At 38.1% G+C, this 1,153,433-nt stretch overlaps 2 protein-coding genes, 2 non-coding genes and 2 pseudogenes across 9 annotated transcripts; 5 read left to right on the top strand and 1 right to left on the bottom strand.

Moving 5' to 3' along the window:
* Window positions 1-433,231: 433,231 nt before the first annotated feature.
* Window positions 433,232-956,016, bottom strand: TAFA2 (TAFA chemokine like family member 2). The gene is made up of 5 exons (XM_065932190.1): window positions 955,799-956,016; window positions 591,531-591,637; window positions 475,313-475,465; window positions 474,144-474,268; window positions 433,232-433,286 (listed from the first exon to the last, which is right to left on the bottom strand). Exons 2-5 carry the CDS (start codon window positions 591,634-591,636, stop codon window positions 433,275-433,277), a joined length of 396 nt encoding a protein of 131 aa, XP_065788262.1. The 5' UTR covers window position 591,637; window positions 955,799-956,016; the 3' UTR covers window positions 433,232-433,274.
* LOC136166382 (sentrin-specific protease 8-like) lies at window positions 435,647-451,601 on the top strand (annotated as a pseudogene).
* On the top strand, window positions 438,142-438,213 carry TRNAC-ACA (transfer RNA cysteine (anticodon ACA)). The gene has a single exon. It is a non-coding gene; the product is annotated as a tRNA-Cys (tRNA).
* Window positions 914,341-914,450, top strand: LOC136168144 (U2 spliceosomal RNA; annotated as a pseudogene).
* A 71,391-nt stretch (window positions 956,017-1,027,407) lies between the features above and the next one.
* Window positions 1,027,408-1,152,887, top strand: USP15 (ubiquitin specific peptidase 15). Of its 6 annotated transcripts, XM_065934729.1 has the most exons (22): window positions 1,027,408-1,027,559; window positions 1,052,216-1,052,343; window positions 1,064,801-1,064,931; window positions 1,076,983-1,077,109; window positions 1,085,717-1,085,862; window positions 1,090,861-1,090,922; window positions 1,102,749-1,102,835; window positions 1,108,441-1,108,585; window positions 1,128,791-1,128,964; window positions 1,131,070-1,131,228; window positions 1,131,307-1,131,531; window positions 1,135,647-1,135,730; window positions 1,135,821-1,135,915; window positions 1,136,013-1,136,204; window positions 1,137,091-1,137,206; window positions 1,137,399-1,137,671; window positions 1,138,069-1,138,139; window positions 1,138,485-1,138,600; window positions 1,139,217-1,139,366; window positions 1,141,491-1,141,594; window positions 1,147,120-1,147,208; window positions 1,150,930-1,152,887. In XM_065934729.1, exons 1-22 carry the CDS (start codon window positions 1,027,471-1,027,473, stop codon window positions 1,151,110-1,151,112), a joined length of 2,946 nt encoding a protein of 981 aa, XP_065790801.1. In that variant the 5' UTR covers window positions 1,027,408-1,027,470; the 3' UTR covers window positions 1,151,113-1,152,887. The 6 variants fall into 6 exon arrangements, 5 of the variants coding, with proteins under 5 accessions (XP_065790801.1, XP_065790802.1, XP_065790805.1 ...); XM_065934730.1 differs by lacking the exon at window positions 1,102,749-1,102,835; XM_065934731.1 differs by lacking the exons at window positions 1,027,408-1,027,559; window positions 1,052,216-1,052,343; window positions 1,064,801-1,064,931; ... (2 more) ...; window positions 1,090,861-1,090,922; window positions 1,102,749-1,102,835 and adding an exon at window positions 1,102,843-1,106,022.
* LOC136167999 (U6 spliceosomal RNA) lies at window positions 1,129,172-1,129,279 on the top strand. Its single transcript, XR_010663167.1, has one exon. It is a non-coding gene; the product is annotated as a U6 spliceosomal RNA (small nuclear RNA).
* Window positions 1,152,888-1,153,433: the final 546 nt, after the last annotated feature.

Genomic DNA, 1,153,433 nt, shown 5'->3' with positions numbered 1-1,153,433 from the left:
AATAAAATGGTTTATAAAGCTTGACTTGAAATATATTTGTAGTAGTATATTAATATTAGAAAGATGCGAGAATACATAAAACATAAATGCAACAAACTTCTCTAGACAAAGTTTAGCAGTTATACCAGAAAACACAGTTCTTTAATAAATTGCTGAAAATGTAAGCTCTGCCAGGGGGGAAGAAAAAGCGATGGAATGGAACAGTATGATTTTCTCTTCTATCATAACCTCATTTAGAGTATTCCCGACTTGAAATACCAAGGGTGGTCTTACTCAATGCTTCTGAAAACATGACAATGTGCAGTTTCTTTTTTACAGGGCATTCCACACAACAGTGTTTCAAATGGTATCCGAAAGGGTTTTATAGGATTAACTAACTCAAGAGAATGCAGCACTGTGTGGTCCTTGAAAATTTCACGGCAGTGATACTGGGCCAACAGATCTTATTCAATCTGGATAGACAGATGACCAAAAAGAAAGTACAAATCCTTCAATGGCATAAAGAAAATAGCAGTAATTATCAGCTAGGAGGTCTCTGAGTGGCTTAAGGGGTGATCCTGCAACTAGCTTTGGTGTGAGTAGAATGCTAATGCTCTAGGGTTGGATAAGAGATTCTAGATAAATTCTGAGGAACTTGAAATCACTGTCCTATGTATAAAGACACGATAAGGAGGGTTGAAGAAGTGGACACGAAGGCGATGCAGGTCACTAGACAAATACGAGTACGGGTGAACCTCCTTTATTCACATTCTCCTAGGCTGACTCTCGAATGGGAATTGCAGTCTGGCTTGCTGGCTGACTGCCAAATTTGCTGGGTTTGCTCCAGATGTGTTTGGGCTTAGAGGGAGGTAGAAAGTCTGAAATGTCTTACAATGCGCTCTGTGGTACTTAGGAAAGGCACGCAGCCACAAGATGTGAGAAGCCCAGTGCTACACCTGGACTTCCTGAAGTCACCTTCACATCAGTCGCTTAACTGACTGAGATACTTTATGAAATCCTGCTCTGGCGCTATCCAAGCTCTCTAGACTGTTCATTGCGGACAGGAAAGCCAATTCACTGAGCTACTCTCCTTTTCAACCTAACTGATGAAAGGATATTAAAGGTGAGGAAAATGTGATGCTTTTTAAAAGAAACTCTATGTAAAATTGGGGTAGAGGTAAGAACAGGCACTTGGGAGGTTATAAGCTATACTGACTACAATGAGAAATCACAAGAACAGGCGGTCTGAGTTTAACTCTGGGCTCTTCCAGATTCTGTGTGACCTTCGGCAAATTAATTACCTGCTGTGGACCTTGGTTTCTGTATTTAATTACAATGATCTAATAATTTATTAAATATAACATAACAAAAAATATCCCTTTCACCCTGCTAAAACTGTAACCCACCCAAACTCAAATTTCTCATCTGATCTTCATAGCTCTTTTCATCATTATATCCAATAAATAGTCTGCTTACTTATTTTACTTTGGTTTCTCTTCCTGAAAGAGATGTAACCTCTACTAGAAAAGGTATTTCTGTCTGTTTTGCCAATAGCTTTATAACTAGAGTCTAGAATATTGCCTAACACATAGTAAGGGATCATATTTATAATTTCTTGAACAAATAAAACAGTTCTGTTTCAAAGGTTCTTGCAAGAATAAAATTACATGACTTACGTAAATGATCAAATGCACGGCCCCTGAAAAATATTAGTGCCTTCTTTCACACTGTTCATGGTCCTGTCTTTTTAAGAATATACAGGAATCTGCTTCTCTGACAGATTTTGAGTTCTGAGAATGTAGGTACTTTTTTTATTTATCTTTATATACTCATCACCTGGCAAAGGACTTGGCCCATTATTTAATAACTATTCAGGGAATTAATGAATGAATATTTCAATGTTATATGATCGATAAATAATTGAAACAGGAAAGAAAAACACCTTACATAAACCTACAGGCATAAAGTGCATCCTTCTACTGAACAAGGTAATACAATTATTATCCAGTTTCTTGACAAAGCCTCCTACAGCTAGATTCTGAATCCAAAGTAGGACATTTGACAAAACAGTGCTGAATATTTTGTAAGTCATTTTAATTTTCCTATTTGACCTTTTTTTTCGCCCCAAAAAAAGGCATGTATGATGTTCCATTTGTGTTGATTTCCTAAATATTTATCAAGTTCATTATATATATTCAATAGTAGGGCTTTCCTTGTAGAAAAATTGATCAAGATATATTTTTAGTCAGACATCATCTTTCTTCCTTTGAAACCATCCTGCTAGAAATTGAAATATAGGAAACAACATTGTTTTATGAATTGCTACAACTCAACTGCATATACTAAACTTTAATGATGACAAAGGAAAAACTGAAGAGCGTTGGTTTCAACTAGATTTGTCTCTCTGTTTAAGGCACACCTGTGGGGTGCGGTGGGGAAGGGTTCACATTCTCAGCTGCAGTTGTCGAAACAAAATTCAAAACAAACGAACTCACAGCCTTTAAAGAGCAGGGCAATAATGCTGGTGTTTCAGATTGCCCTGAGTGTAGAAAGTAGGTATAGTAACATAAGGAGTAAAGCATTAAGATCAATCCAAGGCTCGTAATCCTCAAAGATTCTAAGACCTGCAGACATGGTATATCAGTGAAGTCTAACAGAGACTAGGGGGTTAAAAAGGAGCAGAAGTCTAATTTGGATGGAGGATGTGGTTAAAAAGTTTTACTGTGTTAGAATGGTAAATTGGAAAGATAAGAACAACATTTCAGTTGTAGAAGTACTAAAATTCTAGAAAATTCTCTAGGAAGAGGAAGGGGCACAGAGAAATGGAGTAAAATTCAATTATCAGTACAGAAACTCCAACTTAATTAGCAACAAAAATTATTTTGCTAACTCCAAAGTGTTCTTCAGTTTATGAATAATTCACAATAAGTTTGGTACTAAGGAAAGACTGAAAAAAGTGTAAAATTGTCAAAACTTTAGCACAGACTTAATCGAAAGTATGAGGTCCATAAAGCTTAAAAGATATGGCCAAACTGACATATATAATCAGTTGCAAATAGAACTAAATATGTCTCCAGAGACTCTCTTCAAGAAAAAAATGTATGCTACTAGTATGGATTTGCTATAATTTTGTACTTAGTAAAAGAATATTTGTAAGAAATTACATTTTAAAAAAGGAAGATAATTTTTATTTTGAAATAATTTTCAACTGCAAAATAGCTACAAAATTAGAACAGAAAGCTCTTTTACTTCCCCAAGACATTTGAGAGTAGATTGCAGATGTAATGACTCATTTCGACCTAATACTTTAGAGTATAAGTTGTACAAATAAGGATCTTATTCTATGTGCAGACAATAAACCATGAAAATAAAAAAATAAGTCTGCTACATTATTACTATCTAATCCATAGATCTATAGAATCTTTGTTGCTTATAGCTGCGATAACGTTCACAGAAAATTGTGCCAAGCTCATGTGTTGTGTACTCATTTGTTATGTCTCTTTATTATTCTCCAATCTGAAACTCTTACTCCACCTTTGACATTCATGATTTTGAGATATTTGCATTTGTGTAAATAATTTTTAGAATATACCTCGATTAGGATTTACCTGAACTTTCACTATTATTAGTTTCAGGTCATACATCTTTGACACACAATTTCCCAGGCGGCACTAGTGGTAAAGAACCTGCCTTCCAGTGCAGGAGACATAAGACACGTGGGTTCAGTTCCTGGGTCGGGAAGATCCCCTGGAGAAGGAAATGGCAGCCCACTCCAGTATTCTTGCCTGGAGAATCCCATGGAAGAGGAGCCTGGTGGGCTACAGTCCATCAGGTCACAGATATTTGGACTTGCATCTTATTAAGTCCCATGTGATTTCAATGTTCTCTTTTCTTGAAATGTTAACACTGTTCACTTGATCAAATCCACCTCTGCCATTTTTTTTTTCCTTTGTGAGATTACTACACTTTCTCCACTGCAATTATCATTTTGATGAGAGATAAATTAAGTCTCTATAAGAATCCTATTTCTTAAATATTTTTTTATCTTCTTTGGTTTTTCTTGATTGAATTAACTATTATTATGATGGTTACCTAACAGTACTTTTCTAATTCCATTATTATTTCCTACCATTATCTGTTGCATTTTATTGCAAAGAATATCTTTCTAGTCATTCATTTACATCAGTATCAACTCATGAGTTGCTTTTTAATCAATAGGTTACTTACTTGGATACACAAGTGTGTATCAGTAGTTCTAATTCTAAACCAATACTGCAAAGTTTATCCTAGTGGTTTTTCATTTCCTATTTGTATCTTCTTTCTCTGACAATGATAAAGTTAGTTCTCACTATTCTCAATATAATTACTTACAGAATTAATCTCTAGAATATGGAACTAATCTCTAATAGGCATCACTGACTCCCTACCCCCATCAGCATCTCCACTCCCTTCCTGAGCTCTGACAACTCATCCTGGGCCTTCCCCACGTTTTACCCTTCCTCCTGCCCACTGAATCGCCCACTCCTCAGGAGGATGCATATCTATCTCAGCCTCTACCTAATTATTTTTTAAATTATATTATTAGGATGAAAAGGAGCATGCTATACTTCTGGTTATCTCTCATAAGGATTGCTGTTATCTTCTCTGTGAAAACATGATCATTTTTCAATGTTGGTTCTTTCCAAGGTGTGATTTCTTAATTTAACTGCTAATCTGCATTTTCTTCCCATCTTTCTTACAGTTTCCAAAGGGGAGCAAGTTACAAACTGATGTTGTTATTCTTCAATTCTGATGACAAGTTTACTCAAGAAAGGTACAGCTGCAAAGATCCAGTTAAGACAAGCATAGTAAAACTATTCTTCAAACACTGACCAGTGCTCTGTGCTCAAGCTTTTAGAATCCTGCCCATCACATTCACAGGGAATTTCACTAAGACCCACTAAACTCCACAAGCAGTCATATATCCACATGCATACACACTTACATTCAAACACACATACATTTATAGAGAAGCTCCTGCCCACATCCTGTACCTTCCATCATTCTTAGAACATTTTGGCACTTCTAAAAGCCAACACTTCAGAATATCAGTGTAAGCTATTTATTCTCAAGTGGGGTATTTCTGCCCCAAAGGAAAAAACAAAGTAGTTCTTATGATGTTAAAAAAAAAAAAAAAAAAGCACTCTTTTTTATGTATAAAGCACAACTATGCTATACACACAAATGCACACACACATACACTTGGGCATACACACACTATATTTATGATATTAAAATTTCATGGGAAAAAGTGAGTAGGAGAAATGTAAAGTAAAAGGCTCTCAGCAGGGGAGAAATGGAAAAGATTTGAGATACTGTGTATGCCTATCACTTTATGGAAAATTCTCTATCAACGAAATAAAATACCATTTTAGTTGAAAGTTCACCTGTGTTCTGTGACTTTCTGGCTATACTGCCTTGATGCCTGTGATGGCTTGAAGTGTATCTGAGAGATACATGTTATTTTAATTCTTTCAAAGGTAAGAAACTAACCTTTAGATTTTATAGCTATCAAAGACACACTCCCTTTGGGTAACTCTGCTGCTGCTGCTGCTGCTAAGTCGCTTCAGTCGTGTCCGACTGTGCGATCCCACAGACGGCAGCCCACCAGGCTCCCCCGTCCCTGGGATTCTCCAGGCAAGAACACTGGAGTGGGTTGCCATTTCCTTCTCCAATGCATGAAAGTGAAAAGAGAACGTGAAGTCGCTCAGCCGTGTCCGACTCTTAGCAACCCCATGGACTGCAGCCCACCAGGCTCCTCCGTCCATGGGATTTTCCAGGCAAGAGTACTCGAGTGGGGTGCCATTGCCTTCTCTGTTGGGTAACCCTACAGCATCGCACCTCTTGAAGATGAGGTCCTATGTCAAATATTAGTAATTTCCTAACTAAGGAGAACAAATGCTAGTTAGGTAGCTAATTATTAGGCTAGCTATTTACTTATTTTTCACTTGTAAAATAAATATGTACTTATTTCACATGTACTTATTTTTCACATTTTTCAGATGTTTATTCATCTAGTTGTATATTCATTGGAAAGAGGCTTGATGGGAAATCAAAATTACTCAAATTTAGATATATCACTCAAATCAAAATACTCAAATCTAGAATCTCAAATTCTCCTAGAAGTTATGGTATGGTTATTAAAAGTTAGTAGCATGTCATGTGTTAATCTCAACATTTTAATCCTCAAACACTCCATTATAGAAAGCCTACCAGGTACTGAGCCAGGTCATGAGATTACAGCTTTAAATAACACACAGTTCCAGCTCAGGATTTTTTTTTTTTTTTTTTTTTTTTTACCATATAACAGCAGATACTATGCAAAGGAAACAAGCCATCACTCATCACTTACATGAGCTGACCAATGTATTCCTGCATGATATATAGATTGATAAAATACAATTTCATTTTCTTGTCTTTATTATAATTAATTTACACTGTTACTTTCCTACAATATTATATCTACTATATTAAGGAAATAGAATGAAATTTATAAAGGAAATAAGGTGGAATAGAAGCATATACTGTATTTTAGTAAGCAAATAGCTGTGCCATAATAACTGGTCAGAGTGTTCACAGAATTTTATAGCTGGCAAGGATACTGGATAGTTTATTCACAGCAAAAAGTATTTTACTTTTATAAATATTTCCTTATACCACTATAATGAGCATTTGCTTAAATACACATCAAACCAGTTTCTGACACTAGAGCAAAAAAAAAAAAAATAGGTGGAGAGATAGTAGCTTTCTGTGCTAATTTTAAAAAAGAAAGTCATACTAAACCAAGATTAAAGTAATATACAATGTACAGTAATCAAGCTGTACATCTAAAGCAATGCTGGGCCAAATAATAAATATTTTTGTCATTTTTCAGAGTTTAGAAAATCATGAACATAGGGCTAACAGATCCAACACGTATTGAAACTTTGATGACTTTCACAAATTTTTCAAAGTACAATATGAAACTATGAAAGTCAAAAAAGACTTGAGGCATACAGTTCCTCAAGATAATGATTTAGAAGATGGTTTCACCTCCAGGTTTATCTGCTCTGGGGCACAAGAGCAGATACAGGAACATTTCACATGCATGAAAAGTTTTTCGTTTTTTGTTTTTTTTCCTAAGTATATTCTCTTTATCTCTTTGGCAGGTAAAAAAGCTTACTCTTTTTTTCACTGATTATTAAAAGTTACATTAACTATGCACAAGAAGAATGTTGCTCTGTAATTCCATTAAATGGAGGACACTGTGAAAGGAATAGTGAACACTGACATTGCAGGCTGAATGGTATCTGTGAGCAAGTATTACTTTAAGCAGGTTAAGAAGATGTCACTGGAAGCTGGATTTATGCTGGGTAATAGCACTGAGTATTCAAAAGAACTTCAAAGCTGTAGAAATGGAATAACGTAAATTAGTTATTTTAAAAAAATTAAAATGAGGTTTTAACATTTCACTGAGACTTCTGTACCATGAAATTTCACTCAGTTTTAGGTACATATTGTGTCTTTGGAGGCTTCCCTGGTGGTTCAGACGGTAAAGAATCTCCCTGCAATGAAGAAGACCCATGTTCGATTCCAGGGTTGGGAGATCCCTTGGAGAAGGGAACAGCTGACCCCCCCAGTATTCTTGCCTGAAGAATTCCGTGGACAGAGGCAGCCTACAGTCCACGGGGTCACAGCGAGTCAGACATGACTGAGTGACAAGCACACGGTATTGGGTCTTTGACATTAATTAATTCACATGAAACTGTTTTAAAGTTAAAGCATAATTGACATACGACATTATACTAGTTTCAACTGTACAGTATAATGATCTGATATCTGCATATATTATGAAATGATCACCACAACAAGCCCAGTTAACATCTGCCACCATGCATATGCACAGAATGTTTTTTCCTTGTGACAGGAACTTTAAGATCCACCCTCTTAGCAACTTTCATATATGCAATGTGGTGTTATTAACTACAGTCGCCACATTGTATATCACATTTTATATATTCTAAAACTTAATTTTAACTGGAAGTTTGTACCTTTTGACCTCTTTCACCCATTTTGCCTACACCGCCCCCCCAACCCCCATCCTTCACCTCTGGCAACCACCAATCTGTCCTCTGTATCACATAAGAATTTTCAAATGCTGGATAATACTGTCCATTTACTTAAAAACCTTTATTAAAAAAGATGGGATGTGAATAAATGGATTAATAAAATAGCTCTGTAATAAATTCACAAATAGGCAAGTGAGAGTATAGTTATAATCACAAAACTTAGAGTTTCTCTATATTTATACCATATATCACATAATTATAAATCATATAATTATAGTTAAAGAGAGATAGAGGCAGAGAGAGTGAGAAAACCATTCTAACATTCATAGAACTATGTTGGTTTCTAATATTGGTGATCATCAGAGGGGTAAATTCTGCACATTTTAGAAGGAGAAAGTGTCCCCTTTCATAAAGCAATTAAATGGATATCAGGTTCATTTTGAGTACAAATTACAAAGTCTTCATGAATACTCAACAACAGGTAGGTTAAATGAGTACTCAAAATACTGTAATTCAATTTCATAACTCTAATGAATTTAGCCCTATTATAACCAATCTCAGAAACTGGTTCTGGAACTCCAGTAAATATGACTGAGGAGCTTATGTGGAAGAACACACTTTATGCTTTAAACAATGCAAATGTTGGCTAAAATAATAAATTTTTTTTAAAGTATGTATATATAACTGAATTTGATAAAAAGAGAGCGAAATCCTTGTTTTAGAAATGAAAATGAGATTAATAGCCAGTACTTAATCACCTAAGAGTGCTCACCAAACCTCAACAGAAAGGGGGAAAAGTCAGGGCTTTAAGCTATAAACATTTCAGTGAGATTATCGGAATAAAGACAAAAACAATAAGAAAACAAGAAGAGAAGAAACAACCTCAACCTACCACTTTAGAAAGCAGCATGAATTTTTGCCATCTTTTATGATTTTAAGTGAAAACCACCACCTCTGAAAAACTGGAGTTTTATGCCAGCATCTTACTGCAGGGTTAAAAATCACACTAAGAAGACAAAGAAATTAGTATAAACACCGATCCATGTCCGTAAGGCCCTGGCAATGCTAGAGTTCATCCCACAGTTTAGAGCCAACAATCCCATGGAAGGCAACACCAAGAGAGGTTAAACTCGGGATCAAAGATCTTACACATGGCAAAGAAATGAACTGCCACAGAAAATGAAGTATGAAAAAATTTGAGTAACTTGACCCTCAAAAGCTAAATCTTAGGAAAAAATCTTAAAGAACTTCAAAATAAGTAGCTTATTATGTTCAAAGAGAAGGAAAAATGAAGGCAGATTTGACAATGAACCACATAGAAATTAAAGAAATGAAAACTATAATCACTGAGATTACAATGAAAATAAAATCGTAGGGTATTATTTGAATTAACGACTAGCCATAGGTGTATAAAACATTAGTGAACTATAAAAACAATTTGAGCTCCCTCAGAGAAAACAATGAATACACACAAGATAATATAGACATGGAAGACAACTGAACGTTATAACAAGGGAGAGAATAAAAAGGATGGAGCAAATAAAAGGTTCCAGTGATCAAAGGTTGTTAACTTTAGGTAATTTTTATAAGATGGCAGTGATGATTTCTTGAAAAAAAATAGATCAAAGTACGATTTTTTTTTTTTTTTTTTTTTTTTAATTTTTCAGTGGGTTTTGTCATACATTGATGTGAATCAGCCATAGAGTTACACGAATTCCCCATCCCGGTCTCCCATCCCACCTCCCTCTCCACCCGATTCCTCTGGATCTTCCCAGCCCAACAGGCCCGAGCACTTGACTCATGCCTCCCATCTGGGCTGGTGGTCTGTTTCACCACAGATAATATACATGCTGTTCTTTCAAAACATCCCACCCTCCCCTTCTCCCACAGAGTTCAAAAGTCTTTTCTGTACATCTGTATCTCTTTTTCTGTTTCGCATATAGGGTTATCATTACCATCTTTCTAAATTCCATATATATGCGTTAGTATACTGTAATGTTCTTTATCTTTCTGGCTTACTTCACTGTGTATAATGGGCTCCAGTTTCATCCATCTCATTAGAACTGATTCAAATGAATTCTTTTTAACGGCTGAGTAATATTCCATGGTGTATATGTACCACAGCTTCCTTATCCATTCGTCTGCTGATGGGCATCTAGGTTGTTTCCATGTCCTGGCTATTATAAACAGTGCTGCGATGAACATTGGGGTGCACGTGTCTCTTTCAGATCTGGATTCCTCAGTGTGTATGCCCAGAAGTGGTATTGCTGGGTCATATGGCAGTTCTATTTCCAGTTTTTTAAGAAATCTCCACACTGTTTTCCATAGTGGCTGTACTAGTTTGCATTCCCACCAACAGTGTAAGAGGGTTCCCTTTTCTCCACACCCTCTCCAGCATTTATTGCTTGTAGACTTTTGGATAGCAGCCATCCTGACTGGCGTGTAATGGTACCTCATTGTGGTTTTGATTTGCATTTCTCTGATAATGAGTGATGTTGAGCATCTTTTCATGTGTTTGTTAGCCATCTGTATGTCTTCTTTGGAGAAATGTCTGTTTAGTTTTTTATCTCTTTAACAAGTGGTGCTGGGAAAACTGGTCAGCCACTTGTAAAAGAATGAAACTAGAACACTTTCTAACACCATACACAAAAATAAACTCAAAATGGATTAAAGATCTAAATGTAAGACCAGAAACTATGAAACTCCTAGAGGAGAACATAGGCAAAACACTCTCCGACATAAATCACAGCAAGATCTTCTATGACCCACCTCCCAGAATATTGGAAATAAAAGCAAAAATAAACAAATGGGACCTAATGAAACTTAAAAGTTTTTGCACAACAAAGGAAACTATAAGTAAGGTGAAAAGACAGCCCTCAGATTGGGAGAAAATAATAGCAAATGAGGAAACAGACAAAGGATTAATCTCAAAAATATACAAGCAACTCCTGAAGCTCAATTCCAGAAAAATAAATGACCCAATCAAAAAATGGGCCAAAGAACTAAACAAAGTACGATTTTAAAGTAATTCTAGTTGAATTCAAGGACAAGCAAAATGGCTCCTATCTGATTCGAATGTATTTAATTGAGTTTACCTTTAAATCAGTTCAGTTCAGTCCAGTCACTCAGTCATGCCTGACTCTTAGGAGCTCATGGACTGAAGAATGCCAGGCCTCCCTGTCCATCACTAACTCCCAGAGCTTGCTCAAACTAATAACCATTGAGTTGGTGATGCCATCCAACCATCTCATCCTCTGTTGTCCCCTTCTCCTGACTTCAATCTTTCCTGGCATCAGGGTCTTTTCCAATGAGTCAGTTCTTCGCATCAAGTGCCCAAGGTATTGGAGTTTCAGCAACAGCATCAGTCCTTTCAAAGAATATTCAGGACTGATTTCTTTTAGGATGGACTGGTTGGATCTCTTTGCAGTCCAAGGGACTCTCAAGAGTCTTCTCTAACACCACAGTTCTAAAGCATCAATTCTTTGGTGCTCAGATTTCTTTATAGTCCAACTCTCACATCCATGCATAACTACTGGAAAAACCGTAGCTTTGACTAGCTGGACTTTTGTTGGCAAAGGCATGTCTCTTCTTTTTACTATGCTGTCTAGGTTGGTCATAGCTTTTCTTCCAAGGAGCAAGTGTTTTTTAATTTCATGGCTACAGTCACCACCTGCAGTAATTTTGGAGCCTCAAAAAATAAAGTCTCTCAGTATCCACTGTTTCCCCATCTATCTGCCATGAAGTGATGGGACCAGATGCCATGATCTTAGTTTTTGGATCGTTGAGTTTTCACCCAACTTCTTCAGTCTCCTCTTTCACTTTCATCAAGAGGCTCTTTAGTTCTTCCTTGCTTTCTGCCAAAGCAGGTGTGGGTTGGTGGTGGGCCCCTGCAGGGCTGGGGGCACTGAGTGTGGCAGTTCTTGCACAGGACCTTTTGAAGGAGGTCACCATTATCTTTATAACCTCCACATAGTTTAGTCTCAGGTCAAACAACTGAGAGAGAACACAGCCCTACCCACCAACAGAAAATTGGATTAAAGATTTACTGAACCTGGACCCACCCATCAGAACAAGACCCAGTTTTCTCAGTTTTCTCTCCCATCAGGAAGCTTCCATAAGCCTATTATCCTTTCCATCAGAGACAGAATGAAAACCACAATCACAGAAAACTAATCAAAGTGATCACATGGAAAAAAACCTTTTTTACTCAATGAAATTATGAGCCATGCTATGTAAGGCCAACCAAGATGGATGGATCATGGTGGAGAGTTCTGACAAAATGTGGTCCACTAGAAAAGCAAATGGCTAACCTTCAGTATTCTTGTCTTGAGAACCCCCTGAACAGTATGAAAATGCAAAAAAAAGATATGCCTTTACATAAAAAGTTATTAAAATAGTTGTATCTATTACTTTTAAGCGAGCAAGGACTGTGTTAGTCGCTCAGTCATGTCCGACGCTTTGCAACCCCAGAGACTGTAGCCCACCAGGCTTCTCTGTCCATGGAATTCTCCAGGCAAGAATACTGGAGTGGATTTCCATTTCCTTCTCCAGAGGAACTTCCCAACCCAGGGATTGAACCATGGTCTCCTGCCTCTCAGGCACATTCTTCACCATTTGAGCTACAGGGAAGTCTAAAGATCTTGCTACATGCCAAATATATCAACAAACATTTTACATTTAATATCTCCTCCAATCCAGGCAACACCTACATGAGATAGGTACTATTTTGTCTCTCTTTACTATCAAAGAAACTGAGGTTTAGAAGGGGCTAATTAACTTGCAATAGTTTTAGAAAATTCATGGGTAGAATCTAGATACTAACTGTGGTTATCTGGCTCCAATCCATGCTCTTAACGAACATCCTATACTACACATTCTCAAGCAAAAGATTTTGAAGCATGCCAAAAAGAAGTATTCCTGGCTAAAATTCTACTTTCCTTAAACTTCCAATCTGTTCTCCTCACCCTTTCCCCTGGCACACAGAATTGATTCTTTTGAACTGTGGTGTTGGAGAAGACTCTTGAGAGTTCCTTGGATTGCAAGGAGATCTACCCAGTCCATCCTAAAGGTAATCAGTCCTGAATATTCACTGGAAGGACTGACACTGAAGCTGAAACTCCAATACTTTGGCCACCTGATTCGAAGAACTGACTCATTTTAAAAGACCCTAATGCTGGGAAAGATTGAAGGTGGAAGGAGAAGGGGACAAGAGGGGATGAGATGGTTGGATGGCGTCACTGACTCAATGGACATGAGTTTGAGGAAGCTCCAGGAGTTGGTCATGGACAGCGAAGCCTGGCATACTGCAGTCCATGGAGTCACAAAGAGTCGGACATGACTGAGCCTGAGCGACTGAACTGAACTGAACTGAAATGTATGGCTGAATCCCTTCGCTATTCACCTGAAACTATCACAACATTTTTAATCGGCTATACCTCAATACAAACAAAAATTTTAAAAAGTAAAGAAATAAAACTACTTTTTACAAAACTTTAAATACCAGTTTCTTTAGAATATAGATACTATACTTCTGCTGTGGTTTTAATGTGTCTTGCTTAACAGATGCCTCAGTCTCTTTTAGTGGCTTTCACTATGCCAAAGAGTCAAAAAGCCCCTTTAAATTTATCTGATAACCTTGACAACTGAAGAGATAAATGGTATTAACTGTTTCAGTTGTTTTGTGACAAATCTAAAATGCTCTTAAGTTCTCTTATAAAACCCTCGCATTATATCTTCTGTTGGTACCCAAAATGTGTTTGACTTTTTTCAATTTTCAAGATTTACTTTATTTGCCTTCTCAAAGGGTTTTGCCCGTAGTCTGAGTCCCCGGTCGGGAATGAAGACTCCTCGAAACAATGCAACTCGCAATAGGGGAATTTATTACTGACTCGAGCCAGGGCCTCCTGCCCTCACCAGGTGTGTGAGGATGAAAGGCCCCGAGCCCCAGTTCTCTCGGGTATTTATTAGGTCAAAATAAGCAGCAGGTAGTTGGCGCAATCGGATTGGTTGCACAGTGGGTAGTTGGCATAAGTGGATTGGTTACACAGTTGCAAGGTAATTTTTGTTGGCCCTACATGGGGCTTTCAGCTTTCCCCTGATAGGTTCCCTTTCTTCTGGCTAGGCATATGTTGATTGGCTGGCTCCAGGAGGCCTGATAATTATGTTACCCCGGGAAACCAGGCCTACTCCTACTCTAGGCTGCCTGCCATGGCGTTAGCCATGACAGCCTCACAAAAGGACAAAATATGTAAGGAGTGCAACAGATTTTAAACCATAGATAAAATTACTATCTATGGGTCCAACCAATATAAAAAATTCAATTAATGAATAAATGTGCAAGGTGGGATAATGCTTCTTTACAGTAGAATTCCCAAATCACCATTAGGCAACCAGCATAGTACTAATACCTGCAGGCAATAATGATCAATAAATGGTGAATTGGAAGATTAAAGTATAAGAAACAGGATATTTGCATGGCCTTAGAGTTTTTCTCAACAAGCGGATTCCAAGGAGAAAAATAAATAACTTTACAATGGAAAAACCCAGAAGACGTCACCCTAACAAAGCCATCAATGTTATCACCAGTAATGAGACATTGTGTGCCTGCTAATACGATGCACTGAATAGGACATTGATTACTTCTAGGGTATTGCAGACAAAACAAAAATCCCCAAATAAACACATGACTTTAATCATGTGAAAACATCAGGGAAACCAAAACTGAGGGGTATTCCACTCAATAACAGGCTAGTACTCTTCAACAGTGTCAAGGTCATGAAAAAACAAACAAACAAAAATCTGACAGATGCTCACAAATTGGAAAATACTAAGAAACCATGATATTAATTGTAATCTGAGAGCCCAGATGGAACCCTGGAACCAGCAAAAGAACGCTAGTGAGTAATTCCAATACTGACTCAGTTATCAGAATTGCGACAATGCTAATTTCATTGTTTCTGTAATGCTACTAGCAGATGGCCAATGAACACATGAAAAGTTGCTCAACAGTGCTCAACATTAGAGAAATGCAAATCAAAACCACAATGAGGTATCCCGTCGTATCAACCAGAAAGGCCATCGTCAAAAACACTACAGACAATACATTCTAGAGAGGATGTGGAGCAAAGGGAACCCTACTGCACTGTTGATGGGAATGTAAATTGTCAAAACCACTATGGAGAACAGTATGGAGATTTCTTAACAAGGTAAGAATAAAACTACCATATTACCCAGCAATCCCACTACTGGATATACCCTGAGAAAACCACAATTCAAAAAGTACATGCACCCCAATGTTCATTGCAGTACTATTTACAACAGACAGGGCAGAGAAGCAACTTAGATGTCTACTGACAGATGAATGGATATGGAAGATGTGGTACCTATATACCGTGGACTACTACTCAGCCACACAAAGGAACGAATTCGAATTTGACTTAGTTGCAGTGTGGTGGATGAACCGAGAGCCTGTTAGACAGAGTGAAGCAAGTCAGAAAGAGAAAAACAAACATCATATGTGAACACATATATGTGGAATCTAGAAAAAACAGCACTGATGAACCTATTTGTAGAGAAGAAATGGAGATGCAGACACAGAGAATCATCTAGTGGACACAGCAGGGGAAGGAAATGGTAGGACAGATTGAGAAAGTAGCACTGTCATATCTACACCATCATGTGTAAAGCATATAACCAGCAGAGAGTTGCTAAGTAATGCAGGGAGCCCAGACTAGCTCACTGCGATGACCTGGAGGGGGGGAATGGCAGGGGCGGGGGCAGAAGAGGAAGGGGAGATATATATATATAGAAAATTATGACTGATTCACACTAATGTATGCAGAGACCACCACAGCACTGTAAAGCAATAATCTTCCAATAAAAAAAATCTACTATGTAAAACATTTTATGCATATCTAAAATTATTTCAAAATGAAAGGTAATACAGGATAATCATACAATAGCTTGTTTATATTCAGGGGGATATTTGGTATTTGCTAAAGAATTCTTTCCCTCTTATGAACCTATAAACTATCATTTCTTCATCAACTTATTTTGTTTATCTTGAAACATACATACATTCACATAATTACAGTTTTCCTTACAGATCTCTTCTGAGAGTAATATTACTTACTTTATTAGAAAAAAATCACTGCTACTCACCACAGACTATGACTAGAGCTGCCTAAGTGAGAAGCAATCTGACTGAAAACTTCATTTGCAGGTGCTACAACACAGTAGTTTTCAACTGGATAATGCATGCCCTCGAGGGGACATTTGTCAATTCTGGGGGAATTTTGTTATGACCAGGGAGCAATGCTACTGGCAACTTCAAATGCTGTTAAAATTTCTACAATTCACAGGAGACTCTCACAACAAAATATTATCCTATTCAAAATACCAGTTGTGCCAAGGTTGAGAAACTACACTGTAGCCAATGACTACAGAATTGATGCTTCTGAACTGTGGTGTTGGAGAAGACTCTTGAGAGTCCCTTGGACTGCAAGGAGATCCAACCAGTCCATCCTAAAGGAGATCAGTCCTGGGTGTTCATTGGAAGGACTGATGCTGAAACTCCAATACTTTGACCACCTGATAAGAAGAGCTGACTCATTGGAAAAGACCCTGATGCTGGGAGGGATTGGGGGAAGGAGGAGAAGGGAACGACAGAGGATGAGATGGCTGCATGGCATCACCGACTCGATGGACGTGGGTTTGAGTAAACTCCGGGGGTTGGTGATGGACAGGGAGGCCTGGCGTGCTGCGATTCATGGGGTCACAAAGAGTCAGACACGACTGAGCGACTGAACTGAACTCTCTGAGGTGCCTGTGTGGCCCCCAAATTGATTACAAACATCATATGTCACGTATCAATGCCATGTCATCTCAGATATATGCACAGAATTTAATGAAAAGCAGTTCAGCTGTATTTGTGTGGTGTAAGAAGAGAAAATAAGTATAAATTTAGTTGAACTTGTATCAAAAAAGGATACAGTACATAATGTACCATGCATAGATGTTTCATTTCCATCCCTTCCTATTTGCTTTTCCTTTTATGTGGAAGCAGACTCTTTGCATTTCAGTGAATACAGTGTTATAAACCAGTATTATAAGAGCTGTATTAGGAGCATTAAAGGACAGAAATATATCTGTCACGACTTCACTATCTCCATTTCAGTGACTCTAGGGTTTTTGCTCACTGACTAGCAAATTCAATCCCTTTCAAGAGTTTCTGAATCTTCTACTTTTTGCTAAGTTCAGATGCACCCTCTTCCAATGCAATTCCAAGTGGTTCTTTAAAATTGGCCCTCTGAAAAGGCTGTAAAACATGGTTATTGGAATTTTAATTTTGAGATTCAGGCTGCCTGAGTTCATATTCTGCCCCTTACTATGCATTAGCTATATGTCTGAGGGCAAACTAACTTTCATACTTTATTTTTCTCATATATAAAATTGGAACAGTAATTCCACCTCCTAATATTGTTGTGACGATTAACCATAAATCACTTAGAATACAACTTGGCACATCTGTAGAGTTATTACTTTATTATTAGTAGTAGTAGTAGCAGTATTACTGTTATTCCTACTACTATTTATATTACTATTCAGGGCTTCCCTGATGGCTCAGATGGCATAGAATCTGTCTGCAATACAGGAGACCCATGTTCCATCCCTGGGTTGGGAAAATCCCTGGAGAAGGAAATGGCAACCCACTTCAGTACTCTTGCTTGGGAAATCCCATGGACGGAGGAGCCTGGTGGGCTACAGTCCATGGGGCTGCAAAAGAGTCAGACACGACTTAGTGACTAAACCACCACATATTACTATATTCAGAAGGATGCAACTCCTTACTTGCAAGGTAGCTAGGATCAAGCTCAATGTATGATGACTCAAAGTTTGCTTCATCCAAAATGTCCTTCTGGAGCCTGCCCAAGCAAACGTGGGATAGAACTTATGTGTGGATCCCTCAGGTTATCAGGGTCCAAACATCCTCTTCTTAGCGGTTATTTTCTTTTTCCATAATAATTTTCTATCAGTTTTTATTAATTCTCTCCCAGCTCCTGTGGTTCAGATTACCTGGAGACTTGTTCTGGACTTCCCAGGGTCTTTCCCACAGATGGTTACACTTAATCACTAACATGACAGAGTGCCATTTTGATGCTTACAGCTAAAATGTGCCATAACCATGAAGATATTTTGGACTTGCATACATAGTTTCATGTATTTATAAGATGATCTCAAATTTATAACTGCATAACAGTTGAACCACAAAAGATGTTTAAAGATTTAGTCCCTTATTATTTTGTGGCTGTTTCAAAGCTGGCCATCTGGGATATTCCTTTTGCCTAGAAATAACCTCCATTTACTCATTTCTAAATCAAGACATTTGTTAAAACCTTTATTTGGGGAACCTGAGTCAGTAAAACGTGATCTTATTCTAAATGCTATAATTAAAATGCAATTGCTCTTGTCTAAAATGGGATGTATTAACTAAATGCATGCACCTTTGTTCTATAAGTTATATCCAAAATGAAATCAAAACCTTCTTTTAACAGTCTAGCCCTTTTCTATTTTTATAACTCTAAATACCTTATTGTCTTTGCATTTTGACTTTCTTTTGTTACATAAACTGATAGACTGTAATATAATTGCAACTGTGTTTTTAAGTTAGGCACAGATTTTTAAAGTACACTCTAAGTAAAGCTTTTCTTTTCCTTCACATTTTTACTTCTTAGTCTCGTCCTCACTGTGCACACCAGAGAATAAAGCAGAAAGATATAGTGTAGTACATTTGAAACCACTGCCATGATTACTACCACTTTTATAGGGTAGAAATGAAGAAGATAATCTGTTCAACAATGCCTGTCAAAAGGACTTTAATAAACATATGCTAAATACTTAAGAAATTATGAATTATTTAATATGATATGCAAGTAGATATTATCTTAGTTCAGGCTTTAATAACAGAGTACCATAGCCTGGCGGACTTACAAACAACAGAAATGTATTTCTCGTAGTTCTGGAGGCTTGCAAGTTGGCAGTCAGGTCTCCTGCACCAGTCTGGTTCAGGTGATCGCCCGCTTCCAACACAGGCTTCTCCTCGATAGCAGAGCAGGAAAGGGGCCATGAGAGTTTCATTAAGCAAAAGCAGGTCACCTGGGGATTTAATGTTTTCCTATGATGCAAAGATCAGGAACAAGGAAGCTATCACTAAAAGAATAATTCTTTGTAACTGGTATAATGTTATCCAATAGTTTAACTCTTGGCTGAGCAGTTTGTGTGGACTATATCTACTTTTTATCTGAACCTTTCTTTAAATGTTTCTATACATATATTCCAAATGTATATTGACTATGTGTATATGTGTGTGTGTATACATATATATATCCTACCAGTGTCTGGAAATTATGCAATTTCATATTTTGGAGAATAATTTAAAGAATTAAGAAGAACTCTAATATTAACAGATCTGTAGTTTATGAAATAATTAACAAAAATTAAAATCACCTTATGTTTTAACTTTTCTGAGTTATAAGATATAAACTAAGAGAGACATAAGGATTATTTAAAACAAATTACAAACCAGAGTAGAAGTTTACTTTACAGCATCTTTGGCCTACAATTTTCACAATTCTATTTTCATACTTCCATCATCTTCACCATGCTATTCATCCCACTGTTACACAGTCTTAGTTCTCAGAAAGTTACATCCTCTGTTTAAACAAGGTAAGCTTACTTTCATCTAATAATGTTAGTTCTTTTTTCTGGTGAAAATTAAAATCAACTCATTAAACAAGTTCGATCATTCTTTCGCTTGTCAGCTCTTCAAATATGTGAAACTGCTTTCAAATAATCACTTTAGTTACTTTTTGTCAAGCGTAACATTCCCTTGTGCTCATTTTTTATATGACATAATTGTCAGACATACAAAACAGGAAAAAAAGTTACTATTAACTTTTTTGTAATAGAAAGAGACTTCGCTGTTTTTCATTTTAACTGCAATAAAAATCTGTCCAAAGATAGGCTTATGTGTCCAATACAACTGAATCATTTACGATGTTTTCCCATAGATTAGATTCAAAATAAGATGATCACATTTAAAAGTTAGAACTATGCTTTAATCTTTAACTCAGTAAATATTGACTATCTGAAAAATGCAACAGAAGTGAAAATTGTTTAGGATAAGGAAATAAACACTACCACTCATGAACTCATAGTCTAATGCAGAAGACGATTATGGTGAATTCTAAAGTCTGTGATGAAGATGGGTCAGGCTGCTTTAGAAGCAAAAATGAAAGCAGTACAGACTACTCTGAGGCAGTAAGAGAAAGGGATATGTCAGGAGATTCTTGAGTCATAAATACAAGCTTTTACTGTTGAATAAAGATGAAATTTAGGTTTAGTTGTCCAAGTAAAAAGAAACACAACATGTAAAGACACAGAATGTATTTATGGAAGACAGAAAGCCAATGTTGCAATACACTCCAAACAGTTTGTATTGCAAAACCAAACAGTAATTTTCATAAGTGGCAAGAAGTAATGACCAAACAAAAGCAAGTAATGAGCTGTGCATCATAAGAAAAATTTAGACCTTTTTTTTTTTTTGAGTAAATTATGGAAGACATAGAAAGATATGCAGCTGAAGAGAGATACTCTCATATTTGTGTTATAAATATTTTAACTCTGAGAGCATCACACAGGTAGGTGGATGGTTGGAGGCCATCCATCCTTGTGGCATAAAAAGCAATAAAAGCCTTTTGAGATAATTCAAGATAATAGGAGTCATAACTAAGATAGAAGCAAAGGAAACAAAGGAAGAGAGTTACTCAAAATAGATTTAAAACTGGAACTTCCCTGGTGGTCCAGCGGTTAAGAATCTGCCTTCCAAAGCAGGGGATGCAGGTTTGATCTTTAGTCAGGGAACTAAGATCCCACATGTCACAGAGCAACTAAGCTGACATGCAGCAACTACTGAGCTCGCATGCCCTGTATCCCATGCTCTTCATCAAGAGAAGCCTGCACACTGCAGCAAAGAGCGTGCATACCACAATGAAGACCCAGTGAAGCCAAAATTAAAAACAAAATGCTATGAATAACTAAACTCAGAAAATGATTTCATGCCTTCTCAGGTGGTTGCTTATACCTTTCATTACAGTTGAATATATAATAGGATGACGAAGTTTACAGGGGAAATGATGAATTATAACTTAGATATTAGGAATTTCTTACACCAAGGATTAGAATAAGTGTAGTAAAGCTCTGGTTCTATGAGGGAAAGCTCAGGACACATGTCTGGACTGGGAATAAAAATTGGGGAATCATCAGATTATAGGCAGGACATAAAGTCATGAGTAAGCTTTTTTTTTTTTCCCCTCACCAACAGAACAGATAAAGAGAAGAAAGCTAAGGATAAAACATTACAAAACACTAACATTTTAAAATCAGAGTAAAAGATTCGGTGCAGAGAACTGGTCAAAGAATAAAGAGAAACTAGAAAGTGTAGTAGGTATCACAAAATCCTAAGGAGATGAGTATTTCAAAAAGAGCATGTAAGTGATAATCTTTATTGTATCAAAGAAGATAAATATATAAAGAAGTTAAAAATGGAATCATCTCTATTGACTTCCCCAGTCTCAGCAGGTAAAGAATCTGCCTGAAATGCAGAAAACACAGGAGATGCAAACTCAGTCCCTGGGTGCGGAAAATCCCGTGGAGAAGGAAATGGCAACCCACTGTAGTATTATTGCCTAAAAAAATTCCATGGATAGAGTAGCTTGGCAGGCTATGACTCCAAAGAGTCACAGAGTCAGATGCAACTGAGTGACTAGCCACCTATGGACTAGGATAAATACTGAAATATTGGTGATGTTTTCGCCAAAAACAATTTTAGCATAGTAATGTATAGTCAGCTTTCATGCAATATTGAGAACTAAAGTGGTTAAATACTGTAAAATCGATTTTCAGTAAGTGTATCTTTAAAATTTATGGACAAATAATAGATTAAAGGTGCTACCAAAAAAGGTTCATCTTCACCAAGGTTCTACAGGTTTGCATAAACTGGGACAATCTGTATTAGCTGATAGACTGATCAGCCTTTTTGTACTAGAAAATAGACTTTAGTTTGAATTTAAATCTTGCTATTCAAACTCTTAAACAGATTGGAATACATTTACACATGCACAAGTCAATTAACAAATAGACAAGAAAAGTGTCACAGATTTGTCATATTTTTCTGATACTTCCACAGTTTTGCTTCAGGTACCTTCTTCTGATTTCTTACTCCCACCAGACTCTATGCTTCTATCCACTTGTATGCATTTAGGACAGCTATCATTTTCTCCAGATATTTCCTTTATCACCGAATGTATCAAAGATATGTTAAAAGATGCTTGCTCCTTGGAAGAAAAGCTATCACAAACCTAGACAGCGTATTAAAAAGTAGATACGTCAAGTTATGGTTTTTCCAGTAATCATGTATGGATATGAGTTGGACCACATAGAAGGCTAAGTGCTGAAGAACTGATGCTTTCAAATTGTGATGTGGAGAAGACTCTTGAGATTCCACTTGACTGCAAGGAGATCAAACCAGTCAATCCTAAAGGAAATCATCCCTGAATATTCATTGGAAGGACTGATGCTGAAGCTGAAGCTTCAATACTTTGGCCACCTGATGTGAAGAGTCAACTCATTGGAAAAGATCCTGATGCTGGAAAAGATCAAAGGCAAAAGAGAAGAGGTGGCAGAGGATGATATGGTTAGATAGCATCACCGACTCAATGGACATGAATTTGAGCAAACTCTGGGAAACAGTGACAGACAGGGAAGCCTGGCACACCACAGTCCGCGGGGTCACAAAGAGTCAGACACGACTTAGCGGCTGAACAAGAACAGTAGCAGCATATCAAAGAGAATAACATAGAAAATAATACAACAAACACTGTGGACTTGTGGACACGACACCCGGGTTCAAAAATCTTAGGAAAGTGGAACATCTATATCTGGACCAAAATTTCCTGTTTTGGATAGAGAAATAGTAAAATTTTGCCTTCTTTCTCCCTTTTTCTATTTTTTATTGTTAATCATCACTCTTGGTTGATAAATTCACTCTAAAGACGTGGTATAGGTAAGTCTCACTCTGCTTTAGAAAAACTCATCGGTATATAAGTGAGTTTACACATTTCCTATCATCCATTTTTATTGGCTGAACTGTGTCCCCAAAGATGTTAACTTGAAGCCTTAACTCCCAGTACATCAGAATGTGGTTTCATTTGGAAATAAAATCAGAGTAGATATAATGAGTTACTTTAAGATGAGGTCATACTGAAATAGTATATGTCCTTAATTCAGTCTGACCAGTAAGCTTATAGGAAGAGATGTAAAGACACAGGAAGATGGTCATGAGAGGACAGCATCAGAGGCTGGAGTGTATACATACAAACAGGGAATATCAAGGACTGTCAGCAACCATTAGAAGCTCCGCAGAGGCAAGGAAAGATTGTTTCCTATAGATTTCAAGGGAAGCATGGCACGGCTTATGCCTTAATTTTAGGCATAGAGCGTCTAGAACTGTGATACAATAGATTCCTGTTATTTTAAGCCACTCAGTTTGTGGTACGTTGCTAATGGCGTCCTAAGAAATGAATACATTTGTTCATGTAAATTTTTTGTGTAGTGCTATCTACCCACTAGATATGAAGCTACAAGCCAAAAATAACAAAAATAGACATAGTTCCTGTTATTATGTAGTTTAAAAGAAAGAAGAAGCTAAATACAAATTATTACAAGTTATGATAAGTACTCTAGCATAAAAATTACAAAAAGTGATGAGACTAAAGTGAACCTTTTGTCGGTTGAGTGATCCAAAATTTTCTGCCTAAAACATAGAGTGAAAGCTAAGAAAGGCTATCTCCTGGAAGAGGACATGCAATATCCATTCAGCCTGAAGAATCCGAAGTCAAACTCCAGAGACAAGAAAAAAATTTTACTGCAGATAATTTAAGAAATGATCAAAATATCCTAACATTGCAATGACTAGAATGAGATGAGTTTTTAAGTCCATATAACCTCATAGGTGATACTAAGAAATGCAGATTCTATTTAAGTGCAATTTGAAAATATGGAAGAGTTTAAGAAGGGATGTAATACATTCGAGACTTTTGTGCAGTCACGTTCTTGTTGAATGTAGTGTCAATTAAGAAATAGGTAAGTGGAACCGTAAATGAATCAGTTAGTAGACCACGGCCATTAACATGCTGAAAAATGATGGTGACTTGGAAATGGGAACAGAGAAAAAAGAGTTGTTTTGAGTTACAGAGTCAGATAATACAATGCTGAATTGTACTAGGGTTTTATAGCAGATAACATATTTTTGTGATTATGCAGAATTCATCCCTGTTTTCTAATAGCATTCAAATTGCCTTTCACCGTATTATGACTCCCACAGTGCAAAGAATTTACAGAAAAACAAAACTATGTATTCCATCATAACTGGGAAATTGAACATATTCCTGTAGGTTCCTTTTGTCAGATTCTTTCTTCCTGATTTATCAGCCAGGGATTACACACACGAAGCATAACCCACAGTTCATTTCAGTTCAGTTCAGTTCAGTCGCTCAGTCATGTTCGACTCTTTGCGACCCCATGAACTGCAACACAACAGGCCTCCCTGTCCATCACCAACTCCCAGAGTTTACCCAAACTCATGTCCATTGAGTTGGTGATGCCATCCAGCCATCTCATCCTCTGTCGTCCCCTTCTCCTCCTGCCCTCAATCCCTCCCAGCATTAGGGTCTTTTCCAATGAGTCAACTCTTCTCACCAGGCGGCCAAAGTACTGGAGTTGCAGCTTCAACATCAGTCCTTCCAATGAACACCCAGGACTGATTTCCTTTAGGATGGACTGGTTGGATCTCCTTGCAGTCCAAGGGACTCTCAAGAGTCTTCTCCAACACCACAGTTCAAAAGCATCAATTCCAAGGGAGAAACAGACATAGAAAACAGACTTACGGACATTGGGAGAGAGGAGGAGAGGGTGAGATGTATGGAAAGAGTAACATGGAAACTTACATGACCATATGTAAAACAGGGAGCCAATGGGAATTTGCTGTATGGCTCAGGAAACTCAAACAGGGGCTCTGTATCAACCTAGAAGGATACAGAGGGAGGGACAGGGAGGGAGGAGGGAGATGGGCGGGAGTTTCAAAAGAGAGGGTATATATGCATATCCATGGCTGATTCGTGTTGAGATTTGACAGAAAACAGCAAAATTCTGTAGAGCAATTATCCTTCAATAAAAAATAAATTAATTTTAAAAAAAGCAAAAACAAAAGCATCAGTTCTACAACACTCAGCTTTCTTTATAGTCCAACTATCACATCCATATTTGACCACTGGAAAAACCATAGCTTTGACTAGACGGACCTTTGTTGTCAAAGTAATATCTCTGCTTTTTAATATGCTGTCTAGGTTGGTCAAAGCTTTTCTTCTAAGGAGCAAGCATCTTTTCATTTCATGGCTGCAGTCACCATGTGCAGTGATTTTGAAGCCCAAGACAATAAAGTCTCTCATTGTTTCCCCATCTATTTGCCATGAAGTGATGGGACCAGATGCCATGATCTCAGTTTTCTGAATGTTGACCTTTAAGCCAACTTTTTCATTCTCCTCTTTCACTTTCATCAAGAGGCTTTTTAGTTCCTCTTCACTTTCTGCCATAAGGGTGGTGTCATCTGCATATCTGAGATTATTGATATTTATCCCAACAACCTTGATTCCAGCTTGTGCTTCATCCAGTCCAGCATTTCACATGATGTACTTTGCATATAAGTTAAATAAGCAGGGTGACAATATACAGCCTTGATATACTCCTTTCCCAATTTGGAACCAGACTATTTATTGCTCCATGTCCAGTTCTAACTGTTGCTTCTTGACCAGCATACAGGTTTCTCACGAGGCAGCTAATGTGGTCTGGTATTCACTCCCATGTCTTGAAGAATTTTCCACAGTTTGTGGTGATCCACACAGACAAAGGCTAAAGGCAAAGCTAACGGCATAACCCCCAAGGCACAGTTTTCCAGATGTTTCCGTCATGAGGGAGTGGTAAAGGCTGGAATGGATGTTGTTCATTGACTAGAAGACCCTCCTGCCATGAGACCATTGTGACAGCTCTTGTTTCCTGTCTGGATCAATTATTTTGTTGATTTGGAAAGTCTAAGTTTACTTGGAATAATTTGGCATTTGTGTGAGTCAGAGTCTGATTCTGTGGTTTGTACACAAAGAGCTCTACAATTTCCCAGTTTTGGTTTAAACATCTGAGGAAACAGCTGCTAAGCTAGTGGGTAATGGGGCTGAGAGAGGTTTGTGAATGAAAGTGAAGAATGAAGCTCTAGATAAGTTAGTTTGAGGTGTCTGTGGGATGCGTAAAGAGACATTGATAAGCAGTTGGAAATGAGTGTTCAATGGTTAAAAATAGAGACTTAATCAAAAGTTCAGGGAGCATTACCATATATATGATATTTTAAAACCATGGAAATTGATGAGTCATTAAAAAGAGACAACTGAAAAAGATGTTGAGAATTAGGATAAACTCTGGGAATTTCAACATTCAGAGACAAGTTAGAAGAGGAGGATAAGGAGTCGAATGAGCCTGAGATGGAACAGCAGAATAACAATGGCCTATTTACTGGTTAACTTAGTAGCAGAGCATGAACTCACAGAAACATATATGAGCGTGTGGCTCAAGAATAGAGTGATCCACATTATGGAATGCAGCGGAAAATAAAGTAAAATTAAAACTGAAAACCGTGCACTTGCTTTGCACCAGGAAGATCACTAATGTCTTAAAGGAACAGGAGGGGTGTGTATTCAGAAGCTGAATGAGATGCTCATTTCTTTGGGCTGATTAGAGTCAGAACAGCCTTCTTCTGAAAGGAGTATATTGATAACCAAGGAAGACATGCTGTCACTAAAGTTTCCATATAAGGTCATGGTAGATTCATTCTCCAAGTGCCCTGGCAACTAGGAAGTGGGAATTTAAACTAGACTCAGCCAAAATGATATTTCCTTTTTTTCTTTTTCCAAAATGATATTTTCACATGAGCTTTCAGTCCTAAGACAGTAACTAAAGGAACAGGTAGGAATAACACAGAGGACTCTGACAATGCTATTAAGACAAGTGTGGAACAGCTACTGAGCAAGCTTTAGCACCCTAAGTAAATAATTCCTGTGATTGGGGCTTGGCTATATGATGCCCCTCTTGGTGTCTATAACAATTCTCTATTGCTACTATAAATAATTATCACAAGTTTAATGGCTTAATACAACAACTACAACTTTCTTATAATTCCGGAGGTCATAAGATCTAAATTCAGGGTGTATACAAGATTGTGTTAGGGAAGAATCTTATTTACTAGCCTTTTCCAGATTCTAGAGGCCAGCTGCTTTCCTTGGCTTATAGCCCCTTCCTCCATCTTCAAAGCTATCAACATAGCATCTTCCAGCCAACTCTCTCTTCTCTCTTTCTCTTTCACTCTATTTACCCTCCCCCCTTTTTGCTCTCCTCTCTGCTTCCCTGATGACTCAAATGATAAAGAATCTGCCTGCTATGCAGGAGACCTGGGTTCGATCCCTGGATTGGGAAGATCCCCTGGAGAAGGGAATTGCTATCTACTCCACTATTCCTGCCTGGGAAATCTCACAGACAGAGGAGCCTGGTGGGCTACAGTCCAAGGGATCACAGAGAGTCGGACACAACTGAGCAACTAGCGCTTCCACTGCATCCATTATCACACTTCCTTCTGTGACTGTGATGTTCTTGCTTCCCTGATGTAAAAACCCTTGTGGTTACACTAGACCCACTCACATAATCCCAGACAATTTATCCACTGAAAAATCCTTAACACAGCTGCCAAGTGCCTTTTGTCATTAAAGTAAGATATTCACAGGTCTTTTGATTATGATAAGGACACCTTTGGGGATATACTATTCTGTCTGCCTCAGTTCCAGGCTGACTTCTAGTCTGGATCTCCAGGCTGATGAAGATGCCCTCCCCAGAAATCAGTCTTCCCTTTCTTTGTGCTAATATTGAGCTTTGCATATTCCTCTCATTTGAAACCAAGAATCTTGGGTGCAGAGGGGAAGCAAAAGAATAGTTAAAAAGTCAGTGCAGAAAGTGAGAGAACAAGTTACATAAACAAGTACATACATGAATACTAAATAAAATTATAACATAATGGGAAGTGCCTATTTAAAGATTTGAATAGTGTTTTTTTGTTTGTTTGTTTGTAACATTCTTGGACAATTTTTTTTTTTTTTTTACATTCTTGGACAATATTTAACTGCATTGGTACAAACCTAAAATAAAGAGGTGAATTCACTCAGCTTATAGTTTAGATACCCCAGTGAAATGAATAGCTTAACTCTTGGAAGACAACCCAATTTCCAAGTATAACAGGCAATTAAGTTCAATTTTTACCGATGCTCCAGAATTTTCATCTAGAGTGTATTGCTGGGGACCACAAGCTGGATAATAAACACCTTAGTTTCTTCTAAAGAGAGTTAATAATACTTCCAACACGGTAACTTAGGTATTCTGCGATTTGCTTGTCCCTTCAAATGCATGAGTCCTCAGTAAAACCATTATTTCAGTGCAATTCTAAATATCTACAAATGATTATACTAATTGATATTGTAAAAATCAAGAATCATTATGAGTGAAAAATAACTGCAAAGTTAAAATACATAATTGACAGTAATACAAGAATATGAAAAATCTAAGACAGGAAAGAAGAATGGGGGGAAAAGTTAACTGGATTGGGTTATAACTGTCACCTTAGCTTCTGCTGTATTCCCTGACTAGTGGGCAGTCCTTCTGGGTAGCTACTGGAAAGACAGTTGACTTAACCCACAGGGAATGCTGACACCCTGCCTGTACCGAGAGAATGAACGCTCCCTGGGGCCCACTCTCTGCAAGCTATTACATACGTCGCAGCTCCATCTTTAGTATTCGGCTAGGTAGATGGGTGTTGAGCAAGTCCACAGACACTATGCTTTCATACAGGGGAAGTGCAAGAGCCATTTTTTCAGTGCCCTTGCAATGAAGGAATGAGAATTCTACAAGGAGAGTGCCATCTAATTTGCTCGCTCTCACCAATGGCTGGTGGTGCTTAAATTGCTTCGGGGGGAAGTAGTATATTTTAATACAGTATTTGATGAGTAAAAATAACTGGATATCCACTTTGTTGCAGAATGCAGTAGTATATGGCAAGACAGTGTTCTTTCAGCAGCCGCTAGAAAATAAATGCTACTTTTTGTAAACACATTAGTAAGCCATGACATCAAAAGAAGTCCTAAAGGAACTAAAAATTGGAGAAAGGTAAGAGGCTTTGTTTTTCCAATCTTAGTAGACAAATAGAGGGGTATCTAGCTTCCTTGGTGGCATGGATGGCAAAGAATTTGCTTGCAATGTGGAAGACCCAGGTTTGATCCCTGTGTTGGGAAGATCCCCTGGAGAAGGGAATGGCAACTCATTCTAGTATCTTGCCTGAAGAATCCCAAGGACAGAGGAGCCTGGTGGGCTACCGTCCATTGGATCGCAAAGAGTCAGACATGACTGAGTAACTAACACCCCACTCCTATAGGGATTGTCTATTAAAAGTCAGGGGAATTCATGCCTGAGATCTGTGGCAACTGTTAATTTATTTATTGGTAAAACAAAGGGAGGATTCAGATGTGATTGACAATGGGAAGAATATCAAGTGATTTCTCAAGAAAATAGAGCTGGGCAAAAATCCTACGTCCATTGAAAAGGATGAAGATTATAACAAAACTGAAGATGGAGTCACTTTAAAAGTGAAACCCAAATTAGACACAATGTAAGTAATACATATTATACTGTTTATAAAACATTACTGTGTCTCTCAAATCTGCTTTTCTATAAGACTTTGGGAAAAATTTTATTAGCTTCTGATTTCTTTTGTGGTAAACATAACCTAACTATAACCATGACTAGTTCTGATTTCTAAGGATTGTAATTTATTTATGAAGCAGTTCCAGCAATGTCTATTCTGTGTTATATAAGATTTTTCTGAGGATTAAAATAAGCTCACAAATGTAAAAGGGTTAGGTAATTTATCTTATGAAGTATAATTCATATAGAGGGTATATATTCATACATAAGAGAAAAAATCAAATGAAATGTGTAAAATAGTATAGAGAAATCAAACATTTGAGAATTTTTACTTTTAGTAAGTTATTAAGATAGGAGTTTTTATCATTTATTGAGCCCTGTTAACAACCTTACACTGAGAAATTCACATGCTATCATCTCACTTTATCTACGCAGCAAACCCATGAAGTTGTTCCATTATGATTCCCTTATTGCAAAAGAGGTTTACAGGGGTTAAAAAGAACTAAAGATTAAATAAACCACAACTGGCAGATCTGCAACTTGGACCCAAGCATTCTAACAGCAGAGCCTCACTGTCTTTGTCTACAAAAATGGAAATTAAGTAGCTCTAGATTTAGGAGGGGCTTCCCTGGTGGTTCAGGCAGTAAAGAATCCGCCTGCAGTGTGGGAGATCTGGGTTCCATCCCTGGGTTGGGAAGATCCCTGGAGGAGGGCATGGCAACCCACTCCAGTATTCTTGCCTGGAGAATCCCCATGGACAGAGGAGCCTGGCGGGCTCAGATTTAGGAGGTAATGCTTAATTGTGGAACTATATTAGATTTAATTACAGAAAGAAAATAAATTTGCAACACAACATAGAGTTGCATTTATAAAATCTTGTATTTTCAGACAAAACCATCACATCTAAGAAAAAATGTGTGTGAAAATATATCAACATTTTATGAAGTTCTAGAAATGTTTAAGAGAGGTATCATGTTTCTACCACCAAATTAAAAGCAAAAACTAGTTATAAATTGAGAAGTTTGCCTGATGACTCTAGGACTAAGTAAAGTAGTTCCAACAAATCTTTATACTTTGCTTCAGCATTTCAAATAACTTCAAAATGGACACATCTATGTAACCTAAAGTATAATTAATGAATTAATTTTTTGCAAAACTGTACCTGCTTCCAAAGAAACACACATATCTAATTAAAATACTCCATATATCAACATACATGTCATAACTGAACCAATGACAGTCATTAGATCTTTTCCCCGTGACATATTTAATAAATTACCTTTTTGTGCTTTTCAAAGCAGAGAGACATGATTGACTACTCTATAATTAACCTGGTCTAGGGAGAATTTGTTTGCTATGTGCTTGCATGCTAAGTCACTTCTGTCATATCCAACTCTCTGCAACCCTATGGACTGTTGCCCACCAGGCTGCTCGGTCGCTGGGACCCTCCAGGCAAGAACGCTGGAATGGGCTGCCACGCCCTCCACCAGTGCATCTCCCAACCCAGGGGTTGAATCCACATCTCCTTCCCGTCTCCTGCACCAGAGGCAGTTCTTTAACACTAGTGGCACCTGTAGCAGTTAGCTACGCCATCATAAAGCAGCAACTTGGCACCTAACCGACTTGACAGTTTTCCAGGTTGAAGGGTGATTTACTAATCAGAGAAACAATGTCCTTTCTGGCCAACAGACCCTCTCAGGGAACAAAAACAATCAGATGGTCAACAGCCATTTAACCAGACCAGAGTGATCACTCAGCAAGTGTGGTCACTGTTCTAGTTTAAACTCTGGGACCGTCCCTTAAAGTTAAGCTGCTTTTCACTGAGGTTGATTTGGTACTCCGTGTTAGCATGGCAAGGCGAAATTCTTTAAATTAAATTTAAATTAAGTCTTAAAATAACTTCTTAGAATAAGCAGTTGATTGATTTTAAAGCGTTTTCCTTGGGGCTTGCAAAACTGTCTCTATCCTTATGTAGAAAGAAACTTAAGTAAAGTCATTAAGATATCTGGAAAGCAGAGAGTGAAACATTAATTACAGTCTTTTGCAACTGTCCTCGGAGATAATTTTTCTCTCTCTGGATATGAACTGTCTGTGTGCTAATCACTCAGCCATCTATGTTGGTAACTACGGCAGGTGACAGAAGCAGAGAGTGTTCTCTTCAGTCTTTTGTTTGAAGAAAGATGAGCCACAAGGTTTCTGAATGGATTGTGGGTGTTAATAGAAATCTAGTTACACAGTTTATTGTCAAACTTAATTATTCTTTCTTTTACACATTCACTGTACCATTTACATTTTGCATGCATGACTAAAAGAATAAGCTGTGAAATATTACAAGAAATTGATCACCAAAAATGCTACAAACTCTTTGTATTCCTATGTCTCATATAATGCATAATCAGATTCAGTAACATGGGAATGTATAACCTAATTAAATCTGACAGTACTACTAAAATTAATGTATAACTTGTTTTTAAGAATGTGTCAGCCTTATGTATTTCTTATTCATATTAATAAATAACACAGATAAATCGAGGCTTGTTTATACATTTCCACTGTAGACTCAATGTATTTTAAATATTAAAGCAATATTTGTCAAAGTACTATAATTTGAAAGCTGAATCAACTTACATAAAGTCAAGAAACAAGTCAGATTTTTAGACAGATATCACATATTATTATTAGTATAACAAAAATACAGCCACAACTGATTTATAGTTTCTCTGAAACTATTTTTAAAAACATGAGGCAGTAATGATTTGGACAATGTTAAGGAGATTGATTTTAGGTTGATTAATATTTAAGAGAGGATTTGAAGTTAATTTTTAAAAGATATTATCAGAACTTTATATGCAATCAAAATTTAATACAAACTCATTTTTAAACTTTAAATTTGAAAGTTGTACTCATGATAGATAGGCAAGAACAACCAATTTCATTTGAAGTGTGGGGAAACCGTGCAACCAAATACAGTATTTGTTTACATAAGAAATTTTAAAAATTACTATGTACTGCTTCTTAGAAGTAGCAAAACTTGGCACCTTGAGTAAGTTAATCAAGTCCAATATCCAACTGCCTTCTCTTAACACTTTTAGGTAAGTATCCTGAACAACAACTCAACTATAGTAATAACATATTCTTTGTAAATGATAAATATTTTGAGGGTGAGATCTGTGTCAATTATTAGGCTATTATCTCTCAACCATAAATCTACCTTTCTATACTTTTGTGACTCTGTGGCTATGACCCTGCAAATTACATTTCTCTTCTCTCAAACTACATTGCTCTCAGCTCCTATCAAGCTGCGTTCCTGATAGGCTCTGCCAACAGGGAACACTAGGGGAAGACCAAAAGGCAGAATGAGAGGAGGAGGGATTGCTTCCTGTTCCCGAGGCACGGCTCTTCACTCTTGTTTCAGCCAGCTGATTATTTTGGCACTGCCTAAACTAGCTAGCCTCACTGCAGCCCTCAGAGGCATCGGCAGCTGTGAGGCAGTCTCCTCTCCCCAGAAGTCTTGGTCTGCGGCACCACTTCCTCATGGTACCAGGAGAACCTGGGCTACATCCCCTCCTTAGAAGTTTCAGTTTCAGCTCCATAGGGCCTCACTTTTTCTTTTACTCATTCAGTCCCAGGAGATCTAGCTACTTCTTTGTAACCTCAAATTTTCCATTTTGCAATTTTAACCTTCAGAAACTCAAGTCCCAGCTCCCTAAACTAAATTACACTCTCTCTATTGAAGAAACTAATGTGGGTTTTGCTTTGTTGACTAGACTGATACACAGCACACATTTATATTAACAGTGCCCAGGACTATACTCAGTTTATAGGCGGTGATTAACATTTATTAAACAAATATTTATTTTTGCTCTTAGGAAAAGCAATGAAAGGGGTAAGGAAAGAACATGGGTGCAACTGGAAATAGATACTCATTTCTTTCTTGTTTTCCCTTTCCTTCCTTCTTTCATTTCTCCTTTTCTTTCTCTTGTCCTTCAGTTCTTCTTCCTTTTCTCCTATCCTTATTTTCTTCCTCCCTTTCATTATATTACTTAAATCCCTAGAATAACTGGAAAGTAAATACTATCACCCTGTATTTTACAAGCTAATAAACAGAGTCATAGAAAATTAAGGTGACTTGCCCAAGTGAGGAATCTATTAAATGTTGGTGAGGGATTTGTACAAATCCATTAAATGGTAATGAAGTATTTATACTGTCTGCACCTAAAGTTCAAGTATGTTTTATTACATCACACTTAATGAATATAAACCAAATAATAATCTGAAAAGAACAAAGAGGCAAAAGTAATTTCTTCTGTTCTGTACTCTCTAGAAAATGGCATTTAGTGTAAAAACATCATGTAGTATCACATTAATGCTTGGGGTTTGGCTAGCAATTTTTGGTAAGAATTAATGTTTTTAATATGTACTTCTAACTTACATGCTAAGAACTATAAAACATTGATAAAGGAAACTTAAGACAATTCAAAAAATGGAATGATATCCTGTCTTGGATTTGAAGAGTTAATATTGTTAAAATGGCCATACTACTGAAAGCAATCTATAGATTCAATTCAGTCCCTATCAAATTACCCGTGACATTTTTTGAAGAACTAGAACAAATAATCCTAAAACCTGTATAGAACCACAAAAGACCCAGAATTGCCAGAGCAATTCTGATGATAAAGAACAAAGATGCAGGTATAAACCTTCCAGAGGTCAGATAATACTACAAGGCTACAGTAATCAAAAGATGATATTGACACAAACATATGAATCAATGTAACAGGACAGCCCAGAAACAAACCCAACACCCATAAACCTTCCTATTTGACAAAGAAGGAAGGACCATAGAATGGAAAAAAGACAGTCTCTTCAGCAAGTTGTGTTGGGAAAGCTGGACAAGTATACAAATCAATGAAGTTAGAACATTCCATCACACCATACACAAAAATAAACTTAAAATAGCTTAAGGGCTGTATCCAATTTTAAGTACTGGATATATTGCCCAGCTTGATAAATTGCCCAGTGTCCAATTCTCAAAAGATGGGAGATACAGGGCATGGCAAAAATTACTGGAGAATCAGAATCATTCCTAGAAGCACTGACAATGTACACCTTCAGAATTTAGCAGTTTGTTTTCTATGTTATTTACTTCTAGACAACAATTCCCAATTTGTTTCATATTACTTGTGATTTAGAAATTATTTTTATCCTAAAATTTTAAGTAGGTTTTTCATGAAGAGCATTCTGTGCATGTTCTATTCTGTAACCTGTGCACACCAATCTGTTGCTTTCACATACAAATGACAAGTAATATGGAGAATGCTATGTCACATTTTTTTTCCTTCACTACCATGTATTATTTCATCACACTATACCTTTCACGATTGCATGCAAGAAGTCAGAGGTAAGCCCAATTTTGCTCTTTTTAAATATCACTTCTAAAGTCTTGGATTATTGTGGAGTCTTTTTCCTTACCTGTAGAGTTGGTAAACCCACCAAGATTTTTGTTCGTTTTTATGTCTTTAGTATGTATTTCTTTTTTCACTATGGGTTCCTGAAACTTGACTCAGGTTCTATATTTTTTGCTACAATCATTTCTTAAAAAATCAACGGTGCTTTCTTCTCTTATTTCTTAAGTATTATTTCCTCTCTATTTTTCTTAATATGTTCTCCAGGGCATTTATCTTCTCTCTCATTTTGAACATTACTTTATCCTTTTCATCTATGTTCTTAGACTATGTTTCTAATATATCCCCTACTAAACTAATTTGATTTTTTATGCCATTCAAACTTCTATCCCTCCTAATGCTGTCATTGTGATTTTTAATCCATACATCATTGCTTTGCTCTACTTATCTCAAAATACTTCATTAGTTCAGTTCAGTTGCTCAGTCGTGTCTGACTCTTTGTGACCCCACGAAACACAGCACGCCAGGCTTCCCTGTCCATCACCAACTCCTGAAACTTGCTCAAACTCATGTTCATCATCATGATTTATATTTTAGACTAATTTATGCAACATTTTTTGAAATTTGTTGAGAACACAAGTCTAATACGTTCTTTTTTTCTAAATAGAAATTCGTTCAAATAGATACTTATTCAATTTCCTAAAGTGGTTCTCTTCTTTCTAAACCCCAGGATATTTTTCTAAGATTTCATGATTGTTTTTCCCTTTGTTTGCTTCCCTTTAAAAGAGTTGTGTTGACTTATCCTAATTTCCCACATCCAAGAGACAGTGAAGGACTGGGAAGCCTGGCATGCTGCAGTCCATCGGGTCACAAAGAGTCAGACATGACTTAGTGACTGAACAACAACAATTTCCCATGTGTCTTTGATTCATGTTGTACCGAAACTGAGTTCTGTAAGAATTTATCGATTCAGTTTGCCTCCTGAGTTTTTATTAGTAGAATCTTTGAGTCTGAGTTGTAAGGATACTTATTTATAGACTTGTTTTGGTTTTACTGTTGTTGTTTATTTGTAATGCAATTGTTTGATGCGGTGTGAGGGTATGGTTTAAGAAGAAAAACAGATTATTTATTCAAAGTAAGGGATTCCATCTCTGTGACACAGACATGGAACAATCATCAGTTGGAAAATATCCACTTTTCATCCCTAGATTACAGAACTGGGGCATATTTGGAGCTGAAGGTAAAGGTACATTATTGGAAAATATTATTCCTCCTAAAAGTGACAACAATTTCAGATTACATGTGACACTTTGGAAGCTCGTGCTCTGTTCACTTTTGCTTTAAGCTTCAATCTGGGAGTGAGGTTCTGCCTATCAGCATACTCTCCTCTACCCAGAGTTTTGTAGCTTGGATGGGGTGAGGGAGGTAGTGCCAGAGAGAAGAAATGGGGATTAAGATAACCAAAAATAAACTTCAAGAGGAGTACAGAATTAAACTGAGCCATTGATAAATGCTAAAAGCAAAAATGAGCAACGTCAAGTTGATTTCAAGTCTGCCAAATACTAGAAAATCAGGGAGAGTTTGCCAGAGCTGAAAGTGGCCAAATGAAGCACATCAAGTTTGGGAGGCAGCAATTAAGGCGTAGACTTAGGAGGAAGTGGATATAACTCATCAAAAAGGGAGGAGAATGATTCAAATGACTCAGGAAAGGGTATATTTATAGTATATCCATGAAATGAAACCTAAAATCCAAATCTGTTTGATCATACCAATATTATTTTTCTGAATAATAAATAGGTAAAGCTTTTATAAAATGTATGAAAAATGTTACCATACAAAGCATTTTTTTAACAGAACTTAAGAAATAAGAAAGGCAAAATATAAATATACACACTTGGGGTGTGGTGGTGTTTTAATGTACCTATTAAGAATGAGGTACATCAATGACTGCCACTATTACAATCCATGGGATTTTATTCCAAAGTGATTCTAAAACCCCACTGTAAATTCCTATATAAGTAGGTTAGAAGGCTAGAATTTATTCACTTAAATCCATTCTAAAAGATTTTCCAATTGCAGAAGAGTGGAAATTAATACCAAGGACAAAATTTCACAAGATTCTGGCACAAAAGGAAGAACATTTTTATAAAATGCATATATGAAATTGCTGGTTTAAGCAACAGTATAGCCCTCAGATATACAAAATCACTTTTTTCTATGAACATGATTTATTCATTTTGGAATAATAAAGTGTAGCAAGGATGGAATTTGTAAAAGATGGGCTGCGAGAAATGATGATGCTACAATAATCCTATTATCCTCCCTCAACTTTTATTTTGTTTAATTGAGTTTAACAAACAGGGTGAAAGGGTAACCGCATTCCCTTCACCAACACCCATGTAGTCGCAGTCCCCAGAGCAGCACTGCATTTAAGAACTACACTAACTGTATTAGTAACGAAAGTGTATTTCCCACACCATTATCACCTTGCTTCCGCACTGAACATCAGCTAAAATGGTTATGAACCAATCATTTAACTCTTTCTGACTTTGCATGTTATTACAATTATTATTTGCCTATATACCCTAAGTTAACTAAATATGATCTTCTTCTTTACATTTCATCTTAAAATATGTATTTGAAGTGGTTTTTAAGATGTATATTATTACAAGATAAAATGGAAGTGTGAATTTGAAGAAAAGTGAGATATAAGATGAAACTAACAGGCTCCCTAGGTGACTCAGCGGTAAAGAATCTGCCTGCCAATGTAGGAGGTGCAGGTTCAATCTCTGGGTCAGGAAGCTCTGAGAAGGGCATGGCAGCCCACTCCAGTATTCTTGCCTGGAAAATCCCATGGACGGAGAAGCCTGGCGGGCCACAGTCCACAGCGTTACAGAGTCGGACATGACCGCCACTGAGCACACACGCGAGATGAAGCAAAGGTTAGGGATTTGCATCAAAAGTTCATGCCACGTATTTTTTTAAGCCAAATAAAAGAAGAAAACAGAATAACTTTATCGCTTTTTAAAAAAAAATTCTCCACTGTAGAGTGTTTACATAGCTTCAGGGATGCTATGAGGCAGGAGCAAGAAAAAATCATCTCGAGTCTCATGTTTATCTTAAACAGTCCTAGAAATTTTGTTTTCTCCTTCATAATATATACAGATTAAACATTTACTTGTTTGAAATTATTACCCATGGGAAAAGAAAACAAAAATTTCCATCACATTATCTGTGATTTTGCTTGTCTCTTGCTACATTATGTAACATACTCTACTTTGGTAAAAACAACAATACATGGTTGAAAGTGTCTGTAAACTAAAAACAAAATTAGTTGCACAGGCGGTGCACTATTTTACCAGTCATAGGACCCAAGATGTTTTTTCTTATGAATTTTAATTTAAAAAATGTATGCGAAAAATGACTTTCCAAATACATCTATGTTGAAATGGAAGATCATATAATAACGGTCTGTATCAAAATTAATATACTAGCATTATTAATTTATGAAACTCTTATATCTGATACTATTCTTCAGTATAGTATTTCCTATGACACAAGTTCCAACAACACATTAATAAACTTTGCAAATTATTTTATGCAGTCATTGAAAGATTATTCCCCAAGAAAATTACACACACACACACACACACGTATCTGACAATAACCAACAGATCAGTAGTGGAAAGCCCTCATGATACTAATATAAAATATTGTGAAATAACCAATAGGTATCTTGAGTAGCAACTTGATTAGACCATGACATGGTTTTAAGCAGCCTTTTCTAAATAAATCACTTAGGGTCATTAGACTGTATTGCTAATGAGAAACCAAAATATTAGATTCAATCCTTATATAGACCTGCCTCATACAGATGGAAATAATAACCAGGGGCAAATCCCCAACATTATAAATAACTTGTTTTTCAGTCAAATGCCTATATTTCCCAGGCAACTAGATTACAGGCGTCACATCTCTCAATGAAAACACATTAGCATAGCAGGTATATAACAGTGATTGTGTGCATAAAGAATGTTTTCATAATAAAAGCAATAGCACTGTCATTGTATCATCAATAATAACAATTTTCATTAAATTGTATATTACCTATAGGAAATAATAAACTATTCATTACAAGTGACAAATACTCATTAAATAATTTATTTCTTAGATCAAATTTGGTATATATTATGCTATTTATATATGCACATATGTTTAGAAAGGAAAATCACTGCTTTTTAAATAAAGATCTTCATTGAGTAATTAGCAAAAAATGTTACAATAAATTATACATTGAAGGCATTACGTACAGCATTGATGGTGTTATCAAAATAAATCACTTCCTGGGAATTCTTGACTGCATTGCTTATAGAGAAAAGCCATGAATGCATTTATGATGTATATCTCAGTGTGGGATTCACAACACTTAAATTTATAATACTCAGTTGTGCAAACTGTGACGAAATTTGCACTTGAAGAATAAAAGCAAAGCTATCTCCACAGTTTGATTAGAGGAACGCAAGAAAGGTCCTAACCTTCCATCGTTTCTCAGTTAGATAAAATTATCTGAATCTCTATTGCTGATTTGTTGATGTTTGAAGAATTTTAAGTCTTCTACAATCTACTGAAATATTCATATGTGTATATTCAAATACAAAGTGAATATACACAAAGTGAATATTCAAATACCTTCCCTCCCCAACACCTCTTACCAGTTCACAGGAAATAATAAGTTTTTTTTTAATTATTTTTTTCCATCACCTAAACAAAGAAAAGTGTAGGAATTGATTGTCTTGTACACCACTGTATACCAGTGCTTCTTAGAACACTGACACACAATATGTGTTTAATGTATATTTTACATTGGATAAATGCTTACTAGAGAGGGATACACTTTAAAGTCATAGTTTGAAGTAAGTTTTAGCAGTATAAGATTACTAAAGCTTTTCCCTGATCCTTAGCTGGTAAATGTGATAATAAAAGCATTGGACATGAACTTGGGCAAACTCTGGAAGATGGTGAGGGGCAGGGAGGCCTGGAGTGCTGCAGTCAGTGGGGTTGGAAAGAGTCAGACAGGACTTAGCCACTGAACACCACCGCAGCACATTGGGTAAAAACATGTGTTCTGCCTTAATCAAATAACCTCATGTGGAGCTTAAAAATGGCTTTCCAATCATCATCACCCTTTGTGAAAAGTGAATGTGAAAGTGAAGTCGCGTCAGACTCTGCAACCCCATGGACTGTAGCCTACCAGGCTCTCTGTCCATGGAATTTTCCAGGCAAGAGTACTGGAGTGGATTGCCATTTCCTTCCCAGGGGATCTTCCTGACCCAGGGATCGAACCAGGTCTCCCACGCTGCAGGTAGACATTTTACCAATTGAGCCACCAAGGAAACCCAACACCCTTTGTAATTATCCATGTTTTCATTTGCAGCTGTTAAGCCAACTCTTCTTCAGAGTGTTTTCTACCTTGATCTCCCTCGTTGCTCTCTCTCCTGTCTTCTACTCACCAAGTTTGAATGCATCTATTGATTATGTACACTGCCTTCTTCTTCCACTCTTAGCATAACTTTAGGCAATACCTCTCTGCAAAGGACTTCAAAATGCATCTATAATTCCAAACTTCTCAAGAACAAGACTCGCATTTTCATCTGCCTATTGAACACAAACACATTAATTTTTCATTTACTTCTTAAACTCAACCTGTCTAGATCTTAATTCAATCATTTTCCATCTTTAAACACTTCCCTTCTTCTTCCCCTCTGGAGAAACCAGATCAAAGACTTGGTGTAATATTGGGTGTTCTTTCCACCCCACTCCTTACATAGAATAAAGCCTCAATTCTTGTCAACTCAATATCCATCATGTTCTTCTTTTCTGTCTTATTTGGACTCTCTTACCACCATTCTGAATTAAGAGCCATTTTTCTCAAATTCTGCCCTTTCTATAGGGCCTACTGCTATCTCTGTTCCATACCTCACTACTTTTGAAATTAAAAGCTCACGACTTCTGAAATTAAAAGCTCAGTCTCACTTTCACAGATAATACCATTCTCATACTATTCGTCTCTCAACCTGATACAGTCAAGCTTTCTTCAAATCTGCCCTAGTCTATCCTTTCTAGGCTTACTCCATTTGTCCCCAGTGATCCAAAAAATGTTCCAACTGTATTTCTCAAACATGTCTATTTCCTTCCCAATCACTTCATCTTTATTCATAACACCACATCTTTTTTCTCGGCATTCCAACTGATAGCCTACCCATTCTCTGAGACTATGATTAGTTTTTACTATCAACATTTCTGACACCAGATGTGTGAGTTTTCCACATTAAGCAATAAGCAGTTCTCTAATTTTCTGTAGGACACCAGGGTGTCCTACAATTAGATTGAATTCTGACATTAGTCGCTCGGAGTTAGCCCAGCATCCACCGGTTCAGGGGTCAGCCCCACAAGGCTGCTCACACTTCAGATGCCGGTCTCATCCAGGATGTCACTTGTACTTCTGAGACCAAGCAGCTTTTAACTAGGGTTTCCCACAATCCTCTTTTCAGTGTTAATAATTTGCTATAATAGCTCACAGAACTCAGGGAATTGCTGTACTTACACTTATCAGTTTATTATAAAGGACAGTATAAAGGATGCAAATGAACAGCCAGATGAAGAGGTATAATGAAGATGAAGAGGGTGAGGTCCAGAAGGATCACAAGAGCAGGAGTTTCTGTCTCCATGGAGTTGAGATGCACCACTCTCCCAGGACACGTAAAAATTCTCCAACTCAAAAGTTTTCTGAACCCAGTAGTTAAAGGGATTTGAGCAGTTTGGGGGCTTCCTTGGTGGTTCAGATGGTAAAAAATCTGCCTGCAATGCAAGAGACCTGGGTTCAATCCCTGGATCGGGAAGATCCCCTGGAGAAGGGAATGGCTACCCAACCCCCGTGTTCTTGCCTGGGAAATTCCATGGGCAAAGGAGCCTAGCAGGCTATATAGTCTACGGAGTCACAATGAGCTGGACATGACTGAGTGACTAGCCCTTTCACTATGCAGGCATGACTGGTTAAATCACTGACCACTGCTGATTAATCTCCAGCCCTTCTCCACTCCTTAGAGGTCAGCGGGTAGGACTGAAAGTTTCAACCGTCTGTGGATGCCTGGGTCTTTCTGGTGATCAGTCTCCATGCTGAAGCCACCTCAGGCCTCCAGTCACCTCACTGACCCACAAAAGGATACTCATACTGTGCTGGAAATTTCAAAGGTCTCAGAAACTCTTTTGTCAGGAACCAGGGACAAAATATTGTAACAAAAAATGTTTTCCTATCATCCCTATAACAAAAAATTCCAAGAGTTTTAGAAGCTTTAGTCCAGAAACCAGGGATGAAGACCAGATTTCAGGGAGGCCTTCTATGATTTTCCAATTCCAGCACAATCCTAATATTCTCCAAACCCCTTCAGCACCTTGAATTTTCTTACAGCACATTTTACACATGCTTTTGAATAGCTGTGATTTGTTTGCATCTTGCCTCTCCTACTGAAAATCTACGCAGTGACACTACAGTATATTACAGTCACCCATCAAATATATTGTACTTCATATGATATCAATGTGTTCATCAAATTAATAAATCATTAGTACAAAATACATTTATTGAGTTGCTTGAAACATAGATCATAACAGAAAACAAAAGGTCTGTGAAATATGTATGTTTCAAAAAAGAAAAGAAGATAAAAAAGTTTAGCTATTGGAGCTTATATGAGCCTGAACAAGTTGCCTATCCCTTCTGAATGCAGGTTATTTTCCTGTAAAGGAAAAAGTTGGCCTTCATGATCTCTGAGGTTGTTCCTAACTTTAACATTCTATAATTTCACGATTCACTAGAGACTATCATAACTCAATGCAAGCAGTAGGACATGCCTCCAGCTCCTAGCTGCACTGTCCACTTTTTTCATTCCTCCCCAGCTATGCTCCTATAGACAAGAAGTCAAAGTGATAAAGTGGTTTAATTCAGCATGCAAATTAGCACAGCTCAGAGCCTAAAAGAAATCATGCTGTGGGCAGGTAAAGAAAATTGGAAAGATGATCCACAACTCTACAATGTGTTGGTCTGGAGTAAATAATTTTCTCATACATGAGATATATAATCTCTGTTAATTGAAGTTTAATAAAAACAGGCAGGTTAAGAAGTTATTTTAATATGTACTCAATATACGCATATCATACAAATACATTCACATGCCCCTACTGTAATTTTATTGTTTGCTATACATTTTTAAAAGTAACTCAGTATAATACTTTTGCTCCCAGTTTTCACCTGCACATTTACAAGTAATTGACATCTGTCATTTTATATGAAAGCCTAGTTTCATTACAGGAAAGGAAAATGCTGAGTTGGTGGGGGTGGTGATTCATTGTTATTCTATTCCAATAAGACTTCAATTAATCATCATTCAAAGTATAACAGGGCTTCTTAGTAATTAGATTGGAACAAATCTCCAAACTGACTTTCTTTTAAAGGCATTTAAAGTTTTTAATGCTGAGTACATCAAAATATCACAAAAGAAAAGTCAGTGAGAGTCACCATTTTATTCTAGTAACTCTCACAATCTAATTTTCTCACATTTTCCTGTGACACATATTTCTAGAACATATTTTTTACTTCTGCAGTTTTTCCATATCCAAAAAGACCACTGCACACTACTCACTCATCTGTATAAGCCAAATACCTAGATTTATCATTTATTCCTCCTTTTTTCTTATAAATTACTATATCTTTTCAATTGCACCTTGTAAACGCCTCTTGAATTCATCTGTATTTCTCTCCTTGTGCTTGTATTCTAGTTTTGGTTGACATCACCTCTCGTCTGCTGCTGTTGCCACTAAGTCACTTCAGGCGTGTCCGACTCTGGGCGACCCTATAGACAGCAGCCCACCGGGCTCCTCTGTCCATGGGATTCTCTAGGCAAGAACACTGGAGTGGGTGGCCATGTCCTTCTCCGACTTCTTGTCTAGAGCAGTGTTTATCAAGTCTTTACCATGATTCTATATCAGTGGAAACCTTAAGCAAGTACTTCTAAAATGTATATATTTTGTTTATAAATTAAGACGGTAAGTTTATATTATTCAATCTTTAAATATTTAGAAAGCATAAAACAGAAAGTACACAAAGATAAGTTGAAAAATAAACAGCTCAAATACTCTTTTCTGCATGGGTGGCACGGATCTTGTTTATCTCCTAGGAAGCACGTGCCACACTTGGGGAATAACTAGCCTTCAGTCTTATGACAGTCACATGCCTACTGCCAGGTTAAATAGCTTTGGGTCAAATCGCCCTCAAACACGGAGCTTCCTAAAATGTAAGCATGTTCATATCCTCTTCTCTGTCTTCTTTCTTCCCCTTAAGGTGACATACAAAGTCCTTAAGATGCTTTGCAAGGCCCATTTATAACCTGGTTACTCACTGCTTATTTCTACAGTTGCACCTCTTGCTCTTCCTGCCCTGGTCTTTCCCCACAGCCGCAGGCACACACGCATTCCTGCCCCAGTCTTCCTCTGCCTCCCCACACAAGTACCCTGTCCAAGCTGAACTATTTTCAGACTCTCTAATAGATGCCCGTGCTTTCTTCTCATCACCAAGTCTTTGCATACCCATTTAATTTTGCTTAGGACATTCTCTATTTCCTCCCAGCCTCTTCATTTGGTTGAACCATCCTTGATACAACATTTTAGATCTCATTTCATCTCCCTGCATGAGACAGACCAACTTCGCACTAGAAAATGCATCCTTATTTTGATCCATGCCACTGAATTGTAGTTGTCAGTCTGTCTTTCACATTGACTCAGAGATTATTTCACTTTGGGATAAGAGAAATCACCTAGGAAGCTTACTTAAGTGCAGGATTTTTTTTCTTTTTTTTCAGCTGCATCACAAGATATTTTGGTTTTATGGGACAAGGATAGAGCTCAGGAATGTGCATTTTCAAAGCACCTGAGTGGTTCTTATGTGGGTATTTTTACTGGGATAGATGTTTATTTACTACTACATCTTCAGCTTCTTTTCAAGACGGTTAACTCACACTGCTGTTTGGTCGTTAAGTCACATCTATCTCTTTGTGACCCCGTGGACTACAGCCCACCCGGCTCATCTGTCCACGAGGTTTCCCAGGCAAGAATACTGGGCTGGGTTGCCATTTTCTTCCCCAGGGGATCCTCCTGACCCAGGGATCAAACCTGCCTCTCCCACATTGGCAGGCAGATCTTTTTTTTTTTTACCACTGAGCCACCTTTATAGGTAGTGAAAGTGAAAATGAAGTCGCTCAGTCGTGTCCAACTCTTTGCAACCCCGTGGACTGTAGCCCACCAGGCTCCTCCGTCCATGGGATTTTCCAGGCAAGAGTACTGGAGTGGGTTGCCATTTCCTTCTCCAGGAGATCTTCCTGACCCAGGGATTGAACCCAGGTCTCCTGCATTGCAGGCAGACGCTTTACCATCTGAGCAACCAGGGAAGCCCTAGGTAGAGGTACCAGTAAAACAACAAAATGAATGTGTAGAATTTTAATCTTTAAAAAAAGATTTATCATCCCCTCACCCCAAAAATGCAAGACTGTAAAAATTCAGTGCCGGAGAATTAACATACTTACAATGAATGAACTAACCGGAAGGTATTCTGTCTCTGCAGTAACTAATGGAGAAGTTTCAGGCAAGTATGAACTACCTTCCATGTGGGTTTTGAAAAAGGATAACACAATTGGTTCAGTTAGGTTTATGCATAGGTAGCAGAAAGGAAGAAGAAAAATAGAGGTCAAAGTGCATAGAGTTTAATAGGTTTTCATATATTAAAGAGTTTGGACTTTATTCTAAAGATGCCATCCTGGTCTCTAAGGAATACTGACTTAACTCAGAATACTGACTGGACAGGAAATATTAACAGAGACCAAACCTTCAGAAGCGGGGGATCATTTCCACCTGGTTCCCTGTCTTGAAGAGAACCACGAGATTCATGCTCAATCGCTCCTGCCCACTCTCCCTTCTAATCTACAAATGCCCACTGACACGGTTCACAGGCAAACGCCATCCCCACTGCAGACCAAAGGAGAAACGGCAGACGTGACTCAACCAAACTGCTGACAACTCTTCCCAAGTCTCTACTGAACTCTGCTGAGGCCCAAGAGGCCATTATTTTCTAGAATATGAAATATTCTCTCCTCCAGTCTCCTTTTATCTTCCATAAGCTCACACTGACAAAATTCTTCCAACATTTTACAGAACCCAAAACTCACTCTTCTCCTACTTTTCATAAGATGCTTATTGATTGATTTGTCCCCAGTTATTTCTCCTTAGTCCTTGTCTTTCTTGAAATTTGAGAAGAGTAATAATAACCCTTTCCTCATATTGAAATTTACAAAATATTGTGAGATAAACATATAAGTAACATAGCTGGAGATCCAACATTAGAGCAAGTTTGGAAAATATGGTGCTAAGACCTTCAGGCAAGTGAGTCTACTAATATATTAACCCAGAATTAGCTTTACGCACCCTAGTTATACACCAAACTGAACAACTGTACGCTTCTCTCCAAGGACCTACCTTATGAAATTGACCATACAGAAGAACAGAGGCGGCCATGGTAGACAGTCTGTGCCCAGGACAGTCCCCAAAACAAGAGGTTGGAGGGATGCTCAACACACACATCCAGCTCATTTTCCCAAGTTCACTACTCACTGAGGTCAACCAACTGATTAAATAAGATGGAAAGACAAGAATGATCATTTTAAACAATGTCCCTCTCTATGGGAACATGAGTGAGGAATAAATTATCCCCCCAACAGACCATAAGTATTTTCTATTAACAATGCTTTATCTCTTTAAATGTAAATTCCCATTCCTCTATAGATTTCTTAAGCACAATGAGCTTACTTTCTCAGACTCACCCACAGTAAATCTTAAGTTGAAATCATGCTTTCAGTCAGCACACTCAATGCTACTTTTAAATCTTTCTTTGGTGAATAACCCCCTCCCCTTTTTTTTCCTTTTTAAGACTTTTATTGCTTGTTTCTATCACTGTCTAATAATTCTCACTGTTTTTATATCCTTCATTAGCAAAAGCATTTCTATGTGTCTCTCAATGTGCATTTCCATACCTACAGGTCATGTAGAGTTATAAATTCACAGTCCATTTAATGATTTCTCCAACCCAACTAAACTATTTACACTAATATGCACATTTATAAACACATACATAATTTCACCTCAAAATCATTGATTGAGGCATGCCACTCAGCAGATACCTTCCTTTATCTCCTTGGCAAAATCAAGAATCACTTCAGGCCTTCATGTTTCAGTATTCATTGAAGATCCTCTGAAGGTCTCTGGAGTTTTCTTCATTTGTAGCTTCAGTCACTCAAGTATTCTCCTCTTGAGGCACCTTCCCTCATTTAAATCTCTCTCTCCTAAACTCTGCAGGGACATTGAGATGTTCTGATTCCTGTTCTCTAGACATCATTCTTCCACACAAAAGGAAGGGCATTCACAGGGCTTGCCTCATTTGATTCTCTTCTCTTTGGTATCACGGTTCTGCACTTTCTGATGCTCAAATACAAGAGGAGTTATTTCATTTATTCTGATAATTTTTCAATGTTTGGTGGCAGCATAATTGTTGACTATGTAACATCCTCATAGAAAATAATAGAATTTAGAATTAAACCCTATCTTTTCAAAAATGACATGAGGTAGTTATTCTCAACCTCTTTTTACAACTAAGGAAAACCAGTGTCATGAGTTAAAGAAACATAGTGAATTCATAAGTAACCAGGACTTGAAACCATACTGCTAACTGAAACATTTGAATTTATTTAAAAAATTAGTGATTTGATATTTACTATATTAGTAATTTGACGGTATATATAGTAATTTGATAGGTACTATATATTTTTAATTGCTTTAAACATAATAGTGGGAGCCGAAAAATATCTTTAAAATATTGTGTTTTTTCATTAATACTGATTTTTACCAAAAATCTATTCAAATTTTTCAATTTCAAATCTGTATGTACTATCAATCATCTTTCAGTTGCAAATTAAAGAGATTTTACAATTATTCTTAAGTATCATCCTCATTTTTAACTTATGTTTTGATATTTGTCATAAGATATTTGATTTTGATTCCCTACTAACAATCAATAAAGCTGGAGGACACTAACTTTTCTTCAAAAAGATAACATTCAACTATCGAGATGAATTCTTCAGTTTACGCATTTTGAAGAACTCATCACTATGCCAGTAAACTTGAAAATCAATATTCATTTCTCAAAATAGGCTTCATTCTGGTTAGACACTACTATGACACCATTCCTTCTCCGGATTTTAATGTCTTCCCAGTGGAGGTGTGTTAATTGAATCTTCCTTGTCATTTGTGTATATGATGGATTAAGGAGAGTAAGAATTGTCTTCTTCCTGTGCATAATAGAATACCCTAAAAAGCATTTATTCAGTCATTACACATTTATTGGCTTTACATCCTCAAATATAAATGTTTTAATATCTGCTCCACCCTAAGTTAAAGTCTAATGTGACGATAACAGATTATAGGATGTGCCATGTTCATCAATGAAAAGTCACAATGTATAACTCGGATATTTTATACCACACTTAATACAAATAAAGGGTTATCTGGTAGCTCAACTGGGAAAGAATCCACCTGCAATGCAGGAGATCCCAGTTCGATTCCTGGATCAGGAAGATCCTCTGGAGAAGGGGTAGGCTACCCACTCCAGTATTCTTGGGCTTCCCTGATGGCTCAGCTGGTAAAGAGTCCACCTGCAATGTGGGAGCTCAGATGTGTCAGCCGTGTCTGACTCTTTGAGATGCCATGGATTGCAGCCTGCTGGGCTCCTCTGCCATGGGAATCTCCAGGCAAGAATACTGGACTGGGCTGCCATTTCCTTCTCCAGTGTGGGAGACCTGGATTCAATCCCTGTGTTGGGAAGATCCCGTGGAGAAGGGAATTGGCTTTCCACTCAAGTATTCTAGCCTGGAGAATTCCTTGGACTATATATAGTCCATGGAGTCGCAGAGTCAGACAAGACTGAACAACTGTCACTTTCAATTAAAACAGATAAGATCTGAAAACTCAAGTGAGAAATAAATTTATGATGCTATCGGATCTTAGGATACACACAAAGAGAATAAGCAAAAAACACTAAAAAAAACTACTGAACCTGCACCTCTTTCATTTCCTGCATTGACAGGTGGATTCTTTACCACTAGCACCATCTGGGAAGCCCTAAGCACCTAATGGGTGTATGTTTACCCCAGATTTTTTTCTACTGGGCATACTATTATTTCACATATATAAATACATCCACATATAGGTCTGATATTTATAACAATTTCACGCATGTCTGTGACACAGTTAACATGAAAATTTTCATTTTTATAATTTACAACTGAAAAATGACGATATGATGATGATGACAACAATGCCACTAATAACAATAACACATTGTTTATTAAATTACAGGTAAGCTCCACACCCTGATTTTAATACTTAGGCGTTCTATTATTAAAGCAAAGCTATGCATATCTCAAAAGTTGCTGTACATTAAGACTATCTATGGGATTTTAACAGTAATGTCTAGATCTTGCCAATCAAAGATTCTGACTCAATGGTATGAGAACTGGCTACAGTAATTTATTAAAATATTTCCATCTTCACAAATGGCTTTAATAAACAGTGAATAATAACTTTCACTCTAAACTGTGTTGATTCCAAATAGGATTTTAGTGGCTATATTGTTCTATTTCCCTCCAATATTTATGGTTTGAATGTGGTAGATCCTGACAGGATGGAGATATGTGTTTTCTGTAGATATTTACAATTGCATAATAAAAATTATCTCAATATTCATAAAATAATAGATCAGAAAAAACAAAGTGAAAAATTTTATATTAAAATGTAGAGGCTACATTTGAGTATGCATTAATAATTAAAAGTACGAGGAGTAAATCACAGATAACTGGAGAGTAGTAAAAATATGAACTATCAAAAACAGTTATGGAAAACTGCTATGCAATTACATACAATTATAATTATTTGCATATTTTATCAAAGATTCATGATCTCAGAAAGAAAATCAAGCCCTTCCAAACAGTGATAGCTGGAATTCCTATATTTTTTAAAAGACATTTCACTTTTCTTTGGAATAAAAACACAACTTTTAACTTTACTGCATGCATTTAAAACTCATGAGTAAAATAAAAGGAAATGATCATGCATTCTGCATGATACACTTTTCTAAGACAAGCTACTTCAAAGGAAAAACCAGCAATCACTCTGCAGGGAGCAATTACTGAATTCTGGAGCACTCTGACATGATCATCTTCAAATAATGTACACTAAACCATGAAGCACAACAATAATCAGCCACTTCTAGAACATTAATCCAAGAAAACTTAATTTTAATACATGTCTATATAAAGATAACGAAAATGAACATTAGCTGCTGTCATAATCTGAAACTATCTCACAAGCATGTATTATTTCAAGCCTGTTACAGAACTCATACTCATTCATAAACACTGACTTAAACTGATAATTTTATGTAGCATCTATAATATAATAATTTTCAAAATGAGCCAATATCAATATCTGCCTAACACTATCTGCATAAGATTTGAATTTTTTTTACTGACTTGATTGACTATCAGGAAATATAAATACAGGGCTTTAATGATGACCCTTTGAGACTTTATGAAAATTATGGGAAAGCTGCCCATTCTCCCTACCTATGTGTTTGAAACTCGGGAGAGATTGAGCAGGAAGAAAACAGTTGACAGTTTAATGGAACTGAAGCCAAATTGGAATTATGAATTGGTTCAGGGATGTCAAGTAAGATATGTGCCCACTGGATTTAGTAACAGCAATATCCAGAGTGACACTGCAAACACAGTTTAGTAAAGTGGTCAGGGCAAAAGACAGAAAAGGTGCTAGAGTAAAGAATTGTGGCTGCAAAGGAAAAGAGCTCATTCAGCAGCAGGAGTGGAAGGTGGGATCAACGGAAGGAATTCACTACTAACTTGCTTGTTTCTGAGGACCAGAAAAATTTGAACATGTTCAAATGCTGCAGTAGAGAACAGAGAGGTAGCAGAAGCTAAAGAAAAGAAGGAGGGATGTTAGAAGGTGGTCCCCTGAAAAAAATGTAAAGAGTAAGTGAGTATCCAAGGCAGAGAACAGGGATTGTCATTTGATAGGAGAAGGACCAAACAGCTATGATGACTTAACAGCTGGATAACAGAATCTCAGAATATTTAAAATCACAATTTGGGGAAGTACCAAGAAAATTAATAGAAACCTTGCAGAATTAGGAAGGTTGCAAAATACTCCTACCAATTCTGAAGCAATGATATAAATGAAACTAAGTTTAGAGAGAATCTGAAAAACAATTAATAAACGTTCACTAAGGAAAGATGATTGAATTCTCTTTGAGCAAGCTCCGGGAGTTGGTGATGGACAGGGAAGCCCAGCGTGCTGCAGTTCATGGGGTCGCAAAGAGCCGGACATGACTGAGTAACTGAACTGAATTGAACCTTTAACTATGTTCACAGCCTCATCAAGAATTAAGACTATTACTAGAGAGTATTGTTAGAGACATCTGATTTCTCTAACATTTTTAGGAAGGATAGAGGGATAATATAAATCCCCCTGGGTCTAGTGTCTCACTTAGATCTTCTCACTTCATCTGTTCTCATGGCTTTAAACACTAACTATATGACAAGAGCCTCACACTTATTTCAAACGTCAATCTTTTTTCTGAGCTTTAGACCTTATATACTGGATTGGCCAAAGTTAGTGTGGGTTCTTCCACATGATGGTAAGGAAAAACCTGAATGAACTTTTTGGCCAACCCAATACAAATACACTTAAAATATTTCATAAGCATCCCATCTTAACATGACTCCCATGCAGTACTGATCTGCCACCCCGTTCCTCCACCTACCATTTCCCTTTTCATTGAAACCACTACATGTGGTGGTGGTTCACTTGCCGTCATGTCCTACTCTTGTTACCCCATGGACTGTAGCCCACCAGGCTCCTCTGTCCGAGGGATTCTCCAGGCAAGAATCCTGGAGTGGGTTGCCATTTTCTTCTCCAGGGGATCTTTCTGACCCAGGAATCGAACCTGAATCTCCTGCATTGCAGGCAGATTCTTTACCAACTGAGCTATGAGGGAAGCCCTTGCAGGGATATTTCATGTAGGGATATTTCATGTATGGATATTTCATGTAGGGATATTTCATGCAGGGATATTTCATGTAGGGATATTTCATGTAGGGATATATAAATAGATCGGAAACCTGGAAGATATCTTTTGACCTTTCCTCTCCTTCTTCCCACATTAAACTTGTTACCAAGTCCTGGTAACTATTTCTATTACAGATATATTAAAGCTTCTATTTCCCGCCATTCTGACTGCCACTGTCCTAAATCGAGCCATCACCACCTCTCAGCTGGATTACTAAATTTCGCCCTTGTTCACTGGTTCCATTTTGCCACACTCTAATCCATCCTCTACGTGGAAGCCTGAGGGATCTTTGGATAATGAAAATCTTTTCATACTCTACTGGATAAACTCCATCAAGGCAATACATTCCTACTGCACTGAAAAGAAAATTGAAATGATTTTACATTTCCTATAGGTCTTCTGTATGATTCCAAAGTTGTTATCACACTACCGTCATCACTACTCTACTTACGTCTCACGTTAGCCTGTAGACCATGGGTGAGCAGGGTTTGTATCTGTCTTATTCACTATCACCTACATGCACCATCTGGCACATAGCAATAATAATAAATATTAAATGATCAATAAAGGAATGATAGATCCTCTGAGGACGAAATCTCTTCCAAGCAACTTAGAAAGGGCAGTTGCTGCCTTGTCATGAAAGGGTCCGTTTAAAGACCTTTGCCATTATGACATATGATCTGGTTGTTTATTTTGCCACCTTTGTTTGCTGATGTGTTTGGACTGTTGCTTTCTTCATTGCTTAAGTATGCAGTTGGAGCCGGGGAGAGGATTGTGGGTAAAAATTAAGATAATATTTTTGGCTTTATTTGATTCTAGGCTCTAAGCTACAACTAATTTTTTAGTTTTCCACGAAATAGCCTAACTGATTGGGTTTCCATGTTGGGTTTAGATCCACCCATGGAGATCCACATGGTTAGGACCCCAGCTGGGAGTCAGAGAAACTGGAAGATTTTAGATGACTTGAATGACCACTACACATACATAGATTAGGGGGAACTTCAGTACACATTGGTACAAAGGCATTTAAAGGCCGCTGTGACTAAACAACAAGTCACCTACACACTCCCTTTCAGGTTTCTCTCTCTCATCTTCTTTTTTCCATAGTAACTCGCAGTGGATATTCAGGAAGAGGAAAGCCACACATTAATCTGTACCTGAATATGTAATAATGAAAAATATTGGCTCTTCCTTAGGTCCAGAGAAAGCACTCACTTGAGAAACACAATCTGTTGTCGTTGTTCTAGAGGTACATCTACCTTCTATCCTAATAAAACATGGGACTTGCAACCCCACTCACCATGGCAGCGTGAAATCTAAACTAAAAACACAGGAAAACTGAAGAAAAAGAACTTAAGTTTCACATGAATACTTCATGTCTTGACACAAAATGTTCCGTTTCCTGCTCTCTTCCCAATTGTTCAGTACTGAAATAAATTATTACCCTTTATATTCTTTGTTCTTTTCAATCCGAACTTGGGTGAAAGGCAATTAAATGTTAGCATAAATCACAATCTTGATTCAGACAATTTCAGAATCGTTTTTTAAAAAATAAACTCGATTAACTAGATTTTGTGCATTTCCCATGTCATTATATATATTCCCCAAGGCATGATTTTTAATGTCTTTATAATATTCCCTTACTTGAAAGTATAATAATTTATTTAACACTCTCCATGTTGTTAGTTATTTCAAGCTGCTTCCAATTTTGTACTATTATAAAATTCTATCATGAATACCACTATACATAAGTCTTTGTCTATATCTCTGTTTATTTCCTTAGGACATATTTCTAAAAGCAGATTTATTGTGTCAATGGTCCTTAATACATATTACCAAATGGCTTTTCAAAAAATTGGCATCCATTTAAAACACCACCAACAGTATATGTCAAGAATATTACAACTCATATAATTGCTTATATGACATTCCATATTTATAATATTTTATTACTAATTTATCTTCATACTTTTAGAGATTATGTATGCCCTTAAGCCTTTCTATTTGTATATTATAAATTTTTAATATTAGTATATTATAACTTTTAGCAGTTTTTAATATATTAAAAATATTAATCATTTTTGGCCTTTTCTCTCATTTGTTGTTAGCTTTATGTTTACAATGATTACTCTTCTTTTTACATTTTAGTCAAGTATATTAATCTTTTTACTTGTGATTTCTTTTACTCCACATTTAAACCATATTTTAATTCAATTTAAACCACGCTGAAGCTTATTGTATACAAATCAAATACATGTGACTAATTGTTTTGCAATTTTACATTTTCACATCTAACTATTTACTTCATCTGAACTTCTTTTTGGTTTGTGTGTAACAGAAGAATTGTATTACTTAGGGTTCTACAGGGGCCTCCTGGTGACTCAGATGGCAAAGAATATGCCTGCATTCCTGGCGACCTGGGTTCAGTCCTAGAGTTGGGAAGACCCCCTGGAGAGGGGCATGGCAATCCACCCCGTTATTCTTGCCTGAAGAATCCCACGTACAGAGGAGCTTGGCAGGCTACCGTCCACGAGGTCGCAGAGTTAGACGTGACTGCAGAGCTAAGACCGCACACAGGGTTCTGCAGAGACACAGAACTAACAGGATACGTACAGAGAGAGGGTAGAAGCAAAGAGTCAGACAGAGAGTCTACTTTAAGGACTGGCTCACACAGCTGCAGGGGCTGCCAAGTCTGAAACGGATAGGACTGATGGGCAGTCTTGATATGTGTTCAGGTCGGTGTTGATGATGTAGTCTTGAGGTAGAATTACTTCTTCAGAAAATCAGTCTTTTTCCTTAAAGCCTTCAACTGATGGGATGAGGTCCACCACATGATAGAGGGCAATTCACATATGCAGAGTTGTGCGTGTGTATGTGCTAAGTCACTTCACTCGTGTCTGACTCTTTGAGACCCAGTGGATCATAACCCACCAGGCTCCCTGTCCAAAGGGTTCTCCAGGCAAGAATACAGGAGTAGGTTGCCATTCCCTCCTCCAGGGGATCTTTCCAATCCAAGGATCAAACCTGCAACTCTTAGGTCTCCCGCAGTGGCAGGTTTCTTTACCACTAGCGCCACCTGGGAAGCCCTTATGTAAAGTCAACTGATCATAAATGCTAATCACATCCACAAATCCTTTCACAGCAACATCTGGACTAGTGCTTGGCCAAATAAGTGGACACCAAAGTCTAGCCAACTTGATTAGGAGGATGTAAATGTACATCTTTACTGTATCTATACTGTATACTCAGTATCTATACTGAGATAATTTCCCATTTTCAGTCATCTCAAGTTATTATCCTATAATAATATTTTTATCTTTCATGTATTAAGTTCCTATGTGCTCTAGTATTTATTTCATATTTTTTCTATCCATTTACATGTTGATATTTTGTAACAAGGGAACATTACTGAATGTCTGTAATACATGTGAATAACTAAGTTAAGATCCTATGATTCACCTCCTTACATTAACTGAAAAAAAAAGTGCCCTTACCTCCCTCCAATGGCTTCCCACTTCACTTGGAATAAAATCCAAAGTCCTTGCCAAGAACCATAATGTCCTAGAAGTTTGCACCCTCAACTGTCTTTCTGCCTTTAATATCTCTTATTCACTGTTGTCCAGCTACATTGTCCACCATGCCACGCACATTCCTACCCCACATTCTTTCAAGGACTCTTTTTCTTCTTTAGTTACCCACATGATTCTGGCTCTAATTTCACTGAGCTTTCTGCTCAAATGTCATTTCATTGCATACGCTCTTCCTGGTCACTGAACATACAAAAGCTCCACAGCCCTGTGACAGAATTAACCGTCAGCTCACAGCTTTACACTCAAGCTTCCATATTCTCCTCTACAGCTCTATGTGGCTGAAGCTGAATTATCTCCAAACCATGTATCTTAGTTCACTGCCAAACCAGCTTCTTGCTTGTTTCTTTCTTGGGAGGCAACTTGTGCCCCATTAGATGGTGGGAAGGTAGAAATCACTCTACTTTTGAATAATGTTTCCAGTGACAGCAGGAGCCTCAACAATCCCACGGCCCACGGCCCACTAGTGACAGACAGATACTAAGAGCCCACAGCACGGGGATCTCAGCAGCGCTGGACACAGAAGCTCCGTAGCATTAACAACAAGGGCTGCAGCTCCAGTAATTACAACAGGGTGCATTGGTGTCACCTGGCAGCGACTTCTCCAGAAGTGTGGGCTTGTTTCCAGCCCAGGAACAGGGGCCGTTTCCTCTTCTCAGGGCAGCATTCTATTTCCACTCTGCACCTTCAGCTCACGAAAACAGTAACTTCTCCATCTGGGTTATACATAACCTCCCCACTTTGCATTGCATCTCAGGTCTGAATGGGGCTTCCTAGTCTCAACATAAGATATTCTTTTTCTCTGTGGGCCCTCCAGATTTTTCAAAAAGTGTGTATAAATTCCCCTTTTTAATTCCCTCTCTGTTTGAACTATCAGTGATTTTATATTTTTCCTGACTAGGTATTGACCTGGTATATTCCCATGTTCCTTGCTCAGATGAAGTTAGTAAACTACCATCAATGTACTCTTAGTAATAGAAACTCCTGCATTTCTAGTGGACTCGTGACTACCTACATACAAAATGTGTTTCACAGAGCCTCCTGTAGCTAGTTATACTCATGTGGCTCTATTCAGGACAAATGAGATTATAACTGACAGCAAGCAATGTGTTCAACTTGTATACAGACATCTTTAAGGGTAATTTTATCCTGGCTGGGAAATGAAAATGAGCACCATGACCTTGGAGATGACAGAATTTCCCCACTGGCCCTGGATCTCCAACTCTGGAGTATTTTTATACGAGGAAAGTAAACCTCTACTTTACTTAAGCCGCTGTATTTGTGGGGGCTATCCATGAGTTTTGCCACATTCTCCCACTAATTTGTGAGTCTTCCTTCTTCATCCACCCCAGACCTTCCACTTCCAATTCCTCCTGTGTGTTCTAAGAAATCTAGAGCCAATCTAGGCTACAGGAAGGAGTCTGTCCTCCCCGCAAACACCCGCTGCCACTGCGGCTCTGCCATTTAAAGACAAGAAGAGAGAGACACAGATAAGCAGATTTCTCAAAAAGAGTACCCAACTCATCACCATTCTGGCCACAAGGATCAACAGAAGGAAGGGAGCTTCTCTGAATTCTTGTTCTTTTACCCTTTTGTTCCTCACAGTGAAAGTCCCATTCACTTGTATCTCCTCACAGTAGATTTGGAGGCAGGTTTTCCTATGATGTAGTAAATAAATAACACATTAACTCTGAACTGATTATAGAGTTTCCAACTGAGGTAACAATTTGACAGAATAGAGCTTGTGCAGTTTTTGGGTAGGTATGTAGATTCTGTTTTCAAATAAACAATTTAGGTATATATTTTCAGACTGAAACGCTATAAAATTAGGAAAATCATTATCATAAAAATATAGTAAAGGAAAGCAGAATGGAATGGATAAGATTATCCAGGGAGGATATAAAACACCAACAGTCTTAAGACTTAAGCCTTGTGAGACATCAATATTAAAAGGAAGGTCAAAAAATGACAAACATTGGAAATAAAGAATCTGGTAAGCACAGGAAAACTAGAAAAATGCAGTAGCAAGAAAAGCAGATGAGTTTTAAAGAGCTGAGTGTGCACAGAAGTATCAAAATAGAGCATAAATATTAATACTAAGATAGTAGGCACTAAAAAGTCTACTTGATTTTGGCAGCTAAATGAACACTGGCACTCAACAAAGTAGTCCCCTGGAATGACCAAAAAACCTATGTTTCTAAATTTTTAGGGAAATTGCACTGAAATCAACATATAAACATGCATCTTAAAATAATAACTTCCAAATTATCAAAATAATTTCCAAGTGCTAAAATTGATTAGAAAGATTAGTTACCAAAAATATTGAGAAAAGGCACAATAAAAATATTGTGTCACTTAATTAAGTTCAAAATATACTTACCAATGAATCCATATTTTGAATCAAGATAGCATAAACCTAGCATCTACAGTCATTTTCAGAAACAGCACAACACTAGCCTAATCACAAAATCACAGGTGCACATTCTATCTAGAAATGTTTTAGCTTGTTTTTGTTTTGTTTTATATTGTTTTTGTGGTCATGGAAGACAGACTAAACATGAAACAGTTTTACATAAAAGGTAGCATACTTGTTATATTAAATCTTAATTCCATGTAGGCCTACATTGACTCAAAACTGCTCCTGTTTACCTTCTCTTCTGAGTAACTGCTGATTCCTTATATTAATGACAGTATCATTAATTACAATTTCACTGTGCCCTATTTTATGCAAATACTCTTTGAAAATTACACTCTGAAAATGCATTGACTAAAAATAATTATGCCACTGAACGGTGAGTTACCCAGAAATGTCACAGTTATTTTAACCTGGAATTGAGCATTTTAAACCTCTCTTGATCATTGAATCATCTTCCCTGAAGAACTTTCTCAGAAAAATAAGATTAGTCATTTCAACATTAGAGGAAAAAGTATATGATAGATAGAATATACTTGACCATATATGTTAACTCCTGAAATTATATAAAATACTATCTTCTAACTAATTTTCCACCATCTTCATTGCTGCTGGTACTCTTTGTTGACACTTCAGTTTTAACACTGCGGACAAGAGAAAAACAGGTGTCCAGTTCTCTATTAACCTAGTGTTTCTTTACTTGGAGGCCATGACTGGTTCAACATATTTCCCAGTAAATGTGCAAAAGATATGAGATGTTTTAAATTATTCTAATGTGTGTACGTGCTTAGTTGATTGAGTCATGTCCGACTCTCTGCAATCCTATGGACTGAAGCCCACCAGGCTCCTCTGTCCGTGGGGTTCTCCAGGCAAGAACACTGGAGTGGGTTGCCATGCCCTCCTCCAGGGGATCTTTCCCACCCAAGGATCCAACACACATCTCTCATGTCTCCAGCATTGGCAGGCAGGTTCTTTACCGCTAGTGCCTCTAGAGCAGCACCCTAATTAAGAGAAAAGGACCATGAGGAATGAGTGTGTCTTCTTAAGGAAGACAGGAACCAGTTTCAATTCTCCTGACTCATAAAGTTTTCTTTTTCCTTTTATGTTTATTTCTAACTGCTCTTTTTCATTCACTTCTGATATAAGTAAAACTTTTCACATATATGACATAAAATTACCTACAGCTATACATAGTGTAGTCATAAAGACAAAATACAATCCATTCTTTAATTAAGAATTTTATTGTTCACTTTGTGATTTAATCACTTTTTGGTTGTTTGCTACATACAGGACAGATCTATCTTACCACTTCCCACAAAAGGAAATAGCTTTGTTATGACCGGGTCTTTATTGCAGCAAAAAGACTGGCATGCAGGCTTATGGGATCTTAGTTCCCCAATCAGGGATGGACCCCACGTCCCTGGCATTAAAAGGCAAATTCTTAACCACTGGACAACAGGGAAGTCCCCTGATTATTGTGATTTGGCTTGAGTCTGGAATGACAGGACGTAGGTCTTGAGGTAAGAGCACCATCTTCTAAAACCTAAACATCTCTGTAAGAGGTGGAGGCCTCTAAAGTGTTATTCCCTCAGTCATGTCTGACTCTTTGCGACCCCATGGACTGTAGCCTGCCAGGCTCCTCTGTCCCTGGGATTTTCCAGGCAAGAATACTGTAGTCGGTTGCTATTTCCTTTTCCAGGGGATCTTCCCGACTCAGGGATTAAACCCAGGTCTCCCACACTGTAGGCAGATTCTTTACTGTAATTATTAAAATGGTAATATCAGAGAAAATATGAACTATTTAAATATGTAAGCTCTATTATATTTCAAAATGATTTAATTTTTTTACTTATTTCTAGAAAGTATCCATTACATCACAGTGAATTTGAAGTGTATATATACATGTGTCTGCATATACTTATATGCCTGAGTATGTAGTTGTGTTTGAATGTGATTATGTGCCTGGGGTATGTTCATGTTTGGGAGTAAATGCATATATATGTGTGTATGCCCATATGTTTAACTATGTTTGTATGTGTTTAATGTACACATCTGAGTTTATATTTGTTTGCACACATATGTTCATGGCTCTGTCAGTTTGAAGATGTCACGTATGTATGTCTATTTCCACTTGCAGGTGAGATCCATATTTGCATCGGTTTTGTGTGTTGTATGTTTTCACATGTGTACAAGGATAAATTTCAGGAAGTATTCTTCATGGCATGTTCCCCTGACTTGAATGTGAGGTTTTTGAACTAATTTATATTAACTTCCCATAAGACTTCACAAAATGCTTACATCACTTATCCACTAAGGAACCAAACTAGACAAGCTCAAAAAAAGTAAAGCTTTAGAATAGAAACTGAAAGTTCAACGGAAGCTAAATCCACTAATGTCAAAACCTCAGAAACATACAAAGAAATCAACATCTTACATTTTTGCAAAAGGGGAGATTAATCCACAACTCATTATAAACTATCTTGCCAGTGCATTAGAGTTTAAATGAGAGGGGCACAAAACTTAACAGAGAACCTGAGACACCTTAGCATTCAAAATGATGATGATCGTCATCTAACTTATCAATTTAGTTTGTGTAGAGATTTTAAGCAAGAAAGCAGTTGAACACTTCCCTTGTGCCAAGTAAAGAAGTATGTTTTCTAAGGGAATTCGAGCAGTTCACTTTCTCCCAAGACATCCTGCATTCTGCATTACCATGATTCATTCACCATAATCTGGTATCTAATATGCAATTCTATGTGAACAGAAACCTAATCGTATCATCATAATGAATATATCTTCATTTGTCAGAGGCATGCCCATATTATTCAAAACTGTATGTGATACATGAAATCTGAATATAAACCTATAATTATAAAATGGAAATAAAATTAGCATGTTTTATAGAGTATGTGTGAACAAGAAAAGTTAACTCAGACCTGGTAGACAGAACTACATGGGAATCTAGATCATAATCATAAGTCCTTTAATGAACAGGTAGACCAAACACAAGGAGATATTTAACTGAATCAAATATTAAAGTAACTAGGCTAAGACACACTGTCCATCTCACAATAAATATGTCTTGTCAATAAAAAAATACTAAAAACTAGTGACTAAAATTTTTTTATCCATATTTCATGTTAACACCAGAAATGACATTGTCAATATATATAGGATCTACATGTTTACAATCATCACCATCAACAGTTTTCCTATGTTCCTGGAGTCTCTAAATATTATTGCATATGCATTTCATAGATATTAATAAATTATGCTGAAAATCTAATTTCTGTTTAGATATCCATTTCTGTTTAAGATATCTTTGCATATCCCTATTTGCAATCTAATCTTCCTATTTTCAATTTAACTCATGAAGGGAAATTTTAATTTCCTGTTTTGTAATGTATAAGGAGTAATTTACTCTAACTTCTAAGTATGTCATGTTTGGCTCAAGGGTTTATGAAAGTCTTTGATCTGTATTAACTCTATTTCAGCCATTGACATCTTGAAGATCTGTAATCTTTGCCTTTGTATAGTATGCATGCATGTATGTCTCCCAGATGGTTCTAAACTCTGAGATAAGAAGTAAAAATAATCTCAATCAATTTTGAATCTCTATCATTAGTGACTCACCTAACACATCTGGAGCATGAATTGTGTACACTGTTTGAATAACAATGAAGAAGGAATGAACATTTCATTACTGAAGGCAGTAAAATATATACGTGGATTAAAATGTATCTTTGGATTAAAAATTAGACTGAGGACAGAAATTCCAGAATGTCAGTCTAAAAAGATTGGTAGACACTTCCCCCAGCAAAACAATTTAACATTAATATTATTTTTAAAATAATGATAATTTGTTACTGGAAATTGTCCTATGAGGAAAGAACAAATGTAGAAAAAGTCACTGAAGAAAATATGCTAAATCTCAGCAGGAACAGTGAGAATCTGTGACATCTGGGCCACCAGTGAGAACTTGTGGCATCTGGGCCACAACTTGATCCCTTCTCTCTCCCATCCAGCACCACCTTATGGAAACTACTCAGAGGATTCTCCTCTATGCAAGTCAGCCAAGAAAATAGGGTTCCTTATCCCCCGAGATCCAAGGCTAAAGCTAACAGTTCAGAAGGCGCAGACACAATTGCTCCTTATTTCTCCAGTTCCATGTCTTAGAAACTTCACTCCAGATAGGTACTGCCAGGAAGGCCAGAGCTCCCTCCTCAGACAGGGATGCCTGAGGGTAAAAGGACTCCAACTGCCCCTCCTCCATCGCGTTCACAGAGGAGAAGTTCCTACCAGGAGAGTCAAGTCCAGAGGGTCAGGGCTTGCCATTCCCGCCCATGACCGCTCAAAGAGTGGGAATTTCACTTTAGAAAAACTGAGTCATCAACTCCAGTTCTGGTACAGAGGTGCAAGGATTCTGCTCAAGGGAGAAGGCAAGCCACTAAATGAAGAGCTCCACATCTGCTGAAGGGGGTTGACATTATTTAGAACAGGGTGGTGAACAACTTGCCTGAGGGCCTCATTGAAAGCAAGTAAAAGGATATGAGCAAATATCAAAGGAGCTTGAAGTTTAATGGAGAAAATCTGGAAAGGTCTGTCCAAGAAGAGTCTTCCTGGGACATTAGTCAAATTTAGGGATTGGGAAGACTGTTGACATGTGTCAAAGTACAACCACTCAGGGGTACTCAGAGCAGGATGAGGTCAGACTGGAAAACACTCTCCCATCTGTAAACAAACCAACCAACAAAGGGTAGAAACAACCCAGATGTCCACCTACAGATCAATGGGTGCAGAAAAGTGGTATATTCCTGAAACGGAATATTATTCAGTCTTCAGAAAGAACGAAGTCCTGCCAGTTGCAACAACATAGATGAATCAGAAGGACAACATGCTAACTGAAATAAGGCAGTCACAGAAGGACAAATACTGCACGATGCCACTTATCTGAATTACCTAAAATACGAAATTTATAGAGAACAGAACAATAGTAACCAAGGGCTAGAGGAAGGGAAGTGGGGAGTTGTTTGGTATAAAATTTCACTTATGTGACATAAATTAGCTCTAGAGAAACACATAGTCCCGACAGTCAAAAATTATATTGTTGTACTCTGCACTTTAAAATTTAAGAGGATAGATAATATGTTAAATGTTATTAACCCCACTAATAGTCTCCAAAAAACAAGTAAATAAGCAAAAACCCACAAAAGGACACAAAAAAGCTATTGTTGATAGATGTGTCTATTAATTTGAGACTGTGGTGATGGGGTCACAAGTATATCCATATGGCCAAACTCATAAAGTTTTACACATTAAGGATGTACAGTTAATTGTGTATTAGTTACATCTCAATTTGGCAACACTGAAACATTCTTATGCCCCTGAAAGCAAAGACCAAACTACATGTAGTAAAATCTCATAGACTATGAAGAAGGAACAGATAATTCAATAGCAGTCATAAAAGACATTAATAGTTCACTTTCAGTAAAAGACAGAACAACTAAGCAAAAATCAGCAAATAAACAGGAGACTTGAAAAATACTATATAAATAAAATAGTGTGAACAAAGGTTTTAATGGCACTCTATAAACATTTTTTTTTCAAATGCAAATTTAACATTCTCCAGGGTAGACCAGATGAGGTCATAAAACAAGTCTCACTACATGTAAAAGGATGGAAATCATATAAAAAATATTTCTGGGTCACAAAGAAGTTAAATTAGAAATCAATGACAGATTGAAAATTGGGAAATTGAAAGAGTCATATAACTTAAACAATATACTCATATACTCTAATAGACCAATGAGAAAAAGGAGAAAATTTCAAGCAAAACAAGAACATTATTTGAGATGAATGAAAATAAAAATGCAACACATCAAAGCTCACAGGAAGCAGGGAAAGTAGTGTTGAAAGGGAAATGAAATGGATAAATACCAACGAACACACAAAGTTACCAAGACTTATCCAAGATAAAGTAGAAAAATGTGAACAGGCTGATAACAAGTAGAAACTGAAACCAGTAATTTAAAAATTATCCAAAAAGAAAAATCTGGGCCCATATTACTTTGATGGTGAATTCTACCAAAAACTTGAAGAGAAATTAATATAATTCATTATAAACTTTCCAAAAAAAAATAAAACAGAAGAGGAAAAAATACTTCTTAACTTGTTCTGTAAGGCCAGTATTGCTCTGATGCCAAAGCCAGTTTAATCATCACAAGAAAACAAAACTGTGGGCTAAAATCCCCAGTGAATATAGGTACAAAATCTTTTAAAAATACTAACAAACAGAATCTAGAAACATACGGAAGATTTATACACCATCAAGTGGAGTTGATGGTGTATATTCATTTTCAAGAAATGCATGCAAGATCACTTTCACATACAAAAGTTAAGCAATATTTACATAATATCAATAGAACAAAAGACAAAAACATGATCATCTCAGTAGAAGCAAAGAAAGCATTTGACAAAATCCAACATCCTTTATCATAAAAGCACTCAACGAATCCATAGTAGAGTGAAACTTCCTCAATATGGTACAGGGCATCTAAACCCCAAGCTAACGTCATACTGAATGATGAAAGCCAAAAACTTTAACCCTAAAATCAAGAACAAGAAATGGATGTTCTCTCTCATTACTAGCCAGGCAATTAATCAAAGATAATAAATAAAATGTATGCACATTGGAAAGAAGTAAAATTATCTCTATTCACAGGTGAGATCATCTTTCATTCAGAAAACCTAAAGACTTCACTAAAAAAACCCTAGAACTAATAAACAAGCTCAAGAAGATGTCCAGACAAAAGATCAATACAGAAAAATAAATTTTATTTCTATACAAGAGCAGTGAACTTTCCAATATTGAAATTAAGAAAGCAATTTCATTGATAATAGCATTTAAAAAATAAATGCTTAGGTATAAATGCAACAAATACAGGACTAAAAATTATAAAGCATTATTGAAAACAGTGAAAGATCTATAAATGAAAAGGTACTGCATGCTTAAGGATTTAAAAAAATTAATACAGGTAAGATGGCAATACTACTCAAATTGATCCACAGTTAAAATGCAATTTTTATTCAAATCTCAATTGTCTTTTTAAATAATCATCATTTGTAACCCTTGTGCACTGTGGTTGGCCATGCAAATTCAGGCATCCATTTTGGAAAAAAGTATGACGTTTTCTCAAAAATCGAAAAGTAGAACTACTATCTGACCCACCATTTCCACTTGGGTATTTACCCGAAGAAAATGGAAATACTTATTTTAAAAGATACATGCACACCCACATTCATCGCAGCACTATTTACAATAGCCAAGATACAGAAACAATCGAAATGTCCCACAACAGATAGAGAAATAAATTTTGGTATATATATTATATATATGCAACATACATATATATACACATATATGTATATATACACCTATATATATATATCTATATACACACCTATGTATATATATACACCTACATATATATATATGTATATATATATATATACACACACCTACACACACACACACCACACACCATGGAGTATTATTCAGCCATGAAAAAAATGAAATCTTGCCATTTGTGACAACATAGTTGGATCCCAAAAGCATTATGAGAAATAAGTCAGTCAGAGAAAGACAAAAACCATTACAATCTCACCTATATATGAAATCTTAAGCTGAACAAACAAACAAAAAACCCCTCATAGACAGAAATACATACACAAGTTTATAAATATAGAGAAGAAATTGGTGGTTGCCAGAGGCTAGTGTTGAAGACAAATGAAGTGAGCAAAGGGAGTGAAAATGTACAAACTTCCAGTTATAACATATTTAAGTCATGTGGATGTAATGTACAACGTGGCAACTGTAGTTAATATCGTATTGCATATTTGGAAACTTGCTAAGAGAGTCAATTTTGAAAATTCTCATCACAAGAAAAAAAATTCTGTAAATATGTGTGGTGATGGATGTTCACTAGATTTACTGTGGTGATGACTTCACAATGCATACAAATACTGACTGTTATACACTTGAAACTGATATAATGTATGTCAATTATATCTTGATTTAAAAGAAAAAAAACTGACAAGCTGATTCTAAAGGTCATATGGAATTGCAAGGAACCCAAAATAATCAAAACAACCTTTGAATAGAAACACAAGAATGAAATACTCACACTTTCCAACTTACTATGTAGCTATGGTAATCAAGAGTGTATGGTACTGGCATATTGACAGACATACAGATCAATGGAATAGAATTGAGTGTAGAGAAATTTATGCTTGCCTTTAACTTCCATTATTTTTTTTCTTTTTTATTTATTTATTTTTTTCCATCTATTTTTATTAGTTGGAGGCTAATTACTTCGATTATTTTCAACAGGGGTTCCAACACAATTCAATAGGGAAAGAACCATCATTCCAAAATATGGTCCTGGGACAAGTGGAAATCCACATGTCAAAAACAAAGCATGACCTCTACTAACGACATTTACAAACATTAACTCAAAAACATTCAACATATATAACATTAACTCAAAAACATTCAACATATATAAACAGTTCTCACAGCACAACATAAAAAATAACTAACCCAATTTAAAAATGGACAGAAGAACTTAATAGACAATGTTTTTTCTAAGGAGAAAATGCAGATGACCAACAGACACATAAAAAGATTCTCAACATCACTAATCATCAGGGAAATGCAAATCAAAACCACATGAGACATTGCCCCATACCAGTCAGAATGACTGTCATCCAAAGGAACACAAAAAGAAACGATGGTGAAGACGCGGTGAGAAGGAAATCTCAGTATACTGCTGATAGTAATGTCAACTGGAGCAGCCACTATGGAAAACAGCATGGATGCTTCCCAAAAAACTAAAAATAGAACTACCACATCACCCAGAAATTCCACTCCTGGGTACATATCCAAAAAAATCCCCACAGAAATACTAATATATAATAAAATTACATCTATATGTGTGTGTGTATATATATATATATATAAAACTGAATACTATTCATGCATAAAAGTAACAATATTTTGCCATTTGTACCAACATGGCAGGACTTATAGGGGATTACGTTAAGTGAAATAAGTCACGGAAAGATAAATATTATATATCACTTATAGTAGAATCTAAAAAATGCAACAGACTAACAATATAACAAAAACAATTTTCAGATGTAGAGAAACAAATTAGTGGAATAGGGGTTACCAATTGGAGAGGGTGAAGGGTTACCCAGGGATAAGGGAGGGAAAGATAGGCTCAAAAATGTACTGTACAACATGGGGAATATAACTAATATTTTGTAATTACTGTAAATGGAAAGTAACCTTTAAAAATTGTACACAAAAGTTGTTTATTTTTTAATGGATCCAAGACCTATTTAGTAACTAAAACTATAAAATGGTTAGAAAACTACAAGATTAAGTCTTGGTGATTTTGGAGTATTCTAGTTTCTTAGACATGATCCCAAAAGCACACAGCAGAAAAGAAAATTATAAATCTAAGAATATTAAAATAAAAAACTTTTATGCCATAATTGGGCTTCCCTGATAAGCTCAGATGGCAAAGAATCCACCTGCAATGCAGGAGACCTGGGTTTGATCCCTGGGTTGGGAAGATCCCCTGGAGAAGGGAAAGGCTACCCACTCCAGTATTCTAGTCTAGAGAATCCAAGGGCTGTATAGTCAGTGGGGTCACAAAGAGTCAGACATGACTGAACAACTTTCACTTACATGCCATAACTGATACCATCATGAAAGTGAAAGGATAATCCATAAAATGGTATAAATGTATTTACAATTTATATATTTAAAGAGATGTATACCCAGAATACAAAGAATTTCTACAATTCAAAACTAAAGAGAAATAATGTTTTTTAAAAGGCAAAGAATTCAAACATAGATTCCTCCACAATAGAAATGTGTATGACCAATTAGCACATGAAGATGTTCAACATCTTACTAACTTAATTAATTAACTCATTAATGAATAAGAGTGAAATGTAATGCCACAATAAAATGCCACTCATACCCACTTAGGTGGCTGTAATCAAACATGTAAAGAAATTAGAACCCTCCTATACTGCTGGTGGGAATGTTAAACAGTGAACCAGCTTTGGAAAAATGTTTGCCGGTTCCTCACAATGCTAAATATAGATTTACCATGTGACCAATGAAGTCTACCTCTAGGCAAACATCCAAATTTTAAAAATAAATGTATACAAATGTTGTACAAAATGTTGTACACAACTGTTCAAAGCAGGATTATTCTTAATATTCAAAAAGTAGAAACAATTCAAATATCCACCAACTGATTAACTGATAAGCAAAAGGTGGTATGTACATAAAATTACTTATTATTCAGCAATAAAAAATAAATAAGCAACATAGGTTCATACATGCTCTAGTTTATTCTGTTGTCACTAAGTTATGTCTGACTCTTGCGACCTCATGGGCAGTAGCCTGCCAGGCTCTTCTGTCCATGGGATTCTCTAGGCAAGAATACTGGAGTGGGTTGCCATTTCCTTCTCCAGGGGATCTTCCCGACCCAGGAATCAAACCATCTCCTGCTTTGCAGGCAGATTCTTTACTGACGGAGCTATGAAGAAAGCTCATACATTCTACAGCATGTTAAATTTCAAAACATTACCCCAAGTGGAAGAAGCCAATCACACTCCTGTAAATGCTGTATTATTCCATTTATGTAAAAATATCCAAAACAGATCCATCAATAGGGATAGAACAGAGATCAGTGGTTGACTGCAGTTGGAGGGAAGTAAGGAATGAATGGTGCTGGGTACACGGTTTCTTTTAGAGGGAAGGAAATGCTCTAAATTACATTATAGTAATGAGATACAACTCTGTGAACATATTAAACAACAGAACTTTGTACTTTAAATAAGTGAATTATATGGTCTGTGAATTATATCACAATAAAGCTCTTAGAAAGCAAGATGAAAAACAGGGATGAGCTGTAGTTATTAAGATAGTCAAATAAAGGAGGACAAAGGATGTTGATTTGAACCCTGAAGCTTATCTGTCTAAGTGAAAGTCTTCTGCAAATCAGTATGGGCTCATTCAAAATAGATTTTTGCACTGCCCCCCCCCCATCTTTCTTTACCAAATGTAGTTCTAGTGCCCAAATTATTCAGAAGGATTTAATATAATCACAAAACTTACATATACCATTTACATGTCTTATCTGCCCTTCCCATACTAACCTTTTGATTTTTGGGTTTGTGATAATTAAAATATATTTAGTTCTTCTAAGAAAATTATCTGATATCCAGTTAAAGACAATCAATTTTTGCCAGATAAACTTATATTTTTAAATAAAAACAAAACATATTTTCTCATCTCCAATAATCTTAGCCTCTATTATATCAACTTTTTATAAAAAAAACCTTTAGGCAGGGCTTTTTTCTTTTAAATCAACAAATAAAAGAAATAGCACATTTCTTTTAAAATAATTTTTTATCATTCATTATTTAGAAAGTAGACGTTTTTACTAGATTACTCTTTATTGTCCTACAGATTTTTCTCAATAAATGCCTTCATTTTCTTACTCTGATTCTAACTAATCAAATTTTAATCAGTAATTTGATCAAACTGCTCTTACCTTTTCCCTGCAAGCTTTATGTAAGCTATTACTATATTTTTACTAGTGCTAGATTTTCTTCTTTTCCTCTTTCCGCTTTTTGATTTCTCCTCTGTTTTGCTCTTATCCAGCAAGCCTTCATCACTCTTTCCAAAGCAAAGTACTATTCATTTTGCCTATTGCTTTTTTTAAGGAAATTGCCAACAAATTTTAGATACAGTACCTAGCCAGTGATTTTAACATTATTTTGAGGTTAGACAATTTAAAATCTTCTAGCATTCTAATGGACTTCCCTCATAGCTCATTCAGTAAAGAATCCACCTGCAACACAGGAATCTGCCTGCAATGCAAGAGACCCAGGTTGGATTCCTGGGTCTGCAAGCTCCCTCGGAGTAGGAAATTGCAACCCACTCCAGTATTCTTGCCTGGAAAATCTCATGGACAGAGGAGCCTGGTGGTTTACAGTCCATGGGGTCGCAAGAATCGGACACAACTTAGCGACTAAACCACCACAGCTTTCTATCAAACTCAACAATTATTTACTAAATCTATCCATCTCCTGGGATAAAATGTACTTACCTATCTGCTGGCAGTGTGTACTCATATTTTATTAATCTTACAATTGCTTTCACATCATAATTTTTTGTTTTCTCACCAACTTGTGTGAGAGGTGTACATGACACGGTATAAATAAGGTAGGATAAGTTGGAAGTGAGGACAAAGTATTAATGCAGTTTGGGAAAAGAACTAACCTATCAGTTCAGTTCAGTCGCTCATTCGTGTCCAACTCTTTGCGACCCCATGAATGGCAGCACGCCAGGCCTCCCTATCCCTCACCAACTCCCGGAGTTTAACTCAAGTCAAAATATTACTAAAGCATTTTCAAAATTTTCCCTACTCAGCCATACAAAGAAACAAAATTGTGCCATTTGCAGAGATGTGGAGAGATCTAGGGGCTGTGGTACAAAGTGAAATAAGTCAGAAAGATAAAATCAATATCATATAATATCTACATGGAAAATCTAGAAAAATGGCACAGATGAACCTATTTGCAAAACAAAGCAGAGACACAGATGTAGAGAACAAACTTATGGATACCAAGGAGGGGAAGGGGGTTTGTGGGATGAATTGGGAGATTGGGATTGACATATATATGTCATATATATAAATTATATGTCATATGTATGTCAATAATGTATTACTATATATAAAACAGACAGTTAATGAGAACTTACTGCATCGTACAAGGAACTCTCCTCAATGCTCTGTGGGGACCTAAAAGGGAAGGGAGTCTAAAAAAGAGGGGATATACTGACTCACTTTGCTACACAGCAGAAACTAACAAAGCATTGTAAAGCAATAACACTCCAATAAAGTTAATAAAGCAAATATTTTACAATGTTTAATAGAAATTGGAAAATGGTTTTTAAAAGTAATACGGCCATTTTAAAAAAAAATAAAATGTTAAGAGAATTAAAAAAAAAAAAAAAAGCCATGCCTGAGCTCCCTACACACATGCATGAGCAATTTTGGTCCCTCCACTGTTTATCTTCTCAAAGGTAAAACTCAACTGAAAAAGAAGACAGGCTGTCTCCTCCTCTGATATACTACCAGTCAATCATGAGACTGTTATTGTGTTAATAATTCTGCTTAGTCAGTGTCTCTTGACAAATTGAAATCAAAGTGAAATACAGTATATTGATTTGGACGTGAAAATGCTGCATCCCATAAACATAAATACTGCTTCATTTCTATAAAAATGAGTAACAAGACCTGTATGTTATTACATGTAATCTACCAAGTGAAAGGTCACAGCTCCTATAAGTATAATGCTTATGATTTAAGAGTTTGCATTTCTAGATATTATACTAGGCTTTTTACTATTGTTTTGTTTAGTCCTAATTCTCTATAGCAAGTAGACAGCCTCTAAAAAGCTACCTTTTCTCATATTGTCTTTATCTTAACCTAAAGCACTTTTGCCACTATTCTTTCCATTATTAATTTTTAGAACAGAGTCACTTTAAGTGCTTTGATATACAGCGCAAAAGAAATTGCTTGAATTAAAATACCTGGAAAGTTCACATGTAGGATAAATTTTAAAACATGAAAAATGCTCTGTTATCAGAAGGTCATTTCCACATGCCTATCAATTAATAGTTTTGTGGTGCCATTAGAATAAAAATGCACTTAAGATGACCCTCTAAATTGTACTTTTATCCTTAAAGAAAGTAACAAGTAAACAAAGAAACAAGTATACACATATTAGAAATGTGTATTTCTTTAGGCATTGACTGGTAGGACATTTTACATTTAAAATACACAACTGTTTTGTGCCTCAGTATCTTAGAACGTCATTCACTACCCCTAATCCCCTGATTTTAGAACACATAATTATCAAATGTCATACAGTGAACATCAGGACTGTTACAGAAGACTAACATCAAATATGCAAAAGCTGTGCCCCCGCAAATCAAGGATCACTCCACTTAAGTACCCGAGCCAAACCAGCTATACGAAGGTCACGAAGCTTCTCAGCAAGGATTAGCCTAGAATTTCCAATCATTTTCTAGGAAGTTAAGTTAACTGATACTGTAACCGTAATTTTAATTTGTTACTTTTATCTTGGACTACTACACAAGTTGACTTTGGAACTTCACTATTCCTATCACATCAACCTCACTGAAAAATAAAACATCGCATTATCTTTTACTCTGAATGACTTTTCAAGTGCTGCACTAAATCACAAATGGTTCCTTATTTGGAGGGAGAAATTTTCAATATTTGTTTTTGATGTTCACAAGGTTTATATATACGATGAAGATATGTTCCCAGAAAAAAAGTATTTTGTGCCACATATATATACATATATATATATATATATATATAAATAAAACACAGAGAAAGAATCTGCAAGGAGAAATACTGTAATACATGAAATCTTTTAATGAAAAGTAGATCACTGGTCAGAATATTTCAAATCAGACATTGCACAGAAAATTCAATGGGTAGGGAGACTGCCATGAATAATATAAGAATTATTTCTTCAAGTAGTCTTCTAAATTTATACTTAGAAGAGCCTAACACATTTATAGAATAATTTAGAATTCAATTCACTACCAAAACAAGAATACACAAACTAAGTGGTCAAAAAATTTTACATAGCTTTGTTTCTGTTGCATTATTTTATCAAATAACTGGATCATGTAGCCCAATGAAAATCCAGTATAGGAATTATAAATACTAAAAACAAAAAGAAGGCCTTATTAGATGAGTTCCACAGACTTCTTAGCAATTCAAGATGTTAATAAATATTAAGTGATTAAATTCCTGTAAAGGTTATTAACATTTACATGAAGTACTGTAGTGACATCTTTGCAAAGTATTTCTTGGGCTAAATAAATCAATTTTCTAAAACCAACTGTTAATAATTATGCACACTGGAATATCACAACAATTATTCTCTTTGAATTTTTCCAATTTATTAAGTGCTTTTTCCATCCAATCATATAAAAACATGTGAAGGGACATGTATTAAAAAATAATAATCCCCTATTATAAAGGATTAGCAATCAAAATCATGTGATAATGTAAACTTTAAGTTTAGGAAAGTTCAAGACCAGAGCTAACATATGTGGTTAAAATGGCATTTTAAAATCAATGAGAAAGAGATGAATTATTCTGTAAGTCTAACCATTGGGAGAAATAATACCATACTACACATTAGATTATATGCTTATAATAATAGTTAAATATAAATCACATTTTAATTAATTTAGTCTTTGCCAAAGGTATGTATCTGGGGACAAAGACAGGAATTTAAATCATGAACTCACAATGTCACCCATCCTAGAAATCTCTCTAACAACAACATGCTGAGTCCAAATTTTCTGAATACTTACCTTCTATCAGTCAGGAGAAAATCTTTCAGAAAATATCTACAAAATAAGAATTCACAAATAAAAAGTTGACATCAGTGTATTGTCTATTTATGGCCAAAAAAGTTCAAATCATATCTCAAACATAAAGTTAAAGGAAAATACTGTTATGCGTTCTCAGTAACATTCTCTGAAAGTGCTAATTGCTCAGTTGTGTCTGACTGACTGCGACCCCATGGACTGTAGTCTGCCAGGCTTCTCTGTCCATGGAATTCTCCAGGCAAGAATGCTGGAGTGGCTTGCCATTTCCTTCTCCAGCAATTTTCCTGACCCGAGATTGAACCCAGGTCTCCTGCATTGCAGGCAGATTCTTTACCATCTGAACCACCAAGGAAGCCCCCAACATTCTCTAGGGCACACATTTTGTTTCCCCCATTCAAAACCCAACCAGCTCCATAGCAGTCATTCATGTCTACAATTTTTCTTCAGTCCAGGCAACACTGAAAATCAAGAGTTTCCATCCCTATTAAAGCAATCAGACAATTAGAATTCAGGTCTGTTTCATAGAATATATTTTTAAGAGTGATTTTCAAGTGTGATACAATTATATTAAGAAGTATATTTTCATCCTGATATCACGGTAAAATATTGGATAAAAACAGAGGCTCCAAATATGGACTTAAATATGGATACTTATCTTATACCATACTTATATCATGGATACTTATATCCATATGCAAATATGGATACTCTGTTGTATTTATTTTCATAAATTCTGTATCCTAGAGCCTAAATGCTGACCTACTGATAACAGGCATCTGGACTACTCTAATTGTGAGAGATATATTTGCACAAGTACTGAGGGCAATGGAGTAACTCCTCTTGACCAGATGTCTCATATGCATAATTAACAAAGCCGCAGGGGACACTGAACCCAAAGAGGAAGCCAGCAGAAACAGAACCATTAAGAGATCCAGTGTCATCTTTAATGCTAGAGAGAATATTAGCTTCATAGGCGACTCTAAGGTGAGTTGCAAGCTTCAGCGACTCTAAAAGGCTGTCTGATACATCACACCGGGTTTGTTATTTATTGTAAAACTTGATGATACCCACAATGACAGACTTGAAAGACAATAGCCAAGTTCACATGTGTAAGGTTCCATGTCGCTGTAAACCACTGAGCTGAGAAAACACATCTGATAAATGGGAGAGTGGAAAGTTCAGTTTATATTATTTATCTTTCCCAAGACCATCGTTGCTACTGTACCCTGGAGAATTAATTTAGTTTTTCCAGAAGCACACTTTCAAGGATCATAATTGAAACATTTTTAATATTATATACTAGTTAATAATCATTTTTTGCCTTGCTACGTTAGTTTTATTTTTTTTTGAAAGATCCAAAAAGACTGAAATTTTATTTTAACAAAGCACAGAGAACAATCTGAAAACTAAAAATTTCTTTTCAAAGCTGTGCATTAATATGTGATTGTGTTTACTTCAGAACTAGTCAAACGGTATGGCTTAGTGGAACAAAATGGCAATATATTGTGAAGTGTCCTTGGATCTCTGTGCTTAAAGTTAATAACCACCCCTCCTCAATTTTACAACAGAGGATGATAATTGTGTTTGGAAAATAATAGACGGTAGACAAATAGAAAAATAATTTCCACTTCAGCAACCTGCAGAGGAACCACACAGCTTAACTTCAGAGCAGAAAATCCAGGCTGGAAAAACTGATATTCAAAGGTGCAGTAATGGGATGTTTAAATATGTTAGCCCTGCTCCATCCCATCATATTTTTTATAAGCACTGCATAATGTTTGGTTTCCCGTGGGGCTGCCTGAGACAGTGGTTTTCATTGGGACAAGTCATAAATACTGTCCTGCTGCTCTATGCTTTGCTGGGGTTGAGGGTAATTGTGTGAAGCTTAAAAATATATTGGTAGCATGACCTCCTGCCCCCATGAGCTCTACATGAAAAGAGTGTCATGAACAGAGAAAGTTTCCATTTTATTTGAGGGTCACAAAGGACAGAAAAGGAACAACACAAAACCCCTTGGCATATAAGATGATCTAAAAACTATTTCACAGAACTGTGAAACGGCTATGACTGTGAGAAGGAAGAAAGACCCCTTTGCTTCTCCTGTGCAGCTGATTAGTGCACATGAAAAGTTACTCTATCATTTGCTCAGAGATGTATTTTCATCAAAATGTGGGGAGAAAGTTCATCACATGGGCGCTGGAAGCCCCTAAATTCCCCCAAGTAACCTCAGGGCATATTATCATCACTTACAAACAGAAGTTAAGTAGTGTTGGCATCTCAGCCATAATTACTTTAGCTGGTAAAGATAAATGGGAGCAGGAAAGATGCAGTTTAACTTCTTTTACTAAACTTAAGAGTTATTCCAACCAGGGGACTGGAATTAAATACTCCGTTCCCTAGGCCGCATTCTATAAGCACAAGGCTCTATGCCTCCTTTTAACATAATCAAATACACCTTCAGTGTTATGACACAGCTGATGCTAAATGGTAAGTCAAAGAAACTTGCATTTCAAACCATTTCATGACATTTTCTTCCTTGAGGCATACTGCACTTCCATTAACAGACTCTTTTGTGCCTTTAAATACACCCTATAATTTTTTCCTAAGACTTCTATTCTCTACAGATACATTTTGAGTGAATTATTCACTCATAAAATAAGTCAGTCCAAGAGAAAGCTTTTCAGGAAGGCCCCCTTCCAACACTGGTTCCAAAGGGTAGAGTATAAACATGGTACTGGGCCTTGTCTAGACAGAGTATGGCTAGATTCTAAGGCTGCTGTTATTTAGTCACTAAGCTGTGTCCAACTCTTTGCAACCACATGGACTGCAGCCTGCAGGTTCCACTGTCCCTGGGATTTCCCAGGAAAGCATACTAGAGTGGGCTGCCATTTTCTTCTTCAGGGGATACTCCTGATCCAGACCCAGAGATTGAACTCTAGTCTCCTGCACTGGCAGGATCTGATAGGCAGATTCCTTACTGCTGAGCCACCAGCGAAGCCTATTCTAGCGCTGAGTAGTGTTAAAATGAACAGTAGTATTAAAATGATCAGTACTTCTTGGTCATATCAAAAGCACCATATTTTTGAAACAAATATTTTGTAATATCCTTTCTACTACCCGAAATGAAATTTATGTGTAAACCTACACATAAAACTTTTTAAAAAATACAGATCTTTAATATAGGGGAGAAAACAAAAATAGTGTATAATGAAATAGTTTAGTTATGTATTCCAAAGTATCAATATTTAAATATGACTACTAAACTATATAGTAGTCAAGTGCCTGTACTAACGTATATTTGACAAGTTTGACACAAAAAAATTATGATCAACAACCTACCTTGAAATAACTATAAGAAAACAAACAAACAAAAAGGATAGACACAAGAATAAGTATCAATGATAACTAAATATTTGAATACAAATGGAAGAGATTTCTCTGGCCAAGGGAAAAAAAGTACCCATCAAAAGTGGAAAAAAAGAGAAAGTAAAGTATTTTCACAAATTGTTGTTCAGTTGCTAACTTGTGTCCAACTCTTTGTAACCCCATGGACTGCATGGACTGCAGCACTCCAGGCTTCCCTGTTCTATACTATCTCCCAGAGTTTGCTTAAACTCATGTCCAATGAGTCGGTGATGCCATCCAATCATTCTCATCCTCTGCCCACCTCCTTTTTCTCCTGCCCTCAATCTTTCCCAACTTCACGGTCTTTTGCAACGAGTCGGCTCTTTGCATCAAGAGGCCAAAGTACTGGAATTTCAGCATCAATCCTTCCAATGAATATTCAGGACTGATTTCCTTTAGGATTGACTGGTTGGATCTCCTTGCTGTCCAAGGGACTCTCAAGAATCTTCTCCAACACTACAGTTCAAAAGCATCAATTCTTTCGTACTCACCCTCTTTATGGTCCAGCTCTCACACCCACACATGACTACTGGAAAAACCATAGTTTTAGTGGGCTAAGCCATGTCCAACTCTTGTGACCCTATGAACCATAGCTTGCCAGGCTCCTCTGCCCAAGGGATTTTCCAGGCAAGAATACTGGAGTGGGTTGCCATTTCCTTCCCCAGGGGATCTTCCTGACCCAGGAATTGGATTTAGGTCTCCTGCATTGCAGGCAGATTCTTTACCCTAGCTTTGACTAGATGGCCCTTTGGCAGTAAAATGATGTCTAATTTTTAAGATGTTGTTTAGGCTTGTCATAGCTTTTCTTCCAAGAAGCAAGCATTGTTTAATTTCATGGCTGCAGCCACCATGATTTTGGAATCCAAGGAAATAAAGCCTGCCATCGTTTCTATTCTTTCCCCATGTATTTGCAATGAAGTGATGGGACCAGATGCCATGATCTTAGTTTTATTAATGTTGAGTTTTAGGCCAGCTTTTTCATTCTTCTCTTTCACCTTCATCAACAGTCTCTTTAGCGCCTCTTCACTTTCTGCAATTAGCATGGTGTCACCTGCATATCTGAAGTTACTGATACTTCTCCAGACAATCTTTTTTTCTTATTTTTCCCGCAGTTATTTTCTCATAGTTAAATTTATTTATTTTTAATTGAAGGATAATTGCTTTATCATATTGTGTTGGTTTCTGCCAAACATCAACGTGAATCAGCATAAGCATACCTACGTCCCATCCCTCCTGAACCTGCCTCTCACCTCCTTCCCCATCCCCGCCCCTCTAGGTTGTTACAGAACTCAGTCTGAATTCCTTGTCATGAAAGTAAAAATAAACAAGTGGGGCCTAATTAAACTTAAAAGCTTTTTCACAGCAAAGGAAACTACAATCAGCATGAAAGACAACTCACAGGTTGGGAGAAAATAATAGCAATGGAACAACTGACAAAGGATGAATTTCCAAAATATACAAAGAGCTCATAACACTCAATATCCAGCGATCTTGATTTCAGCTTGTGAAATTAGCTGAATCCTTCACAAACTAGCTGAATTTTATTCACATGACCAAGGAGACTATAATTTCCTATGTTATAACATAGAATAAAAAAGATGATCCTAGGTATCTTTCCCATCATATCAACTATCTTAAAATGTAATCATGAATTAAGTCTCTAGTACTTAAAACATCAGAACCATAATCTTCATAAAATGGAATACAGAATGAATTTTTTAATTGAAATAGTATGCCAGTGTCCAGAAAGAAGTTTTTCAGTATACTTTAGATAAAATAGAGTTTCAGGCAAACCAAAAATAGCTTTAACAATTAATTTTCATAAAATGTATCATGATTTTAATCCCACTTCTAAAACACTTAGAGTAACAAAATTTTTTAAATATGTTGAAACTACTTAAAAAATTTCAACATGTCATTTTTATAACATATACTGATTAACATTTTTAAAATGTATGTTTGTGGTGTTATGAAATATTTTTAAAACAAAGCCTTTATTAGTGAAATTCAGTGAATCTTTCACTTTATGTATCTCTATTCAATTAAAAATATTTCTTATACATATATAACCTTTTATCTTATTTTGATCAATGAAATTATTGAAAAGATCAAAAGTGAAAAAAACACATAGAATAAATATTTTAATGCTGATGATCCACAGTGTTTTACTTCATACTTTAGAGAGTGCCTCTAACTTCCACTCAGAAAACACACTTTTGTTATGCTTGCAGTACCTGTACTGCTCACTGAACTCCTTTACATCTGTGTGGCTGAATATGATATGAGAAATACCACGGGTATAAAAAATGGGAACAAACGTTCATTGAAACCAAAAACTCTCGGTGATTTGATTAAATTTTAGTTTAGCATCAAAGGTTTTATTCTTGTTTTCAGCTAACTATAAAAAAACGGACAAACATATTTTACATTCACATCAATTGTATAAATCACATCTTTTCAATAAGATCTAATTGGGGTAATATATTTTTCCAAATCATTTGGAAATACACTTTAAGATTATTTTTATCAAAATCTCCCAATTTTGGAAAATAACAGTCTCAGCAAGAAAGTATTTTCAAATATATAAATGTTTACTAATCTCACTTTAATTTATTGAGGATTATCTGGGGAGATTTTTCTGTTTCTTAACATCATTTAAACTTACAATAGGTTTAATTGAGATGTATGATATTGTGCAACATTTCAATTTTGATATTCATATTTCACTGATTTTACTGTGTCAACAAATTCTAGATAGCAAACTAAATATTTTTAAGAAAAAAATTTTGGAAACTCCTTATTGTGAGATGAGATATTGCCACCGTGTACTTTAAGAAATGATTCATCATTCAAGGGATTAAACAATTTTATTAGTAGCATCTACTGAAAATCATTCAGTGATTACTGACATGTTTCATTAGTTTCTACTTGACTTTTTTTATTTTTTTATTTTTATTTTTTTGACTTTTTTTAATAATGATACTTGAACAGTTCTAATAATCTTGGTAAGATTTTTCCCCAATGCTGTGTAGGTTAGGAACTCTTAGTACACTTTGTATTTTCCATAAGAAATAACAATGTGCATTTCTTTACAAGAGGTTTTATGAACATTCTAGTGATGAATTCTGGATTTCAATATGTTTGCTTAAGTTTTCAAAATACAATAAACCTTTTCCTGTTCTTCCAATATGTCTTCATAAAATATTTAATATTTATGTTCTATTTTAAAACATTATAACAGTGATATAGCAACTTTTGCAGAGAAAATAAAATTTACATTTTGAGTATTAAAAATGTCGAGCCTTTTTTCTGTATCTGATATTTCAAAATATAAGTAAAAAATAAGTGAAACATTTCCTGCAGGTATTCTGATATTCTTGGACCTTGCTTGCTAAATGTCAGTTGTGACCCTGAGACACATGAAAAGCAAAAGTATCAGCACATTTTCAAATATTTTATAAGTAGTGGTATGGGCATATCAAGAGTCCCTGAGCTATATAAAGAATAGGATGTTAGACTGATAGAACAATGAACATTAAGACAGATAGGCAGATAAACAATAGTTTAAAGGGTAAAGCTGACCAACGCAGCATTACTCCTACTTTTGTCAACAGTATCCTTACAGGATCATTAACATCCAAAAACTCTCTGCTAGATTAAAAAGTTCATATTTCCACAGATTAAAGAGTCTAGAAAACTCATGGTCCACACAGACCCTGAATAATCATCTTGAGTTTTCATGTGTGATGATTTTCATACATATTACATTCAGATATTATTTGTATTATTTGCTATAGGGAAAACAAAAGGGAAAAAGATATTTATTATGGTAGACAGGACATTTTCAGTAAATAGAGTAGATAAATGGAAAGAATGGGAAAATATAACTCCAAAGAAATCTAGAAATAAAAAACAAAGAGAAAAAAGAAACATAGTCAAATACTTTCAGAGAAAAGGGCAGGAGAGAGAAAAAGCTATTAAAAGAGATTAGAAGATCCTGAAGAGATGGAGTAGGTAATAAAAACTATCCAAAGAAATGATGTGGTGATAAACTGAATTTGCACTAGAAAAAGCCTGGCCCTATGGAGTCAAACATAGTTTTAATCTAAGACTGCTAATGCTGGTTGGACAGGTGGGGTGTTGGTTGAAATCATTTTGTTAATTTGAAATGTTAGCTGTTAAAAAAAAAAAAAAAAAAGAACATCTAACTAGGCCAGTGGTTCTCAACATTTCCTGTATATTGCATCCCTCTGAGTCATTTAAAAAAATACCAAAGTCTGGGCCTTACCTCCCACACCTCTCAGAATTCTGATTTTTATCAGTTCAGGATATGTTCTGAGATTTGGTATTTCTGTTTTAACACTTTGGGTGATTAAAGTTTAAATTCAGGGCTATGAATTATCGGGCGAGAGAGCAACCAGTTGTGTTCAATCCCTAGTATGAGTCAGCTGGAAGGCAGGCTATTAAAATTACACTGTGCTGGGTCCTACCCTACAAGATTTTTTTAAATTAATTTATTTTCTATTGAAAGATAATTGCTTTACAGAATTTTGCTATTTTCTGTCAAACCTCAACATGAATCAGCCATAGGTACACATATATATTATTCACTAAGGTGTACATATATATTATTCACTAAGTGGGACCAAAGAAGTCACATATCTAATATGTTCCCAGATGTGTTTATGCTATTGGTCTGGGGACCACACTTTGAAGCCTATAAAAGTGGAATAAAATAAATCTTAAACTTTTGAAAGTAAGAGACATTTAAAAACATCAGAAGTGCTACTGACATTTTCTACATTCAAAATATTACAAATAATTTTACATAGTTCACAAATTTACTGAAGTCCATCCATTGATCTTCTAGAAATTCAAACATTTGAGGACACAACCTTTGATTCAAAGAATTTCTGATTTTATCATCTATTCTTTTAGTTCAAAAATTCAGTCATAATTAGCCTTTGGAAAATAAGGCATTTTTGTGAGTCAAAAATAAAAGAATCAGACTAACACTAAAGTAATCATATCAGAAAATTATGTTTTGAAATACCCAAAATACTGTTGAAGCTTTAGATTAAAAATTAACATTGTTCTTAACTATTTTTTAAATGTATACACTGCCTGCTTTAGCATAGGAACTAAGTATAACCTTGTGATAAGTAAATTCATAACTGTTTTCAACTTTTTTAATAAACTCTAAGTATTTCATAGATATCCTTACAATGATTTACTCCACACTTTAGTATTTTATACATATTTTTACATATTTAACAATATTTATTGAGAATCAGTTAGTTCCAGGCAGTGTACATGGTGCTGGGATGCCACAGTAAAATGAACAGACATTATTCTGGTTATCAGGGAACATAATCTATGAATGATTTTTGGCATGAAACAGCTTCTGCACTTCCAAATTCTTTCCACTATGTTTTTAAACTTGCACCAGAAGCATAAACACGGTCTCTTAAAGAAAGATTTCAAAAGACTCGCCTATTATTATGTACTTTGATGTTAGTGTTAAATACATTTTGAACAATTAGTAACAAAGGTAACTGTACTGAAGACACTTGATATAGACAGATATTATAAATGCTTGCAATATATCTTGGGCACCAATACTTCATCAATAATTATCCTGAATTCTATGCTGGGAAAATATCTTTTAATTTATGAAATCTAATTTTTGGTGATTGAAATATATACAACAATGGCAATACAAATACAATATGGTAATAGACTCCAAGATAATTTGATCTGCACAGAGGAGTCTCCATAGTAAGGTTCAGTATGTTCAGCAAAACGTAATTGTATAAAGAAACGCACCTGCGGATGTAGTGTTAATGAGATAGTCATGTTCTACATGTCACTGAAACATCGCTTCATAGAGTCACATACAGAATGTGCCACTTTTGAATTTGATACATTTTCCTTTCCTCATTTAGGTTTTAATTTCTAACATACCTAGTTTCAGTTTTACAGACCAACAATTGCTTGATGTATTTGTATTCCTTTATTTCTTTAACTTTAGGAAGAACAAAAGTCTCATCTCATGTCAGTTTCCTACTGACTGTCAGTTTCACACAGCTTCTTGAGTCATTCAGAGGCAAACTTAAGATCATAATAAGCAGTCAGAAATGCCAGTATTAGGTTAAACTATTTGTTTTCATTTTAATCTTTGCTGCTCTGATTTTATGTAAAACAAATTCACAACTTATTTCCTGAACCTAAAATAATGCCTAACTTATAACTTTAAAATGTAACTTTATTTATTTATTTTTTTAAATATTATTTTATTAGTTGGAGGCCAATCACTTCACAACATTTCAGTGGGTTTTGTCATACATTGACATGAATCAGCCATATAGTTACACGTATTCCCCATCCCGATTCCCCCTCCCACCTCCCTCTCCACCCGACTCCTCAGGGTCCTCCCAGTGCACCAGGCCCGAGCACTTGACTCATGCATCCCACCTGGCCTGGTGGTCTGTTTCACCACAGATAATATACATGCTGTTCTTTCAAAACATCCCACCCTCACGTTCTCCCCCAGAGTTCAAAATTCTGTTCTGTACATCTGTGTCTCTTTTTCTGTTTTGCATATAGGGTTATCATTACCATCTTTCTAAATTCCATATATATGTGTTAGTATGCTGTAATGTTCTTTATCTTTCTGGCTTACTTCACTCTGTATAATGGGCTCCAGTTTCATCCATCTCATTAGAACTGATTCAAATGAATTCTTTTTAACGGCTGAGTAATATTCCATGGTGTATATGTACCACAGCTTCCTTATCCATTCATCTGCTGATGGGCATCTGGGTTGCTTCCATGTCCTGGCTATTATAAACAGTGCTGCGATGAACATTGGGGTGCACGTGTCTCTTTCAGATCTGGATTCCTCAGTGTGTATGCCCAGAAGTGGGATTGCTGGGTCATATGGCAGTTCTATTTCCAGTTTTTTAAGAAATCTCCACACTGTTTTCCATAGTGGCTGTACTAGTTTGTATTCCCACCAACAGTGCAAGAGGGTTCCCTTTTCTCCACACCCTCTCCAGCATTTATTGCTTGTAGACTTTCGGATAGCAGCCATCCTGACTGGCGTGTAATGGTACCTCATTGTGGTTTTGGTTTGCATTTCTCTGATGATGAGTGATGTTGAGCATCTTTTCATGTGTTTGTTAGCCATCTGTATGTCTTCTTTGGAGAAATGTCTGTTTAGTTCTTTGGCCCATTTTTTGATTGGGTCGTTTATTTTTCTGGAATTGAGCTTCAGGAGTTGCTTGTATATTTTTGAGATTAATCCTTTGTCTGTTTCCTCATTTGTTACTATTTTCTCCCAATCTGAGGGCTGTCTTTTCACCTTACTTATAGTTTCCTTTGTTGTGCAAAAGCTTTTAAGTTTCATTAGGTCCCATTTGTTTATTTTTGCTTTTATTTCCAATATTCTGGGAGGTGGGTCATAGAAGATCTTGCTGTGATTTATGTCGGAGAGTGTTTTGCCTATGTTCTCCTCTAGGAGTTTTATAGTTTCTGGTCTTACATTTAGATCTTTAATCCATTTTGAGTTTATTTTTGTGTATGGTGTTAGGAAGTGTTCTAGTTTCATTCTTTTACAAGTGGTTGACCAGTTTTCCCAGCACCACTTGTTAAAGAGATTGTCTTTTTTCCATTGTATATCCTTGCCTCCTTTGTCAAAGATGAGGTGTCCATAGGTTCGTGGATTTATCTCTGGGCTTTCTATTCTGTTCCATTGATCTATATTTCTGTCTTTGTGCCAGTACCATACTGTCTTGATGACTGTGGCTTTGTAGTAGAGTCTGAAGTCAGGCAGGTTGATTCCTCCAGTTCCATTCTTCTTTCTCAAGATTACTTTGGCTATTCGAGGTTTTTTGTATTTCCATACAAATTGTGAAATTATTTGTTCTAGTTCTGTGAAAAATACCGTTGGTAGCTTGATAGGGATTGCATTGAATCTATAGATTGCTTTGGGTAGAATAGCCATTTTGACAATATTGATTCTTCCAATCCATGAACATGGTATGTTTCTCCATCTGTTTGTGTCCTCTTTGATTTCTTTCCTCAGTGTTTTATAGTTTTCTATGTATAGGTCTTTTGTTTCTTTAGGTAGATATACTCCTAAGTATTTTATTCTTTTTGTTGCAATGGTGAATGGTATTGTTTCCTTAATTTCTCTTTCTGTTTTTTCATTGTTAGTGTATAGGAATGCAAGGGATTTCTGTGTGTTAATTTTATATCCTGCAACTTTACTATATTCATTAATTAGCTCTAGTAATTTTCTGGAAGAGTCTTTAGGGTTTTCTATGTAGAGGATCATGTCATCTGCAAACAGCGAGAGTTTCACTTCTTCTTTTCCTATCTGGATTCCTTTCATGTCTTTTCCTGCTCTGATTGCTGTGGCCAAAACTTCCAACACTATGTTGAATAGTAGTGGTGAGAGTGGGCATCCTTGTCTTGTTCCTGATTTCAGAGGAAATGCTTTCAATTTTTCACCATTGAGGGTGATGCTTGCTGTGGGTTTGTCATATATAGCTTTTATTATGTTGAGGTATGTTCCTTCTATTCCTGCTTTCTGGAGAGTTTTAATCATAAATGAGTGTTGAATTTTGTCAAAGGCTTTCTCTGCATCTATTGAGATAATCATATGGTTTTTATCTTTCAATTTGTTAATGTGGTGTATTACGTTGATTGATTTGCGGATATTAAAGAATCCTTGCATTCCTGGGATAAAGCCCACTTGGTCATGGTGTATGATTTTTTTAATATGTTGTTGGATTCTGTTTGCTAGAATTTTGTTAAGGATTTTTGCATCTATGTTCATCAGTGATATTGGCCTGTAGTTTTCTTTTTTTGTGGCATCTTTGTCTGGTTTTGGAATTAGGGTGATGGTGGCCTCATAGAATGAGTTTGGAAGCTTACCTTCTTCTGCAATTTTCTGGAAGAGTTTGAGTAAGATAGGTGTTAGCTCTTCTCTAAATTTTTGGTAGAATTCAGCTGTGAAGCCATCTGGTCCTGGGCTTTTGTTTGCTGGAAGATTTCTGATTACAGTTTCGATTTCCTTGCTTGTGATGGCTCTGTTAAGATCTTCTATTTCTTCCTGGTTCAGTTTTGGAAAGTTATACTTTTCTAAGAATTTGTCCATTTCATCCAAGTTGTCCATTTTATTGGCATAGAGCTGCTGGTAGTAGTCTCTTATGATCCTTTGGATTTCAGTGTTGTCTGTTGTGATCTCACCCTTTTCATTTCTTATTTTGTTAATTTGGTTCTTCTCTCTGTTTCTTAATGAGTCTTGCTAATGGTTTGTCAATTTTGTTTATTTTTTCAAAAAACCAGCTTTTAGCTTTGTTGATTTTTGCTATGGTCTCTTTAGTTTTTTTTTGCATTTATTTCTGCCCTGATTTTTAAGATTTCTTTCCTTCTGCTAACCCTGGGGTTCTTCATTTCTTCCTTCTCTAATTGCTTTAGGTGTAGAGTTAGGTTATTTATTTGGCTTTTTTCTTGTTTCTTGATGTGCGCCTGTAATGCTATGAACCTTCCCCTTAGCACTGCTTTTACAGTGTCCCATAGGTTTTGGGTTGTTGTGTTTTCATTTTCGTTTATTTCTATACATACTTTGATTTCTTTTTTGATTTCTTCTATGATTTGTTGGTTATTCAGAAGCGTGTTATTTAGCCTCCATATGTTAGAATTTTTAACAATTTTTTTCCTGTAATTGAGATCTAATCTTACTGCACTGTGGTCAGAAAAGATGACTGGAATGATTTCAATTTTTTTGAATTTTCCAAGACCAGATTTATGGCCCAGGATGTGATCTATTCTGGAGAAGGTTCCGTGTGCACTTGAGAAAAAGGTGAAGTTGATTGTTTTGGGGTGAAATGTCCTATAGATATCAATTAGGTCTAGATGGTCCATTGTATCATTTAAGGTTTGTGTTTCCTTGTTGATTTTCTGTTTAGTTGATCTATCCATAGTTGTGAGTGGGGTATTAAAGTCTCCCACTATTATTGTGTTACTATTAATTTCCTCTTTCATACTCGTTAGTGTTTGCCGTACATATTGCGGTGCTCCTATGTTGGGTGCATATATGTTTATAATTGTTATATCTTCTTCTTGGATTGATCCTTTGATCATTATGTAGTGTCCTTCCTTGTCTCTTTTCACATCCTTTATTTGAAAGTCTATTTTATCTGATATGAGTCCCAAACAGGATAAACCCAAGGCGAAACACCCCAAGACATATATTAATCAAATTAACAAAGATCAAACACAAAGAACAAATACTAAAAGCAGCAAGGGAGAAACAACAAATAACACACAAAGGGATTCCTATAAGGATAACAGCTGATCTATCAATAGAAACCCTCCAGGCCAGAAGGGAATGGCAGGACATACTGAAAGTAATGAAAGAGAATAACCTACAACCTAGATTACTGTACCCAGCAAGGATCTCATTCAGATATGAAGGAGAATTCAAAAGCTTTACAGACAAGCAAAAGCTGAGAGAATTCAGCACCACCAAACCAGCTCTTCAACAAATGCTAAAGGATCTTCTCTAGACAGGAAATGCAGAAAGGTTGTATAAACGTGAACCCAAAACAACAAAGTAAATGACAACGGGACCACACCTATCAATAATTACCTTAAATGTAAATGGGTTGAATGCCCCAACCAAAAGACAAAGATTGGCTGAATGGATACAAAAACAAGACCCCTATATATGCTGTCTACAAGAGACCCACCTCAAAACAAGGGACACATACAGATTGAAAGTGAAGGGCTGGAAAAAAATATTTCACACAAACGGAGACCAAAAGAAAGCAGGAGTCGCAATACTCATATCAGATAAAATATAACTTTAAATATAACTTTAAAATATATTTTTTTTAATTTAAATTACTTTAAAATCAATATTATTTTTATTTATTAGACTATATAACTAAATGAGTGGATGAATACTTTTTAAGGACAAATATAAATTAAAAATGAGGCTTAATTTTCCCTGTGAAATGAGAGATTTCTTTCTTCCATTTTCTGAGAGATTTTATCTTAGAAAATGTAATTTTAAGATTTTCTCATTTGCCTAAAATGTATGTAAATCCTTTTGAAAAACTAGACAGGCCTTCTGTCATTTTCGTAGTTTATAATCTAGGAATGGCTTTCTCAAGGACCTGGGCACCATTCTTTGGAAATGCAAACGCTGAGGAAGAAGCCCTGGATCCCTGTGTTTGGGGCAGAGGGCTTTGCTGGTGGCTCAGACAGTAAAGCGTCTGTCTGCAATGCTGGAGACCCGGGTTCGATCCCTGGGTTGGGAAGATCCCCTGGAGAAGGAAATGGCAACCCACTCCAGTACTCTTGCCTGGAACATCCCATGGACAGAGGAGCCTGGTAGGCTACAGTCCATGGGGTCGCAAAGAGTCGGACACGACTGAGTGGCTTTACCGTACCTTACCTTTAGGAGCAAATTTCAGTAGGGAACCTTACAAAACTACCTCCTGTCATAAAGTCCTGACAAGTTTATTTCTTCTCTGGACTAAGCCAGTTACTGAACACAGATGGTCATCCAGTTACCAGGTGAAAGTAGGATGAAGTAGGTGTGACAAAAGATGCTGTCAGTTCCTCTAACTTGAGGACTACTTAGCATTTATCTTGAGAGCATGCATGTAATGGGTTACATCTCCTTGGCTATATAAGCATGTGATGATTTGCAGTCTGTATTTTGTATTTGCAACCACTTAGCAGATTGCCTGTGCTCTTCATTACGTTCTGCTTTAACACATGCTCAGTAATAAAAGTATTCCCTTTCTCTACAACTTCTATGGAGAGAATTTCTGGAGTGGGAGATTTTATTTTTAACTATTTTCCTCAATAATTTTTAACATGAGAGTGTTAGGTAGTTAGGAAAAAGGAATCCAAAATGGTGATGGCTAATTTTAAGACACGGGAGAAAGCCCGTGAAAATAGAACAAAGGTCCAAGGACTGGAGTGGGGACCTCAGGTGAAGCAAACAGCACTCCTGGCTAGCCCAATTTACATAGGGCAGGCCCAGGGGGGAGGAGAAAAACATATAAAAAAAGGAGTCAAAACTGGGCTGGGGCCTCTTTTCTCTCCATGTCTTTTGGGTCGGTATCCCATCTTGCCCGGATGATGTATTTTCCTTTACTTTCTAAATAAAACTGAACTGTAACACGGAGCTGTAACACTGGCCCATCAAAGAGCTGTAACACTGGTCCATCCGAGGGCTGTAATGCTGGTCCGTCCGTTGCTTCAAATTTCTGTTGTGACGAGACAGAACCGAGGAAATTACTCACTCCCCCGACATCTATGGCGCCATGACTCAGACTTAACCTGGCTGAAACAGCCTCAGTGTGGCCCCCCTCAAGGAGGAGGCCAACCACAGCAGGAGCCCAACTCAGCAAAGCTCCTGCGGTGGAAGATGAACGCAAAGAAAACCCAGCGCAGGGCAAGTGACAAGAAGCCCAGTGTGCTGGAAACTGGGACAGTGAAAAATGAACTCAGCAGAAAGCTCACACAGCTCAGACTCAGATTTCAGAAGACCTCTGGTTAAGGTAGGAGGTCCTCACTCGTATGGCTGGAAGGACATATGCCTAACACAATCTTAATTCCTTTACAATCTCTTGTTTCTTGTTTTCTCAAATCCCCCTTGAACAGGCAAGTGGCAGTGGGTGAAACTGTGGGACTATGGCAGGGGCTACTCCTCAGTGTGACCCAAACGCTCCACTATCTGCTACCCGAGCCAGTTCTTCTGTCCTTAATCTTTTTTGTGCCAAGGATCAGGCCAATGAAAGCTGTGAGCACAGGTCCCTGGGGGATCCCAGGAGGTCAACCTGCCTTGACCTGCCTAGGGATCTGGTCCTTGAAAGGAAAAATCTTTCCTGCCTTTGAAATCTTGCAGTTATTGCAGTTCTGATAGAAGATGCTTTAAAACCCTCTCTTGGGGGCAAACTATTTTTACCAGCCATCAAATGAATCAACTCCTGAATGGGAAAGGCCATTTATGGATGTCTGATCAAAGAAACCTCAGATATCAAGTAGTGCTGATGGAAAATCCAGGCCTCTCTATATTCCCTTGTGAGGTTTTAACCCAGCCACCTTCCTGCCTACCCTCGAGGGCTCTCTCCCCTTTCACTCTTGCCTAGAAACCTTGGACCACTGAACAAAACCCTGAGAGCCTCTGACCAATCTTGAGAAAATCTAGTACACTGACAGAAGCAGCTTTGTCTTGGATAGAAAAAGAAGAGTTGGATATGCAGTAGTGTCCAATTTTTAGACTAAACCTTTGCCACCACTTACTTCAGTCCAATTAGTTGACCTCAGAGCCCTGAATCGAGCTTTAGAGTTGGAAAAAGGAAAAAGAGTAGCCATTTACACTGACTCCAAATATGCCCTTCTGGTGCTACAGGCACATTCTTCTATTTGGAGATAGAGAGGCCACTTGACCACCCGAAGGTCCCCAATCAAAAATGGTGATCAATTCCTTAGGCTCTTGGAGGCAGTCCATCTCCCTGCTGAGGTTTCAGTCTCCCATTGTAAAGGACACCAGAAAGGGAGCATGGAAGTGGCAAAAAGGAAGCAAGCAGCTGATCAGGCAGCGAAGAGAGCAGCATTACAGAACCATGACCTAATGGGGTTGCCACCTTAGTTCCACAGGCTAGTTTGCCAGAAACTCCTTCATATGCTGAAGGTGAAACTCTTAAAGCTAAGAGTGAGGGCTTTCAAGATCATATGGGGTGGTTACAAAAGGGGGGCTCCTTTTTCCACCTGAGAACCTCCAATGGAAGTTAGTTAACTCCAAGGCCCTCCAAAGATTACTAGAAAGGTCCTTAAGAGGAACAGACCTCCAAACAACTATAAGGCAAGAGGTCTCCTTTTGTCCCAGGTGCCAATTAAACAACCCCCAAGGAGCTCAAAGACTCCAGCTGGCCCAGCCTGTCCAATGATGTGAGACCAACCCAGGAGAGGACTGGCAAATGGACTTCACCCAGATGCCAGTTTCCCAAGGGTATAAATACCTATTAGTCATGATAGATACATTCACAGGATGGATTGAAGGCTTTCCCACCTGGACTGAGAAGGCTGAGGAGGTGGTAAAAAAAACTGTTCCATGAAATAATTCCAAGATTTGGTCTGTCCACATCATTACAAAGTGATAATGGGACATCATTTACTTCTAAGGTCATCCAACGCATCTCTAAAGCGTTCAGTTCAGTTCAGTCGCTCAGTCGTGTCTGACTCTTTGCAATCCCATGAATCACAGCATGCCAGGCCTCCCTGTCCATCAACAACTCCCAGAGTTTACTCAAACTAATGTCCATCAAGTCGGTGATGCCATCCTGCCATCTCATCCTCTATCATCCCCTTTTCCTCCTGCCCCCAATCCCCAATCAGGGTCTTTTCCAATGAGTCAACTCTTTACATCAGGTGGCCAAGGTATTGGAGTTTCAACTTCAACATCAGTCCTTTCAATGAACACCCAGGACTGATTTCCTTTAGGATGAACTGGTTGGATCTCCTTGCAGTACAAGGGACTCTCAAGACTCTTCTCTAGCACCACAGTTCAAAAGCATCAATTCTTCGGCGCTCAGCTTTCTTCACAGTCCAACTCTCACATCCATACATGACCACTAGAAAAACCATAGCCTTGAGTAGATGGACCTTTGTTGGCAAAGTAATGTCTCTGCTTTTTAAAATGCTGTCTACATTCGTCATAACTTTCCTTCCAAGGAGTAAGCATCTTTTAATTTCATGGCTGCAGTCACCATCTGCAGTGATTCTGGAGCCCAAAAAAATAAAGTCTGACACTCTTTCCACTGATTCCCCATCTATTTCCCATGAAGTGATGGGACCAGATGCCATGCTCTAAAGCATTAGGCATTACTTATTATCTCCATCGTGCCTGGAGGCCTCTCAGTCTTCAGAAAAAGTAGAAAGAGCCAACAAATTTTTAAAATCAATGATAAAAAAGATAACCCAGGAGTCCTCCCTGGGATAGAAGGAGGCTTTACCAATAGCTCTTCTCCACATCCATATTGCCCCTAATGAACAGGTTGGTCTTAGTCCTTATGAGATGCTATATGAGAGATCTTTTGTTTATGTCAATGACTTCTTCCTAGATTCAGAGGTTCAGACCCTCCAGTCTTATACCATGGCCATTGGGCAGTTCCAACAGGATATACACTTGTAGGGTGTCAACCAGGACCCAAAAGGTTCTAAAGAGTCACCACTATATGCTCCAGGGACTCAAGTCCTAATTAAAGTCTGGAAAGACGGGTCCCCAAAGGCTCAGCTCCAGCCCACATGGAAGGGCCCCTACCCTGTAATACTTTCTACCCCCACAGCAGTCAAGGTACCAGGACATGACTGCTGGATTCACTACTCATGAGTCAAGCCGTGGAAGAAAACAGAAGAGGACACTCAATACACCTGTGAGCCCCTGGGAGATCTCAGATACCTATTCAGAACTACAAATGAGTGCCCTTCTAATAAACACCCCAAAATCAAGTTTCTGGGGATAAGATTTCCCAGGACAGCTCAAGAGAGCCAACACAGCTTGGTAGGGGTTGTACTCCAAAACAGACAGGAGGTAGATCTCCTGATCCCTGAACAAGGAGAGACTTGAGCCGTCTTGAATGAGATGTATTGTTTCTGTAAATACCTCCAACTAAGTTAAAGAAAGTCTCACAGTCCTCAAGAAAAACATTCAGACCCTACAGGACCTCAAAGAACAAGCTGGAGAGTTCCTGAGGTGGCTACAGTCTCTCTTTGGGGGATCCTCCTGGTGATGGGAAATTTGGAGTTGGCTAATGCCCCTACTAGTCCCTGTCATCACCATATTGATGCTGCTTATGATTGCTCCATGTATTATCAATTGTCTAACCTGTTTTGTCTCTACTCAGGTCAACAAGTTACAACATGCAGTGCCAGTTCAACAAGGATATATAAAACTACAGCCGACCAGGGAAAATATCACTCACCCTTAAATGAACACTGCTATAGGAACTCTGAGGCTTGAGACTAGGAAGAGCGGGTGGCCCAATGCCCCTCACCATCCCAGTTCAGCAGGAAGTAGCCAGAGAGACCTCGACATCCCTATTCCCAAAGAACTGGGTCTCCCATCTCTTGAGGCAGGAATGATAGGTCGTTAGAATAGGAAAAAGGAGTCCAAAATGGTGGTGGCTAAAAGACAAAGAAGGGGGGAAAGCCTGCAAAAATAGAACAAATAAAGTTCCAAGGACCAGAGTGAGGACCTCCGGTAAAGCAGACAGCACTCCTGGCTAGCCCAATTTACATAGGGCAGGCCCAGGGGGAGGAGAAAAAACGTATAAAAAGAGGAGCCAGAACTGGGCTGGGGCCTCTTTTCTCTTCACGTCTTTTGGGTTGGCATTCCCTCAGCCCTCAAGGATGTATTTTCCCTTAGTTTCTAAATAAAACTGACCTGTAACATAGAGCTGTAACACTGGTCCATCCAAGGGCTATAACACTGGTCCGTCCATCACTTAAAATTTTTGTTGCGACGAGACAGAACCGAGGAAATTACACACCACCCTGACACGAGCAAGAGTATCTCCCTTGGTATTTATAACGTAAAGGTAATAGAAGAAAGTACTATCATACTATCTCTCACACTTTCAAGAGCTAAAGGCCTAATGTGGGACTTATAAAATAACAGTGAAGGTTCTGGACAATGAACACAGGAGACTTTCCCATAATCAGTGGCTTAATTTATATTAATATACTTGATCAACAGGAATCTACTTTAAGACAGATACATTAATTATGAATTCTCTTACCAATGTCTTTAAACTTTAACTTTTTAAATTATCATTAATAATACTACAAAGCTTATTTGAACTGAGATGAAAGGTGTTGCTAAACCAAAAAAATAATAATAATAAAATAACTATAAAGAAAAAGACTTCTGGGAACACTTCCTGAAGCCTTACATGCTTAATGAGAAAGGACAGTTTCTCAGTAGGCTTAGGAAGAACAAAGGCAAACGCCAAAGCAGACCAAACCTCAGGGTCGGAGCGCAGCTGCCAGAAGTAGCAAGATGTTCTGCCTTAGGAACTTAGACTGCTTTGTCTTAAAATTCTTCTCGTAAATTTATGAAAAACTACCACCCTGGCACCACACTAAAGAAAACTTTTGAACATCTAAATTTAGCAGAGAAATAAACTGTAGTGAATCTAGTCCACGTATTAAACTGAATTAAAATTGAGAACAGCAACTGCATTATCAAGCTGCTTATACTTGAATGAACAATTCTGTAACTTTTTAAAAATTATATAGAAGCATTGTATCTTATTCACTCCAATTTATTCACCCATTAATTCCTAAAGTAAAAAAAAAAACAAAAAAAACAAATCTAGATAATATCACCATGGATCACAACCAGCAGGTATTTACATTTTAATACTACCAATTGGAGTGACAAATGTTCATGATACTAAAGTAAGACTGAAAGCAAGAGGGGAAAAAAAAAAACCATAAAGGGAGGACGTAAGATTTCCAAAGCTTTTCAGACTTTGGCCAGGAGCTATCCTTTCAATCCTCTTTCAAACATCACCACTGTATTCGCTTTACTGTTCAATTAAATCACACTATTTGGTGAGTTAAAATATATATCTTATGTCCCTATATTTGTATTTTAGCTACTCATTTCTCTTCAACTGCATATCCTTCTCCCATCTCTAAATCTTAATATGATTCTGTATTTATACCCTCATTACAAAATATATCTACATGCATGTTTATATGTGTTGGTGCTTTACATTCCCTATAATACTATAAATCCCTGTAGGCAGAATCTGTGACTTGTTTTCCTTTATTCAGAAACACATGAGAGGGAAAAGAGAATGGAATACATATTGCCTTGATAGTCAGATATATTGCATATAAGTAATTTGGGAGAAATATAAATAACCTTAGATATGCAGATGACACCATCCTTATGGCAGAAAGTGAAGAAGAACTAAAGAGCCTTTTGATGAAAGTGAAAGAGGAGAGTGGAAAAGTTGGCTTAAAATTCAACATTCAGAAAACTAAGATCACGGCATCTGGTCCAATCCCTTCATGGGAAATAGATAGGGAAACAGTGGAAACAGTGTCAGACTTTATTTTTTGGGGCTCCAAAATCATTGCAAATGGTGACTGTAGCCATGAAATTAATAGATGCTTACTCCTTGGAAGGAAAGTTATGACCAACCTGGATAGCATATTCAAAGGCAGAGACATTACTTTGCCAACAAAGGTCTGTCTAGTCAAGGTTATGCCTTTTCCAGTGGTCATTTATGGATGTGAGAGTTGCACTGTGAAGAAAGCTGAGCACTGAAGAATTGATGCTTTTGACCTGTGGTGTTGGAGAAGACTCTTGAGAGTTCCTTGGACTGCAAGGAGATCCAACCAGTCCATCCCAAAGGAGATCAGACTTGGGTGTTCATTGGAAGGACTGATGTTGAAGCTGAAACTCCAATACTTTGTCCACCTGATGTGACGAGTTGACTCATTGGAAAAGACCCTGATGCTGGGAGGGATTGGGGGTAGGAAGACAAGGGGACGACAGAGGATGAGATGACTGGGTGGCATCACCGACTCGATGGACACAGGTTTGACTAAACTCTGGGAGTTGGTGATGGACAGGAAGGCCTGGTGTGCTGCGATTCATGGGGTCGCAAAGAGTCGGACACGACTGAGCGACTGAACTGAACTGAATGTCTCAAATGATATCCACTCCACATTTTTCTAACTTAAGATGAGAGAAGAAAACAAGATGCTGCCATTGTAATTAACCTCACATAAGAATATTCAGACATGCAAACCATTTCTTATCACACTCCAGGACTACCTTGCAAATTTTTTTCCTATTATGCCTCAGAACTTTTCAGTAGGCAGTAACTGTTTCTTGTATGATTATTAGCCCACACATAATTTATTATTATCATGATGGATCTATTACAGAAGCCAAAACAATTCTATTTTTTTATAAATTGTAGAAATTGCTTTTCAATATATTAAATCAAATGAAAGGTGAAAACTAGTTTTTTGGTTTTTTTCCACCAGACACTGAAAATAAGTGTGAGGAGCTAAAATATCATTATATTTTATTGAATTGGTTTAATTCATTTTGTTTTGTTATTAAATATATTATTTTTTATGAATTCAAACAAAAAAGTCAATCTTAAAAGTATAGATATAATGATGCTCCCAAAAGGCTTTTCTGAGTTTAGAGGCCTCTTCATTGAGAGATCATTTCAAATGGCTGAGTGAGAGAATTTCTAAAAATAGTGCCTCAAATCATTTTCAAATATTTTTCTGAGAATATGTAATTAAGCTTACACTACTAGCAAGAAATACTATAAATTATTTTAAAATCATTTTCAACAGATGGGAGAAAGGAAGGATAAATGAAACAGCCTAACAGTAAATGGAAAACTATATTTTAATAAACCACTTAAAATTGAGAAAACAACATCATATGGCTAAAAACCAGTTTTATTTTCTAGAAAGGACAGAAAGATTTCTAGGGAAAGGGAGTAACTTAACTACACACACATATTTGATTCTAAGCTCCACCCCCACTTTAAAATAGGAGAAAGTTTTCACTAATTATAGAAATTGACAAAGATATCAAAATCATATCACCTCAATAAAGTGCCAGTAGATAGAAGGTAGAAAAGACCAGGTTCAGTGTGAAACCCTTGGGTTGCAGTCTTTTGTTAGAATTTACTTCTCTGAGGATCCTAAACCAACTAACATACTCTGTGTTGTAGGGAGCACAAACTGAGGCAGAATTGGTCTCTGAGTTCTATTTAAAGCCTAAAATACTTGGCTTTGAAAATAATATAATGTGAGGGTTATATTGGTTGTAGAACATGTACCAAATGTCTAGTTGCTCAGTCATGCCTGACCCTTTGTGACCCCATCGACTGCAGCCTGCAAGGCTCCTCTGTCCATGGAGATTCTCCAGGCACAAATCCTGGAGTGAATCGCCACTTCCTTCTTCCAGGTCTCCCACACTGCAGGCTGATTCTTTACCATCTGAGCCCCCAGGGAAGCCCAAAGAAAAGTCTGTTTCCACCCAGTTATAGAGCATAGTAACTGCCAAAATACCAATCACCTACAAGCTTAAATTAGCTTTCAAAATTTTTTTCCTGCCACCAACTGGGATCAATCTGAGAGAATTTAACTACTCTAATCAGAGGACCACAGCCAGTGAAAGAAGGAGAAGCAGAGATGCAGTGAATTGAAAAATGTAATTACTAAAAGGAGTACAGGTCTCCATGGACAGGGAGACTGGAATTGCTGTCCATTAAAATTAGACAAGAAACTTTAATAGCAGTTTTAATAGTGAAGATAAAGCAGACCCATCATTATGGACAGATGACAAGATTGTCAATCTGAGAGACTCAAGTGAGAAATGATTATAAATAATAAGAGAATTCAATGAGATCAGAGGGTAAAATACTAAGACATAGAACTCTGTATAAACAAATAAGCAACTAGATGTTTCTACATTTATTGAGATTATTACCAAAGTAGAATTAGTTAATACTATCATCTGCATATCAGATATGCAGATGATACCACTTTAAAGGCAGAAAGTGAAGAGGAACTAAAGAGCTTCTTGATGAAAGTGAAAGAGAAGAGTGAAAAACTGATTTAAAACTCAACATTCAAAAAATGAAGATCATGGCATTCAGTCCTATTACTTCATGGCAAATAGACTGGAGAAAATTGAAAACAGAGTCAGATTTCATTTTCTTAGATTCCAAAATCAATGTGGACAGTGACTGTAGCCATGAAATTAAAAGATACTTGCTCCTTGGAAGAATAGCTATGAGAAACCTAGACAGTGTATTAAAAAGTAGAGACATCACTTTGCCGACAAAGGTCCGTCTAGTCAAAGCTATGGTTTTTCCAGTAGTCATGTATGGATGTGAGAGTTGGACCATAAAGGCTGAGCACCAAATAATTGATGTTTTGGAACTGTGATGCTGGAGAAGACTCTTGAGAGTCCTTTGGACTGCAAGGAGATCAAACCAGTCAATTCTAAAGGAAATCGACCCTGAATATTCACTGAAAGAACTTACACTAAAGCTCCAATACTTTGGCCACCTGATGCGAAGAGCTGACTCACTGGAAAAGTCCCTGATGCTGACAAAGATGGAGTGCAAGTAGAGAAGGGGGCGACAGAGGACAAGATGTTTAGATGGCATCACCGACTCAATGGACCTAAGATGGTGCAAGCTCTGGGAGATGGTAAAGGACAGGGAAGCGTGGTGTGCTGCAGTCCATGGGGTCACCAAGAGTTGGACATGACTCAGTGACTGAACAACAACTGGACCCTTCAACCAACAACTTCCCTTGTATCCTTTTACCAAAAATTTCCTACCTTCCCACACTGCCCAGCTTCTGGCAACCACCATTCAATTATCTAGTTCTATGAACTTGACTATTTTAGACTCTCTATATAAGTGAAATCACACAGTACGGCGTTTGTCTGACTTAATCTCACTGAGCATAATGCCCTCTAGGTCCACGCATGTTGTCACAAACAGCAAGATTTCCTCCTTTCCTGTGGCTGAGTAATACACTCCATCATATACGTACATCTAGATACACAATACATATCAGTTGTGTGTGTGTATAATCCATTCCTATGTACACAGACACACAGTCTGTTTCTACATCATGGCCATTATGAATAAAACTGCATTGAACATGGGAATGCAGCTGTCTCTTTAAGATAATGATTTCACTTTCTTTCAGTATACATCCAGATGTGAGTTTGCTGAATGTATCGTGGTTCTATTTGCAGTCTCTTGAGGAATCTCCATCTCCATAGTATTTTCAGTAGTGGCTGAAGCAATTTAGATTCCCACCAAGAGTGCATAAGTGTTTCCTCTCCCGACATCCTCTCCAACACCTATTATCTCATCTTTTTGACAATAGCCTTTCGGATAGGTATAAACTGATATCTAATTGTGGGTCTGATGTGCACTTCCCTGAAGATTAGTGATGAACATCTTTTTTTTAACCTGTTGGCCATCTGTGTGACTTCTTTGGAAAAATGCCTATTGACATCTTCTGGCCATTTTTTAATCAATTTGCTTGCTTTGTGCTATTGAACATGTGAGTTTTAATATATGTTGGATATTAACTCCTTATCAGATAGATAGCTTGCAAATACTTTGTCCCATTCCACAGGCTACCTCACATATAGACTCAACTAATATCTGACAAAGGAACTGAGAACGCTTGAGTGAGAAAAGAATCTCCTGAACAAATGATTTGGGGTAAACTAATATTACACACGGAAGACTGAAACTGGAGCCTGATCCTCCACCACTCACAAAATTTTATATGGAATATGTTCAAGGCTTAAACATAAGCCCTGAAATCTAAAACCCCCTAGAAGAAAACATAGGGAAAAAATCTCTTTGACATTAGCCTTTGCAAAGTTTATTTGGGTATGACACCAGAAGCAAAAGGAAACACTTCAGATTGCTAGGTGACAGTCTCAGAGAATGAGGGGGCTTACACAGGAGGCCTGCCTTGGATGACCACAGATGAGAAGGCTTCTGCATATGTCCACTAGAATCTCAACAGTTTATGTAGAATGCTTAATGGGGTTTGACCATATTCAGTCCAAGTGGGTTTCCCCAGTGGCTTGGGGGTAAAGAATACACCTACAATGCAGGAGATGCAGGAAATGTGGGTTCGATCCCTGGGTCAGGAAGATCCTCTGGAGGAGGGCATGGCAACCCACTCCAGTATTCTTGCCTGAAAAATAACCACAGACAGAGGAGCTTGGTGGTCCATAGCCCATAAGGTCACAAAGTGTTGGACACAACTGAAGCAACTGAATATGAGCAGTCTCAACTACACCTTACGCTTTTAAGCCTCTGTCCCTGAAACAATTCCTAGTGTGGAAATGGTGGGTGGGACATACATTCCAAGGACGAGAGAAACGGTAAGGAGACCAACCGCATGGGTCCAGCTTGCAGGTGACCCATCTATCATGCCCTCTTTATGACCTACTCCAACAAGCAAGGACTACATCAAACTAAAAAGTTTCAGCCAACAAGAGAAACAACCAACTAGATATTTTGATTAAAAAGCAATACCACTTCTGGGCATACACACTGAGGAAACCAGATCTGAAAGAGACACATGCACCCCAATGTTCATCGCAGCACTGTTTATAATAGCCAGGACATGAAAGCAGCCTAGATGCCCGTCAGCAGATGAATGGATAAGGAAGCTGTGGTACATATACACCATGGAATATTACTCAGCCGTTAAAAAGAATTCATTTGAATCAGTTCTAATGAGATAGATGAAACTGGAGCCCATTATACAGAGTGAAGTAAGCCAGAAAGATAAAGACCAATACAGTATACTAACGCATATATATGGAATTTAAAAAGATGGTAACAATAACCCTATATGCAAAACAGAAAAAGAGACACAGATGTACAGAACAGAATTTTGGACTCTGTGGGAGAAGGTGAGGGTGGGATGTTTCGAAAGAACAGCATGTATATTATCTATGGTGAAACAGATCACCAGCCCAGGTGGGATGCATGAGTCAAGTGCTCGGGCCTGGTGCATTGGGAGGACCCAGAGGGATCGGGTGGAGAGGGAGATGGGAGGGGGGATCGGGATGGAGAATACATGTAAATCCATGGCTGATTCGTGTCAATGTATGACAAAACTCACTGAAAAAATTAATTAATTAATTAATTTAAAAAAATTTCTAAAAAAATGTATAAAATCTAGATCAAGACTCTAGCAAAATGATAATGGCTATAAGAAAAGAGGAATAAACAGAGAACAATTTGAAGAAACAGCATGAAATTAAAAGATACACAGATGAATATAACTTGGGATAATACCAAATAAAATCCACAAATTTTGAAAATAAAATGCTATTAGTTTGTTATTAAAGAATGAAATTATAATTATCTAAAGGGCTCAAAAAGTAGAAGGCAATGGTGAAAATATGTCAGGCTTCATAGGGAAACTGGGTATGTATCTTTGACAACATTACTGAATACTAAAGTCAAGTCAAGTCGCTCAGTCGTGTCTGACTCTTTGCGACCCCACAGACTGTAGCCTACCAGGCTCCTCTGTCCATGGGATTTTCCAGACAAGAGTACTGGAGTGGGTTGCCATTTCCTTCTCCAGGGGATCTTCCGGACCCAGGGATTGAACCCGGGTCTCCAGTATTGCAGACAAACGCTTTACTGTCTGAGCTACCAGGGAAGTCCCAAATACTATATGTGAAACTAAAAGCTACACCCTCTGCTCACAGTGATGCAAACTTTAACATACAGTGAAAAACTTTTTTATCTTCCCACCCACTCTCCTTCACTTCTCAGTTCCTTTAAGAGAGGTTTATCTTCCACATACATTCCCACACATTTAAAAAAAAAAAAAAAATAGATATTTTAACTAGCTTTCTAATTGAACTCAGTTCAGTCTAAATGCGTCAGTGTGTCAATGAGGAAGAAAAAAAAAAACAGCTTGTCACTAAAAGACTTCACCATGAACATTTTCTTTTTCAAGTTTGAACCAAACCATAAATTAAAATAGAAATTCTAATGAGTTAAAATAAATGTGACTTTTCAAATGTGCCTCCATTTTTTCTTTTGGAAGAGCCTCAGGTTTTCATAATTAACTGTATTTGAAGGAAAATAATTGCCAGTCTAGTATTTGCTACCTATGAATATTTTGGTCATGCAAATAACAAATACCTTTAAAAAATCCTCAATATCTCATTCCTGGATACCATGAAGTTTTGCACTTTAAGAGACCAAACTCAAATGAAACATAGTAATTGTATGACCAATCTAGGAAGATAACAGAAATTATGACAATATATTCCAATATAATAGCATGAAGCCTTCAGTCAATGAAAAACAATTATTCATGTTACTAGGCTTCTCTGATAGCTCAGTTGGTAAAGAATCCGCCTGCAATGCAAGAGACCCCAGTTCAATTCCTGAGTTGGGAAGATCCACTGGAGGAAGGGAAAGGCTACCCATTCCAGTATCCTGGCCTGGAGAATACAGTCCATGGGGTCGCAAAGAGTCGGGCATGACTGAGTGACTTTCACTTTCATATTCATATTACTGAACATGTGTAAATATTCTCTAAATAAATAAAACTTTACTTTTAGAAATTATTCCAGGTGCATTGGGCTCATTTATCATTTTCTTCCAACAGACACTTTATTAGTTTAGGTGCTTCTAGAGAGAGATTATGACACAAAGGGATTTAAAATTAGGAGCTGTTTCTTTCCTTTTTTTTTTTTAAGGGGCTGTTTCTTATCTCATATAATATAGAATCTAAGGTAAGGTTATACAGGATTGGTTAATTTGAAGTCTCAAAGACACCAAGAAAAACCTAAATTTTATCCTGAATAGTGAGACAGCCTTTCATCATCACAAGACACAGAATTTCCAAGCATTATATTTAGACAAAACATTCTATAGAAGCTTTTTCACTTTGTATGTCTGACTTCAGATGTGAGCAAATTATTCATAAAAAAGCATTATATTTAGACAAAACATTCTATAGAAGCTTTTTCACTTTGTATGTCTGACTTCAGATGTGAGCAAATTATTCATAAAATACCTCCCATCCACTGTACATTTTTCTCATGAATTATTAGCCAAATTTTATCACAGGCCATCTTTAAATATAATTCAATTCAAAAGCCTAATTCAAGGTTAGGATTTAGCCATGATGAGTGACTAGACTCAATTTCATCCCAACTGAGTTTCTATTAAATAAGAATAAAATATTTAAATAAAAAGTACTATGTCTTCACCTAGGGTAACTCATAATGTGTATAATATCTAATATTGATATATTAAAAAATCACTATCTTTAATCTCCTCTGAAAATTAAGTCAAAATAATTCTGACATGTGTGCCAAAAGTTTTCATCCAGCATCTATCATTTCCAGTCGCATGACCTTTGATAAGTTTTTATTCTTTCTCAAAACTGAATTTGCATATCTGTAAATATGTAAAATTTGCATATCTGTAAAATAAAATTAATAGCCCTACATACTCTTTAGATTTGAGGATAGAACAGATCATGTATTTCAATTCAGCTTATATATTATCATTTGTTGTGTAACCCTGATTTATAATGATGATTTAAGCTTTACTCCTATCAGCACCACCAATTCTCACTGCCAGTGAGGAAACAAGCTGGCAGTGGCAAAAGCAGTGAAGAGTAGGCAATTCAACAACGTATATTCAGGCAGCGGGATCTCATAGAAATTTTCTTCTCTGTACCTCTGCAACTGCACTGATTTCAACCCTAGGATTTTTATCACATAAGCACGCTGAGCAATAGCAGAAGCAGTAGTAGTTGGGGTTGTCATCAGTAAATACACACAGATGGAAAAAGAGCAAAAGTACCAAATCTGTAGAGTGTGATATGTGCATCCTATGTACATAGAGATAAGATGAATAGATTAATAAAAGCCAGTTGTGATTTCAAAGAAATTCTGCAATATCGCTGAAGAGATGACCATGGCCACGGATAACGCGTATGAAACCACAGGAGTGTGGTAGAAGTTAAGCACACGGAGTCAGGAAGACTTGGATTCTCTTCCCAGCTCTGGCAAAGAAAGCCGATCTTTTTAACCTTAGACAATGCATTTTCTATATCTAAGCTTCATAGATCTTTTTCCTGTACATGCTGCTCACAAACGTGATTTCTTATTACTTATTCAAAATTAAGAAACCAACATAATAATATAATAAAGTAGCTTGACTAAGACATACTATATGACCTGTCAAATGATGAGTTGTTTACAAGATTCTTGATAAGTTTTCAGCACTTTGGGGAAAAAGGAATATAAAAGCTGAAGAAAATTGCTCTACACATGAGTTTTCTACAATAAATAAAATTATACATTAAAGAGCAAATAAATTCAAACTATTATTAGTATTTAAAAATAAATAGTTTGATCGAATTACATAGAATAAACTGCATCAATCCAAACACATTTTAGATGTCCTTCTGTTCTCTAACCAATGGAAATATACAGTCACATTTTACAGCACCTCAGCTCAGTCGCTCAGTCGTGTCTGACTCTTTGCGACTCGGTGGACTGCAGCACAGCAGTCCATCACCAACTCCTACAGTTTACCCAAACTCATGTCCACTGAGTCGCTGATGCCATCCAACCATCTCATCCTCTGTCGTCCCCTTCTCCTCCTGCCCTCAGTCTTTCCCAGCATCAGGGTCTTTTCAAACGAGTCAGCTCTTCGCATCAGGTGGCCAAAGTATTGGAGTTTCAGCTTCAACATCAGATCTTACAATGAAAACTCAGGACTGATCTCCTTTCAGATGGACTGGATGGATCTCCTTGCACCCCCAGGGACTTGCAAGAGTCTTCTCCAACAGCACAGTTCAAAAGAATCAATTCTTCGGTGCTCAGCTTTCTTTACAGTCCAACTCTCACATCCATACATAACCACTGGAAAAACCATAGCCTTGACTAGATGGACCTTTGTTGGCAAAGTAATGTCTCTGCTTTTTAATATGCTGTCCAGGTTGGTCATAACTTTCCTTCCAAGGAGTAAGTTTCTTTTAATTTCATGGCTGCAGCCACCATCTGCAGTGATTTTTGAACCTAAAAGATAAAGTCGGCCACTGTTTCCCCATCTATCTGCCATGAAGTGAAAGGACAAGATACCATGATCTTAGTTTTCTGAATGTTGAGCTTTAAGCCAACTTTTTCACTCTCCTCTTTCACTTTCATCAAGAAGCTCTTAAGTTCCTTTTCACTTTCTACCATAAGGGTGATGTATCTGCATATCTGAGGTTATTGATATTTCTCCCAACAATCTTGATTCAAGCTTGTGCTTCATCCAGCCTAGCATTTCTCATGATGTATTCTGCATATAAGCTAAATAGCAGGGTGACAATATACAGTCTTGACGTACTCCTTTTCCTATTCGAAATCAGTCTGTTGTTCCATGTCCAGTTCTAACTGTTGCTTCCTGACCTGCATACAGATTTCTCAGGAGGCAGGGCAGATGGTCTGGTATTCCCATCTCTTTCAGAATTTTCCACAGTTTATTGTGATCCACACAAAGTCTTTGGCATAGGCAATAAAGAAGAAATAGATGTTTTTCTGGAACTCTCGCCTTTTTGATGATCCAGTACATGCTGGCAATTTGATCTCTGGTTCCTCTGCCTTTTCTAAAACCAGCTTGAACATCTGGAAGTTCACAGTTCACGTATTGCTGAAGCCTGGCCTGGAGAATTTTGAGCATTACTTTACTAGCATGTGAGATGAGTGCAATTGTGCGGTAGTTTGAGCATTCTTTGGCACTGCCGTTCTTTGGTATTGGAATGAAAACTGATCTTTTCCAGCCCCATGGCCACTGATGAGTTTTCCAAATTTGCTGGCATACTGAGTGCAGCACTTTCACAGCATCATCTTTTAGTATCTGAAGTAGCTCAACTGGAATTCCATCATCTCCGCTAGCTTTGTTCGTAGTGATGCTTCCTAAGGTCCACTTGACTTCACATTCCAGAATATCTGACTCTAAGTGAGTGATCACACCTTCCTGATTATCTGGGTCCTGAAGATCTTTTTTGTATATTCTTGCCACCTCTTCTTAATATCTTCTGCTTCTATTAGGTCCATACCATCTCTGTCCTTTATTGAGCCCATCATTGCATGAAATGTTCCCTTGGTATTTCTAATTTTTTTGAAGAGATCTCTAGTTTTTCCCATTCTATTGTTTTCCTCTATTTATTTGCACTGATCACTGAGGAAGGCTTTCTTATCTCTCCTTGCTATACTCTGGAACTCTGCATTCAAATGGGTATATCTTTCCTTTCCTCCTTTGCTTTTCGCTTCTCTTCCTTTCACAGCTATTTGTAAGGCCTCCTCAGACCTACACAAAAGACCTACACCTACATACAGTCTGCTTTAGGTTTTTTTAATGCATTGTTAAGTACAGAACTGAGATAACAACCATTTAATGTTACTATAACCCTGACACTTGGTTGTATTAAAAAGTAACAGTGCAAGAACTGGTCATATTGGTCCATTTTAACTTGTCAGCAACAAATGCAATTTAAAATTGTTATCCAAATAATGTCCAATTGAAATTTTTTGATGTGGTTCAAATCTATTTCACTGCATAAGAGCAAATCAAAGCATTCCAATTGTTTTCTGTTTAAAATATCTGTTTATATCAAGCTAACAAAAGATCTTGATTGGAATAATGAGGATTATCAAATTCAATTTATGGTTTCAGGAACTATAGAATTTCTTATGTTCATCACTTTTAACACATGATTGAAGGCCTGATTTCTTTTAAAGCTACTTTCCTCTTTTTTCCCTTCTTTGTCCACTACTATATTACCTGAAACTATGTTTTCTAAAAGTTTCTCTTTAAAGGATTCTCCAACATGTTTGAAATCTGAGGATGAAAATTTTAAGTAGCAAAGGAAAATAACTTACACATAGTTTAGGAAAAGAACGATGGATTTCAAAAAGAAGACACACACAGTATGTTTTATTTGTGATTTGATACAAACTCTCAGTCAACAATTTTCATTACTTGCTTTCTGACTCAAATATTCCAAATGTTATTTCTAAAAATATTCGATTTATAACATATCCTTTCATCCACCTATGCTTGCAAAAAGCTCACAATATAGTTGAGGTAAAAACTACTGAACATAAAATTGTTGCCTATGAGGACTTCTGGTCAAATATTTTCAGGTTCACATCCTTACATCCATTCTACTATTAGAGAAATATATCAAAATATATTATTAGAAACAAAAATATAAATAGATTTTAATCATTTTTGAAAGCAGCCTTAAAGTAAAACAAGTAAGAAAAAACAGAAATACAGTAACAAATATGGATGCATACTCCTAATAAAGGATACACAAAACTACATAAAAATTTCTAAAGTAAGGAGGTGACAAAGCCTATGCAATTCAAATTACTAATCAAAGAAGCTTGCATCATATTACTACATAGAAATTTGAGAAAAGCAGCATTAATGAGAATAATGAGAAACTATAAGAAATAAAACAATAAACAGAGAGAACAAACTTAGATCATACATGTTGTGTGTTCTGATAAGCATTAAAAATGGGTACTGGATTATTGAGACAGTTCAGTTTTCAATGAACTGATAGTCTATGAAAGAGACCCACATGTTGACAGGCAATTTTAAAGGCAGTATAAGTGTTCTATAGAACTCTGGGAGAGCATAGTGTGACCCCCAACAGTCTGGTGTGAAGGGTCAAAGAAGTTTCCTAAAGTCAGTGTATTTTAAGTAGAGGAAAATAAAATAGTTGAATTTAAAGAAAAGGAGACTAGGCCATGGAGAAATGCAGAGGGAACAAGCTGGCTAAAGCCTTGGAGAGATGGGAACGCAAGCAAGAAGCACTTGGGCACTGAAAGCGCAGCTCGAGCATCTCTTACAAATGGTGAAGACTGGGAGGAGAGGAGGGACAAGTAATCCAAAAGAGAGACTGAAGAGACAAATAATCCAGTTATGCTGCATTTGAGCTTTTTTTCTGAGAAAATAAAAAAGAATTGAATATATTTACACAAGAGGGACAAGTCTTAATACGGTGTATAAAGAGTTCTCTGGTTACACAGCGTAGTACAGGAACTAGAGACCAGAAGAAAGAAGCAGAGTTATATAAAAACCACGTTAGACATTAACACGATCTAAAGTATGAATTAACCTTTTAACTCTGGCTTTGCCATTTGAAAATGAAGTTCAGAAAAACACAAATTTCAGTCTCTCATGGAAACAAAATGTTCACATTCATAATTTCAAGTGTTTCAAGTTTTCATCAATTGCATTGCATAATGACGTAGCTGTGTCTAAGAACACACTTTCTCATTTACAGAGATGCTTGCCACGTTACTTCCTGATAAATCTTGGTGTGTCTATAATATCTTGGTAGGTTCTCCATCTCCTCGATTTGTTAGCACCTGAAAATATAGGAAACATGCATTTACAAAGCATATTAGTCAATCACAGTATAAATCATAAAGGGAGTAGGATAAGATATTTATAACATTAAAAATTCATCGCTTCATGCAAATACTAGCACAATAAAGTGCCTAGGAAAAACTCTGCTGATAAGTTCTGTACAATGTAAATTATGTATGCATATATGTGTACATATATATGAATAACAATATAATGCTCTGGAATTCCATGATTCATATATTTATGGGGTAAGATTTATTGAATGAATGTCAGTGTACATTATTATGAAAACAGCATAACTAAGAAAAGACACTCATAAACATGACAGTACTCTAGAATAAAGCCAAATCAATACTGACATTGAGATCAAGATATATTAATAATGAAGAAGTCAAGACAGCAAAATAAATAATTCAGAGAACACTAAGATCATTTTTGTACCAGTTCCCAATTTTTAAAAAAAATACATTTAATTGCTACTTAGCAACCAGTACACTTTGACACATAATCTTACAAATTATCTTAGGAAGTACAGGCCAAGTCATTCTAGAAGATATATTCTAAATAAAGGTAAAATAAAATTATATAGAAAGCAATATCTCACATAAATCTGCTTTTCTTCATTTTCACTTTCATTACCCTAATAGAAGCTGAAGTTGAATGGTTCTCTGAAGATCTACAAGACCTTCGAGAACTAACACTAAAAAACTAACCAACTAACTAAAAATATGACTGGAAAAAAAAAAAAAGTTGTCCTTTTCATCATAGGGAACTGGAATACAAAAATAGGAAGCCAAGAGATACCTGAGATAACAGGCAAGTTTGGCCTTGGAGTACAAACGAAGCATGACAAAGGCTAATAGCATTTTGCCAAAAGAATGCACTAGTCATAGCAAACAACCTCTTCCAACAACACAAGAGACGACTCTATACATGAACATCACCAGATAATCAGTACTGAAATCAGATTGATTATACTCTTTGTAGCTGAAGATAAAGAAGCTCCATACAGTCAGCAAAAACAAGACTGGGAGCTGGCTGCGGCTCAGATCGTGAACTCATTGCAAAACTCATTAGACTTAAATTGAAGAACACAGGGAAAACCACAGGCCATACAAGTATGACCTAAATCAAAATCCCATTGAGTATACAGTGGAAGCAACAAATAGATTCAAGGGATTAGATCTGATAGAGTGCCTGAAGAACTATGGATAGAGGTTCATAACACTGCACGGGAGGCAGTGATCAAAACCATCCCCAAGAAAAAGAAAGGCAAAAAGACAAAATGGTTGTCTGAGGAGGCCTTACAAATAGCTGAGAAAAAAAAAAAGAGAAGCAAAAGGTAAAGGAGAAAAGGAAAGACCTATCTATCTGAATCCAGTGTTCCAGAGAATAGCAAGGAGAGAGAAGAAAGCCTTCCTACGTGATTGAAACAAAGAAACAGGGGAAAACAATAGAATGGGAAAGACTAGAGATCTCTTTAAGAAAATTGGAGATACCAAGGGAACACTTCATGCAAAGAGGAGCACAATAAAGGGCAGAAACAGTATGGGCCTAACAATTAAGAAGAGGTGACAAAAATACACACAAGAACTATATAAAAAAGATCTTAATGACCGGATATCCATGATGGTGTGATCACTCACCTAGAGCCAGACATGCTAGAGTGTGAAATCAAGTGCGCCTTAGGAAGCATCACTACAAACAAAGCTAGTGGAAGTGATGGAATTCCAGCTGAGCAAATTCAAACCCTAAAAGATGATACTGTGAAAGTGCTGCACTCAATATGCCAACAAATTTGGAAAACTCCGCAGTGGCCACAGGACTGGAAAAGGTCCATCTTCATTCCAATCCCAAAGAAAGGCAATGCCAAAGAATGCTCAAACTACCGCACAATTGCACTCATCTCACATGCTAGTAAAGTAATGCTCGAAATCCTTCAAGACAGGCTTCAACAGTATGTGAACTGAGAACTTCCAGACATACAAGCTGGATTTAGAAAAGGAAGAGGAACCAGAGATCAAATCACCAACATTCACAGGATCATAGAAAAAGCTAGAGAATTCCAGAAAAACATCTACTTTCACTTCACGGACTATGCTGAAGCCTTTTATGTAGATTAAAAGAAATTGTGGAAATTCTTAAAGAGATGGGAATATCAGACCACCTGACCTGCCTCCTGAGAAATCTGTATGCAGGTCAATAAGTAACAGTTAGAACTGGACATGGAATAATGGACTAATTCCAAATTGGGAAAGGAATATGTCAAGGCTGTTTGTTGTCACTCTGCTTATTTAATTTATATGCATAGCACATCATGAGAAATGCTGAGCTGGATGAAGCACAAGCTTTAATCAAGATTGCTGGGAGAAACATCAATAACCTCAGATATGCAGATGACACCATTCTTATGGCAGAAAGCAAAGAGGAACTAAAGAGCCTCTTGATGAAGGTGAAAGAGGAGAATGAAAAAGCTGGCTTAAAACTCAACATTCAAAAAATGAAGATCATGGCATCTGGTCCCATCACTTCATGGCAAATAGATGGGGAAACAATGGAAACTGACAGACTAATTTCTTGGGCTCTAAAATCACTGCAGATCGTGACTGCAGCCATGAAAATAAAAGACGCTTGCTCCTTGGAAGAAAAGAAATGACAAACCTAGACAGGGTATTAAAAAGCAGAGACATCACTTTCCTGACAAAGGTCGGTAGAGTCAAAGCTATGGTTTTTCCAGTAGTCGTGTATGGATGTGAGAGCTGGACAATAAAAAAGGCTGAGGTCCAAAGAAATGATGCTTTTGAATAGTGGTGCTGGAGAAGACTCTTGAGAGTCCCTTGGACATCAAAGTAATCAAACTAGACAATACTAAACGAAATCAGTCCTGAATACTCACTGCAAGGAGTGATGCTGAAGCTGAAGCTCCAATAGGTTGGACACCTGATGCAAAGAGCTGACTCACTGGAAAAGATCCTGATGCTGGGAAAAATTGAAGCCAGGAGCAGACAGAAGATGAGATGGTTGGATGGCATCATCGACTCAATGGACGTGAGTTTGAGCAATCTCTGGGAGATGACGAACAACAGAGAAGCCTGGCATGTTGCAGTTCAAGGGGTCACAAAGAGTCACATACGACTGAGTGACTGAACATCCACCCTAACAGAGGCCACCGTCTTCCCTCACACAGATACCTCAAACTTTTTCTCAATTAAATATTTCCACCACCATCCTAAAGATAAAATCCAAACTGCTAAAAACAATTTGTAAAGCCCTTCATAACACCGTATATCCTTTACAAAGTCTCCATTTCATTTTTGCTTTTTCCTTTGTACCAGTACTGCTTTATTGGAGTATAACTGATACACAATAAAGCGCATATATTGGAGGTGAACAATTTGATCAGTTCCGAGATATGTATACTAGCTTAAAATCATAACCATACTAAATACAATGAAGACATCTTCATTCCCCAAATTTTCCTTGTCCCTCTCCCTATCACCTTACCTCATGAAATATGATGCAGTTATCGATCTGTTTTCTGTTGATAGAGATGAGTTTGCAGTGCTTAGACTTTTAATAAATGGAATCATATAATAATTACTATTTTTATCCTGCTTCTTTCACTTAACCTAAATAATTTTGAGATTCAGCTATGTGGTTAATCTATCAGTTTATTTTTACTGCTGAGTACTAATGTATGGAAGTACCATAATATGTATATGCATTCACCTGTTTATGTATATTTAGACTGTTCTCCATTTTAGCTATTATGAATAAAGCTTCTATAAATATTTGTTTGAAAGGCTTTGTGCAGATGCACATTTTTATTTTTGTTTAGTAAATAACTAGGAGTGGAATAGCTGTGTTCTATGGTAGATGCATATTTAACACTTTAAGAAAGCGTCAAGTTGTTTTCCAAAATTGCTGGACCATTTTACAGTTCAATCAATTATTACTTCAGTTGCTCCCCATATGTTTCCCAGGCACTTCAGCCAGAAAACACAGAAAAGGTCAAGTATACAGTAAAGGTGTTTTTTTTTTCCAAAACTCAGCTGAAACTAGATTTTAATATTCAAACATGATAAAAATGAATATATTTTTACTTAAATATTAGCAGATTAGCTAATTAGCTAATTAGCAGATTAGCAGTTATTCAACATTTCAATTACATTTAAAATAAATCAATTCCAAATAAAATCTCAGCAAATGCAGCTTCACTCAGATTATATTTGAGTTTCACACACTTAGGCAGTTCAATTTTTTTTTCTTATCCTGGCCGCAAGCCCTTGGAGGCACAGCAGACGTCTCTCAGTCATTTTCATACTAAAAAGAGGGTTCATAGATATTTAGTTGTTATCCTTTTAACAGTCAGACACCCTTCAGGATCATTCCCCTGAAATTTTCATCCCAGTATTGCTACCCTATTATTCAGATGCTTTGCTGAATATGGTGCTTCTCTACTGTAACACAATCTCCTTAAGCTACACTCCAGGAAGCTAGGTACAGACTCCTTTACGTACTAAGATACCCCCAAATATAGGAGCTCCTGTCACCATCTCACTGGAATAAATCTGACAAAACATTGCAAGGATAACCTTATTGCCCTTCTTTTCCTATACACTGTCCTCCTTCCAGCTCGTTGACGTTAGCACTAGTTCATCTGGTATAATTTAAATATTTTTGTTTTTCTTCATTTCTGTAAGTTTCTTCCCTACACGGTGGTAATTTAATATCATCACTCAAAAAAGACCCCCGACTCAGGTGACTTCTTTACACACTAAAGGAAAGACTGAAAATAAAAATTCATTATTAAAATTTCAAAATAGTATTCCTCTGCAGTTCTAGAGATGGCAAATACTTTGGTTTGTGCAAGGATACATATACTTCTACAGGATTTCTAGACCCAGTTATCTACTGTAAATTATTTTTCCAGGATGGACAATAAGTATATGTGTAGCTAATTTCCAGACGGGTCTGCCTTACTTGCATACCTACCCCAAAGGCCAAGCCTCCATCCTGTGGAAAGAACTTGGTGGAATCTGAGCGATGACGAGTAAGCAAATGCCTTTCCTTAAACCAAAGCTTTCATGACCTGGCGCCCTGGCTAAAATCTCCTGCTGTGTGCTTCTCCTCCCCACGCCTCTGTTTATGTTTGGAAAAGGCAGTGGTACCTTGGCTCTACTGAGACTACAAAAGCCCCCCTTTCTCCTATTTCCCAAGTTCTCCATAGCTTAGCTGAATGTCCACATTACTCACAGGAATTTATTCACTGTGAAATTTTTGGTTTTATTACAAACAAAACTGAAAGAAGGAAGCGCCCACCCCCTCTAGCAGTTACCTGAATCCTTCTCAGGGTAAGCAGTATTCTTCCTGGTCTAGCTGTGGAGTCAGGTCTCTGCTAATATACCAGTCTGTTCTGTCATGGCCCAGGGGACCTGTGCTTGATGTGTTCTCAGGTCTCAGAGAAAGTGTTCAGTTATTGGAAGCAGAGTTGAGATGAATTGCCTCAGCCATTCTAAAACATGTGCTCGCTATCCATACCTTCCTCTTATCGCCTTGTATCTGCCCTCTCAAATTCACTCTTATAATTGTCCAGGAGTATTTCAAAGATCAATAATGATTTCTAAGACTTCATCTTATCTGTGCACAACACTTTTTTCACAGGGTGACAGCTATTGCTTGAAGATAACCTGACTTTGTAACTCTGATCTATTCTGACCCTGGTATAGATATACACCTCGTGTCCATTCTTAGAATTTTGGACACAGGTCACATATAACAGGTGTATACTTCATACTGTCTTCATAATGTAGCTATTAAACAAACCACAGTACAAACAAATCTAAATTTATTTTCCCGAAAACTCAATTTCTAACTCTTAAATACATGTGCATTCAGCCTGAGAGCACCACAGTAATAGCCTAGCTATTTTAAAGCACATTCAAGTCAAATACACTTACAAATACATTTTGGGATTAAACTAATAAGATGATTGGTGTATGTATGTGTTTATGCGTGTGTGTGTGTGTGTGTGTGTGCGCGCTCACTCGTGTCCAACTCTTTGTGACTCCATGGGCTGTAGCCCACCAGGCTTCTCTGTCCATGGAATTCTCCAGAGAAGAATACTGGAGTGGCTTGCCATGCCCTCCTCCAGGGGATCTTCCTGACCCAGGGGTCAAACCCACATCTCATGTGTCTCCTGCATTGGCAGGCAGTGGCTTTATCACTAGCATCACCTGGGAAGGCCTAATAAGATGATAATAAATTTTAATTATAATTATTCAGGAATCTTCTGTTTTTAGTTATGTCATTGATGGATGAATTACAGAAAACTCATATATGAGTAGTTCCACTATATCATGTAGCATTTATTACTTTCAGGGGGTAGGTATTATCTGTGTTACCGAGATAGAAAACTTAAAACTTAGCGAAGTCAACTATGTTTTCTACAGTTACCCACTGAATCAGAGGGTAGAATCTAGAGGTCTGTCAACTGCACACAAAGCTCCTTTTTTTTTACTGTCAGGTTCTAGTCATTTTTATTTAGATGAGATACACATGGGCCTGCTCCTTTGGAAATTAGGAGGATTTAAAATCTATGGTTCAGAAAATTGAAATTCTAGAGTCTTGAGCAAGATATGCTAACCATCCCGTGCTCTAATTCCTGTTTCAGAAGATAAGCTGGCAGAAAAACATAATATTTAAATGACCTTCCAACTGGACACTCCAAGATTTTATCCACTTGAGCAAAAGGAGAATATTAGCAAGTGACAGTGATGTGGGAAGACATTTTATTCTTCATATTTTCATCAAACAGCATATTCAAACTAGGTTGTGAGGAAGAAGAACATAAATGAAAGGATATTAAAAAGATTTTTAAAAATGATTGCTAAATTGTATGTACACTGTCATATAGTTTAAATGTGTGAATAGAGGGGAAATGTGCGAGTTAAATGAAAAAGAGTCAGAAAGAAACAGGTTTCTATTTTGTTTCAAAAACCAGGAAAGGAGACAGTCACATGAGGGCTACTGTTTGCAGGGTGAAATTTCCATTTTTTTTCTTAACTGGGGGTGAGGAAAGGCATAGAGCAGAAAATACAAAACTCTAATTTTGGGAAGGAGAGAAAGTCAGAGAAAAAAATGTAGGAAAATACCAGCAATGGAAATCAGAATGAAAAAATCATCAGTCAGATATCAGGAAGCATAGGAAAAGCAGCAAAGTTTTATGGGCTATGATCCTGGTATTTTAACAACATGTGGGAGTCAATAGTTTGCATAAACTATATACCATGAAGTAAGGAAGACATTAAAAAGCAGAGACATTACTTTGCCAACATAGGTCCATCTAGTCAAAGCTATGGTTTTTCCAGTAGTTGTGTACGGATATGAGAGTTGGACAATAAAGAAAGCTGAGCATCGAAGAACAGATGTTTTTGAACTGTGGTGTTGACAAAGACTCTTGAGAGTCCCTTGGACTGCAAGGAGATCAAACCAGTCAACCCTAAAGGATCAGTCCTGAATATTCATTGGAAGGACTGATGCTGAAACGGAAACTCCAATACTTTGGTCACCTGATGTGAAGAACTGACTCATTGGAAAAGACCCTGATGCTGGGAAAGATTGAAGACGGGAGGAGAAGGGGATGACAGAGGATGAGATGGTTGGATGGCATCACCGATGCGATGGACATGAGTTTGAGCAAGCTCCGAGAGTTGGTGATGGACAGGGAAGCCTGGTGTGCTGCAGTCTATGGGGTCGCAGAGTCGGACACGACTGAGCAACTGAACTGAACTGAAGGAAGACTTAGAGGTCATAGACAATTTTTGGAAGTGAGAAATTTAACAATGGGGGATTTCTTAAGTGCAGAGGTGAATGGTCATGTGAAATGCTGTACACAATGTGGTTCTACATTTTAAACTAAGAACTCATTTCTTAGAGCTGCTTGTTTATTGCATGCTAAGAGAAAGTCAAAGGAAAGGAAACCTTCAAAAGTGCTCTGTATAGCACTTTCATGTATAAAAAAATCACTTTTATGATTATGTATAAAATATAGTTAACTAAAGTTCTTATTGCTTCTTGATTTCTTTTTTTCAAAGGCATGATAGAAAATGGAAAAGAGAATTGCAAAAGGAAGAGTACAGAACTATTTTCTCAATGAAAAATAAAATATCCAAGATACTGAAATGAAGAATTTCTTGGTCTTCCCATAAGCATTCAGCATTCATCAATGAAGACTTACCATAAAATCCCAAAGCACACAATACTTACAATGCCAAAATATTTTATTTATTTTTTAAAAATATGTGATGCAAAGATTCTCTGATTTTGTTTCCCAAACTCCCATGACTGCAGTCCCTGAAAATAAGGTCAATAGAAGAGAGTAATGTTATCTGTGCCTAAGAAAACCCTTTGTGGGTACTATGGCACTATTCCAGATTTCAAGTTTTTCCCTATATGCATGAAAAATGTACAGGTGTGTGTGTATGCATACACCAAGTAGTTTTATTTTTACTGAATATGAAAATGTATATGTTCAGAGATTCATAAAATAGAAATATAAAGCTTCAATTTTCAAAGGTCTCCCTCAAATGGATTAAAATATAAAAACATATTTTGGACTTCAAACTGTTAATAACACTCAAATGAACTTGATTACATTTTCTATTTGAACTATATATCCTTAACAAAGGCAACTGGTCTCATTTCAGTTCAGTCACTCAGTCCTATCTGACTCTTTGCAACCCTGTGGATGGAAGCATGCCAGACTTCGCTGTCCATTACCGACTCCTAGGGGTTTGCTCAAACTCATGTCCATTGACGTGGTGATGTCATCCAACCATCTCATCCTCTGTCATCCCCTTCACCTCCTGCCTTCAATCTTTTCCAGCATCAGGGTCTTTTCCAGTGAGTCAGTTATTCGCATCAGGTGCCCCAAATATTGGAGTTTCAGTTTCAGCACCAATCCTTCCAATGAATATTCAGGACTGATTTCCTTTAGGATTGACTAGTTTTATCCCCTTGCAGTCCAAGAGTCTTCTTCAACACAGTTCAAAAGCATCTATTCTTTGGCATTCAGCTTTCTTTATTGTCCAACTCTCACATCCATACACGACTGCTGGAAAACCCATAGCTTTGACTAGATGGACCTTTGCTGACACAGTAATGTCTCTGCTTTTTAATATGCTGTCTAGGATGGTCAAAGCTTTTCTTCCAAGGAGCAAGTGTGCTTTAATTTTGTGGCTGCAATCACCATCTGCAGTGATTTTGAAGCCCAAGAAAATAAAGTCTGTCACTGTTTCCATTGTTTTCCCATCTATTTGCCATGAAGTGATGGGACTGGATGCAATGATCATGTTTTCTGAATGCTGAGTTTTAAACCAACTTTTCCACTCTCTCCATTCACCTTCATCAAGAGGCTCTTTAGTTCTTCTTTGCTTTCTTCCATAAGGGTGGTGTCATCTGTGTATCTGAAGGTATTAATATTTCTCCTGGAAATCTTTATTCCAGCTTGTGCTTCCTTCACCCATCCCAGCATTTCACATGATGTACTCTGCATATAAGTTAAATAAGCAAAGTGACAGTATACAGCCTTGATGCACTCCTTTCCTGATTTGGAATCAGTCCTTTGTTCCATGTCCAGTTCTGTTGCTTCTTGACCTGCATAAACACTTCTCAGGAGGCAGGTATTCCCATCTCTTGAAGAATTTTCCACAGTTTGTTGTAATCCACAGAGTCAAAGGCTTTGACATAATTAATAAAGCAGAAATTAGATGTTTTTCTGGAACTCTCTTGCGTTTTCAATGATCAAGCAGATGTTGACAATTTGATCTCTGGTTCCTCTGCCTTTTCTAAATCCAGCTGAAATATCTGAAAGTTCATGGTTCATATACTTTTGAAGCCTGGCTTGGAGAACTTTGAGCATTACGTTGCTAACATGTGAGATGGGTGCAATTGTGCAGTAGTTTGAACATTCATTGGCATTGCCTTTCTTTGGGATTGGAATGAAAACTAACCTTTTCCAGTCCTGTGGGCACTGCTGAGTTTCACAAATTTACTGGTATACTGACTATTACCCTAGCTGTTTCTCATTCTGTGAGATTGATTTGGTGCTTCAGTGCTGTCCTATGGAGGATTCTGTATGTTGCAAATAGTCTACAACTGTGCTGTCTACTGTGGGAGTCTTTAGTCTGATGATTATTAAGCTACTGAGCACAGGAAATGTGGCTAGCATGACCAAGGAACTGAACTTTTCATTTTAATAAGCATTAATATATTTAATATATGAGAAGCGCTGGGCTGGAAGAAGCACAAGCTGGAATCAAGGTAGCCGGGAGAAATATCAATAACCTCAGATATGCAGATGACACCACCCTTATGGCAGAAAGTGAAGAGGAACTAAAAAGCCTCTTGATGAAAGTGAAAGAGGAGAGTGAAAAAGTTGGCTTAAAGCTCAACTTCAGAAAACTAAGATCATGGCATCCGGTCCCATCGCCTCATGGGAAATAGATGGGGAAACAGTGGAAACAGTGAGAGACTTTATTTTTGGGGGGCTCCAAAATCACTGCAGATGGTGATTGCAGCCATGAAATTAAAAGACGCTTGCTCCTTGGAAGGAAAGTTACGACCAACCTGGATAGCAAATTTAAAAGCAAAGACATTACTTTGCTGACAGAGGTCCGTCTAGTCAAGGCTATGGTTTTTCCAGTGGTCATGTATGGATATGAGAGTTGGACTGTGAAGAAAGCTGAGCACCGAAGAACTGATGCTTTTGAACTGTGGTGTTAGAGAAGACTCTTGAGAGTCCCTTGGACTGCAAGGAGATCCAACCAGTCCATCCTAAAGGAGGTCAGTCCTGGGTGTTCATTGGAAGGACTGATGCTGAAACTGAAACTCCAATACTTTGGCCACCTCATGCAAGAGTTGACTCATTGGAAAAGACCCTAATGCTGGGAAGGATTGTGGGCAGAAGGAGAAGGGGACAACAGAGGATGAGATGACTGGATGGCATCACTGACTCGATGGACATGGGTTTGGGTAAACTCTGGGAGTTGGTGATGGACAGGGAGGCCTGGCGTGCTGTGATTCATGGGGTCGCAAAGAGTCAGACATGACTGAGTGACTGAATTGAACTGAATATATTTACGTTTAAATAGCACATTTTAATTGGTTAATGTGGAAATGATTTTGGCAGCCCTCTTTTCCTAACTTGTCATTTCCTACTCTGCTTTGAAACCTGCATAGTTTCATTTCTTTCATGCTTTCAATCTCTTCATTTCATCCTCTATACCAGCACTCAAACATACACTGGCCCAGAAGCAAATCTTTGAATAATTATAATCATTGATTATCAACAGAAAATTTGTCAAGTAATTGATCTTTGCTCCAGCTTCAAATCACTTAGAATGTCATTATAGATGTCCTATAATAGTGTAAGAGGGGTGTTCAACCAAAACAAAATTGTGCATGGAGGACATGTTATAAATTCAGAAATCCTGAGACTATCAGACAACCATGTGCATGTCAGAATTCCCGTAAAGAGAGCAGAGTGGGAGGAACTGAGACATCCACCACAATGAAATACTTGAGTACTTTGATTTTTCCTTGCATTCCGGTTCTGTCTTTTTAAGTCTAAGTAGGTTCATAATACTTATAATATTATATATCACATTTTAGAAGATCATAACAGAAATAACTTTCAGGTATTGTCATCATATAAACACAAACATGTATTCCATCTAAAAGTCAGCTTTCTGGTCAATAGCAGCACAATGTGAAACTACAATTCAAGCTCATTAAGTTTTTAGCTTGATGTTTCCAATGATAATCAAGTCATCTAGGAAACACATTATAAAATAACTCAGTGACATATTGTAGACGAATAAATTGAAATTAGTTTCCAATATCCACAATGATGGTGATAAGAAGAAGAATAGAAAACTGGTAAAAACAGTATGATACTAATCTATTCAGAAAGTAGTTTAAAAATATTTTTAACCTAAAATTTTATATTTTCTCACATTTGGAAATTGTTTGATAAAGGTGATAAGGCAATTCCAACATTATTGACTGTTGCCCTCTTGTTCATCTCTTTCAACAATCTGTATGACTTAAAGAGACAGTCTCAATGTTAACAGTAATTATTGCCCCAAATATTATGCTTTTGACTCTTCTCACAAGTTACTGATGATACCAGTTCACACTGTTAATATTGCTTTGAGTTTACCATTTTGTAAAATACACAAAGAGCACCAAAATAGAAGCTACTTCTGTTTACTGAATAAATGGATATAGTTACATACTTACAGGAGTAGCTTAAATACTCCAACTCTATATTCTTTCAAACATTCTTCTGAAAATATGACAGTGCAGAAATAATCTTTATATAAAGATTAGACTATGATATAAAATATACATTCTATTCCATCATCTATCATAATATAATTCAAAATTTCCCAATTTTTCCTATATAATTTCTTGGTCACAAAGCAATTATTTCTATTATAGGAGAAGCTTCCAGTAACTTTAACAAATTGCAGCATAAGATTTGTAGGAATCATAGGAATTATAAAATTCTCAAATGAATCAAGAATCTGAGTGAGACTTTTTATTTCCTGAGAAGAGATGACTTTTTCACAGCTACAATGAGAAGCTTTTAGATAAAATGAGAAGACATTTTAGCAGCAGGATTCCATGCTTTTGTGGCAGTTAATATATAGTCAGTGTTGTGGTGACCCAATATTCAAAGAAATTTATTAAGGAAATGTTTGTGCTTCTCCTTTGTTCTACAAAGTGAAAAGGAAGAAGAAGGGTAGTGAGGAAAAGAAAATGTAAGATAAACCAGAAGATACTTTCCAAACAAAAAAAGGCATGTTTTTAGACAGCAGAATAGTGTACTGTGATAATGCTACAAGTTCTTATATTCATTATGCGAGTATGTGAGAAATACAGACTTATTACCAAAGACATTATTCCTCTCTCTCCTATCTAACATGAACAATTTATTCAACTACACAATTAAGAGCATAAATTTCTAGAAGTGCTGACATTTTTTGGATGGAGATCTCAATAAAAAACAAATGTTGTTTTCAATAACTACATATCTAAGGAGAAGAATTCTGCTATTATAACTTGGTAAAGAATATATAAAGTAAAATCTGCTGATAAAAGCTGAAAATTACCTCAAAGTGATGACAGGTGTCTCTATATTTTAATCTCATTATCTTAAGTATTTTTTCTAAATTTATGCATAATTTAAAGTAGAATAAAAGTGTTACAAAATATCTAAAACATAATAATCTGGAAAGAGTTAAACTTGCACTAATCAATGATATTAACAATGTTATTTACTTTTTATTAACACATACTCTGATTCCTCGAATTAGAATGTACAGTTGTACAAAAGTGATGAAAACAAACCCTCACACTTATATAATAATGCTTCCCAATATACAAGATCTTATGTATACATCACCTTTTTTTATCCTCCAAACAGTTATGGGAGGCAAATATTACTCCACTTAAAAGTAGATGCAAATTTAGGGTCAGCCAGTTAGTCTGCAAATAGCCAGTTTCTCTCATTTAAATAACAAAGTCTCAACACTAGTGATTTTTCCATAGTGCTCACATGTATTTTGTTGATATTTTATTGAATATATGGCACAGAAATTCAGTGGGTATAAAATATTTAGAATTTTAAAAAATAATGACAGCATGCAACCATTACAATACTGTATTTCTAATAAAATTTTTTGTTAGAACATTAGATTTAAACACAAGACTGGTCCCCATTGTTAAAGAGACAACATTTTGTTATTGATGAAACTGAGTTAAAATATTCTGAAAACTTTGGCTACTCCCTCTGTTCTTTTGGAATGACATTCTTTCACATTAACTTGAATACAGGACACACCTAACTTCAGAAGTGTGCAAGTGTAATCTTTCATTGCAAGCAAGATTCTTTACCAGCTGAGCCACAAGGGAAGCGAAGCCCTTCTCCAAGAATAGAGTATCTAGAAGAATCAATATTGTCAAAATGGCTATTCTACCCAAAGCAATCTATAGATTCAATGCAATCCCTATCAAGCTACCAACGGTATTTTTCACAGAACTAGAACAAATAATTTCACAATTTGTATGGAAATACAAAAAACCTCGAATAGCCAAAGTAATCTTGAGAAAGAAGAATGGAACTGGAGGAATCAACCTGCCTGACTTCAGACTCTACTACAAAGCCACAGTCATCAAGACAGTATGGTACTGGCACAAAGACAGAAATATAGATCAATGGAACAGAATAGAAAGCCCAGAGATAAATCCACGAACCTATGGACACCTCATCTTTGACAAAGGAGGCAAGGATATACAATGGAAAAAAGACAATCTCTTTAACAAGTGGTGCTGGGAAAACTGGTCAACCACTTGTAAAAGAATGAAACTAGAACACCTTCTAACACCATACACAAAAATAAACTCAAAATGGATTAAAGATCTAAATGTAAGACCAGAAACTATAAAACTCCTAGAGGAGAACATAGGCAAAACACTCTCCGACATAAATCACAGCAAGATCTTCTATGACCCACCTCCCAGAATATTGGAAATAAAAGCAAAAATAAACAAATGGGACCTAATGAAAATTAAAAGCTTTTGCACAACAAAGGAAACTATAAGTAAGGTGAAAAGACAGCCCTCAGATTGGGAGAAAATAATAACAAATGAGGAAACAGACAAAGGATTAATCTCAAAAATATACAAGCAACTCCTGAAGCTCAATTCCAGAAAAATAAACGACCCAATCAAAAAATGGGCCAAAGAACTAAACAGACATTTCTCCAAAGAAGACATACAGATGGCTAACAAACACATGAAAAGATGCTCAACATCACTCATCATCAGAGAAATGCAAATCAAAACCACAATGAGGTACCATTACACGCCAGTCAGGATGGCTGGTATCCAAAAGTCTACAAGCAATAAATGCTGGAGAGGGTGTGGAGAAAAGGGAACCCTCTTACACTGTTGGTGGGAATGCAAACTAGTACAGCCACTATGGAAAACAGTGTGGAGATTTCTTAAAAAACTGGAAATAGAACTGCCATATGACCCAGCAATACCACTTCTAGGCATACACACTGAGGAATCCAGATCTGAAAGAGACACGTGCACCCCAATGTTCATCGCAGCACTGTTTATAATAGCCAGGACATGGAAGCAACCCAGATGCCCATCAGCAGATGAATGGATAAGCAAGCTGTGGTACATATACACCATGGAATATTACTCAGCCGTTAAAAAGAATTCATTTGAATCAGTTCTAATGAGATGGATGAAACTGGAGCCCATTATACAGAGTGAAGTAAGCCAGAAAGATAAAGAACATTACAGTATACTAACACATATATACGGAATTTAGATAGATGGTGGCGATAACCCTATATGCAAAACAGAAAAAGAGACACAGAAGTACAGAACAGACTTTTGAACTCTGGGGGAGAACGTGAGGGTGGGATGTTTTGAAAGAACAGCATGTATACTATCTATGGTGAAACGGACCACCAGCCCAGGTGGGATACATGAGTCAGGTGCTCGGGCCTGGTGCACTGGGAGGACCCTGAGGAGTCGGGTGGGGAGGGAGGTGGGAGGGGGGATCGGGATGGGGAATACGTGTAACTCTATGGCTGATTCATGTCAATGTATGACAAAACCCACTGAAATGTTGTAAAGTGATTGGCCTCCAACTAATAAAATAATATTTAAAAAAATAAATAAATAAATAAATAAATAAATAAATAAACATATTCAGTATCACCCAAGAAAAATAATTTTCTTATCTTTGAATGTTTTTATTACGGTATACATTTCCCCCAAAACAGCTTTAAATAAAATACTTAAATTTGTGATAGTATAGGAACCCCCTCCTTAAAAATGTGCTATGCCTTAGTAAGTTGTAGGTAAACTTGCAAAATACTCTTTCGAACAAGCCAAGTCACATATAATGAAATATCGCCATTTTTAACTCAAAAATACAGTTTAACTTAGTTTCTAAACTGTAAAAATATGGTTTACTTAGACTTTATTGTTAGAAGCAAAGAATCATGTGGCACTGAAAGAAAAAGAAATAAAGACGCTGCACCCCATATGACCACATTAACAACATAGGGTAAAATGTATATCAGCTAGAAGTAAAATCATCTGACCGGAGTAAATTCACACTAAGATGTTCAGGACTGACATCATCTCACCCTGTAAGATTTATTTGTATTCTTACAGGAAGATCATTTCATCATAAACGTACTAAATGGATTGTCCCTCAAATAGGTTTTAAAGTTTTAATTTTTAAGGTAATTTGTGAGAAAAATGTATTGGGGTGTTATGAGTTAAAAACGAGAAATATGTTTCTTCTTATGAATAGAATTTTGACATCAACTACCTTTGGCTCTTCCAAGTTTTTGCGTTTCTCCTTTGTTCGCTTTTGACCACACAGAGAACAACCATTAAGCTTTTCCACATTCCTCAGCATAGTAGTAACTCTCATTCTGGGAAAGATGAGATAAGGCAGAAATATATTTCTAAGTCTAATTGCTTCTAAGTTCCTCAGCTTGTTTTCTGGGTCTACATCTCAGCCAATTGTCACCCAAAGTTTAAAGATTCATATAACTCCATTGAACAGGAATTTCTACTTCTGTTAATAAAGAAAATATGACAAACCTATTTTATAGGAATGGACCACATTAAATATATTAATCATTACTTTCTCGAAATGTGTCTAGAATTCACATAAATAGTCTTTACGCAATATAATGAACATTTATTTCTGTGACAAATGAGTGATTTGAAATGTTAACTACAAAACAAAGCAAAAGCATGACTTTTCCAAAAAATGCCTTCAGGACGCTCAATAGTTCATAGTTAATTAGCATTATTTGATTTAGGAGAGGTCAGAGATCTCACAATTTGATATAGACATTTCCATAAGGGTCTATTAATAAGACCCTCACGTGAAATTACTGGAGGAATCTTCCATGTTATAGAATTATTTTGGCCAAAATATTTTTTAAGAAATAAACATTTTAATGGTAATTTTTGCTTTTTAAAATAAACACCACTGATTTTTTTAAACTATTATTTTATAGCAGTAAGATCCGGTGACATTCAAATATAGTAATTAGAATTGCGTTAGTTATATGATACCACAGTGATAATAAGGTATTTAAAAGTACTTTATTATCTCTTGACTGATCCCAAGGAAGATAAACTATTGTGAATGCAGTTTTATCTTTCCTTAATCGCCATGAAATAAAAGTAATAGGGATTTGGCTAAAAGGTAATGTCAATGTAGATAATCAATTGCTGTTTTAAAAAATCAATTGGTTCTATAAAAATGCAAATTAACTTTTTTTTTATCATTAAACAGCTACTCTCTACTGACTTTTTTTTCTTTTATACCTTTTGTTTCAGTTGCTTGGGATCAGATTATTTGTTAGTGCAGGCCCTTGGCACAACTTCAAAATAAACAAGCATATATGTCAATTAAGTCTGTATTTTAGAAAATGCCTTTGAAATTAAGGCAAGTCTTTCATTCCTTAGGAATTTCCACTAACAGGATTCTCAAAAGTCTTTACTATCTAGCATCATATCTAGAAATGTGGTCAATAATCAGCAATTCTAGTATTCTTACACTATAATTGTGTGTATATGTGCATTTTTAAGTGGCCCTGGCATAATAAGAAAAATGTATCAATATTCAGGAAAATGTTACATTTTAGTATATCAATTGTATAAGCAATAAGACTTGTACTAGTGAAACTAATATGTATATATCACATTATATAAACTACTGGCATATGTAACAATATTAAAAGCATTCTAAGATTATAAACAGAAAACATTTAATATTTTCCAAAACTAAAATCCATCTGATTAGATGTTTACTTTCTTCAAAATGTACCTGAACAAAAGCAAGCTCACCATGTACTATATCTTAACTTATAAAGTCAGTTCCTACTATTAAAAAAAACCTGGGTATATTGTGCCAGTGACTAAAAATGCTTTAAGGAATATCCGTGATCTACAAGAAGTTTTTGGAACATAAACATGTGAATTAGTGGATCAAAATACTACGATCACTAGAGTTGAGAAGGTAAAAAAGTCATGTACAGCTTGTCAGGCAAGGCAATGCTGCATCACCTAAAAGAGAGTTGAGTGAAGCTCTCAGAATTGCAAGTGGAAGGGCTTAACACAGCCTTACGAAGAAGTTTAGGGAAAGGGCTGCAAATCTGTCTTTGGGACTGGACATCATGCTGCTTTTATACCACAGAAGAGCATAGTTCTCACCAGGTCTAGAACGCAGTGCTTAGAGCTCAAGGTTACACTGCAGGCACATAGCGACAGGCATGCCAAAAGGTAGATGACATTTTCTTTTCTCCTTTTTTTTTCTTTTTATTTTTTCCCAATTATTTTTATTAGTTGGAGGCTAATTACTTTACAATATTGTAGTGGTTTTTGCCATACATTGACATGAATCAGCCATGGGTGTACATATGTTCCCCATCCTGAACCCCCCTCCCACCTCCCTCCCCATCCCATCCCTCTGGGTCTTCCCAGTGCACCAGCCCCGAGCACTTGTCTCATGCATCCAATCCGGACTGGCGATCTGTTTCACACCTGATAATATACATGTTTGACTTCTCATTTCTGATGCAAATGCAACTCCATACTCAAGGAAAAGAGGCTGTATATAATAGAAGGCCATGCAAGTATTTGTTTTTGTAATGCACACATGCACAAAGCAGGAGTCTACACTGCTGGGGAAATTTTCAAGTTGATAGTTCTGGGTAACAACCTCTGGATTAAGAAACAGAGTACCTACCCACATCTTGAAAATCAACCCTCATGGCCTTCCATGTCTCCGGCACTTAAAGGTAACTACTATTCTGACTTCTATCATCATAGATAAATTTTGCCTATTCTTGAGCTTCACATAAATGGAATTATAAAATATATACTCTTTTGGAGCCGGCTTATTTTTCACAATAATACACCTCGAAGAATTCTCCATGCTGTTTCATGTAGCCATAGTTCATATTCCTTTGCAAGGTTGCTCAACATGTCTTTGTATAAGACACACCGCAATCACTATATCCATGTTTGCCTATCCATGAGGACATAAAAACACTTTCTGGATTTTCTTCTATAAGTCATATTGTTTTATGCTGCCAAAAACTAGGATAGCTCAAACGTTCATACCAACATCCCATCAACTCCATTCCTGAAAGAATGACAGGTAAAGGTTGTACAGTTCGTGGTGATTTCAAGTTCTCATGGAGTTAGTTACTACATCCTCTTCATCTTTCCTATGCGAGCTTTAGTTTCTCTGACTATGTCTCATCAAGTAATGATGTCAGTTTTTCTGCTTCAGAGAATTTGAGTCCACCACAACATTTACTCCAGTGGGCCAAAATGAGTCTGCCAGCATCACCATCAGAGAATAATTTCACATCTCCAAAACACACTCTACCATCTTGCTGGAATGTCATCCATGCCTAATTTCCTAAGGGGCTCTCTAATTCTTTGAGTTCTAGTATAGTTTTCACTGCATTGTTTCACAATGGTGACAACTTGACTATCTTCACACTATATCTTCAGGAAAGTAAGGATCACCTATGTTTATTTCTTTACTTCTATACTCTTGATGCTATCTAATTTTTGGAAAATAAGCTTTTGCATCAATAAATTTTGAATTAATGAATAAATCAAAAATTTTCTAAAATACTTAAGCATGCTGGTTAGTTAAAATCCAGACAGACAGAATCCTTGCTGGTAGTATAAACTGAAGGGAAATTTGGCAAGATCTGTCCAATGTACCCATATGTGTACAAACAGACATATACAAGCAAGTTCAAGACTGAACTTTTCGTAAAAGGAAACAGGTGGAAACTGCCTACATTTAAAAGGAAGCAGTTCTGATTACATATATGATTATATATCCAAACAACAGAATAATGTACAGTTGCTAAAAAATACCAAAATAGGTGTATCTATACTAGCATGGAATGGAGCACCCCACTCCAGTACTGCCTGGAAAATCCCATGGACGGTGGGCTGCAGTCCATCGGATCGCTACAAGTCGGACACAACTGAGCGACTTCACTCTCACTTTTCCTTTCATGCATCAGAGAAGGAAAGGGCAACCCACTCCAGTGTTCTTGCCTGGAGGATCCCAGGGACGGGGGACACGACTGAAGCGACTCAGCAGCAGCATACTAACATGGAGAAGCTGTCCCTGACATAGTTTCAACTTAAGAAAAAAGACCCAGCAAATTCCTGAAAATAATATATTTTAAAGTCTTACGGATAAGGTTAATATGTTAAATATACTTAGTAAATCTCTAGAAAGCTATACTTTAAAATATTAACAGTGGTTATGTCCATACAACTGGTTAGCATGCTGAGGGAAGATGGATATGGGACCATTTGACTTTTTAAAATGTATGTACCTTTCTATTCCAAGTTTATTTCAATGGGTGTGTTTCACTTTAATATTAAAAAATTCAACAGTGACAGTAATATAAACCTCTCACCCTCTTTCATAAATACTAAAGTAATACATATAATGACCAGCACACACTGCCCAAAACACACAGAGCGGCGTCCTCACGTGCGAGTAAGATCCAGACCCAAGGCGCCCACCCCCAGCAGAGCACTCACGTTCAGAGTAGAGAAGCCAGTGTCTACTGCGGCCCCATGAGGTTCCCGACAGAATCTCTCCTGGATAGCTCTGGTGTCATCAGTCTCACAAACAGCTCCCCAGGGCACTTCTTCTTGTTATTTGTATAGCAGTTTCACAAACCATAGCACACTGTAAGTCTCTGCAAACGGCTGTTGGCTTCCAGAAGTAGGAGCTCAGCTGGCATTTTCTTCTCTTGTCTCCTGGTTCTGTGTTTAACGCAGTATCTAGATTCCCTGGAGGACCATTACAGACCTACTGCCTCTTTCTGAGGAACTTAAAACATGTCATCAGACTCTCAACCCACACCGTGATTCCCCATTATTTTCAGTAGAATTTAGTGTCCAAAAAAGAATACGAATGGTAAAACATTTACTTTTCTAGCAAAAGGGTACTCTCTCCACCCTTTTACCAAATCTATACTAAAAGTAGTAGTTTCCTCCAAAAAGGGAAAAGTCAGAAGTCTAACATGTGGACCACATAAAATAGAAACACTTTTGTTTTTCTTTGCCTTCATTATCTAGAAGATTTACATCCATAAGAAGTTTCAGGAGCAACGCATACAGCAAATACTAAAAGGATGGCAGTGCAATTCAATTTGTAGACACAGAAAAAATTGAAGAACAGGCGCTGAAACTATCGACACATTCATGATTTTAAATTATGCTCTCAAGTGTTTACTAAAGAGCTTAACACTGAATCCATTATTGGTTGGTCAAGAAATAATGTGACAATATATATAATTTATCTTCCAAAACATAAAATCTTGGTGGAAAATGAGATGTTATTAGTAATTACTGTGGGATGACAGGCATAAACGAGGAGTCTCCCAGGGAAAACAGAATATGAGGCCACCCTGTCAGAAGGACAGCATAACCAGTAGATTGATTTTGGCCTTGATGTTAAGTAGACTTGTCTTAATACTTTAATTACAATTCCTCAGTTTTAGAGTAAAATTCTTATCTGGGTCTCAAAGTCCTCTTTTATCAAATTGATTTAGTACAGAGAGCTTGAAAGTGTGGAAACATTAATATACATAAAACACATAGTTCACTGCAGGTATTCAAAATAGTAGTTCTATCCATGTATGAGTAGGTTTGTAAAAAAGAATAAAGCTCTTACTGTCAGCTGACCTCTCTACATTTACAGTCCTTAACTTCAGTATGTTAGATTATCAGACTTTTCAACCACAGTGCTTTTTGCCAGAAGAAAATGGGAGTCAGATAAGCAAAATATTCAAATTAAATGTAAGCCAAGAGTTTATAAAAGGTACAGATAAACTGTTGGGCTTCTCTGGTGGCTCAACAGTAAAGAATCTGCCTCCAATGTGGGAGACCTGGGTTCAGTCCCTGGAGAAGGAAGATTCCCTGGAGAAGGGAATGGCAACCCACTCTAGTATTCTTGCCTGGAGAATTCCATGGACACAGGAGCCTGGAGGGCTACAGTCTATAGGGTCGCAAAGAGTTGGACACAACTGAGCGACTAACGCTTTAATGTTTACAGATAAACTGTTATCTGTATGGAAGAGCTCAGAGAATACCGTGCCCATGAAAATCTCCTGAGGAATCCACTAGAGTAGGCAGGCAGATAACTACAGACACTGCCATAAAGACTCGTGATGAGCATTAAACAAACAGTTACTTGTTTAACTACAATTAGAAGAGATTAGACAGAGAAGGCAGTGGCACCCCACTCCAGTGCTCTTGCCTGGAGAAACCCATGGATGGAGGAGCCTGGTGGGCTGCAGTCCATGGGGTCACTCAGAGTCAGACACGACTGAGCGGCTTCACTTTTCACTTTCACGCGCTAGAGAAGGAAATGGGAACCCACTCCAGTGTGCTTGCCTGGAGAATCCCACGGAGCCTGGTGGGCTGCCGTCTACGGGGTCCCACAGAGTCAGACACGGCTGAAGTGACCTAGCAGCAGCAGAAGAGATTAGAAAGGAGAAAGCATAGCGCGTCATGGCTAGTATGCACACAGAATAGATTAGGTTGGTAGTGACACTAACGATAATGATATTCTGAGACTATTGTGATTACAAGATACAATAAAAGAAAAGAGCATTATTCCAAAGTTATTACAATAACCTTGAGAATGTTGATTCCTGGTTTGCAAGAGAGAAGATGAAAATATAATATAGAAGAGGTTAAGTTTAATTAATTTAATTAGAAGAATCTGCATGAGATCATTAAGTAGTTTATCACATATTATGTGTGTGTGTGTGTTACAGTCTATAGGGTTGCAAAAAGTCAGACATGACTGAAGGGACTTGGCATGCACTTAGTACACATGCATATCTATACCTACCTTCAGCTCTATCCATCAGAGGTCAAAAAGCAAGGACCAGCCAGGTAACATTGGGCATCTCTAGTGCATAGGTTGCAGGCTTAAACTGCTGCTGCTGCTCTTACACAAATAAACAAATCAAGCTTTCTTAGAAAAATATCTCCTTCCAAGTCTAGGTCAGAGAATGCACAAGGTGAGCCTAGAACACCTTATCATATCAAATTGCAAAGAAGTTTTCAAGGCTCAGGTAAGGTCAAAAAGCCACTGGAATCAATCTAAAGAATCTGCTTTTACCCCAAAGATAGGAAACTTAGAACTTCCTTCTTATATTAAATGCAATTAAACCTTCCAAGCCTTCCAAGCATGCATGAATCTAAGACTATATAAAATTATTTTAAGGAAGATGATGAAAGGAAAGTATTTCTTTATCTTGAAACTTGGTAAATAAAAAGAATCAAGCATTTATTTTACCTTTCCTATATAAACTTTATTACTAGATAACCAAATAATAAAGCACTGAATCTGAGTATCTCCATTTTCAGTATCTACTAACTCAGGTGCTTCAAAAGATAGAAAGCGAAAGTTGCTCATTGTGTCTGTTTGCGACCCCATGGACTATACAGTCCATGGAATTCTCCAGGTCAGAATACTGGAGTGGGTAGCCTTTCCCTTCTCCAGGGGATCTTCCCAACCCCAGGATTGAGCCCAAGTCTCCTGCATTGCAGGCAGATTCTTTGCCAGCTGAGCCACAAGAGAAGCCCAAGAATCCTGGAGAGGATAGCCTATCCCTTCTCCAGCAGTTCTTCCCAACCCACAAATCAAACTGGGGTCTCTTGCATTGCAGGCGGATTATTTACCAACTGTGCTACCAGGGAAGCCCAAAATTGTAACAAAAAAGGATGAAGCCATAAAAGAAGTAATAGTGATTTTTAAATGAGCAAGATCAAATTACAGTGTCTAAACTGCAGTCTTGGGTAAAAAAACTGTAAAAAAAAAAAAAAAAAAAAAAAAAGGAAAAAAAAAAAGTGAAGAAGTGATTCAGTATCCAAGTAGTAACTACTTTGGGGGAATTTTAATGAGAATGAAAAAGTTATATTTCTGGTCTATGTGGTGGTTATGAGTCTAATAATCTATAGAATAACACATATCTTGGTGAGGGTTCACATCTTACAATACAGAGAAGGAAAACGCCCACACCTTGCTCCTATTCCCAAAGTTTCTGATTTCACTGATGGGGCAGAGTTAGAGCACTGTATATTTTGTTGACTTTCCACAGATGATTTTAATGTGTAAATACAATTTTGTGCCCTGCTTCTAATGTTGAAAAAAAAAAAGATGAAATATTTGAACTTGGGAAACTTACGATTTAGACAAAATAAAAGTATTTTATGCTTCATTAAGTCACTGAGAAATAGTTACCTACTGGATATGGCAGATGACTGGATAAATTAGACATATCATATAGACAATGGAATATTATTCAGTCATAAAGAGGAATGAAATCTTGACACTATGCAACAACATGAATGGACCTAGAGGGTATTATGCTAAGTGATATAAGTCCAACAAATGCCATATAACTTCACTTATATGTAGAATCTAAAAAAAAGCAAATGAACAAAAACAAAACAGAAGCAGACCACAGATACAGAGATCAAAGGTTTCCAGAGAGGAGGGGGTGGGGGATGAAAAAAATGAGAAAAGAGAATTAAAGAATACAAACTTCCAATTATAAAGTAAGTATAGATATGTAATGCACAGCATTGAGAATATAATCAGTAATATTATATAGTTTCATATGGTGACAGATGGTTAATAGAAAGCCTGGTGATAAATTTTTAATGTATATAAATGCCAAATCACTGTACTGTAACTCTGCAACAAAAATAATATTGCAGGTCAATTATACTTTCATAAAAATGGGAAAAATAATTTTTTTAAATGTGACATAAGAAAGAGACTTATCAAATCATAATTTTCTTAAAGAACAACAATTCTTGTGTCACTGATTCTTTTTAATCAACAATTTAACAACTATTTTGATGTCACTGATTATTTTCAATCAACAATTTACCCTTTAAATTCTTCAGAGTCATCTCTGGTATTTGTACTCCCATGAAGCTAACGCAAAGTCCATTTTGTCTTTTTTATAACTGTCAAATATTTTTATTGAAAAAACACAACTGTATATTTTATACATATTATAATAATTATAATAAGAAATTCATACAATGTGAACTATAAAACTATACTTTTTATAACACTATACGTTTTCATCTACAATTTTATATTCTATGACATAAACTTTTCCTAGACTTCTCCCAACAACCAAGCTTTCACATTTCATCAGTTTCCCAGACTCACTTCATTGTAAATGTTTTGATGGTGGTTTAGTTGCTAAGTTGTGTTCAACTCTTGTGACCCCATGGACTGTAGCCCACCAGGCTCCTCCGTCCATGGGATTTCCCAGGCAAGGATACTGGAGTGGGTTGCCATTTCCTTCTCCAGGGGATCTTCCCAACCCAGGGATCAAACCTGTGTCTTCTGCATTGCAGGCAGTCTCTTCCATAGAAAGTGATGGAAGTGACCCAGGCCCCTTGACACTTTTTTCTCATTGCTCTTGCTCTCCTTTATTGACCTTTCCTTTGTATGTGTAAATTGACTTAGAATTTTCCAGAGGATAGTTTATGAGAGGAAAATTGTTGGCATCCAAATCAAACTAGTTCATGTTATCACAGTTTTTACTAAATATCACAGAGTAAATCCAATGTTCTGCATTTCTGACTGTCAATAACCAAGAATCTTGTTTTTAAACTCATGATGACAGTCCATCATCAGAGGAAGTATGATTTTTAGTTTTCTTAATTGATGTAATAGTTACATTTTTTAGCATGCTAATCATGTTTTCAAGAAGCAGTAGCTATTAAAGATGCTATAAAACCCAGGCATTTCATAGTTATCTAGTCTAACTGAACTACTCTCTGCCACTATACATAATTGAGAGTTGATTTACCTGTCAACACTAAATAAACAATACTGTGACCTAAGAATAAATATTTTAACAATATATTATCTTTTTATTTCAGTTACAACAAAACTATGATCCAAAGCAGCCTACTCTAGCATTAAATGACTTACGTCATTTTGCCATTCCTCTAAATTTATAATTAAGAGTAAAAAAAAAAAAACTCTTCTACATATTTATTTTAGGAGGGCACAAACCAAAGCTAAAAGTAACCCTCAAATGTCCTAGCTAAAGACCTGCTGATATTATAGCAGAATACAAGAACATAAGTAAAAGGCTACCTTAATTATTTTTTCATTCTTAAATTACAGTGAATTGCTGCTATCAGAATGGAGAAGAAAAAAACAGAAGAAAAAGATGGGGTTGTAAATTCCTTGATATTTAACTAGATTCCTCAGTAATATTTAATCTTTAACCTTAATTTTCTTTTTCTAAATCTGATATTAAAATCTAGAGTGGTTTGACCAGAGACACATTCTCTAGACAAGTTACAAAATCTATTAACTGAAACACACTTGTTATTCACAACCATCAGTGAGTGCATCATGGCCTAAGTCGACTGCCAGGAAGTACTAAGCAGACCATTACATTTCAATCCCAGCATCATCTATGATGCATTATAGGTCCATTTTTGATTGGTTGAAGGGCCTCATTAAATGATTGGCCTTGTATTGCATGAGTTCTGTAGTTTACATCAGAATGCAAAGAATATAATCAAAAACACTGACCTTGTCTGTCAAAACCAAATGTACTGTTTCAGAGGAGAAAATTTTCCAGCTGTTGAAAATATTCATTTTCACATGAGCTGATAAAAATCCTAGATAGAGCCCATATTTCCCCCTTTGTGAAGAGACTATGTCAAGTATAATTTGACTTCAACTGATGACTAATAATAAATTTAAACACCTGTTACAGTCCATTCTAGGTATATAATTACTTTAGAAGATATGAAGGGTTTAAGATTCAATTCTTAAAAAGTATTATTTGCCTTTAGTAAATTTGGTCCTTGAGAATCAGAACCTTTGGACACAAATGGAAGTGTATTTTAATTTAATTTTAATTACACATTTGCCCCACTATCCAAAAGTAGAGCAGATCATTCTCATGAAATCTTGAAGCCAAAATGGCATAAAGCAAAAAAGCAATTACCTTTTCTCATGAAAGTAAAAATCCTCTTTGATTTCTTTCAGTTAGTAAAAACAGATACTATTACAGTTTCTTCGTAAAAGCTACATGGGAAAAAGTAAACTTTTAAAAAGAGGATACCTATATTTCTCAAATATATCTCAATAAAATTATGTTCTAGTCAACCAAATAAATTCATAACAATATTTACAAATGGAAATTTTTACAATATCATTATTTCTATCTTTGAAACAAGAATTAAAATCATATGAATGCTATACAGTAAAAAGTGGATTGCTGGTAAGCAATGACTCCATGTATGAAAGAGAAAAGGCATTCATGGTGGGCCTTAGGAGCAGCCAAGAGAACCTCACCCAAAGAAAAGAAACAACCAACACAACAGATAAAGGACCAATGATGTTCACTGCTCCTTGAGAGGAAAATAATAGTTCAATGGGAAAGGAGTACTTCTAAAATCACTAATAATAGAGAAAAATTAATACACATGTAAAATGTTTTCATAAAATTTAATTACTGGAATTTCACACATTATTTTCATTTAAATAATAATTTGAAAATTTTAACAACTACCAAATAATATCCTTATCATAGTGATTTTGGTTCTGCTTGATCAAAGTAAATTCAAAATGAAATTATAATACCTTTATATGTATACCTTATAAACCTAATTGCCCATATAAATCTAATTTTCTCAAAAAATAACATTCATTTGTTGGAACCTTCACAAAATATAAAAACATAATTACTTTACTGGCTATCAAGATAACAGAAGGACACAGAGCTCACTGTCTCCCACAAATATACCAAAAATATATCTAAATGTGGAACAGTTCTCACAAAATACTAACTGAACATGGAAAGATCTCACACAATCAAAGTTGCAAAAACCTGCAACCTAGGATACTCTTCCCAGCAAGATAACAATTTAGAACAGAATAAGAGATAAAGGATGTCTCTGAGAAGCAATTAAAACTAAAAGAATACAGCAATCAATATTAAACCTATCATAAAATAACATTGAAAAATACTTTTAAAAATTGCATCAAAATAAAATACTTAGGAGCATACCTGACAACAGAAGAGAAAGACTTATATGCTGACAAGTATAAAATATTGATAAAAGGAATTTAAGTTGATTCAAAGAACTGGAAAGATACCCCACGCTCTTAAACTGGAAGAATTAATATTGCTAAAATGGCCAAACGACCTGAAGCAATCTACCAATTTAATGTGATCCCTATGAAATTACCACGACATTTTTCAAAGAAGTAGGTTAAATAATTAATCTCAGAATTTATATGGAATCACAAAAGATCCAGAATTGCCAAAGCAATCCTGAGGAAACAGAAAAAAAGTTGGACGCATAACCTTCCCAGACTTCAGGCAAAACCACAGAGCTACAACAACCAAACAGCTTGCTACTGGCACAGAAACGGAATCAATAGAATAGAATAGAGATCTCAGAAATAACCGCACACACCTACAGTCAAGTAATCTTTGACAAAGGAAGCAAGAATATACAATGGAAGATAGTCTCTTTAGCAAGTGGTGTTGTGAAAGCACGCAAATCAGTGAAGCTAGAACACTGCCTCACATCATAGACAAAAATAAATGACTTAAAGACCTAAATATAAGATATGATATCATAAAACTCCTAGAAGAGAATGTAGGCAAAGCATTCCCCCACATAAATCACAGCAACATTTTCTTAAGTCAGTCTCCCCCCAAAAAAGCAAAAATAAACAAATGGCACCTATCACAATTTATAAGCTTTTGCACAGCAAAGCACATAAACAAAATGAAAAGACAAACTACAGACTGGGAGAAAACATTTGCAAAAAATGCCACCTACAAAGGTTTAATGTTTAAGATATGCAAACAGCTCATATAATTCAGTACCAAAAAAAAAAAAATTTTTAAATGGACAGAAGACCCAAATAGACATTTCTACAAAGACATACAGATGGCCAACAGGCACATGAAAAGATGCTCAATTCTATTAATCATTAATTATTAGAGAAATACAAATCAAAGCTACAATAAGGTATCACCTCACACACGTCAGAATCAGTCCAGTTCAGTTGCTCCGTCACATCCAACTCTTTGTGACGCCATGGATTGCAGCACGCCAGGCTTCTCTGTCCATCTTCCCTGTCCAGCTCCCGGAGTTTGCTCAAACTCAAATCCATTGAGTCAGTGATGCCATCCAACCATCTCATCCTCTGTCATCCCCTTCTCCTCCTGCCATCGATCTTTCCCAGTATCAGGGTCTTTTCCAATGAGTCAGTTCTTCGCATCAGGTGGCCAAAGTACTAGAGTTTCAGCTTCAACATCAGTCCTTCCAATGAACACCCAGGACTGATCTCCTTTAGGATGGACTGGTTGGATCTCCTTGTAGTCCAAGGGACTCTCAAGAGTCTTCTCCAACACCACAGTTCAAAAGCATCAATTCTTTTGTGCTCAACTTTCTTTATAGTCCAACTCTCACATCCATACATGACCACTGGAAAAACCACAGCCTTGACTAGATGGACATTTTTTGGCAAAGTAATGTCTCTGCTTTTTAATATGCTGTCTAGGTTGGTCATAGCTTTTCTTAGAAGGAGCAAAAGTCTTTTAATTTCATGGCTGCAGTCACCATCTGCAGTGATTTTGAAGCCCAAAATAAATAAAGTTTCTCACCGTTTCCACTGTTTCCACATCTATTTCCCATGAAGTGATAGGACTGGATGCCATAATCTTCATTTTTTGAATGCTGAGTTTTAAGCCAGCTTTTTTCACTCTCTTCTTTCATTTTCATCAAGAGGCTCTTTAGTTCCTCTTCACTTTGTGCCATAAGAGTGGTTATCATCTGCATATCCAAAGCTATTGATATTTCTCCTGGCAATGTTGATCCCAGCTTCTGCTTCATCCAGCCCAGCATTTTGCATGATGTACTCTGCATATAAGTTAAATAAGCAGGATGACAATATACAGCCTTGACGTACTCGTTTCCCAATTTGGAACTAGTCTGTTAATTATATGAAGTTTATACTTCATATACTGAAACATATACTAAAGTAGACATCAGAATAAATAACATCAGGAAGTTTACAGATAATAAATGCTGGAGTAGGTGTGTAGAAAAGGGGAGCTTCTCCTACACTGTTGATGGGAATGTAAACCTGTGCAGCCACGATGGAAAACAGTAGGAGGGTTCCTTAAAACATAAATAATAGAGTTGGCAATCCCAATCCTGGGCACATATCCTGAGAAAACTCTAATTTGAAGAGATACATACACATACTCCAACGTTCAAAGCATCACTATTTACAATAGCTAAGACATGGAAGCAATCTAAGTGTCCACTGACAGATGAATGGTTAAAGATATGATACATATATCACAAATTTACTTGTACACACATACACACACACATAGGAATATTATCCAGTCATAAAATGAGCAAAATAAGGCAATTTCCAGCAAAATGGATAGACCTGGAGTTTAACATACTAGGCAGAAGAGAAATACAAATATATGACATCACTTATTTGTGGAATATTTAAAAATGATACAAATGAACTTATTTGTATCATTAAGTTCAGACATAGAAAACAGAATCAGAGACATAGAAAACAGTCTTATGGTTACCGAAGGGGTAAGGGGTGAGGGGTAAGTTAGGAGTTTGGGACTAACAGGCACACACGACTATATATAAAACAGATGAAAAACAGGAGCCAATGTATAGCATGGGCAACTATATTTAATATACTGTCATAAGCTATAATGGAAAAGAATCTGAAAATTTTCAGATATATATATATATATATATCTGAATCACTTCCTTGTATGCCTTGAAACTAACACAAACTTGTAAATCAAACATACTTCAATTTTTTAAATTATAAAAAGGAAAAGAATTAATTTGTATTTTATTTGTTGAAAATAGTCATCTTGCAAAAAATCTCTTTATAATTAATGGTCTAGAGGAGACCTATGTATTATCTAGCCCTCAGGTGCAATGACTAACATACCAAATGATGACCTTGACTTATTCACTTCTTTGATTTGCAAAGAGATGTTCCGTGTTGCCTTCCACCCTATACTTAACCACTATTATCAAAATAATTTCATAAGTACCCAAGAAAATCATCTGAGGCCCCACATTTTTATAGAATGTATAAAAGAAATTTGTATAATTTTTACAAAAGTAAATTTGTGTTGTGTGCCTGAAGTCACTGCAAAATATCAAAATATCTATTTATTAATCATATTTTATAAGTTCAACTAATATTTTCATTTATGGCATTTACTATATTAGGGCTGTTTATGATTAAAATGTAATATATAAAAATCAAAACTCATACAATTAAGGTATTTTTAAAACTTCAAAGCACAGATTCTCAAAAAGATAAGAAGCTCTATAAAACAATACTAATATCTGAATTAAAAAATCATCTTCACCACAGAATATTAATTTTTTATCCTGAATTTAGAGACATCCTATAGTCATATGGGTTCCATTAAATATAAAGCAAGTGTTCAGAGATTTGAATATTTAAAATATAAAGTGCAAGAAGTACCTAAACCAAAAAGGCATGGGACTTGAACCTCTTCCTGACCATATTAGAGTTTCCCAGATATGCCAGATATGCCTTCTGAAGCAAAATTCACCCAGAAGTGAACTTTTTCAACTACACAAGCTTTGGATAAAACCTTTTACTAAATTAATAAATTGACCTGCAGTTCTACTGATGAGAAATAATGCCTAGCTTCTGAATGATTATATTATAGGATCAGTTAATTTCTTTCCTGTATGTTTATTAAAACTATGTCCCCTAGGGAGTCTATATTGCCATCTTCCTTGTGCCAAGATTTAAAACAGAGAGGAGAAGGTGGTTAGAAGATTGCTCTGGCGACTGCTGGCATCCCACAACCGCTTCAGCCCATGACCAAGACAGAGCCAAGCAACTTACTTAGGCTCAAAACTTCTGCTTCAGAAACTTGGAGTCAGATCTTTCACCCAATAGGGTAGTGAAGGTCACTGAGATGACAGGAAGACCTTGCACCTGATATCTGGCTCCAGCCTCTCATCCCTAGCCTCATCCCCTATCAAAATGATTGTTGCTAGTACACCCTGAGGAAAGATAAGACACACAAAAAATGGAAAGATATCCCATGCTCTTAGATTGGAAGAATTAACATTGTTAAAATGGCCAGATTACCCAAATTGATGTAATCTCTATCAAATTCAATGTAATCTCTATCAAAATATCCTTATTTTTCTCGGAAGTAGAATAAATAATCCTATGGAATCACAGAAGATCCAGAATTGCCAAAACAATCCTGAGAAAAAAGAAAAAAAGCTGGAGATATCATCTTTTCAGACTTCAGACTGTACTATGAAGCTACAGTAATCAAAATAGCATGTTCTAGGCACAAAAGCAAACGTATAGCTCGATGGAAGGCTTCCCTGCTGGCTCAGGGGTAAAGAGTTCACCTGCTAATCCAGGAGATGTGGGTTCGATCCCTGACCTGAGAAGACTCCACATGCCACGGAGCAACTAAGCCCGTCACCCCAACTACCGAGCCTGTGCTCCAAGCCTGGGAGCGTCTGGTACCGAGCCCCCGTGAGACAAGCACCGAAACACGATTAAACGAGCGCCTGGGCTCCGCAACAAGAAGAGCCACCCAAGGGAGGCCTGCGACCGCGTCTAGAGGCCAGTCCCCACTTGGCGAAACCAGAGAAAGGCCCAAGCAACAACAAACACCCAACACAGACAGAAACAAACTATACACAAGAATTTAAACCACAAAACACTGGAATAGAAGAGACAGCCTACAAATAGACCCACACACCCATGTCTAATCAGTGAAAAACAAGGCAAGAATACACAATGGAGAAAACACAGTCTCTTCAGTAAGTTGCACTGGAAAGAATGAGATTAGAACATTTCCTCACACCACATTCAAAAATAAACTCAAAATGGATTAAAGACCAAAATGTTAAGATCTGAAACCATATAACTCCTACAAGAGAACACATGCAGAACACTCTGTGATATAAACTGGAGCAGTATTTACTGGAATCTATCTCCTAAGGCAAAAGAAATAATGGGATAATAAATAATCTAATCAAACTTAAAAGTTTTGTACCACAAACAATGTGATTTCCATTGACAAAAAAACAACCTACAGAATGAGAAAAAATAATTGCAAATGATATGACCAACATGGGTTAATATTCAAAATGTGCAAAGAGCTCATACAAATCAATACCAAAAAATAAGTAAACGCAAACCACGCAGGAAATGGCAACTCCAGTAATTCTTGCCTGGAGAATTCCATAGACAGTAGCCTGGTGGGCTACAGTTCATAGAGTCACAAAGAGTCAGACATGACTGAGTGAAAATATTATAAACAGCCCAATCACAAAATGATCAAGAGACCTGAACACACATGTTTCCAAAAGGCACACAGATGGCCAAAAGGCACATGAAAAGATGCTCAATATGGGGAATTCTTTTCTATCATTCAGTCAGTTCAGTTTAGTTGCTCGTGTCCAACTCACTGTGACCCCATGGACTGCAACATGCCAGGCCTCCCTGTCCTTCACCAACTCCCAGAGTTCACTCAAACTCATGTCCATCGAGTCGGTGATGCCATCCAACCATCTCATCCTCTGTCGCCCACTTCTCCTCCAACTGTCAATCTTTCCCAGCATCAGGATCTTTGCAAATGAGTCAGTTCTTCACATCAGGTGGCCAAAGTATTGGAGTTTCAGTTTCAACATCAGTCCTTCCAACAAATACTCAGGACTGCTTTCCTTTAGGATGGAGAGGTTGGATCCCCCATGCAGTCCAAGGGACTCTCAAGAGTCTTCTCCAACACAACAGTTCAAAAGCATCAATTCTTCAGTGCTCAGCCTTCTTTACAGTCTAACTCTCACATCCACACATGACCACTGGAAAAACCATAGCCTTGACTAGACTGACCTTTGTTGGCAAAGTAATGTCTCTGCTTTTTAATATACTGTCTAATTTGGTTATAACTTTTCTTCCAAGGAGCAAGCGTCTTTTAATTTCAAGGCTGCAGTCACCATCTTCAGTGATTTTGGAACCCAAAAAAATAGTCTGTCACTGTTTCCCCATCTATTCATCTCTTTGCAATGAAGTGATGGGACCAGACGCCATGATCTTAGTTTTCTGAATGTTGAGTTTTAAGCCAATTTTTTCACTCTCCTCTTTCACTTTCATCAAGAGGCTTTTTAGTTCCTCTCCACTTTCTGTCATAAGGGTGGTGTCATCTGCATATCTGAGGTTATTGATATTTCTCCCGGCAATCTGGATTCCAGCTTATGCTTCACATCCAGCCCAGCGTTTCTCCTGATGTATTCTGCATATAAGTTAAATAAGCAGGGTAACAATATACAGCCTTGATGTACTCCTTTCCCAATTTGGAACCAGTCTGTTGTTCCATGTCCAGTTATAATTGTTGCTTCTTGACCTGCATACATATTTCTCAGCAGGCAGGTCAGGTGGTCTGATATTCCCATCTCTTTCAGAATTTTCCACTATTTGTAGTGATCCACATAGTCAAAGGCATTGGCATAGACAATAAAGTAGAAATAGACATTTTTCTGGAACTCTCTTGATTTTTCGATTATCTAACAGATGTTGGCAATTTGATCTCTGGTTCCTCTGCCTTTTCTAAATTCCGCTTGAACATCTGGAAGTTCATGGTTCATGTATTGCTGAAGCCTGGGTTGGAGAATTTTGAGCATTACTTTACTAGCATGTGAAATGAGTGCATCTGTGTGGTAGTTTGAGCATTCTTTGGCCTTCCCTTTTGTGTGATTGGAATGAAAACTGTATTTTCCAGTCCTGTGGCCACTGCTGAGTTTTCCAAATTTTCTGGCACATTGAGTGCAGCACTTTCACAGCATCATCTTTTAGGATTTGAAATAGCTCACCTGGAATTCCATCACCTCCACTAGCTTTGTTCGTAGTGATGCTTCCTAAGGATGACTTGACTTCACAGTCCAGGATATCTGGCTTAGGTGAGTGATTACCTATATTTTTATTATTAGGGAAATGCAAGTCAAAATCACAAAGAGGTGTCTTCTGACACTGGTCCAAATGGCCAACATCAAAACGTATACAAATAACAAATTCTGGCAAGGGTGTGTGGGAACGACAACCCTTGCACAATGTTTCTAGGAATGGAGACTGGTGCACCTGCTATGGAAATAGTATGGAGGTTCCTAAAGAAACTGACAACAGAACTATCATACGATCTACCAATTCCACTCCTGCGGTATATATCCAGAAAAAACGAAGATACCAATTTCAAAAGGTAAATGCACCCCCATATTCACAGCAGCACTGTTTAAAATAGTCAACCCAAGGTGGAAACTCAAATGTCCATCAGCAGATGAGTGGATAAAGAAGATGTAGCATATGTGTGTGTGTTTATATATTATATATATGTAAATATTAACACAGAAGGATCTAGAGAATATTATGCTCAGTGAAATAAGTTAGAGAAAGATATGATAGCACTTACATATGGAAACTGAAAAACATAGTAAATGAATATATACACAAAACAGAAGCAGACTGACAAATGCTGAGAACAAACCAGTGGTTGCCAGTGGGGGAGCGGGGGAAGCAGTAGGATATGGGAGAGGGATTAAGGCTAAAAACTACTATGTACAAAACAGATAAAACAGCAAAGATGTGCCATAAGGCACAGAGAATAGTAGTCGTTATCTTCTAATTGTTTTTAATGGAATATAAACAGCAAAAATACTTAATCACTAGGCTAGTCATCTAAAACTAATATAATGTGTAAATAAACTAAAATTGGCAGGGGAAATGGTCAGAATTTAATTGAAAAAAGAGTTCACATAGTTCACAAAATAAGATGAATGTCCTTTACTCTTAAAATAGAAAATGTATTTAATTTACTCATAATTTGAACTAAAGTGATACTGAGTATCTGATTCTTATCTCAAAAACTGCAAAAACAGTAACAGTCTGAAAACAGAAGCTGCTGTGTAGCTTTTGGGTAGAAACAAATACTCCTATGTATTGCTAGTGGAAATTCAAAACTGGTACAAAAATTTTAAGCAGAATTTTGCAAAATCCATCAAAATTGCATGTCTACTTATCTTTTAATTCAGCAACTGTACATTTAACAATTTACCCAAATATACATGCACAAGTTCACTCACTGCATCAATGTATACACAAGCACAACAATGGCCATACAGAGGTGAGTGGTTGAATGAAATATAGTAACTATATATTATGAGGAACAATGAAGTTGTGTAAAACAAAAGACAAACAACTTCTATGAACTGATGGGAGTGACTTCAGGTTTAATTATTACATGACAAAAAAAAAGGAAAAATATTTTAATAGAAATATAAGGGAAAATAATACAGCGTACATACATCTGTTTATTTATGCAAATTAGAAACATAGATGGGATAAATCAGAAACAAATGAAATGAAGGTTATATGACGATGGTTCACAAGGTTTTTGAATAATCTGTGTGGAAACAATGAGAGAATAAAACAGATTAGATAGAATCATAGGAGCCATATTGATGCTACTGTAAATAAAGTTTTTATGTATTTCTAACTATGTTACTATTTTATAGATTCAAATATGTAAATAAAATCAACATGGATAGAGTTCGGAGGCCAACATGGAACAACAAGAAACAGATGAATCTGGCTGCTCTGCAAGCAGATAATATAACTATTTTAAGAGGCAGGGGGAGAATCAATGCAAATAACCTTGGAAAATAATATTTTGAATATACTCTCCAAGGCTAAGCATAAAAGAGAACATACAAATATTGTACTCTAGTTGGCAGGGTTTTTTATTACAGACTATGGGTTAGCAAATATGAAGCTATTTTGAGCATATTCTAGGTTTGAACAAATAAGTACACATGCCATGCATAATGAAAACCATATTTCTCAGAATTATAGAAAATAGTTGCAAGAAATGAAAAAAAAAATATGTTGAGAATGTGCTCCTCAGAAAGAGTGAATAAAGCAATATAACTATAAAAACATAACATCTGGAATACAGAAAATTCAACACAGATGTAACTAACAAAATCAGGATACAGGTAAGGAGAAACACAAGGATGAGATTTGAGAAAGCAGCCAACTGGTGGACCAGTGCAGAGAGGAAAAGAGGGATCCAGGATTTCAGGAAAGACGCTTGTAAGAGAAAAAAATGGACATACTGAATCATCTGATATGTTTGGTCCATCCAGGGAGGAGTTTTACATTTTTCACAAAGTGATGTGAATAAATTATTACTAGAGAACAAGAAGTGAACCAGTTTTTAATTCCAATAAAGTTAAAAAGATACACTGAAAAAGACAAGTAATCATAATGCATGACATTATATTTCTCCATAAAAATTTACTATGCAAAATGATCCTGGAGCATAATTTTCAAAGAATAAGAGTTAAAATTCTGAATCTAAAACTTCACATCCAGTTGAATCATTATTTGAAATTCAGGGCATAATAAAACTATTTCCAGGCATTCATGGTTTCAGGGATTTAGTCTTATAAAGACCTACACTGAAGACACTTTGGATGAAGTTCACAGATAAGGAAAACAAATCCAGAAGATGTGTGGAAAGAAGATAGTAATAGTAAAAAATAAGCATTGATTTTTAATTTAAGGACAATTATCATAAGATTCAAGAGTATATAATTTTAAGCTAACATAATAGTTTCATTTATTCAATGGCAAGCAGAAATAGACAAAAAAAGTAACAGAAAGTTCAGTAAGTAGAAAATTTGCAAACTAAGGCAAAAATAAATTCTAATGTAAGAGTAATTATTATCGGTGTCTATTGGTTAAACTCACCCACTGAAATCCAGAGGCTCCTAGACAGAATAAAAAATATTGAACTAAAACAAGAAAAAGCTAATAATGAAATATATGTGGTTTCAAGAGATACATATAAAAATCCATGGGACTGGAAAATAAAAAGATGCAGAAGAAAAAAGATAGGCAAAAATGAACCAAAATCACACCAGAATATAAATCTTACTATGTAAATAAAGAAAAGTATCATATCAGAATTACAAAAGACAAAGAAGGCATCATATACTTCTAAAGGAACAACAGGGCAGAATGATATAACAATCATAATCATATATGCAACTAAAAATTCAGCCTCAAAATACATAAAGCAATAGCTCGTGTGGAGGAGAGATTTTTGTTACACTATATCTTGTCTTTTTTCTCTTAATATCATTAGCCTTTTAAAAAGCAAAATATTAATTACTGTTGCCAGCTATCACATTTTTCTGTCATTAGTTTTTGTTAGGTTTTATTTCTACTCATACTTTCTTCAGATTATGCTGCTGGATTTTTTCTCTTCAAAATTCTTAAATTACATGGAAATCCCATGGATAAAGGAGCCTGGCAGACTATAGGCCATAGGGTGGCAGAAAGTCAAACACAACAAAACATGCTTATGTTTACCTTGTTACTTTTTAATTTTTCTCTTCTTTCCTTTAATAGTACACGTTATTATTTAAATTTCTTTGAAGTTATAGAGTAGGATGGTAACAAAGTATTCTCTTCATTTCTGAGCTTAGCTAGCAAAGTAATGCTCAAAATTCTCCAAGTCAGGTTTCAACAGTACATGAACCATGAACTTCCAGATGTTCCAGCTGGATTTAGAAAAGACAGAGGAACCAGAGATCAAACTGCCAAATTCTGCTAGATCATAGAAAAAGAAAGAGTTCCAGAAAAATATCTTCTTTTGCTTTATTGACTACGCCAAAACCTTCGACTCTGTGGATCACAACAAACTGTGGAAAATTCTTCAAGGGTATCAGACCTCCTGAGAAATCTATATGCCGGCCAAGAAGCAATAGTTTGAACTGGACATGGAACAACAGACTGGTTCCAAATTGGGAAAGGAGTATGTCAAGGCTGTATATTGTCACCCTGCTTATTTAACTTATATGCAGAGCACATCATGAGAAACACGGGGCTGGATGAAGCACAAGCTGGAGTCAAGATGGCCAGGAGAAATATCAATAACCTCAGATATGCAGATGACACCACCCTTCTGGCAGAAAGTGAAGAACTAAACAGCCTCTTGATGAATGTGAAAGAGGAAAGTGAAAAAGTTAGCTTAAAACTCAGAAGTCAGAAAACTAAAATCATGGCAGCCGATCCCATCACCTCATGGCAAATAGATGGGGAAACGGAAAGAGGGACAGACTATTTTGGGGGCTCCAAAATCACTGCAGATAGCGACTTCAGCCATGAAATTAAAAGACCCTTGCTCCATGGAAGAAAAGCTATGACCAACCTAGACAGCATATTAAAAAGCAGAGACATTACTTTGCCAACAAAGGTCCATCTATTCAGAGCTATATTTTTTCCAGTAGTCAAGCATAGATGTGAGAATTGGACTATAAAGAAAGCTGAATGCTGAAGAATTGATGGTTTTGAACTGTGGTGCTGGAGAAGACTCTTGAGAGTCCCTTGGACTGCAAGGAGATCCAGTCAGTCCATCCTAAAGAAAATCAGTCCTGAATATTCTTTGGAAGGACTGATGTTGAAGCTGAAACTCCAGTACATTGGCCACCTGATGCAAAGAACCAACTCATTGGAAAAGACCCTGAGGCTAGGAAAGGTTGAAGGTGGAAGGAGAAGGGGACAACAGAGGATGAGACGGTTGGATGGCATCACCAATGTGATGCACGTGAGTTGGAGTAGGTTCCGGGAGTTGGTGATGGACAGGGAAGCCTGGCATACTGCAGTCCATGGGGTTGCAAAGAGTTGAACATGACTGAGCGACTGAACTGAACTGAGATGCAGCCCTTTGGTACTTTATTATATAGGAATTTTTTTGTATCCATTCTTTTTCCATGTACTTTTTGTAACTATGGGAAGATTCCAGAGCATTGTAAATGCCAGTTTCTTTTTAAAAGTACACTACCAGTAGGTAATAGAAATTAATACTCCTTACCTACATTTGAGGTGTCAATTTTTCATTAATGTGATACTTTGAACCATTCTCAGAATGTTTCTTAAACATATGATTCTTAAAATGAAAAGAATAAAGACAGATTAAAAACTCCGAATCAGATAATCCCAAAGGAGAAGGGACTGATTTTTGATGCAGCTTCTTCATGTCTCGCTCTTCAACATGAACAGTTAAGATCACCTGTAACACAGAGAAGAATACAAAAGTGGTGTCTCTAAATGCACGCTGTGCAGCAGGCCTGCTGAATAGGAACTGCAGTTTATAGCAGAAAGACAGAGAACTGTCAGACACGACTGACAGACTAAGCAAGAACAAGCATAGACTGCCGGATCTGAAATAACGACTGTCTCTTAGTGGCCATATTACCTTGAGTTAGTCACTGAGGTTCTCAAAGGTTCAGCTTCCTAATAACAATGATTATAATATCAATACTTCCTACCTCCAAGTTGTTTTCAGGATTAATTAATCCACATAAAATATTTACTCGAGTATTTGCCAGAGGGATCAATAAGCAGTAACGACTTTTACCGCCTGATATCAGTACAAATAAATCTATACACACACTAAGCTCACAGTAATGTCTCATGTTTTAGAATTTTCAGAGTGGCCTTATCTGTTCTATACTTACAAGCAGGGGGGTGGTTGTGTAGGTTGTGGACAAAACTCTACATGACTACCCTCCTGCCTATAGAGTCAGTATTCACTATGCCAATAGCCACATGTGGCTAATTAAATTTAAATTAATGAAGTTGCATAAAATTTAAAATTCTTCTTTTCAGTTATACTTATATTTCGTGTGCTCAGTATTCACGTAAGACAAATGATTACCATGTTGAATTGTCACAAAAAGTTTTCATGGGCAGTGCTGACACAGGAAGACACACCTTTAAGCTGAGTCAATCACATGCTCTCTCATAGGAGACTGAGCTTCGAGTGAATATGGAGTCTGCAAGCAGTTAGGCACAAGCGCCAGGTTTATTAACACCTTAGAAAGAATGCCACAGATTCCTGGTGCTAGGTGTGAGGTGTTCTGATTAACTGGCCTTTCCAAAGTACGCGTGTTGATCAGCTGCCTAAAGTTTTCAATGCTCCCTAATAAGTAGTAAAGCAAAGAAACTCTGCTTAGTTGGAAAGGTCTTCTCCCAATGAGGTGCATTGCTTTTACTTTTTCTTACAAAGATTTTCAAGTTAAAAAAAAAATCTAATTTTTTAATTCAGTTGTATCTGAATTATTTTATCACTTCTGAGATTAACAGCATGCTTAGGTAACCCTATCCATTTCCACAGGTATAAAGTTCCTTTTAGACCTTGTGTAGGTTCATGCGGTTTATGTTCATCCTATACCCATAGGATTAATTTCCCAAAGTGGCACTGCTAAGTGTGTGTTGATTTTATTGTTTTAAGATACAAATAATGGTAAATAATTTAAACCATGCAAAAAGCTAGAAAATGGCAATTAAGTTCCCTGACACCCTGATCCACTGTCTTGCAGTTCCCTTTCCTAGAGGGAAACACATTTATCAGTTCTGTGTGGTTACTTCCAGAGATAATTGTCTCCTTTTATGGTAGAAAGTTTAGATTTCTAATCAACTTCTAATTTATTCTGTTTAGTTTAAGGCAGAATTGTTTTTTTTTCCCCCAAATAGCCAATTATCTCAACTTCATTTATCTATAGAATTCATTATTTCCCTAAGGATTTATAAATAGCAGCATTTCCATATTCCAACTTCCTATTTATATGTTAGCCATTCTTAGCATTCTCTTCCATACCACTGACCTACTCCATTTTCTATTCACACTGTCTATCTAATATTTCTAAAATTATATGTGGAAAGATAGAGTAAGATAGAATTAAAGAGAGATTTACCAGGGAAACTAACTTTAAATAACAGCTGGTTTCAGGCAAGGCAAGCTCTTCAAAGTTTTTCCTTTACAATCTCATTGTGTCCAGAGGATCTTTGAATCAAATTGGTAAGATCCACTTAATATTCATTGGAAATTGGTTTAGGCTTTGTTTGAACTTGTGAATTTAATTCTGAAGACCATTATATCTGCTACTGTGGGCAGGAATCCCTTAGAAGAAATGGAGTAGCCATCACAGTCAACAAAAGAGTCCGAAATGCAGTACTTGGATGCAACCTCAAAACGACAGAATGATCTCTGTTCGTTTCCAAGGCAAACCATTCAATATCACAGTAATCCAAGTATATGTCCTGACCAGTAACACTGAAGAGGCTGAAGCTGAACAGTTCTATGAAGACCTACAAGACCTTCTAGAACTAACACCCAAAAAAGATGTCCTTTTCATTTCAGGGGACTCGAATGCAAAAGTAGGAAGTCAAGAAACACCTGGAGTAACAGGCAAATTTGGCCTTGGGAGTACAAAATGAAGCAGGGCAAAGGCTAATAGAGTTCTGCCAAGAGAACACACTGGACATAGCAATCACTCTCTTCCAACAACACAAGGGAAGACTCTACACATGGACATCACCAAATGGTCAATACCAAAATCAGATTGATTATATTCTTTGCAGCAAAAGATGGAGAAGCTCTATACAGTAAGAAAAAACAAGACTGGGAGCTGACTATGGCTCAGATCATGAACTCCTTATTGCCAAATTCAGACTTAAATTGAAGAAAGTGGGGAAAACCAATAGATCATTCAGGTATGACCTAAATCAAATCCCTTACAACTACACAGTGGAAGTGAGAAATAGATTTAAGGGACTAGATCTGATAGAGTGCCTGATGAACTATGGACAGAGGTTTGTGAAACTGTACAGGAGACAGGAATCAAGACCATCCCCAAGAAAAATAAATGCAAAGAAGGAAAATGGTTGTTTGAGGAGGTCTTACAAATAGCTGTGAAAAGAAGAGAAGCGAAAAGCAAAAGAGAAAAGAAAAGTTATACCCATTTGAATGCAGAGTTCCAAAGAATGGCAAGGAGAGATAAGAAAGCCTTCCTAAGCAATCAATGCAAAGAAATAGAGGAAAACAACAGAATGGGAAAGACTAGAGATCTCTTCAAGAAAATTAAAGATACCAAAGGGAACATTTCACGCAAAGATGGGCTCGATAAAGGACAGATATGGTATGGCCCTAACAGAAGCAGAAGATATTAAGAAGAGGTGGAAAGAATACACAGAAGACCTGTACAAAAAAGATCTTCATGACCCAGATAATCACGACGGTGTCATCACTCACACTCACCTAGAGCCAGACATCCTGGAATGTGAAGTCAAGTGGGTCTTAGGAAGCATCACTACAAACAAAGCTAGTGGAGGTGATGGAATTCCAGTTGAACTATTTCAAATCCTAAAATATGATGCTGTGAAAGTGCTGCACTCAATATGTCAGCAAATTTGGAAAACTCAGCAGTGACCACAGGACTGGAAAAGGTCTGTTTTCATTCCAATCCCAAAGAAAGGCAATGCCAAAGAATGCTCCCACACAACTGCACTCATCTCACACACTAGGTTTAAAGTAATGCTCAAAATTCTCCAAGCCAGGCTTCAAATATATGTGAACCATGAACTTCCTGATGTTCAAGCTTGTTTTAGCAAAGGCAGAGGAACCAAAGATTAAATTGCCAACATCCACTGGATCACTGAAAAAGCAAGAGGGTTCCAGAAAAAATCTATTTCTGCTTTATTGCCTATGCCAAAGCCTTTGACTGTGTGGATCACAATAAACTATGGAAAATTCTGAAGGAGATGGGAATACCAAACACCTGATCTGCCTCTTGAGAAACCTGTATGCAGGTCAGGAAGCAACAGTTAGAACTGGACATGGAACAGACTGGTTCCATGTCCAAGTCTATGTCCTAGACTTGGATTTGAAACATTTGGAACAGACTGGTTCCAAATAGGAAAAGGAGCATGTCAAGGCTGTATATTGTTACCCTGCTTATTTAACCTATATGCAGAGTACATCATGAGAAATGCTGGGCTGGAGGAAGCACAGCTGGAATCAAGACTGCTGGGAGAAATATCAAAAACCTCAGATATGCAGATGACACCATCCTTATGGAAGAAAGTGAATAACAAAAGAGCCTCTTGATGAAAGTGAAAGGAGAGAGTGAAAAAAGTTGGCTTAAAGCTCAACATTCAGAAAACTAAGACGATGGCATCTGGTCCCATCACTTCATGGCCAATAGATGGGGAAACAGTGGAAAGAGTGGCTGACTTTATTTGGGGGGGGCTCTAAAATCACTGCAGATGGTGATTGCAGCCATGAAATTAAAAGACGCTTGCTCCTTGGAAGAAAAGTTATGACCAAACTAGACAGCATATTAATAAGCAGAGACATTACTTTCTCAACAAAGGTCTATCTAGTCAAGGCTATGGTTTTTCCAGTAGTCATGTATGGATGTGAGAGTTGGACTATAAAGAAAGCTGAGCACCGAAGAATTGATGCTTTTGAAGAATTGATGCTTTTGGAGAAGATTCTTGAGAGTCCCTTGGACTTCAAGGAGATAACCAGTCCATCCTAAAGCAGATCAGTCCTGGGTGTTCTTTGGAGGGACTAATGTTGAAGTTGAGACTCCAATACTTTGGCCACTTGATGCAAAGAGCTGACTCATTTGAAAAGACCCTGATGTTGGGAAAGATTGAGAGCAGAAGGAGAAGGGGATGACAGTGGATGAGATGGTTGGATGGCATCACCGACTCAATGGACATGGGTTTGGGTAAACTCCGGCAGTTGGTGATGGACAGGGAGGCCTGGCATGCTGTAGTTCATGGGGTCCCAAAGAATCGGACATGACTGAGCGACTGAACTGAACTGAATGACATTATTAAGGAAAATGTAGCTTTTAATGTAAAAAAGTATTAAAAAAAAAAAAAAAAAAAAAAACTATGCAATATACACATAGGTTTTTTTAAAAGTGTAAGCAGCTACATAAATTACTGCAAATTATTTAAAACTGAGCAAGAAAATGTTAAGTACTAAATGTTAAACCATGCCTGTCATGAGACAACCTCCCCTTTGCATGGTTATTGAATACCTTTTGTAATTACAAGGTACCTATATTGGATGGCATGACTATAGTCAGTAAAAGCATACAAATTGAGTTTCAAAAGAATGACTACAATTAAACATTTTTAAAATAAAGTTATTACTTAGGTAGACAGGTATGGAGGTCAAAGTTGTCAGTGACATAACAATCCAACTTGTTTCCTTGACTCAGAGCTTTCCTAAATTCACATACTTCACCAGAAGGAGGTATGGATTTTTCAGTACTCTGACACATTAGGCTCTGACATCTTATTTCAAACTTGGATTTTCCCCATGCAAATCATCATGAGGTTGTCATATAGTTGTAAGTATTGTTTTAAAAGTCATGTGAGTAACTCTGTTGTTACTGCTAGCCTTGTTTGTGTGCTGATCACATATATCTTCATAAAATTTTTCCTCTCTCGCCACTTTCTAGGTACTGTCCAAAAATTGTTTCCTTCCTATTTTCTCCACATGTGAAACAATTTCCCTATAGATCTTGGCAAAACTTCCATTACTTTTGGGAAGCCTACCACAATCCAACAATCTTTCACATTCTGATTAAAGGACAAGACTAAACAGACATTTAACAATATAATAAAAAAAGTACTGAAAAACTACAGTATGTATAGTCTACCTGCAGTACAATGAAAACTACTAACCCTCAGGATATATACTACACAGAATTGTACTAAATGTTCAAAATGAAACACATTTATATGTTTGGTTTTGTGTGGCTTGAGGAAAAAACACTGGTTCTGCCTTCATAGCCTAAAGCCTACAACGAAAGTTTCCTGTGGGTCTAGACTGCAGCTTCTGAGTTCTTTTTTACCATTGGCCTTAACAAAAGGTTACATGTAAGCAGATTATAATGCTGTTGCTACTAACAGGGCCATGATACCAGTGGTCTGCTTTTTGTCTGAGATAAACATCTCCCTAAGTGAAGTGAGATAAATCTTTTGGCCATCCTCCTAAAAGGACTGTTTAACCATTTCTTAAATAAGACTATCAGAACTAGTGTTACCATTTTTATCACCCATTTTATCAGTTTTTAAATTCTATTAAAAACACATCCATCTCTGTCTCATATATATTATACAGTACTTTCTAAACATTTATTCTAGATGTCTCACAAATATCTTAAGATGAATAGATCTGAAACTTGACTCACGAACTACTCCAACTCTAGAAGTGTGCAAGAGAATCACCAAAATATTTGTAGATTTTGACTATTATTCTTGCTCCCTTCAGCGTCACATTCAGCTGATCACAAAATCACTACTGATTTTGCCTGCTAAACATCTTTAGAATCCATCCATTTCTCCCAAGCACAACTGATGACTCCACAGTCCAAACAGTTCTCATCCGTCAGAGTGCATAAATTTCTTTTATTCATACTCCATCCTATCTCATCCCCCACAAACTAGCTACTTCCCTACAGCTAGATTTTCTGTTTTCAATATGAAAATCTAATTATGTGCCCTCCCCATCCCCACTCAGACCATGCCATTGGCTTTTCACTGCTCCTAATATAAAGATGCAAATTACAATATGCTCTACATGAGGCAGCTGAAGTTTACCTCCCATTCCTCACATTATTCCATGATGCCCTCCAGTTATTCTCTGAGCTCCAGTTACCACTCATTATTCACATAAGCTTTTTTTTTTTTTTTTGCTTACAACTTTTATCTTCACCTCTTTCCCCACTGCACACTTAACTTCTCTAAGATAATATCATTTCTTCACAGAAATCTTTACTCACACACATCCTATGACAAGTCCATCTTATTAAATCTCTTAGCTCTTGTGTCTTTACATAGAAATTTCCAAGCTGAAGTTTTATTCTGTAGCTGTGTTATCTTATTCTATAACTGTGTTCAGTGATATATATCTCTCTCATATACATGCAAAGAGGGGAGAAACCAGATCTACCTTGCTCATCATCATCAACTTCAGCTCAGGGCCTAGAAAATCAACAGCTAATTTAATAAATAATCGCTTAATGAATAAGCAAACATACTGTGCTCCTTACCATGTGAGCTCATTCTATTAGCTCTGTGGAAAAAAAAAAAAGAAAAATAAAGTTCTTTCCCTCAAACTTTCTTAAGATCATTTCCATATTTAAAACTGAAAACTTCCTCCCCCACTACTCAAATAATCCTAATCCTCCTCACCCAGCCTTTTTCCTTAGCACATCTCACCTTCTAATATACTGTACAATTTAATATCACACCCATTGAAAGCAGGGGTTTTTGTCTTTTGCTGATTGATGAACCCCAATCGCTTAAAACAGCTCCTGGCACACAGTATGAATTTAACAAATATTTGTTGGATGAAGGAATGAGTATTTCCAAAATAATTAATCACAGAATGTCTTATTCAAAAGTGCTGTCTCCTACAACACTGACTTCCAACTTAGTTAACTACATTATACAACTGTAACAACGATTTTCAACAGTTCTTTTGCCCCCAGGGAACGTTTGGCTGATGTCTGAACGTAATTATAGTTGTCAGAGCTTGGGGTGGGGGAAAACACGGGTCTCTGGTGGATAGAGGGCAGGGATATTTCTAGATATCATCAGTATACAGGCAGCTCCCCACAACTAAGAATTAGAGGGGCCCCCAAATCCCAAAAGTGCAGAGGACACAACATTCTGAACCTCAGTCCCTACGGCGCGAGCCCCTGCATTCTTTCCATGAACGGCCGGCACTTCTGTCTCCCGGGTCAAAGACCTCCCTTCCGCTGAGCCATCTCTTCTCTTGCTTCAGCCTTGTCAGTGTGATCCTGAGATTTGATTCCCACTATTTATGCTTTTCGTAAAATTTGGTGAATTTAAATTTATCAAATGAGATGCCCTTTTTAATTTCCTCTCTTCTACAGAGCCCAGAACATAGAAATATCACACTTCTATTTCTGACAAGGCTGTTTGAAATCAGTAAGCTTAACTCACCTTTTTGATTAAGTTTGTCATTTAAAATCAAATGTTACTTAGTGATATTCCAATAGCTTCCATGAGAGACAAGACAAGCAATCTATCCTAAAGATATATGTTCTTAAAGTTTGATTGTTGATAATAACAGGCAAGTTTGACCCTGGAATACAAAATGAAGCAGGGCAAAGGCTGACAGAGTTTTGTCAAGAAAACATACTGGTCATAGCAAACACCCTTTTCCAACAACCCAAGAGAAGACGCTACATATGGACATCAAAATATGGTCAAAACTGAAATCAGATTGATTATGTTCTTTGCAGCCGAAGATGGAGAAGCTCTATACAGTCAGCAAAAACAAGACTTGGAGCCAACTGTGGCTCAGATCATGAACTCCTTATTGCAAAATTCAGACTTAAGTTGAAGGAAGTAGGGAAACCACTAGGCCATTCAGGTATGACCTAAATCAATCCCTTACAATTAAAAGACTTGATAGTGGTAAATCAATTGAATCGAATCATCACAGTGGAGGTGATGACTAGATTCAAGGGCTTAGATCTGGTATACAGAGGGCCTGAAGAACTATGGACGGACATTCATAACACCATACAGGAGACAGTGACCAAAACCATCCCCAAGAAAGAGAAATGAAAGAAGGCAAAGTGGTTGCCTGAGGAGGCTTTACAAATAGCTGAGAAAAGAAGAGAAGTGAAAGGCAAGGGAGACATGAAAAGATACATTCAACTGAATACAGACTCCCACAGAATAACAAGGAGAGATAAGAAGACCTATTTGAAATACAAAAAATAAAAGAAAACAATAGACTAGCAAAGAATAAAGATCACTTCAAGAAAATTGGAGATATCAAGGGAACATTCTGTGCAAGGATGGGCACAATAAAGGACAGAAATAGTAAGGACCCAACAGAAGCAGAAGATGTTAACGAGAGGCGGCAAGAATGCATAGAACTACTGTATAAAAAAGGTCTCAATGGCCTGGATAACCACAATGGTGGGGCTACTCACCTAGAGCTAGACATCCTGGAGTGTGAAGTCAAGTTGGACTTAGGAAGCATTACTATGAACCAAGCTAGTGGCAGTGACAGAATTCCAGCTGAGCTAGTTAAAATCCTAAAACATGATGCTGTTAAAGTGCTGCATGCATTATATCAGTAAATTCGGAAAACTCAGCAGTGGCCACGGGACTGGAAAAGGTCAGTTTTCACTCCTATCCCAAAGAAAGGCAATGCCAAAGAATGCTCAAACTACTATACAACTGTGCTCATTTCATATGCCAGCAGCATCATGCTCAAAATCCTTCAAGCTCAACTTCAGAAGTATGTGAACTTCAGATGTACAAGCTACGTTGAGAAAAGGCAGAGGACTCAGAGATCAAAATGCCAACATTTGTTGTATCGTGGAGAAAGCAAGGAAATTCTGGAAAAGCATCTACTTCTGCTTCATTGACTATGTTAAAGCCTTTGACTCTATGGATCACAACAAACTGTGGAAAATTCTTAAAGACATGGGACTACCAGACCACCTCACCTGTCTCCTAAGAAACTTGTATGCAGGTCAAGAAGCAGCAATCAGAACCGGACTGGTTCAAAATTGGGAAAGGAGTACAACAAGGTGGTATATTGTCACCCTGCTCATTAACTTATATGCAAAGTATATGGTGAGAAATGCCAGGCTGGATGAATCACAAGCTGCAATTAAGACTGTTGGGAGAAATATCAATAACCTCAGATATGCAGATGATACCACTCTAATAGCAGAAAGTAAAGAGGAACTAAAAAGCCTCTTGATAAGAGTGAAAGAGGAGAGCGAAAAAGCTGGTTTAAATGCAATATTCAAAAAACTAAGATCATGGATGGCATCCAGTCCCATTACTTTATGGCAAAAAGAATGGGAAAAAGTAGAAGCAGTGACCGATTTTACTTTCTTGAGTCCCCATATCACTGCACACGGTAACTGCAGCCATGAAATTAAAAGACACTTGCGGCTTGGAAGGGATGCTGTAATAATCCTAGACAGTGTATTAAAAAGCAGAGACATCACTTTGCCTAAAAACAGCTGTATAGTCAAAGCTATGGTTTTTCCATCAGTCCTGTATGGATGTGAGATTTGGACCATAAAAAAAAGATGAACCATGAAGAACTGATGCTTTCGAATTGTGGTATTGGAGAAGACTGTTGAGAGTCCCTTGAATAACAAGGAGATCAAACTAGTCAATCCTAAAGGAAATCAACCCTGAATATTCATTGGAAGGACTGATACTTAAGTTCTAAAACTTTGGCCACTTGATGTGAACAGCTGACTCATTGGAAACAACCCTGATGCTGGGAAAGATTGAGGGTAAAAGGATAAGTGGGAAGCAGAGGATGAGATGGTTAGACAGCCTCATCGAGTCAATGGACATGAATTTGAGCAAACTCCAGGAGATAGTGGAGGACAGCGCAGCTGGCAAGCTGCATTCCACGGGGTCACAAAGAGTCAAACATGACCTAGCGACTGAACAACATAACCTCTCAGAGAACTGAACTTGAGGCCCCATCTGATTTCAAGCAACTTAAGTTTCCCTTTCAGAAGTTTTACTAGGGATAATATACAGTCACCCCACAGAATCTGGATATAATTCCTTCAGTTCAGTTGCTCAGTCATGTCCAACTCTTTACAACCCCATGAACTGCAGCACACCAGGCCTCCCTGTCCATCACCAACTCCCACAGCCTACCCAAACTCATGTCCATTGAGTCAGTGATGCCATCCAACCATCTCATCCTCTGTCATCCCCTTCTCCTCCTGCCCTCAATCTTTCCCAGCATCACGGTCTTTTCAAATGAGTCAGCTCTTTGCATCAGGTGGCCAAAGTATTGGAGTTTCAGCTTCAGCATCAGTCCTTCCAATGAACACCCAGGATTGACTTCCTTTAGGATGGACTGGTTGGATATCCTTACAGTCCAAGGGACTCTCGAGAGTCTTCTCCAACACCACAGTTCAAAAGCATCAATTCTTCAATGCTCAGCTTTCTTCACAGCCCAACTCTCACATCCATACATGACCACTAGAAAAAGCACAGCCTTGACTAGACGGACCTTGGTTGGCAAAGTAATGTCTCTGCTTTTTAATATGCTGTCTAGGTTGGTTATAACTTTCCTTCCAAGGAGTAAGTGTCTTTTAATTTCATGGCTGCAGTCACCATCTGCAGTGATTTTCGAGCCCCCAAAAATAAAGTCAGCCACTGTTTCCATTGTTTCCCCATCTATTTGCCATGAAGTAATGGGACCGGATGCCATGATCTTAGTTTTCTGAATGTTGAGCTTTAAGCCAACTTTTCCACTTTCCTCTTTCACTTTCATCACGAAGCTCTTTAGTTCTTCTTCACTTTCTACCAAAAGAAAAGTCATCTGCATATCTGAGGTTATTGATATTTCTCCCAGCAACCTTGATTCCAGTTGTGCTTCATCTAGCCCAGCGTTTCTCATGATGTGCTGTGCATATAAGTTAAATAAGCAGGGTGACAGTATTATCTAAACAACAACAACAAAAAATTACTTGGGAATTATTCACACTCTGTGAAATAAAGTATATTTGGCTACTAAGTAAACCTTATGTGTCCCAAATAGGATAACGTGTACCCTTCAGGTTAGAATTATTCAGGATATCTTATTTATCATTTTACCTTTGTGCCTAATATGTCATCATCACATACTAGGTACAACGTTTCAATAGAAGTTTGGGAAGGGGATAAAGCAAATATATGACATTAATGACTGCTTTTTACTAACTCACATGTGAAAACTTTAATATGATATAAATTTTATTCCTTCTGACTTTCTCAATTAGAAAATAATTGGACAGATTCTAAGAAAAATCCCAAGTCTGTATTGAGGTTTACTAGAGGGGAAGGAGGGGAAAGGTGAATAAATTACCAATGTCTGACATGAGTGTAAAAATTGTAAGTGGCAGCAAGAGTAACATGCATTTAGCACCCCAGACTAACCCTGTTCAGAGTAACTAGTATTTTTCTTTCACTCTTGGTTTTAAATAAGGTCCTCATTTCTGTATGGGATTATCACAACCTCTTTCTTCCATACCAGTTGACATTAGTGCACATTAGCTTGTTACCTGCTTGGATTGAAGCAGTCTCAGTTTCCATTTTTGTAAGTGCAAAGTGAGCCAAGTTGAGCCTACCCTAGGACTGAGGATGAAAAAAGAAGGAAGGCATTTTTGTGAAGCTATATGAAAAGGAGTGTTGAGAGAAGTGGGAAATTAAGATGGTATGACCCCTTTGATTGGTTTCAAAGTGCTATAAATGAAGAGGGATATGTTTTCTACTATTTCATAACAGATTACCACACACTTAAAAGATTAAACAATATCCATTAATCATCTCAGTTTCTGTAGGTGAAAAGTCCATCATAGTTTAAACGCATTATCTGCCCAGGGTCCAGGAAGTTGAGATCAAGGTGTTGACCAGGTTTGGGATCTCATCTGAGACATGGGCTCCTCTTCTGAGACTGCATTATTGTTCCTTGCAGGACTGTAGGCCAACAGGAGAATCACTGACTTTTAGGATCTTTCTTAAATGTCTTATCTGTTTAAGTTAGGCCCACTCACAGTAATCACTCTTTTGCTTAATGCAAAATGAACTGATTTGGGGCTTCAATTACCTCTGCAAAAATCTCCCCACCTTTGCCATATAACATGAGAATGACTGCTGAATCCTATTCTCAAGGGGAGGAGATTAAATAGGGCATGTTCATGTATCTTTGGGGTCATCACAGAACTCTACCCAACATAAATCCAGTCAGAGAAGAAGCTACGAGAGCTGGTTTCACACCCAGTATCACTTGTAAGAGACAAAGAGGAACACAGACTGGGAGAGAACCATCTTCCATCAAATCTCACAAAATATCTGAGAAGGGAAGGGATACTGTGGGCTCAGGGTGACCCCAAGGGGAAAACTAGTCCGAGGCATCACTGGCATGACACCAGCAAGACAGAAGCCCCTCTGTGAGTGGGAACTAGCCACAGTACCACTGTGAGCTCCTCCAAGGATGACCAGGAGTGAAGAACCTGAGTGAACCTAATTCCAAATACATATTTGTAAAATATTGTATAGAGAATCTAGAATTTTCCAAAGAGATTTTATTAACGGTTGGGAACTTCTTAGTCATCTGATTTGGGGAAGTTATAATTGTAGTGTCTGTGAACTATCAAAATGTACTTACATAGATTTGACTTCTGTTTACATATAAGCTACTTAGAGATGCTCAATTTTAGGTAGGCATTATAGATTGCATTAATATGAATTCTATAGCTTTAGTGATACCTGCTCTAATTAACAAACCACACACACAAATGGAAAAAGTGAACATTGGACAATAATGAAATGCTACAGGTTTGACTTCTCTGTGGGGGACATGTTTAAAGTTTGCTTCTTTGAGATACTACAGTCCATGGAATTTTGTGAGATTCTGTGTTTTAAATAAAAGAAAATAATTGGACATTTGAGAACTATAAGAAAAGCATTCCTCTATTACAAAAAAATCGTTGTACTATATGGTTGGTTAATGTGTCTTCCTATTAAATATCCCCACAGCAGGCACTTTGAGAAAAAATGTTATTTTCACTTTCAGCCTCACCAGAATTTTGTGTCAAACTGCCTCATGGCCTCTTGTATTTAGGATTACCCTCACTCCCAAGTTATTATGTAACATAATAGACATCAGTGCTACTTCCAACTGGCCTTTAAGCAGCAGGAGAAAGTATAACTCTAATCTACTCTTATAAAATAAAATATTTCTATTCTATCTTTTACCATTCTTCTCCCTTACAACTGGGAATACTCTTCAGAAAACATATTCACCTAAAGGATTTGAAATGAGACTTGCTTTGTTAGCAAAATGATGACATCAAGCAATAAGTAGAGTACTTTTATGAGCAGAATCAAATATCTAAGTTATCAACAAAAGACAGACATGACTGCTCTTTAAAAAAGAGCTGCATTTCCATACAAATTGTGAAATTATTTGTTCTAGTTCTGTGAAAAATACCGTTGGTAGCTTGATAGGGATTGCATTGAATCTATAGATTGCTTTGGGTAGAATAGCCATTTTGACAATATTGATTCTTCCAATCCATGAACACGGTATGTTTCTCCATCTGTTTGTGTCCTCTTTGATTTCTTTCATCAATGTTTTATAGTTTTCTGTGTATAGGTCTTTTGTTTCTTTAGGTAGATATACTCCTAAGTATTTTATTCTTTTTGTTGCAATGGTGAATGGTATTGTTTCCTTAATTTCCCTTTCTGTTTTTTCATTGTTAGTATATAGGAATGCAAGGGATTTCTGTGTGTTAATTTTATATCCTGCAACTTTACTATATTCATTGATTAGCTCTAGTAATTTTCTGGAAGAGTCTTTAGGGTTTTCTATGTAGAGGATCATGTCATCTGCAAACAGCGAGAGTTTCACTTCTTCTTTTCCTATCTGGATTCAAAAAACCTCGAATAGCCAAAGTAATCTTGAGAAAGAAGAATGGAACTGGAGGAATCAACCTGCCTGACCTCAGACTCTACTACAAAGCCACAGTCATCAAGACAGTATGGTACTGGCACAAAGACAGAAATATAGATCAATGGAACAGAATAGAAAGCCCAGAGATAAATCCACGAACCTATGGACACCTTATCTTTGACAAAGGAGGCAAGGATATACAATGGAAAAAAGACAATCTCTTTAACAAGTGGTGCTGGGAAAACTGGTCAGCCACTTGTAAAAGAATGAAACTAGAACACTTTCTAACACCATACACAAAAATAAACTCAAAATGGATTAAAGATCTAAACGTAAGACCAGAAACTATAAAACTCCTAGAGGAGAACATAGGCAAAACACTCTCTGACATAAATCACAGCAAGATCTTCTATGACCCACCTCCCAGAATATTGGAAATAAAAGCAAAAATAAACAAATGGGACCTAATGAAACTTAAAAGCTTTTGCACAACAAAGGAAACTATAAGTAAGGTGAAAAGACAGCCCTCAGATTGGGAGAAAATAATAGCAAATGAGGAAACAGACAAAGGATTAATCTCAAAAATATACAAGCAACTCCTGAAGCTCAATTCCAGAAAAATAAATGACCCAATCAAAAAATGGGCCAAAGAACTAAACAGACATTTCTCCAAAGAAGACATACAGATGGCTAACAAACACATGAAAAGATGCTCCACATCACTCATCATCAGAGAAATGCAAATCAAAACCACAATGAGGTACCATTACACGCCAGTCAGGATGGCTGCTATCCAAAAGTCTACAAGCAATAAATGCTGGAGAGGGTGTGGAGAAAAGGGAACCCTCTTACACTGTTGGTGGGAATGCAAACTAGTACAGCCACTATGGAAGACAGTGTGGAGATTTCTTAAAAAACTGGAAATAGAACTGCCATATGACCCAGCAATACCACTTCTGGGCATACACACTGAGGAATCTAGATCTGAAAGAGACACGTGCACCCCAATGTTCATCGCAGCACTGTTTATAATAGCCAGGACATGGAAACAACCTAGATGCCCATCAGCAGATGAATGGATAAGGAAGCTATGGTACATATACACCATGGAATATTACTCAGCCGTTAAAAAGAATTCATTTGAATCAGTTCTAATGAGATGGATGAAACTGGAGCCCATTATACAGAGTGAGGTGAGCCAGAAAGATAAAGAACATTACAGTATACTAACACATATATATGGAATTTAGAAAGATGGTAACAATGGCCCTATATGCAGGGCAGAAGAAGAGACGCAGAAGTACAGAACAGACTTTTGAACTCTGTGGGAGAAGGGGAGGGTGGGATGTTTCGAAAGAACAGCATGTATATTTTCTGTGGTGAAACAGACCACCAGCCCAGGTGGGAGGCATGAGTCAAGTGCTCGGGCCTGTTGGGCTGGGAAGATCCAGAGGAATCGGGTGGAGAGGGAGGTGGGATGGGAGACCGGGATGGGGAATTCGTGTAACTCTATGGCTGATTCACATCAATGTATAACAAAACCCACTGAAAAATAAAAAAATTAAAAAAAAAAAATAAATAAAAAAAAAAAATAAAAAAAAAAATAAATAAAAAAGAGCTGCAAGCTGTGAATATGTCTGCTGACTGATTTTTTTAAGATGGGATTCTAAAGCTAAACAAGCACCAGATAATCCTTTGCCTTACACAGGCCATCAGAATCAAGGGGATTCTAACAAACTGATACTGCTTTGAGGGCTGGTGGGGAGAGGATGTACTTTTGAATGAGAGCTTAAATTAGGAAAAAAGATTCTTATATTTACATAATTCAAAAATTGCATTCTCCACATTTGCCTTGCTTGGAAGAAACACTAAAGCCCTAATTAACCCAGAATGACCCATTGCATTCATGTATGACTTTATAATATTCAAAATGCTATAAATATGTTGCCTAAGTCTCACTACAACTGTGTCCAGTCTAATAATAAAAGGGAATGAGAAAAAAAGAAGTAGGACTCCATTCTACATATATGAAAGGTGAAGCCAAAGAAAGCAAGTTACTTTAACATTATATAGTGATAGTTCCTTATGCCTGTATATATGGCATAGCCTAATATTTATTTTCTGTCACCCCAAAGAGAAAAGAGAGTTAAATTAAGAAGGTAAATCTTGAGTTCTCATCACATACACACAATGTTTTCCTTTTCTTTTGTTTTGTATCTGTATGAGATATTAGAGGATCACTAAAGTTACTGTGATAATCATTTCATGATGTGTGTGAAATCAAGTCATTATGCTACTCATCTTAAACTTATATAGTTTAAGATAGCGATAGTGGTATAATTTCCTGTCTTCAAACCATGGTGGCAGATAGAGAATGCTCCGTGTAATAGTTTATGATGGGACACAAATGGCAGATCATATTCAAATAATGACATATTCTCACAGACATATCCACATTTTGATAAAACAATAAGACACTCTTTGGTGGGAAAGTAAGCAAAATTACTATCCATTTGGCCTATACTTACGAAGTTAACTTATAATGTTAATTTTATAAACATGAAAAAACTAAAAGATTTAGAGAGATCAAAAATTGGTATTCTGTCAATAAAAGTAAACATGTGACTAATCTCATTTACATAGTATTAAATTTTATTTTAATAAATTTTAATGTTTTTAAGACTACACATACAATACCAGTAAAGGGACTTAGTTATGGACAAATGAACAAACATTAAAATACACACTATTATAATTATGACCGATTTGTGCTGTTGTATGGCAGAAACCAACATATTACTGTAAAGCAATTATCCTTCAATTAAAAAAAGTAAAAATAAATTAAAATGCACTGTTATCCAAAATGTAATATGTAGATTTCATTGATTAAGACATAATATCATTGCTGCTTTTACCCGTATCCTGAATGATATCTTTGATTTAGCCAATGTAAATCATTTTAATGACTTATTTATTTAAGGAAAACATTTTAATAGGATTTAAGGAAATTTAAGGAAATCATCTTAATTAAAGGAATTTAATTCCTTTAATGATTAAAGGAAATCATTTCTTACTTGTGTAAGATATATTCTTCTTCATTTAAAAAAGCTGTCTAACATTTACTCTGTGCTAAACACTGTTTACAAGAAGGGAACACACACAGAAGTCCCTACCTTATAGATGTTTTATGGGAAGATACGAAAGAAAAGACACTATACAGCCTACTGAGATAAGTGCCAAGGGAAAATAATTAAAACTGAGAAGGTAAATAAATATGAGTTATTGGGTGAAAGGGGGATGGGATGCAATTTTAAATAGGGCGGTCTCTTGAAAAAAGTAGCTTCAGACAGGAGCATGCCTAGGTGGTTTTTCAAAGAGAAACATGACTAGAATATCGGGAGTAGACGAAAGAGGGAAGTAGGAGAAGAGTTCGCAGAAGTAATGAGGGGAAAGATGATACAGAGCTTTGTAGGTCAAAGATCAGGGCTCTGGCTGTTACTTTACATGAATTTTTGAATTCGAGTCAGTCCTAGTGAGGTGGATGAACCTGGAGCCTGTTACACAGAGTGAAGTCAGCCAGAAAGAGAAAAACAAATGTCATAGCTTAATGCATACATATGGGATCCAGGAAAATGGTACTGGTGAACCTATCTGCAGGGCAGGAAGAGACGCGGGCACAGAGAACAGACTGGTGGACAAAGTCTGTGAGGGGAGGACGAAGGTGGGACAGACAGAGCGAGGTGCAGTCCCGTGTGCACACCGCCACGTGCAGAACCGACGGCTGGTGGGCAGGCGCCCTGAGGCCAGCACAGCCAGCCGGGCGGGGCTCCTGGTGACCGAGGGGGTGGGATGGAGGGGCTGGGAGGGGTGTGTGAGGACGTGTAGCTGATGAGCATTGCTGTAAGCAGAAACCAGCACAACACTGCCGTTATCTAATCAAAAGCAAAAGTAAAAAAAAAAAAAAAAATTAAAAATGAAAGCAAAGGATTCTGAACAAGGAAGAAATATAATCAGACTTATATTTTAAAAGGTCACTCTGGCTGCTGGACTGAGTACAGGTCAGAAGAAGGCAAAGATGCAAAAGAGCACCATGAGGAGGTGATTGTCACAATCTACGTAAGAGTGATGGAAGCCTGATCAAGAGATGCAGTTGTGATTGTATCCTTATACCTCTGTAAGTTAGAGGTGAGAGCATTACCTGACATGTTAGAAAAATGTGCTGAAATAAAGAAACAACCCAATTGTCTCAGATATTTGACCTGAACCTCTATAAAGGTGGGGTTTGCTAAAAACTAAATGGAGAAGATTGCAGGAAAAGAAGGTTTGGTGCAAATTATCAGAAACTCAGTTGAGTTCATTATGTTTAAGATGTCAACTGAACAGGTCAGAAGAGATTTATTTAAAATCTAATCCAATTCTAGTCTTTTTTACTCTCTTATTTATAACTTCAGTTCAGTTCAGTCGCTCAGTCGTGTCCGACTCTTTGCGACCCCATGAATCGCAGCACGCCAGGCCTCCCTGTCCATCATCAACTCCCGGAGTTTACTCAAACTCGTGCCCATCGAGTCGGTGATGCCATCCAGCCATCTCATCCTCTGTCGTCCCTTCTCCTCCTGCCCCCAATCCCTCCCAGCATCAATTTGCCCAGTGACAAAACTTAGAAGAGAAGTAACCACAGACTCACACCTGGAAAGCCCAGCAGTGTTATCTATCCACTCTGTGTGGGTGCTCAGCCACTCGGTCCTGTCTGACTCCAAGGACTCTGTCAGGCTTCTCTGTCCATAGAATTTTTCAGGCAAGAATACTGGAATGGGTTGCAATTTCTTCCTCCAACCAAGGATGGAACCTGCACCTCCTGCATTGACAGGTGAATTGTTTTACCACTGAGCCACCTGGGAAACCCACTATATAACCACTGCCTCAATTATATATCAATATGGACTATGATAGTGATAAGACCAGTTATGGATTACACCAAATCCCTGATGACCATTCTTGACTTACTCCTTTGTTTACCTCTCAAGAGACTGATATGTCATGTTAGATTGCAAAAATAATTTGAAATAGTTAAGACTTAAATCAGTACTATGCTTTAGCACTTGACATATTATTTTTAAAAAACTCCATTCAACATCTTTAACAATTACGAAAAGTTAAGAACTGAAAGGATAAGGTGAAGTCCAATCAGTGGCATGTCAGAATTACAAGGACTTTCAGAAATTTTAGGAGGGAGGAGAAAAGAAACTTCAGTTTTAACATCACAGACTCTTTTACTTCCTAAAACCTATTTATAAATGCATATAAGTTGGTAAAAGAATTATAGCTTAATGGTAGATATCTGTTCTCAGAATCATCCTTCCATTAGCGCTTTTTGAAAGAACCTTTGTCATCCTTTCCTTGGGAGAAGGTAAATTCTTTCCCAACAGCCTTCTGTGTCCCACATATAAATGGATGACATCTCCATAACTTAGTGAATCATTCCAAAACATGTCCAGTCCTAGCTCAAGTTCAGCCTAATATGAATTGATAGCATGTGCAGAGACAGGGAGGTGTGTGTGTGGTAACTCTCATGCAGGCGCATACATCTATACAGATGCAAACGGGGTCATGGTTTTAGAATAATGATGGTTTTAATATGCGACCCTGTTGCTCCCTGAAACTTTACTGAATGAAAGAGATAATGCAAAAGAAATAATGCATCCTAAATGATGCCAAATTTGTGTACTAATTTACAGAGGTTACTCATTGGTGTTTTAGAAGACTTATGCATCACAGATGTAACTATTAATTACGTTACTGGAATATTTGTAATCACTTCAAAATTAACCTTTATATCCTCAGGAGGTTTGCATTTATAAGTCACTTGGTGTCTCATAGAGAAACTAATTAGTCAACAAATGATAAGTGCAGAAAGAACACAAATTAGCTCTTTGCTTACTGCTACATGGTGGTACCATGTAATTTGTATTGTAATTAGAATGTTTTATATTGCAAACAGAAAATATTTAATTCAGGGATAGATAATAATAGCAGTTTCAAGTGTTCCGGGAAATACATTGACACATTCACTGGGCTTTACTCTTTAGGCAATCACAATGCAAGAAAGAAATGGTGGAAAAATAAATCTAACCATTATCAAGGACATTTCTCTCTTCCATTACCATTGCGAGTCTTTACTTTGGAATAGACAAAACAAGAAAAATTCAGAAATAGGTGACAGGTAATTTTTTAAATACAGAAAACCATTTTTATAACATCTCCTGAGAAGTAATTTTCCAAATATACAGAGAAAAAGTTTATAGAGAAATCCTGTCAGTCATCCATAAAATGTTACAAGTACCACTATGTGATGTTATTAATCTTATTTAACAAGGAATAAGAGGCAAAAACTGGGGGTTAAATTTTTAGTTATCTTTATTCTGCATGACCGAAAGCCTTGATCATTCCTACTTGTTTTGGATTACTAACAAAATATCTTTCCTCTGTACTAAAGAACAAAAACACAAAAAATGAGGGTCTTTTGACTTTCTTTATTACAATGATATTTAAATTGTGCCTTCTATGTACTCAGATTTTGTCTCTTCATTTAAAGAATTTTTATTTAATTTTCAGTAACTGATTCTTATATTTTCTTCTTTTCTATTCAATACTTCTGAGCATTTTTGTTTCATTTTATATTTTCTCTTGGACCATCCTTGATAGATTTATTTTTAACTTACTTTCAGATTGCTGTATTCTCATTTATCTGGTTACATCCTTCTTCTGACTTTTGATGTTGGTAACTGTTCCCAGTGTTAATTGTCCTCATGTATATCAAAGTAAGGACTCTGTAGTATGAATTGAAGTGAGGAATTTCTCTCCAGTGTTCACCCTTTGTCATCTAGCAATTTTTAAATTTTTGTCTAATTTTTTCATCTACAAATTTTGAAATTTCTCTAGAAATTTTGAAATTTTCTTTGTTGTCCAGCAATTTTTAAATTTCTCTAGATTAACTCTTCTGGCAATGGAGGCTTTACCCAGATCCTGAGCTTTGGGTTATGTCCAATTTCTCCCATCCTCCAAGAAGGGGGATTTAAATAAGTTTTATCCCCAGTGAAAATTCTAAGTCTTATTTTCATCACCTTTCACAAACATTGCAACCTCAGTCCAGCCTCTGCTTTCTATCCATGAGATTTGCTCTGTTCTCCTACCATAAATGAACACTTCTACTAGCAGTTCACATCAGCAAAAGGATCATTTGTTGCTTTAGTCCTATTTGTTCCATTGTATTTTGGTTCTGTAAGTGGGAGAAAGATGCTTATTTTTAATTTACAAGTTTTCTAGGGCCTTCAGACTCTATTCTTCCGAGATAACAAAAAAAAACCAAAACAGTGCAGCCTTTCAAGGTAAAAAGCAGGCAGCGTCTGCTAACTTTGCTCTCTGTTCTTATTCTCAACCACATCGTTATTGGATGTTCCTTCCTTTCTGTCTTAACAATATTTTACAAAACCGAGTTTCCACTGTGGTCTAATAAACAAAAATTTTTGACATAAAAATATCAAAGTTGTTAAAGACATCAGTTTTGACATTACAGAAGTAAGGTCAAATCTTATCACTTCAGTGAAACATTTATCCTTCAAGAACTTGCAGTCTATCATATAAAATGAGATAACAGTATTACCACAAAAAAGTTTAGCTGAGAAGAATAAATGAAGAGTGCTTAATTAAAATGACCACACAACATTAACTATTTATATACTTAAAATCAGTTCTTTACCTTACAGACTACCCTTTATTGAAAATTATGAACCTCAAATAGGGAAAGATTAAAACATCACCTGCAAATCCAAATTCTTCAGCTTATACTTGGGCCTTTAAATTTACTGGAAATATATTCACATTTTTTTGATCATCAGTGCTCCTCCATCACATGTCTGCTACTGCTAAGTCACTTCAGTCGTGTCCGACTCTGTGCGACCTTATCCCTGGGATTCTCCAGGCAAGAACACTGGAGTGGGCTGCCATTTCCTTCTCCAATGCATGAAAGTGAAAAGTGAAAGTGAAGTCACTCAGTCATGTCTGACTCTTTGCGACCCCATGGACTGCAGCCCACCAGGCTCCTCCGTCCATGGGATTTTCCAGGCAAGAGGACTGGAGTGGGGTGCCATTGCCTTCTCCACCATCACAGGTCAAAGAATAGTAAAGAGTTGGAGGTTCTGATGTTCCTTTTGACACTTTACTTTTTGGATATGAACTCCTAGAAGAGCAGGCAACTCTAAATTTACCATGTGCTACACATTCTTCACCACTGAATCAGTTAGCACCACATTTATGCTTAACACAATGAAACATGGAATTTTTTGCATCCATAAGGAAGTCCTCCCAATAGTAGTAAAAACTCAATGACCAATTCACTTACTGTGTGCCCTTAGATACATTAATATATTTGACTTTGAAGAAATATTATATCAGTTCATTGTGAATATTGAGGTAACATGTATAAATTGTTACCAAATTGTCTGATAAGCTAATAATGCAAAATTTACTTTATGTCTACTTCCACCTTTGTCAACAGGTCTACCTTCAGGTTTCAATGAGAAGCCACCCTAATAGCTGACTAACTTCAATAGCATAATGCCTGTTAAAATTTATTCATTTTCATGTTCCACTACAGACTATTTCCACCATGAAATCTGTAACAAATGTAAATTTCCTGATCCAACCTCTTCTAAACCCCTTCTTTTATGTCTGACTTTTTGTTAGACACTATAAAGGGGGGAAAATTCAATTTCTAGCCTCTCATGCAACTTAGGAGTGGCCATGTGACACAGTTTTGGCTAAAGAAATATATGTAGAAGTCCACATATGCCTCTCCCCTTCTTTTCTTTCTATCCAAAACATGGATGTGACACCTAAGACATAGAGTCATCTTGCAGTTACCAGGCAACACGTTAATGTGTTGAAGATAGTGAAATGTTAAGAAAAGGCTTGGATTGCTAAGAGGATCACCATACCTGCATTAACTTCTTCCAGAGAAGAAGAAAAAAATAAGTCACTATTTGATGTAAGACACTTGATATTTGCTCTTGAATGTACTACTATGTGGGGCTAGTGGTAAAGAACCCGCCTGCCCATGCAAGAGACTCAAGAGACATGGTTCCAATCCCCAGGTCAGGAAGACCCCCTGGAGGAGGAAACAGCAGCCCACTCCAGTATTCTTGCCCAGAGAATCCGACGGGTAGAGGAGCCTGGTGGACTATGGTCCATAGAGTTGCGAAGAGTCAGATATGACTGAAAGCGATATAGCATGCATACATACATACTCCTATGTAACTTATCATTGAAGCTTTGTACTTGAGCCAGTGAGAAACTGGAAGAAGCAACGTTGCAGCAAGAAACCTAAAAATCTATGGTCACTCAGATAGCAGTTACAACCTTGAATGTAATACTTTCTCTAAAGAACCCATTTCTCTTTATTTTGTTCTATTCTTTCCTCTGCTTTGCTGGGTTTAGTCACTCAGTCATGTCTGGCTCTTTGCAACCCCATGGACTGTAGCCCGCCAGGCTCCTCAGTCCATGGGGATTCTCCAGGCAAGAATACTGGAGTGGGTAGCCATGCCCTCCTCCAGGGGATCTTCCCAACCCAGGGATCGAACCAAGGTCTCCTGCATTGCAGCCGGATTCTTTACTGTCTGAGCCACAAGAGAAGCCTAAGAATACTGGAGTGGGTAGGCTACCCCTTTCTGCAGGGGATATTCCTGACCCAGGAATAGAACCAGGGTCTCCTGCATGACAGGCAGATTCTTTACCAGCTGAGCTACCAGGGAAGGTATACCTCCCTCCATCCATATTATTTAACTTTTAAATTAAAATAATATACTCATTAGATAAATATAACAGCAGATAAATACTTGTAATCCAAAGATAGTAATTCTTTGACCAGGTACTCTGAAAAAAAATCCCTGTTTACTCTTTTTTGCTTCTTTTCCTCCTGCTTTTCTCCATGTTTCTACAAAATATAATATTTCTTGACAATAAATATCAGACACTATAATTTTCCAATATTATATATGATAATTTGGCTACATTCAATCCCACATCTCTAACTTCCCCAGTAGGTTATAACATTTATCTTACTGAAATTACTGACCAGGTTTTGAATTATCATGAACAAAATAAAAGATATATGCTTATACTTTGTTTTTATGCAGTTTTTCCTGCTAGAATTTTTATTTGTCTGAAATTTAACAGGATGTACTTAATGATAAGTGTATTTTATTCATTTCATTGAGCTCTCAATGGATCCATTCATTCAAATGACTGACATGCTTCAGTTCTGAAACATTTTATATCATATATATTGATTATCTTTGTTCCATTTTCTCTGTTTCATCCATCTGATATTGAATCTTACAGAATCTCACCTCAGTTTTTATTTTTTCCTCTCATAGTTGCTATCTTTCTATCCTTTTTTCCTAACAGATTTCTCTGTTTTTATCTAATCTTTCTTTTGGATTTTTTTTTTCATTATGGTCATCACAGTTTAAACTTCTAAGGGCTCTTTCTTGTTATTTTAAATAAGGTTATATTATTTTCTATATATGCAATTATTTCATACACCTCTTAACATGTGAGGATTGGACTTTCTTACATTTTTCTAGTATAGAGAATGGAAGTTTTCTTTTGTTCTGAAAGATAACAATAGTTATTCAGGGTTCACATTTTTCTATTTTTATAATCTCTGCTGCTCATGTTCAAGGGTTTATTCCCATGCTTGTTAACCACTGATTCATCCATTATATTTAATAATAAAATAGTAAAAAAAAAAAAAAACTGATTAGAAGTTCTGTGGAAGAAATGGTCTATGTAAAGTGTGTTTGAAAAAATGTTTTCATTTTCACTGAGGAACTATTCAGGTGTCAGTTTTATCAGAAGCTCTAGAAAGAGTAGATACCAGGCTCCTGGTATTTTGTTTGAGGGATGAGGGTGTAGATCTTAGAAGTTAATTATTTGATACCAATACTTTAAGCAGAGACATCACTTTGCCAACAAAGGTCCATCTAGTCAAAGCTATGGCTTTTCGAGGAGTTATGTATGGATGTAAGAGTTGTATCATAAACAAAGCTGAGTGCTGACGAATTGATGCTTTTTAACTGTGGTGTTGGAGAAGACTCTTGAGAGTTCCTTGGACTGCAAGGAGATCAAACCAGTTAACTCTAAAGGAAATCAGTCCTGAATATTCATTGGAAGGACTGATGCTTGACCTGAAACTCCAATAGTTTGGCCACCTGATGAGAAGAATTAACTCATTAGAAAAGACCTTGATGCTGGGAAAGATTGAAGGCAGGAGGAGAAGGGGACAACAAAGGAAGAGATGGTTGGATGGCATCACTGAGTCGATGGACATGAGTTTGAGAAAGCTCTGGGAGTTGGTGATGGACAGGGAAGCCTGGGGTGCCGAGGTTTTTGGGGTTGCAAAGAGTCAGACACGACTGAGCAACTGAACTGAACTGATAGATACTCTCACTTCATTTTTTATTTTCACCTCCACATACCAAATTCTGCCTTCAGTCTCTACTTGGCATCTCTGATTCTTTGGTTGGCTCTTTATTTTAATCAAGTAGAGACACAGTCATTTGTGTCCACTCAGTGAGCAAGGTTGAGAAGACATTGGTTCTGCTTCCTCCAAATACTGACTTCCAGTCAATCCTCACGTTAAGTCATTTAACTTGTCCCTGTCCTCTGTTTCAAGCAGCATCTTTGAGATGGGAACATCTTTTGGATTTAGTGACTCTAACTGACTTTCTTCTCACTCACATCAGTGTGATGTGAGAAGTATATTCTATACCTTCTTCCTCTCTCTAGCTTCATTTGTACAGAAGTTTATGAAGTCTCATCCACAGATTCTCAGTCCCATTTTATCTTTTATAAATTTTCATCTTTTCAACGGTTATATATTTAGAGTACTGGGTAAACTAACAGAGAAACTTAGGCAGTCAATCCACATAACCAGTAAACAATATATTTTAGATGACACATGGTATATTTATACAACAAACAAAAGCTAAGATTAGCTGAAGGAATACCAAAGATAGTAATTACAATGTGTTCTGAGATGCTTATCTTTCTATGAATATGGATTGGAGAGTGCTTACTTTAAAGAGCCAATCATTTGGTAAAAGAAGAGCAGGATAATGAGTAAGAATTTGAAAAATATTGCCAACTAGAATGGCTTAAATAATTGGGAGCCTTTGGCCTAGAGGCGATAAGCTGGCAGTGAGAGATGACTTAGTGCTCAGATGTCGTGACTAGTTCTCCTCCTGTCTTTCATCTTAACAGACAGACAAGTAAGTAAAATGTAAAATACGTGCCTCAAAAGAAATTTTAAAGAACCGTCCCAATACAAAAATGCCCATATGCTGAATTGTGGAATTTCCTTCACATAGACAAATGAGACGAGCAATACAAATTCACTGTATATGAAAAATAAGTATATGGAAATAAAACAGAGGTCTAGATTAAAAGTGCAAAAAAAATTACTAATAACAAATGTAGGCAGTCCTCAATTTTGCACAGTATCTTATAAATGAAGTTGTTTGCATTAGTTTCCCAGACTGCCATAGGAAATTACTATAAACTTGGTGGTTGAAATAAGAAATTTATTTCCTTGTGGTTCTGAAGGTCAAAAGTCCACAATCAAGCTGTAAGCAGGGCTCTACTCCCTCTGGCTCTAGGGAAGAATCCACTTTTTGTCCTCCTAGTTTCTGGTGACTGTCAGCAGTCCTTGATTTACAGGCACATAACCCCAATCTCTGCCTCATAATCACATTGCCCCCTCTTCTGGCTTCTGCTCTTCCTGTCTCAAATTCACCTCTGCCTTTCTTATTAAAAAGATTTGTCATAATTTACAATGGCAAAGATTTTATTTTTCAAATAAAGTAACCATCACGGGTTCCAGGGGTTAGGACACAGACATACATTTTGGGGGTGCTACCATTCAACCCACTAAGCTCATGTGTATAGGAACCATATCTTTACACTGATCTCAGTTATCATGCAATTGTGCAGGGTGAGACCTGCCTATAATTCCTATCAATTATTTGGCTTTTCAAGGTGAGGAATTAAGACCTGGAAACATATCTCAGATTATACAGCTTAGCTTAGCATGACAAAAGATAACATCAAAGATGTGAAGAACCAGAATAAAGTGTTTTAAGTGCCAGTACTATCATCAAAAACGTGAGGACAAGACTATAAACTATGTACAGTGGGCTTCCAAGACCATCCAGTCAGAAGCCTCCAGGTGATAAACAATTCCCACAAAACGTTATTCTAGGTAGTCACTGATCAACTTTCATTAAGTAACATGAGGTCTAATACATGCAGTATAACACTACTAGAACATGCAACATTATTGTCGTGCTTCTGTGCTCAGCCGCTCAGCCGTGTCCAGATATTTGCAACCCCATGAACTGTAGCCTGCCAGGCTCCTCTGTCTGTGGGATTTTCCAGGAAAGAATACTGGAGTGGATTGCCATTCCCGTCTCCAGGGGATCTTCCCAACCCAGGAATCAAACTCAGGTCTCCTGCATTACAGGCAGATTCTTTACCATCTGAGCCACCAGGGCCTATGTTTACAAAGGATTTAGTCCATACAGTATATAGATTACTAATTTCTTTAATTTGAAGTGTTATTAAGGTGAAATTTATACCAATACTCATTTTAAATCAATGCTGATTTTACTGTCTTGCTGGTTTGCAAATGAATCAATGGAAAATACATATCAAACTAATGAAGAATAGGATATAACAGAATACACAATAACTTAGTATATCCCCAACACAAATATACCAGAGTATTTAAAACAAAATGAATGCTTATAAATTAAACCTTATAACTTGAGTAATTAAACATCAATAGGAAAAGTGCACATTATAGTGAAGACATTCACTAACCACTGTTAAATCACCAAAATACAAGGGTACTGAGTTTGTTATATAACTGGTGCTTTAAAATGTGTTAATTTATATAGTCTTAATTTTATGATTTAATTAAGCAAACAAGAACACAATTAAGGGAGGGTATTACTCCACTGGACCAACTGACCCAAATGTTCTGGTCAAATATGTTCAGAAATTAATCAATCAAAGATCGAATATCAACATTTCAATGGTAAGAAAATAGGTCTGTGGGTGACTTTGTTTTACAAGTGAAAAATGGTATTTAAGTATGTTAATGAGGAGAGACTTCACATAGATTTAAAGTAAATGCATTAATATTAAAATGGGTTGAATCCTTAATTCATTATTTGTTAACTCTATGACCAAGTGTAAGTTCTTTAATGTGTCTGTACCCCAGGTTCCTAATATACAACAGAGATAATAGTGCCTCTTTCATCAGTTTATCATTAAAGGTAAATGAGGGAATACGTTGCAAACCCCAAAGAGAACAAGGGCTTTAAAAACTTATTATAATATTAATCTTTTTTTCTTTTTTCAGGATTTATTTTTTTACTTTACAATATTGTAGTGGTTTTTCCCATACATTGACATGAATCCACCACGGGTGTACATGTGTTCTCCATCCTGAATCCCCCTCCCACCCCTCAGGGTCATCCCAGTGCACCAGCCCCAAGCACCCTGTCTCATGCATCCAACCTGGACTGGCGATTCGTTTCACATATGATAATTTACATGTTTCAATGGCATTCTCCCATATCATCCCACCCTCACTGTCTCCCACAGAGTACAAAAGACTGTTCTATACATCTGTGTCTCTTTTGCTATCTCACATACAGGGTTATCATTACCATCTTTCTAAATTCCATATATATGCGTTAGTATACTGTATTGGTCTTTATCTTTCTGGCTTACTTCACTCTGTATAATGGCCTCCAGTTTCATCCATCTCATTAGAACTGATTCAAATGAATTCTTTATAATGGCTGAGTAATATTCCATGGTGTATATGTACCACAGCTTCCTTATCCATTCATCTGCTGATGGGCATCTAGGTTGCTTCCTTGTCCTGGCTATTATAAACAGTGCTGCGATGAACATTGGGGTGCACGTGTCTCTTTCAGATCTGGATTCCTCGGTGTGTATGCCCAGAAGTGGTATTGCTGGGTCATATGGCAGTTCTATTTCCAGTTTTTTTAAGGAATCTCCACACTGTTCTCCATAGCAGCTGTACTATTAATCTTTAAAATAATCTGTAGGTAGAACCCTCAAATATTTTAGCAATACCTTTATAAACCAGCAAAAGGTACAGCTCTAGTACACTAATCATAAGCAGGAGAGACCAGAATTAAGGTAAAGATTGTACCCAATGATTTTAACTGATGAACTCAATTTTTAAAAATGTTTATAGAATGCTCTTTGTGGCAGTAATTGAGCTGGATAGTAACTGAAATGTAAAGATGAGTAAATATTGATGTTGGCCTTCAAAATTTCACAGTTCATTTATGAAGGAGGATAATTATACAACAATACTCAATACAGTATTACACTACAAACACTGCTACAAAGAAAGGGTCTGAAATAGTAAAGGTGGAAGTTTTTTTTTAATTTTTCCAAGGTAGGTTTTGTATTTCTGTAATAAAATGGATTTACCAACACTTCTTAAGATGGTTAAAGTCTGAGATTGATAAGGATGGCATATGAGGCGGAGTGTATCCACAGGCCTGAGAGTAGTGTAACTGGAAGCAAAGGCATGTATAGTGGGACCAGGATAAATAAGGAAGGAGCATTTGCTTGAAGCTTTATACACCAGGATGAAGAGTTTATATTTTCTTCAGTGATAAGGAGAAATTATTAATATTCTTTCTTTCTTTTATGAGCAGTGGAAATAGCATTGTTAAATTATATTTTAGAAAGATTATGTTTGATTTACAAGTTAGGATGGATTAAAAATTTTAAACAATAAAGGGAAGAGTGTCAATTATCTAACACTTGTATAAAAATATCAGTCTAAATGAGAGATAATGAGAGCCTAAGCATATGGGACTCTGAGTGGCAGATATAAATGACATTATGCAAGTCAAATCAATAGGACTTACTGGTTGCCTATAGGAGAAACCAGAGAAATCAAAGATATCTTTAGGAAACAAAATCCAACAGAGAGGAGTAAAATTGTGTAGGTAAGAATGAAGGCAGACATATACAATAGAATATTACTTGGCCATAAAAAGGAACAAATTTGAGTCTGTTCAAGTGAGGCAGATGAACCTAGAGCCTGTTATACAGAGTGAAATAAGTCAAAAAGAGAAAAACAAATATATTAATGCATACATATGGAATCTAGAAAAAGAGTACTGATGAACTTATTTACAGGGCACGAATAGACATGCAGATGTAGAAGACGGCCCTGTGGACACAGCAGGGGAAGGAGAGGATGGGATGAATTGAAAGTAGCGCTGAAAAATATATACACCACCATGTGTAAAACAACTAGTGGAAAGTTGCTATGTAATGCAGGGAGCCCAGCACGGAGCTCTGTAATGACCTAGAGGGGTGTTGGGGCGGGGGGGGAGGAGGGAGTTTTAAGAGAGAAGAGATGATTCACATTGTTGTAAGGTGGAAGCCAACACAACATTGTAAAGCAATTATCCTCCAATTAAAAAAAACTCAAAAAAAAAAAAAATGAATGAAGGGTGATGATGCTAGGTGAGTACAGAGTCACAGAAATAAAGGTAGACTATCCCCATAAAGAAGAGCTTGCCTATCACTAACAATGCCACTAGAAATTTCAAGAGTGAAGTATGAGAAAAGATTATGGCAAATAGGTGGTTATACATATACACGTGCACACAGAGCACATACATATGTTGCATATATGAGAGGAAGCCATGAACAATAAAGATTCATTTAAAATAGAAAGAATTCCAAGTGGGAGGGATGAGCCTTTAAAAATAAAAGATTGAGAGAATAGAAACATATTATTAGGAAAATAGAAGTAAAAGTAAGACAAATTTATTATTTCTGTAAGAGAATATATGGTAGAGTAAGAAGTGGAACCTACTTCCTAAAATAAGAGCTTGAAAGTGGAGTAAGTAAGCATTGAGTGATATACATATTAAGCTAGGAAAAGTTGTCACAGGAATAAAATTAAGTCTTCATGCTGATCATCAACCACACAAGATAGAGTCCATGGGGTCGCAAAGAGTCAGACATGACTGAGCGACTAAACACAGCATAGCACATCATCAGTTAAGATGATCCCATCATTCATTCATCCAATAGATTATGTACCATAGTCAATGCACTGTGCCAGAAAACACTTAAATACGATAAAGATGTTGTTGTCATAGTTTACTGTATAGAGATAAAAACAAAGTAAATGAATATAGAGTTAGAATATATAGTTTGCATGTGTTGAGGGAATGTGTTATTTCCTGGGTTCTGTCTCACCACAGCAAAAATATGAAGTTCAAGGCATGAGCGCAGGCCGACCCAGAAGACAAGAGAAGTCCAGAGGCTTAATTTTGGCTCCTCTTTTTATAAGTTTTTTCTCCTCTGCCGAGCCTGCCCTGTATAAATTGAGCTAGTCAGGAGGGCTGTGTTTGTTTCACCTGAGGTTCCCACTCCGGTCCTCAGACCTTCCTTTGTTCTATTTTTGTGGGCTTTTCCATTCTTTCTCTTTTAGCCACCACCATTCTGGACTCCTTTTTCCTATTCTACCTACCTAACACACGAGAGCTTAAAACAAAAGAAGTTGACCAGGCAAGGAAAATGCTTAAGAAAGTAGCACTTGACCTGATGACTGCAGATGAGGAAGCAATCACTTGTGTTTGTGCGTTGCTAGGGGCTGGAGGGGGGATTTGTCGTGGTAGTTGTGTATGCAAGACACTGTATGCAAACGCCTCTGAATGCAAATGAAAGCCAGATTTCAAATACTCTGTAACTGAAAACAGTCCAGTATCACTAGAATGTACAAACAGACAGGGAGATAAAGTAGTTTTCTGTATGCCATATTAAATATTTTCGTTTTATTCTAAAAGCAATTGGCTACCAAGCAACCCACTTAAGCAAGAGGTGTCATAACTCGATTGCATTTTGAGATCGCTGGCTGCAGGGTGGAGAAGAGGGGATACAGAAGCCAGCACAAATAAAGAAAGATCACTTAGTAAGAGACTGAAATAGACCAGAAGATATGAAGCTGATTTAATCAACAGTTGGAAGGGGGAGAAACTGATGCATTTATAAGATATTTAGGAGGCTCAATTGACTGACAGGGTTTAGTGATGGATGGCATGGAAGTGAAGGTGAGGAAATTGTCAAGCATATCTTTTTTTGGCACAGTAGATGAATGATGGTATCATTTATTGAGATAGGGAACTCAGGGAGAACATCGTGTTTTGGAACAAGTGAAGTCAAGTGCTTTGTCTTTGAGATATCACACTGATATTCCCTTGAGACTTCTTGATGGCAATGCCAAGTTAGCAAACGAACATTCCGTTCCGGAGATCAGTGAAGGGGTCTCAGCCCACACTGTGAGGTTTCTAACAGCTGGATGGACAAGAAGAAAACTGCGATGATATGGTCAGCAAAGCAGCAGGAAGTCCAGGACACCGAGTGTCATGAAACCAAAGGAAGGAAGGTTTGGTTTGGTCCATTTTGCTTTTTCCCAAGGAGGGAGATTACAATTTTAAAATAACGTCTAAGCCTGCTTTGTGTGTGTGCCTGTGTTAGTCACTCAGTCAGGTCTGACTCTTTGCGATCCCATGGACTGTATAGTCCATGGAATTCTCCAGGTAAGAACACTGAAGTGGGTTGCCATTTCCTTCTCCAGGGGACCTTCCCAAAACAGGGGTCAAACCTGGGCCAAGAAACCAGGTGGATTCTTTACCATCGGAGCCACCAGGGAAGCCCCTAATCCCGCTGAGAGGTCAAATAAAGAAGTGGGGGAAAAAGCAGAGTGGTTTTGGGGATACAGAAGTCATTTAATAATCTTAAACAAAGCTATTCGGCAGAGTGAGGAGGTGGAAAACCCATTAGAGAAGGTTGAGGTGGGAGTGAGAAATGAGGAAATAAACATGGAAAATATTAAAACTCTGGTCAAGAAGTTTATCTTAAGGAAAGATGGGGGGAGTGCTCTTCTTTCAGCTACTGTGAAGTAGCTGAAACTGAATTTATTCTAGCATAATAAACTAGAACACTGGGCAGAGCATGCTGAACAACTATTCTGAGATACTGGACAGCAGGCAAGGTGGCATTGTGACCCAGGAGAGAATGAGGTGCACTTGTATTTGCCTTCCTTTTCTACCTAGAGATGCCTGGGCAAGAATGGTTATCCTAAGACATTCACAGAATTCTGGCAGAAATGAGGAGATGGAGATGAGCATTCAGCAAAGGATGGTGATGAAATGTGCAGGGCAAATTAACAGAGGGAAGTTACACAAGGGAAACGCTCAGGAAATCTGCATAGCGCCTTTCTTAAACCTGCTGCTGAATATTAGGCCACAAACGCATAGGTGGAAACTCCAAGAGGTTAATTTAAAAGAAAGAAAGAAAGAAATTTCCAGGGGACTTTAGGAAAAGCAACTTCTAGAGCTAACACAGTGCTGGAAGAGTAAAGTTCTGGCCAATAAAAAGCAGAGAATTATTCCAATACTCACATGATTCAGTAGAAACACCAGAAGGGTTATACTTTATTAGTAGAACTAAGCGAACTCTGAAACAGCATTTCTCAATAAGGGATGGTTTTACCTCTCCAGAACATCTTCAGAAATGTATGAAAACATCTTTGGTTATCACATTTGGGGAAGAAGGGGTACTACTTGTATCTAGCAAGTAGAATTCAGGGATGCTGGTCAACATTCTATACCTTCCAGAACAGCACCCCAGAGCAAAGAATTATCCAGCTAAAAGGTCAATAGCGCTGAGGTCAGAAACTCTGTGCTAGAGTAGAAGTACTGTCCTCAGATAAGAGGCAGCAGTCCTGAGCCTGGCCATGCACCTCAGGGGTTTTTTGTGTTTTTCATTTCAAAGGCAGGTTTCCTCCATTCCTGGGAACAGCTGAGACTACTAGCAATAGACCAGTGGAGATTCGTTGAGCTTTGCTCAGAAATTGTGTGGGCTCAGTCCCCATTTCTCTGCAGAGTTCTGAGAACCTTCCCATGCAAGGGATCCATTAAATGTCACAGGGAATTCCACACGCTTATGGAAGTGTTTAAGGACTGCATGATTCTAGAAGGAGGGCTTTCACACTTGCTGCTGCTGCTAACTCACACAAAGTCTGGTTCACAAGACCGTGAAACTATGTTACTACAGTTAAACCTGGTCACTGTGGTGTTGAACTGTCGGGACGCTCACGCATGTGGAACACAGGTGAGTTCAACAATCTCTAGGCTGATGGAATTCCGCCAGCAGCTCGAGGAGCTCCGCAAGCGAGTGGATGGGCTCTTCCAACCAAGCGCACCACGTTCAGTCTTCGGCACCAGAGGGCAGGGAGGTGGAATTAGGTATCCCTGACCCTAGTCGTTCTGTTAACATCAACACGTCCAGCCCCCAAGGCAGTCGCTTCACCCCACTTACAGGATCGTGGGTCAGACAGCCCTTTAGGGGTAGTCACACTCTAACCTCCAAGAATTTTCAAACCATTGCTCTTCTGATTATCCTGTCTCGATTCCAATCTACCAATATGTGGTGATATTGAGCTTTTCTGGGTTGGCCCTCTGCTGTTTCAGATGAAAAACCACTATTCTTTGAGCAGATACCACTGCTGTTAACACACCACCAACAGACCGTTTCCCCATACTCCCCACTGATGGCAATGGACAGAGCTTAAGACTGCTCTCAACCTTGAAAAAGACGACATTTTAGGAATGCAGTCACTGCAGCCTAAAGAGTTCAGGAGAAGAAATAGCTAGGTGTGCTGTTCTAAACATGTATGCTATGAAATTCTGAGTGGTAAATTTACCATAACCAGAAAGTAAGTTATTAGTACTTTCTGCATACTCCAGTAAGACAAACTTGTACTATTCTTCAATAAAAAGCATACTTACATGGAATTATATTCAATATTCCATGATAAACCATAATGGAAAGAAAATAAGAAAATATGTACAACTTAATCACTTTGCTGTCCAGCAGAAATTAACACACTGAAAATCAACTATACTACATTTTTTTTAAAAAAGCATCCTTACAATCATTATTGTTGCATCTCCCAGTAACAATTCACAAATGGGATATGTAAATATATGTTAAAAACACATAATAAAAAAGCACAATGCAAATTCACATTTGAACACAGTAAGCATTCACAAATACCTTGCAATTCCACTCTGAAGAGGATCCTTTAATGTAGATCCACTGAGTCATTGCTAGTCTATCTCGCACAGGTGCCTTCTTTAAAAATTCCTTTCAGTGGCATTTATTTAAATTAAACTCCTTTCAGTGATATTTATCACATTTAACTAAAACCTAGATTTCAAGATAACCTGGCACTTCCAATTTAAAGTATATTAAAACATATTCATGTATAAACCCTGCTCAATGATAAAGAATCTTCCTGCCAAGGTAGGAGACTCGGGTTGGACCCCTGGGTCGGAAAGATCTCCTGGAGAAGGAAATGGCAACCCACTCCAGAATTCTTGCCTGGAGAACTCCATGGACCTCTGAGCCTGTTGGGCTACAGAGCTTGGGGTGGCAAGAGTCAGACACCACTTAGCGACTAAACAACAGCATCATTATGAAAATAAATAGCTAAAGGATCTAGAAAAATTAGGGGGAAAAATGTTTAATAAGCATTCTGAATTAAAGAATATGAAGGACTTATTTTATTTATTTACAACCCTGTTTTCTTTGAAGACTTAGCCTTTGGTTGCTATTCCTTTCCACAGGGGATTTTCCCCGACCCAGGGATCCGACCCAGGTCCCCTGCATTGCAAGCAGATTCTTTACTGAGCCACCAGGGAAGCCCCTTTGGGGGCACAACCAAAGAGAAAACCAGTGACTCAGTGGAGCTTTAAAATCCGGCAACGTTTGGACTTTCTCCAACATTAAGACTTAAAACCCGAAGCTTTAACTTACCTGGGAACTGCCTGGGACAGCGTCTGGAGCTGCGGAGGCCCTGGAGCTGCAGGCGAGGTAGGAGCCGGGCCTCTGCCGAAGCCCGCCACTCTGGGCGCGCCTGGTCCATGCAAGACGCCCGGGACCTCGAGAGCCGGCAAGCGTGGGGGTGAGCCGACCCGCCGGCGGAAGCGTGTGCCTGGGGTGACCTAGGCTGCTGGAGCCGACCCGCCCTGGGATGCGCTGGAGGCCTTGGTTCGCTGGGGCCTGCCCAGAGCCCGGGGCCGTGGGGGCATCCTGGGCCTGCTGGACGGGCCGGTGCGGAAGGGGCGAGGCGTGGGGGGGCCCTGGCGTTGGGAGGCGCAGGGTGAGCCAGGTTCTTGCTTCGCCAGCACCGGCTTCTGGTCTGGCATCACAGGGGCTTCGTAGGGCCTAGGACACCGGAGGCAGCAGGAGGAGCCGGGTGAGCTGGGGCCAGGTCTTCCGGGAACACTCAGGGGGTCCTGCTGCGGAGGCAGTGGTCTGGGGAGAGGCTGGGTGCTTGGGAGCCCTGGGGGAGCCGTCTAGGGCTGTGGGGGCCAGCCCGGCCCTGGGGCGAGCGGGCTCAGTGGTCGGGTTAGCAGGTGAGTCCGCGTTCACTTTACAGCCGCCTCCTCCGGCAGGTGTTTCCACTTGCGCATGCGCACCGCCTCCACCGGGGCTCTGGATGTTGGAGGGGTACGAGGGTGATGTGAGACTAGCTTGCCTTCGCTCCTCAGAAGCTCCTTTTATAGTTCTGTGGTTCTCTCGGCTTCTGTAATCCCTCCAATCCCTCACCTGGAACCCTTCAGTTCAGTTGTTCAGTCTCTCAGTCGTACCCAACTCTTTGCGACCCCATCGACGGCAGCACGCCAGGACTCCCTGTCCATCACCAACTCCCGGAGGGGTTCTTGTGAATTTATGGTGGGGGAGTGGGGACGTGGCGTGTGCTAAGTGGTGGAAATTTCAATGCCGCCGTTTTGCTGATGTCCAGACAAGAAATTTAAAATAGTTATTATTAGTGTACAGATTTAAGCAAAGGAAATTGTGGACATAACGAAATAGAAATAAGCAGCAACATAAAAATAAACTAAGTGCAACTTTTTGAGATGAGAGATTGCATGTCTGAAATGAACATTTCTCTGCAAGGTTTTGCCAACCATCAGACATTAGACACTGCAGAAGATAAACATCAGTGAACTTGAAGACGCAGTAGTAGAAACAATACAAAATAAAACACAGAGAGGAGAAAGACTTAAAAAATTGAAGTTTCAGTGATTCACGTGACAATATCAAGCATTCTAACTTGTAGTTTTATGTTTGGGAGGTACGAAGGGATTCAGAGGAAAGTATATATATATGGAGAAATACTTGCTGAAAACTTTCTGAATTAATGAAAAGCATAAAAATATAAGCCATAAAACACAAACGTTCATACTAAAAACCTCATAATCAAATTGCTAAAAAATAAAATAAAAATTGGAAAAAGCCAGAGAAAAAGCCTCATTGTGTATATACAGGGGAGCAAAGATAATGCTCGCAGACTTCTCATGAGAAACAAGCAAGCCCCAAATCGTTGAAATAATATTAATGTGCTGAAAGAAAGAAAACTGCAAACCCAGAATTTTTATCCAAAAAAAAAAAAATCTTCACAAATTCAGGAAAGAATAATAGCTTTTTTTTTTTTTTCCAGAAAGGTGTATCACTAGCAAAGCTGAATTACAGTAACATATGTTTTAGTTAGAAAGGATATATATGCACACCAACGTGGAGTTTTGACATGGCTTGGCTGCATGATGACTAGGGCTTTTTGCTGAAACTCCCTAGATGGATTTCTAAATATTCCTCTCAGCTAATGGACATTGGTAACCATAGTATAAACACAGCCTAGACAAGTAACTGAGGTTACAAAATTAGTTAATATCTCTCACATTGTGTAAATTAATTTCTGGTTCAGACTCATTTAAAACTATATTATTAAAGAAACTTGACTTTAAAATGCAGTCCAATTTCAGTCTTTGGTTTATTATTTCCATGCATTATCTGGGAGAGTTTTATTATATTCTGCATATATATTTGTTTCACATTTGATGTCTTTAGTTCAGTAAAACTAGGATAAAACCAGTTGCTTGGTAGAATAAACTAATGTGTGATTTAAACTGATTTTAATTTTACTTGAAGAATGTCTTCAGAATTATCTATTGCACCTTACTCAACCCAGAAGAGAGTTAATTAAAACTTTGTAGATTAATTGAGCAAATTTTAAGCATTTTAAAATGTAATTTATCCTCTGTTATTTTTAACTTTTTGCTGTAATGTGTGAGCCAGTTTATTGAATATGGTAAAATATTTATTCATTCTTTCAACCAGTATTTATTTTAAATGAAATATTTTTCACTTAATAATAGATATGTATAGAACAATTTATCTGCACCAGAGCTACACAGGCCTTTCCGAGAAAGAAAACATCCTGTGTTTCACTAGAAAATCAGGTTGAATACACATCTACTTCCTATATTTTTTACTCACCAAACTCAAGAACATTTATTATATAAAATATGTTGTGTCAGGTGCACATTACTTAAATATAAAGAGTGAGGAAGGAGCTCATTTCATCCATTCAGACAGTTCTCATAGGAAGAATTTACTGTCAGTCCAAATGGAAATAGCTTTACATGATAAATGTTTTTTAGAGTTGAGTCTGTCCACCAAAGGTAGATTTATAAATTCAAAAAATCCTATGCATATATATTCAGATTGCTGTAAGATTTTTTGACAGTATTGAGTATTACTTTAAATAAAGATTTCCTCCTCCAGTTCAGAAAATTATTTTTTATGAGTATGACTTTATTTACAAAAAAGGACTTTAAAATGTTTTCTTATTTTGTTTCCAGTTGAGTACTCAGATGAGCACATTACGTTCTTCGTATTTTATGACACATAAATATTATAGATGGTCTTTTCCAACATGTAGCACTCAGTTACCTAATTATCTTTTCTGGCTAATAATATATTTTGCATATATCTGGCCGTGGTCAACTACATAGAAACCAAAAATTGCAAGCAATAACTTCAATAAGAACAGGAAAATAGTGCACAAGCATGCACATATATGTATACCACATACATGTGCATAAACGCACGTGTTCATGTGCACTCACACACCATGCATAACATAACTTGAAATAATGAGGCTTGGAAATAAAACAGTAAAGCATGTTTATACACCATTTCCAAATGAAAGTCACAAAGGGAAAAAGGCATAGGCCCTGTAATGGATGATCAAAAGCACTTATGAATAATGAGAGAAGACTGCAAAATATTTATATCAATCTTTACAGACATCCTCTCTTACACTGATAAAAGCATATCCAGTACTGCCACAGACATTTCCATTGATGTATCGTTAGTAGCATCCATCAATCTACAACCTGCATTGAGATATCAGTGAAATTTGACAGTCTTCTGATTGTACTTTCTAAGGCTTGAATCTTTCTGCTTTTGATCCTCCCCACTTCAATCTCCAGCCAATTTTAATTCAAGAGCTTGCTCCATTGCATTTTGTAACTGCTTGATATATTTGTAGGTTAATGCTTAATGTTTTAAGCATCATGACAGAAAATATAAGAATATAAACTTAATATAAACTTATAAGAATATAAAAATATAAACTAAGTGGATACCTTTCTCTTTCATTTTACCCCAGACACTAGGTTTCTTTAAAGAAAACAATGTTGAAAATAAGTCCTTTATATTCTTTAATTCAGAATACATGTTTACTAAGCATTTTTCTAAGTTTTCTAGATAGCATTATCATTTATTTTTTAATATTAAAATTAATCAGTTTTGCTTTAATATGCCTTAAAGCCAAGTGGAAGAAGTGCCAAAATATCCCAATATTTAGTTTTTACAATTCAATATGCAATATTTGAATCTACTTCACATTAAGTGAATGCTACATTAAGCAATTCATGAGATAGGATTTGATATAGGCTAATTTAAATAAATACCACTCAAAGGAATTTTTGTTAAGGTACCTGTGCAAGATGGAATAGCAGTAACTCAGTGGGTCTGCATTCATGGACCTGTTCACAATGGAATCACAGTGTAATATGAACATCTATGAAGTTCAAATGAGAATTTGCATGGTCCTTTTTTATTACACATTTCTAACATATGTTTACTTATACACGCCATTCATGAATTGTTATTAGATTGTGTAACAGCAATAATTATAAGGATGATAACAGTTTACATTTATTTAAAGTCTACTATGTGCCTGGTCTATACTTTATGCAAGGTTTTTTAGCTAACCCCCGCAAAAGCCTTAAGAAGTAAGTAGTATTACCCTACTTTTACAGAAGAGGAAACTAAAGTTCAGAAAAACTAAGAAACTTATCATATTACATGAAGAATACATGAGACACATTCAGTGGTAGAGAACTGATCGACACATCAGAAATAAATTAATATAGGACAAAAAGCAGTGGAAAATAGGAGTGGATAAATAGTATCAACAAAATGCAGTTATTGAGAGCCAGAATAAGGTTGAAAGAGAATGTAAAGATGGCTTAACAGTTTTGGAATCAAACCAGAAAGATTCCCATCTTCCTCACTTATTAATTACATTTAGTTCAGTTCAGTTCAGTTGTTCAGTTGTGTCCAACTCTTTGCGACCCCATGAACTGCAGCACGCCAGGCCTTCCTGTCCATCACCAACTCCCGGAGTCCACCCAAACCCACGTCCATCGAGTCCGTGATGCCATTCAACCATCTCAACCTCTGTCGTCCCCTTCTCCTCCTGCCCTCAATCTTTCCCAGCATCAGGGTCTTTTCCAATGAGTCGGCTCTTTGCATCAGGTGGCCAAAATATTGGAGTTTCAGCTTTAGCATCAGTCCTTCCAATAAACATCCAGGGTTGATCTCCTTTAGGATGGACTGGTTGAATCTCCTTGCAGTCCAAGGGACTTGCAAGGGTCTTCTCCAACACCACAGTCCAAAAGCATCAATTCTTCTGCGCTCAGCTTTCTTTGTAGTCCAACTGTCACATCCATTTATGACCACTGGAAAAGCATAGCCTTGACTAGATGGACATTTGTTGGCAAAATAATGTCTCTGCTTTTTAATATGCTGTCTAGGCTGGTCATAATTTTCCTTCCAAAGAGTAAGCATCTTTTAATTTCATGGCTGCAGTCACCATCTGCAGTGATTTTGGAGTCCAGAAAAATAAAGTCTGACACTATTTCCACTGTTCCCCATCTATTTCCCATTAGGTGATGGGACCAGATGCCATGATCTTAGTTTTCTGAATGTTGAGCCTTAAGCCAACTTTTTCACTCTCCTCTTTCTCTTTCATCAAGAGGCTCTTTAGCTCTTCTTCACTTTCTGCCATAAGGGTGGTGTCATCTGATATCTGAGGTGATTGACATATCCCCCGGCAATCTGGATTCCCGCTTGTGCTTCCTCCAGTCCATTTCTCATGATGTACTCTGCATATAAGCTAAATAAGCAGGGTGACAATATACAGCCTTGACATACTCCTTTTCCTATTTGGAACCAGTCTGTTGTTCCATGTCCAGTTCTAACTGTTGCTTCCTGACCTGCCTACAGGTTTCTCAACAAACAGGTCAGGTGGTCTGGTATCCCCATCTCTTTCAGAATTTTCCACAGTTTATTGTGATCCACAGAGTCAAAGGCTTTGGCATAGTCAATTAAAGCAGAAATAGATGTTTTCCTGGAACTCTCTTGCTTTTTGGATGATCCAGCGGATGTTGGCAATTTGATCTCTGGTTCTTCTGACTTTTCTAAAACCAGCTTGAACATCTGGAAGTTCGAGGTTCATGTATTTTTGAAGCCTGGGTTGGAGAATTTTGAGCATTACTTTACTAGCGTGTGAGATGAGTGCAATTGTGCGGTAGTTGGAGCATTCTTTGGCATTGCCTTTCTTTGAGATTGGAATGAAAACTGACCTTTTCCAGTCCTATGGCCACTGCTGAGTTTTCCAAATTTGCTGGCATATTGAGTGCAGAACTTTCACAGTGTCATCTTTCAGGATTTGAAATAGCTTAACTGGAATTCCATCACATCGACTAGCTTTGTTCATAGTGATGCTTCCTAAGGCACACTTGACTTCATATTCCAGGATGTCTGTCTCTAGGTGAGTGATGACACCATTGTGATTATCTGGGTCATGAATATCTTTTTTGCACAGTTCTTTTGTGTGTTCTTGCCACCTCTTCTTAATATCTTCTGCTTCTGTTAGGTCCCTACCATTTCTGTCCTTTATTGACCTGATCTTTGCATGAAACATTCCCTTGGTATCTCTAATTTTCTTGAAGAGATCTCTAGTTTTTCCCATTCTATTGTTTTCCTGTATTTCTTTGCACTGATCACTGAGGAAGGCTTTCTTATTTCTCCTTGCTATTTTGGAATTCTGCATTCAAATGGTTATATGTTTCTTTTTCTCCTTTGCTTTCCCTTCTTTTCACAGTTATTTGTAAGACTTCCTCATACAGTCATTTTGCTTTTTTGCATTTCTTTTTCTTGGGGAGGGTCTTGATTCCTGTCTCCTGCACAATGTCATGAACCTCCATCGATAGTTCATCAGGCACTCTGTCTATCAGATCTAGTCCCTTAAATCTATTTCTAATTACATTACCTTGGGCAAATTTCACTGGGTGTATATTATAATATATATTGTATATATATATTATATATATAATCATATATAATATAATAATATAATATATTATGTATAATATAATATAATAAGTATATTACTAATACATCACAGGCTTGTTGTGAAGATTAAATGAGATAAATGAGGTGACGGGTGCTAGAAGTAATTAGTATTGTACATGCTCAATAACTTCTAATCCCCAACCTGACCCTGTAGGTGGACGGGGATAACATTGCAAATGTCTTCAAGACATCGCTCTGTTGTAAATAATAAATTCGAAAAGACAAGAATTGAAAGTAGACATGCCCGTTAAGAAGCTAAACTGCATTAGTTGCTGGAATTCATTCTTTTAGAGCCTGGTAGAAGGAATGGCAGCCCACTCCAGTGTTCTTGCCTGGAGAATCCCAGGGACGGGGGAGCCTGGTGGGCTGCCGTCTGTGGGGTCGCATAGAGTTGGACACGACTGGAGCGGCTTAGCAGCAGCAGCAGCAGCGGTAGTAGTGAGATGGAATATAATGGAAAGTAAGGGGAAGGTGGGAAATCAAAGAAAGAAAAGACATTTGTGAAACAAAGTCTTGGACCAAGTCTGAATAGAGAGTTCAAGGTTCCAAATTTAAACAGTCAGAAATGTTAATAGATGGACTTTCATCTAGACTCACCAAATGTTTTAGTTTCATCTGTAATATGCCTGCCAAGTATTTATAGAACATATATTGAACAAACTGCTGAACAGAATAAGCTTCTTAAAATCGACTTTTTTTTTTTTCAGGCAACTTTTAGCTGTATAAAAGCAAACTCCTCCAATATCTGACCCGCAGTATCTCATGGCTATCTTGTGTCCGTAACACTAGTGTCTGAGTCTATATAGGGTGATCCCATTTCCACACGCAGAGTCTTCAGATAACCTAGCCTCTGATAAATTTTCTACAAATAAAATCCCTCATACCGCTCAATTGTTTGCAAACCGAGTTCTTTTATTCATTTTTATTAAGGTAACTGGTTTGTAATACTATATAACAGCCGTGTGTATGACATTATAGTTTTACTCTGTGTACACGCACAAGATGCTCACCACCAAAAACTCAGGCTGCAACCATCACCTCCTTTACCCATTCACCCTCCCGACCTTTTCCTCCAGTAACTCCTCCTCTGTTCTCTGGGTCTACATGTTTGTTTTTGTTTATTTATTTTTTTATATTCCAGCTACAAGTGAAATCATACCATAATTTTCTTTCTCTACCTAACTTGTTTTACTTTATGCAATACCTTCAAGTTCTATCCATGTTGTTAGAATGAAAAAAAAAAAGCATTCATTTTATGACTGAGTAGTATTCCATTGTGTATATATATGTATGTATATATACGTATATATAGCACCTCTTCTTTATCCATTCATTTAAAAGAAGAGAACAAAGCTGAGTTTCTGAATCTTCTCACTGTCTTTGCTCTTCATTACTGAACTCTGCTCTGATGTGTATTAAGGAGCAGAGCTTGACATAGGGCCTTTCTACATGAAGAGTGTTCACAGGAGGCAAAATTCTTGGGCACACGCGGTGCTGGAACAGAGATATATTTAAGGTGCTAGCGACGGAGATATATCAACCTACTCTGCCCAGAGAGCAGTGGCTTCTGTAAAGACTGAAGTCTTCACAACAGGGTAATAATTGAACTTGAATGACTAGGAATGTCCGAGCTGGAAGACCTTGACATCAGTCTCTAGATTTCAGTCTATGGAATTTGAAGAAAAACTATGGTATGCTGAAGAAAAGCTGTGAATCCATGAGGGATGAATGCAGTTTAGAATTCATGAAGAACAATTTTGGAAAACAAAATTGGCAAAAAAATGAGAAAAGACTTTGAATGATTCTGTATAGTACACTAATATCATAGCAAAATAACACATCTGCAAATGAAATGGCTTATTATTATTGCTCCTAAGATCATTAAGTTGACTAATTTCTTTTGTTCATACTTATTTCTACTATCAAGTTATGTTTTACCCAACCTGAATTTAAGCAGTTAAAGTTATTGGATCCAACATAGAAGTCATCAGTCAAGCATATGACAACTTTTTTCTATCATGATTCTATTACATGTTTTCTTACCTTCCTATTTCCCCATGCTCCTTCAGTTTCCTTATTATATTAGGACATAAAGCATAATGGCTAGAATACAGTACTTTTGACCACACACAGTGTAAGGGCTACAACCTTCTACACAGTCGAAACTCTGTGTATAACTTTATAGTGGGCTCTCTGTATTCATGGCTCTACATCTGCAGATTCGACCAAACAGGCAGACCGTGTGGAAGTGATAGCTTACAGTGAATGACATCAGATTCGTGATCTCTGAAGAAGAAAATTTAGCTTTGGGACCAGGGACCAGGCTTGATCACTCAAGAGCTTTTGTGTAGCACAGTTTTATTAAAGTGAAAAAAGGACAGAGAAAGATTCTGAAACAGGCATCAGAAGGGGGTAGAGAGTGACCCCTCATGAGTCTTATCAAGGCCTTGTATACTTTTACCAGACCCACTCCCACAACATACATCTTAAATTAACAAGATTAGAACTAACAATAGAAAGGTCTTATAAGACCCACTCCCACAATATATGTCTTAAGATAACAAGACTAGTCAGAAGTTTCTTGTTAAGGAAAATCATGTCCTCCAGCAACATTGTTATATGGACTAAGACAAAGCAATGTAGAAAAAAAAATTTGTCCTTTTCTCCTTGAGAACCCCAGACCCCTTTCTCCTCAAGGGCTCCAGACCCCTTTCTCTATCTTGGGGGCCCTGGACTTCTTATCAACCTACCTAGGAGTTGACTCTGTCAGTAGCACATCTTTATTGGAAAATATCTGTGTTCAAGTGGACCAGAGCAATTCAAGTCACTATTTTTTAACAGTCAAATGTACTAATATTATGAATTGTGGCTAGTATATTGTACATCACATGCGAAAATTAAATAGAAACAGATCATAGACCTAAATATAAAATTTACAGCTTGTAAAACATCTAAAAGAAAATCAAAGAGGAAGTCTCTGTGACCTTGGAATAGACAATAGTTTCTAATATACAACACCTAAAGCAAAAAAGAAAACAACAACAGAAATCACTAAGTTGACCTTAATCAAAATTAAGACTTTTTCTCAAAAATCAAACATTCAAGTCACAGGTGAGGAGAAAATAATTACAAATCACATATCTAATAAAGTATTTGTGCCCAGAATACATAAGGATATTAAAAATTGGTAAAATATTTTAGAAGTTACTTCACAAAAGGAACACCAGGCCAATAATCACTTGAAAAGATGCTCAACATCTTTTCCATTAGGAATAATCAAAGCTACATGAGACGAACAGGGACTGATTATATAGCATGGGGAACTGTATTCAGTATTCTGTAATAACCTATAAGGAAAAGAATGTAAAAAAAGAATATATATATGTATATTCAGTTATATATATATAACGAATCACTTTGCTGTACATCTGAAACTAACACTACATTGTAAATCAACTATATTTCAATAAAAACAATATCTATATAAAACACACACACATACACACAAAGAAGACATGAGCTACCAGTACATATCAATTAGAATAGCTAAAATTTTAAAAACTAATATGTCAATTATTGTTGAGGATGGATAAACTGGAACACTCATACACCACTGGCAGAAATGTAAAATGGTACAACCACTTTGGAAAATTGTTTGATAGCAACTTGCAAAATTAAAGATATATCTACCATATGTATTGTATTTCATAGGTATTTATCCAAAAGAAGTAAAATTGCGTGTCCATACAAAGATATATATATATATACATATATATATATATATACCCATATATATATGGGTATTTATAGCAGCTTTATTTATAATCATCCAAAACTAGAAACCACCCAGAATGGATAAATAAATTGTGGTACATCCTCACACTGGAATATTATTAAATAATAAATGAGCTACAATTCATGAAAATACATGGATGAATTTCAAAATAATCATGCTGAGTGAAAAACCCAGATTAAAAGAGTATATGCTATTAATTTCATTTAATTTGCATTCAAGAAAATGCAAATTAATATGTAAATAACAGAAAGCTGATCAGTGATTGGGTGAGAAGAGGTGGATAGGGAAAGGCAGGTGGGAAGAATCATAAAGGAACAGAAGGAAGTTAAAAGGATTATGACTATGTTAATTATTGTGAGTGTAATGTTTCACAAACATACATATATTTCAAATTTATAAAATTTTCCACTTTAAATACACACAATTTATTGTGTGTCAATTATACTTCAACATGCGTGTTTAGTCGTGTCCAACTCTTTGCGACCCTGTGGACCATAGCCCGCCAGGATCCTCTGTCCATGGGATTTTCCAGGCAAGAATGCTGGAGTGGGTTGCTTTTTCCTCCAGGGGATCTTCTTGATCCAGGGATTGAACCCACATCTTCTGTGTCTCTGCATTGGCAGGAAGGTTCTTTACCACTGAGCTACCTAAAATATCAGATAAATTCTTCAGTTTCAACATAGTCTCCAACAGTTTGCTGGATGATGGATGTCCTCTATATTCTTTTTGTGTGAGTCATGGTCCTCACTAATAAACAGCAAAATTGATATTCCTAGCACATTTTTTAAGAACCCAAAAAAGAAGAACTGTGACTTACATGGTAAGCATCTCATGAAGCCTGGGAATAAGGCATCTGATAGGAGACTTGACTAATCATAAGGAGAAAAACAGTCAAATAGTTTTGGGCATTTGGTCCCATCACTTCATAGCAAATATATGAGGAAGAAGTAGAAACAGTAACAGATTTTGTTTTCTTGAGCTCCAAAATCAATGCCTACTGCAGCCATGAAATTAAGACGCTTGATCCTTGGAAGAAAAGGTATGACAAACCTTGACAGCATGTTAAAAAAGAGACATCACTTTGCCGAAAAAGGTCCTTGTAGTCAAAGCTATGGTTTTTCCAGTAGTTATTACATATGTAAGAGTTGGACCATAAAGGAGGTTGAGCACTGAAAAGTGGATGCTTTTGAATTATGGTGCAGCAGAAAATACTTGAAAGGAGATCAAACAAGACAATCCTAAAGGAAATCAATGCTAACTATTCACTGGAAGGACTGATGCTAAAGCTGAAGCTGTGGTTCTTTGGCATCTGATGTGAAAAGCTATCTCGTTGGTAACAACCCTGATGCTGGGAAAGATTGAGGGCAGGAGGAGAAGGGAGCGACAGAGGTTGAGATGGTTGGATGGTACCCGGGACTCAGTAGACATTAGTCTGAGCAAACTCCAGAGCTAGTAAAGGATAGGGAAGCCTGGTGTGCTGCAGTTCATGGTTTTGCAAAGAGTCTGACATGACTGAGTGACTGAACTGAACTGAAATTAATTATTATTAATTGAATTTGAAATCATAATAAAATATGGTGAATATTCTTCCTTTTCTATCACTGATCTAGAAGGAATGAAATCAGAATGTCTCTAGAAGAATATTCTCTATTACGCTATCTAGTTCTATGAGAAATTTCTAGGAATATTTCTACCTAAATGAAAAAACCAACCCCAGCGACAATATAATCAAGGCTCTAAGGCATTATATAGTAGTGATGAAGAACTTTTCATTCTTCAGGCAGTTAGTAGAAGCTTGTTTGGCTTTTTTCAGATAAAAACATTATCTGAAAAATTCTTGACCTTACTGAAAAATGTCATCTTCTAAATGATGTAAAAAGTGATGGTTGAAACCACAAGTAACATGTGGATTCAGATAAAAGGAGAGAGAAACAGAGATGAGTTCATTTGGGAAGTGTGTTACTAACTCCTTGGTCAAATGAGGAGAATAGATCTGTCCCTGACACAGAGCAGTGTCTAGATTGGGCACCTTTTAGAACTTCCATTGTTAATGGCACTCCAGATCAACTACACTGGGCTGGTTCAAGAATACCTTCTCTCTCATTATCGCCACTCTGATCCACAGCACACCTCAATACTTTGATCAACAGTAATGAGGGCATTTTAAAAGGACTGAAGATTGGTAGGTACAATATTGACTTTGGGTCTTGACATTTGAAATTGAGAGGATGAGTAGATTTGTAATGAGAAATGTCCACTAAATATATATGTGTGTGTGTGTGTGTGTGTGTGTGTGTGTATTATATAGCTATGTTTCTGGAGTCCTGAAGAGAGTTGATGTTGATGAAGGCTTCGTAGGCCATATGTATAGAAGTGAGATTAAAATTCTAGAAGTAAAAGGGGGATCTAAGGGAAGGAATATACACAAAGAAAAGAACAGCAGACCAGTGATTAAAGCAAAGAGGTGGGGGAATATAAACAAATATAAGAGAAGACAAAGTGTTTGCTGAAATGGGAGTTACCAGGTTTGCATCAACTAGTGCCTACTTTCTAGGTTAAGAATTCAAGGATTCTGTAAGGCTGTAGCTCACTTTGCATTGAAATTTCTTTTGGTATAATTTTATTTTTTAAGAAATGTACTTGGAAGCACTGAAACATTTTAATACACAAGAATAATAAAAAACTAATACACATATATTCAATTAAAACACACTTCTATGACCACTGATACCATCCTGGTGGAATATCTTTTATATGCTACTCAAAGGAGTTCTGTGGTTCTATAGAGAAACTCATTTTCTGGCAAAAGTTCGAAAGCATTTCTGGTATTAAAAAAAATCAATGAGGAAGAAAGCAAGAAGGATGAGTGGTAAACTCTCATTTAAAATCTTGTACACTCAACAGAATACCTTTCTGCAGCCTTTCAATGTGACAGGACTTCTTTAATTTGAACTGAACAGCCTATGTTCTATATTTCTTAGCTTGGCTGACATAGAGGTCAGAGATTTACTATGGGACAAGTTAGAATCACTTACATACTTCTTAAATTTAGATTTGGCCTATATTTTTTTTTCCTGAAATGATAAGAGACATGGCAATAAAATTAAACTGCTGCTTTTTCTCATTTTGAACTTGCAAAGTTTAAAAAAAATTATAAAATGTGCTTAAGGAAACCACTGAACTCATGAAGTCTGTCTCTTTAAAATGATTAAATCATTTTATCTCCCAATCAGCCTTGAATTGTTTTCTAAATGATCTTTTGGCATTGTCTGAATAGCCTTTCTTAGCAGGCACACGCAAACATATACAAATGTGAGAATAAAATTATGTGAACTATGATAGTGTTCAGCGTGAATCTTTGACATCTTTTACTTGGTACCTGCTACTGCGCTCCCTAAGGTTGCACCCGAGTCATTGTTGTCACAAGAGAGTATTGGATTAGCATAGTATATGCTTATTAATCATTATAAGGTGAAATGTACTTTATTGCTGGAGGTGTGCCAACTTAAGAAAAGTTACAGTTGAAGAGGAAAGATATAATTGCATGAAACTTTAAAATAAAATTAAACAGTAAAATAACTCAACCAATAATAGATTGCTTAGAAGAGGAAGAGACCACTCTAAGATGGAATGACTGACCAATTAAGAAATTATATGATGATGGAGATCTGGCTCATTAAAAGCTACTCAAAGCTTAAGATTTGGTTCCTCCCAGTAGGGTGCCCTAGTAACTTTTGTCTCTGTTCTTATTTCAGGGACCTTATTAGCTTCTGTCCAATTACCAGATACTCATTTTCTACAGACAGGCATGTCCAAAATTGCTTCGTAATATATCCCAGGAACATCCCACAATTGACTTCAACTGACCTTTCTCAATGTTTTTCGGATCACACAATACATTTTGGATTCCAGGATAAACTCAGTGAGTAATATATACTAGATTCAAGCTTGAACTTCCAAGTAAAACAAGAACAGCTAAAAAAACGGCACAATAGAGGAAATGTATCAGTATCTTCAAGGATTTAGCCCTGACTGGGCATCTAGTGCAAAGACCATGCAGTGAGTAGTTTGTGAGCATCAGGACCAGGAGAAAAGACTTAGCTGGAAGCCAGGAAAAACACAAGTATATGGGACAGAGCCACTACCCTCTTCCTGATCTATCATCAAGAATTGAAGAAGAAGAATTCGATATATAGAAGTAAACTCCCGGTTTGGTTCTGGAGTCTGAAAAGAGAACTGATCAACAAAAGTTGGAGAACAGGGTTTAGAAATACACAGGAGATACAGAAAGTATCAGGTAGAGTGTCAGGGTACTCTAGGAATTCCACTTAAATGAAGGAGAGGACTGTTGGAGAAAGGTATAGAGCTGGCCGGGCTTCCCAGGCGGCGCTAGTAGTAAAGAACTCCCTGCCAATGCCTGAGACGTAAGAGATGTGGGTTCTATCCCTGGGTGGGAAAGAGCATCTGCAGAAGGGCATGGCCACCCACTCCAGTATTCTCGCCTGGAGAACGCCATGGACAGAGGAGCCTGGCGGGCTGCAGTCCATAGGGTCACACAGAGTTGGACACGACTGAAGTGACTTAGCGCACACACACACACATAGAGCTGGCTAGAGTAAGATGATACGTGGGAAGTGGTAATTACAAAGAACATAGTAGGAAAAGATCCACTAGAAGGTGCCATTTTGGCAAAGAATTGAAGGAATAGAGATTATGCTTTTCCCTTCCCCTCCAGTGTTCTGCTAATAAAGAGTAAAATTCATAATAACCGTACGTGTATTACTTCTCCCAGTCTACTGTAATCTTGAATACAGGATTTAATTTTGTACTGAAAACTTTCAGAAAGAATAAAGCTAAATGAAGTCTGATCTCTTCAAGGAGGAAAGAAATTACTGCTACCAAACAATATCATAAACATAATCATATAGGAGAAAGATTATCAGTAAACATGTTGAGTTAGGAAAAGAGGGAAACACATTCATTTATTCATTCATTTATGTGTATATCACTCTATCACATTCTATAGAGTGACAGATTGTCTATACATTGACAGATTCTGGGAACAGAAGAGAAATGTTGCCCCTGTCTTTGTGGCGCTTACAGCGCATAAGGCCTATGTAAATCTACAGGCTCTGATGGAAACACACAGATGCAGTCCAGGTCCACATAAGAAGTCAGTGGACTCTTGCAATAGCAAAATGGAGATTAAGCAATGAAATAAGTAAGAGTTAAAAAGGGATTGATTCTAGCACATGCTGGAATCAAGATTGCTGGGAGAAATATCAATAACCTCAGATATGCAGATGATACCACCCTTATGGCAGAAAGTGAAGAGGAACTAAAGAGCCTCTTGATGAAAGTGAAAGAGGAGAGTGAAAAAGTTGGCTTAAAGCTCAACATTCAGAAAACTAAGATCATGGCATCTGGTCCCATCACTTCATGGGAAATAGATGGGGAAACAATGGAAACAGTGGCTGACTTTATTTTGGGGGTCCAAAATCACTGCAGATGGTGACTGCAGCCACCAAGGATAAAAGACACTTGCTCCTTGGAAGTAAAGTTATGACCAATCTAGACAGCATATTAAAAAACAGAAACATTACTTTGCCAACAAAGGTCCATCTAGTCAAAGCTATTGATTTTCCAGTAGTCATGTATGAATGTGAGAGTTGGACTATAACGAAAGCTGAGTGCCAAAGAATTGATGCTTTTGAACTGAGGTGTTGGAGAAGACTCTTGAGAGTCCCTTGGACTGCAAGGAAATCAAGCCAGTCAATCCTAAAGAAAATCAGTCCTGAATATTCATTGGAAGGACTGTTGCTGAAGCTGAAACTCCAGTACTTTGGCCACCTGATGCAAAGAACTGATTCATTGAAAAAGACCCTGATGCTGGGAAAGATTGAAGGCAGAAGGAGAAGGGGACGACAGAGGATGAGATGGTTTGATGGCATTACCGACTTGATGGACATAAATTTGAGTAAGCTCCGGGAGTTGGTGATGGACAGGGAATCCTGGCGTGCTCCAGTCCACGGGGTTGCAAAGAGTCGGACAGAACTGAGCAACTGAACTGAACTGAAAAAGAAGGGGAGGTTAGGGGAGTGAATGATGTTGTGCTGAAGTGGAATCGTATAAGCCAGGGAAGATCTTAGTTCTAGAGAAGAAGAGAAGATCAAATAGTTACATACTGAACAAGAAGAGAAGAGTTGTTGGCTATGAGACTTCAGAAGTAGGTGAGTAAGCAGGCACAAGTGGGATTCATTTAAAGATTTTGCTCTTTATATTTCAAGAAATAGGAATCCAGAGAAAAGTTTTAAGAAATGAGTTTTAGAAAAATCTCTGGTTTATATATTTGAAGTCTCAATTTGGCAGCTGAGATAGAAATGTATTAGAGGTAGGTGAGCCATGAGGTCTGGATAGTTTAAAGCAGTTTGCAAGAGTAGAAATGGACAGAAGAGACTTAGAGGCTGATTGGGTGTGGGCAATGAGAGAGGGGAGGATGAAGCAGAAATGAATTTCAGGTTGATGTTATCAACAATGGAAGAGATGGAGAAGATGATGTAATGACATAAGGTTCATTGGAATTAAAGCCAGTTCGGGCTTTCCCGGTGGCTCAGTCGGTAAAGAATCCACATGCAATGCCGGAGACCTGGGCTCGATCCCTGGGTTGGAAAGATTCCCTGGAGTAGGGCATGGCAACCCACTTGAGTATTCTTCCCTAGAGAATCACCATGGACCGAGGAGCCTGGTGGGCTCCAGTCCATGGGGTCGCAAAGAGTCAGGCACGACTGAGCGACTGAGCAGGAAACGGCATAAGGCCGGTGTGGAGGGTTCTAGGAAAGGAGCAGAGAGGCTTAAAGATGGTTGTGAACTGAGTAAGAGGCAAACTGGCGTGATCTGGACTTAACAGCATGTAGTTTGGAAATACCAATTCTGCTATTGCTAGCTCTCATCTCTGCTCTGCTTTCCACACAGCCAACACATGATCCTTTTGAAATACAGGAGAACATTTTGCTGTCTGCTAAAATCCCTTCAAGAATGATCATCCTCCTTAAAAGGAATCTCACCATCTCCATCCTCTACCCTCATCCCCAGCCTGTGACCCCTGCTTCAATTTCCCCTCATGTTGTACCCAGTTTACTTTCCTTTGTCCCAAGTCTTCTCCTTACTTGGCTATGATTAATGCCAAGTAATTCCAGGCTCTGCCTGGAAAGACTATGTTCCATATTTCCTCACTGATAACCCCATTATTTTATTAATGTCTCTACTTAAGACTGACCTTATCAGAAAGACCCTCATTAACAAACATCTAAAAAACATTTATTTTTTTCTTTCCCTACTCTGGCTTAATTTTCTTCTCAGTCTTCATCACACCTCTATTAATTATGTAGTAATATGTTTATTAGGAATATAAGCTTCTTGAGAATAGGGACTTTATTTCCTTGCCTCACGTAACTCCAGTACATAGAACATAGTACGTGCTTAATTCAAACCTGTCAGTTGACTATCAATTTTGCTCAGCACTCTGCTCACCAATGTCCTCTTCTCTTACACCGCTGCCTTTTTTAAGTACCAGTGGAAACTCTTTTGATAAATCTCTACTAACTCAACTTTCCAGATTAACCTGTGCCATTTGTTCGCTCTCTGAAGGGTGGAGTCCAGAGGATTCTGAAATCTCACAGCTGTTACACTACTTCCTAGCAGTATTATTTACTTCTTCTACTAGTAAATCAATAGCACTGGCTTCCAATCTGTTTCTATCAGTTGGACTTGTCAGTATCATTGCATAAAGTAATTTATTATTATGTAAATCAATATTATATGAGTGTGAAAGGAAAAAACTGTTGTTTCTGTGAAAACTAATTTGAATAATATGGAAAGACTTGATAAATGGGATTTATATTTTAAAACATTGTTATTGGCTGTCAGCTTTAAAAGACTGAGGGAAAAAAGGTCATAAACATCCAGAATTATTCACTTGGTATGATTATATATGCACATAGCCTTATTCTGTTTTAAATATATTCAAACTGGAAACCTTAGATAATGCCTTATGGGTGTGGTTTATGCCAAAAGAATGGTGTTGAATTTCAATCAATGAAAAAGAGAAGTCTTTGCTAGGCATGAAAAAACAGAAATGTATATTTATATGTTTCAGGTTAAAATAAAATATTCAGGGCATTTATGAATATTTTTAATTCTCCAATTTAACTGTTTTTTCTCCTTAACACTGCGAGCATTTATTGGGTAAATTGATTTCTCGTTAACCTGACTCCGTAGTGTCCATATTTTGTCCTTCCCTCATTCATCTCAGCACAGATGAAAATGAGGTTTATACTTGGATCTGCTGGCTTCGGTTGACGTTACTTCCACGTCAAAAAGCCACCTGCATTAGTTTCCTAGGGCTGCCATGACAAAGCACAAAATACTGGATCTGCTGTGCTTAATTGTCTCGTAATTCTGGAAGCCAGAGTCTGGAATCCAGGTGCCCGCGGGGTTGTGCTGCCTCTGGAGTGCGAGGGAAGGATGTGTCCAGGCCTCTGTCTCGCTCCTGGTGGCTCCTTGGCTGCGGTTATTAACCCCAGTCTTCCTGCGGCGGCATCCCCGGGTGGGCCTGCGCCCTCACTTCCCCGCTCTATAAAGACACCAGCGCAATGAAGCATGGGCCCCTGTGTGCCTGCATCTTCATTTGGTGAATTACATCTGCAGTGATGTAGCTCCAAATGAGGTCACATTCTGAGCTACTGGAGGTTTGGGCTTCTGCGTGTGAATTATGGGTGGGCACACTTTAACCCGGAACAATGTCTCACAGAAAACTTTGAGCACAATAGGAGCGCAGTAAATTCATAAGAAACATACCAAAAAGGAAGTGAGAAAATGTGTGGCAAAGTGATGACAGGATGAATACTGCCAGGTTTTTATTTTCCCTTCCATACTTTCTTTTTCCATTATTTTGCCAACCCGATGGTTTATCCTCTGAAATGCAGATCCACTTTTCCAACACCTAATGAGTCTAATAAACCAACTCGACAACTACACAAATGGACAGATACAACTATTTAAGAACTTTATGAGCTGTTTGTTGTTTGTTTGTTTGTATTTCTCAAATTTAACTGCATCTTCCAGTGGAATAAATACTTGTCATTGTGCCAAACACAAGCATCACTCTATATAGGACTTTAGCTCTTGCCTAAATATGAAAAGGGATTACAATTTTGGTTCAAGATTATACAAAAATAAATGCAATATGTTTGGAGACTCCTTCGTCCCAAATTTGAAAGTTTTATTATCAAATTACTCTTAAGCCATTATTTCCATAATAATAAAACAGGTAGCAATGTGAAATGATCATCTAAATGACATGCTGTAATGCTGATAGGCTTAGACAGGCATAACCAAATTAAAGGGAAAGTCTGAGCAAATATTCATTGAACATCGAGTTCATCACATAGCCAGTTTAAATATATTATTTAAAACATCCAGTTGCAGAAGCTTTATTAATCCACTGGTGATCATAAAACTCGGCTTTGCTATAAGCCATAATGATTAGGTCAGCTTATTATAGCCTGAGGTTTTTGTTTGTGTTTGCTATTGATAATTTTAAAGGCATTTCCTTTTTAACAGTGAAACATTTCTTACACTGAAGCATTAACAATGCTTACATCTTCTCTTTGAAATAATGGGTGATTCATCATCAGGACAGGTTTCTTACAAATGACTCATTTATCTCAGCATGCAGTCTTAATCATAAAAAAATTCAATGACTTAATATCAGTGATGGCTAAAAAGACACACATAATTTACTTATGCTTTCTTGCCAAATTTAAAAATATTTAAGTAAGAAATGATTTTCTTCATTTATTATGAAGAAGACAATTAGTCTTAAAAAATAAATCATAGCAAATAATTTTATCCTTACTTACTGAACTGAATTTTATGAGTCATAATACAAAAAAGGAGATTGCAGTAATATATGGCATTTTTCAATAGATGTGGCCACTGTCTTTCAACTGATAGTTTTCAGTTTATTTCATTGTTAAACTCTTACCTGACCTTCAGAGAAATGATCACATCCTATTTCTCTCCTTTTCCTTTTGTCTCTGTAAACAGCATTACCATTCTCTTAATCAGCCAGACTGAATCCTGAACTTCATTTATCCATTCAACAAATATATACCTGACGACTGCCAACTGACTTTGGAAAAAATTGTTCTAGCCTCTAGGAATGCAGAGGTAAGAAGAGAAAACTTGCAAAAAAAAAAAAAAAAGCATTATAAGACACCATTTCACACTCACAAAATGGAAAAAAGTGAAAATCATAAAAATGTTATGTTTTGTGGAGAATGTGGACTAACTGGAATTGTCACAATGTTGGGGGAATATTATTTGATCAACAACTTTGACAGATCTTCTAATATTGTCTATACAAGTTGAAGATACACATACCATGTGCCAAGCAAGTTGACTTTTAGGCATATACCCTATAAGAGCTCGTGCATATGCATACCAGGATATATATAAGCATGTACAAAGCCATAGGGTAACAATCCTAGGCCCAATATATATCTTTGCCTTCCAAAGTGAAGAATATCCGATGGATGTTAGTGAGTAGTGAGTATTTAGATGTTATCGTTGTTTTTGTTCTTTCTTCATATGTTACAATTATTCTTTTGAAGACATTTAACTTGAAAAAGTGATAGGGATAAAGAAGCATTGTTAATCTTAAAAAATGACATGCAAATGAGAAATAAAATCAGAACAACACAAGCCAATAGGAAGTAGAATTGACACACCATAAAAATCATAGAAATAAAAATAAAGCTATTTATTGGTTTAAAAGTAACTAGGAATATTATACTTGCATAGTCAAGAGATTTAGTGAATGGGAATATGCTACTGAGGAATCCACCCAGAACACAGTTCTGAGACCTGCTCTTTGTAAAACCCAAACCAAACCCAAAGTACCATCCTGCATTGAGCTTAGATATTCCCACTGGCTTTGAAATTTAAATGAAGCATCCAGAACTCTAATTTCTATTTTAAGACAAACTCCTCCTTGACTGATTCTGCCTTTATGTTGTGAGATTACACATTCTCCCACCAACGTGTGTATGTTCTGACACTGGCTCCGGCGTTTGGTTGCCGTGTGAATTGTAAGAATTGTATGAGGGATTAATTTCTCTCTGCATTGTGTTTGCTTATAGTATGAGGAAAATAATAGTGTTCTCTTGGTATTTTACTAGGATTAGATGAGTTACTGTATGTAAAATGCCTAACGTACTATCTAGAGCATGGAAGTTTCCTTTATTTTTCCAATTCCTATTTCATTTTGGATAGTTCCTGTTGCAAATTTTCCAAACAAACCTATCTTCTGCAGTATCCAGTAGGCTACTAACTTCTTTGGTATAGTTCTTTTCCAGTATAGTTTTCATTCCAGACATTGCAATTTTCATTCTGGGTGTTCAACATTGGTCTTTCAAATGTATGCATATATCATTCATGTTCTGCTCAGTGAAATTAATCTTTCCCCTACTTTTTGAAACATATGGAAAATAGTATAATACTGTGTTAATGCCCATGTCTGTTAATATTATAATCAGTGTCACTTCTGGGTCTCTTCCCATTGATTGCTTTTTATCCTCATTATGGGTTGTATTTTACTGCTTCTTTTCATGCCCTATAATATTTAACTGAATTATTTTTTAACTTATCAAGTCTGGAAATTTTGTATTTTTATAAATTCTTAAACTATTTTCTAAGATACAGTTTATGCAACATAGAAACATAGTTTTTCAGTTTTAATAGGTAGAACCAGAGCAGTCTTTGGTCTAGAGATGATTTTTTACTTCACTACTGGGGTGATACCATTCTGGGTACTCTACATAATGTACGTTGATTTCAAGCTTTTATACTCTGGCCAGTGGGAAGACAGCCATGCCCAGCCATAGGTAAGTTTATAGGGATTGCTCTCTGTTCCTTTCAGGTGGTTCTTTTTCCGGCCTTTGAATTTTTTTCTGACATGTAATCAGTGCTCAGCTGGAGATTCTAGGGAGACTCCCTGAAGATCTCTAAAATGCGTTCTCTTTTCTCTTTTTCTCTATGAAACACTGTACTCTGCTGTGTGAATTCCAACTACCTTGGCCTTACTGAACTCTCAACTCAATCTCCTCAACTCAGGAAGACTGCCAATGTCTGAAAATAGATGTTTCATATATTGGTCTCCAATTTTTTTAGCTTTTTTCAGGTGTGAGAGTAAATCTGGTCCTTATTAACCCTCCTGGCTAGCAGCAAAAGTTAAATAAGCTATTATTAATAATGACAGTCCTCTGAGTCTTATCTAGCACTTACGTGTGAATTGCATGAAGTAAGTCAGGATAGACGTGCATGTGTATTAGCATCACAATTGACTCCATGTGGGCAAATAGGTGTCATTGCTTTCAACATGTCTTTTAGCCATCTGTGCATGCATGCTAAGTCACTTCAGTCATGTCTGACTCTGTGTGACCCTATTGACCACAGGCTGCCAGGCTCCTCTGTCCATGGAATCGTCCAGGCAAGAATACTGGGGTGGGTTGCCATGCCCTCCTCCAGGGGATCTTCACAAGCCAGGAAGCAAACCTGTGTCTCTTTTGTCTCCTGCACTGGCAGGCAGGTTCTTTACCACAGGGCCACGTGGGATGCCCATCTACCCAGTGGCATTGCAGCATTCAAAAACTAAGATCATGGCTCTCGATCCCATCGCTTCATGGCAAATAGACAGGGAAAACATGAAAACAGTGACAGACTTTATTTTCTGGGGCTACAAAATCACTGCAGACAATGACTGCACCCGTGAAATTAAAAGATGCTTGCTCCTTGAAGAAAAATGGCAAACCTAGACATCGTATCGTAAAGCACAGACATCAATTTGCCAACAAAATTCCGTCTAGTCAAAGTCATGTTCAGATGTGAGAGTTGGACCGTAAAGAAGGCTGAGCACTGAAGAACTGATGCTTTGAACTGTAGTGGTGGAGAAGGCTCTTGAGAGTCCCTTGGACTGCAAGGAGAGCCAACCAGTCAATCCTAAAGGAAATCAATCCTCAATATTCATTGGAAGGACTGATGCTGAAGCTTCAGTACTTTGGTCATCTGATTCAAGGAGCCAACTCATTGGGAAAGACCCCAAGTTCTAATGAGATGGATGAAACTGGAGCCCATTATACAGAGTGAAGTAAGCCAGAAAGATAAAGATCATTACAGCATACTAACACATATATATGGAATTTAGAAAGATGGTAATGATAACCCTATATGCAAAACAGAAAAAGAGACACAGATGTACAGAACAGACTTTTGGACTCTGTGGGAGAAGGCAAGGGTGGGATGTTTCAAGAGAACAGCATCGAAACATGTATATTATCTATTGCGAAGCAGATCACCAGCCCAGGTGGGATGCATGAGACAAGTGTTCAGGCCTGGTGCACTGGGAAGACCCAGAGGAATCGGGTGGAGAGGGAGGTGGGAGGGGGGATCGGGATGGGGAACACATGTAACTCCATGGGTGATCCATGTCAATGTATGACAAAACCCACTGAAATGTTGTGAAGTAATTAGCCTCCAACTAATAAAAATAAATGGAAAAAAAAAAAAAAAAGAAGAGCACAAAAAATAAAAAAGAAATATGTGGATAAATATTTTTTTAAAAAAGGCTGGGAAAGATCGAAAGGAGAAGGAGAAGGGAGCGGCAGAGGATGAGATAGTTAGATAGCATCCCCAACCTAGTGGACATGAATTTGAGCAAACTCCAGGAGACAATGATGGACAGGAAAGCCTGGCCTAGGGTAGGGGTGAGTAATATAGTAAAGAGAGAAATTTCTATGCATGTATTTTGGTGATGATTAAGTGGGTATACACACCTATCAAAATATATCTAAGTATGCAGTTAATATGTGTTTATTTTAATAATGTAAATTATACCTCAATAAAGTTAGTAAAAAGAAGAAAATGCATTTGGTATACTTTTCTATAGAGATACCCTACATTTTCAATGGAATTAACACTTAAAAGTTTTTACTGAACACCCCTGAAAAATAATCTGTTCCCTCAGGATCTTTTTTTAACTTTTATATTAGAATATAGTTGATTAACTATGCTGTGTTAGTTTTAGGTGTATAGCAAAGTGATTCAGTTCTGCATATGCAGGTATCTATTCTTTTTCAAATTAATTTCCCATTTAGGTTGTTATATAATACTGAGCGGAGTTCTCTGTGTTATACACTAGGTCCTTTTGGATTATCCATTTTAAATACAGCAGTGTATGCACTCAGGATCTTTTAATTTTCTGGTTCTCTTTGTCTACAATGCTCTTTCCCAAAACAACAAGATGCACAGACACTTCTTTGAGTTCTTTGTTGAATATCATCTTATAAAGACACCATCCATGACAACCTATGTAAAAAATAGTTCACTCACTTTTTGTTCCCATCATTCCACTTCCTGCTCTTGCTTCATTTTCCTTCATAGCAGTTATTGCCACCTGCACATTATGTGTGCATTCATTTATGTATTTATTGTCTGCCTTCTCCCACTACTGAAGGAGACAGAGATTTTGCTGTTTCAGCCACCTCTGTGCCCTAAAAGCCACAAATATGGAAGTGCTCACATGAATGTGCTCAATAATATTTGCTGAACAATTGTTAGCAAGCAGGAAGGCAGTAGCAAAATTAGCTATACGACAGTCAGCACAGAAGATGGTTCTGCTGCTGCAGGCCTGGCTGAAGTTAAAACTGGAGGCAATGGAATGAAAATTACAGGCGAATAAGCAGTGGACTTCAACGCTGGCTGAAAATTATCGGTACCTGGAGAGCTCTTAAGTAAAACACTGCTAATATCCAGGCCCTGCCACTGGAGAATCTACTTTAATTGGTCTAGAGTTGGGTCTAGATATTAACTTTTTAAAGCTCTCCAGGTGACATTAAGGTGCAACCAGGGGTGAGAACCATGGACATAGAAGAACAATTCAGCCCTGTTCCTGCTCTTTGACTTTTGGCCTTCAATATACCCACAGGCCAAAACCTATGACCGCTTCAAAGCTCAAAGTGCCTGGCTTCAAAGCCCAACTCTCCCAAGCAAGAAGCACAGAAAAGTTATGATTCTAGGCATTTATATTAGCAGCGAATGTCTATGAGTTTATGTTGGTGTGTGCATGTGCAAATATGGGAGAGTACATTTGTGAGTGTGCATATTTTTGAGTTTTGGAGAGTGAAAGAGGGAAAAAAAGAAAGAATGTGTGTGTGTGTGTGTGTGTGTGTGTGTGTGTGTGTGTGTGTGTGTGTGTGTACCCTAAGTGTCTGAAGCATGCTTTAAGATTTTTTCAAAGAGACACAAAACACAGTTGGATAATTTAGTGATTTATTCAAGTACCATGACATTTGTTTGGTTTGCATGGTTTCATGACTTTTAAGTATTGTAAGACAAAGCCTCCTGGCCAACCACCCCTTCTTGTTCAGCTGGAACTCTCAGACAAGTTCCAACACAAGGGTGGCATCAGGTCTAGACTGCAGGTTGCAGAGCATGCAAGATTATTTCTGACTTAACCCCCTAGTCAAGAAGTAATCGAATTTTTGGAAACAAATGTCAACCTAAGGTTGGGATAAGGAGTCAAAACCAAGCTGATAAGTGGAAAGATAGGATAGCGAGGGGACCACCAATAAGATCAAATGCTTTGGTTTGAAAAAGAACATGAAAAAACTGAAAATATAATAGATAGACCTTGAATGCTGTGTTGTGGGCAGTGTGGCATCTGCAGCTTCATGTGGGTGCAGACATGACCTCATGTTATTGCGACTATAGTCCACGTACCTGGATCAGAGATACGTGAAAATAAAATACAGCAGAGAAAGGAGACAAACAAAGCAGCCATCATTTAATCAGTTTCTCTACATAGTACACATGTGTTCAGAATTAATTTTGGATTTCAGTAAGCAGATGTTCAGCCTATCTTTACTCTCATTTTATTATTTAGAATCTAGATCATTGAACATTTAACAAAATAAGTATTACTAAAATGAACTGAGAGAACCACTCACATTTTGTTTTATCAAAATAATTTTAATATTAAATGGACAAGTGACTGCAAGTTAGGAAAAACTTCTCAGCATAATTGCATAGAAAAAGCCTCAAGTTTTCAAAGCATATACATTAGGGGGTGTTTTTTTTTAACAGTATCAAAGAATATACTTTTAGAAATACAAATATGTCTTCCTTTCAGGAGAAAAATGCATTTATTGCAGAGTATTTGTTACATTTAAAGGCAAGTGATACTTATATATACAAAGTAATCAAAATATAAATAAGATTTATATTAAATATTAGAAGGGGAAAACAGGAAAATACAGTAATGAATAGTGGGAAAACAAGAAAATAAGATTTCAATCATGGTAAAATCACCAAATTTCAGTCAGTTCTGTTGCTCAGTTGTGTCTGACTCATGGTCCGCAGCACACCAGGCTTCCCCATACATCACCAACTCCCAGAGCTTACTCAAACTCATGTCCATCAAGTCGGTAATACCATCCAACCATCTCATCCTCTGTCATCCCCTTTTCCTGCCTTCAATCTTTCCTAGCATCAGGGTCTTTCCCAATGAGTCAGTTCTTCGCATCAGGTGGCCAAAGTATTAGAACATCAGCTTCAGCATCTGTCCTTCCAATGAATATTCAGGACTGATTTCCTTTAGGATTGACTGGTTTGATTTCCTTGCAGTTCAAGTGACTCTCAAGAGTCTTCTCCAACATCCCAGTTCAAAAGCATCAATTCTTTGGTGTTCAGTTTTCTTTATGATCCAACTCTCACATCCATACATTACTATTCGAAAGCATACAGCTTTGACTAGATGGACCTTTGTTGGCAAAGTAATGTTTCTGCTTTTTAATATGCTGTTGAGGGTGGTCATAGCTTTTCTTCCAAGGAGCAAGCATCTTTTAATTTCATGGCTGCAGTCACCATCTGCAGTGATTTTGGAGCCCAAGAAAATAAAATTGGTCACTGTTTCGCCATCTATTTGCCATGAAGTGATGGGAGCGGATGCCATGATCTCAGTTTCCTGAATGTTGAATTTTAAGCCAACTTTTTCACTCTCCTCTTTCACTTTCATCAAGAGCTCTTTAGTTCCTCTTTGCTTTCTGCCATAAGGGTGGTGTCATCTGCATATCTGATGTTACTGATATTTCACCCGGCAATCTTGACTCTAGCTTGTGCTTCATCTAGCCTGGCATTTTACATGGTGTACTCTGCATATAAGTTAAATAAAATAGAGTGACAGTATAAAGCCTTGATGTACTCGTTTTCCAATTTGGAACCAGTCCATTGATCCATGTCTGGTTCTAACTAAAAATTCAGAGTTAAACTAAAGAAAGTAAGGAAAACCACTACACCATTCAGGTATGACCTTAATCAAATCCCTTACAATAATACACTGGAAGTTACAAACAGATTCAAGGGATTATATCTGATAGACAGAGTGCCTGAAGAACTATGGATGGAGGTTCGTGACATTGTACAGGAGGCAGTGATCAAGACCATCCCCAAAACAGAAAGGCAAACAGGCAAAATGCTTGTCTGAGGAGGCCTTACAAGAGAAAGGCCTGAGAAAAGAAGAGAAGCTAAAGGCAAAGGAGAAACTCTGAATGTAGAGTTCCAAAGAATAGCAAGGAAATAAGAAAGCCTTCCTCAGTGATCAATGCAAAGGAATAGAGGAGAACAGAGAATGGGAAAGACTAGAGATCTCTTCAAGAAAATTAGAGACAGCAAGGGAACATTTCATGCAAAGATGAGCATAATAAAGAACAGAAACGGCATGGACCTATCAGAAGCAGAAGATATTAAGAAGAGGCGACAAGAATATAGAGAAGAAATACACAAAAAAGGTCTTAATGACCCAGATAACCATGATGGTTTGATCACTCATCTAGAGCCAGACATCCTGGTGTGCGAAGTCAAGTTCCTTAGGAAGCATCACTATGATCAAAGCTAGTGGAAAAGATGGAATTCCAGCTGAGCTCTTTCAAACCCTAAAAGATGATGCTATGAAAGTGCTATACTCAGTATGCCAGCAAATTTGGAAAAATAACCAAGTTTACTGGTTGAAATATATCTAGCTCCCCCTAGTTTTTAAAAGCATTTATAAGTGTAGGCATATTTCCAAATAGTACCTTTCCACTAAGAAATAGAAGAATTCTTCCAACAAAATGATTAAATCATATCCTTAGTGAAGCTTTCAGTGAACTACCATAATTACCACTAAATTCTCTTTAAACCTCTTATCAGTCAGGGTTTAATCAAGAGACAGAAACCACACAGTAATTTGAACAGAGGAAGTCTTATATGAAGAAATATAAACTACTTATAGGTAATTAGCTTCTCAAGGGGATAGGAAGAAAACTCTAAAGAATATACTAGAGCTAAGAGAGAGTACCAAGAGTAAAGCAAACTTGGAAACAGGCCCCTTCCCAGGTTGGAGTTTGGTTGTTGTTTCAGAGAGTGTGAATGAAGCACACTGGATTTGGGAAAAATTCATGGCATTCCTCAGCACCAGAGCTAGTCCATAGTCACTCATCTGAGGCTAGGAGTTGAACTTCCCAATGATGCTAATGAAGTTCACTTGTTAAACTCCCTAGGGAGCTTGTTGGACTCACACAGAATTTTGCTAAAACCTCCTGCCAGGGTGGGAAGGAGAAGATGCTGAAGTTATCAGGAAGTTATGTGGGGCACCCCTGGAACTCCTGGAAATCACCTTGAGGAAGAAAGTAGGGGACGGCGTCCTGAGGAACTCAGGAAAAATGCACGTGTAGGATGGTGACCAGGAAACGAGGTACAAGGCCCGAGGAACCTGCAGGAAGGCTTCCCCCAAGATGCTTCTTCCACTGGCTGCTCTGCATGTCAGTCTAGCGTCACAGGAGCCAGTGGCAAGCAGACTGCAGCAGAAAGAGTAGAGCTCTCTTCCTCATGTTGTGTCCCTCCTGCTGCTTCAACTGGCATCACTCAACACTGGGCCAGTTTACCAGAGAGAAATCAGAGCCACAAGCAGGGTGATGAAGGTTAAACTGAGAGCGGAGAGGCAATTCACTGATAACTGGCATGTCACTCCCCCGACACACACTAAATTCCCAATACTTTTCACATCAACCTACTAATAGTTTGGAGTTCTAGTTTTTAATAAATACTTGCAATGTTATTAGGTCTTTTATGACTGATTCTGACAGTTTGTTACAAAATAATCTGTATCTAGCAATGTACTTCTCTTTAAAGATCAATTTCTAATAAAGTTAAAAACTCAGAACATCAGAGAAAGTGAAAGTCACTCAGTGATGTCCGACTCTGTGTGACCCCGTGGACTAGCCTGCCAAGCTCCTCTGTCCACACAATTCTCCAGGCCAGAATACTGGAGTGGGTAGCCTTTCCCTTCTCCAGGGGATCTTCCCAGCCTAGGGATCCACCCCAGGTCTCCTGGGATTCTTTATCATCTGAGCCACCAGGGAAGCCCAGGAACATCAGTGGCCTTCCAAAAACATCAGGAAGACTTCATGGTTAATTTTTCATGGATCCTTTGAGAATAAGATTTAGTATATACTTAGAGCTTTCATTATTATCACATGAGTATCAATCAAACATTATTAAGGAGTAAAATTAACGACACTAATAACATTTTTCTCATCTCCCAAAGCTACTTCTAATATATAACTAAATTGAATGAAACTAATTCACTTTCATTTTTAATAATCCCCGTGTGAATTTAAAAATATATAATTCTTGTTAAAAACCTATCTTTTTTTTCCCAACCAAAAATATTTGGAGAAATATACTTAAAGCCATAAGATGAGTTTAATGCTCTTTTTAAAACATCATTGAATAAAATAATATGTAGAGGAAAAAAACAGCTGCTTTTCTAAAACTTCTTTATTTTTATAAAGATTTAGTTGCAAATGCTCTTTATTTGGAGTATTGAATGGCTAACAAGAGAAATGTCTTTCTAGAAGTCTCTGGCGCTATTTAAGTACGAATATTTTACTCTACAGAAATAGAGGCCTTTACACTACTCTGCCAGAACAGGATGACTGAAAGCAAACAACCTCCAGGTCACAACAAAGAGTCAACCTTCCTGGTAATCTTCCCATTGAACTCAATTTTACACCTTCTGATTACTCATCAAGTGCATCTGAACAAATGAATCTAATGACATCATTTGTTTCACAACTGGCCCACCTGATAAAAGAAAATTAGTTCCATGCTCAATATTTGAGAGGATAATGGACTCTGTAATGACACAAAGTACTGAACTCTATCTTGTTTATAGGAAAATTTCAACAAAAGCATGTACATAAATGTACTGCAAAACACAAAGATTATTTGTACTTAACTGCTCACTGTCCTCTCCTGGCGTTAGGTTCTGCATGGTACGTGTACAAAAGAGCAGGAAAAAGCAATGAGGGCTTGAATCTACAGCAAATGAAACCTTGCCTATTTATAGTGTATTCCCTCAGAAAATGCAAAGTGCATTCCAGTAAACTATATTATATTTTTTTGTATAAATTGAATAACCACATGATCTAGGTTTCCAATGATGGTGTAAAATCTAAAAGACCAAGCAAGCAGGATACAGGACAGATCCCTACTGCTTAAAGCCCCCACATAGCGACTGCCTCTACCTCACACCAGCTTTCAGAAGGGAACATGGCCCCAGTCACCTGTGAACTGGCCCAGTGCAGCACCAGTAATGTTGCATTGTATAAAGCTGTACCGCTAATAAAGGTCACTTCACAGAGGTCCGCCCAATCACGTTTTCTCTGCGTGGTTGTGCCAAATTTCTGTAAGTTGTTCATACAAAGAGGCAATGGTATCAAACCCTGAATCTGTCCAACCCCCTTAAGGGACCATTCATGCACATGTGCTTTTGTCAGAGAAACACTTGTTATCATCTTCATGAAGCACTATTTTCTTTCAAATACACCATAAAAAATCTCTGACAGTATTTTGACTGGAAAACTTGCTTGATAAAGGGACATATACGTAGAACCAGTTTAGGTGAACATCCACTGAAACTCTGAGGACCTCTGAGGTATTTCTTCTCTCTTTACAAAGCCCAAGGAACCCATACTGATACTGTCTTCTAAATGCCAAGAAAATGCAAATTCTACTGAATGCTCAAGTCCCAACCAATCACAATTAATTAACTGAATTTCTGTGAAGCAATGTGACCTAAATGATATGGGAATTATGACATCCCTAGGCAGAGCAAAATAATGGAAAGATTTTCTCCAAACCCAGCGAAAACTGTCATTTCACTTACATGATCCCATTCACAATGTGGCAAGTCTGGAAGTCATTGTCAAGACCAATCACCTCAAACTTTCTGAAAACCCTGACATTCTCACATCGATTAGATGCCTCTCTGAGTAAGGTGGAAATGCAAGCCACTCTTGGCTATTTAAGGGTTAGTTTATGAATTAACTAATTCTTGGAGACCTCATCCATTTCTCTTTAACAGCTACATTAAAAAAAATTAATGCTACCAGGATAAAAACTTGAATTGCAATTCTAACTCTTTCAAAGATTTTGTACCTGTTTTAACATCAAACCTCCATATCAACCTTACACAAAAACACATAAGCCATAAAAAAACAGTGGCCACAATCAGTGACAAATAAATCAAGCAAAATGATCTTCATATTGATGAAGGCCATTACTTGTTTTCTTCCCCCAGCATATGCTCTTTTCATATATACACTGCTCTCCTTTTCTCACTTAGCATCTTATCTAGATTTCATTAACAGAGTGTTATTCTCAGCAAACTAAACTAGCCATGGCCGTTAATTTTAAGTTTGGTTAATAATGGCAAAAGTTATCATTGTTCAGAAAGGCATTTGCATTATGCCTCAGTGCTAAGTCACTTCAGTCGTGCCCAACTCTTTGTGACCCTATGGACTGTAACCCACCCATTTGCGTTATAAGACTTCAGTCTACTTCTTGGTATTGGCTCTTCCATGTGATTTGTCTGGACCCTTCTTGTGTACTACTTCATACACTCACAACCCCGCCTTTTATTCCAGCTACTGGAGCAATTACAAGTTCTGTGAACTTTGGAAGGATTTGACCAGATCAAATCAAGAAGTTCCTTTCCTTAGCTCCATACCTGGAACTCTGGGTTTCTGTCCTGAGGCTCTAGAATGCTTCATTGCAAGATACTCACTAAACCCTCTTAGCATTCATACATGGGAAAGATATTGTGGAAGAATAAATGTGAGTGAGAATATATGCTCTTGGGAAGTGGCCAGTGAGACATGTCCATCAGAGCAGGCACTTGAAAGAAGGCTGAAAGATCAGTGATAAAGAAGACTAGGAGAGAAAAAGAACAGGCAAATGGGAACTGGCAAAGCATGCAAAGATTTCTGTAAAGCCAGAAAGCAGGCATCGTGGATCACACACTAAACACCAAAAAAAAGAAAAAGATTAGACTGCTTTCATCATAAGCGCCCCAGAAATGGCATAATATATAGATATATGGGCTATATGGGCCCGACAGGAAGGACTCCAACGTCCCTAGATCTGTCTAATGCTGCTGCTTCTAACTGTCCAACCTAGCAAGAACAGAAACCATCACTCGGCCTTTGGTATAGCGGCAGGTAGTTAAATTGTTTCTCTTCTATTTGGAATGCTCAGGAGTTCATCCTCATGAAGACAGTTACCAGTTCCAAGTGTGTGCTTGCTTTTCCTGCCCTCAGAGTCTTAGCCAACAGCAGTGTCTGAGGTCTTATGGAATGCATAATCCACAATTAGGTAGTCCTATACATCACAACATCCAAACAGGGCATAAACTTCATAGTAAAGAAAGCATGCGAGTGAGACCATTACCATGGGATCAAGTGATTTAGCCTTGATATTTACCGTTCCCACAACTCTAGGCTCTGCAGGAGTAGTGATCCTCGTTTCCATAACTGGTGCCACTTGCAAGTGGACACAGTAAAGTTCCCACTGAACTATAAGCTATGATGGCCACCAGAATATTTTGTATTCCTTGTGTCTAACTTCAATACTTTGGCCACCTGATGCAAAGAACTGAACTCATTTGAAAAGACCCTGATGCTGGGAAAGATTGAAGGCAGGAGGAGAAGGGAATAACAGAGGATGAGATGGTTGGATGGCATCGCCTACCCAACGGACATGAGTTTGGGTAAACTCCGGGAGTTGGTGATGGACAGGGAGGTCTGGTGTGCTGCAGTCCATGGGGTTGCAAAGAGTCAGACACGACTGAGCGACTGAAGTGAACTGAACTGTGTCTAAGAACCAAGAGAAATCATTATCTTTGGGGGAGTAATTTATCATAACCACCAGGAGGACATAATACTGTTTCTACAGAATGAATGTGAGAAGGAATATAAGTGATCCACCTGGGTGCCTCTTAGTATTCTCTTACCCCATCATAACTGTAAATGCAGTAACTCTGACCTGAAAAGAAGTATGAAGTCCCTGAAACTTCCTTCACTCATCAATATTATAAATCAGAACCAATAATACATCCCAACAGGAAATGTGGGGATAAATGCCACCATTAAAGATTTAGGGGTAGTGGTATCCATTACATCTTTAATCAATACATTTGCTAGGCTCTGCAAAAATTAAATAGATAGTGGCAGATGATGTTAAGCTTCATAAATTTTGCCAAGTGGTAGCCCCAATCACAGCTGCCATGCAAAATGAGGTATCTTCACTGGAGAGAATAATGAGGTATAAGGTATGTAGTTATTGATCTAGTCAATGTACTCTTCCAGGTCTTTATCAATAAGGAGCATCAAAGGCTGTTCTTTATTACTGCATGAGAAAACACACATAGTCTCTTTGCTCTATGATTATATTCATTTTCCTGCTCTGTCATAATACAGTCCTTAATTATCTTGATATTACAATGGAAATAGGCCATGCTATAGTTACTCTCTACAAGCATGGTTTTAAAAAATCTGCTGGAAATAAATTCCTTATATATTTCATATTAAAACATATAAATATGCTTTTTTACTTTAATAAAGTACCACATTCTGTTAGATTATATCACAATGTATTAAATTATTTATTAAAAAATAATTTATTATTTTGCTTCCAATTTTGCTTATAAACAATGTTCCACTGATTTTCTAGATAATGTGTATTTGATAACTGTCTTAGAACGTAGGACTAAAATTGAACTCTGGTTGGTCAAAAATGCATAAGTTTTAAAATTGTAGATACATGAACAGTCACCTCAAGAAATAGTCTAGTTTTCATTGCCACTAACATTTCTTGATACATTCACCAACATTAGGTAATATGAATGGAAAAATTTAATTCAGAAAGAAGAGATGTGAAAAGCAAAGGAGAAAAGGAAAGATATTCCCATTTGATGTAGAGTTCCAAAGAATAGCAAGGAGAGATAAGAAAGCCTTCCTCAGTGATCAATGCAAAGAATTAGAGGAAAACAACAGAATGGGAAAGACTAGAGATCTCTTCAAGAAAATTAGAGATATCAAGGGAACATTTCACGAAAAGATGGGTTTGATAAAGGACAGAAATGGTAGGGACCTAACAGAAGCAGAAGATATTAAGAAGAGGTGGCAAGAATGCACAGAAGAACTGTACAAAAAAGATCTTCAAGACCCAGATAATCACGATGGTGTGATCACTCACCTAGAGCCAGACATCCTGGAATGTGAAGTCATTAGAAAACATCACTACGAACAAAGCTAGTGGAGGTGATAGAATTGCAGTTGAGCTATTTCAAAACCTAAAAGATGATGCTGTGAAAGTGATGCTCAATATGCCAGGAAATTTGGAAAACTCAGCAGTGGCCACAGGACTGTAAAAGGTCAGTTTTCATTCCAATCCCAAAGAAAGACAGTGCCAAAGAATGCTCAAATTACCTGACAATTGCACTCATCTCACACGCTAGTAAAATAATGCTCAAAATTCTCCAAGCCAGGCTTCAAAAATACGTGAACCGTGAACTTCCAGATGTTCAAGCTGGATTTAGAAAAGGCAGAGGAATCCAGAGATCAAATTGCCAACATCCACTGAGTCATCCAAAAAGCAAGAGAGTTCCAGAAAAACATCTATTTCTGCTTTATTGACTATGCCAAAGCCTTTGACTATACGGATCACAATAAACTGTAGAAAATTCTTCAAAAGATGGGAATACCAGACTACCTGACCTGCCTCTTGAGAAACCTGTATGCAGGTCAGGAAGCAACAGTTAGAACTGGACATGGAACAACAGACTGGTTCGAAATAGGAAAAGAAGTACGTCAAGGCTGCATATTGTCACCCTGCTTATTTAACTTATATGTTGAGTACATCATGAGAAATGTTGGACTGGAAGAAACACAAGCTGGAATCCAGATTGCCGGGAGAAATATCAATAACCTCAGATATGCAGATGACACCACCCTTATGGCAGAAAGTGAAGAGGAACTGAAAAGCCTCTTGATGAAAATGAAAGAGCAGATTGAAACAGTTGGCTTAAAGCTCAACATTCAGGAAACTAAGATCATGTCATCTGGTCCCATCACTTCATGGCAAATATATGGAGAAACAATACCAGATTTCATTTTGGGGGGCTCCAAAATCACTGCAGATGGTGACTGCAGCCATGAAATTAAAAAAGGCTACTCCTTGGAAGGAAAGTTATGACCAACCTAAACAGCATATTACAAAGCAGAGACATAACTTTGCCAACAAAGGTCCATCTAGTCAAGGCTCATGTATGGATGTGAGAGTTGGACTGTGAAGAAAGCTGAGCGCCAAGAATTTATGTTTTTGAACTGTGGTGTTCGAGAAGACTCTTGAGAGTCCCTTGGACAGCAAGGAGATCCAACCAGTCCATCCTAAAGGAGATCAGTCCTGGGTGTTCATTGGAAGGACTAATGTTGAAGCTGAAACTCAAATACTTTGGCCATCTCGTGAGAATAGTTAACTCATTGGAAAAGACCCTGATGCTTGTAGGGATTTCGGGCAGGAAGAGAAGGGGATGACAGAGGATGAGACGGCTGGACGGCATCACCAAACTCAGTGGACATGAATTTGAGTAAACTCCGGGAGTTGGTGATGGACAGGGAGGCCTGGTGTGCTGCGATTCATGGGGTCTCAAAGAACCAGACACGACTGAGCGACTGAACTGAACTGAACTGAATATCCTCTTGGAGAAATCTGTCCCTCTCTCTCTCTGTTGTTAATTTAATTCTTAACCACCCAGGATTATTTCAGTAAAGGAAGAGTACCACTAAACTGCTTTCTTTGGTTCTTAGATGTCTGATTCTTTTAACTGGAATGTCCCTTTGTGTTTTAATGCCCTTGAAAATTTTAAGTATTGACATTTGGGAATAAAAGATAAGGCTGAACTGATTGTTGCTCTATGTAGGAGTGAAAAATCAATCATGAGATTCTCAGACAATTAGAATGAGATCTGGAGAAGAGAGGAGGAAAGTGAGAAGAAAGAACAAAAGCAAAGGAGAAAGAGAAATAATGTACCCATGATCAGAAGGAAAGAAGGAAGAGACAGAAAAAGAGGGTCAAGAAGGGGGAAACGAGGAGGAGAAACAGAGAGAAAACACAGGTAAATGTTTACATCATGACAAGAATGGCAAATTTAAGGAGAAAAGAAAACCAGGATTAGCACAGGTAATGAGGACATTTGGATGGAAAGATAAACAAGAGCTTTTACATAGGCTTTGTTAAGATTGCAATGTAGTCATTTGAAAAATCTTCTGTAAAGTCTCCCTTTTGTATTAATGTCATTGTTCAAATGGAAAAGAAAAGGGAATTTGGAGTAATGCTGAGATCCAAATCCTTCATCCACTTGGCAGTGATTCACAGTGGTTTGTCAAAATCTCTGGTGTATTGAAAGGGTAATTCTGGGCAGCTTTGGACTAGTAAGAAAACACTTAACCTAGGGTCAGAAGACCAAGTTCTGTCTAGTATCACCTTCTAAATGGTAATGAGAGTCATTTAAAGCCTCCCAATCAAAATTTCCTCAATTGAAAAGCTTAAAACATAAAAATGAACATTTTGAGTTATTAGACTTGTTGAGTATATAAGCTTTAAGTAAAAAATATTTCCATAATATTCCATGTACTAATCAATCAATAAATGTTCACTGAATGCAAAGAGACTACAATTTTTAGAAATACAGTAGAAAAAACCCGGAATAAAATATGTAAACCAATGGTAACTAGGTAAGATGGAGACAAAGGGATTTTGCAACTCTTTAAGAATTGCCCCAATTATTTGACTCTAATTTGATCCATTTTTTTATTCACAAAAATCATATTATTGAATTTCAATATGAAATAACATAAAGCTAAAAATATATTTGAAAATTCCTATAAAAAAATGTAAGTTTTCCCTTTTAGTGATTACCATTTTCCATCAGATACTTAAAAGGATTTACTTAAAGAAATATTGACTAAAACCAAGCAGTATTGTGATTTCTTGTGATTGTTTAAAATATTTAAATATTAAAATTATTTATAAAGTATAATAAGAATTTTCTTCTTTTTCAGTTTCTACATACTTGTTATCTCCATAATCAGAGAGATTTAGAGGGAATGAGCTGTTTAATTTTAATTATCATAGTCTATTTAATTGACATAGAAATATATTGAATTACTTATAAAACTGCTAACTATGTAAATCTATTTTCAGAAGATATTGACTGAGAAGGTCCTAATATTCTAATGTAAAAATATGTACTTTCACTATTTTTAAATATGAATTATTGATCCAACTAACAGCTCCAAAGGAGCTATTAATGCCCATCATTAAAACTATTTAATGACTTTTTAAAGCAATGATTATTCACCTAATTGACCATGACAGTTGCTTTGGTGGAGTTATGGTATGACATCTAATATCTACTTAAAGACTTTTTTGAAATTGCAATTATTGCTTCATTGTGCTATCACAGAGAGATAAGCAATGACTACCTCCATTGTCAGTGAGAGCAGAATTAAAAGCTCATCCTTGCTCAGCAGAGTAATTTTTGGTACATCAGGATATCACAGTAATCATGAACTTAGCTTCAAGATGGCTTAGAAACTTAAGTGTGAGAGTTACTGTATGCTCAGTGAATTAGGTCCATTTTCCTAAATTCCTTCCCCCTCACTTTTTTTTCCTGTCCTTCCTTTCCACTTTTTACCTTCCCACTTTCCTGCATCATCCTGTTTTTAATTTTACTAACATTACTGACTACACATTGTGCCCAGTGTACAGTTATACACTGCTTGCCCCTGGTAACACAAGCTAAATAAAACTCATTCCCATTTTCATAGTCTGCTGGAATAGGGATAAAAGTTAAGCTGATGAATAATTATGACTCAGTGTATTAAATGCTATGTTGCTGCTGCCGCTGCTGCTGCTAAGTCGCTTCACTCGTGTCCGACTCTGTGCGACCCCATAGACGGCAGCCCCCCAGGCTCCCCCGTCCCTGGGATTCTCCAGGCAAGAACACTGGAGTGGGTTGCCATTTCCTTCTCCAATGCGTGAAAGTGAAAAGTGAAAGTGAAGTCACTCAGTCGTGTCTGACTCTTCACGACCCCATGGGCTGCAGCCTACCAGGCTCCTCCATCCATGGGATTTTCCAGGCAAGAGTACCAGAGTGGGGTGCCATTGCCTACTCCGAAATGTTAGGTTAGGTATATACAAAGGAATCACAAAAAGATGTCTTCTAATTCAGATGGGAGGGTCAGGGAATGGTGTCTGAAAATCATGATATATAACCTGAACCTCTTTGGAAAGAAGTCTATCCAAGTAGATCTGGAGAAAGAGGGTGTGTCTATCTGTTCATGACCCATGGCGAGGAATCAGTTTGACTTAAACCGACCTCTAACCTGATGCTCAGAAAGATTAAAGGAGAAGGAGACAACAGAGGATGAGATGGTTGGATGACATCACCAACTCAATGGGCATGAGTTTGAGCAAAGTGATGAAGGTAGGGCAGGGAAGCCTGGCATGCTGCAGTCCATGATGTCACAAAGAGTCAGAGAGGGCTGAGCGACTGAACCCCAACGGGAGCAACAACCTCTAACCACCAAGTCAATTGACTTTTCCTCTTTCGATTCACCAGAAGCAAATGCAACTACTATTGTCTTTCTTAATCGAGAACTCAAATTTGCATTGCCTGGAGAACCCCAGGGATGGGGTCGCACAGAGTCGGACACGACTGAAGTGACTTAGCAGCAGCAGGATGATATTTGTTGCAAAAGAACACCATGCATGCGTTTAAAAAAAAAAAACCAAGACTTAGCAGAGTCTGTCAGGTCTTGCCCTCTCCTTGACATTGCTGTGGGGTGTTTAAGGCCTTTCTGGCCCTTCTGAAGCTTAGACAAGAAAGAGAAATCAAAGGCTGATGAGTTTGTGGTGAGGTAACACATGAGTCATCTCTCGTTTCTGATCCTGGTGTCCCCTACTGTTTATTAGTTTGAATTAGTATCATAGTTTCTGTGGAAGTAGAGGACAATCACTCAACATGTCCTCGCTTCAGTTCCTCAATAAGTCCTCTCCTCCCATTACTGACAAGCAAGGATACTGTAGTGAATCAGTTACCGAGAGGATTTATGGTCCTGGGAGAAGTCTGAAATTGAAGTATCCATTGCAAAGTTAGTTGACATTCTAAAGGACAAGAGGTGAGGGGGAATCACAGGTGAAGATTATCAGAGGACTTCCCTGGGGGTCCAGTAGTTAAGAATCCACCCTCCAATGCAGGGGGCACAGATCCCACCCCTGAATCGGGTAGATTCCAGCTGCTGAGGGGCAGCTAAGCCTCTGCGCCACAGCTGCTGAAGCCCCCAGGCCTAGAGCCTGGGCTCTGCAACGTGAAAAGCCAGCACGAGGAGAAGCCCATGCACTGCAAGTAGAGGACAGTGTTGGCTTGCCACAACTGGAGAAGACCCACGTGCAGCAACAGGGACCCAGTGCAGCCCAAAAAAGGGTCATCAGAGAAAAAGGGATTGTAGAAACAGCACAGTTCTGTTATTATTTGCATATCGCTAACATCAAGTTGTACTGGAAATCAGGCTAGCACGAATATAACTACTTTTTCTAGGGCAAACAGGAAAGCTGTGTAGCAAACTGGGAATTTATAATAGCAAATTATTGTGTGCATGTATTTGTGCATTCAGGATTTGAAGCAAGCCTAATAGAAATATGGGCTTCCCTTGTGGCTCAGTTGGTAAAGAATCCGCCTACAATGCGGGAGATCTGGGTTCGATCCCTGGGTTGGGAAAATCCCTTGGAGATGGGAAAGGCTACCCAGTCCAGCATTCTGGCCTAACAGAAGTATATGCAACAAAGATAATCTGATGCATCAGATAACTGATTTCATTTCAGTGTGACTGGAATACAAAATGTGTACATTTGTGCGCCCATATGTTCTTGTCTGGGTTCTATGCTGTTTATATTGGATAGAGGTAGCAAGGCAATGAAAAATAAAGCTACAGGGGTAAGTAGGGTCACCTAATAAGCTGGCCTTACATGGCCAATTAGGGTATGTGGCCCTTATCCTAAAGATTAGATAGAGAACAATCAAGAGTAAGTATGGAGGAACAATGTTAATTTTTGGAAAATTTAGACACCTAAATTGAAATAAAGAGATAAATAGAAATAATAGATAAAATGAAATAAATTTCATTCAGAAAGGACCTGAATGAAAATTAAGCAGACCAGTAAGGAGGTCTTGGATATTGTCACAAGTCAATTAAGAAATAGCTTGTGCTTTAATTAAGCATTGCCAGTAGCATTAAGAGGAAGTCAAACAAGAAGAAAAGAGTCATGGGGATGATTGGTGAATATCTTGAATACCCCCATGTGAATGTTTTTAATACCACTGAGCTGTACATTTAGAGTGTTTAAGATGGTAAATTTTATGCTATGTGTATTTACCACAATTTTTGAAAATGGAGGAAAAAAGGGAATTTGAGAATATAAAAATTTGTAAGGCAGGATTGTATTTTAGGATGAACTTATTGTGGATATGAGTAAGAAGGAGTGTCCATTGTGAATCTTTTATTTCTGAGTTGCAAAACAGAATGCGAAAGGTGGACATTCTCTGGTTCAGGAAAAACAGGGGAAGAGTAAGTTTTTTGACTGGAGGAAAGGTGACAGGCTAGATCATGTGTTTATTGTTAACGTTGATTTTGAGATGTCTGTTGCCATCCAGTTTATGATGTCCAACAGGCAAAGAGAAATATAGATGTGGGCCGGAGGGAAAGGTCTGAGTGAGGGATATTGAAGACATAAATTTGAGTCATAAAATTTGAAGTCATAAATAGGAGTCATAAAATTTGAACTTAAAACTGTGAGAGTGACACAAAGAATGCCAAAGAGGATTAGAGAGGATGAATGTAGTTTCAAGCTAAGGATTGAACTCTGTGAATGGGGCAAGTGGTGGAAGAGAAGCCTGGAACAGTAAAGAATCAGCTGTTAAAAAAAAAATAGGGAGAAAAAGGACTAGGTGAGGCTGAGATCATAGGATAAGAGAGAAGATAAGATCTCAAAAGAGAGCGCCTTTAGCGGTAACAAGTGGTACAGGAAAAAAAATTGTAAAAGGATGACATAATTTATAATCAGGAAACACAAATCATTTCAGCAGAAGGTTGGATATGAAAGTGAAGTCGCTCAGTCGTGTCTGACTCTTTGTGACCCCATGGACTGTAGCCTACCAGGCTCCTCCGTCCATGGGATTTTCCAGGCAAGAGTACTGGAGTGGGTTGCCATTGCCTTCTCCAGGGGATCCTCCTGACCCAGGGATCGAACCTGGGTCTCCTGCATTGTAGTCAGACGCTTTCCTGTCTGAGCCACCATGAAAGTCAGGCTAAATGAACATGAACTGATAAGAAAATGCAAATGACTAGGGGAGTCATTAGTTCATGCTTGATGTAAAAGGAAGCACTTTGCTATACGGTGGAAGCTAATACAGTATTGTAAAGCAATTATATTCCAATAAAATTTAGAAAAGAAAACTCTTTTAAAAATATAAGAAAGCAGAGAATAAAAGATGTAGCTGCAGAGAGATGCAGCGTGTGTAGATACATGATGAAACCAAAGTTTTTGTTTACATTTCTTTTCTCTTGTTTTTTTTTTTTTTTTTTTTTTTCATTTTTTTAGATGGGAGACATTTTGATTTGTATTTTGCTTAAAAAGCGTCAGTGTACAGAGAGGACTTGAAGGTTTATGGTAACATAAATAATTAGAAGAGTAGGCTTCTAAAATATGAGTGGTGTATTAGCCTAGAACAGAAGGAATAACATTTCTGCTAAGATATGAGGAAAGAAAAGACAGAAGAGATTATCAGGAAACACTTGGAAGTCACACCAGATGGCCTCTTATTAGGAGACAGAATAATATCATTATATAAGCTGAGTCTCTGAAGAAAAACAAGTTGGATCCAAATCCCAGTCACATCACTTACGAAAGTTGTTGAACTTCTTCCAAGCCTGTTTCCCTATTTGGAAAAATCGGGTGATGTTGAATTAATTGAGAAAATATATATCAAGTGATTAATGTATTACACAGTGTTCAGTTCATGTTATAAGCTATTATTTTCTTTAGGGAAAAAAAAAGCTGAGACAATCACCACCGGCACTAAAGTCAGCTACATGGGGAAGGTTTAGTGAGTGTGTTGTGGATTTGGGAGAGTTGTTTGACTACGAGATGTGTCACACGACATTAGGACTTTTCTGTATGATGGTGGGACACCAGTAATGCCGTTCCCATATGGTAGGTTAGAATACTCAGTTATTTTGCAGCTTTCATCTCATTCTTTCTCCCATGCACTCTTGTATTTATACAGCTTTAATGACTCTCCATTAAAAATTTTTTTTTGTCAACTGATGTATATTGGACAGCTTTTACATGGTAGGCACTGCTCAAGGCTGTAGAACACAGCACTGAGTAAAACAGCTAAAATTTTCCACCCTCATGTAATTTCACCTAAGTGGAGGATCATAATGAGCAAGATAAAGTAGTGTAATAGAAAAGAAAAAGAAAGTGAAGTCGCTCAGTCGTGTCCGACTCTTTGTGATCCCACCGACTGTAACCTATTGGGCTCCTCTGACCATGGGATTCTCCAGGCGAGAATACGGGAGTGGGTTGCCTTTTCCTTCTCCAGGGGATCTTCCCGACCCAGGGATCGAACCCAGGTGTCCTGCACGGCAGGCAGAAGCCTTACCGTCTGGGCCACCAGGGAAGGTAAGTGTAATAGATAGCTTGTTAAATGGTGGCGAGTGCTAAGAAGAAAAAGCATGGAAATAGGAGGAAGCAGGACTACAGTGTCAGATAGGGTGACAGAGAAGGCCTCATGTGAAAGGTGACTATTGAATTAATATCCCAAAGTGACAGGTCAAGTTATATGGATAACTGAGGCATTCCAGGTACTTTAACAGCAAATACAAATATCCTGAATCGTCTAGAAGGCCAAGTTGATTGAACGAAGTGCATAAGGAAATGATAGAAAGGTAGTAGAACCTTGTATGGATGTTGTACTTTTACTCTGGGCTTCCCTGGGGGATCAGACAATAAAGAATCTGCCTGCGATGCAGGAGACCTGGGTTCAAACCCTGGGCCTGGAAGATCCTCTGCAGAAGGGAATGGCTACCCACTCTGGGATTCTTGCCTGGAGAATTCCATGGACGGAGGAGCCTGGTGGGCTACAGTCCACGGGCTCACAAAGAGTGAGACACGACTGAGACTAGCACTTCCACTTTTTCACTTGTGCTTTTCCTCTTAAGTGAGAAAGGAAGCCACTGATGACATTTTAAAGGCTTGCTCCTGCTGCCGTGTTCAGCAAGGGAGAGAAGGACAGGCAGGGAGACCCAGTAGGAGGCTATCACAACAGCACAGGCAAGAAATGCTCATGGCTCAGATCAGAGCAGGAGCAGATGAGTGGTAAAAAGTGGGTGAACTCTGGATGCATTTGAAGATGGGGCCAAGTGTAAGATATCAGTTATGAAAGGGATATTTTGATGCCCATCTCTCTGACTACTGCACATAACTCTCCATTCTTTCTAAAGAAGAAGCCAAAAGACAGATATTAAATTTCAACTCCACCAGTTCCCTCAAATTACCTTCTGTTCATTTCTGACATTTGACATTATAATTTTCACAAGTTTCAAGGGCTGAGATATTACTGTTTAGACTTCCTCTATCATGGCTTAAGACTTTTTTTAGTCATTTATTCTGGGGTAAATGTTCTGAGTTTAGTCAAACAATAACATTAAATACTTTGACCTTATGCACATCAGAACCTCTCTTAACCTCAATTTCTCCAGTGATAGAATTAGAATATTAATTTCTGCCTCTCCGAATTCATTCACAGGAGTATTCCGGTCAAAACTGATAATGTATGCTGTAGAAAATGTCATTTGTTGTTTGTATCATTCCCCATGTATAAGTGTCTTCCAAAGAGGAACTTTGCCTCTTACAGTTTCCCAGTCCTCCACGGTGATAACCAAGCTGTTTAATTTTTATTGACCTTTTCCTCTCTATATGACAAAGAAATTAGTAGAAACTAGAAAGAGTTGATTCTTCCCAAATTACGAGTAATGAGATTGACCTTAGCTCTGTTACAAATAAACTTGTTTTGAAATAAAATCACAACCAATATAATTTTTTAGGTTTATTCATCTTTAACAAAATGTTTGTCTTTCTTACTTGTTTCATTTAGTCCTCCTGCATAATTTTAATGTATAAAGAGCCAAATATTATATGCTAAAGCTGAAAGACATATTATTAACAATTGACATTTTGTTGGAATGCCCATACACTCATTATGAAGTGGAAGAGAACCAATTTATTAATTCATAGTCCTGTGATTCTGTCTGGTGTAGTCAAGCAAATTATTACAGATATTTCTTTGTTTAGGCACTTTAGATTTAGGGAGAAAAATAAAGCTATGCAAGTAAAATCATATGGAAAACTGTCTTTGATATCAACATTAAACCCACTTCACTTTTTAAAATATTTATTTTCATAATGAGATGAATGTGTAAGTTATAGAAAGCCAGTTGTTTTAATGCATTATTAGTTACCCAAAATTTCAAGCTGTTGCAGGAAGGTTCTCACCAGGCTGTCAGTTTAAGTAAATAAGTAGTACTATTGAACAATTTGACCTTCAAGTAAAATAAATGAAAATTCATCTACTAGGGTTTTTAAGTAAATTCAACTACAAAATGTTTAGATTTAATATAATTTTCCCATTTTTTGGACATTTTAAAAACACAAATTTGTCTTTCTTTTACTAGCTCTAGTAATATATATTATTTATGTCTTCCTGAACCATATACTTGATAGAGAGTATTAAATCAGATGATACCTCAAGACAATGGGAAGCACAGAAATCACATGCCCTATCTAAAATTTACTTATGAAGTGAGAACTTGGTTGTTTTATTATTATTCATCTCTTTAAAACACATTCAGCAAACACGTGTGTCTACTTAAAGGAGAGTCTATATTTAACAAGATATTTCTTATTCAACAATATTGAGTTTCTTGTCTAAGCACTGTGTCGAGGAGTTTCGGTTAGTTCTTCATCTCTTACAGGTTGAGTGACATTTTGTTGTCAACAAAATGTTGAACACCTGGTACATTTGAAGGCTGTGTAGCTGAGTGTGGATAGGATAGGATTGGAAAGCAGATCCTCTCACTCAGTCAGCAAATGCTCTGAGGGCCCACTATGGCCTGGGCGCTGCACCAACATTGGAGAATGTAGCAGATGTTTAAGAGCCTTAATGCTGTGTTTGCAAGATGCACTCCCCCCACACTTTAGTATCTCTGACATTATGGTACCTCTTCCAGCAAACAAATGGCACCTTAGCTTCGACAAAACATGGTCATTCTAATTTCCTTTATTAAAATAGCATTTTTTAAACTCCCTTGAATGAAGAGCATGGAGTTTAAATACACAAGTAAATCTTGATCCTTCCTCTTATACCACTGTGTGAGAGATCTTATATTGACATTTAAATAGCATGCTTTTAATAATGTATACGTGCACAAGCGCCATTAATTTCTCAAGTTGTGAACTACTTGAAGCCAAGGATGGCATCGTATTCTTCTCTTTCCTCAAACATATGAAGAATAGGCACTCATTATATATGTATGAACGGAGACATGATCCCTGAAACTTGAGCCAGGAAAGGAAGTGTTTTCCTCTTTCTCCCATTTAATTTGCCTTTGTATTCCACAAATAACAACAGCTACTTGGTAAGAAGTCATTTCCTTTTATTATAAACTATATAGGTATTACAAAGAGTGGGTGTGTGCCTGTGTGTGTATTCTTTATTATGGTTAAAATCCAAGTTCAATAATATTGTGAATATTTTGACCTGATGCTGTATTTGTATTTTGAAAAAGACCAGACTCGAGGGTATATTTAGGATAATTTTAGACATTTTGCCTTTGATTTGTTCAAAATTGTAAATGACTTGCCAGAATATTGTGAACTTCTATTTTTTTTCCTTTACATTAAGGAAAATTATTATAAAGCATAGAATAAAAAATATTATAAAGCACATAAGCCACAACTAAATATTTGGACATGGGCTAAGGCTATGTTCCCAGCTAGCTAGATTTTTTTCCTCATGACCCAGGGTTTTGTGTATCTTCATGTAGCCTCTGCCATGGACCTGTGCACAATACCAAGACTTTTTCTCCCCTGTTGTCAAATAGAATCCCACAGATATAGCTTGTGTGATTTCTCAGAAAAAAAAAACCCTCTCTCTTGCTTTCAGAAATTTAACTTGGCTCAAAGGAATTTAAACTACAAGAGCAAGCAAGCATCTTGTAAACCGATGCTTCTGTAAACAAAGGATCTTGATTTTTCAGCTCACAAAATGCCCTAGCTTTGAGAACCACATGTAGTACTAGTTGTTCTGAAGACCAGCAGAGGCCATCCACTTTCTCCTCTTCCTCCCACACGCCCTCCTGTTCAGTCTTCTCAGACTTTGTCAACCCTTTTATATAGTTTTTACTTTGTGGGTCTAGCTGTCTCCTAGTTTCATAAAATTGATTTGTTAATTTTGTGTTTGGTATTTCTTGTTGCTTTTAGGTAATACTCAGGAAGGAATAGAAATGCCAGCTTTACCCCCACTGTCCTTAAATCAGATATTCTTTGGAAATGTTTCTACCAATGCAGGAACCATCAAATGTATTTTTGCTACAGGTAAAATAATTTTCTGAGGAACTACTCTTAGAATTAATCGATGAATACCTAGCTGTTCTCCACCTATTTATCCCACCCTCCATTGAGTTATTGCTACTTCCTTACTCTGGCTCCAGGGAGGCACATTTTAAATGTGACTGGTGGATCCCAGTGGATTCTGCCCTGCCATGAATTATATAAAATCCCCACTGCTGTCTGCTCCTAAGGTGAAGCAAACAGGTTAGTTATCATTAAGGAAGGCCATGTCTCTATTGGTCCATTCTCCCCCAACCACCCTGTAAACACAGAGCATTTATCTATCTCTGAACTGTATTATTCTAAATATTTGACTTTCTCCCTGGTAGCCTTATTTGTGATCTTCATCATCAATAGTGTATCTGGACTCAGGATTGTTGTTATTACAGTTTTACTTGTGTTTGTTTTAAGAATTCTACTAACTTGATTGAATTTCTGCTCTAACTTCACATACAGGCATGTGCACTCAGTCACTCAGTGATGTCTGACTCTTTGTGACCCCATGACTGATAGCCCGCCAGGCTCCTCTGTCCATGGGATTTTTCCAGGCAAGAATACCAGAGTGAGTTGTCATTTCCTCCTCCAGTGGATCTCCTGACCCAGGGATTGAACCTGTGTCTCCTGAGTCTCCTGCGTTGGCAGTTGGATTCTTTACCACTGAACCGTCTGAGAAACACATTCTAACTGTAGGTGCTTAAATGTGACGCTTTTCCAGTCTTTGGAGGACTTACAAACTAATATTTTCTCAACCTTCTTGCAGATGCTCTAGTGTTGTTTGATTTCTCTGTTATGATACTGAACTTTACTGAACTTCAAGACCTGGAAATACATTCACTCAGCACTGCTCGCTTGGTTCTAAAACGTAGTTCATTTCCACACCCTGAAACCCTAATCTCTGCCCCAGCCAACCAAGTGTGAGCATCTTATCAGTGTAAGTGGAACCCACTGCCACTCATTCTTTGCTATGTCAACCAAGTTTTAGTGAGCTCTGAATATTCTCAGATATACCAATTTTTTTAATATGCAGAAAATAACATTCTCCATAGTCTTTAGAAGTTAAGTAGAAGCTTTTAGTTAAGTACTTTATGATTAGCACCAACTGTGTCAGCTTAAAGCGGCTAATGTTTTAAGAACCCTAAGACGCACACCATGAACAGTACAGGAAGAGAGCCAAATTGTGGCTGAGCGAACAGCTGTGGCCTAGATCTAGAGGAGCTATAACGGGGGGCTCTCAGTTTAAAACGAGCCTTGTGAAGGTTCTGAATGGCAGATCTCAGAGAGACTGTATTTAAATTTTCACAGATAAAATTAAAGCAGTAGGTTTCTATACACAGCAGTAGGTTATAGGAATTCGAAGCTTGGTCTTCTAAACAAATTCCCAAAAACTCTTCTATAATAACACATTTACTTGCACTTCCCTGTTTATCTGCTTATAAATTAATTATGAACATTTATGTATTAGCATTTGAGAATTGGTCTACTTAATAATCTTCTTGGCTTAGGAAGAGTCCCTGGAGAAGGAGTGGCAACCCACTCCAGTATTCTTGCCTGGAGAATCCCACAGACAGAGGAGCCTGGCGGGCTACAGTCCATGGGGTCGCAAGAGTTGGACTAGACTTAGTGACTAAACCACCAACAGCAACTTAATAGTTAATAGAATGGTAGAAAATCTGAACATTATTGAAGTCATTTTTTAGTAAGCTTAAAGAAAAAGATGCTATTTTGTTTTGGGGAATTGTTATAAACAGTTATCAGGAATCAAATATACAATATCCTTATTAAAGGTGCTTTATAATATACATGTATGTTAAAATTAAGACAAATTGAATTTAATTTATTAAATTCAATTTATTTATTGAATAAATACTTTTATTAAATGTGTATCCTAATTTATTAATTAAATTCAATTTGTCCTAATTTTAATATATTTGGTTGGTTTGTTGCTGATGTTGCTCTAACTGAAGGAGAAAATTATTTAAATGCTGAGGCAATCATTTGTTTTGCTGAGGTCTTCTGTGTTAGAAGAAAAGGTAGGGAATTATCAGTGTAAATTTGGAATGAAGAAAATCATACTGCTAAGGTAATAAATCCAAAATGTATAAAGACAAAATGTAGACACAATTGACTGTATACAAAGGAATAAAAAAGTGCTTGATAAATATATTACAAACAAAGTCCAAAGGCATGTGATAGATTGAGAAAACTATTGGCAAAATATGGGACAGACAGCCAATAGGGCTTCCCTGGTGGCCCAGTGGTGAAAGAACCCAGCTGTCAATGCAGGAGATATAGGTTTGATCCCCGGGTCGAGGAGATCCCCTGGAGAAGGAAATGGCAACCCACTCCAGTACTCTTGCCTGGGAAAGCCCATGGACAGAGGAGGCTGGCGGGCTATAGATTACGGGGCCACAAAAGAGTCGGACACGACCTAGTGTCTAAACAACTAAGAGTCAGTAATCCAACAACCGTTAAATACCTACACACTGAGAAGAAAAGGCAAACAACATAAAGAAAAATCAACAAGTGATTTGAGTAAGAGTTTCATAGAAGAAGAAGTCCAAATATTAAATGAATCTATGAATTCCCCCATTTATTCAGAGCCTAGGGAGTGCAAATAAAAGAATAAGGTCCTGTTTTTAAACTATCAGCTTGGCAGAAATTTAAGATCCACCATCCCATGCTAGCAAGAACATCAGTAATGCAGTACCAGTCAAAGTGTCAATTGCTGCAAACATTTCGAAATTAGTCTGGGAACCCACCAAACACACTTTAGTGACTGAAAACATGGATTAAGTTGTTGGAGGTGGTCCTTAATCCAAAATGTAGTCCCTGTCCATGCAATTTATAAACAGCACTTTAATCTAAGCTTGTGTTTTTAGTCTTATTCTTTAACTTGACTCATGCTAATAATTTTTCAATATATATGAGGGAACAAGCATTCAAACCCTTATCAATCTTCCTATTCTCTGAAACACCAATATTATCAATACCATACATCTTAGCATCATTCTTCAAACAGTGACTGAGTAGTTACCTACACTCTGCTTGGCGCCAGGGAAGCAAAAATAAATTAAGCTTGATGCCTTCTTTCAACATCGCTCAGAGTCCAATCAGGTAGACAGACGTAGAAACAAATATAATGGAAATTAGAGGCTAGGGTAGAGTAGAGGCTAGAGTAGTTTCTTTTTCATATTCTATCTTTATTTAGTTGTTTCACGTATAATTTAATATATCTGTTCTTTGCCTTCTAGCTCACAGAAGACACTTTAACACTGAATATCTAGTGGTCTATAGAGTAGAATGTTTGGATACATTTTTGCGAAAAAAGAACAGTGTCTTTGTAATTTTTCTGTAGATCTAGAACTGTTCCAAAAAATTTAAAACTTACTTTAAAAAATAACACTAAAGACTATGCCCATCGAGAGAGAAGTAATATTTGTGAATCACTCAAGTTCCCATTCATTTCATATGTATTCCCCCTTCTTAGTAATTTTGTTCTCTGAGCCTATTAACTCTTTCCCACATCCAATTTTCTATCTAGAATTCCCCTACATTCCTCTAAATTAGTTAAAACCTGCAAGATGATACAAATTGATTAACATTGCAGTACTCTGAACACAAACACAAATTCCAGTTTTGAAAACAATGTGTATAGCCAGTTTTAGCATTATAACTTGGAAATATCAGTTGGCCTCACGTGCAGATGGCGCCTAAATGCTGAATGTCTGGCTGCTAGACCAGTTTTGACATGCAAGGGAAAGAAGAGAGAGAGAGAGATTTGAAGTTGTTTGTGGAGGCGACCTGAGGTAACAAGATGCTCCCGTTTTTATTATAACATTTTTCTTGCATCTCCTAGAATGTGATCATATCGGCTTGCTATTGCTGCTATAACAAATCACCTCAAACTTCGTGGCCTGAAACAAAACAAACTTACTGTCTTTTAGTTTGAGAAGTCAGAGCCAAAATCGGGTCACATGTCAGTAGACCTGAGCTTCTCCTAGTAATTCTGGGGAGGTTTATTCTCTACCTTCCTCGACTTCTAGAGACCACTCACAGTTTTCGGCTCGTGGCCACATTCTTCTGTCTTCAAAGTCAGGAACATTGAACTGACCCCTTCTCTCGCTGCCAACTCTCTGCTTCCCTTTCTCCTACCTCCCCCCTCTGCCCTTCCCTGCGGTTACATTGAGCCCACCTGGATGATCCAGGCTAACCTCCTCATCCCAGAGTCAGTCTGTTAGCGAACAATTCCATCTGCTACATTAATCCCCTTGCCATGTCACCTACCGTTTTAAAACCTGGAGATTAGGACTTGGATATCTTTGGAAGATGCTTATTGTCTCTAGCATGGTTCTGAGAAAATATCTGCCCTCTTCTGATCAGACCTGCCAGAACCAGCTTGGATACCCTCTCTGTCCTTAGAAAACACAGCCCTATAAATTGCAACTCATGGTGCCTACTGAAAATCTCTACTTTCCCTTGAGTTAGGGATTCTGCCATCTTCAGGAGCTACGTCTCCTGACTCCATCTTGTGTGGACTAAAAGTGTGCGAGTCACTCAGTTGTGTCCGACTCTTTCCGACCCCATGCACAGTAGTCCACCAGGCTGGCCCCTCTGTCCGTGGAATTCTCCAGGGAAGAATACTGCGGGTTTCCACTCCAATTCCACTCCAAGAATGGAGTGGGTTGCCATTCCCTTCTCCAGGGGGTCTTCCCAGCCCAGGGATGGAAGTTGGGTCTCTTGCATTGTAGCCAGATTCTTTACCATCTGAGCCACCAGGGAAGCCGTGGTGTGTGATAAAGCTCATTGGATTAAAAGCAAAATAACCGGTTTTCAGTTTTCTCTTTGAAAGTCGATTCTAACAATTTTAGTGATAGAGTATTGGTCAAGATTCTACTGTTTGGTCATCAAATTAAAACTGACCCTGACTAGACATTGCTATTGAGAGAATTCAAGTGCTGTATCTGTACAGAGGACTGGATAACAGTATTGCTTTAGCACATTTTATGCTGATTATGAATTTAAGCCTCATTAATGGCAGCCCACCCCAGTGTTCTTGCCTGGAGAATCCCAGGGACGGGGGAGCCTGGTGGGCTGCCGTCTGTGGGGTCGCACAGAGTCGGACACGACTGAAGCAACTTAGCAGCAGCAACAATAGACTGAGGGATTCATCTAGCCATTCAGCATACATGTTTTGAATACTACTTTTTTCAAGGCCACAGGCTAACAAGTGGGAATCAGGAGAAATAAAGACCGATGTAGTGCTAACTCTATAAACTTAACATTTCACCAGGAGACAGAGATGTTAACTACTAAATATATAATGAATTATTTAATTACAGTTGTGGCCAGTGTAGCAGAGAGCAAAGCTCTATATATCCACTAATTCTCCAGCTATCAATTAGGTTAGAAGGAAAGGGCTCACAAAAAGGGAAAGAGAAGCACTAATGAGGCGAAAATTTTACCTGTTCAGTTCACCACCGCGTATGTGTCACTTTGCACAGACCAGGGCACTTACTAGAAACTTATTAAATATTCACTACGTGAAAGAAAATGCTAGAATGGAAAAACCAGAGTGTTTTTATTAAGAACTGTATTATTAAAAATGTATTATATTTGGACAGCAGAGCAGCCTTGCAAAAACCACGTTTCCCGTAGGTTTATGTGGAGGGAAGATGATAGTCTGTATTGAACAAGACCCTTCCTCTTCTGTACCGGGTCTTTGACGGAGCTTCCTCAAAATTTTCTGAGCCCACACCGCAGAAGTAGTTTGGCATGGCTCAGATCCTAGAGTAAATGGGGCCTGTATGCTCAAGTCTAGGGTTTAGAGTAAAATCTAAGACCTAGATGCATGGAAATCCTGCTCTCAGCAAGTCTGAGAAGGGATCAACAGACTCAGAGGAACAAAGAGACAACGGAGCTGGCAAGTGCTGATGAGAAGGCAGACATGGAAATTGGGATTCAGCTCGTTAACATTTGTCTGATTGCATTTATCCAGACTACCCGCTTACGTCTCAGAGTGTCTCATGAAAGCAGTAGAACCCACATCCCATGCTGAGCTTCGAGATTTTCAGGATACCCATAATCTGATAACTGCCAGCATTTACCTTCTAGATGAGGTGTGGAATTAATAACAGTCTTCTCTTCTCTATCAACATGAACTAAAACTAAAAGTAAGCCTGTAAGAGTGCGAGAAGAAAAAAAGTTTTATTCCTCTTATTTTCAGAATATGTGTAATTTGCTAATACAGTTAAGAAAATTAATCCTATAATCTTCTCACATTACATATTAAAGAGGAAATCAATTGTAGCTTATTCTTACCTTATTTTTTCTTCCTCTTCCTTTTTTTTCCTTTTAAATCTTGTCTAGAAACATTAAAAAAGGCAAAGTAGTCTCAGAGTTCTTTCAGTCAAAGAGAAAATAACCTTGAAGTCAAACAAAGAATGCCTATCATCTAAAGTAGAGATGAAGAAGATCTGATTAAAATCAGAATTCCCATCACTACATCTCTACTCACCACACCAAAATCAGTGGCTATTGATTCTTTTAATTAAAAAAGACCTGTTATAGAAATACTACATTGAGACCAATCCCATATGGGCATGTCTGCCTGGATTTCTATTTTTTTGGCTCATACCTCAGAGGTAGACATGCATAAATTTGCAATTAAACATTACAGGACCATGATGCCTGCTCATCCACTGAAAAATCCCAGGGGGAAAGAGTATAAAACCAAGGGAAGAGAAATGTGAGTAGACTCTCATAAGAGAAGGAGAAAAGATAATAAGAGCCCAAGACACAGAATAATGGATCAAAGAGTCAAAATAGAAAGTGGAAAAAATTAATGAAAGCAAATCACTAAATTCAAGGTGAACTATTCATTAATCACTCAAACCTTCATAAGTGTATAACAAAAATACTATTAAATGAAGTTTAGACTGGGTGTTATGTCCAACATTAAAATATTATTTATACATTATCTCTAAAAATGTTAATCAACATTTATTCCCATTCTGGGTCTCTCTAATACTGTCATTATATGAAGTTAATGTAGACTTCAGCTAAGAAATAGGGGACAAGGTAAAGCGTATACATATATATATGGTGGTAGTTTAGTTGCTAAATCATGTCCATCTCTTGTGACCACATAGACTGTAGACTGTAGACTGTCAGGCTCCTCTGTCCATGGGATTTCCCAGGCAATAAAACTGGAGTGGGTTGTCATTTCCTTCTGCAGGGGATCTTCCCAACCCAGGGATCAAATCCAGCTCTCCTGCATTGCAGGTGGATTCTTTACTGACTGGAACCACCAGGGAAGCCTATATACATATACACACACACATATGTATATGCATATATATATATTTTACTAATAAAGAGTAACAGCTATAAATCAAAGGAAACCAGCTTTCTGGCACCAGTTAATGCAAATTGGCACCAATTAATGACTTTCTATGTCTATGGTTGTTTTTTTCTTTCTCATATATTTGGAGTAGGAAATGGCAACCCACTCCAGTGTTCGTACCTGGAGAATCCCACAGACAGAGGAGCCTGGCAGGCTACAGTGCTTGGGGTCACAGAGTCGGAAATGACTGAAGAGACAGCACACACAGCACAAATGTCACTATCTGCATCATATACATAGGAACAAAGTAAGAGAAAAGGGAATAGAAAATGACAGGAGAAAAACAGGAAAAGAGAAAAAATGAGAAAGTGTATCATTTTATAAATGGACCTGATCATTAAATTTTCATTGCAGGTTATTTCAGTTTTACATTTCAAATACTTCAAGTATTTTAAAACACTTACATTCCCTCTGTTTTTTAAATGCAAGCTAGTTGAATATTCTTAGGTCTGGGGCCATGATGCTGGTGTCTGGAACAAAGCCAGTTCTCCACACTTATAAAAATGTTCTAAATATCTATTTCCTCTGTATATTATTAAATTATTAATAGTGAATTTTTCCCTTTCTGAGGCGGATTCTTTTATAAAGCATATGGGATGGTGCTTAAGTGTAAAATGCAGCATTCAAGGAATAAAACCACTGTAGCAACTTGCGAAATTCTAAGCAGAAAATGAGGAAGGCATAAAATAAAGCCACAAGAAATGATAAAAAGAAAGCAGAAGTAAATGAGGAAACTGTAAAACAGGAAAAAACGCTGAGAAAACAAGGCGTGGGCCAGTTGGGCAGAAAAATGATTAAAAGTCTTTGAGACATTACATCTGATTTCCCTAATTGTTCCCGCTGGAAAGACCAGTTCCTACAGGCTTTGTCGATGATTCCTCTCGCTTGTTGTTGTTGTTGTCCATTTAATAGGTCTCGTCCAACCCCGAGACACCATGAGCTGCAGCAAGCCCAGGCTCTCTGTCCTTTCCTGTCTGCAGGAGCTTGCTCAAACTCAGGTCCATTGGGTCGACGGCGCCAAGTCCCTGAAGACTGTTAAAGAGAAAAACCACAAGCCCAAAAAGGTGTCACTCGTGCTGCTCCCGATACCAAGTCTAGATTTAATAGCTAACCTAATTGCTCTTTCAGCCTTCCTCAAAAATACAGTAACAATTGATTAGTTTGGAATTCTGCTCAGAACCAATGAGATGAGCTCTCACCTGGGGCCTCTCCATTCCTAGTACCCCACCTGCCCCATCCAGAGGAAGAGGAGGCGATCTGCATGATAAAACCTGTACCATTCCCCTTCCAGCACAAAAAGAAGATGTCCTAGCCTAAGTAATCCTTGCTTTTATTTTGCTAATAGCTCCTTTGCCCCACCCTTCGTCCTATATCTTTCCGTTTTATACAACTTCTCTGAGCACCACCCTCCCACTTTACTAGAAGTGTTGCTTCCTGATTCGTGAATCACTGAATAAAGCAATCAGCTCTTCAGATAGACTAGATTGAATTTTGATTTTTAATAAGGACCATGGCTGATTGATTAATCTGTCATTTAAGTTGTAAACATTTCAAAGACATTTCTTCTATTATGTTTATGGCAACTTGAAGGTCAAAAACATTCAGTCAATTCAAATTTTCTTAGATTATTTTATCAAAATGGTAAAGAAGGAAGCTATCACCATGTATTGCCATCCAGTAGGAAAAAAGGAAAAATATTTAAATCATTAATTTTTAGGGGCATGGTTTATATATTAAGAATTGGTAATCATATACAGCTCATAATGCTCACCACAGTAGAGGATGAATGCTCCATTAAAAAGGGGGGAAAAAAAGTTCAATCACAAAATTGTATGTTTCCTATCTTAATAATGATCCTTGAAGATCTGGAGAAACCAGTCCCAATTAAGATGGCTGTGAGCAAAAGATTATGTTCTTCTTTGCTTTGCCAACAACAAATCAGATCTTTTAAATATTCAAGATCTGATTCACAGAAGAGTTTATGAAAAACAAAAAGATTAAAATTAGGAGCAGAGTCTCCTGGTGGTCTTGTACACTATTGCAAGAAGGGTGAGTTTTATGGTCCTTGAAACTGATCAAAATGTTTTTCTCGGGAAAGACCTGGTGGCCGAGATGGTAGAGTAGGAAGGCCCTTGCTTGTCTCACCCCGTAGGCACACCAAATGACAACCATTTACAGGGCAACTATCTATGAGAAAGACCCGAGGACTAGCAGCAAAGATTCTCCACAAATAAATACGCAAAGAAGGACCCACGATAAGACGGGAGCAGGGCAGACACAGTATAGTCACGACCCACACTGCCAAGTAGGCCACCCACCTGGGGTGTGATTTTGGGAGGATAATCACAATTGCAGACATGCTTTCCAAGGAGCAAGGGCTCTAAGCCCCATATTGGGGTCCCCTACCTGGGGTCCTGCACTGGGAAGACAAGAACCCAGAACATCTGGCTTTGAAAGGCTTTGGCGCTTGCATATGGGAGAGCCAGAGGACTGCAGGAGACAGAGGCTCCAATCTTTATTTTTAAAATAACGATTATAATTCAATACACAAAGTACAAAACACCATACTAAATTGCTGGCAACAAAATATGCTATTTCATCTGCATCGCATGACAAATGATTAGCATCTTTATTCATAAGTGAGTTCCTGGAAATCAGTAACAAAGACATTGATATACCAAGGGAAATGAAGAAAAAGAAAGTGAAATAACACAAATGACTAGTAAGGATTAAGCATATATGAAGATGACTGAGCTGAAAAATGACAGTAGAAAAGCACTTTCTTTGTAAAATCATATTGCCAAAAGTTAAAAATGTAACATATGTACAGTTTTAGGATAAGCACATAAACAATGGGGGAGAAGATTGATGAAGTCGTATCTGAATAGTAGGAGAAAGTCTATTATAGTTTGAACTCAAACTATAAATTTGGAGTATCCTTAGTCCTAGCAATTCCAATTCATTGGAATTATTTCAACAAATCAGTTGGATACATTTACAATTTATCACAAAATAAATTGCATTTATTACAAATAAACTTTTTTTTTTGCTTAGAAAACTTGTAGCTAGGATATAGACCCCCCCAAAACTGACTTGCATATTAATTTATCAATAAGCCCAAAAGGATGTGTGCAAAATTCATATTCATATAGTTAGTAACATAGAGGTGGCAGAATTAGAGGAGGAAAAAAGGCATTTAAGAAGTAAAATAGTACACAAATTTCCATATCGTTTGACATTTTGAGAAAAATGATTCCAACCTTAAAAGACACATGCCACTTCTCATAAGCTCTGAGTCCCAGCGTAGAGGCTATAATTTGAAAGGTTGTTATTATTCTGTTGCTAAGTTGTCTCCGACTCGTTGGGCCCCCTTGGACTGCAGCACACCAGGGTTCCCTGTCCTTCACCGTCCCCCAGAGTTTGCTCAAACTCATGTCCATTGAGACAGTGGTGTGATCCAACCATCTCATCCTCTGTCACCCCCTTCTCTCCTGCCTTCAATCTTTCCCAGCATCAGGGTCTTTTCCAGTGATTTGGCTCTTCACATCAGGTGGCCAAAGTGTTAGAACTTGAGCTTTAACATCAGTCCTCCCAATGAATATACAGGGTTGATTTCCTTTAGGACTGACTGGAGACTGGGTCAAATCCACTTGCTGATATTGGAAAGCTTCCCTCCGGGAAACTGGGACTCACACTGGGATCATATGCTGGTGGCAGCCACTTTGGGAAACTTGTACCATGAGGAGACCTAGCTGGCAGGTACCGTTCTGGAGTCCTCCCACTCGTCTGTTAGTGTCAGGGGCTTACCTGCCTGCTAGCAGGCCAGTACAAGTCCTGGGACCCATGGGTCAAGGAGCCCACGTCATAGGGACCTGGCCTCACCCACCAGTGGGCTGGCAGCGCCCCAGCCTGCCAGTAGCCAGTAGCCCAGGACACACCCTCACTTGGCACCAGGCTGTCCTGCAGCCAGCCACGCGGGGACCGGGCCCTGCCCACCAGCAGCCACCACATGAGACAGGGTCTGGCAGCCAGCTGGACCAGGGGCTGACTTATCTCCTGCCTTAGGGAGACAGAGGAGAAAGTCAAAGTGTTCCTCTTGTTTGGCTGTTTCTTAAGTGATTTTCGTTCAAAGTAGTCAATATGCTATTGAGGCATGTTTTGGGGTGACCTTCCCTAGGTCCTGAGTCCAGTTTGTGCCCTGGTCTCTCACTTGGGCCAAAGTCATTCCCCTAATGATTGGATGCGTTGAATATTTTTACTGAGTGGTTTGAAAAGTGCCCCCTCCCCCCGCCCCCGCCACCACACTTGAATAAACATCTGCTTCAATTGATGCATTTTAGAACATTCTTCTCACCTGCAGCAGAGACAACAAAAAGTCTATCCCCACCCCACCCCACCTCCCAATTAGCTCTCTTTTTCACTTGCAGCTAATAGGAGATCTGGTGCCCCAGTTTCTTACTGGTTACATGCCTGATATAGTCACTGATATATTAAAATGTTGAAATACAAACACAAAATTATACAAAGTTTGGCAGAAGACTACAGTAAAATATTTTTCAGATCTGGAAACTAGTGATAATTTTTCAGCTTTAGAAAAATTTAAAAAGCCATGGAGAAAAGATAGGCAGTTTCAAAATTTTGGAAACATCTGTACAATGGAAATCAGCAAAAATGAGTCATACAGGAAAGCAAACTCCTGCTGTATGTAAGTGCTCATGTATGACAAACAGTTCATGTTCATATTATGCAGAGATTGCCTTTGTATTTATAAGAAAAATATGAAGACCCCCAAGAGATATATAGGCAAGTGGAGTGAAAGTTGCTCACTCATATTCAACTCTTTGCAACCGCATGGACTAAGAAGTCCATGGAATTCTCCAGGACAGAATACTGGAGTGGGTAGCCATTCCCTTCTCCAAGGGATCTTCCCAACCCAGGAATCGAACTGGTGTCTCCTGCATTGCAAACGGATTCTTTACCAACTGAGTTACCAGGGAAGGCTATATAGGCAAGGATCATGAATAGACCATTATCATCCAAGGAAAAGCAAATATTCTAAACATTAAAATAGGTCATCCTCACTGCTAAACTTAGAAATGCATATAAAAATCAATTTAAATATTATTTTAACCTTACTAAGTTACAGAGAAAGGAGTTCTACTTAGCTTTTATACTGGAGATAAACAAATATGCTTATACAAACCGAGCTGGATTTTGAGCTGCAAAAACCCTAAAGGCAAGCAATATAACAAGTGGCATAGTGGTAAAGAACCCGCTGCCAATGTAGGAGACACAAGAGATGCAGGTTCAATCTCTGGGTCGGGAAGATCCCCTGGAGTAGGAATTGGCAACCCACTTCAGTATTCTTGCCTAGAGAATTCCATGGACAGAGAAACCTGCTGGGCTACAGTCCATGGGGTCGCAAAGAGTCAGACATGACTGAGCACGCACCCATAACAATATATAGCAAGAACCAAAAATGTTCATTTCGTCTCAGGAATGTCAGTCACCTCTGTAAATTCATCATAAAGATAACTGAATGAAAGGAAAAAATCAATAGATAAAAAGCAGCTCATCACAGGGCTGTCAATGCTAGCTACACATCTAAACACACACAGACATGCTCCCTATATTCTCTGAGTAGCACATAGCATAAATCCTATAAGAAATATGCCATGGGTTAGAATCGTAATTTTGAAGACCATGGCAAAATACAAAGCTTCTGGTATAAATGGGAAAAGAATAAAAATAAAAATGAACAAAGAGAGGAACTGACACTGTGACTTGTGGTTACAGAAAACATAAAAGTTCAGAAGTTAATCTGTAAAATTAAAATTCATGTTAAGTGGCTGGAATTAGAAATAGGCTATTTTTCTAACACTTTAATAATTTTATATTGTTCTTAAGAGCAAAAAAAAGAACAAGAAACGACTTTGTTCTTCCAAAGGTTTGTTTCTGAAAAAGGTAAATCGTTTGTCCTTCTCAGCACTGTCATAAGAAAATGGTAAGAATTTCATTTGGCATGGAAATAAATTAAGTTTTAGTTTTAAAATCCTGATCCATAAAGAAGGAAAATTCTTGCAGCGAACTAGAAAAGAAGGTGAGATTTCTTTCCATTTAAGGGAAACCCAAACTTTCATGAGCACCTTAAATGCTGCAGATTCTGGTCACTTAACTACACAAAAGGAAAAATAAAGTCAAAGACAAGAGAGCTGGAAGTAGAGCATCCCTATGTCAAAGAAAATAGTAATAAGCTATTCTTCAAGCCGAAGTATCTATGGGTCCAGCTACAAGAAACTGCAAAACCTCCTGACACTTCACTGGCCTAAAGCTCCAGAGACCTCTTTAAACTCTGAGAAAGATTTTGACAATAAATTGCAAGAAATAGCTACATTAATTCCAAGGAAATAGACAAGTCACTGAAGAGCAGATATACCTAGGGATTTCTTATTGTTATAAACTGATGATGAAAATACCCAAACGTTCTCCTCTTTTAGGCATCACAGCATGAAAGTAGAGCTTTTTAATTAATTTGGTTTGTATTTTCATTAAAGATAAATATACTTACCATTTGAGGCATCAAGTAATTCTACAAGGATTTAAAAAAAAAAAAGCAATATCTTGTGCATATTTCCTCTCTCCAAAGGGTTCACTTTTAGCTAAAACTTTTCATATTTATTTCCTTATCCTTAATAGTTGCTCATAGTGATACTTGTAAATTTTATTTCCATTTTTAGGCACTATGAAGTAAGTGGATAAGGCCCTCCTGGTGCCTACTGCACACACACATTCACATGTCTTAATCCTCTAACCTCTGAATCTGGTTCACATAAACACTGCCTTTCTTTACTAGATGCATGGTTGTCACTGCTGAACTATGTCCTTTACCATAATTATTTTTGCTTTTCTGGACAATGTTTTGTTTTCCCTTTATTTTTTCTCTGCTCATCTGATTAGCTGTCTATGTAGTCACCATTGATTTAATTCCCTAAATCTAATGAGATGTGTGGGGCTTCCCAGTGGCACTCGTGGAAAAGAACCTTCCTGCCAGTGCAGGAGAGGTGAGAAACGGGTTCAGTCTCTGGGTGGGGAAGATCCCCTGGAGGAGGGCATGACCACCTGCTCCAGTATTCTTGCCTGGAGTATCACATGGATGGAGGAACTTGGGCTACAGTCCATGGGGTCTGTAGAGCTGGATACGACTAGCATGCACGCAGTGAGACGTGTAAGCCTCACCTCAACACACTGAAACAATTTGTTATCGCATTACTTTCATTTTTCTTAAAGAAATCTTTTCCGGAATCATTTACCCTGCACTAGCCTGATTGTCCTCTGAATCTGATACATTGCTGTTTTCTTGGGAATGTCTCTCTGAGTTATTGGCATTTGTTTCATTTTTCTTCTTTTTGGAGCCTTGTGGTTTTTCATTTCATATTTTCCTCTATCTGGAAATAAAGATTCTAGATAGGAAATATTTTTCAATCAGTGTTATTAAGCCATTGCTCTATTACCTTTCAGTTCCCAGTGTGTCTATAAAGATTATCTAATACCAATCTGATTGTGAAAATATCAAGTCATCCTGTTTGTACCATTTGGAAATTTCAGAGTGATGGGTGTCACAGTATGACTTTTTCATCCACTATGCTATATACTTGGAGGGGGGACTCTCAGTCTTGGAAACGATATTCATTTCTATGCATTTGTCTTAACTTGTTTCTTCGATGATTTTCTGTTGTGTGTTTTCTATTTCCCGCATTCTGGCAGTCACGCTGTTGTGATATTGGATCACCTGGACTGGTTCATTAATCATGTTATCTTTTCTCTCTGGCTTTACATATATCTTTATCTCTTTGATAACTCTCCAAAAAAGTCACTATAGAAAATAGGGAAAGGAGATTTTCCCAATATTACCTTCTTCTTATTTTTTGTTTTTTATTTTTATAATATTTCAATAACCAAGAATTCACTTTACATCTAGATGTTCCTTTTTGTGGCATGTTTTTCTTATTTAATTAGTCTAGTACATTTTCTTACTGCTTTACAAGTATCAGCAACATTATAAATATTTTCTTCTGCCTTAAAAGCCTATATGTACTCTAAATCAAGGGGTCATATAATATAGTGATTATTAGCACGGACTCCAGTAACTAAGTGACTGCATTCAGTTCAAGACCCCACTACTTATCACTTAATGTGGCCTTGGGAAAGTTAGTTAACCCTTTAATGTCGCAGTTTCTTTATCTATGAACATTATAAATGATAGAACTGTTCCAAATATTAAATAACAAACACTTACAATACACAGAAGAACTATACAAAAAAAGATCTTCATGACCCAGATAACCACAACGGTGTGATCACTCACCTAGAGCCAGACATCCTAGAATGCGAAGTCAAGTGGGCCTTAGGAAGCATAACTGTGAACAAAGCTAGTGGAGGTGATGGAATTCCACTTGAGCTATTTCAAATCCTAACAGATGATACTGTGAAAGTGCTGCTCAGTACGCCAGCAAATCTGGAAAACTCAACAGTGGCCACAGGACTGGAAAAGGTCAGTTTTCATTCCAATCCCAAAGAAAGGCAATGCCAAAGAATGCTCAAATTACCTGACAATTGCACTCATCTCACACGCTAGCAAAGTAATGCTTAAACTTCTCCAACCCAGGCTTCAGTAGTACAGGAACTGAGAACTTCCATATGTACAAGCTATATTTAGAAAAAGCAGAGGAACCAGAGATCAAATTGCCAACATCTGTTGGATCATTGAAAAAGCAAGAGAGTTCCAGAAAAACATCTATTTCTGCTTTATTGACTATGCCAAAGCATTTGACTGTGTGGATCACAACGAACTGTGGAAAATTCTTCAAGAGATGGGAATACCAAGCCACCTGATCTGCCTCCTGAGAAATCTGTACACAGGTCAAGAAGCAAAAGTTAGAACTGGACATGGAACAGACTGGTTCAAAATTGGGAAAGGAGTACGTCAAGGCTGTATATTGTCACCCTGCTTATTTAACTTGTATGCAGAGTACATCATGTGAAATGCTGGACTGGATGAAGCACAAGCTGGAATCAAAATTGCCAGGAAAAACATCAATACCCTCAGATATGCAGATGACACTACCCTTATGGCAGAAAGTGAAGAATAACTAAAGAGCCTCTTGGTGAAAGTGAAAGAGGAGAGTGAAAAAGTTGGCATAAAATTCAACATTCAGAAAACTAAGATCATGGCATCTGGTCCCATCACTTCATTTCAAATAGATGAGAAAACAGTGGAAACGGTGACAGATTTATTTTGGAGAGCTCCAAAATTACGGCAGATGGTGACTGCAGCCATGAAATTAAAAGACGCTTACTCCTTGGAGGAAAATTATGACCAAGACAACATATTAAAAAGCAGAAACATCACTTTGCCAACAAAGGTCTGTCTAGTCAAAGCTGTGATTTTTCCAGTAGTCATGTATGGATGTGAGTTGGACTGTAAAGAAAGCTGAGCACTGAAGAATTGATGCTTTTGAACTGTGGTTTTGGAGAAGACTGAGAGTTTCTTGGACAGCAGGAGATCCAACCAGTCCATCCTAAAGAAAATCAGTCCTGAATACTCGTTGGATGGACTGAAGCTGAAACTCCAATGCTTTGACCACCTGATGCAAAGAATTGACTCATTTGAAAAGACCCTGATGCTGGGAAGGATTGAAGGCGGGAGGAGAAGGGGACAACAGAGGATGAGATGGTTGGATGGCATCACTGGCTCAATGGACATGGGTTTGAGTAGGCTCTGGGAGTTGATGATGGACAGGGAAGCCTGGCGAGCTGTAGTCCATGAGGTTGTAAAGAGACGGACACAACTGAGCAACTGAACTGAACTGAACTGAATACTTATAAAGTACTCACAACAATGCTTGACATAAACTCTATAAATGCTGTGTTAAACGAGAAGCTGATCTTTTCTCCCCCATTTGTTAGTTTTGGACTTTGCTATTCATACATTACTTTAGATATTTTGTGATGTCCAATTTATGCACAGATCCATTTGTAGAGTACTAAAGAGATAACATCAGATAAAGAATCTGCCTGCAGTGCAGGAGACAAAGAAGACACGAGTTCAATTCCCGGATCAAGAAGATCCCCTGGAGAAGGAACTGGCAACCCACTCCAGTATTCTAGCCTGAAACATCCCATGGACAGAGGAGCCTTGTGGGTTACAGTCCAAAGGGTTGCAAAGAGTCAGACACGACAAAGCACGCGCACACACCCCCCCCACACACAAAGAGATGACTGAAAACTCTATGCCTGCTAAGGGTCTTTCCATCTGCAATCTTCACCATAGGCCATTTGATTGGGGAGCCCTGGGTATCCCTATGTCCATATCTTGGGTTTGTCAGATCCCCTGTCTGAGGAGTACACACCTGCTTGTAACATAAGAGAAGATGGTGATGTCTTTCAACCTTCAGTGTAAATGTTTATTTACTTAAGTGTTTCTTTAAGGTATTTCTACCCATCACTCTGTTTTGTGGTTTCTGGAGAATGGACTCCAGTGTTCAGTCTGTTAGGGATGAGCTGAATTAGGGAAGAAGACCTGGGTAACCAACTTTCTCTTAAAGCAAATTTCATCATTTAAGTCCTTTGTCAGATTTTCTTGTCACTGGTTTGCAAATCACATTCTCTGAGCTGGTCAGTTAGTAATCACTTACCCACAATTTTCCAGGTTCCAATGCTCTCAGCAAAAGTGGTTTATTATCTTGTTTATAAATCCTTTTGCTATTTTGCTATTTATATCTCGTTATAAACCCTTTTGCTATTTTGAAAGAGATTTTTTTTACAGAGAATAAAGGTGAATGTGAATGTTCACTTTACTATCTCTACCAAGAATGTGAAATGCCTATTTAAGACAATGAAAGGCAATTATTAGTGAAAAAAAAAATTGTCTAGTTGTACCTAGGCATTTATCTCTCTAAATTTCTTTTTCTTCAGAAAGCATTGATATTTTTGGAATAGCACTGTGGAATAATTGCATCCATTTAACAAGTCTCTTCTCAATAATAAAGCAGAAAGTATACCTTAGTTCTGAATCCAACCAAGATATTCACTCCTCCGCTCAGCCAGCATCGGTCTCTCTGCAGAGGAGTTGCCATCGATTCTAGGACTGAACACCGACCACCACACACTGCCTTCTTTACGTTATGCTTAAGTCTGTAAACATACATGAGGCTGTCTGTTTGTCCATGAAAACTGTCCCAAAAGGGATTTTAGAAAAGCTAAAGTGCTTCAGAGAGAGCTCAGAGAAGCATCATCTTCAGAAATAATTCAGAAAAGGTCAGCAAAAAGAGAGTGAGAAAGACCAGTGGCTAGAATATTCACTTTCTCTGTGTCTGATATGGTGAGAGAAGGCTTGCTTTTCAGGTCTGAATTTTGCTATAAACAGCGCTGTACTTTTCAACAGAATGTGCTTTATGGTAAGAGTTATTTCAGGAAAAGACTTTTTTGCCTTACACTCTCTTGGGGGAAAACAAATTAAGGGCATTAAATTGGGAGTAGGTGTATTTTTTTTTTTTAACAAGGTTTCAGCAATGCTAATTAATACTGCCAAGTTTAGCTATTCATCTATTCTGTTTTTTAATTAAATAAAATTACAAGTGAATGGAAAGACATTAGTAATCCATGGTTAGTACTATGGGGCTTAAAAGCAATGACTGTCACTAAAATATTACATCAGTGGTACTGTGATGGCAGCAAAATCTTCACTGCAGACAAGTGTCTAGGGAAAATCTGCAGCCTATCATTACTATACCCTCAAACCTACTAAAGATAAATATGACAGCAGAATTGGAGCATAACATCTTAACCCTGAGTCAACTGAGTTTATTCTCTTTTGAAACACTCTGTCCCTTTCCATCCCATGTCACACCCCATCCAAATGTTCTGACAAGAATAAATATCAAAGGAGCACAGTGAATGATTTAAACACATAACTGCTAATGCTGCTGCTGCTAAGTCGCTTCAATCGTGTCTGACTCTGTGCGACCCCACAGACGGCAGCCCACCAGGCTCCCCCGTCCCTGGGACTCTCCAGGCAAGAATACTGGAGTGGGCTGCCATTTCCTTCTCCAGAGCATGGCAGTGAAAAGAGAAAATGAAGTCACTCAGTCGTGTCCGACTCTTCGTGACCCCATGGACTGCAGCCTACCAGGCTCCTCCGTCCATGGGATATTCCAGGCAAGAGGACTGGAGTGGGCTGCCATTGCCTTCTCCAAACTGCTGAGCGAAAGATTTCTCTTCCTGCCTACATGCCATCTTTCTGTAAAGTTAGTTCCTGCAATTATCAATAGCTGTTAGCAGAACACCTGCCCTATAAATTTCTCCAGACTGAAGAGTTATTATATTATTATCTTACTAACTTTTTAAAAAGTATATTCAATTATTAAACTTCACCTCAGGTTGTTCCATTCTGCACCCAAATTCAAGACAGTCATCCTGAAAAGCTCTTTTTGATGTGCAAAATGGTTTCTATTTTACTCCTCAAAGGTGTTTTACTTGGTGCTCTAAAATTATACCACCGAGCCCTCATTATTTTCTTTTTAAAAATTAGACAGCTATATTTATAAATACAAATATGTGTTCTATATTATATTTCATATAAAAATATATTTTTGAGCAAGATAATGAATCCCCTGAGACCCCCATGTAAATTTACCAGCCCCACAAAAGTATATTTTTCCATCATGTAAAATACTCCACACTCTGACTATATATTGGGCTTTGATTTGGAGAGGAATAGAGAATAAGATTGTGACATCATGTGGAAAGTGAATTTAAATTATCATAGACAGGCAACAATATTCAAAAATATCAGAAATTTAAATCACTGATTCCCCATTATTTTCTTTTCTTAAAACATATACAACCTGGGAGACAGAAACGTGCTCTGGTTACCTAGCTGAGCGATGAGAGCATGTGTCACTCGCTGCCTATTCATTCACATACTGCCTGATAAAGATTGAAATTGTAAGGAATGTTAATAGAAAGACAGACTGTGAAGTTCTTCTGTAGAGGCTATTACTTGATGCAAATGAAAAATGCAGAACACAGGGCTCTGGGCTCTTTGGCCCATTCTGCTGAATTGAAAGGGAAAATTGAAAAGGCTCCAATTATTCCATTTATTATCTTGATGAGTTTTTATAACATGAAACACGCATGTGATTAATGAGGATTTTATGTAGACTGCATAAAAAACTTCATCTACAAAAAGCAAATAGTGTTATTTTCTGGCTAGTGAAGGTGAAAATGAAATGCAAAATAAAGTTGATTGACTTAAATTTAATATACAAAAGGTAACACTAGTTAATAGAGTATTGAAAAAGATATAAAAAGAGATGGTGACAATTCGTCAAATATCCTTGTTTCAGGTCCTCAGTGCGACTGCTTAATAAACATCTTTTCTTGTAAGTGATTTATATTTTCACACTATTCCTTTCATATCTTGTTTCTTTTTCCTATAGAAATATCAAAATCACATGCTACCATTAGCAGCAGCACATACTCATGCAAAAGCTATTATTAAAAAAAATCCTAGTTTAACATCTTAAATGGGATTGATCTTAAAATAGGAGCAGATGCCAAAGGGTTAGAAGTAAATATAATTAAAACACATCAGTTTGAATCAGTCAATTAATTCAGGCTCAAAGCTATAATTGAAAAATAAATATATCTGTAATCTTTATGTTCTTAATCCACATAATATTAATTTTCAAGTAATTTAAATATATTATTCATTCATATATTTTATATGAATTTACAGTTTATTTTATATAAATTTATAATATAATTTACTTATATAAAATACTTGTATCTTGACTGTTTTATAATATATCAAATATTTTAAAAGATTTTTAAATCTTAAGAAAATTCAGTTTTCTTATTGAATTTACCTTCTCTTCCCTGTTACTAGGTGTTATACTCCCCATATACAGACAGCTGACATCCTCAAACCACACACGCTTATCAGCTTCCATTCAATATTTAGCTCTGTGAAAGAAGGAATCCACACAGCCTCTCCCCAGAGCTATGCAAAAACAATTCTGAATCCTAATTCAAGAAAAAAATTAAGCCACTCTATATGCAACAACTTCATCCTTTGTTTTCCTCTAAGTCTTGACACATAAACTGATGGGTAGGTCCCTAAGCACCACACTTCAGCCCTCCTGAGAATACCTCATGGCGTGCATATTGTTCTATGACTCACAAATCCTGGAAGTGGACAGAATAAAGGAACAATCACCCTACTAATCATATTGCATTTTAAACATTTTTTTCTTTTTCTTGAACCACTGGTTAATATTAAGCTACACTTGACAATTTGAATCTTAGCAAGAAATCTGCAACTCTGTGAGAACAAGTATTACTTGTTCTACTATTACTGCATGTCCATATATGGCCAAATAAATGGACTGTGATCCAGCAGAGGATGAATGGCCAGAATGGCCAGTTTATCAATCCAACTGGCAATCTGGTCAGTTGGTCCAAGAGACATCTAGCCAGAACCAATGGATAGTTCACAGGAAAATATATTGAATATTTCTATTATGTCCTACTTAAGTTTCATAGATATTTTTCAATATATAAGAACATAAAAATACAATAATGTGTTATATTTATTGATGATAGAAAAACAGGATTAAGAGCTGCATTATTTCTACTCACAAATAGGATCATGCAAAGTTGAGAACACCCTAGGGTAGAACTATTCTCTCCTCCTTGAAATGATGTAATAAAGGAGTAAAAATATTTGCTGGACTGGTATTTTAAAAGGAAGCACAGATTTTAGATTTTAACTAAAAAAGAAACAAAACCTTAGCATATGTTTTTGCTCCAAATTTCTCATTTATGGCTAAAAAAATGTACAACACATCTCTGCATGTCTAGCTTCTATAGTCAAGTGTAATCATTCTTGCCATATACCCCCAAGATAATAGAAACTAATAGCATTTTGCTGGAATAATTTTGAACCCTCATAAAAAGTTGCTGAATATGGTTAAGTATTATTATTAATCACAAACTATGCTCAGGATCAATATAGCTGCATAATAAATTTAGCTTAGCCTGAATTATGCCTGAAGATATATTTAAACAATTATGTGATGCTTCTACATAGTTATGTAGACCATACAACCCAAATTTTCCAGCTCAATTCCTGTGTTAAATATTATATTTCATTGTCAGCACATGTGTCCTGATTTGTATTTTGAAAAATTTAGTCACTTTATATATCAGTGCTATTCCAAGATTCATGATATTTATGTGGTGTATTCTAATTAAAACTTCTTGCTGCTTTACCAAATACAACTCTCCATGGAAATAATATTGAAATGCCATATTATTTCCAAAGTTCATGAGTATGTAATTTTTTCCTTTTACCTAATTAGGCCAAAAGTTGGTGTGAACAGTAAAAGATGTTACGTTGTTTGCCATTCTTCCTTCTCCTCTATAGTCATCAAATTACTAAATCAATATTAGTTACAATATGCACAAAATCAATCACTGTTCAGTCTAAAAAGTAACAAAGAGATTTTCCCACAACTGATATAAACCATATCTTCACAGAGGATATATTAGGAACACAGTATGCAAAAATGTGTGGCTACTCATAATAACTTAAGTTTGTAATATTCTTTTTGCTTTACAAATAACTGCACATTCATTTTTCTTTTTTTAGATTTTATTAGAACTAACTCTGTAAGGTTACCATTTCAAAGAGGCAAAGGTGCTAGAGCAAGACCCCAAAGGATGGGGTTTTGTCAGTTCAGCCATGTCTGTCTGGATCCTTAGGAAAGATATAAGAACTGAACTAGTGTAGCAGACAACCAGGAGGATATTTCTTCAAGCTGCTGCTTAAAGATCTCCCTTTTAATATTCTAAGTAGTATAGAGGGAGATGAAGTCAAGAAACTCAAAGTTGACTCAAAGAAAACTGGATGGAAGTTGAGAGAATACATGATTCTGAACATAATTTAATGTGGGTATTTTTTGACTTACATTCACACCTTGCCTGGTTGCTGGGAAGAGGTGAGCTGATCTGAACAAAGAAGAACAGCCAAAAGAAATAAATATACCCTTACGAGTAAGAGTATAGTAGTTTTAGAATATGAACAAAAATTCTTCAGTACTGTGACCATCAAGAGATAGAGGTCTGCCCCTTTCTCTTAAATCTGGGTGGAGCTGTGACTGCTATAACCCCAGAATATGATGGACATAGCACCATATGACTTCTGAGGACAGTTCGTATAAAGCCATGAAGATTTCTCCTTGTTTTTATTGGAACAATTGCTTTTGGAATCTCAAGCTCCGGATCTGACTATTTTGAAGTCTTTATGCCATGAAGAAATCCCAGTCACCAGAAGAATCTTCCAGACACATATTAGTGGAGAACTGTCCAGATAATTCCAGCTTCCAGTCATTCAAGTCATTCACAGCCACTTGGGTCTTCCCAGTTGTGACCCAAATATCATAGGGACAAACTATCCCCACTCTGACCTTTCTAAACTTCTGATTCACAGAGCCTGTGAGCATAAGGAAACTGGTTGTTTTGTGTCTTTAAGCTGTGGGGTAGTTTGTTACACAGTAATAGACAGCAGACACGGTGGACATGTCGGGACAGGGTTCGATTCTCCAGCTCTTCCTAGGAGCAAGGCTTTGGTAAGAGAGAGAGAAACTCATAGCCATTTACTCAGTTGCATCCGATTCTTTGCAGTCCCAGGGACTGTAGCCTGCCAGGCTCCTCCGTCCATGGGATTCTCCAGGCAATAAAACTGGAATGGGTAGCCATTCCCTTCTCAGTGGGATCTTCCTGACCCAGGGATCAAACCCATGTCTCCCGCAGATTCTTTACTGTCTGAGCTAGAAAGGGTCCTCATTTAGCTTTAGAATGGATGTAAAGTAGCTAAGAGAGTCAGTCAAAAGTAACAAGACAAAGTTTTGTTGTTTTTATAGCAATTTCCTTCTGGAAAATGTGAAGCATCTAATTTTCCCGGTCACACTCAGTGTAAGGACTGAAATGATCTACTGCCTTTTCAACTTCAGTAACAAAGAGAAGCTGAAGAACCTTGCCTATCCCTTAAAGAATGCAGTCTGGATCTTTTAAGGAGACCAGTGGTAGAAAATGCAAAGAGAAACGTAGAAGGAAAGGGGGAGGGGGGGAGAAGAAGAGGGGGGAGGAGGGAGGGAGAGAAAATACCCATCTGAGATGGATGCTGTAGGCAGGAAATTAACATTAGTTCCTTACATCAATGCAGTTGTATGATCAGCAAAGAGAAGTTTCTCTTCTTCATTTAATTTTGGAGAGTTAAGATCGACTAAAATACAGAAAGAAATCACCTCAAAATCTAACCCAACAGCCTCCGCCATACTATCGAATTCTCAGAGGAAACTACTATTTCAAGCTTCAGAGGCTTCCCTTCTTTCTCACTCATCAGAAGTTGATATTTCTTCTAGGAATCTCTTCTATGTATTTGTAGTTTTAAAAAATCAGTTTTTAAGTTTTATCTGACCAATTTCCTGCCACAAATAACAAAAGAAAGATGGTAGTTTAATAATTTGTTGTTGCTGTTGCCAAACCACATGGGTTGTGGGATTTTAGTTCCCCAACCAGGGATTGAACCCAGGCCCTCAGAAATGAGACCTCAGAAATGAGTCCTAACCACTGGACTGCCAGGGAATTTACAATAATTTGTTATTAAAGTTTAGCACAAGAAGTTCATGTCCCAACAATGAAAAGACAGTCTATTTCAAAGGTATTTTATAACTAGTCTGAAAAGTCTGGAAGGAAGGCAGAAAAAAAGACATTGTTTATTTGCATTTTAATAGAGTAAGAATTTCATTTTGAAAACTGCTGCAGTTTTATTTTAAACCAAACCATGTTCGAATATGCCCATTTCAGCATTTTTAAACACCTCTGTTTCCCATTAAGCCACTACATACATTTAATTTCCTCAGTTGAAACTCCACTGAGATAACAATATACAGAAAAAAGCATGAGCACTTTGGGCAATCCACAATCCACAATTACAAGACAGTTGTAATAGTACTTGTATAGTGTGTTCCATCTCAGTGGCTAGAAAAGTACTGAATCTGACAAAATAAATTCTTGCTCTCCTGAGTGGACAGACTCCACTCCACCAGCTCAAAGATGACTATATCATATATTGCCACTTTTAGGGAAAATTTTATATACATACGCTTCCCTTCTACTTGACACTAAACTAAATGAATTGAGTGAGCTCAAACATTTTATTTTGTCCAGTGATGTTGTAAATCATGTTGAACATCTAAAGAATCTCTCTGGTGAGGTAGTTTATTACCAAATATGTACACAAGTAATGTGAAGGGATGTAATATTCACTCACACAGGAAAGAAACTAGAAAATTGCAACTGTTGAACTACTGTTTATGTAATGAGGTCTATAACTTCTAATTTTAAGTTAGTGCCACTTACTCCTCTATTGGGGAAATTAACTTTCACTGGTTAATTAGAAATAAGTGCATTACACTGAGAGATTATTCTACCCGTCAATAAAACTGATCCTAGGATGTTTTGATGCCTGTCACTCTGAAAATAACACTGTCAGTTCTTAACTATCTAAAAATTAATCTCTCTTTCCCTCATTCCCTTCTGTTTCAGAGGAGGAATTACCCTAGTCTTTTTCATGACTCGTAAGTCTATGTTCTGCTTTCAGTTATTGCTGCCTTTTACAGAGAAATCCTTTGCTACTGGAAGACACTCTAAGAGTTGAAAGAGATCGACCTGTAGGAATAAATAGACCTCAGTTCTGCTGCTGCTGCTAAGTCGCTTCAGTCGTGTCCGACTCTGTGTGACCCCTTAGACGGCAGCCCACCAGGCTCTGCTGTCCACAGGATTCTCTAGGCAAGAATAATGGAGTGGGTTGCCATTTCCTTCTCCAGGACCTCAGTACAGACCTTGATAATTCATTGTTTCCTAATTCCCAGAGGTGTGACCTTAGGGGAATTACTCAACCATCTTGTACCTTTAGGTAAAGAGTTTGCAAAACTCTTTCCTCTATGGTGTGAAAAATTGGTCTTTGGTTAACTTTAGCAAAATGACTCCTGGTAAATTGGATTTGGGTGGGAGGAACTAGAAATGTACTATGAATACAATATAGGAAAGCCATAGGTATTGACTTCCCTAAAGGTAAAGACTCATAACTAACAACTTCCTCACTGTTTCCATTATTTCCCCATCTATTTGCCATGAGGTGATGGGACCAGATGCCATGATCTTAGTTTTTTGAATGTTGAGTTATAAGCCAACATTTCACTCTCCTTTTTCACCTTCATCAGAGGCTCTTTAGTTCCTCTTCATTTTCTGCCATAAGGGTGGTGTCATCTGCATATCTGAGGTTATTGATATTTCTCCCAACAATCTTGATTCCAGCTTGCGCTTCATCCGGCCCAGAATTTCGCATGATGTGCTCTGCAGATAAATTAAATAAATTAAAATAAGTATGTTGACAGTATAGAGCCTTGACATACTCCTTTCCCAGTTTTGAACCAGTCCATTGTTGCTTGTCCAGTTCTAACTGTTGCTTCTTGACCTGCATACAGATTTCTTAGGAGGCAGGTAAGGTGGTCTAGTATTCCCATCTCTTTAAGAATTTTCCACAGTTTGTTGTGATCCACACAGTCAAAGGCTTTAGCATAGTCAATGAAGCAGAAGTAGATGTTTTTTCTGGAATTCTCTTGCTTTTTCCTATGATTCAATTGCTAAACAAACTTTTTACTACCGTCCTTTTTGCAACTCTCCAATATGGAGCAGAATGAAAAAAGGACATATGCTTCCTGCTTGTGCAATTCCATCCCTCTCTTTTTTAGGGCTAGATTTTGAGCTGGGTTTTGTGCAGGAAATACTGCCAGAAATTGAAAGATAAGTCCTCTTGGAGTTAAGTGTCCTTGAATATAAACAGAGGCAACTAATTCTCTTCTGGACCTGTGAGGGGAGTAAGAGCAAAAACATTTAGTAGCTTTCCAAAAATCCCAGAGCAAGTATTATTTCTCTTTAGAGGCCACCTTATCACTGATTGAAGTTGTTCAAAATCTTGCCACAGTTGTCTGATTATACACCCCCCCCCCACACACACACACACATAGACAAACTAAATCATTCCAAATGATAAGAAAATAAGATAAAGTAGAAAACTAAACATAAGTCCAAGAACCAGGGGAATTCTCAGGTGCTGGGTCTGCGGGAGTGATCTCACCTGGTCTTCATGCAGGTAACTATTGGAACATTTGCTCTCTACAAAGCAAGATGAAGTTTTACATTTGTTGCATCTGTTTTTCCCAGTCTCCCTTTGATCCTTGATCCTCAGCTCAACCACAACAAAGTATTGTCTCCCCTTCTTCTTCTAAAGCTCTCTATATTTTTTAAATCTTTCAAAGAACCTGTATCTAATTCTCTCTAGCACCTGTTTCCTTGTTTGCCTGCCCAGTTCAATCGTAAATTCCACAGTGAGAGCAACCGTAAGTCACTCATAGGATAACCCCCAGGATTCAGTACATAGTATGTCCTTACCAAATATTTAAAAAATTAATAGATGAGCTAATACAATGAGAAGAATTTATTTGTTTGCTAGTTATGTATGATATATATATGGTATATTGTATATATAATATAATATGTATATTATATATTGGAGCCTACTTGCTTTGCGCTGTCGTATCTGTCTCTGCTACACAACAGTGCGAATCAGCTGTGTGTATACACGTGCGTATGTATACACATACATACACCATCTCTCTTGAGCTTCCTGCCCCTCTAGGTCATCACAGGCTAGTGAGCTGAGCCCCTGGACTGGTAGCAGCTTTCCCCTAGCTGTCTACTTTACACACGGTTGTGTGTATGTGTCAGTACGACTCCCAACTCGTCCCACCTCCTCCTCCGCTCACCCCACGTCCATAGCGCTCTTCTCTGGGCTTGCATCTCATTCCTGCCCTGCAAATGGGTTCATCTGAGTGAGTCAGTGGAGAAAGTGACATCTGTCCACATAATAATCCAAGTTTCTGTTTCTGCAGACAGGGGGAGGCATATGTTTAAAACTTATGTTGCTAAATATCATATACATCTAAGCATTTAAGGCCATCTGATGATTCCTGATACATTTCTGATAAATATGGGCTTAATAAAGACTTTATGGGGTCCAGAGCATGTATGCCAAGCTGTTGCTAGTTTAAGGTAAATAATTAAATATATAACTTTTAAAAAAGAATACTCAAAGAATCTAAATCTCCTTTTACTCAGAATAGAACAATTTTCTTCCAACTTTTTATAAAAGAAGCTATATAATCACCAAACCTCAGAAATCTTTAAGAAGAGAGAATTGGGAAAAGGAACCTATTTTACCTCTGAAGAGATTTTGGGGAAGAAGAGAAGCAATAAATTCATGACTAGATCCTAAAAGACAAGAAGCTTATTAACATGCTATATGTGTATTAATCCATCAAAGTTTACTCACAAAAGGAAAAAAAAGTTGACCTTCATGAAGCATTTAAGGGAATTTGTCTTATATTTGTACTGGAAAGACAGAAGCAAAGGTCTAGGAGTCATAGAGATAGATTGCAAGAAAGAATTCTTATTTTTACCCTTATCAAAAGCAAATTAGAAACGTGTACACAGATATCTGATTTATTTGACTAAAAAGACATCTCTTCAGTGACTCTTAATCATCATGTTACAAATAAGCCCCTGCCGCATCCTGAAAGACCTCACTTACTCAAGCTCTTGAATTAGTAAGGAATATATAGAGTACAAAGAAACTCAACTCAAAATAAGCTAAACAGAATGGGGGATTTGGTTGGCTAGAAAATCTAGTTCCTCATGAAAGAGTTGGTCAACCAAATTAATAAATGAGCTTGCGTGGTAATGCAAGCTGACCTCAGAAACCAAAGGAACAAGAGTACGGGCACTGTAGGATGACCCCCAGGCCTCAGCTCAGCCTCCTTCTCTTGTTTCTTGCTTTTTTTTGATCATACCATATAGCTTGTGTGATCTTAGCTCCCCAACCAGAGATCCAACCCAGGCCCTTGGCAGGGGAAGTTCTGCTCAAAAATCTCTTATTCCAAACTAACAAACTGCACATGTGGCCAAAATATGGCTTCTGATAAAACTCAGGTTTATGTCTGAGTGCTTCAGCATTGAAAGATTCATTGGACTTTCTAGATGCCATGGGAGTGTCTCAGCTTGGATAGAGTACCCAGTATGTATCAAAAAACAGTAATGGGGAAACATGGTCATATAAGAACATGAGATTTCCCTTAGTGTCCATATGAATGCAGTGAAGAGAGAGCTATTTCCAGAGGAAGGAGAACTATTCCTGAGAGAGTTGTCACCAGACCAAAAAAAAATCAGACTTTTATAAGTAGAGTAATAACCCCCAATGATGTCCATGTTTTAATCACCCTAATGTTGGGAAACTTTGAATATATTACCTCAGATGGTAAAAGGGACTTTGTGTTGAAGTTAAGGTTTTTGAAATGGGGAGATTATAATGGATTACTTGTGTAGACTGTGTGCACCCAATATAATCACATCCTTGTAAAAGAAAGAAGCAAGCAGGAAAGTCAGACAGAGAGAGGAAGATGCTATGCTTCTGGTTTTGAAGATGAAAGAAGGAATCATAAGCAAAGAAATACAGTCTGCCTTCAGAAAGTGGAAAAGGCAAGGAAACATTGTCTCCAAAGCTCCAAAAGAACACAACCATGCTGACACTTTAATTGTAGCCTACCAATCCCATTTTGGACTCCTGACTTCCGGAACTGTGATGTAACAGTACCAAGTTTGTGGTACTTGTCAGCAGCAGAAGGAAACCAGTTTACAGTCTATTGTAACCTCACTCCTTTAAGCAGCAGGCTTATACATGTCATCTTCCAACATACACAATTTTCTGTTATTTTGAAAGAGCAATATAAAATTAAAACTTACCCCTCCCCAGTTATGCTTAGTGTATGTTTCGGTAGCATTTCTTCTAACACCAGCCCTCTGACTGATCTCTCAAAGACCATCAGTGACTTAGTGGAAAAGTCATGTCTCTACTTCTCCTTTGAAATACAGCCCCATCAGTAGAATCCATTGACCAATATTCCTTCTTGACAAGTCTCTCCTCCACATCTTTGGGCTAGTGTTCTCTCTTGCTAATTTTGTATTGAGGTATATTTGACAATTAAGAATTACGTATATTTAAAGTGTACAATTTGATGATTGAATATTAATATAAAAATAATCAGTACATTCAATATTAATGTATCTAGGTTAGTGGACTCTCTTAATTCTCTATTGTTTGTTGGTTTGTTTCATTTCCCCTTCTACTGATCCCTTAAACATAAACATCTTTTCCTCCAGTCTATGATCTGCTTCTCCTCTATACACTTTCTCCAAAGACCACTGGCATGACACTTGGAGACACCCAGATTTCAGTATTATGTCCAACAATCAAATGTGGGTCAGATGATTTAGCATGACTGTGTTTGCCAAATGACCATAATACCTGCTTGCATGATTACTGGATGATCAGAGACATCTAGAAAATGCCTTCATGTAGTATAGATGGTAAATCATGCCTTAATTATTTTGCTTTCTGTATTTCCCCTTCATCTTTTCACAGTTGTTTTTCTCTAACCCTGCTGTTTCATATGTAGTTCTAAAACTACCTACTGGACATCTACCTGTGCATGCATTCCTTATGGTCACAAGTCTAAAACCATTTCATTTCTCATGTAGTCCACAACTTCTGAGCTTTGTATTATCATAACAGAACCACAAGTAATCACAAGTCACAGTATATTACCTGAGGGGAAAGTTAATAAATTACCTTCCAGCTAGCTGTTTCTTAAAGCCAGTTAGTGGAGTCAATCAATCGTGTCTGACTCTTTGCGATCCCATGGACTGTAGCCCTCCGGCTCCTCTGTTCATGGAATTTTCTAGGCAAGAATACAGGAGTGTACTGCTATTTCCTTCTCCAAGGAATCTTCCCAAACCAGGGATCAAAACTGTGTCTCCCACATTACCAGCAATTATCATGAAATACCTCACTTAACTTCTTCATAATATCCACACTTCAGTTTCCAAACATTTGCCATTTTCTTTTACCCTCGATTCCCAATCCTACCATCTTCAATTTCTATAATGATACTATTTTATAATTTGATGAAAATGAGTTCCAATGAACTACCTCATCTTGCTACCTCGTCACCTCAAATTTTCTGAACATCTTAATTATCTCTTTACTTTTATCCTTTTATCAGGGAAAAAGAATTACTCTTCCTCTCCACCTAACTTTGAAAGAAGGAAAACCTCATAACAATTTAAAAATCAGCTTTAAGTGTCAAAAAGAGCTGGATTCAATACCAAGCTTTTTTCATTTATTAGCTGTGTGATCTGTAACAGCTTATCTTTTGTTTTGTCTTATTCAATAGGAAAAACACCTCAAAAGATGGAGATGATGATTGAAAATGGAAGAGCATTGCACGGTACCTCTACACTCTCCTTGATCACACTGCCTTTTGATGGCACCTCCCTACTCTCTACCATATGCATTCTCTCTCATCACTACACTTCTCATCTCAATCTCATTAAACTGAACGTATTTAAGACTAAATGTCCTTCCTCCAAACTAGATTTTCTGAAAAATATTTAATCACCATACAGAGAGTTGCCAGATTCAGCAAATGAAAATATAGGACACAGTTAAATTCAAGTTTCAGGTGACAATGAATATATTTCAGGATTTTTTTTAGCATAAGTATGTTGCAAGCAATATTTGGGATATAATTATACTAAAAAATACTCATTGTTTATCTGAAATTGAAACTTAACTGCAGCTGCTGCTGCTAAGTCGCTTCAGTCGTGTCCGATTCTGTGCGACCCCTTAGACGGCAGCCCACCAGGCTCCCCCGCCCCTGGGATTCTCCAGGCAAGAACACTGGAGTGGGTTGCCGTTTCCTTCTCCAATGCATGAAAGTGAAAAGTGAAATTGAAGTCGCTCAGTCGTGTCTGACTCTTAGCTAATTATCTCCATATTTTATCCAGCAACCTCAACAATATATCATTTTAAAGATAGATAGGGTCTTGGGAAAATCTCTGCTTTAATCTTTTCAAGATACTTAAATTGAGAGAGTGTTCTGAGAGTTAAATGAGTTTATGTATGCAAAGTATCCAGGAAATGCAGGGTATGTGGTCAGCATTTGTTAAATAGTTGCTATTTCCTAAAACTTTTGAAAACCTTATAGATGCTTCTGTTAATACTGACAAATATTACTATTTTATAGATGATAAAAACTTAGACTCAGAAAGTAACATTACTAAGGTCTTGTGGGTATATAATGATAGATGTTCACCTCCTCTAACTGTTAAGCTGATGCTTTTCGTAGTCGTATAGGTTACCTGCCATGAATTGTAAGGTTCCAATTTATACACAATACCTGGGGTTACTGCAGAGTACTAGGGTCTTGGGCAAACTGATAATGTAGTTTAAAAAGACGAGCCTGCTCTTTCAAAAAAAGGAATAATAAAAGAGGCAGGAAAATAGGCAAGAAAGGAGAGAGAGAAGGCAGTGAGAGGATGTATTATACTGAAAGTGGATCACCCATTATCACTCCGGGTTTTGTGGTTTAATAAAGAAAAGCTTATCACAGGGAAAGCATTAACACACCTTTACTACCGCTGAGTGATTCATGCTATGGAAAAGTTTCTGTGTCTCTGAACTCCTCTCCTGGTTTGGATAATACACTTTCTTATTAATAGTCATTTTCATTAGAATTGGTGAAAACATATTTAAAATGAGCCATTTTTACTCCCTCCATCGTTGAGAGAACTCAATTCTGAGGACAATAAATTTCTATCTCTCTTGTTTACAACGGACCAGCATGTGCCTGATGCTATTTCCTACGTCTTCGGCTGTGAGATATCACCAACCTAACAGGAACAAACCAGTAATGTACACAGACAGACAATACTCTCAAGGCATCTTATATTTTAAAAACACACTGGGATAAGTCTATTTTGTATGATCTATAACCTCACACACTGTGTGAAGAAACGAAGTATAAAGGTCTAGTAAGAAATAGCTGCAGAAGTAACTAGATGAAATTAGTATTTAATTTCAAGCATTCAAAGATATATAAGGATCTAAATCTATCTCATTTTGAATTGGCTATATTAAATCTACTGATCATCTAAATGGACTCAAAAGAAATCTAGTTTGATCACTCATCTCTTAAAGAGTCAATGTTCATTTGGTTTTGAAACTAAGTGTCTATAGCTATTGATCACAGCATAACAAACTCTCCCCAAATACAAGTTGACTTGAACCCAGATCCACTGGATTAGTATTATGTGAAGAATAGCACACATTTGAATTTTTGATATTATATATTAAGAGCCCATGCGTAGTTTTCCTATTGCATTTGTCACCTGAACTATCTTGATTGAAAATCAGTAGACAATACGTGGCTAGACTTCTGTTTTTGACTGCATTTTTTGAGTAATTCCTAGACTGCTGGAATTACTCAGTGTCATCAGCAAAAATAAGGCCATGAAAGAAAAGTACATTTTCACTGACCTTTCTACAAAATTCATTTCTAAATAGCTGCTTCAATCATTTCTTCTGCTTGGCAAGCAGTAGGGGTTTTCTAAGACTTTCTAGGACTCACAGTGACCCACACGCTCGGGCAGTTTACCTTCTTATCCTTTGTGGTCCGCTTGCAAGAGTGAAAAGAATTAGAGGAGCAAATATACTTTCCCTCAATCAAAGTTCTAGGTGCAAGCTGCAGGCGACTTTTTTAACAACCAATTCACTGTAGCCAAATCAGTCACAAGCATTCCACAGAGGACATTTTGCAAGATGGGTTCCCCACAGGTGGGACAATTTCTGATGAGAAACCATTAGCGCAGCTAGCATGTGGTCAGCATCACTGGGGACCTGACAGATTCAGGTAAGGATGGGACCTTCCCAAGCAAACACACCATAATAGGCCACTATTGTGTCTATCGGACTATTGTGTCCAAACGATAAGGTGTTGCAACTTAAAATCACTGAATATAGTTTATATCAAAGAACACAATTAAGACCAAACACCACAATTGATGAACTACATATAAAGCAATAGATAGTTAACGAAGAGCCTCTTAATTATGTTGCAAACTTGAAATTTTTGTAAAAAATAGTTAACAAAGATACACAAGCAACCGATTATCATTGGTATAGCAATAATAACATCATAATTCTAATTTAATAATTCTTAGACCCCTGTCTTAATTTATCTAGCTACAAATGCTGTTACAATTTTTATTTATTTATTTTATTATAATACATACCTATAACTATAGACTTCATATAGGAAGACCTATTCTAAATGTATACATCTTTAAACAAAACAAAAATATTATTAAAATTATTAAAAATGATAGAACTATCAAACCAACAATATCAAATTTTCCAACAGTAATTTAATAGGCTGTGTTATTTTACTCAAACTGAACAATTATTTTCAATGTATATATGATACATATTTGGCTTCACTTACATATCAGTTGGGAAAGAATCTGCCTGCAGTGTAGGAGACTCAAGTTTGATTCCTAGGTTGAGAAGATCCCCTGGAGAAGGAAATGGCAACCCACTCCAGTATTCTTGCCTGGAGAATGTCATGGACAGCCTGACGGGCTACAATCCGTGGGGTCCCAAAAATCGGACATGACTTAGCAACTAAACCACCTCCACCATGTGTTGCTGTGATAAAGGTTCTAAGTTTAAATATATATATACACACATATATATATGTATATACTTTTTTATTGTGGGAAAATACACATAACAAACTTTTGCCATTGTAGCCATTAAGTGTACTGTTCTGTGAACATTAAGTATGTTCACATTTTTGTGCAACCATCACCACCATCCATCTTCAGAACTTTTTCATATTCCCAAGTTGAAAGTCTCTGTCCATTAAATACCAGTTCCCCATCTCACCTTCCACTCAGCCCTTGGCAACCACAATTCAGCTTTCCAACTCTAGGAATTCAACTACTCTAGGTACTACTCTAGGTACTGTATATTAGTGGAATCATAATATTTGTCCTTTAGTGGCTGGATTATTTTTTTCAGCAAAATGTCTTCAAAGTAAATCTATGTTGTATCATGTGTCAGAATTTTCTTCCTTCTTGCATGAGAGCTGTCAGTCACCATGTCTGACTCTTTGCAACCCTGTGGACTGTAGCCCACCAGGCTCCTCTCTGTCCATGGGATTCTCCAGGCAAGAATACTGGAGTGGGTTTCCATGCCCTCCTGCAGGGGACCTTCCAGACCCAGGGATGGAATCTGTGCCTCCTCCATCTCTTGCATTGGCAGGCAGGTTCTTTACCACTAGCACCATCTGGGAAGTCCTTCCTTCTTAAGACTGAATAATATTCCATTGTCTCTATGTTTCACATTTTACTTATCCATTAATCTGTGAATGGACACTTGTATTGTTTCCACTTTTTGTCTCTTGTGAATGATGCTTCTGTGAATACAGGTGTACAATTGTGTGTTTGAATCCCAGCTTTAATTTATTTGGGGTATGTACCCACAAGTGAAATTGCTAGATTATATGGTCATTCTATATTGATTTTTCAAGTAATTGCCATAGTTTCCACAGAAGCTGCACCATTTACATTCTTATATTCTGGTAATCAAGTTACATTTTTGACCCTACTCGTTTTTAATAGTGCCTTGATCGTAACACCCAACTGTCTAATTTGGACTAAACATCTTTGCTGCTAATAAAAATAATCTCAAAAATTATGCTGATAATGGTAGTTCTTGTGAGTACTTGATTTTAATGGATGAAGATATCTCCTCAAAGCCCTGTTAGCATTTTATTACTGTTCCTTCTAACTTCTCCCTATTTTGGACTCTTCATATTAGCATATACATGTACTAATGTAACAAAAAGAGAAAGATATTTCTATATGCCTACTCAGGAAAACAAGTCTTATTTTTGTCATCCAGCATTCATTTACAAAAGGTCCAGTATCTCTCTTCTTTAGTAACTAATCCTGTGTGATTCTTGTTCTGTTTCCCATGACTAAGTTTTCTTTGAGTACAGTCTCAGATTTGCTGGACCTCTAAGGCTGTAAGTGATATGCCAGGTAACACTCCTGAGAAAAGGGGGATTCCTCCCTGGCCCTGGACCAGTAAGCTCACCGCTTCTGTCTTCTTCTCCTAAACTCTGCAGGTGGCCGTTAATTCCTCTACCATTAGAATCTAATCTTCACCATTACATCTTCCCAAACACCCTTGACACAGGTTCACCCAGTTTCTAGACTCTCATGTCCTCCATTGTTTGAGGCAGAAAGAAATAACTTCTGAGCACCATTCTGCTAAGAAAAATATCACCCATCCAATTCATTCTGATCTTTTCTAACCCACTCCTTTAAAAAAAAAAAAAAAAAAAAAGAATAGTTCAGGATATATCCAGAAGAAAATCTAGCAGAAAATAGATGTACTTATTAATTTTTATGAGAAGATTTCTATTCCTAAATATAATGGAAAAAGTGAAAGAAAAATCTTCTTAAAATATCTCTACATAAAAAATTGCTGCAACTTGTATGGATCTGGAGACATTATACGAAGTGAAATAAGCCAGAAACATAAAGACAAATACTGTATTATCTCACCTATATGTGCAATATAAAATATTTAAACTCAAACAAGCAGAGAGTTGAATGCTGGTTGCCAGGAACTGGGCAAGTGGGGAAGAGATGGTCAAAGAATACAAGGTTTCAGTTATACAAGAGAAATACTTCCAGATGTCCACTATGTAACATGCCTATAGCTAATTTTATTATATACTTAAAATTTGCTGAGAGGGTAGGTCTGTATTAACTGATCTCACCACTAAATAAGTAAATAGTATAATAATAAAGGGGATAAGTGGAAATTTGGGGAAGTGATGAATTTGTTTATGGTATTGAGAGTAGCAATGGTTTCATATATATATACTTACCTTGAGACTCATGGAGTTGCATACATTAAGTAAGTACGGCTTTCTACAACTCAGTGACTTTTTTTTTTTTTTTTTTTAAAGAAAGCATGTGACCTAAAAGTAATGCCTCAAGAAGATCCAATACTTTGGCCATCTGATGCTAAGGGCTGACTCACTGGAAGAGACCCTGATGCTGGGAAAGATTGAAGGCAGGAGGAGAAGGGGATGACAGAGGATGAGATAGTTGGATGGCATCACCGACTCAATGGACATGAGTTTGAGCAAGCTCTGGGAGAGGGTGAAGGTCAGAAAAAGAGTTGGACATGACTCAGCAACTGAAAAACAACGAAACTGAGTATTGGGGTGATCAAGTGATTTGTTTTTTGCAGATGCTTTTGGGTTTTCCTCATCTGTAAAAATAGTTTTTAAAATAGTTGATGATTTAAACAAAATGTATGGTTGTGGAAAGACATAGTGCATTGGAAGAAGACCATCTGGAGCATGGATCTTGTGTTCCACGTAGACTAGCCACATGGGCTTGGTAAATTACATAAGTTCTCTGAATCTCAGGTTATTTGCCTGCAATTTAGGCATGAAACTTTTACCTTGAAGCACTGATATAAGGACTGTGAGTCAATATAAATAATGCATCAGATCACCAAAATGTGATATACAGGAAATGCTCAACACGTGAGAGCCAGTATTACATTTTGGAAAGTTTTTACATTTTCACCATCTCTTTCCCAACCTCTGGAGAGCAAGAGACACCATGTTTAATACACTAGAGTTACAGCTGGTATTATCCAGCTCAGCAGGAAACCCATTTAAACACCTTTTACACTTCAAAATTTCCCAGCGCTACCTGTCTGCCTGCAGTAGTGATCCCCGGCAGTGGGAGACCGGCCTCTTATTCCTCCTATGAGGCTCTGGCACCAGCACAAATGACAGGCTGTTTCTCACAGTCCGTCCTCCACTTGTACCACCTTGTTCAGAGTACTGTAATAACATCTCAGAAGGTAAATTTGTGCTAGCCCAGGTAAACTCTGTTAGCCTGTGGCACATTCTTCCTAAGTCATTAAATGCTCCAGAGTAAATCCCCCTGCTCTGCAGTTTAATCGGGAGTCGCTCAGAGTTGTGGAATCAATTACATTCCTGCTCCCTGCTTCCCTCCACAGAAAAGGGCTGACAAATGATACACAGAGGCCTGGTTAGTGAAATGAGTCACTTTTCCCTTAACTGCGACTTAATCAGCGTGGTAGTCTTTGTGCTAATGAACATTAGTCCAACCAAATTTCAGCTGGAAGCAACCCAGAGAACTTCTCCAAGGCAATCATTTTATAGATGAGAAAATTAAAGTCCAAAGAGGAAATGAACCGCCAGGACATGGTAGGCTCTGATTACAACTTGGCGAATGAGTTGACTTTTATGTCAGGGAGCTGGCTTGTAGGACAAAAAGTAATAGCTAATGTATTTTAAGGGATGACTGTTGTTCCATACTACACTAAGAGCTTCACGTGTGTTAGCTGAGGGGACCTTTGCCACAACATGTTTTACAAATTGAGGAAACTGAGGTTTAGAACATCTGGTGATTCAACCAAGGCCACAAAGCTTTTAAGAGGTGGAAGTGGATTTTGGTCCTCAAAAATATGTCCCCAGATCACATACTGTTAATAAATAGTCTATGCTCTTCTTCAGATTAGGGTTCCAATCCTGCATTTCTATTTTTAAAATATCTCTTAACTCCCTCCATTTCTCTCCACTGTTTTGAGTTTCTCTAGTGGTTCAGGGGTAAAGAATCTGCCTGCAATGTAGGAGACTTGCAGGAGACGTAGGTTTGATCCCTGGGTCAAGAAGATCCCCCTGGGGAAGGAAATGGCAACCCACTCCAGTATTCTTGCCTGGAAAATCCCACTGGACAGAGGAGCCTGGCGGGCTACAGTTCATGGGGTCACAAAGAGTCAGACATGACTGAGTGACTTACCAACACCAATATTAATCAAGTTCAGCCTCCATCCCCTCACATTTCTATTCCTGAAGTTGCCTCCTAACTAACCTCACCTCCAATCTTCTCCCTCTACTATTCTTTTCAGAACTATTAGACTAATCCTTCAGAAAGACAATTTAATCACACCATGGCCTATGGTTTAAGCTCTGGAAAGCTTCCTCATGATCCTTGGTATGTAATTCGGCTTATCAATGGCTCATAGGACCCTTCATATTCATTTCCCCCTTAAAACTCATAGCCCTATCATATTTTTAAAATTTCTTTCACTTCCTAAAAACAATACTCTCTTTAACCTTGAATCTACCCTTTGCCTTTGCTGCCTAATATCTACTGATTCCAGGATCCAGGTTACTTACTTGGGAAAGCATCCACTCAACCTCTCCCAAGTCTTGCTTAGATGCCCCTTCTTTGTATGTGTTTCTCTAGCAAACACACACACACACACAAATGAGCAAAAAACCTAACCATGCCATAGTGAATATTATTGTTGCATTGCCTGTTGCTCCCATTAAATGACTTACCAAAGTAAAACTCAAATTAAATTTGCCTGTTCATCATTGGATCCCATTTTCCTTGGAAGTCAGTTAATCTGTCTGTCCTTCTATTTCCTCAGGATGGTGATGAATGATGCCTACTTCATTGAATTAAGGGGCTTCCCTGGTGGCTCAGATGGTAAAGTATCTGCCTGCAATACAGGACACCTGGGTTTGATCCCTGAGTTGGGACGATCCCCTGGAGAAGGAAATGGCAACCCACTCCAGTAGTACTCTTGCCTGGAAAATCCCATCGACAGAGGAGCCTGGTAGCTACAATCCATGGGGTTGCAAAGAGTCAGACACAAATGAGTGATTTCACTTTCTTTTTTTCTTTCATTTAATTAAATGAGAAAAGAAACATAAAGTATGTAGTGCCTGACACACAATAATTCCTTAGCAAATGGAAATAAATATAATTTTTAATATAGAGATACTTTGTGATATTTCATTAGGAAGGAGGATTATGTTAAATATCAGCTGAAAATGGTGTCTGCTGTGTTTAAAATGAAATACAAATTTCATTTTGAACAGCAACAAATTCAAGAAATGCAAACAGAAAGGATGACACTGAGAGAGGGCAAAGGGGAGAGGTAAAGTAGGAAGAATAAAAGCAGAAATTTGAGGAAGTTGCCCTTCTTGTGAGCCTGCAGGACCCACTATCATCCTATGCAAAGATCCTGTGGCCAGGGGAGCCCAATTCAGCTTTCTGAGGGAAAGAGGAATCTACCAGGGTAGAAAAAAAATTTCATAGGGCTTATTATTTCAATATGGAATATTCTATATTATTTAAGGAACTCCCATTTAAATCCAGGGGAAAAAATCAATGTGTTTGCTTACTAAATCTTACATTTTTCTTTCTTTCTTTTTTTTTTTTTAGTAGATAGATTTCTTATTTATTTATTTATTTTTATTAGTTGGAGGCTAATTACTTCACAACATTTCAGTGGGTTTTGTCATACCTTGCCATGAATCAGCCATAGAGTTACACGTATTCCCCATCCTGATCCCCCCTCCCACCTCCCTCTCCACCCGATTCCTCTGGGTCCTCCTAGTGCACCAGGCCCGAGCACTCGTCTCATGCATCCCACCTGGGTTGGTGATCTTACATTTTTCTTAAAAAGATAAAAGACATGTATTTCACAACAGATGAAAGATAAACTTCATCCAAAATGTCTAAGCTGATCATTTTAAACTCATTCACACTAAAGTGGAACTAGTCAGACAGCAAGATGTTTGGCTGTTGTTAGATTTTTCCCATTTTCCCTTCTAGAGGCAGATAGAGAACAGGACAATTGTAGTTACATCAGAAGTTGAAGTATGCAGTTAAGTCTCCGTGCCTACCTTGAGGGTAGGCAGGGGGCAACAACAATCAATACAAGGTATAATTTAAAGGGGCCTCCCAGTTGGCTCAGCGGTAAAGAATCTACCAACTTTGCACGAGATGCAGGTTTGATCCCTTTGTAGGGAAGAGCCACTGGAGAAGGAAATGGCAACTCACTCCAGTATTCTTGCCTGGGAAATCCCATGGACAGAGGAGCCTGGTGGATTACAGTCCATGGGATCACAAAAGAATCAGACATGATAGCATGACTTAGTGACTAAACAACAACATAATCCAAAGACTTCCTAAACTTAGTTTAGGGCAGCAGATAGTGAGAGTGAATATTTTGTATAAAGGTGTTTTTGTCTTGCAAAACTTTGAATTCATAAAGTTCTGCTTCACATATTAATATTTTAGTGAACATATCATTTAGTGTAGAATCTCAGTTTCTATGGGAGTTCTTAATCTTGAGGTTGTGTACATATGAAGCTGCCCTCCAAGAAGCTGGTAACTTAACAGCAGAAGCTACAGTGGGCTAAGTGAAGGAGGGGTTCCATCCACCTGAAAATCCATGCTTTTGTGGGGGCTAGACAACCTCCCCTCCAGAAGAGATTGTGGGTAGAGAATGTGGAAAGCTGAGCTGAGCCACAGTGAGGTTCTCCAGTGTGATAAGCCAGACACTTAGAAGGCTTTCACTGTATATACATATATTCTTTGTGGATGTATGTGTGAGTATGTATACGTATATATATATATATATATATATATATATATATATATCTATATACACACACACTTATGTATATATATATTTAAAATGATATCAATTACAGATTTTTCATACGTGACCAGCAAAATAGGGGGAAAAAGTTCTTATTGTAAAATAATTTGGCTTATGAGTACTAACCATTTGACAGCATGCTAAGCCCTGCTTTCTTACCCCTTTGCATCTGCATGACAACCTTGAGAGACAGTCACTGTTGTTCTCATCTTACTATGTAGAAATTGAGGTTCATAGGGGTTAACTAAACAGCCCAAAGTGACGCAGCCTACATGGCTACGTCATGAACCAAAAGCCCTGCCCAAGCTTCCTAGGCTTAAAGGTGAGATTGCAGCCCCCAGCCATAACACAGATGACCCTCATTTAGTCTCCAAGTGAACGAGCACCGTTACAGAAGCACCTGGCTTAGAACATTCACAAACACAAGCAGAGGCAAGAAAAGGTCCTGGATGACACCCCTTCAACTCCAAAGGAATCAACGAAGTCAAGGTTTGACTATCCAGAAAACACCCCCAAACTGTAAATAATGCTTTTCTCTTTTAAAGCTCCCCTCGTGGTGTCAGGCTGCCAAGCATTTCCTTGCTGGAAGACATTACATAACCTTGCAGACGATCCCAGTGCTTCCTACTCCCCTCACACTCCACAACCCCCAAGACTTCAGCCTCCTATTTGCTTTCTCTTTAAGAAAATGCCCTCCAGACGCAAACATAATATCAAACAAAAATAGCTTTTTAGTTCATTAAAAGATCACTTCAGGCCAGAACAGGATTCTTACCTCTTAATCTTGTTTTCATGTCAAACATATTAGTTGAAAAACAATTTGCCGTCATTGATTTCCCCCAATTCCCAATCCTAAAACATATCCCAAGTATTTATCTCCCATGAAATTCTGTATTAGCAGATTAAGTTATTTCAGGTACATTGAATGATGATCTCTCAGGCATTTAAAATAATGTAAGCAAAACTAAAAATACAACCTTCAAATTGCTGAAAAAGAACTTTATAGCTCTATTTTCCCTGTATTTTATAACACTGAATAAAAGGAAACAAATATATGACTGTCAAATCAAGACAGTATTCTTCAGAGACAAATGTGAAAACAGGAAGTTGATCTCCATAAAATTAAGAAGTTACATTGCATACTGTGGTACAGCTCAGACTTTAAAGTGCAGGTGAGTTACTGGAGGATCTTGTTACCTTTGAGATTCCATTTCAGTAGGTCTGGAGCAGGACTGAGATTCTGCGTATCTAACAAACAAATAATGGATACTACTGCTGCTGGTCCAGGTACCAAACTTTGAAGAGCAAGAGCCTGTTTACGTAAGAAGTGGCTCTTGAATTAAATAGCCTGAGTTCATAGCTGACTTGCAACTTAACTGTGTTGTGATCTTAGGTGCCTTATTTAATCCTCTCCCTGTTCAAAATTGTCTGTCAGGCAGGGTTAATCAGAATGTTGTATGTAAGACAATGTATGTGAAACATCTGTCATAGTGTTTGGTAAATAAGAGATAATTAGAAGAAGGAGCAGGAGGAGGAATTAGTGAAGAATTAATGTATTTTCTTTTAACGTGGCTGTTCAACAGATGCAGAGGGAAAAGTCCTCAGCCTTATGAAAATAATGAAATTGTGTGTGTGTTCACTGTTTCACAACTATCTCATTATATATGCATATATATTCACTGTTTCACAATTATCTAATTATATATGTGTGTGTATATATATATATATATGTAGGAAAAGGCAACCCACTCCAATAGTCCTGCCTGGGAAATCCCATGGACAGAGGAGCTTGGTGGGCTATAGTCCATGGGGCCACAAAGAGTTGGACACAGCTGAGCACATGCACACACACACATAGTTTTAGTGTTGATTCACATATTTACTTAGGCGTTCTCCAAAATGATTGAGAATACACGATAAAATGATGAGCACTCCTCAGGATCCAAAGAGCAGATATAAACTGGTCACCAAGTGTGAGCTTCTTGACCAAGCTCATGACCGTAAGTTTGAAGTTGAATTTGAGTCACTCAGTCATGACCCACTCTTTGCAACCCCATGGACTGCAGTACGCCAGGCTTCCCTGTCCATCACCACCTCCTGAAGCTTACTCAAACTCATGTCCATCGAGTCAGTGATGCCATCCAACCACCTCATCCTCTGTCAGCCCCTTCTCCCACCTTCAATCTTTCCTAGCATCAGGGTCTTTTCTAGTGAGTGAGTTCTTTGCATGAGGTGGCCAAAGTATTGGAGTTTCAGCTTCAGCATAACCCTAAAACTGGCTCAAAATCCAGGAGATTCAGAGAAGCCTTGAGCTCATGAAACTGCTAACACAGGACTAATTCAACTACTGAAAAACTACTGAGAAATTTCGATGACCACTTGGAACTAATTTCCCAGCCAGACGAACTTCTGGTCAGCTAGTGATAATGAAAACTTTCCCGGGGGAGTAAAAGTGACTAGTAGGAAGAGAAAACCACATGTTCAAAGGTCGGATGATAAGATGGAGCATGGTGGGAAAAAATTGTTGAAAGAAGGTAAACGCTCTGGGAGAGTAAATGGCAAGAAGATACATGACAAGAAATGAGGGTAGATACTGGGGCAATGCCAGACCATGGCTGACCTGCGGTCCATAGACAGAGATTTACCTTGCTCTTAAGAGCAAGCATTGACATGATCAGATTTCAAAATATCACACTATCTTCAGTATGATGTAAGGTCTGGAATGAGGCCCGAGCTGATACTGATCAGTTGGAAGAATATTAAAAATCATTGCAAACAATGATAGGAAAATGAGAGAGGGTGGTACATAAGCACTGAAGTGAATCAAGAAGGTAAGGTTGTCATTTTAGAAAGATGTATGATAAATTAACCATTCAGCAGCTTAATGTATGTCTTCCTTCAGTCCTGCCACCCTCTTGCTAATACAATTTCAGAGTTGTCCTAGTTCTGAGAACAACACTGTAAGTCAAATAATATCCTCCAAGTAAAATTTCCCAAATATTTTCGTAAGAGGGAATTGTGTTCTGAGCAAGAGGTTGATATGCAACGATTTAAAAGCCAGACCGCACATGTCACATTTAATCAACTGTAAATTGGTGTGTGAGTAGGCGGTATGAATGAAAACCATTTTGTCAAGAGGCAATGTCTGAGTCTGTAAACCGGATTGAACCCTAGAGTTAACGTGAGTCATCACAGGGCTTAGCCACCTGAAACCTGAAACCCAAGAATCAGACCTTATGAACTGGAACACATTGGGAGTCAGTAGGTCAATGCAGAGTTGCGCTGCTTGCTGTAACGACACGAGGCAATCACACGGATGGATCGGCAGAGCAGCCGCCGTGTGAATCGCCCTTGTAGCATCACCCTGAGTTCATTTTTAGTTCGAACTATCCCCGAAAGAGCTGGAAGAGACGCCTGCCAGGCCCCTAAAGGAGACGCTGTGACTCGGGAGCGGACAGTGCCGGGATGAGTGTGCATTCACTTTGATCGCAGAGAGCTGGATGGCAGGGCCGCCTGGGAAAGCTCCAGCGACATAACTCACCCTGGACGATGAGGAGACCAGCGCTTTAGAGGAAAGAACGTAGGCTTTGAAGCTGGACTAGACAAGCGTGTCTTTGCATTGAAGTGCTCACACCTTCTGGCTTTGCGAGCTTGGGAAAGACAGAGGAACCACATTTCCTCCTGTGAAATAATAATGATCGATTTATACCACGTGTGGAGACTGAACAGCCAAATATACAAAACGCACAGAGAAAAGTGACACATTTGTCACAGAGAAGTGACCATAAACGTGTTCTTTCTGTTCATTTTTCAGTTGAGCGCTTCCCGACTTTAGTGTACATAGGAAGCCCCCAGAGGGTTTCTAATAATGTAGGTTCATAGTCTCCACTCCCCAGTATTTCTGCCTTACAGATCTAGAGTCGTTCTCAGAAACGTACATCCCAAAGCACACCAGTGACTGATGCAGTTGATACAAGGACTAGTGACTTCATGTTGAGAGTGTTTTAAGAGAGCTGAGACAGTTATTCAGGGACACAAAGGGGCAATCCTGGAACCGCTGCAAGAAAAGGATGGCGTTCTGACTCAAAGTACACTATAAAAAAATGACTCAAGTTTCCTGGAGTGCTTCAAAATCTCCATAGGAAAGAAGGTGTCCTTACCTGAGGCCAAATGCACGATATTTCTCAGAAACAAATGTCAGTGACTGGAGATCATTCTGCCAAGTCACCTAAAATTTAAGGCAAAACCATAAGATCATCCTCCGACTAAGAATGTTTGATTTTCAGAGGTTAACTCTTATTTTAGCTCAGTGAGTGAGTTTTTAGGGGAAAGTGAATCCAGTATTTAAATGTGAGGACATATATTTTTATATGCAAATTTATTTTCTATGTTTTATTTCCCCTGCTTTGCTATCTCAGAATCCCTAAGGAGCAAAGTCAGTTTCTTCTTTTTATCCCCCGACTTATCATTTCCTTTGCTCAGTTCTGTGCCCAGAACTCTCTCATTAAGAACGAGTCAATCAACCCTCCCCATACAGGATGCAGTATTTTATACTGTGTTCAAACACAGCAGCAAGTACTATAACATTTTACCTGATTTCCAAAAACTGTTCATCTCCCTAAGCAAGCTCAATTCATTCACCTTGGCCGCCCACCCCCCGCTCCAGCAGAGGCGAGTGAACTGACTAGTCTCATGCACAGGTAGCTTTCCATTCATCTACTAGCCTTGTTCTTCTAGATGTGTGAGTGCATTAAATCACGTGGGGCTCGGTGGTGATAAATCACAGCTCTGCACGCCTGACTTCCACTGAAGCTGCTGACAAGAAAACCTCATAAAAGAAGATCACTGAAGATAATAATCTTGTTCCAGATATGATCTGGGGGGAGCCAGAAGCCATAAAAGGGAGAAAAAGGGGAGAGGAAAAAGATGTGATCAGGCGGCATGAATTGAAAATAAAAAAAGAAAAAGAAATAACTTAGGCTCCTTCTTTTAAAATAGCTTTAGTGTATGCGAGTATGAGAAAAGAATTCCCCCAATCACAATTCCTTGGGAACAAAACTAACCTGGGCTTTGTAAATAGGAATTTCAGACTTAGGAGAAAAATAGTTTTAAAGTTGCTAATCATTGCTTTCACATTTGAGGACCCTTTCAAACGCCAAAAAAAAAAAAAAAAGAAAGAAAAAAACAACCACAAACATCTCTCTATATTTAGGTCTTTTTAGATCCCCAGAGAGAAATCAAGGAACTGGTAATCAGCACTTTTAAGATTAAATTCTAAGTGCCCCCCGGACAATCAGAAAATGGAATTTTCTTCTCTTCAAAGGTTCATGTAGTATGTGACTTGACTGAATGCAATCAGGTAAAGAATGTAAAAGAAAAGACCTGATTCTGAGTTAAGACCAAATTTCAGAGGTACAGGGGTAAGGCAGACCTCAGAAAATGGGAGAGACAAAATCATCAATCTATCTCTCACAAGATTTTAAGACACAGTGTATTTTTCCATGTCTACAGTCTTTGTAACTGCAAGAACAGCAAATCAGTTAAGTACACTCTAGGTTAAAATATGTTTCTATACAGGTTTCCCTAGTCACATTTAACACCTAAAGTAAGATTCACCTGTCTTCTGGTTTCCATAGAAAAACCCTAATGTGCCCAAATTTTAATCATTAAGAAACTGATCTTGTGAAAGAGAAAAGAAAACTCTTGAAAGTTTTTCATGTGCTTCTCCTCAAAATATTTCTGAAAGACTTTGAATGAAATATAATATTCATTCAGCAAAAAGTCATGAATTAGCAACTCTTCCAGCCTCTCTACTTTCTCGGTTTGAGGCGGCTTCCTCCTGAAGACTGACTGTGCTCTCTGACACCATCACACATCCAGCTGTGCTCCCCAAGGCTGAGACAGCCCTCCCAACAGCAGGCCTTTTCTCATCAGGCTTCCTGGTTAGCAGGCACGGATGCGGGTGGAATGCACATGTTAGATTCCGTGTCCGCTTACCAGTGACCTAAGCACCGCATCCACCCCTCACCACTAGGGTTACCAGGCCCCTTGGGGCACACTCTGTGTTTATTTCACCACCAACCCTAGGAGAATGTATAATGTGTCTAAATTTTGTGCTCTCACATGCTCAGCTCTCCAGGTTCAGGAGCAACTACTTTGCTACTTAGTTATCTTGTGATATCACTGTTATCTTGTGAACTAGGTATGGTATCAAGGCCAACTAGGTCTATGCCCACCTAGCCCCATCCATTCTGTGTCTGATAGTATCACTTCTACTATCCCTGTGCCAAAGACCCACAGGGTCCTAAATTTTCACAACTGTAAATACCAGCTTAAGCCACAAGGCTACCTACAACCTGTAATGCCCTCTTGCTCAGCCTCTTCTGCCCTTCCAGAAACAACAACAAATGTCTGTGTCAGTTGCTGCAGTCTTAGTCTGCCAATTAGAGTCCTGAGAACGAGGCATATGGTTCCGTATCTCTGATCCTTTGAACATTTCTCTCTCTGTTTATAAAGCTAACTCCAGCGTGTCCCTCAAAACTCTATTCAGGCATAGAATTTCGTGCAAGCTTTCCTAGGTGCCTCCTTCCCGAATCTCTCTCACCTCTGTGCCCCAAAGCTCTGTGTGCAGAAGTCTATAGTAACCTTTTCACTGTTTGTTTACTGGTCTGTCACCCTCAAACAATTTGAGTTATTGATTTATCAGCACGTTGCCATGTTAGAAAAGTTCTTTCTGCATCTGCTTCCATGCTAAGTACCCAGATCTCTGTTGTAGCATTTAGTTCTTTGAAGTCAGAAATAAAATTTTCCCTGTTTTTTTTTTTTCAAATGGGAAAGCACACTCAGACCGAAAACAAATGATTTGTTCAAGGTCAAACAACTAGTAAATAGAGGAGCAAAGATTTGAACCTCCAAAGTTTTCAGTCTTTGCCAATTTCCAATACTGGTTCTCTGTCGTCGACAGTGGCAATGCTTAACACTTGTTAACTTACTGATGGTAGGAATGAGTGAATGCCACTATTGATCCAATGCAATTGTTTAGATTAGGAAAGGTGTTTGACCAGAACTGTGCCAATCAGATTCTCTCTCCCAAGATTTTACAATTTGACTAACTTCTTGTTATGTTCCTCTGCAGTACTAACCTGGAGAACTTATTCATTCAGTGACAGACTGGGCAACTAGCTCACAATCTCTCCTTCAAAACCCACATCCTCCTGGCGGAATCCAGATATCTCATCCAACACGCTGACATCTCACTTCCCTGAAGCCTCAGCAGACATCTCCTTGTATCTTGACACCCTTTCCCTGAGAACTGACCCTAATCTGCAAGGCTGACCCCAGGAAGTCAGGTTAAGAGTATACAACACATTTCACAGACATAGTTGATCAAATTAGGAAAGACACTAGACCAAAGTTGCACAGTTAGATTCTCTGTCCCAAGAATTTAGAATCAGGCTGGTCAACTGAACAGAGAAAGCATTTAAACTCTGGACATGAGAAGTGGCCTGGTTTGTTCGTGTACACGTCAAACAGTGAAATCTAGTGTAGAAAGAGAATACTGAAGTAGATACATAAAGAGGAAGCAAAAAAGATACAGAATATCACTTGAATAAATGAGATGGTTGGATGGCATCACCCACTCAATGGACTTGAGTTTGCGTAAGCTCTGGGAGTTGGTGATGGACAGGCAGTCCTGACGTGCTGCAGTCCATGGGTCGCAAACAGTTGGACATGACTGAGTGACTGTACTGAACTGACTGCTTGAATTATTTATGTTTTATACTTACTTTTACAGCATGGCTTGTTTCCAGGCTGCCGTTTGGTTTGTTCCATGAACTACCCGTATATATACATACATATATACATGCATATATATATATACATACATATATACATGCATATATATATATACATGCCAGAAAATTTGGAAAACTCAGCAGTGGCCACAGGAGTGGAAAAGGTCAGTTTTCATTCCAATCCCAAAGAAAGGCAATGCCAAAGAATGCTCAAACTACTGCACAATCGCACTCATCCCACACACTAGCAAAGTAATGCTCAAAATTCTCCAAGTAAGGCTTCAACAGTATGTGAACCATGAACTCCCAAGTGTTCAAGCTGGATTTAGAAAAGGCAGAGGAACCATAGATCAAATTGCCAACATCCTATAGATCATTGAAAAAGGGAGAGAGTTCCAGAATAACATCCACTTCTGTTTTATTGACTATGCCAAAGCCTTTGACTGTGTGGATCAAAACAAACTGTGGAAAATTATTAAAGAGATGGGAATACCAGACCACCTAACCTGCCTCCTGAGAAATCTGTATGCAGGTCAGGAAGCAACAGTTAGAGCTAGACATGGAACAACAGACTGGCTTCAAATTGGGAAAGGAGTACATCAAGGCTATATATCGTCACCCTGCTTATTTAACTTATATGCAGAGTACATCATGAGAAATGCTGGATTGGATAAAGCACAGGCTGGTATCAAGATTTCCAAGAGAAATATCAATAACCTCAAATATGCAGATGGCACCACTTTACGGCAGAAAGCAAAGAAGAGCTAAAGAGCCTCTTGAATGTGAAAGAGGAGAGTGAAAAGTTGGCTTAAAACTCAACATTCAAAAAACTAAGGTCATGGCAACTGGTGCCATCACTTCATGGCAAATAGATGGGGAAACAGTGGAAACAGTGACAGACTTTATTTTGGGGGGCTCCAAAATCACTGCAGATGGTGACTGCAGCCATGAAATTAAAAGATGCTTGCTCCTTGGAAGAGAAGTTATGACCACCATAGACAGCATATTGAAAAGCAGAGACATTACTTTGCCAACAAAGGTCCATCTAGTTAACGGTATGGTTTTTCCAGGAATCATGTATGGATATGAGAGTTGGACTGTGAAGAAAGCTGAGCATCGAAGAATTGATGCTTTTGAACTGTGGTGTTGGAGAAGACTCTTGAGAGTCCCTTGGACAGCAAGCAGATCCAACCAGTCCATCCTAAAGGAAATCAGTCCTGAATATTCATTGGAAGGACTGATGCTGAAGCTGAAACTCCAATACTTTGACCACCTGAGACAAGGAACCAACTCATTTAAAAAGACCCTGATTCTGGGAAAGATTGAAGGCGGAAGGAGAAGGGGACAAGAGAGGATGAGATGGTTGCATCACTGACTCAATGGACATGAGTTGTAGTAAGCTCCAAGAGCTGGTGGTAGAAGGGAAGCCTGGCGTGCTGCAGTCCATGGGATTGCAAAGTGTCGGACATGACTGAGCAACACAACTGAACTGATATCAGTTCAGTATATATATGTATACATATACTACATCTCACAAATATTCTTTATTGTTTTGAGTTACTTGGAGAGTTTTAAGATAATTCTTCATTCCAGGTACCTTCTCCTTCACTTTTGTTCAGTCACAGGACTTCGGGAGCACCTCAAATAGCTCTCCTGTTACAGAACCAGACTTGGGCCCTTGCACCTGTACGTAGTAAAGCTCATTTACTGACCCTGGTAGTGGTTGTTTAGTCCCTCAGATGCGTCCGACTCTTTTCCAACCCCATGGACTGCAGACCTCCAGTCTTCTCTGTTCATGGGATTTCCCAGGCAAGAATACTAGAATAGGTTGCCATTTCCTTTTCCAATGGATCTTCCTGACCCAGGGATCCAATACACATCCCCTGCATTGCAGGTGAATTCTTTATCACTGAGCCACAAGGGAAGCCTCTCGCAAACTAACACAACAGCTGTAAATGTGCTTCAGGAGAGTTTGCTTGTGGCTTCTGCCACTTAAGGAGCAGGGTGATAAATAGCAATTGGGATGCCCACTTTTCAGTATATAAACTTTCAGTTTCTCTGCTTCTGGTCCTGTGCTTCACTATCAGCACACCCAAATGTGCACACACACACACACACACACACACACACACACACACACATCTTATTGTGTCAGGTGTCCTGACATTTTTATTTAATTTCCTCAGAGAAAAAGTCCCCTGGAGAGCTATGGGAGACTCTCCTGACTTTGATGACTGAGGCTGTGGATCATTAACTCCAAGTCCTCCATTCAGAGATCTTTAAGAGCCCTCTCTTTTCTTCCTATGCCTACTATTTACTTTCTATGGTGCATGGTTTGTCTAAGACCTGAAACTCTGTGAAGGGTCTTGAGTCTTTTAGATGTACTGAAACTTCAGCAAGAGACATTGATATCCCCTTCTGCAATAGCTTATTTTCTAAACTTCCATGCTTCATAAATGACTGATCATTTCTCTGTTTTGTGGTTTTCAAAAGTGTATGGTATACTCATTGTCACCATTGTGGAGATATATATATATATATTTCTTAATTTTTTAATTCTCATCATAACTGGCTTTCTGGAAGTGTGGAGGTAAGTATGCATGAACAATTTATTTCTCTCTCAACAAAACTCGACCAGCCTTTAAATATGTTCCTAAATTTGTACCTCTCTAATTCCACATTTCCTTTTAACTACTGTTCTGTCAGTCTCCTCCACAGACTTCAAATTATTTATACTGCTTATCTCTATTTCATTACCTCTCCCTTCATCCTCACTCATCTCATCTAGCTTCTCCCCCCACACAGGCTCCATTAAAAGTCCCTGAGTAATGACCCCTGAGATTTCAGTGTCACTGTGTCCTGTAGACACTCTACAGTTGACTTCTCATCGTCCCTGTTTAGATGCCCATCCTCCTCTTCTTGCCTCATCCTCTCCTGCTGCTTCTCCTGACACTTCATCCTCACAACTCGTCTTCTCCCTTTAAGGTTATGCATTTCCAGCCTTCTTCCTTGGCTTAAACTCTGTTCTTGTTGTGTTAGTCACTAAGTCGTGTCCGACTCTTTGTGACCCCGTGGACTGTAGCGTGCCAGGCTCCTCTGCCCATGGGGATTCTCCAGGCAAGAATACTGGAACAAGTAGCCATTCCCTTCTCCAGGGGATCTTCCTGACCCAGGGACTGAACCCCGGTCTCCGACACTGCAGGCAGATTTTTTACTGTTAGGGGCCACCAGAGAAGTCTTCTGTACCTGAAACTGAAATGTTGGGCTTTTCCAAGGTAGTCTCCTCTACCTGAACACTACCTCTGAGGCAAATTTCTCTTCAGAGGCTGCTCTTTACAGGACAATTCATTCTACTCCCATGGTTCCACCTACTGTGCATTCCCTTATGATTCTTAGATGTTCTTCTCCAGATCACACTGTGCTGGGGACCCAAGGGTTCATATATTCTATTACCTATTTAGCGTCTCCTTACAGATTTCTTATAGGCATTTCAAACCAAATATTTAAGTCTAAAAATGATAATGTATCAATACCATGATATGAGAGAAAAGCTGGAGTGTATAAAGGAAATAAAATAATAACCAGAAATACAGAGGCAACAGAGTATGTGCGGTCAAGGAAAGCAGAATAGACCACTAGAACGATGGGTTTGTAAATCAAGGTATTATGAAGATCTTGTAAGAATCAACACTTGGAGAAAATAGGTATTAGGTTAGATAAATTTTGAAAGGAGAGTGAGAGGTTCCGCACAACTGTGGTTTTGGTAGTGTAGAGGCATTTAATGAGAGTCCTTGGGAAGCAGAGAGGTCAAAGTGATGGCACATGGAATGAAAGAGTCATATGTTAACCTTTTTCTCTCCTCATGTTCTTTCCTGATATTCCTTCTGATCACAGATTTAATTCTGGTATGCTATTCATGTATAAACATTTATATTTTCAAATCATTCATTCAGCATTACCAACCATCTCTCAAGCTATAGTCATGTAGGGGTACAGACAAGACTCAGTTTGACTTTACCCTGTTTATTTCTTAGTTTAGCCCCACCAGCTAGATCCCCAAAACTCCTGAATGAAAGCCCTTACCTCTATATGAGGTGAAGATGGAGAAGAAGATCACTGGAAAGTGTGACCTCTGTGGCTCCTGAGGAACTATTTCTTGTTCCTCTAAGGGACAGTCACTCAGTCGTGTCCTACTCTTTGTGACCCCATAAACTACAACACCCCAGGCTTCCCTGTCCTTCACTGTCTCCTGGAATTTGCTCAAACTCCTGCCCATTGAGTCGATGATGTCATCAACCATCTCATCCTCTGTCACCCCCTTCTCCTCATGCCCTCAATCTTTACCAGCATCAGGGTCTTTTCCAATGAGTTGGCTCTTCACATTAGATGGCCAAAATATTGGAGCTTTCGCATCAGTCCTTTCAATGAATATTGAGAGTTGGTTTCCTTTAGGATTCACTGGTTTGATCTTTTTGAGAGTCCATGGAACTCTCAAGAGTCTTCTCCAGCACCACAATTTGAAAGCATCAATTCTTTGGCGCTTAGCCTTCTTTATGGTCCAACTCTCATATCTGTACATGACTACTGGAAAAATTGTAACTTTGACTATACCTTTGCTGGCAAAGTGATGTCACTGCTTTTTAACAGGTTGTCTAGGTTTGTTTGGAGAAGGAAATGGCAATCCACTCCAGTATTCATGACTAGAGAATTCCATGGACAGAGAAGCCTGGCAGGCTACTGTCCACAGGGTTGCAAAAAGTCAGACACGACTGAGTGAATATCCACACAGGTTTGTCTCAGCTTTACTTCCAAGGAGCAAGCATCTTTTAATTTCATGGCTGCAGTCACTTTCACAGTGATTTTGGAGCCCAAGAAAATAAAGTCTGCCACTGTTTCCATTTTTTCCCCATCGAAGTAGGTAAGACTGCAAAGTTTCCAGAAAAAATATTGTCAATGAACCACACTTGAGTCTGCTTGATTGACTGTCAACAACATCAGTCTATTGACCACAGATGGTGGTAAGCAAAAAGTGCAGTGTTTATTGAAAGATGCCCAACATGGAGCCGAGCAAAGAGAACAGGCCACGTATGCTCAAAAGACCTGAACTCCTGGTGCCTTTTGGGGAAGGGTTTTTAAAGGCAAGGAAAAGGAGAGGGTTGGAGGGTACCTGATCAGCTTGTGCATATTCTTCTGAGTGGTTGGTGGCAAGGTAACTGGGTGGTATTTTGGGACTCTCAGCCATCAATGTTCTGGTTCCAAGTGGTTTGAGATCTACATCCTGGTGGTTAGCATGCAATTAACTTCTTCCATCTGCAGGCAGCTCAAGGATGTAGTTCAGGATTCTATCATAACCCTTGAGGAGGAACCAATGTCCCTTGACTTTGTTTTATGGCTAGCTATTATTATTTTGTCCTGTTGGACTGTTTTCCTTTGTTTTTGAATTTTCTTATTTCTTAGATTAAATTTGCTCCTTGGAACTCAGGAAAAGCCTATGAAGCTAAAGCTTTTTTATGAACAAGAGGAAGGGACACAGGGAGTTCTGTCTTACAGTGTTTCATCATGAGCCAACATTACTCTTTTATCGGTGTTGTTGTGAAATAAACTATGCTGGTTTGATACAACAACCAAGATGCTCTTTCTTCTGCAAGAAGTCTCATACCAGAGGTATATACTGAGCCTTTTGTTTTCTTTCTCCTGTAACTCTGATCCCAAAAAAGTATAAATGTGCTTCTCCATGGCAACTAGTGTTGCTTCCACAACCACTGCAGGAACTTTCCAGATGTAATCTGAAACTGGCTCCTGTCCTTGGTGAGGGAGACCAAGAAAAAGCTGTTGGTACGTGTGTTAGTCACTCAGCCATGTCTGACTTTGTGCAACCCCACGGACTAGGCTCCTCTGTCCATGGAATTCTCCATGCAAGAATACTGGAGTGGGTTCTCATTCCCTTCTCTGGGGAGATCGATCCCAACTCAGGGATCAAACCCAGATATCCTGCTTTGCAGGCAGATTGTTTACTAGCTGAACCACCAGGGAAGCCCAAGTAAAAGGTAGATTACTCTCTTTGATAGTTGGCAGGTTCAGTAAGCAAAGGATTTACATAGGATGCTTGTGTTGGGCAGCTGCAGGACCAATAGATCTCTGTATATACCTGCCAGAATCTTAAAAATTTACAATGTAGGCTTTACCAGGGATCAGCCATGTGCTCAGTCCATAGCTTCATCACCACATTTCTATTTCAAGGCTGTTTCCTTGGAGCAGCTCCTGGGAGTGGGGAAGGCAAGCTGAACACACATTCCAAGAACAGAGGAGGGGATGGGGAGCCTCCCGTTGCCTGGTTCCAGTATGTGCCTCAAGTGGCTTTCACATTTTGATTACCTCCTCCAATAACCAGTCAGCTTCCATTGTTCCACGCTTTGTCATTCTGATTTTTTTTTTATATTTTTCCCCCCTGCATCTCATCTTGGAACTGAGTTTTCAGATTGTTCCTCTTTATTTTACATGGACATTCAGTTTCACAGGGCAAAATGGGATCTTACAAAACTCTAACTTTCAGCCCTACCTTTTTTCCAAGAACTCATCTTTCCCTTATGCCATCCACCTTGCCTCGCTCTCGTAGTTTAGTCAGCTGCAACTTGATTATGTGTCTCTTTGGAGCTGTAACTATCCATCCTTAAGCTAATATTGTGAAATAGAACCCATTTCATATTCCCATCTTAAAGATGACTATACTGACACTTAGTCTAGTTATTTCAGAAAATTCTTCAAAGCTAGTTAAAATAAAGTACTGCCTATAAAATGTTTAGCAGATAATAACACCTCTCACTACTTCCATACCATACTACATGGTCAAATCGCAATCTCTCATCCAGATTATTCCAACAGGCTCTTCACTGAGCATCCCACAGTCTATGTTTCATTCTCCCATAACAATTCATGATATTTTTAAACATCAATTTGTCATTCCACAGCTCAAATTCTCCAATGGTACCCCATCTCAGAGTCCAAACCAAAGTTCTGATGGTGCTCTCACTTGATCTGAAATGACTTTTCCTTCCATGACCTGCCCCTTCAACATCGGCCTTCTTGTTTTCATAGAGCATAGCAAATATGCAGCCACCTCAGGGCCTTTCCTCTCTGCCTAGGCAGCCCCTCCCCTACCATCCCACGTGTTTGCATGCCTGGATCCATTATCTCCAGCCTCACCGTTGCAGCTTGCCTACCAACCTGATTTTAAATTGTAACCTTCCCAAGACTCCCTGAGAGCTTTCCAGGCAATGCTAGTGGTAAAGAACCTGCCTGCCAATGCAAGAGACCTAAGAGACACAGCTTCGATCCCTGGGTCAGGAAGATCCCCTGGAGGAGGGCCAGGAAACCCACTCCAGTGTTCTTGCCTGGAGAACCCAGTGGACAGAGGAGCCTGGGGGGCTACAGGCCATAGGGTCACAAAAGTTTGGGTATGCCTGAAGCAACAGCTCTCATGCACGCATGACTCCCTGAACTCCCTAACTTCCGCCCTGTTTAATTTTCCTCCATAATATTTTTCATTATCTGATATAGTCTGTGTTTTAGTTATTTTGTTTACTGTCTATATCCTAAACTCACACACACACACACACACACACACACACACACACACCCATCGCAAGCCACGTCAGGAATTTGTTTCTGTTTTGTTTTCCGTTATATCGCCAACAGATAGAAAATTGCCTGGATACCTAGTGGGTGCTCAATAAATATTTGTTGAATTAACAGTGAACAGCCTTTCCCATAGTAATAATTTCCATTGTAGTATTTTTCATATTAATTAAAATAATATTAGTATGAAATATTAATTTATCATATTCCCATAGTAATACTTCCCAAATATTAAGAAATATTTGGTGCACTTGGTATTGCTACCTTTCTCTTGACACTGTACTATTGCCATTAGTATTAGCCAAAATGAGAACCCAGTTCTTCTGATGTCACATCTCAGTGATCTTACTCATCCCAAAATCGTGTGGGTTAGAAGATAAATAAATAAATTACACCAGCAAAAATAAATAAATAGAAATAAAAAGCACTCCAACATAAGAACTAATCAGTTTTCATCAAATGCGCACTGAAAATATGAAGGATGCAGCAAAATTGTTAAAATATGTTCCATATCCTCCCACATTATCTTTCAAAGTAGCATGGAGGCCAGTGATGCAAATAATGATTCAGGTGTTGTTATCAAAGAATAAGAATTACATGGTTCAAGGTGCATGAATGTGTACGTGCTGAGAGCATTTGGGGAAGGCATTTCATAAATCGACAGAAGGTACTGGGAGGAAAAGTGTGTAACTTCTTTCCTTTGAACTTTTTCCTAACTTGGGACTGGAGGTACTAAATACATTTTCACAGCAGTCAAAAATTGGGAATAACTCCCAAATCCCCTTTCTTTAATTTTGAAGGTTATTAGATCATTCCCATAAAGATGGTTACATTAGAGTTTCCCCTAAAGACACCTCCTACCTACTCAAAGAAGTATTATTGGCCACATATCTATTGTATTTATGGTTTATGGGCTAGGTCAGACAACTGCTAACTTCCTGTCCATGTCACCACATGCCTAGCCTGTGGAGACCACAGAGTTGCAATCAATGTCTTACAGTAGATGAAGGAGCTTTGCGATGTCATTCAGCCTCCATGAGCCTTCCTTTTCTCATATGTAATGGCTCTCTTTGCATCCTTTACTTACAATGCTGTAAGGATTAAAGAGATGATTATGTAAAGTTCCTGGCTCAGACTCTAGAAAATAGCAAGTAATGATAAATGTTAATTTCCTTTCAGTTCCCCCAGATACTCAAACCCTGGGGCTCTTGCTCAAACTAGTTCATCTAATCACCTAATGTTGAATATATTCCTCTTCACTGATAATTGAAAACTTTCTTTCTGAAAAATGTTCTGTGCCAAAATAAGTGATAGAATTGATTGTAATATGGCATCTAAAATGCATCATAGAAGAGAAATTTTGAAGCAGATAAGACACAAGTAGCTGACTGACAATTTACCTAGGGAGGCCTGGATCAGGATAAACAGACTCTGTATAAATGCTGTTATGAGATGATTAAACAAGGCTGTAGTGAATGACTTGATCTAGATCATGGTATACATTCCACTCACCTTGGAACCTCCAAATTTTTTCCCAAAACCTCCATATTGTTCCTACCAACAGTGTATAAGTGTTCCAATTTGCCCACATCCTCACCAATATGTTATCTTTATTTCTTTCAGTTCAGTTCAGTTCAGTTCAGTCACTCAGTCATGTCTGACTCTTTGCGACCCCATGAACTGCAGCACGCCAGGCCTCCCTGTTCATCACCAACTCCCGGAGTTTACTCAAACTCATGTCCATTGTGTTGATGATGCCATCTAATCATCTCATCCTCTGTCATCCCCCAATCTTTCCCAGCATCAGGGTCTTTTCAAATGAGTCAGCTCTTTGCATCAGGTGGCCAAAGTATTGGAGTTTCAGCTTCAACATCAGTCTTTCCAATGAACACCCAGGACTGATCTCCTTTAGGATGGACTGGTTGGATCTCCTTGCAGTTCAAAGGACTCTCAAGAGTCTTCTCCAACACTACAGTTCAAAAGCATCAATTCTTCGGCGCTCAGCTTTCTTTATAATCCAACTCTCACATCCATACATGACTACTGGAAGAACCATAGCCTTGACTAGACAGACCTTTGTGGACAAAGTAATGTCTCTGCTTTTGAATATGCTATCTAGGTTGGTCATAACTTTCCTTCCAAGGAGTAAGCATTTTTTCATTTCACGGCTGCAATCACCATCTGCAGTGATTCTGGAGCCCAAAAAATAAAGTCTGACACTGTTTCCCCTGTTTCCCCATCTATTTGCCATGAAGTGATGGGACCAGATGCCATGATCTTAGTTTTCTGAATGTTGAGTTTTAAGTCAACTTTTTCACTCTCTTCTTTCACTTTCATCAAGAGGCTCTTTAGTTCTTCACTTTCTGCCATAAGGGTGGTGTCATTAATATCTGAGGTTATTGATATTTCTCCTCCAATCTTGATTCCAGCTTGTACTTCCTCCAGCCCAGCATTTCTCATGATGTACTCTGCATATAAGTTAAATAAGCAGGGTGACAATATACAGCCTTGACGTACTCCTATTCCTATTTGGAACCAGTCTGTTGTTCCATGTCCAGTTATAACTGTTGCTTCCCGACCCGCATACAGGTTTCTCAAGAGGCAGGTCAGGTGGTCTGGTTATTTCTTTTCTAATCACAGTTTTCTATTTTTCTAGCTCAACATTTTAAGAGTTAGCATTCTCTAGGTTTTTGCCTTTTGTTTTTCTCATAGTCCTCATTATTTAAAAAGTGACCTCATTTATCTCTCATATCCTACGGTTCCAACTTTCATCTTCTTTCTTCTCATACCTGTTTATCACATTAAATGCCCACAAGCCAACCTGCGTGCTGAGTCTCAGTACCCTAAATTAACTTCACTTCCGCTCCTCACTCACCATTCCCACCTGCCCCATACCAGAACTTGTTAACTTGTCATTTCTAAACAAGTGATTTTACCAACATGGAAGGCTCAGCACTAGAAACGAGCGCTCGTCCCCCTGCTCTTCCTCCCTTTCTCTCCTCCTTTCGTTATCTCCCCTTCTCTTCTGTGCCGTCCCTCACTTTTTTCATTATCCATTCAACAACTAAACATGACTTTTCACCTGTTGCCAAAATTACATTCATAAAGCCAAAGAGGAAAGTCAGAGGGCCAAACAAAACATTTTGGTTGAATTTACCCATTAGGACTGGCTACATAAATGAAGCCTGACCATTCAAGGCTGATGAGAATTAATTCAGAAATTAATATATAAACGAGTTATGTAAGTATCAAAAGTGGCTCCTTCTACCCCACCTTGTTCTTTGTATCCAATTAGTCAAATCATGTAAATTGTGACTTAAATAGTCCCCTTTCCACTTGACTCTGTTCTTCTCTCTTGACCACGTTTACGGGCCTTCTTAGGGCTCTTCAGTCCTGCCTGGGTTACTGCAGCCCAAGGCTTCCATTCTCTCTGTCCCAGCTTGGCACTCTTCCTGTAATGATCTTTCGGAAGGTCCAAATCGATTCTCCTTCTTCCTTTTCAAAGCCTTCGGGGTTATGGTGGTCTTAAAAGTGAAATCCAGTCTGCTGATCATATAAAGCCCTCCATGAGCTGATACTCTATTCCCCCCTCCCCTCCGTCTCAAGTCCAGTAGCTCACAATACACCAGTTCCCCCATCTCATCTGACTCTTCTGCGTCAACATAAATACCACCTCCTCTTGGAAGTCTTCCCCAGCTCCCCGAAGCTGACTTAGTTAAGCGCTCTCACTTCTATCCCCATAAACGTTTTGTGCAGATCCATTATGGCGAAGATCTCACTATATTTTATACATAGAGAGAGTCCTGGCACTAAAGTCCTGAGGGCAGACTTAGTGGCTTATTCAGTGTTAATCTGACACTAAAGTCCTAAAGCCACACTTGACACTGACATCCTGAGGGGCAGCCTTTGTGGCGTGTGTGTGTGCGTGTGTGTGTGCGCACAGTCGCCTCAGTCGTGTCTGATTCTCCGTGAACCTCTGGACGGTAGCCCACCAGGCTCCTCTGTCCATGAGATTCTCCAGGCAAAAGTACTGTACTGGGTTGCTGTGCCCTCCTTCAGCGGAACTTGCCGTCCCAGGGATTGAACACTCCTCGTTGCTGACATCTCTGTCATTGGCGGTGGGTTCTTTATCACTAGTGCCCCCAGGCTTTGTCACATTCAATGTTAATTTCCTAATGCTAAGCAAAGTGCCTGGTATGCAATGAGCTTTCAATAAATGCTTATTGAAAAAATAAATGAGCGAATAGGTTGAATGACATGTGGCATAGCTTCTCCACATAATATTGAGGGTCTATTATAAAAAGCCTAAATATCTGTTTGCTTTCTCAAAGAATCCTTAAAGATGTTTCTCAGGGTCTCAGAAACACAACTCCTCTGAGTATAAGGGATTAATAGGGCCACTCAAGTCATCTAACGGAGTCTGAGCAATGAAAGGTCATCTATAGAGCAATCTAATATACTTCTTTGGAGCAAAGCCTTGTGGCATATTTTCAATGACTTAGCAATGCATTATGTATTGTCAATAATATCCAGACTGTAGCCAATAGTTACATGAAACTGGAGCACAAGGTCACAGGAGAGTTTATGGTGCTTGTAACTGAGCAGCATAAAGTCAATCTTCAATTCAATGAAGGAAATAACACCACTGACAGCATCACTTTCCAATATGAGACAAATAAATTGCTTTTATGATTAGAGACATGTAACAGAAGTGTCCAATCTCCAATTCACTTCCAACAATGAGTTCAGCTCTCAACTAACCCTGGCCTTCATGGCCAAGCAGGTTATCATAAGACAGCATAATGCCATCAGAAGCCTCTCTCTACAACCCCTCCGCTGCAATTAGTTCAACCCAAATACATGGGAGTACACGTATATGTGTGTGTACACACACACACACATACACACACGAGCTATATATTATTTTGTGTCCCTGTCTGACCAAGGCTCTGGGGTACGGTCCTAATAGAAGCCTCCCTGCCTCTGAATTCATAGTCTTTTGCACTCTCTTTTTCTGTAACACTTTCTCAATCTCAAATATCACTTCCTTTTTGAAGACATCCAATCCATCTTGTTCAAAATGAGTCACCGCTCCCTCCTTTCCCCATGGCCCTTTGAACAAAATATACGGTAATACATATTTCAAAGTTATTCTAATTATTTGCATATCTGCATCGTTCTTTTCTACTTGCTGGTTAACTCCCGGAGGGTAGAGAATACGGTGTGCCTGGCCTTATGTCTCCGTGTATAGAAGGATACCTGTCACATCTAACGTTCTTGTTATGTTGTTGAATGAATCATTGTATTTCAGTTCTAGGTTTGCCATTATTCTTCTAAGAATACAACTTTAAAAACAAAAAACTAGTCCTTTTTGGATGGTCTGTCTTTATAATTCTAGTCTCACTCATATATGCAAAAAGAAAGCTCACGTGTTCTGTCCAAGAGCTTTATTTCCCAAGTGGGAGTCCTCCTTTCCAGCCAGACTGGCTCACCAGTGCCCAACATACATTAAATGCTAATCCCTATCTTGATTCATGCAATTTAAAGGGCCTTTTCTCCTTTTCTCCAAGTATTTAACACTTCCATATCATGCAAAATCCTATTGAAATCTCACCTCCTCCATAAAGCTTTCCCACCAAGTCCAGTCCTAACTTATCTTTTCATTCAAGAACTGGGGCCGAGGTTGCACCTTGGCCTGAAGTTATGCCTCTCTTATCTGCACAACTCCTTCATTTGTATTCTTCACAAGACTCAGCACTTATACATTCTTTCCTAATTACTTTTCACTTATTTTCCCACTTTATCACCTAGGCCCCCTAAAAGGTGTAGGGCATTCCAATGTTTCCCTTTTATAGCACTAAGTAGCTACAGATCATTTACACTGTAACCATCAACTTTGTCCAGTGTCATATGATCTCATGAAAAACTGATTAATTTCCTAAATATGGCTAAATCTGGGAACCTTGAATACAAAGATAAGACTAAAATAATTATTAAGGACTTATTTAGTATGGGATAAAAAATTTAAGAAAGAGATTATTAGGCCTTTGACTACTTGACAAATTAGGGAGAGGAATTCTCTTTCCTTAAGTCCAAATTAATTTTCACAGATGCAAAATTAATATCAGCTCAGTTCTGTTAAGTCACTCAGCCATGTCCAATTCTTTGTGACCCCATGGACTGCAGCACACCAGACTTCCCCATCCATCACCAACTCCTGGAGCTTGCTCAAACTCATGTTCATCGTGTCCATGATGCCATCCAACCATCTCATCCTCTGTCGTCCCCTTCTCCTTCCACCTTCAATCTTTTGCAGCATCAGGGTCTTTTCCAATGAGTCAGTTTTTCACGTCAACTGGCCAAAGTATAAGAGCTTCAGCTTCACCATCAGTCCTTCAGGACTGATTTCCTTTAGGATGGACCAGTTTGATCACCTTATAGTCCAAGGGACTCTCAAGAGTCTTCTCCAACACCACAGTTCAAAAGCATCAATTCTTTGGTGCTCAACTTTCTTTATGATCCAACTCTCACATCCATACATGACTACTGGAAAAACCATAGCTTTGACTAGACAGATCTTTGTTGGCAAAGTAATGTCTCTGCTTTTTAATATGCTGTCTAGGTTGATCATAGCTTTTCTTCTAAGGAACAAGTGTCTTTTAGTTTCATGGCTGCAGTTACCATATGCAGTGATTTTTGGAGGCCAAGAAAATAAAGTCTCTCACTGTTTCCATTGTTTCCCCATCTATTTGCCATAAAGTGATGGAAACGGATGACATGATCTTTGTTTTTTGAAAGTTGAGTTTTAAGCCAGGTTTTACACTTTCCTCTTTCACTTTTATCAAGAGGCTCTTTAGTTCCTGTTCACTTTCTGCCATGAGGGTGGTGTCATCTGCATATCTGAGGTTATTGATATTCCTCCCGGCAATCTTGATTCCAGCTTGTGCTTTTTCCAGCCCGACATTTCTCATGATGTGCTCTGCATATAAGTTAGATAAGCAGGGTGACAATATACAGCCCTGAAGCACTGCTTTCCCAATTTTGAACCAGTCTGTTGTTCCATGTCTGGTTCTAACTGTTGCTTATTGATCTGCATCCAGAGCTCTCAGGAGGCAGGTCAGGTGGTCTGGTGTCCCCATCTCTTTAAGGATGTTGCACAGTTTGTTGTGATTCACACAGTCAAAGGCTTTGGTGTAGTCAATAAAGCAGAAGTAGATGTTTTTCTGAAACTCTCTTGCTTTTTCTATGATCCAATGGATGCTGGCAATTTGATCTCTGATTCCTCTACCTTTTCTAAATACAGCTTGAACATCGGAAAGTTCTCAGTTCATGTACTATTGAAGCTGGCTTGGAGAATTTTGAGCATTACTTTGCTGGCGTGTGAGATGCATGCAATTGTCGGTAGTTTGAATTTTCTTTGGCATTGCCTTTCTTTGAGATTGGAATGAAAACTGACTTTTTCCAGTCCTGTGGCCATTGCTGAGTTTTACAAATTTGCAGGTGTATTGAGTGCAGCACTTTCACAGCATCATCTTTTAGAATTTGAAATAGCTCAACTGGAATTCCATCACCTCCACTAGCTTTTTCATAGTGATGCTTCCTAAGGCCCACTTGACTTTGTACTCTAGGATATTTGGTTTCAGATGAGTGATCACACCATTGTGGTTATCTGGGTCATTAAGATCTTTTTTGTATAGTTCTTCTGTGTATACTCTTGCCACCTCTTCTTAATATCTTCTGCTTCTGTTGGGTACATACCGTTCCATTTCTGTCCTTCATTGTGCCCATCTTAGAAAGAAATGTTTCTTTGCTATCTGTAATTTTCATGAAGAGATCTCTAGTATTTCCTTTTCTATTGTTTTCCTCTATTTCTTTGCATTGATCACTTAGGAAAGTTTTCTTATCTCTCCTTGCTATTCTTTGGAACTCTGCATTCAGATTGGTGTATCTTTCCTTTTCTCCTTTGCCTTTAGCTTCTCTTCTTTTCTCAGCTATTTGCAAGGCCTCCTCAGACAACCATTTTGCCTTTTTGCCTTTCTTTTTCTTGGAGATGGTCTTGATCACTGCCTCTTGTACAAAATTAATATAAACACTATAATTTTATAGCAATATTTGTATAGTTAGTATTAAAGAATTTTATATTCAGGGACACTGAGAAATGAAAAAATATCTCTCTATAGCAAAGTGACAGAAGGATTACAAGTAAATTTCTACAACACTTGTGTTTAACTAAAGAAAACTATCTCTCAGTAATAAGGGTTATTTCTCATACTATCTCGTTGATAAACCTCTGTACAGACTGATTCAATCAAAATTTCTCTACCTCTCAGAATTCCAATACAATTGAATATGTGTTCTAGCCTCAATTTCTAACATATAACTGCATTAGTAAAAGCACAAAACTATATGGGATTTATCATACCTGGTACCATACAGTTTATTATACTAATTTTTTTAGAGAGGTAGCTTACATAATTTACTTTCTCTTTCAGAGAGAAGGTAGAAAGCACAGGAAAAATTATTATAAGTGTATGTAGTTGGGGCTTTCAAAGTATAATGTTTACAGAAAAATGTTTTATTTAAAAAAGAGAGCTTAATATCCCAACTGTTTCCCAATTTGTTTGCTATTATATAAACTTGGACAATTTGTTTTTATTTCATAGTAAGATATATCAAGTTGGAGAAAAGCTGGGCCATTCTGCTCAGTAATGATTTTGTGAAATGTTTGTAGCCTTCAGGAAGCGAAAGGAGGAAAATTGCATGTATTTGTCACCCATTATGATCCAGGAACTGTGCTTGTTACTTAACCCTTATTATCTCTCCTACTATCTTGTTGATAAACTTGTGTACAGGCTGATCTAATTAAAATGTTCGCTTTGAGGCCATTAATATTTTCAGTGGTGCAGTGTACAGTGTATGCAGTTTACAGCAGAACAGCCAAGTCTAGAGTGAGAGAAAGTGAAAGTGTGACAGCGTTAGCTGCTCATTCGTTTCTGACTCCACTGACTGTAGCCCGCCAGGCTCCTCTGTCCATGGAATTCTCGGGCAAGAGTACTGGAGTGGGTTGCAATTTCCTCCTCCTGAGGATCTTCCCAGCCCAGGGATCGAACCCGGGTCTCCCTCTTTGCAGGCGGATTCTTTCCCATCTGAGCCAGCTAGAGTGACAGGGCCTCATTCAAGTCACAACTGTATCATTTACTGTCTGTAGGGACCTCTCTGGACCTTAACTTTGTAATCAAGAAAATAATAGCATTAAAACTTCTACCACGTAGTTTTCTGATAAAGATTAAGTTGAGTCTGATATTTGCACATCTCTTAGAATAATACATTGGCAATTAGAAGTGTTCTCTACGTGTTAACTGATATTACTTAAAACTAACCAAGTAATGAATTATTCTCTGCTCTTGAATTTTTGCAGTAGTTGCTTCTCAGATGTTAGTCTTGAAATCATCCTTGCTGGGTCACCCACATGGAAATAAAATGATAAGCTGAGCTCACCTGAACATAAACTTCTTAATAGATTTATTCAATTAGTTATTCAGAGACAGATGCATTGCTGGGGATAACCAAATCTTATCATAAAAAATGATAAATATATTTAAGTGGTTTTGTTTCGTAAATAAACATTTTCAAAAGATACAGGCACTGAAGTGCTGGTAAACCAACTCTCTGGGGAAACATAAGTCTCTTATTAGTGTTTGCAGATCTCTTTGATATAAATTTTCCCACAAGCTAACTACTCTTTAACACCAAGGAACCCAGTTCTTGGATATTTGACATTTTGATTCTCATAAACTGATGTGAGCCAGCCCCACAGACCATGGGAATAGAGGTATGATCTGCCTTCATTCCTTTTCTAACCAGAAGCCCTCCAGTGACGTGGCAGTGTTATCTTTGCCTTGTACTTGCTTTTCCATTTATTACCTGTTTTGATTCTATGTGACTAGAGCTTTTTGACTGCCCATGTATTTACACAACCTCCAGCCATTATGTCGCAAAAGGTTTTAATGCACTAACTGCCAAGTGAGCCCCAAACAGCGGGATGTAACATAAAGGTCACTACTCTGCAGTCATCAACTGGGTTTAGCTTTCAGAGGAGTTTCTTTTGATCAGTCAACAGCTTTCTGAAATACTGAATTAATTAGCAGCCTCTACAAATTAAGAGCTTTCACATAAAAACATGAATTCTCAGTTTGTCTTGTGAAGTTTGAAGATCTGACAACACCAAACCCACATCCCCATCAGGCAGTATCTTCCCGGAGCTCAAGGGCGCTGCCTCCTTTAAGAGCCTACCGCACGCTCTCTAGTTTGTGCATGTGGCCTCCACTCTTAATACTTCACACCCTGCTCAGTTTTGCTCATTTCTATTACCTGTCTTGCCCCTGAAAGATTTTGAGTTGGGACCAATCTAAGGCATAATGTGCTTTTAAAAAAAGAAGAAAAAAAAACAAAACTTTGGAGTTAGACAAACCTGGGAACTAGTCCAGCCTCTGCCACTGACTCATGTGTGAACATAAGCAAGTGATGAAACTCTGCTAAGTCTGTTTCATTCTCCAAGAAATGAAAATAGAAATGAAGTCACCTCGAAGGATTATCAGGAGGCCTAAACATGACAGCGCTTGACAGCACCTTGCCCAGTGCGCTCCGTCATGGTGATCACGCTCCCATTTCTCACGGGGACCTCTTGCATCCCTTCCGATTTTGTTCGTTTCACTTTGCGAGAACTCAGTTTCTCTTGCACTGTGCTCGCTCAATTAGGCTTCTTTATTTCTTTTCCTTTGCCATTTCTTTTGTTTCAAGTTACATTTTCTTTGTGCAAATGCTGCTTCTCTCAGAAATGTCAATTGCCTCACTGGCCTCACTTTTGCTCTCTGGTCTTGCCGATCATTCACCTGTGTAGGACACATGTACGTCTACTGGGTCTATCTCCTCTGCCCACACCCAGTGAAAGAAACATGGAGATATCCCAGTGGCTGAGATTGGAAACAACCCCTTACTAACCAGTCCTACACCCCCTCCCTGCTCCACAGAAAGCAAAGTACAGACTTTCAGTTATGAGACGGATAAGGTCTGAGGCTCAGAATAATAACGTGATGACTATAGTTGATAACAACTGTGTTGTATAACTGGAATTTGCTTAGAGCAGAGAACTTTAATGTTCTCACCAAATGATAAATAAGAGGTAAATATGTGAGGTGATGGATGTGTTAATTAATTGAGGAGAATCCTTTCACAGTGTGTACATATAGCACATCACCATGTTCCACACTTTAAATATCTTAAAATTTTGTCAATTATACTTCTATACAGCTAAGGGTGGGAAACAAGGTAATATCGCCCTCAATATATGCCCTGCACTTTCAGTCTGAAGCTTTTTCCACTGTTGTAAGCTGGGTAAAAACTGCCAAAAATATACCTTACAAATTAGCTGCTGATTCTATTCATGTTATTACTCTATACAGAGGTGTATTTTATCACTTTATCATTTTCAGTTTTATAACCCCTTGCTTCTGAGCACATATATGCTACCAACCATCTAACCAAATGAAAGTACTTGTGCTTCTTATTACAGCAGATAATAATAGCAGATTTATCTCCCTTCTTCACTTACTGTCACCTCATAAGTCCTCAGTCTCTGTTGACTTTACTTCCATAACAAGCCTTGAGTCTGTATCTCTGACCTCTGCTATCATCCCCCCTAATCCGAGCCATCCAATTTCTTGCACAGAAAACTGCAACAGCCTCAGAGCTGCTCTGTCTCCATACACCTGGACATACATGAACCCCGTCTCCTTCTATTAACTACAGTGATCTTCTGAGCTACCAAGTCTGATATGAACTCCCCTGCTTGAAATACTTCAAGGATCTCATGACCCTTCGGAGAAATCTCAAATTCCATGCTTTAGCACTGTGGGATGAATTGGTAGTACAGCATGGAATAAGCCAGACATGGCCCTGTCTTCAAGGAGTTTAAAATGTACTGGCAGACAAGAGACAATAAATTGCAAAAATGTAAGTAGCTCTACAGTTATAATTTTGGTAGGTTCTGTGAAGGAATTCTTGTGTCTATTTAAATTAATTTATAACATATAACTGAAACCAGATCTGAAAGATACACGTGTACCCCAGTGTTCATCACAGCACTGTTTATAATAGCCAGGACATGGAAGCAACCTAGATGCCCATCAGCAGACGAATGGATAAGAAAGTTGTGGTACATATACACCATGGAATATTACTCAGCCATTAAAAAGAATCCATTTGAATCAATTCTAATGAGATGGATGAAACTGGAGCCCATTATACAGAGTGAAGTAAGCCAGAAAGATAAAGACCAATACAGTATACGAATGCATATATATGGAATTTAGAAAGATGGTAACAATAACCCTATATGCAAAACAGAAAAAGAGACAGATGTATAGAACGGACTTTTGGACTCTATGGGAGAAGGCGAGGGTGGGATGATCTGAGAGAACAGCATCGAAACATGTATATTATCAAGTGTGAAACAAATCACCAGCCCAGGTTGGATGCATGAGACAAGAGCTCAGGGCTGGTGCACTGGGATGACCCAGAGGGATGGGATGGGGAGGGAGGTGGGAGGGGGGTTCAGGATGGGGAATACATGTAACTCCATGGCTGATTCATGTCAATGTATGGCAAAAACCACTACAATATTGTAAAGCAAAGAGCCTCCAACTAATAAAATTAAGTGAATATATATATGTATTTATAGAAATGATAGTGTTATTATTTCAGTTTTTGAGGTAGCCATGACAAAATTCTGGTGAGCAAGAAGAGGATGGTGCAAAGTTTTAGTTAATAGAAGCTTCTTACAGTAATAAAAGTGTTTTTCTAGGTGTTCTGTGGGGATCCTCTCATTGAATTTTTATAGAAGACCTTTGTATATTCTTTCACAAATATTTATTGACCACTATGCGCCAGGCATGGTGTGAGGAAATGATGTTATAGAAAAGATTAAGACAGAAAACAGAGGGGGAGATTAAAAACATAATAGCATAAGAAAAAAACAGTAAAATTACAATTAAAGTAATTGCTGTAAATGAACAGTAAGTGGTCTGATAGATATAACAAGGACCAAAATTAGGGGTCAAGAAGTCTTTAGACTAAGCCTTAAAAGATAGGACTTCAAGGAGAGGTAACAAATTAAGAGAAGATACAATATAAACTATGAGGTCTAGCATGTTAAAATGAATTGAGATCAGAAAACTGGAGTGGAGATAGATTTTGTGAGCAGACTACCTCCATTTTACAGATGAAAAAACGGAGGCTGAGGAAAATTAACAGCCTGTCCAGGGCCAGTTATCTGCAAAGCTACAATTCAGAGATTTGAACTCAAGGCTATCTTAATCTCAAGTCTATTCTTTGGATCACAATATTATGCCACCTCCTTGAGCTCTCTCCACAAGACAGAAGCATATATCTTAGTCAAGAATCCTACACTTATTTTATTACACACTTAAAAGAGCATGTCCTGATTATTTTTAATAGCTAAATATATAATTTTAATTATAAAACAGTTTCACACATTAAAAGCTACATAATAATTGGAAAACAATGATCCACACAATAGAGTATGAGCATTGCTAATTCATAATTAATTTTACTGATCTCAAAGTCCAAATTATTACTTACTTAAATCCTACAGTTTAGCCATCTCTAATGGCCAAAATTTGCCTCACTTGTGATCAGCAATAAAGAATCTGCCTACAAATGCAATAGTTGCCTTCTTGATCCCTGAGTCTGGAAGATCCCCTGGAAAAGGAAATAGCAACCCAGTCCAGTATTCTTGCCTGGGAAATTCTGTAGACAGAGGAAACTCGCAGGCTATAGCCCAGAAGGTAACAGAGAGTCTGACAAAACTTAGCAACTAAACTGCAACAACAATATTGACCAAAATAGTTGGAAGATTGCCAAATTCTCACTCCCTTTGGATATCCAGGTAGTGAGTTTTTCATGTTTTCGTTTTGCTTTGATTTTTGTCAGCCATTTCAATACAAAAAAATTATTCTTATGACAATGTTTCTATGTGGGCCATGTCCCCATATTTTAGCACATATCAATAGACAGTTAGATGCGAAATAGAGCTAACTGAATGCCTCCATCATAAGAAATGCCAGACTGGAGGAAGCACAAGCTGGAATCAAGATTGCTGGGAGAAACATCAATAACCTCAGATATGCAGATGACACCATCCTTATGACAGAAAGTGAAGATGAACTAAAGAGCCTCTTGATGAAAGTGAAAGAGGAGAGTGAAAAGGTTGGCTTAAAACTCAACATTCAGAAAACTAAGATCATGGCATCTGGTCCCATCACTCCATAGCAAATAGATGGGGAAGCAGTGGAAACAGTGACAGACTTTATTTTTGGAGGCTCCAAAATCACTGCAGATGGTGATTATAGCCGTGAAATTAAAAGATGCTTGCTCCTTGGAAGAAATGTTATGACCAACCTAGATAGCATATTAAAAAACAGAGACATTCCTTTGCCAACAAAGACCCCTTTAGTCAAGGTTATTGTTTTTCCAGTAGTCATGTATGGATGTGAGAGTTGGACTATAAAGAAAGCTGAGCACCGAAGAATTGATGTTTTTGAACTGTGTTGTTGGAGAAGACTCTTGAGAGTCCCTTGGACTGCAAGGAGATCCAACCAGTCCATCCTAAAGGAAATAAGTCCTAAATGTTCATTGGAAGGACTGATGCTGAAGCTGAAACTCCAGTACTTTGGCCACCTTATGCGAAGAACTGACTCACTGGAAAAGACCCTGATGCTGGGAAAGATTGAAGGCAGGAGGAGAAGGGGACGACAGAGGATGAGATGGTTGGATGGCATCACCGACCCAATGGACATGAGTTTGGGTAAACTCCGGGAGTTGGTGATGGACAAGGAGGCCTGGCGTGCTGCAGTCCATGGGGTCGCAAAGAGCTGGACACGACTGAGTGACTGAACTGAACTGAACTGAATGCCTGTTTCCAGGAAGAATGAAGTGTTAGAACAACCTAGGTAGAATAACTCCCAGTCTGGCAGGATTGTCATTTGCATTGAGCCATCTCATCCCAGAATTGGACATGATAGGAAAGGGACTCATTTCCAGCCTACTTTTATGTTCTTAAGTGCCTGTCAACGTTGACACCCGGTGGTTATGTGGCACATAAAGAAAAACTCTACTGATGAGATACTTCTCAGAAAAGTACTGCGGTCTCTTTCCTGGTGCAAAACCTTATGGATCCCGACTGTCCAATTTGAGACATTCAGAGCCAGTCTGTTTCCTCTTCAATATAACTAGCCCATTGAACATTATTATGCATCTGTTGAAATATCACTTTATTAACTATTAAAAGCAGAATAACTATTATGTTACATTTGAGTTTTACTTCCTAATGATCACTGTAACTAAGGCTGTCTTTCTGATTCTACATCTGTGAAAATGAGTAATGGTTCTTATAATGTTCTGCAGGCCATCCAAAGACATTTACTCCAGCTATCTTATCAGCTCCCTCTTCATCTTCCTTTTCAGCCTAACCCATTTAGTGCCTATAAGCAACTTGTAGGAAATAGTTGTAACTTCTCTGAGTATGTTGCCAGTTCATTGCCTTCTAGAAAAAATCCCTAGATACCAACTCAACAGTTACTATGTATATTTTTCTAAGCTGTTTTGATGGCAACATTTAAAAAGAAAACTTACTTAGAAGGTGTATTGTTTTAAATAAGTGAAAAGTTCAAGGAAAAATCTTTCTTCAGGACTGGCTGGGTTCGAGGCTGCCAGCAATGAAGTCAGGGATGTATAATTTGCACTAGACTCTTTATTGGTTTCATTCTCTGGCAGTGGCTCACTCACATTGCTCTGGCATAGCAAAACTATGGACAGAGCACACTCATTTTCCAGTTCTAGCAAAATGCTTGGGTTGATATTGAGTTCCTGGCTGGCTCACATGTCTACTTTTCGTCCAAAAGCTGAGTGTTTGAGTTATTCTGTTCCCTTTGGCCAGGCTTGAGTCATGTGGCCATCCCAGGAGGCAGCATCAGTTCCACTCAAATCACATGAACTGAAAAAGAAAAATTATGAGTTCTCTTATACCAGAAAAAGAAGGTAGGGCAGGTGAAAATACTGATATTCATTATACTACAAAAAGAGCCGTAGTGACGCTTTTGTATGCCCTGTGATCCAACAGGTACATAAAATAAATTACCCTTTGGAGCACCTGAAAGTGGTGATAAGTGACTTTAAGTTAGAAGGCTAGTTTGAATTTGTCTAAAATTTGAATCTTTAAATTCACCAGCATATGTCCTGTACCTAGCACAGTGCTTTGGCCATAATAGAGGCTCAGAAAATATTTGTAAAATTGTTATTTAAGTTTTAAGTTAATACGATACCACAAAATGGTGTATTTATTTTCAGACATTATAATCAAGACCCAAATATAAACTATGAATGAGTCAGATATCCATCAACAAAGTATAGACCTTCTTTGCATTCAATGTGCGAAGAAATTTACATAGATTTGTTTATTTAAAGTAGGTGAGGGGGATATAAGTAGTTTTGGGGAAAAATAAAAGGAAAACTCTATGTGATATCATGGAAAAGCAGAGAAGGAAGGTGTATATCAGTAAAGCTCCTTAACTGTGAATAATACTTTTAATTATTAAAACTGAAAGCAGAGTAAACATTCTGTTTACTTTGATTTAACACTCTTCCCCCTTTCATCTCAAACTGGAAGATGAAAATAGACAGATTCATTGTAATTTTCTGAGCAGTCAGTTTCACTTCTTGATCAAAGCATAGATTTTTCATGGGTTCACAAGGCAGAGAATTTGTTGATCCAATAAAAACAATTTCCATGGGTTTAATTTAAATTAATTTTAAAATTAATTTAATAATAGCTTTCTTACCAACATTAAAGTGTATGAAATTCATTTGCAGAATGAAACTAAAAGCTATACTTTTCCTTTTAACTTTGGAAAAAAGTAGTAAACTATAAAAGAAAATTTATCAATAATCATTTCCAAATGTATAATTTAAAATACATAAATTTCAGGCCAGTGAGGTATACAAAGAGCAAAAATCTAAGCAAACCAATAAAATAATTTAAGCTTGTAAGTCTCATTCAAGAAACGAAACAACAAAATACTGATTCAGCAAATGATAAATGTGGTGAGGGTCAGTCTTTCTGAGAAGGTAATATTTTAAGTAAGACAAAAATGGTGAAAAGAAGTCTTCCATACAAAGAATGGAAGGAGATGCTTATCTGGTAGGGAGAATAGCACAGGCAAAGGCTCCAAGACCAAATGACATTTGAAAGTTTAATGAACCGTAAAAAGCCCTGATGTGGCAGATGTTTAGATGGTTTACTGTGCAAAATAGAAAGAGTTCAAATCATGCAGGACTTCAGAGGCTGTGGTAAAAGAATTTAAGTTTACTCTTAAGGACAAAGAATAAGATGCATCACTGGTTTTAAAATAGGATAATGTTATGATTTTATTTGTGTAATACATGTTTATAAATAATAAATTGAAATCATCAAAATATATCTGTTATGGGAACCCAATATTCCCATCATTAAATAAAAACCTCAGTTCTCCCACATCCTTTGCTCAGGATGGTGAAATACTTTAACTACTGGAAAAACTCTCTAGATGCCCTAGACAGAAAATAGGTAAGATCCACTTCTAAAAATGATAACATAATCTCAGATTTGTTAAAAGAGTTTAAATAAACTTCTTGTATTAGTGATGAACAAAGGATATTTTCTTTAATTTATCATTCAAATCGATAATGAAAAGTTAAGCAACATATAAAAATAAACAAATGATAAGAGGAGTTCATAAAAAGAAAAATGTAATGGTAAACAGAATTTTGAAATAATCCTTAAGCTTACTTATTTTTTAGCTTTTTATTATAGACAATTAACAATGCTGTGATAGTTTTAGGAGGACAACAAAGGGACTCAGACAGACCTACACCTGTGTTCATTCTCCCCCGGTACTCCCTCCCATCTGGCTGCTGAGGCATAATATTGAGCAGAGTTCCCTGTGTATACAGTAGGACCTTGTTGGTTATCCATTTTAAATATGAAAACAATGCTTAAGCCCATAAATGAATAAGTCTATTATAAGTCTATTATATCATATATGAATAGGTCTATTATATCATATATCATATATATATAATGATATATAATGATATCATTATATCATAAATGAATAGGTCTATTATACATAGATTTATATATTGTTTATGTAGCTATAAAATATACTTAACAACTATTACTCCCCTTACATATGCAGACAAATCATTTAATGTTGAAGAAAACTAAAAACTAAAAACAATCACCCAACTAAATTTTAGTACGCCCAACTAATTGTGGGCCTTTTTTGATTTGTATGTTTACAATTTATTTTGTTATTTAGATGAAATTGCTTGCTTTCAATTCCAAGTTTTCTTGTGCACATACAGAAACTGAAGCGATGGCTGTTATTATGCTAGTTCCAGTAGCAGAAGAATTTCACCGACGCTCAAAAAATATAAATTTTGTATGTCATAAGATACTTGGGGCTTCCCTGGTGGCTCAGTAGTAAGAATCTGCCTGCAATGCAGGAAATGTGGGTTCAATCCCTGGGTCAGCAAGATCCCCTGGAGAAGAAAATGCCGGCTCACTTCATTACTCTTGCCTGGAAAATCCCAAGGACAGACCACCCTGGGGGGCTACCCTTCCGTAGGGTTGCAAAGCAGCTGGCTGTAACCTAGCAACTAAACACCAACAAAGATACTTCAAATAGAATGTCAAAAAAATTAATTTTGTTAAATGTGTTGTTTCATCCAATTCATGTAATCTAAATTTTAAGATATTCATTAATTCAGTGGTGATATATGACATTATTTTGAGTGCTAATATAAATTCAATAAATCCCCAAAATTGAAAATAATTTTTTTTGAGATGACAGTATGGATACAATTTTGGGTAGAGCATATTGTGAAGCAAAACCAAGTTCTCGTTAATTAAGAAAAATCTAAAAATAAAATGTACTTACAATTGATGGTGATGAGCACCTAATTTATAATTGTGTAGAAAGGAGCTGTAATATACCAGTCCAAAATGAAGCTGAAGTGTCAAAAGATACAACTAGCTTTACATATACTAGTGAAAGTAACTTTGTTGAAGCAAAGCTGATGTTGAACACAAAAGAATACTTCAGCTTTATAGGGTATGCTCTCTGACTTAAATTCCTTCCATCAATTTGATTTTAAACATGTATGAGCTTTTGAAATTGACTTTGTAAATAAATATTTTAAGCTGCCTAAGCATGTGGGCAGAAATGATAATTTTATATAGAAGAATAGAGGGGCCCGTAATAGGTTAGGTAGTGTTAGCCGCTCAGTCATGTCCAACTCTTTGAGACCCTACGGACTGTAGCCCGCCAGGCTCCTCTGTCCATGAAATTCTCCAGGCAAGAACACTGGAGTGGCTTTCCACTTCCTTCCCCTGGTGATCTTCCCGACCCAGGGATCAAACGTGGGTCTCCTGCATTGCAGGCAGATTCTTTACTGTCTGTCACCAGGGAAGCTCCATAATGGGTTAACTTAGTTTAATTTTTTTTTTTAATGTTCAGAGCACTCATAAAGAATGTCAACATGTTCCTTCTTTTCCACAGTGTCACTCAGAAGACTGAAGCGTCTCCCTGGAACAGTATGGAAGTGCTCAAACCTTCTCTAGTTTCCTTTATGAATTCTCGCTGTTTAAAAACACTTTATTCTGATTTCAAAAAGTCACAAATGGAGTAAATCACTGCAAATATTCAGACTATTATGAAAGATATAAAATATAAAGGGAACATCCTCCTTAATTGAATCTCACAGAATAATTACTGTTAACAGTGTGTGCATTATTGTTCTTTCTCTCAATCTCTCTTCATTTATATTTTTGTATATGTATGTGTGTATATTATACATATATATGCATGTGTAGGTCAAATGCATGTTTATGTGGAGCATGTTCTACAGTTTTTTAAAATCTAACAACATAACAATATGCACTGGATATCTTTCCATGGCATACTGACCTCCCACAATCTGTTTAAGAGCGTAGAAATCTGCTTTTAAACTAGCAGCCATTCAGAAAATTGTATGTTCATTATACAAACTGAGTCTTTCTCAAGATTTCACTAAATTTCTGTTAATCTTTCTATCAATGTAAAGTTATCAAGGATCACAGGAAAAATAAATGAGTATAACAATCAATTGAGGAAGCAGGAAAAAGCTGCAGCTGGAGTCACTCACCACTGCTCAGGTCTCAGGGTGAAGTGACAGATTGAATTTAAAGAACTTCCATAAGGAAATACCCCAACAATCAAGCAGCTGTGGAGTATAAAATGGTCTTATAGCTGACAAAATATATATTTCTAATAATAGAGTAGTGTATTGGAGGCTGGTTTGGGGGCAGGCTATTGTTTAAGGAAAAGTCTGTCATCCCAGTGATGTCAGGGTTCTGAGGTTATGGAAATCGACTCTATCAGGACCGTAGCTCGGGAAATGGAGTGTAACAGGTCAAGTACTGTGTCAATTTGGGGCAAGCCACTGGGCAGACGTGCTCCTGGCATGGGTCAGTGCCCCAGCCAAATGAAAAAGAATGAATAGATCCAATTAAAAGCAACCCCCTTTTGGAAGTCACTTTGGCTCTTAAACAGGCGGGCATATCTGCATATCTTTGGTTAATATTCTCGGGGGAGTAAAAAGCAAATCTCCCTTACCTACCATGGCTGGAAGTGAAATGAGTAGTTAAAATGGAAGAAATAAAATAAAATTCCATGATCATAACTAGATTATCTAAAGAAACTTGGAGGGTGCTACTTGGAGGGTACAATTCAGTTTCTGTTGCTGAAGTGTGTCCTTAGGAAGTTAACTAGTGTACTATCACAACTCATCATGGCTAAACTTCCACAGGCATTAAGAATCAGAGAGTTAAAAATAAACTGCTTAGACAATTGGAGAGAAGACCATTCAAGGTGAATATTTTCTGTCTCAATTAGCTAGATGGGCAGAATATATTAAATGAATTCACAACATGGGTCCAAATTTCACAAATATTTATTGAAAATGCTACGTTCAAAACACAGTACTGGGTACATTCACATAACTTTCCGTAATCAAATTCAGACAACAATTATGAAAGAGGGTTATGATAAAGACTGTTACCAAAGAAGCGACGCACTAGAAATCATTGTTAGCTAACAGAAGAGCCCTTTTTGAACTCAATCCTCCATACACCATGGCTATAAAATTGCTAGATGTTCTACTTTTCTTAACAGAAGCACATTCGGCAACACGTGAAGTCTGGTTGTACACAGTGACCCATGTCACTTTTGTTTCAGCAAGGTTCACCAGTAAAAAGCCCACAAGGCTGCTCAGAAAACCAGAGCTTCAGCCCTAGGACTGCCCTTAGCTGTGTGATCCCAAGCAAGTCAATTAAGCTGCCTTTGATTTCCTACAAAGGGAGGGAATTGGTAGAAACCATCTAAGATCTATTCTAACTCCACAATGCAAACTTCAGTGTTAAAATTTGTATTAATTCTGTGAATTGTGATCCAGATTTAGCAAAATGCACATACCCTGAATAAAGGGTACTGTGCTAAATATGTATCCAAAGATTAGACATTTTTTTCCTCCCAACAATCCTATGGAGTAGATATTAACATTATTGTTCCTATTTCACATATTACTAATAAAAAACTACTGAGGGACTTCCCTGGTGGCCCAGTGGTTCAGACTTGGTGCTTCCAATGCCAGGGGGATGCATGTTCCAATGCAGGGGGCACGTATCTGACCTAAAATCCCACGTGCCGTGAGGTGCGGCCAAAAAAACCCCAACCAAACAAACAAAACAAATAAGCTCTCACTGACTATAAATGACACGAGCCAAAATTTATATCTAGGCATTCTGACTAGCTCATCATCTCTACCACGACCACCCAGACGTCGCTTGATCATGGTGCCTTATTGGGCTCAGTCATGTTTGACTCTTCGTGGACCACCCCCCCCCCCCCACACACACACAGACTGTAGCCCGCCAGGCTCCCCTGTTCATGGAATTTTCTAGTCAAGGATACTGGAGTGGGTTGCCATTTCCTTCTCCAGGGCATCTCTCCAGCCCAAGGATCAAACCCGCAGTTCCTGCATTGCAGGTGGATTCTGTACCACTGAGCCGCCGGGGAAGCCCCTTGATCATAGAGGATGAATTTAATTTATATTGGCTTCATTACCTCAAAACTCCTTCTCACCATCACTTTAGAGGTTGGGGTTCCAAGAAAACAATGTAGAAAAATTGAGAAACATCAAGACTTTTTTTAGAAAGTTGCAATAAAACTGAAATATATGGCATTGACTGTATGTTGCTCACCACTTTAATCAGCCTGAACCATTCACAGGAAGAAAGTCTGTGACTGTGTTTGCATTCCTAAAACCAAAATCCAGAAATGTAATCTGGCTAAGAGAAGGGAAGTGTGATGACAAGCACTTCTGTCTCTAGTATTTGAGAGAGATTCTAAAAGCAGCTTTTATATTATGTCCTTTATTCAGCTTTCACAAAAGCTGTGAAAGATGCAGCCTGGGCTGAAAAACTGGGAGAGAGCACACATCCCAGAATTGTTTATTAATGTTTTCCTTCTTTGTAAACATCTGGATTTCTACACTTTGGACTTCTCTCATTTTGCTCCTTTGCAAGAGACTTAAATTATTTTTGTCCAGATTTATTGAGATACAGTTGACATATATTATTGTATTAGTCTAAGATGTATAACACAGTAATTTGATATACGTCCATACTTCGAAATAATTACCCCAGTAAGTTTCAGTTCAGTTCAGTCACTCAGTTGCGACTCCATGAATCCCAGCACGCCAGGCCTCCCTGCCCATCACCAACTCCCGGAGTTTACTCAGACTCATGTCCATCAACTAGTGATGCCATCCAGCCATCTCATCCTCTGTTGCCCCCTTCTCCTCCTGCCCTCAATCCCTCCCAGCATCAGGGTCTTTTCCAATGAGTCAACTCTTCGCATGAGGTGGCCAAAGTATTGGAGTTTCAGCTTCAGCATCAGTCCTTCCAGTAAACACCCAGGACTGATCTCCTTTAGGATGGACTGGTTGGATCTCCTTGCAGTCCAAGGGACTCTCAAGAGTCTTCTCCAACACCACACTTCAAAAGCATCAGTTTTTCAGCTCTCAGCTTTCCTCATAGTCCAACTCTCACATCTATGCATGACCAATGGAAAAACCATAGCCTTGACCAGATGGACCTTTGTTGGCAAAGGAATGTCTCTGCTTTTTAATATGTTATCTAGGTTGGTCATAACTTTCCTTCCAAGGAGTAAGCATCTTTTAATTTCATGACTGCAATCACAATCTGCAGTGATTTTGGAGCCCAGAAAAATAAAGTCTGACACTGTTTCCCCTGTTTCCCCATCTATTTGCCATGAAGTGATGGAACCAGATGCCATGATCTTAGTTTTCTGAATGTTGAGCTTTAAGCCAACTTTTTCACTCTCCTCTTTCACTTTCATCAAGAGGCTCTTTAGTTCATCTTCACTTTCTGCCATAAGGGTGGTGTCATCTGCATATCTGAAATTATTGATGTTTTTCCCAGCAATCTTGATTCCAGCTTGTGCTTCCTCCAGTCCAGCACTTCTCATGATGTACTCTGCATATAAGTTAAATAAGCAGGGTGACAATATACAGCCTTGATGTACTCCTTTTCCTATTTGGAAATTAGGAATTTCCTAATTAGGAAAAATTAGGAAATTTCCTATTTCCTATTTCCAGCCTGTTGTCCCATGTCCAGTTCTAATTGTTGCTTCCTGACCTGCATACAGGTTTCTCAAGAGGCAGGTCAGGTGGTCTGGTATTCCCACCTCTTTTAGAATTTTCCACAGTTTATTGTTATCCACACAGTCAAAGGCTTTGGCATAGTCAATAAAGCAGAAATAGATGTTTTTCTGGAACTCTCTTGCTTTTTCCAGTAAGTTTAGTTACCATAAAATTTCCTCACATAGTTGGGACTTTTTTCTTGTGACAAGAACTTTTAAGATCTATTGATGCTATTTAAGCAACTTTCATATATATAATATTTCTGATTATAGTCACCATGCTGTACATTAAATTGTCAATAGAAGTTTATATCTTTTGATTACCTTCATACATTTACTGCAGCTCCCAACTCAAACCTCTAGCAACCACTAATGTGATCTTTGTATCTATGAGATATCAAGTTTTTTAGATTCCACAAAGTACTTTTCTTTCTCTGTCTGGCTCATTCCCCATTCATTAGCATAATGCCTTCAAAGATCCATCTAGGTTTTTAAATGGCAGGATTTCCTTTTTATGACTGAATAATATTCTATTGTATATACAAACCACATTTTATTCATTCATTCATCTGTCAAAGGACACTTATTTTTTTTTCCATTTGGCTATTGTAAATAATGCTGCAATGAACATGGGGTGCAGATGTCTCTTTGAGATTATTTTGTTTCCTTTAGATACATATCCAGGAGGAGGATTGCTAGATCTCATGGCAGTTCAATTTTAAATTTTTGAGCAACCTCTGCAGTGTTTTCCACAGTGGCTGCACCAACTTACATTCCCACCTACAGTGCACAAGGGTTCCCTTTCTCTATAGCTTAGCCAGTATTTGTTATCTTCCAGGTGGAGCTAGTGAACCCACCTGCCAATGCAGGAGACATAAGAGATGCAGGTTCAATCCCTGAATCAGGAAGATTCCCTGGAGAAGGAAATAGCAACCCACTCCACTATTCCTGCCTGGAGAATCCCACGGACAGAGGGACCTGACAGGCTACAATTCATGGGGTTGCAAAGAGTTGGACACAACGGGAGCAACTTAGCATGTCTTTTTGATAGGAGCCATTCAAACAGGTGTGGAGTGATATCTCATTATGATTTTTTAAAAGACTTCAATTCTTAACTAAAAAAGATTTCTGAAGAGATAAGGAAACGTTAGAATCATGAATGTCATTTCAGTAAATGATAGTACACATTCGTAAGAACAGTCCAATAACACACACATACACTTCCTCTTTAAAAAACTACCCGCTATTTAAATCCAACTGTTTGCATCTCTAGCAATCTTTAAAATAGCAACAGAAGTGATAAGAAAATGTGTTTGTGACTATGCTCACTTTTCTGGGGAGCATATTCAAAGAGCTGTGACCCTCAGGAAATTCCAAACAGCTCCTTATATATAGTGCTGGAAAGTTAAAATCTACCAAGACTGCTTGGAACGTAATCTAGAAAAGGCATTATTTTTTTTCACTGGGTTCGATATTAATGGGGACTATTAAATTATCTACATGGCAATTGGCATCCAGTGCTGTTGGATAACTCTTGTTAACAAACTCTTGTTTGTTATCCAAATTGTGTCACTCACCATTCACATTGAATCATATCTGGAACATGAAAAAATGTATACACATCACTATCAAATCAAATGATAACTTTTTATTGCCTTATTTTGTTGTATCATAGATGGAAATTTTTTAACTGAATGAGATAGTATGTATTGAATAATTTATTTTACTCATAATAAAAAAAGTGATAGTCTAGGGAAAATGATGATTTTTTTGGTCTTTCCTTTGAGAATGTGACATATTGGTGGCACTTTAAACAAATTCTGTACCTAAAGACTTAATGTGCATTTCCTGACCATCCTAGATATATAGTCTCCATATATTTCCTTCATTTTTATTCATTTATTTAAAATGTCCTTCTTATAACAGTTATTTGTATTTATCCACTTTTCTCAAATAGATGAAATTCTCTTAAACAGAAATTTTAAATATTGGTTTAACTGCTGAATGGAAAATGAATTAGGAGATGAGATAGGAAGAAAAGCAGCCAGATCATAGTAACAATTTAGGGCAGAGACAGAGATAGGGCAAGTGAAGTAGATTTCAAGTTTATTTGAATTGAACAAATAAGGAACTATGAATAAACAGGAAAGTGTGTTGATCCTTGTCAAGAATGACCAGCATTCTTAACTTCAGAAATTGTGTCCTTGGTGGGAGAACTTTCTTGTGGGTAATGATAAGAAGAGCAGTTTGGGGGACAGGGTAAGGTATATCAAAAGTGTATCTGTGTATATTAAGTTTGAGATGTCTGTTGGAAATGACAGATATTTGGCTATAGGAGTGAGGAGTGTAGAACTCAGAATAGATGTTTGAGTCAGAGAAATCGTGGAGTTACCACCACAGAATGAATTGTAAGCCATGCTTTAAAAGACACTAGAAGGGGTGTACACAAAGGAAATGTATGAAGAACTTAAACCAGTTCCTTAAGAACTCCGCTATTGAGAAATCTGGAAAGGAGTCGCAGTCACCAAAGGAGGTGGAGAAAAACAGTCAAAGAGAGAACACATGTAAATCCATGGCTGATTCATGTCAATGTATGGCAAAAACCACTACAATACTGTAAAGTAATTAGCCTCCAACTAATAAAAATAAATGAAAAACAAAAAAAGAGTAGAAAAAACACTAGAAGACAAGAGGAAAAAAAAAGACTGTGAAAGTCATTCAGTCTCATCTAAATTTTTGCCTCCCCACGGACTATACAGTCCACGGAATTCTCCAGGTCAGAATACTGGAGTGGGTAACCGTTTCTTTCTCCAGGGGATCTTCCCAACCCAGAGATCAAACCTAGGTCTCACTCATTGCAGGAAGATTCTTTATATCTGAGCCACCAGGAAATCCCAGAAGACAAGAGAAAGGACTGTTTCAAAAAGTGATCAACAGTATTATCTTCTGCTAGGTTTAATAAGATATATACAAAATAAAAAGTTCACTCCCTTTGTATTATGGGAGTCCTTAGTAATCTGAGTGGGAGAAACGTAAAATGTATAGAAGGGGCATATATGTGAAGAAAATGAAAAAGTGTGACAAGTCTTTACAGGAGTTTGACTGTGGGAAGGGGTGGAAGGACAGAGTGGTAACTCTGTGTCTGGATAATTTATGCAGGATGCCTCTAACAGACAAACCCAAGGACTTCACATGGTCAGTATGTCTCTCTCACGTGGTGTTTGGTGATGATCCCTCCTGCACCTCCCAATCCCATAATCATGACGTCTAGAACACGTGGCCTCTAAGTTCACTGTGACAAGACCAGTGGAAAAGGTGCACCAGCTCTTAGCATCACATAAACCTTTCACTCACAATCCGAGAGCCAGAACCAGTCTAACGACCCAGGGAAACTGGAAATTTTAAGGGAGCACTTGAAATACTCAGTGCACACACACTACTGTACCACCCAAATTGAAGCAGCAGGCAGGGGTCAAGGAATATTTTTTATTTCTTGATCGGTGTGTTTTGTTTGTTTTATAAGATGGGAGATATTGTAATCCATTTTTGTTATCTGATGAGAATAGTCTGGGAAGGAGAGAAGGAATGAGATAGAAGCAGAAAAGAAAGAAAATCTCAGAAGACAAAATTTCATGGGAAGGGAAAAGGGAATAGAGTGCAAAGACACACAAGCAGAAACTAGCCTCTGACATTTTATCTGCTGAGTCACTGTCATAAATGGAAGCCAGGGAGATTGGTGGAATTACACTCTGAGATTTGGTGGTAGAAAGGTGAAGTGCCCATTTGGTGACTTCTTTGTCATCATAACGTGAAGCATGGTTATCAACTGAAACTCGAGTACATGGTGACGTGGAAGCCCAAGAGACTGAGGAGCTTGGTAAGGATGTGAACGTTTCCAAACAGAAAAAAATCTTCCGTTGGAAACCTGCTTGATTGATTTCCTGCCACTTTCCCTCAAATATTCAGTTTTCCAACTACCCTAAAATATTCAACATAACACAAATATGCCATGTGGGCTGCCCTGGTGGTTCAGACGGTAAAGAATCTGCCTGAAGGATGATGAGGGAGACTTGGGTTCGACCTGGGTCAGGAAGATCCCCTGGAGAAAGGAATGACTATGCACTCCTATAATCTTGCCTGGAGAATTCCCATGGACAGAGGAGCCTGGCAGGCTATAGTCCATAGGGTTGCAAAGAGTCAGAATATGCCATGTAATTGCTCTGATTCCATGATATTTATCCTTGCTTTTTCTCTTCCTGGATTAATCTCTCCAACCCAATCTTGTCTGCCTTGTAAATCTTCAGCTCTTGACTGCCGGGAGCCAACACACGAGACTCTACCCCTAAAAAGGCCATAGGGGAGAAAACCAGACGGGCAAGGCGAATCAGGTTATCAGGGGTTTTTCGAAAAGGCCAGCTCATGAGATCCCACCCATGACAAGGTCACGAGGAGAAAGCCTGACAGGCAAGGCAGATCAGGTTTTCAGGGATTTCGGAAAGCTGCCCCCAACTCTCACCTTAAAGATGATATCTGTCTTTCTGATGCCTGCCTCAATGGACTACTCCCTAATTTCTCTGACACAGGCAGGAAGGCCTTCCCTGATCTCTTCCCAAATAAGAATCAATTTAGAATTTTAATCAATAATTTTCCCAGGTGGTGGTATTTTATGAAATTATTTAGGGTGAAAGGAGTGTTTTAATTTAAACTCCTTTGCTGGTAGTTTGTTAGCCAAATGCCTTTATGCCCTTGGTACTAATATGCATGATTGCTTATAATATCCTAATCATAAAATAGCATAAAGAACCTGATTATATAAAAGCCCTAATAGATATAGAGCCCTTTTAAGGGGTAAAGGAGTCCTATTAGAAAACATAAGAAAATTTATTCTATAGGTGGTTATTGGGTTGTGATTTACTTGCTGTGTTTTTGCTTGCTGTATTTTTGCCTTTAATGTGCTAAGGTTGTGTTATAAAAACCATTGTTAATATAGTTAAAGATCTAGGGAAATAAGAGCTTAGCCCTAGTGTGGTAACAATGAGATGGTTGTTTATTGTCAGCCAGGAGTACTAGGCAGAAGCTACCTCACTGAAGCCGCAGAGTCTGTATGGGGTAAACTTCTTAGATAAATGCAACTGACAACCTTTGCAGAAAGATTAATTTTTGTATTAACAAGAATATAATTCTACTCTGTACTACCTCCCTATGACCCTGTTACCTTTCAGTTAAGGTCACCATAGAAACAGAAAATAGGTTTACAATCACCTGACCTGCAAAACTGTTGATAGGCCCCAAGGCCAAAAGATAATGTACAAGACCCTCATAAACAAAGAAGTATGCAGAAAAACACCCTGGTTTCGTGAAGGACAAGCTGATGTAATGTTAAACTATCTTCCCCTTAGAAATGTACTAACTTAGGGTATAAAAGCTATGGTAAAAAATAAAGCATTGCCAGACTCTGCCAGACTCTCTGCACCCCCGTCTGGTCATTCTCTCTCTCTCTCTCTCTCTTTCTCTCTCTCTCTCTCTTTCTCTCTCTCCCTCGCAGACTTGGCCCTATCAAGGCTAGTCTCACGTCTCTCTCTCTCTCTCTCGCCGACGCCGTTCATCCTGAGGGTACCCCCTGGATCCTGCCGAGGCTGGACCCCGGCACTTGACTCAAGTAGGAGCTGTTTTATGAAGACTTTTCCCCTTCCAGGAAGAGTTGGTCTCTTCTCCTTCCTCTTCCAGTGGTCTGTGTCTCTCTCATTGAACTCTAAGTTTCCTGAGATCATGAAACCTTTATTCACAGAACCTAGGATACAGCATTGCACAAAATGTGGAGATACTCATAACTGCTGCTTGAAGTTCCTGGCATATAGTAGAGTATGAAGTATGTTAAAGATTGTGAATAAAGTTTGTCACTCTAAAGATCTGATAGAAATCTAAACTTTAGTTAAGTATTTAAAATATAATTCAAAATAGCAAAACAGGATAGAAATCAGCCCATATTTACTAACAGAGAAGGGGTGTTTTCTGCCACATAAGCAGCTAGTTCCAAGTCAGAAACACTGTAAATAACTAATTAAAATATCTTTCTGCTGTAATAAAAATAAAATGCCTTAAGCAGTCTAACCTGCTTTCCCCAACTCATTTAGCAACTTCCTTACTGTGTAAAGGCCCTTCACAAAATAGACACCAGCTTTGCAGAAGGTATTTTTGAATAATTGAAATATGAAAGTAAAAATTTTAAGACATGCCATCTGTTTTGTTTTTCTTGGAACCCAATGATTTTATCTTTCCTGAGTTTCAAACTACCTCACCCTTTATAGCAATTCATTAAAACTTCACAGCAGGGGGAAGGTGAACAGGAGAAGCACAGCCATAGGATATGAAAAATAGCTGTTTCTGCTCTGATTTCTGTATTCAGACCTCCCAATTAATCCAGGGCATTTCTATCACTTTGGGTTGTTTCTCTCAACTCTACAGACCCTACAGGCAGGAAAACTTGGAGCTAATTTTCAATTTGGCAACTCAATTTTTAACCAATCTAACCTGACATGGTTACATCTTCCATACCACTGCGCAAATCTAATTAAACTCACCACTGTTTAGGTAATAAACGTACTGCCATATTTCTCAAAATCAAATTAAAATCCAGGGTTCCAAAGTTGCCATCACCATATGCACCCCTGCACATTATTAGGAAGCAACATAAAATTATTGGAGGCAGAGTTTATGGGGAGTGCAAATTTATTTGGCTAAATTTTGGAGCATATTCCTTTATCCTCAATTAAGTTGCAAAATTAAATGTCCCCTCAAAAGTAGAGGCAGCCCCCATTGCGTGGGAAACACTGAAATGAAACTGGTACAATTGAAAGAGCACTGGTCTCATATACGAGAGCCTCAACTTTCACAGCTCCTACCACCACCTACTGAGTAACATAATACCTCTGAGCCTCGGTTTCTCACCTGTGAAATGGGGGGTTTGGACCTCTTGATCACTAAGATCAATTTCAGTCCTACAATCTGCCTACAATCTAGTCCTACAATCTAGCCTTAGCAAAGGCTACAGAGAGCATTCATGTCTCATTGTGAAACCTATCTGTATTCTTTTCATATTGCCCAGTGCTGTGAAACTCAATAGGTGTTTAATAAATGGTGGATAAGCAAGTGTGTAAGTCAGTGGAATGCATGAAATTAGAAGAGAGAATCAGGGAGAATGATTGATTAAACAGAAGGAAAAAAATAAGACAAATGAAACATTTATTTAGCATACTTGTCCCCTCCTTCTTTACTCACCTGCTATTTATTCTTCTTTTAAGTACTGTTTGCTCCAAAATAAATTGTTATGTATTAAAGTACCTGTTTTAATTAATATTTATCTCAGCAACAAGCATCAAAAAACCCCAAATAATAGTGGCTTAATTGAGAAAGGTGATTAGCTCTCACTCCTGTAAATTAGGCACTTCAGAGCTGGTGGTGTAGCTCCATGACCATCAGAACTATAGTCTCCCTATGTTCTTCATTCTCATTTTTATTTTTTGAAAACTTTTTAATTTTATGCTGGGGTATAGCCAATTAACAATGTTGTGACAGTTTTAGATGAACAGCAAAGGTCCTCAGCCATACATACACCTGTGTCCATCCCGCCCAGATTCCCCTCACATCCAGCTGCCGCAGAACATTGCTCTGCTCTCATTTTTGAAAGAAAGAGTCCACCCTGCGGTCAAGAGGGCTGGTCAGCTGCAGCGTAACTGCATGTCAGAACTAGGAGGATAAAGTGAAGAAAAAGGCTTGAGGAAACAGCACATCCTTTTACACGCAAGGAGCATAGTCATGACCACACAGAGGAGGCCAAAAGTTCATTGTCTTTTGGAATCTTTCTGGGAAAATATTACCACTAATATTTGGGGTGCATCTATTACTTTGAAGGAAGAGGAGAATGGATTTGGAGAGATGATACTTCCCATTGGACCTCTGGCCTATATGCAAAATCTTGCGCTGAACTCAGGAAAAACTGTGAAGCAGCTTTTAGGGACATCTGGCTTCCATTTTCTGTGTCACTCTCATTTTTGTAGAATAACAATGGCTTGTTTCCTCCCAATCTCTCTTAACCTGGAGGAAACTAAACAAACTCCTTCATTTTAATCTATTAGATGCTCAGGGTGGTATCTCCTCAAAGAACATTTGCATTTTCAAAGAAATCTCAAGAGGTCAAAACTTAAGCGGGGAAAGGAAATGAATGTCTCATTGAATAAAGGCCTCAATGAAGGAAAAGGGGTTTTAGGAGGCACACTCCCATGAGCAGCTCAAATGTGACAGCTAAGCACTATGCTGGCTTCCCTGGGGGCTCAGACAATAAAGAATCTGCCTGCAATGCAGGAGACCTGGGTTCGATCCCTGGGTTGGGAAGATACCCTGGAAAAGGGAATGGCTACCCACTCCAGTATTTTTGCATGGAAAATTCCATGGACATGGACAAAGGAGCCCGCAGGCTACAGTCCATGGGGTCACAAAGAGTCGGACACAACCGGAGGACGAACACAAGTACCACATAGTTCATCCAGCAATCAGGCCAACCTGATAGCACCTTCGTTATTGTTTTTGCTCCGGGAGTTCTTGTCGCCATCCTTCTGCTGAATCGTGATTTTCTTCCTGCTATGTTCTTGTTAACTGTTATGGAACTACATGGTATATAGCAGAGGTTTATTATTTTAATGCTATAATTAAACTTGATCTTCTAAATCTAAATGAAGATTACTGCTTGACATCATTGAAAACTTTAGGTTACAAATTTGCCAAAAATAGAACTATCAAAATCTTAGTAGATGCTAATTTATGGACACTAATACACTCAGATGCCATTAATGATATTAAATTTTAATGAATGATAGTTATGCTTATGAAAGCAACAATAATGAGATAAGTAACATCTATTACTCTAAGACATTCCAATTTATGGACTAAATTCAGCCCTTCATATGCCCCACTGTATCTAGCTATTAAGTACAGGGATGGGTTATTTTTTTTGCCAGGTTATTTTTTTTGCTAGTTTTTTTTTTTTAATTGCAGGATAATTGCTTTACAATTATTTGTAAATAATTTGTACAATTGAAGGATAATTGTTTTGTGGTTTTCTGTCAAACATCAACAAATATAAGCCATAGGTACACCCATGTCCCCTCCCTCCCAAACTTCCCTCCCTTCTCCCTCCACATCCTACCGTTCTAGGTTATCTCAAGCCGCTGAGTCCCCTGAGTCACAGCAAATTCCCACTGGCTATCTATTTTACCTATGGTATTGTAGGTTTCCATGTTACTCTCTCCACACATCTCACCCTCTCTCCTCCCTTCCCCAGGTCCATGGGTCTGTTCTCTGTGTGGTTCTCCATTGAGTGAGTGAAAGTCCCTCAGTCGTGTCCAACTCTTTGCAACCCCATGGACTATACAGTCCATGGCATTCTCCAGGCCAGAATACTGGAGTGGGTAGCCTTATCCCTTCTCCAGGGGATCTTCCCAACCCAGGCATCGAACCCAGGTCTCCCACACTGCAGGTGGATTCTTTACCAACTGAGCTTTCAGGGAAGCCCCTGGTTCTCCATTCCTGCCCTGCAAATAAGTTTATCAGTACCATCTTTCTAGATTCCATGTATATGCATCAGTATATGATGTTTGTATTTCTCTTTCTGACTTACTTTGTTCTGTGTAATAAGCTCTAGGTTTGTCCACCTCATTAGAACTGACTCAAATTTGATTCCACATCGTGAATCACTTATCATTCACATGGTTCACTTTATAGACATTGTGATCTACTGGGTGAATTCCAGATTCTAAATTAAACAGCAGGGAGCGTGACAGCTCTCCATATCTATAAACTTCTGTTTAGAACAATGTAGACTGCTTAAAATTGGTCTAAAGCATCTGGTAGGTGTTATTTCACTTAAACATGGTACATTTTTATCTAAATTAAAATTTTGGAATATTTTAGGAATCTTTTAAAGATATCACAGTTATGCTGAGGATTTGGAAATAATTGGGACTCAGTTTCATGACCACCTACTGCACCAATATGCAAGTTCCTCAGAGAGCATTTGTTCTGAGTCCCCAGGCCACTTGATTCTGACTAGGTCAAAGATAAAGAATGGTATTTAAAATGAGGAAGATATGTGCATCGAAATATCTGGGAAACTCTTAAAATGGCAAATTCATGCAAAGTCCTGGGTGTCAATCTTATATAGGCATAGAGTGCAGAGAGAGTGTTAAAATCTTGATTTTTTTTAATTACTAGAAAATCAAGTGATTCTGATAGAGTTTGCAGCAGTCAGAATACTCCCCTTTCCCCACCTCATAATCTCTGGAACCTGTGACTATTTGCCTTACACAGAAAAGGAAATTTGTATTTTGATATTGAACTTCATGAGCTGTTTGTATATTTTGGAGATTAAGCTTTTGTCCACTGCTTCATTTGCAAATATTTTCTCCCATTCTGAAGGTTGTCTTTTCCTCTTGTTTATGATTTCCTTCGCTGTTCAAAAGCTTTTAATTATGTGATTGTGGTAAAGGACTTTGAGATGGTGAAGAGCCTAGATTACCCAGGTGAGTCTGATCGAATCACCCAATCCTTAAAAGTAGAGGACCTTCCCAGCTGTGGTCAGAGGAGCAAGCTCGAGAGGTAGGGTGAGAGACATTTAACATTTCTGGCTTTAAAGATGGAGGTAGATCGCCGTGAAACAAGAAATGTGGGTTACCTCTGAAAGCTTTTATGAAAGGCTTGGATTTTTTTTTTTTCTTTTTCTTTTTCTACAGGCTTCAGAAAGGAACACAGAACTGCTGACACAGTGGTTTTAGCCAATGAGATCTGTATTGGACTTCTAACCCACAGAACTATACTGTACTCAATTTATGTTGTTTTAAGCCTTTAAGTTTGTGATAATGTGTTAGAGAAATAGTAGAAAACGGATACATGGGTGCCCTAAAAACCTGCAAATTCCTGTTAAGTATTCAAAAATACTAAAACACACAATCAAATGACATTTGAGAGGAATAAGTGTGATCTGTTCCTCAAAAGGGAAAACCTTTCTTCCATGTTCAATTGCTTAAATTCAGTAGTGGGGGATTGCTCTTATGATATGGTTACAAAGCAAATGTAAAATTATTTTTCAATTGCATCATAAACTAAAAAAGAATAAGGGATAAAAAGATATAAAGGTAAGGAAGAAAAGAATGCAAGAAGTAGAAAGGGAATAAGGAGAAAACAAAAAAAATGAGAGAAAAAAGGGAGACTTGTTTACTTATTTTAGGGAAGTAGCCTGATAAAAGATTTTAATGCTTTCTTATTACCAAGAAAGGCCCAGCAAGTTAAAGTCATGATTGGCATAATAAATAGCCAGGACCGCTTCGTAATTGTAGAACGTTTTTCTGAACATGCCAAAGCTATTATGCCCTGTGAAGCACATGCGCACCAGTAACTTTGATTCTATTCTAAATTTGGCTCATAATCACTATTCCACTTTCAATCAAAACCACTCTGCATCTCCTGTCTCCAAGCATTTTGACTTTTTAATTTCTGTAATAGAATCTCAGTCTGCTGAATGCTATATGTTTCCCAAATCCTGAATTCCAACTCGATACATTTTAAAACCCAACCGAGTTCTCTTGTCTCTTCTCCAGTGCCAACCAAAAGCAAACTGTAAATGGGGAGAAGTTTGTTTTTGAGTAAAAGGTTTTCTCTTACTAGAGGCTGTACAATCTACTCCATGGGTTGGAAACCCTAAGGCTATGTGGAAAGTTCCTAAATGCTTGTGAGCCTCAGGTGGGGGTAATTTGGAGGGCATGTAGAAGGTCTGAGTTTCCATATTTTACAGCCAAATATCAGATTACAAAAAAGTGATGGTTAAAGCATTTACTAGTTAATATGAAGATGTACTAGAAAATATGTAGATGACATAAGTCTTAGCTTGGTGAGAGCAAGGAGTCTCGGTAATTGGTCTCAGCCCTTATCTAGGTAAATAGTGCCATCGACCATCATGTTCATTGTCTTTTGGGAAAACTGCCTTTTTCCTCTGATTTTTTTTTTCCAGATGAATACTCTGATTTACCAGAAATAAGACAATGCTTACTATCATGTTTATAAAAGTTCCTTATTTCTGCTGACACTGATCCAGAGAGATCTTGGTCTCCCTAAGCATTTCTTCTCTGTGAAAATCCCATCCACCTTCCATCTTTTATTTCTCCTCCATACACTCCCCCAGCTGGACCAGCTGCCATGTCAGAGCATAATGGATAATTCACAGAGCTTCATTATCCTGAGTTAATCCTCTTGCAGTCTAAACTCCCAGTAGGTTCTAACTAAGGAAGCAATGAGTAAGCCAGGATCCAAAGGCAACCTCTAGACCTTTTACAATATGGCCCAGAAATTCAGTTTACAAAAAGCAGTCAGGTTTGGATTAGAAGTATATTTTAAGGCAATTGAGGCAATTACAGGGAAATTTTTTTTAACGTTCATTCTTTTGAATGGAACTAAGCATGAGCAGAAGATATTTCTTCATGAGATGGACATTTTTCTTTGTTTTAATTGAAACTGAAACTTGAACACAAGTATCTGCAAGAATATGAATTATACTGCATGGTCAGAGCATGTGGCAGCCTCCCCTCAAAAAATAAAAATAAATAAATAAAAATGGGTGATGCTGACACTGCTGATAGCATGTGTCACCCTCCTTAGGTAGCCCATGTAAGGAGGAGAGAAATAAACAAAAAAGACTTGCATATAAAAATAAAACCACAAAATCTCTAAAAGGAGTATCAGAGAAAGGGGTGGTGGTTATTATTGATATTCTGTAGTGGAGAAGCATTTCTATGTTTTTGATGTTTATTATAAAATTTTCAAATATATAGTATGGTAGGCAGAATAGTCCCCCAAAGATACCTACAACATCATCCCTGGATCCTGTGACTATATTACTTCACAGGACACAAGGGAGTTTGCAGGTATAATTGAGGCAATGAATTTTAGGATAAAGAGATTATTACCCTGGATTATCCAGGTGAACCCAGTCTAATTAAAAGCAGAGAGCTATCTCTGGCTGGAGTCAGTGATGTGGCAGAAGTTGGCGGGAATAAGGTTTGAGAGATGTTGATCCACCTTTGCTGAAGGGAGACCACCCGGAAAGCATGAGCCATGAGCCAGATTATGGCAGCCTCTAGGAGGATAGATGTACCTAGCAGACATCCAGCCAGGAAACAGAGCTCAGTCCTATGACTGAAAGGAGTTAATCTGCCCTTGGAAGCACATTAGTTTCCCTAAGCTTGAGAAAGGAACTCAGCCTTGCTGCCTAGTTAAATGTGATTTTGTTATACTGGAAGTAGAGGTCCGAGTTGAACTATTCTGTACTTGCTCTTCTGATCTCCATTCAAGTTAGCAAATTACAGAAGCAATAGAAAACTAATTCATATTTTTGAAATGAAACATGATAAACATCTATGCCCACCACTTAAATCCAACAGTCCTAAACATATTACTCATCATTTCACTCATTTATGTTGTATTTTGCTCAATTATTTCAAAGTGAGTTTTAGAAGACCTGACTTAATCACTAAGTACTTGATCATGCATCCCTTCAAAAAAATACTCTCCTACATAGCCACAATATCATTATCACAATTAACAAATTGAAAATACAATCAGTTCTGTTATAATGCTTATCATGAAATGTGAATTTGTTCCAATGCAATTAATACATTAGGAACAATTTGAGCATAACAGGACTTTGAATTTGCTTATGACTATGATGTTATCAGCAAGCTACAAATACTTCCAGCTTTTCTATTATTTGGAACAGGATTCAATCAATCAGATTGCGTTTGGTTATGTCTCTTAAATTTTATGTGAAAAAAACACCTTTTTTTCCTCTAATGACACTGATTTTTTTTGTTTTGTTTTTTGATTGGGTCAACTGTCTTAATAGACTATCTTAGATTGTTCCTGGGCTTATCTACTTGTATCCTCATGATTTAATTTATTTCTCCCTTACATTTTCTGTAAAATGTTATTTAGAACCAAAGTTTTAATTACAGTCAGTTATATATTTGGGAAGAGCAACTTACGGGTGAAAACTGTAAATAACCCCCCCTCTCTTTTCTTTCACCAACTGGGTCTATTTGTTATTCTGTCTAAATTTCTACTGACAAGTCAAATAGAATGTTTAACTCTTCCCTTTACCAGTTTTAAGAATAAGGAGCAGGTGTTGGAGAAGGAAAAGGCAACCCACTCCAGTACTCTTGCCTGGAAAATTCCATGGACAGAGGAGACTGGTAGGCTACAGTCCATGGGGTCGCAAAGAGTCGGACATGACTGAGCGACTTCAGTGTCAATGTCAGTGTAATAGGAATAGGAGATTTCTAGGAAAAACTCAGAAGTAATAAAAGAGAAGATTAGTATGCAGTAGGTACATGTATTTTTAAATAAATGTATCATAAAATTATGAAGTTAAAAGAGTAAACTAGAAAGATTTATTACTCATGTTGTAGATAACTGATAATTTTCCTAAAAGAAAAAAATCTATATGTCAGTAAGAAAAATACCAGCATTTCTGTAGAAAAATTAGGAAAATGGCTATTAATATAGAGAAATGTACATGACTCATAAGTATTAATATGCTCCACATTTATCTCACCTTTCCAGTTACCAAAGATCAAAGATGTATCAATGTACAACTTTTTTCAATGTGTAATAAAAATGATAAAATACGTTGTGATTGAAATGTGGAGAAACTGGTGTTTTCACGTGTTGCAATTAAAGGTCGAAGTACATACAACCTTTATTAAAGGCTATTTATCAATTTTTTTTTAATGTTGGAACTGGTATATGGATTTTTAGTTTTTGTATATTGGAGTATATTTTGTATATTTTTCTTAAATTTTGTATATATTAAAATATTGTATATTTTGTATATTAATGTTGGAGTATGGTTGATTAATAGTGCTGTTTTAGTTTCAGGTGTCCAGCTAAGGGATTCAGTGATACATACACATTTATCTATTATTTTTCAAGTTCTTTTCTCACTTAGGTTCAAGTTCTTTTCCCATTTAGGTTACTAGAGAATATTGAACAGAGTTCCTGTGCTATACAATGTGTTTATATGTACACCGCATCTTCCTATTGGTTATCTGTTTTAAACATAACAGTGTGTATGGGCTAATCCCAAACTCCCACTCCCTCCCTCCCCTCCCCTCTTCTTCCCTGGTTCCTATAAATTCCTTCTCTAAGTCTGTGAGTCTATTTGTAAATGAAAATATGGGCCGGCAGCTCACCACCCAAAAGCCAATAAGGAGATCAAACTGGTGGACAGGAAAGCTTGCTTTATTTGGGCTGCTGGCAACTGGGAGGGCTGGGGGCAGACGCCTGTCCAAAGCTCAGCTCCCCCCACCCCTGACCATCAGTGGGCAAGCGCGCTTAGAGACGGGGAGGGGGCCACACTAGAAACAGCAGAGTCAGCTCTGAGAGTGGCCTTTGCGTTGGTCATGGATGGTCTGACCATTGTCACCTTGATTGTTTTAAGCACAGTCCATCTTCAGTTCCAGGTTTGGTTTGTTTCCACTTTTTCGAGGCCGGTTCTCAGAATTAGGGCAGGTTAGGTCATGGCCGCCGTCTGCTCATCATGCAGTTAACTTCTTCCACCTGGTGGGGGTTTCAGCATCTGCGAAACAGCTCACAGGCTATGACTCAGAATATTATCTGTAGTCCTCGAGTATCCTTCATAATTGAATTGCTATTATTTGGTCTCCTTTGACTGCTTTCCTTTGTTTCTGCATTTTGTCACATCTCTGAATAAACTGATTCTTTGACTAACTCTTGTCCACAGACAAAAGGCAGGCAGAGGACATGGGAGGCAAGGACCATAGGGTCCTGCTCCATTTCATGTTTCTGTTTTGTAAATAAATTCATTTTTATTATTAAAAAATAATTCCACATATAAGTGATATCATAAGATGCCTGTCTTTCTCTGTCTGACTTACTTCACTTAGTATAATAATCTCCAGGCCCATCCATGTTGCAAATGGCATTGTTTCATTCTTTTTAATGGTTGGGTAATATTCCATTGTATATATACATATGCATATATATATGTATACACCACATCTTCTGTATCCATTCCTCTGTTGATGGACATTCTGGTTGCTTCTATGTTATTATTATTATAAATAGTGGTACAGTATATCTTTTGGGGGTACATGTGTCTTTTCAAATTATGGTTTCCTCTGGATACAGGCCCAGGAGTGGGATTGCTGGATTACATGTTTTCAGTTTTTTAAGGAAACTTCATACTGTTCTCCATAGTGGCTGCACCAACTTACATTCCCACCAACAGTGTAGAAGGGTTCCCTTTTCTCCACGACCTCTATAGTATTTACTTGTAGACTTTTTGATCATGGCCATTCTGACTGGTTTGAGGTGATAGGTCATTGTCATTTTAATTTGCATTTCTCTAGTAATTAGTGATGTTGGGCATATTTTTGTATGTCTTTTAGCTATCTATGTGTCTTCTTTGGATAAATATCTATTTGGGTTTTCTGCCCACTTTTCTATTGAGGTACTTTTTTAAAACATTGAGCCAAATGGAGCTGTTTGTAAATTTTAGGAATTAATCTCTTGTCAACCACATCATCAGCAAATATTTTCTCCCATTCTGGGTTGTGAATTTCATTTTGTTTATGGTTACCTTTGCCATGCAAAAGCTTTTGTTTTTAAATAAAACCCATTTGCTTGTTTTTGCATTTGTTTCCATTACTCTAGGAAAGAGAAAATGTATGACTGTGATTTATTTCAGAGTATTCTTCCCATATTTTCCTCTAAGAGTTCCATATTATCCAGTCTTAAATTTAGATCTTTAATTCATTTTTAGGTTTTTTTTGTGCGTGTGTATGGTGTTAAAGTATGTTCTAACTCCATTGTTTTATGTGAAGCTGTGCAGTTATCCAGCATCATTTATTGAAGAGACTGGCTTTTCTCCACTGTCTAGTCTTGCCTCCTTTGTCATAAATTAATGGACCATAGGTGTGTGAGTTCATTTCTGGGCTTTCTGTCCTGTTCCACTGGCCTGTATTTTTGTTTTTGTGCCAGTACAATACTGTTTTGATGACTGTAGCTTTGTAGTATTGTCTGAGGTCAGGGAGCCTTATTCCTCAAGCTCTGTTTTTCCTAAGATTGCAGTGGCTATTTGGGGTCTTCTGTGTCTCCATGAAACTTAAAAAAATTTTTGTTCTAGTTCTATGAAAAATGTCATTGGTAATTTGATAGGGCTTGTATTGAATACACAGAGCACTTGGTACTGATTATCAAAATTAATCCATATACTCTTTTAATCACTTCTCCTTAAGAATTTAGCCTATGAACATTCTTATAGATTAAAGACTAATGTAGACAGTATTTCAATTACATTTTCAATAATAATTTGGTAATGGTCTACATGTCCATTAGTTAGGATTGAGTAAACAAATTTATGCAGGCTTTTCAGAGAAAGGGCTTCCCTCACAGCTCAGTTAGTAAAGAATCTGCCTGCACTTCAGGAGACCAGGGTTCGACTCCTGGGTCAGGAAGATCCCCTGGAGAAGGAAATGGCAACCCACTCCATATTCTTGACTGGAGAATCCCATGGACAGAGGAGCGTGGAGGCTCCCATATTGAGTAAAAACACATTTTAAGTGAAAACGTAACATGCAGAACAGTGAAAATAGGCCAGAACTGACATCTATTAAAAATATAAGTATGTGTACAAGCATGTGTCCACACATCATATACACATAGTCATTGCTGTCCGACTCTTCACAACCCTATGAACTGCAGCCTGCCGAACTCCTATGTCCATGGGGATTCTCCAGGCAAGAGTACTGAAGTAGATTGCCATGCCCTCCTCCAGAGGATCTTCCTGACCCAGGGATTGAATCCAGCTTCTGTTGGTCTCTTACGTCTCCTGCATTGGCATGCAGGTTCTTTACCACTAGCTCCACCTGGGAAGCCCAACACAAACATACACATGCCTATCTGCAAAAGTAACTGATAGCAGTCCCTTCTTGGAATGAGAACTATGTGGCTGGAACAAGAACTGGAGAGAAATATTTTAATATATATTCTTTTGTACTCTGTGAAGGTTATGCTTTCTGGATGTATTACCTATCCAAAAATAAAATACATATGTATGACTGGAAGAGATCACTTAATGGGTGACTCTTGTAGAAGGGGAAAATTCAAGAACTTTGTTTTCATTTATGGGGGCTAGAATTTGGATATCAAGGTGACAGAGGATTATGATCCCACTGAGACACGAGGAAAGAATCATTCCTCATATATTCTAGCTTCTGGTGGTCCCAGGTGTTTCCTGATCTGTGAGAAAATAACTCCAATCTCTGCCTCTGTCCTTACACTGCCCTCTTTTCTCTGTGTATGTTTTTACAAGTCTTCCCCTCTTGAAGAACCCCAGTCACTGGATTCAGACCACCCCCTGCCCAACCTAGGATGACTTTATCACAAGATGCTTAATTATGTCTGCAAAGACCCTATGTCCAAATGAGGTCACATTCTGAGGTTTCAGGCGAGGTGAATTTGGAGCAGACACTGTTTAACACACAGCATACTCCTACCAGGGAAGCTGAGGAGGATAACATTCTGAGCTGCCATGAGTGCAGTGAAAAGTGAAAGCTCTGTTGGTGTGAGAGAGAAGGCTACACTGATTTAGAGGGAACAAGCTGTCTCTGGCTCTCTGCACTAGCTTGGTTTATTTTTACCTCACTGTTTGGTCCCTTTTTTAGTCATTATGGTTTTTTCTTTCCCTTTTATTTTTCCCCTGAACTTTGTGTGTTGGAGAGCCTCAAATCCTAGTTCTTGAATTTCCCTAACTCTGATTTCCCTGGATACTGAGTTTCATACCCAGAATCTTTAAGACCCCAGCTCCTCATCAGCGCCCTCACCACTGTGCCCAAGCAGGACCACAGAGTGTGTCCAATCGTAGACTCAAAGATGGGTCCCTCTCAGAGACTTGCAATTCAGTCTGTGCATCCTATTTTGTGGCCCAAACACTGGCTGCTACACACATCTAACTCCCAGCAGTTTACTTCTCCTGCTTTTCCCTCTGTCTGGAATTCTTCCAAATTCTTCTACTGTGTTCCAACTCATTCTTCAACTGTCAGATAAATATAGCTTCCTGAGAGAAGCTTTCCCCAACCTATCACAAATTAGTCCATGCCCCCTATTATATACTCTCACCTTTTACTCTCTACACTTTTCCATCATAACACTTACTTCCATTAAATTGAATTCATTTATGCCATTGTGTACTGAATGAAAGGCAGCATCGCAGAGTGATGAAGACCCAGTTCAAATGGGTTTAAATCCTGTCTCATAACCTCCTAGCTCTCTGACCTTGGACAAATTACTAGACTATCCTCAGCTTCCTCATGTGAAAAATAGGATGAATATAGTATATTCCTGATGAGACAGCTGTGGGAGTAAGGATATGAACATGTCCATGTGTAGAGACATGTGAATAAATACAGCTGATACACGTGACATATCATTCAGTCATGGAATAACAATATGTTTCTATAAGTGATACAACTTGAACTTCTGGTATTATAAAAGCTGTAACTTAAAATTGCAGATGGTGTGAGGCACGATTGCATATTTTATTAAAGTATGTGTTTCTTTAGAAAGGCTCCATATACATGTGGAAAATAATACAGATTGTCTCAAATTCCTATTTTCCCCCTTGTCTTATTCAAAATATCAGCTTGGGTGCAGAATACTATGATTCTAAGCTTTCTATGAGCCAGAAATGAGTGAGAGATCAAATTTTGACCAATGACAAGGGTACAGAAATACCTGGGAGGGCCTTTCTTGCCGAATCAAAAGGCAGATCCTTCCAGGAGAAGACTTAAGTGGTGGTTACTGAACCTTTTGCTGAACATCCCTGCCCAGAATTCTTGAGATCCAAATATTGAAGAATGGTAGAACAATGAATGAAAAGAGCCAGGTGCTTGATAACTTTTTTGTACAACTATGTTAGCCCTGGATGCCCACACTGGACTTCTTATTATGTGGGAAACATTAATCCTAAAGGGCTAAGTAGACATACAATGGCCAGACTAAATGCAGGAATAGAACTCTGGTTCACAAACGAAGTCTAGGAAGCCAAATGCCAGTCTGCAGCAGTGAGCCTAGAAACGGTCAGAACTTTGTCAAGGGTTCCTGACAACTCTTTCTGCTTTCTCTCCTCATTCAAACTCAGGATCAACCAGCAAAAGTCAGTATTTCCCTCCAAACCAATCACATAAGATGCCCTAGTCCTAGACAGCCTGCCCCCAGCTTCCCCAAGTCAATAACCTCCAATCAGAGCACATGTGAATCCTTGTCTTTTTTTTTTTAACTATAAAATCTTCCCACTCCTCCAATTGCCTTTGAGTCTCTGCCAAATGCAAATGACAATGTCTGACTCACTTGCAATAGAAAGTTCTGAATAAATAGTCTGCTTTTTTTCATTTGGGTGGTCTTTGTTTGCACAACCTCATATGTGTTTAAACATCTGTTTGCCAGTTTCTCTGTTACTCAAGGCTAAGCGAAATCTTGATGTACCATTATTGTTGATGCTTTCAATGAGCTATTTTACTAATAAGACAAAGAAAACTATTCCTGAGTGCAGTGTGTCTCAAACTTCACTGTGCATATAAACTCCCTGGGTGTCTGATGTAGTTGGTATGGGGTGAGGCCCAAGTCTCTGGTTCTAACAAGTTCCCAGGTGATATCAATGCTACTGATCTGAGTACATTCTGAGTAGCAAGTGTACAGTGGATACCTCCTAGCAAGCATTTAGATTTCCACCTTCAACAATTTTACAATTTAAAATATCAGTTTTCCTTCCTACTGGGGGAGAGTGATGCTAGGAGGGCATGAGTTCAGCCAAAGAAATGAACATGGTATTTCATGTTCTACTTGCCCCCGAACTTGGTTCTTTGGTGTCTGGGACCTCTCTAGGTATCCCTTCTAGACATTCTGGGTAGACAAAGTCAAAGAGTTTAATAAAAATGCACTAGAAAACCATGCATCCAATCTGAATCCCTCAGTCAAACACTCTTCTTTGTGTAAAGCGATGAGAAGCCCGCGCTTGACAGACTAGTTGCTGCAGGGCTTGACCACCCATTGGTCATACAATCTGGTCCTCCACTATCAAAATGATGACACAGCAGTGCTTCAGTGATGAGAGGAAAATGTTTCTAGAATGAGCCTGCAAAATGCTGAGTCTTCAGCAGATAAATCTAAGAATGAGAGAGAGGGGAATTCATCAACAATTTCTCTATAGCCACATTTTTTTACATTCAGAACAAACATACAACATTTCCCAAATCACTCCCTTATGCAAACACTATAAGAAAAAAAGCACCCCACTATAATAAATAATGAGTCTGCTTATTAACATCACAGAAAAGAATGCTCTGAATTTCTGAGGGAAGTTTTATGTTCTGAAGACTAAGTCTGAAATTTTGTTCAAACAAAATCTTGATCAGAGGCCCTGCCAAGAGAAGAAATCTTAGAATCCGGCACTTACCTTTTTGTCCATGTATTCTGAAATGCATGAAACTCAAATAGGAGTTTACCACAACCCCTAAGCAGACACAGAAGCTGTCTCCAGTCCCAATTTTGCGGCAACGTGGCTTTAGATACATTATGAACAAATCTACCCAGAACACATAGTTTTGAGAATTATAAATCAGACTGGCCGCTCCACTCACAGAAAATAAAGCCATTATCAGAACTTTCTCAGCAGCATCTGAAAGTGACCAAAACGTGAAAGCCTGATACATCCTGATATGCGGTAAACGGACATTGAAGCACGCGGCTCGGCAATTACATCTTAAAGTGCAATCTGACAATCTCTGTGCTCTCTGAGAGCGCAGCAAAAGCAAATGTAATCTTAAAGGTGGTAGGTGACCAAGACAGACTACTAACGTTGTTTGACTAAAAGCTTGATGGTCTTCTCAACGCCCTAACATCCCTTATCTTACAGAATTTACATTAGAAAACTTGTGATTGTGAACACTTTCCTTGCCCCTTTGATATGTAAGTCTTCCTAAAAGTTTCACCACCCAGAAATGTCTGTCTGAAGGACTTGGGTGTCATCTCTTCGAAATAAAGTCAAGGAAACAACCATAGGTGTGAACAGGAACACAGGGTATTTGGGGCCTCAAGGCTCTTTCTTTTGGAGGAGCTTCTACTTCCCTGAAGGGTGAAGTTCCTCATCACTCATTTAGCTCCTGCTTCTGGGAGAGCTCCAGGAATACCTGAAAGGGGGAGAAGAAATAAACACAGGGATGCCATGCTGCCTCCTGGAGTGAATGCAAAGTATATGCATATATTATACGTTCATACCCCATGGATGATTTAAAATTACTAAAGCTGACCCACGTGCTCCAAGGTAGACCATGGGATGCTGTCCTGATACAGGTAGGCTGAAGTTCTGGACCCACTTCCCATTCTCTGTGGACTTGTAGGAGCCCAACTCCTATGAGTTCCTTGCTCCAGGTTATAAAACTACCTCCTGTTAGGATGATAGGGGAATGTTGACTCTTCTTTCAGGTAAAGCCAACTAGGAAACACAAATGACCTAAGACTCTTCTCACTTCAGCTCTTAAAAAACTCCCCAGCCATTTGCTTCAACTGAGTTGATCTCAGACTGTGTTCTGGTCTCTCCCCTGTTACAATAATCTTGAAAATTTTCCTTGCCTGTTATCTTTATCCAGTACAATTTTTCCTTTGACATAGGCATTTAATTACGTAATCTACTAACTGAATACACCCATGTTCTCTAACATGTTTGCCATTTAAGAGAAGTAATGAAAGGGGGCAGTTTTCCGAATACTGCTTACAGTCCCCACCACAGCAAAATTGTTAGCATTCTGGAATAGAAGATGACACCAATGAGCTGATGTAAGCTTCACAACAAACATGTTAGGTTTATACCATATTGGAGGTAAAATGTAAAGAAATAGAAGTATAGAGGGGAAAGGCACACTTCCTGCTGATTATCCCACCCACACTTTGCAGTGAGGAGAGTCTGGAATGTAAATCAACAATTGGAATTCAGTATGGTAATTGATTTTCGAGGAGTACATGCACTGAGTCTTTAGAAGGTCAAAGAGGAGTATCTAATTTAGATCGGGGAGGTGTTAGAGAGCAAGTGACATTTTAATTACAACTTGAAGGATCAGTGGGTATTAACCAGGCAGAAAGTTAGAGAATAGTTTGCCTAGGTAGCAGGAACAACATGCACAAGCCACGGAAACATGAGCAGGCTGAGCATGACCTGATGCTGGGAAAGGCTGAAGGCAGGAGGAGAAGGGGATGCGAGGGGACGAGATGGCTGGATGGCGTCACCGACTCAAAGGACATGAGTTCGAGCAAGCTCCGGGAGTTGGTGATGGACAGGGAGGCCTGACATGCTGCAGTCCGTGGGGTTGCAAAGAGTTGGTCATGACCGAGCCACTAAACTGAACCGAACCTGAGACCATGTGTTGTTGCTTGGGTAACTGGTTCATAGTGTGTATGTGGAACCCTTAATTCTTGTTCCCTCACCCCATAACATATACATTAGCTAGTGCATTCAACTTAACTTCCAAAACAAGATCTTCCCCCTTCTCGCCATCTCTATCCTACTTAAGTTTGAAAACGAGAATACATTTTAAGGTTTTGATTTCAGAATCGAGCCTCTGTGGTTTGAGCAATGTCATAACACTAGTAAAATGGCTAGCATGAAATTCAACTACTTCTTACCTCCCCTATCATGACTTCCCTAGCCAGCCACCATAGTTTTCCCCTGGGTCATTGCACAGCTTCCTGACTAGTCTGCTTGCTATCGCTCTTCACTCTCCTATAATCTCATCCTTACCGTTGCTTCACATTGTCCTTAGAATAAAATCTAGACTTTTATTTTTTTTTGAGGGGAGCATGAATATGTTTGTTCTACCTCTCTGGTTTCATGAAAGGTTTTTTTTTTTTTTTTTTTTTTTTTTTTTTTTTTTTTTTAACAAAGGTGCTTTTAGGCTTTTGCCTCATTTTAAAACCCTAATCATGAAGGTATCTGTAATTACTGCATCAATAAATTGGGAAGAGGACTGACCACAGATGGCTTAACCCCTCCCTTCTCCTTGGGATCTGTAGGCTTGCACAGAACTTGCTCACAAGCCTGCTCTCTGGCAACCAAAGGAAGGGTCTTGGCCCCAGTGGTATTTTTGGATGACTGGCTCCTAATTTAGAAACACATCTAAAATGTCACCTGACCAACCTAAGGTAAGCCTTTCACCCCCATTACTCCTGTAGAAATCATGTTATTTTACTTATAACATCACTCACCACATGAGATTTCCTTCACTTGTTTTGTTTTGGTTTTGGGTCTTTCCACACTGGAAAGCAAATCCATAAGAGCAGGAATCTTTTCCTTCTGTATCTCCAAAGGCCAGAACCATACCTAGCACAGGTGGACAAATAATTGTTATGTAGATTCAACCTACAGAAGTAAAGAATGGTTAGATAATGAAAAATAGTTCTGTCTAGCTAAAGGCCTCAAATTTCATAGCATAAAATCTTTGCCCTCTTCAAACAGAGGGATTTTAAAACTTAAAACTTTAAAAACATTGTTCAAAGTTTTGAAAACTGAAAAATAAAAATAAAAGGAATTTAACTTTCAAATAATAACTTTTATAAATTATAAATTATTAGAAAATAATTAAAAATTTAGCCATGAAGCTATGCAGGATATGTGAGTTTTACTTTCTAGTTGAAAGAGATATATCAATAGACAAGGTAGGATTTGGTTATATAAAAATGGTCACCTTTTGATTCATTGCCTAATATCCTTAATAACATAAATTTACTGCTTACCTATACTTAAGAGCCTGAGAAATGTAATTGGGTTCTCTATCCCATGTGAGTAATCTCTAATTTTCATATTCATTTAATCACTTTTAATCTCACACATGAAAATACGCTACTACTCCTAGTTGTCTAAGCAGGAAGATTCATTTTGTAAATGAAAGCAGCTGTAAAATGACTCATTAATCTCTATAACATCATAGGTGATTCAAAGGACATGATTTTAAAACAATTGTCTACCTTGTACTATGTAAAGACAGTTTTTAATTTATTGTCAATATCTCCTGGTCATTTTCTAGTGGTTTTAAGATAAGTCTCAGCTAATGTGTCTAGCTTGACTTAGAAAAATCTAAGTCATCATATATCTGGGGCAAAGATATTGATCTTCCTGAATGACTGTTTAAATTCCCACAGTCCATATTCTCCAAAAAAAACATATTAACAGATTTGAAGATGCTTGGGAATTACAAAGACGAGATAATTTCTTCTTTTAGCACTTTATTCCACTGATCCCCTGTAATTTCTCCTCTCTTAGATGAAGTTTGGATAAGGCATCTGGGTAACAAGACTATCATTGTTGCTTTCAAAGTGACATTTGATTAAGCACCTAGGGCACCTAGGGCTTTTATTTAAAAGGACTCGATTCTTGTGCTAAGAAGTTAATCCTTGTGTTTCTGATTCAATTACATTTGCAGATTCAACCAGGGCTTTTAATTCTATCTCTTCTTCCATAGGTGATTACTTTGAGGGAATTCTGATAGTCTAAGTCACATTTGCTGTTTATTTTTGGAGATCTTCAAATAAAGTAATGGAGGTAGCCTTAGAAACCATCTTTCTCTATTTTTATAAGGTAAGGAGGTTATTGCATACTTTTAGCTTTGATTACTATCCATTTTGTCAATGTTTCTAAAACTTAAAATGTACAAACCACTTTGAAAAAACATCTTAATGACTATTGATATTAAAATAAAATTTTGTAAAATGACTTCAAAGTTATACAAACACAAAACCAGATGTAAAATCATTTCATTTATATAATTTAACTACCATAAGCCTGAAATTAATTTAAATACTTAAATGCTAAAAAAAAAAAAAAAAAAAAAAACATAGTTACAGTTTTAGTTATTGTGATGGATGAGGTTGTGACCTGGAATTAAATTGACAAGGTTGGGGTTTAACAGTTAAAAGATGGAGCCTCAAGACTAGTTCTATATGTAGTAATTCCTCAGTTTTAACTTTTAATTCAGAGCATGGATTTTTGGAAAAATATGGTAAGAATACATTAATAGTTCCCATTTTGTTTGTTATTTCAGAAAACGCAAGACAACTACCACTTACAAGTCATGGCTATCAAGCATATTATCAAATGTCAGTTTCAAAAGTCAGTCTGAAAACTTTCTCATTCAAATTAGTATTAAACTGAATGAAAATCTAATCGTTGGTAGCCTTTGGAAAATAGTTATATGTTCACACTTTTACCACAGTCCCTGCTAATGAAATGCTACAAATGATCCATACAAGTTGGGTTTACTATGACTCCGGTCACAGTGTTTATAGGCAGTGCAATCTCAGCACAGCTTCCTCACACTTGCTGAACTCTGAATCTCAATTTCCCACTGATGTTCTCTGAGCTACATCAATACCCTCCTTCACACAGTACCTTGATGCTGGGAAAGATTGAGGGCAAGAGGAGAAGGGGGCGGCAGAGAATGAGAGGGTTGGCATCCCTGACTCAATGGACATGAGTTTGAGCAAACTCTGAGAGATACTGAAGGACAGGAAGCCTGGCGTGCTGCCGTTCATGGGTCACAAAGAGTTGGATACAACTTAGCAACTGAACAACAACACGGTCCCCAATGGGGCTTTCAGTCTTCATCGGACAAATGGGATCTTAGACACAAATACAAGTGTTGGCACTGTGATTGTGTGAAAATCCTCAACAGTAACTCTTGAGTGCCCAAGAATTTACCCCCAGGCCCATGGAAGTTTTGATTAGGTATTTATTTAACCACAAGAAACATAGGTTACATTGGTGGGTATAGTATGTGTTTCAAAGAAAAAAACACATTATTTTCTTATCTTTTTTAACCTCCTGCTTCCAGTGTACTCCTGACCTTGACTGAAGGAGGCGTAGATGAGGGCTCAGCAAGGTACACACTGTTAGCTGTCTTCCATGTGCCCGGTGGCCCGGGAGCGGCGACTGAGTGGGCGTGAGGAGATACCCCACATCCAAGGGCAGAGAAGCCCCAGCAAGACAGTAGGTGCTGGAGCAGCCGCTGCGCAGCGCTGGAGCAACTTTGAGAAGATGCCCAATGTCCAGGGGCAAAGGAGAAGCCCCAGCAAGACGGTAGAAAGGGCGAAATCACATTTAGAATCAAACCCGGTACCTGCCAGAGATGCTCACTGGGCTCATACCTTCTGTGCACCAGGACCCAGAGACCCCACAGACTGAGACAGAACTGTGTTAGGGTGTCTTCTGAGGAGGTCTGGGCCAGCAGTGAGATGCTGCAGGGTCAGGGGCTCTGGGTGCAGTAGACCTGGGTGTGGCATGAGCCCTCTTGGAGGAGGTCGCCATTAGCCCACCATAGAGCTGCCAGGACTTGCACAGGACTGGGGAAACAGACTCTTGGAGGGCGCACACAAAACTTTATGCATACCAGAACCAGGAGAAAAGAGCAGTGACCCCACAAGAGACTGACCCAGACTGGCCGTGAGTGTCCAGGAGTCTCTGGCAGAGGCGTGGGTTGATGGTGGCCTGCTGCAGGGCTGGGGGAACTGAGTGTAGCAGGGTGTGCATGGGATCTTTAGAGGGAGGTCACCATTATCTTCATCACCTCCACCATAGTATGGCCTCAGGTCAAATAACAGAGGAAACACAACCTTGCCCTACAACAGAAAATTGGATTAAAGATTCACTGAGCACGGCCCCGCCCATCAGAATAAGACCCAGTTTCCCCCTCGGTCAGTCTCTCCCATCAGAAAGCTTCCATAAGCTCTTATCCTTCTCTATCAGAGGGCAGAGAGAATGAAAACCACAGTCACAGAAAACTAACCAATCTGACCACATGGACCACGGCCTTGTCTAACTCAATGAAACCATGCCATGTAGGGCCACCCAAGATGACGGGACATGGTGGAGAGTTCTGACAAAACATGGTCCCCTGGAGAAGGCAATGGCAAACCACTTCAGTAGTCTTGCCTTGTTAACCCCATGAATAGTGTGAAAAGGCAAAAAGACAGGACACTGAAAGAAGAACTCCCCAGGTTGGTAGGTGCTACTGGAGATCAGTGGAGAAATAACTCCAGAAAGAATGAAGAGACAGAACCAAAGCAAAAACAATACCCAGTTGTGGATGTGACCCGTGATGGAAGTGAAGTCTGATGCTGTAAGAACAATACTGAATAGGAACCTGGAATGTGAGGTCCATGCTTCAAGGCAAACTGGAAGTGGTCAAACAGGAGATGGCAAGAGTGAGCATCGACATTTTAGGAATCAGTGAATTAAAGTGGACTGGAATGGGCGAATTTAACTCAGATGACCATTATATCTACTACTGTGGACAAGAATCCCTTAGAAGAAATGGAGTAGCCATCATGGTCAACAAGAGAGTCCTAAATGCAGTACTTGGATGCAATCTCAAAACCAACAGAATGATCTTGGTTCAGTTCCAAGTAAACCATTCAATATCACAGCAATCCAAGTCTGTTCCCTGACCAGTAATGCTGAAGAAGCTGAAGTTGAATTGTTCTATGAAGATTTACAAAACCTTCTAGAACTAATACCCCATAAAAGATGTCCTTTTCACTATAGGGGGCTGGAATGAAAAAGTAGGAAGTCAAGAGATACCTGGAGTAACAGACAAGTTTGGCCTTCTTCATTCTTCATTCATTCTGAATGAAGCAGGTCACAGGCTAACAGAGTTTTGCCAAAAGAACACACTGGTCATAGCAAACACCCTCTTGACACAAGAGAGACTCTACACATGGACATCATCAGATGGTCAACAGCGAAATCAGATTATGTTCTTTGCAGCCAAAGATGGAGAAGCTCTATACAGTCAGCAAAAACAAGATGGGGAGCTGACTGTGGCTCAGATCATGAACTCCTTTTTGCCAAATTCAGACTTAAATTGAAGAAAGTAGGGAAAACCGCTACACCATTCAGGTATGACCCAAATCAAATCTGTTATGGCTATGCACTGGAAGTGAGAAATAGATTCAAGGGATTAGATCTGATAGAGTGCCTGATGAACTATGGACGGAGGTTCATGACACTGTACAGGAGACAGTGATCAAGACGATCCCCAAGAAAAATAAATGTAAAAAGGCAAAATGTTTGTCTGAGGAGGCCTTACAAATAGCTATGAAAAGAAGAGAAGTGAAAGGCAAAGGAGAAAAGGAAAGATATACCTATTTGAATGCAGAGTTCCAAAGAATAGCAAGGATAGATAAGGAAGCCTTCCTTGGTGATCAGTGAAAACAAATATGGAAAGCAATAGAATGGGAAAGACTAGAGTTCTCTTCAAGAAGATGAGAGATACCAAGGGAACATTTCATGCAAAGATGGGCATAATAACGGACAGGAATTGAATGAACGTAACAGAAGCAGAAGATATTAAGAAGAGGTGGCAAGAATACACAGAAGAACTATATGAAAAAGATCCTCACGATCCAGATAATCAGGATGGTGTGATCACTCACCTAGAGCCAGACATCCTGGAATGTGAAGTCAAGTGGGCCTTAGGAAGCATCACTATGAACAAAGCTAGTAAGGGGATGGAATTCCAGTTGAGCTATTTCAAATCCTAAAAGATGACACTGTGAAAGTTCTGCACTCAATATGCCAGAAAATCTGGAAAACTCATCAGTGGCCACAGAACTGGAAAAAGTCAGTTTTCATTCCAGTTCCAAAGAAAGGCAATGCCAAAAAATGTCCAAACTACCACACAATTGCACTCATCTCACATGCTAGCAAAACAATGCTCAAAATTCTCCAAGCCAGGCTTCAACATACAGGAATTGTAAACTTCCAGATGTTCAAGCTGGATTTAGAAAAGACGGAGGAACCAGAGATCAAATTGCCAACATCCATTGGGTCATCAAAAAAGCTAGAGAGTTTCAGAGAAACATCTATTTCTGCTTTATTGACCACACCAAACCCTTTGACTCTGGATCACAACAAACTGTGGAAAATTCTTCAATAGATGGGAATACAGACCACCTGACCTGCCTCCTGAGAAATCTGTATGCAGGTCAAGAAGCAACAGTTAGAACTGGACATGGAATAACAGACTGGTTCCAAATCAGGAAAGGAGTACATCAAGGCTGTATATTGTCACCTTGCTTATTTAATTTATATGCAGTGTACATCATGAGAAACACTGGGCTGGATGAAGCACAAGCTGGAATCAAAATTGTTGGGAGAAATATCAATAACTTCAGATGTTCAGATGACACCACTCTTATGGTAGAAAGCTAAAGAGCCTCTTGATGAAAGTGAAAGAGGAGAGTGGGAAAAAAAAAAACACTAACATTCAGAAAACTAAGATCATGGCATATGGTCCCATCACTTCATGGCAAATAGATGGGGAAGCAGTGTAAACAGTGAAAGACTTTATTTTTCAGGCTCCAAAATCACTGCAGATGGTGACTGCAGCCATGAAATTAAAAGATGCTTGCTCCTTGGAAGAAAAGCTTTGAAAGACCTAGACAGCATATTAAAACACAGAGGCATTACTTTGCCAACAAAGGTCCGTCTAGTCAAAGCTATGGTTTTTCCAGTAGTCATGTATGGATGTGAGAGTTGGATTACAAAGAAAGCTGAGTGCCAAAGGATTGATGCTTTTGAACTGTGGTGTTGGAGAAGACTCTTAAGAGTCCCTTGGACTGCAAGGAGATCCAACTATTCCATCCTAAAGGAAATCAGTCCTGAATATTCATTGGAAGGACTGATGCTGAAACTGAAACTCCAATACTTTGGCCACCTGATGGGTATAACTGACTCATCAGAGTATACCCTGATGCTGGGAAAGATTGAGGGCAGGAGGAGACAGGGACAACAGAGAATGAGATGGTTGGATGGACTCAATGGACATGAGTTTGAGTAGACTCCAGGAGTTGGTGATGGACAGGGAGGCCTGGCGTGCTGCAGTCCATTGGGTCTCATAGAGTTGGACACGACTGCACGACTGAACTGAACTGAACTGATGTGCCTGGTGATTTTCATACTTAATCTCATTTAATCCTCACACCATCCTTGGCCAATCAGGACACAGGAGTCCAGATAAATTACATAATTTGCTCGATCCCACAAACTAATAATTACTTCAGTCACTTTCCAAACCTAGTTTTTTCTTTCCAAAGTGGAGGTTCTTTCTCCTAAAGACATAAAAAACCTATACTATCAAACTTAAGGGATCACCATCAATTGTGAGTTTTGTTTTCCCCTGAAAGACAGCAAACTTTTAGGAGTTCCCTGGCGTTGGTTAGGACTGGTGGGAAGGACTCAGGTCTTTCGCTGCCATGGAGGAGGTATAGTGTCATAGTGACTGTTGTGAAAGGTGTCCACCCTAGCGTGGTGATATTTATTTGTCCGTGGCTACTTTTCTATCAAGGAATGGATAAGTGAAAGAATGAATGGAAAAATTAAAGCTAATATATTCGTGGACATAAAATTTATATTTTTAAATCAATCCAAGTTTAGATCATTCTCTTTGCAACTGGAATAAGATAGCATTACACTGACCAACTTCTATAAGCTTTCATTGAAAAGTTCATGAAACAGGGAGCAGAGACCCGGACTACGTGCCTTACAGAGCTAACCCTGGAAAATGTATAGCTGGTTACAGCTTATGTTATTAAGTACTACGTAACTTTGAGCATCATGAGCTATGATGCAAGGCCAGGCCCTGAGTGAAATGCTCTACAAATAAAAAGTCCAGTAAAAAAGTTGTATTTATTCTACTTGCCAGTTTTTTTTTTTTTTTTTTTTTTTTTTGAGTGGAGGAGGAAAATTCACAAATTTGTGGGCAGTGATTTTCCTTATGGGCTGCTAAAGATGATGCTTATACTGTCTTTTATACCTCACTCTCATTTATTCATTAAGCTAATTATTATCATCACTTCCTGTTTTTAACATTGTCCTGGATTTTAAAGGGCTTCCCTGGTGGCTCAGAGGTTAAAGCGTCTGCCTGCAATGTGGAAGACCTGTGTTCGATCCCTGGGTCAGGAAGATTTATATCTTTGACAAGAGGAATAATAATTCTTGTCAAAAAGTCTTACCAAAAGGAAGCATGAGAGAGCTACGCAAGTGTCTCAGGTTGCAACACAATGTCAGAACCCTGAAACTTCAAAGTAATAGTGAGTGTCCGAAAAATGTGCCCAGGTGTGTTTCTATTTAGTCTTTATTAAGACTATTGGAATAAAGTGATTCTACTCATAAAACTCTCATAACTTAGGAAAACGGAGGCTAAAGCTCCAACTAATCACCTCACAATCACTCTTCATTCTTGCCATAAAAGGCACAACACATTTTAAGGGTACTATATTTAAATGATACTATAATTTTTTGCAAAAGGGTTAGCAAAAGAAAATTTTTAAGTTGATATTCTACCAAATAAATGCATGAAAATAAGCTGCAAAACAAATTTTTTGTTGAGTCTCTTTACTCTTATTTCTGATAGAAACATCATAAAACAAATTTATATCTACATGAAAAAGTTTCACTAAGATTGTTATATTTTCATTAAATATTAGATAAATATTATAATTTACAGTACAGTTCTTTCTAATAATATGGCATTTATGAATGTTAAGTTAAATTTAGAATTCTTGGAAAAGTATTAAGCAATTAAAAATTTATCCATTTTTTTCAACAAGATGATTGTTATAGGTGCCTATACTTTTCTATTTATTTTTGCCCTGTTAGGAAATGTTAATGAATAAACAAAATCTGTGTGCATTAATATGCTATGAGGGAAAAGATCTTGTTCTTTTTTTAACATTTCAATTTATTTTGAAATTGTCTACCAGCATTTCACAGTTACAAGATTTTATTTTATCAGTTGTAACTAACTCATCATTATTACAATGGCATAGGGGTCAATATTCCATCAGTTTTCCAGATAATTTTATTAGTTGAGAGATATATGGACCATTTTCTGGTGCAATTCTTTTATCTTATTTCCTGTAACTTCAGAAAAAATTATACCTTAAAAGTTTACTGTAGAAAGGAGACAGTCAAAGAAGAGACATACAATCCACAACAGAGAAGTATATTAGTAAATGCCAGTATGCTAATTCATTTAGTGAACACCTCGTGTATGCCAGGGACTGCAGTAGTCATAGGGAATACCAAGGTGAGCAAGGCTGACCTTGTATAGATCATCACAGAACTTCAGACTGGTTGGAAATAGAGAAGAAAAAATTCCAGGATCTAAGACAGGGCACAATCAAAACCTTAAACTAGCAAGTCCTCTGACAGAAATGACATGAAAATAGGCCTGACCTAAAGGAGGATACAATTAGAAAGCAGTGAGATAAGGTAATAGAGAGATAATGAGGAACAGATCATATATGGCTAGAATAACAGGACTAATGTCTTTGAATAAAATGGAAAACTGAATGTTAGGCATAGTCTAGAGTCTGATCTGCATCAAGCTATAAACAAGTTAACTACTCAATGAGTTTACTAAAATCAGAAGTCTGTATATTAACATTATTTAATCATGTTGCATTCCACTGTGATCATTTTTTATTTTAGTTTTGGACATTTTGAATATAGCATTTCAAAATGTAGATGTCATGCTTTTCTTTTTTATTTTGGAGGAAGAATTTGAAAAATGTAGTTTGTCAGCCGATTAGAATAAAACTCCAAAAAACATAAAAGCATTGTAGAAAACATAACATTCATTCATTTAAATACTTTTTTTGACATCTGCTAGTACTAGGCAGCACTTCTATATCTCAGGTTTAAGATGAGGAACCAAAAAGAAAGTGTCTCCACCTTCACAGAGTTTGCACTGAGGTGGGAGAGACACATAGAAAGAGATTAAGCAAATTACTATATGATGCAATGGCACGAGATGTGTGCAAGGAAGAATAAAGTAGAACAAACATAAAAAGGGATGAAGACGGTAAGTGGGCAGCGCAGATATTTTGGATACAGTGAGCAGATGGGAATGTCAGAGGAAGTGGCATTTGACCAAAGACCTGAAGGGAATGAGGAACGATCCACATGAGGATCCGGGTGTGCGAGGATACACGAGAGCTTTCAGGAAGAGAGAACAGTGAGTGGAAGTTTGCTGAGGCGGGAACTTGACATGTTTGAGAAATGACAGGGAGGACAATGGGACTCTGAGCAAAGACAGAAGTGAGAGAAGGACTGAAAGGTAATCACGTAGGGCTTGGTGTGACTCTTTGTGACCTCAGGGACTGTAGCCTGCCAGTCTCCTCTGTCCATGGAAGTCTCCAGGTAAGAACACTGGATTGGGTTGCCAGCTCCTTCTCTAGGGGATCTAGGGGACTGAACCCACATCTCTCACATCTCCTGCATTGGCAGCTGGATTGTTTCACCACTAGCACCATCCCTGGCCTTTGTAGACCACAGTAAAACAATTGAATTTATTGTAAATATCATGGAAACCAACTGGACGGCTCTGAGCAAAAAAGTAATACAGTTTGATTTGTGTCTTGAAAGGCTATCACTCCTGTTTGGGGAAGAAACTATAGAATATGCTGATAGAAATAGGGAAAGTAATTAAAAGGCATTTAGTAGTCATCTAGATAAGAGACCAGGTACATGGAAGTGTGGAGGTGGTTCTAATTGGCTACATTCAGAATATAACTTGAAAAAGGACGGACAGAAGTGTTAACGAATATGATTGGTGAAAGGAGAGAATGAGTAGAGTTCTTGGTGAAACTAAAGTTTGGGGTATACACAAGAGGGTATGTGTTCTTGATGTTTATTGAAATAGGCACTGTTAAAAGAGGGATAGATTCTATGGGAAACAAAAGAAATGAGATTGAGAATTGAACAAAATATAGGAGAGATGTTCTTATTCAGAGCAAAAATAGAAAGTAAAATCAGGAAAAATAAAAAAGGGAAAGACAGAAGTCTTAAATGAGAATGTAAATGCAGTGATTATATTTGAGAGAAATTATAAATTTTAAAAACATTTTAAAAGCATAATTGCTTGACTTTGTAATTGAATAGTTCTGTTGTCACAGACCAGGAAATATCTTCACCTCTTTGGCAGACTTTACATTGAATAGCCATTATATTATCATTATAGTATACTCCCCTGGAAAATTGCTTTAACAGTATATGAATATGTCATTTGCTTGACAATGATAGTAGGTCTGTGCATTTGTGTCTTATTGTTGAGCCTGAAAGAGAAGGGACAGTAATCTAAGTGCCTTTCATCACAAGTAAGGTGATGCCAGCCTAGAAGATAATGAACTTCCATGGGGTGGACAAACAGCCAACACGCTGTTACATGCTACCGACGTGTCCTCCCAGTGCAATTTATTACTCAGAAGTTTTGAATTTCCCAAAGGGGAAAGAAAGCCTTTCGTGGGCATAGGTTTCTTTAGTGAATGCTTATGACAGAGCATTTCCTCTTCATTCTATGTCACAAAACTGCTTATCTATTAGGAATGGGAAAAGTCAGCTTTGATAAGTTGGAAGCCTATTTAAAATTCTCTAGCTCAGAGCCATTATCTCAGTGCCTTTTAGAGTTTCACATTCCTGTTTTCAAGCTAAAGGGAAAATGGGAAGAAAGTTATGCCTTCTAACATAATACAGGGCTTCGCTAGAGTTTGGCTGCAAAACAATTTATAAGTCACAGATATTGATCACATTAATTTCCAACTAAAGTTTTTTAAGCTATAAAATAAATAGAGTTGGTCTGAAAAGGAAACACAGAAAGACCACTGGATGCCCATCAACCCATTTTCACAATATTACAGCTGTTGACTTTTGCTTTCCAGCAGCACCAGCCCTCATTTGGAAGGATATAGCTTATTAGGTGTTTGATCTTCTATCAGTATCCTACGGAAGCTAATGTCAGTACAAACACAGCTGTAATGATCTTACCATTACATCTGAGGGAAAAGCCAAAAAGAGTACCTAGAATCCTGGAACACAGTAGAGCTAAACTCAAACCCAACTGCTTTCCAACATTGTCCAGCTTAGAACGTCATAAGAGGCATGAAAATACAATTGGGAAATTTTCTTAGAGCTGGCAGTTGAGTCGTTATGTGACTTAACACAAAAGCAAATTTTGAATAATTGCAAGCTTAGGCAACTCCTAAGCTTTATGAAGTTTACCCATGCACAAAACTGTTGCTTAAGACCTGTCTATTGTTGTTTACTCCAAATCACCCCTCCTCATCAGCAAGCTGACTTTGAGTACATTTAAACCTAGCTGGCCTTCTGGAGCTGTTTCACATTTGCGTGCCTGCATGCATGGTCACTAAAGTCATGTCTGACTCTTTGCGACCCCATGGACTGTAGCCTGCCAGGCTTCTCTGTCCAAAGGATTTTCCAGGGAAGAACACTGGAGTGGGTTTCCATTTCCTTCTCCAGGGGATCTTCCAGACCCAGGGACTGAACCCACATCTCCTTCACTGGCAGGTGGGTTCTTTACCACTGAGCCACCAGGGAAGCCCAAAAAGTTTTGAAACACAGGTCACTTCAGAGACCTCTCAGTGACTCCACTCTGCAGGGCAGGTGATTTCTCAAATCATTCTGTCATTCTTTTGTTCATACTAATTTCTGGACCATCCTGGCTGGCCCCTCTGTTGTATATAAGCCTGAGCTTTTGCTTCTCTTTGTACCGATGCTGTTTCTTTGCCTTGAAGGAGGAAACAGAACAGGCTCCCTCTTGAAAGCAGGACTCCGTCTTGGGCCGAACTGTGGACTCTGAGCTCTGTGCCCAGTATCTACGGAAACAACATACCAGCTGGAAAACCGGGCCCCTGGAAGGAAGAGCCCCAGGGCTCCTACCTAGACGCTCCATCACCTAAAAGAATACCCTAATTATCTGTGTAACCGAATAAAATCATACATTCTATTATGCTTATTGGGGTATGACCACAGGCCTATTGATAATTGTCCACTGTTAACTAGCTAGGCTTAAGGCACATGAATCACCGGTTAACTTTGATTGGATCTTTCTTTTCCTTTGTTCAGACTAGTTTTAGGGAATTTGGGGAGGTGGGTTTGGGCCCATACACTTACGGTATATAAAGTTTTCACAAAAACTGGTCGGGGTCCTTGGCTAAGAGGAGACTCTGCCTTGGGCCCGCCGGTGTAATAAACTGCGCTCCACTATCTGCTGTCCTTCTGAGTGAGTGTGCTTCCCAGAACGCCTGGCTACAACAGTCTCAGTCCTCTTCATGCTGAATGGAAATAGTAAGAGCTGACATTCAATATTACCTAGAACAAAGTAGCCATTGAATAAGCCTGAGCAAGATTAGTAAGATAATTGTATTGTAGTAATACAACATCTAGGAAGACATACTACTTCTGCCTTTGGAAAGTTCTAAATTTAAATGGCTGGAGGGAGTAGGGTTTGCTAAGGAGAAAATGACTATCTCTGTGCAGAACTGGAGAGAAAGTGGACACCGTCCCTGCTGGTCATCACCCTTGATTCCTGGAAATTCTCACAATTGAAAGAGCTAGTGATTAGGCTTTAAGGTCTGAATTTACATATTATCTAATATTTGAGAAAACCTTCTCTATTAGCTCCAAATTTATTTGTTTAAAAAGAAATCACCTTTCCTTAAAATACAAAGCTACTGTTATTACTGCTACTACTAGAATCATATCCTGCTGACCAAAGTTGTTTGATCTGAGTCATTATATAGATGGACTGTGTACTTCCATTTGTGATGTTCACGGAGGAACATAGGAGAGAGACAGAGACTTTTTAATCAGGACTCTGAGGGAGAACAGGATGGTGCAGTCTTGGGTTGTAACTTTGGGCAAATGTGATCTTAGCAAGTCCAGTAACATTTGACCAACACCGTTCCCTCCCTCGGCTTGACTAAACTTTAGACCAGTTTCGTCCTGACTTTAGGCTCCCGACTTCCTTTTTCTTACATTTATTTTAGACTACTTGTATTGGATGGTGGGAGGGCATCATCAATTCAATGGACGTGAGTCTGAGCAGCCTCCGAGAGATAGCGAAAGGACAGGGAAGCCTGGCATGCTTTGGTTCGTGGGGTTGCAAAGAGTTGAACGTGACTGAGTGACTGAACAGAAACAACTTGTAACTGTAAATGCATTTCCTTCACTTTAAGATGTAAATCTTTTAAAAAGCCTCTTACCAGTTTCACAACCCAGGGATATCTTTCTCAAGAAACTGGGAGACATCCTTTTAAAATATTATCAAGGAAGATAGAGCCTCTTTATCTCCCAGTCTCTGGGAGGGTAGGAGCCTAACTCCTGTGGGCGTCTTGGTCCGAGTTTAAAACTACCGTCTGTCAACTTGACCTTTCTTTTGGGGAAGAGCGATTAGCAAACACAGGTGGCCTAAGATTCCCCCCCACACACACCCTCCCACAAGATGCACACACACACTCTTAAAAACTCCTCCTACCCTTCCCCTCCTCCTAGTTAAGTATCCAGACTCGATGTCTTCCCCACCTGCCTATCTCTGGCAATAATATCAGACTAAAATCAAATTGTTTGCTGATTTTATCCAGTGAAAAAAAATTAACACCCTACTGCCCTTACACCAGAAAAGGAACAGAGTTTAGTCTTGGAATCCTACTATCTCTGATCCTTTCTTGACAGGTTTATAGGCCTTTGTAGCTCTGCCACCTGCTTCATTTCTGCCAAGGAATGAGTCAGAAGATGACCAGTTCATGCGGGCATTTGTCAAGTTCTGCACCCTCCTTGTTGGAGGCACCATCTTAGTTTTTTATTTTAATAATGTTGTGTTTCTGCTGTCAATGAAGTGAATCAGTTATATGTATAGATTATACATACATCCCTTCCTCCCACCTCCTGCATCCCACCCTTCTAGGTCAGGACAGAGCACCAAGACGAGCTCGCTGTGTTATACGGCAGCTTCCCTCTAGCTACCTAGACACCTGTTTTTTCTTTTTTTCTCCTTCCTTCCTTGTTCTGCCCCCTTCACATTTTTTCTCTTCTCTCCCTTCCTCCCCCTTTCTTTAGTGACAGTTACTCATCATCTCTTTAATGAGTTCAGTCTTTCAGAAGAAAATAAAATTGAGTTCATTCTAATGCAAAGGAAATTGCCAACATCGTTCTGTTTCTTATCATGAAAAAAGCCATTGAAGTAAGGAAGGCTAAAGGGCCAGGCTACCTTTTTGAAGGGGGAGGTTGAGACAAAATAGGCACAGAAAATAAAATAGAAAACTGATATCTCAACAAAGTATCTTGCTGGAATAGCATGACCTGTAGCAACTCATCTTCCCAAAGGAGAAATGAAACTTTGGCCACCACTTCCCTATGAACAATTCAAGTGTAACTCTCTTTAATTGAGAGTGTGGTAGGCAACACTGCAGAGGAGCAGGATCAGCATCCTGGGAGCTTTCAGAGACACCAAATGTCAGATCCTGCCTAGAACTCCTGGATCCAACCTACAGAGCCATGAGGATCCCAGGTGATTCCACTGACCCCTAAGGTTTGCGAAACCCTGGCCTGGAGAGCAAACTCTGGAGTCAGAATAATAATGGTGGCGATTCAGGATGGTGTGTCCAGCAGAGTCAAGCAAGTTATCACCAGTTCTTTAACAGATAAGGAAACAAGGCAGTGAGAAGTAGCTTGTGTAAAGGCACAAAGGTAATGCAGACATAACTTGTTTTATTGTTCTTCACTTTACTGCACTTAAGATGCTGCTTTTTTTTTTTTTTTTTTTTTTTTTTGCAAATAGAAGCTTTCTGGAAACTCTGCTTTGAGCGAGTCTATCGGTACTACTTTCCAACAGTATTTGTCCACGTTATGTCTCTTTGTCACATTTTGCTAATTGCAATATTTCAAACCCTCCACCAGTGAAAATAATACTCTTTGATGAAGATTCAAATGATGGTTAGTATTTTTCAGCAATAAAGTTTTAATTAGTGTGTGTATATTGTTTTCCAGATAATGCTATTGCACACTTCATGGAGTACAGTATAATGTAAACATAACTCTTATACGCAGTGGGGAGCCAAAACATTTGTGTGACTTCCTTTATTGCAGTATTTGCTTTACTGTGGTTGTCTGGAAGCAAACCTGCACTGTAGCTGAGATACACCTATGAATGGAAAAGGAAGTTAAATAATAGTTCAGTTCAGTTCAATTCAGTTGCTCAGTTGTGTCTGACTCTTTGTGACTCCATGGACTGCAGCACACCAGGCTTCCCTGTCCTTCACCAACTCCCCGAGCTTGCTCAAATTCATGTCCATCGAGTCGGTGATACCATCCAACCATCTCATCCTCTGGTGTCCACTTCCCCTCCTGCCTTCAATCTTTCCCAGTATCATCCCAGGTCTTTTCCAAGTAGTCACTTCTTCAAATAAGTATTGGAGTATTGGAGTTTCAGCTTCAGCATCAGTCCTTCCAGTGAATATTCAGGATAGATTTCCTTTCGTATTGACTGGTTTGATCTCCTTGCAATCCAAGAGACTCTTAAGAGTCTTCTCCAACACCATGGTTCAAAAGCATCAAAATAACACCTAAATTGAAGTCCTGAGTCTGCTACTTACTAGCTCTAGGAAACCTTGAACAAGTTAGCCAAACTTTCTGAGGCTTTCTTATCTAAAAAATAGAGGTGGTGTATACATTCCACAGTTGTTATGTAGATTAAATGAGATTACCTGTATAAAGAATCACATACATTGATATTATTGTTTAGATTTAATGCTTCTGATAATCTCTGGGGGAAAAAATAGTCATTCTGTTCAAGAATAAATATATTCGGTTATCCTTATGTTAGACGTGAGATGGGAGTGAAGGTAACCATAACAGGTATGCGAGACAACACAGAGAAGAATTTACTTAATTTTCAGATCTTTGGCTGTGGAAATACATGATACATTCCAGGGACAGAGTCTAGAGAAGAAATTAACAGGTCTGAGACTTCAAAGAGAAAATGAAAGAAGTCATGGGAGGAAATTTTAAACTAGCATCTTTTGTTGCCAATTAGCAGACAATTTTAACTCAGTGTTTGCATTAAGCCCTGAGGTGTTTAAGTTAGCATAATCAATCATTTTGCCATGTGATTTGCCTTAGGTTTTCCCTTTTTTTTTTTTTTTTCTTGCTTTGTTTCTTTTTTCTTTTTTTAGCAAGAGGTTTACTCAATAGGGTAGAAGATGAGAGACATAAAAAAGTGGAACCTGTTAAGAAGTTGTGAGGTTGAAATCATGTTCCTAGAATCCTGGTTCTATATGAGGCCCGCCAAGCCATGAGGCAAACTGAGACGTCTCCTGCAGTGTTTTCAAAGAAACCCAATACAGAAAAAAAAGGAACAATCTAAAAGCAAGCAGTATGAGGTGTGAAAGAAATCATGCTGCTGCAGAGACCCTCCCTTGTTTTAACCAGTGCACACACACCATGAGTGCACAATTCACGCTTATACACACACACACACACACACACACACACACACACACACCCTTATATCCATTACACACACACACACACACACACACACACACACACACACACCCTTATATCCATTCCCCACTTACTGCCCCCAATATTTTGCTTTGCTGGTAACCAAAGAAGAGGTTTTGAAATTATACTCTATATGGAGCATCTGAAAATTTTAAAAAGACTCAAAGTTCCTTTAAAATATATTTTTGCCTTGAAATGTATCACCAGGCACATGTAACATGAGCATGCCACAGTGCAGGCAGGGGACCCTGCTAGGGTTCCTCGTGCCATTTAAGCCTTCAATTTCTTAATTATCACCTGCTTCCTACTCCCTAGAGTGAACCCGTTAGTATATTTTATAGTATTAATAGATCTGTTATTAGCAATTGTGTTTCAGAATTGCTTTTCATATAAAAGGCTTGCACTGACTGTGTCATCCCATTGATCTTCCCTCAATGCGCTCCTTACAGTCATTTCAAATGGCTAATGACTTGCTAATATAACTTTACAGGTACATTTTGTACCTTTCTCTCCACTGATTGTAGACATACCAGCTCATTAAACGCTGTGAAAGAACACAGGTTAAGGTCCTTTCTTTTAACAAGCCAGCCATGTGAAACTGAAGTCTGGCTCTTTTTCTTGTAACGATCCGGCCGCACCACCTCCATAATAGCAGGAGGTAGGGTGTGCGGCGGGAATGTTTCACAGAGCTGCTTCTCCAAGGGATAATTAACTGGGGGGTGGTGTTTTCTAAGGTTTTCTTTCAGATCTTGCTTTAATCTTCCTGTTCCTCTCTCGTGCCTTTGCTAAGCCTCATCGGTGTAGGTCGTGAGCCGACGAGGAGCGCGCCAAGGTCACGGGGCACGATGAAACGCGCACGTGGGCGCTCACATTGCTGCTTCCAGCCTGGAGCTACTTCCAACAACACATGAAAAGACAGCCAGTTGCGGTCACTTAGCAAAATAGCATCAGGGACGGCGTGAGCCTGCAGGAGTCCTCCAGGGTTGGCGGTTGCTAGCGCAGTTGCTAACCATAAAACACAGGATTTTCTGTTCCCGGAAGGCCTTGTGATTGCATTTGATTTGGGAGTTACGTTGGAAGGAAAAGTGTTTGCACTAGTCCAGACTGTTTAATAAACTGCTTACATATAAAGGTGAAATAGGCCTGAAATTATTTAAATAATAACAAAATAGAAGCCAGTTAATAGTAGAACTATTAAGAAGTGAGTAGTGTCTCTTGCTGAGTTTGCTGTGTATTTATATAAAACAAATGTTGCATACCTGCCAGAAAAAAAAAATCACAGATTTTAATTTTAATTCCATTACCCCAGTTAAATTAACACAAAATGACAAAGTTGCTCAGTAATTGTGTTCTCTTATTATACCCACTGCTTATGCTTTCAAATAAAATCAGTCAGCTCTTACAAACAGTGTTTTTCACAGGAGACCCTTTCAGTGAATGCCTCCTTCCAGAGTCTTCACTTAGAGTAAACCCCTGCTGACTTCATTCACTCACAGATATTTTCATAACCTCTCTTACACGAACATAAATGTTCATGGGCTACATCCAGGAAGTTAACAAGCCTAAGAGCTCTGCTGAGCAATGAATTCAATTCCTGCGCTACTTTAAGGGAGACTATGGGATGCTAGCAAAATAATGAAATGCAGTACATCGACCTGTCTGCCTAGAGAACTCAACTTGCTCAGAATAAATTAATTTAAGCCACCAATCCAGAGAGTTGACATGCACACGGCCAACAATGGCTGCTCTATCCATTCTATCTGGTTTTCACCATCGCAGTGCTTTTCAGCGACTGGAACCCAAAGACAGAGGCTCTCACCACCGCGCTCATTATGCTATGCACCCACTGCCATTCTAGCCTTTTCTTCCATTTTTCACACTTCTTTGGACGATTTTTTTTTTCCCTAGGGATCTTGGGTGCCCTGAAGGTAGTGCATATATTTTGGTTTTAACAAATACTTGTCATATGAGTGAATGAACGAGTAGTAATAGATTGAATATTTTAAATTTTTCCATTTTTTTCCAGATGACCTGAGCTCTTAATTTATAACTTCTGTGTGATACCACTACAATATTGTAAAGTAATTAGCCTCCAACGAATAAAAATTAATGTTTGCAGGTATTTTAAATTTCAAATGTACCATCTTTACTTTGCTAATCATCTCCCAAATACCTTTTCAAATGTAACTTGAGCCATGAAGCCTTCTTCTAACAGCTAAATCTCTTCCTTCTTTGATTACCCATAGCTCTTGAAAAATACCTCTGTTTCAGGGCCTTTCTTACTGCTTTTAATTTAGAGTTATTTGTTTAATTTTTATTTCCCCAAACCCACAATTGACTAAAATTTTCTCAAGGACAGGCAAGGACCACCTTTTCACAGTTGCCAAGTTCAGCATATATTCATGTATATATAAGAGGTGTTTGATTCACCTTAACTAAAAGTATTGATCCAAAATATGGCTCAATATTATAAAAGATATCTTAATGATTGTGTCAGGGGAGTGTGTAATTTCCTGGATTCTGTCTCACTGCAGCAAAAATTTGAAATGGCAGACCAGTGTTACAACTCAGTTTTATTTGGCAAGCAAAGGGAAATACATCCTTGAGGATTGAGGGCAGGTGGACCCAAAAGAAGAGGCTCAGTCTTGGCTCCTCTTTTTATATGTTTTGTCTCCTCCCCCTGAACCTGCTCTGTGTAAACTGGGTTGGCCAGGAGGGCTGTTTGTTTCATCTGAGGTTCTCACTCCAGTCCTCGGATTTTCTTTTGTTCCATTTTCATGGGCTTTGTCCTTTTAACCACTGCCATTTTGGACTCCTGTTTCCTATTCTAGCTACCTAAAAATTTTACAAAAATAAAACATGATCCCTGCTTATAAAAAGTTCTGGTCTTAAAATACATGAATTTTACCTAAATAAACTAACTCACCAAAATGATGAATGTGGGCTAAAATATATAACAGAATAAAGAAGAAGCAATATTTTAAAAAGTAAAAAAGAACAAGAACTATAATCTAAGAAAAACAAATATCAGGAGCTATACTGTAATACAGCGGAATGAGCTCTGCCATTTGCCTTTTTAAGTGACCTTGGCAAATTTGCCTCGCTTTCTAGGGTCTCTATAAAATGGACGATCATACCCACTTTATTTACTGTGAGAAAGATGAGATTTCTGAAGCTCCTTTTAAACTTTAAGGTGCTACACAAATATGATTTAAACACACAGAGGATGTGGCTTCAGGAATAGAAGGAAATGGAGATGGATGGAAAGCGTTATGTCCTATTGAAAACTCTCAAACAGAGCAGCTTGACTTGGATGAAGTAGAAAGTAGAACATGTGCATCTATCTTTAATGTGAAGAATGACATTATAAAAGTAGCTTTAAGATGTATAATTGCAAAGTATTCAGAAATAAGTCTGCCACAGAAAGACAAATACTGCATATTCTTACCTATATATAGAATCTGAAAGAACTGAACTCCTAGAAATAGAAAGTGGAATGATGGTTTCCAGGAGCTGAGGAAATGAGATGTTGGTCAAAGGGTACAATCTTCCAGTTACAACATGAATAAATGTGGGGAGTCTAATGTATAATGTAGTGTCTATAATTAACAATATTGTGTTGTGTTAACATACTTGAAAGTTGTCCAAGAGAAGAGTTCTTGAATGTTCTCACCACCAAAAAAATGGTAATTATGTGAGATATTTTGTGGTGTCAACTAACCTTATTGTGGTAATCATTTTGTAATATATATATATCAAATTGTCCCCTTGTATTCCTTAAGCTTATACAATGTTATATCACTTATATCTTAGTAAACCTAAGGGGGATAGGAATATAATAAATTTGTATGTGTGGGACCAGAAATTACCATTTTAAAAAAAAACACATCAGGTTATTCTAATGTGAACCAAATTGAGAATCAGACTGTATGCAGTGGTTATTTTACTCTAATATGTATAAGTTCCAGTTGGGGACGTTGTCAATATGCATGTTTTGATGCAGTGAGTCTGGGTTGTACCCGAGATTCTGTGTTTGTAATAAGTCAGTCATAGGTCCTAATAATATCCTCTTTACTCTCAAATAAACTTTAATTAAAAAAAATTTTTTTAATGATCTGAAATTCTTAGAAATAAAAATTCCTATACAGTATGTTGTATTTGGGAGAGATATTTTTAGGGTAGTTTTTTCTCCACAAGTTTTATTGAGACATAATGGACATGTAAGATTTCATAAGTTTAGTATATACAAAATAATGATTTAATATATATATTTATTGCCAAATTATTACTACCATAAGTTTGGTAAACATCTGTCACTTCACATAGTTAAAAAAAGTCTTCCCATGTGATGAGATCTTTTATGATCTACTATGTCAACATTTTCAAATATATAATGATAGTATAGTATTAATATTAGTATTAGTATTAATACTAAGTATAGTATTAATGATAGTCATCATACTATACATTACATCCCCAGAATTTATTTGTATTATAACTGGAAGTTTGTACTTTTGACCACATTTACAAATTCCCCATCTTTCCACTCCCTTGCTCTGATAGCCACAAATATGGTCTGTTTCCATGACTTTGGCTTTTAGATTTCCCACATAAGTACTTATAAAGTGTTTTCCTCTCTGACTTATTTCTTAGAATAATGCCCCCAAGTTCCATCCATGTTGTTGCAAATGGTAGAATTTCCATATCTTTTATGGCTGAATACTTATTCCATTGTACATGTGTGTGTTTATGTATATGTACATAAACATATATAAATATATGGAAATATGTAAATACTGGGTATGCTAAAAAGTTCATTCAAATTTTTCCATAAGCTATTACAAAAAACTCAAAATTTTTGGCCAACTCACATATGTATTCCCCATTTTCTTTATCTGTTCATCCCTCAATAGATACTTAGGTTGTTTCTAAGTCTTGGCTATCTAAGCTGCAGTAAACAGGGTAATGTGTTCTTTTCAAGAGAGTGATGTCATTTTCTTCAGATAGTTTCTAGAAGTAGAGTTGTTGGGTCATATGGTAGTTGTATTTTTAACTTTTTGAGGAACCTCCTACTGTTTCTTGTGGTGGCTATACCAGTTTTCATTCTCACCAACAGCGTTCAAGAGTTCCCTTTTCTTCACATCCTTGCAAACCTTGTCTCTTAAAAATAATTGTTTATTTTTACAGTAAGTCCTTGTTAGTTATCTATTCGAAATATAGCAGTCAGTCCCAAACTCCCAATTTATCTCTCCCTTCTCACTTCCCCCCGGTAACCATAAGTTCATTCTCTAAGTCTGTGAAACTTGTCTGTTTTGTAAATGAGTTCATTTGTATCATTTTTAAGATTCTGCATATAAGCAAAATTATATGATATTTGTTTTTGTCTGACTTACTTCATTTAGTATGATAACCTTCAGGTCCTCTGTTTTGCTGCAAACGGCGTTGTTTCACTAGTTTTAATGTCTGAAATATTCCATTATATATATATGTATTGTATATTCTTCAGCTATTGATGAATATTTAGGTTTCTTTCATGTCTTGGCTGTTGTACGCAGTGCTGCAATGAACATTGAGGTGGGCATATAACTTTTTGAACCATATCTCTTTTTTGATAATAGCTATTCTAACAGAAGTGAGGAGCTTTTGACTTGCATTTACCTAATGATTATGATGTCAAACACCTTTGCATGTACCTGTTGGCCACTTGAATATCTTTTTTTGGAAAATGTCTATTCAGGTACTTTGCTCATTTTAAAAATTGAATTATTTATATTTTTGCTATGAGTTGTAGAATTTCCTTATATATTAATATTTTGGATATTAACCCCTTATCAAATACATTATTTGCAAACATTTCCTGTTATTCAGTAGGTTTTCACTTAATTTTGTTTATTGTTCCCTTTGCTATGTAGAAGTCTTTTACCCTTTCCCCATTGTGTATCCTTGGATCCTTTGTTTTAAAGCAGTTGACCACATGTGTGTGGGTTGATTTCTAGGCTCTCTACTCTGTTCTATTGATTTACATTTCTGGTTTTATGTCAGCACATACTCTTTTGACTACTATAGCTTTGAATATAGCTTGAAATCAGTAAGTGTAACACCTTGACCTTTGTTCTTCTTTCTCAGGATTGCTTTAGTTATTCAAGGTCTTGTTTGGTCCCATACAAATTTTATAATTCATTTTCTATTTCTATAAAAAAACACCATTGAAATTATGATAGGAATTGCATTGACCCTATAGATGACTCTGGGTAGCATGAGCACTTTACCAATACTAATTTTTCTAATCTATGAGCCCTGGATATCTTTCCATCAATGTGTTTTCAATTTGTTTCATCTATATCTCTAGTCCTCAGTATATAAACCTTTCATCTCCTTGGTTAAATTTGTTCCTAAGTGTTTTGCTTTTGGTACTATTTAAATGAGTTTTGTTTTTCAGATATTTTGTTGTTAGAGTGAGGAAACACTACTGACTTTTGTGAGTTCATTTGATATGCTGCCTCTTTACTGAATTCACTTATTAATCTAACAGGGTTTTACTGTTGGAGTCCTTAGGATTTTCTATGTATAAAACCAAGTTATCTGTAAACAAGGATAATTTAACTTCCTTCCCAATTCTAATGCCTTATTTTTCCTCATTGCTCTGATTAGGACTTCCAGTACTATGCTCAATAGAAATGGTGAACAAAACCCTGTTTTGTTCCTAATATTTGTGCAGAGCTTTTGCTATTTAGTATGAGGTTAGCTGTGGGCTTAGCAGATTGTTTTAAACTCTGAAATTTTAAAACACATGCAAAAAGCACTCAGCATGCCCTGGTGATTGAGAGACCAGAACTAGGAGGCTAAGCTAGGAGATAGTTGTTGCCGTTCAGTCACTAAATCATGTCCAGCTCTTTGCAACCAAACGGGCTGCAGGCTCCTCTGTCCTCCACTGTCTCCTGGAGTTTGCTCAAATTCATGTCGATTGAGTTGGTGCTGCTATCTAACAACTTCATCCTCTGCCACCCCCTTCTCCTCCCACCCTCAATCTTTTCCAGTATCAGCATCTTTTTCGGTGAGTTGGCTCTCCTCATTAGGGGGCCAAAGGATTGGTGCTTCAGCTTCAGCATCAGTCCTTCCAATGAATATGCAGAGTTGGTTTCTTTAGGATTGACTGCTTTGATCTCCTTGCTGTCCAAGGGACTCTCAAGAGTTTTCGCCAACACCACAGTTGGTGTTTTGAAAAGCATCAATTCTTTGGCACTCTTCTTTATAGTCCAACTCTCACATCCATACATGACTACTGGAAAAACCATAGCTTTGACTATACAGACCTTTGTTGGCAAAGTGATGTCTCTGTTTTTTAATATGCTGTCTAAGTTTGTCATAGTTATTCTTCCAAGAATCAAGCGTTTTTTACTTTCATGGCTACAGTCACCATCTGCAGTGATTTTGGAATCCAAGAAAATAAAGTCTGTCACTGTTTCCATTATTTCCCTATCTGTTTGCCATGAAGTGATGGGACCGGATGCCATGATCTTCATTTTTTGAAGTTGAGTTTTAAGCCAGCTTTTTCACTCTTCTCTTTCACCTTCTACCTGCCATAGAATCTACCTGCCAATGCAGGAGACACAGGCAACTTGGGTTCAATCCTTGGGTTAGGGAGATTCCCCTGGAGGAGGAAATGGCAACCCCCTCCATTATTCCTGCCTGGAAGCTCTGATGGATAGAGAAACCTGGTGGGCTACAGTCCATGGGGTCACTAAGAGTTGGACATAACTGAGCATGAGCAAGAACACGAGATTTTCACCTTCATCAAGAGGCTCTTCAGTTCCTCTTTGCTTTCTGCCACTAGAGTGGTATCATCTGCATGTCTGAGGTTGCTGAGCTCATATCTGAGCCAGGAGATAGCTATAGAAATTTAGGCACATAGGTGATTTAAGTCCAACTAGAATAATAGCACATAGAATGCAGAAGAAAAGGGAGAAAGCTGTGAGAAATCTTAATGGAACACTAAGAACTTGAACAGATAAGGGTAAGATGATGGAAAATACAGAAGATTAATAAAGCAGGAACAAAGAAAATTAGTTGTGGCACAGTAATATATGAAACAAGTGAAAAGATAAACCAATGTAATATTTTATGTTGATTGTAAATTTAGAAAACAATGGTCATAGTCTACAATTTGGGATATAACCAAATTGTTGTAGTGTAGTCACATAGATTTGGAGGAACTAGATAACCTATTATCCTGAAATATTGATCCAACCCTCAACTTCTCTGGATGAGGCAGAGTGAGGGAGGTTCTGCATTATCTTGAGTGATAGTGCTCTCAGGAAGTATATCTGTCATTTAAACATGGTGTTAAACCCAGCACCTTTTAAACTAGAGCTGTATCTTCTCATGTTCATCCTACTTAGTACTTTTTAAAACATCTCTTATAGATAGTGAATAAACTTCTATGTTCAAAATATAACTAGGAAACTAACATATGTCGGTACTTAACACTATTATAAATATATGGAATGCAAAATAGAGAATCAAAGATTATTCCATGTTTCCATGAGGTTTACAGCATTGTCCTTTCCAAACACTGTAAATGAGAGCTATCAATTTTAGACTAGATGTATCTGAAGCTTGAGTTATTCCTGGCCAAAGCAGGCGTGAATTAACAAGAAGAAAACTCACGTTTCTTTGAAGACCTTAGAACCCCACTAAATTGAAATCTAACTTTACCTTTGCTTTGTGTACAATGGCTGTCCTTCAGCCTTCATTTCTCTTCTAGTCCTCCTGCTCTGCATTTTACTATTTTGATGGCCAACGTAGGTCAGGTTGGATATTTTCCCTTGGAGATAAATTTTGTACATATATTGACCCGGCCACAAATAACAATACAAGTGTACCTCATCATCTGGACTCCTCTTTCTATAATCTGTTCATCAGATTCAGTCATTCTTTCAACAAATAAGTATTGAGCATCTAATATACTTCAGGTTGGCTCTTCATGCCTATCTTTACCAGCCTAAATCAAGTCTAACTCTTCTAACACTTTACATTGAACTTCTTGTAGTGCCCTGATATGATTAAGACCTGTAGCCAATTCTGTTCGTTATTGTTTAGTTGCTAAGTCATGTCCGACTATCTTGCAACCCCATGGACTGTAAGCCTCCAGGCTCCTCTGTCCATGGAATTTCCCAGGCAAGAATACTGGAGTTGCCATTTCCTTCTCCAGGGGACCTTTCCGATCCCTGGATCATACCTATGTCTCCAGCATTGGCAGGTGGATTCTTTACCACTGAGACTGAGACATCAGGGAATCCTCTGTTACTCTCAAATCAAATCTTGTTTCTAATGCTTTTTCTTCTCATGGGTTCATGTTGCTAAAGTTTTAGCATGCATTGTGACTGGGTCTGTCTAAGCCATTTAAAAAGCAAGGTACATTTATGTAACAACATAGACAGATATCAGTGAGCACCAAGTGGGAGACTTAATGAAATTCAAGTCGGTATGTAGTAGCATATGTGTTACAAACACATTTTACAATTTTTTATGTGAACTTGCTGTCCATGTGGTTTTGCAGCTCAATGATGTTTCTTATGTTCTTTCATCTGCCACCTAGCTTGCAGCCTCATACCAAAATCTATTTACTTACTTTTCCAATCTTTGATCACATGATAACGGATAATTTTTTTTCTGTACCAAGCTCTGGCACAGTTTGCTGTCTACAATATTTCCCTTTGTTTCTTTGAAGAGTAAATCAATTTGCCTCTGTGGAAACCTGAAAAAAATAAAAAATTATAAAGAAGTTGCTAACCCCAAGTTTTTTTCACTCTGGAAACCATTATCTTAAATGTAATTCTATGGATCCCACTCATCTAGACATCAACCCAAGACAATAACTGAGCGACTAAAGCTGTTTTATTCTTATCCTTGTAAAGATAGCAAAATATTTAGTTGAGAGTATCCCCCACTATGAAATAAGAATTATATACATATTACTTAGAACAATTATTTGAAAACATTATATTTTTAAAAGCTAGATATTCAGTATAGCTATGATACTAATCCTGTTGGTTCTCATTAAGGAATGGTGACAGTCTTTAGCCTAATATGGCACTGGTTGCCCTGGGATTCCTATTCTTGTGTTGTCAAAATAGCTGATCTTTTCCTGTGGACTCCACACAGTTTGTCTTCTAAAAGGCAGTTCAGAGGTATTACTTACTTATCATTGAATCTTTATCCTTTATTTTACCTTTTAAAATTGCTGAAGTGTTTTTCTAAGTACTTAGTCTAGGCCAGAGACAAGCTGGTGGCTCACCAACCCCATCTCCTCCTTCTCCTGAGACACGAGTATATTACATTACTCTCCAGAGCCGTGGGGCTGTGTGAATAAGCTCTGACCATCGGCCCGTGGATGGGGAGCCACACCATAAAAACCGTCCACAAGGGAGTCAGCATGCTTTGCTTCTCTTCTGACTAGCTGGAAGGAAGATGACCCTGAGGGCCCCTTTCTAAGCCACAGGTTGAAAATTCCTGAATAGTTAAGAGAAGAAAGGAGTCTAGGTTTTCTGTCACTGGGAGAAGAGCCACTCATCAATCAGGAACACCTGTTTGGACATCATGGGAGAAAAAAATAGACTGTACAATTTATTGAAATTTGAGATTTTATCTAATAATGCAGCTAGTAATATCTTTGCTAATGTACTATTTAGGCCTGGCGATGACTGACATGATGCCTTTCTGCTCGTTGTCTTTACAAGTTCTGTATTTTGTGCTTGGCCATTCATTAGCTAAGTTTTGGGGCTTCCCGGGTGGTACCAGTGGTAAAGAACATGCCTGCCAACGCAGGAGACATAGGAGATGCAGGTTCAGTCCCTGGGTCGGGAAGATCCCCTGGAGGAGGGCATGGCACTCCAGTAAATTTGTCTGGAGAATCCCGTGGACAGAGGAGCCTCACGGGCTCCTGTCCACAGGGTTGTAAAGAGTCAGATACAACTGAAGTGACTTAGCATGCATGCACAACCGTTTGTATCTTGGGTTTGAATTTTCAAGTTCTAACTTTACTTTATTCCTCAGTAGTAAACAGTTTCACCCTAGGTCCAGTTAAAATTCAAGACCAGAGCTTATTTTATGCATCTGTTCTCTCCCTGCTCCTATTTCTGTGGCATAAAGGAGACAGGAAACAGGAAGAAGGAAACCCTACTTCTCAGCCAAGGTTGCCCTGCATCAGTGAAGAATTTAGTCTGAAGACTAGTCCAAATTATCTCTGGGTGTGTAGGCAGATAAACAACAAAGTAGACTCTCAAAACCAAATTCCAGGTTGGGACGTGGTCTGGGAAGCAGTTCCATCCTAGAGAAAGCAGTTCACATCAATATTGACCCCCTGGTTGAACAGAATCATGACATGAGAAGCGGTATCTAGAAATGTCTTAGCTATTGGACCTCCTACCATATAGGTTTTTATTCCCTCCATCTGCCCATGGAGAGAGACACTTACCTTCCCTGTACTCTAGGATCTCTGCTTTGGCTGACAAAAGATATGTATTTCCTCTGGGCCCTGTCTCGGTACTCAGAATTTAAGCAGGCGTTATGTGTATTATGACTCTTTGCGACGTCACGGACTATAGCTGCCAGGCTCCTCTGTCCATGGAATTCTCCAGGTAAGAATACTGGAGTGGGTGGCCATTCCCTTCTCCAGGGGATCTTCCCTACCCAGGGATTTAACCCAGGTCTCCTGCATTGCGGCAGATTCTTTTTATCATCTCAGCCCCCAGGGAAGCCCTGTGTTTTTTACTAATACCCTCCTTTTTATGTTAGGAAGTTTACACAAGTAAGCTTACATATTGGGTCAAGGCTAAACAGCTCTCTTACTCTACCTCCTCATACAAGTACTCATCTTCATAGGCAGTAGCGTCACAGCACTCCTGACTGAAAAAGAGAATCCTCACAAAATGTTGTAAATTGTAAAGGAGAAGCTCTTTAAACCGGGAATTAAACCCTTTCTTCTTCCTCAATAGCACTACTCAACAAATAGGAAGCATCTGCTGTGTGCAAGACACTATACTTGGCTCTATCCCTGAAAGAAAAAAATTAAAGCAGGCTCAGGCCCTGTACTTCTTGGAGTCTTCTGTGTACGTGCTCGGCTATGTCCCGCTCTTTGTGACCCTTTGGTCTGCCAGGCTCCTTTATCCACTGGATTTTCCAGGCAAGAATACTCGAGTGGGTTGCTCTTTTCTCCTCCAGGGACTCTTTCTGACCCAGGGATTGAACCTTTATTTCCTGTGTCTCCTGCTTTGCAGGAGGATTCTTTACCCACTGAGCCATCAGGGAAAGCTGTTGGAGCCGTAAGTCTAGTCAAACAGTCCAGAAAGGAGAACTAGGGAAGGTGTGTTCTGTTGTTGTCAGAAATGATACTTTTCAGATGGTTATCTGAACTGAAAACACCTTCCTTTTTAATGTTATTAGCAGTTTGAAGGAGCCAAGCGATGTGATATTTAAAAGGCTCATTTTCTATGACCTGTGGGTCACAATAACTGTCTGATGATGTGTTTTCCCAAATTTTTTTTCTGACAAGTTTGTACATTCTTCAGCATAGCAACCACATTTTTCGATCCTTTTCATTGCCGAACACGCTACCTGGCACCTGATAAGCCCTCAATAAATAATTAAGCGATTTCTGCAAATATTTCTGTGACCAGAATGCCTGAGTACTGATTTTACTGGCCTGAAAAAACGGCTGCCCTCTCTTGTTACCTTTTACTATTCATGTGAGAACCGTGGGAATGTGACCCACTGTCTGCAGAAGAGCTCAGTCAACCCTAGAGAAATCTCTCGATTAAACCTGTTTTCAGTTCAGACTCAGATCTGCTTGCACTGTTGCCAACATCTCCATCACATTTCTAACTCATGAAAATTTTGTCTGGGTATAGCCTCCTCCTCCCAGTGGGAAAGAAAAACAGCAGGGCACGTTTGCACGCTTGCCCTTATTTTAAGAGAAAGGACTGGGAGGCACCCTCATCAATCACTCTCTAGAAAGTAATGAGAGAAGGGAAATCTTGGGGAAAGCAATGATAAGGTGAGTGGATGTACAGGAGACAGATGGCAGAATCCTGAAAATCAGAGCAATTTCAATGACAGAATTTCCTCACTCCAGATACATGCAAATATCACAGGGAATGTTGAAAACATCAAATTCTGAAAAGAATACTGAGTGTAGTTACAAGGAAAGTCTTTGGAACTGACCTGACTTTTCATTTATTTATATTAACAGTAACTTTTTCCAAATGCTTAATGAAAACTTAGTCATGAGGTATCATAAATTACCTATGGACAATTTCTTTAGAAAATATGCATTTTGTAAAAGAAGAGTTTGATTTGATTTAGAACTTTAATTTGTGGCTCCATGAGAAGTTATGTCTATATTAACATCAAATACTTTAAAAGCATATGTATATCAGAAGGTTACAAATGTGTATTGCTTTCTGAGATAATTAGAGGTAACTGTAATATTTTTCCTAGTCTATATAAAATTCTAATAAGTGATTTAGGTAATAGTCCTATCAGAATAAAAGGGACTTTCATTCCTTATGCCTCTTACTATTATCAGCTTAGAGCAAAGCAAACATCATAAGACCTGTACATTCTACAATATTTATTGGTAATTAAACAACTTCAGTGAGGTCCAAAAGTTAGTCAGATTATTTTGTTTCTTTTTCTGTCTCTGCAAACTTTTTGGAATAGGAATAGGTAATGCCATCAAATTTCTTGGTTCTGTCATAGTTAAAAATTAACCAAAAATCAGATACACCAATATCAAGATTCACTCCACTCCACTACATGGCTTCCTGTAGACACTCCAGGGCACTGCTTCCATTAATTATTCAATTATATTGTGCTATTTATAATATTTTTCAGAGAATGAAGTTAGTTATTCCATTTAAAAGTGGAACTAGTATAAGGTTCAAAATGGAGCGTTTGAGAAATAATACGCATGGAGAAATACTAGAAAATAATAATACATTAATACCATAGACATTTCAAATTTTTGTCAAGAAAGATATGACCAACCAAGATTAAAATTTCCCATGGAAAATGAGCTAAGAATAGAAAGTCCATGTTCTCCATATATATGTGTATATTTACATGTGTACATGTTATCAATCAAAAAAAGATGATAAGATGAAATCCACTTAGAAATCAACCCCGATTAAAATAGGATTAATCCACCCAGGCAACACTATTAAAAGAACAGCTGCATGGGCCGGGTCAATAATAAAGTGAGGGCATTCTCTAAGTCATCCAGAATCTATCAGTAACTCCTATCTCCACCGTTCATATGTCCTAAAATGTAAATCAGAACATATGCCCCTACAAAAAATTTCTCACTTCACCCTCACACTTCAGGGTTATCTTATAAGAGGTGATAGATAGAACCTTCAGTTGATCCTGAGAAGAAATTCAATTTGATTTTTCCTGAGGCAGCATCCTGCCACCCACACATTATCTCTCCCTCGAGTTGAAATAGCTCTTAGCATTCAAATGAACAAAAGTTCAAATATGCAGAAAAATTCAGCTTTGGAACTATTGAATTGCAGTCCAAATCTGCCTACAAAATGTAGAGAGTTCGAATAAAACCTAAAGCTGAGTCACAATATTATGAACATATGGGTTCACACATGCATTGTCAATAGCCCTATTGGGAAAAGTTAGGGGAATCCACGTGGAAATAGTCACTCAAACTCTGTATTTCTATTTGGTCATCCTTTCTATCCTCGCAATCGGATTTAGTGTTTAAAGAGCGTGACGGGGCAATGACAGAGAAGCAGTCATCCTAAGTACCCCATCCCACATTATGGATGAAATTCAGTCCACAGTGTAAGGGTGTTTTTACTTTTTCCCTCTTTGGGAAAATTTTCCTGTTTATAGTCCTTTATTTTAAGCCTCGATGACCAAAGTGGCCACTTAGCCTTTATAGTCCTTGAATTGGCGTTAAGCACAAACATTCAAAGCGAGTACTGTCATCCCAGGCCAAGAACAGGCACTCAGCTGCTCTCGATCAGCTTCCACATCTGACGCTTCACTGAAGCTGTTTTACGCCAAAGAAGTGAGAATGTGACCATGGCTTTTCTCACATCACAAATTGTATACGAAGCAAAGGGAAAATTACGCTCCATTACAAACGGAAAGAGGCATTAATTTCTTCTAGAAAAGAAATTCTGATTTTAAACATTATCTTAAAAAAAAAAATGTTCTAAGTTCATGAGATAACAACAACAACAAAAACATACAAATTGTCACTATATCACCACCAGGAGAGAACCATCTAATAAAAATAAAGATCTCGTATTTTAGAATACTTTTCACATTTTCTTACAAATTCATGAGTGTGTTCTTCTGTATATGACAATATTTTTTATGTAGCCTACATTTTAACTTAGCATATGTGCTGTGTAATTTAAAACACTTCATAGAAATTATCTTAATAGCTACAAAATATTTAAACATAATTACATACTGCACTTCTATTTAATTTTTCCAGATTTTTGAGAAATAACTGACATTTTATCATTAACTTGTACAACATAAAGATTTGATGTATGTATACATCCCCAAATGATTAATAAGTGTAGCTAACATCCATTACCTCACATAATTTTTTTTTGCTTATGATGAGAGCCTTTAAGATATATTCTTTTTAGTTCAGTTCGGTTCGGTCGCTCAGTCGTGTCCTACTCTTTGAGACCCCATGGACTGCAGCACGCCAGGCCTCCCTGTCATCACCAACTCCTGGAGTTTACTCAGACTCACGTCCATTGAGTCAGTGATGCCATCCATCATCCAAATTCTACGTGTTTCTCAAAAGGAAGTGAAACCTCTATTTTAAAGAAGTATCTGCACCTCCATATTCATTGCAGTATTAGTCACAATAGCCAATAATAATGTAAACATTCTAAATGCCTGTTAATGGATGAATCAATAGAGAAAATGTGTTGCTTGCTTACAGTGGACTACTAATTACAGCCATTAAAAAAAAAAAGAAATTATGCCATTTGAAACAACACTGACAAACCTTGGGGGCATCAAGTTAAGTGAATTTAGTCAGATCCAGGAAAACCAACTATATGATCTCATATGTGGAATCTAAAAAAAGATAAACTTACAGAAGCAGCAAATATAATGATAACTGCCAGAGGCAGGATGTAGAGACGTGGAAAATGGATCCAGGTGGTCAAAGGTACCGACTTGCAGTTATAAGGATAAACAAGTCCTGGTATGTAACATGCATCATGGTGACCATACTTAACAGCACTATATTGTATATCTGAAAGTTCCTAAAAGACCCTGCTGATTTAACTTATCTGCAGAGTTCATCATGAGAAACGCTGGGCTGGCTGAAGCCCAAGCTGGAATCAAGATTGCCAGGAGAAATATCAATAACCTCAGATATGCAGATGACACCACTCTTATGGCAAAAAGTGAGGAAGAACTAGAGAGCCTCTTGATGAAGGTGAAAGAGGAGAGTGAAAAAGTTGGCTTAAAGCTCAACTGCTCACTGAGTTCTCTGGCCAAATGAAGCCACAGCTGGGATCTCTGCTCACACCACCACCAGCAGAGATGTGGCCTGTAAGCTGTGAATCCCTTCTCCATCCCTGTCTGATCCCTGGGCGTCCAGGCACAGCCAGTGATGCCTTTGAGGCAAGATCCAAGTGGCCCTTCTGGGGAGCATCTGACAATGGTGTGAAGAAGGATGTCCACGTAGGTCGGGCTCTCTTTTGCCCAGGGGAGAAACTGAAGGCCAAGGGAGGCCCCATCAGCTTGGCGCTGTGCCAGCGTGGGGAGGGGGCCATGCAGTCCAAGTGGAATCGCTCCTTTTGCACTTCTAACGTGGTCCTCTCAGTCTCCGTGGTCCGAGGGAGTGCTTCTGCCTGAGCCATGGGTGCTGGGGTCTTCATACAGGTGTCTTGTCTGTGGATAGTTGCCGGTCTTGTGAGTGGGATTAAAGTCAGGGAGCACCTATTCTGCCATCTTAATGACATCTGCTTGTTTCTTTTAATAAGATAAAACTAACCTGGCTTCAGATTGTCAGTAGAAAGAAAACACAGAATACCTTTTATTCTGCTCCTTAGTCCTTAGGCTGTTATAAAACTGCTTCTGTCAGGTTTAAAGTAAACAAATATAAAAAGAAATGCATAGCTCACTTGCGTTTATCCATAGGAATTCATCTGGTATGACTTTGCTGAAGAAAGTTAAATTGCTGCCCAACCTCCTTGACTCTCTGTCAGAGACAGAAATTGTTTCCGTGCACCAGTCTGTATTTCTTCCTTGTACAGGTTTATAATGGATAAAGGACGATGAGAGATCACATCTTCAAACATGTACTGTATCCACATCTTTCACTCTTCCTTCTCATCCACAGTGTTTGGCATAAGAAAATTATATATATCAGAATCCTGTATCCTACTGAGTATCATCTCCTACTTCCTGTTCTACTGTTTCTTAGTAGATATAAGCCCCAAATGATGTACGAATATACTAATGGGACCTCAGGAAGGGGATAGGCTTGATTCTGCTTTAGAAACCAATACTGCACAGTAGGGGATTGATTGCCAATTTTCTTGTTGCTGCACAATCTGCATGAAAATGCAGGAAGTAAATAGCAAGGAGAACTAAACTCACTTCATGGTAGATAGCTCTATTTCAAAATGGCAAAATGTGTCACAATACTGTATCTTAGTTCAGCTCCACATGATATAAGGTTATTGTAATTTATCCTCTCATACATATGGTACTATTAAATACAGTTCATTTCAGATGTTAATCAGTTAATCAAAACATTACTTCAGTTTACCCAGTGTAACTAAAATGATGATAATACAACAACAATAGTGATAGAATCCAATGTGTGTGATCTTAGTTGGTCAGTCATGTCTGACTCTTTGAGACCCCGTGAACTGTAGCCTGCCAGGCTCCTCTGTCCATGGGATTCTCCAGGCAAGAATATTGGAATGGGTTGCCATTTTCCCATCCAGGAGATCATTCCAACCTAGGGATTGAACCTGCATCTCTTTCATCTCCTGCCTTTGCAGGTGAATTCTTTACTCTTGGAGAAAGAAATAGCAACCCACTCCAGTATTCTGGCCTAGAAAATCCCATGGACAGAGGAGCCTGGCAGGCTACAGTCCATGGAATCGCGAAGAGTCGGACAGGACTGAGCGACTTCACTATCTCTACCTCTAGCGCCACCTGGGAAGCCCGAAAGAGTCCAGTACTAGGTTTATAATGATCACCAGAGAGAGTTTGTGTTCCCTCCTATTTTCTACCCTGAAGAAAAGTGCCATGAGGAATAGGTGAAATATAAAGGCATTGTCTGGTAATGAAGCCAGAGTATATTTTTGACTAATAGGGAAAAGAATGAACCCTGCTTCTCCATAGCTATGCTCTTTCCCTTTTTCCGGCAGGGATGGCATGTCTTTGGAGTATCTCCACATTATCTTTAGAGATCTTGATGCTTTGTAACTTATTAAGGCTTGTACAAAGTAAATATTAACTATCTCCTGTTTGGTAATGGGTTCTTGTTCTGGAAAATCCTAGGAGAAGGCAATGGCAACCCACTCCAGTCCTCTTGCCTGGAAAATCCCATGGACAGAGAGGAGCCTGGTGGACTGCAGTCCATGGGGTCGCTCAGAGTCGGGCACGACTGAGCGACTTCACTTTTACTTTTCACTTCCATGCATTGGAGAAGGAAATGGCAACCCACTCCAGTGTTCTTGCCTGGAGAATCCCAGGGACGGGGGAGCCTGGTGGGCTGCCGTCTATGGGGTCGCACAGAGTCGGACACGACTGACGCGATTTAGCAGCAGCAGCTGCAGCAGGGTAATAGTACTCAGCAGAAGGCAATTTTGCTACAAGAAGACATTTCATGATGCCTAGAGTCATGTTACATGCTACAATGTATAGGACAGCCCTCCACAACAAAGAATTATCCATTCCAAAATATCAATGTGCTATATTAGAAAACTTGGTATGCATGGCAATGACCAGAATGAAGGCCACGGGGTGAGGGTGGGAAGCCAGAAGCAGGTGCCACAGGTGTTTATATTCTTACATCAATTTCTCATCTTCCCCATCACGATAAGCCTATCATGGTGGTGTTGTCTCCATTTTCCTCATGAAGGAGGCTTTGTGTGTGTGCACACATAGGTAGACCTGCAGACAGATACGTAGATGCATAGACATATCATAAATAACTCTCCAAAGTGAATTTTAATTACCTGTTTTTTTGTGTGTGTTCAGAAAATATCATGATGGTTCAAATGAGTTATTTTGCTCAATAGCTCATAGAGCCAAGATCTAAATCCAAGTCACACTGCAAGCTCTGCTGTTCCATGGTACCACCCTAACAACAGAAGTGCATATTCATTCATCTGTGAGCCATTGAGTCACTCACTCATAGAATTATTGTTTTTCTCTGAAGGGTGATTGGACCTGGAAAGTATCAGACCGCATGTGTCCACATCCACATAGCTCTTTGCAGTTGTATAAAGTGCTTTTTTTCATATATTATCTCGTCCTCAAAGCAGATCAGAAAACTGTGGCTCTACAGATTAGGTAAATTAAGACTCACCATGGGATCTTTCTGATTCTTTCCGTTAACCTTCACTAGAAGAGCCCTTCTCACCTCTGCTCTTCTCGTGTTTACCGTAAGTGTTATTTCAGTGCTTCCCAAATTTTTGAACAAAGTGGTAATACTTGCTCAGTCACTTTAGACAGAGAAAGTATTATTTGTTCATTCTCCTGGCACTTCCGCTGTGTCAGAACTTCCCAGGCCATAAGAGCTGAAAGAATCAAAGACTTGATGGACCAGCATGTTGCAGACACTGGTTGAGATATCTGGTGAGCCGCACATACAGGTTTCACCAGACCTCTGTTTACTCCCTTGCTCACTAAAATGTATTGGGCTCACTTGAACTATTTGGCCAGCCCAATAGTAAGCAATGGTAATGACATTATGTCAACAAGAGCACAAATTTATAATCAAAATTGCAATGGTTAGCGCCCACATCAGATGACCATCTCTATAAACATATCTTCATGTTTCCTAGTATTTTAAACATTACAGAAGACGAATTCAAACATCATCCAAATTATTTCTGGAGGGATAAGGTAAAGAAATAGTTGTCTCTTAAGAGAACACAGATGGCTAGGGTATTTCTCTCAGTGTTTTTTCTCATCATCAACATAAACCAGTAAGAAAAAAAGTGAATTATGATATAATTATGTGCTTTTCTAGTATACCATTAATCCTTACCTTTACATGCTATTGTAATTCATTTTACCCAACAAAAACAACATTCCTAATGATGTATTAGCTCCAATTTAGTGTAATATTTCAGGAAGTAGAAATAGGAATCTCAGACATAATAACATGTCAGTATGAGTGAATTTCCTTCTGTGATTGTGTCACTTTTGAGTATATTTTTCCCCTCACTGGATTTTGGTCTTCTCAGATAACACTTCTCAACTCCCATCACAGCATTATAAATAAGTTTTAAGTCCTTTTGAATTAAATAATTTCACAGTTTCTTCTTGGCTAACCTTTTTCTCTAGCTAATCTAGAATTTCTATGAAATGTGAACAGATCAAATAATCACATGCATCCTATTTCTTACTTGAATGTGTTAATTGCTAACAACTTCTTGCAGTATTTTCTGTTACCATGAATAAAATCACATTGATTCACATCATCAAAGGTGCTGAAATAGTAACCATTTGTAAGAAGAGTGTATTAAATAATCTAGTTTATTTGATGGTTTTTTAGGAAAATTGAATTGTGGTTGGGAGAGAGTATAGAATGTTCAAATATGGTATCTCATTTTAGAGGATATTTAGTAGCTTTTTCTTGTGTATGGTTATAAACTTTCAACCTGCTTTGTTAACAATTCTGAGTGAATCAGTAATTTAACCTCCTGATGAAGAGAAGGCATGTTCTTCTGGAATTCCAGAAAATGCCAGTCATCTGTGAATTAATTGTCCAGACTCTAACCCCAATAAATTATGCACCTGTGTTTTCAAACACATATGTTATTTGTACTCTATACTTTTTGGTTTTGACATATAAATTGAACTGAACAAGGTTGTTTTTTTTTTGTTTGTTTGTTTTTTTGTGATTCATGCATTCATAACCCCAAAAGCTTAACTCTGTGAAAATTTGTCTTTTATCTAAAAACATGTTCATAACTGCCATTCCTGCTTAGAGTTCCACGCACATACACGAACACACAAATTCCTTCTTCCAAGTAGAGAATTGTTTATGAATGAGAAAAATAATTCAAAAATAATGTATAGACAGTGACCTATTTGGTATAATAGTAAACAGAGTTTGACAAATATAAATATGTTTAGGTCACTGTCCTGCACAAAGCCTCCAGTAATCCCCCCGCTGACCTGAAGCTAAATACTAAACATTTTATTAGGCACCCAAGGTCCTTTAGCCTTTCCAGCCTCATGGCTCTCCCCTCTTCACCATGCCTTCTATTCCAGGTTTGGCCTATCTGATATTCCTTGAACCTACCCACCAGAAGTATTATTTTATGCCTTTGCCTAGAAGTACTTTCCCCAGGCTTCTATCCTGATGGGTGAAACATTTCTCCCACTGAGGGGAATCCGCATTCCCGCCTTACCTCGTGTGTGAAGCCCTAGTTAGCCACGCGGTCTTATGTTGCACCGTGCACCCCTCTGCTTGGTTAGAAGATGAACTATTTCTACAGGGCAGAAGTGTTTATTCCCCCTCCAAGAAACATACAAGACCTTAGAATGTGAGTGTTAGAAAATTTACGCTTGTTTCAGTCTAAACTTACTCCTAGTCCTCTCATTCCTTCACTTAATTTGTTTTGACCTTGTAGTTTTCTATGACTACATTTTCAAATAACTAAATAGACTCATATTAACCTAGAAGTTGGCATTAGAATTCTTTTTAGAGAAAATTGTCTTTATTAGGTAGCACATTTCTAAACCACAGTGAAAAGGTAAGCCCCTGTGGCATGCGTTGGCAGCCTTCAAGACTCCAAAAGCTATCATGCTATTGTTCTGCGTTGACAATGAACAGGAATTTGTTGGTGGGAAATGAAGAGGAAGGAGCGGGGGGAGGCAAGGAGGACAATGAAGATTTCAGCTAGACTTTGAATACTGCAGAGGAACTTAGAAGCAGGGTTATCCTAATGGGCTGATTTCATTGATGCAATACAGACCTGTCCATCATTCTACATCTCAAATACATAATCTGCACCAAGAGACAGAATTCCACCTCTGGGATATATAGGTCCATAGCAGGAACACTGGGAATGGTCTCATAAGAGGATCCCTAAGCTGAACTAATCATGAAGGGAGTAGCTGAAATCAGGTATATCCACCAGAAAAGAACCTCCTGATATTTGCAGGCATGTTTTTCTAGACAACAGTCTATGGAAAGTCAATTAAGTCAATCTGAGTAATACTTTAAGGATAGTATGGCTCCACTTGGTAGTAGTATGGAAGAAAATCAATCCTGGCACCATTAACATAAGACTTTGTTTTTAAAATGCCTAGCAAGAGAAGGCACAAAATGATCTTTCTAATTTGAGAAATATGGGTGGTGGTTTTATAGAGCTTTGGCAGGAGGGTTAACTATTTTCAGCTAATTAAAAGAACAGTGCAAGGGCAAATGTAAATTAAAAAATAAACTGCTTAATTTTCATTTTTGAAAATAGACTTTTACCCCTCCCTTTCCTTAGAAAATTTATTTTAAAACACTTATAAGTTTTCTCTCTGTCTTTTTGAAATACATGTAAATCTTTTCAGAAGTTATGAAGCCTCTCAGCTTTATGACCCAATAATATCTTTCTCAGGGATCCGGGAGCCATCTATTTGAAATGTAAACATTAAGGAAGATAGTACCCCTACCTTCCCAGTGTCTGTTGGAAGGACAGGAACCTAACTTCAGCAAGTGCCTGTCTCAAGTTGCAAAACTACCTCTTGTATATAAAGATATAAGTTCATTTTCCTTTGGTGTGAAAGCAATTAACTACCACAGTCATGCCAATTACCAGGTGAATTTAGGGTTAACTATGTATGACAAATGGTGCTGCCAAGTACCCTGATTTGACTAGTTATTTATTTTTAGAACATGTATACAATGAGCTGTATATGCTTGCCGTTATAAAGGGGTGTGGTTTCTTACTGTTTTTGTAATCTCTTCACGAATTGTTTATGGTACCTATAACATTCTGGTTTGATGCTCCTTCAGTAGTAAAACGTTTCTTTCTCTGTTATCATTGTGATGAAATTTTCTACGTTAGGAGGAGATTTTGTTTTTATTTATAGTTCCAGGAACATTTGGTCAAAAGAAGTTTTCCCCCAAATGGAGCAATTTTTCTTGTAGATTAGAAACCATTAGGCAATTTGGATTTTATTGAAAGAGAATGGGTAGGAGGGTATATTACATCAATATCTTGTGTATTAGACTGATATCTTGTGCAGAAGAGGGTGGGAAAAAAGCAGATGTGAAAAAGAAGGGGAACACAAGGACATGAAAGAATCACAGTGGGAAATTCTCACTCAATATCTATTACAATGGATTATAGAAGTAAAGTTATTGACTAGAATTCTCTCTCACCCATAAACATACTGACATCAAAGGGATTGTATAACTCGTTCTGCATCCTTGCTGTCTAGCTCTTACTACAGTGAAAAATGTTTCTTTTTTGAGTTGATATATAATTGACATTACATTCTGTAAGTTTAAGTTTGTGTAATGCGTTGATTTGAAACTATTGCAATATAATTGCCACCATAGCTTGAGCTAACACCATTATCACATCCCACAATTATTTCTTTTGTTGCATGAGAATATTTAAGAACTAGCCTGTTAGTAATTGTGAAGTATATGCAGTATTGTTGATTATAATTAACAGGTTACACGTTAGATCTCCAGAACGTTTTTATCTCCTAGTTACAAGTTTGTACAATTCAGTAATATTTCCCCAATGTCCCTCCCTCACAATCCATGATAACCACCACTATTCTACTCTGCTTCTTCAAGTTCAGTTTCTTAAACTTCCATTAAATAAGTGATATCATACAATATTTGCTTTTCTATAGCTGACTTTCCTCATTAAGTATAATTCCCTCAGTGTTGTTCTTTCTCTTTCATGACTTGATAACATTTTGTTGTATATAGCTAACACATCTTTATCCATTCGTCCAATGATGGATACTTATAGATTGTTTCCAGGTCTTGGCTATTGTCGATAATGGAGTGCAGATACCCTTTTGATATCCTGTTTTCATTTCCTTTAGGTATATACCCAGAAGTGAGATTTCTCATTCATATGGTACTTCTAGTTTTAATTCTTTGAAGAAACTTCATATCATTTCCCTTAGTAACTGTACCAATTTACATTCCCACCAACAGAGTACAAGTTTTCCCTTTTCTCAGCATCCTTGCCAAAGCCTATTATCTCTCTTCTTTTTGATAATAGCAGAATAGCAGGTGTGAGGTGCTATCTCATTATGGTTTTGAGTTGGGTTTCCCTGATGATTAGTGATGCTGAACATCTTTTCATGTATCTGTTGTCATTTGTATGTCTTTTTGGGGAAAATGTCTGTTCAGTTCCTCTGCACATTTTATATTGAATGGTTTAGTTTCTTACCAGTTGTATGAGTTCCTTATATATTTAGGGTATTAACCCCTTATCAGATATATGATTTTCAAATATTTTTTTCCATTCTGTAGGCTGTTGATTCATTTTGTTTCCTTCATTGTGCAGAAGCTTTTAGCTTGATGCACTCACACTTACTGTTTTTTGCTTTTTGTCTTAGTTTTCAATGTCATATCCAAAAAAGTATTGCCAGACCTGATGTCAATGAGCTTGTCCCTTATATCTTCTCAATGTTTCATGATTTGGGTCTTACATTCAAATCTTTAATTCTAATAGATTTTCGTGTGTGGTATGAGATAGGGATTCAGTTCCTCCTTCTGCATGTGGTTGCCCTATTTTCTTACCACCATTTATTGAAGAGACCATCCATATCATTATACATTGTTGGCTCCTTTATCAGAAATCAATTGATCATACACATGTGGGTTTGTTCTTGGCTGTCTATTTTGTCCCATTAATCTATGTGTTTGGTATTATGCCAGTATATGCTGTTTTTATTACTATAGCTTTGTAATATAATATGAAGTCAAGAAATGTGATGCCTCTGGCTTTGTTCCTTCTCATTGCTTTGGCTATTCAAAGTCTTTTTTGGTTCCATGCAATATTGAGAATTGTTTTTTTCAATTTTTGTATAAAAATTACATTATGATTTTGAAAAGGATTGCATTGACTCTACAGATGGCTTTGAATGTTATGGATGTTTTACAATATTAATTATTCTGATCCACAAACATGGGATACGTTTCCATTTGCATTTTCAACTTCTTTTATCAAAGTTGTAGTTTTCCTGGTATGAATTTTTACTTCCTTGGTTAAATTTATTCCTAAGTATTTATTGCTTGTGATGTGGTTATAAATGGGATAGTATTATTTTAGGTATTTTTCAGATATTTGTTATTATATAGAAAATTAACTTCTGCGTATTGATTTTACATCCTATACCTTTACGAAATTGATTGATTAGTTTCAAATGATGTGGGGTTCAGTCTTTGTGAGTTTTTTAATTTATAAGAGCATATCATCTGTAAACTGAGACAATTTTACTTTTCTGCTTAAAATGTCTCATTTCTTTTGCCTGGTTGCTGTGGCTAGAACTTGCAGTACTACGCTGAATAAGAGTGGCAGAAGTGGACACACTTGTCTTGTTTCCAATATCTGAGGAGAAGTTTTCTATCCTCTATCATTGAGTATAATGTTGGCTGTAGGGTTACTGTAACAACCTGTTTTGTGTTGGGGTATGTTTCTTCTATGGGCTTCCTAGGTGGCGCTAGTGGTAAAAACCCTGCCTGTCAGTGAGGGAGTCAGAAGTGACACGGATTTGACTCCTGGGTTGGTAAGATCCCTAGGAATAGAGCCTGGCAACCCACTTCAGCAGTCTTGTCTGGAGAATCCCATGGACAGAGGAGCCTGGTGGGCTACAGAACATATAGTCACAGAGTCAGACGTAACTGAAGTGACAGTATGCACGCACACATGTATCTACTATACTCAGCTTGTTGTGGGTTTTTATCATGAAATGATGTTGTGTTTATGACACATGCTTTTTCTGTACGTATTGAGATGATCATATGGTTTTTATCTTTCTATTAATGTGGTGTATCACATTTATAGATTGATATATGTTGAACCCATCCATATATCCTAAGGATAAATTCCAATTGGTCATAATATATGATTCCCTTTATGTGTTGTTGAATTCGGTTATTATTAATAATATTTTATTGAGAAGTTTTGCATCAGTATTCATCATGTATATTGGCCTATAGTTTTCTTTTCTTGTAGTATACTTATCTGTCTTGGGAATCAGGGTAATACCACCTGGTAAAATGAGTTGGGGCGTGTTCCCTGCTCTTTGATTTTTTTGGAAGAGCTTGAGAAAGCTTGGCATTAGTTATTAAATTATTTGGTAGAATTCACCAATGAAACCATCTGATCCTGGGTTTTTCTGTGTTGGGAGGTTTTTGACTACCTATTTAGAAACCTTACTAGTTACTCGTCTGTTCAGATTTTCTATTTCTTCATGAGTCTGTCTTGGTAGTTGTATGGTATAGGAATTCATTTTTTCTAAGTTACTCAATTTCTTGGCATGTAATTATTCACAGTCGTCTCATATGACCTTATGTATTTTTGTGGTATCAATTGTAATGCCTCTTCTTCATTTCTAACTTTATTCGAGTCTTTTTTTCTTAGTTACTCTAGCTAAAGGATTGTTTTTCTTATCTTTAAAAAAAATTCTTGTTTTTGCTCTAGTTTTAGTGTTTCTGATCTCTTTTTCATTTATTTGCATTCTGATCTTTATTTCCTTCCTTCTGCTAACTTTAGGATTGATTTGTTCTATTTGAAACTAATAGCTGACAAACTTTTTCCAAGCTCTAGGCATCTATTACAAATTAACTTTAAAACAGGTCCAGGTATTGTGAAAAAGAGGTCTTTTTTTTTCCATTTATTTTTATTAGTTGGAGGCTAATTAATTTACAATATTGTAGTGGTTTTTGTCATACATTGACATGAATCAGCCATGGAGTTACACGTATTCCCCATCCCGATCCCCCCTCCCACCTCCCTCTCCACCCGATCCCTCTGGGTCTTCCCAGTGCACCAGGCCCGAGCACTTGTCTCATGCATCCCACCTGGGCTGGTGATCTGTTTCACTATAGATAATATACATGTTTCAATGCTGTTCTCTCGAAACATCCCAACCTCGCCTTCTCCCACAGAGTCCAAGATTCTGTTCTGTTCTGCCCATTATACAGAGTGAAGTAAGCCAGAATGATAAAGACCAATACAGTATACTAATGTATATATATGGAATTTAGAAAGATGGTAACGATGACCCTATATGCAAAACAGAAAAAGAGACACAGATGTACAGAACAGAAAAAGAGGTCTTTTGACATAAAGCTTGTTTTCTGTTGTGGTGGTTTTCACATGGCAATTATTATCAATTTGATTTATTGTTAAACAGAAGTACAATACAAACCCAAGAATGCTTTTCTCTAGAAATTGATAAATTGGTTCTAAAATTATTTGGCAATGCAAAACACACAGAATAACCAAAACAATTTAAAATAGATGAGCACAGTTTAGAAACGGATGATCCGGTTTAAGATATGCTGTAGCGCAATGTTGGCCAAGTGGTTCTGGCATAAGAACAGACAGAAATAAGTGACAGAGGTCCAGAGGTGCTAACTTCCAGTAACAAAATAAATTACCATGGGGATGAAATGTACATCATAGGGAATATGGTCATTTATGCTGTAGTATCTCTGTATGATGATGGATGATAACTAGACATATTACAGTCATTATTTCATAATGTATAGAAATAATAACTCACTATGTTGTTCATCTGGAACTAATGTAGTTGAATTAAACTTCAATTAAAGAAATATGTAGACTGGGAGGAAATACATCCAAATGGTAATAACGGTTACCTCTGGGATAGTGAGGAATGTGGGTGATTGTTCATTTTTAATTTATGATAATGCTTTCTTTAATGACCTTATTTCTCTCTCCATTTGTTGGAAAGAGTATTTGTGCTCCCCAGAAAATACTCCCCAGATTGTGGGAGTAGATTCACTCCCCACGCTCCCCAGAATGTGCTCCCCAGGTTCCATCAGAATCTTCAGTCATCTGAATCTGATTTTGAAATTCAGCTTCTTCATTATGATGGTTTTGTTTGGTTGGTTTGACTTTTAATCTCTGTTCTTAAAAACCTATCTGTCACTATCCTAATGCCTTATCACTTAAATGGCCCTTCAAAATTTACATGTTCCATGGAAGAGGTTTTTTTTTTTTTTTTCCAAAAACTTGGAATTGAAGGATACAGCTTTCTCATTCTTAGCAAAGTTTCCTCACAGCATTAGACATTCTCCTTATTACTTCCAACCAAGGGTGAACATGCTGACATAGCCTCTGAAAATCCCACGCCCAGCCCTGAGGGCTGTTTTAATCAAATCTGTAATCTCAAGGGGCATAAATAAGCATTTCTTTCTCTGCCTCCTACACTGTATTGCTAATCACACTACTATAATCGTGTTCACTCCTCCACCACCTCTTCCATCAGACAGAAGCTTCCAGATCAGAAATACACTCTATTTGTATTTTAATCATTAGCATCCTGTACCTTTTCTGATACTTAATAAGTGTTTGCTGACTCAATGAATGAATCATAATTTCTCCAAATACAAATAAAATTTGCTAAATTAAACCAGGATAAGGAAGAAAGTTAAACTAGTGGACATCTCTGGATGATTGGTAGTGACCATCTGGGAGCTTTGTTGAGTACTCTGACTATAAATATAAAAATGTAAATAATTAAGTATGTACATACACGAACTCCTTAGAAAGACTACTGAAATTAGACATATTTTCTATGAACTAGTAGAATAACGCTTCCATGAGTGACACACATTTAACATTTTGACGCCAGATTTTAAATGTGTGTATATTTTATATAACAAATATATTATATATTATATATAATAAACACATATTATATATAATATATATAAATAAAATAAATATATAAAAATTATATGTGTATAATTTTATAGTTTACAAAGACCCTAATGTATTTTAAAGCATTTGATCTTTTACAACAAACTTATTTCCTGCTTTACAGATGTGTAAAAGGAGGTTAGAGCATTAAAGTCATTTTCCAAAGATTATAATTTATAAGGTTACTCTGGGACTCAAACCTGACTTCTAACAACAATAACAAAATAACAGAGATATTCCCACTACACCACTATTGCTCACTTCTCTATCACCTGTAATTATACACAATTCATGTGCAGGCATGCCCAAGCAATATATGGATGGCTATCATTTTAGCATAATTGTAGCTAGGAAACAGTCTGGAGAATATTAACTGAACAATTCTTACCAAAAGAGATCCATATGGCCCTTGCAAATGTCAGTTATTAACAGTTACTAATTATACATTCTTATTCAGTACAAAGTTCTGTATTGTTCAAGTGATTGGAGGTTAAGCAAGAGTTAGTTTAACAATAGAAATGTCCACATAGTGATTGAACTTTGATGGTAAAATTAAGTTGAAACCCTTCTTATTTGCTTTGTATTGCCTGGAAAAGTCAAATTAGCATAAATAAGCAAATACTTCTAGCAACTATGATCCAAGTATAATGTAGCTCAAAAATGTGTAAGGGGAAAGAGTAAGACATGAGGGAAGAACTCAGCAAGGCTGACTCAAGGCGTTAGCCTTCTCATGTATTTAGTATTGTGCTTTATTATTCTACATATTCACTGTTTTTTCAAAGTTAACCCCTCGGGGATTTAGAAATGGATGATGAGCAGGGGAGCAATTCTAGAATTCTGCAATCCTCTGTAAATTCCGCTAAGGCCCATGCAATACGTTCTGAATTGGGGGCTGAGGGATAAAGAAGTTAGGGGGACAGAGCCAGAAAGGTTGTACACAGATGTGGGAAGACCCATGGCGAGCATCGCCGTGTGACCGTGGGCAAATAGATTCCCCGCGGGCCTCTGGCCTCAGCTGTGCCCCAGGCAGCTGGGAGAACAACGTGGTGTTGTGGGGCTTTGCTGCTGGCGCAGTGGTAAAGAATCTGCCTGCCAGTGAAGGAGACCTAAGAGACTTGGGTTCGATCCCAGGGTCAGGAGGATCCCCTGGAGGAGGGCATGGCAACCCACTCCAGTATTCTTGCCTGGAGAACCCCATGGAAGAGGAGCCTGGAGGGCTACAGTCCATGCGGTCACAAAGAGTCAGACACAACTGAAGCAACAGCATGTATGCACATGCGCTCGGAGTTGTGAGGAGCAAACGTGTAAATGTGCAAAATGCTTGAGAAAATGCCAGGGCAATGACAACCACTCAATAAGTATAAGCTACTAGTAATAAAAGTAGGTAGAGGGTCAAAATTGTTGTTTTTTTTAAATTGGAATAATAGCAGGAGTACTGAAACTCCAATACCTTGGTCACCTGATGCAAAGAACTGACTCATTTGAAAAGACCCTGATGCTGGAAAGGTCGAAGGTGGGAGGAGAAGGGGATGATAGAGGATGAGAGGATTGGATGGCATCACCGACTCAATGGACATGAATTTGAGTAAACTGCGGGAGTTGGTGATGGACAGGGAGGCCTGGCGTGCTGTGATTCATGGGGTCACAAAGAGTCAAACACGACTGAGCGACAGAACTGAGCTGATGGTGGGAAGAACACACTCTGGAGTCTAAATATCTGGCTTCAAATACAACCCCTGCTGCTGATAAACAAACCTCTTAACCTCACTGGTTCCTAGTATCATCATTAGCAAAAGGGATCTAATAATATTTAATGCAAGTTCTATTATGAAGATCAAGGCCTTGCACATAAAAATAAAATTAGAAAAAGGTATTTGCAAGTGAAAAGAAAAAATACTATGTAAACTTTAGTTACTCTATTCCCACAAATCCTCAGCGCAGTTTGTGAGTTGAGTGTGACCGACAAGAATCTCTAACGTGCCTGGGATAGATGTTTTTGCTACTGTTAGAGATTATTTCTATAGTTTATACAAATGCTTCTAAAGAAAGAATATATAAAGCTGTTGTGGCAGTTACACCATAAGGTAGGCTCAGGTTTGAAACAGAGTTATGCCACTCATTTCCACTCTGACAACCAGGTTAAGAGAAGATCTGAATGGCAGGCTGGAGAAGGAGGGCAGAGTCAGCAGAGAACTGCAGCATAAAGCACTGTTTTGGAAGGGTTGAAGTAACTGATTATAAGCAAAGAGTGTTAGACCTCAGAGGAAGAAGGCATTAGGAGGATCAAATACCCAAGAAAAGTTTCAGCCACAAACCACACAATTCAACTAAGTTAGACCTAGCATGAACTTTTGTTATTTTCTTTTTGACTTAAAAACTGTGAAGGATGTATTATTGAATTGGACAAAATATTTTACTTGGTTTAAGTATGATGTGAAAGCCATTTTTTAAGAGTTCACTGTTATTTGCCAGCTCACTAATTCACTCAGTTCAGTTCAGTTCGGTTCAGTCGCTCAGTCGTGTCAAACTCTTTGAGACCCCATGGACAGTAGCCTGCCAGACTCGTCTGTCCATGGGATTTTTCCCAGCAAGAATACTGGAGCAGGTTGCCGTTTCCCCCTCCAGGGGATCTTCTTGCCACAAAAGCCTCCTTTATCTTAAATTATTTGGTGTGTTTTCTCCAAAGATTCTGTGATGAACCGTGCACAATTCTAAAATGTTATAGATTCTGAAACTCATTTTATAAAAGTGGAAAACAACATTTTGGCTACCAGAAATCTCTGTAATGACACCGGCATCCTGAGCAGAGACCTGTAAAAGAGCCCACCTGTCAGCAGATCTTGGTAAAACATTGCATCTCCTTTCAGAGCAGACGGTAGCTATTAGCTCTTTAATATGGAAATGAGCAGTCTCTGCATAGTTTCAAAACTTGTGAAATGTCACCACACACATTTCACTGCACCTGCATGAACCACAGAAATTACAGCCATGTTCCCAGCCTCATTTAAAACGTCCCTGACAGTTGCCTTAACTCGCTTTTTTTGCTTTGAAACCATAAACTCTATCTTTTGTTTCCTATCCTAAGCAAAAATATCTAGACTTGCCGGGGAAGACAACTCTTTGAGATACACTGTGTGGTAATGCTAATTCACACACAAGATTTTAAAATTGCCCTTGATTCTAAATTGTGCCCTGTGGCATTCTTAATTAATTCTCAAATGTATTGTATTTCTTTCTAGGTATTCTTTACCTAGTCACAGCAAAGCCACAGTGAGGTCTTTGCAGACATTAAGAATTAATACTTTAAATAGTAAGGAGACTGGAGACTGAGATATAAAGATAAGTGAAGATAAAAAATAAAGGATTTAAGTAAAACTGAGCCCATAAAAATAGTTCTCCCAAGCTTATGAGTGCTTTGGTTGGGTCTCATTCACTTCATATTGCCCTCAGCACATAACCTGCTCAAATATGCATTTTATAAATACCTACTGGTGATGACACACAGATTTGACTTTTAATAACACCACAACAAGGAAACCAAAGTGCCAAGTTTTATTAAACCTTCTCCCTCCCCCCACCAAAAAAAAAGTTCACTCTCTCCTAAATTCTCAGTTAGTGACGGTAGCAGAACATTTTAGCTTCCCATTTATGTCTTAGGTTTAAATGCTATTTTTTAACATTCTCATTGCTCATCTCTGGACACTTTTTATTAGGATCTCAGATGTTAGTGGAGTTGAATGATGCTCTTCTTTGAAAGTTTGTATTTGCAAGTATTCCCTTCTTGAAAGGCGGACAAGTCTCCCAGAAAAAAAGGGAACTGGAACCCTCTCTGAGGTTTTTAAATGTAAAAATATTGCTGATGGGCTTGAATAAGTCCTTTGAGTCCAACCTTCATAATTAATACCAGTAGCTCCTGAAGGGGAAATTCACATAAAGGTAAACAGCCTGGCTTAATGATCTGGCCACAGCACCAAGACCCAGATACGTTTGGAGGAGATGTCTAGGCTCTAGCAGGGCTGGTGCTGCTGTAGACTTCATGCTGATCCAGTCTCCCTGGCATCTTCCACAAGTCTAAGGGTAACACCAAAGGGCAAGACCCTTGAAAATAGATAACGCCACTGTTGGCTCCAAAGATTGCTACGGGCTGCAAGGATTGATTGTGACATTGTGCTCTTGCCTTGCTGAACCTGGTCATGAAAGTAGCAGCAACTTCCTCTCACTCCGGCTTCCCTGGCAGCATCGCAGCCCTGGCTTCCTCAAAGGCACAGTGATTTCTTGAGCAAGTAAGGTCCACTTGACAGTAGCACATTGCCTCTGGCTACCTTGGGCATTGTTGAGTTCCATCTCATTGGATCACGGGGTTCCATGGTCAACTATAGAAGTTCATTCTGAGGTTAATGAGCATCTCTGGGATTTGGAGAAAACATGCATGGAATTAACCAAGTAAAAGACTGAACTTTTTGCTAGTTAACAGGTAGAGTGTTAGTGTTCAGACACAGAGCAAAATGTAAACATGACCTTAATTCACTCAGTTGTCCAACGGACAGGCATAAATTTTTCCTCTCCATAATCAGCCTTCAAGAACTCTAGGGATTATCTGGCATAAAACAAGCAAAGCTAAAGATGGTATTGAATCTTATGAGAAATTATTGTAAATCAATATGTCAGTTGAGTGGTACATATATAAATCTTGAAGTGTCATTTTTCAATGGAACTAGTTTTCCTGCACAGTGCCTGCGAGAGAGTTTAATATGGCTTATTATGTCAGAGATTTCCTGAGTAAGCTTCCTGCGATGGAGACACGCCTCCCTCATACTGAATGCTGATCACCAAGGGACACTTAGGTTCCTTGCTGGGTAGATGTCTTGCCTCTGTCTCTGTCAGCTGATGCCAAAGCCATGATTCACAAATTGAGCAGTCTTGACATATCTAAGAAATGACTCATCTCCTTGCTTTTAGTCACCATCTTTTTTCTCCTCTCCTTCCCTTCATTCAGATGTCGAGTCCCTTGACCACCTTGTAGAGCAGCACTTGGAGTTTTTAGCTACCTTCAACTCACCTATTGACTTTTTGCACTGCGGCACTCCCACTAATTGCATGGAGGTCAGTGTATTTTCTCTTCCCAATTTTACAGGTGCATGAATTTAGAACAGTAGATAAGAGTATTAAAGTAAAGGGTTTCAGACAATCTGCTGTTTAGATTTTTGAATCTATTTTTTTCCAAATTTATCATCAGAAATTTTATTTAAAAATTTCCTGATTTTTCATTATTTTGGCAAAATATTCGTATACTCATTGAAAGCATGTAAGATTTCAACAATTCTTCAGTACCATACTGTCATCTTTGCTTATTTACATTGGAGTCTGGTTGCTTTACAATGTAGTGTTAGTTTGTTCTGGACAGTAGAGTGAATAAATATATATCCCCTCTTGGGTGTGGGGGGTGGATTTCCTTGCCATTGAGGTCACCACAGAGCCCTGAGCAGAGTTCCCTGAAGTAAACAGTAGGTTCTCACTAGTTATGTATGTTATGCAATAATAATGTGTGTATGTTAATCCCAGTCTTCCAATCCATCCCACCCCTCTACCTGCCTTGGTAACCATATGCTTGCTCTGTGTGTCTGGCTCTCTATTTATGCTTTGCTATTTCATCTATACCATTTTTTTCTAGATTCCACATATATGCACGAATATACACTATCTGGTTTTCTCTTTCTGACTTACTTCATTCTGTATAACTGTCTCTAGGCACCTCCACGTCTCTGCAGATGGCACAATTTCTTTCCTTTTGTATGGCTTAGTAGTATTCCATTGTATACGTACACTGCACCTTTTTGATCCATTCCTCTGTTAATGGATATTTAGGTTGCTTCCATGTCCTGGCTGTTGCAAATAGAGCTGCAATGAACGTTTGGGTGCATGTATCTTTTTGAATTATGGTTTTCTAAAGATATACTCCAAAGGGTAGAATTGTTGGATCATATGGTAGTCTTATTTTTAGTTTTTTAAGGAACCTCCTTATTGTTCTCCATAGTGGCTGTATCAATTTACATTCCCACCAACTTTGTGATAGAGTTCTCTTTTCTCTACACCCTCTCCAGCATTTATTATTTGTAGATTTTTTGATGATGACCCTTATGACTGACGTAATACCTCTTTATAGTTTTTATTTCCATTTCTATAATAGTTATTGATGTTGAGCATCTTTTCATGTGTTGTTTCATATGTCTTCTTTGGATAAACGTCTATTTAGATCTCCTGCCAATTTTTTGATTGGGTTTTTGGGCTTTTTGGTATTGAGCTACATGAGCTATTTGTGTATTTGGAAGGGGGGTTGTTTTTATCTATTTATTTTTGGCTGCTGGGTCTTTGTTGGTGCATATGGGCTTTCTCTAGTTGGAGTAAGGGTGCTTGTTGTGGTGGCTTCTCTTGTTTTGGAGAGCAGGCCCTAGGGTGTATGGGCTTCAGCAGCTGTGGTACACGGACTTTGTTGCTTCACAGCATGTGGAATCTTCCTGGACCAGGGATGGAACCTGTGTCCCCTGCATTGGTAAGTGGATTCTTTACCACTGGACCACCAGGGAAGTTCTGTTTGTATATTTTGGAGATTAATTCTAGTCAGTTGCTTCATTTGCAAATATTTTCTCCCATTCTGAGGGTTGTCTATTTTCCTAATGTCCTACATTTTTCTTTGATGTGCAAAAACTTAAGTATAATTAGTTAATTAAACAAAATCCCATTTGTTTATTTTTGTTATTATTTTCATACTCTAGGAGGTGGGTCAAAAAAGGTCTTGTAGCAATTTACATCAAAGAGTGCTTTTCCTATGTTTTCCTTTAAGAGTTTTATAGTGTCCTGTCTTACATTTATGTCTTTAATTCATTTTGAGTTTATTTTTGTGTGTGGCATTAAGTAGTATTCTAATTTCATTTTTTTTTTTTTTTCTTGTAGGAGTCCAGATTTCCCAGCACCACTTACTGAAGAGGCTGTCTTTTCTCCATTGTATATTCTTGTCTCCTTTGTCATAAATTAGGTGATCATAGCTGTGTGGGTTTATCTCTGGACTTTCTATCCTGTTCAATTGTTCTATATTTGTTTTTGTGCCAGTACAATACTGTCTTGATGACTGTAGCTTTGTATTATAGTCTCAAGCCAGGGAGCCTGATTCCTCCAGCTCCATTTTTCTTAATACTGCTTTGACTATACAGGGTCTTTTGTGTTTCCATACAAATTGTACCCTTTTTAGTCTAATTCTGTGAAAAATGCCAATGTTAATTTGATAGAGATTGCACTGAAAATTTAGATTGCTTTGAGTAATATAGTCATTTCTACAATATTGATACTTCCAATCCAAGACCATGGCATATCTCTACATCTGTTTGTATCATCCTTGATTTCTTTCATCAGTATCTTATAGTCTTCTGAGTACAGGTTTTTTCCATCTTAAGGTAGATTTATTTCCAAGTATTTTATTCTTTTAGTTGCAATGAAAAATGGGATTATTTCCTTAATTTTGCTTTCTGATCTTTCACTGTTAGTATATGGGAATACAGGAGATTTCTGTGCATTAATTTTGTATCTTTCGACATTACCAAATTCATTGATTAACTGTAGCAGTTTTCTGGTGGCATCTTTAGGATGTTCTATGCATAGTATCATGTCATTTGCAAACACTGACAATTTTACTTCTTTTTGAATTTTGATTCTTTTTGTTAATATTTCTTTTTCTTCTCTGATTTCTGTGCATTTCCAAAACTATGTTGAATAAAATTGGACACCCTTGTCTTGTTCTTGATTTAGGAGGAAATGCTTTCAGTTTTTCATTTTTGAGAATGATGATTGCTGTGGTTTTGTCATATGTAGCCATTATTATATTGAGTTAGGTTCCACTTTGCTCTCTTTCTGGAGAGTTTTAACATAAATGGGTGTTGAATTTTGCCAAGCTTTTTCTGCATCTATTGAGATGATCATATAGTTTTTACCTTTCAATTTTTCAATATGGTGTATCACACTGATTTGCATATATTGAAGAATTCTTGCATCCCTGGGATAAAGCCCACTTTATCATGGTGTGTGATCATTTTAATGTGCTGGTGAATTTTATTTGCTGGTATTTTGTTGAGGATTTTTCATCTGTGTTCTTTGGTGATGGTGGTGGATTGGTTGCTAAGTTGTGTCCGACTCTTGTGACCCCATGGACTGTAGCCCGCCAGGCTCCTCTGTCCATGGGATTCTCCAGGCAAGAATACCGAAGTGGGTTGCCATTTCCTTCTCCAGGGGATCTTCCTGACCCAGGAATCAAACCTGGGTCTCCCGCATTGCAGGCTGATTCTTTACCAACTGAGCTATGAGGGAAACCCACCTTTAGAACGATATTGGTCTTTAATTTACTTTTGTGTGTGACATCTTTGTCTTACTTTGGTATCAGGGTTTTGGTGGCCTTGTAGAATGAGCTTGGGAGTGTTTTTCCCTCTGCAATTTTTGGGGTGAATTTAAGAAGGATAGCTCTTAGTTCTCTAAATGTTTGATAGAATTCACTTGTGAAGCCATTTGGTCCTGGACTTTTGTTTATTGGAAGATTTTTAATCATGGTTTCAATTTCATTACTTGTGATTGGTCTGTTTATATTTTCTATTTATTTCTTGTTCAGTCTTGGAAGGTTGAACCTTTCTAAGAATTTGTCCATTTCTTCTAGGTTGTATATTTTATTGACATATATTTGTTTTTAGTAGTTTCTTTTGCTTCATTATTTTTCTGTGGTGTCAATTGTAACCTTTTCCTTTTCATGTCTAATTTTATTGATTTGAGACATCGCCCTTTTTTCTTGCTGAGTCTAGCTAAATGTTTTTCAATTTTATTCTTTTTCTCAAAGAACCAGCTTTTAGTTTTATTATTCATTGCTGTTGTTTTCTTAGTTTCTATTTTACTTATTTCTGCTCTGATCTTCATGATTTCTTTCCTTCTACTAATTTTGGGTTTTGTTTAATCTTCTTTCTCTAGTTGCTTTAGATGTATGTTTAGGTTGTTTATTTGAGATTTTTCATGTTTCTTGACAGAGGACTGTACTGCTTCCCTCTTGGAACTGCTTTTGCTACATTCTGTAGGTTTTGAGTCATGGGGTCTTCATTGTCATTTGTTTCTAGGCATTTTTTGGTTTCCTCTTTGATTTCCTCGGTGATCTCTTGGTTATTTAGTAGCATACTGTTTAGCCTCCAAGAGTTTGTTTTTTACAGTATTTTTTTTTTCCTATCGTTGACTTCTAATCTCTTAGTGTTGTGGTCAGAAAAGATGCTTGATATGATTTTAGTTATCTTAAGTTTACTGAAGCATGATTTGTGACTGAAGAGGTGAACTATACTGGAGAATGTTCCATGTGCACTTGAGGAAAAAGTGTATTCTGCTGCTTTTTATGAAACATCTTATAATAAGTATAAGTGAAGTTGGTCAGTCGTGTCTGACTCTTTGCAACCACATGGACTGTAGACTACCAGACTCCTCCATCCATGGAATTTTCCAGGCAAGAGTACTGGAGTGGCTTGCCATTTCCTTCTCCAGGGGACCTTCCCGACCCAGGATCAACCCCAGGTCTCCCGCATTGTAGGCAGACATTTTACCATCTAAGCCACCAGGGAAATGTCTTATAAATATCAACTAATTCTATCTGGCCTAATGTGTCATTTAGAGCTTCTGTTTCCTTATTAATTTTCCATTTGGATGATCTGTACATTGATATAAGTGGAGTATTAAAGTCCCCCACTGTCATATTACTGCCAATTTCCCCTTTTATGGCTGTTAGCATCTGCCTTATATATTGAGGTGCTCCTATGTTGGGTGCAAAAATATTTATAATTGTTATACCTTCTTCTTGGATTGATCCCTTGATCATTATGTAGTGGCCTTCCTTGTCTCTTTTAACAGCCTTTATTTTAAAGTCTCTTTTGTCTGATAGGAGTATTGCTACTCTTGCTTTCTTTTGATTGGCATTTGCATGGAATATCTTTTACTACTCCCTCACTTTCATTCTCTGTGTGTCCCTAGATCTGAAGTGGGTCTCTTGTAGACAGCATATATGTGGGTCTTGGTTTTGGATCCATTCAGCCAGTCTTTGTCTTTAGTTTAGAACATTTAATTCATTTACATTTAAGGTGATTATTGAAATGTTCCTATTGCCATTTTCTTAATTGTTTTGGGTTTGTTTTTATAGGCCTTTTCCTTGTGTTTCCAACCTAGATAAGTTCCTTATCACTTGTTGTAAAGCTGAATTTGGTGGCACTGAACTCTTTTAGCTTTTGCTTGTCTGTAAAGCTTTTGATTTTTCCATTGAATCTGGATGAGAGCCTTGCTAGGTGTAGGTTTTTCGCTTTCATCATTTCAAATATATCCTGCCATTCCCTTCTGACCTGCAGGGTTTCTGCTGAAAAATCAGCTGACAATCTTATGGGAATTCCCTTGTATGTTACTTATTGCTTTTCCCTTGATGCTTTTAATATTTTGTTTTTGCATTCAATTTTTGTTAGATTGATTAATGTGTGTCTTGGCATGTTTCTCCTTGGGTTTATCTTGTATGTGACTTTCTGCACTTCCCAGACTTGAGTGACTATTTCCTTTCCCATGGAAGTGAAGTTTTTCAATTGTAATCTCTTTAAATACTTTTTCAAAAACTTTGTCTTCCTCCTCTTCTTCTGGGATCCCTATAACTTGAATGTTGGTGTGTTCATTGTTATCCCAGAGGTCTCTAAGGCTGTCCTCATTTCTTTTCATTCTACATCATTCTGTCCTAAGGCAGAGATTTCCACTCTTCTATCTTCCAGGTCAGTTATCCATTCTTCTGCCTCAGTTATTTGCTACTAAGGCTTTTATTTTCCTAAGGTATGTATAACTTACAGCTTTTGGGAAAAGTTTAAAGAAAAAGAGAACCAAAATATATATAGTCAAATATACCCTACTACCCTATTAAATAGGAAATGTAATAGTTTAGCAAAGGAAGTTAAATAATGTGAGTTATAAGTAGTGACAGAGTTCATCACACAGCTTGATCAAAGGTATAATTGGCCAACCCACACCCAAACCAGAGTAACCAATAATGCAGAAAATCCTAGTCTCATGAGTCAATTTCCACCAAGACCCAGAGAGAAATGAAACATGACCTTTAGCTGCAAGATAGTGAATGCAGAGAATGCAGCTACCCTAGTCCAGTATCACAAAGATCTTTTCAGTAGCAAACAGGAAAATATAGCCAGTACTACATAAATATAGTTCATAAAGACTCTACACCTTAAAATCTGAATTGTATAGACTTACATACAGAGAGCAGAAGAATTGTCTGCACCTTGGACACCTTGGATATCAAGGATAATATAAAGACATGATCACAGTGTGGTGACCCAACTCCTTTCTGAAAGAAAAGAGGATTATAGAGCTGCCAAACTCCGTAATATACAAGGAAGGCTAAGGATCAAGGCTTTTAACACATACAGTCTAAACTAGATATAGATCCAGTTTTCAAGTTACGTATATCGATTGGTATGAAAGCCAACTTGCTATTGCAGTGTGCTGTGTGTACTAGTCACTCAGTCATGTCCGACTGTTTGTGGCCCCATGGACTGTAACCCACCAGTCCATGGGGATTATCTAAGCAAGAATACTGGAGTAGGTTGCCATGCCCTCCTACAGGGAATCTTCCCAACCCAGGGATCAAGACCAGGTCTCCTGCATTGCAGGCAGATTCTTTACTGTCTGAGCCAATTACAGAGTGACCCAGAAATCAATGGTTCAAATAAGATAGAAGTTCGCACTTTAACAGTGCAAGGTTGGCAGGCAAGCTCCACCCCATCAAGTGATCTGTGGTTCAGATGAGCAGGGCAGTTCTACCATCCTATGGGCATTGTTATCAACTGCATCATAGAACTGAGTTTGGAGGGTCGTGCAGTCCAAAGGGGACACATTTTGCTTCTGCCCACATTCCAATGAAAGAAGTAAAGAGCAAAACTTTGTGGAAAGCTAGCAGGATTTGACTTAACAGCAAGGCTGCACATTTCATTTTTGGTTTGAGAGAAATGTGTGGTTGGATGAATGGTTGAATGGATGATTACCATCTATTAACAGCTTTCAAAATACTAAAATGTATATGATCTAGTTGGTGTAATGACTCTTAATTAACCCTGTTTATGTTATAAATTCAATGTCATGAGTTTAAGGGGAAAAAATTCATTGATCTGAATGGATTCAAATTTCAGAGATTAAAGTGTTGAGAATAAGGAGAATAGGTAAACAACAATATCGCTGAAAGATGTCTCATTAAGAATATCCCTAGACCTTCCCTTTGTTCGTTAACAAGGATTTACATTCATTTTCCCCTTCTTCAATTTTCTTTATTGATACATCGTTGTTTGTTACCTTTCTTATATAGTGAGCAATGACAGGTACAACATACATATGCACATATGTAATAGATCATTGAGAAATATACACCAAAACCCAGTAATAAAATGTGCTATGAGGTTGTGAAGAAAAGGAAACCGTTGTGCAGTCTTGGTGCTACTGTAAATTGGTATAGCCACTATAGAAAATTATACAGTTTTCCTCAAAAAATTAAAAAAATATATGATTTAGCAACCTCACTCTTGGTTATATGTCAAAAGGAAATGAAATCAGGAACTCAAAGATATCTGCACCCTCATGTTCATTGCAGAATTAGTCACAATAGCCAAGATATGGAAACAGCCCAAGTGTCCATCAACAGATGAATGGATCAACAAAGGTGTGGGATGTATATAAAATGGAACAATACTCAGACATAAAAAGGATTGAAATCTTGCCACTTGTGATAATACAAATGGACCTAGAGAGTATTATGCTAAGTTAAGCAAGTCAGAAAGGGAAAGACAAATAATGTGATCCCACTTTTGTGTGGACTCTAATGTCAAAATAAATAAATATATATATATTCATTTATATACATATATGTACATATATATATGCACAATAGGGTGTTATTCAGCCTTGAGAAAGATGAAAGTCCTGCATTTGTGACAACATGGATGAGCTATAGGAGATTACGCTAAGTGAAATAAGCCAGATACAGAAAGACAAATACTGTATACGGGTTCTACAAAAAAAATTAAATGCATAGAAGTAGAGAGTAGAAAGGTGGTTACAGGAGCTAGAGGCGTGAGGGAAACAGGGAGAATTTGTCAAAGGCTACAAAGTTGCAGTTTGTAGGATGAATAACTCCAGAGATCAAATGTGCAGCATAATGACTATAGTTAATACTGTACCGAATACCAGAAATATACTAAGAATAGATTTCAGGTACATTATAAAAAGAAATGATAACTATATGAGGAGATGCATTAATTAGCTTAATTTAGTAATTATTTCACTATACAACATGATTTGATATACATATATATTTGGTGTATATCAAATCATGCTGTATGCCTTAATTATCTACCATTTATATTAAAATGTATATTTTTAAAATGTGCTATATATTGACTGATTTGGAGACCAATTGACTCATAGTATTGTTGGAAAGAGGAAGATTTTTCAAGGAGCTCCAACCATTTTGTCCATAAAACTCTCTTCTCTCAAAGTAAAGTAGTTGAAGAGGTTATGAAGATGCATGTTTAGTGTTGTACATGTACTCACAGGCCAAACTCTCAACTGCCTTTCTGTCTGACCCATTCACTTTCACCATTTTCCTACTAATATAATGGAAATGTGTATATAGTGGGGAAGGGAATTATGGCCTTTGAAGATTTCCTGATCTGAGATGAGCAGGGAGCATACCACTATGGCAGTCTGTCAAGAATGAGAGTTTAAATAGTGTATTTAACCTGACTTTTTTGAACTAGGTTATTTGATAGTCATAGAACCCAAGTACCACCGTTTGAGTTTCCCATTACATTGATCTCTGCAACATCTGAATAAAGAGAACGGCGTGTTCTTAAAAACAGAAGGTTTCTAGAGCTCTGCGGAGCTGTGAGCAGTGTCAGCATCTGCAGAAGGTTGCATGGGAACAGGTTTACACCAAGCTTCTGTCAGCATTTCTTAGGGTTTTAAGCTCAGTTCACTGACAAGAAATGACTTCATCCCAACAAAAATGTCTTCCAGCAGTTTTTGCTTGTGTGTCAGTACTTATATGAAGCAGAAGAACTCATTAAGAAGAACAAAGGACGCAGTCTTATGTCCCGGTTAAACTTAGAGGCTTTGCAGGCATTCCAGTGGAGATGCACCCATTGCTTGCTGGCTTTGAATCAGGTCAAATTATTTAAACAACCTCGGGCTCAGTTTCCTCATCTGCAAATGGACTATCATTCTGTTTCATGGTACAGTCTGAGGATAAAGTGAGAGAACATGTGAAAAGCATTTAGGACAGTGCCTAGCACCTGGGAAGCAGTCCCTAAGCATACTGCAGTTACCTACTGCTGTTTATTCTTTGATGGACTTTAGATTTAAGAATAATATTGACAGTTTGTACAAATTATGACAAAACCCTGCTGTGGTCTCTATCTGGATCTGCAGTACATAGTTTCTTCCATTAGTATTTAAATTGGTGGTAAATGCATAAGTTTCTACAGCACTTCAAGATAATGTTTTCCTATATGCTTCAGCATTGACTGATGGTCAAAACATCTGAGACTCACTGTGCTTGAGAAACTGGTAATGAAGCTTATGGAGCTTATTGAAAATGCCATTTAACAAAATATATTAGCCCATTCCAAATGTCATCTCCAACTCTATTGTATTTCAAGTTAAACGCCATGCAAAAATAGATCTAAAAGGCTCTATTACTTGCTTATTTTCAAGGGCATGGGGAAAATGTCACCAATTTGCAGACATCAAGGGCCTCTATATTGTCTCTCTGACAAAATGGTGGGAAAGCAAGCTATGCACAAAACATGCACTGGTAATGATCCCTCACTTATTAGAAATAATGTGTTCTGATTTCCAAATCTTTCAGAATAGAAACTGCTCATTTCACTATTTCATGGCATCTTTTTTGGTATCCATTAATGTAACATTTCCTTCTACATTCAGTGGGGGAGCTTTCTCTCTAGTGAAATGTCACCCTCCATAAATAAGAGTAGTGCAAGCCTTCCATCACTGTAATAGTTAAACAATGGCAAAGCTGAGTAATTGAAACAGAAGGAGTCACCTTGACAGGCCTGTAACTGGCAAAAGCAGTTTAAGGTACCATAGCTTTTATTGGCAATGAGTTGAGTGAATTTATATCTATTCACCAAACAAAATATACTTAAATAATATTTCAGTTTTGGGACAAATCAAGGAAATTCCTCTTGGACTTCTTACCTCTCTGTTCAGTTGTAAGAGAACATGCACAGTTTGGAAAATAAAATTAAACTGTAGCTTCTCTAGACATTAGGAAAATTTCTGATGTCACTTTGGGGTCTTCTACAAATGAATGTCATTAAAATGAAAAATGAATGAAGTGCTTGCTATTGACCCTTGATATGCATTCTAGGATTTTTTAAAGGTTTGGGTTTTGTTATTGTTTAATATCCCACAATGGGTATATACAAAATCAGTTATATTAGACTGTTTGGAGTTGTAGCTGCCAAACTAAATATTAGGAAATCATGGACTACAAGGAATTTAGAAAATAAGCATGCTACTTTAATATACAGCTCACTGGGTAGGATATTCTTTTCTTTCCCCTGAATTAAGCACTTAATTGCATCAGATTGCCATTTGGCATCACTAAAGTAAACTTCTTTTGAACATTGTCATTACTCCTTTTTGTACAATCCAGGAAATGGCAGCACTTCACTTTATATAATAAAAGTTAAAAGACTGTTTTTAGTTACAAATATGTGGAATTTCTTTAACTTTTAGTTTGGACAAAGATTCTGCTTAAATGATGTGAACAGAAATTAAATTGCCAGCTCAATATTATTGACATTTAAATTCCATGTAGGAAATACTATATGATCCAACAATGAAAATTAGAGCTTTTTGTAGAAAAAAAAATAAAATTAGAACTCTTAGCCTTAATGTTTATTGCCTATCAAACAGATTTTCCAAATTTAATAAAATATAATGTGTTCCTGCTTTGATGCATTAACATTTCCGTCACACTTTCAATGGCATGGTGATTATTGCTTAAAATTAAACTTTAGCAGGCCTCCAAATCTAAGTCCATGAGCTATTCAGTTGCTGTGTGACATTTTTCTGGAAGTGACAGAAATATAGAAAAGATGCCGAAGTGAATTCATCAGGAATGTGCCTTGTAGCACCCCACTGGGCAAGCTGAGTTTTTCCTGAAATAGTTACAGAATAACTTTTCTTCATGGAAGCAACGAGAGACCCTTTTAGTGAATTCAGGACCCATTGCGATGGCAATGTGTGAGACCCTGGACCCTGACTCTACATGCAAACAAAGCAAGCTTTGTCCCAGATGACCTGGAAGTAACCGCTCATGTCTCATCGGACTTTCCAGGACCACCTGTCTTCAACCAGGAATCCTTGTACAACGTAATTCTTCCCCGGTAGAGTGATTATTTCCTTTGTAAAGGATGCTTACAGTTTCTAAGCATACACACACACACACACACACACACACATGCGCACACACACACACACATGCACACACACACACACATGCACACACACATGCACACACACACACACAGATGCTCACATGTTCTGTTAATGGGCTAGTTTCTTTTTTTAAACATCCTTTGACTTAGAATTACTATTACTTTCCTTTATGTAATGCATAATGAAGGGTTTCCCTGGTGGCTCAGAGAGTGAAGATTCTACCTACAGTGTGAGAGACCTGGATTTGATCCCTGGGTTGGGAAGATCCCTTGGAAAAGGAAAGGGCAACCCACTTCAGTATTCTTGCCTTGAGAATTCCATGGCCAGAGGAGCCTGGTAGGCTATAGTCCATGTGGTCACAAAGAGACAGACTTGACTGAGCAACTTTGAGAGAGAAATGCACAATGGAAACAAAAATTAATACTGTGAGACTCTTGGTAGAGCCAAGAAAATCCAGAACCACCTGCTGAAACATCGAGACGAGATTTTCAGACTTGTGTTCTATCTATTTTCCTGGTTTCTGAACTTTGAGTATTAAGTATATTATCAGTGGTAATTTTGCTATTAAAACTGAAAATAATGCTGCATAGTGTGACACATACAAGTACACTTTAGAAAATAGAAGGGGATTTTTAAAAACCAGAATTTCTTTTAGAAAGTGAGGCATATTGATTCTTAGACCTTTATTCTATTCCATGAGGTGGCTGCCCACTGGGGCAGAATATTGACAGGACTGGTCTCAGACTGAAATGGAGTCACCATCTTCAAACCCAGAGATCGTAGTAAAAGGTTAAAATTATTGAAGGGGTCTAAATCTAACTAGAGGCTTGGTCCTGGAAATTCCATTAACATAAGTCTTAACGTACTTTGCTAAAAGCAAATTCTTAAAGGGCCAAGCCTGACGATTGTCTTCATATTTAAATGACCTTTTAAAACTATTACAATAAATCTATAAAACAGCTATATGCTGCTGTAATATGATGGAGCTGATGGTTATCCTGACATATTTTTCTTAGGCATTATCCTCTTTGCTTCTATAAGCAATGCTATAAATTTTAAGCACAACTACCCTTTTATAGGAAAGGTATTTAACATAAAAATCAGCCTTCAGCATTGTTTGACCTGAATATTATCAAATTATAAATCCCTTCCTTCTCAGGCAAGCAGGTCTGTGTTTTTTTATACTCTACATAATCATTGCATTTCCTTTGCCAGGTTGATTTATACCTGAAAAGAGAAAGATAAAATAAAGCTACTTCTTACTTTAACCTATATGTATAACTAAGTTAATTCTATATTTCATTCGGCATATGAAAATATGTCGCTGATGGCTATTTAACATCTCTCTTTACAGGACATCCTTTGTTTAGATTCCTGATTCCTCAATGGAGTCCTAGTATTTCTTCCAACTAACTTGTTTCTACATGACAGATACAGTTGCCCCTTGGACAGCAGGGGTTTGAATTGTACAGGTCCACATACACCCCTTTTTTTAAACAGTCAATATTACAGTACTACGCATTCCCTAGCTGGTCGAATCTGTAGGTGTGGAACCATGGATACAGAGGAACTGAACTGTGTCTAAGGAGGGCTAACTATATGTGCTAGGTGGATTTTCTACTGCTCAGAGTGGGCAGCCCTAAACCCTACATTGTTCCAGCGCCAACTTTACAGTGATTATAAGTCCACTGTTGGACCGATATAAAATTCCAGGCCTATGGTTCTGTGTATCTTTCCCATAAACTAGACCTGACAAAAATCTGGTTTCCTTGAGTTATCAAGACTCATCTATACGGTGAGTCACTAGAAGCAATTATTCTTTCAATCTGTTCAACAGGGAAGAAAATTGAGTGAGTTTTGTCTCCTGGCATATTTGTTTCTAGCCTATCTTTACAAAGTCTTGAAAAAATGGAAATGTGATAAATGCTTGTATAATCTTATCAAAGCATAGAGTCATAAAAGATAACCTACTTTTCACATTCCAAATTCAAGCTTAAATTTATCATATTGAATGCATAGTCTACAGATTTCTACCTTTCTTAGCTTCTTTAAAAAGTGATTCTTAAGAAGGAAACAAAACTTTCTATCCAACTTTCTGGGACCCTGAAAGAAGCCCAGTGTAAGTCAAAGAAGACTGTATTCTTAGAACTTGTCATCTGTTAAAAAATGTTGCATGAATGCTTGTTTTTCAAATCTAGATTTTTTCCTTGTCACCCCTGTTTCAACTGAGATTACTGTTATAAAATTTTTCCATTAGCATCTGTGACAGGGAGGGCCAAGGGCTTAAAAAAGTCATGAACAGCAAAAGTCAGATAAGACCTTGTGTCACATTTTATGTAGGTCTTCTTTGCCAATTGTGCCACTGCAAAGACCTTGCCTACCAAATAGCAAGTTGCCAAAAAGAAATGTTTTCTGATAGAAGTATTGATAGAAATCATGATTTTTATGACATAAATAGGTCAAATGCATCTGTGCTCAGTCACTGAGTTAGGTCCAACTCTTTGCGGTGCCATGGACTATAGCCCACCAAGCTCCCTTGTCTATGGAATTTTCCAGGCAAGAGTACTGGGTGGGTTGCCATATCCTAACTCCAGGGGATCTTCCCAACCCAGGGATCAAACCCGTATCTCCTGCATTGACAAGTGGAGTCTTCACCACTGAGCCACCTGGGAAGTCCCAAAATAGGTAAAATAATATGCAGCAAATCTTACCTAAATATTAGAATGTCAAGCCTCAATAGAAACAAAACAATTCTACCTCAAAACATTCTGACTGATTTGAACCTGTGTATATATTTGTTCACACTGGTAACTGTCTGGTGAAAAAAATGAAAGTTTTGACTATCTGAATGTCATATTTTATCCTTTATTCTAGTAGGATAAAACCATTTTTTAAAATAAATGTATTAGTTGGGAAACTAAATAATAATTATGATGGTGATAACCACTTACCTGTCAGATCCTTTTTGATGTTAATTATTTCATAAAATTTTCACAGCTGCAGAGTTAGTTGCTAGTGCCCTTATTTTGGAGAAGGAAGTGGCAACCCACTCCAGTATTCTGGCCTGGAGAATCCCAGGGACAGGGGAGCCTGGAAGGCTGCTGTCCGTGGAGTCACACAGAGTCGGACAAGACTGAAGCGACTTAGCATGCATGCATGCATTGGAGAAGGAAATGTCAACCCACTCCAGTGTTCTTGCCTGGAGAATCCCAGGGACATAGGGGCCTTGTGGGCTGCCATCTATGGGGTCGCACAGAGTCAGACATGACTGAAGCGACTTAGCAGCAGCAGCATTTATTTTACACAGGAGAAAATTAGGACTTAGAAAACATAAATAACGTGTGCCAAGTTGTGGAGACTGAACTGGGACCCAGGTCTTCCTGATTGTGGACACCAAGCTCTGAACCACTAAGCCCAATCAATTCTGTCCTTTTTATAGCAGCAGTGTACCATTGATATAGGTTACAGTTATATGAAATTCAGCATTCTCTCTTCCAGAAGAATAAACATTTCGGAACTTCACTAACTATATAATAGAATTCCAGTACTGGAAGAGAAAATTAGAGTCGACAATCCCTCTGGCTGGGAGAATAGTAAATATTTGATATAAATTGACAATCTTGGTGCTTGTGTTTGAGACAGTGCGTATTATGTCACTACCTATGGCGTGAAAGACCATCCATAACTATTTCTAGTAAGTTGTTTGCAGCAAGATCTTTTAGAATCTAAATACTTTATAATACAGACTTTTCTACTAATAGTACTATGTTTTCCTCCATACGTCCTTCCTATAGTTGTCTAATGAGCGTCTACATACGAAAAATGACTAAGGAAGCTGTCTGAGGGATAATTCCAGCAACTGTGGCATATGGAGACATTGTTTTCAAGTCCCTTTGCCATGATTTCTAAGCAGCGTGATTACCTGGTGGTAGAGGCTAGAACAATTGTCCTCCCTCACTTGTAAGCTCCAGCGTTCTCTGCTGCAAGTCTCAGGCTATCCTGACAGGTTTTGTGCTAACAGGAAATAAGGAAAAACTTTCTATCAGAATTTGAGTACATATATTTTTTGTCCATTCCACAGTGAATATTTTTCTGCCACCAAGATCGATTCCATGACTCTATGAAAGAAATTGTTGGGACTTTTGCATTTGGTGCATTTAGCTCTATGTCATTTATGAAGCCCTCTTGTATTTCTGAGCAGTTATGTTCCTCTAAATACTGGTGAAGATTTGCCAGACTGACAAGTTTTATTTCAGTAAAGATATTTCTCCCTCTATAGCTCTGCTTTTCCCCAATTCAGATGGAGAAGACACACCTTTGAGATAAGATGGTAGAGAGCTGTGATGTAGTGAAGAGTGACTCTCCACCTTCCTTGTCCTTCAAGTTCCTTAAAGACTGTGATTGTGCCACTTATTCCTCCCATGTTCCAGTTACACAGACATATGCACTCTATTTACTCACAAATTAATGAACAATAAAGGCACAACAAAGGACAGAAATGGTATGAACCTTACAGAAGCAGAAGATATTAAGAAGAGGTGGCAACAATACACAGAACTATACAAAAAATATCTCCAAGACCCAGGTAACCATGATGGTGTGATCACTCACCTAGAGCCAGACACCCTGGAATGTGAAGTCAAGTAGGAAGCATCACTACAAACAAAGCTAGTGGAGGTGATGGAATTCCAGTTGAGCTACTTTAAATTACAGAAGATGATTCTGTGACAGTGCTGCAGTCAATATGCCAGCAAATTTAGAAAATACAGCAGTGGCCACGGGACTGGAAAAGGTGAGTTTTCATTCTAATCCCAATGAAAGGCAATGTCAAAGAATGCTCAAACTACTGCACAATTGCACTCATCTCATTTGCTAGAAAAGTAATGCTCAAAATTCTCTAAGCCTGGCTTCAACAGTATGTGAACTGTGAACTTCCAGATGTTCAACCTGGATCTAAAAAAGGCAGAGGAACGAAAGATCAATTTGACAAATCTGCTGGATAATTGAAAAAGCAAGAGGGCTCCAGAAAAACATCTACTTCTGCATTATTGACTACACCAAAACCTTTGACTGTGTGGATCACAGCAAACTGTGGAAAATTCTTAAAGAGATGGGAATACCAGACCACCTGCCCTGCCTCCTGAGAAATCTGCATGCAGGTCAACAAACAAGAGTTAGAATGGACATGGAAAGCAGACTGGATCCAAATTGGGAAAGGAGTACATCAAGGCTGTATATTTAACTTATATACAGAATACATCATGAGAAATGTTAGGTCGGATGAAGCACTAGCTGGAATCAAGATTGCAAGGAGAAATATCAATAACCTCAGATACGCAGAGGACACAACTTAGGGCTGAAAGCGAAGAAGAACTAAAGAGCCTCTTGATGAAAGTGAAAGAGGAGAGTGAAAAAGTTGGCTTAATCTTCAACATTGAGAAAACTGAGATCATGGCATCTGGTCCCATCACTTCATGGCAAATGGATGGGGAAGCAATGGAAACAGTGAGAGACTTTATTTTTCTGGGCTCCAAAATCACTGCAGTTGGTGACTACAGCCATGAAATTAAAAGATGTTTGCTCCTTGGAAGAAAAGCTATGGCCATATTAAAAAGCAGAGACATTATTTTGCCAACAAAAGTCCGTCTAGTCAAAGCTATGGTTTTTCCAGTGGTCATGTACGGATGTGAGAGTTGTACTATAAAGAAAGCTGAGCACTGAAGAATTGATGCTTTTGAACTGTGGTGCTGGAGAAGACTCTTGAGAGTCCCTTGGACTGCAAGGAGATCCAACGAGTCCATCTTAAAGGAAATCAGTCCTGAATATTCATTGGAAGGATTGATGCTGAAGCTGAAACTCCAATGCTTTGGTGCCTGATGTGAAGAACTGACTCATTGGAAAAGACCCTGATGCTGGGAAAGATTGAAGGTGGGAAGAGAAGGGAACAACAGAGGATGAGATGTTTGGATAGCATTACCATCTCAATGCACATGAGCTTCAAGAGGTTCTGGAAGTTGGTGATGGACAGGGAAGCCTAGCATGCTGCAGTCCATGGGGTCACAAAGAGTCAGACACCACTGAGTGAGTTGAACTGACTGAAATTAATGAACACATTCCTGGTTTGAACAGCTCAGCACTGCCTTTCCTCACAATTCTGTGTGTTCAGTGCTGCCTACCAGTGGAGATCCTTGCTTTACCGATTATATCCCACTCCCCAGTGTGGTCTATTTATGTTAACAAAATTGACAGTCTTCACTCAGACATATAACGTAATTCAACTATTCAAGCAAGCGGATAGTCCAGCTTTTCTTTCCTCCCTACCTTTTTCTTCTTTTATTTCATTATTTAAATAAACAGAAATGTGTCTGTTGCTTGCTGGACACTCTTTTAAGATCTGGGGAAATAATTCTTAAGAAAATAAACAAGATCATACCTTCATGGGTTTACATTTGTGTCAAAATAGGGAGGGAGATAGGCAATATGTGAGTAAAGTAGATAATACCATATTTTACAAAAGCTTTAATAAAAATGAAATAAAGTTAATTGGTGGTGAATGGACAGAGTAAAGCATTGCATACTTTGATAGGGTACTTGGAAAGGCATCTCTTAGGGGAAAACATTTGAAAAGATATGTGAGTGACAATTAGGAAGCTAACTCCCGGAATATCTGGAGGACAGACAAAACAGTCAGGGTAAGGAATATGGGGTTTATTCTGTTGTTTACAGTGTGGTAGACCTTTGGAAGGACTTTTCAGAGGAGTGATTTATGTATTTTAAATAAGACATACCTTGGAGATATTGCACATTTAGTTCCAGACCATCACAATGAGGCAAATATTGCAGTAAAGCAAGTCACGTGAATTTTGTGGTTTCCCAGTGCACATAAAAGTTATGCATATAATATAGTCTATTAGGTGTGCAGTAGCATTATGTTTAAAATGCAATGTGCATGTGTGCTAAGTCACATCAGTTGTGTCTGACTCTATGCCACCCTGTGGACTGTAGCCATCCAGGCTCCTCTGTCCATGGGATTCTTCAGGCAGGAATACAGGAGTGGGTTGCCATGTCCTCTTCCAGGGGTTCTTCCAGACCCAGGGGTCAAACCCATGTCTCCTCACGCTATTGTATAATCATAAGGGATATGATTTAGGTCATACATGAATGATCTAGTGGTTTTCTCTACTTTCTTCAATTTAAGTCTGAATTTGGCAATAAGGAGTTCATGATCTGAGCCACAGTCAGCTCCCCATCTTGTTTTTGCTGACTGTATAGAGTTTCTCCATCTTTGGCTTCAAAGAATATAATCAATCTGATTTAGGATTGACCAGCTGGTGATGTCCATGTGTAGAGTATTCACTTGTGTTGGAAAAGGGTGTTTGCTATGACCAGCGCATCCTCTTGGCAAAGCTCTGTTAGCGTGTGACCTGCTTCATTCTGTACTCCAAGGCCAAACTTGTCTGTTACTCCAGGTATCTCTTGACTTCCTACTTTTGCATTCCAGTCCCCTATAATGAAAAGGACATCTTTTGGGGGTGTTAGTTCTAGAAGGTCTTGTAGGTCTTCACAGAACCATTCAACTTCAGCTTCTTCAGCATTACTGGTCAGGGCATAGACTTGGATTACTGTGATATTAAATGGTTTCCTTGGAAATGATCAGAGATTATTCTGTTGGTTTCGAGATTGCATCCAACTACTGCATTTTGGGGCTTCCCTGGTGATTCAGACAGTAAAGCGTCTGCCTACAATGCGGGAAACCTGGGTTTGATCCCTTGGTCGGGAAGATCCTCTGGAGAAGGAAATGGCAACCCACTCCAGTATTCTTGCCTGGAAAATCCCATGGATGAGGAGCATGGTAGGCTACAGTCCATGGGGTTGCAAAGAGTCGGACAGGACTGAGCAACTTCACTTTTACTTTCACTGCATTTCAGACTCTTGTTGACTATGATGGCTACTCCATTTCTTCTAAGGGATTCTTGTCCACAGTAGTAGATGTAATGGTCACCTGAGTTAAATTCACCCATTTCATCCATTTTAGTTCACTGAATCCTAAAATGTCAATGTTCACTATTGCCATCTCCTGTTTGATCACTTCCAACTTGTCTTGACTCATGGACCAAACATTCCAGGTTCCTATGCAATATTGCTCTTTACAGCATCAGACTTTACTTCCATCACCAGTCACATCCACAGCTGGATGCTGTTTTTGCTTTGGCTCTGTCTCTTCATTCTTTCTGAAGTTATTTCTCCACTGATCTCCAGTACCATATTGGGTTCCTACCGACCTGGGGAGTTCATCTTTCAGTGTCCCATCTTTTTGCCTTTTCACACTGTTCATGATGTTCTCAAGGCAAGAATACTATAAGTGGTTTGCCATTCCCTTCTCCAGTGGACCACGTTTTGTCAGAACTCTCCACCATGCCCCATCCATCTTGGGTGTTCCTCCATGGTATGGGGCTCATAGTTTCGTTGAGTTAGACAAGGCTGTGGTCCATGTGATCAGTTTGGTTAGTCTTCTGTGATTGTGGCTTTCTTTCTGTCTGCCCTCTGATGGATAAGGATAAGAGGCTTATGGAAGCTTCCTGATGGGAGAGACTGACTGAGGGGGAAACTGGGTCTTGTTCTGATGGGCGAGCCTATGCTCAGTATCTTTAATCCAATTTAAAAATTTTTAAATTTAAATAATTTAAAAATATTCAAAAATTTAATTTTGTATTAAATTAAATATTTGAATAAATTTTAAATTTTAATTTAAATAAAATTTTAAAATCTTTAATCCAATTTTAAAAAGATACATTATTGTTATATAATTATTAGTACAGAATTTAAAGTAAAACATACCCTTGAGCAAGATGAGTTGTTTTGTTGTGTAATCATTAACTCTGGACTTAAAGAAAGAAGGTCTTATGTGACTTTTCTCCTCCTTAAGGGTCCCAGACTCCTTATCAGCCTAAGAATTAACTCTCTCACATACATATATACACACATACACACATACACGTTTTCCTTATAAATTTATCTGTTGATAGGCTATTAGGTAGAATGCAGTGTTGAGCATGGGGGTTCAGAAAACCTCTTCAAGATAGTGATTTTGTTTCTTTTAACTAATAACCTAGAAGTAGAATTGCTGGAGCATATGGTAGTTCTATTTTTAATCTTTGAGGAAACTTCATACTGTTTTCCATAGTGGCTGCACCAATTTACATTCCTATAAACAATTCACAAATGTTCCCTTTCCAGCACTTACCTTTTGTCATTTTGATGATAGCCTTCCTAACAAGGGTGGGAATAAGTTTTTGGTTTGCATTTCCCTATGATTAGTAATGTTCAGCACCTTTTCAACAGCCAGCACCTGTTGGCCATTTTTATGTATTCTTTGGGAAAGTATTTATTCACTTCCTCTGTCCATTATTAATCAGATTTATTTTTTTTTTGCTATCGAGTTGAATGAGATTTTGTATATTTTGTAAATTAACCCTTTTACAGATACATGATGAGCAAAAGTTTTTCTTCTATTCTGTAAATTGCCTTTTCATTTTCTTGTTTCTTTTGCTGTGCAGAGGCTTTTCAATTGGATATAGTCCCACTTGTTGAGTTTTGCTTTGTTGCCTTTACTTTTGGTGTGATATATAAAAACTCATTGCCAGGATGAATTTTATGATGCTTGCCCCTGTTTTCTTCTAGGGGTTTTATGCTTTCAGACTTTACATTCAAGTTTTTAATTCATTTTGAGTTGGCTTTTGTGTGTGATGTAAGGTACAAATCCAGCTCTGTTCCTCTACATGTTGCTGTATTATACCATTTATTGGAGGTTGGGCTCCCCAGGTGGTCCTAGTGGTGAATAACTTGCCTGCCAGTGCAAAAGACATAATGAGACAAGGGTTCCTTGCGGATTGGGAAGATCCGCTGGGAGGAGGGCATGGCAACCCACTCCATATTCTTGCTTGCAGAATCCCACAGACAGAGGCCTGGTGGGCTTCAGTCCTTAGGGTCACAAATAGTCAGATATGACTGAAGTACCTTAGCAAGCAAGCAATTGAAAACACTATCCTTCCCCTATTGTATTCTTGGCTTAACAATTAATTGACCATATATGCATGGATTTACTTCTGGCATTCTATTCTGTTCCATTGATTTATGTCCCTGTTTTTTTTTGTTTTGTTTAGTTTTTTGTTTTTTTATGCTAATGCTGTACTATTTTGGATACTGTAGCTTTGTAATATGGTTTGAATTCAAAGCGTGTAACGCCTCCATCTTTGTTCTTCTTTCTCAAGTTTGCTATGGCTATTTAGGGATTTTTGTGGTTCCAAACACATTTTAAGAATGTTTACTGTATTTTTGTGGAAAATGACATTCCAATTTTTATAAAGACTGCATTGAATCAGTCAATTGCTTTAAGTAATATGGATTATTAGCAGTAATTACAGTATTAACAGTATTAATTTTTCCAGTCTATGTACATGAAATATCTTTTAGTTATGATGTCTTCAATTTCTTCCATCAGTGTCTTACAGTTTTTAATGTATAGGTCTTACACCTCCATAATTAAATTTATTATGAGCATTGTAAATATGAATTTTTAATTTACCTCTGATAGTTTATTATTAGTATATAGAAACATAACTGATTTTTGTATCTTGATTTTGTGTGCAAATTTAGTGTAATTTGTTTATTACTTTTAACAAATTTTGTTGGACTCTCAAGGTTTTCCTACATGTTATATCACGTCATCTGGAAATAAAGACAGTTTTACTTCATTGCTGATTTGGATGCATTTTATCTATTTTTCTTGCCTGATTGCTCTAGCTCTTACTTCCAGTACTGTGGTGAACAAGAGTGATGAGTGGGTTCCTGATCTTGCTCTTGATCTTTGAGGAAAAGCATGTAGCTTTTAAACGTAGAGTCTATGGTCTCGTATATAACCTCTATTATGTTGTGGTACATTCTCTCTGTGCCAAGTTTCTGAGAACATTTATCATCAATGCATTTTGAATGTTCTCAATTGCTTTTTCTGCCTCTATGGTTTGTAACGACCATGTAATTTTCTCCTACATTTTGTTAATGATGATGTAGTGTATTTTTGTGGTATTCTCTCTGTCTTGAAGGAGTAGCCACCTGTAGGAAATGAAAATTATAGTTTAGCTTTGTCCTCACTCTTGTCTTTCAAACTTTTATGATTGTTCAGCTTTCTCTGTTCATAGTGATTCCCAATATTAGACATCGTTCCAAGACCTGTCAGTGTCTCAAAGAGGAGAATCTCAGTCAACACCTAGATGCAGACTTATTAGAAACTGAATCCTCAAGTAACAGCTTTTAAAATGGGTAAATATACCTCTTTTAGGGGATATCAGGAGATGGGTATTTTTGCCTACTCTCTATGGTCAAACCCTAGGTGGATAGAGCATCAAGAACTGTTTTTTTGTTGTTGTTGTTGTTGTTAGCTGCCATACTCAGGCCAATGAATACAATTCCTGCTGGTCCTCAGAGCCAGGCTTATCAAAGGAAGTGACCTCTGAACAGAAGGCACATAAGCTTGGATATCAGACGTGTGCACAACCTGTTTTTGGGAGATACTAGCATGCTGGAGTGAGACAGAGGGAGATATGAGTGCTAGTCTCTCCATTATCTGGACGGTAGTGCAGTCAACTCCTGGATGTGTGTTAAATTAGAAGCCTTGTCCCCTGATGTCAGCTTTTATGATAAATCACCAGGTCTCTTTAGTGGGAAGACTGGATGTTTCCATCTAGTGCCTCTGCAGTGGGCCCTGCTGGGGGAGGATACCAGAGGAGAGTCCATGTGTGCCCATTAAGAACTCTTTCTTAGTTCACAATAGCCCTATGGGTTTCATGGACAGAAGCCCTGTTGTCTTTCAGAGGTAGATGTTTTAGGGAGCTCTCTCCCAGGTATAAATTTGAAAAGTTGGGGCATAAGATATGGGGTCTAAACCTTTCTCTTCTCAGGGAAGCATTGTGAATTCCTTCCCATTATGTGCAGATGCTCATGTGTCCCAATTATATGTTGTCGAGAATGGGGTATGACAAAATTGCCCTTCATCCTCTCCTATCCATTTTTTCTCTTTTGTCAAATGTATGTGAGCCGCTCACTCAGCTCATTTCTGAATTTCATTCAGAGGAAAGAATGTTCCATTTGTAGCTGTAGATTTAGTGTGTCCATGGAGGAGGTAAGTTGAGGAGCTTCCTGTATCATCATGAAATTAAACTCTTACTGTTGAGTTTTGGAAGTTGTTTATATACTCTAGACACTAGTCATTTATTGAATATGTGGTTTGAAAATATTTTCTCCAAGTCTGTCATCTGCCTTTTCAATCTTTTCACATGATATTTCACAAAGCAAGTTTTTAAGTTTTGATGAGATTCAAGCTATTAATTAATACTTATGGATCATAGGGGCTTCCCAAATGGTTCAGATGGTAAAGTGTTTGCCTGCAGTGAGGGAGACCTGGGTTCGATCCCTGGGTCGGGAAGATTCCCTGGAGAAGGAAATGGCAACCCATTCCAGTACTCTTGCCTGGAAAATTCCATGGATGGAGGAGTCTGGTAGGCTACAGTCCATGGGGTCACAGAGTTGGACGCGACTGAGCAACTTCACTTCACTTCGCTTCAGAGATCAAATATTCAGTATCAAGTCTAAGAACTTTTTGCCTAACTGTAGATTCCAAATATTTTCCCCCATGTTTTTTTCCTAAAAGTTTTATAGTTTTGCATTTCACATTTAAGCCCACAGTCTCTTTGGAGTTAATGTTTGTATAAGGTGTGAAGTTTAGGTTAAGATTTTTGGGGTTTTGATTTTGTTGATCAGTTTTACTATTTGCCTGTGAGTGTACAGTTGTCCCCACACAATTTGTTGAAGATAATTTTATACTTTGGAAAGTTTATTTTGGCTATAGTATGGAGAATGGATTATGGTAAGGGGAGGTAGCTCAGCTGGTAAATACCACCTGCAATGCAGGAGACCACAGTTCAGTTCCTGGGAATGGGATCGAGCTGGCGAAGGGATAGGCTCCCCACTCCAGTATTCTTGGGCTTCGCTGGTGGCTCAGATGGTAAGGAATCTGCCTACAATGCAGGAGACCTGGGTTTGATCCCTGGGTAGGCATGATCTGCTGGAGAAGGAAATGGCAACCCATTCCAGTATTCTTGCCTGGAGAATCGCCATGAACAGAGGAGCTGGCAGGTTACTCTCCATGGGGTCACAAAGAGTCAGACACAACTGAATGACTAAGCTTGCACGTCACAGCTCAGAGAGCAGACAGAGAAATGGGGGAAGAGGAGCGAATAGGAACAAGGTGACCAGTTAATATTTTTTTCTATTTGTCTAGGTAATAGATGATGGTGAACTGTAACAGGTGATAGCAGAGGAGATAAAATATTCAGTAGATTTAGAGTGTTTGTAGATGTGGAGTAAATAGCACTTGCTGATGGTATTAGTTGTAGCACTGAAAAAAAGAAATTAGAGATGAATAAGTTTTAATGTGAGAGTCTGAGTGTGTTGTAACTATATTTATGAAATTAAGGGAGACTGAGAAAGAAGAGCTGAAGGTTAAGACAGAGGAATCAAAACTTCTGTTTTGTCCATATTCTGTTTGAACACTAATTAGACATCTGAGTGAAGATATCAAGTAGATTGTTAGAGTAAGGATCTTAGCATTCAAGGGCAAGATTAGGGCTGAGGATACTAATTTGAGGAGTTATTAGCATGAATAATGTTTTTAGGGAGGAAATCTATATAGAAAAGATCAAATCTTTCATCGTTGTCTTAGATTAAGAAATCAAGTCTCCTGAAAGATCACATATGTAGATTTTCTAAAAGTGATGAAAGTGAAAGTCTCTCAGTTGTGTCCGACTCTTTGAGACCCCAAGGACGATACAGTCCATGGAATTCTCCAGGCCAGAATACTGGAGCGGGTAGCAGCTGTGCCCTTCTGCAGGGGATCTTCCCAACCCAGAGATCGAACCCAGATCTCCCCCATTGCAGGCGAATTCTTTACCAGCTGAGCCACAAGGGAAGCCCAAGAATACTGGAGTGGGGAGCCTATCCCTTCTCCAGGGGATCTTCCTAACCCAGGAATTGAACCAGGGTCTTCTGCATTTCAGGCAAATTCTTTACCAACTGATGAGTGTTGACAGAGTTACAGTGAAACATAACTAAGCCACACGATTTTAAACAAAAGACATATAAACTTCTTTATTCTAATTGGATACTTGTTTTGGAATATTAAACTGGACGTGGAGGAATCTTGACTTGTGATAGCATCCCATGTGTTATTGTGGTTGTGTGTGTGTGTGTGTGTGTGTGTGTGTGTGTGTGTGTGCTCAGTCATGTCCAAATCTGCAACTCCATGGACTGTAGCCCACTAGACTCCTCTGTCCATGGAACTTTCCAGGCAAGAATACAGGAGCAGGATGCTATTTCCTTCTCCAGGGAATCTTCCCAACCCAGGGATCAAACCTGCATCTCCTGCACTGGCAGGCAGAATCTTTACCACTGTGCCACCTGAGAAGGTGGAAATATTCAAAGACGACTTCTGGTCAGCAGTGGGGAGCACAGGGTGACTCTACTAAGATCTTAGATATTTGCTCACCCTTTCTTTTATGTTGTTTAGTCCAGATGAGACATCATCTGCATAGATACTATTGATCCACCTGCAGAGTTTTACATGCAAATCTGGCACTTAACCTTGGTTTTATTTGTACAACATTCAAACCAACTAACCTAGAAACTGCAAGCATCTTTACTTATAACCTATATGATTTATTACCCACCAACATTGATAACAAGTCAATGCTTAAGACCACAGGCTCTGTAGCCAGGTAGCCAGGATTTGAATCATTCTCTACCACTTACTAGCTATGTGACTTGTGCAAATTATTATACTTAACCCTTTCTAATTCAGTTTCCTATCAGCAAAATGTAGACAATCATAGTACCACCTTCATGAAGTGGTTGTGAGGATTAAATGAGTTAAAACTTGTAGAGGGTTTAAAACTATACATGGCGTAACCACCTAAAAATGTGAAGCAAACACTGAATTAACATAAAGTATTGTTTTAATTCTGTGTTTAAATTAAGACTACTCACTTAGAGATGGTCTTTTGAAGAAATTTTCATTATAATTAGGAGTGAGAAGATAGAATATGATTCAATGCTTAGAATAGCATAAGAATGCCATACACAAACAACATTTACTCAAATCTAAAGGTATTTAGATGTACCTGAGAAAAGAATAAAAGCTAAAGACAAAGGAGTAAAGGAAAGATATACCTATCTGAATGCAGAGTTTCAAAGAATAGCAAGGAGAGATGAGAAAGCCTTCCTAGGTGATCAATGCAAAGAAATAGAGGAAAACAATAGAATGGGAAAAACTAGAGATCTCTTCAAGAAAACAGAGATACTGGCAGAACATTTCATGAAAAAATGGGCATAATAAAGGATAGAAATGGTATGGACCTAACAGAAGCAGAAGATATTAAGAACAAGTGGCAAAAATACACAGAACTATACAAGATGATCCTTAGGGCCCATATAACCGCGATGGTGTGATCGCTCCACTAGAGCCAGACATCCTGGAATGTGAAGTCAAATGGGCCTTAGAAAGCATCACTATTTCCTGTCTAGAGAAGATCCTTTAGCATTTGTTGAAGAGTTAGGGTTAGCCCATCAGCAGATGAATGGATAAGGAAGCTGTGGTACATATACACCATGGAATATTACTCAGCCGTTAAAAAGAATTCATTTGAATCAGTTCTAATGAGATGGATGAAACTGGAGCCCATTATACAGAGTGAAGTAAGCCAGAAAGATAAAGAACATTACAGCATACTAACACATATATATGGAATTTAGAAAGATGGTAACAATAACCCTATATGCAAAACAGAAAAAGAGACACAGAAGTACAGAACAGACTTTTGAACTCTGTGGGATAAGGTGAGGGTGGGATGTTTCTAAAGAACAGCATGTATATTATCTATGGTGAAACAGATCACCAGCCCAGGTGGGATGCATGACTCAAGTGCTCGGGCCTGGTGGGCTGGGAAGACCCAGAGGAATCAGGTGGAGAGGGAGGTGGGAGGGGGAATCAGGATGGGGAATATGTGTAACTCTATGGCTGATTCACATCAAGGTATGACAAAACTCACTGAAAAATAAAAAAAATAAAATAAAATAAAAATAAAAATAAAAAAAAAAAGAAAGAAAGCATCACTATGAACAAAGCTAGTAGAGGTGGTGGAATTCCAGTTGAGCTATTTCAAATCCTAAAAGATGATGCTGTGAAAGTGCTGCACTCAATATGCCAGCAAATTTGGAAAACTCAGCAGTGGCCACAGGACTGGAAAAGGTCAGTTTTCATTCTAATCTCAAAGAAAGGCAATGCCAAAGTATGTTCAAACTACCACACAATTGCACTCATCCCACACGGTAGCAAAGTAATGCTCAAAATTCCCCAGGCCAAGCTGCAACAGTATGTGAACTGTGAAATTCCAGATGTTCAACCTGGATTTAGAAAAGGCAGAGGAACCAGAGATCAAGTTGCCAACATCCGTTGGATCATTGAAAAAGCAAGAGAGTTCCAGAAAAATATCTACTTTTGCTTTATTGACTACATCAAAGACTTTGACTGTGTGGATCACAACAAACTGTGGAAAATTCTTAAAGAGATGGGAATACCAGGCCACCTGACCTGCCTCCTGAGAAATCTGTATGCAGGTCCACAAGCAACAGTCAGAACTGGACATGGAACAACAGACTGGTTCCAAATTGAGAAAGGAGTATGTCAAGGCTGTATATGGTCATCTTGCTTATTTAATTTATATGCAGAGTACATCATGCCAAATGCCAGATGGGATGAATCACAAGCTGGAATCAAGATTGCCAGGAGAAATATCAGTAACCTCAGATACGCAGAGGACACCACTGAGGGTGTCATTTCCTAGGCAGGTTGATAGGAAGTCTAGGGGTCACCAAGGAGAGAGGGGTCTGGAATTCTCAAGGAGGAAGAAAGGACAAACTTTTTTTCTCCTCTACATTCCTTAGGATTATTTAACAATAATGTATCCTGCCTGAGGACAGTCTCTGGATTAAACCTTCTGGCTAGTCCTGTTATCTTAAAATGTAAATTATGTGAGAAGATCTGGTGAGGTCTTTACAACCTCCAGACATTCTTTTGATTCATTGGAGGGTATAACACTAGCAAAGGGGTACTCCTTCTGCCCCCTTCTGACGCCTATGTCAGAAGCTTTCTCTATCTCCTTTATACTTTAATAAAACCTTATTACACAAAAGCTCTGACCGATCAAGCCTTGTCTCTGGCCCCGGATTGAATTCTTCTCCACTGGAGGACAAGAATCCCAGTGTCTTTTTCATGGTTCAGCAGCAACCTTTTACCACCCTTATGACAGAAAGCGAAGAACTAAAGAAACTCTTGATGAAATTGAAAGAGGAGAGAGAAAAAGTTGGCCTAAAACTCAACATTCAGAAAACTAAAATCATGACATCCGGTCCCATCACTTCATGGCAAATAGATGGGGAAACAGTGGAAACAGTGGCTGACTTTATTTTGGGGGGCTCCAAAATCACTGCAGATGGTGACTGAAGACATGAAATGTAAAAATGCTTACTTCTTGGACCAACCTAGACAACCTAGACAGCATATTAAAAAGCAGAGTCGTTATTTTATCAACAAAGTTCTGTCTAGTCAAAGCTGTGGTTTTTCCAGTAGTCATGTATGGATGTGAGAAAAGTGAAAGTGAAGTCACTCAGTTGTGTCCAGCTTTTTGTGACCCCAAGGACTCTAGTCAGCCAGACTTCTCTGGCCTTGGGATTTTCCAGGCAAGAATACTGGACTGGGTTGCCATTTTCTTCTCCAGGGAATCTTCTTGATCCCCTGGTGGCTCAGACAGTAAAGAGTCTGCCTGTAATGCATGTAACGAAAGCTGAGCACCAAAGAATTCATGTTTTTGAACTGTGGTGTTGGAGGAGACTCTTGAGAGTCCCTTGGACTGCAAGGAGATCCAACCAGTCCATCCTAAAGGAGATCAGTCCTGAGTGCTCATTGGAAGGACTGATGTTGAAGCTGAAACTCCAATACTTTGGCCGCCTCATGCGAAGAGCTGAATCATTGGAAAAGACCCTGATGTTGGGAAAGATTGAAGGCAGAAGAAGAAGAGGATGACAGAGGATGAGATGGTTGGATGGCATCACCGACTCGATGGACATGAGTTTGAGTAAACTCCAGGAGTTGGTGATGGACAGGAAGGCCTGGCGTGTTGTGGTCCATGGGGTCGCAAAGAGTCAGACACAACTGAGCGACTGAACTGAACTTAACTATACAGCCAAGCAGCTTAGTTATATGTATATAGGCCTTTTAAAAAATATTTTTCTGTTATGCTTTATCACTGTGCTATACAGTAGGGCCATGTTGTTTATCTATTTTATATGTACCAGTTTGTATCTGCTAATCCCAAACTCCCAATCCAATCCTCTCCCACCTGCCTCCCCTTTGGCAACCACCAGTCTGGTTTCTATGTACATGATTCTACATTTGTTGTGTAGGCAGGTTCATTTGTGTCATATTTAGATTCTACATATAAATGATATCATATGGGAGTTGTCTTTCTCTCTCTGACTTAGTATGATCTCTAGTTGCATCCATGTTGCTAGAAATAACATTATTTTGTCCTTTTAAAAAATGGCTAATAGTATTCTGTCCTATATTTGTACTTCTTCTTTATCCAGTCATCTGTTGATGGACATTTAACTTGTTTCCATGTTTCAGCTGTTGTGAATAGTGCTAGGAACATAGGGGTACATGTGCCTTTTAAATTATAGTTTTGTCTGGATATGTCCAAGAATAAGACTGCTGGATCACATGGTAATCATATTTCTAGTTTTCTGAGGAACTTCCATGCTGTTTTTCACAGTGACTGCACCAACATATATTCCCACCAGCAGTGTAGAAGGGATCCCTTTTCTCCACACCTTGTCCAGCAATTATTTGTAGACTTTTTAATGATGGCCATTCTGACTGTTGTAGTTTTAATTTTCATTTCTTTAACAATTAGTGATGTTGAGCATATTTTCATGTACCTGTTGGCCATCTGTATTTCTTCTTTGAAGAAGTGTCTCTTTAGGTCCTCTGTCCATTTTTTTTTAGCTTGTTTGGTTGTTGTTGTCAAGTTGCATGAACTGTTTGCATATTTTTGAAATTAAGCCCTTGTTGGCCATATCATTTGCAAATATTTTCTCCCAATTCTGTAAGCTATCTTTTTGTTTATGGTTTTCTTTGCTACTTTAACTTAATCTCTATAATAGTCTAGGGCAGCAGAGCAAACCAGACACTATTATTTTTTACAGATGAGAAAATCAAGGCTCAAAAATTTTTAAAGTAATGTGCTTGACTAAAGTCTCAACTTATTTCATGGCCCAGATTCCCTGCAGTGCTCTCAAATAATGGCTAAGTCACAAATCAAAAACCTCTTTCACTTTTATTCTCTATATTTCTTTGAAATGCCTCTTTCACAATGGGGAAATTCAGCAAAGTTTCTGTTTACAGTTGCATGAGATGGATGCTGCAGACATTGAGACACTGACATTCCCGTAGTGGTGTAGCTAAGTGGTACTTCTTGAATTTGTGCAGGCCCAGCCTATATGAGCACATGGGGCATGTATGAAACAACTCCTTTACTGATCCAAAAGCTCAAGTTAGAAACACTGAGCCGCTGTAGAATTGCCTTTCTGATTTCCATTTCGTTGTGTTTTCACCCCAAAGAAGGAAAAAAGATGAAATCAAACAAAAGTAACTTTAAGAGAAAATTTGTCACTCTGGTTGGATTTCCTTTTACTTGAAATTCACCCTGTCTACACTCAATTGAATAGAATGACATTTGATTGAACTGACTGGGAAAGAAAGTGACAAGATACATCCGGATTCAGGCTCTCATATTTGGTTTATTGTTTAGTGCAGCAACCCCTGAAATTAAATGAACACATTCAGAAGATTCATCATAATGCTATCTGTGGAGTTCTGTTACAGGGAGACATTGCTGTTACAAAGTCTTCCCACAGTTGAACGCTGAAGATGGACTTGGTATTCTGCAGAGCAGCACATTTCATGTGAGTCTGAAACCTTTTTTCCCCATATTTTCACTGAAATTAGAAATCTGGTAATTGGATTTGTAAAAGTGCCTTGTGAAGTAATTATCTGTAATACATTCTCAAGAATTCTTTCTTAGTAAGCCTGTTAGGGATGCTGAGATACCTCATACCTTACCTTTCACAAGTGCCACATGGTTTTCTTTGAAACTGGTTCCAGTAATGAGTTCCTTTAAAAGAGAAAACAAGCTGTTTTAACTTATAAAAAGTAAATAAGAATCAGAAACAAAGGAGTCCTAATGTTTAGCTTGAGGTGAAATGAGGAGGGCCAAATAAGTTTCACTCAATGTCATTACAATACTACCAGAAACAGTTAAGCGAACAAAATATTGAAGCTTCTATTAGTGCTTAGAGATATTAACAATATATATCATTAGTTGTCATAATGAAATACCACAGAATTTTAACATGTCTAAAATCATCTTTGTAAAAAATAGAAACCAACACATTGTAAAGCAAGTATCCTCCAATTAAAAAGATAGCACAGAATAAACTAATAAAAAGCATCAAAGGTAAAAATATGACCAATGCCGGTGATGTTTTAGTAATATATTTGGAATGCCTGACAATGAAATAGCAATGGATTGTTCATGTACTCTAGAATAAACATTTAAATTATAATTTGAGTGTGTTTCCTAATGCCTTGAAATTAAAAAAGAAATATTTTCCATGAGAACTCACCAGCAAAGACTGACAACAGTGATTATCTTTCTGCCAGTTAGCAGCATGGAAATTAGAAGGAGCCATTTAATCCCTCAGATTGTTTAGCTGTGACATTTTTGATGCATAGTACAAGAGATTTAACTATCAGCCAGAAAACAAACAAAGATTAACATGACATTTGCACTGCAAATCACAATCAGGCTCCATTTGCCAGAATCTTTCTTAACAGCTGATACTCAGCATTTCCAAGTTATGCACAAGTTAGCCAACAAGAAGCAAACTCGCTTATTACTAAGTGTGACTACGTAGTGCATATTAAATCATGTAATGATTTCATTTAATAAGCAAGGGGACTTCCCTGGTGGCTCAGATGGCAAAGCGTCTGCCTATAGTGCAGGAGACCTGGGTTCAATCCCTGGGTCGGGAAGATCCCCTGGAGAAGGAAATGGCAACCCACTCCAGTATTCTTGCTGGAAAGTCCCATGGATGGAGGAGCCTGGCGGGCTACAGTCCATGGGGTCACAAAGAGTCGGACACGACTGAGTGACTTCACTTTCGCTACCTGCTGCATCCCAGACATTCTTGCACAATTAGAATTGATACAAAAAGGCTAGGATTGCAGAAGTTAGACAGCAAACAAATAAGCTCTATAAAGGAAAGCGGTGGGAGCATAGAGAAAGGGCATCAGATTGGCTCGCGTAGGGGAAGAGGCAGGTCAGGGGTGACTTGGCAGAGACACTCACTGAAGGAAAGTTCTTATTTTTTTCCACCTCATCATTTTATAAAAGAAAAAGAGCCCTTAATGATGGACTGCAGATAATTACCTCACAAGCAACTTTTAAAAACTCTATGTAAACTATTTTCAGTTCAAACTTTAAGATATCAACAGAAAAAATATATATAATTAAGATTAAGAATAATTATTTAATACCACCTATGCTGAATTAAGTCCTTCTTGAGAGCTTCATTCTAGGAAGACTTTGTTTAAAAATTATTTTACCGATAGTAATCTTATGATGGCTCAATTTCTCCCCATTTAATTCTATGGTACAATTGTTAACATAATTTGATAATTTAAACTTACAGATGTGATTTAAAAAAAAAAAAAAACTGACTGGAAAGGTAGGAGGAAGATAAAGGGAGAGTCCAGCTTCAGAGACAAAAGAGGTGTTTGGGAAGAGCTAAGGACATTTTCAGAACCACGTGCAAGGATTGGGTGTGACAGGATTAGTAGTATAGGCATTCTTGCTCAGTTCCTAAGTTGTGTCTGACTCTGTGACCCCATGAGCACACCAGGCTTCTCTGGCCTCCAGTATTTCTCACAGTTTGCTCAAACTCATGTCCACTGAGTCAGTGATGCCATCCAACCATCTCATCCTCTATCCCCCACTTCTCCTCCTGACCTCAGCCTTTCCCAGCATCAAGGTCTTTTTCCAATGAATCAGTTCTTTGCATCAGATAACCAAAGAATTGGAGATTCAACTTCAGCATCAGTCCTTCCAATGAATAATTCAGGGTTGATTTCCTTTAGGATTCCTGTAGTACAGACATGGGGTGGGGATGGAGGGGGACGGGGCAGAAAGTATGTAAGGGCAAGAAAGTGGAAAGGCATTTATGTCTGATATAGAGTATAGGTTTCATATCAGAACCATGAGGAGCCATTGGAGAATTTAAAGTTGATGTGTACCAAAAGCATATTAGAACTGAAAAGTGATTCACATAAGCAAGCAAGGTTTGTATTGGAGTGGAGTAAGACTAATATGAGGCCACTAGAGGTGACTGAAAACATGGCCCCAACTCTTCATCCTTTCTTCTATCTAATCTTACAACATGACTTTATAGCAGCTTTCAGTAAGAAGTGGTGATTTTTGCCAGCTCTGAGTGTGTATCTTCATGGTTACAGAACCCTGCCTGCTCTGCCATGAGAACGAGCCAAACTATCACTTGGAAGTAGCCCAGTTGTTCTAGCTAAGATCATCCTAGACCAGCTTACAGTCAGATATCCCCAGGAGATGTGAAAAAGTCCAGATAGACTCAGCAATGCCTGCCCAAACAACAGCTCCCTGAAGACACAAATGTGAGCCCAGCCAAGATCAGCAGAACTTGCCAGTTGACATGTAGACTTCGGAGGCAAAACTGAGGATTATCTTTTTATGCTGCTGCATTCAGGAATTGTATATTGCACAAGAGTGGGTAACTGATACATCATTCTAACAAATCGTTCCTTGATGCCTTATGAATGGACATAGTAACAGGAAACTTAGCTTCCAATTAAAAATCAAACATAAATCCTTAGCACTGAATGCAAACCGTGAAGTCTTTCCTCTATAACATACTCAGTCCTTAGTGAGGCTCCTCATTGCTAATGTAGCCTACCTTCATCAAAGTGATAAGCTTCTTTTTGGGAACTGTGTCTTCCCGCTCTTCATTTCCATGTTTTACTTTGAGTCACAACTCTCTCTCTCTCGAGAGCTGCTGTATGCAAACTCAGAGTTTTGTGGGATTTATCAGAAGATTCTTAAGTTCATTTACTAAAAATTCAGTTTATTATCACTCCTGGCAGTGATATCATTTGAATAAAAGGTAAAACTTACATTTTATTCACTGCATCTGACATAGTTCTTGGCACATAGTAGGAAAACAAAAATGTTTGTTAATGAATTAATGGCTCTCTCCTAACTATTACTCATCCCTAATAAAACTGTTCTCCACTTTCAAATATATTTCAAGTCTCTGTTCCCCTCCCTAGATTTAAAAACCAACATTCCTTTTTATTAACTTGCTCTTTGAATTTTCCTAAAGCTCATGACACATGCTTTTCATGACTAAATTAACACCCTACTAGTTACTACTCTTTTAAATATGCTGTCTAGTTTGGTCCAAGTTATGACCAACCTAGACAACATATTAAAAAGCAGAGACATTACTTTGCCAACAAAGGTCCATCTAGTCAAGGCTATGGTTTTTCCAGTGGTCATGTCTGGATGTGAGAGTTGGACTGTGAAGAAAGCTGAGCGCCAAAAAATTGATGCTTTTAAACTGTGGTGTTGGAGAAGACTCTTGAGAGTCCCTTGGACTGCAAGGAGATCCAACCAGTCCATCCTAAAGGAGATCAGTCCTGGGTGTTTACTGGAAGGACTGATGCTGAAGCTGAAGCTCCAATACTTTGACCACCTGATGTGAAGAACTGACTCATTTGAAAAGACCCAGATGCTGGGAAAGATTGAGGGCAGGAGGAGAAGGGGATGACAGAGGATGAGATGGTCGGATGGCATCACCGACTTGATGGACATGGGTTTGGGTGGACTCCAGGAGTTGGTGATGGACAGGGAGGCCTGGCGTGCTGTGATTCATGGGGTCACAAAGAGTTGGACACGACTGAGCAATTGAACTGAACTGAACTGAGTTGCTACTCTAGAGGTTAAAATCCTATCTCTGACACTTACTATTATGTAACCCTGGGGAAATAGCTTAAACACTGTGGCCCCAGTTCTTCTAATTAGCAAATCATAATGTCAATAACACAGATCTCAAGTAAGGTTAAATATACACTTATAGTGCTTAGAAAGGCCCTCTGGTACAGAGTAAGCTCAAGAGATGCTAGCCATTTTTTTGCACTGCCTATATTCATCCAAAGTTGATTGCAACTATTCATTTTCACCCTTCCTATGTCCAGACCGCGGTGCACTAATGGAAAAGTCACACATCTCTACGGATTAAATGTCCTATGTTGTGACTTTGTCTTTTGAGCTCTCAGCATCTAAAAACATCAAGGTTTACTTGAAATATTTTCTACTCTCCTTGGAGATTCCAAACTGAATTTTGTCCCTTGTATACTCAGCAGACAAAAATCTACTTAACACCTGAATGTGCCAATCCTTCACCCAGAGGCTTCTAGCATTATTTTCCTTGGCCTCATTACTAAATTTGTCTTCAGCTCCATCCATCTTTTTCTTTGCTTATCTGACAAAAGAAAGTTATTCCTCTCACACTAACCCTTCTGCTTAATATTCCTAACCCCACCTGTTTCTCCTTCCTCCAGGATATTAATCCATCCCTCCCTTTATCAATTTCTCCTTCCCTACTGCCTCCTTGCACTCAGCCAATAAACCTTTCTGCTTTCACCTGTCAGAAAAAATATTTTCACTTCGTCAGAGACTAAGGTTACTCTTTTACCTTCCTTCAGTTCAGTTCAGTTCAGTCGCTCAGTCGTGTCCGACTCTTTGCGACCCCATGAATCGAAGCACGCCAGGCCTCCCTGTCCATCACAAACTCCCGGAGTTTACTCAAACTCATGCCCATTTACCTTCCTTACAGTCACCTAATTCCAGCAGTGGGGGAGGAAATTATTCAAATGCAATGCCTCTACATTGTCCTCTTCTATTTATTATTTGTAATGATACTAGCCAAATCCCAGCTCATTTATATCATATATAATTTTATTATTTTCTACCAACTTGACTTTACACCATTGCAGAACAAATGGGATTTTGACATTTTTCACGATGAAAGAACCACCATTGAGTAATACTATGTACAAGATAGTGTGCTGAGCATGTTACATGTATTAATTCACTGAATCTTCACAACAATCTTGTGAAGTAGATATCTTCATTTCATGAATCAGGATACTGAGACTTAGATAATTTATCTCTCATTTATCTATTTATGATCTTAGAGTTATTAATTCTGTAAGCCTAAATAGCCAGGGACAAGCTGATAGTCATCTATGTGCTGCTCAACTTGTGATTGCCTTTTGACTCATGGTCTAACTACCTAAAGACACCTCTCTGTCGATGGTCACCAAACACCTAAACACCAATGGCCTCTTCACATCCCCTTAGAATTTCTATGGGGTTTGATCCTGCTTATTCCCCATACATTTTATCTTTTTTCCATCTAGATAGGAACACCCCTATTTCCATTGATTCCTTTATATTTTTAGCCCTAGGTTCTTAACATGCCTCTCCTCCTTTCCTTCCCTCCATGACAGTATATAAACAGTCTAATTTCCACATTAACAAAAATGCACCCTTTCAATTCTGCCTCTCTGAGATAACCACTGTGCTACTTTTCTTTTTTATTCCCTTTGGAAATAGAAGGGGATTAAAAACATGTGCTATTTCCACTTTCAAATCTCTCATTCACTCTCCAACCTACTGAAATCTCAAATCTACAACAAACACTTCATTGAAACTGCTCTTTCCAAGACCAACACTCTCTAATTACAAATCCAATAAAACCTGTTCAATTCTTATCCAACATGATTTTTCTGAATGTTTCCTTGGCCCTTTAAACTCATTAGGCTTAAAAAATGATCTCATCTCCACCTGCCACTCAACTCCCTTTTCTCCAGAGTTTTCTAGTATTTAATTAAATCTCAATTATCCCATTTTATTAGGCTCAGGACTACGTTCTCTTCCACATCCTAATTATACTCATCCAATCATCCTACCCAACTTCTCACTTCTACCTTGGCAAAACCCTTCATTATTTCTTAACCCAGTGAAAGAAAGTGTTAGTCACTCAGTCATGTCTGACTCTTTGCAACCCCATAGACTGTAGCCCACCAGGCTCCTCTGTCCATGGAATTCTCCAGGCAAGAATGCTGGAGTGGGTAGCCATTCCCTTCTCCAGGGGATCTTCCCAAAGCAGGGATTGAACCTGGGTCTCCTACATTGCAGGCAGATTATTTACCTTCTGAGTCACCAAGGAAATCATCCAAAGAGATTTTTAAAAAATATTTGTGCCCAGACTCTAACCCTAAACCAATTAAGAGACTCTCAGAGAGTAGAGTTGGACATTGGTAGTTTTATATCTTTAAGTAATTTGAATTACAATCAGGATTGATAGCCATTTGCTTCCCCACATTCTCTTCAAGGCAATAGTCCGAGCTCAGGCCCTCAGTAGCTCTATGGGATTATGTTAGTAGCCTCTAACTTCTCTCCAAGCCCATGATCTCTCTTCTTTAAGACCTTCTATCACTTTTTGCTGAAATCTCTGAAACAGAGCTTTGCAGTGCCCTGCTCACATAACTTCTAGAATAAAGTTCAATTGCTTTGTATAACAGATAAAACCTTCCAGAAGAATGTTTGACAAAGTGCATACCATTTAGTAATTTGAAATACAGTGAAGATTTGAAAAAAATCAAAACAAATATGAAACACTTAAGTCTTCTCCATACCGACATTCCATTGATTAGCATAGTACCCTGAAGATGAACAGCATTAACAAGTATCTATTGAACAGATTTTAAAGACCATTTTAAAAGCTAAACTTCAGGTAACATGATTTAGCCAAATATGCTTGTGCCTAGTAGGAATTTAGTAAGTCAGTTAAATGCTGGATAATTGTAATACCTATACTACTTTTCAGTATCACACAAGGTGGTGAATAAAATCTGCTACCTCTACCCTTTTTTCAAAGCATTCTATATATTTAAAACAATAGAGAAAGACGGGAAGGAAGGGCAGGATCGGAGGGAAAGGAGGGTAAGGAAGAAAAAAAGAAAAGAAAGGAGAGGAAGGCAGGTATGAAGTCAGACAGACAGACAAACCCATACTTTAATAGAAACAGTAATGTTCTCCTGTGAGTTCTCTATGTGGGTAAGGGGAACGGGAGAGGAGGGGAGAGAGCATGTATGTTGCCCCGACTTTTCAGTTTCTCTAAATGTCCTCCTTTTTTCTAATTCTCTCTACATAAGTGGGTCAAAATGAGAAGCATCTCCATGATAATAAATACTACTAGATATCTTTGCACTTGTTGCTCTTTCAGATGGATGTATGATCATGAGGGTTTCCCTGATTGTTCAGATGGTAAAGAATCTGCCGGCAATGTGTGAGACCTTGGTTCTATCCCTGGTTGGGAAGATCCCCTGGTGAGACCTGGGTTCTACCCCTGGTTGGGAAGATCCCCTGGTGAGACCTGGGTTCTACCCCTGGTTGGGAAGATCCCCTGGATAAGGGAACAGCTACCTGCTCCAGTATTCTGGCCTGGAGAATTCCATGGACAGAGGAGCCTGGCAGGCTACAATCTGTGGGTCGCAAAGAATCGGACATGACTGAGCGACTTTCACATATGATCGTGAATTGAGAAAATGATCAAAACGTTTAAAAGATCATGACCCAGTTAATGTCCTACTTGATCACTGTGATACTAACCATTGTGTACTATTAAAAGTCACAGTCCAATTATATAGCCTTGTATATACAGGTCTTGCTAAGAAAAATGAAGAACAGTAACAAACTCCTTTTTTATTTCAACCATAGATACAGAATCTCAGACCTCTTCCTACCCAGTAATGCCAACTGCTAATCTGAAATCTTATATGGTACTGTTTGATGTTAAAACTGAAGGTTCCCATTGTGTTAATGTAATAAGAATGTATAAAAATAAAATAGCTCTATAGGATGTCATTCTATAAATAGAGAACTTCAAAAAAGTCATCACAAATCAAACACCTGTTGACCCATACTCTGTATTATGACTTACTGGAGTAGATATTTACCAAAGTAATTGAAAAGAATAGGATCATACATCACATACTATTGCTGTTTAGTCTCTAAATCATGTCTTACACTGTTGTGACCCCATAGACTGTAGCCCTCCAGGCGCCTCTGTCCCTGGGATTTCCCAGGCAAGAATTCCGGAGTGGGTTGCCATTTCCTTCTCCAGGGGATCGGCCCAACCCAGGGGTTGAACTCACATCTCCTGCATTGGCAGGTGGGTTCTTTAACACTGAACTACCAGGGAAACCCCAGGCACAAAAATAAACATGCTCAAAGTGTATGTGGAACAAGTGAAGTCTGAAAAGTTCTGTATTTGAGAGGATAGTATTGTACCACTGTCAATTTCTTGGTTGTGTAAGATGTTATCACTAGGGAATGGAGGGGGAAGGGTACACAGAGGCTTCTGAACTATTTTCATAACTTTTTATAAAAAATCTAACTTCAAAAGCAAAGCTATTTAAAGTAATGTAAAAGGCTAAATAAATCATAGCCATATTTGTTTTAATTAACACTCCCATATATGGTTGACCTTTGAACAATGCTAGGGTTAGGGGAGCTAACCCTTCTTGCAGCTGAAAATCTACATATAACTTAGAATCCATCCTCCCTGTTTGTGGTTCCTCCATATCCATGATTTCACCTCCCTGGAATTAACCTCAGATGGTGTAGTGCCGAAGTATTTACTGTTGGAAACAAACCATGTGTAGGTGGACCGAGGCAGTTAAAACCTGTGTTTTCAAGGGTCAACTGTATAATGAATTTCAAAGGATAAACAGTATATTCTTTTAGACAATTTTTTAATAGAATGAGTTTTGTATATGGATAGCAAAAATTTTCCAGTTGTGCTCATAGTCAAGATGTGAGCAAGTGGCACAAGTGTAAATACATCTACTTCAATTGTTTCTTAGCAAAGAAGCAACCCAAATATTGGAACCTTGTGTAAATGGCAGGATTTGACATGGATTTTTATAAAACAATTAAAGAATATATGTCAGCTTTCCCATAAAATCAGAGGTTTTCCTGGATAGTAACTGAAGTGCTTTTAAAATAAAACACTGAAAAACAGATTTTCTGAAAATAACTCAGGAAAGAGAGTCCATTTTTATATTCCAATTTTATTCACCTTTTCTGAAGAGTCACAACATTACTGGGGATAATCTAGTTAGTATGTTTGAAATTCCATTTATTTTTTCTATTGATATGCATGTATTACACTTGAATATAATACAGAATTTCCAGTGTTGTTTTAAAGGACATAGTTTTAAAAACAGAGGCATGATCTATAATTTCAAACCTAGGACAAATTCATAATTTCCAAAATAATATAATTTTCCACTTTGTTCCAAAGAAATTAATATTATCACTGATGCAGAAACTCCAGCACAACTATTACTCCTTTCTTTACAAGTTCAGACAGTCTTGAACCATTGCAAAATTCACTCAGAACCATCTAATTGTATGCACAATGAAAATGGAAGAAGAAAGTCATTCCATGGATTTATGGGCCAGTATACTTTAGTTCAATATCAAAAGTATACTTTACAAATTTCATGTTTAACAAATTTTACAGTGTTAGTCATTCTGCTGACAAAAGATTCTGGGTAATATATTGGTCTTGGAAGATTGCTACCAATTTACCCTGGAGAGCTTTGGTCTGTATGTTAGCCTCCATCATGGAAATCAACGTATACATAATTGGCCATGTGAGTGAGTTTTAAAATCACAGAAGATACCCACACTCTCTAACATAATAGAATGTCTAATAGGACAATTTCTGAAGTATCTTCCTATTAATCTAAGATGAGTAAAACACAGAAATCTCTCCCTTTACGATCCTTCAAACTGTACATTTACACAATATTATTACAGAATGGCTATGCAATTTCCATTCTTCTTTCCCTCCACATCACAAATGAAGCAAAATAAAAGTAGTATAAAATTATACATTCTGTGAATAACTTAGAAAAAAAAGTTCATACGTGTTTAAGGCCTTGAAATATTTGTAAGATTTTCCTTTGGAACTGAAAACCACAGATGTTAAAAGGACTACAAAAATGTGGACAAAAACTGACCTAAGAAATTGTTCAAATGGGAAAACTATAAGCAAATATTTATAAATTTGAGGCCAAGGAAATGAACAATTTATTCTACCAACAGACTGAATAAACAAATAGGCATTCAAACAGTCCTTGGGATCGAGCAAGAAACAGTCTTTTCAAAATGAGATAGAAAGGACAGTTTAAAAAAATATTAGAAGAAATCAAAGCGAATAACTTTCAAGCTAAGAAATCAAAACCCACATGCATCCCTGGCAATTTTTTGAAACTGAAGGTTACTTAAATACTTGACTGCTCACTGCTGATTTCTGTGAAGGGAAAAAGTAAAGATAGAAATAAAAGAAAAAGTTCACTTAAAAAAAAAAAAATCTCTGAAAGGGAATGTACTCTAGAGGTACCAAATAGGGGTATATAATGAAAATGGTAATTCAGTTCTAACTACTACCTATTTAATGGACAGGGAGCTGCAGTATTGTCTTAGCCTTGGGGAAGCATGTCAGCTTGTCTATACATTCTTATATGATTGATGTATTCAGATAACTATAACTTGCCAACAATAATTATTATCAATGGATATATATTTCCATTCCTTTAACAAAAGCAACTTTAAGATGTTAAAACATGTAGGCTTTCAGAGCTCCAAGGTTAGGATACAAATTAAATTGTCTCAGTCTACACCATGCCAGAGGAGAAGTTTGCAAAGGAGACATCACTGAAGCCTAGCCAGTGAACACAGGACCGAGGAACAGGTCCATGACAGAAGGCCAGTGCGCTCGAGAGATTTTCAGAAACAAGAAAGGCAGTCACATTTGGGGCCAAGAGCCCAAAGGGTAGGTGTCTCTGATACCATCCAGAAATGCCAACTCTTCAGATAGCAACTTCAAGTTCTTTTTTTAAGTACAATTATACAAGTTGAACACAGTTCAGATCTGATGAAATCTTCATGATACTGAAGTTCATGTAGGACTTCTAAAAAGTCTTGATTCCAAGAAGCTGGTTATGAGCCATGAAATCCCCCAGATGTAATAGACTCCAGAATGCCACTTCAGAGCTGTATAAAATTTTTCCTTCAAGATCACCTCATGAATTATGTTTGTATGCATATGTTCAATGTAATCAGCCTTGAGGATCACTTGATTTCACCTTGGTTAATGGGTTACCTACAAAGAAAAAGAAAGTAGAATCATTTTCATAACAGCTATCATCTTAAAACTCTACACAATTAAGTATTAGAAATGAATAGTAAAAACTCAAAAGTGCTGGTATTTGCTATATTAAATAAATTACTGACTTTTAAAGGACTACCATAGTTAGGTATTTATAGCTTATTAAAATTATTTTCTCTATTATTTCATAATATTTTTGAGAGCCATTTGCAGTTGTCCAAGTGACTCCAGCAGTGGCCAGGAAGATCTCAACTGGAGAAGTTACCCCTTTTGGATCCAAAGGATGATTCTGGAATCCCTGATCTTTGCATAGACTTGGTGAACATAACCCAGAGATCATACACTTCATGCCAGGAGTCAGTGAAGGAAAGACTTGCTCTTAGGAAGCCTATCAGACCACATCTTCAAGAAAGCCCTTGGGATTTGGTTCCATAAAGCCCATTCTTGAAACAGTTGAAAAGTTGGATGCTTATTTGACTCAATTGCATTTCAGAAAATCAACTATTTATAATTCAAAACAAATTGGGAAGAAAAACAATTATAGCATAATCCTTTACCGAATTGTAATGGTCCCCAAAATTTCTCATGAGATTGGTTACAGCAGTATTATTAATGCTATTGCACATATTACTGAGGCAGAATCGTGGATTTTCACAGGTACTCAAGTCAAAAGAATGTTTATTTACAGGAAAAAAAGAAGAATAGCCAGAATACCTAATATGTACATAGACATCATTATATGCATGCAGAAGAAGTATGATACAAAGAGAGACAAAGATTTCTGCTGTGTCAATGAATTTCTAGTTATGCTCTGAATACCATGGTACTTAGGATTGCCTAATAGTTCTTTTCCTACAACAAAAAGTGAATTTCTAAAAATTATTGGGAATTTTATTTTTATTTCATTAAGTAACATAGTTACTTATCTTTTCAGGAAACATTTGCTAAAAGACAGGTTGTTGTTTTGTTTGCAGTTTGATCAACTATGAAAAATAGAAACATAAAGAAGCAAGATGTTGCCCTGCCATGGCTGGTTCCAAATTACAGTATAAAAGAAAGGTGCAAAATTCAAACATACATAATGCTGCAGGAGGCAGCAACCACGTTTGTGTCTCTTCGGTCAGTTTCACTCCCAAAGAAGGAGCTTCTGCCTGCAAATCTGTAGCTTCTTACTCCCATGCACAGAGAAGGACTGAACTGATGATGGGGGAATACAAACATAATGGGCCTGCTGGCCTCTAGAGATTCTGGGAGCAGGGGTGTCTTAGACAGGACAGAGATTTTATTATCAATTTGTCTGCCACTCAGTGGTTATTTTACACAAGTTCTGTGAAGGGCTCCCAGTCTGGGAGTCAGTGTAAGAAGAATATGGTGGGGGGCGGGAGCATTTATTTCTATGGTCATTAGGTGTCATAGGTTGCTAATGAAGATAGCTCATCATTGTGAAAAATACAGAAATTTTATTTTTATGATACACTGTCTTGACAAACATTGATTTAACACAGTCTTTGATTTCCAGTGGCTGAGAAAATTCACCTGCCTTTTCTGAAAATTCTCCTCTTGGTTGCAGGAAGAAATCACTGTGAAATGTAATATGGACACCAGTGTTTGAAATGACAGGAATAATGAAGAGCACAAATGATTTAGCCTCTGGAGAGATTCAGCACTGGCCACTCGAGAGACATGCTGCAAAAACTCCAGGAAGGTGAATAACACACCCTCTTGAACCACTACAAGCCCAAATTCTAAGTAACCTGTTGGTGGGTATGGCGGACACATTCTTACATCTTCATTCCAAGGTAAGCATTTTGTTCTGCTGGTTTATATAAAGCTGAGGAGTGATTCTCTCAACTATTTATGTATTTAAAGCTTTATTTTCACATAATTTTAATTTCAAATAATTTAAAAAGCAGCCACCAAATTGACAGTATAAAACCAAGGACTTATATATCTGAAATATCATTTTCTTCCATCTCAGTAGAGGAAACATAAGTATATACAAACACAACTGTACAATCCAGATCCTCATAAATATACATATTATGCTGTGAATTATATATATATACATTGACATTTCTATCAGCTAAAATAATTGCTAGAAAACTAAGCTTGACTCAAAGGAGTAATTGTCTAAATAAGCATGGATTGAAACAATGAAAGCTTTTCCTTTTCTCTAATTTTGCACAATGCTTCCTAGTTTTCTAGTGTTTTAATCCTAAAAAAACCCACATTTTATGAGATGAAGAGAAACTGGCAATTTATTTTAGGTATGATGTTTGTAAATGATGTGATTTTGATCAGAGGGCCACTGTGGTTGGGCATATGGTTGCTGGATTTAGGTCAGTGTGGCGATAATGACACTGGCTGTGTCAGCCAATATCTGGGCCCCACAGTTTCCCGTGTGTAGAATGGGGATAATCTTGTTAGCCTCACAGTGTTCCTGTGAGGATCAAGTGTATTTATGAAAACCTAGCTATCTCAACTATGAAGTACCATAAAAATAAAAGTTTTAGAGTTGGGATCAGTTTTTTTTTTTCTTTCAATACATAAACCTTTAATAAGAGAACCACTAAAAGTAGAATGGGAGGGTCCTACTAACAGACAAGTTAGAGGGCTGCATTTTAGGAATTCAGACAAAGGGTGCCATAATTTGCCCTTTTCAATGAAATGTAAATATGAACATATATCATCACCCTCCCTGAAAACCTCCAGATTTGTACCAAACAAAATGGCAAAGCCAAAGATTTTAAAACAGGCAGATGATTCTGAATACAGGTACATTATCACCAACTTTCATCATCTAATATGCAAGATCCAAGTAACATTTTAAAATAATTGTCTAAAATTTAATACAAGAAACTGCATTTATGGTTTTTATGCTTATTAAGTCCAAGTGACTCAGAGTTAAATTCTGACATGCTAATGGGGGAGAAACGATTTCCATTTTACCCTTTATAGATGATAAACTGAAACTTCATTTTTTTAAAATTGAAATTCCTTGATATGAAAGATCTCAGGCAATATTTATACAATCCAACATTTAAAAAAATTCTCTTTCACTTAAAAGTAAGTTTTTAGGACACCAAATGAAACACTGCCTCTTTTTTTTTTTTTTAGAACTTAAATATTATTCTCTGTTCACTCAAGCCCTATCTTTTGGAAGAGGCCAACTAGTAAAAGTTGTACCTTTTAAGGAAGCTTTTCAGCAAGTTTTCAGTGACTAAAAGCAGGAGGTTGCAAAAAAAAACCACTTTTACAGGATAGGGAATAGCATTTACTATCATGAATTCACTGTCTTCTCATTCTGAAGGCAATAGATATAAAATACTGCATGAGAGAAATGGTCCTACGATCATCACGGATATGCCTTGAGCTTCATACACTGTAATCACTCTCCGTAAATCTGCCTTTCCAAAGGCAGTATTCTACACAGCTGTTCTTTTTCATGCAACTTTTATTTGTGTGTGCTGCACACCAGCCAATTCGGTAAGTGGAACTGCTGGGCTGCTGAACATGTGCAATAATAATAATCATTAGTATTATTATTTATAGTTACAAGCACCAAGCTACCTTGGTAATGAGCCACCAGGATGAAGACGCTAATCCGGTAACATTCAATAAAAAGCACTATTTTTTTTTTTTTTAAGATGAGAGCATCCATTTATTTCTTCCAGTCAAACAAATCTACTATAAGGCTCTCTGATTTCTCAATAATTCATGCTAAAATCATGTCTTTTAAGTCTGCTCACCAATTTAAATTGAGAAACCAAAACCAGGTAAATGGCATATTTGAGATTAAGTGAAGTCAACTATTTCACACCTGTGTAAGCTCAGTTGCTCAGTCATGTCCGACTCTTCACCCATGGCCTGCAAGGGTCCTCTATCCACAGATTTTCCCAGGCAACGGTAAGGGAGTGGGTTGCCATTTCCTACTCCATGCTGTATTCATTTTGTATTTTGACCATTGGGTTAGATCCTCTGCCTATCTTCAAGGTAAAATAAATTTAAAAGGCTAAAAATGAAAAATATTCAAGAATCTATTCTGTCCCCAGATGTAAAAGACGCTCTGATTCTTCTATGCAGTTCTTAACATCGTTTATGCATGGAGTCTACAGTTCTTTTTACCCTGTTTAAGTCACGCTGACTAGGTTACCAATGGGAGACAGTACACTTTGGGGAGAGACATAGTGATGAGTGGTCTGAGCTCTGCAGACAGACTGCCTGAGTCCAGATCGCTGCCTTCCTTTCTCACACTGTGGGGTTGAAATAAATTATTTAAACCCCTGAGCCTTAGTCTCCCCATGTGAAATACAAAAATGGTATTATCAGCCCTCAAAAGTTTGCCGTTGTAATTAAATCAGATAATCTCAGCAAAGCGTCAGTCCAGGCAAATGCTTTTTAAATATTAACAGGTGGTAACAGTAGTAATTCCCAAATAACACTCAGAAGATGATACACAGGATATCTATGGCAGAGGACGTTACATCTTGTTTCTCTACAAATATTGATTTAATTAGTTAATTTTCTGCCTTCTAGTAACTGAATTTGCAATCATTCATTTCATATGCTGTTAATCAAAGTCATATGATGGGAGTTATCTATCAAGAAGGAAGCACTATTATTTTGGCTGCCTTTGGGAGAGACTGTCTTTTCAGACAAGGTGAGAGGGTATTTAATGGTCAAAAAGAGTATACTCTGAAGCCAGGCTGCGTAGGCTCAATGTTTCATTCTGCTGATAACGCAGCATGTGACCTCAAATGAAAGAGCTATAATATTAGTACCTACATTATAGGGTTGTATGAGCAGAGGAAAAATAAGCTAATCAGTCAAGTGCTTATATTCCAAGACTTCCCTGGTGGCTCAGACGGTAAAGCGTCTGCTTACAATGCAGGAGACCCAGGTTCAATCCCTGGGCGGGGAAGATCCCCTGGAGAAGGAAATGGCAGCCCACTCCAGTATTCCTGCCTGGGAAATCCCATGGACGGAGGAGCCTGGCAGGCTACAGTCTACGGGGTCACAAAGAGTAAGACATGACTGAGCGACTAACACAGAGAATTATATTCCAAGGTACATGATGAGCATTATGTAAGTGGTAACTGTTATTATTCAGATATGGATACATTACTAGGCAGCTGAATGCACTGAATTCTTAGTTTTGCTCTCAATTATTTCTGGGCATACGTTACTAGTCTTTATAGGCAATTCCATTATTGGTCTTTCTGATGAATCAGCTGCCATCAGATTCTGAATGCAGGAAAAATATTTAGGAAATTAGCACTGTACTTTAACCATCTAGGCTTAAAAATAAATGTTGTATAATTATGCCAAACAAAATGCAGATTTGTAAATTTCCTTATTCATTATGGTTCTTCTGATGTATTTGAATTCTATCCCACATCTCAGATATATTTTTTTTAATTTTAGATATTCACTTTGCCCATCTGCCTAAGTTTGTGAAATCAATGCCAAAACTCCACAATATATATGTGAATCTTATCATACTAGCTTCATTTACAAAATATTCTTATTTTTTCCTGGGTGGTCACAAAAATCTTGTTATGAGGAACTATATTCCTTTGCATGTAAAATAAGTCACATATATAAAATACTAAGGAAAATGAATTATGAATATTACAAGTCAATTTCATTTTTTTAAAAGTTAAATTTTCGCTAAAATACCTGACTTATACAAGAAACACTTATCTTTAGACAGATGGATATTCTTTAAACAAATGGAAGGCAAGGATTATGTGGCTATATTTCTGAAGGGAGGCAGTAGGTTGAAACAGTGCAAGTCCAATTTTTACAATAAAACAGCTTAATAGCATCATAGACAGGCACCATTTCAAATGAATGTTTTAATAAATAAATTTAACTTACTCGATATAGGTGAAAAGGAAGACTAGAATACCCTCATAATCCTAAATGCTGACTTTTTTAATTAATTTCTTTATTGAAGTATAAGTGACATACATTATATTAGTTTCATGTGTATAACATAAGGTAATCTACCATTTAAAATCTTTCTGAATCAGTAACTGGATTCTTAAAGCAATCCCATTTTTTTTAAACCACTAAATGCTGATTTGAATGAACTTTTCTTGCTTGGAATATAATTGCCGCTTCACTGCAAATGTATTTTTTTAATGCAGCTCTTACAAGTACATGAATTAAATTCTTGCTTCACTCTTTGTGTACTAAATGTGCAATTAAAACATCATTACTCTGCAGTAGCAGGCTTTCTCATTTAAGCAGGAGAAAAGCTGCCATTCAGTTGGTTGTAACTGTACATGAAGGCACTGTGCTTTCTTAAAGCATCTTATGCAATGAGGTATCATGAAATGAAAAGACTCCTATTGGTCTGAAGTAATCATTTAAGAGCAAGCTGACCAGACACTTTTAAGTATAGATGATGAAGTATGAGGCAATGGCTTACATGAATTACCATCATAAACATGCACGCCTATATAAAAAAGTAAGCCTCTATTTTGCTTTCATGGTGTTGGAGGTGATTCCGATAAGCCCTGAAACCCACTGCATTTTCAGATCATAGTTTAATTTTCCTTCCCAAGAATGGCTGGTGCTGTCGACTGGCCTCCACGTTTGGAGCACAAAAGCCAATCTGCTTAGCACTTCAGCTAGGGTCAACATTACTGTGAAATGACCTTGTTATCTGTTCTAGGCATTCTCAAAAAATTTAACAGCCTTGGGTGATTAGAAATACAGTCATTTCAAGCAACTATAGTTAATTGATTCTATGTAGGTGTACCACAGGTTGGGTCCCAGCATGGAAGCAGAAAATGGCATAGTCTTCCTAGACTTCTGGAAAAAAAGAAAACAGAGGTTCAGATTGACTGAGAAGAGGTGGCCTTGTACTGACAAGAGTTTATAACAGTGAGACTACCGTCTGGTTTTTAGAACTCTGAACAAGTCACTTAAAAAAAGCTTTGAATCTCCAGGGTTCATTCATACATGCCAAACAAGTTGGCTGGACTCAGTGAGTTTCTGATTCCCTTCTGTCCCCAAACTCATGACTTTTCTTAAGGACTAATTCAAAAGAGGATAGAACTTTATCCTGATTACTTAAATTCATGGGTGGATAGCCACCATGTAGACTTCATTTTTCTGAAAAGCCTATATTAGAATGCAGAACTAGTGAGCTTTTTTACCGCAAAGACAACATCTGTCAGTGGCTTTCAGCTTCCCGTGCTGTGCCAAGGAAGATCTCTACTAGAAATGAATCTTTGGGAACAGATGGACTTGCACCATTTCTTGGAAGTTTGAGAGATGTGCAGTGTGCCTGCCACGAACTCTTTCTTCTGTGTGAATCAGGAAACCAGATGACTGTCTGCATTGCCGTTTATGCCCATTCATCCACTCGGAGGCAGATCAGCTAACATTAACTGTTAGCCAAACAAAACATTCCCTGGTTTCTCCTTGGGTAGTCAATAAATTCCTTTGGGGCATTAAGAAAATTAAAAAATTTTCTTCTTCTCCTGGTCCTCCACCATACACATTCTTCCATTTACTCCTGGTGGAAAACGACGAAAAATACTTTTGAAAGACAACAGTATAATGGGATTACACTGTTCAAACTTTAAGGAAACATCATAAGTCCTTAAAATGGGAACACAGTTATTTTGAATGCTTTGAGGAAAGCTGATAGATTTTTAATAATATTTTTCTATATACTATTAATAGCAAAGTTTACTCATTTTCAGAGACAGTTGAGACTTTGAAAACAATTGGAAAGGCACTTTACCTGCTAAGTTTGGTTGGTTTATTTTTTTATACTCACCTCTCATTTATAAAGGAGTAATCTGAATTGATAGCTTTTATCCAATTTCTGTCATAAAGACTTACTTTAAAAGTTTATATCTGCTCAAGCATCACAGTCAAGAATTTCACCCTCACAGCATATGAAGGCTAACAGGAGGAAGCACTAAAAAACTATGCTTAAAAGGTGATTTTAAGATAAGTGGACTTTTGGAGAAAGGATTGAAACTTTGAAGAAATCTGAGTTAGTAGTGTAGGAATTACTAAGAGCAACATTTTCTCTTAGCTTCTGGTAGGTTGAGTTATAAATATAAGTGGCTCTTGGTAACAACTTTTCTTTGAGATACTTGTCTGCATAAAGAGTATGCCTCTGTCATTTTGAAAAGAACTTGGTGAAATTTGTGGAAGCATGAGGCTAGTACCATGCCTGAAGCAGCATATGCTCTTTTTCATCCCTATATTCTGCCATAAAATTAAGTTTAGAGATGACCACTCCATATGTGGTATATCTTTGGGAAAAAAATCATCCTCTAAGTTAAAAAAGCTAGAATTTATTTTCTGAAGGTCAGGGCAGCGATGTTTAATATGTTGGCGGTTTCTGCTTTTTTTCTATTACCCAGATATATTTCTCACTTTTAAAAAAATAGTCATAATCCAGTAGTCTCAAATTCCCAAAGTTGATTAAAATATGAATCTTTAAATCTGACCAGTTCTAATTACCTAGATGCTGGTATGACATAGCTTATTCAATCAAGGGGCAATTTAAACATACAAAGAATGAATCATTAGGTAAGAACACGATCTTCATTTGGCTTATGGAGATTAGGTAAAAATTTGATGGTTCCGTGCTTTTCATGCTAATTTACAGACTAATGGGCAGGTTGAACACTGACAGAGGGCCACTCACACACTCGGGGTTTTGATTCTGTTCTTGAGAGAACAATCTATTAGCTACAGGGTCTTTGTAGGTGAGAACATTCGGTTGACCAACAATGACATTGGCTATTTCTGGCCAGTTTGAGGACTTCCTATTAACAAAATGATGCCTCCCCTTCTTCCCTTTTTATGAAGGATAATTCAGAGCCTTCTTTACTGACCACTGAGGCAGTTCTGGAGTCATTTTGAATCTTCACTCCTTAATGAAACGTCTGTCCCTTCCTTAGAATGTCACCAATGCTAGGATTTGCCACACGAAAGCTCCAACATGGAGCCAGAACATTTTTGGATGTGGAAAAATAAAAAAACCGTCATCAAGCACAGCAGAAACATTCTTCTACTTCTCCATTCAAACTTGAAGAGTTTTACACGTTTGCCTAAGGAACAAACACATGTCAGGTACTCCACTGTTAAAAACATTATTACAGGTAGCAGACCTGGGCAAAGGGGAATATTTCAACAACCATAAGGGGACAGCAAGACAATAACTTCCTTTACCTCCATAAAAACACACCATGGGGACAGTTTTGCATCTTTCCTAGAGGATTATAAACTCTTAGAACATTCTTTTTATTTCAGAGAAACACATACCCATAAATAGGACCTAAAATAAACAGCTCTTACGAGAAACTGATAAAAGGATAGTAAGCATTTCTCGTGACTATTTTGGGAAGCATTCTGCACAAATGTAAGAAAGGAGTTCATTTACAATCAAGGAAGAAAGTATATAAAAATCAATAGACAACCATTTTAACATAAGAGGGTAAGAGAATTGTAGAAACATGATGTAACAATATTCAACTAGAATTCGCAGACTTAATATTTGCAATAGTAACCATTCATAGGTTGCCTGAACATCCACGTCTACAGTAATTTGTAATGTGCTGAAGCATGAACCTGAATCATACCTACTTTAATACTGATAAATGAGGCCATGTCATTTACCCAGTGGGTCTGGCCATCCATGGGCCATCCATTCAATTCTCAAGGCAGCTTTGTTCTCTATCATCAACTGTGTAACCCTCACTAACAGTCTGAATGGGATTCATGACATTTTTCAGTTGTAATTTATGACATTTTGTAGACAGGCTTTCAAAAGTTTTCTTTATAATCTCTCTTTCCCAAAGTACCCCCAAAATATAACACATGTACTACTTAATTTTCAAATATTTAAATATTTGACAGTATAACATGAATAATAATAAATCGGCTGAAGGAGTGGCTAGTCATCAGGATCAGATAACAGACAGCTTTGGTAAAAATGAATCAAAAGTAAAGTAAAACGTTTCCTACATAAAGTGAGAGTTCTGGGTAGTTAAAATTAATAGCAGAAAGAAGATTAATCATGTCATAATATAGAAAGATATTTTCTAATTTTGAAAAAAAAACAAAAAAACAAAACTTGGGTCTTTGTGTAACAAGAACAGATCTCTGAGTCTTTGTGCAACAAGAACAGATCCCTCTTTCCCATCATCACCTTGGCCTTTCTCTACCTAGCCAGAATATGTGAGATAAAAATGACTGTCTAAGGAAGAACGGAATTTTGGGTTCTAGTCGCATTTACTTGACTTTATCCAGATATATCAGGGCCAATGCAGCTCTGTAGTGGCCCAATGTCATGACTTGCCATGGTCACATGTGACTGAAGGCAAAGGGTGAAGTTGGAGAAAATCTAGAGGAGCTGCATATTTTTCAGAAAACGCAAGGGACAGATGAGAAATACACTAATTCATATTTCCAGGCCTCCATTTTCTTCACATTATTCAAAAACATGGAAAGACTTATAGGACTGTTCTTTAATTTCATTTCTCCCTGTTGAATATTTTTAACAATGATAGCATTTTCTCCAGATGTTTATATCTAATTAGTTTCTAGACCCTAGTCATCTTTTTGATCAGTTTCCCACTCTGTCTCATTGTTACCGTCTTAATCGAAGCCTTTGTTCTGGTTTGTGGGGTTGGAATAACCTCCTAATTTGTCTCCCTGAGTGGTCTGGTGCCTTGGAGCTTCTCTTCCTGTTTGCTGTCATTATCCAGAAAAGAAAAAGCTATAAAAATGTCCTATCATAGAAGGAAATCTAAATTCTTGCTGGTAACACAGACAGTCCTTTATGATAAGACCTCAACCCACCCAGCGTCTTCTCCCCTCTCCTCACTCTCTTCAGAGAGGCACAGACCCAACTCCAGTCACACCTAATGATTTAATCCTCCTAGGACTTGATATGCCCACTCCCCTATCTCCTTATCTTTGGATACATTTTACTTCTGCCTAAAATATTTTCCTTTCAAACCTCAGAACAAGTGTTACCACTTCGTAATTTATAAGCCTTTGTGCTTCATCCAGTCAACACTTCTTCTATACTTCTATTATAAGATATATCTTATTACATTATGATTCTTTGTTAACCTGTTTGTTTCTCTCACTTAACTATGATGTACTGAAAAAATATTAGCATATATTTTGCTTCCTCAATGCCAAGCAGTATTCATTCCAGGTACATAATTGATGCTTAATACTTATTAAATGAAAGGATGAAATGATGACTGGGTGGGTGGATGGATAAATGAAAAAATTAATGTATGAATATAAGGGAAAAGTGATAAGTAATTTCAGAAGGGAAACTAGAGGTACTATTTGGATTCTCTGGGAATAGTAAGTGGAATGATTAAGTGACCCAAAAGGTCAGTATCTCCATTAAAAAAAAAAAATTTAGGATTATTCCCATGATGTTGTGGTAACAGAACTTGAAGTTATAGATATGCATGGGTCTTGACATCAGCTTCACATTTGTACCTCAGATATTTAAATTTATTCTCATTTGGAGAAGGTCTGATTTTTAAAATGAAATTAATTCAGGAAAATAATAATGCAAGAAGATAATAGCAATCTTTGGTGCTTTAATTGGTTTTAGACTAACCACTTGGGATGTGGGAAATGTCCAAATAGATACATCAAGGTTCATTCTGGCATATTCATTACAGTTAATATTTCAGTTAAAAATTATCCTAATTAAAAAAAAATAACTCTCTTGAGTAATTTGCATACTTCTGCTTAACACTGTCAGGATATTTTCTCATGAAATACTATGTGGTGACAATTACCCTACACCTTGGTATTACATGTTCACTTGCATCAGGTATGGTGGTCCAAATGAAATATCAAATTCCCTATGATGTAACAAAGTAAACAGATACCATAATGAGTGTTTCCCTCCCAAAATAGTACTGTACATGCAATCTCTATCTCTCTCTACCATATGTGCTATAGACATACTAATTTAAATTATAGCTTCTATATTTAAGATGCCTGACCCGTTCAACCACCACTTTATTTTTTCAAATAGAGACTAGTATTTTTAAAGGCAAACAAGTTAATTTTTGCTTAGGAAAATGCAGCTGGCTGCATTTTCTGGTCTACACTCTAATGTCAAAGACAGTGAATCATTCTGCTCCTCAGGGAAGCCTGGAATCACCCTTCCTTTGCATTCATTCCTCAGGTCATAATTGCGGGCATCAGTAGACAGCTGAGGGCACATCCATTTTCTTTTGCAATCCTCATGATGATTATGTGAGATTTTTCAACTTTTACAATTTATTGTTAGTCTTTGTTACTAATGACTATTATCCCCAGTTTATAACTGAAGAAACTGAAGCTCAGATAACTTCAAAGTGAAACTTCTCAAAGAAGCATATAAGTGTGAGTGATACTCTGGGGGCTGTAATCCCTATTTGGGGGGCTTTAAAACTAGTGAAACAGGTCCTGCATACCTGGTTCTTCCATTCATTTGTTTGACTAATATTTACTGAGCACATAATAAGTGGCAGGCACTGTCCTATTTATGGGAAAAAAAAAAAAAAAACGAATCACTGCTCCTGTGAAACTGACAATCCAGAGAGCCAGACAAATGATAGACACCACCAGTAAAATTTTAAAGTACGCTAGGCCATGCCAAGAGAAAGTTAAGAGAAAGAGAAGGATTTTTGAGGCAGGGATATGCAAGTTCAATTAGATGGGGAAGGCTTGCTGAGAATGTGAAATTGTAGTAAACACCCAGAGATAAGAGAGCCAATCGAGCTGACGTCTGGAGGAAGGACATTTCAGGCAGAAGGAACAGCATGTGCAAATGTCCAGAGACAAGAACAGTAGGAGGGGCAGGGTGGTGGCAATGGAATAAGCAGTGAGGAGAGTGGTAGTAGATGAAGTCACAACGTCTGTTCATCTGTTCATTCATCTATTTCTCTGTTTATTCCACAAGTGTTGTTGCTCCGATGTTACTAGGATAAAAGTGGGCAATGCAGATACTATCCTCATTCTCATCGGGGCACAAAGAGAAATCACACTGATGTTATCAGAAACACACATGGCCCTGTATGCTCATCCCTCTAGAAGCCTCCCTCATTCCTGGAAGCTGGACCTGGAGAGAGCCTGAGTAAGACCACGATGACTCCTTTTCATAATGGACTCCTTTCCTACTCAAACATTTATTCTCATAACTTGGAGCACTACTATTCTTTCTGTTTAGACAATGAAGGCTTGCAGTGTTTTAAGGAAGAGGGAAGTGAGGGAGTGTGACCACACACTCAGGGCAAGCAACAGAAGCTTTTCCCAGCGAATGTTTTCCACTGACTGGTAGCAAAGAATTCCTGCGTAACGTGACTTACATCCACTTCTACTGCAGCTAAATTGAGACATCTCCTAGTATAGAAAACCAGTCTAGAAACAAGAAGGTCACTCATCCCTCCATTGTAGCATTTAGTTTTCCAGTCTACAAGGAAAGCTTTAAAGCCATGTTCCCTCCCCCTAACTATTCAGCTGTTCTTGAGCTATTGAAGTTAAAGAGAAATGTGAGTTCAGTCATGAGAAAAAGTACCATATCTCTGCTTGCAGAAGATTCTGAAAGAGATGGAAAAGCAGCTAAACTAATATCTGAAGTACAGGGGAAAGAATATCTTAGGTGCCACCCCATCCATGGCAAACGCATTTGAAATGTGTACTAGAGGGAAAGCCAAAAACTATTTGGTCCATTTAGGCTCTTCTACTCAAATATTTATTCTTATAACTTAAAGGGTAGATTGCCTGCATTTCAACCCAGCTCCACTGCTTATTAGCGCTGAAACTTTGGGTAACCTTTTCATTTCTGTCTCCTCATGTGTAAAATGAAGATAATAATCATGACTATCTCATGAGGTCTTTGTGAGGATTAAGTGAACTAATATGTATTAAATGCTTATAATACTTCTTGATAATAGTGAGAACTTAATGTTATTTTTACTAACTCTAGTAGAAAGGGAAGTAGCATGAAGCACTAATGTATGCAGAAAGCCACTTATGTGATTTCTTCATGAGGAATTAAACCTTTTATTAGGAAATATCCCTCCCTAACAGTAACTTTTGCCACAAATTCTTCTTTACTACTAGTATTACTGTATCACTTTTTGTTAGGTTAGTTTGCACATAGTGTATCTTTTCTATTAAAAAAAAATGTTCAGTTTTCCCTTATTTTTATAATTCAGAGGCACTATATGTAACAGGCACCCCTGTTAAATAACATATACTTATGTTTTGATTTTTTGATCCAGATTGACAATCGTTGTATTTGCCTTTTATTAATAATTGGGTCATTCAGGCCTGAGGGATTTGGTATAATTACTGACAAATATGAGTTAATAACTACCAAGTACTTGCTATTTATTTCACTTACTCTAGATTCCCTTTTCCTCTCTTCTTTGCCTTCTTTTGTACCCTAACACAGACAGTTATCTCCAAGACTTTAGTAACTCCCCAAACTGGACTAATCTCTCTTGCTCTTCACCACCACTTCTCCCCCCACTCCCCCACCTTTCTTGTGGACTTTTCAATGCCTCCAGGTATACCACCTTATATTTTGTCAAATTCTTCAATCTCCTTTTGGGGGCAAGAAAGAAGAAAGGGGTATCTTGACCATATTACTAAATATCCATTACTAAAAGTGAAAGTCAAGTTATGTGGGATCAGTTTTAATGATGAACTTGGTGTTGATTAGTCATCCAACAAATTAAGTAACAGTTAAGATTTACTTTGGTATTAACTTGCAACGTACCTCTGCATTATAGTCAAGTTTAAGCCAAGTCTTCTCTTCAAACTTACTTTCATCTAATGCTCAGAATAGAAATTAAGCTGCTTATACTTGGGGTGACTATATTTTCTAGTTTGCCTTGGTTAATCCTGATTTACACCTGTCATCCTGACTTCCTGTTGGGTCTACCCTGGAAATAAGGCCTCATATGGACCATAAATTCTACTCTCACCTACATAGAGTAATTACCCTTATTGTGGAAATTTGAACTTTAGTAAATAATTCCTGAATGTTGAAATCTTTAAGCTATGAATGAATGACTCTCTGATACAAGAATATCAGCCACTGAAATTCAGGCAAAAAGGGAACATACCTTGAAGCATAAAACATTTTTGAAACCCATTAAATCACATGAAATTGCTAATAAATTTTTAAAGCTGGCATTGAAGAAGGGTTCCTAGATATAGCTCTGTACAAAGTTCTTCAACCTTTCTATCATAAAGATGAGACATAGAGGTTGTAATGTGAAAAATTGACTATAATATTATTAGTTAGTATTGTAATCCAAGGTCATGAACTCTGAGAATAAAATTAAAGCTGTTACATAGACTATTACTTTTAAGATAAAATATTTGCTATAATAAAAAGGCAAATAGGTTTCTCACAAAACCTAGGTCTATTTCAAAACACACTCTTAAGTATAGGGTTCATTTACTGAATTTTGGGGATTATGTCTATTAGTTTATAAGCAAAATTTCTATTATGATGGAACTTTCCCAATTTTGCCCAAACTTAAAGGCAATCATTTGTGAACTTCAATTTCTCCCAATTAAAAATAATTTTTTTATATGTTTGACTCATATGAATGTTCATCTACTGATGATGATTATGAGGAAAATGATGAATTTAGGATTTTCAGAGAATTAGGCAAGGAGTAATTATAATGGTTAAGAACATCAACCAGGCATGGGGTTTATCCTGAGGTAGCTATTTGTCAACTGTGTAGCCCTGTTATTTCACTCTCAAAAACCTCTCAATTTTCCTCCCTACCAGTTCAGTTCAGTTACTCAGTCGTGTCCAACTCTTTGTGATCCCATGAACCACAGCACGCCAGGCCTCCATGTCCATCACCAAATCCCGTAGTTTACTCAAACTCACGTCCATTGAATCAGTGATGCCATCCAACCATCTCATCCTCTGTCATCCCCTTCTCCTCCCGCCCTCCTGCCCTCCTTTCTCAGCATCAGGGTCTTTTCCAATGAGTCAACTCTTCGCATGAGGTGGCCAAAGTATTGAAATTTCAGCTTCAGCATCAGTCCATCCAATGAACACCCAGGACTGATCTCCTTTAGGATGGACTGGTTGGATGTCCTTGCAGTCCAAGGGACTCTCAAGAGTCTTCTCCAACACGACAGCTCAAAAGCATCAATTCTTTGGCACTCAGCTTTCTTCACAGTCCAACTCTCACATCCATACCTGACCAATGGAAAAACCATAGCCTTGACTAGACGGACCTTTGCTGGCAAAGTAATGTCTCTGCTTTTTAATATGCTATCTAGGTCAGTCATAACTTTCCTTCCAAGGAGTAAGCATTTTTAAATTTCATGGCTGCAGTCACCATCTGCAGTGATTTTGGAGCCCAGAAAAATAAACTCAGCCACAGTTTCCACTGTTTCCCCGTCTATTTGCCATAGAGTGATGGGACCAGATGCCATGATCTTAGTTTTCTGAATGTTGAGCTTTAAGCCAACTTTTTCACTCTCCTCTTTTACGTTCATCAAGAAGCTCTTTAGTTCTGCTTCACTTTCTGCTATAAGTATGGTATCATCTGCATATCTGAGGTTATTGATATTTCTCCCGGCAATCTTGATTCCAGGTTGTGCTTCATCCATGCATTTCTCATGATGTACTCTGCATATAAGTTAAATAAGCGTGGTGACAGTATACAGCCTTGACATACTCCGTTTCCTATTTGGAACCAGTCTGTTGTCCCATGTCCAGTTCTAACTGTTGCTTCCTGACCTGCATACAGGTTTCTCAAGAAGCAGGTCAGGTGGTCTGGTATTCCCATCTCTTTCAAAATTTTCCACAGTTTGTGGTGATCCACACAGTCAAAGGTTTTGGCATAGTCAATAAAGTAGAAATAGATGTTTTTCTGGAACTCTCTTGCTTTTTCAATGATCCAATGGATATTGGCAATTTGATCTCTGGTTCCTCTGCCTTTTCCAAAACCAGCTTGAACATCTGGAAGTTCATGGTTCACATATTGTTGAAGCCTGGCTTGGAGAATTTTGAGTATTACTTTAGTAGTGTGTGATATGAATGCAATTGTGAAGTAATTTGAGCATCCTTTGGCATTGTGTTTCTTTGGGATTAGAAAGAAAACTGACCTTTTCCAGTCCTGTAGCCACTACTGCGTTTTCCAAATTTGCTGCCATATTGAGTGCAGCACTTTCACAGCATCATCTGTTAGGATTTGAAATAGCTCAACTGGAATTCCATCACCTCCACTAGCTTTTTCTTCCCTATACAAGGAAATAATCCCTATCTCATCCCTTCACTACTGTAAAGGTTAAATGCAATAATGACTGTAGTGAGAACACAATAAATCCTAACAAACATTTTGATTCAGTACTTGAAAATAAATTTTTTCAAAAACTTAAGTGTAGGCCTCATTTCATCGCTCTCAGGCAGCCCCGCCCGAACTTTTTTCCTTAACTTTACAGCAGAGGTGGGGACCTCTGTCTTAGAGGACTAGAGAGGAATGTCACAATTTTGGGGTAGAAGCCCCTGGATCTGAGACTTTAGCACTGCTTTTCCAGCCAGTACAGAGCTGCTTGGAGGCTGGTAGGGCTGATGAGCTCCAAAACAGCTTCTGGAATTTCTGAGCAGCCCTGGTCAGTACAAGAGGGACCCAGTAGTCTTGTGTTACATGGACAGTCGACTGTGGCATTTAGACATCTCACTACTGGATTCTGCAAGCTGGCTCAAAGTCCATGTTATTGGGTTAGCCTTTGAGTACTTTGCCAACAGTTAATTTCATGACTGCTCTGACCACGTCTGCTTCATCAGCCCCGAAGTCACTCAGTTCATCAAGTGCATGGGCAGCCCAGCAGAGATTGCCATGTTCCTTGAACCCTTGGACCTCCCCAATAAGAGAGTTATATTTTTAGCCATCAATGATAATTCCAACCAGACAGCTGGGGGAACCCACTGGAGCTTTTTGGTTTATCTTCGAGATAAAAATGGCCTTTTTCATTGATTCTTATGGTAATAGTAACTCATTCCATGCAAAGCAGGTAGCAGAGAAACTAGAGACTTTCTTAGGCAGAAAAGGAAACTGGCCTTTGTGGAAGAGAAAGCCCCTGCTCAACAATACAGGTATGACTATGGGATGTACATAAAATGTAACACATGAGGCCTTGTGTCAGAACTTCTTCAGACAACAGCCAGAATCACTACTGCAGCTACTTATTCCTACATACATCACAAAGAAGAGAGAAGAATGGAAAGATCTCATTGCCAAACTTGATAAAAATTAGCTGTTGAAATATATTTGACTTGAAGCCTCTTCCTTCTGTACTGGATAGCTGGATGTACTGGATGTACTGGATAGCTGCAGTCTCAGTGCCTGAGGGAAGATGCCTGGGAGAGGAATGCTTAGGATGCTTACTTTCTCCTGAAGGAATGCTGTCCTCTGCAATATCCTAATGGAAAGTGTCACTTTAACCCTAACTTCAGAGCAATATGTTCTGTAAAAATGTCTTCAAAATATGCACCAAAACTGATTAATTCCCTTTTGGGCTCCCTTATACACATTGGTTTATTCCAAAGAAAAAAGATTGATCTCTAAAACAAATTGAGAATATATGAAATCTAGAAGCACGAAGAAAATCATAGAGCAACCAAAACTTACCACACAGCCCACATATTTCAAGAGATCAGCTGGCTAGAAGCAGATCAAGACCTAACCTAATTCAAGATCGAAGTATTATCAGTTGCTCAGTTCTGTGATATCTCTTCCATTCAACAAGCAAAGGCTTCCCCAGCTATAACCTTTGCCAATACTTGATAAAGATGGTGTTAGCCCATAGTCACCCATCTGATTCCTAGAGCACTTTAAGAAAGGGAGAATCTTAAATAACTTTGTTGAAATAAATGTCTGTGGTGGACCTCTTGTTTTGCATCTGAAACTTACTAAAAGTTGGTTTATTTCTGAGATACAAAGCAGAAAAAGTAACCTTTCTCAGCTCTTTCACTTAATTCAAAATGCAGACAATGTAATTTTTGAAATGTGGAACCGAGAATAAAAAGAAAAGCTACTACTTCTAAAAAGAAAAATAAGAAACAAAAACATGTCTAGCTACTCCAGATTATTCTTGTTATTTTCCACTGTTATAAAATATGAACTCTAATTACATAATAAGCCATCAAGTGTAAATGTATTTCTGGCTCTTTGATAATATGATTGTCCTTTCAATGCTATGCATCTCCTATGCAAAGCCCACTTTATTTTCAAAGGTTATATTAGAGTGAGGATAAATTATAAAGAAGGTATATTATGGACATAGATCTAACACAGTTTATTTCCTAAGATCAAAAACTTATGTGTAACATATTTTGTTTGAAGTATACTGAGGTTAAAAAATCACTTAAGTTTTATTTGTTATTCCATAAATAGGAATTATTGGCCTCTGCTAATTGCTGAATATCTATAAACACTTCCAGGATCAGCTTCTACTTGATGTTTTTGTGATTTAGTGAGAGCATTAATGTTGTATTAGCAATAGCAGAATGGGCGAGGGGAGCTCCACACTCAATAAAACAGTCCTTTGCTGCTGCATGGACTAATCTCATCTCACACTGCTACAGGCAAACAACTGCAACAAATTTAAATGAAAAAAAGAAAGAAGAAACCCCCCATACCCAGCATGTAAACCACAACATCACATTCCTCCCTTTCAAGTTAACAATTTAACCATAAATGGTTACTTGCTGTGAGTCCTCCTTGAATGTATCTGTGAATATAAAAGTATCAGTGAAGTTAATGTCAACAACTGCAACAGGCAGGGTTGGGGGGGGAATGTCACCTTTACTTTGTAACTTCAAGAAATCCTCAAAAGAAGTTGCTGAAAAGCCACCAAAGGAGAAACTTTTTCAGTTCCTGCAGCATAAACCTGGGAAAGATACCTTTACAATTGATTAATACAGAAGTTCCCACTAGGCTTATCTATCTTATCTATAGTAGGTACCTGGAAAGGCCCAGAGCCTGTGACTGTTACAGGCACTGGAATCCACTTACTCCATCTCTGTGGTTCAGGATGAATTTTTGTAGCTAATCCAAAGGGGAGGGAATGAGTACAGACAGACCAACTTTAAGGAACCCTAACTTCAAGGAACTTGTGTTTTTTCTTTAAAATCTTTGTTTAATTGTGCATGGAGGTGGTAAAAGAAATCTTGAGAAATCTCTGTGTCAGTATTTATTTAACAAGACTGACTCCTGTGGAATAGTAATGCTTATGTCTGAGTTATGAGAAAACCAGTCCACTTTTTGAGCCCATTAGTAACTTGCTCGATTCACATATTTCACTTAACAAGGCCATATCGTCCTTGCACTCGGCCAAGAGCTATTCTAAGTGCTTTACAAATATTAACCCATTTAATGCAAATAAGGAAACGATATGGTAAGGGAATTGTTGCCCCAATCCCACAGATGTGGAGCACAGATGTAAAGCAATTTGCTCAAGGCCATCAACTACTGAGTTGCAGAAGAGATGTGAACCCAAGTAATCTAACTTCTAGACAGCTGGTGTCTAGATCATTACACCTTTGTTGAAGAGATTCTCAATGGAACACAGCAACCCTTTCTCACTGCAGCAAATGAGATCCCTTGTGAAAAAACAGACAGACAGACAGAAACTCCTGACAATGTATCCACTGAGAGTGGTTAAAGCAAAGCTAATAGAATTCTGGGATCCTTCCTAGAGTTTTCAGCAATTAGTGATTTTTTTTTTTTAATGTAAAAGTCCTACTAAATTAAACATAGACTATTTACTACCCTCCCAAAAAACAAAGCTTCTTTGGTTACATGTTATGCTAAGCAGTTAGGCATAGAGCTCCACAGTGTTTTTATGATTCTACTTCTTAGCTCTGTTGTATGTTGTATAACTAAGGAGTGAGATTATTTTTTTGGTGTTGTTAACAGTTGTTTATTTTTCTTATCAAAAATCACATACCTTAGACATAGATAATTTAAGATTACAACTTTTTAAATTACTTGTCTGCTTTACATATCTTATTAGAAGATTGCCCTTTCCAAGGTATCTTGTATCTGATAGTCATAACAAGAAGAATGTAGCCTAAAGAGATCAGAAAATACATGTCAAAACTTTCACTGTAGATAGGAAAATATGTAATTAGAAGAGACCTCTCCATTCAGCAGAAACATTGCGACTATATTTGTCTTTGGATATCCAGTTCCTAATACAATGACTGGCACGGAATATATGTTCAACAAGTGCTTAGTAAATAATGATTCAGATTTGATTTTGTTTTGCTATATCAATTGACAGAAACTATATACAGGGTAAAAAATTCTCCATATTTACAGAGTGCCAAACTACACATATGAAAAACAACCTCTAGGCATATATAAAGATATCACTTCTTTTTATATTGGTGATATATATATATGTGCATATATATAATGTTAATTTTAGTTGTCCTTTCAAAGAACCATCTCTTAATCTCATTTATCTTTTATATTATATTTTAGTCTCTCTTTCATGTATTCCTCTCATCCTTGTGAGTTCCCTCCTTCTACTATGTTTGGGCTTAGGTTGTTGTTCTTCTCCGAGGTGCATAGGGGGTAAAGATAGGTTGTTAGAGATTTTTCTTGTTCCTTAGGTTTTTATTTTGTGGTTCCTATGAGGCTTACATATAACAACTTACATTTATAACTCTCTATTTGAGGTTGATAATAATTTAAGCACAAATAATCTAAAGCTCTACAGTTTTATTCCCCATACAATTTTATCTTTTTGATGTTATGTTTTACATCCTTCTATCTTATGTATCCCTTAACAAATTGTTATAGTTATTTTTACAAAACATTTTTATCTTTCCTTCTTCATAATAGCTTTCTAAGTAATTCATTACCTTCTCTACATATTTACCTTTACTGGTGAGAATTATACTTTTTATGTGTTTCCTTGTTGCTAATTACTGCTCTTCCTTTTTAATTTAAAGGGGTCACTTTAACATTTTTTTGTGAAGCCAATTTAATAACAAACTTGATTAGTTCTTGCTTGTCTGGAAAACTCATTCATCCCTTCAATTCTGAATGGCAACTTTGCCAGGTAGAGTATTCTTAGATGGTAGTTTTTCTCTTTCAGTACTTTGAATATTTTATTCCATCTCCTTCTTAACTGCAATTTTTCAGCTGAGAAAACTACTGATAGTCTTGTGGGAGCTTCTTTACATAACAGATGGTTTTTCTCTTGCTGTTTTTAAGATTCTCTCCTTGTCTTTAATTTTGACATTTTCAGTTCAGTTCAGTCACTCAGTCATGTTTGACTCTTTGTGATCCCATGAACCGCAGCACGCCAGGCCTCCCTGTCCATCACCAACTCCCGGAGTCCACCCAAACTCATGTTCATTTAGTTGGTCATGCCATCCAACCATCTTATCCTCTGTCATCCCCTTCTCCTCCTGCCGTCAATCTTTCCCAACTTCAGGGTCTTTTCAAATGAGTCAGCTCTTTGCATCAGGTGGCCAAAGTATTGGAGTTTCAGCTTCAGCATCAGTCCTTCCAATGAATATTCAGGGCTGATCTCGTTTAGGATATACTAGTAGGATCTCCTTGCAGTCCAAGGGACTCTCAAGAGTCTTCTCCAACACCACAGTTCAAAAGCATCAATTCTTCAGCACTCAGCTCTCCTTACAGTCCAACTCTCACATCCACACATGACCACTGGAAAAACCATAGTTTTGACTAGATGGACCTTTGCTGGCAAAATATATCTGCTTTTTGTATGCTGTCTAGGTTGGTCATAACTTTTCTTCCAAGGAGTAAGCGTCTTTTAATTTCATGGCTGCAATCACCATCTGCAGTGATTTTGGAGCCCAAAAAAATAAAGTCAGCCATGGTTTCCCCATCTATTTGCCACAAAGTGATGGGACCAGATGATCTTAGTTTTCTGAATATTGAGCTTTACGCCAACTTTTTCACTCTCCTCTTTCACTGTCATCAAGAGGCTCTTTAGTTCTTCACTTTCTGCCAGAAAGGTGATGTCATCTGCATATCTGAGGTTATTGATATTTCTCCCAGCAATCTTGATTCCAGTTTGTGCTTCATCCAGCCCAGTGTTTCTCATGATGTATGAATATAGATTGGGTTCTTTGGTTTTTATCTCATTAGGAACTCTCTGGGCTTCCTGAACATGGATGTCCTTCTCCAAGTTAGGCAGGTTTTCAGCCATTATTTTTTCAAATCAGCTTTCTGCCTCTTTTTTTTTTTCTCTTTCCTCCTTCTTGGATTCCATAATGCCAATGTTAGTCTGTTTGATATTGTCCCTTAAGTCCCTTAAGCTAATCTTGACTATTTTTGTCATTCTTTTTTACTGCTCTGATAGGGTATGCCCACTGTTCTGTTTTCAAGTTCATTGGTCTTTTTTTTGCCTCCTCTAGTCTGCTGTTGAACCTATGTAGTGTAAATATCTTTAACATCAGTTATTCTCAACTTTGGATTCCCTGATAGCTCAGGAGTCATGGGTTTTGATCCCTGGGTTGGGAAAATCCCCTGGAGAAGGAAATGACCTCCCACTCCAGTATTCTTCTTGCCTGGGAAATCCCATGGACAGGGGAGCCTGGCAAGCTACAGTCCAAAGGGTCACAAAGAGTTGGACGCTACTGAGCAACTAAGCACATATTATAAACTTTAGTCCTGTGGCTTCTATTTGGTACTTTTTATATCTCCTTCATAATGGAGGTTTTCCCTGTGTTCATTTATTCCTCTCCCAAGTACAGTGACCATGCTTAAATACTATTACTTTGAATTATTTACCAGGTAAATTACTTCTCTCCATTTCACTAAGGTGTTTTGACTGATAAGACAGAGGAGTTCAGTCTTTTGTTCCATTTAGGACTTCAGCTGACAGCATGAGGCCCACCCACACAATGAAGGGTAATCTGCTTTACTCAAGTCCACCAATTAAATTTAAATCTCTCCTAAAAACAGCCTCCTAGAAGCCTTTAGGAATGACCATCTGATTTGAGTTCCTCTAGTAACTGTCCCTAGTCTTAGAAACTATGGAATGGAATATTCCAGAGATAAGAAATGTAAATTCAAATGAGTTACTTATAGCTAGATTCAGATGCATTAGGTATTAAATTATTACCCCTAAAATTGATCTTTTAGATACTATAGTATGTTCTCCTTTAAACTGTGAAATCAGTTTTCCAGTAATTTCTAAAAATGAGAATGTACCAATGTTTTGTATCATGGCATTTTCAATTCCATAAACATGCTGTCCCCATTGAAAATAAGGTAAAACAGTTTTGAGCCCTGTGACTTCATGCAAAAGGTAGCTTAACCCATTTAAGATGGCTGTCACCTGGGGGTGAGGGTGATCTTGGAATTACTAGTGCTGATTAAATCTGATTTTCTCTTCCCTCAAACACATACAGATGCACACACACACACCTCCATAGAAACATCCCCAAAAATGTTTGACTGAATATATGGGCACTATGGCCCAGACAAGTGTACATATAAGATTAACCATATACCAACTAATACCTTGCCCTTGACTTTCTGACTTTCTGAACACACAGCTCCTATACTTTACTGCCTTGTAATAATCAAGATCATGTGATGACCGAGGAACAGTTGCAATATGTCTTGAACTTGTTTCTAGTGGAACTTGAAAGGGACTCTCTCAATGTGACCATTCTACTTGTGAAGCCTAGAAAATTGTAGCTGTCATTTGCCTTTCATGATGGGTTTGCCGAGCTCTGAAGACTGAAGTGCTTAGGGGTGCCACCCCTGCACAGTCAAAAATCTGCACATACACAATTCCATATCCATAGATTCAACCAACCGTGGATCGTGTAGTATTACTGAAAAACATCGATATATGAGTGGATCTATGCAGTTCAAATCCCTGATGTTCAAGGGTGAACTGAACTTCTACCATAGATATTTTTAATGTACTGATAATGAACACTTTTCTTTCATGTTACAATATCTTTGATATAATGTACAGTGATGAGATATAGTTTCACTGAATAGGGTCTCCTTAGACCATTACATAGGTGAAAGGTGAATTTGTCAAAAGTCACCATCAACCATAAGGTTTATTCATAAGGGACCTTCCTTACAGCTCATACAAGAAATCATCAAGATTATAATGTGGAGACAGACAGTTCACATCTATATTATACAGGCAGGGGTGCTCTCAACAAGTTGATTTCATTGCTGAAATTTAATCTCAAACAATGGTTGGCTGTCTGGCAGACATTTGCCTTCTGTAATCTTGTAAATCGATCACATGTGGTGACTGAAGTTGGAGGCTGAGATTGCTAATCAGGATAACTGTTTAAGTTTATCTGTCAGCCAACGTGTCTGTTGAGAATATTCCATTTTATTTCAAGGTAGAATAAAAGCATCTCAGTTATGAATCCTAGAAACAGGCTGACCAAATCAACTCTCTACATGATTACTCAAACAGTCCTTTCTAGAATAGGGTGTTTTAAAGTTGCAAAACAGATTGCATTCGATTATCTGCAAATATCCTTTGGAAATGAATTAACACTGCCTGGGGTTACTTTGTCTCTCTCTCTCTCTCTCTCTCTCTTACTTCTCGTATTCTTTTAATAGGGCTAGAAAGAGAATAGGAGAGGCAAGGTAAAGGTAAAATATATTTGCCACCAGAAGAGAATAAGCAATAAAAGGTAAAGGTAAAATAGCCAACAGTAAACAGAACCTCAGCAGAACAGCCCTTTATTGACTTCAGGCTAATCCCATCATAAATCATAGGAAGCCAACATCACAACTTAATAGGAGAAAAGTTCAATAATACTGAACCACAGCAGCAAGAGGTACATTCAGGAGCTAAATAATTCTTGTCTATAATAAGTTCAATACTAAGCATTATATAAATGGAATTCCCTAACGTTGTATAAACTATAAAGATTTTGGCTTCTTTGCTTTGAGTTTTATATCTTAGGTGACGTTTCAACTGAATGGTTGGTTTTGCTGTTAGTAATATGTTACAGATCTTTAAATTTTTCTATAAGCTTGAAGCATTAATAGATATGTACAGTGTTATGAGGCCCCAATATTCTTCTTTTCAGGTGGAAATTTTAATTATTTTCAGTTTAATTACAGCTATTACTATGGTCCCATATACAAATCTTTCTCCTTCCCCTCTCTCATATTTTAAAACTAGCAGAAAAATTTTAAGTGATTTAAAAGTCTAATCCAGAAAGTACTCAGTGTTGTCTCTACAAATAGTTCATCAAGAGGAAAGAATCTAGTCGCAAAACCATCCTAATGGATTTTTATTTTCTTACAGTAGTAGAATACCATATGCAAAGGTAGAAAACAATGAAATCAAATCTTGACATCACAGAACATATATTTTCATTGTGCTTACTCACTATCTATTAAGGAGACAAATTATTTAGTAATTTGCCTTTGAATGGTCTAAAAGCCTGTTGTCCATGTGTTTTAGGAAGGTTATAGGCCAGCAACGTTAAACTGCCCATGCGCTCCAGCGGCATCTACAAACCTCTGTCCTACCACTTCTGTACATGAAAGTGATTTATTGACTTTCTCTCCAATTGACCATGAACTCTTGGACAGCAAAGGTTCATGATTTTTTAAAAATTTGAATCCCCAAAGCCTAACACAATATCAGGTTCCGTGCCACATAACAGACCTACAATTGATTCATACAGACTGAATGAACAAACTAATGGATAGGCTTCCCTTAAATAGAGTCAGTTAGCTCTGCTAAAGGGAGTCATACTTTTATTTTAAAAAGGTTTCTAACACTCCATTCTGTTTTAAATAGATGCACATTCTGCAGTGTTTACAATGTGTCATCAATGACACCATCCAAGTAGGAGGCTGGTATTAGGATTATGATAGTAAGTAATATTCAGCTGACAGATCATGAACTTCCAGTATTTCTTTCAAATATCACACCCAGAAAGAAACTTAAAGACCACATAATCTGTCTGTAGGTTCTGTGTCCTTGTTGGATCAACTGATGATCTTGTCTCTCTGGAACTGTCTCATTCTGATTTCTCTTGGAATCTTGTCTCTCTTGGTTTTCTGAGCTCTCTGTCTACACTTCGTGTTCCTTAGCAAGTACCTTATACATTACCAGCTAAAATGTCATTGATGCTCTTCCCTTTCAACATATTCCTTTTAGGGGAGCCTTCTTAGTTAATTATTTCAATACCATCTAGAGATGATTGGACTTCCCTGGTAGCTCAGACAGCATAGAATCAGCCTGCAATGAGGGGGACCCAGGTTTGATCCCTGGGTAGGGAAGATCCCATGAAGGGAATGGCCACCCACTCCAGTATTCTTGCCCTGAGTGTTCCATGGACAGGAGAGCCTGGTGGGCTGCAGTCCATGGGGTCGCCAAAGAGTTGGACACAACTGACTTAACACTTCTCTTCAAGGAAGCTTATTCTTAGAATTCTATCTTGATTTCTAGGGCTATATAGTAAACTATCCACTCAGTATCTCCACTTCATTGTGTCTTTATCAATTAATATTACCAAACAGGTTAAGCCAGAAATATAGTAAGAGAATTTTCTCTCAGTAGCCTCTTATATTCAGTTAGTTACCAAGCTTTGTTGATTTTCCTTTGCTACTCCTGGACACCCTCAGTATATCACTTTTTTCCCCCCTTAGTTTAAGACTGTTATCCTTACCTCAGTTCCCTACAGTTCACCACTGTAGCCAAATAGATGTGTAAAGTGTGAATCAGACCCTTCTCCTTTCCTATTTAAGGTTCTTCAGTGGTTCACCGTTGCTTAGAGGATAACACCCAGTTCTTTTAGCATGGCAGCTAAAAGGCCATTGTGATTCCCTTCTCAGGGGTTCCATCACACATATGAAATTACCCCATGAGCTGATTTTAATTCCAGGAGTAAGACATGATCATCTATGCCTCCATGGCTTTGCATAAGCTGTTCTGTGTTTGTTGCAATAAAATGCACTAGTTAACTCTGAACTTCTGCTTATCCTTTTAAGCCACAAATTGATGACTTCCAGAAATGAGGAATTTACCATTTCTCAAGGCAGCCCATTCAACATCATCTTGAGCTGACACCAAGAGATTTATTCCTTGTCCCTGATTATATTCTTTGTAGTCACACAGAACAAGTCTAATGTTTTTCTTTTGCATGTTATATCTTCAAAAAATTTAAAATCTATTACTCTTAGTGCTTCTATTCTTTGAGGGAAATATCTACAAAATCCTTTACATAAACTTCTTTTTTTCTCGCCCACTGAAAGTTGGTGTCCAGAATTTTATGGGTACCACAGATGAGGTTTAACCATTACAGAGTTAAGCTCAACCCTGCTTTTGTACACCTCACAGTGAACTGGCCATTATTTAGAGGTAGACTGCCAGGCGGGAGATGGGATTCACTCTCATCCGAGAGAGAGTTAGACTATAGCTGTCTCTGCACAAAGCATTTGGAATTCTGAACTTGAGGGAAATTTTATCATACTCTGCAAAGAAAATAAAAATGGATCTGAAATCATTGATTCAGGCATTTAAATATCATAGAAAATGTGTGGGGAGTAGTGGGAAAGACCCATGGGAGAATGCATTCAGGAAAAATATTTTTAATAGAGGGGTTGTTATACACCACAGAAAAGAAAAAGGCATAGAACCCCCACTAGCTAGAGATGCTTGAGCTTCCTATTCTCTTCTCCCAAGTCCTATGAGGCACTGTTTTTCTTTGATTATGCTCAGTCATATCCAACTCTTTGTGACACCGTGGACTGTAGCCTGCCAGGCCCCTCTGTCCATGGAATTCCCCAGGCAAGAATAGTGGAGTGAGTTGCCCTATCCTTCTCCAGGGAATCTTCCCGACTCAGGGATCAAACTCACGTTTCCTGCATTGCAGGTTGATTCTTTACCACTGAGCCACCAGGGAAGTCCCCGAGGAATACTTAACTTTGAACAAACAGCAAGCTCCCTGATATTAAAAATCAATCTCTGACATAGTTTTAGCCCTCACATAACAGACAGGAATACTGTTTAGGCAGTAGCCTAAAGATATAAACCTCATAGTGCTAATGAAATTTTATGATGCCTGAACGAGATTCCCATTACAATGTGCAAACGTTCACAATTAATTATAAGATTATAAACACAATATTCAGAGTAACACCTACAAAAAATACCTGGCCCAAGTACTGTAGAAGCATTTAAATCTTACAGGAACTTCAAAACACTCATATATTGTCCATTTCTCATTTTAATTGTAAAAATATAGGTCAAGTGTTTTTTGTTTTTAGAATATATTTCCTGATGATTTATTTGTTTAAGGTCTTTGCAATAATTTCCAATAACTCTCTAAATAAATAACAAAAGAGACACTCTTGGCTCTATTAAATTATTATTAATTAAGTAAGCAGCTCTTAAATTTAAAATACTAGATTTAAAATGTCACTTTTAGCAGTGGTACTTCTTGGACACTTAGCTTGGTATTCCCCTACCCTTAGACTCAAATCTAATTGAGGAAAAAACATCTCTCCACATCTCTTTTTAAAACTTAATATTACAGTAACTACAGACTTGCTTAAATGCTTTTTTCAAATGTCTGTGTCATTTGAGATTTTAAATCTTCTCTAGTATGAATTTCACTCAATGTCTCCATTTTTCTCACCATGATAAAACAAATTTTTACCTACTCTTCTTAATAAATATCAAATTTAAGAAGTTATGCCATATTTAAATTTCTACTAAACAACCTAGATTTAGTGGATATTCATGTAAAACATAAAGCCTGTTCTCCCCACAGTTCTCCCCAACTCACCTAATGTCAAATTCCTCATTCTATTTGCTCAAGACAAAAATTAAAGTCAATACTGACATGCCTCGTATTACTTTTCTAATCAAAATGTGACCACTCGCCCTTGCTCACTCCCCTCAGGCACACTAACATCACAGCTGTCTCGTGAATATGATATTCCCGGGGGAGCTTCCATGGCAGGTTTTTCGTGCTTTTTAATCCCCTTTACCTGAAAGGCACGGCCTCTAGATAGTCACGAGGCTTTTCTTCACATCTCCTGAGACTGCAGTATGCAAGCTCCCTTGGCTCAGCACTCTCCATTTCTGCTCCCCGCTTTACTTTTCCCCATGCCATCTACCACCATCTAATATATACTTTACTCATTTATCTTTATTTTTGTCTCTCCATGTCTGGTAGGAAGAATTCTAAAGATATACCCCCAAGATTCCTGTCCCCTAGGTATTCAAAGAAACACTAATCTTAGTACTTCTGTGAAGGGACTTTGCTAGGTAATTAAAGTTGTTAATCAGCTAACCTTAAAATAGGGTGATCATCCTGGACTATCCGGGTGGGACTAATATAATCACTTGAGTTTTTAAAAGCCAAAGAGTCAGACAGAGGAGAAATAGGGGGATAGGGACATCAGAGAGATTCAAAGTGTGAGAAAGACACAATGCGCCCTGGCTGGTTTGATGATGAAGGAGGCAATGTGATAGAGAAAGCAGGCGTTTTGATGAAGGTGAGAGAGGCTTCCAGATGTCAGCTGCAGGGGGATAGAAACCTCATTCCTACATCTACAAGGAACCAAACTGCCAATGACCTGAATGGGCTTGGAAGCAGATTTTCCCTTAGAGCCTCCAGAAAAAAAAAAAAAAAAAGCACACAGCCCTGTTGGGAAAAGATGAAGCATCCACTGGTTTGAACCTTGTAAAACACAGCAGAGAAATAGCCAGGCATGGAAGTGGGACCTACAGATTAGTAATGGATGTTGTTTCACATCACTAAGTTTGCTAAGGCAACCATAAAAAACCAACACACCCGATAAGAATCTAGGCCCCATGAGGCCAGGGATCCAGTCTGTCTTCCCCTGTGCAGTGCTATGAAAAAAGAAAAGTCACAGTGTTAGTTGCTCAGTCATGTCTGATTCTTTGTAAACCCCTGGACTGTTGCCTGCCAGAATCCTCTGAGTATGGAATTTTCCAGACAAGAATACTGCAGTGGGTAGCCATTCCCTTCTCTAGTGGATCTTCCCGACCCAGGAATTGAACCCCAGTCTCCTGCATTGCAGGCAGATTCTTTACCATCTGAGCCAACATGCACTAGAACCTAGAATAATACCTGACAATAAAAGACAGATTGAAAACAGATACAGTATATACATTCTTTCCCATGAAAACTATATTTTACAAGATCTTGTGAAATCTTTACCCCAAAATATTGACTAAAAATATTTAGAATATAAAATGTGAATTGACTTGAAAACTGTCTATTCAATAGCTTGTATCTTTGCAAGTCAGCAGTGGCTATCATTTCCATGCAGCCAACACAAGAAGCAGTCAAATACCATTTCTAAAGTCATGATTTTCAACTTGCATGTTGAAACATATTGTTGGGTTATAAAATCAATTTATGGGGTTGATGAAGAGAGGGAAGAATGAAGGAAAGAAGCAGGAAGAAAGGAAGGAAGGAATAAAACACAAAAATCAGAATTTTTATTTTAGTGTGGGGTATATGAGTGTGTGTATGTTGGGGTGGGTGTTGTATATATCCTGGATAATGTAAGATGTATTTCCTACTTAGGTCCCATCAAAATAATTGAAAACTACAGCCCTAAAAGTCATCATGATCTGTCATGGAAGGACAAGGACAAGAATGCAATTCAGGGCCTGGTCAGAGGTGAGTTAAAGACAAAAGAATGAGGAATGTGTCTGTTAGAAAGGGCTGATCAAAAAAAGACCATACAACCCTAAGTCTATGTTAAATTCACAAGTCAAGGATGGAGCTTATGCTTAAAAAATTCACACAAATTGCACCACCTTATCTATTTCTGCTTTATTGACTATGCCAAAGCCTTTGACTGTGTGCCTCACACTAAACTGGAAAATTCTGAAAGAGATGGGAATACCAGACCACCTGACCTGCCTCTTGAGAAACCTGTATGCAGGTCAAGAAGCAACAGTTAGAACCGGACATGGAACAACAGACTGGTTCTAAATAGGAAAAGGAGTACCTCAAGGCTGTTTATTGTCACCCTGCTTATTAAACTTATATGCAGAGTACATCATGAGAAACGCTGAGCTGGAGGAAGCACAAATTGGAATCAAGATTGCCAGAAGAAATATCAATAAACTCAGATGCAGATGACACCACCCTTATGGCAGAAAGTGAAGAGGAATTAAAGAGCCTCTTAATGAAAGTGAAAGAGGAGAGTGGAAAAGTTGGTTTAAAGCTCAACATTCAGAAAACTAAGATCGTGGTATCTGGTCCCATCACTTACGGGAAATAGATGGGGAAACAGTGGAAACAGTGTCAGACTTTATTTTTTGGGTCTCCAAAATCACTGCAGATGGTGATTGCAGCCATGAAATTAAAAGACGCTTACTCCTTGGAAGGAAAGTTATGACCAACCTAGATAGCATATTAAAAAGCAGAGACATTACTTTGCCAACAAAGGTCCATCTAGTCAGAGATATGGTTTTTCTCGTAGTTATGTATGGATGTGAGAGTTGGACTGTGAAGAAAGCTGAACGCCGAAAAATTGATGCTTTTGAACTGTGGTGTTGGAGAAGACTCTTGAGAGTCCCTTGGACAGCAAGGAGATCCAACCAGTCCATCCTAAAGGAGATCAGTCCTGGGTGTTCACTGGAAGGACTGATGCTGAAGCTGAAACTTCAATACTTTGGCCACCTGATGCGGACAGCTGACTCATTGGAAAAGACCTTGATGCTGGGAGGGATTGGGGGTAGGAGGAGAAGGGGATGACAGAGGATGAGATGGCTGGATGGCATCACGGACTTGATGGATATGAATTTGAGTAAACTCTGGGAGTTGGTGATGGACAGGGAGGTCTGGCATGCTGCAATTCATGGAGTCACAACTGAGTGACTGAACTGAACAGAACTGAAGGTGAGAAAATGAACCTTTCTTCTCTTATTGTGTTCTTGCCTTGCCTTGGACCTGGAGTTGCTCCCCTCAACACCATTCAGACCCACCAACTCAGTCATCAAGTCTTGGTATAAAATCAGGCAGCATCTGGAAAGATGTGACTTGAGGCTTTAATCAGCCAAGCATCCTAAGATGCTATTTCTTTTCTCCCTTAGAGAGAAAGGATGAAAAACCTAATACTTATTTATCTTCTGATATCAGTCAGTTATTAGTGTCATATAAATTTAGCTGTAAAAGAAGTTAGAAATGTCCTTCGCACAAGGAATCAAAGAATAAAAGGTGGTTAGAAGAACTTGAATCTAGATCAATATCTCATCTTTTTGCAGATGAGGAATCTGAACTACAGGCTTATGCTAGCCCTATTATTATAACAATGTTATTCTTGACTTATGTTTACCAGTAGATTCCAACGTTTATTGTTAGTGATCTGCATATGGATAGCAAAAGAATAATGCAATTGTATACTACTTATTCCCCTACTCAAGGGCATAGTCCTGGTGGGCAGGAAACATGCTATATATATTTATATCTTTGTGCTCTAGTTAGTGACTATTGTAGTTGGGGAAATTAAATAAGATAATACCTTCAATGTACTTAGCAGAGTACTCAGCATACTTTAAGAGCCAAGTAAATATTTTCATATTTGATTTTGTTGCTTTGATTATAATACGAACATTTTTACTATAGAATATTTAGGTACAGGAAATTTTAATATTTGTTGATTCTCATTGAATTATACAACAAAGTAAAATCATATTTTATGCCCTTAACATCCATTATGTTTGAAGGGATGTTAAAAAATTACAGAGTTCTTATCTGTTTAAGGCATTTTAAGTAAATGAGTAAAGATGAAAGAATTCCATTAGTTAAAAATTACTCAGAAAATGTCTTGTTAGGCATATGAGGATTCATGATTCATAAAGATAATATCTTTAATGAAAATATAAAACTCTTGTATAATATCAAGCTAAGTTCACTTTTCTTTAGGTAAGAAACAGACCTCAGAGCTGTGTGACCACTGATGTTTGGAATCTGTACCATTGCTAAAGGGCTGTAAATCCTAAAATTAGAATGTGACTTCTTTTAGGAGATACTCCACAGAGAAAGAATATCCAAACATTAAAAGAAATGAACCACAGTCTATTTTTTTCTGAGGATTCCAACAATGTTATCAAAGATTTTTTTTCTCAACTCTTATAAGCTCTATAGCACCTTTCCCCTCTGCTACTTTTCTATTATATAATTAGCATATAATTATGTGCTCTTTCACAGTGGAAAGACTATTCTTTTATTAATGACTCTTTGAAAAGTTCTTTATTACTTATCTTTGAAAGTGAGTTCGAAATCAAAAGCCTTTCATGCCTTTTTTCTTTTTTTTTTGCAGTTTTTATTTTTATTTATTTATTTTTCCATTTATTTTTATTAGTTGGAGGCTAATTTATGAGACAAGTGCTCGGGGCTGGTGCACTAGACCCAGAGGGATCGGGTGGAGAGGGAGGTGGGAGGGGGGATCGGGATGGGGAATACATGTAAAACCATGGTTGATTCATGTCAATGTATGGCAAAAACCACTCCAATATTGTAATGTAATTAGACTTTTTTTCTTTTTAACTTAGGAGTTCTTTAAAGTAATACAGTAGAGGCTTACAGATGTTGTATGCAGTCATTAAATTTTACCTTTAAGGTGAGAAGTAGGGCTTGGGAAACAAATGTTGCATCCTCCTTTCTCTGCAGATTAAATGTTTGAGGTTTTGAAGAGCATGTATGCAAAATATTGATGCTCCAACAAGGCCTGTCTATGCTATGCCTTTTCCCCTTGTTAGGACAAATAGAAAATGGGTTATAACAATAAGCTTCCTGAATCTAGTACAAAGACAGAAGGAGGATATAATTAGCATTTATGGGAAGTACAATGTAAGTTCCAAATTAGTCTTAAATGAGGAATTCACCCAGCCCCTGATCTGTAGTCAATTCTGGAAAGTATCATGCATCTCTGCTGAGGCCAAGCAAGCCTCATTGATGTTTTTGGCTGACTGCTTTCCTTCTAACATTAAATTTACCAGAGCACTCCAGATTGGATATGGGCAATTATAAGGGAGGGTGTACGTTATTGCAAATTTTAATCATTTCGTGAGCCATTTTGCTTGCAGTGTAATCCCACAAGATCAACATATTCTGCATAAGAAACCCAAATGGTTTTTGGCTGAGAACAGCTCTTCAGTTATTTTATAACCTATTCCTGCTTAACTTCTAGACATTTCCATTCGTGGCTAGGCCCTGCCAAATCAGGGCCTCAAGGGCTTGTTGGCTCCCCAAAGTCAAGGCTACCTATTCAAGTGGGCAGTAATACCAGTGGTTAGAATAGTGATCAGATTTCTTCTCAACAATATTGCTGTTACTTATGTATGGCAGACCCTACCTCTCTCTACCCTCTAGCACTTTCACTATGGGTAAAGAAAGTAATGTGCCAGAACTGTTTCAAGAATCTTTCTTATCTCCTATACCTTTTGGACAATTTCAACAGAGATGGAAAAACAGTAACAACATGATGACTTTGGGAATTTCTCTTCTTTGGGGCTTCAGGGAAATTCACCCATGTTGTTGTGTAAGCCAAGCTCACATTCATAATTTAACATCATTTTGCCCAGTCATTTGAAATGCCATGATGCTCCTTTAGGTGAAAACATCTAAGTAGCTTCATTTTCACCAGCAATCTTTTTACTTGTGAAGCAAAAAATAAAAATAATTTACTTTGATTGTATACTCAAGAAGCTCCTTCTCTCAAGTGTCTTATCTTCTCTTATATATAATGATTTTTCCTTTTTAAATGAGAATCAAAGATTCTCAGACTTGGAAGGAATTTTTAAAACATAATTTAATACCAACACTCACTGTTTCATGAAACCTTTTGACAGTGTCTTCCAGGAGGTTTTACAGCTGTTCTCTAGGGCAAAAGAGATGAAGGAAAAATAAAAAGGGCAATCTGCTGTAAGTGGCATATAAACTTATAACTAAAATAAACCAGAGGATCTAGATGTGGTCTTCCCTACTCACAAGCTCTCAGTCTTTTATCCATCTTGTTTAATTACACTAGGAAGAATTTGTGAAGCAGAGACTCAATTTTAACTTTGAACTATTGAGAATATGGCCAAACAGGGAGTAAAGCAACACTTCTAAAACAATTAATTACAAGAATTTGGATTACAGGGTCCCGACCTTTTCATTTCAATGATCTGAAAAGCTAAAAATATTTTTAAAGGTCTGCTTGAACAGAATTATAGTAAATTTTAAACACAGTTATGTAAGATAAATGATCTAGTAAAAACTATGGGTTCAGAGGTTAGGTTCTGTAATAAAAAATGTATAGTTTGAACCCTAACTTCTCATTAATTAGCTATATGACCTTGAGAAGTCACTTAACATTTTAAAGCTTTGGTTTACTCAGCTGTAAAAAGGAGATAATATTACCTTCTTTACCAGGCTATTAAGAGGATTAAATGAGCTAATTCACATGAAGCATGTTTTCAGTATATGGCATATATTTTAAGTATCTAATAAATGTTAGCTTCATCATTATCCATTCATTTAATAAAAACATAGAACTTTTTTATGGGAGCATAGTTGCTTTACATGCTGGGTCATTCCTACTGTACAGTGAAGTGAATCAGCCATAGATACATATACATCCCTCATTGTCAGGATTCTTTCCCATTTAGGTCACCAAAGAGCATGAAAATAGTTCCCTGTGCTATATATACAGTAGGCTCTCATTAATTATCTGTTTTATACATAGTATATACACACACACACACACACACACACACACACACATATATATGTCAATCTCAACATCTGTTGGATCATTGAAAAAGCAAGAGAGTTCCAGAAAAACATCTGCTTCTGCTTAATTGACTGTGCCAAAGCCTTTGACTGTGTGGATCACAATAAACTGTAGAAAATTCTGAAAGAGATAGGAATACCAGACCACCTGACCTGCTTCTTGAGAAACCTGTATGCAGGTCAGGAAGCACCAGTTAGAACTGGACATGGAACAACAGACTGGTTCCAAACAGGAAAAGGCGTACGTCAAGGCTGTATATTGTCACCCTGCTCGTTTAACTTATATGCAGAGTACATCATGAGAAATGCTGGGCTGGAGGAACCACAAGTTGGAAACAAGATTGCCGGGAGAAATATCAATAACCTCAGATGCAGATGACACCACCCTTATGGCAGAAAATGAAGAAGAACTAAAGAGCCTCTTGTTGAAAGTGAAAGAGGAGAGTGAAAAAGTTGGCTTAAAGCTCAACATTCAGAAAACTAAGATCATGGCATCCGGTCCCATCACTTCATGGGAAATAGATGGGAAAACAGGGAAAACAATGGCTGACTTTATTTTTCTGGGCTCCAAAATCACTGCAGATAGTGACTGCAGCCATGAAATCAAAAGACGCTTACTCCTTGGAAAGAAAGTTATGACCAACCAAGACAGCATATTAAAAAGCAGAGACATTACTTTGCCAGCAAAGGTCCTTCTAGTCAAGGCTATGGTTTTTCTCGTAGTTATGTATGGATGTGAGAATTGGACTATAAAGAAGCTGAGCACTGAAGAATTGATGCTTTTGAACTGTGGTGGTAGAGAAGACTCTTGAGAGTCTCTTGGACTGCAGGGAGATCCAACCAGTCCGTCCTAAAGGAGATCAGTCCTGGGTGTTTACTGGAAGGACTGATGCTGAAGCTGAAACTCCAATACTTTGGCCACCTCATGCAAAGAGTTGACTCATTGGAAAAGACCTTGATGCTGGGAGGGATTGGGGGCAGGAGCAGAAGGGGACGACATAGGATGAGATGGTTGGATGGCATCACCAATGGACATGGGTTTGGGTGGACTCCGGGAGTTGGTGATGGACAGAGAGGTCTGGCATGCTGCGGTTCACGGGGTTGCAAAGAGTCAGACACAACTGAGCGACTGAACTGAACTGAACTGAACAATCTCCCAATTCATTCTACCTCCACCCCCCACAAATTCTCCTTGGTATCTATGTGTTTTCTACATATGTGTCTCTATTTCTGCTTTGCAAAGAAGATAATCTATACCATTTTTAAAAACTTTCCACGTATGTGTTAATGTACAATATTTGTTTTTCTCTTTCTGACTTACTTTACTCTGTTTGGCAACCTCCAGGTCCATTCAAAACTCTGCCTATTTAAACTTAAAAACTTTTACACAGCAAACGGAAACCATAGACACAACGAAAAGACAACCCTCAGGATGAGAGAAAATATTTGCAAATGGAACACCTGAAAAAGGATTAATCTCCAAAATATACAAACAGCATGTGTAGTTCAGTATCAAAAAATCAACCCAATCAAAAATGGACTGGAGACCTAAACAGATATTTTTCCAAAGAAGACATAGAGATGGCCAACAAGCACACGAAAATATGCTCAAAATCACTAATTATTAGAGAAACACAAATCAAAACTACAATGAGATATCACATCATACCAGTCAGAATCAGTTCAGTTCAGTTCAGTCACTCAGTCGTGTCCAACTCTTTGCAACCCCATGAATCACAGCACACCAGGCGTCCCTGTCCATCACCCACTCCCAGAGTCCACCCAAACCCATGTCCATCAAGTCAGTGATGCCATCCAGCCATCTCATCCTCTGTCGTCCCCTTCTCCTCCTGCCCCCAATCCCTCCCAGCATAAGGGTCTTTTCAAATGAGTCAACTCTTCGCATGAGGTGGCCAAAGTATTGGAGTTTCAGCTTCAGCATCAGTCCTTCCAATGAACACTCAGGACTGATCTCCTTTAGGATGGACTGGTTAGATCTCCTTGCAGTCCAAGGGACTCTCAAGAGTCTTCTACAACACCACAGTTCAAAAGCATCAATTCTTCGTACTCAGCTTTCTTCACAGTCCAACTCTCACATCCATACATGACCATTGGAAAAACCATACCCTTGACTAGATGGACCTTTGTTGGCAAAGTAATGTCTCTGCTTTTTAATATGCCGTCTAGGTTGGTCATAACTTTCCTTCCAAGGAGTAAGTGTCTTTTAATTTCATGGCTGCAGTCATCATCTGCAGTGATTTTGGAGCCCCCAAAAATAAAGTCTGACACTGTTTCCACTGTTTCTCCATCTATTTCCCATGAAGTGATGGGACCAGATGCCATGATCTTAGTTTTCTGAATGTTGAGCTTAGAACAGCCATCATCAAAAAAATCTACAAACAATAAATGCTGGAGAAGATGTGGAGAAAAGGGAATCATCTTACATTGCTGGTAGGAATGTAAAAAATACAGCCACTATGGAGAACAGCACAGAAATTCCTTAAAAAACTAAAACTAGAGCTACCATATGATTTAGCAATCCTACTCCTTGGCATATACCCAGAGAAAACCTTAATTCAAACAGATACATGCACCTGTGTTCCTTGCAGCACTATTTAAAAAAATCAAGATATGGAAGCAACCTAAATGTCCATAAATAGAGGAACAGATAAATAAGAAGCTGTGGTATATATATAGAATGGAATATTACTTAGACATAAAAAGGAAAGAAAACCATAGAATTTAGATGAATCACTACTTTAAAAAAATTGTTTCATAGTCAAATCTTCACACAGTGCTATTTTATACGAAGGGTTAATAATTTGGGGGGTGGGGACAGAATTTTCAAGCTATAAGTAGCTTATAATGAAGTTTTATATTGCTAGAATGATTAACAAATCAATATGGATTATACCATGTGCTAACTGAATAATACAATTATTCTCATTAACTGATCATGCCCTCCATGGATTTTAGAAAGGACTGTCAGCATTTAACTGACAAGTTAGAATCATGAATCATTTGACAAAATATAAAGTTATTTTTTTATTATAAACTTGGTTACTTCTGTGTATGTCTGAATACACAGAAAATACACTAAAGATATTACTCAACATTATATCTCATGGGATTTTAAATTAATCCTCTTGAATATGTCCAGACAAGATTAAAAAAAAAAAAAAAGAAAGAAACTGCTATTGTTAAACAATACCCTAAGTTAACTAGTCTCTAGTTTTATGTTACTTTTTATAAAATATTATTATCTTCTAGTCCCCAGTTATCCAATTCTAAACAATAGTCAGCTTTCCCTTCGGAGAAAAAAGCAAAATAAGACAGAACTTTCATCTGCTGATTACACAAAGAATTTAAATTTTGCCAGTCTAGAATATCCATTGGAGGTAATTAGAAAATCAAAGAATAAAAGTATTTTTCACTTCTCCCCAGAAATCAGTCACTGCAAGGTGAAATACATCACCATCTGAAGAGCATTTGAAAACCCTGAGATTTGAAAACTCCACTAGGTAACTCATTACAATGATTCCAAACTTAACCATTAGAAAACTATTTATTGATCCAGAAATTAGGGAGGTCAAAAGAATTACTTTCATAAAAATGAGAGAATATTAACTAGGAAATGTTTATTGAGTCATAAATAAATTCTCTTTCTTTTCAGGATTTATTCAGATTACTATCCATCAGAAGAATGAGGGATTAGGGCCACCTCCCCAGCATTTAACATGCACCCTCCAGCAGGGGTTGGAGGCAGTTCACATCACTGCGAGTATCTCATCAAGGAATAAACAGTATTTCATTATCAGGTAACACAACAGTTGTTGGCAATCTACAGACGTTACTCTGAGTGAAACAAAACTGTGCTATGAAAAAATGAATTAGGGAGAAAATGAGGGAAAAATGTACTATGGAAAACTGTACCCTCTCAATCCTACAACCACTTAAAGAGGTCACTGCACATGCTCCATACTCTATGAATTCGGCGATCTTTTATTTTCACAGACTGACTGTCCACTTACCCTAGTTGTTTTCACTTTATTCCCAGAGGAACAGCTCCATCCTTTCCGATCTGGAAGAACCTTACATTCCTCTCCCTCAAGACACGGTTGCATATGGCACCACCATTTCTGTTCCACTATGGAAGCTATAGGAGATAAAAAAAAAAGCAATTCAAGATTTTCTATTTGGGCTTGTTAATTCCCTGGGTGTGCATGCTTTTTTTGTTGTTTTTGGTCCAAGGGGAATACATTTTTCTAGATTTTCTGACTAAAAATATTTTTAATTTTTTAAAATTTTATTGTGATAAGAATACTTAAAACTTTAAGAGGCTAGATCTCATGTTCAGTGTATAATACAGTATTGTTAATGATAGGCACATTTTTGAAGGGTTTTTCATACAAACACATAGGTTTAATGGAAATTAGCATATTAGAAACAAATTATGTGGATGTATTCATGTGCCTATTTACATAAACATAAGAAATTGAGTCCATGACCAGTTTAGAATCAATATTTTAGAATCAATGTAATATCTCCCCCAAGTAGACTAAAATCAGGAAGGCATTCAAATTGATCTTTTTTTTTTTTAACTATGGGAAGTAATAATCATTGCAAAGAATGTACCATGAAAATATATGAGCACTTAACAAAATATTATTTATGATCACATCAATCATACAGATCCACATAAATATTTATATCCTATTAGGTGAATCCTCCAAGAAAGAAATTAACATTTTGACGAATCTCTATAAAAATATTTCATGTGACTTCTATCCACAACTAAGCATTCATTCATATGTATGTTTATTTTTTCATTCTTAAGAACCATCCATGGGTTTAAGGACCCCAAACTATTTAATCACCTATTTTTATATTGCCTTTGCCAATTAATTTATATACACACTGGCCCTCCACTGGCAGATCAGTATTTCATGGTATCAAAGTAAGAAGTACATGGACTTCTTGGAACCTATTATAGTGCCTTTTGCTACAAGACTGCCTAAGTCCTTAGACCTTCTTGCAATGGATTTTAAATTTCAGAATGTTCTTCAAATGATCTTGTGCCAACCACATGACTGATGAGGTGGTCCCTCGGGATGAACCCCAGAATTGAGAATCACAGTGAAATTCCAGTTCTGTGCGATCCCCAGTCACACCATCACAAGAGCAGCGGAAGAAGCCTCACCATCCACACAAGATGGAGCAGCTCGCGTGGTACCCGCCACCTGCCCAGGGAAGCAGGAGCACTTGACTGTTTGTGACCGTTCTTCTATCTTGTTCTTGTTACAGCATCTGTGGAGTGCCACCACTTCGCAAGTGCCGGTTTTAACATGGTGAGCTGCACACGGAAAAACAGAAGATGAAATAACAGTGAGAAAGCTTTGGATACTTTCCCCCCTTTTTAATTAGAAGTGCATTAAATATAGCTCTATAAAGGACCCACCATGCATGAAACTAGAAATACAATGATGCTGACTCCATAATGCAGATTTGAGTTCTTTGCTAAATGTGGTAGGACCATTTCCATCAGTAAATGCTTGGTAAAGCAGGAACAATTAGTGGCTAGATTAGAATGAGCTGTTAGAACAGTCTGAAATATAGAGGCAATATGTGGTGCCATCAAAAACATACTTATTTGCATGCGGCTTTTTTTTTTTACACCTTTTGTTCAACATGTTAATCAAAGTAGGGTTACTCCATGAACAAAGTGCCCTCTACTGGGGCTGAGACGAGCCTTCTTCTCAAAGTAGGTGGGTTGATAAGGTGACAGTCTTTAGGTTGTACTCTCTAGGGTTGAGGCTAAGAGTCAGGAAGGGAATTTCTTTACAGAAATTAGGAAAGCAGAGGGTGGGAACCCACCTCCTCAGGATTCTTCTGCTCAGTTTTCTTGGAAATGAACTAACTGGGTGATTTTTGAAATTGCTACCATTTTCCTGAAAGTTCTATCCAGTCTCAGGACCCACAGATCATTCCTGTCAATTTTGCCTGAGGGAACAACTGCTACCCGATGCAACAACCACAGCCAGAACGTGGATGGACTTAACCCCACCCTGGAAAAACCCAGTCCAGTAAGCTGTGAGCCTCCATTAGCCATTTGGTTAGCCTCACAGTAAGGCTTCCCAGCTGTTTAGGTGACTGAAATTTTTGTACCCCACTTATCACATCAGGATAGGATTCAAGTTTGCCTTCGTTGTTTCTTTTTCCCCAGCATTCCTTCTTCAAAGTATTAACCCTACCGTGAAACAGTAAACCAAAAGTTCCATCTGCTAAAAACAGCTTAAAATCAAACATTTGTTGAAATGTTATGTTTTCAGAAATTTTAAAACATGTGATTGCTATAAAAACAGAGATTTAAATAGAAAAGTAGGACATCTGAAGTTATTCAATGTTATAAACATATTAAGACCCATTTTGCAAATGAGGTTAGGACAGCATGCGTTTATATTATCTTCCCCTTAGAGATGGCGAACCACTGAGCAGGCACTCAGGTTAGATTGTTTATATTTTTCTTGTGAGAACAGATCACATTCATTGTCCATCTCCTTCCCTATGGGAGACCAAGAGAGTCAGGTGTAGCTTTGACACATAATCCTCAAAAGAATTTGGAAGAAGCAGGTTCCATTTCCAATGTCACGAAGATTTTTCTGCCATGGTAGATACAAACAGGGATTTCTCTATGTGTGCTTCAAGCAGAAGGCTATCTCTACAAAAGGGAAAAACTTGAAAGCCAAATTTCTGTTCCTTGTGCTCTAGACAATACTTTCTTAGTTAATAATGATTCAGTTTCTCTCAGTTTATTAGATGCTTTATGTAATATGCAAGTCAAAATACTGTTTTCTACACTGAACCTCACTTATTCCCTTTTCTTTACTGGAGTATAATTGCTTTACAATGTTGTTAATCTCTGCTGTGCAACAACACAGATCAGCTACATGTATATGCATATCTCCTTCTGCTGCACCTCCCGCCTACCCCACTGTCCCACCGCCTAGGTCACCAGAGAGCGCTGAGCCGAGGTCCCTGTGTGAGCAGCTTCCCCCTAGCCGTCTAGTTCACACACGGCAGTGTCAGTCAGCTCAGCCGCTCAGTCGTGTCCGACTCTTTGCGACCCCATGAACCGCAGCACTCCAGGCCTCCCTGTCCATCACCGACTCCCGGAGTCCACCCAAGCTCATGGCCATTGAGTCCATGATGCCATCCAACCATCTCATCCTCTGTCGCACCCTTCTCCTCCTGCCCCCAATCCCTCCCAGCATCAGGGTCTCTTCCAATGAGTCAGCTCTTCGCATCAGGTGGCCAGAGTACTGGCGTTTCAGCTTCAACATCAGTCCTTCCAATGATCAGTCTTTCTATGGTAGTGTAAGTCAGTCCTAAGTTCCCAATTCGTCCCACCTTTTCCTTCCCCTCCTGGGTACACACGTCTGTTCTCTATATCAGTGTCTCTATTCCTGCTATGCAAATAGGTTCATCTGTACCATTTTTATAGATTCCACATATATATGTTAATAAATGATATTTCTTATTTCACTCTGTATGATGGACTCTAACTGAGTTACTACCACATACCAGGGATAGTTCTGGGGATGCAGCAATGCGTAAGATGGATAGAGACCTGCCCTCAAAAAGCTCATATGCCTGTGGAGAAAGCGAATAATCGTTAGGGAGTAGTGATTAAGTAGGACAACAGTAGATTTTCTAGCTCCTTAAACGAGATGCAGTAGGGTAATGTGACGGAGAGTAACCAAACGGGGAGGGAAGGCAGCCTTGGATGAGAGTCTCAGGGAGGACCTCTCTGAGGAGGTGATCTGAATGATGACCTGAGTGATGAGAAAGGAAGCCTCCGGGATGAAGAGCTAAGAAAGAAAGAACTTTCCAAAGAGGCGGAGCAGCAAATGACATGGTTCTTAAATGGGGAGACGTGGGGTGTGTTCCCAGGACAGCAAGTGGCCAGTGCGGCTGCACCGTGGCGGAACAGCTGAGAGGCCGAGGCCAACGTGTCAGAAACGGAGCGAAATGGCTTAGGGGCAGGTGTGCCGCAGTGAAGAGATTGCATTTTTTTCTCATTGCAAGACGAAGCCTTTGAGCGGATATGTTATCATGAGGGCTTCTCCCATAGCTCAGATAGTAAAGAATCTGCCGGCAATACAGGAGACCTGAGCTCGATCCCTGGGATAGGAAGATCCCCTGGAGAACCCACTCCAGTCCTTTTGTCTGGAGAATTGCATGGACAGAGGAGCCTGGCAAGGCTACAGTCCATGGGGTCACAAGGAGTCAGGCACGCCATCTCATTGGTGCTTTAGGAGTTCACTCAGGCTGCTCTTTAGAGAAAAGAGTGAAGAAAGCAGGAGTGGAAACAGTGATGCCAGTCATGAAGGGGCTCCCAGAGTCCAGGCCATGAAAGGCTGTGACGGAGTACCAGATGAGGCGCATCTCAGGGTAGCTGGTTTGAGTGGATTGAATGTGAGCTGCGAGGGAAAGAGGAGTTAAAGATTACTCCTAAGCTTGTGCTGAGGAATAAAAAGTTGGTGGTTCTGGAAGACAGAGGAGGCCTGGGAAAGAGGTGTTGGTCAAGAGTTGGGTTGGGTCAGAATTACTGTGCTTCTGTTTCGTCTTTGTTGAGTCTGAGAGTCTTACAAGACACCGGAGCAGAGCTGTAAGTCAGGCAGCATCATTTACACAGGGGGGTCCAGGAAAGAGATCAGGACTGCAGACACACACTTAAGAGAGCTAGGTTAACAGGTGATATTCAGTCATGCACTGACTAATCACCACGGAAAGACTACTCATAGAGAAGCAGAGAAACCATAGTCCAGAACCTAATTCTAGAATTGGGGAGCAGAACACGAAGTAAGAGGAAAAGAACATGAGACAAAGGCATGAGACAAAGGAAAGTCAAAGAATAAACTGTTTCAAGAAACACAGATTGGCCAGTTATGTCAGATGCTGCTGAAAGCTTTAATAAATAAAGCAAAATAATTGTCTACTAAAACAGTAATACGGTGCAGCAGTTCAAACAGAGCCTCCAAAACCAGAGTGCACGTGTGCGAAGTCACTTCAGTCATGTCCAACTCTTTGAGACCCTACAGACTAGAGCCCACTAGGCTCCTTTGTCCATGGGATTCTCCAGGCAAGAAGTAGCGGGGTTCACATCTAAGCTCCTCTAAATAGCGATGTGACCTTGCGTAAGTCAGCAACTATCTCTGATTAGCATTTTTCATGTCTAAAAGATGAATATTAACAGCACCATCTTCATATGACTGGTTAGAGGATTAAGTGAGTTAATATGTACAAAGTATTTAGAGCATTCCCTGCCTCATAGCAGACACTCTGTGTTAGCTATTATTAGCACTTGATCCAGATGAAAATCATTTGAATGGCATGATGGAGATAAAAGCATGATTAAAGTAAGTTTATTAGAGAATTAGATCCAAAACTGTAGACAATTATAAAAATTTCTTTCAAGGAGTTTTTCTGTAAAAGGGAGAAAGGGAAAAAGGAAATGAAGCAGTAGTTGGAATAAGTCAGGGAAATTTTTTAAATAGATGCCATAAAAGCATGCTTGCTTGCTGGAATAATCTAGTAGAAAGAGAAAATGACAATATAGGACAGAAAGTGGGTAATTTAAAAAAGACTGTTCTTGAAAGGGAAGAAAATGAATTGAGATTCAGGGCATGTGGTGGGGTTGGTGTGAGATTCATGTGGGGATATTTAATCCATTTTAACAAGAGTGAAGGTGGGATGCGTGAATCTAGTCAGGTAGGTGTGAGCCGTTTAGGTGGTGAGAAGATAATGCAGTTTCATATCTGATGTTATCTCATTTGCCATGAAATATGAGAGATGTTTGAGAAGAAAAAAAGAATATGAAATATGTATTTCAAAGAGGGAGAATAAAGCTACTGGGAAGGAGTAGCAGGAATGCCTGGCAGGGAGTTGACTGATGCACACGGTAAACGGTAGCGGACACAGTGGAATGAATGGAGGGCTGGGATTACAGCACAGAATGGAAATAAACATCTGTGGGACGACGGACTATTTAGGATGCTTGGACCTCCAGTAGGGATGATGGGGTGTGTCCTGCAAGTCTTTGAATGGAAGCCAGAGACGAGATCATTAGGGCGTCTTCAGTGATGCTATTAGGCAGAGCACTGAGCTGAGACAGCTTCAGGGAGAGCTGGACGTTGACTCCGTTCTCTCTCAGAACCACAGGTGACAGGTGCACACAGTGAGAATCCATGGGTCCCCACCCTGAGAACAGAAGCACCATTTCAGTGTTACCCACCAGGGCCATTTCATCACCTTTGTCATACGGAGATTTTATCATAAGTTGGAAAAGAGTTGGTGAAAAATCTGCCTCTGCTTTCCCCTTCCCAATGTCAAAATTCTTTTCTACTTTGCCTGACAAGAAACACTGTACTTCTCCACCCCATTAGTTACATTTAGATGTGGTGATGGAACATGCTTTGGCCAATGAAATGGAAGCTAGACTTATGAGCAAAAGCAAACGATATCAGTCTGTGAGGACATTTTAATACTATTCATTCACCAGATTTCTCCCCACCAGCCAGAGCAACAAATTATACAGAAATTACTTAGCGACTGAGCACAAGAAAGGGATAATTAAATTTTTTAAAATAGGATAGATGGTAGGTAGGTAGGTTGATGATGAAGACTATATCAACCTCAGTCCCCAAGTGAAAAGGCATGGAAAAGAGTCCCCACCAACCACATGGACATAAGAGTGAGAAATAAACCATGAAGAGTCTTACAAGCCTCTAAAACTTGATGGCTTGTTAATATCACAAAACAGCCTACCCTGACGGCACAGGAGTACTTCCTACTCCTTCCTAGGTTGTTCAACGTGATATGTATTTCCAAATGCATTGGTGGGTGGATAAGTCAGTGAAGAATGATATCTCAAAACCAGATCATTCTAGGGCACTGAGTCAATGTATAAATATATACAAGAAAATGCCATTTAGATATTTATATGATTCAATGAATTGTAGTAAATTATTTCCAATTGGATAATGCTGGCTAAATTCAGGATGTCAGAGCTGTGGTAAAGAGAGTCTGCTTCTTTCTTCTTTGAGGAAGAAAAAAGGTGAAATGGTGCCCAGATGGTCTGAGGAGAGAGATAAGGCTGGAGCTGCACTGAGAAGAAGAGAGGCATGTTTCCCTTCAGAGAAGATGGGACTAAATGCTAAGGGATTCATAATAAAGGTGGCCTGGGAGACCAAGCCTCACAGACCCACGGCTTTTCTGCCTGTGAATAAAGTGCACAGACACACAGCTTGTTTCCTTGTGAGACATGGGATTTTGCAAAAACAAACAAACAAACTCTATCAATCTCTGTTCTTTTTGTTAAAAATTAAAGTTGTAAATTGGACTTCCCTGGTGGCTCAGACGGTAAAAGCATCTGCCTACAATGTGGGAGACCTGGGTTTGACCCCTGGGTTGGGAAGATCCCCTGGAGAAGGAAATGGCAGCCCACTCCAGTACTCTTGCCTGGAAAATCCCATGGACAGAGGAGCCTGGCAGGCTGCAGTCCAAGGGGTTGCAAAGAGTCGGATATGACTGAGCAACTTCACTTTAAACTTGTAAATCTTTTTTCAGGGGAATGAGAAAGGGATCAAAAGGAAATGGCAACCCACTCCAGCATTCTTGCCTGGGAAGTGGACAGAGGAGGCTGGTGGGACTGGAGGCCTTCGGGTCACAAAGAGTCAGACATGACTTAGTGATGAGCACAAGAAAGGAGAGTTAAATATTTAACAATGGCAAAGATGGTAGGTATATAGGTAGGTAGATGTGGAGGGATGGATGGAGGGATGGATAATCCTACACTCAAAGAGTTTGAAGACATGGGTAGGGAGAATACTGACTGTTCAGTATTTTTATATATGCCAGTTAATATGGTAAATAAAATGAGATACTTCAAAACAGACAAGTGAATCTTCCAGCAAAAATTTCGCTCACCTAAGCATGGTACCTGTCTCCTGAAATACCTGTATGCAGGTCAAGGAGCAACAGCTAGAACCCTTGATGGAACAATTAATTGGTTCAGGATTGAGAAAGGAGTATGACAGGGCTATCTGTTGTCACTCTGTTTTATTTAACCTATAGGCTGAGGACATCATGAGAAATGCTGGGCTGGATGAGTTACAAGCTGGAATCAAGACAGGTGAAAGAAACATCAAAAACCTCAGATATATGGATGATACCACTCTAATGGCAGAAAGTAAAGAAGAACTAAAGAACCTCTTGATGAGGGTGAAGGCGTAGAGTGAAAGAGCCAGTTTAAAACTACATATTAGAAAAAACTAAGATCATGGCACCCTGCCCCATTACTTCATGGCAAATAGAAGGGGAAAAGGTGGAAGTAACGACAGATTTCCTCTTCTTAGGCTCTAAAATCACTGCAGATGGTGACAGCAGCCATGAAACCAGAAGACGATTGCTTCTTGGCAGGAAATCTATGACAAACTTAGACACTGTGTTGAAAAGCAGAGACATTATTCTGCCAACAGAAGTCCATAGAGTCAAGACGATGGTCTTCCCAGTGGTCATGTGTGGTTGTGAGAGCTGGACCATAAAAAAGGCAGAATGCCAAGGAAATGATGCCTTTGAACTGTGGTGCTGCAGAAGACTCCTGAGAGTTCCTTGGACTGCAAGGAGGTTAAACAAGTCGATCTTAAGGGAGATCAACCCTGAATACTCATTGGAAGGACTGATGCTGAAGCTCCAGTATTTTGGTCACCTGATATGAATAGCCGGCCCAATGGAAAAGTCCCTGATGCTGGGAAAGACTGAGGGTAGAAGGAACAGAGGCCACTGGAGGAAGAGATGGCTGGATGGCATCACCGATGCAATGGACATGAACTTGGGCAAACTTCAGGAGATGGGGAGGGACAGGAGGCCAGGCGTGCTGCAGTCCATGGGGTCGCAAAGAGTCGGACACGACTGAGCGACTGAGCAACAACAAAGCATTGCATAGGTGTTCACATATATAATTCTTACTTTCCTGCCATATAACTGAGCTTCTTACATCAAATTCTTGTAGACAAAGGCTAATTTTTCATGTAAACTGCTCAGTATGTGGTACATGTTTAATACATAGTAAAAAACTAATAAGAAGGTAAAACTAATTCCTGTGGTTTTCCTTTAAAAGCTCAATGACTGAAAAACAGTCAAGCAGTTACCAGAATTCTCTACACAGAGTCGGGCAGAGCTCATGATAAACTAATCTCGTCAAATATTAGGCCTTTCCAAATTAACAAAATAGACTTCACAGACAATCAGTTAGCATCATACTAAAATAATGCAAGACCCCCTGGAGAAGATGTAAATGAAAAAAGAGCAATCAGTTTCCTTGATGTCATAATCCCCAAGTCACAAAAGATAAAACAACAACAACAACAAACAAAACCCACATCTTTCTGCTACTTTTTCCTCCCTGACATAATGCAGAGCACAAAATGTTGCCTCTTACATCTTTGTGAAATGACACTACACACAGAGGCTTGATTCTTATGAAAACAGGAATACCAAGTCTTGTCCAGCTTTAATTGCTGCCTGCCAAGGTTATTCTTGCCACCTCTTATTAATCTCTTCTGCTTCTGTTAGGTCCTTACCATTTCTGCCTTTCATTTTGCCTATCCTTGCCATGAGATGTTCCCTTGGTATCGCCAGTTTTTTTTGAAGATATCTCTCTTTTTTCCCATTCTATTGTTTTCCTCTAATTCTTTGCATTGTACACTCAAGAAAGCAGTTCAAAGCCTCCAAAATCAGAGATGATCTGAATTAAATTTGCCCATTTCCATCAATTTGAGTTCACTGATTCCTAAGATGTCAGTGTTCACTCTTGCCAATCTTCTGCTTGACCACATCCAATTTACCTTGATTCAAGGACCTAACATTCCAGGTTCCATTGCAATATTGTTCTTTACAGGATCGGACCTTATTTTCACCACCAGACACATCCACAACTGAAAGTCATTTCCACTTTGGCCCAGCCTCTTCATTCTTTCTGGAGCTATTTCTCCAGTCTTCCCCAGCAGCATATTGAAAACCTTTCAACATGGGCGGGTGGGGCTCATCTTCCAGCGTCATATCTTTCTGCCTTTTCCTACTGTTCATAGGGCAAGAATACTGGAGTGATTTGCTGTTCCCTCCTCCAGTGAATCACGTTTTGTCAGATCATGTATCATCAAGGGAATATCATATGCAAGGAGGGGCACAACAAGGGACAGAAATGGTAAGGACCTGAGAGGAAGCAGACAAGATTAAGAAGAGGTGACAAGAATACACAGAAGACCTAAACAAAAAAGGTCATACTGACCTGGATACCCACAATGGTGTGATCACTCAGCTAGTCAGACATCCTGGAGTGTGAAGTCAAGTGGGCCTTAGGAAGCATTACTATTGAATAAAGCTAAAGGAGGTGATGGAATTCCAGTTGAGCTACTTCAAATCCTAAAAGATGATGCTGTGAAAGTGCTGCACTCAATGTGCCAGCAAACCTGGAAAACTCAGCAGTGGCCACAGGACTGGAAAAGTCAGTTTTCATTCCAATCCCAAAAAAGGGCAGTGCCAAAGAATGTTCAATCTAGCACACAACTGTGCTCATTTCACATGCTAGCAAGGTAAAGCTCAAAATGCTTCTAGCTAGGCTTGAGCAATACCTGAATGGAGAAATTCCAGGTGTACAAGGTAGATTTAGAAAAGGCAGAGGAACCAGAGATCAAATTGCCAACATGCATTGGATCATAGAGAAAGCAAGGGAATTCCAGAAGAAAGCATCTACTTCTGCTTCATTGACTACACCAAAGTCTTTAACTGTGTGGATCATAACAAACTGTGAAAAATTCCTAAAGAGATTAGAAATACCAGACCACCTTACCTGTCTCCTGAGAAACCTGTATTGCAGGTCGAGAAGCAACAGTTAGGACATGGAACAACAGACTGGTTCAAAAGGGGGAAAGGACTACAACAAGGTTGTATGTTGTCACTCTACATATTTAATTTATATGCAGAGTACACCATGAAAAATACTGGGCTGGTTGACTCACAAGCTGAAATCAAAATTTCTGGGAGAAATATCAACAACCTCAGATACGCAAATGATACCACTCTAATGGCAGAGAGTGAAAAGGAAGTAAAGAGCCTCTTGATGAGGGTGAAAGAGGAGAATGAAAAAACTGGCTTAAAACTGAACATTCAAAAGACTAAGATCATGGCATCTGGTTCCATCACTTCACAGCAAATAGATGGGGAAAAACTGGAAGCAGTGACAGATTTGATTTTCTTGGGCTCCTGAATCACTGCAGATGGTGACTACAGTCATGAAATTAAAAGACGCTTGCTCCTTGGAAGAAAAGCTATGACAAACCTAGACAATGTATCAAAGAGCAGAGATATCACTTTGCCAACAAAGGTCCATCTAGTCAAAGCTATGGCTTTTCCAGTAGTCATGTATGGATGTGAGAGTTGGACCATAAAGAAAGCTGAGCACCAAAGAACGGATGCTTTCAACTTGTGGCACTGGAGAAGACTCTTGAGAGTCCCTTGGACAGCAAGGAGATCAAAGCAGTCAATCCTAAAGGAAATCAACCCTGAATATTCATTAGAAGGACTGATGCTGAAGCTGAAGCTCTAGTACTTTGGCCACCTGATGCAGAGAGCCCACTCACTGGAAAAGACCCTGATGCTGGGAAAGATTGAGGGGAGGAGGAGAAAGGGGCAACAGAGGATGAGATGGCTGGATGACATCACCAACTCAATGGACATGAGTTTGAGCAAACTCTGAGAGATAGTGAAGGACAGGGAAGCCTAGCCCGTACTGCAATCCATGGAGTCACAAAGAGTTGGGTACAAGTTAGTGACTAAACAGCAACAATCTTACTACCCTTGTATCTCATTTCAACAATAGGAGATGGTTCTACTGGTTCCCTAGAAACATGGCATTAAGAGACAGCCTCATATCATATCTCAAGATTCTTAAATGTTATTGCAAAGCTATCATGACTGGAATGAAATCTTGTAAGGCATTTTAGTAAAACCTTTGTTTCTAACTACTTTTCACCCTCTCCACAGGAGAAAAAAAAATCTGAATAGCATTTGGTTTGTATGTGTGCATAAATTTAAAAAAATATATATATATGCAGATAGCTATATATACACATAAAATTATATATACAAATTGTTTATATAGGGACTTTATATACATACATATGTTAATATAGTCAACATTTTATTCATTACCTATGAACCAACTGAAAAGAAAGCAAAGTGAAAATCTCTCAGTTGCGACCCCATGGACTGTAGCTGCCAGGCTCCTCTGTCCCTGGAATTCTCCAGGCAAGAACCCTAGAGTGGGTAGCCGTCTCCCTCTCCAGGGGATCTTCCCAATCCAGGGGTCAAACCCGGGCCTCCCGTACTGCAGGCGGATTCTTTACTGTCTGAACCACCAGTAAAGTCCAAGAATACTGGAGTGGGTAGTCTATCCCTTCTCCAGAGGATCTTCCTACCCAGGAATCGAACTGGGCTATCCTCTGCACTGCAGGCGGATTCTTTACCAACTGAACTACCAAAAAAGCCCTGCTAGAAATACATAAATGTGAAAAATTGGTTCACAGTAGAATAACATTTATGCAAATCATTTACCCTGAGTAGCAGTTGCTTGCCTTTGGTTAATAAGAACACAAAGCTATGCATATCACGTCCTACATGGGAGAATAATCCATTCACTCTGGAAACAATTTAAGGGATGATTACCATGGCTAACATCTATAGAATATTCACTGTACACTATGCATTATTCCATTTTATTATCACGACAGCCATTAAAGAGGAAACTATAACTATCCCCAATTTACAGATGAAGGAACTGAGCCAGGAAATGGTAAGCAACTTGCCCAAAGCAAAATAGCCAATAGACAAAACCAGACGTGAGAATTCAGGACAGTTTGCCTTCAGAAGCCACAATCTTCAACACTATCATGTAATGCCTTTTCTATGGAGCTCCGCACACCATGCAGTAAACTATGGTTCCAGATGATGTGAAGGAAAGCAGGAAGTGTATCACTGTCCCTACAAGTGATGCTTGGTAGCCCTGAAAGGACGTGGGCACTGGGACTTTAATACTTCAGTTCAACTCTACCCTGTGCTACACTATACTTGAGTGAATGCTTAAGTCTATTTGCCGGTCAAAGGACTGGTGTTCACTCTAAAATAGCTCCATAGAGTCCTTATAAAGACTTAAACGAGATAATGTATGTGAAACTGCTTTTACATTGTATACCATTAAAGATTTTAACTATTAATGCAATTAATGAATATCAAAATGATTCAACATATATAAATTTTAAAAATATAGCTGAGAAAGATCCATATTCTATAAAAGTTCTAATTTCATATATATATATATATACTTAATTATGTTGACATGAGATGCTGTAAAAAAAAAATTAATCTGACACAAGCTATAGAAGAAAGTAAATTTAGCCTCAAGTTGTGAATTTTTCCGACTTGATTTCCTCTCCATTAGATTTCAGTTCTTATTTGTATTCTGATTTGTCTCATTGAATCTGAAATTTGTTTGTCTCAATATACTTCTACTGAATAGTTTTATCAGCTTGACTAGTTTCCCAGACAGTCTGCATTACAACTTCTAAGGAAAAATAAAGCATCACCTACATTCACCAAAAGGTATCTGAAATGCAAGCTAGTTAGTGGATTTAGGTTGCTGTAAATCACAGTGAGTGGAAAAAATGTGCTGAAACAAAAACTTTTTGAGACAGCTAATTTCTCACTTTAATTCATTAGACTGAAAAACTGGGGCACATTTTACATTTTTAGACTTTCATGCTGAAGCAATCTAATTAAAAGAAATGGTCATTTAAAAAGCTCAATGAAGTTTCAAAAGTTCACATAATTTATGAAGTCAGGGTGATCAGGGAGGAAATAGCCAAACGCCAATGACATTTTAAAGAACTTGTTTTCTAAAATTGTTCCAGTTTCATATTGAAAAGATAAAATCATTGGGGAAAACCAGATTGCCACTAAATGATAATAATCCTAAATTATATATATATAATATAATAAATATATAATAAAACATATAATATATAAATAACAGTACAGTCTCCATTAACCAAAGCAAACCCCCAACCAGGGGATGTCCTGCAATCTGTTTTAAGAGAAAGAAGCAGAACAAAGAAGATTTCTCCTTGGAAGAGTTTTAGATTTATTACCCCTCAGCTCAATCATGAACACCTTCCACTATGTTTTAAATGAGAAGTGATGTTGAGGAAGGTAAACCTCAAGGAATATTGGTCTCTTTATAAACTGTCCAGCATCTTCTGCTGGTAAGACCTGCTCTGAAAAAGAGGAACTGGACCCGTCAAATCCATCTCTCTAGAAATCGGAACTCAAACTTACAGAATCGTCCCCTGGAAATGGACACTTACATCCAAAGGCCATTTGGTGTCAGGAGTCACAGCTGGACCTGTGGAGAGCTTTTTGCAAGATTCACGGTTGAGAGATAGGGACTCGAGAAGCAGGTAAGAGCAGGAGTTAGCAGGAGGGCGGAGGTGAGAGATAAAGAAGTAGGCAGCTCCACCACCTGCCCTGGTGTCTGCCTTTCCTTAGGGCTTCCTGAACTCTCCCCTCAATTCCTGAAACATTTTATAGAATAGGTTTCAATGAGCCCCTTTTTCCTGATACAATCTGATGATGTCTCTGTTCTTTGACCCCCAAATAATATACTGACTAGGCTATTCCTCCTTTTTAAATAAAGCTAAACTTAACAAAAGCTAATTAGCAATCAGAACTATTGTATGGCACTGGGAACTATATTCAATATCCTGTAATAAACCATAATGGAAAAGAATATGAAAAAGAACACACACACACATTTGATTTACTTTGCTGTGCATCAGAAACTAACACAACAATGCAAAGCAACTATACTTCAATTAAAAAAGAAACATTTTCTACCCCCACTTTTAAGGGCAAAAGACAAATTTCTACCTTCAAAGTAGGATCTGGGAAATTCACAATTCAACAGTCTCACTTTCTATATTTATCTCGTATTTTGAAAACTGACATTTCAAAAGATGACTATCACCAATTACTATGAGGGGGAAATGGTCTATTATTTTCTTTTAAATGTTTCTAAAGACAACTTAAAATTAGACTTCCTGCTTAATCCCAAATTATACCCCCAAAATGTGAAGAATCGGAACACCCCCAATTCCTAACTACTATGAGAATCAACGCTATTCTTTTATGACTGATAAATTCCTATAAGTGCTTGTAGGAAGAAGGGCAGTGCAGCCCAAGTGCTTTTTGAGAAAAATGATAGAGTGAGTAACAAGAGCAGTGAAAAAAAAAAAAAAGATGGGATTTTGTCCCTGAAGAGTGAAATGTTGAGTGTTTGAGTTTCTTTCCTCATCTGCAAAATGAAGAAATCAGACTAGTTTTAGAGTTAATTTAGAGATTCCCTCCAATTCTAAAATGCTATGAGCTTATGAAATGACAAGTTCCATTATGATGGGTACAATATGTTAGACCTAACAGAAAATGAAAGTCAAAATAAAACATATTTTTAATCGATTCAAACACAAATTAACTTCATTAAGTCACTGAACTTAATGAGAAACTAAGAGACTTTATGAAATTTATATTGTGAATTTATTTATTATCTGCATGAAGCCATGAATCTTAACTGCACAGTGTAATACTCACTATAAAGTCAACCTGTATCTTCATCCTGCTTTATGCACAAAATAGTTTGATTACTTTGATTCCATGAGAGCAATCAAGTCAGAATGTTATATATAGCATGATGGTTTGGGTGAGGAGTCTGAAGTCAGATGGTTAAGGTTCAAGCCCCACCTTTAAAAGCAAGTAGCTACCTATTCACCAAGACTCCCTTTTCTCTCCCCCTGGGCACACAAGTAGACTACATTTTTCAGTCTCCCTTGCATGCAACACGTGGAATAAGGACAGAGATGAGCCGGACTTCTTCCTGACCCTCCCCCACTATCAGTCACTTTCTGTCTTCCTCTTTCAAATAGAAGTCAGTGTCAAGAGTTATCCTGAAGAATCACCACCATTCTGGGACCCTGAATGATGTATGGAGGAGAGATCTACCCTCTGATACTAACTGGATTCACATGCACAAGAAATAAACTTAGGCTTTGTTAAAACAGTAAGATTTAGAGGCATCTACCTGCAATGCGGGAGACCTAGGTTCGATCCCTGGGTTGGGAAGATCCCCTGAAGGAAGGCATGGCAACCCACACCAGTATTCTTGCATGGAGAATCGCAGTGGACAGTAGATCCTGGCAGGCTATAGTCCATGGGGTCGCAAAGAGTCGGACATGACTGAGCGACCAAGCACAGCTGTTAGAATAGCACATATTAATTAGTATGCAATAACATTCCTAGTAATGGATGTAGGAAGGCGTTGGATGCACTCCAAACACTTGATAAGAAAAACTACACAGAGAATAAGAAGAGCAGTACTACAGCCTGAGTGCGTGTCTCCTCTCCCACTCAAAACCCATATCTTGAAAACCTCGTGCCCAAGGTGATGGTATTAAGAAGTAGGAACTTTGGGAATTTTGAAGGTGATTAGATTTAGTGCTTTTATGAAAGAGGCTCCCCAAAAGCTAGTTTACACTTCTGTAACATGAGGATCCAACATGGAGTCTGAAACCCAGAGGAAGGACCTCCCACTACCATGCTGATACCCTGGTCTCAGACTTCTAGCCCCTAGAACTGTGAGAAGTAACTGTCTGGTTTTATAGGCTACCTAGTCTTCGGTATCTTGTCATAGCACTCCATGTGGACTGAGACATGCAGAAGACAAAAGATGTGATTTGAAAAAATTATCTCACCTCTCTAAGCCTTAGCTTCTCATCTGTATAATGAGAATTATATTAGCATCTAAAGGGTTATAATGAAGGTCAATTGAGTCAACATTCACAATGATGCTTATACATGAGAAAGAGTAGATTTTTAACTATAATTATTAGATGCTAGCTTACTTATTTAAACCCTTGAATCTATTCATATACAATGCAGGTATCTAAGAGAGAATCATTGATTTTTAGAGACTTCTAGAATAATAATGGCACTCCACTCCAGCGTTCTTGCCTGGAGAATCCAGGGACGGTGGATCCTCGTGGGCTGCTGTCTATGGGGTCGCACAGAGTTGGACACGACTGATGCGACTTAGCAGCAGCAGCAGCAGAATAATAAAGTCCTTTGTTGTTTAGTTATTAAGTCATGTCTGAGTCTTTGCGACCCCATGGACTGTAGCACACCAGGCTTCCCTGTCAGAAATTGATGGTGAGAAAATATAATCCTAATTCAAGATCACAGATTAGTATTCAGCTCTCTTAATCTTAGTCCAGCGTCACTTCCGTTACCAACCCCCACATCTCTGATCACCAAATTCCTCTCTTGTGCCTCTCTTAGACCTCCTTAATTTCTCCCTCTCCTCTCCAGCTTCACTTCTACTGTCTTAGCCAAGCTATCCGTAGCACCTTTTCCTTAAATAATCGTGAGGGTCCCTATTGGCTAGATCATTCCCTTACACAAAAAACACACACCGTCTACCGTGGTAGGTCTTTCTAAAAAATTATAAATAGATAATAAAACTAAGACTGGGGTTTAAAAGTATTCTTGGCTCTTTATTTTTCATAGGATAAATTCAAAACTCTTGGGCATAGTATGAGCATCCTTCCATCAGGCCAATTCTGATCTCTCCAGCCTCACTTTCCTGGGTACTCTTGCCACAACCTACAAAGAAGTTATATAAGCCACTATTGTAATCTTATCACATCTTTGCTCAGCACCTTTCACGCTTTCTTGAAAACTGGCCCCACTTTTTACTCTAAGGAAACACCTATCCCATCTTTAAAGTTCAGAAAACTGTGAAGCTGTTAATCAACCTCTCAGGTAGACTGTACTGCTCTGTTCTCTGGTTAACATTTTCTTATTTTGCCACACTTGTCACAGTTTTCTATATTTACTTTTTATATCTCTCTTTCCCTCTACTAAATTGTGAGGCCCAAACTCATGATTATGCATCTCTGAATCCCTAGCTTGAGGCACAGTTTGAGATCCATAATAGAGAAATCAATATCCTTGATGAATAAATGAATAAATAAATGCTTTACTATAAGAGTTTTCAGGAGACGGAAAAAACAGTAAATTTTAATCATTTTTTTCAAGTCCAGTCTTAGATGAACTCATTAGAATTGTAAAAACATTTGACCTTGCTATTTTGAAGTGGATACATGAATATGTGTTTAATTTGTTCTACTGGAGAACCAAGTAGAGTTTCAAGAGGAAAGACATTCAGTGAGCCCTGGATTGGGCAGTTGGAAGCCCTAAATTGTATTTCCAGTAGTATCACAAACTGAGCTTGGGGCTCAGCTGGTAAAGAAACTGCCTGCAATGCCAGAGACCTGGGCTCAATTACTGGGTTGGGAAGATCCCCTGGAGAAGGAAAAGGCTACCCACTCTGGTATCCTGGCCTGGAGAATTCCATGGGGTCGCAAAGAGTTGGACATGACTGAGTGACGTTCATTTCACTTCACTATCACAAACTAATTTTGAGTAAATCACTTAATCTCTCTAATCACAATTTATCACCCACAAAATAAGAAAGCTGGCCATATGTAATAGGAAAATATTTAACATCATATATCAAGAAAATAATATGTCAGCTAAAGCATTTCAACCAGTAGCATTTGTACATAATAGAAGAAAGTTCCAACATAATCACTGAAAGTCTGTTCATCAAAGAAGTCATGTGATGTTGTACTCTGATGCAGGAGACCTTAATTTTGGTCTCAAATTGGTCAGGAAAGCTCTTTGAAAAATCATTTTACTTATTTAGCCTACAGTTTCGTCAACCACACAATTAGAAGGATCTCTGTTTCTTTTCTACTCTGAAAATTTACTGAAAGCTACATACAAATCTAGATAGAGGCATGAAAGTCATTTAATTTTAAGAAATGATTATCCCCTGAGATGGAGAAGGCAATGGCACCCCACTCCAGTAAGCTTGCCTGGAAAATCCCATGGACAGAGGAGCCTAGTAGGCTGCAGTCCATGGGGTCACAAAGAGTCAGGCACGACTGAGCGACTTCACTTTCACGTTTCACTTTCATGCATTGGAGAAGGAAATGGCAACCCACTCCAGTGATCTTGCCTGGAGAATCCCAGGGACAGGGGAGCCTGGTGGGCTGCAGTCTATGGGGTCGCACAGAGTCGGACACGACTGAAGCGACTTAGCAGCAGCAGCGTCCCCAAGAGAAGGTTACACTTCTATTTTCTGGATCTAATTTTGCAGATTCATAATTCCATACCCTTCAGTGTACTAAGAGGTTTTCTACATTGGAGGCATTTTGTGGGGCCACCAATATATCTATAAACAGAAGTAATCAACATTATTCAAGAATGAACAAAATCTCTGCCTTCCAACAAAATCTTTTCTCACACATGGAAGGTTTTTTTTGTTCCCAGTGATTGACATGAAAAGCAAATTTAGGTTATCTTTCCTCACCACTTCAGCAATTTCAGTATGGAACTTCTGGGTTCTGAGTGTCACTCTCGATCAAAAAGCTATAAATCCTAAGTCAAATTATTAAAGAAGACTAGATAAGGCTTTTTTTTTAGTTTTTAGATGCCAGTAGCTCTTTGAGAAATTATATTCTGTACCACCTAGTCACTGGGTAAGAACTTTACACTATAAAACCAAGTTTTATAGTTGTTGATAGCTTCTCAGATAATATCCTCTTTAAAAATGTGTTTAGAATTCACATTTGATGGGAAAGTCAAATTAGAATAGAGAAATAGCAAAGTGTAGTAAAAGGATCATTGCTGGATGACTTGGAAAAATCTATGCCCTCCTTTGCACTCCACTACCAACTAACCTTGCACTCACACATGGAAGATATATGTAATGCTGATTATATCCCAGGGACTGTGCTGTCTCCTGAGAATATAAAACCAAAGGGAAAACAGCTCTCAAGGAGCTCGGAAGGCAGTAGAGAAAGCCATGTGCACAAAAAGTAAAATTAAGTGATTAAAGGACCATGACATTCATCGTCACAGATTGTACTAAGATAATCTAAATCCATGAATTCTACCCAGGAAGGGGCAGGCATGAGAAGGGAGATAGGAAGTAATTTGTAAAGAAGATGTTTAATCTGAATTTTGCAAGATGCTTGAAAGCTTGCCAAGTCAAACCAGCAACACTGGCCTCACTTAGCTTCCTGATCTGGAATAGATGGTCTCTGAGGCTCCTCTGGTTTTAAATTTCTATAATTTCATTGACCTTTTCAATAAAAATATAGAAAAGTTTATACTGATTTGGCTTGCATGTGTGTATATTGAACCACAGAATATGTACTATCCAAAACCTTATATTAAAATATTTAGAATATAAACCTTTCTAAAACACTCATCTTGCTTCTTTAAACATTTATCTCCAAAATATCATTTAACTTTCAGTATTAATCCTGGCCATGAATCTTGGCTTCCAGCCCTCAGATGTGCTGGAAGTGTAGCTTTACACAGAGGCAAAAAAACACAAGACTCAGTGTGAAATGTAGAAGTGAGTGAACACTAACCAGGTGACATCCCAGGAATGTTATTTGGTGGAAAAGGTCCCGGGCTTTAGTGTGTTCTTTGCATAGTTTGCCCTTTCCTCCTAACAGTGACGTGAGCGTGTACAGTAGCAGGCCCTCCTGGGCAGTGTAAAATGAACACCATCCAGCAAAACTAACCAGTGAGTCAAAGGCTCAGGCGGCCTTCTGCTGGGAGGCCGCAGAGCATCTGGTGATTTCAAGAGGAAATCAGACAGAGGCCGGCTTTGCCACAGCTGAGTCTGGCAGTGTGACTTTGAGCAAAGTTCTTACAGTCAAGCTGCAGTCTCCTCATCTGCAAAACAGGAATAGTAAAGCTACTTCACAATCATGTTGGGAAGATTAAATAAAAGAAAGTAGGTAAGGCTCTTAGCACTGTGTCCACCACACAGACAGTGTTCAGTGGTTATTGGCTATTATTATCAATATTATTATTACAAATACGGGGCTCCTATATCCTTCTGAGAACACTCTTCAGGATAAGAGCTAGGACAGATGGCAGTGGTTTTAATTGAAACAGTAGCATTGATATATATATATATACACTAGTATATCTAAAAAAGACAGCCAGTGGGAAGGTGCTCTATAGCACAGGGCAGCCTGGTGCTCCGTGATGACCTGGAAGGGTGGGATGGGAGTAGAGGGAGGGAGGCTCGGGAGGGAGGGGATGTATGTTTACATACAGCTGACTCACTTTGTTTTACAGCAGAAACTAACACAACATTGTAGAGCAATTATACTCCAACAAAGAACACAAGCAAACTAGTTTACGGATCTAGTCATCACCAAGTTACTCTCTTCTCTAAGTCAGTCAGAGCAGTTGCTCAGTCATGTCTGACTCTTTGCAACCCCATGGACTGCAGCACGCCAGGCTTCCCTGTCCATCACCAACTTCTGGAGCTTGCTCAGACTCATGTCCATCGAATCAGTGATGCCATCCAACCATCTCATCTTCTATCATCCCCTTCTCCTCCTGCCTTCAATCTTTCCCAATAGGTAATATAAATAATTGCACGTAGCATAGTTGACGCTTGAACAACATGGGTTTGAACTGCGATGGGTAATTTACACACAGATTCTTGTCAGTAGCAAACAGTAGAGTACTGCACCATCCATGTTGGATTGAATTTGCACAAGTGGAATCCTGAATGTATAGGAACCATCTATCAGTGGGGTGGACTATAAGTTTTATGAGGACTGTTGACTGCTCCGAGGGTGGATGCCCCCTACTGCCACATTCTTCATGGGTCAACCATAGCTGAGAATGCAAATCTAGAGCCAGACTGTGAGTGTGTGTGTGCATGTGTACATGTGGTCAGTCATGTTCGACTCTTTGCAACCCTTTGGACTGTAGCCTGCCAGGTTCCACTGTCCACAGGGGTTTCCCAGGCAAGAATATTTGAGTGGGTTGCCATTTCCTCCTTCAAGGGATCTTTCTGACCCAGGGATTGAACCTGGGGCTTCTGTGTCTCCTGCATTGTAGGCAGATTCTTTACTGCTGACTGCAGAGCCAGACTGTGTGTTGGTCGCTCAGTCATGTCCGACTCTTTGCGACCCCATGGACTCTAGCCTACCGGACTCCTCTGTCCATGGGATTCTCCAGGAGTGAATGCTGGAGTGGGTTGCCGTTGCCTTACTCAGACTCAATTCCAGTTCTGCTCTTTACGTGCTGCATAACCTTCGACAGGTTACTGCGTGTCTGCATGTCTCTGCTTCCTCATTCGTAAAATGAAGAAAAATCATCGTATCTGCCTCACAGCACAGTTTTAGGGACTTAATAGCTAATAAATAGAGAATTTGCAACAACAATATCTGACCACAGTACATATTCTGTAAATGTTTGCTATTGACATAAATGATGATTTGCCTAACACCTTTGGTGAAGCAGGAGGTAGTGTCACTGATGAGGATGAGTGGGGAGTGAGGGGAAATATGTGGTTGGTGGTAGGCAACTTCTTAACTGTGGAAAAAACATTCTCAGGAAGCCTTCCTGAGGAAAAGGACAGCTGAGAGCTCATTCTCTAGGGTCAGAGACACCCGGATTAGAAAGCTAACCTCACTGAAGTTACTTCACTCCAAATTCTCAAGGGGCTCAGTCATAAAGTGGGATACAAACTATCCACCTCATGAAAACATTGTGAGGATGAAATGGAATACTGGATGTGAAGTAGTTACCTCTATGCCTTGGGGAATTCTTTTTAAAGGCTTGACCTAACGGCTGTGTCAATTCAAAGCCCACAACTTAACCGCTGCTGGGTATTGTCTCTCTAGGCTATGGCCCAAGAAAGCCACTCAGAAAAACTGTCAAACTGTTCTGCCACCAAACTCCACTCTTGAACCTTATTCCTCATTAAATCATCTCTTCTCCCTCCAACCCCAAGCTGAACTTGCTTCTCACCTTGGGTTCTTAATGAGAGTCCTCATGACACCTTGTGAACCAGCAGGCACTTGCCATCATCCTTGACCTTTTAGGTCCAATTCTGTCCCCACCTACTCACCCTAGCTCTTTTCTCTCATCCTATTACCTTTCTCATGCATAACTTCAATTATTCACTCATTTAATATTTATTAAGGGCCTGTGGTATGCTAAACATAGGAGGCCAAACTCTCTGCCTTGATGGAGAAGACAAACTTTGACCAAACTATGGTATAGCTGGAAGGCAGTACAGGGGACTGATTTGGGATACAGGCTATGGAGGCTGATTGGGCTTCCCATGTGGCACTAGTGTTAAAGAACCCACCCGCCAATGCAGGAGACATAAGAGACATGGGTTCAATCCTTGGGTTGGGAAGATCCCCTGGCATGGCAACCCACTCCAGTGTTCTTGCCTGGAGAATCTCATGGACAGAGGAGCCTGGCGGGCTACAGTACATAGGGCTGCAAATAGTCAGACACAACCGAAGCAATTTAGCACTTATGGAGTCAGATCAGCCCAGGTCTTCTTGCTTCTTAGCTGTGTCTTGAATGACCTATGTCATTGCTCTAAGGTTAAGTTTCAGCTTTGGGACATGTGAATACCAATGACCACTTGTAACTAGAAGACTAATCGTCTTGCATTTACTTGCCCCCTACTTGTCTCCGGTAATTTGCTTAAGACCAAAAAAAGAAAAGAAATCATTTTACCTGTGACCCTTTGCTTGCAAAGACAGATGGAAGAGGAAGCTTGTTTTAAAATAAGATCTGATAAAAAGGAAAAAGAAAATATGTTTTCAAAGCTTTGGCTGATCTTTCTATAAATAAAAGATCACCACCACATCTCTGTTTTTTTTGAAAACACAAAGCAATGAGCTCCAGAGATTGAACTGCGCTTTGTGTCATAATATAAAGCTCTGCATTCACCTTGGGCAAGTATCTTTGTGTATTATGTTGCATTTAAGAAAATATTTTTCTTCTTAAATTATACTTAAAAGGTAGTCAGGCTGAGAAGTACATGCTTTGTAAGTATTCTTTGTACATTCTTTGTAGTATTGTGTGTGTCTGTGTGTGTGAGAGAGAGAGAAAGAATACGAGAAATTTTAATCTAATAATTGCACATGTGAAAGGGGGCAGAATGGGGGGTACTCTCACTGCACTCTGCTACAGGGCTCAGGACCCTCAGGAGGAGTCCGTACTTTGAGTGACAGACTTCAAATGACTGCATCATTTATTATCCGAATCAGGACCCATTCATGAGTGAAGGGTTTGCTATTAATGATTATGCTTAAATAACAGGTATTACATGGAGCTGGCTGGATGCAAACTGGAACATATAATCACAGCCAACGCCTACCCTTGATCGGAATAGTCTTACTCTAGCCTAAATACCCAAGCTTTTAGAAGTGTGCTGCTGTAGATTATGTAGATTATGTCTTATGAACTCTCATGGTGAGGACTAGGGGAGACTTAAATTCCAGAAGAGACTAAAAGCAATTGGAAAGGTACAGGCTTCCCTACATGGGCATGGAGATTTTTTTTCACTCGGAGGAATCAGTCACTCTTTTTTTTTTTCTGAAAAGCCTATGCTGGGCTCCAGGCTTGCCCAGGTACAATCAAGTAGTTTCCTCTCACTACCACCAAGCAAACCTGTGATCAGCAAGAATCAGTTTTGACTCTTCCATGCTAGATCTGTGTCTTCGGCCACTTTTGCGATTATAATCAGACATCATGGGCTGCCTCAGAGAACCCTGCCTGCTCTGCCTGCCTTCAAGTGTCTTTGGTTAGATCAGAGAGATAATCTGACCCCACCCACCTGTGAATGATTGTAAGAAAAAGAAACTAACACACCCCCTGCCTGAGGCTTGCCATTCTAGGAGATGTTTGCACAAATTAAATGGTCTTTTTACTTTGTTTCCACATCTCCACCTCATCTCTGATCCATAAAAGAACCTGGCATCCAGACTCTGACAAGATGGTTATTTTGAGACATTAGTCAGCCATTTTCTCTACCAGCCTGCTATCCAAATAAAGTCCTATTTCTTGCCTCAACACCCCACCCTTCAGATTCATTGGCCTCTCATACAGTGAGCAGAGTAAGCTTCGATTCAGTAAGAAAACTGTAGCATCTGCTATGTCTTTGTACTAAATCTGTTCTTGTCCTTTGTTTGTTATTATAAACATGAATACTCAATAAGATAACATCTCTATTAATGAAGAGAATACAGCCCAAATGATACTGATCATAGGCACAACTTTACAACCAGAGGTGTATTTTCGTGTTCAAGGTGTGTTTGAGGACATCAGAAAAGGACAGTTACAATGTGAAAACTCATCAAATGCCCATGAAAACAATGTCAAATCTCCCTGAACAGAATATAGGTGATTCCAAGGCATAGGGCATATGGAAGAGATGGCAGAGCCCAGATCAAAAGGGCGGGCAGGCAACATATATAGAGAGGATAAATGCCAACAGGCACACCTGTGTTAGTGAGGACAAGGGTCACAAATGGAAGAAGCTGATGGCTCAGTGGGTAAAGAATCCACCTGAAATGCAGGAGACACAGAAGACGTGGGCTCGATCTCTAGGTGGGGAAGATCCCCCTGGAGTAGGAAATGGCAACCCACTCTAGTGTTCTTGTGTGGGAAATTCCATAGACAGCGTAGTCTGGTGGGCTACAGTCCAAAGGGTCACTAAGAGTTGGACACGACTGAGCGACTAAGCACATAAAAATGCAGGGACATGAGATCAGGTTCAGTGAGAACCAGAAACTTTCAGATGTTTTTCAAAAACTGAAGAGCTTAGAGGTGAGGTTAGAAAGGGAATACAATGTGGAAAGTGGATGTCCAGAAGGCATCAAGATCTCTTCAGCTTGACTAAACTTGAGATGGATTTTTCTGCACACTATACTCCCCTGACTGTCCTTTTTTTTTTTTTTAAATAGCTGTTAATATAGCAAATTTGCAATTGAAAATTCTTCCTTTCTTCCTTTGAGATATGAATTGTCTCCCAGACTCCTGCCAGTTTTACAATCCAGGAATGTTTTTCTCAAGGATGCAAAAGAAGCCATCCTTTTGAAATATAATCATCAAGGAAGTTGGAGCCTGTCCCAGTCCCTGTGGGAGAGGAGGAGCTTCACTTTGATCTGTACCAATTAGCAGATGCAGAGGAACACAGATAGACCAGTTTCCCCACAATGTCCTCCTGTACTTTTCCTCCAACTCAACTTCCTCCCCACATCCCTGCCCCCATTGTTTAAAAATCCTCCTGCCTTTTATCTCAGTGATATTCCATCTCTGTTCCCTTGGCACTAGTCTTGAATGAAGTCTTCCTTGCCATTTTTAAAGAAGGCTGAGTGCTGAAGAATTGACTCTGGTGCTGGAGAAGACTCTTGAGAATCTCTTGGACATCAAGGAGATCAAACCCGTCCATCCTAAAGGAAACCAACCCTGAATATTTCATTGGAAGGACTGATCTTGAAGCTGAAGTGCCAATACTTTGGCCACCTAATGTGAAGAGCTGACTCATTGGAAAAGATCCTGATGCTGGGAAAGATTGAGGGCAGGAGGAGAAGGGGACGACAGAGGATGAGATGGTTGGATGGCATCACTGATTCAATGGACATGAGTTTGAGCAAACTCTGGGATATGGTGAAGGACAGGGAAACCTGGCATGCTGCAGTCCATGGAGTCGTGATAAGCTGGACATGACTTAGCGACTGAACAACAGAGCACAAAATTTTCTTTTGCAGGCTCTCACTATACCACAGTGCGTGGATACTGAAAACATTATAAGGTCTAAATTAACTTTCTGTGACCAGGATAAAGGTGAATTCTGAGGCTCCCAACAGCCTCCTCCTAATCTCACTTCCAAACAATCTCTTTACCAGCTTGCTGAGGAAACAAGAGTTTTCCTAACAGGAAATAAGCCTGTCCTACAATTGGAGAGAAAATTCTGGTTGATGCAATACTTCAGTGTGAAGGCATTTCAGAAGTGTTGTAATCAGTCAGTCAATAGGTATAAGTGGGTCTCTATAAGATCCTTTCCTGTTTGGATTGAGGAGCAGGAAGCATGAGAACAGAGGGACAAAGGGGAAATGGAGAGGAGGGAAAAAGTCAGAAAAGGGAGGGGAAAGATAAATACTGTAAGATTTACAGCTTAGCCTAGAGTCTGCCTCATCTACCTCCAACTGGGTGGGATGGAAAGAACTTAGGGGCTGAGGTATTTTTGTCCTGCAGCTGCAAACACAGACTGCCACACTCAGCTTGATTAATGAAGATGTTCAGGGTTTGTTTTATTAAACACTCTGACTTCTTGTAAAGTAGCTTAGATTTTAGAATATCACTGTACTTGAAATCTGACATGGTTTTTCCACTTTTCTTTCTATGGCATGAATCAAATTTGTGGTGTGTGTGTGCGCGCGCACATGTACAATACAGCCTCAGGCAAAGCAAAAATTATCAATCCCCCTCCATTACAGACAACGTCATGTTGGGAAAAAAAGCCCTCAGTGTAAAAGTGTTAGAAATAAACCACAAACATATATCTTAAAGTCATTAGTGAGTCTTATAGAAAAAATATTGTAACAATAATATGTTACTACAAAAAACTTTTACTGAATAACCTATAATAAAATAATTGAAGTAAAGTAATAATAATTACAATTAAAAATCCAGAAGAGTAGCAACTTTACTTTCACTTAGGGATAATTGCCAATAGAAATAAAAATGGCAGTTTATGAGATTTCATGTCATTCACCAACCCCCAAAGCTCATAAAACCCTTTCTACCTGTTTTGAATTTTGTTCTTATACCTCCTGAACTGGGGTCCTCTGTAGTAAACAGTGGGATTTGGGCCAGGAGGGATTGTGTATTATACACAGTGGTGGTGTAAATGACTACTAAAAACACCTTTATTCCCATGTAAATATTTGAGCCCAAAGGTACAAGGTTAAATTCTTGGCCTAAAAAAATAAGCTTGTAAAGATTTTCCCTATCCCTTTGTTATTTAATCAGTTTTCAAACTCCTCTTAATTCAGTGAAGGTTTAGAAGAGGTTTTAACTAAAGTTGACATTGTATGTAATGCAGTATTTATGAGCTTAGGTGAAGCAAATATGTTTACTTTCTATTCATTTAAAGTATTTAGGAACATTTGAAAGAGCTCTTTTATTTCCTGATAATGAAGAACAGAGATGACGTTTATATCTATTTTCCAGGAGGGCCTAGAATTTAATCTTAAAGCTTGAGGAAAATATTAGTGGAGAATTTGTGCTAAAATACCTCACATATTTAGTTCCCAGTATACTGTACATAAAAGGGTCAATAAGTTGTTTGAAAAATACTTACATAAAACACTGCTTACAGATCAGTAACTACCTGATAAGCAGCCTCAGGCAAGGAAGTTTGAGGTGTTTGGAGCCCACAGAAGATCAATCAGAAATACAAAAACAAAACTATAAAGAAATATTATAAGGAATACAAAAATTAGTATTCATTTACGTGGTATTGTTAAATAATACCTCCCTTTTTTGGTTAAGAAAAATTCATATGAATAGGCCTTGATTTCATAATGTCTAATTATACATGACAGAATCAAGTCTGTTGCTGATAATAATAACATCCGATAATACACTGTTTCTGATAATGAAGAGTTTGGCATCACTCCTCTCTGTCCCACTAGGGTACTTAGTTATCAAACGCTATTGTAAAAATTGGCTTCCTCTGCTAAGACAGGGGTTTCTTAATTTGGCAGAGAGTGGTGAAGAATGGAATTCCGGCTGCCATGTCAGTAAACGAGGACACGCCAGTTGTCAGTGATTGCAGCCGTTCCGCGTGGGCTAGAGAGCCCCAAGGGCACTCGGGAAGGAGCGTATCATCAGTCCGGGAGCCGTCAGACTGCAGCCCCTCCCTAAGGTGAGCACCCAGGATGCTCAGGATGTGAGCAGCACAGGATTCTGGCCCTGATAGCGGAAATGAACGTGAAGGAAATTTTATTTCAGTGAGCCCAGACCCTTGCATCTTCCCATACACAGAAAAGCACTAAATTCCTTAACCTGAAATACCTGGTTTTCTTTAACAATAATATTTCCATGTTCAGACTACCTGCCCTTTGCTGCAAAACTTCTATATGACCCAGTTCCTCCCTTCACCTCCGCAGAGCACTCCTCTCAGGGTTACTTGAGATGCTGTTCCTTGGGTCTGACATCCTAAACATCCCCACTGAGTAAAACATAACTCTCAACTTTTAGGTGTGACTCTCTTTTATGTAGACAGTAGGTTTCCAACAAAACATTTACTGAATAGAAATTAATGAACATTAAGGATATCCCAGACAGAAAGCTAACAAAGTGTCCTTCACTTTCTATCCCAGACTTGACTTTACTTACTTCATTAATAAAAAATTACTTCAGAAAAGGGAAGCGGGCAATAGGATCTGCTCTTTAAACGAGCAGAGCATAGGTGGTCTACTAGCTGGTCCATTGAACACAATGGTCCTCATTGGGTCTAAGATCAGAAGTAAGAACCCTGTCTTGCTGTAGGTTGTATAGACTGCATTCCTTCTGAAATAACTTTAAATTATTTTAAATGTAATTCGTTTGGATTCTTAAGTCCCAAGACAAAATCAAGACCCCACTAAAAACTGAAGAATTCAGCACCCTATATTTGCAATTTTAAAGTCAGTGTCATTAAGAAGGAACAGAAGTATGTCTTTTCGACATTTATATAGCTTAATGTTCTATTTCAAGGCTTTTACTAGTAGTTCAGTCAGTCAGAGAAGATGACGATAGTGGTAATTTTACATAAGTAACCTAAGACAAACTTAAATCATGCATAAACAGAAGATCAAATGGCAGTCAGAGACATAAAAGCAGTATGATCACTTTATGAAAGCGGTATACTTTTGTGATCAAGGTTTATCTAGGGGGTCACGCTTTCTTCTGTGACATAGGCCTTTCCTGGAAAAGAGTGGGAAGATAGAGAAGGAAAGGTCATAGTCTAATCATTTTTGAGAGTTTGAAAATAAGTCCATCCCATGCAGAAAGAAAGGAGAGGAAAGAGGGGAAAAGATGGTAAGAGATCTAGTAGACTTCGTCAGTTTGGGCTTCTATAACAGCAATATTACAGACTGGATGGTTTAAACAACAATTTGTTTCTCACAGTTCTGGAGGCCAGGAAGTCCAAGATCTGGGTCCCAGCAGACCCAGTGTCCAGTGAGAGCGTCCTGGCTTGTAGACAGCTGTCTTTTTGCTACATCCTCACGTGCCTGAGAGAGAGTGAGGACATGTCTTTCATGTCCTTTTAGTAAGAGTGCCAACCCCATTCGTCAGGGCCCCACCCTCAAGACCTAATTACTTCCCAGAGGCCCCATCTCCTAATATCATCCCATCGGGGGCCAGGAGCTTCAATACATGGATGTGGGGAGTGAGAAGGACACAAGGCTTCAGTCCACAGCAGAGACTGCCTCTCACTCTAAATCTTTTGAAGTGTGGATGGTTGGAGAGACTCTGAGAAATTATTTTCTTGTTAAAAGAGGGATCCAGTACCTAGGATCAGCATAGCAAAGAATGCCAAGCACATCAAGAGAAGTGACATAAAAGAAGCTCCCTGAGAGAGGTCTAACACATGGTTCATCCCTGGTCTTCACTGTATCTAAGATCAGAAGTAAGAGCCCTGTCTTGCTGTTGGTTATATAGACTGAGTTTCCTCTTTCCCCTTTCACTAGCATAGTATCATCTTCATGGAATTGTTTCCGATCCACAGTTTGGAAAAGGAGTTTGGGGAGAAACTTCTCACAGTCCAGTACAGGGGGAGAACATACTTCAGAGATAAATTTCAAGTGTTCAATAATTTATCAAAAGAGAAGAAAATTAGCTGGGAGTTCATCACATGTTCTAATTTAATGAAATGGGACATTTCAAACTGTCTTGCAATATCTTCTTCTCATTTTTCAAAAAATTGTATTTCAAATTTACATTGCAGGAAAAGAAAGCTTTATATATTTGGTCTTTTTACATTCTCTCCTTTAAAATTATTTCCTTTTTTTTCCTTTTTAAATTTAATTTTCTGACTCCTAGGAAAGGAATCCTAACAGGAAATGAATGTTATCACATTTTACTACAGTGTAGTTTTTCCATGGAACCAATGCCCAGATTATTCCTATTTTTTGGCAATGACATATTAACTGTAAATATGAAAGGGGAACCTCACCCCTTTTTGTAGTCAATGACATGCCAATCGTGCCTAGAAGTATCTGTATGGATGAGGAATATAACACCTCTACATTTTGAGTATATGAGCAAATTTGTATTATATTTGTTTACTTACTCTGATACTAGCCAAAAAAAAAAAGTGAGATATATATATATGTATATATATATATATATATATATATATATATACATACACACACATATATATACATGGCTCCTCTCAAAATCCTATGTAAGACATGTTGGATGGAAAAGGAAAATAATGATCAATAGAAATGGGAGATATTGAAAGTTTAAAAAATAAAAAATTGAGCACAAAACAGGAAAAGTATTTTACCAAAATATTTTGTTTATAAGAGGATTTAAGTATTAAATACTTCCTAACTTACAAAATAAATATGCCATATCATCTAAACTTGCTGTTCTGGCACTGAAATAAAATGCATGCATAAAAGTAACTTTTATCCACCAGTCTCTGTATCAGTAACTCATACTTAATTTGTAATGATTGAGTACAACTGTATATGATCATCTAAACCAGATCTTTTTCCTCACCTGATACCCAGGAAGAAAAAAACAAATGTTACCTTTAAGAAGAACCCAGAATAGCATACTGAATCTGTTCTCCTATACCTATTATCTCATATAAACTTTATAACTTCATGAAAGGGAAAGTTCACACTTTTAAAACAGTCTCAAAGAGGTTTAACAACTTGTTCAAGGCCAGGTTTCAAACTCCTCTTAAATCAGGAAAGGTTTAGAAGAGGTTTTAACTAAAGTTGACATTGTATGTAATGCAGAATTTGTGAGCTTAGGTGAAGCAAATATATTTACTTTCTATTCATTTAAAGTATTTAGGAACATTTGAAAGAGCTCTTTTATTTCCTGATAATGAGGTAAGTAAGTAAGTAACAGAGCCAGGACCGAAACCCAGGTCTTCAGTTTCCACATTCTAGTTTCATATAGGTGAAAATGGTTTACTCAACACATTACCAGATATTTGTTATAAGCCTTAACTAATTGTGGTGAATTAAAAGTTGCTTAAAAAAAAAAAAAACTAGGTGACTAGAGAATTAAAGTTCCATGGTTTCTCCAAAGGAAACTAATTCCCAATCTGAGAATAGTTTAATCTCTATTAGAACCATGCACAAAATGAAGCATTAAACTTAAAGAAAGAAACTAGAGAGGAAGATTCCAGTTAGAACCTGCTGATTCTTAGCTGAGGAGACGAGAGTTGTGAGTCCAGGAAAGAAAAACAGCTAGAGGTTACAAAACAGTTTACCATAGAGGAGAAGCTAGAGAGAGAGAGCTCAAGTATGGGGCAGAGTGATGATCAGCACGTGCTTGTGGAGAAGGTATCTGAGGCAGGGAGAAGAAACACCCAAAAGGATGAAAGGAAACAGCAGCTAGAGACCACACGGGATGGGGAATAGTGCCTGGTTTCAACAGCTAGGCGGGAAAACCTCATAATTCACGAGGTATTGAATACTCAGAAGGACCTGACCTCAGTGGTAGAGGATAATGAGTTTTAGACTAAATGCTGCCCTGGTCCTGCCTTACTAATCTTACAAAGCAAGACCCAGGGAATATAAAACTATTTCCAAGTAACTTAACAGTGTACCAAAATGAAGTTTAACAATATTTATAATTTAACAAAATCCAGCACCCAAAAGGGTAAAATTCACAAAGACTTTCAACCAGTCAAAAATTATCAGACATGCAAAGAAACAGGAAAACATGACTACAAGAAAGAAATAAAATAATGAGGTAATTGAAACTGATCCATAATTGACACCGATGTTAGAATCAGCAGACAAACCTCAAATCAGCTATTTTATTTGCACTCCAAATATTCAAGAGGTAAGAGAGAAAAAGACTGAAAATGTTTAGATAAAAATAATTCAAATTGAACTCTGAAATATGAAACCTTCAATGTCTGGGATGAAACAATACACAGGATAGGACTTGTGGTGGTGTAGACTTGCAGAAAGAGAAAATACTATAAAGGCAGAGCATCTGAAACTACCCAAAAAAAAACATGGAGCAAAAAAAAGACTAAAAATATAAACTATATAAAATATAAGTAGAGGGCCAGCAACCTGTGGGTCTAAACTATGTGTAATTGGAATTTCTTTAATTATATGTGTGTATGTTTCAACTACATTTATTTATTTGTCTTTCATCCAGTTTGAGTTTCTGAAGGAAGGGAGTGAGGTTGAGGGATAAAGAAAAATATTTGAAGAACTAATGGATAAAACCCCCCAAATTTGATTAAAAATTTTAAACTAGAGATATCAAAAGTTCAGCAAACTCCAAGAAGAAGAGGCATGAAGAAAACTGCAGCAAGGATATTATAATCATATTACTCTGATAAACAGACAGTCATAAAAGCTTCCAGAAAAAAGAGACTTGTTAGGTCCAAGAGAACAAAGATGAGGAAAATAGAAGATCCCTCCTTGGAAACAACGCAAATGAAAAGTAGTGGAAAATGTTTTCAAGGCTGAAAGATAAAAACTGTCATACTGATAATTCTAGATCCAGCCAAAAATATCTTTTAAAACTGAAAGCAAAATAAAGATATCTTTAGAAATACAATGGCTAAATAATTTATCACCAGCAAAGCTGCACTACAAGAAATGTTAAAGGAAGTCCTTTAGGCATAAGGAAAATTGTACCAAATGGAAATATGAATCTATGTCAAGGGGTAAAGAGTATAGGATGTAGTATGACGTGGGAAAATACAAAAGGTTTTTCTTAAAATTTAATTATTTAAAAGATAGTGACTTCTTATAAACAATAAGAATATAGTTTGAGGTTAATAACACATGTAGCATACATTACATGTATGCTGGCAATAACGCAGAGATCAGAAAGGGGAAGCTGAAGTGCACTATCGTAAGATTTTCACACTATATGTGAAACAGTATCACTGGAAGATAAACTGTTACCTTGAGTTAAAGATTGTACTATATACTCTGAAGCATCCACTGCAATAACAACAAAAGTTATAACTAGCAAACCAACTAAGACATAATGGAATCATAAAAATTACCCAATCCAAGAGAAGTCAAAAAAATACTAAAAAGGAGTAAAGAATATATAGGACAAATAGAAAACAAATAGGAAGATGAGTAATTTAAACAACCATGTAAATAATCAAACAAAACTGTTTAAATACACTGATTACAAGGCAGAGATAATGATTTTAGATGAAATTTCAAGATAACTATTTAAAGATAAAATAGGTTAAAATAAAAGGATGGAACATGCCATGCCAAGCAAACACTAATCAAGACAGCTGGAATGAGTATTAATTTCAAACCAAGTTGATTTCAGTGCCAAGAATATTAACAGGGATAAAAAAGAATACAAACAGGGATAAAGAGGTCAGCTCATCAAGAGGATATAAGAGTTGAGCTATACAAAGCATATTTTCTGGACACAGTGGAATTAAATTAAAAAGATCTAGAAATTGCCCAGTTATTTGGAGATGAGATAACATACTTCTAAGTCATAAGTCAAACAAGACATGGAAGAGAAAGTAAAATACTTTTAACTGACATTTTAAATGAAAGTGAAATATAATCTGTCAAAACTTGTGAGATGCTGGGAAACTAACAGCACTAAGTACCTATATTATAAAAGAATAAGAATCTTAAATCAGTGACCTCAGCTTCCTTCTTAAGGAGCTATAAAAAGAAGGGGAAATTAAACACAAAGTAAGAAAAAGAGAGAAAATACTAAAGATTAGAATTAAAAATCAGTGAGCTAGAAAAATAGAAAAACAACAGAGAATTTCAATAAAAACCAAGAGCTGGTTGAGACATTTATGCAACTTAATAAAATTCATAAACCTCTAGCCTGGATTATGAGGAACAAATGTGAGGAGAAAAAAATTACCAATAACAGGAATGAGAGATGTGACCTCACTACAGATTTTATAAATATTAAAAGGGGAAATATAAAGAAAATAACTTTGGGCCAATAATGTTAATGGCTTAGATGAAATGGACAAATTCCTTGAAAAACATAAGCTAGAAACTCTACTCAAGAATTGGATAATACAAAGAGCCCATACCTATGAAAGAAATTGAATTTTTAGTTAAGAGCCTTCCCACAATGAGAACTCGATGCCTGGATGACTTCACTTATTAATTCTACAAAATATTTAAGGAAGACATAATGCCATATCTACCAAGACTCTCTGAAAATTGAAGATGGGAGGCTATTTCCCAATTCATTCTCTGAGGCCCATATAATCCTGATAACAAAACCAGTTAACTCATTATAAGAAAACTATTGAAAGATATCCCTCATGAACATAGAGGTAAGAATTTTAAGCAAGATTCTAGCAAAATAAGTCTAACAATATATAAAAATGATAATACAGACTGATCAAGTAGGGTTTAATCTTAGCAATGCACGGTTTGTTTAGTATTTGATAATCAGTGTAATCTACCAAATTAATCAACTGAGAAAATGATTTCCATAAATACAGAACAAGCAACTGACTAAATCCAACATCTAGTCCTGATTAAAAAAAAAAACTCTCAGGAAATTAGGAGTAGGAGACAATTTATTAAATTTGATAAAGAGTATCTATGGAAAACCTACAACTATTCTACAGAACTGTGACATATTAAATCAGAAGAAAGACAAAGATGTCCATTCTCACAACTACTATTAACATTTTATTGGAAGTTTTGAATAGTTCAATCAGGCAAGGTAAAAATATAAAAAGTATCCAGATTGAAAACGAAAATGTAAAACTGCATTAACTGATAACATGATCACCTACATAAAAAACCTATAGAATCTACAGAAGATATACCAGAACTAAGTGAATTTAGAAAGATTGCAGGATACAACATTAACAGACAAGCATATATTGTATTTCCATATATGAGCAATAATTAAAAATTGAAAAAAATTTAAATACCATCAAAAAATTATGATTACTTTAGTGGTAAAAGCAACTAAGGAAGATCCAAATGAATGGGAAGATATATCTAATTCAAGAGTCAAAACATTTAACATTGTTAAGATGTCAGTTCTCCCTTTACTGGTCATTAGATTTGTCGTGATCGTAACCTAACAGGAGATTCTGTAGAATTTTATAAATGCAACTAAAATTACTGCAGAAGTGCAAAAGACCTAGAATATTGATAATAACTTTGGAAAACAAACAAACAAAAAAAGCTACAGAACTAATACTTCCTTATATAAAGGTTTATTATTAGCTAGAATAATCAAGACTATATAGTACTATCATGAAGGTTGAAAAATAGAAGAGTGGCACATAATAAAGAATCCAGAGATAGGCCCACACCCATATGGATAATTTTCAACAAAAATGCAAGGGGAATTTAGTGGAGAAAATACAATCTTTCAACACATGGTGCTGGGAAAATTGTCTAAATGTAAACAGAACACTTCAACAACAACAACAAAATTAAGACAGGTAGCACATATGCATGTGAAAGGACATTCAAGATCTGTAGTCATTAGGAAAACGCAAACAGAACCACATGGTACATTCTTACACACCTATCACAATTGCTAAAATTGAAAAAACTAACTAAACCAAGTGTTGGTGATACTGGGAAGGAAATGGAAGAACTAGAATTCTCATACACTCATAGTGGAAACATAAAACAGAACAACTACAGTAAAAATCACAGCAGATGTGCTCCAAAATCACTGCAGATGGTGACTGCAGCCATGACATTAAACGACGCTTACTCCTTGGAAGAAAAGCGATGACAAACTTAGACAGCATACTAAAAAGCAGAGACATCACTTTACCAACAAAGGTCCATATAGTCAAAGCTATGTTTTTTCCAGTAGTCATGTATGGATGTGAGAGTTGGACCATAAAGAAGGCTGAGCACCAAAGAATTGCTGCTTTTGAACTGTGGTGTTGAAGAAGACTCTTGAGAGTCCCTTGGGTGGCAAGGAGATCAAACCCGTCAATCCTAAAGGAAATCAGTCCTGAATATTCATTGGAAGGACTGATGCTGAAGCTGAAGCTCCAGTGCTTTGGCCACCTGATGCGAAGAGCCGACTTATTAGAAAAGGCCCTGATACTAGGAAAGATAGAAGGCAGGAGAAGGGAACAACAGAGGACGAGATGGTTGGATGGCATCATCGACTCAATGGACATGAGTTTGAGCAAGCTAGGGAGTTGATGATGGACAGGGAAGCCTGCGATGCTGCAGTCCTTGAGGTTGCAAAGAGTGAGACATGGTTAAGCAACTGAACAACATCTTTGAAAAGAGATTGACAATTTCTTAGAGTGCTAAATATTCCCTATGACCTAATCATTCTATTCCTAGTATTTTCCCAAAAGAAGTAAAAGCATGTCTATATAAGGACTTATAAATAGATGTTTATAGCAGATATAGATATACACACAAACAGGCATACTCATCAAAAACTTAAAATGGCTCAGCCATCAACGGGTGAATGGATAAACACTGTGATCTAATCATGCAATATTCTACTACTAAGTAGTAAAAAAGCAATGAACTATTGATACAATCAACAACATAGATGCCTCTCAAATAATTATGCTGAAAATGAAAGAGGCCAGATTTAAAGAGCATATATTATATAATTTCATTTTTATAGAAGTCTAGAAAAATTCAAACTAATTTGTAATGATAGAAAGCAGATTCATGGTAGCCTGGAAGTTGGGAGCTAGGATGAGGTGAGGAAAAGCAGGAAGGCAATATTTTAAAAGAGAAGAAAACAAGGAAAAAATTACATTATTCTCCTATTCTAAGAAAGAAATTTCTTACTCAAGTGGGATAAAACTCAAGAAATGAGATTTGAAAGGTATTATTAAAATTGTGATTTGACTTTTCAAGTCATGAGTGTCTAGCATTTTTGAGTCCAGCTATTGTCTTTGCAATGAATAGAGGACAAAAGTAACTTAGCTTTAAACTTGTCTTAAATTTAGCTCTGAACAACAGTGAAGCATCTTCTTGTTCCCAGATTATGAGACATGACAGGCAGTCTTTCTGAAATTTACTGACCGCACAGTTTAACATAAATATAAATGCAGAAACCCCGATGCTGGGAATGATTGAGGGCAGGAGGAGGAGGAGGTGACAGAGAATGAGATAGTTGGATGGCATCCCCTAATCAAAGGATGAGTTTGCACAAACTCCGGGAGATAGTGAAGGACAGGGAAGCCTGACACGTTGCAGTCCATGAAGTTGCAGAGTCGGACACTAACTAGTGACTGAATGAAAACAACCTGTTACAATGCAGAAACAGGCCTAAGAATGACCAAGCAGGACAGGGATAGTGGACGTCCTTACCATGTATCTTTCAAGAAGCTGTTACAAGACTCTCAACCAGACCACTAGTTCCAGAGAGAATAGCCGTAAATTCACAGGAGTAATTCTCGGTAACTGTTTGCCACCCAGATGCCAGACCAGCTATCTTGGATGAGCTAACCTCACCGAGCAATTAACCTATTTATTCCAGTTGGATGTGAGCAGAGTTCACACAGCATCACACACCAATATCACCTCTAGTAGCCTTCGAAAGCGAGGCTAATGAATGGTTTGCCACAGCCGCACTGCTGAGCATGCCCCACTGCACATGCCAAACGAAAAAAAAACCCTCATCCATCAGCTTGCTTGCCAGCCACCAGTAACAGCCATCTGTCAAGGAAAACTTTTCCTCTTTGGGGAAAAAAAAAATCAAGAAAAATCAAAATGTAAGCATTCTCTTGAGAGTTATGCACTAATGACCCAGTGAAATTAAGCCCCAAATAGTATCAGGACACTTCCCATGAGCTGCAGTGGACAGTTGGATGGATTTATAGCTGCTGATTCAGGAAAAGTTTTATGTGAATTACATGGCAAATCGGCCTAGACTCGGCTGGGCGCAAAAATCTGTAAAAGAAAAAAAAGAGAGAGAGAGAAAAAAAATAGAAAACCACAGATGGAGTACTTCATGTAGAAACTCTAGGATCTGGCCAGTTTTCATCCATCTGACTTCAGCCTCCTCGGGGTACAAGAACTTATTTATTCAATCAGTGCTTCACTGGTGAAAGCATGTTTCCCTGAAAGGTGATCTCATCTTCCACAAAGTCAAGACCCCTCCTGGGTCAGAGAGACAGATAAAGCTTTATTGCGGATGCTTCAGTTAAAGCTGTAAGCATATGCTAGACATCGGTCATCTGGACTTGTTGATGCCAGAGTTTACTGCCTATCAATTAGATTTCCCCCCATTTGAAATATTTGTCTTTTAATATTTTGAATATCAACCACAAAAAATATATTTTATATCAGTAAACCACACCTACAGAGGGGATTTTCCAAACACTCAGCAAACAATGTGTCACTGGCATCAATTTTTCACTGGCACATTTCCTATCAGAATAGGGAATTTATCAAAGAGACTAAGACCGCAGCCATGTACAGCCTATTAATGCCATACCAACTGGCTACATTATCATGAAACACAAGTTTGAACCATACTCCCCCTATGGTGAGCAATGTATTCATATATTTCATTCTGTTCTATTCTCTTTCTTTCATCTGTTTATATGCTAACCATCCCAGATGGTGCTAGTGGTAAAGAACGCACCTGCCAATGCAGGAGACACGGGTTCGACCCCTGGGTTGGGAAGATCTTCTGGAGGAGGAAATGGCAACCCACTCTAGTATTCTTGCCTGAAGAATCCCACAGACAGAGGAGCCTGGCCGGCTACAGTCCATAGGGTCGCAAAGAGGCGGACATGACTGGAGCAAATTAGCAGGCACACACATGACCTATTAAAATGCTTTCATATGCTAATGCATAGAGCATGCAGTTTGAAAAACACTGTCCTGAAAAGGTGATTAATTTTTTTATTGTGGAAAAATATACACAACATAAAATGTACCATTTTAACCATTTAACTGTTCAGTGATATTAAGTACATTCACATTATTATGCAACTATTACCACTCTCCACCTCCAGAACTTTGTCATCTTCCCAAACTGAAATTCTGTACCCATTAAACACTAGTTTACCACCCCCCTCTCTCCCTAAACCCCGGCAACCACCATTCTGCTTTCTGTCTCTATGAATCTGACTACTTTAGGTACTAAGGCTCATATTTAAGGTATAATATTTACACAAAGTAGGAATAAGCATATAATAGAACCACCATCAAAATGTGAAGTTCTCTCATATTTATATATTATATTGTTAAATGTCTTATGAAAAGATACTACAGATCAGTGATACAGAGATCTACATGAGGTATTTAAAATATTCTATAGAATAGTATCTAAGATAACTGATTATATGATCTTTATGGGGAAACACTTCGCGTCACCAAATTTTCTTCTCCATTTTTCCTTCATAGGGCCAAGTGCCAATAATCTGAACCTACCAAGAAGCAGCATATCCTAGAATAGCTTTCAACCAAAAAACAAAAACGGGTAGAGAACACAGCTTCCTTCATTCTCAACCCCGCTGGCTCTCTATATGACTTGGACCAAATCTGCAGATAGTCTTTATCACCAAACATTTGAGTAAAATCCACACTTCACTTTTTAAATTCACAGACAGATAATAATACTTTGTGGATAGGGAAGAGTATTACAAAATCCATTTGTGATTCTCACAGTATATGCTTATTCCTCTTTTTCTTTCTATTTAAAAGAAAAATGTGCCATTCACTGCTTAGTAGTATATTATTATTATTATTATTATTGACTTTCGGGAAGAAGTCACATATAGGTGTTATCAATAATTTAGACTTTGTCATTAAGGACTTTGGTCCTACCTTGGGACAGGTTTTGATGGGTAAAAGAGGGGCTTGTGAGAACAGAGGCAAAGAGTATAGACCTTTCAAGAGGGCAAGAAAACCAACGCCCTAATGGGGTAGGACCACTATCCAAGGCTCACCACAAACTTCTAAGGTAAACAATTAGAAAATATGCGCATATATCCAATTTAGAGATTAAATAAACAGGGATAACAGGATAAAATTATTTACCCAAGGGTGGAATCCAGGCAGAGAGACAGTATCAGGTTTCTAGCACAGTTCTCTTTTCCTCTGGAAAAGTCTTAATTTTTCTATCCCATCTAGTGTTCTGCTGCTGCTGCTGCTAAGTCGCTTCAGTCGTGTCTGACTCTGTGTGACCCCATGGACGGCAGCCCACCAGGCGCCTCTGTCCACAGAATTCTCTAGGCAAGAATACTGGAGTGGGTTGCCATTTCCTTCTCCATCCATCTAGTTTAAGATTGTATAAATCAAGTAAATTACATTGCTTGCAAATAAATACTATCATTTGTAATGGTAGGTAATAGATACTTTTATAAATGATAACTGAGAAAATATCATAGAATTAATTTAAATGGCACTTAAAAAGCAGAACATAGTTGAAGGAATAAAATTAGTCATCAGAAGATAATATAATTAATCATAGTCGTGAATAATATATGGACTATCTATCCATGTTGTACATATAATGTTGGTAACCTTTATCTATGATGTCTCTTTTAATCTTCAATACAACCCTAAGAAGTTGGTAATATTCTTGTATGGGAACTCTGAATTCAAATTTAAAACTTGCTGGAGAAAGAACTGCATAATTGGAACCTTGCTTTCAGAAGAAAAATTTGACATCTTTAGGCAATTTATATTTATTAGGAGGAAGTTGCCAGTGAGAAACCTTGATTCAATAAGTGAAATCAGGAAAACACGAGAGGACTTCATTTGGACATGAATTACTGGTAACAGCCCAATATGGAGGGAGAAATTCATCAAGCCTTTGTTGGAAATGTGGAAGCTTGATTGGCCTGAGAAATGAGCTGGGAAGTCACTTGCTATAACAGTAAAATCCATGAAGCTTTAAGAGTACAGAGGGCCCCAGCAATGATAAGGACTCAGAAGGCAGAATTTTAGAAATAGATGAGAAGGAACCATGAAAGAGAAGGAATATTGGGAGATACAGGGGAACCAGGGTAAGGCCAACTAGAGATGGAAATGCAAGACAGATTTGAGAAAGTGGTCGTGGGCAACTGTGTCAAGCGCTTCCGAAAGGCTGAGAAGAACCCTTAGGGAGAAAAATCCTTTGCTGACCTTCAAGAGAACACTCACAAGTCACAGGGTCAGAAACAGACTCCACATGGAACAAAAGAGATAAAAGTTAATGAGATGCCGTTTATCATCCTCCGTGTAAGACACGGCAAAGCCAGCAAGGATCACTGCGGTGCATGTCAGTTACGAAGACTGCCTCAAAGGAATCCACCGGGCTCAGTATTTTCAGGGTCAGAGAGCTCCACGTGTGTGTCGTTCTACACTGAAAGCATTGTAGCTTGAAACATCCTCCATCCTTTAAAAGTTGTTTTGGACTTTGAAAAGCAATATATTTCATTTTTAAAGAATGGAGAGCATAAATAACTATTTAGCATGTTCCTCCTGTGGAATATAGAGCTAACCAATACTTTTATCCATGTGGTACAGATGATAAACAAGACAAGGCAATTGATGAGAAAGATATGTCCAGTGACAGGAATGACTTACTAGGGAGCACGGTTGGCTATGTCTTCAATTCTCAAACCCAAAGTTCTGTTAGCTCAAAGTCTCTGGCCAAGAAGACATTACCCTGGAATTCTAAGTCTATCATGCAACAGGGTAGAAAGTGAAAAAGAGGAATCAATGATGGCAAAGTTATAAAATTCACTCTCAAGTGACATGAAACTGTGTCTGATGTCATTTAGGGTGGATTTCACTCAGATTCTGCAACCAAATTTGTTCCCTACCTTAAGCATCAACGTTCTATTCACTCTAGATACAGTAAATAAGATTATTCTATTATTAAAAGCAAGAACCTACAAAACCTGTCAGTGATTGTACATCTTATGGATAACAAAATTAGCCTAAATCCCCTTAGGCATATGATGTATCAGTCAACCCTATACTGGCATATATACATAAACTGAACATAAATACAATTCTTTTCTAATATTTTACTCAACTGTTTAATATACATAACTATAGCTTGTTGATTTACTAAATATTTTTGTGAATTTTTAAAATCTGAAGCATAGTAACTTCTACCTTCATGACTAGCTAAATGAGATCTCAGGAGATTTGCTATTACAAATCACTGAAATAACAAAAATATAATACATATTCCAGAATACTAAGAACAATAAGAATAGCTAATATTTACATATCACGCCCTATGTGCCAAGTGTAATTGTATGCATATTATGTATATTATCTCTTTTAATACTCATAATAAGACCACAAGAAAAGTATTATTACTAAATGCAATATTAGTCACTCATCAAATTAAGGAAGAAAAATAGTACCAAACTCAGTGCATTTGTTACAACTTTCCCACTCAAAATATTCAACATCTTCAAATGACAGTATAAATTCTGAGACCGTAAGTACCAATCCACAGTTTCCTATCCAAGTCAAGACTAGAATACAATGACTTTGCATACTTAAGTGAAAAAAAACCTGTGACTCATATTTCTTTTTTATAAACTTTCAATATGTAACAGGGAGTTGACACAAGTGCCCAATTCACTATTAATGTGATTAATATATAAGATATAATGTCCATCTTCAAATGCATTTGTCACTAATTATAAGCATTCACAAGCAAGAACTTGGTTGTGTCAACAACTTGCTGTCAAGAACGTGCTATAAACAAAGCCATATGGTTTATACTGCTCCCTTCTCACAACTTCAAATTCAGGGAGACTTGAATTAACTCAGCAGGCACACTCTCCTTGATCTTCTCCATGAGAGAAAGACTTGAGAAGGGTACTTCAACCAGTTCCTGCTTATAAACTTATGTTAATGTCACCCAGAATGTAGATTAGGTCAAGTCTGGAGCAGAGAACTGAGTCAGGAACTGCATTTTATATTACAATGATTCTGGATGTCATTCATATAATATCTCTGGGTCAAGGGCATCAAAGCAAAGTAAGTTTGTATGAAACAAGCTCCAACAGTAAGTATGCTTCCAGGAATCAGTAAAAATAATTTAAAAAAATAATTTGTCTAATATTTATCAATTGCTTATGATGTATGAAATGAAGTGAAAGCCGCTCAGTCATGTCTGACTCTTTGCAACCCCAGGGACTGTAGCCGGCCAGGCTCCTCTGTCCATGGAATCCTCCAGGCCAGAATACTAGAGTGGGTAGCCGTTCCCTTCTCCAGGAGATCTTCCCAACCCAGGAATCGAACCCAGGTCTCTCATAATTCTATATAATTATCACAATTAATTCTGAAAATCCTAGCATTAAAAAATATAAAGCACAGACAGGCTAAGTGACTGGACCAAGATGATATTGTTATTAGTTGGTAGAGAAGGGATTTTAAATAACCAACTGGAAGATAATCATATGGCTAAAGAACAAAGAGAATATTAAGAAATTCACACCAATAAGAAAAACAGCAAATCTATAAGCTGACTGTCCGTTCAATTACAAAGTGTTTATATACAGGGCATGATGATATTCAAGGACTTTGGGAAACAGGATGTAAAGGACATAAATCACAGCATGAAGCAGGTTTAAAACTAGTTGGAGACAAACCATGTACAACATAACTATAAGAAAACAAAAGCGAATGTCATAATAATACTGAAGACTCTGATAAGAGTTTAAGGGAGAAAGTTCACTTTCTAGTAAGAGTACAGTTTTCATAGAAAATGCATGTAATCTGGCCCTTCCTAAATGAGTAGAATTCAAGTTAGAAAAAAATCAAGTGGACAAAAATATGCTATAACCACACAGGAAATGAATGAGCAAAGAGCCAGAAAAATAAGTAGGAACAGTTCATAGTGAATCTTGAATATCAAGCTAAGTTTTCGCTTTATTAAGCACATAACCAAAGCCACTAGCAGAATCTTATACCAGTTAGATCAGTGGTTCCCAACCTTCTTGGCACTAGGGACCAGGTTCATGGAAAACATTTCTTCCACAGACTGGGAATGAGGTGAGGCGGGGATATGGTTCAGGCAGTAATGAGAGTGATGGGGAATGGCAGATGAAGCTTCGCTCATTCATCCGCCTGTCACCTCCTGACATGCATCCGGGTTTCTAACAGACCCAGCTAGTACTGGTCCATAGACCGGAGGTCGGGGACCCCTGGACTAGATAAGGGCTTCCCTAGTGGCTCAGATGGTGAAGAATTGGCCTGCAATGGGGAAGACTTGTGTTCAATCCCTGGGTTGGGAAGATCCCCTGGAAGAGGACATGGCAACCCACTCTAGTATTCCTGCCTGGAGCATCCCTATGGACAGAGGTGCCTGGCGGGCTACATCCATGGGATCAATAAACCTAGTGATTGAGTATGGATGGAACTAGAGGGTTCAGACCTGAAGAGCCTCATCTTTTTCTCCCTGTGTTAGTGTAATGGCCATTTTGTTTGGTGCTTTACCATCCTTTTTAATAAAATTTACCAAAGATGATTTTTAAAATTTGGATGAATTAAAAAACACAAAATAACTTCCTAGCTTGTTTGCTATAGTTCCTTCCTTAATTTTCCCTTGAGTATATACACAGAAAACTGCTTTACAAAAATAACTCTTCGTCATATAACCTCCTTTTAAAACTTTTTCATCACAGTGGTTGTATAGCATCCCATCAATTGACTAAATCATAATTTATCAAAAAAGACCCAATTATAAAATTAGTTTGTACTCATTATTGACTAATATTAATAACTGTGATGAATAGCAGACTAATACCTCTCCTCAACAAGACTTCCCTGGTGACTTAGATGGTAAAGCATCTGCCTACAATGTGGGAGACCTGGGTTCAATCCCTGGGTCAGGAAGATATCCTGGAGGAGGAAATGGCAACCTACTCCAGTACTCTTGCCTGGAAAATCCCATGGACGGAGGAGCCTATAGGCTACAGTCCATGGGGTTGCAAAGAGTCAGACACAACTGAGTGACTTCACTTTCACTTTCACCTCTCCCCAACAAAGATGCCCACATCTTAATCCCTGGAATCCATGTGTATGTCACCTTACATAGCAAAAGGAACTCTGAAGATATAATTAAGTTAAAAACCTTCAGATGGGAAGATTATCCTGGAGGTTGGCCCAATATTCTCAAAAGTGTCCTTTAAGAGAGAATGTCAGAGTCAAAAAAAAAAGGAGTAGGGGGAGGAATATAATAGTGGAAACAGAGGGGAAAAGATTAGAAGATGTTATACTGCTGGCTTTGAAGATGAAGGGTGGGGCAATGAGTCAAGAAATGCAGATGCCTTCTAGAAGCTAAACAAGGGAAGGAAATGGATTTTCCCCAAGATGCTCCCGAAGGAGCAAAGCCCTGACCCCACATTGAGTTTATCCCAGTAAGACCCACTGTGAACTCCGTACCTACAGAATTGTAAGATAACTTGTTTTTCTCTAAGTCACTGGGTGTGCAGTCATTTGTTACAGCAGCAACAGGAAACTAATACATAAGGTGTTTGCATCAAGTATTTAAATGTGAGAGAAGACAGTGTCATGAGTAGGGCAGCGGTGGCAGACATAGTAGAGAAATGGAAAAATCTGACATGTATTTTCTAGGTAGACCTAGTAGGAGAGGCATTGGACCAGTGGGTTTTGAACAAGCAGACTGTGAAGACAGGTATTAAGTTGGGAAATTGTGGAAGAAACAGGTTGGGAAGGGAGAAGAATGGGAAAATAAAGAGTTTTATTTTGAAAGTGTTAAATTTCAGATGCCTTTTATTTATTTTTTTTAACTAATTTTTTTTTTCAGATGCCTTTTAGACATTCAAGAGGGGATAAGAAGTAGGCAATTGAGTATATTCATCTGGGACTCAGAGGACAGGAAAGGGCTGGAGACAAAACATTTACTTAGAATTTAGGAGTCATCAGTATTTAGACAGTAGTTAAAGCTGTGAGGCTATATAAAATACTTCTCCATGCTCTGTTTATTAAGGACTTACTTTTCAATCTTGGGACATTACAACAGTGAACATCAAGATAATGCTGCCTGTGCTTTCATGGAGCATTTATTCCAGCGAAACAAAATAAAACAAATGAATAAATAAGAATATAAATTAAAATAAGTGTTATAACAAAAATAAAGTGAGGTAATGTGGGTTCTTGGGGCTGTCTGAAATGAATGAAGCAGTTGGAAAAGTCTTCTTCAGTTGACAAAAATACTAGAGTTTAGCGGAGGGAAGCATCATTAGATTGGGAGTGAGAGACGCCTCCACTGAGGAAGCATTTAAGCTGACTTGTGTATGACAACCCTATTCCTAACCCTTCCTCGTGTTTGACAAAGGAGCAGCCACACTTGTTGGACTTCTTACCTCTCTTCTCCCATTTGACTTAGCACTTAGAGAAAAAACGTATTACCTAATAACTCATTCTTTTCGTTTATACGGAAGCTGGCACTGATAGAGCTATTATTATTATCTATATTACTTGCGTGACTTTGACACATTATGAGCAAATGGTAACTATTTATTGTGTGCTAGATTTGGGAGACCAAAAGAAATAAAGAGATTCTGTTGCCGTTTCCAATAGCTCACAATCTGTTTGAAGAGTCTATGTATAAAAACACAGTGACTGAAATGCAAATATGTCAGGAGGCATATTGTACATGCTACATTATATGTGACATGATGGCATCCTGATAAAGTGAACTAAAAGTGGGCTTGCATGAAGGCAAGTCTCTTAAACCAGACCTCACATATAATAGGATTGGGGACTTAAGTAACTTCTGAGACTTAATTTTCTAATCTGTAAATGGAAATAAACAAATCTTCCTGTCCCATGTTCATGCAACAGGGCTAAGTTGGTCAAAAAGGGAAAATAACAAAATGATTATCATGATAGTAAAAATAAGATGTATTTCAGATAAAATATCCTAATTATTAGTAGGATAACATTATTAAGAAACTAAACTGCAAAATATGCTCTGGAGATAAAGAATATATAATGAAGAATTTATATTATATGATTTTGACTTACTGGGACTCTTAAACAAACACAATCAATTCCTAGACAAGATTATTTTTTCTTTTCCCCTAAAAGTGAGATTTTTATCTTTTCCTACTCCAAAGGTCATCTTAAAAGTAGTGATTTAAAGATGTTTTCTGTGTTAAGTGGCGACTAGGTATGCCCTAGGTCTTTAAAAACCAATGCCATAACTCTCTCCAGTTTTGATGCAGATTAGTACAGCTCAGAGCAGCCATAAAAAAGCCACAATGAGTGAATTTTAGCAAAAAGCAATAACAGTGATATATAAAAATCACCAGAATAAACATAAATCAGCCACCTCAAAATGACATATTGATACAATTCTGTGGTCTTTTCAACCAACCTCTACTTTTCTCCAGGCATATTCCCCGAAATGCTCCAAACTTCATTCTCAGAAACTTAAATCACAGCCATGGCTCTGGGGAGCCTCCACTGTTCAGTTTTCCTTCACTTCTTGCTTCCATCATCCTTCAGCAACACCCAAGGCTGCCAGCTATCCAAAACAGACTCTCCCCAGCATCCAGCATCAGCTATATCATCTCTCCTCATAATTCAGCACGGGATGCCAGCCAGCCTCACCAGGAGAATGGAATCCACATCTTTCTCCACTGGGATATGGGCCAACTGACGGATCATTTTCTGAAGCCCCAACTTTCTCTCTATCCTGCTCAACCATGATTAAATCTTCACCTCATTCTCTCTGGTCTATACTGTCACATGTCTTCTTCTTCTTTTTAAAAAAATGCATATAGCATCTGCCAAACACAATTTCATAAATGTTGTGCTCATTTCAGTGCTCATATTATTTTGCTTGTGTTTAATAGCCACGTACTCAGTTGTGTCCAACTCTTTGCAACCCCACAGGCTGTAGCCCACAAGGCTCTGTCCATTGGATTTCCCAATTACTGGATTGGGTTCCCATTTCCTTTTCCAGGGAAACTTCTTGACTGAGGGGTCAAACCCACATCTTCTGCATCTCCTGCATCAGCAGGTGGATTCTTTTACCACTGAGCTACTTGGGAAGCCTGTTTAACTGGTAAGATGCCAAAAAAGTATTCACTTTGGGTAGGTAATATAACCTCCCTGGGTCTTCATCTTCTCATCAGTAAAAATTGGGTAAGGTGGATTAAAATTAGCATTTTTCAAACCTTTATTAAATAGTGAGATTCCTTCTCCAAATACTATTGTATATCAATATACAAAGCAAATCGCCTGGAATGGATCACCTCCATCACCATCTGATGCAGGCTGAAATAAGATTTCAGAGGCCTGTCCCCCTGGTGTATCATCACCCTTTCCTATGACAGCCCCTGAGATATTTTCAAGTCTCAAGACTCCAAGGGGCACATGGCCATCTTTGAACAAAGTGATCCAGAAGTTACTGTCTAGCACCAATATCCAAAGATTCTGTTCAATGAGGAAAGGAAGATTGAGAGGCAAGGAAACTATACTGTTGTTGAGTGGTAATTTTTCTTTTATTTAATTGACCCATAAACAGTATCTCATTCAGTTATCCCCAACAATGCTATCATACTCTCTTTTACAAACGAAAAGACACACACTCAGAGATTGTTGTAACCTGATGGCTTACATATTTGTAAGAGACTAGGATGAGATTCAAACTCTTGCTTATCCTATTATTGTATATTGCCTCTAAACCACATCACCTCTTTGTAACCTAACCTTCATCCAGCCATCATCACTGTTAATTACATTCTCTTAAATGGATGTTAAGCATATCTGACCCATGGAATACTTATCTGAGTGAAAAGTAGAACAGTAGGAAGGAGTAGGTTTATGTAGACCACTAAGAAATAATAGTTTTGAGCTAAAGAGAAATAAAGATGACACTGATAAATTTATAAATAGTTAAAATGTGCAAAACCTAAAAATTTTTAAATGTACTAGAAAAATTATAATTACCTGAAAAGGTTACTTCAAAGAATATATTTTGAATTCCTCTTAACCCATTCAGTGTTATCAAGTTCAGGGCATTTATGGGATTTCTAGCACTTGTAAAATCTTTCCAATGGTAAAATGTAAAGATAAGAAGATTTTTTTTCTCATATAACCAGCTGAATTACACGTCCCCAGAATACCTCTTATGCAAATCCAAATATCTCTGGATAATTACAGAAATAGTATCATTGTAGAAAACATACTAGGGATCTGAACTCAAAAACTTGTTAGATACTACATTATCACTCCCTATTTATCAGCGTCTATCTTCCCTCAGATTCTATGCTATCTTTGCTCTTTTTCCTCTGGCAGATGTTCAGGGGTGAATTATGCAATTTAGAATCCAAAATTCTACTTCATCCAGATGCCTAATTTGCTAACTATTCACTTGTCGAAAACACAAGTTTACTATCTATTACATAATGGTGACAGCTCAGAACAGCTTCTGTTTTCCATTTCATGAATCGATATTGAGAATCTGACAAATGTACCGGAAGGCATTTTTCAGTACACATTTCCATGAAATTTTATTAAATTTCATAAGTGCACCAACATCTGGGAGGTTAAAACTTTCTCCACCAAAGTTTTAAGTTTCAAAATCATTGTACATTTTTCATTTCGAAATCTATGGACAAATTTGTGAGATAATCATGAAACTTCATTTAGTCTCCAAATCTTGTTAAAAGTGTAGCTGATCTTGAAAAAAGCCACTCTTCTCTATCCAGACAACACGGGGAGAAATTGTTTGTACAAGTCTTAATAATCACTGTTGAATTCTTAAAGAATCTGCATTTACATCAGTTTCTTCTCCAATACTTGCAACATCTCTGACCATGTCAAGGATTCCATTACTCTATGGATCAGTGATGACATAATGATAGACTGTGCATCTAATTTATACACTTCAACATGACATGTTTATAAAATGATGGTGTGGGCATGAATTGTTCAAATAACTGGACACCAAGAGATGATAATATTGTATTGTGTTCCAACCTTAAATCTGTCTCACCATATTCAAATAATGTGGGAAATAAATGTTTAGATTAACTATAACATCTACATTCATTCCTTCATTGATTTTCACTTACCTCTAAGAAGCAGAAATAATATTATTTCTTTCTTTCTAACTATCTGATTCTTTCATTCTACCTAATTGTGAGTTTTAGGAACTTCCACTATCCAGAATGCAGCCTGTCAGAGTCAGTCATACAAAAGGAGGTGGAGGTAGGAAGGTAGAGAAGGGGAGAGGGGGGAGAGAGAGAAGAGGAAAGGAAAAGAAGGAGGAGAGGACAAGAAAAAGATAAAGAAAAGGTGAAGATAAGCTTAATTATCTGAATGTGAAAATAACTCTACTTGGGAAATGAGATGGATTCTAATCCAAGTTCTTTTTCCTTGCTGGAATATTTGAAAACATACTTGCCCTCCCGGACCTCACGTATAGAACAAAGGACTGGAACGAGGTGACTGGTAATTCTAGCAGTAACATTCTACTAGGATTTTGTTTTGTTGTTGTTGTTTTATACAAAGGGACCTACACACAGAGAAAGAGAAAGGACAGAGAAAGACAGAGAAAGACAGAGGGAAAGAAATATTCTTGTTCCTTGTTTTGAAATATTATTCAGTCAAGGGATACATCTACACCAAACCTTGAGAAGATGTCTATATCTTCTCTAATTTGTTAGTGAGAGAGACAGCATCTTTTATAGCCTCTACATATTAGGCATTCATTCAATGACTAGCTCCTCTTCTTTCCTAAGGATTACTTATAGAGTTGACACTTCATTTCATAGGGCTCACGTATCAAACACACACACCACGCAATTAAATGAGGGTGCTAAAACAACCCATTGCAATCTGAACTAACTGCTGCATGTAAGATAAATACATCTCTCAACTCATTTTTTCTAGCCATAGGGTAAAATGTTGATATATTTAGACTCATGATTAAGTATTTATCATATAGGTAAATGGTTTGAAAATTCTCAATATTTTATTAAATGGAATCTGTTTTTATGATTCTTTTTAACAGCTAATCTAGGAAGTGGTTAGGAAATAAAAAGAAAACCACAGTTAAAAGTTCTTTTTCAGAACTCAAACTGAACTTTTCAGATAGCCTGGTGAGCATGATCTTTCATTACAGTAGACTGCAAGGAAGAAAGAGAAGAAAACAGTGGAAGAAAGTAGGGAGGTAGGGCGAATGAGAGAGAGAAAGACAGAGAGACGCTTGGAAACAATGTTTCTAGGAATTTTGTTCCTCACTTGGACTGTGACTCATACTAACATAAATTTGCAAGTAAGAACTCTAATAAGAACACATTTATTCTCCATCCTTAAAAATCCACCAGCACTTCTGCAAGAGAATGTTAATTATAACAATGTGTAACTGACTTTATGGGATTTAGACATAGAAAAAAAAATTTTTTTTAGTTAACTAATTTTCTGCCATGCCTTAAAACATTTTTTCTAAAACTTAGTAAAATTTCTGAACTTAGTTTTCCAAATTTTAAGTGATTTTCACTTCTGTAGAACTTTTAATTCATAGAAATTTTCCTACTCATTTTTATCTTTGACTTTCTAATCCACCTATGGGGTAAATTGGAATTGTTAGCCCCATTTTATAGACAGTCAGAGTTATGTATGATTAAATGAATTAATTTTAAAACTTTCTAGAACTAAAAATCAATTATAAAGCAACAAATACAAGAAATTTAATGATAGATTTTATGGAAAAATCTCTCTTTGAATAAACTTCATGAGTGATAATTTCTCATTTGTTTCAAGATAAAAGATAAAACTAAAAGAAAATATTAATTTGTGTACTAATTCAATCTGTAGCTACTATAGTTAAATGTTTTCATCTTATTCTTTGATGATGAGAAAACATGAATTTAAAACATGGAGAACTGGCTCTTTCACCATCAAAATCTAGTAATCCATGCACTGCAGATTTAATATAAATCACCTATTTATTACATACTTAATGCATTTGCCATGAGGCCCTGTAGCATTAAATTGGGAGCAATATAAAGTAGTAAAGGAAATGAATCATCTGTGCCCCTAACTGAAGTTGATTACAATAAACCCACCTAAATATGAGATCAAATTGCCAACAACCACTGGATCATAGAAAAAGCAAGTGAATTCCAGAAAAACATATACGTCTGCTTCATTGACTACATACACTAAAGCCTTTGACTATGTGGATCACAACGAACTGTGGAAAATTCTTAAAGGGGTGGGAATATCAGGCCACCTTACCTGTCTCCTGAGAAACCTGTATGCAGGTCAAGAAGCAACAGTTAGAACCGGACATAGAACAATGAACTGGTTTAAAATCGGGAAACATATACATCAAGGGTATACATCAGGGCTGTATATTGTCGCCCTACTTATTTAAGTTATATGCATCATACATCATGCAAAATGCCAGCCTAGATGAAGCATAAGCTGAAATCAAGACTGCCAGGAGAAATATCATTCACCTCAGATATGCAGATGACACCATCCTTATGGCAGAAAGCAAAGAGGAACTAAAGCCTCTTGATGAAGGTGAAAGAGAAAAGTGAAATAGCTGACTCAACATTCAATAAATTAAGATCATTGCATCTGGTTCCATCACTTCATGGCAAATAGATGGGGAAACAATGGAAACAGTGACAGACTTTTTTTCTTGGACTCTAAAATCACTGTGGATGGTGACTGTAGTCATGAAATTAAAAGATGCTTACTCCTTGGAAGATAAGCTATGACAAACCTACAGAGTATATTACCAAGGAGAGATATTACTTTGTTGACAAAGGTTCATCTAGTCAAAGCTATGTTTTTCCTGTAGTCATGTATGAATGTGACAGGTGGGCCAGAAAGAAGGCTGAGTGCTGAACAACTGATGCTTTTGAACTGTGATGCTGGAGAAGACTCTTAAAAGTCCCTTGGATTGCAAGGAAATCAAACCAGTCAATCCTAAAGGAAGTCTATGCTGAATATTCATTGGAAGGATTGATGCTGAAGCTGAAGCTCCAATACTTTGGTCACCTGATGGGAAGAGCCAACTCATTTGGAAAAAAAACTCTGATGCTGGAAAAGATTGAAGGCAGGAGGAGAAGGGGATGACCAAACACAAGATGGTTGGATGGCATCACCGACACAATGGACATGAGTTTGAGCAAACTCAGATAGAGAGTAAAGGAAAGCGAAGCCTGGCGTGCTGCAGTCCACGTGATGGCAGAGTGGGGCACAACTGAGGGACTGAATAACAACAAGTATTCTAAATCAGAATGAAAATTCAACCATGAAGAATCAAAATGCAGGTAAGGTAAAATTGCTAGAAAATAAGAAACTGGTAGGAAGCACAAGACATTTGCTCTCTGTGTACCTTCCTGGTGTTAACTGTCACTGCTCTGTCAGTCTCTCCAGCCCTTCAGATACAGGAACTGTTCCAACTGCAGATTTGCTCTATGGTTAGTTTATATCACCACACCCTTAATATTTGTTGGTGTTGTTCAGTTGCTAAGTTGTGTCTGATTCTTTGTGACCCCATGGACTGTGGCACTCTAGGACCTCCTGTCCTTCACTATCTCCCAGAGTTTGCTCAGAATCAAGTTCATTGAGTCAGTGATGCTACCTATCCATCTCATCCTCTGTTGCCTCCTTCTCCTTTTGCCTTCAATCTTTCCCAGCATCAGGGTCTTTTCCACCTTTGTGTCAGGTGGCCAAAGTATTGGAGCTTCAGCTTCAGCATTAGTCTTTCCAATTAATGTTCAGGGTTGATTTCCCTTAGGATTGACTGGTTTGATTTCCTTGCTGTCCAAGGGACTGTCAAGACTCTTTTCCAGCATCACAGTTCAAAAGCTTCAATTCTTTGGTGCTCAGCCTTCTTTATGGTCTGACTTTCACATATATACATGACTATTGGAAAAATCAGAGCTTTGACTATACTGACTTTAACATATTGTATGATAATTTTATGTTTCCTTCTTTCCCAATAGACTATGAAATACTTAAAAATAAGAACTAAGTCTTGACCTATGTATTTCTAGGGCCAGTGTAATAACTAGTATGTAGTATATACAAAAGTGTATAAATATGTAATTAAGAATGAATGATTTATATTAAGGGAAACACAAATATATTCTCCAAGGATTAAATCCTAACCAGGATAAGAGAAAGCATCAGGAATATAGCCAACGTTCAGATAAAGGTGTTTCATGTATTCATAATTGATCATTGTGACCATTCATTCCATATGTATTCTCTGTAGAGTTATATTTAACTCTGAGGAAATACCATGGTAGTTGTTTTTATTCCATAAGCTAACAGCTAGCACATGCATTAAATATCCCATTTTAAAAATTGTGTAAAAGAATCTAATTTTCTTCTTTATGTGCCAAAATAAGCATAATATCTGTGTGATTTTCGCTGTTATGCCAATTCAAAAATATTTGTAAAAATATTTATTTATTTTTATTTTTATTTTATTTTTTTGTAAAAATATTTTAAAAACCTGCTTCTTTGGATCAAATCCAGTCGCCATAAACTATATTTAACTGAAGTAATTTCAGTGCAGGTGCTCATTAACTTTGCTAAGAGCCCAAGTTCTCCAGGAAAGTCACAAATTCAGCTTCAATTCTGGGCAAACCACTCAATCTCTGAGTACTTTTGTTAGCAAGTCAGTAAAGTGAGTAGTTGTACCAGATAACTTTGCAGATTCTGTCCTGCTCAGAGCACTCTGTCCTGGTATAATTGCTCTTCAGGAAACTTGGCTTGGACTCTGCAGTGGTTTCAGTCCTTGAAACAAAAACCAAATAAACATAATCTTCAGTCCCCTTATAATTCATCAGGTCCTTCAATGTTTGTGTCCTATCAGTGGAGATCTGACATGAACTTCTTGTTTTTTAAGGAGAGGTAGGGATGGACTGCCCTGCTAGTCCAATGTTAACCCTGATGGTCCAGTGGTTAAGAATCTGCCTGTCGTGAAAATGAGTATACTACCGAAAGCAATCTATAGATTCAATGCAATCCCTATCAAGCTACTAACAGTAATTTTCAGAGAACTAGAATTTCACAATTTGTATGGAAATACAAAAAAACCTCGAATAGTCAAAGCAATCTTGAGAAAGAAGAATGGAACTGGAGGAAATCAACCTGCCTGACTTCAGTCTCTACTATAAAGCTACAGTCATCAAGACAATATGGTGCTGGCACAAAGACAAAAATATAGATCAATGGAAGAAAATAGACAGCCCAGAGATAAATCCACGCACCTATGGACACCTTATTTTTGACAAAGGAGGCAAGAATACACTATGGAGAAGAGACAATCTCTTTAACAAGTGGTGCTGGGAAAACTGGTCAACCTCTTGTAAAGAATGAAACTAGAACACTTTCTAACACCATACACAAACATAAACTCAAAATGGATTAAAGATCTAAACATATGACCAGAAACTATAAAACTCATAGAGGAAAACATAGGCAAAACACTCTCTGACATAAATCACAGCAGGGTCCTCCACGACCCACCTCCCAGAGTAACAGAAATAAAAGCAAAAATAAACAAATGGGACCTAATTAAACTTAAAAGTTTTTGCACAATGAAGGAAACTATAAACAAGGTGAAAAGACAGCTTTCAGAATGGGAGAAAATAACAGCAAATGAAGCAACTGACAAAGAATTAATCTAAAAAGAATACAAGCAGCTCCTGCAGCTCAATTCCAGAAAAATAAATGACCCAAATCAAATAACGGGCCAAAGAACTAAACAGACATTTCTCCAAAGAAGACATACAGATGGCTAACAAACACATGAAAAGATGCTCAACATCACTCATTATCAGAGAAATGCAAATCAAAACCACAATGAGGTACCATCTTACTCCAATCAGGATGGCTGCTATCCAAAAATCTACAAACAATAAGTGCTGGAGAGGGTGTGGAGAAAAGGGAACCCTCTTACACTGTTGGTGGGAATGCAAACTAGTACAGCCACTATGGAGAACAGTGTGGAGATTCCTTAAAAAACTGGAAATAGAACTGCCATATGACCCAGCAATACCACTGCTGGGCATACACACCGAGGAAACCAGAATTGAAAGAGACATGTACACCACAATGTTCATCGCAGCACTGTTTATAATAGCCAGGACATGGAAGCAACCTAGATGTTCATTGGCAGACGAATGGATAAGAAAGCTCTGGTACATAAACACAACGGAATCTTACTCAGCCATTAAAAAGAAAGCTTTTGAATCAGTTCTAATGAGGTAGATGAAACTGGAGCCTATTATCCAGAGTGAAGTAAGTCGGAAAGAAAAACACCAATACAGTATACTAACACATATATATGGAATTTAGAATGATGGTAACAATGACCCTATATGTGAGACAGCAAAAGAGACACAGATGTATAGAGCAGTCTTTTGGACTCTGGGAGAATGTGAGGGTGGGATGATTTGAGAGGGTAGCGTTGAAATGTGTATATTATCATATGTGAAGCAGATCACTGGTCCAGGTGGGATGCATGAGACAGGGTGCTCAGGGCTGGTGCACTGGGATGACCCTAGGGATGGGGAGGGAAGTGGGAGAGGGGATGGGGAACACATGTGCATCCATGGCTGATTCATGTCAATGTATGGCAAAAACCACTACAATATTGTAAAGTAATTAGCCTTCAATTAAAATAAATAAATTAATATAAAATAAAATAAAACATTGTTAATTTAGGGCCACAGATACAAATCATTAAACAGATGTGGGAAAGGTATGTGTGGTACTACATGATGTGTGAGTTGAATTTTATAATAAAGAGTCTAGTTTTCCATAAAAAAAAAAAAAAGAAAAGAAAAAGAATCTGCCGGTCAACGCAGGAGACATAAGTTTGATTCCTAGTCTGGGAAGATCCCACATGCCTTGGGGCAACTAAGCCCATGCACCACAACTACTGATCCCATGTTCTGGAGTCTGTGCTTCACAAGAGAAGTCACTTCATGAGAAACCTGCAGGTTGCAACGAGAGAGTAGCCCTCACTCGGTCAACTAAAGGAAGCTTTGCACAGCAATGAAGACCCAGTGCAACCAAAATAAAAGAATAAATAATAAGTTTGAAATACTATACTCTGGATACTTCTTTTCAAAAAGAGGTACGGGTATGAATCCTAGCATAATATTAACAACAGAATCTGAAGAAGGACTTAGGCATGAGCAAACAGGAACCATATGCCAAAAGCCATTACTGTGGTGCAAGATTTTAAACTGGCCTCTAAGATACCCAGCGACTGGTGTCCACGCCCTCAAAGGTTCCTCTCCCTTTGAGTGTAAGTGTGACCTGTGATGAGCCTCTAACAAGTAGAAGATGGCAAGAGTAATGGGATGCCATTTTCTGATTATGTTATATGAGACTCTGTCTTGCCAGCAGAATGGCTCCTGAGTCTCTCTTCCTTGCCAGCTGTGAAGAAGCTAGCTGCCAGGAAGTGAAAACATACTACATGGGATCTGCTGGTCTCTAGGAGCTGAGGGCAGCCTCAGTCCTACAGGCCACAAGGCAATGAACTTGCTGATCACCCAAGTGAGCCTCTGATGAAATTGCAGATCCAGCCCAAACCTGGACTGCAGCCTGCTAGGACTGATGCTGAAGCTGAAACTCCTGTACTTTGTCCACCTCATGCGAACAGTTGACTCACTGGAAAAGACCCTGATGCTGGGAGGGACTGGGGGCAGGAGGAGAAGGGGGCGAAAGAGGATGAGATGGCTGGTTGGCATCACCGACTCAATGGGCATGAATTTGAGTAAACTCCGGGAGTTGGTGATGGACAGGGAGGCCTGGCGTGCTGTGATTCATGGGGTCGCAAAGAGTTGGACACGGCTGAGTGACTGAACTGAACTGAACTGAAGATCCTAAATCATGGAATCCAGTTATATAATGCCTGAGCTCCTGACTCACAGAAACCATGAGATAATAAACCATGAGTTGTTTGAAGCTGCTAAGTTTGCAGTAATTTGTAATGTAATAATATCAATAGATAACTAAAACAGTTATGAAGGTAATCTTGGTCTTTTCATACCTGTATTTTGTATAGGGTGCTCATCACTGCCATGCTAAGTAGTAAAAAGTATTCTGATTAATTTTTGCCTCTATTCAAACAACAGATAAAGCTATTTTATTTCCCTCCAAAATGTAACACATTATTCTCTCAGAAAATTGAAATAAAGAATATTTTATAAAATAAGTGAGGAACTTATTTTCAAAGTTAACAGATGAGGTCTTTGGCCATTCATCGCAGTTAGAGTCCACTAATACTGAGAATAACAAACCTTAACTTTATTCACTTGTTCAATCGTCAAATATTTAATGAAGTTCTATTTTGTGGAAACTGTGGAAAGTACTCTGGGGAATCCAGATATGAATAAGGCATGGCTGATGTTCTAAGAGAAATTACAACTCTACCGCAGTAAGTTCTGACAATGTGTTGCGTGCATGCAAAAAGGTTTTAAGTTGTTTATAATACTGTATGTCTTAACAGATCATAGTTTCAGAACAGAGGAAAATAAATGCATTATTGCAAAGTAAAATTACTTGTATGAACCCATCTATAATGTCTGTTTTTTAGAAATTTGATTTCAGATAAATAACCATGAGTCTTATAGATGGGTAATATTTCAATAACTGGATACAAGGAAGAGAACACTCTATGGGAGAAAACAGTGAATAACGGCACGCAGAGCTAAGAATAAGTTTCCGTTGTTTGGTTTGCTAAGTCTTGTCTGACTCTTCGTGACCCCGTGAGCTGTAGCCCACCAGGCTCTTCTGTCCTCAGATGCTCCCAGGCAAGAATACTGGAGAGGGTTGTCGTTTCCTTCTCCAAGGGATCTTCCTGACCCAGGGATTGGACTGCATTGGTCTCCTGCAGCTGGTGGACTTCCCTGGTGTCTCAGATGGTAAAGAATCTGCCTGCAATGCAGGAGACCCAGCTTTGATCCTTGGGTTGGGAAGATCCCCTGGAGAAGGGAATGGCTACCCACTCCAGTATTCTTGCCTGGAAAATTCCATGCACAGAGGAGCCTACTGGGCTACAGTCTTTGGGGTCATGAAGAGTTGAAGATGACTGGGTGACTAACATGCCTGCATTGGCAGGTGAAATCTTTACTGCTGAGTCCCCAGGGAAGCCCCTAAGAGTAAGGGGCATGTTTGAGTAACAGAGGATTTCAGTTTGAAAGTCATCATGGTTTATTGGAAAGATCAACAGCACAGTAGACAGCATCAGTTAAAAAATAATAAGGGCCTGAAACAGCCTGGGATCATCAGAGGATCCAGGCAGATGAAAAAGATGTCATGGACGTGGACCCTGGAATAAGCAGGACAGCTGACCACATGAGACAGATGATAGAAATGACTTGAAAATGACTCTGATGTTCCAAGCCTACATGAGAGGAAATAGAACCATCGTTAACAGAGTAGGGAAAGCTGAGAGGCAGTACCGGTTTGCGAGGTGGGAATAGTTGGATGTGGTACCTACTTTACTTAAAGGGCTAGTGAGAAGGGAGGGCTGAGAAGTAGGTACGGAGAAGGAGATCAAGGAATGAGGAAACAACTAAAGCAGTAGTTTGGATTGAGTGTTAGGTTTATGGTGTCAAACTAAGTTGGTAGAGAAAAAAATGGGCACAGTGATATATTTGATACCTTTTCAAGGTGACCAAGCAACAAGGGCTTCCCAGGTAACAAACCCCCCTGTCAATACAGGAGATGTAACACACGCGGGCTCAATTCCTGGGAGCAGGGCATGACAACCCACTCCAGTACTTTTACCTGGAGAATCCCATGGACAGAGAACCCTGATGGGCTACATTCCATAGGGTTTCAAAAAGTCGGACATAACTGAAGCAACTTAGCATGCATGCAAGCAACAAGGATCTTGAATAAGAATGTGGGAAAAACTAGAAGATTGGAGTTTTTCAGGCTGTCTTACAAGATTAGATGTTTTTCAGGCTATGTATTACAAGAACAATTCAAACGGTGAGAGCTCTGATCTGAGTATTTTCAGAATATGAAAATAAATGTTTATTAAAAGATGCTATAGAAATCTATAAAGCACAAATGCAAACTATAATTGTTATTTTGGAACATAGCAAGTTCCTTTTCTATTAGGGAAAATTAAAGAGAAAGAAGACTTTCTGCCTCTATTTTGAATCGAGTATAAATAAGCCAAGGAGCTATAAAAATGGAATATATGTATAGCTGCATCGAGTATGGAAAGGTTGATGAAGGTTCTGGAAAAGCTGAAGTAATTTTATATATCTTCTTTGGGCAATTTTCTGACATGCTTTCCAATTCTTAATACAGCACCCTGAGTTGAATCAATGACAGCTAGATGCAAGATTATAGCACTTTGCTTTCAGCTATGGAAAGCAAGTTATTTCTTGATGATGAATGTTAGGTCCAGACAAGCAAACACCATGCCCACTAATCCTATAATTTGCATTTGTTTTAGCAGATTTCCATGGTTTCTATTTTTAGAACATGCATAGCATGATGTGCCACTCTTCCACACCTTAACACAGCACTTAACACAATCACACGGAGAAAGTGCTTATACTTATCCACTGACCCATTAATTACACATACACGTCTGTAAAATTGAAATTGTGTTTTAAGTGAGAAAGCAGATGTAAAATAGCTACCAAAGTGAATTCTCATTAAATACTTAAAAGAAATATGCAACTTAGAAATAGTCAGTGACAAGTTTCGCGATTAAAAATAAGAAAACTGGGAAACAGTTCTAAGCTTAGAAATACTAACACCAACATAAAGCAAATAATTTATGAAAGTCTGAGTGACCACAAGTCAGGCAACCCCTTGAGTTTCAATACGGTGCAGCACATGTGTACTCAGTTGTGGTCAAGGCTTTCTGACTCCATGGACTTAGTCCACCAGGCTTCTCTGTCCATGAGATTTTCCAGGCAAGAATACTGGAGAGGGTTGACATTTCCTACTGCAGGGGATCTTCCCCACCCAGGGATTGAACCCCTCTCTCTGGCATCTCCTGCACTGAAGGCAGATTCTTTACCAATGAGCCATTGAGGAAGTCTCACAGGATTTGATATAGTACATACTAATTTCCTAGTGGCCAGGGAATCTCACCACAAATGCAAAATATCGCCCTCAGCTTTGACTCATGCAAGGTGCATTATGCACAGTCTAGACTGTGCTTATCTTCTCATTCACTCAATCTCTCTGTCTCTCAGATCTCTTACTAACATTTGCATACTTTCTTCAGTCTTACATACTTAAGGAATGACAGAATGTAAAAAAACAAAGAGAGTCAATTTGTAGGTGCCATGTTTTCTTACAAATCTGGAAGGAACTGTGCTGACAATACAGAGACTGAATATTGTTCTCCAACAACCATGTTCTCCATCGTGTATAGAAAGAGAACTTCCCGATCTTTAGCTGGGCATGTAACTACTCAGAATGCACTAAGCCCAGTCCCTTGCAGTTGCAGCTAGCCTTCTGATTTAATTTTGGTCACAGGGATGCCAGATGAAGTATGATACGCAATTGACAAGTTGTTCCCTTGTCAATAAAAGAAAGTAGCCTGTCCTCCCCTTCCCCTTTTCCACCATCATGGTCCAGGAAGATGAAGGGGTCACATTAGGAAGCTGAAGCACCAAGGGAGAAGAATCCTCCATCTTGATGAATTCTTGTCACAGATCTCCAATACCATTTCAGAATTTTATAAGAGAGAAATAACCTTCTATCTCACTTAAAGCAGTATTACTCTGAATCTTGTCATGTTGCTAAACTTTATCTTCGTGATTCCAAACCACTCATGTATTATTGAGTAAATAGCTTCTCTGGTGTTCTTTGTTCTTAGCAATCATGCTTGTTTTATTTTCCTTTCAAACTTGTAGCTCCACTTTGAGAAAATGAATATATTCAAATAATCTCAGAGCAGTAAAAATTTTAAGTAACACGTGGTCTGATGTTTCCTGATGTGTAGTCAGTTGGGTAAGCAGAAGTCTCATAAGATATAAATGAAGGGTATCAAAGTCAGAAAAGTTTAGAAAGTGCTTATAATTAATTTCCTTAAGATTCATGAGGCATATTAGTATATCAAAAATAAGAGTATTCCTGAAATAAATGAAAGTGTTTAACTTTTCTTCCCCTAGAAACATAATACAGAAACATTTAAACACAAATGTATTAACATACTTTATAAATACTCTTCTGTAGAACATTCTTTGGAGATTCTGAATCACTAGTTAATGCATAAACCCTACTATATGTTCAACAAATGGCCCTTCATGTCTTGCTTAGATACCATCCAATAACAGAAAACTCACTACATCAAAAGATGGTCCATTTCAACCACTTCTCACTTGTGAAAATGAAGTTAATTAAGAAGGATATTAATTAGTTCTATTAAATGTGTCCATGTCCTCCTTGTTTACCTCCTTTGCATTTGCCACAATGTACTAAGGGTGGTTTACCAGTTTAATGATGGCATCTGAAAGTTCAATGAATTCATTTGAAACAATTCACATACTCAACCTACCTAGTGTTTCAGTTTTGGTTTAGCAATGTTTTACCAATTCGTTTCAGTTTCACAAGCATTCTACACATTAGAGAGGAAGGAGTAAATTGAGGGAAATTTACTTTCATTCAATCATCTGATAACCTAGCCAAGAACATTGAAAGAAAGTCAATAATCTTTGGATATGACCCATTTCTTTACTTGCCACTTGGCTAGAATCTTGAGAGTTGGAAAGTCAAAGAATTATGTAACTAAAGTGCTCCTTTAGTCTTCCACATCTAATCTCCTAATCAATAATTACTGCCACATTATATGGCCATCAATCCATAAGTGCATGGGCCACATGAGTTTTTCATTAGTCATAATAAAGCACAGTCTATTAAAACTTTTTGGATCACAACAAACTGGAAAATTCTTTAAGAAATAGGAATACGAGATTACCTTACCTGTCTCCTAAGAAACCTGTATGCAGGTGAAGAAGCAACAATCAGAATCAGTCATGGAACAACAGACTGGTTCAAAGTGGGGAAAGGAGTATGTCAAAGCTGTATATTGTCACCCTGCTTACTTAAATTACATGCAGAGTACATCACGCCAAATGCTGGAAGGGATGAAGCACAAGCTGGAATCAAGATTTCAGGGAGACATTTCAGTAACTTCAGATATGCAGATGACACTATACTTCTGGCAGAAGGTGAAGAGGAACTAAAGAGCCTCTTGATGAAGGTGAAAGAGGAGAGTAAAAAAGCTGGCTTAAAACTCATCATTCAAAAAATGAAGATCATGACATCTGGTCCATCCCTTTATGGCAAATAGATGGGGAAACAATGGAAACAGTGACAGACTTTACTTTACTGGGCTCCAAAATCACTGTGGACAGTGACTGCAGCCATGAAATTAAAAGACACTTTCTCCTTGGAAGAAAAACCATGACAAACCTAGACAGCATGTTAAAAAGCAGAGCTATCACTTTGCTGACAACAGTCTGCATAGTCAAAGCTATGGTTTTTCCAGTAGTCATGTATGGATGTGAGAGTTGGACCAAAAAGAAAGCTGAGCACCAAAGAACTGATGCTTTTGCACTGTGGTGTTGGAGAAGACTCTTGAGAGTCCCTTGGGCTGCAAGGAGGTCCAACCAATCGATCCTGAAGGAACTGCATCCTGGATTATTCATCGTAAGGACTGATGATGAAGCTGAAGTTTCAATACTTTGGCCAACTGATGGAAGAGCAGACTTATTGGAAAAAAAACCCTGATGCTGGGAAAGACTGAAGGCAGGAGAAGGGGACAACAGAGGATGAGATGGTTGGATGGCATCACTGACTCGATGGACATGAGTTTCAGCAAATTCCAGGAGACGGTGAAAGACGAGGAAGCCTGGTGTGCTGCAGTCCATGCAATCGGCAAGAGTCAGACACAACTGAGTCTGAGCAACAATAAACCAAAATAATATAATTTACAGCACAACTTTATATAAATAGTAATGCGCATGGTAATAGTAACTGTTTATGAAATTAAAAATTGTTTTACCAAGATAACTGATACTTGAGAAAAGAGGATCTAAATTATTTGTTTTGATCAACTTTTTAATAGAATTACTGTCTTGGCCAATTTTTGATCAAGCTGTTTTCAATCAGATTATTTGATACCCTTTAATAAATTAACCAAATATATAGTTCTCAGGAATTTTTTTAAGCTGCATTCAGTAATTTTAACTAATCAAACTGATTTCAATCAAATCTCTTAGACCTTACTAACTGTAGCTTTCAACACTAAATGTCAGAACTTTAATTAAATAGAATTAATAGTGATTCTACTGAGCTCCAAGTAATAGATAAACATTTGAATAGCCATCTAATGACTCTACATGGACAGGTTGATTCTGAATACAAATATATTCTTGAATAAATTAATGATGTTTTTGCTTCTTTTCCCAATTACAATTTTAAATTAAGCTTATTCAAATGTCTCATCACACTGGTAAGATATTTGTGGGTATTCATTAATTCTATTTAAAACTATAAAGGTCTCAGGATACATCTAGTTTCTGAGCTGTTTGTTGGACTTATGTTTTTAAAAGGAGTTGTGCATATAATACAGACTTGCCTCATTGAACTTCTGTGTGATCAGTGCTCACATAATGAACGGGTAGATAACCATAATTCCTAATCACAATAGCATAAATTAAATAAAGACAGCAAGTTACTTGGCTCCTTTGTTAATAGGAGAACATGCAACTTGGAGGAAATGTTCTTATGAGCTTTATATATTAAAACTATTTTAGTCACTAATGCAAATTTATTTTTTCTAATAGTAAGATGCAATAATTTATATTTAATATTGAAAGTTGCTAATTTTACATAAAAAATGATTTAAAACATCCAAAGGTTTAAACAAATAGGGACATGTATGTGTTTAATAAATTTCAAAAAAATACACATTAGCTAGACAACTTTAGGGAAAACATACCTTCTTTTGATCCAAAGTTTTTTATTAAATGTAAATAATAGTAATATATGTAGATAATAAGGGAGAATAGTAAAGACTATAATGCTAATCTTTCTATAATTATTTAATTTATAAGTACTGACAACATTAAAATACATTTACTTCAAATCATCTTCAGAGAAAATATGAAGAACACACATACAAAAAAGAAGAAAGTTTGAGAGAAAAATGGCAATGAAATCCCCCTTTGCACATGTTCTTTTGCAGTGTGGTACTAGCACCAACCAATCAAGAGATGGAGTCTACTTCTCCGCTCCTTGAGTCTGCTTATCCTGTTTTTATCTGAGCTGTCCTTAGTATCTTGCTTGTGCTCCAAACTATGGAGCAGTAGAATGAGACTGTGTGATTTCCCAAACTGGATCACAAAAGGTCATGCAACTTACACCTGCTTCTCTTGGAAAGATCACCTATCAGATGCTCCAGATGTGTCATTAGACACTTCCTCTGAGAAACAGCCCCGGCACCATGCTGTGGCATGCCCAAGCCAGAGGAGATGTCACCCAGAGGTGCCCTGGTCAACAGTCCCAGCTGCTCCCCATCTGCCAGTCACGTGTGACCTGGCACCAGACAGACAAAGTCTCCAAGTGACTCTAGCCCTAGTCTTCAAGTCACAACAAGCCAATCAGTGTTCTCAGCTGAGGCCCCACAGAATCCACCACTGCTCTGTTGGATCCCAATTCCTGATTTAGAGTTCTGAGCGTAACAAAATGGTCATCTTTTTGCCACTCAGTTTGGGGTAGCTGATTATGCAGCACTAAATAACTAGACTAGAAAGATTTGCATTGTTTAGACTTCCCTGGTGGCTCAGGCAGTAAAGCGCCTGCTTACAATGCGGGAGACCTGGGTTCGATCCCTGGGCTGGGAAGATCCTCTGGAGAAGGAAATGGCAACCCACTCCAGTACTCTTACCTGGGAATCCCATGGATGGAGGAGCCTGGTAGGCTACAGTCCATGGGATCACAAAGAGTCAGACACGACTGAGCGACTTCACTTCAAATAACTAGAACATTCACAGATTTATTATTTAACTAAATCCAGTGTTTTCTACTCATTTTCCATCCTTTCCAACCTTGTATTAAATATTCATTTTAACAATATATTCATGACAGCACATTCTGATTCTCTCATTACCTCAATCTCCTTCAGTGGATTCATTTCCTCTGAATGAATACATTCTCAAAGGAATCCCAGATGTCCTTTATTCAGCCCTTTCCCTTTTGATTACCTCATCCATTTCTAGGATCTAAGTTATAAATTCATTTATTCATTAATTCATTCAATAAGTATTTATTGACCACCTACAATATGTGTTCGACCCTATTCTAGGGACTGGATATATATATACTATGCACCATACAAACAGCATCCTTCCTCTGAGAATGCATACACTCCCATAAGAATATACAGAAAATAAAGCATCACATAATAATATAAGAACCCACATAGAAATCAGCACTATGAAGAAATAGAAAGCAGGTTGAAAAGGACAGAGGGGTCCTTTTCTATTTTATATAGAGTTGTAATGGAAGACATTTTTAATAAGTTGTATTTGATAAGAGATACCAAGGGAAGATTTCATGCAAAGATGGGCACAAAAAAGTACAGAAATGGTATGGACCTGACAGAAGCAAAAGATATTAAGAAGAGGTGGCAAGAATACACAGAAGAACTGTACAAAAAAGATCTTCACGACCCAGATAGCCACGATGGTGTGATCACTCACCTAGAGCCAGACATCCTGGAATGCGAAGTCAAGTGGGCCTTAGGAAACATAACTATGAACAAAGTTAGTGGAGGTGATGGAATTCCAGTTGAGCTCTTTCAAATCCTAAAAGATGATGCTGTGAAAGTGCTGCACTCAATATGCCAGCAAAGCTGGAAATCTCAACAGTGGCCACAGACTGGAAAACGGCAGCTTTCATCCCAATCCCAAAGAAAGGCAATGCCAAAAAATGTTCAACCACACAGTTGCATTCATCTCACACGCCATCAAAGTAATGCTCAAAATTCTTCAAGCCAGGCTTCAACAGTATGTGAACTATGAAATTCCAGATGTTCAAGCAATATTTAGAAAAGGCAGAGGAACCAGAGATCAAATTGCCAATATCCGCTGGATTATTGAAAAAGCAAGAGAGTTCCAGAAAGCCATCTACTTCTGCTTTATTGACTGCACCAACTTTTGACTGTGTGGATCTTGACAAACTGTGGAAAACTCTTCAAGAGATGAGAATACTAGACTAACTAACCTGCCTCCTGAGAAATCTGTTTGAAGGTCAACAAGCAACAGTTAGAACTGGACATGGAACAAAAGACTGGTTCCAAATCAGGAAAGGAGTATGTCAAGGCCGCATATTGTCACCCTGCTATTTAACTTACATGCAGAGTACATCATGAGAAATTCCAGGCTGGATGAAGCACAAGCTGGAATCAAGATTTCTGGGAGAAATATCAATAACCTCAGATAAGGAGATGACACCACCCTTATGGCAGAAAGTGAAGAAGAACTAAAGAGCCTCTTGATGAAAGTGAAAGAGGAGAGTGAAAAAGTTGGCTTAAAGCTCAACATTCAGAAAACTAAGATCATGGCATCTGGTCCCATCACTTCATGGGAAATAGATGGGGAAACAGTGGCTGACTTTATTCTTGGGGGCTCCAAAATCACTGCAGATGGTGATTGCAGCAATGAAACTAAAAGATGCTTGCTCCTTGGAAGGGTAACTATGATCAACCTAGACAGCATATTAAAAAGCAGAGACAATACTTTGCCAACAAAGGTCCGTCTAGTCAAGGCTATGGTTTTTCCAACAGTCATGTATGGATGTGAGAATTGGATCGTGAAGAAAGCTGAGCACAGAAGAATTGATGCTTTTGAACTGTGGTGTTGGAGAAGACTCTTGAGAGTCCCTTGGACTGCAAGGACATCCAAACAGTCCATCCTAAAGGAAATCAGTCACGGATGTTCATTGGAAGGACTGATGTTGAAGCTGAAATTCTAATACTTTGACCACCTGATGCAAAGAGCTGACTCATTTGAAAAGTCTCTGATGCTGGGAAAGATTAAAGGCAGGATAAGAAGGGGATGAACACTAATAAAATAATATTTAAAAAAAAAAAAAAAAAAGAATGCAAAAAAAAAAAAAAAAAAAAGAAGGGGATGACAAAGGATGAGATGGCTGAATGGTAACTGACTCAATGGGCATGAGTTTGGGTAAACTCCAGGAGTTGGTGATGAACAAGGAGGCCAGGCGTGCTGCAGTCTATTGGGTTGCAAAGAGTAGGACACGACTGAGCAACTGAACTGACGTGAGGATGAGTATTATCCAATTTAGGACACCTTTGAGAGTAAAAAAGAATGGTGGTGAAAGATTAAGCAAGCATATATAAATACATTTTGATGGTATCACCAGCATATGCTGATGGATTGGATGTTTAAAGTGAGAAAGAATTATCAAGGATGATTTCAAGGTTGTATCTTACCAACTGGAGAATAGAAATGGGAAAGACATAAGAAAGTAGATTGGGCAGGAGGTAAGGAATCAAAATATTACATTAGAAAAATTTAAATGCACATTATCAATAAAAGAGAGATGTCACTTAAGGAGTTGGATGTGTGGCTACATAAATAAGGGGAAAAGCTGGGACTGGAGATAAGAAAAAATTGGAAGTTATGAATAAATAAGTAGCATTCAAATTTAAGGGTCTAGGTAGAGAAAAGAGGCCCAAGGACCTAGCTAGAAAGATGAGAAGGATCCTTTGAGGAGACTGACAAATGATGGCAAATGAAATTAAAAGGGAACCAGGAAAGAAAGGATCTCCATGAAAGTAAGTGAAGAAATATCTTAAGAGGGAAAGTATGCCCTGTGTCAGTATCTCCTCTGATATCAGGTAAAGTGAGTGCTGGAAGCATTTCATGGATTTTACAACATGAAGATTATTGGTGACTTTCACAAGAGCAGTTTAGGAAGACTGATGGGAACCAAAGCCTGATTAAAGTGGTTAAAAGAGAAAATGGAAAGGTAAAAATTAGAGACAGTACATTCAGACAACTCTTTTAAGGAATTTTGTTCTAATGCAGAACAAATAAAGCAGAGAGTAAACATGGGATTAGGAGAATTTTCTTTTAGCTATGAGCTACAAGTATATTTTTATGTTAATAAGAATGATCTTATTAACATAATTGGAAATATGTTGATGAAAAGAGGAAAAAATTGATGATGTAGGGGAGAAAAAAAGAGGAAATAATTAATGATGCAGGGGAGAAAAAGGGACAACTGAAGAAGTGAAGCCTTGAATTGTTAAGACAGGATTTATTATATATTTAGAGGAAATTTGTCATAAATAGAGGCATGGCCAATTCATCTATTCTAACAGAAGAGGAGGTATTGAGTAAGAAGATGGGTTTACAGGTTTGGGTCATATGAGAATGTCAAGGTTCTCATCTGTCTTTATTTTCTCAGAAAAAAAAGCACAAAGTCTGTAACAGCAAGTCATGAGGTAAAAAGATGAAGAACATGCAGAGAGTAATAGAAATTGTGAAAAGACTTTTCCAGTTTGCAAGTGAATTGGTGGGGGCAGAGGATCCCAATCTAGGCTGCATACTGGATTCATCTGGAGAATCCTTCCTAGCAGTCAGTATCCACACCTACTTGTATCACAGAACAATTAAATCAGATCTTCAGGAACCGGGAGCAACGCACAGTTATTGTTTAATAGCTACCTATGAAATTATTAATTGCAGATAAGTCTCAATTAATTTGATAACCACGAATTTCAAGTTAGAAAAGGCAGTATAATTCTTTCCAAACCCCTCTAGAAACAGTAACATTTACATTCCTGATTCTTGGGAGCAAGGACATCACTCTTACTCCATACTCATTCTTCATGAGTCTCTACTTCCTAGCCAGTAAAGTCAAATATCTCTGGCATAGCACCCAAGAGCTCTTACATAAGAGGGCTTATAATCAATAACTACCTTTCTGAATGTATCTCCATCTATAATGTTCCAGAAGTCTATTGCCCAGATAAACTGGGGAGACTTATTACTGCAAACATGCCATAAACCTCTATAACTCCCTACATTTCATTATGCTGTTTCACTCTTTCCAGAGCTAAAAAATATCAATGACTTCAAATCTGGCTGTGCATCAGAATAATTTGGGGAGGTCTAACATACACATTTAAAGCCCCATTGCAAGATCTGAGGTAGAGGCTAGAGATTCTCACTATTCTCATGTGATTCTCATGCAGTCAGAGTTGGTCCCTAAACCGAGAATGGAAACCACTGTGCCGAATGAACCCATTACCAATCTGCTCATCCTTCAGGATCCAGGGGATATCTCTTAATCACTACTCCTTCTTGCTGAAATTCATTACTTTCTTACTTACACTATGTTTATTTTTTTCTATATGCCAGGCAGTGAGCTAAATGCTTTCATACACATTATCTCACTCAATCCTCACAAGCACCAAAAATCAACATAGCTTAGATAGGGTTCCTTCCTGTTTGCATCATTTTGCTCCTGCGCCTCACACGGAAATGTGCCCAGCTTATAGACATCTGCTTCTCACTCAAGAGAAATGGGAGTGTGGCAGCATGAGCAGGAAGTCAGCAAAATCAATAGTATCAGGCTGCCTGGTGCGACTTGCTGCTGCATTCCTTACCTGCACATCAGCCCTTATTTCTGCAGCGAGCAACTCCTGTGATTCACAGTGTTGACCTTAGCCCGATCCAGGGACTTCAGCTCCTGCAGGGGGAACGCTGGTGGACTGGCTTCGCCTCAGGCCAGTCTGCAGCCCCGTTTGTAACAGAGCCCACGCGCAGGTTGTAAGTCTCAGTACGGTTGTGCTCTGACCTGGTGTCCAGAGTTTTGTGTATCGTTTTGCTAGAAGGTCAGTACATGTTTTCCCAAGTCTGTTCCTGAGGAAAACATCAACTCATAGGAGACTATCCCAATTAGATAACTTCAAACACTGAACAAACCCCTGAAGATAAAAATAAGTGGGAAATAACTGCAAGAAATGTCCAGCTTTAAAATCCTACCAACAGTTGATTTTACCATTTGACTAGATTCTTATTTTTTCTAGCCTAAGTGAAAGCCATTTCTCTTTATTATCACTCCTTATGCAGTAAAATCAGTAATATTATATAATTCACTGAAGTCACAGCAATCATTTTTTACATAAACTCATGTAATTTATTTCTTCCATGGTCCCTCGAAACAACTCTTGGAACACAATATTTCTCTCTTTTTTTTTTTTGTCTGTCATTTTCTCAACTTTTCTTCCTCTGTGACTATGAGCCTCCGTAATTACTTTTGCTGTCTCAGTTGCTCTGTCTTGACTATTTTCTACATTTCTAACTAAATGCTTAATCCATTTCTCCTCATTGCCTGAGAAAAAAATCAGCTTGACCCTGAACTTCACTCTCTTCTTCTGACTATAGAATACATAAAACCTGTGAACAGATATCAAGAAGAACATAAAAAACTACATACAATCCAAATTGAGCCAGTGTTAACAGTAATATGTTTTTCTTTCTAGGCTTTGATATATCTAAATATAAATAGATATATTTTTAAAATGAGGATACCACTATACAAGGTTTTTACTGTTATTAAATTAAATATGTCAAATTTTGTGCACTTCTCATGTTCTTTGGGAAAGGAGATGTAATATTTAATAAACAAATTATCTTTAATGCTTAGAATATTTTACTAGACACTACTATGATAAATTGGTTTTCAAACTATTGAATGTTCAGGATACTTTTCATCATCTATTACTACAAACAACACTATGAGCAACACTATCAGTCAGTCAGTTCAGTCGCTCAGTTGTGTCCAACTCTTTGTGACCTCATGGACTGCAGCACGCCAGGCCTCCCTGTCCATCACCAACTCCCGGAGTTTACTCAAACTCATATCCATTGAGTTGGTGATGCCATCCAACCATCTCATCCTCTGTCATTCCCTTCTCCTCTCTCCTTCAATCTTTCCCAGCTTCAGGGTCTTTCCCAATGAGTCACCTCTTCACATGAGGTGGCCAAAGTATTGGAGCTTCAGCTTCAACATCAGTCCTTCCAAAGAACACCCAGGACTGATCGCCTTGAGGATGGACTGGCTGGATCTCCTTGCAGTCCAAGGGACTCTCAAGAGTCTTCTCCAACTCCACAGTTCAAAAGCATCAATTCTTCACTGATCAGATTTCTTATAGTCCAATTCTCACATCCATACACGACTACTGGAAAAACCATAGCCTTGACTAGATGGACCTTTGTTGGCAAAGTAATGTCGCTGTTTTTTAATATGCTGTCTAGGTTGGTCATAACTGGTCATAACTTTTCTTCCAAGGAGTAAGTGTCTTTTAATTTCATGGCTGCAGTCACCATCTGCAGTGATTTTGGAGCCCCGAAAAATAAAGTCTGCCACTGTCTCCACTGTTTCTCCATCTCTTTGCTATGAAGTGATGGGACTGAATGTCATCATCTTTGTTTTCTGAATGTTGAGCTTTAAGTCAAGTTTTTCACTCTCCTCTTTCACTTTCATCAAGAGGCTCTTTAGTTCTTCTTTACTTTCTGCCATAAGGGTTGTGTCATACTTAACTATAGCTATCTTTAAACTGTCTAAAAAAAAAAAAAAAACTATGATAAACATTCTTATATATAGATCCTCTGGGAATTCCCTGGCAGACTCTGCACTCCCACTACGGGGGGCCCAGGTTGCATCCCTGGTCAGGAAACTAAGATCCTGCAAGCCAAACAGCATGGCCAAAAACAAAACAACATAGATCTCTGACATAGGTCTGAATTTGTCCTGAGATAGATTTATAGAAACGAAATATTACTGAATGAAAGACCACAGACATTCTGTTCCTTTCTTCATTTAACCTAAAAACTATGCTGTTTATCATCTATTTTGTGTCAGACCCTGCCATAGGTTCTAGAAATACAGCTATGGACAAGATACAGTCCCCATCCTTAAGGGGCCTCCCAACCAGAAGGAGATACAGTAATTGTACAATTATACTAAGCATCTTCAGTACTGAAATAACAGTAAGTAGGGTAGATATTCCCTTAACTCACCTCTATTTTTAAACTCTGGATTATTTGATGTCCTCCATTCCTAGCCTTTGACTAGTGGATTCCCCAACACCAAGAGCAGCATACTCTTGGTTTATGGTTACTTGTTCCTACTGGTTAAATTTTGTACTTACCCAAAATCAATTGGGTGTCCTCCAAAACATAGTTATATCGGTTGTAACTGCACTTACATAATCCAATTAACTATTATAAAAATTGATACTATTCAAATGTGAAAGCTTTGGTAAGATTCAAGAATGATGATTAACTAAACATGTACTTCTGAGAAGACAGACATAAGTGAAAAGTGTAAAAGATTAGAGAAAATATATGGAAAAATGCTGCACACAGATTATTCAGCAAGTATCTCAGATTCTTAAATCCCAACCTGGAAATTTAGATCATACATTGAGAGCTGTTTATACAGGGAAGATAAGGCAAAACTTTATTCAGAGGACCATGAATTAGTTTTGAGGAACAGAATTAGACAAACTTGCAACAAAGCAGTTTGGAACTATTTTATAAGAGTTTTGTTTCTGTTAAGGAATTGTTTATTTTTTCAGTGTCATTGAGGCCAGCAGTAATTAGTCCAACAGCTGGCTTAAGGAGGAAATTGTAAAATTTAAAACTGACAAAAATGTGTCTTTTTATCATAAATTAGCTATCACTTAGAATTTGGAACCTTTGCTAAGTGTATGTATGTATATGTATGTGTGTGTGTGTATATATATACATATATATATATATATAATTGCTATGCTTTTAGAAAATTAATAGTGAAATGGAACCAATATTTGTATGTCTATATGTTTACTGGGAATTTGTGCTCCTTCCTTTGTGAATTTTCTGCTACCCTCTAAGTGTGCTTTTGGGGGTTTTCCCTTAATGGTTTGTATTAATAAAACATTCTTAATGTACTTAACCTATTACCTCATTACCCGTCATAAATAATTTTTGAAGTCTGTTTCTTAGCTGACCACAGTTTTAAAGTATCATATAGTCAAATTCATTATTCCATAACTTTACTCTTTAAACTTATCTCCACCTTGTGAATGACATAACAAGCAACAGATTTGATAAGGATTGCAATCAATATTCTATCTTAGAGCAATGTTAATTTATTTTTACTTTCTTTCCTTTTATTACTATTTCCTTACGTTTTAACAATCAAAGATTACGTGTACACATTGTTCTTCCCCGATGTGATTTCTTCTTCATTCTTTAACATCTCTTCTCATGAGGATAAAAAATGACACCGTTTTCTCTTCACATCATAACCTTTATCCCATTGTTGGCTATCTGACAGTTACATAAATTGCAAAGCTCTTCTGATATATAACCATTTAGCTCTAGTATTTAAATATGAGTCATATTGTTGGTTTAGACAGGGTGAAAGAAGGTATCACACGAAATCCACTAACTACATGAAATCCACTAATATTCTTTTAAATGAAACTAATTTGGAATCTGTGAACACTTGATCTCTAATAATCATCACTGTTATGTCTGATCGTTTCATTTAGAAATTTTGTGACTGAGTCCAGGAATGCATTCCTACCTTCAATAACTACTAATCAGATAGTACTCTTGGCAAGATTCTGCACTAATTGTGGAGAATAACACAGAACAAACAGATGTGGCTGCAGCATTCCTGAAACTTGCATTCTAGTGGGAAAGAGCAATGGCAAACAAATTATACCAATAAAAAAGTAATTATAATTTTAATAAGTGTTATGAAGAAGTGCAAAGCGCTACAAGAGCTTGTAATTGGGGTTTTTTGAGGAACTACTCTCAGAGAGGAGCACTGAAGTAATGGAAATAATTAGCCAGTAGAGCAGACAACTTTGGAGTTGGCTGAGTGGCTCACAAAATTCCCAAAGAACTCTGGATTGCCGTATCTGTTTTACACAGGCTTGGCTCACAGCCTGAGCTGATTAAAGTAGGCATGGACATGTGATCCCAGGTGAGGCAATTCTGGGGACTAACCCTAAGAAAGGAGAATCAGTGCCTCTCCCATCATAGAAGAGTCAACACAGGAGGGAGAACCAGCACTTTGCTCTGGCTTGCTCTTTGCATGGGGAGGGAAGAAACTGTAGAAGAAAATAAAGGTTATGTGAGAGATTTATGGACATGAGAGGCAGAGACAAAAGGGAATCCAAGCAATATTTAAGTTCCTTGAGGCAGTTGTACCCAAGACCCGGATCACTCCTGCCTTTCATACAGCTATGGGAGACGCTGCGGCGTGCGTCCAATAAATTCCACGTTTGCCAAAGCTTGTAGAATATGATTTCTTTTTTCATTTCAACCCAAAGCATGCTAAGTCACAAAAGCAGGTAAAATGAGAGAAAGTGTATTCCAGACAGAGAAGACAACAGACACCAAGGCTCAAAGCAGACAAAAAGTTGACACCTTGAAAGAATCCTTTGAGATGAAAAGAGAAATCATCTGAGATGAGACAAGGTAGGAGGAGTTGGAATCCTGGGGGGGCCTTATGGACCATCTACAGAGTCTGGGATATAGCCTATGAGAAATATTCATACCATTCCTCCTGAAGCACAAAAGGAAGCAAACACAAAAGGCAATTCGATGACTGAAAAACACGTTCCTCCTAGGTAGTTTTAAATACTTTCAGCGAACACTTTTGAGCACCTATTATATGCCAGGTGCTGCAGAAGGGCAGCAAGACAGTCAGGGGAAGAATAAGTTGGAAGGATGAGAGTCTGACTTCCCAGAGAACATGTGTATATATGCTGCTGCTAAGTCGCTTCAGTCGTGCCGACTCTGTGCGACCCCACAGACGGCTATATATATATATATAAAACACTTAATCACTTTGCTGCACCTGAACCTAACACAATACTGTCAATTATCTTTACTTCAATTTTTTTAATGGTTAAAAAAGAAATTTAAAGAATTTTAAAGTACATTTTTCAGTAATTTTGAAGCAATAAAGCATTCGTAAAGATTGTGATGAGTCACCTTAAGAGCTGTGATTCTCAACTGGGGAAAACCTCAACTCCCACTTACCAGGGACATTCGGCAATGTCTGGATACATTTGTGGTTGTCAGGACTGGGGTAAGGAGACCGCTTGTATCGAATAGATTGAGATTAGGGATGCTGCTAACATCCTGCAGTGCCCAGGACAGGCCTCCCCACAACAAAGAATTACCCATCTTCAAGTGTCAATAGTGTCAGGGTGGAGAAACCCTGCCTTAGGGTAAGCAAGGTGATAGCAAGACTATTATACATGAAGTAGCCAAAAAGTAGAGATTTCATTCAGGCTTGTTCTATCAGGTGTTAAAACTTGCCTATGCCTTGGGAACACTGAATCAGGCCATCTGTTGCATTCTAGAAACTTACTAATGGGGGCCATAGGACAGAAAGATATGAAGACGAATAGACAACAATCAATTCTAAGATACCAATAAACATATGATCATGTAAAACAGTGAAGTGACTATCTGATGTGAGAGTTGGATCATAAGAAATTCTGGGTGCCAAAGAATGATGTTTTCAAACTATGATGCTGGAGAAGACTTTTGAGAGTCCTTTGAACTGCAAGGAGATCTAACCAGTCAATCCTAAGGAAAACCAAACCTGAATATCCTTTGGAAGGACTGATGCTGAAGCTGAAGCTCCAATACTTTGACCCCCTGATGGGAAAAGCCAACTCATTGGAAAAGACCCTGATGTTGGGAAAGATTGAGGGCAGGAGGAGAAGGGGGTGACAGAGGATGAGATGGCTGGATTGCATCACCAACTCAATAGACGTGAGTTTGAGCAAATTCCAGGAGATAGTGAAGGACAGGGAAGCCTGGTGTGCTGCAATCCATGGGGTCACAAAGAGTCAGACACAAATCAGCAGCTGAACAACAACAGCAATCTAACCCAGACTAGGGGATCAGGTAACACTTTCTATGGGAAATATGTCTTAGTAGCCACCTAAGAAGATAAAAGCAGGAGCAGAATCAGCATCAGAAGAATGAGAAGGACTCAGCCAAGCAAGGTTGAAGCAGACATTGGGGTCAAGACTGCAGGTAGAAGGAGCCTGAAATGTGAAGGTCTAGAGCTGTAAGAGTGCATGGAATGTCCGTGGGGCTCAGGTCCTCAGGAGACCTGAGGCAGAAAAGCCAGGAGGGGCAAGGCTAGCCAACAGAATGGTGAGGGGTAAGTCCTTGCTGTCCTCAGAAAGGCAGGAACTCAAACTGAAAGCAGAGTAGCAGCAGTGTCTGTATGTGCATGCTCAGTCGTGCCCAACTCTTTGTGACCCCATGGACTGTAGCCTGCCAGGCTCCTTTGTCCATGGAATTTTCCAGGCAAGAATACTGGAGTGGGTTGCCATTTCCGATTCCAGGGGATCATCTCAATCCAGGGAGCAAACCGGCATCTCTTGCATCTTCTGCATTGGCAGGTGGGGTTTTTTACCCCTAGTGCCAAGATCACTGCAGATGGTGACTGCAGCCATGGAATTAAAATTCCCACTCCTTAGAAGGAAAGTTATGACCAACCTAGATAGCATATTAAAAAGCAGAGACATTACTGTGCCAACATTCATCTAGTCAAGGCTATGGTTTTTCCAGTGGTCATGTATGGATGTGAGAGTTGGACTGTGAAGAAAGCTGAGCAGTGAAGAATTGATGGTTTTGAACTGTGGTGTTGGAGAAGACTCTTGAGAGTCCCTTGGACAGCAAGGAGATCTAACCAGTCCATCCTCAAGGAGATCAGTCCTGGGTGTTTTTTGGAAGGACTGATGCTGAAGCTGAAACTCCAATACTTTGGCCACCTCATGTGAAGAGTTGACTTACTGGGAAAGACCCTGATGCTGGGAGGGCTCGGGGGCAGGAGGAGAAGGGGCCAACAGAGGATGAGATGGCTGGATGGCATCACCAACTCGATGGACATGAGTTTGAGTAAACTCCAGGAGTTGGTGAGAGACAGGGAGGCCTGGTGTGCTGCGATTCATGGGGTCACAAAGAGTCGGACACGACTGAGCGACTGAACTGAACCACTTGGGAAGCCCTAACATAGCAGCAGTCAAGCTGACAAAGCAGAGCTGTGACTTGGTAAACTGTGAAGTAGGAAGCAGTGGCATTTTTAGGTTAATTCTGACTTAATATGCTTCAAGTCTATTTTTATGTACGTGCCTGAAGTGCCTGAGTTCTGCATTTCACTGTGCCTGTATACTGAGAGTGTGATAAATCAGGGATAATGTTTTTGGCATGTTTCACAACCAGTCAGTTTGACTGACACAAGGAATCAATCTTACATATTTTAAAACCTCTTAAAGTTACTTTGGTTATAAGGTTGGATATATGAAACACTCACCTCCATTTTTGTTCCTTGACAAACATTTCTTTAATTTTATACACATATTAGTCTGCAACATATACCCTTCAACCAGAGAACAGGCAGTAAGCTGCACAGATTCTGTAACTAGTGGTAGTTTAGTCGCTAAGTCATGTCCGACTCTTTCGATCCCAAGGACTGCAGCCCACCAGGCTCCTCTGTCCATGAGATGCTCCAGGCAAGAATACTGTAGTGGGTTGCCATTTCCTTCTCCAGGGGATCTTCCCAATCCAGGGATTGAACCCAGGTCTCCTTCATTGCAGGCAGATTCTTTCCCAACTGAGCTATGAGGGATGCCCAACATCTATCCTTCAAGCAGAGAACAGACAGTAAGTTGCACAGATTCTGTAACTAGAAGACTTACTAAAGACTCTGGTTGAGAGATGACAGAACAAATAAGCCAAATGAAAAATCTCAGGTAGAGAGCAAAACAATTTGATACCAGTTGCCAGTGGATTATCTATGTTTCTGGGGTAACTCCCAACATAGCTTGTTGTCTTTAGTAGTTGTTATACATCAGAAATTTTTTAGGCTTTTTTCTTTCATTAAAGGTCTTTTATTCTTTGAAATAATCTAGATCTCCAGCTAAACAAAAAAGCGACTATTTTCCTGACCAACTTCCTAGTAAAGGAACAAAGGAAAACAATAATCTGTTTCTTTTCTGAAAGTGTTCGTTGCTCAGTCATGTCCAACTCTCTGCCACTCCATGGACTGCACTGTCTGAACCAGTTTTAATTCAGTTTCTCTTCTGAGACTGGGACAGTGAGGATGGTGTTACACAGATAAGACACTTCAGAGACCAGAAGGCATGAGGGAAATTTAGAATTAAAGTAAGGTCAAGGCCAGCGATCAGAGGCCAAAAATTATAGAGGTGCTGGAAATCAAGGCTAAGGAAGGTCAACCATCAGTAGGACAGTCAAGATCCCACCTACAAAAACAGTCTTATATCGGCACAAAGCATCTTCAATTTAGTTCAACGGACGGATCGAGTGCCTAATCCTCCCAGGGCCCTAGGCGTATCCATGTCTCCAGCTGGAGCAAGGGTCAGCCTGAGCTAGAGGTCAGGCCACAGCCTGCTTGTACCAGAAGGCGCTGTGGTGTGCTATGCTTAGTCGTACTTTCCTGTCCAACTTTTGGTGAGACGCAGTATAAATGTGGTCCATGAGAACTGCGTACAGTCACAGGTGGCGTCCCTGCACAGTGAGAACAGACCCTGGCAAAAGAGTTGCATTAGATTATACCAAAAGCTCTCTCCCTTTATTCAAAATTTAAACAGTCAACATAGGACTTCTCTTCCCAAAAGAAAGGTATTTTGGAAGAACCTTTCTCAAGCCAGCATACTTCTTCAGGCTGGGGCCAATTCAAAAAGTAAAAGTTTAAAAGCCGACTGATTGTGTGTGTGCCCATAGGATTCTCCAGACAAGAATACTGGAGTGGGTCGCCATGTCCTTCCCTAGGGGATCTCCCGACTCAGGGATCAAACCCGCATCTCTTGCATCTCCTGCATTGGCAGGCGGATTCTTTACCACTGCAAAAAGCCAAACTGATAGTAGGGTATCCAAATTGGTCAAGGGAGGTAATGGACAAATAGAGCCCAGATAAACCAAGTTATATTTTCAGTTTCTTACCCTCAACCAAAATACTGGTAAATGCCAGATAAAGCTTAAGATTTAAGAAAAAGACCACAGGGTTTTAATGGCACAGTCTTCATAGGTAAGTTTTGTTTCTGGTTTTGCTCATGATTTAAAGGTGTATTGAAAATAATTACACTTAACACTAGATCATGAATTTCTTCAGCCACCTACAACAGCACACAGGGGCAAAACATATATAGTAGAGAAAAAAAAATACCATCTGATTCATTCAACCAAAGAGATTCTCCCACATGGAGGAATCTGCTCTTTATTTTGGGGGGTCAAATGGTCAATATCAAGTGCAACCAAGAGTCTGTAGTCTAAAGGCAGATGCTATTTCAACATAGCGTGTTCCTGATTTTTTTTTTAAGTTGAATTCTGTTGTTCTTGAAAACGTCAGGTACAAATCCTCTGAAATGTCTGACATCTTCAACTTCCAAACAATGGATTACATAAATGTGCATGAAGATTAAGAGGCCAAGTTAAGAACTTGAGTTTATTCAGGTTTGTGAGACTTTTATAATGAGCCCATTTAAAGAATTCTCATGTCAAGGCCAAGTGGACTCAGTGCAATACTTTCAATAAATCAAACTAAAACACATATTCTAGGATAGAAAAAGTCAGGTGAGACTCATTTTTTCAAAAACCTCAAAGCACAAGGAGCCCTAAATATTTGATGATGTTTTAATTTCATCAAAAATGAAAAATACAAGATAAGAGCCACAAACTGAACATTAGGAAAAACTAAAGAGCTATAGAACACTGAAGTAGATGTTCTTCCTCTTTGAAATGCCCTGCACAAGTCAGATTTAAATTTCAGATGGTAAAGAATCTGCCTGCAATGCGGGAGACCTGGGCTTGATCCCTGGGTTGGGAAGATCCCCTGGAGGAGGGCATGGCCACCCACTCCAGTATTCTTGCCTGGAGAATCCCCATGGACAGAGGAGCCTGGCGGGTTGCAGTCTATGGGGTTACAAAGAGTTGGACATGATTGAATGAGTAAGCACAGCAGCACTGTTACTGAAGACGTCTCTCTGATGAATTTTCACTTGGTATTTGAACTACACTAGCCCCAGATTCATCATGTGGCTGCAACTAATGTTGAATAAACTGGAGAGTAGATGAGTGGCCATATGCATGGAGATGCTGAGCAGGTCTACAGAGGGAAGAATGACCCAGACAGACATTCAGGCGAGTGTTGAGATTAATCACCATGTGGAGAGAGACACGAAGGGCCTGCTGCCTTTGTATTACTGTATGTTTATTAGGTCGTGCAGGAGACCAGGGACAAACTTCCCAACAAACTTTCCTCACTAAAAGCACATGAGGAAGAAGATGGCAATATGAAAAGTTATTTCAGAAAAGTCTTTCCATCTGTAAATGCCACTCTGAGCTCCTTGAGTCAGATGAATTATTTGCTAAATTACTCTACAGCATTTTTTCCTTAAAACAAAGTTCAGTTCAGTTCAGTCACTCAGTCGTGTCCAACTCTTTGCAACCCTATGGACAACAAGCACACGAGGCTTCCCTGTTCAACACCAGTTCCCAGAGCTTACTCACGCTCATGTCCATCGAATCAGTGATGTCATCAAACCATCTCATTCTCTGTTGGCCCCTTCCTGCCACCTTCAATCTTTCCCAGCATCAGGGTCTATTCTGGTAAGTCAGCTCTTCACATCAGGTGGCCAAAGTATTAGAGTTTCAGCTTCAGCATCCATCCTTCCAATGAATATTCAGGACTGATTTCCTTTAGGATAGATGGGTTGGATCTCCTTGCAGTCCAAGGGACCCTCAAGTCTTCTCCAACACCACAGTTCAAAAGCATCAATTCTTCAGCACTCAGCTTTCTTTATAGTCCAACTGTCACATCCAGACATGACTACTGGAAAAACCATAGATTTGACTAGATGAACCTTTGTTGGCAAAGTAATATCTCTGCTTTTTAATATGCTATCTAGGTTGGTCACAACTTTCCTTCCAAGGAGCAAGCTTCTTTTAATTTCATGGCTGCAGTCACCACCTGCAGTGATTTTGGAGCCCAAAAAAATAAAGTCTTTCACCGTTTCCATTGTTTCCCCATCTATTTGCCATGAAGTGATTGGACTGGGTGCCATGATCTTAATTTTCTGAATGTTGAGTTTTAAGCCAAGATTTCCTCATGGCTCAGATGGTAGCGTCTGCCTGCAATGTGGGAGACCCAAGTTCAATCCCTGGGTTGGGACGATCCCCTGGAGAAGGAAATGACAACCCACTCCAGTATTCTTGCCTGGAAAATCCCATGGACAGAGGAGCCTGACAAGCTACAGTCCATGGAGTCACAAAGAGTCAGACACAACTGTGCGACTTCACTTTCACTTTTGCTTTCTGCCATAAGGGTCAGGTCATCTGCATATCCGAGGTTATTGGTATTTCTCCCGGCAACCTTGATTCCAGCTGGTGCTTCATCCAAAACAAAGTTGGGTTACAGTAATTCCCCATTATCCACGGTTTCACTTTTTTTGTGGTTTCAGCTACCCATGTCAACATGTTCCAAAAACAGCAAGTAGAATATTCCAGACATAAACACACCATAAATTCTAAACTGCACATCACGTCATGCTCAGTAGCATGATGAAATCTCACATGAATCTTTGCTTTGTCCAGTATACGTATTCTGACTGTAAATCAACATTATCAGATCAGCTATCAGGGGATCACAGTACTTGTGTTCAAGTCATCTTTGTTTTACTTCATAACAGTTCCAAAGCACCAGAGTAGTAATGCTGCAATTCAGAGATACCAAAGAGAAGCTGTAGAGTGCTTCCTATAAACGAAAAGGTGGAAGTTCTTGACTTAATAAGAAAAAAAAAAAATATTGTGTACCTACGTTGTTAAGCTCTGTGGTAAGAATGAATCTTCCACTGGTGAAATTCAGGAGCAGGAAAAAAATTCACCCTAGCGCTGCTGTCACAGTTCAAACTGCAGAAGTTAAGGTCACAGTTCATAAGTGCTTGGTTAAGATGGAAAAGGCATTACTTTTGTACACTAATTTTCATCACAGTATATTGCTATAATTGTTTTCTTTTATCATTAGTTATTATTTTAATCTCTTACTGCACATCATAGGTATGTATGTGTAGGAAAAGACAATATATATATATACTCTGGTACTACCCTTGGTTTCATACATCTGCTTGGGGTCTTAGAATGTATCCCCCATGGATTAGAAGGGGTTATTAGGAAGCAGTTGAACTCTAGATACTGGGGAAAATGTTATTTAGGAAAATCCGGAATTGCAGAAAAAGCAACATAAAGACTTTAGAAAACTGTATATCTCATTTTATTCTGCTTGGAATAGTCTAGAATTAGAGTAATCTGTAAAACACAGAAGTAACTCCAAGGATCATAAAGGTAAGCCTGTTTTTGAAGATGAATTGAGAAATTAGAGGATGTTAATTCTAAGGAAAGGAGGACTAAAAGATGTGTGCCTGAAAGTATTGAAAGGATCATTATACAGAAGGAGTAGTCATGTGATGCCTTGTTATCTGTTTTCAACTGTTTGCAATTATGCAGATATTATTACTTCTCACTATGGAAATACATGCATATAAACGCAGATGAACAAATATATAAATATATACAGACATGAGAAAAATGTTCAAACAAGTTCAAATGATTTGATATTTCAAAAACCGAAACTACTGATTGTGGCAATACATTAAAAAAGCTGAAGACTAGTCAGGAGTTTTGCATTGAGTTGGCCAAAAAGTTCAGTTGGGAAAGCCAAATGAACTTTCTGGTAACCTGACAGAACAGTCATGCAATGATTAATGGTTATAGTAAATGACCTCCAAGAATTTTTCACTTCTGAAATTTTGAGTTAATTGGTTAACTTGGAAAGAGCAAATGTTCAGCATTAATAATAATACTGGAAAAATAATACATACTTGGCTAATAAGAGGTGGTTCTAGAAGCACTTAATAATTTATGTAAAGATGTAGATTATGGGGGGCAGCTGATGCTTTAAAAGATTAGAGTTTTTATAAACCAGTACCTTCTCATTATTCACTGAATAATTTCTTCCCTAGAAAAGTCACATGACACTTCATGAGAATTCCACTTTAAATTAATTCTACATTTCAGCCAATAAAGAATTACTTCAGCCTTGAACTTCAGAATGACATGGAGTGGCAGGTATCTCCTGTTTGAAAAAGATTCTTATTTAAGTGGTTTTCTGAGAAATACTTCAAGGCATTTTCAGTAAGAGTGAAATCTGGTCAAGTAGTGTTTCAATGTTGCTATATTCAGAACTGAATCATATATATGGAGTCATTTGTCAAAATAGAAGGACAAGTTTGCTTTATTTTTATAGTAACACAAAAGAAAGTAGAATTTTCTACATATTTTCTACCCACTGTTACTTCTTTGGGATACAAAATTTATATTACCGAGACTAAATTCATTTTGATATAGGTTAAAATGAATCATTTTTATAGAAACTAGGCTTTAAAGCTCATTACACCCAAAGATTTCCATTATGATCTAATTTGAAATGAAAGTAAACAGAAATAATAATTTTATTCTTCTAAAGTAAGAAGTCACTGTGCTTCAATAAAATATCGCAAAACACAGTTATAGAGAAGTAACAAACTGGCTAAAAAGTACAACTCACGAATAATTATCAGCCATGTGAGAATCCATTATTAGGTCATAGAAAATCATCTTTATCTATGAGGGGCAACTTGTTGTTTTCTCATCCCTAGGTGGTATATTTTTTCCTGCCTTAAAAACACTCCACAAAGCAAGTTTATCTGGAGTACTACAAAACTTAGAAGTAATATACACAGTGTATATCTATATATTACATATAAACTATCTAAAATTCAAAGAAAGTTACCATTATGTTGAACTTAGGACCAAGTACAGAAATGGTATGTAAGTTAAAAGGAATTAAGAATGATGAAATACTCTACTTGAAGGGGTAGCTGGTGGTTCCTGGGAAAACGGTAGAGAATAAACAGAAATTTCATAAATAGAAAAAGTCAAATGATAAACTGAGAACGCAATTGCTTGAGCTGACATTGGAAATCTTGGGTGCCTAAGACAGCTGCTGCCTAATCGTATCCACAGCAGTTGTAGCACTGACAAAAATACAGGAGTCTCTTTACTGTGACACAGGCCATTCAGTGAGACTTACTGAAGTGTAAATACATTCAGATTTTTAATTTACAGTACTCTTAATACTTTTTACCTAGGTTCCCTTGTCTACTCTATGACACTATCTCTTTGGGGGAAAAAAGCATATGGAGAGCCCAAATATGCGCAAGAGCTTAGGTATCCCCAGATTCTGGCTCCCAATATCCCAAGTCTCACATTTCTCATCACCTTATAAGGTCAGGACAACTGACACAGAGACCTCGAAATATCACATCATGAAGCAGTGTGCCTCTATGATCAATCTTTGATTTATCAATAATAGGATCTTTAGCACAGAAATTGTCCCTGTGAGGATTTGGTATAAGAGAAGCCATATTTGAGACATTAAAAAAAAAAAATCCCCTCAACAAAGACCTACTGTATAGCATAGGGAACTGTACTCAATATCTTGTAAAAATCCAGGATGGAAAAGAATCTGAAAAAGAATACACACACACACACACACACACACACATAATTGAATCACTCTGGTGTACACCTAAAACTAACACAACATTGTAAATCAAGTGTACTTCAATTTTAAAAAATCCCCTCAAGGGATGAGTTAGGTTAGTACCCTTTGGGGAAGAAACTACTGATTTTCCAAAGAGAGTATCTCAGCACTTGGAAATACGACCTTATTACTGAAGTTTCCCAGTGTGTCCAGAGGCGCAAGCAATCATTTGCTAAGTCTAAAGTATAAAGCACTTTGCTGCTAGCACTCACATAAACAATCCATAAAATAAGGTTCTGTAAAAATATAAAACATCTGACATACCAACATGCCTTGTGGAAAGATTCCAGGATGTTCCTATTAATAAAATAGATATGTAGTTGCCTAAATCCACTTTGAAAAAGGAAAAGTGAAACTTAGCTGTTCAGTTGTGTCCGACTCTTTGCAACACCATGGACTGTCCATTCTCAACCCCATTTCTCTGTCATGGAATTCTCCAGGCAAGAATACTGGAGTAAGCAGCCATTCCCTTCCCCTGGGGATCTTCCCAACTCAAGGATAGAACTAGGCCTCTTGCATTGCAGACAGAGTCGTTACCATCTGAACCACCAGGGAAGCCCATTTCCTAAGATCATAATTCCTTGACTAACACTACAATAGAATGGTTGTGTTCAAATAACCAGAGAATCCATTGTATTAAAAAAACTTTTATTTCACTTTGAGGACATTAAAAGTAATATCAACCTATACTTTGAAGTAAATATATTCAGAGTCCTGATTAAAAGTCCAGATTCTCTTAGAAAAATGAAACTTTACCTAAGGAAAAACAAAGTCAACCTTGAAAAAAGGCAATTCCAGTCCTGATCAATACTAATACAAAATCCCAGAGTATCTTCATAGGTAGTGTCATTGCAGGTCTAATATACTAGATGAATAGAGTTTTTTTTTTTTCCCTACGCTTATTAACATAGTGTAATTATTGTGGTTTGACCTTTGATATTCTATAGCATATTTTTGTCCAAGTTTTTAAGAAAATGTTCTCAATTTTTCTTTTTATCAAAAAATATACATATTTGGTTTCAATAGCTTTTTATAAATGGTTAGATTCAAGTTCAGAAATACCTCTGAAAGATGAAAGGGATTCATTCCAGTACTTCTACCAAGGTAATATTCTTGGTAGTAATTCTACCAGGTATTTTCATTAATGATACAATTTCTTAAAAGTTCATGACTTATGTGAGAATTCTGTACTCTGATAAAATAAGATCACAAATCCAAAACAAGTTCAAGTCAGAAATCTCTAAAGAATAACTGGTTATAAATCTTTCTGTGATATCCAAGTTGACTTGATTAGACCTACCATCTTTGTTTATGTAACTTGAATATTATTTGACTTAAAAACTTGATTTGTGGTTAAATGAGATTTGTAACCTAAAACAATTGCCTGGCCAAAGGTAGCCCTGAGAATGACAGTCACATTTTAGAAAGGTGTTTCACTTCCTTCATACAGACACAAAGAAATTTCAACAGCTGTGAAGTTACAGTGGCCAAAGTTCTGCAATTTCAAAATCCAAGCTGTTAGTCTAGAAAAACTAAAGACTTGAATTTTATCTCCCAGAGGTATTTCATCAGATCAGTCATGTTGCAATCATAGCTTGCAGTCCTACCTACCTTCTTACTTCCCACACAGATTCCTCATCCTTCCCCGAGTCCCGCTCCAGCCCTGACACATTTCCTCCCGTTACAAATCCTTCAGTCATTCATCACACATCCTCCGTCTCCTGCTTTCACCAACCTTCTCAGGCTGGCACATATTTATGCGTTTTCTAGTAATTTTACTTCTTCTTCAGCGCTAAGATGGACTTGGCTCTATCATTTCTTCAGCTGTTTATATACCTGTGTACATGCTTTCTCTTTATTTGTCTGTGAATAGGTAAGATTTTATTAAATACTCACTGTGTTCAGATTTTCATTAGATGAACGTGTTTTTCTTTTAGTTGATGAGTTCCTTGAGAGCACAATGATCTAATTCACTTTGATAGTCTGTTGGTGCCTAAATAGTATCTGGCATGTAATAAATGTGCAACATATATTTGTTGAATGAATGAATGATACATAAACTATCGGGAAACTAAATGGAAAGAAAAAAACCAATAGGAATTTTATATTATTTCTGAAAATAAATTGTCTTCAATATTTAATACATATAAATACTTTGAAAACTATAACATGTAAAATGTTTAAGGAAAATACGTTAGGATACATGTATTCCCATGTCAACATAGTTGACCTAAAAAGACTGAAATTTCTTCATTTTTTAAATGAATTCATTTACACAATTTATTTAACATAAATTTTAAGAATACATATATTGCAAAGAAAGAAAGTGCTTTATCTATCTTTGACCCAAACGTCCCAAAGGCATGAGCATTGTAGAGGAGTATTTGCTACAGTGCTTCATAGTTTTATTTATTTATTTATTTTTTCATTATTATAGTATTTATTTATTTATTTATTTTTTAATTTTTAATTTTATTTTATTAGTTGGAGGCCAATTACTTCACAACATTTCAGTGGGTTTTGTCATACATTGACACGAATCAGCCATTGAGTTACACGTATTCCCCATCCCGATCCCCCCTCCCACCTCCCTCTCCACCCGACTCCTCTGGGTCCTCCCAGTGCACCAGGCCCGAGCACTCGCTTCATAGTTTTAGAATAGCAGATCTTTGTTAGGAAACAAACACAACAGTAGGAGTGGTTTTACTTAGGTAACATCTATTTTGAGATAAGACCTTTGCAGAGTTAGGCAACAACACATAGGCCATAGCTACTACACAAACACAAATAGCCTAATAATTTATTAAAATGGCATGCTAACATGTTTTTTTCCTGAATTCTCTATTAGTGGGGCTGTCACTTTAATCTATAGCTGATTTTCACTTCTTTTTATAGCTCTAATGTTTCAAGTCAGGAAAAAAATTATTGATTTTCTCAGCATTAACCTTCCAGTGAACTAGTTATAATTTTAACATATATTATCAAGCAGATAGATCTTTTTTTTCTAACAGGTAACACTCAGTTTCCTCTAAACACTCCTATAGAAGCACATTTGCAAAAGCATTTTAATTTCATGTATGGGTTTGCTAATTATATATATCATATTTCAAAATAGCAAGAAAATGTTTCCTTTATGACTCACACTTTAATTTTATTTCCCAAGAAACGCCTTTCAAAATTATCAATATTTATAAAAGTATTATTGGTAAAAATTAAAAATTTTGTATATAGTAGAAACTATAATGAGTTATGGTACTTTGAAAGAAATTTCATATGCATTATCATTTTTTTTACCTCTATACCAGTCCAGTGTAGGAAAATGAATACCTATTACTCCTATTTTAAGATACCCTAATATCTCAAGGTTAATGTATTTCACCCAAGGGCATTCAGCTCAAACCCTAAATTCTCCTGACTCCAAATTTTCTTCTTTTTTCACCACTCTGTAAAGTAACTTAGGCACCATTTCAAATTAGTTTTATAGTTTGCACATCCTACAAATGCGGTCTTCTCTCATATCCACTATGAACTTATAAACGATTTATTTGGGGAAGTAAACATGCTCATCATGAGTAATCAGCTAAGTAGTCATTTTGTTTGGTAATTTAATATCCAATCTTGTGTCCTGTTGATTTTATTTTATTGACATCCAAATATCATGACCAGACTTGATTTAGTAAGTGACGTCCTATTATACAGACACCCAATACATTAGTGATACGCAGATGGAACTCACAATGTGAAAAAATAGAGACTGTAGTGAAGTTGCTCAGTCATGTCCAACTCTTTCCAGCCCCATGGAATGTAGCCTACCATGCTCCTCATCCATGGGATTTTCCAGGCCAGAGTACTGGAGTGGGTTGCCATTTCCTTCTCCAGGGGATCTTCCCAACCCAGGGACCAAACCCAGGTCTCCCGCGTTGCAAGCAGATGCTTCACCATCTTAGCCATGAGGGAAGCCCAATAGAGACTATAGAAGATATTAAACATATTTCCCAGTGACCTGATAACTTGTGTTATTATAAAATTATAGAACAGTAAGATTTGGTGATCTGATAAAAAAGGTATTCACGGAAGAAGTCTAGTGTGACTGAAAAAAAATTTTTTAAGTATTTCAATAAGCCATCATCTCTTTGTTATGACACTGTGAAAAAAAATACAAATAAAACAAACTATAAGATATATAAAAGAACTTTTTCCTCAAATATTTTTTCATATGAACTCACAAATGTATAGATTACTGATCCAGTAGGTTACATTAGCTCCTCTAAGTCCTTATATCAAATGCTACTAGGAATTTTTATAACGATTAATGAGAGGAAAATAATATTACTATGAAAGAGCAATCACAGTAATGAAAATTGTTTAACTCTGGGTCATGCACTTGCAACAAGAGTAGTATCACCCCCCAAGAGGGTGAAAATTGCTTCATGGGAACCATGAAAAAATTATGGAAAACTCTTACCTTCTTTATCTACAAAAATCAGAGATACACATGTAGCACATAAATAGATACAAAATTTCAAGGGGGTGAAAATCAATTAGAAAAAAAAAAATCTAAAAATCTCCTTAGAGAGCAAAAGTAGAAAAATAGTTGAAAAACACTGCTCTAGGTAAATAAGCATTAGCAAATTCTGCAGTAAGTTAAAAAAAAAAAATCAAAACTCCTTTGACATCCTTTAAGTGTTGCTAGGTGATTATGATCAGTCATAGGAACACATTATAAAAATTCCCAAAAATGAGTTATGAAATGCTTGTTGATAACTGTGCAGTGTCTAGTATATACACCTGGATTTAACTAAACATTTTTAAATTAATGAATGGCCCACAGTCAAAAGATAACAAATGTTTCATGATTTTCATCTCTTTTCTTCTAAGCACATAACTATGCAATAATGATATAACTTCATTCCGTGAGTATCAAAACCACCAACACCAGAAAACTATACCCGCATAAAATAGTAAGATTCACTCCTCTCTTAGAAGACTTGCTTTGAGTTTATTACAAAAACAAAAAATTCCTGAAAGCAGGGAAACAAGCCTCAGTAAAAAAAAAAATTCCTTTCATAGCCCAAATAAATAATAAATATGAAAGTATACTAGAAATAATATGTAGGATTACTTCATCTGTTTTAACTTTAAATATTCAGAATTTCCCTAATTCTATACCTCTAAGTATAAAGGTAGCATGCCTCCAACACTGAATATACAATAGAAGGATAGATGCTAAAGCTAAAACTCCAATAATTTGGTCACCTGATGAGAACCAACTCGTTGGAAAAGACCCCGATGCTGGGAAAGACTGAAGGCGAAAGGAGAAAGGGGTGACAAAGGTTGAGATGGTTATGTGGCATCATCAACTCAACGGACATGAATTTGCACAAACTCCAGGAGACAGTGAAAGACAGGGAAGTCTGGCATGCTGCAGTCCATGTGGTCTCAGAGTCAGACAGGACTTAGCAATTGACAAACAACAATACCTCCAAGCACATCATAATCTGAAAGCAAAACCCAGTCTCTTAAAACAGAGGAAATATAGAGGAAAAGATTTCTTAAACGTAATTTATAAACTATTTTTTTTGAAAGTCAATAATTAATTCTGGAACGCTAGACCCACCACCACTAAAACAGGAAGAAAAGACTAAGAATACTTGCTATCACCATTAATTTCTCAAACCCTGTTATAGCTTCTGTTCAATGTTTTGAAACATGAAATCTTTTAAAGAAAAGACCCTATTATAACTTCATCTATGCTACATACTCTTAGGAACAGGTGATGCCTGAATACTTGAATCCATCTTCATAGAGCTTTAGAAGCACTATGTTAAAGCTCTTAAAGCATTAACAAAAAAATTACACAAATAATTCATTGAGTACAATTATAATAAGAGAGGTAAAGGAAACAAGGAACTGTGTGACCCAGTCACAGAGAAACTAGGAGGGTAAGAAACGTTTTCTGGGGGAGATACTGGACATCAGTGAAGGCTTGCAGTTAGCTAGACAAACAAAGCAACAAAAATGTGAAAAGAACAAAGAAGGAAATGTGGCAAAAAAAGGGCACAGGGCCTTCAAGAAAGTGCAAAAGACGATATGTCTGGACCACATTGAGTTACAGGAAGAAGAAGGAGAGAGACAAATGAGGGAGGGGTAAAACTAGCAACATTTATTTTTAGAAACTCACTTTACCCACTGTGTGGAAAACCGACTAGACTTTGGAAATTCGTAATGAGAAAAGAACTGCAATAGTTCAGAGAAGACAGACAATAGTATTCTACAAGCAACGTGACAGCATCATTGAAAAAATATATTGCTGTCTGACCCAGGGAACTTAAACTGGGCCTCTGTAATGACCTAGAGGGGTGAGTGGGGTGGGAGGTGGGAGGGAGGTTAAGAGAGAGGGGCCACAGGTATACCTATGGCTGAGTCATGTTGCTGTCTGGCAGAAACCGACATGATATTATAAGGCAATTATCCTTCAATTAAAAATACATAAATTTAGCTATTAAGAAAATTACAAGATCTAAAAATAAAACTTACAGGATCCCTACTTTGTATATCCATATCCTTCAGGAAAGATGGAACTTGATCAAAATAAAGATGAAGAAAGCTACAACAGAATGTGGAGGAAAATTTTGGGACTGGGAAAGAGACACATGGAAATAAAAGAGAGCCTAACAAGATAAAGAAGAGTATCAGGAAACTAAAAGAAAATGGCAAAATTTAAAACATGATGAGTGTTCTGATTTAAGATGGTGGATGGAAACAATACATTTAAGTAGGAGGCAGCAACAACAAAATTTTAGAACTGATATCAAACTCAAGAAGCCTAGAAGTGGAGAACCATCAAAAGAATTAGGGACAGGAAGCTTCAGGTAGGTTTGGAAAAGATAAAGCGTTGAGGGCTATAATTAGAAGCACTGATAAAAGCTGTCTGAGAAGCAATTAAACCTTTAATTACTCTTGATCATTCTATGTCACTAGGGAGCTGTCTTACCTGCCAACCAGGCAAAAGCTTGAAGATTTATTTGAGGGCGAGAAAGACAGAGGTGGTCTGTCTGGACTGGGCCACATAAGAAACAGCAGAGGTTGTAGGCACCACACTGAATGAACTACAGAATGTTGATGTGAGATGTGCCTTCTAACCCTACCTGCTTTCACCTGTCAATTCTCACAATCTCAGACAAGAGATTAAAGGATTCTTCTTGAAGGAATCTGGCCAATCCAAAAGAAAACTTAAATAAACTAACACTGGAAGTTCTCCAGTAAAAGCCCTGTCACATCATCTTGGGCTTTCAAGATAGCACTAGTGGTAGAGAACCCACCTGCCAATGCAGGAGAAGTAAGAGATGTGGGTTCAGTCCCTGGGTCGTGAAGATCCCCTGGAGGAGGGCATGGCAACCCACTCCAGTATTCTTGCCTGGAGAATCCCCAAGGACAGAGGAGCCTGTCAGGCTACAGTCCAAGGGGTCACAAAGAGTAGGACATGACTGAAGTGACAGTACGCACATCATCTTGCTCTGAATCTCAAAGTCCACAAGCCCCACTAACCAACTCAGCTTCCAGAGCAGTTTGGGATTATCAGCTATCTGAGGAAAGCCTCTATCAAGGAAGAAAGAAACTAAAGGAGCAAAGTAGGGAAAAAATCTAAGAGAAAAAAGAGACTTCAGAAGAAGAAATACTCATAAATGGAGCAGGGAGCTGGGGGCAGGTGGTGCAAGGCATGGGCATGAGAACAATCAGAAAACAAAAATAGCACGCAAAAACTAAAAGTATAAAAGAAGATAAAAGATTTTGCACAAGTTTGGGCAGTAAAGGTGAAGAAATCACCCAACCCCTCTCCTCCAAAAAGACAGAGCAAAAGAACACAAAGAATATAGAAAAATATTAGAAGACAAGTTCAGGAGGTCAAACAGCCAAACAATAGGAAATCCAAAAATTGAGCAAGGAGGAAAAAAGTGAAACTGGACGGAGAGACCGGAGCACGACTTAAATATAAAGTGAAAGTAAGGTTACCTTTGAGAACTTAAGTCTAAGCTTGAAAAGATTCACTCAGTAATTAAAAGGACAAAACCTAGATATATATTGGCAACATATATATGTTTTAATTTAAGGTGACCCACGGATTGAACCCAGGTCTTCTGCATTGCGGGCAGATTCTCTACCATCTGAGCCATCAGGGAAGTCCTAAATTAAAAGAAACTATGTTAAAAGGATTCAGGTACTCCACACCCCCTATCACTCCACCACAAACAAAAAAGACAGAAAAATCACCCAGAGCTAGCGAAAGAACAAACCTGGTTGAAGACACACATTGTCTGGAGCTCTGAGGCTGTGCTTCTGCATATTACATGCAGACGCACTGGCCAGGCAAAACATAGACTACTGGTAGCAACACAAAGCGTTAGTCCTTTATAAAGAGTTCTCCTAAATAGGGTCACCTAATAAAAACAGTGGATAAATTGCATGAAAACGTAATTAATAAAAAACATCAAGAGTCAATAGACCAATAAAATTTGATCTTTAATAACTAAAAATTGCAAATTAAAACAGGATGAAATTGACAAAAATTAGTTAGAATGATAAATCTCAAGGACCCCAAATTGGTCTGGCCAAGTGTTGACAATAGTGTGTAAGCTCTTTGCTGATGGGAATATGAATATGGATGTTTGCAATTTTTCAATACATATCAAAATGCACACATTTTAACACGCATCATATTAATAAGTCAATCTGCCTGCCATGCAGGTTCGATTCCTGGGTGGGAAGACCACTGGAGAAGGGATAGGCTACCCACTTATTCCTGGGCTTCCCTTGTGGCTCAGCTGGTAAAGAATCTGCCTGCAGTGCAGAATACCTGGGTTCGATCCCTGGGTTGGGAAGATCCCCTGGAGAAGGGAACAGCTACCCACGCCAGTATTCTGGCCTGGAGAATTCCATGGACTGTATATAGTCCCTGAGGTTGCAAACAGTTGAACAAGACTGAGCAACTTTCACTTTCAATTCATGAATATATTACACATATTACATCATTTTAATTTTATCAGTGCTTCTTTTATACTTTCCAAATACTCTAAAATGAACATGTTATTTTTATAGCTAAAAATATCATTTTTAAAACATATTAAAATTTAAGCCATTTGAACTAGTACTCCATCACTGCAAATCTAGCCTAATACATAGATATGGGAAAAAGCAATTGCACATACAAATGTTTACTGCAGCTTTATTTTTACTAGAGGAAAAATAAACAGCTCTAATATCCAATTATATAGTATGTTTAAATAAATATTTTCACAGGAAAGGTGAAGAAGGGCTCACAATATAATAAGAAAGGAGAAAAATCTACGGATACAGTATATTTCCAATATTATATAAATAAAATTTGAAAGTTAATAATTTTATATGTATAGGATTATAGGCAGATGGTGGTTGCAGCCATGAAATTAAAAGACGCTTACTCTTTCGAAGGTAAGTTATGACCAACCTAGATAGCATATTTAAAAGCAGAGACACTACTTTGCCAACATTCATCTAGTCAAGGCTATGGTTTTTCCAGTGGTCAGGTATGGACGTGAGAGTTGGATGGCGAAGAAAGCTGAGCACCGAAAAATTGATGCTTTTGAACTGTGGTGTTGGAGAAGACTCTTGAGAGTCCCTTGGACTGCAAGGAGATCCAACCAGTCCATCGTAAAGGAGATCAGTCCTGGGTGTTCTTTGGAAGGACTGACGCTGAAGCTGAAACTCCAATACTCTGGCCACCTCATGCGGAGCTGACTCATTGGAAAAGACCCTAATACTGGAAGGGATTAAGGGCAGGAGGAGAAGGGGACGACAGAGGATGAGATGGTTGGATGGCATCACCGACTCGATGGACATGAGTTTGGGTAAACTTCGGGAGTTGGTGATGGGCAGGGAGGCCTGGCATGCTGCGATTCATGGGGTTGCAAAGCATCGGACATGACTGAGAGGCTGAACTGAACTGAGGATTACAGGATTTTTTAAATTTCTTTTTTATATTTTATACATTTTCAAATTTTCTCTGACAACAGTGAGACATTCTATGTTCTGAAAAACTACAAACAATTTATAAACATTAAATTTGAAAGCCATGTAAACTGAAAATATACAATGGATGTAACCAAGGTTTAAAAGTTATCTAAGGTTTTCAAACATCAATGAAAGAAGTATTAAACTGTCAAAGGAATCAATGAATAACTCAAGTATTAGAAAATGAAAATAATTCAAATATTAACTATCCATTAACAGAAAAACATAAATTAACATATGAATAAGAGACTCTGTCAGGACCTTCTCCCTTAACAAAGATATTTATCTGTAGCCAATATTTTCAGACTGGTGAGAAGCAAAGTTTTATATACTTCTGTGAAGGAATAAAAGGTAATTCAACAAAATGTATAAATATTACTGCAGCAGCTACTGGTCATTTTCTTTCAACATATATTTTCTATATTCCTATCTGTATTGAAGTGGGCTTAACTTAAATACTAGATTCCTCAGACTTTCTTGCCAGCTGGCTTCTGGTTAGATTCTGCACATGGTAGTGTGGCAGCCACAAAGATGCATGCCTAGTTCTCCCTGAAAAGCACCCACTGCAGAGAATGGCCTCCAGTAACTCCACCTGCGGATCTATGGTAGGATCCTGGCAAGGCCACACTTCATTTGGGCGGCAAGCAGGCAGTGACACAACAGCCCATTATGGGACTCCCTCCAATGGGTAGCCTTTGCTCCAGGACTCAGAATCGGCCTGGCCAAGACATTTTCAAAACTGTGCTGAAGTTCTGGGTTCTTCCTGCTCAAGCCTCCTTCCTTCTTTCTCTTCTTTCACAGGTGTCAAGCCTTCCTCCTGGTCTAAAGACTCACCGCATCTACTCCTGCTCCCTCCCTCTTTATACTTCAAAAGTATTCCCCACAATAAACAATTGTGCACACTGAATTCTGTCCTGGAGTCTGCTTCTTGGAGGAAGGCGCTCATAAGAAAGAGGGAGTCCAATTTTTTCTCCTGCTTCTGGCTTCAGAAGTGCTAAGGGAGATTGTGTGAATGTCTGTTGACTTCAGTGGCATTTGCTGAGAGTCTAGCAGCGCTGGAGGCCCATGGGCTCTTGGAATCTCCTGAGAGAACTGGATTCAGGCTTCTGGCTTAGAAGCAATGAAAGTGATTCCCAAAGCACTAAGAGTGCTTCAGCAGCCTCAACAACTAACACTATAAGCTGGAGCTCTGGTTAACTCCGGGCTTCCCTGGTGGCTCAGCTGGTAAAGAATCTGCCTGCAGGCAGTTCTGGGTTCAATCCTGGCTTGGGAAGATCCCCTGGAGAAGGCAACAGCTACCAGTATTCTAGTCTGGGGTAGACAAGGGAACAGCTACCCACTCCAGTATTTTGGCCTGGAGAATTCCATGGACCGTATAGTTGTATAGCCCATGGGGTCACAAGAGTCAGACATGACTGAGAGACTTTCACTTCACTGGGCAAATCTGTTTTTCTTTTTGCTTTCCCATCCCTATGGGCAGTTATAGCTTTCTATAGCTAATCAAAGTCTGAATAGTAACATCACAATTCCCTGTTTCATTCTCCAACTCTTTCAACACTATTGTAATCAATTCCTTATTTTAAACCACTTACTGTGATTTCCTTTTTCCTGAGTGAATACTGAATGACACAAACCTAATCATTTCATTCTTTTTCACCTCAAACGTTCTCACTTGTGTTAACTATGCAAATAAATTTAAAATGAACAAAATGTATTAATAAAATATAATTGACAACTAATTGATATTAATATCAAATATAAATTAAAATTCTCACAAAGTGTTTTTATATTATTAACAAACAAAACAGTCTCAAAGAAATCTAACCTCAACTATTTTCTTATGTAACTTAGGGTATATTATTACAATGTTTTTTCAAGTCCCAATTAAAAAATATTTTTATGGATAGTTTTAGATATATAAAAAATATATCTAGATATATATTTAGATATATAAGGGCTTCACTGATAGCTCAGTTGGTAAAGAATTCGCCTGCAAGCAGGAGATCACGGTTTGATTCCTGGGTCGGGAAGATCCCCTGGAGAAGGGATAGGCTACCCACTCCAGTATTCTTGGGTTTCCCTTGTGGCTCAGCTGGTGAAGAATTTGCCTGCAATGTGGGAGACCTGGGTTCTATCCCTGGGTTGGGAATATCTCCTGGAGAGGGAAAGGCTACCCACTCCAGTACTCTGGCCTAGAGAATTCCCTGGACTGCATAGTCCATGGGGTTGCAAAGAGTGGGACAGGACTGAGCAACTTCCACTTTCATTTTAGATATATAAGTAAATACACATCATTTGTTGCTATTTTGTTGCTTTTCAGTCACGTTCAGCCACCAAGTTGTGTCTGACTCTTTGCTTCTCTTAGGGGCTGCAGGACACCAGGCTTCCATGTCCCTCACCATCTCCCAGAGTATGCCCAAGTCATGTCCATTGAATAATTAATGCCATCCAACCATCTCATCCTCTGCCACCATCTTCTTCTTCTGCCTTCAATCTTTCCCAGCATCAGGATCTTTTCTAATGAGTCAACTGTTCACATTAGGTGGTCAAAGTATTGGAGCTTCAGCATCAGTCCTTCCAAAGAGTGTTCAGGGTTTATTTCCTTTAAGATTGGCTGGTTTGAGATGGTTTCACACGTGAATTATACCACAAATTTAGAGATAACCTAACATCTATCCTACTCAAACTCTTTCAGAAAATTGCAGAGTAAGGTAAACTGCCAAACTCATTCTATGAGGCCACCATCACGCTAATACCAAAACCAGACAAAGATGCCACAAAAAAAAGAAAACTACAGGCCATTATAACTGATGAACATAGATGCAAAAATCCTTAACAAAATTCTAGCAAACAGAATCCAACAATATGTTAAAAAGATCATACATCATGACCAAGTGGGCTTTATCCCAGGGATGCAAGGATTCATCAATATTGACAAATCAATCAATGTGATACACCACATTAACAAATTGAAAGATAAAACTCATATGATTATCTCAATAGATGCAGAGAAAGCCTTTGACAAAATTCAACATCCATTTATAATAAAAACCCTCCAGGAAGCAGGCATAGAAGGAACATATCTCAACATAATAAAGGCCATATATGATAAACCTACAGCAAACATTATCCTCAATGGTGAAAAACTGAAAGCATTTCCCCTAAAGTCAGGAACAAGACAAGGGTGCCCACTCTTACCACTACTATTCAACATAGTTTTGGAAGTTTTAGCCACAGCAATCAGAGAAGAAAAAGAAATAAATAAAAGGAATCCAGATTGGAAGTGAAGAAGCAAAACTCTCACTCTTTGCAGATGACATGATCCTCTACATAGAAAATCCTAAAGACACTACCAGAAAATTACTAGAGCTAATCAATGAAAATAGTAAAGTTGCAGGATATAAAATTAACATGCAGAAATCCCTTGCATTCCTATACACTAACAATGAGAAAACAGAAAGTGAAATTAAGGAAACAATTACATTCACCATTGCAATGAAAAGAATAAAATACTTAGGAATAAATCTACCTAAAGAGACAAAAGACCTATGTATAGAAAACTATAAAACACTGATGAAAGAAATCAAAGATGACACAAATAGATGGAGAAATATATCATGTTCATGGGTTGGGAGAATCACTGTAGTAAAAATGAGTATACTAACCAAAGCAATCTATACATTCAATGCAATTCCTATCAAGCTACCAACAGTATTTTTCAGAGAACTAGAATTTCACAATTTGTATGGAAATACAAAAAAACCTCGAATAGCCAAAGCAATCTTGAGAAAGAAGAATGGAACAGGAGGAATCAATCTGCCTGATTTCAGACTATACTACAAATCTACAGTCATTAAGACAGTATAGTACTGGCACAAAGACAAAAATATAGATCAATGGAACAAAATAGACAGCCCAGAGATAAATCCACACACCTATGGACACCTTATCTTTGACAAAGGAGGCAAGAATATACAATGGAAAAAAGACAACCTCTTTAACAAGTGGTGCTGGGAAAACTGGTCAACCACTTGTAAAAGAATGAAACTAGAACACTTGCTAACACCATACACAAACATAAACTCAAAATGGATTAAAGATCTAAATGTAAGACCAGAAACTATAAAACTCCTAGAGGAAAACATAGGCAAAACACTCTCTGACATAAATCACAGCAAGATCCTCTATGACCCACCTCCCAGAGTAATGGAAATAAAAGCAAAAATAAACAAATGGGACCTAATTAAACTTAAAAGCTTTTGCACAACAAAGGAAACTATAAACAAGGTGAAAAGATAGCCTTCAAAATGGGAGAAAATAATAGCCAATGAAGCAACTGACAAAGAATTAATCTCAAAAATATACAAGCAGCTCCTGCAGCTCAATTCCAGAAAAATAAATGACCTAATCAAAAAATAGGCCAAAGACCTAAACAGACATTTCTCCAAAGAAGACATACAGATGGATAATAAACACATGAAAAGATGTTCAGCACCACTCATTATCAGAGAAATGCGAATCAAAGCCACAATGAAGTACCATCTCACGCCAGTCAGAATGGCTGCTATCCAAAAATCTACAAACAGTAAGTGCTGGAGAGGGTGTGGAGAAGAGGGAACCGTCTTACACTGTTGGTGGGAATGCAAACTAGAACTGCCATATGACCCAGCAATCCCACTGCTGGGCATACACACTGAGGAAACCAGATCTGAAAGAGACACATGCACCCCAATGTTCATCGCCGCACTGTTTATAATAGCCAGGACAAGGAAGCAACCTAGATGCTCATCAGCAGACGAATGGATAAGGAAACTGTGGTACATATACACAATGGAATATTACTCAGCCATTAAAAAGAATACATTTGAATCAGTTCTAATGAGGTAGATGAAACTGGAGCCTATTATCCAGAGTGAAGCAAGTCAGAAAGAAAAACATCAGTACAGTATATTAACACATATATATGGAATTTAGAAAGATGGTAACAATGACCCTATATGTGAGACAGCAAAAGAGACAGAGATGTAAAGAACAGACTTTTGGACTCTGTGGGAGAAGGCAAGGGTGGGATGATTTGAGAGAATAGCATTGAAACATGTATATTACCATATATGAAATAGATCGCCAGTCCAGTTTGATGCATGAGACAGGGTGCTCAGGGCTGGTGCACTGGGATGACTTAGAAGGATGCAATGGGGAGGGAGGTGGGAGGGGGGTTCAGGATGGGGGACACATGTACACCCATGGCTGATTCATGTCAATGTATGGCAAAAACCACTACAATATTGTAAAGTAATTAGCCTCCAATTAAAATAAATAAATAAAACAATTAACTGGTTTGATCTCCTTGCTTTCCAAGGGACTCTCAAGAGTCTTCTCCAGCACACAGCTTGAAAGTGCCAATTCTTTGGTGCTCTGCCTTCTTTATTGTCTAGCTCTCACATCCGTACATGACTACTGGAAAGACCATAGCCTTGACTATATGGACCTTTGTTGGCCAAAGTGACGTCTTTGCTTTTTAACAGTGTCTAGGATTGTCACAGCTTTCCTGCCAAGAAGCAACTGTCTTCTAATGTAGCACTTATTCCTAATTATACTACTAAGTGGGGAAAAAGATAAATTTGAATGTGTACTTATCATATATTGCCTGTAGAGTTTTATTCAGAAAAATATACTTGGGGCAAATTGTGCACCTGTGAACCAAAGTGCATGTACAATAATGTCCACAGCATCATTAGCAATAACAGCCAACAACTGGAAAAACCCATATGCCCACCACAGTAAAAGATAAATGCATCACATTCTTCTCACACAATGGACTTCTATGTCACATTGTGGATGAATCTCAAGGAAAAAAAACAAGTTGAGGGAAGAAGCAAATAACACTTTTAAAAATGCCTAACATAGGATCCCAATTTAACAGAATTAAAAAACGGACAAAATAATAGGCATAAGAAGTCAAGGAGGAGTACCTCTGTGAGCAAAGGGTTGTAATCAGGAAGAGGGATAAGGAAATTCAGGCGGCTGGTAATATTTTATTTACTGTCCTGGTTGGTATTTTACGCAATTGCTATCTTTATAATTGTTATTTTGAGTGTACATATGTGTTTTGTGCACTATTCTATATACATGAGATATCTTAATATTAAAAAGAGGAGGAAAATCAGGATATAAAAGGGTGAAATTCAGGAAAACAGCAACTTAATCTACATCATTTAAATCAGAATCACCACGACCATGGTCACAAAAGAGTTGGGCACGACTCAGTGACTAGACACAAACAACACCGCCAGCCCAGAGCTGCACAATCTCTCAACTAGCCCATGCCAATAAATGTACAAATAAATAACAAGTGAATGAACAGAATGCTCTCAAACATGTTTAACGCATTCATAAATTAAATCAGATGAAAATATGACCACATGCCATCTAATTAATTCTATGTGCACAAATTATGGGTAATTTGATTTCTCTTCTTGCTAGTTTTCTTTCTTACCAAAGCTTCTCAAATAAAAATGCATTACTTTGAAAATTCAATAAAATAAATAATAAAATGTATTGTTAAAAGTCGAAAGTAGAGCCAGTTGATGTTATGGCCATTTTTCTTTCTCTTAGGCCTTTAATCTAATTGTTCTCATACACAAGGCCCTTGAAACACTATGAATTATAAATCAAGGTTCTTAAATTTTGATGTACTTCATAGTCAACTGCAAACCAGCACAAAGGAACGTAGTAACATTCTAGCTAAATTAGATCAAACAATTTTAACTGAATATGACCCCAAAGGGTCTGCTCCAGCCACATGACCTTTTTAACTGCACACACCATCCTCCTTGCTTTATGCCCTTGGGACACAGTGATCTTGTTTTTGCTCCAGAGCATTCTCTTCCTTCGTGTTTTAGCACCTCTGCACAGGCTACCGATCCTACCTGGATGCCAGCTCCTACTCTCCATTTAGACCTTAATTCAAATGTCTCTTCCCTAGAAAAGACTTTCCTGATTGCCTTCCACCCATTTTGTACTTTATATACTCTTATTCTGAATATCTCTAAATACTTTAATACAATTTATAATTAAATACCTATTTGCTCAATTATCAAATTAATGTTTTTCACACCTACTATTTTGTAAGTTCCACAGAGCATGGACCAAGCTTGTGCTGGTCACTTATTAACCTGACCTAAAACCCAACACTTAACAAATACTCAATATGTATTTTGTATATTTCAAAGTGAGAAAAGGAGGTCACAAAATTTTATACTGTTTTTGAAAGGGTAACAGTGGTTATTTTGGAACATGAAATTATGAATGACTTCTATTTCTGCCTCTTTTGCTTATCTGTATTTTTTAAATTCCAATTATTGTTGTTGTTCAGTCACTCAGTTGTGTCCAACTCTTTGTGACCCCATGGACTACAGCATGCCAGGCTTCCCTGTCCTTTACTATCTCCCAGAGCTTGATCAAACTCATGTCTATTGAGGCAGAGATGCTATCCAACAATCTTGTCCTTTGTTGCCCCCTTCTCTTCTTGCCTTCAACCTTTCCCAATCAGGGTCTTTTCCAATGAGTCAGCTCTTAGTGCCAGGTGGCCAAAGTACTGTCACTAGTAAATATTTATTATTTTGGAATTAAAACAAAATTTGTTTTAATGAATATATATATATATATATATTATTTGTTTGTTTGTTTACTGGGTAACTGGTTGGAGAAATGAATAAACTATCAAATGAACCAGCAAATAAATCAAGAAATACCAAAGGAAAAAACCTAAATGGCTGCTCTCTCACGTAGGCTTTAGGCTGAAAATCACAGTTTAACTTTTTTCTGAAAAAATTTCATTTTATCAAAAGTTCCAACTCAGATTAGTAATCACCTAATATGACACTGAAGGATAACATATAATCAAATGAACTTTAAAAAAAATGTGTGTATGTTTAACTCTCATCTGTGTATATCTCACACTTAATACAGATCACTTTCCAACTCAAACATTCAATGACAATTCATTCTATCTAGATGTAGTTTGGATATGATGGGTAAAGGAAGAAAAGGCAAGAAAACGATCTTCTAAGATTAACGACTATGTTTTTCTATTGGGAACTTGGCATCCTAAACTGAAATATTTCCTCTATGATCTTCACTATCTGAAGCTATACCTAATGCAATTTCTCCCAAGCAGAAACAGTGTTTATACTGTTTGATTCACTGCCACAATGCTCTGAGTTAATCACTACACCCTTCCCAAAATGCCCAGCCTGAAAAAACTGTGAGAATTCAGGACAGAATATCTGTGGAGATGTGTCTGTGTGTGAGGGACTTTTAGTGCCCAAAGCTCAGAACACTTTATTAAGCAGGTGACGACATTTTCTGATTTTACTCATTTTTCGAATACAAATGCTCTAGATTTCTACAGTGTTTCTACATTGTGTTCAAAAAACAGAGTAAAGCTATTCTCCAACTGGTTGCTCTTGAGAACACAGTGCTATGGCACTGGTATTTGGAAGAGCTATTTATTTTGTTGTTCCATCCCCTACACTTACCTGTTCTGTATGATCTCTTCTCTCACCACTCTCCTCCTTACATTTCTGCTCCACACGCAGCAGCCTTGCTGCTCCTCATTCTCCAGGCATGCTCCTATTTGAAAGCGTTCATACTTATTTACTGTTCTGCCTGGAACATCCTTCCTTCAGATATTTTCATGGCTAGTTCCACTGGAAACTTTAGGTCTTACCCAAAGGCCTTGTTTAAAACTACAAACCCTCTTGAGCAATTCTCATATCTCTTTCGTCCTTTCTTTTTTCCATAGCATTTATACTATAAAACTGTTTTCCCTTTTATTCTATCTTGCCACCTCTTAGATAAAAACTCCACAAGTACAAAATTTTTGCCTTTTATATGTACTTCTATATTCTCAGTCCTTATTGTGGGTAGTCGAAAATGATTGAGTAAAACAAATTTTCCATCAGAATTATTCTGTCTAAAATATTCCTGTGAAAACTACCAACAGACTCTATGAGTCTAGCAACCCTGGTTCCCAGAAGGGAAAGTGTGTACAAGGGGGAACAATAAGAGTCCTACTATGTTTAGATACAGCTTCAGTCGCTGCCTACTCAGCGCCAAATAGGACTCTTGAGAGTCCCTTGGACTGCAAGGAGATCAAACCAGTAGACCCTGAAGGAAATCAACCCTGAACACTCAATGAAAGGACTGATGCTGAAGCTCCAACACTGTGGCCACCTGATGCAAACAGCTAACTCATTGGAAAAAATCTCTGATGTTGGGAAACATTGAAGGCAGAAGGAGAAGAGGGTGACAGAGGAAGAGATAACTGAATGGCATCAGCGATTCAATGGACATGAACTTGGGCAAACTCTGGGAGATGGTGAGGGACAGAGACGCCTGGTGTGCTGCAGTTCATGGGGTTGCAAAGAGACGGACACAACTGAGCAACTGAAAACAACAGCCCCATAGACAAGCAAGAAAAAAAAGGGAGTTAAATAGTGATGAGGCTAATGACCTCAAGGGTCACAAGAATGAGGGTAGTTGCTACATACCAGGACAGAAGAAAATAGGTTAGGCCCTCAAATAGTCCCCTAACGTATTTCTGGCAACCCCAATGCCCAGTTACAACTATAAATTTTTAAGTTTGTAAGTACAACAACCCCAGAATTAAGAGCATGATAACACAAAGCTTAGAACCCTCAGCTGTGTTCAGTTCGGTTCACTCGCTCAGTCGTGTCTGACTCTCTGTGAGCCCATGAACCGCAGCACGCAGGCCTCCCTGTCTATCATCAACTCCCGGAATCCACCCAAACCCATGTCCATCGAGTCAGTGATGCCATCCAACCATCCCATCCTCTGTCGCCCCCTTCTCCTCATACCCTCAATCTTTCCCAGCATCAGGGTGTTTTCCAATGAGTCAGCTCTTTACATCAGGCAGCCAAAGTACTGGTGTTCCAGTCTCAATATCAGTCCTTTCAATGAACACCCAGGACTGATCTCCTTTAGGATAGACTGGTTGGATCTCCTTGCAGTCCAAGGGACTCTCAAGAGTCTTCTCCAACACCACAGTTCAAAAGCATCAATTCTTCGGATCTCATCTTTCTTTATAGTCCAACTCACATCCAGACATGCTAACTAGAAAAACCATAGCCTTGATTAGACAGACCTTTGCTGGCAAAGTAATGTTTCTGCTTTTTAATATGCTGTCTAGGTTGGTCATAACTTTCCTTCCAAGGAGTAAGCGTCTTTTAATTTCATGGCTGCAATTACCATCTGCAGTGATTTGGGAGCCCCCAAAAATAAAGTCAGCCACTGCTTCGACTGTTTCCCCATCTATTTGCCATGAAGTGATGGGACCAGATGCCATGATCTTAGTTTTCTGTATGTTGAGCTTTAAGCCAACTTTTTCACTCTCCTCTTTCACTTTCATAAAGAGGCTCTTTAGTTCTTCTTCACTTTCTGCCTTAAGGGTGGTATCATCTGCATCTGAGGTTATTGATATTTCTCCCAGCAATCTTGATTCCAGCTTGTGCTTCCTCCAGTCCATCACTTCTCATGATGTACTCTGCATATAAGTTAAATAAGCAGGGTGACAATATACAGCCTTGACGTACTCCTTCTCCTATTTGGAACCAGTCTGTTGTTCCATGTCCCATTCTAACTGTTGCTTCCTGACCAGCATACAGGTTTCTCAAGAGGCAGGTCAGGTTGTCTGGTATTCCCATCTCTTTCAGAATTTTCCACAGTTTATTGTGATCCACACAATCAAAGGCTTTGGCATAGTCAATAAAGCAGAAATAGATGTTTTTCTGGAACTCTTGCTTTTTCAATGATCCAGTGGATGTTGGCAATTTGATCAAACCAGCTTGAACATCCTGAAGTTCACGGGTCACGTATTGCTGAAGCCTGGCTTGGAGAATTTTAAGCATTGCTTTACTAGTGTATGCTGCTGCTGCTGCTGCTGCTAAATCACTTCAGTCGTGTCCGACTCTGTGCAAACCCATAGACGGCAGCCCACCACGCTCCCCCATCCCTGGGATTCTTCAGGCAAGAATACTAGCGTGTGAGATGAGTGCAATTGTGCGGTAGTTTGAGAATTCTTTGACATTGCCTTTCTTTGGGACTAGAATGAAAACTTATCTTTTCCAGTCCTGTGGCCACTGCTGAGTTTTCCAAACTTGCTGGCATATTGAGTGTGAGGCCTCAGCTGTGAGGTCTGGGTAAATCATCAAGGTAAGCCTTCTAGCTGAATAGGAAGGAGATAGGAATCTAATGGCTAGGGAATTGGGCAGATAATGAGTATCAGCTAAGGCCTTGGTATCAACTGCATTACTGATGGCCACACAATTTCTCCTCAAGTAGGTGTTCTTGGAAAGTGTAACTAACCAGAACCTTTGATACACTTTGCTTGGACAGAGTAAGTTTAAATAAGAAGCAAACAGATCTGAGGGGTAAAAGAAGTGGACTGCAGTGACATGTAGTTGTTGGTTCATTACCAAGATCCTTTTTATCAGCAGTGCACCTTACCCACACTTGCTGTGAATGGTAAAGAAAGTGAAGTCGCTCAGTCGTGTCCGACTCTTTGTGACCCCGTGGACTGTAGCCCACCAGGCTCCTCCATCCATGGGATTTTCCAGGCAAGAGTACTGGAGTGGGTTGCCATTTCCTTCTCCAGGGGATCTTCCTGACTCAGGGATCGATCCCAGGTCTCCCTGGGTTGCAGGCAGGCAGAGGCTTTAACCTCTGAGCCCCCAGGGAGCCCCCCCCCCCCACCCCGTGTTCACAGCTCTACCATCTGCTGAGGAGAAGCCACTTCCCCAGGAGGGCTACTCCATGCCATGTGTAATATGCCAACAGTCAATGCCAAATGGACACAAGTGCAGAAGAGGTTCTTTATCTCACCTCAGGGCGGGATCCACTCTGTGGAGCAATTTATGTTTTTGAGCTGTCTGAAGGACTTGACCAGGCTATTCTCCAGCTGAGACTCTATTTGTGCTCAACTTTTGTCTCCAACTCTATCCTGCTGCACTTGCTCTCCATCTCCTGAGAGTATTCTTTCCATAAATCACATAAATAAGAATTCCTGACTTGGCTCTGATTTTAGAGAAGCTTACCTAAGACACATGGCATCTGCAAATCAACTCTGGAAGAATGAATTCTAAATATAGGCCTTAAAAACTCTCACAAATATGATTCCAATAAACATTAGTTCACAAAATTTTAAAATCACAAAACCCTAAAATAAAGTACTATGAGTAAGAGTCATAAGGAGGAAATTGCAAAAGTTTCATAAAACAGAAACATCAAATTTTATATACATGTGACATTTGTATATAATATATAAAAAGAAATATAAACTGAGCAAATAAAGAACAAATTATATAAAAAACCAAGCCAATTTGTAAGAAAAAAGAGTTTTTAGTAGCATGAAATAGATGAAATTTAGACTCAATAAATATATGAAAGAGCAGATTAGACCAAAGAGAACACATAATTAGTTTGGTAGGAAAAAAAGATTTGAATAATACCACAGAATATAGCACAGAAAGACCTGAAGGTGTGAAATATAAGAGACTGAAATACATTCAGAATAGAGAGGGGAAGCTGACATATATCTAACCACAATTCTAGCTCAGGAGAGATATAGAAGGAATATCTCAAGACATAGTATCTGAAATTCTTTCAAAGGTCATGAAAGACACCAATCCACAGATTCAGGAAGTCAACTAAATCCCAAATAATACAAAGAAATTCACTACCAGATATTTATCATGTCACATGGGATGAGATTTCCTAGATTTGAATTCTCCCAACAGTTACTAGTGAGGCAACTTGGGTCAAATTATTTAACTTTTATTTGCCACAGTTTCTGGTCTATATAATAGGTTAAATAATAGTACCTACCTTATAGATTGTCATAAGGATTAAATGAGTTAGTGTCTACAAAGCTCTTAGAATAGAGCTGTTAGATTTTTAATATTCTTCTGTATTCCTTTTACCTTGAATGCTCACACAAAGTGCTCTGGATCAGAGACAGATTTCTTTCTTTTTTTTTTTTTTTATCGAGAGAAAACAGTGTTTGACAATCTATTCCTACAGATACATGATTTATACTTAGAATTCATAACTAATTATATTTCAGTTTTGAACCTCAAAACATTAACTAGATATTGACAAAGATGAATATAAGAAACTTTATTTTTTTACCCTACCCTCTCAATATCTCTTTAGTCTCATATTCGAGGTATCTTTTTCATCAGTTCAGTTCAGTTGCTCAGTCGTGCCTGACTCTTTGCGACCCCATGAATCGCAGCACATCAGGCCTCCCTGTCCATCACCAACTCCCGGAGTCCACCCTAACCCATGTCCATTGAGTTGGTGATACACATCTCATCCTCTGTCGTCCCCTTCTCCTCCTGCCCTCAATCTTTCCCAGCATCAGGGTCTTTTCCAATGAGTCAGCTCTTCACATCAGGTGGCCTAAGTATTGGAGTTTCAGTTTCAGCATCAGTACTTCCAAGGAACACTCAGAACTGATCTCCTTTAGGATGGACTGGTTGGATCTCCTTGCAGTCCAAGGGACTCTCAAGAGTCTTCTCCAACACCACAGTTCAAAAGCATCAATTCTTCAGCGCTCAGTTTTCTTTATACTCCAACTCTCACACCCATACATGACCACTGGAAAAACCATAGCCTTGACTAGACAGACCTTTGTTGGCAAAGTAACAGAGACAGATTTCTTATTAAATATCTCACAATAAAAAATGAAAATAAGCAAACAGGCCTCCTTTGCCCTAAACCTAACCTATGATGAAAGCCATGTGGTCTGTGGGAGATAGAGCCCTCACTCTTAAAGAGCCCACACAAATTCCACATGTTCTGGCACCCAGTGCAGAAGTAGTAATTTGACAGAAGCCGGAGCTAGACCTAGCAGAGTTGCCTGGAGAGGCAGGGACTGGCTGCAATTCACCCTGGGGACATAGATATTAACAGTAGCCATGTATGGGAACTTTCTACCACAAGGACACTGCTGCTGGCAGCTGCCACCATGGGATCCTCCCTCTGGCTCATTAATGCCAAGACCTGGCCCCATCCAATAGCTTGTAGACATCAGTGCTGGAAGTTCAGTTCAGTCGCTCAGTCACATCCAACTCTGAGACTCCATGGACTGCAGCACACCAGGCTTCCCTGTCCATCACCAACTCCCAGTACTTGCTCAAACACATGTTCATCGAGTCAGTGATGCCATCCAACCATTTAATCCCCTGTTGTTCCAGTGCTGGAAACCTCAGGCTAAACAACTAACTGGTTGGGAACACAGCCCCACCCATCAGCAAACAGATTGCCTAAAAACTTCCTGAGTTCACAGCCACCTCTAGACTCCTGAGTCCACAGTACCAGAAGGCCAAGACCCAGCTCCACCACCAGTAGGCCAGCACCAGCTCCTCCCACCAGGAACCCTGCACAAGCCTCAAGACCAACCTAATCCATGATGGGGCAGACAGCAGGTGTAAGAAAATCACAATTCTTCAGCCTGAGGACCTAGTCCACCACAGCAGGCCAGACCCTACTCTGGGACCAGTGGGGACCCAGCTCTGCAACTAGCAGGCCAACACAAGCTTCAGGACCCCATGGACCACACATGCAACTGTGTCAAGAACCAGACTCCTGTCCACCAATGATCTGACACCAGCTCTGGGATCCCTGGACCCTGAAGCCAGGCTCTAGGACTGATCTCACTACCTGCCAGTAGTCTGGCACTAACTCCAGGATTCGGATTCATTCACCAGTAGTGGGTATGACAGTCCCAGAGTCTTCCGGACTCTGACTCCAACCACTAGTGAGCTAACATTAGCCTCAGGGCATCCTGGGGTTCTGCAATCAGCTGCCTCCTGATCAGGCCCCACTAGCAAGGCAGGGTCTGATAATCATCTGGGCCAGGAGCCAACAAAACCCACCAGACTGCCTACATAGTCAATCTGCCACAACAGAAGGACATAGGCAGCCCTCTTAGGGGGAATCTCAAGAGCATACAGCTTAGATGACAAGAGAGGAGTGTGCTGCTGGGTGTTTTGATTTTTTTTTTTTATGCAACTAGAATGAATAATTCTAAAATTTGTATTGAAACACAAAAGACCCTGAATAGCCAAAGGAATCTTGAATAAGAATAACAGAACTAGAGGTGTCACACTTCCTGATTTAAGACTATGCCACAAAGCTATAGCCATCAAATTAGGATGGTACTGGCACAAAAACAGACATGTATCAATGGAACAGAATAAAGAGCCCAGAAATAAACCCATGCACCTTATGGTCACTAATCTATGACAAAAGAGGCGAGCGTATGTCACGAAGAAAAAATAATCTCTTCAATAAGCGGTGGGAAAACTGGACGGCTACAAGTAAAGGAACAGAATTAGAACTTTTTCTCACACCATACATAAAAATAAACTCAAAATGGATCAAAGACTAAATGTAAGATCTGAAACTGTAAAACTCCTAGAAGGAAACATAGACAGAATACTCTTTGACATAAATCATAGCAATATATTTCCAAATCTCTCTTAAAGAGCAATGGACACAAAATAAAAAATAAACAAATGGGACCTAATTAAACCTAAAGCTTTTGCACAGCGATGGAAGCCATCAGCAGAACTGAAGACAACCTACTACATGGGCAAAATCATTTGCAAGTGATATGATAGATAAGGGGTTAATATTCAAAATATATAAACAGCTCATACAACTTAAAAAAATACAATTTGATCAAAAAATGGGCATAAGTGAATAGACATTTTTCTGAAGGAAAATGGCCACACACAGATGGCCAAGTGGCATAAGAAAAGATGAACCTCACTAATCATCATGGATATGCAAACTGAAATCACAGTGAGATATCACCTCACACCTGTCAAAATGGCTATCATAAAAATGATCACAAATAATAAATGTTCCCAAGGATGTGGAGAAAAAACAACCTTTGTACACTGTTGGTAGGAAGGGGAATGTAAACTGGTGTGCACTATGGAAAACAGGATGGAATCTCCCCCCAAAATGGAAAAATAGATCTATCATATGATGTAGCCATTCCACTCCAGGGTATTTTACCAATGTAGCCAGAGAAAACTATAATTTGAAAGGATACATGCTCTTGAATGTTCATTGCAGCACCGTTTACAACGGGCAAGATATGAAAGCAACATAAATATCCACAGAGAGATGAATGTATAAAGATGATGTGGTATGTATGCACAATGGAATACTACAGAGCCATAAAAACGGATGAAATTGTGCCATTTGCAACAACACGGGTAGACCTGGAGGGTGTTGTGCATAGTGAAATATGTCAGAGAGAAAGACAAACATTGTACATTATTAAAATAACAAATGAATATGGTAAAACAGAAACAATCTCTTAGATATAGAGAACAAATTAGTGATCAGTAGTGGGGATAGGAAAAGAGGAGGGTAAAAATAAGGGTTGGGAATTAAGAGACACAAACTATTATGTATAAAATAAGCCATAAGGATATAGTGTACAGCACAGGGAATGTAGCTAACATTTTATAATAACATTAAATGGAATATAATTCATAAAAATTTGGAATCGCTGGGTTATATACCAGAAACTAATCTAGTATTATAAATCAACTACACCTCAATAAAAAAGAAATAATTGAAAAACTTTCTCAGTACTACTTTGAAAACCCTTTTGACAGAATCTGGCAAGACTGAAGGCATGCAATACCCCATGACCTAGAATTCTGCTCATTGAAATGTGCCCTTGAGATACTCTTGCACATGTGCAACAGGAAAGAAACACAAAAATATTCATATAAACTTAGTTCACAACGACAGGAAGAACACAAAATATTCATGTATGGACCGTAACCACCAGGTTCCTCTATCCAAGGGGATTATCCCAGCAAGAACACTGGAGTGGGCTGCCATGCCCTTCTCCAGGGGATCTTCCCAACCCAGGGATTGAACTCAGGTCTCTTGTATTACAGGCAGATGCTTTACCAGCTGAGCCACTAGGGAAGTCCAAGAATATTGGAGTGGGTAGCCTATCCCTTTTCCAGGGGAATTTCCTGACCCAGGAGTAAAACTGGGGTCTCCTGTATTGCAGGAGGATTCTTTACCAGCTGAGCTATCTGGGAAGCCCAACAAAATACAGAGCAACATTAAATAAGAGTAATAATATTAACCACAGGTACTTACCATTAAATATAATGAATGTCACAAATATACTGTTGGGCAAAGTAGCAAATTACAGAAAAACAGTATAATATTATTATATAAATCAATAACAGAATTCAGCAGCATGTCATTTGGATATACACAAATACATGGTAAAATCATAAATAAAAGCAAAGGAATTATAAACACAGAATTAAGAATAGGAATTAGGAGGCAAAGAAATGAAATGAGAGTGGAAGACACATGTTCAAGAGAATTAGAAATGTTACATGTCTCAATTGGGTGGTGAGCACACTTGTGTTCTTTTAAGAATATGCCCTAAATATTATGTACATTAATCAAAATACTACATATGTGTCAAATAATATGTAAATCATACTTATTAGATGCAAAATAGTTAAAACAAAAGGAACCTTTGCATGGAAAATATAAAAGGAAGAAAGAAAGTAAAAGGGGAAAGAGGAAGAGAAATTTTTCCTAAATTCTTCCTTCAAAATAATCTTTGTAGCGTGGAAATGGATCAGCAAAACAATCCAAAAGTCATTTCTATATTGTACTGGGTTTGGCACTTTGAGTAGGTTCTCTGAGTCGATGTAAAATCTCATATGTTCAAGAAATATTCTTTTTTTTTTTGGCAAAAAGTAAGAAAAGATCTTTGTTTTGAGGTTAGCACAGAACATAGCACAACTTAAAAGTTCTTAAAAGCAGCTCTAAAAACTGTATGCAGTATCCACTATGGAGCAGTCCTTACAATTGATTCTCTTAGAGACCCCACCACTTGGCTTTGGAGATGAGAAAACATCCTTATTAGGAACCTTTGTTTTGCTGGACTGACCCTCACAATTACTATGAATCGCTCCCATTTCTCTCAATTCTATTTTTATAGACTGGGAAGGTACACTGGGATGACCATCCACGGGGACCATATGGATGATGTGTCTTCTCTAAGGAAGTTCAAACCAGGGGGCCTGGCCCCAGCAGTTTGCCCCTTTTTAAAAGGTGAGTGTTAAAGGCTGCAGTTATAACTAGACATGGAACAAAGGACTGGTTCAAAATTGGAAAAGGAGTACATCAAGGTTGTATACTGTCACCCTGCTTATTTAACTTACATGCAGAGTACATCATGCAAAGTACCAGGCTGGATGAAGCACAAGATGGAATCAAGATTGCAGGAAGAAAATATCAATAACCTCAGAGATGCAGATGAAAACACCCTTATGGCAGAAAGTGAAGAGGAACTAAAGAGCCTCTTGATGAAGGTGAAAGAGGAACATGAAAGAGCTGGCTTAAAACTCAACATTCAAAACCTAAGATCATGGCATCTGGTCCAATCACTTCATGGCAAATAGATGGGGAAACAATGGAAGCAGTGACAGACTTTATTTTCTTGGGCTCCGAAATCACTGCAGATGGTAACTGCAACCATGAAGTTAAAAGATGCTTGTTCCTTGGAAGAAAAACTATGACCAAATTATACAGCATATTAAAAAGCAGAGACATTACTTGGCCAAAAAAGGTCCATATAGTCAAAGCTATGGTTTTTTCAGTAGTCATGTATGAATGTGACAGTTGGACCATAAAGAATGCTGAGCACCAAAGAATCGATACTTTTGAACTATAGTGCTAGAGAAGACTCTTGGGAGTCCCTTGGACTGCAAGATCAAACCAGTCCATCCTAAAGGAAATTAATCCTGAATATTCATTGGAAGGACTGATGCTGAAGCTGAAGCTCCAATACATTGGCCACCTGATGGGAAGAGCTGACTCATTAGAAAAGACCTTGATACTGGGAAGGATTAAAGGTGGGAGAAGGGGACGACAGAGGACAAGATGGTTGAATGGCATCACCAACTCAATGGACATGAGTTTGAGCAACCTCAAGGAGATGGTGAAGGACAGAGAAGCCTGGCATGCTGCAGTCCATGGGGTCTCAGAGTTGGACAGGACTGATGAACAACAACAATTTAAGGCTACATTATTCTTCAGTTTGGCTCACTGTAGCCAATTTGGAGGCATGTTAATAACATCCTCCTTAACATCTATTATACCAGTAATACTTATTTTAAAAATTTAAAACTTTATTTGTGGATCTGTGTGCTATACTAAGGAAAAGAAGAAAACATGCACAGTGGGGCAAAAACAGGATTGTGAAATATGAATAAGTTTTTTATAAAATTCATATTTTGAAAGATGACATTTGTTTGTTTTAAACACAGGGGGGAAAGATTTATAAGTGTTTATAAGTGTTCACACCACATCTTTCCCCTCCCTGGCATACTTCTTCCATGTAATGCTAATTAAATGCACATGTGTAACTATTTTAAGTGTTACAAAATTCAAGGCAGTCTTAACTCTAATCAAAAATAAGAAAGTAAGTTGCTAATCTGTGGACGTTACAGAGGAAAAATAACTAGATTGTAAAATCATATTCCACAGAAAAATCTAAATTGACTTTTCAGGTTATGAATACTTAATTATGGTAGGAACAGTCCAGAAATAGCCCATTTTAATTCATTTGGGAAAAGGTATTTATTCACTATGCTGAGTCTCATGCTCAGGAAAGAGAATAGAAAGAGGCATAATTTTGAGCTATCAAGCTTAACACACATATATAAAACACATATCCTCCCTCCCCGTTTCATGTCAGGATTAAGCCCACTTAATATCACACTAATGGTAAAACCCAAATAGTGGCCAAAGATATACTCTGGCATGAAGAAATAAGACCTACAAAAAGTACTGAAAGGAAATTCCCATGTATACATATTATTAAGATAAGTATCATTAAAGATGCTTTCATTATTGGATAATTACACGTTGAAACTCATCTTTGTTGCCTGTCAACTCAACATTTTAACATCTTAAAAATGGAAATGGTAAGAAGAAAGCAGAGTCACGATTCTGTACTCTTTGAATATTATGTGCAGAAGTGACAGTAATCTCAGAAACATTTTAATACTCATTCATTCCCTTTCAAAACCATATTAGGAATAAGTCTCTCTGCATCTTCACTTGAAAAGAATTGTAATGGGCAGACCCATATTTAGCAAAAATAACTCACCAGTAAAGGCAGAACACAATAGTCTGTATTAAAGAGAGTTTCCTTCCATAGGCAGCAAGGAAGAAATGAGAAGCGCTTACCTTTATGATGGTTTGCACTGGATACAACTTTCCCCCACAAGGTTACAATAAATATTATTATTAGCAGTTTTCCTTTTGTTGCTTTCTGTAAGTATCTCTTACTCATCCTGCAAAAAATAATAATAATAATAAAAATCTTAAGTATGTGAACCCACTGTTTTTCCACTATAATCATGGCACATTTACAGCTTCCTATGACACCTTAACACATAAATTTGCATTTATTATATTAAAATACTGTTCACTGTACATAAATTATGAACAGAAAAAAAATTAAAGGTTTCCAAACAAAGTACCTTGATACAATGCAAGGGATAAGAGAGGCCCTACCTCTACCAACCTTGTTTCACTTAATGACAGCTGCAACCAACTAGAAAACATTACTATTTTTCTCTCCATATAAATATAGATTCAACTTATTCAAAAAATTCAAGGCACAGCTGTTTGAATGATCTTTAAGTAAGTGATTTGTTTTACTTTTAAAAAATCCTTCTTCAAAACCAAGTCAAATGGTCAGGGTAAACAGTTTAGATAAGATGTATTTGATGAATTCCTGCATAGAATAAAGTCACTTCAAATCTATTATTTCTAATGTGCTTTTTAAAAGTCACTTTACTGTACAACATCACCACTGCTGAAACACAGATGTCTTAATATTGTTGGAATCTACCATGCTGTACTTTATGAGAAGAAAAATGAAATAGCAGAATGAAAAATAGCAAGTTAACATTTTCAAGTTGAGACTACAGAACAGGAAAACAAAGCAATGTTATAATAAAATAATAGCTGCCCATAACAAAAGTTAACACCTATTTTCTGTAGCACCAAATACAACATTATTTCAACTGTTCTTCAGGACAAATTGGGGATGTTGGTATGTCTATCCCCATTTTGTAGATGATGAAGGACAGAAGTTACATTAAATTTGTGTTTAATGGTAGAGTAAAAATTCAAACACCAAATTGCCTTTATCTAACATCTTTACATTCACTATTATATTGCTAAGGGGTAAGCAAAACATAAAATATAATCCATTCACCTTTTATTTATGAGGGAGATAAAACATCCGTCCATCACTCTGAACCTCCTCAGATTCGATCCTGAATGGATTGAACCCTATTCTTGTCTGACCTGCATTCTTGTCTTAGTTCCAGAGCAAGTTTGTGAGGTCGCTTCCTCACCTAGCCTGATTCCTCCTCCTGAGTTCTCCAAGTTATCTTTTTGCTCACACCTTCACTTCCAAAATATTCTGTCTCCAAAAGTATGACTCAGTGGTAGCAATGATGACTGTATAATTTTGAAGAGGAGTCACTCATACCAATAAATGGATTAAAAATAAATAGATATTTTATGTATATTTAATACAGATACACAGTTACACTACTCGGCCTGGAGAGATTGTTCACACTGATTCAGAAGTTGAGGGGGCAGCACTACGACTAAGAACACAGACTCCAGACTTACTCCCGAGTCAGACTGTTTGGATTGAGTCCAGGCTCTCTTGGCTTCTAATTGAGTCATCTTGCGTGAGTTTCTGGATCCCCTGCCTCGACTTTTTCTTCTGTCATATGCACTATGCATGTGAAAAGCCTGCTCCCATGGCTGGCATGTATAAGGGCTCAATGACTATGAGCCTGAAAAGTGTTCAGTCACTTGGATGTTTTGTTGTTCCTGGAGTATATGAGAGGCCCATCCATTCATGAGATGATTGAGGGGAATTTCAATGGGTCCAACAGCTGCAAGTCCTCCATGGACCTTGGTCTTGTGACATGTTTAGATAATGAACAAAGGAATAAGTGTTGACCTTCGGATTAGATGGCTTGGTTTAAAATCTGGCTTCTCGCCTACTGTCTATATGACTTTGGATAAATTCCTTAACTAAGTATTTTCACAACCAAAATAAGAATAATAATATCTATCTCATAGTTGTTGGTACAAAAACTAAAGGAGTTAGTTCATGGAAAGAATTTACCACTACGCATACCAGATAATTAACGCTTAATAGGTGTTAACCATTACCACGGTGTTAGACCGGCATTTTCCAAATCTGTGTGTTCTGCGAGGCATCACTTTCACAGAACGTTGATACAGTATTAGTGAAAAACAAAGCAGGCAGGTAGATTTACAAAGCTCTGGGTGCGGCCAGATTTTTTGAAACAAGAGGCATATCTGAGTGCATAGCATTATCTAGAAACCTTTCTTCACAGTGTAATACAGTATGCTAATGTCCTCAGGAAGTATCTTAGAGAAACAATCTGGTGTCGGGGTATTTAATTCCCATTTAATATCTTCCATTCTATTACGTTTGTGGTTTTTTGGGCACTCTTACTCTTAGCTTTGTTATAAGATTCTACTTTTCTCACATTTTTGCCTCCACTCTGCCTCCTCTCCTAAATCCAATCCCTGCAACCACATTGCACTGCATATCCTATAAGAGAATGAACAGTTTAGCAAACTTCATCTGACAAGAAGAGCTGCTTAGCATAATTCTTGATAATAGCTTTCCTGTAACAAATGGCCTCTGCTACAAGGTCAATGACCCATTGTATTTTCCCTATCATTGTCCACTGACCACATGGGATGACAGAACTGACAACTGGTCAAACTGATAACTAGACATATGGAAACAGAAACACCCACAAAGTCACCAGGCTGTCAAACTGAAAAAGGAAGGAGAAAGCAGGTCAACATTTGGAAGTCTGTAAAGACCCCTGCCTTTCCTCCCATGCCACCCCTACCCCTATCCAGTCAATGATCACGTTCTGTCAATTCTGCTTTCTGAATCTCTTACTTATGCACACATCCCTGCTGCAATACTGCAGTCCAGACCACCAAAATTTCTCATGGGCAACACACAGCCTCCTAGCTGGACTTCCTGCTGCCAATATTGCCGTCCTTTGGAACCGAAGGCTGGGTCTGTGTCTGCTTTTCTCGTGACCCTGTTTGTCGTATTTAGTACTTAGGAGGTGCCTGATAAACACTGCTGACTGGGTGAAATGCATTCTCTATGTGTGCTGTGCTTCATCACTCAGTCGTGTCCGACTCTTTACGACCCCATGGACTGTAGCCCACCAGGCTCCTCTCTCCATGGGATTCTCCAGGCAAGAATACTGGAATGGATTGCCATGCCCTCCTGCAGGGGATCTTTCCAACCCAGACATCAAACCCAAGTCTTCCGCGTTGCAGGCACATTCTCTACCATCTGAGCCACCAAGGAAATCCGTATAGCACTCCCTATACTCTAACCAAACATGTAACTATGATCGTGGGACCTCCTTCATATGATTAAAACCTTCACACAATTCTCTTCTATGTTCAAGAAAAAAAAAATACTTGTACTGGTATCAGAGTTAAAAACAACTTTACTCTTTCTGTTTCCAATCTTACATCATTCTTCCCCATCTCTCTCTCCACATGCACTCATAGTCAATATTTTAACTCTACAAAATTTCCTCCACATCTTCCAGCTAAACCTCCATGTCCCCTGAAACATGTCACCCACCCCCACTACTCTTCAAACTGCTAACTTCTATTCATTGGTCAGGGTGCAGCTTAGAATTCCTGCTATAGGATTTGGTCAAGATCATGTTAACAGCCCTACTTTATATATACCGGGCACATGTCACACTGTAATGTAATTTTCTATTTACTTATCCCCATCCCTCAGTCATACAAGATTTCTAGAGATAGGAACTGTGAACCACAAGTTTGAAAATACCTAAAGCCTGAGAGTCTCTTGAACTGCAAGGAGATCAAATCAGTCAATCCTAAAGGAAATCAAGCCTGAATATTCATTGGAAGGACAGATGCTGAAGCTCCAATACTTTGGCCACCTGATGCAAACAGCCAACTCATTAGAAAAGACCCTGATGCTGGGAAAGACTGAGGGCAGGAGGATAAGTGGGTGACAGAGGACGAGATAGTTAGACAGTATCACCAACTCAATGGATATGAATCTGACCAAACTCTGGGACATAATCAAGGACAGAGAAGGCTGGCGCACTGCAGTCCACGGGGTCACAGAGAGTCAGAAATGACTTGGTAACTGAGCAATAAAAAAGAGCCTGGCCCAAGGTTCAGCTTGATAACTAAAAGAGGATCTGTTGAACGCGGGTCACATCATGTTGTAGAGCCAAATATATCGTGCCATTGCCTGTTGGTCCTTTCATGGACTGGAATCTGGTGGTCCGGAATCGACGATAAGAAAGTAAGAGAGAGCGCTTGTTGGTCCTTGAATGGGCCGGAACCTGGTGTTTCCGAGAGTAAGAGAGAGAACGAGGCTGATAGCCCCTGGTTTACGCGGAAAGCCAATAGAGCCCTGTTCTTGGGGCTCGCGCTGCTGCACGCAGGCACCAGGCGCCCTCTCGAGTGGGTGAAGGCGCCGGTGCGCCTTCTGGAGAGGGGCTTAGAAGCCCGGGCAAGAAAGTGAGCTCAGCGGGCCTCCGCGCTCCAAGGAATTAGCCAGAAATAGAGAGAAAGAGAGAAGGAATAGAAAGAAAGAAGGAAAGAAAGACACGGGGACCAAAGCTCCGATGGAGCAAAGGTGTTTTAATCAACAGGGCGTGGGCATATATACTGTCTTACAAGGTGGTTATTCTCAGCAAAGATAAAGATTAAAATTCCAGACTTACAAAACATAAGATGATCCCTATCAAAGAGACAGAGTTGCAAACAATCATCTTTTACCATTTGGCTCATAAAAAGGAAGACGGTACTTATCACTGTAATGAGAAATGCCTGGATTCCTCAGCCCCGGGAAAGGCGTGCCTCTCCTCTTAATTCTTGAATATTCAGGAATCAATAAGGGCGAGAGGGTTCCTGACAGATCCAAAACAACACACAGGAAGCCTCTTGTTAAATGCTTCCTGACAGTTGCCAACATGAGCAGGAAGCAAGTGTGTGTCAGTATTTTAAGATGAAACAAGGAAAAGACCCACAGAAAGAAGAAAGTGAGATACGGGTAGGAGAGGGGAAGATAAGAGAAAGAGAAGGGAGGAATCCAGTCTGGAATGTGATCTATTCTGATTTTAAAATAACAACCAAGCTTGAGCAAACTGAAATGTATGCTGATGACAGATGTTCCACAAAGGGGTAACACCCAAGAAAACCCTAAAGAAAAAAGGCTGGAGGGTCTGCTTCTTCTTGACCTTGTACAAGAGCAGAGAAGGTGGGGGCACTCACTTCTCATTCAAGGTGCTGAACACCAGGTCTCGGTCTAAAAACTTCCCCCACAGTCAAGGGCTGAATGCACTTCCAGAACTGTCACACTTATCTGTTGTGTTGTTGTTTTCTTTTTTTTTTAAAGCAACATTTAAGTGAACTTTATAACCACAAAAGCTGAGGGAAGAAGAAACGGGAAACTGAAGGATAAATTCACAGAGAGGATGAAAGCTTGAAATTGCTCCCCAAGCAGCAGCTGCTGGCAAGACAGGGGAAACAGGATAATTGAGAAATGCTAACCTTGGCGGTGAAGGATGCTGAAGTGAAAAGCTGTCAAAGGAGAGAACTGACAATTAAATCTCCAGACTGTCTTTTGCTCTTCTCATCTGTACTATGTTTCAGTTATATGCATTCAGATGCAGATGTCTGAATGGTGTTAGAAACTTCTGCAGCCCCACTGATGTTAAAAGTGTATTTTAGTTATGAATAAGCAAGAAACGATTATGCTGCTAGAAAATCACTTCAACATAAAAACAGAAGGCAGGTTTAACTGATATAAAGAAGATGGAAGGGCAAAAAAGGTGGGAAAGACTTGTAAACAAGGAGATAAAAAACTGGAGCCCACAGCCCAATCACCTGGCCTCTCCCAGAACTTAAGGCACTTCTTATTTGTGGAAGGAAAGGTCATGTGTATGTGTGCGTTTCAGCATGCTTGGTCATTCCGCCGTGTCTGACTCTTTGCGACCCCATGGATTGTAACCAGCCAGGCTCCTCTGTCCAGGGGATTTCCCAGGCAAGAATACGGGAATGGGTTATCATTTCCTTCTTCAAGGCATCTTCCCAACCCAGTGATAGAAACTGAGTCTTCTGTGTCTACTGCATTGCAGGTAGATTCTTTTACCCCACTGAGCCATTAGGGAAACCTTAATAATGCTCATATAAGGCAATGTATATTGGGTTGGCCACAAAGTTCACTCGAGTTTTCCTGTGTTACAAAAACCCAAAGGAACTTTTTGGCCAGCTCAGTACAAAAATTTTTTATAGGACATTTTTTCTACACTGATCTAATATACATACCAACCTTGTGTCAACAAATTACGATGGTATGAACTTTAACAGCCAAATCTAGTACAGGAATTTAACCTTGAGATAGAATTCTCCAACTGGTAAGTTCCTTCTCTCCTGATAGGGACCAGGATGGTACTTATAAAATGAAAATCAAGTAATACCACACCCCACTCTTTGCTGAAAACCCTAGAACTTACCTGCATATTGAAATAAGAGTAAAAATCTAAATTTCTCACTGGAGAGAACGTTCAACATCATCTCCCTGCTTGACTTTTCTGATCTCAATTCAATTCACATCCATGTTCCCCTCCTTCCTTACACCTCAGACACACAGGCCCTGCCTCTGCCCCTTTGTCAGAGGAGGTAATCAAGAGGACGTGACTGCTGGTTGATACTCAAGCTCTACCCAGGCAGTCGGAGGGTCCTTCCCTGTCCTGGGAATGTATATTCTGCCCACCGTGCCCACAGGGAGAGCTACTCCAAGGATGTACCTTGAGAGGTGATGTGTTGCTAAGACCATCCAGACTGAAAACATGACTGAACCCTAGTAAAGCCTCTTAAGATTTGCTGGGCAGCTGTGGAGATCAACTCATCCAGCACCCAAGACTAGCCTCTTATGTAAGTTCCCTTGCTTGTTAAATGTGCCACTTACCAATCTGTAGTGTTTTCTCCCTTGGAAACTCCAAGGCTGCAAACCAATCCCCTTACGGCCAAACTCATTCTAGAACTCAAATTAAACGTTAGCTCTGCCTTGAAAGCTCTCCCTCTAGTCTTTGCATGGTCAGTTTCAGTTCATGATCACCTCCACAGAGAGCACCTCCTGAGCATCTTACCCTTCAGAGTCCAGAGATACACACCCCTCTCTCTCTTGTTCCTAATATCCTATCATATAGATCTTCCTCGTCTTAAAATGGGGCTACATCCAGATTAATTCAGTGTACATTGAAAATGCATTTGAAACACTTAACCTACAAAACATCAGAGCTCAGACCAGCCTACCTTGAGCATGCTCAGAATACTTACATTAGCCTTTGTATGCATGCTAAGTCGCTTGTGTCCGACTCTTCATGACCCTATAGGCCGTAACCCACCAGACTCCTCTGTCCATGGGATTCTCTAGGCAAGAATACTAGAGTGGGTTACCATGCCCTCCTCCAGGGGATTTTCCTGACCCAGGAATCGAAACTGAGTTTCTTAAGTCCCCTGCATTGTCAGGCAGGTTCTTTATCACTAGCACCACCTGGGAAGCCCAACATTAGCCTACAGTTGGGCAAACATAAAGCCTATTTTGGAGAAGGAAATGGCAACCCACTCCAGTATTCTTGCCTGGAGAATCCCAGGGACAGAGAGGCCTGGCAGGCTACAGTCCATGGGGTCACAAGATTTGGACATGACTTAGTGACTAAACCACCAAAGCCTATTTTGCAATGAAGTGTTGAATATCTCATAAATTTGTTGAGTGCTGTATTGAAAATGAAAAACAACATGGTAGAACGGGCACAGAATGATTCTAAGTGCAGCAGCTCTTTACTTTTGGGATCACATGGCTAATAGGAAGCTTCAATTCACCCATATTTCCCAGTATCAGGAGCAAGTATTGTACCACATATTGCCAGCCAAGAAAAAAATCAAAATTCAAGGTATAGTTTGAATGTACAGTCAAATTCAAAGTTATATGAATGCAAACCATTTAAAGTTATATCTGAAATTATTTTATTCACTTATTTACATATTTGAGGTATTTATTTTCTTCTTTCTCTCATTGAAATGTTATAATGTTATTTCTATAAGGACAAATCCTCTCCACCTGTTTGTTTGGTTTTTTTTTTGCCACACCACACAGCATGTAGAACTTCTCCAACCAAGGATTGAACCTGTTTCCCTGCATTGGAAGCACAGTGCTTTAACCATTGGACTGCCAGGGAAGTCCAAGTTCTTTTCTATTAATCACGTGCCAGCACACAGAACAATACCTACATCACAGAACATCAACATATGTTCAGTGAAGGAATCTGTGCATTGATTTTAGAATCAGAACAAATGAATCCTTTTTAGTGGAGGTTTCATTACTTTTTTATTTTAAACAAATAAATGTCTGCTATACTCAGCAGCTAAGAATGCCAGTGGAAAGTACAGTGCACATGCTGATGGTGTGATACAAAATGAAGTGAGGAGAGTGGGAGATGAGAAAATGAAAACAGACTAAATTACTCTTTTAAGAAACATACTGAAAAGGGAAGTAAAGATAAAATGGTAGTGAGAGACTTGAGCAGGTGATTGGAAAAAGCCAGAAGGAAGAGGTAAGTTAAAAATACCCTCTTACACTGTTGGTGGGAATGCAAACTAGTACAGCCACTATGGAGAACAGTGTGGAGATTTCTTAAAAAACTGGAAATAGAACTACCATATGACCCAGCAATACCACTTCTGGGCATACACACCGAGGAAACCAGATCTGAAAGAGACACGTGCACCCCAATGTTCATCGCAGCACTGTTTATAATAGCCAGGACATGGAAGCAACCTAGATGCCCATCAGCAGACGAATGGATAAGGAAGCTGTGGTACATATACACCATGGAGTATTACTCAGCCGTTAAAAAGAATTCATTTGAATCAGTTCTAATGAGATGGATGAAACTGGAGCCCATTATACAGAGTGAAGTAAGCCAGAAAGATAAAGACCATTACAGCATACTAACACATATATATGGAATTTGGAAAGATGGTAATGATAACCCTATATGCAAAACAGAAAAAGAGACACAGAAGTACAGAACAGACTTTTGAACTCTGTGGGAGAAGGCGAGGGTGGGATGTTTTGAAAGAACAGCATGTATATTATCTATAGTGAAACAGATCACCAGCCCAGGTGGGATGCATGAGACGAGTGCTCGGGCCTGGTGCACTGGGAGGACCCAGAGGAGTCGGGGGGAGAGGGAGGTGGGAGGGGGGATCGGGATGGGGAATACGTGTAACTCCATGACTGATTCATGTCAATGTATGACAAAACCCACTGCAATGTTGTGAAGTAATTAGCCTCCAACTAATAAAAATAAATGAAAAAAAAAAAATACCAAAGTCAGGGTAGACTGTTTTTGTAAATATGTATGCTCTACAAATGCAAATTATTATTACAATATTATTATTATCCTAAGTATTATTATTACTTATAATTTCCCTATTTTATGTTGAAGCAAACCCATCTTTCAAAATTAATTATCCTTTGCTTTCTGATAGGTTATTACAATAACCATACTAAATACGACATCTTGAGCCACAAATTTCACTACATTGCTGGTTTTATCCCATAATAATGTCCAACTTGACTAACAATCATGATAAATACTATGACTCTATTTATGACATCCAAGTTACTTACTGAAATAGCAATATTCTTTGAGGCAGACAGACAGTGATATCAGTATTGAGATTAGATAGATACAGATGCATATTAAAGTATAAGGGATCCATGTATGTACATATTTTGTACATACAATATATAGTAGCAAATTTAAGACATAATCATGTGATCCTGCCAATAATCCTATGGTGTTGTATTATATTATCCGGAACCTGAGGTGGTAAGCTCTACTCACTTTTATTATTGGTATATTCATTTGGATCCACTTTATACCGCATATCCAATACCATGACATTATAGTATTTCACACCACACTTAACTATGTATGTTATTGGAATTAGAATCTACCCACTGAATAGGATCTGGATTCCCCATTTTAAAATGATCAAAGGTTTACAGACGTATGGGGCTTCCCTGGAGGTCAGGTTAGGAATCCACCCTGCGGAGGAGGGGACATGGGTTCAATTCCTGGGCAGGGAACTGACAGCCCACAGGCCATGGGCCACTAAACCCGTGTGCTGCAACCCCGGAGCCTGGGCGCCACGCCCAGAGGGCCCCGCGTCCCAGCGAAAGACCCCACACGGCCAAGACCTTAAGTAGCCAAACGAATATCTGAAAAATAAAGTTTATTTACTTTGCATTTTTGTATGCCAGTCATAATGTAGTCCAATTAGTTCACATTTTCTTAGGTAACTTCAAAGCAAAGACTTTGGAATATAATCCTGGTTCTCACATTTTTCCAAATGGAAACAATAGTTATAAAATCTCTCTCAACACATCAGTGTTTCATGATGAATGTACCTTTTACATTCCATCCAGTTAAGAAGTCGACCCTGGAGATTTAGCCAAGAAGCTCCACTGGTTTCTGAGGATTGCCTGGCAGCAAATATAAGCCTCTTTTAAGAACCACTAATGCCTCCTTCCTTCACCCAAAATTTATACTTCCATTCATTTTCCTACAATACTGCAATTTTGGTGGGTACAGAAACCCAGGAGTGCTTTTGCTTTATGCCTAGTAGTGTACAACCAACGTGCTGATTTTACATAAATGCCTTTGCCACCTACAGACCATAATGATAGGAAATAGAAATGTATTATCGTTCAAATGACTTTTCCTGAAACATACAATATTCTAAGGCTCCAAGTGCTAATACCCAAAACAGACAAAAACACTATAGGCAAAATAAAGCAATCATTTACGAAAGACACCTGAAATGACGGGGCTAAGCTAAACCACGTTGCTATGCCTGTGATTACGACTGAATCACTTACCTTCCTTTTCAATCTATAAAATGGGAATGCCATCTATTTTTTCAAATAGGAATGTCATTATAACTAACAAGAAATTGTGCGATGGTTTGAACTTAAAAGAAAGTTATATGCTAAATCAGCAATACTACGATTTCTTCAAAGATCCTTCTTTCAGAGCATGGCTTGCAAGGGAGAACTACTTACCTGAATGTGATCCTAGCTCTGACCCACAATATGAAAACGACTTTGTCGAATTTACTTAACAACTATGAGCCTCAATCTCAATGCCTACATATGGAACGCATAAATACTATTACATACTGGTAGGACTGTTGTAAGGAATAAATACAGTGTATATAAAGGATCTGACACAAAGCCAGAATAAAGTAGACACTCAAACTGTAGCGATTATTATACATTATTAATAACATCTAGGCTATAGCCACCTGGCTGGGAATTAGTGAGAAATAAAGTTTTTGAGCAACAAGTAAAAGAATGTACATGTTTTAATCACAGGTGAAAATGAATCTACTTTTAGGAATTTATCCAAAGTCTATAGAATTAATGGCAGGAATTTGAAACAGGCTAAAAAAGCAAAGCATGGCTGATTAATAGTCTTCAGATTGTTGTGCAAAATGAATACTGGTACTGGGTTATCAGACATCAAATTTATAAATGTACAGAATTCCAAGATCATTAGATACAAGGACAAATATTCTTCTAATGCCTGTAGAGATACCTGGAACACAGCATGCTAACAGAAGTTATTAATATTGCTACATAGTTTTAAATATACTGGTATCTGTGACCAATTAATCTATGACAAAGGAGACAAGAATATATGAAGGAAAGAATCTCCTCAATAAGCGGTGCTGGAAAAAGTGCACAGCTTCATGTAAAAGAAAGAAATTAGAACATCTCCTGGGCTTCCTTGGTGGTTCAGTAGTTAAAACTCCACCTTGAATGCAAGTGACAGCAGTTTGACCCCTGGTCCAGAAAGACCCCACGTGCCGCAGAGCAGTTAAGCCCACGCCACAACTGCGGAGCCTCTGCCCTAGAGCCCATGAGCCACAACATTGGGCCCACAGCTGCAACTACTGAAGCCCAACGCCTAGAGCCTCTGCTCCGCGGCAAAGAGAAGCGACCGCAAGGAGCCTGCTCACTGCAACGGAGATCGGCTCCACTGGCCAGAGTCAGAGAAAGCCCAGTTGGCACTGAAGACCCACCACGGCCAAAAGTAAAACTAAATAAAAAAATATCCCAAAAAGGAGTATACTAACATGTTTTTTAAATGAGAACATCTCCTCACACCATGTATAAATATAAACTCAAAATCGATTAAACACCTAAATGTAAGACATGAAAAGTTTAAAACTCCTCGAAGAAAACATAGGCAGAACATTCTTTGACATAAACTGTAGAAACATTTTTGGGGAAAAAAAAAGAAACATTTTGGGGGGGATCCGAATGAAATAAAAGCAAAAATAAACGAATAGTACCTAATAAAACTTAAAAACTTTTGCACAGCAAACCATCAGTAAAATGAACAGACAATCTACGGAATGGGAGGAAATATTTGCAAATGATAAGACAGCTAAGGGGTTATTATCCAAAACATATAAACAGCTTATACAACTCAATATCAAAAACAAAACAAAACAAACAACCCAATCAAAAATGGTCAAAAGATCTGAATAGACATTTTTCTAGAGAAGACATACAGATGGCCAACAAACACGTGAAAAGATCCTCATGATAACTTTCTGACGTAAGCTCTGTGCATATTAATATTCTCAGATTACATATCAAATCTAAAAGAACATTTGAAGACAAGTTGTAGATAGTAGAGGAGGGTCTTGAAACCAATCTTCCACCCACTGGTTCAATTCTCACTGCAAAGGTATTTAACAATACTCCAAATACTCTGTAATGGGCCCCAAAGTAGATGGTACATTTTAGACTTAAAAAAAAAAAACTGAAAGGAAGCTCTAGCTATCATCTTGGAGAAGGAAATGGCAACCCACTCCAGTGTTCTTGCCTGGAGAATCCCAGGGACGGGGGAGCCTGGCGGGCTGCCGTCTATGGGGTCGCACAGTCAGACACGACTGAGGTGACTTAGCAGCAGCAGCAGCAGCTATCATTTATCTAGAAAATCATCAAAAGAAGATCACCATATTGCCATGACACTGGACAAAGGAAATACTGTTGTTTTTCATGACTGTGATCTATGGGCTACAAAACGATCGATCTTTAAATGGTGTATCTTTTATTATTTATACTCACTGCATGATCTGGTAAAAGGTGAGTTAAAACTTCAGAGTTAAGGGTTTAATATCTATCAGACATTAGTCTATTGAGATTAGACCTAATAAAATGGCAAACAGGATTATCAGATAAAATGTAGGATGCCAACTTAAATTCACTTTTATATTTTTATAGGTTTACTGAGAAAAAGAATATATTAGAATGCTGCGAATATTTGTGTATACAGTTTGATGCATTTGGCCATGCCAACACTCATGATACCATCGTCATTATCAAGACACACAAATATCCATCACCTCCAAAGTTTCCTTGCACTGCTTGCTTCTGTGTATAAGTCTGTTAAGGACAATGTTTAACATGAGTTCTACCATCTAAACAAACTTCAAAGGGCACGATGCTATAGTGTTCATTATACGCACTATGCTACACAGCAGATTTTCAGAACTTATTCATGCTTTAAAACTGTAACTTTCTACCCACTGAATAACTCCCCATCTTCTCCCACAGCCCCTGGCAAACAACTTTCTGTTTTCTGCCTTTGTAAGTTTACTAATGAGATACCTCACATGAGTGGAATTAGGCAGTACCTGTCTTCTTGTGACTGACTTATTTCACTGAGCATACTGTCTTTCAGATCCATCCATGTAATCACAAACAGCAGGATTTCCATCTCTCTTAAGGTTGAATAATATTCCACTACATGAGTATACCAGGCTTCCCTGGTGACTCAGTGGGAAAGAACCTGCCTTCCAGTGTAGGGGGCGTGGGTTTGACCCCTGGGTGGGGAAGATAGCCTGGAGAAGGAAATGGTAACCCACTCTAGTATTCCTGCCTGGGAAATCCCATGGACACAGGAGTCTGGTGGGCTACAGTCCATGGGGTAGAAAAAAGAGTCGGACATGACTTAGCAACTAAACAACAGTGAGTATACCACACTGTCTATATCCATTCGTCAGTAGTCATTTCGGTGGTTTTAATGTCTCAGCTATTGCTAACAATGCAGTTATAAACTTGGGAGTGCAAATCTCTCTTCAAGATATTAATTTCAATTATACTTTAGAAATATACCAGGAATAGGATTGCGAGATTCCTATGGCATTCCTGTATGGATGAAATTTTTGGGTGGCATCACAGACTCAATGGACACGAGTTTGAGCAAATTCTGGGAAACAGAGAAGGACAGGGAAGCTTGGCATGCTGCAGTCCCTGGGGTCCCAAAGAGCTGGACATGACTGAGCAACTGAACAACAATGGCATTCCTATCTTTAATGTTTTAAGAAACCTAAAAACTGTTTTCCACAGTGCTATGTACACATTCTCACCAACAGACTGCAGAGGTTCTAATTTCTCCACAACCTCACTGACATTTGTTATCTTTTGGCTATTTGGTGATATCTCACCATGGTTTTGATTGGCATTTCCCTGATGATTAATGATATTGAACATCTTTTTATGTACCTGTTAGCCACCTGTAAGTCTTCTTAGGAAAAGTGTCTATTTAATCCTCTGCCCATTTTAAAATCCATTTTGTTTTGCTGTTAGATTATAAAAAGTTCCTTATATTTCAGAAATAAATCCCTTATCAGGTTTATCTAAAGTTCACATTTAACTAGGTGTCCTATAATTTTTGTTACAACATCTGCCAACTCTACTCTGGTTTTCATGTATATTAATTTAAACAGGAAATTAACATTGACTTCTATGTGGAAACATGCTTGAAGAAAAAAAAACAAGCTTAGAATATAGAGAACGGTAGAAAATAAAATGAATCTTCTTATGCTTTCTGATTGACTATTTTCTGCATATAGACTCAAGAAAAGATGTCTAAAAACTACTTCTTCAACTTGCCTTAAGTTCTTCTGGCCAATGTTGAAGATATGAATTGTATATTCCAGTTTAACATGTAGCAAATTTAGTCTTATGGCAACTAAGGACATGAGGCTTGAAGTCATAATGGGATGCTGAAACTTTACTTTGTACCACCTGCTAGAGACATGCTATTTAATTTCATAAAGCCTTAGTCTCTGCTTATGTAATATGTAGATAATAACAATACCTACTGGAATGCTAAGTAAGTTAATTTATTTAAAGTTCTAAGCACAGATCCTGACACATAGTAATCGATCTATAAATGCTAGCTGTGACACAGTAATCATTTAAAATTCTTTTGTGATTAACTTCTTTTTTCAATACAAAAAACCAGGTGACTGATCTCAGTATCTTTGCCACAATGCGCAAAGCAGACAACACTAAACACATATCCTTCATTCTTACAAGCCCTGTTGGGGTGTTTTACTCCTTTCAAAATAGCTGTAGGTGGTTTGATAGTAGTTAAATCAATCAGATTTTAATTTAATCTCTCTTTCACTTCACAGTATTAACCTTAAACAAAATTCTTTCTCTGCATTTCTGTTTTGTATTTACTGCCCTACTCTTACAATTATTTATCACTCTTTTTAATTATGAAATACTGTTTCCACAATCCAAATCTGTTCTTGCCAAGGAAGAAAATTAGCAGACGGCATTTTGGTTATGGGCTTGTGGCAGAGCAGTAAAGGACCCTCCTGCCAACGCAAGAGACGTGGGTTCAATCCCTGGTCAGGAAGATTCCCTGAGAAGGAAATGGCAACCCACTCTAATATACTTGCCTGGAAAATCCCGTGGACAGAGCAGCCTGGCGGGCTACAGTCCATGTGGTCACAAGAGAGTCAAGCAGGGCTTCGTGAGTGAACACCAACAAACAACATTACAATTGCATGGTAGAGTCAAAGTGAGATTTCACACTGAGCCACTTGTAACAAGCAATACATGATGTCCAACAATAAACAAGAAGCAAATTTGAGTATAATTGAGATAAAACTTAAAATGGAGTAGAGCTATCTAATTGGAAAGAAGCCTAGACTGTACCAATTAATTTAGAATATAATGTGTGCTATCAAATGATGGTGTGTTGATGATATTTATAAAGGAGATGGCTGGATCATTAAAATCTAGACAACACAAATCTTATTCCATGCCCAATCTCCTCCTACAAAAACTTTAGGCAAAAATGTCAACAACTAGAAAAATCTTGATTTACCGCCTCCCGCCTTCTTACAGCAATGATTCTCTGTCAAAATACGGCTACAAACAGGTGGTAGGAGACAGGCAGTATGTAGACAAGCCACAAAACATCCACTCCTGAGTGACAGAGATGGTGATGCTTCACAGCTGCTGGGTGGCACATAATTAAATAGAATAAGAAAATTCCTGATCATACTCACCCTTTGATAGATGCCAAAATCACAAACCTAGGATATGATTTTGTGATTCTGTATGGCAAAATCATCACCAGCTCTACATATAACATTTAATTCCACATACAAGATTCATACCAAGATATTTTCTTCCCTTCTTAAGTAAAACTTACATGATTAGTAAAGGAAACTTTTATGATTATTAAAGGAAATATTTTGTAGTCATAAAATCAGTTCTAAATATTTGTCCACTCAATTACCATCAAGACTAGATAAGTACTTTTTTACTTTTGCTCTCGTTATGCTTGTTCTCTTAGGAAATGAGGCTGCAGGAGAAATTCACTCCACCTCGCAATTTCTCTTTCATGTTAACAAAGAAGCAAAAGAATGAGTGGCAATGATAAAAATAATTCATCTTCAAGGGTTCTTTGTTAGGATAACTCTTGTAGCTTAAGAAGGACACATTCAGGCTTTTCTGGTGGCCCAGCAGTAAAGAATCTGCCTGACAATGCAGGAGATGTGGGTTTGATCCCTGGGTTGGGAAGATGTCCTGGAGGAGGAAATGGCAACCCACTCCAGTATTCTTGCCTGGGCAATCCCATGGACAGAGGAGCCTGGCGGGCTACAGTCCATGGGATTGTAAAGAGTCAGACATGACTGAGTGACTGAACACACACACACACACAAGGACACTTTCTCACTGTAACTACAGGTACAGGTCTGAGGGCATCCAGTGTGGCCCATAGGCCATCACACATTGTCCACTAATAATATACATCCAGGGGAGAAACATTCCTTTACCAACAAACTACTGCAATATCGTCCCTCCCTCAGCATAGAACCTTCTCAGCAGTAAGTGAACTAAAAGGTTAAAGTTGTATTTCTGAAGGCCTCCTCGCATATAACCATCCCCCAAAAGGTAGTAACATTAACTCATTTCAACCTTACCTTCGAAAAGTATAAAAGCAAGCAAACCTTGCACAAGGCACTGACAGCTGTTGAAACGCATGCCATTCTGTAGCCTCAAAAACAAACAAACAAAAAACAATGGAAAGAAGTCCAAGAAGAGGTACTCAAGTTCAACAGAGTCCACACTCTGCTCTAAGAGTAAAAGTTTGTGCAAAATGTTGGGACACCCACGTGGACCATTATTTAACTCCAAGCACAGCAGTGTTGCAACGCATGATGAAAAGAGACTGCAGTTCTGAGACGTGTACATTTTTACTACTTCAGTGTACACACACTGCTTGTGTGTGTTCAATATTTGTACACAACTTCATAACTATTAATGAAATCCTTTAGAGAGAAGGGTGGCACACCAGCAGATATTTTTTTTCATTTATTTTTATTAGTTGGAGGCTAATTACTTTACAATATTGTAGTGGGTTTTGTCATACATTGACATGAATCAGCCATGGATTTACATGTATTCCACCAGCAGATTTTAATATAGTAAAGTATTATACTTACTTTTCAGTTAATAATAGAAGCAATTGAGAAGTTGGTTCATTAAGAGTCAAACAGCAACCACTATATGTTTAGACCTCAGCGTGCAGTAAGCTGTATTTTATATATATATATATATATATATATATGGAGTAGGAAATGGCAACCTACTCCAGTATTCTTGCCTGGAGAAGCCTGTGGACAGAGGAGCCTACCATCCATGGGGTAGCAAAGAGTCAGACACATACATACTGCTTTCTGGCTTCTTCTTTTTGCAATGAGATTTCAGCTCCTTTTAAAGTCTTACTTTTCTTTAGCCTTTCCAATATCTGGAACTTCCTTTTCTGAATAAAATCACATAGTATACAGCACTTCCATCTTTGCCACCGGCTGTTTCTTTCCAGCCCTAACATTTCTTTATGGTGAACTTGGTTTCCTCGGCTGGGGGGCAGGTATGTTCCAGCAGTATGCAAATCACACAGTGAAGCTGTAGTCAAGCAGTTAAATGTGCAACTCTTGAGACGTGTTCCCAATGATTAGACTTACTAGATTCTGAAATCATAGCCCAACGTGGTGGCAGAAGGCTGTTATCTGAATCTCTTTCAGAAAAATTCCTCAAAAGAACACAGACTAGAGGGAAGTCCTACACTGGGGCGGGGGCAGGTAGGATTAGTCCAAGCGACTGATTGAGCCTCCCTGATGCTTCAGCCAATCAAGAATCCACCTGCAACGTAGGAGACCCAGGTTAGACCCTTGGGTTGGTAAGGTCCCCGGTAGAAGGAAATGGCAACCCGCTCCAGTATTCTTGCCTGGGAAATCCCATGGACAGAGAAGCCTGGTGGGCTACAGTCTACGGGATTGCAAGAGCTGGACACAACTTGGCAACTAACCCATGACAGCCAGCCATTCCATATTTGTTGAAAACCTACTGATCTTATTTCCTCCCAATTTATATCCTCTTACTTCATTGTTGGGAACAATAATCCAAGACACAGCAGGTAGAATACTTTACAACAACTGTGCCAGACACCATGTCGGTGTAACAGCAATTTAACCAATAATCCCTGAGTTAACACTCTTCTTGTGTCTGCGCTGTGCTTAGTTGCTCGGCCGCGTCCTACTCTTTGCGACCCCGTGGACTGTAGCCCACCAGGCTCCTCTGTCCATGGGGATTCTCCAGGCAAGAATACTGGAGTGGGTTGCCATGCCCTCCTCCAGAGGATTTTCCCAAACATGGATCAAACCCAGGTCACCTGCATTGCAGGCGGATTCCTTACCAGCTGAGCCACTAGGGAAGCCCAATACTCTTCTTACCATGTATAATTAAAGTATTTTGTAAAGTTTTTTATAAATTATACTTTTTACCAAATCATATTAAAATAGTTAATATCATACAGGATAAACATCATGCCATGTATCTTTAGCAGAATATCATGCAGGCTTAAAAAGGGATGAAATTATGATATATACCACAACATGGAGGAGCCTTGAAAACATGCTAAGTGGAATAAGCCAGACACAAAAGGGTAAATACTGTATTATCCCATTTATATGAGGTACCTACAATAGGCCAGTTCATAAAAGACAGAAAGTAGAGTAGAAGCTACCAAGAGCTGAGGGGAGGGAGACATGTGAAGTTATTGTCTAACAGCTATAGAGCTACTGTTTGGGATAATGAAAAAGTTCCAGAAATGGATAGCTGTCATAGTTGTACAATATTGTGAATATATTTATCCCACTGAACTGTATACTTTAAGTGGTGAAACTGGTAAATTTTCTGATGTCATATTTATCACAGTAAAAATAAAGAAAAATAGTATATGGTAAGAGTGATAAATGGAACACTCATCATATAATCTACATTTATTTTCTTCATGGCACTTGACAGTATTTTAAATTATAATGATGATCCATATGTTATTTGTATAATATTCTTCTCTCCCCCGACTAGAATACAGACCCCATAAAAGCAGAAACCCAGATCTTACCAACCCAAGGAAATAGAAAGGGTTTCTATTTCACTACATTATCCCCAGTTTACTTACAATGCTTCTTGTCACAGAGTAGGTGTAGGTGTGGAATAAATGAATTAATAAATCAAAGAAATGCTACATGTGTCCTTTTAATTTTGAACTTGGTTACACTACATAATCATGTACTTTTTCTTATATCTGATGACATTTAATTCCTCCACCCCTTGCAGGCAGCAGGATACTGTTAACTGTTAATCTACCTTATACGTGAGTCCCATCTCTGTAACCACATCCTCAGCTCCTTGAGAAGCCATGTGCTATAGCTCTGCTTCCCTAAAAAGGATCTTAGCTTCCATAGTGCCATGTGATGTACTAAGAACCTTCACATCCATGATCACACTTGACACACATGACCATGAGGCTGGCAGATATAATCATCCCCCTGCAGAGATGAGGACACAGGCTCAGAGAAATTCAGGGATTTGTTCAAAGTTACTCAGTGGCAGAGCCAGAACTCAAAACCAGGTTTTTTAGCTCAAGGTCCAAAATTCTTTCCAGCTTGGTAATGAAAACAATGATGCTCATGTCCTATTTAACACATTTTAAAATAGAATTGTGTATTTTTAAAGAATTCCTACTATATTTGGGGGTGGGGGAGGATTTATACCAAAAAAAAAAAAAAAACACAACACCTTGACCATGGATTTTTTAAATGCCCAGAAAGATGAAAATTATACATGTCTGGAAATAATTTAGCTGTTTACTGATACAAGACTAGAGGAAAAGAGGAAGAGAGAGAGGCAGAGGGATAGAGAGGAGAAAAGGAGAAAGAAATGTACATGGAAATGTGAGTTTTGTTCTGTCATACCTCCCATTCTCATTAAGAACCAGAAATCCAGAATCATATCTGAAATCTCTCAATTTTTAAATGTTCTCAATAATTCAAAACTCTGCATGACAAATACTGCCTGTGGGCAGCTCTGTGGCCTCTGATCTCATCTGCCATTTTTGGGTACATTTTAGAACAGATAGAACTTTCTAGTTATTGGCTATATAAACTCTGTTTGACTTGAATCAGAAAAAAAGCAGGAGAGCATTTAATAGCAAAAATGACCTAATCCAATATTTAAAATCTTAAAAGATGATTCTGTTAAAGTGGTGCATGCAATATGTCAGCAAACTGGGAAAACTCAGCAGTGGCCACAGGCCTGAAAAAGGTCAGTTTTCATTCCAATCCCAAAGAAGGGCAATGCCAAAGAACATTCACAGTTACACACAGTTACACACAGTTCACAGATAGCAGGCTATGCTCAAAATCCTTCAAGCTAGGCTTTAGTAGTATGTGAACTGAGAATTTTCAGATGTACTAGCTGGATTTAGAAAAGGTAGAGGAACCAGAGATGAAATCGCCAACATTCATTGACTCATAGAGAAAGCAATGGGATTTCAGTAAGAAATCTTCTGCTTCACTGACTACACTAAAAGCCTTTGATTGTGTAGATTGCAACCAACTGTGGAAAATTCTTAAAGAAATGGGAATACCAGACCACTTTACCTGTCTCCTGAGAAATCTGTATGCAGGCCAAGAAGCAACAGTTAGAACCAGACATGGAACAATGGACTGGTTTAAAATTGGAAAGGAGTATGTCAAGGCTGTATATTGTCACCCTGCTTACTTAACTTCTATGAAGAGTACATCATGTGAAATGCCAGGCTGGATTCACAAGCTGGAATCAAGATTGCCAGGAGAAATATCAACAACCTTAGATATGCAGATAATACCATTATAATGGCATAAGGCAAAGAGGAACCAAAGAGCCTCTTGAGAATGAAACAAGAGGGTAAAAAAATAGATTTGAAACTCAACATTCAAAAAACTAAGGTCATAGTATCAGGTCACATCACTTTATGACAAATAGAAAGGGGAAAGTGGAAACAGTGACAAATTTTCTTTTCTTGGGCTCCAATATCACTGCCATCAGTGACTGCCATGAAATTAAAAGATGCTTGCTCCTTGGAAAAAAATTTATGACAAACCTAGACAGTGTATCACAAAGCAGAGACATCACTTTTCCAACAAAGGTCTATATAGTCAAAGCTATGGTTTTTCCAGTAGTCATGTATGGATGTGAGAGCTGGACCATAAAGAAGCTTGAGTGCTAAAGAATTAACGTTTTCAAACTATGGTGTTGGACAAGACTCTTGAGAGTTCCTTGGACTACAAGGAGATCAAACCAGTCAATCCTAAAGGGAATTAACCCTGAATATTCATTGGAAGGACTGATACTGAAGCTTCAATACTTTGGCCACCTCATGAGAAGAACCTACTCATTCAGAAAGACCCTGATGTTGGGAAAGATTGAGGGTAGGAGGAGAAGAGGGCAGCAGAGGATGAGATGGTTATATGGCATCATCAACTCAGTGGACATGAGTTAGAGCAAACTCTCAAATAGTGAAGGACAGGGAAGTCTGGCACACTGCAGTCCATGGGGCCCCAAAGAGTTGGACACAGCTTAGCAACTGAAAAACAACATCCCCATAGTTCTTATTTAACCCCACTGAAAACTGTGTCTAGACCTGTGTGCTTCCAATGAGAGCTTTTTCATCAAAGAAATGTACTTCTAGGAACATTTTAAAATTCATAGATTTGAAGATCCAACCAGTCCATCCTAAAGGAGATCAGTCCTGGGTGTTCACTGGAAGCACTGATGCTGAAGCTGAAACTCCAATACTTTGGCCACCTCATGCAAAGTGTTGACTCTTTGGAAAAGACCCTGATGCTGGGAGGGATTGGGGGCAGGAGGAGAAGGGGACGACAGAGGATGAGATGGTTGAATGGCATCACCGACTCGATGGACATGGCTTTGGGTGGACTCTGGGAGTTGGTGATGGACAGGGAGGCCTGGTGTGTTGCAGTTCATGGGGTCTCAAAGAGTCAGACATGACTGACTGACTGAACTGAACTGAGAACATGAATGCAACATAAAACTAAGTGTGCTGTCCATGGGAGAATCCAGAGGCTGAAAACAGAGTATTTGTTCTTGCAAGGACAAGATCCAATGCTATGCTCACATAAAGATTATAACTGAGAATGAAAGAAAAGGACCTACTGAAAAGCAGATGTCTTGAGTTAGAAGTAGTAATCACAGCATCTGCACTTTGGTGTCGGGTAGAAAACACAGGAGGAAGACAATAAAGCACAGGGTATAAAAATAACAAAAAAGTCAGCTGGTTCTTTTCAACTGGGAGGAACAAAAATTACAGAGTGCAAAAGGATATTCAAAAGACTTTGGTAAAAATCTGAAGCCTTAAATAGCTCATGGTTCAGACAAGTTGGAATATAGATGCAAAGTAAGCAGAGAATAAAATGTTTGAACTTAGTTTTCTCATAGTATAAGGCTCAAAGGCCAGTCATACCTGTTTCAAATTAATTCTTTCACCAAACTCAGTAACACGACTTCCTCAGCAGTGCCATCTTTCACATACCAAAGACACTTCAATTTATTACATGTAACTCTCCAGAAAGCACCTCTAAAAAGTATCAAACGGGAATGCATTGGCCAACATTCTAACCTATGCCTAAATCCTCTACTGACTACATGAAAATGCAGAATGAACACATGATTTGGAGTAAGAATACTTGAATTCAAGTATTGGTCACCTGCCACTGCTTAGGGAAGTGATTTCTGGACTTATTTTATCTCTTGGAGCCTCAGCTGGCTTTTTTTGGTAAAAATGAAGGTATAATACTTGCCTTAACTACTTTACAGAATTGTTATGAAAATCAAAAGAGCTAATCTATATGAAAAATTTATAAGTTTTAACCCTAATAATCATATTATTTAAAGAGTCAAAGGTTCATCATTTAATAAAACCACAGCCTCACCAATCATCCAACAAATATGCCTGTTACTCTAAATAATGGCTATAATGTATCTGTGAAAATGACAGGCAGAATCCTTGCACAAATGGAGCATACAGTTTGATTAAAGTTGTAGATTTAAGTTTTGACAAAAATATAGCAAACAAAATAATTCATCTTTCAGCTAATAAAAGGATTATAAATACATTTTTAATCATGTATTGCTCACTTTTTATTAATTTCCATAAAGAAAAGAATATAATTGTATAGCTTCAATTCTGAAGTACACTTAGCCTGAAATCACAAAGCATTATTTACTATACACACATCATCATTATGTGATAATTATTGAACAGCACAGACATATTTTCCATTATGCAAACTAAAGGGAAATGCAACTGTTTACTCCAAGTTTGGCTTGGGGAAATATTCTTGTCGAGTCAATAAGCCATGTCCGATTCTTTGGGACCCCATGGACTGCAGCATACCAGGCTCCCCTGTTCTTCACTATCTCCCAGAATGTGCTCAAACTCATGTCCATTGAGTCGGTGATGCTATCTAACCATCTCATCCTCTGCCACCTCCTTCTCCTCCTGCCTGTTGCCTTTCCCAGCATCAGGGTCTTTTCCAATGAATCAGCTCTTTGCATCAGGTGGCCAAAGTATTGGAGCTTCAGCATCAATCCTTTCAATGAATATTCAGGACTGATTTCCTTGAGGATTGACTGGTTTGATCACCTTGATGTCCAAGGGACTCTTAAGTGTCTTCTCCAAAATCACAGTTCAAAAGCAACAATTCTTTGGTGCTCAAGCTTCTTTATGGTCCAACTCTCACATCCATACATGACTACTGGAAAAACCATAGCTTTGACTATACAGATTTTTGTCAGCAAAGTGATGTCTCTGCTTTTTAATAACAAAAAACTATTTGAGAAAATATTCAAAAGGTCACTATTGAGTGCTTGCTTTTATGCACTCAATAAAAGTGCATTTTTTTTTCTAGTGGTCATTGTAAGTGATACCAAGATCAGCAAGCCCCAATTCCTTCCTCCTTTAAGGGACTCATAATAGAGGAACAGACATGAGATCTATAAGATCACTTAAGTAGGAGAACGAGGCATGGAATACTAAATAAAAGATTGTAGAGGTTTAGAGACCAAACATGACCAAACATCCCTTTCAACGTACCTTCATAAAATGTTGACAAATAGGACAAAGCACAAGACCAGTATTTCTGAGTTAGATTCTGATCATGTCTTCACTCAAACTGGTTATTATGAATGGAAATAAATTATTTCAAACCAGTTTTCCTATCTATAAAATAAAAAAATAAAACTTTACCAATCTTCGGGCTTTTTCAAATCCTTTCTGAAAAAAAATATCAAGACAGAATAAACAGATTTGTCTGAATATCAGTTTCTCCACAGCTTTGGCGGTTACATTATGCAACAAATGGGAAGCACCCTCACTGTTTTTGACACTAAGAACATCTTCCATAAATGTTAACCCTGTATATGAAGAATGAAATAACTGAGCTAAACCTTAACATATGGGTAAGATTTTAACAAGCACAGACGATAAGAAAGCATGACATATCAAGACACATTTTTTATATTTAAATTAAGTTTAGTTTAATACAAATGTCACATCATCTTAATTAAAGAAATGGAAACTATCATGACTTAGGTATTCATTCTGTGATGTGTATGTTTAGGCAAATTTAGGCAAACAGCAAAGACTCAGAAGTCCTACCACCAAATCTACAAGCACTGAGAAAATGAGAAAGCCAACTTAATCTGGGGAAAGACATGGAACTAGAAACATGCAAGGATTAGAAATGGCAGGCAGGCTCACTTGGCAGTCTCACTTGGCTTCACCCTTAAGTCCACTGACTGAAGTAAAGAGTTAAGTCTAGAACAATGCATTTCAAAAATAAGGAAACAGCCTCAGGGAGAGGAAATGACTTGCCCAGTAGGGAAACAACCATAAGTGGTAGATTTAGGCCCCATAGGCAGGTCCTTTGATTACAAATTTCTTCTTCCTTCAAATCACTCTATGGCAACAGTAGTGGTATGTTATGCACCAGATATGTTTAATAGTTAATATGTTATAATAGTGGTATGTTATACACCAGATATGTTTAATAGTTAATATGTTATAATAGTGGTATGTTATACACCAGATATGTTTAATAGTTAATATGTTATAATAGTGGTATGTTATACACCGGATATGTTTAATAGTTAATATGTTATAATAGTGGTATGTTATACACCAGATATGTTTAATAGTTAATATGTTATAATAGTGGTATGTTATACACCGGATATGTTTAATAGTTAATATGTTATAATAGTGGTATGTTATACACCAGATATGTTTAATAGTTAATATGTTATAATAGTGGTATGTTATACAGCAGATATGTTTAATAGTTAATATGTTATAATAGTGGTATGTTATACACCAGATATGTTTAATAGTTAATATGTTATAATAGTGGTATGTTATACACCAGATATGTTTAATAGTTAATATGTTATAATAGTGGTATGTTATACACCAGATATGTTTAATAGTTAATATGTTAATATGTTATAATAGTGGTATGTTATACACCAGATATGTTTAATAGTTAATATGTTATAATAGTGGTATGTTATACACCAGATATGTTTAATAGTTAATATGTTATAATAGTGGTATGTTATACACCAGATATGTTTAATAGTTAATATGTTATAATAGTGGTATGTTATACACCAGATATGTTTAATAGTTAACATGTTATAATAGTGGTATGTTATACACCAGATGTGTTTAATAGTTAATATGTTATAATAGTGGTATGTTATACACCAGATATGTTTAATAGTTAATATGTTATAATAGTGGTATGTTATACAGCAGATATGTTTAATAGTTAATATGTTATAATAGTGGTATGTTATACACCAGATATGTTTAATAGTTAATATGTTATAATAGTGGTATGTTATACACCAGATATGTTTAATAGTTAATATGTTATAATAGTGGTATGTTATACACCAGATATGTTTAATAGTTAATATGTTAATATGTTATAATAGTGGTATGTTATACACCAGATATGTTTAATAGTTAATATGTTATAATAGTGGTATGTTATACACCAGATATGTTTAATAGTTAACATGTTATAATAGTGGTATGTTATACAGCAGATATGTTTAATAGTTAACATGTTATAATAGTGGTATGTTATACACCGGATATGTTTAATAGTTAATATGTTATAATAGTGGTATGTTATACAGCAGATATGTTTAATAGTTAATATGTTATAATAGTGGTATGTTATACACCGGATATGTTTAATAGTTAATATGTTATAATAGTGGTATGTTATACAGCAGATATGTTTAATAGTTAATATGTTATAATAGTGGTATGTTATACAGCAGATATGTTTAATAGTTAATATGTTATAATAGTGGTATGTTATACACCAGATGTGTTTAATAGTTAATATGTTATAATAGTGGTATGTTATACACCAGATGTGTTTAATAGTTAATATGTTATAATAGTGGTATGTTATACACCAGATGTGTTTAATAGTTAATATGTTATAATAGTGGTATGTTATACACCAGATATGTTTAATAGTTAACATGTTATAATAGTGGTATGTTATACAGCAGATATGTTTAATAGTTAACATGCTATAATAGTGGTATGTTATACACCGGATATGTTTAATAGTTAATATGTTATAATAGTGGTATGTTATACAGCAGATATGTTTAATAGTTAATATGTTATAATAGTGGTATGTTATACACCGGATATGTTTAATAGTTAATATGTTATAATAGTGGTATGTTATACAGCAGATATGTTTAATAGTTAATATGTTATAATAGTGGTATGTTATACAGCAGATATGTTTAATAGTTAATATGTTATAATAGTGGTATGTTATACACCAGATGTGTTTAATAGTTAATATGTTATAATAGTGGTATGTTATACACCAGATGTGTTTAATAGTTAATATGTTATAATAGTGGCATGTTATACACCGGATATGTTTAATAGTTAATATGTTATAATAGTGGCATGTTATACACCGGATATGTTTAATAGTTAACATGTTATAATAGTGGCATGTCATACACCAGATGTGTTTAATAGTTAACATGTTATAATAGTGGCATGTCATACACCGGATATGTTTAATAGTTAATATGTTATAATAGTGGTATGTTATACAGCAGATATGTTTAATAGTTAATATGTTATAATAGTGGTATGTTATACACCAGATATGTTTAATAGTTAATATGTTATAATAGTGGTATGTTATACACCAGATATGTTTAATAGTTAATATGTTATAATAGTGGTATGTTATACACCAGATATGTTTAATAGTTAATATGTTAATATGTTATAATAGTGGTATGTTATACACCAGATATGTTTAATAGTTAATATGTTATAATAGTGGTATGTTATACACCAGATATGTTTAATAGTTAACATGTTATAATAGTGGTATGTTATACAGCAGATATGTTTAATAGTTAACATGTTATAATAGTGGTATGTTATACACCGGATATGTTTAATAGTTAATATGTTATAATAGTGGTATGTTATACAGCAGATATGTTTAATAGTTAATATGTTATAATAGTGGTATGTTATACAGCAGATATGTTTAATAGTTAATATGTTATAATAGTGGTATGTTATACACCAGATGTGTTTAATAGTTAATATGTTATAATAGTGGTATGTTATACACCAGATGTGTTTAATAGTTAATATGTTATAATAGTGGTATGTTATACACCAGATATGTTTAATAGTTAATATGTTATAATAGTGGTATGTTATACACCAGATATGTTTAATAGTTAACATGTTATAATAGTGGTATGTTATACAGCAGATATGTTTAATAGTTAACATGTTATAATAGTGGTATGTTATACACCGGATATGTTTAATAGTTAATATGTTATAATAGTGGTATGTTATACAGCAGATATGTTTAATAGTTAATATGTTATAATAGTGGTATGTTATACACCAGATGTGTTTAATAGTTAATATGTTATAATAGTGGTATGTTATACAGCAGATATGTTTAATAGTTAATATGTTAATATGTTATAATAGTGGTATGTTATACACCAGATATGTTTAATAGTTAATATGTTATAATAGTGGTATGTTATACACCAGATATGTTTAATAGTTAACATGTTATAATAGTGGTATGTTATACAGCAGATATGTTTAATAGTTAACATGTTATAATAGTGGTATGTTATACACCGGATATGTTTAATAGTTAATATGTTATAATAGTGGTATGTTATACAGCAGATATGTTTAATAGTTAATATGTTATAATAGTGGTATGTTATACAGCAGATATGTTTAATAGTTAATATGTTATAATAGTGGTATGTTATACACCAGATGTGTTTAATAGTTAATATGTTATAATAGTGGTATGTTATACACCAGATGTGTTTAATAGTTAATATGTTATAATAGTGGTATGTTATACACCAGATATGTTTAATAGTTAATATGTTATAATAGTGGTATGTTATACACCAGATATGTTTAATAGTTAACATGTTATAATAGTGGTATGTTATACAGCAGATATGTTTAATAGTTAACATGTTATAATAGTGGTATGTTATACACCGGATATGTTTAATAGTTAATATGTTATAATAGTGGTATGTTATACAGCAGATATGTTTAATAGTTAATATGTTATAATAGTGGTATGTTATACACCAGATGTGTTTAATAGTTAATATGTTATAATAGTGGTATGTTATACACCAGATATGTTTAATAGTTAATATGTTAATATGTTATAATAGTGGTATGTTATACACCAGATATGTTTAATAGTTAATATGTTATAATAGTGGTATGTTATACACCAGATATGTTTAATAGTTAACATGTTATAATAGTGGTATGTTATACAGCAGATATGTTTAATAGTTAACATGTTATAATAGTGGTATGTTATACACCGGATATGTTTAATAGTTAATATGTTATAATAGTGGTATGTTATACAGCAGATATGTTTAATAGTTAATATGTTATAATAGTGGTATGTTATACAGCAGATATGTTTAATAGTTAATATGTTATAATAGTGGTATGTTATACACCAGATGTGTTTAATAGTTAATATGTTATAATAGTGGTATGTTATACACCAGATATGTTTAATAGTTAATATGTTAATATGTTATAATAGTGGTATGTTATACACCAGATATGTTTAATAGTTAATATGTTAATATGTTATAATAGTGGCATGTTATACACCAGATGTATATAAAGAGCAGAAAGAGTTCTGGGTGTCACACTGGTTGCCATTTTTGCACTAAGGGAGAAAGACAACATAACGCCAGGGGACAGAGAAGTTCGGCCCTTTCTTATCCCTCTCCTCTGTTCAACAGAACGAGTCAAACTCTTCTCCTCCTTCCATGCTAGTGACCTGACCATTGATGTTGTGCTTGCCTTAGCAGGCTTAATTTCCATCTTCTGACAAAGGATAACACTACTAATATAAACTACTATTCTCTCCTTTCAGAATGTTTGTTTCTGTGTAAGGAAACAAATTTGTCTAGAAATAAATTTGTTTAGGGTACTGTCTTCACTTCATCTCCAGAACCAATCAGAAAGAAACCCAGTAAGTATAACTAATGGAATGCACCTAAATCTAGAAATACTCCCATAGTTATAACCAAAAAAATTGGTTAATATTTGAGTGATGATATGCATAAGGCCTCCCTTTGATAAAGGAGAGAGCATTTTAGGGGGTGGGAGAGAGGCTCAGGAGGGAGGGAATATATGAATATTTATGGCTGATTTACGTTGTTATATGGCAGAAACCAACACAACATTGTAAACAATTATCCTCCAGTTACAAGAAACAAAAATTTTCATTAAAAAAAAAAGACTGAAGTAAAGGAAAATCTGGCCATTAAAAGGACATGCACAATCTTTGAACTTCAGGAGCAAATTGTATAATAATAACCATAGTAGTTAACTTAGAAGTTAACTACTTCTAAGGTGCTAATGATGGTTCCAAATCAGTAAAACCTTTGCTGATAATAAAATATACCTTTTAGGGTATATGATATGGCCTAGTACTTCAAATTCAGGCCATAGGAACATTAATTTCCATGAGCTTTTATAGAGGTTTTAGGGTCAGACACTAAACAAGATGGTTCAGAACAGAGAGTATATGAATATATCACCCAAATTTAAAACCACACCATAATATCCCATTTGAGACTGGTGGAGAGGGCTTTTATGAAGCTGAAGTGTTTAACCCAGTAGCTGAACACTTGAATCTTGTCTAATAGCATTTCACTTAAGCATTTTAAAATATGAAATATTGGACAATAATAAAAGATGAATAATAAATTTATATCAAAACAATTAAAAAAAAAAAAAAAGGAGAGTATTTTTCCAAAGCTGGAACTTATCTGCCCTTCCTTTAGATTCATTCCACCCTCCAGTACTTAGGATCAGCTCTAGCAGCTGGAATGAGAAATTTCAGTTCAGTTCAGTTAAGTCGCTCAGTCATGTCTGACTATGACCCCATGAAACGCAGCATGCCAGACCTTCCTGTCCACTAGCAACTCCCAGAATTCACCCAAACTCATGTCCATTGAGTCGGTGATGCCATCCATCCATCTGATCCTCTGTCATCCCCCTCTCCTACTGTCCTGAATCTTTCCCAGCATCAGGGTCTTTTCCAATGAGTTAGTTCTTTGCATCAGGTGGCCAAAGTATTGGAGTTTCAGCTTCAGCATCAGTCCTTCCAATGAACACCCAAGGACTGATCTTCTTTAGGATGGACTGGTTGGATCTCCTTGCAGTCCAAGGGACTCTCAAAAGTCTTCTCCAATACCACAGTTCAAAAGCACCAATTCTTCTGCACTCAGCTTTCTTTATAGTCCAACTCTCACATCCGTACGTGACCACTGGGAAAACCATAGCCTTGCTACATGGACCTTTGCTGACAAAGTAATGTCTCTGCTTTTTTTTTTTTTTTTTTTGCCTTACGTCTCTGCTTTTTAACATGCTGCCCAGGTTGGTCATAACTTTCCTCCCATTAGGTAGAGCTGGCCCCAACCACAGGGCTCACATCACACTTGTCAGTCTCACGCTCACAGGGCCTCAGGTCTGGAAATGGAGCACCATCGTTTTCCCAGGCCGGGTTTCTTTCTCTAGCACCTGTAAACGGCCTCTCTTCACGCTTACCATCTCCTTGGAGCTCTTTCTGATCCTGAACCTCAGCCCTAGTCTTTGCGACCTCCCAACAGTCTCCTTGACAATAACTGTCTGCTTATACCTCTCCTGCCCTCCACAAGAATCCTCTGGGCTGTGTTGCTTTTTCCTTATGGCCTGGACACCAGGCTTCACCGACCAGAATGACCCACGCTGGCCTGACCCACCCTCAGCCTCAGAGCATCAAGGTCTAGACCTGAGTCCACGGGGCCATCTGCGCCTACTTGATCACTGGGGGCTTATAATCTAATTGAAATAAATACACACACACATACACACACACATATGCATCTGGGGTATATATGTGTGTATATATAGACAAATATATATATATAATTATATATATAACTATATATAATATATAATGCAATTATATATAACATAATACAATAGATATAATAGATAATATATATAATACAATATATAATATATAATACATATAATATATAAAATAATATATAATTATATATAATATAATTGTATATATAATACATAATATATTATATATAATGTATATAATATAATTATATAGAATATATAATACAATAGATAGTATAATATATATAATACAATATATAATATATAATACATATAATATATAATATATAATTGTATATATAATATAATTATATATATAATGTATAATATAATAGATACATAATATATGTAATATATAACATAATATATAATATAATATATGACATTATATATTGTATATTATATAATATAAATGTATACATAATGTATAATTGCATATATAATGTATAATTGTATATATAAATATACAAAATATATATTAAACTGTATAAAAATATATTTATAAATATATATAAATACACATAAATATTTATATATGTGTGTATATATGTATATATATGTGTGTATGTGTATATACATATGTACACATATATTTGTATATATATAGATGCAGATATAGATAAATATATATATTTATATATTTTTATAAATAGAAAATATATATAAACATATACCCCCAATATATACACACACATATATATATGGGGTGTAAATATATATATATAAAATATAAATCACATATCACATACATATATATATTTATGTGTGATATGTGTATACACATATACATGCATATATGTATAATTTATATTTATGCACATATATATTAAATTTTATATATATAAAGTTTGGAGAAGGAAATGACAATCCACTCCAGGATTCTTGCCTGGAGAATCCTGTGAACAGAGGAGCCTGGTGGTCTACAGCCCACGGGGTTGCAAAGAGTTGGACACAACTGAAGCAACTGAGCATATACATAATTGGTCTTGACTTTTGTTATTTTGTGTTGTTAGTTCTTATCGGTATTTAAAATATCAAAGCAAAAACAATGTGGTTCTTGAACTGGTAAACTTTAGGCATTACCCAGCTATAACTAGGACAACCCAATGGGACATTGACAATGTAACCACAGAGCTGACTAGTGGGTATATGACTCAGAACTAGACTTTCTGGAGTCAAATCCAACTTTTGTCATTTACTAACTTTGGGTTATTGGACAGAATTAACAATGCTTCAATTGCTTCAACTATGAAGTGGAGGAAATGATGCCTTTCTCAAAGACTTGTGAACACTAAATGTATTAATACATTTACACTGCTTAAGATAGGTATCACTCAACAAGTACACATGTACTATCTGGGTGGGTGGCCATATCTGACAAATAATTAGAGGATTCATAAAGAAGATCAAATAGAAAATAAGTGTCATATTGAAATCAGCTATTAACTCTTCCAAGGTGATTCCTCTGACCCTCCCCAGGACAAGCTGAATTTGCCTCCTATGTATTAATATCAATGAGTATTTAGCAGGGAGGTTTAGACCACTAGGTCTGCCTTGACAGCTTACTACCTGTGTGAAAGTCCTTTCTTTGTTCAATGTATTGGGTTGGCCTAACTTCATGGCAAATAAATGGTGAAACAGTGGAAGTAGTGGCTGACTTTATTTTTGGGGGCTCCAAAATCACTGCAGATAGTGAGTTCAGCCATGAAATTAAAAGACGCTTACTCCCTGAAAGGAAAGCTATGACCAACCTAGACAGTATATTAAAAAGCAGAGACATTACTTTGCCAACAAAGGTCCAACTAGTCAAGGCTATGGTTTTTCCAGTAGTCATGTATGGATGTGAGAGTTGTACTATAAAGAAAGCTGAGCACCGAAGAATTGATGCTTTTGAACTGTGATGTTGGAAAAGACTCTTGAGAGTCCCTTGGACAGCAAGGAGATCCAACCAGTCCATCCAAAAGGAGATCAGTCCTGGGTGTTCATTGGAAGGACTGATGTTGAAGCTGAAACTCCAATATTTTGGCCACCTGATGTGAAGAACTGACTCATTGGAAAAGACCCTGATGATGCGAAAGATTGAGGGCAGGAGGAGGAGGGGACAACAGAGGATGAGATGGTTGGATGGCATCACCGACTCAATGGACATGAGTTTGGGTGAATTCTGGGAGTTGATGATGGACAGGGAAGCCTGGCATGCTGAAGTTCATGGGGTCACAAAGAGTTGGACACGACTGAGTGAATGAACTGAACTGAACTGAAATGTTCATTCACGTTTGTCCATAACAACTTGAATATCTAGACTAACTGGAGCCTGCTGAGTATTCCAGTCAATGTTCTGGGGACCACAGGGGGCCCAAGGCAGATAACTCCTCTCTTAAAATAAAACATGAATGAATGGCCAACACAATGGAAAACAATGCTTTCTACCTGATAGGATTAGCTTTATTATTAATTTAGTTAAGACATATAAAGCACTTAGCAAATACTGACATGTTAGCCAACTTCTATTATTAGCATAACTCAAACAATACTCAGAGAGAGGAAATGATGAAATCAGAACGTTTCTAAGTGATTAGAGCAAGGGAATATAATGCTCCTGACACATAGGCAGTTTGTCATTACTCCAGCCCCAATTGGAACTCTTCCCACCAAAAGTAAATGCAAATCTTAATTGTAGCTGAAAGAACACCACACAGAAAAGTCATTCACATCATACGAAGCAATGTAGCTACATCCTCTTACAAACAGAAAAGCAGGCAAAGTGAGCATGATAAGTACATATAACAACTCATGTTCTGCAAAGCTTTTAAGGGATGCAATCTTTCTTAGAAATTCAGTAAGAGGCTACACTTTAAAAGATCAAGTAGATACAAAGAACCTTAGAATAAAAATGATGGCCCCAAGCAAGAATGCAATAATCCAACATGTACTAGGACAAGGCAAGCACCAAGAAGCATCAAAGGAACCTAAAGAAAGAAAATTTCAGTGGATCAAGGTGTGGGTATATTACTACATTCTTAGTGAACAGATCCTAGAAATGAACGTGAATTTCACTCTATAGTGTTTGCCTTGTGCGTAAACATGCCTTCTGCTGCTGCTGCTGCTGCTAAGTCGCTTCAGTCGTGTCTGACTCTGTGTGACCCCATAGACAGCAGGCCGCCAGGCTCCCCCGTCCCTGGGATTCTCCAGGCAAGAACACTGGAGTGGGTTGCCATTTCCTTCTCCAATGCATGAAAGTGAAAATTGAAAGTGAAGTCGCTCAGTCATGTCCAACTCTTAGCAACCCATGGATTGCAGCCACCAGGCTCCTCCCTCCATGGGATTTTCCAGGCAAGAGTACTGGAGTGGAAACATGCCTTAGGCAGTCACAAATTAAATTTTAGAGTATATTTCTTATTCTAAAATGCAGAATTCACTTACTTTCAAACAAGCCCTCCTGATCTTCTTCCTGCCCAGCAGAGATCAAACTTCCCTGGGGTTGTAGGAGGCCGTACACCAGAGGGGTCTACAGCCAGTCGGCCTTGACTACAAACTGCCTGTATGACCTTAGTAGAATTATTTCCTCTCACTCTCTATTTATCTCCTTGCCTGCAAAGTGGAGCTAATGCCAGAATCTACCGAATAGGGGTAGCATGGTTATTAAATTAGCTAAGCCAGGTGACTCAAGCGAAACATTTAGGATGTTGAATGACACACAGAAAATATATATATTGTTTATCCATTGGGTACCAAGTTAAAGGATGTCACATTTGTTGCTGACAAATGTCTAGACTAACTGGATCCTGCTGAGTATTCCAGTCAACGTTCTAGGGACCACAGGCAGATAACTCCTCTTTTCCAATAGCGTGTTCCGCCCTGCTTCTCAGGGCTCAGTCCCCACAACTAGGCTTAACAAGTTAATTTTCTCTGGCTTTATTTTACCTTACAATCTAAGTTACTAGGAATGAGTTGCCTGAGGACCTGGATGGTTTCTTTGGTCTCTGTGGACCTTACATTTAACATAATATAACATCAGGCACAAACCAAGGTTTCAAAACAACAAATGATGAATGATCAACAAATGAATATCAAACAAGGAAAAAATTTTTTAAATCCAAGACTACTTGCTAAAATCAGCAGACCTTTAAACTAAGAAAATGAAATTATCGTTTTAATGTTCTTTTAAATTTCTTTAAAGTTCTTTTAGCTTACAGCTAAAAGCACTAGCAACGCTTTTTAAAGTGAATTGTGTAAACTGTCATGTTGGAGATCTTGAAATGTTTTAATGGAATATTACCACCATTTCCTCTGTCACTTAAAAACTTAAAAAATTTCTTTCTGCCCCAAATGTTCTGAGAAGCGTGTATGTTCTTTATGCATTGGACTGCCTAAACATAGAAAAATTATCTGCTTCTCCATCAACCACTGATTTTTTCCATTACCAAATGAGAGGTTCTAAAGGCCCACAATGACTAGGATAAATCACCCCATTTCTTTTACTCTATTAAAGGAGATATTTTATGTTCCACTGCCACAAAATCCAAGATGAACATCAGAAATAGCCTGTGAGCTGAAGACTTCCATTTTAAAATGGCATCACAATTTATCCTATTTCCTACTGTACCATGAGCATTACATTATTCATTAGACGCATTTGTTTTTAAGCAGCTATTACACAGCTTTTGTTGAGCGTAGCCTTCCCAGTATAAGGTGGTGATTTGGAGAGATACCTTCCAGAGACAAGGTCACTTTGTGGAATTCTCCCCCATGTGACCACAGAGTGTTTGCATACATACAAACTCACTCATGACATTCCGGTCATGCTTGCTCAGCAAGCAAGTAATTTGCCACTCTCGTTTCTCCAGGTACGAGGTACCTGGTGGAAAATCAATCTTCTTTCCGCTCCATACATCACAGCTCCCCCAGACACCCAGTGCATTCCAGCTCTGAAATGATGCTCTGAGAATAAGACACAAACCTGTTTCAGCAAATGCATTATCCGAAGGGGCTAATGAATGTTACACCTCACTGGGAAACCCCATCTTGGGGCAGGGGAAATGTCTATACACAAAGCAAAGGTGCTGTTTTGTGCAAAGCAGTTCCTACACCAGAGGGAGAGATGTCTTAATAGTGGAAGAAACAAGTAGCTGCAGGGGGTTTAGTGAACACTTTTTCAGAAATATTAATCTACCAGCTCTTCAGGTCACAAATCATTTTCTCCACCTCTTTGACAGGGTGAAATTTGACTTTGAAAGACAATCCATTGTAGGATCCTGACTGGCTATAATATATCAGGCTTCTCCCCAGGGGCAGAACCAGCTCATATCAGCAGATGAAATCATTCTGTGTTTTCGCTGATACTGATTGCTGTTTTTTCATCAACATGTCCAACTCAACATCATAACATAAGTGCCAGTGGGAAAAAGAAGTGGAAATATTTTCATTCTATACCTATCTTTGAATCCAAGGAAGGGTAACATGCTGGAATTTTCACGGCTCAAATGTATTTTAGAAAACCACTAATTCAGTGCCAACAAATATTTATTGAATACCTACTCTGTCCTATTGTGGGAGCTATAGATAAAATAGTTCATAAAAGAAACAAAGTCTTTCTCCTCATGGAATTTATGTTCCAGAAGAGTGAAAGTAAATGAACATCTAAGTAAACCAATATGGTAGTTTCAAGTATTAATTACAGTTGATGAAAAAAATAAGAGAGCCATGTGATACACAGTGATGGAAGGCTGGAGATTTCAAAGCAACATCAGATAGGATGGTGAGAAAAATAGTTGTCAAAGGAACTAGCCATGAGAAAAAAAGGCAAAGCATATTCTAAGGGGAAAAACAGAGAAATGTTGAAATAGAAGGCAGTGTGGCTACAGCAGGTAAGCATGGGTCAGAAAAGTGATACTGGCAGGAGTTGGATCACAGAGGCCTTGGTTATGATCAAGAATTTGGGATTATTCAGGGGAGGGAGATGGGCTGGAGGTTCAAGAGCAGGGGACATACGTATACCTATGGCTGATTCATGTTGATGTTTGACAGAAAACAACAAAATTCTACAAAGCAATTATCCTTCGATTTAAAAATATATTAATCTTTAAAAAAGAATTTGGGATTATTCAGTGTGCAGTGAAAAGGTGGAAGGTAGAAGTGGAGGGAGCTTTGAAACAGCAGGGCAAATAACATGATCTCATTAACATCTTTTAAAGATCACATTATAAAGAGTTTTTACATGGATACAGAATTGTACGGGGTTGATGTAGTAGAACTAGGAGGAAGCTGGGGCCATCGCAGGTGAGTTATTATGATGGCTTGACCAAATAAGGTACCAGCAAAGATGAAGAAAAGTGCATATACTTGTCATATGTTTTGAGTATATACACCTCAGAGCTTGTCCAAATATTTGATGAGAAGGTAGGAAAGAAAATATTGGTGTCATTAGTAAAAAATAGAGGAAATGGAAATGAATAACTCTCTTTTGGACATATTAGGTTTCAGAAGAGAGATGTGCAAGATGTTACTTTAGGAAGTTGGGAACCCAGAACTGGAGCTAAGAGAGATAAATTCTGGGGCAAACAGATGCTGTTTAACGCCAAGTACCCATGCGAACTCACACGTGGCAGGGTTGCCAGATAAAATAGAGGACATGAGCTAAATATGAAATTCAGACATAACGAATAATTCTGGTATAAGAATATTCCAAACTAGGAAAGATAATGTTTAAGGGTACAGACTTTCAAAGAAAAATGTTTAGGTGGGAAAAGTGTTCACTTTTACTTTCCCACAGTTGTCTTTATGTTTCATAAATATGAAATAGCCAATTATAAAATAGCCAATAGAGCAGAAAGTCCTGGAGATCTAATGATTATAGACAACAGCACTATATTATATACATCAGACTTGCTAAGAAACTAGCTCTTAGTTATTCCCACCACAAAAAAAAATAATAATTATGTGACATGAAAAGGTGTTAGCTAATGGCAACCATATTTAAAAATATATATATATATATATAAATCTATCAAATCAATATGTCATACTCCTTAAACTTACATGCTATTACATGTCAATTATATCTTAGTAAAAAGTATGTCCCAAACACTGCATGAAACATACAAAAGTAAAAAAAAAAAGAAAAAAAAGAAATACACAAAATTATGTCCCAATAGTTTATATGATAGGTAGATAGACAGATGTATGTGGACTCACACTACATGAAACATACTTACACTAAAAAAATGTTACATAAAATTAAAATTTAAGTAGGCATCCTGTATTTTTAATTGCTATATCTAGAAACTCCAACTCAAAGTAAGATTTTAAATAAGAAAGACCAAGACCTACGACACTCTGAACTTTAGAGCTGTAACAGAGAAAGAAGAGTTTATAAAATTGTTTACAAGGAGCCTTAGAAGGAGGAGGCAGTCAGGAGAGAGTGCTGCCACAGGCATAAAAAGAAAAAAGGCATCCCCAAAAGAAAGAGATACTCAACCGAGACCAGAGTTTGGACTGGTGCCTAGGGATTGAATGAGAGAAACTCAACAAGTAACCGTGACGGTGGACAACAGGGAAGCAAGCCTTGGTGACCTTGGAAACAGCAGCAAGAGTGAAGGGGAAGGAACAGAAGACACTTTGGGGTGGGATAAGGAGATGAAGAAGTGGAGACAGTGAATATAGAAAATAGGATGGTAGCATGGGGAGACGTAGGGTCAGGAAATGTAGGAGGATTTGCGTATGTTGATGGGAATGATCCAGTAGAAAAGGAAAAGTGGACAATTCAGGACTGAGAAGCATGAAAATGGTAGGACCTAAGTCCTTGGGAGGAAATGAGATCCAAACCATGACAGGTGGGTTGACTTAAAGTAGTGGAGACAAATTTTCCACTATAAAAGAAAGAAGATAGGGAATGTGGGCATAGTTTCCATTGCTTTCCAATTTTATAAATGATCACATAAAAATACATACACAAAATAGTCCATTCTTTCCTACATTTTAGTTTGTTCAAAATAACTATTATATACTATTTAAACAAGCGTAAAATAAGAAGGAGACAAGGGCATCACAGGTTGAGATGGCTGGATGGCATCGCCAATGCAATGGACATGAACTTGGGCAAACTTCAGGAGATGGTGAGGGACAGAGAGGCCTGGAGTTCTGCAGTCCATGGGGTCACAAAGAGTCAGACACAACTGGGCAACAACAACAACAAAAACAATTGTAGACATATTCAAAGCAGTTGCTTGTTTCAAGATGATTTAATAGCAAAATGAACTAAATAGTTGTTGTTTCATTACTAAGTCATGTACAACTCTTTTGAGATCCCATGGATTGCAACTTGACAGGCTCCTCTGTCCACAGGATTTCTCTGGCAAGAATATAGGAATGGGTTGCCATTTCCTTCTCCAAGGGATCTTCCTGACCCAGAGATTGAACTGACGTCTCCCCCATTAGCAGGTAGATTCTCTACCACTGAGCTACCAGGGAAGCCCAGTTAGATAGTTTAGGGAGGAAGGTGTTCTCTTTCACCTTCCCAATGCTGCCTTTATTTTTCATGAATATGGAAACTATAAAATGACTAGTCTCTAAGCTTTTATAACATCCAAATGGAACTTTTACTAAACGGGAGTCAAATACTCTTAAATAACACTTTTCATAACAATGACACCATGAAACACATCATTAAACAGAGTAAGTTTTACTGATACAGTGAAAGCAAATACTGACAGTTCCAGGGGAACAAAGGTCAGTTGTTGTGGAAACCATTCTTTGGACCTCCTGACCTTTGTGTGTGCTGTTTAACATGGATATTTGCATTAGATCTAGTCCAAAATAAAAATAAAGTATTCCGTAATATCACTACAAAAGTAGCTCCACAGCAAAGAAGACAGTGCTGTATTTGGGGGATAGTAGACATTTTAAAAGCAGATATAATATCTTTAGAACTTTTCTCTAAGTATCATGCACTCATTTGTCAGTTGCCTGAAATCCTGCTGATATTTGTAAATGAATGTGATTATTTGCCCCATAGTACATCATGTTCTTATTAACAAAAGAGTGACAGTCTGACAAACAAAATTGCTGGTTTATTAAAATTTCAGAATAAGGACTGTCTGCATGGTTCCTGTTATTTTAACACAAAGTTCACCACTAAAACAATCTTGTATTCTTTCAAATATTTAAAGAAATGTGTCTCCTACCCATCCTGCATTTGAAAGCAAACTAATACTGCCTTTAGAATTGATAAAATATGGGTACAGAAAAACTCCTATTCTTAAACCAACTAACATGTTGTCATCTACTGATAATACTAACTAGATTAAATGAGCTCTTTCTCCACATGGTTATTACAATTTAAAATTTTCCCTGTATTTTGATAGTATTTATCTTAGAGTCACCATATTAACACAAGAAATACATATGGAGCAAAATCTAAGCTCTGTAAAGCTAGAGGCCTTATATACTTTGTAGAGTGTCTGGTACTGAACAACAGTTAATAAATGATGAATGTATAGATGAATGGGTGGATGGATGGAGAGCAGGCCAAAAAGATGCTAATAAATTTATCCATATGGTAAAAAAGAGTTTATAAATACTTTCTTCCACTATCACCACTATGCAACATAGTATTGGAAATCATAGCCACAGCAATCAGACAAGAAAAACAAACAATCCAGATTGAAAAAGAAGAGGTTAAATTGTCATTATCTGCAGATGACAAGGTACTCTATATAGAAAAACCCTATGACAGTTTTCACAGAACTAAAATAGATAATCTTAAATTTTATATAGAACCGTAAAAGACCCAGAACTGCTGCCAAAGCAATCCTGAGGAAAAAGAACAAAGCAAGGGGCACAATCCTCTCTGACTTCAGACAATACAGCAAAGCTACAGTAACCCAAACAGCATAGTACTGGCACAAAAAGAGGCAACAGGTAAACGGGACAGAATGGGGAGCCCTAAAATAAACCCACATATCAACAATCAGTTAGTCTAGAACAAAGGAGGCAAGAATATACAATGGAGAAAAAAGCAATCTCTTCAGCAAATGGTACTGAGAAAGCCAAAAAGCTACATGTAAATCAATGGAATTAGAACGCTCTCTCAAACAATATACAAAAATAAACTCAAAATGTCTTAAAGACCTAAATATAAAACATAACAGCATAATCCTCCTAGAAGAGAACACAGGCAAAACATTCTCAGACTCAAAGAGTAGCAATATTTTCTTAGATCAGTCTCTAAAGACAAAAAATAAATAGATAAAAGCAAAAATAAACAAATGAGACTTAAAAGCTTTTTCACAGCAAAGGAAACTATCAACAAAATGAAAGGACAACCTTCAAGATGGAAGAAAGTGTTAGTCACTCAGTCGTGTCCAACTCTTTGCGACCCTGTAGACTGTAGCCCACCAGGCTCCTCTGTTCATGGGGTTTCCCAGGTGAGAATACTGGAGTGGATTGCAATGTCCTTCTCCAGGGGGTCTTCCCAACCCAAGTCAAACCCAGCTCTCCCATATTGCAGACAGGCTATTTACCGTCTGAGGCACTAGGAGAAAATATTTGCAAATGATGTGACTGACAAGGGATTAATACCCAAAAATATATAAACGGCTCATAGGACTCAGTATCAGAAAAACAACCCAGTCCAAAAATGGGCAGAAGATCTAAACAATATATTTCCTTCCCAAAGAAAACATACAAATGGCTATCAAGCACATGGAAATATGCTTAACATTGCTAATTATTAGAGAAATGCAAATCAAAACCGCAATGAGGTATCACCTCAAACCAGTCAGAATGGCTATCATCAAAAATCTACAAATAATAAAAGCTGAAGGGGATGTGGAGGAAAGGGAACCTTCTTACACTATTGGTGGGGATGTACTATGGAGATTACTTTAAAAAACACTAAAATTAGAGCTAGTTTGGTCCAGCTCTTGCACTTCTGGGTACACATTCAGAGAAGACAAACAAGTTAATTCAAAAAAATGCATGCACCCCAATGTTCATACCAGCACTATTTATATTAGCCAAGACATGGAAACAATTTACATGCCCATCAACAAATGATTGCCTTAAGAAGATAATAATGCAGTATCACTCAATCATAGAAAATAGTGAAATATTAACATCTGCAGCAATATGGATGGGCCTAGAGAATATCATACTAAGTGAAGTATGTCAGAGAAAGAAAAACATGATATAATACCACCTATTTGTAGAATCTAAAAAACAATACAGATCAATCTATATAGAAAACATAAACAGACTCACAAAGAAAATAAATTTTTGGTTACCAAAGAGAAAAGGAATTAGTAATGGTGGGGCGGGGGGGCAAGATAAATTAGGAATATTGAGATTAAGAGATAAAAACCACTGTACATAAACTAGATAAGCAAAAAGGACTTTCCGTATAAAAATGAGAGCTGTATTTAATATCTTAACCAATAATAGAAAATAATCTCAAATATATATGTCTGTATATATGTATGTACATATATGTACATATACATAAAACTGAATCACTTTGTTGTACATCTAACTAACATAATATTGTAAGTCAACCATGCTTCAATAAAAAATAAATATTTTCTCTTATCAGGTGAGAAAAATAACACATATACAAGATTCTCAACAACTAGCCACACTCCATAAAGCTACAGATAAGTGACAAGGAAGAGAAGTGAAGGCAAAGGAGAAAGGAAAAGGTATACCCATCTGAATGCAGAGTTCCAAAGAATAGCAAGGAGAGATAAGGAAGCCTTCCTCAGTGATCAAGGCAAAGAAACAGAGGAAAACAATAGAATGGGAAAGACTAGAGATCTCTTCAAGAAAATTAGAGATACCAAGGGACCATTTCATGCAAAGATGGGCACAGTAAGGACAGAAATGGTATGGAAGCAGAAGTATGGTGGTATGGTATGGTAACAGAAACAGAAGGGATTAAGAAGAGGTGGCAAGAATACACAGAAGAACTATTCAAGAAAGATCTTCATGACCCAGATAACCACGATGGTGTGAAAACTCACCCAGAGCCAGACATCCTGGAGTAAGAAGTCAAGTGGACCTTAGGAAGCATCACTATGAACAAAGCTAGTGGAGGAGATGGAATTCCAGTTGAGCTATTCCTTATCTCTCCTTGCTATTCTTTGGAACTCTTCATTCAGACGGGTATACCTTTCCCTTTCTCCTTTGCCTTCAAATCCTAAAAGATGATGCTGTGAAACTGCTGCACTCAATATGCCAGCAAATCTGGAAAACTCAGCAGTGGCCACAGGACTGGAAAAGGTCAGTTTTCATTCCAATCCCAAAGAAGGGCAATGCCAAAGAATGCTCAAACTACCACACAATTGACTAATTCCACATGCTAGGAAAGAATGATCCAAATTCTCCAAGCTAAGCTTCAATGGTAAGAGGACCAAACACTTCCAGAGGTTCAAGCTGGATTTAGAAAAGGCAGAGGAACCAGGGATGAAATTGCCAACATCTGTTGGATCATAGAAAAAGCAAGAGAGTTCCAGAAAAAGACATCTATTTCTGTTTTATTGACTATGCCAAAACATTTGACTATGTGGATCACAACAAACTGTGGAAAATTCTTCAACAGATGGGAATACCAGACCACCTTACCTGCCTCCTGAGAAATCTGTATGCAGGTCAAGAAGCAACAGTTAGAACTGAATATGGAACAACAGACTGGTTATGACAAACCTAGACAGCATATCAAAAAGCAGAGACATTACTTTGTCAGCAAAGGTCCACCCAGTCGAAGCTATAGTTTTTCCAGTAGTCATGTATCGATGTGAGAATTGGACCATAAAGAGAGCTGAGCACCAGAGAATTGATGCTTTTGAACTGTGGTGTTGAAGATTCTTGACAGTCCCTTGGACTGCAAAGAGACCAAACCAGTCAATTCTAAAGGAAAGCAATCCTGTATATTCATTGGAAGGACTGGTGCTGAAGCTGAAGCTCCAATACTTTGGCCACCTGATGTACAGAGCCAACTCTTTAGAAAAGGCCCTGATGCTTGGAAGGATTGAAGGCAGGAGGAGAAAGGAACGATGAGGACAAGATGGTTGGTGGCATCACCAACTTGATGGACATGAGTTTGAGCAAACTCTGGGAGATAGTGAAGGCCTGGGAAGCCTGGCATGCTGCAGCCCATGTGATAGCAAAGAGTTGGACACTACTGAGCGACTGAACTGTACTGAAGTGTCAAATACTTTGATTCCATTAAAAAGTCCAGTCCTTCGATATCTTTCTACCCTCCACAAAGGATACACTCAGTCTCTCCTGATCTAGTCATCACATATTCAAAAATAAAACAGATCTCAAAAACTAAACCAATGACACTCTAGCTCGATTTTCCTCAGCTTTATTGATATAAAACATTGTGTATGTTTAAGGTATACAATACAATGATCTAAGTATATACTGAAAAACAACCACAGTAAAGTTAGTTAACACCTCTATCCCCTCACCAAATTACCAGTTTTGTATGTGTAATGAGAGTACATTTAAGATGCACTCTCTTGGCAGCCTTCAAATATGTAACAAAGTATTGTTAAGTATAGTCACTGCACTGTACATTAGATCTACAGAACTAGTTCATCATGTAACTTGAAGTTTACACACTTTAACCAACATCTTGTTTCTCCCACTCCCTACCAGCCACCAACCTACTCTCAATTTCTATGATTTTAACATCTTTGGATTCCCCATATAAGTGAAAACATACACTATTTGTTTTTCCCTATCTGATATTTTATTTACCATAATGCCCTCAAGGTTCATCCACGTTGTCCCCAATAACAGGATTTCCTTCTTTTTATAGGTGAATAACATACCATCCTATTTAAATACCACATTTTCTTTACCCATTCATCCATTGACAGACACTGAGATTATTTCCATGTCTTGGTTGTTGTACATAATGCTACAATCAATTTAAGACCTGATGAACGCTTCCCTGGTGGTTCAAATGATAAAGAATCCACCTGTCAATGTAGGAGATGCAAGAGATGCAGGTTCCACCCCTGGGTTGGGAAGATCCCCTGGAAAAGGAAATGACAACCCACTGCAGTATTCTTGCCTAGAAAGTTTCATGGACAGAGAAGCCTGATGAACTATAGTCCTTATAGTCACAAAGAGCCAGAAATTACTGAGAGTGTGCACGCACGCAGACACACACACGGACACACACACATACCTGGAATTTACTCAAGGATTTCAAAGCCAACACAAACACAATGGAGTAGAGAATCAGAGAGGGATTCACAAAGGTCAGCATTCCCTAGAAAGACACCCTTGCTTATTTTAAATAACCTCAATAGTTCAGCTATTTGACAGCTTACATCTCTAAATTATAAATTGAGCAGACTCTTCAGAAAGGGAACTTCTCAGAGGTTGGGACTATGCCATTCTGCAGAGTTGTATCCCAGAAGTCCACGACAGCACTGCCATATACTAGGTACTCAGTATATGTGTTTATTGGATGAATGAGTAAATGGAAGAACGAAGGAAGGCATTCCTAGGCAACCTGGTAATCTAATGTTCTAATTTAAGGTATAGAGAACAGATCATGCCAATTCCTCAGATGTTTAATTTTATACAGGAGTAACTCCCTCCTACTGAAAGTATTGTGAATAAGAATTTTGTTAAGACATAAGACTACAAATCCAAACAGCACCTGAAGAGAAGAAAGACAGAGGAAAGTGTGAGAAAGAATGGAAGGAGAAAGGAAGGGAGAGGATGATATAATACAAAGGTTAGGGAAGGAAGGAATACAACTATCAAATGTTGGATCAGAGGATAGCACCTAAAATTCTATGCTCATAGATGAGGCAACAGGAAGCCAGTTCTTTATTCTATTTTTCATTTCTCCTTCCATAGCAATTACAGCCTTAAACTTAGCCAAAGCTAAGTATGAAATACACAAGGAGAGTAATGACTTTGAGGTTATGAGTTAATAAAATTTTGGAATGAAAAAAATTAACAATGGCAGTCACAAGCACAAATGAAGCCAAGATCTAATTATACTATACTTTCATGAATACAAAAAACATTATGAAATATTTTTATAATCTACCAAATACCATGTTTTTTTTTAATCTGCCCAGGGATTCCATAGATTTGCATACAATTATCTCTTCAGTTAAATACACAGCACTTAACAAGTGCTGGGATTCACATTCACATCATTGTTTCTGATACTACCGGGCCACTTCAAATGCTGGAAGCTCTTTGCCAATCTTTCTGCTTAGAGAGGTTTGGGTTATCAGCATGTCAATCTGCTCGTTTTAATCAGTACTCCTACACTATTTGCCTATACCTTACAGGTGAGTCTTCAGACAAATGATTTATTTGATTTTCTTTATTCTTATCTTGGCGGCACTTTGAAAACTGAATGAGGAAGAAAGAGGGCTCAGCAGCATTGAACCACATGTCTCATTGTCAACAGAAATGCTAAATACACACACTGATTTCTGAAACAGCCCAGCACCTGAGCTAAGCTTCTAAAGAGAGGTGTAACTGTACCAGCAGTGTTCTTTCCTTCTGCTTGCCATCAAGCTGTTGGTGATATTAAGCAGCAAATGGAGAATATAGTTATCTGAGAACATGGTGCCCTATCTCGGTGGTACCTTATCTCTGCTGTCCGTCAAGATGGTTTGAACAATAACTGATTTCACGAGCGATTGCTTTTCTATCCTATTTGATACATAGAAAAACAGGCAATATATGTAGAGTTAGGAAGAATAATAATGGATGTGAACCACCACCTACTAAACCCATCACTAAGAACAAAAAAATTACTACTGCTCTTAAAGCTATCTATTTTCCCAGTTTCCTTCCTTCTTCTCCTCCCCATCCAAAAGTAATCACTAACATTTTTTAAAGTAATTTTTGCAGTTATATATGTATTCCTAGCCAATGTACTAATTTGATTTGCTTGGTTTAAGCTTTACAAATATGGTATCACACTATACACAATCTCTTGAAACTTGGATTTTTTTTCACTCAACATTATGTTTCAAAGATGTGTTTGTGTCATTGCATTCAACTGTAATTCATTCATTTTCAAAGTTAAATAATCCCTTGTGACTTTAGCAAAATATACTTATCCATTTTTGTCACTGGACATTTAGGTTGTTCTTAGGGATTTCTGTTTTTGTATTTTTGACATTTTAAATAATACAACTAGAAATATTCTTATATACATCTCCTGGTTGACATGTGTTAAGAGTTCCTCTGGTATGTATGCATAAGAAAAGAATTGCTGGTCATAGGGAATGTATGTGTTTAACTTCATAAGATGATACTAAATTGTTTTCAAAAGTGGCCATCCTAATTTACACCCCCATTAGCAGCACTGTTTGCGTTTCCATTACTCTACACTCTTGCCAACATTTGATATATTAATAGGAAAGCTTCTCTCTCTCTCTCTCTTTTTTTTTTTTGCATTCTAGTGGGTTTAAAATGGTATCCATTTTGATCTTAATTTGTATTTCTTTATCATTACTTAAGGTCAAATTTTTATTGAGATATAGTTGACATGTGGGCTTCTCTGGTGGTTCAGATGGTAAAGAATCTGAAAGCAATGCAGGAGACCCAGGTTTGATCCCTGGGTCAGAAGATACCCTGGCGAAGGGAATGGCAATCCACTCTAGTAGACTTGCCTGGAGAATCCCAGGCAAGTGAATAAGTAATGATGTTTAATGTTAGCATTCAACATTATTCCTTTGTTCCCATCAGTGAGCCACCAAAATAACGTTGTTGTGTTGTTTTTTTTTTCCACTGAACTAGCCAGCCAGTATAGAAAGTTAAGCTGTCCATGTGATTACCAATTTCTGATCTGTTTCTATAAGAAGCATGTTGGATTTTCCTTTAAGAAGCTGTTGATCACTTTTTAATGATCTTTCTAAAATGTATGCCTACGTATGTCTATTTGACTAAGAACATTTTCCCAATAGCATTCTGTCTGTTTTCTAAACTGTGGAAAATTCTTAAAGAGATGGGGATACCAGACCACCTTACCTGCCTCCTGAGAAACCTGTATGCAGGGCAAGAACCAACAGTTAGAACTGGATGGTTCAAAATTGGGAAAGGAGTATTTCAAGGCTATATATTGTCACCCTGCTTATTTAACTTATATGTAGAGTACATCATTTAAAATGCCAGGCTGGATGACTCACAAGATGGAATCAAGATTGCTGGGAGAAAATATCAACAGCTTAAGATAGGCAAATGATACTACTCAAAGCCCAGAGAGTGAAGAGGAACTATGGAGCCTCTTGATGAGGGTGAAAGAGGAGAGTGAAAAAGTTGGCTTAAAACTCAACATTCAGAAAACTAAGATCATGGCACCCAGTCCCATCACATGGCAAATAGAGGGGGAAACAGTGGAAAGAGTGGCAAATTTTATATTCTTGGGCTCCAAAATGACCGTGGGCAGTGATTGCAATCACAAAATTAAAAGACACTTGCTCCTTGAAAGAAAAGCTATGACAAACCTAGACAGTGTATTAAAAAGCAGAGACATCACTTTGCTGACAAAGGTCTATATAATCAAAAGTATGGTTTTACCAGGAGCCATGTACAGATGTGAGAGCTGGACCATAAAGAAGACTGAGTGCCAAAGAACTGATGCTTTCAAACTGGGGGGCTGGAGAAGACTCTGGAGAGTCCCTTGGACTGCAAGGAGATCAAAGCAGTCAGTCCTAAAAGAAGTCACCCCTGAATATACATTGGAAGGACTGATGCTGAAGCTGAGGCTCCAATACTTTGGCCACCTGATGCAAAGAGCTAACTCACTGGAAAAGACCTTAATGGTAGGGAAGATTGAGGGTAGGAGGAGAAGGGGACAACAGAAAATGAGATGGTTGGATGGCATCACCAACTCAATGGACATGAGTTTGAGCAAACTCAAGGAGTTAGTGAAGGACAGGGAAGTCTGGCGTGCTTCAGTTCACAGGCTCCCAAAGAGTCAGACAAGATTTGGTGACTGGAGAAAAAAGAGCAATGCTGTCAAACTTGAACTGTTTTCTAAGTTTCAACTCTTCAATTTCACTTTTTAAAATAGTTTTAAATTCTGCTTTCCACTTTTGTAGTTAAAAAAACATTCTCTAAATTTTTTCCTCACTTGCAAATTGTGGAAAAATAAGTACATGGTATTTCTACAGCAGAAAAAGACATCTAAACAATGTAATTCTAATGCAAAACCATGATTTTTTGCAAGAGGTCATCCGAAGAAAGAAGAAGTACTTGGCCTATAAAAAGTATTTTCTTAGATAAGATCAGAAGAAATACAATGAGATATAAAGTTGAGTTGAAGGCACCATACCCATAAAACATTTTGAATTCATACAGCTTTGTGACATTATGTCTCCCACAGCACCAAGATACAATTTTAGATTGCCAAACTACATCAGTTAATGATGATGATTATACAGCTATGCATCCTCTCACAGATCTGCCACAATACATTTCTGATAATGGGGTCTGTTTCTTTGAAAATCTTCATGCATAGGTATCAAATTTTACTTCTTTAATGTATATGATTATGATAGCAGTACAACTTCTAGAAAACACAGTTTTTTTACTTTTATAGCTCCTGTGACTATGGATAGGGTTTCCAGTTCTGCACCTCTGCCACCTAAGCTCTTTCACTGCAACCTACTGATTTAGCCACAGGCATTAACATTAAAGATTCTATATTTTCATGGTATGACACTGTAGGAATCTAACCTCTTGGTTACCTATGAAGTCTACTCTGTCTACAGCAACACAATCTAAGAATTCTAACCAAACTATGAAATCAAGGAAAAATATATCACCTCAGTTAGCAGCTTTATTGATACATTTATAAAATGACTGTCACAACCTTTAAAAATAAGATATTAATACCATGACTACTTTCTATCAGCCCAGCAACTCAAAGCTGGAGATTGCATACTATCAATGTTTAGTTCAAAAAAACAGCGTATAAACCACTTCCTGTGCTAGAGTTAACCTTGCTCGCCTCATCTTCTTGGCCTGTCTGTGGCAGAAACACAACTGAGCCGACCCTTCATTTTGAAACACTCCGCCCTCTTCTACGAGTGACGCACTGAACACCTTCCCACTCGTGATTCTCCTGCGACCCTCCAGGCCTCTCATTCTCAGGGTGTTAGCCTTTATTTGCTCCTCAGGTTGGCCTCTGATGGTTACCACAGCGTCTCACGGCTCTGTTGGAGCCTTCTTTGTCTGCAGTGTATTCCCAGATCACCTCATCGAGTCTCATGACTTTAATATGATCTCCTCACTGTTTACAAAATTTTCCTCCAACCCTGACCTCTTAACCTGAGGCAGACGTTCAAACTCAAATAACAGTTTGTGAAATTCCCTGGCAGTCCGGGTGTTAAGACTCTGGGCTTTCAGAGCTGAGGGCCCAAGCTCAAGCCCTGGTGAGAAAACTATTAAATATTAATCACATTCTGCAAGTCTTGGTGGTATGGCCAAAACGAAAAGGAAAATGTAGCATCTCCAAGTATATGGCTAATGAATATTATATACTTAAAAGATAGAGTCATGCATTTCCATCCCTCTCTCCCACCATTTCTCCTATACTTCACTATACCACCATCTGGTCAAGTGAATAAACCAGAAGTCACCTATCATCCCTCCCATCCCCAATTCAGCACCTCCTGTGCTCAAGGGCTTCAGTTCAGTTCAGTTCCGTTGCTCAGTCGTGTCCGACTCTTCACGACCCCATGAATCGCAGCACACCAGGCCTCCCTGTCCATCACCAGCTCCCAGAGTTTACCCAAGCTCATGCCCGTCTAGTCGGTGATGCCATCCAGCCATCTCATCCTCTGTCGTCCCCTTCTCCTCCTGCCCCCAATCCCTCCCAGCACCAGAGTCTTTTCCAATGAGTCAGCTCTACACATCAGGTGACCAAAGTACTGGAGTTTCAGCTTCAACATCAGTCCTTCCAATGAACACCCAGGACTGATCTCCTTTAGGATGGACTGGTTGGATCTCCCTGCAGTCCAAAGGACTCTCAAGAGTCTTCTCCAACACCATAAATGTACATTAAATCTACCCACTTCTTTTCCCGTCCATTCTTGTCCATTCTGACCTTCACTACTACAATGGGGTACTATCTGACCTCTCTGCTTCCACTCTTTCACTGTAGAATTTTTTCTTCTAATAACATAAGACCCATCATGCAAATTCCACTTTTACATGCAAATCTTACACTGGCTCAGTTCACATCTGCCACTGTACTACCAAGGTGCTGTTATTACTGAGAATAAAATCCCAGCTCCTGCTTGTGACCTCATAGGTGACACATGATCTGGCCCAGTCTACCTCTGCCATTTGATCTATTATATTTCTCCCTCCCACTCATCTCTTTCCTAAAAATTCTAAACTCAAATTTCAAACCAGTCAATCCTAAAGGAAATCAACCCTGAATATTCACTGGAAGGACTGATGCTGAAGCTCAAATACTTTGGCTACCTGATGTGAAGAGCCTACTCAATGGAAAAGACCCTGATGCTGGGGAAGATTGAAGGCAGGAGGAAAAGGGGACGACAGAGGATGAGATGGTTGGATGGCATCACTGACTCAATGGATATGGGTTTGAGCAAGCTCCAGGAGATTGCGAAAGACAGGGAAGCCAGGTGTGCGGCAGTTCATGGGATTACAAAGTGTCAGACACAACTTAGTGAGTGAATACACACACAAGTCCTCAAGTCCTTTACACTGTCTAGTTCCTTTGCCTGAAAGTTCCTCTCATCCCCTCATTCTTCAGATTTCTGTTCAAATTTAACCTTTTCCAAGAGGGTTTGCACCTGTTATGTAGAGCTTAGTCCCCAGTTCATTTCCATCCAATGAACGTCACTATCAATAATATTTGTGCATTTGTTTTTATATTTTATGATTCTACTACTAGCATCTAAGTTCCATATGAAGTATTTTTTCTGCCTTATTCACTCCTGGGTTCCACATTACTCGGTCTAGAACAGTGACTGGCACATAATAAGCACTCAATAAATATTTATGAAAGAAAAAATTTTATAAAGCCCCTCCTTCTGATACCCACAAGCCATTCTCAAAAAAGGCCCTGAATTCTTTTTATTTTCATGTCAAATTGAACAGTCCTGCAGAAATTGCTTGATTTGTGTGTTATTCTCTAATTTTAAGAAACAGTGATTTTGAATCTCTACAGTTTCTCTGTACATCAACCATTATATGTGAGTACAAAACACAACTGCATTTATGAAATTGAAAATTTCACATTTAATTTTACTTCTAAGGAAGTTCAAGATCAAAAGCTCTTCTCTAAAACGTCAACCGTAATTTACACTCATTCAATTACCTGCCTTTCAGACAATGAAATAGTAACAGTCTAAGTGATTTAAGAAAAATGCTCGACTTTTGGAAAGTCTACTATATTTTCAATATCCATCATCAGGAATTACTAAAGATTTCTGCAACTGTAAAGCCATGCTTTTGAGACACTAAAAAATTGACAATCATAGAAGTAGAAACCTTAAAGCATCCTTCTATATTGACTATATTATCAATAACATAAAAAAACACCAATTTGATCCCCATCAATACACTATGGCAGTTAAGGATGATGTTCTAAAGAAAACACACACAAAGACCCTCCTGGCTTTGCAGTCACAGTACCAGGTTGAAGGTAAACCATTCTCAATAAAAAAAGTTTGGGCATTTGGACAAAAAATACTACCGATTTTTTTTCCAGTGGGACAAATGTCCCCCAAAATTCGGTTATTTAAGAGGCAGAGTAGAGAAGTGAAAGTATAGGGAAACTTTAGATAGAAGTTTAAAATTTGGCTCTGCCTCTGACAAGTTTGTACTTGATTATTTTACCTATCTTTCCTATCCTAGGTGCTGAAGTGAAGTGAAGTCGCTCAGTCGTGTCCAACTCTTTGTGACCCCATGGACTGTAGCCTACCAGGCTCCTCTGTCCGTGGGATTTTCCAGGCACGAGTACTGGAGTGGGTTGCCATTGCCTTCTCCAGGGGATCTTCCTGACCCAGGTATCAAACCCGAGTCTCCCGCATTGCAGGCAAACGCTTCACCCGCTGAATCACCAGGGAAGCCCTATGCCGGGTGCTAGGGCTATACAACAAGCCTTTGGTAGTTTAGACACTTAGTTTTGGACTTCCCAGGTGGTTCAGCTGGTAAAGAATCTGCCCAAACTGTGGAAGACCTGGGTTCAATCCCTGGGTTGGTGAAGGGAACGGACACCCACTTCAGTATTCTGGCCTGGAGGAGTTCATGGACTGTCCAGTCCATGGGGTCGCAAAGAGTCGGACACAAGTGCCGACTTACAGCCTTTAGGTTTCTCCTGGATAAAATGGGATTTTAAGCCCATTGGTGATCAACCAAGATAAAGTGGGTGACATACAGGGAACAGGTGAAAACACTTGGATAAACAACTTCTTATTTTTATAATTTTCAACCAGGTTCCATCAGCTGATGGGCTGTGATTCCTCCGAGCGATTTATAGTCTACGTCATTCAGTTCTGCTGGTAAGAAGCACACTGGAGCCACTGGCCAGAGCAGAAATGAATGAGATTACAGAAGCGGGTGTGCCTACAAAACTTCAGTGTGCGGAAAGGTTTATTAAACACACGGTTCATTGGCCTCATTCTCGCAGTCAATGAAAAACTACCACGAAAATCTACCATGCTGATTTCATTTACCAGCCAAGGTATTTTTTTAATGCAATATCTTCAGCAGGTTGCCATTAAAAATTAGATGCTAAAAAGAAGTCAGAAGAAAGTGTACATTCAGTACCCAATGGAGAATTATGAGTTTTCCTTTTTTTTCCCCATTTTCTGGTACTCCATTTCCTAACAATTAATTGGTTAAATCTAGGAATATAGCCAACAAGTATTATTCTGTTTCATGGAGAATTACTGTACCTAATTCAGCAGTACATGAGATTCCTACAATATAATAGAACTATTTTATGACTATCTTAAAAATACAATCTCTTATCTTCTAGAGTAAGAGATCGTATTATTGTTCAAAAGTCTAAGCCATTACCACGCCTTTTAATAAGTGTGCTAATTACTTGAAATGACATGAGAAGTACCACAAATGAAAGAGTAATAGGCTGTCAGTTGTTTTTGAAACCATAGTTCAATAACCCAACATTACTATTATCTGAACATCAAGATACTAGTTTTGAGAGTTATAAATAGCTATAATAATGATGATCCAAACTAAAGACAATAAACCCTCAGCTTAAACCCTCAAAATGTAAGACATTCTTAATATTATTTCATTAACATTGAGGACCAAGCTTGCTACTGTACATAGTGATATGTAAACTATAAAAATGCTAAATAAATGCACCGAATTAGTAGCACCACAGTCTTAGTATCAGCAGACAGACCACTGTTACCTAAGGACTGTGGAAACATTTCCTCATATCAAATCAGTATGAAATGAGATTATAATTAGGAAAAAAAGGTTCTTGTCCTCCTCAGTTATGAAAGCGAAGCACAAAGCAGAATTCCTTTCTCATACACAGGGGATAATAGCTTTTTGAAAATTACAAAAAGGCAAACACTCATTTTACTAAGTCCCTGAACAAAATGCCTTTGACATCTATCAATTGCTACCAAGCATGCAGACACTCTCTCACAAGAAGCCCCAAAGCTGTTTCTTTCAACACTTTATCAAATTCATCTGAGTATACATGGAAAAAGCCCAAGTTCAGCAATCAAGTTTTTAACATACATCTTAGTACTTTTCATCTCCCTTTAACAAAGACAGTGTACTGCCTAACTCAGAGTAACGGCAGGGACACGAATTTGGTCCTTAACGGCTTGACAAGAAAAAGTATAACTATTCCAAACATTGAACGCTAACTTGAAAATATGGACGAGTCACCTATATTCCACCACACTGCAGAATATCACCATCTGCAGGATATAAGGATGTCACAAATCCTACTACAAGGATACTACAAGGATACTACAAGGGGGCTCTGGAAAATACGCAGAATATAAATTCTGAAAGTGTCAAACACAGTGATATGTGGAGCTAGAATGTCCCAGAATGTTGTCTGTCAAGAACCGTCAGCCAAGACACCCAAAATCAAACACCAAAAGGTGATCCATTGAATATAGTATCATTAAAGAACATGAACTTATCTCAAGTAAACTTGGGGAAATCTTTTTACATAGCAACACAGAAACAATTTTGCCTGTATCTGAGCATGAAGGAATGAACTAGATAGTATCTCATGGCCTCTCCCATTTGTGTATTTCACTGTATGATCAGAATGTTGCACTCTTTACAAATCTCAGCCTGTCTCAACTGTTACTAACTTTCCCCCAAAGCCAGTTTATCCCCTAGTCTGCAGTGTGATTTTTAATCCTAGAGTGATCCAACAGTGCAATTTCAGGAAGCGTGAAGGAGCCTGCATTTCACTGTCAGAGAGTTACCAGAGATGACAGTCTGTAATCCCATGGACACAATGAAGGATGTTCACATATCAGGAAATCTAGAGAGAAAGGCACCCAAGGCCCTACACAGGATAAATAGTCAGTCACAAATTTGTAAACCGTACCGAGCATTTTGACCTTGAAGTCACAACATTTTCAAGGTTCTATTTCCTTGTCTGTAAACATGGAGGTGAGTTACCAAAGCATAAGAAAAACTCATGCCATTTTAGAGCATGCTAGTAGTGTCTGGGGATGCCAGGGTAAGTAGGGCACACAGCCTCTTCATGGGTAAAGCTGACCAGGAGGACATTTTCCTATGAGATTTTGAGCCTCTGGGGTGTGGGGAGAGACATCTAGTTTAGAAATATACATTTGAGAATCAGAGCATATGGATATATGTGAGGTGAGGGGTAGTTAACGAGTGAGAGGCATGATGTGATCAACCAGCAAAAAGTCTGGTGTTAGCAGAGCTGTAGAAGATCAGTCCCTAGACAAATGCCGAAATTTAAGGAAAAGCAAAGGAAAATTTTGATGCCTATGCCAAAGACACAGAGGCATGAGAAGTGCCAGGAGGGTGCAAAGATTAGGCAGCCAATTGGCAGTAGAGTTACATGGGAAGGAATCAAAGAGCAGTGGCAAATGTAGCAAAGCATAATAAAGAGGGCTTCCCTGGAGGCTCAGTGGTCATGAATCCACCTGTCAATGCAGGAGTTGGATCCCCGGTCCAGGAAGATCCCACATGCAGAGGAGCAACTAAGCCCATGAACCACAACTATTGGGCCTGTGTTCTAGAGCCCAGGAGCCGCAACTCCTGAAGCCCACACGTCCGAGAGCCTCTGCTCCACAACGGGAGCAGCCACAACAGTGAGCAGCCCTCGACAACTAGAGAGTAGCCCAGGCAGCAATGAAGACCTAGCACAGCCAAAAATTAGTAAATAAATGTATTTTTAAAAGAATAATAGAGATTGGAAATGGGAGAAAGGAAGAACTGAGACTGATCACATCTGAAGGCTTTAAGTTTTCTATACACGAAAAGGCATGCTAAGTTGTGGAAAATCAAAGTGGAAAAGTTGAGTAGGATCTTATAGGAAATGGTAAAAATTTGGAATAGTCACTGAAAGGAATCTACTTAACAAGAACTTAAAAACTTTTCTTGACCACTGAAAGGAACAACTGACATACTTGTTGACTTTGAAATGTGTAAAGATAGTGCATTTATTCAACAAATATTTTTTAAGAGGTTATAGGAAAAGACAAGGATACATAAGACAAATCTCGGATGTTAAAAAGTCAAATGTGTAAATAATTCCTAGTACAATACAAAATAAGTCCCCAAGATCACAAGTATCCTTATGTGTGTGTGTGTGTGTGTGTGTGTGTGTGTGTGTGTGTGTGTGTGTGTGTGTTCTGGAGCTCGTGGTTATCAGATCCATTCACCCTCTTTTCTCTTTGAGTCCCTCAGGATACAAAGCATGCATTCATTAGATGATTCACGGAATTTGGGGGTACAACCCACAGCATGGAAAGAAATGGTCTCCTAGTTTTATTCATTTACATATCAGAATTTGAGCATTAGGAACATAATGCTCATTAGGAACATAATCCCAAGGACTAACTAGGGAAGATTGGAAAGGATCACTCCCTCCTGACTTCCACAGGGTACAGTAAGCTGAGGACTAGCAACAGATGAAGAAGCTGGGCCGGGGGGCTGAGGCTGTGACTATTCGCTTGTCTCTCAACTGTGTGAACAACACTCGCCCCAGAGATTGACTCTGGGATAAACATAGTCAATAAATACCTCCTGGGCAGGGCTGGGGGTTCAAGTAGTATAGATAATAGCCCCTGTCCTCAAGGAGTTCCCAATTTAGTTGGAAAATAAAACTTACCCATGAGAAATCCTAAATAACATTAAGATTTTGTAGACTGCTCAAGACAACGAGAGAGCGACCCTAGGGTTATGCAGTGGTTGCTGTTTAGTCACTCGGGCATGTCCAGCTCTCTGTGACTCCATGGGCTCTAGCCTTCATCTGTCCTCTGTCCATGGAATTTTCCATGCTAGATTGCAGGAGTGGGTTGCCATTTCCTTCTCCAGGACTATGCAGAATTCTTATCAAATTCATGCTATAGGCTGAAATGTATTTAAAGAAAAAAGAATACATTCAAGGGAAAGCTATGAAAGAGGCAGGAACTGGACTGGGTCTTAAAACTAGGTAAAGGCCGAGACCCCATGCAGCACAGCAAAGACCATCCAATCCCATCACAATCAGCACCCCCTTTGCCATCACTCTTGATAAACTCACCCTGTGCAACGCAGAACCATCTGTATTTCTTCAAAGCGGGTAACCAGCAGTCCTAACACTGCCAATGATTTGAACAACTCTATTTTAGGAGGTATTCACCACAAAGATCAGATACTTGACTGTTGCTTTGTCTTCAGGACTTGCAAAAATAGGACAAGTAATTTGCCTCCAAGTTCCCCGCCGGGCTAAGGAGTTACAGCTTGTACAGATGTTCACAAAGGTTGCATTTATTCACATATTGTCCTCACAATTTTCAGAAGAAAATAGCCATGTCTACTTTAGGTTTTCTTTTCTGGGCCATTCATTTAAGATTGGATTGGAAAGCTTCTTTGAGTTTTGCATTTGAAAAACAAAAACCAAACCAAAAAATCATAGCAATTTATCATAATTAGCACTCTTAGAATCACTCAGCAGCAGGAAGTTCCTTACCCCAATTCTCACTACTCCCACCTTCACCCAGACTCTGGGCAGCTGTTCAAGCAAAGAGGCACTGAGGTTGGCCCAATACTTAATCCGTCAAAACCCCTAATCTATCAACAACCCTACACTCACAATTCCTAAGTCAAGCTCCACTGTGGTTAACTCTTTGCATGTCTGAATTATAGCCCTTAAATGAATTCACCTTGGGGTATCAAACTAAATCGCATAAGGAATTCATTATTAGGCTTTGGTACAGGTACTGAAGATCACACCCAATCTTTAGAAAGCCCACACTCGTCATGCATCCAGTGAACAAGGTTATCTGTCCTAGTTTGTTTTCCAGGGCAGAACAAGAATAAAACCAGGGTTGGTGCCAGGGAAGCAGAAAGCAAGCATCAGGCCCAGGCAGCGAGTCACAAATAGAACTGGTCAGAAGACCAGAATTGATTACTGAGACTCTGAACGAGCGACGTCAAGAACTTGAGAAGGTGAAACACCAGAACAGCAGCCTAGAAGCCACAAGCAAGGCTCTGAAGAGGAAAGTGAGCAAGGAAAAAGCAAACAACACAGGACACCGGAAAGGATGCAGAGAATCTCAAAAAAGAACCGCATGAAAGCCAAACCAAAGTCAATGTCTCATCCCTACTGGCTACGGGTTCTCATCCAGCCCTTACTGAGGAAGAACTTAAAAATGTTATCCAGACTCCACAGTGAAACTTACCAATACTGATAATTGCTGATTTATCAAGTGCCTGTGTGTCTAGCACCTCATGCACGTTATCTCATTTATGCCTCAAAACAACTCTCTAGGCATTAATTAATACTCCATTTTATACACTAGAAATCCAAACTGCAGAAACATATGTAACTTCTTAAGTTTACCCAAACAGTAAGAGCCAGAGCTGGGATTCAAAGCGCTCATTTCTCTACAATATGCCATTTATGACGGAGTTTGTGCAAGAAAAACGCATGCAGTTCTCATTCTAGAACTGTGCTGTCCATGACTAGGGTCACGACTAGCCACATGTGGTTATCAAGCACTTGGATGGTAACTAGTGTCACATGTTGAAATGATGATATTTTGGATATAGATTTAAATAAAATACATTGTGAAAATTAATTTTCCCTCTTTTTTTAAATGTGACTCAACAGTACATGAACTGAGAACTCCCAGATGTTCAAGCTGAATTTAGAAAAGGCAGAGGAACCTGAGATCAAATAGCCAACATCCATTGGAGCATAGACAAAGCAAGAGAATTCTGGAAGAACATCTGCTTCATTGACTAAGCTAAAGCCTTTGACTGTGTGGATCACAACAAACTGTGGAAAATTCATCCAGAGATGGAAATACCAGACCACCTTACCTGTCGCCTGAGAAAATTATACTCAGGTCAAGAAGCAACAGTTAGAACCAGTCATGGAACAATGAACTGGTTCAGAACTGGGAAAGGAGTATTTCAAGGCTGTTTAATGTCACCCTGCTTATTTAATTTATATGCAGAGTACATCATGGGAAATGACAGGCTGGATGAAGCACAAGCTGGAATCAAGATTGCCAGGAGAAATATCAACAGCCTCAGATATGCACATGATACCATCCTCATGGCAGAAAGTGAAGAGGAACTAAAGAGCCTCTTGATGAAGGTGAAAGAAGAAAGTGAAAAAGCTGGCTTAAAATTCAACACTCAAAAAACGAAGATCATGGCATCCTGTCCCATCACTTCATGCCAAATAGATGGGGAAACAATGGAAATAGTGAGAGACTTTAATTTTGGCCTCCAAAATCACTGCAGATGGTGGCTGCAGCCATGAAATTAAAAGACACTTTCTCCTTGGAAGAAAAGCTATGGCAAACCTAGACAGTGTATTAAAAAGCAGAGACATTACTTTGCTGACAAAGGTCCAGCTAGTCAAAGGAATGGTTTTTCCAGTAGTCATGTATGGATGTGAGAGTTGGATTATAAAGAAATCTGAGTGCTGAAGAATTGATGCATTTGAACTGTGGTGTTGGAGAAGACTCTTAAGAGTTCCTTGGACTGCAGGGAGACCAAACCAGTCAATCCTAAAGGAAATCAGTCCTGAATATTCACTGGAAGGGCTGATGCTAGAGCTAAAACTCCACTACTTTAGCCACCTGATGTGAAGAACTGACTGCTGATCCTGGGAAAGATTAAAGGCAGGAGGAGAAGGGGGTGACAGAAGATGAGATGGTTGGATGGCCACTGACTCAATGGACATGAGTTTGAACAAGCTCTGGGAGATGGTGAAGGCCAGGGAAGCCTGGTGTGCCACAGTTCATAAGGTTGCAAAGAGCCAGACACAACTGAGCTACTGAACAACAACTAGAAAAAGTTAAATACATTTAATTAATATTTAATATATAATAAATACTCTATATACCTCGTATTTCTGTTGATTATCTTAGAGCATAAATTCAGTCTTTCTTGAGTCTTTTTTAAAACAAAACATAGGACTTCCCTGGTGTTCCAGTGGTTAACAATCCGCCTTGCAAATCAGGGGACACAGGCTCAATCCCTGGTCCAGGAAGATCCCACATGCCACAGAGCAACTAAAGCCCATGAGCCACAACTATGGAAGCCCATGCACCCAGAGCCCATGTTCCACAACAGAAGCCATCACAATCAGAAGCCTGTGTACCACAACTTGGCTTCCCAGGCGCTAGTGATAAAGAATCCACCTGCAATGCAGTAGATCTGGGTTCGATCCCTGGGTTGGGAAGATTCCCCTGGAGAAGGGCATGGCAACCCACTCCAGTATTCTTGCCTGAATAATCCCACAAACAGAGGAGCCTGGCAGGCTACAGTCCATGGGGTCACACAGAATCGAATACAACTGAGCGACGAACACTTTCACTTTTCACGTATGAAATAGATAACTAATGAGAACCACTGTATAGCATGGGGAACTCTGCTCTGCGGGGACCTAAATCGGAAGGAAATCCAAAAAAGAGGGGATGTATGTATATGTCTGGCTGATTCACTTTGCTGGACAGTAGACACTAACACAGCATTGGAAATCCACTATATCCCAATAAAAATTTTTTTAAATTAAAAATAAGTAAATAAAATAAAAACTCTCCAATAATTGCTATGGAGGTAACTATGAACAATCTCCTCACCTAGTTTTGAGGCTGTAGGCTTTGGTACACTAGAATGAAAACCAAGCGAAGAAAGAACCAGAAAAGAAAATATGCGGGCAAAATACCAAAAAGCTGAACTGGTCCTGATTACTAGACAAAGTATCCACTCTTATAGAGTCCAAGAAACCAACATCCTCAATTGACATAGAAAATGCAACATTTATCACAAGATTTTACAGATACGTGTGGATTATTACATACTTTAATCCCTGGAGACAGTTCTAATTCAATAGCACGGCGGGCGGGGGGCGGGGGGGAATTTGGAAATACTGGGGAGGAAATGTACTCCAAGCTGCATGATTTAAGATGGCACTTTGAGGGATGTCCCAAAGTGGGTTATCCAGTGGTTAAGACTTCACCTTCCAGGGGGTGCAGGGGGTGATCCCTGGTCAGGGAGCTAAGATCTCACATGCCTTGTAGTGAAGAAACTGAATCACAGAACAGGAGCAATACTGTAACAAATTCAACAAAGACTTTAAAATGGTCCACATAAAAAAAAAAAGATAGCAGTTTGAAAGCCTGACTTCTTTTCAAGCCTCTGACGTCTGTGGATCACATCCTTCTGTTTTCTAGGATAGACATTAGGAGGATGTGAACCACAGGAAGCATGTAGATTATGATCCCAATTTCGAGTGTATGTAAAATTCTTTATTAATATTTGTTGTATGGCTTCACTTTCTAAGTAGTTTAATTCTTATGGAAATGAATGGGGTCAGCAAAAACAAACCAAAGTCCTTCATGCACAAGAGCTACAGTATGATCAGAAAAGATATGCCTGGAAGGTCTATGCCCAGCCTGACTTCAGGACAGTCAGATGACGGGAGAAGGTAGATGCCATATCTTCACAACCCTTCACTAGAGCCCAACATCTGAGTCCTGAGGGCTATTATTTCCTTGTATTCAGAAAAGAGGTGACCAAAAAAAAAAAATCTTTAAACAAGCACGTTTGGAAGCAACTGTGTGGCAGAGTAACTACAAGCACAGGATGGACAGGGAAAGAGCAGCTATATTTCCACCCAGACTGACTGGAGGCAGGACACAACCTTGCTGGAATTAGACCAAGTAGTCACTCCATCCCCTAACACCTCCAACATTCTAGAATTCTGTGGTTCGTGAAGGGGGAGATTTGTTCCTTTCATCTATCCTAAACAATTATAGTAATACCATGCAAGAATGAGATCAGTCTTGACTATAGGCAAAAAGGGAGAAAAAATTTGGGGACGCCAGGAAATCCACCCTAATCACCCCTCTCTCTCCACACACCTGTCCCTGATGCTGTATCTTTAAAGATGAAGACCCACAGGTAGAATTTCACTAAGTATAAGGTGATAACAGTGCTCACTGTTTAGGAGGAAGGCATTGAAATCAAACTTAATTTACTTCTTAGTTTTGCCATGGGAAATGGCATGTCTTTGGATCTAATGTCAAATTTATGTAAAGGGTCTAGAATTTGTCTCACATGAGAGGAGGAAGACTCAAAATATGAGCATCATATTCACCATGCATGCATGCTAAGTTGCTTCAGTCATGTCTGACTCTGTGACACTATGGACCGTAGCCTGCCAGGCTTCTCTGTCCATGGATTCTCCAGACAAGAATACTGCAGTGGGTTACCATGCCCTCCTCCAGGGGATCTTCCCAACCCAGGGACTGAACTCGTGTCTCTTATGTGCATTGACAGGAGGGTTCCTTACCACTAGCGCCACCTGGGAAGACCCACTTTCACTATACAGCTCCCCAAAGTTTGCACAACTCTCAAAAAGTGTGGGAGTTTGGGCAATTGCCCTGAGTGTTCATAAGGTTGGAATCTATTATTTAGAAGGCCTATTTATTTGAAGCCATGAGTCACTCTAAACCCCATGAAAATGATGAGTGTTCTTCCAGTTAAAGACTCTCTCAGTCCATCAATAAGCAGAGACTACCTAGCAGAAAATACTACATGTGGGAGACTTTTCTGCAAAAGAGATATCTAAAAATATTCTCATGGCTAGATTGTAGGACCTGCCATTACATTCTGAAGACTTCACCTTAATATTATCATATACCATTCATTGATTCATTCAACACGCACTTCAGTGAATGCTATATGCCAGGCAAGGGATCCAAAGTTGACAAGGAATTAGATATAAAAGGCTTTTAGTCTCTCTACAGCTGTTTTATAGTAGACATGATTTGCAACTTGCCCTACAACTCTGTTTCCCAGGTTAACATAGTTTAAGATTTGGAAGGGACTAGAAACTTATGTAGTCCACGTATCTGTCAGTTCTCTCTGCAAGAGCCCCACCAAGCGCCTGTCGCACGTGTTCTAGAAATCACCCCAAGTAAAGGAACTCAATTCCACCAATTAGGACAGATGCATTTTTCCCAGTAGATCTTGGTCCTAAGCCAAGCAAATCAAGCCAAAGCCCCCATCCAAACATGCATTTTTAAATACTAAGCGGACAGCTCTCCCCTTTCTCTTGACTCATCTAAGTCCTCTCTGGGACTTCAGTCCTTCCTCATATGAAATGGCATGAAAACGTTTCTAACTGGAGTTATTCTCTTCTGTATACGTTCCAATTTTTCTATGTTCCTATTGAAAGATGAGATCCAAAACTAAACATAATAAAAGGAGAATTTATATCATAATAATTTTTTAAAATACACATTGGGGTCTGATAGATCTGTGTTAGAACCTCAGGTCTAAAACTGCCAACTATTTGTGACTTTCAGCAAGTTAATTAACCTCTCTGAGTCTGGTTCCCAACTTCTGTGTCCTAAGAATCAGAATGTTTCATTATATTCTTCAAAGGTTGATTAAATGTGATTAGCATGTCTATTGTTCAGCATGGTATCTCACAAACATTAATTAATGGTAGTTGTTTTCACAGTGTTATTATTTTTACTTTCTAGCTGTAATCCGACTAGACCAAAGTAAAGTGACTGTTAAGTAATCTATGAAATTGTTGAACTTATTTAAAGACTATCTATTGTCCTTTTTCATTTTTCACCTTTGGCTGCAATATTGTATTTTTGCTTTTTTTTTTTTTTTTCTGATTTTTTGGCTTGCTTTTGCTTTCATTCCACTATTATTTAGAAAAAAAATTTCTGAGCAGAGACATCTGAGCCACATGTTACAGTGAATCTGTAACACATGTTCAAAAAGACCTCTTATTCCCAATTAGTAGAATCACAGTGGAAATTCCAGATTAATCTAAGATGCTCTCCATTTCTGCTTGAGAAATAATTTTAAAAAGATATACTTCAGGGTTTATGCTTCCTTATCCAAATTATGTACAGATGTTGCCTGGAAATGTATTCTTAATAGCTACATTAACTATGATAAGTTCACTCACATCATTGTCATTCATGTCTAATTAACCTAAATGCCCAGCTGGGAGTAGTAAGAACTTACACATGGCAAGGAGAATGAGTCATGTGGATCTCCCAGCCCCCAGTCCTGCCATTAGAATATACAAGGATGAGAGAGAGAAATGAAGATGAGTGTTCAAGATCAACAGGGGTAACTGTCAGGAGAACCTGGGAGGCTTACCTTAACAGCATATAGCAAAAGTCATTGGACGTGGAGACATTTTTTTGACCAGGAAAGCATTCATAGATAATAAAATAGTATGAAAAAGCATGAAACTGCCCCTATGAATCCAAGTCTAGATAGCGTTTTGAAAGAAATGCAGAACTTTTCTCATAGTTTTCAGCTGTCAGAAATTAAACATTTCATTTTGTTAATAACAAGGTCAGAGTTATATCCGTTCTTCGTGTGGTATTCCTGAGGATAAAACATCCAGACTCTACTTGATTATGTCCACTGGTGAGAAGCTCACTATCTCATAAGGCATAGCATTCTGCTGACGGACTATCTTTTGGTTAGACATTTGCTCATTTTATTAGATCAAGCTCCATACCCTCCTTAACTCCCCGGTACAAATGACCTCTGCTCACTACAGCCACATATCAGGAAGCTCGATAGGTGGGAAATTTAGGGGAAAGGGCTGGTAGGTATTTGGACACAAAGCATTTTTCCTGTTGCCTGTTAAAGCAGGCCAGCCAACTTATTCCTACTAGGGAACAAGCCCTTCAGGGGCCTGAGAAAAAACAACAGAATGAGAATGTTTGTCTGTCACTGGATATAAGTCCATCAAAATCACACAATTCCTACATCAGATATAGATCTAAAGGCCCAAGAAGCCATGTGATAAAAAAAGAAATATACACACACATACAACTTAGCCAACAGCAGGGGAAGCCTAGCCCAAAGAAACAGAATCAATAGCTAAATTCTGGAAACGAAAAGGACAACCGTTCGTTTAGAAGTTTCCTGAATCTTATGAACAAATGCAGTTCTAGAGAGACAGTAGTGTGTAGTTCAGGCGTTCCCAATTACATTGGGCATAAGAACCATGCTTGTTTAAAATGCAAACTACTGGGTTCCAGGGGCTTCTCAGACAGCACTAGTGGTAAGGAACCCGCCTGCCAATGCAGGAGATGTTAAGAGATGCAGGTTCAATTCCTGGGTCAGGAAGATCCCCTAGGGGAGGGCATGGCAACCCACTCCAGTATTCTTGCCTGGAGAATCCCACGGACAGAGGAGTCTGGCAGGCTACAGTCCAGGGGTTGTAAAGAGTTGGACACAGCTGAAGCGATTTAGCAAGCACTGGGTTCTATCCTTAGAGTTTCTAATTCAATAAGTCCAGTGTGGGACCCAGGAGGCTTCATATGTAACAAGGGTGGGCTCTTTGATAAATATCAGTGCTAAGGTTAAGAGCTCTGGAGTCAGAAAGATGTGAGTTAATATTATACCTGGGTTTGCCAGTACCAACCATATTTCTTCTTTAGTAAAATGGAGATGATAATCATAGTTCCAATCTCTTTGAGGTGTTAAAAGAATGAAATAAGAAAATGTGTGTAAAGCTATAACACAATGCCTATAATAGCCCATTAAGTAATTTGTAGCAGTCATCATTTTTTACTTTTCATTATTATAATGTGTTGATTTCAGTTTTCCCTCAAGGAATTACTTAAACTATCAAGACCACTTTCCCTCTTGGCTTTCTTTTTCTGATGCTCTGTGTGAAATTCAGAAGATATCTTTGGAAACAGGACATAGAAGAATCAACCAGAAAACGTGCTATTTGATATTCAGTACACCTTTCATAGCCAACCCTTCCCTCTTTCAACTTCCTCTCTCCTAGACACTACCCCCTGATTTCCACTGCCATTTCTCTAAAACAAGCCTGCTGGCATGTTTCACTTTTTGCCTAGAAAGCTCTTTTAACTGCCTTTCTGAATAAATATTTTCCATCTGTGAAACACTCAAATCAACCATCACCTCCCCAATGCAATCTTTCTGATCATCATATTTTGTTTCATAATTGTAATTGTTATAATGGTCAATTTCTTCACTTATCTCATATGATCATTGAGTCTAAATCTGCAGTAAAAGTAGGAAATTGGGCAATAGGGCAGTATACAGTAGTTAATCACTCAACCCAAAACAATAAAAGTCTGTTTCAAATTGCTTAATACAGGCAAATACATTTTTGGTCTAGCTTATCAGTATTGTAATCTCAATTTTCCACTTCACTTTCTTGCTGTTGACTCATGCTAAAATGTCTCAGTCTCATTAGTTCATTACCAATGTGAAATTATTATATGCAAAATTTTTTAAAAAGTAATGAGCATAGGCATTTTTTTAAGTACCTGAAACACCATCAAGCAATGAAATTAAAAGATCTATACTGTTGGTATCATATATAACTGATGTAACAAATCAGCACTAATTTAAATACTAATTGAGACACTGAATTATGAAATATTCATTCTCTCATTGACAACTGAATAAATCACTAGGTATACTTCATAGAATAATATGACCTTTTAATAATACTATGATAATAAGTAAGCCATACAGGGCTTCCCAGGTGGCTCAGTGGCAAGGAATCTGCCTGCCAATGCAGGAGACGTGGGTTCAGTCCCTGGGTTGGGAAGATCCCTTAGAGAAGGAAATGGCAACCTCCTCCAGTATTCTTGCCTGGAAAATCCCATGGACAGAGGAGACCGGGGGACTACAGTCCATGGGGGTCGCAAAACAGTCAGACATGATTTTGCGACTAAATAACAACAAAAGCTATACAGACTACTAGACAGTAATATTAAGATGCTATAAAAAACATGGACAAGTGGAAAGGTGGCAGAGAAGGCTTCGTGAGAAGATACAGACTTAAAGAAGATGAAAGAGGAGCTGAGGGAATATGTGGGGCAAAAATTCCTTTTGGAAATGTGAGTTCAAGAGGCAAGAGTGTGACAGGTGGGTTTAGAAGCCAATGTGGCTAGAGCAGAACAGGAAAAAAAGGAAGTAGTAGGAGCCAAAATTCAAAAGAAAAAGGTGGACCAGGTCATAATGGGACTTATCAGCCTTTATGAGGAATTGGCTTATCGGCTTTTACTCTGAGTGGTAAAGAGACCTACAGGCGTGTTTGAGCAGAGGAATGACTGAGGTGTTAAATTCATACTCTGGCCTGCTTTACTGAGACATACTGTCAAGTAGGGAAGGGAACAGGGGAGCCAGCGAGCAGACTGTGTACTAATCCAGGTCGGAATGATGGTGACAGAGGTCAGGGTAGGGACAGTGGAGGCGGTGAGAAGTGGCCAGATGCTGGGTGTAATGTGAAGGCAGAATCAGAAGTCTTACTGAGAAACTGAATGTGGCTGAAGGCGGAGTACGAAGGTTTATCATTAGATCAAATGTGAGTATTAGAAAAAAAGTACTCAAGGTTGACTCCAAGGTTTCAGAAAATAGAACTGCCACTATCAAAGATGAAAAAGGCTATGAGCTGTCTATCAGCTCTTCATGTAGAATTGTTGGATTAAGCAATTTGATACAAAAGTGAGAATTAGATGCTATGACTATGGGTAAGTATATACAGAAGAGAAAACAGGATTAAAAACTGAGCCCAAGACCTCACAAACACTGAGTGTTTAGGGGAAAGAGAAGCAACCAGTAAAGGAGAGTGAGAAAAAATGAGTAGGATAGAAGAGTGTGGTATCCTGTAAGCCAAATAAAGAAAGAGTATCAGGGAGAAGTGGGTGATAAGTATGTCAAATGCAGTTAATTCTTCAAGGAAGATGAGGACTAAGAACTGAACAATGGCATTAGCCATGTGTAAGTCTTTGGTTATCTTATTTATTTATTTATTTTGGGGGTGCTGCACCAAGAGGCATGTGGGAATCTTAGTTCCCCGACCAAGAATGGAATACGCACCACCTGCAGCAGGAGCTTGGAGTCTTAACCACTGGACTCCTGCAGCAGACCCTGGTTATCTTAACTAGAGCAGATTTAAAGAAGAGGTAACACAAAGACCAGATTATATATGTTATAAGAGAAACATGCAAATATTTTACATCATTCTAAAACAAAATTAAAGTTAAATAATATCTAGAGTCACTGCCCTACATTACACATGAAAAAGTAAAGTCTAAGAGCTCTCATCACATGGAAAAAAATTATCTTCCCTTTCCTTAATGTTGTATCTACATGAGAGAGATGATGGCTGTTCACTAAACTTACTGTGGTAATCACTTTTCAATGTCTGTAAGTCACATCATTATGCTGTGCATCTTAAACCCACATAGTTCTGTATGTCAGTTATAGCTCAATAAAATTGGAAGGGTTAAAAAAAGAGAGAGAGAATGGAAGAGGAGCAAGATTTCTTCAAAGGGAGGTAAAATGATAGAACTGGTGGGGAAGTGTGGCAAAAATGACTTTTTAAAAATCCTGCATAAATTACTGAGTGTTATGTATGCTGGTAACAAATGATCCACTTGAGAGGTAATTAAGCTGATGATGGAAAAAGAAGGGAGAATCCATAGTTATGTCCTTGGGAGATAGGAGGTGAGGTTCATTGTTCCAATGAATAAGTGGAGGGATTGGCTTTAGGTAGGAACAGAGATAATTCATCTATAGCAATGGTTCGTGATGCTGGCAGAACATAAACATCCCCTGGAGAGTCTTTTAAAAATACAATGCCCAGGCCCCAATTAACAGGTTCTAGTTTAACTGATCTAGTGCAGGAGCTGAGGCATCAGTAGTTTTAGAAAACCTCCATGTGATTCTAACTGTGCCCACAGGACTGAGCACACTGCTCTACGGAGGAGGCAGGAAGGTCGATGGTGATGGGTGGGTAGACATGGTCAAAGTCCTCTGCTGATGCTTCAGTTTTCTGAAAGAATCAGGAAGCAAGGCCTTCAGGGAAGAGTGGGGATGAGGAAGGGGTGCTGGGCTTTGAGGAGGGAGGAAAAATGGTGAAATAGACATGTGGGGAGTAGAAGACAGCATGATTTCCAAGAAGCATTCAAGACCCATTTGAGGTATATGGATACATATTTAAAGAGACACCAGTCAACTTGTTTACTCTCACCTCAGTCAGCAAAACCCAGCATTCACAAAACTAAGACCATGGCATCCCATCATGGCAAATAGATGGAGAAACAATGGAAATAGTGACAGACTTTATTTTCTTGGGCTCCAAAATCACTGCAGATGGTGATTGCAGCCATGAAATTAAAAGACACTTTCTCCTTGGAAGAAAAGCTATGACCAACCTAGACAACATATTAAAAGGCAGAGACATTACTTTGCCAACCAAGGTCCGCCTAGTCAAAGGAATTGTTTTCCCAGTAGTCATGCATGGATGTGAGAGTTGGACTATAAAGCAAGTTGAGCACCGAAGAACTGATGCTTTTGAACTGTGGTGTTGGAGAAGACTCTTGAGAGTCTCTTGGATGCAAGGAGACCAAACCAGTCCATCCTAAAGGAAATCAATCCTGAATATTCATTGGAAGGACTGATGCTGAAGCTGAAACTCCAATACTTTGGCCACCTGATACGAAGAACTCATTTAAAAGGACCCTGATGCTGGGAAAGATTGAAGGTGGGAGGAAAGGGGGACAATGGAGAATGAGATGGTTGGATGGCCTCACCAACTCAATGGACATGAGTTTGAGCAAGCTCCAGGAGTTGGTGATAGACGGAGAAGCCTGGAGTGCTGCAGTCCATGGGGTCACAAAGTGTCAGACACGACTGAGTGACTTAACTGAACTGAACAATCAGCTGGACCAGTGCAGAAACAGAGAAGTTCAATTTAAAGTTTATGCTTCTCCAAGGAAGTATAAAGATGCAAAAGAAGGGCAATTCAAGAATATAGGCAAGGTAGTGAGTGTATAAACTGACCATGGGATTAAAATTAGGTAGAGAGGGCTGAGAGGATAAAACGGTTGGAGGATAGTAAAAAGTTGGTGCAATTAATGGGTTGAAGATCCTGGAGGGGTTGAAGGGCTAATGAAGGATATTAGAAGGATTTCAGTATAGTAAAAGGAATTAAATTAAAAGGCCATGGATGGTAGTCAGAGAACAGCACAGCTGAAATTGAAATTGTGTGTGGGTTATGGTTATCAATAGTGCCAAGGCCAGAGGATGACTTGGGATTAAATGACTGAAGTAGGAAGCAAGACAAACTATTAGAGAAAGGGAGTTCAAGAAACCAAGCTGTCAGCATTTCCGTGGTGGCTTAGTAGTTAAGACTCCATGCTTTAAGGCAGCGGGTGTGGATTCAACCCCAGTTGGGGAAACTAAGAGCCTGCATGACGTGTGACTTGGCCAAAAAGTTTTTAAAAAATAAAGAAAGAAATCAAGTTGCCAAAGTGTTGGAAAGATTATGCACAATGATATCAAAATTTTCATGAATTAACAGTGGCAGAAGGCAAAATCATCAGGAAGTGCAGAATAGTTAAAGAATCAGTGGTAAGAACACTGACAGATAGCAGATCATATATTCTGCTGACATGAGTTTCAACAGTATGGTGTTTGAAAGAGGATGAAGGGGGAACAAGCTACAATTAGTGATGAGTAACTAGGAAACCTCCCCCATTACCAAGCTTGGTAGTAGGAGAGCTATTGGAGGAAACAAGCAACCACTTGAGATGCCTGCAGGAGAAGCAATATTCTCTGAAGGGCCGGGCTACCATTAGTACAAGAAGGTGAAGGAACTGTGCAGAGAAAATGGAGAATAAGGAGGTTTTATTTACAAGCGACCTTGAGGGGCCCAGTGTAAAAGTGCTGGGAGATGAGGAGAGTAAGAGGCAGAGACAGAGGAGGGGATGGGCAACCCTAATGGGAATTAGCACGCGTGAGAAGTCTGGAGTTTTTATGGAGAACAACTTTAAAGGAACAGAGGACAAACAAAACTAGTCCTTACACGCTCAAGGCAAAAATGCATTGGGTTGGCCAAAAATTTTGTTCAGGCTTTTCCATGCAATCATACAGAAAATTGGAATGAACTTTTTGGCCACCCCAATAATAGTGAGGCTGAGAATGATTGGAATAAATGGAAGAATTCTCTCTTGACCTTTTAGATGGAATCAGATATGTCCAGAGCAATGGAGTGTCCTTAGCCCTCTGGTTGGTAGTTAAGTATGTTAAGGGTAGTTAAGAGATGCATGTTCTTCTTTTAAAATACAAAGTAAAATTTTGTATGAAAAATTTTAAAATCTGTTTAAAAAAAGTGAGGTGGTGATCCCTGTGCGTAGTCAGTAGTGTCTGGCTCTTTGCCAGCCCATGGACCGTAGTCTGCCAGGCTCCACTGTCCACAGGGATTCTCCAAGCAAGCATACTGGAATGGGTTGCCATACCCTCATCCAGGGGATCTTCCCAACCCAAGGATCAGACCCAGGTCTCCCACATTGCAAGTGGATTCTTTACCATCCGAGCCACCAGGGAAGCCCAAGAATCCTGGAGTGGGCAGCCTATCCCTTCTCCAGGGGACCTTTCTGACCCAGGGATCGAACGGGGGTCTCCTGCATTGCAGGCAGATTCGTTACCAGCTGAGCTACCAGGGAGAGTGAAAGTGAAAGTGAAGTCGCTCAGTCGTGTCCAACTCTTCACGACCCTATGGACTGTCGCCTACAGGCTCCTCCATCTATGGGATTTTCCAGCAAGAATACTGGAGTGAGTTGCCATTTTCTTCTCCAGGAGATCTTCCCGATCCAGGGATTGAACCCAGGTCTCCCACGTTGTAGGCAAATGTTTTACCATCTGAGCCACCAGGGAAGAGGTGGTGAAAGCAACAGTGAAAAGAAGAGACTTGGAAACAGAACACTTGAGGTTCAATTTTACTTAGAGTAACTGGTAATCAAACTACGGTTGGCTTTGTAGGCCATGACCCTCTGCACAACAGAAAGCCCACACATAAGGTATTGTCAGCCCTCTGTAAACACGGTTCCTCCACGTGTGGATCTGCACGCATGGATTCAACCAACTGCAGATCAGATAGTCTTGTACTGTAGTATTTGCTTCTGAACAAAAAGTCCACATGCAAGTGAAACTGTACATTTCACACCTGCGTTGTCCAAGGGTCAACTGTAACTGTTTTTACTGACTTCACCACCAGCTGCCCATTGGCCATTGTGACCCTGCAGGAATTTATAGTCACAGAAGATGTCCCTGAGCACGCATATTCAATCTGTGTTACTCTAGTCTCTAGAAAGGATACTTCCTGGTGGCTCAGATGGTAAAGCGTCTGCCTACAATGTGGGAGACCCAGGTTCGATCCCCGAGTCAGGAAGATCCCCTGGACAAGGAAATGACAACCCACTCCAGTACTCTTGCCTAGAAAATTCCACGGATGGAGGAGCCTGGTGGGCTACAGTCCATGGGGTCAGAAAGAGTCGGACAGACTCTTTTGGAAGAGTCAGAAACACTGATAATCATAATGATAAACATAGTCTAATTAAGCACAGTTTGCAAGGGCTTTAGGGCCAAGAGGACTGGATGAGCAACTCTGTATCCAGAACCAAGGTGAGGCCAAGTCATCACAGGGAGTCCACATCAGACTGAGTCTGGATGGATCTCCTCAGATCAATCAATCACCGTGCACTTTCCACACAGACAACAGAGCAGCAGATGGCAAATGAAAAGCAACACAGACCATTTGATACTTCCCTGGTGCCAAAGCAATCCAAAAGCCCTCAGGATCAGCCTTGGGAAGAGGGGGAAGAAAAGGAGAACAGAACCCTGAATCTGGCTAGTCACCCAAAAGAGACTTAAGTTTTAAGTCAGAAGTGACAGTATAATCCTAAAAAAAACAAGTCAAAATGAAGCCTTGAAAACTTCAAGGCTTTTTTAGTTTAAAATTTAGTTAAATTTTAGTTTAAATTTAGTTTAAATTAAGTTTAAAGTTCAGATAAAGGAACACACAAGGTTTACACCTTTGTATCCCCTGAACACTAAGAAGCCACGTCAGCAAAAGTAGGAGACATGAGCATTTAGCATGTGGCTGGCTTCCTGCTAAGCAGTTTACATGGATTATCACATTCCTCTTCACAGCAACCCTATGAGGAAAAACTATGATTCGCTCTATTTTGCAGATGAGAAAACTGAAACCTCATACCTATCCAGGGGCAAAAATCAATATTCAGGCTGCTGGATACAAGGCACCTGACCCTAACCATCACACCCCATACTGCTTATACCTAGTAGCAGAGCAAGCCATTTGTATAGTCACTATTTGGGGACCTTATTTCACTTTGGTGCACTACATTCAGTGGGTATCTCCAAAGGGCTTGTCTCCCCACTGGAGTTAAGCTCCTCAAAACCTTGGAACGTGTTTTCAGAGCTTTCAGTCTCCCCTTACAGCACTCTCCTGAGGTAGGGAGTAACTAAGGCCCCTGTGTAGCAAGGTCTGTAACCCAATTTGTCAGCTGCCATGAGGCCCAACGCTTCACCTGGGAGCAGCACTTCCTCTGATAGCCTCGATGCTAAATCCTAAGAGGATGCCATAGCAGGAGCCATTTGGTGCCAACATCTTAATGAATACAGTGAGAACCTGTCTCCTACTTAAGCCTGGTGATAGTTAGTTGGTTTGATAAAATTCATAACTAGACAGACCAATGAGAGGTCATTTGTTTCCTTTTACTATATGTCAAAATAGCTGAAGAAATTACACAATTCAACATGTTCTTGCTTCTCATGCCACTATCAGTTTAATCATGATCACAAATAGCTCTAGTTTTTCCCAAGGCATTCTATGATTAAGTGTATTATCTTTTTTTCCCCCCAACTTTAGGATTCTGAGCTGTTCCATGTGTTACCTTTCAGCATTCAATAATCAGTCCTTGCTATAAACACACAAAAATTAATCCTAACGCTGGATGCCTATAATAGACTGGAAACCTCAGACACCTTGGTTCATCTAATACATAAAGACGCTTTAACTTTAGATGCATGTATTGCAATACTCCAATTCAAATCAGTGTAACCAAGGGGGCAAAATGCCTGCTCCTCTGCCTGTGAGGAACACCACAAAACACTGTCCAGCTGCAGTGAAAGTGCATAACTTTTAAAGCATTTTTGTCATAAGCATATTCTATGAAGGCTGTGATTGAGGAATCTACACTCCTACCATGTAATTATTATTGAAGCTTACCTGTGGTTTTTCGTGAAGCCCTCCAGAACACATAAACTCTTAGATCTGCTCTACTTCTTCAAGTAATTTCAAAAACTAAGAGACATAAGCTGATCTCCAGCATGGAAGGTGCTGCTTAACTCAAGCTGCATGCATCCCTTGCAGTCACTGTCGTTTTGTAATGTTATGAGGGCTTTTGTTTTCAAAATGCACAGCGGGCTTATACAGCAACTTTATCTGATGAATTACCTTCTTTGGGAAATCTTCTAGAACAGAAAAAGTAATAGACAGCAAACCAATTTTTGTATCAGGTTTGTGCCAGGAAATTTCTATAGATAATCAAAATTCTGTATACAGGGCTCTTGCTGGCCTACAAAAATGTATCTGATGACAATTCTGCTTCACCAATGCTTTCATTCCTTGCAAATACCAAAGCATAAATTTCCTCCTTTACCTCATAATTTTTTTCACGTCAGCTACTTCAAATAACATTATAAATTACTGACTCATTTCAAATTAAATTTTATAACAGAAAACTAATTTCCTTATCTAAAGTAGTAGAAGAATGTATATTATTAATGTACATAAACAAAAAGCACCCATATGGTATTTTCAAAGGAGAAAAACAGTTTGTATACTTTCCTATTTGGGGAAAATGGTTTCTGAAGGCCGACTACAAATTCAGTCTGCTACTGAGGAGGGAGGAATTTTCCTCTACCCTTCTAGGTTCTTCTGGCTGGTCTAAGAAGTAAACCAACATGATACAGATCAACAGGAGGAAATTAAACAAAAGGTTAACAACAAGCAAACATGAGAGAGAGACCCAGAAAAACTGAGTAACTCATCAAAGTGGGCAAAACCCTCACCTTAAATATCATCTCCAACTGGAGATAAAAGAGAATGTTGGGGATAGAGGTTTGGGACTTTGAAGGGAAGGAAGGAAGGCAATTAACAAGGAGATGGAAAAGCAAGTGTTTGCTAACCACGTGTTTGCTGAGCCTTGTAGAGAAAATGAGACGCAGCGTGTATGTACTCCGTCAGAGTTGCCCCCACCACTGTTGGCCCACATTCTCTGCAAACATCTCTGGTGATAGCTCTATTCTAGGGAACACACTTCCTGTCTAGATTCTTTTAGGCAGTTAGGAGGAAGGTCAAAGTTTCTTCCTCAGTCTTTACTCCTGGGTCTTGATATTTTTTCCCCAGCACAAAATAATCTGCATGCCACAGAGACATTTGGAGTGGCGAGTTTTGCTCCTATATCACCAATGCCATCAGTGATAGGGCTCTTTCTTTTGAACATTTTGTTTTATATTGGAGTAATGCCAATTAACAATCTTGTGATAGCTTCAAGTGAACAGTGAAGGAACTCAGCTATCCATATACCTATATCCATTCTCCCCCAGACACCCCTCCCACCCAAGTTGCCAAATAACATTGAGCAGAGTTCCACGTGCTGTATTGAATGTCCTTGTTGGTTATCCATTTTAAATATAGCAGGGTATACAGTTCCATCTTCAAATCCCTAACACCTCTTCCCTCCAGCAACTGCAAGTTTGCTCTCTAAGTCTGTGAGTCTCTTTCTATTTTGTAAGTAAGTTCATTTGTATCGTTTCTTTTTAGAGTCCACATATAAGGGATGTCAGACACTTATATGTCAGACATTTCTCCTTCTCTCTCTGACTTACTTCACTCAGTCTGACACCCGCTGGGTCCATCCACATTGCTGCAAAAGCATTAACGCGTTCTTTTCAGTGGCTGAGTAGTGTTCCTTCGTATGCATGTACCACACTTTCTTTGCCCATTCCTCTGTCGTTGCACATTCAGGTGGCTTAGCTTTCGCAAACAGTGCCCAATGGACTCGGGTGCACGCATCCTTTCAGATGGTGTTCTTCTCCAGATAGATGCCCAGGCGTGGGATTGCGGGTCATATGGTAGCGCTACTTTTAGTTATTTAAGAAACCTCCATACTGCTCTCCATAGTAGCTGTACCAATTCACATTCCCACCAGCAGCGTAGGAGGCTTCCCTTCTCTCTACACCCTCTGCAGCATTCTTTACTGTTTGTGGATTTTTCGATGAAAGCCGTTCTGGTTGGAGTGAGGTGATATCTCATGGTAGTTTTGATTTTCATTTCTCTAATAATTAGTGATGCTAAACATCTTTTCGTGTGGCTCTTAACAATAAAAAAAGGAATTAAGATACACACGATGAAATATTACTTCCTTTTCTACTTGTGTGCAACTTTTGAAAAGAAATTTTAAGGTGGCAACTCTTTAGTGAGAATAGTAATAATGCTTTCCGAGGCTGGGAAAATTAGCTAGAGGTGAAAGGGGAAAATCAGATGATGGCCCAGCAAGGAGAAGAAAGATACACACATACCCTCAAGTCTTTTAATGCCCTAGAATAGCCCGTCAAACATTTCTTTTCTATAAGACTCTAGATTTTTGGCACCCAAGTGCCGAAGGTTAAGGTTCCATTAACCTTCTCATATCCTTCTTCTCCCTGGCAGAGAATTGATGATTTCATAGTTTTTGAAAGTCCACTGGAAATTGTTCTGCATGGTACACTTTTTGCTGCATCAGAGAGCCATCAAGTTAAATACTAGATGTAGGCTTCCCTAGGTTACAAGCTGCTGTCTCTGGGGGCTAGGGAACTATGAAAGCTAAGCAGGGTTCCAGGCAGACACAGAAATGGATAGAAATTAGGTTTACCCAGCTGAGCTTAAAATCAAGTTCCCCAAACTTCCATACAGTGAAAAAGGTCTCTGGAGGTCAAGGTAAAAGAGATACTTGTGCTGATGCAGGAAGGAATCTTTGTGTGCTAACCCACATTTGTTTCATTTCTAGATTTATCTCTGATGCTTCAAGGCAGCAAGGAAGGAATATGGAACTTAGGACCAGACAGACCGAACCCAAATCCCAGTTCAATCTCATAAAGATTCTTAACAAATACATTCTTAATTGCTCTGAGCTACAGTTTCTACATTTATGTAAATGGGTAGGTGATAACTACTTCATTAGTTTGTCATGATTAAGTAAAACAATAAAGTTTTAAATAAAACAATAAAGGTGCAGAACTTGAGTCCACGGGTTTAAAAATACATCACCTCTTTATTGGTCTAAAACTGTTCAAAACAGCAGCTACTGTCATAGTAGCAGATACAGTAAGAACAACAATAATGACCTTTAACTGAACACTTGACAGACTAGGTACAGTGCTAACATATGCACATTGTTGTTGTTTAGTCACTAAGTCATATCTGACTCTTTTCAAACTCCATGGACTGTAGCTTGCTAGGTCCTCTGTCCATGGGATTTCCCAGGCAAGAATACTGGAGTGGGTTACCGTTGCCTTCTCCAGGGATCTTCTCGACCCAGGGATCAAACCTGCATTTCCTATATCAGCAGGTGGATTCTCTACCACTGAGCCTCCAGGGAAGCCCTAACATATGCACATAGTGTTCCTAAATCTCATAAAAGCCTTACAAAATGGATGTTGTTTCACAGAAAACTATCACTATGGAGTGGTGCAAACAGCAAGGAGAAAACTGAATAGGTAGAGATTTCATCCCTTGATTAGACTCAGGGGGTGTGCCAAATTGGCATCTAATTTGACTTGAGGAAGATTAAATCCAAGATCAAACAGCTAAGAAGTTCCCAATGCTCATCTTGTTCATGTATTCTAAATACAATAGTTTTCCCTAGTATATGGACATATCTCAAGACCTAAAAGTAAAAGAGATCCTTGGGGCCCAAGTAAATCCATATATCTTCACTACCATAAATACTCCCATTGCAGAGCTCAAGACAGTCATATAAATACTGTTCCACAAAGTCCCTTAACCAGAAACTGGTAAAGTAATATCATGATATAATTATGATTATATTATACTATTATATTAATTAGTATATCAATAGTATAAAACTATAAATAGTATAAAAGTATAGCATAAATAATATATAAAAAACTATAAATAGTATAAAACTATAAATAGTATAAAAGTAATATCATGATATAATTATGATTATATTATACTATTATATTAATTAGTATATCAATAGTATAAAACTATAAATAGTATAAAACTATACCATTAATATATAATTAATATACTAATAGTATTATACTTATTAAGTAGTACTATACCCATCAGAGAGAGAAGACCAGAGCCTCCAATCTAATCATGAAGTCCTCAACAGATGGCCGAGAGGAACCCAAGGTCTTACTCAAAAAAGCTCAGAGACTCCGAATTGATGAATAAAGCCTAACCCTCACCACCACAGATGACACTATACTAATGCATATATGTGGAACCTAGAAAGATGGCACTGATGAACCTATTTGGAGGGCAGCAATGGAGACAAAGACATAGAGAACAGACTTATGGACATGGTCGGGGGTGGCAGAAGGAGAGTGTGGGATGAATGGAGAGAGTAGCATGGAAGCATATGCCCTACCAGATGTAAAATAGATCGCCAGTGGGAATTTGCAGGGAACTCAAACTTGGACTCTGTAACAACCTAGATGGGTAGGAAGGGGTGGGAGGGGAGAGGAAGGTTGAATACGGAGGGGACCTAGGTATACCTAAGGCTGATTCATGGCGATGTACGGCAGACACCAACACGGTACTGTAAAGCAATTATCCTTCAATGAAAAATAAATTTAAAGTACAGTACGTAAGTAACTGTTCTGTTAGGGATTAATGGTGAGTCCAAACATCAACTAGAATCACATTTAGCACCTCAGAAAGGAACAGAATTACCATGATGATGATGAAGAACCCCTTTCCTATACTTCCTTATCATGCTCAGCTGAACTCAGATGTGATATATGATAACCCCTGGAACCGCCAAATATATACCAACTAGATGCTCCTTTGCCTGAGAAAACCCTGCCTCAAAGCAGAGAGAAACTGTCTTCAATTCATCCAGACACATCTTCATTCTATAATATTTGTGACACTTTACAAAGATACTTTTCTATACCCCAGAAGCTGTGCTACAGATATTGGAGTTGAGTGAGAGTTTCTCTAGACGGAACTTTCTATGCGATCCCTCTTGACATTTAGCACATAGTGAATTCAATGGCTTATTCGGGAAAGAAAAAAAAAAAGCTAGCCCAAAATCTAAATAAGTGAAATATATTGATTTTATAAAGGCTTGCCACTTCTTTAAAGGGTTTCTTTAAATAACCACTTCCTCACCACACTTAATGTGTGACTCTCCTTCCACACTTTCACTCACGGGGAAACGTATTTATAAAATGAAGAACATCTATGTCTCTCAGATCAGGTAAGATTTATGAAAAATTAGTCCACCTGGCTGAATTCATAAACATCAACTAAGCCTGTTATGAATACATATATGAAAAAACTAATTACTGACTATATAGCACCATCACTTGAATCAGGATGAAAAATAGAACTGCATATGCAAAGTGCTAAGTTTGAAAAAAATGTTAATTCTATGACAGTGTGCTTTATTTTTAGAATATCTGGTTTCTGACAATATTTTCCAGAAATAATTATTCAATAGTGAATGCCAAGAAACCCAAGTACCAAAATGATAAGCAATATTTCAAGCCACCTTTCCCAGAAATACAATCTGTTTCTCAATTGATAGAAACTCATCATAAGCAACTGCCTATATCATAGTCCTCCAGGAAACTTTATCATGCTCTAATTCATCAAAAGCCACCACACTAAACTTCCATTTAATACTTGAATCAATGAAATAACTCATTGAGCTATTTATCAATTTATAAACACCTTATCAAGTATCTGATGTGCTACATCACACCAATTTTAAACTCCATGAAATATAATCAGAAACTAATTCCTGATATATACATAGTTTCAGCATGAGATTTACACAGGCTTAACAAACACCACAGCTTTAACAAGAAGAATATGACATTCTTCAGTATATTCATTACCTTGAAATAGACAAACTATAACCATTGATCAAAGAAATCTGCCACAAATTTTAAAAAATCATTTTTTGAAATGATCAACATGAACAAAACCCAAAGAGAAACCGAGACTTTAAAAACTGTGTGTCTGGCAGCCCCACTCCTCACTAAACTGCATAATCTTGGCCAACTTGGATTTCAAATTTCACATCTATAAAGTAGGAGAAAGTACAATTTCTGTCTATTTCAGAGACTTTTTGTGGAGCGAATGGGATAATTTATGAGCTACATAAAAGTATTTAATGTTATTATCAAGGGCATTTTCAACTGAAAAGAGAGAAACTGTGAAACTCATTAGTTAGCTGTCTCTCCTGGTGGGACTGTTCTCTTCACCCACTCATAGCAGAAGAGCCAAAAATAAGTTGTTCGTGAAAGTAGCACTCAGAGAAAAAGAGCAATCTTCTGCCCTGAAATGTTCACTCCTGGGAAGTTCCTAAATTTCACTGAGCCTCCCTTTCTAAACAGAACAGTGTCCCAGGCCCCACTTCACAAATGTGACAATACACTGAGCACGTTCAATCGTCCTCAGCTTTCCCACGAGTAAAATCAGCTTTATTGACAACATATTTAAAACCTATACGTCGTGTTTAGCACTTCCCTTTATCTGTCAAAGAACAGGTTCCAGCGGCTGCAGATGTAACAGAGCAACAGGACAGAAAAAAACCCATACCCCAGCTGAGTTTATATTTGAGTATGACAAGAATAAACAATAAACTGAATACACAAGTGCAATCTCTAGTCTCTTATATGACAGCAGTGCCAGCTTCAGAAACACAAGGGCCTGAGATCAGAAGGACCTGGGCTTGGTCTAACACTGTGCTGGTATCACCCTGAAATTCTGAATACTTTGAGCAAGTGGCCCCACATTTGCATGTCCTAGATGGCAGCTGAAACTGCAGGAAAAAATTCAGTGAGGAAGGAGATAGGGAGCCATGTGGTGGGAGGGGTGGTCAGCAGGACCTCAACATGACCCTGTACATCTTGAGCTACACAAGAGTGCCCAGCTGAGCAGGCAAGGGGAGTCGAAAACCACCTAGAGGTAGAGAGGTTTTTCTTTGCACAAAACTGACCATGGGCAGCTTTCCAGACAGCTTGTACAAGAGAGGACAGTTGCATAGATTACCAACTGTCATGGGTATCTTTCGGTTCAGCAGCCCAGCAGTTCGTCTCCTTGCCCCTTTGTAAAGCACGGAGACATGCTTCGAGGGAGGCCACCACTTTGGTGACACAGACAAGGTAGCAGTGGGACTGCTTGTAAGAGAAGGCCTCCTTGAAAGGGTGACAATCGACTAAAGGTCCCCAGGGGAGAGCAAATGAGCTGTACAGAATGGAGGAAGAGGAGAAGGCCGTGAGAACAGTAAGTGCGAAGACCTGGAGACAGGAGCTGTCTCAAATTCTTGCACAAGCTCAGAGTTCAAAAAGCCACATTAATGTGTACATGTGGAATCCAGAAAAATGGTACAGATGGGTCAATTTGCAAAGCAGAAATAGAGACAGAGAAGTAGAGAACAAGCATATGGATACCAAGGGGGTAGAGGAGGTGGGATGAACTGGAAGACTGGGATTGACATAAACACTCTCAGTTCAGTCAGTCAGTTCAGTCGCTCAGTCGTGTCCGACTCTTTGCAACCCCATGAATCGCAGCACGCCAGGCCTCCTGTCCATCACAAACTCCCGGAGTTTACTCAAACTCAAGCCCATCGAGTCAGTGACGGCATCCAGCCATCTCACCCTCTGTCATCCCCTTCTCCTCCTGCCCCCAATCCCTCCAAACATCAGGGTCTTTTCCAACTAGTCAACTCTTTGCATGAGGTGGCCAAAGTATTGGAGTTTCAGCTTCAGCATCAGTCCTTCCAGTGAACACCCAGGACTGATCTCCTTTAGGATGGACTGGTTGGATCTCCTTGCAGTCCAAGGGACTCTCAAGAGTCTTCTTCAACACCACAGTTCAAAAGGATCAATTTTTCGGCACTCAGCTTTCCTCACAGTCCAACTCTCACATTCATACATGACCACTGGAAAAAACATAGCCTTGACCAGACGAACCTTTGTTGGCAAAGTAATGTCTCTGCTTTTTAATATGCTATCCAGGTTGGTCATAACTTTCCTTCCAAGGAGTAAGCATTTTTAAATTTCATGGCTGCAGTCACCATCTGCAGTGATTTTGGAGTCCAAAAAAATAAAGTCTGTCACTGTTCCCATTGTTTCCTGATCTATTTCCCATGAGGTGATGAGACCAGATGCCATGATCTTAGTTTTCTGAATGTTGAGCTTTAAGCCAACTTTTTCTCTCTCCTCTTTCACTTTCATCAAGAAGCTTTTTAGTTCCTCTTCACTCTCTGTCATAAGGGTGGTGTCATCTGCATATCTGAGGTTATTGATATTTCTCCCAGCAATCTTGATTCCCGCTTGTGCTTCTTCCAGCCCAGCCTTTTGCATGATGTACTCTGCATATAAGTTAAATAAGCAGGGTGACAATATACAACCTTGACATACTCCTTTTCCTATTTGGAACCAGTCTGTTGTTCCATGTCCAGTTCTAACTGTTGCTTCCTGACCTGCAAACACTCTACTATGTATAAAATAGATAACTAATGAGAACCTATTGTACAGCACAGAAAACTCTACTTAATGCTCTGCAGTGACCCAAATAGGAAGGAAATTCAAAAAAGAGGGGATATATGTTCATGAATGACCGGTTCACTTTGCCGCACAGCAGAAAACAACATAACATTGTAAAGCAACTAAACGCTAGTAAACTTTTTTTTTCTCTAAAAAGCCCGAAGTGGGGGTGGAACAGGGTCAGAGAGGCAAGGGGCAGTGTGAAGCTGTAATCAGAATTTTGGCTTTTATTCAGATATGGGAAGTCATTGATATTTTGCACAATGTTATGTTATGGATTCTGGCCTGAGAATAGCCTGAACGGGTTAAGAGTGCATATACAGGGAGTGCATTAGGAGCTTGTTGTTATCCAGATAAGAATGATGATAGCTTATGCCAGGATAGTAGCAGAAAAAAACTGATGGAAAGAGGTTAAATTTTGGATATAGTTTTGAAAGTAAAGCCAACAAGACTAACTGATGTATTTGTTAGTGGGTGTAAGAGAAAGAGAATGACTCCATGGACCTTGCTCAGAAGAACTAGAAGGATAGTTACCATTAACCAAGATGGGGAAGACTGTTTGGTGGGAAATCAGTTTTAGATAACTTACACATGACTCTTGAGTAATGGGTGTTAGGGGTGCCAACCCTCCACACACTCAGAAAAGTAGGTCCTCTGTGTCTATGGTTCTGCACATGGATTCAACCAATCTTTGATCCTGTAGGACTGTAGTATGTATTTAGTGAAAAAATATCTGTGCACAAGTGGAACGGTGCATGTCAAACTCATGTTATTCAAGAGCCAACTGTATACTGGAGATGTATAATCAGATGCCAAAGTAGGCAGTAGAGTAGATATATGGGTTTGGAATTCAGGAGAAAGTCTAGGTTAAAGATTCAAATTTAGGAGTCATCAACATATTGATATTTAAGGTTATGATACTGGACAGGATCATCAAAGAATAAGTGATTCAAAGAGGTCCAAGACTGAGACACAAAGTCCTTCGACATTTAGAGTGAAAGAGGAAGCACCAGAGAAAACCGAGAAGGACCAGCCAGTGGGATCAGAGCAAAACTAGGAAGGTGTGATGGTGTGAGTCCCCGGAAGGACATCCAGGAGAAGAAGATGATCACGGCATCACACACATACGGCTATGAGGCCAAGTGAAAGTTAAAGTTGCTCAGTCAGGTCCGACTCTTTGCGACCTCATGGACTAAAAAGTCTGTGGAGTTTTCCGGGCCAGCATACTGGAGTGGTTAGCCTTTCCCTTCTTTAGATGATCTTCCCGACCCAGGGATCAAGTCCGGGTCTCCCACATGCAGACAGATTCTTCTCCAGCTGAGCCACAAGGGAAGCTCAAGAATACTGGAAGGGGTAGCCTATCCCTTCTCCAGAAGCTCTTCCTGACCTAGGAATCAAACCAGTCTCCTACATTGCAGGTGGATTCTTTACCAACTGAGCCCGAGTCAAGTAAGAGGTCAAGTAAGAGGACTGAGAATTGATCCTTCCATATGGACAAATTGATCCACCTAAATTAATGGTGGCTATAATGGTAACTTCAAAAAAAGAGATGTGTGAAAAAACAGGTCAAATCTATAAACTACTTCATGAAGCTGCTAAAATACTATAGTTGTGAGTTTATCATTTAGCTACATTAGGGAAAATTGTATTAATTTATTTCAGATGAATATAGTTTGATGCCAGATTATTCCACATAGGAAACACTAGCCACTTATGACTATTAGATACTTGAAATAAGACTCATGTGAGTTAGGAACTAAATTTTTAATTGTGTGTGCTCAGATGCTCCAGTCATGTCCAACTCTGTTCAACGCAATGGACTGTAGCCCGCCAGGCTCCTCTGTCCGTGGGATTCTCCAGGCAAGAGTACTAGAGTGGATGGCCATGCCCTCCTCCAGGGAATCTTCCCTGACCCAGGGATGGAGCCTGTGTCTCTTATATCTTCTGCATTGGCAGGCAGGTTCTTTACAACTAGCGCCACCTGAGAAGTCAATTTTTAATTTTAGTTAAATATAATTAACTTACGGTAAAGAATCTGCCTGCAATGCGGGAGACCCGGGTTTGATCCCTGGGTTGGGAGAATCTCCTAGAGAAGTAAATGGCAACCCACTCCAGTATTCTTGCCTGGAGAATTCCATGGACGGAGGAGCCTGGTGAGCTCCAGCCCATGGGGTCACAAAGAATCAGACACGACTGAGCAACTAACACAGAGACAACTTAAAGTTTAGTTTTAAAACATAAACCTCATTCAGTTATTTAAAAACATTTGTGTTTGTTTTGAACAGCATGTGTATGTGAATCTATTTTTAACTGTAATTTTACAAAACTGAAATACAAATCAAGTGCTTTTCATGAAAATTTACAATTTGAATTGATAATACTACAACTGTTGACTGTAACCAAATTCCTAAGACCACTATTCACAAAACCTTAAAATAGATTATTAATAATTCTTATATTGATTATGGGGAAACCGTGGCTGCCTTTATTTTTCTGGGCTCTAAAATCACTGCGGATGGTGACTGCAGCCATGAAATTAAAAGACGCTTGCTCCTTGGAAGGAAAGTTATGACCAACATAGACAGCATATTAAAAAGTCCACAAAGGTCCATCTAGTCAAAGCTTTTCCAGTGGTCATGTATGGATGTAGGGTTGGACTATAAAGAAAGCTGCGTGCCGAAGAATTGATGCTTTTGAACTGTGGTGTTGGAGAAGACTCTTGAGAGCGCTTGGACTGCAAGGAGATCCAACCAGTCCATCCTAAAGGAGATCAGTCCTGGGTGTTCATTGGAAGGACTGATGCTGAAGCTGAAACTCCAATACTTTGGCCACCTTATGTGAAGAGTTGACTCATTGGAAAAGACCCTGATGCTGGAAAAGATTGAGGGCAGGAGGAGAAGGGGACGACAGAGGATGAGATGGCTGGATGGCATCACCGACACAATGGACATGGGTTTGGGTGGACTCCAGGAGTTGGTGATGGACAGGAAGGCCTGGCATGCTGTGGCTCATGGGGTGGCAAAGAGTCGGACACAACTAAGCAACTAAACAATAACAATAAACAACATTTGAAACAGTAGACTGAGCAAAACAGATTGTCCTTGCTAACATGGGTTGCCTTCATCCAATCACTTGAAGGACTAATTAAAATGAAAAAATTGATACAGCCACTAGGGAGAATAATATGGATATTCCTTAAAAAACTAAAAGTAGAGTTGCCATACAATCCAGCAATCCCACTCATGGGCATACATCCACAGAAAACCATAATTTGAAAGGATACAGGCATCCCAATGTTCATTGTAGTACTATTTGCAATAGCCAAGACATGGAAGCAGCTGAAATGTCCACCCATGGAGGAATGGATAAAGAAGATGTGATACATATATACAATAAAATATTATTTAGTCATAAAAAAGAACAAAATAATGTCATTTGTAGTGACATGGATGGACCCAGAGATTGTCATACTGAGTGAAGTCAGTCAGATAAAGTCAAAATATGATATTGTTTATATGTGGAATCTAAAGAAATTGTACAAATGAACCAATTTACAAAGCAGAAGTGAGTCACAGATGTAGAAAGCACACTTGTGGTTACCAGTGAGGAAAGGAGGAACAGAGGGATAAATTGGGGGATTGGGACTGACATACATGCACTGCTGTATATAGAATAGATAACAAACTAGAACCTACTGAATAGCACGAGGAACTCTATTCAATCCTCTGTAATGACCTAGATGGGAATAAAATCTAGAGAGTGGATATATGTGTGTGTGTAACTGAAGCACTTTGCCGTAGAGCAGGAACTAACACAACATTATAAATCAACTATAATTTTAAAAATGATCTTACCAAGAAGTTAAATTTTGTGGGTTTTTTTTTTTTTACAGGCAAACATACATTTTAGGAAGTTTTTTTTAGTGGTTAAAATAAAAGAAGTCTAATATTTTAAAAAGAAAAATATCAGCAGTATGGACTATTCCCACTTAGGACACCATTTAGACTAAAAACTATGAATAAACAAAAAGTAGATGCCCGTGTCTGCAATAAATGTCACAGGTATGCATGAATATGGTGGCTCCAATCAGACAACTGATCATGGGTTGTGAGATGAAAATTAAACGAACCATCGGAGAGAGGAGGGAAAGGTCAGAACCACGGGGGAAAAAGCCTTGGCAACTTTGTCTGGAAAACAAAGCGACAGAGGGAAAGGAGATGAAGGGCGCTGAAGGAAAGAGAAAAGTGAAGATGTGTCACAAAGGAAGCGCTCTTGATCCTTTTTTTCTTTCTCCACATGACACTGAGGCATGTACTATGAATTTCAAAATAAGTCAGGAAATCAATACACCAAGCTAGAGTTGTGTCATAGTTTCATTCCTGGGTTCTGGAAGGACTGTCAATAATGCCGCCTTCGGCACCCTTTGAAAGGGTCCACAATGATACACCCACCCCTTTACGCTTACCTGAGGGAAGGACATCCACGGAACAGAATCTGGTGCCACAGGAAATCTTGACAGTAATCCGTAACTGAGTCGGTATTTATAATGCCTCCTTTCCTCTTAATATTTATTCAGATAGTTTATACTTATAATTTATATTGTGCACCTATACTATATATTAGAATATACTCAGGAAAGCTAGGAGGTGAATATAAGTTAAAACTTAAAATATTTCATGGAAAAAATTAGCTGACAAATTCACAAATAAGTGCATTGGCACAGAGTTTCATACCAGAAATAATCATTAAATAGATTAACTTTTCTAACATGCTTGGAAAAGATGTGGTAAATGAAAAATATGTTAAATAAAAACATAAAATATGAAATGCATGTACAAATAATACACACATTATATTCACTTTTCTCAAAATACTGCCTATTATGTAAATATCTATTTGAAAATAGGCAGCAAAGTCCTGATAAAATGCTACTTAATTTTTTATTATTTCCCTGTGAGTGATTTATGGTTTCACAACAGAAAAAAAAATGTATTGCTAACATATTCCAGCTTAAATGCATTTTTATAGTTTGGCTTTTCTTATTTTAGAAGTAAGTAGAGGAGTCTCTGGGCTAAGTGTGTCTTGGAATAACTGATTGCAATTTCACTACTGGAAGGCTGAGAAGCAACGGGGATGCAAGTCATATCACAGACTATAGAGTTACATCAGGTGCTACCTGCCTGGATTTAATTTTGAGTCTAAGACGGTAAAAAAACACATCTGAACAAAAGAAAGAGATTATATTACTGTTTTTCAGATGGTCAAGCAAAACTTAGCTAAAGCTACAACTGCAGAGGCAAAAATAAACCCTGGTATTCTTAATGTCTAATAAAAGCTAGACTCTACATGTGGTCACAAACTGTCTAAAGGAAGTAAGGAAATCTTCCTTAAACAGGACACGGGGACTCCCTCCCCTTGTACAGCTTGAAGATAAATGGATCCTCAACAGCAAGTATTCTCCCCAAATTGATTCTGCTGCTGTAGTCGGAACTCTCAGGCTCCCAACTCACAGGATGTTAGAAATAAAAGGGATTCCAGCAAACATTTATACCTCCCTCGTGTTACAAAGGAAAAAAGCTGAGATCCAGAGTCAGTTAACTGACTTAAAACTTAAGCTACTCGTTCAAGGTCACGAGGCCAGAGTTATGACCAGACCACTTTCTTACCACCTTGCTGTGTCACGGCTGTCCCAATTCTGTCATCCATCATGACCTCTAAACAGTCCTTCTCCAATTCTCCTACTTCAAAGTAAGCCCCACCCCTAGGATCCTGATTACATAATTACCAACCCAGTTTCAAACGCTGAAATTATCAAATAAGGCATACTTCTGGTGACATGTTTAAGATCACTTAAAAATCAAAATGAAGTTCATGAAAGTTCAGGCTTCCCAAATGGAGCCAGGTGGCCACCTGTGGATATGGTTTCAGACATGTTCCAGTATCATTGGGAACTTGACTTCTTTAAACTGAATCAAACTTGAGGACACTATCAGCCATTTTCAAAACAGTATTTGCTAGTAGCTGCTAGCTACAACCTTGCAGTTCCAAAGCCCTCCTCCACCCACAATCTTCCCAACTATGTAAACCTTTCAAAACCTAACCAATCTTTTCCTTTTTTTTTCCCAGCAATGGAGAAATCAATGGTTTAATGTATGGGGGGAGCTTACACATCTGAAGCAAGGTCTTGGAGTGACACACCATTATATGCTGAGAATGGCCAGCAGGACATGGAGCCAGTCTTGGCCCCTGGGGAAGGGGGAAAGCGGAAATTACCAGCTATAGGGAAATCTACACCAGGTAGGCTCATTAGTTATCACAGAAACCAGTAGAGAGGCCTGCTTCTCACCATATCTTCAAGAACACTCACCAGCTGGGTCTGGAGTGAATACTCGACTTCCCACGTGGCAGTGGCAAAGAATCCACCTCCCAATGCAGGAGACACAGAAGATGTGAGTTCGATCCCTGGGTCAGGAAGACACCCAGGAGTAGGAAATGACAACCCACTCCAGCGTTCTTGCCTGGGAAATTCCATGACAGAGGCGTCTAGTGGGCTGCAGTCCATGGGTCGCAGAGTTGGACACAACTGAGACAGATGCATGCACTGGGAAGGTGAGTCAGTGAGTCTGGTGTGGATGAAGCAGGCCCCACACGCTCACGGACGGCCAGCCCAGGTTTACACCTACAGCTTTCAGGCCCCACATGCTAGTGGGCCAGCCCCACCACTGTCCATCCCCTGTCCTGTGTTTCCCCACATCCTGCCACTCACAGCAGTTTCCTCAGCCCCTGGCTGCTCGGCCAACTACTGGGCTGCACCTTGAAGGCCTACAAGACCTGCGCTTCCACAACTTAAAGACCAAAGAAAGAAAGAGCCCAGAGTTGAAAACAGAGATAAAAATGGTTTAATGGATGCAGGAGCTTCCACATCTGCAACAAGGAGTGACACTCCTTGATAGTCTTTATTTTCCTCCAGGTCCTACTTTACTTTATGATATTTTAGCAGATGAAACATGATTTATGTTAGGTGTTATTTATTGTCTGAGTGATATCGGTGGCACCGTGGCAAAAAAATCTGCCTGCCAATGCAAAAGACGCAAGAGACGTGTATTTGATCCCTGGGTCAGGAAAATCCCCTGGAGGAGGGCATGACAACCCACTCCAGTATTCTTGCCTGGAAAATTCCATGGACAGAGGAGCCTGGTGGGCTACTGTCCATGGGGTCACAGAAGAGTCAGACACGACTGAGTAACTGAAAACACACACACAGTGATGTTAGTAGGACTTCAGAAATCTAAGCTCCTATTGCTACCAGAAGTTCAGTCTCTCTGCATTCTGGCCCCAAATCGAATCTCAGAGACAGAGTTTTAGGTGAAGTAGAAAAGGACAGTTTTATTACTTGGCCAGGCAAAAGGAGACACGCTGGGCTTCCGACTTGAAATACTATGTGTCCCCCGTCCCCCCGATCGCTTCTTTCTTAACAAGCACTATGACTTCTTGTCTGCTCCAATCCTAATTCTTGACAAACAATTTACATAACCTTGCAGGTGTTTTATCTTTATAATCTCCTCCCAACTTGTGGTCCAGCAGCATACAACTCAAGCACATCTTGCATCTGTGTCTCCTGGGCTACAGCCCCAACAAACCCCAAATAAACGCTCCCCCTGCCAACCAGGTCTCCACTCTTGGAATTCATGATTAACAACTCTGCCAAACTAACCACTATTTGCACCTATTAATGAAATTCATTAGTCAACATTTAAGGCTTCAGTCAGATTTCTGTAAGCTGTAATATTCACCTCATAAGGAGAAAAAAATAAGTTAAATATAGCTTAACTAATACACATTTGAGAAAAAATGCAAAGGACTTTTAAGTAATGTAATAACCCAAGATAGCTAAACCCAGAGTAGCAATTTGACTTCTCCCGGGTGTTAATGGTGGCTAACTGGTGAGGAAAATGGATTGCCAAAGAATATATTTCTCATCTCTACTGCCACATTTTTTCTGATTTTTTCTTGGGCACACATGACTAGTCCCAAGTCTCTGCAAATATGACCATTTGTCTAGGCGATGATTGACAGGAAGGGGACAGGTGGAACAGATAGACACTTATGCTGATGATTTTCCACCGCAGACTCTCTTAAGGTAAAAATGTCCACGAGGTCAATCTATATTTCAGTGCTTTCATTAGATAATTATTTTTATCTATTAGGTAATAATGAAGAAGCTATGAGATGTTCAGCAGGGAAATAAAAGACAATATATATAAAAATATTAAATATGAAAGTTTTTTATCAGTTTTCTCCACTCTCTATTTATTTACATGCCCCCTGAGGTTTTAGATTTTTAACTCTTGTTATGGTCAAGATTTTTTAATTAATTCAAATTAATATATTCTTTCCTAGATTTTCAGTAGCTAAATCCCTATCTTCCTGGGATCAACACAAAAACTCCAAGAACTGATAAAGACAAGCTCATTGGAAACAGGCTTTCAGAAATACAATGCTTACAATTTATTATTTACAGAATATTTCTACATAAGTACAGTGGATGATACACTGGATGACTAAAAAACAAAAAACAAAACACACAACATAAAAGTTGAGAATTACGTTTTATTTGGCTTACTTTCTAGGTCAAGCCTGGGAGGCAGCCTCTCAGACTAGCCGAGAAGGACTGCTCTGACCAGGTAAGAGAAGACCCAGGATATGAAGGTGTTTTTGCAACAGACTGGATAGTCAGAACATCAACAGATTACTGTTAATTAAAGAAAACCAGACATCTCATGTTAATGAATTTAGCACTTTTCCATGTGTGGGAAGATAAAAGAATCTGGGCTCACTGACATCATTCTTTTGATATTCTCAACTATCTTGGACTTCCCTAGCGGCTCAGAAAATAAAGAATCAGCTAGCAATGCAGGAGACCAGGGCTCAGTCCCTGGATCGGGAAGATCCCCTGGAGAAGGGCATGGCAACCCACTCCAGTATCCGTGCCAAGAGAATTCCATGCACTGAGTGACTAACACATTCAAAAACTTTGGAATCTGGGGCCAGTATCCTGTCCTTTCCATTCCGAGTCCCCTGAGAAGGCACCTTTGGGATGGCTGCGGCCCCTTGGTCTCCATCCTGAGTTCCCTTAGGGCTCGCCATGGGGGGAGGGGCAGCTGTAGTGGATCGAGTCTGCAACATCCTTTGTTTACTGATATGGCAGGCAACTTTTTTAATCCACATATTCATGTATCCACACCAAGATTTTCTAACTGAGCAGGACCTACCTGAAGGGGCCTTCCTGGGGCAGACCCTTCCCCCATATCCTCTGGACTGCAGCACGCCAGTCTTCCCTATCCTTCACTACCTCCCAGAGTTTGCTCAAACTCATGTCCATTGAGTTGGTAATGCCATCCAACCATCTCATCCTCTGCCGTCCCCTTTTCCCCCTGCCTTCAATCTTTCCCAGCAACAGGGTCTTTTCTCAACAGTCGGCTCTCTGCATCAGGTGACCAAAGTATTGGCGCTTCAACTTCAGCATCAGTCCTTCCAATGAATATTCAGGAGTGATTTCCTTTAGGATTGACTGGTTGAATCTCCTTGCAATCCGGGGTACTCTCAACAATCTTCTCCAAAACCACAGTTCAAAAGCATTAATTCTCCAGCACTCAGCCTTCTTTATGATCCAACTCTCCCATATATACATGACTACTAGAAAAACCACAGCCTTGACTACATGGACCTTTGTTGGCAAAGTAATGTCTCTGATTTTTAATATGCTGTCTAGGTTGGTCATAACTTTCCTTCCAAGGAGTAAGTGTCTTTTAATTTAATGGCTGCAATCACCATCTGCAGTGATTTTGGAGCCCAGAAAAATAGTCAGCCACTGTTTCCCCATCTATTTGCCATGAAGTGATGGGATCGGATACCATGAACTTAAGTTTTCTGAATGTTGAGCTTTAAGCCAACTTTTTCACTCTCCTCTTTCACTTTCATCAAGAGACTTTTAGTTCTTCTTCACTTTCTGCCATAAGGGTGGTGTCATCTGCATGTCTGAGGTTATTGATATTTCTCCTAGGAATCTTGATTCCAGCTTGTGCTTCCTCCAGCCCAGCGTTTCTCATGATGTACTCTGCATATAAGTTAAATAAGCAGGGTGACAATATACAGCCTTGACATTCTCCTTTTACTCTTTGGAACCAGTCTGTTGTACCATGTCCAGTTCTAACTGTTGCTTCCTGACCTGCATATAGGTTTCTCAAGAGGCAGGTCAGGTGGTCTGGTATTCCCGTCTCTTTCAGAATTTTCCACAGTTTATTGTGATCCACACAGTCAAAGCCTTTGGCATAGTCAATAAAGCAGAAATAGATGTTTTCTGGAAATCTCTTGCTTTTCCAATAATCCAGTGGATGTTGGCAGTTTGATCTCTGGTTCCTCTGCCTTTTCTAAAACCAGCTTGAACATCTGGAAGTTCATAGTTCATGTATTGCTGAAGCCTGTCTTAGAGAATTTCAAGCATTACTTTACTAGCATGTGAGATGAGTACAATTGTGTGGTAGTTTGAGCATTCTTTGGCATTGCCTTTCTCTGGGACTGGAATGAAAACTGACCTTTTCGAGTCCTGTGGCCACTGCTGAGTTTTCCAAATTTGCTGGCATATTGAGTGCAGCACTTTCACAGCATCATCTTTCAGGATTTGAAATAGTTCAACTGGAATTCCATCACCTCCATCCTCTAGCTTCCATCGTAGTGATGCTTCCTAAAGCCCACTTGACTTCTATATTACCTAGATAATAATATCTGATGCACACTTCCTGAATTGTTTGCTAAAATCTCCGCCAAATAGCAGATGTTAACTACTTAATGACCATGACCACACAGCCCCAGGCCTGCAGGAGACTAAGGACTAATAATACTAATCCCCCATGACAAGGCTCTGTTACCTCACCTTCAACCAGTCAGAGAATTGTGCACTAGCTGATTCACAGATGCCAAGACTCCCCTCCCTCATCTGACCTTTAACAATGCTTTCCTGAAACTCCGTTGGGATGTTGGGGTTTTTGGTCCCTAGCTGTCCTGGACTCTGTATGGCACTTTATAATGATGCTGCACTTTCCTTCTCCTCAGCTAGGTGTCAGCAGATTGGCTTTACTGCTCATGAATGAGTGGATTTAAGTTTCATTCACTGCCAGGTTTCCAATTTGTTTTTAGTTAATCTTTAGGATTCTTTTCATTGTCTTAAAAAATTGTATATCTGAAGCTATGGAAAAGTTATGACATAGATGAGAGTTTGAGAAAAATCGTTTACAAGTCTCAGAATCAGGCATACTCCCTGACTAAATGTTTCTAAATATACTTGATTATTTATGTGGCCATAAAAAAGACAAGTGTTTTTGGTTTTGCTCTCAAGATGACCGTTTTTAAGAAAACTTCTCCTTCTTTACATTTTGTAAAAATAGAAAAAAATACGATCTATCAAAATAGTCCAGAAAACCAAGACCAGTTTTTAAGTATGTCATTTTATTTTGAATCAATAATAAAGCACAAACATTCACCCAAAGCAAAACTATATAGTGTCTCTTCATCCAACCTTCTGTTTATGTTTATCATTTCCTCCATGAAGCAATAAGGCTCTTCTGGAAATTAGAGAAATATTAAACAAAGACTTAGCTCTTCGAGTGTCCTGAGAAAACACTCCCCAAATCTGAAAGCACTATGCAAAGGCACTGCATGCTTACACTTTTCAAAGAAAAAAAATAGCGCTCCCCTTAAAAAAGACCTGTAACTGTATTGAGTTCAGTTCAGTTCAGTCGTTCAGTCCTGCCTGATTCTTTGCGAACCCATGGACTGCAGGACACCAGGCTTCCCTGTTCATTACCAACTCCTGGAGCTTGCTCAAACTCATATCCATAGAGTTGGTGATGCCATCAAACAATCTTAGCCTCTGTTGTCCCCTTCTCCTCCTGCCTTCAATCTTTCCTAGCATCAGGGTCTTTTCCAATGAGTTAGTTCTTCACATCAGGTGGCCAAAGTATTGGAGTTTCAGCTTCAGCATTAATCTTTCCAATGAACATTCAGAACTGATTTCCATTAGGATTGACTGGTTGGATCTCCTTGCTGTCTGAAGCACTCACAAGAGTCTTCTCCAACACCACAGTTCAAAAGCATCAATTCTTTGGCATTCAGCTTTCTTTATAGTCCAACTCCCACATCCATACATGACTACTGGAAAAACCACAGCTGTGACTAGATGGATCTTTGCCAGCAAAGTAATATCTCTGCTTTTTAATATGCTGGCTAGGTTGGTCACAGCTTTTCTTCCAAGGAGCAAGTATTTTTTAATTTCATGGCTACAGTCACCATCTGCAGTGATTTTGGAGCCAAAAAAAATTAAGTCTGTCACTGCTTTCATTGTTTTCCCATCTATTTGACATGAAGTGATGGGACTGGATGCCATGATCTTAGTTTTCTGAATGTTGAGTTTTAAACCAGCTTTTTCACTCTCCTCTTTCACTTTCAACAGGAGACTCTTCAGTTCCTCTTCCCTTTCTGCCATAAGGGTGGTGTCATCTGCTTATCTGAGGTTATTGGTATTTCTTCCAGCATCTTGATTCCAGCTTGTGCTTCATCCAGCCCAGCGTTTCTCATGATGTACTCTGCATACAGGTTAAATAAGCAGGGTGACAATACACAGCCTTGACATACTTCTTTTCTAATTTGGAACCAATCTGTTGTTCCACGTCCACTTCTAACTGTTGCCTGTTGACCTGCATACAGATTTCTCAGGAGGCAGGTCAGGTGGTCTGGTATTCCCATCTCTTGAAGAATTTTCCACAGTTTTCTGTGATCTGCATAGTCAATGGCTTTGGCATAGTCAATAAAGCAAAAATAGATGTTTATCTGTAACTCTTGCTTTTTTGATGATCCAGCGGATTTTGACAATTTGATCTCTGGTTCCTCTGCCTTTTCTAAAACCATCTTGAACATCTGGAAGTTCACGGTTCATGTACTGTGAAGACGCTTGGAGAATTTTGAGCATTACTTAGCTAGCGTGTGAGATGAGCACAATTGTGCTTTAGTTTGAACGTTCTTTGGCATTGCCTTCCTTTCAGATTGGAATGAAAACTGACCTTTTACAGTCCCATGGTGACTGCTGAATGTTTCAGATTTGCTGGCATATTGAGTGCAGCACTTTCACAGCATCATCTTTTAAGATTTGAAATAGCTCAGCTTGAATTCCATCACCTCCACTAGCTTTGCTCATAGTGATGCTTCCTAAGGCCCGCATGACTTCGAACTCCAGGATTTCTGGTTTTAGGTGAGTGATCACAGCATCTTGCTTATCTGGGTCATGAAGATCTCTTTTGTATAGTTCTTCTGTGTTCTTGCCACCTTTGTATTACCAACCTTGCCAACTGTGGTGTCTTTTCATTACCACCATTCAACTATTCTATTTTTCAGGTGATTATTTCAACTGAATTACAGGTATTAGTAACAATAAGTTAAACACAAGATACTACTCCATTGAAAAATAGGTGCCAGTTAGTAACACCTTTCAAGTCAGGAAAAGAGTTGAGTAACAGTAATTCAAAAGAGGTATAATTTCACCAAAATTACATTGTAAGATAAGCACAAGTTAAGTGCAGCTATGATTCAGCTTTTCCTTGAGATTAATAACAACTGCCAATCACTTACTAAAAATTCACAATTCTTTTAGCTTACATCCTAATTTATTCGCTACGTATCTGTGGGATTTTAGCCTACACATACAGACACTCACAAATGTGTATGATTAATAAGCAGTGACTTTAGCTAGTATGTTGTTAACACACAGGATATAACAGCTTCATGACTTCTGTATTATTGGGGAACCTGCGTCAATGTCTTCCTTAAACTGGAAGTGCTTCACCCAGGAAAATACCAGGGCACAGGTGAACAAACGCAGTACTGAAACTGCGGGGAAGGGGCTGGACACAAGCTTTAAACGAGCGACACAGCAGCTGAGAACACAACGTAAACTGGGGAGAACCAACTAGGTCCAACACGGCAGAAAATTCCACTTCCTGGAAATCCCCGTTCCTTCCCCAAATTAATTAGGATACTCCTCCCACTGGCCTATCAAGTAATCCAGCCCACTGAAAACTACCTCCTCTTATGTCAGGGGTGTTCTCCCTTTTCCAGATGACCCTGTGCCCTGGGGTCATTCTTGCCTTTTGAGAAGGACTGCCTTCTCTCTACAGAAAGTGTATCTCCCTAATTAATCCACTGCTTACCTATCACTTTGTCGCTCATTGAATTCTTTTTGAGTTCAGACATAAAAAAAAACCTGAGCTTAATAGACAGGTGTGCTATTTCAATTAAAAGAGTGAGTTCAAGTCTCAGTCTGAGTTATATGGTTTCAAAATCACAGGTACATGGAGGACAGAACAAAGTATATGACACAATCAGTCACAGATACAAGGTATTTCACTGGTGACAAGTCACTGCATGCACATTTTAAAAAAATACATTAAAAGAGAACATACTTTCTTAGATCTACCATTACCTGAATTTACTTAGAAATAAGGGCTTAGAGGAACTTTCCCTGGTGGCTCAGTGGTAAAGAACCCGCCTGCAAGGCAGGAGTTGCAGGAGACACAGGTTCGATCCCTGGGTTGGGAAGATGCCCTGGAGGAGGGCATGGCAACCCACTCCAGTATTTTTGCCTGGAGAATCTCATGGACAGAGGAGCCTGGTGGGCTATAGTCCACAGGGTTTCAAAGAGTCGGACACGACTAAAGTGAGTTAGCACGCACGCATGCGAAGATTTAGAAGAGAGTTTAGGGGTGACACTGAAGTTACAATATGAATTTTAAGGCAACTGCAGAGCTACTGATGGGCACTTGAAAAGTCCACTCAAGACTCCAGAGAGAACATTTACTTTTTCTTTTCTTTTTCTGGAGGAGTGGAAGGGGAGCATGGAATACTCTCCAAAGTAGCACTTAGAGTCTGTAATATATATATAAATCTTAAAGTCAAGTTATTTGCTTAGAAAACAAGAGGCATCTCATGTAGAGTATAGATTTGATCACAGTCAACCAATATTTTTCCTATGTGTATCCTATTTTAACCTTATAATAATTTTTTTTTCTCTTTTCCTTTTTGGGTCCTGATGAAGAGAGAGGAGAGGATGGGTTGGGTTCTGACCAGAAGCAAAAACAACCCAGAAGAGGTGAATCAGGTGAAGGGACTGCAGCCATGGGCAATCTTCCCCAAGGAAGCCCAGTCTCACCAGATCTTAGGATATCACAGGGGCCCACAGGGGATTCAGAGGATGAAAAACAGCTGGAAGACCCCCTCCCAGAGACTCTCGTCCCAGACTCGTCTATAAGGGCCTGGCTCATCCCACCTTTCATACAAACACCAAACCTCCTCAGGGCCTCCCCAGCAGTCTTCACCCCGTTATGAGGCGCCTCGCCTCAGTGGACTGTCCACGTGTACGAACGGTCTGCGGCCTGAACGCTTCTCAGGGCAGGAAGGGCCTAAGGACAGCATTGGGAGTGAACTGCGCATGCGTGGGCCGGAAATCCGCCGCCTTCCGGCAGCCGCAAGAGCGCCGGGTAGTCGCAAGGGCTTCTGGGCCAGAACCCTGGGGCTCCAAACCCACGCCTGCCAAGGTCCAAGGCCACGCGGCCTGCATCTCTCATTTCTTTGCACATCCTCGGGGCCCAGCGTCTGTGAGGTGTCTCAGATGCCACCAGTGAGGCCATGGCTGCCTGTTCCTCCAGCCTTACCCCTGAAGAGCAGTCTCAGGGCATCAGTGTCTTCTCCTGACCCAGCTCATCCGTCAGCACCCTTTGGGAGGGGAACTTTATACACAAAGGAAAGATACCTTTGCTAGTTCTGCTTGGAGATATGTAGGTGAGGTAGATTGAGCCGAAAAGACACCGTGATTGTGGCGAGCAGAGTGGGTGGAGAAGATAATCAACATCCTTTCTAAAACTTCCTCCAAATCATACTTAATTCTCTGTGGGTGAGCTACTTACTACAGTGTTAAATGTAATTTCAGTTTGTTGCAAAAAGGGAAGCTCATGTACATAAATGAGACTTAGTAACTTATAATGTCAGAAACAAGAACAGACCCACCCCCCAAAAAAAAAATTCTAGCTATTATATTACTACACAGATATTTCCACTTGAACTTTTTCTCAGAGCAAGCCCTATTTCAGGGTGTGTTGACCCACATGAAATCATTAAACAAGAGAAAAGATTTATTAACGTGAAGTCTTCATTCATTGTATAACTCTTAGAAGCTCACAAGTACCAGGGTAATATAACCCTCCCTGAATACATACACACACACACCATCATCCCAGTAAAAGGTATTTTGAGGGTCTTGTATTAACAGTAGAGTAAAATACCTGGAAATAATATTAGTTTTACTAAAAAAAAATATTGTCTTAGAGGCCCATATTATTAGAGTAATATGATAACTGGATTATGAACTTACTAGCTGATATTTATTGCTTAATTTAGATAAAATATTAACACTGATTGGGCACATATGTTAACTACATTATTTAGACCAAAAAAATAATAATATTACCCTATGTTTAACTTCATACAATAGATGTTTCTAGAAAGATTAAATTTAATCAAAATGTGTATTAAATTAACTTTAATACATAGTCAAGAGCTGGATTGACTTTTTCTGGAAGGGACTGCTTAATTTACAGCATTACATGGTTCTCACACTGGACATTGGAGCAGTGGATATGACTGAACCATGAATCAACAAGCACATATGGTGATTTTATTTATATCAATTTTCCTGGTGCCAGGAAGTCCTCTTAATGTCCCAAATTTAATGATGTAATTTTAGTGATTTTAAAATTTAAATAGCCCAATAATACATACAAACATTTTAATTTAGTCTCAATCACAATTTCTCCATTAAGATGAGAGCATGAGATTTAGTGGCAGATATTGAGACATGAATAACAATTATCAGAAAGTTAAGATTCTAGTGGCCTACTAATTTATGAAGACTAGTTAGTTTTTTTTTCCCCTAATACTTTTGTCCTGCACTTGCTAAAGATTTTCAATAACCCCTGTTAGGGTCAAAATATTCCATTTTATTGCATCCTGTCTCACTAGATTCTTTTGTTAAAAAAAAAAGAATTCTTTAGCCATATATTCCCTTAAACGGCTTTATATATGCTCATTTTCAACAACTAGTATGTCTTCAATAGAAACAAATGCTTGTTCTTTTGTAGGTGGATTAAGGATTTCACTGACAATGTAAAATTAAACAACTCTTTCACAGTCATTTTTTGGTCCCTTCCTCCATCTTCTTGAAATCCAAAAAGAGAAGGAGAACACACAGTAATATTGGTTTGATGATTCTCTGTCTTGAAATCCCAATTTTTTGAGAAATTAACAGGGATAAAATGCCTACATTTTCAGTATCCACAATAATACCTGAAAATGTAGTTGGGTTTGTTTTTTTAAGAATCTGAAGTTTGGTTTTCACAGAAGACCAGATGGTGTTTTTTCGGTTTAGGGGTGGTAGTGGAATTTTGCTTTGTTTGTTGTCGTTGTTTTTTAAAAACAGGTGTGACAGTCATTTTCTCCAGCTACTATATTAGCACATTTAATTGCTAAGTTCACAGGCAGCCATCTCAATTCTTTTACCAGCAGATGGTGAAAGTGATTTTAAAAGAGTAAGGATTTTTCAAAAAACATTTCAGAACCGCATAAGATCTGCTCTTCCCTCAATGGGTGTGTCAGCCTCTGATGAGCACTAATGGAAGTCACATAACTGCATCAACAGTGCGCTTGCCTTTAATTACTCGATGGTTATCCAGATTTTGTGAAATTACTCACACATTATCTAACAAAGCTTTATGTACTTGCAGTAACTTTCTTCACATCATTTTATCACCATTAGCTAATTAAACTCCACTGCAAAATTCATAGGTAGAAAGTTTTGTATGCTTTATTTTACTGAATGTAAATAGTATATCACCTAGTCTGTCACCAAGAGAGATGGAAGTTAAATGTAAGCCCCAAACTCACAAGGATTTATAACTTCATATCATGTTTGCTCCTCAAATATAAATGGCTCGAGTTTAGAAGAAGGAGATATTGAGTGTCAGAGGCACTTAGTTGCTTCTCCATATCCATTCTTTTCTTCTTCTTAGCTAACAGAATCCTTTTTCTGTTCAGACTGGCCATTATTAAAGAAAAAATTCTGACACTTGTTTCCCTTCTCCAGGGGATCTCCCCAACCCAGGAATTGAACCCAGGTCTCCCGCATTACAGGCAGATTCTTTACCAACTGATCTATCAGGGAAGCCTCAGATGATAAGAGTTTAAATCCAGAACTACAGCAATAGGGATATTGCAATAGAAGACAGAGATCAAACTCAACTCCAAAGACAGCAAAGACAAGGATGACCCAGTGGCAAAGATTCTGTGCTCCCAGTGCAGGGGGGCTGGGTTTGATCCCTGGTCAGGGAGCTAGATCCCAAATGCTGCAACAAAGATTGAAGACCCTGTGCCATGTAGCCAAGTCAATAAATTTTTAAAAACAACAAGAACAAAGGCAGCTGGAGATCTACAGACAAGGAACAGAGGTGAGGAGGCCAGTGGATAAAAATTTAGAGAGAGAAAACATCAAGGACAAGAGGATTCTTACTAAAATAATCTAATAGGATTCTTGCTAAGACAAGTCAAGGATTTGTATGTCAAAGATGAGGGATGAAGAGCGTGATCAAAGATCAAAGGTGGGGGAATTGTCACTAAAATGACTTAGCAGGATTTATTGTTAACACGGGGCTGGACAGGCCAAAGACAGGGTGGGAGCCAAAGCTGAGGGTGAGTCAAGAAGAGGACTCAAAGGAGCCATCTAAAGTTTGGTCAAAAAATCTTTGTTACCATGTATTCAGCTAAAAGTTTAGCTCTCCCTTGCAGTTGAGTATGACATGTTAAATGGTTGTGAACAATACATAAAGGAAAGCCTGCTGCAAAGTTCTGGGACTGTTTTTACTTTTCAAATATAGGCACTGCCTTCTCCCACTTCTTTCTGAACATAGTGAGTTGCAATTGTGACCACAGATGAAAGTCACATGCTGAAGATGGTGGAACAGAAAGAAAGAGCCCAGGACATTGCTGAAAACATGTAACTCATAATGCAACTCTGGGTTGCTTCTTCCAGATTTCTTTTTGTGTGAATAATATTAAACCAGTTTAGTCAGGTTTTCTGTAATTAACGGTAGAAAACAATCTTGGCTGAGACATTTGGCAGACATGATTCCCTTATTATAATAAGAGTGTTCTTGGTAAAATTATAAATTCAGTTGGAAAAATAAAATTCAAAAGTTAATTCTTGAAAAATTAAGTATGAATGAACCACAGACATCTCTTTCTTCAGCATTTATGCAATGCTCGTTTTGAGAATATGTTACCCAGAGCAGAAATCTAGGCTATGGGATATACAGATTTGTAATCCAGGTTTTAAAAATTTAGCATAAGCTAATATAATCCATGTGTAACATCAGGATTCCTGGTTAAGTAAAACATAAAGCAATCATTAAAACAGAAATCACAGCATTCTGAGTAGCCGCACAGGCATCTGAACTCTGTGGGTATCTGGCAGAGAAGCTCTAGAGAGCCCTGGGCAGCAGGGCGTGTGGCTTCCAGGAGAGCAGAGACCCCATAATATCTAATCTCCAAATAGCCTCCCCCAAAGCCCTAATGTCCCTAGTAAATATTATCATTTCCAACATGTGCTATGAAATGAAGAATATGAGAAACCCCTATCAAGATTAGTGACTTAACTGTGGCTTGAATTTTGAGATGGATCACAAGTAAATTGCTACATAAATAAAATATTAACATTTATAAATGACTTCTTTTGCAAATGCAGGCAAATTTATAATTACCTGTGAGTACCATTTTTCTCACTCACATTTTGATAATTTCCTCTTTAGTTTGTTAATGTTTTTAATTATGCACACATATACACATATAAAAGCATAAATATGGCTGACACTTTTGGGAAGGGCAGTCTTCTTATCGTTTCCCTTTTCACTCAGCTTCCCACATCCCCTTATCCTTCAGCCATCTCCTCCAACCTCCATCTACAATAGCACCTCATCCTTGCTCCTCAGGGGACCTAGGTTAGCAATCTGGTGCATATTCTTTTCTTATTTTCTCATTTAATCCTATACAGACCTACATGTGCACAGAAAGATATGTACAGAAACATATAATTTTCTTGTCATTGTTTTATCAAAAATGAAACATATTATTAAACTTCTCTTTTCTTACACTATACTATCTCATGGAAATCCCTCCAAGTTATGACAGTAATATTTTCTTTTAATGGCTGCATAGTATTCCAAACTATGAAGATATATGTATTATATATTAGCATACACACACACTTTATTTTCTGATTTTCAACAGGACAAAATGCCTTAGTAAATATTTACTTATAAATAGGTGCTTTTATTTCAAGGGTATAAATTCCCAACACCACAATTCTAATTTTTTTTCAAACAACCTCTGAAAGTGGCTATTTCCATCAGCAATATATGAATAACCTTTTTTCTACATCCCTATCAATAACTTCTATTACTATTATCTTTCAATTTTTGTTATTCTAATATTTATGAAGTTATATCTCATTTTTACTTTCATTTCCATTTCTCTACATTTAGATTAGAGCATCTGTTCATGTTTGTTGATCATTTGTATTTGCTCTTCTGCAAATCATATATTCATAACATTTTCCCATTTTCTTGGGCTGTTTACCTTTGTTTTGAAATTTTTCTTAACTATATAAATATTGACCATCATGACTGTATATATTCCCAAATCTATTACATGTTTATCTTTTTTTTTTCCCATAAATAGATTTTCAACTTTTAAGTGATTAGATAAAAGCTTTCCTTTTCCTTTGTACAGAATCAGTTATTCATCTTGGTTAATGAAGTTTCCATAACCTTTATATTTTTTGAATCATTTATATATTTTTTAACTTTTTACACTTTATTCTGAAGTTTATTTTGTATATGGCATAAGATAGGGATCCATTTTTATTCTCTTTAGAAGAAATTGAAGATACAATGTCTGAATAATAACTTCTTATATTTAACTTCATTATTCTCTTATTTAGTAGTCTATTCATCTATTTTTATAATGATTTGACTAGAGGGTTTATAGTGTGTTCTTTTATCTAATATGAAAAACATCTTCATATCCTCTTTTTCACATTTTTATTGACTGTTCTCAGCTATTTATTCTTCTGTATGAACTGTAAGATCATTTTATCTATTTAAGAAATTAATCAATTGGGATTCTCATTGAAATTGCATTAAATGTACATGTTGATTTTGGAAAAGTTGATATTTTCATTATATGTGCCCCCCCCATCTAAGAATTAATATATCTATTACTTTATGCTGTTTGCTTTACAGTTTTTTTTGCATAGGTCTTCTACTCCTCTGGGTAAGTTTACTTCTAACTATTTTACAGTTTTATAACTAAAGATAATAGTATTTCTAGGTATGTCTTACTAGGGCAAAGAAAATAAATTGCTTACTTTTGTTTAGGTAATGCATATTTGTCCAACTTACCAAATTCTATCATTAATTCTATCAGTTGTTTATATCCAGCAAAAACATACATCTTAGATACATGCTTTATTGAGTAAGGATAAAGTAAAACCAGTGTGGGTCCTGGAATTGACACTAAGATTAAGGCCATCATACTAACATCAACCACTATGCCTTTGTATAGAGATGGGAACCAGAATGCCTTTCCTGAGGTATTTAATAAATATATGGACTAAGATTTCATGTATTATTACTCAGTTTCCACATATTTCCTCTTCAGTCAGAAGCATGCATTTTTGCTTTTTCTTTAAACATTTGAAATTATCTCATAAATTTACAGCTTATCAAAAGTTTCAGTGCATTACTTTTTATCCAGTAAACGTGGATGGTTTGTGTGCTGGATTTGTTTAATTTTTAATTTCCTATTTTCATTTTCAATCTTGAATAATTTCTTTATCATTCACCACTTTAAGTCTATGAGTTTAAATCTTAACTGAAATTGTTGTGTTGTTTTATACTATGATTCTATCCTCAATTTCTCTAGAAAATATCTCTGGGTTCAACACTCCTTCCTTTGTGCTCCAAAATCATTATGCACGCGTCTCTACATAGCAACAAGATGGCACAAAAAGGTGCCCAGCCCATTACTTTGTGAATTCTTTCAGGAAACACGCTGCATCCAATTACCATCGTATCCTCAATAGCTAACGCACTGCTGGGCATATTTTTGGTGCAAGATATGTCTGTTGAACAGAGTTTTGTGTTTCACCCTCAATTTGCATTGATTCATTTTATCTTCACAGCTACTCTGTGAGAAATGCTTTATTATTAATCTCATTTCTCAGATGAAGACACCAACTCTGAGCAGCTCAGAGAGGGTTGGTACAAGACTGGAATCTGGTCTTCTGGTTCCTCTCCCACATACTTACTCCTGTTACCCACACGATCCGAAGTAGTGCATCCTCCAATTAAAGCAGGGTTTAGCTATATAATCCACTGTATGATTCGGTCAATTATACTACCTTTCCAGGTATTTTTAAAACTATCAGTGTGCCTTTTAAAAATTATAGCCACTTAGTCCTGGAGAATCCTGTGGACAGAGGAGCCTGGTGGGCTGCTGTCCATGGGGTCGCACAGAATCAGACACGACTGAAGCGACTTAGCATGCATGCATTGGAGAAGGAAATGGCAGCCCACTCCAGTGTTCTTGCCTGGAGAATCCCAGGGACGGGGGAGCCTGGTGGGCTGCCGTCTATGGGGTCGCACAGAGTCGGACATGACTGAAGCGACTTAGCAGCAGCAGCAGTCCGGCTTAACTGAGAAAACAACCTTCCAATCTCAAACTTGCCTTGTTAAACCAAGCATTTACAGGACCTCATAAGCATGTACTATGTGACTGAAAAAAAAAAAGTGGAACTCTTCTTTGTTCCTTTCCATGTTTGCAATCAGCTTGGGCCTATCATTTTTACTTGGACATATACTCTCTGTCCAATATTAATGCTATATAATGGTGGTCATCTTGGCTGATGAGATAATACGGTTTCTAATCAAAATTTTACTCTAGAGTTAAACCTTTTGCTTCCTGGGATTTTTTTTGGCTTTCCTTTCTGGGAACTTCTGGCTTGACATAGCACTTTATATCCCACGGTGCTTTTACATAAATTTAATGTCAGTGGGCAAACCTTCTCCCCTTTATTTTACAGGTAAAGAAGTTACGTTCTAAAGAGGATAAGCATCACATACTTATTCGCTCGCAAAAGCACTGAACGGTCATGCAGAGATACACACCAGGTCCTATGACACCAACTTTAGGAACTGTTCTTTTTACTTCTCCAGCCATGCAATAGAGTATATTTCAGGTTCTCCATGTGACTAGAAGTTTTTCACTTGTTTGTTTTGAAGATAAAGTCTATGTTTGTTGCAATCTCTTCTATAACATAAAATGTTTAGATTAAAAAGATTCCCCAAATTTATTTGGTTTTATCTTGTTATCTACTTGAAACAAGTCAGTCTGGTGCTTTCTCCATGAACAAACAGACAGCATTCAACTCCACTTTAATAACAGAATGCTTAATCCCTCTAACTGACAAAGCTCTTAGCTACTCATTGGTGTTTTTCCTTTCACTGGAACTCAATAATTTGAACTTTGCTTATTACAACAATACTTTCAGTACTTTATTGATTTGCATTAAAACGCACCAAATGCCACATTCATTCTTCATTCATTCATTGGTTACTGTTAAAGATGATGTGTTTTACATTTAATACAGAACTTCCAGTAATTCCTGCTTATCTTCATTTTTTTAACCCAAAGCCATGAAAAGTAATAAGTATCGATTCACAGTTTAATTCAAAACATAACTCAAGTAATTTATCTCCCTGAAATAGTTCTTATTTTATACATATAAGGTCCTTATTTTATACAGGTAAAGGCTTGATCTGGTCATCTTTTCCTTAAATAGTGTTCTGTTTAGTCACCTAGGAGCTGAAAAGTAGACAATAGCCATGCCTATAATTCTGAAAAATGCAGTCATGAGTGGATGGAGAACTGAGTCTTATGATTTTTATTCTTGCTTATTTGGCTTCTAAATCCTTTTAATCATTATTACTGTGTGTTAGTCACTTCGTCGTGTCCGATTCTTTGCAACCCCAGGGACAGTAGCCCATCAGGCTCCTGTGTCCATGGAGTTCTCCAGGCAAGAATACTGGAGTGGGTTGCCATTCCCTTCTCCAAATATGTAGCCTGTACTCGGCTTTCTTTGTTTCACATTACATGCTCATAAAATTCTTTATTAGCAAATCTTATCACTCCTTCCTTACTAATATTCCCAATACCATAATTTAGACAGTCATTTTAACCTAGATTTTTATAAAAATCCCCCAAATCATCTCCCCTTCACTATCTTTTCTCTCCCTCCATGAGCTGCTCAGTTATGCTTTAACCTCTAGGAGACAAGACATGCCCAGACCCCTCAAATTTACCACATGCTAAATAACTCTTTCCTCCTCTACTGCCCCCCCTGCCCCGGTCTGCCATGTCTCACTGAGGCTTGGCATTACCAAGTCAGCAACAATGAGTCATCTCTGATTACTCCCTCTGCCTCATCCCACACTTTTCTTCATTCATTCATCTATTCACTAAACAAATATTCAACACCCTAATTAAGTATCAGAACAATGCTAGGTACTACTCAATTTGTTCTTTTCACCAGATTTTTCTTTCTCTACTCACTTCTCCTAATGTCATAATTCTATTCATCCTTCAGGAACAATCCAAGTGTCATTTGTAATTCCTATATGAATCCTCTAATTTTTCCTCATCTTCCCCCATAAGAATGGTTTTCTTATGTGTCCAAAGAATTATTAATTTACATACTTCTATTAAAACACGCACTGCAGTTTCATTTGAATTAGAAAATTATCTATACCCCCTCCACTAGATTATAATGCCTCTAGAACAGTAAAATCCTTTATTTATCTTTAGGTTCCCATCAAGAAGTAAGTAGAGAGGTTCAAAGGTGAATTATCAATGTTAGCAGAGCACAGTAACAGAATGTTTGAGGAAAGGTCATGCTTTAGAATCCAGGCAAGCAAGCAGTCACCTGGGAGAAGGTAACTGGCAAGAATGGTTCATTTCTTGAGAGAGGGCAGGCAAACAGGCAAGCACTCAATCAGGGAGCAAGACAACAAGTTGACTTTAAACACCAGAGTCCAGGCAAGAACTCACAAGTAGGCCTACGTCAAACAAAAAGACATCTGCTCAGCAAAGGAAACCAGCAACAAGGCAAGAAGGCAGCCTACAGAATGGGAGGAAATGTTTGCAAAGCACATATCCACTAAGGGGTTAGTGTCCAAAATAGAGAAGAACTTCACACAACTGAATAGCAAAAAAATATCAAGTAACCCAATTTAAAAATGGACAAAGGACTTGAACAGACATTTTTCCAAAGACAAGACACAAATGGTCAACAAGTATGTGAAAAGGTGCTTAACATCAACAATCATCAAGGAAAGGCAAATCAAAAGCTCAATGATGCAGCACATCACAGTTGTTTAAATGACTTATCGAAATAAAGATAGAGAACAAATGCTTGTAAGCATGCAGACGAAAAGGAACATTTGTATAATGTTGGGAACATAAATTGATGCAGCCACTATGGAAAACAGTATGTGAGGTTCCTTGAGAACTTAAAAATAGAACTACCATATGATAGAGTTACCTCACTTCTGGGTATATAATTCCAAAAGAATTGAAATCAAGAGTTCAGTGAGATATTAGTACTCCCATGTTCATAGGAGCCTTGTTCACAATAGCAATGTATGGACAAAAACTAAGTCTGTGCCAATGATGAATAGATGAAGAAAATATGTTATATAAGTATACAATGAAATACTCAGTTCAGTTGCTCAGTCATGTCCAATTCTTTGAGACCCTATGGACTGCAGCACACCAGGCCTCCCTGTCCATCACCAACCCCAGGAGCTTGCTCCGGTGATGCCGTCCAACAATCTCATCCTCTAAAATCCCCTTCTTCTCCTGCCTTCAGTCTTTCCCAGCATCCGGGTCTTTTCCAAGGAGTCAGTTCTTTGCATCAGGCCAAAGTATTGGAGTTTCAGCTTCAGCATCAGTCCTTCCAATGAATATTTAGGACTGATTTCCTTTAGGATTGACTGGTTTGGTCTCCTTGCAGTTCAAGGGCCTCTCAAGAGTCTTCTCCAGCACCACAGTTCAGAAGCATCAATTCTTTGACACTCAGCTTTCTTTATAGTCCAAATCTCACTTCCATACATGACTACTGGAAAAACCATAGCTTTGACTAGATGGACCTTTGTTGGCAAAGTAATGTCTCTGTTTTTAATATGCTGTCTAGGTTGGTCATAGCTTTTCTTCCAAGGAGTAAGCATCTTTTAACTTCATAGCTACAGTCATCATCTGCAGTGATTTTGGAGCCTCCAAAAATAAAGTCTCTCGCTGTTTCCGCTGTTTCCTCATCTGTTTGCCATGAAGTGATTGGGCCAGATGCCATGATCTTTGTTTTCTGAATGTTGAGTTTTAAGCCAGCTTTTTCACTCTTCTCTTTCACTTTCATCAAGATGCTCTTTAGTTCCTCTTCATTTTCTGCCATAAGGGTGGTATCATCTGCATATCTGAGGTTATTGATATTTCTCCTGGCAATCTTGGTTCCAGCTTGTGTTTCCTCCAGCCCAGCATTTCTCATGATGTATTCTGCATAGAAGTTAAATAAGCAGGGTGACAATATACAGACTTGATGTACTCCTTTCCCAATTTGCAACCAGTCTGTTGTTCCATGTCTGGCTCTAACTGTTACTTCTTCACCTGCATACAGATTTCTCAGGAGGCAGGTAAGGTGGTCTGGTATTCCCATCTCTTGAAGAATTTTCCACAGTTTGTTGTGATCCACAGTCAAAGGCTTTGCATAGTCAATAAAGCAGAAATAGATGTTTCTCTGGTATTCTCTTGCTTTTTTGATGATCCAACGGATGTGGACAATTTGATCTCTGGTTCCTCTGTTTTTCTAAATCCAGCTTGAGCATCTGGAATTTTACGGTTGATGTGCTGTTGAAGCCTGGCTTGGAAAATTTTGAGTATTACTTCGCTAGCATGTGAGATGAGCACAATTGTGTGGTAATCTGAACATCTTTGGCATTGCCTTTCTTTCAGATTGGAATGAAAACTGACCTTTTCAAGTCCTGTGGTCACTGCTGAGTTTTCCAAATTTGCTGGCATATTGAGTGCAGCACTTTCACAGCATCATCTTTCAGGATTTGAAATAGCTCAACTGGAATTCCATCACCTCCACTAGCTTTGTTTGTAATGATCCTTCCTAAGGCCCACTTGATTTCACATTCCAGAATGTCTGACTCTGGGTGAGTGATCACACCATCATGGTTACCTGGATCATGAAGATTTTTTTGTATAGTTCTTCTGTGTAGTCTTGCCACCTCTTCTTGATATCTTCTGCTCTTGTTAGGTCCATACTATTTCTGTCCTTTATTTTGCCCATCTTTGCATAAAATGTTCCCTTGGTATCTCTAATTTTCTTGAATAATATTTCTAATAAATGAAATATCACTCAGCCTTAAAAAAGGAAATCCTGTCACTGGTACAAAAATGAATCAACACACAGGACATTTTGCTAACTGAAATAAATCAGAAAGAGCGACAACTATTAATATCACATAGTATTGCCTATATATGCAAAAATTTTCAGTAACAAGATAAATAAGGTCTGAAGATCTACATGGTGACTATAGTTGATAACATGGTACTGTATACATCTGAAAGGAACTTAAATGTTCTCACACACACAAAAAGCTAAATATAGGGAATACTTTCCTAATGTGTAACAGACCATCACATCGTACACTTTAAATACGTCACCTCAATAAAGCTGGAGGGGAGGGGGGAATTGAACACTCGAGGCAGGAGAGCACTGAGTCTCAGGAGCAAGAAGTAAGAAGCCTAATTACCAGGGATTGGCCAGTTCCAAGAGTACGTGGACACCACTGTGAAATTATTTATTTTGTTTACTTGCTAAGTCATGTCTGACTCTTTGTGACCCCATGGACTGTAACCCACCAGGCTCCTCTGTCCATGGGATTTCCCAGGCAAGAATACAGGAGTGGGTTGCTATTCTTTCTCCAGGAGATGTTCCCAATTCGGGGATTGAACCCATGCCTCTTGCATTGGCAGGCAGATTCTTTATCACTGAGCCACCAGGGAAGCCCTTATTGCTCCTTAACTAGTTTTAAATGGCACTGTGAAGTGGGAATGAGACTGAGATCACAAGCAAATCAGTGACCCCAATTAAAAGGCCAAAAGCTAAAATCTGTAACATGGCCTAAAAATTTCTGAAAAATATGAACCCTTTCCAGGCTCATCTGATATTATTGTCTATCAAGCACATCCTCTGAGCTTCAGTCATCCTAGCATCTAGTTTCTCCATTTGCTTCTCCCAGAATCTTCTACTAATTTTCCTTCTCTTCTCCTTGTCTAGCTCCTACTTATCCTGTAGCTTTCCACTCAGGTAATTATAATTTCATTCACCACTTCTCCATAGAGGCAGTAACACCGTCTTAATTGGTGTGTGTATGGGTAGGGGAGGTTGTAAAATATACAAAACAATTTTATCTTCTTCATTTTGAAGTTTAAGTACATTCACATTGTTATACAACCAATCTCCAGAACTCATTTTATCCTACAAAACTGAAACTCTATACCCATTAAACAACAACTCCCATGCCCTTCTGCCCCTAACTGGAAACCACCTTTCCACTTTCTGTCTGCATGAAGTTGACAATTCTAGCTACCTCATTTAAGTGGAATCACAGTGTTTGTCTCCTCTTTGTAACTGGCTTATTTCACTTAGTATAATGGTCATTCATATTGCAGCATATGTCAGAATTTCCTTTCTTTTAAGGCTGTATTATATTCCATTATACTTTCGAGGTGGCACTATTGGTAAAGAACCTGCCTGCCAGTGCAGATTAGAGGTAAGAGACGCGGGTTCAATCCCTAGGTCAGGAAGATTCCCTGGAGGAGAGCCTGGCAACCCACTCCAGTATTCTTGCCTGGAGAATCCCATGGACAGAGGAGCCTGGAGGGTTGCAGTCCCAAGGGGTCACATAGAGTCTAGCAAGAATGAAGCAACTCAGCATGCATGCATATGCCTCAAGGAAATCAACCCTGAGTGTTCATTGGAAGGACTGATGCTGAAGCTGAAGCTCCAATACTTTGGCCACCTGATGTGAAGAGCCGACTCATTGGAAAAGATCCTGATGCTGGGAAAAATTGAGGGCAAGAGAAAAAGAGGGCAACAGAGGATGAGATGATTGGATGCCATGATCAACTAAATGGACTTGAGTTTGAGCAAACTCCAGGAGATAGTGAAGGACAGGGAAGCTTGGTGTGCTGCAATTCATGGGGTTGCAAATAGTCAGACATGACTGAATGATTAAACAGCATATTGCATTATACGTATATGTCACATTTTATCTCTTCATCCACAGGTGCTGTTTCCACTTTTTGGCTACTATGAACAATATTGCTATGAATATAGGTGTACAAAATTTCAAGACCTTGCTTTCAATTCTTCTGGATATATACCAAGAAATGTAATTGCTGGATCATATGATAATTCTATTTTCAACTTTCTGAGAAACTGCCATACTATTTTCCATAGCAGCAGTACCATTTTACCTTCCCACCAATCGTGCATAAGTGTTCCAATTTCTCTTTATCCTCTCCAACACTTTGTCTTTTTTTTTTTAATCTAATGGGTGTGAGTTAGTATTAATCATCTTTTAAATCATCCACATCATCAAGTTCATGCCCAACAAGATAATAAATGTTCAATAAATACATATGGAATTAAATTGGCAAAACGTTCAGCTCAGAAGCATCCAAGGCGAACAGATGCACATCACATGGTGTGATCCCATCTCAAGGGAGCTTGGAGGACAGCCCACTTTGCTCTCACTTGCAGCTATGCTAACACAGCTTCTAGCTTCCTGCTTTCTCATGTGAGGTGTTTTAAACTATGTGGATACATTTACAACACTAAGATGGGAGATTTCAAAAATAAATATGAAATTCTTTGGTTTTTTTTTTTTTTTTTTTTTTTTTTGCCAGTCAAACGAAGCAGTCACTTTTCTATATCTATCTTTCTCTGTGTGTACATCCTACTGTGTTAAGTTTACATATGAGCAGCAAATATGTGGGAGAATAATAGCCAAATTGCCCTAGGGATAAATTGCATCTATTATTACAAACAAATTTTTAAATTGCTTCCAATTAACAGTGAGAAGTGCTGAGAGGCTCTATCACAGAAGGTCTTGATCTTTTCTTGGGCATCAGACTTCAGTGAGGAGATGACATTTTAGTGTATCTTTCTCTACCTGTATATTTATTGTGTTAAGTTTTCAGAGCAGTACATGTACTTTTCTGTAACTAGGCAATGATTAACTCAATCAAGATATACTAATTGATCTCCTGCTAAATATTAACACTGTGCTAGACCCAATGGGGTTATAAAGAAGAATTCAAGGACTTAACTTAATCCCAAGAGGTAACATACCATCTGGAAATAACCATGTCCCATAGAAGTTCTATACCAGAAAAAGACAAAAGTTTTTAAACACAGCCATCTAATTGTAAAGGATAAGTTACAGAGAATCTAACAGCCATCTATTATATAGTTAGTGAAATGACTTGATTCTCAAGAATCTTTTGATTCTGAAGAGTTAAAAATCAAATATTATGCCTCTGTTGTTCCATGTATGAGTTTGAATAAAACTCGTCCAGCAGTTGACATAGACGAGAAACACTAGCATACTGGAACTGTTCTTTCAATAATGCAAGATGCTGGAAATTGAAGTGAAAGCATGAAGGCTTAACGAACTCCTTGAATCATTCAAAATAGTGTTCACAGAAGTGTTCTTCTATGGACTATCAAACATTCCAGTTCACAACTAAAAAAGCAATCATGAATGTAGCAGGAGGAGTAAAAATATACCTATCAGAAGAAAGCAAGCTAACATGCACTTAGCCAGGATTTATGGAGTGTAGTATTACATGAATGAAGAGAAAACATCATCTGTTTACCAGTGTCACCCATTTTCCAACAAAGAAGAAAATAATCCAAACACGATATCCACACATGCCACAAGCCCCGTAAACAGGTCTGCCAGCCGTTATTTCTGTAGTCTCTGTCCTGGCCTGGGAACATGTGGGCAACTGCCGCTTGTCAAGGGCTTGTCGCTGGTGCAGTGGGTGCTCATCACTCAGCAGACATCATATTATCACTGAAAGCTGTTGAAACCTGTTCCCTATCTCCTTTCAACATTAGCTCTTCTTTGAGGTAGCTATACAGGTGGCTAGACAATTAGGGAATGAAATATTTAAAAGCCTTCATTTCTGCCGGACTGACTTCATTTTCTTCATACACAATTTCTTATTCTGATTTCTGGGTCTTTCTTCATGCTACATGGCGTGTCTTCTGTAACCCCTCTACCAGCACTTCTGTGACAACCCTGTCAGCACTCTTAACTTTCCCTGACTCACTTCATTCCCCAAGCCAAACATCACTTTGAGTTCCTATAAGACTTTATAAACGCATTATAGTATAGTAAGCTTGTGCGTTAGCCTCTACATTTTACATGCTTCAGCAGTGCACGTGCAAGCTTGTTGCTCATCTTAAATTAGTGTACAAAAACGCGAGACACACAGTGTGAAAGTGAAGTCGTTCAGTCGCGTCCGACTCTTTGCGACCCCGTGGACTGTAGCCCACCAGGTTCCTCCATCCGTGGGATTCTCCAGGCAGGAACACCAGACTGGGTTGCCGTTTCCTTCTGCAGCGGATCTTCCTGACCCAGGGATCGAACTGAGATCGCCCGCATTGCAGGCAGACACTTTACCCTCTGAGTCACCAGGGAAGCCCTGACACATGGGCCTCAATTTCAGGGTCATTGCTTAAAGTCCTACATTCAACATTTTGAGCTTCTTGTGTTTGTTTGGAGACACACATACACACACACATACACATACATATGTATATATATGTATACACCTGCTTTGCTTATTTGTTTTAGAGATAGCATGATTTAACAATAGTAATAATCACAATAGCTTCCAATGAGAACTTACTGTGTTTCAGTCACTGTGCTAACCATTTTACACATATTTTTTCAATCATTGAAACCCTGCTCTTCAGTTAAGTTGGTATGAGGATAATAATTTCAATTAATTATATTAGGAAACAGATAGAGAAAAGAGGTTAAGGAATTTGCCCTAGAATTCCTATCTCTGTGAATTCACATCTTCTAGAGATGATATCTATGGTAAAGGGTGGAACTAGGTGTGTCTTTAGAGACACACAAAATTGACTGATTTCAAATACCTTCTCTGCCCCTCACAAGCTATATTACCCTAGGCGAGTTTATGAGCCACTTTGAGCCACATTTCTTCATCAAGAAAGTAGTGTGATTGTAAGTAATAACAGGAATTATGGATAAAATACAGAAAGGTGACTATCACACAGAAATATTTAGCTAGTTATATTTGTTCTTCCCTTTTTCTTCAAGTCAAGAAATATCTTTATGACATTGGTGTGACCTACTGTTCCTAGTATAATAATGGTACCATAAGCAATCCATAAATGTTCTGTGACTCAACAATATGTATTTTTTATTTTTAAGGAAAAGTATATACTCAAATAGTAAGCCGTTTAAAAGGTTTTTTTTTAAACTCTTTTGAAAAACTACTTTAAACTTCTTTTCTTCCTTACTTCAGAATCTATTACCCATCACTGAATATATACCAAGAATATGAAAACCTACAATGTAACAGGATGTCTGGAGAAAAATTCAGTGACTGCAGAGGAGAACCCTTACCCGGCATGGGGCTATTAGACTACTATGAAAATACAGGATCTGGTCTGTTTGCCCAAATCTTACTTTACACACTGTGTAAGATAGCAGTGTGTAAGAGGCATGTGTCCATTAGCGTCTCAAGGGAAAGATCAACTAGGTACTGAGTGGAAAAATAAATGAAGACATATACCTGATTAACAACGAGCACATAGTCTAATAGAGAAAACGTATATGACATAAAGTGGTAAACACTTTTTAAAAGGTATAAAAATAATAATATAGTGGCACAAATGAGGGAGATATTCACTAAGCTTGAAGGATCAGAGGACTCAATACACATTTGAATATGTGTATTTAAAAGCGTACAAGTTCACAGCCAAAGGAGACGAAGGGATATTCCATATGGAGCAAACTGTGAGAACAAAGGCACAGGTGCATGAAAAAATTACAGTGTATTAAGTTCAGAGGATGTCAAGAAATCCAATATGGCTAAAGAAAAGGGCAAATAAAGATGTATTATCAGAGGTAGGACAGGAAAGGAGCATACAGTCAGACGCTGAAGACTGCCAACTAAGGCATGTCACTCCCACCTGTTCTACAAGAATGAAGTCATTAGCCACTGTACTGATGACCTTCAAAACACCCTGAAAGGAATTCAGGACAGATGTTAGGAATAAGACACTGTGTTCTGGGAAAACTGGCAAAACAATCTTTCAGACAGATATTTCCAGGAGAAAACGTAATGAACACAAATTCTTGCACATTCCTATACTAAGAAAAGCATTAACTAAGATATCTGCTCCTCGGGACTAGCAGCAACCTTCTGTCTAGATGTGTGCTTGATTACATGTAGGCTCCACCAAAATCGCATATATATAGACCTCGCCCCACCTCTTACCTCTTCAGAATAATTTCTCAGCTATCTGAGAGGCTGTCTCCTGGGCCTCCTCAGTAAGACACTGAAGAGATTCAGCTCACAGCATTTAAATCGTACAGTCTTTTTTCCCAGTTGACAAGACCTTGATAGCCATGCTAAGAAGCACAGAGTCAAAGCAGAAATTTGGGCTCTACCATTTGAACCCAGAGAATATATTTTACTCTGCCATTTTAATCCAGATGTACACCAAATTTCTGTACATTTGTTGTTAAAATATATGTGTGTTTGTGTGTGTATGCATGTGTGTGTGTACTGAATAAAATACTATATTTATTCTTGGCACTAAGAATAAAAAACAATAAAGAATAAATTAATTTTCCAATGATAACAGAAATTACTGGTAGAGATCATCAAATGAGAATAGAACTGACATTGACTAAAAGTGCTCATGGTAAAACTTGCTAGCAACTAAAAATTGTTTGAAGAATCAAATTTTCTTAATTTATACATATTTTTGCTTCCCAAATATTGGACTTTTAAAAAGTAATGGCCACAAAAGAAAAAATATGTCAGAAGCTGTAATTTATTAAAAATGATAAGAACAAAGCTAGCTATCAAAGATACACAAAAGTTAAATGAGCAAAAGGGGAATAACACATGTGAAATATAAGAAATAAATCAATGTAGCCAATATAACATTTTTCTTTCAGAGGTTATGGTGTTAAGAATGAAATAGCAGATCAAGCCCAGAGCCTGAAGGACCTTACAATAGTCAAAGGAACTTGGTTATAACAAAAACTAAGGTCTTCTACAAGAAACTGACATAATGAAAGCACTTTTTAAAGAAAATTAGTTACCAAACCTGCATTAAATCCCTACTGGGCCAGGATAGAGGAGTTGTTAAGTAGTTATAGAAACCACAGTCACCAATTAGCAAGCTCCTGCAAAAAGCATCATGAACACCCAGACCAGAATGCTGCAATGCAAACCTAGAAGAAAAATTCCAAAAGGGTTTTAGGCAATGGGAAAAAAAAAAAAAAAAAAAAAAAAAAAGGTCCTCAATGATTCATTTTAAACAAGTAAAACAAACAAAGGAAAAGCTAGCAAGGTAAAGGACATTTCTTCTGGCACATCTCCATTTAGACCTAGGAACTCCAAAAAGGAGAAGGTAACCCGTACATCTAGTGACTCGTTAATTCTAGATGAATCAGTATTGAAAAAAGTTACTGGATATAGAAAAACATGTCATTAGTGAACTTAAAGAATGAAAAGAAAAACTGGAGGGTATGGAAAGCAGGGCAAAATAAGGAATAACAAAACTAGTGAAAAAAAGAATAAGCAGTGATAGGAAGTCAAAGACAGTGTATGTCGTCAAATACTCATCCAGAAACCACATGATCAGAGATTTCCTTTCGAAAAAAGAAAGCTTACCCGGTTCTTTAAAGATGGGAAGGAATCAGAAAATGGTAAATTATACAATATTCTTGAATGTATTCCATCTTAATCTTATGAGAAGAGAAATTAAAAGAGGAAAATAAGTTACATCCAATAATAAACCAAGCACCTGGGTGAGGGCATCGATATTTATAGAGAAGAACAAGTTGAGAAGGAAGGACCTTAAATTAGCTTGGTTATCTAAGTTAATTTCACTCTCCTAGCCCTTGCAAAGTTGTATGGATTCTAAGTCCATATACTAAAACATCTGCAGTTAAATTTCACAGCTTGCATTTTGTTTTCTTGGCCAAACCCTTACTGATGGGCAAGGTATAAAGGTATTTGGTCTGGATAACTTAGGGAAGCTAGAAATGGGAAAAGAACTAAGCAGTAAAAAAAAGAATACAAAATGAAGAATCTGTAATGCAATGCAAACAAGTAGAAAGACTTTTCTAAAAGATCAAATCGCTCATACCTAAGAACAAACTGATAATTGGAAATAGATATTATTGGCAGCAGTAAATCATTTGGAGGAATAGCTGGGCATAAGGGCATGAGATGTCAAGACAAAGAAGCGTACAAGAACTATCTGAGGGAGCATGGAAAAAGTAACCATTAAACCGGGATCAACTAGATTATAGGTAATTCAGATCCATGATAGGAAGTAGAGGGTGTATATTACACAAAAATGGAGTGATCCAAATGAAATAACCCATGCTTTAGAAATGATCTTCCCACCTAACTCAATATTCCATTCAAATACTAGCACCAGAAAACAGAACACTTTATTATCATCCCAAGATGAAAATATTCATGTGAATTGTATAAGAGAACAATTTTTTCCTCATCAAGCATATAATACCCATTAAGATAAATGCATGTTTTTAATACACCTATCAAAAACAGATTATAGATATTACTACTAAAAGTCACTGAGTTCATTTCGTCTACTTAGGAGCAGACACAGGAATGCAAATTAAAAGTACACTACAAAAATGCTATAAGTTTCAAGTGCCTCTAACCCACTCCTTTATATAACAATCAAGGGGAAAAAATACTTCATATCTCATTTTTACTACATGTTGCAAAGGTAGATAAGTTGTGATGTCTTTAGAAAATACCATTTAGATTATTATTTTTTAATTACAGGTTAACACAGTGGTTCCTAACCTCGTTTTCATATTACAATCATATGGGGAATTTTAAAAATTCTGAATCACAGTCTACCGTCTATAGCAATTAAATCACAACCTCTGGGTTTGAGGCATAACCATCATTATTATCTGAAGTTCTCCAGGGGATTCCAATGTGCAGACAGGTTGGAAACCATTGTTAATACAGAACTCCTTCACGGAAACCTGATTAGCCCTTGACAACAGCAGCTCTCAGACTTTGCTGCACACCAGGGTCATCTGGGAACTTCTTAAATCCCTAGAACTTGGCTGCACCCCAGACTAATTTAATTATAAACTTGGGGAGATGAGAGCCAGTCCTTAGTTGTTTTTTTAAAGCTCCAAAAGTATGGCCAAGTTTAAGAATCAACGTGGCTTGTAAAAGTAATCACAATCATTAGATGTCTGGGGTTGGGGGCGGGGGAAGCTTTATTTTTTAATTTAATAATTCTTATTAAAACTCTCCAGAAAAAGAAGAACAAGAACGTGTATTATGTAAAAATAATGATGCTCTAGTAAGCAGATCAGCTATTATGTTAACAGTATTAAAAATTAAGACAGCGGCAGAAAAAGAGCAAGCAAGACAAATGGAGAAGAAGCAATGTAACCCATTGCATTTAAAGAGGTGTGATTGAATCTCTCAGTCTCTACATAATTAAAATATGTGCCTGGCCTATTCACTACTCTTTCCAAACATGTAAGTCTGAAGAAAACTTAAAAAGAAGTTTAGTGGTAGAAAAAAGTTTTCAAATACTCAGATATGTAAATTGGGTGACCCAATAACTTCAAAGCAAGTAAAGGTCTCTCGCTCTGATTCTAATCAGTCGTTTCTGGCCACTCTTTGGTTTTCCTGAAAATTAGCTAAGTAAGAACAAAACGTATATTACATTTCAAATGTAATGGAAGGGGTGATTGAATTAAATGATTTGATGATATAACTTCTAAATGTTTATTTAATCTTCGCCTTTATGCAAATATCTTTCAATGGAAGGTATAAGTATCATTTAAAAGAGATTTTATAAAGTATAATTAGATGTGCTGTCAGATGGGAAGACAAATTAAAAGTGCAATTCACACTGTTACAGCAGCAGTGCCACCCAGAACAGCCGATCTTCTGCACAATGCTCACAGCAGAAGGAAATCCAGTCTCCACGGCTTATGTGATAAGACACTTGCAAGGGTACTAGCATTTGAATTATTAATCAATGCAGTTTCCTTTGGTGAAAAAAACTCACGTGCTACAAAAATGGAGGAAAGATTTTTTTTCACCTGTTGCAAACTGACTGCTTGGTCCAAAAATAAAAAGTCTCAATTATCATCAGTTCATCTAAATCACAGCTAGGCTCAGTGCTCAAGCATGCTCAGTTGTTTCCAACTCTTTGCAACCCCATGGCCTGTAGCCCACCAGGCTCCTCTGTCCCTGGAATTTTCCAGGTGAGAATCCCGGAGCAGGTTGCCATTTACTCCACCTGGGGATCTTCCCGACCGGGAGACTGAATCCGCGTCTCCTGGGTCTCCCACATTGGCAGGCGGATTCTTTCTCACTAAACCACCTGGGAAACCCCAACAGCTAAGCATGCAATACCAACTGACAGTAAATGGTTAAGACAAAGTTACGTGCTAACAATCTATACAGCTGCTGGTGGCCAGGACAGACTGATCCCTGCCTCTAAGGCATATTCATCATTTTCAACTAAAGTTACAACCTGCTTTCCACCTGAATGCACGAAACAAGCTCTTATGAAGGTATCCTCCTTATACCCAGAGGATAGAAAGCATCCTATCACCAGACTTTAAGAATTCAAAGCTAAGAAAGCTAAATAAACAAACTTATTTCTTCACTAGTCAGCTAGCCTAAGCACTAGCACCTTTGCTTTGTTAAAGCTTCACAAAGAACTGGTTCTTCGTCTAATAATGATATACAATCTGCTCTAGTCACTTTGGGGGGTCTCATTTCTATGAGACTTCTGTGCAAATCAATTTTTTTCACATGTGACTGTCCTGTTTCAATTTAATATTAGAGCAGCCAAAAAGAATTCAAGAAGGCAAAGGGGAACAAATTTCCACCTGCCCAATACAGCCGACCATTTGGGGTGAATTCAGCCATTGATATAAATGTAAATCCCTGGTCTAAAGCCAGATAAACCAAGAAATTTTTAAATCATCTGCAATTACTAATGCAAAGGTAGGTGCAATTCTAGATATTAGCAGTCTTATCCTGAAACATCAAGAGGAATTCAAGAGGCAAACCTTTAAAAATCACTTTCCCGTTTCACCAAGCTTAGACAAATCTTTCATAGATGAAAAAGTCAAAGATGATAAGATTTGACCTTTCAGCCACTGTTGAACTCACTAGGCACCCAATCAAAAGACAAGTGTTTTTTCCAACAACCTGAGTTCTTATTGTTAACTAAACAAGGAGGTCATTAAACTGAGGTGGCTCAAATGCCATGGGGGGTTCTATGGAACCTACCCAAAATCTAAGCCTGTAAATATCTCAGAGCTACAAGATCAAAGCTTAGGAACGACCAGTCACAAACAGCCAACTAGGCATTAAGCCATAGCCAAGCAAATAGCTTCCTTTCTTTGTTTCTACACCTTCTGCTCTGTAAGTTTTTCCCTGGCTCCTATAGGAAGAGTATTCCTAACCACTTCTATTTAATAACTTTGATGCTGCCAAATTGGAATCGATTTTTTACTCAGACTCCGGAAATTTTTAATATGCTTCAGTTTATCTTGCAACATACATAACTCTGAAAATAAAAATCACAAAAACAATTTTTAAATGGACTCTCCTAGCTGTTAAAACACACATGACTCAACTCAATCAGTTTTTACTTTGAATCCGGTCAGCAACATTTATTACGATTCAAACATTTTAAAGAAAATAATATAAAAACCATTCATTTTAAGCACAAAACATTTTGCAACTTTTCCTGTGAACTTGCTTTATAAACTTAATATATTTTAATCCAAGTAAAAGACAAACTTTTCTGCCCAAGCTTCATTAAATGGTTGATATGATCAATATTTCAATTCTTCTCTTAGCAAAATCTGTGGATAAATAAAACATTTCATCTCCAAATTTTATAATGGTTCTAAATTGCTAATACTAAAAAAAAAGCATTTTTAATTATCTCCTTCTCTAAAAGATGGTCTAGGCTTTTTGTATTCACACTAGAAATATTATCAAAGCTGTAGCAAATTATGAAACAAAAATGCATATTGTTTGGTTTTCCTATTTGACGTTGTTCACCAAGTAAGCACTGAATGTCCTGTCTTCCATTGCAAAGCTCAGACAATGGATGTGCTGCTGTCAGGAAGCCCTTTCTGACTGAAACCTCTTCTTTCATGAAACTCATTCAGTAACCCTGAACCTGGCCTCTAAAAAGAACATCGTATTTGTGCATCTTATAGTTGGTAGACCAAGGAAGTAAAATTGTCACTCTTTTTAAAAGCACAGCTTTCTCATGGCTGCATTCATTTAATTCTACAAGTCTTTGTCATTTCCTAGAGTATATGGCCACTCTCCCTTTGCCTCTTTCACCATAAATCAATGCAAAACAGCCACTTTTGTGAACGGTCTTTCGGCCAGGTTCTTAATAATGCTAACAGAGTGGTGTGCTCATTCTTCTGATCAGCTCTCAGACATCCTTTGATTGCTGCCGGGGAAAGGGAAGAGGAAGGATCATCATATAGATTTCAGCAGACTAAGAGCTTGCCTTCTTTTTGATTAAGAATTTATTTTTTAGGAATCATGAAAACATAGTTCAGTTGGTAAGGAATCCACCTACAATGCAGGAGACCTCAGTTCTATTCCTGTGTTGGGAAGATCCCCTGGAGAAAGGATAGGCTACCCACTCCAGTATTCTTGGGCTTCCTTTGTGGCTCAACTGGTAAAGAATCCACCTGCAATGCGGGAGGCCTGGGTTTGATCTCTGGGTTGGGAAGATCCTCTGGAGAAGGGAAAGGCTACCCACTCCAGTATTCTGACCTGGAGAATTCCATGGACTGTATAGTCCATTGGGTCTCAAACCATTGGACACAACTGAGCGACTTTCACTTTCATGAAAACAGCCCCACAACACTGTCTATGGTAAGGGTGTCAGAAGCAGTGAAGGAAGGCAGATTTTACCTCAAATATGTCTCCTTGGCATAAGGATTATGTTAGGGTACTGGTTATTTTTAAGAAATAGCAGACATGGGAAAAGCTCTTGAAAACCAAGTAGAAGTTACCCTTTTGTAAGAGATATTTACAAGCCAAGTCTCCATTTGTAACCACATCTTCCTTTCCATACCAGGAGGAGAAGGATGTTTAAATCTCCAGAATCTCTTATCAGTGGAAAAGGCATGAATTTAAATCCACACAACAATCCTACCCTTGACTGCCGCGTTTCCCCTGGTAACCTCCCAGAACTGACCGCCCCTCTCTCCCAACATCTCCTTTGTCTTTCTCTGAAGAAAGTATTTAAGGTGGTAGCTTGGTTCATTTGGGGAAGTCACTTATTTTCCTAGGTATCTCCCTTGTATATAAGAAGTAAACAAGTCATCTGCTGTTTGTTTGTGTCATGTAAATCTATCATTTACTAAAGGAGGGAAGTCTTAGCCAAAAACCAAGAAGGGTAGAGGAAAAATTATTTTTCCTTCCCCACAGCAGCAATACCAAGATTTTGTTTAGCAGTAAATTTTTACTGAGCTGTGTGATTTTGGGCAAGCTTCTTAGCTTCCCTGTACCACATTTTCCCATGTGGAAATAAAGGTAATATTACTCTCTCAAGAGGAGGTGGATTAAAAGGGATGATGTACATAAAATATTCTGCCCCTCTGAGTAACTGCCAACTTATATTAATCCTTACTTTGAAAGGAGAATTTAATAATGATCTCCAAAAAACCTAACACCCTTTAAAAATGACTTCTAAAATAACTTTGGTGAACCCAAGAGTTGCATTCATCATACACATCATATCCCACATTCCAAGATATACACCTATTAATGTCACAATATTTTGTAACAAACACTCTGAATGGGGGACTTAATAATTTTCAAAATGAACATGAATTTTGAAATTGAAAACAAAGGATAAATGTTCTGATATCAGAAAGAAGATGTGAGGTACATCTTTGTCAAAGGGAAGTACTGGGGAGAGGAGAATGAAGAACAAACAGCCCACAGGCCACACAGACACTGACATGCATTAACCTCGTTGTCCTTGTGGCGCTGAGTGGCTATCAAAGTTGAAGACGTCTTGGTCTCAACTGGGGAGCATTTAGGTCTACGTGGATGAAATGCAGATTTCTGGGCCTCCACGTAAACTACTGAATTGGAACCTAGGGAGCTGGGGGGAAGGGTAAGAGCCTAGAAATTTATATTAGACAAGAATGCCCTCTGAGGCTCAGCGTCCTCACCAGTGACGACAAAGCAGTAGTCCATGCACTGCCCTCCAAGAAAACGGAGGAACCGAAGTCTCACGTGAGCAGTGGCTATGCTTACTGACGCTTGCCTAATCTTGCCTATATTTGCCTGACATTTCAAACTAGGCACACACGGTCAATATTTCCTAAATGAACCCTTGCAACTATGTCCCAATCAGCAAAACCAAAAGCCTAGCTCTCCAGTAACCAAGAATGTGTGTGAAATTCATTTTCAAGGGAGAATGCACTTCACTCGTTCAGTGCTAAACTATAATAGGTTATAACGTGAAACTAAATGACATTTGCCATTTTCTTACAAATAACTTGATGTTATTCCCTCTTGGTATCAAATGAATTACCATCAAAATGAATTCTGGTCAAACAAACTCCCCCAAACAGCACAGTTACTTTGTTATTGTGCAGTGCGTTGCATAATTACCCAGCCACGGCAGAGCGCTTACCACATAATTAGTTAGACAGTAATTATCCTTTGAGGAACCAATAACTAAGTGGAATCTGTGTATGAGAAAAGGAATCACTGCCTCACTGGGTCAACAAGGGAAAGAAATCTTCAATGAAGGTTTAAACATTAATCTACTAAAGAATATCTCAAACTCATGGATTCTAAATCATATTACTTGGAATAAAAAAGAAACAAAGTCAAATAGAGAAAATGTGTTGAACAGATGATTCATTTTCTGTACTATCATTTCAGAACTGAAAACTGACTGCATAAGTTCACCTTTTCTACTTAAAAATGCTAAAATCCAAGTGTATCTACGTACCAGGATGTAGAAAGAGTGTGAAAGAGGGAGGTAATATATGTTCTAGTAAGTCACTGAAGTACTGTGCCTAAAATGTCCTGAATTGGATAAAATGTCATTCAAATTGGAAAAGGAAGGAATGTTCATAAGGAGGAAGTTAAGAAAATAACAGAGAAAAACAGAAAAATGAAAGAAAAAAGAAAAGTCAATCTCAAAGAGAAAAGCGCTATGAACACAATGTAAGTGTACAGCCTGGCCCTCACCCCAGGCAGCCCGTCATGACAGCAGAAGCACCCAGAAGAAAGCCAGTTAGTCAAAGATGCAGAAATGGGGACCCTGATGGGAAGGAAAGTCTCACAAAGGAATCATCATGGAAATAGGGAAATAAAAAGGAAAAATGAGCAGCCAGCCCTCCAAGTCCATTCCCCTCCCCACATTCTGTAGGCGAGCCCTGCTCACCTTGTGTTCTCTGAAAGAATACTTTAAATGCCATACTGCCAAGAGGCATCGCTGTGAATACTTATTTAGAAAATAATTTGTTTTCTTTTACATAAGTTATCTTTAAGAGTATTTCATGGTTATGAATTGCTCAGAATTACTTCCAAATACTTGTTCTCCCACAGGAACACATCCCTGGAATCACAGTAACAGAGAATCAAAAAAAGATTATTTGATTTTCAAATAACAGAGCATGACTTTCCTTTGTCTTCTGAATCTCAGGTACAAGGAGACAGAGCACTCTCATCGCTGGAAAGCCTCTCTCTTTGGCGTAATTTCCAATGTATCCCTAAATCCTGCCTTGCTTGGTGTCCCAACCCCCTTCCTAAACTGCTTGCTATACGTCCTGAAATATGGCCATAGATTTATGAAAATAGGAAGTTCATAGGAATGTGTTTCACTTATTAAAAGTAAATAGTAGACTATGCATCTCATTTTTCTTTTTTTTCTAAACTTGTACCAGGTTCTTAATATCTAAGTTTTTTAATATCTATCCATGTTGCTCTATCTATATCTAATTTGTTGCCTTGAAATGCACAAGTTGGGTATACATCTTCCACACTTTACTTTTCAGTTCCTTAGTTATAAAAATCTTTGTTGCCTCTGAGAAAGAATATTGCTATTGTTACTGTTATGACTGTTGTTGTTCAGTCGCTAAGTTCTGTTGATCCTTTGTAACTCCATGGGCTACAGCTCACCAGGCCTCCCTGTCCCTCTCCCTCTCCTGGAGATTGCTCAAATTCATGTCCATTGAGACGGTGATGCCATCCAACCATCTCATCCAGTGTTGTCCCCTTCTCCTCCTGCCTTCAATCTTTCCCAGCATCAGGGTATTTTCCAGTGAGTCAGCTCTTTGCATCAGGTAGCCAAAGTGTTGGAGCTTCAGCATCAGTCCTTCCAATGAATATTCATGACTGATTTCCTTTAGGATTGACTGGTTTGATCTCCTTACTGTCCAAGTGACTCTCAAGAGTCTTCTCTAGCATCACAATTTGAAAGCAGCAATTCTTTGGCATTCAGTCTTCCTTATGGTCCAACTCTCATATCCGTACACAACTACTGGAAAAACCACAGCTTTGAATATACAGACCTTTGTTGGCAAAGTAATGTCTCTGCTTTTTAATACACTATCTAGGTTTGTCATTGGAGAAGGCAATGGCACCCCACTCCAGTCCTCTTGCCTGGAAAATCCCATGGACGGAGGAGCCTAGTGGGCTGCAGTCCATACGGTCGCTAGGAGTCAGACACGACTGAGCGACTTCACTTTCACTTTTCACTTTCATGCATTGGAGAAGGCAATGGCAACCCACTCCAGTGATCTTGCCTGGAGAATCCCAGGGATGGGGAGCCTGGTGGGCTGCCGTCTATGGGGTCGCACAGAGTCGGACACGACTGAAGCGACTTAGCAGCAGCAGCAGCAGCAGGTTTGTCATAGCTTTCCTTCTAAGGAAAGCCCAAGTGATTCTGGAGCCCAGAGAGCAGAATATGCCATTGATTATCTTGAATTGAAGTTACTTAAGGAAAAACCAGTATAAAGATACTGTGAACCTCCTCTGTCCACCTGCAAGCAGGAAACAAATCTCACATGTGAAAAGTGCCCTCGCTGTACCATCAGGATAAAAGGCATCCTGATCACCAGAACCAAAGAATTTAGAGCCAAGAAGCCTGTATAAACAACATTTGTGACCACGTCACTAACTTGCTACCCCGAGCCCAAACCCCTCTGCCTTGTCAGTTCTTCACAAATGTACTGTCTAAATTATCTAAAAGGTATAAAATGCTGCCTGCTTTGGTCGGTTCTCTGGGCCTTATGTTTCTATAATTTGTACATGTGTCAGGCGAGTGTATGCTCCTCGGTTCTTTGTCTCGTCACAACAAAGATTTGGAGTGACGGAACTTAAAGCCCCCTCGGCGGGTCACAGCTCTCGGAGGACAGACCGTGTTATAGCTCTTAAATAAATCAGTGTTACAGTTCTATTTTATTTAGATAATAGCCGGAAAATCCATCTTCGAAGCGTGAGGGCACGTCAACCCAAAGACGTGAAGAGAAGAGCGCCCCATCGCGCGGGAGAGAGAGAGAGAGAGAAGAGAGCTTTGGCTCCTCTCTTTATATGTTTCTCTGTCCCTGGGCCTGTCCTATGTAAATTGGGCCAGCCAGGAGTGTTGTTTTACCTGAGGTTCTCACTCTGGTCCTCGGACCTTCCTTTGTTCTATTTTCGCGGGCTTTTCCCTTCCAGGTCTTCTAGCCACCGCCATTCTGGACTCCTTTTCCCTATTCTCACTACCTAACACATGTAAACTGAAAATTTTGTCCTGTCAATATGCCTTGTGTTAATTTTTAAACATTTTTTTATTGGAGGATGTATTGTGTTATTTTCTGCTGTTCAGCAAAGTGACTCAGCCCCACATTTACATTAGACCAGCCAAAGAATTGAGAATGGAAGAAGGGGAAAGTCTTCTACCTCCCCACCTCTAGCTCTGAAGTACTACTCCTACCACCACAAAAACAGAGGAGAAGATAATCCTCTGATATCTTCCTTTACCTCTGTTAAAATTTTCTGTCAGGCACACCCAGGCCTGAGACAGGAACCATGGAGCACATGTTAACTTAATTTCACTAACTTCTATCAGATAAATTTCCAGAAGGACTATACAGCCACACCCTTGTTTTATTGTGTGGGGCTTTATTTGCACTCTGCAGACACTGTGGGTTTTGTTTTATGTTGCTTTTTTTAACAAAGGTTCGTGGTAACCCGCTACCAACCAAGTCTACCAACGTCATTTTTTCCAGCAGCATTTGTTCACTTCATGTCACAGCATGGCAATTCTTGAGTGTGTTAGACCTTCTCACTACTGTTATATTTGTTATGGTGATCTGTGCTAAGTGATCTCTGATGTTATTATTGTTAATGTTTTGGGTCACAAGCCAAAACCATATAGGATAGCGAACTAAACCAAGACATGTATGTGTTATGAATGCTCTGCCAACTGGTCGCTTCTGTCTCTCTACCTCCTCTCTGGCTTTCCTATTCCCTGAGACACAATAATACTGAAATTAGGCCAATTAGTAAACTTACAATGGCCTCTAAGTGTTCAAGTAAAAGGAAGAGTTAAGTGACGGAGCAAATTTTATTGCTATCTTATTTTAAGAAATTGCCACAGTCATCCCAACCTTCAGCAACCACCACTCTGATCAGTCAGCAGCCATCAACACTGAGGCAAGACTCTCCCACCAGCAAAAAGATTATAGTTTGCTGAAGGTTCACATGATGGTTAGCATGTTTTAACCATAAATTATTTTTTAATTCAGGTATGTACATTATTTAGATGTAATGCTATTGCACACTTAATAGACTACACTATAGTATACACAAAACTCTTACATGCACTGGAAAACCAAAATTTGTGACTTGCTTTATTGCAATATTCACTTTATCATGGTGATCTGAAACCAAATCTGCAATATCTCTGAGCTGTGCCTGTATTCTTACCAACAAATGGGTGAGAAAAAAAGAGGTAGTGTTAAAAAACATTTTGTCCTAGGTGCTTTTCATATGTTTAAAAGCTCTTTAGTTCCCTTCCCTGCTCTGCGGATCCACACTCCATTCAAGTTTCGTTTTAAAAAGGAAGGAGAAAGAAAGGCCTATTTCTGAAAGCACAAGGTCAACAGCTTACACGTATTACATAACATCTTATGAAAACATGTACGCATAACATTTTATGGAAAAACCTGAACAAACTGTTTGAGGAACTCAAATAATTTGGGTTGAGTAGGAGATAAAATATATCATTGTTTTAAAAGGCTCAGCCATGTACTGGGAGTAGCACTGGGAAGTTAAAAAACTAAACAGTGCTGGAATATGGTATATTTTCTACAGCACACCCTATTTCTTTTGTTCTTCACAATACACTACATCTCCCATAAATCCACTCTCCCATTTATACCCAGTGAGATTCAAAATGACACCCTTGAGGAAGAAAACAAAGAAAAGCTCCCATTCAGACTGCCACTAACTTTCCTTCTGGAAACTTTCTGTTATTATCACAAAGTAGTAAAATGGGATGGGTGGAATTCGAGGGTCTAGATCCCTAGAGCTATTAATCGGCAGTCTAAAAATCAATCTGAAGGTTCTGCATTTTAAGAATCAGGGAAGTCAGTGCATATCCTGCTCAGAGATTAAAAAACAAGCTTAACAGCTCCTATTAAGCAAATAAAGCTAATAGCTTCAAGCCCTAATACCAATAGCTCTATGATCTCAGGCTTACTTTTTGTTCAATTTTATTATTATTGCTACTCTGCAAATATATCAAGCAACCCAAGGTCTCTTGCTATTAGTCTGCCCTGAACTCTCTATCCCCATCTATCCACATGGCTCACTCCTGGCTTTGCTCATTTCTATTTAGCAAAAATGCCTCCTCAGCCACACTTCACGGCACTGTGCCTCATATGCTCTGCTAGACTACCTTTCAATGCACTCATCACATATATGCCCCAACTAGAGTGTAAACTGGAGAAGGAAATGGCAGCCCACTCCAGTGTTCTTGCCTGGAGAATCCCAGGGATGGGGGAGCCTGGTGGGCTGCCGTCCATGGGGTCGCACAGAGTCGGACATGACTGGAGTGACTTAGCAGCAGCAGAGTGTAAACACCATGAAGACAAGGATTTTGTTTCTTTTCCTGGGCTATCACCAGCATCTAGAAGAGTGCCTGGCCCAAAGAAGGTTCTCAAATATTTGTGGAACAAAGCAGCTTAGATTATGATAGACCGCTGAAGATCTAAATCATGAACGAGGCGAGAGCCCAGTCCCTGACCTCATGGAGATTACACTCTCATATGGGAAACAGACAGTAAGCTCTAAGCTCTGCAACAGAACTGGAACTCAGGTCTTCAGAACCAGGTAGCTCTTTCCATATTGCCATGCTTAACAAGGGACAAATGGTAGGGTTGGATAATTACCAACAGCTGAGGGAAGACAGTATCAGATATGACAAAAGAGGCTGTCAGAGCCAAGGTGGTTGCCTTTTTCCATCATGTATCTTCAGCGCTTTTATGGTTTTCCAGGGACCCATTCCCTGGGTTGGGAAGATCCCCGGAGGAGGGCATGGAAAACCACTCCAATATTCTTGCCTGTAGAATCTCCATGGACAGAGGAGCCTGGCGGACTGTGGGCATGGCAAAGAGCTGGACATGACTAAGCACACGGCACACTCAGCTTAGAGGCACGAAAGAGGAAGTCGCTGTGAGAACGCTTCACAGACTGCTATTGTTCTAAAGAGCTTTTTCAGTTATGTTTCTCATACATGAGATAGCATTTAAGTTTTAAATAAATTATCACCATAGTCATTTAATCAATGTGCATACATTTACACATATACATAACCACACGTGTGGTTTAACAAGGGGTATAAGAACTAACAATTTGGAATTGTTTCTGTGATTATATAACTTGTCCCCATTAAGTCAGGATGCTTATTTTCTAACAGAATGAAAGCAATATCCACCAAGTCTTATTAGAATTGTGACAGTGTTCTACTAGCGAGCAAGTTAGAACACACAGCTTCTGTCCACATTCACTGAGGTAAGAATAAACATCATATTTTATATTTTAAGCCAGACTCTCCTTGACTAAACTTGAGGAAAGTGAAAGGAACTGAAGTTTAAAACACTGTCCTAGAATTTAATTTAGAGAGATGGAGAAGGTGAAAGTTGCTTTGAATGTGAAGCTGGGCTGATTATGCGATTTACCCTCTAGAAGCCAGAGTTCATTCGTGTTGATGCACAACGCTGTCTGACACCAAAGAAATCCAATCAAGGAGACGAGCTGCTACCCTGAGAGCTTAAGGACTCAGACCTCAAGACTGGGAAGGAATATCGGATTTATTTTGACTTGTACATTATGCCCTAAACATGGACAAACAAAAGAATATAGAAGCATTTTGCAAATAATTTTCACTAGACGTTTATCCTTTATACACTTTATCTTCTGGAAATCATCAAGGACAAAGTATTAAGCACCAGTCTTCTAGTCCTAAACTCTTAGGGGAGAAAAACAAAGTGCTTTATTTTGTACTGTCTATCATCATGAAATACACTGAATTGTTATGATAATTCTGTATGGTTATTTTTTAATTTGCTTATTTGTATGTTTTATTTTTAACTTTTATTGGCATATACTTGATTTACAATGTTGTGTTACTTTCTGCTATATAGCCAAGTGAATCAATTATACATATGTATATATGTATATCAGTATATATGTATAATACATATATACATATGCATATCAGTTATACATATACCAATACTTCTTTTATATTCTTTCCCAAATAGGTCACTACAGAGTATTGAGTAGAGTTCCCTGTGTTATACAATAGGTCCTTATTAGTTATATATTTTATGCTTTAATCTAATATATCTAAAATATTATCACTTCAACATGTAGTTAATATGAAAATTAGTAAGGTATTTTATATTTTTTAATTATAGCAAATAAAAATAAATGGTGTTATTGTATAGTATGAAAAAAGTGCATGTGTCTGTGTAGTTGGTCAATAGTAATGAAATCACAAGTGTAATTCAATCTTCAGTATGTGGTATTTATTCAAGCAGAAATAAAATACAGTCCTTACAAAAATAAGGCTCTTTTGAAACAACTCAATATACATGTATTAGAAATTTTCACTTTCCTCTTCTTCATGGGTATTTCTTTCAGATGTTAGGATCAGGGTATGTATAAGAGAGAGAAATTTCTTTTCATTCCAAGAAATATATTTATAAGTATTTAAGAGTCAAAAGCATACCAATTCTCTTATGTTTGAAAACTAAAATCATTCAAATTTCGAAGAATTACATAAAAATATGACATTCTATAAATCAGCCTTGATAGAAGCCAAGCCAAGGAAAGCCAAGCCAAGCTTCCAGGTCAGAGGCACTAAAGCCACCACCGGATAAAACTAATTCTCTTGGTCAAGAAAAAGAGCTGCAGCAAACCCACATCTTGGGGAACTATTTAAAACAGAAGATACTAATTATTTTCTCTAAGAATCTCATCTGAGATAGCTGAGTTCCCTCCTCCAAATATAAACATAGTCATTAAAATCATAATTTTGTTATAGTTTTTAAGCATCCAGTTTTATAAATGAGGAGGATAAAAATAACTTTGTGTTCTTTTCAAAATTCACAGAACAATCTTGCGGTACAGTTTTAAGAATCTTAGTGCAGCAAGCTCCACGACTCATAAATCATAATGCGCTTCCTCCTGGCATCTTTTTCACATGTGGCTGAATTAAAAAACCAATAAGGGGTGGTGAACAATAGTACTGCTAGTTTCTGTTAGAATGAGCGCTTTATCTACAGATCTCTGCCTGCTCTTCCAACCAGTAACCCATTAAGGTCCAGGACAAACGAATACATGGTTCTGCTCAACTCACCACCGAGCAAGTGTACAAATGTACTCCTCTCAGGATCTGGGGGCCATTACTGCACAGCCTGAGTATCTTGCCTAATGTGTGCCTTGCCATATTCAAAATGCATGCTGCCTTTGCTAGAAACTAACGGGAAATAGTCTTCCCCTGCAAGCTCCCAGACTAAAGGGAGTCCAAGAAAGTCGGCACCCATCCCAAAGACAGTTAACCTGTTGAAAACTGTACTTTTAAGAATAATACCTAAACCCCAAATAAACTAAATTATTCAGGCTGCTCCTTCGCCTAAAGTAAATTATCAAAATCTGCAAATAAAATAATAAGTAGCATCTCACAAGAGCGCTCTTTGGTGGAAGGAAGTCAATAGACACAGAAACATCGCCCAAAAAAACAGTTTGCTCAGGAAGCTGGGGGGGGGGGGGGGGCGTGGAATCTAATGGTTCTCATAAATACCTCCACATAAATCAAGGCTCTCAGCAGTGTTTGCTGACGCCTATTAAAGTCAGTAAATTCTCCTAAGGCTTAAATCATATAAAATAAATTAAAAATGATAAATCATCATCACAGTGAAACCTTCTTTCAGTTAGTATTCTTCCACAGGGGATGAATTGGTGCTTCTGACAGGTATGTGGGGTAGAGTCAGGTCAGAGGGCTGGCCTGGTAATGCACAGGTTTTGAGGGATTATTTCTTGAGCCATGCATGCGTGCTAAATTGCTTCAGTCACATCCAACTCTGTGCGACCCTGTGGACTATAGCCTGCCAGGCCACTCTGTCCATTGGATTCTCCAGGCAAGAATACTAAAGTGGGTTGCCATGCCCTTTGGCAGGAGATCTTCCCAACCCAGGGATCGAACCTGTCTCTTATGTCTCCTGCACTGGCAGGAGGGTTCTTCACCACTAGAGTCGCCTGAGCTGCCACAGTCCAATCGTGAATTCCAGATTGAGCTAAACTCCCTCCTTTACAAGTCTCAGTGGAAATCTCCCTTTCTCCTGAGGAAGCACTTTGGGGAAAATCATTTGTTGTTGGTTTCTTTTTCATGTATCTTCTATGGCCACCTCATTCCCCGAGAAGACTTGAAGCATTTCAGGCAAAAGAGAGCAACATAAACTAAATGTATTCTAAAATGCTCCAAGATTTAGAGTCTAGAGAGTTTTTATAATATTAAGATACATAAAACAGCTGAGTTAAAAATTAAAATGGATCAGAAGCCATTTAGCAAGTAATGAGATCAAAAGAAGTATGTGAGCCCATATGGAAACAAAAACTCTGCTAGTAATAAACTCATGGAGGAGTTTTCCACTTGATCCTTCCTGTGTAGAACCTTAAGAAGCGGAGCACAGAATGTCTTCAATTCATTCATTAATTCAACAACTGTTTGCTGGCAGCAATTGCCGTATGCACTGCAATTCTGCTGAAGAAAGATTCTTCAAATAGAGCTGTTTCTTAACTTGCCCTTTGTTCAAAGCCAATGATATAATATTTAATTATATTCCACCAGCCAAACTGAAAAAAAAAAAAAAAACCTCAGAAAAACTACTCAACCAATGTATTCTACTAGAAAACTAAGGTTTTAGCTAAGATGTGTTGTCTTCCAGTGATGTAGTTTGGCCCCTTCAACAGAATTTAGACTATTCAGTTCTCATTGAGTAGCGTGTCTCTTGAACTGTTTCTCAAAATACCATTTCAAACCTCTTTGGGGAGGAGGCTGTACATGCAAGCTTGGGCTTTCTGCTAAGAGATACAGGATGTGAGGGTCTACACTTTTAATTGATGTCACAGAAGCAAAAGTAGTCATCTTATGCTGACACTTAGGAATTCAACTTTCATCCTTGTTCTCATGATATAGAGATAGATACAGAGGTGTCTGCAAACAGGAACAATTTTTTTCTCAAAAATAAAGATTATTTGCTCAAATGCTTCTTACATGATTCAGATACCTCTGACCAGGGGGAAAAAAATTAAGGCACATATTTGTTGATAGCATGCTCTTTAAGATGACACATTTAAAGCAGCTCTGCATCATGACACTCCCCACCAAGAAGAGTTAGCTGGAAGAGGGTCCTATGCTCACTATTTTGGGGCAGCAGCATGGAATTCGATAACAGAGTTGCCTGTATCCTTTCATGGGATGTGGGAGGATGCCTGGCAATTCATAGAGGAGATGGACAATAGTGACAACTAACTCATATCACACACACACACACACACACACACACACACACACACACACACACAACGGTTATCCACCGCCCCCCAAAATGGCTCATGTCAAAGACAGATTGAAAAGCTGGATCCTCCCATTAAAGTTCCCCTACAAAGTAAAACTTTGACAATTGTACCTGACTTGGCCAAATTGCCCATCACACTCCAACAGTTTCTAGGTTATGTGAAATCATTCCTGGCTAACCAAGAGGATAAAACATGTGCTCCCCATTCTAACTGCTTACCAAAGCCCTCAATACCAACACTGCAACCGCCTTCCTCATCCAGAAAGAGTCTCACTGCCCACCTTTTCAGAGGAGAAAAGCCAGAGCCAACTCACAACTTATATTCATAGATGGGTGTGAGAACCTGTACCTCTTCACCCACCTCCAGAACAGAAGTGTTTCAAGCGCAGCATCTGGCAGAGCTCATCATCTGAAGCAAATGTATAGAAGTGTACAAAATAGGATGCCAAAACGCCTATTGCCCTCAGAGCCTGTGAAGATGACTGGAGAGAGGGATATGAAGAGGACATTGATTATCCGGGCTGGAGTGTGCCCATGTCAGAACAGTTAATGCACCCTAAACCTGTAAATAATCACCTTCAATATTTTAATGATTTCAGCAACTGAGAACCATCTTTTCTCATCCGTTTCACCTCCCAAACAGCCCTCCCTACGATTCAGTTTCTATTAGCAATCTGCTGAGACATTAATTAAATATTGACCCAAAGAAACGTCTGCTACCTGTGATATCACGGCAATTCTCCAATCAAAAACCAGCTCTCAATTTGAGATACAGCACATAAAGAATTCTATCTCACCACTTTGATTATATTTTGCCTGCTTGTACTTGGCAGCCAAAGGATTTCATTTAAAAATAAAGATTAAAAAATTCATGACAACTGCAATATAATGGGAAAATCCCTGGATTAACAGTCAGGAGTCTCAGTTTTCTATGATGGCACTGTTCTTCCAAACTCTATGCCTAAAACCATGGACCATTTGTTCATTCATTCTTTTTATTTATTTTTTTTATTTATTCAACTAAGTGTCTACTGTGAGCTAAGCACTGGGTCAGTATCTCTGACTCTTCATTTGTTTAAATGGCAATGAATCTTAAAGGGCAATATTTATATCTATTCTCACAAACACACAGGTAGTTACAAGTATTAAATAAAATTGTTTATGTGGTAGTTCTTGGTAAACAATACAACACTATGCAATTATGAAGTGGCTACTATTAAAAACACTTTAATATGATTCTGCATTTGACCATCACATCAAGGGGTGAATATGTATAGAAAGAGAATTTGTGTGTACATCATTTGTAAATTACACACAGTGATGTGTATATTATAATATATGTGAGCTATAACAAATGAAATGTAATTTGCAGAATTAATAGAAATGGTGAGACAGGATATTTAAGTGAGGAAAACAGTAATTTTTTTTTAGATATTCATGAAATAACTATAAATGGGGCCAAATGAAACTTATAAGACAGTACATGGAGAGAAGCAACAGAACAAGCTACTTTACACTGTGTCCCAGAATTGGATTGTCTAGGTGCAATTATTAGCTCTACCACTTTCATCTGCTGCCTAGAAAAGCTGCTTACTTTCTGGGTCTCAGTTTCCTCTTCTATAAAATGTGGTCAATTATAGTATCCATCTTCTGGATTTGCTGGGAGGATTCAGTGGACTAGCATATTAGAGTTCAAGTTCTACTGCACATCCCATCAAAGGATGAACTGTGTGTTTACAATGCAGAGACTTTCCCAACTTTTATATTTAATAGGGGTAATAAGCATAATGATGCTTATAAATCAATTTGCTGAATTTTACTGAAGCCACATATAGATTTTATGCCACTTCTCTATTCAAGTCTCTATAAAGGTTCCATGTTGCCTACAACATGGTCTCAAGTTGTTCGTTGGCTTTTAAAGCCCAATATTATCATCTAATATCCAAACATTTCTCACATTCTCGAACATGAATTCTACAGTTCAGTTACATCAATTGTCCCATCATTGGCTCTTTTCCCTTAGCATAAGTTAATACAATGTCTCTCCTGTTTAAAAAAAAGCTTTGTTGATCTTCCTTATTTCAAGTCTTTGCTGCTTCTTACAGCAAAACTTTCGAAAAGAATTATCTACACTTGCTGTCTGAACACCCTGATGCATTCTCTCCTGAACCTATTCAAACTTAGCTAATTTCCTGCTAGTTTTCCAAAAAACAGCTCCAGTCAACATCAGTAATCTGAACATTGTCAAACCCAGCTGCTACTGCTCAGGGCTTTTCTCACTCATCTGTTAAGTAAAAACTGACTTTGCTGATCACTCCCTGTCTTTTGAAACAGCCTCTACATTTTGGCTTCTAAAACACTACTCTTTCAATTATTCTCTTACATTATTTCCCAGTCTTTGCTGATGGTTCCCTCTCATCTTCCTGACCTCTAAGCACTGATCTAACTCAGGACTCGATCCTTAGATCTCTGGTCTTCCTACACTAACTCCCTAGCTCATCTCATCCAGTTATATGACTTTTTAAAAATATCTACATGCAAATTTCTCTCAAATTTGTATTTTAGGCCCTCCCTCTCTCCTGAAATTCAGACAAACTTCCAAATTCTATTAGTTAATTATATCTGGAAACCTAAAAAGAACTTCAGTTGTATGTCCTGTAGAAATCTTGACCATTCCACCCATGGCTGCTACTATTCTATCTCCCTGATTTTAGTACATGGAGACTACATTCAGAAGAAATATTTCTTGATCACCCTCTTTCTCTCACACTCCACATTCCATCCATCAACAAATCCTGCCAAGTACTTGCTGAAAATATATGCAACAGCTAATCAGAGCTCATACTTCCACCGCTATCTGACCCAAGGGCCCCTTTGCTTTCAGCTGGACTTTTCACAAGACCTGTTCACCTCGCTTTTGCCCTCGTCTCCCTATAGCCTGTTCCTGCAGAGCAGCCAGGGTGAGCCTTTAACATATGTGTATCTCCACTGCCCTCAAATATCTAGATGGTTTCACATTTCTATCTGTCAAATCCACCATCTCTACCACAGACCCTGATGGTGCCTTCGCTAAGGTCCTATATGATCTGACCACCGCTTCATCTCTGACAGCCTTCACTCCTCACCAACTCCTTCATCCACCTTTTTCTGCTTCATCTACACTACGCTTCCTTTTCTTCCAATACACAACCCTCCACAAGATTATAAGTTCTATGAGAGTGGAAACTTGGGCATTTTATAAACGGCTGCATCCCCTGAACCAAGAACAGTGCCGAGTACATTTATATTCTCTCTCAAAGAACAGACTGAATGAACGATGATGCTTTCTCTCTCTGTTGTTCCATAAATAATAGCTCCTACACACTCAGGGTCAAGCCCAATGCCTACAGCACGTCACACCTTCATGAGAACTCTGAAGGCAAGCATCATTATCCCTATTATGCAGATGAGGAAACTGAATCCCAGGAAGGTTATATTTCATGTCCTGGATCACAAAGCTGGAAAGCCACAACAGTAAGGTTTTTTAACTAGAGTCTATTCATTTCACCAGGTCTCTCTGCTCATTAAATATTCCACCATCATGTCTATTCCTTAAACTGGTGTTTTTACTATATCCAGCATGCCTTCTTTCAATCCTAAATCTCAGATTTCTACTATGAATCAGCACTTCTCTTAGTAGTTTCCTTTTTCAGCATCTCATTCATCCATATGAATCATGCCAATTCATATCAGTGTCTCCATTCTCAGGATTAAAGTGTTTAAAGCTTCTGAGGTACCACGGTCCTCTCAAGTATACAGTTTTCCATCATTTTCTAATCTGTATGTGTGGTAATCTTATCTGCCAAACAGATATAATTCAGGGCTTTATTTGGAATGTATTTTATTAAAATGTCTTTCTGCCTCATATCTTGGTCATCATGTTCTTAATAGGTGTTAAATGATAGGTTGACCAGAAGATACACAAATGTGTATAAGAATACAATGTACCTAGATGTCAGAAGCTACAAACCTCTTTGTTGCCAAGTATTCCTATCATTGGACAGACACATAAGTTCAGAGTGTAGAGATCCACTTGCTTACATGAATCCAAGTTTCATATATCAGGATTTTTCTTTCTAGTCCTGCTAACCCTCAGTGCTCACATTCATAAACTGAGGATACTCAACAAATGGTCACGGTTGGGTGTAGATCCTGAAATAGATCTTAATCATTTTCTAACACAGAAACTAAAGTGTGTGTGTTAACAAGATGCTTATTTGCCTCAAGTATTTGCATTTCACTCCCCTCCAATTCACACTGAAAGCAGATGAAAGATTTATGTTCCTTAAATACCATATCCCTCAAATCTCTTGCTCTCTTATGAAACCCTGCACAGCTCTCTACTACTATAGAATGAAGTCTAGATTCCTCTCTGACTCACACCAAAAACTCCTCCCCACCAGATCCCACTCTCTACTAACTGGCCTGCAACTTTGTAACTAATAATCCAGCCAATAAACTCGCTCATTTTAAGTAATTCAATGAGATGTCATATGCACTTAAGACGGATAAACATAATATTTCCTGCCATATTGGTAAGCAAGGATTCCACAGTCATCAGTAATTGCAGCCACCACAGATGGTGAGCTGGTAAGCCCTGAGGGAACTCAGGATGTGAAAAGCACAGGATACTGGCCCCACATAGCTGAGGTATGTATCAAAGCAATGATTTCAATGAGCCCAGACTCTTGTATCTTCCCATACTTAGAAAAGCACTCAATTCCTTAAGATATCTGGTTTCTTTAATTAACAGTAAACTTTTTACATTCAGACTACCTGCTCTTTGTTGCAAAAGTCCTATATATCTTAGCATCTCCCCTTGCCTTCTCTGAGCAGCTTCTCAGAGCTATCTGAAATGCTGTCTCCTGGGCTTCAGTCCTCATTTTACCCCAGCTAAAACTTAACATGCAACTCTCAGGTTCTGCAAATTTTTTTTTTAACAATGCATCTATCCTTTGTCCCTTGCCCAGGTAAGCTCACCTTTACAGTGAACCTTTTCCACCCTCAGTATAGGATCAATGGACACTCACTCTCCCCGTCTTCAGAGTCCAGACATCTCCACTGAGAAAAAAGAAGCCACCAAAGTGGAATTCTGTCACCAGCACAACCTTAAACAAACAAACCTATCTGCTTGTGCTGGCTCTGTCCTCTTCCCTCTGATTACAATGAAGAAAATTCACTATTCTTACTAAAAGCCAATGCCTCCAGTCATACTCAGAATCTCCTATCCTACCATCTTCTCAAGACCTCTCACCTGAATCTTAAGCTCTCTGTCTCAAACCCTCTCCAGAGTCATTTTCACTAATATTCAAATATGTTTCAATATGTCCCAACTGGAGGGAAGAAAAAAGACATCCCACCCAACTCACTTACCCCCCAACTTGCTTCTCTACTCTCCTTAATAGTCTACATAGATGACCTCTACCTTTTCACGTGCATTCCCACTTTGGTCCATCTAACCACATTTCTACCCATCTTTCCATCAATACTGCTTTACTCAAAGTTGTCAATGACCTCTATTTTGCCAAAGGTAATGGACTCTTCTCTGTTCTTTTTTGACATCCTCATAGCCTCTGATGAATTGCCCACTCTATCATCCTTGGTTTCTACATCTTTAAAATCCCAGCTTCCTTCTTACTTGCCTGGAGACTCTTCTGTCTCCTTTTTCCTTATCTAATTTCTAAATGTATGTTCAGATTCTGGGTCTGGGTCATATTCTCTATGCTCTAGACTGTATTTTGAACATATTCATTCCTCTGCATCTCCACTGAAATCAACCCTTCACAGGCCATCATCCTTGCTAGCCTAGACCACTGAAACTGCCTCCTAACTGGTTCATTTATCTTGTATCTCTTCCATTTGCCATTCACCAAGAATGATCCTATTGAACACAAATCAGTTCACTTCACTCTCCTATGTAATACCCTCAGTAGCTTCTCATACAAAGAGAATAAAATCTAGCCTCTTAAACTGATCTCCAAGGCCTTGCATCATCTACTCCCTGCACACCCCTACCCTGTCCCAGTGGGACTTGAGTCCTAACCCTAACCCTAACCCCTAACAAGCAATCTTGTGCCCTTGTCACCGTTAGCTCACTGTGCTTCACCCACAATGCTTCAGTTTCTCAAATAAGCTAAGCTTCCGCCCATGTCTTAGCCTTCACACATGCTGCTCTCTCTTCTCAAAACACCCTTCTATCGTCATATGATCAGTTTCTTCAAGTTTCACATAAATGTGGAACCTGCTTAGAAAGTGTTTTCTCATGACCTCACAATTCCATCAAAATGTCTTTGCCATCATCACTTTTCTCTGTTTGTATACTTTTTGTCTTCAATATAGCACATATCTGATTGTTTCATGTATTTGTTTAGATTTGTTGTTGTTGTTGTTTGTTTCTGCTTCCTCTACTAAAATGTAGCCTGGGACCTGGTCTGCTTTTTTCAATATCACATTCCCCCATGCCTAGCATAGTACCTGGCTCATAGTAGATACTTAGGAAATTCAGGTTCAATGAATATGTGCAAGATTTAAGAGTATATCTGCTAGTATATTTATGATTCCATTTATATAAAATATCCAGAATATGCATATCAATAGAAACAGAAAGTAGGTGAGTCACTGTCTATGGCTGGGGAGAGCTGAGAAGAAAGAAATGACTGCTAAAGGCTAGTATGGGGTTTCTTTCTGAAGCAATAAATATGTTCTAAAATGGACTGTGGTAATGGCTTCACAAACTCTCAAATACACAAAAATCACTAAATTGTATACTTATAAATAATAAGTTGTATAAGCATGTAAATTATATCACAACAATGCTGTTCCCCCCCCCCAAAAAGAGTACAGTTAACTAATCCATGCGTTGATTGAGTCTATTTGTTTTTTACATTTCATTGACAAAAGATGTATACTAACCTAGAGATTCTTTTTTTTTTAATACTTAAGGGTATACCAAAAGTAAATGACTATGGGATAATTTCAAGGTAATCAAATAGTAAAGAAGTATTTCTCCAACTCCTACTATATATCATGTGAGATAGTGAAGGAAACCAAAAAGCAAAAGGCCTGAAACCTGCCCTTAAAGAGTATGAAGAATCACTTTGATCCAGTTTAAGATGAGTAAGAGGGAAACAGTGAAGATCACTGCATCAGAAAACTCTTATTGGAACGTCCCTGCTGTTCCAGTGGTTAAGATTCCATGCTTCCAGTGTAAGGAGCATGAGTTCAATCCCTGACTGGGAAACTAAGGTCACACATGCCATGTAGCCAGGAAAACATAAGAAAGAAACCTCCTGTTGCCCATCTCTCACCCTCCTCCCTCCCTTTTTTACTCCAACTGGTACTTCAGTAACCAGCTGTGTGCAGGTGTAACCTAACAGCCCCTCCCCTCAGCTTTCTACCAGGGGTCTCCACTGCAACCACAGGGACACTGCAGAAATGCCCAACAATTCCAGTATATGTGCAAACCTAGAGTTGTTGTTTAGTTGCTAAGTCATGGCTATCCCCATGGACTGTGGCCCACCAGGCTCCTCTATCCATGGATTTCCTAGGTAAGAACACTGGAGTGGGTTGCCATTTGCTTCTCCTGGAGATCTTCCCAGCCCAGGGATTGAACTCACATTTTTTTGTATTGGAGGCAGATTCTTTACCACTGAGCCACCAGGTGACAGCTAACCACTGGTACAATTCTGGGAGTTTATATTAACACATAAATACTTTACTCTTCAGTCTCTCAGATGCACAGTTCTCAGGTGCCCTGTACACTATTCTCAAAAACTTTCCCAGTGGGACTGACTCAGCATTGCCTACAGCAGCAAACAGCTCAGAAATTCACCTTGGATAGGTTATGATTGCTTCCCTCTTTCTCTTTTACAACTGTTCCATTTCTTCATCCTTGGGTCACTTCCCCAAATCAACTACCTGTGTGAAAGCCCTTGTCTTGAGTTGTGGTTTAGGAAGGAGAAGTCTCAGTTTCAAACAATCGTCAAAGTGTATTTCTCCATTCTCATCACCTTAGCAAGAGGAACCAAATACCCTGAACCCAAATTATGGCATGATGTCAATCAGATAAGATAGCAATAAATTCTTCTTAGGTCTACACACTTGCCAAGTCAGTTTAGTCAACAAATCATTTCAATTCATGCATTCCTTTATCAAATATTGATTATCCACTATAAACCAAGGTCCCTTCCATGTCCTGGAAATACAGCAGTGGACACAACAAAATCTACATTCTCGGGAGTAAAGGATTAAGAGGTACAAACTACTACATAAAAAATAAATAGGCTACATGGATGTAGTACAATACGGGGAATACAGCCAATATTTTGTAACAATTATAAAAGGAATACAGCCTCTAAAAATTGTGAATCACTACGCTGTATACCTGAAGCTTATATAGTTTTGCACATCAACCATGTTATTGTTGTTCAGTCACCGCCATGTCTGATTCTTTGCGACCCCATGGACTGCAGCACGCTGGTTGACTACATCAACTGTAAGATTAAGAAATTTTAAAATACCTATACTCCCGGGAGGTTATATAATAGTGGAAAGGAAAAAATAATAAATAAACATATATCAGCTAGGGATAGACAGAAAATTAAAAATAATAGTATAGTGATAGTGAGTGATGAGGAGAGGTTGTGACAAGAGAAGTATTCTTCGAAAGAGTGGTATTTGAGCAGAGATCTGAATGAAATGAGAAGGGAACCAGAAATTATCTGGAGGAAATCCTTCTAGGCTGAAACAGGAGAAGAGGGCAAGACACAACTTTGGCCATAGGATATGACAAAAACTGGCTGGAACCAACTAGGTCTAATATGGCAGAAGATTTGACTTCCAATAGAACTTAAGCGTCATTATATGCTCATTGTAATACATTAGCAAGTGCTAAATGACATGATCACCAGTTCCATGACAGTTGAAGTGAACCATAAAAGGTAAAAAAGCTGGTGGTGTTTCAGTCCTAGAAATCTATACCCCTTCGCCCAAACAACTGGAATAACCCTCCCATTAGCGTATGAAATTACCCAGCTCATAAAAACGAACTATGCCATATTTCAAGGCTCTCTCTGAAGGAGTCTTTTGGGCCTAGAAAAGAGAACAACAGTCTCAAAGGCCCCTTGCTGAATCATCTAACTTCGGAGAAAACAAAGCATAACTTTAGTTCCATCCTGATCCTCCAGGCCAGTTGCATCTATCTGGGACTTATCACCCCCTGTCCGGAAACCTTCTACCCCCTACACCCGCCCAGAAGACTTATCACCCCCTGCCCAACTACAAGTGTCATCTCAACAAAAGAATACTCAAAATATCCCACTTGATTGACGTTTCCCTTATCGCTTCCACAAACCTCCCTGTAAGTATGAAGCCTCCCTGATCCCTTTCGGCACTCAGCCTGGTCGTTAGGCCGACTGTCGCCCCTCCTTGCCTGAATAAAGGTAACCTACTTCTGTTGAGGTCGTCTTTCCTTTTCTGCCTCGCCGCAGAACTATGCCTTACACTCTCACCTTCTGGGATGGCCCACACTCTTATTGTGGAATATGTTTCACTTTAAATAAATCCACTTCTTTGAAAAGACCCTGACGCTGGGGAAAGACTGATGGCAATAGGAGAAGTGAGCAGCAGAGGAGGGTTAGATGGCATCACTGACTCAACGGACATGAATTTGAGCAAACTCTGGGAGACAGTGAAGGACAGGGAAACCTGGCGTGCTGCAGTCCCTTGGACTGCAAAGAGTCAGGCACAATTTAGGGAATACAATGAACAAAATCCACTCTTTACCTATCACTTCATCTCCAAATTCTTTCGCAAGAAGCAAGAACCTCAAATTCACCAGGAAGGCAAAGGCCTGCAGTTGGAATGAACTTGGTCTGTTCAAAGAAGAGCAAGAAGGCAGGAGAGCTGGAGTTGAAGGAGCACGGAGGAGAATGGCAGGAAAGAGGCAGCGTAATTCTTGAAGGAAGTTAGAGGGAAGCAAGAGGTGGCCACAGTGGGGTTTTGAAATGTGACTTAATTTACATTTCTATAGGATCTTTCTGACTGTCGTGTGGTGAAGCCTTTTTGGAAGGGCTGAATTGAAAGACCCAGGGACCAACACAAAAGCTTTAATGGTGGTCCCCAGGGAGAGAAGAGTAGATAAAGATGCAGGGAGGAAGAAAGCATTCAAATGACTTAAGCATCTAAAAGAAAAGTGAACATGTTAATCCTTTCAAACAGTGTTTTTCTTGCAAATGAGCATTTTGACCCAAAGCTAAATTCACATTAAAACAAAATTTTAAATTGAATTTTTACATAAGAAAGTACAAACAACAGTTCATACTATTGACAAAGAAAAAAATAAATGCTTATTTTTAAGCATTTATGCCAAGGAGAGAACTTAGATCAGCTTCCTCAGTCACAATTCACAGGAAATCAAAGGTCAAATGTAAATTATACAGGTCTGAAGGGAAAAGAAAATCCTAGGCTCACAGGTGGAAAGACAAGAAAACTAAAAGGAATTTAATGAATACATTTAGTGAAGGAATTTTGGGAATAAACTAAGACAGGTAAAAGAGTAGAGATTTTCCTAAAAAAGCATGACTGCTCATTCCTGTTACTCAGAACATCAGTATGAGGGGAAATATGAGGTTTTATTGAAATGATGATTCCAGATCTACACATTTATTAAAGATAAATGTTTTGCTGTTTTGTTTAGTTGCTAAGTCATGTCCTACTCTTTGCCACCGCATGGACTGTAGCCCACGAGGCTGCTCTGCCTGTTAGGGGAAGCGCACTGACTGAAACCGCCCACCCTGGCCAGGCACCAGAGTAACCATCTGCAGGAGTTGATTTAGGACAGGAGGTCCTGGTAAGGAACACGGAACTGATAAGCCACCACCAACCGGAAGAGTTCAGGAAAGGTCAAAAGGAGACACCACATGTCTGACCACCTCCCAGAATCCTCCTCTCTGGCGTCCATCTTGGCTGAACAAGGCGTGCACCACCAGGAAGGACTCTGAGTCAGAATGACTGGCTAAAGACAACCCCGAAACTAATCCCATCACCATAAAACCCGAGACTGCCAGCCACACGGCAGAGCAGTTCTCCTGGGTTCCCTGGCCCTCCTGCTCTCCACCCGGGCGCCCTTTCCCAATAAAATCTCTTGCTTTGTCAGCACGTGTCTCCTCAGACAATTCATTTCCGAGTGTTAGACAAGAGCCCAGTTTCGGGCCCTGGAAGTCCTCCTTCCTGCAAAATGTCCATGGGATTTCCCAGGCGAGCATACTGGAGCGAGTTGCCATTTCCTTCTCCAGGGGATATTCCCCATCCAGGGATCGAACCTGTGTCTCCTGCACTGACAGGCAGACTCTCTACCACTGAGCCATCAGGGAAGCTAGGTAAATATAATATACCATAATTTTTAAAATATTTCCAGAAAACTATTTTTTAAAATATCATTTGCTTCTTTATTTATCACATTTCCTTGCCTCACTCAAATATTTTTAAAAAATGGAGCTTTCATCAAGATTGCACCTAGATACAAAAATACAATGAATACTTTTTTATGACATAGGTAAGTATCTTTTTCACTCTTCAACAAACACTTCCTATATCAATGGCAAACATTTATTTAGTAGTTACTATATGCTAAACATTGTCCTCTGTGTGTTTCTAGGATTTTCTTCCAGCCATAGCAGTCAAGCGCTAACCTGCTCTGTAATAATACCAGGGCATTATGCTAAAGAGGTCGGGTTTTTACTCAGCTGGGTGAATAAGACCTAGTTCCAAATACAAGGCTTTCTCGCTTCTTTACTCTAGAGATTTCATTTAAGACTGAAAAATACCCTTGCCTTAAGAGGATCTCAATATGCAAGGAAACAATTCTATTTAATTTCAGGGTTTCTTTGTCTTCCAACATAACTGAATGAAAAACTCAAAATCCTAGTCTACCAAAGCATGCCTCATTCTTCAAAGTGGCCTTAAGACTCTCATGAAATTTTCCCAGACATTCCCAAACAATTGATGCCATAGCGTCAACATATGAAACAATTAGGCTTTCATTTTTAAGTATTTAAACTTAACCTCATAAAAAGCCAACTTAGAAGATCCTCAGGTATTAGTATCTGCATTTTCCAAATAAAGAAGTTAAAGAACAGAGACCTTAAATGTCTTACATAGAAGCATATAACTTTGTAAAGTATGGGGAAGATATATGTATGGATATAGCTTCATAAAGTGAAGATCAGCCCATTGATCATCCATTGATGGTGGGTTAATCATTTAGCTGACTGATTGATTAGCCTGTCACATGCCCAGTTCCATGCTAATCAACACAATTTCATAGAGAATAATTCAAAAGGTCTAACCAAATTCCTTAACCACCAGTACCTGCTTCTTTATCTACATAATGATGTTAATACTAGAACCTGTATCCCAGAATTATTTTGAAGATTAATCAAGGTAATGTATGTCGGCACTTAGCACAGTGTCTGGCACAAAGGTTTTTTAATGAACTTAAAGGAAAAACTTGGCAATGAAAACTAATGATAATTGAGCTCCTCCCATCAGAAAGGTAGAAAGGTGATCTGGATGACATATGTCAGAAATGATGGATGAAGACTTTCCCCAAACCTGTGAGAGTGTGTAAAGAGGTAACATATTGGCTAATCTAAGTTCTTTTTACCTCTATTTTCTGACATAGGTGCACTTTCTCAGAAATATTCATATATTTACAGAGAAAAATCTTACAAACAAAAAATTAATATGGGTTTCAGAGACATTCCAAAATAAATTGATCAAATGTTTGTTTGAATTAACCAACTCATTTATTTTTCCATTAAGATTTCTGCCACTTCCTGTTTCTTGTACATTTTTAAAAGAAAACAAATATAGCAACCAAAATTAAATTATAAAAGATAATAAATGCAGCTTTTAGCCTTTTGCCTGTGTCATTCTTTACTTTCTTCATATGTTTTAGCTATTCCAACTACATTAGGAGAAGCTTCAGATAAACCACACCATATACTTTCTTTTTACTTCCGGCAACACTTGCTATAGTTTCTAATACATAACAGATGGTCAGGACCTTGATATCATGACGGTTGTGAACCAGATTCCATACCAGGTAGTACCAAGGGCATGGAGCACATGGAACTCTCATGCATTCCAAGAGGGAGGTCAGAATTGGTACAAACACTTTGGGAAAATGTTTGGCAGTATTTATGAAAATTGAACATATACATTCCGGGAAAGATTGAGGGCAGGAGGTGAGGGGGCAGCAGAGGATGAGATAATTGGACAGTACCACCGACTCAATGGACATGAGTTTGGGCAGACTCCAGGAGAAGGGAAGGACAGGGAAGCCTGGCAGCTGCAGTCCATGGGGTCACAAAGAGTCAGATATGTGATTTAGTGACTGAATGGCAATGATGAACGTATACATACCCTATGACCCAGTGATTCCCCTACTGGTATATATTCAGCATGTATGTATAAATGTGTACCCTCAAAATTGTCAGAGATGTTCAAAACAGTATTAAATGGAATATCCCCAAGCTGAAATAATCTATACATTCTTTCAGGATAGAGAATAAAGCAATTATTGCAATACATATTATAGAATACTGTGCAGCAATGAAACAAAACATCTCCTCTCGTATCAATAATGGTGATTTGCACAAACAGAATGTGAAGCAAAAGAAATTGGACCCAAAGAGGTTCATATTCTATGAATCGATTTACATAAGGTCAAAAACAGGTAGAATGAATCTATAAAGAAATCTGAACTGTGATTGCCTTTGGGAGAGGGACATAAGATGGACTCTTGGCACACTGGGAAAAAAGCATGTTTCTTTAAACAAAAAGCTTGAGGATCATCATTATTATACTCCACCACTACCTTCCCCCTTTCCTAATGATATCACTGTAATTTATCAATATTTTACAGGAATTCTAAAAGGCCGGGGAAAGAGCATCAGAGCAAGAACACTGGTCTGTAAGACATTTTTGAAGTTCAGTTGCTTCCTTGAACTCTCAGCTCTGCAAGTCAGTTAAGTTGCTAAACTTCACTGTGTGACCACACCTGGAAAATGCATGAATTGAACGGACATCTTTTATTCTAGGCAACACAAGATATAGAGACTCAATTGTACATAAAAAGTAAAACAAAAATACACTATGATTACAATTAATTAAAAACTAAACATCAGAAGAAACTACGGGGAACAACAATTATAACTGCTCTTAAATGATGATGTTGTCAAATGGTTGTAATACAAATGAAACTTGAAATCAAAAGATCCCATAATAGTACAAATAGAACAGTGTTACCAGAAAAATAAGATCCAGATGGTTTTATCAGCAGCCCAGAGATCCCTCAGCCCTCCAGACTCTCCTTGTTGTATGAACCATACCAAGTGTCCGTTTGTCCATCCAATGGAAAAAAGTCTTCAGGGATACGGAAAAAACATGATATGATCGGGCAGGTCACAGCCAGTGAATATTACAGTGGCTCCTGCTTCATTGTGTTTGCATGGACCGTAAGATATAGTACTCTACATATTACAGATATTCAACAAGTATTGGTAGATTTGATTCCTTGACATAAAAAGAAGTGTTCTGTGAGGCACACACTTCAATCATAAAAGGCATTTCTTGGTTTCTCCTTTTAATGGGAATGTAGCCATCTTGTCATCTTCACCTTCTTCCTCTAACAAATTCTGGCTCCTCCCTTAGCAGCCTGCTTCCCCTGAGTCTTGAGACTCGGGCTTCCTTTCCTACAGCTGGGCCTTGAAGTGAGGTAGGCATCCTCCCTGTTTCTCACTGCAGTCTCTCTCTAGTTACATTCTCATATTGCAACTCATTCTTCTCATTACATTCTCCTTCTCTCCTCCATATAACATCCTAGCTTGGAATCTCATCAGATTTAATCACCCCAAGCCCACAACGTTGATGTCATCTTCTCTTGACGATTTTAGCTCCTTGTGTACTATGACTCTCTAAAGCGCAACTCCTTTCTTCATATTTTGGCTATTTCAATTTATACATAAATATGTCTTCTAAGAGCCTGGCCTCTCCCCAAATTTCTTTCCTCCGGTGATCATGTCCTATGCCCTCCTCTAGCCACTCACTCCCAAGTCACATTCCTCACCTTGTTATTATCTACAAATCCTCCAAAAATTTATATTTCATGCATCCCATTTCCTAATCACTTCCTATTATTTTCAGGTGCATGCCTCCTCTTGTCCCTCAGATCACCCTGACAATGCTTAAACCTCATAGGAACATGCAGAGCATTGATGCTACTAATTTTCACTGTCCTTTACCCTCCTGATATGTCTCCACCCTCCTACATAGATTAAAATCCCATGAAAAACTATTATAATCACTTCCTCGCAGTTACTCTTAAATCCTTTCCTCTGTCACCACCATCATCTCACGTTAAGTCTCCTAACAGTTCCTCCAGCTCCCAATTTTATCTACCATCAACCTCCTGACAAGAGAACAATCAGAAGGATCCTTTAAAAAATGTAAGTCTGATCATGTAATTTTCCTGTTCAACACCCTCCACTGGCTTCCGTCTCAGAGTAAAATCCAAGGTCTAACCATTGGCTCACAAGCCCCATCACGATCCATGCCCCTCATCTCTGATTTCCCCCTCTCCTACGACTCTCTGTTCACTCACTGTGGACCAGCAACTGAGCCCCTCAGTGAGCCTCAAACCCACCAGAGACGCCACGCCTCAGGGTCACTGCACAGCCTCCGCTGCCTGGAATGCTCTTATCTTAGTTATGTCCCCACGAGTTTCTCCTTTGTCTTCAAATTTTGCCCAATCTCAGCTTCTAAATGAGGCTTACCTTGAAATCCTATTTAAAACTGTAACCCACTCGCCCCAGACTAGCACTCCCAAGCCTCCACACTCTGCATTATTCTTCTTACTAGTATTGTTCTTTTACCCATCCTCTATACTATAAAATTTATTTATTATGTTTATTGCTTTCCCTTGTGCCTCCACTATTAGAATTCAGACTCCATGAATGACAAAGGTCTTGATCTGTCTTGTTTAATTATATATCCTGAGTACCTAAAACAATGCCTACTACATAGTAGATATACAATAAATATATTTAAAGAAATTAAACATAAGCATGGTTTTGTGTGTGACTTGCTGGATTTCAAAAGAACCAAAAGCAGATTGCAGTAAAACCTTTCAGATTCCTCGTGTATGATCTTTCTGCAAAAAGTAGGTTCAAAAAGATCAGAAAGTTCCTAATGACCCATATATTAAAGTCTAAAAGCCGATTTCTGTATTTTTCCCTAAAAGTAACAAATGTCCTAATTGTAGATCCACAACTAAGTCTATAAAAGTATATTTAATTTACATTTATCTAAAATACCATATATCATAAATGGAAACAGTGAATGAAACCATTTCAATATCAAGCAATAAACGAAAAACCCAAGGAGGGACTTCCCCAGTGGTCCAGGGGATAAGACTCTGCCGGGACCTGAGTTCAGTCCCTGGCCAGGGCACTAAGATCTCACATACTGCATCTAAGCCCGTGTGCTACAACTAGAGAGGCCCACGTCCCACAAAGAAGACCCAGCACTGCCAAAAAATTTTTTAAAAACTGAAAAACACAAAGTTTTGAAGGTGATGGATATGTCACCTTGATTGTGGTTATGGTATTGTGACTGTGTACATGTATGCAAGCTCACCAAATTATATATATTAAATATGTGCAGTTTTTTTGCATGTAAATTTTCCCCGTAAAGTTGTTCTCTTTTTCAAAAGCAAAACAACTAATAAAAGTCTTATTTTATCATGAATACCAGCACTTACGAGCTGCCATATTTAATTAGAGAGAGTGAGCATGAGAAGGAAGACAGAAATTTTGTATTAGTTCTGAAGGGCACCTTAAGGCCCTTTTAAGGTCATTAGAAACGGGGCCTTTGTTATATATATTTCCACCTCAAAGCCTGGTTTCCCTTATCCCTGTTACAAATCGATTACCAGCACTGCTGTCCAACTTCCAGCCCCATTCAGGTTCTTTTGAGCTCATCTAAATGAAATAAAAAGAGTCGGAAGGGGTGAAGGAGAGCAGGTGTATCTGAGATCACCAAGCAACAGCTAGAAGGGGGTGCAAAGAGGTGTTAAAAAAAAAAGAAAAATTACTTGAGCTAAAAATAGCTGTATTGTAGAAGAGGAGAAAACATCTCCTCTCTGCTCTGACATGAGGAGAGAGGAAGAAGAAAACAGCATCTCCAAGTTCGGCGGGAAATGTGGCAATGCGTAAACTGCCTTTAACACAAGGAAGACAAGCAATATAAATGCTCAATTAGTGAATCAGTGAATAAGTGAATGAAATAATAAGCTGTATGTTTATAACTTGAGGGTTGCTTTCACTCCGGGAAGAAGGAACGCCTAGAAAGACGTGTCATATCTTGATGGCTAGTCATTCTGATTACCTGTTAAGGGAGCTATTTTTATTCATATTGCCTTCACTTTGGCTTTGCTTCTTTCTCTCTTTCCAATCAGATCTTAAATACTGACCCACTGTGGCTTCAGAGTACAGATATGCTCTTGGAAATTCACATACAACATAAAGTAATTTTAAAATACTGGTGAAATGCATGCCTTATTATTCAATTATATTTCTATAGCACTTTGCATATTACTAGCCATTTTAAGTGAAGATGTTAGTACCAAAGTGCTTTCAGGGACCACATACCACCTATAGCTACTCTAGTCCACACCATTCATTCTGAAAGCAGGAAACTGAGGACCACGGATGTTCAGTCGTCTGGAGTCAGAGAGATGGCCTATAGTGCAGGTCCCCCCTCTGTACCTCCTGCTTTCTCTCCAATAACCGACACATAAATCAGGCAAGCCTTACTACATGCATTTTACAAACAAGGAAAGCGACAGGTCATACACTGTAAGCTGTGCAAACAGCGAGTGCCCGGCTCAAACCGGATGCTCTTTCTGATATGCGTACCTGTCAAAGGAAAGTCACAGTTGCAAAGAAACAACTGCAAAGCGAGTAAACCGTGGGTAATCCACACCCAAATCACCTATTTATCACAACTTGCATTTCATTATTTTCATATCAAGCTCTATGGAGGCAAAACAAATCTGTTTTCTCTTTTTGTAATACCAGTAAGGCTCATAGCAAGGATTTATTATTGTATTTTTCTTCTCTCAATTAAGAGAAACAACTTTTAATCTCTCTTGGATGACATGAAACTATAAAATATGGCATGATAATAGGAGTATTGACTAGATCCTAAGTTCCCTTCCATTGGATACTTTTTGTTTTGTAGACTGTGTACAGAGGATTTAAAAGTTCATCATTTTGGAAAGGTTTTGTTCTTTTTTTAAAAAAAACCTTTCTAATTCTTCTGTGCTTGTTATTAACAAAAGAAAACAGGGTTGTGAAGTCTGCCCTCTGCTGGTAAAAAGAAGAAAGTACGAGTTATGTGAATATCTGATATTATCTGAAGATCTGAAATACTAGGCTACAAATGATTGATTTTTAAGATAACCATATGTTATAGTATAGGCACTTAAAGTTGGAAAGAAAAATAGATTTACAAGACATAGAAACTGAAATTGAATGATAGGATTTATATTTATTTCAACATTTTACATATTTGTTTTACCACTAACTGAAGTCGAACAACTAGCTATGCCTAGGAAGCTATCACTAGGAAAAGAAAGCTAAATCTGCCTCAGATAGATGGAGCCACTCCAATTTTTCAACATATTTTGCCAAGCAGATTATCACCTGCTTATCAATTGGAAAATAGCAACTGCAAGCACTGACATGGTCATTTAAATGGAAGTCACCAAATTCTATGACCAACACTTCCTCTCCCCACCCATTTTCTATCACTGCTCTTGAGTAATTCGCCGTCAATCTTTTCAAAACTTGCTTGCAAGACCAAAAATAGACAATCTCCAGTTCACCACAGATGTTCATTACAATCCCTTACACCACAAGATGTTCAAGCAAGTTACATAATCTATATATATATATAGGATATAAAACTAGGACAACATTTCTTACATTATAGGGTTGTTTGTGGACTAAAGGGACAATACGTGTCCCTTATTACATTGGGTTAAGTACCAGGTCCTGCCCTGAAGCGTGATAGCATGCTGTGATGGTGATCTGTCCACGTCATCTGTCCCCTGGTCAGCTCTCCTACTATTCTTCCCCTGCTTCAGCCATAGTGGCCCCATGTTAAGTACACCATGCTCCTGGGCCTTTGCACATGCTGACCTTAAGGCTGTATACAGCTTAGAGCCTGTTCTCAGTTCATTTAGAGCTCCGCACCATATCAAAGGGCTGTTCCCTGATCTCCCTATATAAAATCATACCCTTTATGCTGACTTTCTTCCTAGCACTTATCATTTCCTGTTATTACAGTGATTTTCCAGTCCATATATTCCCACTAGGAAGCAAATTCTGTGAGGCAGGGGGTTATTTATTTGGTTCACTGCTTTTTCACAATGAGTGGAAGAGGACCTGGTTCATAACAGGTAATCAATTACTAAGCTTCCCAGGTGGCTCAGTGGTAAAGAATCCACCTGCAATGCAGGAGACTCAGGAAATGTGGATTTAACCCTTCAGCTGGGAAGATCCCCTAGAGGAGGAAATGGCAACCCACACTAGTATTCTTGCCTAGAAAATCCCATGAACAAGGGAGCCTGGCAGGTTACAGTTCATGGGGTTACAAAGAGCTGGACATGTTCTAGCCCAATATCAGTTCAGTTCAGTCGCTCAGTCGTGTCTGACTGTTTGCGACCCCATGGACTGCAGCACACCAGGCTTCCCTGTCCATCACCAACACCCAGAGCTTGCTCAAATTCAATTCCATCGAGTCGGTGATGCCATCCAACCATCTCATCCTCTGTCGTCCCCTTCTCCTCCTGCCTTCAATCTTGCCCAGCATCAGGGTCCTTTCCAAGAGTCAGTTCTTTGCATCAGAAGGCCAAAGTATTGGAGCTTGAGTTTCAGCATCAGTCCTTCCAATGAATGTTCAGGACTGATTTTCCTTAGGATGGACTGGTTGGACCTCCTTGCAGTTCAAGGGACTCTCAGGTGTCTTCTCCAACACCACAGTTCAAAAGCACCAGTTCTTCAGCACTCACATGCATGTGTGTTAATCAGTTCATATTTTTGCTGAATGAATGAACGAACTTAGCAGGTATACCATAGAGATTGTTGCTGTGGTTAGTCGCTAAGTCGTGCTCCACTCTTTTGTGACCCTATAGACTCGAGTCTGCCAGACTCCTCTGTCCCTGGGATTCCCAGACAAGAATACTTGAGTGGGTTGCCATTTCCTTCTCCAGGGAATCTTCTTGACCCAGGGATCAAACCCATGTCTCCTGCATTGGCAGGTGGATTCTTTACTGCTGAGCCACTGGGGAAGCCCAACACAGATAATTTCAGCTGTTAGTGGGAGAATAAACTAGTAACTTTTAGGGTCCCACTCTGTGATTTTATAAAGAAAAATCATTGTGAATAAAGAGATCCCCATTCTCTTCCCATTGATCACTAAGAAAGTACTTTCAGAAGTGTTCATCAGCACTTATTCTTATTTTTTATTCTTTTTATGCAAAGACAAAAATTATAAACAAGTTACTCAAATAAATTTTGCAGACTCCATGAAAAAAGATTGATCAGATATTTAAATAATTGAATGTATTACTATGTAAAATACTTTTTTCTTCTGAATTACAGTGCTGCTGCTAAGTCACTTCAGTCGTGTCCAACTCTGTGCGACCCCACAGATGGCAGCCCACCAGGCTCCTCTGTCCCTGGGATTCTCCAGGTAAGAACACTGGAGTGGGTTGCCATTTCCTTCTCCGATGCATGCATGCATGCTAAGTCGCTTCAGTCGTGCCTACTCTATGCGACCCCATGGACAGCAGCCCAGCAGGCTCCTCTACCCACAGGATCCTCCAGGCAAGAATACTGGGGTGGGTTGCCATTGAGTCTCCCCTTCTCTTCATTTTCACTTTTTATAGTCGCAGTTACTTGCCATCAACTGTGGCTTGGAAATATTAAATGAGAAATTCCAGAAATAATTCCTAAGTTTTAAATTGCACACCATTCTGAGTAGCATGATGCAATCTCACACCGTTCCACTCAATTCTACCTAGGAACCCCAACCATTCACACAATCTGTTCCTGACATCTGACCATCCTTCATGGCCTGATGATCCATGATCACCTGAAGCAGACGCTGCTCCTGACATATCATCAGAAGGTCAATAATATAAAACCTTATAAGTTTAAGTAGATCCCATTTATTTTTGTTTTCACATCCATTACTCTGGAAAGTGGGTGCAAGAAGGCCTTGCTGTGATTTATATCAAAGAGCATTCTATGTTTTCCTCTAAGAGTTTTATAGTTTCTAGCCTTATATTTAAGCCTTTAATTTAATTTGAGTTTATTTTTGTGTATGGTTAGGAAGTGTTCTAATTTCATTCTTTTACACATAGCTGTTCAGTTTTTCCAGCACCACTTACTGAAAAGGCTGTCTTTTCTCCATTGTATATTCTTGCCTCCTTAGTCAGAGATAAGGTGCCTACAGGAGCACGGGTTTACCTCTGGGTTTTCTGTCTGGTTCCATTGGTCTACATGTCTGTTTCTGTGCCAGCATCATACTGTTTTGATTACGGTAGCATCATAGTATAGTCTGAAGTCAGGAAGGTTGATTCCTCCAGCTGCTTTTCTCTCTCAAGATTGCTTTGGCTATTCAGGGTGGTTTGTGTTTTCATACAAACTGTATTGTGCACACAGTAGGGAAAGGAGGTGGGGCGAACTGAGAAAGAAGCATCGACATATATACCACTACACATAAAACAGACAGCCAACAGGAAGCTGCCGTGTAACACGGGGAGCTCAGCCTGGTGCCCCGGGCAACCTAGAGAGGTGGGTGGGATGAGGGGATGGAGGCTCATGCAGGAGGGATACACACACAAATATAGATGCGCACACACATATATACATGCAATTATGACTAATCTGCATTGTTGTGTGGCAGAAACCAACACAAGACTTATCTGTGAAGCAATTATCTCCCAATTTAAAAAAATAAGTAACAAATAACTTAAGTCTTTTAAAAAAAAAGGAGTCAATGATAACCTAATGGTACATCACGATGCCTTTCATTCACCTCATTTCATCTCATCATGTGGGCATTTTCTCATCTCCCATTATCACAAGAAAGAGGCTGAGTAAAGATATGTAGAGAGAGAGACCACATTCACATAATTTTATTAAATTATAATGTTATAATTATTCTATGACTATTGCTGTTATCTCTTAATGGGCCTAATGTATAAATTAATCACAAGTATTCATGTATAGGAAAAAAACATAGTGTATAGGGTTCAGTACTATCTATACTTTCGAGTATCCACTGGGGGTCATGGAATGTATTCCCCAAGGATGGGGGGTGGAATACTGTATTGTCTTTTCCTTTTGATCAAGCATTTTAAGACAAATAAAATATAGCAACAAAAAAAACAGCTATAAAAATATCACACTCCTGGAAATAGTTAAATGGTTAAATGTTAAATATTTCACATAGATTTTATTCTTTTAAAAATAAAGCTTTTAAGAGAATAGTGCTTCTCAAGAAAGAAAAAGGGAAAGTGGTAACACAGAAAAAATATAAATTTTAAATGTGTGAACATATGCTAGTACCTATTGCTTTTTTTTTGTTATGACACTGCCAACACTTGTTAAAATAGAAGCATTTCAACATATGATCACACACTGTGACATCTTCTAAGTTTGATCCAAAGATGGTATGCCTAGAATTAATCTAAAAGAAGTATTAGACTGTGTTAAAAACACTGCTACTATAAAAGTCCAACTTTATGAAGGACAGATTTTAAGTGTACTTATAACCACTAAGGAATAAGCAAAGTGATGACATTGTTAACATATCCAAATATTCCTAGCTGGCTTTCTGCTACTACCATATACCTAGACGTACCAGGATTACACAAAAGAAAAATGCTTGCAGTCATTTGGTGTTCAGAAAAATACCTGACACTATCCATTTTATTGCCAACATTTAGGCCCCATATTGTACATGATGGGAGAAACGACCTTTGAAAGAAAACTGTGGGGTCAAATAGAGAAAAATCAAAAAGAAATTGACAGAAAGGACTGTTGTTGTGATCATACGAGGATCTCCTTCTCAAATGACCAAATCCTCGAAACCAGTAAAATTTGTTACACTTGTGAATGAAAATTTCCATCCAAGTACACACGAGGGCTTCCCTGGTAGCTAAGCTAGTAAAGAATCCGCCTGCAGTGCAGGAGACCCCAGTTGATTCCTGGGTCGGGCAGATCCTCAGGAGGAGGGATAGGCTACCCACTCCAGCACTCCTGGGCCCTCCTGGTGGCTCAGCTGGTAAAGAATCCGCCTGCACTGCAGGAGACCTGGGTCCAGCTCTTGGGTTGGGATGATCCCCCGGAGAAGGGAAAGGCTGCCCACTCCAGTACCCTCGCCTGGAGAATTCCATGGACTGTACAGTCCGTGGGGTCACAAAGAGTTGGACACGACTGGGCGACTTTCATTTTCACTGTCGAGTACAAATTACAAGAAAGGAAATTCAGTAGCACATATAACCAACTTTTTGAAAGAAGGCAAAGGCGTGAGAACTTCTGTATCTAGCCATTTGTAGAATCATCATCTTGAATGCATAATTTCTGATCTTCATAACATTTTGCAAAGTAGTAAACTACTTAAATTCAATTAAATAAATTTTGGGAATATCATAAGAGCAAAAGGTGCAGAAGGAAATCATCATCTTCCCTGGTACCCATCCTTCTTACAGAGATATCAAAAAGCAGGTGAGAAACCTCAAGATCCCAAAACTATTCATTCATTTAATAAGCACTTCTTGTGCACCTAGTCTATATCAGGAACGAGCAGCTGCTGAGAATATAAAGATGATATATAGGATGAACCCCTTTAGATCTGACAGAATTAATAGCATAGCAAACAGGACTTCTGCATGCGAGCATACTAGTTAAGTTACTTCAGTCGTGTCTGACTCTTTGCAACCCTATGGACCGTAGCCTGCCAGGCTCCTCTCTCCATGGGATTACCCAGGAAAGAATACCAAAGTGGGTTGCCATTCCCTCCTGCAGGAGATCTTCCCGACCCAGGGATCAAACCTGCATCTCTTAAACATCTCTTACACCGGCAGGCAGATTCTTTATCACAAGCACCACCTGGGGAAATTTGGTGGGTAACAGTACCACCACAGAATACCTAAGTCAAAAAGAAATTGAGTATTAGATATGAAGCAATTTAGACACATACATTTTGCCATTTCAGATATAAAAAATTTATGTTAAAGTTTCATATTATTTCAAATGACTAAGCCATCACAAGCAATACATTATGTCATTCCATCCTTTGATCACCCCTAGAAAGTATTAAGAGACTTCCCTGATAGTTCAGTTGATAAAGAATCCACGTGCAATGCAGGAGGCCCTGGTTCAATTCCTGGGTCGGTAGGATCTGCTGGAGAAGGGAAAGGCTATCCACTCTGGTTTTCTTGCCTGGAGAACTCCAGGTCGCAAGGAGCTGGACACAACTGAGCGATTCTCACTTTCAGTTTCAGAAAGTACTAAGAGAATTACATTCCTTGTTTTGCATATAAGGAAACCGATGTTCTGAAAATTTTATGACTCCTACAAGGTGAAAAAAATAAGATTTTAGATCTGAACTCTGTTCTGCTAGCATCTAAGTCTATGGTTTTTCCACTTATAACAATTTATCTTACCATAAAGAATAAACGCATCTTCCTTCTGTTTCCCGCTTCAAACTCTGACGGGAATGCCTTAGTTCAACTGCACTATATGTCAAAATAATTCAATGCACTTTGAAAAAGGCCTGCAAAGAACTTTCCATTACCATAAAAGCATAAAGGGAAGTGGCCCATAGGGGTAACCTTATTACAAATATCATACTTAGATGTGATTAAGGGACACACCATTCTCCACTAATTTTTATATCATCTTACTATGTTTTGCCAGCATTAAAACATCCCTACAAAACCATTAATTTGAAACTGTAGCGTAAGACACTCAATGAGCTCCAGGTCTTGCATTAAGCAGACCAGCATCTCAGCAACTCCACTAAGCTCTTCTGGATACCTCAGTTTGCCTCACCTGTATAACAGAGATAGTACTGACCACCACATTTGTGAAGTGCTTGGTTGAGCTCTCAACACATAAATGCCAAATAAATCATACATTTGTATATAATTTTCAAATGTTCTTAAGTCATTTTTATAATGAATGTACAACATTACAGATAGAATCTATAGAAATCTAGAATCTCTAAGGTCTAATTTTTTTAGTCATATTCAGTAGACATTGAATACATAAAAGTGATTTAGCAATGAGAGTAAAATTCCAGACCACCTGATATATATCTAGTGCCTAAAGAATTATCAATACATATTAATTATCTGACTGTTACATTACTAAAAGTTGATAAGTCTGTATTTCTCCTAAGGTAAATATAAAAAACAAAATATCTGGTCTGTAACAAAACTTATTTGTATTACTTTTATTTTCCTTTAATATATCACATTGAAACTAATGAAAAGCACACATACCATATTCTCCATTTCTCAGCATTTCTAACAAACTTCTGGTTTATAACAGTGTTTCTCTTGTTGTTTTAACTTCTTGTAGATGTTTTGTGGTAGCACAGAGGTGCCTGTGGTCAGAAAGTATTTCCCATTTTTCTTAATACTTTCAAAGTTTCATTGCTTATACGCTTATTCAATTTTGTCTTAGCACACAAGTAGAAAAATCTCTGCAAGAGTGATATTGTGTCCAAATTATTTCATCTCAGACTTTGCCCTATTCCTAAAATTACACTACAGAAATAAATATTTGGAACTTTAATGGCTACGAATCCAATCTAAAACACAGTACTTGAAATTTAATCTCACCAATAACAATGGAGAATCAATATGTTTTAGATATGCTAATACTGCCAAATACTCCACAATAAAATGCACTCATAGAAGAAAAAAATAAAATCCTCTTTTCTCAATTATTGCAAGGTTGGAAAAAAGTCACTTAAATATAAATACTGGAGGAAAACGTAGCTTACAGAAAATAATGTAAATGCATTCATGCTGCAGACAAACAAAAGTTGCCCAGTTAACGAAGAGTTTAGGGCCTCAGTACACACTTACACACCCTTCTTATTAAAATGCTGGAAATTAATTCTTTGCCTAATAGGCATTCATGGTTCCATATTTAAAATCATACAGGTTCACAGGGGGAACATTTAGATTATCTGCAGATGCTGTCATGCGAATTTAGCCTATTACAGAGCATTTGCAGTTCACAGACAAAGAATCAGTAAATTCAGTGGGATAGGCTATGCGAGAAGGATTAGGTTATCAGATTAAAAATGAGGAAGAATCTTACTACGTGGAAATCAGTGAGGTAAATTCAAGCTTTGCAGCTTATAAATTCATGGTATTTACGGTAAGGGCAACACAATAGAAATCAATGCCTGCCTCTACCCACCCACAAATCTCTAATCATAGCATGTTAACAGACTTGAACTAATATAGAATTAAGTAGAACACAATTTTCCTGGTTAACATACTTTAAAAATAAGTGTTAAAAGCATTTATTAAGAAACACAACAAGAAAAAGGAAAGAAGACTTCCTGTTGCTACTAGGTACCATTTGAGACTTAAATACATAATAAGTCTATAATTCCAACATCTAATTTTTCAGGCAAACAATACACCCAGATATTTACCACCACAAAAATCATCATCACACAGTATGGTGACTCTGCCGGACCTAATCTATTATAAAAAACACCCTTATCGCTACTATCCCAATACCACAGTGTGAGCAATAAACCATATTGTGAGGTGCATGGTATTACTTAATGAACTGCAATTATGTGAACCTGCTTTTCAATAGAATGTGTAGAAACCAGGTCATTCCATTGGATAACCTATCTTATTCACTCAGCTACTTGTATCTTTAAATCTTGACCATTTATAGGTAAGCACTATGAAAGATTCAACATGTAGATAGATAAATTAGGTGTAAGTTAAGCCATCATGTAAGGTTACCTTCTTATAGCATAGTCAAGAGCCAAAACACCATTACACTTTTACAAAAGTTGATACAGCAGCAACAAGTTTCATTTCACAAACCGTACCCCACTGGTCTTACCAATATATGCAGAGAAGCAATGACCAACCTTTTCAGATACACTTTTCACAAATAGTGCCTAGGACACAAGAGATGCTCCAGAAATAGCAGATAGCTGATTGTTGACAGATGCCTTTTGTGAGCTACTATGAAACAAATTCACCAAATTTTTACAATACACATTATCCCACTGGGTTCTATAACATACGTTAAGTTGGAAGACCTTACTGGTATCACTAATCTTGATTCTATATTAGGCACCAAAAAGAAGTAATTAAAAGCTACATCCTCAAGGTTATTGTATACATTTAGAATATCAGTGAGTTAAATTTGGCACAAGATACCAATATGCAGACCTAATCAAACGGTATATTAACCAATGCTGCTGAGTAATTAATTTCGTGTTTGCGAGATGGAAAGAATATAAAACTGTTTCCAGCTCCTTCTCATCTTGGCTGCCATCATTATATATACCAAAAAAGCAACTCAAAGTCAGATTCAGGTAGCACATATTAAGCACAACTATTAAATATCAATCAATGGGCTGAACCTTCCTACATAAATTGATGATTCTGATATTCAACCAGGTTTGAAAACCAATCTGCCAGGGTGTGAGCATAATATCTCCACAAATTCACGTCTAACTCCCTTCAGTAGTGGGACAAACAACCTGGAAAAGACCATGCACTTCATCTTTGAAGCATGCACACACGCACAAGAATGTTTATCCTACCACCTCTTCAGTCTTTCAAACAAGCCCTCTTGCTGTCCTACACAAGAGCGCAGCTCATCACAAACATGAAAACTGTTATCATTTATTTCTCCACTCCCTTCAGTTTAAAGTGGTCTGTCCATCATTGATCTTTCTGACAGCATCACATCTTTTTCTTTCACGTAATTCACAATGAATGCATCAGCTGTGTGTTCACTTTTTACCTCCTGCGCTCTCCTCTAGGGCTCTGAGTTCAAGGATCAAGGCCATTTGTGCACCATGGCACGGCCGGCACCTAGCATACGGAGGCAGCATAGAGCGGTACTCAGCATATGGAAACTCAGCCGATGGGTGAATAAACAAATGATGTGGAGGGCATACGCGCAAATTCAATTTTGTTCATTCTTAAAAACTTAGACAGGTTGTCACAGAAAGAGGAAGTGCCTGATTTAACTGGTCTCCTACATAGCAGAAAATTCCAGTAAAAGATTTTTAAATGGTTTTTTAAGTAAACAAACTTTTCCAATAATGAAAGTCAGCAGTATCTTTATGCTATACACATTTACTGTTGCTCCACAATGTACAACAATGCCTCAAACACTGGTAACAGCACAGATAACAGGTCTTCCCTTCAGGATGTGATAACAAGATTTAAGAGTTTACTATAGAAAGAAGTAAAGTAGAATATTTACTACATTAAGTTCACAAGCTTGCAAAGATATAGCAGTAGAACGTCAATCTCAGTAATTGGACATTAACCATTATAAGAAAAAGTGGGAAAATGTAGGCCTCAGTTTAGACCAATAAATCATGGAGTTATAAAACTAAAACAAGCAGTCAAATTTAGAGACAGAAAGCAGAATGGTGGTCACAAAGAGCTGAGGAGAGAGGAGAATGGGGAGTTGGTGCTTTATGGGCATGGAATTTCATTTTGGGAGGATGGAAACGCTGTGGAGATGGATGGTAGTGGTGGTTGCATGACAGTTTGAATGTACTTAATGCCACTGAGCTGTACACTTAATCAGAATGATCAACTTTATGTTATGCATTTCTTCCACAATGAAAAAAAAATTGAGTCACACAAGCTGATGATACCTTCTGACAATACGACTGTCGTTCAGCGCCTCCATGTACAGAGGGACTGGTCCTGAGTTTGCTGCTGACTTCCACGTGCTCCAGGATGGAGAAACAGCCCCAGGATCAGGATCTTCACATAAAGAAAGACAGCTGCATTTGACAAATGATGCATCATTATATGACTAGCAAGGAACCTCAAGGACACTAGACAGCTCATTTTTAACTCAAATTCCCTTTGAGGAAAGTTCTCCAGGGCTATGAGATCCAGTGGTTTTTTTGTTTGTTGTTGTTTTTTTTTTTTTTTTTAATTCTCTCACCTTCAAAACACAGAGAGAAGTTTTACCTCTCAAGTGAAAAAAAAAAGTGCAACTCTGAAACATCCTAAGACAGAACCACCAGAAATGACTTCAGGGTGCAATTGAGATCTACTGACAAAGCTCCCTGGAAAATGTTACCACCACCTGAATACCGCCTGTTCTCAGTCCCTTCTTCATACCACCAAGGGAAACAAAATTTAGAATCAGCATGCAGGTGGCACATTACTTGGGGACGGGGGCTTTTTTGGATATAAAATGCAAGGCATACTGTGACAAGACTCCTCTGAGTCCTTCTCAGAATCAAGCAATCGACCAACCATTCACACGGAAAACAGAACCATCAACCGTGTCACTGTCAAGCCAGTCAACAGCATTTATTATTATGTGTACAGGGTACTAGGAGATAAAACAAAAGAAAGACATCATTTGCCCTACAGGAGCTCGAAACAGGAAGGAAGAGGATTTGTACTGTGTTTAGGGTAGAAAATCAGAACACAGTGATGAAGAGGGTGGGCTCTGAAGTGAGACCAACTGGGATGCAATCGCAACTCACAACTTGTTCGCTGCACGTCGTTAATAGTAACAAAGGGCTTAGCACACACCAGGAAGTTTGGTCTATAATCCATCCCAGTTAATCCTCACAAACCCTATAAAGTACATACCACTCTTATTTTACACATAAACTCAAGTTATTTAAATCCCCTGAGGCTCAGTTTCTCTGGGAGGGGGAAAGGATTAATACCAACTCATACCACTGTTTTGCAAGTTAAATGAGTTAATGTGTAAAAAAAATAAATAAAAATAGGATACTGTAGGCTCTCAATGAATGAATACTGATACCATGGTTTAATTACTACATATTTATGGAAATAGCACATATTTGGAAAAGTTTTTCTCGGGAAACATTTCAGAGACTGCTACTTTTTCTACACGCTGCACTGTTTGTAAATACAATTCAGCAAGTGTGTGTGTTCCTGTTATATGCAAGACACTGTACCAGATATACAATGTACACAAAGACAGGTGACAAAGTTTCTGTCATTAAGGTGTTTAAAGCTTAATGAATGAATTCAAGAAAATATATACGATCTTAAATTAAGACAGCTGACCAATGGACCGAGGATTGGGGTTTTGTGTGAAATGTCCCCGTTCTGTGTATTCTGTTACATTCAGCATCATTCTTTTGTTCCATAAATGCAATTTGACATTTTTTCCTCTATGAAATATGACTTCCTACAAGTTAAAGACTAGGTGCATTCACCCAAGTATGGTTTCTCTTTTCTCCACATTGATACGGCATATATTTTATAAACACCTGTACCAATTGAACACATGCTGATTTCCAATCACTGGTATGCAACTGTCTCAATAAAAGAAGATAAACAGCCTGCATTCAGACATTCTATTTATAATGACAGCCTAAGCTACCACACTCACTACTATTTTCTATGATTATAATGAATGAAAATAAATTATCAATAATGAAAAAGCTTCTTATTCATCTCACATGGTGATGTGCTTTCAATTCCTACTGAGATTTCCAAACGTATTTATGGTGAAATCAACCCAGAACACTGATCTCAATTGAAAATCTTATAGTTTGGGAGAATGCAGGAAATTTCCCCAAGGAAATAAAGAGATATATGATATAAGGTACTGGATAGTATCATAGTAAATAAGTATTGCACATATATAAGATGCCTGAGAAAATTTATAATGGAATATCTGACACTAAAACTTAGATATGTTATAAGATATCTCCTATCTCTTCTAGGCAAATCCCATCAAAGTAAACTTTTGAAAGCAGTTAACTTGCTGAAATAACATAATAATTAGTCAAAATCCTTTGCATTTCACCACGAAATCTCTAGTACAACCAGTATCCCTTATCTTTCCAGGAAACAATAGCAATATATACATATGATTAAATAGTATTGCTAAGCAAAGGCTTAAGACAGTATTTTTAAAATACATCTACAGATTTTAATTCAGCTAAGCTGAACTTAAATTAGAAAACTGATGTTTTATATCACACACAAAGCTTTTACTTCCTGAGCTTCCAATTTAATTGTTTTTAATTTTTTAGTGATACTTAATACTTTTAGTCGAGTTCAGTTGTATTCATTTCAGTGTTAGACACCGAAGTTACCTCATTATCAATAATGAAAAACAGTCTCATCATTATAGATTAAACTGATGCCGAACAGTCTCAACTGATAATTGAGAATGCTCATAAAAACATTTCATTGTTACTAAAATAATGTCACATCCTATACTGGTACTAGGTATATAGTATACCTTCAGGAAATGATGGAAAAGAGCAACACAAGCAAAGACAATTAAAATATAGTATGAAAAGTGCTACACTAATGGATATATAATATTAATACAAAGCTCCGTAGAAGCACAGATGGATATGGACTCGCCAAAGACCCCATCTCCTTTTTCACCTGGAGGAGAGCTGAATTCTATTTTGAAAAGCCGACCCTCTATCTTGAAGAACAAATAATCGCTCACTAGGCAGAAAATTAAAACGAGCAAATAAAAACAAGGACATTCCCAGTAAAGAAAGAGACAGGACGCTCGGCCTGCAGGGAGAAAGAGACGCGCTGCTTTTGGAGGATCAGTTCCCTGTGGCGGTGAGCTGCCATAGACACTCAGATGTCCTGGCTGAGCACTCTTTTCACGCCGGGCATTTTGCTAGACGAGGGAGCGGCAAATAGCACACAGACCAAATTTTTCCAGCTGCCTGATTTTGTATGGCCTGCAAACTAAGAACAATTTTTGCATTTTTAAGTGGATGAAAAAAATCAAGAGAAGAATAGCATTTCAAGGTACATGAAAATTGTATGGAATTCCAATGCTAGTGTCCATAAATAAAGTTGTGTTGGAGCACAGTCACACTCACACCTTGGCATATGGTCTGTGGCCACTTTCGTGCTATGCTGGCAGAACTCAGTAGTCATGACAGTGAAAGTGCAGCCCACAAAGCCTAAACCATTTGCTAAACTAGAGAAAGCTTGCTAATCCCTGCGCTAGATGATGGGAAAAGAAAACAAGGTCTAGTTGTGGAGACGAACAGGAAAGAGACCTACTCTTAGAATATTGTAGGAGCAGTTAGGACATACAGCCCAAGAGACTGTGAATAAGAAAGGTCTATGAGACTGGATTAGATAAAATTAGAAGAACAAACCACAAGAAGCCTCACCTGTTCATGCTTCAGATTTCATTCTGAAAGCAATGGTAAGACTTTGCTGGGTGTTAGGACAGCCCATGACATGCTCGGTTTTGCATTTTAAAGCAGCCATCCTGAGCACAGTGTGCCCAACTATACTTATTGTCTTTTTCTGGCAAAGCAAACACAGCACTGGCACGTAAGGACTATGTGCTCTCGGAAGAACCGAGAAGCACTCTTACCAGACAGCCATCGTTCTTAGCTACTTTCTCTCTCAATGAAACAATGAAAATAACAAGAATCATTATTGTTTATATGTTGTTATTGTTTTATCGTAATCATGTGCTGTGCTTTAGTCGCTCAGTTGTGTCTGACTCTTTGCGACCCCGCGGACTGTAGCCCTCCAGGCTCCTCTGTCCATGGGGATTCCATTCTCCAGGCAAGAAGACTGGAGTGGGTTCCCATGCCCCTCTCCAGGGAATCTTCCCAACCCAGGAAGCAAACCCAGGTCTCCTGCGTTACTGGCAGATTCTTTACCGTCTGAGCCACCAGAGAAACCCAAAGATACTGAAGTAGATAGCCTATCCCTGCTCCAGGTGAACTTCCCAACCCAGGAATTGAACAGGGGGAGAAGGCAATGGCACCCCACTCCAGTACTCTTGCCTGGAAAATCCCATGGATGGAGGACCCTGGTATGCTGCAGTTCATGGGGTCGCAAGAGTCGGACATGACTTAGTGACTAAAGTACCACCAGCTGAAAATATTGAACACTAGTAGCATAACCTTAATTTCCTTTATCAAGCAAGAGAGGCAGCTGAGCCATCATTCACTCATCCTCATTCACCACTCACTGCAATCAGGTACTAAGTGTCTCTCACGTGTCAGGAAGCAAAGTGAAGGGGCCAGGGTATATAACTGCAAGAAGCTTTTTCCGTTCCCAGGAGCTCCAGCAGCTGAATAAGAAAAGCAAACACACCACCAATCTCAGACCTGAAACCCAGTCACGGACCATTCCATCCACCCAGATTATCCTGGTGGACACACCTAATCCTTGAAAACTTTCTTCTTAAAGTTTTCATTTCTAAATAGTTTTGTGGATACCTGTCACAGTAAAGATGATAGAGAGATGCAAAGAGAATTAACAAGTATTGGTAATGAGAATGAAACCCAGAAAGACAGAAATCAGTGCTTCACACATGGTACTTTGGGCCTGTTTCCCAAAATCAAAGCTAATAAAATAACAAGGGATTGTTACTTGGCATGACTAGCTTAGAAATAGAGGGAAAAGGGCATAGGAGACAGGGGGTGGACCCATCAAGGTTAAGGACAAGAGGTGAACTTGCATTTGCCTTCATTTCTTCTAGAAAGTATTTCATACCTCTAAGTATTTTGCTTATATTAAATCAATTTGTTTTTAAGTTCAGATCTAAATTTAGCAATTACATGTACATTTAGGATACCAGTGTCTTATGGTGTATTTCATAGGCTTAATCACTTCATTGTAAAATTAAATAATATCAGATGACAAAGAAGAAAGTTACCATTGTATTAGAGTATCGCCCACACACTAAAAGATTTACAAACCCAAGACTTACGAACCGTAAATTAGAAACTATGATTTTGTGATTAGAAAGATGCTAAAGTGTGTCTGGAATTCCCTGCAGACTTCTTACAGTAGCAATATACCTTTGAGACTCACTAGAAAACATTTGTACTTTGTCAAAAGTACACAAAATGCTCAGCAATGTAAAAAAAAAAAAAAGAAAACAACCCCAAGAGGGAAAGATAGCATTTTGCACCTCTGTATATTTTTCAATACACTGGAAATGGATAGCTTTACCACTATACTTTCACTCTTTATATTCTAAACTTGACATGCTGACAAATGGGATTTTAAAAGGCAAAGAGAAAAAAATCAGGTAGCGAAAACCACAGGTCTCTTCCCAAAACTTCCTACCAACATTTACCAATTTTTTTTTTTTACTGCAAATTATCATCCTTATTGCGGTAACTAACATCAGTTACCTTATTAGAAAGTTTAAAGAGGAGATAAAAAGACATTTGTTAAGACTGTCAAGTCAGAAGTGCAGATTTATTCTAAAGTACTTTTCTGTGTCTGACTTAATTAAAAGTTTTCCAATCTCAGGCTCAACTGTCTTCCCTCTACTGCTTGAAAAAATTCTGCTTCTATTCCTCTTACTTGCCTCAGATGTGGAGACATTCTCTGCATCATTTGGACCCCTTCATCCCCATCTCACCACACCATAATTTGGTACAATCACCCTTAGCTACAGTAAAAAAGTCAATGAACAGCTCCATGATCTCAGCATTCATTCGCCTTAGCTCTCTGTACAGACTTGATATATACTACCAAAAAGATAACTTTCAAAAACTTACAGCCTAAGTAACCTAACTGTATTATGTAGGTTGAATAGTCATGGAGTGTTTGATAAATTGGGTCTAGCAACAGATAAGGGCTTCCCTGGCGGCTCAGATGGGAAAGAATCTGTCTACAATGCAAGAGACGCAGGTTCAAACCCTGGGTTGGGAAGATCCCCTGGAGAAGAGAATGGTTACCCACTCCAGTATTCCTGCCTGGAGAATCCCATGAACAGAGGAGCCTGGCGGGCTACAGTGACTCCCATAGGCACAGCTTCTTCTAAAACGATTCTGTGACCGTGTTTAAGGTGCCTACCGACAGGTGTGAACACAGCCTCTGCAGACTGTTTCTCCTTTGTAGATAGATGAAACTCCTGTCCCACCCGAGAAACCATTCTGATTCCTACATAACGACGATCTATTATTTGACAGCTTTTTCTCAGTAGGACAGAGATCAAAAAAACGTTATTGTGAACTGTTTCAACTCACAGCAAAGAGCTTCTACAGAAAACTTATCTATATTTCAGGCAGACGAGGTAAAAATTAGCAAGAACATCTTACTGCTGTTTTGCTAATGCCAGTGTAAAAAATATATATATATATATACGTTTTAACTTGCTTTGTATCACACTTAGTAAAGCATAATAAGCATGCATTTTAAAGGCATCTAATAAAGCATGCCTCAGAGATACTGCAGCTTCAGTTCCAGATCACTGCAATACAAGAAATAATGCAATACACTGCAATACAAGTAAAAAGTTCCATGAAATTTTTGGTTTCCCAATGCCTATATGTTTACACTACATTGTACATATTAAGTGTATGACAGCATTGTGTAAATAATGTACACACCTTTATTAAAATATTTTATTGCTAAGACATGCTAGCTATCATCTGGGCCTTCAGCTAGTCCCAAGTATTTTGCTGCTGGAGGGTCTCGCCTTGCTCTTGATGGCTGACTGACTGATCAGAATGGTGGCTACTGAAGGTGAGGGGGGCTGTGGCAATTTCTTAAAAAAAAAAGACAATGATGAAATGTGCTGCATCAGTTGACCTTTCACCAACAATTTCTTTATGGTATGCAATGCTGTTTGATAGCATTTTACCCACAGCAGAACTTCTTTGAAGATTGGAATCAATCCTCTCAAACTGTGCTTCTGCTTTATTAACTAAACTTATGTACTATTCTAAATCTTTTGTTGTCATCTCAACAATCTTTTGAGCATCTTTACCAGGAGTAGATTGCATCTCAATAAATCATTTATTTGCACACTATAAGAAGCAACTCCTCGTTTGCTAAAATTTTATCATGAGATTTCAGCAGTTCAGTCACATCTTCAGGCTCCACTTCTGGTTCTAATTCTCTTGGTATTTCCACCACATCTGCAGATGCTTCCTGGTCCACTTAAGTGTGGAAGCTCTCAAAGTCATCCAAGATAGCTGGAATCAGCTGCTTCCAAACTCCTGTTACTGTTGATATTTTGACTTCTTCCCATGAATAACAAATGTCCTTAACAGCATCTAGAATGGTGACTCCTTTCCAGAAGGTTTTCAATTTACAGTTGACCCTTGAACAATGAGGGGGTTCAGGATGCCAACCCTCAATACAGTTCAAAACTACAAGTAACTTACAGTTGGCCTTCAGCATCCACAGGTTCAACCAACCATAAATCATGTAGTACTTCAGTATTCACTATTGAAAACAATCTGCATAGAAGACCCACGAAGTTCAAATTATACTAGTCAAGGGTCAACTCTACTTTGCCCAGATCCATCAGGAGTCATTATCTATATCAGCCATAGCCTCATGAAATGTATTTCTTAAAACATAAGATTTGAAAGTGGAAACTACCCCTCAATCTATGAACTGCAAAACAGATGTTGCATTAGTAATCAAGAAAGCAACAGTAATTTCATATATCATAGTCATGTATGGATGTGAGATTTGGACTATAAAGAAAGCTGAGCGCCGAAGAATTGATGCTTTTGAACTGTGGTGTTGGAGAAGACTCTTGAGAGTCCCTTGGGCTGCAAGGAGATCCAGGCAGTCCAACCTAAAGGAAATCAGTCCTAAATATTCATTGGAAGGACTGATGCTGAAGTTGAAACTCCAATACTCTGGCCACCTGATGTGAAGAGCTGACTCATTTGAAAAGACCCTGATGTTGGGAAAGATTGAAGGCAGGAGGACAAGAGGATGACAGAGGGTGAGATGGTTGGACAGCATCACCGCCTCAATGAACATGAGTGTGAGTAAGCTCCGGGAGTCGGTGATGGACAGGGAAGCCTGGTGTACTGCAGTCCATGGGGTCACAAGGAGTCCGACATGACTAAGTGACTGAACTGAACTGAACTGATCATCTGCATCAGAACTCTTGGGTGACCAAGTGCATTATCAATGAGCAATACTACTTTGAAAGAAATTTTTTGTGGCAGCAAGTCTCAACAGTGCTTCCCTGGTGGCTGAGATGGTAAAGTATCTATCTGCAATGCAGGAGACCCAGGTTTGATCCCTGGGTCAGGAAGATCCCCAGAAGAAAGGAATGGCAACCCACTCCAGTATTCTTGCCTGGAGAATTTCATGGACTGAGGAGCCTGGCGGGCTATAGTCCGTGAGATCACAAAGAATTTGACACTACTAATCAGCCAACACGTCACTTCAAGTCTCACCTGTAGGCTTAAACATCTGAGTAAACCATGTTGTAATCAGATGTGTTGTCATCCAGGCTTTGTTATTCAATTCCTAGAGCCCAGGCAGAGCAGATTTAGCATAAGCCTTAAAGGGCCCTAGGATTTTCAGAATGGTAAATGATCACTAGTTTCAGCTTCAAGCCACCAGCTGCATTAGTCCTTAACAAGAGTCCGTCTATGCTTTGAGTTCTGAAGCCAGAGCCACTGACTTCTCCTCTCTAGCTATGAAAGTCCTCCACAGCCTCTTCCTCCAATAGAAGGCTCTATTGTCTACAATGAAAATCTGTTGCTTGGTGTAGCCACCAGCATCCATAACCCTCGCTAGATCTCCTGGATAACTTGCTCCATCTTCTGCATCAGCACTTGCTGCTTCACCTTGCAGTTTTATGTTATGAAAATGGCTTCTTTCCTTCAACATTATGAGTGAGCCTATGCTAGTGTTAAACTTTTCTTTGTAACGTCCTCGCCTATCTCAGCTGCAAATCACTAAAGAGAGTTAGGGCCTTGCTCTGGATTAGGCTTTGACTTAAGGGAATTTTGCAGTCAGTCTGATCTTCTGTCTAGACCTTCTGTCTAGACTACAACTTTCTCCATATCAACAATAAGACTGTTTCACTTTTTTTTTTTTAATCATTTGTGTGTTCACTGAAGTGTCAATTTTAATTTTCTTCCAGAAATGTTTCTCTATATTCACAACTTGGCTACCTGGCACAAGATGTCTAGCTTCCAGCCTGTCTCAGCTTTCGACATGCCTTCCTCACTAAGCTTAATCATTTCTAGCTTTTGATTTAAAGTAAGAAACATAAGCCTCTTTGTTTCACTTGAACCACTGTAGGGTTATAAATTGACCTTATTTCAATACTGTTGTGTCCCAGGGAATAGGGAAACCCAAGGAGAGTGAGAGAGATGGGGAAAGAGTTGGTCGGTAGAACAATCAGGACACACACATTTATCCATTAAGTTTGTTCTTTTATATGGGTAAGGTTTAGGCACCTGAAAACAATTAACATTAAAGATCACTGACCACATCACTACAACAAATATAATAATGATGAAAAACTTGAAATATTGTGAGAATTAACAAAATGTGACACAGAGTGAGAAGATGCTATTTAAAAAATAGCACCGATAGACTTGTTCAATGAAGGGTTGCTACACAACTTCAATTTGTACAAGATACAATATCTGTGAAGTGCAATAAAGTAATACATAACTAAATGAGGCATGCCTATAATGAAAAACATGTTTTATGAGAAAACTTGTAACCAAATCCAAATTTTATTTTCTAGTTGTGATTTTTAAATTTTGGTTGTTCCATCTTAACTGCAATGTAAACTAGAGAGTCTACCTAGAGAAAAACTCTAATAAAAAATATTGAGCACCTGTTACATGCACTGTACAGAAAGCCAAGATGAGTAAGTAGTCTAGACTCTAAAATAACTTAACATATATTAACATGGCAAACAATCAACCTCGTTTCATTTATTTCAGCACTTTGGGGAACCACATCAATGAGGACCACTAATATTTTATATCTTAAGGGATTTTAAAAAACCAATAATACAATAATTAGAAGGGGCATTCAGATCATGCTTTTTAGATAAATAAACACTAACCATGAAAAAGATTAATCAGAATGAGTCAACTGCCTTTCTCTAGCCCTCTGACAAATCACTGGTGAAATGGGAAGGTTGGTTAGGTGTTCCACTTGTGTGATTTCCATTGCTCACTTGTGTCAGGAAGGCTGACCTGAGCAGATGGATGTAGCCAGTGTGAGAAGTCACACAAAGAAGAGAGGGGAGCACATGATCCCCTCTCTGCAAGGTCTCCCCACAATTTGCACTGAGGTGAACCCATGATGGATTTGCTTCCTTCTGGCTAATGCGAACTTCCAGTCTCTTGGCAAAGTCTGGAAACATCCCTTGTCACTATGACAGGTTGATCTGCTTGCTAATCTGCTTTTCTCTTTTCAGCTCCAGCTCAACTTGACCTTTCGTGCCGCATATTCTGTCTTTTTTCTCACAAACAGCTCTGATTCCTCTATCAGCTGGCAGACAGGGGTCACTCTGTCCAACTTTGCTTTGGTCTGCAGAGCCTGGGCAATGGCCTGTTTTGAATTTGCTGATCAATGCTATTATTGGCTTATTCTCTGTATCTCCTATTTTTATCAAAGGTTTCCATTTCAGAAAGAAATCAAAATTGTGGTAAATCTTCTGGGGATTCCAAGCTTAAACAAAATGCCTTCAACAAAGGAGAGCACTTACAATTATAAATTTGCATTTAAATGCTTGACCATGCTGGCATCACTTATGTAGCAATATCAAACAGCGTGAGATAAATCAGAACACAGCTTGAAATTATAGTCCTAACTTATCCGATTTCATAATAATTTTAGGGTCTTTCCTTTAAAAACCAATAGCTCAAAGACTTACATTTTTCCACAGAATATTCTTCTGTTTTGCATAATAGCTCTCCCACGGTTCACAGAATGACATATATAAAAGCAATATTTCTATAATAATTATTCCTGATTTTTAAATTTAGCTAAATGACATCTGCCACATATTTATAACTATGAAATTAGACGAAATCATTGAACTAAAAGACTAACTTAAAATATGTAAATGAAAATTTTCTAGGCTGGACCAAGAAAGTTACTTGTGAGTTACTATTTTGATTGCATTTTATGTGATTGCAAGACAATGAATCAACAAGGCATATGTAGTCTTTGCACATGGCCCTAGACATAAGGTAGGGACTAAGAGGATAATATTTACAATCAAATAAATTAATAAGCTAGAATGTTGTTCATGAGACAATAGAGTAAGGATGAAAAAATGTTACTAGAGAAAATTATTCTTAAGAGAAGTTACATAAATTTTAAATTTTTAAGAAAATGAAATTCATTGTAACGAGCAAAGCAAGAAAAGGTTCATAGTGTCTCTTTGCTGGTGTTATGATTGATAATACTTACATGTGTGTAGCATTTTCATATAAGAAGCCCAAAACAATCTAGTGATTTTTTTTCCTTGCATAGTACATCAACATTACCCTACTTTATAAAGAGTAAATTTTACTCCTGCTCCAGGAAAGAAAACAAAAAAAGATCTTCATATGCGGCACTTTGCCATACGCCAGCCCCAGTTTGAACTCTGTCTTTGTAATCTAGATCTTCTATGCAGTTATTCCCATTTTAGAGATAAAGAAATTGAAGAACACAAGATTTAATTAATCTACCCATTTTTCAAAAGTAAAAAATGATCAGGCAGAGATTCTAATCCAGGTGTCTGTACCACTCACGGGCTTCACCATCATGTTCTAACTCTTTACCATCTCCAGGCTCATCCAGAGAACTAAGAAAAGAGCCCAGGAGTTCTGAGGTGCAGTGGCTAAAAATCTCCTGTCTCCATGTTATCCAAATCAGTCATCCTTTTTCCTATGTGAAAGGATTCTGACCCTTCAGTCTAGATGTTTACTTCCTGACTCATCAGAGCTATAAAGGCAGGCTCTGTTATCAAACTGGTTGGGTTCAAATCCCAGGAAGCCATGTCATGGATGTGTTCTTATTTTCCTAAGAGAGAAATTCCCCAAATATTTTTCTACTACTCTAGTGCCACATCAAGTTCTCAAGGAATGTATACAAAGCTCAGGTTCATACTCATTTTCTGTGATAAGTCTGAGCTTGAGGACCTAGTCTGTCTACCTAGAGCTGGACCAGGAAGGGAAAGGAAAACCAATGTTCATTCATCCCTCCACAGTGAGTCTCCCCATGTTTAACTTCTGAATCTTACCTCTTTGTCTGCAGGGTAAGAAATCAGTAGGTCTTAGAAAAAGACCACTTCTACCAAAGGCTCAAAACAAAGACATTTACAAAATAATTCTCAGCTGCCAGCAACTCAGTATTCACAACGTGGCCAATGACAGAAGCCCCAGTGGTCAAACATGTCAACACGGCACAAAAGAAAAGCGTCACATGAGTACCTAGAATCCATCTCAGATTACAATGAAGTTTAAACAGATTGTGTAAACTCAGTTAGTTGTCCTAAGTTTCTCCTAAACTATTGCTTTAATCATAACAGAAGGTTCTCAAAGCCCCTGACAGCCAGCAGTTGCAAAGTTGACACCAGGTTGATGGACCACCTGTTGCAAAAGGCAGGAGCCAAGAACAAATGTGAGCAAAATCAGCTTTGTTTATTAAGCAGCAAAAGGGACATCTGTCATAACAGCCAGTACAACCACCCCAGAGGACAGACTGTAGACCAAACCATTCAGTGCTTGCTCGCTTCCGGCAACCCCTCCTTCACATCGAACACATATCTAAGAGGCATCTCTGGCATTTATTATCTGTACTGTGATAACAATAACACGTCACAAAAACCACAGTTATTTCCACTCTTAATACATGGGCTACATGTGTATTTAATGTGGAATTCATAGATACACATTAGAAAATTTATAAAGATGGATATTTTAAGTGAAAGTGAAGTAGCTCAGTTGTGTCTGACTCTTTGCGACCTCGGGGACTGTAGCCCCCTAGGCTCCTCTGTCCATGGGATTCTCCAGGCAAGAATACTGGAGTGGGTTGCCATTTCCTTCTCCAGGGGATCTTCCCAACCCAGGGCTTGAACCCAGGTCTCCCACATTGCAGGCAGATGCTTTACCCTCTGAGCCACCAGGGAAGCCCATTTTAAATCAACAATAAGGTAAATAGTGAAAATGGAAAATGTTGTCGATGTATTTAACTTTTAATTAAAAATTAGGTAACATTTTAACTCAAATAATTGGTTTTAAACGACTTTTCTATTTTTATCCCAAGTGAAAACAGGCCAGCTATTCCGAGCCACTGAGCTGGGATACATAATCTATAAGGGAGACCGCCAGCGGCAGCACTGTTGGGGTCGATTGAAACGACAGAAAAGAAGAAAGCCATCAAATTGTGGAAGACCTAGCATGTGGTCGACATGCCGGACAGGTTGCCCTGTATGTTCCTTTTCAACACTAATATTACGCTTGTGGGGGGGTATTAGCGTAGTCATTTTATAGATAACAAAATGATGTCTCTGAGTAATTCAGAGATGTGACTCATCTAAGGTCATACAGGTTAAAACCAGCATGTCTTCTGCTTGCAAAGTTACCAACTCCAGTAAACTTTGCGTGATAGTTTCTATGTCCCATGCCTGAAAAACTTAAATTCACATGAGAGAGTGCCTACCAGAAAATATGGCAGGACATCCCCAGCTGACAAGGCAAGCAGGTCTTCCCCTTTACCCATCCACAAAAAAAAAAAAAATGTGGACTATTAAGGCAAGAGAAAGTGCAATCACTGTATATTTCTATGTCACTTCACCAGTTAAAACAGAGGTCAGAGTCTCTCTAAAACGGCCAGAACAATAAACCCAGATGAGGAAGGTTGACTCTAGCTCTCATGATCATGGCTGCATGGATGAAATTACCTAGGGGAGGAATTTCTCCTTCCTCTCTCTCTTTTTCTCTCTCTTATTCTCATTCTCTCTCTCTCTCTCTCATACACACACACACACACACACACACACACACACCATGCAGGGTCTAGAGAAGTTTCTGGAGAATCAGGATGAACGCTGCAATAGCATCACACCAGTATATGGAAAAAATGACCTCAGAATTAACATAGGGCACTGCTTTTAGAGTAAAGTACTTTTATTTCCCACTGAGATCTCTTCTGACTCCTTCATATTAAATAGTCATCACAACAACTCTTCCATGGTGTCGCCCATGTATATTCTAGCAACGCAAAAGTACACAATTTATCCTACAGGAGGAAATCACAATGCTCATTCCCACCACTCATTGTCATCATTTCACTGTGCAGGAGGAGAAGCTCAGATAAGATAAAAATACACCAAAATTCTTAGAAACCCACAGGTGGTGGCAGAGTGAGGAGGTAGCTGGTTGGGGTTAGAAGATTATGGAGATGGAGACTCCTAGAAACTCAGAGACAAGGGTATGGTAAGGATCGCCTAAGTGCACATTTCAATGACCAAAAATTAAGATGGAGAGAGAGAGCCATGATGGAAACTTTGGAGAAACAAAGAGAGAAGACCCAAGGGAGTTGGAGGCCAAAGAAATGAGTAAGAGCAGTTTAGAGGAATTTAGGAGGAGGCCAGAGCATGGGCTGAAAACAGCAGTGAGGAACAAGGAAGACCTGGATCCCATCAGCAGGCCTGTGGGCATAAAGCAGAGGTAGAGGAGGAAAATCGCCACTTCTTGCCAGGTTGGCCATGAAAATAGCAACCTCAGAGAAAGCTAGATGTCAGATAAAGAGAGTAAGAGGAATATACAGAGAAAAGTCTAAAACCATCACAGCTTTTTCTGATAACAGTCCATGGGCTCCAGAAAGCACCAGGCAGAGGTTTCAGGAGTCAGGGAGGAGTGTTATAAGGGACAGGACAGCCAGTGTACAGAAGCTGAAACAATTCGGTACGGGACATGGTGGGGTATGACCTGGAAGACTGAAAGTTCTTATTGGGACTGGCTGACATGAGTAAAAAGACAAGATGTGTCCCAGTCAATACACGAGAAGATCAAGAGGTGGGTCCAGTGCAAAAGCCAAGAACTTTTAAACTACCGAGACACTGCTGAGGAATCCACAGAACATTATAAAGAATACACATTGCTGTGCATATTTATCTCGAGAGCTTGAAGACACAAATTTAATAGTTATCTAGGCTATAAATTTCTCTTGCAATAAAAGCACAAATGGTCTCCATGTTCCAAAATGGTGTCACCTCTGATTACCTATATTTCGTAGCATATGGAGCATAATATAAATATTTATGGTGACCTACTGTATTACCAATCTTATTTAGTTTCGAGTATGCTCTAATATTTTCAGAATGAATTTTCCAGACCAGTTTAATTTCTTATCTGATAAGAAATATATAGCTGATATACTATAAGGAATATTGTGAAGAAACAAACAGTAAATTATTTGTAACACAGCAAAGATTCTAATTAGGCCCTGCTTGCTTTCAATGATCAAACTGCGGAAATATGGTCCATAATGTAAATAACATTTAAAAACTGGCTGGCAAGTGTACTTAAAAAGCAGTTATTGATGGCATAATACCAACCTGGAAATGCAAAGCAAGTGTTAGTCCAAGAGATCAGTGGTAAGTGATGAATTACGAACACTTCTGCTGCTAATTTTAACACAAAGAATAATGTTAAACATACAAAGCAGAAGGAGATAACTATGATGAGGGAAAAACACACCAGAGAAACGGAACGGACAGGACTTCATTCAACAATATGACTCCTCTCAATTTAATTCAACCCCAAATTTTTCTGATGGATCCAGTAATAACCATTGACATTAATAGAACATGCACATTCAGACTGAATCAAACTTTGCCAATATCTGTGACAATTGTTCTGAGAATTGTTTTGAAAACACAAGTATGTAGAAGGGTTATAGGGAATACAAAGCATTATGCTTGTAACTGTACCTGTAATAATAATAATTTTAGTTTTACTTCTAGTTTCACCACATGAAGTGTTTACAGCCTTAAGAACCCCTGACATGATAAGGATTGGCAATCATATCATTTATCATCTTATTTTTAATTAAGTTCCATAGTAATAATGAGTTTTGCTTGCTTTTCCTTCAAGAAAATCATCATATAAGACTTCTTGATGCATTAAAGAAAAATTTCCAGGTCTCTTCTAATAAGAAAAAAATAACAAACCTGCTTACAGCTACTTATATTTATGAGCATCAAGAGTGTTGTTTTAGTTTCTCCTGCTCAATATTAATCAGAAAATGGAAAAGTATGTTGAAGGTCCCATGTTCCTCTTTTTATCTAAAAAATAGAGTCAGAAAAGGAAGCAGCATTCTCACCTAAGAATATTCTCCTCCTTAGCAATGATTCCCATTCTTCATGACTTTTTATCATTGTTGTTGTTGCTGTTGTTATAACATCAAGGGATTTAAAGAGTAAATAAAAACCTATGATCCAAACCGCTGGCTCTTCCTCTCCCCCAACTAAGGATCGTCCCTGCAAGGAAACACACGCATGGAAGGCTACCTCACTCCTTCAGCCATGTCACACTGGCACCTGGAAAGTTAGTTCAATTTTACGTGGAGAGGAGTGAGCTAAGTAATTACCCTTGCTTTTCCACGGCTGAAACTACAGTGAGTTACATCACCCTTTGGCAGAAATATCACCCTTCCTGTGTTTCCTGGTGAAACACCACCATATGCCTGCTCTCATCATGAGGTTTCTCAGGAAACTGCATATATTCCCTGTGTGTTTGAGGAAACAGATAATGACTAAAAATGATCTCACTCACTGCAGATCACTGATACAGAATGTATCAGCATCTAGGAAAGAGGTTTGCTTTTATTAGTTCTGCACATTTTTGGTACATTTCTTTAGATTTCAAAGATCCAGTTCTCTTGTGACCAGGGTTTCCATTAATGAGTTAATGCCTCAAGAAAAGGACCCATTTTGTGTGTGTGTGTGTGTGTGTGTGTGTGTGTGTGTGTGTGTGTGTGTGTGTGTATACATATATATCTCACATCTTCATTATCCATTCATCCGATCGGCACTTAGGTTCTTTCTGTATCTTGTCAATAGGGAAAAATGCTGCAATGAACACAGGGGTGTATGTATCTTGTCAAATTTGTGTTTTTGTATTCCTCAGATAAATACCAAAAAAAAAAATGCCAATAACACTGAGTTTATCATGTAAATTCTCTACCTATTCCTAATCACTGGTCCTAAACCAAAAAACTAGCAGAGAAATTTCTATCAACGATCTTGCCAAAATATGAAGAACTTTCTTATAGGTGTAATGATTTATGTCACCAATTTATGAATACACTGTGTATCAAATGTTCATATATAAGTTGAATTTTGAAGTGGACATGCATTTTCCTACAGAATCAATGTAAAACATGGCTAGGTTTCCTGGCTAGCCTCTGAAAATCTACTTGAACTATTATGTGCCTAAGCAAACAATACTATTTCAAATTTGTTTCACTATCACTTAGAACATTGTTTCTCTATGGAGAAAACAAATCCAAAGTTCATCCATTCACTCACTTATATTAAACTGAATCACATGAAAATGTCATTTATGTAGGTCAAATAATAGCTGAATATCAACAACTTCATATGATTAAATCTGATATATTCATTCAAGAAAAATCAACTGTATAGCCTGAGATGGAAAGAGGCTGGGAACAAAGGTGGGTAAGTTAAAGTCCATGTATTTACAGATCATCACATCCAGTTAACACACAAATGGGTGTAAAAAGTACATGACATTATGGACAGCAATCTGATGTGTTTTGACTCAAGGGCAGCTAAAAACAGATCTCACATTTCTTCATTAGAAAGCAGTGGAAGCAGAAGGTGTCTTCATCTCTCTTGGACCCCAGCTGCCTTTGCCAACCCCACACCCTGAGAAGGGACAGGAGGGTGTTCAGGCATAACTTGAAAGACAAATCACATGTACACCTCACATGTTTACTAGATGCCTACAACTGGAAAGGTCAGAGTCAGTTCATTCTCCACAAATGTATTCATACATAATGGCCTGTAATTCAAGTTTTCTCATTATTCTCTTTAGCTGTAATGTCCATTCAAGTTTTTCCAGAGTAATAGATTAATCAATATAATAAGGATATTCAGTCTGTTTTCTATTTGAAAAATCTAGAGGATGAGCACCTCTGCTTTATGTAGGCTGCCTAATTATGTTAACTATACTTGACTGAGTATATATTAGACAGTGAGCCAAGCAGGATGTTTGGATCATAATATGATCTCTTATTCTCAACTCTAAAGTACACAGTTAATCTTCAATTAAATTTCTCACCAATTTCCCCATAGCCATATTTTGTGCTATATTCTTGTTATTAAATTCCTATAAAATTATATTTTGGGGAATTGGATGAGACAATCCTAAAATCCAGTCCAATTCCAATAGAATTTTAAAATGTTATTCATCTTTCTGAATATAAAGTAATAGTCACTAATTTTTAAAAAGTCCAACAGTGCAAAGATAAAGTAGAAATTGAGTAAAAGTGAAGTCGTTCAGTCGTGTCCAACACTTTGGGACTGTGGCTTACAGGCTCCTCCGTCCATGGGATGTTCCAGGCAAGAGTACTGGAGTGGGTTGCCATTTCCTTCTCCAGGAGATCTTCCCAACCCAGGGATTGAACCTGGGTCTCCCTCATTGTAGGCAGACACTTAACCATCTGAGCCACCAGGGAAGTCAGTCAGATATATTTGCAGTGAGAGAGAATAAGGACAGCAAGGAATGGGATGATTAAAAAAAGAAAAGAAAAAGCGAGTGATTTTGTATTTGTAGCAAAACTATACCCAAAAAGCCATGACCGCAAGGGGGAAGGGGCAGTGGGGTGGATTGGGAGATTGGGATTAGTGTATATACACTACTATGTATAAAATAGGTAACTAATGAGAACCGACTGTCTAAGCACAGGGAACTCTACTCAATGCTCCGACATGATCTAACCTGGAGGGAAATCTAAGGAAGAAGGGATATACATATACTATACTCCAATTTAAAAGAAAAAAACTTCTTCCACAGTGAGATTTATCTGTATTTTCCGTATTTTCCATGACTGAACACTCCAAATCCCCATAATTGATAAACATATAGACTTCACAAATTTATTATGGAAATTTTCTAACAATAAAGATATGAAATCCTTTCAAACAAGCAAACAAAAAGCCACAACCAATATATCCTACTTTGCCTATAATTACTATACAAAACAGTGTGTGATTGATAACCGATATGGTTTAAATTTGAAAATGCTCTATAGATTTAGAGGAGAGACGTCACTCCCAGCTAATGTGTCAATAATAGCAGTAGGTCTAATTCTCAATAAATCACTTTATAAATGACTTGTTTAATCATTTATTCATTCAAGAGATATTTACTGAGTGACTACCAAGAGTAAAACCGTATGAGAGTCCCAGGAGATCCAAAACAGAACTGGCCCTTCCCTGCTGCAGATTATATTCTCAGGAAGAAGGTAAGATGTGAACGACCAATTACACAATACACTTAGGGTGTTATTAAGGTCAAAGCCACGGGAATACACAGTGCTCTAAGAGCATTTGCTGCTCTTGTCCGACTCTTTTGCGACCCCACAGACTGTAGCCCACCAGGCTCCTCTGTCCATGAGATTTCCCGGGCAAGAATACTGGGGTGGGTTGCCATTTCTTTCTCCAGGGGATCTTCCAGATAAGGCCACCTAACCTAGTGGGAGAGATATGGAATGTGTGCTTAAGGAGCGCTGGTAACTGAGCTTTAAAGGATTCAGAGTGAATTCCTACTATGAAAGATAAATGAAAGAAGTAGAAACGGAGAGTTGCAAATGATAAATCTGAATATGGAGAGTTGCAAATGCAAAAACCTAAAATTGGAAAGGGCCAGAAGTTATTCAAAGAAGTGAAAGGAAACCAGTGTGCCTTAGGGTGCACAGTGCAATGAGAAGGTAGTCAGGGATTAGGCTGGTGAAACAGGCAGTGGCCAGATACCACAGGGCAAGATTTCTTAATGGAAGTGCTACTGACATTTGCAGTCAATAATTCTTAACTGTGAGGACCTGCCCTGCGCATTGCAAGATGTTCAACGACATCTCTTGTGTCTACATGGTAGATGCCCTAATCCTCACATCCTAGGAGAATCAAAAATGTCTCCAGATTTTGCCATATGTGCCCTTGGGGACAAAACCATCCCCAATTAACAACCCCTACCATAAGGCCTTGTAGGTGATGTTAATACTCAGTCTGACCTTTATCCTTCAAGCAACGACATAATACTGAATACTATAAGGAAATGGGTGATTTTTCAATCTGGGTAGAGCAAGAGGAAATTAAAGAGTGAAGTTCTACAGCAGTCAGAGAAACGATAGCTCTCCAAACCTACAGAAGAGAAGGCGGCTCAGTTGGTCAGCCACTCCTGAGATGTTCTAAATGAAGTAAGCTGCCTCCTTGGCAGTGGACACAGGACCACTGGTTGTAATTGTCCATTCACTTATCTGGATCATTTAGACTTCAGGCGCCTTTTGTGCATCTGTGTTCACCAAACAGCCTAGGAGTAATGCTGGGGGAGTGGGACTTTGCTAAAACTTAGTATGGGAAATAAAATGTAAATGAGGACTATAAAATATAGAATATGTAGCAATGATTATGGGCTTCCCTGGTGGCTCAGTGGTAGAGGATCTACCTGCAATGCAGGACAGTGGGGTTCGATCCCTGGATCAGAAAGATCTCCTGGAGAAGCGAATGGCAACCCACTCTAGTATTCTTGCCTGGAGAACTCAATGGACAGAGGATCCTGGTGGGCTATAGTCCGTATATTTTATGCTCCTTTGAGTATATCCTCATATATATATACATATTTATATATATATGAATATATTCTCATACTTTCATCACAAAAGTAAAAAAAAACCAAATTTCAAAGCCAGAGCAAATATCAAATACTGAAAATGAAGACATTGTGTCACCAGAAGGAGTAATTCTTCTTTTTTAAAGAGAAGTCTCATGTACTAACTTGAGACCTTTATTGTTTAGAACAGAATGTCAGTCAACTGTTTCCATCCTTATTAACTCGATTCCTTCTGCTTTAAGAAAAGCATGTGATTTGTCACTGAGGCTTCTTTTTACTTCAGTCCTGCTGCATTGTTAGTGATTTTTATATAGTGAGTGTTTGGAGGGTATTTATCATGTCATTTAGAGGCAATAAATAAAGTAAATCTGGATGAGCTTCTAAAAGACTTGCCATGTACACCCTCATTAAGAACCATAAGCAAATGCCTTCTGTCGTAACACTGACCAGGTGAGAGTTAATTCTGGTTAGCGCCTCCACCTTCAGACTTAGCCTCTTTTTCTCTCTTGCTCCTTCCCGTGTGTGGGCTGTGCTGCTGAACTTAATTGTTCCTTCTCCATCTGTGCTCACAAACCATGGCCCATCTGTGCAGGATGAGTTTCATTCAAACCAGCAACCAAGAAGCAGGAACCAATGTCCTCGAGCATCCAGCCGGGATGGATAAACGCTGCCAATGGAACTCCTTTGACCCCAGAGCCAGCTGAAGTCTTCAGCGGCCGATGCTGTCATTGAACTGCTCTCACTGGATTCTGGCTCAAAGTTCCAGACAAACTCCTGACTTTTGCAAAATGACATGATTCTTGTTCTTCACTTTTTAAAATGCATTTTTAATTGGAAGATAATTGCTTTAGAGGGTTGTACTGGGTTTTTATGTACAGTAACGTGAATCAGCCATAAGTATATGTATGTTCCCTCCCTCTTGAATGTCCCTCTCAGCCCCACCATTTTTTTGAATTGGAGTGTAATTGCTTTACAATATCACATTAGTTTCTGCTGTACAACAGAGTGAAATAACTATATATACATACACACACACATATCCCCTCCCTCTTGAGACTCCCTTCCTCTCCCAACCCACCAGTCTACGCCACCACAGAGAGTCGAGTTGAGCTTCCTCTGCTTTAAAGCCAGTTCGCATTATTTATTTCACACGTGGTAGTGTGTATACGTCAATGCTACCGGACTTCCCAGGTGGTCCAGTGGCTAAGACTGTGCTCCCAATGCAGGGGGCCTGGGTTTGATCCCTGGGCAGGGATTTAGATCCCACATGCCTCAACTAAGAGTTTGCATGCTATAGCTAAAAAAAAAAAAAACCATACGACTTTGAAACCATTCATGCCATAAGTAAATAATGTGTATCTGCTTCTAAGCACTTGTAGCAGAGGTTCAAGAGCTTTGGCTAGCATTGGAATTGTCTGCACTGCCTTTTACAAATATATATGCCCAGGTCCCACTACAGACTTATAGAATAAGATTAACCACAGGTAGAAGCTGACCACTGGTAGTTCTTTAAAAATCCACAAGAGATCCTGCATACCAAATTCTGATGTGCACCAAAATCTGAGAGTCATTCCTATACTTTATAGAATAGAGCAATAATTAATAATTATTGCTGAAACAATTTATAATTGGTCAAGATAAAAGGTAATTGACAACATAAATTTTCATACCTGATAATTTAAGTTTCTTCTACTAGACTGAAATCTCTTTGGAGGAAACAAAACAATATAAACACCTTTGTGCCCCATACTAGCCATATAGCATATGCTCAACAAAGATTAGAAAAATAAGTACTTATCTACATACATGGATATCAACTCTAATCAGTTTTATTATTTCATTTGTATATAAGAAAAACTTCGAGACATACCTAAAGGAAGAGGAAAAAATGGAATGCCATGATCCTCATTTCATTTTATCACTTAGAGGTGCTATTCAAGAAAGTACAATATATCAGGTTCCCAGGAAGGAAATCCATGTTCCTTTTACCTATCTTTTCCGCCATGAGTGTATTTCAAGTCTCAATTATTACAGGAAATTAAAATAAGCCATTTGTACATGATAGTCATCAAGTTCCCAGGAAGAAATTAGATTACTCCCAAATTCCTCACCCAGTCATCTCCCATATGCCCATTCACCAACCTGACTGCTCTTCATTGCATTTTGTTTTGCACTATCTGCCTCAGAAGACGCCTGCATCTTTTCTAAAAACAGTGTAATAGTTTCTGTCCTTGCCACAAGTGGCCCACAAAGGATATTCTAGATCCCACATTCGATTTGAGACATCAGTAGCTCAAATGCAGAGAAAATGCAGAACAGGAAATGCAGAATCAGAATTCCTAATATTCATGTACAAAATGCCTCAGGTACACTGGATTGTGATGATATACAAATTCATCTGATGTGTCAAACTCTATGCACCGTATACTAGTTCTCTATTTTATTTATTCTGAATCCATCCAACAATGACAAATATTCTTTTCCTTACAGAGCACTCCATGAAAACTGCTGAGTAAGGACACTCTAATAGGTTCTCCGTTCCTAATAAATCACTATAATTTATGTTACACAGGTCCCCCTGGAGAGGATAATAAGAGGCTGATATGCATAACATATTTCTTCAAAAAAAATAAAAAAAGAAGAGAAATGCCTTTCACTGGATTCTTACCCTGGACAAGCAGTTGTAAAGCAGAAACTTGATGGTTGAGAGCAGGGCATTAAGCAGTGTCAAGAGAGATCTGTTGCCACATGGAGCTTAGTATAAGACTTTTTAAAGTAACTCAGATAAAATTAAAGTTACACTGCCTCAGTATCAATACCATATTTACCATTAGTATGCCTAGGACTGCTGCTAAGAACTCAAGAAAGGGGACCTCAAGGGGAGGGTGGCATCACCACCTGTTGCTTAGAAAATCCAGAGATGCATGTATACTAGTACCTATGCTAAGTTGCTTCAGCTGTGTCCAGCTCTTTGTGACCCTATAGACTGTAGCCTGCCAGGCTCCTCTGCCGATGGGATACTCCAGGCAAGAACACTGGTGTGGGTTGCCATTTCTTTCTCCAGGGGATCTTCCTGACCCGGGGATCTTCCTGACCCAGGGTTCAAACTGTGCATCTCGCGTCTCTTAAGTCTTCTGCATTGGCAGGCGGGTTCTCTACAAGCGCCGGTGCAGCCCAACGATAAACCCCACTGCCACCACCGTGGCTGATGTCCACCATGTCCCATCCATACCCAGCTGAATTCAGCACTTCCTAACCAGTAAAATGCATAAGAACCACTGATGCCCAAACCCACCCCTAGAGATTCTGATTCAATAGGTTGAGGTAGGGTCCAAATATTGGCATTTCCCCAAATCTCCCAGGTGATACTATTGGTCTGTGGACCACACTTTGACATTCTTCCAAGTGATTTTTGTCTGAGCCTTTTATACTACAAGATTGTTTCTGGATGTTCACATTAACTTGGTAAACTAAGATTTCTGAAGGCAAACCCACTGGGGGATCTGGCCAATATTAAATTAATATCATTTTAGGCATTTGCTAGGAAGGACCCTGAATAGGAGAAGACCACTCAGCAGGCCCCTGTAGGTACAATGTTTAGATTGCTTAACTCACTAGAAAGTGAAATAGGCTCCACCATAAGACAGTCTGACTCCAAAGACCACATTCATTTCATTACACCGCAGCTGTCATTAAACTCATAGGGAGATGGAATGATTTACAGAGCAAGAGAGGATCCAAAAGAGGCTGTGGTTAGAACGGGAACATCAACTGTTATGGATTGAACTGAGCTACCCCTGCCAAAAGAGATATATTGCAGTCCTAGAACCATCCCCTAGCAAATCAGAATGTGATTTTATTTGGAATCAGAGTCTTTACAAAGGGGATCAAGGTAAAGTAAAATCATTAGCATGAGCCCTCATCCAATATGAATGGTATTCTTATAAAAAACAGGAATCCGAACATACAGACAGACAGGGAGAAGATGGCCATGCAACCATAAAGGAACACCAAGACGCACTGGGAGCTAGAAAAGGGAAGGAAGGATTCTCCCACAGAGCCTGCAGAGAGGCCACAGCTGTGCATGCATTCTGGTTTCAGATTTCTAGAGACCAGAATTATGAAACAAGAAATTGTTACTGTTTTAAGACATGCAGGTTTGGGTACCTTCTCACAGCAGCCCTTTGCTCAGTTGCTCAGTTTTGTCCAACTATTTTCGGCCCCAAGGACTGCAGCCCACCGAGCTCCTCAGTCTGTTGGATTCCCCAGGCAAGAATACTGGAGTGAGTTGCCATTCCCTTTTCCAGGGGATCTTCCTGACCCAGGGATCGAACCCGTGTCTCCTGTGTTTCCTGCACTGCAGGCGGATTCTTTACCACTGAGCCACCGGGGAAGCCCTAAGTCACGCATTTTCTAAGCCACAGCAGCCCTAGAAAACTCATTTAAACCAACATATACAGGACCAAGAGGAAGTGCTAGCAAAGTAGGCTAAGAGGTCATTGTTGGATAGAGAAAAGTGCTGCATTATAGGACCAAAGGGGAAAGAGTTCAAATTGAATCTGGATTAAAGAGAAACATGTAAGAATTTCATAGAAATTACCTAAACACTTGCCTTCCCTTTGAAATGACCTTTCCTGTCAAGTGAGCAAGTGGTCATGTGATGAGAAAATCTCAAAACCTTTTTGAGACATCAGTTGTTAGCAGAAAAGAACTATACCAAATTCTTACAAGTCTATAGGACCTTACTATTCAAAACGTTTTTATCACTGATTCTTAAAACAATCTGATGAGGTAGACAGCCTCCACTGTTTAATAAGAGTTGAGAAAAAAACTGAACTTTAAGTGAAATCACAAAATGTGCCAGCATTATGTTAACTGTTTCTTTATTTAGTACAATTATCTTCTGAGGGAGATGTTACTCACCTTTCACAGCAGAAATATAGAAATGTTAGGCAAACTATCCAGAATCAGAGAGCCAGTAACTGGTTTAAAAAAAAAAAAAAAAAGGCAATCAAACTCATCTGTTGCCTCTAAAGTTCATGTTCTTTCCACTACATGGTAACAGACCTCCATTGGGACTGCTGAACTCTGTGAAATAATTACTGAAATAAGTCAAGTACTGAAAATATAACTATATTCATTTTCCTTCTGACTTCCCTTCACCCCTTTCTCCCATCTCCCACCCCCTGCCTCTGTCAACCACCACTCTGAATCCATTAGCTTCATTGTTTTGCTTGTCTATTTAAGATTCTATGTGTAAGAGACATCATACAATATTTGTCTTCCTCTGTCTTACTTATTTCACTTAGCATAATGCCCTTGAGGTCCATCCAAGTTGTCATGGCTGAATAATATCCCATGTCATATATATACCACATTTCTTTATCCATTCATCCATCAATGGGTCTTTACATTGCTTCCAATATTTTGGCTGTTGTAAACAGTGCTGCAATGAACAAAGGGGTTCATATATCTTTTCCAATTAGTGATTTTGTTTTCCTTGAATTAACACCCAAAAGTACTATTACTCTTGGTTTCATTAATCTTTCCTATTATTTTGGGGCAAGGGTCTCCATTGTAATTATTTCCCCACTGATAATTATTCCCTTCCTTCTGCTGACTTCGGGTTTTGTTTGTTCTTTTCCTGATTTCTTTAGATTGTAGTGTATGTTGTTTATTTGAGGATATTCTGCTCATTTTTTTAATTAGGTTGTTTCTTGTCATTGAATTGTATGAGTTCTTTATATATGTTTGATATTAAAACCGTTTATGGGTACATGATATGCAAACATTTTCTCCCACTCAATAGACTGTGTTTTTATTTTCTTTTGATGAAGAAATGATGGTTTCCTTTGCTGTGCAGAGGTCTTTTAGCTTGATACAGTCCTGCTTGATTACTTTTGCTTTTGTTGCTTTTACTTTGGGTGTGAGAGTCAAAAATTATTCCTAAGGCACATCAAGGAGCTTACCATCTACATTTTCTTCTAGGAGATTTATGGTTTCAGGTCTTAAGTTTAAACCCTTATTCCATTTTGAGTTAATTTCTGTGTATGAGGTAAGATAGTTGTCCACTTTCTTTCTTTTGCATGTGGCTATCCAGTTCTCTCCTTAATTATTTTCCAATAATTATTACAATGAGATAGGTACTAGAAGTAGATTAATGAAACTCTCTCTTCTTAACTTCACAGTAATACTTAAAAGATATTTCTCCTATCCGAGAGAACTTTGTGCATAGAGCAGCTAAAGAAAACTCACATAGAAGTACCTAGAATTTATTGCTGCCAAAAAGAAATATATTTCTACCAATGTGTATTAATAAAATGGACTTTCTGGTCAGGTGGACAACTTTAACTGGCTATGAGGTTAGGAAACCTTGAGGTAGAATTTGGAGGTCACAGTCAGAATCATGTGTATACTTACTTCTTCTCCTTGATAAAGAGTGAAAAATCAACTTAGGACACAAACCATATGGCACATTACAATGTAAAATTTAAGCATTTTAATATCATGTTTTCTTACCACACTGAAGATTAAATAAAGCTTTATGGTTTAATAAAGATTTCTCACAGGACCTAAAAGGTTTTTTTTCAAATGCTAACCTAATTCATTTTAAGGTAATTTTTCACACATCTTTAAGTTCTAAAAGAAGATTCCAATACTACTTAAAATCCAAGTATCCAGAAAAGCAAATGAGATAGCATTCCTTTATTATTTAATATTTATTTTTGGACTCAGAGTTATAAAGCTTATCCAAGAGGCATTTAACTTATCCATGTAGAGTTAATACCTTACAGAAATGTATTTTAAATAATGATCATGATAGACAGTCTCTAAGAGAGATGACCTCCACAATGGCAAACATTCCATACGTGAAGGGAAGTCCCAGGAGAGAGGATAGTCCTTCATGGGATATCCTCCCTTTCCCAGTCTCTCTTCTTCCCATTATCAAAATTAACCTGAAGGCTCAACTGTGCCCCAGAGTTTAGGATCCTGATCTTATTAAAAATATTAATAAGATAATAAACAAAAACATGAGCAACTCCAGCCCAAAACTTAGCATCAAACAGAATCAACATAAGTCTCCTGGGATGCTAGCTCAATCCAGGGGCTTATAACCAAATTCTGGTCAGCTGGTTTTAGTTCTAGTTTTTGCACTCAAGTCTTTAGTTCAGTAACATGTATGGTGCATGTTTCCCTCCAAAACTGAGACTTTCATCTGGGCAGCCTCTCTGCTGGAATAGAGTCTTGCCCTAAATGCCATTCTAGTGGCTGAGAACGTGCAGTTAGTAGAATGGCTTCTCTGGTCCTACCAGCCTAAAGGTCTGCCTGGAGTCCTAGGTACTTGCATTATATTATGTTAGCTTACCTGTCAAAACACTTATAACTCCATGACGAGCCTTTATTTTGTTTGTTGCTATACTTTTTAACAACGGGCTCTGCATCTCATCAACCGTACTAAACTGCATATATCATTTTATCATCTGTTCCATTCCAGTGAGGTGGCCTTTCAATATAGTCTATCCTTCCAAGATTAACTGTGCTACCGCCCAGGTCTGAGCACAATCTTTACCACAGTGATCACTTTTTGGATTCACCTAAATACAGAATTATCATCACCTTGTCTTTCCTTCATCATTTAGAGTCTTCATCCTCAAAACTTCATAATTTCTACCAATCTCAATGGTTTTATAAAATAAAATTCAGAACCTCAAAAAAAGGAGCTAGAGATATCAGTCATAAATGATAAAGAAGTAACAAATATTTATAAATAGTATGTCTCTCATTTCTAAAAATAGAAAAGATGCCACTTTAATTAATATTTCAGTGTTTGGCTTAAATCCTGCCTTTTTCAGAGGGATAAGTAATATTTGCACTTAATGAAAATTATACAGTAATTGAATCTCAAAAATTAATCACAATAATCTTTAAATTTTACCTGTTGGTGTTTTGCTTTGCTTCAAATAATTTTGGAAATATGTCACATACTAAGTACCTTGCAAGGAGCCTGTTCTTCAAAGGAAAGGCCTAAGTTGTCTAACACATAATATGTGATAATTCCATCTGATATTAAACCCATAAATCCCTACACATTGGTTGAAACCACGTGCTGGGGAATTTTATTAAGATTTATTAAAGCTTTACTGCCATCAGATTGAATGCTGCCTTAACAATTATGATAATCATTTTGGAAAAATAGACCAAACAAAGGAAAGCACTAAAAAATAACAAGTGGCACTTGTTCTAACATTCTAAAGCAAATGTAATCCTCTTAAATTCAAAAATCTTCTATTAATTACTCAGGAGACTTCTACTGTTCTACATAGTTTCCAAACCTTTTTCATCTTTGAAATGCATATTTTCAGATACATACAGAAGTACTTGAGAATCCACTAACAGTATGATCCTAAATTAACATTATTTTCCTTTGTGAATGAGAGGAGGTGGGTACAGAGGGTATTATGCAGTTATGGATTGTTTTGCTTGTTTGTTTTCTAGGTACCAGGAAAACTCAGATTACAAAATCTTCCTTCCCTTTCATCTATATCCTGTTGTTTGAATTGACCAAAGTTTTCTTGTTTACATTCTTAATATAAACACAACTAACACTTTCAGTTCAGTTCAGTCACTCAGTCATGTCTAACTCTTTGTGACCCCATGAACCACAGCACACCAGGCCTCCCTGTCCATCACCAACTCCCAGACTCTACCCAAACCCATGTCCATTGAGTCAGTGATGCCATCCAACCATCTCATCTTCTGTTGTCCCCTTCTCCTCCTGCCCTCAATCTTTCCCAGCATCAGGGTCTTTTTCAAATGAGTCAGTTCTTCACATCAGGTGGCCGAAGTATTGGAATTTCCGCTTCAGCATCAGTCCTTCCAATGAATATTCAGGACTGCTCTACTTTAGGATGGACTGGTTTCATCTTGCAGTCCAAGGGACTCTCCCATCCAAGTACTAACCAGGCCCGACCCTGCTTAGCTTCCGAGATCAGACGAGATCGGGCACATTCAGGGTGGTATGGCTGTAGACCCAAGGGCCTCTCAAGAGTCTTCTCCAACACCACAGTTCAAAAGCATCAATTCTTCAGCACTCAGCTTTCTTTATGGTCCAACTCTCACATCCATACATGACTACTGGAAAAACCATAGCTTTGATTAGATGGACTTTTGTTGGCAAAGTAATGTCTCTGCTTTTTAATATGCTGTCTAGTTTTAACACTTTAAAGCTGCTATTATGTCTATGTAACTTTGAGACACAAAATCTCTATATATACAGATCAAGTGTGAACGTTACAGATCATGAAGATACCAGGAATCTGCACCTGGGAAAGGGGTCGCCAAAAGGTAACAAAGGGCAACATATTCTGGGGATAAAACCAGACCAATCATGTGCATTCCCACGAGCAGAGAAGTCTGAACAGCCTGTGTCGGCTTGCACCAGGCAGGCATCACCATGATACGGCCAACAGACCAAGCATTAATAAACATGGAGGTTGAGTAATTTTTAGCTCAGACTCATCCTCCTTTGATCTGGCTCCACTGTCTGCTGCTTACATGCTGATAAATCAATAGTCTTTAGCAGACATTAGTCCTTGTGCCTAACATCTTAGAGGCCAATCATTTTTTGGAAAATTCCATGAGAATAGAGTCTTTTTCATTCTTTTGAAGTACCACTAGCCGCATGCTAGCTGAACAGCTGGGCTTAAAATCTCTCTCAGGTACAGAAAGGGAAGACAAGCAATTCATCTCCTTCAAGCTTCCAGATTATGTAAGAACAGAGCAAGGCCCAGGATGGCTGGGTGGATTTCTGCTTCTCCTCCCACTTGGCACAAACGCATCCCCATCTGTGTTTCCTGGGCCCTTTGAAAATCACTGTGCCTGACATTTTGAGGCCTTGAACACCAGAGATGGCATTCCTTTTAAAGGGAAAAACAGACAACCATCCATTTAATATAGCAATGGGTTTGTTTATGGAGAAACATAACTAGTCCATCTGACAGACATCTGAGACCTGGATAATCCTTACTTAATGTGGATATAGTCAAAGTCATAAGGAAGAAATAAGAATATAATTCTAAGGAAATATTGTTCCCACAAATTAAATTGATTCCATTCATGCTCCAGCTGTGCTGTTCATTTCCAAAGTTTTTTATGCTGATAACCTCCTTCCCAACTTCTCCGCTCACGCTTTAAGCTCACACATTCCCTTAATCTGTTAATTATCTGCATTAGTTTTTCATTGAATACTATATGCTTTTGGCTGGAATCTGACCAAGCAATAAAGTTGCATGCTCTCCTACAGATAACTTACAAGAGACAAATCTAGATTTCATTATACAATGCACATGATGTACTCCCCAGAGAGATGTTAGCATTAAAAACAAAGATGCTTAGCTTTTTCTTTCAAAGCAAAGTAACATGGATTCTAAAACTTGCACTTAAAACTAAAATATCCAAAAGCAACTAATTATTTACAGGTAGACACGTTATGCTTTCAACTTACACCCTACAAACTTTGGCCATGTCTTCTATTAAAAAAAAAAAAAGTGAACCGATATCTGGGATGCCAGATATTACCTGGGGCTATTTGTAACATTTATTAAAAAATTGAGAAATATTACATATGAGAGAATCTAACGTGACATTTTCCTTTCCCCTTCCGCAAATCAATCTAACTATAATGGCTACCAGAACAGTATGAGAGAAACCACTGTTCTCAACACACAGTAACAAACCACAAGGAAACTTCTCAAACCACTATCGCCTACAGTCAACAAAAGACAAGAAAGATTGCAGACTGCCTGCAGGATGAGAGAGCAGAGCAGGGGAGCGGAGCACTAACAGAGAACCTAAGGATAAGAGCACTGGAGGGAAAACCAGACGAAATGATGAAACTGGAAAGGAAGAAGAGCTAGAGAAATACGGGACCCCAGTTAGGGATACAAAGGTCAGAGGAGCCCATGGCTATAATGAGGGATCCCAAAGGCAGCAATTCTATAATTTGCTTTTGAAAAACTAAGACTGGATCCAAAAGATTAAAGTGTGTTTCTGATAGTATTTGACCCCAAAATTCAATCTGCTCCCATGTTTGTTGTATATCAGAGCTAGAAAAATGAGTTAAGATAAGTCAGTTCCTATGATTTATTGCTAACCAATTAGGGAGCTTCCGGCTCACTGATCAGAAACAAAGATTAAAGGAAGAAGATACTATAAAGGCTACACTTCTGCAATCTTCTATCTCAACTGACTACACAAAAAGATATGCAGAATCTCATTTAATATGGGTTATAAATCACTGCAAGTGTTAAAGGGAAAAACAGATGTTAACATTTAAACATGTTTCTTCTGAATTTTGGGTTACTGTTATCTAACTGATAAAAGTATTTTTAAATGAAAACTAAAAGTGCCCTTATTTTGACAGAGCAAATCGATCCAATATAAAAATATTTATATAAATTTAAAATATTTATATAACTCTAAAGTAAATACTGGTACTATAATTGCTATTTGGCCCACTTCATTCTAACTGCCTATGCCATAATTAATCAGCAAAAACAATGGCCAGGATCAATACATGAATAACTAAAACCATGTGGATTGAGGGATTTGTCTTGGTCTAACAGTTATTTAACAGATTACTGCTCTGTTCATTAGATGGAGTTAATACTTCAACATATTACTTGCAAAATCCCAAGAATTTTAAGTTACACTTTTACTTTTTATTCCTTAAGCTAACACACATAGAAAATTCATGTAAGATACTAAGTGAAGTAAGTCAACACAGAAGGAGAATATCATATGACATCCCTTACCTGAGGGACCTAAAACAAATGATACAAATGAACCCACTAACAAGACAAAATGAGGCTCACAGACTTAGAAAGCGAACTTATGTTTGCAGGGGCTAGGGGAAAGGGAGTGAGAAGGATAGTAAGGGAGTTTGGGATAGACATATACACACTGCTAGATTCAAAACTGGATTTCCCTGGTGGCTCAGACGGTAAAGCGTCTGCCTACAATGCGGCAGACCCGGGTTCGATCCCTGGTGGGGAAGATCCTCGGGAGAAGGAAATGGCAACCCACTCTAGTACTCCTGCCTGGAAAATCCCACGGGAGAAGCCTGGTAGGCTACAGTCCATGGGGTTGCAAAGAGTCAGACACGACGGAGCAACTTTACTTACTTACTTAGATTCAAAATGGATAACCGACAAGGACATTCTGTATAGCACATGGAACTCTGCTCAGTTACAAGGCAGCCTGGAAGGGAGAGGAGTTTAGGGGAGAATGGACACATGTATGTCTCTGTGTGTATACATACATACATACATACATATATATATGTATATATATATGGCTGACCCCTTTGCTGTTTAATCAGCTATATCCCAATACAAAATTAAAAGCTAAAAAAAAAAAAAAGAAAATACTTGCAAGAAGACTAAGATTATCATCCTAAAATTAGCTAAGTAAAATAGTAATAATACTAATTACATCAGGAACTGAAGCAGCAACAAATGTGGTGATTTATTAATATGTGATAAACATATTATCAGAGACATTTTCTTCAATTCCAATGTCTCTGCAGCATCTCAGCAGTAGCAAGGTCTTTAGGACAGAAATAAGGTTAGGATAGAGGGAGGGAGAAATAAAGGAAGGCCAGGTGTCTGAATGCCTGAATTTTAGATCCCCAATTGATAATCTGCATGACATCTGACAAGTCATAACCTCTCTAAACCACACTTCTTCCTTAATATATAAGCTCAGCTTGTGTCCCAGGAGCATTGTGATAACTAAATTAGATGGTGCAAGTGGCATTACTTTATAAATGATAAAGTCCAATATAATATAAATGTATTACTACCACCAATGTTCAGCTCAACAGAGGAAACAATAAGAAATAATGAAGAATAAATTGGATTAGATGTTGGGTTTATTTGATCACAGAGTACTGTTAAGTTTCATTAATTCGATTTTCAATGTAGATTTTCAAACTTATTTATCCAAAGTGTTAGTTTGGCATTTTTTAATAAATACTTGTTTAAGCATAAATCTTATTTAACTAGATAATTAATAAATTATCTTCTTTCCTTGACGTACACATAGCCAAAATGCAAAGCAATTGTCATTTTACTATCTCAGTGAGATTTTTTAAAAGTAAACAATAACCTTTTAGTTTCACTTTAGTCTACTAGCCTTCAAGAATGATCTAGTTCTGAATTTCTGGAATACTAGGATATGCATAAACAGAGGCTAAAACAGAAAATGGGCAATTACTTTCATCAGAAAGTTTCTGAATAAAAACTCCTCACAGGTACTTTGTCCGACACTTTGTGACCCCATGGACTATAGGTCACCAAGCTCCTCTGTTCATGGAATTCTCCAGGCAAGAGTACTAGAGTGGGTAACCATTCCCTTTTCCAGGAGATCTTCCGGACCCAGGGACTGAACCCAGGTCTCCTGCATTGCAGGCAGATTCTTTACTGTGTAAGCCACCAGCAAAGCCCTAAAACAACAGAGAGAGAAAAGAAAAAACTACATACATTCTTACTTTAAAGAAAACCATGTGTTATGATACAGTGATCTCTGAGGTATATTTTTTCAAATAATTTTTTTTTTTTTTTTTTTGGTGATCAGCTTAAGATAGAGATTACTTCCAATCAGGGAAATTCTCTCTCAACATCTACAGTGAATCACTCAGGGAAAAGCAAATATACAACAGTAACAACACTCTTGAGATACTAGAAATTAAAATCCTCACTTAGCAGTTCACATTTTCCCAGTTACAATTCCCAAATTCCTGAATCTTCATTTGTTGTCAATTACTACTCAACATTTTATCATAACGCTGTTTCATAAAATTCATTTTCACTTATGCCCTCATTAGTTTCACGTTATAATCATAGTGAGAGTGTTAGTCATTCAGTCGTGTCCCCTTCTTTGAAACCCCATGGACAGTAGCCCGCCAGGATCCTCGGTCCATGGAATTTTCCAGGCAAGAATACTGGAGCCATTCCCTTCTCCAGAGGATCTTCCTGACTCAGCGATCAAACCCAGATCTCCTGTGTTGCAGGCAGATAAGCTATATTATGAGTAAACTCAATATACAAATTGTCCAAATCATAGAATTAATAAAATAGAGAACTAAATGATTTTGCATAACCCAAGGCCCAAACGTTCTTGAGTTATTTCAGAGTAGAGAACAGGACCCACTGCTGCCGCTGCTAAGCCGCTTCAGTCGTGTCTGACTCTCTGCGACCCCACAGACGGCAGCCCACCAGGCTCCGCCGTCCCTGGGGTTCTCCAGGCAAGAAGACTGGAGTGGGTTGCCATTGCCTTCTCCGGGACCCACTGGCAATGTGTAAATATTTTAGCCGGAGACCACAGACACAACGAACATGAACCAAAGGAGAGGATTGTATCACCAACAACCTGATAATATAAGCAAGATACCTGTAGGCAGAGTCACATTAGGAAGCTGACTAGCTGTGCAGTTGCTCATGTTACCAGGAAATGACCACTAGAAAACTGGACAAAACTGTACTGACACAAAGTTCTCTCGAGAAGAGTCCATGTGAAAGAATAAGTCTCAGGAGGAGGAGGATTTCCTCCAGAGGTATTTGTTCAAACAGCTCTGGTGATGTGCCTTCAAGGGAAGGAGGCGGCATTCCCTGAGTGAGCCTCCAGAAGCCTTCCTGTCCCCACCACTCCCTCCATTGGCATCCCTCCAAAGAAATGTTAAAGGAAATGGATATACGTATGTATGGCTGAGTCCCTTCACCGTTCACCTGAAACTATCACAAAATTGTTAATTGGGTATACCCCAATACAAAATCTTTTTGGTGTTAAAAAAAAATTTTTTTTTAATAAAGAGAATTTTCCAGAAGGGGCACGAAACCATTGCTCAACCAAGGCAGCCAGATGTCGCCTAACGTGATCAGCTTTTAGATGGTGCCCTCTGCGGCAGCACTGTGAGTTGGAGGGGAGGCATGCAAGGTCACAGAGATATGGGCAGACAATCACACTGACCCTGGAAGAAGTGTCCGGCATGTAACCCAGGGGCTGTGAGGATGCAAAGGAAGCAGGTGAACCCAGGCATAAGTTTGGAGGAGGTCATACAGGGAACCAGATAAGGCAATGGCAACCCACTCCAGTACTCTTGCCTGGAAATTCCCATGGATGGAGGAGCCTGGTGGGCTGCAGTCCATGGGGTCGTGAAGAGTTGGACACGGCTGAGCGACTTCACTTTCACTGTTCACTTTCATGCCCTGGAGAAGGAAATGGCAACCCACTCCAGTGTTCTTGCCTGGAGAATCCCAGGGACGGCGGAGCCTGGTGGGCTGCCGTCTATGGGGTCGCACAGAGTCGGACACGACTGCAGCGACTTAGCAGCAGCAGCAACTCACTAGTATTCAACTGTTTGCGACCCGTGGACTGTAGCCCACCAGGCTCCTCTGTCCATGGGACCCTTCAGGCAAGAACACTAAAGTGGGCTGCCATTTCCTCCTCCATGAATAATGGGTGAAAGAAGCTAAACAACCTTGAATTCAGGAAGAAATGGAGACTATGAAAAAAAAATTAATGTAAAGCCTTTTTCCAAGAAGACCAACTATGAAGGGGTGTTTCCAGTCATCTTTAATGTTTTAATAGCATTAGGAGAAAGTCAACACATATGGGAAAAATAGAAGGATAGGAAAACCAGGTTGCCAGGTGAAGTCAGTTTACATATATTATGTAAGATGCTATTAGATTTACTGAGTGACATATTTGCAACATAAAAAGTAAGTTAGAGTCTTACCAAGAAAACCCTCTGCACCTCACACACAAACAGCATTGACAAGGTTCTGCGGGGAAGCATTGTTAGCAGTTACCTGTGAAAGAGCAGCTTTGAAAAATTTCCAAGCTGCCACCTGAATATCAAAAATGAATAATTTAGCTAAGTGTGAATTACTTTCAGACAATGTGTAGATTCGCAAGTATAAAATCAGACCAATGCTGGTCAGAGCAACGGCACAGCGCCACCAAAGCCATCTCTCCCGGGTACCTTTGCGACAGCCCCCCCTTTTTTTTTGGAAAGACAATTGCAAGATGCCTCTACTTGGCTCAGTGGTAAAAAAAATCTACCTGCCAATGCAAGAGACACAGAAGACATGAGTTTGATCCCTGGGTCAGGTAGATCCCCTGGAGGAGGAAATGGCAACCTGCTACACTATTTTTTGCCTGGTGAACTGCATGGACAGAGGAGCCTGGTGGGCCACAGTCCATGGGGTCGCAAAGAGCAACACACTGCTGAGCATGCCCGCATGCTGCTACTATTCCCATCTCTGAAGGGCAAAGAGAACGCTTGAGACCATGCCCTCTGCTCTACAGAGACTCACATTTTAAAAGTTATAACTGCATCCCTTGCCAAGATGTCACAAAGACAAAAATAAATAAATAAATAAAAACTGTAATTCCACATTCACTCATGTATGTAAAACAAATAGTATCCATACGTATTAGTTAACAACATGAAACACCTCCATATAACTCCTGGTACCCTGGCAGGAAATCCCTAAAACCAGAAGCTAAAGTGATCTTAAACCAGCTGCGCACTACAGCCGGCTAGCTCTGGCTCAGGAGAATCAGTTATGTATGGTACTTCTTTCCAACTCCTTGTTCAGTGAGGTCAAGTCAATAACTTAACAGCCACGGTGGGAGTATTTATGCCAAAGAAACTGGAAAACACTGCAGATCAGAGCTGTGTTCCCTTCCGGAGAGGAGTTGTTAAACGTCTACCAGCCTACCGTGACTCTAAGCATCCTTGTGTCAGATCTATAAAAGGCAAACTTGGATCCCTTCCTCTCTCTCAGTCTGGTGAGTGCTCCAGGATTTCCAAAGGACCAACATTTTCAAGTCTGAAAGTTCACTCTTAGTGTTGCTAAATGACACCAGCGGAAAAGAAGACTTTTTACTAAATCAGCTTTTGGTATTACTCTAATATTTCAGCTTCATGCCTCCTGACAGCTAGGAGTCTAATTACTACTCTGCCGTTCGTTTCATTCAGCGATCTTTGACTATTCAGACCTTTAACCCAGTGAGGCGTACACATTGACTCCTTCCTCCTCCTCTTGCCTGCTTCATGCAAAAAGACTTCATCCAGATCTAGAAACGAATGCCCCTTCTTTGAGATAAGGAATGGCACTCATATTACTCATAACCTTGCTTTACAAACATGTGTTCCTTGTCTGTGCCAGGCACTGGCAATAAAAAAAATGAATCAAGCACAGTCCCTCCTTACGACCAGTTATAAGATCAATCCGGCAGACAGACATCTGAACAACTGCTTCCTTGTGTATTTTAAGAGTAGAAACAGCAAGAATATCTTGTAACAATAAAAATAGGAACAGCAAGAATATTTTGGAATTCCAGGAGAATTTCAAAAATAAATAATTTCTCATTACACAAATATTTCAATGCAATGCATATATTTAGTGACTACAAAGAGCCAGGCACTGTGCATAGCTCTTCTGTCCATAATGAAATAGAAACACGATGAAAGAAACAGACATGCAGCCGGTAAAGTTACATTAAAGTACGAGCTGCCTGTAGGGAGCCGCTCAGCAGTAAGGCACACTCTAGTCCTCAAAACCATGTCCTATGTGGTCAGAAAAACTGCTGAATTAAATAAAACCAAAACATATGCAGGCTGGCATTCTTTCTAAAATAATCCTCCGCTCCATTCAAAGAAAGAACCAATTATACTAATGGAACCCTTCTCTTTAACCACTAAATGAATTTTATAATATTAATGGTTGCCCTACAACATGAAACTTATGCGCATCACACATTAATGTCATAGATTGCTACCAAGTCTCAGAAATATTCAACTGATATTTTTTCATTCATAAAATAACTAAAATCTTTTATAAATGAGAAAATTAACACACTAATTTCCATTAGCAAAATATCAAATGCAATAAGCAAAGTAAAAACTAAACATAGTTTACCCCATATTAACAAACTGGAACAACAAATATTCCAATTTTGTTACAGCATGATCAAAATATACAATTGCTAAGAATTAAATCTCCACAAAAATTTTTTTTCATCCAAAGGAACAAGCAACAACCTGTTCCTAAAGAGGTTGTATTCTAAAAATTTTTTAAAACACAAATTTCCAAAGATAGCTCCTGGATATATCTCTTCATATTATTAAATAATTTAATAATTATTCCATGTGGCAGTCTTAAAAGATCACAATACTCTAGCTGCATGGTATTACATCAACTTCAGTTCAGTTCAGTTCAGTCGCTCAGTTGTGTCCGACTCTTTGCGACCCCATGAATCACAGCACGCCAGGCCACCCTGTCCATCACCAACTCCCGGAGTTTACTCAAACTCATGCCCATCAAGTCGGTGATGCCATCCAACCATCTCATCCTCTGTCGTCCCCTTCTCCTGCTGCCCCCAATCCCTCCCAGCATCAGGGTCTTTTCCAAATGAGTCAACTCTTCACATCAGGTGGCCAAAGGATTGGAGTTTCAGTCTCAGCATCAGTCCTTCCAATGAACACCCAGGACTGATCTCCTTTAGGAAGGACTGGTTGGATCTCCTTGCAGTCCAAGGGACTCTCAAGAATCTTCTCCAACACCACAATTCAAAAGCATCAATTATTTGGCGCTCAGTTTTCTTCACAGTCCAACTCTCACATCCATATATGACCACTGGAAAAACCATAGCCTTGACTAGACGGACCTTTGTTGGCAAAGAAATGTCTCTGCTTTTTAATATGCTATTTGGTTGGTCATAACTTTCCTTCCAAGGAGTAAGCGTCTTTTAATTTCATGGCTGCAATCACCATCTGCAGTGATTTTGGAGCCCCAAAAAATAAAGTCTGACACTGCTTCCACTGTTTCCCCATCTACTTGCCATGAAGTGATGGGACCAGATGCCATGATCTTAGTTTTCTGAATGTTGAGTTTTAAGCCACCTTTTTCACTCTCCTCTCTCACTTTCATCAAGAGGCTCTTTAGTTCTTCTTCACTCTCTGCCATAAGGGTGGTGTCATCTGCATATCTGAGGTTATTGATATTTCTCCTAGCAATCTTGATTCCAGCTTGTGCTTCTTCCAGCCCAGCCTTTCTCATGATGTACTCTGCATATAAGTTAAATAAGCGGGGTGACAATATACAGCCTTGACGTACTCCTTTTCTGATTTGGAATCAGTCTATTGTTCCATGTTCAGTTCTAACTGTTGCTTCCTGACCTGCATATAGGTTTCTCAAGAGGTGGGTCAGGTACATCAACTTACATGCATATAAATGATATCTTAAAAGAAACTTAAAATAATTTTCATATAAGTTTATACAAGGGGTCAGCAAGTATTTTTTAAAAAGCACCAGATAACAACAATTTCAGGTTTTACAGTCCATATGGTTTCTGTTGCAATGACTAACCCTGCCTTTGTACTATGAAAGCATCTATAGATAATACATATACTAATAAGCATGCCAAGTTCCAATAAAACTTTGTTTACAAAAACAGGCAGTGGGTCACAAGTGGCCTGCAGACCATAGTATGCTAATTTCAATAGCATGCTAGCTTCATAGTATGCTAATATCAATTTCAAGTTTAAAAACCGAGTCAATTCAAACATCTTCTAATCCTTGCCACTATCTCCTCCTTGTCTTACCTTCTTTGCATTTTGGGAAGACTGTCCGGATGTCTGCTCTAAGCAACTAGTGATTATATACTTTCATATAATAAAATTTTATTTTAAACAGTTCTCTGCCCATGCACTCTCTATCAGTCTCCTAACATCTGGTAATGAACAGGCATTAATACATAGCAGCCCCTCAGAATAGGCAATTGGTTCCAGCAATTCCATTAAAATGAGGGAAGCTGCTCTGCCTAAATTCTAATTGTTCTAGAACTTCAGGATCTGACCTAACACATGAAAGTAGAATTTAAGGCAATCAGAGGATTTTGTGAAGATATTAGTGGTAAAGGAAGATTACACCCAAGCACTGATATTTATTGTTTGCTAAACAGAGAGTACTAATTTTTAACCGGTAATTTCTTTAAAGTTCATTATTTGAGTATTACTTGAAAGTTGACTGAGAAGTTTATAGTTCACTCTTTCTTCATAAATTCAGTAAACTAACATTGGCTCATTAAAAGAAGTGAAAGCTTATGGAGAGAAAAGGTTGAGAGTTTAGTGTTTCTTTTTATTACACAGAATTTTCTGAAAGGAGCAATAAGCTAAAACAGAGCAGAAATACAAAATTTAATCTCCTGGGACCAATTACTGATGGTCCCATAAGACTTCTAAAATCAAAGTTAATTTAATTCATTGTCATCCAAATCAAAATCATGAAAACACATAAAAAGTGAACAGTACATTTTCCCTAAGCAGTAATTTTCCTTCCTTCAAGTGTTCTGTGTATATCATTACAACTCAGATTAATATTTACTCAGTAATTGATTTTTACTTGGTTGGTCAATATAAGATGCTGCTCTGAATACACATTTAATCTTCTGGTATATGTTTAAAAATATTCTCACTGATTTTTGCACTGTGAGTTTGAAAGAATATCTTTATACATATGGAAAATGAAAAGAACCTGTATAGAAAAACTAACATGAAGAGTATGTAAGACTGTTATATGACTCTAAGAAATGGATAACTTACTACCTTTGAAATAAACTTAGTAAATAGGCTAAAATCTTTGTAACTTTATTATGATCCTATCAGAAATATTTATTTTAACTAAAAAAAATAATAATTTTAACATAAAGCAAAGCATTTATTAGGCCAACAAAACAAGCCTCAGTAACTCAATTTATCAGGAAAACATTGAGGGGGATCCTACCCTTTTTCACTCCTTTGCCAGTTGAGAAGCTATCTCACGCAGCAGAATTAAATTCTACTAACGCGAATTCTGCCTCAGTTGCTTAGTAACTGAGCGACTTTGGTCAAGTTAATGTCTCTCTGGGTCTTGGTTTGTTCCCATGTAAAACAGAAATCATATTAGAACCTATTTTGTCATGTTGAAAGAGAAGTGAAAGTGAAATTTGATCAGTCGTGTCTGACTCTTTGCTATCCCATGGACTGTATAGTCCATGGAATTCTCCAGGCCAGAATACTGGAATGGGTAGCCTTTCCCTTCTCCAGGGGATCGTCCCAACCCAGGGGTCAAACCCAGGTCTCCCAGGTTGCAGGGGGATTCTTTACCAACTGAGCCACAAGGGAAGCCTTTTGTCATGTTGATATGAGACTCTGTGAGAAAATACTTGTAATCTGCAAATAACAGAGCTTAATACATAGAAAATATTGAGTAAATATTAGCCATCAGATACACTCATTTTTCTTGGTTTTATGTCATTTTATTTGCTACAAGTGGACTTTGAACTGCAAACAAGAGACCACAGCTATATATAGAAAGGATAATTGGGGTCTTTTAGTTTGGACACGAGAAACCCATCAGAGGACAGCTGAGTACATAGGATGCAACTGCGAACTCCTAGCGACTAGAACAGCTGTAAGGCCAGTCTAGGGCAGGGCTCCCCAAACCCTGGTACCAGCTCCTGCCAGGAACCAGGCCACGCGGCAGGAGGTAAATGGCAGCTGGGCAGAGCTTCACCTGTATTTACAGCCTCAGTGGCAACAAAATAGATGCCATCTGCTTGAATCATCCCCAAACCATCCCACCCTCCATCGGTCTGTGGAAAAACTCTCTTCCACAAAACCGGTCCCTGGTACCAAAAAGGTTGGGGCCGCTGGTCTAGACAGAGCACTGCAGGCAGGATGACCAAGCAACGCCTTCAGCCAGCAACACCAAGCTGACCAAAAAACCGAAAAGCAAAAGTAACAGATTCAACGGTTACCGCCTCGAACTCAAATATGGAAAGCGTGTCTGCATGTCGACAAACTCAAATGTACGCATGATATTAAAAGGTTTATACTTTGCCTTTTCAGCCCTTTTCATCATTAGTGCCTTAGATTGAATATAAAGATTTGCCTGTTATGTTGCCAACAAAGAAACATTTCAAACATAAAGTTCCAGAACACTTAAATCGAAGTCTCAAATGAGGCAGAAATCTGAATTCACCTCACCGTCTTCAGCCTGAAGGGGATGGAAACCAGTTACAAGACATCTTAAGCTGTAGCCCTCTGAAACTTATTAAAGAAGAAAGGGAAGGCGTGTTTTACTGTGAATTGCACTTTAAAGTAAAGGCAATATAATGGTGCTTCTGGAATCTCATAAACTTTGAATAAAAATGGAGCAGTTCACACTTAATGCTGTGTTTTATAAAAACTCTTCCAGATACTTGAGGTGTGAAAGCTACTACTTTACATAAAACAACATTCTAGTCTGTAAAGCTGTGTTCTAAATACATAACACGCGGGTACATTTCATGGCATTTTAAAATGCTTTGTTTTCTGGACCTACATTTATTGGTGATATCACAACTAAAGAATTATAAATGTGTCCCAGTTTAAAGTATGGGAACACTGTGACTTCAGCAGTTTTATTTTTAAAATAGTATTCTTTTCTTCTAAATATAATAAAGAGCAAAACTGGTTCTCAAACATATAATAGGTTTTCCTGGATTACTATAATAGTTAATATTTAGCCCATTTAGTCCAGAGTGTTTTTAAAAAATATGTGCAAGAGAAAAGAGCCTCATCTATTGCTCCATGATGACTAGAAGGATGGGATGAGGTAGGGAGTGGGAGGGAGACTCAAGAGGGGAGGGATATGTGTATATGTGGCTGATTCACATTGTTGTACTGCAGAAACCAACACAACATTGTAAAGCAATTATCCTCTAATTAAAAATAAATATGCACATGAAACAAAGAAAAAAGAAAAGACCCTCTTGAGAGGGAATTGGATGAAAGTGGTCAAAAGCTACAACTTACAGTTTTGAGATAAATAAATACCAGGGATGTAATGTACAACAGTGATTAATATAATCAACCTTGATGTATGCTACATATGAAAGTTGTTGAGAGAGTAACTTCTAAGAGTTCTCATTACAAGGGAACAATTTTTTCTTTTTGAATTTGTATGAGATGATGAATATTCATTAACCTTACTGTGGTAATCATTTCATGAAGTATGTAAGTCAAATCATTACGCTGTGCATCTTAAACATATACAGGGCTGTGTATCAATTATATCTCAATAAAGCCAGAAGAAAAATAAGAGCCTCCACATCTGATTTTCCACAAGCCATTTATTACAACTTATTACAATAAGTATAGGTTTTTCCACATTCAGTAACCTCTGTAATTCACTTCGACCTTCAGCAGCAGAAGTAAACTTATCAAAGCTGATCATGTGCTATGAAGGTCACGATTACCACGCTGCCACCATCTCAAGGACAAACTACAAGTGGAAGTTGGCAGGATCCTGAGGGCCCTCCCAGATACAAAAGCCCCTCCATGTCGCCTGTCTCCTTCTTGTAGAAAAGCAGTAGTCTCCCAGGCCTTCCCCTGAGTCACAAAAGAGCAGGCTTAAACAGTTAATGATTAGGGAAATAAAGTCACAAAATCTTTAGTGTCTCCCTGAAGGCTATAGATCATGCAGGTATGACCTAAATCAAATCCCTTATGATTATACAGGTGGAAGTGACAAATAGATTCAAGGGATTAGATCTGACAGAGTACCTGAAGAACTGTGGATGGAGGTTCCTGACATTTGTACAGAAGGCAGTGATCAAGACCACTCCCCAAAAAAAGAAATGCAAAAATGCAAAATGGTTGTCTGAGAAGGCCTTACAAATAGCTGAGAAAAGAAGAGACGCTAAAGGTAAAGGAGAAAAGGAAAGATGTAAGCATCTGAAGGCAGAGTTCCAAAGAACAGCAAGGAGAGATAAGAAAGCCTTCTTCAGCAATCAATGCAAAGAAATAGAGGAAAACAACAGAATATGAAAGACTAGAGATCTCTTCAAGAAAATCAGAGATACCCAGGGAACATTTCATGCAAAGATGGGCACAATGAAGGACAGAAATGGTATGGTCCTGACAGAAGCAGAAGATATTAAGAAGAGGTGGCAAGAATACACAGAAGAACTGTACAAAAAAGATCTTCAAGACCCAGATAACCACCATGGTGTGATCACTGGACTAGAGCCAAATATCCTGGAATGTGAAGTCAAGTGGGCATTGGGAAGCATCACTACGAACAAAGCTAGTAGAGGTGATAGAACTCCAGTTGAGCTATTTTAAATCCTGAAAGATGATGCTGTGAAAGTGTTGCACTCAATATGCCTGCAAATTTGGAAAACTCAGCAGTGGCCACAGTAATGGAAAAGCTAAGTTTTCATTCCAATCCCAAAGAAAGGCAATGCCAAATAATGCTCAAACTACCTCACAATTACACTCATCTCACAAGCTAGCAAAGTAACACTCAAAATTCCCCAAGCCAGGCTTCAGCAGTACACGAACCATGAACTTCCACATGTTTGAGCTGGATTTCGAAAAGGCAGAGGAATCAGAGATCAAATTGCCAACATCCATTGGATCATCAAAAAAGTAAGAGAGTTCCAGAAAAACTTCTGTTTTATTGACTACGCCAAAGCCTTTGACTTTGTGGATCACAACAAACTGTGGAAAATTCTTAAAGAGATGGAAATACCAGACTATCTTACCTGCCTCCTGAGAAATCTGTAAGCTGGTCAAGAAACAACAATTAGAACCGGACATGGAACAACAGACTGGTTCCAAATCAGGAAAAAAGTACATCAAGGCTGTATATTGTCACCCTGTTTGTTTAACTTATATGCAGAGTACATCATGAGAAACACTGGGCTGGAAGAAGCACATGCTGGAATCAACATTGCCGAGAGAAATATCAATAACCTCAGATATGCAGATGACACCACACTTATGGCAGAAAGCAAAGAGGAACTAAAGAGCCTCTTGATGAAAGTGAAAGAGGAGAGTGAAAAAGTTGGCTTGAAACTCAACATTCGGATAACTAAGATCATGGCATCTGGTCCCATCACTTCATGGCAAATAGACGGGGAAACAATGGAAACAGGGAGAGACTTTAATTTTGGGGGCTCCAAAATCCCTGCAGAGGTGACTGCAGCCATGAAATAAAAAGACGCTTGCTCCTTGGAAGAAAAGCTATGACCAAACTAGAGAGCATATTAAAAAGAAGAGACATTACTTTGCCAACAAAGGTTCATCCAGTCAAAGCTATGGTTTTTCCAGTGGTTATGTGTGGATGTGAGAGTTGGACTATAAAGAAAGCTGAGCACTGAAGAATTGATGCTTTTGAACTGTGGTGTTGGAGAAGACTCTTGAGAATCCTCTGGACTGCAAGGAGAGCCAACCAGTCAATACTAAAGGAGATCAGTCCTGGGTGTTCATTGGAAGGACTGATGCTGAAGCTGAAACTCCAATACTTTGGCCACGTGATATGAAGAACTGACTCATTGGAAAAGACCCTGATGCTGAACAGGATTGAAGGCGGGAGGAGAAGGGGACGACAGAAGATGAGATGGCTGGATGGCATCACCGATTCAATGGACATGAGTTTGAGCAGGCTCCAGGACTTGCTGATGGACAGGGAAGCCTGGCGTGCTGCAGTCCTTGGGGTCGCAAAGAGGCGGACATGACTGAGTGATGGAATTGAAGGATACAGATGACAGTCCCATGCACATTCCTGAAGTGCTTTGCAGATACTATAATTGCCACCAGAGGGGAAAATCTAACTGCATGATGACCAGACTGCAGCCATGACATAAATTTGCTGCATCTTTTTTTTTTTCCCAAGTATAGTTGATTTCTAGCAGTTACAATGTTCTGCCAATCTCTGCTACACGGCAAAGTGACTCAGTTATACACATATATATTTTTTCCATTATGGTTTATCACAGGTTATTGAATATAGTTCCCTCTTGTTTTTCCATACCAAAGGTAATAGCTTGCATCTACCAACCCAAACATCCCAGTCCATCCCTCTTCATTTCCCCCGCTCCCTTGACAACCACAAATCTGTTCTCTTTGTCTGTGAGTCTGTTTCTGTCTTGTAGATAGGTTCTTTTGCCCCGTATTTTAGATTCAACGTGTAAGTGTTATCATATGGTACTTGTCTTCCTCTTGCTGACTTACTTAACAAGATAATCTCTAGTTGCATCCACACGATTCAGCAATCCAACTTCTGGTAATTCTTGTTTGGTCACTAAGTCATGCCTGACTCTTTTTGTAATCCCACATATTGCAGCAAGCCAGGTTCCCCTGTCCTTCACTCTCTCCCAGAGTTTGCTCAAATTCTTGTCCACTGAGTCAGTGATTCTTTCTAACCAACCATCTCATCCTCTGCTTCCCCCTTCTCCTTTTGCCCTCAATCTTACCAGCATCAGGGTCTTTTGCAATGACTCAACTTTTCACATCAGGTGGCCAAAGTATTGGAGCTTCAGTGTCAGTCCCTCCAATGAATTTTTTGGGTTGATTTCCTTTAGGATTGACTGGTTTGTTCTACTTGCAGTCCAAGGGACTCTCACAAGTCTTCTCTGGCACCACAGTTTAAAAGCATCAGTTCTCCAGCACTCATCCTTCTTTATGGTCCAACTCTCACATCTGTACATGACTACTGGAAAAACCACAGCTTTGACTATAAAGGTCTACAGACCTTTGTCGGCAAAATGATGTCTTTAAAATGCTGTCTAGGTTTGTCACAGCTTTCCATCCAAGGAGCAAGCATCTTTTAACCTAAAGACTGCAGTCACCGTCTGCAGTGATTTTGGAGTCCCCCCCCAAAAAAAATCTGTCACTGCTTCTACTTTTTCCCCCTCCTATTTGCCATGAAATGATGGGACCAGATGCCATGATCTTTGCTTTTTGAATGTAAGATTTAAGCCAGCTTTTGCACTCTCTTCTTTTACTCTCATCAAGAGGCTCTTTAGTTCCTCTTCACTTTCTGCCATTAGAGTGGTATCATCTGCATATCTGAGGTTGTTGATATTTCTTCTATCAATCTTGATTCCACATTAAGATTCATTCAACCTGGCATTTTGAATGATGCACTCTGCATATAAGTTAAATAAGCAGGGTGACAGTATACAGCCTTGGGTGTGTGTGTAGTGTGTGTGTGTATACACGTCTGGGAATATATGCGGACAAAATTATAATTCAAAAAGATATATGAACCACTTGTTCATAGCAGCACTGTTCACAAGAGCCAAAACATGTCAATGTCCATTGACAGATGACTGGGTAAAGAAGATGTGGCATATACATAAAATGGAATACTATTCAACCATAGAAAAGAATGGAATAATGCCTTTGTAGCAACGTAAATGCAACCTAGTTGCTGCAACTTGATCAGTACTGAAACTATGGCTTGCACAATTTCAGGAACTGGTCTCAAGAGAATGGAGGGGGCGGGGGAGAAAACCAGTCCTGGAGTTGAAGATTAACTGCATTTAAAACAATCAGAATGATTCTGACCAAACCACCACATGACCAGTTTCAAGATGATTGTCAGAGTTGACTGTGCTGTTCTGCACATAGTCCATGCCTGCTACTCTTACACAAATACCCCCCCACAGCTTGAGACTAGTATTAAAAAGATTAGACAACTTGACTACCTGGCTCCAACAGACTTTAGACCAGCACACTCCGCTATTTCAGGGAGGGTGGGATTGGTTTACTAACTTACTCTCTTGGATTCCCTCTGGAATGATGTGAATGGCTGAAGGAATCCTTACGTTGGAACTAGCTCTTTTACTGTGGGATTTTATCTTCCAGTGAAGGAGGTCCTGGGGCTTCCCTGGCAGCTCACTGGTAAAGAATCCACCTGCCAAGGCAGGAGATGCAAGTTCAGTCCCTGGGTCGGGAAGACTCCCTAGAGAAGGAAATGGCAACCCACTCCAGTATCCTTACCTGGGAAATCCTATGGATAGAGCAACCTAGCAGGCTACAGTCCACGGGGTTCCAAAAAAGCCTGACACAATTTAGCAACTAAAAACCAACAAAAAAGAAGATCATAATTGGCATAATGACTCTTTGCAAAATAATTACTAAAAAGGTTAGGGCGCCTCTTCTGGGATCTCAGCAAGCACCTGACTTCTACCCTAGTTCTACATTAACTTAGCTTAGCTTGTTGTTGATTGAGGAAGTTGTTGATGTACTGAGGTTGGAGACTAGTTGTTTTATAAACTTCACGCTGTTCCTTACTCTCCAGGAATAGCTAACCGGAGATTTACTGCTCAGGCAGTGTTCCACCTGCAGGCAACGCCTGATGACCACTTACAACTACCTGATGAAGACATTCATCTCTAAAAACAGTTTATCCCCTTTCCAGCACACAGTCCTTTCCGCTTTTCCCTATATAACTTCTGACCAAGACCTGGGGAGTTGGTTTGGTTTCTTTGGAACATGCTAGCTTCCTTCTGCCAGCTTCTTGCTAGCTTCCTCAATAAAGCTCTTTCCTTCCACCCAACACTTGTCCCTCACTATTGGATTCTTGAGCAACTGAACCTGAGTTTGGTAACACAAGGACTGAAAAAACTTTCCAAGTGCTATTCATAAATAATATTCAGTAAAAGAGATCTATAGTCAACTAAAGCAACATTATCAATCTAATTATATTTTACATAGTACAAACTGCAGGTTGTAATCTATTAATGTGTCACAAAATCAGTTTAGTGGTTCACAATGTGCATTTGTTAGTTAAATGATAGAACAGAAATATTAAATTATATCATCTGCAATAAGAGTATCTTTTCATATAATGTCTTTTTCAGTTATGTATTTTTATGCATTTTAGGCTATAATTAAAGCCTATTTCTTATTATAGGTAACTGTCAAAAGTCTTTGAAAGTCAATAGCGTTATGCATAAATTTAAGTATAAAAGTAAAATGTAAAACTCTTGACTCTTGCTTACAACTTATCTCTGTAGTTCAAACCCAAGAATTTAATACACTTCCACAACATCTAACAGTCTAGCAAATATAGAAAAAAATGGTTCCTTGCATTAAAGCTCAAATTTTCATTCCTGATGTTATGATCTACATTTTTAAAAACTGGAAGTAAAACTTTCCTCTTTATATTGCTCCATCCACCTCTTCTAACTCCTTTTGTGGAGGAGGTTGATATCTGAAGTTGGGTAGCACAAGAGAGCCCACACATTGGAAGGCTAGCTTCCTAGAAGTTTAAAACATTCCAATCTTCGCTTCAACAATATGCTATTGTAGTAACCAACACGCCCTCTGATTTTCAAAAATGTATATAGAACATCATGCCATAAGAGTAACTAAGCAGAACGTCTAAACTTAGAAAAGTTAACTTAATGTATATAATCCGTGTAGCATATAATAATTAGGCTGAACTGAACTGAACAATAAGCAGTACCAGCAGCATGTGGTCTAAACCACTCACTGATAGTGTATTAGTTCAGTTCAGTCACTCAGTCATGTCTGACTCTGCAACCCCACAGACTGCAGCATGCCAGGCTTCCCTGTCCATCACCAACTCCCGGAGCTTGCTCAAACTCATGTCTATCAAGTCAGTGCTAGGAGAAAGGAATTGCTCTAGAACTTTTGGGACCTGGGGAGTTTATGGTCCATAGGTTCGTTCCCCTACCAGCTTTACCTCCCTCACGACACAGCCACTCCCCTGGGGGTGTCCATCTCAGCAGGCTTCAACTTTGGGGGGTTGATTTATGGCCACCACTGAACACCTTTGGCTGCTCTGATACTGATCTTAATACCTGGGGATGAACAAACACTTTAGCCACAATCTCCCCAAAACAGTGAAGTCACAAATGTTTGATATTCCAGGGAAAATGAAAATCAAGAACTACCTCAAAGACACTGACTCTTTCCTGCACTCCCTAGCAGGCTAAACAGAGGGGCTGCCTGCCTCTGATACTATTTTAAAACAAAACAAAACAAAACAAAAAATCAGGGTAAGTCTCTTCTTAGAAGCATGAAGATGGTGGTTTCTAATCCTCTGCCAAGACAAGATTAGTTAATACTTATTTAGGGTTTTTTCGTCTACATTTCTGAGAGAGAAAGCCCTGCAAATTTTCTTTCCTCATACTGTCCTTTTCTGATTTTGGTGTCAAGATTGTGCTATACATCCACTGCTAGTCTCTGGAAAAGTTTATTGTGGAATATTGTAAATATTTGTCCCTTGAATGTTAGGAAGGATTACCTATAATAGCATCAGAGCCTGGTGTTTTATTTGTGGGAAGATATTTATTAATTCATTTAATTTCTTCAGTGCTTATAGAATTGGTTCAGATTTTCTATTTATTTTTGACTCTTGATGAAAAGTGATTTTCCCCCCATTTTTGTCTTAGTTTTCAAATTTACTATGACTAAGTTTTTCACCTCATCTTTCTGATCATGTTAATTTCTCATCTGTGTCCCCTTTTTATTCTTACCAATTTGTTCTTGCTTTTCTCTTTTCCTTGTAATCCATCTTGCCAGAGATTTGCTAATTAGGTTAGTCTTTTCAAAGAAACAAATTCTGAGTTTGGTGGTCCTATCTCTTAAAACTGTGTTTTCTTTCTAAATTGTGATTATTTGGGGGCTTATTCCTACTATATGATATTGTGCTTCCTTTTTTCTCTCATTTTCTAGACTTTTTTTTCCTTTCTTGCCTTGTTTTAAATTATTAAGTTTCTTTCTCATTCCATTTTTTTACTTCACTAATTTGGAAATTATGAATTCTGTCTCCTTTGAGTCTTAAATTTAAAATTTTACTATGCATACTTTAAAGCCTAAAATTAATCAACATTACTTCCCTCCTTTCAAAAAATATAAGGAATTCAAGATACTTTAAATCTTGTCATACTGGATCATACTTCAGCTCAATTATATGTTATTGCCAAATATTCTAATTTACTTAATCACACTAATTAAACACTGTCATTACTGATTCATGTGTTGGGTATCAGTTTAGCTGTAACCACAGGTTCTGATTTTCTTTGATTACCATCCCTCCTTATATTCAGATCTCCCTTTAAGGAATCACTTGTAAGTGTACCTTTTAGAATTTCCTTTAGCGAATCTCTCTTTAATTCTCTGAAAATATCGATTTTGCCCATATTTTGAAAGGCTGGTTTGCTGAACATAAAGTTATGATTATTCAATTGTTTTATTTTCATATTATAATTTATGGTATTATCTCACTACTCTCTGGCTTCCATTCTTGACGCTGAAAAGTCAATTTTTGTAGAGAAATCTGTCTTTTCATCAAGCTGTTTGTAAGATCTTTGTACTCTCACTATGATGGGCCTCAGATATAGATTTCCTTTTGTTTACTTGGGCTTCTTTGGGATTTCTTAAACTTAAGAATTAATATCTTTCAGTAACACAACATTGCTAATCAACTGTAGTCCAATATGAAATAAAAATTTTTTAAAAAAATAAAAAAGAATATCTTTTATCAATTTTGAAAAATTCCCAGCTATTAGCTTTGCAAAATTCACCTCTCCCTCATTCTCTCTCCTCTCCTTCCAAAACTCTGATTAGAAAGATGATAGACTTTTCATGTATTCTTTTATTCAGCAGTACTAAATTCCAGACTCATTTAGGCACTGGGAATACAGCAGTGAGTAACAGTCAAACCCTTCCCTCAGAGTCCCAACACTCTAATGAGGCAAGGCAGACAGTCGGGAAATAATCACAGCTGTAGTACGTCTGATAAGGCTAAGTGCTTCATCTCCCAGTCTACCTTTGATGTGCTCTCATCTCTTTTTCTCTCTGTGCCCCTTTCATTCACTCATTCATTCAAGAAGTAATTACCGAGCCTCTACTAGTGGACATGCATTATTTAGGTGCCAGGGCTGCTGCACTGAACACGAAGGACAGTCTGTAAGGTGGGATATGGGGACACAAGCAATGAACAAAATAAATAATGAACAGTATGTCACTGGATAATAAGTACTCCAAATAAAGGTTAAGCAAGGTGAGAGATATCAGACAGGCAGGAATGAGGGTGGGTGGCTCTTTTATCATGGATGGTCAAGGAAAACCACTCAGATAAGGTAATGTGTAAGGAGAAACCTATAAGGAGGGAAGCAGTAAGCCATATGACCATCAGAATAAACAGCAAGAGTCCAGGTAAGTTCGTTGCGAATGACCGCATCAGCTCTTCCTTAGAGGCTACTAATTCCATTTTCAGCTATGCCTATTGTTGAGACTGTCCATTGAGTTCTTAATATCATTTTGTTTGATTTTTCATTTAGAAGTTCTATTTCCTTTTTCAAATTTGTTCGATCAGTTTCATAGTCTCTTGATCCTTACTCACATTTTCATCCCATCCTTTAGTTCTTCAAACTCCAAATATATATTCATGATATTTTCTGTCTTGTCATTCCAATACTTGATATCTTTGAGAATGAGTTACTTAATGTTACATAACAGTATCACTACAAATTTAGTAACTTTGCAGGGAGGCCACACTGCCCAGCATGTGGGATCTTAGTTTAACCAGGGATCAAAACCATGGCCCGGCGTTGAAAGCAAGGAGTCTTAACCACCATACTGTCAGTGATGTCCCCAAGCTACTAAGCTTAAACTTAAAGCTTAAACTTAAAGCAACTCATTTAGTATCTCACGGTTTCGGAGGGTCAGGAGTTAAGGCTTAACCGGATCTTCTGCTCAGGGTCTCAGAGGGCTGCAGCCACGGCGTCAGCCAAGGCTACAGGCTCAACCAGGGACGCTCCCGTGGCTGCTGGCAGCCGTCAGCTCCCTGCGATCTTCCAGACCCAGGGTCTCACCTCTGCTGGCCCCTGGGTGGATGCTGCTCTCAGCCAGGGCAGACCCCTGTATGGGGTCTTCTCCATGGGACATCTCACAACACAGTAGCTTCCTTTTTCAAAACCACCAAAGGAGAATCTCCTTGCAAAATGTGCAATAGAATACTATGCATCCTAATCACAGAAATGACAATCCATTCTCTTTGTCATCTACTCGTTAAGAATCACAGGTTCCACCTGTGCTCAAGGAGAGGAAACTACCGAGGGTGTAAATGTCAGGGAGTAGGGACCATGGGACCCTCAGAGTCTGTCTGCCTCTGGGTCTGATTCCATTATCTACCGGTTCGGCTGGTTCTCTCGTATGGAGCCCTGTTTCAACTTTGAGGTATTTTCTTTGTTAACTTGTTTAAAGAAATTGTTGGGAGGCATAGACAGAAGAAGCCTTCCCTAGGAAAGATTGAGTTTTGTTTCTACCAGTAGCCTCAGGAAAAAAAAAAAGGAAGGAAATCCAGAATACATTGAAATCTGCTGCCGGCTTCAGGCTTTCTATGGCTATTCAAATTTCAACCTTATATGAGAGCCATTTAGTCCTTACAAAGTCTCAAGAGTGACCATTTTTCCTCCTTGCCACGCAACAACGTCCAGACAAGCACAGCTTCTTGAATCGTCTTTCCGCACAATGAGATTTTACTGGTTTACTCTCACTAGAGATGCCCCACTTTGCTCTTTAAAACTGCCCACTTGGGGTGGGTCTTAGGAATTTGTCTCCTGTCCCTTCCTTCAGCAGTCACTATGTGGTTCTTATGGCCAGATGTCTTTTGGGATGCTCTAAGTATTAAATATATCCTCTAGTAAATGGGGTGGTAAAAGGGCAGTCACAAGATGTGAGGTAGAAAAAACTCCTACGTTTTTAGTACATTCTTTCAATATAATTTCATCCTATCACCGCTAGGAGGTTTCTCACGTATGCGGTATAAGAAATGCTTTGGAAAGTGAAGGCACCACAGGAATAAAGATGGCATGTGCTGTGCTGGGCCTAGTCGCTCAGTCGTGTCCGACTCTTTGCGACCCCATGGACTGTAGACCACCAGGCTCCTCTGTCCATCGGGATTCTCCAGGCAAAAACACTGGAGTGGCTTGTCATGCCCTCCTCCACAGGATCTTCCCAACCTAGGGATCAAACCCACGTCCTCCACATGGCAGGTGGATTCTTTACCATCTGAGTCACAAGGGAAATCCAAGAATACTGGAGTGGGTAGCCTATCCCTTCTCCAGGGGAACTTCCCAACCCAGGAATCTAACTAGGGCTTCTTGCATTGCAGGCATATTCTTTACCAGCTCAGCTGCCTGGAAAGCCCAAGGAGGCTATAAGGTGTCTGAAAAATTAAGAAGCCATCATTCATTCATTCAACAAGTATTTACTGAGCACCTACAAGGCGTCAGACCAGACAATTCTCTAACAGAGACACGTCAGTAGATGCAAGTGACAAAACTCTTTGTCCACAGGGAACTTGCCTCTACTAAGTATTTTATTAAGCATGAGGGCATCAAGCTATTTATTGTAAGAAATGGAAAGACCCCCTTTGACATGAAGAGGTCCAAAGGAGGTTCGGGGAAAAAAAGAGATGTAAAAATATAAAACTCTTTTACCTCTCCAGGTGACGGAAAATCAGATTGAGCCTTCATTTTCAAGATGAAATTTATTAATTTAAAATGTCTGCTAAGACTGTTAAAAACACACTCCATCCTGTGGGGGGAATGAACTTTCTCACATCTGGATGGGGAATATTGGTGGAGGATAAAATTAATGTACAGGCGAACCTATTTGCAAAGGAGAAAGAGAGACACAGATGTAGAGAAAAAACACATGGACACCCAGTGGGGAAAATGGCGTGGGAGGAATCAGGATCAACAAAAACACACTGTTATGTATAAAGAGACAATTGATGAGAAACTGCCATATAGCACAGGAAGCTCTAACTCAATGCTCTGTGGTTACCTAAATGGGAAGGAAATGCAAAAAAAGAGGGGATACATGGACACGTGTGGCCAACTCAATGGACATGAGTTTGAGCAAGCTCTGGGAGATGGTCAAGGACAGGGAAGCCTGGCGTGCTGCACTTCATGGGGTCACAAAGAGTCGGACACAACTGAGCAACTGAACAACAAAAATAGCTGATTCTCTTTGCTATAAAGTGGAAAATAGCACAACATTGTAAAGCAAATATAATTCAATAAAAAAATTTTTAAATACACAAACAAGTTCTTCTTTGATTAAATAATAACAGTATTGGCACAGGAGATGGGTTTCAGTGTGATACGATAAGAAATTACAATCACTTCTCGGCCTTTTGGCTAAGATCAAGTGAAGAAATTACAGGCCTTTTCTTCTGTGCCTAGAATCCTTTCACCACTGATTTTTTTTTTTTAAATATTGCTTTCTTGACTCTCAGCCTTATTTTGGAGGCTATGCTCCTATGCAGTGAGTATGGAAAGACAGTCCTCACTAGGACTGCGAGCTAGGGAGGATCTCTCCCTCCCCACTCTGAGGACACCTGTGAGTGGGCTAGTTAGGCCTTCTCTGCTCTAAATCTCAGCAAGAAATGCAGTGCCTCTTTCCTTGGGTTCATCCTTCCGTACTCATCTCATCTTGGTAGGAAGACCACAAGAATTAGGCTCAAAGTATTGGCCTGGGCAGAGGACAAAGGAGAACAATGTGGCTGTTTTTAGTCTAGGCCTTACATCTCTGGTGGCTAAGATGGTAAAGAATCTGCCCACAATGCCGGAGACCCGGGGTCCAATCCCTGGGTCAGGAAGATCCCCCGGAAAAGGGAATGGCAACCCACTCAAGTATGCTTGCCTGGAGAATTCCATGGATGGAGGAGCCTGGAGGGCTACAGTCCACGGGGTCACAAAGAGTCAGACACGACTGAGCAACTAACACTTTACATCAGAGAGACAAGGGAAGCTGGACGTCCACTCACAGTACAGCCCAATTTATGAGGATCAGAGTTTGGAGCCAAAGCTTATAATGACAAAAGGAGTAACTACATCAAAGGATCTCACTCTTCAAGTTTTCTCGTCATTGTGTAGTTGAGGTGAAAGGCTGGTCAAGCATGTAGCATTATAGGTTCCAGGGCAACTTGGCCTCTTTTCACTCTAAAGTTAAATTTAGTAAGTGTGTTAGTCGCTCAGTCATGTCCCACTCTGCGACCCCATGGATGATAGTCCACCAGGCTCCTCCATCCATGGAATTCTCCAGGCAAGAATACCATAGTGGGTTGCCATTCCCTTCTCCGGGGTAATCTTCCTAACCCAGGGATTGAACTTGGGTATCCTGCATTTCAGGCATATTCTTTACCATCTGTGCCACCAGGGAAGCCCACCAAATCTAAAAAGTCCAACTCTATGAAACAGAGATTATCATCATACTTCTTTTAAAAGAGAGGAAATCAAGACTTGGAACTCAAACGAACTGCCTGAGATCAAAGAACTAATAAATGGAAAGACTAGTTTCTGGGACAGATTCTTTGCTCAACTAGGCTGACTTATCAAAGAATCTGTCTATTTTCCACTGGCATTTGTACCATTTGCAGTAGTTTTCATACATAGTCCTCAAAATTACCTAGCCAAGTATTAGACCATTATTACATTTTTTAAGAGTCCAACACCACTGCCCTGTTGTGATCTGCTTGGAATGCTGGGAGTGGTAAACTCACCTGTATTAGCTTTCCATTGTTTCCATAACAAATTACCAAAAACATAACAGCTTACAACAGCAGAAATCTACAGTTCTGTAGCTCATTGTACTAAACCAAGGTGTTAATAGGCTCCATTTTTTTCTGGAGGCTCTAAGAGAAAATCTATTTCTTGCTTGTTAACAAAATTCAGTTCCTCACAGTTGTCTCCATTTTCCTTCTAGCTATAGGATAAAGTTCTTTCCCAGTTCTTAAAAGCCCATTGCATTCCTTGGCTCAAGGTTCCCTTCTTCCATTTCAAAATCCAGGAACAGTGGTCAAGTCCCTCTCACAAATTTTTCTTCCTCCTTCTTCTGTCTCATCTCTCTGACCCACCAGGGAAAGCTGTTCCACTCTCAAGGACTCCTGTAATTAGCCGAGCCCACCTAGATAATCCAGTAAAGTCTCCCACCTGACCCTTGATCGTTGCCCTTACCTGTGATCGTACCTACAAAGCCTCTTTTGCAATAGTTATTGACTTCATGGTATTCCCACAAAAGAAAGAAAGTGAAGTCGCTCAGTCATGTCCAGCTCTTTGTGACCCCATGGACTGTAGCCTACCAGGCTCCTCCATCAATGGGATTTTCCAGGCAAGAGTACTGGAGTGGGTTGCAATTTCCTTCTCCAGGTATTCCCACAAATTCATATCAAAATCCTAAACCCCAGTGTAATATTATTAGGAGGTAGGGCATTTGATAGGTAATTAGATCATGAGAGTAAAGCCCTCATGAATGGGAACTTATTAAAAAAGAAAAAAAGAAAAAAAAAGCCCCAGAAAGCTCTTTCTCACCCCTGTCACTATGAATCGATAAAACGAGAAAACAGCCATCTGCAACCCAGAATAGGGTCCTCATCAAGTCCTCACCGGAACCTCTGTCGCTGCCTCCAGAACTGTTAGAAATAAGCTTCTGATGTTTGTAAGTCCCACCCCACCCCACCCACTGCAGTCCATGATATTCTGTTATAGCAGCCCATGTCCGGCTTCCCAGGCGACTCAGTGGTAAAGAATCCTCCTGCCAGTGCAGGAGACACAGGTTCCATGCCTGTCTGGGAAGATCCCCTAGAGGAGGAAACGGCAACCCACTCCAGGGTTCTTACCTGGGAAATCCCATGGACAGAGGAGCCTGGAGGGCTACAGTCCATGGGGTCACAGAGTCAAGAGTTAGTGACTAAACAACCACCACTAAGACCGCTGTAGGGTAACACACCACCAGACTCTGAATCTCAGGACACAGACATCTCTGGGGATCCATCATTCTGCTTCTGACCTTCCCTCCTAGCTCAGCTGGTAAAGAACCCGCCTGCAATGCAGGAGACCCTAGTTCGATTCCTGGGTCAGGAAGATCCACTGGAGAACAGATAGGCTACCCACTCCAGTATTCTGGCCTGGTGAATTCCATGGACTATACAGTCCATGGGGTGGCAGAGAGTCGGACACGACTGAGCGACCTTCTCTTTCACTTTCCCTTCCTTCTGTTTCCACACAACCCTAGTAACCCGGCCCCATGATGGTCCTTAAACAAGAAAGTCATAGTGCCTGCAAACAGAGGCTGGGTTGGGAAGAAAGAGTTTTATTAATGGCCTCTTTCCATCATGCAAAAAATGAGAGACTTCAAGTAATTACAATAATTACATTACTATGTATACAAATGTGATTTTAGAAGGTTTCAAAAGAGGATATAAACTTCCTAAGTAATTAGAATAGAATTTTTTACTGGGGTATACTTATTTTGTGATGCAGAACAATAACTTTTCAAGCTACATACTAAAAAAGTTCTTATTATATGTCATTTAGATGCTTTATGAAACAATAATAATTCATATCTTTAATACTAAACCATGTCACAACAGGGAAATATTATTTGTTTCCATAAAAATTTTCATAATGATAACACATTCATTTTTTTTGCTTTCTCCAGGTTTATGTTTGTGGTACTTTATCACTTTAGGATAATTGTCCTTTTTGTGATGCAAGAGTTTTCTATTAATTCCACCTGAAATGGAAATTTTAAAATTGTTTTTTTGTGATTTCAGAGTACATTTACTTATTCCATTAAAAGATAAGTTTCTTATTGAGTATTATTTAGTCATTTTAGTCTTCTTCTAAGTGATAGGTGCTTTGTAAAAGGTAAAATTGGTTATAACCTTTTATTCTTGAAGGTTTGCCCAAATCTTAACATGAAATAGTCCAGTAATTTCCAGTGCTAACCTAAGCCAATAGATACAATAATTGGACTATTTATCTATTTTGTGTTATGAATAAATCCAGACGCCATATCATAGCACAAATTTCTTATTCACTCATCTCCTAAAGTTTATCTGAGAAAACAGAAATATGTATTCCATAAACAGCTTGAGTTAACCTTTAGTCAACGCCCTTGGGATCTTTCTGTAACAATGAAATCTATTCGGTATGCACACCTAGGAAAGGCACCTTTGATCAAAAGGCAGATACAGAGGTAATAGAGTTTTCATCATAATGCTTAACCAAATCATATTTTTCTATTTCCCCAATAAATGATATTCACATAGCAGGTTCTTCATTACCCAAATGGGAATAAAGCATTCTAATATATCAAATACTATGTTTAATAGAAACATGTGATATGTAGATTTCTTATAATCAGAAAGCAGAAGAGAACACGGCATAAAGAGGATCTAAATAAATGTTCATTTCCTTCCTTTGGGGAAAAAAATCCCTTAGTAAACTATTAAAGAAATCGATCTTTACAAAAAAAAACAAAAAAACATTAAGAGCAAAATTTAATCACCATTAATGAGATCTCAGAAATGAATCCAAATACAAAGAAAGCCAACGGTCTTTGACTGTCGTACCTGAGAAAGGTGGCTGGCTATGCACAGAGAGCAGACCATGTGACTCTAATGTTTAAGAGCAAGAAAAGAAAAACAACTCTCTACAAAAACAGTAGTAAGAGCTATTGTTTACTCTTCACTTCCTCTGTTCCTGAGATAGAGCTAAGTGCTTATTATGGATTAATACATTCCTAACAATTGTGTGGTTTATGTGGCATGACCATTTTGGAGATGAGAAAACAAAGATTCATTTTTTGAGCAATTTTTAAAATTTGTTTAAGGTCAAATAGCTAATAAGTGTCAGAGTGGGGATTTTTGAATCAGAGTTCAAAGTCCACAATCTTTCTAAAATTTACTAAAAAGTTTAGCTAACAGTTTTTAACTTCTGGGGGAAAGGATACTCTTGTGGGCTTTAGTAACACATTTTGCCATATTGTATGTACACACAAATTGCCAGAAGAAATAACAACAGCCTCAGAGCATGCAGATGAAACCACTCTTAGGGCAGAAAGTGAAGAGGAATTAAAGAGCCTCTTGATGAGGGTGAAAGAGAAGAATGAAAAAGCTGGCTTGAAACTCAGCATTAGAAAAACGAAGATCACAGCATCCAGTCCCATCACATCATGGCAAATAGAAGGGGAAAATATGGAACCAGTGATAGATTTCATTTTCTTGGGCTCCAAAATCACCTTGGACAGTGACTGCAGTCAAGAAATTAAAAGATGCTTTCTCCTTGGAAGGAAAGCTATAACAAACCTAGACAGCATATTAAAAAGCAGAGACATCACTTTCCCAACAAAGGCCCATACAGTCTAAGCTATGGTTTTTCCAGTAGTCATGTACAGATGTGAGTTGGACCATAAGGAAGGCTGAGTGCTGAAGAATGGATGGTTTTGAATTGTGGTGCTGGAGAAGACTCTTGAGAGTCCCTTGGACAGCAAGAAGATCAAATCAGTCAATCCTAAAGGAAATCAATCCTGAGTATTCAGTGGAAGGAGTGATGCTAAAGCTCCAATACTTTGGCCACCTGATATGAAGAGCCAACTCATTGGACAAAGACCCTAATGCTAGGGAAGAATGAAGGCAAAAGAAGAAAGGGGAAGCAGAAGATGAGATGATTAGATGGCATCACTGACTCAATGGACGTGAATTTGAGCAAACTCCAGGAAACAACAGAGGACAGAGGAGCTGGCACGCTACATTTCCTGGGGTCACAAAGTCGGACATGACGTAGTGACTGAACAACAACAAATGTTACGTTAATAGGTCACTCAGTTGTGTCCGACTCCGTATGACTCCATGGACTGTAGGCCACCAGTCTCCTCTGTCCATGGATTTCTCCAGGCAAGAATATTGGAGTAGGTTGCCATCTCCTTCTCCCAACAATGAATGTACACACAGACAAAAAATAGTGTACGTATCAGCCTAAAATAATAGTTGTACACAACGAAATAGCTACCTGTGTTTTCTTATTAACATATTGCCAGTACAACATTAAGAAGGAACCCAGGCCTAGCTTGCAAGCCATAAACAATAAGAGGAGAATAAAAGGAAAAACATACATCACCAAATGTGTTGGACTTTGGTTTTCAAGCCTGACTTCATGGGATTCAACAGAGATAATGCAAAATACTAAACTGCATTTAATATTGCCTAAATACAAATGTTTCTTTTCAATATAATCATTAAGTTTTCCACTCGTTTCACATACAGTATAATTTTAGTAAAAAATTTACTTATATCACTCAGTTGTATTCCCTAATAAATGATATTAAGATACATACTAGTTCACTATGTATTAATCCATCTGCAAACCTGAAACAAAACAGTGGTTGGTAACATTCAAATATGCTGAGTGTTCATATAATTCACAAAACCTCCAAAACCATCACTACAGAAGTAACACTGACAATCTTTGCTGGAAATCTTCTATTGAATTTGCTCTACCTTTTCAACTAGAAGTCCAGTTTCTGTTGTCTATATGTTAGTATTGATTTAATGGTTTAATTAACACTATGAGGTCCTGCACACATTTAATTGAATGCTAAGTACAATATTATTTTAGATAGTTGTTTTGCTGTATTTTAGCACGATGCCTAAGGGAACCCTCTCAGCATTAGCAAATCACACAGCATTGTTTTTCCTCCAAGGAATCTGGTTCCCCAAACCAGTCATGATGCAAGCGTTTTTTGCAAGTTTTTTTCATACCGAGTACAAACTTTGCATGAAATCAGAACATCCTACTCACATACGCATTTTACTAAGAAAGTGCTCACTAAGATGATACACCACACTTCCAGGAAAAACCAGAGAGCAGTCAAAATGTCAATTATATTTGTATGGGAAGTAAACAGGAAGAAAAATTTCCACGTTGCAAAAATCAAGTACTCAGCAACCTGTTGTACTCCAAAGAAACAATCAGTGAACATAATGCAAGCAACTTGTTTTCCTGGGTAACCTAACCAACAAGAAAACCAAAACAACGTCGGGATAAGGTGCAATAGAAAACTCCCAATCATACCCAGGCTTGCAAAATCAGTGTTCAGACTGAGAAATGTGTGTATCTGGGTACAGGCCCAGAGCTTCATATATTATGAACGTCTATGAACTTCTTCCTATTTATTCTTAGCTGACCTCTGTATCATACAAAAGATCGTTACATGTGATCAATTTTTAGAATCATACAGTCTGACTAAACAAGCAATATTATGTATAGTTAAAAATATCTGACTCTGTGGGTGTGTGTATTAATGTTTAATAGGGGTGGAACTAGAACTTTGGGTTCTGTTCATATGATATTTCACCTTAAAATAATTTTTACACCTGTGCTCAGCTTTATCATCCACAAAATGATAAAAGAAAAACAAGCTTCTTTCTAGCACATCAGATATAAACACCAATAGTCTCCAGAACCACACCACTTTATAAAACAACTGGTTACAAAGATTAATGTCAGTGTAATCCAGAGAGTGCCAATGCATGTATGAAAATCTTGGGATAAACCCTGTCATTTCTGTGTAACAAGGAACAATCATTCTTCATAGAGAAAAGATACTGACAATTAGCAACTAAAAAGCAAAAATAGGACAATTCCCCATATAAATAAAAGGCTGCTAACCCTTCCCCTTTCCCTGAAACAGCCCAGTTTTTTTTTCAATGATAAAGCATCAGTCAAAATTTTACTCTCTTTAGAATATCAAAAGGAAATTTCAAGGAATATATGGTGTCTCCTAAACATCCAGGAATTACAAACAAGGCAAATAAAAGATCAGATTTCATAATTAGGTTTGCATTATTTCATTATTAAATGACACTTCAAAAAAATAAATAAATAAATGACATTTCAATTTGTATATCTCTTTATTACTTCCTTCTCTAAAAATTCTTGTTTTTACTTTTTTGTTTAGGTTCTTCTGAATAGAAAGGAAGACGATTAGCATCAGACTTTCAGTTCTACAAACTCCATCCCCTAATTCCACAGTGGTTCAGTTCTATAGACACTGGACTATAATTCCGTTTCCCTTGACTTTTACAAAAATAGAAATAATAAGGCTTATTTACCTGCTTCACTTGGAAAATACAAACATCCAAGCACCTCAGAACAGATCTCTATATTTTTATATCTTTTCACTAGAGGAAACACTGTGATGAAAGTCCTTACAAACATAAATGAAAGCAAAAAGCTAGAACTACAAAGTTAACCTTCAAGGAAATTTAAATTGCAAATGCCCCAATAGGGTTGACTCATGGCCTCTCTTCATTTCCAATAGTACATCCTCAGTCACCTGTGCAAATCACCTTCAGAGACAACTTGGCACTCACAAAGTCGTAAGATGGAGCTGTGGGAAAGAGAGATGAGATGGGATTCTCTTTTTATAACCTCACCTCTGCTCTCTTGAAAAGCTGAAAAATATCAAAGCTAAGCTATTTTTCCTGCTGGCGCCCTAAGAGGAATTATCTCATCTTCCACCTGCCTCCTTGGAATAGGTCTTACAATAGTTAAGCAAGGGGCTCATACATCACTCCAGTCAAATTATCAGATGGGCTCCCTTTCTGTTTGGATACGGAGATGGAAAAATTCACGGACTCCAAATATTATTCAAAAATTCAATTTAGAGGATTTCTCCATCACCAAGCCAAGTGTTATCTTTGACTTCCCAGAGAGAATTTCAGATGTTTTTTATGACTCGACCACTGTTAAGCATTACCAGGACATGTGAACGTACAGTCTGCATGGTTGCAAACCTCAAGAATATTGACGATCATAGGTAACCATTTAAAAACAGAAACGATGAATTCTTAACAGATGGAACACATCAGTGTTATCAGTACCACTGTCCATGTTGCAGAGAAGAAGGCAATTCTGACTCCACAGTGGAACTGCTCCTCTGACTTGCTTTCTGTTGCTTTTGTTATTCTAATCAGACAGAATGGCCTGCCTCCAAGAATCCTGCCCCTCTGCCTGACTGTTCAGAACCCTATCCACTTGTAGATGGCCGGAAGGGAGAAATGAACACAGACTCCACCTGAGGCTTGCCATTCTAGGAGATGTTTGCAAGATTAATGGCCTTTTTTCTTTGCTTCCTTACTCTGCTCATCTCTGATCTATGAAAAAAACCTGGCATCCAGACCCTGATAAGATGGTTATTTTGAGGCACTAGCCTGCCATCTCCTCAGGCAGCCAGCTCCCAATTAAAGTCTCTTCCATGCCTCAACCTGTCTCTTGGATTCATTGACCCGTCGTGCAGTGAGCAGAGCGAGTTTGGACTCAGTAACACACAGACCAATGGAACGATACTTCTCAGAAATGTCACTGATACTTTTCTCGTCTTAAAAGTTTCTTACGTAGGGCTATCACAAAGCATGTACTCTCCAAAAATGAACAAAGCCAGCTTGAAAAACCTCAGTCACAAAAGAAGCAGAGTGACTCTGAATCACAATCTCCACGGAGGGGATTAGTTTGCGCAATCTCTGGAAGCCCCCAATAAATGGCTTCTTGGCTCCGCGCAGGTCGCCTGCCCTCCAGGCTGGATACTTTCTGGTTGTTTCATAACAGCCCGTTACCTTTTTTTGTTTATCTCTGACCATAACAGAAAATCCCTACTGGCACAGGGGCAGGGGAAGAATCAAAACAGAGATTTCTTTAAAGGTCGGTGTTGTTTATTTTCTGGAAATCACTGATCTGGGGCTCTTATTATGAGTCCAGGGGGAAAGGGACAGCATCTAATCCTTTATTCTATACACACCTAGGACAATACCAAAACTATGAGCATGCTCACTGGGGCTTTCCAGGGTTGCTCTGCCTTCTGGATAGATCACCACCCTCGGAAGCTACACTTCCTGGGAGTCCTCCCAAATTGTATTTTAATAGCATGGATGACTTCCAGCAGAATAGGAACAATAGCTAAGAAATGCTTTAAGCTATATAATGACACTAGCTAATGTGTGTTGAGCAGTTTCTAAGGGCCAGGTAAACACATAAATAGGTTCCTTACATGTGTATATTGACTCTAAGCACTTCTTTCTTATTCTTGCGGGAAAAAATAAAAGGTAAGTAAAGAACACATGGGACTCAACTGCCACCCTTGGATCTTTGAATTTTGATTCTTTCATGTGACAAGAACGACAAACAGTGACCATGCACATTGCTTCACGCTCGATACGCATGGCCAATGCACTCTTCATTAATATTGCAAAGGCTTGCTTTGCTGCTGTTTAGTTGCTTAGTCGAATCTGACTCTTTTGTGACCCCATGGACTGTAGCCCACCAGGCTCTTTGTCCAGGAGATTTCCAGGCAAGAATACTGGAGTGGATTACCATTTCCTTCTCTAGGGGATCAAATCTGCATCTACTGCATTGACAGGCAGATTCTTTACCACTGAGCCACAAATACTGAAAAGACCTGCTATCACATTTTAAAATAAAAACAATTTTATTTGGATTAGGTATCATGTTTATTATGGCCAAAGCACATCTGTCGAGTTCTTTTTAATATTTATAATGTTGCAAGGTAGGCTTACTTTTCAAATACATTTGAACACTTGCTTGATAGTCTTGAGAGTGATATTAATTCATCCATTTTTACATTCTTTCATGAGCCATCTGAGAGCAGCTCTCAACAAGGAACTAGAGGAAATTCCAAAGATATAAAGTCAGCTTCCTTCTTAAGATATTTATTGCTTGCACTGCTTTATTTTTAGAACATTATTGGAGAATTAGAGTTTAAAACTGTATTGAATGAGGTATAATAATAGCAATGGACTGCAGAGACTTTCTTAATCTCTAACACTGGCACCACTGGTCATTTTTAAGCAAACCTCAAAGGATATTATTCTTTCCACAAGGACAAAAAGGTGTGTATGGTATGGGGAGGGAAGAAAGAGGAGAAGAGAGGGAAGGGGACAAGGAGGAGAAAAAGGAGGGCAAGATTGAGAGAAAATACGCTACAATACTCACCAAATCCATACTGAACAATAGGCTTCAAAGCATATGAGCCAGGAGCAACAGCTATCAAAGCAAATACAGTCAACAATCTGATCTTTCACTTGACTTAATTAAAACAAGACTTTTGATAGCAGCTCTTCCTCTAGAGCATTTATGCTAAGTGTTCCCTAACTGAGGGAGAAAGTGCCATACCTCCATTCCTTTGCCTCTGCTGTTAGTTAGGGTGACACTCATCTGTCGTGTTAAGGCTACACCTGTTGTAACTAATGAGTTAAGAGTGACCAAAAGAAATTTCCAGTGGTCATGTATGGATGTGAGAGTTGGACCATAAAGAAAGCTGAGCGCCAAAGAATTGATGGTTTTGAACTGTGGTGTTGGAGAAGACTCTTGAGAGTCCTTTGGACTGCAAGGAGATCAAACCAGTCCATCCTAAAGGAAATCAACCCTGAATATTCATTGGAAGAACTGATGCTGAAGCTCCAATACTGTGGCCACCTGAAGCGAAGACCTGACTCACTGGAAAAGACCCTGATGCCGGGAAAGATTAAAGGCAGGAGGAGAAGGGGACGACAGAGGATGAGATGGCTGGATGGCATCACCGACTCAAAGGGCATGAGTTTGAGTAAACTCCGGGAGTTGGTGACAGACAGGGAAGCCTGGCGTGCTGCAGTCCATGGGGTCACAAAGAGTCAGACACGACTGAGCGACTGCACTGACTGATAACAAATTTGGAAATTATTTCTAGGTCAACAGTGGGCATCAGAGCTACCCACAGAAAACTCCCCTGGTTATCTGTATTCTGAATAACTTACCTAAAATTTAAATAATGATGAATATAATTTTAGTGATCATGAGTTAACAGTGTGATCTTTTATTCCTCTTTCTTGTTCTTCGCATCTGTGTTGCAGGGGCCAGGGTATAGGTTTTATAGTCTCATCAACGATCTCGGTTATAAAATCTGAAGGTTTCAGCTATAGCAAATTTTAAACAGAGTAATCAATTCTGAACACATGAAATAAAGTGACGTAACCTATCACTAACTTGTGTGTGAGTGCTCAGTTGTGTCCAACTCTTTGTGACCCCATGGCCTGTAGCCCGCCAGCCTCCTCTGTCCGTGAGATTCTCCCAGCAAGAACACTGGAGTGGGTGGCCATTTCCTTCTCCGGGGATCTTCCTGACCCAAGGGTCAGATCAATGTCGCCTGTACTGGCACTCAGATTCTCTAACACTGTGCCATTTGATAATAGGTATTACTAATTAACGCTCTCCTACAATTGATGCAAAGTTAAATCTTGCTTAATACACAAACTGCAAAGAAAAAGCAAATAAAAGCAAAAGTGTTTTTTAATAAATTTGTGTTAAATAGATTGTAAACAGGCACTGTTGCAGGTTCTGTGAATACAGTCAAAGAACTTAGCCCCTAAGGGGTCAGAGGCTGGTAAATGCTTCGAGATAGTAAAAGTAATCACAGGAAGGAAAGCAACAGGAAAGCCCTCTCTGAGAAGGTGCCTTTTAGGCTGAAACTGAAATGTCAGGAAGGAAACAATCTTATGAGGATAAGGAGGACCAGCTCTCTGGGCAGAGGGAACACCCAGTGCCCCGGATTTAAGTGCAAGTACGTTTGGCATGTGGCCGGAGCAAGCTAGGGAGAGAACAGTACCTCAAAAGAAGCCCAGAGGAGTAGGCAAGTGCAGGACTTCAAAAGCTGGAGTAAGGAGAGTGGGTTTCCTAAGTGGGATGGGACCTTTCAAGGGTTCTGAAGCAGGAGAGTGATACACAGAGAATGAATTCAGGGGGAGCGCCTATCCGAGAAAGGACACCAAGAAGATACCATGCTGACTTGGACTAGAAAGTTAGGGAAAAAAAGAGAAAAGACAGATCTGAGATACTGACTCTCTGTGACCCTGTGGACTGTAGCCCGCCAGGATCCTCTGTCCATGAGATTCTCCAGGCAAGAACACTGGAGTGGGTTGCCATGCCCTCCTCCAGGGGATCTGTCAGAACCAGGGATCAAACTTGCGTCTCTTATGTCCCCTGCCTTGGCAGGCGAGTTCTTTACTATTAGCACCTGGGAAGTCAGAAACAATGCTAACTCCTAGACATTTGGCTTGACCAAGTACCAGGTGGACGATAGCGCCAGTAGTGAAACGGGAAAGACTAGAAACGGTAGAGGAAATACAGTTCTGTCGTGGCTGCGTTCTGTTTCAGACACCTAGGCACACCAGGTCTGGTGTTTAGTCAAGCAATGTACTTCACAACCCTAATGTTTATAACAATTAATATCATGATAGGCAGGGAATCCGAAATTCTCACATCACTATTCTGTTGTACCAAGTATCCTGCATTAGAAAAAGCTACATCTATGGAGAAAGATGGATAAGCTGACATGTAAAACGCACACGAGGACCAGCATCCTTGGGTGATTACAATCTTGCACTCTCAACACTAAACCTGGGACCCCCCTCTACAGGTGAAGATACTGAATGACAAAATGATGGGGCAAAGAGAGCAAATACCCTGATCAATGGATAACACTGGCTTTCATCCAAGAGCAGGCCATTCTTGTACAATCAGACTGTTCAATTTGAAAGAGAAAGCAGTGTCAAAATACAGTTCCTGGATGTTCTTGTTCTCTTTTGAAGCCACTGAGACCTTTAGAATCCTCCCACCAGAACAACACAGAGGACAGGGCAAGTGCTAAAACAAATTAACCCAAGATATTGCTTTGAATAACAGGAAGTGCCACATTCCATCTATCATGTTTCAGAAAACAAAGCAATGAAGAATAGTGAGCAGAAGTAATCAAAAGAGAGAGGGAGAGAGAGACTGGAATCTGGGGGGGGGGGGGGGGAAGTACTACAAATACCGTATCTGAAACATTCCTGCCTAAAGATTCCTCTGTAACTCTAGGATTGTCCCCATCTGTACTTGACATTTTTCATTGCTTGTCTCCCTCCATTTAATCTTCACATAAACTCTTTGAGGTAGGTATCATTATACAGATGAGAACACTCATGTTCAGAAAAGCTAAGTTTGTAGTCTTGCACGGTTAGTAAGTTTGAGAGCTAGGATTGAACTTCAGTTCTGTTTAACTTCAAACTTCATGTAGTGCCTTCCAATTTTTCTTAGAATGAATTGAATTTATTTTTAAGATAAGTGTCTAATTTTTAATAGTTTGCTATATGCATTTCTGGTTACACAGTAGGTGCACAGTATATTTTCAGTTATCTGCCATTATAAAGTGACAGGTGGACTCAAGTGGCACCGAGGACTTCCTATGCCATGACTACACAGACAAGAACAAACCCTTCTATACGATGCTGACAGAGCATGGACTATTTTGATAAGATGGACCAGCCTGCACATTTGTATGCTGCTATAGCAAGTTGAAGCTGAAACTCCAATACTTTGGCCACCTGATGCGAAGAGCTGACTCATTTGAAAAGACCCTGATGCTGGGAAAGATTGAAGGCAGGAGGAGAAGGGGACGACAGAGGATGAGATGCTTGGATGGCATCTCCGACTCAATGGACATGAGTTTGGGTAAATTCCAGGAGTTGGTGATGGACAGGGAGGCCTGGTGTGCTGTGGTTCATGGGGTCACAGACAGTTGGACAGGACTGAGTGAATTGAACAGATTCATAACATAAAACACTTTGAAAATAAATTCTGTTTCCCTCTTACTTTCATAGACAGATCTTTTGATCATCAATTTACTTTTATGACAAATTGCTGTTGTTCAGTCACTAAGTAATATTTGACTCTTTGTGACCCTATGGACTCTAGCACATCAGGTTCCTCTGTTCTCCACCATCCTCCAGAGTGTGCTCAAATTCATGTCCATTGAGTCAGTGATGCTACATAAGCATCTCATCCTCTGCTGCCCCCTTCTCCTTTTGTCTTCAGTCTTTCTTTCCCAGGCCCAGGGTCTTTTTCCAATGAGCTGGCTCTTTGCATTATGTGGCCAAAGTATTGGAGCTTCACCTTCAGCAACAGTACTTTTGAATATTCATGGTTGATTTCCTTTAGGACTGACTGGTTTGATCTCCTTGCAGCCCAAGGGACTCTTAAAGTCTTCTCTAACACCACTGTTCCAAAGTATCAATTCTTCAGTGCTCAGCCTTCTTTATGGTCCAATTCTCACATCCATACATGACTACTGAAAAAAACATAGCTTTGACTAGCAGTCATTTGTCGGCAAAGTAATGTCTCTGCTTTTTAATATGCTGTCAAGGTTTGTCATAGCTTTTCTTCCAAGTATCAAGCAAATTTTCATGGCTGCAGTCACCATACACAGTAATTTTGGACCCAAGAAAATAAAATCTGTCACTGTTTCTACAAAAATCTACTTTTTACCCTTCTATTTTCCATGAAGTGATGGGACAAGATGCCATAATCTAAGTTTTTAAATGTTGAGTTTTAAGCCAGCTTTTTTATTCTCCTCTTTCACTCTCATCAAAAGGCTCTTTAGTTCATCTTTACTTTCTGTGATTAGAATGGTATTATCTGTCTATCTGAGGGTGTTGATATTTCTCCCAGCAATCTTGATTTCAGCTTCTGCTTCATCCAGCCCAGGATTTCACATGATGTACACTGCATATAATTTAAATAAGCAGGGTGACAATAAACAGCCTTGACATACTCCTTTTCCAATTTGGAACCAGTCCATTGTTTCATGTTTGGTTCTAACCGTTGCTTCTTGACCCGCATATAGGTTTCTCAGGAGGCAAATAAGGTGATCCGGTATTCCTATCTCTTTAAGGATTTTCCAGTTTGTTGTGATCCATACAGTCAGAGGCTTTAGCATAGTCAGTGAAGCAGAAGTAGATGTTTTTCTCGATCATTGTTTTCTCCATGATACAACAAATGTCGACAATTTGATCTCCAGTTCCTCTGCCTCTTTGAAACCTAGCTTGTACATCTGAAAGGTCTCAGTTCACATACTGCTGAAGTCTAGCTTGAAGGGTTTTGAGCATTTCCTTGCTAGCATGTGAAATGAACACTCTGCATTTAGTTAGGTATATCTTTCCCCTTCTCCTTTGCCTTTCACTTCTCTTCTTTTCTTAGTTATTTGTAAAGCCTCCTCACAAAACCACTTGGCCTTCTGGCATCTCTTTTTCTTGGGGATGGTTTTGGTCACCATCTTCTGTAGAGTGTACAAACCTCTGTCCATAGTTCTTCAGGCACTCTATCTACTACTACTGGGTCTAATCCCTTGAATCTATTTTTCACTTCCACTGTATAATCATAAGGGATTTGATTTAGGTCATACCTGAATGACTTGATGGTTTTCCCTACTTTATTCAATTTGAGGCTGAATGTTGCAATGAAGAGCTGATGATCAGAGCCAAAGTCAGCTCCAAGTCTTGTTTTTGCTGACTCTATAGAGCTTCTCAATCTGCAGCTGCAAAAAACATAATCAATCTGATTTTACTATTGACCATCTGGTGATGTCCACGCATAGAGTCATCTCTTAACGTGTTGGAAAAGGGTGTTTGCTATGACCAGTGTGTTATTCTGTTAGCCTTTGCCCTGCTTCATTTTGTACTCCAAGGCCAAACTTGCCTATTATTCTGGGTAATTCTTGAGTTCCTACCTTTGCATCCCAATCCCTTATGATGAAAAGTACATGTTTTTTGGTATTAGTTCCAGAAGGTCTTGTAAGTCTTCACAGAATAATTCAAATCCAGCTTCTTTGGCATTAGTGGTTGGGGAATAGACTTGGATTACTCTGATACTGAACGGTTTGCCTTGGGAATAAACCAAAATCATTCTGTTGTTTTTGAGACTGCACCCAAGTACTGCATTTCAGACTCTTTGGTTGACTGTGAGGGCAACTCGATTTCTTCTAAGGGGTTCTTGCCCACGGTAGCAGATATAATGGTCATCTGAATTGAATTTGCCCATTCCCATCCATTTTGGTTCACTGATTCCTAAAATGTTGATGCACACTCTTGCCATCTCCTGCCTGACCACATCCAATTTACCTTTATTCGCAGACCTAACACTCCAGGTTCCTATGCAGTATTGTTCAGTACAGTATCAGACTTTACTTTCACAACCGGGCACATCCCCAGCTGAGTGTCATTCCTGTTTTGGCCCAGTCACTTCATTCTTATTGGAGCTATTAGTAATTATCCTCCACTCTTTCCCAGTAGCATATTGGACACCTTCCAATTTGGGGGTTCATCTTCCAGTGTCAAGTCTTTTTGCCTTTTCAAACTGTCCATGGTGTTCTCCGGGCAAGAATACTGGAGCGGGTTGCCATTTCCTTCCCCAGCGGACCGCATTTTGTTAGGACTCTTCACTACGACCCATCTGTCTTGGGTGTCCCTGCACGGCCCGGCTCATAGCTTCACTGAGTTATCCAAACACTTTTGCCACGATAAGGCTGTGATCCATGAAGAGGTTCATGACTAACAGCATTAAGCAACTCATATATGCAATATTTATGTCTAATATGACTGGAATCCTTTTATCTACATGATTTTTACATTTTTAATAACTATAGAAAATGTCATGGATGAAATGTGAACATGTGTACCTTTTCAGATACCACATATTGTACCAAAAATACAGTATATCAAAATGTACCAAAATACATTTGTTTCCCTGATATTAATTGAAACATTTGTGTAATAATTTCAGCTATCAGTTGAGTACTGAACATATATCAAACACAAATGTACTATCCACATGGTATCTTATTTAATATGAAAATCATTCAGTGTACTAGGTATTCCACTAAAAGCAAAATAAGGAAAAAGCAGTGCCCTTTATGGTGGACATGCTACCTGTTCTTTTGATAGGAATAAAGTTCTAGGTGGGATATGAATGCAAAGATAGACCCTGTGTATGCCCAGGCTCCCTTCAGCTAATGTGGCCATGTGCCCAAGCTCTTACCAATAGAATGTGAATAGAAGCAATTTGTGCACATTTCACCTTACTTGCTTGAATGGACATCAGTGCAACCAGACTAGACACTCTCCTCCTTTTCATAGCTGCAGGGTCATTCCAGCTGTGCTCCTATTTGACTATAAGGAGCAGAGTTACCAGCCAGATGAAAACACTTAAGATTGTTTCAGTTCAGTTGCTCAGTACTGTCTGCTTCTTGCAATCCTATGGACTGCAGCATGCCAGGCTTCCCTGTCCATCACTAACTCCTGGAGTTTACCCAAACTCATGTCCATTGAGTTGGTGATGCCATCCAAGCATCTCATCCTCTGTCGTCCCCTTCTCCTCCCGCCTTTAATCTTTCCCAGCCACAGGGTCTTTTCCAATGAGTCAGCTCTTCGCATCAGATGGCCAAAGTATTAGCGTTTCAGCTTCAGCATCTGTCCTTCCAATGAATTTTCTTTAGGACTGATTTTCTTTAGGATGGACTGGTTTGATTTCCTTGCAGTCCAAGGAACTCTCAAGAGTCTTCTTTGAATACCACAGTTCAAAAGCATTAATTCTTCAGTGCTCAGCTTTCTTTATAGTTCAACTCTCACATCCATACATGACTACTGGAAAAACCATAGCTTTGACTAGAGGGAAATTTGCTGGTAAAGTAATATCTCTGCTGTTTAATATGCTATCTAGGTTGGTTATAGGTTTTCTTCCAAAGAGCAAGAGTCTTTTAATTTCATGGCTGCTGTCACCATCTTCAGTGATTTTGGAGCCCAAAAAAGTAAAATATCTCACTGTTTCCATTGTTTCCCCATCTATTTGCCATGAAGTGATGGGACCAGATGCCATGATCTTACTTTTCTCAATGTTGAGTTTTAAGTCAACTTTTTCACTCTCCTCTTTCACTTTCATCAAGAAGCTCTTCAGTTCTTCTTCACTTTCTGCCATAAGGGTGGTGTCACCTGCATATCTGAGGTTTTTGATATTTCTCCTGGCAACCTTGATTCCAGCTTGTGCTTCATTCAGCCCAGCATTTCACATGATGTATTCTGTATAAGCTAAATAAGCAGGGTGACAATATACAGCCTTCACCTACTCCTTTTCCTGATTTGGAACCAGTCTGTTGTTCCATGTCCAGTTCTAACTGTTGCTTCTTGACCCGCATACAGATTTCTCAGGAGGCAGGTAAGGTGATCTGATGTTCCTATCTCTTGAAGAATTTCCACAGTTTGTTGTGACCCACACAGTCAAAGGCTTTGGCATAGCTAATAAAGCAGAAATAGATGTTTTTCTGGAACTCTCTTGCTTTTTCGATGATCCAGTAGATGTTGCCAATTAATCTCTGGGTTCCTCTGCCTTTTCTAAAACCAGCTTGAACATCTGGAAGTTCATGGTTCACGTACTGCTGAAGCCTGGCCTGGAGAATTTTAAGCATTACTTTACTAGCGTGTGAGATGAGTGCAATTGTCCAGTAGTTTGAGCATTCTTTGGCATTGCCTTTCTTTGGGATTGGAATGAAAACTGACCTTTTCCAGTCCTGTGGCCACTGCTGCATTTTTCAGATTTGCTGGTATATTGAGTGCAGCACTTTCACAGCATCATCTTTTAGGATTTGAAATAACTTAACTGGAATTCCATCACCTCCACTAACTTTGTTTGCAGTGATGCTTCCTAAGGTCCACTTGACTTCCCATTCCAGGATGTCTGGCTCTAGCTGAGTGATCACACCATCATGGTAAAATTATTTACTAAACCACTATTTTGACTTTTGTTTGTTGCAGTGACTTATCTAGTCTAATTAATAGATCAAACATGGATGTGTGTACAGTTCTATGTATGTATATACATATGTGTGTGTTACAGGCAATAACCAATCAAGGCTTTTGGTTTTACCTTTGCAGGATGATTAATTCAATCAATTCCTTAAGAGTAAGTGCAGACCAAAACACCAGGATCACCCACATGAACTGTAAATGAAACTATCGTTTTCTGATTATTATTGCTAATGATAACATTTCAGTTGTAGTTTTGAACTTAAAGGTTACGGTTTAGAAAACATTTCTAAAAATATTATCTCTTGATCTTCATTATATTCCTCTTATTTTGTACTTAACTAAACATATTCAGAGCAGTTAAGTGGTTTGCCAAATAGTACACACCCGTCAATCAGCAGAGGAGGCAGTAAACCAATGTCTTGTGTTCTTCACGCTACACTACACCATCTCTTTGTGACAATATTGCTAATGTTTGACTTGGTAAATTCAGTTAATTTGAACTGTACATTTCAAACAGGAAGTGAATTACTCCTTATGTTATTTTATTAATAATTATCCAAGATGAGACTTTCCTACTTCTATGTATTTGAGCATGTCTGATGTACTTTGTATTACTCTGAAAAATCCAACAGACCTATGTGAAGTATTAGGTTGGTGCAAACATAATTGCAGTTTTTGCACCGTTGAAATTTGCCATGTGATATTGGAATACATTCTCAATAAATGTGGTTATGTTACACAATATCTTGATATGCATTTCTCACTTTATTTTTTTTGCTGATTTACTATTTGCTGTTTATTTTATATTTATTTTAGACTATCGCAATGATATTAGGGGTTTCTCAAGTAGGTCAATCATAAAGAAACCTGAGTGATAAAGTGATGAAGCCTACCAATGCAGGAAACGCAAGAGATGCAAGTTTGATTCCTAGAGAAGAAAATGGCTCCTCTTCCACTCCAGTATTCTTGCCAGAAAATATCCATGGACAGAAGAGCCTGGCAGGCTATAGTCCACGGGGCCGCAAAGAGTTTGGACACAACTGAGCACGCACGTGCACACAACGACGTCAGACAAAAAGCACGTTCACGCGATTTTCTTGAGTTCAAAATGGGTCATAAAGGAGTGGAGACAACTTGGAACATCAACAGTGCATTTGGCCCAGGAACTCCTTACAAACATACAACGCAGTGGTGGTTCATGAAGTTTTGTGAAGGAAACTAGAGCCTTGAAGATGCGTGCCAGCCATGGGAAGGTGACAACAACCAAGGGAGAGCAATCATTGAAGCTGATCCTCTTAAAACTGCACGAGAAGTTGCCAAGAATTCAACACTGACTATTCTACAGTCGTTCAGCATTTGGAGCAAACTGAAAAGGTGAAAAAACTCAATTAGTGGGTCCTCATGAGCTGACAGAAAATAAAAAAAAATCTTCATTTTGAAGTGTTGTCTTCTCTTATTCTACACAACAACAACAACAACAAACCATTTCTCAGTCGAATCGTGATGTGTGATGGAAAATGGATTTTATGCAACACTTAGCAATGAGCAGCTCAGTGGTTGGACAGAGAAGATCCAAAGCACTTCCCAAAGCCAAACTTGCACCCAAAGAAAGGTCATGGTCACCATTTGGTGGTCTGCTGCCCATCTGGCCCACTACAGCTTTCTGAATCCTGGTGAAACCATTACATCTGAGAAGTATGCTCTGCAAAATTGATGAGATGAACTGAAAACTACAACGCGTACAACCAGCACTAATCAACAGAAAGGGCCCAATTCTCCATGACAACACCTGACCACGTGTTAGACAACCAACGCTTCACAAGTTGAAGGAATTGGGCTACAAAGTTTTGCCTCATCCGCCGTATTCACCTGACCTCTCACCAACTGACTACCTCTTCTTCAAGCATCTTGACACCTTTTTACAGGGAAAACACTTCCACAACCAGCAGGAGGCAGACAATGCTTTCCAAGAGTCTGTTGAATCCTGAAGCAGGGATTTTTATGCTATCAGAATAAACAAACTTATTTCTCATTGGCAAAACTGTGTTGATTGCAATGGTTCCTATTTTGACTAACAAAGATGTGTTTGAGTCTAGTTATAATGATTTAAAATTCACAGAATTACTTGTGCACCAATCTAATCTAAAAATAAAAACAAAAATGAAGAATTTTAAAGTTCCAAATCTCTTAGGGAAAAACCTTCAAATTATCTTTAGGTTTTGTTAGGAGGGTAATTCAGTGAGATTTAAGGCATTAGAAATAAAAATTTTTTAATAAATAAATATTTTCACTGCAAAATATCTGTAACATTTTGAAAATCACTTTCCTGTCCTGGATTTCAACAAAGTCTTACTGCTGATATGACAGTTGAGCGAGCTGTGTTTTTTTTTCCTGCTTCCTAAGGTTTCCTTGGGCTTCCCAGGGGGCTCGGTGGTAAAGAATCCCCCTGCAATGTAGGAGATGTGGGTTCGAACCCGGGTCAGAAAGATCCCCTGGAGTAGGAATTGGCAACTCACTCCAGTGTTCTTGTTGTAAAATCGCATGGACAGAGGAGCCTGGCAGGAGTCCAGGGGATCACAAGGAGTCATATATGCCTGAGCCAAGAGGCACATGGATATAAGTTCTCCTCCGGGCTTTCCAGGTATCTTTCTCAATAAAATCAAATATTCTCCTGATGACTCTCTTCAATCCTTCTTTTGCTAAGGTTAGACACCACAGCTAAGCCTGTGTGTATTGACCAGGAATCTTTCAGGGGCATTCCTCACTCAATCTCACTTCACATTTGAAACCATCAAAATAAGGACATCAGACAACAGCTTCCACCGATTCTTTTTTCCACAGCATTAACCAGAAGTTTTACGGTTATACAACAACAATATACTGTTACACTTACAAAGCAGAAGGAATAAAAATGTAACTTCTCATCCCCATAAGTATCCCCATGAGCTAATGAGGACATTATTTAGATAAGATAGTTTTTCTGTAGGCCCTGAAGATGTAAATAGCTGCCTAGGGTAGCAAAGTCTCTGAGAAAAAAAAATAATATGAAACTGGAACCTCTGAAAGGGAGAAACCGCAAATGTAGAATTCTGATAGAAATGAAGCCTCAACGAATTTTAGATTCCTCCAGTATATCAGTCCAGATTTAGGTGATTAACTTTCTGAGATATTTAATATAAATGAAAATATTGCATATTCTTCTAATCCTAGATAATTATTTAAGATTCATCAGCCATAAAAAGAATTATTCAACACTAGATAAATTATTAAACTCATTAATTACCAACCTAGAGAATTATTGTTGGCTGACTTGATTAGGTCTCTCTTTAAAACCAACAGTTTAAAGAAATTTCAATTAATTTGACACTAGTGATTTCAGAAGCTGCAAAACATATGAACACAGCTTGATGAGATGCTTTTATTCTGTGTTCTGTTTTCATTAATTGACAAAGAAATATTCACTGATATTTTGGCTCAAAGTCACTGCATATGCTGTCTTTTACATAAGAGTAAATTAAACATTAAAGTTCCTTGTTAAATTAGCAAGTAGTGATTGTTTAATTACAAAAGAGGAAATGCTTAGTAACTTCTTTCTGGATATTTAAAAGGAAAGTAATATTGTTGGTGAAGAAATGAGGATTAGCATCAACTGTGGCGTATTTCCGAGAATTTACTTTAATGACTAGATCATTAAATCCCCCTAAGGCTATGCAACAGGTATTATAAAGCACGAAGAAATTTTACAAAGATATAAAACCTCTTTCTCCCTTCACTGCCAGGATACCAACTTTGCTCCAATCTCTTCTAAATTCTGACAACTTAGCAGTATTTTCCAGTATGGCCTGTCTATCTCCAGAGCTATTTCTTATTATCCCATATACTTTCCCAAGATGATTTCAACACCCGTGAATTCAATTAGCACCAATACGCTGTCAAAATCCACATTTTCAACACAAACTGCATGCTAAGTTCCCAATCCACACTTTTTTTATTTTTTAATTGGGGGGAAATTGCTTTACAGCGTTATATTCATTTTCGCCGTACAAGAATGTGATCAGTCATAATTATATACATATAAACACACACACCCATAATATCCCTTCCCGTTGGAGCCCCCCTCATCCCACCCTCTAGGGGGTCACAGAGCACCAGCATAGGCTCCCTGTGTTACTCAGCCACTTCCCACAAGCGATCTATTTCACACCTGGTTGTGTGATGTATCAATGCTCCTTTCTCAGTTCATCCCACCCTCACCTGCCCTCGCTGTGTACCCACGTCCGTTCTCTAGCCGTGAAGTGGATGAACCTGGAGTCTCTCATACAGAGTAAAGTAAGTCAGAAAAAGAAAAACAAGTATCCTATATTAACTCATACCTATGGAATCTATAAAAATGGTACTGATGGACCCAATCCATATTTTAAAGCCTCTACTTCTATACCCCAGGACTTCAAAAATCAACACGTTTCAAATTTACTCTCTCCTTCCTAACCCACACTCAAATCATGTTAGCTCTCCTGTATTCCCTCTCTCATTAAACCGTTCAGTTTTCTCTGGCAGAGACTGTCCATGTCATTCTGGGTACATCCATGAGTATCTATGGCCTTCCCATCACCAGAGCAATGCCATACTTCGTAAGGAAGAGGGGAGAACTCGAAAATCCTCCGCTTCTCTTTGCTTTGTAACCTGGAGATACATGCAGCCCAGTGTGTGTGCATATTTCACAAATTTTCTTTAAAACAACTTCTTAAACTGTAACTATGGCCTTTCTCTCTATAAGGTCTTATGTGGTTCACCGAGTCAGGCTCTAATCCCAATGTCATGTTATCATCTGCAACTGCAGTTCTATCGAAAAATTAGCTCTCTACACACTAATCTCTCTCTTACAAGCTTCTTTCTTACAAGTAAGTCTAGCCAACAACATAGAAGCCTAGGGAACTTGCTGGTCTCACATACCCAGAGATTTCTGAATGTCTGTGCAATCTCAACATACTATCATACTCACTCTCTCTCTGTGTCACACACACAGACACACGCAAACACACATTCACACATACAAACGCACGCACTTCCAAATCTGCAAACTCTCATCTCCTGACATCTTCATCCCTGTCACTGGGACAGATGGCAAACTGATATAAGAAAAAAAGGGCATAAATTTAAAATGAAGTCAATAAAAATGTACTTTGTCAATTACATTCAAATTATTCAATGTTTCTGACAGGTCTGATATGTCAAGCCATGCTGTTGACTTCAAGTAAAGTTTAAACAGCATATTGTTACTAAATGCATTATTTGAAATCAGTATTCCTGTCTGGAATACTGGTTCATCTGGGCCACACTATTTGATTTTTTTGCTTGCTTGTTTGTTTTTCAGAAGCTGCTCACAGAAAGTAAATCAAGTAGCACAGCCATAGCAAAGTCAATCCCTTAATCTCTCTACATTAATTTTCTTCTGCTGCATCACAAATCAGCACAAATTTAGCAGTTTAAAACAGTAATTTATTAGCTCATAGTTCTTTAGGTTAGAAGTCCGAGCACAAAGATACTGGTTTCACTGCTCACGTCTCACAGGCTAAAATCAAAGAATTCTGTATTCTGCGAAAATCAGTCAGTCTGTATTCTCTATTAGACTTCAGCTTCTCTCATAAGATAGGAAGCTGAGGCAGAATTCAGTTCCTTGCCCTCAGAGGACCGTAGTCCCCAGCTCCTTGTTGGCCATCAGCTGGAGGTTGTTCTCAGATCTCAGGGGCCAGCTTCATTCCTTGCCATGTGACCCTCTGTCTTCAAAGCAAGTGACAAGACGTTTTCCTTGTGTCAAAAATTCCCACTCACTCTGAATCTTGTTCTCTAGGAAGACTGCAAATGAGGTACAAGTGAAAGTTGCTCAGTCGTGTCCGACTCTTTGCGACCCCATGGCCTATAGAGTCCATGGAATTCTCCAGGCCAGAACACTGGAGTGCATGGCCATTCCCTTCTTCAGGGGATCTTCCCAACCCAGGGGATGAGCCCAGGTCTCCCACAGGGCAGGCGTTCTCTACCACTGAGCCAAAAGGGAAGAGTCTAGTCCCTTTTAAAGACTCATCTGATGGATTCAGGCTCGCCAAGGAAAATCTTTTTTAAAACTTCATCATGGGCCTGGTGCAGGCTCACATTTAAAGAGAGGGAATTACATCAAGATGCCCTCCAGAAGGTAGAACTCTCATGGGCCCTCTTAACACTCTGCCTCCCATATAACCCTTCCCACTTACAATAGTTTTTTCCAAACACATACTCATGTGCTAGACTGAATTATATCTTGGCCAAGGAGATGAGGAAACAAATAGAAAAAGAAACAATAGACAGAGAGAGAAGGATGTATGTGACGGCTATGGCTTCTTTGATTTGCCACGTACATGAACTTTGCAAAATTCTAAAATCTATACATTATCCAATGTGGATCTAATAAATCCCTGAATTTCTCTGCCTTCAGTTTCATTATGTATAAAATAATGATTCCTACTTTGTATGACGATGTATTCATAAATAACACACTTATAAAACTTACAAGGCAACAGAAAAGAAAAAAAATGGCCTCAACTTCACTTTATTTTAATGTCCATGAAGAGCAGTCTATACAACCAGTTCATGGAAAAAATTTTTCACTATTTTCTCTTAGCATTAAAACTTTCCCCTAAGTATTACTTCTATATATAGAATTAAATACCTTTCCAATTATTTAATCATTTTAACTGTTCCTTCACTTTAACCATTTAAATAATCATTTAAAAATCATTTAAATAATTTTAACTGTGTTACCTTCACAATTATTGTCACATCAAATTTATAATTTAAGAATCCATGCAAAATAGATAAAGTACATATTACTTTTCTCATTTTACAAATGGGAAAAGACCTGAGTCTAAAAAGGTTAAATACTTTTTCTTAGGCAAGTTAGGAACACAACCAAAAGCAGATTTCTATTTTTATTAAGCTCATAACAGTCCTCGGTTCAGGCCCTGGTACAGGCCCTGAACTCAAGAAAAGACAGTAATCACATCATGTATCAAATTAGTAACCAGTCATAAACTTATCACAATGGAACACTTCAATTGAATTCTGAAGAACATTTACTATAATTCAAAAATACAGACTCTAAGAATAATTAGCGTCATTTACTCACTCACTGAGATGAGTGCAATTGTGTGGCGAAATTAAAAGACATTTGCTCCTTGGAAGGAAAGTTATGACCAACCTAGACAGCATATTAAAAAGCAGAGACATTACTTTGTCAACAAAGGTCCATCTAGTCAAGGCTATGGTTTTTCCAGTGGTCATGTATGGATGTGAGAGTTGGACTGTAAAGACAGCTCAGCACCAAAGAATTGATGCTTTTGATCTGTAGTGTTGGAGAAGACTCTTGAGAGTCCCTTGGACTGCAAGGAGATCCAACCAATTCATCCTAAAGGAAATCAGTCCTGGGTGTTCATTGGAAGAACTGATGTTGAAGCTGAAACTCCAATATTTTGGCCACCTGATGCGAAGAGCTGACTCATTGGAAAAGACCTTGATGTTGGCAAAGACTGAAGGTGGGAGGAGAAGGGGACAACAGAGGATGAGATGGTTGGATGACATCTCCAACTCAATGGACATGAGTTTGGGTAGACTCCGGGAGCTGGAGATGGACAGGGAGGCCTGGCGTGCTGTGGTTCACAGGGTCACAAAGAGTTGGACACGGCTGAGCAACTGAACTGAACTGAACTGAAATGACTCACTAAAGAGTTAACACACTATGGAACTATGGGTCCACCATGTTCCATAATTATTTTTTTCCCATTTAATCCTTGAAACTACCCTTTTGAGATTGGGTACTATTATTATCCTCATCTTTACAGATGAGGAAACTAAAGCCAGAAAAAAAGATATTTGCTCAAATCATACCCAGTAAGTGTAGAAGTGAAAGTTAAACTCTCACAATCTGGTTCCAGAATCAAGGTTCTCACCAGTAAACTCCGTTGCCTCGACATCTAATTTTCTTGAGTGTCTCCTAAACTTCATGCACTGGGAATTTACTTTCTATGTTTGGATAATGGAGATAATAAACTGAAGCAGATAGCTGATCTTATATGAACCTGCTATGATCTGATAGGACTGTGACATGGTTTAATCTGAATCGTCTCTTTGGGTAGAAAATGCATCACTACAATTTCTGTAACTTCTACAATGGTAGAGACCACTTCTTCCTTCTGTTACCTGAAGAGTTTTCATTTGTAAAGGAGTTACAGAACATAGAATAATGCTCCACTGGACACCCTCCAAAGCATGATTAAACATTTCTCTGGAGGTACATGTCAAGTATAGGGTTGATCTTTTGCAATATGTCTATATTTTAATAATCTCTCTCTCCTCCCCACTATCAAAACAAAAACAAAATTAAGTGAGCTTTTGTTAATCTGAATCTAAACAGTATTTTTACAGCTGCAAACCTCAGTCATCATTTACAAATAATATTTTATTCTGCATTAGCACTTTGTCTCCCAGAGTTTCAGCGTAAGACAGGAAAAACGTCTTAAATACTTTTACGGTACCATGGCCAGATAGGCAGTGAAGAAACCAATACAGTAGTATCTTTAGTGTGCTGGAGTCTCAACAGAATATCTCTGTCATTAAAATATCTAGAGCATTTAAATTATGTTCGTAGCCTTAGCCTTTATGTGATTTTTTAAAAATTTTTATCATCTATTTTGAATTCATTCCACACTGCTGCTATTTGGATAACACTTTAATCTTATTGTGTGTATGTGATTGAGTGTGTGTGTTTCAAAAGATACATTCAAGAAGAGATACATCAGTATTCCTGGCATGTTTTTAAACTGAACTCCAAATTCAAGAGATTTATGGCTTAAGTATGAGTACATAGTACATTTTTTTATATATATAAAAAAAGCCAACCTTTCATCAAAATCTGCCCTAGGTATGTAAAGGGAGACAAAATCATCTGGCAACCACACCACATTTTTTTTAATATTTCCTCTCACGTTTTTATATTCCTTTTCCTTTTACAATTTTCAACTCCAAGTTTACAGGAAAGCTTTCTGAGAGCACAAAACCACTTCCCAATTATAGGCTTAATACTTAAATACCTAACAGCTTACCTAATACTTGTTTAAATAATGAACCCAATTATGACAATCATTAGCATTTTTCCATTTGCTCTTCTTTATTTACAATAGCACAGTACAAAAGGCAGAGATGTAATACAAATGATGCCAAAAAGAGCAGTGCAAAGTCAGATTCACAGGAAGTGGGGAAAGCCTCTCAGCGGCTTTACCAACGCACAGGTGAAAATGTTTACCAAAACCTGGAGAGCAATGTTTGGACATAAGTCTGCAAAACTTCTTATGAGGAGAGAAATACTGCTCCCCCAAAAGGGGGAAAAGAAAATAGGCAAAATATGAATCCTTCACTGATTCATTTACTTAAGCTGAATTTTTTCTTCCTAATTAGTAGGCCTCATGCTTAGACTATCATCAACACTCACACCTAGAGGTAAAGACTGGACAAAGAAATAGTAGAGATAGAAAACAGGTATCTGTATGATAGAAACTTTAAGAAACACTGTAACACATACCCAGAGAATTTGTTTTATTTTACCATAATCTGAAGCACTGAAAAATAAATCTCATATTTCAAAGAAAATGGTGAGAGAGAAAAGTTCAAGGCAAGACATGTTAGCATCACTTAAAACATTTACTAAGGCTTTCCTGATACAGTAGTTGTTCCCCTATAACTCAAGAGCCAGAGGGTGTACACAAAATTCAGTTCTACTTAAGATGTGAACTTTTAAAATATTATCCAAGTCTCTTTCTTTCTTCAAAAAAGATAAAGAGAACCCATTCAAGGTGCCCAGAAGTTACTGCATTCATCACACTACTTGAAGCTACAGGATCCATGAGCAATTTTTCAGCTGCTGTATTCACTAAGAAATAAAAAAATCCAGTGTTGTTGGTCTTGACAGACCCCTCTCTAGCCAGGCTCCTTCAAGATGAACAGTTCTTTCCTATCTGTGCAAACTCCCCTTCCCCAAACCACAGCCAGGTAAAGCAACTGTGTGTGTACACTTAGTCGCTTAGTCGTGTATAACTCTTTACAGCCCCATGGACTGTAGCTCACAGGCTCCTCTGTCCATGGGGATTCTCCAGGCAAGAATACTGGAGTGGGTAGCCATTCCCTTCCCCAGGGGATCTTCCTGACCCAGGGATCGAACCTGGGTCTCCTGCATTGCAGTCATAGTCTTTATCATCTGAGTCACCAGGGAAGCCCCAAGTAGAGTGATTACTGCCACCCTGACCAAGGCAAGTCTGTTTGCCACTGTTCCAGGCTACCCAAACCTAGATCCATCCGTCAGCACCTCCAGTCTCTATCAAGGAAACTGTGACTTGTCTTCTTTTCATCAGATCTCCCTATCGCCATCAGTAGATTCTTTCACAGACAGTATAAGCAGATTTTCTTGAAGTAAGGGGAAGAATGGCAGAAAGAAGAGTCTTCCCTACCCCCCAGTCAATTATTAAGGGGAGGAATGTCAAAGTTTCCAGGCCCATTTCCTCAATTATGGATCACGTAATATGTTAAGAATCATAAATAGGACTTATTTCCCCAGGTAAATAAAGAAACTGGTCAAAGCTAAAGTGAAAAGATATATGAAACATAAAGAATCAAAAAAAAAAAAAAAAAAACTATTCTGAAGCTCATTGCCCCAATTTCTTCTTTGTACAAAAGAAGACTTTTCGATGTTTGTTACATTATCTATGTCATGTTTTATCCCAGTCTTAGAGGATTGTGATAATTTAAGTCTGATTAACCAACTATTGGTTGGAATGCAAAATGGTGTAGACACTATGGAAAATTGTATGGTGATTCCTGAAAAACTTGAACATAGAATTGCCATATGATCCAGGCTCGGACAGTAAAGAATCTGCCTGCAATGTGGGAGACGGGGTTCAATCCCTGGGTCAGCAAGCTCCCCTGGAGAAGGGAATGGCTACCCACTCCAGTATTCTTGCCTGGAGAATTCCATGAACAGAGGAGCCTGGTGGGTTATTGTCTATGGAGTCCCAAAGAGCTGGACACAACTGAGAGACTAACACTTTCACTTTTTTCCAGGAATTTTGAGTATCTACACATAAGGTCTGAAATCAGGGGCTCAAAGAGAAATTTGTATGCATAGCAACATTATTCAAAATAGCCAAAAGGTGAAAGCAAACTAAATATTCATCAATGAACGAATGGATAAACAAGTGTGGTTTATACACATATAAGGAAGTATTATTCAGATTTAAAAGGAAATAAACTCTGACATATGCTACAATATACATGAATCTTGAAAAGTGAAAGTAGGGGGCTTTACTGGTGACTCAGGTGGTGAAGAATCAGCCTGCAGTGCAGGAGACCCGGGTTCGACCCCTGTGTTGGGAAGATCCCCTGGAGAAGGGAAAGGCTACCCACTCCAGTATTCTGCCCTGGAGAATTCCATGGACTCTATAGTACACGGGGTACCAAAGAGTCGGACATGACTGAGTGACTTTCACTTTCATATGAACCTTGAGAACATATGCTAAATAAAATAAGCCAATCAAAATAGCACAACTACTGTATGATTTCATTTATATGAGGTACTTTGAGTAGTCCAACTCATAGAGATTCCATATAAAATGGTGGGTGCCAGGCGTTCAGGCAAGGGCAAGGGATTTATAGGAAGTTGTTGTTTAATAGGTTGGAGCTCTGCAATCCCACACCTGGGCATATACCCAGACAAAACTGTAATTCAAAAAGATACATGCACCTCTATGTTCATAGCAGTACTATTTACAATAGCCAAGACACGAGAACAATTCAAATGTCCATCAACAGTTGACTGGATAAAGAAGTTGTGACATATATATATATACACACACATACACAATGGTATATTACACAACCACCAAAAGAATGAAATAATGTCATTTGCAGCAACACGAATGGACCTCGAGACTGTAACACTAAGCAAAGTCAGAACGAAAAGGACAAATACCATATCATCTCACTTACATGTGGAGTCTAAAATATGCAGATCAACATATCTACAAAACAAAAACAGACTCCCAGATATAAAGAACAGACTTGTGCTTGCCAAGGGGGATATGGGGTGGGGGAGGGAAGGAATTGGGGTTTGGGATTAGCAGAGGCAAATAATTATATATATAAAGGATGAACAACAATATCCTACTGTAAGCACAGGGAAATATAATCAAAATCCTGTGACAAGTCATAATGAAAAAGAATATGAAAAAGAAATATATATACATAGATAAACTCAGTCACTGTGCTGTAGAGAAGAAATTAACAATATTGTAAATCAACTATGCTTTGATAAAATTTTTAAATGGGTGTGGAGTTTCACTTTGAGATGATGAAAAAAAGTTCTGGAGATGGACAGAGGTGATGGTTGCATAACATCATGAATGTCTTTAAAACCACTGAATTGTACTCTTTAAAATGGTAAATATTATGCCATGTGTGTTTTACCACAACTTTAAAAAATTGGACAACTTCAGATATTGAGAAATGCTTTAAAGAAACATAACAGTGAGGGAGCGATTGGAGAAAGGGTGAAGACAGCATTAGAATGAGCTACAATATTCCGAGGAAGAATATTCCTCGGTCTGAATATTCCGAGATCTGAATGATAAGAGTCAGAAAGGTGAGACCTGAGGGGCAAGCGTTTCCTACAAAGACAGGAACAAATACAAAGTTCCCAAAGCAGGCATGAGATTTGTCTTCCAAGGACTAGGAGGGTGGTGAGTAGAGTGAGGTCTAGCAACATTGACACAGGATGACCTACAAAAGACAGGTAAGGCAATGCTGATCATGGAAGCAGTGAAAATTTTCTTCTGGGAACACTGAAACCTGGGGATATTTTGGAACAGGGAATTATGTGATCTAATTTGTCTATAAAAGACCACTTTTGCTGCTGTGCAGAAAATAAATCATAAGCGAACAAGAATCACTGAGATCAGTTAGGAGTTGTTACAATGGTACAGAGTAGACATGATGATGGTTTGGAATAGATGACAGTCATGGAGATAAATGAACACATTCAACAAATGTTTGAAGGTAAAGCCAACAAATCTTGCTGATTTGCTTAGAGGCAAAAGTGAACGTTCCTCAGTCATGTCTGACTCTTTTGGACTCCATGGGCTGTAGCCTGCCAGGCTCCTCTGTCCATGGGATTTTCTAGGCAAGAATACTGGAGTGGGTTGCCATGCCCTTCTCCAAGGGATCTTCCCAACCCAGGGATCAAACCCAAGTCTCCCACATTGAAGGCAAATTCTTTACCGGCTGATGGCACCAGGGAAGCCCAGAAGGATAGTCATACATTCCCGGTGTGACTGGGACAAAACTTTTTCTGATTGTCCCAGTGCCCTGGAGAGTTAGTACCTCTTCTATTCTCAACATTACCTCAGTTTGGACAATAAATCATATAGTTGCCCTAGGTATGGGGAATAAAGAAAAAAAGAAGAATCAAGGATGACTTTTCAGCTTGAGCAACTAGAAGCTTGTGGGTTTGATGTTTCAAAGACAGTCTATTAACAGTATTTTTAAGGGAAGAAAGAATACAGTTAGAACCCTGGATTCTGTATGTTTTATCCATCAGTTCTTTTTGTCCATGATCAGTCAACAAGCACCTGTTCCTCATTCCATCTCAATTCGGTAGATACGTATGCATCTCAAAACTTCAGTAGGGAAAAAAAATAATAAGGTAAGCTGAATCAGCCAACTACATAAAGTTTAAATAACTGGCCAGAGATTAAAGGGAAAAAAGAACAATTTTCAGGAGGAGCAGCACAGACAGGAGCGGCCCTCATGATGCCCCCAGTCCTTCTATTTATGCAGAGACCTAGATCTGGAAGAGGATCGGTGGCCTGGCAAGGCGGCTAAAAGTGAGCTGTATGCTGGAGCCTGCAAGGGGCTTATCCCATGAAGTGAATAGAAAGAAAGACTGAGCGGAAGCCTCCAGGAAAAAAGCCCTAAAGAGAGACTGCTTGCTCCACAGAAAATGGCACTGACATTGAGTTTAAAAAATACACGTCAGAAGTAGGAGAATAAGACTACATAAGAATTCTTCCTTAGGAGGAAGTTAGTGCCGCGGGAATGCCTTGCACCTAAATAATCAGAAGTGATGGAGTTAGCCATATGGAAAATTTGGAAGTCAAGAAATAGGTCTGGATATCTAGACGTTGTCATTTTCTGAGATAATCTCAATGAGGGTTAGATTTAGTATTATTTTGCATTCTGAGAAAAAAAAACTCTGGCTGACCTGTTACCTATTCTCACAAAAAAATAAAAAGAACCAGAAAACAAAAATACTCTAGGGAAATATCAATAGCATCACTTTTTTTCCCCCTCTTCAAAGGAGAAGCAGTAGCAATGAAAAATTCTCTAAAGTTTTCTTAATTTTAAAGTTCAACAGATTTCTTCAAGGCAAAATAGGATTTCAAACCAAATCTGAGACAACTGTTAACCATATGAACACCAAAGCTTTGCACTAGAATTATTCTCCTTTATTGGTATTTGAAGGCTAGTTAGTTAAAATCTCTTACTAGAAAATTCACCAATAAACTTTTTAAAGTGATTGATAATTGAATGGGGACTGTCAGTGAGTAGTGTGATCTGGGTAAAGACGCAAACAGAAAGATTAGTTGTGTTTCAAAGAGAATTGCTCTTCTCCATCTGCTACCCATAATTTCTAGACTATTTTAAGCTTCAGTTTTGTGATCTATCTACATACTATGATTCTGGTATTAGCCTAAATGGAAGGACTCTAACAGTGCCCAAGAACTCAGTACTAACTTTTTTAGTTTTGGTAATAGATTTTGTCAATTAATAGTTTTAGGATGAGACAAACAGGATATGAAGAACAATAGGACTGAACTAGAGTCTAAATTCAGGTGTCACCATTGGATAATTGCACTCATCTCCCACGCTAGTAAGGTCATGCTTAAAATCTTGCATGCTAGGCTTGAGCATTACGCAAAACAAGAACTTCCAGATGTCCAAGCTGCGTTGAGAAAAGGAAGAGGAACCAGAGATCAAATTGCCAACATTCAATGGATCATAGAGAAAGCAAGGGAATTCCAGAAAAACCTTTACTTCTGTTTCAACAACTACACTAAAGCCTGTGACTGTGTGAATCACAACAAACCATGGAAAGTTCTGGAAGAGACAGGAATACCACACCATCTTACCTGTCTCCTGAGAAACCTGTATGCGGGTCAAGAAGCAACAGTTAGAACCCTGTAGGGAACAACTGACTGGTTCAAGATTGGGAGGGCGGTCCAACAGGGCTGTCTGCTGTTACCCTGTTTGTTTAACCAAATGCTGAGCACATCATGAGAAATGCTGGGCTGGACGAGGTACAAGCTGGAATGAAGATAGGCGGGAGAAACATCAACAACCTCAGATATGCAGATGATACCACTCTAATGGCAGAAAGTGAAGAGGAACTAAAGGGCCCTTTGAGGGTGACAGAGGAGAGTGAATGAGCTGGCTTAAAACTAAGTATTTAAAAAACTAAGATCATGGATCCAGTCCCATTACTTCAGAGCAAATAGAAGGGGAAACGGTGGAAGTAGTGACAGATGTCTTCTTTGGGGGCTCTAAAATCACTGTGAATCGTGACTGCACCCATGAAATCAGAAGGCAATTGCTCCCTGGCAGGAAACATACGACAAACCTAGACAGTGTGCTAAAAATCAGAGACACTACTCTGCTGACAAAGATCCATATAGTCAAGCCTGTGGTCTTCCCAATGGTCACGTACAGTTGTGAGAGCTGGAGTAGAGAAGGCAGAGCACGAAAGAATTGATGCCTTTAATTGTGGTGCTGGATAAGGTTCCTGAAAGTCCCATGGACAGTAAGGAGATCAAACCAGTCAGTCATAATGGAAATCAACCCTGATACTCATTGGAAGGACTGATGCTGAAGCTGAAGCTCCAGTATTCTAGCCATCTGATGTGAACAGCCAACTCATTGGAAAAGTCCCTGATGCTGTGAAAGATTGAGGGCAGAAGGAGAAGGGGTGACAGAGGATGAGATGGCTGGATGACACAATGCAGTGGACATGAATTTGGGCAAATTTCGGGAGACAGTGAGGGACAGGGAGGCCTGGCATGCTGCAGTCCATGGTATCACAAAGAGTTGGACATGACTGGGTGACTAAACAACAATAGATTTTGTCAATTTATAGCTTTAGGATGAGACAAACAAGGTATGAAGAGCAACAGGACTGAACTAGAGTCTAAATTCAGGTGTAACATCATGGCAGGGTGTTCGAGAGGGGACAGCATATGAGGAAGGGGGCAGGGTGTGACCACAGGAGATTCTATGAATCCCTTTAGACCAACTGTATCTATTCTATATTCCTGTTAACCTGGTCTGATCTTTTAAAAATATATGGTTCACAGAAGTAACTGAATAATCTTTTAAAAACCATAGTTGGAACAAGTAATTGCCAAAGAGTCATTAGAATTGATAGATTAGGGGAAGTCCATATTTTCCTGGTTTCCAAGATCAACAACTGTGGATAACATAGTTGATGAGGCTTTTGCCTATGCAAACATCATTCATCTTGCCACCATCATTTGCTTTATTCCTTTAGCAGTTCTTTAGTCACAGGTATTTCTGCAGATCCAAACCTCACTCATCACTCACTCTATGCTATAGTCTAAATTAGGAAGGATATCTCATGATATTGTTCTTTATAGCTATGTGCTACCTAAATATCATCAGTTCTCATATGGCTGCCTGCACAATACGTTCCACACAGAGTTATCTTCAGGCCCTTGCAACCCAGTGGACTAGCACACCAGGCTTCCCTGTCCCTCACCATTCCCCAAAGTATGCCCAAGTTCATATCCACTGCATCAATGATGCCGTCCAGTCAGCTCATCCTCTGATGCCCTCTTCTCCTTCTGCCCTCAATCTTTCACAGCATCAGGAACTTTTCCAACATTAGTATCCCTTGGTTCCTGTTCACATTCAGATCTTGGCTTTTTCAGTGGATAAAATTTCAACATGATTTCAAAATCATCTGTACAACCTCTAGTCCAGTAGAGTTAAACTCTTGGAGGATTTATGCAAGAACTTCAACCAATGGACTGAATTGAAAGCTTTTTCTACAAACAAGTGATGAGCTACAGGAAATTGGACTCTGAACATAATCTCCTGGCAGTCATTTACACACCCATAGTATAATAAAAAATTTTCAAACTCTCTTACAAAGTTATCAAAATTATATTACAAAATCAAAGAAAACAGAAAATAAAATATGTTGCTACTTTGGAAAACAGAAGCATACTTTTACAGTTTGAAGAATAGTGAGGTTTTTATACAAAACAGTTGACATCAATTTGAGCAATCCATTGATAACTTAGAGCTTGCCTCAAGACTGTGTGAATAAGACATTTTCCTGGCAACTGAAGAATAAATTGAGGCTGAAATAGAGTCACTATCAAATCTAGTGCTAGAGTCTCAAGGTCAACTTAAAAACTAGCTAGAGTCTCAAGGTCAACTTAAAAACTAGTCTATTCTCTGTTTAATTCCTACAATCATTTAATTACTCCCTTTTTTCTTTAACACAACAAATATTTTTTCTAAAGAATAGATAATCCCAATAGCAACCTTCATTTTCCAGGGAAAATATTCCCAGTTCAATCAAGATGAATGAGCCAAGTTATCTCTTCTTTGGTTTTTCAGTTCTTTCCAGAAATCTGCCACTTTCGTTAAAACATTTCATAAATCCTTCAGAGCAGAGCCAATTTGGACCTAAATTAGATTTTCAATAATTAAGACTGAATAATGCCAGCAAAACTGGATTCTTTACTACATAATACGTACGCCTAGTCTCCACTGTTTTTCCATTTCTAGGAAATGCGAACCAAAGGTTTGAATATTCACACACATAATGTAGCAAAATTAATCAAACAGGTATTTTTAAGTACTTAACATGCACCAAGCATTTTGCTAGGCACAGATACATCCTTCATCCTTTTCCTATCTCAAGTGCCAAGGCAAAGACTTGGCTTGAAGTCCCAACGCAAGTTCTTCATTTCTTATCCAAGTTTTCTACAACTATTCCAGTCCAGTCTTTTTCTAAACAATACAGCATTCATATCTATACTTCTCAATTTAATCCAAGGTAGTGAACATCCAAGAGACATTAAATATCATTACAGAGCTTGGCACATGCTTAGCATACAGTAAAAGAATATTAAGTGCATGCTTCCCTCTTTAAAATAACATGCATACTTATATAAACACAAGGAAACCCTGTGTGTAACATTTCTCCAGATACAAGTCTGACATTTTACGAGTTTTATAACCTTCCTATGAGTAGAAGGTAGAGAAGAGGAGGGTCCCCAAACCACTCACGAAGAACTGATAGATAATTGATAGTCCAAACAGGTAATTCATATTTCATATAGCTCTTTGCCATCTTTTCTCATTACTCATATCTTCAACGCAGTCATTTAAAGCCACACTTAAGTGATTCCAGCCCCTATACATTCATTGAATGGTCTGTCAAATTGAAGTTGAAATGTAAGTTCAATCATAAGACTCTTTCATAATTGGTTCAAACCTGCTCTAGGAAAGGAATTTTGGAAACACCTAGGAAACACCTTTGGAAGAGTGTCTATTAAATGTTTTTAAATATGTTTCCAATGAAAAGCAAAGCAATTCTAATGAATATCAACAGAGTATCAAGTTGAGTGATATATTCTTTCCAGCTGATCAGTATCAGGTATGATACTAGGCAACAATAATGAATCCTTTGAATATTTAAAATTATTTTTTAAAAGGTAAATAATACCCACCTATTGACATCTGTGCCCACACACTTTACCTCCTGTCTTGATAACATGAAACCATCTGTGCGCCTAGCTAAGCTCAACTCCGTTTGTGCACTAGATCCCATCCCCTCACACCTACTCAGGAACATTGATCCAGCTCCTCTGCCCTGCTCTTATATAAACAGACTGTCCCTTTTACAGACCAGCACCACAGACACACAATGATGCTGTGATTTCTCCCATTTTATTAAAAAAAAAACTTGACCTCTTTCTCCTGTACCTTCATTTTTTAATCACTTCATTTCTCCCTAATCCTTTATTGCAAAGCTCCTTTAAAAAGTTCTTTAAACTCCTGACTCCAATGTCTAGCCACCCATTCTCTCCAATCAGGCTTCCACTCTGTCCAAAACCACTCCTATCAAGATCACAAATGACCCTCCACCTCAATAAATTCCATGGTCAGTTTTTATTTGTTTCCAGTAATATGAGGACTAATTAGCCCAGGTTCCCTGATATACCTTCTTCAACTGACTTCTAGAATTCCTCTGATTTTCCTTTCCACTCCTTCTCGGCCTCCTTTAAGGTTTCCTGATCAACTCCCCAACTTATAGTAACTTGATGTCAGGGCCTGGAGCATGGTCGATGTCTAATATAAATATCTTGAAGGAATCAATGAATCAATCAGTCTCACTAACAAATGTATTGGACACCTGCTAAAGTAGGTTGGGAGATGGATCTGAGGTCAATGGTACTAATTTTTTTTCTTTTTTTCTCACAAATCTGCCTGCTATGGGAATATTCTAACAAGGGAGAAAAGTCATAATGTTTAAATTTCTTTAGACCATTCCAGAGACATGAGCCTTGCAAAGCTACCTCCAATACCATATAATTTTTAAATTATTACAATTAAATGAATAATTACCATTTATTACTGAGCAGACATTAGTTTCCAGTCAAATTTACACTCCAATAGAGGTCTTGCTTGCAATAAGAAAACTTTATAGTCCATTCATATTCTCTTTATAATCAATATGCCCAGTATATTTATGGTTATTTGATAGGACTTAGTATACAACTTATCATTTTAGATTATTATATAAAACTTGCCTGTTATAATTTTGCATTTAAAATGCATTATTGCTATGTCTCTAATTTTTTTGATTCTCTGTCATTGGTTAGACACATTGGTTAGACACAACCTCCAACAATATCATTCCTTTGGGAAAAATATTATCTGCTTTATATAATCATCTTCAGGAATGTGTTGAGATTAAAAGCAATAACTGAATGTATTTATATATATATATTAACACAAGCCCCTCTTTTACACATGCTGGGTTTATCAAGATATTAATGACAGAAATGAAAATCTCAGCTAATAGCAATTTGAATTATAAATTACTATTTAATTTATAATTAAACAGCAAAAATATATTTTACTATATTACATTATTATATTTTCTATTTAATTATAATTAGTAAAATTACTATTTAATTTAATGGTAAGATATATCAATGACAAGAATAAATTGTGTATTGGCATTACTAGAGATTTTTTTTTATTTATTTATTTTTTAATTGAAGGATAATTGCTTTCAGAGAATTTTGTTGGTTTCTGCCAAACATCACCATGAAGAGGCTTTTTTTTTTAAACTAATAGAATTCACATACAATTTTGGCTTCAAAGTTGTTACACGTCTTAACAGCAAAGAATTAACCAGATCCCCTGGTGAGTCTAAATTTTTAGCTACAAAGATAATAATTGCTAGAAATTATACATGCAACTTGGTGTTGTCCTCCTCAAAATGATAACCTTGCAAGGCTGCACCATCTTCCAGTGATGATGCCATAGGCTCAGAACGTTTTTGGACCTCTACCTTCGAAAACATTCCCGAAGCCCACATCACACTCTCGATTGTCCTCACAGGGCAACATGTTCATACTCTGAGGGTGGCTTTTTTTTTTTTTTTTTTTTTTTTAAGAACTAAAATTATTTGGTGTCAGTTTCAATAAATTCAAGCTAATAAAACTGAGTAACACTATCTTGGGTCTAAAACAAGATTTAAATATAACACAAAATAAAAAGGCAGATGTACTTGTAAAGATTGTCAAATTTGCTCTGAAGGCAAGTCCAAAACAGGAAGCGATTTTAACATGCACCAAGCAATTACAGTAGAGTTGAAACGTGTGCAGCTTCTAGGAGTGAATACTTTGAAAGGTATCAGTCACTTGGATTATACATTCAGAAACTTCTGTGTCTTAACATTTCCTTCTTGTGGGTATTTGCAAGTTTAGACACCTAAGAGCCAATCTTCCCCAACCTTCTCAGGGTTATGTCTCCCAACATTAAAAAGATTAGTATCATTGACTAAAGCAGCTGTTGGCTTTAATACAGAATTTCAGAAAGAAATGTTTACCTCTTACAAAACAAATGTAAACCCAAATTTTAGCCCCAAATTAGCTAATATATTTATTTTCGCTAGTATTAAGTGCTTACTCTTCAAAATACTGTTCTAAACACATTGAACATATTGATTTCATCTTTACAGGAACCTTATAAAATATTAATAAATTCTATTATCAGCTTTATTTTAAAAATGGAGAAACTGAAATCAGAGAGATTAAGAAACCACCAAAAATCAGATAACTCAAGAGGTAGACAGAGGACAGAAACAAAGGCAACTCAATCCAGAGACTACTCTCTGAAAGAAAAGGCTACATTACCTAGAGTACTGGCTGTATTACCATGACAAGCTAGGAAAGTGTTTCAAAGGTGATAAAATTTGCAGGAATGAGGAAATGTAACAAAGAAATTTCAGTCGTCAAGTTCTTCTAACTGCCCATTCTTCCAAATGCTAAAGATGTCTGTAATAATATCATTAAACCTGCTCACCTAGCTCCAGACCCCAGGCTTCAGACTTAACAGATGTAGTGAAAGTGTCTGCCTCGCTCTCTTATAAAGCTTTCCTATTTCATGACATATACAACCACAAGAGCAACACAAGCATGATACGATGAGGGTAGAAAATGCAAGATTCCTAAAACTATGTTAGCCACTGAAGCTGCACCTGGAAAAAGGGATGTAATCACCATCTTGCTGGAGTGAAGAGATAGATAGTCAAGAAACAAGTAAATAAATGAGTGTTATTTGAATTATGATGGAAATAAACAAGGCACTGTGGTAAGGGGATGATGGAAAGTTCTAGAGAATCATAGTCAGGCCCAAAATCACGGAAACCCTGTAAGGCCAGGTGGCACAGCAGTGAATAAGATGGACAAGTGATACAGCAAAAGATTATGAAACCTTTATCCATATCTGAGGGGTACAGCTCAAATGGCATTTTTTTAATAAGGTCGAATCCTGTGGGTTGATATGCCTAACTCTCAGACTAGCCCAAAAGGGGTTAAAAGGCAAAAATTCCTCTTACCTGAAGAGTCCTTCACATCTGATTCTACTGTACTTTGGCTGAGCCTCTGAAAAAACACAGGAGCTTCCAGGAATCTGCATCCACCCTCACCACTGTATTGTTAAAAACACGTGTACCCTGCACTGCTTACTGTCTAATTCATAGTAATACAAAAGAAACCTGAGAGCTTGCTCAAAGATGAGAATCCTTGTTTGTCAACCCACAAGTATGAAGCAGTCCAAGTGAACGTGAAGGAGGAAACAGAACAGGCTCCCTCTTGAAAGCAGGACTCCGACTCGGGCCGGACTGTGGACTCTGAGCTCTGTGCCCAGTATCTATGGAAATGACACACCAACTGGAAAACAGGGCCCCCGGAAGGAAGAGCCCCAGGGCTCCTACCTAGACTCTCCATCGCCCAAAAGAATACCCTAATTATCTGTGTAACCGAATAGAATCATACATTCTATTATGCTTTTTTGGGGTATGACCACAGGTCTATTGATAATTGTCCACTGTTAACTACCTAGGCTTAAGGCACATGAATCACGGGCTAATTTTGATTGTATTTTTCTTTTTCTTTGTTCAGACTAGTTTCAGGGAAATTGGGGAGGTGGGTTTGGGCCTGTACACGTAGGGTATACAAGGTTTTCAGAAAAACTGGTCAGGGTCTTTGGCTAAGAGGAGACTCTGCCTTGGGCCCGCCGGTGTAATAAACTGCACTCCACTATCTGCATTGCCCTCTGAGTGAGTGTGCTTCCCAGAACGCATGGCTACAACAAACTGACCTACCTCAGAAAAAACCTCTCTGAGGATGCGGTATTTGAAATCTGATAAATGAGAAGATACAGTGATGCAAAGCTCCAAAAGAAAGGCATAAGAGATCTGGTTCAGAGAGTAAATTTTCATGAAGACTGATAATAGGAAAATGTCTCTCTATATTGCCATCTCTCTCTTTATGCATTTTCACTTTACCACTTCCCAATACCATGAAACCTTCCCTGGTTTCATGATGATAAAGAATCTGCCTGCAATGCAGGAGACTCAGGTTCATTCCCTGGGTCAGGAATATCCCCTGAAGAAGGGAATGGCCACCCACTGCAGTATTCTTGCCTGCAGAATCCCATGGACTGAGGAACCTGGTGGGGTCCATGGGGTCACAAAGACTCAGACATGACTGAGCAGCTAAGCGCACACACACCATGAAATCAGCATTCTGAGAGGAGATGCAGAAGCCATGATCAAGAGAAGCAGAGGGCCGACTTAGGTTCTCTTATTTGGGGATCTAATCTGCTGGTGCGCTCTTAATATCTTTATGCACAGCCCAAGTTCCCAGTTGGATTCGGGGACTCCTATCATGATGCCAAGACACTGCTTAGATTGAGATGTGCTCTTTTAAAAGTCAAGCATCCACACATCATGATAAGACCAATACTAAAATCCCATCAGTACTGTAGAGAAAACAGCGGGGAGGTGGAGCTCTGCTCCAACTACAGCTGATCAAGAATAAACTTTAAGAAAAAAAAAAGCTAAGAAATGTAAAATGGCATGGTACATGTCACAACGTGATCCTGTTCATAGGTAAGGAAATAGAAAATGTTAGCTGAAAAAGCAGAGGAATAAAGTTCATTTTGAAGCTAAATTGGGTATCCAGGATTATAAAGTCCAATTTCAAAACTGAGTCTCCCCTTTTTTAAGTACACACACCAAGAAGAAGGCAAACAATCAAATTTTGCCTTTACTTTTAATGAAAATACTTCCAAAATGTACAACTCGATTTCCAATATTTCATTAATGATAACTCAGGGTTACAGATGAAGCCAAATCTGGCAGCAGAGCTAATGTTGAGACACAGGCACAAATGGCCCAGCTTGTCACTCACAGGCAGTGTGCAAACCGTTCCCGAGGTTGCTAAGCTGTGGTGATCACCAGACCTCCCAAATGTCACCCTGATTCACACAAGGCTGTTGAGCAGAAGGCTCGTGTGCCTGTGCATGTCCTCATGGGGCACACGCCAGAAATCACACAGCCCTGAGCCCCCAGCTGCAGCTCTGTTCCATGAGCTTTGTGCATGCATCTCTACCTTTGACCCAGACATCAGAGTGTCTACTGCTGTCACAATCCCATTCTACTTCTAAGCTTTGGAGTCAGCTGTTGCAGCTGTCTCTAATCTCCACTATTCTCTTTGCATTTCTCCAGCGATTATTCAAAAAGCATTAAGAATTAAGTCCCCAGGCACAGTGTTAGGCACCAAATGAACAAGACAAACATGGTATCTGATCACACAGAGCTTATTAATGCAAAATGAAGAGTGAGAGATTAAACAAACAAATAAATATGTCCTTGCAACTTGCAGTAATACAATACTACCAAGGGGAGGAATAGGAAGCAATCCATTGAGACTCAGGTTCCAGAAAGCTTTTCTGAGGAAGTAATAATGAAACCAAGGCCATGAAGGATAAGTAGAAGAGAGCCAGGAAAGAGTGGAGAGAAGACCTTCAAGAAATAATGTGCTTCCCTGGTGGTCCAGTGGGCAAGACCCAGCACTTCCAACGCATGGGGCCAGGGGTTCAATCCGTGGTCAGGGAACTAGATCCCACATGCCACAACCAAGCTTGCATGCCACAACTAAATAAATAAAGAAATAAAGATCCTGCATGCCACAACAAAGATCAAAGATCCCACACACTGCAGCTAAGATACAGCACAGCCAAATAAGTATTTTTTAAAAAAGAAGAAAGGTGGTGAAACACGGTTAAAGGCCTAAGATCAATGAGAGGTGGCATATGTGAGGAATGGAAAGAATGGAATGTGACGAATGGAAAGAAGGGAAGGCGAAGGGGAAACTTGAAATGATGGAGCTGGGGGAAGAAGTGGGAGCCAGATCATGGCATATAGGTCATGGTAACTATTTTCAGCACAAGGACAAGCCAATATTGACATGATCTTCTTGACTGTACTTTAAATAAGTCTGTTAAATAAGCCTTTAAATAAGTCTGTACTTTAAAACACTCTGTCTGTCCCCTGGGAAAGCAACAAGAAGAAGGCAAGAGTGGAAGACAGCAGGCCACTTTCAGAGGCACGGCAGTAGTGCGGGTGGACCCCTTTTAATTTTTTTCTCAGTGAGTTCCTTCCCCCCTCCAGTCACGTATGCCTGACTCCTATTTTTCATGGAAAACATTGACTTATTAGAGACAATGGAATCCCTCTTTTCTTCTATGTGACCAATCATATAATAGTCTAAGAAAAGTTTTGATGCTTCTCAGCTGTATTCACTGTTCTTGGAAGCTGCTTCATCATTAAAGCCTGGAGATGTTTTAAGATTGTGAAGTTTATCCCCAGATAACTAAGTGTTTATATTCCCTTGTATCTAAAGGAGATAGTTCCTAAAATTCTATTGGATACCATATATATGTATATCAAAGTCAAAGTGTTACTCACTCCATCGTGACCAACTCTTTGCAACCCCATGGACTGTAGCCCACCAGGATCCTCTGTCCATGGAATTCTCAGACAAAAATACTGGAGTGGATTGCCATTTCCTCCTTCAGATGGGATCTTCCTGACCCAGGGATTGAACCCGGATCTCCTGCATTGCAGGCAGATTCTTTACTGCTGAGCCACCTGGGAAGCCCATATACAAGCATACACAAGCATATATAAGTATATATCACACACACACACACATATTTAGCTGAAAGAATGTACTATTTTAGAAGTATAAAAACATTTGTAAAATTTCATTTCAATGCTGACTCACATTGCCTTAACATTTTATCCCAGGGATTCTTAACCTGAAGTCTACAACTCTAAGGAGAGACTACCAATCAGCTCCTGGAGGAATATGTAAACAATCAGATACATTTGTGCTTAAAGATCTTCCTACAGAGGTCTATAACACTCAACAGCTTGGCAGAAGGGTTCAGGAGGGACTGACTGAGGTCGACCTACCCATGCCTAGCAGGCCTTCCCATCACCCCTGGGCACATGACCAAGGATCCTCCCTGGCACTGACAGATGAAGATGAAGAGAAAGAAACTTTTTCCACTGGAGTTGCAAAGCTTGGGCTGCAATGGCCTTGTCCCCTGCCAAATGGAAAAAATAAATCTCTCCAAAATAGAACAAATGTGTAAAGAAATAGATCTTTGCCATCATTGGGTCCCTGGTTCCACTCATTAAGGTCTAGTTCGTACATCTCTTCTTCCAATTCTGAGATCTACCCCAGTGTTCTTCCAAGCTATTTGGGATGACCAGTTTTTTCAGTTAAGCTAGTCTGAGTTGGACTTCTCTGTCTCTTGCAGAAGAATTAGTTCTGGCTTATAAATAACACCTGAAAGCTCAAGAATCATGTCTTTAATGTAGTGATCCAGTAGCAGAATCCAACAGAGATTTATAGATATTAAAATTGAAATTGAACCAAAATACAAATTTATATTTGACCAGCTAACATTCAGAGACATTATTGTGACTTAAAAGACCTACATACATTTTACGGGATTTAATTCTAGTGGAAGAAATTAAAACCCAATTAGACACCTGTGGAAAGCTTATTAAATCATATTTACACATTAAATGTTTGCTTAATAAAACTAATAAACCATAAGATCACTTGAGGTTATAAAGCAGATGGCATCTTTTAGATAACTTTAAAGGAATTAGGCAGCTACCATAAAATTCTTTAATCCATTACATGTCATAAAAATAACTCTAAAAATTCCATGATAGAAAAAGATCTGTGAGTCTTTGCAATTTGATTCTAGTGGTAATAATGATATAAAGAGCAAAAACTGGTAAATCACAAAATATAGAAACACTGCCCAATCAACAGTGCATGTCTCTAGAACATCCTCCAAATCAATAAGATATATAATAATGACAAGAAACACCTAAGAGTAAATGAAAAAAAAAAGTGAATTGTAACACAGCCCAGAACCATTATCCAAACTATTTCCAAAGTGCATTTAACACAAGAATGTCATCAGTCTTCTTAACTTCAGTAACACAGGTAATAAATAAAATGTATCTTTTCTCCTTCATATTAGAGAGTCATTACATTCCAGAAACCTCACAAGACTATAAATAGTTTTGAGACTTAGACAACCCTAGCACTTTGCTGCAGATTCACACCAGCAGGCTTTTAGCAGTTTCTAGATCATTCAAAGTATATAATTATCAGTTATCTGAGATGTGAATTATAAATTTAATTTTCAGTCAAGTATCAATAAATAGCAATGCAGTGAAACCTCACTGGAATAGGGTGTTTTAAATACATAGATTTCACCAAACAGATAAAGAGACAAATAACAGAATGAGAGGCAATAACATATGGGGTCTTTCCTGCTTACACTTTACATATATGATGCCATCCCAGCCTCACAGCATCCCTGCATGGGGGGAAGTATCACCTCCGCTTTAGGGAGGAGAGAGAGAAGAAAACAGAGGTTCACAGCAGCACTAACTAGCCGGCCCACATCACTTAAACATAAGAGATGAATGCAAACCCATTCTAACGCCAAGTCATATCACCAATCATATGCCTTCTTTTAGCTGTAAAATTTCTTTTATTTAGGTCATTTTTAGTTAATAAATGGTCATAAAATGGGAGGGCTTCCCCTGTGGCTCAGCTGGTAAAGAATCTGCTTGCAATGTGGGACACCTGGGTTTGATCCCTGGGTTGGGAAGATCCCCTGGAGAAGGGAAAGGCTACCCACTGCAGTATTCTGCCCTGGAGAATTCCATGGACTGTATAGTCCATGGGGTTGTAAAGAGTAGGACATGATTGAGACTTTCACAAAATGGGAATGAATTTTAGATGTGAATTTCCTTTTTAAATAGAAAATATTGAATATATTTTCTTAATGTGTCAGGAATAATCAACATGGAGGATTTTCATTTTTCTTTTTAACCCCTCCAAGCCAAGTTTGTGATTATTCTACTTGCTGTCACTGTATATTGTGTATTCCTAATAGTAGCTTTCCACATACATGTATGTATACACACACACACACACACACACACACACACACATCCCTCTTCAAGTTTGCTCTTCCAATCTGCTATGGATGGGGACACAAGATGACCATGAGAACCATAGGTTTATTAAGAGTCATAAAATTCTACAAGAACCCAGAAAGTCAATTGCTTATCTTCACGGTTACATCTTTGAAACCTCCTCAGTTTATTTTCTCACTTCTAGTAAAAGTTATATCCTAAAGAACTGACATTTCATAAAGCAGGATTAGAGATAGAAAATCACCTCCAAATATGTGAAATGTGACTGTAATTATATTCTTAGGCAATTTGGTCTAAGATTTCTAGCAAACAAGCTGACTTCTAACCATAAACTCTACCAATAATTGATGAAATAGACTGTTTGCATTTTCAACCCTTTACTCGCTTATTAGCATCACTCTGAAATGGTATTCCTTATAGTCTACAAGCAGACTTTATTTTCCAGGGCTCCAAAATCACTGCAGATGGTGACTGCATCCATAAAATTAAAAGATGCTTGCTCCTTGGATAAAAAGCTATGACAAACCTAGACAGCATATTAAAATAGGGACATCATTTTGCCAACAAAGGTCCATACAGTCAAAGCTATGATTATCCCAGTAGTAATGTACGGATGTGAGAGTTAGACCATAATGATGACTGAGCACTGAAGAACTGATGCTTTTGAACTGTGGTGTTGAAGGAGACTCTTGAGAGTCCCTTGGACTGCAAGGAGATCAAACCAGTCCATCCTAAAGGAGATCAACCCTGAATATTCATTGGAAGGACTGATGCCAAAGTTAAAGCTCCAATACTATGGCCACCTAATGCAAAGAACTAACTCATTGGAAAAGATCCTGATGCTGGGAAAGATCGAAGGTGGGAGGAGAAGGGGACGACAGAGGATGAGATGGTTGGATGGCATTGCCGACTCAATGGACATGAGTTTAAACTGACGCAGGGAGACACCGAAGGACAGGGAAGTCTGGCGTGGGGTCACGAAGCGTCAGACATGACTTAGCATCTGAACAACAGCATGGCATATCCCTCATCCTATCCAGTCTTCTTAAAAGAACATCTGATCCTTCCTGTAACACTGGAGGTTGTCGCTTTTGTACACGTCCCAAGTACTGTGCGGAGCATTCTGTGAGCGTGGACTCATTAATTCTCATAAGCACGCGGGTCTTCCCGTAGAGGCTGCACACACACTGCACTCTTCAGATTTCAAGAGAGCTCTTTCAAATTTGCGGTGGCTTAGAGTACATTATGAGCTATGCTTCCTGGGGAGAAGCAATGCCCAGCTCAGGCCGTGGCCTGAAATTCGGTTCCACCTTGTTCTCCTTATCACAGAAACTGAGGAAACGAGGCTTGGGAAGTTATGTAAATAAAAGTACTACACCAGAAAGAGCGGTCTGAATCACAGACAGGTGGCATCCTATAGTTTCCTGTAGACCACTGTTTAACTGTTACACGCTAAGACATACCCGTTAGGGGCTGACTAATCGGGCCACCCGAATTCCTATGCTGAAATCCTAACTCCTAAAATGATATCAGTAGGCCCTGGGGCTTTCAGAAAGCAATTAGGACAGGAAGGTAGAGGCTTGATGAATGGGATCAGCGCCCTTGCAAGAAGAAACATGATAGTCTGCGCGCTCTCTGCCAAGTGAGGTGACCGCTAGAGGACTGAAACAGGAGGCGGGCCCTTACCAAGAACCAGACATGCTGGCAATCGGACCTCAGGCTTCCAGGTTCCAGAGCCGTGAGAAATAAAGGTCTGTTGCTGAAGCTGCCCAAGCTAAGACAATATCCTGTACACACACTCACAGTGCGGAAACGGTCCAGGTTAGTAGCAGATTATACAATAACTACCTTGATTCACAGTCTGTTTTTCAAGAGCACTCCAGAATAAACAAAGATCCAGGACAATCCTGAAGATTCTGAGTAATCCCTCAAACATAAGAGCAGCTTGAGAATCCAGCACTCTACTTTAGGTTCCTTAACCAATAACCCGTATTTATCTGAGATCCACAAGAGCCAACATATACTTGACTGATGAACTTGACCCACACAGTGCCAAGGCTGACACCCAATTATCAGACCATCTCCTACCTAACTATAAAGGTACACAGAACTGACACATCTCTGACCTATACTCATGCTTATCATGAGTTTGAACTTAGACTGAAGGTATTTTGCATCTACCTGGAGATACACAGTCATCATACAACACTTGCTTATCAAATTTTCTTAGATTGATACTTACTTCTTCCCTAAGCCCATACATAGCTCTTATCCTGAAAGACAAAGGGCCTAAGAGTGTAAGCGGATTCCAGGGTCAATCTGCAGTGGATGAACTGCAGGACCCTAGGTACAGCTTCTGTCCTCCATTGGAGGACACACACCATCACCCCCCACATAGAAAATTCTACTTCAACACAGTGAGGATGGACCATTTCTTGAGTTTCTTGAGAGCCCATTCATTCCTCTCTTTTTTTATTAAGTATTTACTGAGTACCTCAGTTCAGTCGCTCAGTTGTGTCTGACTCTTTGCGACCCCATGAATCACAGTACGCCAGGCCTCCCTGTTCATCACCAACTCCCTGAGTTTACTCAAACTCATGCCCATTGAATCAGTGATGCCATCCAGCCATCTCATCCTCTGTTGTCCCCTTCTCCTCCTGCCCCCAATCCCTCCAAGCATCAGGGTCTTTTCCAATGAGTCAACTCTTCGCATGAGGTGGCCAAAGTATTGGAGTTTCAGCTTCAGCATCAGTCCTTCCAATGAACACCCAGGACTTATCTCCTTCAGGATGGACTGGTTGGATCCTACTCTACGTCTAATACTAAGTTTAACATTACACAATGATATATCGAAATAAATAAGGAATAGTTTCTGTCCTCAAGAAGCTCATAGTCAAGGGAAAGAGGAAAATAAAAATTCTTAAAACATAGCAGTGCTAACAAAATATGAACAAAGTGCTGGGAGAGTAATGAGCTCTGCCTGTGGGTAGCGCAGAAAATGAGAAGTATTCACAGGAGAAAAAAAAGGAATTTTATCAATGAATTTTGAAGGACAAGTAGGAGTTTGTCTGGTTAAGAAGCTGAGATAGAGCTAGTAGGAGTAACCTTACTCTTCCTGTATAATTAATTATAAGTGTGTAACAGGAGATTTTTCTTTCTGCTCTCATTATATTAGTGCTTGTTTTCCTTTGACTATATTTTCTTTGAGTTTAAAGTAGGTAATCAGGAGAGATTCACTAGTTTATTTTTTTGGATTAAAATGGAATGGGCTGGATTCAAAATATTTGAATTGTTCTACTTAAAATGTTTTTTGAGATCCATTAAAAAAATCAGTGTCTTGACTTTGCAACAGTTCATGTTGTGAAAACATGAGACATTTTTCTTCAAAAAGTATAACTTAAAGGTCACAATTAAATTAAACATCAACATTCATTAAGATCAAGTTAATACTCTCTGAAAATTAGATTACTCTCCCCAGTGTGTATTTAATTGGCAGCTGGCAAGAAGTATAACAGGTTCCACATTGTTACACCACAGTAACACAGAAGCCATTACACTGACATAAAATTATTGCTGAGAGGCTGATCCCTGAGATCTCTTCCAGTAAATTCCAAGAGCTGAACTACCTATTAAACAACAGTGTCAGAACAGTTATAAATTACCACAGCTTTACAGAACTCCAGAGCTATTTCCAAAAAGCTAAACAATTCCTCTTTTATCAATAATAATATAGCCTGAACCCAATGACCCCATCACCTTAAAGTAAGATAAATGTAATCAAATATATTCTGATAGAAAAAAACTAAGCTAGTGACTCATGATATTTATACAAACTCATAGCTATCATGTTGAATCCTCACACATTTCATTAAAGAGGGCCTGGAGCTATACTGAACATAAATGCTCCATCAGCTTATCTGTCTCATCCACAGTCCAATCCAGTCCAGCCAATGAGGAGATAAACTACCCAATTCCTGAGTCACCCATATATATTCCGAATGGTACTAGCCTTGATTTCCCTTTCTATCGCACACCCGATGCTCATGCAACTTCTGGTCCCATCAACAACAGAGCTGTGAACTCAATTACATGACTTCCACTCATCTGCTCAGAGTTCATACTTGGAAAGGTTGAAGGAAAGCATCTGTCAACACTGTCATCTCACACTCAGCCACAGGCAGATGCATCAAACCAGAAGGAACAAGGACCAAAGTGTGTGGTGTTCATTCAGAAATGCTACTTGCCCAGAATTGCTGTCATGCACCTTGCTTACAGAAATACCTTCTTTTTGTAATATTTGCTCTATGTCTTGACACTTTCATTGGAAAATGTCACCTCCATCCTAAGGTCAAAGTCCCACACTAACCACACCAGAACCTAACAGGGTCTATCACCACCCGGTTCAATAGATGGGGGATACCCACTCCAGTAATCATGGGCTCCCCTGGTGGCTTAGATGGTAAAGAACCCACCTGCAAGGCAGGAGACCTGGGTTCGATCCCTAGGTTGGGAAGATCCTCTGGAGGGGGGCATGGCAACCCACTCCAGTGTTCTTGCTGGAGAATCCCCATGGACAGAGGAGCCTGGCGGGCTACAGTCCATGGGCCACAAAGAGTCGGACTCAACTGAGTGACTAAGCACATCTTCAAAGTAAGGCAGTATCTAGGGTTGTATAGAAAGGCTATTTACAGACTCTGTGCTTCCTTGTAAACACCTGGGAGTTGACGGGGCAGGATGGTATGCACTGATGGGAAATGATACAAATGAGCAATCTAATTATTCCAGTGCGCTCAGACTTGGAGACAAAAGCAAGAAAACTGATAGACAGAGATGAAAACCCATCCTCTTCCAACCCTATTGGGCCTCCATACTGCAGTACCTATGCAACATCAAGCCCTATTTTTAGACCTCTGCAATCCCACAAATCATTCCTGCGCCACAAGTCATCTTTGAGTTAGCAATGCCAACTTTAACATTTTTGCAGGGCATTATAAACAATATAACTGAAAGCAAGTGGTATTTAAAATGAATAGTGATAACTTTAACAGAATAACATTAGCCCAAAAATAGATTGAGAGAATGTATTAAGTAGTAATTAAAAGAAAGAGCGACAAATGTGCCACTTAGCTAATTCTATCTTCACAATAGCTTCACAGTTGAATGTGGAAGGCTGGCTGTGCTGGAAAAAAAAAAATTGCTAATGAAACAGTCTTGTTTGTTCTTTACACAAAACTGATTAATCTTTAGCAATTTTAGCCAAGAGGGTTCTCTCTGAATTGAATATCTGATTAAAGAAGGAAAGACAGCTAAAGGCACAAGTTGGTCAAAGTGTTTTTTATAATAGTCCATGACCACTATTACCTTACCTGACCTGCCTCCTGAGAAACCTGTATGCAGGTCAAGCAGCAACAGTTACAACTGGACATGGAACAACAGACTGGTTCCCAACAGGAAAAGGAGTACGTCAAGGCTGTATATTGTCACCCTGCTTATTTAACTTATATGCAGAGTACATCATGTAAAATACTGGGCTAGATGAAGCACAAGCTGGAATCAAGATTGTTGGGAGAAATATCAATAACCTCAGGTATGCAGATGACACCACTTATGGCAGATGATTTATGGCAGAAAGCGAAGAGAAACTAGAGTCTCTTGATGAAAAAGAGAAGAGTGAAAAAGCTGTCTTAAAACTCAACGTTCAGAAAATTAAGATCATGGCATCCAGTGCCATTACTTCATGGCAAACAGATGGGGGAAAAAATGGAAACAGTGACAGACTTTATTCTCTTGGGCTCCAAAATCACTGCAGATGGTGACTGCAGCCATGAAATTAAAAGAGGCCTGCTCCTTGGAAGAAAAGCTATCACAAACCTAAACAACATGAGTTTGAGCAAGCTCCGGGAGTTGGTGATGGACAGGGAAGCCTGGCGTGCTGCAGCCCATGGGGTCACAGATAGTGTCACAGACTGAGCCGCTGAACTGAACTGATGGCCTCTATCGGGGCTTCCCAGGTGGGCCTAGTGGTGAAGAACCTGCCTACCAATACAGGAGACATAAGAGATGCGAGCTCGATCCCTGGGTTGGGAAGATCCCCTGGAAGAGGGCATGGCAACCCACTCCACTGTTCTTGCCTGGAGAATCCCATGGACAGAGGAGCCCGTGGGCTACAATCCACAGGGTCACAAAGAAGCGGGCACAACTGAAGTGACCTCGCACACACATGGCCACTGAGGTGGGGATGCAATTAAAAACCAAAGCTTCTCCTGACTCTAAACACTCTCCCTAGAGGAGGTATGGTAAAAGAAAACACTTACATTTTTGAAGAATTATTAAAACAGAATGTAATGTGCATCACTTGAGATCTACTGGGAGATTGCCAAGACGGAGAAATCTCTTTACATAGTCAAGCGGACACAAATTATTGCACACATATTTTCAAGATAAACAACAGTTCTCAAGCAAGATGACTTACCAGCACAATTTGTCACATGGAGCTCACTTAAATGTAACGGGTAACTGGGGGAACCATCTGTGTTAGGTAATTGGCTTTATGCAGAGAAGAAGCAAACTCCTCATTCTTTACGACAAGAGGTAATTTTGCAACTTGGTGAGAAGGTCCCACAAAAGTTAGGCTCCTACCATGCCAGAGACACAGGGATGCAGGGGCTCTTTCCTCTGCAGTGCTGACATTTCAAAGGGACGGTGCCCAGGCCCTTGAGAAAGATGCTCCATGTCTGCAAACCTGAGGAAAGGGGCATCCAGTTTTCAGAGGATGTATAGACATTTCGAAGAGAGGGGAAAGTATGTACAAGTAATAAGTTTTCTAAAGTTAAAAAAAAGGGAGGGGGGAGTCTCTTCCCTTATTTTCAACAGTGATGATTAAGCTTCTTAATTTTTATTCGTCCTGATACCAACCAGGTTCAGTGTGATTGTGGTTTAGTCGCTAAGTCATGTGTGACTCTTTCGCAACCCCATGGACTGTAGCTCCACCAGGCTCCTCTGTCGTGGGATTCTCCAGGCAAGAATCCTGGAGTGAGTTGTCATTTCCTTCTCCAGGGGGTCTTCTCGACTCAGGGACTGAACCTGCATTTTCTGCATTGGCAGGCAGATTCTTTACCACTGAGCCACCTCCAAACTCATTTACAGAAGATATGTGACTATTGCAAGTTCTCAGACAGAAAATGTAAAACAAAAAATGGTTTCTACACCATCAAATCAGCACAAATTAAAACATCATGCCAAACCACATGCATTACGAACTGCAATGATTATTGATAGTATATTTCACCAAGGGAAAGCAACTCCTTAATAAGCCTTTGTTTCCTTGCCCAATTCTGACAGGGATGATGATTTCATTTTTAATTTGTTCAGAAGTAAATTTATAATGATAACCAAAGGGAAACATTTTTGCTCCCCATATGAGATTATCTTTACAATCGTTAGCCATTAAAAATGTATTACGCTGAGAACAAAGAGAAGTTTCGCCTTCTTCTAAAGAATGCATTTCACCCTACAAAAGAGAAGTGTAGTAGAGATAAGTTAAATGAGCCAACTGACCAAAATTCCCAATCAGTCCTATAGCTGGAACATACATCTGACTGATAATGCATCTCAGACAAATAGTTCAAACCATTTAATGAACTTTCTACCTATACACAGTCATTTTCCACTAAGTGCTCTTATAAAGCATCATCTAATGTTAGCATTAAGAGGGATGTGTCATACCAATCAATAGCCAAACAAAACAAAACCACCAGCAATCAGAAGGGCATAATGCAGAGAGCAATGCTTTCTGATGACACCTTTAGAGGGCAACATCAAAAGGAATCATCCAGAGACTCCTGCCATTAGTATATTCCATACAACATTGAGAAGTTACTAACACAGCTCCTATTTAACGGAAAATAGGTGCAGTCTCAATTCTTCCCTCATGAGCTTCAATTCCCTTGAAAAATGCTTCAATAAAAAGGAATATCATAAAGAAAAGAATAAAGGCTTAGTGAAAACATTAAGTACAGTTTTAAATTCAAACATCATCCAAAACATCTTCTGAGTTTTGGTGTTTGGGGAGGTGGAGGAAGGCAAAAGGGAAGGGATGCTTCAGTGCTGTCAAGTATAAAATCTGTCCTCAGATCTGATGTGTTTGGCGAATTAAACGAAATCATAAGAGGATCACTAAAGATGACACTCTGGCCTGCTTACTGAGAGTCCGTACAGAAACAGTATACTTTCCTTTAGTATATTCTCCTTTAATTTACATGAAAAGAGAGCTGTGTCTCCAACACTCAGCCCCTAACTTCCTACTGTGAAGACAGCTGCCTTATTTGCCTTTTAGCAAATTAAAAGTTAAAATAGCTTCCCTGTCAGGAGCAGCGGCAGGAGCAGAGAGACTTGTAAAAGAGCTTCATCTTACTGCTGTAGAGCGTTCTATTTCCAGAGGATCATTGCTACCTTTTGACTCCAGCAAAGACTCTCAAGAAATGAGAGCTTGCCTTTACTAACTCACGGTTAACCTCTCCACTGCTCCATGACAATGTATGTGTGCTCAATCGTGTCCTACTGTTTGCGACCCCATGGACTGTGGCCCAACAGGCTCCTCTGTCCATGGGATTTCCCAGGCAAGGATACCACTGTGGGTTGCCATTTCCTGCTCCAGGGATCGAACCCAGTCTCCACTGTCTCCTGCACTGCAGGCAGAACTGTGGGGCCTCCGTGATAAAGATCAAGACAAAATCCCTAACAAAGATTTCTTAATCCTCCTCATGCATTGATTTTTTTTTTTTTTTTTTTTTTTTTTTTGCTTTCATATACTTAGACTGTGAAGATACACCTTCTATCCCTTACTGGTAAGTAATTAAAGGTAATTACCAAAAAGTGAAAAGCAAAAAAAAAATTTAGGTCCTTCTGTGCTGTTTAGGGGCTCAGTCGTGTCCCACTCTTTGGGACCTCATGGCCTGTAGCCCTCCAGGCCCCTCTGTCCACGGGGATTCTGCAGGCAGGAATGCTGGAGTGGGGTGCCAGGCCCTCCTCCAGGGATCTTCCCAACCCAGGGATTGAACCCAGGTCTCCCGCAGTGCAGGCAGATTCTGTCTGAGCCACCAGGGGAGCCCAGGTCACTCTGTAGTTCAGGCAAAAATTTTAAATATCTCTGATATTTTCTTTTAAAAAAAAAATTGAAAAGAGAGACCAATCAGGGTTAACAATACTTTTAGAAAACAGATCATTTCTTCAAAATGGCAAAGGAAAAAAGGAAGACTACCAAAGGGAATATCACGTAAATGCAGCCCGAGTCCTAAGTTTGACTGGACTTTATTTTTCCAAATAAACCAAATTCTGTCTTAAAAATGAAAAAAGGGAGTGAATTCTGAGAAATTTTTTAAAGTCATGTTTTCTTAGTTGTAGTACAGTATCTTCAAAATGTTCAGGATTCTGATTTAATGAACTAAAATTATTTTAAGTAGGGCTTGTATTCAGAGAGGAAATCAAAATAAAAGACCTGAAACAAAAGTTATTTCTTTAGGATATTCACTGAATTTCTTTTTTTTTTAATTGAAGCATAATTACTTTACAGAATGTTGTGGTTTTCTATTATACATCAACAAGAATCAACCATAGGTACACTCATTTCACTGGATTTCTTAACTCTTCCACATTTCTATTTTCCTCAGTGCAAGTTCATAACAACAACCTCTTATTTCCACACTTAGCATATAAAAGCTGCTTCATTTGTTAAAATCTCCCAGATGACTGAAATCAGAATGCTATTAAAAAGAATATAAATTACTATAGTATTTATTACATTAATATTGTTAGTATCTGCCAGACGCCATTAAAATTATCTTCTCTTTTTCCTATCTTGTTTGAGAAGCTATAAACAGTATTGTCTAAAGAATTTATTCTTTCATTTATCTTTTCAAGGTATTTTTTTTTTTTGGCCATACTTCATGAAAAACCATATGGAAGCTACTACCTGTGTATCAGATCTCTAACGTGTTAAAAGATTAGATTGTTTAAGAAATGCAACAACTCATAATGTCTCAATACTTAAATGTATTTTGTAAAGCCAACCAAGAGCAATATTTTAGACCATGGGTCAGGTTGCTAAAAGACTCCAATTGAAAAGATTTTTAATAATAATATAAATTATTACTATTGCCACACACATTAAATACTTGATCTAACATCTATAACAATACTGAGGAATTGTATATGTATTCCCATTTTACAGAAGGGCAAAGTGCATTGCCCAGGGTCACAGATACTAACTGGCAGAGAAAGGCTTTGAATCAGAGCCTACTTGAATCCAAAGTCCAGGATTTTAACCACTACTTATATTAACAGGCATATTTATTATTAATTGTCACACTTGTAATTATACAGGTTGTTTTTCTTGGTATGATTCATGACTCCGCATCCTCAAAGATTACCCCAAGAACTTTATTTTTATTAATAATTTTTGTCAGAGTTCTTTTATCAGACATTTCTAAATGAAGAGCATCATTTAATCGAACATGGACTGATCTAATTATGGATTATTGAAATACAGTGTGATTTTGGTCATTTAGGCCAAAACTAATTTCTAAAACTAACACAGCACCGTCCATTTTAAAAATAGTTTCTCAATATAGTGACCTCTTTTGAGTAATTTCTTCCCCATAATTTGACTATTTTCCGTTTTTATGTTAATCTCCTTCCATTTTTATGTTAAGTCCTGAAGAGGAACTATTAAATTCAGCCTGATCAGAATATCACCAAACTGAAAACTAACAAGAATTACCTTCCCAATTGTACCAAGGTTGTGTATGCTCCTCTCTCTAGGCCCCCATTTTCCAAGTTTATTTATCATATCATCTTCATGCTATTGTAGAAGGCCAGTATTTCACACTGTACTGATTTTTTTCAATTTATGACAGCATATTACAAGAGCTAGGGTAAGATTTTTACAGTTCATGATTCTCTAGCCTTGGATCAAGCCATGCTGCTGCTCAATCTTTTTCAGTCCTTGTTAGCAGAGACTGTTATATCTAAACTGAAATATATAGAATGGACAGTGCCAGGTTCAAATTGCAAACCATAAACTCAGATGGACAAGAAATATTGTATATTGATGTTTCTATAACCATGTGATGGAAATGTCATTTCAATAAATTTAAAGATGCATCTTCTCGTCTACACTCACCTGCTCTCCCCACAGTCGTGGTTTCCCAAGGCTAGATCTGATTTCTACCCTGTGGAGGGAGCATAATTGTACCACAATCCAACGAGTATGGAATGAATCTCATGCTATTTATCTGCAATGGTATCTACTCAGACATCCAGCTTCCTTTTTAGTCTTTGGTCACTGACCCAAGGAAATTACTGCCAGGTGTAAATTCATACCCATCCACAATTGCCCCATCACCTCTAGATGCCTCAATTTCAGTAAAATTACTCAACTGTTTTTCTGTGCAACCTTCTGAGGTCTAGACTCCCAAATAACAGAAAATAGTATGGAAGGAGCAAGAAAGCACTAGGTAATCTAATGCAAAGAGAAACCAACCTCATTTTTAAATAAAATGAGATATTAGCTCTGTAACTTGTCTAAAAACATGAAAATAATTGATCAACTTTAACATTTGGAGAGCTTTCCAATGACATTTTCACAGAAACAGCATAAACAATCCCAAAATTTTAATAGAAATATAAAAGACCCAGAATAGCCAAAGTGAATTTAAGAAAAGCAAAGCTAGAGCATCACATGCCATGATTCAAACTATATTACAAAGCTAAAGTAATTAAAACAGAATAGTTTTGACATAAAAGCAGGGAATGAAGAATGCAGAAATAAACGTATACTCAAGTGGTCAATTAATATATGACAAAGGAGCCAAGAATGTACAATACAGAAAGAACAGTCTCTTCTATTTGAGAAAACTGGACAGCCATATGCAAAAGAACAAAACTAGACCATTATTTTACATCTTTCACAAAATTAACTCAATGTGAGTCTAAGACTTGAAGCCATGAAACTTTCAGAAGAAAATGTAAGTGGTAAGCTCCTTGACAAAGGTCTTAGCAATGATTTTTTGAATCTGGACACCAAAAACAAAAGCAACAAAAGCAAAAATAAACAAGTGGGACTACATAAAACTAAAAAGTTCCTGCATGGCAAAGGAAACTATCAACAAAATGAAAAGGTAACCTAGTGAATGGAAGAAAATATTTGCAAAGTATATATCTGATAAGGGGGCTAGTACCCAAAATATATGAAGAAGTCACACAACACACTTACAAAACAAAAACAAAATCCAACTAAGAAATGGGCAGAAGGTGATCCAAATAAACATTTTTCCAAAGAAGATGTACAGATGGCTGATAGGTACAAGATACTCTATATCATTTATTATCAGGGAAATGAAAATCAAAACTTCAATGAGATATCCCCTAACATCTGTCAGAAGGGCTACTGTTAACAGGACAATAAAAAACAAGTCTTGGCAAGAATGTAGAGAAAAGGAAGCCTGCATGCACTATTAGTGGCAACATAAATTGGTGCAACCACTATGGAAAAGAATACTGAGGTTCCCCAAAAAGTTAAAAATAGAACTACTATATGATTTAGCAATTTAATTTTCAGATATTTATCCAAAGAAAATAAAAACACTAATTTGAAAATATCTATATATTCCCATGATCATTATATTATTCAGTTCAGTCGCTCAGTTGTGCCCGACTCTTTGTGACCCCATGGACTGAAGCATGCCAGGCTTCCCTGTCCATCACCAATGTCCGGAGCTTGCTCCAACTCATGTCCATCAAGTCGGTGATGCCATCCAACCATCTCATCCTCTGTCGTCCCCTTCCCTTTCCACCTTCAATCTTTCCCAGCATCAAGGTCTTTTCCAATGAGTCAGGTCTTCACATCAGGTGGCCAATGTATTGAAGTTTCAGCTTCAGCATCAGTCCTTCCAGTGAATATTCAGGACTGATTTCCTTTAGGATAGACTGGTTTGATCTCCTTGCAGTCCAAGAGACTCTCAAGAGTCTCCTACAACACCACAATTCAAAAGCATCAATTTTTCAGTGCTCAGCTTTCTTTATAGTCCAACTCTCACATCCATACTGACCACTGGAAAAATCATAGCCTTGACTAGACGGACCTTTGTTGGCAAAGTAATGTCTCTGCTTTTTAACATGCTATCTAGGTTGGTCATAACTTTCCTTCCAAGGAGTAAGCGTCTTTTAATTTCATGGCTTCAGCCACCATCTGCAGTAATTTTGGAGCCCCAAAAATAAAGTCTGTAACTGTTTCCATTTTTTCCCCATCTGTTTGCCATGAATTGATGGGACCAGATGCCATGATCTTAGTTTTCTGAATGTTGAGTTTTAAGCCAACTTTTTCACTCTCCTCTTTCACTTTCATCAAGAGGCTCTTTAGTTCTTCTTTGCCTTCTGCCATAAGGGTGGGGTCATGTTATAGTATTTCTGCAGCATTATTTACAATTGCCAAGATACGGAAACAACTTAAGTACACATCAATGGATGATGAGATAAAGAAACTATGTATCCTTCTCTCTCTCTCTCTCTCTCTCTCTCACACACACACACTATGGAATATTATTCAGCCATAAAAATGTATAAAATTTTACCATTTCTAACAACATGGATGCACCTCAAGGACATTATGCTCAATGAAATATGTCAGAAAAGACCAATACCAAATGCTCTATATTACATGTGGAATGGAATAAACAAATAAACCAAGCTCATAGATACAACAACAGATTGTTGGTTGCCAGTGGCAGCAGATAAAGTGCAGGAGAAATGGGTGAACCATTTTTGTTTTTCTTCAAATAAACTGAAAAAAAGACACAAGCAGAGGTTTTCACAGGGGCTTTCGAGAAACTGTTGCTCCCTAATTTAAAAGAAAGCCAAAAAAGGAAGACATACAAGGAAAAGTTCCCTCCCTACTGACCTGCATGAGGCACTGGTATAGGGCTACGATGTCTGGGGTCTGTTTTTGAACACAGGGTGACAATCTCAAGGACCCAAAGGTAACGAGATGAAGAAAACAGAACAGAGTGGAGGAAAGAGCTAGGATTCTTCATGAACTCAGAGATGCCACCTCATCTCTGCCTACTCCTGGTAAAGTGAAGCAATTAAATACTTTGCTGAACTGCTCAAGCCATTTTAATAGAGCATTTGTAGCCAAAAGCAAGCTGACTTCACTGACCCGAGATTGGACTAATTTACACTCAGGCGTCTCTGATGCTGAAAACCACTCTTGAGAATTTAGGGAGCTAAAAGAAGACAGAACCTCAGCACCCCTCCACTCTAGAGCCACCTTGCCAGCCTAGACGGCCTGCGAAAGTGAAAGTCGCTCAGTCGTGTCCAACTCTTTGCAACCCCATGGACTATACAGTCGATGGAATTCTCCAGGCCACAATACTGGAATGGGTAGCCTTTCCCTTTTCCAGGGCATCTTCCCAACCCAGGGATCAGACCCAGGTCTCCTTCACTGCAGGAAGATTCTTTACCAGCTGAACCACCAGGAAGCCCAAGAATACTGGAGTGGGTAATTTATCCCTCCTCCAGCAGATCTTCCTGATCCCAGGAATCAAACCAGGGTCTCCTGAATTGCAAGCAGATTCTTTACCAACTGAGCTATCCGGGAAGGGCGACCTGGTGGCGACGTGTTAGGACACTTCTATCTTGACTAAGCCACTTTTCTCCATTTCTGTGACACCATTCATTTCCTGCCTTAAAGTGGCCTGTATTGTCTAAATAGCACAGAAATTTATTAGTTTTGGGAATGTGATACAGTATTACAAAAACAGTCTTTAGAAAAAAGAGAAAACAAAAAATTTAGAGGGTATGTTTGGATCTCTGACTTCAAATATGTGCTGTGTTGTGAAAGTAAAAGTGTTATTCGCTCAGTTATGTCCAACTCTTTGGGACTCCATGGACTGAAGCCCATCAGGCTCCTCCATCCATGGGATTCTCCAGGCAAGAATACTGGGGTGGACTGCCATTCCCTTCTTCAGGTGATCCTCCCAACCCAGGGATTGAACCCAGGTCTCCTGCATTGCAGGCTGATTCTTTTCCATCTGAGCCACCAGGGGACCCGAATTTCCCTTTCAAGGACTGAGAAATACTTTAAGAGAGACAGTTGCTCTAGAAGATGGCCACCTAATTCCAAGGGGCAAGGGGCCCACATGACCACAAATATGGAAGATGCACCTCAAACATGAAGTACAACCTTGTCAGTAAAGAAAACACAGAGGTCCTAATATGAATCTACAACTGACTGTCACAATGAAACATGCTACTAATTATGGGTGTTCCCTTGCAATTAAGCTGCTCTCATGTGCTCAACTCCATACAGCCTGCTCTGGACTCTGGAGTAACAACAGGGATTTCTTTATTTATCAGTTGTCAGGGTTCCCGACCAGGTGGAAGACAGTACATAATCTGCCTGCTGATGCAGGAGTTCAGTTCAGTTGCTCAGTCATGTCCGACTCCTTGTGACCCCATGAAGCGCAGCACACCAGGCCTCCCTGTCCATCACCAACTCCCAGAGTTTACCCAAACTCATCTCTATTGAGTCAGTGATGCCATCCAACCATCTCATCCTCTGTCGTCCCCTTCTCCTCCTGTCTTCAATCTTTCCCAACATCAGGGTTTTTTCAAATGAGTCAGTTCTTCGCATCAGGTGGCCAACGTATTGGAGTTTCAGCTTCAACATCAGTTCTTCCAATGAACAACCAGGAGTGATTTCCTTTAGGATGGATTGGTTGGATCTCCTTGCAGTCCAAAGGACTCTCAAGAGTCTTCTCCAACACCACAGTTCAAAAGCATCAGTTCTTCTGCGCTCAGTTTTCTTTATAGTCCAACTCTCACATCCATACATGACTACTGGAAAAACCATAGCCTTGACTAGATGGACCTTTGTGGGTAAAGTAATGTCTCTGCTTTTTAACATGCTGTCTAGGTTGGTCACAACTTTCCTTCCAAAGAGTAAGACCCAGGTTCAATTTCTGGGTCGGGAAGATCTCGTGGAGAAGGGAATGACAAACCACTCCAGTATTCTTGCCTGGAGAATCCCAGGAACAAAGGAGCCTGGTGGGCTACAGTCCATGGTGTCACAAAGAGTGGGACACAATGGAGTGACTAACACTTTGACTTTCAATTCTTCTAAACAATTAAGGGAGGAAGAAGCCCCTAGTCCTTAGTGAATACCACAGGGACTTGGGAACAGCATTTGCACCTTTAATGCCATAGGACTGTTCCTCTAATTTGAGCACCTTGTGAAACCCAGATAATAAGCTTTAGTGCTATTCCCCAGCATCTATAAAGGGGCCTGGAACACACTCACAACAAGAATCATAGTCACGGAAAACAATGCTGTTATGGGCTGAATTGTGTTCCCCCCAAATTCATATGTTGAAATCCCAAGCTCTAGCATCTCAGAAAGCAAAATTCTTTGAAGTGGTGATTAAGTTCAAATACAGCTGCTGCTGGGAGATGGTGGGTGGGGAGGGGGTTAAGCCAGTACAACTGGTACCCTAAGAAGTGCCAAGAGAGAAGGATGTGCAGGCACAGAAGCAAAACCCTGAGAGGACAGAGCAAGAAGGTGGAAATCTGTGAGCCAAGGAGAGAGTCCTCAAAAGAAATCAACCCTGCCAATGCAATGATCTTGGACTTCTAGCCTCCAGAACTGCGAAAAAATAAACTTCTGTTGCTTAAAGCACCCAGTCTGAGATTTTCTTATGGTAGTCCCAACAAACTCATACAAATGTGAATAAATATCTGGGATTCACTGCAAAGTATTATTTTCAGATTTTAAAAACTGCCAGTTGTTTTTGTCAGCTGAAATTCCTATCCCTGTATTGACTCGTTCTCTCCTAATTGTGGATCTTGTATATGCCACTTTATATTTGTATTGTATTATAGTTACAGTAATTCACAACAGATTTAATTTTTCTAGTCTAAGATGCTCTCAATTTTGTTTTCTAAGTATAACAAACTGTATTTTAGGAAATGTGTTTTAGGAAATACGATATTTTAGATTGGAAATTCCATATACTGACCAAGATCAATTCAGTCCAAGACACCACATCTTTCTAACAGGTATGTTTAGGCTGATTATTTAAATGTTTAGTACTTAAAATGTTTCAAGTACCTAATTTTTATGAAGTCTAAATACTTCTGCAGTAAAAGCTGGTCTCGGATACTGTCTTAATTTTTTTAAAAAATAGATTAAATATAATTAAAATGAGCACCAAGAAAATGGAGAATGACTTTTATGTTTTATTTTTTATGTGGCAGACACAAATAATCTGGGAATAAGATCAAAATGTTTTTTCATATAACATATAATCTGAAAAAGCATAAATAAATAATATAAAAATAGTAATGTAATATAGTCTGCCATGTCAACTCTGAAAATATGGTTAAACACTGAATGTCCTTAATAGTTATATATTTTGGAAACTAGTTCATCTTTTTCTCTTTGTATTTGAGGTGCACAAAGTTGGATTAATCATAATCTTTGGCTTATACAATACTCATATCGTTGGTAATTATATGACCCACTTCCATTTATTTAGCCATTTTTTAACAATATATAAGGAATCACAAATTTGCCCATCCAAAAGAAGTTAAGAGGATCCTAAACCACATTCAGCTATATGGTCATCTCATATGCTAACCTTTCCAATTCTGAGACCTGAGGCAAGAACCATATTCATTTCCATATTCAGCATTCCCTTGATGACCTTGTTTAACAGACTTATAACATCTAGCTATATTTTGAGATATTTTAGTTATTTTAACTTTATAAACATGGTATAATTTTTTTAGAATGATACTTTTACTTAGGATTACATGGATAAGATTCCCTCATATTTGTAAATACTGTGTTTTGACTACTAAATCATGTTATGTGAATATATCCCAGTTTATTCATCCATGCTTCTACTGATACACATTTGGGTTGTCTGCAGGTCATTCTTTAACTAGCACTAACATGAACATCCTTGTAGATGTTTTCTGTCACCCATGCCCATGTGGTTTACTGAGTATCTAGCAGTGGAATTTCTGGATCCTAGGATATATGAAAGTGCAATTTTTTCCAAAATGTTCAGTATTTTCTAAAATGATTGCACCAATTTACACTCAAACCCATAATAAACATCTAGTGTATCTATATCCTCTCAACAATTATTGTTTTCAGGCTTTTAATTCTTTGCCAAAAGTTTCCATGCTCTTGACACCAGTCCTTTGTCAGTTGAATATATCAGAAATACCTTCTCCTGGTTTGTGATAGGACTTTTCATTTTCTTTAAGTGGTCTCTTGATAAATTTCTTATTTTAATATAGTAAAATGTATGTCTTTTCTTTTATAGTTGACGTTTGATGACTTATTTAGGGAATATTTTCCGACTTCTGGGTCTAAAATGCATTGATGTGTATAGTCTACTAAGTGTTAAAAAAATTTGCTAACATTTAAATTCTTAATCCATCTAGAGCTGAGGGTTTTTTTTAATATACTGTAAGGATCAAATTTCCTAGTTTTCTTGATACTTATGAACTATTTATTCTTCAAGCATTGATCTCTAGTTACAGGAAATTGCTATTACATATTTCTAAAATAAACTGTTCCCAAATCCTGATATTACTTACTTATATTAATGCAATGCCTTCCTAAATGAAAACCTTACACAGTAGTAATTGAAGTTGCTAATTCTATCACATACAGTAAGAATGATTATAAAAAGGAGAGAAACAACTAAGAATTCCTAATCCCTTCATCAAGACATATTTAAAAATCTATTTTAAATAACTGGAACACACAAACTCACATATACACACACCATACATGGAAAGCATAGCAATGTGGAAAAGGCAGGCATAATCACTGCTCTGCATATCCACTTCCATTTCCATTTTTGCATTCCTACTAGGATTTAATTTGTTTTTACAGGCACTTTGTATATTGTCTATCCTGATTTCTACTCCAAAATGATATCAAGTTAACCTCTACCTTATGTGTAAAAGTCTTCCAAGGTAGCTCAGATGGTAGAGAATCCACCTGCAATGCAGGAGACCTGGAGGGCCACAGTCCATGGGGTTGCAGAGTCGGACATGACTGAGTGACTTTCACTTCACTTTATATATAAAATTGGTTCACAAAGAAATGGTATACCATGGTGTCCCTTGTGGCTCAAAATAGTAAAGAATCCACCTGCCAATTCAGGAGACAGTTTGATCCCTGATCCAGGAAGATCCCACATGCCACGGAGCGATGCAGCCTGGGTGCCACAACCACTAAGCCTGTGCTCCAGAGCCAAGGGCCACACTATTGAAGCCCGCACACCCCAAAGCCTGTTATCTGAAACAAGGGCAGAAACTGCAGTGAGAAGCCCGCACACCCCAGAGCCCATGATCTGAAACAAGGGCAGAAACTGCAGTGAGAAGCCCGCACACCCCAGAGCCCGTGATCTGAAACGAGAGCAGAAACTGCAGTGAGAAGCCTGCACACCCTAGAGCCCGTGATCTGAAACAAGAGCAGAAACTGCAGTGAGAAGCCCGCACACCGCAGAGCCCGTGATCTGAAACGAGAGCAGAAACTGCAGTGAGAAGCCCGCACACCCCAGAGTCCGTGATCTGAAACAAGAGCAGAAACTGCAGTGAGAAGCCCGCACACCCAATTAGAGAGTAACCCTCACTCGCCGCAACTAGAGGAAAACCAACAAGCAGTGAAGACCCAGCACAGTCAAAAATTAAAAAAAAAAAAAAAAAGAGAGAAGAAGTGGTATGCCAAAAAGTAAATTAATTGCCAAATATCTGCTATCTCAGAAGAGTTTTTGTTTCTCTTTTTTCCCACCGTTTTACTCTACAAAAGTGACCGTATTTAATTTCCAATCCATTATCACCAATATCTATTAAACATCTACTATGGTCAAAGCACTGACCTAGATAACATAAAGGACACAAATTTGCTCCATAACATTATCAGGGAGACAAAAATAAATTTATGGTGGGTCCAACCAAGATAAGTTATATAATGGAAGTGCCCACAAATGTTGACTGGGTTTAAGAATGTTGGTTAAAAAAAAAAATTAAAAAATTAAAAAAAAGAATGTTGGTAATTACTAAGTACCTACGAGGATACAGCACTGTACATTTCAAAGTTCTCACTAAATAGGCAATTTTAATCTCTTTTTTAAAAGTCCATTTAGCAATTTCATGATGTTGGGAATTTAGAATAAAAACAGTCAACAGCAGTAAAATTTGTCAGGCAAAATCCATTTCTAGGCATTGCCTCAGAGCATAATGCAAAGACTGGCATGCACGTGTGCATGCTAAGTCACTTCAGTCGTGTCCGACTCTTTGTGAACCCAGGACTGTGGCCCTCCAGGCTCCTCTGTCCATACGATTCTCCAGGCAAGAACACTGGAGTGGCTTGCCATTTCCTTCTCCAAAAGACCGGCATAGAAGATGATGAGTGTTGCCAATATATTTGATGAAGACTTTTCTCCAAACCCAGAAGAGGAAGAACCGAAAAACAGGGTCTTTCCAAACTCTCTGGTCCTGAAGCCCTGTACAGTCAGACAGCTTCAGCCTACTGTTTCCTGGCTCTAGGTTTCTGACTGACTCAATAACAAGACCAGTTCTACATAAAATTATGAAGATTTGTAACGTCTGTGCAAGGCCCTTTCTTTTCCAGTCTTCCTTCCCTGTTTTCTACACTCCCACTGCCTTTCTTCAAAACTTCTAGTAGAGCATCCCATCCAGGCTTCCAGTTCCAAAGAACATACCATGATTTCTATAAGCTCCCCAAGGTAGACTCTAACTCTGCCCACTACTCCTCCCACCTCAAAGTTCTGGCCAGCATCACACACCCTAAGAACTTTGGGTGTCTTCCAAGGTAATTCAAACCTCATCTCACAAATAACATACCCCCATATGAGAAGTTTAGAGAGGCCCCATCCTTCCCTGGGCAGCAAATATAATTGTGTAGGCTTTTAATCCAGGCAGAAAAAGTATAGTGCTGCAAAAATTAAAAGAAAATGTTTTGTACTTGCAGTCAAAAGACCTCAGATTAAGCCTAAATTCCACAATAATCCATGTGTAAGATTGAGCCATTTAACTCTACTGAGATTCAGTTACTCAATCTATTAAATGGAAGGAATATTATTAGCAAATTCATATGAATGCTGTAGAAAATTACATGAAGTATAAGACAACATCTGTAAGCTATTAAGTGATCTAAAATATAAGTGATTTTCATTTTATGGCAATGATAAAACACCAGGAAAGATATTTAAATAGACATCACTCAAGACATTCTGTTGTAATGCCTACTTCATCTATGCCAGGAATAGAACTGTCCACACATTTGTAAAAGACAAGAACTTTCAAAATCATGCTTTCATTCAATCATTGACCCATAATAAAGAGTAAATGTCAGGTACCAGGACAAAGAATGCTGAGGGCCGAAGAAATAATGCTTTTGAACTGTGGTGTTGGAGAAGACTCCTGAGAGTCCCTTGGACTGCAAGGAGATCAGATCAGTCAATCCTAAGGAAATCAACCCTGAATATTCATCAGAAGGACTGATGCTAAAGCTGAAGCTCCAATACTTTGGCCACCTGATGTGAAGAACTGACTCATTTGAAAAGACCCTGATGCTGGGAAAGATTGAAGGGGATGACAGAGGATGAGATGTTTGGATGGCATCACCGACTCGATGGACATGAGTTTGAGCAGGCTCCAGCAGTTGCTGACGGACAGGGAAGCCTGGTGTGCTGCCGTCCATGGGGTTGCAAAGAGGTGGACATGACTGAGTGAGTGAGCTGAAGGATACAGATAACAGTGTCTGATGCACGTTCCTGAGGTGCTTTGCAGACACTATAATTGCCACCAGAGGGGAAAATCTAACTGCATGGTGATCAGACCGCAGCCATGACATAAGCTGCTGCATCTTTTTGTTTTTTTTCAAGTTTAGTTGATTTACAGCATTTACAATATTCTGACATTCTCTGCTATACGGCAAAGTGACTCAGTTATACACACATATACATATATTCTTTTCTATATATTTTTCCATTATGACTTATCACAGGTTATTGGATATAGTTCAATAGGATGTGATGGTCGAATGGCGTCACCGACTTGATGGACATGAGTTTGAGCAAGCTCCAGGAGCTGGTGACGGACAGGGAAGCCCGGTGTGCTTCAGTCCATGGGGTCGCAAAGAGTGACTGAGCCACTGAACGGAGCGGAACTGACGAGGACATAGAAGAAGAGCCGAGGCAGGCATGGTTCCTGCCCTCACAGAGCTTATATTCCGCCCAAGTCTGAAACAGTTGGAAAATACAGAGGCACTGCAAGCACAATCAGAAGCATCAAATTCCCAGGGGAGCACCAATCCGACTGAAATGAGTGTCATCTTCAATGTATTGAAACAAGGTTGGCCACACCTGGTTTATTTCCATAAAGCAGCCTGCGAAACTGGCATAAGCTTAAACCATACAATCCGCTCCATCACTCCTAACCAGCAAAAGACAAAGATATCTAGATGACACCCTGGGTTTTCATAAGAGAAAGCCTAATGGAATTTCTACGTCTGAAAGAGTAGTACATTTGCTTTCTGTTTGAGTCACACATCAGTCCTCTTATGATGACAGCTAATGCTGAGGGCTCACAGTGCCTAGTGTAGGCACTGTTTTAAGCATATGACACTCTCTCTCATTTAACCACTACCACTCCAAGCAATAGAAATCATTATCACTTGCCATTTTATGGAGGACGGACTTAGGGCATAGGGAGGTTGAAAACTTACCTCAGGTCACACATCTGTATTTTGATGTGCCCAAGATCCCAGTCCAGGCTGTCTGACTATACCGTTCATCCGGAGCCACTGCGCTGTCTCTATATAGATTCCTCTCAATAGAGTAGATTGATGGTTGTACTAATATAACATACAAAGAAGGAGAAGTCACTGTTCAACATGACCGGAGTCATCCCAGAACTCATTCCAAGGTACTAGGTACCTCCAGTAGGACCGCTCACATAGGCTTGGTACCCATGGCGCCCCCAGGGGCAAGCAGTACCCATGGACCATAACCCCTCACGGCTGCCCCGTCTCGCCATCATAACCATGCTTTCTCTCTCTCAGCCTTTCTCAGGTTGCTTCTCTACCGAAGGAGGCCGGTTCCCTCCGCTCTCCTGCTCTCACCATACCCAGAGCCACTCATCATTCAGGCCCACTCACGTCCTCCCTGAGGCCTTTCTGGGCTCTTCGAGCTACCTCAAGGATTGCAGGTCTCTTCTGCGAACACCTCCTTTATGCTCAGCTTAACTTTGGGGGCACTTCGAACTGTTGCTTAACATTTGGGCACATACATAAGGTTTTGTGTTTTACCAAACACGCTTATCGACTCAACTACGTGTAAGTTCATTGAGCACAAAAACTTGTTTCGATTCTCCCCTCTGACTATACCGCTTCCACATATACACAGATGTACACGCATTCTGCACCTCATATAGCACTAAAAGTTCAATAAGTGTTTGCATAGTGGTGGACTAATTGATTAATCTGTTGAATAAATATTCACCTAAATTTAAACAGCTCTAAGATTTTCTAGAATCTGACAAGGATGCAGTGTGTGGGCCAGTAAGGTAAAAAGACAAAGAAAGGGAATTTTAAAAAAAAAAACAACTTTCACTGGGAAATTACCCTGAATATAAAAATCACAAGAAATGGAAATGTATAAGAATTCAATCTATTAATAAAAAGTTTTAAAGGGAGAACTAACTGGAAAAGTAAGAAAAGGAAAGTAGTTTCATACCTTTAACATGAAACTACCTCCTCAGGATCTGAAAATTAAATGCTTCTCTCCAGCAGTTCTGTCATTTCCCTTCAGAAGATGTCATATATCTCCCACATTTCAAGTGCATCTTAAAATCCACATGGCTGGCAACTTGTATTTAACTTCTCCCTTCTACCCTCTTTCTAACACACGTATACATATACCCCGAATACTCTGACTGTTCCCCCTGCCCCTCAAAAAATCTCCTTTGGACCATGAGTTACTCATTTGGGTCATCAAAATAGTTACAGAGAAAATTATGTTCACTAACTTGGGCTCCCTCTGCTGGGTCTACGGCAGTAAAACAGGTTAACTGTGGCATCAGAGGTTATGGAACTCATTCCCTAGAGAATCTCTCCTACTTTAAGTAAAGTTCAACTCAGTATTCATCAGAATAAAATCATTTGAAAACAGAAAAGATTTAGGACTTGGAAAATTAGTAACAATAAATCAAGACAAGTGGTTTTTAAGAAACTGCATCACAAACCAGTGTTTTCTTTACCCTGCTTATTTTCATGTGGAGAATGGTGGAATTCAGCAGGGTAAATTTCAAAGATGGCTGAGACAATGACATAAACATGTACAGAAGAAAATAATCACCAGAAGTAAGGTCTGGATTTCATGTGTGTTTGTTGGAAGCAGGGCTTCCCTTGTGGCTCAGTTGGTGAAGAATCCGCCTGCAACGTGGGAGACCTGGGTTCAATCCCTGAGTTGGGAAGATCCCCTGGAGAAGGGAAAGGCTACCCACTCCAGTATTCTGACCTGGAGAATTCCATGGACTATATAGTCCATGGGGTCGCAAAGACTGGACATAACTGAGCGACTTTCACTTTGTCGGAAGCAAATGCAGATGGAGGTCACCCAGACTTACAGAAAGTCTCTAAGTAAGGTTCCTGAGGACATAAAGAAAAAGCAGCAGAAGCTAGGCAGAATTACTGAGGAATCACAAATAGAAGCTTTGATAACATCACTGAAATATACTAGCAAACCTGGTGGTATAAAGCATATCGAGCCTACACTGTCACACACACATCAAAAAGAAGAAAAAAAAAAACCTGAAGTCACAAAGTGCATTCACATTTGTGAAAGATAATAGAAATGTAACTTATCAAAATGGAAATGGTGGATATTGATTCCTGTTACAAGGAAATATTATTTCTCATTTAATTGGTTTGGTGCTTGTTAGGAAAAAAAAGAATGGTTAAATTGACCTCAAACAAACCAGCCAACCAGGAAAAAGAATGAAAATAGGTCTAAGACTTTTAAAACTCCAGAAAATACTATCTGTAATATTTTTTCCCTTAAGACAGACTGGTATTCTACAATAAATATCTTAAAATCAATCCAAGGGCAATCTAGTAGAATCATCAAATATTAGGAATTAGATATTCCACAACCTAGAAATTCAAGGCCTGAGCTTCTCTCTCCAGAGTCCAGTATGAATCCTGGGGACCTCAGGACTGTACTGGTGGCTCCTCTGGGCTTGCCAGTCCACCTTCCTTCCCCATTGTCAAATAATTTACCACCATAAATGGTTAACCAAGACTCCAGCCCATGACTAGCTACAAAAATTGAGATGGCCAGAACAAAATGAAAATGCAGGACCCCTTATGGAAAAAGTATTAAGAAGTCCAAGGACTGCCTTGGAGGACCAGTGCTTAAGAATCGACAGGCCAGTGCAGAGGACATGGGTTTGATCCAGGAAAGATGCCACATGCCACTGGGCAACTACGTCCAGGTGCCACAATTCCTGAGGCTGTGCTCCACAACAAGAGAAACTACCACAATGAGAAGCTCACACACTGCAACTAGGGAGCAGCCTCCGCTCACCACCACTGCAGAAAGCCCATGCACAGCAGTGAAGACCCAGCACAGTCAAAACTAAATAAAATTTAAAAAAGAATTTCAAGACAGGGACAGCAGAGCACAAAACCAACCAACAAACCCTTCAAAGCACAACCCTTCTAAGTGCAAGACCCCACGTGACTACATCAGTCACAGGCCCAGGACACTGGCCCCACTCTAGCCTAGTTAGCTGGAGGTTAGCAAAAATAATGTCTTCGTGGATCCTTCATCCCTGAAGATGCTACTTTTGTCTTACCATCCTCAAAGAATTTCCTTTGCAAGAAAGACATCTTTACCAAAACCTGTTTAGTTCACCAAATGCATGTCAGAATCTGTTTTTTGTTCTATCCATCCAAGTTTGGCTTTGGAGATATAGCATCTGTTGAGAAAACCAAAGAGAACTCAGGCTGACTTTTTTCTTTCCTCTCCTATGAGGGCCTCTACCACTTAAGTGGCTAAAAACACAGTCTCCAAAGTCAAACACTTGCCATTGTTCAAATCTCATCTCCACCACTGACCATCTATGTGACTATGCACAAGTTACATAACCTTTCTGCATCTCTGTTTTCGATAGCAAATGATAATGGTACCATTTCAAAGGGTTGCTTATCGAGACATATTGAGGCATTATGTATAAAGAGTTTAAGTTCTGGGTCCATAATAACTAATAAATTTGGCATTATCATTATATAAATCATTTCAAAGGTTTCAGAGTCTGGATCATGGAAAACCAGGTGGCTACCAATGAGCCACTTGGCATTTGAAACAGTTGTGCTTAATGCAGTTTACTTCTAAAGGCCTTCATTTATTCATTTATTTCACAAATATTTATTAATCTCTACTCTGGGATAAGCACTATGCTGAATATTAAGAATGTAAAGATTGACAAGATTAAATTTCTGCTCTAAATAAGCTCTCCAACCAGAAACTTAAAGAGTAATTTTAATATGTGCCAAGAGCAACAAATGTTGGAGCACAATCCTCCAAGGATCTCTCCTGTTTCTGCACTTTCTGAGCAAAGGCATCATCAGCTATTGTATTCTAGACTAGCTGCTCAGGAATGTTTGTATACCAAATAGTCTTGCAAGATACAGTGATTCTCTCTCCAGGGCAGAGGGTAGATTTGGTTTTTAACCAGAAAAATAAGGATAATATGTCCTTCCAGGACACAGTTTGAACAGGTTTGCTAACACCCCCCTTTAAACGGTTGAGGTTTCCAAAGTTCAGAATTCCTCAACTGGGCCACAAACCCACTCTGTGCATAAAGAAGGGGGAAATGGATATCTAAGGCAGTGGGAACCCGGGTATGAAACAGCACTGTGTAGATGCTTAAGTATAAAGACAAACTGATGCTTTTGAACTGTGGTGTTAGAGAAGACTCTTCAGTCCCTTGGGCTGCAAGATCAAACCAGTCCATCCTAAAGGAAACCAATCCTGAATATTCATTGGAGGGACTGATGCTGAAGCTCCAATACTTTGGCCACCTGATGCAAAGAGCCAACTCATTGGAGGAGACCCTGATGCTGGGAAAGATTGAGGGCAGGAGGAGAAGGGGGCAACAGAGGATGAGATGGTTGGATGGCATCATCAACTCAATGGATTTGAATTTGAATGGATCATGAATTTGAGCAAGCTCCAGGAGATGGTGAAGGACAGGGAAGCCTGGCGTGCTACAGTTCATGGGGTCACACAGAGTTGAACACAACTGAACAACAACAACATTCTCAACAAGTAACGGGAAGACTGAAGGCAAGAGAAGGGGCGGCGGAGGGTAAGATGGTCAGATAGCATGATTGAGCGGCTGAACAGCAATCTCAAAGAAGGCTGAGATAGGAAATGGGGAAAGATGACGCTGGAGAATCACAGAAAAGCAGAACCTTGAAGGACTTTAAGAAAAGCATAAACTATTTCACAATAACTCCTAAGCGAACAATGTTTCAGCATTATGGCTCATGAAAAGTTATGCCATTTTTTGAGCAAATCATTTTTTTTTAGTAGAGCAACTTTTTTTTTTTTCTCAAAATCCACTAAATAAATACTCTATAATACATGATATACTCATTTACTGTTTTAGGAAGATACTCACCAATTTAATTGACTTACCAGTTTTCAGTCATTATTTTATGGAATACATTTTTAAAAATTGAGAGCAATAAAGAGTCTGCTGGGTACATGAATGCTTCATCTTGGGTTCATGTATAGGACGTAGTCTTGGATTTAGCTTCTGTTTGGCCCCAATGGTGTTCTCCTGTGCTCCCATTAGAAAGTGAAGCTTGAGTACAAGATAATTATAAATCCAAAAGTGCTGAAGAACTGGTAGAGGAAATGGATCAGAAAGAAGATGGCAACTTCCAAAGAAAGATCAACTCCATCATTCACCACCCATTCCCAATTCTTGTCTTCCTCCTTTGGCAAGTATAATAAATCTTCATTTTATGTAGAAATTGGGTTTGTTTACTTTCCAATTGTTGTTTATTATTTATATAAACCTGTCTTAATTATTGAATTGTTATCTTTTTCTATCTGTGAAAGTTAAGATACCAAACTTTAGGTATCTTAAGTTGGGATGGAAATCATGATTTTTCTCATTAAAACTAATGGATTTATTTTACTTTGAGGTTTTCAGTTAGCAATAGGTTTTCTGAAAATGAATTCAAGTCATTAAATGAGATAACTGAATTTTGAATTTTGTGGCAGGCTCTGAGGAGACAATGACCATCTTAAACAGAAGAGCATAACCCAGCAGTTAGGATCCAGGTCTCCCAAGTCTAAATACAGGGGTTAAAACCTGACTCACCATATACGCCACCTAGACCAAGTTTCTTCCTATGCATTAGTTTTCTTATCTGTGCATTAAAGGTAACAATAGTTCTGATATCATAGTATTGTGAAAATTGAGATTTACTATATATTGAGCACTTTGAAGAATACCAAGTTCATAGTAAGTATTAGTTAAACGTTATCTGCTAATATTACTCCCTTCATATTTGTGATGTCTGTAGATTACTCTGACATCACATGTGGAGAACAGATTTGAAGGTATCAAGACTGGCAAGAAATAAATCCACCGGAGTCACAATCAAGGCAAGAAAACAATGGGGACAGAGTAAGAAGCAAGAGCGTGGTGGAAAGTTACACTTTCTGTTTTCAACCTGTTGAGATTGTTGCCTTCCTAGGTTACATTTTTCCCTTCCATCTCAGCAGTTTGTTCAGGTCAATTTGATCACTCTCTTCTAGGAAAAAACAAAAATATGTAAAAGTTTAATTAGGATTACAGTTTGAAATAGAAACTGCAGAATATATAGGCTCAAGATTTTTCACTGTTTTTTTTTTCCCACTGTTTATTTAATGTTTATCTACTTAGAGAATGGCCCTGGAAGCCACAGGTTTAAGCGTGACAAAAATCAATGCACTGAGTTCACACTCAGACAATTCATTTCTTAGGAAACTCAGAGGTTGTGAAACACATACTAAACTTATGTTTACCCTGCCCTTCCCAAGGCTTGATATTCAACACAGTTGAGAGTTAAATGTGCCTAACAGAAAGAGTTAGAAAGAAACAAATCCCAGTTAAAAAAACAAGAAGTCGAAACAGGTATAAGTGGCAGATTTTGTTTCTTTCATGCTTTTTTTATCCTCCTACGACTGACGTGAATATTCATGTAACTCCCCGATGCTCCGGCCCCACTCCACAATCTCAACACTTCCCCGTCCAACTCTCCCTTCCCCAGCCCCAGCAGCTCCTCCAGCAGTTGCACAGAAGGGCAGAGACTTTTCCTGATCTATGTTTTAATCTCTTCTTCCCAGAATAGCATAGCACATATTAGGTGTTTCATATGTGCTTAGGAAAAAGGAATCATTGATAGCATAAGCCTACTTACTGATGATAACCTATACTTAATCACCTTGTAACTCAGTGTGGTTCAAAGGACAAGACTAGGGTCACAAAATCAGTGGTTTCTATTTTTTTAAGCCTCCACACTCTTAAATCTCATATATCACACCTGAATCCATGTGTACAAGAAGTTACTACAGACACAAAAAATTACTTTTAGTGTCATGCTTGAGACTTGTGTTATTTTTCAAAAAAGTCAGTAAATGACATCATAAAAAGTTCTACCTTATTTGCTGTGCTAGCCCCAAATTGTGAATGAGACAGCTTCCATAATATTCAATTAATTGACTAATAATAAACAGATTCCTTCATTTTTCCTAACCAGAAGCAGTATTTTTCTTTTCCATTTTGTTGTATTGTGCACACAAACTTTGTCCAAACGATTGAAGAAAAAATTCCTTCCTTCTTATGATCCCCTAGTAGGCTTAAAATAAAAGCACGGAGTATTGTAACAACAGGTGTGTTGAGAGCAGTATTCTTCCAAGACCATGTCACCTATTATTTTTAAAGTATATTTAAAACACACTAACTGAGACCAAGTTATATTTCAATTTTGCGGTAATGTGAAAAGTAAATGATCTTCCCTCTAAGAAAGAAGAAGCAATTCTAACTCAAATAACTGTTATGACACAAGAATTAATTGAGCCTCTTCAGATAATTGGACCACAGCATAACATCTTTAGCCTTCTAGCACCCAGGAATCTTCACGAATCAACACTCCTCTCTTTTACCAACACAGTGGTAATTGATGTTGATAAAGACACTGAAGCACTGTAAGATGCTAAATTATCATCTAAATCACCAAAAGTGTAGTTCACTGAATTTTGCTGAATTCTACACTTTGATAAAAAGTGCCAGACTGCAGAGCAGTCTCTGCAGACATTTTGGACCAGCTAATGTCTTGTTGTGAGAACCGTCCTGTGGGTCATAGGAGGCAGAGTATCCTCCCTGGGCTTTATACACTCAACACCAGGAGCACCTCTTCCTCCCGCCACCCTGACAATCAAAAATATCCCCAGGCACTGCCAAATGTCCCCTAGGGAGCAAAACTGTCCCCAGGTGAGAGTCACTGCTTCAGCGGGCATATGTGCCAATTCTTGAGGATCAAAAATACCATAATGTTCCATTTCCCAACAATACTGGATAAACAAGAAGTCTCTGTGTTATGCTATGGTAACACTCCATTAACCAGCCCATTAGACTAAGCCAGAAATCCCATTTCCTTGTTACAACAGATGATAAACATAAATCCAAAGTATTTGCTCTATTCATGAACTTAATCTCCTTACATTTTAGCAGCTGTTTTTAGGAATAAATTATTAATAGAAGACAAGAAGTAGCTCTTCTTGGAAGTAAATTGCCTCCAGTGTCACAAGTAACTGGAGAGCCTGAGGGACTGCAAAACCACAGTCGTAACCTCATACATAACGTCCTCTTTCGCGATTTCTTTTACTGGCAGCAAAGAAGGTAACTTGTATATTTTCAACTGTTATCAGGAAGCCTTCAGAGTTTCTCCTGTTATTGCTGAAACTCACTTGAAGGAGGGAAAGCATTTTACATTTTAGCTCAAAACTGAAGTGGTCAAAGTAAGCTACATGATTCAAGGGAGAAAGGAATAAGTGAATATATAAACTAATATTTCTGATAAAATAAAACCAGTTCATGATATTTTTACTGCCCCACTCACTCACCAGGATAGACTGTGGTAGAAATATGAATGAAAACGGGAGTTCCTTATGAGTTAGATTTAGAAAGCGATTATTTGGTGCGTTCCTCAATTGTTCCGATTGGCACTTCTGGAGCCCTCCCTAAAGGGCAGAGCACTAGGGCCGTCCACAGAGGCTGAGCGCACTGTTGTAAAGAGGCATGCTTCCCACAGCGGGCATTCGAGTTGGCACTTGAAATCCACTGACTTGTATTGGTATGTTTTCATTGTTCCTGTTTTCCAAACACAGTATGTTTTCTTTGAGAGGAACCTACCAATTTATAAGCAAGAGTCAAGAAAGGGAGAAGAGAGGGGAGAGGAAATGGTCTGTCTGGGAACATTCTATTAAACTGCAAAAATCTTTTTCTGAAAAGTGAAAATTGTCTCAGTGGTTAGTAAACTGAAAACCTGACAAGGGATAAGTGTCAACAAATCGCTTAACAAAATGATAGCTACTGATTACAAAGTTGATGCAAAACCAAAAAAGCCACTGACATAAGACAACAGGTTAAAATGGGAAAACCTTACTAATGAAAAGGAACGATGCCGTAGAGATCATTGGCTTTTCTGGAAAGAATGCAACACATGAAGCAACGCAGCGCTGCGGTTCACTAGACCAGCTCGAAATGTAGGGCACAAAGGCAAAATGTCAGAGCCGGTCTCCTGCTAAGTAATTATAATTAAGAGGTCACCTACAACCCTTGAAACTGTAAAGACTCTCTGGTTGGCATCCACACACAGGGAGAAAAGGAAAAAAGAGGTCACATTTGCACTTTCTCTGTGCATTTAAGCTGATCCAACAGCAAGTAGTTAACTCCTGCACAGTTAGAGGAAGCTTGGCATATAAATCCATTACTTTGTAGAAACTTAGAAAGTCCTTGAAGTGAAGGTCTCTGGGCGTGTTCCCAGAAGCTCTCCACAAATCCTTCTGCAACATTCAAATGGCTCTCGGTCGTGCCCCTGGAAAAGCCCAGCGTGTGCACTGCACCAGATACATTAGGACTAAAGCAGTAGAAACACTTCTCATTTAATTCAAGGCAACAGATAAGACATTCACTTAGGTGTGAACTTTGTAGCGGCAGAAAAAAATCTATTCCCCCTAGCTAAAATGGCCATTTTCAAATGTTCTATCTTTTTTCAGCCCAGCTTTAAAGGAACCAGATATGTTTGTTCAACTTTAATCTGAGTTACTATCTCAACTGGTTAGCCTGCTGAATAAACCAAGCCAATAATCTCCATTTTTTTTTTTGCTTGCTGCCTTCCACTTCTATCCTACTACTGATTCTATGACAATTCTCTTACTAGAAATTAGTATTTCAGTCATCCCTCTTTCACAACTTTAGGCCAGATCAGGTTTATGTTTGAGAACCCTTCTAGATGCTGGAAGCATGGGTTTAGTTCACAACATTAAAATGGAAAATGTTATGCTAAAGCAGCAAATGAGCGATGCCTATACAAACTGAATTGTCAAAAGCAAGAATCTGAAATCCAAACTGACAAAATTTTCAACATGACATAAAACTTGTGTCACATTTCATCCCAGGTGAACTTGCTTCTGAAAATAAACTCTTTGAGCCAGTATTCACAACAAAAAGTTACCTTAATCTAGATTTTACCTGAGTGCATTTAATATTAGAACTAAATAATGCCATTTGCAACAATATGGAAGGACCTAGAGATTATCATACCAAGTGAAGTACATCAGACAAAGACAAATATCACATGATACCTCTTACATGTGGAATCTAAAAGAAAAAAAAAAACGGTACAAATGAACTTAATTTACAAAACAGACACAGTCTCACAGCCACAGAAAACATATTTATGACTACCAGAGGGGAAAGGGGGAAGGGATAAATTAGAAGTATGGGATTAATAAATACACACTACTATATATAAGAGACAAGAAGGACCTACTGTATAGCACAGGGAACTATATTCAGTATCTTGTAATAAACTCTAATGGAAAAGAATCTGAAAGACTAGTGTGTGCATATGTGTGAGATTTATATATATACACACATAACTGAATCACTTTGCTTTACACTTGAAACTAATACATTGCAAATCAACTATACTTCAATTTTAAAAAAGAAACCTTCGTTCTATACTGAACTTTAGAATGGCACGTCAGCTATCAGAGGGCATTGGAGCCTATCACTTCTTGGTATTCATACCTGGTATTCACACTCCTGTATAGTCCCACTTTGTGTCAAGGTTGGTCTGTGGAATCAATGGAATGTGGCAGAAGTGATGGTATGTCATTTATGACATTGATAAAACACACGCAAAAAAATATTAAACTGTAATCACTTCACTTCTGTCTTCAGAAAAGCACATTTTTAACAATAAAATGAGGGTCCCATGGACATTGTGGGTATCCCCCCAATATCCATTCTACCTTTTCCCCAGTGCATATTAAAGAGGTTGTACAGTATCAGCCTCACCCCCACTTCAGAGGTGGGCTCTGATAGGTCTAAACCAGTGATTTCAGCCCCATCGGGTCCATCAGTCCCTGTTAATAATAACAATTTTCTAATATCCCTTTTATACTTAAAAATTAATTCATAAATAAATATATCAACAATTCTCTCCATGATTTCAAAAATCAACATAAGGCTCAAAATAAAATGTAAAGTAGAAATAAAAGGAATTCATAAGACAGAAATATTTCAGTATGTAAATATTTAGGCATGCTATTGTAATCAAGGGCTTCCGCAGCAGCTCAGACGGTGAAGAACTCACCTGCAATACAGGAGACCCGGGCTCAATCCCTGGGTTGGGAAGGTCCTGGGAGAAGGGAACGGCTCCCCACACCAGTATTCTTGCAGAGAGCATTCCACAGACAGAGGAGCCTGGCGGGCCACAGGTCCATGGGCTGCAGAGTCAGACATGGCTAAGCAACTTCCACAGTGTAGTCAAATACCTCTACCTTCCCACGGAACCACCATGAAACGAGACTCCTACAAATGCAAGTGTATACTGCACAAGCATCTCAAATATCAGAGCATCATAACCATCTTGATGTGATTTTTCAAACGAATGAACAAATCTTGGAAAAATTCTCAACAAAGTACAATATTCTCAGCACATACACAATAGTGACATTTCTGGGAAATTCACTACATATGAAAGTATTGCCCCCCTCACTCCCCAAACTCCATTTTGTGTTTAAATGTGGCACAGCTAAACTCTAAGTTCAGATGATTACATAAAACTTTTCACCTATATATTGTCTAGAAGCACATCCGAAGGGTATGCAGAATATGGGACCACTCTTTGTGATACAAGCCTGTCCCATGCACTGAAGAACCTCTAGCACTCCTGGTCTTCAATGACTGAATGTCAGTTAGGAAGTCCCTCCCTTCATTGTGATAATACAACACTCCTAAGTCTCTGCACACACACACCCAAGGATTGATACCACTTCCTGTTAAGAATCTGGCAATAGCCTCATCACAGGAACAAATACAGCACCGAGGCCTAAGCCAGACATCATGAATGTTATCCTGGTTCTATCAAGGTCAACCCAAGGAAAGCAAAATTCAGAACTCATGATGGCAATTCTGGAAACTTTTTTTCTTTTTAGACAGTGCGGTATGTGAATACAAAATATGGAACTGGGCAATCCTAAATACAGAAGAGAAAAGAACTAAGAGAAGGACAGGAGGAAAACAGAGATGGAGAGCTACTCAGTCATCCTGGAAGCCTCATTTCAATTACGGAAGCAAACAATTTCCCTTTAACCCATAAACCACACTAATCTGTTTTTTCATTACTTACAGATGGAAGGTGTTCTGTCTTCCCCTTGCCCTCCAAACATGCAACATGACTCAGGGAAAAGAGCAAGACATAACCCCATGAAGGCAAGAATTTTGAATATCTAATATAACTTTGTGTCCCTGAAGCATAGAATGGTACCTGGCTGCCAATAAACATTAATCAGTTGAATGACTAAACAAACAACATAGGCTTGGACAAACAAACATGGAGAATAAAGGCTTATACTATCTTCATAGCTTTGCCATTCACTACCTGGGATAACCCTGGGCAAACAACCTCACTAGTCATGTCCTTAAGATTGTCTCTTCTTGGAATGCTCTCTCTCCCCCTTTTTTTAAAAAAGATTTTTTTTTTATATAGACCATTTTTAAAGTCTTCATTGAGTTTGTTACAATATAGCTTCTGTTGTACATTTTGGTTTTTGCCTGCAAGGCATGTGGGAACTTAGATCCAAGACCAGAGATCAAACCTACACCCTCTGTATTGGAAAATGAAGTTTTAACCACTGGACACCAGGCAAGTCCCTCTCTTTCCCTTCTAATGGCTGACTTTTCCTAGTACTTCATGATTCAACATAAGGGTCACTTCCTCTACCAAGTCATCCTGACTGCTCTGTAGCCACACCCACATTTCTATGACACACCATTAATTTTTTTCACTGCACTTACCACAATCTATGTTAATTTTGGTTTTGATTTGTTTCCTTATTTATCTAGTGTCGCTCTCTCTAGAAGGTAAAGCTGATAAAGACAGGAAGCATGTCTATCTAATTCATCTATCACGACACCTAGCACATAATTGTCAAATGAATGGAGCTTAATTCTCTAGTCCACCTCATATGACTCAAAGTCTATATTCTGTAGCTGTTGCTGCTAAGTCACATCAGTCGTGTCTGACTCTATGCGACCCCATAGACGGCGACCCACCAGGCTCCCATCCCTGGGCTTCTCCAGGCAAGGACACTGGAGTGGGCTGCCATTTCCTTCTCCAGTGCATGAAAGTGAAGTCGCTCAGTCATGTCCGACTCTTCGAGACCCCATGGACTGTAGCCTACCAGGCTCCTCCGTCCATGGGATTTCCCAGGCAAGAGTACTGGAGTGGCTATGTGGACTTAAATTCTTCAAACATGCTTTTACACATATTACGCCTCCTCCCGAAAGTCATCTTTCATCTCAGTATTGCAGTACTACCTACCCCCGCTCCTGATCCTATCACCTGTCTAATTTCTGCTGTTCTATCACATCTTATCCTAACATCATTCTTTTCCAGAAGGCCTTCTCTGGCCCATAATACTAAGTAAAGCCCCCACTACTGCCCACTGGAATAATGCTATAATACTAATACTATAATACTAATCACATGTATTATACTATTTATTTAATTACCACTTTTCCCTGGTCACCTGTAAGCTCTATGGAGCTAGGACTGTATCTTGGCCACTGCTGCAGGCACATAATAAGTACTTAACAAAACCAGTTCCCTTCCTTCTCTCAATAAAACGGCTACTTGATCTGAGGTTGTGAACAAGAGTCTATTGCAAGAAAGAGCCAGTTATGTGTGTGTGTGTCTTTCCAAATGACCCAAGCAAAGCCACATTCTTAGCAAAATCCGACTCCTCTAACTTCCTATCAAGCAAAATGCCAGTTCTGAAGGACTGGATAGTTCAATAAATTGCTTAGCAATCCAGTGACAGGCATCAGAAGATTGCCATCAGATTTATGATTTGGAAACTCAACTACTCAACAAAAGTAAAAACCCCTTCATCACAAGGTTACAGAGCCAGCGGAGCGTTACTACAACAAGGTGAGAAAGATTTGGAAAATTCATTATAAAGTGAAGGATTGTTTGAAAATGAAAATAAACATTAAAAAGAAAAAACATGTAATGAAAAATAGATTTTATATCTCATGGTAAAACAACCAAATTAAATAAGAAAACAAGCTTTCCTTTTAGAAAGCAAATTTAGAGGCTGGTTTACCACCTCTGGATTATCCCACTTATGGATATCATCAGCTCAATTAAGTTAGCAACAAAGCTTACATTATGCAATCATGTGAAAAATCATATGAAGTGCTATTAGAATAGCATATCTTTTGACCGGTCAGTAGCTAGTTAAAGACTGAGGACTTATTTGCAATGTGAACTACCTGATAAAAAATGTAAATCTCAGGAGAAATCATGTATGTATAGAAGGAATGCCTGGCTCCTTCACCCTGATTGACTTTTCTCTGCTCTCTCTGTGTCTCAAGAGAAGAATGCTCTTTTTCATGCCAGAGGCATCATGATGAATGCTGATGAGACAATATTTGACTCATCACTGCCTAGACACTTATTTTGCATGTAATTTTTCAAGTTTGTAAATTCATTGGCTTGCACACACAGCAGTATTTGGGGTATGAGTCTAAGTTAACAACTGAACAGGTTCTTGTTTTTAAATTACAGAGATTCCATTAAGAGAAAATGTGTATTCCCTTTCATCGATTCAGAAGATCCATGAAACTTTAAGTTATTTCAGTTAATACAGTGATCCACAATTGTTATGAATCATGTATTTTAAGTATGGCTACAGATGGATTAGACAGATACAAATTCAGAATCATAATGTAGCCCTTTCCATCTCTTCCATGATTCTTCTGTCAACCCTGATAATTTTCAAATATATCTGTTTTGCCCTTCTAGGAAACTGTATCATTCCAATTCAACAAATACAAATAGCAAAGGATAAACCTTTCAGAATATGGTCCCCACTCCCTCCAGGTTTTGGAGGAGCATTGCACAGGAAAAATAAGCTATCCATGTAATTCACAACAAAAATTATAAGGTATAAAGATCTCCTGAGCTTTTTTTGTAAACAGTATGTACGCAGAGAAGTTTATAATTAGCAGTGGTTGGGGAGTCAAAGGCAGAAGCTATTGACAGACTGAGAAATATAAGAAGCCAAGATAACATCTCCTAACCACAAAGTGTTTTGTGGTGAAATATTTGTTAAGAGAATTAGCAAGAGTAGGCAACAATTTCTCTTACATTAGGGGGTGGGGGGTGGGGAGGCAGTATTTGGAACACAGTCATCGGCTAAGTAAAGATTTATAGAACAATGGTTGATAATACTGGGAGGCTCATAGGCCTCTTTTTCTTGTAATCTTCAATTTCTTATTCCCAGACAAAAATGCATACACACATTTTGATAATATTTGAGATTCTCTGAGCCCTTTAAGTCTATCCTTGAAAACCATCCCCCAATCCCCAAGAGAAGTCTCTGCTTTAGAGAGGACCTTCACCTTTAACATGGTACTGAAACTTAAAGAAAAAACCATTATATTAGGAATCTGTCTTCAACATGGTTACAGTTATTTGGCCAGAAAACCTCCTACATCTCACCCCTGCCACCTCAAGGATAGATGTACTGGGAAATACCCTGCACAGATTCTGCCCAAAGAGTCAGGGTAACATATTAATAGTTTATGGGCAAATAAACCATGCTCTGTTGAGTTTGCAAGATAGGTGACAATATCTAAGCTAATGAAAAATTGAAGAAAACTAATACTTTCAAGCACTTAAGTAGGCTAAGCCCTCTACAAGTTATTGTCATTCCGTCACCATATTAAATCTTCCTAAGAACCCTGGGAGCTGTCGATTATTCCCTACCTTAGTCTGTTCAAGCTGCTAGCCAATACACCCCAGACTGTGTGCTAAGTCGCCTCAGTAGTGTCCAGCTTTTTGCGACCCCATGGACGGTAGCCCTCCAACTCCTCTGCCCACGGGATTCTCCAGGCAAGCACACCAGAGTGGGTTGCCATGCCCTCCTCCAGGGGATCTTCCCAACTCAGGGACTGAACCCACATCTCTGATGTCTCCTGCATTGGCAGATACGTTCTTTACCACTATCACACCCGGGAAGCCCACATATCACACACTGGGTCGTTTATAAACAACAGGTTTATTTCTCACAGCTATGGAAGCTGGCAGTCCAACATCAAGGTAGCAGAACCGTAAGACTTTCAAATGAAGACGTCAAGTGTTCACACGTCACATCAAGACATTAACTGTGGGTGGGTTCTGGCAAGACTCTCTCTCTGGTTCACAGCCAGCACTTCTCCTTGGGGTGGAAGGGGTGAGGATCTCTGGGCACTAGTCCCACCTAAGAGGGCTATGCCCTCATGGCCTGATCACCTCCACCTCCTAACGCCATCTCCTTGGAAATTAAAATTCAACACATGAATTTTTGGAGAACACAAACATTCAGACCACAGCATTCCCATTCAAAGGCAGTGCCTCCATAAGGGTAAGTGACCTGCTCAAGGTCACACTCCTGATACGGGATGGAAACTGGATTCTAATCCAGATTTCTCTAATTCCAAAGCCCACGTGCTATTATATTTTATTACCCCACAGCTAAGTTGGTGGCCTAGTCATTCACAGTGCTTGGAATACAGACAGAGCCCAGGGCCTCTTTCTTGAGCACATACCTAATCTAGTTCAAAGTCCCCCAACCCTTTCTCATCAGCTCTACTACAAACACCCTGGTATAAGCCACCATCATCTCCATCTATCGGATAATAGCCTCCTCTCACTAGTCTCCCAGATCCCATTCTTGCTCCCAAACCTTCTACTCTCAACACAGCACCCAAACTGGTTCTTTTAAAGATAAATTAGATGATAGCATCACTCCTCTGCTCAAATCCTGCAATATCTCCCCAGCATATTTTGGATAAAAACCGTATGCCATATATATGGAATGTAAAAAAATGGTACTGATGAACCTGTTTTCAGGGCAGGAATAGAAACACAGAAATGGAGAACAGACCTGGACACTGGGATGAAAGAGAGGGTAGGACAAATTGAGAGCGTAGCATTGACCTGTATACACTGCCATGTGTAAAACAGATGACTAGGTGGAAGGTGCCATAAAGCACAAGGATCTCAGCTCGGTGCCGTGATGACCCAGATGGGTGGGATGCAGGAGTGGGCTGGGAAGGGGAGTCAAGAGGGAGGGGACCTATGTAGACGTATAGCTGATTCACTTCATTGTACAACAGAAGCTAGTGCAACACTGCATAGCATTTATACTCCAATAAAAATCAAATAAACATATAAACAAATTATATATTTTTTAAAGTTTTCAAAACCGTATGCCTTACAAAAGCCTACAAAGTCCAATTTCACTAGCCACCACACTTGCCTGCCTGATCTTACCTTGGGTCTTTGAAATCTCTCCCTACAAACTGCTTCAAACTAGGTAAAAAGTCCTCCTTGATGTATTGATACCTCTTGATTTCCATACCTGCTTCTTCCCTCTGCAAAGAATACTCTTCCCCCAGATTCCCAATTATAAACCCCCTCACATCTTTTAAGATCTTGTCTCAAAGGCCATCTCCTCTGTGAGGTCTTTCTTGACCACACTATTTTAAATTGCATGTGAACTTCTACCTCGACCCTCCTTATCCCCATATCCTTCTTTATTTTCCCCTATATCACTTATTTCATTTGACATACCACTGTTCCCTTAGGTTCTGCTGTCTGCCCGCTGCAGAATATAAGATTCACGAGAACAGGAATTATTGCCTGTTTACTGCTATAGCTCCAATCGCTAGAACAATGCAAAGCCCATAGTAGGTGCACAATCAACATTTGATGAATAAATGAATAAATAAATGGCCATGAGTACTTTAAGTCTCAGCTGACAGACCAACAGAAGGCATTGAATTGTGCAGTCCTCTAGAACCTACATGGATGATGGCTGCTTTGATGGGAGGGCTGCCTTGCTACACTCCACTGCAAGCCAATTAAATGCAGCCTTTGGGTGCGTACACAGCACTCAGCAAAGTTTGACTTCCCCTGGTACAACCGAATGTCTGCTTCACATCTCTTTTCAGTTCAGTGCACCACTTAAGACATCTAAAACAATGGAAACAGAAACGTTCATTTTAATTTAAAATAACCTTTTTCAGAAGAGGTGTGAGCTTTCCATTTTAATCAGGCTTGCCAACGGAATCCTTAATTCTATAACGAGTGCCACAAGAATTAATAAATCTCACGCCACCCAAGGACCAGCGATAGGGTGAAAATAATAATTTCTGCCCTTGTCCATGGAGTAACTAGATAAATAAAAGAAACTCTAAGATTTCTTACATTGTTAGATGTGTTTAAATTATGGGAACACGGACGGGGGGACTTTTTCAAAGCTTTAATACATTTAATACCAACCTAGACAGAGGTCTTGTCAATCATTTGTTAAAAGGCAGGTTTGGGGAATAAGTAAGTCAATGTGTCTTAACACTCCTGAAGAAAATAATAGTCAGAAAGATAGTCATTATTATAATTACCTGGAGCTGTTGCAACCAATGCATCCAACTCTGTAAAATGACTACTCTTCACTGAATTACTGAGTCTCATAAAATTTTCAAGTATTTTGTAGGATTCACTTCCCCTATTTAGGGATTGTAATTTACAAAGAAGTAGGATAAACTGAAACATTCTACCCTTGAGAATCAGCACTCCAAGTTATTTTTACTAGAAAAGCGAAACAGAATTTTATGACAGAATATGAAGTTTATGCCTACTATTTTATAGTTTACTCACTGATTTAATATAAAATTAAACAACAGCTCAAAACATTCATAACTACATCTTCTACTGGTTGGAGATAATAAGAATATGTTAGCCAAAGTCCACAGCAGAGGATCATTTTCTCCAGTGAGCAGGTTGTGGAACCAATGACCTACGTCTTAACAACAAGCACTGCTTGAAACCATGGCATGTGATAAAAAAGAAAAAAGACCAAGGAGCCAACACTTTGGAGAGAAGCTTTCTTATTACTCCAACACACCAAAGATGGAAGGGATCCAGCCCAATTTTCCATTATACAGATAAGATAACTGAGGTTTGGACTTGAGAAGTGACTAACCCAGCTTACACAGTGACTGAGCCGGGACCAAAATAAAGTCTTCTAACCCCCAATCAATCATCTTTTCACTATATTTTGAGTACTGATTTACCTTTCTTTTAAGTAGTAGGAGGAAAGACAGAGAAAGGTCATGGTCATTTATTATTGTTTATTTGTATTTTTAATATAAAGACTTTAGAAAGACAACACCAGAGAGGCAGTGTATATCTCATTTCCCCAGAGCATATGGGCTCTTGGGGGAGTGTGCTTTATAAAGAGATTTGTCCTGGGAACTTGGTAGATTTTAATGTAAATATTTTAGCAGTTTCCTAATATTCATTGTTGAATTAAATTTTTATCCCAGCCTCCCCAAACCAATGTCAGCAGATTAGAAGCAGTTTTGTGGGGGAATATCTGCAACAGGAATGATGGGTTTCTTCATTCTAAAATGTTCTGGTAGACATTCAAAGAAGGATTTCCTCCTGCCCAACAGGAAAGAACAGCTTCAGGTCTCAGTTCCTCCAGCTTCCCATCAGCGGCAGAACTGTCTCACCGGAGCTCAAATCCTCTTGTGGTCTAGTTGCTAAGTTATGTCTGACTCTTTGCAATCCCATGGACCGCAGTCCTCCAGGCTCCTCTGTCCATGGGATTCTTCAAGCAAGAACACTGGAGTGGGCTGCCATTGGCTGCCATTTCCTCCATCAAGCCCTCTGGTAGCACCCAAATCCAGTATGCAAGCAATGTGGGAAGATCAACAGTTGGGCAAGGACAGGACAACTCTGAATCATGATATTTGTTCCAAAGCTCACTGCCAGGAGGAGCAAGGCTTTGCCAGACCTACATCACAATTCTGCTTCTCCCTCCACCCAATTCTGCTTCTTCCTCTTTCCCTTCACAGTGTTGATCCTCAATCAATACACCGTCCCCGGAACTCTGTCCCAGCATCTGCCTCCACTCAATCCAACCTACAACAAACGTTTGCTCTGTCCCTCAGGCAGACATCCTGACCACAGACGTTCAGCCAGCCCCGGTGGGACCCAGCTCATACTCTCATCAGCCTCCCCAGGGCTGCTTATGCACTGGCACTGGCAAAACTGGGTTACTTCCTGTGGGAACGGGGAAATTTGAGAGACTAGCTGATCAAAGACTATAGGCCTTGCTCACATCAGATCAAAAAGTTAGCCCATCAGCTGAGAGAAAACAGCCTAGACTACAGAGAGGACAGACAGGTCAGGGCTCCCGGTCATGTTTTATCATAATCAGCTATTCCTGGTCAGCACGGTTCTGGGTGGTGGATCTATACCGCTCCTTTAAATCGTCACAACCACCCTCTGCTCTGACGTAGGTTTTATCATCCCTGTTTTACAGTTTTAGAAACAGAGAGGCTAAATAAATTCTTCAAGGTCACTAACCTGATCACAGATGCCTGAAATTCCCTTAACAATAAACAAAGTTCTTCATTCCATACACAGAACGTCGGTTTAAAGCCCTGAAGCCTCTTTGGAGATGGAAAATTCAGAATGATGTCTGGGTTCTGGGGCCTGTGTCTCCTATAGCCTGACAAGAACATTACAGGTGAGGGGGCTTATCTCAACCAATGGGTACACTTCTTTCTGAAATGGTTCAAGGTTGTTGGTACCAGCCTGGAAATTCTAGTTCCAGAAGAACTTGATGGCTAAAGACATACCAAACTCCTAGTCTCTCCTAAGCATGACCCCCCAATATTGATCAGAGAAGTTGAGAATAAAGTTCCTACTTCAAGTAGTAAAAGTAGAAAAGTTCTACCCAAGTCAGAGCTTTCAATAAAATGCCTCAGCAATACTTCAAGCAAAATCCCCTATGACATTTTCTTAAAGAAGGATTAACAGCCTATAATTAGTCAAATTCCCTTTAAATTAAGTGGATTCCCAAAGAAATCAAACAGATTCACCTCTTGTCAAAGCAGGATATCTGAGACGACGTTTAAATGGTTAACATTTATTGAATTGTAACTATTTTCCAGGCAACATTTCACCTACTCCATGTGGATTAACATCTTTAATCCTATGACAACTCTATTGTGAAAGTAGTACCACTGTCCTAATTTTCCAGAGGAGATGAGTGAAGCACACAGAAGTCAAGGAAAATGACAAAGTCATACCATGAAGAAGGGCTCAGCCAAGATCTAAACCCAGGTGTTCCAGTGGGCATGGAGCAACAGACTGGTTCCAAATAGGGAAAGGAGTGCGTCAAGGCTGTATATTGTCACCCTGCTTATTTAACTTACATGCAGAGTACATCATGAGAAACGCGGGGCTAGACAAAGCACAAGATGGAATCAAGATTGCCAGGAGAAATATCAATCACCTCAGATATGCAGATGACACCACCCTTATGGCAGAAAGTGAAGAAGAACTAAAGAGCCTCTTGAAAGAGGAGAGTGAAAAAGTTGGCTTAAAGCTCAACATTCAGAAAACTAAGATCATGGCATCCGGTCCCATCACTTCATGGGAAATAGATGGGGAAACATTGGAAACAGGGACAGACTATTTTTTTGGGCTCCAACATCACTGCAGATGGTGATTGCGGCCATGAAATTAAAAGACGCTTACTCCTTGGAAGGAAAGTTATGACCAACCTAGATAGCATATTAAAAAGCAGAGACATTACTTTGCCAACAAAGGTCCGTGTAGTCAAGGCTATGGTTTTTCCAGTGGTCATATATGGATGTGAGAGTTGCATTATAAAGAAAGCTAAGTGCAGAAGAATTGATGCTTTTGAACTGTGATGCTGGAGAAGACTCTTGAGAGTCCCTTGGACTGCAAGGAGATCCAACCAGTCCATCCTAAGGGAGATCAGTCCTGAATATTCATTGGAAGGACTGATGCTGAAGCTGAAACTCCAATACTTTGGCCACCTGATACGAAGAGCTATCTCATTTGAAAAGACCCTGATGCTGGGAAAGATTGAGGGCAGGAGGAGAAGGGGACGACAGAGGATGAGATGGTTGGATGGCATCACCAACTCAATGGACATGAGTTTGGGTAAACTCTGGGATTTGGTGATGGACAGGGAGGCCTGGCGTGCTGCGGTTCATGGGGTCACAAAGAGTCGGACACGACTGAGCGACTGAACTGAACTGATTACAGTGCCAGAGACTACTGTGTTATATCTGTATAACACAGGCTTTGTATCTGCCTTTCCAGACTTCTTTGCCTTTAAAGAGACTTAAGAAATGGCTAAGTTTAAAATTGTGCCTAGGACTTCCCTGATGATACAGTGGTTAAGAATCCACTTTGCAATGCAGGGAATGTGTGTTTAACGCCTGGTCTGGGAGGATGCCACAGGTCACAGGGCAACTAAGCCCGCAAGGCCCAACTACTGAGCTCACACGCTCCGAAGCCTGTGCTTGGCAACACGAGAAGCCAGCGCAGTGGAAAACCCTTCCACCCGCACCTAGAAAGCAGCACCCACTTGACACAACTAGAGAAAACCCACACAGCAAGGAAGACCCAGTGCAGCCAAAAACAAATAAATAAACATTGTAACTGGTGCCTAACGAGTTTTTTCAATAAGGAGATGGCTACGTGTTTGGTCACTTCTCATCTATCCCTGACATAACCACCTAGTCTTTCAAGACTAACAGATCTCTTTACGTTCCCAAAAACAAGAAGCCTCTTTGGCAGAAGAATCTCCCATACACAATGGTCATCTGGGGAGAGTCTCTAATCACATTTGCAGACTTACTTAGGAAAAAATTAGGTACTATTACGGCATGCCCAACCTTCTATAAGCCAAGTGATCAGTATGCAGAACTTAGACCTTAGAACTAATCATATACAGGAATGTTTTCACCTGTTGAACTCCTCAAAAAATCTGACCAGACCAAAGATGACCTAACTAGGAACTTATCTCAACACCTGCAAAATCTGCCCAGGGTCACATCCTTAGAGCCACCACACTGCACACCTCCAGCATGTATCATTTATGTGATCCGCACGAAGGGAGCTGCCTAGATCGGAGCAGTGTACACCCAGAGCAGCTGTGAGCAGCAGCCCAGACTCAGCTAACGGCAATCTCATAGCAGCGTTCTTTGCCTGCCCCAGTCTTACTCACCAAGTCTCCTCTTGATGGTATCCATTTTTTGGAGACCATTAGTCAAATTGAAGGCGGGAGAAGAAGGAGACAACAGAGGATGAGATGATTGGATGGCATCACCGACTCAATGGACATGAGTTTAAGTGAGCTCCAGGAGTTGGTGATGGACAGGGAGGCCTGGCATGCTTCAGTCCATGGGGTCACAAAGGTTAGGACACGACTGAGTGACTGAACTGAACTGAGTCAAACGATCTTTAAAAGTTCTAATGCTCTCTTATGTTACCACATAATTGATAGTTTTTTTTCTTTCCTGTGTAACACAAATGGAACGAGCAAATGATAACTGCTATTGTTCTTAAGATGTGTGTGCCCTTCACTAGAAGATACAGTTCAATAGAGAGAGAATGAAATGTTAGCCAAGTTCCTGTAAGAAATATCTTTATCCAAAATTTTACCAACTTCCTATTGAACATTGCTACTAAGAAGAAGGAAGTGGTCTGCTTTTGGAATCACTATTGAATCATGCAGTTATGACTGGATATCATTCGTGCCAATCATGTCTACTCAGAAGAGGTCAACAAAAAAGGTCAAGTCACCAAAAACCTATAAAGGAATGACTCTATCCCTCACCTCCATTAAAAAAAGAAGGAAAGGTCCAGATACAGTTGGACATTTGTAGAAAAAATCAAGAAAAAGAACCCACAAAGAGAGCTGGTCCAGTGTGGTAACATTTAATACTGTGTGATCCTTTTTTAGACACAGAACAAAGAAGCAGAAGAATAACCCTTCACTGATTTACATCTGTAAGGTAACTAGATTTGCTTCTTTTCTTAATTTCAAATATACATTAAAATTAGCCCAAAAGAAGGCACTCCCTATATATGGCATCATTTAAAACAACATCCCAGACCCTTTAGAGAGAACACCACCTAGGTCCAATGCCACAGAATATCATCACATCACCCCATGGCTGGAAGTTTGTTCATTAAGCTGCTCTCAAGATGGACTGGTCAAGGAGGTCTACATTCTCATCTTATAAGAAATTGATCTGGCAGCTATGCCTCAGCCTCATGGACTTAGCCTTGATATCCAACCTGAAAGTGTTAGTAAATCATCACCTAGACATACCAGTTTATTTAAAAGCCTTTCCTCGGTGGAATATAAACAGAGTGTTTTTTTCTTTCTCTCCAAACCTCCTCCTTCCTCAGTGTAGTAGAGCATTTAACAGTATCCTGGGCAGGCTCCATAATTTCTTAATCACCTTTTGTTATCAATCACTTGTTTAATCTGATTTCCAGTCTCATATCAGATCTAAAGCTTCCCCCACTGGTCACTGCTCGGTCTGTGGTAGAAACGATAATATATTCTTTAACTGATCTTCCCCACTTATCTTAGAGCGAACATCCACAAACTTCCCCCAGGACAAGCTGTCTCCCACTGAGTTTCTCCTTCAGATGAAGGGAACAAGCACCTCTCACTTGAATAGCATTCCTGGGTACCACTTGGCCAGGGGTATGTCCCGGAGAAGAGAATGGTAACCTGCTCCAGTATTCTTGCCCAGAAAATTCCATGGACAGAGGAACCTGGAGGGCTACAGCCCAGGAGGTCACGAAGAGTCGGACACAGCTGAGAGGGCACAGCGCTGGGTGCCACTGGCCATAAATGTGAAATCCGGAGAGAACGTCCAACTTCTCGTTGTTGGATTCACGTGTGAATCTGTCAGCTGCCTCTGCAAGGTGTCCGCCGTGGACAGTCCCTGGACAGGAGGAAATCTTGTTCCAGCCCGGCCTCTTTGCCGGCCCACTCTCAGCAGAGTGGCATATACCCCAAAGCCCCTTTAGTGGGGATGCCCTTCAGACTGCGTGGGGTCCAGGAAAGGCAGCTACCTCTTGGCACCTCTGTGACCAATGAGAAGTTCACACATGCTTCCCTCCAGCACCAAAGGGCAGGAAGGCAGGCGACTCTCCCTCTCTCCTCTCGGCCCTGCAGTTCACTCCAGGTCTCCTTTCCCCTGCTGAGATAAACACAGAGATGAATCGAGCCCTTTGCCAAATCTAACATCTATCCTGGAGTGAAGTGACAGTTTCCTCTTCTTGCAGTCATCCCAAGTCTCTAAAAGGTGTTTTCCCAGGTCACCCTCATTTCACCTTGAGAAACTAAATACCTTTCCCAGACTTAGTGTTATTCTTCCCATCCCCTGCCCCATCATCACAGCACCGCACTCCTCGGGGCTACTCTCTGTCTGGCTACAAAGCTCCCCTTCCCTCATCTCATTTTTATAGACTGCAACTGGGGACAAGAAGGTTGGGGTAATGACTGGGGGTGGCTAGGCTTCTGCCTCTCAGCCCTGAGTGAAGTGTGTGGCTCTCAATTATAGCGGCTCTTTTAAGAACAGAGGTTTAGAGAATTCCTTGGTGGTCCAATAGTCAGGACTCTCAGATTTCACTGCCAAGGGCCCAGGTTCAATCCCTGGTCAGGGAATTAAATTTTGCAAGGCACATGACACAGTAAAAAAAAAAAGAAAAAAAGAGTCGAGGTTTAACCTCTCTGTCTCTAGCTTTGAAATCTATTCTCTATATCTCAGGCAAAAAATGTCACTTAACAATCCCATTACATGTAGAAACATGTTCCAAAGTCGGAAGTAGCAAAAGGTTGCCTTTTCCATGATCTCTGGAATATATCTGATAAGGACTAAAATCTCTAGGACTTGACAAAATAAAGAGTCAAAAACAGACTCTGACCTGATAATCTTCATTTGGGAGTCTTAAAACCTTGTTTATACAGAGCCAGAGATCTAGAAGTGACTGCCTCTTGCTAAAATGTGGGTCGTTCATTAAAATATTAACATGATCACTGGGCAATGTAGAAACAAAGGCGCTTTGTCTCACTGATGTTCATTCAGAGGGACTTTTCTCAGTTACTTGATATAACCAAATAGAACTCACTCCTTCTAATGCTCATATGGACCTCTTCCTCAATAAAACATCAAATGTGTCTTACTATATATGTCAGACTCCTCTTATCAAGGTGTTCAAAGATTTTCAGACATCCCAAACTGAGAGTCTTTCAAAGTTTTTCATTTTCTGTGACCTCATTACCTGACATTATAATCTTAGAATGACTTGGAATTCTTTTTCTGGACCCTGCCTCACTGGTGCATTTCAGTTGGAGTGAGCATACTCTCAGCATGGCCCTGAGCTAGGCCTTAGCATAGACTTAACAGTGATTGTTAATGTACAATTTGCTTTTGATTCCAAGACAAACACATTCATGAATCTATTCATTCTGGATACAAATCCCAATAACATTCCCTCAGATTCTTTATTGTAATTTCTTAAGAATCAACTTGGATAGGGATTGGCTCTTAAGACTTAAAATTCAGGTCGTCTACATGATGGAAAACAAGGGATAAGACATAGATCTGGCAACTTTCTAAAGCTTTGAGGAAGAGGTTTCAAAACCAGGTTCTGCAGAGTCCTAGCATTCTACAGAGAGATACAGGAATCTTCATGGTAGTGATTCTTTCCACTCTCAACTTACACATTGTCAGCCAGAATTCATTCGCTTCATATATTAGGATTAATATTTTATTTGAGGGAAACGGTTTTGCCACCCCACAATAAACATTTTCTACATAAATTTCTTTAGATGAACCAAATAGTACATATTTTCTTCCCTTATCAAATAAGAATAAAAGCTTCCTGGAGGAGCTACTGAACTTATTCACCAATTAACTATCATTAAAAAAAAAGTGGTGTTAAAAAAAACAGGTGGTGTTAATAACTATGCCAAAATGCAGTCAATATTTTTGCAATTCACTCTTCAGTATTCAGCTATGCCAAATAACTTCCTTCAACTCTTACTTAGCCACAGAAATACCTTTACAGAAATATAATATTATGCCTTGGCCTTTATCAGGGGTTGATATGAAGAACCTCTTTATGACAAACAATTCTGTTTTGTTTGTGACAGTGTACTGAAGACTTTGTCCAGGTCCCTTATATAAGGACACGTGTCATGACTTCCCTTAGAGCTATGAGCCATAAAAATCTTCATGTTTCTTTTTTCAAGATATCAAAGAATCTGTCATTTAGATTTGCCTCAGCTGCCAATGAACTGAAAGCTAAATCTGGGCACAGAGTCAGGGGAAGGACCTATATTCAAGATGCTGGTTTTTTTTCTGACCCAATTATCACCCAACTCTTCATTAACTCAGCCAATATTAAATAGTTCGGTAGGTGCCAAGTATTGCAGTAGGAACCAATGACACAAAATTTATTAAAACACAATGCCTATATGCAAAACAGAAAAAGAGACACAGATGTACAGAACAGACTTTTGGACTCTGTGGGAGAAGGCAAGGGTGGGATGTTTCAAGAGAACAGCATCGAAACATGTATATTATCTAGGGTGAAACAGATCACCAGCCCAGGTTGGATGCATGAGACAAGTGCTCGGGCCTGGTGCACTGGGAAGACCCAGAGGGATCGGGTGGAGAGGGAGGTGGGAGGGGGGATCGGGATGGGGAATATATGTAAATCCATGGCTGATTCATGTCAATGTATGGCAAAAACCACTACAATATTGTAAAGTAATTAGCCTCCAATGAATAAAAATAAATGGAAAAAAAAAAAAAAAAACACAATGCCTTCCCTATAAGAGATCTTGGTTGGACGGCTCTTGTTCTATTTTCATTGTTTTTTGTATATATCTTTATTTTTAACCCATTTCATATCTGTTTTTGAAAACACATACAGTATTACCGGTAAACAAACAAAATGAACTAGCATGTTTTGGAAAGAGAAGGCTTTAATTTAAATTTGCCTAGAGGGGTAGAGGAGTTATATTCTTTTCTCTTAGCTTCCTGAATCATTATCTACTGAACCTCTCTTCCAATCCATCCTACAATCAGATTAATTTTCTTAATAGGGCTTTCCTGATCACATCACTCACTTATTCAAAAGAATTAACTGCCACACCACACACTGGTCCTCAAAATAAAATCAACAAAACAGCAGCAATCAGAGGTAGTCTTGGTGCAAAGAATATAGAACCTGCCTAATGCTCCATCCTTCTTGCGTTTATGAGAGGAGGGAACCCATTTCTAGACCAAAATAGGTACATCAAATGTGTAAAGCCCTGACATTCTAAAAGAAATGACCATCGATACATGTGTACTTTCACCTAAAATTCAGCTTTTCATTCATTTGGGATCTTATCATCTCCATGTAAGCTATTTATTTCCCAGTTTTGCCACATTCATATCGCCAACACCACCACCAAAAGGGGCAGGAAGGAGTGATTCTGCAGTTTCAAATTTTGTTTCAAATGTGCCCTGAAGTCTGACTCCTGGAGCCAGAGGAGCTCTAAAAGGTCCCTTGAGATGCAAACTGGTTTCTTTCCTTTAGTCAAGAAAGCCACTCTTTTTATAAATTCAACCACTTTAGCAAACCATAGTTCAAGGTCAGCCAGCCAACCAGCACCCATCTTGCAGGTTTAAGCTTCCTGTCATGGTACCTCTATGAAGAAGAAAGCCAACCCATGAGGCAGTGTGGAAAGCGGTCCATGATGACTGCCCACAGCCCATCAGGGCATGCCTCTTGCAAATCAGTCCTTGTGGAAAGTCTCCACAGAGAGAGACGGTGTTGCTAGATTTTGTTACTTGAAGAGAAGTCTAGGAAGTATTCTCTATGTAAAGGAAGGTCTTCTCTGCTTTAAATGCAGAAGATTGCCCAGAATGACAATATATATGGTACATTTGCAATATCTGATGTGTGTATAGTCATTTCGTGTCATATAGAAAAGACCTGATACTTTATAAGATTTTAGTAGCAATTTCATAATGCAATTACATGTTATCATTGAGAAGAAAATCCTTTGGCCAGTTTACTCTAGTAGAAGTGTTACAAAGCTAATTTCTTTACCCTCCAGATTTGTGTGTCTAGTACATAGAAAAGAAATCTCTTTCTATACACACTTGAGCCCAACAAGACTTCTATGTATTACATTAGAATAGAATCTATTATTTAGAGGAGTTTATTTAGAGGGTTAGGAATATGAACAAGAGTCAAGAAATAAATTCTTCTGTTATATTTCATTTAGTTATCAGATACAGCTACCCAGTGAACTAGAGGAACAAAATGATGTTAGCCTTTAGATATTTATTGTTCTAGAGAGGAAACACAATGCAAGACCATAGTACAAAATATTTTCAATAAAACAGACATTTCTGATTTAGCACAGTCCTCTGAAACAGCAAACTGATCTGTAAAATACACAGCACAATGATGTTGCTTTGGAAAATGTGCAAACACCTTACTGCAATCAACTGTATCTAGAGGGGGGGGAAAAGATGATGTCTGGAAGGTTTTTCCTGCCATGCTCATGAGAGAGCATTTTTTAATTACATTCACATTCTCAGATTACTTATTTGTATGCACAGTGAACAATGGAAAGAAAAAACCTTAATGTGGATGTTATTTGATGCAAACTACTGAGAGAAATGTGAACTGATGTCAATTCCTTACACAGGATAAAGCAACTAGGGAGGAAGAAGACCCCCTCCAAGAAGATATGGCACCTCGAGACCCCTTAAACTCAGGAATTCACTCTTGATCCAAAAGGTAGCACTATCGCTTCTCGGCCTTTTGGCTAAGATCAAGTGTAGAATCTGTTCTTATCAGTTTAATATCTGATACGTCCTCTATCCAAAAGGTAGCACTAAAATGTGACCAAACATTCAGTGCTTAGAGATTTTACTTATCTGTTGATTGCCTGTGGCATACAGAGGTCTCCGGTTCTCTGGAAATGTGAAATCCAAAATTGTCTAATTCGGATCTGAGCGCTAGATATGAACATTCTGACAGTGTCTTCCACTGCATAGTAATTCATCTCCTGTTTAAATGCTATTCTGAAATTCAGGGTCACTCTCTCATAGAAGTGAGGCATAGAGCTGTGATGGGGGCCATGAATAATTTTAGGCTATTTGTACACAGCTGCAGCTACTTGCATGGGTAATTGCTTTTGCCCAAATCACCAGCATAATTGTGACTCTAAAGACAGATTTGAAAGCCATTGAAGTGTCAAATTATATTACAACAATAGAGCCAGTTCTCCAGAAAGTATTCATGTTTTAATTTTAATCAAGCTCCAAGAATGTGTTGAACCCTTGCTCTAGGGCAAATAAAAAAATGCCAAAATGTTTTGATATGTTGATGTCTAGCATAACAATCAGAGGAGGGACGTTCACCTCATTATACTAATAGTAAGATTCCATTAATAATTCTAGTACCACCACCTCACCCGGTGCTTGGCATTCAACAGTGTTGTTTTTAATGAATAAATACAACTTTTGATTTCTACAATTTGAACTGGAAATTTGTGATATGATGGTAGAAGGACAGCAATAGTTGTTCTGAAAGGTGACTGGTGATGAGTGTTCAAAGCAGAGTGATCAATACAACAAAACTGGGTTTACCTGCTACCGCTGGCATATGCTTGGCATGCTGACCACCAAACCTATCACATTATCACATCACATTATCATGTCAGGTGAAGAGGAACATTAGAACATACTCCAGAAAATACTGCACCTAATCAGACAAGATTTTGGACAATAACAATAACAGGACTATGAAATCAAAATGCTAACCCAACTGTATGATACAAATAAAACAGTGAAAAAGAACATATGATCCAGAATATAAAGCCTTCATAAGAGAACAATGTAAAGAAATAGCAAAATATGACAGAATGGGCAAGACTAGAGATCTCTTCAAGAAAACCAGAGATACCAAGGGAATTTTAAGCAAAGATAGACACAATAAAGGAAAAAAATGGCAAGGACCTAATAGAAGCAGAAGAGATTAAGAAAAGGGGGCAAGATTACATAGAAGAACTGTACAAAATTTTCTTAATAACCCAGATAACCAAAGTGGTGTGGTCACTCACCCAGAGCCAGACATGCTGGAGTGTGAAGTCAAGTAGGTGTTAGAAAACATTGCTACTAACAAAGCTAGTGGAGGTGATAGAATTCCAGCTGAACTTTTTCAAATCACAAAAGATGATGCTCTTTTAAAGTGCAGCACTCATTATGTCAGCAAATTTGGAAAATTCAGCTGTGGCCACAGGACTGGAAAAGGTCAGCTTTCATTCCAATCCCAAAGAAAGGCAATGCCAAATAATGGTCAAACTACTGCACAATTGCACTCATCTCACATGTCAGTAAGATTATGCTCAAAATCCTTCAAGCTAAGCTTCAGCAGTACATGAGTGGAGAACTTCCAGATGTACAAATTGGGTTTATAAAAGGCAGAGAAACCAGAGATCAAATTGTAAATACACACTGGATCATAGAAAAAACAAGGGAATTCCAAAAAAACGTCTACTTCTGCTTCACTAACTGCTCTAAAGCCTTCGACTGTGCGTTCACAACTGTGGAATATTCTTAATGAAATGGGAATACCAGACCACCTTACCTGCCCCCTGAGAAACCTGTATACAGGACAAGAAGCAACAGTTAGAACTGGACATAGAACACAGACTGGTTCAAAATTGGGAAAGGAATACATTGAGGCTGTATATTGTCACCCTGTTTATTTAACTAACATGCAGAGTACATCATGTGAAATGCCGGGCTGGGTGAAGCAAAAGCTGGAATCAAGATTGCCAGGAGAAATATCAACAACCTCAGATAGGAAGTTGATAGCACTCTAATGGTAGAAAGTGAAGAAGAACTAGAGAGCCTCTTGATGAAGGTAAAAGAGGAGAGTTAAAAAGCTAGCTTAAAACTCAACATTCAAAAAATGAAGATCATGGTATCTGGTGCCATCACTTCATGGGAAACAAAGAGAAAAAGGGGACTCAGTGTCAGAGTTCACTTTCTTGGGCTCCAAAATCCCAGATGTCTCAAAATGCAGATATTGACTACAGCCAAGAAATTAAAAGACACTTGCTCCTTGGAAGAAGAGCTATGAAAAACCTAGACAGTGTACTAAAAAACAGAGACATCACTTTGCCCACAAAGGTCCATATAATCAAAGCTATGTTTTTTCCAGTAGTCATGTATGGATATGAGAGTTGGACCATAAAGAAGGCTAAGCATCGAAGGATTGACACTTTCAAGCTGTGGTGCTAGAGAAAACTCTTGAGAGGCCCTTGAACTGCAAGGAAATCAAACCAGTCTATCTTAAAGGAAATAAATCCTGAATACTCATTGGAAGGACTGATGCTGAAGCTCCAATACGTTGGCCACCTGATGCGAATAGCAGACTCATTAGAAAATACCCTGATACCAGGAAACATTGAAGGCAAGAGGAGAAGGGGGCAACAGAGGATAAGATGGTTGCATGGCATCACTGACTCAATGGACATGAGTTCAGCAAACGCTGGGCAATAGTGAAGGACAGGAAGGCCCGGTGTGCTGCCATCCATGGGGTCTCACAGACTCAGACATGACTTAGCGACTGAGCAACAATAAAGACTAACGTTCAAGTCCCGAGGTTTATGTGCTGTGTGCTCTTAGTTCACTGAAACTCTAACCTAAGAATCCTACTAATATTAGTCACGGATTGCCTGCAGGTGAATAACTGTGAGGGCTGTTTTCACACAAGAAGCCCAGGAGCGTGGAGTTGGCTTGGTGACTTAAGGATGGCCAGTCACAGTCACCGGAGTTCTCTTGGCCTCTCCCTCTGGTCCTAAGAAATTTGATAGCTCTAGCTAATAACTGTGTCTGTGATAAAAGGAGGAAAGGGGACAGGTGGGGACAGAGCTTTATTGGAAGAGAAAAGACTCCAGATCCAAGTAAGGCTTCCGTTTACGGTTCATAAGCTACAACTGTGTCACACACCACTGGTAGCAAGGAAGGTCAGGAAATGCACATTTTTTAAGATGAACACATGTCCAGTCCAGTCAAAACTGAAGTTGTGTTATTAAAGAAGGGAGATCGGAATGAATAGGTAACTAGCAATGTCTGCTTCAATATTCTTTACAGACATAGTGTTAAGGATTATATGAGATAACATATTTGAAAATGTTCTGTTAACCAGAAAGCTAAACAAAGTTGTTTTTTTGTAATTGAAGTATAGTTGATCTACAATATTATTTAAGTTTCAGGTATATAACAGTGTTTCACAATTTTTAAAGGTTATATTCCATTTATAGATATAAGAAATTATCTATATTCCCTGTGTTGTACAATATATACTTGCAGTTTATTTTATACATACTAGCTTGTGTTTCTAAACCCCTTACCCCTCTTTCTCTTCCCTCTCCTCACTGATAATCACTAGTTTGTTCTCTGTATCTGTGAGTCTGTTTCTTTTTTATTATATTCACTAGTTTATTTTTCTGATCACACATCTTAGTGACACCACAGAGTATTTGTCTCCCTCTGTCTGACTTATTTCAATTAGCATAATACTTTCCAAGTCCATCCATGTTGTTTTAAATGGTAAACATTCATCCTTCTTTATGACCAAACAGTATTCCAAAAGTTGAACTTTTTTAAGTGCAATAAATATTATACTATTTTCATGTATATACAGTATCTTGGAAAAAGATCTTAAGATAAAATATATACTATATTTTAACTGATATATAAGTATATTAAGTAATATATAGTATATTAGGTCACACACATACATTTGAAACAAACAGGAGGAATGAATATCTTTTCCTTGTGCATTTAAGATAGCATAAATTAAAAACATGTGATTCAGTTATGGTATATAACATTAAAGCAAAATATGGGAGCTTTTTACATTTTGCTTTAAATTTTTATGTAAATACACTATTTACCTTTTTTTGTTTTTGTCTAAAAACGGAGCATATATGCCTTTACTTCATTTACATGTGATGAAATTAATAGTAATTATGCAGTTTATACATTAAAATACCTTGAAACACTATGCTCTCCCTCAAAAAATAAAAAAAATAAAAACTATAAAAAATCTTAAGCATGAAATTTAAAATAATTATCTTCAGTATTCAAAAATACATAACAGAAAACATAATTTTTTTCTTTTAAGACGTCTCAATTTTTTCATATCTTAGAAAATGGCCCGGGGAAAAGATTTTTTAAAATAAAAAAATCAATGCAGGAAAGAAGAAATTAGGAAAATATTCTGTCTCAGTGACAATATAATTATAGTGCCCTATGAAGAAGCAATTGGCACAGTTACTTGATTTTTATTGAATATCAGAGCATAGGCAGATATTAAAATGCAATTTGAATATGAGTGATGTAAAAGTGGTAAGTAATATTAAGGAATAGATATTTAGAAAACCTCAGGAGTCACCTTACCTACACCTACTCATGGCCAACAAGACCTCTGCAGTCAGACCTGCCTCCCTCGTTACCCCTCTGTCTCCCTGAGTCCCACCAGTTCACTAACACCTCAGGACTTTTGCACTTGTTGTCACCTTCCCATTTTCCCAATGGCTGTTTCCTTCTCAACATCCCAGTGCTGATTCGAACATCACCTCCATGGAGATGCCTTCTGGGAACATCCTAATTAAACAGCTGACCTCCTCCAGCCTCTCCCACCCTGGAGAGAGGTCCAGGTCCAGGTCCCACCATCATCTTGCATTTATTTTTTTCATGGCATTTACAATTATCTGACATTTTTTTAATCCTATGCCTACCCCAGTAAGGGCCTTCCCAGGCGGTATTAGCGGTAAAGAACCCACCTACCACTGCAGGAGATATAAGAGGTGCCGGTTCAATCCCTGGATCAGAAAGATCCCCTGAAGAAAGAAATGGCAACCCACTGCCGTATTCTTGCCTGGAGCATCCCATGGACAGAGGACCCTGGTGGGCTACTGTCCAGAGGGTCACAAAGAGTTGGACAGGACTGAAGCAGCTTAGCACACGCGCCCCTACTAGACTAGAATATAAGCTCCAAAAGAGCAGGGGTGCTGTCTGTGTTGTTTAATAGTTCTGTCTCTAGTACCTAAGACAGGGCTCATCACAGAGTGAGTGCTGCATAAGTGTGTGTGCAGTGGGAGAAAAAGATGCATGTGCATTCTATAAATGACAAGTTCATATAACCACATTAGATATTTGGGAAGGACTAAATTGCTGCATAGAGGTGAATATAGTAGACAGAATTTCAAATCACAAACATAATTTTCACATAATAGTTTATTAAGACATATTCTATTTGGCATATTTCTCCTGAGGGAAGGATTCTAAGTGCTAAAAGAAAACAACTGAAGAGTTGACCCAGACATTCCCCTGGTGAGTTCTTCACAATTTATTAGCATATAAGAACGTATTTTTCCAGGCACCGTCAATTCTCTACAGGAACAGAGTCAAATCTTCTCAGAGCTATAAGCTAAATTCCTTAGACTTGGTACTCTCAAATTGCTACGGCCCCTTAAATCTGCATCTTGTATCTTAGACCTAGGTCTCTATTCTTCAGATTCACTTCTTTCCCACCCTGCCCAGTTATAAAGACATAGTTGTGAAACTACAATTGGTCTTTTTCTGGATGTTTCTTTTTTTCTTTGTATCACGGCTATTCTCTCACTTTTAGTTGCCAAGACAGGGTGGTAAAGGCAAGATAATGCCATTAAAAGCAAAAGGGAATGTTAACCTCCTTAATTGTCTCCAGCACTTAAGGCTCATGTACTTTCAGTCCAAATGAAAAGGCACTGGAAGACATGAAGCATTCAACTCTTTCCTCAATTCAGTTAAAGCAAGAAAGAGGAAATGTTTCTCTTCCGTTGAAACACTCCAGTTTAGAAGTAAAAGGTAATAACTTCACATACTATACAGGTATACAACTGAATTTTTAATTCAACGTGGAGTTCTAAAAAAATTTATGAAGAGTTCAGGCTGTCAAAAGACTCATTATAGAAGAAATATAATTTCTTCCTGTCCCATAGTGTAACTTGACATAGCTCTGAAGAACTCTTCTGTTTCTATAAATGCATTAGCTGTGACTAAAAGACATGTTTTGAATACTCAAGTTGTTTCTTTAAAGTATTGACTCATGCAGGGCTGTAGTCAATCACTTGCCAAAAGGTAGGTTCAGGGGAGAATAAAACAGAAACAAATAACTAAACAAAGGATTTTAGTAATCCTGAAGAAACCAAGATTCGAAGTAATGGCCATTAATAAAAATATTCATGCTACCATTACCAGCAGAACGGCCACCATAAACTGAGGAGACCATGGTGAATTACTGAGCATCATAAAATCCTTAAGTGTCTTCTCGGATGCATTTCCCCATTCAGGGATTATAACTCAGGAAGAAATATTCTAACAGGAACAGGCTGCTCCTTTGAGTGTCAGAACTCCAAGTTGTTTTAATAGAAAGCCACAATAAATACTTTTTATGGCAGAATCTGAATGATAGGCTTGCATTCTCCACCAAGTCTCAGTTTCTGAGCTAAGCTCAGGGCAAACGAAGTAAGGAAGGAAGACAGTGTTTGACGCCCACAGCTTGCCCCACGATACGCCTATTCCTACACTCTTGGACGCTACACCGTGTCTGCAAGGATCTCCTCTCAGCTCTGTACCTTCATCCAACACATTCAGCTCAAGCAGGAAGACATCCTCTGTGATCCAGATCCCCATCAGGCCCCATGGTTTTAGAGCTCAGAGGGCAAAGTCGTTGGTGATAAGAGTCTATCTGTTAAGTATATAAAGCAAAAATCCTTCAAAATGCAAAGTTGTGAAGATGGAAACAAAAGGATATCTCTTAATATATGTCCCCTTGAATTTAGTGAATCAAAGAAGGGAAGAATTTACATTTTACAAAAAAGATGCATATCTACATGTTTATAATTACTGAAGAGATAAGAACATAGGATAAATGTGGGACTTTGTACAGCAAAATAAAATATACTTTACTTTTCAAAAATAAAAAAGAGTATATCTGAAGCCCTTTCTGAAAATCTCCTGGGAACCTAGCCATGCAATTGCCCTTTCCCCCTCCATTCCCCACCCCACCCCCCAACACACACACACAATATCTCTCGGGCTTTCTTCTTTCCCTAACCGCTCTACAATTCCAGATGGTGATTAAGAAAAAGTCAATGTATCTATGAGTAGACTGATAAAAGAGATATCTCCCAAGGTTCAGTGTCACTTCCTGTATTAGTCAGGGTTCTCCAGAGAAACAGAACCAACAGGCAATAAAAGAAGATTTATTACAAGGACTTGGCTCCTGCAACCAGCCTGCAACCAGGCTGAGAAGTCCCACAGTCAGCTGTCTGCAAGCTGGAAACTGAGGAAAGTCAATGGCGTGATTCAGGCCAAGTCCCAAGACCTGAGCACCCGCGGAGCCAATAAGGAAATCACATCTGAGGGCAAGGGAAGATGAGATGAGATGTTCCAGCTCAAGCAACGAGGCAGGAAAAAAGGGGTTAATTCCTGCTTCTACTCCCTTTTGTTCTAGCCAAGCCCCCCCAAAACTGGATGATGCCCACGCACATTGGGGAGGGCAATCTACTTGTTCTGAATCCACAAACTGACATGCTAACCTCACTGAGAAACAACCGCACAGGCATGCCCAGAAATAATGCCTCATCTGGGCAACCCATGGCCCACTCAAATTGACATTTACAATTAACCATAACACTTCCTAAGAAAGTCTTTCCAGAAACTTTCAGGAGTTTTCTCACACAATTTTGTTTCTTCACCTCTTAAAGGCCTTGGTCAGTTGTGTTGCAAAAACTTGGTATCTCTGAATAAGATGTCATCTCTTCACATTCAACTCTGTTCCCTTAGCTTTAGCACAGCATCTACAAAAAATATTCAATAAATGTGGCTAAACAGGAGTGAGTTGGAAAACTGTAAGAAATTGTATTTTGCCTGCCACCCCGGGGCTCCAAGACATGCAAAGGAGATGAGGCATGCATATAAATAACTCTAATATATAGCAAAAAGTAATGTATGTAAGAGAAAAGTACAAACACTTACTGCCAATTTCTGACTTCAATACGATCAACTGCAAGTGCACAAGAGTGTGGAGGCAGGTCTGTCTCCCACTTACATGCCTCTGACCAGTTCTGTGTCCTTACCTGTGAAAGGGCTCTGAAATTAGGTCTTGTTGCTCTCAGGGTGGTATTGTAAGGGCAAATGCAAATTTAAAATAGAAGACTTAATCACTGTCTAGAAAAGACAGAAGAGACATCTGCACACCCATGCTCACTGAAGCATCATTCACAATAGTCAAGATAGGAAAACAACCTAAATATTTGTCAACAGATGAGTAAAGAAAATGTGGTGTACATTAACAATAGAATTCTATTTAAAAAGGAGACTCTGCCATTTCCAATAATATGGATGAAACTTGAATACACCATGCTTAAAAAACGAGCCAGACATAGAAAGACAAATATTGCATGATTGCCCTTAGATGTGATATATGTGTGTGTATGTGTGTGTGTGTGTGTGTGTGTGTGTGTGTGTATTTTTAGGGCAAATTCATAGTAACAGAGAGTAGAATGGGAGTTACCAGAGCCTGCAGCCCAGGTGGAAATGGAGAGATTTTTAAAAAGAAGAAAAAAAAAAGTGGAATAGTGATTGCCAAGGATAGGGCAAGAGGGTCTTAGGAGTTATTATTTAATGTTATTAAATATGTTTAAGTTATTGTCTAATTTAGTTAATAGTATTTAACAAAATAATTATTAGGTTAAGTTTTATAGAATGAAAATTCAGTTTTACAGAATGAATAGAATTCTGGCTGTGGACGGTGGTGACAGTTACACAACATGAAGAAGGTGCCTAATTCAACCGAACTGTTTGTTTAAAAAGACTAAGATAGAAAGTTTTGTGTTATGTATATTTCACCACAAGAAAAAAATGAATAATCTGATGCATAAAATACTACCAGAAAAGAAAAATACTTCAGAGAGTAAAGGAAGTCTAAATGTATATCCACAACAAAAGCACAGTGAATGAGAGGATTGCTCTTTTGGATATTAAAGAAAGTTTCAAATCTTGGAATTATTTTTTGATAAGGGAGAAAATAAGATATAACCTCCCCACTGCCCCTATCATCCCTTTCCTTAGTTACTTGTAAACACTTGTAATTATAAATTCTTTCTCTCTTCAAAATACACGTAAATCTTTTTAAAAGATAAGTCAATCTCTTGCTGACTTTAAAATCCAGGAATGGGGACTTCCCTGAAGGTCCAGTGGCTAAGACTCCACACTTCCACTGCAAGAGGCTTAGGTTCAGTTCCTGGTCATAGAGCTAAGATCACACATGCTTCTAGTGTGGTCAAAAAAAAAACAGGCATGTCTTCCTCAAGGACCTGGAAATCAACTCTCTGAAACATAATCATCTAAGAAGATAGGACCCCCATCTTCTAAGACGACAACCACCCCCATCTCAGAAGATATGACTATTAACTTCAGTGGGAACTTCATGCCAAATTGCAAAAGCTACCACTTACCATGAGAAGTGTATTTACCTCTGGGTAAAGTCAACTAGCTAATATAAAAACAGTCGCCTCAATTACTAGGTGAACATAGGATAATCTATGCTAGACAAGTGATACTGTCTAGTCTCCTTACTTGAGGACTAGTTATTACGTATCTGGAGAACATGCCTAGCAATCCAAAAGGCTGAGATTTCTTTGTCTTTATAATCTCTTTATAAACCATCTTGATATACATTACATTCTGGTTTAATACTTATTCAGTCATAAAACTGTCATCTTTCTCTCTACCTTTGTGGAGAGATTTCCTAAGTTGGAAAGAGACGCTGTTTTTAATTTTATTTCCCCAACAGCGCCCAGCATGAAGTCTGGGCACCAAAATGCCCCGTGCATCGCAGCCTTTGCGTGTGTAATGCGCACTCAGTTGTTAAGTTGTATCCAACGCTCTGCAACCCCATGGACAGGCGCCCACCAGGCTCCTGTTCATGGGATTTTCCAGGCAAGAATACTGGAGTGGGTTGCCATTTCCTCCTTCAGGAGATCTTCTTGACCCAGGGATCAGACCTGCACCTCTTGCATCTCCTACACTGGGAGATGGATTCTTTGCCACTGAGCTACCTGGGAAGCCCAGACTTTCTCCAGTCCCCAGCAAATCTGCCCTGTTTGATTGGGATTCCTCTTTGGATTCTGAAGTCAGAAAATAATGAAACCTTATTTAAAAAGGAATTTAGATGTCAACTAAGAATTCTATCATCTGTTATATGGATGTTTCTATGTGGCATTCCACCAAAAAAAAGAGAAAAAAAGACAAGCTTTCTTTAAGATTTTAGGGCTTTTTAAGGTCTCAGGAAAGGGAAGATTTCTTTAAAAGCAGAAATGAAGGAAGATGACACAGAGAAGACACAGCATGAATGAAGTTCACTGAAGGAAAAGTAAAGTGTTTAAGGAACACTAAGAAGCTTGGTCACATTGAGATGTTGCGTGCATGCAGAAGATCGCAAGTGAAAACTGGTAATGGAGGTCAGGACAGCAGTGCAGAGATCCACACGCCAGATGAGAGTGTCCTCTTGACTATCAACACACAACCCGGCCTGTCTCTGAAATTTAGCAAGGATCTTTCATGAGAAATACAAAACGGTATGTTCAGTGCCACACTTCCTTTTTTATTTTTTACTGAGTTTATAGTTGATTTATAATGTTTCAGGTGTACAAAGTGATTCAGATATATATATATGTCTTTCTCTATATATACATATTCTTTTTCAGATTCTTTTACTTTGGGGTTATTACAAGACATTGGATCTAGTTCCTTGTGCTATACACTAGGACCTTGTTTATTTTATATCCAGTAGTGTGTAACTGTTAATCCCCAACTCCTAATTTATCCCCTCCCCCAACCCTTTCCCCTCTGGCAACCAAAAGTCTGTTTTCTATGTCTGTGAATCTATTTCTGTTTTGTAAACAGATTCATTTGCATCATATTTTAGATTCTATATATATGTGGTATCACATGATATTTGTCTTTCTCTGACTTCACTCAATATGAGGGTCTCCAGGTCCATCCATCTTGCTGCAGACGGCAATACTTCATTCTTTCTATGACTGAGCAACCTTCCACTGTGTGTGTGTGTGTGTGTGTGTATACATATATATGAAGGTGTGTACATATATTATATATATTGTCATTATCCATTATCTGTTGAGGACATTGAGTTTGATTCCGTGTCTTGGCTACTGTAAATAATGCTTCTATGAATACTGGGGGCAGTGCTACACTCTTTGCAATTCTGTAAAAATTATCCTCAATTCCAGACAAAATCTTCCAACACCAGAAGAAAACCTAAATCTCAGCTTTTCACTGCTCTTAGGAGCTGGTCCTTTACCTGACCACAGTTATCAGCTGTATCTCCATATCAGCTAGCAGCAGTTTGGGGTGTTGGATTGAGACAGCGCAGCTCTTCAAAAGAACCGTTTCTTTGTTTCCAGCTCCTGACCTCCTGGGCCTGAGCGGCCACTGCTCTTGTTTCTCTCACGCTGTCACTCACAGAGGCTAAGGCCAGCGGTTCTAGTTTTCCTTTGACCTTCCTGCTCGTTTTCATGGAGGTAATTTACCTATTTAAAGATGATTTGTTGAAACCAAATGAGCAGTCACGGAAATGTAAGAACCCACAGAATGTCCTCTTTCATTTATGATATCTGCATTCAAAGACAGATGATTTTAAAGAGAGGTTGTATTTAAGTACAGCAAATATACCTGTTTGTTTTCCAAGTAACGCAACTCTCTCACTGGCCTACATTCATTGCAATGGATCTTCAAAGCGGTGGGGAAAGGAAGAAAGAGAGGTCCACAGTAACCATTTGCATGACATGTCATTTTTCTTTTTTGATAGGGACAGTAAAAACACAAGGATTGGGGGTGTAGAGAAGTGGGGGGTGGATTGCTGCCTTTTAACTCTTTCCCATGGCTTTACTAAAAGGATTTTCACTTCAACAGATGTTTCTATCATCAGAGCCAAGATCTAATTTATTTTTGGAAAACAGAAAATGAAACTGTTATGAATAGTCTTATTTCAGCAGTCAAAGAGAGTGGAAAAAGAAATCTAGTATGTGATTTGTTTTTCATAAGCCCGGTTCAAAGCCCATCTGTGCTTATGCCATGAATCCTTCTGTGCAGGACTCTCCTTTAGAAGTTTCAGTAAGAGGTGAGTCCATTGATCTGCAATTTGGTAAACTTGAGGTCTTTGAAGGGCAGCCAAAGTTTCACTTAATTTCCCAACAACTCTCTCTCTCCAAACCTGAGAACATCTATCTTGTTCCTGGAGAACTTAAGATACAGTTTTATACTCAGGATATCATTGTGCCTTGCAGACAAAAGCCAGGCAGCCTTATTGAGACACGGGGTTCTTTTTAAAGATATATTTCATTTAGTATCTTAATGAGTATGTCTGTCTTTGGTGGAAGAAGTAAGCACAAAAATACAAGTGCTGTTTTCTGTGGGATGTCTACATTTTAAATCTAGCCAGGGTTCATAAAGTTAAACACACTTATTAAACTTAAACACACATGATTCACTTGAGATTTAAGAAAATAATTTATTTTTTACAAATCCACCCAGCAGTTAATCAACTGGAAAAAATCAACTGGAAAAATTCAGACATAATCTTGGTTATTTGAGAGTATTTTCCAAGTGTTAGAGCTTCTCATACGTTTCAGATTAAATCATGATGTTTTGATAAAGGCTTGACAGTCATCAGTCATGACTCTTTACAACCCCATGGATTGCAGCCTGCCAGGCTCCTCTGACCATGGAATTCTCCAGGCAAGAATACTGGAGTGGGTAGCCATTCCCTTCTCCACGGGATCTTCCCAACCCAGGGATTGAACTTCCTGCATTGCAAGCAGATTCTTTACCGTCTGAGCCACCAAGAAAAGCAACATTAAATATCACATGAATGAAAGAATAGAGATAAAGTACAAGGCCTGGCACAAAGGGTTCAATATGCAACAGCTAGTAGTTAGTAGGGCAGTAGTGGTAACTGTAGCAAAAGTCATCCACCCTCTCCTCACTGAAGAGTTCATTTGACAAACGAAGCCCAGAAAAATTAAATCACTTGCCCAAGGTTACAAAACTGGCTAGTGGCAGAACTGAAATTGGAATGCAGGCCCCCTTACAAGTCTAATAGTCTTTTCCCAATACCTTGGGGGAAATAATTTTTCCAATTATAATGAGTTATTTTTGTCATACGAAAGATCCTTGGAGAGAAGGGTGAATCTTCATGTCTATATTCCAATGGCAAGCCTTCTCAGCTTCTATATTGACTGTCATTTCAGAATGTGATGGGCTTTCCCTCAGTCCCTACCTTCTTTGAACCTCTCATATTTTTTCCCATCATCATTGCCCTCTTCTTTAGCCTCAGCGACACCACCATAAGCAACTCCTGTCTACTTACTCCTCTGTTTACTTTCTTGCTCCTTCAGGCACCCAAAGCAGGGGACTCTCCAGAGCTAAACTCCTGAATCTTCTCTCTCTCCTTTAGAGTTCACACATATTTCCAAGGACTCTCTCTAAAACATCTTCTGCCCTCAGGTCTTTCTTGAAATCTAACAGCAAATTTCCAGTCTCCTACTGGATGTTACCACATAAATGTTCCAATATAACCTCAAAATTACTATGTCTGGGATCAAAATTATCATCTTCCCCTCTAGAGTAGCTCAAAACCTTCATGTTCAAAGTTTGTCAACAGTTCCATCATTCTTTCGGTCTTGAAACCATGAAGACATCATTGAATCTCCTCACCCTTCCGAAGTGATCAATCACAAATTCTGTTGTATCTTTTTTCTCTTTCCTTTCCTCTCCCACAAGTAACCCAAGTATCACATTAGTTTACTTACTCACCAGAAACTACTCTGAAAGCCTATTAACTGATGGCTCTGCCTTTATTTCTCACCATCTTACAAACTCCCTGACAGTAACCTGTCTTCCTGAGACACATTTTATCATATTTTTCCTCAGGTCAAATCTGTCCAACCACTTCACTACACATACAAGACAGGATCTACCCGCTTTGTCTTTGCAGTCAGAACTCTCTACCACCTGGCCCTGTCACCCACCATGTTCATTCAATTTCTCAGCAAAATGCAATGTTACATGTCAAATTAGTATGTTTAATGTTTCTCTTTGACATTATTGAGGCAATGAGAAAAGGCATATAGTGCTCAGAATTAATGTGATTGTTTCTTTCTTATGAAAACAAAAATTAAATTTAAACAACCTAACACTTTTTTAGAATTGATGTCACTCACTAGTAACATTTTCCAAATGAAGTTCACTTTCTAGAAAGGTTTTATAAGCATTGTCTTCCACAGACAATTCAGGTTAAAATACAGTCTCGATAATAATGCCAAAGAAAAGCAGGAAATCTGTTTCATTTTCTCCAACAAAAAGGTAAGGAAGTCTGCCCCAAACTTACTGCTTAGAGAATCTAGAATTTAATGTTTTGTCAGCTGGGCTGGTTTTTGTTTTTTGTTTTAATTGGTGGTTACTTAGACGTACTAGAATCTGTCTCTCTCTTTCTTCCATATTATTAACAAACATTATCTAGATTCTGACTTCTCAGGATGTTTAAGCAACTAGTATCATGAATGCTCCTTTGGGAAGGCTATCACCTTAATCCTTCTGCAAAGAAACACATCTACAATAACAATTCTTTGATTTTTCTCATGCTTTCTTTTTCTTTTATGTATCTCTCCTTAAAAAGAATATTTTTCTCAAATGCAAATTAAAAATACACTGAAACACCACTTCTTAACTATCAGACTGACACTAACCAAAAAATCTACCATGTTCTTCTGGCAGTCTGGTAGAACCATGGGCACTGCATACAATACATGTGTTAATGGAAATGTTAAAACCCTAGGGAGAACAATTTGGCAAAATTACATGTGATTTTAGCCTATAAGCCAGCAATTTCACTTCTAAGAATCTATTCCAAAGCAATACTGGCCAAAAAAAAAAAAAAAAAGCCTTTTTTTGTAGCACTATTTAATAATAGCAAAGGAATGGAAACTGCTTACAAATTAAAACAGACCCTATTTTCTCTTGTTCAGTCTCTGCTTCCTTTTCTTTTTTCCCCTCTGTTCACTACCTCTCCTTCACCTCCACCCCTGGACCTTAACAAACTACAAAGATTCCAAAAATACTCTTTAAGAACTGCTCTGACAGCTGCTGCTAGGAGACTGACACCCAGGATCCCAAACCTGAGGCACGAAGAACCAGAACCTCCTCAAACTGTCCTAGCCACAAGCTCTCCAACAACTCAGGAGAAGTGGCATGGCCATCCCACCAGGAGGTGTGTGCGCCCCCCCTTCTCACATGGTGAAATTCCAGCTCTGAAACAGCTTGGGGAATTACCTGATTCTCAAGTACTTCCCAGTGCTCATTGGCTCAATAGAGCCTGTAATCTCCACCTGAATCATTTTAACTATGATTGTTGACAACCCCTCAATGTCCATCTACAGGAAGTAACCAAGTAAACTCTATTACATCCACCAAATGAGCACTATGCAAGTGTAAAATGTGTTCAGAAATCTCCACATATTACAAAGGAATGACTTCCAGAAATTTTAAGTGAAAAAAAAAAAGAGGAGGGAGAGAAAAATATGTACAATATGCTGCCATTTATCTAAGGATTTGGGATAAAATATACACATTCACTTAATTATTTTTAAATATCTATAAAAACAAGAAACTTAAACAGTTACCTATATAGAGGGAGGGTGGGAGGGAGGGAGGGAAGCAGTGGAAGGGGGCAGGGATAGAAACCAGACTTCTCTGAGCATGCCTTGTGTTTTAGATACAAATATTTTCCTTTTAAATTTTAAAAAGCAAGCTCTGAAAGCTAAAAGCAATAAGAAACCAATGAATCTATGTAGCATAAGCACAAAGAGAAACCATTAACTAACATTAGATCTTTTCAGTACTCATTCATTGGTGATAGAATAGATAGTTGGTACCGTCATCCTAAGACTGTTGTGTGTATGCTGTCAGAGGAGACAAACGAACAATTATATTGCTGTCATTGGTAACCAGGTTTTCCAGCATGGGATTAAGACATGAAATCAAAGAAATTAAGTAAAAGCTCTATAGTCCTAAGCTTTAATTGGAGGTATTATTATAAATTCATACTAAAATGTCATAAAACTCAGCATTTTCTAGTTCTATACCCTGGAAAGGCTTTGCAACTATATACAGCCCAACAGCAATTGGCAACTCCAGTTCCCAGGTCCTAGCTCTAAATGCCACTTCCTACCAGAGAGCAGCAGGGCTACTTGAGAACAATAGTGTGTTCCAGGTTTGTAGAAAGACAAGTATTGCTATAAGGTTGAGACATCTTGTCACACTAAAAATAGAGTTGTTAAAAAAAAACTCATGAGAAAACTTGAAAAGGTTCATACTGACCAAAGACAGGGCAATTTGAGCATTAATAAGGAAAACATCTGCAGTGGACTGAGACATATGAAATATGATTTCATAACTATAATTTTTAAGGGACCCATTAGTCACTTATTTTTTTCATTAGGCACCTTTTAAAGATGCTAAAATAATATTTGAAAATTTGTAAATTAAAAAAATCACAGTTTTACACTGTCTTTTTTACACTGTACCTCTGTGTGAGCAACGGATAAGCAGAAATTTCTCCTTATAGCAGTAGAATAGCCAATAAATAAAAAAGGAATAATTGAATTGCTATATCACTACTCTGTAACCCTTCATAAATTAATAGATCTAAGCACTGAACATCAGTGATTAATAACATCAGGAAAGAAAGAAAATCATATATTACACAAGTATACAACACCATCTATGATGTACTCTTGCCCCCAAAAATCTGAATCGAATATGACCACACTACTAGTTTGAATTACCAATTTACCAAAAATATAGGGAACAAATAAATGGGTTAAAAACATAGCAAGAATTCAATCATTAAAATCCAGGCTATAGGAAATCTACTGGACAAATGACCTCATTTCTTTCACTGATAAATTACAAGGAAGAAGAATAAAAGAGATGGAGGGGGAATACAGGTTTAAAAATATTTAACAGAGGCATCAGTCATGAATAGATGGACTCTATATATATCCTGATCCAAGATGTCTATTTTTTTTTTTTCAAGATCCTGATCTTAGCAGTTCTCATCATAAAAACTTCAACACCAACTGCTGGATATTTGGTAATATTTAGGAATTAATGTAAATTTTTAGGCATGAAGATATCATTGTGATTTTTTATCTATGACACTATCAGTTAAGGTGTACAACACAATTATTTCATATATGTATTTATTGGGAAATGATCCCCACAGTAAGATAATATCCATCATCTCACATAGTAACATAGTTACATATTCTTTTTGCTTGCAATGAAAGCATTTGAGATTTATTCTCTTAGCAACTTTCAAATATACAGTGCAGTCACCATGCTATACATTACATCTCCATAACTTACTCACCTTATAACTAGAAATTTATACCTTTTGACTCCCCTTCACCCATATCCCCACTCCCTGCCTCTGACAGCCACCAATCTGTTCTGTTTCTATAAGTCTTTTTTTATTTCAATACAAATTAAATAATACAGTGTTTGTCTTTCTCTGTCTGACTTATTTCACTTAGCATAATACCCTTGAGGTCCATCAATGTTGTCACCAATGGGCATGATTTCATTTTTTTTATGGCTGAAGAGTATTCCATTGTATAAATACACCACATTTTCTTTATTCATTTATCCATCAAAGGACCTCTCAATTGTTTCCATGTGTTGGCTATTAATTTTTTTAAAAAGATTCAATAAGCATAGGGTGTAGACATCTTCTTGAAATAGTGATTTTAGTTTCTTTAGATATATACCCAGAAAAGGAACTGCTGGATCAAATGGTAGATGTAGCCTTATGTTTTTGAGGGTCCTCCATATTGTTTTCCGTAGCAGCTATACCAATTTATATTCCCACCAACAGTACACAAAGTTTCCTTTTCTCCAGATCCTCACCACTTGTTATTTATTCTCTTTTTAATGATAACCAATCTGACAATATGAAGTAGTATATCACTGAGGTTTTGATTGGTATTTCCCTAATAATTAGTGATGGTGAGTACTTTTTCAAGTACCTATTGGTCCTTTGTATGTTTTCTTTAGAAAAATGTCTACCTAGTTCTTCATTCACTTTTTAATTGAATTGTTTTCTTGCTGTTAAGTTGCAGAAGTTCTTTATATACATACACATACATTTATTTTAGATACCTATTTATATATTTAAGTACATATACATTTATATGTATATATTACATATATACAGTATATGACCTCTGATATACAGTAGAGAACATCTTACTTTCTATAATGCAATGATGAAACACTGAGGAAGGTACAATAAATGGAAAGATACTCTGTGATTATGGATTGGAAGAAGTTATATTGTTCAAATGTCCTTACTACCCACAGCAATCTACAGATGTAATGTAGTCCCTATCAAAATTCCAGTGGCATTTTTCACAGAAATAGAACACACAGTGCTAAAATTTGTACTGAACCACAAAAGACCTGAAAAAACAAAGCAACCCCTGGGGAAGAGCAGAGGTGGCGTCATCACACTTCCTGATTTCAAACTACATTACAAACCTACAAATCCAAGTAGTATGGCATTGGCATAAAAACAGATGCATTGATAAACGGAATAGAATACACAGCCCATAAATAAAGCCATATATACATAGTCAATTAATTTACGACAAAGGAGCCAAGAATGCACAATGGGGAAAGGATAGTCTTTTCAATAAACGGCATTGGGAAACCAGACAGCCATATGCAAAAGAATGAAACTGAACCACTGTCTTACTCAATACACAAAATCAATTCAAAATGAATGAAAGACCCGAACATAAGACCTGAAACCATAACACTTCCAGGAGAAAACATAATGGGCAAGCTCACTGACTTCAGTCTTGGTAATGATTATTTGGATTTGAAAATTAAAGCAAAAAAAAAAAAAACTAACAGGACTACATCAAATTAAACAGCATCTCTTTTCTTAAAAAACTGGAAACAGAACTGCCACATGACCCAGCAATCCCACTCCTGGGCATACACACTGAGGAAACCAGATCTGAAAGAGACACGTGCACCCCAATGTTCATCGCAGCCAGGACATGGAAGCAGCCTAGGTGCCCATCAGCAGACGAATGGAATATTACTCAGCCGTTAAAAAGAATTCATTTGAATCAGTTCTAGTGAGATGGATGAAACTGGAGCCCATTATACAGTGAAGTAAGCCAGGAAGAAAAAGAACATTACAGCATACTAACACATATATATGGAATTTAGAAAGATGGTAATGATAACCCTATATGCAAAACAGAAAAAGAGACACAGAAGTACAGAACAGACTTTTGAACTCTGTGGGAGAAGGCGAGGGTGGGATGTTTCGAGAGAACAGCATGTATATTATCTAGGGTGAAACAGATCACCAGCCCAGGTGGGATGCATGAGTCAAGTGCTCGGGGCTGGTGCACTGGGAGGACCCAGAGGGATGGGATGGGGAGGGAGGTGGGAGGGGGGATCGGGATGGGGGATACGTGTAACTCTATGGCTGATTCATGTCAATGTATGACAAAACCCACTGAAAAATGTTAAAAAATAAATAAATAAATAAATAAAAGTGAAAAAAAAAAAAAGCAAAGTAAAAAAAATAAATAAATAAACAGCATCTCTGTAGTTTTTTGAAAAAATGAAAAGGCAACACACCACGCAGAAAATACTTGCAAGTCACACAGCTGATAAAGGGTTAATATCCAAAATACATGAAACTTTTAAAAGTTACTATCTTTTAGAAAAATACTGAAATATTTTCAGAAGAAATAATAGCTATCGTGGACTCTCTAATCTAGGGGCAGGGGAATAGATGAAGATATAGATGAACAAAACCAGCCATAAATTGGTTTTTATGGAAGCTGGTAATTTGGCAAATACCACGCACCTAGTAAGCAATAGAACTCATCTGATTTATCTGATGCCAAAGTCTATGATCTGTTTGGTACACCGAGATTTTCTCAAATGCACCACACAGATGCCTACATACAACCATTTGTGAATTGATGACTACCTATATTACCCAGCTTTCCAGGGTTTCCCATGTCTTGCGTACTTGAGTTTAGTTGCTCAGTCGTGTCCGACTCTTTGCGACCCCATGGACTGTAACCTGCCAGGCTCCTCTGTCCATGGGGATTCTCCAGGCAAGAATACTGGATTGGGTTTCCATGCCCTTCTCCAGGGGATCTTCCCAACCCAGGAATCGAACCCAGTTCTCCCACACTGCAGGTAGATTCTTTACCATCTGAGTCACCGGGGAAGCCCTTAAATGTGCATCTAGTAAGAGTTTTATAAGTATGTACCTATTATAGTAAAAAGTGAGGCCAACTAGAAGGGTGGTAAGTTAGACTTAGAAAACACAAGAAATAGATGTTTTAAACTAAGTAATAGGTCCTTTTAATAAGCGTTTCTGTTAATATATTATATTCATAACTGACAGCACCTATAGAATAGAAATGAATCTGAGGAGTATTAACAGAAACGAGTTTACCATGAAGCACAAATCTAAAAATTAAATCAAGGTTCTAAGACAATTCCCCGACTGTAGTTTCCAAGTTCTTCACAAGCAGCATAACTGTCTTGTTTGTCTTGTTGTGCCAGTGATTTATGAAAGCTCAAAGAGAAAATTGCAGTCCCAAGGTCCCCAGGGCAAGACTTAATAGTACCCTTGGGCCTAAAATAATTGATATCCCATTTTTAAATGCCAAACAAAGAAAATTATATGTCAGAGTCCAGTGTTATCATCATCATAATAATAAGCAAAAGTACTTTTAAAGTCAAGTAAATCAGATATTAGGTCATTAGCATCACATTGGGTGGGTACTTTAGACAAATCTCCTTGAGAAAACAAATCTCCTAGTGATAAAGGGAGTGTAAACATTCACCTTCTTCTGAAATGCTGCCAAAACATGAAAGAAATACTAGCTTCGAAATTTGTCTAACGCATACATCACATCAGCCAGGTTCCTGAGACAGATAACTCTGCTTTTATGTTCTTCCATTTCCATATTTGCTCTACCAGAGTAATGTACTTGTTTATTACTTCTGTGGTATTTACTCAAGAGAGACCCCCAAGAACTGAAACCCTAACTGCAATATGGGCTTTATCAGATGGCAGGCTATCTTGGCCTATTGTTATAGTTCCATCCGTCAGTATCCTATTAATATAGCCACAAGTTTTTAAGACATGCTCGTTCTTACTCACCTGTTCAGGCTGCTATAGCCTTTCTTGATTGATCTCTAGCCTGAAAACAATAAGTAGCTTGCAACCTGTGTGTGTGTATGTGTGTGCTCAATCATGTCTGACTCTCTGCGGCCCCATGGTCTGCAGCCCACCAGGCTCCTCTGTTCATGGAATTTTCAGGCAAGAACATTGCAGCAGGTTGCCCTTTCCTTCCCCAGGGGGTCTTCCCCACCCAGGGATCGAACCTGCATCTCCTGCACTGTCAGCCATATTCTTTACCACTTAGCCACTGGGGAAGCCGACTTGCAACCTAGCAACATTATATTATTCACTTTTCTATGACTCACCATACTTAAGGTTACCACATGGTCTCTCTGATTATAAATTATATTGTTGCTGTTATGATTATTTTAGTATTAATCATTTTTATTATTACTTTATTATAAATCATCACCTCATTACTGATAACTAATTCATGTAGATGATCTATAGTAGTTGAAGAGAATAAGAGAACATAAGCAAACCCTACAGCTCTACTCTGCTAAAATTTTATATTACAGAACAATTCCAAATTCTGAAATATTCAGTGGCATTGAAAGAAAACTACAGCTGTGACTAGAACAAAGCATGAACAATAATAAGAAACTTCTGCTGCATGATACTCCATTTATAATAAACGATTAGGAAGAGGCATCCCCCCAAAAAAAGAGAATTTCACCAGAGACTTCAAAGGACCTCTTTTCTTCCCTTTTGATGCATTGCATACTGATAATACAGAGATAAAGTATGAATAAACACATTTAATCTATTATAATATTAAGAAACTGGCCATAGGCCCACATCTATCATTTTTAAAACTTCATGGAGGATTAGGAAGATGGTCAGAGGAGAACTATATCATCTCTCATATTTATTTTTTTAAATGTAACTAGAAACCTACCAAAGCAAATCATCATAAAAATCTTTATCAAAGAGAAAAATCATATAGATCATGTAGTAGAAAGACTCTTGAAAAAATAAAACACTTCAGACAAACTTAATATTTTTATTTAACAAAATTATAAGTTCAGGAGATAAAAGACAAGGATACTTTTCTTCCTTCCTCCCTCCCTTCCTTTTCCAATAAACATTAAAGAACAACAATATGCCAGAAAATAGGCAAAGAACAGTCTCTGCCTTCAAGAATCACATAATCTAGTGACTAAGGCAAATAAATAAATACTTTCAACAAAGTAAAGTAGATACATTAAGGGCTATAAATCAATGTTGTACTTAAAAAAGGGACCATAGCTCCATTTAAATAGAAGACTCTTGACATGACTTAAGTGATATATTCATAAACACACCAAAAAGATCATGTAACTACAACAATTCAACAAGAAAAATAGAGCATCACAGGAATTATCTTCGATCCAGAGTGATTTAATTAGTTTTCTACAACCTCCATGAGGCTAAAAAGCATGCTTCATAACCTGTGGATAACTATGTCATTTCTTTCAAGGCAAGAGCTGACTATTCCCTCTTTTTATTGCATATAAAACTCAGTAAAAGTAGGCATTTAATACATACTAACTACACACTAAATGGGCTTCCCTTGTGACTCAGAAGGTAAAGAATCTGCCTACAAGGATGCAAGAGACCTGGATTCAATCCCTGAGTTGGGAAGATCCCCTGGAGAAGCGAATGGCAACTCAATCCAGTATTCTTGCCTGGAGAATCACATGGACAGAGGAACCTGGCGGGCTACAGTCCATGGGGTTGGAAAGAGTCAGATACAACCGAGTGAGTAAGCACACACTCACACGCAAAGCTTCATGAACGTGCAAAGTGTTTCTATGTGTAAAGATGCAATTACAATGCCAGCAACCTTGGTAAATGGAAAATGATCAACAGAAAACAAACAAAGGCTGCAGGAAGCCTTTGCCTTTTAATTTAAATAAGCTGGGTTCAAATTTTAGCTCAGTCACCTAACAAGTTTAGTGACCTTAAATAGAACTATTTTTTAACCTCTCTGACAATCAAGTATTTAGCCATAAAATGAGGTAGAAGATATCAATACTAACCCCTGGGGCCCTTCGCTCATTATGAGGAATAAATGAACAAATATATATACATAAAGGCTACTAACTCAGGGCATGGCCCAATGTAAAGTACTCAATAGATGTTAGTCTCCTGTCTTCACTACATACACAGGAAAAAAATGAGGTCCCCTAACCAGAGAAGACTTTGAAGTTTCTCTTCCTTAATTACCCTTGAAGATATTCTGAACTTAGAGTACTGAAAAAGGTCATTCCACAATCTTCTTTACCAAATGGTTTAACCTCCCTTAGGAGCAGAAGAACATTTCATGCAAATATGGGCACAATAAAGGACAGAAACAGTACGGATCTAACAGAACCAGAAGATATTAAGAAGAGGTGGCAAGAAAACACAGAAGAACCATACAAAAAAGATCTTAATGACCCAGAAAACCACGATGGATCACACCATCTCGGGTATATGCAGAGTACATCATGCGAAATGCTGAGCTGGAGGAAGCATAAGCAGCAATCAAGATTGCCGGGAGAAATATCAATCACCTCAGATATGCAGATGACACCATGCTTATGGCAGAGAGGGAAGAAGAACTAAAGAGCCTCTTGATGAAAGTGAAAGAGGAGAGTGAAAAAGTTGGCTTAAAACTCAACATTCAGAAAACTAAGATCATGGCATCCGGTCCATCAGGTCATGGCAAATAGATGGGTAAACAATGGAAACAGTGACTTTATTTTCTTGGCCTCCAAAATCACTGCAGATAGTGACTGCAGCCATGAAATCAAAAGATGCTTGCTCCTTGGAAGAAAAACCATGGCCAATCTAGACAGCATATTAAAAAACAGAGACATTACTTTGCCAACAAAGGTCCATCTAGTCAAAGTTATGGTTTTTCCAGTGGATGTGAGATTTGGACCATAAAGAAAGCTGAGCACTGAAGAATTGATGCTTTTGAACTGCGGTGTTGGAGAAAACTCTTGAGAGTCCCTTGGACAGTCCCTTGGTTTGACAGGAGATCAAACCAATCAATCCTAAAGGAAATCAGTCCTGAATATTCATTAGAAGAACTGATACTAAAACTGAAGCTCCAATACTTCTGGCCACCTGATGGGAAGAGCTGACTCAGAAAAGACCCTGATGCTGGGAAAGGTGAAGGCGGGAGAAGGGGATGACAGAGGATGAGATGGTTGGATGGCATCACTGATTCAGTGGACATGAGTTTGAGCAAGCTCCAGGAGTTGGTGATGGACAGGGAAGCCTGGCATGCTGCAGTCCATGGGGTTGCAAAGTCAGACATGACTGAGCAACTGAACTGAACTGAGGAGCAGAAGAAAGAACCTGACCTCAATATTAAGCATAAGTTTAATCCATTCAGTTAGTTGACTATTATTAAGTATCTACCACATGCCATGAACTTTGTTCCAGACAATAGTCTTTGAAACCCATGTCTTAGTTTCTGATCTAGATAACATGGTGATTGATACATATTCAACTTCTCCATTGTTGCAAATTCACCACTTTGAAACAATGTTTAGTTAGATTTAAATATTACTTGGTGACAAAGGATAATATGGAAGAGTTCTGAAAGAGTAGAGAATGACTTCAATCTGAGACATCCAGATAGAGAGAAGTAGTATACAGTTGGATATTTCAATTGAAAAACCCTTGCTTGGAATCTCAGATTTGGAAATCAACAACATAGTGGCACTAGTTAAGTGATGAGAGTAAATATGATCAAGGAAATATGAATATGTAGATATTCTAAGAACACAGTACTAGGGAACATCATTATTTCAAGGAAGTCAGACATGACTGAGTGACTAAATAACAACTGAGGAAGAGGAGCCAGCAAAAGAGACCAAACAATTGAGAAAGGAACCACAAATATTGTTTATTAAGCCTTTGAGGGGGGGCGCGGAGGGAAGTTGAACTGGAGAAGAAGGTAATGGCCATCTAAATCAAATGTCAGAGAAATCAAATAAAACAGAGCCTAAATAAAATCCACTGGGCAAAGAATTTAATTTTTCCCATAAAGAAGTTCAAAGAAAAATAACTTAATAAAAGGTCCATCTAGCATTTGAATGCCTCCAAAATAATGCTCTCCTGGAAGCTGTCCAGTTGCACTTTCATGAGCACCCCAAAGTTATAAAATCACCACTTTCTAAAGCTCTTAATCTTCAGACAGCTTTAAATAATTCCAATATTTTTCTCTTTTTGAATCAAAATCTTACTCCTTGTATGTCTGTCCATTGATACAACACTATTTTCTAAATATCTGAAGATACAGCCTTACCCTAATGTGCGAATATATTTGTGTCTGTATGAAAATGCATATATACGGGTATGTGTATTAGCTCTCTCTTCTACTGGATTAAAAACTCCAAGAAATGAGGACTCTTTCTGCTTTCCTAATATCTGCAGCACATAGCATAGTGCCTGACACATAGTAGGTGCTCCATAAATAACAACTGTATCAACATATATTGGCAAACAGGGTACTAAACTCTAGAATAAATTATTGAATGAAATTTTAGCATTCTTTTCTCTGTAGATCTTTTTTCCTTAATTGGATCAATGTTCATGTAACTTTCTAAATCAGTGTAAAAAAGCAAGATAGATTAGGTGCCCTCTGAAACTCCCTTCCAGAACTTTGACTCTATGAAAAACTGATGAGGCATAGCTGCAGTGGAAACACTCCATCAGGAAATCCAAAATACTAGGTTCCAGACCTGGATCTGACACCATTTCTGTGCCCTTTAGCACATACTGGCTACTTTTTGGACCCTGAGACCTCATTTATAAGATAAAACTTTTGGATTCTACATTCCCAAGGCTTTTTCCTGATTTAAAACTATTGTATTATGGCAGGGAAGGGGTGGAATCAGGTATAAATGTTATAATAAAATGAGTAAAGAAAAATATTCAAAATGCCTACTGATTGCTCTGATTATATCATTTCTTTGAACTGCATATTTTTCTTCTTTTCTGAAGTTATTGTGTATCTACAATAAGATCCTTTTATACCACATTTTCACTTTGCCATATCCCCAGCCATTTGAAATAAAACTGCCCCGTCATCTTCAACAAAGTGGCTCTTAAAGTGAAAGTACACTGTTTGTTATGATTTTAAATCATATCTTTCCCAAGAGACCTTTCTCTTATGAACAAAACTTTCTAACTGGGGCTTTTTATAGTTTGAGAGTATAATCTATAGTGATACTTAAATTATTGATAAATAAGACAAATTATCATCAACTACTAATCCATTGTAGAAGCAAATAATTCAGACTAAGAAAGTATACAAAGAGAATATAAAGCATATATATTCTGAACATATATGTAATTGCATTGCATGATACTTCTCATTTTAAAAAAAGACTCAATATGTTCTTTTCTAACATTGAGCTTTAAAGACAGATTCCAAAGAAAATATGGTATAGCGATAACACAGCACTAGTCCTTCAATTTTGTCATCATATTATTAAAAACATCCATAACCCTCAAGAATAGGAACCTACTACTCATGTGACCATGGAGTGTTTTCTGCTATATTATTAGGAGAAAAAATCCATTTACATATATATTTTCCGTTTTCCTCAAAAACAGGATTGTCTGAATTCTTCCAATATAATTAATGTTTCCATGAAGCTTTGTCATTAATCAGAAAATTAGAAGATTGCGCTGTTCAATACTCACCAAGCATTTAGCATCTAATTAGTCTTATATTGATGTTCTACAGAGGCAACAGAGTTTGGCAGCCGGGATTGCTGCCTAAGCTATTCCCACTCTACCCTTAAGAAACCCATTTCTTATATAACCAAGAGCCCAAGAGAGATTTTTGTAAGATAAATGTAATAGAATGTTTCAGCCTGAATTTAAATTCCAGAAAAAGACACACTTTAGCTCACATTTGTTTCGAAATTGGAGCTTTTCCTTTTTTGATTCAAAGGAACAAATATTTGAATAAATGAATAAATTTTTCAAATTTTCTTGAATGCTAGCTCTTTATCTCATTACTTAATGCCTTATCATATGAAATCGGAGGACCATCACAAAGCTACATAGGGGAAATCTAAGAGATACTCAAAGATTGCTATGGATGTTATAGTGTAATTTTAATGATATAATTCTAAACTTAGAGAGACAAGACCTACTTAGGATGTTTAGGTAGAAATAATTTGAATCAAGACAGTGTTTTAACCAGCAGCGTGTTAAGCAGAATGGGTCTACTTTTCCAAAAAGTATGACTTAGACGCAGTACTATATGGTTAAAAACTGGGCCCTGAAGACCGGATGTATGATTCAAGATTCACCTGCTTCTTACGAGCTGGGCAGTCTTGGTCAAGCCACTTAGTTACAAAATAGGGATAACAGTGGTACCTTCTTCTGGAATTAATGTGTACATGAGATAATTCATATGAAGTGTTTTGTACCGTGCCTGGAATGTTGTAAAAGCTCAAATTTTTAATTTTTAAAATATCTATAGATCTCCATAAAGAGTCAAGACCACAGGGGGAAAGTCTTTATCCCCTCCCAGTGCGCTTGTCCATGACAGTCCTAAGGCTGCTGCTGCTTCGTCGCTTCAGTCGTGTCCAACTCTGTGCGACCCCATAGACTGCAGCCCACCAGGCTCCGCCATCCCTGGGATTCTCCAGGCAAGAACACTGGAGTGGGTTGCCATTTCCTTCTCCAATGCATGCATGCATGCTAAGGCGCTTCAGTTGTGTCCAACTCTGTGTGACCCCATGGACAGCAAGCAGCCCACCAGGCTCCTCTGTCTGTGGGATTCTCTAGGCAAGAATACTAGAGTGGGTTGCCATCCCCTTCTCTGACAGTCCTGAGGAGTACAGCCTTAAAACATAATGATATCCAGGGATAGCAGAGGGGAAAATGGAAATAAGGAACTCCAGGCATGCTCCCCACATTTCCTGCACTGCTCTCTCCTCCTGCTACCATCAGCATCTCTATACAGCAGGTCATAACAGGAAAGGTGGACTCCTGAGTTTATGAGGCCAAGTTGTAGCAAGCTGAGCAAAACCCAAGGGAAAAAACAACAGAGAGAAAGGTGACTCTTCTTTATGACATAAAAAGGAGCTGAGATTCCTTTCTATATTTCATTGTTCCCCAGGGCTCTCTCCTTGGTGTTTTGTTAAACACTTTTCCTGGAGATCACACCTAATTAGGTTTCACAGCAGCATGTACACTGATGAATCCCCATGTCTAAACCATAATTCTGTCCCAAACAGCAGACCCAAATTTACCACTACTTATTTAGACTTCCTCTTGGATAGCCCAAGGGCACCTCAAAGTCAAAATGCTTAAAATTCAACCAACTATCTTCATCTAGATAGACTAGGGTAACTTTGGAGGTCACCCAAGCAAAGACCTATCCTTGACTCTTTCTCTCCCTCTTTTACACATTTAATCTCCATGATCAGTTGGTTCCATCTCCTACAACTAAATTTGGCCTTTTCTTCCTCCCTTCTTCCAACTTCTTTCTTCAAATTCTTGCCATTTCTCACTTGCTCTCTAGCTGGCCTCCCTGACTTCCTATTCCAAACCTTCATGGAACTTACCTCTATAATGCCACCAGAGGATCTTTATAAATATCAGAGAAGGATGGGTCTCAAGAAGGACCCCAGAACTAAAGGCAAAAGACACAAGACTCTTGAGTAAAATACAGAGGAGCTATTACACAGCAAGAAACATGAACATCATTTTTGAGTCAGTTCCTTTGCCACCAAGTCCCACAGGTACAGTATGAAACAGCCCATATGGACAATGCGTATGCACTGCTTTGTGGAACCTTGGGCTTAGGAAATCTTTTATAATAAACTACTAGTAGATATGCCCTTTGCCTTGGAGGGAGACTTTTTTTTTATTAATGCTGGACAGTAGGAAAATTTGCCCTGTGATTCAGAGGGAGACATTATCTTTCAGGACTATTCACTTTTAAAATATGCTTAAAAAGATATTATGGAACTATAGGATACCTAGTGTCTTAAGAGAGAGTTAGGCTTTGAATTCAAGCCAACTTCTTGGCACTCACTAGTTGTGATTTTTACCAATCTCCACCCATTTCCTTACCTGAAATTGAGGATAGCACTTATCCTGATCTCATAGGGATTTTAGATATCAAATAAAATCACATGCATGAAAGTGTTTTATAAACAATAAGCAGCATGCAAATGTGGTTATTAGTTATGCCTCTGGAATACACTGTTGTTTATTATGTAGATGAAAAATCTAGAATTTTAGAATAATAAAATTAAAGACCAATTAATAAAACACTTATTAAATGCCTGAGTAGGTTCTAAGGTAGGCTTAGGTAGTACAAGGTAAAGAACAAAACATTTCCAGATCTCAAGAATTTCACAGTCTAGGAAGGAAGCAGACAGAGCGGGGTCTAAGATAATGTTCAGGGGATGGAATAGAAGCATAAAAGGATGACCCATGGTCATCTTTGACATAAAGTTTAGAGGGATCTAAGTAATCATTAAATCCAATCATCTCATTTACATTGAAAAAACTGATGACAGAAATGTTCAGTAACTTTTTTTAGGGTTGACTATCTAGAGGCAAGGTCAGAACTAGAATCCAGTCTTTTAGTTTGGTTAAAAAGAACAAAAAAAAAACCCAAAAACACCTTCACAGAAAGTTCCCGTTCCGGGATAGAATTTTTATAAGATCAAGAGGGAAAAATTAGTTTGGCACCACACATCTTTCTCTCCTCTGTAGCTTTAGTTTGTTGTCATTTTGCCTCTTTGTTCCAAGAATTATAATGGATGTATTCTTTGTCTAATTTTTTCCTTCTCTCAAAGGTCATTTCCTCTTCTTCTTGTATAAAAATTCTAGCTAGAACAAACTTCCATTCTGACCTTTTTCCTTCCCCTTCACTCCATCTGGCCCCTGTCTGTTACCTTTTCCCCACTATATCCTGTAAAATGCGAACCCTGCCACCTTTTTAATCCCTGATTGCCAGCTATTCAGCCTGCTTTCTGCTTTCATTTTACTCCAGTCTGCCATACCATCTATTCCGTGAACATGAAGCAGATTTCACAAAATACAAAGTGAAATATTAGCCATAAACCCTGAGTTTAAAGACTAGATGTAATCAGCTGCTAGGAAAAGATATCAGACAACGAAGACTATAACTTAAATAGCCTTCCTAGGAATATAACAGAAACTTTGCTCCAAGGAAAAATTTACCAATATACATTAAGCTTGACTTTAATTCTACTTATTGATTTTGAAAATCTTTCAGTACTATACAGTACCTAAATTTTTCATTAACCTCATATTTGAGATTGAGTTGGGGAAGAAGCACAGATCTATCTTTTTCAAACGTTACACAATGGCCCTAGCTCAATAGTCTTAGATCTTAATTATAAACTATGTTTTTGAACAATACCAAGAAAAATCAGATCTCGTCAGTGTAAAGCCTGTCCTTTGACTCATATTAAAAAGTTCCAAAAATAGGTTTTATATTTCAAAGAGTGAAGACATTATGTCTAAGGGCTTTGAGCACCTATTCAAGCATATAGGGATGCTAATATATATAATTCAATGCAATCTTTTACAATGAAAACAACCCAATCCAACTTTAAGTTTTTCATGAACAAATCAGCTGACTTTTTTGGTTTTTATGATACACATGAGTTTCCTTCATATTCAATTACAGTCAAAGAATTTTAATTTTGTGAAATCATCTATGGTGGCAAGTATTTAAAAACTCTGTTTAACCCAGAAAGACTAAAATAAAATCAATACTTGAACGCATACTATCTGTACAAAATAGTATTTAAAATTAGAACACCAGTAATTTTCAATATCACTGAAGCCAAGAACAATGATATCACAGTCAATAGTGTTTCTGAAGGTGAAAGAGTGAAGCAAATCTGGCTCATGATAAATTATGAAAATGGTAATTATGTGGATAAGACTAAATGGCTTTAAATTCCCTAATGAATGATGAGTCAAGTCACTGACAAGAGCAATCAAAATATATTCCATATGTGATTAACAACACTTAAATTTGACATTGACAAATATTATTTAATTTATACAACAGCAGAATCATAAGCACCCGTAGTCTCTAAACCTCCAGGTTACAATAAATTGTAGAAAGAATGGAATATCGGTCAGCATGCTCATTTTGTTTTTTGTCTTTGATGTTTTGACTAGAATGCATTTATTTTTTTAATGCCAATATACCTTTCAGGTTAGAGATGGAAATTCCAAGTCAAAATAAACCCTCTTTCTCTCACACACACAGCCACACTGAACACAATTAGAATAAATGACAGCTCATATAATACTTGCTCACACATTGAAGCAACATACAAAAAGACATTGTATCAACATGAACGATTGATCATTGTCCTATTAAATGTATTAAGTACCTGTTGGATGCCAGACACTGCGCTAAGCACCAGGAATCAATAGAAACATGTCTATGGTTCTGCCTCACAAGGCTTACAGTCTAACATTCAGCAAAATCAATTCACATCATTACTCAGCTATGAGCAAAGCTATTCAATGTCATAGAAACTTCGAAAGCACTTAAAGGAAACTGACTAAGATTTAATAGCATTCATCATACAACATGCAAGAAAACAAACCGCTTCCCTCTGACATGTCTAAATCTAATCTCAGATTGAAATTAACATACCAAAAAAAAAAAAAAGAAAGAAATTAACACACCAAGAAGAAAATCTAAGAATTTCCAGGACATTGATAAAACTGGCAACAGAATTTTTTTTTTGAACTGGGCTTGTAACATGAGATCTAGGTCATCTCTCAGTTGAATCGAGTTACGCATCTGAGATACAACACCTCTGGCACTAGTAAAACTGGTTTAGAAAAAAAAAAAATTATAAAAAACTCAAATACCCTAAATAATAAGTTATTATGCCTTCAATGTTGAAGAAATCACTTTTTCTGGAAAGCTATTTAGGATTAGCAAAGCAAAAAAGAAAAGGAGAGAGATTCACTTCAAAAGTTATAAACACAATAAACACACACGGAAAACCATCTTTTTCCAACTCCATCCTCCCACATATTCCTAATAACTACTTAAGTTGAACAAAAATCAAGACACTGTGGCCAAAATTGTGACATTTAAACCTTAAAGAAAGCAATTACTGTTGAAATTACAAAAATGATTTGAGGAAATCATTAAAACTGACTTGTATACTAGACTAGATCTGTGCTTAAGATAACGCCTTACATATAAAATAAGCTTATTTCTTCAAACGGGAGGAAATAAATGAAATTTTCATTAATATGTGAAGAAAAGGCAATTTCTGACATGTTTGGGGGGAAAAATATGTTCTCTAAATAGAAGACTAGAAAACTAAGCATAATGCTTATGAATTCTATGCTCAAATTAAAGAGCCTTAGAGAAAAGTGTTTGAAGTCGGTGGCCAAGTTTAGGCTGCTTACTACAAGGAGAAGCCTGTCAGAGAAGTAATAGTTGGAGCCTTTCTGCTTGCATGGAGTGAAATTCAGGTGAAGAAGCTCTCTAAAACCTTGCAACTCCAGCGCCAGCAGCACTAGCCCCACACAAGAGCTTATCAGAAACGCAGTATCTCCAGGCCCCACTGCAGAACTTGCATTTTAGCAAAATGTCCCCAGATGATTCGTGTGCATTTCCCACTTTAAGAAGCACTGATCTAAAGGAAATGGTTTTATGAAACTATGGAGCTATTCCAGATATCTGGCATACACTTAAACTTCTGTATTCCCAGCACATCGCTTAAACCCTCCAAAGTACCACCAACATCAAGAGGAGTTCAGCATCAACGGTACAATGAGCCCATAATAAGAACACTAAATCCGGGGGTGAGGTTGAACCACTCGCTATGATCAGTCAGCTCTTCCAGCTAAGCCTTTTGCTGTCAACCACCCTGGCTCCAGATGCACCTGGGGCTGGAGGATTGTGGCTACGACAACAGAAGGGCAGGCACACACACATCCCCCTCGCGAGCTGTCTGCACATATCCCTCTGTCAACAGTGACACACTCATGGCTCTTGGGCTGCATACGGCCTACAGGCAAGTCTGTTGGCCCACCCAGTATTTCAAGTTTGAATGGCGTCATGTATAAATCTAAAACTTCCGCATTAAAAATTTTACACTTCTAAGTCCTCTTCTACAGTTCAGAAAATCTAGCAACACCAGGCCCACATTCTGGTGTGACCACAAATGGAGCCAAGGCTGAGTTCTCCCATCCTGAATGCTGGCCAGAATCTCTACCATTCCCCACAGTCTCCCCAACCCTGTAGCTGAGACTGGGTGTCTGTTGCCATTTGTCATCTTCCATTTGGCCAGCTTCACTGATTCACACTCCCAGCCAGACTCCTATGCACATTTGAATTTGCAACCCCTTTAAGAGTCTCCAGGGAGCATCATGTCACTGATCAAGTCATTCAGCCTACCTGTATTTATTTCTTTCATGTACATAAAACAGGAAAAGGAGTCATTGTTTGTGTTACACTGGTTTGAAAATCCATCTTTTGAGTAGAATCAACCCACTTAACTACATATTACCTCACCTTAGATATATACTGTGATATTATTCTTCACAACTCATTCCAACTCAGATATTTTAACTATTTCTTTTCGGAACTATACTTCAGTTATAAACAAAAGAGCAGCTATAACACAAATACATTGTTGAACCATTCCTCCAGATTCATTTCAAAACTTCAAGTATTATACTAAAATGGTAAATTCCGTATCTTTGTTTACTGAAATACCCCCAAGCACCTAGTGAGTGTTCAAGACATTGAATAGATCCATGAGCTTTCCCAAGGATTATAAATTGTCAAAAGTTCACATGCAGATTTTTTAATGAACGTGTTTAATTATCAACAGGTATATGAAGATTATTCATTTGCTAACCTAGTTCTATTTGGGTTAATCAACCAAATCATTTTCTTTCAGTGACTCTGAAAACCAGCAGCAGAGAAGAGACATGTAACTCCAACAAAAACCTAAGATTCAAGGCCTGTTACAACTTGTTCCTCAACAAAACAGCATCATGCAAATTAGGAAAAAAGGGATAAACAGAATAAGAGTTAGTCTGATTCCATTTTGTGTCCCTTCATCTATAGTCTTTAGTCGTCATCATAAACATCATTAACATCATCACCATCCCAATCATATAGAACTGAACTTTGACAAATTGCTTACTGAAAAGCATTTCTGGAACATTTACTGGTGTTCCAGGAACTTTCTGTGCTAGCCATATCTTGACTTTCTAAATAAAGGCATGTACTGCAACATTATTACACTTCCCACACCATGAAGCTTAATAGGTCAGGGCACAGCAAACAATACATTTTTAATTATCTTGAAAACCTGAATGAAGCAAATATATTGCTGAGAAACTGAGGCACAGAGAAGTAAAGTGATTTTCTTGTGGTTATGTGGTTATTTATTGGTAGAGCTACAAAAGAATTTCCAGAGCTCTCACCACGGTACCACACGGGCTTTATAAAAATCATTTTCAAAATGTATTTGCTAACCAAAATGCAAGCCAATGAATTTTAACCCCTCAACAAATAATGTGATGAGCAAATATATCTTCAAATAGCAAACTCTAAATTTTGACCCAGTTCTGGTATATTTATACACACACCAACAATCAATCTAAAAGAAGTTTGCAACAAATGCTAAATATGCTTCTTAGCAGGAAACTACTGTGATATAACATTTCAGGACCTAAAGCTAGGAAAAAAAAAATTAGGCTAGAATTTTCCTTGAACTTAAAGCTGCCCAAAATGGGGCCTCTGTTTCCAGAGTCTGAGATTTCAATACCCTTGGCCTTTGGATTGCCTGCCTAAAAGGTAGATCACCTACCTCCTTTCTCCTTATATACCATGAAAGAAAACTAAAGTTAGAACGGTTTCACTCAATTCAAGCCAACTTTCTGAAGAAAATACAAACCAAAGCAGGACCAGGTCACTGCTGCTGATACGTCTGATGGCCATTCTAAGGAAGAATTTACTGAACTCTTCAACATCAACAAATTTGAGTATGCCATCCATCATACAAGCTAAAACTAAACTAAGAAGGAAACAGTAACAATAACTAGGTTTTCCACCTTAAATACTTTGGAACTGTCATAAACTAATATAAATGAAAAATATAAGTGTATATGTTGCTTTCCTCAAATGATCGGAATTGACCACTTCTAAATTCTTGACTGATCTGAGCAGTCCCAAACTGGCTACATCAATGTACAAAGCTCTGTTATTTGAGTAGACGTAAGTTCTAGGGGTTTAAAGGGCTTGTTATCTTGAAGAACATATTCTAACAGTCTCAGTGTTCTATTACTAGACTGAGATTTTGTTATTACTATTCCTGTGACCACATAACCCTTTTGTAGTTGGCTGTTTTTGCTTACTCCAATCTATAAAGTCAAAAAACATGAAGCCAGGATCATGCAGACTAGGATAAATAACACACGTTGCTTTTCTCATCTAGATGGTCTTTACCATAACAGAGTAGGAAAGGACAAGCATATGTTTTCTCCAATATTTAAGTACAATTCTTTTGCGGACTCCAAGAAGAATGTTCAGAGTGAAAACTCAGTCAGAGTCAAATAAAACCAAAGCACAGCTTTTACACAAAAATAACTTTAAATGATCAGTTTTTCTTGCACCAGAAATAATGTCTTCTCAAAGCCCAGGTGATCCTGCTCAAAAATTTTAACTTTAAAGCACATACACACTTTTCAAAAAATCTTCTGTCACAGCGCCTACCATGGATATCTTCATGAATTCACTTATAAAGAGCTGTATAATCTGCTAGCTCCATAATCTGTTCTGTATTATTAAACTCAACAGAAAGCTCCATATGCAGCAACAGGAGGCCATAGGCAATTAACACCGCAAATGGTAAGACTTAGAATCTTCGCATGACCTTTAAAGGTCAACACAGTCGCCCATTCACATGCATGCAATTATACAGTGACTAGTTCATAGCAGGGGAAAAACTCAAAAATATTTAGTAAAACAAACCTTGCATTCATCAAAAGCTACTTTGCACTCTCCAGGCTTTATATGAAGACTTAGCTTTATGTGGCTCAAGAAAAAAAAGAGCAAGGGAGACTTGTTGGGCTGACTGTCCCCATTTTGTCAAAGTACTAAATTCAGCCTACCACTATAATTGCTAAGAAGGCAGCATTATCACATTATCCAATCTCTCTCTCTGTAAAAAGTTTCCAAAATCTACTGTGTAAGAGGAGAGCTATAAATATAAATGTAATTGAATAAGTATGTTTTGGCTATTGCTAGGGGAAAGGGAGATGTACCTTCTCTAACTGGCCATTCAGGGTAAATTATAAAATAATTACAGGAGCTATGGAGTAATTTAGGAGGCTAAAGGAAGTGATTAAAAGGACTTTATCAAATAAAAGCATATAAGCTCTGATTCCCTAGTTATATTATATACCCCATATGGATAATTATGAATAAAATGGAATACTCTCCTTATAGCTTATATATTCATGTCTTATATGAATCCCAAGTAACCTGAAAGTCTTCTATTTTTTAAATGTTAATAAAAACCAACTGCATAAATTTTTCACTAATTCCAGTCACTAGGTGGCCTACACTTACAGTAGTGTAAAATGTATAGGGTAAAACCCAACACATACATGCAGTACACACATTGGAAGTGGGTGGGTTTAGGAAATTTAACAAACTTGGAGTGTTATATCAATATGTTTCTGGAAATTTTATAGATACCATTTGAAACCAGAATAGCATTTTCTCATGTAATGCACAGTTTGTGTTTTGACTGCAGAGGTACATATTTAATAAAGAGAATACAGATATATTCACTGTTTAAAATGTGTTGAGATTGCCAGTCATGGTGTCAATAAAAACATTCCAAAAAGCCCTTACAATAGAGGACAAAACTGATTTTTTTTTTTTTTGCATTTTTGGCCTAATGAATAAAAATATCTCCAAAAGAAAGAACTGAAGAGAAAAAATACTTCCTGCAACAGTGGCTCAAAGATTAAAGCTCAATTATAAGCAACCTTGTTAAATGACAGTTACGGTTGCACTATAGGGCAAATCATGTAAAAGAGTGAAATATTAGGTACTTTAAAAATGTAGACCTTTTTTTAAAGGCCTTCTCTCCCCTTCAATACACGGGTCCCGTTAAATGCATATGTGTGTATGCACATACATATATAAACATATAGAAGTAGAGATTAGGGTCATATTGCCAGAAAAAAGTATTTAAGTACCATTTTTCTTCACATTCCAATCAAGTCTAACCATTCCTCTTAAAATTTCTGTCAAGAGTGAGGAGAAGACAAAAATTGTTAGCTATATTTTTTGACAAGGTCACTGACTCATTGTGCCAAATGAACAGAATCAGACTTTCTAAAAATTACCAATGGTCAATGACAACTTAAAAACCAACTCCTAGGTCGCTGTTTGCGGGGCCTGACTTTCCCTCTCCCCTATTTCAGACTGCATTCTAAACCTAAAGTAAGACTGTTCTCTAAAAAGACTCATTGTGAGAATATATTCCTCTCTCAGTGGTACAGTTCCATGTGCTCCAAGTAGTTCAAAATAAATCAAAGAATTTTCAAACAAAATGGCAAATTCACCGTATTACCTGGCATTAAAATCAATGGTTCATAAACAATATATATCTCAGGAAACACTGTGCAGGTATGTGGACCAGATATGAGGTTGATACAGCTTGTTTGGCCTTCATATCTAGAAACACTGTGTTAATGCATTTCTTTCTCTTTGTTTTGATGGAGCCCTACAAATAACAGGTTGATGAACTGCATTTGTAAATGTCAGGTATAGATCAAAGGCGGCCGCGTTAGATGCTTATTTTACTTCAACTTATGGTTTTTCACCTAGAAAACAAAACTGCATTGCACAGTCAAGTTCCTTATTTTTACTTGAATCTTCAACGAGCAAAACAGCTGCAGAGTAATGTGACTTAATGAGGCATCCCTAATAAAATACTGGAGAAGTAAAAGCAGGGGCACTGAACTGTTTGCACTCTGGTTGTTTCATCGTCTCAAATATATTAGAAATAATGTGAAGACACTTTAGAACATTCCTAGTTTGGGACACGTGTTAGAGAGGCAAACGCCCATCAGCTTGCTGCCACAGCTGAACTTAGGCAGAATCGGATAATACCTTTTATCAAAGCTCATGATTTAAAAAAAAAAAAAAAAAGCCTGGAAAATGCTAGAGACGCACATATTAGCCTATCTATATAGGATAATCCATACTTGCAACTAGTGATGAATCAATCCTAAACTGCACTTTCAACATTTCAATACTCAAAAATACTTGGTAAAAGAATCAAAATTAAAATATTATATTGAAGATACAGAACCCGGGACCACTAAAACTTCGATACTATACAAAACAACTTCCATAAAACCTATCACTCCCTAAGCTTCATCACTTCATAAATTTTTAAAAAGGAAAAGTGGCCATGTCTAAAAACAGATCTTTTTACAGCTGTGTTATCACATTTCATAACTTGGTGTTTAGTAAATACTACAATGCAGTCTTCAAGCAATACGTACCTTTCTTGACACAGATCCATGGGATCTCAATGAATCTTCACTCTCCAATCTGTCACTTAAAATAGCTAATACTTTTCAGCTTCAAAAGCACACAAACTCAGTAACCTTAGGTTCCTTTTCAGCACAACTTGTAGCACTATAGGTGTTTGCTTTTATGGCAAGTTTTTTGGTTCTTCCTTAAGAGACGTACATCATAGCACTATGTATAAATATGTAAGTTCAAGCACCCTAAACTATAAAACTGTGTTAAAGGCAAGAATCAAGATTCCAGTCTCAAAAAAAAAAAAAAAAAAACCCTAACTTGAAAAAAGCAACCTACTGAAACTGTGTTCTGCCTCTTAAACATCACCGTATTTAAGAAGTCAGTTGGCAGTGTGACACTGTTCTCATAGTATTCTATCTATAAATAATGTAACCCAATTTTTCTCATTGAAAGTTAAGAAAATGAAAATAAAATAAACTCCAGTGTGGTTAGTAATGGCCTTTCAATGGCTACTGATGACTTTAAAAATTAGCATTCTACAAAGGTCAATATGCAAACAACTGACCCAGGAGGAGATCCAAAACAGGATAAAGTAGGAAGAAAGAAGATTAAATGTGTCTGATCATTTTTAATAATCTTAGGTGTGAGATTTGAAACTGTAAAAGAGTCACTAGTCTGAGAGTACATGTGCAAACATGGGAAGGCTGGAATAAATACAGATAATCGTAATGCCTGGTTTTTAAAGGGTTTAGAAGTGCTTTCAGCCTCCTCTGCTAGTTATTGTCATTTAGCACTTTACACAGAAATCTTAAATTAATTACTCATTTGTCTTAACTTACACTGCCTAATAGATCAGTTTTAAAGTGTTAATTGATAACAGTCTGAATGCTGATGTCTCAAACAATCTAGTTGGGGAAGACAGGAATCAGATAATTATCATGCAGTCAATAGTCATTAAAATTCATCCTGTCAAGAGTAAAAGGCCCTTAAACACGGGTGCTTTGGGGTTACTGTTCAGAGCAAAGGTTGTATACAGGTTTGGCTTTGTTTTTTCAAGAACAGAGCTTGCAAAATTCAAGACGGTATTTAACACTCTCAAAAAGATTATTTTCTGTCTTATGGCCGCAAGCCCAACTCACCCAGCACCAGGTGAAGAGAGGCTAGCTAGTTACTGTAGTGAACACACCTGTGATTCCACACGCTCCAGGCAACTGTTCAACACCTGCTCAGGAAGTAGAATACTGACTCACGGCTCGGAAAGCTTCGCATCTATTCAGGGGCTCTCAAGCACCGACAGTCCGTCCTTTTTATGTGGAGACTAGATAGATCAGCCTGCAGTTCTAGGGGAGAGAGGGCGATGCACCTCAAACTTTGCTTTGCAAAGGCAGTTTCTGGAAATAACACGTTCCCACTGACAGTGGCCTAAAAGAAAACACTTCTTGGTGGAACCTGGCCTTTTGCAATGGAAGAGGGAAGGGCCAGGCAAGCAGTGAATCAGAAAAACCATGTAGTATTAGCAAGATTGTGGGGACATCCATCCGGAAAGAAATGAAAAACCGTTAGTTTCTCGAAGCTCTGTGTGTGTGTGTGTGTGTGTGTGTGTGTGTGTGTGTGTGTGTTCCTGAACGCTGTTCCTAAAATGATCCTTGTCCTAAACCTCTCCCGTAGTATCCTTTACTAGATCTTTATCTCAGTAGTAAAGCGTCTGCTACCAAATCTAAGTACAGCCTTTACAGAGACAAGGCGCCAGAACTTATCCAGATGATTCTTGATGAAAACAGTCAGAGGTGGAGAAAGCAATCGCCCCACTGAAACACCCACCTTCTGCAGACAGGCCCGAGAAATAATCAGAAGTAGACAGAAAGTGGGGATTTCGGAAAGACGACCTGGCAAGCTATTGATGTCAGGGTCCCTTATACGCGACCCCCCAGCTTCTTATTAGGAGTCCAAAATGATTACCAACCGAGACTGGTCAGGTAGAGGGGTGGAATTCAGACCCACTTCAGTCCTCGGCCGGGTGGATCGCTGTGTTAGGAGAAATGGGGCAGAGAGAGCGCGGAGAGGGAAGGGCAAGGCTCTCGGAGCCTCCTCCGCTTGCTCTGACCCCCTCGGCGTGCCTCTACTCCCGCCCCTAGCCGGGCCGCCCAGCTAGCATCCTCGATCAGCCCCTCGCTGCCGCCGGGCGAGCTCCCCACGGCCCCCGACCCCCAGTCCTGCGGCTGCCGCGCGAGCCCCCAGCGCCGGCGGGAGGCGCGGCCGGCACCTACCTGCAGCCCGGCTTCCTGGTGGCGGCAACACCTAGCGACGCTCCTGCAGCTTCCGCGGACCCGCGCCAGTCTTACCGCTCTCGCATCGCTTCCGAGATGCCAATCCGCCGTTGCCGTTCTGGGGCATAGGGAACCGAAGTCTGGAGGTGTGTGCTGGCGGAGGGCGTGTGAGTGTGGCCCCGAGCGTGCGTGTGTGTGTGTGTGTGCGCGCGCGCGCGTGTTTCCTCCTCCGATAGCAAAAGAGGGTTCAGGAATCTCTTGCCATCCAAACTGGAATCCCCTTAAAGTGGGCGGAAGCTGACGTGCGGGAGCCTCGGCTCTTTCCTCCTCTCGTTTTTCTCGAGTCAAAGTAACCAAAAGATTCGTGGGCTGGGGGAGACCGAAGTGCCCAGGCCTCGCCGGCGCCCGCGGTCCTCGCCCGATGCGCGCGGTGCGCTCAGCTCCTCACACTGCGAGAATCGAGGCGGTCTCGCAGCAATCGCCGCTCTTCTCCATCCCTGATCTGTGTGCGTTTAAAACGCCGAGTAACGACTTTTCCTCCCGCTGCACGTCGCCTCACACGGATACACACGCACACATCCTCAGTGCCTTGTCTCCCGCCCTCCCGTTTGCTCTCTGGGGAAAGGCAATTGGACGGAACAGCTCACCTTCAGGAAAGCCGCCTCCGCCGCGTACTTCTCCAGGTCCCGGGTCTCCGGCGGGCGAGAGCGGCCGGGGAGGTTCGGGGCAGGACGGAGGAGAGGCTCCGAGCTCGCTGTCCTCCGCCCTCGAGACGCTGGAGTTGCTCGGTGCAGGCAGGCGCTGGTGTTCCGGCTCTGAGCAGATAGGTCTCAGCTGATGCCGGTTCCGAGACTTGGCGCCAAGTCCACTTAACAGCAACTCCTAGCCAGCTGCAGCCCCTCGATCCCGCCTCGAAGTGCTGCGGGCAGAGCCCCACGCAGCCCAGCCGCTGCTCCTCTAGGCATCATGGGCTGGATGGGGGGGATCGCCGCTGTCCCCCTGTCCCCGCACGCTGGCGCGGTCACCACCGAGAAGGTGCGAGCTCCGACGTCGAGCACCAGCGAGCAGGAGCTGTCTGTGCCAATTCGCCAAAGAACGGGAGAGAGATGTGGCGGGGGGGACGGCGGAGGAAACAAATCAGACCCCCGGAATAAAAAGCAGCTGTTTAGCAACCGAAGCCTCCTCTCCGCCTCGCACCCGAGGTGCTGCACTGTCAAAAACACACTAGTGGGTGCCTTTTGGAAAGTCACCGTAGAGGACAGAATCCCCTGTCCCACCCAGACCCCTTATTCCACCCAGCCTGGAAGTCCAGGGAGTTCGGGATGACTGGCTTCCCTGTGTGGTGCAGGAGGACGCGGGGAGAAAACAGCTGCCAACACTCCAGGCTGAGTTAAGCTAGAAAGCGCGAGGGCAGGACCAGGCGGCGTCGCCTCCCCCCATCTCCCTCCCCAATCGCCACCTCTGTTCAGCAGCCGCACTGCTTCTGAGAGCGAACTGCGGTCTTGCAGGAAAAGAAAGAGGCAATAAGAGATGAGGACAGCGCTTGGTAGAAAAGCTGGACTGTGTCTCCCTCTAGAGGGAGGTCCGGGTTAGTACGCTTTACAGGCTGTACCTTGACAGGGACTTGAATTTTTCCACGAAGAAAAAGAAGAGTATCTGGCTTCAGAGAGGTTTTTTTTTTGGTTTTACAAATCCCAACCTTTAATTTATTTATAGACAGGATTTGTGCCGAAGACCTCGTTAAGTAGTGTCCTTGATAAAGAAAACTTACAGTCTTTGCAGAACTTTAATAGTAAGACGCTGAAAGGTCATGTCCTTACCTGTTTGGTCCGTTTGCGTGCCGACTTCAACAGTAGGCATAAGGGTTCGAATGAAGAGTCCTCTAAGGTTCAGTTTGATTAAGTTTGGCCATGAGCAAAACTTTAATCTAGTGACTAGAGGATTATGCAAAAATTAATAAGTATGAATAATGAATTTGGAAAATCTAAAGCAAAGAAATGACCCTGATGGATCCAGGAAATCTTACAAACCCCTTATATCTAGGGATAACTCACAGATCTTGCTTTGGAGCCAATATCCGTACCTTATTTAACTAAACTAATCATTGTCAAGGTGACTAAATTCCTTCCAGCTCTGAAGTTTTGTGCTTCTATAGCTCTAATACACTAAAACCACTGACAGACTGCCACATACTCCTTTCATCAGTTATAAATATAAGTAATCCTGGTTGCCACATTTACAAAGAAATGCGGGACATAGTTTCACTTTTTAGCTATCTTCAATTGTACTAGGCTGGGGTGATCATTTTAATAAGTAGTGTTACCAAGCCAAAACTTGGGTCCACTCACCCTTGGGCAGTAAAGCCGATCTCCTGACAGTCGGTTGTGGTAAGGGAAAATGCAGTGATTACTGTGGGCATCAGACAAGGAGTTCTGGGTTTTGGGGGGCAACAGCACTGGCACTCCTTGTCTGACTCCAACAATAAACATTGCTCCTTCCTTCACCACAACCCAGTCTGTAGATTGGCTTTACTAAACCAGAGGGAGTGGACACAAGTGTGATTCAGTAAGATAGTGTCACAGGTGTTACAATGTTTTGTTACTTTGGTCAAGTTAAAGCTAGGGCCCATCTGTCACATTAATATTTAGATTTTGTGAACTATTTGAAAGTTTTAATTCAAAATATTTCTGTATGATACATGAAACTAGTGAATATAACAAAAAGAAGCAGACCCACAGATACAGAGAACAAACTAGTGGTTGTCAGTAAGGGGAGGAGAGGAGCCGTATGGGGCTGAGGGAAAGAGGTACAAATTATTGGGTCTAAAATAGGCTCAAGGATGCGTTGTACAACACCAAGAATACACCCAATATGCATGTTTGCTCAGTCACTTCAGTCATGGCCAACTCTTTGTGACTCCATGGGCTGTGGCCCACCAGGCTCCTTGGTCCATGGGATTCTCTGGAGTGGGGTGCCATGCCCTTCTCCAGGGGATCTTTCCAAGCCAAGGCTTGAACCCATGTCTGTCACGTCTCCTGCATTGGCATGCAGGTTCTTTACCACTAGCACCACCTGGGAAACCATAAGATATAGGCAATAGTTTGTAATAACTATTACAAAAGTTATAATGTAACCTTTAAAAATGGATAAAATGAAAATGTATAAAATGTATAAAATGAAAAGTATAAAAAATGTATAAAAGTATAATTTTATAAAATTGTATAAAAATGAAAAAAATGTATAAAATGAAAAGTAACCTTTAAAAAATGTATAAAATTTTTTAAGTAAATAGTAAAAATAAGCAGGAAAACAAAAATTCCATTTAAAAATTATTTTTAAATATATTCAAGTTTTTATTAAACTCCTTTTCTATTCACTCTGAATTTTTGGAGTAGTTCTATTTTAATGTGATAATTAATTTAGGGTTAAAGAAAGAAAAGAATTTATTTAAAAAAAATAGCTTAGACTAATTAAAATCATTTGAAACAAGGAGTGAATGCTTTTAAAGCCATATTCAGCTTTCTAATTGCGGTTTCCTGGACACTTTGGGTGATATACAGTGTCTGGTGAGTTTACTGTCCACTCTACAGCATTGCTTACAGGTTTTTCTACGATGCTGTGCTGTATAATACTGTCATAGTTGCTATTTGCTGGTACAGTGTAGTTTTTACCCTTTCATTTGAATAATAGCATGACACATGTGTGCTCAGTCATGTATGACTCTTTGTAATCCCATGGACTGTAGCCCGCCAGGCTCCTCTGTCCACGGAATTTTCCAGACAAGAATACTGGAGTGGACTGCCATTTCCTCCTCCAGGCGATCTTCCCAACCCAGGCTTGGAACCCATGTCTTCTGTGTCTCCTGCATTGGCAGGCGGATTCTCTACCACTGTGCCACCTGGGAAGTCCTCATGGAACACACACACACACACACACACACACATGCACACACGCACACACGCATGCACACACACACACACACACACACACACCCGAGCCAAAGCTAAATAATGTAGTTTTATTCTTTTAGCTAATTGCACTGAGTAGATCCGAATCAGTCAAATGCAAGCCAATCAGTTGAGGTACCCTCACCTGGCCTCTTTCAAAAGATTCATACCATATGGTCAAAGATTTTCACTTTGTTCCTCTTGCCTAGCAACTTTCCCGAGGAAGTGAGGTTTACATTTTAAGACACTCGGCCCTACTGTCTCACTGTCAGTCCTACCGTAATTCTCAATCAGCGATGTTAAGTAGTAGGATGGAGTCCAAGCAGGAATGACTACCTGGGCTCTGTGCTGGGAGGAATAGCCGTTTACAAAATCATTTTAGAACACTGGATTCCTTTCTTACAAGAAATATAAAGCATACTTTATAATCCCTCTAGCTTCTAATTCAGTAGCTCTCAGTGACTACAGGAAAATCTATCATTTTTTCATATTGTTATATTTGTATTTTATTGTTAAAATGTATGCCATTTCATCCTTATTTTCAATATTAAACCCATATGTTTTTACAAAAATGCAGAAAAGAAGTTCATAAAGAGAACAAATGTATACATTAATTACAAAATATAATAGAATTTCTTATCCAAACTCATAATTCTGTAATAGCCTTTGTACTGTTTTTAAATATCTAGATAATTTCTGATGATTTTTAGATCAAGGTTTTCCTATTTCCAGCACCTCCTAGACTTTGAAATCAAGTATTTTGTTTTCCCTCTGAAACAAAGCAGCAAATATGTCCCAGTTTAATAGAAATCTTGAGATGATATTTGTAATCATCTGTTTATTTAAACTGCCTGCCTCATCCCGTGTAAGCAGTAAAAAATAATTACTTGGAATGCAGAACTTCACTGATAGCAACTCCATGTATAGTTCTTCACACTCTGAGGGCTTACTGAAACATCACTTTGGGGTACTTTAAGCTTTTTGCTAAAGGCTTTCTATTAAAAAATCTCAAATTCTTAAGTCCTAACAACATGCTATAAAGTACACAATGTGTGTGTGTATGTTAGTTGCTCAGTCGTATCTGACTCTTTGCGACTCCGTGGGTTGTAGCCCGCCAGGCTCCTCTGTCCATGGAATCCTCCAAGCAAGAATACTGGAGTGGGCAGTCATTCCCTTTTCCAGGGAATTTTCCTGACCCAAGGATTGAACCCAGGTCTCCCGTATTGCAGGCAGATTCTTTACCATTTATATCAAAGTACATGATATAACCCCATTTTACACATTAAAAAAAAAAAGATTGAGACAGCTTCATTGTGATTAAGTGGCAGAGCTGGAAATCAAACTGGATGGATCTACTTGAATCCAAAACAAGTTTTCGGTTTGGTTTTGGCTTTAATTTTTTTTTTAATCTATTTACTTTTATCTGTGCTGGATCTCCATTGCAGCTTGGGGCTTTTCTCTAGTTGCAGTAATCAGGGGCTTTTCTCTAGTTGCAGCGCCCAGGCTTCTCGTGGCAGCAGCTTCTCTTGCTGTGGAGCACGGGTTCCAGGGCACGCAGGCTTCAGTAGTTGTGGCTCGGGCCTAACTGCTCCGCAGCATGTGGGATCTTCCTGGATCAGAGACTGGACCTGTGTCCCCTGAATTGGCAGGCATATTCTCTACCACTGAGACACCAGGGACGCCCCTGGGTTTTTATTTTGTTTCTACCCTCCCCAGCACCACCACTAAAATAGGTTGCCTTCTATATTGCAGGAAAATCAAAATCGTTTGGACCTGGATATGGGCAAAAACTTGGGCTTCCCAGTGACACTAGTGGTAAAGAACCCATCTCCAACGCAGGGGACATCAGACTCGGGTTCGATCCCTGGGTCAGGAAGATCCCCTGAAGGAGGGCATGACACCCCACTCCAGTCTTCTTGCCTGGAGAATCCCATGGACAGAGGAGCCTGGCGGGCTACAGACCATGGGGTCGCAGGGAGTTGGACAGTACTAAGTGACTTAGCATGCATCATGCATGGAAACAACTTAACCAAAGAACATGGGTACATTAATAAGAATAGAAGGAAGTTATTTGTGAGAGAGAGAGAAGAAAAGCAAGCACCAGCTCCCCTCAGTGCTCTGAGGGTCTAGGATATAAAAACAAATGAGCAAAAAGTTCCGATTTCTAGTGTGTGAGTGAAGAGGAGTGCCACTCATTCCCCGCCGTCTCCTTTTGTTTTGTTTACTTGGTGCTAATCACCTCATTCCATCTTTTTCAGTAATGTCTCTCTCAATCACTTTTGTTTTCGTGAATCAGGTACACAGAAGGAAGCATAGAATCCATTTGGTGGCTCAGCTGGTAAAGAATCTGCCTGCAATACAGAGACCTCGGTTCAATCCCTGGCTTGGGAAGATCCCTGGAGACCTGGGTTCAATCCCTGGGTTGGGAAGATCCCCTGGAGAAGGGAATGGCAACCTACTCCAGTATTCTGGCCTGGAGAATTCCATGGACTGTATAGTCCATGGGGTCAAAAGGAGTCAGACATGACTGAGTGACTTTCACTCACTCACTCAAGGTGGCGTGTGTACATTATTAACTTTTAGAATCCCCATCACCTATCATAGTACCTAACATACAATAAATATACATTATAGTCAGTAATTAGGAAACCAAATTGGCCAAGTGAACAGATTGAAACCGTGGTGATAAATGAAGAGAACTACCCCACACTACTCCACAGCGCGCTAAGACAGAATGCTAAGGCAGGAGAACGTAGGCTCTGCCCCGTGTGGGGATGGAGGCACATGGAACAAACCTCTCCAAAAGTTAGTGGCTTAAAGAACAAGTATTTATTTAGTTCACGTTTCTGTGGGATTGGCAACTGGAGTTGAGTGCGTCTAGGCTCCGGAGAAGGCAATGGCAGCCCACTCCAGTCCTCTTGCCTGGAGAATCCCATGGACGGAGGAGCCTGGTGGGCTGCAGTCCATGGGGTCGTGAAGAGTCGGACACGACTGAGCGACTTCACTTTCACTTTTCACTTTCATGCATTGGAGAAAGAAATGGCAAACCAATCCGGTGTTCCTGCCTGGAGGATCCGAGAGACAGGGAAGCCTGGTGGGCTGCCGTCTATGGGGCCGCACAGAGTCGGACACAACCGAAGCGACTTAGCAGCAGCAGCAGCATCTAGGCTCAGCTGGGCAGTTCCTCTGGACTCAGCTGAGCTTACTCTGGTGCCTATAGTCAGCCAGCAGCATAGTGCCTCACTCCATCGACTGCCCACAGCCTGGAGTACTGGAGAGTAAATAAGCTGCTTGCCCCTTATCATCTAACGTGGTGGCGATCACAGGCTTCTGAAAGCAGCAATAGGGGAAGCCTCGATACCCAACACTTTCCAAATCTCTGCTCACGTGTCTGCTACAGTTCCCTTGGCTAGGTCGTTCATCAGGGCAGCCAGACCCAAGGGGTGAAGAAGGACTCCATCTCTTAATGGGTAGAGCTATAAAAACACATGAAAGAGGGGGGGAAAGGGTTTGTGTTCAATTTTTCAATCTAGTATGATAGCTATCCCAGAAAGCTAGCATCTTGCACAGGAGTTTAATCCAGCAGATGTATTGTGGACTGACTTGTCCACAGCAGAGTATTCCCATTATAGATTAAAGGACACCTGTCTTGGGTACGAACAAGAAGTTTGCCTGGATTATGGAGTTCCTGGACTGTTCCCATGATCATTTTGAAAGATACAGTCCATCCAACAGCTTTCACCAATACATTGAAACATGTTTCTACAATTCTTTGCCGCACTAGAAAGCACAAATTTCCCAAGATTTGATATACTTTCCACATGAGCCATTGAATTAATCTCAAGGCTTTAATTTACAATTCAGATTTATCAACAGTATTATAAAAATCTAACTGGTTAAACTAGAAATCACTAGCAACTTTTATATGTCAGAGATTATGTCATCTTTGGTACACGGACGTAACAGCATCAATTCTGGTTATTTAGAGGCTTTACTTGTTTAGTTCCTGATTGTTTTTTTACCATACTGCAAAGAATGAGATGAGTAATAGCTGTTATAATGGCATTCCAAATGCATGTTGGTTGAAATGCACCTTATCTGTATACAATCTACCTGATTAATTCCAACTCACTCATTATGGCTCAGGACAAGGGTTATCTCCTCCAAAAAATCATTCATAATTCCCTTAATCCACTGTATTAACTTGTTTCTCCTATGTACTCCCAAACGCCTGATAGTTCCATCGTAACACTTACCACAATATGTTGTAATTGAGTCATTTTTAATAGATTACCCTAACCCGTGTGTTAGACTATATGCTCTTGAAGGTACACAGTCATGTTCATTCTTGTTTCATTTACCAAAGCTACAGTCATGAATGGATGAGCAACCGATCTCAATTCACAAAATTGTGGAACAATATATGGTCACATTTATTTTCATATTCAATAATAATGACATTAGGCCTCCATCTTGCTAATCACAGGGATTACATTCATCTAGGCACTAGAGTCCAAGTAGCTACTGGCAATCTTGAAAAACGTTGACAGGGTTTATAAAATTAGTCTTCCTTATTACTGCAACCACACACACACACACACCAGAGACGGGAACTCAAACGCATTCCTAAAGTTCTCTCTTGTCCTGCTGACCTACAGAGGCCCACCTGCTTGTTTCTATTTCCTGCACTCAGCTGCCTCTATGCACACGTTAGCAGTAAGCCCCACTTTAGAATAGTAACAGAAGTTCACTTTCCTCCAACAGCTGAGCTGCAGTGGTTCCTAGAGTACAGAGAAAGTTTCGCTTTCCACAACACTATAGTCAGTCCAAGGTAAAAAAAAAAAAATAGCCCTAGACCCTAAAAGACCCATCTCTTGGTGAGTAACTTGTTTCAGTTACAAGCACATAGACAGTTTCCCCAAAATGTGCCCACATTGCCAGAGTAGCTAGGTAAAAAAGAGAACTGGTATCAGCTTCATGCTGCCCCCAGCAGGAGCCCTTCCCTATGACACCTTACATACTGTGTCGGTACAGAGCCCGAGTCTAGACATCCTCATTCCTTGTGAACCTGAGGTCGGCCACAGGGAGGGATGAGGTAAGATGGACAATCTTGTCTCACTCCTTGGCCAGTTGCTTGCTGAGTTGCAGAGACCAGACTGACAAAGAACCCTTAGGAGAATCTAAAATTTGTTTCCCAGTAGTGTTGGGGAAAATGTGAAATTAGAGAAAAGTACCTCTTTCCTGTCTGAAAAATTCTAAAGATAGGAGGCTAGATGAAGGGACCAAAAACCGCAGACCGGAAAAAAAAAAAAGACATCAGATAATTAAGAGGCAAATCTCATCATTTCATGGGCCAAATATTAATACATATTAGTTCCACAGACCAAGCAGGTGTCCCAGGTGTCCCACAAGGCACCTGAAACATCAAAGCAATGGGAGAAAAAGCTATTTTTTGACTGCACTTAATTTGTATCCTTTCTGTTTATTAATGGGCTGAACATTGGGTCCTATGAATACTGGCCTTTGGGAACTGTTAGTCATATGGTATTTAGTTGGCCGAAAAGTTCTTTTGGGTTTTTCATGCCATCTTATAGAAAACCCCAAACAAACTTTTTCACCCATGCAGTATAAAGGCAGCAAGAAACTATTTACATGTACCGCTTGCTGGTAGAAAGAAGCTATAGTATCATAGTAGGCAGGAGGTCTCGTGATTTCTCGAACTAAAAAGGAAGCAAGTAAGTAGCTATAAAATCATTATGAACAGCTAGCATGGGGTTAGGCTTAGGCAGAGACTGACAAGATCCACATCTGTGAGAAATGAATGGTCCATGTAATGAACACACCAGTCTCAGCAGTATATGTTAGAGGGCTGGATCATCAGGATTTAGAGTGTTGTCTTACTAAACTGCTCCCTTCCTCCATTAGAAATTAAAATCTCTTGGGGTTTGAGGTAGGAAGTCTAGGGTCTTTAACAACTTTACCTTATTTAAATCATTGGCTGTCTTTATTCATGTGATTTTCATAAATGACAAAGATTTGGCTGTCCTTCGGTCTACACCTGAAGTGTGATACGTAGCCTTCTGCCAATGCTAGCGGCTCCAGATCACCTGCCCTTGACTTTATCACGCCCATAGTAATCATGGACAACCAGTGTTTCTTCCAGTCCTCACTCTTCCTGCCCAGTTCACTGGATTAACTAGGCTGCTTTTTGGTCTCCACTCCATTTTTGCCCTCCTCCCTCCCTCCCTTTCCCACACTGCAAGGTTGTGGAAGCAGACAGACCCTCATTTTATCGTGGAGCAAAAGATATCACATAGCGAAGGTACAAACCAAGACGAAAGTCAGGTTTTAGCACCATGCTTAAGGGCCTGGACCTTCTAGTCTTCAGCTCAGAAGCCCATTTCCCTGGATTATTTGCCAACGAGTTATTAATAACCCATAGTTTTCATCCACAGAATGTGGCTAAGTATAGGGAGAAAGGCGTGCCAAATCCACTGAACTGATTGACCACGTATCAAAGATTGTTTTTACTGAAAGTAAGTCGAGGACAAGGTTTACAAGTTTTTATTCAGAAATGGGAAACAAAAGAAAGAAAACTAACATATTTCTTCCCATAATAGTTTTATTAATCAGATATCTTATGTTAGGACTTCTAAACTAAGGCTCGGAGATTAAGTAAATTGCCCAACAATTCAGGTAAAAAGTGAGAGCAGCCAGAATTGCAATTAGATCCGACTCCAGAGCATAAATAAGAACTCGCATCACTTAGTCCATTGTTCTTTTTACTCCACATATTGTTCTGGTTTAATCATTTTCAGAAAACTCAGACTCAAACCCTGAAATTCCTCCATTCGAACTCTGGATGTCTATACAAAATTTCCTCCCATTTCTAGTATAACAAGGATGACAGTATGGTTTCTGTCATCCAACATGATCAAAACCTTGCCTGCAAAGATTTAAGACAGTTTCAAGAATCTTCTATGTGTATTTCAGCCACCCAGTGTCAAAACAGAGCAACTGCAGGCAAGTCCTGATGTCTCTACAGTATATACTGTCTGCTTTACAGCAACAAAAATAAATCATGACAAAAGTTCTAAAGTCTTTCAAAGGCAAAGCTTGTACATTTAGAAGATAATCCCACAACAGAGAGAAGCCAGTGAAAATGAGAAGCCAAAAATTTTAAGTGAAGGATTTAAGTAGTATCAACCAAGATGTGCCTGTTACAAAGTCCTAGAAGAAATAAAGGAGTAAAAGGAAACGAGATAATAAAATTTAATTGTATGAAAAGAATCAGTCAAAATTAAGAGGAGATAAATTTAGTTTTTAACACATTCTTAACATACTTTAATGTATAGGTTCATCAGACAGCATAATGAGCCATAAAAACTAGTGAGTGGAATTGCCAATATTGGAGGTTTTCAACAAAATCTAGATTGGACTGGTAGCTCTCAATATTTTGATTAGCTTTCATATGTGGGACAGAAAGTATTTTCATAAATGTACCAGGACTATTCAAAATTCCTTTCTCATACAGTTTCATTTGTTTGTTTTTGGCTGCGCTGGGTCTTTGTTGCTGCACTCGGGATTTCGGCAGTTGCTGAGATCGGGGCAACTCTTCATCGCGGTGCACGTGTTTCTCATTGCAGGGACTTCTCTTGTTGCCAAGCACAGCCTCTAGGGCACACAGCCTTCAGTAGAAGCAGAGCAGGAAGCTCTTTAATTTTGGTTCCCAGGTTCTAGAGTGCAGTAGTTGTGGTGTAAGGCCTTAGTGTCTCCCCGGTATGTGGGATCTTCCAGACCAAGGATCAAACCCACATCTCCTGCATTGGCAGACAGATTCTTTACCACTGAGCCACCAGCCCACTATTCAAAATTCTTGTCTTCTTTCCTATAAGTCCATTCTCTCCCACTGACAAACTATAGCTAATACAAGTGAGTAAACAGGGCAGTAATAAAGGACAATCATAAGGATAACTTTTCCAGTTTACATTTCATACAAACGTCCCAAAATTTAGTGCTTTATTAAGTCACTTTATTATGAGCAACTAACTTCACAACAAAATCACCAAACTGTATGAAGCCAGTTCAGTTCAATTCAGTCACTCAGTCATGTCCAACTCTCTGCGACCCCATGGACTGCAGCATGCCAGGCTTCCCTGTCCATCACCAACTCCCGGAGTTTACTCAGACTAATGTCCATTGAGTCGTTGATGCCATCCAACCATCTCATCCTCTGTTGTCCACTTCTCATCTCACCCTCAATCTTTCCCAGCATCAGGGTCTTTTCAAATGAGTCAGTTCTTCATCAGGTGGCCAAAGTATTGGGGTTTCAGCTTCAGCATCAGTCCTTCCAATGAATATTCAGGACTGATTTCCTTTAGGATAGACTGCTTGGATCTCCTTGCAGTCCAAGGGACTCTCAAGAGTCTTCAACACCACAGTTCAAAAGCATCAATTTTTCAGCGCTCAGCTTTCTTTATAGTCCAACTCTCACATCCATACATGACTACCGGAAAAACCATAGCTTTGACTAGATAGACCTTTGTTGGCAAAGTAATGTCTCTGCTTTTTAATACACTGTCTAGGTTGGTCATAACTTTTCTTCCAAAGAGGAAGCACCTTTTAATTTCATGGCTGCAGTCACCACCTGCAGAAATTCTGGAGCCCCAAAAACTAGTCTGTCACTGTTTCCACGTTTCCGCATTTATTTGCCATGAAGTGATGGAACCAGATGCCATGATCTTAGTTTTCTGAATGTTGAGTTTTAAGCCAACTTTTTTACTCTCCTCTCACTTTCATCAAGTGGCTCTTTAGTTCTTCTTTGCTTTCTGCCATAAGTGTGGTATCATCTGCATCTCTGAGGTTATTGATACTGAAGCCAGTAGTCGACCAATAAACATTCTTAAAGACCATAATTTAATCATCCCTTGAGGCTCAAGCCACCGTTAGACATTTTGCAAGTTGACAAGGTATCAAACCTGAGCCTGTCTGAGTTTGACAACATATGTGGTGGAATAGCCACTCTACTCCTCTCTGCTTTATAACCATTCTCTAAACATTGGGTCTTCCCTTCTTGGCAGATAGAACAGCTTTCTCTTAAAAGCCTGTTAGGATAATTGAGATTAGAATATTGCTCTACCACCAAAAAAAATTCTAATAAAAATGAAATATTTAAAACACTTTCTTTCTTATTCATTTGGCATTCTAAATTATCAAAGATGAAATCTAACTCTCAAGAGGAAAAATAAATCACGAATGTGCTTATGCACCAGGGTTCTCAACTATTGTGCTACTTTAAAGAGAATAAAAATTACACGTAACCACTTAAGTCCAAGAGATGTAAATTCCAAGGTAAAAAAATAAAAAGCTATGTACAAATAATTAAAACTTTTAATATCAGAGTTCCTGAAGATGCCTGAAAATAAGCCCAAACAAATGGTTGAAACTTGAAGTCTCTGCCTTATGTCCTAGTTCTTAAAAAAAAAAAGCAACTATGAAATTGTGTAAAATGGAACCACAAATAACATATTTTATTCTCTTTGGTGGAAATGACCATGTTAAAGGCTGTGAAATAATTGTGTTAGTAGAACACACACTGGCAACCTAGGACGTTTTGAGGCCACAATTTTAGCCTCTGTTTCTGAATCAGTCTGTACTCAGAAGCTACTCTAAATGTCTGTCTTCTTTTCTAGATTTAGACCAGGCAACTACTAGCATACCACACAGTTCTCACCACCCCCCCACAACCCGACTAGTCATGGAGCACAGTTGGAGAGTAGCTGAGTGTATTGGAGCACAGGAAAGGCTGCTTGAAAATGTGCCTCAATGGTGTATTGATTACTTTGAATTAAAGTTACTGTAGAAAAATAAATAAATACATAAAGTTACTGTAGAAACAGGCAATGCAAGTGGGACAGTTTGACTCTTCTCTGCGTCTTCCTAAAGCAGGAAATAAATCTCTCATATAACAGGTGCCCTCTGTGTATCTAGAAGTAGAAGGACACTCTTATCACCAGGAATTGAAAACATGGGGCCAAGAAGTCTATGTAAACAAACCTTCTTACTGGTTTAATTTCCAAACCCAAACTCTGTTTTAGATGCTTCACTCATTAAGTACACAAAGGCTATGTTTCTTTGCCCTATCCATTCTTCACAAATGTATTGTTTCCTTGTCTAAAAAGTACAAAAGCTTCCTGCTTTGGCCACTTCTTAGGTCCTATTTTTATGAAACCTCCATACACATGAATTAAAACATGTTTCTATTTCTCCAATTAATCTCTCTTGTGTCCATTTTGCTGCCCTGGGGCTGAGACAGTATAGAATCTGCCTGCAATGCAGGAGACCTGGATTCAATCCCTGGGTCAGGAAGATCCTATGGAGAAGGAAATGGCAATCCACCCCAGTGTCCATTTTATTATTAGTCTAGCCACAGGAACTCAAGAGAGGGAAACGGGAAATGTCCTCCTCCTGGTAAGTTGGTGAGCCACCAGAGGGCTAGCTGGTCCCCCCTTCCTACCCTGAGACTGCTGCGGCTGAGAAGACCTGGGGCATCTGACAATGGTAATGGTTTCTTGTTTTCACTGACTCAGTCGTGTCCAACTCTTTACAAGCCCACGGACTGCAGCGTGCCAGGCTTTCCTGTCCTTCACCATCTCCCGGAGTTTGCTCAAACTGATGTGCATTGAGTCAGTGATGCCATCAAACCATCTCTGTCGTCCCCTTCTCCTGCCCTCAATCTTTCCCAGCATCAGGGTCTTTTCAAATGAGTCAGCTCTTTGCATAAGGTGGCCAAGTATTGGAGCTTCAACTTCAGCATCAGTCCTTCCAATGAATATTCAGGACTGATTTCATTTAGGATGGACTGGTTGGATCTCCTTGCAGTCCAAGGGACTCTCAAGAGTCTTCTCCAACACCACAGTTCAAAAGCATCAATTCTTCAGAACTCAGCTTTCTTTATAGTCCAACTCTCACATCCATACATGACTACTGGACTATTAATCAACCTGGCTCATAAGTTAAAGTGTCTGCCTGCAATGCGGGAGACCTGGGTTTGATCCCTGGCTTGGGAAGAGCCCCTGAAGAAGGAAATAGCAATCCACTCCAATATTCTTGCCTGGAGAATCCCATGGAGGGAGGAGCCTGGTAGGCTACAATCCACGGGGTCACAAAGAGTCGGACACAACTGAGCAACTTCACTTTCACTTTTCTTTCTAATAATTAGCTCTCTTGATACTGAATATAGTTCCCCGTGTTAAACAGTAAGACCTTGTTGTTTATTTTATGTACAGTAGTGTGTACATGTTGGAGAAGGCAATGGCACCCCACTCCAGTACTCTTGCCTGGAAAATCCCATGGATGGAGGAGCCTAGTAGGCTGCAGTCCACAGGGTCACGAAGAGTTGGACACAACCGAGCGACTTCACTTTCACTTTTCACTTTCATGCATTGGAGAAGGAAAAGGCAACCCACTCCAGTGTTCTTGCCTGGAGAATCTCAGGGACGGCGTCTATGGGGTCACACAGAGTCAGACACGACTGAAGCGATTTAGCAGCAGCAACAGCAGCAGTATGTACCTGTTAATTCCAAATTCTTAGTTTATCCCTTTTCTTAGATGAACTCTGGAAATGAGTTTTCTGGATTCTGTGAAGGCTCTCATGTGGGATGCCTCCTTGCATCTTTAGTTAGGCCATTTGAAAAAAGGCTTATTGGTTTGAGTCATTATTTGAAATTAATATAAGATCATACTCATCAATGGCCAGACAATGGACCCTTTAAATTGGATATATTTAAAGGAAACTTTTTGAGAGCTGTCATTATAAACAACTGTCATATTAGTACTCAAACTGAGAGAGGGAAAAAAGTATAATGTCTAGCCCTAAAGATCCCTTATTCTGAAAAAACAAAAATTAGACTTAAAGATCCAACATAAATTCCTCTTCTTAGGAGAAAGCAAAACAAAACATCTCCAGGCTCTCCTACAAACAATGAAGAAACAAATGATCTGGAAGCCAACATTCAAGGACTATTAGAAACAACTGTCTTTGTCTTACAAATCTCAACACCAGAAATGCAACTCTATAAATAAATCAAGGCCCACTTATTTTTACCAGTCCCCAAACTTCACCTAGTCCTCTCAAAATGCTTGTTGATACTATAAAAGATCAGAATAACCAAGCAAAATTTTCCATACTTAAAAAAAAAATTTTAATACTAATTACCCTAAGACTTATAATAGAGAGATATAATCCAAAACTCCTAGGAGAAAACTTGAACTTTCTTTCTCTGTCCCTTAAGGTTATGCACCTTATTATGTCTTTGAAGTGTAAACACAGCCCACACTGCCAAGACTGAGCCCATATTAGCGCCATTGGTAGAACCTGAAACAACAAACAAAAAAGGAAAGAGGTCTTTTTAAATACAAATTGTTAAAAGGTTGCTCCTACATCTCTAATAAATCACAGCCTCCTTATAATTGCTTGTCAAGGGCAAATAAAGATCTTAAATTATTCTCCACAAATAATAAGAGAATTTAGCCATACAAACAAGTAAATTTCATTTATTCCAACTGTTATTTATCAACTATTGAGTTTTTTAGTTTACTCAATTAACGGCTAAAGTTTTAAAATGATAACTATGAGCTCTCTGGTGGTGCCTTTCTACATATCTATATGTGTACATTGTAGGTACCCCATTTTTCTACCATCGTATGTTGTTACAAAATTAATTTGTAAAAGAGCTTTATGTATTTGATCTAAACGAGCAAGTGCTTTTATAAAAGTTCTCAAAAATATAATAAAAACTAATCCAAGAAGTTTTCAAGTTCACATAATCTAGAATAATCTTTGGTGAATAAAAGCTAACTTTAAGCTTGTTGATCTAAGTGGCTGAAATAACTCAGTTGGGAGAGCATTAGATTGAAGCGTTTTGGTTTAATTGATACAGGTATGTCTTCAGAGTTGCCAGCACTAGATATAGGGCAGATAAACAACTTCTGTTCTACCTGGGTATACTAGTCAAATGGCCTCATGGAGTCTCTCTAGCAGTATGTCAACAATAACAGCAAAACTTAAGGTAATGTCTAAATGCTTTACTGTCTCATGAAATCGTCATGAGTAATCTAAGCATGTTGTTTAAAAACAAATGATTTAAATAGGTGTAAATGAGATAAGACTTTTTAAACTATATTTTTAACAATAATTACTTTATGATATGTCTACATAGTTTCCTAAATCTCTTTAGTAATTATACCACTAGAGTTTTGCAACATTAAATTAAATGATGGGGATTCATTTAATGTCTAGATCATTCTCAAATAAGGTAAAATGCTAAAACATTTATTGCTGAACAAGTTTAAGTTTACCTACTTTTGACCTCTTATTAGAAAGACCAAATAAGTTCCAGTCCCAAAGAAGGGCAATGCCAAAGAACATTCAAACTTCCGCACAACTGCACTCATTTCACATACTAGCAAGATAATGCTCCAATCCTTCAAGTGAGGCATTAACAGTACATGAACCAAGAACTTCCAGAGGTACAAGGTTGATTTAGAAAAGGCAGAGAAACCAGAGATCAAATTTCCAACATCTGTTGAATCATAGAAAAAAACAAAGGAATTTCAGAAAAACATCTATTTCTGCTTCACTGACTACATTAAGCCTTTGGCTGTTTGGATCACAACCAATTGTGGAAAATTTTTTAAGAGATGGGAATACCAGACCACCTTACCAGACTCGCAAGAAACCTATATGTAGGTCAAGACGGAAAAGTTAGAACTGGACATGGAACAGCAGACTAGTTCAAAATTAGAAAAGGAGTATACCAAGGCTGTTACCCCACTTATTTAACTTATTGCAGAGTACATCATGCCAAAAGCTGGGCTGGATGAATCACAAGCTGGAATTAAGATTGCTAGGAGAAATATCAATAACCTCAGATATGCAGATATCACCTTAATGGCAGAAAGTGAAGAGGAACTTGGAGCCTCTTGATGAAGGTGAAAGAGGAGAGAGAAAAAGCTGGATTAAAACTCAACATTCAAAAACCTAGGATAATGATATCCAGTTCCATCACTTCATGACAAATAGATGGGGAAACGAGGCAAATAGTGACAGACTTTATTTTCTTGGGCTCCAAAATCAATGAGAATGGTGACTGCAGTCGTGAAAATAAAAGATGCTTGCTCCTTGGAAGAAAAGCTATGACAAAGCTAGACAGAACATTAAAAAGCAGAGACCTCACTTTGCCAACAAAGGTCTGTCTACACAAAGCTATGGTTTTTTCCAGTTGTCATGTGCAGATGTGAGAGTTGGACCATACAGAAGGCTGAGGGCCAAAGAATTGATGCTTTTGAACTATGGTACTGGAGAAGACTTGAGAGTCCCTTGAACAGCAAGGAGATCCAACCAGCCCATCCTAAAAGAAATCAACCCTGACTATTCATTGGAAGGATTGATGCTGAAGATGAAGCTTCAATACTTTGGCCACCTGAAGAGAAGAGCCAACTCATTGGAAAAGACCCTGGTGCTGGGAAAATCTGAGGGCAGGAGGAGAAGGGGGTGACTGAGGATGAGATGGTTGGATGGCATCACTGATTCAACGGACAAGAATTTGAGCAAACTCTGGGAGACAGTGAAAGACAGGGAAGCCTGCCATGCTGCAGTCCATGAGGTCACAAAGAATCGAGCACAACTAAGCAACTGCCCAACAACAATGACAAAATAAATTTCGGTTGATTAGTGAATGTATTTAATGGTTTATTGTACTATGAAATAGCTTATGTTTCAAGAAATTATAAAACGTATATAAAGATTTTCCAAGCCACATAATATTACTACAATTAGCAATTGTTAACTTCTTTATTTTTACTAAAAAAAATTAAGTTTCAAAGAATTAAGCTCCAGTTAATCAGTATCAGTTCAGTGGCTCAGTCGTGTCCAACTCTTTGCGACCCCATGAACCGCAGCATGCCAGGCCTCCCTGTCCATCACCAACTCCCAGAGTTTACTCAAACCCATGTCCATCGAGTCGGTGATGCCATCCAACCATCTCATCTTCTGTCGTCCCCTTCTCCTGCCCTCAGTCTTTCCCAGCATCAGGGTCTTTTCAAATGAGTCAGCTCTTCGCATGAGGTGGCCAAAGTACTGAAGTTTCAGCTTCAGCATCAGTCCTTCCAATGAACACTCAGGACTGATCTCCTTTAGGATGGACTGGTTGGATCTCCTTGTAGTCCAAGGGACTCTCAAGAGTCTTCTCCAACACCACAGTTCAAAACATCAATTCTTCAGCACTCAGCTTTCTTTATAGTCCAACTCTCACATCCATACATGGTCACTGGAAAAACCATAGCCTTGACTATATGGACCTTTGTTGACAAAGTAATATCTCTGCTTTTTGATATGCTGTCTAGGTTGGTCATAGCTTTTCTTCCAAGGAATAAGTGTCTTAATTTCATTGCTGTAGTCACCATCTGCAGTAATTTTGGAGCCCAAGAGAATAGTCTGTCACTGTTTCCATTATTTCCCCATCTATTTGCCATGAAGTGATGGGACTGGATGCCATGATCTTAGTTTTCTGAAGGTTGAGTAAAACAGCCTGGAAAATGGCAGAGTACAAGGACTTACACTCATCTTCTCCTGCTGTGAGAACTCCAAAACTGTAGCTCTCTGCTTAACAACCATTGACTGGAGAACACTGGATCCCACCAAAAAAAAAGATACCCCACGTCCAGGAGCAAAGGAGAAGCCCTAGCAAGATGGTAGGAGGGGTGAAATTGCATTTAGAATCAAACCCCTTACCTGCCAGAGACACTCAGAGGGCTCAAATGAACCTTTTGAGCACCAGGACCCAGAGACCCTGCAGACACTGAGCCAGAAGTGTTTGTGTCTCCTGCAGAGATATGGGTCAGCAGTGGCCTGCTGCAGCGACAGAGGCTCTGGGTGCAGCAGACCTGGGCATGGCATAAGCCCTCTTGCAGGAGGTCGCCACTAACCCCACCATAGAGCCACTAGAACTTACACAGGACCGGGGAAACAGACTCTCGGAGGGCACAAACAGAACCTTGAATTAAAACCACACTCACAGAAAACTAACCAAACTGATCACATGGACCACAGCCTTGTCTAACTCAGTGAAACCATGAGCCGTGCCCTGTAGGGCCACCCAAGATGGACGGGTCATGGTGGAAGGTTCTGACAAAATGTGGTCCACTGGAGAAGGGAATGGCAAACCACTTCAGTATTCTTGCCTTGAGAACCCCATGAACAGTATGAAAAGGCAAAAAGAGAGTTTCTTCTAACACCTGGCTTTGACTCTCCAAACTAACATTTCCAAATTTCTGCTATCCTTTTCATTTGATATCACTGAGAATTAAAACTGCCCTATTACCTGAAGGCCTGCAAACTGATGCTAGATGACTTGATATAAACTTCAGAGAAATTGCCACAGTCTTCATGCCCTGCTGCATGAGTCATTCAGAAAAACTTACTGATGATATTTTCAGAGACATTTCAAACTGTAAGAGATGCTTCAACCCTGATATCTAGATATCTTGAATGACTGGCCTCTGGGCTCAGAAACTGGTTTATAATCTGCTCCAATCATTAACCTCTGTTTTTCTTTTGTCTCCATGGGCATGCTTCTTATTAAATATACAATAGCCTGAAGTATAGACCTAATTTTGGGAATCCACCTGGATCACCACCTACGCAAATGGGTCTAAGTGAACTAGCCTATTGTGAAGGCTAAGAGACTGGTTCAATGAGATGGGAAAATATATCAGTTCAAATTTTAATATGTGAAACTTTCATGGAAGTTTCAGAGCAGAAAACTCTTGGAGCCCAGGGCCCACTGCCCCTAAATGTGCCTCAGTGGCATATTGATTATTTTGAATTAAAGCTACTTAGGGAAGCTCCAATGCAAGAGTCTTCCCAGGTGACACTAGTGGTAAAGAACCCTTCTGCCAATGCCGGAGACATAAAAGATGTGGGTTCAATCCCTGGGTTGGGAAGATCCCTGGAGGAGGGCACAGAAACCCATTCCAATATTCTTGCCTGGAGAATCCTATCAGCAGAGGAGCCTGGTGGCCTACAGGGTTGCAAAGAGTCAGACAGGACTGAAGCGACTTGGCACAACGCAAGAGAGACACTTTAACTCTTCTCTCTCTCTCCCTGAAGCTGGAAATAAATCTGTCATGTGAAAAGTACACTCCCTGCATCTGGAGGTTGAAGGACATTCTTATCACTAGAGATAGGGAATTGGGAGCCAAAAATCCTGTGTAAACAAACTTTGTTACTTCTTTAATTTGCAAGCCCAAACTCTGTTTAGATTCTCCACTAATTAAATAACCAAATGTTATGTTTCTTTGTCCTGCCCATTCTTCACAATGCATTGTTTATTTTTCTAGAAAGTGTGAAAGCTTTCCTGCTTTGGCACTTCTTAGGTTCCATTTCTACCAGACCTCCATACACATGAATTAAAATTTGCTTCCTTTTTCTCCTGTTAATCTCTCTTGTATCCATATTATTATTTGCCAAGCCACAAGAACTCAAGAGAGGTAGGGAGGGGAAATTTCTCCCCTTCCCAATAAGAGGAAGAATGAAACAGTTCTAAGTCATACTTGGAATTCAGAGGAGAAATCCCTGGTTATAATTTGTTTATAAACAATCTGTCTAGTTTTCTTTATGAATACTTAAACAATGTAAATTCAATTTGTTTAATAATTATTCAAAGTACAGGTTGCTATTAGGTACTCCTTTGTGTAGTACTGGCTTTTTAAATATACATGGTCTTGTCTTTTAGAATTTATAATCCAATTCAGAGAATAAAAATGTTTATCAGTCTCTGAAATCGTTCAAAAACAGTTATTCTTTATCTCAACTGTAAGGAGCTTCAACTTACAATAGGATGTCTTTCAAGACATTATATGTTATTTGAAACTCAGAATGTCCTCATCTGTGAAAACAATGATTATAAGAGTAAGTTCCCAGACCTGTGTACCAAAATAAAAAATTCAGAAAAAAAGACATTAAACAAAGAGATGCTGAATCAAGTTCCCAGTTGATACTACTATTAGAATGTAAACACCCTTTGGACTCTTTACCTTTGGGGGAACTAATAAGAACCTGGTGAAAAAACATACTTCTAAAATTTAAATAATAGTTTCAAGGAGTCCAGTGATCCCCAAACCACCCAGGAATCCCCCACTAAGAAGGGCTGATTCAGGTGGACTCCCCTGGTGGTCCAGGGGCTAAGATGCCATGCTCCAATGGAGGGGACCTGGGTTCAATCTCTGGTTGGGGAAGTAGATCCCACACGCCACAGCTAAGAGTTCACATGCCCCAACTAAAACATCCCATATGCCACAAGGAAGATCAAAGCTCCTACAGGCCACAACTAAGACCCAGGGCAGCCAAATAAATTAATAAGAAATGTAAGTCACACATTTGAAGAAGAAAAGAAAAAAAAACAGAAGGGCTGATTGAGACATTTGAGTGACATTAACAAGATGATGGAATAGAAAGTCCCACCTCTTGATCCCCCAACAGAGACATCAATAAAGCAACAATACTTGGGCCAAGATACCTTTATGAGGCTTTCAGTATCCAATTAAGAATTCGCAACACCCCAAACGAGCACAAAACCAGGAAAATAAAATGGTTTCACTTTATTCGTGTCAGCCCCTCCCTCAAGCCACCAGTTCAGGGCTGAGACCACTCAGCCTGCAATCTGATCTTCAGGGGAAAGAATGAGTGACATGTCCGCCTAGAATCTGTATGTAGCCTTTCAGGAACTGCTCAAGAGACTTATTTCTGTCTCACTTCATTCAGAGCGCTGAGGCAACCAGCATAGTTAAAACACCTGGGGGCAGATAAGGGCAAGGAAGAGATGGCTTCACTAGTGAATTCTACAAACATTAAACAGATTTAATGCCAACTCATCTCAAAATCTTCCCCCAAAATTGGCCTGATACCAAAGCCAGACAAAGACACTACAAGAAAAGAAATTACAGGCCAATAACCCTGATAAATATAGATGCAAAAATCCCCAACAACAACAACCAAAAAACCAGCAAGTCAAATTTAAAAACAGCACATTAAGAGGATCATAGACCATAATCAAGGTGGATTTATCCCCGATTGATTTATCCCTGATGCAAGGATTGTACCACATAAGCATATCAATGAATAGGACGCATCACATTAACAGAATGAAGGATAAAAATTATATAATCATCTCAATAGAAGTGGGCTTCCCTGATGACTCAGCTGTTAAAGAATCTGCCTGCAAGGCGGGAAACCTGGGTTCGATCTCTGGGTTGGGAAGATCTCTGGAGAAGGGAAAGGCTACCCGCTTCAGTATTCTGGCCTGGAAAATTCCATGGGCTGTATAGTCCATGAGGTCGCAGAGTCGGACGCCCTGAGCGACTTTCACTTCACTTCACTCAGTAGAGGCAGAACCAACCTTTGACAGAAGTCAACATTCTTTCATGATAAAAACTCTCAACAAATTAGGCATAGAAGGAATGTACCTTAACATAATAAAGACCATATATGACAAGCCCACAGATAATATCATACTCAATGAAAGTGAAAGTGTTAGTCAGTCACATCCAACTCTTTGCAACCCCATGGACTGTATAGCCTGCCAGGCTCCTTTATCCATGGAATTCTCCAGGAAAGAATACTAGAGTGGGTTGCCATTCCCTTCTGCTTCCCGACTCAGGGATCAAACTCAGGTCTCCTACATTGCAAGCAGATTCTTTACTGTCTGAGCCACCGGGGTGAAAAATTAAAAGCCTTTATCTAAGCTCAGGAATGACACAAGAATGTTCAGTCATACTCTTTCAACAGCGCTAGGGCTCCTCTCCTGCCTCAAGGTAAAAAAGGAGCATGTCTAGAAAAGGAAGGAAGGTTTGGAACACTCATCTGAGAGAGATTACTAAAAACTTAAATCACTTTTGTATAAGATACCTATGTATATTCATATGGGAGACAGAAACTTTCTAAGTAGTGATGTCACTTTCCCATTAAGTATTTATTAATTGCATGCTGATATTGTCACCAAAAGAATCACCGTGTACTAGACCTAGGTCATTCATTTTCCCTTCTCAGAAGTTGCCCTAACAGTGGGAATATTCTGAAATTAAAAAAGATCAGCATTTTTTCGTTTCATTTCATAGAATACAAGAATGATAAATTTACTAGCATATCCCACAGCCTAGGGAAGTACTGACATTTTTGCCTTTCAACTTTGTTTTTCAGATACAAAGAATAAATATAATCTCACTCTAGGTAAATTTATTGTAGTCACAGCCTATCCAGGATAGTATTTGGCTTAAGAAAAAGAACACTGTTTCACAAATCAACAAAATAAAAGATATGGGTACAAACATAGGTTTTACAACTTACTATTTATGTAGTCTAAACTCCCTGAAACTTGGTTTTTATCTGTAGGGAGAGGGCACTTATATATTGTCAGCTAACATGTGATGAGCATTAAATAAAATTGTATCATTGTGAAGACTGCAAGTTTTACCCATTCAAAGAGCAAGTCCCAAGGACCGTATCACCATGGCAAGTAAGTTTAAGATTTTCTTAATCTTTCCCCAAAGGACCTAAGACTACATAGTCAGCAGAGAAAATACTCACACTTTCCAAGGGATTTTGGACATGGTTTGATTTAACACTGAAACATCACACGTTACCTCTGTTAGCGTACCAGAATATGGGGTAAAGTCACAAATGCAATCCTGTCAAATTCCTGCTAAAAGTGGATTCACAGAGCCCTCTAGTTCCTATTTGTTCCCTCTCTTGTTCCCAAACATATAAGTACTATGAACAATACTTGGTAATTAGCAGAAACCCCTTATTGGTTCTTTGGACTGTGGGATAAGACCTATGCAACAGAGAAGCCAATTAAAAGCTTCTAATTACCCCCATCAAGATTTTAATTTTTCTGAAAGTATTTCACCCCTGGTTGGTGGTTGATGGCAGAGACTAGGGCCACCGTTAAAGACCTTAAGGATGCATGGTTGCTAGTTCTCATCATATCTCCATTTAATAACCAACCTGGAACGTATTAAAAGAAGAAGAAAAGGATGTATCCTGGATAATGACAGCATAAGGCAACCTCAATCAGAAAGCAACTCCAATAGCAGCTGCTATGTCCGATGTGGCCTCTTTGCTAGAACAGATTACTGTGGCCTTGGATGTGCGCTCAGTCATGTCCTACTCTTTGCAGCCCCACAGACTGTAGCCCACCAGGTTCCTCTGTCCATGGGATTTTCCAGGCAAGAATACTGGAATAGATTGCCATTTCCTACTCCAGGGGATCTTCTCAACCCAGGGGTCAAAAAGTAGGCAGGCAGATGTTTTACCACCTGGGATGGACTTGGGTGCATGTTATACTATCACTGATCTGATGAACACGTCATTTTCCATTCCTACTGGAAAGATCAGAAATTGTTTGAATTTACTTGAAGCAAATATATGTATATATTTATGAAAAAAACAAAACTAGGTTAATGCTTTTGCCTTCTGACATAATATAGTCATTGACATCTGAACTGGTCATTCAGCAAGACACAGCATCGGTTCACTTTGCTTATAGTACCATGTTAATCGGACTGCATGAGCAAGAAGTTCCATACATATTATAGGCCTTGGTATAACATATGTGTTCCAAAAAGTAGGAGTTAAACTATACAAAAATTCAGGGAAATGCTATAGAAGTAATACGCAAGAGTCCAGGGCTCTGGGATAAGTCATGACATTCTTTCTAAACTAAGGAACAAATTATTGGACCTTGTCTCTGTGCACAAAGAAGGAAGCATAATGTCCGATATTTGTCTTTTGGTTCTGAAAGTAACATATTACACACTTACAAGACTGCTGGTACATTTAACATGTGGCATGACAGTCTGAGTGGGGCTCAAAGCAGGAAAGAGACTTGCAGCAGGTCCAGGCTGAGTGCGTGGACCGTATGACTTGGCAGATCCATCAGTATTCAGGGTATGAGTGATGGGAAAAGATACCATGTGGAATTTAAGACAAGCTCCCAAAGTAAAATCACAATGTACGTCCTTAGGATTCTTATCAAGCTATGTCATCTGTAACAGAGAGTTGTACAGCATTTAAAAGCATAATAATAGGTCTCTGGAGTGCTATTGGACCTTCATAAACACACAGAGCCTGATCAGTGGAGACTCGGGTGACCAGTAGGCCAGAACTGCTCATCATGGGGTGGGTTCTGCCAGACCTTCCCTAAGTCAGCTCAAGAGAGTTATGTGGCCAAAACTGAATTCCTTCCCTGGGTCCCACCCACCTCCAAGTGTCAAATCCAGATACAAAGGTATAAAATCTCAGCACTTCCTTCAAAATGGAACACCTCAGAAAGGCCATAGTAGTTCCAGAGTTCCCCTTGAGATGGTTGAGGCCCTTGTCACAACTATATCACAGCTCAACTCCTCCCTCTTACCATTCTTACTTCCTTTGATTCCACGTGGATATTGATCTCAAGGACATATTTCAATAAATTTCTTGCAAACAAATGTGCACCTGAGAACATTTTCCTCCAGAAAACTTACCTAAGATATACATACCAAAATTATATTCAGTTAGATGAAAGGAGGGAAGGGGAAATAAAGAAACTTTACTTCTAGGATTTTATAAATGTGAATTGAATTGATTTCTAATTTATAAGGGAAAAAGAGAGGAAGAAAGGAAGAGAGGGAGGAAAAGGAAAGGCAAAAGAGACTCCCCTCCTCATGTTTGATAAACACACCTTCCTATTCCTTGAAAAGCTATGTAGTGAGTTGTGTAGCCTTTCACTTCACAAGTTAACTGAAGTGAAGAATAACATTACTCCAGACAAAAACTACCATTTGCTACTCAACAAAGAAGCTAAACATTTTAACCCAAACTCTACTTGTTTTTACCTCCTGTGAAAATCCTGAATTTCACTCATTTACTTTAAATAAATATTTATTTAGCATTTATAATATGTCAAGCACTGATCTGTTTCTATAATATAGTAGCATTATCTTTATGTACACTCTTAAATCTATAAGCCAAATAGATATTTCAAATATTATTGGATATCATGCTATTCCTAGCCACTTACTTTCCTTCTCTTTTACATTTCATTTATACCTCATTGCAAGTCACAAAGTCAATAAAGCAATGATAATCAGAATAGATATCAAAAGGACATTTAAATTGGAATAGTTTTCTATTTACTGAAGATATCCTGAAGGACATTTTTTCAAGCAGTTACACATTTACATAGGACATTCAGTAATATCATACTTGCAAAATAGCTAGACATTTTGGCATTTTGGATTTGAGATGATGAGATTAAAATGGCAGTATATGAAAACTGTGATTTGGACTAAATGAGAAAAGATGAGGACGGAATAACATTTTATGAATGAATATGTCAAGGTGAGTATAGCAAAAGAAAAAAATGTATGGAAAAATATTTCTGAAAAGACACAATATTTAAGTTCTTCTTATTAATATTATACTTATATAAATCAATGAATAAAATTACACTCTGGTTCTAAACATAAAAATCTAGGTTGATTTATAAGAGTTAAAATACAGATATAAGAGAAATTAATTTGGTTACTTGAAGTGTGAAATGAAGAATTAGCTTTAGTTAAAACTATAAGTGAAACATCAGGTCACAGATTTCAGTTCAGTTCAGTTGAGTCACTCAGTCGTGTCTGACTCTTTGAGACCCCATGAATTGTAGCACGCCCGGCCTCCCTGTCCATCACCAACTCCAGGAGTTTACTCAAACTCATGTCCACTGAGTCGGTGATGCTATCCAACCATCTCATCCTCTGTCGTCCCCTTCTCCTCCTGCCCCCTATCCCTCTCAGCATCAGGGTCTTTTCCAATGAGTCAACTCTCTGCATGAGGTGGCCAAAGTATTGGAGTCTCAGCTTCAATATCAGTCCTTCCAATGAACACCCAGGACTGATCTCCTTTAGGATGGACTGGTTGGATCTCCTTGCAGTCCAAGGGACTCTCAAGAGTCTTCTCCAACACCACAGTTCAAAAGCATCAACTCTTCGGTGCTCAGCTTTCTTCACAGTCCAACTCTCACATCCATACATGACCATTGGAAAAACCATAGCCTTGACTAGACGGACCTTTGTTGGCAAAGTTGTATTAAAAGAAAATTTGAAAATGTTGCTAACACCAGTGGGGAATGCCAAGCGTTGGTAGATACAAGAGAAGGCTAGAGAGCATTTACAAATGGTAACAACAAAATAAATTAAATCTATACTTAATCTAAACCAATATAAACCTAGATTTCTGTATACCAAGGACAGAGTTTTTCTGAAATATTCAGAAATTAGTTCTAATAGTAAAATCTTTAGGACTGTTGACTTGAAAATACATATTTTTATGAGTCATTTATTTGCTAACAAAAATTTTTTTTCACTTAAAGTTGTAAACAGTATTTGCCATAAGGGGTTGAATTTTCTCACTAAATTTAGGACAACTAAATCACTAAATATAACCTCACTGCTCTTATTAATAATGACCCACCTACCCTGTACATAAAACTGTGCCTTCTTCCATTAAATCAGAACTGTATCAGTGCATCTTACTCCTTAAATAACTTTCTACATTAAATTATTATAATATATTAACTTTAAGATACAACACAAAATCCCATTCTGTCACAGGGTTTACTCAACAAACTAACCTACAGATTTGGAATTTTTCTTAACCTAGTGATCAAGGAGAATGCGAGATTGAAAACTCAAAATACTTAAGTTTCAGAAAGTGAAAAGGTCTAGAACAAATTATGAAGTCTATTAAACAGCTGAATTATTAAAATGTCATTAAAAAAACTGTTTAAAATGCCTTTACTAAAGGCAGAATGTAATGAGAGGCAGAAACACACTATCAGAATGAAAAAAAAAAGAATTAGAATGAAGTATAAGTCATGTGAAAGTAAGCAGTGGAAATAAATTACAAGGAAAAATAAATACAGCAAAGAAAACACTAATGATTATTTTGAAAAAGAAATCACAAAACCAAGCCCATTTACTGAAAAGGAAGAAAATACAATTTAACAAAGTGAGAAACTAAATATAAGAACTCAAAGATTTTTTAAAATATCTGACTAAAACATTAATAACATACCCCTACACGCTTATTAGAAAGAGAGGTCCAAAACACTGACACCACCAAATGTTGATGAGGACATGGAGCAACAGGAGCTCTTATTCATTGTGGATAGTAATGCAAAATGGTACAATCACACTAGATGGTTTGGTCATTTCTTATAGAGCTAAGTAAACTCTTAACATTTAATCCAACAATCATACTCTTTGATATTTACTCAGACGAGTTGAAAACCTATGTCCACATAAAAACTTGCAGATGTGTATAGTAGCTTTTCTCATAACTGCCAAAATCTGGAAGAGATGAAGATATCCTTCAACAGGTGAATGGATAAATAAACTATCATCCATCCAGATAATGGAATATTATTCAGAGCTAAAAAGAAATGAACCCTGGGACTTCCCTGGGAGTCCCATGGTTAAGAATCCACCTTCCAATGCAGAGGAAGCAATCTGTGGTTAGAGAACTAAGATCCTAGATGCTATGCAGCAGCTAAACCCGCAAATCACAACTACTGAGCCCATGCTCCCCAACAAGAGAAGCCCACACAACTGCGATGAAGAATCAGAGCAACCAAAATTAAAAGAAGAAGAAGAAAGAGAGACATGAGCCCTCGCATAGATAGTGAATGGGAGCCTGTTGTGAGTCACAGGGAACTCACCTCGGTGCGCTGTGACCCCGATGGGTGGGATGGGGGAGCGGTGGAAGGACAGTCCAAGAGGGAGGGGATGTATGCGTACACGTGGCTGATACGTTTCTTTGGACAGCAGAAACTAGCTCAGCATTGTAAGGTAACCATACCTCAGCCTAAAAAAGAGAAAGAAAGAGATGAGCTACCAAACTGTGAAAAAGCATGGGAGAAACCTAAATGCATATTATTAAGTGAAAGGAGCCAATCTGAAAAGGCCAAACACTATTAATATATGATTCCAACTACATGCCATTATGGAAAAGCAAAACTATATAGACAGTATGTACATCTGTGGTTGCCAGGAGTTCTTGGGAGAAGGGATGAACAGGCAAAGGACAATGGATTTTTAGAACAGTGCTAATATTCTCTGCAACACTATAACGGTAAATACATTTATATTCACTCAATGGTGAATTCCATTGTACTCACTCAATGATGAGTACCTAGTCATTCTACACTTGTCAAAATCCATAGAATGTGCAACACCACGAGTGGATCTCACTGTGAACTATGAACTTCGGATGATAATGATGTGTTCGTGAAGGCTGTAACACATTGACCACTCTGGTAAGGAATGCTGATAATACCTACATGTAGGGGTAGGGAGCATATGGGAAATCTCTGTATCATCCATTCAGTCTTGCTGTAAACCTAAAACTTCTCTAAAAGGTAAAGCCTCCTTTTAAAAAAGAAACAAAAAAAAGGAGGTGCCTGGAAGAAATGAAGCAAGATATTCAACAAAATAATCATCTCTGCATAGTTAGAATATAGGTCATTTTTATTCTTTTTTATACTTCCAAATTTTCTATGATATACATATATTGCTATTATCCTATATATTATAACCAGAAATTACCCATGCTGTCTATAAAAAGATTTGGAAATTACTGAAAATATTTTAATAGTGTAGTAATAAAGATGATAATCAAAGGTAAGTGCATGAACAGTTGTAAAATACTAAAAATACGTTTAAAGAGATAGAGAATATGAATAGACCAACATTGATCAAAGAATTTACCTTTAAGAAATGTTTTAGACCTCAGAGAATTCACTGGGAAAAAAAAAGAGTACTATTTAATATGCAGTGTCCAAAAATACTGAAAATATTGAAATGCACTCTAACATATTTTATTAGGAATCTAAGTTGGTAACAGATATTACGATTTATTATTAAGCTGTGATAATTAAGACAATGAAATATTATCACAGGGGCAAACAAATGGATCAATGATTCAGGATAGATAACCCAGAAAGACCAGCTCATGTATGATCACAGGAGTAGCATGATGAATCGGTGGATAAAGAATGGACTTTTGAATAAATGATCCTGGGATAACTGGGGAAAATGACACTGGGCCCTAACCTCACACCATTCATAAGAATTAATTTCAGGAGGATTAAAGAAGCAAATGTAAAGAAAAAATTTAAAAGTTTTAGTAATAGCATTAGAGAATATCTTTATGATCTTTGAGAAAAAAAAATTTTTTAAAAGACATCAAGACCCTGACTATATAAGTAAAGACTGAAAAATTCTAGCATATTAAAATGAAGAATTAATGTCCATCAAATGACAGTATACAGAGGTGAAAATACAAAAGTACAGAGAATATATTTGCAACACATATAACCAACAAAGAGCTAATATCCAAAATATGTAAAAACTTTTACAAATCCATAGGTTGGAAACTTCCAGAGTAAAGATTCTAAACCACATTAAACAAAGATTTAAGTCTGATAAAAAGATGGAGGGGGGCTAAATAAGGGTTAAAACAAGCAAGACATATTAGGAAATAGTCTGTGTCTGTGACAGTAGTGTAAAGAGACATTGTATTCTGAAAACCTCTAGTCACTGGACATACATGCCTTTCTCCATTGACTGGGGAGAAGTAAAGGCTTTAAAACACACCACCACACACACACACACACACACACACACACACACACACTCTTCTAGAACATAAGGATATGTTCTAGCCTCAACACAGCTCTGGCTCCTCCCGAAATGAGTCCCTCAAACGTACCTTGTCCACAAAAACTTCCTTACAAATGAGTAATCAATAAAGAGCCAACACAAGATCTGCACAAAGATTCTACCAGAGTAAACAAATAGGGAAAGACAATTGCAAACATTCTCCAGAAAACACTGCTGAAGAATAAGCAAAAATTGTGACCCACTCACTTCACCATGAAATTAATATATATTCGTATTTTCTCCTTGAACTGAAAACAAAATAATCCCTGTATACATACTGTGATCAGTTTTTAAAAATTAAGAAAAGATCTCACCTATAATAATAATGAAAAAGGACAAAACAGCTAAGATTTTATTAAGTAAAAAGTGTGTGATATCTATACAAAGAAATTTTAAAATAATATTGAAGGACACAAAACTAGACTTAAACAAATGAGGAAGCATACCATATTCTTGGTTAGTAAGAGTCAATACTGTTAAGATATAAATTCTCCTTAAATTAATCTGTAAATTCAATGCAATCCCAACAAGAGCACTAATAGGACCGATTCAGAGAAAAGATGGCTGCCAGAGGTGGGGGAAGGAGAGTGAATAAAATGGGTGAAGGAAGTCAAAGGTACAAACTTTCGATTACAAAATAAATTGTCATTGGATGTACGGTACAACACGGTTGCTGCTGCTGTTTAGAAGCTTCAGTCATGTCCAACTCTGTGTGACCCTATGGATTGCCACACTCCCAGCTCCTCTGTCCATGGGATTCTCTAGGCTAGAGTACTGGAGTGGTTTGCCATGCCCTCCTTCAGGGGATTTTCCCAACCCGGGGTCAAACCCAGGTCTTCTGCATCACAGGCAGATTCTCTCCTGCTGATCCACTAGGGAAGCCTGATAACATGATACAACATGATAACTATAGTTAATAATATCACATTGAATATTTGGAAGTTGCTAAGAGTTAATCTTAAAAGTTCTCACTACAAGAGAAAAAATTCTGTAATATGTATGCTTGACAGATGTTGACTAGAGTTTCTGTGCTGATCATTTTGCAATATATACAAATATCATATCATTATGTTGTACAGTTGAAACTAAAATAATGTTGCATGTCAATTATATCTCAATTTAAAAAATACTAACAGATTTTTTCCACTACGCAATCAGATTCTAAATTTTGTATATAAATGCATAAACAAGTAATATGTGATCAAATGATTTTTGACAAGGGTGCCAAGACCATAATCAGGAAAACACAGCCTTTTCAGCAATATTGGGAGAACTGGATATCCACACACAAAAAGGTAAGGTTGGACTCTCATCTTACAACATATACAAAAGCTAACTCAAAATGGATTAAGACCCAAGTGAAAGAACTAAAACTATAAAATCTTTAGAAGAAAACATGGGGGGGGGAGATTTAGGACATTGGATTTGGCAATGACATCTTGGATATGACACCAAAAACACAGGAAGCAAAAGAGAAAAAAAAGATAAAGTGGACTTCATCACAATTGTGACACTTGTGCAACAAAGGACACCATCTCCAGAGTGGAAAGGGAATGCAGCATGATGTGGCCACTGGCCAAACCGTAGGGCTGTTTCTGAAAAAAATGAAGCATAGTTACTATAGGATTCAGTAATTCTACTTACTGGGTGTATATCAAGGCTGTATATTGTCACCCTGCTTATTTAACTTATATGCAGAGTACATCATGAGAAACGCTGAGGTGGAAGAAGCACAAGCTGGAATCAAGATTGCCGGGAGAAATATCAATAACTTCAGATATGCAGATGACACCACCCTTATGGCAGAAAGTGAAGAAGAACTAAAGAGCCTCTTGATGAAAGTGAAAGAGGAGAGTGAAATATTAACTTAAAGCTCAACATTCAGAAAACTAAGATCATGGCATCTGATTCCATCACTTCATGGCAAATAGATGGGGAAACAGCAGAAATAGTGACAGACTTTATTTTGGGGGGTGGGGTCCAAAATCACTGCAGATGGTGATTGCAGCCATGAAATTAAAAGAAATGTGATTTTTGGAAGAAAAGTTATGGCCAACCTAGACAGCATATTAAAAAGCAGAGACATTATTTTGCCAACAAAGGTTCATTTAGTCAAGGCTATGGTTTTTCCAGTGGTCATGTATGGATGTGAGAGCTGGACCATAAAGAAAGCTGAGTGCAGAAGAATTGATGCTTTTGAAGTGTGGTGTTGGGGAAGACTCGAGAGTCCCTTGGATTGCAAGGAGATCCAACCAGTCCATCCTAAAGGAGATCAGTCCTGGGTGTTAATTGGAAGGACTGATGTTGAAGCTGAAACTCCAATACTTTGGCCACCTGATGTGAAGAGCTGACTCATCAGAAAAGACCCTGATGCTGGGAAAGATTGACAGCAGGAGGAGAAGGGGATGACAGAGGATGAGATGATTGGATGACATCACCAACTCAATGGACTTGAGTCTGAGTAAGCTCCGGGAGTTGGTGATGGACAGGGAGGCCTCGAGTGCTGCAGTCCATGGGGTCGCAAAGAGTCGGACACGACTGAGCAAATGAACTGAACTGAACTGAACTGACCTGACTGACTGACTGACTGACTGACACCCAAAAGAGAGGAAAGCAGGAACTCAAACAGATACCTGTGCACAGAAAGTAGAATCATGACTGCCGGCAGCTGAGAGAGGAGAGGAATGGAGAGTTACTGTTTAGTGGGTAGAGTTTTAATTTGGGAAGATTCTAGAAATGTGTGGTGTTGATGATTGCACAGAAATGGGAATGTGCTTAGCTTCACCATACTGTAACTTAATAATGGTCAGAATATTGATTTTTATATAATGCATATTTTACCACAATTTTAAGCAAAAATTTAAATTGAACTATTAATTAATAGTCAACAAATTTCTGAAGAGGAGTATTTTTTAAAAATTGGTCAATCAGCTTTCATCATAAAAAAAGTGTGGTATCAACATAATAATAAACCAACAGATAAAAGAAATAGACTAGACTGCAAGGAGATCCAACCAGTCCATCCTAAAGGAGTTCAGTCCTGGCTGTTCATTGGAAGGACTGATGTTGAAGCTGAAACTCCAATACTTTGGCCACCTCATGCGAAGAGCTGACTCACTGGAAAAGACCCTGGTGCTGGGAAAGATTGAAGGCAGAAGGAGAAGGGGACAGACAGAGGATGAGATGGTTGGATGGCATCACCAACTCGACGGACATGGGTTTGGGTGGACTCTGGGAGTTGGGAGTTGACAAGGAGGCCTGGAGTGCTGCAGTTCATGGTGTCACAAAGAGTCAGACATGACTGAGCGACTGAACTGAACTGAACTGAGAGTGACCAGAAACAGATTTAATACAATAAAATTATTTTGAGTCATTGAGAAAGATGATTATTTAATAAATAATGTTGAAATAGTCTTGTGGAAAATAATATAATTGGATTCATATATCCCATCTTATGCTGAGAAAAATTCCAGACTTATCAGACTCAAATAATAGAGACTTCCATGGTGGCTCAGACGGCAAAGAATCTGCCGGCAGTGTGGAGTACCTGGGTTCAGTTCTTGGATTGGGAAGGTCCCCTGGAGAAGGGAAAGGCTACCCACTCCAGTATCCTGGCCTGGGAATTCCGTGGATAGAGTAGCCTGCTGGGCTACGGTCCATGGGGTCACAAAGAGTCAGACGTGATTCACTAAGAAAAACTCTGATGGTTCAACCAGCAGTTCTCAAGCTGCATTCCAGGGAACACCTGTGGGTCCCTAAGATGCTTTAAAGGGACCATAAAGTCAAAACCACTTTCATAATAAAAAGAAGATGTCATTTGCCCTTGTCACTGATTGATATTTGTGATAATAGTGCAAAAGCATTGGTGGATAAACTATCGGTGCCTTAGCATGAATAAATCTGCACTAAATTGTCCATGGGGTCGCAAAGAGTCAGACAAGATTGAGCAACTTCCACTTCCACTTTCTTTCAAAAAGAAATTAGAAAAATTTATGTGAAAAAAATTTTACGATCTTGAGATAAGGAAATTCTAAATGTGCTTTCCAACTTAAAAGCCATAAAAGAAAAGACTAATTTGACTACAATTAGTTTTTATTTTAAAAAATACATGGAAAAATCAAGAGAAGTTTTTTTTTAAGAGCAAAACTAGAAGTAACTTGCAACTTATTCGTTGACAAATGATTAATCTCCCTTATATAGTAAAAGTTTCTCCAAATCAGTATTTTTCAGAGAAAATAAGGAAAATGGAGGAAAATCTAGAGACATTTCATGGGCTCCTGGTCATTAGAAAAATTGTGCCAACTTTCTCACAGGAAGAGAAACATATATAAAGATACACTGAAATGTCAATTTTCACCTATAAATTTGGCAAAGATTAGAAAGCTTAATAGAGCATAGAGAAGCCGGCATTTTTATACATTGCAGGTTGATGTGTAAATGAGTTTAAGATCTATAGACAATTTGGCAATATTTATCAAAATTTCCAAGGTTTCCTGCATTTTGACTCAGCAATTCCACTTCTAGCAACTTATCCTACAGATGGTCTCATGCAACGTACATACACCCTATCCCCAAACAACATATTTAGCTTTGGCTCTAAGGCTATGCCTATTGCCTCTAGCAGGTTTACTTTGCTGGCTCTTTTTAAGGTATTCATAATGGTGTGTTCTCTACACCATTGTGTGCTTCCTCCTACAAATACTGTTGCTTAATTTCTAAAGCTTTCATCATCATTTCCACCTATCTGGTGGACTGGGGTTTCAGCTGCCTCCTGGCTTGTGTTCTTTTTTTTTCTCATTCCCCTTGTTGCTTTCAGATGATTTTTAGAAAGAGAAAAGGTAAATGCCAACTATATATGCTACCATCTTCAAACCAGAAGTCTTCATGGGTCCTTGAATTCTCTAGTCCCTTGGCTTCTGAAATTCAACTCCCTCCCACTTTTCCTTTTCCTGTCTGTCCTATCCTCCTCATTTACCTTCATAAATTCTTCTGCCTAAGATATCACTTAAATGCTATTGCATCTTAGGATGTCATTCTTGGTCCACACACTTCTCTTGACATACTTTTCCAAAGAATCCCACCTATTCTCTGGGCTTTAGCTACCACCATGTTCTTGTCCCCTCCCCCAAATCTTTAGCATTGACCTGCCTCATCAGACTTTTACTTCAGTTCATCTTGTATTACTTAAGCCCTTCAAACAATGAATATGTAAGATGCATCAGCTAAAGGCTGACTGACTAGCAATTTGAATTTATAAATACTGCTTTGATATACTGCACTCTAATTTCCTCTTTCCTATGTTGTGTAATTTTCTAGCCAGCAGATACTACTTAATTGACTTTCTAATTATTGGGCCTGGAAATATATAATAATTAAGGTGATTCTCTTTTCAGAGTTGTTTTCTGATATAGAAAATTAGAAATTATAAACTTGGGTAAATCTTTGAAGACCTGTATGTTACTTATCTTTGTGTTAAGAAACATTATAGCTAGTCAGACTTTTAGTACTTTAAACCATACACTCAAACATGAAAGAAAAGAAAATCATTAGTCCTGACCTGACACTGAATATGCCCTTATTTTCACATCCCACAGACTTCTAATCTGTTTTCTCAGTTAAAAAAAAAAAAAAAAGCACCTCATTCAAAAGTTCTGAAGAACTTCCTTGGTGGAACAGTGTATAGTAATTTGCTGACAATACAGAGGACACAGGTTTGATCCCTGGTCCCGGAAGATTGCACTTGCCACAGAGCAACTAAGCCTGCGTGCCGCAGTGACTGAGTCTGCGCTCCGGAGCCCACAGGCTGCAACCACTGAAGCCGGTGCACCCTCAGCCTGTGCTCTGCAACAAGAGAGGCACCGCGATGAGAGGCCTGAGCACCGCAACGAAGAGCAGCCCCCACTCTGCACAGCCAGAGAAAGCCTGCGCACAGCAATGAGATACTCAGCGCAACCAAAAATAAAAAGTGTTCTGAAAAAAGGTTTTGAATATTTAGTGTAGCCAGTGTTTATTGAGGACCCATTTATGTGAAAGCCCTTGTGCTAGATGCTTTGAAAGATGTAAAAATGAATAAAGAGAGGCTCAATGCTTCCAGGGGTTTATAGTCTAGGTATGACAAAACAAACAACAAGCATCATTCCTCCGTGTGAAGAATATAATATGTGCCAGAAGAAGTGTAAAGATAAAGAGCCTCCAAAAATAACTGGAAGAAGAAATAATATCTGGATAGGACAATGGAGAGTGAGAGGGTCAGGAAGAGTTTGAGGCAGACCTTGAGACAATCAGAAAAAAATGAATAGAGTTTTGCTACAGAAAAGTCTGAGGGCAGAAGAGAAAAGGTATTGTGAGGACACTCCAGTCCCGTGGTTTTTAATGTTACGTGAACACTAGCTCACTAGGAGAATATTTAATTTTCAACATCCCCTCCTGACACACACATACAAGCCAAGGTTGAGAACCATTATTTTATGCAGAGAGAATAGCATGTGTCCTACATAAGAAGAAGGTATGAAATGTAAATATAGTCTAGGAAACTGAAGGACCTGTTCCTGTTTAAACATAAGATACAGAAAAAAAAAAAAAAAGATACAGGTAAGAAAGTGTTAAGGGCTTCCCAGATGGCACTAGTGATAAAGAACCTGCCTGCCAATGCAGAAGACATAAGAGACGTGGGTTCGATTCCTGGGTCAGGAAGATCCCCTGGTGAAGGGAATGGCTGCCCACTCCAGTATTCTTGCCTGGAGAATCCCATGGACAGAGTAGCCTGGCGGGCTACAGTCCATAGGGTCGCAAAAAGTCGGACACAGCTGAAATGACTTAGCATGCTCACAAGAAAGTGATAAAAGATACACTAGATTGGGGTCAGATCATGCAAACTTGCCTCACATTGATACTTCTGTTGTAAGGATGTAAGATCTGACCTACTTCCTTTTTGTCTTCATTTACTATGGTTCAGAGATACAAATGTCTTTAAGTTTCTTTAGAGATAAAGTCTGTTTCATTTTTCTTTGTTTTGAAGGAATTTTCGAAAGGGGGACTCAGAAATACCTTTGTCATCTTGAAAAGGGGCTACCCCTTCCTTTCCTTTTGGCATTCAATTTAATTTTACAACATTAGGTCCTTATCTTGACTGATGCAGACGTTTTATCTAGTTTTCTCCAGGTTAATTTCAGTCTAATTTACTGATGTTTCAGTTGAATTCCTAATTTGGTTCCAGCAACTGCTGCCACAGTAGTTATTAGGAATGTGGAAATCTAACTTCTGGGTCCTCTGAAAAGGCAATATACCATGGCAGAAAGAACAGAAAACATTTCTGACTGCTCCCCCATTTGGAAATTATCTCAAATAACAAGAAACAGAAACACAACATTTTTGCCTACACTGGGAGAAGCAAATAAAAGCAAGCTGCCTTGGCCCTCAGAACCCTTGAATGGCTCCAGAGTTGGAGGCAGTGATGCCGAGGAGCTGAAAACAGATATTTCTTGTAAAACTACACAACTTGTAACAAAACTCCCAATTCCTCATCCTCAAAGAAGTCAGGCAACTTCCCCAGTCACCACAGGGAAATAAGTGTTTGTTCTCTGGAAATAACAGAGAGGTACCAGTTTGAAGATTACCAGGCAAATGAAGAAGTGGTGAAGAGAGTTCATACTGAGCAGTGGGACGCTTCTCTTCCCCTTTCCTCTTTCCAGCTCCAGAAAACAGACAGAACCAAAAATGATGACAAAAGAAAGTTCCAAAATAACAATGAACATCAAAGCTGAGAATGCAACCAATTCAGATTGGCAGGTTATCAGATAAGTCCAGTGTTGTTGTTTACACGGGGAGGGGGCAATAGAATAATTGCCTTAAAGTTTAGGCCTGATGGAAATTATGAAAATTAGACTGAGATATATTCTATGGAGGTTTTAGAGCTATGGGAAAATGTTATTCAAATTTTCAAAGAAAAATGATAATTAAAAAATCAAGCAATTATCAGCTTCAGAAAAAAAGAACACAATAGGGAACAAAAGCACAGTGTTAACACATGGCTCCGGAGTGGTCAATATTTATGGAGTCAAAAGATGCAGACACAGTTAGAGGTTTAATAATCAAAAACTGAGACAAAACTATACAGAAAAATAGAAGAAAGGAATAAGAAGCTATGAATGAACTAAATACAGCATTTATGTTCCAAAGCAAGAAGATAATAGATGTTTATGATGAAAGCATGTGCATATTATATACAATGGGTAAATATCAGAATAAACTTTTAAAACAGTTGAAAGTGGTGATTTCCAAGGACAAGCATGAGAGAAGGCAGAAATGGGGACTACAATTTTTATGCTATACTCTATAATGCCCATTGAATTTTTAACTATTTGGATATAATACTTTGACAAAAAGCAAATGAAGGGCACTGAGGTTAACATGAAGGTACTATAAAATTCAACATTTCTATTTCTAGATACATACTCTAGAGAAGCTCTCACACATATTTATAAGAGGATATGTATTCAAAATATTGACCAAATGTGAAATGTCCATCAGATGGAAAATAACTAAAATGTGCTATGTTTAAATGACAGAAAATCATATAGCAAGTAAAAGCGACCCACTAATTACATATCTGTGTGTGTGTATGTGTAAATAGTGGATTATAAAAACAACATTGTCCAAAAAAAGCAGTTGCAGAATGATTTATACAGAATGAATTCGTTTAAGTAGAGCTTAAAACATAAAACTATACTCTAAATTTTATCTATATATATTTTTACATATCCACAAGCATAAAATTTGAATGAAAAGACCCACTGAATTTACAAGAGAAAGGGGAAGGAAATGGGATTAGATTGGAGGGACAATGACTCCAATTTATTCTAAATGTTTTAGTCACTGTATTCTAAAAGGATAAAGCAAATATGATAAAACGTTAACTATTGAGGATTTTTTATGGTCATTTACAGGTGTATGTTTTATTTCTGTAATTTCCTGTATTTTTCAAATATGTTAAAATTTAATTGCCCAAATTCTAAAATTGAATTTCACACACGCTTAGCTTTATACATCTAAAGATTCAAAAGCAAAGTCTTCTTAATCTGAGGAAACACAATACTTTGATTGGAGTAAAGTTCACACAGATTGAAATTTACGTACCCTATATGAATGTAATCTGTAGTAACTAACCAATTTGTAAAACTCTAATCAAAAACTTTTTATTTAAAAATAAGCACATTTCTTCCCCAAAGCGACTCTTTGTGACCCCCTGGAGCATAACACACCAGGCTCCTCTCTCTGTCCACGGAATTCTCTGGGCAAGAATACTGGAGTGAGTAACCATTCTCTTCTCCGGGGATCTTCCTCATCCAGGGATTGAACCCAGGTCTCCTACATTGCAGGCAAATTCTTTACCATCTGAGCCACCAGGGAAAGCCCAAAAGTTATAATCATTTAAAAGTCATTTTAAATGACTCACTGACCTGGAACGTAGACAGTAACTTTGTGTTTTACATAAAATTGTGTTGAAAACTACTGGCAAAATTATTAAGATTTTAAGCTATTAATATTTTTAAATATTATGATACTCAAGATATTAAGAAAATGAAAACACCCTTACTTGTGAAATATTTACATAGTATGAGAATATTATATAGGATATGCACAGGTTATTGATTCTCCATTACATACTTCCATACAGAGACTACATTCGAATGCTGAGCTTCTCCACTTAGTAATAAAGTTGATAAAGGAAGCATGGCATGAAAACGCTTTAGTACTTATGATGCTGGACTTGCAGTGTAGCAGCAGCAAATTTGGCTTTAAGAGCTGCCTAATTACATATTTATAAATGCATATCATGTACCTTTGGGCTGGAATCAAGCCCCATAGCCATTTCAGTTTATCAAGTAAATGAAGTAATTTTTATAAAACATTATGCAGTCGATTAAACCAAGCAACAATATATACTCATGATTATTTGTAAAGGCTATCATTTATGGACTGATTTTTTTGTTGTCGTTTTATTGTGTGGTTAAATGCGAGAGACTTGAACCAGCAAAACCTAACTACGTGGTATAAATTCAGAAAACTAAGATGATGGCTCGGTAGCAATCTTCTTTTAATGATTATAGCTGTTATTTAACATTCATTATGCACTCGCATCATTCTTCTCATTTTATAAAATATACCTGCCTTTTCAAAGGACCAGATTTTGGCTTTTTTTTTTTTTTTTTACTCTTTTTGTTTCTATTTTATTCATTTCTGTTACTTACTCTGTTGTACTTTTTTCAACATTTAAAAATGAAAATCTAGCTCCCTAGTTATCATTTTTTCTTATTTATGTATTTAGACTTTACATGTCACTCTTGGTTCTATTTTAGCACCAGACTATTCTCATTGTTATTACTTTGTAAATGCTATGCAGTGTCCATTTCGATATATTTTAGCCATGAACCATTTAGTTTTCAAACACATAGTATTTGGGGCCATCTTTCTCTTTAGAGTTCTAATTTTGTTCAGAAAAGGAGCTCTTTATGACATGGATTATTTGATATTTTCTGAAATCTTTCAGGCTTTGTATTGCTTCCTTTCTATAAATTCCTTACCCTTGTTTGAAATAAACCATACTCTCTAATTGTTGGCCAGAAGAGTCTATATTTGATTATTAGATCAAGCAAATTTCTTAAGATGTCCTGATATTTTCTACCTTTACTGATTTTTGCTTGTTCTGTTATCTTTTAAAAGAGTTTCTTAATTTCTACGTATAATTTTTTATACTTTCTGCTTTATATGTTTTGAGATCACGCCTCTAGATACAGAAAAACTCCAGATGTTAAATTTTCCTTATAACTGTTACTTTAATCATTAAATAGTGACTTTTTCCTAATAAAATTTTTTTGCCTCAAAGTCTATATTGATAGAAATTTGATTGATAATAAGTGGTAAGACAACCCAAAATACGTTTTGATATATCAGCAAAACCAACTTTCTTTGGTATTTTCCTGGGATATTATTTTCCTGGCATATTATTTTCGATCCTTTTATATTCAACATTTCTATATGTCTTTATGTTTCAGATAATTCTTATAAACTGCTTAAGGGTGTTTTATTTTTTAAGTACTATAAAGCCTCCGGTTTTTAACGAGTACAATTACTCATATTTACTGTGATTGTATTTCACCTTCTTTCTACTCATAGATATGCTATGCTTTCTATATGCTATGCTTTCCATTGCTGCTTCTTTTAATCTCTCCCTGTTTGGTATTGTTGCTGATCTCCTTGCTGTTCTCCTTGTCTTCCTTCTAGTGAAGTGGTTTAATTTACATTTTTTTACTTTTTTATGATCATTACCCTTACAGTTTTAACACACTTGTTCTAAAGTTAATGGATACTGCTAATACTTAGACCATTTATTGTACTTATTAAAATTATTTCAACTTCTTTATTTTAACTGCAATATATACAAAACAAAATTTCTGTCTTAACCATTTTTAAGTGTACAGATCAGTAATGTTCTTCCAGTCAATATTCAGGACTGTTTTCCTTTAGGATGGACTGATTGGATCTCCTTGCAATCCAAAGGACTCTCAAAGTCTTCTCTAACATCACAGTTCAAAAGCATCAATTCTTCAGCTCTCAGCTTTCTTTATAGTCCAACTCTCACATCCATACGTGACTACTGGGAAAAACATAGTCTTGACTAGATGAATCTTTGTTGGCAAAGTAATGTCTCTGCTTTTTAATATGCTGTCTAGGTTGGTCATAACTTTCCTTCCAAGGAGCAAGCATCTTTTAATTTCATGGCTGCAGTCACCATCTGCAGTGATTTTGGAGCCCCAAAAATAAAGTATTCCACTGTTTCCCAATCTATTTACCATGAAGTAATGGGCCACGATCTTAGTTTTCTGAATGTTGAGCTTTAAGCCAACTTTTTCACTCTCCTCTTTCACTCTCATCAAGAGGCTCTTTAGTTCTTCTTCACTTTCTGCCATAGGGTGGTGTCATCTGCATATCTGAGTTATTGATATTTCTCCCGGCAATCTTGACTCCAGCTTCTGCTTCCTCCAGCCCAGTGTTTCTTATGATGTACTCTGTGTATAAGTTAAATAAGCAGGGTGACAGTATACAGCCTTGACATACTCCTTTTCCTATTTGGAACCAGTCTGTGGTTCCATGTCCAGTTCTAACTGTTTCTGCTTGACTTGCATACAGATTTCTCAGGAGGCAGGTCAGGTGGTCTGATATTCTCATCTCTTTCAGAATTTTCCACAGTTTGTGGTGATCCACACGGTCAAAGGCTTTGGTGTAGTCAATAAAGCAGAAGTAGATATTTTTCTGGAACTCTCTTGTTTTTTCGATGTTCCAGTGGATGTTGACAATTTGATCTCTGGTTCCTCTACCTTTTCTGAAACCAGCTTGAACATCTGGAAGTTCATGGTTCAAGTATTGCTGAAGCCTGGCTTGGAGAATTTTGAGCATTACTTTACTAGTGTGTGAGATGAGTGCAATTGTGTGGTAGTTTAAGCATTCTTTGGGATTGCCTTTCTTTGGGATTGGAATGAAAATGGACTTTTCCAGTCCCGTGGCCACTGTTGAGTTTTCCAAATTTGCTGGCATATTAAGTGAAGCACTTTTACAACATTATCTTTTAGGATTTGAAATAGCACAACTGGAATTCCATCACCTCCACTAGTTTTGTTCATAGTGATGCTTCCTAAGGCCTACTTGACTTTGCATTCCAGCATGTCTGGCTCTCGGTGAGTGATCACACCATCGTCATTATCTAGGTCGTGAAGATCTTTTTTGTACAGTTCTTCTGTGTATTCTTGCCACCTCTTCTTAACATCTTCTGCTTCTGTTAGGTCCATACATTTCTGTCCTTTATTGAGACCATCTTTGCATGAAATGTTCCCTTGGTATCTCTAATTTTCTTGAAGAGATCTTAGTCTTTCCCATTCTATTGTTTTCTCTATTTCTTGCACTGATCACTGTGGAAGGCTTTCTTATCTCTTCTTGCTATTCTTTTGGAACTCTGCATTCAAATGGGAATATCTTTCCTTTTCTCCTTTGCTTTTCACTTCTCTTCTTTTCATAGTTATTTGTAAAGCCTCCTCAGACAGCCATTTTGCTTTTATGCATTTCTTTTTCTTAGGGATGGTCTTGATCCCTGTATCCAGTACAATGTCATGAACCTCCATCTATAGTTCATCAGGCACTCTGTCTATCAGGTCTAGTCCCTTAAATGTATTTCTCACTTCCACTGCATAATCGTAAGGGATTTGATTTAGGTCATACGTGAATGGTCTAGTGGTTTTTTCTACTTTCTTCAATTTAAGTCTGAATTTGGCAATGAGGAGCTGATCTGAGCCACAGTCAACTCTGGGTCTTGTTTTTGCTGACTGTATAGAGCTTTTCCACCTTTGGCTGCAAAGAATATAATCAATCTGATTTCACTGTTGACAATCTGGTGACGTCCATGTGTAGAGTCATCTCTTGTGTTGTTGGAAGAGGGTGTTTGCTATGACCAGTGCATTCTCTTGGCAAAGCTCTATTAACCTTGGCACTGCTTCATTCTGTACCCCAAGGCCAAATTTGCCTGTTACTCCAGGTGCTTCTTGACTTCCTACTTTTGCATTCCATTCCCCTATAATGAAAAGGACATCTTTTTTGGGTGTAGGTTCTAGAAAGTGTTATAGGTCTTCATAGAACCATTCAACTTCAGCTTCTTCACCATTACTGGCCGGAGCATAGACTTGTATTATTGTGATATTGAATGATTTGCCTTGGAAACGAACAGAGACCATTCTGTCATTTTTGAGATTGTATCCAAGTACTGCATTTTGGACTCTTTTGTTGACTATGATGGCTATTCCATTTCTTCTAAGGGATTCTTGCCCACAATAGTAGATATAATGGTCATTTGAGTTAAATTCACCCATTCCAGTCCATTTTAGTTGGCTGATACCTAAAATGTCGACATTTACTCTTGCCATCTCCTGTTTGACCACTTCCAATTTGCCTTGATTCATGGACCTAACTTTCCAGGTTCCTATGCAATATTGCTCTTTATAGCATCAGACCTTGCTTCCCTCACCAGTCACATCCACAACTGGGTGTTATTTTTGCCTTGGCTCTGTCTCTTCATTCTTTCTAAAGTTATTTCTCCACTGACCTCCAGTAGAATATTGGGTACCTATCAATCTGTGGAGTTCATCTTTCAGTATCCTATCTTTTTGCCTTTTAATACTGTTCATGGGGTTCTCAAGGCAAGAATACTGAAGTGGTTTGCCATTCCCTTTTCCAATGGACCACATTTTGTCAGAACTCTCCACCATGACCCATCCATCTTGGGTAGCCCTACATGACATGGGTCATAGTTTCATTGAGTTAGACAAGGCTAGGTATGGTCCATGTGATTAAATTATTTAGTTTTCTGTGGTTTTGGGTTTCAGTCTGTCTGCCCCTCTGATGGATAAGGATAAGGGGCTTATGGAAGCTTCCTGATGGGAAAGACTGACTGAAGGGGAAACTGGTTCCTGTTCTAAAAGGTGGGGCCATGCTCAGTAAATCTTAGTCCGATTTTCTGTTGATGGGTGGAGCTGTGTTCCCTCCCTGCTATTTCAGTTCAGTTCAGTTCAGTCCTGTCTGACTGTTTGTGACACCATGGACTGTAGCACGCCAGGCTTCCCTGTCCACCACCAACTCCCGGAGTTTACTCAAACTCATGTCCATTGAGTCGGTGATGTCATCCAATCATCTCATCCTCTGTCGCCCCCTTCTCCTCTTGTCTTCAATCTTTCCTAGTATCAGGGTCTTTTCTAATGAGTCAGCTCTTTGCATCAGTTGGTGAAAGTATTGGACTTTCAGCTTCAACATCAGTCCTTCCAATGAACATTCAGGACTGCTTTCCTTTAGGATGGACTGGTTTGATCTCCTTGCAGTCCAAGGGACTCTCAAAAGTCTTCTCCAACATCACAGTTCAAAAGCATCAATTCTTCGGTGCTCAGCTTTCTTTATAGTCCAACTCTCACATCCATACATGACTACTGGAAAAACTATAGCCTAAACCTGATGAAACTTTGTTGGCAAAATAATGCCTCTGCTTTTTAATATGCTCTCTAGGTTGGTCATAACTTTCCTTCCAAGGAGTAAGCGTCTTTTAATTTCATGACTGCAGTCACCATCTGCAGTGATTTTGCAGCCCCCCAAAATAAAGTCTGCCACTGCTTCCACTGTTTCTCCATCTATTTGCCATGAAGTGATGGTACCAGATGTACCTGGGACCAAACTATGATGGAAGTAATGAAGATAATGGCAACCTCCTTCAAAAGGCCCCATGCATGTACTGCTACACTCAGTGCCCCTAACCCCGCAGCAGGCCACCACTGAACCACACCTCTGCTGGAGACTCCTGGACACTCACTTTACTTACATAAAGTTCATTTTAAGTTTTGAATCTGAAGACTCTGTTTCTGGAAAAAAAAATCATCATCATTTTCTCTTTTAATATTGGTTATTTTTCATTCTGGAATTCTTATTAGACAAACGTTCAGTTTTGTCCATTCTCCATTAAATAATTATTCTTTCATTTTTTCCATAACTTATCTATTTTACATTCCAGTAATACAGTCGGTAGAGGATTTTTCAGCAAATGATCACTGCCTTTCCCTACCCCTACATGAGGAATACACTTTTCTGCTACTGATGTGGGCTTGCATAGTTGGACTTGTCTCTTGGTCTTCTGTTTTTTGCATGAGGACAGGTCTACCTTGAAGATGAGATATTTGTGAAGCAGGCTTAGACCCAGTCTGCAGCTTGGAGACCAGCTGAGTCCCGCTGACATCAGCCAAACTCCATCCCACTCACAAGTGCAGGATATGAAATACATGCAGATTACTGTGCATTACTAGGATTGGGGGTGTTCTGAAAGGCAGAGAAATTGGACAGATACAAAACTTGGTATTTAAAGTACTGCTGTAACAGAAACCTAAACTATGCAGCACTAACCTTGGGAATGGGCAGCAGGCAAAGATGTAATTGTCACTGGCGAGTTGGGAAATGACAGCATTGTTATGTAGTGGCAATTGTCACCTGCAATACCATGGAAGGCAGAACATGTATTTAATAAACTTGTGAAATTAGGGGAGATGATTCAAAAGCAGAATGTTAAAAAGTGGGTTGCTAGCTGCCACTTATAACAGCATAAGAAAGAGCTGAACTCACGCATCCCTGGTGGCTCAGTGGTGAAGAATTAACCTGCCAATCCAGGGGACACAAGTTTGATCCCAGACCCAGGATGATCCCACATGCCACAGGACAAATACGCGCATGAGCCATAATTATGGAGCTCATCTGCCTAGAACCAGTGCTGTGCAACAGAGGAAACCACAGCAATGAGAAGCCTGTGCACCGCAACTAGAGAGAGGAGCCCCTGCTCGCCACACGAGAAAGCCCATGCACAGCAACAAAGACCCAGCACAGCCATCAGTAAACAAAATAAATAAAGAAATCTTCTTTAAAAATTAAAAAAAGAAAGAGGTGAACTTTAAAAGAACTGCCTGAATTATAGAGATGAGAAAACAGTAGAGTCCAGAAATTCTGAAACTTACAGGATTAAAACAGAAATTGTTTATCACTAAATCCCAGCTTCAGAGAAGAAGCAAGACTAATCTATTGCCAGTGATACTTGACCTGGGATAAACACAAAATCTCTAAAGAAGTTCACCATTACCTTCATTGCCCCTACCATAGTTTGGCCTCAGGCCAAAAAACCAGGAGAGAACAAAGCCCTGTCCATCAAAAGAAAATTGGATTAAAGATGTACAGAACGTGGCCCTGGCCATCAGAACAAGACCCAGTTTCCCCACAGTCAGTCTCTCCCATCAGGAAGCTTCCATAAGCCTCTTATCCTAATGCATCAGAGGGCAGACAGAAAGAAAGCCACAATCACAGAAAACTAACCAAACTGGTCACATGGATCACAGCCTTGTCTAACTCAACGAAACTATGAGCCATGCTGTGTAGGACCACATAAGACAGACGGATCATGATGCAGAATTCTGACAAAACGTGGTCCACTAGAGAAGAGAATGGCAAGCCACTTCAGTATTCTTGCCTTGAGAACCCCGTGAACAGTATTAAAAGGCAAAAAGATAGGACAATGACAGATGAACATCCCAGTAGGTGCCCAATATGCTACTGGAGAAGAGTGGAGAAATAACTCCAGAAACAATGAAGAGGCAGAGCCAAAGCAAAAGCAATGCCCAGTTGTAGATGTGACTGGTGATGGGAGTAAAATCCAATGCTGCAAAGAACCATACTGCATAGGAACCTGGAACGTTAGGTCCATGAATCAAGGCAAACTGGAAGTGGTCAAACAGGAGATGGCAAGAGTGAACATCGACATTTTAGGAATCAGTGAATTAAAGTGGACTGGAATGGGCGAATTTAACTCAGATGACCATTATATCTACTACTGTGCGCAAGAATCCTTTTGAAGAAATAGAATAGCCCTCATAGTCAACAAAAGAGTTCGAAATGCAGTACTTGGGGTGCAATCTCAAAAATGATAGCATGATCTGTGTTCATTCCCAAGGCAAACCATTCAATATCACAGTAATCGAAGTATATGCCCCAACCACCAATGCTGAAGAAGCTGAAGTTGAATGGTTCTGTGATGACCTACAAGACCTTCTAGAAATAATGCCAAGAAAAGACGTCCTTTTCATCATACGGAACTGGAATGCAAAAGTAGGAAGTCAAGAGATACCTGGAGTAACACACAAATTTGGCTTTGGAGTACAGAATGGAGCAGGGCAAAGGCTAACAGAGTTTTGCCGAGAGAACGGACTGATCACAGCAAACACCCTCTTCCAACAACACAAGAGATGACTCTACACATGGACATCACCAGATGGTCAACAGTGAAATCAGATTGACTCTGTTCTTTGCAGCCAAAGATGGAGAAGCTCTATATAGTCAGCAAAAACAAGACTAGGAGCTACTGTGACTCAGATCATGAGCTCCTTATTGCCAAATTCAGACTTAACTTGAAGAAAGTGGGGAAAACCACTAGGCCATTCAGGTATGACCTAAATCAAATCCCTTATGATTTTGATTGTAAGTGGAAGTGATAAACAGATTTAAGGGATAAGATCTGATAGAGTGCCTGGAAAAGTATGGACAGAGGTTCGTGACATTGTACAGGAGGCAGTGATCAAGACCATCCCCAAGAAAAAGAAATGGAAAAAGGCAAAATGATTGTCTGAGGAGGCCTTACAAATAGCTGAGAAAAGAGGAGAAGTTAAAGGCAAAGGAGAAAAGGAAAGATATTCCTATTTGAATGCAGAGTTCCAAAAAATAGCAAGGAGAGATAAGAAAGCCTTCCACAGTGATCAATGCAAAGGAATAAAGAAAAACAATGGAATGGGAAAGATTAGAGTTCTCTTAAAAAAAATCTTAGAGATACCAATGGAACATTTCATGCAAAGATGGGCACAGTAAAGGACAGAAATGATATGGACCTAACAGAAGCAGATATTAAGAAGGGGTGGCAAGAATACACAGAATAACTATACAAAAAAGATCTTAAAGGCCCAGATAACCATGATGGTGTGATCACTCACCTAGAGCCAGACATCCTGGAATGTCCAGTCAAGTGGGCCTTAGGAAGCATCACTACGAACAAAGCTAGTGAAGGTGATGGAATTCCAGTTGAGCTATTTCAAATCCAAAAAGATGATGCTGTTAAAATGCTGCACTCAATATTCCAGCAAACTTGAAAAACTCAGCAGTGGCTAAGGGACTGGAAAGGTCAGTTTTCATTCCAATCCCAAAGAAAGGCAATGCCAAAGAATGTTCAAACTACCATACAATTCCACTCATCTCACATGCTAGTAAATTAATGCTCAAAATTCTCCAAGCTAGGCTTCAACAGTACCTGAACTGTGAACTTCCAGAGGTTCAAGCTGGATTTAGAGAAGCAGAGGAACCAGAGATCAAATTGCCAACATCCACTGGATCAAAGAAAAAGCAAGAGGACTCCAGAAAAACTTCTGTTTTATTGACTACACCAAAGCCTTTGACTGTGTGGATTACAACAAAATGTGGAAAATTCTTAAAGAGATGGGAACACCAGACCACCTGACCTGCCTCCTGAGAAATCTGTATGCAAGTCAAGCAGAAACAGTTAGAACTGGACATGGAACAACAGACTGGTTCCAAATTGGGAAAGTAGTACATCAAGGCAACATATTGTCACCCTGCTTATTTAACTTATATGCAGAATGCATCACGGGGAACGCCAGGCTGGATGAAGCACAAGCTGGAGTCAAGATTGCTGGGAGAAACATCAATCACCTCAGATATGCAGATGACACCACCCTTATGGTAGAAAGGGGAGAGGAAATGAAGAGCTTCTTGATGAAAGTGAAAGAAGAGAGTGGAAAAAGTTGGCTTAAAACTCAATATTCAGAAAACTAAGATCATGGCATCTGGCCTCATCACTTCATGGCAAATAGATTGGGAAACAGTGGAAACAGTAGCAGACTTTATTTTGGGGGGCTCCAAAATCACTGCAGGTGGTGACTGCAGCTATGAAATTAAAAGACGTTTCCTCCTTGGAAGGAAAGTTAGACCAACCTAGACAGCATATTAAAAAGCAGAGACATAAAATAAATAAATAAATAAATAAAAAGCAGAGACATTACTTTTCCAACAAAGATTCATCTAGTCAAGGCTATGGTTTTCCCAGTAGTCATGTATGGATGTGAGAGTTGGACTATAAAGAAAGCTGAGTGCTGAAGAATTGATGCTTTTGAACTATGGTGTTGGAGAAGACTTTTGAGAGTCCCTTTGACTGCAAGGAGATCCAATCAGTCCATCCTAAAGGAAAACAGTCCTGAATATTGACTGGAAGAACTGGTACTGAAGCTGAAACTGCAATACTTTGGCCACCTGATGCAAAGATCTGACTCATTAGAAAAGACCCTGATGATGGGAAAGACGGAAGGCAGGAGGAGAAGGGGACGACAGAGAATGAGATGGTTGGATGGCATCACCAATTCAATGGATATTAGTTTGAGCAAGCCCCGGGAGTTGGTGATGGACAGGGAAGCCTGGCATGCTGCAGCCCAGGGGGTCACAAAGACTCGGACATGACTGAGCCACTGAACTATATTGAACTAGTCATTACATACTGGATTTTCTCTGGGATGGAGCATCTCCTAGAGATGGTAGCCTTTTGTTTGATATATCATGTGCCATGCTAAGTCACTTCAGTCGTTTCCGACTCTGTGCGACCGTATGAACTGTAGCCCGCCAGGCTCCTCTGTCCATGGGATTCTCCAGGCAAGAATAATGAAGTGGATCACCATTCCCTTCTCCAGGGGATCTTCCCGACCCAGGGATCAAACCATGTGTCTTATGTCTAACCTGCACTGACATGTGAGTTCTTTACCACTAGCGCCATCTGGGAATAACACCAAACCTTCTGTAAGCCCTGTGACAGTGGAGATGTTTGAGATACTGCTGGTAGGAAAGGAAAATTAATATCTGTAATATCAATTGTAATCAAGATAAATTATTGCCTTTTCCAGAATTAGGGTCCAATGTATTTAACATGACACCATTTGTTTCTCCTTTAGGGATGATTTCATATTACAGGCTCACTATTGATCTCTGTTCCCAAGAAGTTGGATGTTTGGCAGCAGTAACAGCTTGATCAGTCTTGATAAATAGGAGGCTGTGCTGCAGTCCCCTTGTATAGCCATCATTGCTGCAACTATGGCTATGATATTCATGTGTTCATTGTTACAGCTCTGAGGATAGAGGCTATGTGATGTCAACTGTTTGAGTCATTCAGTCTGTTCCAATACCTATTCTATGGTATATGTTTTATGGCTGGTGCTCACATACAATATAAAACTCTTGACACTTTTGCCCATCTCCCTAGGTCCATCCATTTATCTTTACCTCAGACTTCCTGGCCCTCAAATTAACAATGTTTCTCCTTTCAGGTCCCTGAACAAACTTGTCTTTCTATGCAAAATGGATGACTAGGTGTACCAACCAAAATTCTGCTCATTGAGAGAGTTTATCCTGGTCTCATTTTTTTAAAACCCATTTATGAACAGATCTGTAGGGCAGATACTGCCCTTTTCTTGACTTTCACCCACATACTGATTTGAATCATTCATAAATAAAGCTCAAACTTCTCCTTTTGTCGAAAACTAGTCATTAAGTGTCCATCATGCAGCCATAGAGATGAGTTTAGGTAGTAGGTATCTACTACACGTGTTACTACTAAATCTTTTCACTTGGATAGAAAGTGAAAGTGTTAGTCACTCAGTCATGTCCAATTCTTTGCGACCCCATAGACTAGCCAACCAGGCTCCTCTGTCCATGGAATTCTTCAGGCAAGAATACTGGAGTGGGTTGCCATTTCCTTCTCCAGGGGATCTTCCTGACCCAGGGATCGAAGTCAGGTCTCCTGCATTGCAGACAGATTCTTTACCATCTGAGCCACCAGGGAAGGGATCTATAAAGATAAAGGATGTGGTTCAACAAAGTCTTGACATTACCCAAAGTATTTCCAAGTAAGTCTGTAAAGTAAGACGATCATACCTCAAAAAGAACTGTGGGTGAGCCTTTTGGTATGAAGGAATCAATACAAAGGAAATCCATGACTGCTTCTGAAAGCTGTTTTAGCAAAAGGCACCACAGATTTGAACTAAAAGAAACTGAGGCTCAACAGATATAAAAAGAACTGTAGGCCCCAACTTTCTACAAGCAGGGACCAGACGGTGAAAGCACCTTAGCCACCAAGAAGAGCCCTCTTCAGAAGTGACTAGGGAGGAGTATAAAATAAATAAATAAACAAAGATCCTTCCACCTCACCAGAGGACAGAGCAAAGAGCCATGAAGAAGCATGGATGGGAACAATGTTCACCAAGGAACATTACACCTCCCCAAGGTGGAGGTATTTGGAAATACTTGTCTAGCAGGATTTCAAAATTGGTATGAGCCAGTGACTCCTATCTATATCTCATTCTTCTCCTTTTCAAATGGAAATGCCTTTTATAGTTATCCTTTCCTTTTTCCAGCATCATATGTTGAATATTTGAGAGCAGATACTTTATCCTATAAGTTTGTAGGTCTTTGAATCACAAAGAGATACTCTAAAAATTCATGTGTTCCTAAACTTTAAGTCTGATGTCATGCTTGAATGAGACTTTGGAGGTGTCTTGAAATGAAAGAGAGTGTATATTACATATGGTTGATGAATGAATATCTGTGACTGTAAAAGAAGACTGTAGTAGATTAGATTTAAAACATTGTTCAACAGAGAGTCATTTGTCCCCTTCTTCCTCTGGAGAGGAGGAATTTTTGCCCTTATTTAATTTGGAGTTTGGCTATATATATTATATATAATATATATATTATAATGTCCTTTGGCCAAATGAATGTTAATAGACACGACAATACCAGAGGCTTGCAATGTGCTTACATGACTAAGATTTCTTTCTTACATTCCAGCTTTTCACATCAGAAGAATATGCCTCAGGTATACTGATTCTTATGATAACAGGAATGTAGGGCATAGTTAGACTCAACTTCTGGCTAGAGACAAAGTCAGTTGAGTTTAAATAAGACTTCTCAAACCTTGGTAACAATGCTGCTGCTAAGTCACTTCAGTCATGTCTGACTCTGTGCGACCCCATAGACGGCAGCCTACCAGGCTCCGCCGTCCCTGGGATTCTCCAGGCAAGAACACTGGAGTGGGTTGCCATTTCCTTCTCCAATGCACGAAAGTGAAAAGTGAAAGTGAAGTCGCTCAGTCGTGTCCGACTCTTCACGACCCCATGGACTGCAGCCCACCAGGCTCCTCCATCCATGGGATTTTCCAGACAAGAGTACTGGAGTGGGGTGCCATTGCCTTCTCCGTAGTAGCAAGAGACTTGCAAGAAATAAATGAAAGTTTATACCCTGTGTGCCACCAAGTGTTTGGATGATTGGCTACACAGCAAAAGTCAAGTAATATAGGGAGATTTTTCTCAGATAAAGAATTCAATTTGGGGGAAGGGGGTTAGGGAATAAGGGGACTTCCCTGGTGATTTAGTGGTAAAGAATCCGCCTGCAATGCAGGAGCTGCAGAAGACACGAGTTTGATCCCTGGGTCAGAAAGATTCACTTGAGGAGGGCGTGGTAAGCCACGACAGTACTCTTGCTTAGAGAATTCCATAGACAGAGGAGCCTGGTGGGCTATAGCCCACGGGGTCACAAAGAGCTGGACACGACTGAAGTGACTTGGCATGCATGCAGGAGATTAAAAGATACAAACTCCTGTGTATAAAATAAATAAACAATACAGATATATTATACAATATAGGGAAATATATACATTATTTTGTAATGACTTTAAGTGGAACATAATATACAAAAATATTAAATCAATATGTTGTATACCTGAAACTAATATTATATCATAAATCAACTATACTTCAATAAAAAATAAAGTTTAAAAGGATCCAATTTCTGAGTTGTTTCTTTATTTGCATCTTATTTGTAATTTGACCTGTTGTTACCTGAATGTGGTGCCCAACACCAATTCATATTTTGAAGCCCTAATCCCCAGTGCCATGCTATTTAGAAGTGGGGTCTTTGGAGGACAATTAGGATAACATTAGGTTATGAGAGTGGGGTCCTCATGATGGGATTTGTGTCCTGACCAACATGAAGGAAGAAACATGAGATGGCTCTCTCACCCTGACTAACTGCTTGAATTCAGCCATCAATCACCAACTGTCTTTGGACTGAGACTTAAACAATCTGCACCTTCTGCAGGTTCTCAGGTCTTCAAACTCAGACTGGAATTTATACCAAGGCTATCCTAGCCTCCAGCTTCCAGACAGAAGAACACAGGACTTCTCAGCTTCTTTAACTGCTTAAGCCAATACACACACACACGTGTGTGTGTGTGTGTGTGTATCCTATATATGTTCATGTGTGGCCTATATATTTGTGTGTATACAGGATACATATATGTGGGATGTATATACAGATACATATATATATATATATGGGAGAGATATGTCCTATTAGTTCTGTTTCTTTGAACGATCTTGACTAATAAAGAAATTGGCACTAAGAAGAAGGATACCGCTGTAACAATTACCTAACAATGTGGACCAGCTTTGTGACTGGGTGATGGGAAGAGGCTGGAAGAATTTTGAAGTGCCTGGCAGAAAAAGCTCACATTGTTATAAGGGAATGCTAAATGTGATGTTGGTGAGAATTCAGAAAGGAAAGAGGAGACCTAGAGAGAAAGCATCCACCTTCTTAGAAAATACATAATCATGAACAGAATGTCAGTAGAAATGTGGATGGTAAAGGCCATTCTGATGAAATCTCGGACGGAAGTGAGGAACAGACTATTGGGAACCAGAGGAAAGGCTTTCCTTGTTAAAAAACGGCCAACAATTTGGCTGACTTGTGTTTGAGTTCTAATGTCGAGTGGAAGGTAGAACTTGCAAATGACACTGGATTTTTAGCTGAGATTTCTAAACAAAGTGTGAAGAAGTAGGAGTAGCTTGGATCGTCTGATTGCATATAAGACAGATTTAAATTGAAGACAGAACTATTGAGCAAAAAGGAACTAGAACTTAAATATTTGGAAAATTCTGACCCGGCCCACACACACACACACACAAATAACAAAGTGTACTCATGAGAGAATGCTAAGGGTATGGCTGACTGACCATTCAATTAGGAGTTTAACATGGGTGTGAATCACAGATCTAATCAGCCACCCCAGCAGCCCTGCCAGTTTGAACTGAAGGGAAAGGAGAGGGGACAAAACCAAAGAAAGCTGTCAGTTTTTAGACCCTAAACCACCCAAACCATAATGCTGTTTGGCTGTGAACAGGTGCTATTTTTCAAGATAAGGGAAGAATGACCCTGGGGGTGACTCAGAGATCATCAGGGCCACCACCAGACTTTCAACAGGCTAGACAGCCACCACGGGAAGCCAGAGCGAGACAGCCTGGAGCTGTGGAGGCATGACGCCCGCTGTCAGAGCTGAGGTGTAGACTGCGTGTTCCCGCTGAGCCACTGGGGAGATCCTACCACTCCAGGAGATTTGCGCATCTAACCAAGACTATTCTCTAACCTTAAGATCCAATGGGAATTGCCTTGCTAGAGTCTAACTTGTTGGGACCCACACCCTTCCTTCTCTCACACTTCTCCCGTTGAGAATGGAAACGTCTAACCTATACCTATCTCACATTGCGCAAGTGCAAAACTTGTCTGGCTACACAGGTTCACAGCTCCAGAGGAATTTTTGCCTTAGGATGAGTCACACCAGGAGTCTCACCCACATGTGACTTGGATGAGACTTTGCCTTTAGAGTTAATCCTGGAAAGAGTCAAGACTTTGGGGGCTGTTCAGATAGAGTGAATGTATTTTGCCTGTGAGAAGGATACAAATTTGGGAAAGCCAGTGCCAGAATGCTATGGACTGAATGTTATTGTGTACCATCACCTCCCCAAATTCAAATATTGAAGCTCTAATCCCCAGTGTGATGGTATTTGGAAGTGGGACCTTTAGGAAGTGATTAGAGATAGGCTGGGTCATAAAAGTGGGGCCCTCGGGATGGGATTAACGTCCTGGTAATAATGAGAGGCAGGAGATTGACTCCAGTTTACAGAAAACATGGGAACTTTAGCTCTCACTATCATCTCCAATTTTTAGCCACCAGAAAGGAATGATAGGAATGGGGGAGTGATAAACATGATCCCTCCTTATACAAGCATGAATAAGACATTTCACACATTACTTTAGCTCACATTCTATTGACCACAACCTAGAACATGACCACATGTATTAGCAAGGGAGATTAAGTAACCATGGTGTGTTCACTTGTTCATAAATTGAGAGACAACATTGTTAAGATGGCATTACTCATCAAATTGATCTACAAGTTTTGGCAATCTTTATCAAAATCCCAGACGACTACTCTACAAAAATTGAGAAGCTAATTCTAATACTCTTATGGAATTTCAAGAATCTCAGAATAGACAAACAATCCTAAGAGAGAAGAACAAAGTTGAAGAACTCACACTTCTAAATTTCACAGCATATTGCAAAGCTAATCAAAACAATGTGATACTGCCATAAGGATAAACACAGAGGTGAATGAAATAGAACTGAGAGTCTTTGTAGCTCTGGTTAGTTAACTTTCAAAAAGGTTCTAAGACAAATGGAGGAAAGAATAATATTTTTAACTAGTAGTGCTGGAATTGCCACATGTAAAAGGGTTAAATTAGACCCATGCCTCACATCACATACAAAACAACTCAAAATGGATCAAAGACTAAATGTGAGATCCAAGCTATAAGACTCTGAGAAGAATTGTCTATCTAATAAAGATCTAGTATCTAAAATATCTAAAGGACGCTTACAACTCAATAATAAAAAAGATAAATAATCCAAGTATGAAATGGGCAAGGGATATGAATAGATATTTATCCAAAGAAGATATGAAAAGGGTCAATAAGCAAAAAAAAATAAAAGATGTCAACATCATTAGCCATCAGGGAAATGCAAATCAAAACCACAATGAGATATTACTTCACACACAGCAGAATGCCTATAGTCAAAAAGACAGGTAATAACAAGGGTTTCTAAGAGTTGTAGAAATCGGGACTCTCAGAGACTGCTAGTGGCAATGTAAAATGGTGCAGTCAGTTTGGGAAACAGTCTGCCTGTTCTTCAGATGACTAGACCCAGAGTGACCATTTGACCCAGCAATTCCACTCCTACGTATACAACCCCCAAAAGTGAAAATATACATCCACACAAACAATTTTACACCAGATTCACAGCAACATTATTCACAGTAGTCCAAAAGTGAGAACATCCTAAATGTCCATCAACGATGAGTAGATGAAAGTAAATATGGTATATCTACACAGTAGAATTATTATTGTTCAATAGAAAGAAATGGTGCATGGATACATGCTACAGCATGGATGAATCTTGAAAACATTATGCAACATCAAAGAGGCCAGTCACAAGGGAGCTGTATTGTGTGATTCTATTTAAACAGAAGGTCCAAAAAGGCAAATCTATACAGAGAGTAACTTCCCTAGTGGCTCAGACAGTAAAGAATCTGCGCGCAATGTGGGAGACCTGGGTTCAATCCCTGGGTGGGGAAGATCCCCTGGAGGAGGGCATGGCCACCCACTCTAGTATTGTTGCCTAGATAATCCCCATGGACAAAGGAACCTGGCGGGCTTCAGTCCATGGGGTTGCAAAGAGTGGACATGACTGAGAGGCTCGGCATAGCACACAGCATATCCAAAGGAGATTCACGACTCCTGGGGGCTGAGGGGCTGAGGGCTTTGGGGTGACAGCCCAGGGGTGTGGAGTTTGGGGGAGGGTAATGACAATATTCTAATATTGATTGTGGCAATAAAGCACAATTCTGTGAATATGCTAAAAGACATTAGATGGCACACTTCAAAGGAGTCAGATACGGCACGTGGAGTTACATCTCAAAGTGGTTTTTAAAAAGAAAGCACATTCAGAGTGTTTGATTGTGTAGCCATGTGTTCAGCTGAAACGTCTGTTGCTATGGAAGAAAAGGAGAGTGTGTGCTTGGAGACCATAAGCAATCTTTGCCATAGGGAGTACTATGACTTTTGGCATACACAGCTTCCAATTTAGTAGAAAATCCTGTTCTATTAAGAATGTCCAATATCATTAATATTTATAGTGACTTACTGAATTAGTGTGACATTATGCAAAAGTAATGAAGTAACAGTCAGGTTATCTGGCTGCTAGTCTTAACCCTACCCTTTCACTAGTCTTATGACCTTGGAAGGTCACAAACTCACTTATTAAACTGTTCATCCAAAAGGTAAGGATAAAATGAGATGATTGCTAGGTCCATTGAGTTCTAAGAACATCTGATTTTTGACTCTACAAATGGAGATTTTCACAGACTGTTTCCTCCTCATTTGTCAGCTCAAGAGTCAAGAACTTGTTTAGTGCTCCCAGGAGCCCCCTTCATGTATATCAACCACTGTAAATACTGTTTCATAATATTTACTTCTCATTCTCAAATAGTTGCTCTTTAAGTTTCCTTTCAAGAGTTTGTATTTTACTATTTGAGGTACTGAAAGTGAATGAGAGTTTTTCTCCTTAATATTTATTATAGACACTTGAGGCTAAATTAAATCAAGGTGACAAATCTGAAACCCTGATTTTAAACAGGAAAATATTCGACTATAATTGTAAGTAAAGGAGATTATAACAACTATAAACTGTTAGTAAAGACTTGAATTATTTGGCAATAATTCCCAAATGAAAAAATCCTAGTTATAGCTAACCCAAGCCTTTCGTTTCTGTTTTCAATTAGGGGAAATGTATTTCTAAATAGCATTTGTCTTGATGTTTTGCTCTTAAATTTAAGTATATTTAATCTTTTTTAGTTATTTTAAAAACCATCATCACATTGCCATCGTCTCTCTGTGTTGTATAAAATTTACTTATTCGAGACACCTTTGAATCTCTTGTTGTATTATCTCTTACCTGTCAAAGTATGAGTCCTAAAGAGTTAGTTGTATAAATCAATACATAGGCACTTTCAGTACTTTTCAAGGAAGCCATGTTTTCAGTCCCATGCATCCCTAAGCTGCTCCCTAGGCATGTTGTACTCATTGAAAAGACATGGGTCCAGGAAGAAAAAATGATGTTTTGGAACTAAAAAGAATAATTACTGAAGCTTTCATTTTTAACATATGTTGTGGTCTCCACTATATAATTGAGATTTCTCAAAGGACTATTTAACTTCATAAAATCATCTAGGGGGCTTTTAACACATCAGATTCCTAGTTTTGACCTCCTGATTTTCCAATTTGAGAGGTACCCAATAATGTGCCACTTTTACATATCTCATACCTTCTTCTTACATACACAGAAGTCTGAGTATGATAGCAGCCTACAAAAAGATCTTTTCCTCTTTTCAGTGTTTTCAAAATAAGTTCCATTTTTAATAAGGTTTTCTAGTGTGACGATCGTAGTAATAAAGACTATGATCCTCACAAATCTGAAGCAAACAGGTTTTACATACAGTCTGCAAATTATCACACATTTAAGTTATCATAGATAAATATGTGGTATACACATATATAATATATGGCACACTCTTTATACAAGTACTTCATTCCCTCTGCTTAAACATTATCTAAGTATATACACATATATAAATATAATATACAATATATTTTGAAAATCTACATGACATAGCATATATTTGTATTACATTTATATTTAGACATTGGTAACCAGGCTTAACAAATCTAAATTAGATCTATTTGTATAGGTTATATTTTTAACATAAAAATAAATTACTTTTACATTGCTTACTAAAAATACATGCTCAGCTGCTCACTCATGTCTGACTCTTTGCAACCCCATGGACTGTAGCCCACCAGGATCCTCTGTCTCTGGGATTTCCCAAGTAGGAATACTGGATTGAGTTTCCATTTCCTCCTGCAGGGGATCTTCCCAACCCAGGGCTCGAACTCACATATCCCGTGTCTACTTCATTGGCAGGAAGATTCTTTACCACTGAGACATCTGGGAAGCCCACTTACTAAAAGTATTTATCACCAGTTGGATACACAATTCTTAGTTTATTGTGTTTTAACTGAAATATGATTTATCTAATAAAAAAAGAAGCCCAGTGGACTATAAATGATTAATATAGAGACATCAAATAGAAGAAATTATTGAGTATAATATCAGTCCACTGATACAAGCCAGCATCTTTATTAAAGAAATTGTCATAATTTTTAAGAAGAAAAAACATCCTAGAAGTGATGCCTGTTACGGTATTTGAGAGTTACACTAGAGTTTGTTTATTTAATTTACTGAGACTAAATATTCCTACAGGGCTAGAGATGGAAATTGTTCTACCAAGAACTGACAATCCAGCCTTACAGCTAGAAAAAAATGTGCCCTTATCACAAGGTCATTGCCTGTATTTGGGCAAAATTAATTCAGAAGCCAACCTCTCTCTTTACACTGTTGCTGCCGCTGCTGCTGCTAAGTCACTTCAGTTGTGTCCGTCTCTGTGTGACCCCATAGACGGCGGCCCACCAGGCTCCCCCGTCCCTGGGATTCTCCAGGCAGGAATACTGGAGTGGGTTGCCATTTCCTTCTCCAATGCATGAAAGTGAAAAGTGAAAGTGAAGTCGCTTAGTCGTGTCAACTCGGCTCGACCTCATGGACTGCAGCCTACCAGGCTCCCCCATCCATGGGATTTTCCAGGCAAGAGTACTAAAGAGAGATTCTGATTCATCTGGAGTTTGGCCTAATAATCCACATTTTAAAATGCACCTTGTTTGTGATATAGCTAATTCACAGGCCACACTTTCAGGAATACTACCTGAGGCTGAAATTATTTTTCCTTTTTAACCCTCCAGCCATTAACAGTCCACTGGATACGTAACATACCTTTGGCAGAGGAGAGGAAGAGCAAATTCCAAATGAGTTCTATTATCCCTTTCTGAAGTTCAGATGAAGAGCTGCATTCTCTTAGATTCCTTGCTCCTTAAGAGCTGCTTTTAGAAGGGGAAGGCCTAAAATTTAATTTGAGGTGCCCAAGTCTACTCTTAATCAGATAACACTATAGTTTTAAAGGAACACCTAATTCCTAAGTTGATTTCATCATAAGTGTTCTTCCTTATCATGATAGCAAATACTTAATAAAATCATTGTTGGGTAAAATTTCCTTTCCAGTGAATTATCATTTCCCTTGGATGAGTCCTTCTATATTTTAAAAAAGCGAATTTACTCTCTTTGACGTAAAGCTCTTTCAGACTTGGAAAAAAGTATTCATGGGATTTTTCTGGTGGTCTAGTGGTTAAGACTACATGCCTCTACTATGGGATTGATCCCTGGATGGCAAAATGAAGATCCTGCAAGCCATGCGGCAGGGTCGAAAACAAATAATAAGTATTCACACCTAGAGAGGCGGGAAGTGGGGGAGGGAGGCTCAAGAGGGAGAAGATATATGTATACTTATAGCTGATGAGCACTGTTGTACAGCAAAAACCAACACAACATTATAAGCAATTATCCTCCAATTAAAAATAAATTTTTAAAAAGTATTCACATCTTTATAAGTTATTATTTGTCTTCTGAATTCATTTATGCAATATGTGAAGAGAAAGCTTACAAATGCAAACCTTGTTAAACAGTAGAAGAATTTGGAGAAAACATCCTTTACTTTGGAAGTCTGACAGTTTGGAACCGTCTTTTAATTTCCCACATTTCTTTTACTTCTATTTCAAGACAAAAAATCTTGAAATTCATTTTTTCTCTGAAAGGGCTAAAAGAAACTTGCTGCATAGCACCATTTACAATCCCTGAACCATTCAAAAGCAGCTAGAGGATTAGGGAGTCTAAAGGCCTTGACTTAAAACCACTCAGCTCTTGCTCTGTTAAAAACAAGGTACTGTCCGCCTTACCTTGATCTGCCTCTGTTTTCCATTAACCACTTTACGTAGTCAGTGGACATGGGCTTTCTTCTTAGTTTTAGCTTGCCTGCAAAGCCATTACATTCAGTAAGTACTTATCCAGGAACCATTGTCCACATAGACCTGTACCAAATACCCTGGGAGATCAGAAGGAAGACAAATAGGCAGGAAGGGAAGGAGGGTAGAAGGGAGGAAGGAAACCAAGTTTTGACTAAAAGTGGTGATTTGTGATCTACGTTAGCTAGCAGTTATACGTATCACCCAGCTCATACGTATTTACAGCTCTACTCCTAATTCATCTCTATTGTTTCCTCTGAGTGTAATTCATGATGCTGGCTTAACTGTTGCTCTTGCTTCCCTGAACTGTTTCAGAGTGTCTATTAGTGAATCTTTATAGCATTTCTCCTGCATCGTATGACAATAATTAAATCTATTACAACTGGTCTAGAAGCTGTTTATATCTACTGTCATCTATCCATGGCTTATATCTGACCCAGTGGAAATGTAATCAGCATAATTCTCAAGCTCCAGGTCCTCATTCTTGATGAATATTTATTAAAATTTGACGTTAAGATTTTGGCCACATTGCCTAAAAAGTTAAAATAATCTCATAATCACCAAAGACTTTAGTGTGGCTATGACTTTCTATATTGTTTCACTTTTATATTGGTGGTGGTGGTTTAACCATGTCTGACTCTTGCTACCCAATGGACTGTAACCTGCCAGGCTCCTCTGTCCATGGGATTTCCCAGGCAAGGATACTAGAGTGGGTTGCCATTTTCTTCTCTAGGGAGTCTTCTCTAGGGATCCTGACCCAGGGATCGAACCCACATCTCCTGTTCTGCAGGCAATCTCCTGCATTGCAGGAAGATTCTTTACCACTGAGACATCAGGGAAGTCACTTTTATAGTTCATTGCTAAAAATATCTTCCATACTTTCGTGAACCAGCAGTCCAGTGAATAAATCTTATTGAGACCAATTTCTTATGAGACCCATGATCTAACATATCTGTGTAGTACTATAATAGGTGGATACAGTTGCCAATTTTAGGTCTGAAAATACTTTGCATTGCTTTTATTTCCTCCAGATAGATTGTTTTCCCACTGATCTGTATTAGTTTTCTATTGCTACTGTAACAAGTCACCACAAACTTAGTGGCTTCAAACAGTACACAAGTTTTGTGTAACACTTCTGTAGGTTAGAAACGGAATACAGGTTTCACTGAGCTAAAATAAAACCATTATCAATGCAGCATTCCTTTCTAGAGGCTTCATTTCCTTGCCTTTTCCAGCCTCTAGGAGCCATCTACATTCCTTGGCTTGTGGTCCCTTCATTCCCATCTTCAAAGCTGTTCCTGCATTGTCATATCTACCTCCGACCACAGCCAGAAAAGGTTCTCAAGTTCTAAGGATTCACGTGATTAGCTTGGGTCCTACGGGATAACGGAAGATAATCTCCCCATCTCTGGGTCCTCAACCTTAATCAAATTGACAGTCCCTTCTGCCATGTTGCCACACATGGCAACATATTCACAAGTTCCAGGATTACGACATGGACATCCAGCCACTACACTTTCTTCTGCGTTGTCTGTCTTAGTCCACAGGTAAGATGACTAGCGAAGGTGAAAGAGTTAGTCACTCAGTCTTGTCTGACTCTTTGCGACTCCTTGGACTGGAGCCTGCCAGGCTCCTCTGTCCTTGGAATTCTCCAGGCAAGATACTGGAGTGGATTGCCATGCCCTTCTCCAGTGGATCTTCCCAATCAGGGATCAAACCCAGGTCTCCCATGCAGGGGACATATTCTTTACCATTTGAGCTACCAGGGAAGCCAAGATGACTATAACACATGTATTTGATCTATTATATGTATAATTAGAGGAGATTCCCATGCATATGAAAATATTTTTGTATATTATTCCACTATTGGCTTCCAAGTACACTGTTTTAGTCTTAGAACACCTTCACAGAAAAGACTGAGAGTAAAGTTGAACTTTCAATATTATCCATCTTTGCTCCTGTGATGATTGGGTTTCTTTGACATGGGATACTGCTAATTTTAATATAAATGTTTATACTACTGCATAGCAACTTTGTGATCTTAATGAATTTTTTTAGACATTTAGTAGATGCTCCAGTCTAAGAGGTATAGACAGTTCGTCAATAAGAATTGCTACTATATTTTAAGCTCTATGATGAGTTTTACATTCATTACTTCATGCTCTTTTTGACTCAATGTTATAGTCTATTCTTCTCATTTCACAGATGAGGAAACAAAAGTTTCCAGTATCACAAAGCTGGTAAGTAGCAAAGTGGGGCATTCAAATATAGGTCTCTCTAATTCTAAAATATATAATCTTCCCTATAAATTGTATTACATTTCCAAAAACATTAAGTAAATCAAGTTATATGTGGAGGTATATTGTTATTTCCGGTACATATCAAGAATCCCTCATGCTATACAAATTACTTTCCGTGTGTTACAGGGTGGTCTTGGGCCACTAATAATTTTAGAAATGCACAACTGATGACAGTTCAGAAACGCCCAGAGAGAAGCATCCTGGCTAACAGCAAAAATTGACAGTAAATATTTTCATTAAATCACCTGGCTTGTTTCACCTTCACTGTTGATGTCTTCTAACTTGACTAAACCTTTCACTTGGTCTATAGTTTCCCTATTGCTTAGACATACCTGGAAGACAACATTACGAAAAAAATGCCTCATGGCAAAGTTTTTATCACTCCCAGAATATAGATGCACTCTTTAAGACCTGCTATTATAAAATATATTGTTCTAAAACTCTCTGTCAGCAGTTTAAATCTTTTTGCTATCTAAGCCAAAATGAAGAGAAGCATTGTCCAAACAGAAAATCTGAATAATTTGATCTTCTCTTGGGAGGAAACAAAGTTAATCTCTCTGGAATTTATATACTTGCAGAATCACTGGATCGTTACACAAGTTTCTACCTCACTTTGGATGCTTAGATTTCTAAGATACATGGGCATAAAAGAAAACATGTTTAAACTCTTACACAAAACTGATACAAAATAAGAATGATCAAGTATATAATGTTAAGATCAATATTTTGTTTAATTTAACTTGTCTTTTAAAACAAAAGATCAGCATGTTTGAAATGATGTAGCTTTCTAAAATCCATCTATTATTATGAAGCTTGGGAAAAGGACTTAGAGACTGTTTAACATATCTATTTTTTTCATGAAGTGGTCATTTATGAACCTTGAAGTCTATTTATAGATATAACACATTTAACCTTTAATATGTCAATAAATATCAGCAACAAATAAAGAAAAAATAAAATGGGCAGATTTCCCTCCTGTTAACCTTGATTTAATCTATATCACTCTTTGTTGGATGTCTTCCCAGGTGGCTCAGCGGTAAAGAATCCACCTGCCAAGCAGGAGACCCAAGTTGATCCCTCAATGGGAAGAATCCCCTGGAGAATGAAACTGCAATCCACTCCAGCTCTCTTGCCTGGGAAATCCCATGAACAGAGGATCCTGGCAGGCTACCATCATGGGGTCACAAAGACTTGCAAACGACTTTAATGACTAAACCACCACCAACCACTCTGTTGGATAGGATAACCAAACTCTTTTTCTTGAAAAAGTTTTGCTCTATACAGGTACATTTCATTTTGAAATATCTAGGACCCACAGAATATACTCTCTCTCTTTTTTTTCCCCCAATTATTTTATTAGTTGGAGGCTAATTACTTTACAATATTGTAGTGGTTTTTGCCATACATTGACACCAATCAGCCATGGATTTACGTATGTTCCCCATCCTGAACCCCGCTCCCACCACCTCCCTCCCCATCATCTCTTAAGAATTTTTTTTGCTATAATTCTAGATCTATAAGACTATTTGATTTGTTCATTGATTTAACTCAGTTTAGTTCTCTGATCATTTAGTATCTACCAAAGATTGACATCAATCTCCAGAGTAGGTTTTCAGCTTTCACAGCATTTTGGTTATGCTTCCAAACCAGAGACTTTAAAGTAGCAGCTCCGAATAATCCATTGGCAGACTTCACACCCATGTTAAAATTAAACTTCCTACATCCTTTGGGGTAGAAGGTATAATTTTGTTTGTTCTCTTTTTTTTATTTAAATAACTTTAGTTAGGGCAGATCTTTCATTAGAGTTCCCACAACTCCTCACCTTCTTAATAACAGTTTTGCTTCATCCATTTACATTAGCTATTATCGAACCCTTGCAAGCATTTGAGTTTCAGCCCCAGAAGAGTCTAATCACCTTATTTTTAATGAAAAAAACCAATGTTCACAGAGATTAAATAACTTGGCCAAGGTGATCCAGCTAGTCAGTGGCACCGTGCCAGAGTCAAAATCCAAGTACACTGGCCCTTTGTGTAAGACACTGTATTCATTTCACTACTTTTTCTTTCTCTTTATCAGAACATAACATCTGAAATAAGAAGACTGTGGGTTTTTTAAGTTTTAAAAGCTGCATCGTGGCACTTACAGTTTTTATTCGTATCTCAAGTTTCAAAATATCATTAACAGATTAAGCATATTACTACATGCTGTTTTGGTGTTTGCACTACTCCCTTTCCTTTCCACTGCCTTTTAGCTGTTCAGAGAGCTAGTGGAGGGGAAAATGGAGTTATAAAGCTACAAAAAAGAAAAGACTGAAGGGTTTAGAGAGTTGAACAGGCATGGGGGAGTGGGGGGCAGTTATCAAAAGGAATAACTGTAGAGGAAGGACAAGGAAGAAGGGAAAGGTGAAGCAGCGGTTCCTGGAGACCCCGAGACAGGAACAGCTGAGAAATAAAGACAGCTAGGTCATCAAGCATTGTTCCTTTAGGGGATGTGCTGATTCTAGCAGATTTTTCCTTAGGCTCATGTAGCCAACACCAAACAAAATCGTGAAGTATTCAATGTTCCTCTTTGAATTCTTTGTACTTTCTTGCATTCAACTCTATTTAGAGATGCAGTTCTTTTTCTTCTTTCTCTGGTCCATCTGAGGTCTATCAAGCACTCATTTGACACCTTAGTTTTAAGACTTCCTCTCTTCCAAATTGTTGCCATTTGAAGTCCTACCTTTTAATTGTTGAATACAATAACCTTTCTGAAAGAGATCACTTAAACATCAGTAAGCAGAGAGGGAATTATTTGAAGATCAGGGAATCCTGCTTTTAGGTAAAGCACACTTGATTCATATCAAGCTTAAAATCTAAAGCACTCAGATACCCCTTTTCCCTATTCAAAGTCCTAGGTTAAATTTTTAATGGGTAAGAAAGGTGCAGAGTCTGAGACGGTAACAGCAATCACCAAGAAAATAGTATATTTTTTATAAAGTTAACTAAGGGAAGCATCAACGAAGACACTTATTCCAAACAAGCCTATGTAACACCTAGTTCAGTTATCTGTGTGAGTCAAAGGAAAGTAATATTTCTCATCAATTATCTACTTACTCAGTAGAGAAAAAAGATATTCAGTAGTGAACCCTAACCTATTTAGTATTTATAAACAGTATCTTATTTCTGTTCATAACTGAGGGTAGAAGTATGACAAGCACAATTTCCATAAATCTGTAAACTTGCTTACTAATTTAAGCAATTTAAGTTTACTAACTATAGCAATCAACTGATTGCTATTATCAAGATTGTAAAGGCCAGTAGAAAAATAACAATTTACCCAAACCTTCTAGATGCTGGGACTAGACTGCTTGGTTTCAAATCTGGGTTCTGCCACTTGCCTCAATTCCTTATCTCCCTAGTGAATGAGTGAGTGATGTCAATCAGTTGAGTAGGACTCTTTGCGACCCCATAGACTGTAGCCTGATAGACTTCTCTGGTGGTTCAGACGGTAAAGCGTCTGCCTACAATGCAGGAGATCCAGATTCGATCCCTGGGTCGGGAAGATTCTCTGGAGAAGGAAATGGCAACCCACTCCAGTACTCACAGTACTCTTGCCCTGAAAATCCCATGGACAGAGGAGCGTGGTAGGCTACAGTCCATGGGGTCGCAAAGAGTCAGGCTCCTCCGTCCATGGGATTTTCCAGGCAAGAATACTGGAGTGGGTTGCCATTTCCTTCTCCATGAGATCTTCCCGACCCAGGGATCGAACCCTAGTCTCCTGCATTGTAGGCAGTCGCTTTACCATCTGAGCCACAAGTGAGAGTAGTAATAATACTTGCCTCATAGAATTGTTACGAGAATCAAGATAACACTTTAAAGCATTTAGAACCTGATTTGGTACTGTGTAAGTGCTCGTTAAATAAAATACTGTGACTCTTCTTTCTTCCTTGACTCTGAAGGCAACTAGTTAGGTGTACAAAATGACCTCATCAATCTGACTTATAATTCAAATTGACATTGAACTTACACATCTATATCCAGTTAACTCATTGCCTTGAACATGGTGCAAACAAATAAAATGTTACTTCATTTTGTTGCATGGATACAGACTTCAACATATCAGAAATGCCCTTTCTTTGAAAAAAAAAAAAAAAAAAGACAACCCAAATTGGATAGCAGAGTATGCATGAGGCGTCACTTCTCAGTTGTTGTGTTTATAAAATGATGGAGAGGATCTTTGTCTTCAAAACCTGTAAATTTTTTTCCCAACAACCTTATTGAGATACCATTAACACACTATTACAAATGATCCCGTCAATAGAGAACATTAACGTTTATTGATTGGCTACTGTGTCCCAGGTACTAGACATACATTGTTTTTCTTAATCTTCATAAAAATTCTTTAACACAAGTAATGCTTTGCCGCTAGAGGTTGAGGTATGAACATGAGGTTTGAACTCATGCTCGTTCATATGACTCCATTATTCTTCCCACATCCAGCAACCTCTTTCTGAAAAATTACTTAGTTCTTTTTCAGAGTTTAGGTTTGGGAAAGGAGGTAAACTTAACCCTTTGATAGTACTCATAGTTAAACTAATTTTTAACTTGTCAAAAGTCAAATAGTATAATAGCAAGGAACTGGAAGCTGTTTTCAGACTTTCAAATCAAGGATGATACAAGAAGACAAAATAGTATTATTTCAAAGAAAATAAGCAATCCCAATGCTGATACAAATTATCCTACCCTGACTTGGGAGGGTTCAACACTCATTAGTATATTACACCCATTTTCTGCATTCCCACCAAATGAGTTAGCGTAGAGGCTGAAAATGAGTCAAGAAGATAGATCAGGCAGGAATTCTTATCCATCTTTTAGACTTTTCACATCATGTTATCTTACAGTCAAATCGCTGGACATCATGCTTGGAATTACTTACGCGGTTTTGCCACGATTCATTTCTGAAACACATATTTAGGTCGTTCTTAAACGTCAGGCAGCACTGGGTGTACAGAGGTGTTGTTTTTTGTTTTAAATGAATTAGTGCCGCCTGGTTTGTATGTTAGTTTAGGCTTGCGTAAGGAGTGGTAATTAGTGTACTATACTGGACAGCGAGGCAGTGTGCCTGTCAAGCTGGATTATAAACTTGCCTCTCCACTTACTGTGTGACCTTGGCATTTGATTTGTGAGACTCGATTTCCCCATTTTTAACATCATCGGCTTCAAATAATAGCTAGTATTACCCACTTTCAGGTTCACACACCATGGGAAGGTGTGGCTAGGAATATGTCACTTCACAGAGTCTAGGAGAATGGGTTTCTCGCCTGTTTTCGCTCCTTTATTTCAGTACCTGGCACTATTCGGTACATATTTTACACCTTGTTCACCGAGGAACTGGAGCATGTTTCTCACTGCAGCTCAGCTATCTGGGTGTGCCTGGGGAGGGGTCACAAAGAGCCTATAAAAGGTCTCCGCCTACAGCAGGACTAGGAGCGCAAGAGCGAGCCCAGAGAGAGCACTGCGGCTAAGCGTTCGGTTTCGGGTTGCTAGGTTTGGCCCCATCTTCACCGAGTTTAGGTTCTGGGACTCGCCACGGAAAGACTCGAGTCACAGACCTGTTAAAATTTTTCTGCCATATTCTAGCCGTCCCCACGCCCCCCGCGCCGCCCCACCCTCAAGCGTGAGTGAATGCGCAAATAAGGGTTTTCAGGCGTCTGTGGGAAAGACAGAGGGGACGGCAGAAGTCAGCACGGGCTGGGCGGTGGCGCCGCTCAAGTGAGACAGGATCCAGGCCTCACAGACGAGAGTTAAAACCAGGCGTTCCCGGGCCGTAGGAGGCCGAGGCGAGCTGCTGGACCGGCGGGGGCCGACGCGAGGCAGCCGACCTCGGCGGCGCACTCACTCCGCCCGGGGACAACGCCGGTCCGGAGGCGCAACCCCCACCCTTAAGTCTCTTTTGGTTTCGACCGGCCGACTGGGCGGGGCCGCGGGACGCCATTCCCACAATGCTCTGGGGCGTGCCGCCGCCGTCGCTGCCGCCTCCGCTACCGCTAGTGGAAGAAGATGGCGGAAGGCGGAGCGGCAGATCTGGACATCCAGCGGTCTGACATCGCGACGCTGCTCAAAACCTCGCTCCGGAAAGGGGACACCTGGTGAGGGAAAGAGGTTGAGGTGGCTGCGGTTGCCCGAGGGTGGTGGGGAACTCGGTGGGAACCGCGGGCTGGTGTCTCGCTGGTGACAGGTGCGGGCAGGTCCGGCGGCGGCCGCCTCAGGCAGCAGGATTTTGGCCGCTTCCGAAAGGTTGGGGCAAATATTGGACCCGAAATGAGGGCCACGGCTCATGGCTCGTCGAGGCGTTGCTGAAAGGCTTGTGGGGAGCGGCGGCTCGTGCGGTTCTCCTCGTCCTTCTTCCTCTGGTGGTGCCGCTCCCACTTCAGGCCTTCCCGAACGATAGGTGACTCTCGTTCGGTGTGAGTCTCTTAATGTTTGACAGGTCCTGGCCCCGCGGCTGATCCCGATCTCACCCGCTTCACTTCTTTAGTCATTTCCTTTCCCTGCGTTGTCGGCATCCAAGTTCCCCTATTCTGATTCTCGCGTTCTTCCGGGAGGCCGGCCGCAGGATGTTTGCGGTTCCTACTACACAGGTGGCATGTGTCAGGGCGCCACTTAAGAGAAGGGAACCTGGTTCCTAGTTCCTTGTCAAAAGGAGGGCGAGGAGTACTGAACCTTAGGCTTCTGAGTGGTACCACGTGGTCTTGTGCTTTAGTGGAGGCTTGGTAGACGCCGGCAGCGTTTCTCTCAGAAGTGCAGCCCTTCCCTCTTATTGGAAGGATAACGTAGGCCTGCATGAAGTAGATAAGTCCACTTGAAGCTTCAGTCACTTGCTAACATTCAAACTTATAAAATACCAAAGGATATACTTAAAATGTCGAAGAAAGTATTTGTAAATTTTAATATTTGTGGGCCATATCAAGTGGTATTCAGAATAACTTTAGTATGTGAATTTGTAACCTAAAGTGCTCTGTTTCATTAGGAAGGATCATGTGCTTCTTTATTATGATAAAAGTTATTTTCACTTTTCCATCGTCACCATAACAGTTGTGTATAATACGCAAGCGTGTTTTTTTATTTCCTCAGTATGGCTTAGTGGAAGGAGCGTCAGGTTTAGACTCAAGTTAGGTTAGCCTTTCCACCACTTAGCTTTCAGTGTGACTTGGAGGAAAGTTAATTTACATTGCATCTCAATGATTTCCTCTACAAAATGGACAGAATAATTTCATTTAGGGGTTTATCCTGATTCAGTGAAATAGTCTACAAGATTTTCTGCCTTGAGATAACATTAAATTTTAGTTACCTTCTTATCACCACCATTTCTGTTAAAATGCTGTGGTATTAGAATCATTGTCAAGTAAGCTAGAATCACTGTCAAGTAAGCTAGTAGATGGCAGACTTGGGACTTGAATTTAAATACTTTGGTCTAAGTCTTGGTACTTTTTCTTATTTTGTTAGGCTGCACTGTATGTTTTATGTGATTAAAAAATCCCTGAGAGTGTAAACATATACTTGTTGGATTGCAGCAAAAAATATGGTTTAATAATCATTCTTGTTCATACCAGAGGGTTCCTATGATGTTTATTACTGTGGGGAAATTGGACATTTCCTAGGACATTTTTGTTTACCTTTTCCTGTGAATTGTTAAAGATGAAATCAGTCCTTACTTCCTATTGTTTGTTAAAGGACATTTTAACATTCTTAATTTACCTTGCCTAATACCACCTTATACAAAGGTAACTGTGGATTTTCATGAAATACAAATCTACAATTTAATATATTTGTTGATGTTCAGTCGCTAAGTTGTGTCTGACTCTTTGTGACCCCATGGACTGTAGTGCAGGCTTCCCTGTCCTTCACTATCTCCTGGAGTTTTTTCTAACTCATGTTCATTGAGTTGGTGATGCTATTTAATATATAGATATTATTTATGTGTATATTACTCCTTGTTAATGTTGTTGTGGTTTTGATATACTGAGTAATAATTGGTGGTGTTAACCATAAAGGATGATCAAAGCAGTGTGGATATTGTGACCATTAAACTTTAAAGTTTAGTCTCTATATTTTTGACAAAGTTTCTGTAAATCATTTTAAAGATCTGTTGATATTTATAAGAGTAAATACAGGAAGTTCATAAATTTGAGTCGTTTCAGTGCTTCCATCTTAAAGAAAAGAAAACTGAGGCCCAGACATTTAAGTAACAACAGAATGTGCAAATTTTTATCCTCACAATTGATTTCCCCTCTCATTTGAAGGAAAAAAATGCAGGAAAAAATGGTACCGGGATGCACCAGAAACTAATTTGGTTTATATGTGAGCCAGTTGACTTGGAATTAGCAGGTGAAACCTATCAAAAAAGGAATTAGCGAAAGTTTGATTCAGAATGTTAAGGAGAGTAATTTGTTAAGTATGAATTTGATAAAGTGTTCGTGAGTACAGAATTGGTAAAGATATTTAATGGTTTAGTTGTAGCTTGGGTTCATGTTTCTGGTACTCAGTAAAACTCGTTAAACAGTTGTTTCTCTTTTTAAAGTCTTAAAAAAGCCTTGGATTAGTCATTTATGGGTGTTTGAGAAAATTCTGTTTGTTTTTTAATAGCTGAAATGGGCCATATGCAAATGAAACATTGTCTTGGCATATGTATATTACCATCTTGAAAAGACTGATTGGACTGTTAAGAAAAAATGATAGGTTTACCATGAGTTTATTCTTGAAATTTTAATACTAACATTTCTTGTTATAGTCAAATGCATTCAAATAAGTAAAGATCATTAATTAGGTTGTGAGCACTTTGCAGGTAAGGGCGGCCTCTTCCTACTCTGGCAATTAGTGCTAACACCTGGCCAGGGGTAAAGATGTGCTTCTATGTGGCTTCTAGAATTTCTGTTTATTTGTAAATAGTGGGTGATTTTTATCTGGAAACTAACTTTCTAGAGATGAAAATAAGCTACATGTGTCTGAGATGAGTAACAAACCTTATGATATGTTTGGTATTAAATTTTATAGTGACTAAAATGTCAAAATTGATGTCAAAGAGATACACTTCTTAAAAAGTTGGGTATAAAAGTAACACCTATCTGCCTTAGAAGGCGTGATCTTTTGTGCTGTTTTCTGATCTGTGTTTAGCTCCAGGGAGAGATTCAGAAAACTATGAACAACACTATTAGAATTTAGAAACTGTAGAAAAAGAGTAAGGAAACTAGAACTGTTTGCTTTGGATGAATGAAAGACAGCTTAATTTTTAGGTACATGGTAGTTTCTTCTAATAAAATAAAAGGAAAATTTGTTTAAAGTACATTGCATTAAGTATATCAGGGATGGAAGAACCTATTGAAGGGAATGATAGTTAAATAAGTAAGTGTGCAAATATACAAATACGTGTTGTGGATTATGTACTCTCTTAGGTGATTTTTTTAAAAATAGATTTATTGTAAGTAAATAAACAAATGACTAAGTCACCAAAACCACTGCTGTATTCCCTTATTTTATTAAATGTTATTCATCTACCAATCATTTCCACTAATTTTTATGTTCAATTATGTTCAAAACTTCCTTTATAGATTAAATCTTATATGTCATTTTTGTATAAACTCTAATAAAATTAGTAGATTTATGGTAACTTTGAAGAGTAACTTTCATTTATAGTCATTTAAAAATGTAGCCATATAGCCATGTGTGATGTTTTTGTCTCAAACTGCAGAGGAATTGGACCAATCAAGTTTTTTTTGATAGAGGAGGCTTTAATTTCAATTAGAGCTTTCCTTTCCTACTGTTTTACTTAGAAATCTTTATTTTATATTGTCCCTTATGTTTTTGCAACTTTGATTCACACTAACAAAATAATCTTAAATCAGACGATCAGTTAATAATGTAAATGCAAACTATTAATCAATATGAACTCCAAATTGTTTAGTGTGTGCTTGCCAAGAAGTTTTTATATTACGCTTACTGTTAGCTTTAATTGTATCAAAGTGTTTACCTCTAAAATAGGATATATGTTATATCACTTGCATCAAATGAAACCAGAAAGCAAAAGTGTTTTTTAGTGTCGGTCAATTGATGAACATAACAGAAGTAGGGACATTAAAGCATATTTTTCACATTTTAATTGCTTAAAATTGAGAAAAGTAGCTTTTCTTTATTTAATCCTTTTCATAAGTTTTAAAATCACTTGTAAATTGTTAATGAAGCCAAGATTAATGTACCCCATTTTGCCGAGCAGATCCAGAGCTTTAGCATCTACTTAGTGACATTCAGATTTTTTCCTAAATCATACCGCCTTTTTTCATTAGCACAAACAAAGTATTAAATAGATGTTTTAGAAAATAATTTTGTGGCTGTTACTAGTCTTGCTTGGATGTAAGTATGATAAGAATTGTCAGGCTATGACCTATGATATTACATTTAAAAGACTGTGCTAGGTGTTGTTGAAGTATTTAGTTCCTCATCACTGAGATTCTAGGGTACCAGAATGTGAATGTGTGCCAGTTCACACCGGCCAGAATAAGAGTTTCCCCAGATAGGCTTGAAGAAGTGTTCACACAGTGATACATCTGAGATTTGGACCCAAGTAGTTTAGGGCTTTAAATCAGGCCTTAAAATTATTGTGCTACACTGCCTTATAAAGATGCATTTTAAAGTGTTCCACTTGTTTTTTTTAAATGGACATGCTTTTCTCTTTAAATGGAATCTAATTTATATTTAGGAAGAGACTTCTACCGTTTTATCCCACTCTCGTTTCTTGTGACTGTTTAGTTTTGATATGGTGGAAAAATCTTATACTGCTTTTGGAAAATAAAATACGTTTAAGGATTAGTAAGTTTTTAACTGAATATGTAGAACAAATATTGTTTCAGTCCGAAAGTACATTTAAGCAAAAGCAGTTGGGTTCATGTATTGTTTAGATTTGGGATTTTGTTTATTAGTAATCATAAGCGATTGTTAGAGGCCATATGGCCCCTTTACGTGTAGTTTTACAGAAACAGCACATCAAGCAGATAGTAAGAGCTTGTAGTAAGAGTAGGATATTTTATTTCAGTACTTTACCCATATTTTAAAAGTATAAATCACAAATGCATAAGACTTTTTTGTTCCCCACTAAGAATCTGTAGAAATAGCCCAGAAAATGCAAATGTGAACGTTTGATATTTTATGTTCCATGATTACCAACTTTTTGTGAATTTTCAAAGTCAGAGCACACTTAAGACACTGGAAGGTACATAACCATGTTGATATCTCTTTAACATCTGAAAACTGACAGTCCATGTGGTATCACTGCTGATAAAATCAGTTTTGCCATATTAATCATTAGATACATCTCTTTTATTATGTGTTGTTCAGTCACTCAATCATGCCCAACTCTTTGTGACCCCGTGGACTGCAGCTCGCCGGGTTTTTGTGTCCTTCACCGTCTCCGGGATTTTGTTCACACTCATGTCCACTATGTTGGACAAGAGTTTAGAGCGATTTTTCTTTTCCTCACTGTGAGAATAACTTCACTAAAAAACTGATTATTGATAAGTGAATTGAACGCATCAGCTATATTGGCAGGGAGATAAAGGGAAAGTTGAGAATTACTGGTGAAGGTGTTTGCACACATCTGGTTGGATTCTCAAGATACGTGTGTATTCTGTTCTTGTAGATGAGAAATCTGAGTTGAGAGACGTCAGTTGGTTTGCATGTGGTTCACAGGTAATAATAATACCACTAGTGAGCATGTATTGAATGCTTACTCTCTTCTAGCCGCTATCCTAAATGCTTTATACTTGTGCAGCTATTAAAGCAAGAGTTCTTATTTACCTCATTTTATAGATGTTTGAGGGTTTCAGAGCTGGTTTTTAAAATATTACTTACATACCTGGTTTACAAATATTTAAAAGACTAAATCCTACTAGTATCTTTTTAGTATTAAAATGTTTTGTGTTGTCACTACTCAAGTGTAATTCAAACAGTATTTCATAAACCATTAAACTGTTTCTTCTTAGTCTCCATATAGAGTGTGTCTGCAGTTGCTGGTTTTTTCCTTCCTGAGTAATGTCAGTTCGGTTTGTGCCTCTTATTTCCATTTCCTTAGTTACCACTGTAATCACACTCTGTATCTTATATTTATTCCTTTGAAGTTGTTCTTTCAGATTCTTTCTCCATCTCTTCTTTAGAAAGTGAAATGTAGTTCCTTTTAGCGTCACCATTCATTGTACACAGAAGCCACTACTAAAGAAACCTAGAATAAGACTGATTGGTAGTAAGTGACCTCAGTTTTGGATGCAGATTAAAATGATGTATCTGAGCAAACAATCAAGAACAGCTCCTCAAAAAGAAAGAAGCTCAGATTCTAATATAAGGCAGAACACCTCTGTAGGGTTAACCCAAATTTGGTTATGCCTAGAATACTGCTTCTGTCAGTAAGATTCCACTTGGTTTTCTTACAGCTCTCCAAAAAGAAAAGGAGGGTAATGACTACTTTTTCTTCTTTACGAGGAGGAATACTAAGAATGCTGTCCCTTCCATTCTCCCTTTAGCTTTGAGAAGGTCCAGGTATTAGTGTGATAATTCCCCGTAATTCAGGAAAATGATTTAGCAGAAGTAGCCTTAGAAAAGACTTTTTAGTGAAAGCATCAAAGGCTCTCACAAGCAAGTCCAGAGTGTCTCTGAGACCAGGCTAGTCTAAGTTTTAGGGAGCCAGTTTTCGTTTTTAAACGAAATATAGTTGATTTACAGTGTCGTGTTTCAGCTTTATAGCAAGGTGACTCATGTAGATCTACTCATGTAGATCCATGTTTTTAGATTGTTCCATTATAGGTTATTACAGGATATTGAACATGGGTCCTTATGCTACCAGTAGGTCCTTGTGGGTTATGTATTTTATATATAGTAGTGTGTATATTTTAATCCCAAACTCCTGATTAACCCCTCCTCCCCCACTTCCCCCTTTGATAACCGAAAGTTTATTTTCTGTGTCTATGAGTCTCTTGTTTTGTAAATAAGTTCATTTGTATCATTTTTTTTAAGATTCCACATAAAAGTAATAGAAAAGACAAAAAGATATTTGTCTTTTTCTGTCTGACTTATTTCACTTAGCCAGTGAAATCAAAACTGGGGAGCATTAGAGAAAAAATTTTTCGCTTGAGTGGAAAGAGCATCAAGTTCCTGTAGTAAAAAACAAAAAGGTTAAGAATGATAAGGGTGATAATTATATTTATCATGTTGTACATTACCTCTCTAGTACTTATCTTCTACCTGTAAGTTTGTGCCTTTTGACTGCCTTCATACAAGTCCTCCTCCCCCCATGCCCTTGGCCTCTGGTAACCACACATCTGATCTAATTTTTTAATGAGTTTGGTTGGTTGGTTGTCCTATAACACTGTCACTTCCTGTTACAGAACATAGTGATTAGATTTTTCTGTATACTTCAAAAAGACCACCAGGATAAACCTAGTTACTATGTGCCACCACACAAAGGTAATGCATGATAACTGACTCTGTTTCCCACATCGTACTTTCCGTGCTTGGCACTCATCTAGTTTGCAACTGCAGGTTTGTGCCTCTTAACCTCACTTACCTATTTCTCTCCTCGGCCTACCTTCCTTTTCTCTAGCAACCACCTGTTTGTATCTATGACTGTTGCTGTTTTCTTATGTTTGTCTTTTAGATTCCATATATGTGTGAAATCATACATATTTGTCTTTCTTACTTATTTCACTTAGCGTAATATCTTCCATGTCCATGCATGCTGTTGCACATAGCAAGATTTCATTCTTCTTTATGACTGAGTAATACTCTGCGGGAGTTGGTGATGGACAGGGAGGCCTGTGTGCTGTGTTCATGGGGTCGCAAAGAGTCGGACACGACTGAGCGACTGAACTGAACTGAATACTCCATTGTGGGACTTCCCTGGTGGCTCAGTGGTGAAGGAGAAGAAAATGACAACCCGCTTCAGCATTCCTGCCCAGGAAACCCCATGGACCGAGGAGTCTGGCCGACTGTAGTCTGTGGGGTTGCAGAAGAGCTGGACGTGACTTAATGATTAAACAACAAAAGCAATATTCCATTGTAATATAATTAACAGTGCTGAATATTATATGTGAGAGTTGTTAGAGTAAATCCTGAGAATTCTCATCGTTGTTGTTCAGTCACTCAGTTGTGTCTGACTCTGCCCATCCCGTGGACTACAGCACATCAGGGTTCCCTGTCCTTCACTATCTCTTGGAGTTTGCTCAAACTCATGTCCATTGAATCGGTGATGCCATCCAACCGTCTCATCCTCTCTTATCCTCTTCTCCTCCTGCCTTCAGTCTTTCCCTGCATCAGGGTCTTTTCTAATGAGTCGGCTTTTCTCATCAGGTGGACAAAGTATTGGAGCATCAGTGCTTCCAGTGAATACTCAGGATTGATTTCCTTTAGGATTGACTGGTTTGATCTCCTTGCTGTCTAAGGGACTCTCAAGAGTCTTCTCTAGCACCACAGTTTGAAAGCATCAATTCTTCACCACTCAGCTTTCTTTATGGTCCAATTCTCATGTCCATTCATAACTGCTGGAAAAACCATAACTTTAACTAGACAGATGTTTGTCTACAGAGTGATGTCTGCTTTTTAATACACTGTCTACATTTGTCACAGCTTTTCTTCCAAGAAACAAACATGTTTTAATTTCATGGCTGCAGTCACCATCCACAGTGATTTTGGAGTGCAAGAAAATAAAGTCTGTCACTGTTTCCATTTTATCCCCACCTATTTGCCATGAAGTGATGGGACTGGATGCCATGGTCTTCGTTTTTTGAATGTTGAATTTTAAGCCAGAGTTTTCAGTCTCCTTTTCCACCTTCATCAAGAAGTTCGTTAGTTCCTCTTAGCTTTCTGCCGTTAGGGTGGTGTCATCTGCATATCTGAGGTTATTGATATTTCTCCCAGCATTCTTGATTCCAGCTTGTGCTTCATCCAGCTGGCATTTCACATGATGTACTCTGCATTTAAGTTAAATAAGCAGTACACAGCCTTGACATACTCTTCCCAATTTTGAACCAGTTTGCTATCCCATGTCCAGTTCTAACTGTTGCTTCTTGACCTGCACACAGGTTTCTCGAGAGGAAGGTAAGGTGGTCTGATATTCCCATCCATTGAAGAATTTTCCAGTTTGTTGTGATCCACACAGTTAAAGGCTTTAGCGTAGTCAGTGAAGCAGAAGTAGTAGATGTTTTTCTGGAATTCTGTTGCTTTTCCTGTGACCCAGCGGATGTTGGCAATTTGCTCTCTGGTTCTTCTGCCTTTTTTAAATCCAGCTTGTACATCTGGATGTTCTCAGTTCACATGCTATTTGAATTCTAGCTTGAAAGATTTTGATCATTACTTTGCTAGCATGTGAAATGAGTGCACTTGTGCTGTAGTTTGACCATTCTTTGGCATTGCTCGTCTTTGGGATTGGAATAAAATTTGAACCTCTTCCAGTCCCGTGGCCACTGTTCTCATCATAAGGAAATTTTTTTTTTTTCTATTTAATTTTGTGTCTGTATGAGATAGGGAGTGTTCACTAAATTTACTGTGGTAATCATTTCATGATGTATGTAAGTCAAATCATCGTGCTGTACACCTTAAACTTTTATAGTACTGTATGTCAATTGTATCATAAAACTAGAAGAAAGAATGATAAGGGTTAAATGATCATGGTTAAAGAGATCTGATAATTTGGGTTGCTTTATATTATTTAGCAATATGTCATAGCAACTTGATGAAGTTTAACAGTTTAATCAAGAGATTTATCTGTGATATAGAGGGAAAATTTATTTTCATAAATTTAAATGAATTTCATGCTTTTAAAATCTCAGAAAAGGTATAGCTAAGTATTTCTATGTACCATGCAGTTGTGGCTATGATTACAAATATTACCATTCATGTATAAGTTTAAGAGCTTTTTGTATGTATAAAATAAGTGGTAGTGTTCTCTTTTAAGTTTCAGAAACTGAAGTACAGAGTTAAGTGCACATGGTGATATGGTCAGTCAGAGGTACAGCAGATTCTGATCTAGACAGTCAACTCTGAAACCTGCATTTTAAAATACACTGCCACTGCCTGCCTTTGAGTGATAGCCATACCATACCCATTTTATGGGAAACAGTTCTTTGAGGGATGAATACTTGAAAGTATTAAAATTAAGACGTGGCAGTTTTGTCATATTAATAAAATACCATGTTCATGTATTATCTATGAGGAACCTATAGAATTTTCTAGGTTTTTCTGGTTTAATATTCTAGTCTTAGCAGTCTCATTTCTAACTGATACAGCTCTTTCATACAAGTATTGTTTCCTGCAGATTCTTTACTTATCCCTTCCTTACAGGAGTTTACATATCATTCATGTTATTTCCAGTACATTTTACTAAGTCTTGACTTTCACATACTTCAAAACCAATCTTTGGAAAATCATCACTAGTAATTCCATCCAGATTTATGGCCCTTTCACACTTTTGATAAAAGATCATAGCTTTATTGTGGTATAATTAACATAACATACTGTCTCTGGAGGAAGGGAACATGGGCAGAGAAAAGAAATAGGTGAGTGGTATCACATATCACTTGATGTGTACAATTCACTGAATTTGGGTATATTCATAGAATTGTGCCGCCATCACCACAATCAATTTTGGAATATTTTTATCAGCCCTAAAAGAAACCGCATACCTATTAGCAGTTTCCCCCACCCCCTTTTCTACCCACATCCCGCTGTTCTTGGCAGCTACTAATCTTTCTTGTTCTATAAATTTACTTTCTGGATATTTCATGTAAATAGAATCATATATGTGTTTTTTTTTTTTTTTTTTGTCTCTGGCTTCATTTACTTAACATAATGCTTTTTAGATTCATCCATTTTATAGTGTATATCAGTACATTATTTCTTTTTATTGCCACAAAATGTCCCATTGTATAGCGATACCACATTCAGTTTATTCCTTCTTCAGTTGATGGACTTTTGGCTTCTTCACACTTTTTGATATGAATAATCCTGCTATGAACATTTATGTGCAAGTTTTAGTCTAGACATAAGTTTTCATTTCCCTTGGGTGCATATCTGGCAATGGAATTGCTGAGTCCCTGTGTTTATTTTTTGAGGAACTAATGGACTCTTTTCCAAAGCAGTGGCACCATTTTCCATTGCCACCAGTGATCTATAAGGGTTCCAGTTTCTCTGCATCATCGTGATACTTATTATCTGTCTTTTTGATTATAGCCATTTTGGGGGATGTGAAGTAGTATCTCATTGGAGGCTCAATTTGCATTTTCATAGTGGCTAATGTTGGTGCAGATCTTTTCATATATGCTTATTAGCCCTTTTGGCAAAAATGCCTATCTGTATTCTTTGCCCATTTTCTCACTTGATCTTAGCCAAAAGGCTGAGAAGCGATGCCCATTTTCTCATTTGGCAATTTTCTCATCATTATTGAGTTTTAAGAGTTCTTTATATATATTCTAGATACAAATCAGATAGGTGATATGCAACATTTTCTCCACTTCTGTGTGTTTTCTTTTCACTTTCACAATCTTACTTGGCCTCCCTTCTGAGTTCTCTGTCTTATAGTTTAGATGTAAAAGAGGTCATAAAATTTAGTTCTTGCCAACTGATGAATTTAATGTGTAGAGCAAAAAGTAGGTTGGAAATGCTTCAGACCTAAAAATTAAGATATAAAGGGATGATTAACCAAACCATTGGTTTATTTGAACAACTTAATAGCTTTCCTTGATTATGTTTTACTGAAGAGTTTTCCTTTGTGGTACTTAAAAAGAAAAAACAGTGAAGTATCTAGTTTTATAATGATTTAAAGTACTGGATACTATAAATATCTCTTTTAATATTAAAAATGGCTTATGCTGTTGCAACTTAAATGTAATCGAAACAGTATTTTATTCAATGAGATGATTAGTCATAGAGTGAATTAATATCCAAAAGTGTTTATGCTGTTAATTCTACATACAACAGTTATACATGTTGTTTTCAGAGTATGTGCTACATTGAATTAAGCTGAAATTTTTGTGTGTCTTCTCAGTTGCAAAATAGTGACTGTCTTATATCTACTTTGCAGAGAAAAAGGTAGGGTTTTTTGAAAAGTAAATATCATATATCAGTATTAAGCAATTAAGAAGGAACTGCTTATTTGGAAATTATCAGCATAAACATATACTAATCCAAAAAAGCAAAACAGAATCGTGCATTCACTAACCCCATGGTTTTCTGAATCCAGCTCTTGGGATTTCCCCATTTCCCTGTACTGCTTTTAAATGTCTTTGTATTTAGGACTGTTTGTGAATCGTTTACTGGTCCCTTTATATGTCTCTTAAGTTTTCTTTTGGTGTGTGAGAGACACCAGCCAGCTTTTGAGACTCTCCTGTCTTCTCTACCACCCCCCCCCCACCCCCAAAACACAAATAACAGCGAAAAACCTACAACCTGGCCTTTTTAGTTCTTACAGTAGCTTTTCTGCATTTGAGGGCTGTTTTAAAATGGATTCATTTTAAATTGATTTGTTTTGGGTCCTAAAATTGATCCTACTTCTCTGTAGCCATTGAAAATTATTCTGTCCAGACCACATTACAAATTGTCTTTCTTGATGCCATAGAATATTTAGCACCATACAGTTTAGGCCTTTTTGAAGTACTTATAACTTTATGTAAGTTTTGATTTATTAAACATTTTACTTGTATTTAAACCTCCCAATACTGCTGTGAGATACTCCCAGTGGTCTTCATGAAATGTAAATCAGATTATATCTCTTCTCTTCTAAAAATCTGTCAGTGGCTTTCCTTGCATTTAGGATAAACTCTTTGATTACCTTAAAGGTGCTGTGGTCTGGCTCCAGCCTGCCTTATCTGGCATCTCTTCTGCCTTTGTCATAAACTCCGTCTGCATTTAACTCTCCCGGTATACCCGAGTCCCGAAGTTGTTCTGGCTCCAGCATGTGCTGTTCCTTCCATCTAGATAGCTTTTTATCTTATTCGTGAAATAACTCCTGTTCATATGCTAAAATATTATTTTTTCAAAAAGGATTTTGTTTATTCTAAATGTGTCTCAGTCACTGCATTGTGTCCAACTCTTTGCAACCCATGGACTGCAGCCCACCAGTCTCCTTTGTTCATGGAATTTCCCCGGCCAAAATACTGGAGTGGGTTGCCGTTTCCTTCTCCAGGGGATCTTCCTGAAACAGGAATCGAACCTGCATCTCCTGCATTAGCAGGCGGATTCTTTACCGCCGAGCCTCCTGGGAAGCCTTAGTTCTCTGTTAGTAAATGGCTTTTAAAGTAAAGTTTAAACAGTAGAAAGAACACTGAACTTTAGAGTCTGAAAACTAGAGTGTATACTGGAAACAGGCCCTACACACTCAGTGTTGTATGACCTTGTTAAGGTATGTAGCTTCTCTGAGTTTTGGTTTCCCCATCAGCTAAATAAAAAAAGAGGGGGAAAAGTTACTCTAAAGATTAATTTGAAAACACTTTATACAAAAAACTTTACATAAATATAAATTAAAACATTTCTATTCTGTTGTTGTTGTTCAGTCACCCATTTGTGTCTGACTCTTTGTGACCCCATGGACTGCAGCATGCCAGGACACTCTGTCCCTGACCATCTCCCGAAGTTGCCCAAGTTCATGTCCATTGCATCAGTGATGCCATCCAGCCATCTCATCATCTTATGCTCTCTTCTTCTGCCCTCAATCTTTCCCAGCATCAGGGACTTTTCCAGAGAGTCAAGTGTTCACATCAGATGACCAAATACTGGATTTTCAGCTTCAACATCAGTACTTCCAAGTATCCAGGGTTGATTTCCCTTAAGATTACTGGTTTGATCTCTGCTGTCCAGGGGACTCTCAAGAGCCTTCTCCAGCACCACAGTTCGAAGGCATCAATTCTTTGTCTCTGCCTTCTTTACAGTCCAGCTCTCACAACTGTATGTGACCACTGGGAAAACTATAGCCTTGACTATATGGACCTGATTGGCAGAGTAATGTCTCTGCTTTTCAACAACACTGTCTAGGTCTGTCATAGCTTTCCTGCCAAAAGCAAACATCTTATAATTTCATGGCTGCAGTCACCATCTGCAGTGATTTTAGAGCCCAAGAAGGGGAATCTGTCACTTCTTCCACCTTTTCCCCCTCTATTTACCATGAAGTAAATCAGGCTGGATGCCATGATCTTATTTTTTTTAGTATTCAGTTTTAAGCCAGCTCTTTCACTCTCTCCTTCATGCTCATCAAGAGGCTTTTTAGTTCCTCTTTGCTTTCTGCCATTAGCGTGGTATCATCCACATATCTGAGGATGTTGATGTTTCTCCCACTTATCTTGATTCCAGCTTGTAACTCATCCAGCCCAGCATTTTTCATTATGTGCTCAGTGTACAGATTAAACAGACAGGGTTACCACAGACAGCTCTGTTGTACTCCTTTCTCAATCTTTAACCAATCGGGGTTCTAACTATTGCTTCTTGACCCTCATACAGGTTTCTCAGGAGACAGGTAAGGTCTGTTACATGACACTAAATTTTAATTTTAACAGTAGAGTGAATGATCATATTTATGTTTTTAAAATGTCTGGCAGCAGAATGGAGGCTAAATTGGCAGCAGGCAAATTTAAAGCAGAGTTACAAGTTGGGCAGCTGTTACAGTGCTCTGTGCCACTTAAGACTGATGCAGAGGGTGAGTGACCGAGCTGAGATACTTTTCTGAGCATGAAGAAAAGAGGGACGGACTTGGTTGCTAGATGTTAAGGGGTCATGGAGGAATACAGGATAATTTGGTTTCTGGTTTGGGATACTAAATTACTGATGACATTTATTAAAGAGATATTAGAGAAGGAGTACATTTGAGGATGTAAAGACAATTGACAACTTGAAGTTGAAATTCTATTAAAAAAAATACAAGTTGACATGGATGAGTAGAAGTTGGAAATATTCAAGAACTTGAGCATTGGTCTTACCATGCAGATTTTAGACTCACTGGTGTCAGTTACAATATCACTGAGACTATTGACTGAGAAAAGAGGACATTGAAGAGCAGCTTTGTGATCTACTAACATTTAGGTAGAAGTAGGGAATCTTGTTTAAATAGCTAAATATATTTAGATATAGATATATTCTTCCTCTCCGGAAAGGTAGAATCACTGAGATTATTTTTAAAAGCTTTGGTACGGTAACAAAATTATGAATCCTTTGGATTTGGTAAGGTGGCCCTTGGTGGCTTCGTGAGGACCTTTTTGAGGGCCCATTGGGATAGCAAGATGTGTTGTGCTTTGCCGAAGAGTAAGTAAAGATTGAGGAAGGAGAAACTTGGCTGCAGGGAGAAGTCAGAAAAATGGGAGCAGATAGAAGAGGAAATGAACATGTGAGTAGGGCAGTCATGGGCAGAAGGGGGGAAAGAGTGGCTTTTCTTATAGGCTAAGTTAAAAAAAAAAATAAACAGGAAAGATACGGGGAGAAAAAAGATGGTAGGGGCTATTTATAAGGTAAGTCTCCAAGGAGGCAGAAAGAAATTAGGTCCAAAGAATAGGAACAAAAATTATTAGCCTTAGATATAAGAAGAGTTATATACTCCACGTGTATGTAAGGGAATCACTGATGATAAAGGAGGGGAGTAAGAGAGAAAGTTGGGGCTTACTTCTTTGAAAGTAAGCAGCAAGGCTGTCTATTCAGCCTAATGGGTTAGAGACTTAATGTTTTGAAAAGGTTTGAAATAATTATTGGAAGTAGAGAAGTCTAAACTGGAGATATGTTGGAGGATTGTCGGTTGTCTTTAAAGGACTTGAGATTGATTGAAGACCATAGATATTTAATCTCTGTGAAATGTTCTTTAGTAATTTTGAACTCATAGTATCATTATAGAAACATTTTCATATTGATGTACTAGTGTTTGAGAATCATCAGTCAGTTCAGTTCAGTCGCTCAGTCGTGTCTGACTCTTTGCGACCCCGTGGTCTGCAGCACACCAGGCCTCCCTGTCCATCACCAACTGCCAGAGCTTACTCAGACTCATTTCCATTGAGTGGGTGATGCTATCCAACCATCTCATCCTCTGTCATCTCCTTCTCCTCCTGCCTTCAGTTTTTCCCAGCATCAGGGTCTTTTCAGATAAGTCAGTTCTTTGCATCAGGTATTGGAGTTTCAGCTTCAACGTCAGTCCTTCCAATGAACACCCAGGACTGATCTCCTTTAGGATAGACTGGTTGGATCTCCTTGCAGTCCCAGGGACTCTCAAGAGTCTTCTCCAACACCGTAGTTCAAAAGCATCAATTCTTTGGCGCTCAGCTTTCTTTATAGTCCAACTCTCATATCCATACATGACTACTGGGAAAAGCATAGCCTTGACTAGACGGACCTTTGTTGGCAAAGTAACGTCTCTGCTTTTTAATATGCTGTCGAGGTTGGTCGTAACTTTGCTTCCAAGGAATAAGTGTCTTTTAATTTCATGGCTGCAGTCACCATCTGCAGTGATTCTGGAGCCCAGAAAAATAAAGTCAGCCACTGTTTTCCACTGTTTCGCCATCTATTTGCCAGGAAGTGATGGGACCAGATGCCGTGATCTTAGTTTTCTGAATGCTGAGTTTTAAGCCAACTTTTTCACTCTCTTCCTTCACTTTCAGCAAGAGGCTCTTCAGTTCCTCTTCACTCTCTGCCATAAGGGTGGTGTCATCTGCATATCTGAGGTTATTGATATTTCTCCCAGCAATCTTGATTCCAGCTTATGCTTCATCTTTCAGCCCAATGTTTCTCATGATGTACTCTGCGTATAAGTTAAGTAAACAGGGTGACAATATACAGCCTTGACGTACTCCTTTCCCGATTTGGAACCAGTCTGTTGTTCCATGTCCAGTTCTAACTGTTGCTTCCTGATGTGCATACAGATTTCTCAAGAGGCGGGTCAGATGGTCTGGTAGTTCCATCTCTTTCAGAATTTTCTACAGTTTGTTGTGATCCACACAGTCAAAGGCTTTGGCATAGTCAATAAAACAGAAATAGATGTTTTTCTGAAACTCTTATGGCTTTTTCAGTGATCCAGCAGATGTTGGCAATTTGATCTCTGGTTCCTCTGCCTTTTCTGAAACCAGCCTGAACATCTGGAAGTTCACAGTTCATGTATTGCTGAAGCCTGGCTGGGAGAATTTTGAGCATTATTTTACTAGCGTGTGGTATGAGTGCAATTGTGCGGTAGTTTGAGCATTCCTTGGCATTGCCTTTCTTTGGGATCAGAACGAAAACAGACCTTTTGGGTAGTGACACATGTGAGGCATCATCATTAAAGTCCCTTGTGTTTCCTGGTGGCTCATCTGGTTAAAAAATCCACCTGCATGCGGGAGACCTAGGTTCGATCCCTGGGTTGAAAAGATCCCCTGGAGAAGGGGAGGGCTACCCACTCCAGTATTCTGCCTGGGGAATTCCATGGATTGTATAGTCCATGCAGTCACAAAGAGTTGGACACGACTGATCGATTTTGTGGATCACAGTAAACTGTGGAAAGTTCTGAAAGAGATGGGACTACCAGACCACCTGACCTGCCTCTTGAGAAACCTGTATGCAGGTCAGGAAGCAACAGTTAGAACTGGACATGGAACAACAGACTGGTTCCAAATCGGGAAAGGAGTACGTCAAGGCTGTATATTGTCACCCTGTTTACTTAACTTATACGCAGAGTACATCATGAGAAACATTGGGCTGAAAGATGAAGCATAAGCTGGAATCAAGATTGCTGGGAGAAATATCAATAACCTCAGATATGCAGATGACACCACCCTTATGGCAGAGAGTGAAGAGGAACTGAAGAGCCTCTTGCTGAAAGTGAAAGAAGAGAGTGAAAAAGTTGACTTAAAACTCAGCATTCAGAAAACTAAGATCCCGGCATCTGGTCCCATCACTTCCTGGCAAATAGATGGCGAAACAGTGGAAAACAGTGGCTGACTTTATTTTTCTGGGCTCCAGAATCACTGCAGATGGTGACTGCAGCCATGAAATTAAAAGACGCTTACTCCTTGGAAGCAAAGTTACGACCAACCTCGACAGCATATTAAACAGCAGAGACATTACTTTGCCAACAAAGGTCCGTCTAGTCAAGGCTATGGTTTTCCCAGTAGTCATGTATGGATGTGAGAGTTGGACTATGAAGAAGGCTGAGTGCCAAAGAATTGATGCTTTTGAACTGTGGTGTTGGAGAAGACTCTTGAGAGTCCCTGGGACTGCAAGGAGATCCAACCAGTCTATCCTAAAGGAGATCAGTCCTGGGTGTTCATTGGAAGGACTGACGTTGAAGCTGAAACTCCAATACTTTGCCCACCTGATGCAAAGAGCTGACTCATTTGAAAAGACCCTTATGCTGGGAGGGATTGAGGGCAGGAGAAGGGGACGACAGAGGATGAGATGGTTGACTGGCATCGCCAACTCGATGGACATGGGTTTGGGTGGGCTCTGGGAGTTGGTGATGGACAGGGAGGCCTGGCATGCTGCGATTCATGGGGTCACAAAGAGTTGGACACAACTGAGCAATTGAACTGAGCGATTTTCACTTTCACTTTTCACTAAAACAGAGGGAATGATAGTGATTCAGCCACAGTCAGAAGCCTCACTCAAAAGTGGAAATGATCTTGAGCATGTTTTGGTACATTTATTTCATAGCTTTTTATATAGGAACACAGTGAGATGGCTCAATATTATTCAGAAACATTTCATCCTCAGTTTCATCTGTATAATACTGACTCCTTTGTGTAAGAAGCTTAAATTAGTTTGTTTATCATAAAGAGGTTAATAATTACTCTGGGCTATCTAGATGTTTGCACATTAGTATTTAGTTGAAACTTAGATGATTGCAAGTCTGTAGTTTAATCTTTGGTAAGTTTAATATTTGGTACTAAAGGTTGATCAGCTTAAAATCAGTATATATGTCAGTTTTAGAATTTTTTGATTGTTTGGTTTATATATCTTCCCAGATAACAGGGGTGGTAATCTGTATTTTTGTACTTTGTGCTTTTCATTTCTTATGAGATGTCAACCAATCATTTTCACCTTTCTGGCTTAGTTAGTAGTTGCTCTAGTTAACAAACAATTTCTTGAAAATTAATGCATTACTGTATATCAAATTCATAATTTGATCAATTTGGAAACAAGTCATATTTTTCTAAAGAAAATTCTTCAAGGTTTATGTAACTTTTTGTTAAAATCTAATGGAAATTCACCTATTGGATTTGGAAGAGATTTTTCGTTGTTCAGTCACTCAGTTGTGTCTGACTGCAACAACCCCAATGACTGCAGCACGCTAGGCTTCCCTGCCCTTCACCAACTTCTGCAGCTTGCTCAAACTCATGTCCAGTAAGTTGGTGATGCAATCCAACCATCTCATCCTGTCATCCCATTCTCCTGCCTCCAAACTTTCCCAGCATCAGGATCTTTTCTTTTGGAAGAGATAGTATAAAATAAATATGAGGTAATAGAAACTAATGAACTTCTTTTAAAAAATAAGTAGTAATAAAGCTAAAGCTGTGTACTGTATACATTTTTCTGTACATATTTCTATCCCATTTTTATGCTTGAAACCTCATTTGCCGTCAGCTTTGTTGGCTGCAGCGTTGTTCAAGTCTGTGTTTGACTTTCATTCTGTGCCTGTGTATGAAGGTTATACATAAACCGGTGTTGTTGTTTAGTTGCCAGGTCATGTCCAGTTCTTTTGTGACCCCGTAGACCGTAGCCTGCCAGGCTGTTCTGTCCATGGGATTTCCAAGGCAAGAATATTGGCATGGGTTGCCCTTTCCTTCTCTGGAAACCTTCGTGACCCAGGGATCAAACCTGTGTCTCCTGCATTGGCAGGTCGATTCTCTACCACTGAGCCACCAGGGAAGCCCATTATTCTGTATTAAATAAGAAGCATATTAATATATTGAGTATCCTATTTCAGAAAACAGAATATGGAGAAAAATGTAACAAAACCCCTGTGTAAACCTCTATTAGTTTAAAAAAAAGCTTTACAAGTACCGCTGAGTCTCCCTTTACCTGTTTCCCTCACCCTAACCCCTTCTTTCTCTTGCCACAGGGAGCCACCCTCTAGAAATGGATTTTTCTTATTCCCTTATATTTTCAATAAGTATACATGAATCTATGAATATTATTATTTGTGGCATGTTTAAAAATCCTCTATAGTTGTACTGTGTGTACCTATCTGTATCAATATATTTGTGTTACATTCAGTTCAGTTGCTCAGTTGTGTCCAACTCATGTATCCTTTTGCAGCTTCTATTTTTTTTATTCAGCATTGCAATTTTGAGATTTATCCATGTTAATACTTGCAGCTGTATTTTTCAGTTTTTCTATAATATGTCGTGATAGGAGTAGTGGATATTAGGGAGCTTTTCCAGTTTTCCATTTGCTACTTACATTGCGTTATATATAATGTAACTGCATTACAAGTTGTATTCTTGTAAATATGTGCAAGAGTTTCTCATAATAAGACTTAGCAATGACAATATGTGATTTTGCATTATGCACATCTTCATCTTTAGTAAATATTGCCGAATTATTCTCCAAAATGAGGATTCTAGTTTACACCCCAGTTGATAGTTTATGAGCTGTAGTTACTACACATCTTCTCCACACAATATTATTGACACATGTACATGTGCTTGTGTGTTCACCAATTTCATGCAAACGATGTGGTATGATATTAATTTGTATTTTTTGCATTGCTAATGATATAGAACATTTTCTCCTTTGTATCAAGCCCATTCTGATGTCCTGTGTATTGTCCTTTTTTTCTTTTTAAATTAAAGGAGTTTTTCATGTATTCTAATCCTTTGTTGGTTATAGGCAGTATTTTTCCCAGTCTCTGTCTTTCTTTACTTGGTTAAACAGAAGCTTTTCTTTTTTTTTTTTTTAATTTTTATTTTTCAGTGGGTTCTGTCATACATTGATATGAATCAGCCATAGAGTTACACGAATTCCCCATCCCGGTCTCCCATCCCACCTCCCTCTCCACCCGATTCCTCTGGTAAACAGAAGCTTTTCATTTTAACCTTGCAATTTTATCAACCTTTACTTTTAAGAGTTTTTGTTTTCTGTCTTTACTCTTCCTATATTCTGAAGTAACAAGAATTTTTTCTATTATCTTTTAAAGAATTATATTTTTGCTTTCACATTTATGTTTTTAATCCAACTATAATTTATTTTTGTACAGTTTCTGCTGTAATAGAGCTTGTGTTCCTGAAAATCACTGTGTTATATGCAAAATCATGCAGTAAAACCCACAGGGCATATGGGAAAAATAGGGTTGGGGCACAGCGCTTGAAAATTTCTTGGCAGTGACCCATTTTTTAAAAACAAGACACCTAATAAAAATGGTAGCATAGTTTTACATTTATTAAAAGTTGAGAAACACACTAATACCACAAAAAATATGTCATTTTTATTTTTAATAAAAGGAAATTTGCTTGAAGTGGGATTCAAAAACGTTGCAGTCTGTAAGTTATTGTGAAATGGTAGAAGGAAGGTTATCCAAAGTCTGCCAAGAAATTGTAACAGATGTGGAGAGTGTAGTTCATAATGCACGTGGTGATTGTAAGTACATGTAAAAATGTATGTTTTGTGCATACCTGTGCAACTCAGTATAGCTGGGTAGTTTTCTACATTTTTCTAGTGTGTGTTCTGGAGTTAGGGCTAGGGTGAGACAAGTGAGGCTCCTGGCGTGTAAAAGGATGCACCCCCTGTTAGGGTCCCTTGGCATCTCACCTGCTTTACCCGAGTCCTCGCACTGTATAGAGTGAAGTCGTACTTAAGCATACGCAGACTTTGTGTTACTGTTCCCTTATTAGTAGTTGTGTTTAACACATTCAGATTTTCTTAAACTTTTTCGAGTAGAACTGACTATGTATGTGAGGTGTAGAGTACTAATTAATTTTTTCCCTGTATATAGCCAGATCTTTCTACACTGGTTTGTAATGAAGCTTTTAGCGTATCGCATAGTCCCACAGATGTTCGGTATTTGAGCCTGGTTCTGGTTTCTTTGTGCTTTCATTGGTATTTTCGCTTCTCCCTATGCTACTAACACATTTTCTTAATCACGGGTCTGGCACTAAGTTTGTAACCTTGGGCAAGTTAATTTCTTTGTGCCTGTGAATTATAGGTGTGCCTACTTCATTGGGTAATTAAAGGAGTAAGTGAGTCAGTATATTAAAGTGCTTAGAAGTACTTGCCTGGCCCAAGAGTAAAGCTCAAATGTTAGTTATTTTGTTATTACTAAAGGTAATCCTTGTAACTGAATAAAGAGTCTTGAGAGTTAGTAAACTGAGATTGCTATCTTGTGTTTTCTTTTCCAAACTAAGAGGAAATGGGAAGAAGCTTATGAAAGGATTCCCTGAGAAAAGCGACTTTGAATTATCTGAAAGATAAGAGTTAACTAGGTGGTGAAAGCAGTAGGAGAATGTTTGAGACAGAAGGAGCCATGAGGCAGAAAATAGTGTGTCCAGGAACTAGATCTCAGCAAAAAGAAAAATGGTACCAGTTAAGACTAAAGAGGGAGGTAGGAGCAGATCAGATCATGCAGGACCTATTAGGCAAAGTTACCGATTTTAGACATCATCTTAAAAGCAGTTATAACTATCTGTAAAGATTGGTATTTCAAGAATAAAAGCCATGAAATATCAACCTTTACAAATAGTTAAAACTATTCAAAAAAGAAACTCAGAAGCTACAGTTGGGTGCATCTGGACCTTAATAATGTATCAAAGATTTAGAGTGCTGTTGAAAATGTATGATAAATTTAGGTCTTTGTTCACTTACTTAAAATCTTGGTGAGCTGTTGGTTTTGTCCTAGACTTTTATGAATTAAAATGGAGGGATCTTGTGTTTTGGTTTGGGCAGGTCTGTAATAAAGTTTTTACAGTACAACAGATCCATATAAATGTCTTGGAATATTTTTATTTTCATTTATATGTCCACTTTATCTAATTTCAAGGGTACAACTAAGAAGACTACACATTATTTCCATAATAGATACTCCTGTTTTTTCTGCTTCCCTCATGTTTCATTGGTTTTCCCTGGTGGCTCAGAGGTAGAGAACCTGCCTGCCAATGCAGGAGTTGAAGGTTCAATCCCTGGGTCAGAAAGATCCCCTGGAGACCAAAATGGCAACCCACTCCAGTATTCTTGCCTGGGAAATCCCATGGACAGAGGAGCTTGGTGGGCCACCATCCTTAGCATCATAGAGTCAGACACAACTGAGCGCGCATGCACGCATACAATTAAGTCTAATTTTCTTTATTCAGTTTAACATATAAAGACGTTGGTAGTCTAATCTATTTTGTTTATCTTACAAGCAGGGTTTTCTTAAAACCTAGTTCTTCAACTCTCTTTTTTCCTCATAGACATCAAAATCTACAATTTGGGGGCATTCCATTGTATGATCCTGATAGTATGTTTGAAATACTCATGTATAGATAATTCTACCTTACCCATTTTTAGGAAACTGAACTGCTGATGAATATTCCTTAAAAATTGTGGGGTTCTGTTAGTTTGGTGCCTTTACTTCAGGTGTTTTCAGACATAAAGATAGCATTTCATTCCTACAGGGCTCCATGTATAGTGCTGTAAGCATGGAAGCATTGGAATGATGTTCTAAAAAACTTGGCTATACACGTGGACTTTAAACATCTTGTTAACCTTTGCTTTTGTTTGTGATTGAGCCTAGTTAACTGTGAGGGGAAATGTTTCTGGAAAAAATTTTTAAAATAATTATGAACCGGTGGCAAAGCATGGTAGGTATAATATAAATAAATTTATATGGTTTTTTTTAGATTTATAATTTTTTTATGCTTTCTTTGCTAGAGAACCATTATTTTACTTTTTCCGTCACTGGTCATCTGATGAGAAGCTAATTTAGGTGAAAACAGGGTGAATATAGTTTCAGTAATGGTTACAGTGCTTGGTTTCACCCTTTTGAAATCAATTAAACACCAACCCTGCTTGCCCCAGCAAATTTTGCTCATGTATGAGAAACAGTGGGAGACAGTGTTGTTGCTATCAACTTTTGTTAGTAAAGAAGCTAGTTATTTTTAAAGTTTCTTTTAAAACTTTGACTATAATTACTAAAATCAATCTTCCAAACCTTTAATAGTTGCTTTCCTTACTCCCTGAAAGATACAATAAAACACATACAATTAGCATACTGTATTTGTAAGTTGTTTTGCAAAAGAACCATTTTTCATGTTAACATTTTACCATGTTGCATGTAAAATTTTATCTTGATTGATACTTGTAATTGTCATTTGAATTTTTGTTCAATTGGCACATATTGTGTTGAACAGCTATTGCATTTTTTCTTAAGTTCTATTAAGGATTTTTTGTTTAATGTGTATGTCAGTAGTTGTCTGTAGTCGATATTTTATAGAACAATAGAAATGATATCTTACACAAGTGGAATGTTTCTCTTCTACAACTGTGGCATTATTCTCAGTAATCCTTTGAAGTAGACTTGTACTTTGATATAAAGTGAAATATAAAAAATAAGAGGGACTTCTCTGGTGGCCCATTGGTTTAGACTTCGCCTTCCAATGTGGGGGGTGCAGGTTTGAGCCCTGGTTGGGGAGCTAAGATCCCACATGCCTTGCAGCCAAAAAACCAAAACATGAAACAGAAGCAACATTGTAAGTAATTCAAAATGGTCCACATTAAAAATATATATATATTTTTTAAAAGATAGCTTTTCTGTTATTCTTAAAGTTCTTGATATTTTCTTTTACCAATTTCCCTTCTTTTTTAGGTACCTAGTTGATAGTCGCTGGTTCAAACAGTGGAAAAAGTATGTTGGCTTTGACAGTTGGGACAAATACCAGATGGGAGATCAAAACGTTTATCCTGGACCCATTGATAACTCTGGGCTTCTTAGAGGTATTATTTCCTTAAGTAAAGTTTGTAAATGTGTTCATTTTAATATGTTATGGTCAATATATATAATGTGGAAAATGTTAATGTTAATAATGATAAATCAGAAATTTCTTATATAGTCATCCCTTGGTGTCCATGTGGGATTTGGTTCCACAACCCCTCTCATATATTAAAATCTATGGATGCTCAAGCCCCTTATATAAAATGGCATGATATTTGCATATAATCTGTGTGTCTTCCCATATACTTTAAGTCTTTTGTTGGTTACTCCAGTATTCTTGCCTGGGAAATCCCATGGTCGGAGGAGCCTGGTGGCCTACAGTCCACGGGGTCGCAAAGAATTGGGACACAACTGAGCAACTTCACTTCACTTTTTAATATCTAACAAAGTATAAATGCTATGTAAATGGTTGCTGGTACACAGCAAATTCAAGTTTTGGTTTTTCGAACTTTCTAGAATGTTTTCCCTCCCTGTGGATACAGAGGGCCGACTATATTATAGATTTGACCTAATGAATTCAGATTATTTTGTCATAATTAGTTTTCTTTATCATGACAAATTTTTGTCACTTATGATATAAAAAGAGTTTATTAGCTTTTAAGGCTAGAATGTAGTTTAGAAAGCAGTATCTTACTGTTTGGGGGAAATGCTCTATTGTGTATTATTTTGCTAACAGACACATAACTTCTTTAGTTGGGGAGCAGTGGTATATGTTTACATTCTTGGATTTTTGGATTATTTTTCTACAACCCTTACTATTAATACTTGCCAGCTCTTCTAAAACTCTGATGACATTTAAAGAGAATAAAACCTAAATACCAGAACTTTCATTACTGGCCTAGATGGAATAACAAGGACTAGACTTAAAATGAACCAAAACCCTGACAAAATATATGAAACAGTGGTTCTCAAAACGTTGGATACCAGGCAGTGAAGAACAGTGATTCCTGAGAAGTCTGAAACAAATGAAATGAGCCCTGTGTTTTTCTCAGCTTACTGTACTGAGAGAATTTCCAAGACACAGCACAGAAGGGGGGACCCATGCAAAGCCTGGCAACCTCCCTTAGTTGAGAAAAGAGTTTGGAGTCCAGGGAGACCAAGGTGGCCAGAGTTTCCAGGGCAGAGGACCAGAGAGGAATGAGCAACACATAAAGAGAGAGAGACCTAGAGATCTACAGAAACCGCTGAAGACTCTTCTAAGTCTTCAGCTGACTGTTGACTAGTGCATGTGTGTTACAGGCTACCCAAGCCCAAGAAAAGAATTATCCAAAAGAATTAGAGCAATCGTTTAGGTTCATGTGACCAAATCAGGTTCATTTGCCAGATGTGCTATAAGCCAGATGCTGAGATAGCAAAGTTTGCAGCAGGGAAGGGATTTATTTGTGAGGCAGCCAAGTGAGGAGTTGGGAGAACAACTCTCAGATTCACCTACCTGATAGCAAGGGACTCAGGGTATTTGTGGAAATAAAGAAGCAGGGTAGTCCAAGGTATGCAGAGCGTGGGGAAGGGTAATTGATGATAAGAAGAAAGTGGGTCATTCTTGTGCAGATGCAGCTAAGCTACTTGCTTCTCCATGAGACACATGTTCAGAAAATGGAGGCGTTAGCATGTTCTGAGGGTGGAATTGTGGGCCCTCTCACGTCAAAAGGTCACCAAGCGGACACTTCATCCAAGCCCAACTAGGCAGTTAATGGTCTTAATCTTAGCTCTTCCTAGAAGTGAACGCAGCCGATTGCAAGTTCCTGAAAAACATCTCAGGAAAATATCTTATTTTTAGACTTTATGAAACTTGGAGGACTTGCGAGTTTTTGTAAAAACAATTAAAGTGAGCTTCATCAGTGAAAGCAGGTTACAGTTCACTGTTTATTAAGAAATTATAGTTTAATGGATCTAACTGATGAGTACCCTCGGTTTCACTCATAAGGGAGCAAGAAAAATGTGTTCACAGTAGCCAGAGTGGAAAATGTTATAAATCATGGAGTAGACTGCAGAGAATGGGCTTGCCTCTATAGAAGGGCAAAATGAATCCTCTTGTCCTTCTAAATCGAAAGCAACTATTTCCAAGTAACTTAACTGCATCTCAGAACAGAACACAAGAGTGTGTGTGTGTGTGTGTGTGTGTGTGTGTGTGTGCGTGCGTGTGCGCGCGCGCGCACACACATGCGCACGCATGCTCAGTTGTGTCTGACTTTTTGCAACCCCATCTATTGCAACCTACCAGACTCCTCAGTCCCTGGAATTTTTATCCCTCAGACAAAAATAGTGGAGTGGGTAGCCATTTCTTCCTCTAGGGTATCTTCCCCACCCAGGGATTGAACCCGCGTCTCTTCCATCTTCTGCATGGGCAGGTAGATTCTTTACCACATGCCACCTGGGAAGCAGGAATACAAAAATAACCAGCATCCATCCAACAAGATAAAATTTTTAATATCTTGGATCCAAACAAATAGTACCCAGAATGCAAAGAAGCAGAAAATATAATGCATAATAAGGAGAAATAGCAATGTTTAAAAAAAATTTTTAAGTGGAGAAGAACACAAAGCAGATGAAACAAACACAAAGCGAATAGCAAGTGAGATGGTAGATTTAAACCCAGCTCTGTGAACAATCATGTTTAATGTAAATTTGAGGTAGAGACTGTAAGATTGGAGTAAAAAATAAAGACCCAACTGTATGCTGTCTACCAGAAACCCACCTTAAATACAAAGTACAAATAGAGATTGAAAGATTCTAAGACTAACCTCCAGTCATCCTAACTCTTATATAACCATCTCCCCGTTGAGTGTGAGTGAAACCTGAGAATAGGATATCATTCCTGTGATTATTTATGTTATATGACAAAAGGGAGATGATCCCAGTGAGCTTTATCTGATCATACATGCCCTTTGAAAGCAGAGCTTTCTCTGGCTGGTAGCTATAGAAGTTAGGATTTAAAGCATGAGAACTCAAGTGCTGATTTGAAAATGGAGGGGACTATGTGAAAAGGAAGACAGGTATTGTCTAGGGACAAGGAGAATTGTGCCTGTAGCCAGCAAGAAAACAGGCATCTCATACCTATAGCCGTGAGGAACTAGATTATGCCAGCAACCTGAGTGGACTTGGAGGTAGATTCTTTCCCAGAGCCTCCAGATAGGAGAGAGGTCTGTCTGGCATCTTGATTTCCTCTTTTAAGACCCTAAGTAGAAAGCCCAGTTGAACTCACCTGAACTTCAGACCTACAGAACTGTGAGAATATAAATAGGTATTGTTTTAAGCTACTATGGTTATTTGTTAGCAGTAGAAAACTAAGACACATATTAACTTCAGTCCATCAGGTTGCAAAGAGTCGAATACAACTGAGTGATTGAACTGAACTGAACATATACAGCACTATAATCAAAAGAATGCTGGCCATTTTAATATCAGACATTAAGATTTAGAACAGAGAACATTATCAGGGATAAAAGTTCATTTGTTCATTTCATATAATTGTAAACGGGCCAGGACAGTTCATTAAGAAAAAAACATAATAATCCTAAATATATACCCATCTAATGGCGTCACTTGAAAATATGTGAAGCAAAACCTGCCAGAACCACAAGGAGAAGTAGAAAAATATCCACAACTATATAATGGATATTTCAGTATTATTCTCTCCATAAATAATAGAAAACGTGTAGACAAAAATTAGTAAGGGAATAAATCAATCTGCTTGTCCTAACTGACATTTATAGAATACAGTATGTTCCCTACATACTAACCGCGATTTCAAAGATATGTACATGCATTCACGTGTCCAGTCATGTAAGCTGGTTCATGTGTCTGGAGTACGCTGTTACATGCACGCATCCTTTCCAGGTGGCTGTGCTTTGCGTACTTGACTGTAAAGTACTGTACAGAGTACAGTGGTGCGGTATCTTTATTTCAAGCCCAGGATGTTCAGAAGCAAGCCCAAAAGCAGTGGTGATGTAGCTGGGACTGCTAAGAAGCACCAAGCAATAACAATGGAAACAAAGTGAACATAATTGAGAGAGTGGAGCAAGGCAAAAAGGTGGTAAAGATCACTTATTCTTATAGCGTGAATCATTCAGTCTTGGATCATGTGACGTATGCAATGCTGATGATGTTGACAGTAATACCAAGGAAGTGTGGAAAAGTGATGGAGGAGATGGCGAAACTTCTTAGTATGTGAATGCAGGATCAGTGTCAGCTGAGTCGCTCTCAGTTTAATGGTGATGCAAGAGAAAGTTCAAAGCCTCATGAAGACTTGAAGAAGAAACATGGTGAAGAATCAGAAGGCACATCTTTTAAAGCCAACCGTGACTGCTTTGATCGATTCAAGGCTAGAGCCGAGCTTCACAATGTAAAGGTGAGTGTCGAGGCAGCGAGTGTAGGTATATGGTACATGCCTGGAAATTTCCTGAAATGTTTTAAGAAATTATTGATGAAGGAACGTATTTACCATAGCAGGTTTTTAATGTGGATGTGAAGACTATACTGGAAGAGGAATTCAGACCAAAGTTATATCAGTAAGAAAGACAAGTTGATGCCAGGCTATAAAGCATTAAAGGATAGGCTAACTCTGGTGGCAGCGCTTCTGGCAGTATGAAGCCAGAGCATCTTTTAGTGTCTCATCCAGAGAACCCAAGAACCTTTAAAAACAGCCAGGGACTCTCTTCCTTTTGTGTGGAAGAGAAACCCCAAAGCCTAGGTTACACAGGCCATCTTCCAGAATTGGTTTTTGCACCATTTTGTTCCAGAGTTGAGAAATACTGCTTGAAGAAAGACATCCCATTCAACATCCTTTTGCTGCTCAACAATACTCTCGGCCACGCTCCATTCATGGATGACTTTCATCCCAGTGTGTATCTGCCACCAAATACTATGTCAATTATCCAGCCTGTGGACCAGGCGGTTATAGTGACTTTCAAGAAATATTATTCAAATTGCACTTTTTGTCAGGCAATAAAGGCAAGTGACATGTCAGGAACAACTGTGCAACAGGTTTGGAAGGGCTGTACCATGTACAAACCCATAAAAACATTGGCTTTGCTTGGTGAGATGTTTGGTTGTCATCATGAATGGGATTTGGAAGAACCTTTACCCACGATTTGGTCATCATTTTCATGGATTTGAGGTGGACAAAGAGTCAACAGAGGTCTTCAGCTACGTAGTGACCCTCAGGAAAAAATTGGAGCTAGATCTGCGAGCGGGTGACCTCATTGACCTCCTTGCTGTGCAAAATGCTGCTGCTGCTAAGTCGCTTCGGTCGTGTCCGACTCTGTGCGACCCCATAGACAGCTGCCCACCAGGCTCCCCCATCCCTGGGATTCCCCAGGCAAGAACACTGGAGTGGGTTGCCATTTCCTTCTCCAGTGCATGAAAATGAAAAGTGAAAGTGAAGTCACTCAGTCGTGTCCGACTTGTAGCGACCCAGTGGACTGCAGCCCACCAGGCTCCTCCATCCATGGGATTTTCCAAGCAAGAGTACTGGAGTGGGGTGCCATTGCCTTCTCCAGTGCAAAATGAGGAGCTTACTAATACAGACCTCATGGAATTGGAGGACCAGAGAAAGGATGAAAAGAGACAAGAGGAAGAAGAAATAAGTGAAGAACTGAAGAGGTTCATGACACATGAAATGGCAAAGGGTTTTCTCTGAGGAGGCACTGTTAGTTTTTGAGGCATGGGACCCAAGTGTAGAATGGTACATGAAGGTTGCCACTGCTGTTCTGATGCAATCCAGTGCTACTCTGTCATCCATGACAAGAAAAAAGAGAACTACTTACCCAGACATCACTGGATCATGTTTTCAACAGGGTAGATAGAATTGAATCGAGCAAGGACTCAGAACCTGTGTCATCAGCATCAAGCAGGAGTGACGTTGCACCTTGCCATCTGCCTCCTGTTGCCGACGGTCTTGCAGCTCTCACCGTCTCCCACCTCCTCTCCTGCCTCCGTCAGTAACTCTGCTCTCCTGCTCACTCTGTGCTAGCCCCTGTGTGCCAGCGGTTGTGCTCTGTGTCCTGCTGTGCTTTTCAGGGTGGTGTACTGTAAGATTCAAAATGTTCTCCTTATTTTGTGTGTGTGTGTGTTTTTAAAATATTTATGTGGGAAAAAAACACTATTATCTATAATAGTGTAAACACTCTTATTAGTGTTGTAAATCTACACTAATACCTATAGTGTAGTACTGTATAGCCAGTTGTGTTAGTTAGATACCTAGGCTAACCTTGTTGGACTTATGAACACACTCTTGAAATGGAAACTGTTCATGTGTAGAGGACTTACTGTATTCCCACTGAACAACAGCAGAATGAAAATTCTTTTTGGTGTTCACATAATGCATTTAGATAAACTGTATTATGCGTAAAACCTGGTTCAGTGAAGTTAGCAGGAGTTAAGTCATACAGAAGATGTTTTCTTACTCTAGGGGAATAATAACAACCCAGAGGGGAAACATCTGCAGGTGTTTAAAAACTGGCATACTTCTGCGTGACTCGTGGGTCAGAGAGGACTCAGAGAAACTAGCATGTATTTTTAACTAAATGAAAGTGAAAGCAAAGCATGTCAAAATTTGTGGAAGGCAAATAGTATGTGGAGGGTAATTTATAGGTCTTTTAACATGCATAAGGAAAAGGAAAGGTCTCAAATCAGTGACCTTGGTTTCTGACTCAGGAAACTAAAAATAAAAACAAATTAAACTAAATCAAGCAGAAGAAAAGAAATACTAAGTTCAGAACAGAAATCAAATAAAGGGAAAACAGAAAAATAGAGAAAATCAATGAATCCAAAGACTGGTTCTTTATGAAGATAATAAAATTTATAAAGACCTAGTTTGATCACAAGAGGAAGGTAAAAGACACAAGCACCAGTATCGAGCAAGAGAGGTGGCGTCTGTACAGAAATCTACAAATAGCAAAAGGACAGTAAAGAAGTGTTTCCTGAAAGAGGAAAACTAATAAAGCTGATTCCAAAAGAATGAATTCTCTGAAGAGCCCTGTATCCATTAAAGAAGTTGAATTTGTAGTTTAAAATCTCCTCACGAAGAAAACACCAGAGCTCGATGGTGCCACTAGTGAGTTCTGCCAGTGCAGTTTGAGAGAATCACGCCAGTTCAGCAGAAGCTCCTCTCAGAAATTAGGAGAGACTGCTTCATGCAATGAAACCAGCATTACTGATACCAAGGTCTAAGAGAGACATTTCAAGGAAAAAAATTTCTCAACCAGTATACCCCTGATGAATATAGATGCATCTGTTATTAACAAAATTTTAGTAAACCAAGTCCAAAAATAAAGAGGATAGATATATAGAAAAAACATTACCAAAATACCAAACATCTACCAAAATACTAGATGAAAGAGTAAAATACAAAGAAACTTCCTCAACCTCAGAGTGGGCATCTATGAAAATGGGCATCTATAGATGACATACCCAACAGTGAAAGACAGAGTGCTTTCCCTCTAAAATCAGGGAAAAGCAAGGATGTCTACTCTCAACTCTTTAAGCCAGGATTGTACTGGAGTTTCTAGAGTGTAATAAAGCAAAAAGAAAAGGTAAAAGACACACAGATTGTATAGGAAGAAGTAATAAGTCTTCCTTTATTCACAAATACATGTCATTGTAGAAAATAAAATCTACAAGAAGAAACCTTCTAGAATTAATAAATGAAATTAGCCTATAGGATACAAGACCATTACTCAAAAACCAGTTGTGTTTCTTGTGCACTAAAAATGAACTAACATGAATTTAAATTTTAAAAATATATTTTATAATGGCACCAGAATATAAAATGCAGATAAATCTATAATACATGTAAACTAAAAAGTACAGGATATTGCTGAGATGAATTAAAGCCTGAATAGATAAATTATGCTATTGTATCAGAAAACTCAGTATTGTTTAATTCCTCCACTCAGTCTACAGATTCAACACAATTTCAAATCACATTCCTAGTAGGCGTTTTAAAAAATGAGATAGAGTTTCAGTTCAGTTCAGTCACTCAGTCATGTCCAACTCTTTGCCACACCATAAAATTCATCCTTTGAAATTCTGTAATTCACTGGCTTTCTTTTTTTATATTCATAGTTTTACAACCATCACCTTCGTCTAATCCCAAAAAATTTTCATCACTCCAGAAGGAAATGTCATTATCTGTTAGCAGTCACTCTTCATCCCCTCTCAAGACCCCAGCCCCAGGCAGTCATTAATACATTTTCTGTCTCTCTGAATTCTCTGCTTGTGAACATTTCATCTAAACGGAATCAAACAATATGTGGCCATAGCATTGGACTTCTTTTGCTTGGTACAAAGTTTTCAAGTGTCATTCGTGTGTCATGAGTCAGTATTTTATTCTTTTTTTAGTGGATGGCTAATTTTCCATTGTATGGAGATATGCCACATTTAATTTATCCGTTCATCAACTGACGGACATTGGGGTTGTTTTACTTTCTGGCCATGAATGAATAATTCATTCATGAACTATTCATGTACGAATTTTTGTGTAGATGTGTTCTTGGTCATATAGTAACTCTGTGTTTAACTATTTGAGGAATTGTTTAACTTTTCCAAAATAGTTGGCATCATTTTACACTCCCAGCAGCAGCAAGTAGGGTACCAGTTCCTCCACACCTTGCCATCACTTATTATTGCCTATTCTTTTATACTATAGCCATCCTAATGGGTATGAAATGGTGGTGGTTGTTCAGTTGCTAAGGCAGGTCTGACTCTGCGACTCTGTGGTGCCAGCCCTCCCTGTCTTTCCCTGTCTCCTGGAGTTTGCTCAAACTCACGTCCTTTGAGACAGTGATGCTATCCAAACATCTCATCCTCTTTAGCCCCCTTTTCCTCCTGCGTTCAGTCTTTCCCAGGGTCAGGGTCTTTGCCAATGAACTGATATCTATTGTTACTTTGATTTGTATTTGTTATTTTAACATCTGTTTGTTATTTTGATTTCCCTAATGATTAATGATGTTAAATATCATATCTGCACTGCTTATATCTGTTTTGGAAAAATATTCAGATCCTGTGCTCTTTTTTTAATTGGGTTATTTGTATGTTTACTATTACATTTTAAGAGTTGTTTATGTGTTCTGGATACTAGTCCCTTATCAAACAAGGTTTCCAAAAATTGTCTCCCATTCTGTGTATGTCTTTTACTTTCTTGATGGTGCCTCTAAAGTGCAAGTTAATTGTGATGAAATCCAGTTTATCTATTTTTTTCTTTGGTTGCTTGTGATTTTGTTGCAGAAAGCATCTGCATCAGAAAAGACACGTTTTCTTCTAAGAGTTTTTGAGTTTTGGCTGTTACATTTCTGTCTCTGATCAATTTTAAGTTAATATCTGTTTATAGTGTGAGATAAAAATCAGTTGAACATATTAGAGCGTCCAGTAGTAGACCCACAAACATGTGGCCAATTCATTTACATAAAAGTGTGAGAGAAATTCAGTGATGTCTTTTAGAGGAATGCTGCTTGAGCGTTAAGTATCTATTTGCCATAAACAAGTGAACTTTGACCTGTACCCAGCACCGTGTACAAAATTAACTCAAAACACCCCATAGACTTAAATGTAAAAACCAAAACTATGGAACTCAGGAAAAAATTAGGGGATTTTTGTGACAGGCAAAAATTTCTTAAGTATGAATTAAAAAGCATGGTTGATAAAGGGGAAAATTGATGATTTGTAATTCATCACTAACAAAAGCTTCTTCAAATAACACTGTTAAGAGAATGAAAAGATAAACCACAGTGTGGGAGAAAGTATTTGCAAATTACTTAGCTGATAAAATATATGCAGAGTAAAGAATTCCATAAAGCCCAGTGAAAAAAGTAGACGAAAGGCTTAAACAGATGCCTCACTAGAGAAGGTAGTGTTTTCAGAAAACACATGTAAAAATACTCAACATCACTAGTCATTAGAAAAATGAAGATTAAAACCACAATGAGGTCCCACTGTGCATGATTTGAATCATTGTAAATGATTCAAATTTAAATTTGAATTTAAAATTTAAAAGATAAACCCATACCAAGTGTTCATGAGGCTGTAGAGCAAGTAGAACTTTCATACACAATTTTGGGTAATGAAATAGTCTTGCAGTTTTTTAAAAAGCTAAATATACATTTACCATAGGAACCAACCATTCCACTCCTTGGTATTTACCCAAGAGAAATGAAGAGAAAACTTATAAGTGTTCATATCAGTGTTACTTGTTGTAGAGAAAATTGGAAACAGTCCAAAATGCCCATCAGTAGCTGAATGAATAAAGAAATTACAGAATGTTCATATAAAGTAATGAAATCCTACTCAGCAATTAAAAGGAATGAACTCTTGAAACATAAAAATATGGATGGATTTCAAGATAATGATGCAACATAAATGATGCCAAATAAAGCAGTACATACCAATTTTATATAATCTAAAAAATGCAAATTAGTCTATAATTGGACCACACAGATAAGCAGTTTTCGGGGCACAGGACAGTGAACCTGGATGGACAGAAAGGAGAGATTACACCCAAAAAAAGGACTACAGGGAAACCTTTGTGGCCAGGGGGTGAGGGGAGATGCTGATAGGTATTTTTATCATTTTGGTAATGATGATTTCACACTTGTATTGCTATGTCACAACAACAAATTTTACACTTTAAATCTCAGCAGTTTTGATATCAATTTTATATCAAAAACAGAAGTAACAAAAATGAGAGGTTCTGTGTTTAGGGTGGTTCTTCCTCCCTTAAAAATGATTCAAAAGCTGATCATTTTATTTTATCCACTTAAGGGCTTCCCAGGTGGCTCAGTGGTAAAGACTCCGCCTGCCAGTGTAGGAGACCTGGGTTTGACCCCTGGGTCGAGAAGAGCCCCTGGAGAAGGAAATGGCATCCCGCTCCAGTATTGCCCGGGAAATCCCACGGGCAGAGAAGCCTGGCGGGCTGCTGTCCATGGGGTTGCAAAACAGTTGGATAAAACTTAGTGACTAAACAACAACTAGATATAAATTCTGTTTGATTCTCTTATGTAATAAAATCATTTACCCAGACTCTTGAATTATTGTGGAGAATAACATAGAAGTCTTAATTTTTAAACTTTTTTTCTCTCCCTAAATTTATTTTGAAGCAGCCGATTATAGTGGAAAGAAAACGGATATTAGTGTAAATAGATACATGTTTGAGTCTAGCCTACAATTTTCTGTATGTGAGCTTGGGCAGGATAATCAATACTTGAATCTATTTACTAAGTAAAATGGAGCTATCTACTTCATAATATTGTTTTGAAAATCAACTGAGATAAAAGTGTTTTCCATGATGGTACCTTTCATAGTACCTGCAATTTTCTGTGTAAATGTTTTGGGCAGTTTACTTGCTTTCTTTGAATGTATTTTTTAATCTAAAATAGATATTCATCTTATAGGATTGTTTGGAGAATTGACTGAGATAACATGATCCTCTGCTATAACATGACTTAGTACATGATGCATGAGAGAGTTTCACTTTCAGAGGGCTCTGAAAATTTTGTTCCAAATAGTTTCATCAAGAATTTAATAAAGTTACAACTAAGAATTTTTTAAACTGAGCTTTAAAATTAATACTTACTTTGTACCAGCTGTTGAAGTTCATATAAAATTCAGAGTTTTCTCATTTCTGTTCTATATGAAACATAGTTTTTCTCAAAGGTTTGTATGATTTTGTAACCATAGATTGATCCTACATAGAGTAAATAATTTTTTTTTTAAACATTTCTCTTGCTTCTTGATTTATATCGTTGTATCTAGTTAAAAGTAGTACTTTACCATTGAAATGCTGCCTGGAACAATTTTGCTTCCCATGTCTGTTAATTCAGGGCTGACTCAGAATGAGAAAATCTTCTTTATATTTTTGAGTTATTTACAAATAGTAAACTATTTGTTTCTGTTTTCCACACTTTGGAAATTCAAGTAAAGGACCAAATAATAATCAGTGAGAGTCAGATTAGGACTGTGATATAGGTACAGCTCAGAGTATTGCTTCTAGATCTCTGGGCTGCCCTGTTCAACTGGAATTTTGAAAATGGATCATAGAATTAGAACCATAATTGAACAACTACCTCTGCTCTAGATCTGTGGAGGAATCTAGATTGTGGACTCTCTTGAGTAATGAGTAATTACTCTCTGGAGCAGTGAGATACCTTTTGTGATTTCCATCATGGTTCTCTCAGCCCATGTGCTTTGGTATCATTGTAAAAGGTTATCAGTTTGATTCTGAATGGTCTTCATCAGCTAATGATGGAGTGATCTCTATTACTGTGTGACAGATCTCTGATACTCAAAATATTTGGGAAACACTCTTCATTGGGATCCTCTGACCAGCAGTTTAGTATTTCTTTAAGAGTTCAATAATAGAAAAGTTACTTTTAAAAACACTGTAATTTGTAGTATGTTTGACCACAGTATTTAGAGCTATGTAGTATTGCTTCTTTTTCTGTATTGATTTTATTTTCCCTTTTGTAGATGGCGATGCCCAGTCACTTAAGGAGCACCTTATTGATGAATTGGATTACATACTGTTGCCAACTGAGGGCTGGAATAAACTTGTCAGCTGGTACACATTGATGGAAGGTCAGGAACCAATAGCACGAAAGGTACATATTAAGAAATGAATAGAAATATTTTTCTTAAATAGTTCCTATTTTGTTGTTAATTTCCATGACTTATGAAGCCTCTTCAATTATCTTGGAGGAAAAGACCATCAAAATGTTACTGTACACTAGCACACATAGGGGGAGAGTGTATTATATGCTAGCCACTAATAGAAGCACATCATATACATTATTAACTAATTTAATCCTCATAAAAAGTCTTTCTAAGATAAGTATTATTATCCCTGTTTTATAGATGAGGAAATGAGGGCAGAGGTAGCAAGGTTCAGGATCTTTTAGAAAGCCACGTGAGTTTACATACTTAAATTTTCTTAAAACTTGAAAATGCAGTTATTTTTCTAATCCTGATTTTAAGCTTTATAATTACAGTCTAGAAACATAAAAAATGACCCATTTTCTTTATTTTGGGGAACTGAAAAGTCATTTATGAAAATATTGCAATAGTAGAATAATACCCAGTACTTAAGGTAGATCTGTCAGCCTTACACAAGTATTTGATAGTGTAGTCAGGTGGAGCAGAATTATTTATCTGATTTTATTTCCACATAAAAATGATTAAAAAACCATTTATATAACACAAGGATATAAACTTCTAGTAGACCAAACCATAATTGGATTTATTTGAAACTGATGCTACAAAGTTGATATATTAACCGTTTGTATTTGTATATCTGTGATTTAGGTATAGAACTGAATTTTGTTCTCTAAATAGAATGTGAATATGCCTTTGATTTAGTTCAGTTTAGTTTTGTTCCTTAATTTCACTCAGTCTTATAGCCAATTTAAAGTTAAGAATCATCTCTTCTAGGAATGCTAGCCATAAATAAATTATTTATATATATAGTATATATAATATATAATTGCTCCAGTAATCTCGCCTGGAAAATTCCATGGACAGAGGAGCCTCGAGGGCTGCAGTCCATGGGGTCGCAGAGTCGGACACAGCTGAGCACACACACATATATGTGTATGTATATATAATGCCCGATGATTTTTGTCTATAATTCCCATAGAACTGAGTGTTTTAACCATTTGAAGGATAAAATATTTAGCTGTAAAACTCTCTAGAAGAAGACTTTTATTCCTAGATAAAGAAAAACCTGTGTCTAGAATATCTTCAAATGTGTTAATTTGTATTAATTCAACATTAATGACATGTGTTTTTTCCTTAATAAATGTAAAATATCATATATGAACCGATCAGCTGACAACTCCTTTGACATTTCTTCTTGAAAGAGGCCTTATTGGTATCTCTTGAAGTCTATGTCTGATAAGCAAATTAAAGAAGATAAAGAATCATGAAGACTTCATATAGGGAGAAGGAAAAAAAGTTTAAGAAGTCTTGTTGTTTAGTCGCTGAGTTGTGTCTGACTGAAGCCTGCCAGACTTCTCTCTTCATGTGGTTTCCCAGACAAGAATACTGGAGTGGTTAGCCATTCACTTCTCTAAGGGATCTTCCCGATCTAGGGATTTAACCTGGATTCTCCCAAATATAGGCAGATTGTTTACCATCTGAGCCACCAGGGAAGCCCAAGAAGTTTATTAGGAGGCTATGTATTTATTTTTAATGAGGCAGTTGGAATTTGCTTCACTTGTAAAATAATTTTCAAACTTTAGGTTATATTAAATTATCTAGAGTACCTATTAAAATGTCTTCCTTCAAACTTAAATCAGTTCAGTTCAGTCACTTAGTCGTGTCGGACTCTTTGCAACCCCATGGACTGCAGCATGCCAGGCCTCCCTGTCCATTGCCAACTCCTGGAGTTTACTCAGACACGTCCATTGAGTCAGTGATGCCATCCAACCATCTCATCCTCTGTTGTCCCCTTCTCCTCCTGCCTTAAATCTTTCTCAGCATCAGAGTCTTTTCTAATGAGTCAGCTCTTCGCATCAGGTGGCCAAAGTATTGGGGTTTCAGCTTCAGCATCAGTCCTTCCAGTGAATATTCAGGACTGATTTCCTTTAGGATGGACTGGTTGGATCTCCTTGCAGTCCAAGAGACTCTCAAGAGTCTTTCCCAACACCACAGTCAAAAGCATCAATTCTTCGGCACTCAGCTTTCTTTAAAAAGTCTGTCACTGTTTCTACTGTTACCCCATCTATTTGCCATGAAGTGATGGGACCAGATGCTGCAATCTTAGTTTAAATCAGTAAGTCTGGGAATTTCCATTTTTGCTATGCTTCTGATCCCAGTGGACCCGCATATGTCAGTAGAACTTACTTAATAGAGTTGACTGGTTTTTTAGAATCTGAAGCCCAACTTCAAATTTTACTAATTTCTGATTGCATTAAGAAATCTAGAATTGGTAATGCCCCTACTCTCATGTAGAAACAAAGTTAACCATCTTCCTAGGCCTCAAATCATCACTAAATGTCTCACTTAAAATATCAAGCATTCAGCTTAAAACCAGAAACAAAACAGGCAAATAGGCAGGAAGTACAGTGGAACCAAAATCCAAGAGAAACAATGGATAATGGAAACAGATTCATGAGGAATCCAGATGACAGAAGTATTAAACAGAAACCTTAAAATACTGTGCTTGTTTAAAAAAAAAAAAAGTTGAAAAGAACTAAATGTAATTCTAAAACTAAATACTAATATGAAAACGTTAAGAATGAAGTGCTTGTTGTTTGACCAAACCATATTTGGATTTATTTGAAACATGTTACAAAGTTGACACATTAACAGTTCATATTTGTATATCTGTGGTTATTTGAGTGAAATACTAGACTAAAAAGAAACAGAATGTGTAAATTGATAACATCATTAGAAAATAGACTAAAGCTTAAAGAGACTGAAGAGTGGAAAATAAGGAAAAAAGAGGGACACGTGGAATGCAATGAATAAGCGTAACATAGATTTAAGTGGTCTCCTCAAAGGAGAGGAAAGACAGTATGAGGTAAAAGTAATACTGGAAGTAATAGTTGAGAATTTTCCAAATTTGATGCAAGGTATCATGCTACAGCTTAAAGAAATGCTGTGGACCCCAAGCTGAAAAAATACAGATAAAACCATACACAGTAAAATTGTGAAGAAAACAAAGATATTCCCGGTAATAGCCAGAAAAAAAGATTTATTACCTTCAAAGTAAGGGTAAGACAGATGCTTTCTCAAGAGAAAGCCAGAATAAAATAATAATGCCGTATCTTCAACACACTGAAAGAAAATAACTACTAACCTTGAATTCTATAACCTTGGAAAGCATCCTTAAGAATAATAGTGGAAAAAGCTGTTTTCAGATAAATTGATAGGATTGTTACCAGCATATTTGCACCGATGGAAATAAAAAACTGTCATCAGAATGAAAATTTACTCTGTACGGAAGCTTGGAAACACAGGAAAAAATGTTGACTGGCAGAAGCAAATACTATAAATGAGTGTTAAGGTAGGCTCTTTAAAATAGTAATAATTTCTTACGAGGGTCAGATGTGTATAAAATTATGTACGTAACAATATTAGCAGATAGTTGCCCCAAGACAACCGCCATTATCTCCACCTCTTCATAGCCACAGCATTGGATAGTCCGCATCCACATCGTACCAGGGTCTGTACTGGTATTGTATTACACTGGGCTTTGTGGCCAGTATATCACTTTCAAGATTAGATTTTAGGTCAAAAGGTGTAAACTTAAAATTATAAAATAAGTCATGGGAATATATTGTATAGCGTGGTGACTATAGTTAAAAATACTATGTTGCATATTTGAAAATGGCTAAGACTTCTAGAAGATCTTACAAGTTTTCATTGTAAGAAAAGAAACGTAATTATGTAAGGTGATGAATGTTAACTGTACTTACTGTGGTGATCATTGCACCATATATACAAATATTGAATAGTTGTGTTGTACACCTGAAACTAATATGTTATTGCTCCTAATTTTAAAAGTAAAAGATTAAATTATAAAAGACACCTTGGCTTTACGTCTTAGGTGCACACACCCTATTGATCTCTCTCATTTCTCAGTCTGAGAAATTCATCTGCAGCCTCAGGCAGCCTACGGACTGGCTCACGTGTTAAGAAACTGAGATCTCTGGGCGGTAGAGAAGAATGGAGGTCTGCTAACGGTGATTTGAGTGAGCTTGGAAGTGAATCCTCCAGTCTCATTTGAACTTGCAGTAACTGAGGTCCCAGCCCACAGATTGACAACAGCCTTGTGAGAAACCCCAAGCCAGCCCTGCCCAGTTCAACTGCCCCAGATTCTTGACCCTCAGAAACTATGTGTGATACCGTTTGCTTTGCTAAGCTGATAAAAACTTGGGGAAATTTATTACGTAGTAGTAAGTAGCTAACATGGGCTTCCCAGGTGGCACAGTGGTAGAGAATCTGCCTGCCAGTGCTGGAAGACACGAGACCCTGGGTTCGATCCCTGGGTCAGAAAGATTCCCTAGAGAAGGAAATGGTAACCCCTCCAGTATCCTTGTCTGGAAAATTCCATGGACAGAGGAGCCTGGTGAGCTAAGTCCATAGGGTTGCAAAGAGTCAGACATGACTGAGCAAATAGGCATACACACACAGGTAGCTAATACTGATTTTGGTCCCTGGAAGTTGTGTGTTACGGTAACAGAAACTTGAGGTGTGGTGGTGACTTTGGAAGTGGGAATTGGGTAAAAGCTGTGATAATTTTAAGAGTATTAATGAACGCCTAAAGTGCCCTGAATAAATTAGTAGTAGAGTTTTAGACTTTGAGGAGGCTGCCAGTGAGATCTTAACGTGAGGAAAATCTTATTCGAACCCAGTGATTTTTGTCAGGAGATGGAAGAAACTTTTAACAACATGTCACTGAAAGGTAAAAAATACATTTAATGAACTTAGTAATCTGCCAAAACGTTGAAAGTACTGCTGAGTTTCTTCTTGTTCTGCTTCTGGTCAAATGTGAGAATAGAGAAGCTAAAGAAAGGAGTGTTAAATAAAAAGCCACCAAGACTTGCTAGTTTTGAAAATTAGCCTCTCCAGATGACAGACAGTGCTGAAACAAGAAATGCTTCCACGCAAAAATCAAACTCAAGGCCTTCTCGAGAGAGCATGGTCTAAAGTTGAAACCTAAGGTTGTGGCTGTAAAATTTCTTTGTTAAGACCTCAGAAAAGTTGAAGGTGGTGCCTCACAGTGCACTTCAGAAAAAAGGGCCCTTCCCTTTAAAGAATTTCAGGGTGTACTTTACACTTCCTTTCAATATATGGCTTTTAGGACCGTAGGGCTTCTAAGAAGCTTCAGGGTGATGTCCCTGAGCCTTCTCGATGTAAACCCAGAGTAGAAAGGACTTACCTAGAGAACATTTGTGGTTGTGACTTTTGCCTCCTGGGTTAAACTCCAGTGAAATCCAGTGAAGATCCACAGTGTTTTCAAGAACCACTGCCATTTTGGACTACAGAGACAGCATAAAATTTTAGAAACCTTTGACCTCCCAGCCTTACACAAGCAGGAATCAGACTAAGAATTTACTCAACTGCAAATGTGTTCTAACTTTCATGAAAGAAGGTGACTCAGAAAACCGAACCAGGTGTTACAAACAGTCATTTTTTTAGGTCAAGGCAAAAGTGAGCCCTGATCAAGCAACTTTCAGTGTTTGCTCAGGTGGTTTTCAGAATTTCTGTAGACTAATAACTTCTTTGTACTCTTCATTTCCCCACTTTAACAGAAATGTGTCTGAGATTATCTTCTGCCTGCCCCACCATTTTATTTTGAGTGTAAGTGGGGCAGTAAATTTATCTTCTTGTTCACAGGCCTGTAGATCTATAGGCCCATACTCAAGATGCTTAAGGAACTTATACCCAAGGATATTCATGTGTACCTTCATCAGATATAGATGACAGGTTTCTGAACTCTTGAGTTGATGCTATAATGGGATGAGACCAGTTGGGGGCTTTGCAGGGGTGGAGTGTATTTTGCATGTTGGTGACAGGGACAGTAACTTTATTGGTACCAGAGGGTGTACTGTGGGAGATAGCCTTGAAGATTGCACCCAGGTTGTCACCACCTCTTGTTATTCATACTCTTATGTAATCTGCATCATCCCAGAGTTGGTCTCTGTGACTAGTAAAATACAGCAGAAGTGATAGTATTATGTGTTGTCAAGATTAATTTATAAAAGATACTGATACTTCTAACTTGGGAGTGCTCTCTGGCTCTCTCTCGGATCAGCGACTCTTGAGTGAAGCCATATGTCATGCATTCAGCCTATGGAAAGACTCCCTTTCTATAGGAAAGTGGAGCTGAAGTCTCTGCTGACAGCGGCAAAGGAACGGAGGTCTGCCAGTGACACGTGAATGAGCTCGGAAGCAGGTCTGAACGTGGTTAACTACTGCGACCTAACTGACGTGCACTGCACTTAGTGCAGGATACAAATATTTGTTAACACATGCTGGGCCATCAGGCAAATTCCAGTACTGTATGCTAGAAATTATTCAGTGTGTTTTCTGTCTCTCAAGGAATTTAGAAGCTAGTAACAAAAAGATAACTAGATGATCTCTCAGCTACCTAGAAATGAAACAATATACTTCTAAGTAATTCTTCGGTCATAGAAGATTCACATGTAAAATTAGACATATTTTGAACTGATTGCTAACTATACAGCATAAAAGAATGACTAAAGTCTGTTGTCTGCAGACTGTTGCCTCAAGAAGAAAAGGAAATTAATCAAGAACTAATATGAAGTAGACATAAAACAGAAAATAAAATGCATTAAATGACCAAAGTTGATTCATTGTAAAGAACATTGCAATTTGACTAATAAAATAAAAATGAGTCCTGGCAAGACTCTGATCAAGAATAAAAGGAAAATAGGCACAAATCATCTGTATTAGGAATGAAAAGGGGGATTACCATAGCAGAGTCCAAAGACATTTTTGAAAGATTGATTTTGAACAATTTTATGTAATTTGAAAATTTAGGTGAAGTGGACAGACGTCTAGAAGAATGTCAGATGTCTAGAAAAAAATGCGCTAGTGTTGAGTGGGAAATAGAAAATCTCAATTGCCATGTCTGAAAAAAGAAGCTAAATCATTAAATAAACATCTTTTCACAAAGAGGACTGTTAACTCCAGAAGACATCACCAGTGAATATTCTACCAGATGTTTAATAACACAGTATTAGCAAGCCAGGCCAGAAATGGGCAAAAAGCGAGTTAAAAATGGCCAGGCTACAGGGATAGCATGGGTGCATGCATATGTGTAGCTGTGTCCCCTCACCGTTCACCTGAAACTGTCACACATTGCTAATTGGCTGTGCTCCAATACAAAATAAAAAGTTTAAAAATAGATAGCCAGGCTAGATTTTTTTCAAACACAAGTTTTATTTTACTTTGAAAATCACTTGTTATAATTTTAGTACTATCTGAATAAAGTAGAAGAACCATCTCAGTAGATGCAGAACATGCATTTGATAAAGCTCAGTATCAAGTTATGATTTTTTTTAAAACTAGAAATAGAAAGCTATTGCAGACAATACTTACTGGTAAAGTATTCAAAGCTGTCCCACTCAGATCAGGGACAAGACAAGGATAACTATATTAGAGGTCTTAGCCAGTTGGTAATGCAAGGAAAAGAACTAAAAGAATAAGGATTGAAGATGAAGAAGTAAAGTTGTAATGTTTTAGAAGACATAATTGTATATGTTGAAAATTCCAAAAGCTGTACCAAATAAGCCATTAAAATTAATAATTAAGTTTCACAAGGGGATGAATATAAGGTAAATCTGTTAGTAGAAAAACCAGTTATATATAATCAACAAAGTTGAATTTTAAAATAATGTTTCTAAGAGATAAAAGTACTAAGAAATAAAACTTACAAAAACTGCTTTTCTACAATGAAAATTACCAAACACTACTGAGCAAAATTGAAGACCTAATGAGTTAATGGTCAAAGGGTCACCAAACTTATTCTGTAAAAGACAATAATTCTTTTCAGCTTTATGGGCCAAAATGTTCAAAACTTCGACAACTACTCATCTCTGCTTTTTTGGGTGCAAAAACAGCCATTGGTGATAGGTAAACAAATGGGAATAACTGTGTTCCAGTAAAGTGTTATTTACAAAAAAAAAAAAGATGAGTCCGTTTTAGCCTGTGGATCATAGTCAGCCCACCCCTGATCTGTTGCTGTTTAGTTGCTTTGTTGACTCTTGCAACCCCATGGACTGTAGCCCTCCAGTCTCTGCTGTCCATGGGATTTCCCAGAAAAGAGTACAGGAATGGGTTGCTATTTTCTTCTCCAGGGGATCTCCCCGACCCAAGGATTGAACCCTTGTCTCCTCTACTGGCAAATGAGTTCTTCACCACTGAGTCACCGGGGAAGCCCCACCTCTGCTCTAGGTGCTGGTTAATTAACGTCTGCTGGTGCTGCTTAGTCACTCAGTCGTGTCCGACTGTTTGTGACCTCATGGACTGTAGCCCACCAGGCCCCCCGTCCATGGCATTCTCCAGGCAAGAATACTGGAGTGAGTTGCCATTTCCTTCTCCAGGGGATCTTCCTGACCCAGGGACTGAACACGGGTCTCCCACATTGCAGGCAGATTCTTTGCCATCTGAGCCACCAGCATCATAAAAACTAGAGGGGCAACTAGATATTATCTGCATCTTGTTAGACTATAACTCACAATCTATGAAGTAGTCTTACTAAAAATGGCGAGAATAAAAAGATAGATGGTGAATTTTTTGGTTAAAAGACACTTGAGACTTCTCAATTGCAGTGTAAGGACTTTATTTGGATTGATATTAAAAATCATTTTTATTTTAACTGGTTTTAATTTAATGGATATTTGATATTAAAGTATCCATTTTAATACTTTAGGTGTGATAATAGTGTTATGGCTGTGTTTGTGTTCTTGTTTTTAAAGTATCCTGAAATGTTTGTGTAGAATATCACAAGTAAGATTTGTGTTATACATTAACACCTGTGATTCATATTTGTATTGTCCTTCTCTACTAGTCTGTCTGTCTTTTTACCACTAGGTGTTCTTACCCTGATTGCAAGGATTGGGTCTGATTCACTGTGTATTTCTAATACTGAGCATAGGTGCTTAGTAAATGCTGCTAAAATGAGTATAGCTCCTCAAAAATAGTAAATGTGTCCATTAGGCCCAGTGTTAATCAAATTATTTTGAAGTGACAGATTTCTTTAAAAATTACTTCCTGTTTCCAAGAGGGGAGAAGTAGGCACTTGAAGTCAATTCTTTCATAAGCTACTATAAAGAGTGGACTACATTAGGTTAATCAGATATATTTCATGACTTTAGTCAGATTGTCCAGTAGTATTCAAAGCAAAATGAACAAATGGAAATTATGTTTAATTCAGCTTTAACTTGTATTTCCCTAACTAACTTAGTAAAGAAACTTGACCTTCATTGTGACCGTGAATTAATAAAATCCAAGCATAGATTTCATCTTGTGCTTGCTCTTTATCTATAATGTAGAAAAATATTATAATTCACCTAGGAAAAAAATACTTTAGCTATCATCTCTAATTCTGAAATGTAACTGTTACTTCTGATTATTCACCTTCCTGTCCTATTTCAGATGTATATTTTAATGGTTATAGTAACTATAACTTTGTATAAAAAGTAAATATAACTTTGTATCCTGTATTTTATAAGCCTGTTTCTTCCTGTTACAGTCTTAGTAGCCATCATTTTAAAGATTATTTTCAGCACAAACATTTTTAATGAAGATAGGATGCTTTATATACACAAATATAAAGAAAGGAGTTACTAAATGAACAAATAATGTACATATTATGACACTAATATATAAATATGCTAATTAATTTTCTCTGATGCAGTGCTATTATATTTAGTCTTTAATCATTCATGTGGTATGATTCTTTCAAATAAAAATTGTTGTGGAAAATCCCATGGACAGAGGAGCCTGGTGGGCTACAGTTCATGGGGTAGCAAAGAGTCAGACACAACTAAGCAACTGAATGACGTTCATCTGGCTGGATATAGTAGAACATACCATGACCCTGTACTTAACAAACAAAATTCTGTACGTGAAACAAAAATACATAAGGATTAGAATCTATGTATATTTCACATTTTCATTGTTTATTTTGCCTTTCATTACATGAAAATATTATTTACAGTTAAAAAAAATTGTTGGAGGACAAATTCATATCTTACTTAAAAAAATGCTTTTTAATACACTACTTTTGGAAACAATAAAATATCTTCTAAATACAGTTATAGTATTCTAATTAGCACTGTAAGATGTTGGAGAAAAGAAAAAAATGAAAAAATTCTGAATCCTAATAAAGAGTGGTTTTTTAAGTACTCTTGATAATCTTAGTAAAAATTTTAGTTTGTTGGAGTATAGTTGATTTACAGAGTTGTGTTAGTTTGGGGTGTATAGCAATGTGAGTCAGTTATACATGTGTATGTATTCATCCTTACTTAGATTCTTTCCCCGTGTAGGTTATCACGGAACATTGAGTCGAGTTTCCTGTGCTATGCCATAGATCCTTGTTGGTTGTCCGTGTCGTATTTAGTAGTGAAATAGGGAATTAATGTTTTTTTATTGTTGACAGTGAGCTTCTGACAGTTAAATCACCAGATTCTTTCCAGGAAAATATCTATTATGAAAACTAATTCTCAATTAAAAAAAAAAAAAAAAAAACGAAACTGCTTAGAGAATACATACCTCAATGTAAATCATAATGGACGGTTTTCTCTCTTTTTTTTTTTTTAATTTTATCCTGTTTACTTATCCCATTAGCTGCTTTACTGTTAAAATTCCCTTCCCCTCCACCCCCTACATAAAATGAAGCCTGTGAGTACCTCAGTTTGGCAACCTACTGATGATTAGTAACTAACTTAATTTAGGATTCTTACTCGAATATTGAGTCCCAGAGCAGAAATTTCTGATTGTTAAGAATATTTGATTCCTATCTTTAAAGCTCCATTAATCTTATAAATGATGTAATATCCTTTGCTTCATTCTTAACTTCAAATATGACATAAAACAAATTTAATTAGTTCTGATTTAGACAGTAATGTACTAGTTTATATAATGCGTTCATTACAGAATCGCACACTATTACTTTAGAAATGTGAATGTAACAAGTATGATTAGGAGAATATATATGATAAAGTATCATAAAAATTAACATTGAATTGGACATTTTAAATACTAGCAAACTACCTTTGAACTTTTTGAGCTGAAACAACTTCCCTGCAAGTGAAAGACAAATTTTGAGTCCCTTACTGAATTGATGCTAAGCCAGTGAGTACAACAGTCATTTGGAGCCTCCCTTTTGCCATATTTGTCTAATGTATCAGGTATCAGGCTGATTACTATTTTCAGAAACAGTGTTCATGACTGAAATCCTACAGTTAACCTTTAGAAGATCAGAAGGAAATATACTTAACTAAGAAGGTGACCCTAATGTCTGCATTTTTTCTCTTTCTGCTTCATTGCTTGCGTGCTTAGCAGCTTTCTTTTCCTTTCATTTGTTGCCTGGGACTACTCAGTGTGTATTTAAAGGTCAAACAAAGTCATCTTAGGATGGAAAACTAACATATCAATTACAGGGCATAGCTGAATATTTTGGCAACAGTAATTAGGAGTTACCGTTTTAAAGGATTTATTTTAACATACAGAGTGTTATATCTGTTGCTAGCTGAAATTATATAAAACTTAAAGATGTTTTTAAAGGATTTTTGCTTGAGATCAAGTGCTAAAAGATAAAGTATGTCTGTATCTTTAATTGGAACCATATTTACACTTTGCATGCACTTTCTCATCATAACTACTAGGTTTATTCATTAGTTATAGTATACCAAAGTATTTCCATAGAGTAGTAGAATGCCTTACTATACTATCTGTTAATATTTGTATCATGATTGTTCATATTCTGTTAAATACTAGTATTTCCAAAAATGTTCCTTTCTTTTTCAGCTATCCAGTATCTTTTATATTGATGAGTTTTGATAGTTATGGTATTTTCACTGGCGATCTGCTTTTTCTAAAGTCTTTTTAGAGATATGCTTTTCAAAACAGTAAAATATATCAAGCTACAGCTGACACTAGTTTGTTTTGTTTTTTAGGTAGTTGAACAGGGTATGTTTGTAAAGCACTGCAAAGTAGAAGTCTATCTCACAGAATTGAAGCTCTGTGAAAATGGAAACATGAACAACGTTGTAACGCGAAGATTTAGCAAAGCTGACACAATAGGTAATGCAAAATCCTGTTTCTTTGTTAAATTTATTTAAAATTCTATTTGCTATATGCTACTAAGATGAAAACCATTTTAAAGGTTTATCCTTAGATATTACAGATTTCCAACCTTGATACAATATGTCATAGCTTAAAGTTGAATTGTTTATCATTTCTAGGTGTACTTTACATTATTAGATGAATTTAATATTTGTCCCATTTTACTTTTAAAAAAATCAAATAATTATAGTTTCAATTTAGCCTTTGAAAATATATGTCATGTTTGTAACATGAATTATAAATTAACGTAGAACTTTAAATACTTGCTTAGGTAAAACTTTGTCAGGTAATGCAATTATTAATAATAATTTACCCTTCTTAGCATGAGAAATGACTTGTTTGTTTTTTCTTTCGTTCTTGGGAACCCAAATACAATTAAATAGCTAGTAAGGCAGTGGACTTAGCATTATTATGATTCACTGATTTTTTTTTTTTATATAATGAGTAGGTTACAGAATTATAGTATCAAATATGTGTGCCTAACTCCATCTATATATTTATATATCTACATATGTCTATATATCTACCAACGGAGCCACCAGGGAAGCTCATATTTACATGTCTACACAAATATATGTATGTTAAAATACATGTAACTTTTTAAAATTCTGCTTAAAAGCTACATTTTAATTTTAGACCAAGGATGTATTGAATAAACAAAGCAAAGCTCATAGATTCAAAGAACAGATTGGCTGCCAGATGAGTGGGGCTTGGGGGTTGAGTGAAATGAGTAAAAGAGATTAAGAGGTATAAACTTCTGGTTATAAAATAAATCATGAGGATTTCGTGTACAGCATGGTGACTATAATCAGTAATATTATATTGCAAATTTGAAAGTTGCTAAGAAAGTAAATTTTTAAAGTTTTTGTCACAAGAGAGAAAAGTTTTTTAACTCTGTCTACTGATTGATGGATCACCAATTGATAAATTATTGGTGATCATTTAATGATGTATATAAATTTTAAACCATTATGTCACACACCTAATACTAATGTAATACTGCATGTCAATTATACTCAATTTTAAAAAGGAATATATTGAATAAAATGCTTTTTAAATACATGGTTATGCATTTACTAACAATTGCAGTACTATTTAATGACACCTGAAAATAAAAATTATAAATAGTAGTTATTTTCAAGTAAAGTTCTTGGAAAAGAAGATTAATGGTAATAACATTGATCTTGTTGGAAAATGTAAATGGACACTGGAGAAGGACATAACAATGTAGAACTCAGCAAGAAAGCGAGATTAGCAAATTTATGAATTACACCTATATAGCTTTCCTTGTTGAAGTTAGTCATTAGATACACTTTATTTTAAATAAAATATTTCTGAATTTCATAAGTACATTTGACTTTCACCACTTAGCCATTTCACTGCAAGAAAATACTTTTAACCCATAATTTTCATGAAGTAGTACCATTCTTCAGTACCTAATGCTTGGTTAATCCTAATGTTTCTGCCCTATATTATGTATGAATTTTTTATTCTCCCTCTCTTTATTTAGCTACAACATTTAAAAGTTGAGATGCAATTTCAGTAAATTCATACAGTCATCTTTCTAAAAGAATGCTTAAAATGTTAGAAACTCCATGTAAATGTCTTTTTTATTACATTATGGTGGATAAAGTACTTAACTTTTGCACTTCTCGATTTTTGGAACATTTAGGAAAGTAAAATATTTCTACATCCTGAAAACTGAAAGTTTTAAATATAATTTATGAAATTACATTAATCATGATATCAAAATGTGCACAGTAAGAATCTGTGTCCAACAAAGATTATCTATTAAAATTAATTCAGAGACTTAATTTCTGAAATTTCAGCCAATTAGAATATAAATAAACTACCTCTTAAATGCGTGATGTAAATAATGTTTTCTAGTTATTTTAAAGTTTCTTTTGTTTTTCTTTTCTTTGTTCCTTACCTCATTTCTGTAGGAAAATTACATGTAAATTATATGAGGCAATAAAAAGTCTTGAGTTTAGAGCATCAGTTTACTGAAAAAATGTTTTAAAACTCATTATATGAAGATCTAAGTTTTAATTTCTGGACTCAAAACAAGTATTTCAGAGTCTTTACATTAGGTACTAGGTAAGGCAGCCCACTCCAGTATTCTTGCCTGGATAATCCTATGGACAGAGAAACCTAGCAGGCCACAGTCCATGGGGTCACAAGAGTCAGGCACAGCTTAGCGACTCCACCACCACCACCACCAAGGATTGTCAAGGAGATAATTTGTAAAGAGTCTCTGCTTCAAAAGTTTATGATTTAATAGATTTTAATGTGCATACTTTAAATTCACTAATACTTTAAAATGCTACATATTTTGGATATATGCCTTAAAATTGTATATGAGTAAATTTTTTTGTATAGCTGACACTTCTTACTGTATTGGATTGATTTTTTTTTTCATTCATTTTTATTAGTTGGAGGCTAATTACTTTACAATATTGTAGTGGTTTTTGTCATACTTTGACATAAATCAGCCATGGATTTACATGTATTCCCCATCCCGATCCCCCCTCCCACCTCCCTCTCTACCCGATCCCTCTGGGTCTTCCCAGTGCACCAGGCCTGAGCACTTGTCTCATGCATCCAACCGGTGATCTGTTTCACCCTAGATAATATACAGGATTGATTTTTTTTTTAAACTATGTTATCTGTACTTTTGTGGTCATTAAACATTGGGGGGTAAAGGGAATGGAAAATATCAGAATACAAAATATCTACATACATGTGTAAACTGGGTCACAGTTCATTACTACAGGTCTTAGTTTTAAAAATTTGAAGATCTGTTCTCCATAGCAGCTGTACTAGTTTGCATTCCTACCAACAGTTTGTAAGAGGGTTCCCTTTTCTCCACACCCTCTCCAGCGTTTATTGCTTGTAGACTTTGGGATAGCAGCCATCCTGATTGGCGTGTAATGGTACCTCACTGTGGTTTTGATTTGCATTTCTCTGATAATGAGTGATGTTGAGCATCTTTTCATGTGTTTGTTAGCCATCTGTATGTCTTCTTTGGAGAAATGTCTGTTTAGTTCTTTGGCCCATTTTTTGATAGGGTCATTTATTTTTCTGGAATTGAGCTGCAGGAGTTGCTTGTATATTTTTGAGATTAATCCTTTGTTGCTTCGTTTACTATTATTTTCTCCCATTCTGAGGGCTGTCTTTTCACCTTGTGTATAGTTTCCTTTGTTGTGCAAAAGCTTTTAAGTTTCATTAGGTCCCATTTGTTTATTTTTGCATTTATTTCCAGTATTCTGGGAGGTGGGTCATAGAGGATCCTGCTGTGATTTATGTCGGAGAGTGTTTTGCCTATGTTCTCCTCTAGGAGTTTTATAGTTTCTGGTCTTACATTTAGATCTTTAATCCATTTTGAGTTTATTTTTGTATATGGTGTTAGAAAGTGTTCTGGTTTCATTCTTTTACAAGTGGTTGACCACTTTTCCCAGCACCACTTGTTAAAGAGGTTGTCTTTTTTCCATTGTATATTCTTGCCTTCTTTGTCGAAGAGAAGGTGTCCGTAGGTTCGTGGATTTATCTCTGGGCTTTCTATTCTGTTCCATTGATCTATATTTCTGTCTTTGTTATCTGTATTAGAACATGTCTGCTTTCTAAGCGAAAAGTTTTGCAAAAATTAAAATTAATCAAGTAAGGAATTTTAGACTTCATGGTGATAGTTACAGTAGTTAGCAATTACTGAGTACTTACTATGTTTTAGACACTTTATAGGAAATTTCTTATTTAAACCTCAGCATTACTGTACCCTCATCTTAAAGGTGATGACACATAGGCTTAGAAAAATTTGGTAGTCTACTAAGATTCACCCTGGTACCAGGTGATAGAGCCAGTATTTTGACTCCTTAACTAGACCTTTTATATCAGAGTCTCACCTCTTAATTTGCTGCTTTACACAATCTGTACAAGTGTTAATTGGATTGATTTTGTTTTTCTAGGGCAAGTGAGTTTTGAAACAATGAAGAATTTGATAAGAAAGGAAATATGAGATGTATATTTTTTTCCCTGAATGTTTTTTCTCAATCTTGTCTAAAAAGGATCAAAATAGCTATGTGTATGAAATGTAGTATCAGCTCAGTTCAGTCACTTAGTCGTGTCTGACTCTTTGCAACCCCATGGACTGCAGCACACCAGGCTTCCCTGTCCATCACCAACTCCTGGAGGTTGCTCAAACCCATGGCCATTGAGTCGGTGATGCCATCCAACTATCTCATCCTCTGTCGTCGTCCTTCTCCTGCCTCATTTTTCCCTGCATCAGGGTCTTTCCCAGTGAGTCAGTTCTTCACATCAGGTGGCCAAATTATTGGAGCTTCAACTTCAGCATCAGTCCTTCCAATGACTATTCAGGACTGATTTCCTTTAGAATTGACTACAGTATACAAACTATACAAACAGAATTTTAAAATATAAGCACCTGTTTTTGGTTTTTACCAAATTAATAAAATGTTCCATTTCAGCTAATAATGCCTGCATTGATTTATAATAAAAATGATGACAGCCATAGGTAGGATCTAAATAATTTACCATATTCAGGACTAAAATACTCTGCCTTTGAATATTTTTCTCCCTAAATTGATACATTTAGATATTGAAGATGTTTCAGTAAGAAAGATAAAATATGTTTTTATTTATTCTCAGTATCACTGAAAATAACTTTTATTATAAAATTTGAAAAATGATTTGTTTTAAAATTTTTTATAAAATTTATTAATAGAATTGCTTAGCTTATTTAAAAAAGAAATGTTTGTCACAGTAATTTTATTTGTTTTTTATGTTAATACTTTATCTCTTTATCCTTTTCATTAACTGCCTAATATTGTCAGATTAATATGTATAGAAATATGAACATCTTCTCAATACCTTGACATTCTCACCCTGGTGATCTTGATCTGCACTCAGACTCAATCACCAGTTCCATAAATATACCCTAGGCTGACATTATCTACAACTGCACTTGCCATATATCATTTTAAGCAAACTGCTTTCTGACTGCCACTTCTGCTCCTATTTCTCTCAAACTCACTAGATTAGACCTGTCACTCCCTTGATTCTGCTTCTTTGATGGTCTCTAATTATTTCTACGTTTATAAATCCAGTGGTTGAAGTCTTCATTGTCTTAGTTCAGTTCAGTTGCTCAGTCGTGTCTGACTCTCTGTGACCCCATGGACTGCAGCAAACCAGGCTTTCCTGTCCTTCACCAACTCCAGGAGCTTGCTCAAACTCATGTCCATCGAGTCGGTAATGTCATCCAACCATCTCTTCCTGATGTCCCGTTCTCCTCCTGCCTTCAGTCTTTCCCAGCATCAGGGTCTTTTTAGTGAGTCAGTTCTTCACATCAGGTGGCCAAAGTTTGGAGTTTCAGCTTCAGCATCAGTCCTTCCAATGAACACCCAGGACTGATCTCCTTTAGGATGGACTGGTTGGATCTCCTTGCAGTCCAGGGGGCTCTCAAGAGTCTTCTCCAACACCACAGTTCAAAAGCATCAATTCTTTGGTGCTCAGCTCTCTTTAGAGTCCAACTCTCACATCCATACATGACTACTGGAAAAACCATAGCTTTGACTAGACAGACCTTTTTTAGACAAAGTAATGTCTCTGCTTTTTAATATGCCATCTAGGTTGGTCATAACTTTTCTTCCAGGGAGCAAGCATCTTTTGATTTCATGGCTGCAGTCGCCATCTACAGTGATTTTGGAGCCCAAGAAAATAAAAGTCTTTCACTGTTTCCATTGTTTCCCCATCTATTTGCCATGAAGTGATGGGACCGGATGCCATGATTTCAGTTTTCTGAATGTTGAGTTTTAAGCCAACTTTTTCACTCTCCTCTTTCACTTTCATCAAGAGGCTCTTTAGTTCTTCACTTTCTGCCATAAGGATGGTATCATCTGCATATCTGAGGTTATTGATATTTCTCCCAGCAATCTTGATTCCAGCTTGTGCTTCATCCAGTCCAGCATTTTGCATGATGTACTCTGCATATCTTAGCTTGCCAGCAAAAATTTACATACTTACTTACGTTTCCATCTAGAAGTATTTTCTCTTCACATGGCTGTCAGTGCACAAGTTCTCACTGGCTACAGCTTCTCAAAGTCATTTGTAAGATGCTCTTCGTATTTCTGACCTCAAAACATCAGGGTGATATGCTTAGTCTTTGGATCTTCTTTCTTTTCCTTAATGTTTTACCCTGACTTTTAATCCTTTCTATAGATTGATATCTTATATCTCCTACACAAATTCTCCCTTAATTCCTGTTTCAGCCATTCCATATCTTCATCTGTACCTGATGAAAATCTAAGGATAACACGTCTGAAACTAACCTTTCCTCTTCCCCCTAAAATCTACTACTCTGTTATTTTTTCCTGTCTGAGTAATCATCACTTGCACTCTTCTGATTGCTTAAGCTAAAACCCTTGGTATCATTCTGATTCCCTTGCATTTCTCACCTGCATAATCTAGCTTCTAAGTATTCCTTAGAATCTGTTCTCAGTCTGATGGCTTAATGTTGCTTCCTCTGTTACCACCTTGTTTGGATTTCTGTAGTAGCCTAGTCTCCCATCCTTGACATTCTTTAGTTTGTTTTTTTACTAGCAGCCAAAATGAGCACTTAAAATGTCAGTTGGATCATGCCACTTCTCTACTCACAACCCCTCACTGACTTCTCTTCTTAATCAGATAAAGTAGAATGCTTTCATAACTACCTAAATTCTGTATGATCCTACAATTAGTACCTTGGCAGTCTTATTTTCACCTTGCTCATTCCACTTGAGGCTTCCCTAGTGGTTCAGTGGTAAAGAATCTGCCTACCAATGCAGGAGATCTGTGTTCGTTCCCTGGGTGGGGAAGATTCCCTGGAGAAGGAAGTGGCGGTCTACTCCAGTATTCTTTCCTGGGAAATCCCATAGACAGTGGAGCCTGGTGGGCTACAGTCCATGGAGTCACAAAGAGTCAGACACAAGTTAGCAACTGAACAACACCAAATTCCACTTCAGCTACATTGGCGCTCCTTAGTGTTCTAAAACATGCCAAATACATCCCCATCTCAGGGCCTTTGCGTTACCCTTCTCAAAATCAAAGCGGACATTTCCGTATTACTTGTATATCTTATGCGTATAAATGTGTATGTATTAATAGGAAAAATGCCTAGAAGAAAAAAATATCAAAATGGTAACAGTGGTTATCTCTAGGTGGACATTTTATTTGTATTTTATGTATTTTTGGAATGAGCAAGATTTATTTCTTCAATCAGGAAATAAGTATTCATTTTTATAGAAAGACTAAAATGACCTCCCTTCCTTGACTTCTGCCAGTAGCCTCCTTCCTAGGTGATTTTCTCTTTTTTGTACTGCTTACATGGGCGTATCCACTTGGAAGTTCATCATTATATACTGACAATTTGTGCATTTTTCTGTATGCATTTACACTTCAATTAAAAAATCAGTACTGCCAAAATAGAAAGCAGTATTAACAGTATACTTATAGTTATTTTCAAAAATCTTCTGGCTAGTTTGCTCTAAGTTTTGAAGTACACTGTAATGTATACTATGTAATTAATGCCTTAATTAAGCTGTCTTTCACTGTAGGACTGTTAGCATTAGAAGCTAAATAGAACATAAACAGTGCTATTAACTAAGTTTGATTATGTAGGATAGGTGTGGGTTTTATTTTTTAAGTGAACATGTATTGTTAGACTTAGTATTTTACGGATTATGTTTTGTCCAAAATTAATCAAGTATTCTAAAAGTTAGGAGTATTTTATATTTCTTCATATGTTATAAAATATTTTAAGTGTAATTTTCTTGAATCTAAGTTAGGTGAGTTATTGACAATGTTTAAAAATACTTTAAAGATTCATCTAAATATGGTACCAAAACTTAATAACTCTCAAACATGTAGAAACTCTTATATCTTACTTTACAGCAGATAAATTGCTCTAGGTTTTTAAAAGAGACTTCTCCCACTCAGGTAATTGGTTTACAAATAAGGAAGATACATGGTTTTATCTTGGAATCAAGAGATTTTGACCAACCTCTCTTCAAAGACGGCACTTTTTTGTGTGTTTCCATATTCTGTTTAGTTTCAGTTAGCTATTTAAACTGTAAATTATATTTAGCTTAATATAAATTATTCTTAAATTGGTTTTGTTGTAACAAAATTTCATCCTGTGGCATCTCTGAATCATACTTTAATTTCTAACACCAACATATCATCAGAAAATACATTAATTTTATAATGTGTAAGAAGTTAAAGTGCATCCTCTATAATGTAATCTGTATTTTAGTATTATGTGATTGAGCTCTTACCTTTGAGATATTAGTTTCCCCAAGTAATTATCTGTCAGAGTTACAATTATCATTTTGTTCCTAAAAAGTATACCCAGTTTCAAAAACTTGATTGTTTTATATATTTCCTACATATTTGTTTACCTTCTCTTATTGTTATTATCAGTATTTTAAATTTAGGATTTTTATGCTAGTGAGCACTTATCTTTGTGTATACATTATTAAATATTTATTATATTTACATATCTTTCCTCAAATTTAGATACAATTGAAAAGGAAATAAGAAAAATCTTCAATATTCCAGATGAAAAGGAGACCAGATTGTGGAACAAATACATGAGTAATACATTTGAACCACTGAATAAACCAGACAGCACCATTCAGGATGCTGGTTTATACCAAGGACAGGTATTGTTTAGCAATACTGTTTATTTTATGCATACTGTACATGTAGCTTTTGAGACTCATAAATTTTATGGCTATCCTGACAATCTACAGTGGGTTCTACTATCTCTGATTTCCTCTTTCTAACTCATCTGTTCTCTGTCCCTGCTTGTCACTAATTATACACTAATTATAACCTCTTCTCTCCTTGAGCTTGAGAATAACCTACTTTTTAAAAATAAATTCTTTTCCATTGACAACTAACATAATAAGGGATCAGCATACTTTTTGTAAAGGATGAAGTAATCAATGTTTTTGTTTCAGTGGTCTATATGATCTCTGTCATGACCACAACTTTGCCATTGCAGTAGCACGAAAGTAATGGTAAACAGTAGTAGAAAATGGGTATGGCTGTGTTCCAACAGTCTTTATTCTCAAAAGCAGTCAGTGAGCTAAGTGAATTGTAGTTTGCCAACCCCTGTTAGAAGGGGTCAGCCCCCAGTTTGATATATAAGGATATATATCATATCCTTATATTATAATCCAAACAAATGAGAGACTTTCTTTATGATGTAATCCAAACAAATGAATGTGTTGAGAAATGAAGATTTCTAGACACAATCAGCAAGTCTTACTGATTCTTCCAACTCTCTCTTTAATTAATCTCTCTTCCATTCCCAGCGCTTACCTTTTTGTAATGTTTTAACAAATCCCTCTGCTTCCAGTCTTTTCATATCCACTCTCAATCTTCCATATTTCTGCCAGAATAGCCATTCTAAAATGTAGACCTTATTATTTCCTTTCCACTAATCTTTCCTGGCTCCTTAAAATTGTAGAAAAAGTCCCAGCACCTTAACATAGCATGCAAGTCACGGTTTATCCTTGTACCTTATTCTTCTAGCATCTTTTGATTAATCTTGCCTTTTGATTTGCATTCCTAACAGAACCTAACCGAACTACTTGCAGTCCTTAGGCCTCCTGTGGTGTTCCATTCTCTTGTTCTTTGACATATGTTGTTTCATCTGCCCATTGTACCCTTCTCCCCAATCCCTGTATTCATCCAAAACAAAATTCTTTTTAAACATCCAAATACTGAAATGAAGCTTCCCATCCTATCATGTAATCTAACCAGATCAGATTATCCATCCTTCCAATTCCAATGTTAGGTCATTTCTTCAGCCTTTCATGATCTGTTTATCTCAGTATCTAACTGAGGCATAGGATTTTTTTTTTACTTTGGAGAAAAAATGTATCCCTTAACTTCCATAATGATTGACATATATGTCTTGTGTCATTCATTGTATACTTTGCTGTGCTTCGTTGATTGTCGTGTCCGACTCTTAATGACCCCATGGACTGTAGCCTGCCAGGCTCCTCTGTCCGTGGGGATTCTCCAGGCAAGGGTACTGGAGTGGGTTGCCATGCCCTCCTCCAGGGGATCTTCCTGACCCAGGGATGGAACCCAGGTTTCTCGCATTGCAGGCGGATTCTTTACTGTCTGAGCCCCCAGGGAACCTTGTATCATTCATTGTCTACTTCAGTTATTTATATATTAAGCTCCCTGGCTAAACTATAAAGTCCTTGTTTTGGTTGGATTTTGTGTCCTAAATACAACCTATATTTTAGTACCTGACACAGAGCCTGCTGCTCCAATATGTGGAAGCTTTTGCCTTGTTTTGTGTTAGTTTAAAATTGATATTGATATGTGATGGAAATTGTTCCTACTATAATCAAATATTGTCCTGAGCTGTAAAACAGTGATTTTCACACTTATTTTAGCCATTATATTCTTAAGTAAAATCCTACAAAATATGTATTCCAATTAAAAGGAGTTATTCAGTTGAAGCTGATTGAGACATTTGGAACTACTAGGTGATGCTTCCTTAGCCATCCAACTCCTCTTTCTCTCTTCCAGTAGAAAGAGATTATCATCCATCAGGCCATGAGCTCCAGGAAGTACAGTTTAAAATATGTAGGATTATTTCTTTAAATCTTTTCAGTAATTGATTCTGTGTAATGGCTATAATTCTCCTTGTCATGTATATTAGACTGAAGCTTAGAGAATTTAAGTAAGTAATTTGATGATAGGAATGCATTTATCAGAATGAAGATGGCCAAATTATTTTAATAAGACTAAATATCTTATTAAACATTCTTATAGAATATCTTTAGAGACATTTGATCTTTTGAAACAGAAATGGTTCAGAGAAAATGCATGAAATTTTCTAAATTTTGTACCAGTCATTTTCTGAATGGTGATGAATGAACTGAACACTATCTTAGACTTAAAAGAATTTTTTTTTCTTACTGAAATAGAAAGTATCCTCATTAGAAAGTGAAACAAGGATACATTATTGAAGAGTTTGCCTCGCAAAATAGATGGTCTTTACTTCTCTTTCTAGTATGTGTATGTTCAGTTTAATTAAATCTTAAAATCTTTTAAAAAATATTTTCATTTTGAGTTAAAGTTTTAGCCATGAACGATGAAAATTTTATTCAGAAAATGATACATTTGAGTAAAGAAATGAGTTTTAGCATTTCTGATGGCATTCAACATTAAATGTAAAGACAAAAGGAATTTAAAATACAAATACTGCTTGGGATTAAAGGTTACAATTAAACTTTAAATGTCGTTTTGATTCTTTAGCTTTAGAATCTTCCTTTAAAAAACAAACCATAAGCAAAGATATTAAATGTATACCTTTGACATTTTCTATAGCTAAACTCTTTTGCTTTATAGCTGATTTAAGTGTTGCTAGAGACAAAGTTTATGTGTATGTGGTTTTGTGTGTGTGTGTGTGTGTATGTGTTTTTTAATAAAGTGCAATTTTTGCTTAGGTGTCTATACAGTTAAAAGTTGTAGCACAGGAAATCCTTCAGAAGTTAAAAATTACTCAGCAAACTCAGTTTTATAAACATGTAAAACTATGTAAATACATGACTGTATCATCTTAGAACAGAAATTGAGCATGATGGTTAACTGCCAGTGGCAGGTGGGGAGAGGAATATGGTCAAGGAGGTGTCAGGATGGCAGATACACAGTGCACTGTTCTTAATACATTACCTGTATTTCATGTGTGTTTTGGGAGTTTGTTTTTTGTTTTCTGGTCAAGCTGTATGGCTTGCAGGATCTTAGTTCCCCACCCAGGGATTGAATATGTGCTCCCTGCACCAAGGGCATGGAGTCCTAAGCACTGGACCATCAGGGAAGTTCCTCACATGTGCTTTTTGTTCGTAGGAAGTAATTAAGTTTTTTACAGATAACTTTTTTAAAGGTAACTTTGGCTTCCCTGATAGCTCAGTGGGTAAAGAATCTGCTTGCAATGCAGGAAACACAGGAAATGCGAGTTCGATCTCTGGGTTGGGAAGATCCCCTGGAGGAGGAAATGGCAACCCACTCCAGTATTCTTGCCTGGAAAATCCCATGGACAGAGGAGCCTGGTGGGATACAGTCCCTTGGTCGCAAAGGGTCGGACACAACTGAGCAACTAACACACCACACACAAAGATAACATTAGTGTTTTAATTAGCATATTTTATCAACAGCATGGTTCCATGAATTTTTTAAATCAATATTTCATTTGTATGTGTGTTCTGAATCATGCTTACATTTTTGCATGGTTAATATCCAAATGCCAACTTAGAAATTGCCTGAAACATACAGTCCACAAAAATATATTACTAAGTATACATACGTCCACTTCTTATGACTGATTCATGTTGTTATACTGCAGAAACCAGCACAACATTGGTAAAGCAATTATCCCCCAAATAAAATTTTTTTAAAAAATTATTTTATCAATAAAGAAGTATATTACTAAGAATATATAGAACAGGTAACAAAATTGCAACTTTAAGAAGAGTTAGTAAAAATGAATATGTAGTGTAGAATATATGCAAATTTTTAGTGCCTTGAATTAGCTTCCAGACATGTTTTCTATATTATAGTTTTCCTGTGGAAATTTAGATACTAGCTTGTAGAGATCACTTATTTCTTTTGTTAATTATTTTGATTTTTCTTCTTTGCACAGACTCACCCCTACTAAAAACTAGAAGAGAGCCTTCTTGTTTAGATTGGAAGATAATGAAATTACTTTAAAATATAGTTCACCTCAGCCTGTACCTTTCATTTGTTAGAGGTGATTTGTGTCTACCCTAACTGTGCTGCAGTAGAGAACTGCAATCTGATTCTCATACATGGTTCTATCATTTATATCTTAAAAGATTTTCTAATTTATACAATGATAATGTAAATAAGGACAAATTTCTTTTCTTTTTTTCTTTAATTTATTTATTTTAGTTGGAGGCTGATTACTTTACAGTATTGTAGTGGTTCTTGCCATACACTGACATGAATCAACCACAGGTATACGTGTGTTCCCCATCCTGAACCCCCTCCCACCACCCTCCCCATCCCATCCCTCAGGGTCATCCCAGTGCACCAGCCCTGAGCACCCTGTCTCATGCTTCGGACCTGGACTGGCGATCTGTTTCACATATGATAGTATACCATGTTTCAATGCTATTCTCTCAGATCAAAGCCCCAGACCAATCATATATAATCTGTAATTTGGAACTGTCTTTGTCTCCGTTACTCAGTATTTGCATAACAATAAGTTGGCTGAGATCATACATCAGTATGTTTAACAACTGCAACCATTTATTGAGCATCTGTTTTTTGCACAGTACTTTTAAAAGCAACAAATAGAAAACATACTCCCCAAATTCAAAGAACTTCTAACTACTTGGTTAAACTTGAATCTTTAAGTCGTAGAACCAGTGATTTTCCTTGTAGTTTGTTACCTCCTTTCTTTCTGTCATTGCCGACTGCTTATATTCAAGGTCTCTTTATCTCCCTTGACCTGCTTTGAAATCAAAATGCAAATACCTCTTCACCTTGTCTACTGTGTCCTATAAGTCATTGCAGAGTTACTTTAGTTATTTAGCATATACAGCTAATCTTCTTAAGCTATTTTAATTTCAGCGTTAAGGAAAAACACTCTATTATTGTCTTATTTGCAGGTGTTAGTGATAGAACAGAAAAATGAAGATGGAACATGGCCACGGGGTCCGTCTACTCCTAAGTAAGTGCTCTCACCTTTTATGGCTTAATACATGATTTTGAAGCTTTGATTTCAGATAATACAGAATGATAGAAGAACCTAATTATATATTGCAAATATATTTAACTTTTTAATACTTTAGTATTTTATTTTCAGTATGAGTTTTCTAAATTTGCACTTAAATTAATATGCTGTAATTTAAAAGCTTCCCAATACTAATCTCTTTTAAAATAATGTATAAATGTTATAAATGTAATGGTGCACTAATACAATCAAATCACTATTTAAACATTTTGTTTAATATTTTTCATGCTTTTTGTGATTTTTTTAAAGTGTCTGTTAAAAGAATATTCTTTATCAAAATGAATCTGATATGAAAGTAATACTTTTTATTTATTTAAATAAATCTAGTATAAAAGCACAAGTAGAGTCAGAGGAGCTTAAGTATTTTGATGGTAAATGGGCAATGAAAAAATTAGAAATCTTCTATTTTTTTAAATTATGGTAAGAAAACATAACTTGATATCTGTCTGCCCTCTTAACAAAGTTTTAAGTGTGTGCACTTGCAGTATTGTTAACTGTAGGTACATTGTTCTACAGAAGATCTCTAGAATTTATTCATCGTGTAGCAATCTTTATTCCCGTCGAACTGTAATTCCTCATTTCTCCCTTCTTCAGTCCCTGGGAATCACCATTCTACTCTCTGTTTCTATGAGTTTGACTAGTTTGCATAGCCTCGTATAAGTGAAATCACACAGTATTGTCTTTCTGTGAATTGTCTTACTTTACCAGACATACTATCCTTAGTCATATGGGCTTATCGCTTCTTGAAAAAATCTGGTCTTTGATAGCTTTCATGAAGTGAAATAGTTACCTCTATATTGTATAGCCTGCTTATATTATCGTTTGCAAAATTTCAATTCCTCTGATTTTTGCATTATTAACAAAGCCATTGGGCTGGATGTCTGTAGGAACAAGATCATTTTTTGCAGGTCTTAATAGTAACACGGGCTTCCCTGGTGGCTCAGTGGTAAAGCATCTGCCTGCCAGTGTAGGATGCATGGGTTTGATTCCTGGGTTGGGAAGATCTCCTGGAGAAGAAAATGGCAGCCCACTCTAATATTCTTCCTGGATAATCCCGTGGACAGAGAAGGCCTGGTGAGGCTACAGACCATGGTGCTACAAAGAATCAGAGGCGACGCAGCAACTAACCCACCACCAAGCATACTGTCCCTTAGGTTCATCCATGTTATCAAATATGGCATGATTTTGTTCCTTTTTCAAGGCTGAATAAAAGTTCGTTGTATATTTTCTTTATCCATTTATCCATCAACAAACATTCAGGTTGTTTTCATCATCTGGGCTATTTTAAATTATACTGCAGTGAACTTGGGAGTGCAGATGCCTCTTCAAGATGCTGATTTCATTTCCTTTGTATGTGTACCCAGAAGTGAGATTTCTGGATCATGTGATAGTTCTAGTTCTAATTTTTTGAGGAATCTGCTTACTGTTTTCGTAGTACCTATACCATTTTACACTGCAGCAGTTCACAAGGGTTCCAGTTTCCCCACATCCTTGCTGGCTCTTGTTTTCTTTTGTTCTTTTGGTAATAAACATTCGAGCAGGTGTAAGGTGGTATCTCTTTGTGGTCTGATTTGCATTTCCCAATGATTTCTGGTATTGAGCATCTTTTAAACATTCTTATTACCGGTTTGTATGCCTTCTTTGCAGAAGTGTCTGTTCAAACAAACCCTAGGCCCATTTGTTAATCTGGTTATTTGAGGGTTTTGCTGTTGTAATAAGTTTCTTATATATTGGTATTTTGGATATTAACTTCTTATCAGATATGTTGTTTAAAGATTTAAAAACAAGACCTGGATCTATAAAACATGACGTTGGTCTCGGCAGTGATATATTGACTATGACAGCAAAAGCACTAGCAACAAAAGCATAATAGACAAAAGGGACTACATCAAACTAAAAAGTTTCCACACAGTAACAGAAACAACCAACAGAGTGAAAAGGTAGCATGCTGCATGGCAGAAGTATTTCTATGGGTTTTAGGATTTTCAGATCCACATTTCATTATCAAAAACACTTAGGGCTAGTTGTATTTCAGTATTTCAACTTTGTAGACTTTTGAGAAGTAATGTGTGTCACATGCTACTTAACTATTTTACTATTTCTGTCCAGGGAGACTCTCATAGTTAAGCACATTAGTTAGTATTCATCAAGTATTCACACTAAGTAGGATAAATAAGGAGTATAAATAGCTCATATCAGTTCAGGTTAGAATACCCTTAAGTGAATCATGGAGAATTTTTTAAGTTTTAAAAGCTTTTGGAATTTCAGATTTTCTGATGAAAGGTTGTGAATTTTGTGTTTTGAAATCCTTAAAATAACGATTCTTAAATTTATAATAATTTAGTCATTGTTAACCTAGCTAATAAAAGAGAACAGCCTGCCACTTAATTTCCTTCAGAACTAAAATATACCTTTAGTGAGTTATTCTCTGTCCTTTTTATCTTCTGTGAAGTTTATTTAAATTTTTTGTGGGAATATGCCCAAGTATATTAATTACATTTTATTTTTACTCCACTTAGTTGGATATAATACAAGAGTAGAAATTATTTTAGGAAGATACTAAAAATCACATGGTAGAATCATGTAGATTTCTTGATGCATTTAGTTTTTAGAAGTTAGGAATATTTGTGAATATTCACATTTAGTGTTTAGATCAGAGCTACTATTTTTTTTTCCTAGCTTATCTTTAGGTAGTTGTATACTTGTTATAGCTTTAAATAACTTTTGAAGTTACAGAATTACTTGTGGGTTAATAGATAAGTCCCATGAATTTCAAAGATTGAGAGACCTTTTCAATTTAAAATTACTGATACTCACCTAAGTAAAACTATATATTAATGTTTTCTTTTATTATCTTCATTCCTGTCTGCTAGCACAGTACCAGTTTTATTTAAACAGCTATAGTTACTTGCTTCTGTAAGAGAAAACATTGTTTATTATATAATGCTTTACCCACTATTCACATACAGTAAATATTGGTAAGTGAAGGTACTATTCCTGAGAATGCACAGAAGTACAGTTGAGTCCCACTCTTCACTGAATCAGCCAGTTTTATAGGAAACCCAAATATTAAAACATGAAAAGTTTAAGTATTTGTTCACTATAAAATGTGAGAAATACATTATAGCAGTATGTCATAAATTGCCAAATAATAGTTTATTATTACTTAATATTATTGTATTAAAAATACAAATAAATTTTTAAATTAGCATCTAGTATATGAAAAGACTCTCAAAAAAACAGGAATAAAAGGGAACTGTCCTAACTTGATAAAGCCTATAAGTCTAAAATCCATAGCAAACATGTAATTGAGAATTTTTGAACCCAAACTAAATAAGATTAGAAATTTTTAAAAGAAATAAAATACACTATTTGCACATAATAATATTGTCTTCATAAAATCCAGAAACAGGAGACTAGAACTAAGAGAATTCAACAATACTGTATAATATAAAATTAATTTATAAAAATTAGCAGGTGTTTTCCATACCCATAGTTCAATACTCTTTAGCTCAGCTGGTAAAGAATCCACCTAAAATGCACAAGACCCCGGTTCGATTCCTGGGTTAGAAAATTCCGCTGGAGAAGGCATAGGCTGCCCACTCCAGCATTCTTGGGCTTCTGTGGTGGCTCCGACAGTAAAGAACCACCTGCAATACGGGAGACCTGGGTTCAATCCACGGGTTGGGAAGATCCCCTAGAGGAGGGCATGGCAACCGACTCCAGTGTTCTTGTCTGCCTTGAAGAAGCCCCATAGACAGAGAAGCCTGGCAGGCTACAGTCCCTGGGGTCATAAAGAGTCGAGACATAACTGAGCAACTATCACAACATATAATAAGTATTTTTATCTTTATAGGCCATAGGGTCTCTGACTCAGCTATAACTGCTGATATAGCTTGAAAATAGCAGTAGACATTGTGTAAACATATGGAGGTGGTGTGTTGCAGTAAAACTTTGTTTAAAAAAAAATGTGGATTTGGCTTGTGAGCCATAGATTCCTGACCATGATATATAACATTAGTAACCCACTTTAATAAGATAATTTGGTTAGTATCTGTGACTTAGGGATCACAGAACAGTGTGAAAATTAATGTGTTCGATTACATTAAGTATTTCTCTTAAAGGAACCATATACAAAGTTAAAAGTCAAATGTTGGTTTTAGAAAATCTAAAACCTACAAGGGAATAATACTGCAGTGTGTAAAGAACTGCTGTGAATTAATGGAAACAAAGCAAATAACCTTTTATGAAGTAAAAGATAAAAAAAATGTAAAGAAGGGGATGCCCAAGCACTGACAGGTAGTGAGGTGGTATACAAGCTCTCTTGTAAAATTGAAGCATGAGATACAACCTAATAGCCATCAGAATGACAAAAACCTAAAAGGGTGCTAATCAGAAGTGTTTGGAGAGTTGCGGAGACGACTTAGGTATTGATGGTGGAAGTACAAACTAGTACCATTCTATAAATCAGTCAGTGTTGAATTAAATTAGGAATGCTTAATGCCTCTGACCCAGCCCTCAGTGGAAGTTTTTACACAGGTCCCTGAATATATTATGCAGTCTTTGTAGCTGCATTGTTTGTGATAGTGGGGATTTGAAGGCAGCCTCGCTAAATATCTTTTTCTGGTAGAATGAGTAAGAAAAATGATGGTGATGTACTGTGGAATGTCAGTGCAGTAGGTAGAAGTAACAGTGGTGAGATCTTCAAAACTGAATAAACTTTAAAACATACAGTTAAGAGGAAAAAATAAAAACGAAATGAAATTTAGCTTAGTATCATTTAGGTGAACTTGGAACAGAACATACTATATAAAATTATAATATTCAAGAACATTGAGAAGGCACCTGAAGTGGAGGAAAATAGTAGAGATTATGGGGGAAAAAAGTTTGAGGAATTATCATTTACAATTGAAGTAAAGATGCAAATTCCTTTTTTCTGGATAAATGCCAGCGTTTTTTAAAAAGTGAAATTCTGTGTATTCATTGAAGTTATTATAACCACATGTGACTTAGACAAATTCAATTGTAGCAGAAGGCATGTAATTTTAAGGTCCTCAAAAAAGAAACTTCAAGGTACTAAAATACAGAACAGCTGTAACACTTAGAATTGTTGTCATATCTGTCGGGAGACAACCCTTGGTCCTCAGCATGGTATGAAGATGCTAGTTTTAATAACCACCTACTAGTCTGGGGTCTGTCCAGTGCTCATACTGCTTTGCATATAGATATTTCCTACCTAGAGTGTCAAAAGCCAAGGAAAAAATCATTAAAAGCTGTAATATGGTGATGAAAGGAAGAGTCACCTGTTGAGTTTGTTAAAACACTGTTACCTAAGCCCCATCATTTGAGTTTCTGATTCAGTAGATCTGGGTCGGGCTCGTGAATTTGCATTTCTCATAATAAGCTCATAGCTGATTCTAATGCTGTTGATTTGTCACACTTTGAGAAATTCTGTAGATAATGTTTCTTAGTATGTATTGTGTGAACCACTATAAACAAGTTTCCACAGTCCTCCCCACCAGACCAGCGGAGTATAAATCTTTATGAGGAGACTCAGGAATCTGAATTTTAGGTGCTGCTTATGAAAAAGAAAATACAAGAACACCACTACAGTAGGCATTGAGAGAAAGCATGTTAATATCTAACTGTCTTGACTTTTCTATACTACTGAAAACTAACTGTTCTGAAGCACCTAAAAATCATACTACGCCCATTTCTATCAGAATGGAGACAATATATCCTCACCTGAGGAACTGCTAAATACAAAAGCCATATTAAGCATAAAATATAATTTTGTTTAAAACATGGTAGTCCTGTTTATAAAAATGTATTAACGTATGACAACCCAAAATCTAATTGGAAATCTTAAGAACCTACCTAAAAATTATTCAGAAGTTTTCTATCTATTTTTATCTATTCAGATTTGTCTGCTAGATATCAGTTTATAATTTTATTTTTTCATCTTTATATTCATGCTATATTTTTTAAAAATTGAGATGCTTAGTTTTTTCCAGAACTTGGATTTCTAATCTAGTTCTTAAGTATCTAATTTCTTAAAACTGCTCAAAAGCACAGTATTTTCTAATAATATTTTATGAAAGCTTCAACCATTGTAATGTTTTTTCTGTTGTGTTAAATTTGACTATCTTTCCAAAAATGTTGTCATTGGGTAGATAGTCTAATTATTCAATTGGAGGTGTGTAGCTAGTTACAGCTTCTATTTTTAAAAAATTATTTTAAAGTAGAGTAATTGTAGAATCCTGTGTGTTCCTAAAGAGAGGAGAAATCTAATCAATAGATTACCCCTTACTCTCCAGAAAATTTGTTTAATGTTAATACCTTATCCCTTAGTTAGAAGCAGTATAACTTGATTAATTAACTAAATTGTACTGTTACTTTTTTCTGTATGGTTTCATTTAGGTATAATTGTCTCAAAGAGTGCTTTTGACAGTACTAATGTTTTAGAAATTAAAATATCCATATTTTGCTGTTTTTCTAAAATAAGTAAAAATTCTTGTAAAGGTAGCATGAGAAGTTGTTTTAATTCAGACATTTTCATTAATTGCTCAAAAATACTGACAAAAGATGTGTAATTAAGAATCTGTTGAAAAAAAAGGATCATTGATGACTGAAGAGGCAGTTTTCATAAGCTAGAAAACATTTGGGGAAGAATCCAAAATCAACCAGGTAAGGCATGACAGGCTAAAATAAATCAAATAGAAAACTAAGTCAGTAGTTCTTAACTCAGATGTTGGCCCTCTGCCATCTGTGTTGTTCTGATTAGCAGAATTCCAAGTTGGTGACTGAGCACTAAGTATAAACTTCATCTTAGTGGTATGTTAATATTTTTACAACACTCTGTCCCTGGATGCTCTGCTCGGAGAGAGGAAACATTTTATAAATAAAACCACTGCATACTACTTTTTATTTAGGATAGATAATAAACATCTAGGTGACTGTAATAATTGTTTTTGTTTTGTTTTTTTTTTACACCAGCTGTTTTGATGCTGTATCAGTTTAAATATAGATAGAAAAGTCTAGCATATATATTTTTTTAGGACTTTTTAGGTGGAATATTTTGTCAGATACCATATAGAGCAGTCAAAATGAGAAGCAAAAATTAAGTTATGTGATGCAACTTATATGTAAATTTTCTTAAATTCTCTTTTGTGTAAGTATTTAACATGCCGCCTGAAATGAAAGGAGACACAAAGCAAATGCCTGTTGAATTGAACTAATCTGTATCTCACAGCAGTCAAGGTGCTTGATTTTTCAAGAGATTGAAATTTTTCATTTTCTCTAAGAACTTAGTTTAGGATGATTGTTAGAAATTGGGAAAGTTAAGATCAGTCTTGTTTTTCTTAACAATTTTTGTTTTTTAATGTTAAATTTTAAAAATTTGGGTTTTATGTCATGTTTGAAATAAAAGTTTTAAATTAGATATGTCAGTATTCAGACTTAATTTCTCTATGTTTTCATTGCTCAATATATATTAGATTTCCATATATGTTGAATATTTAGGTAAAGCTGTGTTTTTCTGTTCAGGTAAGAATTTCAGCTTGGCCTTGAATTGAGCTTTTAGCTGAAACACTGGGAATAGGGGAATTAAAATACTGCATTCAGTTGTCAGGGGTGAAGTTTAATTTTCTCGCTTCATGAAATCAACTCAGCTGTGCTGTTGTTTTACTTTTTTCTATCTTGTTAAGAGATGATTCACTGTCTTACGTTACACTTAGCCCTGACTAGACAAAATGAGTTTAATGCTAGATAACTGGCTTAGCGTCTAGTTTGTGCATAATATTCTAAGCATTTTTTCTCACTCATCTCTTTAGAAAGCTATTAGTGCAAAGTTGCTAATAAGCAGTGTGATTTTCAAATTATATCAAAGAAAGAGTTAGTGTTTGGGCTATAATCCACAGATTGACTAATCAACCCCTAAATTAATTCCACAAGTACTAGCTAGATTGGGCTTTGTGTAATCTAGGTCAGAAGTTGGAATCACAGTAGATAAGTGATCTATTAACAATAATGTCTGTATCAGGATTTTAAAAGTTTTTTCAAACTTTTCTATTTACCTGTGGACCACATCCATCCAGCTCTGATCTCTATGCTCTTTAAGAGCAAGCTCTCTACCAGTGGATTTATCCAAGTGTTTCCTTGACCTTGCTTTTCCTTCATTATCGACTCACTCCTGTGTATATAAATGCCTTGCATACTGCCACACGTATAGTAGATACTAGTTAACATTAGTTTGTGCTTATGTTTCTTTTCCAGTATCATTTTCCAAGCTAACCTATAGATACATATAAACAAATCTCTCCCACCTTTAAAAACAAGACCATCAGTTTCCTCTGAATAGCATTTAGTTTTTCTCCCTTTGATAGCCAACTTCTTTAAAAAGGCAGTGCTTACTATTCCTTATCACGTATTCAGGATTTAGCAGAGTCCTTATTGAACTTTTTAAAAACCTAATTTATTTGATCTCTCTCTTTAATACTTCTTTTTGATAACTATCTCCTAAAGAAATTCTCTGATTTTGAAACCATTATACCAGTGTTTCAGGACTCTGACCAATCCTCTGACTGGCTGGCTCTCTTCCTCTCCAGGGCTGCCTGCCTGTTTTTGCACGTTTCATACTGCACAACTCCAGGGACATCATTCACACTGTAATCTATAAAAGGCCGTCTTTGGCACTGTGCAGTTTTACCTACCATTGTCTTTGTACTATTGGTGCAAATATCTACCCAGGGAAGGAGGTCAGACAGTCTTCAAATAACATGTTGGTGTTTTTGTGAAAATAGTTTTGACCTCATGGACTGCTGCCTGGAGAGGATCTTGTAGCCTGCTCGGTGTCCATGGATTGCACTTTGAGAACTGTGTTCCGAATCTCCAAGACCTGTTGCCTGTGCCCGCTCCACTGTCTTACTTCTCACCTCTGTTGTTCTTACAGTCTCCTAAATGCTCTTCCAATCTTCAGTCTCTTTCTGTTCCTCAAGAGTTAACTTTCTAGAATACAAATTGACTATGTTGATACTCTTAAAATCTTTCAACATGCCACAGCACAATTGGATAAAATCCAAATTCCTTCAGAGGACATAAGAGGTTCTTTATTATCTCACCTGCCTTACTAACTTCTGTTTCTGACACTGTATACTTCCTATTCTTTCAGTTAATTGATAATTCCCTAAATGCATCATGATTTCTGTAGCCCCACACATTTTCACATGCTGTTCTTTCCTCCTAGAATACTCTTATATTCCAGTGTCCACCTACCCTTCCAGCTTTGCACAGTTTAAAATTACTTAATGTTACTACCCACAAAGTTTGACTTTGTTATAGTTTTAAGATTTGGTATCCAACTGACACTGTTTGTAGGTTGCTTGTTTCATTTCTCCCTGTTAGATTATGAGCTATTTGAGATCAGGAGCTTTATCTGTCTTTGAATTGCTATACTTAACAGGGGCAAGAAATCCAATACTGTCTTGGAGTAGAGTTGCTAATGAATAGTAAAAATGCACAGATGGGCAGAAAAAACGATACACACACACACACACACACACACAGAGACACACACACTCCCCACCCGCATATGGGCTTCCCTGCTAGCTCAACTGGTAGCGAATCTGCCTGTAATACAGGAGACCCTGGTTCAATTCCTGGATCAGGAAGCTCCCCTGGAGAAGGGATAGGCTACCCACTCCACTATTTTGGGGCTTCCCTGGTGGGTCAGTTGGTAAAGAATCTGCCTCCAATGTGGAGGACCCGGATTGAATCCCTGGATTCAGAAAATTCCCTGGAGAAGGGCACGGCACCCCACTCCAGTATTCTTGCCCAGAGAATCCCCATGGACAGAGGAGCCTGGCGGGCTACAGTCAGTGGGGTTGCAAATAGTCAGACGTGACTGAGCGCCTAAGCACAGCACATATATACCATATATATAAGTATATATGTGTGTGTGTATATAGGTATTTCACATGATGTATGACTGTAGCCATATATAATAAATATGTTATAGTCTTTATTTTCATAACTTTTACTATAAGGTTCAAGGGAATATTTCTCTTTCTGTATACTTGAAAGCTTGTAGTGAGTTGAATTAAATTATAGTCAAATGGATCACATTTTGAAAAATTAACCTCCTTAATTCATGATAAGTTAGTTTCAGTGTTTTTAGTTTGTTTCCCTGATTTAGCATTATTAATAGGAAGGCAAACAATGCCAGAATGTTTCTTTATTACTATTAACATTTTAAAATAAATACCTTAAAATATTAGTATTTATATTAAAATTGCATTTTAAGAGTGTCTTCTGCATTGTTTTATATTAAAACTTGGTGGCTGTATTTTTTGTTTTGAGCTTAGTACAGTTAAGCAAAATCTTGTAAAGGTCTTCTGTCAGAAAGGCAGCTAAATAGAAGTCCCACTTGATATAATCTTATCTGTATATAGTCAACAACAACAAAAAATCCTTCTTTAAAATGAAAAAATTTTACCAAGATTTCATAAAACCTCAAAAGTTAAATAAAATTTTTATATATGTAATAAATTTTATTACCCACCACTTTGCAAAATTCAAATTACCAAAGAACAAATATTATAGATTATATACTTTCCTGTTCATTGACCATTTTGCTGTTCATTGTCACCTGAGTAAAAGAAATAAAATAATTTTTAAAACAGTAATCACTTTAGGCCTCACTAATTTAGAATTTCTGATGACTAAGATACTGGACTGAAAGTATTAACTTCTTGAGGCACTACAGCCCGTGGCCTAGATGTTGCCTAGCAAATTAAATTTGTGTACAAAATTACAAGAGAAATTAAATCTTTCAGAAACTTCTAAGTACTTTAATTGTTTGTATATCAAGGATTTGTTTATTATAAATCATGCCTTCAAAACATATTTGTTGATTAAAAGCCATTAGTAATTGAGATTTCTCCAAAAAGATTCTGAACTAGTGAGGTGCATAGTATATAGTCAGATTTATACTGTTAAGTATTTGCAGGGATGAATTTGGCCAAATATTGCTTCATGGGATTATGTTTGGAATTCTCTTTGCTCTTTTATCCCTCTTGCCTTACACTTTTAAAATAGGGAAATCCTCTGATATCTGTGTTGTGTTTAATTAGAATGCCATGCTACCTGCTGGGGGCCTCCCAGGTGGCTCAGTGGTGAAGAATCCGCAGGCCAGTGCAGGAGATGTGGGTTTAATCCCTGGGTTGGGACGATCCCTGGAGGAGGAAATGGCAACTCACTCCAGTATTCTTGCCTGGAAAACCCCATGGCCAGAGGGACCTAGAAGGCCACAGTCCATAGGGCTGTGAGAGTTGAACACGACTGAGCAACTGAGCGTGCATGCTCGGTGCCCACTGAGACACAAGTGGGTTTCTTTAACATGCTTCCTTTAAAAAGTAGTATTTTAATTCCACTGATTTAAGAAAATTATTGATTTTAAAATATTAGTAGTGGTTACCTGAACTCAGAAATGGGTGTATTGTATTAGTAGATTTATGAGAATAATACCGAGTTTTATGTTTAATTTGATAAATTTCTTTTGAAAATAGTTCCCTTATATACCATTTTTTTAAATATGAATGAATACATCAGAAATTGAAAACCAAAGGATGATGATTTTGTCATAAATCTGTTTTCCAGCATTCATTTACTACATACATTGTCATCTGTTAGTTCTTTTCTTTATTTCATAATTAATTTCAAAATTCAGCATTTTTTATCTAATTTAACATTTTCATATTTTTAAAGGTCCCCAGGTGCATCCAATTTTTCAGCTTTACCAAAGATCTCTCCTTCATCTCTATCAAATAATTATAACAACATCAACAACAGAAAGTAAGCACTGAATCTTAAAAACTCTTTGTTTAATTGATCGCCCTATTGTGGTTGCAAAAAATCTCTTGTATCTAAAATTCAGAATAAAAAAGTCTTAATGCATTAAAATTGGTTTTCTTTTAAATCACTGGTCAGTTCTTCTAGTAGTAACTTCACAAGAAAGCAAGCAGAAGTATAAACTTCTTGATTTAATATATATACTACAGTAATTTACTAAAAGAGAAATAAAGCACTTTCAGAATTTTATATTCTAAATGTTAATTATTGGCATATATAGAAGTCTGTTATAATTCAAATTTTTAAGAAGAGTATGAATTTCAGATGTCATTTTAGAACTAGACATGTAATCACAGACAGCATATGGTGTTTTTTAAAAAGTGTGTATCTGTGATTCAGTTGGAAGGTACAGTCAGTAAAATTGAAAATTCTTAATTATGAAAAAGGCAATTACCTTTTGTTAAATAGCTTGGAGAAACAATTCCTTTGCTCTGCCATGAATAATACTCAGAATCTTGGGATATATAAAAATTACATGATAGTGTGTGCTTTTGAATATATTGCTGTAAGAAAAAGGATTGAAAGTCACTTGGTGTTCACAATAACATCTCACATGGATATATTGCCTTGAAAATTGACATGGTTTTATAGAAAAGGATAAAAATAAAACTATAATTAGTCTGGTCCATTATGGAAAGAATTTTAATCCAGAAATGATTATCATCCTTTTACTTCTTGGATGTATACATTGTCACTTCTATATTAGATTTATAGTGTTTATGTAATTAAATATTTATGCTGCTTGTCCAGTTCATAAATGACATCTGATTATTCTAGAGAATTAATTCAAAAATACTTGAGACTATTTGTGAAATACTCTTTTAAAAAGCACCATTAATTGACTTTATAGGTTTAATTAATGTTCCCTTAAAATTCTTATGGAGGGTGGGGCTTGATAAAATGATTCCAATTTTAACATACATCTGGATTATAAAAATATAAGAATAGCCAAAATAACTTTGGAAAGGAAAAACATTGAAAATGATTAATCCTGTTAAATATCACAACCTGTTATAAAGATAGAATTCAAACAGCAAAGTACTGACCCAGTAATACGCCTCCAGATCAATGGAATAGAAAAGGCAGCTCAGAAACAGACCTTTATATACAAAAGAATTTAATGTGATCAGAAAATATCAATATTCTAGACTAATAGAGAATGGACAGATTATCCAGGAAATGCTGTTAGAAAAATTAGATTGCTATTAAAAAGTATTAATTGTCAGGTATATAAAAATTAAAAGGCAAATAAGTGAAGAAAATTCTTGCCAGAAATGGCAATGAAGGGCAAATATTCTTAATAAAGCAAGCTTATAAAAATCAGCAAGGAATTTTTTCAGATGGCTAGAGAAGTGAGTAAATGATGTAGCTGGGCTGTAAAAATAAAAGAGTTAAACATTTTAAATGTTCAAATTCACTAACTAGAGATAGGTAAATTAAAACCATAAACAACTCCATCCACTTCCCCCCACCTCCATCACACTGGGAAAAGTTAAGTGATGATATATTTTCTTGTAAGGATTCTGTTTGACTTGTTGGAATGTTAGTCCAGCTTTTCTAGAAAAGAGTTTGCTATCTGTATCAAGATTTAAAACATTTATTCCTTTATTTCAGTAGTAACAAGATATGCACACTATAGTATAATAGCGAAATATTGAAGACACTGGATATCCAAAATTGCAATGTAGTATGTTCTCTTCTATTCAAAAATGTTTATTCTCAAGCAAAAGAGTGAAAGGAATCCTCCTATAATCTGGTTTGTATTTTACATAGTATCTTTTAATTCATTAAAAGTAATTTTCTCATAAGAGATAAAATATTATTTGTGTTTCTGCCGATTACAGATGGCTCCCACATCTACTGTAAAAGAATTTGGTTCCATGTATTTATAGTTATTCTATACATGTTAGTTATTCTATATGTGTATTTATAGTTAGTTATTCTTTGGAGAGAGATTTTTTAACATTGTATTGAACAATGTTATAGACTGTATTGAACATAGACTGTATTTTGACCACTGCAGCCATATTAGTACATGTGATCTGGTGCTTCTATGTTTGTCTTATTTCCTTCTCATAGTGAAAATATGACAGTACAATGTGATTTCAAAAACCTCTGACTGGAGAAAATATTAAAAGGGGGAATTGGGAGTGGTTTCTTAAATTTAGAACATGAATAATGATTCTACTCCTATGACCAGATTATGTTTTTAGCTATTTATATTTGTCTAGACACTAAAATAGTCCTTTCATATTGGAAATTTTAGTAGTAAATAGTTGCTGGTACCACTTTACGTAAAAGTAAAACTTCTCTTTCTTAGTAAGGAACAAAATTTAAACATTTGTGGAATGAGTTTTTTTAACTTGAAAAAACTTGAATTAATGCTGTCATGTTTACCTAAACAGTTATCGCACATAAAATTTACTTCTTGACTTTCTTTTCAACTTGTGGAAGTAAGTAGCTGCTTAAGACTTCAGATGGAAATAGCATGAATTCTTTCATTGAAAGTATGTAAAATAGGTAGTAACATTGTTTAAGTACATTTATGAAACTTCATGTATGTGGCTATACACTACAGTGAAAGTGCATGTTAAAATCAGTAGTTCCGACATACAAGTTTATATGGCATTTATTTACAAATTCAAGATTTAAACTGATACATTATTAAGGTACAAAATTTTCATTTTTAGAGATAAGAATATTTGTTATAATAGTAATAACAAAGTGTACTTGGAATTATATAAGTTTAATAAAGGTTAAGTTTTTATTAAAGACTAATATTATGCCTGAATATTGTTTTCCTTGTAGTTTTCTTATTAATTCATTATATATGCCAAAGTCTTTCTTTTTGCTGCATTTTCTTTTGTCTTGCTACATTTGCTTTGCTATAATACTGCCTTTAAAAATAAATCTCTTCAATGTATTTATTGTCTCAACTCGTGGCTTCCCACATCAGAGCACATTCTGTTTTTCTGTTAATTCATTTAAAACTCTTTTATTTGCAATGGAAATGACTTTGTATAAGAGATTAAGCGATGAAAAGGAACTGGAACTAACGACTGCCAGAGCTAGCTAGTGATCTGGCTTTTGACAAGTTACTTGGTGGAAGCATCATTTCATTAACTGCAAAGTAAGCATAAACTTTTAAATGTATATTCATTTAAGATGATAGATTTTTAATACATAATTAATCTAGTATAGTATTAAAATTCTTATTAAGATTCCTGGCAAACTCATTTATTTTTGCAAAGTAGCAAACCCTGTGTGGGATAAGGACTAGTTTACAGTCTTTAGGAAAAAAAATAGCAGAAGTCATCATGAAAGGTATTGAAGCTGTCTTTCGGGCTTAGGTTTACCTGTTCTTTGCCGTAGTGTTTAAAGAGCTGCTGGCTTTGGTATTTTCCTCAGCAGACTTTATTTGATTTAAAGAGCACAAAAGATGTGGATTATAAGTGACCAATGAAGACAGTATTAAAATATTTTTAATTTGTTTTCATTATTATCATTGAGCATCTAGACTAGTATCTCAATCTTTGGACAAGGTTTATACTTATCCTGTCACTTAAACTAAAATGCAGATATCCTTTAAGTATTTAGATCTTAAAAGATAAAACCAAACACTGCTTTTGCATATGAGTTTTGTATTCATTTTTCAGTAAATAGGAATCCCTGTCCCATCTAACTCCATCCTCTTGCCTCAAAGAAAAGTTGAGTTTTCAACACTCATTTGTTATTGGGGGTAGAGGGGATCTGAATATGAATAGCTTATAAGTGTGCTTTTAGTCTTTTCACTTGCTTGTCAGTGTGGATATGGGTGTGTGTGTGCATGAACATGCATTTGGGCATACTTTCCCTCTGTATTGTGACTTGTTTTATTATAATTTTATAGCTGATATATATAATATACATATATTAAATATAACAATTATAAAAAATATATATATTGGTTTTCAACGTGTTGAAAATGTAGATCTTTTATTTTTGTAATGTATAGCAGGCCTTGATTTTAAGCACTTCTTAAAGGGAAGAAAGAAGAACACAATTCAGTTTTTCTGTTATATATCCTAGAAGTTAGAGTCAAGAATCAGTTATTAAGTGAATATATATTGAATTGTTGACAGGTGCCTTGGACTTAGTTACTGGTAATAAAATTTATAAGGCTAGTGATCTTCAAAAGATGCTTGAACCCATTTTTTTTCCTTTAACTTTAAAACAAGTAAATAGCTACCAATCTATGAAGCACTTCTTTGGACCCTGCTATTTTTAAGTTTAGGGTAGATTAATTTTTTAGTATAAGAGTTGATCTTTTATTTATGATGAATACAAAAATATTAATGGTATAACATTATGTGTATAATTATTGGTTGATAGGGTTTTGTGTTGGGGCATATTTGTTTTCTTAGGGTTTTGTTAGAACAGGCAGTAGTACAGTTCATTTAAACTGTTGTAATTATAGTGTGAGAATATAGAAGCTACAATGGAAAGTTATTTGAAATTACAAGTAAAAACTGTTTTTGAAAAAATAATACCAGGAATAAATTGTAGCCAATTGAGGTTGTCAGAGTTAACTGATTTACCAAGTTTATTTGTAATAGTGTGTTCTTTTATTTGTTTTTAGCAAATGAACTTGATTCTTGTTTAGGTTTATCCAAAGCATTCATCATAAATAGCTTATAAGATAACCTATTAAAAGTTAAGAAGCCATTATTTTCCACAAACAAATTTTTAATTACATGTAAAAAAAGGGAGGAGTCTAGCTTATTGATTTTCTTGGTTCTTTATAAAATTACCCTGATTCTCTAAAGGTTGACTATTACATCTATTTTTTTTAAGATTATTATCTGTTGTACTTATCATAGTACATATTATCCTGAAGTTGTATTTATCTAGTTAAACAAATTGCTTTAATCTAACAAGCTAGAAGATTCTTTCTATAATATTAATACTGAAATGTATTTGCTTAGAATCATTTCAGTTTTGCATACCTAATCATCCCAGACTTTTTTCTGCATTTGCATACTAGATTTTGCTAATCTAGCATAGAATACTATAAATAAAATCTTCAGTGCATCAGAACAGTGATGTTGCAGAGGCCCTGGAAATCTTTGCTCTTACCTGTAACTAAAACACAGCTCTTCCTGTTCCTCTTGTTCCCACTCTATTACAATAGCAAGATGTAAAAGGGATGTAAATGAGATGATTTATTGCTGCGGGTGGTGTTTAAAATCTGAATTTTTTGAATTTGTTGGAACAGTGAGGAACAGAGAAAGCTGTGAAGCTGCTCCAGTTAATGAAGTGTAGAAAGATATAATGTGGTTTGTATTGGTTGGTGTGGTATATGATACAGTGATTTTATTGATTGAATGAGAAATATATTAATTAAGGGAATTGTTGTGATACAGGTTCATGTTAGAAGTACCTCAGTTAAGTACTTTATAAAAAAATTAATAACTGATCACCTGTCTCAAACAGGTTTAAAGTACTGTGTTGATTATAACTGTATGATGATAATTGTGCATTATGAAAAATATTTTGTTTTTTCTTCCAGTGTGAAAAACTCAAATTATTGTCTCCCATCATATACCGCTTATAAGAACTATGATTATTCAGAACCTGGAAGAAACAATGAACAACCAGGCCTCTGTGGCCTAAGTAACTTGGGAAATACGTGTTTCATGAACTCAGCTATTCAGGTAGGTCTTTCCAAACAAAGTGAAACTCCTGTGCTTTATGGAAACCAGTAATACAGGAGGGATAGAGTTGGGTTTTACATGTCAGAACTTGAGTATTATATGTTTGAAGAGCTTTTGTTTTCATGGATGCTTGAAGCATGCACATTTGATTCATTCTGATGCTAGTAGTAGAATATCTTATGCTTCTCAGGTGGCATGTGATTGATTATCACGTAGTAGAAGATGAAGTATAAATTCATGGGAAAATATAATTCCAATCAGAAAATACCAATCAGGAAACCTAGGCTCTCTGAGAAGAAGAAAAAAACTAGTGAGATCTCTCCTTTACATGAAATCTCTTGTTTTTTAATACATGGGTAGAAATCTCAGAAAATGATTTTTATGGTCACCAGTGTTCCACCTCTTAAAAAAAAATTATTTTTAAATCTTTTTTTTTTTTTTTACTTTAATGTGAAATTAAGATTTTAAAAAATAAAATTTAATGAAATTTTGTATACACATTTTAATAAATCGCTTTCCCTTACTGCTCTTTCAGTCTGGAGATATGAGAGATCACCGCCCTTTTTTCCCTTTGTCTGGTCCATGGAGCTTCCTTTTTCTTCCTATCGTCTGTACCTTCTTCCAGTTTTACTTGTGAAATACTGATACCTTTGATTTAGAAGTAACAAGGTCTATATATACTTGAATATCACTGTCACTGTGCATAAAATTAGAGCTGGTTATTTTATTTCCCTTTTAAAAAAAAATTTTGTGTTTCAAAGAGCCCAAGATAATGGTATACTATTTTGATACTTGAATTTTACCTAACATTTGTCAAGTCTTTTGGTTTTTTTTTTCCCCAATTCTGAATTTTATTTCTAAATCTACAGTGTTCTGTTCTCTATTCAGATTTTAATACTGAATCTCCTATGCCCAGGAGCCACCCTCCAAAGATACAGATTAAACACAGATGTTGAGTGATAAGGACATACTCACAAATCTTTTTGACTATCTGAAGAAAGTATAGGACTCTCTTTCATTCAAAATTCTAAATAAATAATTTGTACATTCTCATTAATGCACTTGTTTCCTAAATTAACCATTGTCTTTATAGCATTCTTGAAAAGTTAGAGTTTAGCCATCATAACTCTTGACCAGGAGTTGGCAGCTTTTTTAAGACACACACTAGAGTGTGTAAAGTTGATAAATTCCAGATATCTTGGTTTAAAGTTGAGCCAATCAGTAAATTGTCTGCTCAAGCAGATATTGTGTAGGTTTAATAAACTGTTCCTTTAAACCTACTTTGATGAGTAATATTGCTTATACTTTAATGTGAATCACTTTATCCAAATTTTTTTTCTAGGACCCTAGCAATTGTTAGACAATTTAATTTTAAAATATTTTGTCTTTATTTTCCGGAAGAAGAGAAGGGTAACTCATCTGAAAAGAACAAGCCAAAACTACTGTTATCCTGACAGTTTAATTTGGATAATAAAGTGCATGGGTGCTGAGCTTTCTGAGATAGGGACAGGCAGACATTGCCATTTTGTTTCTGTGTCTGTTGGATTACTCTGCCTATAATCACTGAAAAGTCATATTTAGCACCATCTCCGGAAAATGTTTTATATGTATAAACAGTGGTTATGTCAGTATCAGAAAACCCTTTCTCATATCGCCAGTCACATTAATTTTTATACAACTGCTTATCCTTGCATTACCAAAATTATTTTCATTCTGGAGTCTTGATATCTTGAGGCCTTTTGGGTTTTGTTTTTGTTTTAACATTCTAGTATGGAAAACCAACCTTGGTGATTTTTCATAAGGATTAAGAATAGGATTTTTGTAAATATTTTAGTTGCATAAGCATAAAAAATTTGAGTCCGTTAGAAAAAGAATTAGTGTTCCTGCTAATCATTCATGCCAGAGAGTCTCTGGCTTACCTTCAAACTATATTTCTTCTAAGGCAATTTTTGTTTCCTGTGCCTAATTAACTATGTTGAGCTAGATTTGGCATTTGTTGAAATTCCTTGTGTATATTTAAGGGAAAAACTTCATTTTGCTACTTTATTCTTCTGTTGAAAGTTTTATTACAATAAACTGGTATACCTAATGCTGACTTCTCTTTAATATATTTCACCTTTTGTTTCATTTCAGTTGAGATATAGACATGAGGATGAGGTTTGTTAGGGTAATAGTTTGTAATTTTCTAGTAATCATAAAAGAGAAGTTTTTCATGAAAATTTCAGCAAAGTATTTTAAAGAACTGCTCTCATAAAAATAAAACTTTCCAAGTTGGGGAAGAGAAAAAATTAGTTTTAATTTTTGCTGCTTTTGAATTTTAATCTAAGTTCAGAATTAGAAAAGCTAGTACTTCAGTTTTATTTTCTTAAAGCATCTATAATTTTTAATTGCTTTGGATGTCAGCTTTGAAATAGAAAATTCACCATTTAAATTTCCTTGTAACTCCTGTGAAATGAAAGATAGTTCATTAACTTCAATAAATATTATAAAATGAATTTTCTACTGATAATTTGAATTGTAATATAATCTCTTATTAATTCAGTAATTCTAAAAGATATGAGTGGACATTAGTACATTAGGCAGTGTAATTGTTGATAATATCTTTAAAAATATGGGTGCAAAAGCATAGTTATTTTTTCTGTGTGAGCATAGGTTATGCTTAACCCATCAGTAGCCTTGAGATAATTAAATTAATCATTTGTGATTAAAAACTAAGCAGCACCAATTTGAGTGTGATTTAATATTATCATTGTTATTCAGTTTAAAAATGCTGATACTCAAGATTTCCTCTGAATAATGGTATGGAAAAGTGTTAAATTTTTCTGGTGAATATAGTGCTGCCAAATAGTTTGTTTATCTAGTTAATATTTGCTGGATGTCAAACATGTGAGATACATTTAAACATAGGTCCTGACCTATTAAGATTATAGTCTTGATATTGTAATTTTCAGATGTTTTGCTTTTTAACATGAAAATCTTTTTTGAATTATTACTGTGAAAACTTTAATTGCATCCTCAGCAATTAAGTAGATACAGTGAAGTTGCTTTGGTTGGTTGAAGTGCCCAGAGTCCTGTCTGCTTTTCTTCTATATAATGGCCCTAGGAGCATGCTCATGGCATCCCAGAACTCTAAGGACTAGTTTAACAACTCTCCTGCTAATTAGCTGTGCTACCCTGTATAGGTTATTTCTACAACTTATTTTTCTCCTCAGGTGAGGAAAATAATATCAATAGTCCCCTTATCTTAGACGCTTTATGAGGATTAAGTGAGTTGATGAATATAAAGTTTTTAGGATAGTGACTGGCACATCATAAATGAATAGACATAGGTTGATATTATCTTTTTTTTATTTGAAGGAGTTAAGCAGAGTGACTGTGGGAAAATTCTACCATCCATAGTCCCTGTGTTTATTTTTTTTCCTTTCCTACAAGTCTTATTCCACTTTGTCTGGACCTAGGAAATGAAGAAAAAATTGAATGTACTTTTAATTGTTTTGTTTTTGTTGTTTAGTGTTATTTCAATAATGATATTTATCATCTCCATTTCTGAGCTTTGTTAACTTAGTTCTCCTAGGCATACTGACTAAGCAAGGGATATAACAGCCTAGAACTTTTCATGAATAATCAGTATGCAGGAAATTTAAAATTCTTGAGTTCAGGTAATCTCTGGCCTCAGCCTCCTCAGCAGTTATGATTATAGGCATACATCATTGTGTTCCAGTAGCAAAATGAGTTAGCAAAGTAGTTTTCCAGTGCCCTTAATATAGTACTCCATTGAGAAAATGTCTAGTTTTTTAAATTTGCATTTTTGGAGGTAATTTTAATTAGCATTAGTTGAGTAGATTTCAGGAGCACTCCAACCCTTGTCTTTTTCATTGTCAAGGCGTAGGATGCTCATGATTGGCTTCCTGGAAGAAGCAGCTCTTCAGATGGATTTGAAGCAGGGGAGTGATATGGTCTTTTCCACTGGAAAGCAGCATGGCGTAAGATGGTTGTTTTCAAACTCTTTACTTGAAAGTAATAGGGCTCCTTAAACAGACACTAAGAAGTCATTGAAAAAAAAAAAGATGATAATCAAGGACCTATTTTTTATCCTTTGTCATAAATGTCAGTTGGAATTCCAAATGTTTTTAAAGTCAACTTTTTCCTATGATCTGTTGGGTTAGGTAAAGTTATTCTGTAAATTCCAAAGAATGTTGAAAATTTCCAAAGAATATATAAAGTTGAAAAGTCTTTTTTTTTTAAAGACGTAATTCAAGAGAACGAGTAATATTACACAGAAATAACATTCTTTTAAGAAACTGGATTCACATATAATGCAAAACTGAAAAAGTCACTACTAAAGCTATTATTTCTGTGTTGGAATACTTCATATCTGTGAACAGAACTAAGTATAGTGCTTTTCTACACTTACCTTGAGCTTGCTTTTGCATTTATTGGAACAAATTCTTAGAAACACAGTTTAACATGAAACTTTCTAATTTTTATTCAAATTAACCAAACTTTTGGTTCAGTAAATGAACATAGTTTCTTTCGATCACAAAAACGAAACACCTCACCACAGAAGCATAAGAATTTTTTTAAATAGTTTAGGATTTTGAAGAAACTGATGGCTTGAGATAAACTGAGAATGTGGCTGATGAAAAATTCAAATCCTATTCTATGACAGATTTTTACCCAAGCAATTAAACTCAATATATTTGAGGTCCTTCCATACTGCGTGCCAAAAATTACATGGCAAACCAGCATCAAAAATATGTTTAATCATCTTGTCAAATGGCAACTCAATCAGATCTTTCCATTTTGATAAAGGTAAAGAAATGGAAACAACCTTACTTATATTAGAACCGTTCACTTTCTTATCACAGACGCCAGTGTTTTTACTTCTCCCTTGTTTGAACTAGGGAAAGGGAGAAGTGTTTCTTCCCTTTAGAAAAAGTAAGGGGACTGGGAAAAGAGACCCTTAATTGTCAGGCAGACTATTAGGGGAAAGAGTATGTATAGCATAATTCTGTAAGTATTTTGTTTTCATAACTGGGGCAGAAGCTGTTTCTTTGATTGAATGCTTTGTACTGTGTAAGTTGGCTAATGGTGATTTCTGATCTTGAAAATATGCCTTTTGTAACCAGTGATCTTGTCTGTTCTTCACATTCTTCCAAATTAATACACACATTTCTCTAGTATTAATGCTTGTTTCTGTTAATATAAGTTTTCTTATGTTTTGTCAGTCGTAATTCTAGAATACGAAATGACAGGAGTACAGATTACAAGGGAAAGGCTTATTTCAAGGAGTTGTAGATAGTAACGTCTGATTTTAATACAGAATTGTTTTACATTACACTCATGAGGTAGAATTACTTGGAATGCTGACATATAGTGGCAGTTACTAATATAATCAGACTGAATTATCTTGTATTTTAATAATTATTCAGAGTAATTGAAAACATAAGAAATGTCAGTCTTTATAATGGTAACTAAAATGTGCCCCGTTTTAGTAGTTACAATTTAGTAGTTACCAAAGTACCCTTCTTTGCATAGTAAAGAAGCAAGAAAAGAAAAAATGGTTTCAGATTTAGTTGTATTACCTAACAATCAAAAACAGTTAATTTCCTTGATATCAAAAGCTTTTTCCAAAATACATTTTTTTCCTTTATTAAAAATATGCATGTCACTCAACATATTATGATTGGAATATTCTAAAGTATATCAGGTTTATGTTCTAAATTTTATAAATTGGTATTATTAGTCACTGAAAAAATATAAGCTATTGGACAGATAGAGCCCTAGAAAGGAGAAAGCCATGCTAAATATATCTTAAAGGCTTTTTATCTTTTACCTGTTTGTCCTAATGTATGTATTTAAATTCTAGTCAGTTAATGTTATGCTGTATTAATTACAAGAGGCCCTCTCTATTAGATTTTTTTTTCTTCTACTGGCACACTTAAGATCATCTTTCTGTTTCAGTTTGTGAGTAAAAATAGTTTGTGGTAATTCATGTTACCAGTGATCAACTTCATCAGTGTTTTTGCTTTGCCAATAATGGATGCTTAATTCATTTTTTTTTTAATACTATCTATATGGAAACTTTTGCTTAGTGTTACCAATCACTTCTTTACAATAATTCCTAAACTATACTTGGTGAGTGAGTTGGTTACTAAAAACCATTGCTTTAATTAGTAATAGTATTTAAAATAGATTACTAATTCTCATAAACTCATATTGAAATAGTAAGAGCCCAGTAGTGAACCTACAACCTCTGATAGTAACAGTACCCTTCTTTGCATTGTAAAGGTGGTTTTTCCTATCATTGTCACATTCTTACTTTTCCCTTCGTAGAGACCTTTGAGTTAGGGCATCTGATATCCTTATTTCACTGAAGAGGAAATTGAGGCAAGGAAAGTTTAAGTAACTTGTCATTCACTAAGACAAGTTAATGAATGAGTTAAAACTGGCTGACATTAGGGTGTCTGTTTTAATTCAGACATCCTGAGATAATGTATCTTTCATATTTATACTAGTCAACTCCTAAGAAGTGCTTTTAAAATCTTATATTTTATTGTGGTTGCGTATACATAGCAACGTTTACCATTTCAACTATCTTTAAGTGTATAGTTCAGTGGTATTAAGTATATCCACATTGTTGTGCATCCATTAAAAATGTTTTTATGTTTATATAAAATATATGGTCCCCATAATACAAAATGTTTCCATTTGGTAGTATTACTATTTTATGATTCAGACACTTTCCCTGGGAGATTATATTTGATGGTGTGTTTGAAATAATTTAAGAACTCCTTTTAGAATTGCTTTCATTCTTCTGAATATCACTGATGGATATTTCTCTTCCTTTGATGATAAAGTTGATTTTCAAAAATGTTATTCAGAGCTTTATCTCCAGAATATTGTAGGGGATCAAGCTGTATAATTTTTTTCAAATAATAAGTGTTAAGTTATCCATTCATTGGAGAAGAAAATGACAACCCACTCCAGTATTCTTGCCTGGAGAATCCCATAGACAGAGGAGCCTGGTGGGCTATACTCCATGGGGTCGCAAAGAGTCAGACACGACTGAAGCGACTTAGCATATCCATTCATTTACTCAGCAAATATTCACCAAAGGCCCACTAAGTGCCTTTCACTCTGGGAGACACTGACTATGCTGTGGTGAACAAAATAGTACAGTTTCCATGAATTGTAGTCTGGAAGGGAAAGTGATCATCGCTTAGTCGTGTCTGGCTCTTTGTGGTCCCGTGGACTGCAGCCCACCAGGCTCCTCTATCCATGGAATTCTCCAGGCAGTAATGCTGGAGTGGGTAGCCATTTCCTCCTCCAGGTGATCTTCCCAACCCAGGGATCAAACTCAGGTCTTCTGCATTGCAGGCAGATTCTTTACTGTCTGAGCCACCAGGGCAGCCCTAGTCTAGTAGAGTATAAACATTAAATTGTGAGTGTGCTAAGCATCATAAAGAGAAAAAATCATGGAAGGACAATGAGTATAATAAGACCTGGGAGAGCCTCTGATTTATACTGGAATACGTGCTCCCCAGAAGTAACGTGTGAACGGTGACCAAAAAATAGGTGTTAGTTAGGCAATTGAGAATTGAAGTCAGACAGAGCAACAGCAGCATGTGCAAAGCCCCTAAGGCATGCAGGTTTGAGGAACCAAAGATGAGTAACCCGTGGGATAATATTTAAAATGGGGAGGGAGCGGGGGGGATAAAATGAGTTCAAAGAAGTAGGCAAAGACCAGATCATGTAGGGGGAATTTGGATTTTAATGCATTATAAAGGCATTAAAGGTTCCAGGCAGCTATCATCTCATCTGGTTTACTGTAGTTATCTTTTAACTGATTTCTCTGCTTATACCCTTAGCCCCTATGATTCATCCTCAAAAATAAACTTTCGGAGAGATCCTTTTGAACTTAAAGCAGGGGCTTTCCTGGTGGTCCAATGGCTAGGACGCCATGCCCCCAATGCATGGGGCCTGGAATCAATCCCACATGCCACAACTAAGACCCAGCGCAGCCAAATAAATAGATTTTTTTTTAATTAAAACATTTCCTGTTATTCCTTCTTCATGTCACTAAATGCCTTCTCATTTCACCAAGCAAAAGCTACAGTTCTTAAAAGAGACTATAAGGCCCTGTATGATCTGGCTCCTGCTATCTTATTTTCTACGACTTTCCTCCATGCTCCCTCTGCTCCCTCCTCACTCAGCACACCCCCCCCACCCCCCCACATTACAAAAATGTTCCTGCCTTGGGGTGTCTACACTTATATGAGTCAGATGTTTCCCTCCTCACTCTGTATACAGTGGTAACTGCTCTTCCCATTGCATGACCACCTGATATTTGCTATAGATATATATTTGAGTTTTTTTGTCTGTTGGCCTCTCCCTACTCCCAATTCGTGCTCCATGAGCATGGGGACTTTGTTTTAGTCACTGCTATAGCCCTATTACCTCAAACAGTGTCTGGCATGTAGCTGGCATTCAAATTAATGAAAAGTAAACGAAATCACAAGTGTGTGTCTGACTTCTGGCTTGTGCATCATAATGATAGCATAATGATAACAGTGGGAGGAGAGACACAGGGGAGGTAGGTTTGGAGTAAGGAGAAGATTATGAGTTAATTTTAGGCATATGCAATTTGTCCTGCCCATGAAACATCCAAATGGATACATCATAGACAGATGGATGTTCTAAGAGTATGGAATACAGACCACAGGCTTAGACTGGAAATAAAAATGTGGCTGTTTGTAGTTGGTTTTAAAATCAGGGAAATGATTGCATCTGTAAAGAGAGGGCATCTGTGAAAAAGAGACTCCAGGACTAAGACTTAAGAGTTTAACATGTGAGTAGAGGAAAGACTGCTGTTGCAACAAGAGAAAAGAAGGGGATTATGGATTCAAGTGGTTTCTAGATTTTGTGATGACTTCCAAAAGAATGAGACCTTGTTATAAGCTAAGAATGCACGAATAAGATTGCTCAGCAATACTGAAATCTCACTTGAGATTGAGGACCACCAGTTTAGAATGATTTAAATTTATTCACTTAAAATTCTCTGTAACAGTGTTTAGCTACATAGTGCATAAAATAGATGGCTGGGTTCATACAATAAGACAATTAGGTTCATCTCGAGTTGAAAGAAAAAGGGGTCAAAGAAGAGCAGATAGGCTAGTCTTCTTGTTTTGGGTGGCTAATGTATTTAGCTAATCCAATAAACATACATTGAGACTTACTCTGTGCCAAGCATTGTTCTAGACATTGGTAATACAGAGTTGAAAAAGACAGTGCCTATTTCTAGAATTTCATTCTAGTGAATAAGATAAACATGTAAATAAATAAGATAATATGTGATATAGAAAGCATGATAGCCAAGTGTTTTAGAAAGCATGATAGCCAAGTGTTTTAGAAGCAAAGAGATCTATTGGGAAATAAGTGAGGCTTCACTAAGGAGGTAACAGTTGAATTGAGTCTTGATTTCATTTGTTGAGTACGTTATTCACTAAGACTTATGTTTGGTTAACCTGGTGATAAAAATAGCAATGACATACCAGAGGTACAACTATAACATTATAGCTCATACTTGTTCACATGAGCACCTTTTTTTTGTCATAGAAATCCCTACATCAGAAATCTTATTTTACCATAGCAGAAAACACATTGCTCATACACTCAATAAACATATTGATACCTCCTGGATGCTATATAGGTAACAGTGCTTTCTCATACATCTCTCATCTCTAAGAAGAGAAGTACCTAAAATATTTTGAGCAGTGACAGTATCAGTGAAACAAACATATAGTCTCCTAAAGTAATTGCATCAAAGACGACATTCATTTGAATTTGAAGGGTTTACTGGAAAATCACTTTGCTTAATAATCAGGTCTCATGTAATTAAAGATCTCTGTTCATTTAGACAGATTTTGCTTTGAATATAAACTGAGTTGTTGACTGACACACATATACAAAACACCAGTATGCATACACATGCATATTATGCATATATGAATGAATACATATATTTTTTAATAGATTTGATATAAAATTAAGGTATTTTGTGTAAATTCTTCAGTAATTACGCAGGGCTTTTTTAAGCATCATGTACCTTGCCCAAGAGAAAGCTTTCAGTAACTTAAGAACTTTCAGTTCTTAAAAGAAATTAAAAACAAGTTAATGCTACTGTTCATAAGGAAATTCCTAATATTAATATTTACTTTATGATTCCTCTTATATTTACTGAATATCATATCAAAGTATCTATATCATCATAATTATACTGCCATCTTCCTAAGACCTTTCTTACCTTCCCTGAAACTTATTTCATTAATCATTTCTTGTTTGTTCTATACCTTTAACCTCACCTCTTCACTGTCTTCCTTTCAGCATATGTACATGGTCAAGTCTTTTTTAAAAAAATGAGGTAGGAGGGAAAAATAAATAAATAAAAAAATAAAAAAATGAGGTAGGAGGAAGACAGAGTACCCTTGACCTTGTAAAGGATGATCTGTGCTTTCTCCCTACTTTCTCATATTCCATTCAGTAATCCTCATGACTGCAGCGTAGCACAGTAGGTAAAAGCTTGGATTTTGCGGTTTGACAGCTTCAAATTCTAGTACTATAACTTTTCAAGTTGTATGATCCTGGATAAGAAACTTTTTAATTTTATCTGTTACATGGAGATAAAATCCTTAAGAAGTACTTGGCACATAACAAGCCTTGTGTAAGTATCAACTACTGCTGTGTCATCACTGTGACCATGATACCACTCCACAGAAATTATATTTGCTAAGGTCTTTCTTGACTGCCTGTCTCACTAGGCTCTTTGTAGCCCCTCTAGTTGACATCTGCTTATAACTGACAAGTCCCAAAGCTGTCTCCACCACAATTCTCCCTCTTGAGTTTTCCTCCAAAATGTAGCTGTTAGATGGACATCCCTGCCTAAATACTATTACAGATAACTCAAACTCAGCATGTCTGTGACTGAACATATTTCCTAGAAGCTTAGTGCTTTTATTTAGTATACCACCTTATAGGTGCACTCATTGACCCAAGTCAAAACCTGACTTACCACAGGATCTGTTGATTCGACTGTTCTTAAATATCACTTGTATCTATCCTTTTCTGTCCTGCCAATACAGTATTTTAACACTTGATTATCTTTTAAATGAACTGTTGAAAAATACATCTAACTCATTTCTTTGTTCCTAACTCATCTTTTTGTTCATCATTTATCCTCTTCTAATTCATTTAGTGTCACATTTAGTACAAAGCGTCATTGTTTTTAAATGCAAATACCTCCTTGCCTAAAAGTCATTTCGTATCACCTAAAGGATAAAATCCAAATTGGACCCTACCTAGTTCCTTAACTAAAAGTTAAGACTCTCATAATTTATTAAGTCTGAGGTCTCTTTATATTTAATGTTGCCTCTTTCCTAGTTGCCTTTCACACACCCACATATGTGCTCATGGACACCCACATGCACATGCACACACATCTCTTTTCCTCTGTCTCTTCTGGACAGATAACTCCTATGCAGTGAGAATCATGCAGTTAGAGACTGTCTTTGGTTTTCTTTTATATCCCCAATGTTTGATACGATGGCAGATAATAGTTCAGTACATTAGAATAGTGTTTCTCACAGTGTTTGGATGAGACTATGCTGGTTAGCAATAAAATAACTGTACAAATTAAGCATAAGTGATCCAAAGCTTTTACAGTAGTTAGGGTAATTTCATTTCTATTAAATCTAATAATTTAAAGATGGGGCTTTGTTTTCTGTATGTTTCTTATTTCATTTTTCTGGTGGTTCATTTTTATTTTATAAAAAACTTTATAAAGAATCAGTCTATGACAGCTTGAAAATTTTAAAAAATATTAGTCCTTCCACATAGATGGTTTGAAAAACACTGAGTTAGGAAAATTTATCTGAAATATTTGCTTCACCTGTACCACATTAATGGTATTTCTGGAGCTACATGTCAAAGAGCACAATAATTTTTAAAAGAATTATAACATGTAATATATATGTATATATGTAGCTCTCACAAAGACCTGCCAATGTAACCAGTTTGATAGCACTTGAATTGGGCTGCCATGTTAATCACTTGGCAGAACATACCCTCACTACTGTGCAAATTGTTTCTTTAATGATTTCACAGTGAATGATATGAAAACATCATTTTAGAACATTATATCTATATTTCTGAAGACTCTTAAAATAATGATCTTCTATTCTTAATATTTGTTGAGTGATTAATCAAGTAAATTTAAAGTTCTTTTTTATTATGAAAATAGAAACCTTCATTGTTCATGTTATCACATAGTTCTTAAACTTCTGTTTCAACTCAGCTTAAATATTGTCATTTATGTGCCTACTGCCATAAAACGATACAGAGAAGTATATGACTTGGTGGTTCTCTTAAAGAATGTAGCAAGTCAGTGAAGCTTTTTTAAAAAAATTCTGCTATCCCTTTCTGTATGTGCCTAGATCTAAAAGATGAGTGGCTCACACAATTCTTAATGTTCATTTGTTCAAAGATGTTTCTTAACTGACTATTGTTCGTGAGGGACTGAATACACACAAAATTATAAAAGTTTGTTTCTTCTTAAAAGCTTTGACAGTCTCCTTGCTAAAAATATTGACATTAATTTTATTGTGAGCCAGTTCTGAATTATTAAAATAGAGTAGGAGATAAGCTACTAAACATTAAAATTGAGTTTGTAAGCTTTAGTTCTCTAAAATACAACTTGCACTAACATTCACTAATGTTATTAGAATCATTTAGCTTTAGAGTGCTTTCAATAAACTGAATATCTAAATATAGAATCATTCAACATATAACCTGTTACTAAAAAACAATTTTTTTTTACAATTGCTGTTGCAGTCCAGTAGTTTTAAAACATCATGCAACTACTTGAAGCTTGTAGCATCCTTATTGATGTAATCGGTTATTAGAATCATTTAGCTTTAGAGTGCTTTCAATAAACTGAATATCTAAATATAGAATCATTCAACATATAATCTGTTACTAAAAAACAATTTTTTTTACAATTGCTGTTGCAGTCCAGTAGTTTTAAAACATCATGCAACTACTTGAAGCTTGTAGCATCCTTATTGATGTAATCGTTATCCCAAAAGCTTTGAAATACATCTCTGTGGTATCCTCTATCCAGTGGATCTTCTATCCAGTTGCTACTTTTAGCTTTTAATATGAAAAATCACTAGTCTTATATAATCATGCTTTTTTAAGCATGACAGTTCTAGTTACAGGAGATACTCACTGCAAGTAGCAGTGTACTCTTTTTGACAGAATTCTTCTTTCTCAGTCCTATAGGTGAAGGGGAAGAGGCATTGACATTTCTTTGCTAGCAAAAGGTTTCCCATTAGTTGTCATACTTACTAAGTTTTCATTAAAATTCTTATTAAATTCAAGTAGTGTGTGAAAAATAGATTCCATAGAATTTGAAGAAAATGCTGATAGCAGAGATTTTAAATGAAGTTTAATTTTTTCATGTCCTAAGCATAGTGGCCAGACTAATGGTAAATGTTAAAATGTTAGAATATTTTGTCTAATTAAAAATGCTGCCTTTAGAATTGCTTTATGTAAAATTCCAATATTTTAAGTAGAGTGTATGCCAATTCTCTCTTCACTAAGTAGGTGGGAGAGGGGAAAAAAATACTTAGTTTTTTAAAACTAAAATGAAAATTATATCCACTTGTATTTTACATACACAAATTTGTTCTTTAAAGAAAACTTGGAGAATGGAAATGTAAAGCAAAACATGGCTTTAGTTGTATTTGTTTCCCCAGAATATATAGAGAAACTTCAGAATTGATCCCTCAAATATAATGAGATTTTCCTTTTCTAAGGAGAAAAATAACAAAAACATGCAGTGTCTTAAAAATATCTCATTTTTCAAATCTCCATGGTGAAGGGGCAGGCTTATATTTGTAGTTCTTCATTGTGAAAGTCTACATCATATTTTTTTGTCTTATCCACTACTTTAGTACATAATTAGAGCCAGTATCCCAGTTTTAATAGAATGCTTTGGAGTTATACAGTACCTTTTTAGGATGTTTATACTGTTGTCGTGACAAAAAAAACCAATCTGACAAATCTGAAAATTCTTGATCCATCTAATCTTAAAATCCAGAAAAAATTTATTGGGGGGTATTCTAATATTACTTTAACCATGGATTACTTTAGGTTTTATTTTTTTAAATCATAAGAAAATAATTTCCATTTTAGATTGGGTTTTTATATTTAGCATTGGTTAGCTAAAAAGTGTAGCTACTTTAAGAGTTGTGAGTGGCATTGCAGTTTGATCAGTTACAGAATGAGTTACACAATTCTCAAAGGCTTTAGGTAATCAAAAATTAAGTTTGTTTTCTTTCCTGTTCTAGTTACCGGTTTACTAAAATAGTGAGCATACATGATCACTTGAAAATTGGGCTTCTGGAGCACCTGAACAGAAAGGGAGTGGTTCATATTCAGCATTACAAAAGACAGCCTTCTCTTTTTGAAGGGGATTACTTTGACTATTTTCCAGGTACTGGGGAAATTCCAGATTCATTACAAGTTATTGGGATGGCTATTAATTATTCATTTCCTAAAATATGTTGATTATAGACTTGAGATTTGGTTATATAGTAGAACTTTATATCACTTGGTCAGTTTTTTTAAAAACTGGAAGATTGTAGTGAAATACAAAATTGAGACTCTTACATGAGTCACTTTTTCAGAGAATTCTAGAAACATCAGTCTTACTGATCAGAACATTTAATGGAAGAACTTATTGACAGTAATATAAGAAAAATAGGATTTTTGCATGTGTGTTTAAGGAAAAGTTATTTTAAAAAAGCCTTGTAGTCTTTCCAAGAAATTTAAATAATTAGAGAAAATCAGACTTTGTATAATACACCAATTATAGCCTGTTGCGTTAAAGGTGGAAATGTATAACCAGAGAGTTTTTCATAGATAATTAACACTTTTAAAAATAGTTGAATACTATGTGCATTTTTAAAAAAAGAGTTCTTCATGGTGATAGTGGTTAAAAGTCTGTATACATTGACCCATATAGAATGTCCAGTAGATGAGATCTTTGATTATTTAGAATAATTCTCTGAAGAATTATTATGTCTAGTTCCAGGTTGATTTGAGGGAAAGAGTCTTCATGAAAATATATTACCATATATTTTCCTTTCACGTATCTTTTACTTATATGGATTTATCTTGATAGTTATTTTTTTGGAGTATTCATATTAGTTTCTTTTTCTTCATTAAGAAACCCTCTTTAGGCATAATTTGGACTTTTATTTTTTAACTTGTAGAGCTTTGAGTAGGTTATAGTTATATAGCAGGCTGCAGTTCAGATCTTAGTCAAGTGTTCTCCCACTGTTCTCAGTCTAAAGACTGCTTTACCATATAAGTTTTTGATTCGCTCATCACACCTTTATTACTGTATGTGCCAGGCATTGTGCTAGATGCTGAGTTACAAAAGCAAATAGTACATGGACTCTGCTCTCAGGATAAAGACAGTATAAGAGTTCAAGTTAATAGAATTAGTCCAGAAGAAGGAACATTAGTTTATCTTTGAGGTACTGAGATGTTGAGATGAGTTTTAAAGAATAAGTAGGAATTTCTTACAGGGGAAGAACATACTAAGGGAAAGTGTACATGCTGAGGCTCAGTCTTAATACTTTAAGAAATATACCATAAGATCCCTAATTCAAATTCACATGCAAGAATTCACATTCTTAACATGCAGTTTTGATTTTAAATGCATATGTGAGCACAAGTAGAGAAGTACAAAGTCACTTTGAGGAACAGATTTGCTCACAGAATGATTGGTTTGCACATAATACACCATCTCATCATTCTTCCTTGACCAACATCTTTTCACAGTAGCTTGAATCCTGAACCTTCCAGTTAGACAGCTGCAAAGAGGCTGAGTCACACAGGTTAAATTAATGAATGCCAAAAGTCTACTATATACTAAATATGAAATTTTAGTATTCATATTACCATATACTAAATATGCAATTTAGTTTTTAATACTTAGATCTTCAAATGCTTTTGTCAGTTTTGCACACTATTAACTTGCCTTGGGATCATAAAAAGTTTAAATGAGTATTTAGCCTAGTTAGCAAGTGCATTTGCCTGTTAATTAATGTAGGTTTTTTTACTTTTTCTCTTTTGCATCAAGAATTGAAACTACCCCTGGAGAAGGAAATGGCAACCCACTCCAGTATTCTTGCCTGGAAAATTCCGTGGACAGAGGAGCCTGGCAGGCTGCAGTCTGTGGGGTCACACGGCCGAGCACGCACACGTGAGGGGGGGTGGAGGGAGATGGGTTGGTAGCAGTTAACAGAGGTAGGGCTGAAAAAAAGAATTGAAACTACTAATACAGAATCTTTTTCTTCAGTCTGATTATTGCTTCCTTTTTAAAATGGTATTTGGCAAAATTCTATGCAATATTAGGACTGATTCTGGATACAGTTATATTACAAACAAAATGTGGCTTAAGATATGTGTTTTATGATTAGTCACATTACTTCATATTTGGACCTCGTTTTTTGATGTGAATTTGTAAGAGCTAGTTCTTAAACTATGGAAGTGTTTGCATTTAGTCAGTGTCAAGCTGTTGAAATCAAATGAATTTAATAGAGGTGAAGTTCAGCATGTTATATGACTAGTAGAAAGTCAGAAAAACTCATAAATGTCCATAAAAATAACATGCTAATATTGTTTATATAATCATTTTTTGTTTTTATGATACATTCATATATAGTCTCAGGGTTTGTGGGGTTTTTTTTTTTAGTTCTCAGTTCTTTATAAACTGAGAATTTATAAGAAAAATGATGTACGTTATGGATGAAGGTTTTGCGTGTTGTTGTTTTCTCCAGTTCAGAAAGTATTGAGAATAAGAGATACATTCACATAGGCACAACATATGTTGTATGATTTCTAGTCTATATTATGTTGTTGGGGTAAAGTATCTTATGAGTTAATAAGGACATTTTCTGTGTCTACATATATAGGAGTTCATATCCCTAGGAAAGGAATTATTTTGGAACACTTCCAAACAGATAGGAAAGTGGTGTTTTTTATATTAGAAGAATCTTTGAGAGATATGCTTTAGAACTTTGGTTATAGTTTTTATTACTGTATTAATGAAATTTATCTTTATTCTTTAAAATATTGTACTTAATGGAAGCCAGTCCAATATCGAATTTTCTGGTAATTGTCAAAGGTGTTTATGTTTCTGAGAAAGCCTCATGATAAAAGATTGAGTAATGAGTTGCATAAATTACAAATCAATTGTATTATGGGCAAATTTAAGAAATAAGCTTCTTTTCTTCTGCCAGAGCGATAGCATTGAATACTAATATCACCTGGAACATGAAAATATTTTAGTTCTTTGAGTTCTTTTCCAATTGGACCTTGAAATTGATACCAAAAGAGAACTTTTAATATATAACTGGTTTTTGTATTATTTCAAGAATATAATGACTCCATTATTTTCACAGTGAGTGAGAAAAGAATGGTATTTTCAAGAGGTGGAAGAAAAGTCTGATACCAGTTTAGTTTTTGAAATATTATGGAGTGTGTCTTAGAAAAATTGAATATCTGTGTTTGTATGTATTTGTACAAATTTTTAGAAAAATTAAGGTCGTGAGTTCCCGGAAACATTACTTTTAACAAATAAGATGCTTTGGGGGACTATCTAGGACTTAATAGTTCACATTTAAAAATAAGGTTTATCTCAGGATACATAGGCTATGTGCCTATGGCTGATTCATGTATGGCAGAAGCTGACACAATGTTGTAGTTATCCTCTAATTTTTAAAAAAATGTAAAAATAAATTTTTAATAAATACATTGCTTATGATATCTTGACAGGAAATACAGGCAATTATTTACTGAAACCATTGTGTTTTTGTTTTGTTGTTTAGTTTGTTATCAGTTAATTATTATCAATTTCAAACTGGCGTGAGTCACTATGAAAATAAGCAGTGTTCCCTTTAAAAATCCAAGTAGAGACCTGTTACAAAGCAGATGGTGGTAGATTAAATGAAAGTCAAAAAAGGGCCAGGGAGTTTTTAATAGGTGCTGTCTTTTTGAATTTGAAATTTTAATCTGAAATTGCTATTAAAGGATTTGTAGCAAGGAAGTGACATAATCAAGTCTTAAATTTTAGTGACAAATTTTAGAAAGATCACTGTGGATGGAAAACTAAAAATTTTTCAATTATAGTTGGCAGCTCTTTGCAAGATAAGGATAACTATGAATAATTAAGTAAAAGCAAAGTGCAAGAATTATTCATGTTTGCACAACTTGATTTCTTTGAAGTGTTTGGTAAAACGTTAGCTTCTTTATATAATTGTTGCACACAGTAGTAGAATATTATACATTCTTAGTATAACCCTGAGCTGATCAAATATAAGGATTTGAAGCTAATTTATAATTGTTGTAAGTGCTATCTTACCTCCACTTTGCTTCATTGACAATTTAGTGTTGGCCCCGTTTGTACTCAATCAGATGCTACTACTGAGTGATGGCATTTATGCCCTGTGTAGTCATGGTATATTCTAGGTTGCTGGCCCCTACCTCCAAGCTGGGTATAAAACCAATATATATTATAAAAAGAAAATGAAACTGAGAAAGCCTGTAAGATTATGGAAGATTGAGATGTAAAAGGAGCTAAGAGCAAAAGTACGAAAAGAAAATCCTTCCCTGATTGCATCTTACACTGTAGCCTGCCTCTTTTCTATATAAAATTTTTTACTGTTGAAAATGACATGTAAATAACAACCTCTGTAGCCCACCTCAAACAATTTTTGACTGTTGATATTGTTTTCACTGCCTAAAATAGTGTAATAACAAGTTCCATATTATAAAGAGTTCTCCCTCTTATCTTGAGGTTGGGGCCAGACTACCAGTTTGCACAATATTATTTTTATTAGACAGAAAATTCCAAATTAGATATCATGGTTACATGAGTACACAAAAATTGATTTTTAATTGAAAACACAAAATACAACACCATGATTTATTTTTAAAATTGAATGTGCTTAAGTTTTAGCCAACAGTATATGACATATAGTTTATAACATCCGGGTTATCAGCATAAGCTCAGCAGGCTTAATTTTTCATAGTTACCAAGACTGTTTAACTTAGTTCTTATGAGTGGTAAGCAAGCTTTGAAAAACTTTTATTTTCATTAATATAAATTCTGAACTCTCCTATGAATGGGTTTCTACTACTTTACATGCAAACAGCTAACTTCACTTAAAGCATTTTGTCACTGTACTCCAAAACAAATATCTTCCTGCAGCCAAAAAGTTACCTCTATGACTGTATGTCTGTGTCAGTCTTTATATATTCTACTTAATGGCTCTAGACATCTAATTGATAAAGTAATATTGGGTTCAAAATGAAGTCACATTATATAGCATTATCAACTTAAAGTTATTTTAGCTTGAGATAAAATATTGTGGGAAAACTGTACTTCCACTGTCTGTTTTATTTTAGATCCTAAATTGTTCAAAATGGAACAGAGCTGGAGAATTAACTTATTCATAATTTTAATCATGCCATAAAGTAAAATTGGGTTGTTGTATTATTAAATAAGAACTGGAGGAAGTAAGAACACTGTTGGCCAGAGTTCACATAATAGAAGTTTGTTTTCTCAGGCTCAGCTGATCTGTACTGTCCCTTCTAGAAAATGTTTGACCCAAAAGGAAAATTTAGAAGGCTACTCTTTCATGATGATGAACTGACAATGGAAGCAGTAAATACCTCTTTAAAGTGCATTTCTTGCTTGTGCTCCATCTCAGTTTTTAGCTCCTACGCAGGCTAATTGACAAATGCCTGGGATGGTTAGACAATCCATAATTTCTGCCAGGAAAAAAACTCTGAACTTCGCTCCCAGTTAACCTGTAGTTTGCTGTGGTTAAAATTAATGTAGGTTTTGCAGCAACAAATATTAGCATTTTCATTTACTATAAATAATTGACTTGAAATTTGGGAAATGAATAGTTGAGTACATCATTTGAATGTTTATTTGATCAGTTATGTATTAGTGCAAGAGGCCATCAATGTAAATTTATATACATATATAAAATCACTTTGTTTCTGCATTGTAATGTTTGATATATATGGTTTCTTTTACTTGAAAATATATTTTACTTTTTGCAGTGTTTGAGCAATACACCTCCACTTACTGAATATTTCCTGAATGATAAGTATCAAGAAGAACTGAATTTTGACAATCCCTTAGGAATGAGAGGTGAAATAGCTAAATCTTATGCTGAATTGATCAAGCAAATGTGGTCTGGAAAGTTCAGCTATGTCACACCAAGAGCCTTTAAGGTTAGTATCTTAAATACATTTTTCATCAAGGCCTTTTCACCCCCAAGAGGACAGAAGTCTCTGGGAAAAGAGCAAAGAATCATAGCTATTACAATGGTTGGTGGCCCTCCAGAGGGACTCAGCATATAAATAGATATGCAGCAAATAAAGTATTACATTTTCAGGGTGGGGTACAGAATAGATAATTAGCTTAAAATGTCCGAAAAGGTGCTCGATTCGGCAGCACATATTACTAAAATTGGAATGATACAGAGAAGATTAGCATGGCCCCTGTGCAAGGATGACACACAAATTCGTGAGGCGTTCCATATTTTTAGACGAATGGATAAGAAAGCTGTGGTACATATACACAATGGAATATTACTCAGCCATTAAAAAGAACTCATTTGAATCCGTTCTAATGAGGTGGGTGAAACTGGAGCCCATTATACAGAGTGAAGTAAGCCAGAAAGAAAAACACCAAACGCATATATATGGAATTTAGAAAGATGGTAGCGATAACCCTACATGCAAGACAGAAAAAGAGACACGGATGTCTCGAACAGACTTTTGGACTCTATGGGAGAAGGCGAGGGTGGGATGATCTGAGAGAACAGCATCGAAACATGTATATTATCAAGTGTAAAACAGATCGCCAGTCCAGGTTGGATGCATGAGACAAGTGCTCGGGGCTGGTGCACTGGGAAGACCCAGAGGGATAGGATGGGGAGGGAGGTGGGAGGGGGGTTCAGGATGGGGAACACATGTAAATCCATGGCTGATTCATGTCAATGTATGGCAAAAACCACTACAATATTGAAAAGTAATTAGCCTCCAACTAATAAAAATAATTGGGGGAAAAAATATCCTAAAAGAGTTCTGGGAGATGGTAAAGGAAATAAATAAAAGTTGAGAAATACAGGTATGGTTCAAAATGACAACAGACAGACAGCAGATTGCTTTAGAATGTAGCATATCTCTAAGAAACCTACGTAAATATTTTCTACAAATGTAAAGACTAAATTTGGGCAAGTCATTAAGCTCTGAGAACTCTTATTTTGAGAGTCATAAGTTTGAAAAATTACTGAAATTAGTCTGCAAAGCAAACACTAAGTATTGAGTATGGTGATGGTGGTAGATTAGTCACTAAGTCGTGTCTGACTCTTGCGACCGCATGGACTGTACCCTGCCAGGCTCCTCTGTCTGTGGGATTCTCCAGGCAAGAATACTGGATTGGGTTGCCATTTCCTCCTCCAGGAGCTCTTCCCAGCAGTTTTCAATCACTTTTTATACAACTTAAATGATTTTCTTATAGGAAATCGACTGGGCAACATTTTATTAACTGTATGCTAGCTCTTTAAAAATAAATAGCAACAAAGCAGAAAAACTCCTGCATTTGTTCCTTAACTTTCCAAATTTCGGACCAGCTAGTTTAGACAAATCATTCCTCAGCCTTTATCCATAATTCCAGTTATTTTCATTTTACGAGATGTTCTCATTAAAACTTACATTGTAAATAGGTCCTTGAAACCTGATTTTTTTCTTTCACATTTCTTTTCAGTCTCATCAAAAAAATACTTAGCACTGCAATGGCTAGAAAAATTATATATGAGCATGAATATTCCTTTTGTCTCTACGAGATTTATCCTCTTTAAAGACAGGAGCTGAATGAGAGCACTGTAGTTTTCAAGTGACCCAAAAATGTTACTAAATTTTAAGTCTGTGTGTGTGTGTGAGCTCAGTCATATTCGACGCTTTGTGACCCCATGGACTGTAGCCCACCAAGCGTCCTCTGTTCATGGAATTGCTTCCACTAAGAGCAAGTCTTTAGTGTTTCCCAGTTCTTTGTATAAAACTGCAATGTTTTCTCATTGTTCTTTCCTCGGGTCAACATTTCTTTTCTATTTTACAGATTAGTTACCATTATTAAAGTATTTTTAGATATGTATTTATGTGTATTTATCCATATGTAATTTTCGTATCTGCAAATTACTAGAAAAGTGCCACAGGTTGATTTCAGGATTACAAATAAATTTTAGGAAGTAGATGAATTCACAGATAGGGAATATCGATTATATATTTTTTAAGTCCCTAGAACTGATGTTATAGTTTTGCTTTTCTTACAGACACAGGTAGGACGTTTTGCACCTCAGTTCTCTGGATACCAGCAGCAGGACTGTCAAGAACTATTAGCTTTCCTATTAGATGGACTTCATGAGGATTTGAATAGAATTAGGAAAAAACCATATATACAATTAAAAGATGCTGATGGAAGACCAGATAAGGTAAATTTAACCATGCTATTGTCACATTATTATAATACTGTGATATCTCTGTGTAATATGTGTCTGTTTTCCTTATAGGTAGTTGCTGAAGAAGCCTGGGAAAACCATTTAAAAAGAAATGATTCTATCATAGTAGATATATTTCATGGCCTTTTTAAATCAACTTTAGTTTGTCCCGAATGTGCTAAGATTTCAGTAACATTTGATCCTTTTTGTTACTTGACACTTCCATTGCCCATGAAGAAGGAACGTACCTTGGAAGTTTATTTAGTTAGAATGGATCCACTTACCAAACCTATGCAGGTAAGTAATGATTCTTTTCTTTGCATTTGTTATTTTTATGAAAAATTAGTGCTGAGTCCTTATGCCTTAAGTACAATTCAGTGATAAACTTTTTTGTGTAAGAGATTTTTATACACTGAATACTTTGAAAATTAGTACAACTCGTCATGTAAAAAGCAAAATTCTCAAAGGCATTTTATTATCAAAGAAAAAATGAGAGGTGGTTTGATTTTACAATATTGTTAGGAATATTAGCTTATAAAGATTAATAATATAGTATTATTTATCCAGTTTTCCAAATGGAACTTTCTTTAATGTTCATTGTAGTTTTTTTCCTACTGGATATTGGAAGTGAATCTAATATTTGCTGTATGTTTTGATTTATGATATGATAAGATAATGGTATATTTTAAATACTTGTAATATTTAAGCATTTTAAGAACTTGGAAGAGAAGTGGAAATTTAGTTAGGGTAAAAATACTTGCTTCAGTAATGTTCTAAATCTCTTTTAATAGTTTGGTTAGTCTACACAAGAATAGAACTTTATTCTCTGCAAGAGCCCTGTAATAGACTTTAAGTTGTCTGCCTGATTCCATTCCCTATTGTTATAATTGGGTTGTTTTACATTTTATGAAGCAAACCACTACATATTTTCCCTTTCTTAATCAGTTAATCCTTTTCTGATATTTGACCTACCCTAATAAAATATTATAACACCAAATTTTTTTATGACCTTTGGTTTATTTTAAATTTTGTCCCCTAGACCGTGAATTCTTCGAAGAAAAGAACTTTGGAAATCTTTTTATTCCCAACCCTCATGACTTAGAAGTGTTCAAAAATTTTATTCATTCAAACATGCATTGGGTACTTTCTGAGTATAAAGCTCTGGCAAGCAAAGTAAACATAGTGCATCCTTTACACAGTTGTTTACTGAAGTCCTAGTAGAGGCCCCAGCCAGAATTGCAGTTCCTAGAGCGCATCGGTTGTGTTAGTCTGCTCAGGCCACCATATGAAATACCACAGGCTGAGTGACATAGCAGAAATTGATTTTCCCGCAGTTCTTGAGGCCGGAAATGGAAGAATAGGGAACCAGCTTGGTGGTTTCTAATGCTGACTGTCTTCCTCACTTACAGATGCATGCCTCCTCAGATGCATCCTCACAGGGCAGGGAGATAGAAAGTGGGAACATAGGCTCTAGAGAAAAAGGAATTAGCTTGGTTAGCCCATCTGATGAGTTTTCCCATCACTGAAGTTGATTTAAATTAAGAAGGTCGTTAGTAATTGCTTTGAATATGTATTATATATTGAACTCACATACTATGCAAGGTGCTGGATGTACAAAGGTATTTCTTGTCCTTGTTCTCAAGAAGTTTGTCATAACAGTGTGAAGAGTTCTCTGACAGGGCGCTCGAGGAGTATACAGAAGGCGTAACCTACGCGAACTGGCAGTGACGCCTGTGCTGAATCCTGAAGGGCGATTAGGATTTAAGCTTGTGAAAATTGGGAATAAATACCAAGAGAGTGGCGCACACAGAGAGAGGGCGAGGCAGAAGAGGGCAGGGCCCGCTTCTGGAGCTACAGGTAGATGATACGGTAAACAGAACCTGGACCGCAGAGAGCAGGGCCCGCTTCTGGAGCTACAGGTAGATGATACGGTAAACAGAGGCTGGACCGCAGAGAGCAGGGTCTGCTTCTGAAGCTACAGATAGATGATACGGTAAACAGAGGCTAGACCACAAAGAAGCTTGATGCGCTATCACAGAAAGCTTGGATTTCATCCTAAAGACTAAAGGAGCCGTTAAAGCTTACGAAGTAAAGCCATTGTGTGGCCAGATTTGTGTTTCAGAAAGAACATTGGCTAGTGCAAAGATTGGATTGGAGAGACTTACATCAGATGTACTAAATATTAAGTTTTTTTATACTGATGAGATGACAGATGACAAGGGCTTGGACTCTTAAGCTAAGTATCAGGATGGCAGGCAGGTAGAAGAGCCAGTTGAATATAGGACTTGAAAGTATATTATGGGATTGGAAAACTGAGGAGAATGGTACTCTTTGTTTTACTGGAAGATATAGGGAGAAAGTTTTAAGAAGAAGCCTAATTTAGTATTGGATATGTTGACTTAAATTTGTGTTTTGTATTAGACAAATTGAGAATCATCAGGAAAATTGGGAGAAGTATCAATAAGCCTTGACTTTGTGTGCATAGACTAGAGGAGAGAGCTTTGTGCTTGAGAGAGAAATTGGGTGGTGAACTCTATGAAGATGGTAGAGAATGTCTTAGAAGGATGAGATCACCTAATTGATCATCTGCACCAGAACAATTTGAAAAATGAAAAGGGCCATGTTAATAATTATTCCAAGACATCAGGTTAACCCAGGACTGGCCAAAGCAAACTGGGATATATTGTCACCTAATCTAAGGAGAGCATATAGAATCAAGAATGCTAAAGATAAAAGCCTGAACGATTACACTAGAGGGTTAGTTCTTCCCTCAAAAGAAGATTTGACCAAGGCATTAGAAAAGAATAAGATGTAGTAGTCTTGTAGGGACAGGAAGATTTTGAAGGAGGCAGTGGTCAGCAGTCTTGCTACAGAGAGATAATAAAATAAAGACTGATAAAGACTTGGTTAAATGGTAGTATTGACAACCTTGATCACCGGTTAAAGAGGTGAGGACAAAAGCCAAGAGTGGATTAATAAGTGAATGGGAGATAAGTTAAAAGGCTATTTGTAAGCAGAAGAGAAAGGGAGATAATTGATGGAGAATTATTAAAAAGCAATGAGAGATGGTTTTGTTTTTTGAGACATTTCTGATTTTATAAGAGTTAAAAAGTAAAGTGAAAGTGTTAGTCGCTCAGTTGTGTCCAACTCTTCGAAGCCCCATGGACTGTATAGCCCACCAGACTCCTCTGCCCATGGAATTCTCCAGGCAAGAATACTGGAGTGGGTAGCCATTCCCTTCTCCAGGTGTCTTCCCATCCCAGGGGTAGAACCTGGCTCTCCTACATTTCAGGTGGATTCTTTACTGTCTGAGCCACCAAGATAAAATGAAATAAAGGATAATTGCTGAGTTTATGTTCTCGAGGAGTCAGAAGAGAATATATAGATGCCAGGGTTAGCCTTTTTTTTTTTTTTTTTTTAATTGTTTCCATCTTTTTAAGTACTTATAGAATGGGAAATGGCAGCCCACTCCACTGTTCTTGCCTGGAGAATCCCAGGGACGGGGGAGTCTGGTGGGCTGCCCTCTATGGGGTCGCACAGAGTCAGACACGACTGAAGTGACTTAGCAGCAGCAGCAGTAGTAGTAGAATGGGAAGAGTACCAGCTGATTCTCTTTCCTTGTATCAAAAGAGACAGAGAAAAAGACTTTTAGACTCAAGTTTACAGGGGAAACAGTGAGTTGGAGATTTTCCTATCACCTAGACTGTTTTCTCACTCCGGTAGGTATTCCGCTGATAGTGAGAGGAGTAGTGGTGAAATAAGAAGGCGAAGAAGTGGTGACGATTTTAAAGAGTTATTGAGAGAAATAAGAATAAGCAAATAAAGGAGACACAGAAGAATTCCTGGCTAGTGTTGAAGGATCAGTTGAGATTGGACACTGTGAATTTGTAGTACACCCAGTCTATAAAGTTGGACAGTTTACTCCAGCATATCTAAAAAACTCTAAGAACGTATAGCAAGAATAAAACTGAATAGCTGAAAAATAAAGGTAGTTAAAGTTTTTGCAATGGAATAGTTGAAGGGATGAATCATGGGGATGGAAGGGCATGGAGATAGTAAGGAGCCAGTGGAAAAATGTGAGTTAAAAGGACTAGGTATCTCAATGCAAGCCAAGAATAGGAAAGAATGGATTTCCAGGAAAAGCAACTAGTGTTTAGACAGTTAAGAGTTTAAGGAAAAGGAGATGGCAAGGTCTGAGAAGTGAACCACGGTTAAATGCAAGTGTAGGCCTTTGAATTGAGCAGTGAAGGAATAATAAGGCTAAGATAAACTGTCCACATGGACTTTGTCACCCAGGACACGTGGGCAAGATGCCAAGTGAATGTGAGGAAGCAACCAGAAGCGTAGTCTCAACTAGAGAGTATTTTTTCCAAAGTAATAAAGTCATTGCAATTTTCCTTTTTGTTTTTTAGTACAAAGTGGTTGTCCCCAAAATTGGAAACATACTTGATCTTTGTACAGCATTGTCTCTCTTGTCAGGAGTACCTGCAGATAAGGTAGGATGTTTCTGGGTTTAAAGTATGCAAGTTTGACTGTAGTTTTTCACTGTTGTAAACCCTGCTTAATAGAAATTTATTTCCTTTTAGATGATAGTTACTGATATATACAATCATAGATTTCACAGAATATTTGCAATGGATGAAAATCTTAGTAGTATTATGGAACGGGATGATATTTATGTGTAAGTATGAAATTCATTGCACAAATACTTCTTGAGAAAAAATTGAAAGGAAGTATCATAAAATTTTCAAAGTTTATAGTCAGTTTTATCCTTGCAGGTTTGAGATTAACATAAATAGGACAGAAGATACAGAGCATGTGATTATTCCTGTTTGCCTGAGAGAAAAATTTAGACACTCAAGTTACACCCACCATACTGGTTCTTCACTTTTTGGTCAGCCTTTTCTTATGGCTGTTCCACGAAATAATACTGAAGATAAACTCTATAATCTTTTGCTTGTGAGAATGTGGTAAGTGCCAAACAGTTCTATATTAACAAAATAAAATATTAACTAGCTAATAAAAGTAAACATGTAAGGTCCTATCAGAATATAACTAGTCATCTATATTATCTTGGCTTTGTTTAGACAGGTAGCAGTGTAAGAAATCAAATTATAGGCTAATCCAGTTTCTTAATCATGTGAAACACTTCACTGAGATAATTTCAAATAGAGGAAGCATAAATTCTCTTAGTTGTTTTACACCAAAAGTTTATAGTTGGAAGAAAATAGTTTATCATGTATACACTTTGAAATCATAGCAAATGTCTTATGCTTCATTTCTTTTTACACAGTGCTCATACTGATAACAAGAACTCATAATAATAAATAGTTTTATTTGAAAGGATAAGCTTTATGGTTCTTTTGTAAGGCAACACCTTTTTTAATTGAACCTTGATTTGAATTAAAGTAATCAAGAATGACATTTACTCCCTTTCTTTTATCTGTTATAACTGACATATTTAGTATTCTTTCTTGCACACCTGTTTTAATCATTATAGTCCGATAACCCATACATATAGATCACATTACAATCTGTAAGTGATCTTAGCCATACTATATATATATATCATCTAAATGAGGATCTTTAGAAAATAATTTTATGAAATTATTTTCCACAAACTTTTAACATGAAAGAGGAAGACGTTAAAATCCTAGAAGTAACAAATTATTTTTTTTAAGACAGCCAAACACAGATGATTATGGTACCATACCTTGAGTCTGAATTTATCATTGAATCCACTAAATGATCATTGTTAATCGCAATAAAAGTTTTGTTTTATTGAAAGAATGGAAGACTTTTATAAGTTTTTATCTTAATAGAACTGAACTTGTTTGATTTCTGATTTTATTTCAGCCGATACGTCAAAATATCTTCTGACACTGAAGACTCTGAAGGATCCCTGCACTGCTGTAAGGACCAAAACATTAACGGGAATGGCCCGAACGGCATCCATGAGGAAGGCTCACCGAGTAAGATTTGCATATTACATTGTGAAATTTTCTCTGGGGTTACTGCTGCAGAGGGAAAGTAAGAGGATGAGGATTAAGGAACTTAACAATATCTGCAAGCCTGGGGGGGGGGGTGGTGGGAAATGTTCATATCAATAAGTATTAATAATGTAGCATTGGTTTTGTATAAAGATTTCTACTATCTAATACTAGGTGAAATGGAAACAGATGAGCCAGATGATGAATCCAGCCAGGATCAAGAACTGCCCTCCGAGAATGAGAACAGTCAGTCTGAAGATTCAGTTGGAGGCGATAATGATTCTGAAAATGGATTATGTACTGAAGAGACTTGCAGAGGTCAACTCACGGGACACAAAAAGCGATTGTTTACATTCCAGTTCAACAACTTAGGCAATACTGATATCAACTACATCAAAGATGATACCAGGCATATAAGATTTGACGATAGGCAGCTTAGGTTAGATGGTAAGTATTTGTGGAAAATGACTTAAACACTAAACTTGACCAAAGTGTGTTGGGGATTTTGGTTTGTTTGTTTTTTGAGGTGAAACTTTGAAATTCAACACTATCCTGAGAAGTAACATTTACTTATCTATCTACATGTTTAAATGAAAAGTCTTCATTTCTATGTATACTAAAACACGTCAATGTTTATTAAATGAAGATTGAACTTATGCTTAAGTTTTGTATCTTCTTTAAAATATTTTAATGGCTTGGAAACAGCAAAGTACCCTAATCACCTAGTACAGCAATCTCTATTCTGCTATATATCTTAAAATGTATTATTTTATATCTTAAAATGTATATAACTCTTAATACCACATATTAAATCTTAAAGAAAAAAATATGTTTTCCACCTTAGAAAGGTCTTTCCTTGCTTTGGATTGGGATCCTGATTTGAAAAAAAGATATTTTGATGAAAATGCTGCTGAGGTAAGTCATCGCTCATTCCTTCTTTCTCTCTTCCATATTGATCACACTGTTTTGTTACACTTTTTTCTTCTACCAAATATGTTTATTTTGCAATTTTAGAAGTGGTTATGTGTTAAAAGAGAAAAGGTTCATCTTCTTTGAACCTGCTGACTATTAAACTTTCTGATTGTCCGTATAGGTGTGTATACAGAAAATGTTAGAAGTACTGTAAATCTCAGCTGAAATAAGCTTTTGATTTATTTGAGAACATTTAGGAGTTTTTCATGACTATTCATAGTAATATGATATCACTAAAATGAGTTTTGTTTCATTTGTTTTCTTAACTCAAGAAATACTTCTCTTTAGGATTTTGAAAAACATGAAAGTGTGGAATACAAACCTCCTAAAAAACCCTTTGTGAAATTAAAAGATTGTATTGAGCTTTTTACAACAAAAGAAAAGCTAGGTGCTGAAGATCCCTGGTAAGAGACAAAATTAAATAATTGTTTCTATTTATTTTTTAAGGATATATACTGAGGTATGTGCTACATCAAATTGAAAAAGTAATAGTTAAATTCCCTTTGATATTTTAAACAATAAGCATTTGTTTATATGTTAATAATATATTAAGAGGAATGAAATGTCTTTAAAAGTGTATTAATGTTAAACTTTAATCTCGTTTTAGTATATTTTCCATAAGCCATTTTACTATGCATAATTCATTTTAGTTACATTTTTCCAGGAACTTTTAGCTGTGGAGGTATTCCAACAGAAGTTTTGTTTAGGAAAATCACAATATGTTTTGTGTTGTTACTAATTTGAGTCCAGAAAAGCTCAAGATTTTTCTAATACCTTTATTTCAGCACAGTTTTGCTACATCCATGTTTTTTTTAGCTTACTAAAATGTAAATAATCTAGCCCTCGTTATTTCTTTGAATACTTATTTATATACTCACTTTCAATAGTTAGATCTATTTGAAAAATGTATTGATAATTAAAAAAAATAAGTTCCTGTCAGTCTGTTACATATTAGGCATTACCTAATATTACCTCTGACATTATCTCTAATAAGCTTTAAATATTTCTTTATATATTTAGGTATTGTCCCAATTGTAAAGAACATCAGCAAGCCACAAAGAAATTGGATTTATGGTCTCTGCCTCCAGTACTTGTGGTACATCTCAAGCGATTTTCTTATAGTCGATACATGAGAGACAAGTTGGATACCTTAGTTGATTTTCCTATCAAGTAAGTTCTGATTGAGCTTAATAAACCTTGGGCGCCTCTGACTTTTTTTAGCATCACTCCCAAATTATAGGTGTTTTTAAATTTATTTTTACCCGTAGTTGACTTTAAATATTATGTGATTTCAGGTGTGGTATAGTGATTTGATATTTTTATACATTACACAGCATATAAAGTTACTACAATATTAACTGTATTTTCTGTGCTATACATTAAGTCCTTTTGACTTACTGTGTATCTAAATCCTTTTCACCTATTTACCCATCCCCCTCCCGTCTTCCCCTTTGACAACCGCAAGATTGTTCTCTATCTGTGAGTCTGTTTCTGTTGTGTTATATTTGTTCATTTGTTTTGTTTTAGATCCAGTTTCAGTTTTTGAGTGTACTTTTTGGGTTGTTCTAGCAATTTGTATGGATTAGTAACAATTTTTATTGCTTTTCTTAAGAGATCTTTCAAAAGACAGAAAATACATTAAAAATAAAAAAGAAGTAAAACTCACTTTATGTTAAGTTATCTTTTGAGTTCACTGGCCCTGTTTATAAATCTAAGATACTTCATGGGCTGTTAGTGATTTTGTTTTCATCATTAATCCTCATTATTCTTAAATGGAGTTTTAAAAAGACTAATGTGAAAACTGAATAGTGGGATTGTTTACAAGGCAGATGATGCAGTAGAGTAGGAAGTCATTCCTATTGTCATCTTTTGGTTTTCTTATTTCAGTGTCCAGAGTAAGTCATCCTGTTTGTAAAAATATATAAAGAAGTCTACAGACAGCATATGAGTAGTCTTTTTTTGTTCTTTCATTAAAATCATTGAGAGTTCAGATGGACGAAAAGGGAATAATGTATCTTCATTCATGTAGTCCAGGAAGGACTTCATTACACCCTATTTTGTAAAAAGACCATGCTGCTCTCCCATTTTCCTGAAAAAAACATTGACAGTATTCTTTCATATTTCATAATATTGGTATACCAGATTTACTTACTACAGTTTGTAAGTAAAGAAATACTGAAGGCAGGTGTTGTATATGTGTGCAGAGGTGACTAGAACGATATAGATGGTGTAATACTGAAGACACTCTCTGGATTGCTTATTCTAATCCATGTTTATAAATTTAAAATTGAAAATGTTTTGCAATTATAGAATAAAAATGCTTATTTTCTCTTTAGCAAAACAAAATTATGAGCCATCAAACTGCAAGAATACAGCATTTTGAAAATATGAGTAAAAGAAGAAACAAAAGTAATGATAAGCTAAATCTATTAGAGATCTATTTGAAATTTACAATTGTTATTGCTTTTTAATTAGACAAATACAAAAAGAATAACCATAAAAAAAGATAAACTATAAAATGGTCATATTCCAGTTTTGTTTGTGATAAATTATAAACAGCTGGTTGCATTTCAGAGAATGTTGCCCATTTAGGATGCATAGGTCATCAAAACCTGGAAAACAGAGAATAGATATTAGGGTTATATTTAAATATATTTTATATTCAAATTAGGATAAAATTTCTAAGAAAGTTTTTTTTCACTGTCCCTTAAAAGTGGAAGTGAAGTCGCTCAGTTGTGTCCGACTCTTTGGGACCCCGTGGACTGTAGCCCACCAGGCTCCTCCGTCCATGGGATTCTCCAGGCAAGAATACTGGAGTGGGTTGCCATTTCCTTCTCCAGGGGATCTTCCCGACCCAGGGATCGAACCCAGGTCTCCCAAGTTGCAGGCAGACACTTTAACCTCTGAACCATCACTATCCCTTTATTGTTGCTTAAATAATTTCTGAAAGTGACTTTAAAAAAGAACCCACATGATAAATGGTGATGTCTATATTTCCTCATATACTAAAAAATGTATTAGCATGAAAATACTAATCTGAATACAAATGATCAGTGGAGAATTTTTAAATTATCAATCCCAAAGAAAATTTTTGCTGAAACACTCAAATCTCAAGGATATTTATATTATTTTATAGTTATTTGGCTCTTAGTAACTTCTTTAATAAGATATATATATATGCGTGTGTGTGTATAGGAGTATATTTAAATGAGAGTCAAACAACACTGACTGAAGAGTAGAATTTCATTACACTTAGGGGAAACATAAAATTGACTTCATCTCTTTTTTAAACAGTGATTTGGATATGTCAGAATTCCTAATTAATCCAAATGCGGGTCCTTGCCGCTATAATTTGATTGCTGTTTCCAACCACTATGGAGGAATGGGAGGAGGACACTGTAAGTTGATAATTTACCTTTTTACTAAAGTCATGATGTTTAATAAGGCCAGACTTTTTTCCTTAAAATACTTATTACTTCTTAAAAGAAAAATGTGAGATGTGTCTTACATACAGTAGTCATTCAGTAGATGTTGATTAATGAATGAATCAGCCTTTGAACCTCTTTTTCTCTTTTTACCATTTAAGAGAAGAGGTTTGAGTTAATCATACTCCTCAGTTAAAGCAGGGCAATCACTAGTCCATTCAGGGCTCCTGTCCTTGCCTTTCTAAGGTGTTGGTTGTCTGTGCTCTCACAGATCATGCATCATTGTTAATTTATATGACTGTTACTCTGCTGTAGCTTTTACTCTTCTCTCTTGACACTTAAGACTTCTCCATATTACTTTATGTCAATTTAATTCATTGCTTCTAACCACTCATGACTTCAGTTCAGTTCAGTCGCTCAAAGAGTCGTGTCTGACTCTTTGTGACCCCATGAATCGCAGCACGCCAGGCCTCCCTGTCCATCACCAACTCCCGGAGTTTACCCAAACTCATGTCCATTGAGTCGGTGATGCCATCCAGCCATCTCATCTTCTGTCATCCCCTTCTCCTCCTGCCCCCAATCCCTCCCAGTGTCAGGGTCTTTTCCAGTGAGTCAACTGTTCGCATGAGGTGGCAAAAGTATTAAAGTTTCAGCTTCAGCATCAGTCCTTCCATTGAACACACTCATGACTTACATCTACCATATTTTATTTCTCTTTTCACTTCATGGTGGACATCCAGATTAACTTTAACTTTCTACCATCTCAAGAACAATAAACATCATTGTTTTTAGTCTCCTATGTGAGAATTTCTTTTAGCTACACACCCAGATGTAAGATGCTGGTTTGGAGTAAAGTACTGTGAGACGGCACTCCAAGATGATACCAATCTGTGCCCTCCAGTTGATAAGTTTTTCTGAAGAACCATCATTGCCTTCTGGGGTAAATTCATTAAGCATTTTCTCATATACTCAGTTGGATTTGGTTAGCTGGTTTTGTTTAGGATTAAGTAAAATTTAATTCATGTGTGAAATGATACTATAGTTTTTTTTTTTAATTGTTCATACTTTCAGTTTCAGTTCAGTCGCTCAGTCATGTCCGACTTTGCGACCCCAAGAACTGCAGCACGCCAGGCCTCCCTGTCTATCACCAGCTCCTGGAGTTTACCCAAACTCGTGTCCATTGAGTCAGTGATGCCATCTAACCGTCTCATCCTCTGTCGTCCCCTTCTCCTCCTGCCTTCAGTCTTTCCCAACTTCAGGGTCTTTTCAGATGAGTCAGCTCTTCGCATCAGGTGGCCAAAATATTGGCATTTCGGCTTCAACATCAGTCCTTCCAGTGAACACCCAGGACTGATCTCCTTTAGGATGGACTGGTTGGATCTCCTTGCAGTCCAAGGGACTCTCAAGAGTCTTCTCCATCACCACAGTTCAAAAGCATCAATTCTTCAGTGCTCAGCTTTCTTCACAGTCCAACTCTCACATCCATACATGACCACTGGAAAAACCATAGCCTTGACTAGATGGACTTTTTTAGACAAAGTAATGTCTCTGCTTTTTAATATGCTATCTAGGTTGGTCATAACTTTTCTACCAAGGAGTCAGCGTCTTTTAATTTCATGGCTGCAATCACCATCTGCAGTGATTTTGAAGCCCAAAAAAATAAAATCAGCCACTGTTTCCCCATCTATTTGCCATGAAGTGATGGGATCAGATGCCATGATCATAGTTTTCTGAATGTTGAGCTTTAAGCCAACTTTTTCACTCTCCTCTTTCACTTTCATCCAGGGGGTCTTCAGTTCTTCGCTTTCTGCCATAAGGGTGGTGTCATCTGCATATCTGAAGTTATTGATATTTCTCCCAGCAATCTTGATTCCAGCTTGTGCTTCTTCCAGCCCAGAGTTTCTCATGATGTACTCTGCATATAAGTTAAATAAGCAGGGTGACAATATACAGCCTTGACATACTCCTTTTCCTATTTGGAACCAGTCAGTTGTTCCATGTCCAGTTCTAACTGTTGCTTCCTGACCTACGTACAGGTTTCTCAAGAGGCAGGTCAGGTGGTCTGGTATTCCCATCTCATTCAGAACTTTCCACAGTTTATTGTGACCCACACAGTCAAAAGGCTTTGGCATAGTCAGTAAAGCAGAAATAGATGTTATTGTGGAACTCTCTTGCTTTTTCGATGATCCAGCAGATGTTGGCAATTTGATCTTTGGTTACTCTGCCTTTTCTAAAACCAGCTTGAACATCTGGAATTTCACAGTTCACGTATTGCTGAAGCCTGGCTTGGAGAATTTTGAGCATTACTTTACTAGCGTGAGATGAGTGCGATTGTGCGGTAGTTTGAGCTTTCTTTGGGATTGGAATGAAAACTGACCTTTTCCAGTCCTGTGGCCACTGCTGAGTTTTCCATATTTGCTGGCATACTGAGTGCAGTACTTTCACAGCATCATCTTTCAGGATTTGAAATAGCTCAACTGGAATTCCATCACCTCCACTAACTTTGTTTGTAGTGATGCTTCCTAAGGCCCACTTGACTTCACACTCCAGGATGTCTGACTCTAGGTGAGTTTTCACACCATCGTGGTTATCTGGGTCATGAAGATCTTTTTTGTATAGTTCTTCTGTGTATTCTTGCCACCTCTTCTTGATGTCCTCTGCTTCTGTTAGGTCCATACCATTTCTGTCCTTTATTGAGCCCATTTTTGCATTAAATGTTCCCTTGGTATATCTAATTTTCTTGAAGAGATCTCTAGTCTTTCCTGTCTATTGTTTTCCTCTATTTCTTTGCATTGATCACTGAGGAAGGCTTTCTTATCTCTCCTTGCTATTTTTTGGAACCCTACATTGACATAAGTATGTCTTTCCTTTTCTCCTTTGCTTTTTGCTTCTCTTCCTTTCAAAACTATTTGTAAGCCCTCCTCAGACAGCCATTTTGCTTTTTTGGATTTCTTTTTCTCGGGGGTGGTCTTGATCCCTGTCTCCTGCACAGTGTCACGAACCTCCGTCCATAGTTCATCAGGCACTCTATCAGATCTAGTCCCTTAAATCTATTTATCACTTCCACTATATAGTCATAAGGGATTTGATTTAGGTCATACCTGAATGGTCTAGTGGTTTTCCCCACTTTCTTCAATTTAAGTCTGAGTTTGGAATCAAGATTACTACCTAGTCTAATGAAACAGGCTAAGACACTTTACCATTTTTATGTTTCCTGTTGCAGCTAGTATAAGAATTAACTAGTCATTAAAGTTTAGTAGAATTCATTCAATAAAATTATCTGAACTTCAGAGCCATAAATTATTCTATTTATGTCATGTTTATTGATTTTCTTTTTCCAGAATGTGTATATATTGACATCCTCCATTTTTCTTAAAATGTGTATTTCCAAATTTATTTGAGAATAGTTGTTTATATTACTTTTATGCTATATTTTTGCCCCTTGTTCTTTTCTTTCTTTTCAAAGAATTAGACTTTCTATTTTATTATGTTTTTCTTTTTGTTATACATGGTATGTATTCTGTCTTGTTGATTTTTTTCTCTTGTTTGAGTTTACTCTTTTATTCTTTCTTCGGTTTCTTGGGTTGCATGCTTAACTTTGTTTTCCTTTTCCCTCTGTTGAAGGCTATAATTAAAGCTATAAGTTTTCCTTTAAATACTTCTTCATCACTATTGCATTAATTTTTAAATGTAGTCTTCTTTGTCTTTCAATTCTGTGTATGTTTTTGTTTCCTTTATAATTTTCTGAATATCACAAGATTATCTCATATGCTTTTTCAAGTATATGTTTTTTGTAAAGCTCTCCTTTTTTTTCTTAATTTTATTTTATAGCAATTAGTGCCATTATCTATATTAAACCTAGGAGTTTATTAAGGCTTTCATGTAGCTTAATACATTATCTGCTCCTTAAATGTTTATGTACTTTAAAAGCGTATATATTCCCCATTCAAACATAGAGTTCTCTATTTCTATTACAGTTACTTATTAGTTGTATTTAAATCATTACTATTTCTGGTTATTTTTGATGTTCATTCTTTTTCTGAGATAAATTTGTCAGGACTGCTACTAAAATGTTGATTTATCTGTTTCATCTAACAGTTTTATTATATATTTTGCATTATTAGTTGCATTTTTATTTAAAACGAGTAGCTCTTCTTTTATCTATTGTTCTTTTTTACCTGAGTTTGATATTCATTTTTATTTTGTCTTTTTCTCAGAATTACAAATATTAGTTTAGCTTTCTTTTGATACCATCATTTAGTTTGCAAACTCTGTGTGCGTTTTTGTTAGATATGTCTGTTATTTTTTTCTTTTTTTGAAAGTCGCTCAGTCCTGTCCGACTCTTTGCAACCCCGTGGACTATACAGTCCATGGAATTCTCCAGGCCAGAATACTGGAGTGAGTTGCCTTTCCCTCCTCAAGGGGATCTTCCCAACCCAGGGATTGAACCCAGGTATCTGACATTGCAGGTGGATTCTTGACCCGCTAAGATACCAGGGAAGCCCAATATTATTGTTAAATCTTGTCCTTTTAGTGTCAAACTTATTGGTCTGAAAATATGTTTCTTTAAATTTGTGAATGTGGTCGACTTGATTTCAGATTGACAGAGTTACAACCCATAATGGGCTTCATGCAGAAGAATAATTTTAAGAGGAGTAGGACTATTTAGAAGACAAAGTCTATAGTGTCACTCTTTAAAAGTTATGACATCAGATAATTGTTATGAGTACATTTTGCAGCTTTATTTCTTCAGTTATTGGGTAGTTTATACAAAGTATGAGATAGGAAAAGTGGGCAATTTTTTAATATAATGATAAAGTGGATCTTTAAAGTTTGTGCAGATTAATTGATTGCTTTTTACATTTCTCTTTCCTTGTACTTTTGTTAAAGACTGGAAATGATTCTGATGTTAAAAAAAAAAAAAAACACCACCACTACAGATCAATGAGATATAGTATTGTTGAAAAAATATTGGTCATAGAAAATTTAAACTTACACTTGAAAATTCAAACTTTGGAATCATAAGCAGAGCTGAGTTTAAATTCTAACCTGCTGCTTAACAGCTATACTCTTGGACAAATTAAACTTCTCCTGATGCCTCACTTTCCTTATCTGTAAAATTAGAAGAACAGTAATGGTAACACCTTCTTTATGAGATAATACAGCACTGGGCCTGATACAAATGCTAATCACCATTTATTGTCATTAGTATTGTTATTTTGTGTATAAAAATAATAATAATAAATATGTCCTGTGTGTTCCTCGGATGGAAAAAAAAAAATGACTGGGATAGAAAATATCGTAGACTTCCAGATTATAAAAAATTATTCTAAAAACCTTTGATCATTGGAATCAGTTGAATATATGATAGATTGGCCTAACATAGATGATTATCATGTAATTTTAATCAGTATTCCTTATATAGACAATTTTAAAGTAATGAAGGTTCCCTCCCAGAAAACCACAGATCATAGAAGTGATTGAAATTTTTTCATTAGATACTGCTTTCGCAAAAAATAAAGATGACGGAAAATGGTACTACTTTGATGACAGTAGTGTCTCAACTGCGTCTGAAGACCAGATTGTGGTAAGTGTGTCTTTTAATCCTTAAGATCAAGGAATCCATTGTTTTAAAAGGGGCCCATGGAGCACCATAGTCTATTTTCTAGCAGTTCTAATAGTTGAAGGACTCATTCTTGTTTAAAGATATGTAAAATTGTCCTCTAAGTGGAGATCTGTCTTCTGAATTTGCCCACTAGCAGAAGCATAAGTTGAACATGAAAACTTTTCTGGTAGTTTTCAACATGAAAACTGGAGTTTTCTAATGAAAATATTAAATTCTCCCCTGAACAATAGGCTCAGACATTCTAGACACTGGCTAAAGTCAGAATGCTAAAATAGAAAAATAAAAAACTTTTAAGGGCCTTACCATACCTGAGATATTTAAAGAAAAGTCTTATCCTTTATGACAATTAGGTATTCAAACTCTCAAAATGATATAGTGAAATAAAGCAAATCACAAGTTTTTCAGAATTAGCCCTGTGTAACCGTCTGACGCTTTCTGAAGAGTAGAAAGATTAGGCAGCTCCATCTGCTCACGCTTGCGTCAGCTGCTCAGCCACAGCTGGAGCAGAAGTACTGGCATTTGCTTTGTTTCCCACCAGAGCACGTTTTTATTATCAAATATTGATTTACGGTGTTGGTTTAATCACTAAATCGTGTCCGACTCATGACCCCATGGACTGTAGCCTGCCAGGCTCCTCATTTTCCAGGCAAGAATACTGGAGTGGGTTGCCATTTCCTTCTCCAGGGGTCTTCCTGACCCAGGGATCAAACTCACCTCTCCTGCATTGTAGATGGTCTCCTGCTTGGCAGGTGGGTGCTTCACTGCTAACCACCTCTGTTAGATTGATGGATATTGATGTGAAATTGATGTAAAATATGAAAATTGATGTCATCTGACAGGTGACTAGTAATGTTTTAAGAAGAAAACTAAGGCTTGCTTAATAAGAATTTATCATTCTGTAAATTTTGCCTTTATAAATTTTACTTATTGATCACAGTATTTACAAAGAATGAGAAATGTAGCATTTCCTCATGTGATGATATTTCCTATACAGAGGTTTTCTGTTGATGGGGGCAGCACTGATTGCTTTACTTTATTTCCCCGTTTACATTATGTACTCCCTGAGGGCAGAGATTAGCTTTTTGTTTTGTTTTAGTTTATCATGCTTTAAAATTCTTCAACTTAAATTGTTCAGTTTAATAAATTAATAAACTTCTGAGCCCAGTTACTGGCAGTTTTAATCAGTTATTGTATACATAGATATGAAGCTATTTTGAGCTGTTTATAGATTTTTATATCTTTATCACCTGTTTGTACACATGATTTATATACATATCATTTCTTATCTCCCTGTAGCTATACGAGAGAACAAAATGAGACTTTTGAAGTCTTAGTATTTTTTTAAATGTGTTTAGGCTTAATTCAGCTACATTTTTAGCTTATGTTTAGACTTCTAGTTTCATATCATATCCCTCATTTTTTAGTTAAGTTCTCTTTTTTAGTCTCCCAACCAAAACCCCAAAGTTGCCTACATCCTCCTTCAAAGTCTGTTTAACAACACTGCCCTAATTTTGCTTTCAAATAAATATCTTGTTTATATAAAGTATGTGAATTTGATGCTACTTTACATTTTAACAGTAATAATTCTTCATTTAGTCAACAAGTGTTTGAATACATTCTTTGTATAACACTGTTCTACACAAGGTTGAAAGTGAAAGTGTTAATCGCTCAGTCCAGTAGCTCTCCAGGCTCCTCTGTCTGTGGGAGTTTCCAGGCAGCAACATTGGAGTGGGTAGTGGTAGCCATTCCATTCTCCAGGGTATCTTCCTGAGCCAGGGTTCGAACCTGAGTCTCCTGCATTGTGGGCAGATTCTTTACCATCTGAGCCACCAGGGAAGCCGAAAAAGACAGCTATCTCTGATGTCAAGAAGCTTATAATCTGAAGGTGACAGAGAAGTGAATTGACAATTGTACATGATAATAACTGTTAAATATCTTGACTGTATAGATTGAGGCAGCTGTCTCAACTGATTTGGAGTGTAAGGAAACAGAATGAGTGCAGGGAAGTTTACATAGAGAAAGGAGTGTTTGATCTCAGTCTGCAAATACGAATAGTGGTAAATTAGACAAAAGAACCAAAACCGAAGGTATTCTTAGCAAAAAGAACAGTAGCTATGAAAGCAAGGAGGTGTGGCAGAAGATACCATTTAGCTAAGGGAACAGCAAATAATTTGGTGTTACTGAAACAAAAGACTCGTTAAGAATGTGGAGCAAAAATTAGACTGGCGCTAAACTTGGCACTCAGATCATGAAAGATGAGTTTGTTGTTTTGATCTTTTCTTAAAGTCTATAAGAAGTATTGGGTGGTTAATACAAGAACATTGTTAAATTTCCATCGTAGCATGTCTTGAGAACACTAGAGGACAGATCGGGGGGCACCCAGTAAGAAGCCCAAAGGCCATTACTCAGCCTCCAGGGGAAAGGAGGCTGTCCCGGAGTTTAAGCCACAAGAGCTTCTAAAGTTAAATTAGTGGTAGTAAGTATTTATAGACAGGGGCGAATGGATTTGTGAGCTCCTTAGTGGATAGAAATAATAGAACTTGATTAAGGTTATATGTAAATAAAGAGGGGGAAAAAGATGACTCTGACATTTACTAAGATGGTAAATAAGAAAATTTGCTGTGAAACAGATACCTGTGAAGTTAATAGCTCTGTGGCAGTTTTCATTAGGTACTTAGACTAATTGGACTAGGGTTCAGGCGTGAGAACTGGCTTAAGTTATGAATTTGAATTGTCTGTCTTAGGTAGCAGTTAAAACCATAGGTTGAGTGAATCACCTATGGGAAGATACATATTCAGAAGAGCAGTGAGCTGAGGACTGAAAACATGGTTTTTTGTTTTTTTTTTTACTTTAAGTCAGGATTTAATGAGCCCGCAGGAAAGTCAGAAGAAATGTAGAGATGAAGCATCTAAGGAAGAGTAGTGTAAGAGAAGCCAGAAATGCTTTAATGCAGCAGGAGGAGGGGTGAAACTTTAAATGCCTCAGAAAGATTGGCTGAAAAAGGCACCCGTTTCATTTGCTTATAAGGGGTTTTTGAGCCTGCTGAAAGGCATTTCATTACAGTGGTTGCAGCAGGCACATTGAATTGAGGAGTGTGCATGAGAGTAAATGATAAATATTAGATTTTCTGTCTCCAGCCTGGCTGCAGGGGAAGAGTAAGAGGTATATGGCAGCTAGAAAAGGAAGGAGAGGAATTTATGATGGGAAAAGACTTAAGTATTTTTTATGCCAAAAAAGTCGTCATTAAAGATACCCAGTGATGATTGATGGAGCAGTATCCTTAAGATGGTAAGAAAAGTTAGAATCTAGAACAACTACAGAATGAAGCTGTTACTATTAGAAGGACACTTGCCTTGTCCTTAGAGACAAGAGGAAAGAAGGCATAGAATTCTATTTCACGTTAGAGTAAGAAGGTGAATCTGTGATATGGTTGCATTGATTTATCTGTCCAGCTAACTTAGAAGAGAATAAATGTTAAATCCAGTGACCATTCTTCCTTTATAGATAGAAGTCATACTATTGATATAGTTAATAGATTTTAGTAACCTCCATTTGACCATGTGTGGTTTTCTTGATTTATGTCCTATCACCAAAATTGGTTATCAGCTAAAAATTCATTCTGTATTTAATGTGATCTTTGAGAATCATAACCATTTTAAAATTCTTTGTTTGTTTTAACAGTCCAAAGCAGCATATGTACTCTTCTACCAGAGACAAGACACTTTCAGTGGAACTGGCTTTTTCCCCCTTGACCGAGAAACTAAAGGTGCTTCAGCTGCCACAGGCATCCCATTAGAAAGTGATGAAGATAGCAATGATAATGACAATGATATAGAAAACGAGAACTGTATGCACACTAACTAATGAAAGTCCTAGAAGCCATAAAAGAGAGACTTTCCTGCTGGTGGTATCTATTGAAATGATGAAATTACCCACCACATTAAACAAAAGTCTGAGATGGGGAGTTTCAGATCACTGAATGTAAATCCTTTATCAGATTTTAACTTGTGCAGTACTTGAAGTGAAACACAATGAAAACTTTAACAGAAATTGTCTCTTAATACATTTACAGTCTTGTATTTACAAGCTAAATATATATAGGAAATCACAAATAAATCCCTTTTAAGTTTGCTGCTGTTTTGATGAATTATGTTTTCTTTAATTTTTTGGATGTGAGTTAATTGATGACAAATGTTAAATTTGTGGATGTTGGTCATTTATTTTGCTCAGATAATAACTGCAAGAAACCTATGGCTGAACTTAGTTCTTGGATAATCTAGTTCATGTGCATTAGGCTGCCACATATACTACTTTGAGAATTAGCTGCAGTATCTGTGGCGTAAATACTGCAGTAGTATTCTTGGGAAACCAAATTTTCAAACCTTTACCTGGTAATCAGTGTGGGCCTGTTACAAAACTAAATCATGATAAAAGAAGCAGTCTTGAAAAAGTTATTTCCTTTTGTAGTATCATAAAAAAATAGAATATTATGTTCATCTTACTACTACTGTGGAAACAGGTTCTAGATTTCACACTTCATCAAAAGTCACTTTTCAGTTAATGTAAGTATTTTTCACTGCTGTTGGGATCTATTCCTTAGATATTCAAATTCTTTTTGACTTACTTTAAAATGCATATCTTTAAATCTGGTGTTGGTCCAAAATTAAAATTTTGGCTGTCTGTTTTTCTCTACCCCATTTTTTGGTAATTTGGCAACTTTTAGCTCTCCCAAGTATTGTAATATAAAGACAAATTTAATAGTATTTCTGTATCCATAGTAATGATTGCATCAAGCTTAGATGAGAAATTTTTTCTGGCCTTTAAATTACTAATGGACAATTGGCTTTAAAGGTAGGTCTGTTAACTTTCTTTGTGTGTTCCTGATGGAATTCACCACAGCCTTACAGCTTTCCTCAGAAGGAAACTTGTTACAAGAGAATTGGCATAGCATGTTCCAGAGTCAGAACCTGTACAGTACATCAAACATACAAACCTTGAATTTGATTTTAGTTCACCACATTCAAGGATCCAAGATGCCAAAAATATGTGTGAACTTTTGAAACATTTTTCATTTGCTGCTTTTTCCCCTTTGATCTAGTTGAAAAGAATGTATTGTCAATTGGCATACAATACTGCCTTTAATAGAAAATAAATGCTGGGGCACGTTTCACATATCGACTACCTGAGAAATTGCTATGTGTCCCACTATTATTAAAGCAAAAAGTATAATGTTCTTCACTTGAACTAATCAAATACAATAGATTATAAATTGTGTATTGTAAATAAAAGTTCACTCTGTGAGTGCACATTTTGGTAAATTATTTATTTATGTTAGCATTTAAACGTGAAAGAAAAATGCATTTAACCAGGATAAATGAGGTATGTTGATCATGGCTTTGCTTTATACCTTGATATTAAAGCTGGTTTTTCATCCTGGTATTTTTAAAGCTGTTTTGGGTTTTTCCTTTTTATCCTTTCCTTTTCTTTTTCTTTCTTTCTTTTTTTTTTTTTTTTTAATGTAAACTAACCTCCCGCATGACAGAGGTTAAAATTTTGTCTGCACTTGAGTTCACTTGAGTTTACATTTGAAATGTGCATGTTTATTTATACAGATTTCAATAAAGCTGTTCAAGGCCTTATTTAGTCTTTTATTTCTTACTCTGAATCTTTTAATAAAAGTCCCCTATTTTATGGTCGGTGACCATATGCTCTACTTTTTAGTTATATAGTTAAAAATGGAAAGGAAAACATGTCATAGTGAAGTAAATCTTACTGTTAAGGACATGTTTTAAAGTTGACTTTTTCAGTTTAAATATATATTCGTTGAGCAACTGTTTGTATACCTACTAGAGTCTTGAGATTTAGCAGTAAACAAATATCCCTACACCCACAGAGCTTGCAAGCTTTCTTCTCCCTACCAATTAGTAAATTTTATTTCCATTTTTCTGAGGTTTAAAGAAAAGACAATTTTTTTTATAGCTCTAGATTGTAGTTTCTACCCTAATTGTGTGTTTTTAAAAAGAAAATGATGTTAATAAAATTGCTGAATTTGTCAAAGTCAAATGGCATTTTCTGCTGCAAAAAATAAACTCTTAAAAATAGTGCAGAGGGTATTAAAAGTAGGTATCCGTAGGTAGTACAGGGTCATAGGAATATATCCAAGTTTAGAATTCTGCTTCTAGCCC

This window comes from Muntiacus reevesi, chromosome 4 (genome assembly GCF_963930625.1).
Source record: "Muntiacus reevesi chromosome 4, mMunRee1.1, whole genome shotgun sequence".
NCBI classification, from domain to species: domain Eukaryota; kingdom Metazoa; phylum Chordata; class Mammalia; order Artiodactyla; family Cervidae; genus Muntiacus; species Muntiacus reevesi.
The sequence above is the reverse complement of the archived record's forward strand: the minus strand, read 5'-3'. Positions and strand labels throughout refer to the sequence as shown.

What these genes read in the sequence shown, in the direction of transcription:
- TAFA2 (XM_065932190.1), bottom strand. Translation starts at nt 591,636, where the DNA reads ATGAGTAAGAGATACTTACAGAAAGCAACAAAAGGAAAACTGCTAATA. An exon ending in CAGTGCAAACCATCATAAAG is followed by an intron (nt 475,466 to 591,530) that starts GTAAGCGCTTCT and finishes TTCCGTGTGCAG; the next exon opens with CTCACCATGTTAAAACCGGC. An exon ending in TGCTCCATCTTGTGTGGATG is followed by an intron (nt 474,269 to 475,312) that starts GTGAGGCTTCTT and finishes TATCTCCTATAG; the next exon opens with CTTCCATAGTGGAACAGAAA.
- USP15 (XM_065934729.1), top strand. Translation starts at nt 1,027,471, where the DNA reads ATGGCGGAAGGCGGAGCGGCAGATCTGGACATCCAGCGGTCTGACATC. An exon ending in TTAGTTGATTTTCCTATCAA is followed by an intron (nt 1,139,367 to 1,141,490) that starts GTAAGTTCTGAT and finishes TTTTTTAAACAG; the next exon opens with TGATTTGGATATGTCAGAAT. An exon ending in AGGAATGGGAGGAGGACACT is followed by an intron (nt 1,141,595 to 1,147,119) that starts GTAAGTTGATAA and finishes TTTTTTCATTAG; the next exon opens with ATACTGCTTTCGCAAAAAAT.